The sequence below is a fragment of the Dryobates pubescens genome, chromosome Z, assembly GCF_014839835.1.
Source record: "Dryobates pubescens isolate bDryPub1 chromosome Z, bDryPub1.pri, whole genome shotgun sequence".
NCBI lineage: Eukaryota > Metazoa > Chordata > Aves > Piciformes > Picidae > Dryobates > Dryobates pubescens.
In genome coordinates, this window is record NC_071657.1 from 108,102,512 (window position 1) to 109,225,510 (window position 1,122,999).

Below are 1,122,999 nucleotides of genomic sequence, written 5' to 3' on the forward strand. Positions count from 1 at the left end.
TGGCAAAGGCTCAAGTGCAACTGGATGATAACAATTGATGCAAGTGTTTTTGGAGTGCAGGCTCAGTCCTGGTAGCCAGCCAGGTCAGTACAGCTTTAGGCACTGTGCAGTCCCAGCTGCCTCCCTACTCAACTGAGATTTGCCTGTGGCATTTAGGAGCTCCTAAGTATAAAGTTGTTGCCTGCAGCATAACCCTGGCACATTGCAGTCAGAGCAAGAGATGGCTGGACTGAAGAGAGACTAGAAATTAAAATCACCTTGAAAAGGGGGGGTTGATAGAGGAACAAGGAGTTGAGGATAATGCTGGCTTCATGTAATTGAGCAAATGATGCAAGCATACACAATTGCATGTAACTGCCACTTGAGAGAGATTTCTCAGTGCTTGACAGAGAAGCAGCATCTCAGCAATGCAAGCAAGTTTCAATTACTGCAGCCCTTCACCAAAGAAGGGCCTTTCCCATGACCTCTAAATGCTCTTTAACTCCAAGGTCAAACAGCTTCCACAGAGCATTGTGTTGTGTGGGCTCAAAAGCAGCGCTAAATGCAAATAATGCTTCAACTAGGCTAGTGTAGCTGGGGCAGGCCAGTGCAGTACACTAACTAGCCTTGTGGAACCCTCGGCATACTTTAAGCCTATTAAGATTGTTAGAAAGTCTGTAAAGTGGTTAGTAATGGTAGCAACCATCAGCAGCAAGGCTCTGTCTGATGTGACTCTCTCTGACCATTTCAGTGCATGCACTTAAAACATATTGAGTGTGGGGCCATCAACTAGAGCTAGCAAATACTGTTTTCTCTGCTGCATTACCATGGTATTCCTAATCATCCTGAAGATTGGTACCAAATGCTGAGCTTCATCACCTCTAAGACTGTTCATGGCAAAAGCTTAGTATTCACAATCTTGTTTGTGTGCTCAAGTCTCACACTGAACTTCTGGGGTAGTCTTTCCATGAAGAGACTTACCTGAAAACATCATCTGCTTTGATGTATTAAGTTGTCATTGCTGTAACAGCTGATTTCTTTAACCAGTTGACCCTTGCTCCTGAAAACCCAGTCTGTCTGCATGAAGCCAAGGCAAGAAACTGGGTTTGCATTTTGACTTATCCTGTAGACAGGTGAGTAACTTATGCATGTAAACAGCCGTAGTGAGCAGCCATTCATCTGCAGGATAAGCATGCATGTAAATGTTTGCACTTCTGGGGCCCTTGTAGGGAGGGTGGTTAGCTGTGTCTTCACTAGCTGAAACCCATGGAGCTCAGTTGCACTGCTGAAGTGTAAGTTCTTTCACATCTACCATTCTCGCTTTGATCCACAGTTACAGCCCATAATGTAAAAGATCACAGGCACATCAGAAAATGGATCTTTGGGGCAGGTAGAGCTGAGATCCCATGGAGAGCTTGACTGTCAAGGCAAATGAAGAATTGAACTTGGTTCAAAGAGGATTCCATTGTTCAAACATGGAGCATCAAAGACTGTACTGAGCTTTCTGCTTACTGACTCTTCACCATAACTCTGGTGTGTGGTTTCATCCTAGCATATATTCCACCTGCTATGTCTCAGGCTTAATGTCAGAAGGACAAAAAAACCCCAGGCCCATGCATCTGAGTATTTTTAAATATTTTGCTACATTTGTTCATGTTGTTATTAGCTCTCTTGTTGATTTCACTTTTTGGAGGTGTGTAAGAATTCATTGTTCAGGTGAGCCTGGAGAAGCTGGCAGGAAGAAGACATAAATCTTACAAGGAAACACGCAAGCTTTCTGATGTCTGTTGGATGTAGTTGCTCTCCTTTTACTTGCTTCACCTCTAAAATAGTTTCTTCTTTCACTGCATATACTTTATGGTGAACACTTGACTTTGTGCTATCACTTACACCTTTTACCAGCATCATCCAGTACTCTTCTCTTTAGGATTTCATTCCTACATGCACTGGATACAATTCTTTAATTTGTCTGTAAGTGAAGGAAGGATGGGTCTGGTATGGTCCAATTCCATGTGTCTGGACATAGTTGAACCCAGCAGTGAAAGACTGGTCATTTTCTGAAAAAGCAGTAACAGTTTCTGATTTGTTTGATTATACACAATTAAATTGAAGTAGCCACCACTGTTAACTCCAGAAAGGAACCCAAGGTTATATGTCCTGTTGATGTGAGAAGCCCATGCCATCAGATTTTGCAAAAGCACTGGTACTTTGGTTTCTTTGAGTTAATTGAAAGTGACTCATAACTCAGGTCATGAGACGTGAGGATTAATCTGTGAGCATTTCAAAACTGAAGGAAGTTGCTTGGATAGACAACCTAAATCATGTTCACAAAATACCATGGTCTCTGCTTAGTGCGTGGTAAGGAGCAAGTATGGCAGTCAGGAAGAACAAGGAGCAGTGGCTGAGGAGGAGAGAGATGGGAAGAGCTGAATTGTAGTTAAGTACAAAGAGGGAACAGTCTGCCTCCGGCTAAAAAAAGGCTGCAGTGAACTTGTTAAGCAGGTTTCCAGACCCTCAGAAGGGCAGAAGAGGTGTGGTTGGGTAACAGGAATGTAGCACAAGGAAGACATTTCTTTAAATACATTGTTAGGGGTTTGGTTCTTACAAAACATGCAGTTGTGTACCAGCCTTCTTGCTTTTGCCTGATCAGGCCCTGGGGGAGATTACTCCCCACAGTGGGAGAAAAATGGGTGGTGGGACCTAATACTGACACATTGACCCTTGAAATGACCTCAGGCTGAGAGGTGGAGGAGGTGGAAAAATGAAGAATGACAAGTTTAGAAAGAATCTGTTGTTATGTGTAGATTTTAAGACCTCAAAGTGACACCTGAGCAGTATCACTGTGTGATACCATTGCTGAATAATAAATGCATATTTATGTAAACCTCTGTTGATAGAAAGGAAGCAATGAAAGTAATTATTTTGATAGTGTAAATCAGCCTTTATTGTGCTTTAGGACTAGTAGGACACCTAACAGTTCCAAAAAGTCTTCCTGAGCACTCTTTCCCATTCTGTGTCCTCAGCAAAGCAATGCAAGTGAAATGAAGCTGGAAAAAAACTCTCAAGTGGACTCTTTTTTTTTTAATCTACCCTTCTGGGAAATACACTTTCAGACTTTCCAAAAGTATTTCTACAGATAAATTAGCTTTTACAGTTTGGAAATTGTGTGGTGGTCAAAATTGTCTTGAATTTACCTCGCTCTCCTCTCTGCCTTTCACATTTTCCACTTAGAAAAACTCAACTCAAGCAGCTATTCCACAAGAGGGAAGGTGGTCTTGGCCTCACTGAGTCGTAAGACAGAGTGGGTTTATTCTGATAATTGAAAGAAAGGAAAGAAAGAAATAAATCAGGCCTCTTCATGACCTGGCTGGCACCTGCCAGCCTTCTGTGGTGGTGAAGTCAGCATGGCTACACAAGCCAAAAAGGTCTCTCTTCTACCTCTTCCAGATCAATCTAGAACATCCAGCTCAACCCTGCTCCCAGTGTGGCAGCTCTTCTCTGGGGCCTGGCTGCAGCCCCAAGATCATATGGAAAGTATTTTGGAAGGGACCACCATTTGTCACTAGACTGAATACTCTGTGTTTTGGCAGTTCAGGGCTCCTCTTCTTACTTCCTCATAACTCATGAAATGCATAGGTGCTCTGACAGACCACATCACAAGCTTGTCTAAATTAATAATTAAACCAACAGAAGAAATCTCTGTTTTGCTAGAGACTGAAGTATGTGTGACAGTAAGAGTCAGAGAGAGGACACCTGGGTATATAACTTCTTGTACATTCTCTGCACTCTTCAGTTGCACAGTTCAGAAGGATGGCTGGAGTAAATTTTTAGCTCAGTATTAAGTAGATGTATCAAGGAAACACTTTTCAGTGTCTCATCTTTCAGTACTTAAGATGCATTTTATTTGTGAAGGATTTTTCCACCTGTTTCTCTCTCTCCCTTCCTTCTCCAACCCCACTATCTCCAAGCATCAAAAGCAACCAGCACAAGGAACTTCACTTGGTGCAGCCTCTGGGCCGTGGAGAGACAAGAAATCCTCTCCCCAGGTTTAGTGGAATGTGGGGCTCTCCATCAGCATTCCTGCCTCTAAATCAGGGCAAGACCATGCAAGTAACAATGTACAGGACAGCTGTGATTTTACCTGAGCAAGCTGGCAGCAGCCAGGTTCTCCCTCATATCCAAGACAGTGGTTGAAGGTTGAAAGCGATGTGTTAGATTGATATAAACGTTACCCATTCCATCCTGAATGGATCTCAAGGTCCCTAAGTGCCATTCAGTACACACATTTAAACATTATTTAGCATAAATATATTCTAATGAGAAGGAAGTACAATACCTTCTGCTTAAACCTAGCCTGCAGCCTCTGTGAGATGTGTTGGATTTAATGTGGGTGGAGATAGTTTCTCAGCATATCAAAACTGTGGTAGCTCACTCTGTGGCCTTCAGATTACAGTTGTGACATTTGCCTTATTGTAGTCATCTGCCTCCGTGCTACTGAGGGAGCTGTCCTTTGCTGTTTGTTCAGCTGGCTCACTTTGAGTTGTCCATACAATCTGAAAATTAATAATCTGAATTAATTATCTGAAGGAAGTACTTTGGTAAAGTAACTTTAACTTTTCTAAAATCTGTGGTGGAGAACAATAGACATTCTAGAAATTCCCTTCAGAAGAGAAATACAGGAGCTATGGCATTCTGCATGTTAAACAAGTGCTAGAAAGAAGTTAAAAAGACTGAAGAGTTATGACAATAATATCTGGATCCTTGAAAAAGAAACATAAACCAAGAAACAATAGTTGCAGGTAAAATCCCTTTTGTGTTTTGTATGGACCTTACAACATGTTGGCAACTGAGCGGTGTAACTAAAAACGTCGCTGTCCCCAGTTGCCTACTCTGTCCCTCTTCCAAATTTCTAACCCACTACTACCCCCTGAGCAGTCAGAAAAATAGACCTGCTTTGCTATAAGAAAAGGCTTTTGGGCATAAACCTGCCTTTGCCAGCTGCTTAATCAAAGATGCTGGGCTGCACATTTGTGTTGCTGAGGCACGGGGATACTGCTCCTTGTGAAGGACAATGGCGGGTGGAAGTTCTAACCCCGCCCTGCAGCAAGGCTTGTCATGCTGTCAGCAGGTCCCAGTTATGAAACAAGTGAGTCCCCACTGTCTCAGTGGGCTCAGTTGTTTGGGTGGTAATTACAGAAGAATTTGGAAGCTGATGGTTGTTCTGAAAAATTGTAAAATGAGGGTTTTCTGGGCTTCTCTAAAATCAGTCACACTTCTGCGTGATGAAACCCTCTTTGTAAGTACATTCTGTGCACAGAAGAATGCTTTCACCTCCATTTCCAAGGTGAATAAATTTCATTTTAATGACTTGTAGGAAAAATTAATAGCATTAAAATGACATTTGGCTACTTTTGCTTACAGAAACCATCATAAATATGTCTAAGTGTTATTGACTGTTCTTAATTTATTCTTGGCACAGCGAGTTCCATGCTTGAATTAGGAGCTCAACAGATGCCAAACCAAGGAAGTAAGCACAGGGACAGCAAACTGTTGAAACTATAAAGAGATTAAACAATGTTTCTGAAAATTGTATCTCTGTGTGGAGACCTGAGCAAGGTTCTGGAGCATCACTTTGGTAGACAGCTAAGAACATAATGCCAAAACTGTAACTCCATCTGTTGGACTTACACACAGCTTTTCATTTTATAGAAGATGTCTATCATGTGATAAATTTTAGGTGAGCATATGCTCCATATGCACTCACTTCTTTAGCTTCTTTAGGTACTGAAACAAGATAGGTATTTAAAGAAACATTTTGATTAAACACAATTACATCAGCATTTCATCATTATTCTAATTAAAATGATAACACATTTGTAATAAACAGGCCCAACTCTGCTAAGCTTGTTCATGTATGTTGGGTTCTGGACTGATATGTTCCTGGCATTTTTACTGCTGTGCTTTGGTCTCTTTTGGGTTTTCATGGTTTAGCAAATCTTCATAGCTTTCCCTAAGTGCATACGGACGTTCAGAGAAAAGCACATTGATAACATTTCTATAATCAATGTAAAGTCTTCTATTAAAACAGCTAAGCTCCTCTGCTCTCTGCATGTATGGAGTCTGTACCATGCTGCAGTCATTCCACCAAGAAGTGATCCCCACAAAGGCTCCCTGAGTTCATAAAGCTCTGTGGAGTCACTGTGGGGGACTGGACTTGTGGCAGAGGACGCAACTATATTTCTCCATAATAGTTTGGGATCAGTGTTTCTGATGGTATTTCTTGAGATTGCATAATTTTCTTATATATATATTGTACTGTTTCCAATTAGCATCAGAACAGGTCTGTGATTCTAACCTGGTTTTTATGCAAGGTATATTGCTTGTATTTACTCCCTTTTATTCAAAGATATCTTTTATTCTGAAGTTTCTCATTTTGTTTGTCTCTCACTCAAAAGCATCTGTCTGTGGCCTGTGCACCAACATCCAGAGGTGTAACGACAGTAAAAAGCAGTAGAAAGGAAGACATAGTGAAATCTGGGTTCAATATTGTGTAATGCATGCTTGATCTAGCTATAGTGTAGCACTTCCATCCATTTGTGTGATTAGTGACAGAACATGCAAAAGAGACAACACCCTGTCCTTGAGCATGTCCACCAAGCTAGATACCACATGGCAGCAGGACTGTGGGATCTCAAACATGGAGCTGGCTTCTGGATTTCCAGAGCCCTATAATTTTCCTTGCTGACAAATGGTTAGGAGATGGCAGAAAGCCTCCAAATGTTAGTCAAATGGTTTTTCAACAAGCAACAATTGCACTTAACAGGTGCTCTGTCACCTTGATTCAATTGAGTTTTCTGAAGAAGTCACTAATAAAAACTTGGTTTAATGCTTGCAAGGGTGATATGCTACTTTCAAAAGCAAAGGAAACAATAGCCTGACTGAAGTTTAGTAGCGTGCTGTCAGCTGTCAGTTTGATGACCATTATTAGTTTACCTGTCAGTTTTTACATCCAGTTTGGAGCTATAACTCCCCCTCTCACCAGCTTTATTTTCATAGAATCACAAAATTGTTTGGGTTGGAAAAGATCTCTAAGATCATTGAGTCCAGCCACCAACCTAACACCCCTGTCATCATTAAACATTGTCCCAAAGTGCCACATCTACATATTTTTTAATACCTCCAGGGATGGTGATTCCACCACCTCTCTGGGCAGCCTATTCCAGTGCCTGACCACCATTTCACTAAAGAAATTTCTCCTAAGATCCAGACTAAACCTCCCTTGGTGCAATATGAGGCCATATTCTCTCATACTATCACTTGATTCTGGGGAGAAGAGACTGACCTGCACCTCCCTCCAACCTCCTTTCAGGTTAGTATGTTGCCATTAATGTTACATTACGATTCAATGCCTTTTTTCAGACATCCAGCACGTCCAATAAGAAGTTCAGAAATATGAAGATTTAATTACATTAATGCAAGTGTGCATTTAAAGACATTCAGCTGTTTAAATATGAAGCTATCTAGCTTAATTAGCCTATTAATCTTGCTAAGCCTGACATGTGGAGAGTAATGACACTGCACTCCTAAGTGACTCTAGCATTCCACAGAAGTTGTGGTCAAGTTTCTTGGCCCAAAAGCATGCCCTGTATTTACTCTAGTTGCAGATCAAAGCTTTCAGGAAACACTGTTGTTTTTCAAAGTGGGAGTGTGAGAATAGAATTATGCCGTATCTGAAGCTTATTGAATAAGCTTAATATACTGTTGTTTTGGTATCAATACCAACACAGAAGATTAAATGGGTTGTAAAGCCTGCAACGTTCAGAGAGTGCAACAAGGTGCCTCAAAGTTTTCATTCTAGAGATGTTAAAATGTTTTTTTTTCCTCACCTACAAGTAACACATTTCTGAGGGATTTGAAAGCAACCTTAGTACTCACAGGCCTATTCTAGTTATACTACCCTATGTCCATGTGGGTGAATTCACACCTGGATTTCCATTCGGGATTGAATGCTAACAAATTTGACTACTCCTTAAACGGGTGCTGTGAAATGTTCTTTCCCCTGCTTTGACATAGATGCCATTTTCCCCATCATGCTCAGAAATACAGTTTGAGGATGATCTATGGAAAAATCCCTTAAGCTGAGCTGGCTGAATACAGAAAATTCTTCACTGTTGTTGGGGTGAACATTGAACCGAATCCCACCTGGTTTACAATCTGCAAAAACAAAACAAAAGAGGAGATATATAGAGTGCTAGGGTTGAGCTTATTCTGAGACTGACCAGTTGTGGCTCAGATGAAAATAGTTTGTGAAGCAAAGAAATCTTACTTCAAAACCCTGTTTGTCTGCTAATGCATTATCTGTGAAACTTCACCAAGCAATTGGATTGGGCAGGAGTCTACCATATAACATTTAATGTGGTAGCCTCTCTGCTCCTTCTACTGTGATGAGACTTGCAGATATGACTCAGGAGAGCAGGAGATGGGCAATGCAGACTCCAGGGAACAAGGGCTCACCTTGTCTTTATTTCTGTGACTGTTTCCTGCTTACACTAGGCCTTGGCAGAATTTCAGTCTGTACCTGAACTAGTACCCACGGCAGCCGTGGATGCCAAAGGCATGGGTGGGGGTGCTCCTATTTGTTACAAGAAGTTCCAATAAGCTTTGGAGGAAGCAGCGGTGCGACGTCTGTACCCAAGCGCAGCGGTCTGGTGGCGGTGATCTTGCTGATGAGACTGACATCCGACTATTCCGGTGGGACAGCATTTCACACCGCAGCAAATCTTTCACAGCGTTTGCCCACGGGCCCACGAGAGCTCCCAGGCCATAAGCTGACTGTCTCTGATGATGTGAGAATGTGGAAAATTCGGGTGCAGACAGAAACGTCGCTGCGACCTCAGCGAACTGAGCGAACTCTCGCAGCTCCAGGACACAAGGCTTATCCTCAGAGCTGCGGCCGCCTCTGCTTAAGAGTGGCAGCATCACCTCATGGGCCACTGCCAGTGTAAGCTCCTAGGAAAGGCGCTACTCCAAACTCTCCTTGTTTCTAAACAAAAGCCTTTCTCAGCAAACAGCACACGAGGCTTCAAGGATCCCCTCAACCGTCCTGTTAGCGCGTAAGCTCCAAACCTGAAGAATTAAAGGAAACCAGCTCCCAGCTCGCTAGCGCCTCCAGCACCCGCCGTGACGAGCCTGACCATCCGGAACACGGAGAAGCTGCCCCACTGGCTGCGTTCCCTCAGGCCCGGACCTCCTCTTCTGGCTGCCACAGGCCGGCTCCACCCGCCATCGCTCGGGGCGGTTGCCGGCCCCGCGTTCCCCGCCACACCCGCTGGAGCCGTGGGCCGGGTTTGGCCCTGCGTCTCTTCAGTCCTAAAACAGCTGCGCCCGCCCTAACAGCGAAGCCCCGTCCCCTCGCCCCCAGTCTCCGACTGCGCACTCAGCCGAGCCCGCCGTCCCCAATCCCTTGAGAACCCGCCCCCTTCTCGTCCTGCGATTGGTCGATCTCGCTGTCTCTCCGGCGCCTCCTCTGGCCATTGGGCGAGGCTGGGGGCCCCCCTCCCCGCCCGGTTCTGTCGGTCGAGGCGAGCCGAGAGTAAATAGAAGCAGGAGCCCAAAATGGCGGAATCGTCGAGTGCTGTTTGTGGCGCGGCGTCGCCTGAGCAGGAATCGTTTGGCGTTAGGCCGGCCCCGGATACGAAGGTTTCCCGTGGGTCTCAGCCAGCCGCCAAGAAGATGAAGGCAGCCGATGAGAAGAGCCTGAAGGGTACTAAGCGTGTCAACGGTGAAGGGGGCAGTGCTGGTGGCAGCGGTGGGAGCGGCAAGCAGTCTCTGTCTCTGCCAGCGGTCGTGCCGAGCTACAGCAATCCCGCGGCGTGGGGCTTCTCCGCGCTCCCTTCTGGCCCCTCCGGGAGCACGGGGGGCTTTGCTTTCCCTTCTCAACTGCCCCGGAAGCTGCTATCGCCCGCCGTTTTGCTGCCTTCGTCCGCCTCCCCTTCCTCTTCCTTCCAGCAGCACCAGCATCGCCACCACCGGCACCGCCTGGCTCTGTCCGTTGAGGCGGGAGGCTGCGGTAGTGGTGGGGTGGCCGGCTCTGGCGGAGGGAGCGCCAAGCCGAAGAGGCCCAAGGAAAAGCGGGACAAGGAGAGGAGGAAGCACGGGGCCCTAGCATTGGTCGCGGCGTTGGGAGATGGCGACGGGGGCCTGAGTGCAGCAGGACGGGAGGAGAACGGAGAGGTGAAGCTGGTGTTGCCGAAAGGTGAGGGACAGGCGCCGTGGCTGTGCGCCGCCCGCAGCCTGACGGCAGCTGAGACGCGGGAAGACTTGCGGGGCGGGGGGAGGTTGGGAGAGATTTAGAAGGGGCAGCAAGCCCGGGCTGGGTGCAGTGGGTATGGTGGCGTACGTGAAGGTGCCCGGAGCAGCAGTAGCTACCCGGCGGAGCAGGAAATGGTTGCGATGCTCGGGTCGAGCCGTTAGAATGGCTGCCTGCCCCCGCCCCGCCTCAGTGCGCTGGCCTCGGGACAGTGCCGTTTCATGGGGCCTTACCTGTCTGTTCCCTCTGCCCTGCCCTCTACTGTGCCGAGGATAGCTAGGCTTGACTGCTTGCTAGACTCAGGGAGGAGAGCGCTGGCGTTGTGTAAGTTTGTGGAGAAGGCGATGGCAGCTTAGTCTGCCGTCAATCCTGTCAAAAAAGGGGGTGTGGAATTAGTGATGGCGTCAGCTAGAAGCTGCCAGAGGCCCTAGGTTTTCTTACCTATTAGGGAAATAAGAGTGCCTAGTAATTTACTGGAGATCTGGAACAAAACTAAACTTGTCATTGTTGGGGGGAGGAAACGGGGAAGACCACACGCTGGGAAAAACCCCACAACATTAAAATTAAATGTAAACGATCTCATGTGTTAGGGAATTAATTTTTAGAGGCAAAGTCATTGAATACTAAAAAGCATGCAGTTACAATTTAGGTACTTAGACTTCTGAAATCTCATTTAGTTGCTGTTTTAGGTTTGCTTTTTGTTGTGTGAAAATCACTGGGCTAGTGTCTTCCAAGAAATGCTCCGGACCTTCAGGCCTGTCTTGCCATACCTGGTAAGACAAGATATTAGGATAGATTCTTGTTGATGTGATCAACAGTAGACATTTAAGAAGTAAAAGGCAATACAGAATAGACAGGAATGTATGTTTTTACTTCCAGTGTATGGGTTCTCACTCTCCAGTGACCTCTAAACCAGATGTTGATGCTTTTGCATTTATGTTGAAATACGAAGACCTTGAAACACGTACTCCCTTACCTAGTTAAACCAAGATTCCCTTCTTTCAAAGGAGAGAGAAATTATAGCTGTTACATAGGCCTAGGGCACTTTGATTGTGTTCTATACATGTACTTACTGGATGAGCCAAGGTTGTAGAGAAGAGTTATTGATATCAGTATGTTTCTTTATCTGTTGATTATGTTTCTGGCTACCTTACTGCCTTTCCCACTAATTTCCACTAATACCTTTGTTTTACTCCCCTCTTTATTTATTTATTTATTTATTATTACTACTTGCTTTTTGGTCAGTGTTTTGCATGTATCATTTTGTTCTTGGGATCACAATTGCTGGTGGACAAGTGGTCCTTTAAGTACAGCATTTCAATGCTTTCAGGTATTTTACTTTATTTTTTCTTCTGTCCAAAAGATGACTTGGGAGAAGTCTTCAGAAATGATACTTGATCCCTTCAGAGATGATGTTGGTGAAGCCTTCCAGTCCTCAAGGACAGTTGCTAAAAAACCTCACCTGATGGCTTTCTAGCGAAGCTATGGAAACAATAGCTATAGTCACTCTGAGAACAGTGTTACAGTAACAGGATTACGGGGCGGGGGGGGGGTTGCACATTGGTAGAAGAAACGATGACAGGGTGTCAGTTGAGTAATTGTTAATGGAGCCATTCTGGAAGCAGTGATTCATCTTTAAAGAGGAGATTTTGTACCTTGTATATGGAAAGAATGTTTCTTCAGAAGTTACATACTGACAGGCACAAGAAGGTGATTTTTTTAGTTGTTGTTTGCTCAGAATAGATCTTTCCACCTTTCATTTATTGCCTGAAAACCTAAGTACAGGCAAAAAGTAACTTTTTCCAAGACAAATAATGCGACTTGGGCATCTGACTCTTAAGAATTTAGAGGAAGGGGTTTTCATAGCTAAAGCTTTTTTGCACAGTTTCCTATATAAATGAAAAGCTTTGTATTCAGTAAACCGCATGTTTTTTGCAGAGAAGGCTGTAAGGAAATGAGGGATGCACTGAGTGTTCTGATGACAGCTGCCGGCCTTTTTGAAGTGGTTTGATATTTGACTGTAGATTAAAGAACAGGTTCATGCTGTTATCCTGTGAATAATTTACTTTTCAGAGAAAGGCAGTTATGATACATGGAGATAAGCATGATGGGGGTGTGTGCAGAAGCCTAACTACAGAGAGAAAATAAGAGTGGTACATGAGGATGGGAAGGTGGAATAGATAGAATTTGTGCACTGGGATTGCTGGGACTATGGTGTAGACTAGGAGAAGGTATCACAGGGCCTCTGGTTGCAACAGTAAATATGCCAGATGGAGATACTGATGTGAAATAGGGGGAACTAGCATGCAAAAGCTGTGCAAGAAGCAGCTGATTCTGATCTTGTTTTGGGCAAAAGGCATATACATAGGTGCTGTGGAAAAGACAAGGATAGAGGAAAGGTGGGATACAAGAAGACTGAAAAATGTAGGCAGCCCACATGTGTGACATCAAGGTGAATTGAGAAGGTATTGTATAATAAAAACCCCAAAACACCTGAGAGGCTTGCACACACAGAATATGTGCAGGGAAAGTATGAGAAAAATATGTCCCTTTTGGTGTAACAAGGTGAGTTTGTAGATGCTGTGATACGTGCATCTGGCAAGTCCTGGAGTTTGTAGTTAGACAACCTTCTTGCTTTTGGTGCTGTGGAAAATTACACTGCTGACATGGTATTGATTGTTTTTTCCCTCATAGCATTCAGAATGGATATATATGTCAGTGTTGCAACTGCCAGAAAGAAGATTCTGCAGAGGAAGCTAAGGTGCAGAAGTATGGAAAGATAAACAGGTGGAAGGGGTGAGAGTTCCTCATGAGTCAGCATTGTGCCCTTATGGCCAAGAATGCCAGCAGTGTTCTGGGCTGTGTTAGGAAGAGTGTGACCAGCAGGTTGAGGGAGGTTCTTCTGCCCTGGTGAGGCTGCACCTGGAGTACTGTACCCAGTTCTGGGCTCCCCAGCTCAAGACAGGAAACTACTGAAGAGAGTCCAATGGAGGGCAACAAAGGTGATTAGGTAGCGGACTGAAGCATCTTTCTTGTGAAGAGAGGCTGAGAGATTTGGAGCTCTTTAGCCTGGAAGAGGGAAGACTGCAAGAGGATCTTACAAATTCATATCTGAAGGATGCAGGTCATGGGGATGGGGCTGGGCTCATCTCAGTGATGGCCAGTGCCAGGACAAAGGGCAATGGGTACAAACTCAAAGCATGGGTTGGAGTATTGACAAGGCTGCCAGTGTCTGTCAATTAGGAGGAGTCACAGTTCTGGTCAGTGAGCTGTGTGCATATGCTAGGAGAAAAAGCCTTTTGCTGATGAGAGACAGAGGGTGTGTACAGACCTTAATATTGGAGAAAATGAGAGAGGGAAGAATGGCAAAATCTGTCTCGTGGGATTGCAGAGACTGTGGTGCAGGCAAGATGATGCAGGGAACAAGGATGTGAGTGGTGTGGAGTGAGTGAATGTGAGATCTGGACTTGGAAAACTGCTATCATAGGACTTTGAGTAGTACCAATTGCATTTCCCTAATTCCAGTTTAGTCTGTCATGATTGTAGGGGATGTTGACACTGAGAAACTGAGAAGTTTTTTTCACCTACCATTCAAAACAAGCTGATTATAAGAGCTGGTATTTGTCTTTTGCTTGCAATAGGGATTGCTAGGTAAGACAGCCGAGATTGAGGCACCTTTCACTTGTAAGTGATAGGAAGATGTTAAGTTTGGTTATAGCAAAGATGGGTGACATGCTTGCAGCTCTTGAAAATTTTTGCATTTTCTTTCTTGAACAAATCCTCATTTACAGATTTATCCATCTTATGATTAATTAGAAAGACCTTTAAGATACAGAGTCGTAACCAGGACGTACAGCTTGTGTTTAAATGAAATAATTGAGCGAACCCTTCTGAGATGATAATCTAGCATGCATTTTTTTTCCTCCCTCCCTTCTGCTGTCTTTAAAGAATAGATTAGTTTAGGTTTTAAATGGGTGTTTACCTCTGATTCTTACTGATGACTTCATTGATTTGGGTTTCATTACATTTCTGGGATTTAAGCTTTCAAGAAATTAGACTTTTCTGGCTTGTTAAGTTTAGTTTGCATCCAGTGGAATGCTCATTACTCATAATCTGATTTAGCAAAGTAGGTCGGGTAAAGTTTTGGGTCATCTTTTCCTCTTCTTTAGAGCTGGGACCATGTGTCTTGACAGCAAGGTTGTCTTTTTGAAATTTCTGCTAAACATTTCCATCTGTTTACTTTTATTTCCTGTTGCCTTTTTAATTTTTTTTAAAGAATTAAAAAAAAAAACAAAAAAAAAAAACACCCAAAACAAAACAAAAAACTTTGTGGCTTGACTCTCTTCCCTCTCCCCCTGCCAGCTCCTTTAGCTCAGGGGGCATTGTCATGCTTTTTGAGGCCTCTTGATCACTCTCCTGAATTCTTTAATATATTTCTATTTACATATTGCAGTGCAGTGTAATGGTTTAGTGCAAGGGCTAAGCTGCCTGCTCCCCTAATACAAAACTCAGGGTTGAGATAGAAACATGAGGTGTCATAAGCACAAGTTACCTTAGCTAATAATCTATAATACATATCTAATAATCTAATTATACAATGCATATTACCTTAGCTTAGCCTGTTTGCAGAGAAGCAGAGTGAAATAGAGGAAAAGCCCAGCATAAAACAGAAAGCAAAAACTAGTAGATACCAGACTCCTACATGCCTTGCCGCCATCCCTGCAGAAAAAGAGACCACACCCAAGAACCCGAACTCGGAAGCAGCAGTGGAAGGGAAGCCTCCCATGTTGCAATGTGAACTTCAAGCCCCATAATACTTTGCTCCATTTAGCTCTTTCACGTTTTGAAGCTGGCATGACTGCAGTGTGATATGAGTAACAGCAGCAGGTTCAATGCAGTCCATGACACATTGTAATCTGCAGTTTCTAGAAAGTGTTTAGGGTTTTAGGCATACAATACAAGAGGAAGGGGGACTTCTGATATTTCTTTGGGTGTTTGAAATTTATATGCAGTTTAGTTTTGATAGCAAATAGTGACATTAAGTATCCAATGTCCAGATGAATTTGGAGTAGTGTATCTCTTTCCTAAGCGATGCCATTCCCTTTTAATTTCTGTGAAATAACCATGAAGCTTTGCAAGACAGAACAAAATCTTAAGTTTTCTAAGCGGGAGAACAAAGCAAGCCCCTTCTGTACGTGAATCCTTCTCTTCATGGGATTTATGCAGCAGAAACTTACTTATTTTTCCACAACCAGAAGAATTTTTCTTGGCTGAGAGAAGATTGATAGACTGAAACATCAGATTTGAAACCTTTCATAGAGGCCTTCTTTGCAGCTGTCGTGTTCTTCACTACTAATTTCTGATGCAGCTTCCCAGTGCTTGAGCTTAAACTTGGTTCATTCAGTTCTGCTTGTAGAGAATTTCTCTTGGAAGTGTGACGATTAGGGAAATGGTGAAGATTAGATTTAAATTTCATGGAAGTATTTTGATTCTGAAGGGGGTCTGTCTTCCCAGTTGTTGTAGGGCTTGGGGAAATGTTCTTGCATGGTAAGGGGATTTCTTTAGTCATATCTTGAATTTTAATCTTTAATTACTGGAAAGGATGTCAGCCAAATATTTCTTGTTGTCATGGTGGTTGTTTTTTTGGTGGTGGTTTGTTTTGTTTTTTTCCCCCTTGGCCTCAGAAGGACTGTATGGTTTTTTCATGCTCATTAAGTCAGGAAGTCTGCTCACCGGTGTGCCTTGTGCGACTTAATAAGAGTGCAGGTGTTGAAATAGTTAACATAGCGGTGTTAAACTTGCTTAGTGTATTTGCATAACCAGGTAAACATGGCTTCTTAAGTTTGATTTTTATGGGTATTTGAAGGGAGGAGAGTGCCAGTGGAAGGAATGGCAACTGATGTTCTACTCCCCACTTCCTCCCCCTTCTCTCCAGTTTATTGACAATACTGTTGGTGTAACTGTATTGATGTGTCCATTAGCTGTAGTTTGTAAATGTTGTGCCTGATGTGCAGTGACAGCCCTTAAAGGGAGGAGAGAAGCAGAATACTTTGAATGTGATCTATGACTACTAATGTGGGTTACCATCTGGAAAACTGATGCAAAGCAGCTGCAGCCTTTGGGATCCAAGTAGGTTGTAAGGCTTGCCTCTTTCAGTGCTGAAATGGACTTACTCAAGTTCCTGAATTTGCTTTAGGGTGTGAATTTCATGGTGTGACAGCACCTTGTGCTTAATCCATAACAGAGCATTTCCCACTTGGCTTATTCTTTATGCACTCAATTTATTTTTTTGTCTGTAGAAAGCTTGCAGTGGAGGCAAAGATCTGGTTAAATTTCTGAAATCTGAATGGTGTGGTGCATGAGTTTTTATTCCTTTATTTACTACTTGGGAAATCCATGGACTCGTTATGAGAATGTATCTACTGAGATAGGGAACAGAAAACTTTCACTATAGCCTTTAGTTGTAAATGGCTGTTTAACTTAGAAATGGAGCACATATTTAAGATCCAGTTTGGAGTTTGGAAGCGTGCATGTCACTGAATTCAATTCTTCATGTGGATTCACTGTGAAGTGAAAACATTCTTCAGCTGCCATTTAGAATGCTGAGGTGGAACACTTTACAATGGAATTCTTCCTGTCTGTATATAGCACTTATTTTCATATACTGCTGTTGCTGCATTTCACTCATGGTTGTACTGTTTCTGTGATATTAGAACCAAAGCCTTTGTGGTGACACTCACAGTGTGAACTTGAATGAGACGTGTAGTCATCTCTTCATTCCATGGGTGGTGTATTTCCTCCAAACAGGGATACTTTTTCCTGCAGATCTCTGCATTTTAAAAGTATAATCATGACATTACTTAATTTTGTAGAGATATATTGGATTTGTGTAGCTGATAAAAGAAGTGAAAATACAGATTAGCATAAAATCGTAGAATTCTTTCAGTTGGAAAAGACCTCTAAGATTGAGTTCAACCATTTACCTAACGCCATTAAACCATGTTCCAAAGTGCCATGTCTATATTTCTGAACACCTCCAGGGATGGTGACTCCACCATTGGGCAGCCTCTTCTAATGCCTAACCACTCTCGCAAGAAAGACATTTTTCCCAATCTAAACATTCCCTGGCACATTTTCATGCTGTTCTGTTCTATCACTTGATACTAAGGAGAGGAGACCAGCCACCACCTCACTCCAAACTCCTTTTAGGGAGCTGTGGAGAGAAGTGAGGTCTCCCTTCAGTTTCCTCTTCTCCAGACTAAACAATCAGAGTTCCTGCAGCTGGTCCTCATAAGACTTGTGCTCTGGAACCTTTAGCAGCCTTGGTGCCCTTCTATGGGCACACTCCAGCACCTCAATGTTCTCCTTGTAGTGAGGGGCCCGAAACTGAACCAGTATTAGAGGTGTGGCCTCACCACACCAGTGCATGGGCATGGTTGCTTCCCTGCTCCTGCTGGCCACACTATTCCTGATACAGGCTAAGATGCTGGTGGCCTTCTTGGCCACCTGAGCACACTGCTGGCTCATGTTCAGCCAGCTGTCAACCAGCACCCCCAGGTCCTTTTCTGCTGGGAAGATTTTCAGCCACTCTGCACCAAACTTGTAACATATCATGGGGTTGTTGTGACCCAAGTACAGGACGTGACACTTGGCCTTGTTAAACCTCCTACAACTGACTTTGACCCATGAATTCAGCCTGGATACTGAACAAATATGGTCCCAAAACTGAGCCCTGGGGAACACCACTTGGAACTGGCTGCCAACCGGATTTAACTCTGTTCCCCACCACTCTTTGGGCCCAACCATCCAGCCAGTTTTTTCAAGCCAGCAAAGCTTCCAGCCATCCAAGCCATGAGCAGCCAGTTTCTTCAGGAGGATGCTGTGGGACATAGTGTCAAAGGTTTTACTAAAGTCCAGATAAACAATATCTGCAACCTTTCCCTCATCTGCTGAGTCTTCTTGTTATAGGAGATCAGGTTTGTCAAGCAGGTTTGTCAAGCAAGTTCATGAACACGTGCTGTCTGGCCTTGACATGTCTCCTAACATGACTGACATGGAGAGACCTGCATTTGCTCCTTGGAGCTACACTCATTTTTCGGTTATTCCACAACAGAACAACTTTGCTAAAAGGGAAAGAGCATAAATAAAAGTGAAGGTGGTATTGCTGGAAGGTCTTTTTAATATCTACTAAAATGGAAAAGTAGTTATTCAACTTTGAGCAAGCTTAGATGGCTTCACATATAATGATGGATTTTGAAAAGTTTATAATAATGTTTTTGTGATTTCCTGTGGAACATATATTGTGCCTATTAATTTTGTGGGTTCTTTTTATTAAATTTTTCATTTGGGCTACAACTTTTTTTAATGCCCTCCTGCCCCACCTCCATCCCCCTCTCCCAAAATCCAGCAATAACAAAAACCACGAAGCCCCAAACCCACCAACCAAAACCCCCAAAACATCAAAGAAATGCCCCCCACCTCCCAAACAAAGCAACAAACAAAAAACCCCCCAAAACCCCTCAACCCACCAAACCAGAAAAAAAATCCCAACACTCCCTCCCCCACACTTCCTTTCAACCCAAGAACAAAAAACAAACCCAAAACCGAACCAAACAGCCAGTGTGGAACGTGTTGCAGCAACGCAGCACAAGTATTGGGTTGCTCCTGTGGCTAACTTGTGCCTTTGTTTACCTGAATTAATGGAACTGTGCTATGAGCATTTATGGACTAGGGGTGTTTAGCTTCTAGGCACTGCTACATCTGTGTAAGTTGGCTTTGTGGAATGAATGTCCTCGGAGTGAAAAAACTGTCCCTTCATTGACTTGGAGCTGACATTATCTTCGTGTTAGTGTATGAAACGTAAATTTTCGTTGTTTTCTGAAGCTGCAGTTTTTAAGCATTGTGAAAGTTGAAACTATTCCAATGACAATTGCAGTGCTGTGACACATGGAGGCAATAGCTGTTGGTACTCGATGTTCTCTTGGCCTGGTTGCTGACCATTTGTGTTACATTATTTCTCTGCGGAGTCATTCCAGCCTGCTCCCTCAGCAGCTGAAGCCTTTTTATTTATTTATTAATTTAAAAATATGTTGGGAGCTGTACTAATTGCAGACCATTCTGTGAACATGGAAAGATGAGTATAAACATGTGTCTGCCTTTTACTGCTTTGAGATGCTGTTGCTTTACAAACAAAATGGAGACGTAGTGTTTTGAATCTGTAGTAGCTGCTAATGATGAACCTCAAAAAAGCTCTCCAAGAAAGTTCCAAGTTTTCTCAACCTCAATTACTGGTTGTTTTAGTGTATGACATGTAGATTGTTAATTGCTTAATGTTGGAGGCATTTCTTTTAAAGCAGGATTTCCATGAAGACTTTTCGTGTTTCTTGGTTGAGAAAGTGAGATTTGGACTGAAATTACTTGTGTCTGGGGGTGGGGATTGGTACCTTATATTAGAGATAAAGTTCTGTTGCATTTATGAAGTCCCAAAGAGGTCTATCCTGTAGTGAACTGTTATCACACTTATGGATTATAATGACTATTGGATGCTTCTAGATTACTGACTTTGTGGAGCCAGCACAGATAAATTGCAGTAGATTTTGTGATAAGCTCAGTTTTAAAATAATTTATTAGATTTTTTTTTTTTTAACCTTTATTTTTTTAAAAAATCTTTGCATTCCATTGAATCCTTTTGAAAGTTATGAAATGGAATATCTCAGTAAGGAAAATCTGTAGAGTTTTCTTTGAGAATTGCTTTAAATTCTGCCAGCCAAGCTAGAAAAAGCTTTTTACTCTGAAGACAGTTAAGCTAAGAGTTAAGTATTAATCCCTGAAATTACTATAATTTTGACATAGATTTAAAATAAAAACCAACTACATTGAGCTTTGACTTTATTTCAATATGATTCATGTGCCTTTTGGGGCGGTAGCTCTACTACTTACTGCTTATCTAGTCTGTGGGCTTTGAAGGAGGAATCCGGAGAGTTTGTATATTTAAATTGGGATTCTCAACTGTTCTTTACTTGCCTTAGGCTGTACACTGGTTTAGTTACAGTACTGTGTTTTCTAAGAGGGAAATACTTTATTTTAGATGTTTCTCATTTGCACTTACATTGTAATTGCAATCTCTTCAGGTGAGATTTGCTCGTGGCTGTTGCTGAGGAGGTCATAGGACACTTCCATTGTTTCCTTTGGAACGTTTCACCAATGACTCTGCAAATTGCTTTAGAGATGTGAAAATAAACTAGAGGGTCTTTAAAAGGTTTTAGCTTGTTCTCCGTCCTTACTTCTTGTTTCTGACAAAGCTGGAATATTCATTGGCTCTGATGCTATTGATGAGCCTTGCAATAAAAACTTCTTTCAGTCTCTCCATTGTCCCCTTTTCAGCAACCCTCAGCAATTTGTATAGGCTCCTCAATCTTTCTTTGATTCCAGATAGCAGAAATGTGTCTCTTAACAGTATGCAGATGATGAGATAAAATCTTGGTCTTTCCATGGTAATTATAATCCTGACTTAAATGTTCAGTGCAGGTTACAAATCAAGCCTGGTGTGAGCTGCCTACTTGCAGAGTGAACATCTGCTTTCAGTATTACTGAAACTTGTGTTGCACTCATACTTGAAATGTGAATTTGGGGGTTTCTCTTTGGGGAGAAGCAGGCTAAAGAGGGAGATTCACATCTGTTTAAGATATTCTGAGAAAGTACAGTTTTGTGTTGCTTTGAAAAAAAATAGTTTGTATTTCATGCTGTAGAGATGAATCTGCTTTGTCATCCCTTCTCATTGAACCATTTGAAAGCTGTTCTTGGATGTGATTATTAGAGTTGCTTAGAACTGCAGCTTCCAGACAGTTTTAAGCAGAGCTACCTTACTCATTATTTTTATGCTGCCAGTTTCTCTTCTCTCTGCATTGCTTATCTTGATCTGTGGATAGACAGCAGATACATCTCAATTGTTAGCTCTTGTAGTTTTTATTTTCTTTCTTAGCCTCTTCCCAAAACATATTCTTCATCCTAACAGGTGCTAGGGTTCAAGTTCTGTTGCCTTACTAGAAGACTCCTAAAAGGAAGGATATGAATGCTGTGGAGTCACAGTTATATCGTTTATTTATGTGAATTACCGTTAATGCTTTGCACCTTTTGTTTAACTGCTGACATGCTTTGTAAGTAGTTTGGTTAGGGATACTCTGCCTCTGCAACTAAAGGGCCTGTTTTGTTTCTGAGGGCTATTTCTGATTTGTTAGTAGTTAAGATACCGATTTTGTCCATTGTGTGAATGCTTAAGGAAAAGTAATTGGATTTCCTTGGCTTCCAAGTAGCGTTTATAATGCAAGTATCATAAATAAAATATGAGGATTGCCTCACAGCTCTATCACTGAGAAAACATTCTGAAGCATAACATTATGTAGAAGCTTTCCATGGGGAGATTAAAAAGCTCAGCAAACTCTTGGAGCAGGTACTTGGCTTCAGGCCAAAAACTAGGCAGGAAGTGCTGGCTGCAGTGCATCTAAGCCTAGTAAAATGTGCCTTCTCTAAATGCTTGACCTCAGAATTAAACCTAGCCTCTGCTTGAAAGACTGCTCCTGGAAATTATTAATTCCATTTCAGTCTAGTATTTTCCATATAGAAAGTGTGCCTCAAAGCTCTGCTTTTGTATGACAGTGGTTTAAAAACCTGGAATTAAACATCAAGAAATTAACAATGAGACTGCTCAGGTGGGCTGCTGCTGATTGTAAGCAAGCAAGGGAAGCACCATTGAGTTACATCTGTGCAAATACAGCACACTTCTTATGGTTTTGTTACATTTTACTGCTATTAATGCATTAGTGTAGCATGTGGACTTAATGTAAAAGATTTTACAGCTGACACGTCTTCATTCCAAGCTATTTGCAAAAACCTCTTAAGTTTTGACTACAGGAAATAGTTGGATGAGGTTTCCAGTGTACATGTGCTCCTAGGAAAATACAAACTGTAGTCTCTTTCCCCATTTTCTACCTAATGAGTCTTAATTTGAATGCCAAGAAATAAGAGCTGACTACAGATGCAAAGAGAGAGGTTAGTAGGAGTAATCAAAAAATGTAAGCATGCTGAGTTGTTGTGTGCAGTTCTAACATAATAAACAAAACTTCTCTGACTTAAATAAGCTTATGTTGGATTATGCAACAGATAAATATTAACTTTTCATATTTTAAGTGCTGGGATTTCCTTGTAGCTTCTCCTTTTATCCTCTTAATAGAGCTTACATAAGAGTAATATGAAACATGCATGTGACAATTAGTTTTCCATTCCTTCTTAATTGTAAAATCTTTACATTTCAGCTCAAGTCAAAGATAAAATTAAAGAAAGGGAAAAGAAGCAAAAAGAGAAGAAGAAGCACAAAATAATGAATGAAATGAAGAAAGAAAACGGAGAGGTCAAATTATTGCAGAAAGGTAAGTTCAAAGTATGTAGTGCTATTTCATTCTAGTCCTCTAAAGTCTTTGTAATTGGATTGGATGATGAATTTTAATATGTTTTTCATTTAACTTGCATATGGTTTTGCTTAATTAGTTGGTGTGTGAATTGCAAGTTAAAACCTCATTCTAATAGTTATTTTTGTTTGTCAGTTGTGTTAGGTACTGGAGATTAAAAATGTAACTATCACCAAAAATTTGGAATCAAATTCCTGAACACCAGTGTAGTATTAAAGAGCAGGCATTCTGTATTAATGAGGATCATCCTGCCTAGTGTGTGCGCCGTTTGGTGAGGGGTTACTTAATTTATACACATTGTGGTTCCATATTCATTATATTTCTTAGGAAAAAGGTGTCTTGTTCTAATTAGTTCCCAGAAATAATTTATATAGTTTCCCTCTTCCTTGCAGAGTAGTTTAGATTGGGACAGATCTAGTTCGATGCAAAGTAGGGGCAACCAGAGCAGATTGCTCAGGACAACCAAAACCCTGTATCTTCAAGATGGAGGTTCCACAATCTCTCTGGACACCTGGTATTGATATTTGACCACTCTTGCAGTAAAAAAGTGTTGTCTTGTCATTAAAAGCAATTCTTTTGGTGAAAGGAGTGGAGTATCTAGGAGGGCCTGTTGTGACAAGACAATAGTTAATAGTTTTAAACTGAAAAAGAGGGTGTGTTGAGACTAGATGTAAGGAAGATATTTCTTACAATGAGGGTGGTGAAACATTGACGCAGGTTGCCCAGAGAGGTGGTAGATGCTGTATTCCTGGAAAAATTCAAAGTCAAGTTGGATGGGGTTCTGAACCACCTCATTTAGTTAAAGATGTCCCTGCTTATGATCTTAAAAGGTTACTTCCAAACCAAACTGTACTGTGATTCTGTTCTATAATCTCTCCTGTGAGGAAAGACTGAGATGGGTAGTTCTTGAGACAGGAGAGCTCAAAGAGGGATCTCATGAAAGTGTATAAACATCTGATTGAAGGGAATGAAGAAGATGGAGCCACACTCTTTTCACCAGTGATCAACAAGATGGGAGGCACTGCACACCAATTTAAACAAGTGAAATTCTGTGTGAATGTAAGCAAACCCCAAAACATTCCTAATGTGAAAGTGGTTGAGTACTAGCACAGTTTACCTACAGAGGTTGTATAACTTGTCTGGACAATCTCCTCTATGTGACTGCTTGAGCAAAGAGATCAGACTAAATGATATCAAGGAGTCCCTTCCAACCTGAGTGCTTTAGAGCCTGGCTACATTTTTACACCACCTCATCAGGTATTTGTACACACTGATAAAATTATTCCTCCCCTTACACTTCCTTTTTTTCCATGATGATCAATCCAATGTTTTCAGCCTCTCTTGTGAGAGTAAGCTCTTCTGCTCCCTTAATCATTTTTTGGGGCCCTGTGCTGAACATGCATCACTGTGCACATGTTGACCATGGACTGACAAGCCCAGAACTAGACCCAATAGAATTGAATTAACCAGGTTGGAAAAGACCTTTGAGATCATTGAGTCCAATACCTATCATCCAATACCATCTAATCAACTAAACTATGGCACCAAGCGCCCCATCCAGTCTCTTCCTAAACACCTCCAGTGATGGTGCCTCCACCACCTCCCTGGGCAGCCCATTCCAATGGGCAGTCACTCTTTCTGTGAAGAACTTCTTCCTAACATCCAGCCTAAACTTCCCCTGTCGCAGCTTGAGACTGTGTCCTCTTGTTCTGGTGCTGGTTGCCTGGGAGAAGAGACCAACCCCCACCTGTCTACAACCTCCCTTCAGGTAGTTGTAGACAGCAATAAGGTCTCCCCTGAGCCTCCTCTACTCCAGGCTAAGCAACCCCAGCTCCCTCAACCTCTCCTCATAGGCCTTGTGCTCCAAACCCCTCCCCAGCTTTGTTGCCCTTCTCTGGACACATTCCAGCAAGTCAACATCTTTCCTAAACTGAGGGGCCCAGAACTGGACACAGTACTCAAGGTGTGACCTAACCAGTGCAGAGTACAGGAGTAGAATGAGCTCCCTGCTCCTGATGGCCACTGTTCCTGATACAGGCCAGGATACCATTGACCTTCTTGGCCACCTGGGCACACTGCTGCCTCCTGTTCAGCCTGCTGCCGACCAGTACCCCCAGGTCCCTCTCTGCCTGGCTGCTCTCCAGCCACTCTGACTCCAGCCTGTAGCACTGCATGGGGTTGTTGTGGCCAGTGTGTAGAATCCAGTACTTAGATGTGTTAAATCTCATGCCACTGGACTGTGCCCATCTGTCCAGCCTGTCAAAATCCCTCTGCAGAGCTCTTCTACCCCCTAACACATCAACTCCTGCCCCCAGCTTCGTGTCATCTGCAAACTTACTAATGGTGGACTCAATCCCCTCATCCAGATCATCAGTGAAGATATTAAAGAGGATGGGGCCCAGCACTGATCCCTGGGGGATGCCACTAGTGACTGGCTGCCAGCTGGATGTGGCACCATTCACTACCACTCTCTGGGCTTGGCCCTCCAGCCAATTCCTAACCCAGCACAGACTAGGATGGATCCCATCCGGTCCTATGGACTTCCGGGGGTCCAAGTGGCTGAGCAGGTCTCTTAACTACTTCCTTCTGGATCACAGTGGAACTGTTCTGCTCCCTGAGTCCATCTGCCAGCTCAGGAGGCCAGTTGTCTGGAAGACAACCTATCCTGCTATTAAAAATAGAGGCAAAGAAGGCGTTAAGTACCTCTGCCTTTTCCTCTTCTTTTGTTACTATGTTCCCCTCTGTGTCCACCAAGGAGTGGAGGTTGTCCTTGCCCCTCCTCTTGCCATTAATATATCTGTAGAAGGATTTCTTGTTGTCCTTCACATCAGTGGCCAGTCTAAGCTCGAAATGGGCTTTTGCCTCTAATTTTTTTTCCTGCATGACCCGGCAACATCCTTAAACATTCCATGGCTTACCTCCCCTTCCTTCCAAAGATGATACCCTTAATGATGTTTCCCTTCATTCACCCAGAAGCTCATTGCCCATCCAGGCTGGCCGTCTGCCCCGGCGGCTCATCTTCCGGCACATTGGCACAGCCTGTTCCTGCACCTTCAAGAATTCTTTCTTCAAGTAGGTGCAGCCCTCCTGGACCCCTTTGTTTTTAAGGGCTGTTTCCTAAGGTACCTTCTGAGTTAGTTCCTTGGGTAACCTGAAGTCTGCCCTCCAGAAGTCCAGAGGGGAGGTTTTGTTGCTGCCCCTCTCAGCTTGTCTGCATATTCAAACCTCAAATTCTTTCATGGTCGCTGGACCCCAGACAGCCTCCAACTACCACATCTCCCACCAGCCCTTCTCTATTGGTAAAAAGAAGGTTAGGCAAAGCCTTACCCCTGGTAGGCTCACTCAGCAACTGGGATAAGAAGCTATCCTCCATACACTCTAAGAACCTCCTAGACTGCTTCCTCTCTGCTGTGTTAAGTTCCCAGTAGATAGCAGGCAGGTTAAAATAGCCCATAAGAACAAGGTCTGGTAATCTTGAGACAGCCTCTAGCTGCCTGTAGAATAATTCATCAACTTCTTCATCCTGGATGGGTGGTCTGTAACAGACTCCAACCAGGATGTCTGCCTTGTTGGTCTTCCCTCTAATTCTCACCCACAGGCACTCAGCCTGATCATTCTTGATCTCTAGTTCCATGGTGTCTAGGGCCTCCCTAATGTACAGGGCCCCCCTTCCACCCCTTCTCCCTTGCCTGTCTCTCCTAAAGAGCCTGTGGCCATCAATTACAGTGCTCCAGTCATGTGAGTTGTCCCACCACGTTTCTGTGATGGCAACTACATCATAACTTTCCTGCTGTAACAAGACTTCCAGCTCCTCTTGTTTGTTACCCATGCTTCGTGCATTAGTGTACATGCACTTCAGCTGGGCTGCTGATTTTACCCCTGATTCCAGCTTACCACCCCCAGACTCCTATCTGGGGGGACTTGTTCAGCCCTTCCCTCTTCAAATCTATTTTAAAGCCCTGTCAATTAGACCTCCAACTCCCTTCCTAGAACCTTTTTCCCTTTGGGGGGTAGGCCATTTCTTTTTCCCCCTCTGGGACAGATGTACTCCATCTGTTGCTAGCTGACCTAGTGCCACTTAAAATTCCCCAAGATTGAAAACCCCAAAATTCTGTACTGCAGATGTATCTTGCCAGTGATGAGCAGAGGGAAAGGATCATTTCCTGCAATCTGTTGCAATGCTTTTCCTGATCCTGCCCACGAGACTGCTGGCCTGCTTTGTGGCAAAGGCACACTGATGGCTTATGGTCACTCTGTCATCCACCAGGACCCCAAAGTCCTTCTCTGCTAGGCTCAGACAGTTGTGTCCCAGTCTGTACTGGAGCATAGGATTATTCCTCTTAGGTGCGGGACTTAGTATATCCCTCTGTTAACTTTGACTGCTGAGTTGGTCTATTTCTACAGTCTCTCAAGGTCTGTCTCTGGCAGTGCAACCCTGTGGTGTCAACCACTACTTCAAATTTTGTATCACCTGCGAATTTCTGGTGGGTGAGGTGCTCTGTCCCATGATGCTGGCCTTCAGTGAAAATGCTTAATATTGGCACAAAGTATCAAGACCTGCATTACTCCAGCAGCAACTGTCCTCCAGCTGGACTATGCAGATGATCCTTTGAGCACAGCAGTTAAGCCAGTTTTAATCCACATCACTGTTCACTTATGTGGGTCATGATGCATCGGTTTTTCTGTGAGGATGTTGCTTATTTAGGCAGACCATTTTTTTTTCATCAGTTATTTTAAGACTCTGCTTTTGAAGTTAGGAACAAATTCCTTACCTTTTTTTTTTCGGTTGTTGTTATCTTGGGCTTTATTTGCAAATAAAACCTTGAAATCTTCAAAACAAGTTATTATCTTTGGAATGCCAATATGAGGTCAGAGGCCTATGTTGATCAGATCTTGAGATACCAGCTTAGCCATTGAGTAATGTGTAAGCTGGTGACTTCCTGTGAAAAGAACAGACTTGGCTTGTCTTTACTGAGCTAAGAGGGAGCTGCTTGTTGAGTGCAGCACTGTCTTAACAGTGAGGTTCTTCAGGTTTTTTGTTTGCATACCAGCCTTTTGTTACCAGCAGATAAAATGAAAGCTGCAAAGACAGAAAGTCTTACTATACAGATCTAATGTTTGGTCTTAATTAAAAAAACATTTACACAGAGGTTGTGTTAGAAGACCTCTGCTGTTCTGAACAAGATAAGTAACAGGATAGGTTATTCTTACAACAAGCCATTGAAGCTTTCATAAATGTAGTTGTTGGAAAAGGGTATGGGAGGAAGCATGTGTGGCTCTGATGGGTAGTAGACAGTTATCTTAAAGATAGGAGTTAAGGTATCCTTGTAGTAACTTTAATCACATCCTGTTCCTCCAAGTCTGGAATAGCTGTTCTCAAGGTGGTTATGGTTATTCAACTTCAGGAGGAGCTTAGACAACATAAAATAGGATTATTTGATGTATCTTGAGCCTGGCTCTTCTAATGTTTAGCACTCAATCTGTAAAACCTATAAATAGAAAAAGATAGCTGTCAGTGCTCAGTTGTACTCCTACTGTCTGGTTTGTTTCCTGGGCTGTGTATTGAGACACCTTGAAGATATGTTTGTTTTCAGCACATGGTCTATTAACTTTCCAACCTGTCAGTGATTGATCCTGCTCATCCTCTATCTGCAGCATGACTGCACATTCGTGCCTGCTCAGAATTGTGTGTGCATGTTTGAACTCCATTAGGATGTCAGTTTTTCTAATCCTTAGGAATTATTTTGTAATATTTTTTCATTAATTAATCATTATAAAAAAAAAGATTGAAAAATATATGAAACCAAGTGCAGAATAGATAATGATATATTAAAAGATAAAATTCTGTTAGTTAACTGTCTGGCTGGTACAGTCAAGGGGTTTTAGGGTCTAAAAGGCTTGTCATGATTTACTTATGCTGGGTGGCTTTTCTTGTGTTCGTACTCTATGGCTGTGACTTTTATTTATCACAGGTTGGTGAATGGCATCCAGGCTGCCCCTGTTCTAAGCTATTTTTTTTTTCCAGTTTCTTGTGGTTATGAACTTCAAACTCATTGGAAGATCCAGAGGGACACTTTTGTGGTTTGAACTGGTATTTCTGTGTTGACTATTTAAAGACAGCCTGAAGAGCTGCAGCAGAGATGAGTCATCATAAATTTCTAACGTGTCAGTACCTTTAGTCTGGATTGCAGTGAGAATGTTAAAAAATGCTTGAGTCATGTCTGGTCATAAGGGGCTATGTGACGAAAATGAAAATCATTAACCAGAGGTTGCTTCTTACATATCTCCCTCCTGTAGCCTGCTAGGCAGAACATCTCATAGTACTGCAGTGGGAGGTAGTTAGTACAAGCTAAAGACTTCATGTTTTTAGCTAATGATAAGAATAGCCCCTGCTGTGACTCTACACCATGGAACAAGGAGTAAGATGCTGTTTTCCAGTCCTTTAGATGAAAAATCTAGGAAATGTGGTACCTGTTTAGATTCCTCTACACTGTTCTTTCCTCAGTGTTCCTACCCCCCACCAAGTACTTCTCAGCGCTTAAATTTTGGTGACTGAGTTCTAAAGAGAGGAAGTGAAAACTGATTTTAATCACTGGCTGCAGTTAATGCTTGTCCCTTCCTGCTACTAGCTGTCAGCTAGAAAACTGTGGAAAAAGAACAATTTAGTATTACTAATGTTGTTTGTTTTCTGAACTTCTAAGGTTTCTTCCCTAATGATTTTGGGGATTCTGACCTCAAAGCTGAGAAATGCTGCTCTGGTTGAACCAGCTTTTGTATGTGTGTATCGCATGTATGCACCTTTATTGTGATTACTGGTAAGGACTCCTTCAAACACCTTTCTTGAAGATTTTGGGATGTGAGTGCTTGCCTCAATAGTAACTACTTGAGAGGTGAAACGTTAGATTGTATCAGGCACTGCACTGCTGAAGCCAAATTTCACTTAAAACAAAGCTCCTTTGGATATCTCAGCCTTACAGTGTTTGGATCTTTATTTAGCTTTTTGGAATGCTTGCTTACATTTTCACCAAATTCTGTATGCCTGCTGTTGGGTGACTTGGGCTTTTGGTACCCCTTAGCCAAGTGACAAGTAGCATTACTGATTTTGGAAGCAGCATCACATTTGGCTTTAAAATGTTTTGATGTATGCAGCATATTTTAGCTTTGCTGAGAAATACGACTTCCAGAAATCTGCTTTCCATTTTATGTTTGTATTCCTCAAGAAATTTGTATTCCTTTGTGTGCTAAAACAATTGAACACAAATATTCTAAAGTTGAACATATGTTGACATCAAAGTGCTCTGAGGAACAAAATACTGTACAGTACCATCCACACACTCCAATAAAGGATGGGGAAGAAACTGTAGTCTGATCCGTACTGTAGTTAAATGTACTAGAATGTTACTTTCAGGAGGGCAAATTGTATAAATTCAGTGTTAAATTTAAAAGTTCCAAATTTTGGTGTAGGAAAACTGGTCCTACCTCTTATATGTGTTAAGGTAGTGTTGTGATTATTTTTTTAGCCTTAAAAAAACTAGCCTTGCTCAGTGTGTGGAGTGGACTGATGAGGGTGTAGTGGGCAGTGTAGCTAAGCAGCTACTGCGGAGGAATGGGTTCTGCTATTTGTCTTTGCCTGCTCTTGGTGGTCTCTGTGGCCTAGTTCCTGTCTGACAATGCTGTAAGCTGATCCTGTTCAATGATCTAGCAGTGAAGTGAGTTGTTTTCTGCTGAGCTGTGAAGTCAATTTACTGCGCAATCAGATGAGCATCAGTCAGTACCAGGAACAGTGTAGGACTGTGTGCCAGGGGCAGTGAGTTCCTAGATTGCTGAGCTGTATCATGTGTCCACATTTGAAAGCTGAACAAATAATTACGAATTTAACCTTTTCCCAGTCTTTCAGTATTCAATTTAATATTATACTCCAGCTGTAATTTTCTCTACAAAATACAGTGTCTGAAGTATCCAAAAATAAATTTTTCTTAAGTGCACTTACTGCCAATGTGAAAATGAAGGAGAGTTCTTGACAGAATTTATCTTGTGTATACAGTGGCATAAGGTGGCACGAATTTGAAAAAGGCTGAAAACAACTAATCCCATTTTGAAGGCATCTTACCTTCCAGTTTCTGCTTGAAGTCCTTTTAGAGAACTAAGTTTTACCCTTGTTGGTAAGTCTTTAATTCCAGTAGTGTTCAAAAACAACAACAACAAAAGATACCACCACAAAAAACCACCAAACAACTCCCAAACATTTGGAATACTATTTGTCTTCTGACTTCCATGTTTTAAGGTGTTTTTTTCCTCTCTGGTGGCATTACTAGCTCAGACCTTTGAAGAAGGGATTCTCATTTTGTCTCCCAAGAACAGACATTCCCCATTTTGAGTTTTCTGTTTTTCTTTGCAGTTGCAAATAGCAGTTCAGGGCCGTCTGCTACTTCGCATCATAGTTCTTCTGGTGGCATTTTTGCTGTACAGCCTTTTGTTCCTTCAGGGTTTGTTGCTGTCTTGGTCTCCAAGTGTTTCAGAATTAAAAATTACCTCAGATCTATTCTTTTTGGTGTGTAGAATCATATAATGACTTGGCTTGGAAGGGACCCTAAAGATCATCTAGTTCCAATGTTGTTGCTGTGGGCAGAGCCACCTTCTACTAGACCAGGTTGCACAAGGCCCCATCCAGCCTGTCTTTGAACTCTCCCAGAACTGGAGCCTCCACAACTTCTCTGGGCAACCCTTTCCAATGCTGTACCACTCTCACAGTGAAGAATTTCTTCCTAATGTATAATCCAAATTTAGCTTCTTCCAGTTGGAAGCCATTGCCCCTTGTCCTATCACTGCATGCCTTTGTAAAAGGTCCCTCTCCAGCTGTCCTGTAGCCCCCTTAAAATACTGCCTGGAGCTTTCTGTTCTCTAGGCCATATAACCCAAATTCTCTTAGCTTGTCTTCATAGGAGAGGTGTTCTAGCCCTTTCATTATCATTTTTTGCTCACCTCTAACATTTCTGTATCCTTTTTTGTTGGGGGTTCTCCAGAGCTGAACATAGTACTCTGGGTAGGGTCCTATGAAAGTGGAGTAGAGAGGGCAAATCACCTCTCTTGACCTGCTGGCCACACTTCTTCTGATGCAGATCAGGACACAGCTGACTTTCTGGGCTGCAAGTGCACACTACTGGCTCACGTTGAGCTTCTTATCAACGAGCACCCCCAAGTTCTTCTTCCGAGGACTGTGTTCTCTATTCATTCTTTGCCCAGCTTGTGTTTTTGTGCTTGAGATTTCACTGATGCATGTGCAGGACCTTGCTTTGTTGAACTTAATGATGTTGGCGCTGGCCCACCTCTCCAGCCTGACAGTGTTACTGTGGATGGCAGCATGCCTTTCCTCTGGTGTGTTGGCCACACCATACACCTTGGTGTCATCAGCAGACTTGCTGGGAGTGCCTCAATCCACCTGTCTGTGTTGCAAGCAAAGATGTGAAACAGCACTCATCCCAATACCGACCCCGGCGGAACACCAGTCATTGCTTGTCTCCAGTGACATCAAGCCATTGACCAGGACTCTGAGTCAGATCATCGAGCCAATGATATAGAGTTGTGTTTACAGATGAGAAGCTGCTAGCAAGTATTTATCTGATTCCAAATGTGCGTATCATTTTAGCAGCTTCTCATGACTTGGGAAAGTGTGTGCTGATGAAGTGGAATACTTGAGATATATATAAAAATTACAAAGCTTTTGTAGTCTGTGATCAAAGGCTAAAACAGTTTATATTAGTAAAATAGTTGTATATAGTGAGCAGAAAATGTCTTTTCAAGTTGGAGAGTGATTACCAGAAAATAATTATTTTTATCCTGTTGTTAAGAGGTTTTTTCCCTCCATGCGAAGGTTTCATGGAGGTGGTGAGAAAATAAACACAAATGTTCTTGACTTCAAAAATGTTGTAGTGTGATTACCTTTAAAGTTTTTAATACTTATGTAGGCATATACCAAGTTAACTAAACCATATTTTTGAGTACAAACCTTTTGCAGATTTTGGCATTGACTTACATTAAGTTGTCTGATTTTAACTGTGTATGTTACCTACGTTTTTTGTTGTTGTTTCTGTCTTAAAAGCAGCACTACAAAGTGCAAATGCAGGGCGGGCAGAGTGAAAGGGGAAGTCAGATTATCTTCCTCCTTCTACTGTAGAAATGGAAGCTGCCAATTTTTGAGGTAGTTTTGCACATTTGCAGATTCATGGCCATTTTTATTTATGTATTTCAACTAGTAATAATGGAGTGCAGTGTAGTATCTGAATCATAGAGTGGTCTGGGTTGGATGGGGCCTCCAAAGGTCACGTAGTCCAAACCCCTCTGCTGTAAGCAGGGGCATCATCAACTAGATGGGGTTGCCCATTGCTGAATGTTCAAAAACGATGTAGAGATGCATGCTGATCTTAATTCTTCTTCAGGCTTTTTTTGGTGATTACAGACATGCTAAAGTATGAGAGAGCGGTTTGGCTCTTGCTGTGGTAAATAGCTTCTTGCTTTAACCATAGAAATTGTTTGTTGCCAGTTAATTTACTGCTGATTGTACCCCAGTGAATTTAAATTTCCACCCTTTCCTTGTTATGTGTAAAGTCCCAGATCTGAGTGGCCACTTCCTAAGAAAATCTGAGCTCCACTTGGGAACAAGTGAATTGGGTTTACAGGTAACCCATGTTTCCTCTTGCCTCACCTTACTGCAGCATTCAATGCATATTTTCTATGTTCTAACTAATATTACATGTATGAGTGTTTTGACTTCTTTATGATATCCATTGGTCTAGCACTGAATGTTCATGTTTAGAGTAAAACAATTTTTAATATGGTAAATCAGAGCATATGTAAGAGTATGAAATACTTGTAGGCTCTTGGATGCTCTTCAGTTGCATATTCCTGTCATGAGGAAGAAGGGGAAAATGGTCTGTTCTGTGGTCCATATTTTGAAGTTTGGATTGAGATTTCTAAACCTGTGCTACAGAATTTCCCACTGTTATGGACAATTTCTTGGTTTTCGTTTCTCCCTGGGTGGAGCTGGTGATACCATTGCAGTATCCCAGAATGTGAACAACAGCCAGATTTTTGTCAGGTGATGGCACTTCACTCAAGTACCCTGGCACCATCAATGAAGTATTTTCAGGACTCCTCTAAGGTTTGAAGTAGTTGGTTGTATGTGTGTTGCTGCTCTCTTTGGTCTTTCCATGCCCACTAGACTTAAAGATTCCAGTGGCAGAGGATGTTAACAAAGAAGTGGTGAATATTGGATTTACCAAATTAAGCAGTCCTGTTGCAGATGCCTAGGCTGGCTTTGCTAAGGAAAGGAGGAATTTTTGTGAGGATACTGTGCCCTTTGGCAGTTGAACTCCATTAGCTAAAAGTGAAACTGTGCTGTGTTAAATCTGATTTGCAGTGAAGGAAGTATTTGTAGCTCTTAACTGTGTGGATTAGGTTAAGAAATCCTAGAGCCTGCTTCCTTGTTTAGGCTAAGAAAGAAATGAGTGACCTCAGGCCATTCCTTCCCTCCCCCTACAAGAAGAGAAAATAGAAGCTAGAGAGATAACTGGCTCTCCTGCCTCCACTTAAGAAATCCCAGAGGTATGCAGCTGCTATCACAAAGCTCAAGAGGCTCAGAAGCAAGTGTCCTAATTGCTTGTTCTTTCCACTATCTGCACCTTCCATATCCAGACCTCTTAATTACCAGCTGGGAAGTGTGATTCTGTACACCAACACCTGTTGTGGTGTTTGTTGTTTTTTTTTCATAAGGACTCTTATGAATTACTTGGGTTGAGCATCTGAGAATTACCTGCGTACAGCGTAGTGTCTAACCACTCTTGTGAGTTTGAGATTACTTAAAAATGATGTATTTCATTGTAAGACTAAACTTCTTAACTTCTGTGTCTGAAGTTTGAATTACTTGTTATGAATAATGCGTTGTAATATGCAAAGTAATTTGATTTATCAAATTGTGAAGTGATTTCAAATGCTAGACTTCAGGGCAGTGTAGTGACAACTTGAAGCTGGTTTCTGTTTGGTGAGGATTTGGTATTAGGTGGGTAGTTGGTTTGTTGGATTTTTTGGGTTTTTTTTAGTCTTTAAATTACTGTTTTTTAAAGTAATGTAGGATAATTTTTTAGGTGTTCTCATACATGTTTCAACAAAGTTTATTTAGTTCTGGAGGAATAACTATGTAATAATACCTATGTATAATAGAATAGCTATGTTAAGCCACCTGACAAGGTAGGTTCTGGCAGTGGCATCTTCTGAACAGCTTGGTGATGATGGCTGATACTCACTGACCATTTTTAAAGCCCTTGTTTGACACTGTTTGACAGCTGTCATAAAATGTCTGTGAACTTTCTGGTATAGTAATTGTTGATAACCAGTTAAAGGATGTGACTAAGAATTGTGACTCATCGTGAAAGCAGCCTTGGGAAATGATATTTCTTTTTGTGTGTGTGATTTCTTCCTCCCAGCTTATTTGTCAGTCATAATGTGAACACAGCAGGTGTCTTTTACTACTTGGCTTCAGTGAGATATGCATTGTTGAGCCTTGGTGTAATGGTCTCTGGTTGTGTGTGCAAGGACGAGGCCTTTGGTAACTTCAAATCCTCATCTTTAATCTGAATTAAGTATAAGAAGATACTTAACAATTTCTTTTTTCCCCTCTCAACAGGTGGGAAGGAGAAACCAAAAACCAATGCAGAAGAGCTACAGATTAAAAAAGTTAAGAAGAAAAAGAAAAAGAAACATAAAGAGAATGAGAAGAGGAAGCGTCCAAAAATGTACAGCAAGTCCATTCAGACTATCTGCTCAGGATTGGTTTCTGATACTGATGATCAGGAAGCCAAAGGTGTCATAGATGATCATCTTAAGGATTTCAATGGGAAAAATATGGATCCCAAGAAGGACTATGAGTCCAAGATACCAGAGAACAGTGAGTTTCCATTTGTCTCGTTAAAGGAGCCACGGGTTCAAAATAAACTCAAAAGGTTGGACACATTGGAGTTCAAACAGCTGATTCATATTGAGCACCAGCCTAACGGAGGTGCATCAGTTATCCATGCCTACAGTAATGAACTCTCCCACTTATCTCCTGTGGAGATGGAGAGATTTGCAGAAGAGTTTGTGGGTCTGGTTTTTAGTGAAAATGAAAACTGTGCAGCTTACTATGTAATGGGTATTGTTCATGGGGCAGCTACTTATTTACCTGACTTTTTAGACTACTTTTCATTTAATTTTCCCAATTCACCAGTGAAAATGGAGATTTTGGGAAAGAAAGATATAGAGACAACGACTATGTCAAATTTTCATGCTCAGGTAAGAGGTTATACATTTTACTTTCTAAAGTCATATAATGGTTTCAAACAACTGTGAATGGGGTTTTTAGAATACAATGAGTACTACCTGTGCTGTGCGCATGATGCAGAAGACTAGAAACAAGGGAATTATTTAAGAAATAAGTTCTGCGGTATTAAAGATAAGGAACCTAACTGAGACACAGAGTTGGATTTTTATGGAGGAGAGGACGTGTTTGCATGCATGTGTGTGTCTGTAGTTTTCTTTGGATTTGTTTCTGTAGCTGAATCTTAGCTGAGTTTTGGAGGGTTAAAATGATTTAGCTGCAGCTGTCTGGGTTCTGTAGTTTATCAGTATGAAGGTCTTGATAAAACTGACATGCTTTGATACACTGAAAGAATGTTACACGTGAAACTTGTGTAGGGCACAGTTAATTAGTTGTTTTTGTAGTTAGTCTTCTACATCCATCCTTAAAAGTGAACACTCTGGTGCTTTAAGGTAGCTACCACCTCAATCCTTATCCTTTTGCATTTCCACCAGTTAGTTATATTCCTTTGAAGGTTGTTTAATTTTGTGGCAAAATGGCAGGAAGCTTTTGAGTCTCTTCTTTTAGTTTCTTGAAAGAAATGACTATGTACTCTTTGAAAAACAGCTATTGATTAACCAACACCTCTGCTATTTGTTACCTTGCTGTAGTAGGAATGTTGCTATTGCATATGAATTATTTATGTTGTAGGCCTTTTCAGGAAAAAACAATTCAAGCCTTCTTAAATTGCTGCCTTGGTAATGAATATTATGTAAAGCCTGCATAGATACTGTGAAAGACTTTATGAAGAAACTTAATCCTGTTTTTCGTTATAGCATCTTCAGCTCACAATTGCCTGTTTAATTCCCTATTTGTGAATTTAGGTCTTGTATTTTTCACATTTTAGGCAGTTAGAGAGTTCAAGTGTAAGTTATGCTGTAATTTTACTCATCAAAAACATAGTTCTTATTTTTCTTTGGCTACATATAAATATTTGCACAGTATACTGTTGCATTTATGGACAGATTTCAAGTGTGTGTTACCCACAAGGATATGCAGAACTGAAGTGTTGCTGCCATGGATTATTCTGTAAAATATATTTGTGCTTATTTACTGATTTCCCCCTCCCCCCAGTATTTAAACAGAATCTTTACTTCAGTAGTAAAAATCACAGCACATGCTGTGGGCAGCTACCCAGAACTGCTGTCCTAGGTAATTTTGTATTTTAAAAAAGCAAGCTGTATTAGTCCTTGTTAAGTATGTTCTTTAAGTTCAGTCTCATGTCTTTGTCAGTATTCATGTAAGCATGGCCATGTGCTAGTATCTGCCCTGGAGAAACAGTTAAGAAAAGCCCTTTTTTTTGTTGTTGTTGTTTAATGGAATTATTATAGTGAAAGCATAGATTAATTTACTCTTCCAATGGGATCACTAGTATCTATAGTTAAATAAGTCCTGTGGTCATATGTGTTGACATCATGGTTTCCCATTTTTCTGTAAGTGGAGGAGGAACACAGAGAATGTAGCAGATAAAAGAAGCCAAATTCTGTTGTTAGTGCATTCAGCTGGTCAACTTCATAGTCTGTCTTCTAACCTGTATTTTACTCACCTGCAGATTTAGTTCTGATGTCTTCTCATCCTCTGTTTTCTTTTTTTTTTATTAATTTTGTCACTTGTCAGAGTTTGGTTGCTTGACAGAAAACACTGTGGAAGGTGTAGTGTGTATAAATTATAAATATCGTGTGCAGGCGTGTATCAGGCTTACTCATATAGTCTTCTGCACAGCATTGCTGTTTCCTGGAAGACTTAAGTTGGTGTCTTGGTTGCCTAGCTATTGATTCTATTTTTTCCTTACCATGTAATTTATTTTTTTTGCCTTGCTGTGGCAGCTTGCTTTGTCATGCTCAGGTGATCTGCTACAGTTGAAAGGTTTTGTTAGCTTACTGTGGACTGTTCTGACTGAGGCCAATGTCAAAGATGTCTAGGAAGGAGTATGGAAGTCTACTAATCAGGGATGCAGTATTAGAGGGCTTATCCCCTATGAGGATGGCAGGATGTTTTTTGAATTGGAGAGCTGTGAATTTTTGTGATTTTTAATCTTCAAATAGTTTTGTGTGTGTTTTTAAATTTCTGATTCGTTAGTATCAGTTACTACTTTTTCAGCTTTATCCCTCTCCCTTCCTTTATAAAAGGTACTAAATGATTGCATAACATGGTACATTTTGTGCAGATGGATAATGTTCTCCTGTCTCGCTGAGTTCTTTGTGAATCTTTTAAAGGTATTCTAATGTGCCGTTGCAGTATACTTACGTGAAATTTAAAATTTAGTTCTCTGTTCCTACATTGCAAAAGCTCTGTGCTGCTGTGTTCCCTGTTGTCTGAGCTGCCTCAGCAATGTCTAGCACTTGTATAGTCCTGAGTGAGAGGTGAGTCATTTTCTGACGTCTTAAGTAGGAAAGAGGTTTTATCAAGGCTACTTTGTGTGTCTGTCTCAACTTTCTTTAGCCTTAAGAAACTTGGGTATTGCTTTGCTAATTTTAACTCAAACACTGAAATGAAGCTCACTTGAGTACATGAAACTCTTTGGTTGTTTTCATGACTCGTTGTAGCAAATCATCAGTCTGATAAATGTAAGTATTTAAAAAGATCTGAAAAGTGTATTGAAACAAAACAAAAGGTCTGAACTAAGCCTGAAATGGAAAGTATTACAGTGTTTTGTCAGTGTTGTTTATATATTTCTGAAGTTGATTCTTTCATTACTACTCAATAATTTCCACCCTCTGCTCTATGAAAGATGAGGGGGTTTGGTTTTAAATTATGCATATTTTCACTGAATTCTGTGCTAAGAGTCAGATTCCACAGTAGATTCTGTCGTTCAGATCAAAACTGTTGTGAGTCCTCCTAGATCTGCATCTGCAAAAGTCTGCATCTCCCAAGTAATTAATACAGTATTCACAATTGTAACATGGCAAATGCTTAGTGACGTATCTGTGTCAGACAGGTAACGCAGTTTGATTTGTTAGAAGTGGGCTTGTGAGAGTAGTTATAGCAGGCACAGGAAGGAGGCTCTTCTGTTGAAACTGTTTGTGTCTCCACAGACCTAGCTTTTAAATCTTGAGGGGAGAGGAATTAAGTTTTTTTTTTTTTTTGTCACTTAGCATGGACCTGTGCTTAATTCTTAAATTTTTGTTTGGTTAGTGGAGCAGCTTTGTTTCTGTGATTTGGCCTGCTGGAATTCATATGGGTATCCTTGTAGTCTTTCAGGTGGTGGAAAACTGTTCTCTGTAGGTACATCCCTGGGCTCCATCATCTCTGTGAATGGCAACAGCTGCATCAGCTACCTAATAGCTGTGAATCTTGACTTGTCAGGAAGATTTTGAGGAATGTAAATAATCTGCTTTTGCCATCTACTTGCAGTTTACATCATTTCAGTTAAGCTATTTAGTGCCATTGAGGCAAATGCCTCTTGTATTTTGAACCCATTACTGTGTCGTTGTGCTGGACAAGTGTGAAGTTTTCATGCCTTGCTGAAACCACAAAGTGCACACTTCATGTTTAGCCACAACAGCACTTAGTGGACTGATTTTACTGTGCTTCAGTGTTGTCCCAGAGGTGACTTCTTAGTATATGCTGAGTAATACCCAGCAATTCCTTGTGCTTCAAGACAAGATTGACTTACTTTTATTGCCATATCTGACAAATTATTGACTGATGTGTTTGCTGGATCTAGTTGATTCCACACTTCTTAAAGGAACCTGCTGAAAAATGTTTTTTGGAGTGTGCTTGGTTGGTTTTTGGTGTGGTCTTAGGTTTGTTTTCCCCCTTTTATCCTAATCCTTCTGCCATTCCTTTTATTCTGATATTGAGTGGATGAGGCAAGTAGTTTATACTTTTCTTAGTGTTCTCTATATCTGAAGACTGCATAACAGCTCAGCTTTTTCCCTCCCTAGATTAAGTAATGTGGATTTTTTTCAGTCTACCATTCTGTGTTTTATCCTTCTTGGTCTTACTTCTTTCCCCTTATGCTCTCTTCAGTCATCCTTGTTTTAAAGACAAATACAGAACTGAGGGTCGAGTGTGTGTGTTGCTGTCAAGGAGTACCAGAGATTGCTTCAAGTGTGTTGCAAATTATTGGTCTTTGTTACCTATTCTTGCTTTTGTCAGAGCAGGTTTTTTGTATGTTGTTGCAGCAGCTCCTGCTCAGGAATCACTTCCTTTTTTGTCTTTATGCAGTTCATTATGTATAGCTGAGTGCAGTGATTTGCTTTTGTTCAAGTTGAGTTGTATCCTGTGTATTTAGATCCCTTCTCCAGTTTATCAAGGACCTTTCTGATCATTCCTGTAGTACCTTTGTGTTGTGTGTAGGATTCATAAGCATACCTTGTGTTCAAAGGAAAGATCCCCATGGCATGTGACAGAATTGGCCGTTTCATGCTGGGAGTTGTATGAACACAGACAAGTGCATAATGCTCACTGTCTGCTGTTACTAGGTGACTTCTGGGTAGCAGTTTCGAGAACATTATGCAAGTGTTGAAGTGTGTATTGGTGCTCTGAAAAAAGCTTGTGCTGGTATAGAATGAAAGTTTGGTTTGACGTGTTCACATTTATTAGCTTTTGCCATATTAGAGTAGTGGTTAAGACCAGAGTGTTTGTCTTAAAAACAGCTTAAAAATAACTTTTTTTTCCTAGAAATTGAAACTAGCTTGAAGTGAGCCTGTTCAGTTCCGGGAAAGTCACTTGTGTTTTACGCTGCTCAGCAGGCAGCTGAACAATTTGTCAGAGCCAAGCTAGCATCTGTAGCAGCTGATAGAGAATGTACTTGCTGCTTTCTAAACAAGCTGCATGTTCTTTTAACAAGCTATGATGATTCTCAAACTGGTGAGCTAGATTGTTTTGTAAATCCAACAGCACACTTAACTTATTACTGAGTAATTAGCTCTGTTACTGAGTTAGCAAATTAGGTTCTAGGAAGGGAGTTGGCAGGACTCATTGACAGGGCTTTAAACTAGATTTGAAGGGGGAATGGGCTGAAACCAGTCCTCTCAGACAGGAGTCTGAGGGTGGTAAGCTGGAGTCAGGGGTGAAATCAGCAGCCCAGCTGAAGTGCATGTACACTAATGCATGCAGTATGGGTAACAAACAAGCAGAGCTGGAAGCCTTTTTACAGCAGGAAAGTTATGATGTAGTTGCCATCACAGAAACGTGGTGGGATGACTCGCATGACTGAAGCACTGTAATTGATGGCTACAAGCTCTTCAGGAGAGACAAGTGAGGGAGAATGTGGTCCCCATCCACAAGAAGGGTCAGATGGAGAAACCCGGAAACTACCGGCCAGTCAGCCTGACCTCAGTGCCAGGGAAAGTGATGGAACAGATTATCCTGGCCGCAATAACTGCGCACCTGAAGGACAGCCAAGGGCTCAGGTCCAGCCAACACGGATTTAGGAAGGGCAGGTCCTGCCTCTCCAACCTCATCTCCTTCTATGATCAGGTGACCTGCCTGGTGGATGTGGGGAGGCCTGTGGATGTGGTCTACCTGGACTTCAGCAATGCCTTTGACACCGTCCCCCGCAGCAAACTGCTGGCTAAGCTGTCAGCTTGTGGCTTGGACCACAACACTCTGTGCTGGGTTAGGAACTGGCTGGAGGGCCGAGCCCAGAGAGTGGTGGTGAATGGTGCCACATCCGGCTGGCGGCCAGTCACCAGTGGCGTCCCCCAGGGATCAGTGCTGGGCCCCATCCTCTTTAATATCTTCATTGATGATCTGGATGAGGGGATTGAGACAGTCATCAGCAAATTTTAAGATGACACCAGGTTGGGAGCAGATGTTGGTAGGTTAGAGGGTAGAAGGGCTCTGCAGAGGGACCTTGACCTCCTGGACAGATGGGCGGAGTCCCATGGAATGGCATTTAACAAGTCCAAGTGCCAGGTGCTGCACTTTGGCCATGGCAACCCCATGCAGAGTGTAATGGGTTGGGGCAGATCCCCTCCCCACCACAGGCAGAAATAACGACTCAAGCAAACGGATTGCAAAAGTGATGAAAGTTTAAATGGAAAGCAGTGAATGTTACAGAAAACCCAAAGCGCAGTGACAAAGAAAGATCCCATCCCCACCTGAGGGTGCATGCAAAACCCCCAGGGCTCCTTCTTCCCCCTCCCTCTGCTGGGCTAGTCTCAGCTGGCCAGGCCTGAGACTGCCCATCCCCCTGTGGCCTTGGGCCTAATCAGGCCCATGGCCGGGAGATCTCTCCCCCAGTTACTAAGTCTCGGAGAGGGAAGGAAAGAGGAAGTGCCAGACTCCGCACTGGATCTTATAGTGGTGCAAAGGATTATGGTAGGAAATACACAATTTCCTGTGTCCATCCCTCTGGGCTGGACTTCTGGACACAGGAAGTGAATGCACCAGGGGGGCACCCAGCTCAAACTACAACACAGAGCTACAGGCTGGGGTCGGAGTGGCTGGAGAGCTGCCAAACAGAGAGGGACCTGGGGGTGCTGGTTGGCAGCCACCTAAACATGAGCCAGCAGTGTGCCCAGGTGGCCAAGAGGGCCAATGGCATCCTGGCCTGCATTAGGAATAGTGTGGCCAGCAGGAGCAGGGAAGTCATTGTGCCCCTGTACTCTGCACTGGTTAGGCCACACCTTGAGTCCTGTGTCCAGTTCTTGGCCCCTCAATTTAGGAAGGACATCAAGACACTTCAATGCGTCCAGAGAAGGACAACAAAGCTGGGGAGAAGCCTTGAGCACAAGCCCTATGAGGAGAGGCTGAGGGAGCCGGGATTGTTTAGCCTGGAGAAGAGGAGGCTCAGGGGTGACCTCATTGCTCTCTACAACTACCTGAAAGGTGGTTGTAGCCAGGAAGGAGTTGGTCTCTTCTCTCTAGCAATGAGCACCAGAACAAGGGGACACAGTCTCAAGCTGCGCCAGGGGAAGTTTAGGCTCAAGGTGAGGAGAAAGGTCTTCACTGAGAGAGTTGTTAGTCATTGGAATGGGCTGCCTGGGGAAGTGGTGGAGTCACTGTCCCTGGAGGTGTTCAAGAGGGGATTGGACATGGTACTTGGTGCCATGGTGTAGTCATGAGGTCTGTGGTGACAGGTTGGACTCGGTGATCCTTGGGGTCTCTTCCAACCTTGGTGATACTGTATACTGTACTGTAAAGTGTAACTGAGAAGGGGTGGCCCTGTACATCAGGGAGGCTCTAGACACCATGGAACTAGAGATCAAGGATGATCAAGTTGAGAGCCTGTGCGTGAGAATTAGAGGGAAGGCCAACAATGCAAACTTCCTGGTTGGAGTCTGTTCTAGACCACCCAACCAGGATGAAGAGGTTGATGATCTGGATGAGGGTATTGAGTCCATCATCAGTAGATTTGCACATGACACCAAGCTGGCGGCAGATGTTGATTTTTTGGAGGGTAGGAGAGCTCTGCAGAGAGACCTTGACAGGTTGGACAGATGGGCAGAGCCCAATATGATGGCATTTAACAAGTCCAAGTGTTTACTCCTTTTCTAATTTGTAAAGTCCTGCTTGAAAATATTCTTCTAGTTTTTGAGGGGAATTGCTGGATACATGCTTGCTTGTTGTTTTTTTTTTCTTTTGTTCCCCCTTCACCCCCAAAAGTCTGAAATAATTGGTTAGTGTTTCATTTTCTTGAAATGAAGGATTTGGCACTACATGGGTTTCCACATATTGTGTGATTTTACTATTTTTATTTTTACCATGTCTTGAAAAGAATTCTTTATATTGCAACTGTTGTGTCTCTTCACTTGCCTTTCAGTAGCTTTCAGTAGAATTTTGCTTACAATAGAATTCTCTTCTTGCTTTTAAGCTTTTTGGGTGTTTGGTTGCTTATTAAAAGTTCTGATGGGTTTTAGCAACTGTTTCCCATTACACAGGTTCCCCCAAGTACAGCCTCCCCTCTCTCTTTTTTCTTATGGATGATGATGTAATTTTATCTCTGTTAAAGCATATGCATTGCTCCCTTTTTTTTTTTCCCTTCTTCTTTTATTTTTTCCAATCAAGACTATGTGGGACTTTTCTGACAGATGATGCCTTCCACGCTGAAAGAAGTTTACACTTATTGAATACCATTGACCAAAGAACCACTTCACATGGAATGACATTAGAAATCTTCAACATGGGCTCTTATTTTTCTCTGCTTAGAAAGCAGTTACCTCTTGTGTTTGCTTGGCCATTGCAACCAGTAAATATGAAATAGCAGTAATGTGTTGCTCTTTTTGGTCACATATTCTGTATTAACAAAACCCTAGAGGTTTATACTGGTGGCTGGGAAAGGATCTGTGATTGAGCCATGTCATAGATCTTCCTGAGTTGGAAGAGAGTAACAGCTACATTTGCTTTCATAAGGTAATTTTCCACAAAGCTATCTAATTAATGCTATTCTTAAATTACTGTTTTTAAAAAGAGTCTTTATTGATTGACTGCTTCACTGTTTCTCTGCCACTGCAGTTCAGAATAATAGGTCATTTTGTTTTGAAAAATGTTTTTGTCCATCATATTATTCAAGGGTCTCAGCTGCAAGGTGAAAAGTGAAATGATAATCTAACTACAGTGCTGATAGGTCATTGAGGGAACTGTACCACAGTAGAGTCTTGGGAATATATTTCCAGAAGCTTCCAATTGGGAAATGGTGTCTTTGTTCAAGTTAAAGCTTTAGTAATACTGGGTCACCTTTGAGTAATTTTGGAATTGTTGAAGCATCTTATTCTGATACCAACAATCTTGACTTGAGAAAAAAATACTATGAAGTAATATCCATCTTAAAATAGAAAGTAGCCAAGTAGATTTACAAGAATTTTTAAACTTGGAACACTTCTGATTAATAATTTTTCAGTGAGATTCTGATGCTTCAGGATTGGTTCCCATTTGGAACTGAAAATCTACATAAGCATTTAAGGATTGAAAAAAGTGGGCAAGGAACAGAAAAGCTTTTGTGCACCAAATAATGCTACATTGCCTCTTCATGACTAGAATTTTAGAGGAGTAACAGTGAGCATGAAGCTGGATACTTTCAGTTCTAAGATGCACACATGTGAGTGAATTGCTTGTGCTCTTGTGTTATGAAATGGAAACCCACTGATCACCAAGCATATTTTTGTGGTGATTTAATGTTTTTGTTGGTCTTTGGTGGGGTTTTCCTTGTGGGTTTCTTGAAATTATATTCAGTGGCTTTGAAGTTTCTGTTTCTTTGTTCTGTGAGGACTGCTTTTTCCATACTACCTGGTTTTAAAAATGAAAGAAATGTAAACCTTTAAAATTCTTGCAGGAAAATGTTGGGATTTCAACTGGGAAAACAAGCAAACAAAACCAAGCAACCAAAAACCCGAGAAACAAAACAACTCATACAAAAAACCCCAGCAAAACAAAACCAACCCCAAACCAATGAACAAAGCCCCACCAGCACCAAAAAAACCCCACCCTACCCCAAAAACTATCCAAAACCATGCCAAAACCCCACTATGCATTATTTTAAATAGATCTCTTGAAATGCTTGTTTTTTCTGGACTGTTCCTTCCAGTTCATGCCTTTCAAACAGGAAATGGAAACACCTTTAACATAAGTGACTAAAATGTTCCCTATTTGTCAGATGATAATGGTCAAATATGTTTTTGTTAGTATTTTGTATATATACATATTCAGACTTGTGTGTATATGTATTCAGGCTTGGTCTTTAGATTCTTTTGGACAACAAAATGTTTATGCCAAAGTATTGTTTTAGCTTTTTAGAATGCCTTAGTTAAAACTGAGCAAGTTAAGTTACACAAAAATGTCATTTCATGCCATACTAGTCACAGAAGCAGACAATTCTCAAGTTTTACTTGTTTTGAATTCAGTGGTTGGTTTACTGTCATAATTTTCCATTACCTTGGTGCGAGAGAATGACAGTCTCCTTTTGTGTGTTTAGGTAACATACTTGAAATGTAAACCACTTGAGAAGAAAGAGGTTAGGCTATGTTGCATTGATTCAGTTAATGTTTTATCTGTGTTGCTTGTCTGTTGTATTAGACTGCATATAGTTGTTGGTTTTGGGGTGTATGTGACTTGATTCTGATCCCATTGACCATGTTAGAAAAACTGTTTATCACTGATGCCTTCTTTGATTCTGGATTTAGATTGTTAGCTCTTTATTTGTGCACATTTGTAACATTGGAACAGCATAGCCACACAGCTGTAAATTACATTTGGGAAGATTACCTGATGAAGGGTGTGTAATACTTGATTTGTGGTCAGTGTGTGGTTTCCTGTATAGAATTTGATGAAGTACTGGTTTTGGTACATCAGCATTGTGTTGAAGCTCTCTTGCTTCATATGGGTAAACAAAGTAAAGGATCCTGACAGTAAAAAGAAAATATTGCTGTTACCTAATGTGTAATAGATTTTTGTTGTTGTTGTTGTCTTTAGAAGGGTTCGTTCTGGTTTTGGCCAAGCATCCGTGGAAGATTTTTTGGTGTCTTCACACTATTACATAGTAGTTGTCCAGTTTTGGAGTGAGGGAAAACTAAATTTGTTTGCTACCTAGGTTTTACTTCTATGTATGACCTTACCTTTTAATGCAATTGTTTACTACTTCTTTAGCCTAATCTAAGATAGTAATTTAAATAGCAACCCCTGACTTTGTTCTGGAGTTTAGGATGCTGCAACCCAATCCATAGAAGAAATGAGATGAGAGTTGTTTTCCAGTGGCAACAGCTGCTTCCTCCTCCTTGAGATTCTCTCGTGTTCTTTTTGGCCTGGGCTTGGTCTTTATGGCTTATGTCTTTACTTCATTCTTATTTGCATAATTTTCTGAAATAAATTATCCAGATAATTTGTGAATGAAAATGAGATCAGTTCTCTAAGCTGGCTCCTTGTCTACCATTAGAAGACCTAATGCTAGCATAGAAAGAAGGAAAAGAATGCAGATCTTTCATCACCAGCGTGGATTAATTTTGTTTATACTGGTTCTGGATGAGTTAGAGTAAATTTTCTTCATAGCAGCCTATTATGGGACTGTGTTTTGCATTTGTGACTAAAACTGTTGATAACACACCAGTGTGTTGGCTGTTGCTGAGAGCACTTGCATAGTGTAAGTGCTTTCTCAATTTTCCCAATTTTGGACCCTCTGGTGAGCAGAGTGGGGTGGGTAAGACGTTGAAAGGGGAGATGGCTGGAATAGCTGACCCAAATTGACTGTAGGGGTAACTTTGTGCTCAGCAATAAAAAAAGCCACAAAAGAGTCTGATCTGTGTGGTTGTTGGTCTGAAAGGTAGCTATTGCTTGGAGACTGGCTGGACAGCCATTCCTTGGTGGAGGTAGTGAGTGATGAAAAACACCATTTGGTGTGTTTTCCTTTTCACTCATTAAACTATCTTTGCCTGCACCTAGGCATTTCCTTGCTTTTCCTCTTCTCTCCCATGGCTCTTACTGTTAGCAATGAGTGAGCAAGGTACCGTAAGATGCTGAGAGTTCAACTGTTAGACATTTCATTCTTTGTATTTGCAATTATATGACCTGATCATGGTCCCAGAAGAAATTGCTCATCATGGGTAACTCTGATGTTATCTTAGCATTTTTTGTTGCTGTTATTTCACCTCTTCCAAGTTATATTTTGAAAAGGAATTTATTCTGCCTGGTAAATGAGGGGAACATAATTGGTCAGGAAGAGGAGTGAATTGAGATAGACAAATAATGTTTAAAGAAGTTGAGTTGATCTTTCAGTGTTAGCTTTCTGTGACATCATCTTTTTGGAAACACAGGAGACATTTCTTAATTGATCCACCTTAAGGATTTTGTTGCAACTAAATACTCAAAAATCTCACCCTCCCCTGGCACAAATCAAGGTCATTTCTTATTCTGTCACTTGTTACTTGGGAAAATGGTATTGGTAGCAGAAGGAAACGGGGGGTGTGGATGAAAGAAGCAGTTTAAATTAACATCCTGGCCTGGAATGATGGAATACTGAGTTTCTTGTGCCTGTGGAAGAAGCATACTTTTGCATGTTAGGTTTATCAGTAATCTGTGAGAAACAGATTTATCGGTATCTGTGCCTTCCGACAGTAGTATTAGGATACTTTGGAATCCAGTAAGCCAGTAATGACAAGTGAGCTTCCTGTCCTTGTCATCTTTCATCTATTAATACCATAGTGTCTTTCAGCCTGAGATTGGAAGTTCAAGGGGAAAGTGATCCTCATCAATCTCATGCCTAAGGATTTTGTTGCTGTACATGACAAGTCAGATTATTGAAATAAGAATCTTACTTTGAACTTGAACAGAAAAACATTGTTATGTGATTTTATGAATGTTACAGTCCTTAAAGTTTTAAGGGAGCACAAGATGTGTTAGCACAGCAGAAATGGAGTAACTCATGCTCTCTCTGTACTAAGAGCTTTCTCTTTGCTGTGATCGTTAGTTCCAGTCAGTGTGCTCACACAAAGGCCATACTGCAGAGGATGATTAACAGAGGAAATGTTTGAGAGTTTAATTAGTTGTAACTTAGTGTTCTGCCTGATTGTTACAGGAAAAGGTATAAACTAAACTAGACTTGAGTCATCCAGGTAAGAAACCTTATTTACTAGTTACGGAGCAGAACACAAATGGTTTTTCACAGTTACTACTTTTGAAATGGTATTTTCATGAAAGGCAATGAATAGCTACTCAGACTTTTTTTCAGACTTTAACATAAATGAAACACAAGTTGGCAAGTGTCTCTTAACAAGAACTTCTGTCTTTGGTGATGAGTTCATAGTAATTGACTTTGTAGTAATCTTAAGTATACCGAAACCTTAGGACTAATAGTAATCAGAAAATAAGCACAGAGATTAAAGGTATGTAATTGGCATAACTTTTGCTGTCATATTCTACTTGTAGGTAAAAAGAACATACTCTCATGGTACGTATAGAGCTGGCCCAATGAGACAGATCAGCCTGGTTGGAGCAGTTGATGAGGAAGTAGGGGATTACTTCCCTGAATTCCTTGATATGTTGGAAGAATCACCCTTCTTAAAAGTAAGGACAGAAGGGAATGGGTGTGGAAAGGGGGGAATGATGTGCTGTTTAATACTATTACAGTGAAGTGAAAATACGTGATACTTGTGTAGATAATTGGGTGGCATAATACATGTTTTCATTGTGACAGAGAGAGGCTGCTTTTAAAAAGCTTTTAAAGTAACTTGCTTAAAACTTGTGCCTTCTATTTCCCATAGTGTACACTGCCATGGGGGACACTTTCTAGTTTAAAATTAGAGAGTCGTAAAGACAGTGATGATGGCCCCATTATGTGGGTACGGCCAGGAGAACAGATGATCCCTGTGGCTGACATGCCAAAGTCACCTTTCAAAAGGAAGAGGTATGTTGAAGTTTTTGCTGGATAAATATCTGGTTATTTTCTTTCCCTTCAAACTGATTTTATCTCAAACCTGTTACTATATCTTAGTATAAAAATTTCTGTACATCTTAATCTCAAAATATACCTTGAAGTTGCCTTGTTTTGTAAGGATATGTATTTATCTAGTTAGTTATTTAAAATGATGTACCAGGTAGCCACCCAAGTCCTTTTTGGAGCTCTAGTAGGAATCTAAGATGAAAACTGCAGGGAAATGTGAACAGACATACAACTGCTGATGTGTTTTTGCCAGGAGACTGGAATTAATACCTCTATTCTTAAATGTAAGTGAATGTTTAAAGACCCCAAGACACAAGGGCTTCTCTTTTAGATAAAAGCCAGCACTTCTAACCAGCTTAAGAGTAGTGATGTTCTCTGCAGAACTGGAATGTTGTAATGAGAAAATAAGTCTAAATTCTCGTTAAAAATTCAAACATAAAAAGGGAGTGTACAAGAAGTGGAATCAAGCTCAGGTGCCTCAGAAAGAGTATGGAGACGCTGTCCAACCATGAAGGGGATGCAGCTGAAGTCAAAGGCCATCTGGATTTGAATTTTCCAAGGGTTGTGAAGATCAACAAGGACTTCTACAAGTGTATGGGCAGCAGCAAAAGGAAGATAAGGGAAAATGTAAGGCATCTGCTGAAGGGGTGAACAGCATGGACACAGAGAAGGCCAACATACTCAATGTTTCCTTTGCCCTCTACTGTTGAGATTTAGCTTCAGGAATGCCAGGTCCTGGAGAAAGTAGGAATGTCTGGAGCAATGACTACTTGACTTCAGCAGAGAAGAATCAAGTTAAGGAACACATTACACGTAACAGATTAGATGGACATAAACCCATGGGTCCTGATGTGATAGAATTATAAAGCTGTTTTGGTTGGAAGAGACTTTTAGGATCATGAAGTTAACCTAGCACTGCCATGGCTGCCCTAAACCATGTCACTAAACATCACACCTCCAGGGATGGTGACTCAACCACTTCCCTGGGCAGCTATTCCAACACTTGATGATCTTTTTGGTGAAGGAATTTTTCCTAATCTGAGCTTCCCCTGGCACAGCTTAAGGCTGTTTTCTTCTGTTATGTCACTTGTTACGTGGGCTTGCTGTCTGGGTTTGTTGGTGGAGACAGCAGGTATGGCTGCTCTATCAGTGCACTCAGGGCCCTGATGCTGTGTTTCTTTGGTTGGTTGGGTTACCTTTTTTTGGTTTTAATTGTATAGATGTTCTGACTTTTGGCTGAGTACACTTTTTATTTGTCCTAAGTGTTGCTTCATTTCTCATTTGGCTGCATGTTCACAATGAAGGGAGAAAAGAAATCGTGTTGGCTGTGATGGTGGAAGTCGGGTAATAAAAAATGAATCACTAATACCATTTTTCTTCCACAGAACAACCAATGAAATAAAAAACTTGCAGTACCTACCTCGAACCAGTGAGCCCCGTGAAATGCTATTTGAAGACCGGACACGAGCGCATGCAGATCACATAGGACAAGGCTTTGAAAGACAGACTACAGCTGCTGTGGGAGTATTGAAGGCTGTGCACTGTGGAGAGTGGTATGTGTTGATTGACTTACTCATCTAGGTGTCTGAAAAAGATTTGCCTGGAATTCAATGTATAATTGTTTGAAGGAGCATAGACTAGCTTAATGTAGCATTAGAGCTTTAATGAAGACTTAGTAGATACTGGCCTAGGTTTTTTTTGCTCTGCCTCTGGGCACTAGATGTGTTTGTCTGTGTTTTGCTTTTTTGTTGAAGGTAGAAAGGTGTCTTGCACTGACAATTTAATAGTTATAATTGAGCTACTGTAACTGAATCAATGCTAGATGTAGAAATACTTCATATTTTGTTTTAAGTAGTGCATATGGGCTGGCCTGAGTTTCTCAAGAGGTGCACATGAAGACTTCATTGAAATTCTTTGCGTTGCCTGGAGATGAGCAGAAGTTTTCCACTTTTGTTTCAGAGTTGTGGCTGTTCTAGCCCTGATTTATTTATGGTGGATCACTTAGGAAGAATCCTGCTGTGTGATAGTCTTTGATGTCTGTCTTTGGAATTCCCATATGAGGTGTAGGGAATGCATGTGTCTCATTTGAAGTTGGTCACTTTTTGCCAAATAAAAAGCTCATAGTCATATGAACTTCCTAGCCCAGATTCAAGAAGCATTTATCAAGATATTCTGATCTTGACTTGGTAGAATGATCTTAATTTTGTAGACTAAACACTAGAACCACATTTTGCTCTTTATGTATGTCTAGAAACAAGAAGAGTGAATTCCCCATGGATGAACAGATGCAAATTTATGTTACAGTGGATGAGTTCATTGAGATAGGAAACAGACTAAGTGCTGATGGGGAAGAACTGGAACCTTTGGAAGTATATGTGTTTGTGTTTTGAGCTTTGAGGTTTTGCAGTTTATTTCTTCTTGAGGTTCATCATAGCTGAAGCCTTAAACTTTCTGCTTGTAAGAAGACTGGGGTGAATTAAGACTGAGCAGTGGTAGCATGGCTAGAGCTGATCTACTTATCTGATTATTTTAAATTTAAATTTGCACATATGAGAGAGACTTAGCTTTATAAATGAAAATAAAACAACAGCCAAATACAACTCCACCTCCCAGACTTTATGCCTTAGGTCAGAAATATTTATGGTGAAACCTGTAGTCTTGAATCTGCTTTGAAAAGTTATAGCCAAGAGTCCAACCTTTTGAAGAATGAGGTAAAGAAAGAAAAATATTGCAAAAAATAGTTCTAGCAGTGTTTTAGTAGGAACTGAAATGGATTTTCTGAAGTAATTTTATAATATGGTTGTCTTTAATGTCTTTTGAGGCATCTAAATTGAACTATTCAGCTACTGTTTTGCCTGGGACATACACACACAACACACTCTCAACTGAATTTTACAAAATACAATCTTGGGAGTTGTGTGATGTTTCAAATCTGCCAATGCAAAGTTAAAAATTACCTGGCAATCTTCATGCACACAAAAGGAACATCATGTTTTGTGACAGGAGTGCAGCATAGAGCTGGGAATGAGATGTTGCACGTATACAGTGTGTGAAAAGGAATGATCAAAATATATCATTACCTCTACTTTTTCCTGTATGATAATATCCAAGTAGATGCTGTGAAAACATTTGCTTTGAAGTTTTTAGTATGCAAATATTCTTTGTTTATTTTGATTCTTAACTTCATTTACAAACATTAACTCCAGATGCAGGCACATCTTCTAAAAAAAAAAAATAAAAAAACCCATTCCTGCATTACAGGCAGTGGATTAATGTAGCTAATATACATGCCTCTTTTAGTGCCACTGATTGGAGATGTTTCTCTAAGCTTTTTGCTTTCAATGCTTAAATCCTCTTCAGGAGTATTTAGACCAACATATAGAGAGACATTTTAATCTTCATAAAAATAAAAGTAAAATATGTAGTCTGAAAATTCTCCCTAGCATACTTGCAGTAGTTGATCTGGTGGTTTTTAGGTTTTTTTTGATGTTTTTGTGGGTTTGCTTTTCCCTCTGAAAGAGCCTCAGACTTTTTTTGCTTTATTAAGGTCATGACCTAATTAAAATGTTTTGAGTGTTCAAAAAGACAAACTCGATATCATTGCCTGCTTCTTAGAACATTAGTAACACCACATACACACACATATATATAAATAATTGATTATAATCTTGCTTTTAATAGAGGGCTTGGACATCCATCAAATAAATTCAGAAACATGTCAAACAGTTTAGCTGTATCAGCTCCTCCCTGGACTGCAGTAAATCCTAACTTGTGGCCCTGGTTGACAGAGGAGGGTCTGATAAATTTTCCTTGCAAAGCCATCCCAGTGTGGAGTGTATCCCATAGGAAAAAAAATCTTCATATTGCCTCATTATAAAAGTCTTTGAAAACCCAAATATCCCTCAAAACCAAACACATGGAGCTTAGTTCTATGTTTGCATTGGAGAGCTGAGCTTGAATGCTTTGTGGAGGATGCCAGTATTTGCTGCTTGCTAGCATTGTGACAGACTAATGTGGATTCAGCTTTACTCCTAACTCTCAACAGGGTGTTGTAGGCAAAGATACAAAGTGATGTTTGCCATGAGTCAGAATGCTGCATGCCTGAAGACAGCTGATGGTCATACTGTGTTAAGAGTGTTGACAGTAAGCCCAGCATATCTGGGGCCAGCATCAAAGCAGACATAGGTCAATTGAAAACAGTGAGCTATATTGGCCTGCCTTTGTTGTTGTTTTTTCTTTTACTGCCACTTGTAGAGAAATTAATCAGTTTAATGAGGTTGTATTTGAGAATTAATCATTTTATTCAAGCTTTTTTCTTCAAAATGTAGCTTCTGTGAGAATTGCTTTGTTTTGTTGTTTTTTTGTCTTATCACTTGCTCAGCCCTTGACACTGCAACTCTTATGGTTCTGTAGGTCTGAGCAGCCTCGTATAACCAAAGATGTAATTTGTTTTCATGCTGAAGACTTCTTAGAGGTGGTTCAGCGAATGCAATTAGATTTGCATGAGCCTCCGCTCTCTCAGGTAAGCATACTATGAAGTGTTGTTCAGGTGTCCTCTGAATCCAAAATCAGTTTTCACCTCTGTGGGTTTTTTAATTCATTTCTTTCTTTCCCCCCTGCAGTGTGTCCAGTGGGTTGACGATGCAAAACTCAACCAGCTGCGAAGGGAAGGCATTCGTTATGCCAGAATTCAGTTATTCGATAATGACATTTATTTTATCCCAAGGAATGTTGTGCACCAGTTCAAAACAGTCTCAGCTGTGTGCAGTTTGGCTTGGCACATCCGACTCAAGCTCTATCATGCAGAGGAAGAACTTTCTCAAAATACAAGTACTGTTGAAACAGAGACCTTTGCAGACCCCAAGTCTTCGGTTATTGGACTTCAGGCTGACAGCAAAATTTGTACGATGAACAAAAATACCTCCGAAGACACCAAATTTTCAGATGCTCTGCAGACAAAGCATCTGCAGCAGGAGCTTATGCTGATAAAACATGAACCCTTTGCATCTCACCGAGTGCAAGAAGAACCCATGAATGTTGATCTTGCTGAAAAACCAGTGGCACCTGATGATGATGGGAGCCAGAATGTTCAGACTAGGTTGGATCCTGTTGAGTTGACGGCATTTAAGTTGGAAATTAATTCTAAATTTGAACCTGGCAACAAGGACTTGCAAGGCAAGTTATGCCCTGGAGGTCACATACACCCAGATGATACAAGACAACATAGCTCATCATATCCAAAACTGCATGGACAAAGAGAGGATGATTTTTTGTGCTAAATTTGTATATGTGGTTTTAAATTCCTTTTTAAACTTAATGATGTAATAATGTAAAGATTCATGAATTCTGTGAGGCAGGTTTGTGACTTGCCTCCGCATCTGTTACAGAAAATAGTTATGTAGCTTTGTAACATTCCTCAGTGCCTGTCCATAACTGTGAAGTATCAAAGCACTTAGGGCCAGATGCACTGTAAACACTGCAGGTTTAACATAAAGAAGTCTTTAAAGAATTTTGAGTTGTAGGTTTTAGAGTAGAGCTGACATTTAACATATATATTTTTTGTAAGATGAGCCAGAATTCTTTTTGACAATTCCAGGCTTTTCCATAGAGCTTATTTATACCAATTTTTTCATTTAAAATGTGTCAGCACTGTAGTGTAAATATCTTTTTAAAAAAAAAAAATCTTTTTAGTGTGATTTATACTGAAGTGTGAGCCACTTAATAAAGGTTCATAATAACAGATTGGTTTTATTTTTGGGTCTGCAAATAGTAGTTCAGTTTAATTGCCTCTTTAAATGGTTATGTTCATACCTGCACTAACGCATAGGATGCCCTTACGCCATAGTGGGGTGAGGAGCTGTAGCAAACTGAGGTAGAGCTGAGGCATTCTTAGAAAACTGAGATCAGTCAGAATGCAAAATCAGTCCTTCCTTCACAGGATTCCGTACAGTTGCTCATTAAAGGCAATCCCCAAACTACTCCTCTCAGATGTTAATGGGGAACAGAGACAAACCTTCCGCTGTTGTGGAAGACAGTTGGACACCTACTGGGCTCCAGGAACACTGCCAGTGATTGAATGCATCTCTTTAAATGAGCCGGTGCAAAGAAGCAAACTCTTTCTGTGTTTGCCTCTTGCCCTTGCTCAAGCCACAGTTAAGACAATTCTGTTTCACATTCAAAAAACACCAACAAGCAAACAACAAATACTCCCCCAAATAAACAACCACTTGCCTCAACTTAAATCAGTTATCCGACTGACACTAAAGAATATTTAAATGGTTACTTATCAAGCTAGAAAGGCCTCGACTTAAGTAGTGACCTGCAATTCAAGGGGCACATTTGGATTTGAATTGGTCCCTGTGCTGGCAGTGCCAAGCAATAAAGATTCTTGCCAATGTGTCTAGTAGGAATATTCCTGAGTCCCAGTCTGGAAACCAGAGTTGTTTCATTAGTAGAACAGCAGCGGTGTCCAAGCTTACTGTTATCCTCTGTCTCCACTTGTGGAACGCTTGACTTCTCTTAAGCAGTGTTCTGAGGGAAGAAGATTCCAAGGCTAGCTAGCATCTTGTGTGGTAATGGCAAAAGCTCTGTCATTTAACTTATTTAATTCCTTGTGTAACATATTGCTGTATAGTTCAAACACATCTGAATGATAGTTGTTTTTTTTCCAGGTAGCTACAATAGCAGTAAACTGTCCTACAGCCTGTTCTTCAACTAAGTGTGTAAAACTTAAGACCCTAGGTTTGTGTTTATTTCCAAAGCCCTCTGTGGCTCTGATTTGTTGGTGGGTGGGGTTTTAATTTTAATTTTTTTTTTCCCAAAATTATTTTTCCCAATAGCTTTCTGAAAGTTATGCATCTTCATGTACCCAGTTTACGACACTGGTGCACTTAGTGATCACTTTGGCTTCCCTTGTAGCAATAGAACAATGTGATTTCCAGGTGATGTCTAATTCAACTACCTAAGACCCTTTTGTTTCAAATGTATTTTGTTTATAGGCTGTTAAAATTCAAAATGTTGTTATATACTTACGCGTGGCACTAAAATCAGTCATTTGACAAATGACTGCCCCGATGTGATTAAATCTAAAATAGGTCTGTCAAGTAATTATTAGTTAAATCAGTATTTCAGTTGCTAAATGTTACCTCTGCATAGCCATAACTACGTATTAGAGAAGCAATAGAAACATGAATCTCTTGGATCTGGCTAATATGTCCTTAAATGTCACTGCTATTTTCTTTATTGCTGGCTAAGAGATTACTACCAGTTCTGCAGCCTCAGGGATCTTGCTTTCCCCTTATGCCATGAGCAAATAATTCATGTGACATGGTAAGTTATCACTCTAGCAGATGCTGATTCGAAAAAATAACTGGTTCATTTAAGAGTTTGAGCCTTCTTGATAGTAGAAATGTGGTCTGAGCTGCACCAGGCACACAGCTTTCAAATTGGGTTAGCAGAAGGCTTTAGCTGTATAAAACCCAGCCTTAGGAGGTACTGCTTTTTAGTTATCAAAATACCAAGTTTAAAAAAACCCAAGCAAACCCTTGGGTGTTGGTGATCCCAGTGCTTACCATTCACTTCAGTTCGAGTATTTATATTTTCTTTTTTGAACTGTGTCAGTTTTCAGTATAGTGTGGACATTCCCTTTGACAGTAAATAGCTTTCTGCATCACAGGCTCTTTCTGGGCTGAAAAAAATCTTTGAAAATGAAACTCTGAATTTCCACTTAAGAGCAGAACTGTTTCCTTTTGAAGACCTGCTAAGTGGTTGTGGCTGATATGGCCTCAAACTTTTGCTCAGGTATGTCTTGGTTCTGAAATTTTACTTCTAAACTGCCTACAGCTTCAATCCTTTTATTCTCCCCCCACTTGTTTAAATGAATTAGAGAGATTTTTAAAAAGAGGCAGGTTTTTTGCAATGTTTTTGCATCCTATATTTTTTACTTTTGTGACAGATTAGCTTCTCAGTTGTAGACAGAACTTGCAGGCAAAACATGACTGATTCCACGATTACCAACGGCTGTGGGAAGTCCCTTGGTGTGCAAAGGTGTGAGCAGTCTGGGCTGACTGGCAGTAGTAGCATATGCTACTTATTTTGCTTAAAAAGAAAAACAAAACCACAACAACAACAAAAAAAGGGAAAAAAATTTGTCCCTTTCCTGTGGTGTATTCCTTCTTATGTGATTGCTCTCTAAGAGGGGAGTATCTTTTCTGAGTATTTCAGCTCCCAAATTGTCCATCAGTCTGACAAAGGTCTCGCTTTGGTTTCCAGTGCTCCTATGTTATGACCTTTCTTTCTACCATATACAACTTCATATCCGGACTTCTGCTTCAGCAATAAATCTGTCATGCCTTCTGAGGTACTCAGACTAGTCTTTGCTTATTGCTTCCCCCTCTCCCCAGATTTCAGTTGGGTATAAATGTTTCTGTTACTTCAGGCTGAAATCTCCAGTGTTGTAGGTGTCTCCCTTGGCCCTTGTTCCTCTGCAGATTGGACAAATCTGTTTAAGGCCTGTTGCCTGTACTGCAATGGTATCGACATCTGTGCGTTTGCAGTGGTGTGCTGGTTAATGACATGATGTGCAGAAATTTAGCCTTGTTTTCCTAGATATTGGTACCATAGTTGTGGGTAGCAAAGAATCGCATTGTTACTGTCACTACCAAGAGCTTTCAGGGTGATAGTTACTCTTTTTATTTTGTTTGTTTGTTTTTTAAATTACTGGATCTTTGCATTTCACTGGCAACTGACTTCATGTGTTACATACAAGTGTTACTCAGTGTTGTGTCATACCCCAGCCCTCCAAATGCCTGCAAACTGACTCTGAAACGGCATTTTCATTACAGGTACTGCTGGCATGCAGATTTCCCCTTCCTTGTTACTATAGTGAATATCTCAGTACTTCTTTAACTGAAATATTAGTTCTATCTAGTATTAGAAATAAAGTATTATTTTGGAGGGTGATGATTTAAGTATTCATCTGTGAAATAATTCCTTGGTAATAAATAAAATTGATTTTTAAGCAGATATACATGTGCATACTAAATAAATTGGCATTACAAATGATGTAGGAAATGGAAATAATTAAATAATAGAGACATGTGAAACAGATCTGAAAGTTACAGGTCTGGAGAATTTGAATGAGTCTTCCAAGAAACACAGGACTGGTATTCACTGATCAAAATGATTTTGTTCTAATAGCTGCATGTGAATAAGGATGCTGAATTGATTGAAATAAATCCATGTTTTCTCCATGCTCATTGGCAAAATAAACTTGTGAGACAGACTACCGCCTGACCTTGCAGGGTGAAAAGTGTGCTAATTCTGATCAAGAGCGAACTCTACAGGCTGCTCAGAGGTAACTTGATTCATTTTTCTCATGGTCAGATATGTAGAGAACCTTGCCTTTGGACAGAGCAGTGCCTGTGACCTTGCTGTGGGTGTAAATGGCAAGGAGGAGTTTTCCCTGCTCTGTGCTGTGAATGATGCTGCTGAGAGTGTTTGCTTTGGTTGTGAGTCCCTGTGTTCAGCTGGTGCTTTAGTAGTTTTTCAACTGGATGAGATGCACTGTGAAAGGGGTATAATGAGCAATACTGAGATTTTGTGCAGATCCCACTGACTTTGCAGCATACATGGGAAAATTTGGGAAACTTTGATTCCCTTCAGTCATTTATTTCATTTTTCTTGGAAATGCGAATTGTTTTGTGTTCTGTTCAGAAGCAGTCATTTAACTTCACAATATCTAGGTTGCTGCTTCTGTTAGATCATCAGGGATACAGACTTAGGCTATTTAGTGTATTGTACTCTTTTTCTCTGTGTGATGATGCTAGTATTTCCACTGCTGTGGAGCTGTGCTGTACTTGAGTGCCAGCTAAACACTGATCTTCTCTTATTCTGGTTATGCTGAATAATGAACCCTACTGGTGACAGCATTAGTCCTAAATAATCCTTTAATATTTGATATACAATTATGATAATCTGATACAAACTAATTAAAACAGCAGTTCAAGCATCTATTTTTAGCAGGTTTGACTTTTCAATATCTATTTTGATACTATGTTTACTAATTAATTTCCAATCCACTTAAAGCTCTACCAACATTGCTCTTTGATTCAAGAACTGTGTTTTTATGGCAGTTTGTTTTTATCTGGTTTTATTGAGATAAAATAGGGCAGTTATTAGAGAAAGCTAGTATAGGAGGCTGAGAAAGGAAGCCATGAGAATTAGAGCTGTGTGTAAGACTGAAGTAACATAAAGCAAAACTGCTAAAGCTACATCCAGAGCATGCAGTAACACTCAGGTATTTGTCTAAGCAAGGCAGTTGAGAGCTTTTGATAATCTCAGAAATGACATTTTTAGACTAACATCTTTTAGCAATGACTTTATAAACTGGAACATTGAGATAAAACCTAACACAGGCAAACCACGCTTGGGTTCTCCATTCTTCTGTGTTTTCTGATCTTAACACTATTGTCGTGTACTGTATGAAGACTCCCCCTTCATTTGTGTGGGGTGTGGGGTTTTTTTTTGTTAGAAAAGGCAGACTGAAGGGCACAGTGTTACTGAGCTGCAGACTTTTCTGTTCTTCATCCAACTTCAGTACAAGGACAAAACATTGAGTTAATATTGAATAGATACTCCAGTGATCCAAGACATGTTGCCTTTAGTCCACAGAGCCTGGTGCTTTCCAGCACCAAGTTGATACCCAGGCCTGTGCAGATCTAAAAGGCTCATATGCAAGTGTAACTACACCAAACCCATTACGGCAGTGAAGGTACAATTAGAAGGTACAAACACTCCTTTTCCAGCCCATATAGCTATTTTTACCTCAATCTTAATTTATATATATGTTTAAAACAAAACAAAAAACCAAACAAACCACAAAAACCAACAAACAACAAACCCCAACAAAAAAAACCCCAAAACACAAGAAGTGTGCTGTTCCATGATACTGTTATGCATGTTTCGGAGGATGCTGTTACTCAGGAGTTTAATTACTGAAGGACAGTGTTATTTGTTCCCAAAACAGTGGTGGTAAAGTAGGTAACACCTCATGTTGTCCTAAGTCTAAGTGTCTGGGAGTCTCATGAATTTCATACCAATACCTTTATGTCACCTGATTTTTAAACTGGGTAAATGTAAAAATGTCCATGAGGTTACTTGAAGGTTTTGTTTCTGTGCTATTCTGCATGTATGTCAGAAAACAGTACAGCTTTCCTCTCAGATCAGTTTGTAATTTAGTCCTGTGCTGGCTAATTGTTAGATCTTGTCCCCCCATGCCTAGCAGTGCATTTGGGGTACATGTACTCATGTTCTTGAAGCATTTGGGTTCAAGTTTGTTGAAATGGGATATGGATATAACACAGAACTGTGTTTGTCAAGTATAAAAAAAACAACAAAACCAACAAAAAAACCCCCAACCAACCAAACACACCCCCCCAAAACCAACCAACCAACAAAAACAGCCCAGAAAACTGTCTGCAAATTTTAACTGGTGATAACTCAAGAAGAGCAGGATGAATAGGTGATGTCAAAGTCTAGTTTCATGACTTTCATATGAGCATTGAGTATTTGTTTTTTAATCAGGCAAGATGTCTACAGTGCATGCTGGAGAATGATTTGAAATGAATGCTGTAGAACACGTATGTCCATATATAAAGTGTATCAACAGATATATTATTTACTTACTGTAAGTATCATCATTACACCTGCTGCCACAGGTGACTCTGATGATACGTGTTCAATGTGCTGGGGACTTGGGTCCTCATTTCCTTCTGCCTACTTCTTGCAAATCAGTATGAGCCATCAGCTACCCCTTGTCCCTGCCAACATCAAGTCTGCTTTTCACTCATTTTGCTTTATTTGATGGAGATCAGTTCACAATTTTGAGAAGTTTGAGGAGAATTCACTCAAAGTTGTGAGCGGTGCTTTTGAGAGCAGGGTAGAGATAATTCCAGAAAGGGCTGCTGGTAAGGTCACAGTGGGCCACAGTGTACTTTGTATCATAAACCGTTTTGTGAGGCAAAAAAAAGTGAGGCTGTGCCTACAAAGATGTCAGCATGGTTCAGGTCAGTTCCGTTTGACACAAAGTGCTGAGTCAGAAGGGATACTCCTTTTACCAAAGTGTATCTAGGAACTTGCAGAGTTCGCAGCAAAGTTGGCACATAGCAGTGTCCTAAAAGAGCAAATCAATTTGTAACTTCTGTAGGACACCAGAAAGAAAGGTCTGCTTCAGCTTTCAAAATAACTGATTTATTTAAAGGCTTTTAAATGTTTTTTAAAAAAGGGAGATTGGGTGGGTGGGTGGAGGGAAGTGGGGAGAGGGGAGGAGGTCAGGGAAGCCAAAGCCATGACCAAAAGAGTGAAAGTGTTGATCTTTGTCTAGTGATTTAGAGGCAGCAATTCAAAGGAGAACAACTGTGTTTGATTCTAGTTAATTAGAGATGCCAAACTTTCAGATAATTGTTACATCTGTGGAATAGAAGGGGCTTATTAAGGGGGCAGTCACGATTTGTGGCCCATCTTGCTAATTATATACCAAGTTCTAAAGATGCTAGTTCCTATTCTTTCATTACTTGTTAAGTTAGAGCACTTAACTTCAGCAGCTTGCTCTCCTGAGCACTATGGCATGGTTTGGCATTGTGTGGACAAGGCCCTTCTGATTTGTATTCTGTGAGATCAGATGGGAGAAGACTCTGGGTACTCAGTTTTGCACTTGATGCCAGGGATGAGTGAATGTATAACTACTTATATTTGTTTTGTCTGAAGTGCTTAAATGCTTCTTACATATTTGCATTAATATTTCAGTGGTTCATAAAAGCTTGCCTTAATTAGAGGTAGGCCTTTGAGGGTGGTGGAGCACTGGAACAGGCTGCCCAAAGAGGTGGTGGAATCTCCATCTCTGGACTCATTTAAAATCTGCCTCGACTCTGTCCTGTGCAACTTGTTCAAGGTGAACCAGCTCTGCTGAAGGGGTTGTACTAGATGATCTCCAGAGATCCCTTCTGACTCCTGTGAATTTGTGAATACTCCTCCTGCATCAAGTTTTAAAGCATCCAATAAAAATTTGATGTGAGGCCAAGCTTGCCTGCCATGAGACATACCTGGAGTATTGATTGCATTCTAGAAAGCTCAGGGACTGTAATTTCCATTCAGCAGAACTGAGGGACTGCTTAAGAGACCTAAATGGGCTGGAGGCATATACTCCACACCTTGTTTGTGGGTTTTGTGTTGTTTTTGTTGTGTTGGGGCTTTTTTTTTTCTGTGGTTTTGTTTGGGTTTTTTTGTGGGGTTTTTTTTGGTGTCTTTTGGCCATTTCTTGATGTCTTTAGCAAAGACAGCTGCACTGAAGCGAATATGACATAGTATTCCCAAAGATCATTTGTTACCTCATTCTGTGAATTGGGATCACCTTGGACTGGAACAGTTTTTTTTCTTAGCTAAAGCTATGCCAGCAGTCTCTGTCAGGATGGTGTCCAGGTATTTGTACCTATTTATGTGTGACTGAAGCTTTAGGGTTTGCTGTGCAGGAAGATTCTTTTTTTATAAATGTACAATTGAATGGATATAATGAAAATTTGGTGAGACACCTTGACCTTGTCACCTCAGGCTGTTTTTCCTGATGCTGCAGGCAACTTTTACAGTTTAATTGGGTGTTGCTGTAGTTCCTGCAGGAGCACTGAGTTCACATGCTGTGCTTATGGTTCCAGCTCTTCCCAGACATCCATTCACTGCATCTGGGTATAAGTTACTGCTGGGGCACTTCCTATTGGATTCCACAACAAAATGTTTTCCCTGTGAGAACAGTGAGACATTGAAATCATCTCCCCGGGGAAGCAGTGGATTGCCCTAGATTAGACAACTTCAAGACAGCTTGACAGGGTGCTGGGCCAGCTCATTTCAACTGTACTATCATCTAGCAAATTGGGACCAGATGAGCCTTGAGGTCCCCCTTTCCTGACATTCTATGATTGGTTCCTTGATTTCAAGTTCATTTACTCACAGCTGAGGTTGTCACTACTCCATAAAGCCAAGGATTCACCAAGAGATTTAACACACAAGGGCATTACAAAAATTCCTTCCTTGTTACAGTACCACTCACTGCAGGTACCAGTGCATTGCAGAGTTGCAGAGCTCACCCTGAGACTTCATGCTTGTACAACACTGCTTTCTTTCTTGGAGGAGGAATCACCATTGTCTCCCTCTGCTCTGGATCTTGCACTGCTGGCACACTTGAGCTGCTAACTTTTTTCCCTAAGTCCTGGTTATTACCTGTTTCAGCTGCTTTAAAAAAGTACTTGAGGCTGAAAGTGGATTCTCACTGTCAAAAAGAAAATGCTGTCACTTCCATTCCTTTATCAGTTTCTGGCTATGAGCTGTTACTGATTCTTGAAGCTTATTTAGCATTTTATAGCAATTACAGTCAAGTGGTTATTTCCTGAGTGACAGCATAAGTAGTCCTATTTCCAAGGATTACCTGAAGTGCCAAACATTCTGGGACAGAAGATTGGTGGTTCCTTTCAGCAAGCCTTCCACCTGCATATGAAAAAGCCTTTATCTTATGCCATGTAAGTACCAATAACTGTCTTACACCAGCTTCTGTTAAACAAATACTTTTATTTACAAGATCATATGTGGTAGTTTTAAAATAAAATGGAAAAAGTCTACTTTTGGTCTTCAGCCTGGTTTAGGTAGTCTCCAGCTTGACTAGATTCTTCTGCATTCTAACTTGAAGATGAAGTTTGTGGCAAAACTCTAATAATCCAGTATTTTGGTACCAAGCTAGTGCTGAAAACCACGCCACACACCTTAGTCTCTCCGTACATAGAAGATGTTATATCCAAGTTCAACCATCCCTCCAATGAGCAAGGCCCACAAAGGGATAAAGACATAGGCTAGTTTCATTGCAGTGAATTGCTGGAGCTTAGCACAGAGGGCAAGGCAGAAGGCTAACTTGAGTAGCATTGCAATGAGATACCAAGCTTTCTTCTTGAGGTTCTGGGAGCCATTGCGAGGGTCAAAGCCAGACTTGCAGCGTCCAGCCATTTTCACAATTAACATAACTAGAAGAATAGTATCAAATATCCAGACTGGAATAAAAATGAGGAACCAGTTCCATGGTGCTTTCTCATCCAACTTCAACACCAGCATAATCAGGAAGAGTAAGGTAAAAAGCCATGTCAGTAGCACTCTTTGTGCCAAGGACATTCTCATTTAAACAGCTTTGAGAGGAAGTCTTTCACTGTAAGCAGCAACCTGACAAAAGAGAGGAAGGTATCACTATACATCCATTACCCATATTCTTTAAAAAGGAAAGCACTTCCTTGATCTTTCTTTCACACCACTTCTCACCCACATACCACATCCCAGCATTTCTTACCTACCATTCTCAGTGGAGCACTCATCCACCATTCAAGTGCCTTAAGTCAGCTGTGTAAGCTGCCTGTATCTAAAACTTATTTGTTTCACAGAACGTCTAAATCCTAAACTAGCAGTCAAACACACTTATGGATTTTTGTATGCTAGGAATTAATTGAGATCCATTTTCCTCCATGCTTGAGGCACTCATAGTAAACACTGGAAAAGAAATGTAACAACACTGTAACAAAATAATCATCGTAAAAATGTAAACCAAGCACCAACCATAGGTAACAAACCCCAACAGAAAGCTCCCCTAGACTGCAGGGCTGCAGCTGGAGGCAGTAAGCACTACTGTAAGCTTTCTGTTAAGTCTGTAGCTGAAATAAAGAGGGTACCCATCTGAATCAACAATTTTATCTGAAACATTTCAACATTCCTTTCATGGCAGTGTTCTTGAAAACTAGTTCTAGAAATCAATGCTGCAGATACTACAGGAAGGACCATCTCTTATTAGCAAACTGAAGAAAGCAGAAACCAAAGAAACAGACTGGAAACTGGGGCCTGAAAGGAAAAAAGAAATTTAACACTGCTACAAGGATCAGGTTATCACATACTCAAGGAAGGTGCTATCAACTGACTGGAGGAAACACAAAGGTACTGAAAATGTATTAGAGGGGGTACTCAATTTGAAGGTTTTTCACTTGATGAGAAGACTTTCAGTTTTCAGGTGTTCAGAACCACTTTGTAATTATTTTTAACAGCACAGACAAAAAAAACCACCCTCAGCACGGGACATGTTGTCTCTGACTTAAACGCGAGACTGGGCAGGACCAGAATAGTCTAGTCTATTCTAAAGGCTTTTTTGGTTTGTTTGAAAAAAAAATCAAAATAATCCAAGTGTACTTTCTGAGATCTTGTAGACCTATAGTTCAAGTAAAGAAAGCTACCACATTTTAAATACTGACAGCTGGGGATACAGCAGATGTAACGATGAAGGGTTTGATTACATGCAGCATTTGACCATCTCAGGAATGGAGATTATCACCAGATTTTCAGCTACAGGCCAGCTATCACAACAAGATATCTAGAAAAAGAAGGTGGATATGCTACAGGTCTGAACTTGCTCTTCTGTGAAAACACTGACAAAAATCACAGTATCACTCAGGTTGGAAGAGACCTCAAAGATATAATAATAAAACAACAACACCAACCAACCAAACCTTTTATCTCCTTACAGACCTCATGCAATTAGTAAGAAGTGAAAATTTCCAGTAATGAGAAACACTAAGTAGCATCACTGACCTTGGAGGGGGGGGGTGTGTGTGATCTACATAAACTAAAATATTATTCTAACTAATTATATCCCATCTAGAAGGAGGGAAAAAAAACAACAGGGAAATTTAGACACAGCTTTCAGCTCAATGTTAATGTTAAAACAGACCTATAAATTTAATTTTAAGCCTCGAGCATTGCCTAAAAAAGTTCAGAAAATATTATACCAAACCCAAATTAAATAGAAGTCTGCTTGATTAAATGGCACTAAAACCTTTTCAGCAGCTATGAGTAATTTAACACCCAGAAAGAAATACTCTAGTAACCATGTTTTAAAGCCATATTTAAGGAAGTCTCATACAATCGCAGGCTAGGTGTGCACAAGTTATCTGCAGTTAGTACATTCTCAGTTCTGGTAGCCTGTGTAGATTTAAAAGTATAAGTATAGTCAAACTACAGCGTCCCAGTACCCAGAATGCTTATTTTACTCCCCCCCCCCCCAGCGAAACAGACTCCCAAGTGATGAGTTTAGCTGAAAAAACAAAACAACCCCAAAACAAAACAGTAACTATTCAGAGGTACAGAACGAGGTAACTGGCAAATCAGCCGTGAGTGTCGGCCTAAGCAAAGCTTGCGACAGCAAACTAACAGATTCTGGCGGTGCTCTGAAGACTGCGTTCAGCACAGGCCCGAGCCAGCCGTGGCGAGCACCGTGCCAATCCTCGACCGCCTCCGCCCGACGCACTCCGAGGGTGCCGGCGCTCGCCTGCGGCATACTGTCAGGGCCAGTGGATCCCAGCATACGGGAAGACCCCCGCGAGGCTGTGGCTCGAGCAGCTGCCAGACGTGCAGGGCTGGGCCAAGCTGGAGCCCCACAGCGGTGAAGGCCACCTGTATCTTCTGACCTTCCTCAATCCCCCAACCCCGGGCTGAGCCCCCGCGCCGCCCGACCTCCTCTGCATCCCCAGACAAGCTTTCTTCGCCGGCACGCAGCCTTCCACGGTTCTTCTCTCGCCAGATCCGACCTTCTCCCGAGGGTCCTCCGGAGAGGCCTCGCTTCCCCGGTCATGGAAGAGGCCCTGACCGCCTCAGGAAGCACAGGAGCGGCTCGGGTACCTGAGGTAGAAGCCCGCCCACCCTTCCTTTTCCCCGCCACCTACCGCACGGGCGCGGGTCGCCCTGCGCCGCAGCCGTCCTCGCAAGGACCCACCGCCTCCCTGCGCCGGGTCTTGGTGCATTCCCCTCCCGCCCAGCTACGCGGGGCCAGCAGGCAGGTGAGGGGGCGGCTGCGCTCGCTCCGTCACAGGAAACCTACCGCCTTCCTCACCCGGCGCCCCGAACCCGGCTATTCGGCCGCAGCGACGTACGGCCTAGCGCGCCCTACTGCCACTGGGTAGCACCGACGTCGCTCAAATTAATCCCCGCCTCAGATGGCGACGCCCACCAAGGTCAGCCCGCCCCCCCATTGTCTCTGCTCCCAATTCGTGCAGAGCCCTGTCTGTCACTGTGGCCACGCCCCTACCGTGGGGAGCCGTCAGTCAAACACAGCCCCACAGGATCTTCTCTTCTCATTGGAGAAGGCCGCCGCCAGTCACGTTCCAGCCCCACAGTGCAGGCGGAGGGAGGAGCTCTGTTGGAGGCCGGCGTGCGCCCGACCCCACCCCCGGCCCGGCGGCGCGCGCTCTCTCGGGTTGCGCGCTGTTGCAGCTGCTGCTGCCGCTCGGGCGCGCGTTCTCCTCATCCTCCTCCCTCCCCCCATCCCCCCCAAGCTGTTGCCTCGCGCGTGCCCGCCGCCTCTTCCTCGCTGTCTCGCGCTCCCCTCGCTGCTGTTGTCTGCGGCGCGCGCTGGCCAGCTCCGCCGCCTCGCCGCGGCACCGGGCGGCCGGTAAGGTCGGAACCCAGCTCGGTCAGCGGAGGAGGTCGAGTGTAGGGGGGGTACGGAGTGGAGGCATCCCTGGGGCGGCGGGAGGGGGAGAAGTGGGAGCCAAGTTTCCTGCGCGGCTGGGGAAGGGGCCGACCGGCTCGGCGGGGGCGGAGGGAGGCGGCCAGGGCTCAGCGGGGATGTTCGCCCTTGTCGGGTGGCAGGGCGAGGGGTTGCCCCACTGCGGGGCAGGGGGTGGGGGGATCGGTACGCCCTTCTCCGGCGGGGTGCGGCGAAGTCGTCTGCTGCGGCTCTTCTTGTCTCTGGCCGGGCGGCGAGAGTGGGTCCCCTGCTGGCCCGCCGCTGCGCCGGGGGCCTCCCGCCTCAGCCCCCTGTAGGGAAGCCTGACTCCGGCGTAAGGGCGAGAGGCCCGCGGCCTCCGCGATGCCGAGGTCCCACTCCGGTGGCAGCTAGCGCGAGTGTCCGCACCACGGCGTTCCCCCAAGCTGGTGCCGCCGGGGCGCTGGAGGTCCGAGGGCGGCTGCTGCCGGAGACCCTTCCCGCCACGCTGTGTAACCGCATCAGGTGTGGGCGGGTCCAGCCATTGGAGGGGGCCGCGCCGTCTTGATGAACCTCCGGTAACCGGGCTTGTTGGTCTCCGATGGCTAAGTTTATTGCGGGTGGTAGGCGTTCAGTTACGCGTTCAGGGCTTGAACTGCTAGACATTTCCGTATGGGTTATTGCTAGCTGCCAATTCTGACTTCTGCTGTAATACACCTTTGCTTTGGTGAGTTGCCTTAATGCATATTGAGCTGCTTTAATGTCAGTATCTGGAGATGGGACTTTTTTTCTCCTTTCCTTTAAAGCTACACAATTTCTGCATCTTCACCTTCATCTCTGATTTTGTCTCCTGTATTGTTGTGGTTTACACACCTTCCTTTTCTTCGGTGCTTTCTTCCTTATTCTACTATTTCCCCTTTCCACCCTAATCCACTGACAACCTATCTACAGCTTACCTGTTGTCCTTGGTTTTCAGTTTGGGGATCTAAATGCTAAGCTGCTTCCCATGTGTTAAAATTTCTTCTGTCCTTTCTATTTCGTTGGTGTTTTGTTTGCTATCTTTTCTACGGGAAACAAAGGAGAGAGCAGTAGGGGAAAATGATTATGCAGTAGTAGAACTATGCAGATGTTTGCTGCTTTGCTTTTGTTTTTGATACCTACTCCCTGAGTGCATGTGATTCAGGTGTGTCACATTCAGGGACACTTTTTAGTATGTATTCTCAAGATCTACACTTGGTATATTCCCTTACACTGCTTTTACACATCGCTGGTCATTTGAAAAGTAGTGCTGCTGAATCTTGCATCTTGCTCCAATTTTGCCAGTATCTTATCCATCTGTCATATAATTAGCTGGAAAAAGTAATTAATTGGAAAACCTGACTTGTTGGAAGTACTTTAATTAATGTTCTGAAATTCTTTGTGTTGAAACATTACTACAGAAAGTACAGCTGGTTTTACAGTTTTGGCACACAAGTTCTCTAATAGGGGTGAGACTAAACACAGTGTGTCATCAGCAATTTGCCTGCTTCTGTCTTCCTGTTGATGCTGTCGAACAGATGGGGATATATGTTTTATCAGGCAGGAGTGCACCCCTTGAAATAACCTGTTAATCCTACTATGTGACTCCTAATAACTTTAGCTGCACTAAGAGCGCTCACTAAGTGGCAGGAGGATATATTTTTGCTATATACATTAGTGCTTGGCATGATTTTATTCTTTTAAAAAATTCTTATTTCTTTCCCCTGGGGTTAGAGGCTAAAAGTGCTCTGTGAATAAGTCTCTGGGTTATAAATAGCTGTATTTGGCTATTTCTGTACTTCTGAAGGTTTTGGTGATCTTCTTTGACTTGTTTTTTTATTTGTAACTCCCTGGAAAGGATAATCCTTTTCTCAGAAGCCTTATTTTTGTTCTAGTAAGGTGTTTGTGAACGGATGTATGTACATGCATTATATCCCTGTCAGTTTGGAGTTTGTTTTTCCCCTAGAGCTCCACTTTAAAATATTTGCAAACAATTTCCATTTCTGCAAGTGAGAGCTGAGAGTGATACTTGGAACTGGTGGTGTGTATTAACATCCTGATGCATGACTGAGGTGGAACGTTTGTGCAGTTTATTTTCTGTTGCTATGTTTTGCTGCCACTTCATGCTTGTATTCTGGATGTAAATATTATAAAGGATAAAACAGGAGTCTGAGTCATCTGAAAAAGAATTTGGAAACCTACTTAGTTTAATTCAATGCCTGTAGTAGATTATTTTTTCCCCCTCTTGTATTGTGTGGAATGTGATACACAGATAAATTATCAGTAATTGTTGGGAACTTTGGTATTGTGCGGAATGTGATATACAAATAAATTGACAGTAATTGTCTGGAACTCTTGTATTGTGTGAAATGTGATCCACAAATAAATTGTCAGTAATTGTTGAGAACTCCACAGAGCATTTCAAGTGTTGTGGTAGTACTGGCTTTCTCCCAAAACAGTTAGCTCAGGTTCTCAGTCCCAGTGTGTCCATAGCTGCTGAATATTGGTGTGAGTTCTGGGAGAATTAAAAGTCCTGTAGGCTTTGAAATAGGAAATAGAGTATTGATGATGTATAAAGAAGGGAGACATAGGTGCACTAGGAAGACTTCCCAGTCAACTTTGTCTGAGGTGGTTAACAAGCCAGGGAAGGGTGAAGTGGCTGTTGGAGTTGAAGAATGCTGTTCCTGTCACAGCTGGCAGGGGTCACTGCAAAGCAGTGGACATTACTTCTTTCCCAGTTCTCCAAAGGTACACAGACTGTCTTCCCAGACTTTTGCTAAATATCATATCCTCTGTTTGTTTATAGTAGAAAATGGTGCTGAAGAAATAAACCCAACTTTCCCCCCACTTTTCTCAGGACCCCTTTGAATGAGAGTCATGACAGACACAGGGTTTGGATTTTCCTTTTTTGTCCATGAGGAAGTTCTTTTCTTAATAATCAGTGTGCTCTATGGTTTCATCATCAAACAGTTTATGAGAATTTTTAGCTAGACTTACTGAGGGCACAGAGCTTGTACAATTACTTTCTTTGTTTTCTCCTGTTTGAGTGACTTCTTTACTCCATCAGGTGATGAAACCAAATTTAATGGCAACTGAAATACATTAAGTACCTACACAGTGGCAAATTTTTATGAAACTTTTGACAGGTAGTGAACCAAATTAATATTTCCACCCAAATACAAGTGAACAGTAGTATTTCTGTCTTCAGAAAGAGAGCAACTGCTGGGCAGTCTATATGCAGGAGGCTCTGAGCCATCGTGTGTACTGCTACTGGCCCAGCTAAATCCTTGTTGCAGCTGGTAATACAGCTGAGTGACTGGAAAATAATGTTGGGTGAGGTGGAGGAGGACAATAGGGAGCCACGGGACACTGGTAAAAGCATACAGACGTAATTGCTTCTTCCCACAGAACAAGATAGGCCTGTTTTTTTTCTTTTTTTTTTTTCCCCCTCTTCCCTGTAATGTTTTGCTTGTTTATTTTATTTTCATAAAATAAAACAGACACAGAAATAAATAATAGTAATAAATAACACAGAATAAACAGACACAACGCCCTCTTCTTGGATGGCTCTCTCATAGGTGCTGCTCCTTCTGACAGTTCAAGGGTAGTTAACCACCACTTACTGTAAGTTACATGGTGGCCACAGGAATAAAAGACTTTAACAGCTTTAAAATGCCTTCCTTTCTTCCCCAACTTTGCTGTTATTCCTAAAGGTCATTCTTGTTGGGTACAGAGGAAACAGTTAACTGCTTGAAGAAATTATACTGGAACTTGTAATGCAAATACATAGAGCTTAAAACATTGCTTATAGGGGAATGGAAGAGTTAAAAGTAATTAGGGCTATAATGTGTTGCTGTGTAATGTCTGGGTATGCTCTACATACAGTCACAGAATAATTTAGGTTGAAAAGGTCGCTGGAAGTTATCTTTCTGGTCCAATCTTATCTCAAAGAAGGGCTAGCTTCAAAGTTAGAGCAAACGTGTACAGGTATATAGAGTTATGTTGTCAGGACATTGGGAAATACAGCTTTTTTGTTGGTTTATTTTGTTTGTTTTTTAATTGAGGGGAGGATATCAGAGAGTTCAAAAAACTTCTCTTTTTTCATGATTTAAAGTGGATTTATTCCAAATTCTTTTCTGCTGGGGATATTCTTTAAGAGAGACATGTAGTGTTCAGTATTTAATTCTTTGTTCACTTGAGGTGGTCTTGGTAGATGTACTCCCGAGAGACTAGATGAGTCCAAGCAGTGGCCTGAAATCCTGTTCACAAATACATTTGTGGTTCTTAAAAAATAAAAGACAAGTCTCAAGTGAGAGAAGAAATTAAAGTAATACAACCTCAAATATGAAGTCATGCAACCCTTGCCTTTTGGAACTTGGCCAGCACCAGATGCTTTTGGGGGTTAGGTGGTTGGTAGATGTCAGCCTGGCAGCTAAACACTCTTCAGTGGTCTTAAAGGACAGTTTGTTTTATGCTTGCCATGTTGTTCAGATGCTTTCCTTGGTATTAACTGCTGCCCATTGTGGGGTCAGGTTAGGTAGAGAGTTTGCGTGGCCAAATGCAGGCTGGTGAGGTCTTAGGATGTTTCCTTGCCTCCTGGGTCACAAAGCTTGAGACTCCCTTAGATATATGTTTATTTTTTCCTCTTTCTTGTTATTGTGTGTTTAAATAGCTGCTTTCTTTTTGAATCAGAGTAAAATCTTGGCTTTAGTGATTTCCTGTGATACTGAATTTAACAGTCTAATTATCTGTTGTAGTAAGTTTTTCTTTGCTATCCTCTAAGCTCAGTTAATGAAAGAAGTTGATGGAGTTCCCTGTATTGTTGAATGTATTATTTTCTTGATGGTGCTTTCTGTATAGTTCTCCAAGCCCTATTTATAATTTTTTATTTTTCAGTTCATATATGCCTCTCTCAACAGGAGAGTCTTTCAAGTGGTTGATCATACATAGCCCTTCTCAGAACACTGCTCCCTCCTACAGTATTTTAATGTTATTTTTTTCAAATAAAATGCACACATTTAGGGTCAGATTGCACAACAGATAAACAGAGATGTACCACAATGTTTCCCATGTCATTCCTTTTTGGTTCAGGTGTCTGTGCTCACCTGACTGTGGTATGTTGAATGGAAGAGCTCACTGAGCTGCCAAATCTCCCTTCTGGATTGGGGATACCTGACTTTAAAATGTTGTGTGGTGTATATTTTTCACTCCTCCTTCCCTTGTCCTTCCCCAGATATAATGTGCATTATTGACACTAAATTCTGTTTCTGTTGCCTATTAATTTTTAAAATGGATCCAATTAATTGTTAAAGTTGATCTATATTCTTAAGCTTTGCTAATGTAAGATTCATTGTCATCTGCAAATGTTACTGCAGGTTTTCTTCTGTCATGTATAAAAGATAAACATAGTGAGCATGGCTGGACCTATTTAAAGAAGCTTGCAATTTGGAATAATAGGACAGGGCTCAGTTTACACCATTTAAGGTTTTAATTCAGTCAGTACTTCATAAAAACTCTAGGCTACTGGTCTAAGTAGGGGCAGGAGGAGAGGAGAAACAGTTTTAGTTAGTCCAGATTAACTCTGTTAATGGTACTTCAGGGGGCTTGCAGGTAGAGATCCAGAGTGTTTAACTTGGCTTTCATCAGAGCTGCCTCACTACTCACACTGGATTTAGCACTCACTTTCTTCTGCTCCCCATACATCTGTGGGACTACTTCAGGTGAAAACAGCCCATTTACTTAGCAACGTCAGTTCCTTCAAGCTCTTTTCTGTGAGGGGCTCCAATGCTGGTAAAAAGAGGGATGGAATCTGGTGACCGAGAAGGAGGGTAGACCATGGTAATAATGGTTCAGAGTAGTCAAAACAGTTGTGAGGCCTTTGTAGATCACCCTGATCTTGTCTTTCATCTCTGTGTGTATCTTACATGTCTTTAGTGAGTAATTTCTTCTGCCCAAAGTTCTATCTTAGGAGATCTGGAAACTAGCAGGGATTTGGGGTGTCTATATATTTGTAAGCTAGCATTACATGTCAGCATTTGATGAAACAGAAGCTTGATGTCCGTGTTTGATTTTCTCATAAAAGTCTAACAGTTATAAAACAGGAAATTGTGATTTCTGGGTGCTGTCATCCTGAGTGGCCTTAACATCAAGCCTCCGGAAAGAGCTAGCCACCCAGCATGTATGTGCTGAATGACACCTCAAATGTCTACTTCTAAACAGTGTTCAGATCTGTGAAAGCTAATGGAACACAAAGCAAGCAGATGTAGTCTGGGTTTAGCTTTGGGATTAGGTTGCTTCTGTGTGAAGGAGAATGGGCATTTGTGTGTACTTTGCTGGACTGCTACTGAAGAGAAGAGCTAGCAGGGCAGTGGTGTGCCATCCAATGGAGCTTTAGGCACCCCAGCAGGCAATAAATAGGCTGTATGATTCAGACCAGTCTTGGTTACCCACTTAGCATTGAGGAATGTTGACCTCAACATTTTGTGCAATTTTTTGGCTGGTTTTTGATCCATGGCAATGTTTGCTTTTCAGAAACAGCAGCCTATTGAGAAGTCTTTGACCTCTTTCCAAAGGCTCTTTAAAAGCCCACATATGTTTTGTCACTTGCTCTTGTTTATCAGTTTGTTTGACATGTTCAGAAATACTGATAGACTAGGACATGATCTTTCTTTGCAGAAACTGCTGATTAGACCCTATCAGATAGTCTTTCAGGTACAATGGTGTTCTATTTTTAATGACTATTGAGGAGCTTGCCAGGCTTGTTGCTCTGCAGTTCCTTGCTTGGGTCACTCCAGAAAATTAAAAAAAATATAGGCTCAGCATTTGTCACTGTGTTCCTGTAGGAGAGTGGCTGTTACAAGAGACAGCAGCTTTTTCTGGCAGCTCAGCTTCATGCCTCAGCTGCTTCCAAAAACTTGCTGGATAACTATTTGTAGAACATGATGCATTAGGAGTGGTTTTCAACTTCCTGACTGTACCCATCGAGAACCACAACTCTGCTCTGCATTGCCTGGTGACAGAAAAACACATCTTCCTAAACACCCAGTCAGTACTTCCAATAAACAAGATTTATTGCAGGAAATTACTGGTAAGTTTAGAATAAAAAAGGAGGAGAAAAGGAGCTAGTGGTTTATTTCAAGGTGGCCACTTATATTTTTGGTTTGGGGTGTTCTTTTAAGTGTTTGTTAAGGAGAGCTGTTAGAGTGAGTCTAGAGGAGGGCCACAGAGGTGATCGAAGGGCTGTGAGGACAGGCTGAGGGAGGTGGGGTTGTTAAGACTGGACAAGAGGAGACTCCAGGAGAACCTTAGAGCTCCTTCAAATACCTGAAGGGATTCCACAGGAAGGATGGAGGGGTGCTTTTCTTAAGGATGTCTAACAGTAGAGGGAATGGTTTGAAGCTGAGGGAGAGTAGGTTTAGACTGGATCTTAGGAAGAAGCTCTTCAGTATGAGGGTGGTGAGACACTGGAATGGGTTGCCCAGGCAGGTTGTGGATGCCTCCTCCCTGGGAGTGTTCAAGGCCAGGTTGGATGAAGCCTTGAGCAGCTGAGTCTAGTTGAGAGGTGTCCCTGCCCTTGGCAGGGAGGTTGGAATAGATGATCTCTGAGGTGCCTTCCAACCTAAGCCATTTACTGATTCTATGATAAATGACAAAAAATGTTTCTAGATGTTCTATTCCCTAAAAAAATTGGTGCATTTCTAAAAGCAGATGTATACAGGCAATACTCCAGGGATTTCTCTTTCTAAAATTAGAAATATATTTAATGGGATATGCATGTGCGTAATATTTGGTACAAGCCCTCCCTCCTGCCGTCCCCTCAACCCTGGAATTAAAAAGAGCTGAGCTTGAGATCAGCCATATACTGTGTTTTATTTATTTGTTAAAAAAAGATGCAGTGTTTTTGTGCTGGCAGCAGTTCCTGCATTTGGATTAGTGGGAATTCTGTCAGTAACATCCCTCATAGGAAATAAGAGGCAAAATTAACTTGATTATAGTACCCTTTAAAGGCTTGATTATTTTCTGCTTCATTAAACAGTAGAATGTGTTTCAATATTAGGAGCTTTTTGCTAATTAATAAACACTCCATCAGGCTGAGGAGTAAATTATGAGAAGTGTATAATACTGAACTTCTCAGGAGAGTCACTCCCCCCCTTTCTTTTGACAAGTAGGGTAGCTATGAAATTGTGTCATGTCACTTCTAATGTAACCAGTTATGTAACAAAATTAGGAAATTTGCACAGGCCTTTAGGCTGAGAGCACAGATTCCAAAAATGGCTACAGCCGTTGCAACAACTGCACAGAGTGTTCTTTACCCAGACCCTGAAATAAGGTTCAGAAGTCCTGGTGCCCAACATTTTGCTGCTATTTTGGACAGTGTGTAAACAACTGTATTCCTTGGGAGATGGTTATTTTCAGTTTATCCCTCAGATACTGGGGTTTTCACTGTGGAAGTGAAGGTGGTTAAATCAAGCTTACTTCCCATCAGAACTTGAAAACTGATTCCTACTGCGTGCTCTCTGCTGCAGCCGTGAGGGCTTCCTGCTTTGGATGGTGATAGAGGGCATGAGCTTATAAGGAAGAATAAAAATGCAGTGGCAGAAGTGGTATAAGATAGTGCAGTTTGCAGGGAAAAATAGAGAGGCCTGAGAAAGTATCTGTTTTGCAGTAACTGATACCTTACTGGAGGTGTTGGCAGGTATGGACATGCTGCCAAATGTCTGTCATGATATATCACGTTGGGTACATCTGCGTTCATGAAGATGAGAGCGTGATGCACTACAGCCAGCATGGGGTCTGATTCATATTTTGGTTTTGGCCTGATAAACTCCTCAAACAAACAACAAAACTCCCCAGACTGGTGCCAGGGCTGGCATCTTTTGGACAGTTGTTTGGGGGTGTTTTGGTTTGGGTTTTTTTTGGTGGGGGGATTGTTTGTTGGTTTGGTTTTGAGATAGTGAAGAACAAGGTTTGATGATTCATTCTCTCATGAGCAGCATCTTAGGACTGCTCGTGTCTGAGGTTAACAGTTGTTCTTTGGGGAAAACAAATATTTTTATTCCCTTTAATTTGCAAGTTATCATGCTGTTCCTTTGGGAAAGCAACTATGTTAATTCCTTGTTGTTTGCAAGCAATCATGACCTTGGATAGGTAGGCAGCTTGAGGGAGCCTTGGATTGTGTGTCAGCAAGAGGATTTTTCATGCTGGCTGCTGTATGGTCCTTACGTTAACATTGTCTGATATTAATTTTCTTTTTTCCTTCCCTTTTGTTGCCAGCTTAAAGGAATGTGGTAAAACTTCCACTGAAAGGTGTGAACCTGGGAGTGACAAGTTTCTCATTTGCTTGTGTACAATTTGCAATTCTGAAGTGCTGTTTTGAGAACAGGGATGCATAGATAAAGTACTTAAAGAGAACACTGAGTGCATTATGTAGTATTTGATGTTGCTTTTAAAAAAGGAAATGTATGTTTAAGGGTTTCTTTGTAATGCACATGGAAAGACTGAATCTTTTGAAACGTTGCTTCAAGGGTTTAATCTTGTACTTGGTGGCAGCAGCAGAACACCCTTAGATATGAATATAGGGAGGATGGTGTGGTGGGTTTGAAATTCCCCCTAACGTTAAATTTTGCCAGACCAGCTCAGGTTGGAAGCAAATGAAAGCTGTATTTACAAGCAAAACTATGATCTACAATGAAATGCAATGAATATGTACAAAACATACAGTATTTACAATTTATTAACAGCACAAGAACCTCCCTGGCCAACCACCAGGGGAGCTGCAACACCTTCTCCCTTCCTTGCCTCCTTTCCTACGCCCCTGTACACAAAAGGGACAAGAGAAAAGAGTAGAGAAGTTGTTGATACCAGTCGCAACAAAGCAGTGCAGCCAAGGTCAAGCAGAAGCCAGTTAGTGAAGAAGCAAAAAGAGAGAAATTGTTTTCCAAACTTAATCTTATGGTAGATACCTCTCCAATGGGATTGTTTAGAACTATCATTATTTTCCTTTTTACACTCAGTAGTGATTTATTTCCATTTTACTACTTTCTGTTCAAGATCTGTGGAAAAAAACATTAAAGGCATAGCCTAAAAGTACTATAGATGGCTCTTGGTAAGTTTTATTGGTGTATCTGCGTTACGTTGATACCTGTGTTGGTATCAATGGCAGAAGCAGCTTTTCAGTCAACAGCAGATGCCTAATATGACTAAGCTGTTTATTTGGCTCATTTTAAATGAACTTACAATACCAAACAGAAATATTGGCAATTTGATGTTAGCTTCTCTTTTGATGTTGAACCCAGAAAGTAGCGGATTTTTTCCTCATTAAAGTTATTTTCTAGCTGTGCATCAGCAGGAATAATGTATTAAATGAGCTCATATGATGCAAATATTGCTACAAAATTAGTAATTTAGGCCATAGGCTTTACTATTCTGATTCATTGTCTCTTACTCTTCACAGCAGGAAATCTTATTGAAATTATGCCTGTGATGATGAAACTGATGGAGGATCTAGCATAGTGGTAATACAGTTCTGTTTGGAAAGGAGTTTAAATCAAGTTCTACCATTCTCATGCCTTTATACAGTAACTTTTCAGCCCGCCTTTAATTTGCTGGAAAGAAAAGTTCTTTCTAAGGTAATAAAAACTGATGGCATTTAAAAAAATAAACATTTGAGACAGATGCCACAGCTCTGCAATTTTACTCTTAATGATGTCTAGTGAACATGCCAACTTAACCACTCCGTGATCACAATGAGTGGAGAAGAACATTCACATCTTGACCCAACAGCTGGATGATATCCTGACTGTTCACATTAGGATTGTTGTAAAGGAAACAGATGCCTTGAATACTTAGTGATTCACAGTGTTTACAGGCAAGGAGAGCAACTATTAGCCTGTGGTTCCTTGCTTGTGTTTTAAATTCTGTTCTCTTGCTAGCTGACACTGCTCAGACTTGTATATTCTTCCCAAAATTGTCATTTTTTGCCATTGTCACTACGAGGAGCACAGTTTTATTCTGAACTGTCAGAGTCCAGAGTAACTTTTTCTGTAGATGGTCATTTGGAAATGTATGCATTGATGTCTGATTTGGGGCAGCAAACCCTGTGGGTACAAATAAAATTTTAAACTATATTTACTTTGATTTTATTTAAATCCCTGGTGTAGTATCTAATTCTGTCTTGCCCAATAAGCACTGAACTGCTTGAAGGAACAGTTAACTCTCTGAAGACATCTAAATACAAATTTCTGTGGCTTTTGTAAAAAATGCTTCTTTGATTGCCAGATGTAGAGTGTACTTACTGAAAATGAAATATAATGATACTCTGAAATGGAAAAAAAATAGCTGAGAACCCCCACTTCTGTGTAGGGTCACCTGATACAGGTAGTAATCATAGAATCAATAAGGTTGGAAAAGACCTCAGGGATCATCAAGTCCAACCTATCACCCAACACCTCATGACTAACTAAACCATGGCTTCAAGTGGCACATCCCATTCTTTTTCTAACACCTCTAGGGATGGTGACTCCACCACCTCCCTGGGCAGCCCATTCCAATGGCTAACAACTCTTTCTGTGAAGAACTTACTCCTCACCTCGAGCCAAAACTTGCCCTGGTGCAGCTTGAGACTGTGTATTTTTAGTCTTAAAGAAGTAATGAAGTTTTGATCAAACAATGTTGTTTGTGATTCGTAGTAGTAACTGTGAGTTTGATGGAATTACACTAAGCGTCTCTGCTAAATGTCTTTGAGATATTGTGACCAAGCTTTTATATTTGGCTGTTCTGTTGAATTGCTGAAGTTTGGAAGAATTTTTGTGTTACTTTTAAGGCTCCAACTAGTTTCAAAACCTTGCTGTACAGGACATTGTACAAGTGAGTGCAAAAGCTGCTCCCTTCCCCAAAAGCAAGTATTTGATGCAGAACATGAAACATGGCTAGATGCAGAGAGGATGGGAGGAGAACAAGGCAGAAGATTAGGCAGTGCTCTGGTGTGCTTTAGGATGTCAGCTGTTTTGGTTTGCTCACTTCACCCATTTGATGTTACTGATGTGCCTTAGAGCCTGGCTTGTACAGCCTGACCCCAGAATCTGTACCAGTACAAACTGCCAGCTGAAGAACAACTTATAGTTAATATACAGAGCTCTGAAATTGTTGCAGTGCTTAATCTCCTGTCTAGGGGCTCAGTGGGCAGATAGCAGAAATCAGATCCAGAGCTGCAGCTTAACTGCTGTGAATTGTTCCCACCCATTTCTTATGCAGATAAGTCAGGTTTAGGCCAAGTGTATTAAATGCATTATGCTATCTCAGAAAATCCCAGAGAATGACAACAACAAAAAATCCACAGACAAATCCCAGCCCCTTCAAGCAGAAACACTGTCCAGAAATAGTCAAAAAAAACCCTTTTTACCTTTAGTTTCAGTGCTGTCTCAGAAATAGTTGTGTATCTCTTGAGGAAGGCATGTGATATTACCCTGTAGAGGCATTTTTACTTAGCACACCCAACCCTGCTAATGTCTTTTGTGACATCCATCTCATGATTTTGTCATATTTACTTTTGTAAGCATGATCTTTGCATATGCATATGGAAATATGTTCTAAACCCCACCAAAACAGACTCTATGGAGGTTAGAATGTAGAGTTTCTTAGAAAAAGCAAAACCCACGGGGAATCTAAATAACAAGTTTGTTGATAGCAATCAAATAAATGAATAATATAACTACTCGATTGTAATGGGTTTATAGTTTTGTGACATAACTATTCCCTGAGGCAAAGAGGTTTTGAGTGAATTGGACAACTGCTGTGAAATAAGATTGTTGCCTTTAAAATGGCTCATCCAGCTGTAGTCGTATCTGACACAGCTGGAAGTCTTGGATTCTTAAGGTAGCACTGGTTTCCTGGAAAACCACTGACTTTGGAGAGAGAGATCAGGTTCATGCAGGTGGTAAGGGAAAGGTTTCTGTGCAGGTTCAACATCAGTTCTTTACTGCCCATAATGAGTTTCTCCAACCTTTTCCTCAACCTGTAATGATGATGGTAGGAAGCAAGGTGTATTATGTGTGAGAGAGGAGGCTGGTTTAAGAGAAATGAGGAGGAGTTCAAGGGTCCTCCAACATGCATTCACAAAGGAGAAAAAGATGATAGGTACAAGTATGGTCAAAATCTTTATGGCACCCTTCCCACATCGGCACCTCTGTGAGCAGTGGAAATGCTTAATGCTTTTGCGGTGACTGTGCTATGCAGGTCATGCTACGTGTGAGGGCTATGTATGGCTAAAGGGTTTATGTGGCTTTGAGTCCATAGTCCAGTGTAACAAAAGATTTTAAGTTTACTTAAACTGGTTTTCAAATAAGAGGGCAAATCCTGCTTTAGGCTGTGTGTGGGTGAGAAAGAATGATAACCTGTCTATGTAGTGTGGCAAGTTATATCAAAGGCTCTGCTGGGCTCTGTGATTTGTGTGGTAGAAATATTTTTACATCTGTTGTGCCAGTGAGCTCTTAGTAACTGATAGTTGCTCTTGGGAAAAGTGCTACTATGATCAGAAACAAATAGTCAGAAACAATTGCAGATTTTGAAACAGTCATGGCTGCCAGCTTCAATGGACTTGATGTGGCATACATGATTGTATTATAAACAGTGGGAAAATTGCAGTGTTCATTTGTTCAGTTGCCGCAGACCTCAGTGTCCTGTTATTTCTGAAATCTGTTAATGAGTGTCTGAGCTCTCCGAGACATTTCTGTTGTGTTGTAATTTCATCTGGACTTGTCTGAAGGATTTTGGAGCTACACGGTTAGAAATCTTAAAAATAGTTCCTTTGAGGTATTTGATTTCTTTTTGAAAGAGCTTTCTGAAGCATGAACATTTGTAGCATTATGTTTCTTAGTATTCCTCAGGAGCTGTTATAAAGTCAATCTATTTTCTTTAGGTTTGTATTACAGTGTATATGATACACATCCAAACTTAATAAATACAGTATCTTTAGAGTGGTGCAGTGTGCTAAATAAGAGTACATCCATACTGAGTCAGGGAAGACTGAATAAACAGATGCCAGTGCAGAACCAAGGCACTTGGTCATCTTTTCTTTCAGAGAAATGTCTTGGAAGGTTAGGGCTTTTGGAAAGGGACTATTTGAGATTTTTCATACAAACAGCTGTTATGATCAGGTAATCTCTGTTTTTTTTTTTTTTGTTTTTTTTTAACTTTGACAATTTGGGTGCCACCTGATGTAAAGTGTCATGAGTTACTCTAATGCTCAGGCATTTCATAAAGACACTTTTGTTTTACTCACTTGCGCAGTTTCAGTTTCCATCTCATCTGCTGAACATTTTTTCCTTTGCCTTCCTTATCTATGCAAATGCTGTGAAAAAATGTGTTATCTATTTCTTTGGTCTAAAGATAAAGATTGCCTTTGATCTTTCACTATAAAAACTGCCTACAAAATAATAATTCCTGTTCCCCTTTAATGAAGAAATATAAAATGCAGTATTGCTGATCACATTTTTTTGCTGGGGAAGATTGATCTTGGAGGAATACTTGGTGCAAAGTTTAGCGGCTAAACTGCCACTCGTCACAACTGCTGAGGACCCATGGAAATTGCTGAGACCATTTCTTGGCTTCTCAGTACAAGAGAGAGATGGACATACTAGAAAGAATCCAACAGAAGGCTTCAGAGATGGTGAAGGACTGGAGCATCTCAGCTATGAGGAAAGGCTGAGAGACATGGGACTGTTCAGCCCAGAGGAGAGAAGGCTCAGTGGGCTTTCATCAATGTATATAAACACCTGAAGGGAGGGTGCAAAAAGGGCAGTTGTGGAGCCTCCATGCTTGGAAGTATTCAAAAGCCATCTAGACATGAGCCTGGGCAACCTCCAGATCTCCCTGCCAACCTCAAGCCTTCTGTGATTCTGTGAAACTGTGTGTGTGAAGTTCTTTTAAGAGCTTTGGTGTTGATTTTTACCAGTTATGCTTGATTCTAGAATTGTTCAAGTAGTACATTTGGAGAACTTGTTTAACACTTTGAAGATACTTATATTGTTTTCAAATGCTTTTGCATAATTTATTAGGAATTTATAGCTGTATAGATGTGAACAGGAATTTTCCTTGCATGTTAAATGCACAGTGAAGTTATTTAAAAATAACTTTGTAAATGTAGGAATGATGCTGACTGTTAGGTAGTGCTGCAAATGTGGGCTTTTACCGTCTGATATGAAAACATCACATCTAGTGTGGCATGCCCCACTGTTTGGTTTGGTTTGTAACCGAACTTGAGTATGGCTGCTTTGTTCATATACATATGATATATGGAAAGGATTCTGTGATTCTGTAAGAATTCTACAGAATGTCCACTATGAGAGAATATTTGAAATTTTGGTAGAAAGCCAATAATTACAAATCTAATACTTTAATTTTTTTTCCTGAAGTAACTGTATTTGATTATATGAAAAAAAAACACAAAACAACCAAAACCCTTTAGAATTACCTTTCAAGGTAGGAATGTTTTATGTAGCCTGAACAGTTGGGCTTCTTTTTCTTGCATGTGGTGGGGGTTTTCTTCACACTGAAACTAATGACAGTGACATCAAAGATTAATACTACTGCTGTTTGCTGCCATTGAAACCAACATGCCACTCTTGTTTTCCTCCTTTTGAGTTTCAGTCTACTGTTTTAATGACTGTATTCATTTTAGAATTGGTGGAGTTCATGCCACTCTTGTTTTTTCCCCCTTTTGACTTGAGTTTTAGTCTACTGGTTTTGTGACTATTAATTCTATAATTAGTGGAGATATAGCACTGATATTTAAAAAAAAATAAATATTTTATTTCCTCTACCAGTCTGAATGAAATTTTCTTACATTTTATAACACATTTATTCCTGACCTTTAGAATGCTGTGCTGTGGTAATAACTAGATTTGTATTACTGCAGATTTGCAGTTTTTTTCTTTGCTTAGAGGACACCCCCCAGACTTTTACTAGAACTTTAAAGAGGCAAGATATAAAATAAATGGAGCTGGTTTGGGCTTTGCAGGGAGTGTTTTTACATTATCTGTGTTGGCCTTTGTAGGGAAGGTGGAAGTAAAGTTCTGTCTTTTTCTGTTAACAGCCTAAAATGCCTGTGTGAATTCAGTGGAATAAATGGCGTCCAAAGTAACTGATGCTATAGTTTGGTACCAGAAGAAGGTAAGCTTTCACTTTGTTTTTATGGTGGCATTACAAAAAGTTGACTGTGGTTTATATGTGAAGTATAATAAATATAAAACACTAATGCATCATTGGTTAGTAGTGCATGAGAGTGAGGAGCTTGAAACTTTCCTTTGCTCGGTAAATAGTTACCGTCTCTAATGAAATACAGTAGTGTTGAGAACTACTCACTCCTTTGGCTGTTTGTGCTATCAAAGGAAGAACATTTTTGTTCTCAGAATATTAGTTCACATATAGAAGAATATTGTTTCTGTAGCACAAAACTGAAACCTTGTATTTAACTGGAAATGAAGAATTGAAATGCGTTTTCTGTCAGTAAAAAGGAAGTGTTTTAATTCATACCTAAAAGTGACAGACTAGGGCTTTTTAGAAGTTCATTAGAAAAAAAACCAAACAAACCTCAAAGCAAACAAAAAGCAGCTTGGGGGAGGAGGAAAAAAGGTCTCACTTGGAGGTACATAGTTCCAGTATCACCTGTATTTTTTGGTTCCTGTTTGTATGTAGAAATGTTTATATTTCTTCCTAATTTATCTTTTTGACAATTTCAAATCATCCTCTTCATGTTTGTATGCCAGTTGGCTTATTCAGGTAAATTGCTTTTAAAAAGCTGAAAAGTATGTTGCTTTACAAAGAAATAAGATCTGATGATTCCACACACCCCCCACACACCCCCCTGCTTCACACGCCATGATTTAGGAAGTTTCTATGAGTTATTGTTAACCTCGGTCCTGTGGCTGTCTTTTTGAGAGGATGTGTCTTGTCCTTAGGAGAAATATGCCAACAGTCCTCAAAACAGAAATTCTGATTAACTTCTAGCTAAGCAACAGTTGATTTCTAGAAACAAGACAATACTGGTGTGCTTTGCTGAGTTCTCTACAATTGAATTAAAGGTACAGTTGCAAAGCAGAAAAGTGAACTCTGCTGACTTAATTTATATCAAGCATGCAATTATGCACTAAAAACCTGAATAAGTCTTCAGAATTTAGTGAAGTTTTGGTTTTTGGGTTTTTTTTTTTGTACTGTGTACTCACTTGTATCTCAAACTTCATTAAAAGTTGGGGTTTAAAAAAAAATTATCAGTGGAATTGCCTTGTGATTTTTGAACCATTTCTTGACTACAGGTCAAGTCACAATTTTTAAGGATTTGGAGGACGACTTGTAGAAGATTTAGTGTATCAAAATTCAGTGCAGGATCTTTCAGAAGGGAAAAGAGATGTTACTTTTACCCACTTCCACTCAGCCTCTTATAAATGTCATTCACTTACACTGTCATACTGGGAATAGAAGCACACTCTGTGTGCTTCTTTTTTTTTTTTTTTTTTTTTGGTCTGGCCAGGACCTCGTGTTTCTGAGTCCTTTGATGCAAGAAAGGGTCTGCGGTGTCCATAAATCTTTAGGGAAGTTCATCCTTGTTACCTGCTTTTCTTAAGTATGTCTGTTTCCCTGTTGGTCATATAGGGAAAACAATGCCAGATGCGATAGGCTCCAGTCAACACTCTCCTGATGTTAAGAAGGCAGGATTCTCTGCTGATGGGTCCCTGTGCTCATCTTCCAGAGGGCAGGCCTTCTGGTCTTGATATAAACAACCCATTCCTCAGTTGTACTTTTCCCAGGGCACTGTTCCTAACAGGATTAGTTATTATCAGCACAGGTCATTCTTTTAACCCTTGTTCTTGCTGGGTTTTTTTGTGTTTTTAAATATCCCCCCCCCGAACTTTCATGCATGCTTCCAACAACAATATTTTTTCTGCAAGTCTCTAGCCTTTTAAAAGAGAGGGCTGCTCATGATGCCTTTATGGCAGGGAGTTTCAATGATGTGACATTGTTACTTCATCAAAGACTGGACTATCTTCAGGAGGGATAAGATCCTGTGTAAAGCAGATATCAATCTTTTCCCTGGTGTGAACAACATTTAATTGCAATGTGGAGTGGGGTTGGCCAAATGAGCAGGCTTTGCTTCTTTTGGTATGAGGAAGTGGAGTTTTTATTTTGGGACAAATGGCTGCACTGCAGAAATGTGGCATCTCATACAAATGTTCATGCTAATTGGATTGTTATTTCTTGGGTCCCATTTATTGAAGTTTCTCCTGGACAATGCAGATAGGAATGAACATTGTAGTGTGGTGCATCATCCTTTTGTAGGACCACCAGGGCTTTTGAATGCTGCTGTTTTTTATTTATTTAAATATTACATGGTACAGTATTTTTTTTCCCCCATGGATTTTTTGCTGGCACTGCAAACTGGGGAACAGAGAGAGCTATGCTAGTGGTTAGTGGCTACCGGACTATTTTTGGTCATTTTTGATAGACTTCCATTCTGTGATTGCTTATGTTGGCAAAATGCTGAACTGGTGGTTGCTTTCAGTTTCAGATTGTCAGTGTTCAGAGTTGTCAGTTTTTGTCCCAGTTACCTTGCTTTTTAGATCTGCTGGTTTCACACAACTGTAACTGAAACTCCAAGTGGAGAGCAATCAAAGCTTGGCACATTCTAGCAGTAAAACATTGTTTCTGGAGCAAGAAAGAACCAGGATTTCAGTCAGTATGAAGTATTAATGTGGGGGAGTACTTTCACATTAATGAATTGGTATATGAATGCCCTAAAAAAGGAACATGATGAACTTCCTGATGTTTCTAGTCATATTATAAAGAAGTAAAATATATTTGAATAGGTGGAGGCTGCGTAAGAAATATTGACCAGGTAACTTACTGTCTGTGTTTCTTTGTTTTCACTTTTAATGTATTTTTGTATGTATTTGTTATATGTATCTCTACTGAGTTTCAGAGGTCTGTTGTTTTCTCTAAAACAAGGCATTTTTGTATTTCTTGAAAATGGAATTCAAGTTAAGCAGTTGATCTTTTCCAACCCTACTTTAGGCAAGTTTTCCAGACACCTAGTTTATTCATATGAGTCATACCATTGTCTGAAATTGAGCTCCACACACCAGGACGATTTAGTAATGTACTTAATTGCTTGAAAGGTCAGACCTTGTATTATGTAAACTTGTTTGTTGTTGAAATAGATGTACTCTGCTTTTAGTGCTTCAGAGCTCTTGATTACTGTCCTGCAAAAGTACTCTCATAAATTCTTAGTTATTTTAAGTCTGACTGTAGGATTTCAGGTACTTGTTTGAGGTGTAAGATTGCATGGACACAGCTTTCCTGCTTCCACTGGTAGCTTATGGTTCCCAGCTGGTATGAATATTTTGCAAGGTATGAAATCCAACAGATAAATCCTGCTCTGTAGGAAGCAACATAAAGTAAAGCTTGGCTGTGTTGCTGGGTGCTGAGATATTTGTGTCAGACAGGGTTTGACTAGCTTGTTTTCAACATGTTCTGCTGCACAGGTTCTTGCAATAAGAGGGTGTGTCAGAGGTTGACTGCATGGCACTCTGGAATAGGCTGAGGGAGCTGGGGCTGTTCAGCCTAGAGGACTCCCAAGAGACATAATAGCAGCCTTCCAGTACCTGAAGGGGGCCTACAAGAAAGCTGCAGAAGGACTGTTTCCAAAAGCCTGCAGTGGTAGGATGAGTGGCAATGGTTTGAAATTAGAGAAGAGGAGATTTATATTGTTAGGAACAAATCCTGCACCATGAGGGTGGTGGAACTGCAATGGGTTACCCAGGGAGGTAGTTGAAGCCCCTTTCCTGGAGGTATTCAAAATCAGGCTCAACAAGGCTCTGAGCAACCAGCTCTAGTGGAGGGTGCCCCTGCTGACTGCAGGGGAGATGGACCTTTGGAGGTCTCTTCCAACCCAAACCTGTGGGTCCTAGACAGCTTTGGGTCTTTACTTTGGTCCTTGACAGCTACCAAGCTACTGTTCACATGTGTACACTTTGCTAGCTAATACCTTTAGGATTATGTGTATTTACCAGAATGCTGAACTTGCTTTGGATCGGAAATTGATTAGTTTTGCAGAGAAAAATGTCAGAATGTTTCCTCTGAAAAAATCTGACACCCCCACAGTTATTTTAAGCAATTTCAGTATCTTGGTGGTGTACCTTTCTGATACCAAGTTTATACATACTTGAAGTATTGCCTCAGTAACTGATGCTATAAATAATGAAATCGGGAATCATCTGATATACTGCTTGTATAGCTTGTAACTTAAGCTTTTTGCATTAATCTCTTCTAATTTTTGCAGATTTTACAGATAATAGTAGATTTACAATTTTTGGTCTGCTTTCCAGTTTGGAGACTATATATAAATTTACCTTAAAAACTTTCTGTTTTCTAGTCCTCACAGAAGCCTTGCTATTAAAATGGGGAACACATAAATTTGGTAATGATACTGCAGGAGTGAATTATTTTGTCCCTTCTCTTGGGGATCATTGTGGGGGAAGGCAGAATGGGGCTTAATGAATTGAACCCAAATCCTGCACCTGACTGCCTATTAGTTACCTTTGCTAACGCAGCTTTACACCGTTCTGGGTGTCCCTTGGGTATGGCTGTTAAAGGGCACAATAAAACAAATGAGATGTTATCTCTCTCGTAGTTTTAAAGGGCAAAATTAGAGTTCTAATTGCTTTGCTTGAGATCTATAATAGTCAGTGTTTTACAGCTCATTAGTCCAAGATTTTGCTTGCCAAGTTAATAAAGAAGCAAATAATAATAAACAATAATCCCTGAAAGCACCTGGTTTCCTTTTTGGCACTGAATTTATGTGGTGTGTTGGTGATCCTGACACCAGAGCCTGTTTTTGCCAAGTAGTTGGGCTGTATGACCTAAAACTTGACTGCTGAAACTGTATCACTTCAAAAAGGTCCCGTCAAGTATCAAAATTTGACAAGTGTTGGAGCTGCCTAATTTTTGAAGCACTGAGGAAAAAAACCCACAAATACTTAGAAGAGCTTTCTTCCACATAGTGCTGGGTTTGGGTACTTAAGTTGTCATCTGACCAAATGGTAGTGATCACCTTCAGCACCTTGTTTTGGTAAGACAAAACTCAGATTTCTGAATCTTGTGCAAAAGAGGCTCAAAAACTATCTCTGTGGCCATTGAATTGTTTCATTATGCCTCGTGAAACTACAACCTCTTCTCAAGGGATCTGATGGATATTTCAGCCACCCAGATGAATGCGCTGGCCTAAGGAAAGTGCCACTCAAGTTGTAATGCTGGAAAAAATGCTGAATTTTTAGTTGTCTTCAGGGAATTGTACTGAATAATGAGGCTGCCAGAGTGGATTTCTTTTCCCAGTTAGATCTTGAAGCAGCTTTGTCCTGTGCAAGTAAATAATAATTTTAAAAACAGTGTTGCAGAGGTTTTAAATCCTTAGCACTTGAGGAGTAACTGGGCTATGTAGTCAGTGGGTCAAGGGAAGGGATTATTACCCTCTGTTCAATTCATGGAAGTCATCGTCTAGGGCACTGATTCCAGGGCTCTGTGGTACAAGACAGACATTGGCATTCCTTGACAAACCCAGTGGAGGGCCACCAGGATTTTCATGAAGCTGAAGCAGTCTGAGAGATCTGGTTTGCTCAGTCTTGAGAAAAGAAGGCTAAGGAGAGATCTTATCACAACTAACTGAAAGGAGGTTGACATGCGGTCTTTTCTCCCTAGTAACAAGTGATAGGACAAGAGAAAATGGCCTCAAGTTGCACCAGGGGAAGTTTAAATTGGTTATTAGAAGAAACTTCCTGGTCAAAATGGTTGTCAAACACTGGAATTGACTCCCCAGGGAGGTGGTTCAGTTACCATCTGTGGATGAATTTGAAAGAGGTGTAGATATGCTAAGAGACCTAAGCATAAAATTGTTTAACATAAAGTTTGCCAGGCATGGAGATGCAACCCCAGAAAGGCTATGAAATGACTGATCTTTGGAGGTGTTTGTATCCCTACTGGATAAGTCCTTGATCAGCCTGCTGTAAGGGCCTGCTTTGCACAGGAGGTTGGGTTAGATGACCCAGAATCTGTGTTGCTCTGTGATGCCTTTAGTTTGAAATTTGAAGAGATGTAAACATTATCATAAGTGATTGCAATTAATGGCAGAGAGGAAATCTTACTCAGTTTGTGCTGCTTTTTAGACTTTGCTCTGTAGTCTTCTTAAGCTGAAGAAATGGTACCTGAAGTACCCCTACCGTCCAGTTCATGCAACGAGATGGTGACATGAAGTAGGTGTTGGTTATTCCTGTACTCTCATTTGGTTTAGCCTGCAAACTGTTTCCAACTCTTTTTATGTCTATGATTGTTCTTTATGTTTAATTGTGCAATGAAAAATGTGTTGTATATTTTTAGTAGATGTGCTGAAATCTGCAAACCCTTACTCAGGCCAATAACTAAGGCAGTAAAGAGTGATACAGAAAAACTATTAAGACATAGTTGGTAAGTATTTAATTATGTATTACTGTACTCTGAAAGGAACAGTACATTTAAGTAAGCTTTGGCAAAATTATTGTTCAGTGAAGTGGCTGAAAGGCCACAGTTATTGCCAGAACGAGTTGCGATTCAGACTGTGAGAATAAGGAAGTCTTAAAAGCGCTCATTTGCTTCCTTTGACTCCACATAGTTTGTTATAGCTCTCCCTCTGGAGCTGATAAGGGAGAGGAATCCCAGACTCTTTCAGTAATCAGAGGTAACAATTCAGCAGTCATAAATGGAAAGCCCTGCACTTTAGAATATACAGCTTCAACCTCTTCTGTGCCCTTCCTTTTTTGGCTAAAAGTTACTGAATTTCACTATCAGCAGGCATTGCACAACTATTATATAGTGATTTAGGATATACAACTTTAACCCCTTCTGTGCCCTCCCTTAATGGGCTAGTTACTAAATTAGTAAATAATAAAAGGGACTAAATTACTAAATAGCACACAATTATTTTATAGTGATTTCTGCCTGTGGCTGATTAGCTAAGTATGTCTTAGCTTAGCTTGTCTGATCCACAACTTCACCATAAATAAAACTGCACACCCTTCCCTTCCCTCCCAAAAAAATATTCAAGAGATCTAGGAAAAAAAACAATCATCCTAACAGCAGACATCTGTACCGACAGAGAAAACTGTACTGCTGAGCTACTAGATCATTGCCTTTGCTGCAGTGGGGATCAGTTTATGTAAAGAATAAAATGGAGCTTAAAGTAACTTTTAATGATCCTGTTCTAAGTTTGGAGAAAATGTGGAATTCTATGCCTAATATCTGAGACTGTATACTTAAACATAAACACAAAACAAGAGGCATTTAAAAAGATCTATCAATTTATATAGACATAATATTATTATTTTTTAACTATTAATATATAAAATGATGTGTGTGTTTGAAGAATATTTGACTGTAGCAGTTAGTAAAGCACTATTAGGCAATATTTTAACGAGGTGTCTTTTGTGGCCAGTCCAAGGAAGCAGCTTTGTTTTTTATTTACCGAGCTCTGTATCTTTGATCTTTTGGCTTTGTAACACTATTGTGATGTTGCTTGTAAAAGTGTTTAGAGGTTTTAAAGAGCAAAGCTGAGTATGCAGGTTTCATTATTGCTAGACATTAAAGTTTTAATATCCAGCAGGAAATACTGTGTATTCTTAGGATTATAGTCTTTGCTAGTCGTCTTGGGCATAAATTATAAATGGCTCCTGAAATATTGATTGATTCCATTAGAATCAGAAGGCCTTGTGAGTATTGGGCTACAGGTTGATAGCATCACTACATTAGCTTAAAGTGACTATCAGTGTCATTCACAAAGCTCAAATTCAATCTTGATGCACATATGGCTTGTTATGAGCAACACGCCGGGAAGAAGGACCTAGGCAGTACAGAAACCCTTCACACTGGGCTTTACTGGGAACAAAAGTTAGCTGTATTTTCAGTAGTTTGAACTTTTTTCTTTGTCTAATCCAGGTTACAAACGCAGACTGTGTAGGTGCCAAACAAATTTTAGAAAAAGAAAAGTGATGAAGTGCTTTCTGAGATGTTAGATTGGGAAGGAGTAAGTGCAGTTATTTTAGGTAGTATCAAGAGGTGCACATTTCCCTTAAAACCAGAAAGTGTTGAGGAGTCTGCACTTAAAAAGGCTCTCCAATTTATTTACTGTTTCAGTAAAGAGCTATCTTTCTCAGGGGAGTTTAGGCAGATGTGCCGTGCCATGCCAAGTCACACATGAGGTTAGATTTCTTTTGACAATTGTTTGTGGGGAAACTTCTTTCCTAGGAAACCTATTTGGAAGTTCATTATGCTTGGTTAATTTAGGATGCTAAGACCTCACTTCTCCATTGTGAGAGTTTTCCTTCTTTGCATGTAATGCTTTGTATGCTGAAAATATTAATAGCTTCTTGGAGAATTGTTGTTATTTCTTCTCATACGTATAAAGGAATAGAACTTCTTTCATCATCTTTACTCAGTGTTTACTGAGGCATGATGCCTTGAGAACTGAACATGTCAGAGGTAACAGTTCTGGATAGCCTGGAGAGAATCTTGGCACTGGGGAGGCCTGGCATGCATGATTTAAACTAGATGTGCATAGAATAATCTATGATAGTTTATCTAGTTCTGCTGCAAGTATACCACAGTTGTTATATCCGTAACTTATTCTAAATTTCCTACAACAGTGTTGTGTTACTGTTGATGTTTGGTGATGAAAGTTAGGTTTAAGTTATAAGATGGGCTTTGTTATCTAACTTGAATTAGCAAATAATTGTAAAAAGATGTTTGTGTTACTTTATTTTCTGCCAAAATCTTAATAGAAATTAAATTAGAGCAAATTTCTGTGATAAAGCAGATAAAAATTAGGATATTGTATGGAATAGCTTGGAAAAACATTATATTAAAAAAACCAAACCTGTAGCTAGTCATAGACTGGACTGAATGAATTAAAAATATCAGTGACAAACTGCTCAGTCCTGCACTGAGCCTTGGACAGATTTAAAAAGCATTGCTTATTGTTGTACTCTTCAAAATGGGATGATTTCTGGACCCTTGCAATTTCTACTGTAAACTTGCTTTTGACGGGTACTCCAGAACTTGCAGCTGTAATGGATGAGACACCAGGTGAGGTGGTGGGTTCAGCAGAGGATAGTTACTTGAACTGACTGGGGCCTTCATGTTGACTAGATGGTTCCAGGCACAAGACACCTGAATACCTGCAGAGGAGGCCTGAAGACAGTTGCTTGTTGAGAGAGAGCTTGCTTTGATCAAGTTTGTGTGTATTTAAATTAATTCATGTTTCTAACCCAAAGATCTTATCTCTAGAAGGTTATTCCTTCATTTTATTTGCCTTCAGAGCTTGATTTATGCAGCATTTCTGGGTGCTAGGTTTCTTTTCAGTGCCCTGCAGCAGCAAATTTAAAGAACAAATGCTAGAGCCTGTATGCGAACATGTGGCAACTTCAGCTTAAACATGAAACATACTTTAGATGCAAATGCTTGTAAATAAAAACTCTTTGAAGATGGAATTGACAGATGTTCTCAATAATTTAAAACTGGGAAGGTCTGCTAGTATTAACTTACGTTCATGAGTTCATTGGGAAATTGCATTCTTGAATTTATCATGGAGGAGTCCAGCATCTCAGGTAATCACGATGTGTTGGAATTTAGCTTGACGACGAAGAACACTTTTGTGTGAATTTTGAAAAAAACATTTCACAAACTGTGTTTGCCTGACATAATAGAAAAGAAAAAGCCTATGGTTTTTGCTTGCTTAGTTTTAGTAACTCAAGTTCTACCAGTTTTTGTTGAATGTGGAAAATGAAGTATTGCCAGCTACTAATGATGCCTTTGCTTTCACGTGTTTCCTTCTCATACACTTGCGAGGAAAGCATAGAGGGGCATCGATGCACATGGAGAGAGGTGCAATTTTGTATCAGATCTGAATTTGATGTGCTGAGCACCTTAGCTTGCTCCCTAAAGTACTTCTAGGGGTTAATTAAAAGAAGTGAAGTAAGGTAGATTTGAAGGGGGGAAAAAAAAAATCAACACCTCCCACCCCAAAATCCCCAAAACTCAAACATCTAAAACACAACAAAGAACCTAACCAGACCAAAATGCCCCCACAAACCAAACAAAACTTCCCCAAATAAACAACCCCAAACCCAAACCAAACAAAACCCCAGAGACTGTAATACTAGTTGCTATCTGTAATTATCCCCTTAGCTCTCTTCACTTTGCAGCAGCATGTCTTCACTTAATAGTCCAGTGCTCAGATTTTAATAATTAAAGCTGATCAGAAGTGATTGCCCAGATCCACTAGTCTAATAAAACAGTTGTAAGAGACCATCCACCTTAAAGTTGTTTCGTCTCCCTCATTTTACTTCCTTCTGGAAGAATTGCATTGTTGGGCAATGTTAACAGAAAATCGTGAAAGGCAAAATCCCTACTTCTTGTCTTTTTCTGGAGAAGGAAGCTGCTGCCTAGCCTTGAGGGCGAAGAAACATTTGTAGGAAAATATAACTAAGTCAGATTGTAAGTCTGTCAACTGCCTTGTCACAGATGTCTTCTGGGTTGTGTTTCCCAGAATTCCTGTAACAAATGGTCTGTTATATGTCTGAAAGAAGAGCACTCTTTTAGAGACTCAACTCTACACCAGTTTCAGCTATGCATGGAATTAGGAATAATCAAGTTTGCTGTGCCGCTTTGTTGGCTTCCTTCCGCATTGGTCTCTTGCATAATCGAGTCTTGCATGCCCTTTTCTGTCTCTGTGGAAAGAAATGGTTGTTGGAAGTAGGAAGGTAGGACGTGTTATTGTAGAGCACAGAAGCCTCACCTGGGACTACTGCAGTAAATGTCATGAAAAACAGGAAGGTCCAAAGTTTGATTTAAAATGTATTTAGAGAAAGAAGCCAGCACAATCAGGTATCAATGTCTGGGTGGAGTGCTTATTCAAGAGACTTTTTAATTGCTGGCTGTTATCCTGGTGGAGTTAGCTCTTAAACTTCCTTTGCGTAATGAATTTAATTGCAGCAAGTGCTTAATTCTGCCCAGTGCGGTACCTGACTCTCTAATTACTTTCCACAGCTTATTTTTTTTTTCCAAAATGAGAGATGCAACATATTTATTATTATTATTATTATTATTATTATTATTATTATTATTATTATTATTATTATTATTATTATTATTATTATTATTGTTATCAAAAAGCCAGTAGGTTTTTAAAATGTTTCTTTACCCTGGAGTTTTTAAGGTAGCAAACTACAAAAATTGTTTTGGTGTCTAGTTCTTCCGAATGGGAAACGACTTGAATTTGAGAAGGGGCAATTAAATAATTCAATTCACTCTTCTCACTTGAAATGGAATGGGTTGTCCAGGGTGGTAGTTGAGGCCCTGTCCCTGGAGGTGTTTAAGACCAGGCTGGATGAGGCTCTGGCCAGCCTGATCTAGTGTGGGTTGTCCCTGCCCATGGCAGGGGGGTTGGAACTAGATGATCCTTGTGGTCCCTTCCAACCCTGACTGATACTATGAAATTTTAAATATGCTTTGGATTGTACTGGTCTAAATGAGAAATTTTCCTGTTTTTTTTTTTTAATTTATAATTTTTACTTTTATTTCCCCCCCACTGATGGGTAAGTGAAAAGGTATATGTTTAAATCAAGAATGACCTTGTTGGGTTTTTTTAATTTCTTTTTTTCCCATTTTTTTTTTTTTTTTTAATTTATCCATTTTCTGTCATTTTTTTTTTTAATTGTGTTTTGTCATGTAGTACTTAAGACTGAACCAGTAAGAGACAAATCAAAACAATGTTTTCTGGTTTAAGGTGTATGCGCTTGCACTCTCGGGCCCGTTATGTCTGCTGCAGTCTGCAAACCAGGATGAGAAGTCATCTTCCTGCAATAAGGTTGAATTGAAGCAGGTCTCTCAAATGACAAGGGCTCCTTCTACCTCTGTTAGGTGTCTGGACTAAGCTGCTTGTATCACTTCTCTGCACAGTCAACAAAGGGACTTTGAATCTCAGAAGTGCACCTGTCTCTCCCTTAGGACCTTGAAAAGTGATACTGTATTTAACTGCTCAGAGTTTGTGGTATGAATCAAATCCCAGATACCTGTATGTGCGTATGTGGGCAGTGTGTATATGACTGGGGAGAACTTCTGGGATGTAAGGGTTTTGAAATTGACACAGTAAAAGAGATCTCTGCAGACTGTTCTCTGCACTATTTGTGAAGGGTCCAAAGCAATCTTATAATCATGGAATCAATGAATGGCTTAGGTTGGAAGGAACCTCAGAGATCACCGACTCCAACCTCCCTGCCATGTGCAGAGATGCCTCTCAACCAGACTCAGCTGCTCAAGGTCTCATCCAGCCTAGCCTTGAATACCTCCCAGGGAGGAGGCATCCACCATCTCTCTAGGCAACCTATTCCAGAGTCCCACCACGCTTGTACTGACAAACTTCTTCCTAAGATCCAGTCTAACCCTACTCTACTTCAGCTTCAAACCATTACCCATTGTCCTGTTCTAGACACCCTTCTGAAAAGTCCCTTTTCAGCCTTCCTGTAGTATGCCTTCAGGTATTGGATAGCAGCTCTAAAGTGCCCTGGGAGTCTTCTTTTCTCTAGGTTGAACAACCACAGTTCCCTCAGCCTATCCTCACAGCAAAGGTGCTAGAGTCCTTCGATCATCTTCAATAAGTTCTCAAAAAGTTTGCCTATATTGTGTCATGTATCGACTTGTTCTTACTACTTCATCTTATGTCTGAATTTCCTGAAGTTTGAAGTAAAAATATCTGACAGTCTTAAAGTGGATTTCTTGTATAAACCAGTACACAGTGATTTCTTAAACTAACCACCTGTCTTGATGTTATTTTAAGTGGCAGAACTCACCAAAATTGGTCTTGGTGCTAGTATTTTAAGAAGTGCTTTAGTGATCAGCTTTTACTCTATCTGTAGTTCTGCTCTTAGAAATACACAAATACTGCAGTGCTGTGGTAAGGCAAGAGCCTAAGAGAAAAGAATTGCTTTTCATTCACATTTTTAATGAAACTTATTTACATTTAGACAAAACTAGATCCTGTGAAGAGTTTAATGAAAAAAATAGCCTAGCAGCTTAATGAGTGAAAAAATCTGGGAGTAGGTCTACTAGGAATATTATTTCATCAGTACTTCAGCATAAAAAGTGTCTTTTTCTCATGTTCTTTGGGGTTTTCTTGGGTTTTAATCTAGTTAATTACCAGCCTCACCATATATTTTGTTACTGTGCAATCTTATGAGATAACGTTAAAGACAATCTAGCTGTAAAAGTGGGCAGAATGAAATGGAAAGGAAAATACATGGAGAGATTATTTTGAATAATAAATTCATAGAAGGTAGGGGTTCAACTGGATTTGTGTGGTATTTTGTGTGAAGTTAACAGTGTCAGTGTTGCTGCTGTAGGTCTGCTCTCTGTCAGTATGCTCACTGGAATCCCAGCCAGTGCGGGGGGGAGTGAGATCTTCCAGTCCTCTGGCCTGCACAAGTCATGGCATAAGGCTGAGGCTATCTCCTTGCTCACCTCTCCCCTCTAGCACAACTCAATTACAGATCAGCCAGATCCAGTCCAGCCACGATGAAATGGAGAAGATAAAAGATAAAGATTTCTTTGTGAATAAGTCTCCCCAAGGAAAATAGCCTGTTGTCTACATGCTTGTCTTACTGAAGACTGACCAACTGATTTTGTTTGAGCAATGTCTTTTAAAACCTAATGTAGATATTTTTTTGTGTGTGTGTTTTCTTTTTAGATTGGGGCATATGATCAACAAATATGGGAAAAATCAGTAGAGCAAAGAGAAATCAAGGTAACAACACTTCAACCTTTTCGGGGCCCGTTACTGTGCACGCTATCTGTGGTTGTGTGTGCTGACACAGTTTACAGTCTGTGTGGTGGTATTTAATACTGGTAAAGTAAAACAAGACTTGTGGAGTGTAACCAAACATAGCCAGCATACCATGTTCTATTTATTTTACATAATCAGTAACTCTGCAGCACTTAGCCTGCTGCATCTTTCTGTATCTCAGTACCTATTTTTTTTCTTTCAGTTATCTTATGATGGGGCTTAGTTGTTTTAGTACCTCTGTCTTCCACTTTTCTTTGTGTTCTAATTCTGATGTCAGTTATCTGAGCTCTCTTTACTTTCAGTTAGTTACCTTATACCTGCAGTTTACTTTTCCTCCTTTATGATGCTGTCATTGTTTTGCACAGTTTATTAGACTGGTAAGTACTCCAGGCTTTGTTTCCCTGAACAAGCAGTTTAACAGTGTTCTTTGCATTTTGGTTTAACTAACAGTGCCATCAATGTCTGCTACATTGCTAAAGTGGTTTGGAGAGAAAAAAACAACACAAACAAACAATCCTATATTTAATAGATTTGTGGACTGTATATTATGTCATACTCCATGATGTCAAAGTTAATTTTATTTAACATTGTCTTGCAATTAACATTTTTTTTTTCTTCAAATACTGCACACAGGAGGTATGCTGTTTCTGCTTGAGTTTCAAGGCGTTGCTTAACACTGGCCAAATGTCCATTGCTTCAGTTTCCCCGTGGGTGGTTTTTTCCCGTGCCCAGACGTTAAATGTGTAAGAAGGGTGTGCCGGAGGCACTTGTTAGCCCTGCCGGGGAACCACTCCTGACGTGGCAGGCTTCAGTCTACAAATTAACTTCTAAGTCGGAGCAGACGGGATTTTTAAAGCGCATCTATACCTAAGGCGCAGTGCCCCCCAGCCCGCAGCCGCGCCCCCCCTGTGGCGGGATCTGCCTCCCGCCTCTGCCGTTCCACCCCTGTCCGTTCCTCCGTCTCTGTCCCGCCGCCGGCCCGGCCCCGCCGCCGGCTGCTCTGAAGGGGCCGGGGGCGCGGCAGGGGCAGTGCCCGGCAGGGGCAGTGCCAGGCAGGGCGGGCTGCTCGGAAGTGCCCTGTGGATCTCCAAGCAGCAGCTGCAGCCGGCACGAGTGCTGTTAGCAAGGCAGGAGTTGTTGCAGGAAATTTGTGTCCTGTGGTGTCATTTGTCTGGAATGTGCAGGAGAAGCTTTTGGAAACGTTTACCATCAGGGCAACTCATCTCCAACTAAGCGCCAAGCCTGGTACTTGCTGTCAGTGTCCTTCCCATGACAATGAGAACTGCTCACCATTATGACAGAAGTTGTTATAATGACTGTACAATAGGACATTATTCCAATAACTGATCGCAAGTGATGCCTTGTGCTCATTTATAATGCATCCCCTTTGGCTCTGGAGCCAAATAACTCAGAAATTAACGATGTTGGCTGTATGAACTCCTGTGGACTGAGCTTAGTGTAACAATGGCAACACTGCAACAGGCTACTGAGTTCAAAGATTACACAATGGTGCTTTAATCTCAAAGCTACTACAGTCCTGTTCATAAATGAAATTAAAAATCATCTGATTCTGATGCTATATAAATGTACCCCTTAGTTAGAACTATAGTAGATCCTATTAAGATTAATTTAAAAATTTGTGCAAAAGAATTTTTATAGTAATAACACCTGTTTTTAAGTGTTTTCTTGTAAACTTTACTGTTAGAATCCTAGAATCCTAGAATGGCTTAGATTGGAAGGGAACTCAGAGATCATCTACTCCAGCCCTCCCGCCATGGGCAGGGACACCTCTCAACCAGAGCCTGCGGCACAAGGCCTCATCCATCCTGGCCTTGAACACTCCCAGGGAGGAGTCTTCCACAACCTCCCTGGCCAACTATTCCAGAGTCTCAAGTCTCACCACCCTTGTACTGAGTTTGGTGCAGAATAGAAACATTATGAACTAACCAGATGGGCCTGAACAATATGAAACTGAGTGTTTCCTTTGTGATGGAAGTGGGTTTGAAGCACTGCTGGATCCCACATGTATTGCAGATATTTGTGATGTATTAAAAGAGTGGAGAAATTGCATCCTAATGAATGGAATTCTTTCACTGCATGTGGCAAAATGTAGAACAAATTCAGTGTAGTCTGTAGAGTCTGACAGCATTTGAGATTTGACCAAAGGCATTTTTAAACAGTATGACACCATTTTAAAACTTTTTTCCCCCCATGGAAAGATGCATCATATGGTTAGCCTTTTTGCACATTCTGCCATATCCATGTTTCACTGCTGTGCATTAATTGTGATTTGTTTCAAGCAAACTAATTTCTCTAATAGATGCATCAGGTGATGACTCTGTATTTAACTCATTGTGAAGAGTTTGATTATTTTTATTTATTTTTATTAATGCAGCATGAAAAATCCAGTTGACTCTCGATGTGAGAAATATTTTGAGCTGCACTCTGTGTATTTGAACAATTTGCTTGTTCTTGCAGAATTAACATTCACAGATCTTTCATTATTAATTTCATCTGATTTAAACAATACATGTTTTTACATGTGGATCAAATATGAAAGTGGGGGAAATCTAGAGATCTCCAGTGAATTTAATTGCCCTTTTTTAAAATTAAAACAATTACAGAACTTACATAATAATACCTGAATAATAATAATATCTTGAATATTTTTGGAAGTATTCTGTTTACTCTGAATGAATTGTGCTCTGTGGAATCATTGTGTGGCGTGACCAAGAGCCTAATCTAAAGGGATCAGAATAAACACAACTGTCTTTGAGGCTTGAGTGCAGCATCACATTTTATCATTAGAAACAAACTTGAAAGTTTTGCAAGATAACATGGCTCTTCAGTGAAGGAAGGTGCTGTTTCTAAAAGACAAGCCTAATTTTATCCCTGCTGCTTTCTTGTTGTGTGGACTTTGGGGTTTTCCTCTTTTAAATAGGTGAATCCGTATTCACTACTAAGAAAAATGAATAGTTTTCTAGAATTTGGATTTCTGATATTGCTGATTAGTGGTGCCTGCATTACAACATGATTTGCTGTCTAGGTTTTGAATGAAGGAGCTGCACTGTAAGCGTTTCGTGCAGTTTATTTAGGCATCTAAGGAGAAAAGATATTCAGGAATTTGTTGCAAAAGCTCTGGAGACCTAATAAAAATGTATTACTAATTCTTGCAAGTGTGTGCATATATTTTCTGCATAATCCCAAGCCATGGTAGATGAATGCTCAGTGCTTAACCATGTTTAGAAGATTACCTAATGGGTCAGTAATTGGTTGGGGTTTGTTTAGATTGCAAAATGCATAAAAAAGGAATTTGCTATGTCTTGTTTCATAGAATGTTTATTTTATACTGCTTGAAATCTATGAAGTTGACATCTTTGTCTGAGTTTTCAGTAGCAGAAGAGGTTAAATACAATTACTGACCACATCAATACTTTTTTCTGTTGTCTTGTCACTTGCAAGAATGTATTTTAATAGCATTTATCTATTGCAGGGTTTGAGAAACAAACCAAAAAAAACAGGACATGTGAAACCAGACCTCATAGATGTTGATCTTGTAAGAGGTATGTCCTGAGCTAGGAAAAGCTGAATTTCTCAGTGTAAAAATAACCACCATCCTGTGTATGGTAACAAAAGTGTAAGTACTAAAAAACTCCAACCAACCATCCCTATGTAACTTCTCTATACAAAGATGAATAGGACACTTTGTTAAAAGATGACCTCTGATCAAACTGAAGACTTAAAGACTTCATTTAAATTTTGTTAGATAGATTTAGATTTTGAAAAAAGAAGCATGTAGATTGCAATGCATCAATTTTTGTAGTTCAGAAATCAGGCATTCAGACTTCTTCCAGATCTTCTGACATCTAGGAGAAAGGTTATGTGGAAGTTTCTGGAGAGCAACAGTTCTATAAGCCTTGACTATGTCTTGCCCATTCTAAATAACAAAACAACAACCAAAGGTCAGATCATATGAGACTTTTCAAAAAGTCTTTATTTAGTCTGAATTTATTTTTATTTAATTTCCCTCATGCCTTGTGAAAATATTATTAAGCTTTTTTTCCTGTAAGTTCAGCAGCCAGCACAGTCTCCTGAATCCATTCCAGGCAGTACACTTTGAATTCAGTCTTGTATTAACCAAAGCACCCCACTGTGCTCTGGCCCTTGGAGATAGAATAGGATAGAATAGAATTAACCAGGTTGGGAGAGACCTTTGAGATCGAGTCCAACCTATCATCCAACACTATCTAATCAACTAAACCATGGCACCAAGCACCCCGTCAAGTCTCTTTCTAAACACCTCCAGTGATGGTGATTCCACCACCTCCCTGGGCAGCCCATTCCAATGGCCAATCACTCTTTCTGTGAAGAATGTCTTCCTAACATCCAGCCTAAATCTCCCCTGGTGGAGCTTGAGACTGTGTCCTCTTGTTCTGGTGCTGGTTGCCTGGGAGAAGAGACCAACCCCCACCTGGCTACAACCTCCCTTCAGGTAGTTATAGACAGCAATGAGGTCTCCCCTGAGCCTCCTCTTCTCCCGGCTAAGCAACCCCAGCTCCCTCAGCCTCTCCTCATAGGGCTTGTGCTCCAAACCCCTCCCCAGCTTTGTTGCCCTTCTCTGGACATATTCCAGCAACTCAACATCGTTCTTAAACTGAGGGGCCCCGAACTGGACACAGTCCTCAAGTTGTGGCCTAACCAGTGCTGAATACAGGGTCAGAATGAGTTTCCTGCTCCTGCTGGCCCCACTGTTCCTGATACAGGCCAGGATGCCATTGGCCACCTTGGCCACCTGGGCACACTGCTGGCTCATGTTCAGCCTACTGTCGACTAGTACCTCCAGGTCCCTCTCTGCCTGGCTGCTCTCCAGCCACTCTGACCCCAGCTTGTAGCACTGCATGGGGTTCTTGTGGCCAATGTGTAGAACCTGGCACTTGGATGTGTTAAATCTCATGTTGTTGGATTCTGCCCATCTGTCCAACCTGTCAAGGTCCCTCTGCAGAGCTCTTCTACCCTCTAACAGATCAACACCTGCCCCCAACTTGGTGTCATCTGCAAACTTGCTGATGATGGACTCAATACTCTCCTCCAGATCATCAATAAAGATACTAAAGATACATAAGCACCCTCCCACCCAGAACTCTGTGTGGAGACCTGCTCACCCCTGTGTTCCCAGGCCACTTCATGGCTTCACCAGTTGGGCTGGCTTGATCCCTGCTAGCACTTGCAGGTCACTGGCACTATCAACACCTGCCCCCCGCACCCTCGCCCCACTCATGCTGTGGTACCTGACTCCAGGTTCTAGCACTCACCCTGCTAGGCATGCATGCTCTCAAAACAGACCAGCCCCTGCCCAGGAGGGAGTTAAAGGAATCGAATTAGAAGGAATTACAGACTGACCTGGGCAGGTGCATGACCAGCAACATACTCTTAAGAAGCACCTAGTTATGCTTGTTAGGCATTTTTTCTCTCTCTACTCCTCAATTCCTCCATACTTGTTCCTCCTCAAGTTGCCTAGACCTCTCCCTTGGTTTCTTCCCTAAACATCCCATAGTGAGTCCTGTGCAACAAGAGATCCTTTTCCTTTGCATTCCATAATGAGTCCCACACCCCTGGGCAGTAGCCCCCTTTCCTCTGAAAGGTGATCTGGAGGGCTGCTACCAATGGCTTGTGGTGATGATTTCATACCTGGAGAACTGATGTCTCTCCTGGGACAGCCCTGATTGTTTCTGTGCCTCTGTAATGGTTTGTGGAGATGGACCTTTAATGGGCTTCAGCAATAGGTCTAAAAGAACCCCAGCAGGGTATTATTTGGGCTCCCCCTCCTGACATTGTCTCTTTGAGCAGATGAGCTTTTATCACATCACCTAACAACAGAACTTTTTAAAAAATGAGCACAGGAGAGGAAGAAACAAAATAAATATTATTTGAAATTAAAGGAAACAGAACTGAAAACTACATGTTGGTAGGAATTGGGGAACAGCAGCAAACCACTTCAATATAGTGATACAGAAGAATAACATTTAAATGGCCACTCTGCACAGATGTCCAAGTGGGCATTTAAGGTAATTCCAATACTGACAGTGTACTCCATGCCAGCGCAGAGCTCAGTGATGCCAGTTCTGCTTGTGAACAAGGTGGAGATGGCATAGCGGCACATAGTAGTTGCCCTTTCAGAGCAGTAACCTTGGCAAAATTTTCACAGCCCCAGTGAGTAAATGCTGCAGTTTTCTAGCTGGCAGAGGAGTGGGAATTTGCAGGAAGAAAAAGAAATGGAGAAGGACATTTTGAATGAGTGAGATAAAAAATGATGAAAAAAACAGACAAAGATAGATTACTGAGTGGCTTTCCTGCTCCTGGGCTAGCCCTCCTTTGGACAGGTACCTCCTCTATAGTTCTCAGCCCTATTCTGTTTACCTGAATGACACAGCTGGAGCAATTTACAGATGTTGATGTTTTAGATCCCATTCCTTTGTTGGGAAAGGACTCTTCAGTACCTGCACAGGCATGTGGAGTTTTCATACAACCTCCTGCTGCTTCATACCATTTTCTGATTCTTCAGTGCAGCAGAATAATTTTTATTATTTTAAAATAATTTTGACATTGTAAAAAATGGCAATGTTTCGTTATTCACACTTGCTGAAATCTTGGTATTTGTAGAAATTCCAGATACTGGCAGTCAGGAGGGCACCATCATTTTGCACAAATTTTGGACTGACATGGTGTAATGACGGAAGTATAAGATTTGTCAAATAGTTATGTTTAATAATTATCTTAATTACTCTGCTACTGAACAACTCAAGTTATTTTTAGCCATAACAATAAAATACATCAGAACTTATTTTCTCTCTCTTTTTTTTTTTTTTGTTTGTTTTTTTTTTCTTCAAGGATCTGCTTTTGCTAAAGCAAAACCTGAAAGTCCTTGGACGTCTCTGACCCGCAAAGGAATCGTGAGAGTTGTTTTCTTTCCGTTCTTCTACAGGTGGTGGCTACAAGTAACATCGAGGGTCATCTTTTTCTGGCTGCTTGTTCTTTACCTTCTGCAAGGTAGAGTTGGATCACAGGCCCAGCTTCAAGTGACTGCTGATTTTAACCATGTGGAAGCTGTTCTGTCTTACTTGGTCCACTTTCTGCAGTTAAGATTCATTCCAATGTTTTCTGAAACTACTGGAATGACGCAGTGCCAAGTGTGTGTCTTTGGGTTAACATTTCTTTTATATGCATATAAAGGGAACAGTCTGAAGATTTAAGGATTTCTTCAAAAGGTTTCTTCAGCATTTAGCACTCTTTTTAGTTTGTTGCCACTCTCTATAATTTAGGCTGCCAGGACTATGTAATTTAGTTTGGGAGTGAGCAATACCAAAGAAAGCTTTGGCTTAGGCAGTGTGTTTTCTTGATCTCTCTGGTATGTGTGCAGATCAAGAGCTGATAAAGAAGCAAGCTAGGCCAAACCTGCCAAGGTGCCTGCAGCATGTGCAGCCTGGTCTTTTTCCATGTGTTACCTATGTCACACAGAGACAGTGAACTTGTAGCTTGTAATACTATTACTTAAGCACACCTTGGCTGTGCTTCTGAGTGACAGGTGGGGGCCTTGTTATCCTCTGTGCTTCTGTAATTGTTTCTGTTGAAATGGGGAAACCTCAAATATTGTGTTCACTTCTGGGCCCCTTACTGTAAGAAGGGCATAGAAGTTCTGGAGCATGTCCAGAGAAAGGCAAAGAGGCTGGTGAAAGGCCTGGAGCACATGGCCTATGAGGAGCGTCTGAGGGAGCAGGAGTTGTTCAGTCTGGAGAACAACTACCTGAAGGGAGGCTGGAGTGAGGAGGGGGCAGCCTGTTCTTGACAAGTTACAGGACTAGAGGAAATGGCTCCAATCTGCACCAGGGGAGGTTCAGACTGGATATTAAGAAATATTTCTTCATTGATAGGGTTCTCAAACATTGGAATGGTGCCCAAAGCAGTGGTGGAGTCACCATCCCTGGGGGTGTTTAAGCAGCATGTGGACGTGGTGCTTAGGAACATGGTTTAGTGTTGGCCTTGCAGTGCTGAAGGTTGGGCTGGATGATCTTGGAGATCTCTTCCAGCCAGATATATTCTGTGATGCTGTGTGGGGACACTATGCATCTTGATGTTTTATTTTTTAGATTTTGGAAGGCCTTTTGGGCAACTGTTAACAAACAGAAGGCAATTCACAGTTTTCTGAATGCACAGTCTTGAGTTATAAAAACCTGACTTTCTGCTTAATTATTTGTAACATATAAGAAGAAAACTGGAAAAGAAGTAGTGATGCAGTGAGTCAGTATGTATCAGAAGCATGTACAACAAATAGAACAGAAGGTTAATGAAAGTTGGGAGCAGTTTAAGTATCCTGAGAAGCAAATTAACTAATAAGTTTTCCACTGAAATCCAACTAAAATGCAACATTACTTTTTTAGTTTTGCCATCTGTCCTTGCAGTTGTGAATCACTGCATCATTTGGAAAGTGTATTTCAAACAGGAAATGGAGTTAAAAAAAGACAGCAGTGCCTCTTGCATGATGATGTCATCAGTTAGTAATTGAGTTTCACAGTGCCAGGGCTGCAAGACTTGAAATATTGGTAAATATACACCTGGTCTCCTATAAAACCCTTCTCCTTATCCCCATTTCCAGGCTAGGTGCTTAAGAAGTGTCATCACATACATCAGCAGTTACTGTTCATTCATTACTCAGTTCATAGTTGGCTGATGCTGAGAAAGACCCTAATCGTAGTTTGTTATTTCCCCATTCTTAAATTCAGTTTAAAAAATCCTGCATTTAATTTGTGGAGCATTCAGGAGAACTTTAAAAGCAGCCAAATAGTAAAAGTGCAGATTTTCAGTGCAAGTAAGTTTTTAGGACATTAGTTAAAGAACTATCTTGTAATTAACTACTTTTTTTTTTTTCCCCCTCTCAGGTTTCTTGGGATTTTGAGTTGTTAAATTTATCATCACAATGCATCATTTCCCCAATCTGTAGAGTCTGCATTTCCCTAATCTGTAGAGTCTGTAATGTGACAAAAGATTTCTGGTATTTCTGAGGTGGTGAATTAAAAAATGATGGAAATTAGTGAATAGTATTTAATATTACAGTATAAGCAAACTATTTAAAACACTTGTTAGGTAAATTGTGAATTAACTGACAAGTTTTCCATGATTTGGTTTTTTTTAAATAAATTGGAATACTGAAAATGTAAATTAACGAAGTAACTAAGGTAATTACCCTGTTTCATTGAAATTATAGTTCCTTCCTCTCAGAATTACATGGATTGGTTTAAAATGCAGTCAAAGTTAACAAAAGCCACGTAATGAGTAGTCTGTTACAGATATTTCAAATACTGAACTCAACTTCATCTCCCTTCTTTTGCAGTTGCTGCTGTGGTGTTGTTCTATACAGCCCAAAGCCCACATAGTATACCTCTGACTGAAGTAATTGGGCCAGTATGGCTGATGTTACTTCTTGGAACTGTTCATTGTCAGATTGTTTCAACACGAACTCCTAAGCCACCTCCCAGCACAGGGGGTAAAAGAAGAAGGTAAAGTACTTATCATTTAGCATTGTTAGGCTGAAGAACATGCACAAAAGAATGGTTGGGGTTTATTTTCTCTGCTTTGCAAAAGATGAGAAATTGGTGCCCCGGTTTTATCTGAAACTTTAAATTGGGTGTTTAATTTGTGCTCTTTTACACATTGACTGATTTCTGTGTTGTTTTATTGGATTGTTTTGTTTGAATTTTAATGCATTGAAAATGACATTTTGCCTCAGAACAGTTTGTATCTAAGTAGTGTTGGAGTGACAGTGGTTATACTACAAAAAATTTAGTATTAAAACTCAGCAGTACTGACTAAGGATTTCTGTAGGAAACTTACATTAAAGGAGAACTTGGGTCTTCCAGCACTTCACTGAGTATGCTTCACTACAGTGGTTGGTTCCATTGCAATGGGAAAGCCTGCAGTAGTGAATTTTTCAAGTTTAAGCCTCTGATGATGAGAAGAAATGTATTTTGAGTTTAAATGTTGTGATAATAAGTGTTATGCTTCCTTTTATTAAATGAAATTTATTAAACAGACATGATAAAGCTTTAGCAAAATGTTGAAATCTTGCTTGGTTTTGCATGCTTAAACTGCTGAACACATTACAGATCTAATAGATTGCACTTCTAAAGCTACCTTCCAATTTTAATCTCTTCTGATGAAGGAAATTAAGGAAAGCAGCACATTTGGAAGTACATAGGGAAGGAGATGGCTCTAGTACCACAGATAACACACAGGAGGGAACAGTGCAGAGCTACGGTACAAGCACCTCTTGCAGTATTGGCGCTGTCTTCAGAGATATCTGGCATGCTGCTTTCTTTTTATCAGGGTTTGTATTTATTCAAGGTTATGTATGTGTGAGAGACGCACTATCCCTTTTCTAAATAAGTAAACATTGATGGTAATGATTAAGCCTTTGTTGATACAGGTTTTGTCTGTAGCAGTAAACTCATCTCAGTATTTGAACTTGTGCTAATCTGTTGTTTCTTGACATTTGCCAAAACTGATGCAGTAATTTTGAAAAGCTGTTGAATTAACTTTTATTTAAATGATATTTGGATGTAAAAGTACTGTGTGGGCCATCAGGAACCAACCAACTCAGTGTCTCAATTTTAATCTGGAGAGAAAATTCAGCTCTTGAATTTTACCTTATTGCATTGCTCATTACTCTGAGAGAATGCTTATTGAATTCTGTCACTGCCATCAAGCCACACACTTGTGCAGAAGGGAAAGCCTTCAAGACTCAAAGAGGCACAGAATTTACTTTGGAAATAAACATGAAAGATACATTTTCTAACGACTGGAAGAAACATCTAACCCTGTTGCATTCCAGAGCTGTTTTGCAAATGATCTATCTCCTAATGCAGTGCTCTGGGCAGTGAAAAAGTGTTTTTAAGAAACATTCTGTTGCAGTCTGTGTTCAGGTCATGTTGCACACACAACACTCTGAGTGCTAGATAACAGTGATTATTAGCAAGACAAAATATGCTCATAAAATAGTTTGAAATTGAGAAAAGGGATACTGCAAGTTATTACATTGATGTTTTGTTGTGCATGCTGCATCTTAAACATGGCAACACTAACATGTCTGTCACTTGTGGTATGTGCTCTTAACCACTGGTAAAGCTTATCATGTTATGTTCCATTCTGAGAATATCTAGTTAACACTGGAGAAATTTCAGAAATAGTTAAAAATATTGCAGGAAGAGTTCATTTCACTTTCTCTGTGTAGATTAAGCTGGCTTTGACAAGCTGCTGTTCTTTGGGTCTGTGTGCATTAATTTCTGGTATGTCTGGAGTATAGTCTTGTACACTTAGGAATGTTTTCCATTCATTGAAGATGACGATCTGCAATAAGAGGAGAGTTGCAAGGTTCATATCTTTCCTTACCTTGTATTGTGCTCAAAGTGTTTTCAGTTGAGAAGGGCTGTATGAGATGTGTTCTTATGACTTGTTTAAACCATGGCATGAGACTTAGTTTGTATATATACAGATGTTAAGCCTCAGTGTTGACTGCTTAGAATATACAGCATCTTGAAAGGAGTAAAAGAAGAGAGTGACTGAGAAGGCTGTAAGTAGCTATGAATCAGTTGTTACCTCTTCAGTTGTAAAGTAAGGTTGTTGGTGTGTCTGGAGCCATACAAACCATGTCAGGAACTTGCCCAGCTGAAAATAACCTTTTTTTTCCCTTTAGGAGATCATGCAAATCAGTTTCTTCATGCAGTTTTTGTTATGGTAATGCAAACAGTTTTGTTAGTGAGGCTAGGAATGCAAAAACAGAAGCAGTGTGGGGTACACTGACTACTTGACCTGCTGATATAGCTGAAGAAAGTCTTACAACACAGCTGCAGAGTGACATCTGTCCTGTTTCTTAAGACATATTTTAAAGCTCTTTAGATAAGCACATTACAGGACGGCTGCAGAGGGACTTTTCATAAGGGTGTCTAAAGACAGGACAAAGGGGAATGGTTTGAAGCTGGGGGAGAGTAGGGTTAGACTGGATCTTAGGAAGAAGTTCTTCAGTAAGAGGGTGGTGTGGTGGGTTGAAAATTCCCCTATGGAATAGGTTGCCCATAAAGGCTGTGAATGCCTCCTGCCTGGGGGTGTTCAAGGCCAGGTTGGATGAGGCCTTGAGCAGCTGAGTCTGGTTAAGAGGTGTCCCTTCCCATGGCAGGGAGATTGGAGTAGGTGACCTCTGAGGTCCCTTTCCAACCTAAGCCATTCTAGCATTCTCTTTCTTCAGTTGTCTGATCTTTATTAAGCTAATTAAATAGTGATATTATGAAATGACACAGAGATAAAGTCCTAATGTGTTTACTGTTGATAGTTTGACCTTTTTGCCCAAAGCCTCAATAATGTTTGAGATGACCTAGAAAATTAAAACATTATAAAAGCTAGCACATTGGTAACCTGCAAGCAGAAGGCTCACTAACAGCTTCTCCACCACAAAACACAGGCTAAAACATCTTCTTGTCTCTTTTCTATTACAAGTTTACAAATGTAAATCATCTATGCAAATATATAGTAACTACAGAAAGTTTTTACGTTGGGCTTGTACTCATTTAGAAATAAAGCTGACAAAGAATTTTGGCAATAGGTCAGGGAGTAGTAGGTGAGTCCTATAGCTTGTTATAAGAGTTTCCCACAAAAGTGGAGCAGCAGCTGTTTTGGCTTGTTCAAACAAAAATTTAAAAAATTAACTATTTAGTTTTTTACCAGGAAAGGGTAAGGAAAGGTTGAATGAGATTCAAGATGGGAAAGAAGGACGAAATATTTTAGTAACATTGTCTCTTCTTTTCATTATTTTATCTGCTTTCCAGCAGAGGAATTGTTCTTTTTTTGATTTTTCCATTTTATCCTTCTCTTCCTAGCTGATTTGGATTTTTTGTGTGTTTAGGTTGCCCCTGTATTTGTGGAGGACATTACCTTGGGAGGAATGTGATGTGACTATCCCAGCTCTCCCAGTTTGTTTGATGCACATATTAGAAGGGAATTTAATCTGCTGTGTAATCCAAGCTCTCACAGAACACTTGGCTCCTTAAAGAGAAAGGCAATGCAGATTCTCTCACAAGAGCACAAGAACAATTAAACAAATTTTTGACAGTTTTGTGGCCTATGTCCAGTGTTCTGCTTTTCAGTAAAAACTTGATTTGTAACACTTCACCCCCCAAAACTATTCTGAGAATCTAAAACCCAGAATCTTAATAAATACAAGATCTACATTGCTTTTTGCATTTCTTTGCCATGATATTTATTTGGAGAATACAGAAATTTATGCAAAGACTTAAAGTAGTCTTTATTGTTAAGGCAGCAAGCTCCTATTCCTTTTTCTTCTTTCATTGCCTGCACTTTCTAATTTGGAAGTGTAATCATCCAAATATTTGCTTTGAGAAAGCACTTTTCTAGCATTACATATTCTTGCTGGTACATCTATTGTCTAGGTAAGGGCCTTGATGTCTACAGAATGTTATGGAAGACTATTCATCAGTAGGACTGACTATTCATCAGTTTCAGAACTATACTGAAGCATAGTTCATAAGCTTCTTTTATGATTTGAAAACGGGCTTAATAAATGATTTGTATTGAAATATATTTCTGGTGTGTTACTGGATAATGCAGAAAAGGGTAAATCACCTTAACAGGTCTGGTAAGGAGCAACTGAGGAACTGGGATTGGTTAATGTGGAGAAGAGGAGGCTAAGAGGAGACCACATTGCTTTCTACAGCTCCCTGAAAGGAGGTTGTAGTGAGGTGGGGTTGGTCTCTTCTCCCGAGCAACAAGTGATAGGATGACCTCAACTTACAACAGGGGAGGTTTAGGTTAGACATTAGAAGAAACTTCTTAATTGAAAAGGCTCTCAAACACTGGAACAGGCTGCCCAGGGAGGTGGTTGAATCCCATTCCAGGAGGTGTTTACAAAGACATAGATGTGGTACTGAGTGGCATGGTTTAGCACCAGGCTTGGTAGAGTTAGTGACCCTTTCGATTTGAAAGGTCTTTTCCAACCTAAACCATTCTGTAATTCTGTTGCAGAGTTGTCAATAGGCAGAGTGTATTTAAAACAACAATAGAAAATACCTGTGTGCTGAATACTGAATAGCATGCTGGTTTGCTGCTTCAGTAACTGGCATGCTTGTTCTGAAGTAAATAAACTAAAATAAACTTACAGCACACATCTGGTTTTGTTAAGATGGAGAAACTTCTCAGTTGCGTTTGAGGATTGTGGTTCTTCTGATGTCAAAGCGATTGTGAAATTTTAGCTTTAAAATATTGGTTTCCTTTTCTTTCAGTAATTAATGAGAAAATTTTCTTTCAGACCCTTGACAGTTTATTTTGTAACAATTTTAGAAAAGGATACTGGATATTATTTAGAAGATGAAACAGTTGCATGTATTGCATCACATGTTGATGTTAATGGTTTGTGTTCATTTTAATAGTACAACTAAAATGGATTGAGTTTTAGCTGAGTTTAGATTGGGGGGGAAAAAAAAGGAATCATTCATTTGATACATATATTTGTTTCAAATATAGATCTAAGAAAGCAAAAAACTCAATAGATAAATCCACAGAGACTGATAATGGCTACGTGTCCCTTGATGGGAAAAAGACCGGCAAAAGCAGTGAAGAATGTGTGCAGAGCCAGGAGCGGCGGTGTGAAGTGATTAAGCCGGAGGAGTCAGGGTGGAGCACGACAGCAGTGAGAGATGTCTTCAGCAATCACAGTCATCACAAAGTAAGTCTACTTCATGGCTCTCGGAGCAGGAGTTGTTGAATGATGTGTGAGCTGTATTTATATGGTGGTTTTGATTAATTCTTCCATACTTTATCCTTAAAAATGTTTTTAAAATGAAATTAGCCTTACAGTCTTGGGGGCAAAAATTATATTAAGTCTTATTTCATGTTAATATTCCTTGCCTTCCCCTTTTCTTGTAGGAGGATCTTTACTGACATCTAAACATTCTTTACCATTCCAATAGCTGAAGGGACCTACAGGAAGGCTGCAGAGGGACTTTTCATAAGGGTGTCTATAGACAGGACAAGGGGGAATGGTTTGAAGGTGAGGGACAGTAGGGTTAGACTGGATCTTAGGAAGAAGTTCTTCAGTACAAGGGTGGTGAGACTCTGGAACAGGTGGCACAGGGAGGTTGTGGATGCCACCTTCCTGGGGGTTTTCAGGGTCAGATTGGATGAGGCCTTGAGCAGCTGATTCTGGTTGAGAAGTGTCCCTGCTCATGGCGTGGAGGTTGGAGTACATTCTCTGAGGTCCCTTCCAACCTGATGTTATGATTCAGTGTTTCAGTGCACAGGTTTGTGTGCTTTTATCTGTGTTTTTTTCCACACCAGCTACACACACTACTTTTTCCTGTCTCTTTGATACTCTGGGCACAGGCCTATCTCTGTGATACAACAGTACAGATTTTGGATTGCTGACAGTTTGTAATTCTGAGGTCATTCTGAGTATTTGCTTGTGAATCATCTTTATTTTTTAAACTCTGTGAAGAAGATGAGGAAAGCCTAATTTCCCTCTTGGTGAAGTAGACAGGACTCTATATAACAAGACTCTCTCTCATTAGTATTTACCATTGGTGATCATAGCAAGGATTTTTCCATAATAAGAGCAAAGGGGTGGGTTACTGTACTGCAAATCTGGAAGTATGCATTTTTATAAAGGAGAAGTATTCTATCTGGATTTCTTAGCAATAATCTTTTATGGAGCCATATAGTTAAGCCAGAATGAAGGTGATGAAAGTTCATCTGAGGGCAAAACCTTCACTCTTCTGCTCTGCATTGATTTCTCATCAGTAATAGCAACTAAGGTTCAGTTATCTTCATCAATTCCACGTATTTTGCATTCTTGGTGGAATTCAACAAATCAAGGATTTTAAAAGAAAAAGTTATTTGAAGAGTTTTAAGTTTATTTGATGGAATGGATGAGCTGATGTCTGTGTTTAACTTGCTTGGTGAGTACACATCTACATTAAAGAAAAGATGGCAGTGGCTAAAATAGACTCCTCTCTTCTCTTCTCTCCTTCTTGTCTCTTCCTCAAAGACGATACATTTTGGTGTTACTGCAGAAGACAGTAGATAAGACAGCCCAAACTGTTCAGCCTGTCCTTCTTTATCTCTGCAACTTGGCTGATAAAAAGGGTGAAATGACCTGACCTTGAAGCATTTCAGAAAACAGTTCAGCATGGAAGAGAGAATGATGTCTTAATTGCAGGGGATGGGGGAAGGATTTGTTTTCAGAAAGAATAGCTCCACTATTTTTCTAATTTTAGCATTTCATTGACAGGAAGACACCAAAGGAAACTTTTTTTATCTGGTGATCTGCTAATAAATGAGAATATACAAAATAGTTTGTGACAGCTGAATGATCCTTTGCTGCCCTTTTCTTCTTACTTTAAGGGCTACTTTAGTTGGAAATTAGGGAAACAGAGAGTGGAATAAATTAATGACCTCACTATTCTCCATACAATCTGTAGCATGTTATTGTCAGAGGAAGAGTAGAAGTTAACTTTGTACTGTATGTGTCGATAATTCAATGTTGTAGTATTCGCTATCACTGTTTGTGTGTGTGTCTGTGTTTGTTTTGGGGGGTGATTTTTAATCTTCTGAATATATTGCCTCTAAGACTTCCTCAGAAAAAAATTGCATTTGAAGTTAGAATATAGAATGGTCGAACAGTTGTCTATAGGGAGATGTGAGGTTATGGTTGGACCTTTCCAGCCAGGCAGTTCTCTGATTCTGTGACATGTTCTTTAGGATAATATGAAGTAGCTTCTCATCATCTGAGAAATGCTTACTTTGATAGTACAATTTGTGTTTTAGAATCGCTGTTGTACAACTTCGGTTGGACAACTGGAAATGCACCAATATCTGATTTAACTGAGCACAGATAATAATGCTGCAGATTTGATGTCAGTTGTTAAAGACCAAGACCTAGTATATATAAGTGTATGTCTTACACTGTATTTCTGGCACTAGGATATTCACAGGACTGCAACAAATTTATCAGATGAAGTTTCTAGTGAGGATGGGCCTGAAATTGGATATTCCGTACGGCGCAGTGTAGAACGCACATCTAGTGACTGCACCCTTCGAAACAGGAAATCTCACCATTATAAGAAACACTATCCTCTGGAGGTATGGTCTTTGCCATCACTGCTTCTCTGTTAAATCCTCTTAGTTTCCTTTAAATAGATGCGGTTTCCTAGGCATTTTTGATCCTATCTTAGATTTTAGCAGTCTGCTGTTTAGAAGCTAGACAGTAGGGGACAGGGATTTTTAATTTATTTTTTTTTAAATGACAGCACTTTGAAATTGAGAAGTTTTCATTTAGTTTGTTTGAGTTTCATTTTAGATTTCAATTTGTTTTAAGGAGCCTACAATATATCTTGGAGATCTCCCATCAGGTTACGGTGAACTCTATTGCTGTCTTTCGACACCAGTTACCTCTGGAAAACTGATTTGTTACAGAAGCAGTAGTAAGTGACAACATGCAAATTGTCATCATGCTATTGCTGCTGCTTCACTCCGTTTAGTGTTTGGGATTCACCAGCCTTCTTGGGTAGAAATCTGACTGACTCTGCCTCTGAATTCTCATTTTCTCATGTTTATAGAAACATAATTTCTAATGTTGTCATGAAATCTCAACAAAATTGTTACTACATAAAAGTAAGGATATTTTAAGAAACTTAATGATGTCATACCTTAGAAAAGGAGGAATTAATAGATTCCATACTAGTAGAGTCCTTAATCTTAAGGACTCCTACATAAGAAGAGAAAGGGATTACACTGAAAGAGAAAGAGACATATTTTTGAGAGTTTTACATATTTAGAAGAAATTAGGCTCTTTTTTTGCTAACAGTGTAGAACTTAATAGATATATGGAAGATTGTTTTTAAAGGCTGTATTGCCTTTTTTCCCCACTAAAACTATGAGAAAAAGAGTGCAAGGGTCATTTCAGCTCTGACAGAAGTCTTTTGCAACAATGGGTCTAACAGGCAGAGCCTCAGGAACAAGATTTCTACTTGGTATAAGAAACATCCCCTTAGAAGGTTCAGGTATTGCTTTCTCTGATGACAATTGCAAAGTCTCAAGTTGATGCTTTGCATAAGAACATTAGCTGATAGTCTGTTATTTCATTTATGTCTCTCAGACTTTGGTTAAGAATCTCCAGGAAGCTGAGTTGAGTGTTTAATGCCTTACACATTTGGTCTGGGACAACTGAACAGGTCAATAGTCAGAACTGTTAATTTCATATCACAGAAGATGTCTCTTGACTGTGTACTTGTGCAGCTGGTAGTGCTTGACAACAGGAAGTAGAAAGATATGATTGCAGTAAAGTTTTTTTAGCTTAAATACATTTTCTCCTCCATAGTGTTCTTCAGAGTTAAGGAAGGCTGTGCAGATATCTTCAGAAACTGAAGAGACTAAATTTGCTCTGTGTAGCTTGTCAGTTGTATTTTACACTTATTCCCTATTTACTTATCTGACTGATACCACTTCTTGTTGTTACCAACACACCTACCCAACACCATTACAAAGGAAATTAAACAATCGTTTTCAATCTTGTGAAAGCTATCTTTGTGTTAAAAAAAAATAAATTAGTGAAGTCAGTAGATATACTCAAATTCTGCCCCACATTTTCTTTTACTTTCATTTGCTTGCTAGCTTTAATTGTTGTTCAATGAAGCTCTTTTAATGTTCTTACTTTACTAGCTTCAGGACTCAATGATATGTATTAGCGATTGCCTTCTATAAATTTCGATTCTATTTTTTATTGACTAAAAAAAAGAGTTCACTTTTTCTGCACTGATGTTATCCCTTTAAAAGAGAGGGAAATAGCTCAGACCATTTTTTTTTCTAGCAGTTTCTTTGAAAAATTGTTTATACAGAAACACGAAGCATGATTTTCAAGAACAAAACGTTTTTCAGACAGTAATGCACTACAAATCATATTACATTAGGAAGTCTGCTGAAATAATACTGGAATATTTTTCTCAGTGTAAAATATTGTGTATATTCTCAAGAGAAACTAGCAGAAAGAAATAAGTTATTAAGAGGAATTACCAGGGGATGGTGGTAAGTAGGATGCTTTTAAGACTATCTACCTGTCTTGCAGAAAAGGGATTCTGCTTACCGTAGAAAGTAGTTTAAAGATGTGCTTTCTTGTTCTGAAGAGATTTCAGTGACACAAATTTAGTATTTTTCTTTAGCCTAGAGGGGCAAAGACTCCAGGGGGACCTCAGAGCTGCCTTCCAATACCTGAAAGGATCCTACAGGAAGGCTGCAGAGGAATTTTTCTTAAGGATGTCTGGAGACAAGACAAGGGAGAATGGTTTGAAGCTGAGGAAGAGTAGGGTTAGACTGGATCTTAGGAAGTTCTTCAGTACAGGGATGGTGAGAATCTGAAACAAGTGGCACAGGGAGGTTGTGGATGCCTCCTTCCTGGGAGTGTTCAAGGCTAGGCTGGATGAGGCCTTGAGCAGCCAAGTCTGGTTGAGAGGCATCACTGCCCATGGAGAGATGGCCTCTAAGGTCCTTTCCAACCTGAGCCATTCCTTGGTATAGGTAAAATTCAAACTTTTAAAATGCTTTCTGAAGTACAGTTTGTTTAGAATCATTAGAATTCTGTGTATGACTATGCAGACTACACATACACCTAGTATTAGATATGTAGTGCCCTGCTTGTTTTCCCACTCTACCCCAGATGCACAACTGTGTTCAAAAAAACTCAGTCTGTCCTAGAAAAGGTCTGTTAGTAGTAACAGGGGAGGGATGTGATGTGTAGGAGACTGTGAGTTTATTCCTCTTTTATTACAGGCTTGTAGCTTGAGAAACTTACTTCTCAAACATCAAGCATTCTTCTAGAACTACTTATATTGTCTCCACTAGAAATACCTGTCCCTTCTTGCTCCAGGGCCTTGTTCTTTCTAGAGAAAGAATTCCTTACATTATGGAGAAGTTAATGAGAAGCTGAAATCCTTGAGGACAAGCATTGAGAAAATCAAAATGTCAAATTAATTGGAAATAGTTTGTGAATGATGCTTTTCTCACACTGAGTCACGTCTGTATTGCAGTCTGCTCCACTTGTGTCCTTCACACCTTCACATTTTCACTGAAAGAATGAAGCTGTAAAATATTTTAAAAGAGGCTTAATTTATAGCTTATAAAATAAGTAGTTTGAGATATAGTTGGAGTCTGTGGCTTGCTAATTGCTGTTAAAGACTAAATTAATGTGTTCTTAAAATCTATAAAATAGTTATTTCCTTTTAACAATAAAGAATCAAATCCTGTTAACTATGTGACCCCCCTCCCAAAAAAAGCAGGGGTCTTGGACTGTTACTTTTTTGTAGAGTGTCTAGAAAGATGCAAGCTCTTTGACACTCCTTCAATAAACATGTCATTCCCTCTGATGATAACTGATGGCAACAAAAACTGACTTTGCACTTCAGAAATGTTGGGTCAGGAAATGATGCAGAACGGAAAAGCTGCAGTAATTCCAACACATGTTTTGGTTTCAGGATACACCTAAATCAGGTACTAGCTGCAGTTCTCGGTGTTCAAGCTCCAGACAAGATTCTGAGAGTGCAAGACCTGAATCAGAAACTGAAGATGTGCTGTGGGAGTACCTCTTACACTGCGCAGAGTACCACTCTTCCTGTAGCAGTGAGACAGATGTAGAAAGCCCTCAAGTGAATCCATGTGTGAAGAAAGAATTGAGAGATGACCCATTTCACCAGGTTTGTTATCTGCTAAGTTTGATTTTGTTACAGTACACACGTTCATTATCAGCTTTATCATACGTCAGAAGGCCTGGGAGAAAGCTCCATGTCAAATAAAAGTAACAAAGTGTTTTGATAGATTTTAAAAAAGGAAAATTTGATTTCTGCTACTCAGTTATTTGTCAAATAAAGAGGTTATGACAACAAAATAGTTGAGTATTTTAATCTTCTAGTTCAGGCCAAGTAGCAATTGATTTTAGTTTCCTCTGTGGTAGATATTTCAGGGTTTTGGATTTTGTTCGTTTGGTGTTGTTGGGTTTTTTGGTTGGTTGTTGGTTTTTTTTTTCCATTTGTTTTTCAGTCTAGTGGATTACTCTTTTGTGAGCACAATATTAGACAGGCTGGAAAAAAGGAGGCTGAGGGCAGACTTCATTATTCTCTACATCTCCCTGAAAGGAGGTTGTTGTAGTGAGGTGGGGATTAATCTCTTATTCCAAGTAACAAGTGATAGGACAAGAAGAAATGGCTTCAAGCAGTGCCAGGACAGGTTTGTGTTGGGTATTAAAATTTCTTCACTGAAGGGGATATAAAGCATTGGAAACGGGCTGTCCAGGGAAGTGGTGGAGTTCATAGAATCAATAAGGTTGGAAGAGACCTCAAACATCATCAAGTTCATCCTGTCACCCAAGACCTCATGACTACTAAACCATGGTGCCAAGTGCCATGTCCAATCCCCTCTTGAACCCCTCCAGGGACAGTGACTCCACCACCTTCCTGGGCAGTCTATTCCAATGGCTAACAACTCTCTCTGTGAAGAACTTTCTCCTCACCTCAAGCCTAAACATGCCCTGGTGCAGCTTGAGACTGTGTCCTCTTGTTCTGGTGCTGGTTGCCTGGGAGAAGAGATCAACCCACTCCTGGCTACAACCACCTTGCAGGTAGTTGTAGAGAGCAATAAGGTTTCCCTTGAGCCTCCTCTTCTCCAGGCTAAACAACCCCAGCTCCCTCAGCCTCTCATAGGGCTTGTGCTCGAGGCCTCTCATCAGCCTTGTTGCCCTTCTCTGGACACATTCGAGAGTCTCAATGTCCTTCTTAAATTGAGGGGCCCCGAAGTGGACACAAGGTGTGTCATAACCAGTGCTGAGTACAGGGGCACAATGACTTCCCTGCTCCAGTTACCATCCCTGAAGGGATTTAAAAGATGTGTTGAATCATAGAAGCATTGAATTGTTAGGGTTGGAAGGGACCTCAAGGATCATCTAGTTCCAACCCCCCTGCCATGGGCAGGGACACCTCACACTGGATCAGGTTGCTCAGAACCACATCCAGCCTGGCCTTAAAGACCTCCAGGGATGGGGCTTCCAACACCTGCTCCTGGACACTGAGTAGGTGGTGTTTAGGGACATGGTTTAGTGATTACTTAGTAGTGCTGGACTCAGAGTTGGACTTGATCTGAAAGCTCTCTTCCAACCTAAATGATTCTACGATTTAATTATATTTATATATATATAATATTTCCTATATATGTCTAAATTCTATTTAGATACATTTTTACCTTAAAGTAAATATATTATAGTATTTCCTTTCTATAATACCATTTTGTACCAGTGTACAGGCAGCCATTTCTGCAAATGTTAGTGCTGGTTGTGCAACACAGCAGTTGCAATCTGCCTTGGGTTAATGTTGGACAGAATCCATTGTTGATAATTAACAATCAAGTGTTAGTCTAAACTTTATGAAGTTCATTCACATGTCACACTGCCAGTTATATTTGTAGTACAAGTCTTCTCTTTCAATTGCACATGAATTTTTATTGCCAATTTGAACTATAAAAACAAGGAGATGGAGAGAATGCGAAACACTTTTAGGTAGACGTGTCATATATTGGTAGGGCATCACCAGTGCAAAGGAATGTCATGCAAGAGATGGTGTTAATGATAGCAAAGGAAAAGAATTTCAAAGGGCAGGTTTTTCACTCATAACCATAATTTAAAATTATCTATTTGTGATTTTAAACCACTACCCACCCCACAAGCCACCAAAAAAACCCAAACCAACAGCAAAAAGCTAGAGACAGCATTTTAGATTAATGAAATCTTTGCTTTTTTTGGGATATATTTTTAGATTGTTTTGCTTAACATTCCACCTAAACACTAAACTGGAAGCCTTAAAGCAGGCAGTGGAATTGCAGTGTATGCATTGACTTTGGTTTTCTGCAGTCACTGTTTTTCTGTTGGACTGCAGATTGTAATCGTCTGAGTTTCAGGTCCTGGTGTTGATACTCCCTCTAGAGGGAGACCCTGGAAGCATGTGCTTAAAAAGTCTTGCTACTAATACTTGTGCTGCTTTCATACTATTAATCAACATTTTCCATGCAACAGAAAACAGTAGGTAACTGAGAACTTAGCAGAATACAGAGACTTCAGATAAATACTGCTAAAGCAAGCAATAAAATGAAATGCTGTACTTTTAATCAATGATAATCTTTTTAAAAAAAGAGTATCACTCCCCTATCCCTGCTGCTCCCAGCACTGCCACTTCCACTGTTTGGATGCACATAGTGCTGGGTGACCATGCAGAGTTGAAAGCATTTTTAATCACCTGACTGAGAGAGGAGTGAGACAGAGCTGAGGGAAGTCAAAAAGTGGCTGCAGCAGAACTAGTTTCCAGATCTTTAGTTCTTGCTTGGTTCTGTTTAGAGTAAAAGTGCCTCAGCCAGAGGTGCATTCAGTATATTAGGCTGGGCTTGCTTGGCTTCTGGAGCAGCATGTGGTCATTGAACTCCTACCCACTCCTTCTGAGTCTTGCCAGATGCAGTTAGCTTAGGGGGGCCTTTATCCATAACAAGGATTGTGAAGTACACAAATATCATTAAAAGCAAATAGAAAAAATTATTTGCCTGCAATTCAACTTGAGAAGAGCACTTTTCAGAATGTAAGGGGTCAGAATAATCATCAGAACACTGAAATGTTTCATTCAACATGTGACAAAGTGAAAGGTGGCTTATAAGACCTTTGTTTTCATACCTCTCTCTGATACATTGAAGAGAAAAAAAAGCCAGTTTATCCTCCACCACAGTAACACAACACTGTTAGAAAATGTAGCGTGTATATAGCAGATGCTATATAACAATATTTGTGTCAGTCTAAAGCATTTTTTGGTCAGCATGTTGCTAACAAAGGTACAGACATGATAGTAGATTTTTCTCTGATGGAATATATTCCTTGTCTTTCCCAGAGTCACTTGCCTTGGATCCACAGCTTGAACCCAGGACTAGAAAAAATCAGTGCAATTGTGTGGGAGGGTAATGACTGCAAGAAAGCAGACATGTCTGTGCTTGAAATCAGTGGTATGATCATGAACAGAGTGAGTATTCTTTTCACTTTATGCAAATAATTTATTTAGGAGTCTGAAAACTACCAAGAATAAGCTTGGTTTATGTTGATTTTTTTTTTTGGGGGGTGTGTGGGGGTGTGTGTGTGTCCTTTTTTTCTTTTAAGTATCTGTTACTGATGTTATTGTTCCACAACACTCTGATTTACTTGTTACTAACAGATAAGTGATCTACCAAAGCTTAAGCATTGGGACAACAAAAAGTGTTTGCATTGTTAGGTGCTTACCAACATAGACAACCTCTATTTTATTGTTCCAAAGTGACACATGCTGTGGATATTCTAATTTATCTCCTTGATTCTGATGAACAACTAATATGTTGGGTTAGGAATATGTAGGTCTGAGTATTTGGATGCTAAAGTTAAGATTGGAAAAGGAAGTTCTCCTCTTCAGGAAACAAACTTTGAAGAGGATGAGTGGGATGTCTCACTAATCTTCCCTTCTTTTTCCTAGTACTCCTCTTTAGGAAACAGAAAAGCATTGAATTGGCCTCGTACTTCTTTTTGTATATAGTCAGTTAGGCATGTTGTAGAGTTGAATAGAAAATCCTAACATAACTTAAGGAAATGGTTGCTAATTCTGACAAGTGGATACTTACCATCTCAAACTTATTTAAAAGCAAAGGTATTCACAAACTTAGCTCACAGCTCTGTACCTGTCTCAGAAATGAGATGGTGTGGGGGATAATACACAGCAGAAGTAAACTTAATGAAGCCACAGCCAGCACAGTAGAGCTCCAGTCTTGTCTACACTGTGCATCCTTGGATTCCTTTAAAGTACATACAGCCAAAAAGTGAAACATGGATAGGGAGCAATGTGCAGGCTGTAAGCAGCACAGTCTGATTGGCACACTTTTTTAATTCAGGGCTAAATGAATTTTTAATGTACGAATATGCACTGGAGTCTTTTAACTGCAGTGTTATGTTGTTGGCTTTTTAATTGAGTTGTCATATTTGGTTCCTGTGCATTTAGTGCTCTTTGAGGACTTCCTTTATCTTAATAATAAAGTTATCAGATTATAAATTGCTCTTTGTGATTGTAAGACACTAACATTAATAATTCACATATTGACTTAATGCCAAAATTAAAACTATCCCTTGTTTTGTTTTGGTTTTAGGTGAACAGCTACATACCAGGAATCGGTTATCAGATTTTTGGAAATGTCATCTCCTTAATCCTGGGTTTAATGCCATTTGTCTTTCGACTTTCCCAAGCTAAAGATTTGGAACAACTGGCTGCACATTCTGCCACTGAACTCTGCATGACTGCATTTGGGTCAAATGGAGACATTCTGGTTCTCTCCATGGTTGTTATCAGTTTTGTGGTCCGTGTGTCTCTGGTGTGGATTTTCTTTTTTCTGCTCTGTGTAGCAGAGAGGACTTATAAACAGGTAGGAACAGCAAACTTCATTCTCCTGGGTTACTGTTTGTGGTTTGTTTACTTTGTGGATATTCTAGACTTGCTTTATTCAGCATGCCACAATTCATAGGTCACTGCTGACAAATACTCCAGTGGGCTTACAGTTTAGGAGATGACTCAGCTGCAATGGACTGAAGTCTCTGTACAGTCCCTGTAGCTAACTTTTTTCTTGGAGAGCATTTGTGAGGGAAAACTTCATAACCTTTTATTTCAGATTGCTGGCTGAATGCATTAACCTAGCTCTTAGTCATGCCCCCGTTTGTCTTGGTTTTTCCTCAGGAGAAGCAATTTCTTTGAAAGAAGTCTATAAATGTCAAGATTGTTCTATCACTGTTTCGTTCAAAACCTTTAATTTAATTCAAAACAGTTCAGGCCAGACCCTATCCAGGAGCCCTGCCTGCCTTGCTGGTGGAACAGTCCCACAGCTGGAGATTGAGAACTGCTATCTGAACACACATGTTAATTTAGTACTTGTTATTCCAATTTGCACTTAAGGACTTTCAAGATTCCTCACTAGCTGCAGAGTAGGGGTACTTACTGGCATGCAAAAGAAAATAATTCTATTTAATTTTCTCAAATTATAGACAAAATATGTGATTTAATACAGTAGAATAGAAGTAACCTGCTTCTAAGAATCATTTCTGTTGGAAGGAAATTCTGTGATGCAGGCACTCTCCAATGCAAATGATCAACAGGTTCAATTTTCTCCCAGATTGTAAGAGCATAGCAGATCCATTGACTGAAATCTGATGAAAGGAACTGAAAGCATAGCTAAATTTTGTCATTAAAATATGAAGACTTTTAGAGCTCTAGTGTGCCTCCTCTTTTTAGTAACGTGTTACTCTTATTTCTGCACTACATTAATTTGCACTGGTACATTGTACATTACTTTGACATATTAAACCTTTTTTCCGTTTTCTTTTTAGTGCTCTTGAACACAAATTAACAGTTAACGTAAATGTTTTTCCTCTTCTCTGCAGAGGCTACTTTTTGCCAAACTTTTTGGGCATCTAACATCTGCCAGAAGGGCAAGAAAATCAGAGGTTCCTCATTTCCGTTTGAAGAAAGTACAGAATATCAAAATGTGGCTTTCTCTCAGGTCTTATCTAAAGGTAAAGTAATGTGTATTTTTGCTACTACTTTCATACAATATATCTCATGTGTTGTTCCTACTTTTATAAAATGTATCTGTTGTTCATGGAAGGTTAGTATGCTGATTTTTTCCTACTGTGTACTTTCCTCTCTCGGTGCACATGTTCCCTGTTTGCTTCATTTTGGTGTCTGTGGGAAGCAGTGTCTGCAGGCAGCCAGACAGTGAGAAAGTAAAGGTGTAGTTTTCACCTCAGAAGTGTGTTCAGAGCTGGAGTCTTGTTTTACTAATGCTAGCAGAAAAGTCTCTCAGGTGAGAGAGACTAGCCATTTGTAATTTTTTTTGTATTATAAGAGGATGTGGTGGGTTGAAAATTCCCCCCAACATTAAATTTGCCAGGCCAGCTCAGTTGGAAGCAAATGAAAGCTGTATTTACAAGCAAAACTACAATCTACAATGGAATACAATGAATGTGTACAAATGTACAATATTTACAGTTAATAAACGGCACAAGGTCGCCCCTGGCCAAAGACCAGGGGAAGCTAATAGCTTCTCCCTCCCTGCCCCCACTTACCCCTCCTGTACACAAAAGAGGGAAGAGAAAGTAGCAGAGAGGTTAGACTTAGCCAAAACAATGCAAGGTCCAGCAGAAGCGAGTTAATATCTCTTCCAGAGTGAAGAAGTGGGAAGAGAGAAATTGTTCCCATTACTAGCTCAAGTCTGTTATCATTCCCGTGGGATTGTTTAGAACTATTAGAACTATTATTTTCCATTTTACTCCCAGTATTGATGTATTTACATTTTACTACTTTCTGTTCAAGATCTGTGAAAAATTTCTAAAGGCATAGCCTAAAACTACCGCAGGGGCCCATCAATTAGTGTCAGTAACACAGAAGGAATTTATGACGCAAGATAGCTTTATGTGCATGTTTATGCTGTGGGTCCATACGTGCCAAATGAAGCTGGAAACTACACTCAAGTATTACCTGAAAGACATTCTGATCCCTCTATTATATTCATCTCATATCTGAGTAATCTTATATCTCTCTTATGACCTTTCCAAGTCAGAGAACTTTGATAATTCTTTACAAAAGGAACCATATTATCTAACTAGGATTGGTTTTCTTTGGTTTGGTTTGGGAGGGGAGTGGGAGGAGGTGTTTGGGTTTGGTTTTCTGTTTGTTTTTTCATGTTTCTCTCTGCATTGGGTAATTCAGCTCAGGTGAAGCTAGGTTTTTCCCCATGTGGTTTCTTGTGGAATGCATTTTTTGGTGAGACTTTCTCAACAACTGACAATCACAGAATACTAGAATGGGTTGAGTTGGAAGGGACCTCCAAAGGTCCAAACTCCCTGCAGTCATCAGGGACGTCCTCCGCTAGATCAAGTTGCTCAGAGCCTTGTCTAGTCTGATCTTGATATTTCCAGGGATGGGACCTCAACTACCTCCCTGGGCAACCTGTTTCAGAGTTCCCTAACCCTCATGGTTCCGAACTTGTTCCTAAATTCCAATCTAAATGTGCAAACCGTTGCCCCTTGTCCTATTACTGCAGGCCTGTGGAAACATTCCCTCTGCAGCCTTTCACGTACTGGAAGGCCACTATTAGGTCTCCTTGGAGCCTTCTCTTGTCAAGGCTGAACAAGCCTGTCCTTGTAGCAGAGGTCCTCCAGCCCCCTGATGATTTTTGTGGCCCTCATCTGGATCAGTTCCATCTATTTTTAGTGGTGGTAATTCCCTTATCTGCACCTTTGCTTCTTTTCCAACAGCAATTAAGAAAAGCTAGATGAAGCCTGCTGTCAAGAGTTTTTAGAAGTGGGTAAAGAATCATAATAACATAAAGAAAATATGGTGTGGAGACTGGGGAATGTGAAGGTATAAAGTATAAGCAGGCAGTATTTTTAATGTACAACGCAATACTGAATCTGAAGGATCACAGGATGTCAGGGGTTGGAAGGGACCCAAAGAAAGCATCAAGTCCAACCCACCAGCCAGAGCAGGACCATACAATCCAGGTCAGGTCACAGACGAATGCATCCAGACGGTCCTTGAAAATCTCCAGAGAAGGAGACTCCACATCCATTCTGGGCAGCCCATTCCAGTGGTCTGTGAGCCTTACAGTAAAGAAGTTCCCCCTTGTGCTGAGGTGGAACCTCCTGTGCTGCAGCTTACATCCATTGCTCCTTGTCCTATCATAGGGAGCACATGACATGAGCCTGTCCCCTGAGGTGATTCATTTCTACCTCTTTTGTTATGGAAGTACATGTTGGGAAGATTGTAGAGAAGAGCTGTCCTTTAAACTCTGCATTTGTGACATTTGTATCTTTTGCCTTGTAGTCTGTGTTGCTGGGTGTGAGGGAAGGAGGCTAGCATGACTTGCTCAAGAGGCTCTAGTTTTGATTCTTTAAAGACTGTATATGAAAGCAATGCTGTGGAGAGAGTGTCTTGCTTTAGAATGGTCTGGGCTGGAAGGGGCCTTAACGATCATTTAGTTCCATCCCTTTTGCCCTGGGTAGACACCTTCCACTGGACAGGTTGCTCAAAGCCCCATCCAACCTCACTTTGAACACTTCCAGGAAGAAGGCCTGCTTTTCTCACAGCCTCATCTCTATATTCCATCCTTTTTTTTGTGCCACTAGAAACATCTGTATAATTATGTGGCTAAGAAAAAAGGCAATCAAACCTTGATCAGAGGCAGGTGCATAGGGAACTGAATCATAACCAGTCAAGAACAGTAATTTTCAACTCCATTTGTCACAAATGAAGGAGCTGACTGAAAGTGGTAAATATTTTCTTTTCTTATAGTTATCTCTAAGTGCTTATGACTGAATTAATCTCACATGCCTTTAGGGTTATTCAAATGTGATAGGATCTCATATGGTGTTTGGAACAGATTGCAAGCCATGATAATAGGTTCCAGGTGTGAATCTATCTGGATATGCTAAATATCAACACTGCTGGGGTAGTTTTTCACTCATATGCATATCTTTTATTTTCAGCGTCGAGGCCCTCAGCGCTCGGTTGATGTAATAGTTTCATCTGCCTTCCTACTGACTATCTCAGTTGTGTTCATCTGTTGCGCACAGGTGAGGAAATCTGGCTTGTATAGAAACAGCCATGACTTCAAATAGCTTAAAAGATAACTTTGAGTGCCTTTTGCATGGTGTTTCCTATTTAAGACCACAGCAAAAAGTCAGTAACAGCTGTTACAGTTTTTCAGGTGATTATGCTCCATATTTTGTTCTTGGTTTTATCTACTTCACAGCATTATTCTGCAAAAGCTAAGGAAACTACTGATAGCGTAAGTCATAACATAAAATCATAGAATGGTTTGGGTTGGAAGGGAAATCTGAAGGTCATCTAGTCCAAACCTCTGCAGTCAGCAGGGACATCCTCCACTAGATCAGGTTGCTCAGAGCCTTGTCCAGCATGACCTTGAATATCTCCAGGGATGGAGATACTCTGCTACCTTCCTGGGCAACCTGTTATGGTCAAGAATTTGTTCCTAACATCCAGTCTAAATCTCCTCTAATTTCCAACTATTGCCCCTCATCCTATCACTGCAGGCCTTTGTAAACAGTCCCTCTGCAGCCTTCTTGTCGGTCCGCTTCAGGTACTGGAAGGCTGCTATTACATGTCCTTGGAGCCTTCTCTTCTCCAGGCTGACCACCACCAGCTCCCTCAGTCTGTCCTTGTAGTAGAGGTGCGCCAGCCCTCTGATCATTTTTGTGACCCTCCTGGATCTGCTCCATCAGGTCCATGTCCTTCCTGTGTTGAGGGCTCCAGAGCTGGACACAGTACTGCCGGTGAAGTCTCGCCACGAAGTGACGAATCACCTCTCCATCTGCAGGCCGCACTTCTTTTGGTCTTATTATGATTAACATGACATTGTTAGGTTTTAAATCTGGATCTTCTTTAATTTTCCATCACAAATTTTGGAACACAGGGTTTTTTTTTCCTTGACATTTTGCATTCAAACACATTTTTGCAGACAATTAAGTGTCCTTGGTTGATGATTTGTCAGAAAAAAGATTGTTTGCTGTATTGGCCTGCCCTCTAGTGGGATGTCTTTTGCTAAGCAAATCTATGTTTAAAGATTTTTATTTTTTTAAGTGCTGAAGGCTTTTCCTTGAGCTTCTGTTTCAGAATACAGGGAAGGTTCTGGAGGGCTTCTGGTTTAGTTTGTTTCTACCTTGTTCCTTGGTTAATGCTCTTGATTTTTTCTTGGTAGCTAGCTGTAAATGTTTTAGTAAGAATAAAGTTTAGCATTAAGTCTGCTTAGATTCAAATTTGGTGGTGTATTTAGGTTTTTTGCCCATATAGTGTGTCTTCCAGGTTAAGCACAAGTTTGGAATTGTCTTAGAGTGTATATATATTTTTTTCCTATCAGAGCATGTCAGACCTTGTGTCTCTGGCACAGTGATCATTTTAAGATATGATTACAAAAATTATTTATGTGTAAATCCAATCCATATACTTATTGCTGTGACATTTTTGAGTTAGGATGGTATGAACTTATAACTTTGATTTATGTATTTTCTCTTTTCAGCTGCTTCACATGCATGAGATCTTCCTTGATTGTCACTACAATTGGGAACTCATAATTTGGTGCATTTCGCTAACTCTTTTTCTCTTAAGATTTGTTACTCTTGGATCTGAAACCAGTAAAAAGTACAGCAATACCTCAATATTACTTACTGAGCAGGTGAGGATTTGTATAGACATACATCTTCTATCTAAACATATCTATAACTGTATTCCAGGCATGTATTTTAGGTGTATTAAAATAGTCTGGATGAGGGAGTCAATTATAGTGTATTGAGACAGTACTCTACAACCTGAGAAGTGGTTCAGTTTCTGTGAGTAATGTATGACATTGTTTTAAAGCTGTATGGAACACTGAGATGGCCTTTTCCCAAGTTCTCTTTAGATGAGCAGACATACAACATTTAACATAATCAAAGATCTTACAGAACACAAACATAAATAGCAGCTTTTGCACAGGAAGAAGAAACCTGAACTCTCAAAACTGAATGGGAAAGTAAAAGATTTGAAAGCAAACTTACCCTCTACAAAGTGGATCACTGTTTTCAGTCCAATAATTTTGCCTGCTAGGTTGCCTGGATTACATGCAGTCTGCTCGAGACTCCTTGAAAACTTTTTCTTTTAGTCATCTGTCAAGCTTGGCTTGGGTTCTATGTACTTTTCTTAGGAATGTTCTAGTCAGTGTTTGTACTGCAGCCTTCTCTCTCTGCTCCTACTGGCACTGCTGATAGTTTTCTGAGCTAGTCATGTTCATGTAGTGTTAGGTGAGAAGCAGCTTCTTTCTGCTCAGAGGTTTCACACCTATGCAAACACAGCACTCAGGACAAGGTAAGTAGATAGTTCAAAAAATCTTCACTTGTTTCCTACAGGAAATATGTTCAGGTTGGAGAATAAAATCTTCCAAACTGAATCTCCCAAAGTCAGGATATGGAGCTTATGACTAATGGTGTAAATGACTGCTTGTATCTTCTGCTTAATGAGAATTCTTTGTCCTTACTAAAGACAAGAAAATAAAGACTGAATGCTGTGTTTGCCCCACTGTGAAACATGTCGGAGTTCCTGAGCCCAGAGAGCTTTGTATTGTTCCCTGTGATGTTTATGTCTTCTGTTTCTGGAATTAAAAGGGAGGGAAATGTTTCGGATAAGGATTGGAAAAAAAAGCAGAGAGCAAGGTGTAAGAAAGAAGGGGGCACAGAGAATGTTGTGCCTTTGTTTTTCTTTCACATACTTCTATGCTACTGTCTTTGTGACCATCAGTGTTTGAACGTTTTAAACATCACGGACATTGGGAACATGGAGGGCTTCTTTCAGAACTTTAAAAACACCCGCAGAATTCGGGAAGAGCTATGGCATCAGACACTTAGCTTTATGTTGAACCCACCTTATCCTGTTAAAAATAATTTCCTTCATAAATACCTGAGAGCTTTATGAAATGAAAACCAAAACAGAGTTCACAATTGTTCCTCAGAAAATAAAAAGGATACACGTTACCCTAGGTAGAACTCATTTCAGTTTCACATACTGCCTGGATACCACAGCATGTTTACAGTGTTCTTGATACAAACTTGGAAAGTCTGACATTTTGGCTTTCCCTGAGAGGTCAAGGCCAAGCAATTTACTGATGCTCACTTGATCTAAAACAGCACATCTGAAGTGGTCTTTAAAATCACAAACCAGTACATGTTAAGAGATTTGAATATCCCTAGGGTTTATTACTTCCCATTTTTTTCAGAGCTGCTAAACAGAGTCTTTAGTTTTAGTTTATTCTTGTTTTTACACTTGAATCAGTAGTTTTCTATCTAAAGACTGGTATTTCTTTGCCTCTAAAAGCATCATTTACTTCAAAACTAAAATTACTGCTCATGAGCTTAAAATGTCTTGGAATATATTAGGCTTAGTTTTTGACTTTTAAGTTGTGTAAAAAATTTCGAGTGACTTTATTTTTAGGGAGGTCTGATAATAGTTCCTTCTAGATGTCTGTGGCCCTTTTGTCAATAACCAACCTTTAACAAGGTGATTAAATACATCACACCATCATATAGGATCATTTCCTTTCTGCAAGACTCTTTGTGATTGAAGGGCTACTTCAGCATATTGCTATATTGTTCATTTTTTTTTACTTGCTATTCTTCATCTTCATGTTTTTTCAAGTTGTTTTTCCTTTGATTTGTTTTTGTTTTGCAATTAAATGGAAGAGCTATCCTTTGATATCTAGGATATCAAAGGTAGGTCACTTGAGAATGAGAATTGATGTCTCAAAATTGCTAGAAGGACAAAAAGCTCTTTTGTACTCTTAAGTAAACTTCCTCAGAAAAAATGACCTAAACCAGCCTGGATTTCAGAAGTGCTAAAATGATCAATGGACTGTTCTACAGCAATGAAGAGCTGGAAATTCGTTCAAATATCTCAAACCAGTGGAAAGATTGATTTTTCTGCACTCAAGGTGCTCCCAAAGTACTCAACTATACCAAACTCTTTTATAAGAAATTATACTTCAGCAGAATTATGTTTTAGCATTTCAATCTATTCAGTAGCTTTTAGGGATCTTATCCTTTGTAAGGTTTACAAACTAGTACAAAAACCTTCTGGAAATTAATTAACAGATCTCGGGGAGTAACTGAAGGAGGCAAAAGAAATTATGCAAATCCTACATGTATGGGGTTCTTTTCTTGCCTATTTTGGAGATTATGCTAAACTGTCAAGTTGTTGCTATAATAGTGTCAAATGTATTTTTTTATACCATAAAGCTTTGCATTTCTCTGTGTTACTCAGCCACTATTTGTTCTCTAATATTAAAAAGGAAGCAAAAAATATGCTTGGTGGCAGAAATGTCATTTTATCATGTGGCTGCTGAGTAATCACTTCATTTTATTCTTTAATATTTCCAAAGTAATTCCTTTAAATTCTGAATAAGTGATGATATTTGTGCTATTTTTTAAAAAAATAGATAAACTTGTACTTGAAAATGGAGAAAAAGCCTAATAAGAAGGAGGAACTGACACTAGTGAACAATGTTTTAAAACTTGCTACTAAGTTATTGAAGGTAAGGAATAAAATAACATTACTACATTATGTATAACTAAGAAGCACAATTGATTGCCAGATGTCATCTTTGCTTACTGTCACAGAAGAATCCTTTTGCAAGACAAACTGCTTCACAGGTCTATTTATGAGTGACCAAAGATAAGGATTTAATTTAATGTAGTTCCAATATTTATGTCCCCTTGACCTATTTAGGTTGGTTGGTTGGTTGTTGTCATCTCATGAAATTTTACTGATTAGTAGAAAAGTTTCTTGCTTGGACAGTGTTATGAAATATTTGCTAGCTGTTGGTGGGTAGAGTAGGTTTCTTCACTGTGGGAGAACACTTATTTTACTTCACAGTTCTAGAATTTTGCAGAAGAAAAGTCATCTTAACTTTCACTCATCTGGACCTTGAGCATGGACATGCTTAGGGCTTCTAAAAACTTTTCATGATCAACACCACAGTGGTGGAGATTCTCAGGAAGACACATTTGATCCAAATTGCCTCTGCTGAGTCTACTTTCAAACTCTCAGATCTGTCGTATTTTGGGAAGCAAGCTGTTTTCTTCTTTCATTTATCTGGGAGCTTAATTCTTGTTCCATAGATGTCTTATTGTCCTTCAGACTAAACAGTTCCCTAATCTAAAACTAGCTTAAGCATTATCTGAATGCCCAATAAGGAGATAAAAGTAACACTTGAAAAACTTCTTTTATTTTAGATTTGGATTTTACGAACAAATAAAATCAACTAGATCTAGTATTCCTTCTGTGTTTTTATACTGAAATTTACAGCATATAATTTATAATGGAGTAAAGGTGGCTTTCAAAGAGGAGGCCAGTCCTGACACTGCAAAAAACCCACCCAAATCCATTGCTTGCCTTGGTGTTTCAGTGTTTAATCCCTGCTGCTATTGCATGAACTATTTTTAAATGTGTCTAGCTTCAACTTTTAGTATTGGGATCTCATTACACAATCTGCTGTAACAATAAAGTTTTTTTAAGAGATGCTGCTGATTTCTTCTTTTGGGTGTTCAGAAGTAAGGTAACAACAGTACTTTGCTTTCTCCTTCAAGGAGTCACCTTTATTTAGTCCAAGATAGAGTAGTCATGTAGAACAGTTTCCCAGGAATGACTGACAAATGCCTCTGTACCTTTCCTCTTCATTCAGGAAGATTCAAGCCTGTTAAGAGACACAGTCTGGAGGTTTGCATATAGTAGTGCTTTAAGACGGTGCTGCCTCGTTCCACCACACATTGAATTCTGCTCACTTGTCTCATTAATTCCAGTGTTCCAAGGAGCAGTTCTTAAAATGAAGCTTAAACTCTTTAAAATCAATTCATCTAGTAACTGAGGTGATGGAGTATTTCTCCTAGACAACAGGATTCTCCCCAGCAGCACACATTTAATAGTGTGTGCAGTCCCCTTATCTTAAAAGAGGTGTGCAGCACTTTACATGAAGAGGATGGGGCCAGCAAGGATTTCAAGCTGACAAAGCAACAGCTTGAGAGTTATGGTAGAGTGATCTGGAGAGCCTGGCAAAGTCAGTTACTGACTGCATCTCTTGGCATAAGAACAGGGGACAGCAAAGCCTTTAGGACTTGGTTTGGGAATAAAAGAAAGGAAATTTCCCACTGTTGCACCAGGTATCAGAATTGTGCAATTATTGGTCACAGGACACTGTAGATGCAAAAGGGTTATCTGGATTCTACTGTACAAAGTACAAGAGATTCAGGGTATCTCCTGAGTTGTTTGTGTGCTGTGAGAAGGTTGATAGGGTGAGAAGTTGCTGCTATTGGGGGCAGGATGCTTATCAACCCTTGATCTGATTCACTTCAGACTTTTTTGTGCTTTTCTCTGTGTTTTAAAAAAAATAACCAAAGAAAATCAACCAAACAAACACAACAGCAAAACAACTACAAAACCAAACAGCCCCCCTCCTCCCCAAACCACACAAACAAGAAAACCAAACCAACAAAAAATCTCTTTCCAGAAATGTATCAACTGTAACCAACACAGGGCTCTGGTTTTGCGGCGCAAATCCCATACCCAGGGCGTCACTTCCTTACTCTGAGAACGTGCTCCAAAGGGAGATGGGCTTTCCAAGAGAAGGAAACCTGAAATGAATAGCAAGAACTTGAAAGGAATTTGGAGTTGTTAGTGATCAATGGTATCATGGCCAGGAGCTAAATAGAGTTGTTTGTTTAGCTTTTAAAATTTGGCTTTGGATAGTTTTGCTCCTTAAACTTTTGCTGAAGACTACATTATGTTCTTACTTCCAAAATCAGTAAGATTGATTTAAAATGTAAAAACTTCTTCCTCAAAGAATTTCTCTGCTGTTCTTCTCAGAATCATGTCTTCTGTACCTTTTGTGTTTCCAGCACACTTTTATACCGCATTATATCGAACTGCAAAGATTGTTGATTCTTATTTCCCTGCTTCTGAGCTGTGAAATTCTTCTTTATTAAAAAGAGCTTAAAAGACCTTGTTCAAGGCTCAGAATGTAATGCAGGAGGGGAATGAAGATGTATTTAAGGCTAAAAAGTATAAATGACCCAAGCAGTGAAATTTGTTATGCTTTATATAATCCACTCTTATATTTTAAAACTCTTTTTTTTTCTTCTTCCTTTATTTGACATATTTCTAGGCCAGAAAAAATTGAGTAACTTTATTCACACACTAATAATAGAAAATTGGCAAAAAGCCCCTTTGTTCAAGTTTTGTTGCAGATTAATTTTGGCTATTTTACTGATCCCTCCAATTTCAAAAAGGATTGACAATTAACTGGTTATTAGTTGTTGGGGTTTTTTATTAATTTTGTCTTACTTTTCTGGGTATATTCTTCAGTAATTATCCCCAAAATTAATGGCAAAGGCGGAGATTTGCATTAGGAAAGACATTTTTGTTAAGTTTTCATGGTAGCGAGGTAGCCTTCTGCCACTGTGGAAAGTCTTTCCTGTTTTCTGTGGTTCCCTGTCAGCTCTTTTAACACTGAAGGTGATTTCTGGAAAGTTATAATGAATTCTAAAATTAGAGCACCTTGCTACCAGGAAAGCTCTATTTACCATGGGCAAATTATTAGATGCTCTAGATGGATAGCCTCCAATTTTTTTGAGGCATTATTCAGTCAAAAGTCAGTTAACATGGTGGATATTTTCTTGCATGTTGTCTTTTATACACAGAAGGGGAATGTTTTACTTCACTGCCATATGAAGCCTTCCTAAGCTATGTAATATTGTGACCAAAACCCCCAGTGTGTATGTTTGGCTTTTTAACAGTGTCATTGTTTTGTATTATTAGGAACTGGACAGTCCCTTTAGGTTATATGGGCTTACAATGAATCCACTGCTTTATAACATCACACAGGTTGTCATCCTGTCAGCTGTTTCTGGTGTCATCAGTGACTTGCTTGGATTTAATCTAAAGGTATCTACTTGATAAACAAGTTTTTCACCATGGTGTTCAGAACGTTATGATGGCTCATATGTTGTAGTCTTATGAAGTCTTCACTGTGTTAACAAGATTTGTTGTCTGAAAATGGTTATGACATGTAAGCTGGATCAGAATAGTGATGTATTTCATAGAATGGCTTAGGTCGGAAGGGACCTTTAGAGACCATCTACTCCAACCTTAATGCCATGGACAGGGATACCTCTCATCTAGACTTGGCTGCTCAAGGCCTCATTCAACCTGGCCCTGAACACTCACAGGGAGGAGGCATCCACAACCTGCCTGGGTTTTGTCAGAGCAGGCCTTTAGACATATTTTTGAGGCTTTCTAGCCTCATTTAGGACACATAATTCCCAAGAATTTTTAGACATAAATACAGAGACATTTGTACACACAAATACAAGACCTTAACTTTCCTCACTGCTGACCGTGTATCAATTTTGAGGCCTGCAGAAAGATGCAGGCAGTCCTTGTCTTGCACTACAGTAAAGTATTGCAGTCAGTACAGTATTACTGTGTCCAGTCTCACACAGTGACATTTCATTGTGACTGAAGGCTGATCTTTTAATGTTCTACCCTTTGACCTACAAACCCTTCGAACTATTTCAGGATTCAGGTAGTTCACACCAGCTTGTATCACAAAGCCCTTAACTGGCCGTTGAGTTTGGGTTTTTCCTGTTAGAAGTAAACAAATGTAAAATTTATTTTGCATCCTTTAGAATATTCAGCAAATGCAATCAGAAGCAAAATGGGCTATTGCTGTTGTAGTAAACAGAAAACTGAGATGAGAAATAATGTTGATTTACTGCTCTAACTTTTCCAGCTCTGGAAGATCAAATCTTGACAATGCATAAAGAAGATGAGATAACACAGTGTTACAGAAAAGCTCATTGATTGACAAAACTGCCTCAAAGCAGCCACTGAATCTGTACTTCAGATGCTACAACCTCTTCAAGGATGTTGTTTGGAAAATTGAAGTGTTTACATCTGTCTTGTGCAATCTTTTATTTATTTCATCTTCTCACAGTTTTATGTTCATTTGAGTTGACATTCAGATTTTATTTTCAAATGTATTTGTTTTTTCTTAGAAAAGGTCATATTAGGAAAAGGTCAAAAACTCTGACTGAGAACTTGGAATCCTGGAAATGGATCACACTACCTGACTGTTGTTAAAGCTGAAGCCAGTGCTGAACGTTTTTAGTTAGTGTAAGGCTGTATGGAAGCATAGTAAAATGGGTTACAATATTGCATTTTTGAGGACAACACACCATCAGCAGATGTTTGGTTGCAGTAGAAAATTGAGGTATAGACAACAAAGTCCTGACAATAGAATATGACAGGTAAGCAGAAATAGTTTGTGTTACTTTTATAGGCAAGTGGGAATTCTGAATCTGAGTAATTGCCAGGATCTAAACTGACAGAGGCTGCAGTTTACATCCTCTGGGATATTAAAAGGTATTATATAACAAGTCAACAAGTGCTCTTTGCTAACACTTTCCTTAGAGCAATAACTGTACATGGTTACCATGCTGTATGATATTTTGATAAATGAGATAATGTATTTATTTGAAATGCTGGGCTGTCGAGCGTGGCTCTGACTCTGCATGCTCGATATCTGCACTTTTTGTTACTTTTAAGGAGAAACTTTATATATATACATATAAATGTATATTAATTGGAATATATTATGGTGAACTGTGGAGCAGTATATATTATATGTTGAAGTTGAATATTTAAACAAGCAAAAGATTTACTGTTGAAAGGAATGCTATGAATGACTGAGCATAAGGTAGATAGATGCTCTCCTCTCGTACACTATAGTATATGCCATTCATACCACATTGAAGTTTAAGAACAGTTAACCACAGAAAACAAGTTCCTCTGGTGAGCAGCAGAGCTCATGAAGCTTGGTGCTGGGGAGATTTGTATCTTCAGATAACCTCCTTTCTTCCCATTCCCCAGTGCTTTTCCACTGGGTTTTCCCAGCCATGGGTTTCCCACCTCTCAAAAAAAGTTCCAGCCTTGTAGAATTAAGTTATTTGGAAAAAACTTTGTATCTACAAATTATTTTGGGAGGATTAATATCACCAGGCACGAGTATTCTTACATTTTATGTTTCTAAAATAGTGGCTTCCTATTGAAGGATGAAAATTATTAGGTGACAAAAGTCTGGACGTTGCACTATGTTTGCTAATCTTCAGAATCTTGAAAGATTTGAAACAGTGTATCTTAAACTTATGTGGTATAAAAATATTTTTATATATAAAGCAACACAAACAAGCATTTTGTATTTTATTTGCCTCTGTACTAATGTTTAATAATGACCAAAGTGCATTCTGGTTTTTGAAAGAATGTATTACTGGAGCTTTAAGAACACACTCTCTTTAGTTTCTCACGTGAAAACTTCAGCTGCATCGGATCGGTTTCTTCTTTCTCTGTTGTTTGATGTTGGGGTTGTTTTTAAAAATTAAGAACATTTTATACACAGTTTTTTGTTGGTTTTTTTTTTTTTTTCAAATTATGGTACAGACCTGCACAGAACTTTAATTTTGCACAAAATATATTTTAAGAGAAAACAAAAAAAAGTCCATCACGAGTTGTATGGGTGATAAAAGATAAGGCTATTGTGTTTTTTGCAGCCTATTACAAAACCAGTCTTGACTCTAGAATGGAGTTGTTTTTAGAAATGGTCAATGTAGGGCTTTCATTACCTTAAAAAGGAAGAGGGGGAGGGAAAACAATGTGGTTTGGGTGGAAGGTGAAATTAGTTTAACCATGTATACCTCAGCAGCTAGCACTGTGCTGGATTGTTGCACTAATAAACTGCGGCTTGGGGAGAGTAAAAGATTTGTGAAATGAAATGAAAAAGAATAAAAATGTTTCTTTGCTATCATTAGGTATATTCATTACGGTAAAAATGGAAGAGGTTCATTTTCCATCCCTCAATATGGAAAAATCCAGAATGAGAATAGAGGCAAGTAGAAATATCGCAGATCTTGAATGTTAACTGTTATTTTTTTGCCACATGTTTTGTAACTGAAAGTGTGATCAGGCTTGGAATAAAGCTTTCTATGGTTGATGGTAAAAGAGAAAAGAAATCAATGCAGTAAGCTATATCTTTTAATAACCCAGCGTATTTCTGACTCTGCCTGTTTCAATATTCTGTATACACTAAACCACACTTGTGAGAGAAATTCTGCACGTGGAATGCAAGTGATGGTTACAAAAACTGAACTTCATTGCAAGAATAGAAACTTTCAGACACTTCTAGGTAAACAATTTAGTTTAATTAAGACAACTGACAGTGCAGCTTCCAAATAACTGTTTCAGTCTAAAAAATATTGAAACAAAATTCAGTCCTATCCTACCAGGATTTAAGGGGTTCATTTCAATCACCATTTTGACTGTTGTTTTATACCATGTAAAAATCAAAATGCAAGCAAATGAAAACACTTAACTGAAATCCAAGAGAAATGTTTCACTAGTAGCTAATGGAGTATTTGGACAGATATTTTAGCTGTTTACTGATTAGTTAAATGTTTTCTAACAGAAAACTTTCCTATTAACAGCTCTCAAACACGTTTTTTATTAGCTTGATTTTTTGCTTTTCCTAAGCTTAGTGTTTGGACTTTTAACATGTTCTGCTAGCAGTATCATAAAATCACAGAATGGCTTAGGTTGGAAGGGACCTCAGAGACAGTCTGCTCCAAACTCCTCACCATGGGCAGGGATGCCTCTCATCTAGACTTGGCTGCTTGAGGCCTCATCCAACCTGACCTGCAACACCCCCAGGCAGGAGGCATCCACAACCTCCCTGGGCAACCTATTCCAGAGTGTCACTACCCCTGTACTGAAGAACTTAAGATCCAGGCTAAACCTACTCTCCCTCAGCTTCCAACCCTTCCCCCTTGTCCTGTCTCTAGACACTCTTATGAAATGTCCCTCTGCAGCCTTTCTGTAGGATCCCTTTGGGTATTGGAAGGCAGCTCTGAGGTCCCCCCTGGAGTCTTCTCTTCCCCAGCTCTGTTGTAGTTTGAGTTGGGTGCCCCCCTGGTGCAGCCACTTCCTGTGTCCAGAAGTCCAGCCCAGAGGGATGGACACAGGAAATTGTGTATTTCCTACCATAATTCTTTGCACCACTATAAGATCCAGTGCAGATCCCCTCCCCATTACAAGCTCCCTCAGCCTATCATCATAGCAGAGGTGTACCCCAGTTCTTGGATCATCTTTGTGGCTCTCTGGACTTGACCCCACAGCTGTGTGCCGTTCTGATGATGGGGACACCAGAATCCCCATGACCACTTATTACTGGGCAACAGGTTACACTCTACACTTGTGTTCATTTGCTCACATCCTAAACTTACTCCAAGTGTAGCCCATTTACAATTAAAATTTGCCTTTGATGGTCCTGAATTATACAAGCTACACTGGGAAATCAATACCACCTGAGAGCTATTCTTTTCAATATCCAGGTCTAGGTGACAACCCTGTGTGCCACAGTTTTCAGACGTTGCCAGAAAATGTTATGCATAGTGGCTGTTTCCTTAGTCCAGACCCCATCTATGTGTAAGTACCTTACAAAATATCTATGTGTAAGTACCATACGAAATAGTTATGGAGCTGGAAATGTTAGAATTGCTGAATATCTCCTCTGTCTTATAATGGCTGTTAGGAGGTACTGGGATTTCTCAGTCATAAAGAGAGAGATGAATTTACACAGCTCCTAGCATGGAGCTAAATTTACACAGATCCTTCTGAGTTTGGATGTTAGGAGGTACAAGACCTTTTGGATAACCAGAGAAGACTTTTAAGTTGCTTCTGTGCTGTTTGCTTAATACAGGATTGCAAATTTACACCAGAATAGACCAACATGTTAAAGTACAGGCAAAGTGCAGAATAGATGCTGTAATAGTTTGATTAATCCAGCAGTATAGAGCAGAGAGACTTGTTTTCTTTTTCTGCAGATGGTGGTAGTGGGCTGCTGCTGCTGTCTTTACTGTATGCTTCAAGCCAAAGGCATTCAACTTGTCTGTTGCATGGAAAAGGAGGAAAAAAGCTGTTGATGCTGCAGATGTGCCCACTGCTGCCTCCTTAGGTAGGATTTGTTACCAGTTTCCCAGTATTTCATTTGCTGCAATGCAAGAGAGGATTTTTGGTGCAGAAGGAATGCATGATTATTTTTTTCTTAGTCTGTAGAACCAATCTCATTTTTGTGGCAAGACCACACAAAATATGTCAGTACTGGTACAGGAGATTGGAAAGCAAATGTTTTAATCATAAATAGCACGTGACAGACTGTGGAGAAAGAAGCTGTGTTTTCTTCCAGTCTTCTTTCTGCTTACAAGGTAGCACTGGAAATCACCTCGAGAAGATTCCCACTTGGTTTGTTTTGTTTAAAAAACCCTGAAGTACAGCAGTCTTGATTTGTGCTGTGCTGTCCTCTTCCATGCTGTCTTTTTAACTTCTCAGTCTTTGGAGAGCTAAGCAATCCTTGATGGGAAGGATCCTGCTTTGCTGATACTTTCCTGAAAATCCCCTTCATCTTGACATCTGTGATGGATGGAGCCTGGAGATATCTTTTGATGTTCCTGTATGAAGTGTGTTCAGCTAGGGGGTAATTTTAGTAATTCTGCTGAGCCCTGGGGAGTGTCTGGCCTGGGAGTCAAAAAAGTGCTGATGTTGATCATGAGTTGACTGATAGAGGTATTTGTGGTAATAGCTGCCATGTCTGCTCTTTTTATCTGCTTTGCCAACTATTTCTTTGCTAACTGAGCAGCACTGGTGACAGCACCCAAACAGTTCTCCTGGGAAGGAGGAAAGGCAACTAAGTTGCACTGGGGGCAAATAGTTGATTTGCTTAGACATATCAAAGAGTCCTTTAATATTATATTAAACCTTCTCTACAATAGTGCTGACTGTGATCAAAGACAGCTAGGGGTAAGGCTTTCACTATGGCGAAAAGTCACTCACTGAAGCTCTACATGCCCCTCTCACAATACCTATGGCCATGGTCATACATTTTGTGTGTGGTTCATTGACCTGAGCTTCAGGTGCCCCAGTGTTATATGCAGAATTGCCCCAAGGCTTCTTTTGCAGTCAGCAGAAACTCGCATCTACCTTCAGAGAGGGATTTGTTCAGCTGATTTCGCCACTGATTTTAGTGATCCTCTAGCATATTTCTCTTGAGTGTCAAAGGAAAATAGTGTGGATCATTCAGAATCAGATGTGAAACTATTAGCCATGTTTAGGGCACAGTAATTCTGCTTCCCTGTTCTGCCACAGTGAAGCCTCCAGGTTTGCAGCTGTGTAATTAGTTCAGCTGCCAGTGTGGAGGAAGGCATTTTAATTTTGTTTTGTTGGTTTGCTCTTAGGAAAAAGAAAAAAAGATTTCCAAATGCCAATTCCATAACCTTGTCCCAGTGCTCAGAGAGTCTCAACCAGAGCTGTGATACCCCAGGTGCTGAAGTGCCTAACTCTATAGCTTTCAGCTGCACTGCCTGGGGACAGCACAGAGCAGGCATAGCAACACCACTGAAAATGGTGTAGCTGAAGGTTGGATAAGATTAGCTGCAAACTTGGTCCACTAGTGGGCAAACACTCCTGCTATTCCCAAGGAATTGCAGGGATTATGCTGCATTTATTCTTCACCTGTTGTATTGAACAGCCCTTATGGCAATGCTGCTGCCACATGTAAAGGTGTGATGACATCAAGCTCTAAAACCCATCCAGAAACACGGAGCCCTCCCTCCTTGACCAAGACCATTTGTGCAGAACAGATGCTGCAATATGGATCCTCCTGGTGGCTGGAATTAAAGGTACCTTCTGCTCCAGAGAAGCAGTGCTGACAGAGGCAAGGCTTTCCATGTATCTCCAGCACTATCTTCAGGCTGCTGTTTTGAAGGTGAGTCAAAGATAGTCCTAGCAGGCCTTCACTGGCTGACCAAATGATGTTTACAAAGCAGATAAAACCAGTTTCATGAATCCCTAGCTTGCAGAGGGTGAACTACTGACCTTTTACCCATCTTCCAGCAAGCTGTTCCGATTCCAGTCTTTTGTAAACCCTTGTTATGAAATGCGACTGCTTCTAAGTGCATTTGTATTCATCTGGCCTGTGTGGATGGCAGAACTAACTCTAGAATGACAACCAAGGACTGATGCTGGAGCTGTGTTTCTGTCCAGCCTGTGGCCTCCAGCACTTGGGTTGTTACTGTGCAGGCGAACACAGTAGGAAGAGAGAAGTATAGTATTTAACCTTCATTTCTCACCTCTCCTTTGTTCATCACCATTTAAAGTAATAGGTCCTGATAGTGGGTAACCAGTGCTGAATATAATGAGGTGAATCTATCCCTAGTCTTATGAATGTTGCTGTGGGACAAGGTCTCTGCTAGGTCTTTTGACTTTTGTGCTGCCAAGGGGTCTGCTTGCAGCTCTTGCTAGTTTGTGCTGCAACTTGTTCTCATTGCTTGTCAAGCTGGCTGAAGCAATTCCTTCCTCTTCTGAGCCCAGCTGCATGTTTTTGCTGGTATGCTATTTGCTACTCTGACCCAGTTGTGATTTTCCTTTATCACAGTTTATTTCAGTAGTGTTTATACTATGAGTGTTGTTACTGATACAGCTGCACAAGCAGTGCACTGTGGTAAGGGGTTGGAAAATGAACCTGGCTCTTTGGCTACAGAAAGCATATTGTGTAGCTCCACACAATAGCCCTTGCTAGCATCAACCTTGGAATGAATAGGAGCTGTTGAAACTATTGAAATGGGATTAATTCCCATTGTGTATACAATGGAATTAATACACTGAATGCAAATAATGTTGGCCAACAATTTTGCCCTTGAAGTGACACATCATTGCAGTGAGAGATCACCTTTATTTCCTATTCTTCTTTCTCATGCACATGGGCACATTGTGCATTTCAATTGTACCACAGATCCTGGCTTTCTAGATAAAAATAAAAAATCAGAAATTCAACATATACAAAAGAATAATTGTGAAATAATTATTATAACTTGGAGGAAGCAACAGATGCTTCACTTGTTGCTGGAACTCTCTGAAGGAGAACTAATTTTCCAAGCATATGAAGTACCTGCAAATCAGACCCATTTTCCTCTGCAGCAGCATAATGGCATTCCTGCACATGTGCTTTATGCTGGCCTAAGAATGCACAGTCAACAAATGCACTCCTAGGACTAGCCTAGCAGGTTTTGCCATTACCCTTTGCACTTGGTTTCTTTCAAATTCTCTGAACTGGGCCAGTAACCTTTCTTGAAATCAAAAGCAAAGCTGATTGGTAACGTTGGAAAACATCTTTAAAAAATCATAACAGCTGGTTGTAAAGAAGAAGAAAAAAGAAATTAGACTGCAGGACCACCTGTTCCCTGTGATGCTCCTTGTCAAACACAAATATTACTGGAGAAAACATTTCCAGACACTCTTGGATGTAACTGTGAGTGTAAGGTCAGTGTGCTCCTCTGGCTGGGGCTGCCTCTGGCCGTGCGCAGGGTGTTCTGAAATTATACAGACTACATGGAATTGTCACCTGGGAGTACCATTTCTGATTCTTGAGGGTTGTCCACTGCTGTACTAAAGAAATTTTGCTTGAGACCAGCAGCAGGATTAAGGGGTTAACATGTCTGTGATGCTGCTGTTTTCAGTTGATGTGGCAGAGGAGAAAAATCTCAGCATTGCAGTCAGGCTAGAGTGTTTATAGAACAATTGTGCTTGACTGTATGTTGAAATCCTGCCTTTTTGGCTTAAGATGTCAGTGAAGTTTAAGCAGTAGAAAGCTACTGAGTATTTCACTACAGGCAAACACTTTCCGTGTCCTAAAACTTGAGTGGCTATGGGGCACTTTGTGAATACTTATAACCAGCATCAATATAACCAGACTCAGAAGACTGGAGGTGCCCTCTGAGTGAGTGTCCACAGCCTGATTTAACTGATTTAACACACTAAAGTTTGACAACTGCCAAGTGAATGGAGTGTCAGAGAAACATAACAAAGGTAAGTAGATGAGATTGTACAGGCTGTTTAGATGCTCTACTCAAGGTGAATTTCAATGAAGTTAGGAATGTTGAGATTTCCTTGTGTCCTGTTGCTGGTCACCAGAGAGAGGAGATCAGCATCTCCCCCTCTGCTGCTCACCTTGGGGAAGTTGTAGACTGCAATGAGGTCACCTCTCAGCCTTTTGTTTTCCAAGCTAACAAACCAAGTGACCTCAGCTGCTCTTAAGACCTCAAGGTCTTTCACCATCTTTGTCACCTTCCTCAGGACACACTCTAATAATTTGTTGTCCTCCTTACATTGAGGCACCCAAAATTGCACATAGTACTCAAGGTGGGGCCACACCAGTGCATTGTAGAGAGATCACCTCCCTCAAGGTGACTGATGCACCCCAGGACACAAGACTGGCTGTCAGGGCATAGGACTGCTCTTCAACTTGCCAGTAACCCTAACCCCCAAGATCTCTTTCTGTGCTCCTAGGGCTCTGTGAATCAGGGAGAACTCTCATAGCTATGAGCATGGAGAAAGAGATGATACCATGTGAGATCTGCTATTTCTTTTAGAAACTGCTCCACCCTCTTGTTAGAAAGGTTCAGGCAGCATTACCTGGTTTTTCCTGCCTGAAATGTTAGCAGTAGTGCTGCTCTGGGTGTTCAGGCCATGCACTAGAGTACATGGCAAATTGCTTGCTCATATGGGATGGAAAAGGGATGTGTGTTCAGCAGAGTAAATTTCAGAACTAGCAGAGGATGAGTTGGAGAACACAGCAGTCATCTTGCATTGTCTAGACTTTCCACTCTCTGTCATTTTACATATTTTTTAACTATTACAGTAATTTCTTCTGGCTTCATTTCTGCCAAGATCCATCTGAAGGTTTGAATGGGTTAAGACACCTTTTCACATTCATGGTATTAGTCACTGTGAGCATATTTGAAGCAAGCACTTCTGATGCTCCTATCCATTTCCATTATAGTAAATTAGTCCTATTCTGGGAGGGTGATGGCAACTGTTCTGGCTGGGGTTTTTTGTTTGTTTGGTTGGTTGGTTTTGTTTTGTTTTATATTATTATTTATGCAGATATTGTAAATTAAATGAAAAAAATGTCATGAAGCCAATGTTTTAAAATAATTCATCTCCTTTTTGTGTCTTAGAAGTTGTATTATCAGACAGATCTGATAGAGAAAACTTGTTACTTTGGCTGTGAAAATGTATTAATTAAGGGTCTGTGTCACAAGGAGGAATGAAGACAAACTTAGAGAGTAATTTTCTTTAGAAACTAGTGAAAATGCAGTTTTTGACTAGCTGGGATTAGGGGTTAATATTCCTCTTTTCACTTTGCTGATGTTGATGTGCTTTAACTTTTGAGAAGCTTGAAAAATGTTGCCCATATTAGCAAGCTGTCCATCAGCAGGTGCAGGAGAGTATGTAGATAACAATGAGACCTCCTAACACAAGGAAGGGCTGGAAGGTGGACTGTAATCAAAATCTTCTGATTCCTTCTGCTTCCTCAGTTTGAGAGAATGTTCTTTCACCTGAAAGTACTGATTGAGTTGTATTTTCCCTGTGCCTTGGGCTGAAGCTAAACACCTTGCTCTCAGTCACTGCTTTCCAAGGTAGGGAGCAAAGAAAATTTGCCTCTAAGATTTTACTGCCTTAGAGTCTGGGCACCAGTTTGTCAAGTAGGCAAAATATTTGGTATAAGCAGGAGCTTAGTAGTTATTTTTGTTCAAGGGAGCAGCAAACTGCCCTAGAGGCACTATGGAGCTTGTAGCTCAACTGCATGAACCCCTCTCCCCAGATTCTTTCCTTAAGCTGGAAATCAGTTTGGTTCTGCTCATGCAATTGGTATGTATGTTGCTGTCTGAATGGGTACTTTGCTTTCTTCTTTTACCTGTTATGAAATTCCAGTCTGGCTGTGGCTTGGGGGATGCTTTGGGTCGCTGGAACCAGCCTGAGCGCTCAGTGCAGTCCTCAGTTTCTGCAGAGCTTTGTGCTGCTCTTCTCTGCATCCCTGCTGCTGCCCCAAAGTTTTGTGCTGTGCCTCTGACACCCCTGCTTTGCCCCAGCCAGGTGTACAACTGTGGAGGGGTCTGTGTACAGCTTTTTCCACCTTCATTTAAAAATGATTACTTGGTGCCATTTTACCAACATAGGTTTGTATGCATATTGCAAACCTGTGCTCATCCTCCAGCCTGACTCTGGCAGAACTGCAGAGTAATTGCCCATTTACAACCGTGTGAGATCAGACCAGACCCTTAAAGTGCTGACTGCTGAGTGATTAAGCAATGACTGGTAGACAAGATTTTATCTACAGTTCACTACCTTGATTTGCACAACAGGGTTGTTCTTCATCCTCCAATGCAGTGTCGGGGCTCAGCCTAGTGACCCCCAATCCCTGGCCTGGCTCAGTGAAACCCTGCCCAGCCCAGCTGGGGTGCTGAGCTGCCCTGCTCCATCCTGCCTGCAGATGGGGACTGAAAACTGCATTTTGGAGGCACATATACCCTGAGTGCTGCAGCTTGTTTCCAGAGGCAGTTACTCATCCACTGCAAGCCAGGCTGTCTCCTCCTGAGACCTGCATTTCTTGAAGAGGGGCATGCCGTGTCTAAAGAGCAGCAGTCCTTCCCCTTGAACTGACTTCTCAGGTCTTCTGCTGAAAAAAACAGAAGGAACCTGAAGGAGCAGCAGGAGATAAAATTTATCAGTGCAAACTGATGTAATAAATTGTTTCAAGAACATGTACAAATACACCCCACCCCCCTTTAGTGTGCTCTGGTTTATATATCAAATAGAAAAAGACAGTCAAAGCCATGGCCAAAGTGTCTTCCACATTACATAGGCTGGGATGTGAAGCAGCAGGGAAAAGTGACTTGGCAAGTCTGCTTTTGCTTCTCTGTGAGTGGGTTCTTTAGACTGCAGGTTATCCAACTTGCATTTGTTACACAGATGATCAGAGATGGCTGCTGCGCTTCTTAGCTGAGGTATAGTGCCAAGTGACTGTGGTTATGCATAACTCCAGACCAGCGCTGGAGACAATGTGGCAATGCAGAACCAAGCCACAGTGCTGGCTCTCCTGGAGGTCTCTGGGTTTGACTGTGGCAGACCAGAGCAGTGCCACCCCAGTCAGCACCCCTGCAGTGAGTGTTTCACTTTGGTTGTAGTAAATCTCGGTATTTCCATTCCAGAAGACACTGAAATCTTCCATGTTATGTAGGAATTAGTCATCATTCTGGAAAGAGCAGGAGCAGGGGACTCAGCACCAGATCTCTGGCTTCTATCTTCCTCATAAAAGGCTTGAAGTGTTCAAGCAGTCCAGTATTCTGCTGGGCGTGCTTCCCCCTGCACTGTAATAAACCAGGCATAACAGCTGATTTCTCCTCCAGGCGTTATATGAAATTCTGTCCACTCTGAAATCAGAGGTTTATGTTTGAATTCAGTGCATTCAAGCTTTCTTTTTCATTCCATAGGGAGCTTGCTCTGATCTATGTTATTAAGAGCATTATAAAACTTACTACTCATGTAAAGGATACCTTTTTTACCCCTTCTCAAGGGGTAAAGAAGCTTCCTAAGTGTGCAGGGACATGCATATCCACAAATTATGTCTTTAGATGAGGATGTTTTCATAGCTGTAAGCAGTAACACTAATAAACAGGGACAAAACCATGACAGCCTTGTGCTGCCATGTACTCCCTTAGGAAAAGCTTATAAGGCAACTGCAGGAATAAGAACATGAGAAAAACAAGAACACCTTGAATTTAGCAGCCCAGTGTAGCTTCCATGTGAGGAGGGAGGTGTGTGAAGCAGGTTAAAGACACTACAAATTTTCTTCCTTGTCTTGAACTGGCCTTTATATCTTCTTCCTCTCAGATTTTCAGATGGAAGGTTTACAGCCACTGCTTGTTTGTACTTGCAGACCTTCAGTGTACAGGACAATGCATTAGATATTGGTGCTCAGCTGCTCTCAGGTTCCTTAGTAGGACAGAAATCCCATGTTTATCATTAGTGCTCCAACAATTGTTCAGAGATGGGCAATAAGGCTCCTGAAGGGCCTGGAGGACAATTCCTGTGAGTATGAAGAGAGTATGAAGGAGCTGGGGTTGTTCAGTCTGGAGAAGAGGAGGCTGAGGGGAGACCTCATCACTCTCTACAACTACCTGAAGGGAGGTTGGAGTGAGGAGAGGGCCAGCCCTTTCTCTTTAGTGTCAGGTGACAGGACCAGAGGAAATGGTTTCAATCTGCACCAGGGAAGGTTCGTGCTGGATATTAGGAAATATTTCTTCACTGAAAGGATTCTTAAACATTGGAGTGGTCTGCCCAGAGCAGTGGTGGAGTCACCATCCCTGGGGGTGTTTAAGTGGTATCTGGACCTGGCGCTTAGCGACATGGTTTACTGTTGACCTTGTAGTGTTGGGCCACAGGTTGGACTGGATGATCTTGGAGGTCTCTTCCAACCAGATATATTCCGCGATTGTGTTTGTGTGTCTTGGCTTCACTCCACTCCACACGTGCTTGTGTTGCAGGATGCAGGTCTCTGAACTCTGCTAGTGTCAACGTTTCCAAGAAGATGGTGTTCAAGAACAGCTTTGCTGGCACACAGGTTGACACAATTCATTCCACACGGTTGTGCCCCTGAATGCCCATCTTGTGACTCATCCCAAAGTCTCTTCCTTCTTTTCCTGTCTCCTTAGTGTCTCTGGGTTCCCACGTGCATCAGCAATGCTGGACTTCACAAGCTTTGCAGTGTCTTTGGTTAAATACTGAAACCATTTCCATTATTTTGTTTGGCTTCACAGATTTCTGAGAGACTGAATTTCCCAAGCATTTTTTGTTAGCAGCCCAAACTTTTAAGTCCTGGCTGTCTCTCCAACTTGTAGTCTCACTCTGCCAGCAGTTACAGCCTTTGATCATCAACATTTCTATTATACTACTTGATTAAAGTTATTCAGAACTCAAGATGAGAGCAGACAGATTTACATTTGAAGTGATTTATTAACCTGCCATAATTTAAGGTCATGCTACTTTCAGGATATTTTTGGTCCTTACCTTCTGTCTCTCTTTGTGCTATCTAGTATTAGACAACTAATGTTAGTTTAATTCAAAGAGTTTTTACCTCCTTGGGGAAAATATTAGAAGGAAACAACAGTTCTCGAGTTGGTAAAAGGAATAAGGAAAGGAAAAAAGTCCTTTAAAATTCCCATTCTAAAAATCCCTGGGCTACAAACATAACTGATTAAGATAGCACCTAGGCAAGAAGTAAGTTATTAGCTGCAGTGTGTCCCAGCTCATACAGTATCCTTTATGTCACCTACTGTTAGCAACAAAGCGTCAAACTGAGCTGGGAATGGTGCAAATTGTGACTACAGTCATTGCTTGATAGTGCTATAACCTTCTTTTTCTTGTGATAAGAAAAATTCTGAATGGGTTAATTATGGAATAAATAAACATAGTTCAGCTACAGTACTCAGCATGTTGTTACCATAATATTCAACTCTTCTACCAAGGACACTTAATGGTGCATAGGGGATAACAATTTTAATAACTTTATCTGTTAACTGTCCTCACTGTCCTTCAGAAAACCGAGGAAGCTTTCTTGGGATTCAGGCATGGTACAGATAGTGCTCACCAAAATAATTGCAGCACAAGAGACCTTCAGGTATGAACATATCTGCAAGGACCTTATTGGAAAAGTCTGACTGAGCAGGGCTGTGTGTGAGACTGGTGTGTGTGTGTGTGTGTGTGTGCATGTGTGGGTCCTCTTTGCCGTGCCCTGTTCAGGCAGGAAAGTTCTGCTTCATTTTCTGTTCCTCACTTGTACAACAAAGTGGAAAAATTAATCAAATCACTCAAGAAGTCTGCAAAAAGGAAAAGCAAATAAATCTAAGGCGGAGTTGGGATACTGGGCTATATGTCAGGATCAGGCTGACAGGTTCAAGGCAGAAGCACTCAAAAGAAATGACTGCTCAGCCATTGCACTGAGGGAAAGTGTGTGTGTGGTCTGTTAGAAACACCACATCCTTCTCTAGCAGCTGTACAGCAAAGCCTGAACTGCTGTCTCCAGACAAGTGAATGCAGTAAAAAGCAGTGGCCTCTTGTTGGGAAGAGGACGTGGGGTTTGCAATGCAAATGTGAACTTCGGAAAGAGAGACTTTCAGTCACCAACATGTCACCCCTGCAGACACATTACCCATTGCTTGCTAGTTACATGCACTGTGAAGTATTCATTCTTCTAAACCTGTAACATCTGCAGTTCCTCATTCTTGGGTTACTTTCTGAGCATTGCACGTGTGATTTGGGACAGCAGCCAGCAGTGGCAGTGCAGGGAAGGTGGTAACAGAGCAGTTTTCATTTCAGCAGGACTCCCTGGGTAGGAAGATCCTGATGCTTAGAAATCCTGATCTCCTTTCTGCCTTGTTAGTGCTGACAGCAATCCTTGAGGTTGCCCCACATCAGCAGAGCTACAGCTCAGCTACCTCCTAACTGCCCACAGGGCTGAGTCCCTACATCAGTCATGGGTACCTGAGTAGTGGAGTTGAACAGAAATAATAGAACTAATAGCTCAGGCTGAACCCTCAGAGTCTCCCTGCTTAGCTCCTTTATGCAGCCTGATCCTATAGGGAAATATTCTCAGGACATGTCTAAAATTGAAGGATAAAGTGACTGGAACAGAAGAAGGGAGAAAAGAGATAAAGAGGGAGAGGGGAAAATGGAGAGAGAGCAAACAGGAAAGGAATTATATTACCACCCCACCACAAGATGCATTTCTGTCTGTGCTGGAGATCTGAGGAAGGGTGCTACCGCTTTGGCTTGGAGGAGAGGAGGGAGAGAGAAAGTTGTCCTTGTCGGCTTGTCCTCAGCTGGAGGAGGGAAGGGAGAGGTCCCAGAGTCCAAGTCCTTTTCAGTTTGTGTTGTCCACTGCTGTTTCCAGTGTGTGATGTCTTCAGTGGAGTTCTTGTCTCTTCTCCAGGAGTTCTTTTCTTCTTGCAGCAGGCAAGACTTGGGGCAAGGCATGGTCCTTCTGAGGAAGGGTGCTGGTGGAGAGAGGGTTCCTGGGCTGCTGCTTTCAGGCTAGATTTCATGGTGATATCTTTTTCTCTCTCAAAGCAGGCATTGTTCAGGTCTTTTTATACAGTTCTTTGAAATAACGACTTCCCTCTGGCCCCTCACCCTAGTCCATTGTCTCCCATGTGTTGCCTCCAAGGAATCTTGTGTATTCCTGTGTGTTGGGAGAGTGGGCCTGGCACTGGGGGAGTGGGCCTCTCCCATTACGCATTTCTGTGCTGAGCAGGATAGGTGGTGTTCTGTTGAGAGATGATCTTATCTTTTGTTGCACATTCCAGGGAGCCACCAGAGTGGCCTCTGCCCTGTTCACACATCATTGCACATCCCTGGCCTAATCAGGCCACAATGTGTTTTATCTCTGTTGCATATGTCAGGTTTTCTCTTCACCACACCCCCTGGGCAGCTGTTGTCTTGGCAAGGAGCAAAAGTGATTTTATCTTTGTTGATTTACATGTACAAGAGAGACAAGATTTAGCCTCTCACATCAGTCATAGTATGAGAGAACCTTTTACAGATGGCTGCTGAGTGGCAGTGGCAGAATGTGGCAGTCCAACAGCAGAGCTCTTTCTGTACTGGTGGTGATGGATGAACTGCTGCAGATGTGTAGCAATGGTGATTATATGTAGAGTCCTTAACCAAGGGAAATAGTGATGGAACAATTCCTTTCTTCTTCCTTCAGTTGTGAAAGGTCCATGAGTGTCTTTTGTACTCCCTTGCTGCCTTGTTTGTGTTGTTACCCTGTGCAGTCTATTTCACAGGTTTTTGGAGGTTGTGGGTTTTTTTCCCCCCACTTTTTTCTTTCTCTGTGCCCCCAAAATGGGTTCCTCTCAGCTTTTGAGGTCAATTTCCTTTTGAGCCCACTAGTTGGTAATTTGTGCTTGTGACCTTGAGACCTCAGTGTCATCCAGCTCCTGTAATGCTGCTTTTGAGGAATTCCTCTGCTGCCATCCTACGTTTGTGCTTTCAGAGCTCTTTGCTCTACAGCATAGGTGTATCCACTGATTACCAGTTCCCAATATTTATTAAGCCTATATGTCCTTTGAGTTCTTAAGTGACCCACTACACAACAGTTGTCATGCTGGAAGAAATGGGAAAACTCAAAAAAGTCTGCTTCCAAGTAGAAAATTAATGAAAAAGGCATTGTGTGAATAACATGCAGAGAGGAAACTACAGACCTGCTTGGCTGAAAAGCCTGAGTGCCATCAAGCAGCGTGTACAAGACAACCAGGGGATCAGGCCCAGCCAACATGGGGTTAGGAAAGGAAGGTCCTACCTAACCAATCTGATCTCATTCCATGACTGGGTAACCCGCCCGGTAGATGAGGGGAGGGCTGTGGATGTGGTCTACCCAGACCTTAGCAAAGCCTTTGACACAGTCTCCCACAGCATCCTCCTGGAAAAGCTGAGAGCCCATGGCTTGGACAGGTGCACCCTTCACTGGGTTAAAAACTGGCTGGATGACCAGGCACAGAGAGTGGCTGTGAATGGTGCCACATCCAGTTGGTGGAGTGTGACCAGTGGCATCCCCTAGGGATCAGTACTGGGCCCAGTTCTATTCAGCATCTTTATTGATGATTTGGATGAGGGATTGAGTCTACCATTAGTAAATTCACAGATGACACCAAGTTGGGGGCCAGTGTCAATCTACTGGAAGGTAGGAAGACACTTCAGAGAGACCTGGACAGGCTGGGTCGAGGAGCTGAGGCTAACAGCATGAGGTGTAGCAAGGCCAAGTGCAGGGTCCTACACTTTGGCCACAACAACCCCATGCAACACTACAGACTGGGGGATGAGTGGCTGGAGAGCTGCCTGGCAGAGAGGGACCTGGGAGTGCTGGTTGACAACAGCTGAACATGAGCCAGCAGTGTGCCTAGGTGGCTTATGTCAGGAATAGTGTGGCCAGCAGGACTAGGGATGGAATTCCGCCCCTGTACTCAGCACTGGAGAGGCCTCACCTCAAGTACTGTGTGCAGGTCTGGGCCCCCCACTTCAAGAAAGATACTGAGGTGCTGGAGCAGGTCCAGAGGAGAGTGACGAGACTGGTGAGGGGGCTGGAGGGAAAGTCTTATGAGGAGAGACTGAGGGAGCTGGGGTTGCTAAGCCTGGAGAAGAGGAGACTCAGGGGGAACCTTATCACATTCTACAGCTTCCTGAAGGGAGGTTGTACTAAGGTTGGGGTCAGGCTCTTCTCCCAGGCAACTTGTGACAAGATGAGAAGGCATGGCCTGAAGCCGCGCCAGGGCTGGTTTAGGTTGGATGTTAGGAAGCACTTCCTCACAGAAAGGGTAATTAGACACTGGGATGGACTGCCCGGGGAGGAGTTGGAGTCGCTGTCCCTGAAGGTGTGTAAAGAAGGATTTGGTCTGGCACTTAGTGACATGGTCTAGTGGATGTGGTGGGGTTGAGTCCTTTTAAAATGCTACAACATTAACTCTTGATAAGACTTATATGACTATGTAGATTATTTATGACTTAAATACAAAATTGTTTCCTCTTCAAGTATGATAGTTTTTATTATACTGGGGAATCACATTGCTGCTGAAAGGCTGTAGTAGAAAATATGATGTTAGCATTTTAAACAACACTGCTAAAGCTCAGAAGATCAAGACTGCCTTACTGAGTCTATTCTCTCTTGCCTATAAATATTTCCATATACGGAGCAGAAGAGCTTTTAGCAATGCCATACCAGCATGGTGGGAATACCCTGTGTGCCAGTGGCGTGGTTCCAAGCAGCCTGGCAGCAAGCCTGCTCTGGGCTGGGGTGGCCACAAAGACCACTTCTGAGTTGTCCTCAGTGGTGAGGCTGTGAGAAATAGTCAGCAGCAGTGCCAGAGCTGCCTGCTTCTCTGTGTGAACCTGTGCTTGTGCGTGTGGTGTTCAGGGGCACAGAGCAATAGCAGCAGCAGCCCACTTCAGCTAATTTTCCTCACCTTCCCCAAAGAGCAGCTTGCACTGCTCCTTTCTCCTATACTGGCTGGTCACAGGTGGCCGTTTGACAGACAAAGCTGACTGCAAGAAAAGGGAGTAGGAAGTGTAACTTAAATGGGTGGGTTAATTCATGCTTCATATCTCATATGCTACAACTGTCTTTTTACTTTTGTATCTATTACTTCAACACAGTCTCTTATAAAAAAGATGTAGCAGTTCCTCACTGCCCCTCAGGCTATGATGACCAAGGTTTCTCTGCTTGATGTGAGAGTAATTGCTGCTGTTGTACAGCTACAGCTTGTACCACCCTGCTTTGACTCATGGGACCCATTCATTCCATCTGAACCTGCAATGTTTACATGGCTCAGAGGTCTCTGACCACTTTGCTGTGTTGGCTGGGTCACCAAGAGGCAGTCCAGACCTGGATGGTGAAAATCAGCATCTGATTCTCCAGGGTAGTTTGCTTCAGGCAAGCTTGCTCGTGGCAGAGTTCTGTGCTGTTGTACAAGGTGTTTACTGTGTCCTCCTGCTGTGAGGAAAATACCTGCAATGAATGGGGAAATCGGGGCAGGGTGTGTGTGTTCTCATTATCTTGGTCCATTATTTATGCCTTTCAAACTTCAGCAGTTACATAAGCAACAGGGACTGGTGAGTCCTGCAGAGCAGAGCAGAGCATGGACACTAAAGTGTAAAGGCCTAACAAAGCACAGAGAGCTCTGCTGGCACCCAGGCCTAAGCACTTGGCACCTTGTCTCCTCCAGTCCCACTCCTGTGGTGCTTGTTGGCATTTTGCCTTAGCTAATAAAGCTGAGGGATGCCAGTGCTTATAAGTGGGGCTGAAATATGACTAATTTGTAAGTCATTTGAAAAGCACTTTAACAGTCAGTCTTAAAACCTCTTGTTATCAATTCCTTCTGAATTTATTTCAATGCTATTTACTCTGGGAAAGAGCTTGCTAATCAAATAACATCATGGACCTATAAGACTGTGAGGGAGAGACCTACTTGTTAATCTCAGGGGACTGAAGGTGTGCGGGGGATCAATTCAGGCTACATCTGCATTTGTATGCCAGCATGAAAAATGTTCAATACAAAGAACAGGATACACACATGCAGGGAACTGTGGAGGGCCTGCTCAAGGGATCTTCCCACAGGGAGTGAGGCTGCTGATCCTCCAGAGATGCTTTATGAGCAGAGCCTGGGGCCAGGCTCTCTCAGTTTTGTTAAATGTGAAGGTTGTCTGTTACTGGATGTGATGTCAGAGCAGAAGCATTGCTGAAGCTGCCCTGTCTCAGGAAGATGGCCTTGCTATAAATCAACATGGCAAATGAATGAGCAGCCATATTAAAAGGTCTCTATGCCCCAAAATGAAGTCTCAGGATAAATTCTTGTGGTCAGGGAAAGAGTTTTTGCTACCTGACACAAGACTGGTTTGGGGGCTTGTGCTGGCACATGCTAGCTGTTGGGAGGTGCCATAAGGTAGGACTTTGTGCTATGTGCCTGGGGATGCAGAGCTGTTTGCACAGCCCAGTGGCTCAGGGTTCTGACACCCATCTCAGCTGAACACACGGATGGCTCTCTGTGCTCTGGGTGCAGAGGGTATGCTGCAGTCCTGTTGCGCAAGTCTGTTGGGAAGCTGCCTCCAAAACACTTTGGGACCTGCTGTAGCCTTCATGGCATGGTGGCATTTGGAGCATGCCTCTACCAGGAACCACCCTGAAAAGCTGTGCAGAACATGGATATGAGACAGGAGTCATTCTGGAGGAGGCAAGTGCTTGCATTTCCTGGGGTAGTATAAAAGACTAATCCATGGGTATTGTTTGTGATGTTTGGGGGTTGAGAGGTATTTGGAAATATTCTGTACTGACTCATTACAGTGCTCCTTACTGCATGCTGGGCTTGTTTTAAAACCCCTTCTGGAGTGAGCAAAGTGCTAATTGGACTAGGAGCGCTGGCCATGGGGAGCTTTGTGGGCTATGCAGGGCAAGGTCTGATTTTCTTCCTGAATTAAATAGGTACCTAAATGTAGCTCTTTGTACATGCTGGTTGAGAGGGTGAACAATTTTCTGGTTTAGGAACTACAGTTCTTTAAATACTTTAGTTAAAGCTTTTTGGCTTAGTTTTTAATCGCTTTGGGAAAGCACAAACACCAAAACTCATTAATTTCATGCATATGTATGAATAGAAACTTCAGAGCCATGGGCAGCCCTGCTGCCTGGTAGCAGGAGACAGGGTTTTAGACTGGTTTGGCTGCCTGTAGTTTTTGACTACTTTTTGAGCAAAGGGCAATCTAGGAAGCAAAATCTGATGGTTTTTTTCCTGGAGTGTTAGAAAAGCAGTATGAAAATTCAAGTGGCTTCAGCGACAGAAGTGGCCCAAATTTACTGGAAGGCAAGGGACAGAAGGATGCCTGTGCCCTTGTCTCAGCCCTGTTGGGGCTTGTACTATAGCTGTGGCACTGCACTTGTTCAAACCTTTCTTCCAGTTTCTTGATGCACTCATCATAGGTCTGGATTTGGCTTTGATGTTTTAGTTACTCCTCCCACTGCTTCCACATCTATGGCACCTTCGGGTGGGCACCAGGGCTGTACATTGATGGTATGCAGCGGTTCTGGGGCACACAGGTAAAGAAAAGCATCAGAGGGATTGGATTCCTGACCTTCCACATTGCAGTGAAACAATTGCTGCTGCCAACCTGTCACTACAGTGCCAGCACACTGCTAAGGCCACTCAGCATGGCCTCTGAAGAAACTGAGGGATTCGTCTGTCCCAAGAGCCCATCAGCACCCCAGAGCTGCCCCCAGAGGGGGCATTTCCTCTCTTCTGGCATCGTCCCTCTCCTTACATTTAGTTAGGCCTTTTTCAATAGATTTGCAGTGCTTTTTTGCAGCATTTGTCATGTTCAATAGGTCATCTTTGGTGGCTTGTTTCTTTTTCTCTTTCTCATTTTTAAACTTGAAGAAGTTGAAAATAGAGCAGGGCAGCAGGGGCCACATCACAGAAAGCTCTGTCACACTTCCTTTCTCCTTGTACCCTTTCGTGCTCGATTTTTTCCAGTTTAAACATCTATCTTTAAAACACAGCAGTTAATCTATGGCAGAACAATAGCTTTCTGGATCAGTCTGCATCTTTATGTTTGGTTGGAGTTGTTTTTTTCCCCACAGTAGTCAGCTACCCTTCTCAGGGATATTTGGGAAGCTTTTGGGTGGGAGTGGAAGGGGTACTCCAGGCCCCTGTGAACACCAGTGTTCCCCCAGCTATTAAAAGAGATGTATTTGTACTTTGTAAGCAAAGCTCTCCTCACTGGTTGACTGAACTGGCAGACTGATTTACTGTCAGAGGCACTAAAGGCAGGAAATGACAGAACATCATTTGACATTGGCCCAGAATTCTGCGCTTCTGTTTATGTTCCTGTGTCTTGACATTGGATGTTTAAAAAATTGCTTTAAGCTGAGGGACCAGCTCTGGAGACAAACATAAGATCATGTTATTGCTGTTAGAAATACTGAGAAACACATTCTAGGCCCCTGAAAGCTGGACTGAGCCTGTGCTGGCTCCAGTGGGATGATGTCTGCACTGAGCACTCATTTGGGTAGTGGGGAGAGGCTGTTGCTCCAAGGGAGAGGCCAGCTCTGGGTTCTGGGCTGGAGACCTGCAGGCTTTCCACTGAAGCACTTGAAGTAGAGGTGACATCCGAGTCTGGGCTTCTCCCAAGACACAATTCTTCTGTCCAGATGGTGCACTGGATTTTGCGCTGGAAGTCATGGCTAATTAAAAAGGCTCACTATTGTGATGACAGCTGCGAAGGCAAAGGTGATGTTAGGCTCTGATGTGATAGATGGAGAAACAGCCTTGGGAGTCCTTGAGCCTAACAGACATGGTGATGGGAGCCTGGTGTGATGCAGCCATGAAAATTCTCTCCAAGTCCTTCACTAGCTATGAGAGTAGGCAGCCTGCCTTGCCTCTGTGGCCTTTTAAGCTGCAGTTACAGAAAAAAATCCCAGATGACAAGGGCACAAATGAAAGATCTCTTTTGGAAACTTATAAACTGTGAAGTAAATCCCTAATGAGATCAGTCATCACTAGCCAAGTCCAAATCCTTCTCTAACTTTGAGATCTATGGCAGTGAACTGAGAAACTTTCCCCCTTCATACCAAAGCTTCTTTCCAAACAAGGAGAAACATGAAGGGCAGGAGCCTCACTAAAAGAGGTGTGCTCTGCTGCTTACACCTCTGCAGTTCTGACCCTGTGTTTCTGCTGCAGCAATAGGATACCAAAGGGCTGTGCCAATATTTGCCTACAAGGAGTTACCAAACACCCCCCCCCGACGTGCACTGCTGATCACATGCAGGGTTACGCTGATGCACTGGAGTTGGGCACAGAGAATCTGCATCAAACCAAACATCCAGTTTCCTGTCTCATTTTATAGCTGTGAACAAATGGATAGAAAGGGATCAAAAGAATGGCAAAGCAATGTTGCAGTACTATGTTTAAAAGCTGAAGGATGTATTGTTACCAGAAAAAATTCAGAGTTTGTGAGGGTATACAGCTTCAGCAGGCCTTCCTGGGATTCCTCTGGGCCTGAATCAGGCCCGTGCTTAGCATTCCAACCATGACAATAGTGACTACTTAAAGAACAGCAAATATTTTTTGAATATTAAAGATATTCCACATTTGTTACATGTTTGTTGTAATGAAAAATGGTGTTATTAGTTCAGCTGGTTGGAATGTTTTATGTGGAACATTAATCTTCTGAAAAATGAGGCTCGGCAGAACCTGACTCATCGAGCGTATGAAAGCAAATAATTATTTTTCTCAAGAAAAGTAGATTTTCAGGGAAACCAAAATATTTACTTTAAAAAAATTCATACTAATGTGAAAAATATCAATGGGTTTGCAGCATTTCAGCACATCTCCGTGCCTTCAGTCTTTAACCTGATGATTTATTTTGTCTAACCAAAGGTAGGGAGCATTTTGCTGTTGTTTGGCAGGGGATGGATTAGGCCCAGAAGAGGCTGGCTGGGTACCACTATTTTTACAACCTTTTGATGTTTTCTGAGATGATGTTTCTATAAACTGGCAACCTCTGCTCAAGAAAGACAGGGGAATGTCCAGCACAGAGCCACAAAGATGCTGAAGTGAGTAGACCATCTGCCTTGTGAGGAAAGGCTGAGGGAGCTGAGTGTCTCTAGCTTGCAAGAGACTGAGGGGTGACCTCATGCATGCTTATGAAGATGTGAAGGTCAGTGTCAGGAGGATGGAGCCAGGCTCTGCTCAGTGACAAGGGGCAATGTGTGCAAGCTGGAGTACGGGAGGTTCCACAGGAACCTTTTTCACTGTGAGGATGACAGAGCCCTGGAGTAGGCTGCCCAGAAGGTTATGGAGTCTCTGTCTCTGGAGACTTTCAAAACTGCCTGGATGTGCTCCTGTGTGACCTGCTCTATGTGATCCTACTCTGGCAGGGAGGTTGGACTCGATCATCTTTGAAAGTCCTTTCCAACCCCTAACATTCTGTGATTCTGTGAAAGCAAATTATATCCCCTTCATCTAGCTTGTAAACAAACCGATCTAGGGCTGGTTAGAGCTGCCAGACGCCTTTTGCATGTGTGGCGTATGCTCAGAAATTGGCTCTCAGTGCTGGGGGTCTGGCCACCCCTGTCCTGTGTCTCCTGGGACTGGAAGAAGAATAAGAGGGATTGCTCTGCATCTGTGGAGCTTCATACACTTTAACTTGCCAATAAGGAATTCATTTGGTCATCCATAGGTGTATTTATAAATTATATCCCTCTGTGGCGTGAGAAATCAAACTGGAGCAGCCCCTTTTGTATCATGCAGTAGTTAATTCTACGCATGTGCACGTAAAGGATTGTTCCTTGGCTGTAAAATGGAAGATTGTCACTCAAAATTGACACAGGCTGTGTACAATTGAGGAGGAAAAAAAAAAAAAAAAGCTTTTTGGATATATATTTTATTTGACAGTGGTTTAGAATATCATACAGTAAACAAGATTTCTGTAAAAGTTAATTTATCCATAGTGGTGCGTTTCATAAAAATAGTTGCTCACTTACAGCCTTTCTGTGACTATTAATACATGGAATTATATTTATAGAGATAGAGCTGTACAGGGTAAATTCACAGCTAACACTACACAGAATTATTATTTGGAATGGGGTTTAGATGATGTGCTGTCTTCACAGGTTATCGATTACAGCCGCATAAAGCAATTACTGCACAAGGAGTAGCTGTGAACTGTGCAAATTAGAGTTTATGCAAGCATAATCTCAACTGGTTTTTTTTTTCAGATTTCATTGTTTGCTTTCTTTATACATAAAAATAAGATACTGGGTCGTGCATCTACACTACAGAAGCGTTGTCCAAACTCAGATTCAATAAATTAATGGCAAATTATAGTGGATTCTAGTTCAGGGGATAAAGATACTTTAATTTTACTTAATTGTTTTGTCATTAAATAAGAGTTTTATAAGCAGCTACATGGGCTTGTGCTTTTTGAGAAATTATAAATGGATTTTTATCTCTAAAAAAAATAAAATAATTTAAATTGTTTGAAAGCTGCAAAATCCTTGACTTGAGGCTTTTCAAATAATTGGACAGGAAGAAACATGCCTATAAATTTCTCAATCCAGTGCAATGTTCGAGACATACAGTAATGTGCTAATTTCTTGGAACAAAGCCAATCTCAATCTAATTTGTCAGCAGAGCATGTGAGGAACTAAGATTGCTAGAGAACATTAATTTTGAAATATGAATTTTTGACAGTACTTAGCTTCATGTTTGGGTGGGGTTTTTTGTTGTTTTTTGTTTTTAATCACCAATGCATTATTGCCCAGGATTTTGGTTTGAATTCTGTCAGACAGATAAGCATATGCACACTTACACAGACACACAGACACACATCTTTGTAAAACAAGATAATGACTGAACTCGGAGTTATTTCCTGTGAAGGCAGACTGGAATGTTTACCTGGCACTTAAGGCTTGAAATTGAAAACAGACACGCAAAAAAGACCAAAAAAAAGAAAAGGGGGAGGGGGATGGGGGGTGTAGGGAAGAAATGATAAAATGGAGACCATTATAATGGAAATAAATCAAATTTACTGAATGAGGACACCAACAACTGTATTTCAGAAACCAGTCTAATTATTGTTAACGTGTGCCGAAGAGGCACCTGCTCTGCCAGACTGAGGGATGGAAGGTGAGTGTCCTAAATAAATGCAGATGAGTATGAAACATAGCACTGTTGCTAAGTGAAGCTCTCGATTTCTGCAGGAGGAAAAGGCCTTTCCTTAAGGAAACTGCAGCTTTTTTCTCTGTAGCACTCTTCCTTTCATTGCAAGGGCCTTGCAGACCTCTGGGTTTCGAGCCTGCCCAATTGGATTGTGTGCTACCTTGCAGGATTTGGGGAACCTGTAACAAATCGCTTTTGAGGATACTTTGCGAATACAACTCCACCCTAACTCCTTTCCAAGGTACAGAAATGTGGTTTGCTCACAAAAATGGCAGTAAAATGGTATCACAGAAACTCATCCACTGGATTCCCCACTCCTCCCGTAGCGCCCAATGAACTGTGCTACAGGGTATCACATGGACTATCCCAAAGTGTTAACAGTGGAGATGTGTCATGGGTGTACAGTTCCAAATGATGCTTCAAAGAAACCCTTTAACCCCTGTCTAGATACGTTGAGAACAATTTATTTACAACATTTTAGCTCCACGAAAAGATCTTCTCTCGGTTTCAGCTTGCTCCGTGCAGTTTTATTTAAGGCGATGTTCCAGTTTGTGATTGCTCTAACTTGTTCCAGTTTCTTGAGATAAAGTTTGAATGAAATCCAAGTCCTTCATGCAGTGGGGGAAAAAATGCTAAAGCTACACTGCACTCTCCTTCTCATTATTTTGGTTTCTTCCATAGCTGCCAAAGTCCCTACAATGGAACCAGGACTTTAGGGTCGGTTTTAAATCTCCGTGTTGACTGAATGCTTTTGAACTTGTCAGATACTGTGCACGCTGTCATGGGATTGCACACCAATGTTTTCATTCCTCAATGCTTTGTGTGTATGTGTGATAGTTAAAATAAATTAAAACCAATGTGAGACAAAAACTAAGAAGAATGTTCTGTGTCAGTTTGAGACAGAGGGCAACAGTCCTTTGTTTATCTGCTCATGGCAGAAGTACCAGACTTCAGGACGCTCGGTAGCTTATCTGAGCCGGGGATTTTCCATGGCCCTGGTGAGACTGTTGCCTTCCGAACTGTGGTGTTGGTGCTGCGAGTGCTAATGGAGTGGAGATGGCCCTTTCTGGGGAACTCGTTGGGTTTCCCATCAGGGTCCCTCTGGCTGTGGTCCATATCAATTGTAGGCGAGCTGCAGCGGTTGCTACTGTACATCTTGGTAGCACCTGTATCAAGCTTGCCATGGTCGGACGCTGCAGCTGACTTCTTCTCACTGGTAGTGGTAGATTTGTGATCTTCTCTTTTGCTAAGAGATCCTCCTCTCTTGCTTTCTGGCTTCCTCATCCTCTCAAACTGTTCATCACTGTTTTCAGCACACATGTGTTCTCTTGTGCCAGCCTCGATCATAATGCTGTGTCCCACCACTTGACTTTCTGAGGTGGGCCTGCCACCATCGATGGTCTTACTTTTGCCTTCTGAATATCCTTTCCAAGAAGCCTCTTCATGCTTTGACCTGTCTACCTTCTTAGGGCTTGCTGACCTTTCTCTTTGTTCTCCTAACCTTTTCTTTTTGTGACCATTCACCGAAAGCTCCTTTGGTTTCCTTACGTCATGTTCCCTCTTGATATCCCATGTTGGCTCTGGGCTTATCTGGTGAGAAGGGTCAGAGGGTGGGGCTATGTGTGATGAAGATAATGGTGAGATTATGTCGTCGAGGGAAAGAGCTACTTCCGGCAGACCTGGGGAGGTGGCAGAGGGAGCGCTCCAGGAGCTTGGTTCGTCTGTTGTAACAACAAAGAGAAGGGAGTTAGTGGGGTGTGCACAACATAGGCATCTGTGATCTGCATTCTGAGCAACTCCCAAATCACAAACCAGACTCAAATTCCTCTGCCTTAGGGGAGGCAAAACTCCCAGAGAAGTCAAGGGGGAAGGAAACAAAAATAATTTCCACCCTCCCCTTCAAGGAGAAGCAAAACCAAAGGGCTGGTAACTGCCAATGTTGGAAACCACAGTCTGTTTTCACACAGATTCTGCTTTCCTCCATCTATGCTAAATTATTATTAAAATGGTAAAGGCATGTGCTCAAGAAATCAGATTGCCTCTTTTGAGGCCATAAAATGGATTTCTTAGCTGGGCAGTATCAGCACTGTCTCAGAGGACAAATGAGAAGGACTTTCTCTCTGTTAAACATGTCCCTACCAGCATACAATAATTGACACGGATTAGGTCATCAGTGAATTCTGTCTCACATTTTTTCTAAGCAGATATAATATTGCAGTGTTTAGGGCCCAGCAGTTCTTACAGGATACTTACAAAGCTCTGCCTTCCTATCACAGGGTCAGCTGCTGAGCCTCCTGGCTGTGCATTCTGACTTTCTCCTGGTTACTTTGCCTCAACACAATATGGTTCGATTGTGCAGATGCTGTTTAGTTTAGCTAAACAGCCATCTCCTTTGCTGAAACCTGATGATTTTTCTAATCCATTGGTACAAGCCAGAGTATTCCAAAATGCCTTTCTCCTGCATACAGGAGCCTCATTTCTTCTGATTAACATTCTGTCAGCCAACGAGTCCATCATGACTAATGAAGGCTCCTGTTCTTACCCATCACCACAGAGGTTAGAGAAATCACTGAACTTGGCTAATGTCATTCCCTATTTAGCACCAGTGCCTGGCTCTGAACAGTAGGAGCAATCATCTGTCAGAGATGAAGGACTGTCTTGGGAATCCATGGAAACGAGGTGGAGCTCATGGCAAGAGCTGCATATTTGATGGTGGAGAAAATGTAACCTTCTGGCTGAAAAACAAGCTTGTACTTCTGGGGTTGGGAACAGGATTGCTCAGCAGTATCAACTGTCATTTCAAAGATCCATTTATTGTCCTCACTGTGAGGGCTGCTATCAAATTATCATGGAGATGCAGAAAAACAGAATGGGTTTTACTGCCCAGCCTGAGATCTGCAGCTTGTCTGCCTGAGACAGCACTTTGAAGTTAATAGCTTGATTGAGTGATTGCTGTCTTGCAGATAAAAATAGGAGAGACAATAGTGAGGTGGGTGATGTAAAGGGAGTGTGCAGTGCAGTTAGCTGAGGAGCTATTTATTTTCCCAGATGGTATTTGTCATATGCTTTTGCATAATGAGCATATGTGTGGAGAGGATTAGCATTTGAGAGGGATAGAAAGTACAAGTTCTCTGTAAGACAAATAAACTTTGAGCAGGGAATCTAAATGGGATGAGGGTCTCAATTGAATTTGCTTTAAAAAACCCAAAATAATCACACTTTCTTACCCTCCAGTTAAGGCTGAGTAATGTACCATCTGCTCCCTGCTTGGAACCTGAGCAAGAAAAAAGGCAAGGAAGGCTGCTGCATGCAGAATTATCATCTCTTGGAAGCTTGAGTACAAAAAGCATTGACTTTGCTGGGCTTGTTCTGCTCTTCAGTGCTGCCCCTCCTGGCACAGACCTACAGGCTGTGCCTGATGGGGAGGAGCAGGCGCCGCCCTGGCTCTTAAAGCCATGAAGCTGCCTGCACACACTGGCAAGGTCTGTGAGCTAGCACTGAACAAGCCACTTTGGGCCTTAGAAAATTAAATTTGTGCTTTTTATGGCATATTGTGCCTCTGGAGGATAGAGGTGGTACCGAGCACTGGCCTCACCAATGCAATTTACTTAACTACAGCCTTGGTTCCCAGTTGTCCAGGAGATAGCTTTTCACTGAGTGGCAGTGATAAGTATCGAGCCATTACCAGATCTTGTGTAAAGCTCTGAGAGCATCGGAAGTTACAGCAATAGCTTGATACTTTGGGAAATAGCAGCTGCACACTGGGGACATCAAATGGCCTGGAGCAGCAACATGCTTTTGGGTAGCAAGATTGCCTCTGTGTAAAACATGTCACTATGCTCAAATCAGCTATTTCTCAGCCGAGAGGGTAAGCCAGGAGGCCACCATTCAAAACCAGTGGCAAACACTTTCTGCAGTTCCTCTGAAGCACGAAGGACAATATTGCAGTTGTTTGTGGGACGCTCAGGGGAGGAAACCTGGGGGTGAGTGGCCTGCTGTTTTATTCCTTAGAGACAAGAGGACTGCTTTATTAATGGCCTGCCTCTCTACCCTGCTTTCTTTTGTCTATTTTCTTGGAGAGGGACTTTTCATAAGGGTGTCTAATGACAGGAGAAAGGGGAGTGGTTTGAAGCTGTGGGAGTGTAGGTTTAGATTGGATTTTAGGAAGAAAGTCTTCAGTACGAGGGTGGTGAGACTCTGCAATAGGTTGTCCAGGAGGTTGTGGATGCCTCTTCCCTGGGTGTGTTGAAGGCCAGGTTGGCCGTGGCCTTGAGCAGCTGAATCTAGTTGAGCGGTATCCCTGCTCATGGTGGGGAGGTTGGAGCAGATGATCTCTGAGGTGCCTTCCAAACTAAGCTATTCTGGGATTCTTTTGTGGAGGGGAGGGAAAAAACCACCAAATGGTGAAGTGAGAAATCATAGCATGTTAGAACCTACTTCAAGAAAAGTGAATCAATGTATCTCCCATATATGCAACTATAGGTAGCTATAAATTAGGGCATGCAGTATCTTATGTGTTACTGGATTTGTGCCTCTCCATCAGAAAACTCTAAGAAAAACAACAACTTGGCCAGCTAAGCAAGAAGACTTGTAGCCACAGCTTAAAGGGAAGTTTGGCTGTGGGAGATCTTCAGGTAGGCACTGGCTGCAGTTTGTTTAAAATACTGTGCTTGGTCTTGCTGGGGAGGCACCTACATGGGCTGCATTTGCAGTGGCTGCAGGGAAAAGCTACCCTGCAATAAAGCTGTCATTGTTACTCTGTGGCAATCGTGTTTGCAGGTAAGAGCCTGACAAAATGTCTCTCTATAAGGTTTAAGCACAAATCCCAATCTGTTTTTTTTCTTTCAAATGAAATGAAATGATGTAGAAAGTATTCCTCAGCCTTGGTAGATGTTAATGGCAATAAGCCATTGTTACAATATGTCACTGGCTAGTGAGGAAAACACTGATGTGAGGGTATTGTGACCAACTTTCCTCTGATGTTTGACCATTATGGGGAAACATGGAAATTACTAAAGTGCAGTAATTTAAATAATTTGTTGCTCAAAAGAAAAACCTTTTAAAGAATGAGCTGTGTTCAAGCCACAAAGGATCATTTAGACTTGTTCAACCAGCACTAAGATGATTGCTTTTCCATGCCACGTAAACAGAGGGAAAAATCACAAAGTTGTACTCTGCAGAGCAACCAAATGAATGATTTCTCTTTAGGCTTCTTCTGAGGTTATAGCTGCATTTTGGAGAGACATTAAGAGTTTGGAATGTAGTTTTTAAGCTTTATATAAAAGCTTTTTGTTAATTGGGAGCATAACCTACTTTTACTATCTGTTACTCCAAAGCATCTCAAAACAAATTTACTAAAGCAGAGACAAAACAGGGTAAATTTTACTTTCTTCCTCTTTTCACCTGTGGAGGGACTGAAGGCAATATTTGTTTAATAGGACCATTAGTGCCCAAGGAACCCCTGAGCAGCAGTGGAGGAGATCACATTCAGTTAAAACTGCTGGAGGGATTTAGGGAAGATGTAGTTTTAAATTTGTTTCTGACTTAGGGAAGTCATTTTTACAGTGGGAAAAATTGTTTCTCAAAGGTGCCTACATTTCACTGAAGATTAACAGATGCCTTCCTCCCTTCTTTGAAGGGAGAAAATCTCAACCTCCTGATCTAGACAAGATAAATGAGCTGGGAGCAGCACTACGTTGTGTCTCTGTGGTGGCACTTGATTCAGTGTAATTTGACAGGTGTTTTCTGGGTGGCTTTTAGTTTCCACAAGGTACTGGCATGCAGGTTGGTGGCACTTCTCCATGAGATGTGTAAGAATGACTCACCTACGACCTGTATGACATAACTCCCAGGCAAGGAGTAAACTGAGTAGAGACACCACAGACAAGATCTTGAGTGTGTAGGAGCTGAATGCAACCATTTTGGAGGAAGAGTGACAAGAAGCAAACATCAGAAGCAGAACTTTTCTGTCTAAAGGCATTTTTTGTTTGCAGCAGAGCTGCCATACACATGAATTGTTTGCTTTGCTCCGTCAGCTTACACACATGCAATGGAACGGTAAAGAGGGAGCTACTTTCCTGTCTCTACTTGCTCCTCTAGTAACTAAATTCTAGTCTTCTACCTGTGAAGACTACCAGTCTAGTAGAAGACTACTAGTGCTTACTGCTGGCTTCCAACTGAACTACTAGCAAAAGAAACTTGGCTTTGTTGCTAAAGAAGAGAGGTCTGCCTGTCTTACTTTCTGAGCATTGCCTAGGTACTGAGAGCAAAGAGCTCACCCTCCTGATAATTGTATTTAATTTCCCGCACTATTTATGTTTACAGACTGCCCTCCTAAGATTCTGCCAGGTCTAGTCTTGCTGTGCTTATGTGCTTTCTCAAGATCTCAAGTCAAGAGAGGCTGGACCTTGGATTTTTGTCTGGGTTCTCCTTTTACCTCGCAATGTTTTAAACAATTGCTTAGTAGTCTAGAACGTGGGATTTTTCATCAGATAGTATTGACCATAAAGCACACATTTTAATTTATTTAATAGTAATGTTAAGAGTAAAAAAAAAGGACACAACTTATTGCTTAAGTACAATAAATTCTCAATGCTTTTTTAATTTCAAAATTATGTGAATAATGAGCAATATATTCAAGTTTTGAATGCTTTCAGAAGCCTGAATGAAATGTTTCCTGAAATGTCTAAGCTGCTGTTTTCATGTCTTCCCAGAATTATTTTCCTAGGGAATCAAAGAGTTTTTGATTAAAGAGAAAACATCAAGCTTTTTGTCTGAAATGATATATTGCCAGAAGGTGGCAAACAGCTCTTACAGATGCTGCTAACAGCAGGGGACACACTGTCCCCTAGTGAGTATCCACTAATGTTAGAAGTGTTACACTAGGAATGCATTTGGCTCTTTCTCATTGTAGCTTGACATATCTGTGATGTTCTTGATTGCATTGGTCTCCTGCAGCTTGTCTTTAACACTCTCTAAGGAGGGATATTTCAGAATATTTAAAGAATCTTTAGTCTGTCATTCTGGAACTTCTGTAACCCAGACACACAGCTCCTCTTTATCTCCTCAAATAAATAACTCTCTAAAGTTTCAGCAGTTGGAAAAGCTCTTGGTACCATCGGGCCAGCTGTCAGCCTCATGCAGATGTGACAGGATAAGACACCCTTTCCACCAGCCTCTCCACCTTACAGGCTCCCTGTACTTCTGGCTGTGAATTTGCACTTGCTATTTATTCAGTACTGCTATGCAAATGTTTCCTTACAAAATACATTTTGCTTGGCACCCTTTCCACTGCACTTATCCATGTTCAGATCTCTGAACACCAAAAACTCTGGAAATAAAAGCCAACAACTTTAGGTGCTTTCTGCTCTGATACTGTCCTGTTTGCTCAGCCACCATCTAGATGGGACAGACTTTTCACCATTAGCTCTGCCCTGACAATTTTTTTAAGCTATGATGGCAGTGTGTGCTGGGTGCAAAATGTTTTTATTTCCTTGCCTACATACGCAACTAGTGATCACTTTGGTACTGTGATGTTTTGCAATGAAAACCTAATCTAACATCTTGCTATCTTAGTGTAACCACATTCATTATGCTGCTTGCCTGCTTGTACTCAGCAATGTCATAGTGACTCTGAACGTTCGTAATTGCTTGTAAAGATAATTTTACTTAATAGTGGAAATTTTTTTAGTTGCTTGTATGTTTTTGCAGAGGCTGAAGCTGTCTGGTCAGGGCAATCGCAGTGAGTTAACAAAGTCATGAAGGATTACAGGAAAACAAACATGAATCTGAGTCCCTGCATTTTTTACTTCTGGATTTTGTGCTTGGTGTTTTCAGGAAGTAGAATGATTTGTTAAAAAAGACTGATGCTTGGAGTCTGAAACAAGGCCAGGCCTAGTGTCCCTGTCACCAAAGTCTTTGTGCACTTTTATTTTTGTCACTGGTCTAATATTGGAAAAGGGAGGCACTACTACTGCGGTGGCATGTCATGGCTTCTGTAGATGTCACCAAGAACAGTGCCATTGGTGCTCTGATGCCCTGCTTCTTTTCATGTCACCAAGCATTACTGATGAGCAACAATTTAGTTCCTTTATCTTCATTATATCCACCTTCCACTATAGACTTTATCTAGCTATTAAATGGAAGGTGTGTTCACAGAGTCCTTGCAAAGGCCATCAGATGAGACTTTGAACAATCTCATTTCAGGTGAAATTCACTTTCATTGCCATTGCTGTACTCTGCATAAAGGTTTGTTAGAAAAATTGCTTTCATGTTCAGAGAGTGCTAATGTGAGAAGTATTGAAATACACTTCAGAAAGAGCAAATTGTTTGCTATGCTTGGAGGACCAAATCTGCAGCACCTCAGGAGATGATATTACTTGGTTTTGGAGCTAAGGGAACAGAGAGAAAAGGAAAATTTAAACTTGAGGCAGAGAGGGCAAAAATGCACATTGCAAGGAAAAAAAAAAAGACCCTTTAAAAGAATGCTGAATGTTTTCTTGAAACAAGAAAGTCACACACACTGATCTGTGCTGGCTTTACTCTGCAGAGAGCGCGATGGATGAAAGGACTTTTTGATTTCTTTATGTAATGTATTCTTTAAATATGATTAACCAAGAAACATGGGAAGTGATTGATCTGACTTGGAGAGCTCCCATTCTTATTCTGCAGTGTTTCTGATCCTACACGATACTCAGTGCACCCTCATTAAATTTCTTTCCCTGAGTTAGCTGTTTAATTATGGCACTGCTTTACCAGTATTTGATTGTCCTAATCACTTGAGATAATAATTTAATTGCCTTACAGAGTCAGAGAGATGTGTCTCAGAAGACCTGTGCAAATAGTTGATTGCTCTTCTGTTGAATGCTGGGGAGCTCCTTCTGGGAACCCCTTGTGGAGGCTGTGGATTAAAGCTGAATGGATGGACAGAGTGTTGACATCTCTTGCCCCACATCAGCCCAGGTCACTGCAAGTAAGTGGCCTGAGACCTTTCAGGCCAATACAGGAGATAACTAATGAATTTAGAAGCACTTAGTTTCTGCCCTGGAGAGCTGGTGTAGTGGGTTGTCTCCAAGATTTGGATGATCTTGGGGTGCTGCTTTAGCCCTCTCCTGGTTACCCTGCTATTGTTCACTCATTAAATGTAAATCACAACCATAAGCAACTCATTGTGATTTTGTAGTAATGCCTAAGCTCTGCACCATTTGGTGCTCTCAAACAACATCAGTCACACCTTACAAATACAAGGTAATTTTAACACTCCCCTTACAACAAGAAGAACAATAAAGGGCAATTTTTCTATGCAGAAAAAAGTACCCTAAAGTGCAGAATGAGAAAGGTAAAAAATAATCAAGATCTACGCTTATATTCCAGACCTGCAACAATTTACTATTTTACTCTAATAGTCTTCTAACTGTGAGTCTTATGGCCAGATGACTACAAGTGCACTTTATCATTCATTCCAAGACCCATTTTAGCTTTTTCAATACATATGGATCCAAGTAAACAGTCCTATTTATTAGATATTTAAACCAGTGACTGATTAGTAATCTGGGAGAACTTGGTAAATTTGATTTTTCCTTGAATCAAGTTAATGTGCTGCATAACTGTTGCAGGATTACTCACTAATACTGTGAATGGGTGACATGAAATTTGCAGCCAGTGCAGTGTTTTTATCCTCTGCAGTGGCACTGTTAAGTCTACGGACAGTCCAAGTGCTAGCCTTGAGTGATGCTGTCCTAACCATTCGTTATCATTTACTAGGTCCTTCAGGTGGCTTGGTACCCTTTAGGAAGTCCTGAGCATCTCACATATCTAATCAGGTCAGAGTTACTCATCCCCTCAGTAAAGAAGGCTTTGTTTTTTCCCTTGTGGCCAGGCAGTAGAACAGAAACTTCAGAAACCTCGACAGTTCTCTTCCAGAGCCATGCTGGAGCGGGAAAATCTACACCGTGAGTTACTGTATAATTAAAGAACATAACGACTTTAAAATTAGTTTTTATTAATAGAATTAAGCCACATAAAGTCATAAAAGGTGTTCATAAATATGTTAATAGAATGTGTGGTATTAATGAAAAACATTCTGCAGAGACTGAATAATTTAAGAGTTGGATATCACACACTTAATTAAACTTAAATATTAAAATCATTAACTATCACAGCTAAAAAGGGCATTAAGGGAAGGCATCATATCCTGTCTCATCAATAAATAGCTGCCATTATTAAAGGGATGTAGATAGTATATAGAAGTGAGGAATTCAGAGCATTTTGACTGTATGTGAAATGCTTCTAGAAATTTGTTTCTGGCAGGTGCTGAGTGTTGCTGGTTCTTACTTAACATCTCAGCAGGAAACTTGTTTTGAACATATCCTTATTTACAAAGGTCACTAATAAGTATTCACATCCTGCCTAGGGTAGAAGCTGCAGAATTACAGAATCACAGAATCACCAAGGTTGGAAGAGACCTCAAAGATCAATTAGTTTTGTCTCTTTCCAGACTGGAGGCTGCTGGGCACTGAAGGGGCAAAGCTGACCCTGGGACCATGCTTGCTGTTGGGGCTGCTGTGGTAGTCGGTATCTTTTGGATGCTGAGACAATTCTCTGAAAACTGTGTAATGAGTTGGAAGTGCACAAGGAAATGAATTGCACATTGTGATATTCCTCAAGAGGAAACAACCTACATCTTGTTAGAAACCCCAGATGTTTAAAATTCTTGGATGCTGTATTACACCAAAAGACAGCATGCTCTGTGATCACGTTCATTTAGTGTTCATTTAGTTTTGGGGGTTTCGTCCAAGTAAGGAGTATAAGGCTATAAGAAATCTGACAGAGGCTACAGAGCATCAGCTGGGAATTGTACCATGGGATAGCAGAGCGAGAGAGGGGCAGAGGCAGGACCCTCTGCATGATCCTTTATGGATAAAGCTTGCCTCCTCCTCTCCAGTAGTTGGAATGAGAGGATTTTATGTCATGTGACAATTTAGACTCATCACATTTCAGATGCCAACAATGAATGTCATAAGCGGGACCATTAGATTAATTTATTCTTATCATAGCATCAGGCTGCTGGCAAGGCCCTTCTGATACAGCTTCACTGCCTCTTGTAATTTTGTATCAGGTTTTACTTTCTTTTGTCTCTAAAAGGGCTGATAGCTTTTTATAGATTCTTTCAAGCAAGTTAAAAAGTCAGTTTTTCTACCTGGATAACCACAGATCAATTAAAAGAGCATGTAAATGAGTTCAAAGCCAAGTTCAACTGATGGAGTCTGTCAGAAGATATAAAGATAAAATGTTCTTGGTCATGTGAATCTGGAGGATGACATAGAGTAATTTCTGATTGCATCTAAAGAGTATGAAGTTTGACCTCTCCAGACCACCGCTTGCTTAAATATGTAGATGCCAGGCTCTGCCACCCTCTGGGGAAATGCAGAAAACGGTGCTGGACACTGTTACCTGTTGCAAAAGGCTGCCTAGGGAAGTGGTTGAGTCATTATCCCTGGAGGTGCTTACAATATGGTTTAGTGGTGGACTTGGTAGTGTTAGCTTAATGATTGGACTTGATCTTAAGGCACTTTTCCACTGTAATGATTCTATGTGGAACCAGTTTTAGATACCTTGGAGCTGAGCCATTGAAGTGCTGCTGGTTACTGCACCACCTCAGTGTGAGGATTATTGGGCTAGGTCGCAGGGGTGCTTCTCTTCTAATAACATCAACTTGACTGAAACACAGGAAGCCACCAAAAAAGAGTGAGAAAAAGATTTGTGGGTGGGACTTTTTTTTTGCTGGTAAGTCTGCTTGCCATCTCATGTGAACAAACACAGGGATATTTGTTCATCTGCTTTAGTCACTGTACTTTAGCTGCAATTATCTACACTTTACACTGTATTAGTAAACCTACTCCAGAATGTTATAGCATAATAATTAAGCCTTAGCAACAAGAGAACTTGCTCAACAGCCTTATTATTAAATCTTTGTTCAGATGTGGGAGAGACAGCCAATTTTGGTGTAGATTACAAAAAGTGCATGGATTACTGAGGGTCTGCTTTAAGAATAATACTGAGGAGTCAACTAGGAATTTTAATCTCTCAAGTGCTTTTCAAGCATTAAATAATTAATCCCATAGCATTTCCATTAGAGAGGTAAGTAAATATCACTATCCTCATTCTACGGATGGAGGAAGAGGGAGAGAATTCTGCTGGACTGTCCAAAGCCACTGGAAGTATAATTGCCAAAGCAACGTTTAAGACTATGGAAAGTACTCAAGTAAGAAAAAGGTATTGTTTCTTTAGAAGATCAAAACATTGCTAAGCACCTGAAAATGTCTTCCCATATGTTCCTCTTCCTTTCGATACTGGTTTGTATTTCAAGGGATACCTATGTGAAAGGTCTACGTATCTTGTAAAACAGAAGTTTGCTGTAAGACAGAAATAACTGTACACACCCTCATATCCATGCACAGCCACTGTTATTTAACAGGAGGATGGTCCACTTTCTTGCCAGCTGCTACATACTTGTTAAATACTAAAGACATGTTTTTAAAGCTAAATGTAATATTCAGTTTTGTCCTTGACTTAGTTGTACCCACAGAGCAATAAAACATCTAGAACCTTTGGGAGCCCACATTCAAACTGCATGATGGTTTTAGGACCATTTCATTAACAAACACATTGATTCATTTAGTTAGGGTTTTGGTTTGGTTTGTTTGTTTTTTACACACCACAGGTTCCTGAAATTAAGTTGGTATTGCCAGAAAAAAAAAAGGTGGTATTGGAAATGCAGAAGGAATATGAATGAATGTCTGCAGTTCCACCAAGGTGGTCACAGAAGGAAAGGACACTTTTCCAAGATGACTATTGATTTTTGCACTCACATCAGATGAATGATATATGGGCACTTGAGTTTCAAATAACACTCAACCTTAGCTCTAGAGATTTACAAAATGAGCATTAAAAATAGGATGAACTAGACTACTTAATCAGTACTCTGAACAGGTAGGAGGGGTCAAGATGCTTTAGCCATTTTTTTAGACAAACATAAAAGCTTCAGACACTTTAAGAGAGTTAAAGAAGTAGAGAAATGCAGTTTTCAGCTGACTGGACATTTCTGAAGAATTTGACTGTATTCAAACAATTAAAACACAGTATTAGCTCCCAATCAGTCATCTGTTTTTGCAAATATAAAAGCAGTGGTTGTTAGTAAGGACTGTCAAACCCACGGTGCAAGGAAGCACAGGCAGGTTTCCCTTGAGCTGGAGGTACTCTCTAAACAGCCTTCTAGAATCTGCTTCTCTCCTGTGCTCTACCTAACTTCAAGTGAGATACAGCTGCTGATCATCTTCCTTAAGTGACTATTAATACAAAATGGAACGATTCCTGGGGGAGAGATGCAGCCTACACTCTGATACTATGGTAGGGGCCTCTCCTAAGGCATGCTAAAGTGGTCAATACATCTCTTGTGCATCAGAAAATGACTGACATCCTTGGGCAGTGTTCTAATGAACAGTAACACAGCCAAAATGGTGTTTGGGAAAAGCCCCATTGCAAAACTGAGGCATTTTCTGGGATTTTCTTTAGGAAAACCTTTTCCCTCTCAACTCCTCCATTGAAAACACCTGAAATAGAAACATTTTATAACACATTTTCATTTGACCTGATATTGGGTTTTTTTATCAAGCAAGTCTTTTGGTATTGCTACTGACCCAAACTAAATTGCTTTTGCTTTTCTTGGACAGATTTTACACAGATAAAATTCTGTCTTAATATGTCCTGCCAAATCAGAACCATTCACAGGTAAGTGACTGTGCAAAACTGACTGTACCTGTACTTATAAAGGATTTACATTTTTACTTATTTCAGGAAAAAACAAAACAAAGCAAAGCAAAATGAAAACTTATTCCCTGTGTCTGTTCTACTATAGGAGGAAACCCCAAAGATAGTGCACAGAAAGTTGTGGTTATAAATATCTAACACTTGTGGTGGAACTGCAGTTTGCTGAGCTTCCTATACTGTACGACTAGGATTTGAAAAATGCCCCCAGTATCAGCTTGGACCTTTAACCTCATGAACTGCTTTTACTGATGAGCTAGCAGAAGTAAGGTGAAAATGACTGCAAGGATTGGTGCAGTTTGGATTTTGACACCATGCAGGGATTTCTTTGCTGTTACAAGGTCTCCAATGGTGATGTACACCCTTGAACTGCATAGGTACGATTTTCAGGGGCCCTCTGTGTGTGCCCAGCTCTGCACTAGGAAATATAGGGACATGATTGTGTCAAAAAAGGCATAAAAAAGCTGCAATGGGAAATGCATGCAAAGGCTTAGAACTTGAGCAAAGCTTAGTGCCTGGGTGTTGAGGGCAGGGATTTTGTAGGCGTCCCAGTGGGGGACCTGCTTGAAGCTCAAAGGCTAGGAGGATACCTTTGGGTATAACTCCCTTTGTATTCCCAAGCTGTCTCCTTCAACAGTGTGAGGCAGGCTTTGTGTTTTTAGCAAAATCAACAGACTGAACACATCTGAACACTCTTGATTTCTTTCATGACAGCAATCAAGAAATAAAATACAGGAAAGTTTTCCTTTGCTTTCCAGGTATCCTTTCTTGGCCATGACTCTGTTTTACACATTTTATGTGTCTGGATAATTTGTGCAGTGGGATCTGATTTGTGAAGACAGCAGCTTGAATCAAGTGCAGTGTGCTATGTGTAAATTCAGTGTAGCCTCTGGGTTTAAAAAATGAGTATTGCCTTGCAGCAAGACCAGAAATCTTCAATTCTGCATTAGTTGTTTCTTCAAGAGGCTACCTATAAATATTGTGTGAGATCAGCATCTAACTTTCACCTTCACATTGCTAACATTTTTGCAAGGCAAGTACCATAAGGAAGGGGAAAATTATGGCTTTGGTTCTCAAAAGTTTATGATTTTCTACCTGAAAAGTCATATTCAGAACGTAAATTTTTGTCACATTTATATCAGACCTATGTCGGTGTTTCCAGCACTAGCAGCAGTGTAACAGAAAAAGCCAGTTACCCAGGATATTAAAAGACATTTGTAAAGTGCATAGCTTCTTTGACATCTCAGTCAGTTATGAAATAAAAGTTGAATACTGTAGAAATTATTAAGTGAGCTAGCACGTAAGAAAGTTCTGGAAAAGATTCCATGACCAGTTGTGAGAAACAAAAGCATATTAGAGAAAGATAATATACATGCAGAGTTTACAAACCGTGTCTTTAGGGTGGCCCAATAAGTAGAAATATGGGGACCCATGCTTGTCACTTTTCATGCACATGGAGAGACTGGAAGGTACCATTCCTAAAGGAAGGGGAGGAACAGCCTAGGACCAATCATTAGAATTAACAGAACCAGTGACATACAGATATTTTATTATTGTTAAAGCAGAGAATTCTTAGTAAGTTTAGAACAGCTGAGTAAAAAGTTTATATGTAACAGGAAAGAAGTATTTCTGCAAAGCTAAGAAAATAAGCATGCTGTGAGTCTAAATATTAGTGGATGACTGAAACTACTGTGCACATATATTCAGGCCATAGATTCACCTGGACTATGGATAGACAAAACATCTTGAGGTGCTCTCTGAAGGAGTCATAACAAATCAAAAGCAAATAGTTTAATGCATTGCAGAACAGTGTCTGTTTATTTGTATGACTAATCCCTGTATTGGTATCAACTCTGACATTTTTTGGGTTTGTTGGTGGAGTGATGCTGAAACATGAGCTGAGAGTTTCTTCAAGGCCCAGAAGTGACTTACTGTTAAACAACGTGTAGAATCATTGCTGTGAACCAGCAATGATTTTATGTACACTGAAACTTTACTTTTTGCACACAGGAGGAAGAGTTCTCCCTCCCTTACGTAGCCAAAACTGAATCTAAACTCTAGTTCTGTAAAATCACCTGAATGTCAGGAACCCGCGGGATGAGTTTTGTGTATAATTTAGCTTCCTATCGAGCAACAGAGATTCAAAAAATGTGCAACACACATAGCTTTTCATGAAGTCAAACAGGCATTGGTGGGAGAGGGAAAGAATCACTGCTGTGAACATCCACAACACAGCAAGCAGCCCCATGGCACAGATTCATTATTCACCAAACATCCCTGACTCTGGTTCTTGAGACTCTGTGTAACTATCACGTCGTGACCTAACATACTCACAGGCAGATCCAGAGAAAGGGGACTGGAAATGCTTTCCAAAATCTCAGTATGAATGGGCTAGAGTCTCAAACACAACTTTCTGCAGGAGCTCTTCATCAACTTAAAACTATGTGAAAACACTACCAAACTTGAAGTCCTTCTGTAAAAGCAGGAACTCAAGTGAATTAGCTTTCTTTTAGGTGTTCTTCATAAGTGAAATTCAGTGTTTCTGCTTCCTCTGCAGTGCCAGACAGAAATCATCTGGGGCAGGAAGTTGTGCCTTGCGGGAGGGATGGTGTCTGCATGCAAGAGTTGACGGTGTCACAGCCTCCTCCACATTTATACCTTGTTTGCAACTATTTGGTTACAAAATTCATAGCTTTCAGATACTCATAGGAACTGATATATTTTATTGTAGTTTAGAGTGACGAAAGCTCCAGTCACGAAGGGCTAGGCACAGTAAGCCAGATGAAGCAAGCTGCCAGGACTGCTGGGACTGAGAACAAAACACCTCAGGCTTTCCTAGGGACCTTCTTCCATAACTGTTTAGAGAAAACAGTGGTTGTTCTCAAAGGAAAATGTAGCTTCCTGGGGCTCTTGTAGAACTCATTGCTGGAGGGAGAGGCTGTGATTTCTAAGTTTTATTTGATCTTTACTGTTACTGTCTTGAGGTTGTGTGCAGAGTTTTCCCACACCTTGCCTTTATAGATTCTGTATCTGGATGTTTAGCTGCGCTATGTCCTTCTCATGGTGTTCACACAGCTGTGGCTATGGCCTGAAATACATGGGGGTCTGTAATTAAGCTCCCACAGTGTGAGCAGACAGACTTTTAGAAGAGCTGCACACCCAGCAGCTCCTGATGAGGTCAATAACCTCTTAGGTGGAGATTACACTCACACTCTGTCCAACCAGACTCCCTGGGAGCTAGTTCCAGGATCAGGATTCCCAGCAGTACTTCCAGCCTTTCTTCCACAGTAATATGATTTCCTACCGTGACTTGGTTCTTTGGAGAACGAGGCTGGCAGACTATTTCCTATGAAAGATGTTGCTGCTGTTATTTGGGTTTGGATGAGCTGTGATAATTCACTTCCAGTAGAAGCAAAGTTCCTCTGGCTAGCCTTACCCTCAGCAAACATGTTCTGAGGTGATGAGCGATCAAGCATCTGTTTTCTAAGCCGCTTTTGTTGCACCCTCCTGTGTCATCAGCTATTGTTTTGGAGCATTAATCACATCTATGCTCTTTCTTACATATTCTGATGCTACTGGGCACACTACTGGGGTTTCTTCCTCTAAAGTGCTCTCAGATCTCTGGAATTTGTTTCCAAGCAAAATCAGCAGCTGGAGGTGAGGTAAATGATGCATTTGCAACACACTTTATTTCTTCCCTTAGGTTTGAATACTGCTTCAGCTCAGCCAGAATTTTCAGAGATGTACTTGTAGGGACAGATTTCCAGGCAGCATAAACTGACATAACTCATTTAGGAGATTTACATCCTTCTAGGAGCTTCACTGAGTGCTTGCATTTTTACAGTATACATGCTTTTCTTTCATAGATCAATTTCTTAGCATTGATCATTTTTCTTCAATACTGCTTTTACTGACATCAGTCATATCATCATTCAAACACTGATTTTCCTTCCACTTAAATACATGCTGCCATATTTGGTAGTAGCAGAAACATAGCTCTGGAATTTACATCATCACAGAATCAACCAGGTTGGAAAAGACATCAGAGATCGCAAAGTCCAACCTATCACCTAATAACTAACACCTCATGACAACTAAACCATGGCTCCAAGTGCCACATACAATCCTTTTTTTGAACACCTCCAGGTACAGTGAGTCCGCTACTGCCCTGGGCAGCACATTCCAGTGGCAAATTACTCTCTCTGAAGAATTTTCTCCTCAACTCGAGCCTAAACTTTCCCTGGAGCAGCTTGAGACTGTGTCCTCTTGTTCTGTTGCTGGTTGCCTGGAAGAAGAGACCAACCCTCCCCACCTGGCTACAACCTCCTTTCAGGTAGTTGCAGACAGCAGTAAGGTCTCCCTTGAGCCTCCTCTTCTCCAAGCTAAACAACTCCAGCTCCCTCAGCCTCTCCTTGTAGGGCTTGTGCTCGAGGCCTCTCACCAGCCTCATTGCCCTTCTCTGGACACATTCAAGTATCTCAATGTCCTTCTTAAACTGAGGAGCCCAGAACTGGACACAGTACTACTCAAGGTGTGGTCTAACCAGTGTTGAGTATAGGGGAAAAATGACTTCCCTGCTCTGGCTGGCCACACTATCTGTGAAGCTCAGTCCTCCAGCTTTGCATTTTCATACTCAGCTAAGTGTTATTTCCCACTGATGGTCTCCAGAGTTGGACCTTAATAGGAAAAATTTCTGAAATGTACTAACTAGACAAAAAAAAAGAAAAAAAATACTAGAGAAAGAAAATAAGACTGATTATGTCAATAAAAAGAGCTCCAATCAATTCTGTCACATCCCAACTGTGCAACTCTGGTGGGAAGAAGAGGGAACTACTAAATACTGACTAGTTTATTTGCTGTTGTCAGAAATACTTTGTCCTTGAGCTTACTGTGACAATCTGATCTAAATGATCTGATCTAAAGCAGCTCTTTGTAGCAATTCTTATTTTGCAGTAATCTGCATTTCTACACAACTAATGCTAAGCATTCCAAATGTCTCTCCAAATGGTGACCCTGGCTTTGAACAGTCCTGTAAAGTCTCATTGCTTTCAGTTAGGGCTATAAACTGTGCCTGGATTTGTAATGATTTATCTGTATTTTCTGCTCCTGTTCTTCTGAGGAGGGGAAGGCTTGTGTACATTTCCACCTCTGCAGGAGATTTCTTTTCTCCAAACAATGCTATTTCCACTGAACTTATAGTATATCTATTTCCATTTTCTTATGACTCTGGAATAAGGCACAGATCTGAAAGATTATATAAACATAGAAATGTGTTTTGGATCTCCTGTAAATCGAGGTTTAAATGCTTTGGCATGGATCTGAACTGCAATTGATTCTTTGCTCATAGCAGCCTCCTGTGACCCCCCTTACATTCAGTTGCTTTCTAAGGATCCAGAGAACACGTGGAATGTGGTTCTACCTTTAGAGAATGATTTCTACCACTATATTAGTCTTGGATGTTTGTTCCTTCATTAAAATTTCTCTCTGAAAGGATAATACACTGGTTAAAATTCATATTAGATGTCTTAGTACCAATTTATTGCAATCCCTGCAAGCCATATTGACTGTATTCCTACTTATCGAAAGTACAGCTCAATAACTTTATCACTGGATGAACAGGCTATGGCCCATCCTTGCTGTCCATATTCAGAAGCTCTTGAAATCTGGAGAAAATGCAACAAATACTATCTCAGGTGTTGCTTCAGCCATAGAACTAGCTCTGCTTTAGACAAGGAGGTGCAATTACCATGTCTACTGACAGCCAGTAAAGCGCTGACTTTCAGCGGAGGTGACTTTAATATCTCAGCAGAGGTAATGAATTTATGTTGCTAACAAAGACTGACCTGAGCCTGCATTGAAACCTAAGCATTACTTTGAATTCTCACATGCTACTGACATTACTGAATCTAATAGAAGATGATGCTGAAACTTCAAAAGTAATATCAGAAAATTTTAATGGAGTTTTGGACCTCCTAGCATAAAGAAGTCAAGGAATATTCATTAACACCCCCTTTTTCCAGTGAGATTTCAGGCCTAGCTGTGCACATCATAGAACTTCTGTAAATATATGACATTGTCACACCATACTTTAGAGTAAGCCTTGAATTCAACTTGAAAAAATGCTTTTTGTCTTTGAAATTACCTTTGGATAATTTATTTTTACTTCTTGTCATTTCAGTAGTGAAATAGGTTTCTATAGCATCTAAATGACTCACACATTTTGAAATACTCAAAAAAGTCCCAGAAGTCCTTCTGAAATAAAACATGAAAAGGATGGATCCTGCTTTCCTATTACAATGAGCAAAGTCTCTTTTTTCATTCAGAGCTTGCTTCTACTTGACTATCTGTGTATGATGTCAGAGAATAGGTGAGGATGTCAAAGAAGTACATTCTTATTAGTGCTTTGAGTTTAAACCTGAGCCACTGAATTGCATGGCAATAAGATCATCTGTTGTGATTAAAAATGTGCAGAGAAGTACCAATAGAGGAAGAAAAGGACAGTTTATGGTCAGATCAGCAACTCCCAGCACACTCAGAGATGTCCCCTAAAGGGCTCAAGGTGCTTCCTACATCTTAAACCATTGCCTGCATCAGGAAGGCAGCAGACAACAGTGATGGACATGCATATACGGTCTTGAGCTAAGAAGACACTCAGACATGTGAGTAATTCCACCTCTACCCATTTAAGCACTTAAGCAGACACATTATGTGCCCCTGGACATTACAGTATATAGATATCTGCAACTGCTAATTAACTCAAAATCAAAGTAATTAATTTATATAGCTTTTTGCATGCAATAAAATGTAAAGATGAAAACCCACCATATTCTGGGACCTGGCCTGTTCCACGTTTCAACAACAGCCGCACTCTTCTGCCACCAGACTTGATTAGCTCTATTGCCCTGGCATGTGTCATGTCCCTTGTGCTTTCTCCATTGATTTCAATTATTTGATCTCCTACCTGTCAGGGAAGAAGAATATTGAGTCAAACAGAACTGCAGTAAAATGAGCATTTCAGAAAGAGATACAGTGAACAGATCACAGGTTACTGAATGACAGACAGGCACATCAAGGCAGATTTGCTCCTGTCTGTCTGAAGGATATTACTGGCAGATTAAATAACCTCCAAAGTGGCTTATGAATGTGGTACATCAACTGCTGCACATCTTCTGCTGAAATCAGCCTGATACATTTGTAACATGCCTCAAAACTCTGAGGTGTAGGAGTTTTTTAAATTTCCCCATATGCTGGAATCACTGGGAATGTTATCTGTGCTACACCTTAATTTGCAGTGGTGTGTGGCCTTGAGAAGACCTTTTCTGCATTTAACATGCTGCTTTCATAGAGAAAAGAGAGACCTGAAGCACAAAGATCCATCATCTGAATATCCCAATCTTGGTGGGAAAGTCTCTCACCAAACGAAACATTGTTATGAAGCAATCCACAAAACAAAGAAAGGTTAGTGCTACTGCACAGGGGACACAAGTTTGCTTTGAGCTATTGATGCACAGGAGGTTTTTGCTCACAGTAAGCACATCCATTGGATGAGCCATCCAGTTAAAGCTGCCAGCTCCAGGGCTCTGGTTACAGATTTCTACCGCTCTCCTCCTGGCTAGCTTTTCAGTCAGAGTTAGCTTTGTTATTAATTGTCCACCTCTGTTTCTGCAGCTGTAAAATTGGGCACTGATGTCTGCATCTCCCATCCACCACAGTCTCTCTCCCAGTTTTGCTTCCCACTGGGATGTTTTGTTTTGCTGTACCCTCTGTGAGTAGAGCTGGCTTTTGACGCTGGAAACTTTCTCCATGCCCAGGGGAGGGGCTGCTCTCTGCTGTGTCTGGTCAGCACAGCAGACAGCGTGGCAGACAGCACATGTAGAAAGCAGTAGCTGTACAGCTTGTTTGGTGTTGCAGGACCACAGCCACCTACTTATTTTGTGAGAGAGTGGAAAGAGCAACATGTTGAGGCCATGTACGAACCTCCTCTTAGAAGCACACCAGCATTTGGAGTTGAGATTATGCAGCTGTGTTGCAGAAACCTCCAAGCCTTATTGGAGGGGTGACCCTGGTGAAGCTGGGAAGAAGGACTGGTACTGGTAGAAGTGTGGGTCCAGGTGATGAGCAGCCAAGGGAAGTGCGTGAGACTCCCAGGTAAGTGAGGTCAGCAGACTCATCAGTGCCAGAGGAGCACACAGCCTTAGTGGGATCGCACTGGCCTCAGTCTGCATCTGTGGCTTCCTCCAACATAACAACCTTGCATTCATCCTGGAGAGGGCTTTAAGGATTCTACAGAGATTTCAAGATGACAGGCACTTCTTTTCCTCTCACTAGCCTGTCCTGACACAACTAGCTCTTTGCTGGCCTTGGACATTGAAATGTTTTCTCTTTTGTATGCTGCCTTTGCTACTATTGTATTTCTGTCAACTAAAAGTGTAATCCTTCAGAGGCTTTCCTTCTTTCCTGAGTTTGAAGTATAGTATTTACCAAATAAATGTGCATAATATAAAATGTCAAACATCAAAGAAACTTGGAAAGGATGTCAAGAACTTATCTAGTCCCTATTTTAGTTCAGAAAGAATGCTACTAGAAGCACTATGGCAGTGTTTCTCAATTGGAATTCATACTTTGTCTATCAGAGTTGCAGCTCGTCTTATGAACTCTCCCAGGATCCTGCAGGCAATCAATGCCAGCAGTTAACTAAAAAACCATTGATCCAAATAAAACCTTTCAGCCATTCTATCACACTTTGTAAATGCTGCAGACTGAGCGTTGGGGGAAAAAAAAATCAGGATTATTTGTGCAAAAAAGCCTTAGCTGTGCAGTGCAAATTTCTTCCTTGGTGGATTTTCTCAGAATGCCATTGGTTGTACCATGCACTATGTGGTTTCTGGTATTTCTGATGACCTCCAAGCCACAGTGACACACAGCACACGTGCTTTCTGGACTGTGAGAGATCTCCCCCAGGTTTGGCCATACAGGGCTGTTTGCATCACCATGACTTTTGAAATGGTTGGCTGGATGTAATTTCTGCACACACTCAGAGCAAAAATGGAAAATGTCTTTTACCACTTCTCTAACACAGACAGAAGATGGATTTGTACCACCCCCACGAGGATACTGGTCAGGGCAGACACAGACAAAATTCAGCCAGTTTGGGAAAACCTGTTTCTAAATGTCATGAAACAATTAAGCCCTGGTAGAAATCCTATAAAAGTAAACTCAGATTTTCCGGTGGCTTAAAGACAGCTCTTTTTGGTGTCACATTGTCTGGACAGACCATGTTCTGCAGAAGGCATTTCAAATTAACTCGTTAGTGTGTTTTGAGAGAAGTGCCAGATTAGATCAAATGAAGGAGGTCTTTTTAACAGTCCTTGATAAATAGCCTTTAAAATGAGCACTGATGAAAGCCATGCAGAGCACGTATGGTCCTTCAAGTAAAATGCTCTGCACTCTGGAGCAGACAGAAAGAGATTTTAATACAATTTAATATGTAAAAAGGTTAAGTTAATGTCACCTTTTCCCCTTGCTGTTTGCCTTTCTTCTCTTCTCATTGGTTAATATGCAGGCACTACCTTATATTAATGTAACCTTTTCTGTATTTCAGTGGATTAAAATATTTTCTTCCCGTGTAGGCAGCACATAGCTGTTTTGATAGTTCTTTTATTATCTTATGTGCAAATAACTAACCTGGGAAAGGTTAAGAGATGCCAGCCAGCATCATGCTTACGTGACTGAAGAAGGGGAGAGAAACAAGCTGACAAAAATTAGGTGCTCTGAATTTTACATCCGAAAGTGAGAGGTGAAGTGAATAGATGTAGGAGCAATGGGTTAATTGTGTTCCATTCATTTGTGTTTTGTGGCTGAGTGATGTCTCTGAATTACACTGCCTCTGCAGCACAGGCCCAGCTCTGATCAGATAAGAAACCAAGGAGGAGAAGCGTTGCCAATGCTCTTACCCTGAGAAAAGCTTCAATTAGACTTTGTATTCATATCTGAGGAATTCATACAAAAGAGAAAACCTTGACTGAGGAGTGGTTCCCTATGTGTCTGATACATTCCTGTTCCTATTTTGTCTATATTTAAACATTTCTAACACCTTCCTTCCCCTTGTCAATGTAGATTCTCTTATGTCTGATATGGGAGGAAGCCATGCTGTGTATGCTTTCTTTCTGGCCAGGCATCCAGATGTGCTTGCTCCCTTGTATTTTCTATTGTGGAGCTGATTTTTAGATGCTTTTGGGCTGTTTCTGTCTTTCTTAAATCCAGTGGGTTTTTTTGAAGAGGAATTTAGACATAGCTATATATTGAAGATGCACCAAGGTGAGGCCAGAGTAAATGGTAAGCATAAAAAGTGGTTTGAAAAGAACCCAGTGCTTGTTACATGGGATCCTCATTACTCTCTCTTCAGGATAAAAGTTGATTCCTGCAGTTTTATATCGCACATGACATTTCTCTGTCCTTTGCTTCTGGATCCTTCCAAGCCTGTCCCTGGTCTCCAAAGTGGAGATACTACTTCAGTGAGTGTAGGCAGAAGAGATCAAAATGATAACGTCCTTCCCTCGTGGGAGAAACACTTTATTAATACTGTTCTCAGAATGAGACCATTGCCTTTTTGTAACACATCAGATTTGCAGCTCAGAGTTAGCTTGGATTCTGATACTATCCTCAGCAGTATTGCCTAAATACATACCCCACATTTTCTATTGTGCATCAGTGAACCTTATCTGATTGACTGCTTTAGGATAAAATTTTAATTTGACATCTATGTCTATTCCTCAAAGTCCTTTTAAACCCTCTGTGAATGGTGACATCTTGGCATCAGCAAATGTTATTTAATTATTTATCAATAGGTCTCCAATCATTAATAAAAATATTGAATTGAGCTGATTTCATTCCAGACCCTTCAGAACCACAGCTGTAATTTCACACTTGTAATTACTATTCAGGAGCAGACCATTCAGAGCAGCCTTCGAGAAGGATTATTTTCAGCAACCACATTACAGTGATTCCACCTGGAGTTTATTTCTCCATTTCTTTCTCTCTTCTTTTTTTTTTAATTTCATAGAAAGTGGTGTTGAAAGGTGAAAAGAGGATAACTAACTTGTACATTCCCCTTCCCCTTTTCCCACAAAGAAATAAAAATGAAAATCAGAAATGAACAAATGACTTGGATGATTGGATTTGCTTCCTACCGTTTTAACGTCGATGGACTTCTTCAACTTTCTGATAACTTGTCACAAATTAGTTCTGAGAATGAAAGCTCAAGGAACTTTTCTCTATTATTGGACTTTAAAAATAGAGACTCTGTTTTCCTTTCTCTAGTCTGATACTAACGTTCTTGTCCTCCATGAATTCTTATACATATTATATGTATATAATCTAATAGTCTAGGAATTGCTTTCTCTTAGATATTAATTACTAATAGTCTAGAAATTACCTTCTTAGTCATTGAGCACACAGGGACATCAACATTCTCAGCTGACTTGAATCCAAGTATGCTTTTGGCAGTTTTCTCCTTATTCTGATCTATACTAATTTCTTTGTGTTGACTTTGATGTATGTTTATGGTCCTTCTCAATATCTCAGTGAAGACTCACAGAAAGCAAGCACTGAATATTTCAGCCTTCTCTACATTCTCAGCAAGCAATGGACCTCCTTTTTTTCCCTGTTCTTCATATTTCTTTTAGTATATTTATGTTACCTGTTCTAGTTACCATTTATATTTCCTTGGAGACTGCTTGGATATCATTCTATCATATCTAATCTTCCTTCTGCATCTGGTGGGACACTAGCCACCTAACAGGTGTTGAGCACCCAATCTTTTATTGGATATGACCCTGTGGCACTAGCTGCTTTCACAGTAAGTGACACATTTTAATAGCAGACCACTGTTTTTAAGAGACATTTCAGCAAGCTGCCTTCTTTGCAGATATAAAGCTTTTCAGATGAGACATCAGAATATTTCCAAAGATTAAGTTCAAGTTGGCAACATTATTGTTCTGCATGGCATTTAGGTCCTCTCTCTTTCTAGACTTTATGGACTTCATTTTTGTCAAGAAATTATCAGAAAAAAACAGTTCTCCAAATCTGGAGAGTTATGCATCTCTAAAATAATATCTTTCTCTCCCGTGGTATTCAGGTACACTTCTTCCATGACAGCCTGAGAGAACATATACATCCTAATCACCAAGTTTCAGATCCACAAATAGCAGGGAAAATGCTTGAGAGTACAGCCCTTGAATTCCAATATTTTCATCTCACAAAGCCACTGCCAAAGACTGCCTTTAGCTCTTTGGAATAAACCTTAATTTGAAGGGGTGTTTGTGTGGGATCCATGTGTGGAGCTCCAGCGGATGGCTCCTTTTGCAAGGCTGGCAGCTGTTGGTGGCCAGTCGTGTGAAAGGAATGGATGGACCCCTTCCTGCTCTCAACAGCCAGGCCACCCCCATCACGAAACACCCCCCAAAACTGGCACCAGCTCTGATTTGTAACCTTCCTGGCAGTCTTCAGCAAAGACTACAAAGCTGGAGTGATCAATCTTCACCCCCTCCAGACGCTCCCACCAGCTTACAGTTGAAACATGTTGGCAAGCCAGCCTGGGAAGCTTGCAGGGCTGGTGCCTGAGCTGTATTGAATCTGAAGAAACATGCTCTCTGCAGCGATCAGTCTGGCATCTTTACACATGTTGGTTCTTCATTGTGCATCTTTCTTCCCACAGAATGTGGCCCTGGCTGAATTTCCATGCTGTCTGGGATAAATGCCTGCCCAAACCTACTGATTCTCCTCCTGACCCGATGACATGTGACAAAGAGAACGCTCCTCTATTATATTCTTACAATGTGCAAGCACAAAGTAAACACCAAATGCTTCCCTCCTGTACCTTAAAGTGTTATTTTGAATATTAATGATTTAAATGTAATTATGGAAGAAGTTTGTTTGTATGGGAAATGTCTCTTCAAAAAATCTGTTTCAGGTCAAGTTAATTCAGATGCTCCATCCATGCATAAGAACAACTGAGCGATAAAATTGGGCAGCCTGTTCTCTGGCAATAATGAGAAGATAATATTCCTAAGGAATGTTTCAGTGACATTATTATTGAGAGGTTAATTAGAAAGAAAATTGTAAAGCTTCTCCCAATCATTAGAATAAAGGACCTCTAGAACATGTGAGTTTATTTGCAGACTCTTTGTTCTGTTCATATTTTATAGCAATTACTACCTGTCTTGTTAAAAAAAGCCAACCTTACATACAAGCAGGACTTCAGAAGCAGGCTAAACCAGAAGGAAATACCCAGAGCTTTAAAGCAGTCAGGAGGATTTTTCTTACTCAAATGTATTTTGAAACTGTTGATTGAAACAGGTTCTGGTGTCTCCAGCATAAGAAGGAAATGGAGCTGTTTGAGTGACTTCAATGGAGGGCCACAAAGATGATCCAAGGGCTGAAGCACTTTTGCTATGAGGATAGCCTGGGGGAGCTGGGGTTGTTCAGCCTGGAGAAGAAGAGACTCCAGGGGGACATTAGAGCTGCCTTCCAATACCTGAAAGAATCCTATAGGAAGACTGGAGAGGGACTTTACATAAGGATGTCTAGCAATAGGAACAGGGGGAATGGTTTGAAGCTGAGGGAGGGTAGGTTTAGGCTGGAAGAAGTTCTTCAATATGAGGACAGTGAGACTCTGGAATAGGTTGCCCAGGGAAGCTGTGGATGCCTCCTGCCTGGGGTGTTCAAGTCCAGGTTGGATGAGCAGCAGCAGCTAAGACTAGTTGAGAGGCGTCCCTGCACATGTTAGGGAGGTTGGAGTAGATGATCTCTGAGGTCCATTCCAACCCAAGCCATTCTGTCATTCTGTGGTGACAGCTTTGTGTACATTTGCCTCCATCAATGTGTAAGGACTGGTCTGTAAACAGGTGTGCAGATACCAGCTGCACAAAATGAAATTAATTGTGTATGCACATTTTCATTCTCTGTTAAATGAGGAAAGCTAATGATAAAAGCAGCCTCAAATGATTTGTGCAGAGGGCATGGCTATCTTTCATTTTATTAATGCATTTTATAATTAAACCTCAGGAAAGAGACTAATTACAGTTAATTCCTTTTATATGGGCATTCTATTTTTATAACTGAAACTTTTTTTTGCACATTATTTGTTGCTGTTATTATTGTCAATGAGTCCAAAAGGCTGAGAGATTGTCTGTACTGAGAGAGTAACAGCAACTCCAGAATACATGTTTTGGTGAATTTCCAAGTACTGCCGAACTGTAGTATCATTGCCTGGTGTTAGGCATAGGCTGGATATCTGCTAAGCTAATTTCTTCACAGCAGAGAATCTGTACTACCTGGAAATCCCAGCTGTGCTGTGTTGCCTGAGCAAAGCTATGGGTTATTTCTGGCCTTGGACTCCCCTCCAGTGCCTTGGAGGGTATCTCAGGAAGAGATGTGGCATTTATCTCTTGAGGAGTTATATTAACATGTCCAGTGCCACTTTTGAAGCGTGACCCATGGAGTTTTAGAGTCACAATTGTTTGTTTGTTTGTTTTTCTTTTTTCAGATAACCAGCTGTTTAAGCAGCTGTAGCTTCTTCCCCCAGGAAATGCCAGCCCTGTGTTCCTGCAGAGAGCTGCTCTTGTAACTTGCCCAAAAGCAGAGGGCATGCTGTGAGGAAGAGAGGGCGCAGGGGACATGGACTGAATTGGAACAGAGTAAGAAATGGCTTTCATACCACTTCTTGGCAAGTACTCTAGCTTTTTTTGATTTTCACTTTTCCACCTTTTTCTGAGAGAGGGAGAAACAGTAGTAGTGATACTATAGAAAGAGAGCTTGGAAAGTGGAAAATGTACATGATCAAGTGTCTGCAGAGAATGAGGAATGCAGGAGAGAGAAAGGGAGTTTGCGATGGTGGGTGGCTAACAAGACAGCAGAATGCACGTCTGGTACTACAGGAGACCTCACAGAATCACAGAATCAACCACGTTGGAAGAGACCTCCAAGATCATCAAGTCCAAGCAAACACCCAACCCTAGCTAATCAACTAGGCCATGGCACTAATTGCCTCATCCAGTCTTTTAAACACCTCCAGGGATGTTGACCCCACCAGCTCCCTGGACAGCCCATTCCAACGGGCAATCACTCTTTCTGTGAAGAACTTCTTTCTAAGATCAAGCCTAAACTTCCTCCTGATGCAGCTTGAGATTGTGTCCTCTTGTTCTGGTGCTGGTTGCCTGGGAGAAGAGACCAACCCCCACCTGGCTACAACCTCCCTTCAGGTAGTTGTAGAGAGCAATAAGGTCTCCCCTGAGCCTCCTCTTCTCCAGGCTAAGCAACCCCAGCTCCATCAGCCTCTCCTCATAGGGCTTGTGCTCCAGACCCCTCACCAGCTTTGTTGCCCTTCTTTGGACACGTTCCAGCAAGTCAACATCTTCCCTAAACTGAGGGGCCCAGAACTGGACACAGTACTCAAGGTGTGGCATAACCAATGCTGAGTACAGAATGACTTCTCTGCTCCTGCTGGCCACACTCGATGCCTTCTGCATCGTTGCTGCAAGCTAGGATGACACCGTGTAGCATAATGGAATATTAATACCATGCATTTCACCACTAGAGTCATGGATGGAAACCAGCAGAGACTGTTAAAAATTAAGAAGAACATTTTCTTGTTTCTTCTAGATGGTGTCAAGCAGTTGCTATCAGGCAAAAGCAAGGTAAATTCAAGATTTGACAAGCTGATTTCATAGATCTTACATGGAAGCTTGTGCATGGAGACTCCTGCTTCCAAAACTTCATCCAAAAAGCAAACCAGAGAAGAACATAAAGTTTGAGAAGTTAAAGGTAAAACTACAAAAATAATTTGAAAAGGGAAGATGCTAAATATAAGAGCTAAGAGAATACCTTCAGACATACCACAGGTATGGAGCCTGTTATACAACCCAGACTGCAAAAGCTAGTTTATGTGGGAAACAGATGAATTCTTTGCATCAATGTTCACTAAAGAGCAGGGAGCAAAACTGCAGAGGGTCTGCTCACCACAGGGGTGAGTCTAAGGAACTGACTCCAACAGCAGGGTCAGTGACAAAGGTTTTATAACACACTGATGAAGTGGGTAGTAAGAAAACACCAGAACTACACAACTTCCATCCTCAACTCTAAAGGAATTTGAGTATGAAGCTGCTGAACCAGTAGTTAAAGGATGTAATCTGCTGCCTAGATCAGTAGATTGCTGGATAGCAGAGGAATGAGAAGTGGCAAGTATGAGACCACTTCCAGGACAATGGTCCTGGAAGGTAACCAAGCGAATCTCCTGTGCAATTGAGCAGGTGGAAGGAAGCAATAAGAATGGTGAGGGCTAGCTGGATAATGACAATACAGTGGGGAAGGGTCAGGGTGGCTACTGCACAGGGAGGCCATTCCTCACAGATCTATCACAGCTCACTGGAGCTCTCAACAACTGTATAGACAAATGTGCTCTGGTTAAGACTGACATTTTCATAAAGCTTTTCAGAGTAATGCCTTCAGTAAAGGCCCTGCTGAGTGATGAGGAAGAATAGAGTCTGCTAGGCGTGACACTAAATTCCAGGAAAAAGTGCTTTAAATAAGTGGTGAATTTTCACAATCAGAAGACCTTACCATGATGATTATGATGATTATTCTGTTCAGTATATTTGTATATGTCATGGTGAAGAGGTTGAAGATGGGGGTGATAGTATTTGCAAGTAACACGAAGGACTGTCAAATATAAACTGAAAGTGAAAAGCTGTAAAAAGCACCAGACTGTGTGTTAAAACAGCAGGTTCAATTCAGTGATGTTAAGTGTAAAGTACCTGTGGCAAATTACATACACAATGCCTCTAATTAATCATTCCCTCTGAAGAGAAAGATCTCATAGTCCTAGTGGTTAGCTTGCTAGAAATGTGTGGTAGTTTTAGGCTGTGCCTAACAAACCCACCACAAAATGGCAGCCCAGTCAATAAAGCAAACAGAGTATTAACCATTAGAGAAGGAATAGGCAATAAAGGAGAAGCCATCATCGTGTCATTCAGGAACACCAGCATCATGAAGACTGCAGATTGTTCTGGTGCTTAAACCTCCAAACAAAGGTGAGAAAAGGTTCTGAGGAGGCCAGTGAGGATGGTCAGGGGTAAAGAGCAGCTCCCGTATGAGGCAAGATGAAACACGCTAGTAAACTTCAGTGGGGAAAAGGTGAATATGATGTAGGACAGTAGAATAATGGAGAGAATGAGGAAAGAATCATAAGATTATTATGTTACAGCTACAAATAAATGAAAAAAAAAAATAAAAGAAAAAAAGGATGCATCTGTGGTTAAGAAGCAGGCCCAGATACTAAACCTGAGAGGCCTTGAGCACAAGCCCTATGAGGAGAGGCTGAGAGAGCTGGGATTGTTTAGCCTGGAGAAGAGGAGGCTCAGGGGAGACCTCATTGTTCTCTACAACTACCTGAAAGGTGGTTGTAGCCAGGAAGGGGTCGGGCTCTTCTCTCTAGCAACCAGAGCCAGAAGAAGGGGACACAGTCTCAAGCTTCATCAGGGGAAGTTTAGGCTTGAGGTGAGGAGAAAGTTCTTCACGGAGGGAGTCATTCATCATTGGAATGTGCTGCCCAGGGAGGTGGTGGAGTCACCGTCCCTGGAGGTGTTCAAGAGGAGATTGGACGTGGCGCTTGGTGCCATGGTCTAGTCGTGAGGTCTGTGGTGACAGGTTGGACTCGATGATCTTTGAGGTCTTTTCCAACCTTGGTGATACTGTGATACTAAAAAAATCTGTAAACTGCTGATTATGAGGAATTTGGATTAGGATCATTTCATACTTGTCCTACATTCCTTTCCTAAACATCTACTTGTTCTTGTTGGAGTGAGGATACTGGGCTGAGTGTGCCATAGGAATGAGTCTGATCTCTGTAGCCTTTCACCTTCATAGGTGTGCTATCCAGGTTATACGTGTCATGGTTTGGGAAACACAAGAGACACTGCCTTGCTCATTCCTGTTGCTAAACAAAGTGTTTCGGTTATCAGAGCAGCACCATTTGGTGCATTCACTTTTTTCTAACACTCTTGATTTTTTTACTTTTTTTTTTTTTTTAAGTTTGGGCTAATTAATTTTAGACCTGAAATCCTTTATAAGTCTTCCATAAAATACAGATTTTTAAATGCAGTGCCTGCCCGCCAACTAAGTATTTTCATCTTCAAATTTCATACTAACCCATTTTTAGTAGGATTATTAACTCATTCTTTTTCACAGTTGGCTTGAAGGATTTTGCTATTAGGCACAGACCTACAAGGATGCTTTGAATGTGTCAAATTGAGTATATCTTTACAAGAATGATGTTAATTACATGTGTGAGAGAAATATTCTTTCTCCTCACCTTTCTACAAACAAATGCTGAAAACCACACACAGGTTTTTGGAGGAATGCTGAATAATAGTGCACTGAAAATTAATTCCCTCTTGATTTATTAAGCATTTATACTGTCAAAATATTTCAGGATCCCCGAGGATCTCAGTTTGCACTTCTTTGTTGCACAGAGAAAGAATGTTGCTCAGCCTTATGTCTGCATGTCAATATATTCTTCCTTGAGTTCTGCAAATCATACTAACCCAGCATTAAGCTCTCCTTGCTACAGGCTGGCATACAGCTCTCATACTTGAAAATTTCAGCTGAATTCCCAGAGTTCAGTTCAATCACACCTAATCTCACCACAAGTCAGGTTGGACAGTGATGTATACAGGAGGGAACTGGCATGAATGAGATTACTCCAAAGGCATGTGGTATTTGGTGGGAAAGCATAGCTAACATCTTCTTGTACTGCTCAGATGGATCACAAATCACAGAATAAATGGATGGGACTAAGAATATCTTTGCTGTTGTGCTCTATTGTACTGACACTGCTGACGTTCACTGAATGCTTACTCTTGAGGGTGAGATCTATATACTACCACATAAAGTAAACCAGATATGCTGGAGGTTTGAAAAGCAAGTGCTACTTAAGCAGATAAGATTGTCTGCTTAACTGACATGAATCATTCTGCAGGCATTTGTCTTTCAGATGTGTGCATGAGACCTTAGTCAGAGGATGGTGGAGCACCATGTGCTCCTGGAGTGTCAGTCTGTCACATATATGTACACATAAAGTCAACACTAAGATGTAAAATACTAAATTCTCTCTTTTAGCTCTCTTTTAGAAAAAGTTTCCTGAAGAACCACAAATAAGGTTGCTGTGAATACTTTTATCATAGGAAAGGACAAGATACAAGATACAGAAACTGAGATAGCATGCAGAATGCAGTGCACCCACTCACAGTGTAGATTGATTACTGCTGTGAGTCTCACTGTGCTGCTCGCTTGACAAGCTGAGAACAGACCAAGCAAGGCCTCTTTTGCAACAACAATACAGAAGTTCATAATTGACAGTGTAAGAGATTCCTGTCCCTTGTGCCTATTTTTGTCACTAACTGTGTACAACTCAAACAAAGAGAGGGCCACAGACCACAGGAGAAGCAACAGACAGCAAAAAGAATTGAAGAATCAAAGGAGGACTGCAAAATATGAAAGCCAGAAAATTGTTCAGTGCCTGAATGTTCTGCAAATATGTAAGAAAAATCTACAAGAGAATGAGAAAAATAATGTCATATTAGGAGATATGAGGAAGGTAGAGATAGGGCGCAGTGGTGTATGTGGACTGAGAAAAATGAATTGACAAGACAACAAAACTAGAACTGTCAGAGATGGGGAAGTATGACTGCTGTGGAAGATGTGAGAAAAAGGATGTAATTCACACAGTGGCAAACTGGCAGAGATGTGCTCTGTGTATGAAAAAGCACATTTCACCCCATTCTTCATGAATTTTGCATTCACTAAACCCATTTGTGCAAGCTGCTCTGTATCTTTGCAGCCCTCAGCCATAGGCTCTTTGCTGCTGGTTTCAATAAAAATTTTGGCTGCAGGAGGTATTACTCAAGGCAGTAAGAGGTCTGATGGCCGTATCTCACATATCCAGCGAACACTATGAACATCCTTTAGCAATTCTCCCAAGAGCAGTCAGTAGTTCCTCATCTCTAAGACAGGAAGGAATAGGGATTTGCAGGCAAAGCTCTGCTGATTATTGTCCTTAATGTGAGACATTAGGAAAATATGAGTTACTGTGAGCCTTATCTAAATAGACCTGTAAAACTGTTGTCAGTGGTGGCTGAAGCTTCAAAGGCTATGGGGACTGCACTCCACATTGTTTGTGTTACGTCCCTCATCTCTGGCAACTGATTCACCTCAATGCTACTATCACTGACAGTGTTTGGGGTTTTTTTGCCATGGGATTTCTTAAGTGAACGCTTTAAGATTTAGTATTTGGATGTAGTGTTTTGATTTTTACCAATACAGAAGTCAAGTGCACTAAAACCTATGCAGATAAATAGTAAAAACTGATCCCTACAGGCATGATTGAATAATGTCAGTAAATAAACTTAGCAAACATTCTGAAGGCAACTTGATTAAATCAGTAAAAGAACACAGACTACAGCTTAGGTTTCATAGTTACCCAATAAATGTCATATCGCTATCACTTTGCTTTTGTGATTAGAGACATAAATGTTAACTGTGTCAATATTATTATCAAAGAAACATTACACTTCTTGTCAGAGATTTTAAAGTTGCTTAGATGTGAGTGAAAGAATAGGAAGAAAAATGTACAACACAGCAAAAGCTATCATCAACAAGAAGTAATACATTTATTCCACAAAGAAACTACATAGACCTAAGATATGTTTCAACTAATTTCTTGAACTTCTGCAAAGGAAGTTTATAATATAAGAGGTATTTGGGACTTGCTCTTCAAAATCTGATCAGAGATGAAAACTCTGATTTCCCTTTGATATCATCATCAAACTTAACTGTAAATGTTGAAAAAAAGAGAAAACTTACTTACCCTCATCCTTCCATTTCTTATTGCTGGTCCATCTTCTGCTAACCTCAACACATACAAATCCATTTTGTACTCCCTTCCTCCTCGAATACTAAACCCAAAACCTTTGGCTCCTTTCTCCAAATCAACAGTGAAATAATCAAAGTCCTGTATTAACAAATGCAAAATGAAAGACAATTAACCATATGAATGTCATGGTACAGTTACAAGAAAAGTTTAAAATACAGCTTTTCAAAAGGGACCTTCAAATGATACTTCTGCACTGACAGATGTTGGTCATTTCTGAAAGAGACTGTAATAAAATGCAAATGCTTCAGTCTGAACCATACTCAAAGGGCATCTTTCCAGCAGTTGCCTGGTACCAGGAGCTCTCTAGATGGTTTCTATATTCATCCTCAGTACTTTCATGGCACCTGAGTATAGGTGTTTATACTCAGTGAAGTGCAATTTGGCATAAGCATAAGCAATTATCACAACTGAAAATCAGTAAGAGAGACATCTCCTAAAATCCCATCAGAACTCAAGATCAGCAGGCTGGACTGCATGGAGTCACAAAGTCCTTTGGCGGACTTTAACTACCAGACCCATAGAGGGGTCTGGGTGAGAACTTCCTCTGTTGCTTCTGATCTGATGGCAGGCAAGAGTGCAAGACCCATGGGAGCAGGATTAAATAAAGAGTAAGCTTGGGGTGTGTAGACCAGTGGTTAGAGAATTAAACTGGAGATGGTGAGAAATAGGCTGTCTAAATATCTCTCTAGAAGCTAGCAAGCACCTTATAAGGCTGTTTGCATGGGGTTAGGGATTTGACTTAGATACTGAAAGGCTTAACATTTTCAGTGTTCTTTGGATACACTTTAAGGATTTGGACATTTTCACTGATTAGTTTTATGTGTCTGGCTTTGAAAATATGGACATAGAAAGCATCTCTATATGGTTCCAGCACAGTGTCCCTTATTTAATATTTTTCTGTCCTCTATTTTTTGTAATGTTTTAATGGAAGAAGCAAGAAGGATTTTCTTTAAAAACAGTCTGATCTCAGGCTAAATCTGAAACATTCACAGATGACATTACAATAAATATTTGTTATCAGCAGTCTTGTGCAAGGTAACATAACTCCTCATCTAAAGCTTATTTCTTTGAATTTGTAAGACCATGCCTGATATCAAAGAAAAGCATTGCACAATCTAGGCTGTCACCACCAAAAGTGTAATTTAATCACTCAGGATTCACATTAATTTTTTTATTCATTCAGATTAGATAAAAACTTCATTTACCACAATGCTGTAGCAACACAATCTGACCTAAGTACATCCACTGTTTGATGGCTCTATTATGATCTAAGGAATAATAATGACAAGAAAAATTCCTCTGCTCACGCTTATTTTAGAACTTTCATTTTAACTCCCCAGTACCTTAAAAATAGCATTTGTTTAACATTATAGTCACAGGGTTCTCAATGTGGGGTTATTTGACAGATCACGCAGTCCTTCATGATTCTGAAGTAATTTCCTGTACAGCAAAATAGTAACCCAGAATCAAACCAATAAAAGTAACTTTTTCTTTTACACTATCATCTTTTTTTTTTTACCAGCGCAGATGATCTGTCCCTGCAGACACCTGTGCTTTCTGTTTAGGAGTGCTCTAAGTGTTTCAGTTTGTACCTGGGGCTGCCTGTACTCTGACAGAGGGTACTGCCTGGTGTCGGGTGAATGCTGCCTGTAATCTATCAAGGGTGGCTGCCTGTAGTCCAGAGGTGGTGGCTGCTGGTAATCCATCACAGGAGGATGCCTGTAGTCCAGTGGAGGCTGTCGGTAGTCTGTTGAGGACTGCCTGTAGTCTGTAAATGGAGGTTGCCGGATATCAGGTTTCACATCCTGTCTGGCTTTTACTTCAGATCTATAACTGGGAAAGGGAAAATGACTTTGAAAGTGGCATAACATTAAGAAATGCATTACATGCAATACAGAGGAGTGAAAGCTAAGTGCCTGACTCCAAAACTGCATAAAACAAAGTTGCAGAGAGTAGCACAACTTCGGATGGTAGTCAAAACATCCCAAAGCAGCTCTTCTTCAAAAGACATCAGTAATTTACCCTCAGGTTATACTCTGCAATTTTCTGCCTCATGTCAGTGAAATCAGGATTAGGGTCTAAGGGACAGAAAGAGGAAAAGCATCGTGATTCCTGCATGTGGAAACACCCACAATACTCACTGGAATATAATGCACTGAGTTTATAAAGTGCTTTTTTACAGAGTTCAAATTCCTATACAAAGTGAATGGAATGTCAGTGCAGACACTGATGGTCCCAGCTTCATTGACATAAATTATTATTATTGTGAGCTTCTTAAAGTTAAAAAAAGGAGACACTCTTTGTAAAGACTCTTATCCTTTTAATGTAAGATAGTCTTTGATATGACATTTGTTAAAATAATATGTATTAGTATTATCACTACACACTCCCTATAATACTGTCTGGCTATAAGCCCGTAGCAGGTCATGCCAGTAGTTATGCACTGGAGTAACACAGTGGGAAAGGAAAACAAATTAAGAAGGAAGGAATTAACAAGAAGGAAATTAATAAGGAGGAATTAATAAGAAGCAAAACACAGCTTTAGTTGGTAGCTGGTAAGAGGAAGATGAATCCTAACATTTCAAAGAAAAGTGACTTTCTGTAGTACAGTGACTAGTTAACTGACTCAGATGGGAATGAATGTCTGCCTTGTGAGACCATAATGGCATTTCACATTTCAGGGTGAAGGAAGAAGCATTTCTTACTGCAAAGCTCTGCACCTCAGCCATGTAACAGGCTGAATGGGCACAGAGGAAGTCCTGAATCATTTTAGCAAGGTGATTCTGCAATAGTGGTTTGATTTAGAAGTAACAAAAAAAATTTGTGTAGTAGATACTTGCACACTCTCCTCTAGGTGCCAGAAGAAATACATTTTCCTATACAAGAAACATAAATTTCAAACTCTGCTTTCACACTGGCTTGGAAGCGTTCATGCAGCCAAGTGACCGCATTTGTACATGCACATATGAAGACATGCAGGCACATATGGACTGCCCCTTTGCTGTGGTAAGACCTGGAGTACTGTGTCCATCTCTGGAGTCCTCAACACAGGAAGGACATGGATCTGACGGAGGGCCACGAAAATGATCAGACAGCTGGAGCACCTCTGTTACAAGGACAGGCTGAGGGAGCTGGGCTTGTTCAGCCTGGAGAAGAGAAGGCTTGAGAGCAACCCAATAGTGGCCTTCCAGTACCTGAAGGGACTACAAGAAGGCTACAGAGGGACTGTTTCCAAAGGCCTGCAGTGATACGGTGAGGGGCAAGGGTTTGAAATTGGTAAAGAGGAGATCTAGAGTGGATGTTAGGGAGAAGTTCTTGACCATGAGGGTGCTGAAACACTGGAACAGGTTGCCCTGGGAGGTAGTTGAAGCCCCATCCTTGAAAGTATTCAACGTGAGGCTTGACAAGGTTCTGATCAATCTGATCTAGTGGAGGATGTCCCTGCTGACTGTGGGGGAGTTGGACTAGATGACCTCTGGAGGTCCCTTCCAACTCAAACCATTCTATGACTGTGGAAAGGAATTTGAAATGTATTTAGTAATTAAAAAAAAAAAAAAACCTGAAGAAATGAGAGCATTTTTTTTTTAATCACTGTAACTTGGGTATGGAAAAATAATCTCCATAATCTAAACATTTCAAAATGTTTCAGATATGTTTCAAAACTTTAGTCCTTTATAAGTAAAGGTTCAGTAAGATTATAGGAAATCTTCCTACACACTAACTTTAATTAGCTGAATGTCTAACCAGACACCAGAATTGTTTCCCTTTGACTCTTCTAAGAGGATGAAAATAGCCTGCTGCAGTGCTCCTTTAAAGCATGTACATGGCATCTATAATAAAACCTGTTTGTATATATGCAATCCTCTTACTTTCTTTAGTCATTATCATGATCTTGTAAAAAGAAGATGGAGAGCAAACAGGCTTACTGTGATACTGAGCTTTATTAATGTTAGACTAGAAGTAAAAATACTAGTCAGTATTGCTAAGAATTTTAAATGCCTTTCTGATACAGAAACAATCTTATGTGTCTACATAAACAAGTTGTAATCCAACACAAAATCTAGTGAAAAATGATACTACATAAGTAGCAATAATGAACCTTTTTCTGGAAGAAAGAGTCATCCTTAGGCCGGTTCCCAATATATGGCCAGTGTTGTATCCCAGAAGATGACGGTGTTATTTACCACTGGAGGCACTGTGATTTCTAATGAATATGTAAACGGTGACATAACCAATTAGAGCTGACACTTTTCAGTAAAACTATGACAGAATTTCTTTTTGGAACTCTAATTAATATAGTTTACTGGTTCCCTCTGAAAGTTCCCAGGTCAACAGACACCCAACACTAATTCATAGCTGTGCAGAGAGACTTCGGTGGAAGCTGTGCTTTGATCTTGTCAGAAACGTGTCTCCTGGGAGGTGATCACTTTTGGAAGGAGTAGTCAATGACATATAAGTCAAAGAAATTTACCAAGAGTGACTAATTTAGAAAAAAAATAATTTCAGGTAGGTGAAAAGTGCTACATCTGTTAAGCAAGGAGGATTAGAGGACATAGGATCTAAATCGTAATGGAACTCAAGTGTCTTCAGAAGCAAAAAGTTACAATCCTGAAACCAAAATCTACTATTCAGGAGCAGCATCCTGCTGAGGTGTGTTGCTTAGTGAAGATTAGCCTGAAGACAGTTGGTGTAATCAGCACCATTTAAAACATGCCAAAAATGAATCCAAAGACTAAATAGAGTTGATTGGAAATTAAAGAAAGTTGTGTCATCCCACAGCCTGAGTAGGCTGTGCAGCTTTCAATACAGCTGGTCACAAAATTCCTATTCCTCTACCATTTCATTTCCATGACAGGTAAGTTTTTCAATGCATGTGCATAAATTGCAGATGAGAAACTGGTTCAAAAATGAGAAATCATAGATAGAACCTGTTACAAAAGTATCTTCCCAATTCCAGAAATCTAATAGACAAAAAAGATATGCAAGATAATGAAACAAAACTCCACCTCCTAATCAGGTACTGACAGATCCACATTTTGTAAGTTGTAGTGATATGTGACATTCATATGCCAGCCATGAAATTATTAGTCAGGACTACCTCAGAACTGAGTTCCCTGGCAAACATATAATTCTGATGGACATTTGTGGAAGGATGGCTAGACTCTTGTTCATAATAACACGTTACATACCTGAACAAGGCTTACAGATGACCTTGGCATGGATCTGCAAACATAATCATGGGGCCATGGCTTGTCAGAGTCCCACAAGTGACAGCTCACAGTTGCTGGAAACACCACAAAGACCCAGCACAAGGGCGTCCCATGCTCCTCACAAGACACAGAGGCTGGAGGAGCTGCTCTTACCTGTTTTCATGTCCCTGCAGTTGGAGGGGCTGTGGAGGTGGTGGCTGGGTGACAGGGCTGTGCTGGGTGACGGGGCTCTGCTGTGCCAGGGGACTCTGCTGGGCCATGGGGCTGTGCTGCTGGGCCATGGGGCTCTGCTTCTCGGAGCTGGGGGCTGAGGCTGGGCTGTTCAGCTCTGCATAATGGGAAGGTGGAGATTAAAGACATGTCACAGTGCAGCATTCAATAAAGGGCAAAGGTAGACAATAATATTTTTGGCTACACACTACCTCTGAAAATTTATGCTTTGCCACTTTTACTCTCTTAGCTTGTAATTAGATCTTAAGACATCTGAACCTAATGGGCTCCTTTTGATAGTCTGTGTGATCTAAACTCTCGGTTGCTTCTGTGACTCCGGTTGACACTTCTGTTGTTTAAAACCCAACGGAACAAGTCAAATTGCTTCTCTGTTTCATGCTTTCTTTTAAAGCCTAAAAATACTCATTGAATCATAGAATAGTTTGGGTTAGAAGGGACCTTTAAAGGTTATCTAGTCCAAACCCTCTGTAATGACCAGGGACACTGTCAACTAGATCAGGCTTCTTAGAGACCCATACAAGCTGACTTTGATGTTTCCAGGCATGGGGCATCTACCATCACCCTGGGCAACGAGTGCCAGTGTTTCACCACCCTCACTGTAAGAAACATCTGCCTTATATCCAGTCTAAAACTACCCTCTTTTAGTTTGAAACAATTACCCCTACAATACACCCTGCTAAAAAGCCTGCCCTCATCTTACAAGCCCCCTTGTAAGAAAGGTCACCATGAAGTTTTACCAGAGCCTTTTCTTCTTCAGGCTGAACAACCCCGGCTGTCCTAGCCTTTACTTAATAATAATGGTGTTTAAGTCCTCTAATAATTTTTGTGGCCTTCCTCTGGACCCTCTCCATTGATGGATGCAATATGCCAGGTGACATCTCACTGGAGCACAGCTGGGGGGAGTATCACCTCCCTCAACCTGCTGGCCATGCTGCTTTTGATGCAGTCCAGGTTTGGCTTCTGGGCCACAAGAGCACAATGGTGGCTCATGTTCAGATTTTCATCCACCAGCACCCCCCTAAGTCCTTCTCTTCAGATCAGCTCTCAATAACCTCATCCCCCAGCCTGCATTGATACCAAGGGTTGCAGCTGCAGGAGTTTGCTGCAGGCCTTGCTGAATCTCATGAGGTTCACATGGGCCCACTTCTCAAGCTTGTCCAGGTGCCCATTCCTTGGTCTGCAAACTTGCTATAGGTACACACAACCCCACTGTCTGTATCACTAATGAAGACATAAAACAGCACTGGTCCCAGTACAAACCCCTGAGGGACACCATTTGCCACTGATATCCATCTGGACATAAGCCATTGGCCATTACACTCTCATGGGATCATCCAACCAATTTCTCATCCAGCAAATAATCCATTTTATAGTGAAGGAGTTTGTGGGGGGACCATGTCAAGCTTTTCACTTGTTTGCTGGTATAGTGACTCCATCAAAGAAGGCTACTAGGTTGGTCAGGTGGAAGTTGCACTAAGTGAAGCCATGCTGGCTCACTCAAATTACCTCCCTGTTTTCCATGTGCCTTAGCATAACTTCTAGATTCTTGAAATATTTTTTGAAAAAGAGAATGAATGATTTGGTTGCTTTCACCACTGACTCTTGTCACAAAAGCCAAAACAGTGCTGTGCTTGTTCCTGCTGCATTTGAACTCAGCAGATGTTTACCATTGTTTTTTAAGTCTCCGGGAACTGTTAAACAGTAAACCAAATCTCAGTAAATTCTGATTGAGCAGCTAAACCAATGTTTTATTTCTCTGTATGGTGCCAAATGACCAGGGTTTCACACAGGAACATGGCAGAAAACCAGAATCCTTATTTCCAAACAACACAAAACTCAAAGAGAGAGAGAGAGAGGTTGGGGTAGGAAATATGTCCTCATTGGCTTACTGCAAATAAAGGATGCCAGTCTTCCTTCAAGCTGCCAAAATAGACTTGGTGGAAGACAAATCTGGCACTGAGCTCAGGTCTGACACAGTGGCACAATGATGTTGCTCATCATTTAGCTATTAACTAGTGTAAATAAGACAGACTGCATTCACAAGAGGACAGAGTGCTGCAGAGCAATTGTTCTTGCACACGTGTGATTGTATTCCTGCTTACAACACAATGAGTGAGGCCAGCGTGTGGCCTGGTGCAAAGCATCTAGAATGGACAGGTGTCTGCCTGAGCATCCCGAGCACCAATAGCTCTGCACAATTCAGATTCTGCCTAGTTTTATATTTGAATCTACTTTGAATTTGGAGTGATTTTTTTTTCCTTTATGCATGTGAGTTTGTCCCCCGTGAGTGAACATTTCTAGTCCTTCCCTACTTATTTAATCTATGCTTATAGTTATTAAAAAAATTCTGTCTATCAAAAATATTTTCAATTTGTGCTTAATTGTCATAAAAGCTTGCATATCTGCACTTAAAACATTCCTTATGCAGGCATAAGCAGTAGTTGTCTGTATAATTACTATGCTCAAAGCTTGAATTGCCCATTTTGCATCTGTGAGTCTCTTTTGGATTGCAGTTTCAGAGCTGAAGATTGGGAATGTTGTCCCTCATTTCTACATTGCTCTCATAACTATGGATGAAGCAGACAAATCATAAGCTGCTTCTAAAACTGCTTTGCATTTTTATGGTATTTTTCACCTGAAAGTACATTACAGATTTTTTTTCCCCCTATTATTATTAGCTGGGAAGCTAATATCAGAAGGCAAATGAGGTGTCCAGTGTCACAGGGAAGCCATGCCTTGGGCAGAAATAGTTTCTGACCACTGGCAGCCGAGAACATCTGTAGCACTGCATCTCAGATACACCTTTACTTTTTTCCTAATTTAAGGTATCCATCTCTAACACAGAACTGTTAGCAATTTGCTAATATGAACTAATCTGTGTGATCCATAATTATGTAAATAAGCTGCCTGGTCTGCATACAGAGTCCTACTTATTTGTAGATGCTTGCAAATCTGACCTCCAGTGATTATATAGCAGCTCATTGGTGTGAATTCTGAACTTGTGTATCTTTGTGTTTTTCCCACCAGTGATTTCATTTAAGAAAGTTGGTAAGTTCTGCCAGTTGTCCATGTCCCATGATAGACTGTTTCCTTGCCCTGTTGCTGAATGCAGCAGCGGAAGGTGAAGGTCATCTCACTGGAGCATGGATCATTAAGTAATTACTTTCTTTGCTGTGTGACATGCGTAGCTCTAATGGCATTTGTTGCTGAGATATAAAGCCAGTGTCATTAACACGGTGCAATTCACACCCCAGTACAGCACATTGTAAAAGTAAACAAAAAAAGCCCTGAAATCAACCCTAAAACCCACAAATCCAACACAAAAAGATCTTCACTTATTAGCTGTGGTATAATGACCAGAATAATGAGTCTCACCCTACAAATGAGATAATTTAGGGTTCCATTCTTTCCTATCTTGTGCATTTATAGTGATATATGTGGAGGAAACTACCAAATCTGAACTTTCCTTCACATCACTTTTTGTCACAGGCAGTTAGCTGGTAGCTGAACATGTCTGGTTACAGCCATTACAGTCTCCTGTGGGTTACTTTGACAAATGATCTGGTTTTTAGCAGGATACAGAGGAACAAACTCAAAACCTGGCTCTCTTGTAGGGTGTTTTTCAGTGTAGAAGATAGTGCTTGTGAAAGTCATTAACTCTCTTGATACTCAGCTTTCTCCCAGGTTTCTCCAGATTTGCTTTAAAGACCCTTTTCAGAACTAGAAACCTTTTCAAGAGTCCAGATATTATCTGTGGTGTTTCTAAGGCTGTAATTTTGGCATGCTGTACATTACAGACGAGAAAGCCAAACAAAAGACATTCCTTCAAGCAGTGACATCACTGAAGCTAATTGAAAGCTACTTAAAATTTTCTTCCTGTTTTTAAGGGCCATTTACTTACCCTCCTGAGGAATGATGCGAAGAGTTACACTGAGACCAGCATCTTTAATTAGCTTCACAATATCTGCATGAGGCATGTTGATAATAGACTGGCCATTCACAGCTAAGATCCGGTCTCCAACTTTCAGTTTTGCACAGCGATCTGCAGGACTTCCATCAATTATCCGCCCTATTTTATGGGGTACAGCTAGACAAGGAACAATAGTTACACTTAAAATAGGCTGAAACAAGTGGTGATGGTCACAAGCAAAAGAAAATGAGTTCATTTAGAAGCAAGTGCTATGGAAATTAAACCCCAACTTGTGTATATCAGAATATCAATTCTTATATAATGCTATTTGGAATCATAGAATGGTTTGGGTTGTAAGGTACCACCGAAGGTCATCTAGTCCAACCCCCCCTGCAGTCAGCAGGGACGTCCTTCACTAGAACAGGTTGGTCAGAGCCTTGTTGAGCTTGACCTTGAATATGTCTAGGGATGGGGACTCAACTACCTCCCTGGGCAAACTGATCCAATCCTGGGCAACCAGCATTCACACTGTACAGATTTCCCTAAGAATTCCGAGTCCAGATGTGCACATACACATGGCATATGCATATGGAGCCTAAAATCAGGTAATGGTTCAACTACTTTCCAAATCTGGCATATAAGTGTTAGAAGGGGTGTGGTGAGTAGGTCAAGAGAAGTTCTCCTTCCCCTCTACTCTGCCCTAGTGATGATGCATCTGGAATATTGTGTCCAGTTCTGGAACTCTCAGTTCAAGAAGGACTTCAGGGAACTGTTTGAAGGAGTCCAGCACAGAGCCACAAAGATGCTGAAGGGAGTAGAACATCTCTCTTGTGAGGAAAGGCTGAGGGAGCTGGGTGCCTTTAGCTTGAAGAAGAGGAGCCTGAGGGGTGACCTCATTCATGTTTATAAAGATGTGAAGGGTTGTGTCAGGAGGATGGAGCCAGGCTCTGCTCAGTGATGCCCAATGATGGGACGAGGGGCAACACATGCAAGCTGAAGCACAGGAGGTTCCACAAGAACATAAGGAAAAACTTTTTTACTGTGATGGTGACAGAGCCCTGGAGCAGGTTGCCCAGAGAGATTGTGGAGTCTCCTTCTCTGGAGACATTCAAAACCTGCCTGGATGCATTCCTGTGTGACCTGCTCTAGGTGATGCTGCTCTGACAGAGGGGAGTTGGACTACATGATCTTTTGAGATCCCCTTCAACCCCTAACATGCTGTGATTCTGTGATCAGGAGAACAATTAGGAATTAGAACAGTGAAGGGGATACATTTTCACAATAAGTAGTAGTCATAAATTGCCTCCCACCTCCTAGTTTACAGCATTTCCTTTTTTTAATCCCATGCTGCAATAAAGGCACTACAAAGAAGATTTATTTTATATACAAATTGATGTTATTATTGAAAATGCCCAGGGTTCTCTAAATAGTTCTCCTCCTCCACTGATAAAAAGAAATTACACTGCAGGTTTATTGAGTTGTGCAGCTTTCTAATTAGGTATATGGCAGTGTGAATTTATAGTTAATTATCAGTGCATAAATATATTAAACACATGCCTCCCAGTTCTCAAAATATTATAGATCATCTTTGCCTCTCCTTTTGCTTTTCTCTGTGATTCCTCTCCTTTCTGTGTCCTCCATCCATTCTCTTATCCTGTTCTTTCCTTCGTTTTCCACTGATTTGCTGAAATATTACTCCTGAACTTTCCCCCTGGTATTTTCGGTTTCATTCTCTGATTGTTTTAAACTACATTTATACACTATACTGGACTCTCCTTTTCTCTCTCTCTAGGCTCCCTGAAAGTCCTCCTGTTTTTCTTTCACAATTAATTAATTCACAATTAATTTTGACTATACATTCTATTAATATCCTCACCAATGCAACACTTCAGTCTTGGCACAAAGCTTCTCAGCCTCACAGTCCACCTGCAACTGGTGTTTAAAAATAGTTGTGTTTCTCTTTTAAAGAAACTAAAATTTTAATGTCTAAAGAGCACTTGAAAAAAGGTGAGAGAAAAGATAAATTAAGCTTTTTTCCCCCCCTAAATATATGTATCTCTAGGCTATCAATGTTCATATAAAACAAAGCCCCAACAGAAGATGGGATCAGAACACTCCATCAGCTAAGAACAAATTTCTCAACCTTCTGATAACTATTCCCTGAAGGTGATAGTGAGGAAAACAGATGGCACATCTCATGCAAAGTCACAATACACATACCTCTAAGTAACTTTTATTTCTAGTATGGACAGAAGTGTTGTTTACAGTGTTAAAAAATAATTTTCTGAGAGCTAAAAATATAAATGAGCATTCTGAAGTGCAAGCCATAATCAAACCGCATGCTTCTGTACCACTATAGTTAAGACAAGAATATAAATTAAGTTTGGCTCCAGTAATACTGACATAACAAATGTATCATAGAAGGGCTTAGGCTGGAAGGGACCTTATTGATCATCTACTCCAACCTCCACACCATGGGCAGGGACACCTCTCAATTAGACTCAGCTGCTCAAGGCCTGATACATCCTGGCCTTGAACACCCCCAGGGAAGGGGCGTCCACAATCTCCTTGGGCAGCCTATTCCAGAGTCTCACTATCCTTGTACTGAAGAACTTCTTCCTAAAATCCAGTCTAAACCTACTCTCCTTCAGCTTCAAATCATTCCCCCTTGTCCTATTGCTAGACACTCTTATGAAAAAGTCCCTCTGCAGCCTTCTTGTAGGATTCCTTCAGGTATTGGAAGGCAGCTCTAAGGTGCCTCCGGAGTCTTCTCTAGGCTGAACCACCGCAACTCCCTCAGCCTATCCTAATAGCAGAGGTGCTCCAGCCCTTGGATCATCTTTGTGGCCTTCCTCTGGACTAGCCAACAGCTCTGTATCCTTCATAAATGTCTTGCTGCTTAGGAAATGAGTACCTAGTTCACGTCACAATGTCTAAATCTTTCTGTTTTCAAGTATTGGACTAAATTTATATAATTTGACTAAACACACCTTGTACTCAAGTCTTGTTCATTTTGCCCTTGGTGAAGATGTGTAACTGTCACCTAAACATATCAGGAAGCAAACAAAGAGTAAGCTGACACTGAAACAATTTCCATTCACACAGAGCCTTTCACATCAGTTCTTAAATCACCAACAAGATTCATGTAACCTAAGTCTTTCCAGTCTATGTAAGAAAATGTTTCTGAAATTACCATGTCTGTCCTGAGTATCAGAGCAAAAAATTTACTAGGAAGAAAGAAGGGGAAGCAGTATGACCAGGTTGCCATAAACTTCCTAAGCTTGTCATTTCTAACTCTCAAGCTTTTGCTAGCCCAAATAATTAAGTAGAGACATCATGTCATCAGTGAGGGGGGTAGCTGGGGAATCCTATTAATTTTCCAGAATTTTTTTTCTTGGACTTCTTGCACCTGACAAGCGAACACAGCAGATGTCTGCATGCTTGAGATGTCTGCTAAAATCAAAGCTGGAGGTGGGAGAGCAATGAGAGTCTGATTCTGCTCAAAAACCTGAAAAAGGAAAAGAAGGAAGAAAGAGAAGGAACTTTGTATTCATTTTTTCTTCCTTTTCAACCTAATGGCCTTTACCTTCCCAATAAAGTTATCTACTCTAAATGTTTTGGCATCACTGCACTCTGTTCTGTCATGATATGAAAGCATCCACAGTAGGTGACCTTCAGAACAAACCTTGTGTCTGTCAAAGTACCTGTTCACTTCAGTTTGGTTTTTGAGGATTTAATGCTCCTTTGCTAAGGCTGTACCGGTGCAATGCCTTGTCATATGATCTTGCTGCAGAGGGGGGGTGTTGAAAGCTTTTGCAGAAGGAACTTGAGTGCCTATCAGATTCTGCAAAGGACACCACTGGTGTGCTGCTATACCAAGGATTTCTGGGCAAATTCAATGAATTTTTAATGCAGTTCACACCATTCCATGCAAGCTGATTTCTGTACATTTCCAGATAATAAAGAGCAGAAATTTGTCCCCTGGGTCCTTGTCTCTCTGTAATATCCTGAGTTTCTGGCCTCTGCTTGCTCTCCCCAGTGAAGCTCTGCCTGAGTTTCCACTTAAGCCACAACATCATGGCCACTGTGGTCCTGGCTGCTGCCTTGGGGGAGAAGGATTTAAGTAAGGATTTCTTTACAAGCATGGATTCTCCTAAGGGATACAGTTTATCTGATGTGCAGGTTGTTCATGAAAACAAAGAGTCTGTGATGCTGAAATATTTACTGGGAAGGGGTAAGAAGGAGAGACCCTCATAGGAGATCAATTGGGTAAAAGCCAGTGAACAAAGGTAGCTATGAACTATGAATTTCTGTAATGGAGAAATGTTATCATTCAGAAAGGTCATCTAAAACAAGAATAGATGAACTGTAGACAGTACTGAATGGGTTGAGTGAAATGGCAGAGCAGATCTCAGGAAAAGAAATGCAAGATGATGCATGTGGAGAAGAAATAACCCTGTCTAAGCTTAAGCATAGATGAGCCCTATATTGATTACTACCACTCAAGAAATCTTGAAGTGTGCTTACTTCTCTAAAAACAAACTCAGTAGAACAGAAAACAGAATTGTAAGAGCCAGAAACAAGAATAGCAAATAAAACAAATATTGATAGTTACTACTGTGCACTGGAATTCTGAGTATTACTGATAGTTTCAGTATCATAGAATGGCTTAAGACGGAAGGGACTTTAGAGATCATCTGCTTCAACCTCCCCACCATGTGCAGAAACACCTTCAACTACACTGAGCTGCTCAAGGCATCAGAATCAACTGCTTAAAGCCTCAGCTTGGCTGTTCAAGGCCTTATCTCATCCCAAAAACCATAGCACTGGACTAGTAAAGATTCAGAGCAAGACAACACAGCAGTCAGAAGCAGAAAACAGGCTCTGCCCAAAGGAGTAGTGTATGAACTTGCTATCTGCAGCTTGGAGAAGAGAAGGTGGGGCAACCTCCTGGAGTGCCAGAAGAATGAAAGGATTGAAAAGGGGAGTAGGCAAATTCACATAGGTGGATCCAATGCTGATTAAAGCAGAAAGTCATGGCTGTGAAAGCCTTATGGAAGTATCTGAATTTTCTGCTGCATGTTTTATTCAAAAGTCATGCCTTCAGGAAGATTTGAATCCTGGCAGCACCAAAACTTCTAAGAGATTTGAAGCCATCAACCTCTCCTACTGAATCTCCTTAACATACTCCCAATATCTGTGTCAGTTAACTGTGTTCTAAGCACATTATCCAAAGAAAACTTAAATTAAAAAATTAAGAGACAAAAATAATTTTCAAAAACCCCTTTGCATTTCGAAAGTGAAGAAGGTTTGCGGTTATGAATATCCTGGTGATTTGTGCTAAAGGTAGAGAATTCAGAGCGCACTGGGACTGGGGGTCAGGAGCTTGCAGGAGCCTCCTTTGAGGACAAAGGGGGAGCTGCATATTTTACAGACTTAAACAGAGACAGTGTGTTTGGCTAATTGGAGACACCAAGGCTGAGGAGAAGTGAGAATTTGTTTTCTTTAGATAAGAAGCCTGGACGACTGAGCATGCGTGCAAGTAGATACTTTGATCCTTACCACACAGAGTGCATGGGAGCAGGGATCTGCCCACCTATTCTAAGACTCTTCATATTCCTGCCTTCTATTTAGCATAAGTTAGTTTATGTAGAGGATGTAACTATATAAGATGAAGAAAGCTATTGTAAGGCTGCTGTGGAGGTGGAGTTTTGTCCCCTCGCAAGCCCAGCGCACTGCTTTGCTTGCCTTTTATTGCCTTTTATTACCTTTTCAAGATCTTTTAGTGCCAATAAAACTGTTGCCAAAAACTTTTATCTGGAGTCATCTATAACATTTGCTTTCAGAAACTTACTGATAACTGCAAATTCATACTGATGTTCTATTTAACAAAATCCCCCACTTTTGCTCTCCATGACGCCAATTAACACCATTCCCACATCTTCATAATAGAAAAAGAAGAGTAAATACCCAAGGGCACATAATATTGGGTCAGCTGTATACAAAGCCTGGGCACTTGCTGGAGACAGGTGCTGCTTCTAACTTTGTTTATCTATCAGTCCCTTGCTTTTTGGAAATAAAAATGCTTTCTCCTCAGCTGGGAGACCCATATGCTAGAAATAGCTGACTCTAGAAAGATGTTACCAACACATAATATTTGTGTGGTTTACATCAAGAATTTTGTTCGTATCTGTTTAGTACTTTTAGATATAGCTGTTGAGATGGGGATTTGTAGAATGCAACTTCCCTGTTTTTTCCCCTTTATATTAGCTAAATGTCAAAAATGATCAGTTATGGCGAAAAAAAAATCCCTCTGTCTATTAAACCCTTTGGCAGCTAAATTCGTGCAGACTTCTGTAATGTTCACAGATACAGATAGTAAACCAAGTAAATGAACCTTCCTGAGCCAGCTGTCCTTTTCAATGTTATGCAGCTGATCACATGAATATTTATTATATGCTCAATTCTCAGAAGGTGCAACCAACAGGCTCCAGAAGATCAGATTTTAATTGGGAGAATATATTAAATGTAAACATCCGTAATTTCGTTGCTACTGATTAATCTAAAATTTGGGTGGAGTTTCTATCACCAGTACTGCTATTTGACTCAAGAGAAAATATTTTCCTGAAATCCACCAGCTCTTTTAAGTGGGACTCATTCTGAGCATTTGGCGTGCTGCACAGTTGCAGAAGAAAATAATCCCTTTTATTTATAAGGTTGATGAACCTTTAGACTGAAATATCCTCTTGTGTGCTTCTATGGAGCATACTCACTTGCACAGCACAGGTGTAAGAAGCTAAGTGGGAAGGACTGCACAGACCTTAGAAATCTGAAGATCTAAGAAAAAAATAATGCAACTTAGGTTTCTCATGAAAGCAAAAAGGGTCCTGTGGAATCCCTAGAAAACCCTTGATTCCCTTTCCAGGGTTGTGCTACAAAAACTTGCAGTTTGCTCTTTGAAAACACAAGAGCAACACCACTAGGCCGAAATGACCTCTTCAGGAACATGCTGGAGAACAGAAGTCATCTAAAGAGAGGAGTCATGTGGTTAAGGTTTTCTGTGCTTTATTCTTCAAAAAATATCAACTACTCAAGTACTACTGAAGTATTTCATGCCTGCAAACTGCAGCAATGTATTTGCGGTGGTATTCAAAATGTCTTTAACTTCTTAAGGTTACCTCACTGCTACTAATTGCCTATATTAGTTCGAAAAACTAAACCATGGAAAGATTTCTTTTAGCTTGAAATGATACTATCAGTTAAACAAATTTAGAAAGTGTATTTTTGTAGCTGAAGATGCAGAAGAACAGCTCAAACCCGAGTAACAGAGCTAGGCAGTAATTAAGAAACCAGATTCTTTGCCCTTAAGTTGCAAGTACCTTCCACAGGTGGGTGCTGTAGGTGGGTTTTCACTTCTCTGTTCCAAAGATCTCCAAGGCAGTGCAGGCAGACATCCTAATATCCAAAGCCCTCTTTTCTTCAGAACTTGAAGATTGGTCACAGAAAATGGTGTCCCCGAGCACTATCTTACTCAGGAAGAAGCGTGGATGAAATTGCAGCACAAATAATTTTCTCAGATCAGAAGAGTTATCATTGATCAATAAACTGTTCTTTATCTCTAAACTGCACAGAGTTAAAAGAGACTCTGGAATTGAACGGGACTTATTTCAGAATGCTGTTTCCTGCAGTCAGCAGAGGTTTATCTTGGGATTATGGTTTTAAGTTAAGAACACACATTTTGAGAACTGAGAGAAACTTCTTTCATTAGCCTCTGTTTTATCATGGTTTGAAAATCCAGAAGTCACTGGCATATGCATGGGCTACACATGAGAAGGATCGTAACAAGTATGCACAGTCACTTGCCTTTAATTCTGCCACTGAACAAGGGCATCTAAAAGATGTTGCTAATTTGGTGGGCAAAGGTGAGCAAGGAAAGATCTCCATAAAGCAGTCCAGATTCACCCCAAGCTGAAAGTGAAAAACAAGAGCTGGTTTCCAAGCCTTCAGCTGGGAAACTGACACTGAATCCTCTAAAGAAATCCCACTGGAGGTGACAAAGTTTTGATGAACTATGTGTAAGAAAAGAAAGCTCAGAATAAGGTCAAATTTAGATGGCCTGTCTGAAGCAGGGATGAAAGCCAAAGCACCCTTTAATATTGGGATTGGGTCTGGGGGAAAGCATATTTAAGGGGCAGTGGAAGTTAATAGCTTTAATAGAAACAGGTCAGGAGCCTGGCCCAGTGTATTTTCTTTCTCTAATCTTTTAGCACTCTAAGATTCAATGTGCTCTGCACTAGCCAAAATGTCTTGCTTCTGCATGTGCCACTCAAACACAGTTCTTTATTTATCCACTTCATCTCTTACTGATATAATTCTGAAGCATGGCTGACCTTGTCTATGCCCTGGCTTTGCCCTGTGAAATCTCTTCATTCAATCCTTGTCATTCGTTTTCCACTCCTGATATGCCCCACATCAGAACTGCAGTTTTGTGCAAGGTAATCCTCTGTGCTGGATTAGAAAACATCTCAAGAAATGCTTTGACAAAAGAGAGACAAATTTCTGCCATTATAGAACACAGGAAAAGAAATGTGCCATAAGAATCAAGGGACAATTACAAAATGACATCCAGATCCAGGCTGTCTCCCAGCTACTTAACACTCATTTATTAAAATGATAGCTACTGCTGTGCTGCCTACCACAAAATGTGAAAAAATGTTCTATGCTCTAATTATGGCTGTAGTTTGCCCTCACTCTGTCCCTGCAGCAAGGGTGAAAAATAAAAGCATGTAGTGTTTTGAAAATTTCTGCACAGCAAGGGCAGGCAGGTAAATCAACAGCAACAACAAACACCCTGCACAGAATCAGTCTTGAGAGAAAAGCTGAACAAGACCTCTTGTAACAAGAATGAATTCTTTCATTGTGGGCGCTCCTGAGTCCTTTGTGGCTCCTTTACATTTGTTTTTTTTTTCAGGTCAGAGAAAGCATGAAGAACTCCTAACAGGCTACCTGTGCACACTCCATCAGGGGATGTGAGGCCCAGCTGGAGCACTGCTACTCTGACTCTTTTGGGGTGGTCCTACACCTTCACAGCTAGAGCCAGAGCCCAGACTAGCCATAGCTAGTTTTAACTTGCCTGGCAAACAGACGGTGTGCTTTTTGGTAACCCCTTGAGCTTTAGGCCAACTGCAAAGCAGCAAACTGATCAACCTGTGTCTCTGAGGCTAGCAGCAACTCTATTGGAATGACCACCTCAATTGTAACAGTGCTTGAAACACAAGCACCCAATGGTCTAAGGTTCATGTTCCTGTACTCAGAAAGAGCCATTTGAATTTGTTGGATTGTAAAACAGTTCTAAGTGTGATGTCAGGGACAAGGAAAACCTTTGCAGTGCACGATTAATTGTCTTCTTGAGTAAAAATGATGATGATACTTAAACTTCCAAGCCCTCAAGTCTTTTGCTTTTACAAGGAAGTAAAGAAGGGGAATAGAGTTATCAAAACAAACATTCTAAATCAAAGGAACTCTTCTTCACTTTGCCCTATGGAGGCTCCCAATGTGACAGCTACTTAAACTATGCTGTTCCTAGTAGTGTCTGGCACTACAAGATAGTCCCTTTTTTGACCTATTTTGCCCGTTTTGGTTCTTTCAGAGTTGCTTTGCAGTCCCACTAACTGTGTATGTTTAGAGTGTGTCTGCAGAGCACTATTCTGTGCCTCAAGGGGATATATGAGCTGGCAAAAAGAGGACAGGCTCTGAAATCAGAAACACTGGAACTGTAGTAAAACATTTCACCAAATTAACATACCACTGCTATGAGGAGTGAGTGCTTGACATGGTGCCATGAAGATCCGTATTTTGATACTGATGAAAGCTACACTTTGACATTATGCCTCCTGCATCCAGTTGATACTCTCCTACTGTTAACATGCTTTATATCCTAATTGTGCATTTTAATCAAATGGTTTCAGGTTATTTTAAGTTGGAAGGGAGCTCAGGAGGTCTCAGTGGCTGCTGTTGAAGTTGCTCTGTTCCGTCTTCTACCAAAGGAACTCAAACTTGGATGCTGTGTTCTGCTCAGGTCCTAATGAGTGGGTAATAATTTCCTCACCATCTATTGGCTATGCTGCTGTTAATACAAATCAAAGTACTTCACCCAAATAAATACTAAGTAAAGAAAATGAATATCCCTTAAACTACAAATAGGAAATGATTTTTATACTTCTGATTTCTGATGACAGATTATGTCATATTCAGCTTATTTTTTCTACTGGTTTTGGAACAGAATTCACATAGAAAGGGTATTTTTTCCTCTCTTCTGTCACTGTCTACAGCAAATGTCATTTTTTGGATCACTGCTGTTATTCTAAACTTAGGATTTGGGTACTCTTTGGGATCACTGAAATTCAATGCAGTTATTACTTGAATAAATTCACTTGTCACTTGCACAGCAGACTGTCATTTTCTTTTACAATTGGAGATACTCAACTGTGGTTTAGCAGTGGCTACCTTTGTAGTTTGGGGAGAAAGAAAGGTATCATAAGAACATGTTGGAGGGTAGGAGGCAAAGCAGGATCTTGAACGTGGGTCTGTTGTCTTCAGCAGAATATTCACAGAACTACTGTCTGCTTGGGCATTTTCTCTTTCTCTCCCAAAACACAAACCCTATCTGTGAAATTATTCTCTTGAAAAATTCATGACTGACTTAAGTGATTAATATGTATCTGTGTGCTCCATGGATTCCCCCCCCCCCCCCCATCTGATCTGCTGCAAAAACCTTCCAGTTCACTATTCTGTTCAATAAAGTGAAAACTCAAGAGTCCCAAGAGGCTAATTATCCATGGTTTTGTTACAATATTAATCTGGCAACCATGTAATTTTAAAATTCAGCCTAGGCAACACGAAAAGCAACTCTTTTAATAACTGCATGATCATGAAATACTGCAAAGAAGTTTTCTGGGGTAACTTGCTATTGTGGAATATGGCTTTTTCAGTACTCATAGTTGCTTCTCTGTTATGCATGTAGAAGACTGAAGCTGGTCCCAAAAGTAGAAATTGTGAATTTATTGCCTCAGCAATCAGTTTTTGGGGAAAAAAAAAAAAGTTTCTTTAAAACATGTTTTGCATGCAGGGAAAGGACTGTATTAAGCTTCAATTTGGTGTTTCAGCAGTGGTTAGCATCCACAATTTCAAATGGATTTGGTGGGAGATGTGGATGTTGTGGTGAAGGCACCATATTCTCAGAATTATGCCCTAGATACTGAAACTTGTCCCGGCCTGTGTAGACACATCCCCCTCCTTTCCTGAGGGGAACAAAGGCCAAGCGGTCAGCCAACTTGTAATCAAGTTGCCCTCTTTCTCTTTGTCCTCTTCCTCTTTGCTCAACCCACCAAGCTCCCTGCCTATGTGCCACAGCCTTTGCTATTAATCCATTGCTAGTAAGTCTTCTCACTCCCACATGCAAGCATGCTAGTGGCCTCTGCAAGTCAAGGAGAAGCCAGCATCTGGGCAGGCCTGTCAAGCCTCAGCCCAAGAGTCTCCAGAGGAGGGACCCTCGCTGAAAGCCTGAGAAGCCACAGCGTTGTACTGCCAGCCCTACCGGTCAGAAGAGCCCACAGTGTCTTCAAGAGGACTGGACCCCCGAGGGTAAGACTGCCCAGCTGATGGGGAAGGGACTAGCCGAGTCCGGCAGTCCACACATCCGCTACAGCCTTAAGTAGCAGACTAAAGAGCTGCACAACCCTGTGTGCTATCTTGGAAAGCAGGACCAGCACCTACCCGCATGCCTGCATGACCCCACTGTTGCGGGAGAGAAGAGGAGCCGCCACTTCACAGCTCCGTGCCCTGTGAACGCCCCCAGAGAAACCCAGAGCACCGTCCGTGCCTGTGCTCCAAAGGCGGGACCACTCCGAGAGGGTCCCGCCCGCTCCTTCGAGCCAAGCAAAGGGGAAGCCGCCGCTCCGCACAGCCCTGCCTCTTCCCCGGGGCTGTCCTCACTGGCCTCGAAGCTCGTTATTGCAGGGCTGACCCCGTCCAGGGACCAGCCCTACCGGCCCTGCCAGGCTGACCCCGCAAGAATGCTCCCTGCCATGCAGAGGGAGCCGCCTGAGTCCCTCAAAGAGAGCCTGCTTACCGGCTAGCCTACGTTCTGCCCCGTCTCCGCTGCCGCGGGAGGGAGAAGGTTGCCCCCACTGTCACTTGTCTGGACCAGCCCAGGAGCCAGCCCCGGCGACAGCAGCCTGCTGCAGCCTAGCACCTAACCTTGCTACAAACAAAGGACAGAGTGTACCTTCCACATGCTTTCCACTCACTAACATTCAGTTCAAAGCACCCGCGCCTAGCAGCGTAACATTTCCAGTTCAAACCTCTGACACATTGTAATACTCTGTATATAGTTGAGCAGCCGCCAGTGTCCTGTTGAGTTGCTGCCTGGTGGACGAGCTGTTGAATGGCACCCTTTGTTCCATTAATAGAAATTAATTCTATCAATATTCTAATAGGGTCTACATTGTAAATACATGTATTTCACAATCATGCACTAGAATCTGTATATTAAATAATGATTCATCAGTTCTTGAGAATTTTAATAATTAAAAAATTAATATGAATCTAATTGCCATTTCATATTCAAAAATTAATAACCTCTTCATCACAGATGTCTCTCAACATAAAGCCTTTTATGCTTCCTCCTTCCAAGTGGAACATCAGAGGCCAGAATAACCTTTGGTTTTGCCCAAGATGCAACAAATGCATGGTACCCTGGAAGCAACCTTGAGAGTCTCTTCAGTTTTAGAATCATTGAATCATTTCAGTTGGGAAAGACCTTTAAAATCATCAAGTCCAACCATTATCTAACTCTGCCAAGTTTGGTGTTAAACCATGTCCCTTTGCACATCTCTGTGCCCTTTGAACACCTCCAGGGATGGTTATTCAACCACCTCCCTAGGGAGCCTATTACAGGCTTCTTTCAATGAAGAATTTTCTATTAATATCCAACCTAAACCTCCCCTGGTGCAATTTGAGGCTATTTCCTCTTGTCCTCTCACCTCATTACAACCTTCTTTCAGGTAGTTGTAGAGAGCAATTAGGTCTCCCCTCAGCCTCCTTTTCTCCAGACAAAACAACACAGTTCCCGCAACTGTTCCTCATAAGGTGCCCAGACCCTTCACCAGCTTTGCTGCCCTTCTCTGGACATGCTCCAGCACCTTGATTTCCTTTCTGTAGTGAGGGTCCCAAAACTGAATCCTGTATTTGAGGTGTGGCCTCACCTATGCTGAGTACAGGGGCACAATCACTTCCCTGTTTCTGTTGGCCACACTATTCCTGATGCAGGCCAGGATGCTGGTGGCCTTTTTGGCCACCTGAGCACACTGCTGGCTCATGTTCGGCCAGCTGTTAACCAGCACATCCATGTTCTTTTCTGCTGGGCAGCTTTCCAGCCACTCTGCCCCAAACCTGTAACATTGCATGGGGTTGTTGTGTCCCAAGTGCAGGACCCAGCACTTGGCCTTGTTAAACCTCCTACAACTGTCCTTGGCCCAGGGATCAGGCCTGGCCAGATCCCTCTGCAGAGCCTTCCTACCACTGAGCAGATCAACACTCCTGCCCAGTTTGGTGCCATCTGCAAACTTACTGAGGCTGCACCTAGACCCCTCATTCAGATCTTTGATAAAGACATTAAACAGAACTGCTCCCAAGGAACATCACTCTTTGGGCCAGGCCAGCCAGCCAGTTTTTAACCCAGGAAAGCTTCCACCGAGCAGCCAGTTTCTCCAGGAGGATGCTGTGGGAGAGTGTCAAATGCTTTACTAAAACCTAGGTAAACAGCATCCACAGCCACAACTCTGCAGTAATTAATTAGCAGATGTCAGGTGGGGTTTTGTTTTGTTTTGTTTTTAGTTTGGGGCAAATCTGAAAGACACAAATTAAGAAAGGTGATTTACTTACTTATTGTGGACCCAGATTCGGGCCTGTTCAGAGAACTGATGATAACAAAGCCAAAGCCCTCATTCTCCTTGCGGTGGATCACCACATCACTGGTTTGGAGGCTGTGGGAAGTGAAGCCCTCGGGGGGTGTAGCATTGCTACTAGAGACGGCATGATTACTGTTAGCATAAGTAGTGTAGTCACTTCTTGGAGAGCTGTGGTGCGTAGACACCGAGCCTGGACTTCTGCCATTCTCTGGGCACTGCTCTCCTACAACATAAAGCACAACAGTGTTACAGTCTGATTTGCTCAGTGGCTCTGTAACTTAGAGCACATTTGCTAACGCAACGTGAATACAACTGACTGTCTATAGCCCAGACTACCCTAAGTATTAACCTAGGAGCTGTAATAGATGCAAAGAGGCAGGAATCTACACAGTTATGCAAAACATTCAAGATTCAAAACAATCAGACAAAGCAAGTCTGAACACTGACTGCTAAGCTATCTACAAGAGTGGAGAGAGAGGTAGGAAACAGAGGCTATAAGGATTGCACAAACAATCACTGCTCCCTTGTTGGCTATCTGTCATCAAGAAGAAACTATGACCCTCTAATCCAATATGAAATTATTTGTGTTTGGATTAAAGGAATTCAAGCAGGCATCTAACAGAGCATAATTAGGATTAGCCACATAATATTCTTCCTACAAGTTGATCAGCATGCTCGAAAGATGTCATAGAACAGAGCAATTACACAATGAAAAATAATCACAAATCGTTTCTCTATGAGGGTTGTGATGGAAACAGTGGTCACTTAAAGGTTTTGAAGACTCTCTTGTGTGGTGATTTCAAAAGGGCAGAGGTGAAAATGGAGTCCATCCACACCTTGGTATTGCATTACAGTAACAAGAAGAGGGAGCAAGTGAAATCTTGTGAGATTACACACTCTCTTAGTACAAGCATTTTGGCAATTGAAAACAGTAAAGTTACACTTCCAGATGGGAAAAAAAAGGATTTATATTCCTCGCAATTCTGAGCTGTTTATACAAATCAGCATCTATTAGGAGCTTTAATACAGAACTTTCAAATGAATGTAAGTAAGTAATCTGTTTTCTCTTTGGAGCAATGAGAGTGAAGAATCCTTCTGCTCAATGTGTGAAGAGCTTACACAGACGCACATACATCCTAGGAAGAGAGCTTGCAAATTAGACCTTCAATACCTATATAATAATAAAATAAACATCATCCAAGGACAAGCTGTTGTTTTCTCAGTCAGGTGTGTCCCTTAGCAGTTCTTCTGCAACTATGAAACAAAGTGATTAGAGAGAATAGAGAGGAAGAAAAACAAACAATTATTGTACTCCTGCATTAGAACTGAAAATCTCCAAGAGTTACTCAACCAAATCTGCAACTAAATGCCATAGACAGTGACAAGAGAGATCTCATTTTCTGGCTGTCATGTTTTAGAAAGCTGAATATTGTTTATGCCAGTCTGGATGCAACAGAAAGGAAATTATCTTACTTTGCAGAATGACCAAGAGCTGGCTTGGCCATAGAAGAACGCAAATGAATGCCATTAAGTACAGGAAAAGGAAAATAAAGGAGGAAAAGTGTAAATGGCTATTAGATTGTCAGACAGTCATCATAAATAGACATACATAAATAGACATTCATTGTAAAAATTCAAATTTGCTTCTGTCTGTGAAAAAATATCATTAACAAAAATCTGTTTTGTTCCAAATACCACATTTTCCTAAGTAAAATGTATTCCAGAACTTGAGAATGGTGATTTTCTGTTTCAGATCTGGGTGAGTATCTGTGCAAACTGGTGATTTCAGGGGAAGGCGAAGATCCGCACGTCAGCTACGTGGCAGGGAAGGGGAGTCCCAGTTCCCCCTGTGGCACACATTCACACTAGTAACAAATCCACACCAAATCAATTGATGTCTTAGCACAGCATTTTCCTAGTGACAAATCCACACCATGTCTTAGCACAGAGTTTTTCAGTCATGCCTAACATCAGTCAGTTTACACTTTTTTTCCTCAAAACTTAGGTTGTCCCACACTAAATGAAAATCCTGCTTGTCTCCTGAAATGCTGAAATATTAATGAGTTACACACTGTACCCCCCAGTAGGGCACTCTCAAGGCCCAATAATAACTTCAGGTGTTTTACCACCTCGCTTCCCTTCTTGTGCCAGGAGACCAGCATGTCTCACAGACCCTTTATTTAACATTTTAGAAGCAGCAGTGAAGGCTGGCACGCGCTATGCGCTAAGCCTCTTGCTGCTCTTGCCTGCAAAGGGGAAAGGTGCTGATTACCTTGGTTATTGGCCATTTTCCTAGAGCTGGGGGAGCTGCGAGGGGGCGTCGCGCCGGGCGCAGGGGGACCTTTCTGGCTGGAGGACTCTGGAGTCAGCAACAGAAGAAAGTCAGTCCCGCGAGAGCGCCGCTGGCATGGAGCTGCGGTGCCGCAGTGGGAGGGGGACTGCGAAGACGAAGGTGAGTGGGAGGGCAGCTTTTTGGCAGGGGAGCAAAGGGAAATGGCAACAACAGCGGATCTAGGGCATGGGGAGGCAGAAGACAGGACAGGCTGAGAAGGTTTGCTCATTTCTGGTGCCTCAGTGAAGTGTACTCACCACAAATGTTTTAAAGGTTCTTGCATAAACTTCTTTCCTCGGGTAAGCAAAGATTGCAATGGAATGGCAGCAAAGTCTCCTTTAAAGCTTTATGAGAGGCTGCCACACATTTTCCCAGGTTCCAGAGCTTTTCCATAATTGAGACTGAGATAGTCTAAAGGTTTAATTTCCTTCAAATTCTTCATATTGCTTCAGGTTTATTTTCTGAGTATATCTGCTTGAAGGGAAGATCTGCCCCTGTACTTAGAAGCCACTTGGGCCACAGAGAAGGTTTCAGCCAGCTTGCACTGCAGTCAGTGGGGTAAAATCCCAGATGACATCAGTGAGACCAGAAATGGGCTTTTAACACATACAAGAGTGAGATGAGTTCCTGCTCTAAACAGTTAACAGTCTTTGAGCCTTTTTCTGATTGCTTATTGACACAGTTGACAGCTTTAACTTAGGTGAATGTTTTGTCCCAAAATTGGACAAGAGGAGACAGCACAGACCAAGACAGCATGGAACAAATCCAAGGCATTCATGATCACTGCACCAGGGTTGCCAATATTGTTTCCCCTTCTGACAGAAACAACACACAGCTGTAGTGTTTTTGTCACAGAAACAAGGGACACATATTTACAATTATTCTTTCATCACCAGACACAAACATTCACTTTAATTTTCTCTGGTTTTCAATCAGCACCTGTTTGTGCTGCCAGCATTGAGATCTGCTTTTCCTTTAGCCTTTCAAGCCTTCACTCACCTGTGGGTAGCACCTTTCTCCTCACAGTAAGATTCACTTGCCCGTTTCGGGCAGCGTTATGCATAAGATCAATCACGTATCGGTGGGTTTTCCCGGCCACTGGAATACCATCTACATACACCAGCTCATCACCAGGATGGAGACGACCATCTCGGTCTGCTGAGCCCATGGCAATTACTGCTCCAATGAGAATCTAGAGGGCAAAGAAAAAAAAATCCCATATGTGCTAAGCCTACATGTCAGTGCCGTGAATAGCGCAGTGGTTTCCTTTCAAAGTCAATCTGGAAATTCAGTGCACATGAAGAGATCTCTGTGTGTCTGACAGCTGTGCTCCTCCTCTCTGGGTATGATTGAAGATGCTTCCTTACCTTTGGTAAGACATTCCTACTTGTATAGAATCACAGAATCACTAAGGTAGAAAAGACCTTTAAGATCCTGAAGCACCACATCTACAGCCTCCTGAACAGCTTCAGGGATGGCAACTCCACCACCTCCCTGGCAGCCTATTCCAATGCCTTACCACTCCCTCAGAAAAGAAGTTTTTCCTCACGTCCAATCTAACTCCCACTGTGGCACAACTTAAACTCATTTCCTCTCATCCTATTGCTGGTTACTCTGGGAGAGGAGACCAACACCAGCCTCACTGTGACCTCCTTTCAGGCAGTTCTAGAGAGCAGGAAGATCTCCCCATAGCTTTCTTTTCTCTAGACTAAACTATTCCAGCTCCCTTAGCCACTCCTCAAATGACACCCTCCAAACTCCTCACCAGCAGTTGCTCTTCTATGGACACACTTCAAGACCTCAATGTCTTTCTTAGGTATAGGATTGAAACACCTGAGAATCCTGATCTAAGGATGATCTACAAAAGAGTAGGTTAATGCTTTCAAATCAAGACCATCTGTCTATAAGGGGACCTGAGTTTATACAGACTACATTATGCATATCTAAGCAGATTAGTTCCAGCTAAGAGTCTTTAAGACTGAAACTTCGTTGAATGATGCACCTGGAGTAACACACTGTAGGTCAGTAATGGCAGTGACTGCACTACATGGAGTTTGCTTTGTGAGTCCTCAGTGCTATATCAAATGCTCAGGTAGTGGTTGATTAACAAAGTGGAGAAAGAGGAAGAATGTCAGCATACTCTGGGCAGACATTGTTTTCCTAAACAACATTTAAAACTAATTTGTATGGGACACAGAAACTAGTAAAAATCTGTTCAAAACCTTTCAATGACTTTCTCCACTTTCTATGCACATAAATTCACACAATTTATTAGAAGACATTTATTTTTTCCCTGTGGAATAACTGGTAGAACAGCTGAGACTGATTCAAAAAACCCCTGCTTTCTTTGAGAAAATATGAAAGCATTGACAGAGCATGTTCCAAATTTTCCTTTCTCTTGTTCAGTATGAGAGTGAGCACAGAAGGATAGCTATGACATGCCGTGTGATGATCCACTAGAAATAATGAAAGATAAAAGCTATCAAGTGCTGCTTTTCATGATGAACTGCAAAGGCTAGACATGGTAGTCACACAGGTGGTCTTGTGGGTTTTTGTGGTCTTAGCTTCAGAATTGCAGCTATCCCAGCAGAGTGTTTAAATGAAACCCTTTGTGAAGCCTGGAGAATTTTCTCTGGGTTCTAGTCTTCCTTTGACTCACTTTTACTTTCAAAATTTAGCTAAGAGGGAACACCATGTGGTGCTTTCCTGCTCCCTGGTGTTCCTGGGAACCTGTTAAGCAGTGCCAGGATGAGCTGCCAGAGCTCTTTCAGGTTCTCCATTCTGTTCTTCAAATAGTGAAAGATTATATCTCAAAGCTGTGGGAAATACTTTGTGCAAGATCAAACCATGAAATCTGTTCTTATGACAGGAAAAAAAAACCTGCCCAAAGCTACATTTAGTTAGATACCCACAAAGTGTTCTCAAAACCTTTACATTCAACCATCTCCTGTGAGTAACAATCTTTTTCCTGGTTATTATGGAAGGAGACAGGTGATAACCCTCTACAGCTTGGAGGACTGTAGGGACCATCTTCCTCCTTTGGTTTTATAATTGGCTGCAAAAGTGTCAAACAGCTTGGTGTTTTCATCCTTTGGAGAAGCAAAAATGCAGCCCACAGCATGGTAGGTCATCAGTATCTAGAGAAAGCAATGAAAGCTCTTTCTAATATTGACTAATAAAGTAATTACTGATATTGCTCCTATTTTAACAATTCAGGTAGGTGTGTTTGTCAAGATGATGACCACTGTATCTATTACTTGGTATTCTTAATAGCAAGAATGACTCAATTTTTCCTTTTTCTGCGTTTGAACTTGTTTGCCATCCAGTATCTGTTTGCATTTAATGGCTCAGTAGTTTCCATAATAGTTATAAATCCTACACGCAAAAGACAAATTGGAAAAACATTTATCAAGTTTGTATTACCCCTGTAATGCAGATTCACACTGGCATGAGACTGCTTTGAGTGTGTGAAGTGGATATGTCAGCAGTAAAGAGAAAAAGAAAAGCTTCACCTATTGCTTGAGATTAAGTATGAGAACTGCTGGGATTAGCATGATTGTGACAGAGCATAATCCAAAAATGCGGCCTGGGTCTATTAATACCTACATGTTAATCAGTTTTGATACTGAGCTTCTTTGTGATTCTTGGCAATTGTGACTTTGTGCTGCACATAACACAGTAGGCTCACAGGCACACAGTAAAATTCAAGTAATACAAATTAAAGGTGTGATTCATCTCACCTAATTTTAACTGTCTGTGATGTCTCAATCCAAGTTAATTACCTGAACTCCATCAAATCATTGCTAAAAATAGGAGTTCCTAAGATGTGGTCTGCATTATCCTAATGTTTTGATTTATGGACATCTGTTATGTCTTAGAAATGTCTGATTCTTGGCAGTGACTGGGAAAGGAACACAGTAGACACATCTTGCAGGCGTTTTTTGAGAAGAATCCCAGTCAATCTGTGTTGAAAAGGTGAAACTCTTAGTGTAATTACGTAGATGTTCCTGTGATTTTGAGCTGGAGCTGCACAAATGTATCCAAAGTACTCTTCCACTTCGGGACAGTAATTTGCAACCTCAGTAAATTCTGATTTACACATATTTGCAACCTTTCACTGATATTATAATTCACTCCTCAAGTTACTGGGAGATTGTGAAAAGTATCTGTGGTCATATGAGCTCATGAGATTTGAGAGGTGACTGGAACTGGCACAACCCACAGTCTTGGTATTTGGAAATTCTCACAGATTTCCGTTGGAAACCATTTTTATACTTACAAATATGCAAAGTGGAATAGTCTAGCAGCACTTTCTCCTTCTAAAGTGGCAGATACCTGATATAACTAGAAAGAAACTATGATACAGTCCCTCTATAGTGTCGGTATTATCCTTATAAAATTTTTTTCTGTGGATCCTGCTTATTTGAAAAACTTACTGCTTTACACTGAAGAATCTATCTTCTTTTTAGAAATCAAACCACGAAGACAAAAGGCGACGAAAGCTTCCTTTTGTTCCATGCTACCTGACTGCACAGTTGGAGGGCTGAAACAAAGACTTCAAAGCATCTCAGTTCTTGATTCATAGGAAATGCAGGGGTTTGGAGGACAGGAAGAAACTGCCTCTCCTTTTCTGGAGGTGAAAGGAATGGCAGGCTATATGTGGGCCATATGTGGGGGATCAGAGAAGCAGTGGAATAGAGAAAACAAAGAAGTCTTGTGTTTTGAATACAAAATAGATGGAAACTAAACAAAAGAGGGAGCAGATCTGTGATCTTTACTAGTGATGAGTTTGATAAGTGGAAACAAGTAGATGGGCAACAAAGGGAGAGTGAAAACTGAGAAGTTCAATACTGCAATGCCTAGCTCTAAGAAGATGCTACTTTGCCTTGTAGGATCCTCAGCCTCCAGCTAGGATTATTCATGCCTGATGACTCTGAGACATGGTTTGTGGGGAAACATAGATTGCCGTATCTGAGGGAGAGCAATTGTTCAGTAGGACAGTGAAGTCTCTTAGAAGGTCGCTCACAGAAGAGAGCATTTTGGTCCTGTTCTCCAAAAAAGCAAGGTGCTTATGTCTGACTTTGGACAAGGGATATGGTTTAGTCAAGGACTTGCCAGTGTTAGATTAATGATTGAACTTCAGGATCTTAAAGGTCCTTTCCTATCAAGGCAATTCCGTGTGATCTGGTGATTCATTATAGAATCATTGAATGGTTTGTGTTGGAAGGGACCTCCAGAGGTCATCTAGTCTAGCCCTCCTGCAGTGAGCAGGGACATCCTCCACTAGAGCAGGTTGATCAGAGCCTTGTCAAGACTCACCTTGAATATCCCTAGGGATGGGGCCTCAACTACCTTCCTGGGCAACCTGTTCCAGTGTTCCAGCACCCTTGTGGTAAAACACTTGATCCTAACATCCAAACTGAATCTCCTCTTCTCTAATTTCAAACCCTTGCCCCTCATCCTATCACTGCAGACCTCTGGAAACAGTCCCTCTGCAGCCTTCTTGTAGCCCCCTTTGTGTACTGGAAGGCTCCTACTAGGTTTCTTTGGAGCTTTCTCTTCTCCAGCTCCCTCAGCCTGTTCTCACAGCAGAGGTGCTCTAGCCCCATGATCATTTTCATACATCATCAAAATTATTCCAAAGGAGCAATAATTCTACTTGCTCTCTCAAAACTGTGGTATTTATATACATCACTAATGTAACAATGTATACACACATTTCACTTGTAAATTGTGTATATATTTTGTTTTATATTTCATTTCATCTGCAATGAATCTGTTAGTTTCCTGACTTGTTATTTGGTCATGATGGTTGCCTCACTCCCAAGGGAATAAAGTATCATGCCTGGTGCATAATGTGGTATTGTCATCTAACCTGGAACATGAGCTACTGTTGTTCCCTGGTGGGGCCTTCTGTCTTTCTGGACATGAATGGCACTGTTTTAACCTATGCATATGGAGAGTCCACCTACATTGAACACAGCTGCACACAGTCTTACATTATCTGGTTTTTAAGATATGCTTAAACTGTGCTTTGGAAAGTCAAGATTAAAAGATGCAAGGTTACACTGAAGTGAAGGGCTGAGTGATTCACTGTTTCTGACTTAATTCCTTCTGATTCTAACTTAATTTACTGTGATATCTTTTAGCTAAGGATAATCTGAGAGTCTTTTTCTATGGATGAATAAAAAAGCCATTTTACTTACAGCCTTAACATGGTGTTCATTTGGGTTCAGCTATATAGTAATATTTTCCTGACCTTTACATAGCTTTTTGAATTATAAAAAGGAAAGTCAGGAAGAAGTAACTCACAGGCTGTCCAGGCTCATCTCCTCCCAGGATCCTGAAGCCAAAGCCAGACTCCATTCTTCGAAGGTGAACATCCAGCTCCTTGTAATCGGGACCTGGTTTAAAGGGAAATCCCACTGAGCAAAGTATTTTGGCTTTGTCTTGAGAATTTTCATCATCTCCCCTCCCACCTTGTGCTCATGGCACATGACTAATGTCATCCTGGTTAGAGTTGGTGGAAACAAATGGGACACAATGTGTTGTACACAGACAAGCAGGAGACTTGAAAATGTAGGTATCTCTTGGAGGATGATTATGTTCAGTAATTACACTAAACCAAGTTCGGACACATTCACAGGAGAGCAGTACTGAAAGAGTCTGTCCAAAATAGAGGCTATAAAGGCGACTTCTTCCTACAACTGACTGCATAATATACTTCTGGTCATCCACCTCTTGTACTTAATTTGTGTTTTCCTTGCAGTTCATTAAAACCTAAAGAGAATAAACTGAAATGGAAGCTAGAGATACATAGAAAAATTATCAGTCCAGCTTACAAAAGGTGATTAATCATTACAGGCCATTTTTGGTTCCACAGATCTAAAGTACCATGTCTTTGTATATAGTGTAGCTTTTAAGCACTCCATTTTCTGGTAATACTCTCAATAAAGAGTTTTGACAAAAGGTGTCATTAGAAGCCTCTGACTCTTAAGGTTTAAATTGCAAGCTAACATCCTTAACTTGAACTCCTTAATGCTACTCAATTAAAGTCTCAACAGCTTGATGAATCATTCAGATTGTGCTTCCATATGCCTATGTAACTTGCCTGTATACACATATTCTGCTCTGGAACATATCAGTTCAGAAAGGTATTGTTTTGTTTTGTTAAAAGTTAGTTTCTTACAAAAAACTGTCTTTGTCTTCATTCAAAAGAGCCCATTGTTTTGGCTTTGATGCACTTAAAATACAAAAGAGAAACTTTGAATAATATTTTGAACAGTATAAAATGAAACAGCAAGCAGTTACAGAGCTAAGGAGTTGTCTCTTTCCACAGTGGCTTTGTCTGCATGCTTTAGTCATCACCTAAAGCAGGACAGTGAATAACAGGAATGATCTTTTGAATAGACTGCTATCTGGTCATCAAATTGTGACAGGTTGTGGCCAGTGTCAGCTTGTTTCCAACCCCAGCAGACAAAAAGGGATGAGTAGGTTTATTTCAGCAAACTATTCATAGTGTTTGTAGTTGTGCCTTGTTTCCTTAAGAGAGGACAGACTACAGATGACGGAAACATAGTAGTTCAGCAGCTCTCATTTATTTCCCTCCCCCACCAAGCCATCGGGGCCACCTCACAAACTGTGGAGTTAAGCAGATCCCAGCTTTAGGATTGGAGCCAATTTGGTTTCAATCAGGTCTTGCAAAAACAGAAGCAGAGAACTACATGCAGTGTCTCTATCATATGTTCAGTAAGAATCCTTCCTAGACAGCAGCATAGTGCACTGTTTTAGCACTGTATACTGGTACGAGTAAGAATGAATCACAAATATTTCAACCGGTAAAGTAAAAGTATTGCTTTTTCAAACCAACTCATTTCTTCCATTTAGAAGATAAACCCAGACAGATCCTAACCACTTACTATCCTGACATTCTTTCAATTTATTTGGTGTCTCAGCAGTGAACAGAAGAACAAAATAAGTTTGTGCATGTACAGTATGTTAACTTAAAGCAAAGAGTGTTTCAAGGTTGCAAGAGGAAAAGGAGGTTTAAGATGAAAGCAACACCTCATATTTATCTGATTTGCTGTGCCTAAGTGTAACAAGGATGGAGCCTAGTAGTAAGGTGAGGGCTTTGTAGGTAGAGAATCACCATTTACAGCCCTGTTCTAACACTTAAAGCACATCTTCCAGCAGTCTGTCACATTCCAAACACTACCTTCATCTGCACACACATGAGTGAAAAATGAACAGCTGGAAATACATTAAATATAAGAATGTCTGGTTGTAAAGAATACGTGCTTTGGCACACCAAATTGACAATGTCCCTCAAACACATACACTGACAAAGCTGATCCAAACCACTGCTGGCAGCAGACTTCAAAATTAGAGGTACTTTCAAAATATTTTTAATTCTTTCAAGAGAGGCTGTTTTTCTATCCATTTAGAATGGAATAGGTGAGCCAGGCTGACTATGAAAAGGTTTAAGCTAAAACCACTGTATATGGGCATTCCTTCCTAGGAGTTTGAACAGTTTGGAAGCCTTTGGAGTAACTATCACATCATGCTTCCTCAGAAGTCTCTTCCCAAGTAGCTCTAAGTCTATGGAGACCATTTTCTGCCCACACTTACCAGGCCACTGTAAACTACGTTTAAATAACAATCTTGGTTTCTGTCCTACCAAGCAAACAAGGGACTGGAAAAGATCCCTGGCTCATCTAGTCCAAACCTCTGCAGGCAAACAGCACAGAGGCTTTACCAGTAAAGACACAGGTAAAGAAGACACCGGTACCTGAGCTTCTTTGTGGCCTTTGTCCCTAGGTCACCAGCCTCATTCAGAATTTTCACTGATGGACTCCACCCTGTGTTTTTACTTACTTTTTCCCATTATAGTAATAATATCTCCAGCAACTTGACTGGTGCACCTAAGAGCATTTCCTCCACTGCTGTTGCTGATTTTTTCAGCTTTCATGCTTGGTATGATACAATTCCACTGGCTCCACTGGGTGGTTCTCCATTGTTCTGGAGGCAACTGATACCCAAAGATACACGTATGAATGTGGACCTGATTTTCAACCTTAGGTTTTGTACTTAGGTCATTTATGAAAGTAACACAGCAGACTTACTGCAAGGCTCTCCACTAATATCACTCTTTTAACCCAGAAACTGCTCTTTCAGTAGAATTGTTTATCTGCTTTCTAGCCATTCCTCTCTACATTTTGTCCTAAAGCTAACATGGAAGTGCTTCAGTTCTAACTAGCACTTTGTAAAACATCTAGCTGAAGCCTGGACTGATCAAGCATGCGTCTTTGTTTGGTGTAAAAAATCAGTTACCAGGTTAGTGTGACATAACCAACTTTTCATAAACTCCTTTTGCATCAAGTCTCAGTTTGTCTTCATACTGGCAGCTAGTCTTAAGTAAAAAATGTTCGAAAGTCTTGCTGCTGCTGAGTTCCCTTTTATCCCTGGTTCTGGAAGATACATAAGTTGTTCACTGCTATGTGTTCTTACTACAGGGGCAGATGGTTGGTAGATTTACTAAGAGCTCCTAGCATTTTGTGGCAGCAGTTTCAATAATCCTGAATGTCTGTTGATCAAGTATCCAGCTGCACACACATGCAAGTGATTACATGTCATCTGTCTTCAGTGCAATTTTCTGTAGGATTCGTATATGTTTTACTTATATGTTTATTATATTATATATTATATTATTATATATAATATCATATATGTAAACATTATATTATATATAGACATATATATATTACATTATTATATTAAATACTTATATTTTTAACTAGCAAAGTCTTGTTAGTTAAACCAAATTTCACCTTTTCTTGCTGGAGCAGATACTCAGTTGCTTATACAGAGAAAATTACCTATATTTACAGAAAAATGTCACTTCTGTGCCTTCCAACATTCTGCAAACTGTTGGTTAATACAACAGTCATGGGTCTGCTGGTCTCCAATGTGAGTAGATGTTTAAAAAACATGTATTTCCTTTTGATAGTTATAGAGCGCTAAAGACGGTAAGTAAAGACTTGAGGATAAACATCAACAAAGCAAAAAACCCCAACAACAAAAGAACTGGTGTTATCCGACATATAAACCTTGCTGCAACATGCAGACTAGCACAGTATTATACTTAATTTAGGATCTCTGTCCACCCTGTGTAGGACTAGAAAAGACTTTAATGGGATGGTCTTTTTCTGTATGCAATGCCAGTTTTAACTGTTCACTTAACATGAGCACACTGTAAAATCAAGTATTGCTGGTATGGAAACAAGTCCATTGTCATTTGACAAGACTAATGTTGATTCCAGCACCTGGAAGAGATTCTCTTTTTAAAAGTTTTTGCTTTTAAGTATTTGCAGAACAAGATTTATGTATGGGAGCAAGGAATGGGTGGGTTTGCATAACACATTAGTTCTATTCTTTTGCAAATAAAGGTAGGATTAACTTCATTTTTACACAAAATACAGCTTAAGCTTAGATTTGAGCATGAGCTATAGGGATACTTCTTTATCATAAAGAGTGAAGAGTAACATATGAAAGTACACATAAAACATCGTGAAGCAGACACAGAGAGTGGCTGAGGAAAAAGAAATACTTTTCCTTGCACAAAATGCAAATCTATTGTAAAAAGATTTAGAGTTAGGATTCTACAACCCCACAAAGCTCACACAAATAGACCGTGCAGTCATGACTGGTCATTGTCTAGAGAAATGACTAAAAAAAGAAGAACTAAAACACAAAATGAAGGACAATTAGTTTACAGAACAATGAAGACTGAGGAATACTTGCCAGAGGAATCCACTCGAAAACCAGTCCTGGGCAGCACTTGTTCTGAATAGGAAAATGGGGAATTACAGATGAAATACATTTCTCAAGTTACTTAAAGATGCAGCATCATTTTCTCTGCTGTGTTTTGAATTATTGAAGTTCAATTTCTACTTTGTTTCTCTCCTCCCCTCCTTCCTGACTTCCTAGGTGGTACATACATGCATTCCTGCTAGACATAGACCTCCCTGTCTCGTTCTCTGCAAAGTGAAACAGACGGGAGGATGGTAACATTCCTTTAATATAACGTAGCCTCCAATGAAGATCAAATTGGTATTGTTTTAAAAATTGTGACAGTTAGTGACAATGTTTGTGCTTTTTTAAGTTCAGGAACAAAAGGGAAAGTCTAATGGTTGTGTTTAGATGACTTGACCACCATTTCTATTCAACTCAAATGCAAAATACCTTTTTTTATCAGAAGCAAGATTTTGCCAGAAGGAGGATGAATGCTGCTAATAACAACCAGTTGAAGATGAAGGCAAATGCAGGTAAACTCACTTAACCTACATTTGAAGCAGGTAGTTTCAAAGTATTCGTAATTCACTAGATGAAATGCAGCAGATAACTGTTTTGTTTTCATATGCAACCGCTTTGTTGGCATCAAAGGAATCAGGAACAAGTTCACAGCTGTCACACTTTCTTTGCTGATTTGGAAATGTTCTGACTAGGAATTTCTCTGGGGTGTGGTTTTTTTGTTTGTTTGTTTGTTTTTTTTTTTTAAACTCTCTGCAGAATCCAGAGTGAATTGCAAAACATCCTAAACCAGAGGTGATTTCCATTGGCCTACCAACAACAACAAGGGACATAAAGCACTAATGCATTCATACAACTTTTTTGGTAAGAGTATTTACATATCAGCCATGACCTGCTCAAATTCAGATGACTGCTACCTTGCTGACCTAAAATACAGTTTAGAGATTCACCTGGATGGGAACATTCCTTTGGATTTCATGATTTAGGAGTGATGTCATGTGTGCTATGGTGTTCTAGTTTAGAAATGCCTGTGTGTCTTTGGTGATTACAGAAGGTAGTTTCAGATTTTTAACGTGACTTGGGCTCCTTCAAGACAAGAGTTGCTATCTAAATGTAAATTATTCCACCAGTCCAACTCCTGAATACCAAGACCTTTGAAACTGCTGCTGCAACACTGAGAACCTGGAGGGTTTTTTATTTTTTTTCAACTCACATCCTTTCAAGATTTTAATGGGATTTTTAAAAGAGACAGAATGATCGTAGTATACAGAAAGCAATTTCATCTTGGTGGTCTCAATAAGCTTGTAGGTTTGAAGGGACCTTGGTCACCCAGATAGAATGAATCTTTGGAGCTGTTGTGAGAATGTTCCATTCTGTGCTTCCATTTCTGCTTGCAGTCACCCTAGTTCCGCCCCCCCCCCCTCCCCGAACTGGCCTCAAGCAGCAAAGTGAAAGAAATACAACCATATTCAGACTGTGGTAAGTTACAGAACTCTATTATAAGATGGCTGCATGTAAATAAGTTAGTAGTATCTTTTTTGTAAATTATCGTTTGTGGTCAAGCTAAGGTGCCTATCAGTGAGGTAGTTTCCTTCAGATCCAATCTCATTAAGTCTGATCTGGCTTTTGCTGTCAATAGATGTGATTTCTTTGCCTTGTGGAATTTTTATAGAGCATAATGAGCTGTCGGCAGTTTGGGTCTGTGCACAGCACAGGGTATTTGTGATTGTGTTGCAGGTACTTTGAAAACCAGAATATAACCTCCAAATATCTGCGGTCATCTAATACACAAACTGTTAGCAACTAGTAGAAAACTTTACAACTGGAAAGAACTGTGAAGAATACTTAACACAACTGAATAGAGCATCCAGTTCTGGTGTCCCCAGCTGAAGAAGGATGCGGAGCTGTTGAAGTTAGGACAGGGGAGTGCCACAAAGATGATCCAAGGGCTGGAACACTACTGCTGTGAGGATATGCTGAGGGAGCTGGGGTTGTTCAGCCTGGAGAAGAGAAGACTCCAAGGGGGACATAAGAGCTGCCTTCCAATACGTGAAGAGATACTACAGGAAGGCTGCAGAGGGACTTTTTATCAGCATGTCTAGTGACAGGACAAGGGGAAATGTTTTGAAGCTGAGGGAGTGTAGATTTAGACTGGATCTTAGGAAGTTCTTCAGTATGAGGGTGGTGAGACTCTGGAAGAAGCTGTCCAGAGAGATTATTAATGCTCCCTCCCAGGGGATGTTCAAGATCAGGTTGGATGAGGCCTTGAGCAGCTGAGTCTAGTTGAGAGGCATCCCTGCCCATGGTGTTGGAAGTCCCTCTCTCTCTGAGGTCCCTTCTGAGCCAAGCTATTCTTTGATTTTATGACAGGTCTTTGTTAGCAATGTCTCCTCATATCACATGCAGAGATACAGGTAGTTATTTTCAGAACTCACATAGTTCTGGGCTCAAAGACTCTACAAAACAGCAAGCTCCAAGAGGAAGAATTGCTGGGACTGGTCCTCAACCAAGCAGATTGAACATAATCTATGTGTATTCTGGTGCCTTTTATCTGCTAAGAACAAAGTTCCTGAACTGGTAATTTTACCAAAACACCAATAACATTTACAATATGTGGCCCTGAGCCACCTGATCTGGTTGGAGATGTCCCTGCTCACTGCAGGGCAGCTGGACAAAATGACCTTCAAGGGTCCCTCCTAATGTGATGCATTCCATGCATCTGAGAAGCGAGGAATTCTTTCAAGCCTTGTTTTATAAACTCTGTCCACTAGTTTTCATAGGAAACTAACCTCTATGCAAGGCAAACAGAAACTTCTCATTTACTTATTATTAAATTAATTTTGGCCTTTTCTATACTTTTACTGTGTTAAACCTCCTGTCTCCACCTCTTACATAATGAGACAGCAGAAGGTACATTTGGAGAAGCCAGGACTAAGTGATTGACTATCCAACACCGCCCTCAAAGTGCAGAAGGTTTCAAAATGTTGACCTAAGATTTTTGTATTCTCCACATGAAGCCTTTTTGGTTTAACTTCTGCAGCTTTATTGCCATGAGTAGTTTTACTCATTTATGTGAAATAAGAATGAAATAATTATAATTCAAAGCTTGAATTAATAATAAAACACTCAGCAAATGCACTGCATTTATTCTTTTGAGTCAGCTAACCTGTCCTAAAAAGAACAAACAGGGAAGTAAAACTAAGAAGCCTTCTTCTGAACTGCTACTTGTGTATAACTGTACCTGAAATAAATCTTACCATGAAGACTGGTCTACGTACTCTGGAGAACGAGGCTGCAGCTGTGCAGTTCAGAGAAGGGGCTGCTACCTACCAAGATTCCTTCCATGCCAGATAGGGCTGATAATATTAATTGTCCATACTGCATTATTTTCCTGTATCACATGTGTTGAATACTGAATATATGAAACCAAAGTAGCACTGTGAAATATTTCTATTTCAGCATCTCAACCCTAGCCATGCTTTGAGTAAACAAAAGTTTTACAAATGAGCAGAATGAACGTGATTGTCCTCTCTAATGCTGGGCAAGCAGCAGTTTGAAACAGCACATAGGCAATGCAGTCCCCATTGGTCTCATGCATGTGTGACCAATTCCTCAATGCTTAAAAGTCACTTTTCTTAAATTACTACTTTGGCTTATTAAGTTCACCCTGCTTTGCTCATGAAAATATATTGGTATACCTTTTAGTAAAGTGTAAATTTTCAAGAGAAAGGAATATTGCACCTCTAATACTGCTATCAGTTATAAAACTGACACTACATATTAGCATAGGTTGTTTGGGACCTATTTTGCAATCCAGCAATCAAAATCACTTCCCATTCACAGCACTGTGAGGATGATATTCCCATAATTCCATTTGAAAATGCTTTTGGGTTTATTGCCAGTTCTTAAAACCAACAAATCCATTCTGTCCTGATAAGTAACTCTTTCTGCAGTGATGAACAATACAAAATTATTTGATGTTGGTCTGCTACATTTCCTGTTCTCCTGTTATGTATCATCTCTTACTAAAAAAAAAGAGTAACATTCATTTGATATTAGAAGATCTTACACTTTCTCTATGCTGTTGCTTGAAGTAGCAATAGATGCACAGAAAAAAATAACCTACTATTTGGAAATTACTTACAGAAGTTACTTTCCTATACATCAGTTGCTCATACTAAAGGTGGAGAAGTAGTTTGATGATAATATGTAATAATTAGTAATTTCACAATAGTCTTTTACTTTCTAAGTGAAGGCAAGCATGCTTCAGTGATATACAGGGCAGTAACTGGTGAATACAAAATTTGAAAGACATGGCAAACCAAGCTCAGTGGAGATTTGAAATTTGAACAGAATTTTGAATTGAACTTAGAATCTAGATAAGAAATTAGAACCTAATGTTGTGAATTTATAGTCCCAATACTTTACCCATACAACCCCTTCCCCTTTAAATTTATCTACTATTTTAGAATGCCATCTATTTAGCACTGTCATACTTCTATGTATCTACACATACGCACATACATGGATCTATCTTTTAAAAGCATCATAATCAAAATGTGAATTGTTTTATAGCAGACATGAGGCAACATTTTTATAGGGAAAATATTGTCTGAAAAAAGTTCTTTCAACTTTTAAGGCTGTACCTGTGTAAGTCTTCAGCCATCAAGCCCAATGACAAGAAAATTTTACTTAGCTATAGACTTAGCCTTAGTCCTCCTTAGGTGATAATGCTTCCAGTTCCATACATCTAACATTTGTTTTATGTTCCATGATTACCAAATTTAGGAAACTGATGGCCTCAGTATTTTCCTGAATGAATGGTGGTTTTAAAGTTACACATTGTTAGTCAGTGTAATGCTGTTTGATGAATCTTCCCTTTTGCTGATACTTCAGTGCATATCTGTGTGAAAATCTGCAGTGATCCTGCAGAGCAAAGGCAGCCTGTAAATATGTATGGAAATGCTTGTCTGTGACCCTTATTCGTAAGTCTGCATAAGAAAACACCTTTATTTTCTGAAGGCTAATAATGCATTATGCTAATACATTTCCTATTTGCATGTTTCACAGCTCTTGGTAGACTGATTCTTTTCCAATTTGTCTAACCCTGGCAGCACAAAAAAACCCTGAAGTGCATAAGACAGCTGATGGATTTGAAAGGAACCTGAGAAATCATGATACCATGGTCAGAGGAGAAAATAACCTGGGAGATTTTGAAGGACAGAACCTTTGCCCTTCCAGTAAAAGGTGAAACAGTAATTGTTCAGATTTCACTTTTAATGAGAACTTATCACTGGCTTATCTCACTCTTCCTACTGGCATTTCTGTGTCACATCACCAATCTTGGACTACCACACTACCACTGTAACCCCCAAAATGTTTCATTTTGCTGCTTTCGTTAGAGGAATATAACCCCAAATTTCTGTTATATGTCTTATAACTAGAGAAATACTGTAGCATTGTGGTTCTCAGCAGCTTTATGTCTCTTCTTTGACTAATGTCTGCCTACTCAGGCCTCTGAACAAAGTTGTTTTAAACTCTGTATTTAGAATAAACATAGTGATCAAAATAACATTGTAAGAGCGGATAAGGAAAATTTATAAAGGCAAAAATGTTAAATTCATGACAATAAGTTCTGCCAGTGACAACTGCAGAGCTTCAGTTGCAGCTGTAACCACCGGTGCATATCAAATCTTACAATTCTTTCATTAATAGGAAATTCCTGATCTGACAGTCCACTTTCTGCCTTCTACACTAACTTCCACAGTTATCAGCAAAATCATTCTGTCACTTACACTCTAAGAGTTTTCATAAGAAGAAAGGTGTTAAAGGATTTGCTAAAAATTAATAGTTGAATGGAAAAAAGAAAAATGTGTCCAGTTATTTAAGCAGGTCTTCTCCATTAATGAGTTTTGCAAAATAATGGAACAGCAGAAAGCTAGGTAGCTTGTCTTCACTTGGGAGAAGAAATATGGAGGGGGATAGGTGAAAGACAGAAAAAAAACAAACAGAGAGATGGAGAGGCATAGTTGCAGAAAGAAAAGGCAAAGAAAGAATAGAATGGAATGGAATGGAATGGAATGGAAGAGACCTTCAAGATCATCGTGTCCAACCCATCATCCAAGACCACCTAATCAACTAAACCACGCAACCAAGCACCCTATCAAGTCTCCTCCTAAACACCTCCAATGATGGTGAATCCACCACCTCCCCGGGCAGCACATTCCAATGGGTAATCACTCTCTCTGTGAAGAATTTCTTCCTAACATCCAGTCTGAACCTCCCCTGGTGCAGTTTGAGACTGTGTCCTCTTGTTCTGGTGCTGGTTGCCAGGGAGGAGACCAGCCCCCGCCTGTCTACAACCTCCCTTCAGGTAGTTGCAGAGAGCAAAAGGAAGAAGAAGAAAATAATTTCCCTTGTTTTGTTTTTCGGCCACTGTTTTGGATGATGTGGTAATTTTCAGCAGTCTTTGGAAACCCTTCATGCTCCTTTTTGGCTACTTGGAGCTATTGAGCTATTGTGCTGTTGAGCACAGTTGATGGATGACAGCAGAGGAAGCTAACAGGAAGAGATGACAGGTAACAGCTAAGGTGACAAACAATTTTTCAAGGGGCTATGACTTACAAAATAGAGTTGCATGCTGATTCTGTACTAATGCATCATTTGATTTGTCTCCAAGCTGCATTGCTAGAGCTGCCTCTACAAAATTGTTTCCAGAGCAGAAGTGTTAGTCCTTTGTAATTCGTATATGATCATTGAACATTGAAGTCTCTGACAACAGAGGGTCATGCTCCTCCTTCTTCCTGAGGTGGAAAAACATTCCCGCAGAACGAAAATCACCCATTTTCATGGAGACTTCCTGCTTGAAACCCTTTTCTTGCTATTACAGGTAGGGATGAGTGCACGTAGCAGCTAGAGCAGAAGCTTGTTCACTAGGCTCCTTGGGTCTGGTTTTGGCTCTGCTTTGAATCATGTCACTTGTGCTCCTCACAGAACTATGCTGTGATGCAGAACTTGGGTCATGGGTTTAGCCAATTGAAACTACTCATGAGTATCCAACGCCATGCTGTCATCATATCAGCTTCAAAATGAAAGCGCTGGCTGAAACAAACTAGCATGGGGCTTGAAGTTTAGATTGGAACTTCAGAGACTTCCTGTTCCAGTTGCTGCTTCTTATAGCTGGCTTCTGCTCCTGCTTTTGCTTTTGCTGTGCTTTTCTGTGAAACAGGCTGAGGTAATTGTGTGTTGGATCAGTTCATTAAACTTCTTATCTCAGACCAGGGCTATTTGATTTATTTTCCCTCCATCTGTGTGTGTGTGTGGCTTGCTTGTTAGACCAGACTCTATTAAATCAAGACAATTAGATAAGAATGAGCACACCTAGCAGCTAGAGCAGAAGCTTGTTCATCAGGCTCTTTGGGTCTAGTGTGTGCTCTGCTTCGAGTCACGTCACTTGTGCTCCTCACAAACCTATGCTTTGATGCAGAACTTGCTCAATGCCCTAGCAGGGAAGCAAGGTCCAGGTGAGTGCTGACTGGGGTGAGATTCTCTGCTAAAGGATCTGTAGAATTTCAGAATAGGAGTACAAAAATGAACTGTTTAGTAGCAGCCTTGCTGTGAGAGAAACAAAACTCTAACACTATTTCTTTCTTTTGAGTTTTCCAGGTCATGATTGTAGCTACTTTGCACTATTTTTAGAAAATGAACCTCCCTCTTTTCTGGTGTTGCCAGGAGATAAGGCAGGCTTGCTTTGAGGTAAGAAGTACTTAAAAAGCCCAAGTTGCTGAACTTTTTCTGTGCACTTTAATGGTACATCTTGTCTGAACATAACCAACCTGACAAGGCCATATGGTAGGAAACTAAGTGTGTATTAACTTGAAACTCTGCTTCCTATATACTCAATTTAGATGACAATTTCTTGACTCAGTAATGGATTTCCTGCTTGTTGCTTCTCTTTTCAAGAAACACCAGCACTATGTAGAGAATAAAAGCATTCAAAGGCTTGACAAATTGAATTTGTTAAAATGAGTGCTTATGGCACTCATAAAACAAAATATGTCAGGGAGAATAGAGGTGTCTGGAGGCAGTGGTTTATGACTAAGGGGCATGACTGAATGCAGAAGAGATGCAGCTGGGAACTGTGGAATCAAGGCTGCTGGAAATTTGGAAGGAGTGGTTACTGTAGTCTTGCTCTTCCTCCTTCACTTTCTTGTTTTGGGCCTAGGAATGTCATAATTTTGTCTAGGTAGCTGGATGAGAAAGGCTTGTATACAATTTCCAGTTGTGATTGGATTGAGACTATTTCCTTTCACAAATCTTGTAAATGTAGAACTCTTCGTGTTGGGGAACAAGATGGAAGAAGATGGCTATAAATATGTATCTCAGGTATGCATATGGCATGTATAATTTTACTTAATTGTCTAACAAAGATATTTATTTCAATGCAGAAAGTCTGTAATCTGTGCTTTACTACTCTTGGCTTGATGGCTTTGACCATAGAAGATGGTTCTGACTCTGCTTACTGGAAATTGTGGATTTTTGCTAAAATACTGCACCTCTAGAAGCTACATGGAAGCAACTATTTGCAAAGTGATCTCCTTCCCTTTAAGCAGTACATCAAATCAAGAGTGACTTCAGTAGAGGTGTTGAACTAGACAAATTTCTTACTATCTATGGAATAATTTATTTTCCCTTAAATTTCTCTTATTTGTAACTCCACCCTTAATGCACAAGGAAAAGAAGAAGAAAGAGAAACAGCAAGAGAAGGAGCGAGAGCAAGAGGAAAAGCTAAAGAGGCGTGATCTAGGAAGATATGTAAGTGTAGAATTCTTGCATACTTTATATGGTCTCTATTAGCTGGATTTAGAGTTGCTTTCTTTAAAGTACAAAAGATGACGCAAAATTATGTCAGCAATGACACATTCATAGGCAAAAGCTTAAAACTAAATGGTCAGCAGGGTGAGCAAGACTTTCACTTACGCCTACTTTCATAAATAGCTCTTGACTTTTCATACAGCTCATATGGGTCAGGTTTTCGTGGATCAAAGGCCTCTGCTGAATCGGGAAATGAACTCCTGTGAAGAGTGGGTGGATAGGGAATATTCTGTGGCATAGCTGGAGCAGACAGGCTTGTTTGAGGGCTGCCTTGATTCTCCCATCGTTCCATCATCTGGAATAAAAAACAAGTAGAGAATAAAGATGAACTTTTGGCTCCCAGAATGAGACCAAAGGCAGTGATTTCATCTGTGTTATGTAAAATTAGCAAATGTGCTTGCTGCTTTTTCAGATGCAATGTGTGTTGTGCTGTTTAGCAAATGACTTGGTTAAACATGCTTAATTTGTTGCTCATGGGAGGATGTGATCTTTCTCAAATAATATGAAGCTGTGTTGAGTGCCTCACACAGAATATGCTGAACTTCTGGAAGTTATTCTGCTAGAGGTGGAATTTGTGGGTCTGTCAGCTTCATCAAAATATATAACCAAGAGCAGAGATTTTAAAAAAAAGTAGCCAGACTGGATAGCAAATGAATGATCTTAATGCTGTACATTTTGAGAATGCATGAAAACAGCTAGCTGCCCAGGGAGAAGTAGATTACTGTAACTGTGAGTAGAATTTACAACTTCAATTGAAGGAAAAAAAGAAAACAAAGGAAAAATTTTTACTGCAGGCATCTGAGCACAGTTGAATGTTCAATAATAAAAAACAGAACAAGGTGAGAGAAAATTGGGCATTAGTCTGATAGTCTTTTTAATTTCTTACTTTTTCATTTCTTACTGTCTCTTTGTTATATAAAAATTTACATTTGATTCACTCAACCAAACTCCCAAGCACAGGATAAGCTTTTCAACTCTCTCAGACCATTTACAGAAAAGTACACAGCAGTGTAGAGTCTAAGCATGAAAGACACCTTGATCCATGTTTTCACCAAGACTGCCCTTAGCAGTCTCACAAGCACCTAATTCCAGAAAGGAGATACAAAGAATCACAGAATTATTTTGGTTGGAAAAGACCCTTAAAATGATCCAATCCAACCATTAGCTAACTACCAAGTCTTGCTAAACCGTGTCCCTTAGCACCACATCTCTCTGCTTCTTTTAAACACCTCCATTGATGGGAATTCAATCAGATCCCTGGGGAGCCTGTTCCAGTGGTTAATAAGCTGTTCAGTAAAGAAGTTTCTTCTAAAATGCAATCTAAACCTCCCCTGATGCATCTTGAGGCCATATGACAGACTGTGTCAAAAAAGGCTTAGGGCTCTGCATTTTTCTTTCTGAAGGAGCTGCCATTAGCAAATGGACTTGAAGAGGCTGGAGTTAAACAAAGCAGAAACGTTTATCCCAGGAAATGCCTGTTTGGCTTTTCCTGTGACCTCTCTTGGAGCAAAGGGTCCTAAAGCTCCCAGAGTTCTCGCATATAACCCAATAATCATTTAATTACACAAAAATGACTCTTGGAAACAAACTGAACTATAATTTAATACCATCAACTTCTTGCATTGCCTGATCAGTGCCTATCAGAGATGATTGCAGGCTTACGGCAAGCTTGCTCTACAAATTCTGTGATTATAATTTGCCTTTAGTTCCTTGGCTTCAGAAGGTGTTTGGCTCAGCAGGTAGGCTTTGTCATCAGGCTTTTTCCACACCAAGTATGTGTGGCCTACAGAAGTTTTACAGTCCTCCTGGTGAACATGCTGAGTAACTATCACACTGCACATCCCAGGTGATCATACTTCAAAATAAACAGAATGTGGACAGTGGGCATTTTAAATTGTTGAGGACCTCATTACAGAATGTAATGTACACATACAGAGTAATGTTATAAATCAAGCTGTGCTTCTGTCAGAGTTTCAGCAGTAAGTCGGGCTGTTTCATTAGAAACGACAAAGAAGAGAAAGTTCCAGCTATATCAATCACAGGATGACTCTCATTCACTAGTATGCATTAAAACTGAGGAAGGAAAGTATGAGTTTTGTCAAGTGCTAATGTGGAAGATACAGAAAACTGGATCCAAAATTTACTGGTGTTTAAGACAGACATATTTATTTTGGGTTAGATGCAAGAGATAGCAGCTAGAATGTGATATAAGATGGCACTACAGGTATGTAGATCCCGTGCAAGGATGTGAAATACGAAGATACTTGAGCTGTCACTGAAATAACTTAGGTACAAGGAAGTACTTAGTGTACCTTCAGGTATCAGGATGAATTTATCCTCTGTGTATGGTAAATTAGCCTACGTGGCAAGACACAGGAGTGCCCCTATAATAGCTCTGATAGCTGTTCTGGCTCTAAAGGAATGACCTTGGGCATCTATGAACATACTTACAGTATAGCATTGTATTATGGAAGTGTAAATTCAAAGATATCCAAAACCAAATCTGGTTATGACCCCTATGTCTAAACATGAAAAGAAAACTGCTCAGTGTAAGCTCCCTATGCTCAAGGAAAATATTGAAGAATTATATTTAGGTTTTTCCTTTAGTGAAGAATCTCAAAACAAATACAAAGTAGAGAAACCAAACTATCCATGTTATCACTATGAAACAGAAGTGAAAGTTTCTTGGAAAGTGCCAGAGATACAGAACACTTGCCTCTTTCAAAATGTGAAAATGAGTAATACTAAACTATTTAAAGAAGGCTTTAAAAAGAGAAAGGGAAATATCATTATCTTTGATAAGCAAATATTTCTTGGAGGAAGGACAAAATCTGGAGATCAACTGGCAAAACACTACTGGGTCCCATATGTCTAATTCTTGCATTGTGGTTAGCTATAAATCTTGAAGTGTGACGTTAAAAAACAAACAAAACATTCTTACTTGTGGACAATGCTACAAACATAAATAACTAGACAAACACAAGGGGAATTATGTCTCCCAAACTGATCTCAGTTAGTCACAGTGTTTTGCAATGTAATTTATCATAAGTCTAGCTCACATGTGAAGGCACTCTTGGAAATGAGTAAGCATGGTATTGAGTTCAGGGCATCAAATCTCAGTTGGGGTAATGGTTTGGTGACCTTTCTCTGTCTGAGGAATGCACATTAAACTAGAATCACAGAATGGCTTAGGTTGGAAAGGACCTTAGAAATCATCTACTCCAACCTCCCCACCATGGGCAGGGATGCCTCTCAACTAGACTTGGCTGCACAGGGCCTCAAGTTGACTGCTCAAGGCCTCAAGTCAGTTGCTCAAGGCCTCAAATTATTAAAGCCTAGTTAATAGCTTGTAAACTGTCTGCTAAGACTACCCCAAAAGAGACTAGCTGTGGATGGTGAGACTGCATGCAGCTCTGGTATCTGCACACCACGGTGAGGCAAGTTTTCTTCAGATGGCTGCATGAAAAACTGTGTTGCTCACGTTGTTTCTCTAGATTCTGATTGCTGACAAGTAATACTTAAGTATGAACTGTTTATATACCAAAACTGTGCAGACAACCATTAAAAATATGATGATATTTATATATCTGATGTGCACAAAGAAGATGAGTATTGACAGTGGAAAGTCTTTGAATGTACATCTTTTATAGGTAAATTCCAAGTTCTCTATTTCATTGCTTTTTACCTGAGATTAGAAGTTGAATGTCAGTCAGACAGGAAGCTTAAATGATGGGAACAATCTAGCTCTTTGTAGTCAGATTTATTTTCACAAATGTCCTGCCACTCAGATGAATAAACAAAGTTATGCAATGTTTATTCCAATGTACTGCATCCATCCTCTAGCCTTTTACATCAAAACTACAAGAAGCTGAGACAGCCTGATGAAGTCATACCAGCTGATTAATTCATTGCTATTTGTATTTGACAGGCTACAAAAATTATTGGGTTATGCATTAAAAATGCTATGATTCAATATGAGAGGATGTGAAGTTGTTCAGATTCAAAATGTCTCTCCTGCCCGCTCTGAGTAAGAAAGCTATAAATCCTTTAAAAAATACTGCTGCTGTTATTCCTACTACTCTTAGGCAAAAGTAGGCTTGTTCCCTTTTTGCACATCCCATAGGAGATAAGCAACAACCCAACAGACAACCCAAATAGTAGCCTATGAATTCTTTTTACACTGTGAACATTCTCACAATTTCAAAAAACAACATAATGTGATGTCAACATGTTAAATACATACATTGCTTACAACCTTACAGTAAAAAGGGTCTTGTAATTTCATGTCAACATCATAGAAATACAGAATTGTTAGTCTGAATGCACCTCAGTAAACTACATAGTCCAATGTCTCACTTAAGTGTGACTATATATATTTCTAGCTCTAGATCTACTAACACATGAAAGAACAGCAATCACTTTAAGAATGTTAAGATCAAGTCACTTGTAAACCAAAAAATGTGCATAATCCATTTCAAAGAGATAGTCAACAAAGCCAACTAGACTGGCCTTGTTGCTGGGGCCGTCTGCTTCCTCCTTATCCAGACTTCTTTTTGAGTCACTGCATTTATGTTTCTTGATACCCATGTTAAAACGGAAATACTGTTTTCTCCTGGCTGCTGCTGTCAGACTCCAAGTCAAGAGATATGCAGAACTTATTAGTAAGGATACCCCTTATGCAGTCTCACCTAGAGTTGGGGCACTGCTGAGAGGTGTTACATGAGCTGGGAACATGAGGTAAACCTAAGTCTACAGAAAACCAAAGTCTACAGAAACTTGCTTGGAATGATTGTTATCTTATGAACTAAATGTGCATAATTTTGAAAGGGAACTTACAGGCTTTGGAGTTTTCCATGGAGAAAAGAAACCTGAAATAAACAAAAAATAATGTTAGCAGCTTTTTCTGATGCATAAAGAGTGGATGCTAAGTGGTGTCTACGCTCCCATTCCAATTCAGGTCTGCAGGTAATAATATATATGAAAATTGGCTACACACAAGGGGTGAAAACACAAACCACAAGGGAAAATCTCTAAGAAAAAAAAGTGCAAATATATATATATATATACATAAATATGTATATATATATATGCAAGTGGAGCTATTGAGATCATTGCCATACTTTACAAACAGCATGGGATTAAGTTGAAATTAAAAGAATTAAACAAAAGGATTTCCAAATGTCCTGGTGGACATTGGATAAGACACCAAATGACCTGGTATTGATGTGTCAAATGCAGTCGCACCTTTAAGAAGAAGCAATTCAGAACATCCCATCAACAAAACCTAATAATACAAGAGATCTTTTTAGAAGAAAAACCTGGAGAACAATAACTGTTTTGTAAGTCTAGAACAAATAGCCAAGTCTTGGGAGGCTTCCTTGTTTGGATACCATCCTGGTTTTTTGTTTCGTTTAGTTTTGCTTGTTTGTTGGTTTGGTATTTTTTGTTATCACTAGCAAATGCTCATACATGAATAATTCTATGCAACTAGTTATCCCTTTTTCCTTGGTTATCGATGATTCTTTAATGACTTTAATAAGCAACTGTTGTATCTTACAAATATGTAAAACTACAGATATCTCCTTTTAGTAAAAGGAGATAATCTGAAACACTTGTTCCAATTGTTCTTGGTTTGTTTTTTTTTTGCAGCACAATGTTAAAAACTTGCAAAATATCCAACAAAAAGAAGCATTTCAAAGGATATGGGGTCATACTTAAAAAAATATCGTTCAGCACAGCTTTAATTAAAAACCTCATTCTTAGTTTAGCAGCAGGTAAAAAAAACATCTGTGGCCCTTCTTAAGCAAGATTAAAAGCTAATAACAAAAAGTTAAATTTGTTTTGTTAGAAACAGAAATGGGGCTTAAATGACACAGCTAATAGGAAGGCTGCTCTTTCACTAAAAGAATCAATTAAGCTGTAAGAGTACTACTGACTTCATTATTTTATTTTTCTAGGGTGAGTTTAGAAGAAAAGCAGCTAATGAAAACACTAGAGGAAAGTATCTTTCTAGAGACAAATCACAACAGGAATTGCATTTGTACACAGTATTTAAGGTTCCAAGATTTCTGTGATAATGAGTTAATTTTTTCTGCCATGATATGTTGTTACTCCTATCACTCCTATCACTCTTAGAAGCCTTGAGGCAGACATTGGATTAATTTTTTTCCCCTTTACACAACTCTGATGAGAGATAAGTACTACTTTAAGATCTTTACAATATAAATTAAAAAGAACAAAAAAACCAAAACCCCAAACAAAGCCACACACAAAAAACCCCAAACCCAAAAGCAAACAAACAAATCCCCCTCTCCCCAACACCCAAAAAACCCAAAACCCAAATGTTCCATTTAGACTGAAAAAGTCTTGGAATGCAAAAACAGTCGAGCTGGTTGCAGAGAAACACTGGCTGCTTTTTAGTGCTGATAAATAAGCCAACAGGGCTCTTACACAAAAATTAGTCCTGGAAAGGTTTATGTTTACTTAGTCTACAGTGTCTGTATAAAAAATGCTATAATAACAAATAGACAGATTTCTTTCCATCTGGAAATTCAGGCTGACATAAAAGCATCCTGTATTGATCTGCCTTGTACATCACCTGCAGTATTAAACATTCTGTAGTAGAAACTTATTTAATAACCTGGATTGCAGATGGCTGCCTTTTTATTACTTGCTACTGTTCTGTATGGCTAGTAAGTGTGAAAGGACTTTTCCCTTTGGATCTAAAGATGAAACTTGCAACAAAGTTTGCTGGAAGGTATCTCAAATCACCTTACTGCCCTGAGTCGGTGTTTGGAAAATATTGGTATAGATAACACTCCCTCCCCATTGGTTCTTGCACACCTACCATCACTTATTGTCAGCAAAAATTGCTCCAGGTCAAATGGAAAGGTAATTTTTCCTATTTATTTACTCTCGCCAACTACAACCAGGTTTTGTTGGAGTCATCAGAAAATACTGCTATCCATAAAAAATATAATAATTAATTATAAATCAAATAATGATATAAATATCAAGTGAAGATTAAAAAGAACCCAACTCAATAAAAAACTCCCCCACAATTCTTTGCCCAAACAAGGAGAATACGGATTTGTATTTAACTTGGAGGCTATGGGCACAGACTGCAACACATAAATGACAACATTTACACTCAAAACAAATAAATGTGATATTAATTAACACAGTGTGAAATTATGTTAAGAAAATCAATGGATAAAGGATGCCACTGAAGCAAAAGATCCAAAGCAACGTTTAAAAAACAAAATAATTATTGGGATATCCATATATGTAAAAAAAGCATGATAGAAGGGAAAATCTCTAGAGGCAACAAACCTTGGAACCAATATTAAAATCCATTCTTCAGATTTAAACTCAACTCTCAGACCAAGATCTCATGTAAGACGAGATGGTCCCTCACCTATGTCAAAGACTAGGTGCTGGATTAAATACACAAAGGTCTAGTTTCATAAAGCAAACTCTGTGTTATATCTTTCATGCATTTAATGGCAATTTTAATGTTGTCCCGTGTAACATCTGTATACGAAACATGCTTTCCCCATTCTAAATAAACCAATCTTCAGATAATGCACGGCATTTTAAGTTATTTAACATGAGACTAATCATAGATAATTGCTGTGAGCCAGGTATGTCCAGAATTATCACTGCTATTTAAATACACAAAACTACTGCTGCAAATTCAACAGTTCAAGAGGAGAATGCCTATGGAATAAATTGTAACAGAAATGTCACACAAAAAAGCATAGAAGTAAAATGCACTTTCCTTTTTTTGTTGATGCATGCTCCCTTTTAACATTCACCTTTAAGTAGTGTTCTGCCTTAGTGTGGGACCAAATTCTCTACACATAGAAAATTGAGGATCACCTGAAAAATATATCTTAATAATGTGTATTTAGTGCATACTCAACAGTGTTTGCCTTCTGCAGTCACATCTACAGCTGGCAACAAGAAGCAATGGACTTCAGTTGGACATCACAACACCACATTTTCCCTTAGCTTTCCTGTGCTGTTTCATTGTAGGCTACAAGTGTCCTTACAGTGGGGTCCCACCTGCATGACAGCCACTGCGCAGTACTGATTTAGAGGCAAGACTGAAATTTGTTCTCCAAATAGTGCAGCTTTCATCTTCTGTTGACTATGGATACAGTACTAACACTACTCAACCTTCTAATCAACTCACATCCAACTAGGCTAATACTGGATAAGCTCTTATAACCTCCTTATTCCACTTCCAGATTTCCATTTGTCCCTCCCCAAACTCCCAATATCCTAACATTCAACTACTCATGTCTTTTATAAAAATATTATATACACAGAAAAATCCCTGACCCCCACATTGACATATACTTTTATAATTTAAAATAAAGAAAGCCACCTTACATCCACTTAAAAACACTTCATGCAGCCTGTTCTTCCCATGAGTGGCTTTCTGCTCACCCAAGTGCCGCCCAATCATCCCTTCTCATAAGCCCTTCACCACATGAGCTGTAGCTCTCTTTCTGAAGATGCCTATCTCCTTCTACTAGTTTTGATAGAATCACAGAATGGCTTAGATTGGAAGGGACCTCAGAGATCACCTACTCCAACCTCCCCTGCCCATCAAGGCAGGGATGCCCCTTAACTAGACTCAGCTGTTGAAGGCCTCATCCAGCCTGGCCTTGAGCACTCCCAGACAGGAGGTATTAACAGCCTCCCTGAACAACCTGTTCCAGAGTCCCACTACTCTTGTACTGAAGAACTTCTTCCTAAGATCCAGTCTAAACCTACTCTTGTTCAGCTTCAAACCACTCCCCTTTGTTCTGTCTCTAGACAGGAAAAGTCTCTCTCCAGCCTTCCTGTAGGATCCCTTCAGGTATTGAAAGGCAGCCCTAAGGTTCCCCCTGGAGTCTTCTCTTTTCCTGGCTGAACAAACACAGCTCCCTAACCCTATCCTCAGAGCAGAGGTGTTCCAGCCCTTGGATCATGTCTGTAGCCCTTCTCTGGACTCACTCCAACAGCTCTGCGTCCTTCTTATGCTGGGGACACCAGAACTGGACACAGTATTTGAGGTGGGGTCTCACCAGAGAAAAGGGGAGGAATCCCTTCTCTTGCCCTGCTGGCCACACTCCTGATGCAGCCCAGCATACAAGCTGCCTTCTGGGCTGCATGAGTGCACTTCCAGCTCATAATGAGCTTCTCATCAATCAATGTACTCAAGCCTTTTCTTCAGAGACACTCTCAACCCATTCTGCACCCAGCCTGTATAACTCCTTGTAAAGGAGGCAGTACAGATCTGGAAATGTGACCAAGTTTACTGGCATGTGTCAAAAAAGCACCCAGCCACATGCTAGCAGGAAAATACTGCAGTCAACACCTAGAGCATTGTCATGTAACATGTAAGCATGTGAGAATAAAATACATAAATAACCCCACTTACATCTCCAGAGTTAGTTTTGAGAATGTAATGATTCATTTTTAGATGTTGGCCATTTAAACTGTAATAAGGTAAGGCAGCTGGTGGCCAACACTTCCATTGAAATTCCAATTCATTTGAAATAAAAAAGCAGAGGTACAGTAACAAACATATGCTTTTGAAAAAAACTTTTTCTCATAAAGCAGTGTTATTAAAAATACTTTTGATACTGCTTTTTAAATTATAGTTACCACCTTTCAAAACAAGTTTCTCGGAAATAGATGTAATGGTTTCTACAGTGTAACTTTACTGAAAACCACCAGTAATAGAAAACTGAATTTGGATTCAAAAGTATTTTGGGGAAAAATCCAGCTTCCTTTTACTGTACTTCTCCTTTTCAATGAAGATATCCTATAACAAAAGACAAATCACATCACACTTACTGTATCTATTCCTTCTTATAGAAAAAGTTAAGTATGCTTTTGTCATAAAATATGCCTACAGATTTCACATGCCTTACACTTCAGCCAGGATTTACTGTTTTCTAAAAGCAGCTTACCAGAGAAGACTTCAAGCATCTGAAAGACAGAGTCCTGATTTATCTCTTTTCCCCCCTTTCCAGTAAAAATCCTTAATTTGGCATATTTCATAATGTCAATAATAATAATAAAAAATCCCAAACTCAACAGTCTGGTTTTCAGTCTGCTGCCATGTGGATGCTTTTTTGCTACATCTCCATCTCAATTATTCTCAGTGTTTTGCATTGGCTCTTGGAAAAGTTGTCAAAACCTTGTAAAAATCAAAAGTAACTAATGCAGGTATGGCTAAACCACACCTTTAATGCTGTTCACCTGTGAGGCAGATGTGTATGGATAACAAAGATAAAAGCTGGGCACAGTTTAATTTCTGCAGTGACAGCCTGCAGTAGTGCTGCAGGCAGCAACTCAACAGCATCAAAGATAAAACATTTGAATGCAAAGCAATGCTCAGGTGAAGTCACCTTCCCTCTGTGTTCCTTGTCACACTGATGCTATTACAAGTGTTTTGCCCATTAACTTTCACCGGGCTTCTTCTCATGTGCGTGCTATAAAAGCCTTGCATGCAGCTTCCTGAGCAGAGCTGTCCCAAGCACTGCACAGGCCTTTCTCACAGAGATGCTTGGAAGTCAATGAACAGATGGGCTGATTTGCACTCCCAGAACACAAAGTGACTCTGTGGGCATATTATCAATGTCCATGTGACAACACAAGTTCAGCAAAGTTTTTCTTTCTAGAAAAGTGACTGTATAAATTTACTGTAACAGTTTGGGTTTTTTCTTTTCCCTTGTGCTTTATCTTTCTCTTACTGGGATCCCTGCGATGTCTATCAGTTGCCTGCAGTGGTTCCTCAGTTCTAGAGGTGTCAAATAACCATTCATATTGGTGTGCCAAAGGAGAATGTCTCTGAGAGTTCAGATTCATGCTGTACACAGTTAGCAGGATGCAGGAAACAGGATACAGGAAACATTGATGTTACATCTGGCTTCTGCTTTTCTTTGTTTACCTTTTGCTGAGTTGCACTCAGTGTGGTTGGATTAGGTGCACAGAGCTCACACTACATCACAGAAGCACTGAGTTAGCTCATTTGGTTGCAAAATATCCTCCAGCTAAAATTCTTACAATACTGGTGGAAGGGATAATTTTTTTTTGTCTACATAGAACAAATATATAGCATTCATTCCATTACTCTTCAAATATTTTACCCTTCTCAGGAACCAAACCTGATCAATGAGAACAAGTAAATTCAATTAATTTATATACTGCATTAAACAAAATCTAAAAGGAAACAATGAATTAAAATAGATGGAAATGATACTTATGAAAACAAGCAAGTGACAAAAAGATGAACTCATCACGTCATATTTATAATATCAGATGATGTGTAGGGAATGGCAATCAGTGGTTCAGTTTCTAATCAAATCAATCATTACCATGGAGTACTTTTCAACGGTCGATCTTTTCCAAACAGCTTTAAGTATTAATCTCTAACTAGCAACAACAAAAAACTTATTTACCTTGAAATAAACAGTAGGTGTAAGGAGACTGGGAGCTCTAGCTCTTCAGGCATAGTTAGCTAGTCCAGTTGTCAGCTGTCCTTCAGAGGGATGGTGCCATGATGTGGAGGATCCATTTGGTCTTTGGCTGGGATGGCACATGATGCAATGGGTCAAAAATGAACACATCCCACATCAGAGTGAGATGAACGACCCATCATGTTTGATCAGGCCCACAACATTATATAGGGTTAGACCCACTGTCTTTTCCCTCACAGGAGGCTACACACTAGCAGCATGGCAAGCATCTGATGTATCACTGTGCTGCATTGAGATGAAGGCTGGTTACAGTCATCAGTTGTTCTATCAAATACAGGATCAGATTAATAAACCCACAAAACAGCACTCTCTTCTTTAAGGCTATATACATAGGCCCAGATGTTATGAAACAGTCTGTCTGAAAGAGATTCACAGCAGCACAAACTGAGCCTCAGCAGCTGCTTGTGGTGGCATTTTACTTTATGCTCCACTGTTCCACTGATCCTGATCTCAACCCCAGTGAGACTATAATAGAAGTAATGCTTCAGTCCAAATTATCACTAGTTTTCACTGTTTTTCAGCCTACTACACCTGTGAAAAGTGACTCCAAAGATCTTATACATTCCTCCCTGCAGATAATCGCAGAATCACAGACTGGGGAGGGTCAGAAGGGACCTCCAGAGATCATCCAGTCCACAGGTGGCGAAGGAATGAATCCAGGCAGGTTTTGCAAGTCTTCAGAGGACTCCACAACCTCTCTGGGCAGCCCATTCTAGTGCTCTGATACCCTCAAAGTAAAGAAGTTTTTCCTTACATTTAAGTAAAACCTCCTGTGTATTTAGTTTGTGCCTGTTGCCAACTACTCTATGAAGGTGCAAGGCAAAAAGCAGGCAGAGTTCACAGAAAGGTCAGCTGCATCTTTAGACTTCATTGGGGTAGCACCTTTGGTGGTTCATCTCTTCTCCAGGTGACTTGGGGCATAACAACTCCAAGTCTGTATTTCTTTCCTTCAGACTTTCACAATTCTTGATGACTAGCATGAAGTACAAGATGAAGAGGTGTATCAGAAATGATGTGGAGGTAGGGGAGTGCCGTGGGAAATTAATCCTGATTTCATCTCACTGAAGTCTATAGAGCTGATACAAAAACTTACCTGACTGTGAGACCAGATACTAAATCAATGCTCAGCTTTTTATACATAGGAGCACTTCTTGTGCAGTTTGTGAAGTTTTACTGACCTAGCCCTTCTTAAGCAAAATGTTTTTAGTAATATTCAGACCTTCACAAATAATCAGAAAAATAAGAGCTGTTCAGAATCATGAATGACAGAAATACTTGCTGTTTTAAGCGGGGACCATTGCCTTCCTTTAGAACACACCAGAGAATTGCAAACTACCATTACGTTTTCACTTTCACGAGCAGCAAGGAGTCTTTGTTAGCAAGAATACAGCCATCAGGAAAGGTAAGAAGCTGCCACAGTAATGAGTTAATTTATATTCAAATGGACACAGAGCTGTTTATTTTGCTTGGCTGCTACAGCTCTGTGAATTGCTTATCACTCAGAGATTTAAAATAATTTATGAAACTAGAAAAAACCAACAAACTAAATACCATCTCCTGATTAATCCGGATGTGATGCAGAGAGTTTCTGGACCATAGCTACAATATTGCAGAGGCAATCAAAACATTGTTAAGTGAGATTTTTTGATGCTTAAATATACTAGAGTTGGAGGAAATAATAAAAATCTCTACAACAGTTTCTGGAAATGAGAAATACATTTTTGGAACAAGTAGTGTTGTATGTGGTCAGCAAGAGTAGATTATTTTCCACAGCCTGATACTAAACACCTATAGAATATCTCATGAGGTGACATTTTGATACAAACATTCTTCTCTTTTTTGGCACCTACTACCAGAATGGTGTTACACACTTACAGATTTATTTCCTTGTTGATAGCAAACTGTATTATCTGAAGGACAGTCATGGCACAGAACAGAGAAAATGATGCTACAGTACAATTCAGAATAGATTCTACTGCGACAGATTGACCTGGAACTGAAAAAAACCACCCTTCTGGAATGGAGAAGGACTCTTATCTCCCGCCTTTTATTATAGAATCCCCTACTGAAAGTTCAAATCCCTAGGTCTGTAAGGCCTAAGCAGCTGGAACTCAGCTGTTTTATGATTTGCAGCTGCAAGCAGAATGGGATGAACTGTTATTTTGCCCACCGATATCTACAATACATGTGTTTTATGGAAGTACTAACCCAATTAGCAAAAGCCTCCAAGTGCAGGTACTAACACACGATGAGTGCAGAAAGATCTCAGAAGTTTCCTCACAGGTTGTAAACTCTACTTACACCTTGAAAAGATCAAGGTTATTTTTCTCCACATACAAGAAAAAGAACCTTTTGTTTTGCAGAAAGAAATTTTCCTAGAAGAATCCCCAGTTTTTGCTCATGTGTGTTGCCCAATGACTGCTGCTAAAAATCAGTGCTGCTAGTTCAAGTGTCCAAGCTAGGCATTATGCTCTTTACTGCTCAAATACTCTGAGACCTTATTAACATGAGTAATGCAGCATCTTGGGCAAACATATTGTGGCACACAACTCCCCTGAGCAGAGTAGACACAGCAATAGTACATCACACACACTGAATCAGTAATGCAATTTAGAATATGAATTGAGTCTTCAGAGTCCTGGCAGCTCATAACTGTTGCTTCCAGAAAGGCCTCTGAGTGTTACCATACCCATAAAGACTCCATGTGCTTGCTAAGAACATGTCTGACAACTCAGCCTGCCTTTAGTGAAAGCTAATTTAAGCTTCAAACCTAACTTTTCAGGGATACTGCATTGTATTTTCAGACTTCTCTGACAGCCTCTCTATGCCAGTGTCTCTGCTCTTTCATCTGTTTAGAATCTGCTCCCATTTAAGCTTTTACACTTTCTAAGCACATTAGAAAAATCTCAGTTTACATTCTGGCAGGTCAGGTTGATGAATCTCAAGCCAAGCTCCAAGTATTTTGACCTAAAATGTAGATGGAGCACAAAATGTTTGTACATAGTGTCTGTAAGTCCTTCCCATGAAAATACATTCACAAAAAGTCTTCAGTGAGTAAATATTCAATGGGGAAAATATTCAATAATAAATCCATTACTTATATTTCAGCTTTGCATTAAGGCGTAGGTGAAAAGGAGTCACCAGATACTAAGTCTGATGTCCATGCAGCCAATTCCTCCTCTTCTGTGGAGGCAAATGGATACTCCATTGCATCCATGTTTTCTCTCAGCTACCCCCTTCTTCAGATGTCTGTTCCCAAACTCTCACATACTTCTCCTCCTTGTTCCCAGGATTTCCCTCTCTGTGTCCTGATCCTGATTTGAAAGCCAGCTATTCCTATCCCTGAAACAGTAATTAGAAAAATCCATAAGAAAAGAATAAAACTAGGGAAATGTAGGGAAATGCCCTTGGCATCTGTGATTGCTTTTGTATGGGAGAGGTTGCAGTGCAATGCATTGCTGATGGCAGTAGAGGTGAGCCATGCAACTGAAGTACAACAGTCTAGATAGATTTCAGCTAAGCAAACAGACATAGCAGCCTTACAGTGACATGAAAAACTATCTGGACTTGTGCTTGTACTGAATAGTTTTCCAGAGATCAGCTCAGCTGCATCACTCTAGTGGCTTCTGGGCTGGAATTTTTACGGTGTTTGCTAGCTGTGACAAAGGACCTACAGGTGAGATGGAATACCCTGGGATATCTCAGTTAGCATAAGCTGCCTACATTTATGCAGCTTACTGAAGCCCACATCAGTTCTAATGGACACATAGGTACTTGTACCAAATTTAGACAGCGATATTCAGGCAACTAAATTTTGATGTCACAGCCTGTGAATTAGGAACTTGACACAAGTCAAGGCTGACATACCTAATGTTGCCTGAAAATCTGAACTGGATTTACAGAAATCTGTGGGAAACTTTAGAGCTTCAGTTGTAATCCTCCACAGTTTTGAGTCTCCCACTAATTCTGCCATTCCAGTGAAGATTCCTTGATATTTCAGTGCATCTCAGATGGTCCTGGATGTCTGTTAGTGAGCTCAGAGCTGAGAAGAGCTTGCTCACTCTTCTGATTTCTCTGAGGTTTGAGAGCCCTGAACATCATAAAGTAACAACTAATTAAATTACAGAAAGTGAGAGAGCCTCTTGGTTTCACCATTATGAAATTCCGTTGTAGTAACTTCAGAATTTTGTGTTTAATATTCAATAATCTGTCAGCATGGTTCTGAATTTTATAGATTTGCTTAGAAATCTCTTATGTGACAACAGGAAGTGTTAACTTTAGGTTTTAACTATAGCTGGCTCATTTTCATACCACCTGGTGGAACGATAAATACTTGATAGCAATGTAATGAAAAGGTAATCATGCTTCTTGGCCACAGTGGTGGAACGTGGAACAAGCAATAGGATGCATATCTGATTCTTTGCATCCAGATGTTATTCAAAGTAATAATTTCTTTCTGTTTTTCTGTCCCTTCACACTAGCTTGGCAGACCAGACCAGGACTGAAGCAGAAAAAGACTGACAATCAGTGGGACACTGTGAAAGAAAAGACTAACTGCTGAAACAAAGCTTATCACAAGTTTCAATTCTTACATGGTTGGGTCTTAGCTGTGAAATGACATCATTTAGTTTAGGAAAGTGGAATATTTGTCAAGAGATGCCAGTAGAAGGCTGATGTCCAATGAGTAACAAAACTGTGAAGAGAACAGTCAATTTCTATACTCCCGGTTCCCTAGCTGAGCTTCCAGGGACTTCAGTTTGCTTTCAGCTCCAGAAGAGTTGATGCTGCTCGCACTGACACATATTTAATACAGATAAACTCTTTGCTTTCATGGACATCCAGTCCATGCAATTCTCAGCATTCAACTTGTTTAGCAAGAAGAACAAAACTGAATTATTGAAAACTTTACAGCAGTCTAAATTATAATGGTTAAAATTACATGAATTTCAGAAGATTTAGCATAAGACCATAGGAGCCTGAAAGGGAAAAAAAAAAAGAGAGAAATCATGATTGATGGGCATGACACTACTCCAGTACAGAATACTAAAGAGTACGAAGCATGATAAATCAATGAAGATGACTTGGCTTGCAAAAAAAAGGTTGAGAAATGTCACATTTTTCTAAATTCCTGAAGGTCTGGAGATGAGTAATTAACATAAAGAAGAGATGTGTCCTCAAGTCTAACGAGAGAGGAACAGTACTGATGTGAATTTTATAGAGTTTAGATTGTGTGATGGTCACACATAGTCCTGTGCAGTACTTAGAAAAGTTAATGAACAGAAGACAAAAAAATGATGCTGATAAAAGATCCTGACAAGAAGGTTGGGAAATGGTAAGTATTAAATAAATGTATTACAAGGACAAGCAAGGAAAAACTGTGACTAGGTAATATTTTATCCTGTGACAGTGCTTTGTCTCTGAGAGGAACATAAATTGATTTGAGACTGTTGAGATTTAGAGGACATGTCTAACATAATGGAAATAACACCTCAATACTGAGAAAACAGGAACAGTACATCAACATGATAAGCTAAACAAAGAAGATTATGGTGTTGACAAACGTGAAGGACCTTGTGGACCTCATAGCTGACCTAAGCCCAAAAATTAGCATTTTTAGAAAGACTTGTTAGAGTACCCAGCCTAGCATTTACATCTCTCCTTTTTAAAAATCAGCACTTAATGCACAAGGAAGCAAACCTTTGGATCTCTAAAACATCTTCCTCAGTGTGCCCCATATATCTCAGTATGCCCATATAATCACAAACACTCCCCCCTATGAATTTATGCTTAGAGACCATAGCTGGCTGAATGCAAGAGTACAATTATTTAGTGATGGTCATCAAACTGGATGTGAAGTTTGCTTTTTCTTTGGGGTTCCCACAGAACAGGTAAAGAGTAAGACACTAAAGGTAGATCTGTATGTTCTTTACCAAGCTACCATATACTTTTGAGGGTGTATCATCCCAAACAACTAGAAGAGGAAATACTTTATAGTTTTGGTTTTAAGTCTTATGACCCAAATTTAAAAGTGTAATTCATGCCACAGGGATCAACAGAAAATGTCTTGTTTCAAGGAAAGAGGAAGGAAAAGGTTGATTGAAATCAGATCTTCTAACAAAGGTCGGTTTCACTGATCAATGGTGATTCACTACAGCCATATTTGTGAAAAGCAGCTGCATTTCCAGAAGGTATTGAACATTTAATTGGAGAAAAAGGAAATAACTCATATCTCAGATGAAATTTCTATTTAAGTTCTAGTCAAAAAGACAAAAAACAACAACCAAAATAACCAAACCAAACAAAACCAAAACCAAGCCAACAAACAACTAACAACCATCTAGTATTTAGCAGGACTAATACTTAGGAACTGCTAGATATTAGAATTTTCTGGTAGTGTGGACTGTGAAGTAATTTATGGTATTATAAGCTGGCCTTATAATGAGGTTTCTCATACTGTAAGGAAGTGTTTTAAACGTAATAATTAATAGATTCATAGAATGGTTTAGGTTGGAAAGGATTTTCAAGATCATCTAGTTCCAGACTAAACCAATTACAGTCTCATTCTAGTTTCAACAAAACTATATGTCCAGTTACTCAGAATTTAATCATTCAGAAATTATCACTGAAATTTGAAAAGATCAACAAATGCACAAGAGAAAGAAAAAAGAAATAATATATCTTTAGATCTTCTGCTGAACAGTTTTTCCATGAAGAATATTCTGAAAGCTGTGTTTTACTGCACAAAGACCGACCTTAAATGGGAGACATGACAGACATCTATAATTCTCCTTAATGTGGTAAAGATTATTTACTGTTAATGAGAAATTAATTTTTCTTCATCCTTTTCCTAGTATGAACAAGCTAGAAATGCAGCTGAGGTAGTTTCCTCTTGTCCTACTAGTTACTTGGAAGAAGAGACCAAACCCCAACTACAGTCTCCTTTCAGGTAGTTGTAGAGACAGATAATCTCCTCCCAGCCTCCTTTTCTCCAAGCTAAACAAGCCTAGTTCCCTCAGCCACTCATCATAAGACTTGTGCTCTAGACACTTCACCTGCTTTCATGTTCTCTGGACATGCTCCAGTAACTCAATGTCCTTCTTGTATTGAGGTGCCCAAAACTGAACACAGTATTTGAGGCGTGGCCTCATCAGTGCCAAGTACAGGGGCATGATCACTGCCTGACGCCTGCTGGCCACATTATTTCTGATGAAAGCCAGAATGCTGGTGGCCTTCTTGGTCACCTGAGCACACTGCTGGCTCATGTTCAGCCAGCTGCCAAACAGCACCCTCAGGTCCTTTTCTTCTGGGCAGCCACTCTGTGCCAAGCCTGTAACATTTATGGGGCTGTTGTGACCCAAGGGCAGAACTCAGCACTTGGCCTTGTGGAACTTCATACTGTTGCCCTTGGCACACCAGTACAGCCTGTCCAAATCCATTTGTAGAACCTCCCTACCCTCAAGCAGATGAACACTGCTGCCTAACTTCTTATGGTCCTCAAACTTCCTGAGGGTGTACTTGATCCCCTTGTCCAGATCACTGATCATTAAACAGAACTGATCCCGATACTGAGCTCTGGGGAACACTACTTGTGACCAACTTGCTCAAATCCCATAGCCATTGGAAATTTTTATCCTTGAGAAAGACCTCAGGGAGGAGCCATCTGTCTTCACTGGAGGAGGGCTTGCCTGACCTAGGTACTCCTCAGAGGAAGGAGGGTAGCATGCACCCTTGGAAGAAATCAAATAGAGGGCCTCCACCAAACTGCTGTTACCTACTTTGACACAAGAGGGTAGTTGCAGCTGTTTTAAGTAAACAGTTTCTCATGTTAATCATAAATATCTTAAGAACAGTTTTCAGCTAGCAGACTGATACCCAGATTGTAGGTCAGGAACTGTGCTTTTGTTCTGCTGAAAAAAAGGATCGTCTCACTAGTGACTCCTTAGAGAAGTGTTTACATAACTCAAAACATATTTCCTGAATCCCTAATTATTCACTCTCTGGTTTCTATCCTTTCAGCTCTGTTTTAGACCACTTTTCCCAACCCAGGTCCTTTTCATCCATTTCTACAAGCTTTTAATGAACAACTGCTTGCAAGATTCCTCACAGGAAACATGTTTTGAAATTATATGCTTAATTGTCAGCACAGGAAATCAGACAGACTACAAGAGCTGGGTATTAAGGAAGCATCTTTCCATCTACCTTGCACATGGACAATTGAATCACCTTTGCTAATGATGATCTATATGGAAAAGCCTAGACAAGTCCCACGTTTCAGATCATTACTATCAATAACAGAGACTTTAAAGAGAAGACTCTGGCAAGAAGCTTGCTCTTTGCATAGCATATGGAAGTGTTACATAATGGCTTTGAGGTAAACGTGGAGAACGAAAAATAAAAGGTGGCAAAACAAATCTGCAACAGGATCTCATTGATTTTGCTAATATTCACAGTAAATGCAATAAAATTGTTAACCAATGGCATCTTACTGGGAAAAAAAATGAGCGACAATGCCATTAAGTTTTGTGATGAGAAATTGTGCTGAATTTGCCTTCTTCATCGTGATGTCATGCTTAGCTGATTATACATAATGATTCAAAAGCACTTTGGCAAGTTCAGGCTGCATTCTTTGCTCTGTGTTTCAGGAATTAATTTACACTGACCGAACAGAAATGTTTCCTGCTTGCTGATGCTTACTTTATTAAGTATTCTGCATCGCTGTTTATCAGTATAAAATCTCCCTCCAATGACATGGACCAATGCTGCTGCCATGTGCAAACTATTGGTATCGATTTTATGTTTTCTACAGGATCTTCATGAAATGTGTAGTGTAGCCAAAAGCCAAGAACTTATCCTAGAGCAAGCTCATTAAAAATAAATTTCCTCACTAATTTTCTACATATAATTATATTACAAGATCAATCACCTGCCAATTTTTTACATTCAGTATAAGCCATACTAATTTCACGTGCTTCCATTTCTAAGCAAGGAGTGAGGTTGTTGCCTTACAAAAGTCCATCATATGAAGCAATTAGCTTTTATAATCAAGCTTGTAATATTAATAAGATATTAATATATATTTAATCTGAAATAATCTATTTTCTGCAAGTCCACATTTATAACTTCCCTTTCCTGAAGAAATCCAGATTTCTGTCTGTTGCAGCATAAATGGGATTCCAGATGCAGCAATAATGCACAAGATGTTGTTCCATGCTTCCCTCTAGTGCATGGGCAGGACTCATCTCACACATCCCTGTCCGGCTGTCTGGTCAGCTAAGTTAAGGTCTTCAGACAGACTTCTCTGTAATCAGTGCAGCAGGATGGGCAAGCTCAGGGAAGAAGCTGATAAAGCAATGACTCAATGAAATGATGTCATCTTTTTTTGGGAGTCTATTTTCTACCACTGGTTGCAGGGGTTACTTTTTGAGTAGTTTAGACTAGAAATCTAACTTCTTAACATTAAATTTGCAATTCAAATACAAACTTTTGACAGATGAATTTTTAAAAACTTTAACAATCAACAGGGAAGAAAAGGGCTCTTTCAGAATGCTACTCGTTTCAGCTGCATTAGGTGTTTGAAGTCTCTGCATGGCACCACAGAGCTGCCTGCCTGCTGTCCAGTTCAGAGGAAGCCTGCCCTGTAACTGTCTCACAGGATTTCTCATAACAACTGCTGAGCTGAATGCGGCTGCAGGTATTGAGAGGCAAGGCTGTGGAGACAGACTAAAGTATGTACCATGTAAAATAGTTTTAATTTCTTTGCCTCTAAGGAGGTGTAAAAATGCATACTCACAGTTACCTGCCATGCCTTCCAAGGGGTCATTTTGGACCGAAACCGCTGGTTCTCCTTTTAACACAATCCATCCTAACTGCTTCTATTAGGATAAAAAGCTGGATAAAGTTGGAAATCTGGTCTAGAGTGAGCAAGTTACAAGATTAATCTCTTGATTAATTAAGATTAAACTTAGTAGAAATAATTGCTGTAGTTGATGTCCATGTAGTGAATACTGGCTGGATAATATCATCTAGCGGTTCCGCCCTTGGAGTCCGTCCCACAAGCCACTGAGATGTCTCAAGAGTGCTATGTAAATAACTTCTCTTTCTCTCTGAGAAGTACTGTGGAAGAAGTTTAAAATGATCCAGATAGTGATTTACTACATTCAGTCAGAGACCCTTTCTTTTAGCCCCTTGGGCCTCCAAACATGAAAGAGGTGGAGAACCACAGAATAATATAAGTGTTTAGATGGAAGGGGACTGTTGGGAGTCCAACCTCCTGCTCAAAGTAAGGCTAAGTTCAAAGACTGGGATGACATTCAAGAATGACAGATTATCTGCATTGCTCAAACGAAGGAAGAAGGAGCCAGAATGACAAGCAATAAAGATACAAATTGAGGAAGGACCTGACTATGACACAGATAAAGGTACTGAAGCAGAATAAAAATTGGATGGAGACAACTGCCTTTGGCTGTGTCACATTTGTTGTCTCTCACTGGCCACAGATCAACGCCCTGTGAATTTTTCTTCTTACAGACTGCTGTCTGGACTGCTCTAGGACTTCCTACTGATGTAATGATAGCATCCTTTGTTTTGGTTACAAGCTGAGAACATTACATTCTTGAGAACATCGCACGTTAACTAGTACGAGGCTTAAAAGCAGGATCTTCTGCTACACTATCTCACTATTTACAAAATGAAAAGGAGCAAGTTCCTCCACTGATCTCCTGTCTCCTGTGCTACTTCAGAGAGACGAGTACTCATTTATACTGCACTAGAGGCACCGCGTGACCCCAAATGCCTAAGATCACATTTACTGAGAACAAGTAGTTTACGATACAGAAGCTATTTTACACAGATAGTAAAGAAAAAGATGTTCACTTTGTATTGACAAAAGTAGTTGAGCTACTGAAATATATGCAGAAATTTCCCATAATCAGCAAACCCTTTGTATGATATTAACTAATCCCACAAATATTAAAGACTTTTTTTTAGTCTTTAAGAAAGAAAAAATGTTTTATTATTACTGCTATATCAGCATCACTTTCCTTTTAAAATATTAGCCGATTTTTTGGTAGGGAGAAAAACAACTCATTGCTGAAATGGAGATTCATGTCTAAATTGAATTTCATTAAGATCATTAAAATATTTTCTTATTCAAAGGTTCTGCTTTTATTTGTCTTTTTCTAATTATCACAGGATCTTTGGAAGTCCTCTCTCTTGAACACATGAAGTGCAATAAGAAATGCTTACATTAGAGAAAATGTTTTCTGAAAAAAGTCTGTTCAATATAATTGGCACCTAACTGAAGTATACTCAGAAAATAAGGTGACCCTAGGAACATGTGCACAGAAAGTTTGCCTTCTTTTAGCTAATGGCAACAAAAGGTACAAAAACAAAGTCAGGAAGTTTCTTGTATACACTGAAATACTGTTCCAATTATGACAAATCTGGCTTTGGAAAGCAATTTAGGAATCTGGTTTAGGAGTCCGCTTTCAGAGTTTGTGCCTGACAGCTTTGGCTTCCATGTCCTTTTTGATACTGTAATCTGAAGGTGACACAGCAAAGGTGCGTGTATTCTGGTGTTGGTTTTGATTGCGTTTTAATTCTGAGTCACCCAACAGCTTCCCCAGAAGGGATATGTTGTCTTTAATAAATGCATGCTCTTGGTGTATTAAAAAATTAGTAAGTCGAGCACTGTTCCTAGAGGACAAATGTAGTCATTGTTAAAGCCTTCCTTCCCTTCTGAAGAATGTAAAGAAAAATGGCTTAAAGAATTGTTTAGGGAGAAATACCTCATCTAGGAGACTAATTTAGTTGCTGAGTTTTTACTGGATAGGCAAACTGTAGGAGCCAAGAGAGTTTTATGTCTCTTTTAAGTGGTTTAGGAAGTGCTTGACGATCACAGAATTGGAGAATGACAGAATGTTAGGGGTTGGAAGGGACCTTGAAAGATCATCGAGTCCAACCCTCCTGCCAGAGCAGCATCACCTAGAACAGGTCACACAGGAATGCATCCAGGCAGGTTTTCAATGTCTCCAGAGACTCCACAACCTCTCTAGGCAACCTGCTCCAGGGCTCTGTCACCATCACAGTAAAAAAGTTTTACCCTGTGTTCATGTGGAACCTTCTCTGCTCCACCTTGCACCTGTTGCCCCTTGTCCTATCATTGGACATCATGCAGCAGAGCCTGGCTCTGTCTTCCTGACACTGACCTTCACATCTTTATAAAAATGAATGAGGTCACCCCTCAGGCTCCTCTTCTCCAAGCTAAAGGCACCCAGCTCCCTCAGCCTTTCCTCACAAGAGAGATGTTCCACTCCTTTCAGCATCTTTGTGGCTCTGTGATGGACTCTTTCAAGCAGTTCCCTGAGGTCCTTCTTGCACTGAGGGGCCCAGAACAGGACACAGTATTTCAATACGACAATCTCCCCAGAGCTGTGTCTTGTGTCTGTAGCACAATAGATCATGTACTCACTTGTTTCATAGTGTATTAGCTTACTTTATTACTATTAAATATTGCACTATTAGTACAGATCACCATGCCACAAAGTCTACACAATGTACTTTGACAACAGGTTTGGCAACCCAACAAATTTTTCTTTAACAGGACATAACATTATACTGAACCAACAGCAACATTGTTCAACACATTTAGACTAAACTTCAGACATGCTTTAGTACACAAGCACAGGTTATATGTTACTTTTGGGAAGTCTAGGTCTGTGGTTCTCTCTCCTTATGAGGGATCTCACCCAGATCTCCTCTGAGGAAGGACAGATTCACTCAGAGCCTTGACTATGGACAATTAGGAAATAAACCTAGTTCACTGAGATACACAAGACAACCCCATTAGTTTTCTGATAAAACTGCTTGCAGTAACAGGGGAGACACTTCTCTGGTCTGGCCAGATTCCAGTGTGGGCAAGCCAAAATGTCTGGTTTCTCAAACAAACTGTTCCTCAACTAATTCATCCATTAATAGCAGAAAGACTGAAATCAGTCCGCAGTGCTGCCAGTAGATCTCTGAGATTCTAAAGTGACGTGATCTTAGCTAGTGGACATGAATGTGTCCTGCACTCCTTAACAGCGAAGAAGCTGCCTGTCCTGAAGGCAGAATTCCTGCAGCTCTGCACACAGCCTAGGTGCAGGGCAAGCCTCTGTGTAGACCTAATAATAATGTCTGACTGCCTACTGTATGTAACCTCATGCTTGGCATAAGAACTGAACAGCAAAATAGCCTCTGGAACAACAGAGATTACCACTTTAGGACACGCAATGATAAGAATCTGAGTCTACTCACTTGTCTATCCTTTGGCTGAAAGGGTTTCTAAAGGGATGTGTTTCTCCAGAGTGCAAACCGAGTCCTCTTAATGCAAACACACCCCTAGGAGAAGTGTCCCCATAAATGTTAATATAAGCACTGTTTAACTTTAATACATATTATATAAGCCTACATTAGAACACAGTGTCACCAATAATATAAGTGAAACAAAATGCTTGCTAATAGCCATTTAAAACCTTCTATGCAATATAAGTAAAAAAGACTTATCTAATGCTTTGCAGAACTGTCCACAAATGTACCACCCAGTGCACAAACATTACTAAGAAAGAAGCAGCAAACCTGTAAAACTACCACTTTGAAACACAATGAAATTAGGACTACTTCCATTAATACAGTGTAACAGCTACTAACTATTGTTGATGTCTATTTTATCAAGAATCCATATTCATTAAGGAAGTCTATGGTTTCTTTTACTTTTATTCAGAAATATGGAAGCAATTGCACTGTTCCACTGCTAATTAGCTATCTGAAGTCCTCAGCACAGAAGGACATATGGAGTGGATCCAGAGGAGGGCCATGAAAATGACCAGGGGGCTGGAACACTTTAGCTATGAGGACAGGCTGAGGGAGCTGGGGTTGTTCAGCCTGGAGAAGAGAAGGCTCCACGGAGTCCTAGTATCAGCCTTCCAGTACTTGAAAGGGGCCTACAAGAAGGTTGCACAGGGACTGTTTCCAAAGGCTGGCAGTGATAGGACAAGGGGCGATGGATTGAAATTAGAGAAGAAACTATTTAGATTTCATGTTAGGAGCAAGTTCTGCACCATGAGGGTAGTGGAACACTGGATCAGGTTACCCAGGGAGGTAGTTGAGGCCCCATCCCTGGAGATATTCAACGTCAGGCTCTACAAGGCTCTGAGCAACCTGATCTAGTGGAACATGTCCCTGCTGACTTCATGGGTTTATACTAGATGCCCTTTGGAGGTCCCTTCTAACCCAAACCATTCTATGATTCTGTATGAGAAAAGATGAGAAAGTCTCATTCATGTGAATTTTAGGACAACTCCTGCCATGATAGATTTGTCAATCCATATGCTACTGATAGATGACCATTTCTCTTTCTAGTCAGATTTACATTGAATCCCTTCATAAACAAGGCTATACTTGTAACTTATTTTTTTAGTTTACCTGCTATAACATGTAAAATATTTATTAAAATAGATGTTATACTAAATGATTACAACAAGATGCTTAAAGAATATTTCCAATTACTCCAAATTATAAAACAGTCTCGATGTGTAGGACAAAAAAAAAGATGCAAATAATTTGAAGGTAACTAGGACATTACATAGCTCACAGCTAAAAAAGTACTCTGTAAGGTGAGACATGGCTTGAATCTGGAAGGCAGTGCTTCCAGGGGTTTTGTTAATATAACAGGAGTTTCTTGCAAGCTAACAGTATTTTCTAAATTTTTCCAGATATTTTATTTCTGGAAATGACATAGGCAAGACAGCTGCCCTTATGAAAGACTGTTATGAAAACATCTTGCACTTAGGGAAGAGAGGAAGGGACAAGGGGCTAAGGTTAGGAGTAGGGAACGGATAACATGGCATCTAACAGCAAAATCAGTGAAGTGGATAATGCAGCATGAATCACAATGTTTTTGATCCTTAAATATTTCTGGCATAACTCCAGAACAGCAACAAAAACAAGGGGGAAAAAAAAGAAACAACTCAAAAGCCATCACAAGAAGGAGATGATTACAGAGAATTCAGGCTATAGAAAGTTTAACTTAAGATGTCATATAAAAGCTCATAATTTTGAGATGGAAAGAAAAAAGGTCAGCTATAAACCTTTGTTTTCCTCTGGTTTTAAAGTAGACAGACGAAGGAACAACAGAGCACTTCATATGGAGATGGCAAAGCAAAATGATTTGGTGAATTGGAAAGAGAAAGTGAAAGAGGATGTTTTAGCAACATATTGCACAGAAGTTTACTTCACTGATTTCTAGGTGTCGGTGGTTCATTTGGTTCACATCAAATGGGCCCTAGGTTCATAAACACATTCCCTTTGTGGGATGAAATGTCCCTCTCAAACAATAGATACATGTGACACTCCAAAACACAGCAGGGCTAAAAATGTATCTGTTGGATAGACCTAAGTTCCTGCCAACATTAGAATACTCTCAAGAAGTAGAAGAAAAGGAATCAGCAGCAGAAAGCAGGAGAGATATCAGATCTTTATCTCCCAGTACCCTGTGTCAGAGACACCAGAAAGAAGCATACCTTCATGAACAAAGTAAGCTCATACAGAGTACCCATAAGAAACAGTTAAACCAGGACTGGGCTCCTTTAGGAAGTGACTGGAAGGAAAAATATACCAATGACTCAGGAATGTGAAAGACTAGCAACAGTAGGATTAGAGAAAACCTCCATTAGTACCAAATCAAAACCCCACACCATCCCCCTAACAATTTCCTCAAACTCTCAGCACTGTTCACTAGAAAGTCCCGAGCTGCAGATGAACAAGCCATGAGATCTCCACTTTGCACCACATACTCTTTTAATATTTTGAATGAAGAACTGCAGAAGCAGGGTCAAACTCTAGAGTTTTTCTTGGTAGGCTCTGAGGTCATGGAACCAGGAGATCAAAACTGCCTGGGCCAGACTAGTGTTAACAGGACGATAGTGCTGCCTGGAGCCTTACCTTGTGCAACTTTCCCAAGACAGAGGACAATTTGGAGGAAAAAAGTATGAGCTTTCCTGACTGGAGGAAGTGGAAGACATCTTATAGGAAGCCTGGAAAAAAAAATATTTCATCTCTGTGGTGGAGAGGTAAATCTGAGAGTAGTCCATGAAAAGGTAACCTTTAATTGTACTCTGCTCAATTTGAGAAGCTAGGATTATTCATTAATTTCTGGCTGTTTTGGAAATTGCTGATGCTTCATGTGATGTACAGTTGTCTGCATGATTAAATTCTGCCCCCTCATCTTGACTGCTTGTGCACTGCATGTGGCCCATGCTGTCTCCCGTATCCTGTCAGGGTGGAACTGGATGCTGGCTTATTCCAGTCCCATGCTAGGAGTGAGCTAACAATTAAACAGTGTGGCAGTTCTCTGGCTCTGTTTCATTCTGACAGCCTCAGTCTCTCAGAGCTTGCTTGGATTCCACCACTATGAAATAGCTGTCTAAAGTAGGAACTTTGGATTCCACCACTATAAAACAGCTGTCTAATTTAAGAACTTTGTCAGGCTCCCACGTTTTGCATTTCACTCACAGCACATTTAGGAGTTGCCATAGCTTCATGAACCAGTCCTAGCCTGTCTTCAGATTTCCTTACAACTGTATTTAATACATAGTCTTGATGGATCTGCATTGGAATGTGTCAGTTCTTGTCCAGATAGGAACATTTCTAGGGCTGTGCTGCTGTCTGCAGGTTCATACACCAAAAAAAGAGATACCTTCCAAAAGAGATGGCATATGTCAGACACTTGGATAACTCAGTATAATATTCCAAAACCAATTTCTGATGTCCTAATGAGTGAATATTTTGCTTTACACAAAGTTGCTACACACTGCTTCAATCACTTAGTGCTTGTTTTCAGAGCAGTTCTGGATTAATGCAGAATTTTTGCTCTACCAGCATTCAGAAAGTTTGATTTTTGATAGCTCTTCCACACTATTTCAGCAGCCTATACTCAATGCAGCCTGCTGCAGAAGCTGAGGATGAAGTGTGAAAGCTGAAGCAAAGCTGAAAAGGGCTAAATCTGTTTGTGTATCTTGTTCTTCCCTTCTTTTTTTCCCCCATGTATTTTCCTTTTAATTTTTTAAACTTTATCTTTTCCACCATCTTTCACTTCATTATTTAATTTTTCAGTATAAATAATTTTTTCAGCTTATAGTAATTAATGGAAACTGCTGGTCAGTAAAGAAGGATGCAAAGAACACCTGACTAGGCAGTTCATCTGTGTTTAGCAAAGAACCTGATTAATAAATCAAAAGATTGTAAGATCTCTAGACTTACAATATCCTAGCTGTCACCTAACCAAGTCCTGCTCAGTATTTTCTTAGATTTACAATTATATTTTCTCCATGATTTTTTCTTTTAACAGGCAAAGAAATTAGTACTTCTGCTTCAAAAATTTTAAAATGAGTGAAGTACAAGTTCAGGAGGACTTCCTCCAGTTGGGTTGTACCCCATGGCAAGTCTCAGTTTGGTCCTAGTGCAGACAGGCCTCTCTAAATCTGAGTAGTGCTATTGCCTCTATCTTTTTGAAACATGCAGATGTACTCCCACAGCATACTCTGGCCATTTACCCCTTAAGCTTGAGGGACAATGGCTTTCTGAACACTGTAGCATGAACACCATGTGCATATGAGAGAAGCTTTTTTTCCTGTCTACGATTCTTTTCTTCTATAGTGAAAATACATCTCATCTAATGTCAGTCTGTTTCTTGGTTACAATATACATATGACTGCTGGAAGAGAGAAAGTAAGTCACTTACAAACACAGATTTGCCACAGTCAACTATGCAGACAGGCCATATTCATATTGGAGACCGAATATATTACAAGGCAACACACAACCTTATGCAAAACACATTCTTCCTCTTCCACAGGCAGGAATCTTAATCTTAACTCTTTGATCTTAATCTTAAAAATGAGATGCTAAAGACAGCATGCATCGGGTAATGATGGAGAAGGATGGCATCCTTCAAGTGTCATTACACAACATAAAATAAAAACTGGATCCATGAGTAATGAGAATGTATGCCTTGCTTTACTGGTGCCACAGGCTAAATATTTTAGAATCATAGCAGGTTTCTTTAAGTGCCAGAATTTTGTTTTGTATTCAAACTATCTCACATGTCCAAACCTATGATCCGTTTCTTATTCACAATGTTTGGGACAGCCATGTACATCTGAACCAGCCACTCTCAATTGCTTTCATAGTAGTCAAGCAGAATAAACACTTTAAGGATAGATCTGACTTATCTGAAACACCTACATTGGAATGACATGAACTACACCCTAGAAAGGCCGATGTCTGCATACGGACTACAGAAGGAGACGTGACACCAAGTGACACCATTACAGATGCATATTTGCTCACAGGGATTCCCTTTTCCTATGAATTTATTAACCCCCCCCCTAGGCTGTCACCTTAAACCAGTTCTCAGTTAAGCTCTGATTTAGCCATCTCTCAGGCGCAGTATACTGTATTTTCTCACTCCTTCGGAATCACTCAAACAAACAAGCCTTTCCTTCTTTTCAAACAACCTGGCAGTAAGGTACATTCCTTATTTCTAATGTACAGAAATTCCCAATAGTAAAGTTCCATTTGTTCTGTATCATCCCATTAAGTTTAATCACAAATAGTTGCTGTAGTCTTAGTCATTGTTTTATCACAAACAAAACATGCTCTCTTTTTCTTCTCTGTATTCTCTAAAGCAAGCAACCATTCCCCATTCTAGCAAGAGGGTTAAGACTCAAGAACTGTATTTGGGTCTAGTATTTTATGTCAGCTGAGCCACGGTACCTATCAGTACCTCAGTTTTTCATCTGACAAAAGATGGTCTAAGTTTTTCCTGCTTTTACTGAGGGTTGAGCTCAGTGCATATCTCCTATCTGCCAGAGTGATGTGTGAAAAAGAATCACAGCTTAGTTAATGCACCAGAACTTGTTAAACTATTGTGCTGAGCAACTTGTTTTGATCATGAATCGATGCTCTAAGAAGAAATTCTCTTGAGAGAGAGGAATCATCCTCATGAGCTTGAGTACATTGCTGCTTCAGGGATTTTGTACTATTGTCCTGCACTGATTACTGAAATAGATATTTTGCTGTCTATTATTACCCAGGCTTGTTCAGCATACTGGATTTCACACTTCACTTCTCTCTGAAGCTTGGTGTCCTGAATTCTTTTCCTCTAGAGGGGGATTAGCTTGTGATTTTCAAAATACTATCCTATCTTTTGGGGTTACATTAACCCTTTTGTCAGTATCTTCAGAAGAATTGGTTACTCCAGTGTTCCAGATTCTTAACAGATGTTAAATAAAAACAGATTTAATAGTAGGACCTTTGCAACAATTAACTTAATCTAGCATTTTAGTGACACCAATTAGCCTTTACTTCTCACACTTAATTTAGTTTCACTTCAGAGAAATGTCAGTCTCTTATAAATTGTTCTTTTAAATATAGATATGTAACTTATTTGATTGACTATGTTAATCTACAGTTATAAATATCTTTATTATTTCTGCAACTTGATAAAATGCTACCGTGTTCCTTGTTCTAAGGATCTATAGTGTTTCTAACAACAAACATTTGGCATATACAGATACCAAAATTTCACATCCCAACCTCTTCCCTTCAGAAGAAAAGAAATCAGTATTTTTGTATAGAATCGTATTTTTTTTCTTTTGAAGCATACAGTAATGTACATCCAGTGATGTATGAATACCTTTAGAGGAACAAATATCTTTAATTAAAGAAATTCAATCATCGTGCACTTGAGGTAACAATAAATTGTGATGGATGCTCCTCTCAGACCACCCAGATTCTTTGGCTCAAATATTAAAAGCTATGAATTACTTTTCACTGTCAAGATATTAATGCTTCTGTTGTAACTGCTTCCTTATAGACAAGTCCTGACCCTCCTCTTTCAGTGGTGTACATTCATCCCATGTCAAGCTGGTCAGAGAACCTAAGTTACTAAAAGCTTTTTAAGCTCTTTTTTTTTTTTTTTTTTTTTTTCCAAGCTGGGAAAAATCTACTATGGCTCTTGGTTGTTAAGAAAGAAACAAAACCACTGCTGTACACCACTTTGACGATGAAGAAAAAGGAGGCACAATGGCTATCAAACCCAGTAACCTCATAATGGGCGAATAGGTTCCTCTGATTTGGATATACCTTAATGAATCAGTATGTACAATTGAATCTAAATCTTGCAGCAGTTCTTTGAGACTGTAGGAGTTTGCTGCAGACACCATATTGTGAGGTGAAGGTCTGGTAGTCCTCTAGTTTTGCCCTTATATAGAGGTGGAACCATTGACACTCAAAACACAAAAAGGAATGTACAACAAACTGTTAGATTTTGCCTAGAATAATTAAATGCAGACATACTTTTCCAGAACCAGTATTGTTACCTCCCGCAACATGGAAATTGCTTTCCAGTTTAGCACACAAGATGCAGCGAGCAGATGTATGTCTTACGGTTTAGAACCTTTTACACACATTGTTGTAATTGTACAGACTTTCCAAACTTACCTCCTCTATGGATAATCAAAGAAGTTTCACTTCCAACAGGACATTCTTTAAGTATATCCACTACTTCTGCATGGCTCAGGTTCTGTACATTCTGCTGGTTGATCTCAACAATGAGGTCACCTTCACACAAACCAGGACATCCCTGAATGTCTAGAATTTGCTTCACCCTCTGTCCTGTAGGACTGTCTGCTATAGTGAAGCCAAAGCCCTGGGCCCCTTTCACAATGGTTAAGGTCATGAGTTCAGCTTGGGTGGCCCCAGAAGAAGCCATTGATACATTATCATCATGGGCAGGTGGTGGGAATGTGCTATCAAGCTGACTATCTGCTGGAATGGAGTGCAAGGAGTGTGGTGGTCGATCTGTTACGTCTGGAACAGACTGAGAAGTCCTAGAAATGTATTCCAAATAAGTTTCATAGTTATGTCTTCCATTTACCACTACCGGAGGCCTCTCCATTACTGCAAGGGGTGGCACCATGCTGTTGGCAGGATCTTCAGGATCAAAGGGCAAAGGGTATCCACGACATAGCACCAAGTTGACACTCTGACCAATAGGAACAGACTGGAAGAGTTTGACTACATCTGCGTGAGTATGTCCAAGGACACAAACTTCATTAATATAGACAATGACATCACCTAGAAAGAGGAGAGAAAACAAAAAGTGACATGAGACAACTTCAGTTACTGTACAGGCAGGGCTATTCAATATATTTTTTAAATGACATGGAACTGTACTAAAAATTGAAATAAATTAGATCAGCATACTGCTGAAATAGTGGGGACATAAAAGAGTCAAATTTCTCTGTAAGCTAAGGCAATACAAATGGACAATGACAGCATTATTTCTTTTTTCTCTAGCAGCTCACAGCTTGAAACTTGAGCTGGATCCAGACATACACCTTTTCTTAACATTTCTTCCCCGTTTTTCACTCCTTTCAGTGGAGTCCACAGATTAGTTCTTTGTAAGACATAATGGCAGTTAATTTTGAGGGTTGTCAAGAAACACCATTGTTTGATGACGAGTAAAAGCAACAGACAATAAACACGCATGGATGTAACAATCAGTGACTAGGGCTGCAAGAGTGTTCATGCGTCAGTGTAAGGAAGTATTTTTCTCACTGGTCATGATATTGACTGTTTCTATTAAATGTCATTACTTGCCATCAGACATCCAGGACCACTGCAGTCATTTCCCGCTGTAGGCATGAACTAAAATGCATCTTGCACATTGTAGAGATGCCTAGTAGCATTTTGTTGTAGCCACGATAGTTGAAGGACAATGACAGAACCAATTTAATGGGTAGGTATAATAACTCAATGTCTGAATATCAATTTAACATTTCCAGCTAAAGCAGTTGGTCATATAAAACCAAAAGCACCAGGTTTACCATCATCTGCAACTCTCGTGCTCCAATCGGAGCATATACGAAAGTAGAATAGTTTAAGGCAACAGGCTGTTTATGGGTCTCTGTATTGTTCATCTACCAGCTTCTGTTGCTGAAAAGTTCAAGTTCCTCCTTGTTGGTAGAACGGATCTATATTTTTATAATCATAAATATTTTAATGGTAATGTTAAGGTGCACATTAAAATAAAAATGAGCTATCAATACAAAAGATATTCAGAACAATTTGCTGATCCACAGTCAGTTTCCACTTTAACAAGACATTCTGAATCTTTATAGCAAAGAAGGATGTTTAGCTAGAGAATTCCACAAGTTATTTTACTAAGTGAAGATCATCTCATTATCCTACCATTAATTAGGAATAAGAAATCCTTTACACAGACGATGCCGTGAGGCATCTCTGAGGTGCACAGTTCAATAATTGACCTCTCATAACACAACATTTTGTAATGGTATTTGAAAATTCAGCAACAAAATGAGAGCGATTTAGGGAAGACAAGACAGCTTGTGGGGAATTGCTTCAAGCGCATTTAGGAAATTACGTCTTTCAAGTACTTCAATCAAAGGATCTAATCAAACACACCAAGGGGAAAAGAGATCATCAAAATGCCAGTGCAAGGGCTGTTCTGTGTGACAACAAAAGGCAAAGGCTGCTTCAATGTGAAAATGAAACGGTCAATGCCCACCGATCAGTCTGCCTGACAACCTGGCACTAATTAACTGCACATGCACAAATTGTGACTCAAAGAAAGAGTTCTTCAGACTGTGTCTAGGGGAAAAATGCTGAGAGCTTGTTTAAATGTTTTTGACTGCTACTCACAGAAACCTTAGGAACAGCAAATATTGTCTTCAAAGTGCATCACAAATAGATTACAAACTCTAAGCAAAAGCAGACAGGTCACTTGATAGGCCATGCTGTAAAAAAACTCCCGCGCTTCGGTCTCAGGCAGTTGAGTAAAACAGTTTTCCTAAGTAAAAATTTAAAAGGCAGAGAGAATGTTCTGCGCTAAACTACCATGGCAATGGCTATAATTCGTGGGGATCTGCTCATGCCTTGGTATAGTAAGATCTTACCTGCATTCTCATCCCTGGCTTCATGTTAGCAGTGAGGCTGTCTTGCTCACAATGGGACTAATACTGCTGAACTGAAACCTCTTCACTGCATGCTTCTGTTTCAGTAGCTTATGCTTTAACGGTATCCCTGCAAATTTCCAACCTATGCAGTCCTTGTTTCCCTGAGTGCTGTCAATGCAGATATGTGGTGGGAGGATACCAAACTGTTTGTTCAATCCTCTCTTGCAATATTTAAGCAGGGTGCAAAATGAATATGCATTTATTGTGTGGGGCAAGTAAAAGGCTGTTTTTTTTCACCTCTTCACTTCAGATATTTGTAAAGAATTACAGAATATTAGGGGTTTGGAAGGGACCTTGAAAAATCATTGAATCCAACCCCCATGCCAGAGAAGGATCACCTAGACTAGGTCACACAGGAATGCATCCAGGTGGGCTCTGAATGCCTCCAGAGATCATCCATGATATAAAACTTAATATGCCTTTAAAAAAATAAATAAAAAAAAAGATAAACCGTTTGAGCACATAGGTCTCCAGTGACAAGAAATTAGGTTGTGTACAAGGAGTGCAGTCAGGAGATAAACAGGACAAGCAGCAGCTTTCCCCAGTCACTAAACAGGCAAAATGGAGCATTAGAAGGTGTTGGGTAAGAACTCCCTCTTCATATAATGACCCTTTATTATCCCTCATAACACAGTAGAAAATTCTGCGGCATTGCCTGAATCAACATTTTTTAAGGTCTTTGTGGTTTCTGAGGTATAAGATGAATACTGTGTCCAGGCACACACTGAAGCTGTAATTCACTCACAGCTAAACTGCTGTTTGGGACCCATAATGCTGTACTGTCATATGGAGAACTTACAGCTGAAGGTCAAAAGGGATGGGAAAAAAGGCAAGAGTTTCTGAATTCAACTCAGAGAAACAGCTACAGTGCTGTTAAACTGGGAAGAAAGTTTCAGATGATGAGACATGAAGGAGGAATGAAATGGGTTAACTTCAAAAATCCTTCAAATTAATCTCTGGACTGTAGGAGTTCCTCCAAATCTAACTCATTTTCCAGGCTGAGAGTTCCTCATTGCTGACACAGAGAGAAGGAACCACCATTTAGTAGGAAGAGAGATATGTTAAGAGCATTACAGAGCCAGTGCCGTGCTAATGCAAAGTTCAAAACCTCTCTACTTTAGGAAAACTCCCTGAAAGGTTCCTTTAGCATCTTTTCTGCCTGTTCTCTCCTCCTGTTTCTAATAATAATGGGTGCATATGGACAAGCATAATATCAATCCTCTTTATAATTCCTGACTGATTTTCTGAGCAAGCCATAGTCTGCCTCCAGAAATCACAGTTTTGCAGTGAGTGGGTATAGTTGAAGTTATTCAGAACATTTATATTAAGCATGAAACTTTTGTTGGCTTTTAGAATTAAACCTACTAAAATGACTGGAACTTGCTTACAGAATCACAGAATGGCTGAGATTGGAACAGACCTCTGGAGGTCATGTTGTCTAATCCCCCTCCTCAAGCAGATTCACCTAGAAGCAGTTCCCCAGGATCATGTCCAGGTGGCTTTTGACTATCTCCAAAGATGGAGAATCTGCAATCTCTCTGGTCAATCTGTTCCAGCACTTGTTCACATTCTGAGTAAGAAAGGTGATGTTCAGATGGCACTTTCTATGTTTTAGTTTGTGCCCATCACCTCTGGTCCTGTCACTGGGCATTACCCAAAGAGTCTGGCTCCATCTTCTTGGCATCTCCCCTCCAGCTATTTACATATCTTGGTTCATGAAGCCCCAGATTATTTCACTTCTTCAATTAGCTTTTTTGCTGACCATTCCTTGTTTTGCCTAAATCATAAAAACACAGAATCATTGCAGTTGTTTCAGTTGTTCAGATGTTTAAGAGCGCTGAGTCCAACCATTATCTAAATCTAACAAGTCTGGTGCTAAGCCACATCCCTTAGCAAAATATCTCTGCCTCTTCTAAACACCTCCAGGGACAGGGATTCAACTACCTATCAGGGGAGCCTGTTTCAGTGCTTGATAACTCCTTCAGTGAAGAACTTTCTTCTAATGTCCAACCTAAACCTGTCCTGGTACAACTTGAGGCCTATGAGTTGTTACTAGGGAGAAGATACCAACCCCCACCTCACTACAACCTCCTTTCAGGTAGCTATACAGAGAAATTAGGTCTTCCCTCAACCTCCTTTTCTCCAGGCTAAACAACTATTTCATTTTATTTGCTGATCTCAAAGCAAAACAAAACCAAAACCTAAACAAACAAACAAAACACACAAAAAACCACCCCAAACCCAAAAAAACCACCAAAAAACCAAACAAAACCCACAAACCACTAAACTATTGCTATCTTTAGTTAATTTAGTGACTGGTGAGGAAGTCTGTGAGCCTCAATGTGCTGTAATGACAGATTCTTACTTACATGCCTCTCTACAATAACATTGCAGAGCTAAGTCTGACATCCTGGGGATTTGGGGCAAGCACTAATTCTGCAAAACCAGTTTTTTCATGCTTTAAGTGCTTGATCAAAACAGAAGCTATTTTATTGACATGATTAATTTCCCCACTTACCACCTTAATGTTTCATGTAATGCTTTCAGCTCTGTTGTCCTCCTTTCTGAAGAACTTACATTATGCAGTGACTCCAGTTACTTCTGCAACGCTTTTATTACCCCTAGAATGTCTGTATACACATCCTGCACAAGCAGGTAAAGATCCTTCATTTTCTTAGCCCTGTTTCCACCTTTGTATATAAACACTGCTTATTTCTCACTCTTGCTGTTCCTTGTGCTTCAGTCCTGGATGGAATGGTTTTGGAACCTCAGTGACCTGAATTGCTCACTTGACTGCCTTTCTTATTATTATTTACAATTCTTTAAACTTGGAAGTCTGAATGCATAGAGGGAAATGCAAATTAGATATTTGTTGTTAATTTACAATTACATTCAAAGTTTAGTAGAAATCTTTCCATTGTTTTGATGGCTTTCGGATCTATCTCTTAACATCTGTGCTCACGTGCTTAAAATTCACCAGAAGGATGTGATCTGGCAGGGGGTCAGAGGCAGCTCTGCCACCTTCCTGCAGCCAGCACAAGCCAACAGCAATAGAGCTAAGAACAGCCCATGGTTTGGTAAGACAGTACAGGAAGCAAAAGCTCTGCAAGGCTCAGGTTGCACTTGTTTTTGGCTGCATCTATAGTCCAGGTAAACTCTACTAACTTCTCCAGTATTACTTATTCCCTCTTGCATTTCTCAGCTATATATTCTAAGTTCTGCCTGCACACACTTCGCATGAGCTTCAGATCTAGCAATACATGATTACCTCATTGTCAAAGCTTTCTCTTCACCTGCCCACCCACACTATCTACTGTCATTACCAGCTATTTCTGTCACTTCTCAGCAGCGACCTTGTCTTCCCTTTCTGCAAAGTGCTGCAAGATTACTGGCACTGTAGGCTATTAATAATAAACTCGGAGATGTTAGCATGTTTTCTGCAGTGAGATATGAAACATGGAGATAATTTTAATAACAATAGTGGAAGGAGGTGAAAATTTGTTAGAAACAAGTTTTTATATGTGCACATAGAGGTACCAGTAGCAATATGAGACTATTTGAGAAGCGTTCCTGCCTGTGGTGTGCAGGTTGGAGTAGATAATCTCTGAGGTCTCTCCCAACCTAAATCATTCTGTGATTCTATGAACTAGAGCATGAGGGAATGTAGGAGAAGGGTGTTTTCGGATAGCTTTGGAAGGCTATGAGGAAGATTTGCCTTTGTTCGAATTAGAGAAGGCTATGTTTAGTCTGTGACTCGGAATAGAATGTAAATGCTTTGTAACTGAAGAAGAAAATCTAGGCAGAGTTCGGTTGGATGTGTTAGAATATTGTTTTGTTATTTTAACCTGCTGTATGCTTTAATTACATGCATACCAGTAGAAAATAACCAATTAAGATGTGACACCTGTGCCTTCTGATAGACTACATAACTTTGCTGTATAGCGTAATAAATGTCTTCGCCTCCTTACATCTTGTCCTGGAAGCTATGATCGGGATGATCTGAACATTTATACAACAACAAGGGAACATTGAGTTAAATGGTAGCAGCCAAATCATATTCTGAAACTTTGAATCTTAGCTTCCTTCCATTTGTCATAAACGTTAAGCCAGTGTGTGAATAAACAATTTTTCTTATGAATGGGTAGAAGCATTTCTTTGGATGTAAGAGATTTCAAAAGGTTTTGCATAAACAGGAATTCTCCGGGGTTTTTTTTGTGTGCTCTGACCAATTTATTTCTAGGTGCTAACATCTACATGGCATAAGTTTTAGAGGAGCTGGGGTTGTTCAGCTAGGAGACGAGAAGGCTCCAGAGAGACCTAATAGCAGCCTTCCTGTACCTGTTTCCAAAGGCCTGCAGTGACAGGACAAGGGGCAATGGTTTGAAATTAAAGGAGATTTAGACTGGATGTTAGGAACAAATTAATTACCATGAGGGTGCTGGAACACTGGCACAGGTTACCCTGGGAGGTGCTTGAGGCCCCATCCTGGAGATACTCAAAGTTGGGCTCGACAAGGCTCTGAGCAACTTGCTCTAGTGGAGGATGTCCCTGATGACTGCAGGGGGGTTGGACTAGATGCCCTTTGGATGTCCATTCCAACCCAAACCATTCTGTGATCCTATGACCCTACAGTTCATGGTAGCCTGATATATCTATTGGTCATTGAAAACACTGTCCCTATTTTACACTCATTAGGTAATTATCCATATTTAAAAAAAATAAAAATTGACTGAATAATTTTTACAGGGGATTGCTATGTAAGATGGCTACTCCATATTAATAGTAAAATACTTAAAACACCTGCCAGGAAAATTTTAATGTATTTATTTATAAAACCATAATTAAATAACTGCTAAAATATATAAAAAATGCAACCTGGGGAGAAGCACATGCATATAATAACCACAGCTACAGATTGGAGAGCTAGATTTAAAACCCACCTTTTTATTAAGAGGTTTATAACAACTTTATCTGATCGATAGCACTGTGGCATCCACAGGGGAATGAAAAGAGCTGCTATGAGACATAATGCTCACCTGCCTCTGCATTCAGACACAGTTTCAGGACCAATTGTTTCTGTGTGACAACACTGAACAGGCCACAAAAATATCTCTGTTCACACTGCCATGAACAACTGTTTCCCAGTCTTCATCTTGTACAGAAAGTTTTACAAAAAATATTATTTACTGAATCTAAGAAAAGGTGAAATCAAAATGTGTTTTGAGGCATTCAGGCACTTGAACTTGGAATCAGAATTGTAGGTTCATGTTGGTTAGAAGAGACTTTTAAGATCATCAAGTCCAACTGTCACCACTAAACCATGTCCCTCAGCACCACATCTACATGGTGACTCCACTACTTCCGCGGGCAGCCTGTTCCAGGGCTTGTGTTTTTCCTAACTAATATCCAACCTAAACCTCCACATGCACATCTTGCAGCCACCTCCTCTTGTTACTTGGGAGAACAGACTTGTGTTAGGCTTACAATTACCTTTTAATAAAACCTGAGCAACAGACGTAAACCAGATGTTTGTCACATTGGAAAGTCATTCCATACAGCATCATGGTTGAAGTGGTCAACTGGGGCAAAAAATTGCCCCAGTCATTGGAGGGGCTGAGCATACTGACTCCAAACTTGGCTTCCTCTACATGGACCAAGAGAATGATGTGACACAGACAAGTGCCTGCAACTTTACTCAAGAACCAGATCTGCTGAGTAAGCAGGTGCCATTTTTGTACAATCAATTTCTTAGAACCCACTTTAATTCCACTGTGACCCAATGCACATGTCTAATTAAAAAGATGCCTATTCAGAATTTTTGTGCTTAACCAGCATGTATTATGTAATTGCAACCAGGCAGATGTGGATTAGTAGAAGAAACTGTTTACATATTGTCTGTATTTTGCATATAGTGATAAAAGCTATTCAAATAGAGGCATTTAACTTTTGGGGGGAGAGGAATAAAATACATTCCCAAAAAATCTGAAGACTTTGATGATCTACTGAACCAGTAAACATGAAACATGGGAGATTAAAAATAAAAGTAAAGCAATAGCAAAATAATACTTGAATGAATGATGCTCCTAAAATGCTGAAAAGCAGGCAAATTCTCCTCCTAGCTAGACAGTTTTCACTTCTTCAAGCACCTGAAAGCATAGCATGGATCTAAAACTGCCACTTGACAAAAATGTAGTCATTTAAAAGATGGTATGTAATCTGGAGGCAAGACCAGATAAAAAACAAAATGATCCATTTTTTAAGGCAGCCTTTTAATTACAAATTATGTAAGCCTGTTCTGACTAGATTTTGCTTGCAGGAACTACTTCTGCCTCCTGAAATGCTTGGTGTAGATGAACTGCATGACAAAATATCAGTGCCTCTGAAGAGCAAGCTAAAAAATGTAGACCATGTTTGCAGAGCTGTGGGGCATCACTCTGAAAGGTGTCACTGTGTGCTGAGGCACAAGTAGAAATGAAACCCTCTTTTTCTGTAGAAAAAGGAGTCAAAATTGACAACACATTTGCTTTTCTACACACTACATTTTATTTCTGTATGCAGAACATCACATTTATCTAGGTAATGGCTCCCTGGAGGAGAAACAGAGCCAGCCAGCCTCCCAGCAGCCTGAAGGCATAAGAGTATGGCAAAGCATGATGTAAATACCAAACAGTCCCTGTTCCTGCCTGAGAAACCTGGCAAAGTGCCACCTGTCCCTGTAGAAGATGTTTTCAGCATCATTGTCAACTGCACACCATTGCAACTGCTAATGCTTGACACAAACTGCCAGGAAGGAAAGAGGGAGATGAATGAGGTGAAGAACTGGATGGGACACTTACAAATAGGCTGCAGCACAAAGAGAAACATCCTTCTATGTTGAAATAGAGATGGAATTGGGAATTTTTAGTAATAGGCAATCACCTATTACTTGTGAACAGAAAGGGTTAACAGAGATTTTTTCTTTCTTTGAATAATGCTCACATCATAAGGATGAACAAGAACCAGTAAAATACTAAATTAATACTTAGTGAAAGTAACAGCAGTCAGCTGAACACTTATAAACGTGCAAAGACAGACGAGAAGGGTTAGTCTCCATTTTGAATCCAAAGCGGTAAAACTTGGAAGATCATTTGGATTTTAGGGATACTGTGGTTTCTGTAACCAGTGGGCATTACTGCCAGAACTGGCCAGTGTTAGAACTCCTTAATCTATTCATTAAGATCATGATTTCATCATTGATCATTATGCTTTGCTATACTCCCAGAGTGCTTATGCAGGTGCCTAACTTCAGCAGCTGACTCTTTGAGACTGCTGCAAATGTGATTTCACTGTTAGTGAGATCATGAACTTAATTTAAAGCAAAAATACTTGATCTCTGGGTTTTCTTTTTTGTGTGTGTATTCATTGCTCATGAATGTTCTGTGTTCTGCTGACAGAGCTCAATGGGTGCTGCTAGCACTCAGCATTATCCACCATGGATGTGAAACCAAATGCCAGGCACCTTTGATGTGTGGAAACAAAATCTGAAAAGTTCTACCAGCCTATTTTAACTGAGAATGAAACTATCTGGTCTTTTCAGTATCACTCAAAAAAATCTGTATATTATTATCCCACATGAGAAACCCATTGTAATGGCACTGCTAGAGTTCTCATGGCAAGGAGTACTCTGATAAACCAGGGACTGTGGAGGAGGTTTATGCAATGACAAAGCCTGATCTCATGCTGTTAATGTCACTATAGTATGGTTACTAACACTATTTCTAACCATTATTTAATATGCTAGGGATAATTAAAGTGGCAGCTTCACAATGCCCTTACGTGATACATCATAAAGACTATAAAAAGAGAGGACACTAACTTTGGTCTTTGCAATGTCCATATCCATTTTGTTTCTCAGACTTTTCTGTCCTCCAGGATTTATTGCAAGGACCTGTGGATTAAATGCTGAATGCCATAAAGTGCTCCTAGTAGAACTCATCTAAAAGATCTTCCTGGAAAACAGAGGTATGTGTATTGTCACACTTCAAAAGATAACAGATTGAGAAGGACAATCATTAGACTGTCTAGTCCTAAAACTGAAGAGTGTTTAGATTCTAAGACAATCATGAATTTATGTAACAGTGAGCAGAGTGTTTATCTGATGCACTATTGGCTATAATCATAGGTGGAACATTTTCTTCAGGCTTAAAGGGACAGGACTATCTTTACTCTGAGAGAGCTGAGATCATCTGCCTCTAGGTCCAGCTTTAGGCTGCTGCTATTAGGGAGCATCCTGTATCACCAGGGGATCCCTTGAAGCCAGCCTAGCACAGTGGAACTGCTAATGTAATGAAATGGAGGAAAAAATCAAATACTAGCAGCAATGGAAGGAGAAATGCAAGGAAGTGGAGAAAATGTAGGATAAGTCCCTCTGGTATGATTGCCTACTCTCCCACATACTGCCCAAGGAAGCAGAAAGGAAATTTTGTGTGCACAGTTTTTGCCCGTCAGTAATCTAACGAAGAGCATGTTCCTCAAACTTGTTAATGACTCTCTTCTGCCATTCATAACTGATACTACAGTTAAAATGAGTAATATCAAGGTGAGGTTCAGTTTTGATTGCAAGTCTTCTGTGTGCAGAGGGAAGAACTGTTTGCATACAACAGAGAGAATAATAGAACTGTTTGGGTTGGAAAAGACCTTTAAGATCAACCAGTATGAGTCCAACCAGTATGTAGCTACCAAGCCTGGTGCTCAACCATGCAACCATGCACCTTAGCACCACATCTATGTGTTATAGATGTGTTTTTCCTCCCCTGGAGTCTAGACTGGTTCTACTTTAGATTATAATTATTTTGCCAACTTTGTTCTCACCTGCTATCCACTTCTAACAAAGTATCCTCCCATTCCCCCCAACTATGAAAAGAAGCAGAACAAGAGCTGTACAGTTATTTTCATGTAGTTAAAGAGAAAGTGCAAAAGCAAGACTGCTTAAGATGACTGATGATATATTCTTCTTTTTCACTAGCACAAATAGAATCCATTTGGGAAGGATGCTATTGAGGCACAGCAAAGACTTCAAATGCCTAAGTAAGACCCAGATGTGCTCAGATACCAATGAGACGTGAAAGAGATTAAAAGGCGTCATCATTAAAAGAGAATTTAGTTCTGTGAGCATTCTGCAATTTCCTCTAATCCCTCACAAAAATACCAGATGTGACTTCATCTAACAGCAAACTAATACTGGTGGATCGAACTGACTGAAAGGAAAAGGAATAAAAATTATAGGAGGTCAATGTGATTTTTCTACCTAAATCAGGATTTAAAAGAGCATCTAATTCCATCACTGATAGCAGTATAACAGCAAGGCTACAGCGCACAAGAAATTTAAATTACTCTGAAGGACAAGGTTCAGTATACAGCCTGTCCCCACAGAGCTCACAAAGAAGTCTACCACGGTAGCCCGTGCCATGTCTGAGATTTGGGATAAGAACTTGCTGCTGCTGTAAGAGTAAAAATCTTGCTGAGGTCTGTTGAGGCAGATGCAGTTATACTGTACAGGGTATTATGCACCACTCTGCTTGTCAGCTGCAGAGCTGTTGCTCTTTCATAGTCACAGGAAGGCTACTGGACACTGACTAAACACTCTGACTTTCCCCTTACAGTCTTGACTCAAAGGGAGATTGTATCAAGTCTCTTTTATGCTCTTTTATATTATGTGTCCAGAAAGAAAAATGTCTTCCTAAGATTCAGTCTAAACCTACTCTTCTTCAGGTTCAAATCATTCCCTGTTGTCTTATTGCTAGACACCTTTATGAAAAGTCCCTCTGCAACCTTCCTGTAGGAGCCCTTCAGGTACTGGAAGGCAGTTCCAAGGTTACCCTGGAGTCTTCTCCAGGCTGAACAACCCCAGCTCCCTCAGCCTATTCTCATAGCAGAGGTGTTCTGGCTTTTGGATCACCTTTTTGTGGCCCTCCTCTGGACTCGCTCCAGCAGCTCTGTGTATGATGGGGACACCTGCCCACAATTTTTTTAGAATAGATGCTCCCTCACAGACTGGGATTGGAAAACTTATTGTATGTTTGCAAGTGTGACAGAGAACTGAATGAGTCAGGTGAAACATTATGATTTTGTTTCTGCAATGAATTTTCTTTAGCTCATATTATTTTCAATTTGAACTTAAAAAAATAAATTATTATTTGCTAAGATTAAAAGAAATAAATTACTTCCAGTTGACTTGAAATTACATATATTATGCTCTAGTCCTCTAGCAAAGCAGAATTCTTTATTCTTGTAGCAAATGAAATGTTTAAAATATCACAAACATCCTGGCACCTTGGATGGAGCAGAATTTTTGACATGAGCAATTGTTCAAGTGCAGTTCTTAGGATTATTCCTATTTCCCAAAGCAATTCAGATCTATTTTTTAAATAAGTAGAAACTGCACTAGAAACACTTCAATATCTTATATAATAGTCAGCTGCATTTCCTTTTGATGCAATCACGTCTGCCCTAAAAACTATACTCTGTCTGATATACAACAAATAATTGAAATAAGGCAGACTAAACAGATTGCTGCAAACAATCTACCAGAAAAGCAGAAAGCTTTTTTGAACTCTGAGTAACGATGCTGCCACTCAAACCTGCCTGGAAAGGGAAGAGATAAAACAACAGTATTTTTAACTTGTCTATCTGAGAACAACATCCCCTAAATTATAGCAGCCTTCTCAACTGCTATAAAAATTACAAACTCATAAATGTGGTAAATGCTGTGGTACCATATGCAGCACTGCAGCGTTGCATGAATTTCATGCAGAATCTTACAGAGGAATTTACCCCAAATTCACATTTTAATTCAACAAGGCTCAACACATGAGCGATTTCTGGTGCCAGTGATGAGATCTGTCAAGAGACTCCTCTCCACTTCCCTGAAGACAACCTGCCTGAACCCACCAGGCTGCCTTGTGGCGGATGGACTTTTCTACATGTTTCAGTGGAAAAAAAGTCAAGCAGGCTCCACTGAAGAAGAAGCATACTGAGAGCACTGGCTGAAGCTCTGGACAATATCAGGGAAATAATCCTACTAATATGCTAGTGACAGTGGTATGAATAATGCTGCCCTGCACATCTATCATGTCATTCATTCCTTCACAATCAAAAAGATGTTTCTGTTAAACTGTAACATGCATCTCTCCCTTACAAGACATGAAAACACTGTCAGGTTCCCATTACTATCTCAATTTTCTTTTTTCCAGCTCTTCACCTCTTTATGCTGCATGCTTCTTGGAACTGACACAGTGTGAAACCAACATTTTTTTCCTGCACTCTTTCAGCTCTTCCCTCTGTTACAGACACCCCCAGCTCAGCCCTGCCAGCTCCTGCAGAGCTGATAGGTTTGCAGGATTCAAAGGTGTGATATCAGGCTGAATTGTTGATTATTGAATCATCAACTGTTGGTAGCCTTCACTTATTGAGACTTGATATTTTGTGTACATACAGGTGGAACAGAAAAGGTAATGAACTACAGAGCAGCAGCATAACCCAGCATCCTTCGTGACTCAGTATTAGACTATGAACAAATTCTCAAGAAACAGACCTATCAAGAAAAGAAGATGTATCACACATTATCTCCTGACTTTTCCTCAGCAGTACTACCGATGATGCTCAGTATAGCAAAGAAAGCCTCAGCAAATACTGCATATAATGTTGCTGATTTTAATGCAGAGAAAATTAGTCAAATACAACGAATTTTAATTTACTTTCACTAAGACCTGAAGAAGAAAACAACACATCAAAAGGAGTGAAAGTGCCAGCATTTAAAAGATCCATACTCACATCACTGCTCTCAGACCTTTCTCGCAAAGCTCCTCTTTTCTTTAGTACCTTGCCCTCCTCTCTCTCGCCTCCTTCCACATGCACACACATGCATATAAACACCCACTCGCCAGCCATCTCTGAGCATAAAATTACTGCCTCTTTTTCCTGCAGAACAAAAACAAATTGTCACATCTTCAGCTCCAGCAAATCCTATTCCAGTCAGTTTTCTCACAGTCCTGCACTCCGCCTCTTAGAGATGAAATCCTCTTCTCCCACCACCTGAGTAACCCCCTCAGACCAACAATTGAGACCTGGCCAAACTCTTGGGCTCCAGTCACCAAGAGTTTGTCTAGCTTATGTGCACAGCCCTTGCTTATCTGGGCATGATGGAGAGTGGCATTTAGGGGAGTCTGGCACTGCTCCCATGTGGTATTGACTGGAAGAGAAGATGAACAGCAGTGATTGCTTCCTGGGCAGCCCCCTGTTGCTACATGCACAGAGCTTATGGCAGCAGCATTGCATCTCAGGCTTCACTTCCATTAACTAACTCAGAATCAATATTCCACTTATATGACTGCTAGAGGGGACAAGACTTCTGTGGGGCAAAGAGAGGAAAGGCTGAAAGAAATCTTCCAGGGGCTTCTCATTAGGATTAACTTCATGTCCATCTACTGGTTTGAAAAGTGCTCCTTCTGTTACGGAGACATTAGAGGGTTTGAAACAAACAAACCATTTTTCAAAATGTCAGAATTGCTGGTTACAAAGAGGCAGTTGCCTAAGAGCAGGAAGGAACTCTGCTCTTCTTGCAAAGGCTACATGAGCAGCTAACCAGGGTCAGATGAGAAGTGCATGCACACTAATATCCTGATTCCAGCAACAGACAGTGAAAGATGCTTTACAAGTAAACTCAAACAAAATTGCCTGAAATGTCTCTGTAACCCCCATTAGTTAAAGGTTCAAAAAGCTCCTGGAATATGATTTATATGCTTGGAAATGCTTCTACCTCTCTAATGTAACTGGGGATATTTTTACTTTATGCCATGCATCAAATGAGGAACTCAGAGCACTGACAAGAATTGATTTGCAAGCAATCGAGCACACATTTCTATGGGACTTTACAAATTCTAAATGAGCTTTTTCTCCTTTTGGATGGGGAAATACAGTTACAGGGATGGTAACTTATTTGTTCAGGTGAAATATTTGCTCTCAAGAAAGCTATTTCCTATTCTAAATATACAGCAGAAATTGTATCTTAAAAGTCATTAAGTTACTCTTTAATATTCAAAAGATTTACTTTTCATTTTGGTAATTGATAACATGCCTATTATATGCCAAAATAACTAAATTAAAAGAAAATCAGAGGTGGCATGGCTGATGATACTGGAAAGTACAGCTTTATTATTATTATTATTATTATTATTATTATTATTATTATACGTTCTCAATTTCCCTATCATGTCTTTAGATAGAAAGAAGATATTTTCCCTGCTCCCAGATCATTTTTTCTTAAGAAATAAGATGCAATTATTTACTGAATGAAATAGTACAGAAGATGATTACTATTATTTTCAATGTATATTTTTGCCTGTTCATACCAATAGCCAAATCATGCAAAACAGATGTTAATTACATTTGATGGGAGAAAAGTTATTTATGCAACTGCAGCATTTTTGGCAGCCACTGATTTCACTGCACACTGCTTACTCAACTGGCAACTTGCAAAACTGAATAGCAGTATCCTAAGAAATGTGAGGACTAGGACAGTCTATTTATCATCTCTTGGCCTATGTTAAATACCCCTAATATCATCATCTGCAGATTTTGTATCATGTTGTTCAGACTGAAGAATTAATTTACAGACTCCTGCCCTCTGCTCTGCTCTGGGGAGACCCCACCTGGAATACCGTGTTCAGTTCTGGTGTTCCCAGCTTAGAAGGGACATGGAGCTGTTGGAGAAGGTCCAGAGGAGGGCCACGAAGATGATCCAAGGGCTAGAGAACCTCCCCTATGGGGACAGACTGAGAGAGCTGTGGCTGTTCAGCCTGGATTGTAGAAGGCTCTGAACAGACCTTTTAGCAGCCTTTCAGTACCTGAAGGTGACCTACAAAAAAGCTGGGGAGGGACTTTGCACAAGTACTTACAGCAACAGGATAAGGGACAATGGCTTTAAGCCTGAGGAGGGTAAATTTATACTGGATATTAGGAAGAAATTCTTTACAGTAAGGGTGGTGAGACCCTGGAACAGGTTGCCCAGGAAGGTCATGCATGCCCCTTCCCTGGAGGTGTTCACGGCCAGGTTGGATGAGGCCTTGAGCAACCTGGTCTAGTGGGAGGTGTCCCTGCCCATGGAATAGGGGATCACAGAATCACAGAAATGATATCCTTCAGGGTGGCCTGCCAAGGGACTTTGTCAATCAGTCTCCTGAAGAGGCCAAAGTTTGCCCTCTGGAAGTTCAAGGTGGCAGTTTTACTAACCCCTCTCCTAGTTTCTCCAAGGACAGAAAACTCAACCATCTCATGATCACCAAGGGCTGGAACTGGATATTTAAGGTCCCTTCCAACTCAAATAATTCTATGAACAGTACAATAGGGTGAAAGTGTATTAGTATGCAAAAGCAGACAAAAAATATTTGGTGTTTCTTTTGCCTTTGTATTTTGCATATGTGCAGTATGTGTGAGAGAATTTTTGGTATCCTTGTCTATGCTTCTGTCTTTATGGCCATGTTTTACATGGAGTCAGACCTTGAATTAATAGGATAGTGAGGCTGCATGCACTTGAATAGTTCATGGCCAAAACATTCGCTCTGGTTTTTTTCACCTTTACCCTTTCAAATTTTACTCTGCCATGTTTCTTGATTTCTGTATGATCTCATTCTCTGGTAAAGATATGGCACCTTTGAGCACCAGAAGATCTCCATTTCTTCTTGTTACAGAGACCTAGACTGGCTTTGATGTGTATGTCTTGTGTATATGGTTTGTGTTGCATTTGTATCTTAGCATAGAATGTATCTGCATTATGCCCTCTTTTCACATCAGATGGCTTCACCTTTGGTTTCTGGGTTACGTAAAAACATAACTGCAGCAAAAATCTGGTCAAAGGTGAAATGGGATAAAATGATAGTAAGTGCTGTACAAGTGCAATCTGGCACTTACTCAGAACTTTGTCCATTTACATGTCCAATATTGTACTGTTTCAAGAAGTAAGCAGATACTAGAATTTTTAGGACTGATAAACATAAATCAAAATATAGTGTCAGCAAATGTGAACTGCTTTCAAAATTAAGTAAGTGCTCCAAACTATGCATGCCATGAAATGCCTCCTGTGTATAGATATGGATTTTATCAAGCAAAAATTGCTGCTCTTTTCAGATCCCTGCTGCATTTCTGTATATCATCTGGACATGATATACAGGGAGTTTTTGAAGAAGAGTCACCACAGGAAAGAGAACAAGTTACATGTATTATGCAGTCTTAATGTAAGTGTATACTTCATGTACTCCAATAATATCTAAACCAAATTATTACAAGTGCTGAAAAAGGTTTTATAATCATCAGTATATGGCTGAACTCAGCCATCAGACTTCATATAATGTTATTGTTTGAATGGTTAAATGACAGAAAATTAAGCCTGCTAAGTTTAAAAGGGTTTTTAGTGCTTCTTTTAAGTGTTCATAAAACCAAGAGTGAAGTTTGAATTAGGCTAGGGGAGACAAATACCCTTAACATTGTCAGAAAATGGTTATTATTATTACAGTAATGAATCAGTCACTGCCTGCTGTAATAGATGATAAGGAAAAACAAAGAAGCGTATTAAAGCACTTCTCTTAAGGAGGAATGTGGGTGTTTCAGCAGTGTCTAATGTCATGTACAACCACCTCAGGCATTTGAGATATTCAGATGGGACTTCCATGTATGATACAGGACTAACAAGAGACTGCTTTCTGGAAGAGAAGGCAGTGCGATCTCTGGCACTTTAAATGGCACTAGACACGTTTATGCAACTGAGCTGCAACCCCAATGTTGGTAGTCTCAGCTGTCCCCTGAAGGCAAAGTTTTCCCCCCATTGACACCATACTTGGGGATCTACATTTCTTAATGAGATGCTTTGAACACTTTGAATTAAGGTACTAAGCCTAAAATGTGAAATAGATGGTTCCCCAAATCTCTGAACCACAGCAAACCTTAGGGCTAAATCTCAAGATGTTGAATCAGAAACCACTTGTACTAGCCATGTGAAACCAGAACCAGGCTCCAGGCAACCTGATCTAGTTGAGGATGCCCCTACTTACTGCAGAGGGGGTTGGACCAGATGACCTTTGGAGGTCCATTCCAGCCCAGACCATCCTACGATTCTACAGCCTTGTGAACCGAGACAGCATGTGAGGTAAAGACAAGGAGTTCCTAAAAATCTGTTTCTAATCATTGCTCTGACTTAAAAAACATTTTCAGAACCATTTTGAAATCCAAGTTAGTGCTCTGTGATTGCTCTTCCAGTTTGTATAAATATTTTTAATTCAAGACTTTGAGGGAATAGCCAAATGACAGAGCTGAAAAGAATCAATAGCTCTCTTCATACCTCGAGGAATATTTATGCAAAGTGGAATGGCTTTAATAGGACAGATTTGTGTGCTGTGCTTAATGAATGCTCAGTAGCTTGATAAACAGGGAAGATGCATTCAAGTTCCAGCTCCATATCAGGCTTTTGTTCTTGAGGTCCAGCCAAAGGTCCCTGTTCAGCCAGGATGGTCATACGTCAGAGCTTTCCTCTACAACTAGGGGAACAGAAACTTTTGTTTTATAAAATTTAAGCCAAGATTTATTTTTTTTTTTTTTTTAATGTGTGTGTGTGACTAAAAGAGTTATATTTTAAAGAATTCTAGTTATGTAGAGATTCAGGATAAATTTATGAGGAGTAGCAAAACTGCATCGGTCTATCTTGGGAAGATTCTCAAAAGTCAGAGATAATTTTATGCACACACCTCTCGAAACAGTTTTAGCATTAGTTCTGTGATATATGCAAGCTTTTATGGTGAGAAATATAAAGGATTGATGAAGTGATGTGCTGTGTACTGCACAAAGAAAGTACAGCCCCTTAGATATTCTTAGAATATCAGAATATTAGAATTAACCATGTAGGAAAAGACCTTTGAGATCATTGAGTCCAACCTATCATCCAACACCATCTAATCAACTAAACCATGGCACCAAGCGCCCCATCCAGTCTCTTCTTAAACACCTCCAGTGCTGGTGACTCCACCACCTCCCCGGGCAGCCCATTCCAATGGCCAATCACTCTCTCTGTGTAGAACTTCTTCCTAACATCCAGCCTAAACCTCCCCTGGCACAGCTTGAGACTGTGTCCTCTTGTTTTGGTGCTGGTTGCCTAGGAGAAGAGAACAACCCCCTCCTGGCTACAACCACCCTTCAGATATCTGTAGAGAGCAATAAGGTCTCCCCTGAGCCTCCTCTTCTCTAGGCTAAACAATCCCAGCTCCCTCAGCCTCTCCTCATAGGGCTTGTGCTCCAAACCCCTCACCAGCGTTGTTGCCCTTCTCTGGACACGTTCCAGCAACTCAACATCTTTCCTAAACTGAGGGGGCCAGAACTGGAGAATGATGTCCATTTGTTTCAGCTATGAACCAGCAGGGCATCTATTAGCTCCCTCCTCCTGTGGGGTGAGAAGACCCCAGCATTTGCATTGCAGTTCCAGTCTCAATGACCTCTCAATCCCCTCTCCTTGAAAAGTCAAATTAAAGATGAAATGAAAGAAGACTGGTTTTAGAAAACTACACAGAGGTTTTACCAAATTATTACTCCTGGTTTACACTTGATGAAGCCCTAGTATATATTAAAAAGCTTTTTAGCCTGGAGATGAACCTCTTGAGATTACAATTGTGGTACACAGTTGGCTACCAGTGGGAGGGAGTACTATAAACCAGAATATTGTGAGATCTTGACTGATAGCACATAAGAGAGACTTGACTGGTTTGAAAAAGAAGATACATATGGTAGTGTGAGGTCATGATACACTGAGTCCTTCCTTTAGTGATGTTCTGGCAGTTAAATATATTTACTTCTTTGGAATGAAGGTATTCCTTCTGCCCATACAGTCCACCTCTTCTGACTGAATAGCTTGCATCTCACCTGATTTGACATTAGGGGAGAGAATGCTTTGTTCATCTGAACTGAAAATGGACAGAGAACAGAACTAAGAGTTCAGGTCTGTATTGTTTCTAGATGATGTAGCATCTTGGCACTGGCCAGGTGTATGCTTCGCTGATGAAAAGAAAGAGCATGCCTCTTATTTTTTGCTTCACAATGAGCTATGACAATTAATCACAGATATGTGCTTCCAGAAAGCTCAGTCTGTGATGACCATAGCTATCCATCAGTCAGAAGGGCCATCAACAGACTCAACTAGCCACTTCTGCACCATGTCTTTGAGCTGTTTCCTGGAAAATTTCACCAAAGGAACTAGAACTTGCTGAAATGCTGAGCTTGATTAAGTAGGAGTGTTTCAGTTTCTCTAGTCCATTGAATAACCTTGAGAATTGTAGGAAAGTTTGTGCCTTTGCAGCTTCAGATTTTATCTGATGCAGCAGCAGGCCTAAATCTTTGTTTGCCTTAGAACAGCATTCACAATCACTCACTGTACTCACTGTAGACGCAGCCTTTTACCAGTGACATTCGGTCAGTGTTTTAATGGCATATAGGGGCCTCTTAAATGCAAACATTTTTCTATCAGCAGCGTGAGGCTTCGTACAAGACAAGCAATGTAACATCTCAGGAAAGAATGTGGAATCAGCTCCTAGGCTGTCCTGAGGTAGAGAGATGCTGTGGAATGTAATGTTCATATCCAGCAGCTTGACTTAGCTCCAAATGCTAAAACATGTCCTAGAAAAGCATTTGCTGTATTATTAGCAGTGATTAGTTCACAGATGCTAGATTTACATGAGGACATAATAACCCTGAGGAATTCTGAAACATCTGGTGAATGGGATCAGAAATGTAACTTTGGCTGGTTTTGACATATCCACTGAGATGTGGTTCCTCTGAGCCTGCTTGGGAAGTTTGTTGTGTGTCTGGGACAACTGCCTAGCACTGGGCGCTGAGTGGTGGTGTTCAATCACTAGGACCTCAGATATCTCTTGTTGCATACCAGTGCAACTTAAATTGTTTCATAGCATCGCAGCAATGCCAATAACCATCAGGCAGCTTCTCCAATGTCCTAAGGGATGAAACTCAAAATGGTTTGATTTTGAAATCCTCAGGTGAAACCACCACTGTGTTGTGATCATGGTAAAAGGTGAAAACGACATCTTACATAGATTCACTCTTCTATTTTAATATTTGTAACTGACCCCTAAATTAGATTTTGGGTGGAGAAGTAACCTGAAGTTACAACATCAGTTTTCCATGAGATGGTTTCTTTAACAGTTAGGAGAAATTACAGCATTGGTGTCTTCAGCCTGAGGCAAAGATCAAGTAAGGTAAAGGAGATGGTGCCTTTCCTTCCTTTCCCCACCATGTCTGATGCAGGTCTGAAACTAGAATTTCATTTACCTGTGTGACTGTGTATTTGTGTCTGCCTCCTATATTTGCAATGCACTGTAAAGATCCTGCTTTGCTGCTATGGTTTATCCACGGTAAACTCTCACAGGCTAGAAAACTCTCTTTATCTTCACAGTGACTCTGGCCACCATGAACTTGGTTTTCTGCAGAGACAACATAATCTCAAACTAGCATTTCTTCTGATAAAGCCTTGGTGAGAAATGGAAGGGAAAATTATGCATGTGGCTCAGTATCAATTTGCAGCCTGACTGCTATCTGAAGGGCAAGTAGTGCTGGAGAGAGACAGGACACAGTGACAGACCTGCATGAACAAAGGACTCTAGTCACTGGTAATGAGGTGAATCAGTGAAAATCCCAACTGGATCTAAAGTACAACAATCTTAGCCACGCAAATGCTTAAGTATATGGACACAAGCCCACAGGGGCTGTGGGATCTCTGTCCTGTAAGAGTTTCTAAATACACATAGCTGAAGGCCTGAGCAACCTGATCCAATCACAAAGTCAGCCCTACTTTGAGCAGGAGGTTTGCGACTGGAGGTCCCTGCCAACTGAAATCATTCTATTGTTCTCTGTGTTCTCATGTGAGAGACGATGGCTGGCTTAGAAACTTAGTTAAATTTTCCTCCAAAACTGTTTCATATATACATGGATATGATGTGACCCTGCAAACCTGTAAGACAGTGGTTTACAATCCTTATCAATCTGTGGACATGAAACTATTTTCAGTGGTGGTCCAGATCCTATGAGCAGCTTTAAATCTCTTCAGAGGAAGATTCTTTTATTTAGTTAGCTTTCACGTATTCTCTATTAGTAGCCCACAGATGCCTACGTGTCCATATGCCACAGTGAAAACTCTTGTTTTGATGTTTCTAATGAGGACAATGTTGGATCAGACTCCACTTTGATTATTTTGCAAAACCATCCTCTCTAAAGAAATAAATTTGCACTTAGTAGTCTGTGCTGTCTCTGGCTGTCTCCTTTACTTTCCATGCACAGACTCGCCTTGAATAAATAGCCTATAAAGCAAAGAACACTGTATCCCATTTTGATGTAGGAGAATGCAGAGATTTTTTCTCTCTTAAAATATTGTGAAATGGAAAAATAAGCTACTTGGCATTATTAGAAAGAAAACCTACAGGTAAGTTTTCTCTGAGAAGCTTGTCTTTTCTTATAGAATAGCTGTTTTACACATGAATACAGACAGTGATATGGGAAAAGCATACATTCATGGAGAGAGGAAGACTCAGAAATCTACATCTCATTCCACTTCTCATATAAAAGAACAGAGTAACCATCTTACTTACCTGTTTCCATTTTCCCATCTTGTGCTGCAGGCCCATCAGGGATTACACTCTTCACCTGGAGAAACTCATCCGGCTCATCCCCACCAATGATGGTAAATCCAAAACCCATGTTGCTTTTCTTAAGAGTTGTGCTGAGGAAAGTCCCCTTCAGCTGTGACGCATCACGAGTGAAGAGTGGTTTTTCTACATCAGTCAACAAAACCAAGAAAGACAAAAGTTCTTATCTAGTCACAAGACAGCAGGGAGAGAAGATAACAATATTAACTGACAGCAGGTGACAGTGGATGAAAACCAAGGAAACGAAGAGTGCAGGCATTCCAGGAAAAAAAAAAATTAGTGAGTTTTTCTATTAATACAAAGCTTAAAATGTATTTATGTATGGCAGATCAGCCATACGTGGGGAGTTATAAATATTCTTTCACATTAGAAGCACATTTAGAAGTGGAGATTGTGCAGCTAAAATAATTACAACAATAAAAATGATCTGTGAGGTACTTTTAAAACCTCTTTCCTAACCTATAAATTCATCTTTCCTACAAAGTAAAACATTCTCCACAATTTCCTTCCAGTCACAGTAAGGAAAATATCCCTTGAAAATCTCATTCCATTTGTTTACAAACAGTGCTCAAAATAAGGTGAGTTTTTCTCTCAAAACAAGTGAGGTTTTGGCATCCATCAAGTGACACACACAACCGCTGTGCAACCCTCACGTGCCCTCTCCACATGCCCTGGTGTGCAATGTGGGTGGCAGAGCCTTCCCGTGCCTCTCTCCCATGCCGCACTCAGTGAGGAAGAGTGGGAGGAAGGTGCAAAGGTTGTGACTCCACCTGCTCTCGCTATGCCTGTGGCGGTGCAGCTGAGATGGCAGGCAGCAGACGACATACCGTGCAGCCTGCATGTCCCAGCACGGTCACGCTGGCACTGGGACAGGTCATTCATGCTGCGGGACCTCTTGGGGGCGAGGCGCAGGTGGGCAAATTTGGGTCTAGGTAAGGTTGACGAGAAGCTTTCTACTGTTACAAAAGAGAACAAGCTTCATTCTCTGGCTACAACCTTCAGTCAAAATGCATTTTTCTCTGCCAGGGGTACCTTAGAGCTGCCTTCCAATACCTGAAGGGATCCTACAGGAAGGCTGCAGAGGGACTTTTCATAAGGGTGTCATAGTGACAGGACAAGGGGCATTGGTTTGAAGCTGGGGGAGAATAGGGTTATACTGGATCCTAAGAAGAAATTCTTCAGTATGAGGGCGGTGAGACTCTGGAAAGAGTTGACCAAGGAGGTTGTGGATGCCTCCTCCCTGCGGGTGTTCAAGGCCAGGTTGAGAGGTGTCCCTGCCCACGGAGGGTAGGCCGGAGTAGATGATCTCTGAGGTCCCTTCCAAGCTGAGCCACTTTAGGATTCTATGTTTGCTCTTGCACAGCTCTTTTTAAGTACATTAATTTTTATATTACCAAAAGGCTGTATTCTTGCAAACTCCTATAACATAGTGCTTGAGTCTTTTAACTTAATTGATACTTGCTGGACGAGCTAGTTTAGAAACATACCAAACATCAATTAATGGTAATTTGGAGAATGTACAATTAGTTATTTCAGTGTTGCCAACCTCGGGTACTCAAGACAGAATTGTGCATTCCCAAGAACAGAATTTATGATTTTATTTTAAAATTTAATTTTGGGCTTTTATTTCGCTTTCTGTTTCTCATCCTCAAATTTTCTCTTTTCTTTCTCTGTACTTCTGAAGGCTAGAGTATTTCAGGTGGCTCATCAATCCAAACACGCTGGGAGCTTGGTTATTTAGGGTGAAAAAATGCTAGATGATATCATTGTGAGAATTGGCAACACTACTCTTCTAAGCAGACTATGGCAACATCATTGTCACATAAAGAAGAGAGCAGGACCTTTAATCTTAACTAAGACAGCTGACACAATACCATACCTCGGAAACCTTGGGCCTGCATAGGCTTTGTTCCAAGTTCTGCGTTGGGCATGTTATGCTGCTGTAGCTTCCTTTTTGCTTCTAAGACAGGGTTTTCAAATTGTGTTCTTCTATTTATGTGGCTGGAAAAAAAATGGCTTTGATTAAAAAGCTGGTTTGGTTGGGGAAAATGGTAATTTTCACAGTAGGATGCTGTATGTAACTTAGGTGTATGAGGTTAAAGAGTGAAGTTGTTATGAATCCCCACTGGGCCTAAGCACGTCCCTTACAATCCACACAACGTTGGGGATGAGCAATGCAGAGTCTACTGCACTGCATAATGAACAGCACTGAGAAGTGTTCTGTAACTTCAGCTTGCTGAAGGCTGCTGCAGACAGATGGCTTTGATCTATGAGCCTACATATGAAATGACAGTGTTGCTGAAACATGCTGCAACGCCAGTTTTCTGTGTCTTTAGCACAAGCATTGTTCTGTGCATGACTCAAAGGATCTGAACCATTTCCGTGCATTGTTATTGATTAGCTGTAAAGTGAAACTACTTAATCACAGAAAAGGGAAAGCCTGGGACACCGAATGCTTTTATGATCACAGCTTAGAAATCAATCTAGCACAGGAAATATACCAAAGATGATTTCTTTTTAATTCCATGTTATATATCTGCTCAGCTGTGCAGAAAAATTGGATCTTGCAGAAACCACGTTAGATGGTAGATTAGAACTACAGGAACAAATATATGAAATACAAGGAAAGGTAATACACACATTTTTTTCTGGATGTTTTATGTTCCTGCAATGGGGCATTAAGTACATCGCTGCCATTATAATACCAGTGTTCTATTTTGTTTAGAACTACTATCTTAACTGCATGCTCTCATCCTATCCTTGATTTTAATTGTTTAATGTAAAGCATACCTTTTAGCAATCAATGAGGAAACTCTACAATTCTGTCCTGTCATACGTTTCACACATTTTCTGAAGATGGCAACTCAATTTAGTAGACTGAATTGAACAACTCTGCCAGATAGGATCATGGTAGGATCACAACTGAAGCTTGTGCTGCAAACATTGTTGTGGCAAAAGAAATACATATATATACAGAAGGGCAGGTTTTCAAACTTGTCACTTCTTATTTGTTCACACTGAGCTACTAGGCATTTGAGTTCTTCTGAAAATCCAATCCTAATCATGGGCTTTAAGCACTTAGAGAGATGACCTGGGACCTTTTGAAACTCTGAGAACCTAAAAATGGTTGAATACCTTCAAATTTATATTGAAATTACCTTCTATGCCACATTAAGCACTTTTCAGGTCCCTTGGGATTCAGATCCTACTACTGCTTCAAAGACAATAAGTGGAATTGCCATTAAGAAGTGAGGTAGATGAAAAGCAGCCAGTCCTATGGGAGTGCAGTACTCCTGGAAAATCAGGATTTAATGGCCAAAGCTAATGCAATGAAAATATTTCCAGTCACGTACGAGAATATTTAATTTAATAAGAGGAAGTAGATGTGATAAATCCTGGAATCCATTCAAGTGGCTGCTACCTCAATTTTGTACTAAAAAAATTGATTTATAGTTTTCTTACACATTTTAATCTGTGTTGTGGACAGAGAAAGTCCCTGTTGATTCTTTCCTTCTTCTTAGAAGCTGTTTAAAATTGTAGGTTTTCCTGTCCTAGTCTTTTATTTTCTAGTTAGACCATGCTGTAATTGTCAGGGTCTTCAGCACCTGAATCTATTGCAAACCTAGAAACATATGATGGAAGTCAGCAGACTTCACCAGTTCAAAATGGAGAGAAAGAGAAGACTCACACACATTAAAGGGGGTAATTATGAACTAGCATGGAAAGGGTAATCTCCATGCTATCACTATCATGTGTTGTATCTCAATATCGTACAGGAAATGCTACTTTTGCCATTTGACAAGGCAGTGATGAAACTACTACATAAAGTTCTGATCACCCGTGACCAAGTAAAATCAATCCACAGAAAAGATTTGACTGTAAGAGCAGTGAGAGATGATAGAAGACCACAGGAGTTTTAGCTTTTTAGTCAAGTGGAATTAATTGTGATATATAAGTAAATTCTATGAATACATTTGGAAGTAAACACTAGAATGTATTAAAGAAGTCAGGATTTCATACTTGAAATCTGTAGGCTGCTTACAAGCTGAAGTGTGAATTATGAAACAGCTTTCAATAGCAGGTATGGGGTAAGATATTTAGCTTGGTTTATGTTAGCATTTGATAAGGTTAAAACCAGAGCTACAACACAATGGATGAAGTGCTTTAGCATAGAGATCATGTGATTTTTTAGAAGCTCCAAAGTACCCTGCCCTGGTGTTCAGCTGCCCTTCCAGAAGACCATGAGTTTCCACAGATTTTGTGCTGTATTACACAGATCTAATGGATATCCAAGATCACACTACAGATCTGCATTTAGGACCTTGACCTATGGTTAGTGTCATACTGTAATTGCAGGGCACATCTCAGTGCCACAAGAAGCCTTTTGCAGACCAAAGTTTCAACTTATATGTAGCTCTATGATACAAGAAAAGATGAGGCTTCAGCTAATAGAGGATGGCTCAAGGGGTATCAGTTGTGGTACTGACATCACAGCTAGAATCTGTTACCCACTTCTTTACAGTTTCTAGATAGAGTTAAAGATGTGGTTTAGTCCATTTACACAACAATGACACCAGTAATGGCTATCTTGAAATGACCTTTTGTGCTAGTAGACCAGACAGAAAGATTAGCAGAGGTGGTTTGAACAGTAATTCTTAGTTCCAATTTATTCCCATGTTCTGACTGTTTTATGGTAGTGTGCAGTCTCAAAAGCAAAATGTGAGAATTATAACAAATCCAAAGAAGTGCATGAAATATGGTGTCCAAGAGGAGTCAAAGAAAAGAAAATTATGGAGTTTATAAATCAGCAACACTGTGCTTCTAGGATGATGAGACATGAAACACCTTCCTTCCATTGAATTTTAAGTGCTACACAGCTTCATGGCTAAATAATAAAAAAAATGTTGCTACTGAAAAGTTTACCTAAGAAAGAAGTTACCAAGCTAAGTAGTTCCCTTGAAAGGACATTCTGGCCTTTCATTTAGCTACTTCAGCTGCATGCAAAATAGATAATACTAAGCTAGGCCTTAATAAGACAAGACAGTCATGAGTTGTAGAGATGGTTGCAAATGAGTGCTTTTTGTGGTTAAAATAGATTTTGGATATGATCCAAAAACATATTGATCATAGCTCATGATATGTAATTCAGTAAGCATTTTATTCTTCACATTTCTTCCTTTATTTTATACAATACATACAAAATTTGAAAGCTTGATCCAAAGTCAAGAATCCAACTAATTTCTTCTAGTGCAGTTGTGGTTGTACAAAAGAATCTAGCTGCTTTTTCTTTGCTTTCTAGTCCTAGGAACTCTGGATTTGCCTCTGCAGAGAAGAAGGGGTAGTTGGTGCTGCTGTCCTGTGTTAGCTCTCTGTATGCTGAGGACAATCCCCCAGTTAGGATTTGGTTTTGGGCTGCATTTAGGTGTGAAGCTGAAATACCACCTTTTGTGTTACAAGCATGTGTTGTCACCACCAGCGAGTTTGAGACATAGGGACCACTTTGCCATCCCATCAGTGAGCGTGGGCAGGCTAAGTTGTTTTGGTGAGGGAGTTTCACATTAGATGTGCTTAAGACAACTGAGACACATTCTTATGAGATTCCTGGGCAGTAATGTCTGTGTTGGGGCCTGGGTTGTCTTGAAGCATTTGCATAAGCAGCTAATTTAGAATGTGTACTATGATAGCTTTGTTCAGAATATATATTGTGATAGCCTTGTAAAAGAACATGAACTGGTGTCCTGATAAACAGCCTTTGGGAAAGTTAGCAATAAGAAGACATTGTAACACAACAGGGGATGTGAATCTGGGATTGTGATTCAATTTGCACCAATGTCAACAACCAACCAGATTGATCAAAAGGGTGTGTGGACAGCTCGTGAGGATGCAGAACAGCCTATCTTATTGCAGAATAGTGTGAGTATACAATATAGAAGTAGAGCTGATAGTTAATAAAGTTGAACGATTTATGCATCATATTGGTGTTCTGTCGTTCCTGCTCCCCCATGGATTTAAAAGACCCCTGCACGTCTAGTGTGCAGATTTTAGCTGATGACCAAGATACTGAGCCCTAACAAAATGTGCCTCAGCAGAAGGAGTTTACCTTATCTCCTTTTCTTGGCTACTTAATGTATGGGGCTTTTCTGGTAGTTTGTGACTCTAATTTTTGAAATTATTGCTTACAACCCACCAAAGCACTTCTGAGGGCCAGGATGCCTAAAAGATGGACATTCTCATGCATAAATTGTTAGTGCCCAAATCCCCTTTACGTCACATTTTTCAGTTACTAATGCTTTATAGTGACAAAAAATCTGCAGTAAGTTTTTCCATTTGAGCAGTAACAGAGTGCTGTCAGAAATTGTAAGTCAAGGAGGTATATTTTTCCAGAGTAAATACCTATATGGCTAATTTAGCTTTTCTATTAAGGAGACTATGTCTGGAAATTGAGTTCTGTGTTGTAGTTAATCATCCTTAAAGGGGTAAATAATCTTTTGGCAATTAGAAAGCTGAAAGACCCAGCACATCTAATAATCACATTCTCTCCACAGTTCTGCACAGCTAAATGCTGCTAGATATTAGTTTATAAATTAAGAGAAAATTGCATGAAGGTTAACCCATGTACAGCAAACCCTTCTCAGTTCTGTCCAGCATCTACACTTTACAAATGAACCTGGACCTGCATCACAAGGCAAATGAAAATTTTAATAACGTCTCAACTACATTCATGCATGATTAAGAGAAACTTCTACTGGAGACCTTATTGTCAAACAGAATTTGCAAATCTGTTATGATTGGTCTGTGTTAGCTTTACTAGCAAGACTTTTGAGATTTTCCTTTGTTTCGTTATCAGTATTTCCTCTGTTCTCAGAACACTGGAGCTGAGCATGACTGTGGTCCTTACAAGGTGAACCTGAGTCTGTCTGCCTTATTGATCATCCTTACAAACTTCCCATGGGTGGTTACTGTAATCAGATTTTATCTAGATAAAGCCAAACTCATCTGTTGAGTACTTGTAATAAAAAGGGTATGACTGCCATTTTTTAGCATGAAAAGTCAGATGTAATACTTGTTTCAAACTAATAGAACTCAGACAGCAAATTAAAGTAAAGCCACATTTTACTGTCTATAAAACTCCTTATGAGCTTAATGAGGCTTCAGTTTTAATTCCATCTTCTGATCATCCATTCCTCTTCTACAAACCTCTGAACATGCAGTAGGTTTGACATATCATTCCACAAATCTTATCTGTGGTAGGATTAATAAATTTGGTACTAACAGTCTTAAAGTATGTAATTATACAATACATGTATAATTGCATAATAGCATCCAGGTCTGGTGCCTTGCATCTGTTTACCTGTGGGTGGACAAGATACATAGACAAATGCTTGTTCCTTTTCTGACTGCAGTGAAGTGTGAGGCTCACTGGTGCCAGAATGCCTTGGGCCATGCTAACAACCCAGCAGGGTCTCAGTAAGTGGTTAAAATACAGAAACTGCACACTTGTTACTCATCAGAACACACTTAAAACCACCAGGGCAGAAGACTTACTCACACCTAGCAGCTGCATGATTGTACATTCCAGAAATCTTCAGGGGAATGAAGTAGAAAGAGATACAAGAACTCCAGCCCCTAGGTACTTGGGCTTGTCATAAAAGAACTCAGGCATAAAGACAGAGGGGAAATTTAAGGGCGTTTTTGCAGGGGCTTAAAAAACTTATCTTTTTTGGCTTGAATCTGGACTGACTAAGCTGATTTCGGCTGCGCAGCAAAGCAGATGCGTCTGCTGGCTCTTTCACTTGAGAGTAGGGAACAAGCCACGGACAAAGAGGCAGAGCAGGTGCTCCTGTATTTGGAGAACGGGACAGAAGGTGTCAGCAGGGCAAGGGCCAAACACATTTCATTTGCTTGGTTTTTATGAGGGCAAGGGAAGGTCCATGGGCATCCACAAACTGTTACAGCAGTAAAGGAAATCTTAATCTTCTAACGCTCTAGAAATTGGACTTTTTTTCTGAGCTCTCTATCCAGGGAGTTCAGGAAATGTACATGTTAATAGTAGCACATCTGGAGGTCTGGAAAAGCTGCAGCCCCAGTATTGGTCCAGAGTGATCCTACAGTTAAAGCTTTGGTATGGATCTGAGACACAAAGGGAACGATGTGATGTACAAACTAAAATTTTCCATTTTGTATGAAACAACTAGAATAAATCTACTGCTTGAGTGCAAAGATTTGAAATTGCGATTTTAGGCCAGGGGTCACCTTCTCTAAAGATCTCTCTTCTTTAACAATAGGAACTAATGGGTAGATCTTTCTCAAAGCACTATCTGCACACTGACGGGGAGCAGCTTTCTCCTTCCCTCTGCTGTATAATTTGTGCAGAGAGCAGAGTGAGAACTGACCACTCTGAACAGGTCCCACAACTTGGAATCTAGATTTGTTTTGCATAAAACTAATTCACCCTGTTAAGCTAAACCCCAGATTTTTTTAGGTTTTTTGGGTTTTTTTGGTAGCAACTGACCAGAACAGGTTTTACCTGGTACTTCAAACAAAAACTTTGTTATCCTCTGCACGGAGTAAGAATTTTTGTTGTTGTTACTCATTACTAAAGTAATAATTTATATTCCCTTATTTTCAGCTGCACTTTTAATTACCTAATGAAACACAACATCTCTAAAATTTTATATGCAGTGTATAAATAACCTGCCTTCTGGTATAAAAGGTGTAAACACCTCATCTGCAGCAAGGAAGGACTACCCAGAAAAGGAACTTGGCTGAGCTAAAATGATTATGCTCTACTCTATTCACTGATTAACAAGATCTTTACCTCACTGTATATCCAAACCTTACATAGAAAACTGAAGATTTCTTTAATGAATATGATCTTTGTACAAGTGTCACCTGAAATGATACTATGAAATCGGACCCTGAAGAAAGAGAATGACTGAATGCCTGAGTTGCTGATTTGAGACACAGAATAGGTGTGGACACATCTGCTGTACTGATGACTGAGAACTCTTGGTATACCTTCAATTTAACATGACAAGTAATCGTACCCATGCCTTGCCAGGCCAAGCACTGCAGAGGATACTGGTATTAGGTTATGACATATTCACAGCAACTTAATATTGAACTTGGGAACTTACTCAACATAATAAGTGCCATAAATGGGATCATCAATTTTCTCCCAGCCATATGGAAGCTCTGAAAAACAAAGAGTTATCTCTCTCAGTAAATGCAGTACAAAATGCTAAGATTCCTAGTAACAAGGATCTCTCCTGGGCGTTGAAAGAAGTAATTTGATAGTGACCAAACCAAATGCCAAATCTTCAACACATACCATGGCAGCGACAAGTACCAGTAACTTGAAAATTGGCATGCAAACACTGATCTCAGTCTTTAAAAAACACATTTTAGTTGAACTACTTCATTTTTCCCACAGCTGTGCCAGCCATCATCTGCAGCACATATTGTATGACATCACCGCCAGAGGAAGTGAGTGCATTCTGTTTTCCCAAATAGGTGCACACAAAAGAAGTATTTTGCTTTTTTGAGCTTCTTCCCTTTCCTAGGAATCCTGTAAAACTCGGCCTTGGAGCCACAAAGAGAGTTTGCCTTCTGCTGTGTAAGAACAGTAAGCATACCTAAAAGCTTCCAAGAAATGTGTACTGTCTTACTGTGATGGCAATTCCACAGCCTCCAAAGCATCCGGTTCCAAAATTTAGTTCTGTATCAGGGACATCTGAGTGTGGAGTAGTGTAAGGAAGCACAAACCAAACTAAAGTATTATAGCACCTTCTGAACTTAAATGTAATTACAACTTGAAGAAAAAGAGATGAAATTGTTAATAACTAAAATATTCAGGTAAAAGTAAAATATGTTAATTCAGTGACCTTGAAAATAAATCTGTGTTCACGTGCAAGAAACTGTCACCTAGACATCTATGTGCTTTCAGGAATACACATTTTATTATCGATTACACTGCACACTTAAAAAATGATAATGCTGCCAACACTTCATCTTGTTTTTAAAAGTCACCAGAAGATCACAGAATCACACAGAATCACAGAATCAACCAGGATGGAAACGACCTCAGAGATCATCAAGTCCTACCTATCACCTAACACCACCTGACAACTGAACCATAGCTTCAAGTGCTACATCTGATCTTTTTTTTAATACCTCCAGAGACGGTGACTCCACCACCTCCCTGGGCAGCACATTCCAATGGTGATTGACTCTCTCTGTGAAGAACTTTCTCCTCACCTCAAGCCTAAACTTCCCCTGGTGCAGCCTGAGACTGTGTCCTCTTGTTCTAGTGCTTGTTGCCTGGGAGAAGAGACCAAGCCCCACCTGTCTACAAGCTCCTTTCAGGTAGTTGTAGACAGCAATAAGGTCTCCCCTGAGCCTCCTCTTCTGCAGGCTAAACACTCCCAGCTCCCTCAGCCTCACCTCATAGGGCTTGTGCTTGAGAACTCTCCCCAGCCTCATTGCCCTTCTCTGGACCCGTCCAAGTATCTCAATGTCCTTCTTAAACTAAGAAGCCCAGAACTGGACACAGTACTCAAGGTGTGGTCTAACCACTGTTGAATATAGAGGCAGATTGACTTTCCTCCTCCTGCTAGCCACACTATTTCTGATGGAGGCCAGGAAGCCATTGGCCTTCTTGTCTACCTGGGCACACTGCTGGCTCATGTTCAGCCAGCTGTCAATCAGTACCCCCAGGTCCCTTTTCTGCCTGGCTGCTCTCCAGCCACTCTGATCCCAGCCTGTAGCGCTGCATGGGGTTGTTGTGGCCAAAGTGCAACATCCAGCACCTGGACTTGTTAAATGCCATTATATTGGACTTTGCCCATTTGTCCAGCCTCTCAAGGTCCCTCTGCAGAGCCCTCCCCCTCCTACCTTCTAACACATCAACACCTGCCCTCAGCTTGGTGTCATCTGCAAGCTAACTAATGGTGGACTCTATTTCATCATCTATTTTTCACTATTGAAATAAAAGATTACAGGACAGAAACACTTTTGTGCTTCATAAAATAGGAAGCTAAGCATCTGTTAAAACAGTGGTGAGAGCAGTACAGTTTCTCTTTTTCTATTTCACTATGAGAGTGAGCAGTAAACAGAAAAAAAGGATTGTTACAAAACACTGATGAAGGAGATTACTGCTGGCCACCATGATTTGAATTGGGAAAGGAAGCTTCAAAATGATAGCAATCTCTGATATTAACTCAATAGCACCAGCATGCTAGTTCATGTATAATTTCTGCAACCAAGTGTTTTACGGTTACTGTGCTATGTATCAAGCCTTCATTTTCCTTAGCTCAGCACTTCTATCATCCATGCCTTCCAATTCTAAAGACTCAAGGAAGCTTTCTCTGTATAGAAGGAAAACAACAAGAATATTATATCCTCTGTTTTTGGTTTTCAATATCTAACACTGCATTCTCACAGATCTCCTCCTATCATCTAGTGAAGGGCTTATTCAGGAACATTTGCAAGATCACCATTTAAAATTCAGTAATTGTGCAGGATTTGACAATGCTGATACCATGAGTAGATGGAGAAGTGCTGGATAATCTGTACAGTATGCTTGTATGCTTCAGTTTCCACATTTCCTGCTCGATCGATAAGGTAGAGTTGATACTGAGGTACTTGGCTTAGTATGTATCTCAGTAAGCTTCAAAATGCAGATGGAGCTGCATTTCCAAAAGTTGAATGCCCAATGCTAATAAAAGCTACAATGTTTTCAAAGAAAGAAAAAAGGAACTAAAGAATGGAAAGGCTAATACAAATTCAAGCAGGTCACTTTAATAATCGATGCTGTTGTCTTCTCATCACAGGCTGCTTTTGCTAATGGTCCAGATGCTCCTATTCTGCCTTCCGAAAGCTGTTGCGTTTTGATACTACCACTTAACCTTCTCTGGGGATGGAGGAAGGAGTACATTTTGGATCTCAGTGTGCCAAGATGAAAAAGCATGTTACCAAACCCAAAGACATTTTTGTCCTGAAGTTTATGGAGTACTTACTATGTTAAAGAGAGTCACAAAACCCTCTTGAGGTTTCAGAACAACAGCCAGCACTGTGTCACTGCCCTTCTGACAGGATGGAAAAAAGGATGATAGCACATTTCTGGAATAGGCTACAACCAAAATATTTGTATAGTAAAAATGAATACAGTATGAGAAACAGGAAGAAAATATAGTATCTGCTGTTATTGAAAATACCATCAATAAGGATGTAGAAGCCATGGAAGAGAGCATGACTTTGGTTCACCTGCCTCATAAAGACCCATCACAGGTTAGGTTTTCTAGTCTGTAGATGAGACTGTTCAGAAAACTGCTTTACCTTTCCACTCAATAGCCTGTGTTTGGTTTATATTTTGGTTTTGCTCTTCTATTTCTCCCTCTTTCAAATTCAGTTTCTCAAGTTGGTTACCTACAACAGAGGGTACCCAAAGAGCTGGGTTAAAAGTTACAAAACACCACCTGTCTTTAAGAGATAGAGTCTCTACAAACCTAAATCAGTGCTCTTCACTGAACAGCTTAGGCAAAAAGTGTTGTCTGCAATACTCTAAGGCACAGCACTGGGATTACCAGGGAGTAGATGCTGCTCCTACCATGCTGTGCTGCTCCCACCAGAGTAGAGGACTGGAGATCTCCGGTTTGAATACTTTCCTTAATGCATGTCCATGCTGCCCAGCTGATACAAGAACCAAATACAGTAGCTGCACTGCTGCTCCTAAACCCTTCTGTTACAGGTTATCATGAGGAAAGAGAGGATAACATAATGCACTGAAAATAAGCATTTACCCCACTGCCCACACACCTGTTTGAATTCTGCTAGGTCACCTATCTGCATACCATCTGTGAACTCCAAGAAAGAACAACAAAATCAATAGGTATATGTGATGGTCTGTCTCAACAGGTTCCTCCACTTAGCTATGTTTCCAATGTCACTGCCTCATCTGGAAAATACAGTTAATAACATGGACTTCTTTATGCTAGTGTCTAAATCAAAAGCTGTGAGAGAAAATAAATAGGATATAAAAAAATTGAAGTGTAATTATTCACTGCCTCAGTGAAAATATCAACAAAGTTGGGACCTACAACCCCACTTCCACAACAGACCCAAATTCATCCTTCCTACCATGGGAGATCTTGAAAACTTAGGAAATGCAACAGCTCCAAGACAAGCCATGTAAAGCTCAATTTCAGTCAAAATTGTGTTCTCCAACTGCCATTCTCATACCAGATGATTTCATAAAGTCCCAAGTATTTATGTTCTGTCTGCAATCACAAACCATTCAAGTGCAATTTATTCTCATGATGACACTATGCATAATGTCTAAGAAACAGACACAGCTGATAAATACATCTTCCTCCTTCTGTGCAGCTTAATGTGACATGCAACTACCTTACTTGTGCACAACACAGACTGCTCAGTGTTACTATCAGTTCAAGATACTCTTCCAGCATTGTTACCAAGTGAAATATTGCCAAAAGCAGGGGTATTTCGAACACTGAGTGTACTTGGTTCCTTTGACACACAGAACTATGTAACATCTAATGAATCAGGGAATGGTTTGGGTTGGAAGGGACCTACAAAGCTCATCAATTCCAACCCCCCTGCAGTCAGCAGGGACATCCTCCACTACAGTCAGTTGCTTGTCAAGCCTCACTTTGAATACCTTCAGGGATGGGGTGTTGACTACCTCCCTGAGCAACCTGTTGCAGTGTCTCACCACCCTATGTATGTTCATAACATACAATCTAAATCTCCTCTTCTCTAATTTCAAAACATTGCCGCTAATCCTATCACTGCAGTCCTTGGAAGCAGCCCCCCTGTAGCCTTCTTGTAGGCCCCCTTCAGGTACTGCCTTATTGAACCTCATGATATTCTCCTCAGCCCACCTTCCCAGCCAGTCCAGGTCAATCTGGATGGCACCCACCCTGTCCTTCAGACTTATCAAGCTATCAACAATCAATGAAGATTTGCATTACTATAGAGTAAAAGCACTAAGTGAATTACTGAGTTTCAACCTTCATAAAGGGCGTGTTAGCCATTCATTCAAATACAAAAAGGCAATTAAAAAAATTAGGGGGAGATACCTCATATGTCGAGAATGTAAATAGGTTATTCTAGGCAGTGCCTGAGGTGGTTTCCTTGATAAAGCCTTAACAACAAACTCAGCTCTCAACAGCCTAGTAGGCAACAGCTGAAGGCAATCAGAGTTCACTCCATTTACCTTTTTAAGAGAAAGCTCAGACTTCCATTAGAAGATTCCAAATAAGCAACAAAGTCGTGTTTCCATTGCTTTTGCAATAACAGATGCAAGGAAAGCAGAAATACTACCTGGAAAACATTAATTATCAAAACTCCATTTCCCCACCCCCCCATTAAATCATGTTATCCTTTTGTCTTGTTCTCTGTCCTCATGACTGTGTTAGTCCTTGGTACTTGGGTTTGCATCACAGAACATTTGGGCAGAGAGAAGTTTAAACCAGGTCCTTGATGACTTTTCAGTTCCCACTAAAGCGACCAGTGTTTTGCTAGGGAAGTAGAGACTTCTTGGAAACACTGAAAAAAATCAAATTTTTTAGCTACAAGTTCATGGCCAGGAGATTGAATATGAATGTTTCCAGGCTTCCATGGAATAATTAAATGGCCACAGCCTTAGCTTCCAAGAATAGTTTAAGGTAATTTTTAAATTTTGTGTTAATGACATATTATCTCATTTTTAATATAACAAAAGGTATATCTAAACAGAGATGTTGCCACTTTTATTCTCACAGCTCCTAGCTTTAAATTAGGTAAGGCTAGTAAGGCTGGTAGCAGTGAAGTCACACCAGAACGAATCTCAGTGCCTCAGGATTTTACTCACACACACACAGAGGAGCTGACATGGCACTGCTGGCTGGTTCAAAGGTCAGAGGTGTACACAAAAGGGACTACCACCAGCACACTTGTTTTACCAGCAGAAAAGCAGCCCCAAGTACATTCTCTGTGTGCTGCATTATCAATTTGCATTTCTGAAGTTCAGCAAATTTCCTATATGCTGCATATAGCTCCAACGCAGAAGATTCTGCCTTTGAAACTGATTTGATTAACACAGCTCTATTTTTCCCCCCATGCTCTATTCTTTAAGCTTTGAAGAAAACAGACTGAAAAGAAACATTCTTTTTGATCTTTTGGATGTTCAAATCTTTCAGTGCTTGTACCTCATTACTGACTGTATCACTTCAGCCTTGTTACAAACCAGTGTTTTCTACCCAATAACTGCCTGATCTCCTGAAGTTAGGCTTTTCTTCTATTTGCTTTTCAGTCTCTTCATTTATTTATATTATTTCCTTTGCTCCTAAATGCTTAACAACATACCCCATGAATTTATGGAGTTAATGAATTTACTGTTATATAAACGAAACCCTTCAGTTTGGCTACTGACCTAAAAAGACCTATAAAAGCATGTAGCTGCTAACAGAGCAGGCTAGACCTCATGGGAGGTAGCTAGGTATTCCATTACTAGTATCTCAACAGAATGTATGAGCTCCAACATTAGCCAGCTGTTCACCTCAAGTAATGGTTTAACAAATTAAATCCCCCTATTATTCTGTAACAAATCCAAATGATACATTTGAATGCTTTACTAAAGGGGAAACAGGATTATCCCTTATGTTTAGACACAGGACAATGTTCCTGCTCATGCCTATCTTGGTGGCCCTGTGCTGAACTAGGTCCTATGTATCAACCCAGTTTATTGTGCATTGGGGGTCCCAAAACTTGGTGCAGCATTAGAGATCTGGTCTAATGAGTTGGTTCCCAACCTGTACTGTTGAAAGGTTTTCTTCCTGTCCAGGTGCAGAACTTTGCATCTGCCCTTGTTGAATTTTGCAAGGTTTCTGCTGGCCTGTTCCTCTGGCTTGGCTAGGTCCCTCAGCGGCATCCTTGCCCTTGAAGGAAGTCCCCCCAGGGTCTCACCTGAAAATCTGACTTTGTTGCCTCTGTCACACTGTCCATAAAGTTCATAGTATCATAGTATCAGTCAGGGTTGGAAGGGACTATAAGGATCATCTAGTTCCAACTCGCCAGCCATGGGCAGGGACACCCCACACTAGATCAGGCTGGCCAGAGCCTCGTCCAGCCTGGTCTTAAACATCTCCAGGGGTGGCGCCCCAAAGTTATCAAACAGGACAGACTCCACTGTAAATCCCTGCAGTACTGCTCTTGTATAAACACTCAGGCATACTACAGCTCATTAACCACTACTCTCTGGATTCTCACCACCCAGCCAGTTATTTACCTCTACAGTTTGCATCCATCCAGATTTTTAATGCCCTAAATATGACACATAAAATATTGTGGGAGACAGTGCAAACAATCTTGTGAAAGTAAAGGTGATTGACATTCATAGCTTTTGCTTCATTCACAAACCCAATCATTTTAGCAGATGTCAGGGAGGTTCAAATCCCCAATGAACACCAGAATCTGTGATCAGAGACTTCCTTGAGTTGTTTAAAGAAGGCTTCCTCACCCTGTCTATAACAACAACCCAACAAAGTCTCCCTCACCAGCCTCTCCTTTGATCCTGATCCACAGACTATCCAACAGCCAGCCATCTATCAACACCACAGGAAAACTTAGAACATCCAAGCTGTTCCTCTGTACAGAGGACAACTTCTCATCTGCCCTACCCTGTCTTTCCTGGTCAAAAGGTTATTTTACCTTGCTTCTAACTGATTTTAAAAATATTAATACTAAACTTTAATTAGAATTTCAATCAACACTAGAAAACATCTGTTTCATAACTTCATTTGTGTCAGTGGGTCTTGGAAATGTGTTTCAGAATACGGTCTTGGAAATGTGTTTCAGAATACGGAAGTATTTACTTCCTGGATTTCTGTTTTCCTTTGTTCTTACACCACATGCCAATTACTTGATTTTATGTGACAGGCCAGTGAGGGAAATGGATAGACATGTTACAAAAAGAGAAGGGAAACTGTATCATGTATAGTAATAATGAAAACCCCTACCAGCCAATAACTACTTTGTATGCTTACAGTGAACTGTTGTCTGTGGGTGATCCACAAATAAAAAGCTGTCCTGCCCAGACTGTAAAATTTCATGGGTACATTACTGATTTGTGATGAGCAGCAACTGCCTTGGAAGCATCAGATATTGGCCTTGGACAGAAATCTAAGAGCAGATGAAATAAATTAGTGCTCTGATCAACTACATCTTACATTTCTCTATTTTACTTCAAAGTGGCCAAGGAAATTGTATGCAATGAGACAGAAGAATCCTCCTGAAGGTACTTCCTACATGATCTGTTTCCATGACTACCATGCCTTTGAATATTATGTTTTCACAGTTCTGAATAGTAGCTGGATATATGTAATGTAGATAGATTAGTTGTTTGAACAGTATTTGATGAAGCAGGTAAATCAGTACAATCGATGAGGGAGATTATTTTGCACAGTGGACAATCCAGGTAAACACAGTAGTTGCTGAGGCAGCAGTTCTTGATTTATACTAGTGAAATGATATTAGAATCTGATTTTGCCTCCTCACTGTCTTCATTGCCTTGTTGAGGGTGAGAACTTTCAAGGTCCTATCTTTTATTGCTTTTTGCTTTGCTGCACAATAGATAAAAAGCTGCTCTAGTGGCATGTAACTGCTTTCTGAAACTTCTTGTAATAACTTACTCATCATTATGCATTAGTTATATTTATAAGGACACTCAAGTTGAGTCACTCTGTATTTTAAACATTATGTTAAAAAATCCCTTGGCATTTGAGTGACAAGGAACTATGTATGAATTCTGAAGCTTATTTTTCTTTATTTGAATTGTGATGCCATCTGCCAAAGCTCTCCTTCAGTATGATTCTGTGACAGCATCAGAAAGGAACTTTGCATGAGAAACAGGTAAGCAGTCCTTTGTTAACCCGCCAGACACGTTTTGTTTGCATTCATAAGGGTGCTCTGCAAATGTAGTGCCCAATTAATACCCTGACGTGTGACAATGACAAAACAGTCAGGCTTCTAAGTCACTATCCCTTCAAGAGTTTTCGCTGTGTGGGGTATTATGAGGCAATTAAGATCTACCCATGTTTTCTTTATGTGTTAACATTTGATAATGTTGGCATGTACTGACATGTTAGAGGAAGAAAGGAAAAAGGAAGACAGGGTAGTACTTGATCACAAGGTAGTACCTGATCATAGTCACTATTTCTTATCTTATTTTAATGCATTGAAAATGTCATCTAAAGTGACAGCACACATATTTTCCACTTCCTTTTTCCCTTTTCTCTTCCTCCATAGTGTAAATCCTACACGAGGGAGAAAAGAGTAGAAACCCAAAGTCTAGAGAAGGTACTAAGAGGGTACTGTGTTAGAGGCATAGGATGGGGATGGAGGCAGGACAGAAAGATGGAAAGAAAAGTACAAAGCAGGCTGTGGTTCTTGTTTATTATTAAGCATCTCCAAACCCCTCCATGATCTGTTCCCAAAGAAAAGAACTCCTTACTTTCCACAAGAAAACAAGAAACTGTACTGGACAGCAGGCAGCAGTATGCTCTGTGTCCTCTGTGTGCGTGTGAGTAAACTACTGAGGCACTGAGATTCATTCACTTGTCATTAGACAAGTATCTAGCTCTCCCCAAACCTAGTGGTGTTTTACCAAATTTTTTGGTTCCTCCCCCAGCCTCCTTCTTGAGACTCCTTCCTTAGAGCCCCACCGGTAATGCAGCCTACCTGAATTCTGCTGAGTAAGATCACCTTTGCCGCCATATATAAGTGTGAGCCTCTTTCATTCCCAGAACTTCTGAGAACAAAAGATTGCTGTGGTTACCTCAGGAAAAGCTTATCTACAACAGCTACTGGAGAAAGAGTGTCTGCCCAGTGTTTTTATCATTCATGTGAGCAACACCCTATTTGCATATGTCAGAGGACTTCAGGTTACCGAGTCCTATGGCTGCCTTTATTATAACCATCAATCCAGAGAAAGGAGGCATCTGACTTTGCACAATACTGCTACATATCATTTTGGAATCAGCAACTAAGCTACTCGAGTTATCCCAGCAGAAGGTAACCTTTTGCTCAATGCAAGCCCTTGCACAGGTAATACAGTAATTGATTACTTGTGTGTTTGATTGAAGGTAGATCTCCAAACTGAAACTGTACCAACTAAGTGCCATAACAAATACTCACTTTCAAGCCCTCTTTTTCTGTTAGTCTTTTTCTGCTATTTAGCCTTCTGCAGTCTCTTCAGCTCCTTGTAGGTCACTACAAGTTCTAAAAAAAAGGAGACCCTCTGAACTACTTCCCCTAAAACCTGTCCCAAAAGACAGATGGTCTGCCACAAAGTTAGTATAGAACAGACCCTACAGGGACCTCACTGGAACACCAAACACAAGGACTGAACAGATCTCTCACTGCAGTTTTCTCATTTCAGCCCAGCTTTGCTGAGACCATTTTATACCTTTCTAATTCTGCTGCAAGCCATCTTAAAAGCAATCGATAGAGGCATACAAAGGCTTACTTTCTACAGACTGACCTAGTGATACTTGGTTGAAATTTTTTGAGGAGATCTCTTTCTGGATCATTAGAAAATTCAGACTGAATGCTTAGGCTGGGGCACCTCAATGTCAGCACACTGTTCAGAAGGTCAGTAAGAAGGGCAGCAGCACAACCTTACTGGCTACCACCTCAATTACATAAAAAAAAAAACAGGTATGTGAGCCTACAAATAATGTAAAAACTACTGTCCAACCAAAACTGTCCCTAAATCAGTAGAAAGGAGTGTGAGGATATCAGACAACTAAAATGCAGAAATTGCAAGCAGGAGAAATGAAGTTGGGTCAACATATTTTTTAAGACTGATTTTACTGTTGCTGTCTGTAACTATGCACAGATGTAATACAACTAGAGAAGAACAAATAAGCACAGAACACAAAAAGTTTTAGTGGCTGTTTATGTTTCCTTCCATTCATTTATAATATTCAGAAAACTTCACAAAGTCTACTGGCCATCCACAGGCAGCACTCAGAATGTTATGGGACAAGTGTAGGGTCTGTAAGTGTCATCTTAAAATCAAGCAGAGCTAAGGAGGGATTTGATGTCTCTCAGTAGACATTCCTGGCACTGTAACTGTAATGTTTGCTATATACTGCTGCAAAATGTAATAGTGAGTGTATCATCCATAACTTTCAGATGCAGTAAAATGGGCTGTCTGTAATTTGCTTTGTGCACCAATTAATAGTTATGGTTTTTTCTGATGAACTTGCATACTTTTGAGGAAAATGTTCTATGCCTACAGAATAGGTATGCTCAATGCCTAAGTTTGCCTTTTGTGCTGAGCTGCAGACAGGATCTGTGGATTTAAACTAGTGTCTATTCTCTTATTTCACTTGTAATTAGGTGCTTGCATTTCACAGGCTTAGTTCACTGGTCTATTCTCTCAGAGAAAGATTATTTCTGTATCATGGGAAAAAATAAGCCCCCAATCTTTTATAAAAAGTTTCACACATGAAGAATTGAATGCTACATGATTTGTAGGTGCATATTTATCTCTGCTCCACTGACAAAATCAGTTGTGCAGCTTCCACGTTTGTGAAACAGTTGGCTCTGAGCACTTGCAACACCTGTGGCAGAGGCAGCCTCTGCCAGCCTTTTGATACACAGTTAAGTGATAAAAATGTATTAGTTTTCCACTTTGCAGTTGCAGTCCTAATTACACAATGCAGCTGGTGCTGCAGGAAAAGCTGCGCTGCTTAACAGCAAAGGAATTTCAGTGGAAGGAGGGAAGATGGTGTTGCTCTGCAGCTGTCTCTTTTTAATTATTTTTTTTCCCTGCTGCCATTTTAAAATGAGTATGTGATGTGAAAGGGCAAAGGGACAAGGTGAGTGGAAAAGAGTGAGAGGAGAAAGATACAGTGCTGTGACTGGTACAAGTCCTGCTTGGACTGGCCTTGGATTTGTTCCTTTTCCTCCATATCTTACTTCTCTTATCCTTTATTTGTCAATTACTTATCTTTTGCCAGTTCTCTTTCCTTTTTTATTTTTCTTTTCTTTTTTTTTTTTTTTTTTTATTTTTAAATATTTTTAGCTTCTTTTCACATTCTAATTTGGCAATCATATGAGTCAGTAACAAACAGCAAATCTTTTGTTTTCCCAAAGTGCTGGAAGACAACAGCATCTCCTGCAAGTTCAAACAAGAACAAATGCTCATGCAATTTTTACCTAAGACCAAATTTCTATCCAGCCTCAAGAAGGGTGAATGCTCATGTTTGCAACTTCAGAGTTTGCAGAAGCTGAGTCTGAACACCTGTACCAAATCTGAAAGAGAATGGGGACTGTATAATTCGATTTAAAGTTCATGAACTGGCTGGTCCTTTAAAACACAAGAAAACCCCTGCCCTGTGAACATGTAACTCACTACTGAGTGCTTAGCACGACAAGGATTCTATAAAGTTATCACTCATTTAGATGTCAGCCTGAAGTTCTCCTGAGAACATTTACAATTTCTTGTCTTCCTTCAATGAAGGTAATAAATGCCACTCAGTTGGGCTAGGACCACAGCTGTAAACAGGATAAATATGGGCTGTATCAGGTCTGCCAATTTTCCATTGTCTTAAAGATTCTGAAGTTCATCACACCTAATCATTATTTGCTCAGATTTCCAGTATCCTGCTCTTTCATGGTAGGTAGGATAATATCTGCTTACTACAGAAAAAAATGGAACTTCATGAGCAGCTGCAATCCTACAAGCATCAAGGTTATTCTCACGTTCATTCAGAACTGGGTTCTAAAAAGCAATTGGTGTTAGACAGGATCTCTGAGCTGAACTCTACTCACTGTTCAACTTACAGGTCAGACTTTGCTGTTCAGATGTTATCAAGGTTCTGAAACAATTTAATAAAGCAAACCAAGACAACAGCTATTTAGAGCAATCAGTCACCAACATCCTCAACCACATGAGTGGAAAACCATACTGAAATGGCCAATGAAAGTAATGAGGGATACTGGATTAGTATCAATGCCCCAGCAATCATCAACTTTCAATTCTGTCTGTTCACACCACAAAATCTGGAGGCTGGAGGCTGTTTTAACCTAAAAATGACAGGCAACAGCATCTTTTAAATTTTTTTGGCTGTAGCAAAAGTAATTCACTGCAACTAGGCATAAATTAACATGATTTCACAGCTCCAACTATCCTCAAGTGATAGGAGCTTACATTCAGACCTGCTCATGTTTCTGCTCTATTCTCTTATTATTATGATGATGCTATCTGCCTTCAAGATCTTTCTTTTACCAGTTAATATCAAGAGGTTTATTTATTTTTACTCTAATGGGAAACATTACAAAATCCTTAAAGGATTGGAAGTTTTGCTGTGGCCATGTTGATGACTTGCCCCTCATGAGGAGAAGCTCTTAATAAAGGGCTTAAATTGTGATGCAGAGCATCACTTTAGTACAGATATTGTAAGGTTTTCTTCAAGACAAGGTTGTACTCCTAAGCTAATGTTTTCCTTTCATGACATGGTGCAAACCTGAGACAGTCACCACAGTAGAAACATTTCTGCTCATGGAGACAGGAATTTGCATCTACCATTTGCAATTGTTTTCTGGCCCTGAGTGGTCTTTGCAGCTGCCTGCTGTGCAGCCCTGGGGGGATTTAGGTCAGCACAGGGCAGGCTCTGCAGCACTGATTGCCTCTTTCTCAAAGAACCAACATCAGTTTTGCTGCTTCAGAAGCCACAGAGTTTAACCCATGGGAACTGTCCATTATCCACTGCTTTAACTTAGAAACTCTAACTCTCAACAGGGGATTTTCTGTTTTATTTTAGCTAATCCAATGTTAGGAGACAAAATCCTTAAAAGAAACTATTGATACAAACAGGCTTTCCCACTTGTCTTTTAAAAATCTTCATACATTGATAAACATTTCAGTTATTAAGGACAACTAAAGGTTGGGATAATGAAAGGGAAAAAAATTTAAATAAACCTCCCAAATCTGCACTTGGTCTTGTGAGAATAAAATATTGAATTAAAGGGAAAATCCATTCAATTACTGCAACAGGAATGGTCTTGAGATGCCAAATATGAATATGAAATTCAATTTTTAATCTATCTAAAAGTGTATGCCTGCACTCTTTGATTTAGATTCATGTCTAATGCAAATCTTGTTAAGTAGAGGAAAAATTTTGGAAGAAAGGAAAGAGAGATGCAGAAAACGTGTAACCTTTTCCCTTCTCCCCCCCAAACGCCCTTGATCTATTAAGGATAGCACACAAAGGCCCTCAATATTTTTCCTAGATTAGCTTTCACATCTCTATAATTTTTGTCTCTCCTCTTTAATTATTAATGGATGTTTATGACAAGATTTGAGGCACCTAGAGGCCAGAAAATGGGAATCTCTGCTGAAGGTTCCACTTCCAGCATTTAATTTCCAAAGAGATACAACCCACTAAGTGAACAATAGATATGAAATAAATGTGCATGAACAGACCTTGAAAACAACAGAAGTGTAATTTTCAGTTTACATAGTCTCTTTCCCACCGTGCATTCCAAACCACACCATAGACTGACAACATCTACAGACTGTTTTTCACATTTGCCAAAGAAACTACCTGGTGACTCCATTTGTATGCAGTTGATGCAGGATGAAAATGATCACAATAACCAAACTAGACAGTATTACCATATGTTCCAGAACAGTAGTATATTTCTGTACATGAACACCCCAGCAGTATCATATGAAAATGTGGAAAAGATAAATATTTCCCAAAAGCCCTCTAAATAATTTAAAGATAAGTAAATTAAAGAAAATTAAATAGAAAATGTTATTTTCTCCTTCCCCCTCCCCTTCTTTTTTCACTCTTTCTTCCCACTATTATTGTTAGAGATTGTCTCATTAGTTCCTTTTGCTATTATTAGAGATCTTGATGTCATCTTTGACCAGTAGGTCCACGTTTATTTTTCTTCCAACTATATCTTCCAGAAGCTATAGCTTGAACATGTAAGCTTATATCTGATACATCACAAAGTCCCAGCCCACACATCCTTAGTGGTTCTCAGAGCCTCAGACTGCAGTATTATATATCCTTTTTTTTTAAAATTTTATTTTATTTTTTAAATTTTTTTTTCACTAGCCAAAGTGTGATATCCCTAATTTAGTGTTTTAATAAAAGCCTAGATTTTCTCATTTCAACCTTATTTCTTTTTTCCCATCAGAGTCTATTTCCACTTGAAAGAAATCTGGGATTAAGGTAGGCTGTGCTTTGCCTTCCTATAGTTCTTGATATGTATGGCTATTATTCTAGAATTACAATCTTTTGCTAGGTTAACCTTCAGAGGAATACCAAACAATTCATGCCTACATGGTAAACATGAGGTAGAAATATGAAAAGGATGAAAAATCCCTGTATTCCAGGTTAGGCTTCCAAAGTATATAGATCTACAGGCTATTTCAGCTTCCCTTATACCTTCAGAAGAAGGAATAATTACCTCTACAGGGCTAATTTAATTACAAAGTCCTACAGACTTTCAATTGCAGTCTCCAGCAGAAATGAAAAAGGAAGCCTTTGAGCAACCTCATCTAGTGAAGGTTGTCCTTGCCCATGGAAGAAGGGTTGAACTAGGTGATCTATAACTGCTCCTTCCAATCTAAACAATTCTATGATTCCATCATTGATCCTAAGGATAATTAGTGACATGAATAGCTATGGAATGTGGGACAACTTTTCTCCAGGAAGTCTCTACAGTTTTTCTACAGGTGAATTACTTATCATTTTCTTTTATTGCTTCCCCAAACCTTCTCTTTTCCCTCTGCAGGTTCCAAACAGTCACTGTTAAGAGATATTTCTTACAGATCTCCAGTTCCATCTTCCCACAAATGTGCTTACTTTTTTTAAAATAAAAATTCCTTACATGCTTTCTCTAATAATTTGGGTTGATTCACCACAAATTAGCATTGGAAATTAATCAGAAACATTACAAGTGGTGTGATTTCAAAAATGATTTGTCAAAATGAGGCTTTTCTCAAGACCACTGGTTTTTGATCATGATGTAGGTGGGCTTCTCAGCCCAGCAACCTGTAACTGTCACCACTTTTCTGAAGCAGACAGAAGACAAACACTTCTGGCATTCTTCCACTAAAATAATGCTGCTAGAGACCCTGGAGGTCTCTGAACTGATTCAGTGTGCAGCACTTCAGAACTGACTGTACTGACAACCTGTCAGGGAGGAAGGAATGGCTCTTTAGAGGCTCCTTAGGAGGGACAGGGTGGGAAGAAAAGGAAGTAGAGTTGCCCTCTATGTGAGAGAGAAGTTGGAATGCACACAGATCTGCCAACTGAGACCTTTTGGGTGAGGACTGAAGAAAAGCAGGTAAAGGGGATCTTGCACTTGGTGTCTGCTACTGGGTGCCTGATCAGGAAGAACAAGTAGATGAGACCCTTCTATAGAATGACAGAAGCAGCCTCACATTTGCACGCCCTAGTCCTCATGGACTGCATCAACCTCTCTGGTATCTTCTGGAGGGACAACACAGCTTCATGCCAGTGATAAGGGAGGCAAAGAAGATAAGTGGTCCGCTGGATGCCATATCAACAAGGAAACAGAGGTCACAGGAAGCCTTGGCTGCAGTGACCATGAGATGGTGGAAAGGTCCCTTCCAATCTCAACTTTTCTGTGATTCTGTTAGGGCAGAACACGCTGGCAGCATGCTGGCAGCATTTACAAATTCTTCAGTATCCTAGATACTTGGATTATGATCTGCCAAAAGTATATTAAAAAATATGCTTGAAGAACTACACAGAAACAGACACAGGAAAGACAATGGAAGTGTATGAAAAAATAATGAAAGACTTCAATATAGTAGGCTGAAACAAATGTAGCTTTTATATTTACTCCTCATTTTGCCTATTTCAGCTTTTTCAGCCTTTGAGTCTGGTTCCAAGAAGTGTTTCCATGCACAGCCTAGTCAAGAGGCATGCACCTTCTGAAAACACTTACATGGTGTTGCTTGCCTGCATTTACTGCCCAGATCTTTCAAATGTAAATATTTGTCATTGAAAGTTGTTGCACATCAAAGATAAATTTGCTTTTCTGTTTCACAAAAATATTCCTTTAGTTCTTGACTGTATATGCCAGATCATTCAGTTCTAGGCTATAGGATTCTTCATCAGACTCACATACCAGTAGGTTCTCTCTAATCATGCAGATAACATTTTATTGACCTATTTCAGTTCCACCTCATTAAACACATCTGTTCTGATGTTTAAAAGATCGGAGTGTAAAAAAACAAACCAAAACAATTTCAGTATAAAAATTAAACAAACAAAATGGTCAAGTTAAATGCTCTCATCCAAACATTCTTTTCAATTCCACCCAAGCTCTCTCTTTTTTCTTAACATGAACTGAAGTGTATGTGCAGAACTTTCACTGACCAAAAGGATCTAAATATTGCCTGCAGTCAGCAGTGGGTAAGCCCCCGGAGCTGCAAATATATTCACACTATTGATGTGAACAAGATAAGTTAGGTCCCGGAAATGCTCTAGCCATAAACTTGGTAGTATAAAGCTGCATGCAAACTAGATTTATCCTGCTACTCCTGATGCAGAAAAAGACCTTTCAGAGCTAGTCAGGCATTCCCTCAACATGTTTTGAAAGCTGATTTCATTCTATTCACTGCATTGGAGTTGTCAAAAGACTTAGATTGTACGTTCTGGGCAGAGATCAGCTAATACTCATTTATTTGGTGGCTACAACAACAAAACCAAAGCAAACCAAACAAAAAAAGTCTTTTATGCTCTGTGACAGTGTAATTTAATAATCATAAAGCTACAGAAGCAACAGGTCAGCTAGTGGCAAAGCATCATGTTTGCTAAAATGCCACAGCAATCAAAAGTTATTTACTCCAGAAAACTTCTCAGTAAACACAATAAAGAAACTCATGAAGGAAGTTGTAAAAGTTATCTGAAGTATAGAATGAAAAGAGTTTTAGATACTATAAACACCAAAGCAAAAAACAATTCTGAATTCTTATCAGCAGGTTGCGACTGAAGCAGACAGAGAAAATGATATAAAATGGGATGCACAGCATTTTAGCTTCTGAGACATATAATTGAACAATTCTGCTTTTCTGAGATTTTCAGGACATGCAGATACATTTCTATTCAGTTAAGGCTGAACTTGCCTCTAGTTACAACTCAGCAATTACTGAATTACAAGGATCCTTATACTCAAGAGTTTATGTGCTGACTTCAGGTAACTCCTCATCCTCTACATCATTCTCACTGTTGAGATATTTTATGTTTGTTCTTTCAATTATTTGCTGAAAGCAACACTTGTTTTTCAAATCTGTTGAATAACTGATTTCTTTTTCCATATGAAGTGGAAATATTTCCCATTTAGAATAGAATAGAATAGAATAGAATAGAAGAGACCAGGTTGGAAGAGACCTTCAAGATCATTGCATCCAACCTATCAAATATAAAGCACTAGATCTATTTCCTGTGCTCAGCTTTCCTTTTCCACATGGCTATTGATGTATGCTTATAGATTACTCCAAAATGTCTAGAACCAAAAATATCTGGAATATCTAAAATATATAGAACCACCTATCTAGAACCAAAGTATCTCGAACCACAATAACATGATGTTAAGAAGCATTTAAATTTTGTAGCCTAAACTATGCTTTTGATTCATGATATTAAACACAACAGATTAAATCTGGAAAGATAACTGTACCTGGTTTTGAATGTGGAGCTGTTATTACTAGTGGCATTATTAAAGTGGCTTTGAGACTGGTAGCTACAGCTTGTACTGAATCCCTTGGATCTGGGCCAGCTCACAAGTTGATGGAAAGGGGATTTGTTTGCACTGAAATTAATCAGAAATGAACTCATGACATTCAGAGCTGGCAAAATTGTAGGTATTAGCTACTCAATTTTCTAAAAGCATAGATTCTTTACCTCGAGAAGTGATGATTATCATAAGAACTGCTGGAATCCAAAAATAGGGACACGTTCAAAGGCACAAATGGCAGTCATGTCCTTTGCTCCTATTAATATTCTCTTCAAATATTCCCTTTAATAATATGCTTTGCTTTTAGAGTGGAGGAGCCATGATCAACTGAAAAAAATGGAAGATTTTCCCATTTCAATTCATGGTAAATGCCACAGCTTTATAATGTATTTTCTAAAGAATACAACAATATTTTAAAATCTTCAAAAAATGAAGCAAATACCAAGTGCTTGTCTTTGCAGATGAGGATACTGAAGATGGAATTTCTTATAGTCATGAATTAAATCACTGGCAATGCCTGGAACAAAGTCCTCTCCTGACCTTCTGTGAACCACTGCACTATGCTATCTCTTGGCCTGATTTACAAAGCTACTCTCAATCTCAGAAGACAGCTTTGTAAAATACAAATTTGCAAAAGATTCACGGCAGGATGTCAAATGCAATAGCTGTAAGTCCAATTTTTTCCATTCATCCTGTTTCCCGGGTTTTTGATTTAGCAGTATGCTTTGGGATTAGCTCTTGAGAACCTTGAATTTCAGCCAAACATGGATTAGGGATCAGATAACGCTTATTACAATTAATAACACAGCCATTAATATTGTAAATCAAGAATTTACCAGGGGATTAATATTGTCACTGAAAGCTGGGAAAATGCTGTAAGAACACAAAGTCCCTAACTAGGAAACAAAATATGAAAAATAAAGTATTTAAGCTAAATAATATGTGTTCTGAACAGAGATGGATGAAATCTGCCTGAAGATCACAAATTGGTCACTCCATAACTATACAGAAATAGAGAATAAGATTTGGGGATAGATTTGGCTGCTGGTTGTTTTTGTTTTTGTTTTTTTTCCTGGCTGAGGTTCCTAATTTAAATGCAGAGTGTAAGTACTCCCCATCAAGATGTGGCCTTCACGTTCAGAGGAGATTTGAAGTGAATTTTCCACTTTCCAGAAATAGTCTTAGCAGTAAGCTCAGTGAAAAAGCAAAGATTTTAATTTGCCTTTGCTCTTTCACTTCTTATGAATATTTATTAAACAAGGTAGAATCTGGAGTTTACTTGCTTTCCTATAAGTGAAGCATACGTATCATTAGACTATAAAATTACACATATGATCTATTTTTTTTCTTGGCTGTCTACAAAATCATAGAATCGTAGAATCATAGAATGGTTTGGGTTAGAAGGGACCTTCAAAGGTCATCTAGACCAACCCCCTTGCAGTCAGCAGGGACATCCTCCACTGGATCAGGTTGCTCAGAGCTCTGTCCAGCCTGACCTTGATGACAAGGGGCCTCAACTACCTCCCTGGACAACCCATTCCAGTGTTCCACCAGCCTTATGAACTTGTTCATAACATCCAACATAAATCTACTCTTCTCATGTCCAGTTTTTCATCTACCAGCATATGCCAGTCCTTTTCTGGAGGGCTTCTCTCAGTCTCATCATCCCACAGCCTGTGTTTACATCTAGGTTTGCCCCAACCAAGGTAAACAACCTTGCTCTGTACCTTAAAAAAGTGAATACCAGAACGTAGATTAAAACTCTTTAAAGATTCCATCTGATAATTAAACGCAGCAGCTAAATAAGAATGGTTTACTGATTCTGTTACCTAGAGCCCACACAAAGTGATCTGACCTCTGAACAGAAATACTGCTAATCTCATTCAGCAAGATGCTCAGCAGGTAAGTAGCACCAAGCAACCAACAATATAAATATAGTCAGCACATTTATTATATAAGTAGTTCTAGATAATGCTTAGTACCATTAACAGAAGAAATATGTATAGGCTGAAATAGTGATTGCACAGTACACTTAGCTAGTAAAATTGTCTTCTTGATACTAGATTTTTATTTCTCAGCTGAATAGGAGCAAAGGTCCAGAGTTATAAGAAAGGTCTAGAGTTATTAGAGCAGGTTCACTAGCACCAAGGAGACAGTTTCCCTCGAGCTGCTGCAATAACATCAGTGGTTAGTCTGGTCTTAGAATCTTATAGCAATAGTTTTAGTTTATGCCTACAAAGTTTGGGAAAAGTCTTTACAAAGAAAATCTGACACCAAATGCTTTGGACAACAAAATGCTTTTTCTCATCCATCCTTCTGAGCACATGGAAACAAACTACTGCACAGTGCAACAGAACTTGTGGTCAGTGGAATATTTACTTGCTTTGGAAGTTGGTCAGAATTTCAGTGAAAACAGTTCAGTTTCTGTAACAAAATCTCCTAGGATCTTGGTCTTACGCAAAATGAAATATTCCCAAATCTATGCCACTTGTATTTACAATGTTGTGTAAGAGCACATGTGGGGCAAGGCTGGAGATCAAAATCACTGGTAATCCACCTCTTCTGCTCTAAATGACTTCTCTCAGGCAGCTCAGGTGTTACTGTTCTGAGTCAGGCTTTGGAAGCATCTTGTGCTTTTGAGTACTTTTTGTTGTCACGCTTAGGAATGAGTCTTAAGGACAGGTTCAGAAAGTCTGCAACTGCTTCAGTAGCCTCCAAGGAAGCCATCAGCCTGTGAAGCCATACTTACCCATGTGGCTAGGCTACACTGCATAACATCTGTGTCCTGCTATCACCTATCACAGCAACGCATGTACAAAGTCTTCCTCCTTTCCTGCCATCACTCTTGACTTTCCTCTGCACATATGTGAAACTGGGAATCCAGCACCATGCTATCCACTATTACATTTCACCTGGGAATAAGCTCTCTGGGGAATCATTGCCAGTCAGCTGCTGCACAGTACATCAAACTACTGCAGCTGTCAAGCTAGTGCAGATAACACAAGTGCAGTTATCCTGGAAGAAGGATCATGCCTGCAGATGCCCACTTCCAATCCTTCTCCCACCAACATTGCTGCTTCCTCTCTCCTCCTATGAGCTTTGGAAATATTTCTAGAAATATCCTGAGAAGCTGGGAGCCAGTCTTGGACTCACACCCCAGAATGGCATACAGAGGAGAGAAAAAGCTTCTTCTGACTTCAGTGTCCTGAAGGAGATTAAATGGGCAAGTACTTCTGCCTGCACAATGCAATGGGTGTAGAAACAGCTTGGGAGATTGTCTGTGGTCCCTGGCACTCATGTCAGATGTAAACAAGGACACTGATCCTCAGCATCACACTGGGGAATGCAATTAGTATTAAATAAAAAAGGTAGAGGCAAATTAATTCTATACAAAGGGACAGTAAAATATCAGAACTGTTTTGAATAGGAGTTGTTTTACAAGTGGATATACAGAAAATAAATTGAATATGGTTATCTTCCTTTTGGCAACTTAAATAGTAAATTTAAATAGAGTAAACTGAAAAGTGACAGAAATAAATGATTTATATAAGACCTGGGGGGGGGGGAGGCGGGGAGGACCTCACCACCACAGATTATCACTGAGACTTAACAACAAAGCCAAGAAGTTTAGCAAATTAAAAGTATAATAATAATAACTAAAGAAAAAACATCCTTCAGACTGAGCTAATATCACAACCTAATGAAGGTTAAGAGGAAACTTCCTCTAATTTAAATTCATCTTTAATTGCCACTCTTGGGTTTCCTGCCCTTTTCTCTGAAGCATTGCTTCTGTGATCAGCAAGGAGTGCCTAAGCTCACAGCATCCTATTCTGCAAAGCAAGAGCACCACCTTAAAAACCCCACCAGATTTCTGCAGTAATATTGTAAAGTATATCAGAAGAAATAGCCACTAGGAAAATTAATCGTAGAATCACTAAGGCTGGAAAAGACCTCCAAGATCATAGAGTCCAACCACAACCCAGCTACCATGACCACATCTACAGCTTCTTGAACACTTCCAGGGACTCCACCACCTCCCTGGGCAGCCTGTTCCAACCACTCACCACTCTCTCAGTAAAAAACATTCTTTCTAATGTCCAGTCTAAACCTCTCTTGGCACAACTCAAACCAATTTCCTCTCATCCTATCACTGGTTACTTGGGAGAAGGGACCAACACCAGCCTCATCCCAGCCTCCTTTCAGGGAGAAGTAGATAACAAGATCTCCCTTCAGCCTTCTCTCCTCCAGACTAAGATTTGTGAGTGTGTGCTGGTAACTGCAACTTGGCAGCATGTTGTGGATTGTCCTGTATCATCTTTCCTCAGGCTGCAAAAGGAGTATTTACAAGTATCACTCTACTGGTGAGGGTAAAATGTGAAAGATAGAAAAGGTAGCATGCAGGGATGCAGGATGCAGAGAATAAAAGCAGACAGAGTCATAGTCCTGACTTTCCTTGGAATGCTTTTATCCAGCTGTCCCAATTGATTGTTTTCAACAGCAGCAGTTGAAGCTTAGAGAGTGCAGTTTAAAGAATTCTGTATCTGAGTATTTGAAGAGTTCTGTATTTGTTGTGTATTCAATGTTTAATGTTGAAGTTGCTCCCTGATGGTTGTCCTTTGTGACTTACAGAAAAATTATTCCAGAATCTTTTTGTTCAAGCAAAATTTATATGTACTTGTTGTAGTTTGAGCTGGGTGCCCCCCTGGTGCATTCACTTCCTGTGTCCAGAAGTCCAGCCCAGAGGGATGGACACAGGAAATTGTGTATTTCCTACCATAATCCCTTGCACCACTATAAATTTTGCGGTGGGGTCTGGCACTTCCTCTTTCCTTCCCTCTCCGAGACTTGGTAACTGGGGGAGAGATCTCCCGGCCATGGGCCTGATTAGGCCCAAGGCCACAGGGGGATGGGCAGTCTCAGGCCTGGCCAGCTGAGACTAGCCCAGCAGAGGGAGGGGGAAGAAGGAGCCCTGGGGGTTTTGCATGCACCCTCAGGTGGGGTTGGGATCTTTCTTTGTCACTGTGCTTTGGGTTTTCTGTAACATTCACTGCTTTCTATTTAAACTTTCATCACTTTTGCAATCCGTTTGTCTGAGTCGTTATTTCTGCCTGTGGTGGGGAGGGGATCTGCCCCAACCCATTACATTTTTTTTGGCGCCCAACGTGGGGCTTGGTGACAAATTAGTTTGATTTATTGCTTGCTTAAGTCGAACGAGCAAACATGAAGGTGTTTTGGCTTTTTGAGCGTCTGTTCTTCTCGGTCTTTGGTGTATTGATCTACAAGTATTGCCTGGGTATGATTATCGATAAGATAGGTAAATATATAATGCAAAAATTATATTTGTGGTTTAAGTACAAGATTCGGCTTCTGTATGATCAGTACCTGGAATTCTTTTATGTTAAAAAGTGCAGGAATGTTACATCTAGCACACTCCCTATTGAGATAAAAGAGTTTAAGATTCCGCTCGGTGAAAGGGTAATTTTAAGTGATGGCTGGGATCCAAAGCTGATTTTCTCGATGTGTGTAGTCCTGCTATCGGTGATGATTAATGTGTATTTGTTGGTAACACTGTACCGGGAGAGAAAAGTGTCTAAGGCATGTTTTGTTATTAAACGGAGGGCAAAGAGACGAAAACACCACCCTGGCTCTGTTTCAGGAACATCCAGTGAGGATGATAATGGAGAATCTGTGTCAGTTAAAGATAAAGCTAAAAAGTCAATCGGCAAGGCAGCTCTGAATAGCACTGCTAATGATTCTGGCAAGCAGCCAGGGGCTGCAGTTGCCCCAAACATGGCGGCTCCCGTGTCCCAGGCAGCCACCATTAACGAGGCAAAGTCATTTCCTCCTTCTTCCATGGCAGGAGCGGAAGCGTCCTCCAAAGCAGCTAATCTGTCTCAAAGCTTATCAGCTTCTGATAATAAGGCAGCTGGAAACCCAAACACAGCTCCAGTAAAGCAAGTAGCAGTTTTAACAACAAGGAAGGGTAAGACTAAAGCTGATTCAGGAGCTGACGGGGATGCACAGCAAGGTTCTTCTGCTGGGGAGGAAGAGAAAATCTGTCTTAAAAATATAGCTGAGTTATTGAGATCATCAGAGGATCGAGATGCATCTCTTGGTAGGACAGCAGCTAGTGGTGGTGCCTCTCAGCTTAAAGGGATCCTTGAGAGAGTGACAGAAAGGTTGTTTGGACAACAAGTTGAGGAACAGGAGGCAGAGGAGCAAGAACAAGATGACATAACCGACTGCTCTTCACCCCGGGAGGAGCTTAGAAATGTAAGAAAAGACTATCTCAGAGCAGATAAGGAGCCAGTTCTCGCTTGGCTTGGTAGATGCTATGATACAGGTGCTCCAGCTCTAATGGTTGGAGACAAGTCAGCAGCCCAGCTAGGAACTCTCTCAAAGGATAATGGAATAGATAGACATCTAGGCAAGGCTCTCGGTAAGGTTAATCTGTGGATACGCCTTCTAATGGCGGTTCTCATGAGATACCCTTCCCGAGATGATCTTCCATGGAATCCTAAGCCCTGGACTACCATAGATGAGGGAATTAAGCGTCTGAGAGAGTTTGCCATTAGAGAGATACTCTATGGTGACCATGATACTCTGAATCCTGATGACATTCCTGTGGCAGCTGGTCTTGCTAAAAAGCTTATCAAGCTTGCTCCTTCCAATTATGCAAACATTCTGGCAAGTAGAATTGTGGCAAGAAATTATGGTGGAGATCCTCCTACGGTTGGCCAATTCACTGATCAACTAAGACAATTGGATGATAGCATGACACGTGTTTCTTTGGTTTCAGCCATTAAAGCTCTGTCTAGTGAGATAAAGGATTGCATGAGAGAGCTGAAGGATGAAATCAAAGATTCCATATGCCAATTGGCACAAAGAGATGATTCCAATTCTTCCTCCAGGTGGGTGCAGGTTTCAGCTGTGAGGAATAGACATCCTCCAAGGAGGTCATTCCAAAACAGATCAAACCAAAACAGACCACCAAGGCAGTCACGTAGGACTATTTGGATTACCCTGCGTGATCAGTTTGGTGAGAACATGAACAGGTGGGATGGTCAACCAACTTCTAATCTTTTCAGGAGACTGAGAGAACTGCAAAGTGGCAGAACCCGAGGTAGCAATACCAGAAGGGTAGCTGTTACTTCTACAGTTCCCCAGGACAACTCTAGTAGCTCCAACAGTGGCTCCAGTTCTAACACTGCACAGTGTGCTCGTTGCACCTGTGGACATGTTCCCCATAACTAGGGGTGCCCTGCCTCCCGCCAGGGGGAGGAGAGGGGTAATACAGATAACAGAATCTATTGGGATGTGTACATCCAGTGGCCTGGCACTTCACACTTTCAGAAGTACAGGGCCTTGGTTGACACAGGAGCTCAGTGCACCATATTGCCATCAAATTATCAGGGATCGGAGTCCATAACTATTCTGGGAGTCACTGGTGGATCTCAAGAGTTAAGTAAAGTGGAGGTTAATATAAGTCTAACTGGTAAGCAGTGGAAGAAGCATACAGTTGTGACCGGACCTGATGCACCTTGTATTTTGGGAATTGATTTTCTGAGAGAAGGGCGTTTCAAGGACCCTAAAGGTTACAAATGGGCTTTTGGAGTAGCTTCTGTAGAAATTGATGGACAAATGCTGAAGCTGTCTGCTAGACCTGAACTCTCTGATGAATCTGCAGTTGTGGGACAACACAAGATTCAGGACATTAAGTTGCCGGTTGCTTCTCGGACTGTGCATCACAGACAATACAGAACCAACCGTGACTCTTTGTTGCCCATTCAGAATCTGATTCGTCAGTTGGAGAGTCAGAAAGTCATCAGCAAAACTCATTCACCTTTCAACAGTCCAGTGTGGCCTGTGCGAAAGCCGAATGGAGACTGGCGTCTGACAGTGGACTACCGAGCCCTGAATGAAGTAACTCCGCCTATGAGTGCAGCAGTACCAGACATGATGGAACTCCAGTATGAGCTGGAATCCAAAGAGGCCAAATGGTATGCTACCATAGACATTGCTAATGCCTTCTTCTCTATTCCCATAGCAGAGGAATGCAGGCCTCAGTTTGCTTTCACCTGGAGAGGAATCCAGTACACTTTCAACAGATTGCCAATGGGCTGGATCCACAGCTCCAGCATCTGTCATGCAGTAATCCATGATGCTCTGGAGGAAGGTGGTGCTCCAGAACACATCCAGTTCATCGATGATATCATCGTCTGGGGTAAAACTGCTGAGGAAGTCTTCGAGAAAGGTAACAAAATCATGGACATTCTCCTGAATGCAGGTTTTGCCATCAAGAGAGACAAAGTGAAAGGTCCTACCACAGAGATCCAGTTTCTGGGAGTGCAGTGGCAGGATGGACGCCGACACATTCCAGTGGATGTGGTAAATAGAGTCTCTACCATGGCAAATCCCACGAACAAGCAAGAAACTCTACGTTTCTTGGGGATAGTGGGATTTTGGAGACTACACATTCCTGGATACAGTCAGATTGTGAAACCTCTGTATGATGTGACTCGAAAGAGGAACAGTTTCCACTGGGGACCTGAACAACAAGCGGCCTTTGACCAGATAAAGCAAGAAGTAGTCCAAGCAGTGGGCCTGGGACCTGTCCGAGATGGTCCAGACATTAAGAACATTTTGTACACGGCTGCAGGTGACAATGGTCCAACCTGGTGCTTATGGCAAAAAGCTCCAGGTGAGACACGTGGACGACCTCTTGGTTTCTGGAGTCGAGGTTACAGAGGTTCAGAGGCTAATTACACTCCAACAGAGAAAGAGATTCTAGCTGCCTATGAAGGAGTGAAAGCAGCTTCTGAAGTAATTGGAACTGAGTCACAACTTCTCTTAGCTCCCAGATTGCCAGTTTTGAATTGGATGTTCAAAGGCAAAGGTTCCACACCACATCATGCCACAGATTCCACCTGGTCTAAGTGGATGGCCCTGATAACACAGAGAGCTCGAATGGGAAATCTTGAAAGACCTGGTCTGGTGGAGGTGATCTCAAGTTGGCCTGAAGATACCAACTGTGCTAAACCTCCAGAGGAGAGAGTAACTCGTGCTGAGGAAGCTCCTCCTTACAATGACCTTTCTGATGATGAAAAGAAATATGCTTTGTTCACAGACGGTTCCTGTCGTCTCGTCGGGAACAAGCGAAGGTGGAAGTCTGCCGTGTGGAGTCCAACACGCCGAGTTGCAGAGGCGAAGGATGGAGAAGGAGAATCCAGTCAGTTTGCAGAGGTAAAAGCTGTCCAGCTAGCTCTCGACGTGGCTGAACGTGAGAGATGGCCAAAGCTTTATCTCTACACCGACTCATGGATGGTAGCCAATGCTCTATGGGGTTGGCTAAAGAACTGGAAAAAGAATGGCTGGCAGAGGAAAGGAAAACCCATCTGGGCAGCTGAACTGTGGCAAGACATTGCTGATCGAATCGAGAGAATTCCAGTGAAAGTGAGACACATTGATGCTCACATTCCCAAGAGCAAAGCTACTGAGGAACAGCAGCACAACCATCAGGCAGATCTAGCTGCAAGAGTTTCTCAAGTAGACAAGGACTCTGAACTTGATCTCGACTGGAAACACCGAGGTGAGATATTCTTAGCTCGGTGGGCTCACGATTCGTCAGGACATCAAGGCAGAGATGCAACATACCAGTGGGCTCGTGACAGATCCATAGACATTTCCATGGATGCTATCACACAAGTCATCCATGACTGTGACATTTGTGCTGCTATTAAGCAGGCAAAGAGAATTAAGCCCTTGTGGTATGGTGACAGATGGTCCAAATACAGGTATGGTGAAGCTTGGCAGATTGACTACATCACTCTACCACGTTCTCGTTCTGGTAAGCAGTACGTGCTTACTATGGTAGAGGCGAACACTGGATGGCTGGAAACTTACGCAGTCCCACATGCAACTGCACGCAACACCATTCTCGGTCTGGAGAGACAGATCCTGTGGAGACATGGAACTCCAGAGAGGATTGAGTCAGACAACGGAACTCACTTCAAGAACAACCTTGTAAAGAGCTGGGCAAAAGAGCACGGTATTGAGTGGATTTTCCATATTCCTTACTATGCACCAGCTGCAGGGAAGATTGAACGCTACAACGGTTTGTTGAAGACCACTCTCAAAGCCATGGGAGGTGGATCTTTGAAAAACTGGGAGAAACATTTAGCACAAGCAACCTGGCTGGTGAATAGTAGAGGTTCAGTGAACCGAGCTGGACCAGCACATTCTGATCTGCTACAGAAAGTAGAAGGTGATAGAGTTCCTGTTGTTAGGGAAAAGAATCTGTTAGGTAAAACTGTTTGGGTATTTTCGCCCTCAGGAGAGGCTAAACCTGTCCGAGGGGTGGTTTCAGCAGAAGGTCCGGGTCACACTTATTGGGTAATGCAGGAGAATGGTCAAATTCAGTGTATTCCACAAAGAAATTTAACTTTAGCTGAAAGAGCTTAATTTCAGACTGTTGTACAGCTACAACGCGCCCAAAGGAAGAATCCCTGAGGAATCTACCGTGCACGAACCCTGAGAGCCCTGAGTCAACTGAGAGTCCCTGTGTTCCTGTTTGCCTTTTCTTCACTTCGTCTGTGGAGAGACAAGCTGGTTTCCATTTTCTTATTTCCTGACTTGTTTGGACTTCTGAATCATCTACATCTGAGTATAGCCGGAACGGACTATGAACTTTACTCACAAACTGTAAATATTGTTTCCGATTGGATGGACAGTGCGAACGACCAATGAAATTGTTTAGAAGGGGTGGATTGTGGCCGTTTGACGCTGTGCCTTTAAGGAAGGGGCACACTGGCTAAATGTTTGTAAAATATTTTGGTTTTCTAAACGAATTTCATTGGTAGGATTGTGGGAGGAGAGATTGGACCCAGGGGAGTTGGGAACTTTCTCTCAGTCTTCCTTCCTTCGCTGTCCCTCTCGGCTGGATCTGCTTCTGGGATTCTGGCCAACTAAGATAAGATACTAACTCCTGTGCAAGGCCTTTCTTCCTTTCCTGCCCTGTTAACTGTCCTCGTCTCTTCTTCTACCTCTTTTGGGGGAGAAGGGAGGTAGGGGGTTGAAGGGGGCACAGGGGGAAGCCCCCTCTGTGGGGGGTCTGGTTTCTGGTTGAGTTCATTTGCTGTATATTCCTGTATATATTGTAAAATACCTGTGTTTGTTGTGTTGCATCTAATCTGTTTCCTTGTAAAATATAATCTCATTTCTCCGACTGGGTTTAGCCGTGGTCTCTTTCTCAGTGGGGGAGGGAAAGCAGAGCCTTTCCTTTCAAACCACCACAGTACTATATCAACCAATGGAGCTTGGCTTCTTGTATTCTTATGACAATATAAATGCAGCTTATCTAGTGAAATTCCTACCTTGCTAAAAGGATGATGAACTCTCACCCCCTGCTTCTCCTGCCATGTCAGTAGGTTAGCAATATTTTTATTACTTTCTGCTCTAAAATGCTTCCTTATTAAAATTATATTTCACTGAACTCTTCTTATGTACCACTGGGGGAACTTTCAATATTATCCTAGACTGAAAGTCTATTCTGGTTTGTTAATCACGAGGAGAATACATAAACTCTTCAAATTCCCAGACAAACAGTGGAACAAAACTACAAAAACCCCACAACCAGCACCAATCAAATGCTGCCAAAGCCACTTTATAGTTACCACAACTAACAAATTCACAAACCACTGACATTAAGAACTTTGTTTGTGCCCATTAACTTTGTCTTTCACAGTGCTTGGCCAAAGCCAGGATTTTAAAGACTACAATAATTCCTCCTAAGGGCAAATTAGGAATTGAAGAACACTTCATCAGAAGCTTACATTAATGGTTCCAGAATCTCACAGCAATTGGTTTTTCAAATTTACTTACTGACAGTTTTACTTCCTGATAAATACATAAATTATATTACTTAAGAAAGTGTATTTCAACTTCCTGAAAACCACTTACCACATACTGACTCTAATTTGAAAGCTGAAAAAGATGACACCAAACTGTGTGGTGCTAGGGAGTCACTTGAAAGAAGGGATGACATCCAGAAGGACCTTCACAGGCTTGAGAAGTGGGCCAGTACCCACTGCATTGGTTCAGCAAGTCAAAGTGCAAAGTCATGCATCTGGGTTGGGCCAGTTTCAGGCACAAATCCAGGCTGGGTGCAGAGTGCATTGAGAGTAGGTGCTGGTTGATGAGAAGGTCATCATGAGCCAGCAGTGCCCTCATGCAGCCCTGAAGGCAGCTGTCTGCTGGGCTGCATAAAGAGGAGTGTGGCCAGCAGGGCAAGAGAGGGAATACTGCCCCTTTGCTCTCCTATTGTGAGACCCCACATTGAATACTGCATCCAGTTCTGGTGTCCCCAGCACAAGATGAACACAGAACTATTGGAGTGAGTCTAGAGAAGGGCTACAAAGATGATCCAAGGGCTGGGACACCTCTGCTATAGCGACAGACTGAGGAAGCTTGGGTTTTTCAGCCTAGAGAAGACAAGACTCAAGGGGTGACCTTAGAGCTGCCTTCCAAAACCTGAAGGATCCTACAGGAAGACTTTTCATAAGGGTGTCTAGAGACAGGATAAGGGGGAATGGTTTGAAGCTGCAGGAGAGTAGGGTTAGACTGGATCTTAGGAAGTTCTTCAGTATGAGGGTGGTGAGACTCTGCAATAGGTTGCCCAGGGAGGTTGTGGATGCCTCCCTGTGGGTGTTCAGGTCAGGCTGGATAAGACCTTGAGCAACCAAGTCTAGTTGAGAGGCATCCTTGACCATGGCAGGGAGGTTGTAGTAGATGATCTCTAAGGTCCCTTCCAACTTGAGCCATTCTAAGATTCATGCCAGAGCAGGCCTCATGCATCTTAGGAAACATTTTGACCAAATGTTTTACGAGCAAGCCCTCTGAGTTTGGTATCTTACATACAGAACTGCTTTGTAGGGTTTGACTGGAAACTCCAGAGAGAGCCACGAATCACAGAATGTCAGGGGCTGGAAGGGACCTTGAGAGATCATCTAGTCCAATGCCCCTGCCAGAGCAGGATCACCTATACCAGGTCACACAGGAACTCATCCAGGTGGATCTTTAATATCTACAGAGCGGGAGACTCCACAACCCCCCTTGGGCAGCCTGTTCCAGTGAAATAATTCTTCCTCCTGTTTCCATGGAACTTCCTATGCCTCAACTTCCACCCATTGCTCCTTGTCCTGTCATTGGGCATCACTGAGAAGAGCCTGACTCCATCCTCTTGGCACTCACCTTTTATTTACATATCTATAAACATTAATGAGGTCACCCCTCAGTCTCCTCCAAGTTGAAGACCCCCAGCTCCCTCAGCCTCTCCTCATAAGAAAGATCTTCCATTCACTTAATCATTTTTGTGGCTCTGCACTGGACTCTCTCAAGCAGTTCATCTCTTAGTGTAAACATAAATCTTCTCCCACAAACTTTTAGACACTTAGACCAGGCTATACATTTAAATATAAGTGCTCATTATCTTAGCTACACGAATCTTTGGTTAATTTTCATACACCATTATGGAATATGGGTCAACCTCATTATTTCCTGTCTGCTGAGGATAATTCCTCCTTCCTGTTCATAAAAGCTGAATGTCATAACCTATGAATTAAAACACTTGCCTTGTATTCTAGCTATTATTATGATGATGCAAGGTCCTTTACAAACAGGACTTTTTGTTCTGTGCCTACAAGTTCAAAGTCCAAGGTGAAACTTCACACTAGAAATAACATGTGATTAAACTGGATCCTGGCAGAGACTCAAACCCAACATGAGGAGTTCAACTCATTAAAAAAATATCAGGCAAGCAGGTGCTCGTCAGTTTTGTAGTGGCTGAGTCCCACAGCAGATGGGGGTGAATACTAAGGGGCAGATCTTAGCTGGCATTTATTGACTGAGTTCTGATGGCTTCAACAAAGCTGTCACAGTTTACATCAGCAGAGATATGCCCTTGAATACTGAATACAAAAAACCCAGCTAGCCAGCCATGGATGTAGAAGGAACAGTCAGAGGTACAATACCATAACGTAAGACACAAAATTCCACTTTAAAATCTCAACACTTCACAAGGAAGACTACTAGCTCACATTCCCAATTTCTTTTTAATTTCTGCATTTTTTCTTTTTATTTGGTGTGTAGATTTTAATTAATAGCTCATTTTTATAGTCTGAATGAAAGAAGTAAAGACTTTAGGATGTAAACTCATTGAAAACAGTATAAATCTTCCAATATTGATGGAGATTTATCATGAATAAGAAGAAAACTGTGATGTTTTCTAACAAGGCTGAGCAACAAGAATGCACCAAGCTTTGTTATTTTGCACTGGGCTGTACGGTTGTGTGCAGGCATGTACAAAATGAGCCTTTTAAATTCTTTGTAAAAGTAAAACTCAAATTTTAAAGATCTTTATTTCCAAGGACTTTCCTCCATTTTCATAATGTCTGGCAGCTATACCAGTGCTGTGTACCTTTTGACGGGCCTGTTTATTTTAAGCTTTTGTCATCCTTGAAAGGGTGTGCATGCTTCATCTTCCCAAAGTATAAACAATTGGGGTGAATTGCCTAGGCTCTGGACATTAGATAGCAGGGCACATGGGTACATGGAAGCAATTGTAGCAATTGCAGCTGGTCGACAAGGTATTGTGCAGGAGAACTCAGTGCAGCATAGGGCTGTGTATGACTGTGAACCTCCAGGTGCTCCACATCCTTTCTCTGTGCTGGAACCTTGTGTATCCCACATCCAGCAGATGGATGGTTTTCCCACATGGATGTGGTGGGACTGTGATGAGAACGTCTGAGAGAGAAGCTGTGGGGCAATGGGAGGTAAGAGCTAGAAAATGTGCTAGCTAGCAAACTGCTTCACAGAGCCGAAGTTCATGCCCCAGCCCTGCCTGTGCTGCATTAATTGGGATAGGAGGGCATTTTGACAGCTACAGTCTCCTGCATCTAATGGGACTTATGGCTGAAATGTAGTGATTCAGCTGTAAAATTTCATCACTGTGTGCAATCTTACACCACAGCAGTCCAAATGACAAATTCTGGAAGGTGAGTGTAAGTCTTGGAACATGTCAGCTTTTCTTCTCACCAGTGTAAGTTTGCACTGCTCCTGGCCACAGTAAGCCAGAGCACCCTACTCAGTATTACCTCAAAGCAGATACAGCTCACGATCACAAAATGAGCCTGTGGCTGCTGTCAGATTGAAGTAGCCTTCAGCAACTTTTATTTGCACAATGATCCTGTCCTACAAATTCTTAATACTACAGGGGTGAACACAAACTAGGACTAATTGTGAGAACAGAGCTATGCAGGATTGGGCCCACTGTTTATGCTAACAGAATCTCCTCACACTGACTGACTGTGCTTCTTAATTAACATGACCTTGTAGGTCATCATTTTTATTTAAGGGAAATGCTTAATGAGCACTCTACTCACTTGTTCAAAACTAATTTGAGCCACTTAAAAGCACAAGAGTCTTTAAAGAAGTACCTGCTCTGCTGTGCCCCCACAGGCCTGAGACACTAATGCCGTTTCTGCAGGAACAAGTTTGTTGGTTTGTTGGGGGGTTTTTCCCCCTCTGACAAGAAAAATGAAGATAATTTGAAGCTTCAGACATTATCTGAAGGGCCTGATTCCTCCCACTCCCCCCTTCAATGTTGCTAAGAAAACATTCGGGGCTGCGGGCCCCCCGGCGGCTCGCTCGCCCCCCGCTCGCGGTGCCTGCCCTCCCCTTCCTGCCGGCGGGAAGCCTCCCTCTGCCAGCTCGCCGATTGGGATGCACCGCTGGTCCGGCAGGGCTGCTTCAGCTGCGCTGCCACCGGGCGTTCTGACCCTGAGCAGAGCGCTGCGGCACCTCTCCCGTGGAGGCAGACTGAGAGGGTTGGGGTTGTGCAGTCTGGAGAAGAGAAAGCTCCCGGGAGACCTTGTGGCCTTCCAGGATCTGAAGGGGGCCTGCAAGAAAGCTGGGGAGGGAGTCTTTAGGATGTGAGGTAGTGATGGGACTGGGGGGGATGGAGCAAAAGTGGAAGTGGGTAGATTCAGGCTGGATGTTTAAACAGGCAGGAGTTGAGGCTAAGCAGAGTATGTGGGGTTTGATGCACTGGGCCATAGGGAGCCAGCACCAGAACAAGAGGACACAGTCTCAAGCTGCACCAGGGGAGGTTTAGACTCGAGGTGAGGAGAAAATTCTTCACCGAGAGAGTCGTTCGTCATCGGAATGTGCTGCCCAGGGAGGTGGTGGAGTCACCATCTCTGGAGGTGTTCAAGAGGGGATTGGATGTGGCACTTGGTGCCATGGTCTAGTCATGAGGTTTGTGGTGACAGGTTGGACTTGATGATCTTTGAGGTCTCTTCCAACCTTGGTGCTACTGTGATACTGTAATCAGAGGCTGAGATCTGAAGTATCTGTTGCCCACTGCCCCCACCTTTCTAGTTACTCTTCTAGAGGCAGTCTGGTTTATTTTGTTGAAAAGAGCAGAGCCATGACATCACTAAGTCTGAGTCAAAATAGCCTTTAACATTCTGGCTGCCACATGGAGTGAGTTTTATTTCACCTCCCAAACCTCAGAAAAGCCACACCAGCTGTCTGGGTGCAGTGTTTGCAGGGGAGTTGGCCTGACACTGCTGCTGACATCCTACAGTTTCTGGAACTTCAATGGCAATGTCCCTCCTCATGGTCACTTTGATTTTCCTATCCTTACTTATAGGTCACTTCAGCAATTCTCAATCTATATAACTTCAGCTCCATATAGCCTCAAACTACTGCACCTGCCTGTTCTCCTTCCTGGCAACTGTTGGTAGCCTTGATGATAAAAGGCCCAGGCAATTATTAGGAGGGATGCTGCTATGTCTTTCCAATTAATTTAGCCATTGGTATGAGGTATCCTGAGGCCAGAACATGGTCTATTCCAAGTGATTTCCTTCTTGAGAGGTCCTCAGATCAGAGAGCAGTTCACAGACATATGCAGCCACAAGCAATGTAAACTGAGTACACAGCAAATTCAGGTGTGGGGTACATCCAATAGGAAAGACTGGTCAGTGTGATCTTACTCTGTGCAGTTTCAGCAGCGGTGAGATTAATCTCATCCTATCACTCAGAGCTCTGCTATTTTTGTCCATAACACATCCTCTCATAGAGAATTTTGTGTCTTGTTGCTCATGTTTAATCTCAGCAGGTTCCTGTGCACATACAAGCACAAACACCCTGTTGCGTCCCTGAGTCACAGCAGAGTGCAGAGGAGGAGTCAGGAGGGCCTGGCTGTGAATGAGGTGGTAGTGCTGTAACAAGCCATTCCTTCACATCTTCCCTTTTTCTCTGCCCAAGCAGGAAAATTCTGACATCAAACACACTATATTCTTTATGTCTTACACCATATCCACCCACAGCTCCTCCCATCTCTGATCCCAGCTTTGCTTCCCCTGCTACCTCTAAAATTCTCACTGAGGAGGAGAGAGAATGCAACATGGTCACTATCTTGGCTTCCTCTGAGAACAGGGCCTTTCCTCAAACTGTGCATCTCATGAGCAAAGGGAAGAAAAGAATCATACTTGACTAACATGCCATCAAGAATTTTGCCCATCCCACATCAATGGCCAGGCATTCGCACTTTCCCTGGAAACCTGCTGGCATCCACCTCCCTCATGTGCCTGTGTTGATCACTATTCATCATCTCAGCCACAAGATTCAGTGTGTTAAGATCCCTCTTGATTCCAACATCCCACCATGGCTGAGAGATCAAAATGTTACTTTCCATATGTAATGCATTTCTTCCTCATATCCCCATGAATCAGATGCTATGCTCTCTGTTGCAACTGCAAGGTTGAAACTAGACTGCCGGTAGGAGTGAAGGCTGCAGATCAAGTAAATTACTCTCAAATGATTCCAGAATGGCTCCACCGGGTCAGTTATTGAAGCTATCATGATATCTGTCTCCTATGTTCATCTAGACCAAGTGCAATGCCTCATTTAAACCATAGATTTGAATGGAGCAGTAGTTAGAGCCTCCACAGAGAATGAATGACATACCACAATGTCCATGGATGTGACTTGTTTTACTTTCATGTATGAAGAGAAAAAAGGTATCACCTAAAAAGGAAGATACTTGGTTCCCATAGGAAACAGAAAATCTGCTTATGGATCACAGAATCACAGAACATTAGGGATTGGAGGGGACCTCAAAAGATCATTGAGTCCAACCTTTCTGCCAGAGCAGGATCACCTAGGGAAGGTCACACAGGAACACATCCACACCAGTTTGGAATGTCTCCAAAGAAGGAGACTCCTTTCCTCAGAAGGGAGATACTCCACTGTGTTTTAACAGGTTGAAAAACAGACCACACACACAATTCAAGGCTTAAAGTTCACTCGAATCCTTAATGAAAGTGTGCTCCACCTAATCTGACAAAATGAAACAAAGCCGATAATTACTTTCTGATAGTCCATTAAAGTCTAGTGAACGATAAAGAGAAGATTGTAAAGGAGCTGTCTGGTACAGCATAAACAACATCTCTGACCAATCAAAGATGTATATTGCCTAGACTTTCATGTTATGGAATACCTTTAGTAGTTTTCTATCAAAGGCTGTTTCAAGAGAGATCTGACAAGAGACAGAGATCTGATGAAGCTAGACAGACAGCATGAGCATCCAGTGCCAGCACCAGGAAACATTAATTGATGTCCATAATGAAGCTTCAGTATTTCTGCACATTTATATAGGTTAAACTTCAATACTATCCATGCCAAATTGCATTTCTCACATCACCTTCTTCACTTGCACTCTTTTGATGACATCTCTAACTTTCAAGCCCACTGATTCTTCCATCCAATGACAGATTTCTCTTAAAAAGTATTATGAACTCAAATAATAATAAAAAGTATATGGCAAAAGAACTACTTGTGATCTTGCCTTCATCTTGACCTTGAGTTTGGGGCAAGGCACCCAGTCTCTCCTGCATCACTCCACAAAGCACCCTGCTCTTGCTGGTGATATTGCTTTCCTCTGCAATCTTGGCAAATAGTCAGACATGATTCTGCTTTCCTCCCTCACTCAGACATGCTCTCAGAAGTGACACGAGCCTCCTGCAGGGTACTGGGTTTCTAGATGGCAGATAATTATTGATATTTCAGTGAGGTCTGGGTGAGGAAGGTTACTAATGCATGAGAGGAGTGATGGGAGGCTGTCTGAAAGACAAAGAGATGAGATTGAACTTGTTGCTATAAAGGATCACAGATTTTGGGAAGAATTTTTCCTTTGAGGGGCAATCAGTACCATATATTCACTAACACAACTTTCAAAGAAAACCAGTCCTCTGTTTTTGTTATAAACTAAGGCAACTCTGCAATTTTCAGATCAGTAATGTAACTTTCCCTTAAAATCTAACAGCTCCATGCAAAGGACCATGGACCACAGCTAATCAATAGACATTTTAAATCTGGAATAAAATATATGTCACAGAGAGACAGCTTCTGGTTACGCTGGATTCACTGACATGGGGGCAAATATCTCTAACACAGAAGAATCTGACTGATAGAATCACAGAATCATAACGGTTGGAAAATACCTCAAAAATCATCAAGTCCAACCTGTCGCCACAGACCTCATGACTAAACTATGGCACCAAGTACCATGCCCAATCCCCTCTTGAACACCTCCAGGGATGGTGACTCCACCACCTCCCTGGGCAGTACATTCCAATGGCCAACAACTCTTTCTGTGAAGAACTTTCCCCTCACCTCGGGCCTAAACTTTCCCTGGTGCAGCTTGAGACTGTGTCCTCTTGTTTTGGTGCTGGTTGCCTGTAAAGAGACCACCCCCCACCTGGCTACAAACTCCTTTCAGGTAGCTGTAGACAACAATACGGTCTCCCCTGAGCCTCCTCTCCTCCCAGCTAAACAATACCAGTTCTCTCAGCCTCTCCTTGTAGGCCTCGTGTTAGAGGCCTCTCCCCAGCCTTGTTGCCCTTCTCTGGACCCGTCCAAGAGTCTCAATGTCCTTCTTAAACTGAGAAGCCCAGAACTGGACACAGTATTCAAGGTGTGGCCTAAGCAGTGCTGAGTGCTCCTGCTGGCCACACTATTTCTGATCCAGGCCAGAATGCCATTGGCCTTCTTGGCTACCTGGGCACACTGCTGGCTCATGTTTAGCCAGCTGTCAATCAGTACCCCTAGGTCCCTTTCTGCCTGGCTGCTCTCCAGCCACTCCGACCCCAGCCTGTAGTGCTGCATGGGGTTGTTGTGACCAAAGTGCAGCACTCAGCACTTGGAAAATGAGGGACACAGGGGTTACTCAGGGAATTGGGATAGTGAGATAGGATGTGATAGGGATGCCTAGGGGAATCTGGTGTTTCGAAATATTTTTTAACTCTTTCTGGATTTGCATAGAACCAAAAAAAACCCCAAACCCCCAAGCAATGAACAAAGTTTCTCTGTAAGTTTGGAAGCTGTCTGTATTTTGGGGGGCTATCTAACCTCAATAGATAAAGGGTTGCATAACTTGTTCTCTTTCTCTGTTTCAGTATCTGGTGTGCTTTACATTAGTGTTTCTGATGTGGCTTTGATAACGCCATAAATATGGAAACAGAGACACTCTTTCTCAAGCTGTATTTATGAAATCTCAATTGACACTTTCTCAAAGGACCAACTGCAACTCTATAGCTGTGGAGACTTGACCCTGTCAGAGTTGGAAGTCAGCAAATGGATTCACTGTGGGGGCTTGGGGAAGTCTCAGATGTACCCAATTAAAATCCATCCACCTCTCCAAAGGGAAAGCTGCCATAAAGTTATCTCTGCAGGGAATAATTCTCTCTTGGGATTCTGTGTCCTCAATTCTAGAAAAGTAATTCTGAAGAAATAAATGTTGTCTTTCCAGTATACCAGAGACCCACTAAGCAGTTTGCAAGTGTTACTGGTTTTGTCTCATTAAAATCAGTACTTCAGAGTGTCAAGCAAGTTGTCCAGCTAACATCATTCAGACTAGCAATGAGTAATGACAGCCTGGAGGAGTAAAACCTAAACACTGAGGACCCAACACTGCCTCATGTTTTTTTTTACTTCTTTTGCAGCTCTGAAACTGACATTGACTAAAACCCAAAACTATATTCATTTTGTAATTATGTATTTTCATATTAAGTCTTTATTTTCCTCACTTGCAGAATGTATTCTCACCTAGGATATTTCATGTCCTTCATTACATTACCATTTCTTTCTATGCAAGACTGAAAATGGAAGCAGTTGTTATATAAAGAGAAATGCTAATAGAAGTACCTCAGTCCTATGAAAAACTGCAACCAAGTAGTTTGAAAAACATTGTGCCTCCCAGTGGCACCAGAAAGAGATGGGACACAGTACCTGAGAGACTTCATCTCAGTTGCTAGAACACCATTTCAGTGAGCGCTTTGATTCTCTGACAGGCTGCCTAGGAGTTTAAAGAATTTAATATTATCTTTCAACACAATTGTAGCTGTGAAAGTTTTGTTAAATGACAAAGAAAAAAACCCAAAACTTTCTTTTGCCCATAACTTTGCAGTCACATAACTCAAAGGCTGTGATCTTCCTTTCAAAAGACCTTGAAATATTCAACCATTGCTCTTCATGATGAGCATATTTCCATGAAATTAGAATGTGTGAAACTTGCCAGCACTTAAGAAAAAACACTGCAATGTTAGAAAGTGCCTTTTCTTTCAAAAAACTTGGACATCTTTCAATACATTTATATTGGACACAACTGTACGTTTAAGAGCTGTCTACATTTGGAAAGAGATTTTCTGCTTCAATTCCACAAGGGCCTGGAACTAACCTTGGAATTGGTGGTGTGCAGAAAGACAACAAGGGGCCTAGGGTACAGCCTGGAGAACAAAACCAGGCTTAGGGTTGGTTTTGAATTTTGCCACTGGGTAGAGTCCACTACATGTAAAGAAAACAGATTTCTGAAAAGTGGCTTCCCACCACAGCAGAGCTTCCCAAGGAGTGTGTGGTCTTATAACATGCAGCCAGTTGCATGGCATGCCTGTGGGTTCAGGACCCACCTGGAACATCCCAGCTCCTTAGCTCCAACACTGCAACTCCTGGGACTACTCTTGCTCCTCAGGAAGGTGCTCCTTCAATCTGTAAATTAAACTGAAACATTTTTTTCTAGAACTATAATTTTTGAAAAGCTATTATTTTTAAGTGTTTTTTACAGATCTCTAATTTTCTTTAAACTCACCATGAACACTGGAAACCCCCATATTTGTAGATTATAGGATAACACAGCGCTGCAAAAAGCCCCGAAACACCTTAAAATTGTAAGGCATTAAAAAAAGTGCACAGTGATGAAACGAGTGGAAAGTAAAGTACTGAATATCCAAACAGCCTCTTCCTTCTAAACCCTTGACATATGCCACAGCAGACTATTTTATGGGCCTCAGGGAGTATAGAAGAAGGTTCTAAACACATTAAGAATGATTTATGGGTATATTAAGTTAATTGCACAAAGCACAAACTTTACATTGCCCTCTAATATCTACAGCTTGTTTGCCTCCTGATTTTCAGTCTTACCAAAAAAAAACCCCAAACCAAAAAACCCCGAAACCAACAAAACCCACCATCACTGTTCAGACATAGAACATTGTATAAAAACTGAGTTCTTGCATTAAATTGCAGCTTGTACCACAGGTGAGCTGATGCTGAAACTGTCTCAATTGCTTCTGAAAAGGAAAGAAAAAAAGTTCTTTTTCAAGAGCAGGGTGCTACAGAACGCCTGGCAACTTGTGCCGACCTCCTGCACCTGAGATTCTGTCATTTGGAGGATGGAAATGGATTTTCTCTCTTTTTTTTTTTTCTTTTCAATGCATGAAGTACTAGAGTGCTGTTTGTTCTATAGCTTGTAGATTTACTAGAGCAAAAGAAATGAGAACTTTAGTAAAATGTGAAGGCAAGCCTCCCTCATGAGATTACAAAATCAATCAGCCCTTGTTTACTGAACATTGACAGAACCTCCTGCTGTGGCTAAGCTGCAGAGACTGTTAAAACACTGAACAACATTACCAAAAACCTTATCTAGCTGGCTGAGAGAATTCAATTGTCCCCTGACACACAAGTAGCTTTATTTTTGGTGTATAGTTAGGCCAACAATATTTCAAACTAAGTTAAGAAAGGAATGTAGGAGAGAGAATGAAAGAGATGTAGAAAGACAAATGTGGATCCTTACAGCAGAACACTGCTTTCTTCAAGTGTTTCAAATTCACTCCAAAGGAATGAGGAGATGTTACAAGAGACGGAGCTCCTTCAAACTTATCACCTCAGCCTGTATCTGGAACAGATGGCATCTGAGTACACTGGTATGACTTTACCCTGGACATAAATGGGACTCAAAGTCAATCTCATGTATCTTTGACATACTCAGCAGAAAGCATCCCTATTATTAACCTGGGTGGTTGGGTCAGGAGTGGCCGAAAAACATGTTCCCTCTAACAAATCCTTAGCACTGCTTTCTGCACCAAGATTACAAATCCCCCACTGACCTTATTTACACAATAGTGGAGGCCCCACCCTGGCAAGTAACAGATTCCTAAGGCTGCACAGCCCAACAACTTCACAACACCTTGATTCAAGCTGCATGTACTTAATATCTTTCTTAGCTCCATTTCCAAATCAGTTTTTATCAGAAATTCTACAGAGTGTTTTTCTTGGACTAGTAAATCAGTAACATTTCCTCAAATGGGAGAGGCAGGTGATGGTTCTATGGGCATGAATACCCACCTAGATTTAATATTTTTGTGAAAAAGGGGGGGTTTATTGCTGTATTTAGTCACTAAATTAACTAATAATGTTGAATCTTTGGCACATATCACTTAATGTAAATTGTAATTTTTATTGTTTTCTTATCTGTGGTTTAGATAATTTCACACAACACATTACCATTATCTTTTGTGAGTGTATAAATAAAGTCCACAGGACATGATACAGCAAGTTCACCAAAGCAGCAAAGCAAGCTGCCTGTGATGAACTTAATTAAATGTGTTTTTTCTCTGTTACTGACAGCACGACAAACCACCTTTTGTTGACAGTCTTTGTTGACATAGGACTTGGTTTCCACCTCCAGTTATGTATTTCTCAAGGAAGAGAATCATAGAATCATAGAATGGTTTGGGTTGGAAGGGACCTCCAAAGGGCATCTAGTCCAGCCTTCCTGCAGTCAGCAGGGACATCCTTCACGTGTGCAGGCTGCTCAGAGCCTTGTCCAGCCTGACCTTGAATATCTCCAGGGATGGGGCCTCAACTATCTCCCTGGGCAACCTGTTCCAGTGTTCCACTACCCTCATGGTGGAGAACTTGTTCCTAACATCCAATATAAATCTGTTCTTCGATTTCAAACCACTGCCCTTTGTCCTGTCACTTCAGGACTTTGGAAGCAGTCCCTATCAAGACTTCTTGTAGGCCCCCTTCAGGTACTGGAAGACCAGTATTAGGTCTCCCTGGAGCCTTCTCTTCTCCAGGCTGAACAACCCCACCTCCCTCACCCTGTCTTCCTAAGATAAGTGCTCCAGCTCTCTGATCATCTTTCTGGCCCTGCCTAGATGCTCTCCAACAGCCTGAATCATTACATTCTTGAACTGATCTACAGAAATATTATAAAATTGAAGTAATTTCTTCTACTTTGCAGACTCTTGTGCGGATTTCAAATTTCAAAATCTCCAATGATCACTAGAAGAACCACAGTGGAGAGTCTGCTTGACTTTTTTCTTTTTTTTGTTTTTAACCTGGAGTAAGTCCTTCAATGTTTTTTGCTCTATATTTTTGTTTAGAAAGGAGTAACAGTTAGTACAAAGCAGACAAGAGGGCTTTTAAACTAATAAACAGTCCTTTACACAATTCCTGTTCATCATTGTCCTCAGCAATACAGGAACCTGGCCCTTCCCCTAGGACTCTAGTTACTTGATTAGATTTGGGGTTCTGAGACTGCAGAGGAGAAGGACATATATCACCTCCAGACAGCCTTTGCAACATTAACAAACTGAATGTGGAAGTGCTCTCCATAGTTTATGTTTAACAGCAGCTACACAGAGGAGTGGATGAATACTTTAGATGGAGGGAAATGCAGCAAACCAGAGAAAATGAATTTTAAGACTAATAATACTTTCATTATTTTTAAAAGTATTGACAGTGCCAACATTTTAAAACACTTTTTGTAATTCTTCACTATTGACTTTTATTACAGATTGCACTTGGTGTTACCTAAGTGAAAGAATATAGAGGAAACTAAACTGAGCAGTGTAGTGGTTTGAAAGGAAAGGCTCTGCTTTCCCTCCCCCACTGAGAAAGAGACCACGGCTAAACCCAGTCGGAGAAAATGAGATTATATTTTACAAGGAAACAGATTCTATGTAACACAACAAATACAGGTATTTTACAATATATACAGGAATATACAGCAAATGAACTTAACCAGAAACCAGACCCCCCACAGAGGGGGCTTCCCCCTGTGCCCCCTTCAACCCCCCTACCTCCCTTCTCCCCCAAAAGAGGTAGAAGAAGAGACGAGGACAGTTAACAGGGCAGGAAAAGAATAAAGGCCTTGCACAGGGAGTTAGTATCTTATCTTAGTTGGCCAGAATCCCAGAAGCAGATCCAGCCGAAAGGGACAGCGAAGGAAGGAAGACTGAGAGAGAGTTCCCAACTCCCCTGGATCCAATCTCTCTCCTCCCACAATCCTACCAATGAAATTCGTTTAGAATACCAAAATATTTTACAAACATTTAGCCAGTGTGCCCCTTCCTTAAAGGCACAGCGTCAAACGGCCACAAGCAGCTACACTGAGGAAGTGTGGTCTGGATGATCGGGTAGTGAGCTGCATTGTGAACTGATTGGAAGAAAGAAGTCAGAGAGTTGTGGTCAATGGGATGGAGTCTAGCTGGAGACCTGTATCGAGTAGAGTCCCTCATGGGTCAGTACAAGGACGGCCATTTGGCAAGAGAGCTGCTCGGGACCGGGAGCGGTGTGCTCGAGATGAGAGGGGCTCCATTTTGTTTTTTCTTTTGGGGCCTTTTGGGGCGGGAGGACCTCGGCAGACAGCGAGGACCAGCAGGGTCATCTTCTCGCGTGCCTGCTCGAGAGGCTGAGGTCAGCCACAGGAAATCAGGAGAGCAAAGCCGCACGACGCCATTTGGCAAGAGAGCCTTCTGGCTGGATTGCAGCTAGCGGCACGTGCCGGGGCAGCCGACAGAGTGCAGAAGCCTCTGTGGTAGCTTGGGCAAAATACAGTAGTCAGGTGGAATATATATATTTAACAACAAACAATAAAAACCTCACACTCAATTTCACCTGCCTGAAGAGATCCAGCCACGGTAATGACTCGGCCAAAGGCTACTAGAGAAATGGTAGGCACCCAGACAGAGCCGGTGCACGAGCACACAGGTGTCCAGGCTGCTAGCTGCAGAGAGTGCTGGAGCCTGGCACTTGGAATGGAGGGGGAAGAAGACAACACCTGTGTGAGGTGTGACCAAGTGAAATATCTTCTCAATTTGGTTGCTGAGCTAAAGGATGAAGTATCAAGACTCAGGACTATAAGGGAATGCGAAAGGGAGTTAGATATGTGGGAGCAGGCTTTACAGACCTCCCCTGTTGAGGGAGGTGACCTCGGAAACAGAGGGGGATGGGTACAGGTCCCTGTTAGGAGAAGCATGGGGAATCCATCCTGGCCCTCTTCGCCTCCCCCATTGCCCTTGCACGATAAGTGTGAGGCCCTGCAGGTTGAGGGCAATGTGGATGACAAGACAGAAGAGGAACCATCTAAGGGGATGCCTAAAGCAAATCAGTCCCCACCAACCATCAAGACTAGTGCCATAAAGAAAAAGAGGAAGGTATTTGTTGGTGACTCACTCCTGGGGGGAACAGAGGGTCCTATATATCATCCTGACCCATCTCACAGGGAAGTCTGCTGCAGGACCCATGCCATCAATAAATGGCTCAAGGGATGGTGCCAACAGCAGAATTTTGGATTCTTTGATCAAGGGGCAACTTTGACCACACCTGACCTGCTGGACCTAGATGGGCTGAATCTGTCTAGAAAGGGCAAGAGGACTCTAGCACTAGAGCTGGCAGGGCTGATAGGGAGGGCTTTAAACTTTCAGTGGGGTGGGTGCTGAAACCAGTCTCTCCACAGAGGAGAGAGAGGGACATACAACTACAGTTAGTAGAAAAATCAGCAGCCCAGCTGAAGTGCATGCACAACTATGCACACAGTACAGGTAACAAACAAGAGGAACTGGAAGGCTTGGCTCACCAGGAAAACTGAGATGCAGTTGCCATTACAGAAATGTGGTGGGACCATTCACACAACTGGGGTACTGCACTGGATGGTTACAAGCTCTTTAGGAGAGACAGGCAAGGGAGAAGAGGAGGAGGGGTGGCCCTGTATATTAGGGAATCTCTTGATGCCACAGAACTTGAGGTAGAGAATGAAAGGATTGAGTGGCTATGGGTTAAAATCAGAGGGAGGCCTAACAAATCTGACATCCTGGTCGGAGTCTGTTATAGACCACCCAACCAGGATGAAGAGGTTGATGAAATATTCTATAAGCAACTGGAGGCTGTCTCAAGATCATTAGACCTTGTCCTTGTGGGTGACTTTAACCTGCCAGACATCTGCTGGGAAATTAACTCAGCAGAGAGAGGCAGGCCAGAAGGTTCTTAGCGTGTATGGAAGACAGCTTCTTGATGCAGCTGTTAAGTCAGCCTACCAGGGGTCAGGCCCTCCCTGACCTGCTGTTCTCAAATAGAGAAGGGCTGGTGGGAGATGTGGTGGTTAGGAGGCTGTCTAGGGTGCAGCAACCATGAGATAGTGGAGTTTTCAATATGCAGGGAAATAAGGAGGAGCAATAACAGAACCCTTACTTTGGACTTCCACAGGGCAGACTTCAGCTTATTTAAGCAACTAATTTGGAGAGTACCCTGGGTAGCAGCCCTTAAGAACAAAGGGTCCAGGATGGTTGGACCTACTTCAAACAGGAGCTCTTGAAGGCACAGGAACAGGCTGTGCCCATGTGCCGAAAGATGAGCCGGCAGGGAAGGCGACCAGCCTGGATGGGCAAGCAGCTCCTGAAGGAATTAAGGGGAAAAAAAAGGTGCATTGCCTTTGGAAAGGGGGGGAGGCAACTCGAGATACATTTAAGGATGTTGTTAGATCATGTAGAAGAAAAATCAGAGAGGCAAAAGCCCAGTTAGAACTCAAGCTGGCCACCTCTGTGAAAGACAATCAAAAGCATTTTTATAAATACATTAATGCTAAAAAGAGAGGCAAGGAGAACCTCCACTCTTTATCGGACCTGGAGGGGAACATTGTAACTAAAGACGAGGAAAAGGCTGAGGTACTAAATACCTTCTTTGCCTCCATTTTCAACAGTAAGGCAGGATGCCTTCAGGATAACTGGCTTCCTGAACTGGTAAACGGGGTCAGGGAGCAGTATAGTTCCCCTGAAATCCATGAGGAAGTAATTAGGGATTTACTGAGCCACTTGGATACTCACAAGTCCATGGGACCTGATGGGATCCATCACAGAGTGCTGAGAGAGCTGGCAGATGAGCTGGCCAAGCTGCTCCCCATCATTTACCGCCAGACCTGGCTCACTGGAAAGGTCCCAGATGACTGGAAGCTGGTCAATGTGATGCCCATCCACAAGAAGGGCTGGATGGAGGAACCTGGAAACTACAGGCCTGTCAGCCTTACCACAGGGCCAGGCAAGATTATGGAGCAGATCATCTTGGGGGCAATCACAGCACACCTGCAGGATGGCCAAGGGATCAGGCCCAGCCAACATGGATTTAGGAAGGGCAGGTCCTGCCTGACCAACCTGATCTCCTGCTATGAGCAGGTGATCCACCTGGTGGATGTGGGGAGGGCTGTGGATGTAGTCTACCTGGACTTCAGCAAGGCCTTTGACACCGTCCCCCACAGCAAACTCCTGGCCAAGCTGTCAGCCTGTTGCTTGGACAGCAGCACTCTGTGCTGGGTTAGGAACTGGCTGGAGGGCCAAGCCCAGAGAGTGGTGGTGAATGGTGCCACATCCAGCTGGAGGCCAGTCACAAGTGCTGTCGCCCAGGGATCAGTGTTGGGCCCAATCCTATTCAATATCTTCACTGATGATCTAGATGAGGGGACTGAGTCCACCATTAGTAAGTTTGCAGACAACACCAAGTTGAGAGGAGGTGTTGATCTGCTAGAGAGTAGAAGGGCTCTGCAGAGGGACCGTGACAGGCTGGACAGACGGGCAGAGTCCAACATGATGGCATTTAACAAGTCCAAGTGCTGGGTTCTGCACTTTGGTCACAACAACCCCATGCAGTGCTACAGGCTGGGGTCAGAGTGGCTGGAGAGCTCCCAAACGAAAAGGGATCTGCGGGTGCTGATTGACAGCTGGCTAAACATGAGCCAGCAGTGTGCCCAGGTGGCCAAGAAGGCCAATGGCATCCTGGCCTGCATCAGAAATAGTGTGGCCAGCAGGAGCAGGGAAGTCATTGTGCCCCTGTACTCTGCACTGGTTAGGCCACACCTTGAGTACTGTGTCCAGTTCTGGGCCCATCAATTTAAGAAGGATATTGAGACTCTTGAATGTGTCCAGAGAAGGGCAATGAGGCAATGAGTGGAAGCTGAGGCATAGGAAGGTCCATGTAAACATGAGGAAAAATTTTTTCACTGTGAGGGTGACAGAACACTGGAAGAGGTTGCCCAAGAGGGTTGTTCAAAATCCACTTGGATGCATTCCTGTGTGATCTGGTATAGGTGATCCTACTCTGGCAGGGGCGTTGAACTAGATGATCTCTCGAGGTCCCTTCCAACCCCTAACATTCTGTAAATTATGAAAGGATACTTTATCAAGGCTTCTGTGATGAAGATGAAATCTAAAGGAGGAATATATGAAGTTATGTTAAACATTAGAAACCTTTAACTAAGCTTAGGGATTGCTTACAAGTTCTAGGAAATCATCTTGAAAGAACATGAATACATTGTGCATGAGTATAATTTTGTCCTAAATCTAGTAATGAAAAACTGTGTTTACCATGTGTAAGCATTATGGTGATTGTCTGGATCACTATTATTTATAATTTAGGTATGAATTAGTGGCTATGTAGTGGGGATGAACAATGTTGTAGTATAGAAAATACTCTAATGTCCATTTTCCTGTCTCAAGGTTGTTGGTTTTGGTTGTTTTTTTCCAATGAAGTTCGTGTTTCATACAGTGGCAAAAGCTAATGAAAGCAATTTAGAACCCTTCTAAATGTTCAGTGACTATGCAGTATAAAGCATTAACTGTTCAAGATGTCATTTAGAACAAGTTGACATATATTGACATGATCTTGCTGGATCCGGTGTCTTAGATTTAACTCTCAAGGATCAGAGGAAAAGACACACATGCAGAAGACAGAGATTAACTCTCTGTAGGGTGCTGGCAGCAGGGTTAGGGGCAAATAGGTGTAGCAAATTTTAAAGTTATGATTTTTTTGTGGAGTAGAGTGCATAACCATATCAGACACCTTCATGCCATATTTCTCACAAAGTGAGCATTTAGGTGTACCGGGGCATGGCTTAAAGAGGAGGGAATTAAAAGTATATGGCCACAATTCCTTTTCCCAGGTGATTGGAGATTTAGGGTGAGAGGTACTTCATCTGAGTTACAATCTTATTTTTTGTTATTGAATTTCCTAGCATTCATCTGCCACTAAACACCCAGCATTTTAGAAGTCATCATTGCAAGAAACTTTACTGGAAAGCTTCACACCTCCTTGTCTATAAGTGTTGCTATTGCCCAGACCAAGCTCCCCCCATGTTGTGCTCTGCTTATTTGGATTCCCTTCCTTCCTTTGTACAGGCTCCTTTATCTCTGTTTACCTATCCCTCCATCCCATTTTCCTTCACCTGATTCTCCTTAGCACTGGGGTGAAATTGTGTTGTGTATGAGGAACTAGACCTTAATTTAGATTTATTTATTATATTTTTTTTTCAACTGCATTACTATCATTACCTAGAATTTTTTACATCTCTAATGAGATAAGAAACAGGAAGAGAAACTCACCATGTATTTGATCTTACAACTTTCTTTGCAACCCATATATAAGAAGGAAGTAGGATCCATTTAGAGTGCCTAAAAGCTCTATGGAAACTCTCTGCCATGCATAAGGAACACACAAAGCAGAGTGATGGTCTCATACACATCCAGTTGGGCTGGGGTGAGGAGTGAGACTCCTGGTTGCTCACTCAGTTGAAAACTTAAAATTGCTTTACTAGGGGTGTTCCGAGTGCCATATAATGGTCAGAGTGAATGCTGAATGTTTCAGACCACTGGAAGCACACTGAAAACCATGGCTGAGCATCTATGTGTCTACAAAAAGACTGATGAGACACATACTCTCTCTGGAAATATTAAACGCAGTGGTAATACACCTGCTAAATTAATTCTGCCTTTGCCCTCCAAAAGGAATAACAAAAATCTAGGAAATACATAGGTGTGGATCTTAGAGCATTAAGAAAAGACAGAATTTAAAGAGAAATGGATTCTAAATGTAACTGCAGTGAGGCTCATTTTGTAGGAAAAAGAATGCATACAAGGTAAAGGAATAGGGAGTACTTGTGGAAAGCAGAAATCTCTCTCTGAATGCACTGCAGCTGAATTACAGGGAACTTCTGCTGAGAAAAGCAACTTGTTCTCCGGAAGGCTGCCAGGCCCTAGAAAATATTTGGTGTCTCAGAAAACCCAACAAGGTCAAGGGTGACAGTTTTGGGAGCACAGTTACAGAATCAGAAGTAAGTGGGAACAGTCCCCATCTGCGTCGGTGAAAGGAGTAATCACATTTCAACAGAAACTTCCTTGCTAGGCTTTGTTCAGAGAATAAAAGCTGTCAGCGTTATGGCATCCCAGTAACAAAAAAAAAACCTGTCAGGAAAATCACAAAGCTGACAGAAATGCTATGTCTACAGCTCCTGCAGACAGCACTTCCCTGTATTTTAAATAAGGAAATTGAAAAGTTTTTGGTTGTTGGTTTGGGTTTGGTTTTTTTTGTTTGTTATTTTAAATGAAATGGAAAGTCAAAATAATGTAAGGGGTGAGGAGAAAATGCTAGTAATGAACTAAACATCTTTTGCCCTAGCATAAGCTTCAGTCTATCTGCTCTTGAATGAGCCTGGAAATGAAACTACTGAATTGGGCTTTTAATCATCCTCCAGGGAATTCCCCCCTAGATCTAGCCATCCCTCATGTAGGTGTCTGCAGAATTAAACTCCACTCATTTCTGCCCTTCATCATTGGCTGCAGCTTGTGGGCTCTATCCAGTCTCAGCTAACAGTAGGAGTCCAGCATTTAGGTTCATAATGTGTCCCTAAATTGCTCGTATCTGACCTTTACAGAAGTCTGCGTTTATGGGGGTTTGGGAAAGGCAAGTCACAAGACTATGGAGAGCTGTGATACAAAATTGTGAATGCATTTATGTATTGCATTCTGAAATAGCTGGTTTCATCTTGCATGTCACTCACTTTTTACTATCTAGATCTCTGGACTGCCACTGATTAGTTTCAGTTCACTTTTTATAAATTGGAGTAGGTAGAATAAGGCAGCACAGCTTCTGTTCTCCTGCATTTGAAAGGCAGAAGTCCTGCCTAGCTTAAACTAAATGAAGCAATAGGCTGTGGCACACATGTTGATGATTTTGGATTGCTTGTGATTGGCACAGTGTATGTCTGCATTATGCCAATACTAATTACCACTGAGACATAAAAACTCCATTGCTTTTCTTCATTCTAACCCCAAAGGCAAACTGCTCATAAATAATATTTGGCATTAATACAACTATGTGAATATCTAGACAAATATTTAATTAACTACCAATTCAAACACCTTGAAATGATAATTTAACTACCACTACCTAGGCACTACTCAAGACTTTCCCTTGGAAGTCTTTGTTTCATTAGACTTTAATACAGAGTCATAATCAATGGATAGTTGTCACAGCTGCTCTCTCTGGTGATTCACTAAGAGATGTCAGAAAAATAAACTGTATGGCAAAAATGCCAGATTCAAGTGGCAAACTGGGGAAGCAACATGTTAAATTATTCTATGAAAAATTATTGACTATACGTTGTGTACTAAGTTACTGAATTGGCATTCACTGTGGCAAAGAAGAAGCTGGTACAAAAGATCTGGTCTTCAAACTCTCTGTATTTCCCTGTTACAAGTTTTAAGGACAGCAGATCCAACAAAACATCCACTGTCCATCCAGTTAATAAGATCCTTTGCTTATGCCAGCATGCAGTTTCCAATTATTTGATGATATCCTTTCTCTGAGGAAGGTGAAACTGTCCGACTCGGAGAGTCTGAGCTGTAATTGTATAGCAGTAGGCCCTCATGGTGAGCTGAGCGGAAACTTAAGGTACAGTCTGATGTTTGCTCATGCACCAGTTTCAGACATGATTCTTCCAATGGTTGGTTTCCCCACATAGGTTCAAAATTTACCAAGTTTACTATCATCATCTTTAGGAGGCAATAGGACTGACTGCACCATCAGGAACACATGAACAACAAATTAGGAAACTGCTTATCACTACCTTTCATCCACTTCAGTAAAATAATGTGGTAGAAACATGCAAAATATCTGTGCAAGTGCTTAGAGGCAAATTTCAATGACATAATACAAAGCTAATCTGGTTTTGTCTTTTTTCAAGACTTGCAGTTAGTGTTCTCCTCTCAGCTGAGAGGAGGTTACTAAAAGCTGATCATTTAATGAGTAACTGAAGCCTAAGTGACAATTACAAAATTGAAATTGCTCAACACTGGTATTTGTAGTACCATGAAGATTTTGTTGCTGCTTGCTACTGCTGAGAAACCCCAAAGAGTACATCTTGACAATAGCTACCAGGTATATTTGGCAGCTGCAAGCACAGGAAAATGTATGGGCTCAGACTGCAAGGATGTGCATGTAAGATACTTCAAAGCACTGATACAGATGAGTTGGAGGTAGGACTAGATGGACCATCTAGAGGTTAGGACTTAGCAGTAAGTAAACCTTACAGCTTCACAGATTCATAGAATGGTTTAGGTTGGAAGGGTCCTAAAAGATCATGCGGTTCCAATCCCCCTGCCATGGGCAGGGTCACCTTCTAGCAGACCAGGTTGCTCAAGGACCTGTCCAGCATGGCCTTGAACACCTCCAGGGAGGGACCATCCACGACCTCCCTGAGAAACCTGTTCCAGTGCCTCACCACTCTCACTGTAAATAATTTTTTCCTAATCTCCAATCTGAATCTGTCCTCCTCAAGCTTCAGTCCATTCTCTCTCATCCTGTCACTACAAGACCTTCTAAAAAGTGCCTTCTTGGCTTTTTTGTAGGCCCCCTTCAGGTACCAGAACTCTACTCTAAGATGTCACTGGAACCTTCTCTTCTCCAGGCCAAATAGCCCCAGCTCTCTCAGCCTGCCCCATAGGCAAGGTTCATGGCTTTGTGGCCCTCCTCTGGACCTGCTCCAGCAGGTCCATGTAACCTACCCAGAAAAAGATGACAGTGCTCACAAAATTAAGTTTATGCAAAACACAAACTTAAAAACTAACATATAATAACACAGGCATAACTTCCCCCCACCCCCCTTGGATCACACAGCAAACTATCACAAAGATTACTGTATCAGCATTATAACAGAATATGTCTAAATCAACACCTTAAAAGCTTTGGACATGTCATGACATGGGAGTCAAACAGGGCTTTTGCCAGTTGCCAATCTCTGCATGTAGATTTATATGATTTTCCAAGCTACAAGTTTAAATTTGTGTTATTAGTTTTATACCTTCTCTGCAGGACACTGCCTGAACAGTAGATTCTAAAATGATAGTGGATTTCTGAATTAATATTTAAAACTTAAAAGCTGATATGGTGCTATTTTTATAGTGGTGATTTTGAACAGGCATTTTAAACAAAGAGCTGGCAAGGATTATCTTCATGTGCTGCTGTATTTACCTTACTCATGATAGAAAAAGAGCAAAAATAGACTGTAGGTCTTTTCTCGGAGAGAGATACTACTAAAATTGGAGCAGCTATCTTGAAAAACAATGGTAATGTTTTTGTTAGTTTTAGACAGCCTAAACCCAAACAAATTTCTTGAAACAATGGAATTGGAAGCCAGCAGAAGTTAAACTATCCTTCAGGTTTTCCCTCAGTACATTGAGTAGAAGTCAGCTCTACATGCCCAACACTGTGAGTATGCAGACTCCTGTGCAGAAGGGCTTTATAGCTGTCTGTCTGGTGAAGATATCCTGTGGTTGAGGGACTTGGTATGAAAAACAACAGGATCTGGGGAAAAAAGGAATCATAAAAAGAACAGAATAATTTACATATAGACAAATGTACAAATGGCAGACTAATAACAGGCTGCATTTATAGTGGGTTTATTTGGGGTACAAATACTAAATAAGCAAGCTTGTCTGTGGTTAATAGCCTAAATGACAGCAAATGTGGAGCCTCTGACACAATGACAGGATGCAGATTAGCACATATCTGCTACCTGGTAATCCATCACCAGCGGTTGATCTGCAAATATTGCAGCAGCTACCACTGAAGAAGACAAAGAACATGTTGTATAGATTTTCCTTCTATAAATAGGAGCCTGGGTAAAGTCCAGGACAGATAATCTGAGCTAGGACTGACATTGCTTATTCCTGAATTAACAACATCTTTAAACTCTGATAAAGACAGAATCTCTACCTGCAGAGCAATTGGTCTGATGCCATCAGCATGTGCTAAGATCACTTTAAGGGTGGGAGGGGGAAGGGAGGTAGAAAAGGAAACAGGATGATTAGAAATGAGGTAAAGGAAGGTTATGAGGCTGATAAACAGTTTCATAGTTGAAGTAGCACTTTAGTCAAGTGAAAGGCAGGTTGGACTTTTTATAAATGTTAAATTAGCTCAAAAAAGGTTTAAACACCATTTCTGAAGATATATCTAGTAAGACTTAATGAGAAAAAATATTCTAATAAATCCATGACTGAGTATCTGTAGGCAAATAAAACTGGTAAAACTGCAAAATCCTCTTAAGATGTCCCAAACTCAGCTGCACGATGTAGTGCCCTCATTGTTTCTGTAACCTTATGACTGCAGTGACATTGCCAGAATGTAAGCAAGGGAAGCTGTAAACTTCACATTGAAGAAGTTTTCTGTTCTCAGTTACTATGGGGATTTCCTACCCTGGAATCTGCAGGATTACAGGTGACCCAGTTTAAAAGCACAGGGTGGTGGAGCCTGCTGAGCTTTGCATGGCTATGTTGGCAGCACAGAAACCTGGCTGATTAGAACTGGGCACAGCCTCTCCCTCCTGCACTGCAGCAAGTGCCTAAAAAATGATGGATTGCTCTAGGGAAACATGGTTCCCTCAAACTAGGCAGCCCATATCTACGATGCAAGGAGGAGCTCTGCTCCTCCATCTCCTCAGTACAGGTGTAGAGAAGGTTCCAGAAGCTGAAGCATAGAGTAGATCGTCGTGAAAAGACCAACTGAAGGACAATTGACAAGTAAGAGAAAATAAAGACGTCTGGGTTTAATCAGGAGATACTTCTAGAAAGACAGCCAGGACAAAATGGGAGCTTCTCCCCATAAAGTTAAAGTGAAAATGGGGATTTACTTTTAAGTATAAAAATAGCTGAGCCTTCTCCTTTAGGCTTAGAGAACATCACCCAGACCCCAACATGGGGCATCCATTCCTTTTTCCTATTTTAACTACACCTCCTCTTCATCAGCCAGTACTTCTATCTTGGAAGAGCACCAGTGTTTCTGTGATAACTTTCAGTCTGGTATATATGAAGATAGGCATCTCCAGGAGATTGATTTCATAATGAAACTGAGTGCAGCACTAACTGTACTGAAACTCCAGAATGGCTGCACGATTGATAATAAATAACTCAATCTTCATCCCAGTGGTGATTTAAGTATATCACACTAACAATTTCAGAACTCGGCAGAGACTAAACTTCACCTTCATTTTGCCTTGCCAGTGAGGGAGTGGAAATCAGAGACTAATTCTCATCCTTGGAGTTCAGTTATAGGGCAAAATGGGTGGTACCAGCAGATACTTCTGGGACCCAGAAGGAAAACAAAACAAGCAAAGGGGGTTGGTCTCTTCTCCCAGGCAACCAGCACCAGAACAAGAGAGCACAGTCTCACGATGTGCCAGGGGAGATTTACACTGGCTGTTAGGAAGAAGTTCTTCATAGAAAGAGTGATTGGCCATTGGAATGGGCTGCCCAGGGAGGTGGTGGAGTCACCATCACTGGAGGTGTTTAAGAAGAGACTGGATGGGGCACTTTGTGCAATGGTTTAGTTGACTACATAGTGTTGGATGATAGGTTGGACTCAATGATCTCAAAGGTCTTTTCCAACCTGTTCTGTTCTATTCTATTCTATTCTATTCTATTCTATTCTATTCTATTCTATTCTATTCTATTCCTTAAACAGCAACCACTGCAGAAGTTCTCTGTTTTCTTATCACAGCTTTAGACATTCCACTATAGTAACTGAAAAAGATGACATTCTATGAGATCACAATACACTAGGCCTCACTACAAATATCTATGTGCCTGTAATAGTCCAATAGCTGTAGGTCACATTGAATTTTGTAGAAGAGACTGTTTTTATCCTTTTCATTTTGTCTTCGTTAACCTTCACAACATACAAGGCAAAAGGACAGAAAATAATAAAACACTTCATTCAGCCTGTAAATACTGTGAATTAGCCTTTTATGAGTTGCAGTTTTTTATTTTGCCTTCTCCATTAGCTTATAAAAAAAGCTAACTCATTGATTATTCACAGCTCTGCACATGCAGATGAAATGTACTGGTCTACATTGAACGACAGGAAATTTACTAAGATTAATTCCTTACCTAGCTAAATTGTGTAGGTGATAAGAACACTCCAATGCAAGTTTGATGTTTATATTACAGTCTTAGCAGAGGGACTTAAAAAGGTTGGAAGGAACCCGAGACCACCTACTCCAACCTCCCTGCCATAGGCAGCAATGCCTCTCAACTAGACTTGACTGCTCAAAGCCTCAAACAACCAGGCCTTGAACACCCCCAGGGAGGAGGCATCCACAACCTCCCTGGGCAGTCTGTTCCAGAGTCTCCCTACCCTCATACTGAAGAACGTCTTCCTAAGATCCATTTTAAATCTATTCTCCCTCAGCTTCAAACCATTCCCTCTTGTCCTATTGCTAGATATCCTTCTGAAAAGTCCCTCTCCAGCCTTCCTGCAGTATCCCTTCAGGTACTGGAAGGCAGCTTTAAGATCCCCTCCCAAGTCTTCTCCAGGATGAACAATCCTAGCTTCCTCAGCCTATCCTCAGAGCAGAGGTGTTTCCACCCTGGATCATCTTTGTGGCCTTTTTATGCTCTGTGTCCTTCTTGTGATGGGGAGACCAGATGTGGATACAGTGTCAGAAGACATCAGGATGCAGTAGGTCTTTGAATGTGGATAAATAAAGATTCTACTTTGTAATTCCTAATGTCTGTCAAAGGGCACTACCAGTTTGAAAAGCATTATTTTTATAAAATATCTTTGCCTGAAAAGAAGCAAAGATGTTGGATAGATATTTTGTTTTGGGTTGGTGGGGGTTTTTTTTGGTGATTATTCTTCTTCTTATTAAAGAATGTGATTGCTTTATGTTAGTGTATGATATTACAGAATAGTTATGCAGTCCTCCACATTGAAATTCTCCTGTAATAGAATAATGCTGCAGTATTCATATTTCATAGACTTTAGTAGAATACTTTAGCTTTACAGAAATATACCTAAATATGTCAAAGAAATATGCCTGTTGCTCTGAGCTGCTATTGATTTTTTTTGTTTTTTCCTTTTAAATCACATTTGAATTACCATACTTCAAATATGCTATGAAAGCAAAAGCTTTCTATGTTATTTCCTTCGAACACCAAGTTCAGGTCAGTATCTCAAGATATTGCATGCTTTAGGGAATTCCCCACTCCAGTGCAGAGTTTTGCTAAGATCAGACATGCTGTGCCCTTGGCCATTTGGGAATCCCCAACTGGCACTAGCTTACAAGTCATTCTATTCATGCCTCTAATCAATAGCCTCTTTTTTCCCAGGCTAATGACAACTTTATGAAGCAGCATTTTGCTCATGTTTGTAGAGAAAAAGCAATTAGCCATAGCTACAAAAGGCACTGACACAAATCTATCATCTTGCTTTTGTGGGCTTAAACCGTGGATCCAAAAGAAGTCATGAATTACTTCATTGTTAAACCATTTGGATATCAGATTCACTAGGAGATAGGGTAGTAAAACCACGTGTAATATTTAGAGCAGGACGTAATCCTGAGAAATGCATACCAGTTGTAGCCTCCATTGACTCCACTGAAAATTCTGCAGGTCTGTCCTCCCAGTTCTGCAAGTCAGGGCTCTCTATTCCTAGTCAGCATCATGCAGAGGGGACACAACTAGCACCTCATAAAAGCATCAACCCAATACCTAACAGAGCTGTGCATTTTCCCTCTGCAAATGTATTCTGTCAGCCTCAGCCGGAACTTGCTTTTGACACATTTACATTTGCTGAGACTATATAAAACCATTGGGGAAACTGAACACAAAAGCTTCTCTTGGCCAAAAAAATAGCTCCTTTTAGATTCTGAGCAAATAAATAGTCTGTTTATAGTGTTTCATAAAGCTGATACAGGAAAATAAGTACCCCTAGCACTCCTCCTTTCTGTTTGTATGTCCATAATGTGTGCATGTAGACATGCATTTCTCTTACAATGCTAGCAAACTTTGGAAATAATGAACTTTCACAGATTTCACACTAATCAAATAACTTCATGCTAATAGGTACCCATGCAGGCTGCTCATTAGGTTTTCCAATTTTGCTCATTATGTTCTTTAATTTTTCCAGAGAGACAACTGAAGAAAATATTTGATTCACAACGTCTGTACCCAGCTGGCTTTCACTTGAGCAGCTCCTTTGATAGAGCATCACATGATGACACACATTACTTCAGATGATTTATTCAGAAACTCCCAGATGCAGTGTCCTGCGGTTTACTAAGCTATAGCAAAGGTTTGCAAAAGTAGGATGCTTTTATGTCACAAACATTTCTGATTTTCTATTGTACCCTCCTAATAAGCCAAAGGAAACCATGTTCTGGGTCATCAAGTTACAATTAAACATTATTTAAGCTCCTTTAATACAAAGTTTTCTTTTCTTCCTTTCCTTGGCGCTAAGTTTTCTCAAGAGATCATAGAATCACAGGACCATAGAATCATTAAGGCTGGAAAAGACCTTTAAGATCATTGAGTCCAACCATAACCCAGCTACCATGACCATTAAATTATATCCTGAAGTGTCACATCTACATCCTTCTAATGCAGGTGTAATGCACTAGCAAAAGTTTGTAGATCTACAAGTTTTATTCTGTGTAATTCTTAACATTTTTCATCCTGAAGAACAATTCAACATTTTCAATATTATTACAGTAGTCACACTTCACATTTCAAAATATATCAGTGGATTAAATTAGTTTAAATTTAGCCTCGAATGTTAATGTTTTCATTAAAAGTTCTTTAAAGTTCTCAGATGAATAGACAGTACCTTGGAAAAATATTTTAATAGTTAAAACTTCTCTGTATTACAAAATATTCCCTGTACCTTCAGTGCTTCAACCCATCAAACACTGTACTTGATTCAGAGCACTCTCCCAGCATAACCCTAACAAACAAAAGAACAAAGCACTCAATAGTTTGCAGAAAACATTCTCAAAGCAAAGTGAAGCCAGAAACTGTCTCCCTAACAAATATGCCTACTGTCCACATTCAACAGAGATCTTCATCAGCACAGCATCAACAGGAGTTTGGAGAGCAGTGGAGATAAAGGACAAATGTAAAAGTCTGCTTATGTCTTGTGAAAGAAAAGAAAGGTAATGCCTGTTCCTGCATCAGGCCAATTTTGCAGGAGACCCCAGACTAAAACAATTTCTCTGGCAGTTTCTGCCCTGGTTAGACACCTCAGGACCTATACATGGGAAGGCTTTCTCTGGAGCTTGCCACGACTGAAGTGGGGAATATTTCACCTACTTTGAAGACCCCTTTGTCATTCTCACTCAGGGCCAATTCTCACTGACTCCTTTTACAGCTGCCTGGGAGGACAGGGTTGGAAAATCCATCTAATTTATCAGAGAAGCTAAGGGTGAGAAGAAACACCTTTTGCAGGTGTCTACAGCTACAGAGTTCACAATATGCAACTCTGGATTTCTGCATCCCACTTTTCTATTGCTAAGTTGGGCCAGCTGGTTTCATTTCTGTGAAGTAATTAAATTCAGCTAATTAGGCTGAGATACTGTTATCATGCATTCCTAAAGCTTCCATTTCAGAAACAAGATGACTATTAACTCTCTTTCTGGCTTTTTAGCATGGTTTTAGTTCATTTCACTGCTGGATAAAAGTATGCAAATAGTCATCTTAAAGCATCAAGCAAAACAAAGGTAAATAAAAATTGCCACACATTCCTTCTCAAGCTTTTCTGATTCTAAAGTCACCTCCCTGATTCTGAGATATTGACTAAAGACTCTGAAAGCTTATTTTGGATAATCAAATTAAAGCTGTCTGTGAGATTCTGAAGAGCAATCTCATAATACTGAGTGTTAAAATGGCAGATGAATTTTAATGCAAATAAATGCACAAAGGGAAAAATAACCCTAACTGTGCGTACCCATACATACATAATGATGGGCTCTAAAGCATTTATTACCACTCAGGGAAAAGATCTTCAAGACACCAGCTTAAGCTCTGTGGCATTCAAAAAGCAAACTGAATGTTAGCAATCTCAGGAAAAGAACCAGAAAACACCATTATGCCATCAGCAGTGCAATCACATCCTGAATATCACATGTAATTCTGGTCATTCAACTCAAAACCATGTAGCAGAACTAGCAAAGGTGCAGAGTGGGACAGCCACTGCCATCACGGGCTTGGAAGAGCTCCTTTGCAAACAAAAGATTTAGTGGACCAGGATTCTCCTGCTGGACAGACAGAACATAAAGAGATAGGATAGTCACAGAATCACAGAATATATCTGGTTGGAAGAGACCTCCAAGATGATCCAGCCCAACCTTCATCTCAGTACTGAAGGGTCAACACTAAACCATGTCCCTAAGCACCAGCTCCACACCCAACAACCGATGTCAGCACCAAACCAAACACCTCATAATAACAAGACGGATTAGATGCAACCACCAACCCCCCCCCCCCCCCCCCCCCCCAACAAAACATACTCCCCAAAACAACATAAAATAAATCCTAATTAATTCCCACTTGGCCTTTATACAAGATCTATGATTCAAAAAGGCAATGCTGTTATTCAACCATAGGAATCCTCATCAAACATGCAACCCCCAAAATATTAACCTCAAACAAGATATGCAGTATAATCACACCACAGCACACCACCACATACCCCTATCTCTCCCCACCCAAATAATTCCCCACACAACCCATCACCCTTATGTCTTAAACACCCCCAGGGATGGTGTCTCTATCACTGCCCTGGACTGATCATTCCAAGGTTTGAGAACCCTTTCAGTGAAGAAATACTTTCTAAAATCCAGCCTAAACCTTCCCTGGTATATGAAATGAGTAAAGACATGGATAAAGTGCAAAGAAAACGATTGGTTAGCACTTTTCATAATACTTAGTGAAGATATGAGCAAGCAGATTCCAACAAAGAAAAGTTCCATCAGGAGGATGGGAAAGAGGAAAGTTCAAATGGCCCCTAAGAAGGAATTAGCTGCATTTATAAAGGACAGTTAAGCACAATCATCTTTAGGTAGCCTCCAGCTCAGAGATTCTTTAGGATACTGAGAAACAGGAAGTAGGAAGGTGTGAGCAGGATAAGATAATGTCTCCTTTGTTTCTTCGATGTCTTTTCCCAATCAGCTGCCCAGAGTGGTATTTAGAGACAGGACATAGGCTAGGTAGAGAGCTATTCTGATCCAGGAAAGCAGACATTCTGTTCTTACTATGTTTTCCTCACTACATATAAGCAGGAATTAATCTTTCTACCTAAGCACTTTACAAAGAAAAATACTACTCAAAACTATGCTAAAGCCCATCACACAAGCAACATTCTGTGAAATCCCAGCTGAGGTAGGCATTCTATATTCATATCAGTTGAGTGTTAGACACATGATTTTTTTTGAAAGCAGCAAGGAACTTCACATCTCTTGTCAGGAGCTCTCATCACAGTATGACAAAAAATGCACATTGTATGAGGTATGCATCCCAGGAACACCTGATCACAGTTATCCTTTTATTTCTACTCCTTTGATGAGCAATTCCCAAAGGACATGTTTTAAATTTGTGGAGAAAATACATCTCTGGTATTGAACTCAAAGATTCACAGTCACAGGAATACTTTGCATGGAAGGAGAAACTCCAAGAAGAAATCACTAATTCTTTCAACCAGTTTAAAGCTTATCTTGCTTCTCTTGGTGCTGCAAAATTCTGTGTGCATAATTATATGCAAAGCTGAACTAGCACTTGGCCATATACAATGTTTTAAAAATGTGAGCTGGGTCTCAGTTCTCAGAAGGATAGACCATGGTAGCACTATTTCAACCTCAAGTTCAGCACAAGTTTACAAAATCTCAGCTGATGTGCAGCACATCATATGAAAAGCAATGTACAACAGCAGAAACTGAAGGGCAATATTCCCAGTTCAAACGTCTCCTCTCAGTTGCACATGATAGTGATGAATTTGGATATTCTGCTTTTCTTATATAGCTCCCTACAGCAGCATCACTGGGAGATCTGCATAGGTAAGAAGAGCAGAGCAGCAAACCAGAGAACCAGTGGCTCAGACATGGTGAGTAGAACAGTAGAAATAGCTAGATTAGGTCAACAGGACACATGAGATGAGCATTCCCACAGTGTTTCCAGAAGTGCAAGCATTAAGTTGACTACAATAATAATGGTGGAAGTACTCTGTAATACATGCAGGTTCATTAGCTCTGAATAACACTGCACATACAACGGGACCATGAAGCACCATTAACTTTTTAATGTCAATCTTCTTCCTGGGAGTACAGGTATCTGTTCTGCAAAGCAGGACATCATAGAAATATCAGTTCTACCTTTGTTCTACCTATTCAAACACTGAAAAAGTTTTCTTATTGATTCATCAAAGTCTTCTGTATTTCTACTAACAAGGCCTAACTTGATTACTATGGCAGGGCACATCTGCTATCCCAGGGAAGAGGAATCTGCCATTATGTCTTCCTCAGATGAAGATGTAAGCAACAAAAACATATCCTGAAAACACTGATGATTCTACCTAGGCTTTCCATCAGTCTGGTCAGGACAAAAATTATCCCAAGAGGATAAAAAGTTATGACATTTTTGTGATTATCATGAAGGAAAGAAGGAAACATGAATGCTACAATGGCTTAAGTTGGAAAGGACCTTAGAGATCATCTCCTGTAACCTCCCTGCCATGGGCAGGGACGCCTCTCAACTAGACTCAGCTGCTCAAGGTCTCATCCAACCTGGCCTTGAACACCCCAAGGCAGGATGCATCCACAACCTCCTTGGGCAACCTATTGCAGATGCATGCTACCCTTGTACTGAAGAACATCTTCCTAAGATCCAGTTTAAATCTGCTGCCAAAATAGCTGAAGTTGACTTCATCCTCCATTTGTGATGGTGAAAATTTCTCAAAAACTGCAATAAATAGAGGATAAACTGGCATTCAAGCAAAAGGCATAGCATGAAACGCTGCATCTCCTGAGAGCAGTGGCAGACACTTTCAGATTCAGTAAATCCAACCCTTGCAGCCTGAGGAGCTACCAGAGCCTGGCCTGCATGGCTGCAGAAATAAGCACACAGAGAACCAAGTCAAACTCATGTGTGTTTGCTTACAGAAAGCAACTACATTTATCTGGTATCCCTCCCCATTTCTGTGGCCTTGTCATTTTTACAGTTGCATAGACAACAAAGATCCAACACTTCACTGGAATCTGTAATCAGAAATTATTATTTTGATGACACATTAAACTATATTCTGTAGAATTTAATTATGTGTAAGATTTGATGTTTGAAAGAAACAAATTCTAACATTTCCCATCCAGATTACAGAATCCTGCCCATTTGCCTCAAAGTCCTTTGTTCCTATCTTTACTAGATGCAGGGATTTCTCATAAACAGAGATATTTTTTCCTCTTTATCTTTCTGTGCTGAAACACTGATGTTCTAAAGCATCACAAATCCAATCTTCTTTCATATATCTTACAACATATTCTCCACAGCCCTGCTTCTTATACTTTCCACCTCCTATAGTCACTTACTCTATCCAAAGCTTTCTACTATGTATTCTGAAAATGCAGATCTCCCTTCCCAACTATAACCACCATCTACTCAACTAAATGCCTATTCATTCCTCTCACTTGGGCAGATACACTTTATAGAATCCTAGAATCCTAGATTGGCTCAGGTTGGAAGGGACCTCAGAGATAATCATCTACTCCAACCTAGCACCATGAGCAAGGATGCCTCTCAACTAGACTTGGCTGCTCAAGGCCTTGTCCAGTCTGGCATTGAACACCCCCAGGGAGGAGACAACCTCCCTGGGCAACCTATCCCAGGTGCATGCCACCATTTGTACTGAAGAAATTCTTCCTAACATCCAGTCTAAACCTACTCTCCATCAGCTTCAAACCATTCCCCCTTGTCCTATTGCTAGACACTCCTATGAAAAGTCCCTCTGCAGCCTTCCTGTAGGATCCCTTCAGGTACTGGAAGGCAGCAAACTTCTCAGAAAGCCTGAAATGTCACCACAATTATTTTTTTTCCTCCTCCCACAAACAGTGATTATCTGCCACTGGATCCATGAGCATATTAATGAAAGACAGAGGGTTTTTTAAGTGCTGCATTATCTGTCAAATCATAAACGCAGGTCATCTGTGCTCACACAGAATTTTCCAGCTCCATTTAATATGGACTCCTACACTCTCTTTGAGGAGTTTAGGCTAGAATCAAAGTCCAAGTCTCATAAAATGCAAACTACAGAGACCTTTAGTAAAGTATGTTACAAAAACAAAGAAATAAAACTTTTAAATGGAAGCCAGGAAGCTGTAAGTATAAGGAACTCAGTTAAATACTAAGAAGAAATCCTGAGGCGACTGTATTTGTGAAGCTCAGCTGCTAAACCTACAGAAATACCTGGATTCACCTTCACTTGTCTGTAAGTGTGGTGCATTGTAAGCAAACAACAGTCCAAGAACATTGAAAGAATCATTAATAATCTGCCTTTAAAAGTATCCAAACCATAATGAGCATGAATATAGATTTCAGAAAGTCATTATATTTCTTATCTACTAGGAATGTGCTTTGAAATGATTGCCAGGAAATACCCAACAGCTCTGCACAAGAAGGCAAACTTTCCATCAAAGAGCACCAAATTATTTTCAACTTCTAATTTGATGATGTTGCTGACCTTCTGGATTAAATTTAAAGTGAGGTGATTATGAAGATTAATTTTTAAAAAGGAGAAGATTGCCATTCCTTTTTCATTAATCATCTCTCTTAAGCCCAAGAAGTTTCACAAAAAAAGCCAGAGGGAGGAGAAATAATAACAATTAAGGTATCTTAAGACATATTATAATGCATATAATCCCACAAGCCCCTCGTTGTTAAATCCTTCATGGTACATGGCCATTTAGAAGTCAAGGATTGAAAGATTAAAGTTACAGAGGGAACAGGATTAAAAAATCATGTACTCCGATTTCTACTTTTGATTAAATAGTATTTCACAAGGAATTTTCACCTTTTGTTCTTTACAGTCATCTAAGCCTGTTGTATGATTTTTGCTCAATATGATGTTGTATATTGTTTTCTATGTGAATATGTTTTCCTTCACATTTCCCCACATTGGAGCACTCCTTTCAATGGTCCTTGAAGGAATATTTCAGGCCACCTCTGTTCTCATACCACACAATGTTTACATTTTAGTTGCAAGAATCAACCTTGTGCGGTCAGTGAGAATTTTGCTACTTGCTTCAGTGGTGAGTGGAATCCAATTTAGAGCTCATTAAGCACATGAATGGTTGAAACTCTGGCCTTCTTTCTCCTGATCAGTTTAAAAAATCTCCCTTGCTTTGGAAATTTTATTACACATTTCAGCTGAAAACTACCTAAGCCTAACCAGTTAACTTGGCAGCAAAATGAAAAAAGGATGCTATCAGAAATTGGACATGAAGAGCTCCAGCAGCATCAGCAGAAAACCCAAGCTACCATAACCATTTTGTCTTGGGCATGTAGCTCTGGACCATCTTTCAGCTGCAGCGTATTTTAAACTGTACTATCATGTTAGCTCCAGTACGCTGACTCTGGTATTGGGTCCATCACTGGTGTATGTGTTTCTTTAATTTGGAAATTAAATTCCAATTTGAACAGGTTTTACAAAATAACAGTCAATTTTTTTTTGCCATTTACAAATGTATTATTCATGATATCTTGCCTCACTGCTAAAAATGCTACATTCCTTACTGAGGGCATTTATTATTCACTGATCATAAAGACTTAAGCTGTAAAGGAGCATATATAAAAAACAGTAATTCATCTGAAGTCCTCAACACAGGGAGGACATGGACCTGATAGAACATGTCCAGAGAAGGCCATAGAGACAATCAGGCGGCTGGAACACCTCTCTTAGGAGGACAGGCTGAGGGACCTGGGGTTGTTCAGCCTGGAGAAGAGAAGGCTCTGGGCAGACCTAATAGCAGCCTTCCAGTACCTGAAAGGGGCCTACAAGAAGGCTGCAGAGGGACTATTTCCAAAGGCCTGCAGTGACAGGGGCAATGGTTTGAATTAAAGAAGAGGAGATTTAGACTGGATGTCAGGAACAAGTTCTGCACCATGAGGGTGCTGGAACACTAGAACAGGTTGCCCAGAGAGGTAGTTGAGGCCCCATCACTGGAGATATTCAAGGACAGGCTTAACAAAGCTCTGAGCAACCTGAACATATGGAGGATGTCCTTATTGGCTGCAGGAGGGTTGGACCAGATGACCTTTGGAGGTTCCCTCCAACCCAAACCGTTCTATGATTCTATATCACAACTAAATTTTTTCAGCTTAGAGTCTCAGAGCAATATACAAGCTAGAAAGTTTCAGAGTCACATGCAAAGCATGTAAGGAATTGTAGCTTCTGGAGTTATCTCCAGTGTCAAGAAGAATAAACAATGTTATCACTGTAGTGCCAGCATACCAGACTAAATACATTCTCAGATAACCTCCCTTTCATAAAGCAGCAAAGCTTCAAGTGATTTTGTTTTTTCTTTTTTCCCCATAATATGAACTAATTAGAATGAAAGCCTCAACAATTTTTCCTCAACAAGGACCATGGGACAAATTAATAGCTTACTCATCCTGCATTTAGCAGCCTTTCAAATTCTGAGGTCACAGGAAGATACTATCAGGCTGACAGCACCTGTACAGGCAGGACTCTTGCAGCCTGCCCACTGTCAGCAGGCAGCCACAGGATGCCTCTGGGTCTCAGGCAGCTTCTCACTTAAATTCACAAGCTGGGTGAGGAGTGAGAGCAATGAGTGCAAGACAGGCAAGTGCCAGCTGAACAATCAAGGAAAACAATTTTTTCCCCTCTACTTTTATTCATTCTTGTCCTTGCAATTACCAATGCTATTTAAGATTAAGTTTAGTACACTATAGGGATTTGTATGTCTGAGATTGTGAGAAACTCTAATAGTTCTGAAAGCAGAGTAATACTTAATAGCCCATTTCAGCTGAAAGGACTTGTCTATCATACTGAGAAGTGTGCTCCAGCAGATACAGGCAGGTTGTTCAGGGCTGGCCCCAAGGCATAGACAGCCAAGGTACATGCATGTGGACAGCTATTTTGGCCTAAATCTTAACGAAGGATGAAGAAAAATCACTCTCATAAGCTGTGTCACTGCAAAAAGGCTGTGCAGAGAAGTGTGTTCTGACTCACAGGATGAAATAATAATGAGGTGCCCCCCTTCTTATTTTTATTATCATTACTGTGGCTTTGGCATGGAAAGGCTTTTTTTGTCAATTAATGTCCAGCTGGTGTTGCCAGGACAAAATGCCCTTCCAAAGGTCAGGGCAGTTAAAGAGATTTTATTACAGTTTAATTAACCCAAAACTGAAAATGCAAGCTGGAAAAAAAGTATGTTCAATATGTACTTAAATGACAGAAAATTTCATGGTGTTCAATATTATTACAAGTAATGTCAGCTGCATTACAAAACTGGTGGCATGAAATGCTACTTTAAAATTGGGTAAATAATCTGCCAAAGAGAGTTCTAAGTAAAAACTCTGTGGTTTAAAGATGCAGTACTCTTATCATCTGCAAACACCTGGATTTAAGTCAAAACTGCAAGTGAATTTGGTAGTCTGTCAATCCATTTCCTAATTCCTAGTCATTTGTTCATATCACAAAGCCACCAGGCAGGAGTGCATGATGGGCAGTCCCTACTCAGAAGTGACTGAGGCCCAGAACAGGAAAAGTTTTGATGTCTGAATTGAAAAGCATTTTCATAGCAGTATCAAAAGTTTGCAGTAAAATTACTGCTGTGTGCCTGGTACTCTCAGCTGAACCCTGCAAACACTGCTTGCTTGCCCTTGGGGGAAAAACCCCACAACAGTCTTTGGCACAGCAATGCAAACCATCCCAGAAGAGATGGTTTAAAATATCTAAGGACAATGTCATGTTCTATGCTGCTCATATGTTTTCTCCCTGGACTGATTAATCTGACATATTCTGCACCCCAACTGGCAGAGGAGCTTACTCAATGTATTTTTCTCACTTGCATGTTAGTATCTTTTCCATATTGTAAGAGAGAAAGGTTTTGTGGTTTAAAAGAAAACAAATAGGTTCCCCCACACTTTTTTGAGAAATACATATAAGCTCTGTCCTGAGGAGAGGATGCCAAGGAGGCCTCTTACAGAGGCCACAGGGCTCTTAGACGGAAGTAACACTTCTGAGCCTTGAACGTTTTGCTGAGCTGTGGAGAGGATCAAGATTCAAGATGCAACCTTGTGATTAACCTTTCCTCTTTTCTGTCTTCACAAATAGACTCCTGTGCTGGGTTACACCCATCCTAGGGGAGGGCTGTGAGAGCCCTGCTTCCCCAGGGGACAGAAGAAACCTGATCCAGGTGAACAGACAGGGACTTGGCTTCCCCCTCCTAGGAGGAAGGGTCCCCCAGGTCGAAGTTGGTCTATTCCACTCCCCCTTTTTGTCCAGCAAGCCTATAAAAAGGAAGACGCTGTGGCCATTTGCTTCTTTTTTTGCTCCTGCCTCGCCTATTTGAAAGGACCAACAGCTGTTGCTGGCCTCCTGGTTCTGCCATGTGGTGGGGCCTGATCTTCTCCCTGCCACATCCATGCTTCTCTAAAGGGCTGAAATCCACATACATCGAGGAACATACAAGGCCATCCAAATTCGGTTTTGTATGTTTTCCTATTCATCCTTATTCCTTACCCTTGTAAATCCTCCCTGATACTGCTATATATATAGTTAAAAAAATCTACCTCTACTTCCAAATTGACTCCAGATTGTTTTTTGGTAGATTTACCTCCTTCTCTTTTCCCCCATCCTCCTTTTTTCCCCCTTTCTCTCCTTTTTCCTTATAAGGGGGATGCAGGGGGGAGGAATTCTTGTTGTTTTGCTACCATCTGAGCTGCTAAACTCCAGTTAAGGCTCAAACCACTACAACTCCCAACATGAGGATCTAGATTCCCTTTCAGGCACCAGGTCAGTATGTACCAGATGGTGCAGCAAGTACCTAGGAGGTGACTGCACCAGCTATGGTGGGGAATTTGTTGCTTCTGCCTTCCCAGAGAGATCATCTCCTCGGCCATTTCCTACCCCTGATGACTGTGCACAGTGATTCCTCTCTTGTTTGAAATCATTTAACACATCCATATTGAGACATAATGGTTCTATATTTTTCATGGAAAATATTAACTTGTATTCAGAAGGAAGGAGGTGCCTACAGGCAGATAATTCTAAAGTTGGATCATGACAGAAATGCTCCAAAATTCTGTGCAAATAAGTGTGGCTAAAAGTACTGAAAAAACCTGCTTGTGTCATAAAGCAGTCTGAGTCACGTGTAATGAGAAAATAAACCCCAAAATATAGTGACAAGGTATTCAGTATGAATTAAAGAAACTACGTGCTCCAGCATGGAGAACATTTCTTACTCATTTTATATGTCATGTTGCAAAATCCTTACAAGTGAAATAAAAAATAATTGATAAATAAAACAAACCAGGTTTAAACACAAACCAGATTTTTAGATACTCATCATGAAACAGGAATTGTGGGGATTAATGTTAATGCCAATTATTTATTCATTTTTTCACTCATTATTTTTATTCCCTATAAATAATCTTCTTAAAGGAAGAAAAGTATCAGAGAGCAAATACAGAAAAAAAAAAAGGAATTAAAAATATTAAAACCACCCAGTAGAATAGGTTAAATTTTATGCATTATAATAATGATGTTTGATAATTATATTGTTCTTATTCACAAGGGAAAACGTGTGTATCATTGACACGAAGAAAAGCACTGTAGCTATACATGATACCAAAAGGTATCACCTGTTACTACAGGAATGAGGCAAATGACCCAACATAACAGGATAGGAGGATGGGGTTCAGTTCAAGAAGAAGACACCTAAAGGTAGAATTTTGCCTACATACAGGTGGTTAGAATCCTAGAATGGCTTAGGTTGGAAGAGACCTCAGAGATCATCTACTCCAACCTCCCTGCCATGAGCAGGGATGCCTCTCAACTAGACTCAGCTGCTCAAGGCCTCAAATAACTTGGCCTTGAACACCCTCAGGGAGGAGGCATCCACAACCTCCCTGGGTAGCCTGTTCCAGAGTCTCACCACCCTTGTACTTAAGAACTTCTTCCTAAGAGCCAGTCTAACCCTACTCTCCCTCAGCTTCAAACCAGTCCCCCTTGTCCTACTGCTAGACACCCTTATGAAAAGTCTCTCTCCATGTGAATCAGACACCTGTCACCTCTAATTGTCAAAACAGAGCTGATGTTCACAGTCAATGAAGTTTAAAGGCAACTTGGCTCACCCTAAATAAACATCTATATTTTGCAGTCAAGTTGGTGGGTGTAGAGGAGATGGAAAGAAAGATGACAGATAAATGCTAGGTGAAATCAAAGCTCTATTTATAGCCTTAAGCCTACTTGTAATTTGAAAACTAAGAGATAGAGAAAGAAGGTTGATATAAAAAGAAAGGGACTAATACTGAAGTATGTTAAAATTATAGGAATGAAGTTAATGAAATTTGACATATATGACCCCAGAAAATTTCCATAGCTGTTTAATTCATAAACTTGGTAATGAAAATTTTCCTAAAACTAAGAATTTCAAAATTTTAATTACTATATTTTTTTTAACTAAAAAATAAACTTTCTGAAGCCTGAGATGTTATTAAGGCTGAACTAGTTTTCAATATTAAACTACACTTTTTATTGTCTTATGGGACTTGTCATTCTTTTCCATAGGCTGTCTTAGTAGACCACTAACATAATATACCTGTAACTGTGCAAACCCTGAGTCTGCTATGTAATATAATTTTACAGAAAATGCAGTAACCAGGGAATCTGGCTCACAGAATCATAACTTCTGCAGTACTTTAGAAAAAAACTGGTTAACCAAATTTGAGGTAAAAAAAAAAACAGCCCAGCAATAATTTAAAAGAAATATTCCATATCAGAGCCCCCAAATATTTAATTCAATTTATCAGGAGAGAAAACAAAATTATTTTTAATAAAGTCAAGATATTCTAGAAGAAAACAGATATGTGAAAAAAATCTAGTTCTTATTGAAGAATTGCCAGTTATTTCTGCTTACTGCTATTGTGAAAGCGAGACAGGAACCACAGAAACAGAGTATGAGGCAATTCTTGCTGCAAAGATCTGCCATCTGAGTAGATCTCACAGAGCAAAAGTTAAAGTGATTTTTTCTGAACCTCTCACAGAAGATCCATGACAGAGACAAAGAAAGATCAGCCCTTAAAAATCTTCGGACCTATAAAGGGGTTTAGAGCAGTGGGGGACATTAAAGGCAAAGAGTCCACTGCACAGAGGTAAAGAGAGCTTGACTTGGTAGGCTTGTCAATCACTTGGCAAAGGCATGTGAATTTTTCTCCAAGAGGAGGGATGTGCTGGAAGATTGGTTCAGATTTTGCAAAGAGAAATGAGCAAACACTGGGATTTGCAGATACAGAAAACAGAGAAAATGAAGACAATTTATTTGACAAAGGAATTTTGAAGAGCTGAAAAAGGAAGAGAGAAGATGCCTGGAGTGGAGGCAGGCTCAATATCAATAGCCCAGAACAATGGGACTCAAATACTGTGCTTCAATGTTGTCTGGTGTGGAAACTGCATGCTGGTGGCAGAATGAAGAAGGAGGATTTGGCAGGATTTGCACTGATATGAGAACATGAAAGTTGGGTTGTTCAGAATGAAAACCTGATAGCAGAATCTGTCAGGTGATAAGGACATCATAACGTATTTCAGGGAATCAGTGCGAGTTTCAGACGTGACAAAATGAATGTCAATGAAACACGAGTTATGCAGATAGCAACAAAGAAGCAAGGTAAGTATAATTTCCTATCTAAGCACTGATGTCTCTCTAAAATTTTAAATCTCTGACTAAAATGTGCCAAAATAAATCATGAAGTGTAACAGAAAATATATTTGGCATAAAAACCATCTCCCGAGCTGTAGCTGAAATGCGTGTGAAATTAATCCTTGGTCTGACATTATATTCAAACAAAAATTCCAGAGCCCCGACTACTGTAACAAATTCCCTAGTGTTGGACCTCAATGGCAAGGTACAGTCATTCTAAGGCATGAGTGATTTTTAAGAACCTTTTCTTATGCAGATATTTGATTAAAACAAACAAACAATCAAAAAAACCCCAAACCCAAAAAAACCCAACAGACCACTAAGTCCACATTTTTGAGCAACCAAAGAACCTTAGGAAAAAAGAGGATGGTGGAAGAGCAATCTCTGTAAAAACAGAAAATCTCTCCCTAAAGTCATTTATGCTTCACTTCAAGAACTTTGCATTAATGAGCTGAGCAACCCTTAAAAGAACAACATGACCCAGCACACTGGAATAATTCCATAATTCTGTAGTCAATAAGTACAAACCAACACTGTTTCTATAATGTACTGATCATCATTTAAAATTTTTTCAGATACTTTGATATTTTTATATTTTAGTATTTCAGTGCTTGTTGTGAACTCAGCATACACAAGCCAACAGAAAAAGAGAAAGGAAAACACATTTCCTGCAAGGAACTCTCTGATATGCTACTCCATAGATACTGGTGGATTTTTCTTGTTTTTTCCACTATCATTCCCTGTGGAGCAGGCAAAGATATAGTTTCTTATAAGTCATTTTAAGGATTTAGGATGCAAAACTCCTGTGCCCTTGTCTTGTTTCAGTAACACATTGCTCTGGTCTTCACTGTAGATTTACTCTGGAGCTAGTGCTGTCAGTGCCAGAATAAGCATCACAAAATCGCTCAGACATGTAATTTTTGATGTCAGAAGAGAACGTCAGAATTACTGCTGAAATAAGGAAGGGATTTTTGCAATGTTTCAAAATGAAACCATTTACCAAAAAACCCCCAGGAACAGTCTCTACCAAACCACTGATCCTGCATTTAATGAAGCCAGCAACTCTTCAGTGACCTCTTTATCAGCTCCAAACGGAACTGAGATTTCTTTCTGTTTATAGCATTTACATTAACCAAATTAATGTAATAAGGAAAATTTGATGAGACACAGTACATGAAATCCTATTCATACATTTCAAATATTTTAAAGTGCTTAGAACTGATGCACATAGCATGCATGCATTTGATCCTCTGTATCTCACAATAAGTAGACGTCTTTAGAAATCATCACTTTTTCACTAGCTAATTAAACTGACAATGAACTATAAAATCAGGAGGAAAAAAATCCTCATAAAAAAGCTTTGTTAAAATAGATTTTTACTTTGACTTGATGAAATCATTTTGATAACTGAAACTTTATCAAAGTAGAAATTATACTGAATGCATATAAGACAGTTCAAGATCATCTGTATTATTTCATATCTCTGAATGTCAGCAGAGTCATCTCTCCTACACAACAGCTACAGCTCTTTTAAGCACCCTCCATAGTATTTATGCTTTAATTTGTAACCCATTAACAATGCAGTACCCCCCATATCCAGCCCTTGAACTCTGGCAGACACTGATCTCTTTTATCCCTCCTACACTCCTTTTATCAGACACTATTTTCTTTAAATTGGCTACCAAATAGCATAGCACTGTACCTTTAAATACAAATCAAACAATATTCATATTCCCACGGTGCTGCTAGTTTCCCTTATGCATGGAATCGCCTGTAGATTAAAAACTCAGAATCTGAAAAGGGATTCTGTTCTGCAGACCAAACTTCTCTGTAGGAGATGAGGGAGAGGGTCAGTCCCGGAGTCACACACACAACAGGCAGAAAACACACTTGTGATCCTCAGCTTTGGACAGCATCAGAAAGGAGAATAAAAAGCAGAAACACATGGCACACTGAGAACTGGTATCACTTATGGCTTCTAACCAAAGCAGCAATTAAACACCTTTCATCATTCCCCTAATGCCTGATTTTTGTAAGAACTGAGACACACACACACACAGACAAAGGCAAATCCCCTCTGAGCAGCAAGGAAAACTTAACAACCTACCATTTTCTTTGCACTCTTCTGGAGGTTTAGCCTTTTTCGCAAGTCGTGGATCCAGCCATGATGTTGTCTTTGTGTTATGGCTGAAAAGAAAAGAGATCACTCTGAGCAGACACATACTGAAAGGAATCAGGTTTATTCCTTAAGAAAAAAGGGTTAGTCCAACAAAATTGCAATCGATACACTTAATTTGCTTACTGGTTCTAAGTAGCCCTGAAGGAGGTGTAAGAGTAATTGTGCAAGGCAGCTGTAAATTTGGCAACCTCAGCTCCCTGTCCTCAAAGCAGCTATTTTTATTAAAATCAACTAGAATGTTGCCAAGTTAACCTCATTGAAAATGCAGAACTCATCCAGAGCAAAAGGAATTTATTACAGATACAGGGTTCTGCTGTTGAACGAGTGCAGACAACAGGATCCTGTAGCATTCTCACTGTTTTCAGATAGAGTGATTTTCATCTTAAACCGGTGCTTTTCATAAGCACAGGTTTATTATTTCTTACCAGCAGCACTGGCATGGCACAGCAAAAGCGATGCAAATTACAGCACGCTCCTTCAAAGTCTACGTTTCCGGACAGGGTGATTAATGATACTTTGTTTAACAAACCTTTATTCCTCCATATATAATCCTTCTATCGAGGTAAAATAGATATGCACAAGCTGAATGAATCATGTGGCTCCTCTCTGCACTCAGAATAGATCTTTGAGGAATCAGCCATCAAATGGCGTTGAAGTGGCACAAAGTGTTTGCTGTGAGAATATTTTGCAAAACGAACTGATACTTAGCACAGCTAACAGGACTTAAACCCAAACCTTTTCAACGTACACCTTTTCCATGAGCACTAGAATTTACAGCCAAATAACCTAAATCTGTTAAGAAAGGAAGACTCATACAGGAAACAATGTGATCGTGACTCCTTTATTTCTTAAGATGCCTTTCCTACAATACCATCACTCAGAGTCACTCCTAACACATTTTATTTATCTGATACTTTGAACCATGCAATTTATACATGACTGAAGAATTTAGTTTACTATTAATTCCCTGTGTCATTTTAATGTGTACTTAAGTACTCCTCTTACAAACATCATTATAAGGTGTACAAAAAGAGAGGATCTGGTGAAAAAAATTATTAATATGCAGTTGGTAGTCAGTGAATTACTTATTAACTGCTACAGTCCATATGGTTCAAGACCACTGGCATCCCTAAGGAAATGTAAGTGCACAGCACCAGTTCCTTCTCCCAGCTTCACTACATGTTTAGTTCATGGTAGGTAACTTTTCCTCTGCCTTGATTTCTCTCTTTCTCTCAAAACAGAAGAGTACTACCTACCTCTCAGCATTACTGTCACAATCTTAAGCTTCCTCCACACTTTAAACCAGATAAATAGTTGAGTGCTGTATCGGGATACAGTGGCAAGCAATTTGAGAATGGAGGCATTTAAATTCCTATTTTTAGCATGAAAGCCATTCCTGACAGGTGAACAGGATAAATTAAACCTTCCCTTGCTTTGAGAGGAGGGCTGTATTGCATGGTATGAAGAATGATAAGCCAAGGTAAATTTGAAATGATGCTGGCATCCCATGCTTGATTGCAAATGTAACTAAGATGTTTTCTCCAGAGGTCTGGCTGCCTATGGTCTCCTGTAGAGTGTATTTTTATACTGCAGTCACTGTCTGACTGCAGCTTGCACAGACATACTTGAGCTAGCTTTAAATTAACTAGGGGAGATATGGCAACAACGTCACTGCAGCAGCGTGGAGCTCAGTGTGGGCCCATCACCCCAGCTGCTGCTGAACTACTTGGGTGCAGCCAGCAGCACATGCTGAGTTCCACACTACTGTGGGTATCCTGTTAGTAGTTCCAGGGCTCAGAGTGAGCTTGGGCATACCTGTGGAAGCTGCATTAACATCTCTAGAGCTTCAGAGTGTCTGCACAACAGCCACTCTCTCACAGCTATGAATTCGGAATGATTTTAGGGACCCCCACTGGCTGCAGAGCCTGTGTTGGATTTACAGATTCACAGACAGTTCCCCATGGTTTTAAAAGGGCAATATAGATGACTACTATTAGTAATGGGGGATAAAGCAGATCTCAAAGCATTTTACAAAGGAAATAAAATCAGCACCCTTGTTTTAAGGGTGGGAAAACAGTCACAGAGCCATCAAGTGACTCTCCACAGCCACCAAACAAGACAGTGGCACAGTACTAAAAGCCAATTCTGTTGCAAGTCAACCCGCCAGTTTATTCCTAACTGTGTTAGTTTTAGGCTGTACCTTTAAAATATCTTGAACAGGAAGTAGTAAAATGTAAATAAATCACCATTGGGTGTAAAAAGGAAAATAATTGTAGTTCTAAACAATCTCATTGGAAAGAGATTTACCATAAGAAATAGTTTGGTGCAGTTACAGGGACTGTAAACTCCAAAAATTCAGGTGGAAAAGTTACTATATTTCACATGACTGACAAGCCCAAGGCCATGTATCGGAACACATCAATTCATCAGCTCTGAAAACACCCCTACATCCTTTCTAGAATGGACCTAAGAAAAGAGTTTCCAGGCATTTGTAAAGACAGGTGCCAAGCTGAAAACATGTCCAATTCAGCATTACTGCTTAAAAATGTGAATTTCTGGATTACAGCCTCCAAGGTTTTTGTTGAAACTGAGAACAACAAATGAACAGTTACGCTTTCCTTCAGCATAAATGTGGCTTCCATAAACTCAGAACTGGTGTCTTCCAGTTTTGTGCACTGTGGCTGTTCCAAACAAAATCATAAACCAATTAAGAAGTCAAGAGCTTTTCCAACAGAAGAGCGAGCCTTCAGCCTACAGCAAAATGTATGAAGATGGTATCTCATCTAGATCAGCTCTCAGAGCACTCATTCTCCTCTTCTAGTTAGTCTCTCAAACCCAGTGAGAGAACTTCCATCCACAACCAATGATAGAGGGTGCAAAGTACCTTTTGAACATCACCCCTCTCCACCTTACCCATCTCTATGACTACTCTCATGCACTGCCACTCTTCTTTATTGTCTGTACTAAACATGCATGCTGTGTCTTGCAATGGGACTTAAAATGTTTCTAGACAGGTGCTCCAGCAGTTAAAAATCTTTTCCTGCACTGAAGACAGACCCTATCTGAAAGAAGGCAGAAGCAGCCACACCTGTTTTTTAACATCTCTACAGTACCATCAATGTTCTCCTCAGTGCTGCACAGTTGCTAAGATGCTCAAAACAAATTGATGCTCAAAAGAATCAACACAAACATTCCTACCATGAGAACAGACATGACTGGTGGTGTGCTGCTCTCAGCAGAAGAGGGAAATAAGTAGCCCTGAATTACAGCGTATTGGGGTTTTTTTCATACATGTCTGCTTCTGTCCTACACAAGAGACTTATTTGGCAGTGTCCCATCTCCCTTGTGTCAATTTTCAAGTTGTGGATTTCAGAGTCATGGTGCAATTGCCATAGCAGAGACAAGACAAACCATTAACCTACCACTCCCAAGTCACCACTACATCATGTCCCTCAGCACCACATCTGTATGTCTTTTAAGTATGTCCAGGGACGGTGAGCCCACCACTTCCCTGGGCAGCCTGTTTCCTAATGGTTTAAAAGTCTTTTGGTGAAGATTTTTTTTTCCTAATATCCAACCTAAACCTCCCCTGGGAGTAAGCTGAAGTCCTCCATGAGAACAGGTGGTAGTGATTCTGACAACGGCTTATAGAGTACTTTGCCTGCCTCTTGATCCTGGTTTGACTGTCTATAACATACTCTCACCATGATAGCTGCCTTGTTGACTTTACCCATAAACATTCAACACTATCATCACTATAAGTAAGCTTAAGACAATCAAGATACTCTGCAACAATCAGGGCCACTACACCAGCTCTGATTCCTGGCCTATCCTTTCCAAAGAGTTTACAGCCTTCCAATGCAGCACTCCAGCTGTGTGGATCATCCCACCATGCTTCTGTGATGGCCACCAATAGCTTTCCTGGCTTCCACCTCCTCCTGCTTTTGTCTGCATTGATGTAGATACCTTTCAGTTGGGCCATCTTCTTACTCGGCCAAATTTTTTTCTGAGGAAAAGGTCTAATTCCTATCTGACTGTTCCCAGACTTTTCCATGATTTCTAACCAATCAATACCGCCTATGTCTTTGCTATTGCTTGGCGCTCTGTCCCCTGTCCCCAGCAGGATGGCAGAACCAAAGACCTTGCTAGCACACCTAGCAAACAGTGATGCATTGTGCCCCGGCTTATCTCTAGTGAGCCTAGTTTTATTCCTTCCCCATTTCTAATCTACTTTAACACTAATGGCAGAAGCAGCACTAATACATATCTGCCACCTGACCTGTGCACATTAATGCTTTGTAAGCACTAAAAACCTTGTTGTGTGTACCCTGCCCACTTTACCACTAGGTCTAGTTATGTGTGCCCATTTAGGAAGTCTCATAGATGGACCAGAAGGAAAAGGGGCTGAGGATTTAAAGATTAGTTTTGAAGGAATTGCCGATAAGTAGCAGTGGCAGTTGTGGAATAAATGCACAAACAGGCAGTTGAAGCCAGTTGTCACTGTCTGAATGGGAGTGAAGTGATGCAATAGAAGAATCTTGTGAGGAATACAGCTGTGTTTCCACCAGCATTTTCCACTGGCCACTGCTTCATTACTCAGCAATAGCCATACCTCATCATTAAAGTGCAGGTTTAGAAAGTTCATTTTTGCACAGTGTCAGTGATCTTAATTACTAGCTAGGACTATTGAGTTAGAAGTGCTGGTAGATCAACTGTGTCCATCCTAGAATCTGCCTTAAAATCAAGAACAAATCCCTATTTTTGTAAAGTTTGAAAGCAGTCACTGAAGGATCCCTTTGGTTTTACTTCAAGCAGGTGGACATAAAACATTTTAATTCCTCCTCATTTGTTAGTTGCTATACAAAATACAAACTGCTTACAGGCCTGATTGATATTGTAAATTTGAAAAAGAGTTAAAATAAACACCCCAAAAAGTCACTCATTAAAGCAGTGGAGCTTAATCTTGCAGCCAGAAGTCAATAAAATAATTATTGCTGAGTTATTTTAAATTCTCCCTTTCTGTCAAGTATTTGCATGGAAAATGAACAGTTCATTATAATCAGTGTCCTCCCATGTCAGTTATAGACAATTTTAAACATATATGGAAAAATATCATTCAGCTGCTTTAAATAGAGTGAAAGAAAGCTCCTAATGCTTCCCAGGGACCCTGACTCAGCCTCCTGTTCTCCAGATTTTCTTTGCAGCTCTGTAGTCACAGAGACTGTTTATGCCTCAGTTCCCCATTATCACCATTGCAGCTAGACACCATGACAAGAGACTCTCTGGGAATCTCACTGGATAGCCCTCCATACCTTTATGAAGTAAATCCCAGTAGGAGTGTGGCTTTCCCTCTTTAACAACGCATCTTTTTAGTACAATTATTTGCTATTTTGAATATAATTTGTGTTAGCAACCTGTCAGTTTGAAGCACTGACAGATAAAGTTTCTGGTACTAACCAAGCCCTCCAACAATCTCTTGAAACATTTATGTAGGGAATACAGAAAGTAGTTGCTGACAGTAATTGCCTTTGTGTCTTTTGAAAACACTGCAAACCTACTCCAAATTGTGACCTCGCAAGGGCTGTAATTTGCATGATATTGTGAAAGGCATTTCAGAATGGGTATTTACCAGTGCTCTGCCTCTGTGCTTTTGGGGACAGCTCATACTGTGATATTTAAGATTCAAGGTGATGCTCAATAAAGCAGCGTGAGCAAAGGGGAGTATACGAGACAGAGAAAAACAAAGTGCACTACAGGCCACGTGACCTCTAGAATGCTTACTGCTCCCTGCTTTTTGTATACAAAAACTTTTCAGGTAATACAACTACTGTCTTCAGGTAATTTGTGTGCAGGGGGTCAGTGGCAGGAAAAGAGAGCATTAAGATCACAATTTTGTAATTCATCCTTTGTGGGGTGCTGCTTGAACTTCTTACACACATGTAGGACAGACATAAAAAGGAGTTGTCTTCTGGTTATCACAGTATCACCAAGGTTGGAAGAAACCTCAAAGATCATCAAGTCCAACCTGTCACCCAAGACCTCATGACTAGACCATGGCACCAAGTGCCACATCCAGTCCCCTTCTGAACCCCTCCAGGGACGGTGACTCCACCACCTCCCTGGGCAGCCCATTCCAATGGCCAATCATTCTTTCTGTGAAGAACTTCTTCCTAACATCCAGCCTAAACTTCCCCTGGTGCAGCTTGAGACTGTGTCCTCTTGTTCTGGTGCTGGTTGCCTGGGAGAAGAGACCAACCCCCACCTGGCTACAACCTCCCTTCAGGCAGCTGTAGACAGCAATGAGGTCTCCCCTGAGCCTCCTCTTCTCCAGGCTAAATAATCCCAGCTCCCTCAGCCTCTCCTCGTAGGGCTTGTGCTCAAGGCCTCTCACCAGCCTTGCTGCCCTCCTCTGGACACGTTCAAGTGTCTCAATGTCCTTCTTAAACTGAGGGGCCCAGAACTGGACACAGTACTCAAGTTATGATATGAATGGCAGGAACTATGATTGCTAGCTTGTGTTGCATTTCATGCTGGAACTATGTTAGATGTCCTCAGCGTATGAGGTTCTTATGAGACACAGGTTTGGGGCTGTTCATGCTGCGAATCCCAGATGGCCCAGATAAGCCCTTACATACTCAGCCCAAACACAGTGATGGCAACTGTAGGCATTCTCAGGAGCAGGAGATGCTTAGATTTTTTTTCTTTTTAATACATAAATGCCAAAAGATTCAGACTGTAAATTCTGCTGCTTAAGTTACTGACTCAGGCAGCTAACTTCTGTCAGTGCATCAAATGTTTCACTCTGTCTACAGTCAACTGATATTGCTAATTCAGATATAGACATGGTTTAGATTAGAAGAAATTCAGGCTGATTTGAACTCAAATGTGGTCTTGCAAATTCAGTTCTGGGGTTCAAATGTTGGAGACAATTAAGTGAATTCCCAGACATTAACTCTCTTTTTAGTTTCTCCTGAAACTAATTCAGTTCATACATTCTTGAGTCTCCTTCTCTGGAGAGAGTCTCCTCTGGAGTTTTCCAAAACCTGCCTGGATGCATTCCAGGGCAGCCTGCCCTAGGTGATCCTGCTTTGGCAGGGGTGTTGAACTAGATGATCTCCAGAGGTTCTTTCCAACCCCTAGCAGTCCGTGATACTACGAAACGTAAATCAAATCACACTGCATGAAGGCAACCAGAAGATTTGCTTCAAAAGTATACTCCTGACATGGGATCATTTTGGTTGGAAGAGCCCTTAAAATCAAGTTCAACTGCCAGGCCAACACAAATTACATACTACTGCAGGCATACCCTTGGATATCTGAGGGCATCTTTACTGGTAGAAGTACCTATATTTATCACGGTACATATTTAGACAAATATGTACTTATCTTTGGACAGGATGAATCAGTCTCCAAGAGGTAATTCTCTTTCTGCACTGACCACAGAAGGAGTCTTGGCAACCTGTTTATATCAGATAACTAACGCTATATGGCAAGCCAGGTAAGCTTAATTTTCCAGTTCAGTAAATACAAAGGAGAAAAATTATAATCCACTGCAAACATCAGAGAAAAGGTGTTTGAAGAGGAATTCTGCAGAGAGAGAAATAGAGACCTTTGGGGGAAAGACAAGAACCAAGAAAGTGAAGAAAAACAACAGGAATTGAGCACAAGCTCTCCGGGCAGCCTGTTTCAGGGCTCTGTCACCATTACAGGGAAAATGTTTTTCAGTATGTTCACACGGAACTCTCTCTGCTCCAGCTTGCCCCTTGTCCTATCACTGGACATCACTGAACAGAGCCTGGCTCCACACTGCCCTTCACATCTTTATAAACATGAATGAAGTCACCCCTCAGGCTCCTCTTCCCCATGCTAAAGAGACTGACTGCCCTCAGCCTCTCCTCAGCAGGGAGATGTTCCACTCCCTTCAGCACATTTGTGGCTCTGTGCTGGACTCTTTCAAGTAGTTCCCTGAGGTCCTTCTTGCACTGAGGCTTAGTTCATCAAGGCTTAGCTGTAGCTCAGCTTAATGAACTGCAGCTCTTGCTGGTTTAATACCTTACTCTCCCTGCACCCCTTCCAGAGAGTTCTGCTGGCTATAGGTGGAGAGAAGGCAGGGGAGAGAAGCAAAATCAATTCTGCTTTTTATAAAGAAATATCACCATGTATAACAAACTCTACGAGAGCTGGATGAGGAATGTATTTCAGGCTGACTGCACATGATAGCAGAAGCACCAAAAATCTTAGTCCTTTTGTATTTCCTTCAACAATGCACTGAATGACATAGGAAATGTCAAACATCGATTGCCTGGCATCCAACACAGCTATGTGAGGACACCACAAAGCTTGCATTTCTAGTTTGTGGTTTGAGAGTAGTTGGTAAAGTCAAGTCTAAAAGCTATGGGGAACTGCAACCTTTCCTTACCCCGGGAGAGGAAAAAAGTAAAATTTAGTGATGTCTACAATTTATTTAAACATGCTGAAATAGGTCACATTCATCATCCATATTTAAAGAAGGAGGAACAGAACTGGAGGTGTCTTTGGTGGTATTCCAATTTATATACAGTGTTTTAATTATTGCATGTCCTCATTAGCATATGTTCTCAATGAAAGCAAAAGTAGGAGATGGCCTTCTGTTTGTGTGATGTGTGCCTGTATTTGAAACTTTGGATTCATATGTAAGGGAGGCTGGAAACAGCCCAAGAAATGCACTTAAGTAGCTCTTCCTGAAAAACAGCAATATGCAGGAAGAAGGGATGTTCTTCCTGTTTGGTTGGTGAATGCTAATATAGGTAAACCTAAGGTCATGAACCTATGTCATAAAGGGAAAGGAAAGGAACAGATCAAGCCATGCTCTAAAATACAACCATCCTCTGAGTCATCCAGTGAATTTAGTACAGTATTTATTTATTCTTTTTCAGTCCTTCAGGCAAAAGAGACTCCTTCCAGTGTGCTTTACAAAATGCTAACTGGGCCATTAATGATTAACAAATAAATACTACTATCTAAAGACAGTAGTCTTGTTAATTTACTCCTCTCACTGTAAATACAACCACATTACTTCTCACGGCAGTTTTGATAAAGGAGCTCACATACAAATTATAGAGGTTAGTTTGCTGTCATGATATTTAAGACACTTGAGCATACCTGTGACAACCTGGAATCCCAGATTGCTTACTGCTTGAAGTCCTTAGGGTTTAAAGACACAATTTGCACTAGCCTCAAACAAAGCAATAAAAGATGCTGCCTAGTATGACTTTTTTCCCGCCCATTGTGATGTACACTTTATATATGTTTGTTTTTCATCTATTATTTAATAATCTAGCACAATCTTTACTGCCGTTGGGGAGATGTTGTTAGACAAATAGGGTTTTGTTGTCTTTTTATCTCACCCTTTTTTTTTTTGCCAAAGCAAATGGAGTCTCTTCATGCCATTAGGCAAAGTGACTTGTAAACAAAGAGGCAATTTAACAGCATCCCCACAGCATTCCTTTCCTCCTTAACCCTGTGAAGACTGTGTCATGTGAAAACTCAAACGATCAAAGAGTTGTTCCTTTGCTAGAATTCTAGTAAATAAGCTGGCATTTTTACAGATATGTAATTGCACTTTTTTTTCCCCAATTACATTGTTCAGGAATATAATTCTGAAGGCAAGGAGCCCTTACAGCAGCCTTTCTATCTGTCTGCACCTCTGATTGATTTCTCTGCTTTACATAACATTCATTTAGTGGAAGTGAATGATGAGCATTGTCAGAACTGCAGCATAAAACAGTTTTTCCAGGAAAGGAAGTAAGCTGTAACACCAAATGAATTTGTGGAGCAGCAGGGGTATTTGCATTCACTGTATTTGCCACAAAATATACATTTATTTTTTACTAAATTCCTGCTGTAGTATTCACCATTGACAGAGTCTGGTGTGTTAGTGACCAACACGTCATCCCATCCCACACCGCCAAATATTATCTGTTACATGAAGCTAAATGAAAGTGCAACATAATTCACACTGCTCTCTGTCAGAGCATTCCATATTTTGAGAAAAATTAAATTTGGGAGTGAAGTAAGAAAGCAACAAAGGTTTGGGCTAGCCCTGAGGTCATCCTAGCTCTTCTCTGCTTGTATGGGCAAAGTTACTATAATTATTCTGTTCTTGAATAAGCATAGTTTTGCTCTTTTTAGCAAAGACACTCATGGCTTAAAATTTCCAACTAAATTTCTGCCTTGTACATGCCAGAAGCTACAATCTGCTGTGCCAGAGTTCATGACAAATCACGTGCCTATGCTTTATTCTTATAACTTGTTTACAGCTCATGTGAGAGTCAGAAAAGTGTATATTAAATAAGGGATATAAAGCAGAATTGACACAAAATGTTATTTTTACCTACTAATAATCAGAATACTGGCTAACACTCTAAATGCTTTGAGGCAGTTCCTTGAAGTAAACAGAAATGTTACTGCTACCTCTGTAGCAGTGTTCTGCTGCTGCTACTGTTAGTTTTTCCTTTGTTTTGTTGGGGTTTTTGTGTGTGTGTGTGTGTGTAATGTGATGTTATTTGCACTCACTCATTTACTGAGTTCTTCTTTTAGTAATGTGTATTAATGACAGCACTTAGAGAAGAAAGGACTTTCATATTCATTTGTTCCACAAGCTGGCTACTTAGCAACCGTAGCAACAGGTAGGTATAGCCTACCAACAGGAAGAAGTTTCTACACACAATTAATTCTCTGTACCGTTGTCATGGCAGGGCCAAACGGCCCCAGCACAAACCCAGACAGACCCTAAGGTGTTTAGACATGGTCCCTCTCTCCCACCTCCTTCCTGCAGAAAGTCGGGGTAACGTGGGAAAAGGAATAAAGGGGACAGCACCATGCGTGTCTGGTAAACAGCCCTGTACCTGGGGTAAGGGCATGTGTTCTGGCCACAGCCTGGCAGAACCTCTTCTCATTGGGTAACTATGCGGTGGCTTCAGTTTCCCTATTGGCCCAATTGAATCTCGGGCAACATTTATATACAGGCTGATTTCCAGTTGCCTTGCCTCGCTTAAGCCTTGCCTGCTTGAACCTGCTTGGACCTTGTCTGGCTTGAAGTTGCCTTGAGTTGCATTGCCTTGAGTGCCCGGTCTAGAGCCTGGGATATAACCACAAGCCTACACACTGCAAGCTACGAGAGAAGCACCAAGCTTACGAGCTGGAGCCAGCCAAGCCTGCTTCCCCTTGCAACTAGGATTTTGCTGTGCCTCAGTTTCCCCGGGACAAAGCAAGTGACTGTTGCAAGAAGCGTCGTTAACAGTCCGCCATCTGCTGAAGCCGGACCAGCCATCAAAGCCTGCGTGGCATTCCTGCCAGCAACCTGCCGTGCCTGGCGCACAAGAGCACCCCAAAGCCTCCAATACACAGCAGCAGCACTCCCCATCTGGCTGGAACCAGCTGTGAAAAATTATTCCATTGCTGCTTTGGTGTAACAGTTCTTGTTTCTGTTGTATTCCCCCTGCTTTGCATAAAATTGTTCTAGTTGCCCAAATACTGTACATCCCAAAGTAAATATATATTCTAACTGTACATTGAACCTATTTAATACATTTTGGCAAGTCTTCATATTAATAAAAGGTTATTGATATTTTTATTACTATCTGCCATATTGTTTATAAATTAAGGAACAATACATTCCATAACAACTGTTCACTCATTTATTTTCTTATTTCTAAATATAGCATGGCCTCCCTCTGCTGTTGACTATCTGCTTTTTAGCCCACCTATCCTTTTTTTTTTTTTTTTTTAAATTATTAGTATTAATTTAAATTGGCAAAAACCTCAACCCTCTCCACCTCTGTCCATGGACCAAATGAAGAACCCAATGAATGGGCTACTCCCCCATAAGCATCAAAAACCTTGCTTTCAAGAGATGAAACAGCAGATTTAATTGGTGCCACCAAAGTGCTAAGCAGTCTGATTACCTATCTTAAAAAACAGCAGCCATCAGTGTAATCAAGTAATGTAGAGACTACCACCCCACCAGCTCTCAGGAGCCTTGACAACCAGAAGCTGTCGAGAAGGAGTGTGATGCTCCACTCTACCATATAAGCCAATTCCCCACTCAGTTAAATACAACACAGCTATTAAGAAAGAGAAGAAATAAGACTCACTCAATAAAGTAGACTTCCCCCTTTTCTGTATAAGCCATTTCCCAGTTATCAGGTAGTGGGCCCAAGTCGTCATTCTCTTCAGGTTTAGTCTGCTTTGTTACATCCATATCCTCCTTTGCTTCTTCAGTCTGAGTATATCCTGGTGCAGGACAAGGCTGGGTGGAAGTTCCCTCACCTGAAACACCTGTACTCTTCTCTTCATGTTCACTTGATTCTACAAGAGAAGAAAAAATACAGGTTTTGGATATCTAAGTTAATGTGGAGAACTTATCAGGTGCAAGTCTCCAAGGTATACTCTATGAACTGCATGTCTTGAAATAAAGAGAAAAATTCTGTTGGGTTTACACAAGGGTCCCTCTGATGATGCATTTAATCTGGAACACAATAAAAGAAAATAAAGCAATAAAACCTAACAGAAACATGAAACTAATAAAGAGCTAAGAAACAAGCCAAAGACTTCTGTCTCGTTCTTTCCCAGGAGTCCTTCCAGACCAGCAGGCAGCACTGAGCAGAAGGCAGCTTCATATCCAGTAGTGCTATTGACTTGTGTCTTAAATTTTCAATCTACACACACATAAAGCAATTACCCTGCTGTTTTATTACAGACAAGAGATCCTTTTGAATTCAAGAAGTATAGATAATAATTGCTTTACCTATATGAACATCAAAAAATTTAATGTGGCATCCATCAACACACAGCAATATATTCACTGTATAGAAGGTGGCTGTGATTTCATCTTCACTATCATCTGTAGGCTTAGTTTCCCACAGTCAATAGCAAATGCTTCCTGTACCAAACATGACTGTGTCACACTGTGACCAAGAACATATTCAGAAAGGAGTCTTCCTTTCCTATGTCTTTTTCAGTACTTGATCTGTCACTTTATATTGATTTTACTTTCCATGAAGTCAGAAAAGTAAGATAGTGTCCAACACTACCTCTACCACTATTAACTCCTGCAGCCCAGTCCACATACTTTTAGCTAAGCAAGTGCAGTAAAACTAAATGCTACTTGTTAAAACATCCACTGAACACAAATATAAGAAAAAAAGCACAAAGATGACTCAAAAATCATCTAAATAGGAACTAAAGAGTCTACATGTTCATGTGCACAAATGAGTATTGCACAGCAGGGCTTCCATGCACTCAACTAATGACAGTGGAGAAAACACAATCTTGTCTTTACTACTAGTTCGAATAGTACTGAGAGAATCTCCACTGACTGATGGGATCCTAGACAGATGGCTGAAGTGACCCTACATGTTAAGTGACGCAAACAAAAATCAGTCCTGCTTAGGCTAGTTGCTCAGTTTCTAGACAGTTAAAATGAAGGGGAGATGAATCTGAGACCTAGTGAGCATAGCTTTACATAAGGTTATGTGAAAGCTAATGATGTAAGCTCACCAACAGATGTGACACAATGAATATGAGAGAACGCAGACAAAACTGTGAACTTGTACAACCAGTATTTAACCAAAGTAAAGTACATTTGGTATTATATAGAGTAGACTGAGACTACTATAGCTTGTTCATAAATATATATATATATATAAGGAATGAAGGAAGTGTGGATTTGTATCATCAAAGATGTAAATACAATTGCCCAGAATAGTATTATACAGAATATACTGAAGTCTGTGGACAACTATAAAAAGAGGAAAAAAAGGAGAAAACTTTTTAGAAGAAGTCAACAATGTAGTCTCCAATAGAGTTCAAGAAGATGACAATTTCTTAAAATGAACTAAAAGAGCACAGAACTATGCAGATACTGTGTGAAGCATGTAGGAGGTGGAAGACAACTTGGTTGAAATGATCTAATTTGTGATGTTTAGATGTTAGCAGGAAAGAAGAGCAACGAAAAACCTAATAACACTAGTTTTAAAAGAAAAGATTTTAATAAAATCACTGAATTAATTAATGGCAAGCAATGGCAAGGGGAAAAGAGTTCAGGAGAAATGGTAAAGATTAGATAAATAACACTAGGAATGCAAGCACAAATTGTTATGACAGAAAGAAAACCAGTAAGTATAGTAAGAGACAATTATCACAGAATTGTCAGGGTTGGAAGGGACCTCAAAGATCATCCAGTTCCAACTCTTCTGTCACAGGCAGTGACATCTCACACTAGATCAGGTTGCCCACAGCCACATCCAGCCTGCCCTTAAAAACCTCCTGCGATGGGGTCTCCACCACCTCCCTGGGCATCCTGTTCTAGTGTCTCACTATCTTCATGCTAGAAGAACTTTTTCCTAACATCCAGCCTGAATCTACCCACTTCCAGTTTTGCTCCATTCCCCCTAGTGCTATCACTACCCGACATCCTAAAAGGTCCCTCACCAGCTTTTTTTGTAGGCCCTCTTAAGATAATGGAAGGCCACCATAAGGTCTCCCTGGAGCCTTCTCCAGACTGAATAACCCCAAGTCTCTCAGTCTGTCCTCATAGGAGAGGAGCTCCAGCACTCTGATAATCTTCTTGGCCCTTCTCTGGACATGTTCCAGCACATCCAGATTCTTCTTGTAATTGGGGCTCCAGAACTGGATGCAGTACTCCAGGTGGGGTCTCACCAGAGCAGAGTAGAGGGGAGAGTCACCTCCCTCAACCTGTTGGCCATGATTCTCTTGATGCAGCCCAGGATGTGATTGGCTTTCTGGGCCGCAAGTGCACACTGGTGGCTCATGTTGAGCTTCTCGCCCACCAGCACCTCCAAGTCCTTTTCTTAAGGGTTGCTCTCAAGCCAGCCACTGCCCAGCCTATATTGGTGCCTGGGATTGCCTCAACGCGGATGCAGGACCTTGCATTTGGTGTTATTGAACCTCATGAGGTTGTCATGGGCCCACCTTTCTAGACTGTCAAGGTCCTTCTGGATGGCCTCCCTTCCCTCCAGCATGTCTGCTGCACCACACAGCTTGGTGTTGTCAGCAAACCTGCTGAGGGTGCACTCAATGCCACTGTCCATGTCACCAACAAAGATGTCAAACAAGACTGGTCCCGGGACTGATCTCTGAGGGACTCCACTTGGACACGGACCCATTGGGTGTGGCTATCAAGCCAGGTCTTTATCCGCCAAGTGGTCCATCTGTTGAACCCATGTTTTACAAGTTTGGAGACCAGGATCTCATGATGAACAGTGTCAAAGGCTTTGCTCAGGTCCAGGTTAATGATGTCCGTTGCTCATTCCTTGTCTATTAATGTTGTGACCTTTTCACAGAAGGCCACCAGGTTTGTCAGGTATGATTTGCCATTGGTGAAGTTCTGTTGATTATTCCAAATCACCTCTTCATTATTCTTCTGTTCTTTGGTCTTGAACAGCATGCTCATGAAGCTCAGAAGGCAAATGGTATCCTAGGCTACATCAAGAAGAGCGTGGCCAGCAGGTCAAGAGAGGGGATTCTGCCCCTTTACTCTGCTCTGGTGAGACCCCACCTCAAATACTGCATCCAGTTCTGGTGTCCTCAGCATGAGAAGGACACAGAGCTGTTGGAGCAAGTCCAGATGAGGGTCACAAAGGCTGGAACACCTCTGCTGTGAGGGTAGGCTGAGGAATTTGGGGTTGCTCTGCCTAGAGAAGACTTATGGGAGTGACCTCCTAGCTGCATTCCAATACCTAAATGCATTCTACAGGAAGGCTGCAGTGGGACTTTTCATAAGGGTGTTTAGAGACAGGACAAGGGGGAATGGTTTGAAAGGTAGTGTTAGACTGGATCTTTGTCAAAAATTCTTCAGTATGAGGGTGGTGAGACTCTGAAATAGGCTGCCCAGGGAGACTGTGGGTGCCTCCTCCCTGGGATTGTTCAAGGCCAAGTTGGATGAGTCTCTGAGCAACCAGGTGTAGCTGAGAGGCATCCCTGCCCATAGACCTAAGCCATTCTATGATTCTACAGTATACAGCTCTTCAGCCATATGCAGCTCATGCTGCTAAATCTGAACTCAGATTTGAACTATGTGGTATTCTGATCATTCTGTGATTGTCAGGGTGAATTTGTCTGTGAGAAGGAATGAATTAGCAAGAAATACAAAACTGAGTTTTACTTAGTTGCATCCCACAGCAGGACAGTTGGATTATAGGGGATACTCCTCTCTGACTGTATCTTGAATTTCCAAAATACATGGCATTTGTCTGGTGTGAAATGTCACAACCATCTGTAAAATGGATGATGGGGAGTAAATGCCTAGGCAGAATTCCTACTGAAGATACAACAGTGTATGTGGATGTCTGATGTCTAACCATTACCCTCACTCAATAATAATTCCATTGAAAATGAAAAACAGGCATCACAATAGGCAACAGCAGTAATCATATGTGACACAGGTCCTTCCACTTTCAGACACAATGAGTTTTTTTCAGGAATACTGTACACAGTTTTGAGAAGTTCATTTCAAGGAAGATGGGAAATGGTCCAGAAGACAGAAACAAACAAACAAACAAACAAAAAGTTAAAAGAAAAATAAATTGGAAGCATGGGAAAATTGCAACACAAGTGGTTTTAGTTTTCAGGAGACAATAATGATGGGTAAGAGAAGCATTTTCAAATACTTAAAACTTTAATGCAAAACAGAGATGATTTATTGTCTACACTTCCTCTCAGAATAAGAAAATGTAATTGCTGATTTTTTTTTATTCTGTTATCTCTACAAAGCAAAACGTTCTTATCTGTCCTTAGCATCATTGACAGATCTGAGGGTTCTACTCCTGAGGCTGCCTGTAGACTTGACCACATTTTTACTAGAGGAAGTATGTTGTACAAATGGAAATGAAGATAAGACATAAGGCTACATGGAACATATGACCTCAGCAGAACAAATGTGGAGCATGGCTCCATCATACAATGGCTAATGATCAGCCAGCGGGGTTAACAGAGCACTGACATTGCAAGTTTACCATGACATTGGCAATATGTGCTCTTCCTCAAGAGCATATTTTCAATAGGTCTGAAGAAGGGAGATTATTGATTTTCAGTAACTATATTAAAAAATCCTAGCCATCATGGTGCCAGAAGAAAATATGTGAAAATTAAGCCTTGAGGATCAGAAGAAATATTCAGAACTTGAGGACAAGGGGCAATGGGTGGAAGTTGAGGCATAGGAAGTTCCATGGAAACATGAGGAAGAATTAGTTCATTGTGAGGGTAACAGAACACTGGAGCAGGCTGCACAGGAGGGTTGTGGAGTCTCCCTCTCTGGAGATATTCAAGACCCTTCTGGATGAGTTCCTGTCTGATCTGATACAGGTGGTCCTGCTCTGGCAGGGGGATTGTACTAGATGATCTTTCAAGGTCCCTTCCAGCCCCTGACATTCTGTAATTACTATCAAAACATAACTGGGAAAAAGGAACAAGATACTTATTTAACAACTTAAAAATATAATTATTTTAAAGTCAATCTCATGAATTATTAATTACCAGATCATTATCTTTTAATACCTTACTTTGGTAATGGAGAAGGCATCATGACGACTAAAACCTGAACAATTAAGGAAGAATTGCCTAATGCCATTTAATAATATTAAGCAAACATCCTACTCACACTTATCTTGAATACAGTCCTGTGGTGCCATCATATCTTCTATCATATGAATCTATCATTCATGTACTCTAGGTAAGATAGAAATTCACCTTACTGCTAACTTTCTTACTGCTAATTTTCTTTCTGCTAATCATCCTATTTGATCTGATAAAAACCAGTTCTGTTTAAAAACTTGCAGTGTCTTCAATGTATAAATAAATAAAGTTTGAAATACTACAAGAACACTAAGTACAAATACTTTCTCTTCAGACAATAGGGGATATATAAATACATAGTACAATGTTAGGACTTTTTATAATATGAGACCAGAAGTAGTTTTCTCGCTCAAACCCCTTTCAACTGAGCCACAAAGACACTGAAGGTAGTAAAACGTCTCCCTGCCGAGGAAAGGCTGAGGGAGCTTGGTCTCTTTAGCTTAGGGAAGAGGAAAAGAGGAGACTGAGGGGTAGCCTCATACATGTTTATCAAGATGTGAAGGGCAGTATGGGAGGATGGAGCCAGGCTCTGCTCAGTGACATCCAATGATAGGACAAAGGGAAACGTGCAAGCTGGAGCAGAGGGGGTTCCACAGCGACGTAAGGAGAAAGTTTTTCACTGTGAGGGTCACAGAACCCTGGAACAGGCTGCCCAGAGAGGTTGTAGAGTCTCCTTCTCTGGAGACATTCCAAACCTGCCTGGATGTGTCCCTGTGTGACCTGCCTTAGTTGATCCTGCTCTGCCACAGGGGTTGGACTCAATGACTTTTGAGGTCCCTTCCAACCCCTAATGTACTGCCCTTCAGTGAAAAATAACTACTTATCATTAAGAGCTGTAAGTTTGTCTCTGTAGTACTCCAGCAGTTAAAATCCTACTGGTCAATATGACACACCCTTTCTGTATCTTCTTAGACAACATGGTGCCCATTTAAAAACACTAAGACTCAGAATTTGAGTCTTCATCAACACTGTTGCTTGCACTTTAAATTGTTTCTATTGTTTACAGGCTAACTCTTGACATTCATCATCTAAACATGTAAGAGGACCCTGTCACTTCACTCCTTTATTTCAATGCTGCAGATTATTCATGCAGTAAATTTTAAACCCTTTTTAATTTATTTTATTTTTTTTCCCAGAAGAACCAACTCAGATGACCTAAGCAATACCAGCAGAGAACCAGTTACAGGAAATATTAAATAGCAATTTGTGGAGTAATTTATCAGCTTTTAAGAAAAATATTGCAATTTTTAATGCTCTTACTGTTTTTACATACCTAATTTGTTAAAATCTGCACAGGAAGCAGTCCATCTATTTTAAATAAAAGTTGGATGCAAGAGTAGTTTAAGTCATGTTTGCCCAGCATTTCTTTTGAAAATTGCACTCTGCAGCCCTGGAGCTGCTCCCTTTCTCACAGAGCCACAGCCACGTTTTGGTGCTTTGCATGGAGGCACTGCTCCCACTGACTATTAACACAGTAAGAAGTAGGAGCTGACTCGAAGGAAGGAAAACAGGAGCCTGGGTAAACACAGGGTATTCTGTTAGGTTGTGACCTAACTCTGATAATACGAGTTTAGAGAAAATACCTACAACAAAAATATCAACAGATATCAACTTTTGTACATTTAAAAAAATCTCATGGCTCTTGGATGCTGTCTGTGTTACCTTCATGCCTCTGGCTGCTTTTACAATAAAAGAATAAGCTCAACCTGTTGCCTGGATCTGCTGCACCTTGCATAGTGATTGACAGCATTTGGACTCTAGCCTTTAGCCTCATTATCAACCCAAGGCATGGGATGATAATTTTGAAACTTTCTGTCATATCTTATTCCTCAATTAACTCGAGTCTGTCAGAACTTTCCATTCTCTGGGTGCAGCTTATCATTGCTTCAGTACTGTCAAAATAACGCACATACATAAGCATTCTTTCACTATTAAAGTGGTTCGTCTAGAGTTTGGATGATAAACAATCAGAAGTGTGAAGCAAATGCGACACGACCAAACACAGTGTCAAACCATGATGCTGGTTGTGAAGGAGACTGACTTAATTCTCTGCAGACACAAATGGTGACAGCAGTGAAAACTGAATGGCTGACAAGGAGGTTGCAATGTCACCAAGGCTCTTTTGATCTCTTTTGTTAAATCATCAGTTTTGCAGAAATCAATCATTTCCATGCAGTATACACCAGGAAAACTTCTCAGACACAAGATGTCTCACCCAAACCAGTGAAAGGCAGAGACCCAACCCACAGCAGCCACAAGTCCACTGACGTACGCAGCTGCACTAGCTGTAACAAACTCAATGCTTTCTCTAGACCTGGCCATCTAAAGCTTAATGTATAGTTTGTCTATTACATGCTGCTGGGCAAACAGTAAGATTCTCCACCTAACTTAGCTATGTAGGCTGATGGGTACCTGTAGGCTGAATGAAGCATTCTAGATTGTAGAGGTGATCCAGTAAAATGGGTATCTAAAACTCCCTTACTCTTTGGAACTGCCTCTTTTTCCTTACTTTATATAAAAACAGAAAGTCATGCATTTAGGCATATAATTTACTAAAGGTGGATGAGAGAAATCCCATCTCCCAACTGATACTATTATATCCTAAGAGAACTGGATCCAGGATGAAAGATTGAGATTCCAAAAAGAATCCAAAAAGAGATTCCAAAAAGAAATTCCAAAAGAATTTTGGGTTTTTTGATCTTGGGGTCAGCTAGCAACAGATAAGAGTACATCTGTCCCAGAGGGGGAGAAAGATTGTAGTGAATGAGGATGGCCTATCCCCCAAAGGGAAAAAGGTTCTAGGAAGGGAGTTGGAGGTCTCATTGATAGGGCTCTACACTAGATTCAAAGGGGGAAAGGGCTGAAACCAGTCCCCACAGACAGGAGTCTGGGGGTGGTAAGCTGGAGTCAGGGGTGAAATCAGCAGCCCAGCTGAAGTGCATGTACACTAATGCACAAAGCATGGGTAACAAACAAGAGGAGCTGGAAGCCTTGCTGCAGCAGGAAAGTTATGATGTAGTTGCCATCAGAGACGTGGTGGGACAACTCACATGACTAGAGCATTGTAATTGATAGCTAGAGGCTCTTTAGGAGAGACAGGCGAGGGAGAAGGGGAGGAGGGGTGGCCCTGTACATCAGGGAGGTACTAGAGGCCATGGAACTAGAGATCAAGGATGATCAGGTTGAGTGCCTGTGGGTGAGAATTAGAGGGAAGACCAACAAGGCAGACATCCTGGTTGGAGTCTGTTATAGATCACCCAACCAGGATGAAGAAGTTGATGAATTATTCTACAGGCAGCTAGAGGCTGTCTCAAGATTGCCAGACCTTGTTCTCATAGGAGACTTTAACCTGCCTGATATCTGCTGGGAACTTAACACAGCAGAGAGGAGGCAGTCTAGGAGGTTCTTAGAGTGTATGGAGGACAGCTTCTTATCCCAGTTGCTGAGTGAGCCTACCAGGGGTAAAGGCTTTGCCTGACCTTCTTTTTACCAATAGAGAAGGGCTGGTGGGAGATGTGGTAGTTGGAGGCTGTCTGGGGTCCAGTGACCATGAAAGAATTTGAGGTTTGAATATGCAGACAAGCTAAGAGGGGCAGCAACAAAACCTCCCCTCTGGACTTCTGGAGGGCAGACTTCAGGTTACTCAAATAACTAACTCAGAAGGTACCTTAGGAAACAGCCCTTAAAAACAAAGGGGTCCAGGAGGGCTGCACCTACTTGAAGAAAGAATTCTTGAAGGTGCAGGAACAGGCTGTGCCAATGTGCCGGAAGATGAGCCGCCGGGGCAGACGGCCAGCCTGGATGGGCAATGAGCTTCTGGGTGAATGAAGGGAAACATCATTAAGGGTATCATCTTTGGAAGGAAGGGGAGGTAAGCCATGGAATGTTTAAGGATGTTGCCGGGTCATGCAGGAAAAAAAATTAGAGGCAAAAGCCCATTTCGAGCTTAGACTGGCCACTGATGTGAAGGACAACAAGAAATCCTTCTACAGATATATTAATGGCAAGAGGAGGGGCAAGGACAACCTCCACTCCTTGGTGGACAGAGGGGAACATAGTAACAAAAGAAGAGGAAAAGGCAGAGGTACTTAACACCTTCTTTGCTTCAAGTTTTAATAGCAGGATAGGTTGTCTTCCTGACAGCTGGCCTCCTGAGCCATGTATGGAGTCAGGGACCAGTGTAGTTCCCCTGTGATCCAGGAGGAAGTAGTTACAGAGCTCATTAGCCCCTTGGATCCCCACAAGTCCATGGGACTGGATGGGATCCATCCTAGGGTGCTGAGGGAGCTGGCAGATGACCTGACCAAGCCACTCTCCATCATTTTTCAGCAGTACTGGCTCATTGGAGAGGTCCTAGATGACTGGAAGCTGGCCAACATGATGCCCATCCACAAGAAGGGCCAGATGGAGGAACCTGGAAACTACAGGCCTGTCAGTCTGACCTCAGTGCAAGGCAAAATTATGGAGCAGATCATCTTGGGGGCAATCACTGCGCACCTGAAGGATGGCCAAGGGATCAGGTCCAGCCAAGATGGATTTAGGAAGGGCAGGTCCTGCCGCACCATGCTGACCTCCTTTTATGACCAGGTTCTGGGCTCCTAAATGTAAGAAGGACGTTGAGACTCTTGAACGTGTCCAGAGAAGGGCAACGAGGATGGTGAAAGACCTTGAACACAAGTCCTACGAGGAGAGGCTGAGGGAGCTGTATGACCTGCCTTAGGTGAACCTGCTCTGTCAGGGGGGTTGGACTTGATCTCTGGAGGTCCCTTCCAGCCCCTACCACTCTGTGATTAGAAAGCACAAACTAACAACAAGACAGTTATGGATCGTGGTTGAGTATCTCCAGTTTGTCCATATACAACTAAGGGAAATCTGATGGCCTCTGAAGAAAGCAAGGTCTGTGGAAGTGAATTAATAATAGACTGATTCTTACTAATAAAGCTCAAGAGATACACAGATTATCTCAACAGACACTGAAAAGTGATCTGAAAAATCAAGTGAAAGCACAAATATCTCTGCAACTATAAATGTCACTTACTGGTCTGCTAAAGAGGGGTTTGTTTTCTTCAGATCTACTTTAGATCAGTTACTATTTCAACCTACCAGTCCTAGCTGTTAAAACAGCCACTTTGAGTTGCCAGACCAATACCTTTGGCAGTTAGCAAGCCATAAAGTAAGCCATCTATAAAAAACATATCAAAGTTTGGGATGTTCCAAGATTCCCATTAGAAGTGAAGCATTTAAAATAAAGTATGCTTGCTAAAAGCACTGGAAATAACAAATACTCTGCCTCCATTGCTTCTGTATAAGAACTAGATTGCTCCCTCCATAGAGAGTTTAAAAAAACCCATAAATTTAACATACTCTGGTTTTCCCCCTGATTGTTCTAAGACACAAAGGATGAATGCACACACATTTCAGAGGTAGCTAAGGTTCTGTCAGATCACAGATAAAACAACTGCAGTCGAGGGTCCGTGGGAGCTTCAGTGCCTAACAAAAGCAACACAGCATGTATGTACAGAGCTGCTTTGCTACAATCCCTGAAGTCCTCAATCAGTGTAACTGAACAACAAAACCCTGCTTATGAAACCATGAGAGCCAACACAGGCACTGCTTGTTCTGCAGGCCCCACCTACAGGAATTACTTTGTGGGGGGTGAGGAGGGGGAGGGGGGCCTATCTTCCACTGATGCTCATGGATTTCATTGTGTAACACAGCACATGCCAGTGCCGGTTTCTTGGGTGCTACCTAGTTATGATTCACATAGAATGTGCCTGGGAAAAGCAAATTCTAGGTGTACAATCCAAGGAGAAAAACAGGTAAACACTGCCTCTTGATCCAGTTTGAGCTGAAATACATTGGCCTGGAAATTGTTCCTCTGTTATGTGGCACATTCTGAATAATTACAAAGAATGATCTTTCTAGTGATTTCTACAATATACATCACAGACCAAACCCTGCCTTCGCCTCTTTTGCTGTAGAAGTATCCTGGCAACAGAGCCAGTGCTGATGTTTTATGTAAGGATTTCTGGGCTTCATCCTTTTCTGCTTAGCTGTGTAGGAAAGGCAATAAGCATCAGGGCACTGCTGACAGATGCAATGCTGTGTGGAAGGCAAGGGCAAGGCTCATACAGCATGTGAAAGCAATGGCCAGGGAGTAATGCTGCAGCCCTTTGGTAAGGCAGGAGGGGAGAACGAGATCCGCTCTCATTCCATCACTCCCTGCCACCTCCCTTGCACATGGGGATGGATTCTACACATGGATTTGCCCTTACACAAAATGTAATGTCAAGTAATTATCATTACAGATATCTAAGTCCATAATTTATGTCTGATTTTCTGCATTTACCAAAAAGGATGCACAGAGTTATTTCTCAGAAAGATAGAATAATCTGAGCTTGAGTAACTTGAACAATGAAAATATAATTTCTTAAATGGCATTTCAAAAGAAAAATGATTGAGGACTGCAAAGTGATGAGTTGCTGAAATGTTGAAGGGGAAGCTGTTTACCTGCTTGGGAAAAGAACAGAATAGAATAGAATAAACCAGGTTGGAAGAGACCTTCAAGATCATCGTGTCCAACCTATCATCCAACACCACCTGATCAACTAAACCATGGAACCAAGCATCCTGTCAAGCCTCACCCTGAACACCCCCAGCGACAGCGACCCCACCACCTCCTCGGGCAGCCCATTCCAATGGGCAATCACTCTCTCTGTGTAAACTTCCTCCTAACCTCCAGCCTGAACCTCCCCTGGCACAGCCTGAGACTGTGTCCTCTTGTTCTGGTACTGGTTGCCTGGGAGAAGAGACCAACTTCTGCCTGACTACAACCCCCCTTCAGGTAGTTGTAGAGAGCAGTAAGGTCACCCCTGAGTCTCCTCCTCTCCAGGCTAAAAAGGCTGCAGTCCTCTCACTCAGGATACCAGCCAGGATCTTGAACCCCTTTTTCTCTGAAGAATTATGATCCAAGGCTTAAACCAGCTTCTGTTCTGATGACTAGACATCTGAAATCTCTATCAGCTTTATGCAGGCCCTGCAACATTGCTAAAAAAGGTCCTTCCTAATAGCATTGCCAGTAAACCTCATGGGCACTGCCACAGGTTCATTAATATAACTTTACTCTTCCTTAACATTGCTAAGATTTCTTAACAGTTTACAACAGTTGACTTCAGAAAGTAATGAACCCTCTTGTAAGTTTCACCACTTGAGAACGAGAGCTGAAACAGAAAGACCAAATTCATTTGACCAAATTACTCTTCTCTAGAGTCTTTCCATAGTTGGTGGAGAGAATAGTCATTTGTGATTGATTTCCTAACCTGGCAATCTAAGCCAGGTCACATGAACTGTATTCATAAAGTGGGTATTTTTCTCTTTTGTCTGTACAGAGGGTTCAAAGTGATTAGTTCAGAAACAGCTGTCTTCATGGTAGCTCAGGTAAGTGAGATGACTCCCAAAATCGAGGTACTTTGGTTTAGACTTCAGAGAAATACTGTTACTGGGGATTCCTGGCTTTCAGTCTAGCAAGGACATCCTTACTTGAACATACATATTGTCACTGCAGAAGCAGGTACAGAAGGACTCTGTGAATACCAGAATAGCATTGCAAAGCAAAAAAGGAAGAACAGACCTGGTGTTACTGTCACATCATTTCCATTGACCACAGGTCTTTCTTCCTCTTCTTCCTCTGGTGGTTCAATACCAGTCTTCTCCATATTGCTCACAGACTTATTCCTCTTACGCTTGCCTTCAGCCCCGGGAGTGGCTCCTGGAAGGATCTGATCTGTTACATTTAACAGCAGTGGAGCCGGTTCTGCTGGAGGCTTTGGAGTGCCGTAATAGTTGTCTGCAAAGAAGAGAAAAGGAGTAACACATAAATGTCTAGAAATACACATACTGCTGCTGCTGCTTCTGTCTTAGATTAACGGGATTATGTGAGGCAGGATCTGGTTCACCAGCTAGTATCAAGATTAGTTCAAAATGCTTTCTGTGAAGTTAAATATTCACCTTTCATTAAATGGTAATTAATTTTCTCGGTGGTATCACCAGTGATAAAAACATGCTCACAATAACACTTTCATGCAGGCCAGAAGGCATCCTATCCTAGGCTGCATAAATAGGTGTGTGGCCAGCAGGGCAAGAGAAGGGATTCTGCCCCTTTACTCTGCTCTGGTGAGACCCCACCTTGAATACTGCATGCGGTTCTGGTGTCACTATCATAAGAAGGACACTGAGCTGTCGAAGTGAGTCTAGACAAGGGCCACAAAGATGGTCCAAGGATATTAGGATAGGTGGAGGGAGATGCAGTTGTTCAGCTTGTAGAAGACAAGACTATGGGGGGGACCTTCTAGCTGCCTTCCAATACCTGAAGGGATCCTACAGGAAGGCTGGAGAGGGACTAGCAATAGGACAAGGGGGAATGGTTTGCAGTTGAGGGAGAGTAGGGTTAGACTGGATGTCAGGAAGAAGTTCTTTGGTATGAGGGTGGTGGGACTCTCGAACAGTGTCCTCATGGAGGCTGTAGATGCCTCCTTCCTGGTAGTGGTCAAGGCCAGGTTGGATGAGGCCTTGAGCAGCCAAGTCTAGTTGAGAGGCGTTCCTACCCATGGTGGGGAGGTTATAGTAGATATCCCTTCCAACCCGAGCCATTCTCTGGTTCTAGGATTCCTGAAACTAACAGGGTAAGTTAACATTGTTGTTCAAATACCTGGCAAATAGGCAGTATACCAGAGCTGAACTTATTTCAAGTTCTGTCACATTCATGCCACAATGTCAATTTCTGAAAGATCAAAAGGGCTATTAAAGTATCAGTTACTCACTAAGGTATGTGATTTTCACACCTTCAAATTCTCTCACCAATTAGAAAGTAAATAATCATTCAGTGATTCAGAGATTTGCAGGTTTCAGTAATGCCTGCGCTACGTCATACTTCCTATTTGTCAAATTTGTGCTATTCATGAGCTCCAGATTTGTAGTAGTTGATGTTAATATATCTTCAAAGAAAGTTGGATTCTTACTCTTTAGGACATTAACTCAAAGAACTAAGAAATTCTGAGAAGACTTAAAGTGGCTGACAGACTGCCTTCTATTTGCCTCTTATGAAATTTCTGGCAACTTCCTCTGAATCATCTCCTTTCTGTCAGAAGAATTAATAGATTAGATGGACCATGGTCTGCCCTTACCTAACATTATCTGTATGACTGCATTTCTAGCACATCTGGTGCCAAAACTTGTTTCATACTGGCACCACTGAGTTAAAAGTGAGGTTTTTGTTATTAGTTGCTATCCAGCTATCATCGGTCTATCAGTCCTTAAAATACATCCATAAGCACAGCAAATAAGAAACTGGTCTACAGGTATTGACATAATCAGTGTATTTCTCTCATAAAGCCTCACCCATTGGCATGTCCAGGCATAATGCAAAGCCTAAATGTTTAAACACCGTAACTTTTGTTGCAATGATGGTTGGAAAATATCTGGGAACAAGAGCTCTTTTTCATCTTGCCTCAACAAAGGACAGTGCTGGTTCAAGGTGTTGTTGTGGAAACACTAATTATAAGCTACTGAAGTTCAGCTTCTTGTAAGTACAAAAAGCACACCTAGGAAATAATTTGAATTGTGTTTCATACAAAAAAGGAATTAAACAAAAAAAAACCAAACAACCAATCGAACAACAACAACCACCCCCCTCCCCAAACCACCCCCTCCCAAAAAAAGCAAGCTTACTACCAGAAAACATAAATCCCATGTTCATTGGCAGCCAAAACCTCCAGCAGTTAGGAGCTTTACATAAAACAATAGAGCACAAACCAGAAAACACCTTTACAGCATTACACAGAACTGCACAGTACCTTCCCTTTTGTATACTGCCTGCTGTTCTGGTACTTGCCGCTCAAAAATTGCATGGGGGATCTAAAGAAGGGCAATTAAAGCTTGGAACGGCTTAAATTGATTTTGAGTTTTCAGCTTGGAAAGGGACAACTGAAGGAGGATATGGCAGACATATATAAAATCAGGGGAACCCTGGGAAAGTGCCTAGAAAATAAATGAATGGATGCTTGGCTTCTCACTACATGAGAACAGGATGCCCAATGAAATTAGCAAGCTCAAAACAAGCAAGAGAAGTGTGTTTTTTTCACACAGAATAGGAGAATAGTGGCATTCATTGTCAGATGCTGCCAGTGTCATAAATACAGTCAAAAAGCAATGACACAAAGTAACAGAAGAAAAAAAAAGCCCCATGAAAACCTATTAAAGATACAGCAAAGGTTGGTGAATGTATTTCTGTACACCTTCCCTGTTGTATGTTGTCTTAACATCTACCAAGGGGCAGTAGCAGACACAGGGTACAGGGCTAGAATTGATCATGAATCACAGAGTGGCTTAGGTTGGAAGGGAACTCAGAGATCATTTATATCAACCTCCCTGTCATGGGCAGGGATGCCTCTCAACTACACCTGGTGGCTTAAGGCCTCATCCAACTTGGCCTTGAACAACCCCAGGGAAGAGGCATCCACAGCCTCCCTGGGCAGCCTATTTCAGAGTCTCACCACCCTCGTACTGAAGAATTTTTGACAAAGATCCAGTCTAACCCTACCTTTCAAACCATTCCCCCTTCTCCTGTCTCTAGAAACCCTTATGAAAAGTCCCTCTGCAGCCTTCCTGTAGGATGCCTTCACGTACTGGAACACAGCTAGGAGGTCCCTCCCATAAGTGTTATCTTCTTCAGGCTGAGCAACCCCAGCTCCCTCAGCCTATCCTCACAGCAGAGGTATTCCAGCCCTCCTTTGTAGCCCTCCTCTGGACTTGCTCCAACAACTCTGTGTCCTTCTCATGCTGAGGACACCAGAACTGGATGCAGTATTTGAGGTGGGGTCTCACCAGAGCAGAGTAAAGGGGCAGAATCCCCTCTCTTGACCTGCTTGACTCTTACTCAGGTGCCTCCTCACTGAACTTAAAAAATATGTGCATGCTCTGATGCCACACCAGGACAAGTTCAAGAGATCACTTGAAGCCAGCATGTTAAGCTCTTTCCACTGGACCCAAGCAAATCCTTTCATGCAGCCAGGCAGTGGAAAATGTCTATTTAACTGCTGAAAAACTACCACTGCTTAATGCATCTTGCTGCTGTGCCAAATTGCCTCAGTGTTCCCAGTCTGTTTCTGAGGGATGCTGAACACTGAAGATGGTCTAACCCAACCCAACCTTTGACTGATGTCAGAATGTCTTGGAAGCCATAACAGAGTTACAATTGCCAAGTAGTTCTCACCACCTCTAAACTACCTGATTCTGCAAGGAGTTGGATGAAATTACTTGGGAGGTGAGTCTTGATGATAGAGACCAGATGAGCAAGTCATAAAGTTAGAATCAGCTCAAAAAGAGAAAATGAGGATGACAAAACAGTTACTTCTCTTCTTGAGATCACCTGTGTCAGGAGGCAAGTCTTACTACTTTAAGATTTTTATTTTAGTGATGATCATGCAATAGCTCCTAACTCACTTCCTGAGCAGACATAAAGCCTTATGGAACAAAAACCAAACCAAACCAAACCACTCCCAAAGCATTTGAGCAGTAATAAAGAAACCAAAGAACTGTCATGCTGAAACGCTATCAAGACTCAACTCTCCTCAGAGTCACTACTCTGATTTGCCTGACATGCAGTGATCCAGTTAGTGGACACAGTTGTAAATGTGTCTCTCACTACACTGCAGGGACTGACCTACCTGCAGTTTCCTCTGCCTAGCGTCACACACCTCCACCAGCAGCTCCCCCAGCCCCTCTCTCTTTCTGTGAGGAAAGAACCCAAAATGTATCTGAGTGGACACCACAGGGAAGGGAGAGGAGGGCTTTTTCGACAGTGCTACATTCCCGGCTGTGGAGGAGGATGTACTTTAGCTCTTGACAATGGCCAGCCTGAGCCATCAGACCATGGACGAAGGGGCTTATTGCTGGGATAGCCCTCGGCTCCTGAAGCTCCACTGATCTCATCTAAGAAATGAAAAACTCTTTGTTTGAAAATGTAAGTATTATGAAAATTAAAAGTGGTGATGAGGAATTAGGAAGTTTTAGTAAGAATGAACAATCAGACAGAAAATGAGAGGTGTGCCAGAGCCAAAAGCTTTTCATATGACTACTTCCAAGTATGGTGTGACTCAAATTCTGAGCCCAGAATGAGACAGACATTCCTTCTCACACTTATTTTTAGAGTGGGATGAAACAATACCTAGATACAAATACACCCCTGCTTCTGCTTATTCAGCACCCTCATTTAGATTGATCTGACTGCACTGTTTATGTAACTGAATTGCTGAAGTATCAGTCAAAATTGTGTGAATCAGCCACAACTTAGGAAATGAAAGACAAACCTTATTTTTCAGTTATTAGAACAGTAACTCCAAATGTTAGAATGAATGTTAAGTTATTTTTCTATGACTGGAGGCCTCCTGCATGTATCAAGAAGCATCTGTTTATAATCTATGCCTTTTTATAATTGATGTCCAGGTGGAGATCAGGTACAAGTGGTGTCCCTCTACTGGGACCAGTACTGTTTACTATTTTTATCGATGCCAAGGTAGGATCAAGTGCAGCCTCAGCAACTTTACAGACAACACCAAGCTGAGAGGTATGGTTGACACACCTGAGGGATGGGTTATCATCCAGAATGACCTGGACAAGCTTGAGAAATGGGCCCATGTGAACCTCAGGAGGTTCAGTGAGTCCAAATGAAAGCTCTTGCACATGGGTTGGGGTAACCCACAGCACAAATATAGACTGGGGGTTGAAGGGATTGAGAACAGCCCTGCAGAGAAGGACTGGTGGATGAAAATCTGGACATGACCAGTAATATGAGCTTGCAGCCCACAAGGGCAATCACATCCTGGACGGCATCAAAAGAAGTGTGACCAACAGTTTGAGGGAGGTAATTCTCCCCCTCTTATCCACCCTGCTAAGATCCACCTGGAGTATTGCATCCACCTCTGGAGTCCTCAGCACAAGAAAGACGTGGTGCTGGAGCACGTCCAGATGAAGGCCACAAAAATGATCAGAAGGATGGAACACTTCTGTGAAGAAAGGCTGAGGATTGATGTTGTTCAGCCTGGAGAAAGGAAGGCTTTGTAAGACCTTACTGCAGCCTTTTAATATTCAAAGGGGCTTTTCAGAAAGACAGGGACAAACTTTCCAGCAGGTCCTGTTGCAACAGGACAAGAGGTAACGGTTTTAAACTGAAAGAGGGTAGATTCAGTCTAGATGTAAAGAGGGCATTTTTAAGAATGAGGGTGGTGAAACACTAGCACATGGTGTCCAAAGATAGGTAGATGGCCCATCTCTGGAAACATTCAAGGTCAGCTTGGGTGGGGCTCTGTGTACTGTGATGCGGTTAAAGATGTCCCCACTCATTGCAAGGAAGGTTGGACTAAATAGCCTTTAAAGGTACCTTCCAACCCAAACTATTGTGATATTCTATTCTAAACAAATGTGTCTGAACATCATCTAAACTATAGTAGGACACAAACAAAACCCTGTATTTTGGAAAAAACAACAAAAAGATCTAAAACCACCTACAGCAGCCCACAGTCTGCACACCCTGGGATGCCATGTCCATGTCTACTGCAGTCCGGAGTCCATGCATTGAGTGTTCTTTGGATGAAAATTTAAGTGTAGGTTTCTAGCAACCTCCTGAAGGACAAAACAATGCCAGTGGTTTTGGAGGACACTGGGGTGCTGGAGCGTGTCCAGAGAAGGGCAATGTAGTACATGGCCTACCAGGAGCATTAGAGGGAGCTAGGGCTGTTCAGTCTGGAGAAGAGGAGGCTGAGGGGAGACCTCATTGCTCACTCCTGAGGGGTGGTTGAAGCAAGGAGAGAGCATCATTGTCTTCTTGGTGGCAAGAGACAGGACTTAGAGGAAATGGTTACAAGCAGCACCAGGGGAGGTTCAGGCTGGATACTAGGAAATATTTCTTCACTGAAAGGGTTCTCAAACATTGGAATGGTCTGCCCAGGGCAGTAGTGGAGACACCATCCCTGAAGGTGTTTGAGTGCTGTGTGGACCTGATGCTTAGGGACATGGTTTAGTGGTGACCCTGCAGTGCTGGATGATCCTGGAGGCCTCTTCCAACTGGATGTATTCTGTGATTCCTAAATGTAGGCTCCTTTGTGTAGACCTCCAGTTACAAACCATATGGCATCCCCGTGTTCTCGCTTCACTGTGCTGTCAGATCCACACATTACTTTGCTGTGGAAGCACATTCAATCAGTTGGCATCTTCTAAAATTATTTAATTCTAGCATTTCTGGTCATCTGTCCATGTTGTTCAGAGAATTCTTTTGCATGTTTAGAAGTGTTCTGTAGTACAAATGTTTAAACAAGTATAGGATATCCTAAAACTGAAAAAATCCCTTTCTCAAAAAAACAAAACCCAAATCCCACCAAAACTACACCACCAAAAACCTTATAAAATTCCCAAAGAGAAAAACATTACATAGATGTTGTTAAAATATAATTAGTAATGTATTTTAAAAACATTAATGACAATTACCACCTCCTTAAGAAAGCCTTGCAAGCTTCTTTTCACCCACTCGCCCTGAGTAATTTATTTTGATGGTGACTATCCTAAAATTAGGAGTTTCAAAATCTTTGCTGTAAGGTTGGTTAAGTAGATTTTGTTCTTGGCTTCATAGATTTTCATGACATTTTTGCAGTGCTGCTTGATGGATCCAAGTTGCAGGACTCTTAGTGTGGTGCCAGAGTAAGTGGAGTTAAAAATGAAGCCTTCTAAATCCTTTAGATCTTAGATTTACAATAGGATTATTTTAACTCATGATCTTGTGTCATTAAGATGGTAAAGAAGCCAGGAAAGGTTGTAGTTCAGATCTCTCAGGATTTAGGGAAAATAAGCTTATTAAATACAGATTTGTGATTATGTTTTTAACAAAAGCTTTGAAGGTCTATTGTGTTCTCTGAAATATTTACAATCAAAGTTATACTTTTACTAACATCTTTGCCGGTACTTTTAATTTCTCTACTTTCAGCCAAAGACTGAAGATCCCAGAGAAGTCTTTGCCCTCCTTTTTCTAAGCCTTTGAATCTAGATTGCTCACTTCTCTGAGCCTTGCTGTTCCATTAATGTCTGAATTAAAAACACAAATTAAAATTTATTTACTTTGGGAGTGCTGTTAGAATGAGTTACACAGGATATACAGAACTCATTCCATGCTTGTGGGCTGTAGAGATCCCCAGGGCTACTTGTTATAAAGTCTGCTTTTTACCCTTGATAGTTTCTGGTTGTACTGGGCCTCAGCTAAGGCTAAAGCTGCTCAGAAGGAATATTTTCCAGAGATCTTGGAGTTCTGCTAGAACAGAGTGGTCAGAGTTATTGCCCATCATACCTAACAAACACTTAAGCATTTTCTGGCAGGGGCTGCCCAGCTGTTAGCCAGCCGCAGGTCAATTTCTGATGACTTGTATCACCACTACACTTCTTCAGGCAGAATTCTCATTTGGGTTGGTCTCTGCCAGCTTCTGCTAACAGACAGATATGCTAACTTCTGTGTCAGCTAATGACATTTTAATAACTAGCTTCAGGATTGTCTATTCATCTGCATTAAAATTAAATCACTAATTATAGCTGTGGATTGTTGCCCAAGTGTGTTCTGGCCCCCAAGAAATGCAGTACCCGAGGAAGCTTGGAAATTCAAATACAGGAATGGAAATGATTGGGCTGTCAAACCTGTTAGGGCTTGGAAGGGACCTCCAAACACCATGAAGCCCAACCCCCTACCAGAGCAGGATCATCTAGGGCAGGACACACAGGAACATATCCAGGTGGGTTTTGAAAGTCTCCAGAGAAGGAGATTACACAACCTCCCTGGGCAGCCTCCTTCAGGGCTCTGTCACTCTCACCACAAAGAAGTGTCTCTCTTCTGTGATTTTCTTTACCTGTAATTACTAGGAGTCTCTGAGAAATATTTTTATTTATTCTGAGAACTCCTTAAGTGAGGAACTAATAGCAAATATCTGATGGTTTTGTGGTGGGGTTTTTGTTTTGTTTTGTTTTTCCACATTGTGCAAGAGAAATATCCAGGACAGCCTGCAGAGGTCTTTTTAGGCACGCAAGGCAAGGATTCCCTATGTACATCTACAGCTGGCAAGGTAATTTTCTCTGCCAGTAGCTTGAAAAAAATGCATATAAAACCTGATTGACTACAGGGATCTCTTTTCTTCTTCCATAAACAATTTTGAAGAAAATGTCAGATGAAATGACCAGTCCAGAGTGCCTTCTTGAGGTTATCAAGGAAGTTGAAGATGAATGGTTCCAACTACAAACCAGAGAACATACCACTGTGGAATTGTAGAAGGCTTTTAAATGCAGCTTTTAAAATAAATCTAAACTCCTATTAAAAAAAAAAAAAAAAAAAAAAAAAAAGAGAGAGAGAGAAAAAAGAAACAGTACCAATCAAACCAGGAGAGAGAGGCCACTGACCCAGTATCTTTTCTCAGACTAACAACAGATCAGGAAAATCTCAGGACTACACAGACCTCTACAATACACATTTTTGAGTAAAATTCACCTGATTCCTCTTCCCCTACACACACATTTTCACATGGATCTGTGGCCCTTCCACTTCTTACTTTGACTTTTATGTGAACTTTGTGTTTATTTACTTTATTCACATCCCTTCTTTTTTGCCACCTTATTACATAGCTTAATTTGATCTGTACAACTGAAAGACCTTTGATTTATTATAGGAACTTTATAATTTTCTTTGCTTTTCTCAGAATGTCTTTTTTTTCCCCTGTATTATTTTTTTCCTTATAAATGTCTGTACCAATACTATATGCAATAAAGTTCTTAAATATATTATTGAACATTTGCATTACACATTAATCTGTTCCTTCCATAAACTGCCTTCCAGTTAAATAAACACTGGCCTTCTACTGCCTCTTTGTTTCAGCCATGAGGCTACCAAGAAAATGGCCATGAGGTAACAAGAAAGTGTCATCTCCACAGTGGGAGCCTGGGCATTTTGTCATGCATACAATTTGTATTACTCCTTCTCTGAGCATGGATAGGACTGCAGTAAAGCATGTGGGATGTAGGTGCTTCCCACTCATTTCTCAACCATGACAGAATTCAGGCACAAATATGACATTTGGGTCCCAAGGCCATGATGGTCACTGCATACTCAGAAATGGAGAAATGCAGCAGTGCTGACTGAAGTGTTATAGGAGCCCATGGTTCAAATTTTGCCCTTAATTTACACTAGAAAGACAAACACTAATGGAATTTACACCAGGAAGAGTAGTAGATCTGGATGACCAACAACAGAAACAGTAGCTGTAAGGACAAAGAGAGCTTTTACTTTGTTTCTCTAAGATGACATCTAACAATTGTCTGGAGACAGCTAGACAAGTAATTAAACCAGAAGCAGTGCAAATTAATTGCTATTCAACAGGTTGACTCCTTAAATAGCTTCAACTGGAAAATAAACCAAAACAAAACAAAACACAAAAAGCCCCAAAAAACCAAACCAATGCCAAAAAAACACAAATGAAAAAGAACAGCTGACAGATACAGACTTTCTTGTTCTCTGTCAAGGACAGCCAAATATTTTTGATGTGTGGTCTCACAGCTATTGCTGATAGAAGCCAACATGCCAAGTGTCCAAGTGTTTCTTATCTCTCACTTATTCATTGACATGCTGTGTTGCCCCAGGCTACTTTTTTTGTTGGCTGTCCTTGTTTTGCCCACCTGCTTCATTTCTGATCCTAAAATCCTGTAATGGGTAAAACACTTCCCTGCTTTGTCATGGATGCCTCTTGACTGCCTTGTGAGCCAGTGAAAGCAACAAAGAGAATTAAACACACAAACATCTGGGTCTTTGTGACTTCATTTTTGAACACTGCATCTGATAAAAATTCTCTGGTCAGGTCCTAAGGGAATGATAGAGGGTTAGAATCAGAGAATGGCTTAGGTTGGAAAGGACCTCAGAGATCCCCCCAGAGTCTTTTCTTCTCTAGGCTGAACAACCCCACCTTCCTCACCAGTCAACACTGCTCTGAAATAAAAAATTAAAAAACTAAAGAAATCAGTTTGCTAGATGGAAGTTCTTTAGGTAAAAGACGTTTCTGTGAATGAAGGAATCATTCAAAGTGTGTAGTAACACTGTGCTTTAAAGATTGGTACAATTATACATGTTCTTGCTGTGAAAAAAAGAAGCCAATCGCAGATTCCAATTGTATCAAATGGCTCAATGGTTTAACCATAACAAAATCTTTAGACAAGACCTCCATATTCCATGACCTTCATCCAACTACCCTCTCACAGTCACCAATATCAAAGCTGATTCTCTATTTGCATGAGCACAAATCATACACTTCCAGTGAAGTTAATGGATTTACTGTGTTACAAAGGAAAGGCAAAGTTCAAGTGCTTCAAAAGACAAAGCAAAGGTTTTTGTGATCCTTGAGTGATTACTTCTGACACAATTCCCTGTGTTTACTCTTGTAAATAGCAAATAATTTATCTTTAATTTTCATTCTGGAAAGGTAATTGTTGGGAAGAGTCACAAACTATTAACAACCTTGAACGCTTATGCAACACTTCACATCTCAAACTGCTTCAATAATATAAACCCATTAAGCTGTCGTTATGATTTATGCTAAGGGAGACAAGAAATCTATAAACAAAGTCAAACAGAGATGCAGGGCTCCAAACTGCACTTATGTTAATTACAAATCACAGAAACGTCTTAGGGACATAGAACACAGGGGACTAAGCTAATCCCAGGTATTGGAAGATAAAACCACGGAGCAGAGAGAGTAACAGCTAATATATTATTAGCTGGTTAGTGAGGGATGGTGACTGCTTGGTGACACTCAAGCACAGCACTTGGCTAAATAAGCATTATCAGCCATGTCATTCATCACTGCAAACAGATATCGTTCATTAGTTCATTAATGACTTTCATGAGATATCTGATATACAATGCAATAGCCCCTGGCAGATCTGTCTAAATTGATAACCAAAGGGCAATTAAAATCAGTACTCACACCAGACTACTAGATGGTTTAAGGAGGAAAATCAGTGCTGCTGGCTCCTTTAAAAAGCACATTGTTAACATTAGAAGCATAAATGTTAATTAGAGTAATGACTTCATTCAGCATTTTCTTTTCTACCAGGCCATTTGGATCAGAATCCAGCTCCTCTGTTTGAAAGGGCAAGTTCTTTTTAATTAGGACAGCTACTCCATTGACACAAGTAATAAATGAGAGAAGAGATAAAGGTCTTATCCACCAGGATTTGTCCATTTTTCTTATTTATTTCTGTGTACCATTCAGTATTTCAGGAAAAACCCTGACAGTTTTAATCAGAAAAACAAAAGGCTATCATTCTTTGAAGGTTAATGTACACCTTTTACAAACATTTATTTGCAGCTCTGATATTCTCATATGGTCATTTTTGAGGTAAATTCTTCTCCTTGCATGCCTGAGTGGGCAGAGCGGTAGCTGTAGGTCATTGCTATTCTACTGGATCATCCCCCTAAGGCAGGGGTTTGTGCCAGAGTGAGACTAGTTAAGAAAAAGCTTCAAAGACTATTTAATTTCAAGCCTTTTTGCTTTTGTGCATCTCACACCCTTCAATCATGCTCTGACCCTGTCAGCTCACAAGCATGCAACCAAGAGAGGACAGGCTGCTCTTAGCAACGGAAAGGCCCCAATGCAGTGACTGGTGATGACCTGAGATTCAAAGAAAAGGGTTCTGGTTTGAACCTGGAGAAATCAGAAGAGTGGACAGAAGTGGGGGGAAAAGTGTGAGGTGGGGAGAAAAAGCAAGGAACACATGACTGCACTTGGAAAGGCAGGAAAGCTTCTCCCTCATCATTCTTGCCTTGACTGGAAAAGCTTTCAAAAGGCCACTGCCACTTTCCCTCTTAAAAGTCGGGATGCATTACTACAGAGGAGGTTGGATTCTTACCAGTTCGGTTCCTAGCGCTATTTCTTAACTCTGTCCTTTTCACTGCTGGGCATCCGTATGCACCAGGCATACACAGAAACAGCAAATAGGCCCAGAGATCATCTTGAGTCATCTGGCACCTAAGGTAAAGGTGTCAGACAAGCAGTGATGGGACAAGAAAGGATGTACCCACCAAGGCATGAGAGGAGCTGTCTATAAAGGTACTGCTTTTAATTTGTACCTATGATTCTGAGATAAAAGGGAAAGAAGAGCCTACAATGCACAACAGAGGGCAGTGATGAGGTTGCAATTACACTGTTACTTCACATGTCTGAGCAGCAGGGTGCAAAGGCTCATCTTGATACTCTTGGAGGCTCTTAAGTACCATGGTGCTGAAGTTCTGAGACCCACAGGTCACACTCCTGCCCAAGAGAGCAAAGGATAAGAAGGGCATGACATGACTTGGATTAGACATGGGAGTCAGTCTTCAGGTAGTTGATAGGTACAAATTCCTTCTGGACTCTAATGATAGTCTGTGAGCTTGCAGGGAAATGATGTGTGCAAAAGCATAGTGTAGAGTCCTCAGCAGAAAGTAATAACTTGCAGAGGAGATAAGAATAATCTGTGGAGCAACAGGCATCTTCTCTTGGCATCAGAAAGGATGGAAACTTATGCAATCAGATGCATGAACACATATAAACATAGGTGTGTACACACACAGTAGTAATGTCATGCTCATTGTAAACTTCTCATGCACTAACAGGAGAAAGAGTTTTGGAAGGGGTTCTTAACAAGGGCCTAACTTGGTCACCATGATCTGCTGGTGGGAATACACAGAAGCCCACAAAGAACAATTTAATTGGGCAATACCAAAATCCCTTCCCAAGACAAAGCACAGCAAGGAGCTCTCCTACTCCAACACCGATCCAGAGAGCATTATTGAAAAAAAAAGCCTTTAATCCTATCAATGACAACAAAGATGAACCTCCTCTTTCTAAACCCAGTATATTTCTTGCTCATACTAATGGACAATGAACACTTGGTCTAACTGTACTAAGCAATTATGGCAAGTTAAAATTGCAAAATTTATCATTTATTATGAAGTGTGCCAAATTCTGCTCATTTCTAAAGAGCTTTGATGGTATTTTGACCAGCTCAAGTTGAGCCAGAAACCAGTTGAACCATGTATAAACAGCAAGGTTTACAGAATGACAGATTTGCCAGGCTGAGGCCACCACAAACATCAATGTAACAACAAGGTGATACAGACATTGCCCCTTCCAGGGCACTACTTCTATTCTAATCAAAATTTATAGCAAATCAAAGGAACACATAGTTACTACTATAAAATAAGTCAGCAGTGTAAGCCCTGCTATTAATAGTTCCCAGTGCCTGAAGATCAAAGGTGACACAGACACGGAGAATGCACAGGAATGAGATCCACAGAGAGATGGCAAGATCAATGATTACTGAGCAGGCTGCAAGGAAAAACTTACCGAGCTACTGTCAGCTCTGATTTTTAAGCTGGATGTTCCCCATTAAAAGTGTCATTCAGAATGATCCTAAGAGCTGCTGCTGTGTGCCGTTAAGACTGCTGTGTTAGCACACACTATATCAGTGTCTTCCTACTACAAAGTTTTTATGTTTTCTTTGGAAATGCTGAATTTCTATGCAAATTTTCTGTTCAGAAGTACTAAATTTACTGCTTTTACAGGTGTCTTTGCCACTACATTCACCAACCTTGCTGAGTAAGACCTATTTTTGTGCAAAGTTCCCAAAATAACTTTTGGATGGCAGCAGCACTGCATATTTGGAACCAAATACAAGGCTGTACCTGACCCCAATCCCTCACTGTCACCCTGTTTGTTACTGAACTCCAGGGGATCTTAGGGGGCCTTCCAATACCTGAAGGGATCCTACAAAAGGCTGTAGAGGGACATTTCATAAGGGTGTCTAGAAATAAGACAAGAGAGATTGGTTTGAAGTTGAGAGAAAGTTGAGACCGTACCTTAGGAAGAAGTTCTTCAGTACAAGGGTGGTGAGAAGCTACAAAAGGCTGCCTAGGGAGGCTGTGGATGCCTCCTCCCTGGGGATGTTCAGAGACAGGTTGGAAGGGGCCTCAAGCAGCCAAGTCTAGTTGAGAGGCATCCCTGCCCATGGCAGGGAGGTTGAAGTAGATGATCTCTGAGGTCCCTTCCAATCTGAGCCATTCTATGATTCCTCATTGATAGTTCACATGAGTACTTCTAGGTGATTGTCTGAAGCAAACCAGAGGGCTGTCAAGTACAAGCTGCTCAGCTAGCAGATAAAAGGGAATTACAGAAAAGTGAGGGGTGGGAGAAAGTGACAGTGAACTGCCAAGGTGGCTGTTCTCCATGAGGGCAGCTGGTGCTGAGAAAGATGTCTGTCAATGCCCCAAAAGAGGAATGAAATCTAGCTGTTATACTCACGTAATTAATTCAACTCAAATACTGCACAACGAAGGATGCAAGTGTCTTTTAACCCATTTAGGTCTTTTTTGTCTCTAATATTACCTTAACATCCAATTCATTTGCACTCTATCTCTAAATCTCCTTTAGTTTCCTGTGAGCCTGGATAAAACAAGACATTTCAGGGTAACAGTCAGAAAAAGCTTTCTAAATATAGAACTAAGTGTCCTTCAGATCACTTTAAAACATCTTGTGGCACACTGGGTGCATTGCAGAGACAAAGAACTGCAAATCCAGAAACCTGAATGGTAGAAAGTGGATGTAGGAGCTGCATTGGGTAAATGTGTGAGGGTGGGGGGGTGTGAGGGAGTGGGAAATAATCAGGGCTACTTGATTTTGCTACTACTTCCTGTGACTTGGAAGGAGGATTGGGACAGGTAACTTGACTGTTCATACACCAGTTTGTCTGACTATTTATGGGACAGAAAGCTTTAAACCAGAATTAACAGTGGTTAAATACCCTTGAACAAAATTGATTCACAGATTATACGTGAAGAAAGTGAAGTATAGATTGTCGTGACTATGTCTGCCTTTGTCACCAGGGTGACATGGTTTATAAACTGCCATGCTGATCAATCTCTGGACTGCATTTTTCATGAAAAGTGATCATATCCAATTCCTTCAAAAAATGTTTCCTTGCATTTACAATTTTGCATAAGAACTTTCTTCATTGAAGCTTTTTAGTAAAAACTAACTTAACTGCTATGAATCAAGATTACCAGTCAGCAGCTGCTAAACAGAGTCTTGCATATTATTTGATTTCTTCTACATCTCCAGACATAATGTTTCTTTAGATGAAGCAGAAAAGTTAACATGCAGAGCTGTTTTCACAGAATCTCAGAATGCTGGGGGTTGGAAGGAGTCTACACAAGCTCTTTGGCCAGCCTGTTCCAAGAAAAGGTCTTTTCCTTATGTTCACGCGGAACCTCCTCTGCTCCAGCTTCCACCTGTTGCCCCTTGTCCCATCATTGGGCATTACTAAGCAGAGCCTCGTTCCATCCTCCTGACACTGCCATTCACATATTTATAAGCATGAATGAGGTCACCCCCCAGGCTCCTCTTCTCCAAGCTAGAGACGTAGCTCCCTCAGCCTTTCCTCAGCTTGGAGATGTTCCACTCCCTTTGGAATTTTTGTGGCTCTGTGCTGGACTCCCTCAAGCAGTTTCCCAAGGGCTCAGAACTGCAGCCTCAGCAGGGCAGAGTAGAGGGGAAGGAGAACCTCTCTTGACCTACTTGCCAGATCCTTTCTAATCGACTCCAGGATGCCATTGGCCTTCTTGGCCATGAGGCCAAGCTGGCTCATGGTCATCCTATTGTCTACCAAGACTCCCATGTCCTTTTCCCCAGAGCTGCTCTCTAACAATATACTCATTGTTTTGAGGAACACTAGCAAGTATTTGTCATTCACCTGCTTATATTTTAAGTCAGAATTTTTGAACTGAGAATATTTTTTAAAAGGAACAGAAAAACTGAAGCGAATTGTTTTAGCAAATCTATCCCTAAGATTTCACATACTTGCATCCTGACATTTTTTTTTCTGACTTGGTTTAGAATAGACTAGACTAGAATAGAATTAACCAGGTTGGAAAAGACCTTTGAGATCATCGAGTCCAACCTATCATCCAACACTACCTAATCAACTAAACCATGGCATAGAGCCTATTAGTTACCATATCAAAAAAGAGAACATTTCAAATGAAGAACCGTATTTTCAGAGAACTGTTTTGCTCCTGCATGCTTTGCAACTTACAGTTGTTTTCTATAAGCTCTGAAAATCTCTCTTTAAAACCACTGCTACTTGTTTAAACTGAGTGAAAATGAAGCAATTTCCTGGCTGATGATGCTCTCTGCAGAGTGGAATGGGACAGGAAGGACAGCAGGAAAACTAGAGGGATGTTTCCACTGGATGAAGAAGTGAATGCATTTACACAGCTACAGTCTATTAGAAACCTCTGGCACTGCTACTGTGTTGGGAAGGTGCTGCACTGATGGTGCCAAATACCTCTGACATTATAAAAGCAGAGAGTGCTCCAATATTCCTCAGGATGTACTGTGGAGATTTTAAATGGGTATTGTACAAGTACAGACTACACAGACGGCATGCCCTTCTGGGAGAGCCCCATTATGCAGTTGCTAAGCAGCCAAAATCTCACAAGCTCATATCCTACGTGCTGTGCGATCTCCAATCTGAGCATCTGCATCAGACCTGGGTGTAAAGGCACAGGCTCCTGGCATACAGCAGTGCCCCAAAAAGTCAGTTGCGGCAGAGTGGGACATGCTGACACCTCACACATTACCTTCTGGCAATGCCCACTAACCGCACTGGCCCCTGATCATACACAGGGTAGCTCTTCACACAAAACTGCCCACCCCACTATGTCACACTGCCAGGAGTACAGTAGGAATGCCAAAACTACTAGAAGCCCCCATCTGCTGTGAATGCTGGGGATCCAAGAACAGATTCACTCATGACGCCATGCACCAGCATTGCACCACAGAATATATCTGGGTGGAAGTAACCTCAAAGATCATCCAGTCCAACTTTCAACCCAGCACTGAAGGCTCAACACTAAACCAAATCTGAGCGCCAGTTCCACACAATGCTTGGACACCCCAGGGATAGTGACTCCACCACTGTCCTGGGCAGACCATTACAACATTTGAGAACCCTTTCAGTGAAGAAATATTTCCTAATATCCACTCTACATCTAGCCAAGCAAGTCAAAACTTCTGAGTAGCGCTTGGAGAGCTGTCTGCCATAGGATGACTCCAGTTCTGACATTGTCCAGGCTCTTGGCACTTGTTACTGTTGGGGATGTGTAAAGACCATGCAATATTCCTTGTGGCAGGGTTCTGCAGGAGCTAGTGCAATCCAAAACAAGTCACCTCTCTTCTTCCCTACAGGAAACTTAATTGGTAAGAGGAGACCATATCCAGCTGCTCAGACTGCAGAATAGCATGGCAGCTGTGTGGACATACCCGTCTCTGAACTTCCCTAAATTAGGTACCTTTTGGATTGCTGTTTGCTTTTTAGGAAAATATAAAAACCAAAACCAACTAATCTTACATTTAAATATACAATACATGGTAAGTCTGGATATCTCATTAATTGCTTTTGTTGCTGAAAATGTGCTTGATAACTAATCTGAAGACATACGGGATACAGGCAGGGGATTGTATTATACTTTGGCTGCAAGACTGAAGGACTCTCTATTACCTGGTACCTGTTTTGACAAACATAGGAGAAGTCCTTGCAAAGTGTGACAAAGTCACCCCTTCGGCTTTATTTTTCCAAGGTAGACAGAATCAGGTCTGAGCATCTCACATAAATCATTTTCCAGCCCTTTTAATATTTTCTCCAACTTGTCATCTTCCTGCTTGAACTGCATATACCACAACTTAACAGTGACAGGCAGGAGAGCTTCAAGCAGCTTCATACACAAAGGTGATACAACCCCACACGTTCTACTGGCCTAGTCCTTCACCCTGCAGTCGTATTTTCTCTTTGCCCTAACACCAGAGCTCAGTTAATGTGGTCTGCTATGTTCTTAAATCTTTTATCTGTCACTAATTATGATTTAAAACATTACCTGTATAAAAGAGCCCCAGAATGATTGTTTCATTGCAAAAACATTTATTTTTACAACCTATTATCATTTGCTTGGACCCTCTAATGCAGGTGTCTTTAAATAGGTCATCTATCTTTTTGTACTTACCTCTCCACTCAAAACATCTGTTTATGGTTGTTTTGATTTTGGTTTCTAAGACTCTGTAGCATATAATTTTCAAGTGCTCAAGCAAGAAGTATCAAGACTTCTATCAACATTCCATATTACACAAACTCCCCAGATATTCTGGCTCCCAGTTACACTAACAAAATAATTAGCTGTTTATCATCTATGATTTCTTTAAATATTTTCAGAAAAAACATTGAAATATTTATACAATATTTATGTATTGATAAATTATATAACAAACTATACCAAACTAGATTTTACTCCTCTAGTTACACCCATTCAGGCTGTCATACACTTGAATATTTGGTTAGAACTGCAGACTATGTGCTGTAGTGGAAAAAAGATTAGTAGGAGATTTTTAATCATGGAATCATATAATGGTTTGGGTTAGAAGGGACCTCCAAAGATCATCTAGTCCAACCCCCTGCAGTCAGCAGGGACATCCTCCACTACAGCAGGTTGTTCAGAGCCTTTTCCAGCCTGACCTTAAGTATCTCCAGGGACGGGGCCTGAGCTATGTCCCTGGGCAACCTGTTCCAGTGTTCCACCACCCTCATGGTGAAAAGCTTGTCCTATCACTGCAGGCCTTTGAAAACAGTCGCTCTGTAGCCTTCTTGGAGGCCCCCTGTTGTAATGTGCCCCTCAGGAATGAGCAGCAAAGATATTTATGTACAAACTATGCAATGGGTTATTTACAGTCACTTTTTACAGGTACCAGTATTCAGTTGGTGGAACTACCTCTACAGAATGTCTCTGTGTGGGCACTTCAAACAAATCAAATGATTTATAGAATTCAGAATCGAAACTGATTCAAAAAGCGTCAGGGGAGGGGTTTGTCGGTGACCGGCAAACCCGCAACCCGGAACAGCTTGGCACTACCTTAACCAACATTCTATAGAGAAAATGCTTGGCTTACTCACAAACTGAGAACTTTGTGGAATCTTTCCTTGATAATGTGTTTATGGTCCATAAAACATGGCACAGATATGCCGTAACAAGGAAATAGAAAATGGCGCCAACCGCATGGTGCTGTGCCGTGTGGTTGCTGCTTGTCCCAGAGTACAAGGGTCCAGGAGGCTCCCAGGGGAAACTTCAGAGGCTTCTGCAACTTGGTCCCCAAAGCACATTGGCTGGGAAGGGTGGGGACACGGTCCATGGGATCAACACACAGCACGGCACTGACCACAGCCGGGCAACGGTGGCAATGTGCAGCAAGGCCTTCTGGAGTGCTGGTTTGAGTCCCAGGCAAGGCAGGCACTGTAGCGGCACAGGCACGCACACAGGCACAGGCATGAGCGTGAGCATGGGGCACTTGTTTACCGAACAGCCCCTATTTAACATTTGGCCCAACAAATACTGGTCCAATGAACACCCTTTGTAAACAGCATAATTGACAAATGAAATGATGTTTTGCCAAATACAGCATAAGCATGTGCCCTGAATGGGGCAAACACGAGCTTGTCGCATGGCCTTTGTTTACCACAGAGGTGGAAACAAGCCCAGGCAGATTGTTTACCTGGACTCAGTAGTGCCAAGATTCCCCTCTGCCCCCCCACTGACTCCAGAAGGGAGGGGGGAAAAGGGGGTTTGAATCAGACACACAGAAGAATGTTCTGGCAATATTTGGGGCACAATCCTGGCCACAAGCACCATTCAGGGCACCCCCTTCAGGTATCAGAAGGCTGCTATTAGGCCTCTCTGGAGCCTTCTCTTCTGCAGACTGAACAAGCCCAGCTCAAACAGGCTGTCCTTGTAGCACCCATCACAGTATCACAGTATAACTAAGGTTGGAAGAGACCCCAAGGATCATCAAGTCCAACCTGTCCCAACAGACCTCACGACTAGACCATGGCACCAAGTGCCACGTCCAATCTCCCCTTTAAACACCTCCAGGGACGGTGACTCCACCATCTCCCTGGGCAGCCCATTCCAATGACAAATGACTCGCTCAGTGAAGAACTTTTTCCTCACCTCGAGTCTAAACCTCCCCTGGCACAGCTTGAGACTGTGTCCTCTTGTTCTGGTGCTGGTTGCCTGGGAGAAGAGACCAACCCCTTCCTGTCTACAACCACCTTTCAGGTAGTTGTAGAGGGCAATGAGGTCACCCCTGAGCCTTCTCTTCTCCAGGCTAAACAATCCCAGCTCCCTCAGCCTCTCCTCATAGGGCTTGTGCTCAAGGCCTCTCACCATCCTGTTCTTCAGACTTATCAACCACACCACTGAGTGTGGTATCATCTACAGACTTTTTGAGGGTGCCTCAATCTCTCTGTTGATACCATTAATAAAGATGTTGAACGGCACTGGTCCCAGTATAGACCTCTGAGTGACACCACTTGTCACCTGTATTCATCTGGACGTCAAGTCATTGACCACTAGCCTTTGGATGCAATCATCCAACCATTCCTTATCCACTAGACAGTTCACCCATCAATTGCTTTGGTGTTTGTTTCTAAACTCATTGTCATTGTTCTTCACAAAATACATAGCAAAAATATGTTTTGGAAAAGGCTGAAAGGACAGAATGGTTGAACACTGAATACATTAAGCCAAGAAACCCTTCCAGGCATGCAAGGATACAAGTGAAGTTGTACAGACAGCTGTGAGCAGAGGAGGACAGTTTTGCAGAGAGTGACAGATTCCTTGACATTCCAGTCTGATATCCTCCATTCTGCTTAAATGGTGATGCACCATGCACAGAAAAAGGCATGGAATATTATCCGTGACATGTCTAGAGAGACCCTTGTGTCTCTCATATCTATCTTTAACATTTCCCTTCAAATTTCTAGTCAGATTTTAAAAAAGAAAATACATCCACTACATTCAGGTTGCTTTGGAAGCATCTTCTAGAACTCTTTCTCTAGTTAGAATGGAAGTTTAGGATTTCATTAATTCTATTTTTATCCATGAAGCTGTCTTTCTTTAAGTCAGACTCAAAGTGACACTAGCGTCCCATGTACTGAAATAAAAAGTGGTTTCCCTAGCAACAGTATCAACCCAAAAGCTTTCATGGTTTTCTCTCTCACTCCTGCGTCTTCTTAATGGCTTAAATAATCCAAATAACAGAGAAAAGTAACATGCATCTGATCTTAGTGAACTGTAATGGCTAGAGACAGCGTGAAAGCCAATAAAGACACCTGTGCTATTTATAACCAGTAGATCTGATGACTCAGATTCACCAGCATTTGGAATTATTCAGATTATTTTCAGTGAGTCATTTAAGGAGATACTTTATTGTGTCAGGCTGTGTGCAAAGTATCCTTACACTTCATTTTTACCAGCAGTTTGATCTGACAGCTGCAATATGTAGAGGAGAAAAGATAAGCACATGTTACACCTTCAATATGATCATTGAGATGAGAAAAAAAACCTGTAGTTAATTAATGAGCTGTAGAATCAAGTGGCCATTTGGATCCAATGCTCTGAAGAAGGCTCAGATCACTTGGGACTGGTTGGGCCTTAGCAGAATTCTCCCCAGACCTGTCACTCAGACATCAGTTTTGACTATTTTTTTGTGTCTCTTCACACTTCACCTCATCCTATGACAGTCTTTCTGTCTGCAGATGGATTTTTCACATGGCTATGAATGTTGTGGAAATTATCAAGGAAAAAAATGAGAAAACCAAATTGTAATTGTTTGGGTGGAGTTGTGATCAGTCTGATTTTGTCATTGGGCATTCCCACCACCTTTTCAGCATTTACAGTTACAGATTAGTGTCAAATTTGACAAGATGGCTCATCCTGCACCTTTGATGTAGGTATAGGTGATGAGGACTGTTTCTTCCTTCTCTTCCTGTGGGAACACATAGCATATTGGGGATGCTAATGGTGAATGATGTCTTCACAGCTACTTGTACACTGACCTGTTTTTTCATCATTGTTTCCAGGAACATCTATCTGAAGTACAAAACAACGATCCAATTTGTGTAAAAGAAACCCTCTCAAACTCCATCCATGACCAACTACCAAAGTTCACTCCAGAGTCTGCCCACTTGATGCTAGATAAAACAAAGACCACAAGGTTACCAACCATAAAAACTGAAAACATTGGTCCACACTAAAGCAGAAAACAAGAGCAATCCCAAATCTTCAGTAGCTGAATTCTACAACTGTGAGCTAGAGGCATTTGACACACAGCCAAACACTTGTGTGAGATTTTATGTGATAAGCAATGTGTAATTAACAAAACTCTTTGCTAGTTCTTCTGGGACTGAGAGAATATCTATCTATCATTAGCATTCACAGAATGCCAAGACCAAATGTATAAATATTACATTACTCAAACATGAATATAAATGAAAAATGAAGCATGTGAAACTAGAGCACAAAGTGAACCTAGAAACAATTGGAAATGTCAGAAATGGGGAAAAAAATTCACTTGCTCCAACAGAAAGTTCAATAGCAGAGGCTGACACTGAATTTGGCAACTTCAATCCATTTCAATGGGTGGGATAACATCTGAACGTGGGTGTCTACCTTTAAGATATAAACTGCCAGGAGAAAGAGTGGAGATCACGATTACAATCCAGCTGACTAAATGCAAATGTCCTCTGCAGCTTTGGACTCAGTAAGATACTTGGGATATTCCTACAGGACTGGAAGATGTGAAACAAGACCTACAGGAGTCATGCCCTTCTGGAACACCAGAAGAAAGTTCAGTGAGATATACAAGGTCTTCACATACATCAGCATTTGAGCTTGGATCAGAAGCACACATACGATGCAAGCACTTATTCCTCCTATGTACCACACATCATCATGCATATGAAGTCATCTCAGAGTTATAACTGTACTCCTTCCTGATGAAAATAACAGAGAGTATGTCCCTTGGCCACAAAAGTGCACTAAAATCAGTAGGACTAGAAGAGTGTACAACCTGCAGGCACAGTGGCCACAGCACATGTACTTCCCTTTACAGGTCTGCTCCTCTGTTACTGTGCCACTGACTAGTGCAAGGACAATCCAGATTTTTCCAAATGACACTGAGTATCTTTGTTTAAGCAACTGAAATTCTCTGGCCTAACACTATGAAGATGAGGGAATGACTTGGTTCAGCCTGAAGTTGACATCTAGTGGCTGATCAGCTTAATCCCTCTCAAGGCTCTTGGCTAGGTAACTGGATTTCATGTAGCAGATGCTTAGATGATGCTTATAGATGCTTAGTTGATGCTTATAGATGCCTCTATACCCTCCTCAGAACAGGCAGAGGATTTCATAATTTTTCCCTTAATTTTGAAATGACTGAGGACTAATCAGAATTTTTCTCACAGCAAATCGATTGGGAGTGTGAAAAAAAACATCCCTCACAACCCCCTCAACTAACACCACTGCATTGGCAAGAGCTGCAGCCTGGACGTATTTATACTAGCAGACAAGGCCTTTTGTTGGGGTAGTTTATCTTATTCGAGGAACCAGTGGGAGTTCTGGCCTTAAAAAACCTCTCTTGCCAACATAAGCTACATCTTCTCAAGAAAGTTTTGCTGATCTGAGTATATCAGCAAATATGTTTTAGTGTAGGAAGTCTTTAATTCCATAATCAACTGATAAAATTCAAACTTTAATGTCTTTACTGTAGAAATTAAAATTAATTTATAGCATAATGGTGATTAATGACAGCAAAATACTACCACATATTGAACCCAAGTTTTCATCTGACTCCTGACATTATCAAAACTATTGTACATATCTCCAAATTAAGTCTTTTGTGTCCTTCAGATACACTATTTTTGATCACTTTTATCAGAAAGATTTTCTAGTGTTGAAAGTCCTTCCTAGACCTTTTTGGAACCTTCCAGATAATGTCTATACATCCTATCTTCTGTCTCTTTCTTTACTCCCTTGTTTGCTTTTCATTCTGCTTTTATCATTTTAGCTACTAAAAAATTATGCTGTTTGGAGGGAAAAACAAACACACAAACCAAACAAACCATATTCTCCTTCCAGGGCAAGTTTGATTTGCCTGGAACCTGAATTAACTGCCTTGGATAGCAGGAGACAAAGTGCTCAGATATCAGATATAGTTCCCTTTTCACACACAATTTTGACATCTTATTTTAGTGCTGTGCTTCAGAAACAATCTTGTCTGGGCCTCACTGATGTCTATTTTACAGAACTTCTTGCTAATTTCAGTACATTTGCAGTCCTTGTGGGACTGTTCATGTGGGGTTATTCTGGAAAGTATCTGTTGTGTAAAAATATAGTTTAAACACCATATTCAAAAAAGCTCATAATTCTAGAGGAAAAGATGCAATTGCAAAATACTAGAACACGCAGAATAATAAATAATAAAAGCAAGAGAAAACATGTCTTGTTAAAAAGTATGAAACCATCAATGAACTGGGGAAAACTGGAATGTTTGGTAAAGATGACAATGGGCTGTGGATTGCATTCATTAAGAAATGGCTTCAATGAAAGCAAACCCATTAGCTTTTGAGAAAAGATCTTGGAGATTTAAGTCATTATGGTTCCTTTCTGCCAAGCCAACATTGAAACCCTTATGGTCAAAGATATCTGGGGGAAGCTTAAAAATTGCAAAGGGGTACTTTGCAACAGCAAGCAGCAACTAATAAAACAAATGTGTGAGAAAGTTACTACAGGAATAATTTGTACTGGCTGCAATGGAGCTGCCACAATTCAGTGATGGTGTGCAGGAAAAAGACAGCATCAGCAAAGGACAAAATATGCCATTCTAGGCAAGACTGAGAAAGGATATTTGTTGTACTTGATTTCATTTGCAAATGCAATATATCAGGGGAAAATTGCTGGCATAAAGCGAATTATTGATAAGTAATGATAGTTGGTATCCAAGCCCCCTTGGAGGTAGCAGGAGGGCCTAATGGGGAGTGTGAAGCTTCCATCCTGCCTCTGTGGGCAGGGGAGTCCTTTCCCCAGCCTTTCTGGAGGAGAGGACAGGCAGTCCTGCTGCACAGCCCCATTCCTCTGAGCAGCAGGCCTTGCTGAAACTGAGCACCCCTAACTCTTCATTTCTTCTGTGCAACAGAACACCAGACTTTTCTAAACCAGCTCTAACGTGAACTGAAGCACAGATGGGACAGCTTTCTGTACATTTGCTTTCTAAAAAACCACAATTACAACAAATTAAAAATTACTTGCTGCTGTAATTACAGTCCAGACTCGTTTTTTCCTTCTTCCGTACTTCATTTCCAATCAGCCTACATACATTTGCAGCACCTCAAAGTTTTAATTTCTTCCAGACTAAACATCACTCCTTAAGGATGTTTAATTTTAATACCACCTTACTAATTAAGGTGGCAATTTACTAATTTAAACTGTAAATACTAATTTTCCAGTTTTTGCATTTACTTTTTCAGCTTCTTTCCTCTTCTCCCTTCCTGTGATGAAGTTCCAGATTACATACAGAAAACATGTCCACATTCTAGTGAGGAGAGAGTTAAAGCAGTGCAGCTAGTGGTAAAAAGAGAGTTAGCACTCACTCACTGACTGCAAGAAAGCTGGATTGGAGTGGCACGTTTATAGTTTACACCTTGGGTCCAGAATTCAAACCGTCTCAGTGCCAAGAAGAAAAACAAACCAAAACAACAACCAAACCAAACCAACAGCAAACCAAAAAAGCTTATCATGAAAGAATTACATCAGAATACAGAACCTGATTCTAGGAATACTTAGAAAGCATTTAGGAATAATCGAGTAACAGACTGAACAAATTAAAAATCACAATGCAGGCTGTGATAAATCAGGGGAATATGACCATTACCTATTTCTGGAGGTAATGATCAAACCCAGAGTAGGAAGAATAATGATTTAAAATGGCCTCAGTATATAGAAATAGGAACAATGGATTGATGCTGCACAAAGGGAAATCTCCAGCCAAGTAGCAGGAAGCATTTTCTCACTGTTAGGTTTTTAGATTACAGAGCTGTCACCCAAGGGAGTTGGTTAAAGGAGCTCTGCTGTATGAGTCATTTAAAATTAGACTGAAACAAAGCACCTGCATACACCATGGGCAACTCAGCTTTGTTGGCAGGCAGACAACCTCAATGACCTGACCAGTGTTAACCAGCTCTCCATCCTATCATTCCATTTAATTTTAGCCTGTTCATATTAAGTAAAATGAGAAAAAAATATCATTTTGTGAAGCACTCATGTATTCATCTCCTCAAATGACTAACTGCAAATGAAAATGACATAAATTATCACAAATATTCAGACATGAGATAACTGAAACTAATGACTAACTGAACTATCCTCTCATTCGGCTTATTTAGCAAGTTGGTTTAAAGAGTTCCCCCTCTACCCCTACCCAAATATTGAATTTTCCTTGCCAGAAGGTGAGCCAGCTAATCAAATGCATAAACAAGATTTAGTTATACTTGGAATGATTATGGTTACAATATTCATTTTTGGACTCCTACCACTTGAAATATCTATGATTACAATCTCCTTGAGCAATGCTGTGCTGGGTTGAGGCAGCCCCCTCTCTCCCCACCACAGGCACAGGAATAAAACACTCAGACAAACGGATTGCAAAAGTGATGAAAGTTTAAATAGAAAGCAGTGAAATGTTACAGAGAACCCAAAGCACAGTGACAAAGAGAGATCCCAAAGCAAACCCAGAGGCATCCCATTCCCACCTGAGGGTACACCCGAGACCCTCAGGGCTCCTTCTTCCCCCTCCCTCTGCTGGGCTAGTCTCAGCTGGCCAGGCCTGAGACTGCCCATCCCCCCGTGGCCTTGGGCCTAGCCAGGCCCAAAGCCAGGAGACATCTCCCCCAGTTACCGGCTGGCGGAGGAGGAAGAAAAGAGAGCGTGCTAGACTCCGCACTGGATCTTATAGTGGTGCAAAGAATTATGGTAGGAAATACACAATTTCCTGTGTCCATCCCTCTGGGCTGGACTTCTGGACACAGGAAGTGAACACACCAGGGGGGCACCCAGCTCAAACTGCAACAAATGCCAAAGCAAAAATGGTACCAGCAGAAAGGAACATAGTGCTGGTAGAAACCATTCATATCTGAGCAGTAGGACATCCTAAATTTGCTCCCCTATGCATGTACATCAGAAGTGGAACACCTTATTACGTATTCCTTTAATTGCAGCCATCGTGCACTCAGCAGAGAAAGGAGAAGGCTTAAGTATGAAGTGTTGGGGAAGTTTACAGGAAAAGAACACAAGCAACAAGTTGAGAAGTTCTTATCCACTTCTGCTGTTGACATTCCCTCTCCTCTGTATTTTCTGTTATTGAAAAGGAGTTAACATATCTGTAGTTTTATGTTCCAGAATATGAAGGCAAAAAAGGAAAATGGCAGAGTTCAGTGTTCTCAAAATAAGGATAAAAGGTAACCTACACTGTAGAAAACCCATATGTGGTCTCTTGGACTAGTAGTGAAGACATTTAATACATTTATCAGTTTATATTTTTTTAAGGTCTGCAAATAAAATACTAATATTTAGGAAAGAGGGAAAAATACACAACACCACACTGGTTCATTATTCTGATCTCAAAACTGTGCAGGCCTTTAAAACATACTGGAGAAACTTGCAACCTGATCCGTCTTCAGTCTCAGAGTTCTGCTGGAAATCTTGAATCATAGAAAGGTTTGGGACAGAGGGGACCTCCAAAGGTCATTGAGTCCAATTCCCTGCATTCAGCAGAGACATCCTCCACTAAACCAGATTTGCTCAGAGCCTTGTTGAGCCTGACCTTGAACATCTCAAGGGATGGGGCCTCAACTACCTCTCTGGGCAGTATGTTCCAGTGCTCCACCACTGTCATGGTCAAGAACTTGTTCCTAATATCCCATCTAAATAAAAAATAACATGGTTCATTCAGATTGTCAGAACAAAGATGAGGCAGAAGACAAAGATGCCACCTTTTAAAGAGAAGATGTAAGAGTGAAATGAAAAACTTGACTTTGTATCGCTGATCACAACCCCGTGGACTTGACCAGACCATTTTCTATCCACTGTACTGTTAACACACCTAATCCATATTTTGTCAGCTTGCCTACAAAGGTGCTGTCAGAAACAACATCAAAATTCTTACTAAAGCCCAGGTAGAGAACATTTTCTACTCCCTCCTCATTCACAAAGCTAATCACTAGATGATCTGAAGAGGCTTCTTCCAATCTAAATACTTCTGTGCATCTATAATCTTGACAAGTGTTTAAAAGTCTGTGCTAGACAGGAAGAGTAGGCAAATTGTGGCAATCTATCTGTCAGAGAGCAGACAGCTACTGTAATATCAAAGTGGCTGGCACCAAGTAATATCAGGTTTACTGATACGAGTAAACCTGGAACCTGACCCCTACATGCCAGGCTTCTTTTGCAATCCTAGGGAAATTTAGAGCTGACTTCCTCTAAATTTATGTTCATCAGAGCTATTGGTGAAAATGGTACCTTGTCTCTGTAGCTGTACCCAGAATCAAACTCTGATCATCGGCTTTGTAGTGCAGTCCTTGTTCTGCTTAGGGTTTCTTCTGGGATCTTAAACAGGCATTTAGCTGAATAGTTCACCTCATCTACTTAACTCCTTCAGAATCTGCCCTGTAATTTATTGCACCCAACGTTACACACTGAAATTCTCAACACTGGGAAAAGAGAACTGAATGCCTCAAGGGGTGGTTAAGAGCATTAAGCTAAACATTCAATGTTATATAGTGTGAAAAACCTCTCAGTCAAATGCTGCTTTTCCTGGTGAATACCTGATTAATTTCTACAATGAAAACGTACAGAAAGAAAAAGTTCAGTGAGAAAGATGAGGATTCACTATTTATTTTTATCTGAGTGATGTTTCTTCTAACACTTATAATGCAAACTTTTGCAATTGATGAAGTGGAGGTGCAGTGAAGATTGTGTTGTGGTGGTGTGTTGTTGTTTTGTTTGTTTTCCCAAATCTAAAATTACAAATAAAGGACTGAAAAACCAGTTTGGTTTATCTCCTTTTGCCCTCATGACTTCTGTGAAATGGCACTTCTGAAAGCAAATGCTATCTCACAAACCTATGTATTATTGAGCACCCTCAGAATGAGAAACGGGAAGTATGAGATAAAGCAGCAAAAGAAAGTAATTAATCTGCAAATTGCAGTTCAGCTGCATGAACACCACTATTAAAAAAATAATATCATTGCCCTTTTCCCTTCTTTACTAATAAAGATTATGCTGACAAGCTGGAAAGAGATGGCAGCGCTGAAAACTGGGAACTGCAACCTGATTTGATTCTGGAACACCTAGCCAGTGGTTCGTGGTCTATTCTGGGGCTCTCTGATACCATGTAAATACAAATAATGGCAAGAAACAAGATTAATTTGATTCTTTCATTTAAGGTTCTTATAACCTCTATACTTTTTAGAGGACAGCATTCACATGCATGGAACGCAAAGGAAGAGGAGCAGTATCCTTCCCCAATGACTGACCACAATGTCTGTGGAAGACCCTGCAAGTGGTCTATCCATGGACAGAAAGGGTATTTGATTCCCTATCACCAAATTGAAAGCTCATTTTTCTTATCAGGCACATTGCTATACAATGCAGAAAGATTATTATTTTTTGTTTTAATTGGGAGATTTTTCTTCTGGAGTCCTGAATTCAGTGACCGGGTGTGTAACATAATTTTGGGGCGAACTAAGATCAAAGCAAGACTATTGTCTTTGCATTCCTCTGATCTTAGCAGCCTTGAGGATGCTCTAAACTAGGTCAGATGTTAACATGCTGTGGTCATGGCTAAGTCACAATCTATATCTCCCTGGTGATGGCTGAGAAAGCTTAGTCTTATCCTAAAATGAGTCTGGAAAGAGAAATCTAGATCCTGAAAAGCCACTCAGTTTGCAGATGCCATGATACCTCTCTTCCACCTATATGAGTGTAGATGCACTGAACATCTTACACTACCCTTTTGCTGCAATAGATTTCTTCTGCATTAGTAGGATCTTTTAAAAGCTTATTCTATATTCAGGTCTATTTTTTTTTACGTATGCACAATATAAAATAACTGTAGATGTAGGTCATGAATCGGACTATCATATTTAATTATCTACTAGCATATTTCACCTTGATTTCTGATAGTATCTCCATTACTTTCACTGGAAATACAAGGGAAGGCTTCTACTGGTCAAAAGACTCCCTGTAGTACTATTTATTTTTGTTTGTGCAAGGTGAAACAATTATATTTGAAAACTGTGTAAACCCACTACACAGATTTTCTTACACTTGAAGGGTTTTGTTTATTTTTAATATCTTTAGGGCTTTTGGTTTTGTTTTCAATAAGAAACTGCCTTGCTTTGAATCATGAACACGTCTTTTAGTACTTGGGTTTTGTTGGTCTTTTATCTTGTTTTAATTAGCTCACTTGGGAAGTAATGTAACTATCGCAGAAAAAGCTCTATCAGTAACTGAACCCGTCTTTTCAATTAACCATACAAAACCAGACCCTCTTCCCACACTTACACTGCATCATTCCATACTTGGCACAACCTGCTTCTCTCAATATCCTTCATTACTTTAAGGTCATTTTGCAGCCCATTTGTTTGTTTTGTGCTAGCAGGCATCAAGATGCACACTTTTGTTTACCCGCCTGGAGTCTACCACAGCAGCCATGACCAGGCCTTAAACAACATACTGCAAAGTCCTAGAATATCACTATTGAAACAAAGTAATCAAAATGAGATTTCAAAAAAACACAACTCCTCCTTAGGCCATAAAAAAAGGATTTTTTTGTATCTTCCTGTAAAGCAATTTCTGCTGAAAGAACAGGAACACAGAAACTACAATCCAATATTTGCTAGTCGAGCAAAGCCTTATTCTGATGTTATGGAACACTGTGCAAACAAGGGAAGACTCTAAGGTCTGGGTTTTGCTCCCAGAGAACTCCTCAATATAGGTGTGTTAATAGGTAGAAGCATGGACAGGCAACCAAGGCAAAATAGATAAAGGTTTCCTAGGTACACATGGCAGAATTAGCAGGACCAACAGACAGCTAGAGTTGAAATGGCTGAGGGACATCAAAGACAACAGGAAAAGTTTCTACAGCCACAGCAGCAACAAAAGAAAGACAGGGGAGAGCATGATAGAGAACATGGAAAAGGATAACTTGGTGGAGGACTCAATGCCTTCACTCCCACAGCCTTTACTGTCCATGTCTGCTGCTCGCTCCCAGACCTTTTAGGTCTTTGCTAAGTAGTGAACACTATCAGAGACAGATACTACCCATGGTACAGAAAGACCAATTTAGGTGATAATTAGGTCAGCTGGAGAAATGCAAATCCATGGGAATGAATCGGATGCATCTGAAGGTGCTGGGAAACTTTTGGGAGCATTTTCTGTCATGTTTGAAAAGCAGTGTTGATTAAGGGATCAGAGACTAGAGAGGGCAGTTGTTAAAACTACCTTCCAAAAAGATGAGAAGAACTTAGGAAACATATTCAAGAAAAAACAATAATCCTTTGACTCCTAGGAAGATGCAAGTAAGAAGGAATTATGGGCACTTCAGTATAACTTCTTGAAAAATCTGGGGCTGACCAAGCAGAAAGGCTTGTAGCGATGGGAATTTTCTCCACACATTTTAGGAAAACCCTCCCAAACACTTTTTGGACTGCAGTTTACGGTATTTAGCAGAATGCTACATGCTACAGGAAGGTGAGCCTTTCTCCAGTGAGGCCAAATAATAAGGAATACAAATACGAACAGGAAGATAAAAAATTCAGAGGAACTTCATAAAGACATGACATGATAATCACGTGTAAACTGGCTATGACATAACAAACATTGTCTTTCCAAAAATATATGAAAATTTTGAGATTCCTAACTGAGCAAGGTAGCCAAACATTCCTCCAGAGCAATGACACATCATTACAGTTTGTGATTTGAAATATTGTAATAACTACAGATAAATGTGCCTTATCAATCTGATAGCCTTAGAGCTGAGGCTGGATACATTTTGACAGCGTTGTTCTAATTCAGTTTGCATTTAAACTAAAACAGCACAATAAATATTGCAGTTAAGCTCAGTTAGAAATGTACCTGAAATGCTCACATGAACTGGTTGTGATCTACTTTACAAAAACAACCCCCCGTGATCAAACCCTAACGTGTCGCACAGACAACATTAAATATTATACTGTGGTAAGCAATGCACAGTAATTAATGCCTCTACCTCCGTTTTGCTTTGCTTGGGAAGAGATAACATGCTTCTGGCTGGCCTTGGGATAAGTCGAACCCACTGATTTCTCTCAACTCCTTTCTCTCTCAGGACAAGAGGGTTTAGGGGGGCAGTGGAACAGCTTCCCAGGTCTTTTCGTGTTGTTAATTGCAAATATCTGTATAATATTATAAATACTGCGTATTTTGTACACATCCATTGCTTTCCATTGTAGAGTGGAATTTTTGCTTGTAAATACAGCTTCATCTGCTTCTAACCGAGTTGGCCTGGCTAAAAGTTAACGCTGGGGGGAAAATTCAACCCACCACATTAAAGAAATAATTTGCACCTATTCAGCATGGGGCAATTGCTTGATTGATTCCTGCTCAGATTAAGGAGGCAGAATGAAGTTGTTTTAGGTTGTGTGGCAAATGATATATTCTGCTCTGACAGTGATTTTGTATATGTGGTGTGTGGCAATGATGCTTGATTAACTGGGAAGATATTTGGCATGTAAACTGTTCCTTTGGTTTAAATACAAGATGAAAATGTTGTATGACCACTGCTTAGGATTTCTGTGTCTTAAAAAATATGATAATATAACTGTAAATCTGCCTGCAGAGATATATGAATTCAGCATTCCTGTGGCAGAAAGTTATGTGAGAAGTTTGGATCCAAAAATGATTTATTTGCTATGCATGTTTCTCTTATCGGCAATAATTAATGTGTTCTTGTTAATGGCTCTGCTCTAGGAGAGATGTGCAGCAAATAGGTGTTCTATTTTTAGATGTAGCAGGAGTAGGCACAGAAGAGGTAGCTCCAACTCAAATGCAGAAATTACTAGTGAGGATGAGGAAGATACATAAACAGGAGAAACAGGCCAAATGGCTGGGAATAGGCAGGCAGGGGTTAATAGTAAGGCAGACCTCAATGAGCCAGCAGCTGGGGGGAGGGGGGGACGGGGGCAGATGCAGCCCACAACTGCAGTGCCAGCAGCTAAGATGGCAGCCGCAGCTTCACTAGCAGCAATTAGTGAGGCAAAAAGATTTCCCCCCACAGCAGCAGAACCGGGGATGAGCTCTGCAGCAGCCGCTGGGTCTCAAAGCCCACCTGCCGATAGTGTTTCCTTGCAAACCCCATCTGCTTCTGCAAAGCCTGCTGTAAATTCAAACACAGCTTCAGTTAAACAAATCACAGCTTTGGATAAAAGGGACAGGCACAAGCTAAATGGAGAGGTGGCAACAGGTCTTGCCAAAAAGCTCATCAAGCTTGCTCCTCCTAATTATGCTACTATTCTGGCAAGCAGAATTGTGGCAAGACATTATGGTGGAGCTCCTCCTACGGTTGGCCATTTCACTGACCAAATGAGACAACTGGAGGATAGTCTCACATGTGTTTCTTTGGTTTCAGCCATTGAAACTCTGGAAAAGTTGAGAATTGCATGAAAGAGGAATTTAAAACCTCCATATCCAAATTGGCACAGGGAAATAATTTCAATTCTTCATCTTCCAGATGGACACAAGTTTCAGCTGTTAGAAACAGACATCCTCCAAGGAGGTCATTCCAAAACAGGTCAAACCAAAACAGACAACAGAGGCAATCACATGGGAGTATTTGGGTAACTCTATGTGATCAGTTTGGTAAGAACATGAACAGATGGGATGGTCAACCAACTTCTGATCTTTTCAGGAGATTAAGAGAACTGCAGAGTGGCAGAGCCCAAGGGAGCAATACCAGATGGGTGGCTGTTACTTCCTCAATTTCCCAGAACAACTCTGATAGCTCCAACAGTGATTCCAACTCTGACACTAGACACTGTGCTAACTGCACATGTGGATGTAATCCCCATATTTAGGGGTGCACTGCCTTGCACCAGTGGGAGGAGAGGGATAATGGAGATGACAGAATCTATTTGGATTCATACATTCAGTGGCCTGGCACTTCAAAATTTCAGAAGTACAGGGCCTTGGCTGACACAGGAGCTCGGTGCATAATACTACCATCAAATTATCAGGGATCAGAGCCTGTAACTATTCTGGGAGTCACTGGTGGATCTCAAGAGTTGACTAAGATACAGGTTGACATAAGTTTAACTGGTAAACAGTGGAAGAAACATACTGTTGTGACAGGACCTGATGCACCTTGTATTTTGGGAATTGATTTTCTGAGAGAAGGTTGTTTCAAAGACCCTAAGGGTTACAAATAGGCTTTCAGAGTAGCAGCTGTAGAAATTGATGGAGGAAAGTTGAAGTTGTCCATTACACCTGAGCTCTCAGATGAACCTGCAGTTGTGGGACAACATGAGATAGAGGATATAAAGTTGCCCATTGCTTCTCAGACAATACAGAACCAACTGTGACTCTTCGGTGGAATTCACTGTAATTTTATTATGAGTTCAGAACTCAGTGACAATCTCACTGAAGTGAATGTGACTTGGACTGTTACCCTGAGTGAGAGTAAACCTTATATTCTTTGTCCTCTTGTTCAGCACTGAACACAATCACCCAGACTGCCATAGAATTTTAGTACAGATAAGCTGCAAAATATGCAGCAACTTTGATGTACCAATATATATGCTGAAAAATTAAGTTCTATAAAGATTGTTTGGTCTTTCCAGCCTTTACTCAAAAAAGCACAAGTAGAAAAGGCCAAAATAGTATTGCATTTGGTCCTACTATAAATATTTGGGTTTATATTTGCAAAACTGGTAAAACAAGAGTTTTTATCACATACATACTGCTTCTTTTCTACAGCACTTTGGAATGCTAGGGCCATTCACAGATGTCACAGAAGTGGTAGACAAAGAAAGGTGTATTCAAAACCTCAGTAGCGAGGAGGTCAAAGAGCATTCTGATTTAAGTCTGAAGCTTTTATAACTTAAAAGTCTATTTTAAAACTCACAAAAACAAGGTACTTCAAGAAAAGATTTATAGAACTGTACTCTTCTAAGTTAATATATTGCTCTCACTTTTCAATTATATCCTGCTCAGGTTGGAATCAGAACTATTACTTGCTTGCATGAAAACAACATGGTTTTGGTTGTTTTCACTGGTTTTCTCATTGCTATTAGAAAACCACCTCCCCAACAATGCTGTAACAAACAATACAAATGTTCAGTGTCAGGTAAGGCTCCACTTGGCCTGTCTCCTCTGGGTTACGTGGATGTTTCTGATTCTCTTTGGAACTCATAAAAGGTAAATTGAGTGAATCAACCTTTCCAGTCAAGAAGAGGTGATAAGGAGCACACATACGCAGAGCCTGTCTTTTCTTCTTAGCTAAATCAGGAATGTTTTCTTTAAAACATTTTTATGGCAGAGACAGACCAGTACATAGTGGCCATGGTTAGAAATCAGCATAGACTGACTCAGCTTAGCTAAACTTAACTAAACAGAGGATGATGGTATTTTTTTCTCCCAGACAAAAAGGAAATAATAAAGAAATCTGAAAAGCAATCTATTAACACTAAGAATAGAACAGAATAGACCAGATCAGGTTGGAAAAGACCTTCAAGATCATCACGTCATTAAAACAAAATGCTGATTTGATTCAGAGGCCTGATAACAAGTGCTCACATAAGAGAAAACTCATGTCCCACAACATAGACACTCACAGAAGTTGCTTGATCCACAGAAGGATTAAAAATCGTCTTCTCTGTGTGAAGGGAACTGAAAATTTCTTTGCTCTGCTTGGTCTAATTGTCCTCGCTAAATTTAACCACTGCAGACTTAATGTGCTTGGGAAAATTGGTGGTGGAATGGTTAGTAAAATTTTTCCCTGAGGATGGTACTGCAGTCACAAGGAATTAATCAAAATATGGGGGATATAACTTCGTAAGGCCATGTCCAAAGGTCTTCTTATGGGAACAGGAGAAACAGCATCCGGAAACCTGGCATATTTTCTGCTGTGTTACCCATTGCCATAACACACAGATGATATACTATCTATTATATGTCAGAATACATAGCTGGTGATTGGGAAATCTGGGAATCAAGGACAGGATTTATGCAGAAATCGGGTCTGTGGAGTTGATTTTGTTCTGCATTTAGTGTCTGCCTTCTTGGCTTCACTGAACTTGTCATCTGTGATCAGCGAATGACGTGACACGCATTGCACAGCCATGACTCTGGAACTGTCCTCAGCTAGTTTCAAGAGTTATCCAGGCTTCCCCAAACAATATTTCACCTTGCTGTCCACTCAGCTCTGGTAGTTGGTTTCAAAAGACACCTCTCAGTACCCCTCGAGGGACAGAAGAGCACTGTGAATTAATTTAACCTAGCAGCTCAATCTCTACAAACTTGCTACAAACTAATGAAATTACACGGTCAAGCAATGACAGACTTTTGCTACGCTTAAGCTCCTTTAATGTTAGCTTCAAACACCTAAGGAAACAAAAAGCTCTGTCAAGAAAGGCTGGTTATTTAATGGAATGTAAAATTGTGGTGTTGCACTTGTGTTACTGTTTAGGTAACTTTTACCATTAGGTGTCAGACAGTAGGGGAAAAAGTAGAACAGGAAAAGACAATACATTTTCCTTTATTTGACCTTCTTGAATGGAAATCTTTATTAAAAACTTTGTATTGATATAAATCCAAATGAAAATGTATTTACTTTGCAACGGGTACTTTGTGCTGATTAGGTGAGAAAGGATTACCTCCTTTCCTGATATTTATAACACAGCTAATGATTTTCTTTAGGGTGAACAGCTCCTTATTTATCTCCAGATGCTTTCCTTGACAGGGACAAAGTCAGAACAAAAGGTCTACATTGCTTCTTTTGCTACAAGCTAATAATTTGAGGCTGCTTCCTGTAACTGTTTCTGCTCACCCGGATATTCTCATGTAACAATCCCAAGGTAGGCTACAAACCTGGGGATGTGTGGGTGGAAAGCCACAACCTGGAGAGGAACCTGGGGGTATTGGTTGATAGTCAACTGAGTATGAGTCAGTAGAGTGCCCAGGCGGCCAAGAAAGCCAGTGGCATCCTAGCTTGTATTAGAAACATGGTGGCCAGCAGGGACAGAGAGGTGATCATCCCCCTGTACTCATTACTGGTGAGGCCACACTTCAAGTACTGTGTTCAGTTCTGGGCTCCTCACTACAGGAAGGACATTGAGGGGCTGGAGTGTGTCCAGAGAAGAGCAATAAGGCTGGTGAAGGGCCTTGAGCACGTGGCCTATGAGAAGCAGCTGAGGGAGCTGGGATTGTTCGTTCTGGAGAAGAAGAGGCTGAGAGGTGACCTCATCACTCTCTACAACTGCCTGAAGAGAGGCTGGAGTGAGGAGGGGGGCCAGCCTCTTCTCTTGGATGACAAGCAACAGAAACAGAGGAAATGGTTTCAAGCTGCACCTGGGGAACTTCAGGCTGGATATTAGCAAATATTTCTTCACTGAAAGGGTTCTCAAATACTTGAATGGTCTGACCAGGGCAGTGGTGGACTCACCATCCCTGGAGGTGTTCAAGCATTGTGCAGACTTAGTGCTCAGGGTTATGGCTTAGTGTTGACTCTTCAGTGCCGGGTCAACGGTTGAACTGGATGATCTTAAAGGTCTCTTCCAACCAGATACATTCTGTGATTCTGTAATATTGCTCACATTTTTCCTATGCAGGGTGTTCTCTGTCATTTTGAAGATTGTGGTAAAAAGACCTATTCATGACTCAGTTACCTTAAACCTGGTTTCCTTAAAATGTGCTACTCTGCAACTGCCTTTCCATTATAGTAAGTTCACTTTCAGAGTAACTGTGTTTTGGAAAAGGTTTAAAATGTGATGATTCCTCAGCTCTCTGGGGAAGCACTGTTCTGCAAGAAGCTGCTGGCTCCTTGCCCCTGACACAGGCATTTTGTAATACAGTCATTAGGACAGCTCCTATCACTCTACCATATTAGAAATTAATGAGTTCTTTTCAGTAACTTTACAAAGCCCATAAGACAAGACACAGTAAATCCTTCTTGTTTTACTTACACAGTGAGGTTTCAAGCTCCGATATAGATTGGTATTTGCAGGATCACACACGCAACAGAAAACTGTCAGTGTTACAGCCAGTTTCTGTTGTAAACTTTATCAGCTCTTTGTCGAAATTTTGTGGAAATCCCCTCAAATACTAGGCACCAAGAATTGGAATTGCCTTCCTCTAAGTGCAATGTCTTGTCCTGTTTCTCCTAAGCAGTATAATACGCTAAAACTACAATGAACCCATATACATTTAGCTTTTATATATGAAAACATTTTCATAATTGCCATATGACACTTTGCACATTTCTGACAGTAGTAGCAATGACACATTTGCAATGGGAAGTCCCAGTGCAACTCCATCGAATGAGAAAAAAAGAAGACAGATTTAGTGGCAGGAGCCCGCTTACCTTCATATGTTCCACTTTCTAAGAGAGCACCACTTTTCTCCAGTTCCATAAAATCTTCAACAGTGATGAAAATATAGTCCACACCAGGGACTTCCCCCTCCTTATGTGGCCTTGTGGTGCCTATTAATAAGACAAAAGAGAGACTGTCAGACACATGACCTAAATGTAGAATGATCCTTTTCAAAGTTTTGGAAAATTTACAAATTGTTTACACAACACACTACATAGTAGGTCCTCCTTATGCTTTCAAACCCATATAGCTAAAGAGCAAGAGAAGCAATTCTGCCACTTTACTCTGTTCTGGTGAGAACTCAACTACAGTACTGCATCCAGCTCTACAGACCTCAACACAAGAAGGGCATGGACCTGATGGAGCCAGTCCAGAGGAGGGCCACAAACATGATCGGAGGTTGGAACAACTCTGATATGAAGACATGCTGAGGGAGCTGGAGTTGTTCAGCCTGGAGAAGAGAAGGCTCCAGGGAGGTCTAATAGCAACCCTCCAGTACCTGAAGGGGGCCTAGAAGAAGTCTGCAGAGGGACTGTTTCTGATGGCCTGCAGTGACAGGACAAGGGACAATGATTTCAGATTAGAGGAGATTTTGATTGGACATTCAAGCTCTTTACCATGAGCATGGTGGAACACTGCAACAGGTTGCCCAGAGCAGCAGCTGAGGCACCATCCCTTGAGATATTCAAGGTCAGGTTTGACAAAGCTGTGAGCAACCTGACCTAATGAAGAATGCCACTGCTGACTGCAGGGTGGTTGGAGTAGATGAGATTTGAAGGTCAGAGGTCCCTTCCAATCCAACCTTTCTATGACTTATTGAAGCTGACTAAGGTATATGAGATACATATGCATATGTGCAAGATGTTCTTTGGGTTCACATTACTTATTCTAACTACTAAAAATGTATCATACTGCTGTTCTTATGTTATTAGAAAGACCCTCAGTAACACAAGTCATTGATATGCACTTCTATGACTTCAACAAAGCCTTGTCTACAATTAAACTGCTTCAGGATATTTTAAGCATTTATTTAGTACACAACATACTAATCTGTAAACACATCTGTAAGGATTATATTCACACTGTTTCAGTGCCTAAGTGGCCTTGATAAATGGCTAGGCTTAAGGGACCAAGTGATTCAGATGGCCTGCTAACCATGCTGTCAAACTGCAAAGCCTCCTGTATTTAGTTACTGCCTCTATTGCAATGTCTGGATTGCAGTACTCTGTAAACAACAGACAATATTTCACACATGCTGAGAAGTGACATGGCTTAGCTAGCAGAAGTTGAGAGGGTAGCAGAGAAGCATCTGAATTTGGCCTAATTTCCTCACAGTCCAATTTATTGTGGTTAGGTTATCACTACTTTGACTGAAAGCACCAAATAAATCAAAATGAACTATTTGAAAATAGGACAGTTTTAGCTCCTCTGCATTCTCAGAGTGTTTGACACCTCTTAGTCTCTAAATTCTTTATCAATAATGTAGTGATTACATCACATTCTTTGGGTTTAGTTTCAAGAATGCTGAACACCAGGAAGTAGCAAGAAACTGTATCTTCCGTTTCCTGGACTAAAGTTTAACACTATGATATTTTGCAGAAGACATTGTCTCTTCTCAGTTAATTCACCACCTAAACCATTGTGCTGTGACTCTCATATTATGCAGTAGTGATTCAGACATCTCTTTAGGTCAGCTAACATCAATATCATCTACATTTTTACATCTGTTATTCAGACATCTGCATTCAAACCTCTTGAAAAAATCTGTGTGAAGCTAAGAAAGCCAAGTGAAATTGCCTGCCATTCTGCCATGTGTATAAACTATTACAGTCAGAGATCTCATCAATGGCAGAAACATGAGAGATACTCAGCAGCATACCTGCTAAGAGCTCAGTTCAGCAGGCCATACATAGGTCTCTGTGGGATGCCTCAGATAGCCATTTAAAGATAGCACATGTATAAAGAACAAAATATCCTTTGCACTGCCCCAATATGTAAAATTACCCTTTCCACTGCTGCAAATGCAGCTGTGAATCTCATACTGAATCCCAGTCCAACAGAAATTTTTGTACAACAAAGAGCACACTAGAAGTGCAAGGGTCTCTCAGTGACAACGACAGGACTCTCATGCTCTCAGTGAGTCATGCTGGCCAGTGATCAGCTTTGCCAAAGTACTGGATGGCCTTCACAATTGTCCAAATTCCTTGCAGTCAGTGGAGACAGAGACTTAATGATGCCTTCGGTTATCTGGATGGCTTGTCATAGACAACTTTCCTCACAGGCAGCCTGAATGAGGCAAAGACTGCACAAGCCTGAGAAATTAATATTTCTGTAGCTAGCATCAGGAATATGTTATGATAGAGCTATAAGACAACTGGCTTTATTTGTCTGATTCTAATTCCCTTTTCACTTCAATATTTAAAACTAAAATTCACCTATTGCTGGGACTTTCATATTTGCAGAAACTGGTTTGTTAGGATTATTACTGTTGCGTATCAGGGATGGGATAGTTAAAGCACTGAGACACTTGGATTTTCCATAGTTCACCCTTATTGAAATTCCTATGGAACATTTTACCCCAGGGATGCAGCAGCACCCTCAAAGATCTCCAGATGAGAACTGTGCAGAAGCACAGGCATTCTGGCAAATCTGCACTGCTAACAGCGCAGGCATCAGATGTTTGATCTGAATGCTCTCTCCTGATGATTTTTTCACTCCCAAAGTCTGTTGACAGGAACTGTATCTTCATAAAACATTTTTGCAAATTAAGGCCATGTTATTCCTAGACATGGCCCAGAGAAGAAGGTGACATAGTAGATGAGTACCCCTAGGTTACTATTTCTTCAATGTATTAAATGTATCCAGACTGGGATTACCAGAAGTTTATCAATCAGACAAAAACCCAAGTTACATGAAATGTGGAAGTGAGCCCTGCTTTGATTTGGAAAGTTGGATCAAATGGCCTACCGAGTTCCCTCTCAAACTAAACGATTCTGTGGTATTAAGTAACAATACAATATGGTTTGCTTTAATCACATAGATATTCAGCAGTCCTATTCATCAGATGCCTGCAAAATCTCACAGGAGGTCCAACAACACACTCATCTATCTCTGTGCCTCTCTCCTTTGGTCAACTGGCATAGAAAAGTGTAATGGATTAAATTTTATATTCTGAACTCCTCTCTTAAATTGGAAGCTAAAGACCTGACCTTCCTACCCCTATGTGCTACAGTCATTCTTTTAGATGTAGTACATGTATGATCATGTTTGCATACGTCCTGGACTATGAACTGAGAATTTGTCTAATCTTCCCCTATATCAAATTAAATGCATGGTTGAATTCCAGACTAATTCTGTATCCCTAACAGCCTAACTCCAGCCTGTCATCCAGTGGAATTGCTCATCACCTATCCCCAAGGTAGCCATTAGATATCCTGTATTTAAAGCTGCATATATAACTGTTATCATCTTCTATAATGGTCCAAGCTTTCAAATAGTTTCTGTTCTTCTTTAATCTTCAACTAGTGGAGTTTTGTGCAAAACAAGAAGACCTAGAAGTCCATTTTAGAATTGCCAGTGTGCTATAGTACACAGCAGCTTCTTAATTCAGTATCCCTGAATCTCGCTTTCCCATTGATTTTAATAGGTGGCTAAATAGCTACCAGCAATTCTACACCACGTTTTCCTTTCTCCATTTCTCTTGCACCCTGTCGTTGCATCAGATATTCCAGCACAGAGATGAAGAAGCCTTTCTCCTAAAGGTGAAATTCCTTCCAAAAATGGGGAAAAGAGCAAACTACAATCACAACTTGCAAGTCCTCAGGGTGACTCTTACCACAGCTACAGAAGTTTCCATCCCCACCAGAACTTCAGTTTTCTCAATAAAAATCTTGCTGAGTTCTTTTCCCTTCTGTGTCTGTTCTAATTCCCTCAACCTGAAGGACCTGAGGTCTTGCAAATGGTTAAAGCAATTTCCTGGCTAATGGAGTAATCAATAGTTATTGTCTCTTTTACTCCTTTGCTCCTTCACTCTGAAGGAATGGAGTGGTTGTTATTAATACTGCTACTGTCTATTATACCTTTTTGTGAGCACCACAGGGTTTGCAACATGCAGGTTTATAGACTTGGAGACAGTTATTGGAGAATCTTAAAACACTCATCAAGGTCTGAATATTGAGGGATATCTATATATTAATCTTATAGGCCATTTTAGGGTTTCTTTGCTTTTAAACTAACGTAGAGTTTCTGATTGTAATAAATGTAGTCTTTGAACTACATTCATAAGGAACAGATGAGCAGACCTAAAAGCTATGGTGATTCAAGATTTAAAATTTCAACCCTCATTATTACAGAAACACAACATCACTTCTTAGACACCATCAAAGCTTAACAGGACACACTCACCACTGCTTATAATAGTTAGCCTTTTACTAATGTAAAATGAAAATAGGAACCCAGTTACCATGGTAATGTAGGAAAAAAGAATCTTTGAATTCCATAATGAAAGAACATGATACTTTAAGATCTTGCAGGATCAAAACTGGCAAGGGATGTTTGCACTGTGCATATTTATGACAAATTCAATCTATTGTTGCTGCTGGATAGAAGACACAAAATGAGTAGCTTGCAAATAATCATGAACACTCCATAGAAGCGAGTGCTTACACACAATGTGTAGGTACCATAGAAATGACAGGAGCTTGGTCATAAAAATCTGGACTGATACTGACCTTTGATTTCATGAGCACTTTTTGAATCATTCATCAATTTGCTCTCATATACAACATTAAGGTAATTTACTGAGCAATTGCCTTGGATTTACAATTTCAAGATGGATAGTTGGTACAGTTTACAAATATTCAAACTACTTGAGGAGGAATTATGTGCTGTTTACACTAACAGCCCTTTTTGCATACTGATCTACTCCTAGATTAATTTTCCAAATATATGGAAGTGAATAGGGCCTTAATGTGCTTATTTTTTTCAGCTGGGCAAAGACAAACCTAAAAAAGTTCATCAAAGATAAGTTTGGAATCCTGCACTTGGGAACACCACCATCAATCAGAAAAGGTTAGGGACTAACCTGCTAGAGAGTAGCTCCACAAAGAGGGACCCTGGAGTCCTGTTGATAAGAAGTCATCCATGGGACAGCAATGTGCCCTGGTCACCAAGACTAATAGCATACTTGGGTGCATTAAGAAAAGTGTGTACAGCTGGTTAAGGGAAGGTCTCCCCCTCTAATCAGCCCTAATTACACCACATCTGGCACACTGTGTACAATCTGGGCTCCCCAGTTCACGAGGGAGCGAGAACTACAGGAGAGAGTTCAACAGAGAGCTATGAAGATGATGAAGGGACTGGAGCATCTCTCTTATGAGGATAGACTGAGAGACCTGTGGCTGTTTAGTCTGGAGAAGGCTGAGAGGGGTCCTCATAACATCTACAAATGTCTGAAAGGTGTCTGTCAATCTGTCAGGAGGATAGAGCCAGGCTCTTTTCAGTGATACCCAGTGACAGGATGAGGGACAATGAACATAAACTCAATAACAGGAAATTCCATCTCAGCATGATAAAAAACGTTTTCACTGCGAGAGTGACAAAGCCCTTGAACAGGCTGCCAGATAGGTGGTGGAGTCTCCTCTGGAGAACTTCAAAACCTGCCTGAACACATTCCTGCCCTTAGTGGCCCTGCTTTGCAGGTGGGTTGGACCTGATGATCTCTGGAGGTCCCTTCCAACTCCTAACGTTCTAGACTTCTATGAAAATATCACAGAATTGCAGAATGGTTTTGGTTAGAAAAAGCCCTCTGAGGTTATCAAGTCCAACCATCAACCTAACGTCACCATGGCCATTAAACCATGCCCTGAAGTATAACTGCTGCATGTTTCTTGAATACCTTCAGAAAAAAACCCCACCAACAAAAAAACTTAAAAATGCAAAAAGAAAATAAAATCCATCTAAAGGCCTTTTATTACACATTCTATTGAAGATTAGCTCTCTAATGGTGCTCTGTACAACAGCTTGATGTGGAAAGCAATGCACCAGGCCATCATGCAGGATGGTAGCTGGAGGGATCTCTCCTGCAGAAACAGGCTGCTAATCTTTAATATATTTCAGCTAAGCCCTTGCTACGACCTTGTATACACTTTGCCTTAGAAAAACTCAACAATGTTTAATTAGCTCTTTTGTTTGTTTGCCAAATTACTCTGGGACACTATTACTGTGAGGAACTGAACTGTATGGGAAATTATACCTATCTTCTCAAATTGCTAACTGCATTAAGCAGAGAAACACCACATTTGTCTCCATCTACTGAATTCCCAGATGAAGAGAATAATGAACATAATTTTCAAGTAAAGAGATTTTAGATGTACTACAAAGCAGGAAACTCCATGCATTTATGACCCTTCTTACAACAAAACCATAAAACACAACAGTACCAGCCCCTTCTTGCTATGGGTCATGAAGAGGAAAAGTTTTGCCCTTTAAGGGCACAATACCTGCAGTTTGACTGAGGCATCCCTATACAGATAAATGTAGAAGCAGACAAATGAGTTCCAGATTACTGAATTTCAGGTGTAATAGTTTTGAACTGCATTAACAAGGAGGGTGTTGGCAAGTATGAGCCTGACAAAGATCTCCAGGTGTCATGGTTTAGGCCAAGCCCACAGCTGAGTCCCATACAGCTGATTACAAAACTGCCTCTCCCTTCCCTCACCACACTGGGATGGAAAGGAAAATCAGGAGAAAAAGGCAAAGCCTGATGGGTTGAGATGAAGTGTTTAGAAAGACATCAGAAAGAGAGAAAAACCATCAGGAAGAACAATACCAAAGTAATAACATATAAAGTGCACAGCATAAAATGTAGCACTGACCTTGATGACCTGGCCTACCCTCTCCTCTCTTGTCCACATGATCCTGCCACACAGCACCACATCCACGTGCTCAACACCCACACATACCTGACCAGCCTTTCCTTATATAGCAGGCACGACATCAGTATGGTATCAAACACACATTGGCTGGTTCAGCTGCCTGTCTTGGCTGTGGGTCCACTCAGCTTCTTCTGAGGGGGAAAAACATCCAAACCCAATCCCAAACCAGAACCATATCACAGCTGGTTCATCAATTCAGACATCACTAGCAACAGCAAAAACTGTTCCACAGTGAGGCAAAGCCAGGCTTTCTCAGCTGCTGAACTGTGAGATTGCAGCATTATTTGCTTGTACATATTACTGTGGAGAAGTGAAGAACCTGCTTAAATCATATACAGGCCACAGTGCACCTTGAAAGTTCTTTCAGTCCATGTAATAATAATTTCTAAACTGAAAAAATACCAATGTCCTCTTTCGCTCTATGTGTTTTACTCAAACTCAGGAAGCCAGCTGGCCTGTGCAACGTCTGTTTAAGAGTATATGTTAGAAGGATTTGTGAAGTTGTGAGCTGTCGCTACTAAATCTCTGAAAATATTTATAAATGGATTTTCTAAATCTACAGCCTTTCTTAGAGAGGCTTTAAAGGATGTGGAATAGGCTACCATAGAAACCATCCACAGATGTATTCCTAAGCAAACTTATTTTAGCTGTTTTGGAGTTTATGTCAGTAATGGAGGAGGGTTAATGAATTAATCAATACTATGAAACAATAAAAGGATTTTAAGGGCTATTTATTGATTGGGGCAGATGGCATACAGAAAAATAAGGGCAGTTTATGCTTAAAATAGAGAATCTAAATAATATGTATGGATGAAATATAATAATCTGTAATTAAAATGAGGCAGTCTTCAGACACAAGTCTGTTCTCTCGGCAGTTTTCTACTGTACCTCTGCATAGTATCTATACAAAAGGGTCTGGGAGCAAGAGTCAATTCAGAGCAAGTAGTTTCTCCTGCATCAAAAAGTACTTTGGAAAACTACAACAGTAACAAAGGTTACAAAAGTTACTCAGTTTGCATTCTCTTCCAGTGTATAGTTTGATGGCTTTCACAACAAAAGGTGACATACACAGCCAAGTCTCCACACCACTCAACAGGTAGCTAGACTTGAGCTTGGTGTGGTGAGATACAGTGGCACTCATATTTAATGAACAGGATTCAAGCAAATGAGTAACTGACTGTGCAATATAATCATTGCACTGTGTGCCACACCTCTAGAAGATTCACTGCTGAAATCCCTGATGGTCAATTGGTATCCAGACAGCAGAGCAAATGCTGAAATGAGACACAGGGAATTGCATTCCCTCAGCAGGGATCCTCTTAGTAGCAGACAGGACTTTTTATTGTGGAATGCCAACACATGCTGCAGGAAGGCTTTGAGCAGAAGTCATGCTGTGGAATTGCTTCCCACAGCAGCTCCGCTCCGTCTGTGCAGGTATAGGTTACGGGCTATTGAAAGCTGTACTTCTTGGTCACGTTGGTATGGCAGGGACATGTTTTTTGTCTGCTTCTTGAGTAACCTGCTTCTAGAGTAACAGAAAGTATCTAGTTACCTTTCTCCTTCCACCTCTTGTTTTCCTTTACAAACAGCACAGGTAGGTTATAAATGATAATGATGTCAACTCCTTATATAAAACTTTTCTGTTCCTCATCTTCATCCACTGTTTCTCACAGGGAACAAATTGTTGACTGAAATCTGAGCTTATGAAGTAAATTCCAAGGAAAAGCAATGTTTGAGTCCACTTTAAAACAGTGGGAGAAAAAATGTATTCTCCTTTCAGGTAAACAAATGCATCACAGAACACTTCTACTGTGTTATTCAGAAAAGAAATGTGTTATTATGAGATCATCTTAGTTTTTATATGAAATTATTTTCCCTAAAACATGACTCTTCACCAAAAAAATAGCTGTTTGAAAGAGATTTCTTCCCATCTGTATTTAGAAGGAAAGAACAAACCCTATTTTCAGCTTAACTTGCATTAAACAAAAAAAAAACCTTTCCTCAGTAACAAACGAAATAAATTATTTATACAAGAGTCATTATTTTACAGCATACTCACAAACTTAAAAGCACATGCTGCAGATTTGGATACTGTGACTATCTTCAAGTTTTAAAAAGAAATTTTAAAAGCCTTCTTCATTCCTCTTTTGAAGACAGAAAAAAAATCAGAAAAAAAAAAAGCTTATATTTAACTTCAAAGAAGTCAAAGTGAAGGTGAGGGAATAAATGCCACATAATTCTGAATACAAGAAGGCCCACTGCTATTCTTATCTCCTTCAGGAATGATTTCTGAGGTGTAACTACAGCACTGGTGAAGGTCATTTCATGAAGACTACATGCTCTAACTAATGGACAATTTCCCTGTTTCAGAGGAATATCAGTGTTATGTGGAAAGTTATGTCTGAATAAGAAGGGCTTGGAACAGCCTGAAAGATTTCAGTTCCAAGTGTGACCTTGATATTCTTCTATTCAGCAGTGCTGAAAGAAAAGTTGTTGGTGAGTGGCAGGTATTTCTCTGGTTGGCTAATTAAAGTTGCTGCTTTTTATGTACAGTGAGACTTTTCTGATATGATGACTTGTAATGACCAATCTTGAAACATTTAATTCAGTAGTCACTAGGGATGAATTAATTCCCCTTATTTTAACTCCAAATAAGTAGCAAGAGCTGGCATCTGTTACTACTGATGTTAACAGAGCAAATTAAAAGTACCTATGTAAAACTGAAACATCTAATATAATTATATAATATAATTATATTAAAAGTAATTACATTATTTTTATTTTTATGGATGTAATGAATTACTTTTTAAGAATTTGTAGCTGTATATGTACAGTATTGCTGTTGCTATTTCACAGTAGTCAGCTCTCTGACCCAAGTTCTAATGCAATGCTTTTATTTGGGGGCACCACATTAATACAGTGATCTCTCTATATACAAGTGCCACTGCATTCAATAGTGGTAAAAGCTGAGATATAACGTGAAAATGGTCTGCATGACACACATCCATTACCCAATAAAGGGCTCATGCTGTTGAATAACCTCATGTGCTTGTCAAGAAGCATGCTTCACGTTCAGCCACTATAGTGGTGCAAGGTCCTGTTATTTTTTGTCCAGCAAAGGAGAGAGAAAATGAAATAAGAGGGAAACAAAAAAAAAAAGAAAAAGTTCCATTTTTGTATATTTTTAAATGCTTTTCTTTACTAACACAATACTATTCTGCTGCTCCATCCTAACTTTAAGCCCCTCAAAGGAATGTCCAGGATCCACTGATGGTTTCACAAGTATGAGCCTGCAGTGTGCCCAGGCAGCTAAGAGGGCCAATGGCATCCTGGCCTGCATCAGGAACAGTGTGGCCAGCAGGAGCAGGGAGGTCATTCTGCCCCTGTACACTGCACTGGTTAGGCCGCACCTCGAGTCCTGTGTCCAGTTCTGGGCCCCTCAGTTTAGGAAGGATGTTGACTTGCTGGAACGAGTCCAGAGAAGAGCAACAAAGTTGGTGAGGGGTTTGGAACATAAGCCCTACGAGGAGAGGCTGAGGGAGCTGGGGTTGCTTAGCCTGGAGAAGAGGAGACTCAGGGGTGACCTTATTACTCTCTACAACTACCTGAAGGGAAGTTGCAGACAGACGGATGTTGGTCTCTTCTCCCAGGCGGCCACTACCAGAACAAGAGGACACAGTCTCAGGCTGCGCCAGGGGAGGTTCAGGCTGGATGTTAGGAAAAAGTTCTATACAGAGAGAGTGATTGCCCATTGGAATGGGCTGCCCGGGGAGGTGGTGGAGTCGCCATCACTGGAGGTTTTCAGGACAAGACTTGACGGGGTGCTTGGTGCCGTGGGTTAGTTGTTTGGGTGGTGTTGGATTGGTTGATGGGTTGGACGCGATGATCTTGAAGGTCTCTTCCAACCTGGTTTATTCTATGTATTCTAAGTATGCTGATACAATTCAGTGCAGGACTCTGCTGTACAACTGAACCTCCAAGTCCTGCTGTATGTTCAGTGGAGAGTGATTTCAGTTAGCCTGATACTTCTACCTCCTGCAATGACTTCAGAAGACATTTCAGATTAGTGGCCTTCTGCTGCTTAGCCTCCAGTGTGTGTTTAAAGTCAGGTGAGGTGAACCCGAGTAAAGCATTTTTGCACTAGGCCCCAGCTAAGGGGCTTTCACTACAGAAATCCAGCCAAGGCACCTTGAGATCCATGGTGTTTTCTCCCAACAGGTAATTAATATGCCCACTAAGAACCTTCTAAATTATCCAAATATCACTTTGCTGGAAAACACTTTTCTGCAATATATCCCCAGCTACCAGGAGAGAGCAGCTCACACTTAGAAGGAATTCATCTGCTGATAAGCTGGATTTGCGTACATCATTGCGGCAACTAGTTCACTTAGGAATGATGACCTCAGTCAGCTGTGATTGTTTCAAATGATCTCGAAGTTCCAAAAAGTGATAAAGCCTCCTGGCTCTCATTTGAAAACCATTTTACTGACAAATCTGGCAATTCTTCAGCCAGTGTCAATTCCAACAGGTAGGTCTTGTTATTGATACCCTCAAAGTCTAATAGTTAACTAGAAGCTTTCTCTATGAACAAAATGTGATTCTGAATCAAAGCATATAAAGACAGGTAACCAACAACAAACTAATTTACAAGAATGTAAATTAGTTTCTAAAATCTGGAATAAAATTCTAACCAGGAAAAGAATTGACATACTAAACTGAAATGTCTTCAGCAGACACCTCTTTTTGAGCTTACCCACAAGAAGGGATGCACAATGCATGTTTACTTCAGAGAAGTCAGAGACATTGGCTATATCTCAGACAACTTGTAAGCCCCCAAATTAATTACGTCTGGATATACAGCACAAATGAAGTAGAAATATTTGCAGACAAAAAATAATTATGAAAGTCCAGAAGAACAAAAAAGAAATAGGATGTTTCTATCTTGAAGAATGTGTCGGGGAGAGTTGTTTCTCAGGACAACTTTTCTGCATCACGATCCTTCGATCTTTTCTAGGATAGATGGTGTCCCTACACTTACACTACAGAGGTGACCTGCTAACAGTGATGTTGCTGTGATGGAGAAGAGGAAGACAGGCAGTTTATTTTGGCTGAAGCGCCTTCCTTGTGTATTTGTGACAAACGACATTTGTCACTAAGCTGCTCAAACACGAATACTGCTGTGCTCACTCAGTATTAGTAAGGACATACTGCTGTATACAGACTTGCCAAATCTCAGCTAATACCGCTGTTACAATTACTTCTCCAAGGGAGAACAACGAGTTCTGGAAGGACCAAGGCATTGCTTCAGTCTTTACTGGAACAGGAACACATGAACACTACAAATATCCATGCTCAGCAGAAGGAAAGAGTCACCTTCTCTCCTCAGTTACCAAGAAGCCTTTACCACATAGTAGGACTACATTTATACAGCTGTGGAACCAGCTCACCTGGAGTAACATCTAAATCATGTGCTTTGTCTGCTAGGTTGCCAGATTTAATTTCAACTTTATTTCCCACTTTGTAGTACTGATTTATCACCAACAGGCAAGGAACTCAAGAAATCCTTCAGCAAACCTTATCAACTCATGGGCAACATATATGTACCACAGGTGGATCATTTTTATCAATCATTTGACAAAAATAGCTTATCTTCAATGACTGGGTAACTAGATCTCACACCAAGCTGTGACTTTCACACCTAATCTGCATAATGAATTAATTAACTCTATTTCTTGCTTTAAAGACGTTTGCTTGGTTTTGGTTGCTCGGTTTTGTTTGCCTGTTTGTTTCAAAAAACCTACTTCAAATAATTTAATTTGAATTCCAGTATAAAATACTGGAGTCCCTGAAGAAAGAAATATTAAATCTACTAGCACTGTTTTAGATTTTGAAAACCTAATCAAGAACACCAGTTGCTGAATCAGTCAGCCTTGAGGAAGGGAAAGCAAGAGCTTTTTTGTTTTAGCTATAGGAAGTGGTTTCCTGAAAGGAGAATAAAACAATGGTGGCAACAACAAAGCTTTCTGCTGGCTGAACTCCACAAGAATGCAATGAAAGCTTTAGGTTGGAAACGACCTCAGAGATCATATACTGCAACCTCCCCGGCACTGGCAGGGATACATCTCAGCTAGGCTTGGCTGCTCAAGGCCTCACCCAACATGGCCTTGAACACCCTCAGGAAGGAGGCATCCACAACTTCCCTGGGCAGCCTATTGCAGAGTTTCACCAAGAAGAAAGCACAAAGACGCAGAGCTTTCAATATATTGGCTTTGCTTATGACATGAAGCTGCCAAGGGCAGCAAGCATATTTTTACTGAAGTTGAAGATGCAGGTGTGTCTAAATTACACTTGTTGGCTGAATTACATCTCATAAAGATAATACTAATAAATGAAGTGATGCCAAAATTACTGCATCAACCCTCCTCTTATATAGCCAATGAACCTATTTTTTGCAGTAAGTATTCCTTTAGCATCATTCTGCATAGGGGACACCGAATTTTAGTGGCACTGTAGGAAGATTTACGCATGTGTGAATTACAAGTGCAAATTGGTCTATTTATTATGTAACTTACAGTTGTTCTGTGAATTTATTTTCATTTGAATAGAGAAAATTAATTTACCACAAATATATTCTGTGATTCACAGAATCTTCAGAGAAAATGGAACAAATGTTGGTGACATATGTCAAGAAATCTTGTCTTTAAGTACATCTAATGAAACATTTCAACTTGTTGAGTTATTATCCAAAATATGTATGCAATAAAGTATCTTGCATACCACGCACCACCATGAATGTAAAAGATTACTTCCAAGTTTTACTAGGCCGTAATATTTTGAATAAGTCATCTTATAATTTTATGAAGAATTTGGAGATTCTCTCTTTATGGTTAGAGGGGCCATATTATATACCTACCTAAAATGATGCATTAACATTCTGTATTCTGCATCTGTTTACCATTTTTTCCATGTGATTTAGAATTTTTTAAAATAAGTATATACCCATCTCTTATTTCTTCAAAGGAGCCCCAGACTGTCACACATAATAAAGGAAAGGCACAATATAGCCTATTGGATTTTTGATCAGTTACAGGGAAAAAAAGGAGTAAATTCAATGTGCTCAGCAGATGCAAATCTCCCACGGGAATCAGTTCTACATCTGCTGACGTTCTGACATTCTGCTGGCTGTGGGGCTTTTCTTCTGAGATGTCCGAAGGAAAGCATAAAGTTATAAAAACCCTAAAAAATACACCATATATACAACCAGCATAAATTAAACCAATTTTATTGGTGCATGCTGCCATAAATATTCTACAAAATAAATAATGCTCCCTATCACAGAATCAGAATCACTGAATGTCAGAGGTTGGAAGGGACCTCCACAGATCATTGAGTCCAACTACCCTGCCAGAGAAGGATCAAATAGAGCAGATCACACAGGAATGCATCCAGGCTGGTTTTGAAAGTCTCCAGAGAAAGAGACACCAAATTTTCTCTGGGCAGCCTGTTCCAGTGCACTGTCACCCTCACCATAAAGAAGCATCTCCTCATGGTGAGGTGAAACCTTCTGTGTTCTAGCTTGTGTCTGTTGTTCATTGTCTCCTTGTCTTATCACTGAGCACAAGAGCCTGGTACCTTCATCTTGACACCCGCTCCCAAGGTATTTGTAGACGTTGATAAGACCCCCCTCAGCCTTGTCTTCTCCAGACTAAACAGACCCAGGTCTCTCAGTCTTTCCTCATAGGAGAGATGTTCATGTCCTGCAAGCATCCTCATAGCTCTACCTACTGCTACTTTATCTATTTGATAATCCAATTAGTATCTTGCAATTAGTATTGTAAAAAGAATTGGTTTTGTCTGTTAGCTATCTCAACAAGAAATACATTTCTTCCAAGACAGAAAAAGCTACAATAAAATTTCCTAAGGTAAAAAATAATGTATCCTAAATTCTTTCCAAAGTATCTTCAGTAGGAAGAAACAAGAGTAGAGAACGGAAGCACAAGACAAAACCAAATCATCTGCCAATCACTACCCTAGAAAGCATTGTTTCACAGCAAAGTGGCTATATCTTCATTCTGTTATTCTCTGACCTTGGATGTGTTAATTTTTGATCACAGCCTTACCTGAGTTTAGACTGTCAGAAATTTTAATAGCAATTATAACTGTCCTTCTAACAAAGAAAAACTGAACAGTGCCATAAATGTTCTCAACCTGGAAAGTAATTTTCCCTGTAATGTGATGTAATGATTCTGTTTTGTTCATCAGGCAATATAGAACTAAGAGGTTTATTAGAATAATATTCATTTTTTGTGTAAAATTATTTAACATTGTCCAAGAAAACTAATGCCTGGATTTTCATTGCCCTCACATGGCCCTAAAACACACCAGCATGAAAGGGCCCTAGAAGGGATATGGAATTTCTCCATGTTTTAAGCTGCATGCTGTAAAGTCGTGACAGGAGAGATGTGAAGGAAGCTCACATTTTCCCACTGGCAACAGTTTTGTTTACATTTCTTTAATTAACAAGTTTGAAATTAACTTTTCATTCTCCATGGATTTCTTGACTCTGCAGCTTATTTAACAAGATACTTTGATAATGAACCTAGGAAGGTTTGTAAAAGATCATTACTAACAATTCTCCATTTCTGCTAAAATAGGTTTGTAATCTACCCACTATTATGTTGGTTCTAAAAAGCATCACTTTCTATGTAAAAATATATCTAACATGTGAAGAGGTACTTTTCAAGGGGTGTAACTTACTTTGCTTTCTTATTAAATGCTTATACAGAGCTATTTTAATTCTTGAAATAATATTTTTACTGACATTTGTATTGAGGTAAAATGAAGGTATTGTGCCTGATCCTGAAAAACTCACTATCATGTCATGTTTATTTATTGAATGATATCCACATATTGACTGCTAGCAAGAGAACTATTTCTTTCCTGCCTGGAAATTAAACTGTCCTTGGAAAAAGGACCATCACCTTATAATGTAAGCATTCTTTCCATTTGCCTTCCTACAGTTTTCAACTGCATTCCCCAAGGTGCTCTAGAATGATTTTCCTTCACATAATTTCATCACACAAACATAAATAGCAGGAAAAAAAGTTTCACCAAAGTCTAGATTAAAGTTCTTAATTATTTCATACAGGCCTTATTTGTAATATCTGCTGTCGGATAACAAGAGCAATCAAAGCAGCAATGAAAAACACACAGCATAAAGATATAATATACTGTAAAAATAACAGCAGAAAATGGTAAGAAGTTAACATCAGAAGTCTCAGTGCAGATGATGGTTCATCTAAAATATGGACAACAAATGTGACTCTGTTCTCAGCAATTTAGTGTAAGGAGGGTCACAAAGATGATCCAAGGGCTGGAGCACCTCTGCCATGAGGATAGGCTGAGGGAGATGGGGTTGTTCAGTCTGGAGAAGAGAAGGCTCCAGGGGGACCTTAGAGATGCCTTCCAATACATTAAAGTTACCTTTACAGGAAGGGTATCTAGTATCCAGAACAAGGGGGAATGGTTTGAAGCTGAGGGAGAATAGGTTTAGTAGGTTTAGACTAGATCTTAGGAAGAAGTTCTTCAGTACAAGGGTGGTGGGATTCTAGAATAGATTGCCTAGGGCAGTTGTGGGTGTGTCCTCCATGGGGTTGTTCAAGGCCAACTTGGATGAGGTCTTGAGCAGCCAAGTCTAGTTGAGAGGTGTCCCTGTCCAAGGCAGTGATATTGGAGTAGATGATCTCTGAGGTCCCTTCCAACCTAAGCCTATTCTATTGAATTACTATTTTAAATTTGATACCTACAACATTTAATCTCTAGAGCTCAGAGGAAGTTAGTTAAAGAAGCTTTTTCCAGCCTTGAAAGGTAAATAAGAAAGTATCACCTTCTGCCTGAAGCACAAACATGTCCTCTGCTATGTTTAGAGTTATAACCGATTATGCAGTGTCCTTGCTTTATACACTGAGCTTTTTCCTATCCAGAGTATTTTTTTCCCCATAGCATCCATTCCTTCAGAAACATAACTACTATTCATTGTATAAATTTGCTACAACTAAAATATGATCTTCTAGATTTGGCTCACACCAATTCTTAACATAAGAAGAGTGTTCCATCTCTCCTCATTAACTTCTCATTCTTTCTCTCCAAATATGATATTCTGTGTCCATCTGAAAAATACTGGAATGAGCTTACCCATGTATACCCAATGTGTCTTTTTCACCCATTAGCCTAAGCTGCTGACCTGCCACTGACACTCTCAAGCCATATGCATCAATAAACCAGAATGTGCCACCTGCAAACATCACTGTAGATTGAAACTTTTTTTTTTTTTAAAGTTTGGCTTTGAAAATTAATTCTTACATGCTACTAGTCCATTCCAGTCTCTGATTCAGATGTAAATATAGCACAAATACAGCAAAACTTCACATTTTCTTGGGATCTTGCCCCATGCTCTCAAAGTACAAACCTCAGAGTTACGCTTTCAGCTAGTTTTAGACTGTCACAACCCTCACATCTGAAAAAAAATCATTCTACTCCATTCCATTCCATTCCATTCCATTCCATTCCATTCCATTCCATTCCATTCCATTCCATTCCTTTCCATCATTCATTGATGTTCATCATTTTACTATGTTGGTTACAGTGCCAAAATTAACTCAGTACTTAATTCAACAGAATGAAAGCACTAATATGGATGGAAAAGTATTCAAGCTAAAAATTAGTAATAGGAAAGCGCAGTCCATTCTTGCTATCTTCAGGTTATCCTGCAGTGTAAGAGAAATAATGGGTGAGAGGTAGTGGATACAGGAGCTGGTGTTTCACTGTGAAGATGACTGAAAACACCATTTCAACCCTAGACACTTTTCAAATGATTACATACACTGTAATGTCCAGCCTGCACCCAGAATTTACAGAATGTTCCTTTTTCAAGTGCCTGTTGTGACTGCTCATGTTACACGTGAGAGATGAAGCAAGTACCACTTACTTAACTGTGCAAATAAGATGGGTCTGACGTGCCTTTGTTCAGATTATTTTTGCCAGGAATATCTGTTAGGAGAGAAAATGAGCTCAGAACCTAATTAACCATGAGGTTTGAGAGCAAAGAAAAATTTGTCCATTGAGGACAAATGCAACGTCCACAAGACAAACAATTTGCTAAAGTATGAAGAGGTGGAAAGGGTACAACTATTCTTGCTTGGGCAGATTCTTGCAGAACAACCAGGAGAAAGCTCCTCAACGCTTGGACTATACATCTGATACTAAAGACACCTCAGCATTGTCTGCTCACTCAGCATTAGTATGTTAATTCACTATGTATAAATTGAAAGTCTGGAAGAACACTGCCACTTTCCTCATCGTTTGCAAAGGTGTACACATATTTTCTTATTCATTGCCATCACACTGAACATCACAAGGTCTGGTGAAAGCTATTTTTTGCATATTACACGTTACAGCTGCAGACAGAATTGTCTGCAGTATAGATAGATGTGTGTGCACACAGAGGAATATTTGATAAGTATGGATGTTACAAAAATGCTTCTGTAACACATAAAACCTTTTCCTTATTCTTGATTTGGTTTCAGCCACACATCCTGCTGTCCTTCCTTGAACCTTTTCCACTGTGTACTTGATTGTCTGCTTTCATCAGGTTGGATTTTAAGTACGGAATGTGGTGGAACATACGTGAATCTCCTGAAGGCAATTCCATTTACAGACTCTGCACTGCCCATGTAGAAATATTTCTCCTGAGACTTTAAGAGACTTTGACTGCTCTGAAAATAATTTCTGAAAATAATTCCGCCTACTCAGGGAGAGAAAGAGGACTAATTTCAGATTCCGTGTTTACGACCAACTAGAGGAGCTATAAATACACCTTTTGGTGTGGTCCAACTTTTAGACATGAATAACTCACACTCCTGAGGATGGAGGTCTTGAACACAGTGTAAGGCGGGAAATGTTCTCTCTCCCATAGAGAAATCCTGCAGACATTTACTATCACTGCTCTCATTTTTAAGGCAGTTCTGCTCTACCCTCTGCTCATGACCCCCTTCTTCTGTAGTCCATAGAAATGAGAAATTTAAAACACTGACATTCTCTTCTCCTGCTGAAAATGTGCTGAGTCCAAAATCAGAAGCATTTCAAGGTATAGATGGTAGAAGAGCACAGGATAATAAAATTAACAATAGCAAGACTGACTGCATGTATTTACAGGGTTCTTATTTTGCATTACCATTCACAACATTGACTAATCTCTAGCTAACAAACTTCTCCAAAGGTTCAACTTCTGACTGATAGCAGTTTTGTCTTGTTCGTTTGCATAAAAATAATATTAAGAGTTTGAGAAATCTGCAGGTATCCAGAGACTATTACTATTGCCTTGCTTCTAAATATTTGTTACTTAGTACAGTTAGGCAAATATCACTAGAGAAATGGCAAATTACTAAATTCCTCTCTAAATAGTGATGGACAGTTAAGGAAAGGGACTTTTCATAGAGGTGTTTAGAAACAGGAAAAGGAAAAATGGTTTGAAGCTGAGGGAGAGTAGATTTAGACTGGATCTTAGGAAGAATTTCTTCAATATGAGGGTGGTGGGATGTGGGAAGAGGGTTGTTTTTGGATAGCTTTAGAAGACTATAGGGAAGATTTGCCTTTGCTCGAGTTAGAGAAAGCTATGTTTTGTCTTTGACTCAGAGTAATGTAAACACCTTGTAACTGAAGGAGAGAAGCTTGGCAGAATTTGGTTGGATGTCTTAAAATATTGTTTTGTTATTTTGACCTATTGTATGCCTTAATTACATGTATGCCAACAGAATTGAGATGTGACATCTGTGCCTTCTGATAGACTTTATAACTTTGCTCTGTAACGTAATAAAGGTTTTCACCTGCTTACATCTGGTCCTGAAAGCATCACTTGGGGCGAACCCAACATCTATAAAACATCTATGAAACATCTATACTTTTACAGTTAGACTCTGAAATAGGCCGCCCAGGAAAGTTGTGGATGCCTCCTCCCTGGCATTGTTCAAGGCCAGGTGGATGAGGCCTTGGGCAAACAAGTCTAGCTGACAGGTGTTCCTGCCCATGGCAGGGAGGTTGGAGTAGGTGATCTCTAAGGTCCCTTCAAAGCAACCCGTGCCATTCTTTGTTTCTGTGATAGGTTACACCTATTACTGCATTTCATTTCAGGGGTCAATTTATGGGGATTTTATATGTAGCTTATAGAGTAAGTACCTCTCCATCTTATGAGTTATGTAAATACTGTTTTAGGATAGCATTTTCTAAGCTATTTGCTTCACTTGTATGTATTTTTAAAATTCTGCACCAGACAGCACAGTCAGAGCTATGTCTATAGCTCATCAACACCAAAACTGAACTCTCTTCCCCAAATGAGCAAGAAGGAATAAACAGATATTTTGCACAATCATAAAAGCAAAGCCTTAACTTTTGTTTGGATTTCGAAGTCCTCAACATAATGGATGTCCTAAGGGAGCAGACAGGACTTGATTATCCATGCAGGTCTGCTGATTTCAAACAAAAGAGTGCACAAAGACAACTCTAATTACCTCATCTGACCAGACAAGATGTCATACCACAGCTCAGACCAGCCTATTCACAGATTCAGAGGACTATTTGAACACTATTTATTTATTTGTTCATTTGTTAATTACTGTTGCATGATTTAAACAGAGGGTCATCCCTTACTACTGACATAACAAGAGACTAAATCCATACACTGTATTTTGAGGCTGCAACTGGAGAACTACCATCATTTCTCTCTCCAAAGGTTAAGCATTTTTTTCTACCCAAAACCTGCTTACCACTAATAGAGATGAAATATATATATATATGTGTACTCTTGCACTTCTATGTTTTATGCTTTACTGTTCATTTGTGGAGAAAACTGCACAAGAAAACTGAATAAGATAAATATGACAGGTTTGTAAAAAGTCTTTACAGATACGCAGGGAGCACCTGGTGTTAATAATAACAACAGAGACAATCATACAATCTATTGGCTGATTTTGGTATCCCTTAAGATCTTGCACTTGGTATGAGCATTTTCTCAGTACCAGATCAGAGAATGGTAGAATGATTTGCACTGGAATGGACCTCCAAATATCATCTATTCCTACCCCCATACAGTCAGCAGTGATATCCTCCACCAGAACAGGTTTCTCAGAGCCTCGCTGAGCCTCACCTTGAGTATCTCCAGGCATGTCAGCTCAACTACCTCTCTGAGAAATCTATTTTGTTTTTCCACCACCCTCATGGTGAAGAACTTGTTCCTAACATCCAATCTAAATCTCCTCTTATTTAATGTGAAACCATTACCCCGCATTCTATCACTGCAGGCCTTTGGAAACAGTCCCTCTGCAGCCTTCTTGTGGGCCCTCCTCAGGTACTGGGAGGCCATTCCTAGTCTCCCCAGATCTGTCTCTTCTCCAGGCTGAACAGATTTAAATTAATTTCACCCTATTTTACCTGTTTATGTTTAAATCCCATTTAGACTTGATCACTGCTCACAGTAAGGTTCAAATAGACCTCACAATTGTTTTTATAAGTGGATAGAAAAGAGAAACAAATTCAGACCATGCACTTTCAGATTCAAATTCCCCAGCCATAATGCACCCTGATATAGTCGGTGTGATGTACATGCAGGAAGACCGATACAATAGGGGCAAATATATAATGATATTGCAATGTATTCAGTATCCATAATATTCATTACATCTTCTGCTTATACTGCAGACCTCATTCATACTGCATACTTCTGAGATAGCCTAAGAACTATTCACAGAACTGCTATATAAAGACACAGACAGATGAAATGAGCTGCCCAGTGTTATTCATTATACAGGTAGCTAGAAATAGTCTGAAGCCTGTGGCAGAACTAAAAAGAGAATTTGTGCTTCCTGATGAGAAGGTTTTGCACCAGACCTGGAAGGACAGATTTCACAGAGATTTCTCAAATAGGATGAGAAGGAGGGGAAAGGCAGGAGGTAATAGGTACTTTGCTGATGGGTAAAGTCTCCAGTCTAATTAGCAAATGCTGCCATTTGTTGCAGTAGAATACTTCTGAAAGATTGCTGCGGACTGGCTGATTCTTTTACAGGAAATGTTTCCTACAGCAGCAGGACAAGGCAGACTCTGATGCATTAGTGAACTCAGTGTGACATGTAAGCCAATTAAAATCACATTACATATTTGACTTACTGAAACACTAAGCACACAGAGTAATAAATCTAATTACAATGTGATGATGTAATAGGCAAAAGCTATTGTGTATACAGAAGGCCAGAGACCCTCTTTTGTCTTTTTCAACAAATATGTTCTCAGTTGCATTTAGGGAACTGTCATTTTCATAGCTTTGTTAACAAACCAGAAGCTGCTTATTTCACACCCTGGTCTCTTCTCACACAGTATATTTCTTTTGTGGAAACAAAAATATAATATTTTAATTTGTAAGCTAATTCATGAATCTGTCTAATATGCTCTTCTATAAATGGGCCAGCCTTTGAAAAGGCAAATGATGGTTCTTCAAATGAAACTTCTAATGATGTACATCAGATTTAGGCTGGAGGTTGGGAAGAAGTTCTATACAGAGAGAGTGATTGCCCATTGGAATGGGCTGCCTGGGGACATGGTAGAGTCACCATCGTTGGAGGTGTTCAGGAGGAGACTTGATAGGGTGCTTGGTTGCATGGTTTAGTTGATTAAGTGGTGTTGGATGATAGGTTGGATGTGATGATCTTGAAGGTCTCTTCCAACCTGGTCCTATTCTATTCTATTCTATTCTATTCTATTCTATTCTATTCTATTCTATTCTATTCTATTCTATTCTATTTCCCACAAAGGACAAAACCAGCACAGGGACACACCACAGGCTGTTAATATTGCACAAAATAGTATTTTAATGTCCTTTGTCACTTTTATTCAAGAATTATTTTATTTAAGAATACCAATTATTTTATTCAAGAATATAAAAAAGTGAAAAATTTTAGTATTGTCTCCTGAGGTTTCCTTTTGGGAACAAGGAGACCACTTCCACTCAGTCCTAGAAAAGAGTTCAAAGGTTTTATGAGAGAAGAGGGAGGTCTCAGCAACACCCTCTCTCCAGAGAGATCTCGACATGAATGATTGAGGTAGCAGCTTTATGCCAGGATTCTGGGTTTCTCTGTAAAATTGTTGTAAGTAAACAAGGTAAAGTTTTCTTATGGTCTACATATCTTTAGTATAAAACTTATAGTTTCTTTTTACTTGCTGACAGATGCTGGATTTGTGCTTTATTCTCCTTGGGGTCTACTGAACATAGAATCATAGAATGGTTTGGGTCGGAAGGGACCTCTGAAGGTAACAAGAGTAACAAGATTTGGTTTCTTCAGTTTAAACTGTGGTAACAAGTTTTATCTGTTTTCAATATTTCTATTTCTCTGCTATCAAAAGAAGTATTATTAGGTAAGGAACATAAGTTTTTACAGTTACAGCAACCAGCATGTGAATGGTAATTTGGCATATAGAGAGATGACTGAATAACATATCAAAAGCATGCAGTTTCCTTTTAAAAAACCACAAACATAAACCAAACTGTCACCAGTGTCACCCTTCTCACATGCTCCCATAACATGCATGGGAGGATACTGATAATGTAAGAACAGTTTGTTGGGTTGTGGTTTTGTGTTTTGGGTTATTTTTGACTAAGAGATATTAAGAAGTTCGATTTAACAGAGAGAAATCTTTCTGAAAGAACTGATTTCTTTTTTACCTTTTTTCTTTTCCTTTTTTCTTTGAAAGTGCTCTTTACAACACTTTGAAAGAATAAGCAGTTCTCTAGAGTAACTATAAAACTAATAGAATCTTAATTATTACAGTGGAAGATTCTTCATGTGGAAAGACAGCTTCATTAAAATCAAAGTGTATTGTCAGAACATGCAAATTTGAAAAGTTGCAACAAATGTGTAGAAATAAGGTATTAGGATTTTACTGTTTCGTCTTTATTATTCACTTCAACTTATGCATTATAATATTATTTTATGTATGTAATACTCTATATTTACTACTGAAATATTTGCAAATGCCATCCACAAAGGCCTATCTTTGTTCGTAACAGCTGGAATGACTGAAAACATCAGCATCCTTAGGTACACATATGGAAATCTCTGTAACTTGCTGTAAGAGACAGCAGTAACAAATAATTAGCTTTTGATTTTAATAAATAACTTTTCATCTCCAACTTATACATGAATATGTAAAATCCTGATCCACTGATTTGTGTAATTGTTTAGAACAGAATAGAACAGAATAGAATAGAATAGAATAGACCAGACCAGGTTGGAAGAGACCTTTGAGATCATCAAGTCCAACCTATCATCCAACACTATCTAATTAACTAAACCATGGCACCAAGCACACCATCAAGTCTCTTCCTAAACACCTCCAGTGATGGTGACTCCAAATCACATGCAGATTGCTGCCATCAGATGGAATGCTCTTTTGTCTATGTTTTTGGTTTACACCAATTTTGTTTCAGGGCATTGCCTGCAGTCCAGCTGGACTTTGAGGCCTGCCTAGGCTTTCTGGACCATTTTCAGTGTGTTATCAAACAACCACTGAGAAAAGAGCAATAAAGTATATGGAAGCAAAGTAGAAACACCATGTCCTAGAAGGAAGTTTTCTGTTGTCCAAATCTATTAACTACTGTCTCTTTCTTCAAAAATTAGTAACATGCTCTGGGAGCACTCCTGGCTTAGCTTAGGCAGGATTTATGAAATAAATCACACTATATATATAAAAAGGCCACAAAAATTATCAGGGGTGCTGGAACACCTCTGCTTTGAGGACAGGATGAGGGAGCTGGGGTTGTTCAGTCTGCAGAAGAGAAGGCTCTGGGGAAACCTAATAGCAGTACCTGAAGGGGGCCTACAAGAAAGTTGCAGAGGGACAGTTTCCAAAGGCCTGCAGTGATAGGATGAGGGACAATGGTCTGACATTAGAGAAGAGCAGATTCAGACTGAATGTTAGGAACAAGTTCTTCACCATGAGGGTGGTGGAACATTGTAATAGGTTGCTCAGGGAGATAGTTGAGGCCCCATCCCTGGAGATCTTCAAGGTCAGGCTTGACAAAGGTCTGAGCAACCTGCTCTAGTGGAGGATGTCCCTGCTGACTGCAGGGGGGTTGGACTAGATGACCTTTGGTGGTCCCTTCCCACCCAAACTCATACCAAGTGCAAGATCTTATGGACACTGAAATCAGCAGATAGATTGTATGAGTGTCTTTGTTGCATATGATCATCTGTTATTACTATAAAGACCAGATGCTCCCCGCATATCAAGGGTGAAAAGACAAGAAACTAGAGCAGAAAGGGCAAGTTTTATGTTGGAGGTTTTCCTCCATATGAAGCTTTTAAGATAAAAACATGGTGCAATACTTGCAAAAGCTGTAAAGTTCAAAGAAGAACCTTTTGTGAAAGCCTGCAGTTTGTGTAATGCAGTCTGTTACAACAGATGATTAAAATGATCAATTCTAGTTAGGAAATCAGTGAAGGGTGAACATTTGTAGCAAATGGATTTGTTCATTTGAAATGATCCAACAGAGGGTCCAACAAGTACAGTGACAAGCCATGCCACTGCTTGTCTGAAGTAGCAAATATGTCAAATATTTCTGACTACTAAACAAACCCCAAGAGAAAGAAACCACCACCAGCCCTATTTTGATATTCTTTCAAATTTTCTTTTTCCTTTTCCATGGCATTGTTAAGAACTTCAGTTATACCTGTCCATGTTGGGGAAAAAGCAGGGTACGGCTCCACTAGAAGTTTCAGCAACTATTTGAGCTACTTAATTTTAAAACCAAGTTGATGTTACACACTCACCTCTGCTACTTATTTCCAAAATACAATCGTTTCTCCTTGAATAACAAAGTTGCTAACAAATAGTCATGTGAAACTGATCAGCCATACCATGCTTTCATGATACCAAGCAATGGTGTTAGCTGATTTTCAGAAATTAACAGCTTTCAGCTGAAAACTGTCAGGGCTTGGATGACATGAAATGGCTGCACAAGTGTTGTTGTAATGGAGAGAAAGTGCATTAGCTTCAGCCATCACGGTTCTCAGGACTGATTAGCAACATCTATTTCTTCCTTACAGATGAGAATAGAAGTTTCAGTCATAGTCTTGAATCATGACTAAATTCTAATATTAATGCATTTCATTCCCAATATGTTATAAACTAACTTTAAGATCCTAGTTTTCTTAATCATCAAAGCAATGTACAATTTCCTATCCAGCTAGGACTGAGAATAATTTTCTGCTTAAAGGTCAACCATTCTAAGTAGCCTAAAATCTGCACACTTACTAGGCTTCACTATAGTATGGAGAGGGGAGAAAGGGGCAGAATTACTGATCAATATGTGGTATCATTTTGGAAAGTCAAACGGAATGAGTACACTCTAAGAATCATCATTCTTATGCCCATCTTCAGTCTCACCTTAGTAAAAAGAGCTTATAAAGGGAAGAAATACCAAAAGTTTTATTAAAAGACGAGACAGTTTTTCTCAGCTGCTCCAGGAAGTCCACTCCCCACCCCCCCCAATATGTGTATGTGTTTCCAGAAAAGATAATTTCATTTAACCTTTGGGAAATCAGAACCTTAAACCTCTGCTACATCCAATCACACATTAAGTTTGAACACCAATTCTGTCTGGTGTCAGAGAAAGCTCTGGGCATATGCTTCCTGTTCACAGGGAAAACAGAAGATAATTATGCTGGGAGGTGTGGAAGAACCTTAATTCAGTCACTTCAGATGTCAGAATAGCCATATAAGATTGGAAAACTGGACACATAACAGTGAAATTATATATTTTATATATACACATACACACACACACACACATATATATGTACATACGTGTGTGTGTGTGTGTATAAAAGATTAATATTTCCAAATCTGGACTTTGTTTAGAAGTATCCTTCCATATAACCAGTGATTAAAGAGCACTTTGTCATTAAGCAAGCAAGTAGAAAGTATGAAACCTAATACAATATTCAGATGAATGCCTTCTCTCTCAAGAGCTATTACAAACTATCTGAACAATTATTCCAATTATCCCAGCTTCATTTTTGTAAAGACAGGAAATAACAGTTTTCTCTATGTGTGCTGTAAATGGATTCTGAAGGTAAAGTTGTCAATAGATTCTGAAGGTAAAGAATCCGATTAAGAAAGAAATTTAAAACCCCATTGTAAGGCTTATCTGTGGTGAACTGCTCACCAGTGGCTCTCAGGGAACTTTGACTGCAAAGAAATGCCACATGATCTAAAATATTCACTTATGTCCTTGACGGCAAATACGAATTCGTACTCCCAAGCAGTCCACACTGCAAGCCTCACAAAGGTCGCAAGGAAAAATTTCCCACTCGATGTATAAGCATTCCAAACACACTTGTGCATTCTGCAGAGTGACTAACTCGCATGACTTACTCTCAGGCACAGTTCTCTCTTCCAGGAGAATCAATACCCAAATGAGTCTATAAGGCAAGGTGTTTGTATAAAGGAGAAAAGAACTTCACGTATCTGGAGACCCCATGCTGGAAGACTCTACCCTGACTTTCCTCACACTCCACCAATCAACTAACAAGAGCTCACAAACTATGAAAGTGAGTTAGAAAAATAAGATTTAAAGTAAACCTATAGTCCTTCTACCTGCCTTTTGGCTTAGACATTTCAAAATCTTAATTTTTGCTCTTTAGCCTTTACTTAATAATATTTATTAATAGTAATGACCAATAGGATTCATTCACATTTTCCCTGACTCACAGGACCCAGGATTCTGAGGAGAAAAAGTGCTATTTGGTCTATTGTTTGAGTTTAAATTTGGAGGAAATAGATATATAAGCATGGGTTTAGTCTGGAAAGATTGATGTGAAAGAACAGAGTAAAATCCATTATTCAGTGCAGTTTGAAATGAATGCTGCAGCAGTTTCAGAATTATCAACTTGCAGAAATTAGTGGTTTTGTCCAGCCCATCCTTTTAGAAGAACCAGATTCGATATTGCTTTCAATTGTTTTGCTGCCAGTTATACATTATTGCCCATTTTGTAATTGGCCCTTTCTATGTTTAGAACATGGAAAAATTTCAAAAATCACTTGTGGCTTAACAGAAGCATCCAAGTTGTGAAACTCAAAACAGGGCAAAATGTTGTTACTACTTCATGTTCTTTTTTTTTTTCTAGATAACAACCTTTTGTTGAAATAAGAGTAGTTTTCTAACCCCCTTAACAAGAAGAATGCCAACTTTGGAGAGCAGCTGAATAGAAACATTGCCTCAGGAGATGCTACCCTGGCATGGGCCAGCTTCCAAATTAATATCCTCTGGTGGAAATTTTAAGTAGCCCCACTGACTTACTTCTGCTAACTCCACTGGAGTTCCTGCTGGAGTGAAACCAGGGTGAGGTCAAGATCTGGCAGCTTGATATTGAATGCTGTCCATGTCACATGCTGATTGCTTTCTAAAAGTAATCCTACTGTAAGGTTAGATGTGTTTAGTCCAAAACATGCACTGTCTATGGTAAGCTCTGTGAGAAGATGAGGTCTGTAACTTCAAACTTAAACTGTGAAGGGAGGCTTAAAGGTGCTTTTGAATCTTTGCCATCCTGAATTATAATCCCAAATCTGCACTGCAAGCTTCTTTTCACTTTCCAGTCACAAAAGCATTACGAACCATGTTGCCAAGCCTTTTTTCCCTTTACACCACATGTGATGTCATATTATTGTTTACTGTGAACCAGCTCTCCGCTTTGACTTGCCTGTTTTACTAGAAAAAGTTCATATTTCAGCAACAGGGCAAGCTGATTCCAAAATACCTATTTGCTATCGTGATTTAGAGACAAACCTAAGACCAAACTAGCCTTAATGTAAAGCAATATAGTTTAAAGAATTACTTAAAATCAATTAATCTGAAAGGACTACAGGGATTGTTCTGCCGTTTAGGGACTGCCAGCTGCTCTGTTTTGCCTTGTGCCAAACCCTCACAGGAGTCTTCTTTAAAATTAGTAACCAAGGGAAAAAGGTAGCAGAAGGGAAGGAAGTATAAAAAGATTCACACCTGACATTTCTATCCTATGTGATAGAATTCTGGTTTGCTGCAAAAGTGCTACTTAGAACAATTTCCAGGCCAGGGCTCACCAATCTGCCTAGCAAAGAAAGTTGGAGCAAGCATTACCACATTGCAAGAACTTGGGCCATTGCTAAATGCTCAGTTTCTCAGCAATAGAAATAACTGTGTATGAGCACTAAACACTCTCTGCACTGTTAGAAGTCACTACCTTTTCTCGACAAAACCCAAACCCCACAACAGTAACAATGCCTGCTTACTCCCCTGGAGCCATCCACAGAATGAAACCATGCACAATACCCAGGGTGTGAATAACACTTTAGAGTGTTTATTGACTATTTAATCTGACTGTCTGCCTTCAAGAGTAGTGGTGCACATCCCCTTTTATTGTTTCACTCGATACAAGGGGTTAAATTCACCTGGCTGTGCCTACTGTTACATATCACAAACTCTTAGAATGTCTTAGGTTGAAAGGGACCTCAGAGATCATCTAGTTCTACCTCCCTGCCATGGGCAGAAACACCTCTCAACTAGACTTGTTTGCCCAAGGCTTCATCCACCTGGCCTTGAACAATGCCAGGGAGGAGGCATCCACAACCTCCCTGGGCAGCCTATTCCAGAGTCTCACCACCCTCGCACTGAAGAATTTCTTCCTAAGATCCAGTCTAAACCTACTCTCCCTCAGCTTAAACCATTTTCCCTTTTCCTGTTGTTAGACACCCTTATGAAAAGTCCCTCTTCAGCCTGCCTCTAGGATCCCTTTCAGGTATTGGAAAGCAACTCAGGTTCTGCTGGAATCTTCTCCAGGCTGAGTAACCCCAGCTACCTTAGTGTATCCTCATAGCAGAGATGTTCCAGCCCTTGGATCATCTTTGTAACTCTCCTATGGAAACTGAGTCAAAGGCAATACTTGTTACTACAGCAGACATCTTAATCCACTTACTGTGTTCTCTTGCTAGGCTTTATCAGTCTCCACTGTTTCTCCTCCAAGCATGTTTTCCACAAAACCAAAGAGAAATACAACCCCACATGAAGCCTGACTGAACTGTTGAAGAGGGACTTGAAAGAAGGCTGTAGGGAACAAGTCTGAAATCTGACATATTAGACACAACCAGTCTTTGGGGAACATTTTCCAATACTGAAACATTTTGACAGGTATCCTAAGATACTATTTCAGAAAGACCTGCAACAGTGATAAAAGGATCTTCAAGGCTGCCAGTTTTTTCAATACCACAATATTAACTGCACAAGGACAACAGATGGATCTCTCAAGCCAGTATGATGGCCCTTTCTGCACTTCACTGCCCAGATTCTGCCCAGATCAAATTCAAATCCTTCTGGCACTGCTCCTACTTTCAATGCTCAATAAAGACTGAAAAAGGGAGAATAGCAGATAGTGACTAAACAAGTCTTCTATTGACCTGTCATTACCCCTAAGCTCGTCTCATATGCTGTAGGTGGACTGTTCAGTGAATAGACTTCCACCTGCTTATATGGGCATAAGTACAAAGCCTCTGAAAAGCTGCAGGCATGTTAAACGTGAAATTTTGATGCCATATATCAAAGAAAGTTTGACATTTTCCACTGAATCTTTGCACAAAAGGTAACAATTCCATACATATTCATTAATCTGAAACCATCCAAAGCATATCTTTTTAGAATTTGTGATTGTAATATAAATACTTTAACAGATTGTATTTTATGTATATGTCTTTTTACGACATAAGGAACTACATTCAAATGTGGAAAAACTCTGCTCTGGGTAATTTGCATCCTTATGTCCTATTATAGATTATCCTATTTGGATTTCCATCTGGTCTTCAATATCCTTCTGAGTTTATTGCTTTAATGAGACCATCTAGGGTTTGCATACCTATAGTTTTATTACTATTTGGAATTAGCATTACCTGCTTACCTATTCATACACTCTTCATTCCTACCTTCTCAGCATAACAATGAACAATATCTGGGTAATGCTGCTACAGAATGAACATAAAGACTGTGAAATAAACTTGTTCTGAAGAACTCCTGAAAATTTTTAAAAATCTTAGTTTAGGGTTTACAAACAAAGATTGTGATCCATGTCTGACAGACCTCTAATTTAATCTTTGCCACTGGCTTGTAATATTACCTTGAGCCAGCTGATGTGTTTGTGTCTTTGGAAAACTAAGAACAATATATGCCTACCTGTAGGGATGCCAGAATGCTAGATGTGCTAAGAGAATACTTAGAACACTTGAGCATTATATAATTACTGTGCAAAAACACAGAACCACAGAATGGCCTAGGTTGGAAGGGACCTTGCAGATCATCTACTCCAACCTCCCCCACCATGGGCAGGGTAGGAATAAGGCAAACTTCTGCTTTGTGAACTTCAGAGAATTTGGGATAAAACCCCAGGCAAGGCATACAATCAAGACACCATTAAATGTTTATCTGCATTTATGGTTGCATATGTAATGAAAGAGCTGACTGAAAGAGCTACCAAATCCAGTCCACTCTTCCTGTAGCGATAAGGTCCTGTTTTGATGTCAGAAAGACTATCAACTTCACCTAAAACAAAGCTTTTACCTGTACGTTTTCCTCTGAAATCCAGTCCAGTACCTTTGAGTTTCCAGACAACATCTGTTAATGGCCAATTTATTCTCATTTACTCTTGTGCCTAGACTGCTCTCTCAGTAAAGTACCTCTTTTACCACCTTTTTGTTTGCACCTTGGAACAAAGTGATCATTTATCAGCACACCATTTTCTTCATATCAAGCTCTTTATCTTTCCTGTCATAGAACAGTCTCTTAACACAACTGGTAGAATGACATCCTTCCTTGTTCCTAACACAGTTCCAATTTGTCTTCTTAAATATTCATTACTATCATTGTGCATAAAACTCCAGACATGGTCACACCAGTTTAATCAGTCATTGCTATTTTATCTCCATCACAATTTCATGTTGATGAGTCCCTAAATTATAGCATAAATATTTTATCAGATAATCTGAAATGTCATGTTATTTGTACTCTTTTATGATATTCTATTTGTCCTTTGTCCTGAAAATTCATCTGTCTTCTGTATTTTACACCAACACCATAAAGAAATCATTACATACCATTTATCCTACTAATGATCTGTGTTAGTTCTGTTACTAGAATCCCTTTCAGATCCACAGTGCTCTTTTAGCAAAGCCTGCTCTTGTTAGCTAGATTCCTTTATGTTCCACTACCCCATAGCTCTGTTATTAATAGTAATTTTTCTGTGGTTTACCTAATAATTTCCTATGTCATGCAATATTTACTGCTTTTAAAGAAAACCTGACAGATTAAATTTAGCTTTGCCTGTAGAAATCACTTTGTTTCCATTTCTGGTAGAAAATCAGTTATCTTATAAAGAGAGGGACAACATGAACATGATCACCCTTAGTAAACCTGTGATGCATTTATTTACCACTATATTCCTAATCATTCTTCATTTTAAAATCTATTCCTAGGTTTCATATGCACACTAGGTCAGCCTCCTTCACATTCCACATCTTGTCTATATTCAAATCCTCTAGCTTTTCATTCCATTTGACTTCACTAATTAGTTTTCTTAATCTCTCAGTCTTGGCTTTTCAAAATTAAAAGCTTTAACCGCAGATCTATTTCTGTTTATTCTTCCATTTAACTTAAACAGAAAAAAAACACCTTCTTGAGCATCCAGTCTGCTTTTCTATAGCAACATCTACAACGTTTTGCTGAAAAGAAGACCAAAACACATTCACTTCTTGGTCTGTTGGGGATCTGGTGACCACCGCTTTTAGCAAGGAGAGGCTACAGCTGGATATTTACAACATTCCATTGTGACTAAATTTTCTCATACCCCTCATTATATGTTAGAGCTTCTGCTTTTACCGAATCACAGAACGTTAGAGGTTGGAAGGGACCTCCACAGATCAGCAAGTCCAACCCTCCTGCCAGAGCAGGATCATCTAGGGCAGGTCACCCAGGAACACAACCCAAGGGGTTTTGAAACTCTCCATAGGAGACTCCAAAACCTCTCTGGCCAGTCTGTTCCATTGCTTCAGCACCCTGAGCACAAAGAAGTGTCTCCTCATTTTGAGGTGTAACCTCCTGTGATCTAGCTTGTACCTTTTGTTCCTTGTCTTACCACTGGGCACCACCAAAAAGAACCTGGCACCTTCATCTTGACACCTACCCCTCAGATATTTATAGACGTTTATAAGGTCCCCTCTCAGCTTTCTCTTCTCCAGACTAAACAGTCCCAGGTCTCTCAGTCTTTCTTCACAGCAGAGAGGTTCAAGTCCAACAATCATCCTTGTAGCATTCCATCAGACTCCCTCCAGCAGATCCCTGTCTCTCTTGGAGAGCCCCAAACTGGATACAGTATTCCAGGTGTGGTCTCACCAGGACAGAGTAGAGTGGGGGAAGAACCTCCCTAGAACTGCTGGACACACTTTTCTTATATCCTAGTCTGATCAGAAAAGCCTACAGAAGGCTGATAATACATGCAAACAGGATCTCTTACCATCCTTTCAGCACTAGCATACTCAAATTCCCTGTCCTGGTTTTCATAATTTCTCTGACAATTATATAACCCTTGTCCTTTTATGTCTAGTGATCTCAGTAATTTCCTTCCATACCCATTGCCTCATCATCTGGCATTAGTTTATCCATTAATGCCATTTGTTACATATGACATTAAAATCAGGCTTAAAAATCCATGATTTTTGTAGTTGTTGTTGTTGTTCAAACTTATTTCCTGCTGTGAAGCAAGAAATTCTGAGACTTCCATTTATTTTCATGTGCTCACAATGCTTTCAACTCTCTTCCCCAGGAACTAGAGAGATGTTAAAAACTGAAAAAAAAAGAAAAAAAGAAGTTTCCCATTGCTATTTTTCCAGGCCCAGCATGGTAAACTGTGATTTTCTTGTAGCACAATGGCATTGTTACATCATTTATATAGAGGCTAATGAAGCACTGAAGGAAATAGCATGGTAAAACTAAAGCTGACATTTGTTAGACTCATAAATTCATTTATTCTTTAACAGTCACAGTTTTATCATCAGTTTTGTAACCTTTTGTGTCAAAGTATTAGTTTCTTGCAAAATTACAGATGAGATGTTCTCTAAAATAAGGTAGTATTAGGAGCAGGCACTGAAAAAAATCTAACTCAAAACTTATTCCCAAGGCAGAAAGAAGAATCTTAGCAAGCAGGAATTACAGCTTATGTGCAGAAGAGATTTCTTCTATCAGTAATAAAGATAAACACATGGCACAATATCTGGTGTTTGTGTCATATATTGTTTCTTGTAGTGACAGGACGAGGGGCAGTGGTTTGAAATTAGAGGAGATTTAGGTTGGATGTTAGAAACAAGCTCTTTAGCATGAAGGTGGTGGAACACTGGAACAGGATGCTCAGGGAGGTAGTTGAAAGCCCATCCCTGGAGATAATCAAGGTCAGGCTCAACAAGGTTCTGAGCAACCTGATCTAGTGGAGGATGTCCCTGCTGGCAGCTGGGGGGTTGGACTAGATGGCTTTAGAATCTATGAATGTATTGGGGGGGGAGGGAGGTGGGAGTAGCCACTCCACATAACGTGTTTTTCTAATGCTCAAAAATCCTGTTCCCTAAATTTTCAGCAGTCACAGTGACCCATGATGCACACCAGAGTGTATGAGCCTGAAATGGAGTTATCCACCCAACATAATTCAAAGATGTCCTTTTTTGTCAACAAAACCCTATCCTGACTCTCTGCAGATGTCTGAATGGATTTCACAAGTTGTTTCTTAACCAAGCCAGACTTTCTTGAGTTGGATAGGACTACTTATAGAGAATAGTGAAAATCAAACATGAGGCTGGGTTTGCAGTGCTGTTGAACCTTACAACTATACAGAATCTCAAAACTGTATTGAATATATGGCAGGTAAATGAGCTGAGAAAGGAATGCATGGAGGAGAGAAGATGCCTGTGTCTATACTTCCCTCCCAGCTGGGTTGCTTACAGAATCTATCAGTAGCCCCTAATCTCCCCAGAAAAATCATGAAATACTGTGTTTAATCTCTGCTCTCTTGAAGGGCCCTTAACATTATCCCTGTGATTATGGCCAGGCATTGGGGTGTGATGCTTCTCCCACGCTGTAGTGGAAGCAGAAGGTCAAGGTCATTGCCAGCTGTGTCCTCTAGTTCTACCTGTAGAGGCTCAAGAAACACCTCTTGAAGAAAGGCAATGATGAACTGCAGCACCTTGGTGCCAAGAATCACAATGTCTTTTGGAAAAATACTTCCCAAACATCCACCCAAGAAGAAGTTCAGTTCCAGACTTTCTCCTGGGGCAGTCTAATAGATGGGCCAGAGCCCTCAGCGCTGTAACCCACATGGACCTGTCTGTCCTCCTGCCCACCACCCCAGAGCCTTGAAAAGTAATCTGTTCCATAACCTGCTCCTGGAAATCCACAAGCTAGGCAAAGGAAAGGGAAGGACCTTGGAAAATAATGTGCCTGACAAGGTTTAGTCTATGACTTCTAAATTGTCTAGGAACAAGTAACACTCCCATACTAGCTTTTTACTCCAGTACTCAACCTGATTAGCAAGGTCATCAGAGTCAGTGCTTTCTGATCTCATTTTTCCCACTTTCAGACTGCATCACTGCCTTTTACTATACTTCAGCCTTTCCAAAGAGGCTTGGGTACAGTTTCCTTGGTCACCATGCAGTGGTTTAATTCCTAAACCTAAGTAAGTGAAGTACCAAATCTAAATTGTAAGGATGATGAGGACGTCTGAGCAATAGCAGGTTTTCAGGAACATTATTTTTGTGAGGCAGCTAAGATTTATTTTGAGGGGTTGCCATAGAACAAATATATTCATAATGTCTTGCATTGTTTCAGACTACGCAAATACAGGGGATAAAAATGAATCTACGGGTTCACATCATTCAGCGCTGCAACGTGAACTGCAAAATGTGTGTTATTTGTTTCCAGGCACAGGACCAATTAGCTGGGTGGACCTGGCAAGGATTCAAACTTATAAAATAAGCATAATATCTACTTTAAACAGACATCAGAAAGCATTATTGGATAACATTTAAGAAATAAATCTCAAAATAGCTGAAAAGGACTGCATTAGGATCATTGATTCAAGTGTATCACAAGGCTGATAACAAATTCTTAGTATGATTTAACAAACAACTTTTAAAAAGTATATTGCTAATATTCAAAAGAATTAAAATGCAATAGAATAGAATAGAATAGAATAGAATAGAATAGAATAGAATAGAATAGAATAGACCAGACCAGGTTGGAAGATATCTTCAAGATCATCGCATCCAACCTATCATCCAACACCACCTAATCAACTAAACCATGCAACCAAGCACCCTATCAAGTCTTCTCCTGAACACCTCCAATGATGGTGACTCTACCACCTCCCTGGGCAGCCCATTCCAATGGGCAATCACTCTCTCTGTGAAATAAATCTCTTTTCATGTAGATAAATAACATGGATGTGACCAAATGTTTCTCAAAAGATGCCTACTTCTGAATACCACTTGTCTTGGAGCAATCATTTGGAATATCAATAAAAAACTGAATGCTAAAATAAGGGGAGAACAATACCCAAAACAGTTACAGAAGAAAGAGCAGTGGCTAGAAGTAGTGTGCAAAATGTGTGAGGAAGGCTCCAAGGTCTGAGATACTCTTTACACCAAGGAAAACTAACAATAGCTCTTACGTCACATACGTTCATTGTTATTTGTACTGAATGTTACTTTGCCTTCAGTGCACCCCCCTGTACATTGTAAATGTCACCAAGGACAATGAATTAATCTCAAGAGGAAAGTTTGTACCAGTAAGTAATTGATTAGTAATACAACAATTTCATAATTGCTAGGCTCTTATTCAGGCAATCAAAACAGATCAGTAAGCAATATTCCTGGAGCCTGTCCAGAGAAGAGCAGTGAGGCTGGGGGTGGGGTTCAGGCAGCACCATACCAGGAGTGGCTGACAGAGCTGGGGTTGTTCAGTCTGGAGAATGCTCAGGGGAGATCTTATTGCTTTCTACAACTACCTGAAAAGAGGTTGGAGTGAGGCTGGTGTTGGTGTATTCTCCAAAGTCACCAGTGATAGGACAAGAGGAAATGGCTTTAAATTGTGCCAGGGGAGGTTTAGATTGGAGAATAGTGAGGGGTTGGAACAGGTTGCCCATGGAGATGGTGGAGTTGCCATCCCTGGAGGTGTTCAAGAAGTTGTTGATGTAGTTTAGTGGTCGTGGTAGTTGGGATATGATTGAACTCAGTCTTAAAGTTCTTTTCCAACCATAAAGATTCTAAAATTCTATTCTCTTCTTCCCCAAATACCTTTGCATTATTTTTGAGTGAATAAAGTTTTAATTCCATTGTTACAGCCACTTTGGTTAATTTATTTTTTGATGGCTTGGTTTTTGGTCTTGGATGGTTTGGGGTTATTTGGGGTTGTTGTGTTTTGGTGTTTTTTGGGTGGTGGTGGTTTTTTGGGGAGCTTCTTAGAGGGACTATTTGGTTGCTGTTTTTTTTATTTTTTGGGGGGGAGGGCATGTTTTTTTGGTTGGTTGGTTTGGTTTTATTGTTTTGTTTTTCCAGTAAAATCTGACTTGAAAAAAAAATAGTGTAGAAGAAATAATTAATTTTAGTCCTTTCTTTTGTGATTCATATTTCTCAGTGGAAAGAATATAGGTAAGGAATACAGTAGTTCTGCATTTGAAACCTGTTGCTAATATTACTTACTGATACCAGGAAAAGTTATAAAAAATCCCCAGATATACCCCCCTGGTTATTATATTCTAAACAGAATCATAGAATCATTACAGAATGGCTCAGGTTGGAAGGGACCTTAGAGATAGATCATCTACTCCAACCTCTTTGCCTCTCAACTAGACTCAACTGCTGAAGGCCTCATCCAACTTGGCCTTGAAGATCCCCAGGGAGGAGGCATCCATGACAATCCCCCACCCATCTACCCCTTTGTGCTCAAAATCCAGAACACCCAATCCACAAACATCAAAAATCCCCTAATTCAGCATCTTGGTTGACTAAAGCACACAGCATCATTCTCTGCTAGACATCAATGTGGGCATAAGAGCCTTGGGGCAGATTTTGATCTTAGTAACACCAGTGTAAAGAAAGTGTCTTGACTTCAGCAGAGAGAAAGTTAGCTTAGGTTAGAATAATCACTAAAACGCTTCTGGTTTGGGCTGGCAGAACCTGTCAGATGCGGCAGTTCTCCATGCAGACAATGTTTGAGCACTGGCACAGGTTGCCTAGAGAGGTGGGGAATCTCTCTCCTTGGATATTCAACATTGTCTGGATATGGTCCTGGGCAACTTGTGTTGCCCTGCATGATTAGAAGGATTGGACCAGATGGCCTCCAGAGGTTCCTTCCACTCTCAACCATTCTATGGGAATGCTACAAAGGGAAAGCCCATATTGGTTTCCCATCACTGGGAAAGGAAAGAGACCTCCACCATAACCATCCCTGTCATGCCTTTTTCGAGTCAGCATTCTATCTGGTGATGTTGACCCAAAACAAGTGCTTTACACTTCCAGAGGCAGCAGACCCCTTCAGGAAACATTCTGTTTGTGTGTCTTTCTGCTATGGGGCTGCCACCTGCAAATGCAAGGTGTTTAGCCCAGTTTACTGAGAATGTGAGAATTGTGCCATGTGCCTGCTAGCCGCCCCCACACCCCGCCTCCCCCACATATAGCTGGTAAAACCAGTATCAGATGGGAGGTGATCAGATGTCAAAAATAATGGCAGCTGGGCAGCCAGACCAAACAGGTAGGGCTAAAGTGTGAGCACTTTATTTGCAGTCCCTTTGTTCTGCCTGATTTTCTGTAAGCTCCATTTACTGACTGGTGCACAGCTGCCCTCAAACAGTCCCAGCACCTGGCATTTTTCATCCACAGATCTGAGCATACTGGGAGTCATCTCCCAGGGGTTGAATGGTTTTGAAAGAGTAAATGTGGAATAAGAGAGACAAGGGTGTCTACGATGGGGTAGACAGAGGGGGAAGGACAAACACTGAGAGCAAATCAGACTTTTTATGCTCTAATGCTCAATGGAACAATTTGTTTCTGTCTCCCAGACAGCACAGATAGGTACTGACCCATGCTAATTCCCCATAAGGAGATAATATTTTCTGAATGCTGTGGCTCAAAATGAAGGATAGATCTAAACAGCAGTTCCTATTAGCCACTGCTGTAGTAAAGACTGCTGTATGGAACCAATTGAACACTTGATTCCCCTTACTTACATCCTGCTATTTAGCTTAAAAGCTCTTCGCTGCAGTCTAGGTACCTTTAAGCATTATGAACTGAGACATCCAGAATAATGGGAAAAGGCTGAGCAAATCCAGTTGTCTTCTTTCAATGCACAGCTCAAAGGCAGCCTTGATCACTCTTGTTAGCAGGCCTTGCTAATACAGACTAAAATACCCAGCTTATTTTGGTGAAGAATGGCAGAAAACATGGATCTAAACCCTAAGTTTAGGTGATTATAGTGTGTTCAGAAGTGGGTAAACCAAGACCATACTGATAGATGTTAATCTAAATTCCAGAGAAATGTACAGATGCCAGAAAGCTTTTTAAAACACTGCCTCCCCTATGGACAGCATGGTAAAGGGAGCAATATCTAAATATTGAAGTTCCCAACATGTGTCTCACCCTGCCCATTCCTCCTTCCCTCAGTCCAAATCCAATAGCTGTGTAGATGAGAAAAGAAGAAAAACAAAAGGGAGAGAATTAATCAAAGAAACTCAGTAAAGTGAGAACATTCCCATCAGCTTCTGCTTTTATCCCTGGAGACACCCTTTCAGTCATTCACCAATCCAACATTAAAAGAACTTGTTTTAGTATTTTATTATCACAGCTTTTCCATCATAATTTGTTTTTCTTGTTTGTTTTCTCAGGGAGAAGACACAGCAAGGTTTACGCTTAGTTTACAATTGATCTACCCTCTTTGAACATGCCCAGACAACAGGAAACTGGTTTCTCTGGAAACAGGAGCTACTCAAAATCTTTTAGCATTTGTTTTCATTTCAAGCTGTTCACACATATGCAACAATAAGGCATCAGACCTTCAGCACCTGATTCAACTTTACCAGGCAAGGTAATGAAGAGGAATACTGCCAGAGATACATCAAGCTGGGAAAATGCATTTGTACAATTTGAATAAGAGCAGATGAAATACCCCAGCATCTAAAACACTTAATCTATGTAAAAAAATCTCTTAGTGATCATAGCAATAAAGGAAGTATCAGAAACAATCTTGGAGACATTTATACTGTGTGTAATGGAGCTGTAATGTGATCTTTCTGATGATATAAAGGCAGCATGGCCACATATACTGAAAGCCTTTTCAAGAGAACAAATATTCAGCATTTTTATTGATGACTTGGATGAGGGGATTGAGTCTACCATTAGTAAATTCACAGATGACACCAAGTTGTGGGCCAGTGTCGATCTGCTGGAAGGTAGGAAGACACTTCAGAGAGACCTGGACAGGCTGGGTCGAGGAGCTGAGGCTAACAGCATGAGGTATAGCAAGGCCAAGTGCAGGGTCCTACACTTTGGCCACAATAACCCCATGCAACACTACAGACTGGGGGATGAGTGGCTGGAGAGCTGCCTGGCAGAGAGGGACCTGGGAGTGCTGGTTGACAACAGCTGAACATGAGCCAGCAGTGTGCCTAGGTGGCTTATGTCAGGAATAGTGTGGCCAGCAGGACTAGGGATGGAATTCCGCCCCTGTACTCGGCACTGGAGAGGCCTCACCTCAAGTACTGTGTGCAGGTCTGGGCCCCTCACTTCAAGAAAGGTATTGAGGTGCTGGAGCAGGTCCAGAGGAGAGTGATGAGACTGGTGAGGGGGCTGGAGAGAAAGTCTTATGAGGAGAGACTGAGGGAGCTGGGGTTGCTAAGCCTGGAGAAGAGGAGACTCAGGGGGAACCTTATCACATTCTACAACTACCTGAAGGAAAGTTATACTAAGGTGGGGGTGAGGTTCTTCTCTCAGGCAACTTGTGATGAGACGAGAGGGCATGGCCTGAAGCTGCACCAGGAGGAGGTTTATGTTGGATGTTAGGAAGCACTTCCTCACAGAAAGGGTAATTAGACACTGGGATGGACTCCCCAGGGAGGTGGTAGAGTTGCCATCCCCGGAGGTGTTTGAGAAAAGATTGGATGTGGCACTTAGTGACATGGTCTAGTTGATGTGGTGGGGTTAGGTCACAGGCCAGACTTGATGATCACAGATTCCAGCCTTCCTTAATTCTGTACCTTTGTATCACATTGCTCCTCGTCAAAATTAAGATTGAATTACTACTCAGTACTATGCCTGATGTTTCCAGTCCTATTTATTCTCAGCTTACTGAGTCTGTGAGATTTTAATAAAACACAGAAGAGCTGTTTGTGCTGGACATCCCAAGACTTCCACATGCAACTATGAAACATGACTCTCTTGGTATTTTTTTTTTTTTAATGGAAAACCAGAGCAAGATTTGTTATATCCTAGTTTTCATGATGAAATTCTGGTAAGAACGGTGATTCTGGTGAGAAAGGCAGCTGTGCTTTGGAACAGCAGTTTGCTACTGAATGCCTGGAGTGAACATGACAGATAAGCATTGTGGCTACCCTAGAAATAAGACTTAATGGTTTAATGGCCACAGATAATATTTATGGCTTCATATGCCATGAAGTTCATGTTGTAAGATGAAAAGTGATCAATGAAGTCAACCATCATTGCTGTGCTCATATTCAAGTCCTGCCAAAACACGGGCAATATTTATGATACATCTCATCCTCTGGCATCTCCCAGGCTTGCTGTGCACTTGTATGGTCCTTCTCCTGTTAGAAGATCCCACCACCCTGCTGTATGTGAGGCAGACAAAGAGGATTGCACTGGTGGTGCAGGCTATCCTGCAGCATGACCTGTTCTCCAAAACAAGCACTGCACAGTATGCTCTGAATTTTCTCTTTCATGGTGCAACTCAGTTTACAACAGCTTCTCAAATGGTCAGGGCAAGAAAAAGCTAGAGACTGGATAAGTGTCAAAGGTTCTCACATATTCATTGCTTTCTCCCATGCCTGATCCTGACACAAATGCTTAACTCTGCAGCCCTTGCATAGCCCCAGTCCTTTAACGGTGTATGCAGTGAAGATCATGGATGGACCCTTGTGCAGATTTTTGTGCTATGGGTATTTCAGCTGAAACATGGGATATGCTAATTGCCAGCTTTGCAGTTCTCCTCTGGTGACCATACAAAAACCATGTTGCATATTCAAACTCACAATGCAGCAAAGGCAACAAAAAAAAAAAAATAATTAAAAAATCCTACCACAAACAATCCCAGCAAAGAATCTAAATTCCAGGGCTGTGCAGAGAAGATTTTCCAACAGCTGAATGTATTTCAGTCTATGCAACAGAAAAAAAACCCAACTATGTGTTAAGTCTCTGCCAAACATTAAAACATAGTTGTCCTTTCTTTCTTTTCTTCTTCCCCTTATTTGCCAGTATATATTAGAACTCCCTGGAAAGCTTAAAAGCAAACAACATGGCTCTCTTAATCAAGAAAAATGCTACAGAGCATCCATTCACAGACAGAAATGTAAGTAGAAATTAATCAGATTAAAAAAAAAAAAAAAAGCAAAGCTTTAATAACCACAATCATCCACAAAAGTAAAATCAGCCACTTAAGTTTCAGAATCAATTAACACGTACTGTAAATATGGCATAACAGAGAACAAAGTCAAATTCTTTCTGTTAGTAATTATTTCCTTTTCTATTTAGCCACCTCATCTGGTTTTTGCTCAGAAGCCTGCGATAGCACCTCCTTGGCAGTTCTAGCAGATTCATGAACCCTCCAGCCAAGGTCTGAGAGGGCACTGGAAGTCATTTAGCTCAAGATTGAGGCAGGTGCAGGAAAACCACACAAAGTTCAGAGGGTATCTGTAGGCCAGGACACTAAACACACACATTGCCAGGCTGATTTCCAGAACAGAACAGAGCTGGTATTATGGTTTCTTAATTCTCCTCCTAACCTTGCAGCATTGACACCACTGCACAGCACTACCTCCCTGAAGTGAATGAGCACCATTCCTGGTAATTATGCAGCACTTCAATCCACTTACTCTTAACTTTCCTTTCCACTGTGCTATATTTGACACAAAATGTTTAATCAGGTTCATTTATCATGACTGGAACAGCCTGACTCATTCCCCATTTATAATTAGAAAGGATTTCATCTAATAAATGCTGAGTGCTCTCAGCTACCAAAGTCAGTGAATGAAGAGTCTGCTCAGCACCACACAAGGATGGGGGTACACAATATTACTTACACAAAATTAGAAGAATCCCAGATTTACTCAGAAAATTTTAAACATTTAAAGCAGTTAAATGTTACTTAGGTTTTGATTATGAGGCCCCAGCCTACAAATATAGAGGCGGCAGGAAAATCATTCACCTTTCTGCTTTGGTCACCCTGTATGTAAAATGGTGGCAGTGAGGGATTTCTTCCTTTGTTAAGTACTTCCAGGGATCATTTTCTAACTGTAGAACTGTAGAATACTAAATAACTGTAGAATATGAAATAACAATTAAATACAAAAACTTGACCTACAAAGAAGAAGTTACCCCCTTCCCCAAACTACGCTTAACCTACAAAGTACAAGTTAACCACCACCCCCGCTCCCAAACTATGTTCCAAAGGTCAAAATAAAACAATGAGAGATGTTTAAATGCTTGAAGATACCAGAGTGGAGACATAGAATGGTGTGGAAGAACAGAAAGCACTCTGCTATGTTTTCCTGTAAGGAAAACATAAGTTTATGTAATACGAATACTTATGAAGACAATAAAAATGAAGCATATTTGCTTGGAGAGTATATTCTTCCTGCTCAGGTTTATTTCTTGGATACTTTATGGAGTTTTGGAACTTTCTGGAAGATGACTGCTTTACTGGATTACAATTAATTACTAACTTTGGTGTTTGATCTAACTTAATCCATCAGTTATATGCTTAAAGCTGTGTAGGTTTAATAGAGGCCTAGTATTTAATTTGTAGACTCCAATGTAGGTTACATTAATAAAATAAATATTGTTATGAGGAGACTGTTGCTTTTCATAGAACCATGGAATGGAACCCTTGTCCCATCATAACAGGCCCTGCTAAAAAGTTTGTTCTCACCTTTCTTATAAGGCTGCTTTAAGTACTGAAAGGCTGCGATAAGATCTCCCTAGAGCGTTCTTTCCTCCAGGCTAAACAGCCTCAAACTCTCTCAGCCTTTCTTCACAGGAGAGATGTTCCATCTCTCTGATCATTGTTGACTCATGTTCAGCTTTTCATCCACCAGTACCCCCAAAACCTTTTCAACAAGGCTGTTCTCAATCACATCATCCCTCAGAAAGTATTAATACTGGGGAGTGCCCTGACCCATGTGCAGGACCTTGCACTTGGCCTTGTTGAACCTCATGAGGTTCACACAGGCTTCCTTCTCAAGATTGTTCAGGTCCCTCTGGATGATATCCTGTCCCTTAGGTGTGCCAACCACACCACTCAGCTTGGTGTTGTCTGTAAACTCACTGAAGCTGCACTCAAACCTACTGTCTATGTCATTGATGAATATATTAAATGGCAGTGGTCCTATTACAGAATCCCAAGGGACATCACTTGTCACGTATTTCCATCTGGACATTGAGTCATTGACTGCTACCTTCTGGGTGCAACCATCCAACCAATTCCTCATCCACTGAACAGTTCACCCACCAAATCCATAGCTCTCCAATTCCGAAAGGTGAATGTTGTGGGGAACTGTGTCACAGGCCTTACAGCAATCTAGATAGATGACATCTGTAGGTCTTCCCTTGTCCACTGCTGTTTCGGTTTTAAGGTGTTCTTTGTTAAATTTGCTATTCAGCCTGTTTGTTTTATAAATTGAAGTCAGTGTTCTATAGTTATTTTCAGTGACTAATATTCTGACAGGGCATTTATACCTTGCTCTTGAGTCATTAGTTATGTCCGCTTCTTTAAGTGACTCTCTGACCATAATAAATACCTCCCCACCTATGGCTTCTTACAGATCCCTGGTCTTCACTTCAAAAGATCAGTGCTTTGTTATAGCTGCCACTGAGGACAATTATCCACCCATTTCTTCACTTCTCCCACTTCATCTTCCTTTTGATTTTTCCTACTATTATGCATTGAACACATTTCCTGCCCTTCCTCACGGCTGGCCCCTTGCCTCACTAAAGCCAGACAAATCCCTCTTTCCTAATTCTCAATACAGATTTTTCATGTCTGTTGCACTGACTTCAGGAGGCAAAGAACAGTATTAAAACCCAGCAGCCAGACAGGTTAAGGTGTCTGCCAACCATTGTGCTACTCCCCAGCTCAGTGCTGCCCTGTGTTTGAACAGCAATTTCTGCAAGTGACACCACCCTGAAGGGCTAGCTTCAGCTAACTCACTCCATCAGAGATAATGCAGTCTTGTTCACCCTTTGCAGGGCTGTCCTGCCTAACCAACTGTCCTGGGGAGCCAGTAAACTGGCACCAGTAAGGCTTCTTTCCATAATTCAAAATCATTCACCCACAGTAAAACACAATGAAACATTTCTCCTCTGCAGCAAATGATTTTAAAAGAATATAGAATGGTTATTTAGATTTTTCATTTTAGTAAAAAAGCCCCAATTAATAATCTAACAAATATGAATGATGTACTGTATGTCATTCCATCTGACAATGAGAAGGTTAAATAATTTAAGACAACTAATCTATGTATAGCCATTAGAGCACATAAATTAGTCCTTCATTTGAATGCTCAACCATATGAAGCTGTAGAAAATATTTGTAAAGAAATGGAAATAAAAACCTTGCAGATTTTGCCTTGCAACGAGCACCAAACAAGCAGAGGCTCAGATTATAAGTGAGAGCAGTGATACATGCTAATGGGTTTGTCATCAGGAGATAACGCAATGCCATTAACTCATCTCATTTCAGATTCCAGCAGCTGCATGTCATAGTAGGTAATACAAGCTGCCTCAAGATCCCAGAAAAAGAATCCGGAAGGAGAACAAGAATTTGCAAGATTATTGCTCCTGGCTATATCTTGCTTATGGTCAGCAATGTCTATTTTAACTTGGTTGTATTTCATATTTAATGAGTATCATATTCAAGAATGAGCAATTTTACTCACCAAGTCCTCTTTATTGAGAGTGAATGCAGTTAGTTGAATTCCATTATTTTTGCTAATAAATATACATGGGGAGGAAAAAAGGATGATTTCTAAGGGCTGAAACTCAGTATCATCAGAATCACAGCAAAAATTGAGATTAAAAAATTGCTTTTCACACTGCCTACACAAGCTTTCCTTCAGGTTGCATCAAAAACCCATTTCTGACAAACATTTCAGGAAAAGAATAATTGAATTCATACAAGATCAGGCTCAACAGGGCTCTGGGCAACCTGATCTAGTGGAGGATGCCACTGCTCACTGCAGGAGCGTTGGACCAGATGACCTTGGGAGGTCCCTTCCAACCCAAAACATTACAGGATTCTATGATTTCATATTCTCAATAAAATTAATAGTATTAAGCACAGGTAAAGAGCTACTCTTCACACTGTAAAACTAAAGATATTTTCCTCTTTAATATTTGCCTTAATAGCATTATTGTTTATTTAATGTAAAGAGTAGAACAGTGTAGACCATAAATACATGCACAATATTGATTAAAACTTAAGCTGCTATAAATGTATCCCAAAGGAATCTGTAACAATTTACAGCAGCTAAAGATCTTCCTCACTGATACCTCTACTATATGTTTATCTCTATCTCTTAAGTACCTAATTATCTACTTATCCAATGGACTGGAATGACTTGCAACAATTCCAGTCTATTGGATAAACAGGTGTTTGCTTTAATGTAAGATAAATACAGCTTCTATAATTTTCTTTACTTACTGGGTAAATGTTTTCCTTCAGCTATCAGAAAATAAAAATTGATGGCATTAGAATAATAATAATACTAAAAAATAAGGATAAGGAAAAAAAGACACTAGTGCCTTTGGCTTTTCAAAAGAAAACTCCCACATGGATAGTTCTGCTAACTACCAAATGAGACTCAATGATAAAGTAAATGAAGCTTTAGGGTTCCCAGTACCAGGTCAAAAAAGCTATAACCGCAAACACAAAGTGCTGATCCTGTATTAACACGTCTTGTCCTTTCAAATGTTTCCAAATGGATTTGATGGCTTAAATTCTAGTGGAAAGCTTCCCCCCCCCCCCCCCCACCCCCCGCCCCTTTTCTTTTTTTTTGGCTGCCCAGGCATCTTTCTGCAAGTCTACCCTGTCTTAAACCAGCACAAACTTGGCAGTGGTTGCTTTTGCTGCTTTTGCTAGACCATCAGAGATGCAGTTGTGTACCTGCTCTGGCATCATTTGACAAGCAGTCGTGTACCTACTCTGGATCAATCATCAGCTGCTGGATGACCTAGGAATGCACAAATCTGACATGAGGGAGCAAACAAATCCCTCCTTGAAATCTCTCTTGGACAGTCTCAAGCTGTGCACTTGAATCATCCCATTTGCCTCCACGGAGCTACTGACATGAAGTCTCAGCAGGCTCAGGTCTCCCTGTATCTACAATGGCCAGCCTTAAAAGAATATCATACAAAAAAAAAAGCATTTGCCAACAATAACCTTAAGCCAACACTTTCAAAACTTGTTACTAGTTTTGCATGACTGGCAAAACATGGGAGCTGAAAGCTTTATCAGTTTATAACAGATCTGTTGTAATTTAAACATAAATCCACATTTCCAGATACGTCGGCCTATAAGTAGGAATATTATATTGGACTCTGATTTCAGGTGTCTTTATCATGGCTCAAACTCAGTTCCAACATCTCAAAATTCTGGGACTTGTGGTTTCAAAGCAATAAAATGAAGTATATTAGAATATAGAAGTCTCAGAGTTCCCATTACCAGATTTTACTCATTTGATACCAATACATTAAGGAGAATATTGCCCAAAGTCTACATGAATAATCACATTCATTTTTAATTAATTAATACTTGGTTAAACATGGGTATCTGAGAGCACAAATATAGATCTCTACGTTTGCTGCTAATTACTGAAATCATTCACCAGTGAAAGCAGATGTGAGAAAACTTTTTTAGCATATTTTTCTATGGCAGTTTTCCTACTTTTACTTGCAAATGTCTTTTCTAGGTTCATTATGAAGAATAGCAACTTAATACCAAGGTCCAGCTCCAATAAGAGCCTGACAAGGTTTTTCTAATTCAATTCAATTCCAAGAACTTATTTGGGCTACAAAAACTGTAGATCTGTTCATCTTTGAAGCAGTCCATCAGGGCTGACATACACAACAATGTATTACACACCAGAACTACTTAAAGCCAAGGTACATCTCAAATGCAGATATCATTCTTCTTAACTGTGTTCGTCAACAGAGATGCAGAAAGCTTTGGAGGAATTTAGATGGCTGGAATCTGTGTAACACCAGCTCTACAGGCACCAAGACTTGGCAGCCTACTACTTGGTAACCAGAGCTACTCCAAGTGCCAAAACTTCATCTTGCCTAAACAACCTTCTAATTGTTTCCTGATGAAGACTCAAGGTTTGCAATGGATTTAAAGGCAGGGAAGGCTACCTTGCCTCCCTCAGAACACTGATGCCCTCTGTCCCAGCAATGTCAAGTATTCACTCTTATCATTTATGTCTTAGAATACACCATGTGAAAAAGGTGGCTGGGAAATTGGTGTTCCAAATCCAAGGATAAATGGAGAGGGAGACACTTCTACAGGTCATGATTAGAGCTGCTGAAGAGGAAGCAGCTGTGGGCTAAAGTGAGTTGAACATCCTTTTTAGTCAAAAAAGGCAGCTAACAAGCCAGAAAACCCTGACGTCTTACTTTACAGACAGATGAGAAGAGGGACAGTGGAGCTTGGAGCATGCAGTGGGGATGTGAGAAACAGTTTCTGCTGGAAAGTTGAAGGGCAGTTGGTCAAAGACCACAAAAAAAACTTTACCTTACTGGTTGGCTTGAAGCAGCCTGCCTTCTGCACAAACTTACATGAATCTTCCCTGAATTCCAACCCATTTAACTGACACAAAAAGTAGCAGTGTCCTCCAAACCCTATCTGCCTATCATTTAAACAGATATTTTCAGATGGAAATAATATTGGTGGGAAGTGGAAGCCCTTTCACACCATTTTCTTGAGGTTTTTTAACTCACTGTATGTGTCAGAATATGCTGTTCCAAGTGAAGTTGGAAAAGGATAAAGCTGTGGGGTTTTTTAATAGTTGAGGCAGGGATACCTCTCAACTAGACCTGGCTGCTCAAGGCCTCATCCAGCCTGGCCTTGAACACCTCCAGGCAGGAAGCATCCACAACTTCCCTGGGCAACCTACTCAAGAGTCTCACCACCCTCATACTGAAGAACTTGTCCTAAGGTCCAGGCTAAATCATTCCCCCTTGTCTTATTGCTATTCACCCTTATGAAAAGTCCTCCAGCCTTCCTGTAGGATCCCTTCGGGTATTGGAAGGCAGCTCCAAGGTTCCTCCAGAGTCTTTTCATCTCCAGACTGAACAAACCCATCTTCCTCTTTCTGTCTTCATAGCAGAGGCAGAGGTGCTCCTGCCCTTGGACCATCTTTGTGGCCCTCCTCTGGACTCACTCCAACAGCTCTGTGTCCTTCTTATGAAGGGGTCACCAGAACTGGATGCAGCATTCGCGATGGGGTCATACCAGACCAGAGTAAAGATGCAGAATCCCTTCTCTTACCTTGCTGATCACACTCCTCTTGATGCCTTCTATCCTGGAATACTTTATTTATTTATGTATATGATATATTGCATAGAAATAAGCACCAAAATAATTTGGGATTGATTAGACCTTAATATTGCACAGAGACTGTTCACTTGTCTCATGTAAGACAACTGAACATCTGTGTGGCATTATTAAATGTGTGATTGCATATTCTAACTCTGTAACTACTTTTCATCATTAGCTTCTGCTGCCCTGCTTGTGAAACGTTGACCTAAATGATAAATTATTTCTCAGTTTGTCTTCACAGAAGCTACCAGGTTCCTTCATTAACTAGCATTTTCACATCAATAATGCTGTGTTGCAACAGATTGCCCTTCAAGAACCACAGTTGTTGAAAAATGAACTGGAAATTACAACACATCTATGAGGATGTTTGGTGCTTCACAATGTATTTTATTAATTGCACATTTTCTCCAAGGATCTTGATAATAATTATTCTAACTAGAACATAGGGCACTGTAGGAATATAATATGCAAAAATTGCATAGAAGGTGTCAAACAATTCACACTTGCTAATGAAAGCACCATTGAAGACCCTCAGAGGTCACAGTTAACTATGAATTAGTTCAATAATGAAAGACAATTTAAGTAATTACAAAGAAAATGAAAGAAAATCTACTTTTAAAGTACATATCACCTACAGTAGAGCAAAACAAAAACACTGATGATAGTTGAATGGAACCAATGAATTTTTAACACAGCTTTGTCTTTTGCAGCTGAATTGAATGTCTCAACAAATCTTTCAAGAATCCATGCAAATATTTTTGTTGCAAAGAGGAATGATCCATTGTGAATCTACTAAGCTTATCCTTCAGAAGGAGAAGGAACAAAAGCTGTATTTATGACTGCTATGGTGAACATTTTTCTTCAGACATTAGACTGTTAGAAAGTTGGTTGTGTTTCTGTGCTTTCCAAACAATGTCTCTGCTCCATTTTCTATCTGCATCTGTGATTCTTGCCTCACCTAGTATGTTATTTGGGACATTTTTATCTCTGAGAACATAGGTTTAATTCCAGAGGAGTGTCCTCCCCTCCTGTAGCTTGTCTGTAGTTCATTTGCCATTTGATAACATTCTATTTCTGAATGTAATACTAAATCTGGTTCTGCATAATATGATGGTGAAATTATTGCTATGAAATCAGGTGAGGAGAAAGATTTATTCTCAAAAACATTATTTTTTGGACAGAAAAAGAGATATTGAGAAAGGAGAATAATACCAGTGGGTTTCCCACTGTCCAAAAGATAACAAATGTAGTCTGTCTGTTTTTACATAGTTTTGGTCCTGCAGCTGGAGACCTGGCCCACAAAGAAGCATTAACTATTATGATCAGGCACCTAATACATGTGGATACACTCTACCTTTTTGGCCACTTTTTTCCCCCAAAGCACTATCTATTCTGCTGCTAGCAGCCTTCTCTGCCGACCAGACAGCATGAGTTTTTTGACGTGAGTTCTTTTAATCCAGCTCAGTCATCCCTACCTACTACATGGCCTTAGGCACAAGAAACAGCAATTCCACCTTTAAAAGACTGCAGTGTAATGGAGCACCATTCCCTCTTCACCCTGTCCTATCAACAGTGGGTGGAGTCAGAAAGAAAGATGTAAGAAGCTATCACAGTGGAAGGAGGCAATTTTTTAACAAGGCACTTTCCAAGTTTTCCACATGGTGTCAGTGGCTCCTCTCACTTTTTTTCCAAACAAGAAGTTAGATTAATGCATCTGCAAATTCATCAGTGCTGTGGAGTTTCAGTTGTACATTGAGCCTGTAAATGCTGCTACAGGTAATGCTTTCATCACTGACACCTTGCACCTTCAAGAACTGTTGTTTGCGCTTTAAATAAAGGATTTATTAGTCATCATCTGTAAAAAAGTATTTGCCTATACACGTCTCTTTAGTGCCTAGCCTCTCCCTCTTAACCACATCTCCTTATTTCTTAAAATAGGCAAACATGCAAAATAAAGAATATCCTTCTTTAATATACCAAGCTACCTTACATCCAAAATATAATACAATGCCAAAAGTGCTCCCTTTTTTACATTCAAGAAGTCCAGAATATATATTTTACTTTAATTGCCCTAAATCAATAGACTGTCCTGCAGAAGATTCTTACTGATTTATGACTCATGACGTACACTACAGCCATGGCTATTTTCAGTGTCTCACTGAAAAGGAAGTACAACTGTCTTCAGAACTCAGGCACTACAATAATCCATGCATCTCAAAGATGATGCATGAATTTTAGATCATTTTCTTACTAAACAAACCCAAAACAACCAACCAACCAAAAACTATCAAATCCCAGGATGATTCTTTATGTTAAAACAAAACAAAACAAAACCAACCAATTGCACTACTTGGGCATTCAACTCGCACTTGGCAGCACATTAGGCCACCTACCTAAACGGTGCCCTGATGCCACACTTTCCTGCTGGCAATGCCCAAGCACATTTTTCTTTAAGGATAGGCTGCACCTGCATCCTGGAGTGCACTAAGAAAAGTGTGTCCAGCAGATCTAGGGAGGTTCTTCTCCTCCTCTACTCTGCCCCAGTAACCCGTGTGGAATGCACAGCCCAGTCATTTGTCACCACCAAAGAAGATGAAATACATCTTAAGGTTTCTTTTTTTTGAACTTTACAGAGCACAGAAAATCAGGCCAATATATGGCAAGATGCAGTAGTCAAGGTGGCACCCTGCCAATTGTTTCTCCTAAATCTTAAGACTGTGCTTCCAGGATTAGCCCCACTGGCCATGAGCAACAGGCAGTTGTTCTTCCATGCAGTCCTCATGTCACACTGCTGCAGATGCCTTCAGGCAACCAAATGCTTCCCGGCCTGACTGCCACATACGTGAAAATCTTGCATACGTACTTCTGTCTTCCAGCATGCCCAGTGATAGCACCTACTTCAAACAGACATGGTCAGCTCCAGCCACACCAAAATACTAAGAAACTACAGGTTGACACTGCACCATTGCAGAAGTTTTCAGAAGAATCATATATTTCAGAACTCTGTAGTACCACTGATTTTCAAGAGGCTAATGCATGGCGATTTGAGTCTTCTTGTGTGCATATTATGTTTAAAATCAGATACCTTTGCAGTTTGTATAGCTAGAAATTATAACAGGGGAATCATTAGCACTACTTGTAGTGTGTGGAAAATGCTAATATGAAGTACAAATATAATCTACAGCTTTGATTCTGTATGTAGTAAATGACTTTTAATGTTAATAGTATGGGGTTTATTTAATAGACTATCAGTCACTTTGCAAGAACTGGGAGACACAGATTTATGAACTGATAACAGATCAGAGACTATTTCTTTGTCTAGGTTAGTGTTGCCAAATCACTTCTATTCATAGCCTGCATAAAAGAAATTGGTGACCTTGATAAATTGCTGAAAAATCCATCCGGTGCTGAAAAGCCACTATTGCACCTATTATTACAATCAGTCTTCCTATTCCAATGCACTGTCAGACTGCACGCGAAGACAAATGTTTCACTGCATGCAGATACATTTTAAAGAGAGGAAATCTGCAGTAATCCAGAACCAGAAGGTGAGCTCAACCCCAGTACTGTATCCCACAGCGGTGTTACCTACTTTGTGTACTAATCTGAGGATTAATTTTGCTCAATTTCTCTTGGATATAGCTTGACTTAGATTTTCTAACAGAAAATAATTACAAAGGAAACCCCCAAAGTTACAGGTGTTCCAAAGATTCTTCATGAAAGAAGTAACTGTGAAAACTGAGTTAACATTGCAGTGTTGTAATCTTTAAATCCATAAAATATAACAACCAGCCAAAGGGTAGATACCAACATTGTTAGGACTGCTTTCCAGTGAGACTGATACATGCAACGGCACAAAATTACTGTCAGAGAGTGAATTGCAAGAACACCGCAATGAATGTGTAAGGATAAACCCACTCAATAAAGTCACAAGTTAGTCTCTTCTGAGTTTTCTGTACAGTTATCTTTATTTTTAATCATGTATGCAGTAATGATAGCATAATCAGATGCATGGATAAGGACACATGGATGAGATCCATGGATGAGGAGAATCTTCTAAGGTTCAATAAGGCAACGTGAAAGGTCTTGCACCTAGGTCAAGGCAATCCTAGATATCAATCGAGTCTAGGGGATGATGAAATGGAAAGCAGCCCAACAGAAAAGGACTTGGGGGTGCTGTGCATGAGAAGCTGGACATGAGCAAACTGCGCACCTGCAGCCCAGAAGGCTAGTGGCATCCTGGGCTGCAGCAAAAGCACTGTGGCCCCAGATGGAGAGAGGTGATTCTGCCTCTTTACTCTGGTGAGACCTCACCTGCTATGCTGCATCCTCAACACAGGAAGGACATGGGCCTGATGAAGTGGGTACAGAGGAGGGCCACAAAGATGATCACAGGGCTGGAATACCTCTGCTATGAGGACAGGCTGAGGGAGATGGGGTTGTTCAGTCTGCAGAAGAGAAGGCTCTGGGGAGACCTAATAGCAGCCTTCCAGTACCAGAAGGGGGCCTACAAGAAGGCTGCAGAGGGACTGTTTTCAAAGGCCTGCAGTGATAGGATGAGGGACAATGGTCTGATATTAGAGAAGATTTAGATTGGATGTTAGGAACAAGTTCTTCACCATGAGGGTGGTGGAACATTGGAATAGGTTGCCCAGGGAGGTAGTTGAGGCCCCTTCCCTGGAGATCTTCAAGGTAAGGCTGGACAAGGCTCTGAGCAACCTGCTCTAGTGGAGGATGTCCCCGCTGACTGCAGGGGGCTTAGCCTAGATGAGTTTTAGAGGTAACTTCCAACCTAAACCATCCTGTGATTCTATGATAAGACAAAGAAGTCACTGCCTTGGAGAGTTATCAATTATGAATTGTAAGCAAGTACAAAGTGAGGATAAGGGCAGCTTGTAGACACAAACCCACAGGCGTTCTACATGCAAGTTGGAAATTGCAGGCATGGGTGTCAACTCTTGTTTCCAGTTTACTCCATGCAGTGAGAATGGAACAAGCTGAAAAATTCCTGATTTCAGGAATTATGATTGTGTAATGACAGTGTACAATATGTAGATCACCCCCTTTCACCAGAAACCTCCATGTAAACAAAATCTAAACCTTTTTATAGGCCATTGGAGTATTTGTATATATTTTTTTAATCTTTTCTGAGGGTAAATGTATGAAAATGCATTCTAAATACATAAAGTAACACATAATAGCTTTTTCAGCTCATTTCACAGTCACAACTTCAAGTACACTAGCATGATGAAGAAGAAAACTAAGTGATTCTAATATCTTTTTGTGTGTGCGTGTGCAGCTTTGTACACTCACTACGTCAGCAGCAAAAGCATTCTTCTGGAATGCATCCCAAGCATTCTTCTGGAATGCATCCCAAGCCACCATCAACGATGTATCAATGAGATGTATGATTTTAGTTTCCTCACATATTTGCAACAGAAGCAAAAGAAACTTACTAAGGGATACAATGTGATTACTGAAACCAGATCCCTATTTTAAGGAGCTCACAACCCACAGAGTTACCGGCAACAAAGGCTATAACCTATCTGAGGACCTTGGGAAGGAAAGAAAACTAAGGCCTCTGGAAACAGTTTCATATCTTTAGAACGCATTTTCCAATTTTAACAGGCAGAGCTCATATTCAGTGCAGGAAACATAACAGGGCAGCCAGAGCTTTCACACACAGTGACAACATGAGCAAAACAGAAAAACTACTGTCCTAGATTACTGACTTATTCTGCCCTGTATGAAAAAAAATAATTTCTCTGAAGCTGTGGGGAAAAAATACACAAGAAAAAGTATGTTTTAGTTATTTGTGCTTCAAACAGACTACTCAAGAGCTGATAATAACAATGTGCCACTGCAGATCTTACAGTTAGATTATGAGTTCCCTTCTGCATGGCTGAGCTGTTTCTCTCACAAGTAGTTCTCCACCAACAAAGATGGATGACTTGGAAAGACACTGGGCTTTGTGTTTATCTCAGATGAGTGTACCTGAGGAAAAACTCCAGCAAAGTCAATGGGATTACTGTCTTATAAAAGCAGGATGCAGATTCCTGCATGCAGCATACAAAGTGGCATTTAAAAGCCACACCAATTTATTTTGCTTATATGGAATAATTTAATGATTTGTTTTCCTGCCCTCCCCCCCACGTGACTGCACATCACCTTTCCCCCCCATACTTTAATGCCCCAAAGTCTAATCTAGCATCACTGAAGCTTGGTTAGCTCATCATCTGCCACTAAGCAAACCTTTGCATGCAAGGTTCCCCCAGCCTAGCCCCAGGGCCTGCACACTCCTGCTGCACTCCAGATGTGGCTGAATGCAGCATCAGCAGTGCAGAAAAATGTTTCTGTGTTCATCCCCTGCACAGCAGCAAGGCCAGAGAGTGGCAGAGCACCCTGTCACTACCACAACATATTTCTCCTGTTGTGGCTGGTTTACAGATGCTGAGGGAAGCTCTAGAGAAGGAATGATGGAGAGATTTCAGTGAAGTGCACAGTGGTAAGAGGGCAATGATACAATGGGCATCTTAAGCACAGTGAGCAAATTTCTTTTCAATGAAATTTTAGAGGCAAGAGTAACAAAGAGGACATAATTCTGCCTGTGTTTCAGCTTCCAGAAGAGGCTCCTCTATGTAAAGATGTGGATGTGATGCATAAGAGAAGGCACCATCATCTTTTCTGCTAATTATCCTGCCATGTGCACTGTGCTGCTGCCTGCTCGCCTGAAGCGGTGCGATGGGCTGGCACCAGGGAAGCAAGCCTCATCTTTAAATCGCCTTTAAATTGAGATGCAAAGTCTTTCAGAAAGATATGTGCAGATTCTACCTTAGGTTCTTAGGCCTAATACTGTTTGCTAAGAACAAAATAATTCCCTCTGCTTTAGGGATTATCAGATGAAATTCTGTGCTTAGATATATGCACAAAGTTTGACTGCTTGATGAGAACGGTCCTTCTTAGTTTTAAATATCTATGCAACTATCTCTTATCATCTATCTAGAGTGCATAGACCAAATAATGCTTTTTCCTAATTCAAGATTAATTGATAAAACTTTTCAAACAAATTATTTAATAATTGAAAAATAATACAAATATTAGAAAGCATCTGGGTTTGAGATCAGCAAGACAATGGATATTGAAGAATGTTTGCTTGAAGTTCTCAAAGCAGAGGTTTAAAACTACACTGGATCTATATAGAAAAATATCTAGAATACATTAATTTAGCTGGCATAAGTTATTTATTTACATATTAACATACTTCAAGTATTCTTATGTTTTCTTATAATATGGGACTTCATGTGTTTTGTAGGGATTGAAAGAGACTTCAGGGGAGTGCCATGCCTACCATCACACACTGCCTTCATCTCCTCCCCCTCTGCAACCAGAAGGGCTCTGTGCTGGGACAACTGAATGACCCCTTCCATCCAAATCCCATTTTGACAGTCATGGCACAGTCTTCCCAAGGGATTGATACCATAACTTTAAAGTAATTTTACCTACCACAGCTCTAAAGACTGCAATGCTTGCTGATATTGAGCAGTGCATTTGAAAGAGACAGCCTTGCAGTTGGGATGGGATGGGATGGGATGGGATGGGATGGGATGGGATGGGATGGGATGGGGTGGGGTGGGGTGTGGTGGGGTTGGGTGGGGTGGGGTGGGGTGGGGTGGGGTGGGGTGGGGTGGGGTAGGGTAGGGTAGGGTAGGGTAGGGTAGGGTAGGGTAGGGTAGGATAGGATAGGATAGGATAGGATAGGAATGAAATGAAATTGATAAGAGAGACTTCAGATTTGTACCTCTTTCTATAACATGGTTGCAGAGCACTTGTAGGAGATTCACCAGTATCATCATTGCAACTTTAAAATTAAAAGGCTTAGGACTGGAGCTTGTTACTGGTCAGGCAGAAAATCAGGGCAACAGAATCATACAATCATAGAATGGTAAGGATTGGAAGGGACCTCTGAAGATCATTTGGTCCAGCTCCACACCTGACAAAGCAGGATCACCTAGGGCAGGTCATACATGAATTCACCCATGTAGGTTTTGAATGTCTCCAGAGAATGAGACTCCACAATCTCTCAGCAGCCTGTTCCAGTGCTCTGTCACCCTCACCATAAACTTCCTGTGTTCAACTTTGTACTGAAGACTGAGCCTAGCTCTCCAAGTTCTGCACTTGCAGTAGAAGTCCATCGTAGTGGAACAATACTCTGTGCTAAATGTAATTGTTAATTTTTCATGACCCTCAGAAATCACAGTGCTTCTGCTGAGGTCTTGTGGCAGCATGATAATATGGGCTTTCTTGAAAGGTGTAGGTATTGAGGGGCTTTGTGGATTCTTTCTGGCCTCATGGGAAAGTACATGTGTCTCTTTGCAAATGAATGAACAATGAAATCTCAGCTGTACAAAGCAGTGGGGAGGAACAACACTGGATTTCTCCCTAGGGAAGGACTATGTGCCTTTTATTTATTTATTTATTTATGTATCTAATTTCTGCAAGTTTGGAAATGCCTGTAAACCCCAGGAGTTCCTACCACTGCCTTTCTTAGGAACTGGCTTACCACTGAAGGAATTTGTGGCAGAAAGTGTTAGCTGAGATGTAATGAATCCCCAAAGGCATAAATGACACATGTCACCATTTTTAGCATGTTTTTCTTTACACTAGGGAGAAAACAGTTGTCAAAAGCACTTCTGAGAAGTAATTCTCCATCTGAGATCCCTGGGTTACAGGTAGCTAGTCAGAATACTTTCTGGGTGAAAAAAAAAGGAATTACAATAAATCTTTGCATGAGACACAATCTCTGCCTGCTCCATGAGACCCTTCCAACAGTTGACTGAACTGCCTGCACACAAAATATTAACAAAACTATCATGGCATTTCTCTTATTAGCTGATGCTGAGCATATGTGGTCCCTAAAACTCAGTGCACAGCAGAATCAAAGCCATTTGTTGGATTTTTCCAGACTACAGGTCAGTTTGCTCTCCACCTTTACCATCACCAGAACTTTGTACGTGAACTGCACCCTGGGGCCTCATGATGTATGGACACATACAGCGGTTGTTGCCTTTAATGATCACACCTTCCTGCTTCTCCTTTTCTATGCCATCGGAAACAGCCCATATGGCACCTTGCCCAGGGAACTGTGTGGAGGCTGCCATGCCTGCCAAGCCTCAAAACACATTTGAAAGGAGAGCGGCAGAGCTGGCCAGCATGCTGGGGTCTGTGGGCAGAGGTGGGTACTGCCAAAGGAGAAATGACTACGGATGGGAAACTGGGCTGTGTTCCTGGGAGGCGGCACGTGATAGCAGAAGAGCTGTGTTATAAAAAAAGCTTTCTGTTTGTGTTAAGATGAGGACAACATATGGCTTGGTAACAGCCTTCAAATCAACTCTTGACTTGGCAGGGTTTAGCTAAACCAAATCAGTCTTTTGGAGGTTAGGCCAAGAGCTGCTTAAATTTCACAGGCCATGCTGCATTTCATATGATACCTATTTATAAAATCCTAGCTATGTTTGTGAAGTTAGCATAGAAACAAAACTTGTGGAGAACAACCAACTTTACAAAAGCCATCTGTGTTACTCCCCCCATTTAAACTACAACTCGGTAAATTTCTTAGTTCACTCTGGAACTTCAAAGGCTTCCAAGCTTTTGTTGGTGCTGCCTCACACCCAGACTCACATTTGTAGCATTTTGTCTAATGAGAGAAGCCAAATCTGAAAATTTTCCCAACGAGATGTAGGGTTTCATGTTAGCCTACTGGCCTGCAGAGTTTGCTCTGTACTTATGCGATTCAAACATGTTCTTGTGTTCCTGGTATAAAAGAAACATCTATACTCATTCTCAAATGCAGGCTAGAAGTTCACAGAATCACAGAAGTGACCTCCAGAGATCATACAGTCTAACCCCCTTGCCAAAGCAGGATCACCTAGGGCAGGTCACACAGGAACACATCCAGGTGGGTTTTGAAAGTCTCCAGAGAAGGAGGCTCCAAAACCTCCCTGGGCAGCCTGTTCCAGTGCTCCAACACCCTGACCACAAAGAAGTGTCTCCTTGTGTTGTGGTAGAACCTCCTGTGTTCTAGTTTGTACCTGATGTTCCTTGTCCTGTCACTGAGCATCACCAAAAAGAGCCTGGCACCTTCATCTTGACACCCACCCCTCAGATATTTATAGACATTGTTAAGGTCCTCTCTCAGCCCAGGTCTCACAATCTTTCTTCGCAGCACAGATGTCCAAGTCCCACAGTCATACTTGTAGCCTCCCTGGGACTTTCTCCAGTAGATCCCTGTCTCTCTTGAATTGGGGAACCCAAAACAGGCCCCAGGGTGTGGTCTCACCAGGGCATAGTAGAGGGGGAGAAGAATGCCCCTAGATCTGCAGGCCACACTTTTCTTAATGCACCCATGGATGCCATTGGCCCCTGTGGCCACTAAGGCACTTTGCTGTCCCTTGGAGAACAGTCTGCTAGGACTCCAGGGTCTTTCTTCATGTAGGTGTTTTCCAGTGGGATGACCCCTAGTCTTTACTGGTTCTGTGCAAAGTTGACTGCTGTTACCAGAGCTAAGTCATTGCTCTAAAAGGATGTGACCAAGCAGTTATGTTTTAGACTGGGGTTTGTGTACACACTGTGCTTTCCCCAGCCATATTTGTCTGTTCTGTTTTCTTATTAACAGTGCTGTGGTGAAATATATCAGCATCCTGCCTTTGTGAGTACTTCACAGAACAAGACAGCAGGATTTCTGCATATTGCACTTTGCTCTCTGCCTGCAGTAACAAAAATACAGAGCATCGAGAGACGAAAACTACTTGTGTGCATGCACTTACTGTCATTAAAAATGTCAAGCAGTGGTTTCCTGCAGTAGCTGGAACTTTAGAAAAACAAATAAAACATAAATCCATTTAAAAATCAGCCCTGCAAGCTCCTGCTCTTTCTGCAAACAGCTTGTTAGATCTCTGATGAACCTACTGAACTGCTTTTGGGTTTTATCTATTGTGGCCTCTTTTCTAGGAAAAGGCAATTGAGGTGACTCTTTATAGCTCGTCAGATAGCTGCATGTTTTTCTGTTAAACAGACCCAATTCCCACTTCAACTTGAGGATGTCACCTCTGTGATGCCACCAGCATCTGCATTTGATCATTTCAAAGTCTGTAACCTTTATCACTGAAATTCTCTGCTAAAATGATCAGCTCTCTCAAGAACAATAGAGTACAGGGGGGGATACATTGCCTTCCCAATCTGCCATCAAAACTGATGGGAAATGATTAGCTTCCCACAGCTCTGAGCAGTTCAATAACTGCTGATTTGTAATTATTGCTGCTATTCCTCCAAACAAAAAAGGTTGCCTCTACAACCTTTACCTTTTTTTTTTTTTTTTTTCTGTAGGTGAGTAAAGTAAGCAAATGAGGAAAACGAGTCTTAAGTATGAATGCCTGATCTTCAGTGTCAATAGCCCTGGTAGCATGTATTTTTCTACTGCACCGTGCTGGCATTTATCCATCAGAGAGCATTAAGGCAGAGTGCCATGAGCCTGGGGAACACCAGCTCCGCATGCAGCCCAGCCTGCTTAGCCAGGAGATGGGCAATGACAACTGCAGAGCTGCCACAGGTAAGCAGAGCTTCTCTAACTGAGCTTTCTATGCCCAGTGTCCTGCTTCACACCTGCCTACAGACATTTAGAATCTCTTTGCCATCCCCAGCAGGTGGTGAAACAGGGATGCAATGACCTTTCTTACTGTGACCTTTTTGGGTTCTGGAAATGTTCAAGGACAGGTTAGATGAAGCCTTGAGCAAGCTGGTCTAGTGGAGGGCATCCCTGCCCATGGCAGGGGGCTTGGAAATGGATGACCTTCAGGGTCCTTTCCAGCCAAAACCATTATATAAATTCTACCTCCAATTCCCATTCATTGTGTCTGAACCCCATAGCCAAGCTGTCCATGCTGTCTCCAAAGCACATCTAATGCAAGGAGTGCCTCTCCAGCAGGGAGGGAATAGATGTGTGCACAACGGAAAGAATGCCAACCAATTGCTGAGGCTTTTCAGTCTCAGGAATATGTCCCTCACTAAACAAAATCATATTCTCAGTTGTGTAGAGCTTACACAAACCTTCAACCACACTGGCAAATTTCCTCTAGCTCTTCCTGCCCGATAGATCTCAATGCCTATGAATAGCTAATGTATTCCACAAGAGCAGCCATGGGAAAATAAATTAATTTAAACACTAGCAAGGACTCCAAAGAAAGAAATAGAGCCAAGAAGGCAGCAATTCATACCTCAGCCTTTTGTTCTCTAGCACTGCATGCTCATTCCTGGTTTTATCCTACCATCCCACAGGCATCACATCAGGCAGGAAGGGACAGGACTCCTATCATCTCTCCTTTTGTTCTGTCTTAGTAGGAATTATTTTTTTTCCCTCTTGCTGTAACACTGCTCTAGCATAATTCTGCCATATACAAATCTGTATGTTGCTATGTGAAGTTTGCATTTAGGGAAGAGTGTGTGGAAATATTCACTATTGCTCCACAATCACAATTTTAACTCAGTATTTCATTGCAGGTTAGGAGAACAGAGTGCCATTAAAAATCGTTTTGCATTTCCCAATCTTGCTGACTTGCTGAGTTTTTCAGTTTTCAGAATCAATACTGTATTATTAATACTAGCACATACAAAAAGATAGTTAGAGTGCTACATGTTATTTGAATACTTTGAAACTTTCATATCAGTTTCAATCATCTGCCAGCTCATGAGCAGGAGGTGGTGACTTATGGGGAAATGAGAAAAACCAGCAAATTTCTCAGAATAGCTTGGAGCAATTCATGGGAAAGAAACAGCGGGAATTGCAGGGCTCACACATGATGATCAATAGACAGTCTTGAGAGTGAGGGCCTTTGAGCAGCCATGAGATACCTGCATTAGCTGTGTGAGCGCTCTGTGCATAAGGCCATGATGCAGAGCGTGAAGATTGGATCGTGGGCTGAAAATGATGCTAGGCCCTTTGGATGGATCCTGTGGACAGACTGCACCAGTAAGCAGCACGGATGAGCTCTCTAGAGCTTGGTGTGTTCAGAAACTTGCTGCAGTTGCTAGACAGACAAGTTAAATTTGAAGCATACAAGGAGAGTGTGCTGATGGCCCTGTGTGCTTTTGCAGCTTCAGCTGGGCAGCCTGCAGAAGCTGACCTCCCAAGGATTTTCAAAAATACCACAGAAAGATTTTGCAGGGGGGACAGAGCTATTTCCATTTGTCCCCTGTGAATGTTTGAGCACCTGTCAAAATGACATCATTTACTGCTGGTTGAGTCTCCCTGCAGCCTGGTGTTGGAGGTAGTGTTTACTTTGGGTATCAGCATCTCTGACTTGCACACATGAAACAGCACAAGCCGTTTGTGGGTTTAATTTCCTCTCTTGTTTCCACATGCCTGCAGATGAGTGAGACGGTGGCCTCCTTTCCGCATTGTTGGAAAGAAGACAGTAATGCCTCTTCCCCTGGCTGAATGTAAACTGACACTGCATGAAAAGCCTCCCCTCCAGCATGAAGCATCCCTCAGTGAATTACATTAAGAAACTGTCCCTAAACAGGCAGTGTTGACCTTTCTATGCTCGCATACTGCTTTTAAGAAACATGCCTCTTCCCTTTTCTCTACCTTTTTTTTTTTGCTTCCCTCATCTTTGTAGTTTTTTCCTCTCTAAGCAGGTGGATTGAGGTGGTGAGTGCTTCTGTCTACAACAGATCCACCTTCTCTGAATCAGAGCTTCAGGTTCTTCAGACAAAGGTTCAGTTTCCTATAAAGAACATATATTATAGGAGAGGTGCTACAGCAGGAATTACAGGTTTCATTTTTATTTTTCTTTTCTCTCTCTCTCTCTCTTCTTTTTTTTTTTAATTTAGCTTTCAAGAAAAAAAAGGGTCAGTAAGTTTTGGGGTTGGCTCTGGAGCCTGAGTCATCCTAATTCTACACCACAGATCCTCCAATATATTGTCAGGCTTAAATATTAATTTCAGATACCAAAAAACTGAGGAAGGGCCTGAGCATGGGACTGTCTGACTTAGCAAACTTTACAGGGAGGAAAGTAATATCCCACTTACTGAGACTAGATCAGTGCTGCAGATTGGAGATGCCTTACAGAGACAGCTGTCTGCAAGATGGAACAGAGCTGGGCCCAAAATTGTTGGTTGTTCATGAAAGCTGAATGGATTTTCCATACCAGAAGGCAGGAATAAACAATTACAAACCCCAAAGTCAGCCTGGGAGCTCTGGGGAGCATGAAGGAGGGAAGGCTGAGCACCTGCTTGTCCTTGTGGTGGCCCCATGTAGTGCAGCATGGTGATCAGTAAGAGGTGATGTCGCCTCAGCAGCATTGCTTGGCCAATAAGCTAGCAAGAGCAGGCTCAAACAAGGGATTTTTTGTGCCCATGAAGCAATGCACTGACTTATCGCTGCAGTATGGATGCATTCTAAAATACTGCCTAGCAGCATCCCCAGAAATGAAGGGATGCTGAGGCTCAGGAACATGCTTCTAGTGATCCAGTGCTTGTTGCAATTTTAATAAGCTTCGTCTTTGAAATGCTGGCTACCACTATAATAATTTTATAATGGGGAAAATTCATACTGTTGGCCTGTTTGTTTTTAAGAAAGTTCAGATTTCTTGTCTGTTAGCCTTGCAAGAGTCAAGACATCATTATCTACACAAGGTTTTTTGCACAGGATGGGTAGAAGACAAACACTTGGCAGGGTTCCTCCAGAACTGCTGCTTTAATAGTCTGTAATTGTTATTTTAATAGGTGTCCCACCAAAGCATTCTCTACTCATACAGACCTTTTCCTTCTCTTTACAAACAGGCTCCTGTCAAACACTAATCCATGCACTTTTGAGAACTGAGATGATGGCTGGGATTAACCACTAGACACTTTTGACTGCATCCTAGTACTTTGCTCCTCATAAGATCTTTTCCCACGCTGTAAACTGTGATGCCAGCTTGCATTTCTAAAGCTAGAAGAATAACAGTAATAGACAGTAATAGACAGTAAATGGGTATGAGTCGTCACATACACCAACATACAGAGCTAGTGTTATGTCTTAATTAGCAGCAGGATGGAAAATCAGTGGGAACAGACAGAATTTTTCCTGGTTTCTGTGGCTGTTCTTGGAGTTGTACAGAAACCAAAGAAAAGAGTTTATGTTTACCGTTGAGGACAGAAACCTGAGAGTGTAATACAGCTGGGAGAAATTGTTGTATTTGGCTTTTGCAAGGGGAAGGTGGATGCTGGTGCATGCTGGCATTGCTGGGGACCGCGGCGTTCGCTCCTTCAGCTGACTGGCTGGTTGTAGTCTGTGTTGTGTAGGATGTGTATTGGGAGAGAAATGCAGGGAGGGTGAGGTGTCGAGATGTCTGAGACTTGCTGGGCCAATTGTGCAAACCCTTCTGCCAGCCCTGACCGCAGCCAACGACAGGTGGGACTGGGAATGGGGGTGGAGGGGTGGGTGGGAGCATGCAAATTCAGCAAATATTGTAAGATAAAGGCAAGGGAAGGAGCTCCTGGCTGCCTGTAACTCTTGTGCATGAAGATCCAGACAAAACCAGGACTGTAAGTATTGTCCAGTTGGGTGGGAATCGAGGTGAAGAACATGTGTGCGTGAGACGTAGACTGGACGGTCCAGATTCACGAAGCGAGTGTGGAGTCCTTCTAACTGCATTTCCCATATCCCACAAGGGACTTGGCCAGTGAAGGGACAAAGCAGTTGGTGACGGAAAGAGTGGACCTTGGGAAATGGGGCAGGGGTTGGGTAGACAGACCAGCCCTGGGAAAAATGGGAGCAAGAGGGTACCCAGGGATATGCCCTGGAGATAAAATTAGACCAGACAATTTATTAGGACAGCAGGAATGAGGATTTGGGAAAGGGAAAATCGGCAGGGACCTCCAGGTGACCAAAATGAATGAATATCACACCCTGATTAAGCAGCACCCAGGGGGCAAAATACAAATAAGGCATTTGACATGCATAGAGATCAGGAAAAAGCAAAAGGAAAGGCCAGAATTAAAACCCCTAGGCCTCACCAGGACCAAGGGAATGCTCAAGCTGGAATTACCGAATGTTACCATTGTGGGAAAGTTGGGCATTTCAAACAAGATTGGCCACGGAGGAATAGAGATCTTAAGGGTTTTGAGGAAGACATAATATTTAGCTTGTATAAGGAAGGAGCAGAGAAGTGATTCTGGAAGCTGAGATGAGTTCTGCACTGCCTGTGCATGGGCTTGCAGGCATTACCTTTCAAATGCAACAGCCTGGGGTTTTTTTAGGGTGGGTTTTTTTGTTTCTCCCTCCCTTTCCCTGGAAGCTTTGCATGCATTCTTGTGCCAAGCAAGCATAGGAGGGAGAGAGAGAGAAGCCACTTTATGAAAGTAGGACCCCATGAAGAAATTTTGACATTTTTAGTAGACACAGGAGCTGAATGTATTTGTGTTACCAAGGTTCCTAAAGGGTGTGTGCAGGGTATAAAAGTTTTAGGGGCAAAGGGGGAAGGGTTTAAAGTCCCAGTAGTTAAGGTTGTTAAATTAGAGACTCAAGCTAGAATTGGGGTAGGAGGTATCTTAGTTGTACCAAATGCAGGATGTAATTTAGTAGCAAGAGAATTACAAGTTCAATTGGACACAGGGGTAGTTCCAGAAGAGGGGCAGATGAGGGTCAGAATATTAGTTAAACACTGAAGATGATGCAGAGATTAACCCAGAAGTCTGGGCAAGTGAAGAAAATAGAGGAAGTTTAAATGTAGATGATCTATTAATCTCAGGAGAAGGGGCAATTGAAGTTAGGAGGACTACCATAAACCTCTTGAATTTCCTAGGAAATTTGGGATTAATTACAATTTGTGGAACGGGTTATTAGGATATTGTAGATTATGGATAGAGGAATATAGTCAGTTAGTTAAGTTTTCATATGAAAAATTAGTAGGAGATGAGAGCCAGCAGTGTGCCCAGGTGGCCAAGAAGGTCAACGGCATCCTGGCCAGTGTCAGGAACAGTGTGGCCAGCAGGAGCAGGGAGGTCATTCTGCCCCTGTACTCAGCACTGGTTAGGCCACACCTTGAGGACTGTGTCCAGTTCTGGGCCCCTCAGTTTAGGAAAGATGTTGACTTGCTGGAAGGTGTCCAGAGAAGGGCAACAAAACTGGAGGGGTTTGGAGCACAAGCTTTATGAGGAGAGGCTGAGGGAGCTGGGGTTGCTTAGCCTGGAGGAGGCTCAGGGGAGACCTTATTGCTGTCTACAACTACCTTAAGGGAGGTTGTAGCCAGGTGGGGGTTGGTCTCTTCTCCCAGGTCACCAGCACCAGAACAAGAGGACACAGTCTCAAGCTGCACCAGGGGAAGTTTAGGCTGGATGTTAGGAAGAAGTTCTTCACAGAAAGAATGATTGGCCATTGGAATGGGCTGCCCAGGGAGGTGGTGGAGTCACCATCACTGGATGGGGTGCTTGGTGCCATGGTTTAGTTGATTAGATGGTGTTGGGTGATAGGTTGGACTCGATGATCTCAAAGTTCTTTTCCAACCTGGTCAATTCAATTCAATTGGACAGGGGAAGACAAGGAGGAATTTGAAACAATTAAAAAGGCTTTGACTAGTGCTCCAGTTTTGAGCCTTCCTTCCCTGAGGACGTGGTGGCTTATGGAGTGCTGACTCAAGAATAGGGAGGGTCACATAAGCCAGTAACATCTGAGGCTGGCTGGTGTGCATTCAAGCAGTGGCAGTCACAGTCACAGCACTAATGGTGGATGTCTTCACCTTCAGGGTCTCTTTTACCTGGGGCAAAACTACCAACAGGAGCCCTTGATAATTCTGGCTTGTGAAGAGGTCCTGCTGTGCTGGCTCCAGATGTCTCAGTGCTGCAGCTTGCTGCAGCCCCCTGTACGCTACCTCACTTGCACTGCCTCCGCATGTGTCCAATGCTTTTCTCAGGACTGGGGACTTGTTCCTGAAACTGTAGCTCTGGGTTTCAGCAAAGAGCCAGCAGCTCAGTGAGCAGATTAGCACAGAGGCCCAAGAAGCTGAGCACTCTGCCTCAGCCCATGCTGCGCTGTCTTGGAGCAGCAGAGCAAGGTGCAGTCAGATGTAGAATTTCTTTCTTTGTAGCTGGCTGAGCTGTTTGGTGTGCCAGGTGTGTGCGGATGCTTCGCTGCCGCTTGCAGAGCCACAGGTGCCTGCCCATGGTTTTAGTGGGGACTAATCACTGCAGAGGGCTTGGGGGGTTTTGTTCAAGGCAGGGTGTCCTCTCCACATGTGCAGAGCAGGCCTTTCTTTTTCTGGAACCTGCTGCACCATGAAAGGCTTGCAGTGAAGACAGCAAGGCTCTGGTGGTAAATAAATCTGTTCAAATTCCAGTTGCACAACCAAAGGTCAGCAAATGGGAAACACTTATTGGGGCATGCAGTAATTGATGGGCTAAGAATGGAAAAAAATTGGGAAGGTGTCCAATGGACAGTTTGGGCATACATTGGGACCTCAATGGGAAGGTCTCTTTCAGGTCTTGCTTCCTTTCAACTGTAGTTTCTATCCAGTAATGTAGGTTTGTATTTGGGAGTGACAGCAAGCAGATAGTTGCTTCTTAATAATGGAGCCCTCACTTTGCTTCTTTGCTGAGGTGATGTGGATCCAAACTCAACAGATCAAGTTTCACTACTGCATCTTTTTAGCTTGCTGTTTAACTCCCTTTTGTAGTTTTACCTACAAGAGTTTAAGATAACTCTCTCCAAGTTTTTTTCTCCCCTTCATCTATGTTCTTTGTGTTACTTTAAAGCACCAAAAACTGTTTGTTAGACCACAGAGACTGCAGTACGGACAGCCGAGAAAGGATGGACACAAGCAACCAGAGTTAAAGGACCCGTGGATCCACACATCGAATGGACTGTGGTACCCCAAATGGAAGACCTAAAGATGGTCATGAGACAAGTTCTGGTATCAAAATAGGGGTGGTAATGGTCCTTGCCTGAATACATAACAAACTAGAAACAAGTCAGGAAGGGAAATTGGTAAAACCTCCTTGGGCAAGGGAAGGGAAAGGGGATTGAAGGAGGCAAGACCGGGTAAACCTCCGTAATTGCCACAAAGAAGATCTAAAACCATGACTGTGGGCAGCTGTGTGAGTGGAATTGCAAGTCAAACTGAACTCCTAATTCCCGGGATTAAATACTTGGAGGGACAACCATACCCACTCACTGTGTATAGTACCTTTTAAAGTAAGAGAGGAAACATTCTCAGGCAAGGCACTTCAGTTGTTATCCCACTCCTTTTACCAGGAAGTTGAAATTAGAGTATTTTTGCTTGTTATAGAATTGTTGCCAGGTTATGTAACTGTTTCCCCACCACCACTGAAACAGGTGAAATGGTGGAACTTGGGGGTGGGGGTGGTGGGGACAAGCTAAAAGGGATCCTCTTGGGAGGATTTTTTAGGTTATTACAGCTCAAGCCAAATGTAGTAGAAAGAAGGGGAGGAATTGTGAGAAATTGTTATATTTGGCTTTCACAAGGGGAAGGTGGGTGCTGGTGGGTGCCAGCGTTGCTGGGGACTGTGGGGTTCTATTCTTAAGATGATTGGCTGGTTGTAGTCTGTGTTGTGTAGGATGTGTATTGGGAGAGAAATGGAGGGAGGATGAGGTGTCGAGATGTCTGAGACTGACTGGGTCAAGAGTGCAAAACTTTGTCTCTGCCCTGACCGCAGCCAACAACAGGAGGGACTGGGAATTGAAGAGGGGGGTGGGTGTGGGTGTGTGTGTGTGTAGGGGTGTGTGGGAGGATGCTTGGGAAATGTAAATTTGTGGAGATATTCATGAATATGTATGTTTGACATCTATATCAGGTCAACTCATGCTGTTATGGCGCGCCTCTGGCGAACCTGCTATCTGCCCAGCGCTGTTTTGCCTTTATTTTATAATACACTGTTTGTAGTTAAAATTTAGCAGTGAGCTTGTTTCTCACACAGCTTTGCTCCTGACCTGCCTGCTTGGTGTTTCTGGATGATTCTACTCCTCAGTTTATCCTCATGAACACCACTGAACCTGAACACTTAGGTACCTCACTGAGGCTAAGCCATACCTGGTTCCTGATGGGTAAAGCCAATGCAATTCTCTGAACAACCGATGTTAGGTACACGCAGAGCACAATTGCTTCTGGGTATTGCTAAAATTAATTCATGGTCCAGCTTCTGCTGGTCCTGTTATGCACTGGGAGGGGTACATAAGACCCAACAGTACAGAAATCAGATGGACTTTTAGCCCTGATTTCCAGGAAGACAGAACTCCACTTTCTCAGTTGTGATCTGTTTTCCAAAGTACACAACAATCCCATTCACCTGCTGACTATGACAGCACAATGCATAGTTACAGGGAAAGTGAAATTAAGTCAGCAGTTCCTCAGTTCATCCTCATATAGCATACTGTCAGAGATCTTCAGAAGAAGGGGATGCCCTAACTGATAAACTCATAGAATTGTTTTGGTTGGAAGAGACCTTTAAGACACCAAGTCCAAGTATCAACCTAAGACCACCACCACCACCAGCCATGTATGCATGTGCCAAAATTTACATACAGACATGGAATCCTTTGATTTAAAGGAACAAACCCTCAGTTCTAATTTATCTACTTTAAACATTTCATGAAATTATCTCTTTTCTCTCTTTTTTTACTGCTGTATCTTAAAATGCCCAGTAGAGCATGGTGTGGTTTAGAGAGGAGGGTAGGGTCAGGCAGCCTGGCATTTCCACCTGCACTTTGCACACTCAGTGGGAATACATAGAATAAACCAGGTTGGAAGAGACCTTCAAGATCATCGCGTCCAACCCATCAACCAGTCCAACACCACCTAAACAACTAACCCATGGCACCAAGCACCCCATCAAGTCTTCTCCTGAAAACCTCCAATGATGGCGACTCCACCACCTCCTCCAGCAATATTCGTATCATTCATATTCATATCATACTCATATTCATATCATTGCCAAGAAGCCATGATCAAGCCTCAGATTAAGATATATAACATAAGAAGTCCTGAAATTAGGATCCAAGCTCAAGATAAGACACATAAGATAAATCATGGGATGCAGTTCCTTTAAAGTAGCTGAAATCTATTTTCATACAGTTTACACAGGTAAACTGCACCATATAAAGATGGCATAACCTGCTCTATAACCAAATCATATAATATAATTTTAATATTGGTACAAATCCTGAAGGCAGTAAAGTCATCAGGTACTAAGAAAATATGTACCTCATTTAAGAGCAATATTTAAACATGCCTCTCTTGCATCAAGGCTCATGGATATTTTTTAAACATTTCAATATTTATTTACTTTCAATCACAGCTGCAATTCTTCAACAACTTCTATCAGCCACAGAGCACTTTCACTGACTAAATTCAAGGTATATCAGATAGGGAATTAACAGTCATTCTGTGTAATGCATTTCACAACTTCTACACGTCCCTTTTATTCTCTGAAGTGTTGAGTAAGCCACAGACTAGAACACATTTCCTCTGAGAAATGCATGCATGTCACTAGGAAAGCTGATAAAAGGGCCTTTAACAGCTGAAAAGTTCACTTACATTATTCAAGAAGAAAAGCTGAAGTTAATAGTGGTGCAAATAAAGACAATCCTCCAAAATCTATTTAATTAGGTCCCATTTAGGTCTGTTTATGTTTATTTGATCCTCATCTGACATACCGAGCATGTATTCATCAGAACATACTAACAGCTAAACAGGGAGTTGGTATGCATTCTCTGTATACATGTATTCTCTTTTATACGCTTTTAAATGCACTCTAACTCAAAGGTAAGCAGAGCAAGCATGAGTGCACACCTTCCACATCTGGCATCTTAGCAATATGGCCTGAAAATGAAGAGAAGCAGTTATACTAATAGAAATAATGTTCACACATTAGTGATCTGTGGTTAAATGGAAGAGCTATTCCACAGTCTAACAGTCTGGGTTTGTCCTTATTTAACCCAATTCTAACAAAGCACACTAGAAATAACTGTGCAAATTATTCTGAAGCTTATCTACTTTACAGCTTTGTATAAAAACTTGCAGAAACTCTGAGTTAAAAAATGGCATATTCTCGATGCTAAACTGAGAGCTGAACAGATCTCACACACAAAAACATTCTTTTAGCAGAGGGTAGATTTATCCACAACTCAAAATGTCAAAGCAAAGGCACTCGGAGCCTTTGCTATATCCTCTGTACACTGCCTTTGAGCTGCCTCTATTTACAAGCCCACTGTAAATATACAGCATACTGCTAGCACCAGCCGAGGTTGAGGAGTGACATGACATTTGTGTCTGGTGGATATATATGCTACAGGAGGCTGGGAAGGAGCTACAAAACTATCTGCAGTGGCTTTTCACAACTGCTTTCATTTACCAGCTCACAGACATGACTGCACCAGAATCTCCCAGGGCTGTACTGAGATGGGAACCAGGCATCACTGTATGTGTCTCTTTCAGTGCATAGCTGTAATAGGCCCTATAGGATCCTGCCCAGGTACTACACCCAATCACAGGGATCACACCACAGGAATCACCAAACTCCTGGTCATGCTGAGATGATGCAGAGGCACTGCACTGGGAAAGGTCAAGACCTGCCTAGCTACTATCCCTTTACTGTGTTCTGGTGAGACCCCACCTCAAATACTGTGTCCAGTTCTGGTGTCTCCATCATAAGAAAGACACAGAGCTGTTGGAGCAAGTCCAGAGGAGGGCCAGAAAGATGATCCAAGGGCTGGAGCACCTCTGCTATGAAGACAGAAAGAGGGAGATGGGTTTGTTCAGTCTGGAGAAGAAAAGACTCTGGAGGAACCTTGGAGCTGCCTTCCAATACCTAAAAGGATCCTACAGGAAGTCTGGAGAGGGACTTTTCATCAGGGTGTCTAGCAACAGGACAAGGGGGAATGGTTTGAAGCTGAGGGAGAGTATGTTTAGACTGGATCTTATGAAGAAGTTCTTCAGTACAAGGCTGGTTGCCCAAGGAAGTTGTGGATGCCTCCTCCCTGGGGGTGTTCGAGACCAGGTTGGATGAGGCCTTGAACAGCTGAGTCTAGCCCATGGCAGGGAGGTTGGAGTAGATGATCTCTGCAGTCCCTTCCAACCTAAGCCATTCTATGATTCACACTGGACTGTAGCAAAGGTCAATCTTGCTAGCTACGATTTGGCTCTATATTGACCTACCTCGGTGTCTCTTCTGCTGGTGCACAGTTAACTCACTGGGGAGATAATTTAGCCCTGCCTGAAACTTAACCATATTAACAAAATAAAAAGCTGGCAGGGAATGTTGTTTTTTAACTATGTTGGCACATGACATATAATTGATCTTTGCTGAACTTTTTCAACAGGTATCAATATAATTTCGATGTCAATCTGGTTGGTAAATATACAGTCCAGTAAAATGTCCAGCTGGGACAAATACATACGTCCACTTACCATCCTAAAGATCTAAGCTTTATTGCTGTTTGGAAAAAACTAAATTACATTTTAGAGGCAAATAAAATGGTTACATTTTCCCCAATTTTCTTTGTAACTATCTCTCATTGTATTACCGCCTCTTTTTACAACCTATTCGTGTCAGCCTGCACAGCATGAAGAAAGTAAATGAGTAAAGCAATAAAATACACCAGCTTATCTGGTGTAGTCCTAAATCTTCCTCAGCTTTGTGAGAATTTCATCTTCCAGCTCATAAAGAAAAAGAAAAATAACTTTTTTCATATGAGAGGTGCAAAGTATGTTCTTTCCTTACAGTGAGAAATTGTACCCTCACTACTGTCTCACTGGTTTCTGTTGGTGTCTACTCTTAGGCCACTGGAATTTGAAATTATACCTTTGCCCCTGATATGGTAGGATACCTTAACAGTACCCCAATAATCACAGAGAAAGCAGAGCATTTGTATGCAATATGAAAAGTAACACTAGGTTATAAATGTTGGCTTTAAGAAGATTGGGAGTGTAGTAACAGTGATACTTCACATTTCTACCTATAAGCATAAATGCATTTTTTAAAACCAACCCTAAATGAGCTTCATTATCCACAGTATTAGTGACAGACAGACAAAAACATCCAATGGTTTTCCCCAAGGTGACAAAGCAGGGTAATTGGAGTCAAGGAAAGAGTGCGACAGAATTCTGATCCGCTAATCTTCAGCAGACAGTTTGAACTCTTTAGGCAGTTTGAAATAAATCAGTACATTTGGTTATTTTGATTTAATTTTTTGAGGGCAGTATCTTAAAAGAGGAAAGATGGTGCAAGGAAATGAACACCTTGGTACAATGCTTTACAGACATATGTTAGGTAATTCCTCGCTTTGAATATGAATTCAGATACATCAATTAGATTTAAGTTCTCTTCTGGGTATTTTCAACACATCAAGTTTAGGCATAATTGGATTTTTTTACCCCTGAAACATTTAATCAAGGCTAAATCAAAGAAAAAAATCTCTTTCAGAAAAAGCCTACAAAATACAAAGTGAACACTTCTCTGTTTGTAAAAGATCTGCCAGCTTTATTAAGTTTCCTTCATTTAGAGACTTGCTTGTTTTTTCTTTTATCCAATTAATACATTAAATCACTTTGATGTGTTGCTTTTCAAATACAGGAGTATCTGCAGTTATATAAAGTACAGAGATAACACTATGCTCATCTCAACAAGAGAGATGATCTGAAGGTGAGCTGATTATTCTCCCGGTGTTTAAACAAACCGTTCATCAGTTTGGAGTTACACTGATGCTTGTTTTTTTTCTTTCCTACAGAGTGATGATTTCTGTCATCAAATTAGCATTAGTCAGAGACCATGAGCAAAAATGAATGGAGAACAAGTCTTGTAAGATGAGCATACTCAGGAAGTATAACCCCTTCCTTCTGTTTTACACATCTTTTCCTTGCAGAAAAAACAAACATAGGTGAAATCTAACTGCAGTCTTGTTACAAGTAAGCAATTTTCTCCCCACCTTTGCACATCCAAAGGTGGATATTTATGGAACTTACAATGGTTTGGACTAAGTTGGAAGAAACTTTAAAGATCGTCTAGTTCCTACTCCCACGCCATGGGCAGGGACACCTTCTGCTAGACTGGGCTGCTCAAGGTCTCATCCAACCCATCCTTGAACACCTCCAGGGAGAGACCATATACAGCCTCCCCGGGCAACCTGTTCCAGTGTCTCACTGCCCTCACTATAAAGAATTTCTCCTTAATATCCAGTCTAACTCTACTATTTTCCAGTTCAAAGCCATTCCCCCTCATCCTATCACTACAAGCTCTTGTAAACACTCCCTCTCCAGCTTTCTTGTAGGCCCCCTTCAGGTACTGGAAGGCTGCTATTAGATTCCACTCTTCTCCAGGCTGAACAGCCCTATGTCCCAAAGTGTCATGTCTACACACTTTTATAACACCTCCAGGGACATGATACTGCAGTGTGACAGGTTAGGCTGTGCCTTTAAGAAAGGGACAGCTACAGAATTCTCTAGCTGAATGTTTTGGTGTAAAAAGGGAAAACAAAGGGAAGATAAGTCTACACAAATTTCATTGGTCAGATGTGAGACTACCATAGCAATATATTCCTCACATTGTTTTCTCCAGTGTCATTTTGTCTTTTCCTTTTCTTGGCCAGAGTGCATGCCACTGACCCTGGGCTGGAAAAGATAAGATAAGAGGCTAACTTTTCTAACAACCGCTTTGAACTAGCTAATTCCCTTAATATCCTTTTCTTTCTTTTCTCCCTTTTTTGTCTAATTAGCTTGCACAATAAAGTATGTGTGTGGGGGGAGAGGCTAGAGTGGGGTTTTGGGGGGAACCCAAGGTGAACCCCCCTCGGGAGGGTCTTTCTGTGTTACGTTCTGTCCTATATATACTGTAAATGCTGTGTATTTTGTATATATTCATTGCATTTCATTCTGCTTGTAAAATACAGCTTTCCACTCACTTCTCCAACTGAGTTAGCTGTGCTTTGTGTGGTGGGAGGATTAAACCTTCACTCTACCACATGCAGCCTGGGTTATAAACCAGAAGACAAGCGTGACAACTTAGCACAAAATACAGACCTCAGCATCCCAGAAGCATGGGGACATCTTTGAGTGACCATGACATGGGATACCTGCCATGCACCTGACAGAAGTGACAGCATTGTCAAGAAAACTGTAAACCAAAGTAAGATGAGACTCGAATATTCAGCAACAAGCCCTTAAAAATGAGCTAATCACTGTTCACATAAGATAGATGATAAATCTTACCTATGAGAAGCTATAATTCTATTCTATTGCTAATACAAATCTAATCGCTTCAGGAAAAAAGTATATGTATACATGTAAATTTCTAGCATGGTACATTGAAGGTCTGTCATCATTATTGATGTCTGTGTTTCAAAGGCATTAGAGACTTGTGTATGATTATAGATTACAAAAAATAACCCCAAACAGACACAGAACTCATCTGAGTCCTAGGCCAATCTCCCATACCATCTTTGCCTCTAAAAAGCCTAGTCACAGCTTGCTCAGGCCAACAGAGCACAGCCAAGTCACATCTCTGAGAGAGACAATACAGAATCACAGAAAATTAGGGGTTGGAAGGGACCTCCAGAGATCATACAGTCCAACTTCCCTGCTAAAGCAGAATCACCCAGGGCAGGTCACACAGGAACACAACCAGGTGGGTTTTGAAAGTCTTCAGAGAAGGAGACTCCAAAACCTCTCTGGCAGCCTGATCCAGGACTCTGTCACCCTCATCATAAAGAAATGTCTCTTCATGTTGAGCTCAAACCCGCTGTGGTCTAGCTTGCACCTGTTGTTGCTTGACCTGTCACTGGGCACCACTGAAAAGAGCCTGGCACCTTCATCTTGACACCCACCCCTCAGACATTTATAGGCATTGTTAAGGTCCTCTCTCAGCCTTCTCTTCTCCAGACTGAACAGCCCCAGATCTCTCAGTCTTTCTTCACAGGAGGGATGTTCAAGTCCCGTAATCATCCTTGTAGCTCTCAGACTCTCTCCAGCAGATTCCTCTCTCTCTTGAATTGGGAAGCCCAAAACTGGACATAGTATTCCAGGTGTGGTCTGACAGAGGGGGAGGAGAATGTCCCTAGATCTGCTGGCCACACTTTTCTTGACACAACAGACATCTCTTGAAAACCCAGCTTTGTCACAAACATGAATCCCTGTGTTGGTGCATTTGAGATCAGTACAGTCCCCAGATGTAGGTGGATTCACTTAGGACAGTGTAATCTATTTGTATGGCAAATGGTGAGTTCTAAGGCTATACAGAGCTTGTCAATGCTAACTCACTTTTTTACTGATGCAGCTAAGCAGGATGAACACAGACTCCATAACATATCCCTAACAAATGTGGTTATAAAACCCCAGCAACCAGATGTACTACTCCACCTGTGTGTATTGGGAGCTCTTGTTCCACTGAGGTGGCACAGCTCGGTGGAACTGTTGTGTGGCATTGCCATGGCAATGTGGGATGCAGCATTCCAGATGATGCAATCTGATAGCCCAACTGCTTGCTGAACTCCTGCCTGGAACTAAAAGCCAAGCTGAGAAGGATTAATACTTCCGTTTCTTCAACTGCATGGTTGAAGAAATGAAATGGGAAAAGCTGGGACAGACTTAATACTTCAAGAGAGGCTTTAGCCTTAAGTAAAACCTCTATCCCAGGTTATATGGAAGGCTTGAAGCAGGAATATTGGACATTTCCCAACAAATCTGCAAAAGATGTATCTCCAGAACTATACCATTTCTGTCACAGGCCATGAGTAAGTCTCGAAGGAAAAAAATAATATTTCTATGAAAGCCAGCATCTTTTTTAGGCCAGTAAAATGTAGTTTGAAATATTTTTCTGTCTGCATGAGATATGCTTCTCTCTTTTGTAAGCTCTTCTGTGCATTGTGTACATGATGTATTTGAAAAATAAACTTGCTTTATGAGTGGCTTTCAGCTTGTGTCAGCACTTTTGCAGTGTAAACACAGAAAGCTTTACATTAATGTAGATTACGGTTGAAGCAGAAGTGTCTCTCTTAAACTCCCAAGTATGATTCTTTCATTAACTATATGAACCTTAAAGAGAGCAGATCACTATGTAAAACAAAAACAAGAAGTTGCTGAGCCATTCCAGTGACTCCCTCATCCTCTTTGTTGATTGAGGCTTGTTTCAGTTGACATGGTCTTATAATTGAGCAACTCATTCTGTCCCATTAAAGGGTTGGCAATTACACAAAGTTATCACAGTGGAAAGCAGCAGCCACTGTGTCCCTCTCTTGTAGTTTCTACTCTTTCCTCCATTCCCTTATTAACCTTTACAGATTTTGTTTCTATGATAACATTTTCTTTCCAGTATTTGGTTTCTGTACTAACATCATCAGGTTAAATAAGAAAACAAAACAATAATATCCTTCCAATTACACAGCTCCCTACAATATCAGTCCCTTTGTTATCTTCTAAACCAATGCAGAACATTTCTCTTTATTATTTCTCCATTTACCACAAGCTGTGTCACAGGTCCTAACACTTTTCTTGGACCAACTTGGTGCCTCTTTAATTTCTGTTAATTTTTTAATCAGCTTTGGATGCCTGCCTTCTGGTTTCTTGTCATTTCATCACAAAATTGGTAACTACTTCATTCCTAGGATGTCAATGTTGTGAACGTTAACACACACACACAACCCCCTTAATGTCTCTGCATGTATAAGATATTTCAGCTGAACTCAAGGAGTGCAGCATCCTGTAAGTCTCCTTGAGATATCAAAATCCTGGTCTGCTGGACAATACCAGACAGGTACATGGAGTGCAAAGCATGATGCACGCTCCTCCTTCCTCCATCATGTTACATGTGTGAAGAGTATTTCAACTTCTTTTTAAATTTATATGTCTAATGTTAGAAACCTCCCAGGAACTTCTTGTGTTTATCAAAATGGGAGCTTTTCCAGAGCTTATGAAGAGACACTGTTTCTGACATGAAAATGGATTTCTCCTTAAGAATTCACTAGTTGTAGAATGGCTTAGGTTGGAAGGGACCTCAGAGACCACCTACTCCAACCTCCCAGCAGGGACACCTCTGAACTAGACTAAGCTGCTCAAGGCTTAATACAACCTGACCCTGAAGGAGGCAACCACAACCTCCCTGGGCAGCCTATTCCAGAGTCTCACCACCCTCACACTGAAGAACTTCTTCCTATGATCCAGTCTAAACCTACTCTCCCTCAGCTTCAAACCATTTCCCCTTGCCCTATTGCTAGACACTCTTATGAAAAGTCCCTCTCCAGTCTTCCTGTAGAATCCCTTCACGATCCTGTAGTACTCTAGTAGTCACTGTAGTATTTCTTCTATCCCTCAGTCATCTCTTTGTAGGCTATACAACATTTTGCACAGGAAAAAAACAAACCAAACCAACAAAAAAAATTGTTTCAGGAAGCTAAATATCTTGTCCAATGAAATGTGAAATACACGGGTTTTTACTTCGTTTCAGTACTGCGCCATAAAAGCCTGGCAACAGCTTTTCTATATAAACTCTAAATTACTCACCTCTTTCATCAAAGGCTAAAGGATGCAGTCTTCCATATGTGGCTGTTTCTTGTTTCTCTTGTACCTGATTTTAGCCCACTCTCCATTCTGTCACACCCCCCTTGTCACTTTGAAAGCAGCATCTCAAAGCATTTGGGAATGTGGCTTTTTCTCAAGTGGTATCTCAAGGTTCAGAGACTTGTAAATACAAGTTGTAAGTTGCCACTTCACTATTGAGTTCAATCTCTAATTTCTCTGCAGGCAATGCTATCTGTAAACCAACAAGTGGCTGGAAGTCTCCTTGACAGAAGGATCTAGAGATGTAACAGTCCAGAGTCACAGCAGCTCTCAACAGCAGAAGGAACACTAAAGAACCAAATGAAACTAATATTCCAGAAACAAAATCTACCTCACCTAGATGGCCCAGTTTGCTTATGTCACACAATTTATGGCACAAACTGCCATTTTAAGAACAGGAACTATATTTTCCTGCCATAGGATTGTGCTAGTGCAGTACCTAAACTGTTGTTAGACAATCAGCTTTTGTTCTCTGCCTGTCTGGATCTTTAACTGGGAAAGTACCATGCTGATGTAAAACATGCTGTTGCAATTATTTTATTTTTTTTCATGTAATATAATTTATTTCAAGAAAAAAACTTGAAAATTACCAATTGCTTCCTATCTTGTCAACTCCAGGAAGAAATCTCAGTATGACTGTTAATAGAAAGAGTTGGGTGCTCTATAAACACAAATTCTCTCTTAGTTGCTGCTTTTCAATACTCAAGAGACTGCTCTAATAATCTCATGAAACATTCATTTTGGTTCTCACAACAAACTTTTTGTGATCTCTACAACAAAATGGTGTAGAGGAATGGCCTGTATTCATTTTATAAGAAAATCCTTTAATGAAAGTCTGCATCAACCAAGGTCACAGCAAGATTAATTTAAGACAATGTTAAAATATGGAAGCACCACTAGTGAAAAACTGTGATGTGATCAAAGGGTTGTGACATAACTTATTTTAAGCTAAAGTCACGTGAGACTTAATGAAGAACAAAGCAAACATCACAGCTAAAGGGGCTACACCTAATGAAGTGTCATACAGCCAGAAGGGAGCACACGGTAAACACAGCAATCATTTCTAAACATAAGGGTTGTTTTACTGATCCATCAGCACCACAGAGACAACCGAGAGTTCAGAAGAGTACTTCTCACCAGCAGGCATTTTGAACTGTTTAACAACCTACTCTTCTCTGTGGAACATGCCTTGATTCAAGCACCAAGGACACTACTTGTTTGTATTATCAAATTAGATCCCTTCAACACAAACTGGGTGCCTGCTTGGGCAATCAAAGTTGTGACTGTGTTGTGAGCACAATTGCTAAATTAAATTTACTTTTTAAACATAAATTAGAAATTTTACTCCCTTGTATTGACTGACCCATCTAAATATTTCTTTGTCCATTTCTTGATATGACTATGGCTTCAAAACAACAACTAAAAAGGAAAATAATTCAGCAGAGAGAAAACATATGATCAGAATGTGGCTAGACAGGTGTAAGAGTATGAAGCAGCAAACCTGGCAGCTGGATGAGAGATTATTCTGCAGTGTGTCTGTATTCAGGTCATTGAAGGTGATATGCCCAGTTAATTGGTGAATAAAGCACAGCACTGAAATCTATGGAAAACATTGATAACAGATAAGAACATAGTTGGTGCTCTGTGTGTAGCAGAACTGAATGTTTATGCAAGGGAATATATGACACAGCTGCCCTTGACTGTAGGGGGACTGACTGTAGGGGGACTGATTTCAATGGGCCAGAAGTCTCTTCCAGTTCTCACTTCTGGAAGAAAGGCACAGGTATTGTAATTAAAAAGACAAGATGCAATCTGTGATACCATGTAAGGAATTACATTTCAATGGGAGGGCACTATTTTGCTTCTCATTAAGAGGAAATTGTAAAATAATTTAATTTTTTCTCTCCAGTACACAGGAAGTCTTCAGGCTTGGTCCTTACTATGCAAAACACAAGCCAACATTATACACTTTTATACACAGCAAAAGTGTTGCCAGCAGGTCAAGAGAGGTGATTCTGCCCCTTTACTCTGCTCTGGTAAGACCTCACCTGGAGTGCTGTGTCAGGCTCTGGAGCACTCGATACAGAAAGGATGCAGACCTGATGGAACAGCTCCAGAGGAGGGCCACAAAAATGATTGTGGCTGGAGCACCTCTACTGTGAGGTCAGGCTCAGATAACAGCCTGAAGAGAAGGCTCCAGGGAGGCCTAATAGCAGCCTTCCAGTACCTGAATGGGGCTACAAGAAGGCTGCAGAGGGACTGTTTCCAAAGGCTTGCAGTGATAAGACACGGGGCAACAGCTTGAAATTAGAGAAGAGCAGATTTAGTTTGGATGTTAGGAACAGGTTCTTTAGCATGAGGGTAGTGGAACACTGGAACATGCTGCTTAGGGAAGTAGTTGAGGCTCTTTGCCTGGAACTAACCTGCTCTAGTGGAGGATGTCCCTGCTGACTGCAGGGGGTTGGACTAGATGAGCTTTGGAGGTCCCTTCCAACCTAAACCATTCCACAATTGTATGAAAAAAATATGCAGAAAATTATAATCTTGTCTATGAACCTCTCTTTCCATTATGGATAGATGTGTTATTTTGAATTATTCAGTAATGCATACTTTATACTTCTAAAAATTAGCCGTTGAGCAATCTGCTTTTATGTTAAGATTCCTGAATTTCTGGAACAGTGGAAACCATTTGGAAGGCTACAGAGCATACTGAACATAGACCAGCATGTGCACAACCTCATTAAGGCAGACACTGAATTTCTCTTTATAAAAGTGCACAAACTATATTGTCCAAGATGTGTAGGACATGTTGCATTATAGATAATAAATAAGTTAATAGTCATCTTAATGAGAGGAGAAAGAAATTATCTGGGCAGGACTAGTAAAGAGGGAATAACTTTCATTATAAATAGCTCACACTATTACTTACAAAAATACAGATGAAGAGAGGATTAGGACTAATGGTCCTAGAAAGGAAATTTTGTGATTATTTCCTGGAATATCCTCTCAGTTTGACACCACCACCTGGGATGCAGAAGAATAATGTCTAAGCATATAAAATTATTCACCTCTCCTGTACATACTAATTCTTTGCCTCATTCAAAGCTACCCGCATATATGAGCTGTGGTCAGGTTAGCAGCTCTGCAAGGTGCTGCTGGCTGTAACAGTTTCTAAGAGCTGACACATAGGCTCCTTCTCACTCTTCTTGCCCTAAAGTCTAATCTATTCTTACCCTAAACATTCACTTGAATATAAATTCCAATACTGACTCCTCATTAACCACCACTTACACCTCTCCTCTGATAAACTCAGAAATGTAGTCATTGTTCTGAAGTGACAAAAAGCTTAGCAGAATCCTGAGAATTATTGCATCTGTAACTGTGAAAAGAGAAAAATTAGTGGCACCATTGCAGAGACAACTACCACTGCATGTTTTTGAAGTGCATTTCCATGTTTTGCAAGGCACTCTTGAGCCTAAAATTTTGAAGTAAAAGAATAGGGTGAGTTTTACCTAAAGTACATTTTCCACAGTATAACAGAAGGTTGAAAACATAATGATTTAACTTAATCTAGTATAATTGCAAAAAGAAGGGGATGCTTAATTCTAATCATCCACTTGAAAATGAGCGCCAGCACTGTGTCAGGAGAACTTTCCAGTGCCAACAACGTAGAAGGAATTCATCCCTTTTCTTTAGAGGAAGGGGTGAACCTGCTCTCTTCTACCGCTTGGATAATATCACCGATTTTGAGTGAGCAATAGCAGATTTACACTGCTGTGCTTGAGATCAGAATATGGCTCATAATAAAGCTTCAACATGTTTCAGGAGTGAAGACACTTCTTCTGTAGGGACTTTAAGATAAATCAGATATTTGAGACCTTTATTCAGGCAGGTTTCCTTCAGGCTGAGTTTCACAGAACCTGAATGACAAAGTGGTAGAAGGTGACTTTCTATCAAAAAGCACACTGTTATCTCTTACTCTCATATAATAATATGCCACAGAGCAGCAGGGTTTATGGACCACATCACTGACTCTCTTTCCCTTCTGCTTTGTCTCCTGAGTAAGGATGTCAGGTAAAGGCCACAAAAATTGGCTCTCTACATCTCCACACTCCCACATTCGACAGCCTGTGGTTCACCCAGATGCTGAACACCTGCAGAAGAATTTTTGCCACAAGAGCCCTGTTATCAGCTGCTCCCAAAACAGCCCTGATGGAAAGGAATCTAACACAACTCAGAAGCCTGAGGGTCTGTTGTAGAGAGGGGAAATCATGGTTGTGGGACATGGATGTTTGAGAATGAGAGGGCAATGGCACAAGCACTATGAACAAGCAGCAGTGCCTGGGGTGTAAGGAAAGGTGAGGGCATAGGCACAGAGGAGCTGATTAATGTCTGAGAGGTGCCAAGCTGACCACAGGTTCATAGACTCATAGAATGGTAGAAGTTGTAAGGGACCTCCAGAGATTATTGAGTCCAAACACTCTGCCAAAGCAGGATCACCTAAGGCAGGTTACATGGGAACATAGAATTACTATGGCTGGAAGTCCTTTCAGATCAGGTCCAACCATTGTCCAGCTCTGCCAGGGCCACTACAAAACTATACCCTTGATGACTGTATCTAGCTGGCTTTTAAATACATTTAGGGATGGGGATTCAACCACTTCCCAGGGCAGCCTGTTCCCATCTTTGAGAACTGTTTTGGTATAGAAGTTTTTCCTAGTGTCAAAATTAAACCTCCCCTGGCTCAACTTTATGACATTTCCCCTGTCAGCTGTGATGATGACCAAGATCCACCTCTCTACAACCTCTCTTTCTGGTAGCTGTAGAAAGACATAGTAATTCTAAGGAAAAACAGAAGCTGTTTCTTACAGTCAACTCTACTGCACTCAGAGACAGAAAAGCATTTGTTTATCACTCTGGTCTATCCATTTCAATCCAATCTCCCCTCACATCCTTGAAGAGGAGTGGGAGAAGCCTAACAAAGATGAGCAAATGGGAAAACCAAAATCATATGCACATTGATAAGGTGAGATGCCATTTGAAAGGCATGCCTGCAGAAATGAGGGATAAGTGTTCCTGTATCAGAGAAAAGGGGATCTGCAGGAGCACTGCTGTGACCTCAGCAGAGAAGGAGCATTCTATGTCAAGCACTGTAAAAGATTTTTTTGATAATAACTTCCCCAAAAAAGATTTCTTCTGATGCTGTGGTTTGTTTTGTGGGGTTTTGTTTGTTTGTTTTTACAGTACTTTGCTGGGCATGATTCATATGCACAACAATGTGTTTAGCACAAAGGGAACACATTTTCAGATTTATATGCTGAGGTAGACAAAACTCAACGCTTTTGACTTTTAAAGTTTTGAAGTATTTCTAATGATGACAGGAAGGTCTGATGTGCTTGAAGATAAGAGGTTCACCACCACAGCAGCAGTGAGCTCAGGTGAAGGCAAGACAAAACCAATTTTCCTCAATGACTCTCCGTGACTGGGTCACCCTGTACTAAGGTGCAGAGGTCTGGTTACATACACACCAGTGAGCATCTATCTATAGAGCCAGCACTGGAAATGGCATTTGTTCTGTGTTGTATGGACACATAAATATCAATACATTAAAAGAAGAACATCATATCACTTGGAAAACATCACACTATCTTTGAAACTTATATTAGAAACTGCAAGTATAAAAGGAAAGTATTACCCTATACTGCCCTGGTGCTTCTACCTTTCCCATGCTATCCACTAGTGGCCAGCATGAAAACTAGGAGGCTGGACCAAAGACCCCTCTGAGTAAGCAAATTTCATATCAAATATTTACAATATTTTGGCAATAATTCTTGCATTTGCTGTTCAGGTGGAAGCTGGGCCATCTGACCACATATTCTTATCACAGTGGATAATTAAACTATATTAAGCTTTAAAAACAGACATCAAACATACTGTACAATCAAAAGGAATATGTGATAGGAAGGTATGAAATGCGTTCTCTACCTTGAAGAGCTACCACACCTGAGCTGTTAGGTGTGGTGCACCACCATTTCTAGCAATAATCCCTCTCATTTCTAGCAATTCACAACCTCACTCACATGATGTGAGCAGAGACAAACTGAGAACCTCAGGACTTCTTATTGCCATGGTCAGTCCTGTGAGAAAGCCTGGAGGCACATGGGATTTGCTTTTTCATGGAGGCACAGGAGATTATCTTTTTCATATGAAAGTGGGAAGAAGAAATTAACAGGATGAAGAAAAATGTTCAAGAGCTGGTCACTGCACACTGTGATCCTTCCAAGGACAATCTGCACATTATCTCTTGGAGGTACATAGCAATTAAAATGTTCTCTTTGCCTTTAGGGCAGCTACAGGCAACACAGCATCTTATGGACTGCTGTGGCCAAGAGTATTAACAGAAGCACACTAGTATCAAGTACTGCAATGTTCAACTAGTAGGTCATACCAAAGCTGCTCAAATTTCTTGTGCTGTCTCTCCTTTCTTTCTTTCCTGGTTGTTATCACAATTCTGTCACAGAGAGTTTTCTTGGGAACATTCTTCTAAACACAATAGACAGCATCCATTCTTTATCCTAATGGAATAGTGTCCAAGGTACCCACCATATCTCACTTCCTCTGAGTAACTTCAGGAGAGAACAGAGCAAGATAAAACCAGACTGCATTTTTTCAGTCCGAAAGTGGTGAAACCTCACAGAAGGCAATGTTCATGTAGATGAGCTCACAAAAGTAGGAGGAACAGGAGCTAGAGCGTCCACATTTTGTTTTCTCCTGTGCTAATGAGTCATTGTGGGAACCGGGCCCAGGTCCTTAAAGAGCAATCCGTGTACAAATTCAAGAGCAATGGCCAATTAAGGCAACTTGTTAGGGAGGGCTGTGAAATCCTGACTTGTGAAATTACCTCTGTATAAAAATGTTCCTATATTTTCTGTCTTAGACTCCCAGGTTATTTTTCACACTGAGGAACAAATGAGTCCCTCTGATGTTTTAGTAAAAGGAACTACACAAATGTCAAATATTTTGTGCAAGCTAACAATCAGCACTGGGAATTTCCCTTCTTTGCATTTCAACACCAAGGTATTTTTATACAGGTTCCATCATACAAGGGGTAGAGAGAATTTACCACTGCAAATTAACACTACCATTATTTTGTTGGTATGGAAGCAGCAGCAAATATGCTTCCCCAGTTTAGTTTTGAATCCCAAGCAGAGTGCATATTTCACACAGTAATAGGCTGTAACTTCCACAGACAGGGAACATAATTACAATGTCCTACCTCCCAATGGCTGAAGGTTGTAAAGGATAATATATAGCACCAACTGAATCTGCAGAAGAGAAAAAAAAACCCAACCAAACAAAAAACCCCAACCAAAACCAAAACAACACCATAAAGAGCTCCCTATCAGCACACTCTCTTTTTTCTTCAGGTCTTTCCAGTGGGCATATAAGCAGGTGTTTTGGGATGGTTGAATCACCACATTTGCTTTGACAGCAGTATTTGATGGCTGCAGTGGCAGAATGGGAGGTGATTGGAACAGACAGTCCCCTCAGTTATTCCAAGTTTTAAAATCCAGCAGTGCAAAAACTAGGAAAGTTTTGAGCTATCCTTTCCTTTTGTGCAGCATAGTCCTCTTACTGCTAAGGGAGTCCTCTTATCTAAGGGATAGATACCATCCATCCCATGAAGATTTGTGGCGCAGGACTATAAAAGCAAATAGTGCAAAGATACCCACACTTCCACAAACTCCTCCCTTCTGTTTCCCAGAACCACTTTCTGTTGCATTTTCTGAACAAGAAACACCAAGGCAAGAGTCTCTTCTGTCATTCAGGAGCTGCAGAGCTCTGAAGGCAGAGGCACGTGTGCTTCCAGCTGCCCTAGTCACAGACAGCGACCAATTATGGACTGATCAAGTTCCTTTATTTAGTCCTCCACAAATCTTCTCAGCTGTTCTAGATTGGCAGAGTACTCCAGAAAGCGGGTGTCATATTTAAGCTTTGCTTTTAAATGTGTAGCCATGGCACTTGGGGACACGGTTTAATGGCAAGTCGACAGTTGGACTCGGCAATCTTAGAGGGCTTTTCCAACCAAACAATTCTATAGTAAGCTACAAATTTTTTTTGTCTCCTCTCTAGAGTGAAACTTGGCAGAGATGAGTCCTATACCTCACCCTCCTTCAGAACTGTTAATGTGATCATACAGGTATTCAGTATACAGACTCAGATGATCAAAGCATCCTTAGAAAGCTACCAGTTCTCACTGCTTGCTTTCTTCAGCAGTTTTAACCATAAGAATATAGGCTAAATATTTTAGGTTACATTGATTAAAGTTGGGAAGAAAACTAATTTCCTTTTTGTAGCAGACTGATGAGGTTGACAGTATTTCATTCTGTAGCCATCTGAATATGCACCTGTGTACAACCTAATTCCTCAGCATCAAATTCAGGTTTCACCTGGGCCAGAGAATGGCCAGGTGTCAGAAAGTATTTCTCACTGTCCCAGAACAGAGAGCTAGGGCATGAGAGGAAAGTCATAGGTGGTTGGCAAGGTCAAATCAAAGAACATTTATGTAAATAAAGAAGGTTGTGGAGGATCAAGAAAAAAGTATGAGAGTTAAAAAACAAAGAAATCAGAAGGATGACAGGAACAAGATGGTAAGGTCAGGTTATAAGTATCTTGCTGCTTTCCAGGTGAGAGTCTTTCTTCAGCTGAAAAAGTCAGTCTAGCCTTCTATGCTCAGAGAAAGAGCAAGAGATATGATTAGTTTTCAGATAACTCTATCATTGATGCTTCATTTTCTACAAAATAATGGACAGTCACTAAGGTATGGGTATGCTCTGTATATAAGAATCACCTTACTCTTTATCCTACACTATAATACAGTCACAAGAGTGACAAGAGATAAATCTGGCTCTTAAAAATTTTATCTGGTGCTAGAAATGAAGATGCGTTGGTCTGGAGTCTCTAAGGTCCCTTCCAACCAATCATTCTATGATTCCATGATACACATGTGGAATAGCTGAGAAGTTCTTCTATTAATATAAAATTAAAAAATAGTAAATTCTCCTGACCCTCCTCTTTCCTTGACTCTATGGGCTACAATCAGCTCTGTTAGAGTGATATCATTTGTAAGAAACTTGATTTAAACTGCTTGCGTTAGGGCAACTGGGAATACTATATGGCCTTCAACATTTTTAAGCTTATTTTGCAGTGAGAGGATGATGTTTCTGTATAGTCATTTGCTGCTGAGATGGGAAATAGGTGGGCTGTTTGCTGAGTCTGTCAGCTGGAACACTGACAATCGCAACTTGGACCGCTTAAATGTAAATACCATTTCCTCAGACTTCAATACTCTGAATCGGAGTCTTTTAAAATGTTAGCATATATTAATCTAATTCTTGTTACTTTTTATTTATATCACAAGAAGAGGAGGATTGTAACCATTAAGATTAACCACAGGATGCATTTACACAGCATGTAGAAAGTGATGGTGAGAAATTTTCAAAGCACCACCATTTCATTCCTATCTTTTCCCCCTACCTCTTTACAGAGGTCAAATGTGGCAATGTTGTGCCCTAAGAAGATGTGTATTTGCAAGCAAAGTCCCTGGATAGTTTTCATTTTATAATGGAAACAAATGTCAAGAAGTCTAGCTTCATTTCTTATATCAGATTTTCACTGTTAAATCCCACTTCAAACACTGTTGTACTCAGTAGTCACACAGGCAATGCTACCGGCTGGATGTATGTGTATCATCTGGGTTAAGTTGGCTCATTTTTTATGTTCTAGAAACTTTGGTACCCATGGTGAATCTTTGATCCAGTTTCTCATAATGTGTCCTGTTACGCTGTGAAATCTAATTTGTCTCTGTTCAGTATTAGACTCCCATTCTTTCTGATTATGTACATCCACATCTGGGAAGCAGCCTGATTTGGTTTAGCTTCTAAAACTGCAGCTGCATTCCCTTGTTTTAGAACTATGATCAACATGAACTAAGTATCTGGAATATTTCTGTCACTCAAAGCGTTTTAATTCTATTTATTTTTAATTTCTCACAATGACATTTCTGTTTGTCTGATGGTTTGCAAGATGTTTGTTTTCTTTTTCACATTCCCAAACTACAGTTGTGTCACCTTCCCCCAAGCAAATTATTCACTACTGTCAAATTATCTACCTGTACAAAGCCAGTAATGGGATCTGCATGTGGTGTTAAAGATCTGTTTTCACTCCTCTTCAGTGGTAGTGGAATTTTATTCCATTACTCCAAGCATTTAGGTCTATGAAAATTAATCTCAGAAGACTGTAACAAGTCTAGCAAGTAACATTTGGGGGTTTTATAAGTACCCCACACAACATGCCTTCTAAGCACCATCTAAAACATAATGCCTTTTGCAATGGGTAAATGGCAGAATATTTGCACCATTTGTTTGAGGGTAGCTTTTAAAGTTATCCTTTTCCTCCCAAAAATCCTATATGTAATATAGAGCAACTATTACCCAAAATTGGAGAGAACATATAGCAGTCCAGTAAATACAAAGATTTTTCTAAAGCCTCCATAAGTACTATTAAGCAGTCACAAAAATAACACCAGACACATTTTCTGGAGAGGATCTATACTACTCACAACTTCTCCCAGCCATCCTTCTGCCTCCCACTTGCCCTACTTTTGTGCTAGGGAGCCACCTTATCTCAGGAAACATTTAATGAAGCAGTTTCCAACAGAAGAAACTTCCCTGCCATCCCACGAATCACCCAGCACAGGTCACTTCAGAGAATCACAGGCCCCTTCCTCGCTCCTTTGTGCTCACTCCACACATGGAGTGACAGAGGCTTATTCCACCCCTGAGCTGCAAGTTCTGCTGAGGAGCGCTGAAGCAGAGCTGTGGTGTCAGACTGAATGGCCACTCTATACGAGGAGGCTCTCTCCAACAAGCACATTTGTAGTACAATTAAAGGAGTGCCTTCCTCACTCCTCCTCCCCCTGCTTGGTCTGGTAGTGTCTGAACCTGAACTTCTGCCTCAGATAAATGAACACTTGTACCAATTGGTCAACTTCTGGCCAATTAATTCTTCCGCCTATTTTTTAGGATGTTCAGTTTTACCTGTCAATTGCGCTGACTACTGGCTTGCATTTCTTCTTTGCCTGTGTGGTGGGTGGCACATTATCTAAGACACATGTTTTTCAACCCACTTACCTAATTCCAGCACTACAGGCAGAAGCTGCTGTATTAGCAGGATTTATACAACTCATTTACAACAAACGTGGTGGTGGTGGTTGGTTTTTTGGGTTTTTTTTTGTAAGCAGTAGCATTGGCCTGAGGTTCAGATTTCAGGTGAAACACCACCTGTCCACTACAGCCCCTTGGCTAGTCAAACAGGCAAAGCAGGCAAAGCAAAACAAGCCAGTCAGACATTACCAGAGAGAGTAGTGATTAGAACAAACAACAATACAGGGGGAAAATGCATGGCTATTCAGAAACCGTCTTTTGGGGACTGAAGAAGAGATGTGGAGCCATTTTTCACTAGGTTCACAAGAAAATGTCAGCACACAGATGCTACTGTACTGTCAGATTGCATCTTAATTTGGCCAAAGGGGACGCAGGCAGTCACCCCTCACAGACAAATTTTAAAGGCCCATTACAAATCTGATTTATTGGTTGCTAAGAATCTTCCTGCTATGGTCTGCAGATTTTGCATGACATGGAGCTGAAATCCAGCTACAGATAAATGTATGCTGCTCTAGATGATTTACATCCATCTGAATTCAATATTTCTTGGACATCGGTCAAGCCTCCCCCCGTCTTTGCCCACCCCCTTTCCTGCTAATACCTCGAGGCAGTTTACTTCAGAATGAAACAGAGCATTAACCTGTACAAAATTGCTAATTTGTATTAACTCTCTGTCATTGGGGAAAAAAAAAAGCGAGAGAAAAGGGAAAAAAAAAAAAAAAGGCAAATGTCTTTTGTTCTAAAACAGCAGGGAAAATTTTCAGGAACAAAAGAAATGCATCTGCCCAGCAAGAGAAATGAGAAATTGCTGCAATTTGGGTGAGATGTTTAGGCATGCTGCTGTTAACAACCACCATTCAAATAAATGAAAATGTTAATGCTTTTGTCCTTCAATCTTTCTAAAAATTCTGTTGTTTTTTTCCTCATTTAAAAAAACCCAACCAAATCACATCCCTTGCCTTCATTGAAGAGCCAAAGATCAGAAGGGTGAAATGTATTTGGAATTGCTGGAGAGACACCATTCAAACTTGCTCTACTTGAACTGCCCATTGTTATGATGCAGACAATGTTCAACAACAATCACAGCTAACTTCTAACCATGCCCACATCACAGCTCTTTTTATTTCCATAATCATCATAATCAAAGCCTTCATTTGCAGTTTCCCTGGCAAAATCCTAACAGCCTCGGAACAGTCATCCGACAATCTGTGAAGGAAGCATGCAGCTCATCTTAAGACACAGTGCTTCGTACAGGAACTATTCTAAACAAAGACAACATCAAAAGCAACACAAGATCGTGAAAAGCAAGTCTGACTCAGCCTAAGTTTGGATTCAACATCTGGCTGAACACAGTAGTGCCTCCAATTCTGGTTTTGTTTTGAGGGATTTAAACCCATCTAATCTCTTTAACTGACCCCATCTCAGGTCCCAGTTACACCGCTTCACAAATCGAGAGAAAAAAATGGGGGGGGGGGGGGGGGGGGGGGGGAAGAGGGGGGAGGAAGGGAAAAAAGGCAAGAAGGAGAGGCAGAGCCTTATCCCACCTTTCCATGGCTCTCAGCCCGTCTGTCTTCGCATGATCTGCAAACCACCTGTACTGATCCAGCCCATTCTGGGGGCAGAAAATATCTTCCTGGTAGATGTAGTCTCAGCTGTGCTTTGATATTTCGGCAAAAATGTCTAGAATCTTCTGCTTAAGCCAGACACAGCAACACAAAACTGCAGCTGAGCTCTTTTGTTTTCCCTCCTCCCCGGGGCTGGAGCAGCGGCATTCCCGGCGCTGCCGCCCCTGTCCCCACCCCCGGGGCCGCCGGAGCGCTGGGCTCCGCCGCCGTCCCCCGGCAGCCACCACCTACCCCGGCCCTGCCCAGTGCCTGCCGAGATTTTTCAGTAAAACGGACAGCTTGAGGTGGCGGTCAGGTGATCTTCTTGTTCAAAACAGAAAGGATGCTCGGGGATGGAGCGCATGGATCCGAGGTGGTTTTCAAACTAGCCATTTACATTACAAAGCAGGGAGAAAAATATAGCTCGGAAGAGATCATTAAGCATTCTTCGGCTTTCTAGTTCTCCTCTAGCAATCTACAAAGGCGGGCACAGTGGAAAGATACGTAATTAAACTTTTCAGTGGGAATAATCACACAGAGTTTGCATACCATGACAAGGGGCGGCAGGGGGGGAGGGGCCATGTTCGTTATTCCTAAATAAACATAATGAATTTTCCCATTTTCTTAGATGCTGTGCTGGTTCTACTAGTCCCTTTACAGCTTCTTCCCAACGGCATTTTTTTTTTTTTTTTAATATACAATATGATCTTTAAATACTTATGATGAAGCCATATTTAATATCGCAACAGCAAATGGACCATAGCCAACTGAAAATAATTATTAGTTCTTTATACATAATTATTGTGCTGTAATTCAAAATACCTTTGACACAGGGGTCATTATTTGTACAGCTGACTTTGAAAATCGTAGCTTATGCGACGGCTTCATTGCCTGGGATTACTCTGATTAAAGCTACAGGACTGTGCAGGCCTTAGGCTCAAAACACCTGAAAGAATGAAACCACCGCTCTGGTTTCTGCGAGTCCTAATCATCGCCAGGTATTCAGAAACACTGTTGCAAAAGCAAGATTTACTCGCAAACAGCGTGTGGCAAGGAAATCTTGTAAGAATCAAAGGCTGTAAAGTCTGGGTAAAGTACTGCATTTTTAACCCTAGCTGTCATTTAACATTTTCTATAAGGTTTAGCAGGACCAGCATTTCACTCAACTTATCTTCTTGCATTTGCATTGCTGGCAAACAGGAAACATTTGCAAACCTAGGCACTAAGGACAAGGTCAGTATTCAGACTTATTCAGTCTTTCGGATAAACTTACTCCAGAACTAAGATTAATCTCCCATGACCATATTCTTAAAGACTCAAGTTAAGGCCAAAAACCCTACTCATCCACCCATCCATCCCAGGCACTTCCAGCACTTCTCAATGTTTCCAGCTATATCATAAATAACTCATAAACGGCCCATCTCACGTTAACTGCAGATCTGTCCACAGTCAGCACTTCAGCTCCTGTGGCACTTCACACAGAATGCAGGTTTGCACTTTTTGCTTTCTATGCTGTCACTCATGATGTAAGGCAATTCTCTTGATAAGCAACTTGAATTTGTTTTTAGATACCAAGGAGGAGCCGTATGAGAGAACATGGATTATCTGCACCATGTTACTGGTAGATCTCTACAAGACCCGTACTACCAGACAACTTCATCATGCTCTGACTTTCAGAGACTTAAGATTTTTGACTCTGACACATTCTTCTTAGTGATGCTGTAGCAGAAGCGCTTCACATCATTCCTATCACAGACTAGGTTTCTGCTATAGTCTATGAGCTTTCAGCAGAAGCCAGTACTGCCAAGTGCTGGTGAAATTCCCATAACCGTAATATATGAAGTTCTTTCAAACCAATCTTCCTATATATAAAAAAATTAAACCTAACTCATGCTAGATTTCATTTAATTATGTTGAAAAACTTTCAGAAGTGGTACTCCTATCATGCCAAAGGAAGAAAAATATTTAGTGCCTTGCACACTTAACATTTGAACACCTTTATGATGATCCCAACAATGAAGGCCGTAGTAGGCAACAGAACCTAGAACCAGACATCTAGTTTCTGGTTATAAATGGAATTCCACATTTTTTTGTGGGACTGTATATCCACCTGTGGTTGCTCTCGGTATTTTTTTCCCTTCATCCTCCTGAAGAAACAAAAGTGAAGGAGAAGTAATGACATATATTGGCTACAACAAGTCAAATTGAAGAGAAGCAGCTGAGGAAACAATCTGAAGAGGCTAGCAGGAATAGACAAGATGTATTTCTTACTCGTAATTACTTCAGAGCTCATAACACAGAAGTGCAGGTGTATTGGTGTTTTCTAGCTTGGGTATCAGCAAGAGTCTTTTGTTGTAATACAGTCAACATAAAACCTGGTTTCAGCAAAGAAATAGGCCTAAACTATCAATGCTGAAAGGACAAATAGACACCATTATCCTGCCAGCCACCTATATTAGCTACAACACTGTGTAAATCATGGGGCTGTTCAACAAAATTTTCAACCTAAGGTCAACTACTAGCATGCAGTTGTGTCACTCTGTGCACAGGACTCTCACTGAATGTGATGAGTTCCTCTGTGAGCAAGAGGATCACATCTTATGCATATTTATTACAGCCACCAGAAACATTCAGTTTAGCAAAACAAAGTACACTGCAGATTTTCAGCAATGAAAGGCTGTGGTCACCCCCCAAGTACTGGTTTATGACTCTCAAAAGATAGTCATTTAATTTCTAGGAAATAAAGTAATGGTTTTAATCTTCCCATAAAGTTCATAAAGTGCTTGGGCTGTGTCTCGGTCCGGAGAGGGAAGGAGACTAGTTCTTTTGAATATTCCCGTGCTGTGAAATTAATCGGCACAAACGAGGCCAAAATATCAACAGCTAGACTATTTATTACATAGAGAAAATGGAAATAAGAAGGGGAGAGCGAGAAGATAGAGAGGGAAAGAGAGAAGAGAGAGAGAGAAGAGGAAAGGAGTTATATTACCACACCCCTCACCCACCCCAAGACAGTTTGAGTCTGTGGAGGAGAGGTGCTGCATGAGGTGCTGGGTTTGTGCTGAGGCTTTGGCTGGAGATGCGATGTGATCCCTCTGGGCAGCCTGGGTCTGTAGAGAAAGGGTGCTGAGGCTTTGGCTGGAGAACAGATGAGGTCCCTCTGGGCAGCATGGGTCAGCTCCATGAGTAGAGGACATGGAGAGAGGGTTCAGTCTGCTTCCTTCCTTCTCAGCGGCATGGTCCTCCTTCAGCGTTTTTCTCTCTGCGTTTTTCTTCCCTCCATTGCGGTTTTCTTCCTCTGCGGTTTTCTTCCCCATGAGCCAGTAGTGGTCAAGTCTTTTATACAGTTTTTAGTCCTTAGGTATGTGTCCAAGCATTGTCCCTCAGGAATTCAGGAGCCAGGAAATCATAAGTATCCAGATATCGTTCCTCAGGAAGTCTTTCTGTGTATTCATGTGAGTTTGGACAGTGGTCTGGATGGAGTGTGGGGGGGCCTCCGCCTCCTTCCTCTCCATCTCCCTGCCTACCCACTTATCACACATCAGGAAACAGGTGGAGAGTCCATTGACTCATCACCCTCCCTTCCTGGGGGTATCTGATAGCTGTCTTGAAGGCGTGATGGCTGGGTCCTTGGGTCATTGTTATAGGCCAGCTGCAGTCCAGTGTTATCACGATGCAATCACAAGGTGATTTGCATCCAGGATTGGTACTGTCTGGGCAAGCAGCAAGTGATTTTATCTTTGTTGAGTCACACCAGGAGTAGACTCTTACAGGCTGCCATGCAAAATGACAGTTACGTATTGATGCAGCACTAAGTACAGGGCACTGGAAGAAACTACGATCATAGATCACATAGATCACAGAATGGATTTAGTTGGAAGGGGCCTCCAAAGGGCATGTAGTCCAGCCCACCTGCAGTCAGCAGAGACATCCTCCCCTAGAGCAGGCTGCTCAGAACCTTGTCAAGTACTATCTTGAATAGCTCCAGGGATGGGGCCTCAACTACCTCTCTGGGCAACCTGTTCCATTGTTCCACCACCTTCATGGTACAGAACTTGTCCCTAACATCCAATCTAAATTTCCTCTTCTCTCATTTCAAACATTGCCCCATGTACTATCGCTGCAGGCCTTTGGAAACAGTCCATTCGCAGCCTTCTTGCAGGCCCTCTTTCAGGTACTGGAAGGCTGCTATTAGGTCTGCCTGGAGCCTTCTCTTCTCCAGGCTGAACAACCCTGTCTCCCTCAGCCTGTTCTCATAGCACAGGTGTTCCAAACCCCTGATCATTTTTTGTGGCAATGTAGGTAAAGATATAAAGTCATATATACATAGACATCCAAACATAATTAACCAAACCTATGTAATAAATTATGCCTATAACAATTATGGTTTGGAAACTGTGTGCAGTAATACTCATGAACATAAAAATCAGTGCAAACTGATGCTTTATGCAAGAAGTAAATAGAGTACTTTTTAAACACGCTGTATCACCTGTAATCCTTTGAGAAGAATTTGAAATTTTCCAGACAAAATCATTATTTTTAAACTGTACTCTTCTAAAAATTAGACTGTAATTTGATCAAAAACACATACACAATCAAATTATTGAGGCATGACAAAAGCAGTGGTCTACTTTGTTAAAGAAATAGTCTCAATATTTGCAGTGCTAGTTTCAAAACATAACCCCCCCATGTTATTTATAATACATATCAGCCTTAAGGCTAGATTTATTCCTAAAAGAAGTCCTAGAACAAGTTTGCATGTTTTTTACAGTGTATTTCTATGCAAGTCAGAAAGGTATCTATGTTAAAAATGGAACTGTGTCCAAACATTAGGAAAATGGGTGTATCAGGTAAGGGTATTAATGAAATCTCTTTGAATTTGTGTGGAAACAAAACAATGTGCCTTTGTGGCCTCCCAAAAGGCCAGTAGCATCCTTGGGTGTATTAGAAGGCATGTGATGAGTAGGTCAAAAGAGGTTCTCTCACTCTAGTCTGCCCTGCTGAGGCTGCATCTGGGATATTGTATCCAGTTCTGGGCCCCTCAGTTCAAGGAGGACCTCAGGGAACTGCTTGAAAGAGTCCATCACAGAGCCACAAACAATCTGAAGGAGTGGAACTCTCCCTTATGAGGAAAGGCTGAGGAAGCTGAGTCTCTGTAGCCTGGAGAAGAGGAGACTGTGAGGTGCCCTCATTCATGTTAATAAAGACGTGAAGGGCAGTGTCAGGAGGACAAAGCCAGGCTCTGCTCAGTGATGTCCAATGATAGGACAAGGGGAAAAGGGTACAAGGTGGAGCAGAGGAGGTTACACATGAACATAAGGGAAATTTTTTTCACTGCGAGGGTGACAAAGCCCTGGAACAGGGTGGTCAGAGAGGTTGTGGAGTCTTCTTCACTGGAGACATTCAAAACCCACCTGGAGGTGTTCCTGTGACCTCCTCTAGGTGATCCTGCTCTGGCAGGGGGTTGGACTGGAGGATCTTTCAAGGTCCCTGTCAAACACTAACATTCTGTGATTCTGTGATTTCTATTACTCTTCAGATATGGAATTTGCAAGTCTGTGTTACAAAAGTAATGCTATAGGAGACTAAGCACTGTTAACTTCAGATCCTTTATAGCAGTATTACTGGTGAATGAAAATGTGCAAATGCCCACAGGTTTCACACGTTTCATACACTGGAGAAAACTGCTACAGAATTGGCACTGACAGTGCTTGAACTATCATGCACCTTCAGAAATGCTCTGAGTTATAAGCACTGTGTTTAACAATTTGGGGATAGATTTGGGTTGGATTTTGGATGTACCTACACTTTGTGCTCACAGGAGAAAGACTGCCAAGAGCAAAAGCAAAGAAGGAAGGCTGAGGTGGAGACATGGTCCTATTCCAGTGACATTATAAATAAGCCATTTGACATGTGTAGGCTGTGACCTGTGCTAGAGATAGGCCTCTCTGTGGAACAAATCAGTCATTTTCTTTGACTTTAAAACAGACTGAAAGAAGTGAGAAATGATGACTGAAGTTAATACAAACATCTTTTGGAGCTCCTGGAATTTTCTTGTCAAATTAGGGGAAGCCACAGGAAGAGATTGTGGAAACATTCCCTTTGACAACTCAATGAAAGACAAAACCAGAAACAAAATTCTTCTGAGAGCGAGCCTGATAGAGTATTTGTGGGTTTTCTTCCTTATGGGAGAGCTACAGGAGTGACATCAGCTCTTGGACACTACTTGAAGAAACTGCTTGAGTGAAGTGGAAACTGAATAGATAAATACAATTCAACACTGATGTCAGCAGTAGACCTTTATTTGCTGCCTCAGTAGACTGTACTACAGGAAACCTCTTCCCAATATAAAATTGAGGGTTTGGGCTGTGTTTATCCTCTGCAGTATCTCATAGCTCTTCTTGTGAAGCAGGAATTCAATACCAACACCCTGGCTAGAATCTAGAGCCAGGATAAATGATATGCTGACCCAGACCGAAGAGAGAAAGTTTTATTTTCCTTCATCACATATACAGATGTGTACATGTGTGTATATGCAGAGCATTGCTCTGGGTAATTGTTATCAGTCTCAAAACAAGGAAAATATGTTGTGCTCCTCAGAGTAATACAATGTAGCTTAAAAAAGAACATAAATGTCATAGAATCACAGAATGGCAGAGGTTGGAAGGGACCTTAGAGATCATCTATTCCTACCTCCTCACCATGGGAACGTACATCTCTCAATTAGACTCAGCTGCTCAAGGCCTCATCCAACCTGGCCAAAACCCCCTAGGGAGAAGGCAACCACAACTTTCCTGGGCAGTCTGTTCCAGTGTCTCACCAACCTTAGGAACTTCTTCCTAAGATCCAGTCTAAACCTACTCTCCCTCAGCTTCAAACCATTCCCCATTGTCCTGTTGCTAGAGACCCTTATGAGAAACCCCTCTGCAGCCTTTCTATAGGATCCCTTCATATATTGGATGTCAGCTGTAAGGTACCTTCTGGAGTCTTCTCTTCTTCAGGGTGAACAACTGAGCTCCCTCAGCTTGTACTCACAACAGAGGTGGTCCAGCCTTTGGATCATCTTTGTAGCTATTCCCTGGACTTGCTCCAATAGCTCTGTGTCCTTCTTATAAAGGGGACACCAGAACTGGACACAGTATTTGGGGTGGTGTCTCACAAGAGCAGAGCAAAGGTGCAAAATCACCTCTCTTGACCTCCTGGCCACACTCCTCTTGATGTGCATAGGATGCGATTTGCCTTCTGGGCTGCTGTCTTCATTTATCTGCTAAAAGTAGTCTTAATAACATTGGCAGAATGAGGTGGGCAGTGATGGGAAATAAAAACAAACACACACCCTATAAAAATATCTGACTACTTTTTGTAAGATTCTCAATTAACTTTGTTGGGATAGTTCAACTGTGTCTCCCTGAGATTGTAGTAATACCTGTACAGACCCATGATGAGAAGGAGATGATAATTACAGTCCTCTCCAGATAGAGTGTTCATTAAGCATGCTATTATGGAAAAGTAAGTTTTTAATTGGTTTCCAGTTTCTATAAGTAGGATGGCCTGTGGTAGTATGGCAGTGAGGACCTGTGCCTCTACTATCTTCCCCTGCTGGAATTCAATAAAGTTTAATTGGACTACAATGCGAGTAGCCACAAGACATCAATTACTGGTATAATCACAGTGTTCACAGTGTGGACCTCTTCGTCCAATGGCCCTTGACTGACTCACTCTGCACACTTCTCTTATTACAGGACCTCTTCCCTGTCTTCCCAGAGAATAAGTATTGTACAAGGATGCCATACTCTTTATTAAACAGCAGCATAATCACACAACTCCTGTGGTACTGCCTGCAAAAATGAAAGCTATATCTGGTTTGAGTTTACAGCTTGTGACCTACTTTATTTATAGCTAGTTCTGGAATGTCCTTTGGCATCTATAACTTTGCCCATGTGTTGGTAGTCTCCCTCCCTAGAACTGGGAAAATACACCATTTTATGAATTATGCAAGGGAAAATATAATACAGAATAGAGAACTAACCATGTTGGAAAAGACCTTTGAGATCATCGAGTTCAACCTATCACTCAACACTATCTAATCAACTAAACCATGGCACTAAGTGCCTCATCCAGTCTCTTCTGAAACAACTCCAGTGATGGTGACTCCACCACCTCCCTGGGCAGCCCATTCCAATGGCCAATCACTCTTTCTGTGAAGAACTTCCTCCTAACATTCAGCCTAAACCTCCCCTGGCACAGCTTAAGACTGTGTCCTCTTGTTCTGTCACAGGTTGCCTGGAGAAGAGACCAACCCTCACCTGGCTACAATCTCCCTTCAGCTAGTTGTAGACAGCAATGAGGTCTCCCCTGAGCCTCCTCTTCTCCAGGCTAAATAACCCCAGCTCCCTCAGCCTCTCCTCATAGGGCTTGTGCTTTTCTTTGTTTTGTTTGGTCTGTGCGCAACACTATTCCTATCACGTTCGCAGTATTGCTGCACTGTGTTTCCAAGTTATTGTAAGTTTTGCTCATCTGCATACTTACTCAGCATTCACTAATTTCTATATGACACAATCCCCATTTAAAACAGTTCTCAAAATTTTAATTACAGATTTAGGATTAATATGATGCTGCTAGCAAAATGCAAAAAAAGTCAAATTGTTCAGCACAAAATCCATTAATTTACTGTATTACTATTATTCATTACTTTAAAACTTGGTATTTTATTTGTACATACTTTTTTAATGTACCTTGTTTAAAATTAATTGTGTTTATAGGAGGATGCTACAGTACATCTGTTCAACAAAATGGAAGTCAAATACCATTTGCTCTCAAGGCTAGGAATTTAGACAGGAAGTCTGAATTTTAGACTGAAATTCTAAACTTTTCATTTGTTTGAGGCAGTAGCTCCTACTTTAAAAAAAAAAATCCATAATGAACTTACTCTAAGCATTAAAAAAATGGTATATATTTGTAAGTATGGGGTATGACAGTCTCTTGATGGATCAGATACTATTTTAATTAATGGATCAGTTTTAATTAATGGATCAGATACTATTTTATTTAATGGATTAGATACTATTTTAATTACTTTTCAGCATTTTATCTACATGTGGTAACATTTTCCAGTTAATAAAAATGCACTATTACTATTATTAATACTATCTATCTTCATATTCACATTCTATTCTAAAAGTAATCTTTTTGCGTCTTCTGTGTATTTTTAAGCAGTCTGACGAATTAGCTTATTTCCTATATCATAGTATCACAGTATCAGTCAGGGTTGGAAGGGACCACAAGGATCATCTAGTTCCAACCCTCCTGCCATGGGCAGCGACACCCCACACTAGATCAGGCTGGCCGGAGCCTCATCCAGCCTGGTCTTAAACACCTCCAGGGATGGGGCCTCAACCACCTCCCTGGACAACCCATACCAGGGTATGGGTTCCTCTTCACTCTCATGGTGAAGAACTTCCTCCTCACGTCCAGCCTGAATGTCCCCACCTCCAGCTTCATTCCATTCCCCCTAGCCCTGTCACTACCTGACAATGCATGCAAAAAGCTGGTAGTTCTCATTATGTATTTAAACCAGTTACTGGATACTTGTGTAAGAAACTGTCAGATTTTTCTGGTACCATTTTTACCAGTTTGGTTGTTTCAAGAGTTTGTTTTAAAAACAGCCTCATATTAATAGTGTACATAATAATATTCCATCTAGTCATTAATAGTCACACACACACACTGGCACATCTGACATAAGTGGCTGAGTTGGGAATTGAAACCATAATAATTAACAAAAGATTTCCTGATCTCATCATGACAAGTAAATGAAACACTCTGTGGTGTGCTTGCCCACTGGAAGAGAGAATTAACTCAGTACAAACAACCAAAAAAAGAATGGAAGCGTATCGCTGATTAAATCTAATGCCCAAGGAATGCAACAATGGGATACTTGTGTCAGCAGCACACATCAAACACTTCTCTAAATATTGTGCATGAGCATGCAAAACCACACTGATACATATTCCCTATAAGAACCACAGTGAAATAGCACAGGACATACAAAACACACTCCCAACCCAAATCACTCGATCAATCAATCAGTAATATTGAATTTCTTACTTCCTATAAACAAATTATTCCAATATTTACATTTTTTCTCAGTCACATTGCTCTCATTCACTCCAGGTTTCCTATGCAAAGGACCCTGTCCCTCTGTTGAAGCTACGCGAGCCCTCTCCGATCAGGACCTCGGAGAGCGACAGCCTCGCTCGGCTGCGGACGGCCGCAGGCCTGCAGGAGCCAACATCGCCTTGTGCTTTCATTGTACACAGCTTGGCATCCTCTCTGCTTCTCTCTGTTTCTTATGCCTGCTCCATCTTTCCTTTCCCTGTCCTCAGATGGTCATCTTCTTTTATAGTGACATTTACTGTTGCAGCAATTTCCCCCCTCTGTTTGAAACAAAATGTTCTCCCTTTCATTCTCCAAACTCACTTTATTTTATTTTACTGTATTTTTGTTTGGTTTTGGTAAGGCTCCCTTATATTTAATGCTGACAATACAAGCATGGGAAATACAATGGAAGTAATGTATCAAGCATTTCAATTTTGTTGCTTTAATATATGATTGGTCACATACACTGCATTTTTCTTCACCCGATATTGTTATACAAAACTTACTTTATTAAAACCCTGAATCAGAAACCATTGTGATTGTTGTCATAAAAATTAATTCACTATAGCCATAAAAATGCAGATGTAGTTACTATTATTCTTTCATATACTAAATATTTGAATGATTCAGATTCTATTCAAAGCTTGAAAGGTTGCTTAAATTTTGAAATAAGAACTAAAAACATGATTCTGAAAAAAACCACCACCACCAACAACAAACTTACAAGGATGAATAATCTCCTGTCAGTTCTCTGGAATTGCCCACCTCTACAAAGCCACAGGACATGTCCTTGCAGGGTCTGTACCTAAATGATCTCATCAAGGCTCAGAGTTTAATTAACTCTCAGACAGAGATAAATCAAGAATGATTCCCAACAGTCAGTACGGATTCATTTCTGTAACTCAGTGATTTTTTTTTTTCTATGTTGTATTCTTAATGAAAATTAGGTTTCTGTGATGGTATTATGAGAAGGAAACAAGAAGGGAAGAGAGGAGTATGTGGTTATGATATCTACACATACGTGCATTTGACTGTGTCCCCTTCAGCCTCCTCTGCTATGCCTGAGCACAATGGTCAATTTTGACTTTTATAGTGCAATTGACATCTACACGCTATCAATCTTTTACAAGTTTTGTGGATATACACAGGTGTAGGGGAAATAAGGGAAGGCTGAGTAAAGACCTTACAAGTTCAACCACAAGATTCGTAAGAGAACAGTTTCATGGGTTTGGCAGCATGAAAGCATTCTTTCCTTTTAAAAGCTGAGAGAGCTCCAAGTATACATTTTACTTAGCTTTTTTAATACTGTGGCTTTTGTAAACTTACTCTTCTACATGGAATTCAGAGTGCATCCTTGGAGATGGCCACTCCATCAGAATAAGAATCAGAAGTAGCCTCTTTCTTTACAACAAACAAAACACCCATGGAATGTGCTTTAGATGATTCAAATGCACACAAAAAAATCCCCACGTGAAAACAGGGGAAATGTGAAGAACTGCTTGTATTAGCTTCAACACACCTTCTACCAGAAATCCATTTCCAGTCATGGCACTTCTCAGTACACAGTAGAAAAATCAAGCTTTTTGTTTTTGTTTTTGTTTTTTTTTTACATGTATTCTTTAGACAAGAAGAAGAAAGTCAAACATATATGAATGCTGCCAAGGTCAAACACCATCAACAAATTATGCACAGAATCAAAGGTCCTGCTTCCATATGCAGTGAAAGAGAAAGGCAAGCCACCACCATTACAAGGGCTGTAGCTTCACATGCAAAACCTGACTAAATAATGCTGCTTTATAGGCACTGAGAGTGAATGTTACAATGGAACCTAAATCTGATGCAGCATGCTACCAATAAATAATAACTAATGTCTCATGGCTCTTCTTTTTTTCCTAATAGAAATATTTTCTCTATTGGCATTTATGGTGACTTGACTATGATGGAGATCATAACTTATGCAAAACCCACCAGAAGCTCTATTTTCTGTAAAGGTTCTAGAACTAAGCAGCCCCCAGAGCTGAGAGAAGAAACTTGACAAGTAAAGATTTTCAAATGAAATCTGTGAATTCAAGTGTGATGAAGTTTAGCTGCCACACAAGATATAAAGACCTTCTGCAAGTAACACCAAATTTCTTTTTTTTTTCTTTTAAAAATATTTACCTGTTTTGCTGCTAATCTGACTTAAAAGGTATATCTGATAATGGGTAATGAATGGTATCAACAAGACCTAGTGTATAACTACAGAGAATTAACATTTACTAGGTCTTAGATGCCATGCAATTGGAACATTAGACACAAAATAGGGATGAACAGTTGCAGTGGCTATATGTAAAACTCAGAAACAATATGAAAAAGTGAATATTGAATGACAGGTTAAGTAGAAAATGATTTACAATTATGAGCTGAACATCCCAAGCACATAGTTTACCATCTCTTCAGAAGGTAGCTGCAGCTGCTGACTTTCTATAGTGTCAGCCATTTATCCAGTTGTCAGACTCCACATCAGGAGCTTAACCTTGCTTTTTCTTCTCCTGTACTTTCCTTTATTCTGCACATGAAGAGACATCCATTTTTGACATAGATGTCAAGATTTCTAATATCACAGCTTACCTCACTGGACCTATTTTCCACTGACAAGAAAAATTCTTGTGAACAAAGGCTACCTACACCAAATTCAACATATACTCATCCAACCCTTCCATTATTGAATGTCATCTTACTTTCTAATACGAAATTTGATATAATCAGTTTTGAGCACTAACTTTTGAGTACTGTTGCTGCATACACTTATTGGCTCAGCAAACAAAAAATACAAACATAATATTGTATTTCAAATCCTTCTAGCTTGCTACTCTATTAAATTAGTACACAGAAGGACTTTTCATTGTAACAAAAGAGTAGAACAAGAGTAATTTATGGATACTCCTACATGTGAGTTGAAACCTTGGCTAGATTACAGATCTTGACTGCTGGTCTAATGGTCCCTAAAGGTTTCAAAAAGGAAGATGCAGACTTGCAAATTGATTCCAGTCATGGTGCAGCATCTATCACAGAATCATAGAATGGCTTGGATTGGAAAGGATCTTAGAGATCATCTACTCCAACCTCTATGCCATGGGTAGAGAAACCTCTCATGCTAGACGCAGCTGCGCAAATCCTCATCCAATCTGACCTTAAACACCTCCAGAGATGGTCATCCACAACCCCCTGAACAAGCTACTCCTGAAGAACTTCCTACATCTTCCAACACTTTACAACCAAACCTGAGCAGATACCAGCTCAGCAAAGCACAGCAGAACCTACTGGGGACATCTGGCAGAGCACTTTGGTTTGGAGGGACAGAAAACCAGATGAGTCAGCCTGAGCCCATCTCCTTCTAAATCATAGAATCATTCAGCATGTAAAAGACCCTTGAGATCATCAGGCCTGATCATTAACCCTACTAAAGTTTACCACTAAACCATATCACTAAGCACCACATCTAAACAAGCTTTAAACACATCCAGGAATATTAAGTGTATTTTTAACTATAAATATTTAAAGCAAAATAGTTACTCATCAGTACTGGGATGTACTGCAGATGCTTCATTGATTTTTTTGGTGTTCTTTTTCTGCTAGTCAACATTTTCATGTCATAGCAAAACATTCTATTCAGCAGATAGCTTAGATAAGGAAGAGTTGCTTGATTTGTACAATGACCCTATTGTCAGTTGAGTAGCCTGTTGAATACTACTGGCATTTCATCACAACAGGAAAACCAGGTGATTGAAATGTGGAGAACTCAATTCTTTCAAACCAGACAACAGATAAAGTGTACTCTGAATGGAAAAGTAGATAATGAATGGATTGCTTCTGTCCTCTTTTTCAGAAGGTCAAGCAGCATGTACCGGGAGGAACTTCTTTCCTACTTGGGGCATGCTTAAAACTGTCATCTCTGTGGCTCATTTAATGGGATAGGTATCACATATGGAACACAGAGAATTTTCAGAGATGAGTGATGAGCTGGACCATGGGTTCAAGGAGCAGTGACTCAAATTAGCACAGTGACTCCTCTCTGAAAACTATGGATCTATGTACAGAAGACATGCACGTTTCTGATGATTGTTAGGCTACCATTTTCAATATCCCACTGAAATGCAATGGAAAATCCATACAGCAAATCATCATACAAAAGCTCTTCGCCTCTCTCCAAAGAGCATAAAATCATTTGATATTATTTTTTTCTTTTACATCCTGGATATTTCTTTTTACTTCCTTTCTTCAGAACGCTGTTTTCATTCAAATCTGCCCATCTGTTCTTAAATGTATTGATATTAAGAATTTAACCATAGCTGAGCTCAATAAAGTCATTTGCCTTTGGGGGCAGAGGTTATTTTACTAGATTTTATAATTAAAAAGTGAAAGAAGCGTGCCACGACTCAGTAAAAAGCCCTTGCTACTTTAGGACCTGCATATTGCAATCAATAACATGGTGAAATCATGATTTCCTGAGAAAAATAAGACCAGAAATGGCCACAGTCATTCCTTAGGCTCTGTCACAACCTCCAGATATAGTTCACTTGTCATGGTTACTCTTTCTTGTTTTCGTTCCCTGATGCTGAAGGCAAACACGCTTTCCAGAGTGTTAGCAAAGGAAAGCCAGACAAGCTAACACTGGCAACAGTAGATTTTGGTCTTTAATTGGAACACTGAATTGTGCAGTTAGTTAAACTAATTTGAGAGGTGATGAGATAATCCAGTGATCTGCTGCCTAGTATAGTGCCTCGTTGACACTCTGCAAAGCTAAGGGAAACGAAAATATATTTCTGAAAGAAATACAGGAAATTCTTGTCTCAGGAAAGAGCTACAAATTTGTGCATGCCAAGCAAAAAAAAAAAAAACTCAAGGAAGATGAGTGTATCCACATCTAAAAGCACAGCACCTAAGCCTCAACAAGTACTGATAGCACAAAAAAGAGGAATGTTCCCCCCATTCCCCCAAATAAATTCAGATGCTAGGATTAAAATAATAATTCCAAAATTAAACAGATATGAGCTATAATAAATATTTGGACCTTGGTTAAAAATTGCACTTCAGAAGAGACAACAGAATGAACCATGCCTGGAAATAACAGTTGACATAATTACAGGAGGAAAAAAAAAAAGAAATAAAAATGTTCATGCCCCATGAAACTTGTGCTTCAGCAAATATGAGATCGATGGATTATAGGGCTTCTGAAGGCTTTCATTTACAGTTAAATCCAAGCTGAAACACCAGAGCATTAAAGCTGGAAAACTCTGAAGGCTAGCATTTTTTTCAATGAACAAAGTATTAAAAGTACTCCCTAAGTGAGCACTTCTTTTGTTACATAAATCCCTGTTCACTGAACCGATTTCCTGTTAGTGGACTGAACCATGGATTAGGTACATTTGATTTGAAGAATGTCACTAATGAAACAAATCATCAGGAAAGGAAAGAGAATGTTAAAGTGTGCCTTGTTCACTGCAGGGTCATAGTGACAAGATTTTGTGGAGTGCAGTAGATACTCAATGGAAAAAAAAATATGGGCAAATGTGAGCGTATAAAAGTCCCTCTGAAAGAGGGACTTGAAATCAAGGCAGCTGATGAAAGATAAATGTCAACAATCATTACAGCATAACACAAGTGAAACACTTGTAATACAAAGTTACAAAGAAGCGTGGCTGTAGCTGACGTCAGTTTGGGTTAACGGAGGCTGCATGCCCACAGAATTATCTAGAAAGAAAAGGACTTCTAAGATCATCGAGTCCAACCACTAACACTGACAAGTCCTTGACTAAACCTTACCCCTAAGCACTATGTCTACAGGACTCTTAAATACCTCCAGGGATGGGCACTCCACCACTGCTCTGGGCAAGCAATTCTTCCTAATATCCAACCTAAAACTTCCCTTGGTGCAACCTGGGGCTAGTTCCTCTTGTTCTGTCACCTGTTTCTTGTTTGAAGAGATCACTCCCACCTCTCTACAACCTTCTTTCAGGTAGTTGTGGAGAGCAGCAAGACTTCCCCTGAGCCTCCTTTTCTCTACACTAAACAACCACAGCTCTTACCATTTGGATCAAAGGACTGTCAGTCATAGCCCCAGCTTCCACTGCTAATGTTGTAATTAAATTGATGTGATTTTAAACAAGTCATGACTGCAATGCCTCAGTTTACCCCATGTGAAACTCTAATGCCATTTAGCTGTGCTGCAGGGCTTAATTATGCTCATAAAGTACCATAGGAACACTGTAGGAAATATTATATGCCTGTGAATTTTTATGAGCATAGCATCTGTATCAACAGCTCTTTGAACAATAAAAGACATGAAAACTGCAGGCTTGCAGGTGTAAAGAAGAAGCCCCCCCCCCCCCCGCCCCCCATCATTGTATAGTAAATTAGGCATAATTAGAAAAAAGCAAAACCGAGATAAAATAGGACAACCTTGTGCTGAGAATCCAACACTCATCATGCCAAATGTAATAATCTGTAGCCTTAGGACATTTTTCTGATATTTGTCTGGAAGATAGTCAAGGTTATGCACTGAAGTCTAAAAGTCCATTGTTCATACTGATCCAAATTACATTGCTTATCACTGTGTGCCACAGACACCAACCACGACTGGCTCCTTGTTTCTGTGCCAAGTGAGAGCTTTAATTATGACTTCTGAATTATCATCAAGAAAAAACAGTTCAGCAATTTATATCACCATTTAACAAGAAATCTTTTATGTGTTTCAAAACACGGTTATACAAATTCTCCTCTGGAGATAGTCATGCTGAAGAGGTAGGTGCATCCTCAGCACTATTCTGAAGTGTATTTCTTGCCTTAGTCACATAGTGAGGTATTTGTATGCATGATGCCTTCAAATCACTAATAGCCCAAATTCAGTTTTAGTTCCTTTTGCTTTGGTTTAATTTCATTTATGCATGTATTTATTTATTTATTTATGTATTTAAATTTGGTGCTGGTTTGTTGGACTTCTCTTAGTTCTTCTGCTATTGTTGGTGGAGGATTGTGTGTTCTAATTAGGTTTTCAATCTTACCAAAAATTTCCCTGTACAGCAGAAATCAGATATAAATCAATATCCTTCTACATTAAAAAAAATCACATTTTCTGGTAAGAAAAGGTTTGTTAATGTATATCTAAGACTTGCAAGTGTCACTTACAGAGCATCATTTCAGAAAAAGTTAAACCTTCTGAAAAGCATAAAGTAAAGAATTACAGCACATGACAGCTCAGTCTAACTCATTCCAATTCTACCTCTGCAAAAGACACTGGGAATATCTGTGACAGCCCATCTCCAAAAGCAGTGGAGTGCAGAGTGGGAAAAAGATATAGTGAGTAAAGGGGAGAAAAAAAAAATCAAATAAATAGCGTTCCTGGGTAGTAAGTGAGGCGCTTCTTCCATGATTCTTTTATATTAGCTGCAAAAATAGAATGCAAAATGTATATGGCAGGACACTGATAAGCTAGGGCAGCACTAAGGTTAATTTTATATTTCCTCATTTCTTATAGCTTGAATGTGACAGGTCAAGCCACCAGTGGTTAGCCTGTGAAACAGGCTACAGACAGAAAGTTAGAGATCCGTAGGTAACTTATATATACTTCAGTTCATTTGTTGGACTGCTTTCCATAAATTGCAGTTTCATTTTTTTGACCTTTTGTGAGTGCTGCATGTAAGAGCAAACCCATCTTTATGCAAGAATTAAAGCTGATTTAGGTGGCTATAGCTATTGCCAAAGGTGAAAGCTGAGATGCTGCTGTTTTTTTTCTCACTCCTGGCCACATTACTGCAGTGGAAGGGTAATAATAATTCCCATCATTATCATCACTGGATGCTGTAGTTACTAAGATACTAAGAGAGATAGAATAATAGTTTCTCTCAAGTCTAAATAGCATCAGTCTCTGTAGGTTACACTACTGCTAAGTAACACCAAAAAAAAGGAAAAAAAAGGGCAGATACTTTACAAATCTCTACTTTTGCAATAATATGTACAGGGCTAAGGTTTTCTGACAGCAGGCTCCTTGCAGGGGTTTCTTAATGATCAGCAGAGAGCTTGGCTGGTGGAGAATTGTGCTGAGTTGCTGGTGCTTGGTGAAAGGATGTGCTCAGTCCCTGAGTATGGAAGAGTGAAATGCTTAGTAGTAAAGTTGTCATCTGACTGTGATGTTACTGAGCAATGTAATATATAAATGCTACTCGATTGGGATTTTTTTCCTCCCCTTGTGTATATGACTGAAATGCTTTTCTTCTTTTTCCCCATGGTTTTACATGGCCACCCTTAAATCACTGCAGGTACTTTTTTATTAAAAATAAATAAATGCTTCTGGCCATAATTCAGCCAGAGTGTTCCAGCACTGTCCCTTTCTTAAAGGCACAGCCTCAAACGGTCACATACAGAGAAGCTTGGGTGACAAGAAAGTTCTGGTCAAAATGAAACATAGATCAGCAAAATGGATAGCATTTGTGTAGCAGACAATTCCTAAATTTTACAAATCCTTCATCCTATAATTTATTTCCTAAAGACAGATAGTACAGATGTATTGTGGTCTAAAAAGGAGAGATAAACACAACAGAAAAATGTGCTGAGGGGAAAAGAGCCCAAGATTCATTGTCACTGTTATGGCTTTCTGCTGCTGGATGAAAGAATATGCAGATGACTGAGGAGGAGATAGGTTTTCTAAGAAAAAAGGCAGAAAACTGTGAAAATTGGTTTGGTCATAAGAGCAACTTGCCAAGCCTTGCTTTAGAAAGTCATCTCTGAGTTCATTTTTCCTGATTTCTGCTGCATTTTGGGGAAAGATTTAGAATAAATAATATCTTACAAACCTGGGCTTCAAACCACATTCACCCTAAGGAAAACTGCAAATCATTGTGGACTTCCTGAATTTTACACAGATTTAAATAAATCTATACATACTCCAGAGATATGCCTTCTGTTAGACAAAGTACCTAGTCCACAGGACTTTTAGAAGAAATTGAAGTATTTGAGTTTATCTAAAGAGGTCTTCAAGCACGGTATTTAGGTTACTATATACAGCAAATTGCAGTTGATTTGAAATGGAAATAGATACCCTTAAAGAAATGTGCAGATGGTCTTGGATGACTGAGAAACAAAACGACTACTAGCACAGAATGAGCACAAACTGTTCATTTTACGAGTTGTCATGGAGAGACTTATGAATGGAAAAGATTTGATTCTTACGTTCTAATGAAGGCAGGAGAGCCCTGAAAGCTGCATTAATGATACTGTAACTGAATTATACCCACATGGACAATTTGCTGTACAGTATTTCCTTATTTCAAGTGCTGACAAACTATCTTGCAACATTTGATGCAAACACATCAGTTTTCTGACAAGTAAAATAAAGATCTGAAGGAAGAAAATAGCTATTTAAAAATTTTGCCCATTCACAGAAAATTACATCAGCCAAAGTGAACATGCCAAACTTGAGCAAAGGCCAGAAAGGACAGGAATGTTGCCTTTTATTTTCATTCCAAGGCAGGAGACTAAAGCAGAAGCAAAAATTGCTGTGTGTCTTTCTGCAAGCCCAGAGCTGGACAGATGATGCAAAGTATTTTAACAAATAAAGTACTGGTCAGGATGACCAACTGATCATAGCTTGGGAGGTATCACATTTCCACATATATCTTTAGAGGACTTGCAATACTCATGAAGAGGGAAAAGCCAGCTAGGAAGAGGATTTTCAAAAGTACCTCCATAACTGGGTAGGAAAATGTCACAGGAAGCCAAACGGAGATGCTCGGTTACCCACCCACAGCAAATTACCTATGGAAGTACTTCAGTACAGGAGACGTCATTTTAACTCAGGTATCTTCAGCAGCCATTACAATCAGTAGGAAAAGGAAGAAGTTCTTCAGTAAGAAGGGTGGTGAGACTCTGGAATGGATTGCTCAGGGAGGTTGTGGATGCATCCACCCTGGGGTGTTGATAGTCGGGTTGGATGAGGCCCGGAGCAACCTAGTCCAGTTGAGAGGTGTCCCTGTCCATAGAGGGGAGGTTGGAGTAGATGATTTCTAAGGTTTCTTCCAACCTAAGCCATTCTGTGATTTTGGAATGAGGATAAATTCTCACTTTTCTTACTCTCCAAGCATCTCTAGAGGCAGTTTATTTTTCTAGCTAACCTCTATGAAAGTTGCATATACAATAAAATTAACATTCATTTCCAATTTTTGCCTCTTTGTGCAGCATTTTCTTCAGCTATTTTATTCAGTCTGAAGATTCAGTATTTGTTCTCTTCCTCATAATGTATAAAAGGTTTGCTATTTTCAGTGTCTGCATCAAAAGAGAGGTGAGATATTAGATGCATGCATGCGGTACACAGACAATACAGCACGAATTTAGTCTCAATACCTGTGAAACCTTTCTTGCTCACAAAAGAAAACTTTTATTTTCTCTTTTGGCATTCCCTAGTTTTCCTGGCAAGTAGCCAGTCAGCAAGAAGCAGAGGGTGTTGCTAGACAGACCCATAAGAACTGGCTACCTCATTTATGTTTCTATTTGCACGAAGTTCCTGATCTGCATTCTGAATATCTGTAACATCTTTTTGTAGTTAATGTAAGAGATTTTAAATAATTATAGAATCAAACAATGCAGAAATGTAAATATCATTGAGCTATTGACTTTTCCAGGTCTCCTTTATTATATTTCACACTATAAAATTGTTTTTCTTCTATGCAAGGGTTTGGGGTTTTTTTGGCACTTCCTCTGGAGGAAGTTACATAAAATTTCCACTATTTTGTTTTAAAGTGCTCCAAACTCTGTATATTTAATTCCTATTTGGTATATGACATAGAATCATCATAGAATGGCTTAGATTGGAAGGGATCTTAGAGACCATCTACCCCAACCTCACCTTGGATTTGTGGTTTGTTGGGGGTAGGAGGCAGGTGTTCTGGTTTTAGGTTTGGGTTTTTTTGGTGGTGGTTTGTTTTGTTTTGTTGTTTTGTTTTTTGTTTTTAAATCAGGAGATCTACTAATAAGGCTTTCCCACCCATCATTTGATCAAGGTTCTTTAGCTGAGCTGCGATTCTTTCCACTGACCTCCTCTTCTCCAGACTAAACAACCCTGGGTCCCTCAGCCATTCCTCTTAAGATTTGTTCTCCAGATCCTTCACCATCTTTTTTGTCCTTCTACAGATATGCTCCAGCACCTCAATATCCTTCTTGGAGCGAGGGGTCCAAAACTGAACCCAGTATTTTAGGTGTGGCCTCAACAATGCCAAGTACATGGGTAAGATAACTTCCCTACTTCTGGCCGCACTATTTGTGATCCAGGCCAGCAGGCCTGAAGTCCCCTCCAAAAAACCCCACCAAAAGCCCATAAAATTATTCAGTGCATTTATCCACTCAAAAATATCACTTTTCTCCACAAGTTTCTAAAGGCCATGGTTGAGAATAAAAGTGCTGTAAGTTTCCAGTATTTCAACGGATGCTTTTCCCGTTGCTCTCCATAATTCATCTATGAGGTCAAAGCAAAGTTCTCATGAAGTTTGACACTTAAACCACATGTTTCAGTAAACACAAAGAAGTCACAAATAGCTAACACAATTGCTACCACTGCCTTAACACTGCAGGTACACATTTAAGTGGGAAAAAAATTAAATTGTGATATCACAATTTTGTTTCTGTACTAAGATTTGTTGGGGTTTTTTTTGAGAAATATTTTAAAAATACATATTTAAAGAATGGAAATTTCTAAATTATGATATTTGAAAACCTATAAGCAAAAGTAATACCTAACTGCTCTGAACTGCTCTCCTCCATCAAAGATTTGTTTCATTTTGTTCACAAAATCCATTGTCTCTGAGAAGTGCCCTAATTAACAGCTTAGCTATAGTTATAAAATCATTTCCATGTGACTTACTTATCTCTGGTACAAGGCAGATAAGGAAATAAATAGATTTGCTCTCCCAGAACTGCAGTTAACCCTTATAATTCAGCTGATTTATTCCAAAGCAATGCGCTTTAACACTTTATCCAACTAAAGGGTAACAAACCAACTTCACTTAAACATTAGTAATGGTTTTCCTTCTAGCTACCATTCTAATTAATCACACAATTAACAATGAAGTATTTCTAACCTCGCTTATAACACAGTATAGATCCAGTTACTTCAAAGAGAATATTTCTCATCTCAGTAAAATTTACAAGAGATAAGCATAAAGTTAACCTGATGGGAACATTTCAAAGCAGTCCTGTTTCCATGCGAGAAATCTGACTGCCTAAACTGCTATTCCTTTCAACATTTTTGTATGGTGTCAAGTGATTTATACAGTGAAAGGCAATCATGCTATAAATAAATGAAAGGTAATTGAGGATATATTTGCAGCAGGAAAAAAAATCTTACATTTTGCAGCTGTATAGTTGTGCCTGCATACTGAACTTTCTCCCGGAATCTTGTTCTTTGATTTCTACCTACAGTCTCACCTTGAGAGAGATACAGCAACTTATGTCAGTGCAGAGCAAATTGGCCATGGCTTTGTCCTCTCTCCCCTCCTTCACTAATTATGCTAGTTAAGAATGCTGATCTGGCCCAAAGCTGACCAGGGTACTCTTACAGGAATAATTATGAGCCAGATCTGCTTCCCAAACTTGCTCAGGAGTCACACAGTCCCCATGCCACATGCACAAAGGAGTAAGCTCTCCTTAAGATGTGACAGCCCTAAACTTAAATGTAGCTGCTTAACTTGCCAAAAAACTAAGTCTGTTCTGTACTGCAGCAGTATATCCATACAAGCGTGGTACAAAATTCACAGCATCCTGCTAAGCAAGATGGTTTTGTTGCCTCATTATTACCCTGCACATTATAGATTTAACTCAAAGGCAGGACATTGAACAGTTTATCATAACCCTTTGAGCCAGAAGTTCAATCAGTTTTCAATTCATCTCCCAGCCCATATTTCATCAGTTAGGCTGTGAGGGTATTACGGCAAACAGTGTTACAAGCCTTGCTAAAGTCAAGATAAACATGATCTGCTCTCCTCTCATCCACCAAGTTAGTTATTTCAATGCACAAAGGCAGCTCCCTCAGCACTCGTGGATGCATTACATCAAGTCCCAGAGTTCTGTATGACCTATCTTGTCCTAGCTATTTAATTGTTCCCTTGCCTGATCTTCCTTTAGGAACCTAGAATTTCTGCAGGCCAGCAAAGACCAAGGCAAATAAGTCCTCAAGTACCTCATCCTTTTCCACACCCTTTATCACCAGGAACTCTGCATCATTCAGCAGCAGGAATGCAATTTTCCCTAGCTCTGTTTTTGCTGCTGATACAGCTGTAGAAACCTTCTGGTTGCCCTTCATGTCCCTCATCAGATCCAACTCAGGTGGGCTTTGACATTTCTGTTTCTGCATGTTTGAACATCGTCTCTGTATTCCACCCAGCTCACATGTCCCTGTTTCACCAGTCAGTATTAATGTTCTTTACAGAGTTGCAGTTATGTTTTCTGTGAATGTATAGTTTAATTCTGTTTAGTAATTTGGAGTTTAGTACAAGCTTTTTCTGGTGTTGCAAACACTGTTGTTTTGAAATCCACTCTCTTGGACAGTTATTTATTTCTAAAAAAGAGTAATTGCAAAATTCATAACTCAGTCTAATTACCAAGTTAATTCTAACTACAAAGCAAAATGCCTCATTGCCAAACCATGGTTTTCCTTCATCTAATATAATCATTTGATTAGACATTCTGCTCCATATTTCCCTAATGATTTTAATTATTTCCTCTGGAGATTGAATTTTTAGTCTTGTTTTTCAGATAAATGCAATAGTTCTTAAAGAATCAACTTCTAGCTTGTTCACAGACACTGACAATAAAATGGGGGAAACATCAAGGGTGATTTATTATATGACATCAAGCAGTGAATAAAAAACCCCAAACAAATAACCTTGTCAGCTGTGTTCACATATTTTTATTTAAATGAATGTGATAATGTCCTCCTTCTCCATCTTTTCCAAAGTAATGTTTATTTGCAGCTGATTTCTTCACAATATTGCAGCACACAAAGGAATGAAATGGCATTTCTGAAGGCAGAATTGGTACACATTAGTATTTGCAACTTTTTAAACTGGTCTTAAAACACTTGCATGCTGTATTTCTAGACACCACTGACAGTCTTCTTTAAGAATCTTTTAAAACATGATGGACACTATTAGGAGGTTAACTAGTGGACACTGACAGGCAGTGACAGTATTTGTCAGCAGGAGTAATGCATCACAGAACATCTCCCTCTGTCCAGTGCAGTGCTTTGGGCACCAACCTCCACTGCAGTTCTCTGTGGGTTTCAGAGCAAACAGAATCACAGAAACGTCCAGGTTGGAAAAGACCTTCAGGATCATCAAGTCAACTGATAACCCTGCTCTACAAAGTTCATCCCTAAACCATATCCCCAAGCATCACATCTAAACAACCTCTAAACACGTCCAGAGTAGATAACCACCCCCCTGGGCAGCCTGTTCCAATGTCTAACCACTCTTTCTATGAAATAATTTTTTTCTAATATGCAGTCTAAACCTACCCAGTCATGGCTTGAGGCCATTCCCTCTGGTTCTATCACTAATTGCCTGGGAGACCAGCACCAGCCTCTCCATGAAGTCCTTTCAGGTAGTTGTAGAGAGCGATGAGGTCTCCCCTCAGCCACCTCTTTTTCAAACTAAACAGCCCCAGCTCCTTCAGTCGCTCTCCATAAGATTTATTCTCCAGGTCCTTCACCTCCTTCATTGTCCTCCTCTGCACTCACACCAGCACCTCGACATCTCTCTTGTACAGAGGTACCCCAAACTGTATACAATAATCAAGGTGTGGCCTCACCAGAGCTGAGTACAAGGGGACAATCACCTCCCTACTCTTGCTGGATACAGCACTTCTAATACAAGCCAGGATGCCATTGGCTTTCTTGGCTGCCTGGGCACACTGCTTGCTCATATTCAGCTGCTTGTCAATCAGAACCCCCAGGTCCCTTTCTGCCAGATAGCTTTCCAGCCACACTTTCCCAACCCTGTAGCCTTGCTGGGGTTATTGTGACCAAAGTGCAGGATCTGGCACTTGGCCTTGTTGAAGCTCATACTGTTAATGCTGGGCCATTGATCCGATCTATCCAAGACCCTCTGTAGAGCTTCCCTACCCTCATGCTCAGCATCTCCACTGACCCCAGTGGGCAGTGACCACACCTATCCTTTTTCCCATGTGTGAGCAATGCTTTGCTGGAATGATTAAAGCTTCACTGTCTCATGTGGCTGCACAAAAAAGGAATAGGATCCAGCTCCCTTTCTTACATCTACATCATCTTTGTAGCTTGGAATAGTTTTTATACCAGCAAAACTGGCCACCAAATATGAACATTGTTTTCCTTAGTAAATTCAGCCAAATATGAATTAACACTAGTTATGAAAACACTTCTATAAGAGTTACTGTTCCAGAGCAGAATGCTTTTATTTGTGGTCTTACACGTTATAGTAAACAAGCAAACAAAACCAATAGCAGCAACAACAAAAACCTTGGGTAAAAAGAAGAAATTGTTTTTCCTCTCCAGAGATTTTCAGTGACATATGGGACCCATTTCTAATTTTGATGGTTTTCAAGATATTACAACACCCTCTAAGACCAAAAAACCCCAAAAAACCAACACTGCTTATTTGGCAGAAACCTTGTCTTTCAGACAAATGTCTTTCAGAATTTGCCTTTCCCATCCTATCATCCAGAAATAACAGTTTTGGAATGAAACTGGTTGTGTTTGCTCTTAGAAATTCTGATACTGAGCAAAAGATAAATGATACAGAGGACAAAAGGGGACACCTGAGAGGCTTATATCGCTGTCCCTTGAACTGTGGCCAGTGTGGCACTGCCAGATCTGCTTCCACAGGGCATGGTGGTGGCTATGAATGCTGCTCACATTTCTAGATGACTTGAGCTGCATCTCTTCTTTCTAATGCTTCTAATGTTCTTGTGGAGAATGCATAGAAAGGAGGAGATGAGACTGTAGCCTTTGCCAAGCTTGGAAGCTGTCTTTGCCTGAATTGTCTTTGGCGTAATAGGACATCAAGAGCCTACAATGCATATGACAGACTATTGTCTGGTTTTAGAGATGGAGTGGCAGAAACTGCCAAGAGCCTATCCCTTGTGTGCTTGTAAGGTTCTCTAAAAGAGAGACTGGAAGAAAAGCTTTATTTAGAAGCACTGTGTATGCTGCTTGCATGTTTAATACTACTGGGATCTTTTGTACTGCAAGATTTTAAAAGGAAAATTAATACCTTTTCTCAAAAAAAGAAAAAAAAAAAACAACAAAAAACCAGAAAAAGATAAATTTCTTCCACTACTGTAAGAAGGGAGACAATGAAATGCACACTTCCCAGGAGAGGGCACGTTGCTTTGTTGTGCATTAGGGACACGACATGAACTCCCCAGAAACAATGTAACTGATTAATTAATACAAGACTGAATTGTTCTTTGCAGAATTTCATAATAAATTTACAGAAGACAAAGATAAATTCCAATCTTCAGCATTCTTTAAGTAGTGTATTGCAAAAATTTTCAACTTTCAACTTTCACACAGAACTGACACTTTATCTATCAACAACAAAGATACTTCAGAAAGTCGGACGAGATGAATGTGATACTAGACTGGTCACGGCAAATAGTTCTCACAGTATCACCAAGGTTGGAAGAGACCTCAAAGATCATCAAGTCCAACCTGTCACCACAGACCTCATGACTAGACCATGGCACCAAGTGCCACATCCAATCCTCTCTTGAAATACTATGTATAATATAATAATGTAACTTTCACTGCAAACAAAGGGAAATGACTTGCAAGATCAAGATCAGTCTCTGGTCTCTGAATCAAATTAAGGAAGACTTGAAGTTGCTTTAGGCTCTGAAAAGATAAGGATTCAGAATCTATACTAAACCACTCATTTTATGAAGTTTTTAATTATTTTTTTTTTTAAGTTTTAAATATCAGCAGAAAATTGTATTGATGAATTTCACCTGAAAAGGAACAGATAATTTTAAAGGAATATTAAAGGATTGACCTTGCCTGTTTTATCACAGAGAAACCAATAGAAACTGCTCTGTCAATATGCAGAAGAGATGAGCAATTAGTTTTGTCTAATTTTAGCAACAGAAATGGTAGATGTAAAATTTAAGCTAATCACTTAGACTGCCTTACAACAAAAGACAGGAACATCCATGGGGCAATGTATCCCACCTACTTCTAGTACTTAACTTACGGTAGATGAATTGGACTGTAAGGGGGTAGATGTTGGTCTCTTCTCCCAGGTAACCAGCACCAGAACAAGAGGACACAGTCTCAAGCTGCACCAGGGGAGGTTTAGGCTGGATGTTAGGAAGAAGTTCTTCATAGAGAGAGTAATTGCCCATTGGAATGTGCTGCCCAGCGAGGTGGTGGGGTCGCCACCACTGGAGGTGTTTAGGAGAAGACTTAATGGGGTGCTTGGTGCCATGGTTTAGTTGACTAGATGGTGGTGGATGATGGGTTGGGCACGATGATCTCTAAGGTCTCTTCCAACCTGGTTTATTCTATTCTATTCTTAGGCAACTATCTCAGATTTATAGATTTAGCTGGGAAGTATTTTTAAAGCATCCCAGGAAAGAAAGATGCCTCCAGACAACTGAGAAATATGAAGCTTTCTTCACTTGTTTATTTGTACCTATGCTTAGTTGTAGGGAATGAAAGAGGAATGTTCTCTTATGCTACTTCAAAATTCTACATATGCTTGCAAAGTTACACAGAGACACACAGACTTTGGAAAATGTTTAGCCACTTAACACCCAAGGGTTTGCAGACATGAAACCCTATTAGGTATTTCAATTTTCCTGGGTCCTCAAATACTATCAGAATTGCATTTAAAGATTTTCAATCTGGGCTGTTCAAAAGTCACAGATTGCACAGCTATCTAAAACTGTTGTCTGTGTTTATATATCCTCTAGCACCACAGCAACTGAATGATTCATGAAAGTCAACAGTAAGCTCTGACATCACTGGAACTAATAACACATGTTTTCTTACAGAAGTGTCCTGTGAGTGATTGACCTTGATGTCCAATTGAAACATTTATACAACTATGGAAATCTAATTATTTAATTAACTTGAGTCCTCTCCTTCTGTCACATTCAGTTAGAACACAAAAAGTTCAAAAGTTGTTAGAGGGAACACAAAGAAACACACATGCACAGGCAGGGGAGATCTGGGATCCTTGACTCCCATGCAAATGATGACACAAAGAAAAGGTTCTGCTATATTAGCAGAAACTTTGAGTCATTCAACCTAGAGCTTCAATTGGTCATCACAATTAAAAGAAGAAGTATGCATTAAACACATCCAAAACATGTCTTTTCACCTTCCTTTGTACTCTACAGGTAAAATTTGTAACAGAAAAGAATAAAGCTCCAGGCAAATGTCAAGGGATAGAAATGGAAATGCAAGCGCTAAAATAAGACTACAGCAGCAGAAATGGTCTGCTGTGGGAGAGGGGCATTATTTACCCCTGTCTGTAGCAGTTGTGTCAACTTAAACTATAGTAAAAGAAGAAATTCACCAGAAGGCAAAGAAATGTAAACATGTGGGTCAAAATAATAATATATATGTATATTGGGGAAAAATATTTTTTGGTCTTTTTACAGAGTCAAAAAATACTCCAAAGTATAACAACAGTTTAAATGATAATTTTCTTACTTGCCCTCTTACATTTGCAGAATTACTGTGCTTCTCCATATAAATGAAGAAAGGTGATGTCAGGTTCAAATGAACTTAGAAGTGGCTATACAAGTGGTGTGTAAATCCTCTGTGAGGACCACTCTTGTGGGAGTATCTCTAAAGAGGGCTTCATAGCAGTGTAGGGGTAACTGAGTACAAGGAGGGGTCCTCACTCGGTAGGGTATCATTCTGTATGCTTTTCAAATAGACATAGCAGGTAGTATTTGGCCAGAAAAAAACCCAGGGTAGTATTGCATGAGAGTAACTGATGTGAAAGTGATGGACGGTCACCAACCTTACCAGTACCCACTGTATCTGTAACTCATTGTTGCAACTGGTGCCTCAGCCATAGCAAGTTCAGAAGGTGGTAAGATGGAACTCTCAAAGGGCATGAGAAGGGAACAAACCTCTGCGTGATTAAAGACTTAAAGGACAGACTATGAAATCCAAGGACCAGTAATTCTGAATAAACAACATCAGAAATCTGGGCACTGAAAGAAGGATATTAGAAAGGAAGCTTAAAGATGAACGAAGTAATTTCTGTTCTCTTTCTCAGTGAGCTCTGATCACAGGAACATCTAGACAAGCACAGCCACAAAGATTTCTAATTTGTACCAGGACACCCAGAAAACCTTATCCAAAATGCATTAGATTTTGTTCCATTTTCCTTTCTACCCTCCTGACTACTTTCTTATTTCTCCTCTCCTTACATATCTATCTCTCAATTTCACCCTGAGCCTCACAACACTTCACAGCTCTGGCAAACCAGGCTGTCGCAGCTCCTGCAGGGAGGGAAAGCAACTTGCCTGATGGTGTCTCAAACCGTGAAATAATCAAAAATACAGCGGTGACCGGGGAGGACAGACTGCAGTGATTCTTGACTGCAGCTGTGGGTACCACATGAGAGAGCCGGTTTGTGGCTGTCACAGCAAGAACATGTTCTGAAAATAGGGTTTGCTTTGACAAAACTGGCAAAATAGCCATAATTCACACTTGTCCACTCCAACCTCAACCTAAACCATTCTACAATTGTGTTATCTGGTTGAAGCGATGTTACAGATATGGTCATTTTAGTCTAAATTAAATGAACTATCATGATGTTGTCTTGCTTTTCCATTCAAATAAATTCAACCATCAGTTAGAAAATTGGTCAGTATTGTACATATAAAAAACACATCCCCTCAACTTTCAGGAGTTACTTGGTGCAATGCTGTTTAAAAATAAAATCCTAGAAAGGCTTAGGATGGACAGAACCTCAGAGACCATCTACTCTGAGCTCCCCACCGTGGGCAGGGACACCTCTCAACTAGACTTGGCTGCTCAAGGCTCATCCAGCCTGGCCTTGAACATGACTATTGACCATTCAAATCTCCAGCTGATAAGTCTGTGCAACTATTTGGAAATAAAGACGATCTAAATACAAGTTTGCTGCCATTTCTTCTGTTATCCTGAAACAGCAAGCATGCTTTTGAAATAAAAATATTTGAGTTCCAGATAATACCTATTCAGCAAAATGACCACTGCAAGAAACTCAAGTTTAAACAGAGATTGAAACCAGCTGTTTTCCCCAGTTTATAAAAAGCACAAGTGAAGATTAACTTTGGTAAGTGCTTACAGCAAAATTTGTTTGGGCTTGTAAAGTAAATTAGATTTAAAATATTGTTCAGTTTTTAATTTAAAACCCCAGAGTGCTAACTAAACTAACAACCACTTTTTAGAGATATTTAATAGTACTCCAAATGGTCAAATAATTAAGGACTTGATGTCACAATACAGTTTATTCTCAGCTTAAACCATGAACCTATTATCTGTTCACTCATAAAGAGAAAACAGAAGAGACAAAAGCATTCCACCATCTCTGCTATACATTAGAAACTGTAGTGCTTACATTAGTTCTGTGTCTTAATTACCTAAGATATCATTAGCTTTGCAGACTTTTTTTTAACTGCTGCTGTAATTAGGTTTCTCAGGCCCTGACTTTAATTGCAGGATAAACTGCCCATTTGAAGTTTTGTCTTTAGCCACTTGTTTCATTGAGTCTCTTATCTTTCTCCTCTGTATAAAATTAAAAGAGTTCACATGAATGCACGACAAGACTTTGTGGAGGTCAGTCACAGCTGCAGCTCAAGAGAAAATGGGGCAGAAGCAGTCTTCAAGCGGTGAGTTTTAGCAAGACTGAGATGTGGCCCTCAGGACAATTTGTAGGATAATAACTGGATACTAACTACAGAGCTCATAAAGAAACATTAAGTAAAGTGCTCCTTTCTGTCTCTATCTGGGAGAAAACCATGGTGTGGCAACTCTACTGGTATGCTAACTGCCTCCTGGAAAGGAAATTGGAAAAAGACTAAGAAAGGACTATGGAAACTCTGCAAAAGATGCCAGTTTACCTTTACAACATCTCCATAGATAGCCCTTGAAGTAGAGTCCCTGGAGAGGGACCCTTTCAAGTCAGTTTTTCTTTTCCTGTAGCCAGATGATGCATGTGGGCAAACCTTCTTAATGTGATTTCCTGTGTCAAGGACATTTTCTTTAAAATCAGAAGACAAATCCACATCACCTGTATATTCATCACGTGGAAAGAAGGCTGTCTACAATGCATAAATCCCATCTATCTAAAAAAGGTTCTTTCTTTCAGGATGAGATTTATTAATCTAATTTCTTTAAGCCACGGATAAGATTAGCTCTTGAGCTTACAGCTCCACAATGGTGTCTCAGCCTTGATTGTGTGATAATGATGGTTTTAGCATTCAGTATCTTCATGTTTTATATAAGCAGAGAAAACTGCAGGCAGTTTACCAACTTCTCTTCCTGGCTTTAATCTCCTTAAATAAATACAGAAATCTAAATTACTATAGGTGAATACTCAAAAAAAGGAAAAGAGTTATGAATCAAACAAATCCTCTGTTAACACAATGGATATAGTCAAAGTCCAGACCCTAAAAAAATAATTGTACAGGTAGGATACATGTAATATTTCAAAGTTTACACAGACTGAGGAAAATAAATTTAAGAAAATACTGACTATTTCCTCTACTCCAGTCTCTCTTTTTCAGACTGCATAACTGGTACAGCTGCAGTGATGTCCCCTTTGACTCCCTAATCTCCCAGCCTGAGTTTCAGTCATGAATCAACTCATCCATTTACCACTTGCTCAGCCTTGTCATCAGTCTGTTGTGTTTCATTTCCTTTGTCTTACTGTATGCATTTAGTCTCCTTCAGAACCATTTATCTTCTGCATGTCTTTCTGCTCAGTACCTTGTAAGGCCATGAGTCGTCAGTGTCCACTACTTCTTTACTAATTCCATCCTCTTTTTTCACCCAGATTTTCCTTCTAGCAGCTCAGGTTTCTTTGTCCACCTCTCACAAAGCAACCTCTACTCCTCCTTACATTATCCTCTACTATAATCCTTCTTCCACATTTAGATTAGCTCTTATATTTTTTCAAGTTTAGATCACTGTTGCAAAGCTTGAAATCTTACAAGGCAAGACTAGAGACCATTTTAGACTATTTTTGTTGTAGGCAGTTGAAAAGTTGAAAGCCATACATGCACATATGCTGAGGTAAAAACTTGGATTATGGAGAGATACATTAGAAGCAGGTGTAGTCTCCAGCCTCATTATCCAGTCTTTACAGTTGTTGTCTAACTGAGGTATTAAATAATTGAGAAAGATTTGTTTCCCTTTTTTTAGAGAATGTCTAATAAAGCACAAACACAAAAAACTCCATGGCCTGAAGGTTGTATTACTGGTAAGCCTGCACTTGTCCAGGATTACTTATTGCTGTCTGCCACATGAAACTCGCTATGCTGGTGTTTCTAGTGTGAAGCATATTTGTGCAATATGAACCAGTCAACTTTAATATCAGTATTTGTAATCAAAGATAATTAAAAACACAGAATCTGGAATTTATCATTATTGCTTCTTTTCCTAAAAAAATATGTTAAGTTGAAAAAAATGGGATATTGATCACAAATGCTTTTCCTTTCCATTAGCATTTGCAAGATTAAATACAGTTCATTTGTTTATGGTAAATCTAAGTCTTACCACACTAAGACTTTATTATCTCATTGCATTCTGGAGCAACATCCTGTTACAGAGAATCATAGAATTGTTAGGGTTGGAAGGGACCTCAAGGATCATCTAGTTCTAACCCCCCTGCCATGGCCAGGGACTTCTCACACTAGATCAGGTTGCCCAGAGCCACATCCAGCCTGGCCTTAAAAACCTCCAAGGATGGGGCCTCCACCACCTTCCTGAGCAATCTGTTCCAGTGCCTCACCACCCTCATGGTGAAGAACTTCTTCCTAATGTCCAATCTGTATGTACCCATTTCTATTTTTTTTTTTTCATTCCCCCTAGTCCACCCCAAAACAATTTCTATCTTTGACATACAGATAGGAATTTAAACTTGCATGCCTCACTCAAAATACATGTGCATAGACCTACATATAAAATAGGTATGTAATTCAGTGTACATGAAATGCAATCCTCAGTTCCCCAGTGGGTCTTGTGTGATGTTTGAACTATCTCTGCACTAGGACATGTAGAGGAGTCTGTGGAACTACTATAGAGGCTCATCTGGTTGCTGTATGGGTCAGGCTGTGATATTAACCTGTGGACACAGAATGTTCTCTTAAGCAGTGTACCATTGCATTGCAGTTTTCTATTCTGTCAATATGTGCCAGGCACAGCTGGTCACCCAGGCTAGATCACCAACCAGCTGCTTCTCACACCTGGGATCACAAAATGAGAAAAGGGCTACAGCGCTGAACTATAAATGCATGAGAAAGGACTTCATTATGGAACTGTGGAAATCAATTGTTCACTCAGTGCTTGACATTTCAATATGTCACTTTCAACTGCATGAGCTGAGCAGGCTCCCATACCATTGGAATTCCTGCTCAGAGCTTCCACAAAAAAATCCAGGCACTATGAGGAAGAATATGGGCAAGTCAGTGGGAGAACTTGTTTCTATCACTAGGCTCCTGATGTCAGATAGCACTAAAAATAAAGGCACTGGCAAATGAGTGCATTAAGCAATCTGATGAGAAGTCTGAATATCATCATGATTCCTGGCTGAAGCACTATCCTTTCCTCTCCAAAATACTGGTGTGTAGGGAGCTACTGGTACATTCTCTATACATCAGTACATGTGTTTCTCCTTGAAATTGGCTGTATTTTGGCTACGGGAAAATAACTGCAGAGAAGCTACATCATGCACCAGGTGAAGCAGAATGCTACCATCTTCTTGCTTCAAGAACTCATTACCATTTATGTTTTATAGGTTCACTGTCTAGCTCAAAATATAACATAGCAAGCAAGTAATTAAAGTGCTAGGATAATAAAAAATAGAGAACATAAAATAAAAAATGGAATGCTCAATACATCAAACTTACCCCATCACTCATGCATACCATGATCACCCTCAGACTTGGGCTCTCCATCCAGTACAAGAGAATTAATCTGATTTCACTGGTCACCCAGTAAGAACTGTTAGTGGTCATCTGACCAAAGAAGAGCTGATTCAGCTGAACCTGTCTGACAGCCTAGAAGACTTGATTGGCTTAGATGAAGTTAAAAGATGCCCCAGGTGCTCTCATGGCCCCAGGAAGCATAGGGTTGTAAGTGCCATCATACAACTATCTACAGAAATGAACACAAGAAATTTATGACTTGCTTAAGGTCTCACTCCATGTCTGGCATTAGAGATTAGGAGCTAAGAGCTGCTCTAAATGCTGCTGCTGTAAATCCAGGGTGGTCAAGACTGTTTGACCTCATATTTCTACAATCTTACTCCTCCTCCTCCTTTCTGATTGACAAGCAGTCTATCAAGAAAATGTTGGGATTGTATTTTTCTCTATAGCAGGCTTTTACTAACTGAATTATATGGGATCTTTAGAAGTGGTATATAGTGGGTAATCAACTCCTATCAAAAGCTAGTCCTAGACGAATGAAGAACTCATTGTTGCTGGAGCCAAACCATATCAGTCATTACAGTAAATATGAGATCCATTGTTCTGGGAATAATCAATCTTGGCACTTCCCTTTTTTTAACCATATATACTTTTTCCTCCCAGAAACATGGTCTCTTTTTTTGTCTCTAAGCTTCCCTTCATTGTCTCTAAGCTTCCCTTCATCTTGTGATCAGCATTTTTCCTTCCAGTGATCACATCTGTCCATAACAGTGCACAGATACAAAAAAGCAACAAAACATGGATGAAAAACAGAATGTTCTCTCTACTTGTTAAGCAGTAAAGATTGCACAGAAGAGAATTTTATTGTTGTATCTGTTAAATATAACCTAGGGCTGTTAATACATACTCTCCTTGAAAGCAAGCCAAGAAGGAAGGCAAGGACTGTTCTTTCTTTCAAGCACTCTCCAGACAGGACTGCTCCTACTATATCACTAATGAACTCATGACCTCCTTAGACAGATGTGGTAAACATGTAGGTATTGAAAGGTAACTCCATCTGTTTTTATCCTCTTTCTCAATGTAATAGACATTAAAAAAAGCTTAAAATGTCTATAACCAGTCTACAACTCACTACTAGCTGGCTGTTTCCACAAGTTTATGTACACACAGCAAAATATGGCATCACACACAGGTATTTAACTGGTCAGATACAAACTGGCTCCTATACCAGAATGAACATCACCATACCTACTGCTGCATTGTGCCTGGGTGAACAGGGCTTGAAGCATAAAAGAATATTAGTGCAGGAAAAAGACCATTCTTGTACAGATTTAGACCTTTCCCAGCACTAAAATTAGCACAGCTACTTCTACAATGAACTGCAGTTTGGCACAATCTCCAGAAATCCTTACTTCAGGACTACTTAGGTGTAGCAGAAATGCTTGCAAGAATTACCCATCCCCAAAAAATCCACCACACTAGGCAGCTGCTTTCATCTTCAGCTAAATCTATGAGCTGGATTTTCTTCCCCTTTACTTTGATTTTATACAGAATTATTTGAGCTGTCATAGTGAATCAAACCAATTATCCATCTAATCCACTACCACATCTTTGACAGAGGCCACCACCCCATGCTTCAAATGAAGGTGAAAGGAACTCTTCAGTTGACAATTATGAAACAATCAAGCCATAGGCAAAAAAATGCCATTGGTTAATGGTTTGCTCTAACCTCAGATGTCTATGGGTTTGTATCCCTTCTAAAAAGGACATGAATTATCTGACATGACTATGGACACTTTTCATAGTCATATGTATCTCTTAGTGTTTATGGCCTTTTCCATTTCCAAATCCTTTCAAGCTCTGGGTCTCAATTTATTCACAGACAGATTCAACATTATGCAAAGGAAAGGACAAGAGAAAATAGACAAGCACATTGTAATTCAATATTAGTGATTATTGTCAGGTTTTCTGACTATTCTTTTTGGCTGGTACAAAGATAAAAGATACCACAGTACTTCTAATGTGTTACTTCTTACTATTACATCTTACTTGCCTTATATACAAGTTAGATTCAGACTTCTCAATCTTTCTTCACATCCTTCAAAGTCTCTTCCACCTCTATTTACTTTTCTCTCCAAATTCTTTCCATTTTTCTTAAGTGAGGTGATGAAAAATTAGCACAAAAGCTTTAATTATGTTGCTGAATACTCTGTTATTTTCTATGCAGTCTTTGGTCTCTGACATAATTGTCTATTTGAAAGCTTGGAGGATGTCCCTGCTCACTGCAGGGGGAGTTGGACTACATGACCTTTAGAGATCCCTCCCAGCCCCAAACCATTCTATGAGTTTATGATTCAAAAAGCTGTCAGAAATGGTATCTTGGTTTTCAGTAGAAACAATTCTAATATCTTTAGGTCTAGTGAGGTATATGGGCAATTTGAGTACATCTTTTAATATTCTTTATTTTGCATCTGCTGTCTTCAAATTACTTCTACTATCATGTTAAATATGTAATTAAGTCTCTCAGAAGGTAATCATGCCTAACTTTTAACTATTGTGATTCAATTTGCAAACCCCTCTACTCTGCTGCTCTTCACCTCTCCTAGAGAGTTTTTAAAAAATTCAGCTCCAAGAGTATGACAGACATTGTCAAATCAAACAAAATCACTGTCTCTGTAACCCCCTGATGAAGAAGATATGTGGGCTTAAAACAGGTCTATAAGATCAGGCTCAGCACTCGTAACACAGCTCCTTGCCACCTGGACAACAGCTGACTAATAATCAGAATCATGGACAGAGTGAACAGATGATTGATTTCTGGGTACTCATAAAAGGATCACCAAATCAGTCTGATTTTAATGAAATTATTTCTGATTTACAGCATACCAATGTATGAGGGTAACTGCCCAGTGGGATTTAAGCATCTGATTGTAGAGCTTGTGTTTTTTAATTTGTGTATACATATATAAATGCAATCAGATTTCTGTCACAAAATATCAGTGAACTTCTTTCAGCTTGAAAGTCCTCTTACAAAGGAGAAACTCAAGGGTCATGAAAATTGCAAGTTAAATGGAAGCACTAACACACTTCTGGACATATGTTGTGGTGTCAGGAGCACGAGGCTGACCCAAAATTCACAGATGCTGTGACACTTTGACTCTCTTGACAACTGTGAGCTTGACACCAACTTCCAGGCTGCATCAAGAGGAGTGTGGCCAACAGGGCCTTTACTCTGTTCCTGTGAGACCCCAGCTTGAATACTGGTGTCCTCATCATAAGAAGGACACGGAGTGGTTGGAGCGAGCCCAGAGGAGGGCCACAAAGATGATCCAAGGGGTAGGACATCTCTGCCATGAGCATTGGCAGAGGGAGCTGGGGCTGTTGAGATTAGAGAAGAGAACATTCCAGTGGGACCTTAGAGCTGCCTTCCAACACCTGAACAGAGCCTACTGGAAGGCTGGAGAGCAACTTTTCTACTGACAGAACAAGGGGGAATGGTTTAATGCAGAAGGAGAGTAGGTTGAGACTGGACCTTAGGAAGAAGTTCTTCTGTAGGAAGATGGTGAGTCTCTGAAACAGGTTGCCCAAGGAGGCTGTGCATGTTTTCTCCATGGGGTTGTTCAAGGACTGGTTGGATGAGACCTTGAGCCTAGTTGAGAGGTGCCCCTGCCCACAGTGAGGAGGTTGGAGTAGATGATCTCTGAAGTCCCTTCCAACATAAGCCATTTTATGATCTTTCTTGATATGTTATATTTCTCTTGCCACATTTTGACAACACTAACCATTTACTCACTTGCTATTTAAAGACATTTACATTTCTATTTGCTCAGCAGAGTTTAAGGCTTCTGATACATTCTATGACCCTTTAAGACTGGTGCCTTAACTTCAGTAATAACCTTTCAATAACAGAAATTCAATTCAAGACTACTTTAAAGTTAGAACTGCAAAAAAAAGGAGAAAAAGATCAGGGGAAAATATCACCTCTAAGATGCCAGCTCCAGTATGACTTGGTTTGCAAAACAACCTCTGATGTAGGTCCTAAGCAATAAGGTATCTGGAAATCTAAAGGCAAAGAACTTCTAGGAGAGAAGCAGACCTTGGTTGTTGTTTGTGGTTTTTTTTTCTTGAAAAGACAGCTGGCACAGAACTTCAGAGTACAATTAGGAAATACTTAACAAACATTACTTTCTCCTAATGACCAAAATACATTTTCATTTCCACTCCACTTTGTATGTTTTATACAGTATGATTTTAAATCTACTGTTCATGAGTTCTAATCATGTCAGATGTGTGGGTGTCCTGTAATTCTTCATCAGTAATAAGGAATGCAAATAGTGCTATCTTCACTCACAGTTGACTGCACTCTCTTGGCTCCTCATCAGCACCTAATTTATCAGCTACTGCTTTCCAGAGAGATAATATTTAATGCTAGACAAATATCTTTGTGCACATAACATGATATTGCTGGGGAAGAATGTTAGAAGCACCTGACCAATTACATGTGACTGCATTTGGTGGAGTTTTCTAAAGTTCACTCCCCTTATTTCTTAAAATTATTTTTTGTTATTGTCAATTTGAACTAATAATGATTATTAAAATTTCAGAAAATCACAGAATCATAGAATGGTTTGGTTGGAAGGGACTGCCAAAGGGCATCTAGTCCAACCTGCGGTCAGCAGGGACAGTCTCCACTAGAGCAGTTTGCTCAAAGCCTTGTCCAGCCTCACCTTGGATATCTCCAGGGATGGGGCCTCAATGACCTCCTTGGGCAACCTGTTCCAGTGTCCCTCGTGCTAAAGAACTTGTTCCCAACATCCAATCTACATCTCCTCTTCTCTAATTTCACACCATTATCCCTTGTCCTATCACTGCAAGCCTTTGGAAACAGTACCTCTCCAGTCTTCTTGTAGACCCCCTGTGTAGACACACCCCACCCCCCTCACTGTGATAGCAGGCTGCTATTAGGTTTGGCTTGGAGACTTCTCTTTTTCAGGAGGAACAGCCCCAGCTTCCTCAGCCTGCTTATTTAAACATTATCTGTGGAGATGAAGAAACTCTTGTGTAAAAGTGAAAATTTTCTGAAACTGAGAGTAGCTGGTTTTCTTCCCATACCATTTTTGAGCTTTAGTTTGTTTGGGTTTTGTTTGTTTCTTTTTCAATAGAACAGCAGTTTTTAGAGGGCTTGAACTTACTGGAAAGAAACAGGAACTAGAAATAATTATAAATATAGACAGCATACTATTTGAAGATTCATTCTCACCTTCTTATGAACAGATAGACAGAAAAATAAATTAAGCAGTAATCAGGGGAAACATCAAATAGTATTGGTGATGTGTTCTGTCTTTCCCATTATTGGAAAAAATACTGTACGTGCTTTGCACCCCAGCAAAAATTGTTGGTTACTAGTTTGCTTTGATGGAAGAATCCTTTATCAAACAAGCTTGTTCATCATATCATCTTTTCTGTTGTGGTCAAAGAGAGAATGATATCAGTACTCAGACAGGTACTTGTCTGAACTCTGCCTGGATGCTGCCAACCCATGGAATATTATTTTGTTTTTTTAAATCACCTCCTATATGAAGCTCATCCTTCATGCAATTTACATGTGTAGAATTTATACAATGCCCACGGTACTTTTTTTCTTCTAAGCTTTTCCTGAGTAAAGCATGACATTTCTGTCAAGTCTGTAATGGTTCTGTTACATGAACCAAGTCATTGACAAAATCTGATGTAAAATTTTATTCACTGGGGACTGTTTGTAGCCAAAAGGTCAGACTGACTTTCTAGCAATTTTGTCAGGACCGAGTGTGTGGCCTCCCTTCAATATTTATGCAAAGTTTACTATCACTTCTTCATGCTATTGCAATTCCATAATATTTACTGTTAAGTTTCCTTTCCAAATATATGAGCAGCATTGGCATTTTAATTTTATTCTTTGTACTGCAAACATAAACAGATACTTTAATATGGGATCGCTAAAAATGAATTTATGTTGTTCCACATTTCAGTTGCTTTCAAATGATACGTCTGCAAGTATTTTTAATTCTGTGTGTAGTCACCATAGAAAGCCATAAAACAGGGGTGATTTTTTCTGACTAGCTTCAAGTTCACAGTACTGAAGTGATATTGCATCAGTTTTCATAGTTTCTTATTGATTTGCAACAGCCTTTTATGCCAAGAAATATACCACAGAATAACTAAATTACAAGAGAGACTGAAAAAGAGAGGTTTTGTGGGGTACTTTCTGTCTGCATACCTTGTCCGTGGAACACATTAATTAAACAGGGGCCCAGAGTGTTATTAATCAACAATAAAAACAATCAAAAAACCCCAACCCACTAAGAAAAACAGATGTAATAGAATGTAAATAGTAAAACCCCTGCTGTTACAATTTAATGATGCATCCAGATATTTTTAAAACATCACTGTCTTGGCTTTTTAGCTCCACTTTATTTACCTGTTTTTTGCTTCAATGAAAATGCTAATAGATTATTCAAGTATTAGAGGCAAAAATTCACCACTTCAGGGATGAATATAAAGTGTAAATGTCAATGGATACACCCGTTCTTTTTTTGAAGTGCTATTGTCTAGCTATTTTTAAATATGTAATCAAGCTTCAGTAAAAGTCTTTTTTTTCTAATAACTCTGGGGAAAAATATTTGATTGTCTAAAATAGATTCTGGACTATTGTAAGTTCTGTTTGTTTCTTCTCCCATATATTTTTTAAGTGCCATTTTTATCTGGAAGCTACTTTTAAAAGTTGTGCCTCCTCCTATACCAATTGTTGTAAGCCCCACATACTGGGTATTGAACCAGATTTTTTAAGGGACTGGCAGATGTATCTGGTCATTGCATTTCTATTAACCATGAATAGATGATTTAGTTAAAAAAGGTGCAGATGAATGGTGCTCAACCAGTAGAATTTTCACCTAAGCAAAAACTACTTGGATGAGGCTACAAGCATACAGAGTGGATAATTATGACAACAAGTTATATATTTAGCTCTGATCTCCAAGTTATATATAAGCCATCCCAAATTACCATCTTTATAATTTCCTTAAAAGGGACATCCTAGTCTCATTTCTTAGACTCCTAGAAGGTAGGAAGTTTGGTTATATAGAAAGATAAATTAATCACAATTCAGACAGAAGGGGAATAGTTAGGAGTTCTGTAGCAGATCTACTTCAGAAAGACCTGGACAAGCTGGAGAGGTGGGCTCAGGCGAACAGCATGAGATTCAAATGCAGGGTCCTGCATCTGGGTTGGAACAATCCTCATTATCAACACACAATGGGGGATGAGGTGACAGAAACCAGCCCTGCAGAAAAGGACTTGGGGGTGCTGGTGGATGAGAAGCTCAGTATGAGCCAACAATGAGCACTTGTAGGCCAGAAGACCAATGACTGCATCAAAAGAAGTGTGGCCAGCAGGTCAAGAGAGGTGATTCTGCCACTTTGCTCTGGTGAGACCTCACCTGGAGTACTGCGTCCAGCTCTGGAATGTGCAGTGGGATGGTCAACCAACTTCTAATCTTTTCAGGAGACTGAGAGAACTGCAAAGTGGCAGAACCCGAGGTAGCAATACCAGAAGGGTAGCTGTTACTTCTGCAGTTCCCCAGGACAACTCTAGTAGCTCCAACAGTGGCTCCAGTTCTAACACTGCACAGTGTGCTCGTTGCACCTGTGGACATGTTCCCCATAACTAGGGGTGCCCTGCCTCCCGCCAGGGGGAGGAGAGGGGTAATACAGATAACAGAATCTATTGGGATGTGTACATCCAGTGGCCTGGCACTTCACACTTTCAGAAGTACAGGGCCTTGGTTGACACAGGAGCTCAGTGCACCATATTGCCATCAAATTATCAGGGATCAGAGTCCATAACTATTCTGGGAGTCACTGGTGGATCTCAAGAGTTAAGTAAAGTGGAGGTTAATATAAGCTTAACTGGTAAACAATGGAAAAAGCATACAGTTGTGACCGGACCTGATGCACCTTGTATTTTGGGAATTGATTTTCTGAGAGAAGGGCGTTTCAAAGACCCTAAAGGTTACAAATGGGCTTTTGGAGTAGCTTCTGTAGAAATTGATGGACAAAAACTGAAGCTGTCTGCTAGACCTGAGCTTTCTGATGAATCTGCAGTTGTGGGACAACACAAGATTCAGGACATTAAGTTGCCGGTTGCTTCTCGGACTGTGCATCACAGACAATACAGAACCAACCGTGACTCTTTGTTGCCCATTCAGAATCTGATTCGTCAGTTGGAGAGTCAGAAAGTCATCAGCAAAACTCATTCACCTTTCAACAGTCCAGTGTGGCCTGTGCGAAAGCCGAATGGAGACTGGCGTCTGACAGTGGACTACCGAGCCCTGAATGAAGTAACTCCGCCTATGAGTGCAGCAGTACCAGACATGATGGAACTCCAGTATGAGCTGGAATCCCAAGAGGCCAAATGGTATGCTACCATAGACATTGCTAATGCCTTCTTCTCTATTCCCATAGCAGAGGAATGCAGGCCTCAGTTTGCTTTCACCTGGAGAGGAATCCAGTACACTTTCAACAGACTGCCAATGGGCTGGATCCACAGCTCCAGCATCTGTCATGCAGTAATCCATGATGCTCTGGAGGAAGGTGGTGCTCCAGAAAACAACCAGTTCATCGATGATATCATCGTCTGGGGTAAAACTGCTGAGGAAGTCTTCGAGAAAGGTAACAAAATCATGGACATTCTCCTGAATGCAGGTTTTGCCATCAAGAGAGACAAAGTGAAAGGTCCTACCACAGAGATCCAGTTTCTGGGAGTGCAGTGGCAGGATGGACGCCGACACATTCCAGTGGATGTGGTAAATAGAGTCTCTACCATGGCAAATCCCACGAACAAGCAAGAAACTCTACGTTTCTTGGGGATAGTGGGATTTTGGAGACTACACATTCCTGGATACAGTCAGATTGTGAAACCTCTGTATGATGTGACTCGAAAGAGGAACAGTTTCCACTGGGGACCTGAACAACAAGCAGCCTTTGACCAGATAAAGCAAGAAGTAGTCCAAGCAGTGGGTCTGGGACCTGTGCGAGATGGTCCAGACATTAAGAACATTTTGTACACGGCTGCAGGTGACAATGGTCCAACCTGGTGCTTGTGGCAAAAAGCTCCAGGTGAGACACGTGGACGACCTCTTGGTTTCTGGAGTCGAGGTTACAGAGGTTCAGAGGCTAATTACACTCCAACAGAGAAAGAGATTCTAGCTGCCTATGAAGGAGTGAAAGCAGCTTCTGAAGTAATTGGAACTGAGTCACAACTTCTCTTAGCTCCCAGATTGCCAGTTTTGAATTGGATGTTCAAAGGCAAAGGTTCCACACCACATCATGCCACAGATTCCACCTGGTCTAAGTGGATGGCCCTGATAACACAGAGAGCTCGAATGGGAAATCTTGAAAGACCTGGTCTGGTGGAGGTGATCTCAAGTTGGCCTGAAGATACCAACTGTGCTAAACCTCCAGAGGAGAGAGTAACTCGTGCTGAGGAAGCTCCTCCTTACAATGACCTTTCTGATGATGAAAAGAAGTATGCTTTGTTCACAGATGGTTCCTGTCGTCTCGTCGGGAACAAGCGAAGGTGGAAGTCTGCCGTGTGGAGTCCAACACGCCGAGTTGCAGAGGCGAAGGATGGAGAAGGAGAATCCAGTCAGTTTGCAGAGGTAAAAGCTGTCCAGCTAGCTCTCGACGTGGCTGAACGTGAGAGATGGCCAAAGCTTTATCTCTACACCGACTCATGGATGGTAGCCAATGCTCTATGGGGTTGGCTAAAGAACTGGAAAAAGAATGGCTGGCAGAGGAAAGGAAAACCCATCTGGGCAGCTGAACTGTGGCAAGACATTGCTGATCGAATCGAGAGAATTCCAGTGAAAGTGAGACACATTGATGCTCACATTCCCAAGAGCAAAGCTACTGAGGAACAGCAGCACAACCATCAGGCAGATCTAGCTGCAAGAGTTTCTCAAGTAGACAAGGACTCTGAACTTGATCTCGACTGGAAACACCGAGGTGAGATATTCTTAGCTCGGTGGGCTCACGATTCGTCAGGACATCAAGGCAGAGATGCAACATACCAATGGGCTCGTGACAGATCCATAGACATTTCCATGGATGCCATCACACAAGTCATCCATGACTGTGACATTTGTGCTGCTATTAAGCAGGCAAAGAGAATTAAGCCCTTGTGGTATGGTGACAGATGGTCCAAATACAGGTATGGTGAAGCTTGGCAGATTGACTACATCACTCTACCACGTTCTCGTTCTGGTAAGCAGTACGTGCTTACTATGGTAGAGGCAAACACTGGATGGCTGGAAACTTACGCAGTCCCACATGCAACTGCACGCAACACCATTCTCGGTCTGGAGAGACAGATCCTGTGGAGACACGGAACTCCAGAGAGGATTGAGTCAGACAACGGAACTCACTTCAAGAACAACCTTGTAAAGAGCTGGGCAAAAGAGCACGGTATTGAGTGGATTTTCCATATTCCTTACTATGCACCAGCTGCAGGGAAGATTGAACGCTACAACGGTTTGTTGAAGACCACTCTCAAAGCCATGGGAGGTGGATCTTTGAAAAACTGGGAGAAACATTTAGCACAAGCAACCTGGCTGGTGAACAGTAGAGGTTCAGTGAACCGAGCTGGACCTGCACATTCTGATCTGCTACAGAAAGTAGAAGGTGATAGAGTTCCTGTTGTTAGGGAAAAGAATCTGTTAGGTAAAACTGTTTGGGTATTTTCGCCCTCAGGAGAGGCTAAACCTGTCCGAGGGGTGGTTTCAGCAGAAGGTCCGGGTCACACTTATTGGGTAATGCAAGAGAATGGTGAAATTCAGTGTATTCCACAAAGAGATTTAACTTTAGCTGAGAGAGTTTAATTTCAGAATGTTGTACAGCTACAGCGCGTCCAAAGGAAAGAGTCCCTGAGGAATCTACGGTGCACGAACCCTGAGAACCCTGAGAGCCCTGAGTCAACTGAGAGTCCCTGAGTCCCTGTTTCCCTTTTTCTTCGCTTCGTCTGCGGAGAGACAAACTGTTTTCCATTTTCTTGATTTTGGATTTTCTTGGACTTCTGAATCATCTACATCTGAGTATAGCCGGAATGGACGATGAACTTAACTTACGAACTGTAAATATTGTTCTGGATTGGATGGACAGTACGAACAGCCAATGAAATTGTTTAGAAAGGGGTGGACTGTGGTCGTTTGAGGCTGTGCCTTTAAGAACAAACACTGCTGGAACACACTGGCTAATGTTTTTGGTACTAGAACCAAAACATTCTGATATTCTAAACGAATTTCATTGGTTGATAAACAAAAATTCAGCTTTAGATTGTGAAGCGGTTGGAAAATTTTTTCCTCAGTTCAGTTGGGTTTGGGAGTTGGGGGAGTTGGGTGTTTCAGCCTGTTCTCCCTGCCTGCTTCTTCTGCGAACTGCTGGACTTGGCCTTCAGATAAGCAAACACTAATCCTGCATGGGCTTTTGAAGCTTGCTAACAACTCTTTTCCTTAGTAACTTGCCTTTCTCTCTCTCTAACCCCCTTTTTGGGGAAAAAGGGAGGTAAGGGGGGGAGAGAGGGGGTTCCAAAGAGGGGATCCCTCCCTGAGGGAGGGATTTTTGTTGTGTTATTTGTCTTTGCTGTGTATTTCTGTGTATATATTGTAAATACCTGTATATATTGTGTTATATATAACCTGCGTTCCATATATGCTTGTAAATATATAGCTTTTGCTCTTCGACTGAGTTAGCTGTGGTTTCTTACTCTGTGGAGGAGGGAGAGCTAAGCCCTCTCTCAACCTACCACAAGCCCTCAGCCCAGGCCCAGAGCAGGGCCATAAAAATGATCAGGGGACTGGAACACCTCTGCTATGAGGACAGGCTGAGGCACCTGGGGGTGTTCAGCCTGGAGAAGAGAAGACCCCAAGCAGACCTAATAGCAGCCTTCCAGCACCTTAAGGCAGCTTACAAGAAGGCTGCAGAGGGCCTGTTTCCAAAGGCCTTCAGTGATAGGATGAGGGATAGTGGTTTGAAATGAGAGGAGATTTAGATTGAATGTTAGGAACAAGTTCTTTACCATGAGGGTGGTGTAACACTGCAACAGGTTACCCAGGGAGGTAGCTGAGGTCCCATGCCTGGAGATATTCAAGGTGAGGCTCAACAAAGTTCTGAGCAATCTGCCCTAGTGGGGAACACCCCTGCTGACTGCAGGAGGCCTGGACTAGATGCCCTTTGGAGGTCCCTTCCAACCTAAACCATTCTATGATTTTGAGTGAGCAAGTAAGATAGGCCTTCATTTTGCTCTCATTTACAGGGGCATGACTCTACAGAGCAAACCATTACAGAAAGATTCCCTTGGACCCTAATACAGGTGGAGATGCTGGTGTTCGGCCAGTGGTTTCTCCTCTAGTTTATTACTCAGTATGCCATAGATCAGGGTCAGAATTTGTACTGATTTCAGAGGCATTTCCAATAAACATTCAGTTCTGATGTTACACTAATAAGTGGAAGAGTAATTTCACCCAGATGGCTTTTTAGGGAGACCACATGCATATTTCTGCACATGGAGATACAAATATACATAAGTATATGCATAAACAGCCTGAAGGAGTCCAGACTTTACAGGCAAATGTTAATTTCACAGTTCTTCTTGCCTATAATACAGTTTTACAAGACTTAGAGGACTAGAAGTTATATTTCACATTGGACTGTTCTAGTCTTTTTTGAATGAAAGATCAAGTTATGAATATGCAAGTCTAATGGAATACACTCATCCATTTTAAAGTGGTTTAAAAATTTGATTCTAAAATGTTGGAATACCTAATGAAAAACTTATGGGAAATAGATGGTTCCATCCTGTTAGGGTCCGTATTACAGTCCACACTTTGTCACAACCTAATGAATTAGTAATGATAACGAGAAATTACATTTCTTATTGCCTCCCAATTCATTTACTAGATTTTCTTCAGCAGTAATTTTCTGCTTGAAAATGTTCCTGCTTTCAGTGTAACCTGGCTAGCAAAAGACCTTGAATTTTAGCAAAGAACAGAGTTCATGCGCTTTCTTTAACACTGAGAAATATGGAAACATATAACTTGATACCATGTAAGTGGGAAATAAATCTATTTTCATTTCTATTCATATTGTGATTTTATTCTGGAAGATAAAAATGCAAGATTTCATACTCTCCTACACTTGGAAATGTGTATGTTGGAAGACAGAAAACACATTCAGGTTAGGTACTTGCATATGCTAACAACAGAGAGGAATTTGATGAGGAGTAACATAACTCTCTATGGCTGACTGAAAAACTGCTGAAATCCAGGGGACAGGCTTCTGATGACTTCAAAAGCTTTTTGAACAGGCCCCCTAGTGTCTCATCCACTCTAATTTTCAACACCCTGAGCAATAAAACTCCCTCTAGTCTTATTTAATTAGCTCACACAGTAATTTTGTGAATTATTTTAAATACAGAATCTATTTTACATCCTCATTGATTTTGCAGTCACTCATCTAGAGCTCTCCTGTTAGTGCATTCTCAGAGATGTTTTTTTTTAATCAATTCCAACTGCTTTTTTCTTCCAGATGTAATCTGTTTCCACAATCACAAGGTGAGGTCTCCTATAACTTAGGAAACCCTTTGATGCCTGTTTGTATGACTGTTTTATACCAGTAGGTATCTAGAACATGACATTGTACTTCAAAGCTTCTTGGAAATACTTTTTCCCCCCTCTTTTTTTCCCAGCAGTTCTAAAGGTTTGCAGTACATGTTTCTATTGCTTCCATTCAAATCAACCAATCAAAAAACCCTGACAAGGCAAAATCGACCTCATTTGTCAGTTTGCTGGAGCTGTATTTGTAATAATCACAGCTGTGATATACTGATGACATATTTCTACTTCCTTCTTATAGAATGGTTTGGGTGGCACTTTGAATAAAAAAAAAATTCTCACACATGTGAGAATATTTCCAGTATTTCCAGAATGCCCAGATCTGTGCTGCACAGTTCAAAAGAGACAGGGAACTACTGGAGAAAGTCCAGTGGAGGACTACAATGATGATTTGGGGACTGGAGCATCTCTCTTATGAGGAAAGTCTGAGAGATAGCCTGGAGAAGACTGAGAGGATCTTACAAATATCTAAAGAGTGGATGCCAAGAGGATGGTGACAGAGTATTTTTAGTGGTGCCCAGTGACAGGAAAAGGCACAATAGGCACAAAGTAGAGCATAGGAAGTTCTGAGTAAACTTAAGGAAAAAACTTCTTTGCTGTGAGGGGGATGGAGCAGTGGAACATGCTGCCCAGACAGATTGCGGTGTCTCCTTCTCTGGAGGTTCTTTGAAAAACCTCCTGGATGCCTTCCTGTGCAACCTGCTTTGTCAGGCTGATTGGACTAGATCATTCTCACAGTGGCCCACAGAGGCACATCTTATTATGTTTGGTGTATTTAGTCCTTCACTTATTTCATGGTCTGTGTTAAGATTTTAGACACGTGACACCATTACACGTAGTATCATGGCAAGACTTTGTAAGGGTTCTGTGGCGTAGCTGTTGGTCTCCAGGAGTCGCAATTTTCTTACTCTAATATTTGACTTTCAGAGCCACATTTGATTTGCTTAAAAAGTATTAGCACAAATGAAAATCTTCAACGTTGTCTATGCAAAACCAAAAATCTAACTTCAGTATGCAAAATAAGTTAGAAACAACAGGACATTTTTGCTAGGTGTCCTCAAGAAAAAAAATAATGTTTTGAAAATGCAAGGGAAATATTATTACCCTTCTTGTATTTGTTTTAAGGAATTATTGATTTATTAAGACCATAACAAAAAAAAAAAAAACAACAAAGGTTATTAGGCTCTCTCAAATTATTATTTGATTTGAACTGATATAAATGGGTAAAGCTTTCATGGCCTTATTAGGATCTTCTACTCAAACAGACTAATATGTTTCTGAAAAGGAATCCTCAACCCTCTTCTCTTTCCAGCATGACTAAGATATGACTAGGACAGTTTCTCCATCTTCCAGCAGCTCAGATAATATTTACACATCTAAATTATGCAATATGTATAAGAATACTTTACCCTGTTTGGAGACTTCTGTATTGACATTCCTTTCCTCCCTCACTTAAATTCTAAGATTATTCAAACTCACAATGAGTCTGAAGGAAGCTAGTGGTGACTCAAACAAGAGACTTTCACTTCATGTCTCTTCATTAACATACTTTTAAAATACCTGATATAAACTCATTGCCTAGAACGAAAGGTATTGTCACTGAATATAGAAGCTGTTAGATATGTTATATATAATTGATGGTAGTTTACAGAGAAAGATCCACTTTTTAGCCATCAAAGCTTCTCAAGAAACTTCCTGATTGCCACCTTTTTGACACCATTGACTTTTCTCCAGATGACTGACATACAGAGTCCAAAGGGAGGCTGAGAAGATACACTCTTAATCAGTGTTCTTAATGACTGCAGAGAAGTGAGGTTGCTCATCTGTTCTTTATTAATGGATCTTTTATGTGAGACACTCCATTTACATATCTATTTTAAATACAGATCAGGTTCAATTTCTGAAGAAAATACCATCTGAAATAATTACCAGAAGTTAAAAACATAAGTTTAAATCAGCTGTAATGCCAGGCATTCTACACAAACTATGACTGCTTCTAGAGTAAAATGGTCACAACATTGTTGTATTACTCTCTGAGTAACTGAGAATTTTTATGAATAGTTTGTTTGCATTCTTGGCTTTTGTTTTGTTTGGTTTGGGTGGGGAGTGGATTGAAGGTCACCTCAAACAGAAATCGGGAATCTGGCTTGGGCAAATTCACAGTCAGATACCAACCACCTCTTGAAAACAGCCTCTTGATCTTTGATACTCATTTTGATATTATCATAAAATGATTTAGGTTGGAAGGGACCTCAGAGATAATCTACTCCAACCTCCCTGCCATGGGCAGCGATGCCTCTCAACCAGGCTCAGCTGCTCAAGGCCTCATCCAACCAGGCCCTGCATACTCCCAGGGAGAACTCATCCCCAACCTCCTGGGGCAGCCTGTTTCAGAGTCTCACCATCTTTGTACTGAAGAACTTCTCCCTAAGATCCAGTCTAAACCTACTCTCCCTCAACTTCAAACCATTCCCCCTTGTCCTGTCTCTTGACACCCTTATGAAAAGTCCTTCTGTAGCCTTCCTGTAGGATCCCTTCAGGCAGCTTTAAGGTTGCCCTGGAGTCTTCTCTTCTCTAGGCTGAACAACCCCAGCTCCCTCAGCCTATCCTTATAGCAGAGATATTCCAGCCTTTGGATCATCTTTGTGGCCCTTCTCTGGACTCACTCCAACAGCTTTGTATCATTCTTATCATTCTTTGTGGCCCTGTTGGCCACATTCCTCTTGATGCAGCCTAGGATACGATTTGAACTAGGTTGCACCAACTCACACACACTGGAACTTCCTGACCCCACACCAACCATTCCTGATTCCTTAATTTCCTCTGGAAATTCCAGTGTATACGGCACAGCATTTTTACTGTCAGTCTAGTCCTCAACAAACCTCATTAAATCTGCTGCTCTCCTTTCATCAGGTCTGGGACAAGAGTCCAGCAAGTCGTAGGGTACTTGAATATTGTGAACACTTGCCCCCGAAGAAAGCTCTTCTTATGGCTTAACCTACTTAGTTTTAATAACTAAGAGACTTGAGTCTAGAGATTTATAATAGACATGACTTGCTTACTTTTACATTTGAAAAGCTGTGGTCTGTAGAAAGCAATACTTGTTAGGATATAGCTAAACATTACGTGACTGCTAATCCACTGTGTGGTCTTTTACTGAAAGCCATGTAGCTAATGAGTTACCACTACTGACACTTGGCTTGCAAACCACAATCTCAAAACTACAGCACAGTCACTTGCACTCAGTCAAATTGTTATGATGCTACTTCATGTCCTTGACAGCTTTAACATCAGGATGATACACTGCAGTAGCTCTACTAAGAGTGGCTCCTATTTCTAAAGCCCTTGTGGTAAATAGTGAAATAAAATCCTGAAGAAAAGAATAAACCCCCAAATAATCTACTTAATAGGAATCTGTATTTCTCAAAATAGTACAAAATGAGATTGGTATCTTAAAACAAATTGATGACACACATGACAGAAGCACATATCCAATTTCTGCAGAGAATTACTGGCAGTTATCAATATGTGAAGCACAACTGCAGTCTAGTACAAGGCCAATTGCCACCCAGGAAGAGGAAACCCCAAATATTTACTTAAAATAACACAGCTGAGGACAACAAGCATTTCTCAACAGCAAGCCCCAAACACTCAAAATAAAATAGATCACTGTGTATATTTTACGGAAATATCATACTTTGATCCCTGTTCAAAAATTCTCCTTCATAACACTGGAAAAATGTCCAGAAAATAAGTACAACATACAATCATAAAATGGTTTGGTTGGAAGGGACGTCCAAAGGGCATCCAGTCCAAGCTGCAGTCAGCAGGGACAGTCTCCACTAGAGCAGGCTGCTCAGAGCCTTGTCCAGCCCGACCTTGAGTATCTCCAGGAATAGGGCCTCAACTACCTCCCTGGGCCACCTGTTCCAGTGTTCTACCACCCTCATGCCAAGTAACTGGTTCCTAACATCTAATCTAAATCCCTTCTTCTTTAGTTTCTAACCATTGCCCCTCATCCTATCACTCCACATCTTTGAAAACAGTCCTCTCTAGTGTGGTGCTGTGAGAAGCACATAACTTGGATGCAGATCCAAAAACTCAGTAGAGCTTTTTGGGAACTGCTGCTAACACAATCACAACTTGTCATCAGGTGAAAACAAAGAATAAGCAGTCTGTAGTCACCTATCCAAACAGGTTGCAATCCTAAGTGCTGTTCTGCATTTCTATTTTTTGTTATATTTTTACACAATTTCCAGAAACATCTAAAGACTTTTTTGTTTGTTAAAAAATTCATACCAGAAGATATTTTTAACTTTACTATGCTCTTTAGTGGAGCATATAAAATATGGAAATATAAAGGCTCCACAAAATATTTTTCTCCTTTAGAAGTAATACATCATATTAAGGCTCTTCACAAACTTCTGCTAGTTAGTTTTTGAAAGAGACCAGTGAAAGCTGTAGATAACAGTGAGGAAACAAAGGCAGAACAAAGCAAATGATTCTTGAATTGCTCCATGTCTGAATTAACAACAGGCAACAACTCATGGGTTTTATGTTTTGTGGGGGTTTTTTGTTCATTTGTTTTTAAAAAGGAAAACACTACTTGTTGGCAGAACAGTGGTGCACCCTTTGACCCTCCTTCATGTAACAAAGGATGCAACTGATTTGCCATAATTCAGAGGTCTAAAAGTTAAACATATTAATCTGAGCCAGTCACTCTAGGTTCTCTTCATTGTTGTCAAAGAGAAACAAGCACCTCCAACAGATAATATGTTTCATCCTAAAATAGCTTCTAAAGTAGGCCAGATTATTTATCTTTCAGCTATGCCTATTTATTCCATTTACTGGAAAAGAAGCCTATGTGACTAGCATGAAATTAGACAACTCACTGCAAGAGGGTTGAAGTTACATAAAATGAAACCTGTTCAAATGATCTGCCTTGCATTTTAGGTTAGGACTGGCATGGGGATATATGCATTTAATACTGTATTTATTGTTATATCTGTAAGGGTTTTTAGGCAGTAGTCAAACATTAATATTGCATTAATATTGCACTCTCTACAGTGCTGCACAGATTCCTTACCTGGGCTACATAGATGATCAAGTTAATGTTGAGCCTGAACACAAGGTCTATTAATAGAACTTTCAATTGGATCAAGGTCCATTGCTTTCTGTTCATGCACCATCATACTGGTTATTCACCCAGCTTAAGTTTTTCCTTATCCCAGCAAGGAAAATTATGCAGTCTCTCCACCAAAAGCTTAAAGAGTGCTCCACAACCTTTATTTCTTGAGAGCCCATCAGAAGAGAGTTCAAACTCCACCTAAGAAAAATCTATAGCACACTAATTCAGTCTGAGCTACCAGGTGAATGTTGTCTTCACACCATGGCTCTTCAAAACTCATCATAACCCCCTAGTATGTTGCAGATTCCAGCTATTGTATCTTTCTGTACAATGTCAAACAATTTACTAGATTTTCTTCTTAAGCTAATGTTTCTGTATTGATTTTCTGCAATACCCAATCTTCATTATTTTTCTCCATCTATCTTTTCCTTCTTTCTGTAATTTCTCTACACCTTTTTTTCCCTTGCTTTTCTTCTTTTCTCTTGCTTTTTATCACATTTTTTCGCCCTTGAACCTCCTCCAGACTTTTTGCTTCTTCTCTTCACCCAGTCTTTTCTAAGAGTCATTCTCATGGCACAGTATATAACCTCTTCATTACCCTAACCAACAGTATCAGGCAAAAACTAGATGTATGTTAATGGGTTTTCAGGTCTTAGAAGTCACCATCAATGCCCTCCCCACCTTTTCCTCTCTCCTCTTTTTTTTTTAATTAAGCCTATATCTTATATTAATAGTATCCTTTGACTGGGATTTTTCCACATTTAGTGACTATTTCAGCTGTATTACAGCAGCCTATTCAGGTGCCCATCATCTTCAGTATAAACCAATGGTAGGCTGTAATTTCCAAAGGTTTCTTCTGATGTGTTGTAGTTTGAGCTGGGTGCCCCCCTGGTGCATTCACTTCCTGTGTCCAGAAGTCCAGCCCAGAGGGATGGACACAGGAAATTGTGTATTTCCTACCATAATTCTTTGCACCACTATAAGATCCAGTGCGGAGTCTGGCACTTCCTCTTTCCTTCCCTCTCCGAGACTTGGTAACTGGGGGAGAGATCTCCCGGCCATGGGCCTGACTGGGCCCAAGGCCACAGGGGGATGGGCAGTCTCAGGCCTGGCCAGCTGAGACTAGCCCAGCAGAGGGAGGGGGAAGAAGGAGCCCTGGGGGTTTTGCATGCACCCTCAGGTGGGGATGGGATCTCTCTTTGTCACTGCGCTTTGGGTTTTCTGTAACATTCACCGCTTTCTATTTAAACTTTCATCACCTTTGCAATCCATTTGCCTGAGTCGTTATTTCTGCCTGTGGTGGGGAGGGGATCTGCCCCAACCCATTACATGATGATATTTTCTTCAGCAGCTAGCAGTGTTGCAGGAGCAAAGAAACAAGCCTAGGAAGCATTTATAAGGCTTGACAGTTTCCAAAGGACAATTGAATACACATCTAAAGGAGCTTCCAATCCTCTGAGCCTGGTCAGTTATACAGGATTTTTAATCTCTCTTGATTTTGACCCACAATTAAGTTTTCTACGGGCAGAATAATTTCTACACTGAATGGATGTATTTAACTTATTTTCATCTGTTGTTCCTGTCTCCATGCCGGTAGGGTCTCTTGCCTCTCATGTAAAAAAATGTAAAGCCACTCACACTGGAAAAAAAAGGGCACAGGCAGCTGGACTTCAACCGTTCCAGCTGCATGATGCACTCTGGATATTTGTGGAGGCAAAATACTTTCTGTTGTTTAAAATTATTTTCATTTATGGTCAAATAAAGAAAACTGCCTTAGGCAAGAAGTGATTTCATTCAACCTGGCTTTGGAAAGGGCAAACCCCCTTAGTTTTCTAAGTTGTTCTGCAGGAGAAAACAAACTGCTTTTTTAAGGTGTTGTTACACAACATTTCAAGGGGAGATATTTCTCTTATTAGTATTAATCATTCAAGACTAACTGCACCTTTAAAATGCTAGATGGCACAATGCTAGATTGACATAGAAAGGAAAACACAGAGCACTGGTCTTGCAGCAAGACTATTCCTCCGGTGAATGGGTTAAACTGTCGCTGTCACTTTGGATACAATTAGTACAATTGATATGCAAAGAATTGCTCTGTCAGGAAATGTCACTGTCATTGAGCACTGTTGCTGCCTTCAACTTTCTGTCTGGCTCAGAAAATTTTAATAACAGGCCAGAACTCAAATGTTAAAATTTAACCAAAGTGCATAACTCCTTCCCACCTTTTCATTCCATTTTATCATTTTCTGCTTTACTTCCCATAATCTTTTGGTTGCCAGAAAACTATATTCTTAAATGTCCTTTTTTGGGTTTCCTTAACTATTCCTCTCTTGTTCTTGTTAACTGAAATTAGCAGTTTTTGTTGACGTTACTTATACAACTTGGTCTTTTGATTATTCATTTTTTAGTTTAATAACCAACTAAAGAGCCCCACAGATAACAGAAGACAAGTACAGAGGCAGAAGTAATTAGTGTTTGTAGAACACTACTGAATATCTATTCACTGTAACACCCACGGACACCCTGTCTTTTCCTACCCTTTTTTTAATTGCTCTACCCCCAAGGTTGCTTTTGGTGTTTTTTGGTGTTAATTTCCATCCCCCCCTCCCCCCCCCCCATATTTTCTGGCTCAGTGCATGATGCATTCTAGGATCATTTACCTTTGTGCTAACTCTAACATGTACCTCTGTGCTAACTCCTTCATATCCTCCTTTCTATTCCACAGGAAACTTTCACCCTCAATGTCTTCTTGATATTTTCCCAACATATCACAGGCTCCTGCTGGCCCTGTGCATGGTGCTCTGTGCAAAACCTGTGAGTGGGTTTGCACAAGTGCAAATGCTTTAGATTAGCTCTGCAAGGCTGGTGGTTGAGGAATAATGCTCTGGGAAGCAAAAGAGCCCTCAGGCAGCCTGAGTGGGGAAGGGGGCAAAGAGTCAGGATCTTTTATGACCCAATGAAGAAGGCAGGGTGAAACACTGTTATGTTGGTAGGTAAACAACTACTGAGATAAAGAAATGGCCTCTCAGTTTGACCTCTTTGGGAACTGCCTACGGGAGTGCAACTGAATGACTTGTGGGTGGCAGTGCCAGAGGACAAGCCATACACTTCTCAGAGTTTCTTTCTCCATTAGTCTACTCTTGCCAAAAAGCATCCTTTTCTATGTGGGGTACTGCTTCTCATCACCCAAATATACTAGGAGGCTCAGACAGGGCCCAACTTACAGCTTCTTAAGTGCTTGCCACCCAGCTCCCCTTTCAGATGGGAAGAGCAAAGGCTGCCTTACCTGTCAGCCCCATGGTGGGTCTGTTGATCCGCCTGGACTGAGATCGCAGCCGGGCTGTCTGTCAGCCAGGGTGCTGACCTCCAGCAGCTTTATCTCTCCTGCCATGATGCTGCCTTACAGAACCATTGAGAAACCTGAACTTGTCACTTCCCATATCTGCTCTCTTTCTACCACTGCAAGCAAAGACATTTCCTTTTCTGTGACTGAAGCACACAAGGGTACCAGAGTCTTTAAATCCATGTTATTGTCAGTTTGTTACTAAATAACCCTTCAGCCAGAATCCTTCTCCAGGCACGGACTTGCCTCCTTCTCTTTGTCCTTGTGTGATAACTAACCACACTTTAACTTGTCTCCTGTTACACTGAGGTAAATTTGTGTGTGAGCATTTTCAGCTGAAGATAAATTACCTTTCTTACTTTCAACTTAACTCATTCATGTAACAGCCCACTTAATTTGTTTAACGCTGACTTCTGCCAAACCTGTGATGGCAATTAACTTTATTTCAGCACATACCCCTCCATACACCAGTCCTGAGGACAATCCCTTTTCTGTCTCCACTCAGAAGAGACAAAATTCTACTCTCATCATTCCCATCTACTTAAATCTCTTCTGTCTTTCTTTACTCAGGAAGTTTAAAATTCACATAATGTTCAACATATCCATTACCTTTTCTTGTTTAAGAGCCCCTTATGTCCAGTAAACCACACAGTGAGCTCAGGGAGAGGTTATTGTAGTGTAATCAACATCTAATTACAAAATATGCTGCAAAGCACAGTCTGAAATTTCAACTTTAATTCCCTAACATCTAGTATCTTCAGAAGCCTCCTGTGTCCTGGGCTGTATCAAAAAGCAGTGTGACCAGTAGGACAGGGAAGCTGATTCTCTCCTCCTGTTCTGCTCTCATGAGACCCCAACTGGAATACCACATCCAGTTCTGGTGCCCCTTGCACAGGAAGGACATCAAACTGCTAGAGCAGGTCCAGAGGTGGTCATGAAGACGATGAGAGGGCTGGAGAAGTTCCTTTATGGGGACAGGCTGAGAGAGTTGGGGCTGTTCAGCCTGGAGAAGAGAAGGCTCCAGGGAGACCTTAGAGCAGCCTTCCAGCACCTGAAGGGAGTACATGAGAGCTCAAGAGACTTTTGGCACGGGCTTGTAGTGACAGGATATGGGGCAATGGCTTTGAGCTGGAAGAAGGGAGACTGAGACTGGAGATTAGAAAGAAATTCTTTCCAGTGATGGTGGTGAGACACTGGAACAGGTTGCCCATGGACACCCCCTCCCTGGAGGTGTTCAAGGCCAGGCTGGATGAGCCCTTGAGCAAGCTGGTCTAGGGGAATGTATCCCTGTCCATGGCAAGGGGTTAGAACTAGATGACCTTTAAGCTCCCTTACAACCCCAATCATTCTATGAATCTACAACAGTAAATACATGAATATGTCTTCCTAAATGTACCAGCTTTGAGGAAAAAGATGACTCAGAGGCAAGCAAGCAGTCCTAGAAATTTCAGTGAAAACTTAGCCCAAAATGGATACTTTTATTTTCCTTGTTGCTAACTATAGCCTTTATATCATTTCAGTGGAATGATACAACTGTACTCATAAGTGGAGGCAATGGCAGATAATGGGGCATGACAAGGGAAAACTAGTTGCCATCAAAATCCTCAGAAGCTGGGGAATGAGATAATCTTTCTCCCCAAAATGAAGCAAATAGTTTCCCCTTTCCCAAGGCAGGATAGAAAATCCATCCTCTCCTCAAAATTAAATGCCTCAGTAACCTCTAGATGTGTGAAATACACACCATTCATGCCAAAAGACCCAGATGTCTGCTCATCATATGCCAACATCCCTTTTCAAAACACACTGCCACACTCATATGGAAAGCAAAAAAAAAAAAAGGAGGATATTACAATATATACATCAGAAAATTATGCAGTGTAGCTTCATTTTAATCAAACAGCTGATTGCTTGCCATTCTCTTTCTCTTCTTTGTATTACCTTTTTTCCCACATTTCACCAGATCAGTGAAATTGGAGCTAAGTCGGATAACTAACTATGCTAAACACTAAACACACAGAGACCACTCATTCCTATGTAGTTAACCCAAATGTTTGTATTCATGAACCAGTTTGAAATCTGACTACAGGAAGAGGGTGGTGGAATTTTCAAATTCAGGTTTCTGGTTCAAATTCAGGTTTCTGGACTCCAAAGTAGTTTTCAACAGAGAAAAAAGCACCACAAGCATTTAAAAAGCATGTATCTTTCCCCTGTGTTGAGTGCAGTGTTTCATAATGAAACCTTCTACCTCTCTGTTGATCATTCGGTCAGTGGCACGTAAGTAAATTAAGAGCAAAGTCATATCTGTAAACTGATTTTCCCAATAAAATTATGAGCCTTGATGCTTTTTTCTGCACAAGCCCTTGGATGAAGCAACTAAGCAAAAAGTACTAATGTTATTGCACAAAAAGTATGTGAGTTTATGGATGTCATATCTCCCGATTTCAAATAACTTCGCTAATTAACATCATTAATTCTGCAGGTTCTCAATGTTGCTTTATTTTCATATAAACCACTTTTACAGATGAAGGTGCCCAGAGGCTTTTGCTAGTGGATTGCAACAAATCAGACCACCTTATTAACACTGTTCTTTCTTAATTTCAGGACAATTACCTAAGATCATAAGCAATTTTTTTCCTTTCTTTTTAAGGAAGACTATAATTACTCCACAGATGAGTTCCCAATCTGTCTGACAGACTTAGATTTTGTATGCTAATTTTCTTGTAGATTATTCAACACCTACAGACTGATTTGTTTAAGTGCAACAACCACCATAGTCTAGGACAAAGAAAATACGATTGCTTTAAATCTCATACATGCAGCTTCCTATGGGAGTTGAATACAGATGGGCTGCAAATGAAACACTGTCATCACCACACGGCCCAAAGCAATTTTCCAGGATGCCCCCTCCCCTCAGGACATATTTTATTCCACCTTTACTATGTTTATAACATGATTTACATGTTAATGAGAAGTGACATGGACTAAGTAATTAGGAAAGAAGAGTGTAGCTTGTCGTGCATTTTAAATACGGTACACTGCAATACTGGAATAAACATTCGGCCTCGGTTTTTAATTTCCTTCTTAATCAGTAAACAGCCAATTTAGTCTTTACAACTGCAATATACCCTTCATACATAACTAATAGAAAAGATATGCATTGTCACAATAGGCATGGTAGATCAGCCCTGGTTCTCTTCTAATAGGTCATTATTGTTATTTTTTTTATATATATATATATATATATCTCAATCATAATCTATAGTTTCTCAAGGTGTACCTGACCACTCTTGCAGAAAACAAGTTTTTCCTAATACCCAACCTAAACCTCCCTGGTGCAATTTCTGACCAGTTCCTCTCATTCTATCACAATACTAGGGAGAAGACACAAATCTCATCTTGCTACAGCCTCTTTTCAGATCTCCCCTCAGCCTTCTCCAGATTAAACAATTTCAGTTTCCTATGGTTTGCACTGGAAGGATTTGCTGAACATGTGCAATTGTGTGTCTTGGGTAATTTTGTGGGTAAGAGCTTTGGGTTATGGCTATCGTGACCATCTTTATCATGGGGCTACCAAGGCTCTACAATAAAGTCTATAGTCATCTGTGCTAGGACAGAATGGCATTCTGATGACATTTAGGGAGAAAAGTGAAGGTTGTTCAGCTTGGAGAAGAGAAGGCTCCAGGGAAACCTATGAGTGGCCTTCCAGTACCTGAAGGGGGCTACAAGAAGGCTGTAGAAGGAATGTCTGCAAAGGCCTGTAGTGATAGGATGAGGGGCAATGAGAGAAGAGGAGATTTAGATTGGATGTTAGGAGCAAGTTCTTTAGTATGAGGGTGGTGAAACACTGCAACGGATTGCCCAGGGACACCGTTGAAGCCCCATCCCTGGAGATACTCAAGATCAGGCTGGACAAGGCTATGAGTAACCTGATCCAGTGGAGGACATCCCTGATGACTGCAGAGGGGTTGGACTCGGTGACCCGTGGTGGTCCCTTCCAACCCAAACCATTCTATGATTTTATGAATGCCAACAAGCCCTGTGTACAGAATGCAGGGAATAGGACCTACCTAAGAGTACAGTAAGTGGTGCCAAGCAATTACAACCATTTTCACTTCCTCCATCTTCTTCTACAGCCCTCCTCTGTGAGTTTGTTCCTCCCAAGTTTTTCTCACATGGTTTTCTTTGTAAGATCAGGACCTTAGTAAATAATGCTTAACATTTCAATACTAATTTCCTGTGGTGCTGAGTGAATCAAGTTTCAGACCACACTTCTGAAGTGTGAACATATTACCATTCTAATTATCCAGGTCAGGAAAAATCTCAGCAAAAAGAAGCTTGCTTCAAAGAATTCTAATTGAAACCAAAATATTCATTCTCTGTGCAGAATGTCACAGGACTTTGTGCCAAATATATAACAAAGTTTAAAGACCTCTGGAGCTGTAGCCATTTGGTTTACAATATCATTGTATCCATTTTACTTCCCAATATTAAATGTTTGCACCATGTCAGAGCTATGTGGTACTTTTTTAGGAAGAGATGCAAAAGTAAACAAGATGAATATTTACTGAGCCTTATTTAAATCCTGCAAACAATTGTAATGGGTGCACAAATAAGAGGGACATCTTAGTTAAGAAATGACCAAAATCAAGCCAGTAACTGTCAGTTATATCACAACAGGTATAGCACTCCTTCTCTGAAGTCAGGCCCTTTTACAGTCCCTGAATGCCAGGTAAACTCTGTTCATCCCCAAGGACTTTTAGATGATGGAGTGGGTCCAGAGTTACAAGGACAAGCTGAGGGAGCTGGGATTGTTCAGCCTGGAGAAGGCTCCAGGCAGACCTAATAGTTGCTGTCCAGTACTTGAAGAGGCTACAAGAAGGCTTAGAGGAACTATTTCCAAAGGCCTGCAGTGATAGGACAAGGGACAAAGGTTTGAAATGAGAGGAGATTTAGATTGGATGTTAGGAACAAGATCTTCACCATGAGGGTGCTTGAACAATGGAACAGGATGCCCAGGCAGGTAGTTGAGGCCCCCTTCCCTGGAGATATTCAAGGTCAGGCTGGACAAGGAAGACATCCCTGCTGCCCTTTGGAAGTCCCAATCCAAACCATTCTATCATTCTAAGATTTTCAGATGGTTACATAGTACCAAGAAATCTAAGCATTGTCTAGAGGCACATTATGCTATGATCGCTATACATGTGAGGTCTTTCCAACCATTACCATGAAAAGGATCTTCTTGATACAGAATTTGAGAACTAAACATGCATACACTATAAAGATTGAAGTGTAAGTAGATTTTACGCCAGTTAAAGTGCTTAGAGACTAAAAGGATATATGCAAAATCAAAAACTAGTGTGAAACATTTACTTACATGTATCTTTCCAGAGAAGCATGCCCACATCTTTTCTCTCAGTAAGACAATTCATACTCTAGTTATCATCATACATTTGAATTTCCAATCATACAAGTATTTGAAGATGAACATTAATCATAGAATGGTTTGGGTTGGAAGGGACCTCCAAAGGTCATCAGGTCCAATCCCCCTGCAGTCAGCTGGGACATCATCCACTGGAACTAAAGACTCACAACCTGACCGTGAAAGTCAAAGGACTAGTACAGAATTTTCTTGCAATTACCTCTGAACTCAGGTACAGAGAAGCACAAATTGCAGTCTGTCTAGTCATTCAATAAAGGAAGATAAAAGATTAATTATTCCTTTGAATTCCTCTTTGACAGGTGAAGGGCTGGCAGTACTGTGAGATAAAATTTCCACAGCTTAAAAAAAAAAAAAAAAGGTCAGTCAACTTGACCATTGTTTTTTTTTCATATTGTATTGCCCCTACTCTATTTGGAGAAGCATAAATGCAAGAGAAAAATGCCTCTCGTAAACTAGTTTTTGCTGAATGAAGAAAGAAGTTTGAAATGCAGAGCTTGTAATAGGGCAAAATAAGATAGTTCTAGAAGCTGAAGTACACTCAACAAAGAAGGGGGGATTTACTCAGCACCAGTGAAGGAACAGTTCTATAAATTAACCCAAGGCCTACATCTCATAATTCTCTTGACAGTTTATCAGCCCTGAAAATGAATTCAGGCAATTTAGATGAGGGATGAAGACAGCAGCATCAAAGCACTACAAGGTAGCTCGGAAATATTCCTTGAGCTTACGCTTTTTGTGTTCTAAAGGTTAATGGTCCCCAATCATGCCTTCCACTGGATTTTGTTAGTGTAAAAACCAGCCTGCAAGATACTCTGTGTGCAGCATGAGAGAAGTAGATAGCATGAAAGATAGTTATTTCCAAACCAGTTCATCTTGGTATGTTTGGCTAAGGGACAATGAGTTTATGAGTCTTCAAAGCCATCCTGAGGATCAACCAGGACTATGGGAAACATCACGCATTGTAGTATCTCCACAAGATTATATTTGGAACAAGGCTTTTGAAGCATGCAGTAGATATGACCATGCCTTTTAAGCATTCCTTAATACTAACAAAATCTGGCACATGGTCACTTAAAATTAGTTAAAAGTATTCTCAAATGATATGTCTGCTCTCTGCAGACATTTTTCGATTTGGAGTCAGAGACCACAAAACATATCTTTTGTAAATTGAGGAGCTACATGCAAAAAGAACTCTTGCTGGCAACGTAATTTCTTCACAGACACCAGAAAACTCAGAGAGGATTTTTTTTTTGTTGTTCACATCTTCCCAGAGCTGAAGGGACAGATATCACTTCTGTGAGATAAAATTCTGTCAGTAAAAGACAGGTTTACTAACTGTCAGCACAGCTGACAGAAGATCTCTGCTATCCTTTGGTCTTTACCTCCCACTAGGTCACAAGAAAGACTGTCTCAAACAGGAAACACAGACTGAATAGCCCAATAAAGATGGAATGACAGAAACCAACATGACTTTGGTTGATACATATCTGGTTAATAAATATTAATTATAACAACTTGTATTTTCCTGTTGTCAAGTGGTCTTTTTTGCTATGTGTCTGCTCAGAATTCCATGTGGTTAGGATAGTCTTTATTCCTGCACCAAATGGCTTTATAGTGTTGCTATGTCCTATTAAACTCCCTCATGTCACACTGAGAGTGCATGAAATGATTCCTGGATGTGCTATGGGTCAGAAGATGTAGTATTGCAATCATATTGCATTGTGAGTGTCACCGCATGGTTCTGCCGCACAAGTAATAAAAATTACGGCATGCAATCTGTTTGGACATTCTTCCTGACCCAGGAGCTCCATCTGGCTTTGGGGAAAAGTTCCTGTCTGCATTTCTGTGCAGAAAATAGTACTGGAAGGAGCTGTTGCAAGCATCATCCATAATCACCTGATGTATTGGTCTTCCAGCTCCAGCAAGTTTATTGGGAAGAAACAGTCAGGGCCCCTTAAAGGGAAGATTTACCTGTCTTGGCCTTGCAAGAACCTGCATTTAAAGACTGATGGAACAAAAGTAAACCTCAAGAAATCTGAACAAATGAGAATTACACCAATACTCTCTCTTCTTTTTCTTAAATTGCAATAAAGTGTTTTACAAGGTCCTAGATATCTTTTGCCTTTCTTCAGAAGGGTAGTAGTAGTACTGCCAAGATCATGATATGCTCCTTGTTTTCAGCTCAGCTTCATTTAAAAAACACAAAGAATGCCAAGGGAATAGAAGGCCTTCCACATATTTTAGATATGTGAAAAAGTTTTTGTACCTTCATAGAATCAGAGAATCACAGAATGTTAGGTGTTGGAAAGGACCTGCGAATATCATTGAGACCAACATCCCTGTCAAAGCTGGATCACCTAGGGTACATCACACCAGAACACATCCAGAGGGGTTTTGAAAGTCTTAACCTTTCTTAAAAAAGTACCCAGTAATGGAGGAAGTGTTGAATTATTTGATATCTATTTTAAGGGTATCTATTTTAAGCATACACAGAAGCTTCCTGGTAATAAAATGGACCAACAAACCAACTCTGTGAAGTAGCATTTAAAATATAAATCTCCATCTGCGTTCTTGTAAAGTTAAAGGCCTGTCCTAGGTACTTAAGCATGAACATCTAATTGGAGAGAAGGGCTGAATGCTTCTTCAGCTAAGTAATAGGCCTAGCGCTTCTAAATTTTTAATTCAGTTAAACTTTCATCATCCTCTGATAATCTCCATAATGTCTTGTAATGAGAATTCTGACTGTATTTTTCAGACTTCATAGCCAAACTAAATACTATTAATTTCACAGCAGACAACAAAGGTTATTGCTTGAGGATGTTTTTATTGCTGCAATAAAAACATGTTATGTAAATCATTTAGAGAGAATTACAATGGTTCTATTTTCTTTATAAATGAGAAGGAACATATTGAAGTAACACAAAACTGATGAAATGATTCACTTGCTCTCCTAAAACAGGATAAACAAAATTCAAAGAGATTGATACATACAATTTGTCACCATCGAAAAGAGAAGCTGCAATTCTCTAACTGTATCAGAAATTTAAAGAAAACCCTGTGCAGTAATTTTCTAGTACTAAAATAGTCCTTATCTTTTTACTTCTACAAGGAAAGAGCTACTAGTTATTTAGTCATAGATTCTGTGTATGGGCCAAGGGAACCACTGTGATCAGCTAGTCTGACCTCCTCTATAATTTTTTTAACACATTTTCCACTCCAGAAAATGTGTGCATGGAATTGCACAGAACAGAATATAATTATTTTTACCTTAAAGTTTCTTTCACACCTAAGGTATTTTAAAGCACTTTATGTAGTAATAAATCAAAAGCTTGTAATACAAGCAGTTTGCAGAAAAAAAATCCACCACTGCTCCAACAGATGACCAGCTTGTAATGTTAAATTGGAAGTGACTACAAATCTCAGAGACAGAGATGATTCAGAACTTGAAAAAGGAGAGTTGGACTTCTTAACCAACTGCAAAATTTAGCTTTCATTTACCCTCTGATATATTTTCAAGCCTTGTAGCAAACACATGTAATACCTATTTTCCCATAATTTGACTTTTTAGAATAATCCATAGCTTGCACTGAATGCTCTAAGTTTTATTTTAATGACTGAAAGGGGAGAAATTTTGATCTTTTAATACAGCAAAGAATGTCAGTGCACACTGGGATAATCAGGAATAAAAGAGCAACACTTCTGAGATTTACTTCAGATCAGCTATTTTATGCAGAAGGTTCACTCAAATTCTTCACATCTTAATTCAGAAACACAGAAGCTAGTATCTAACAGGGTGCTGTCCTAGGGGACAACAGGCTGACCATGAGCCAGCAACGTGCCCTCATGGCCAACGGCATCCTGGGACAGAAATGTGTGACCAGCAGGTTGAGGAAGGTTTTCCTCCCCCTTCACTCAGCCCTGGTGAGGCCTCACCTGAAATACTGCATCCAGTTCTGGGCTCACCAGTTCAAGAAGAAGAATAAACTACTTGAAAGAGTTCAGAGGAGAGCCACTAGAATGAATAAGGGGACTGGATCACATATATTATGAGAAAAGGCTGAGAGAGCTGCGGATGTTTAGCCTGGAGGAGACCGAGAAGGGATCTCATGAATGCTTATAGATATCTAAAAGGAGAGTGTCAGGAGGATGGAATCAGGCTCTTCTCAATAGTGTCCAATGACAGAAGAAGGGTCAGTGAACACAAACTGGAACACAGAAAGTTCCACATAAATGTAAGGAAAAAATACTTCATTTTGAGAGTGGCAAAGCACTGGAGCAGGCTGTGGAGTTTTTGTCTCTGGAGGCATTCAAAACTTGCCTGGAATTATAATCAGTCTATTAATTTCTGAATACTTTCCAAATATACAAGTTTTTCTAAACAGAATGTATATTCTACATTTGTCATGAAACTTCTTTTCTATTAGACTAGTGAAAACTTAAAATTATGTTTTCCAAGTAACTCCATCTGACAGTTATCATATACTTTAAACAACAGATTGGCATAAAGAAGTCTTATATTTTGTTTCAGCAGCTTACAAACTTCAATGAGCTGTGTTTCCTCTCCATGATAGAGACAGACCGAAAAGCAAAGGCATACCTATATGTCTAACTTTATGCATATAGTTCATTTCAACAATTTCACAAGGGTCAACCATGTCCTAAACTCAGCAGGTATACAACCTAGGGTAAGGACAGAGTTTTGAGCCAATATGGTAAAATCCAATCAAAACTTCACTGCATTCTCATATTTAGTATTTCATTGCTTGCAGATATGTTTAGGAGTGTTAAGTCTATCCTAAATCCTTCTGGTATGGGAAATTTAGCCTAAATAATTTCAGTTGCCCCCTTCTGTAAAAGACAAAGAATTTAAAATTGTCCCCCAAATCACCAGTCATTTAGAAACAGGATGAACTGTTGCTCAGATTGAGAGAACTAGGTCGAATAGGTAACTGCTCTGGTGAGTTTCTCACCACTGCTGAATTGTCATGAAGAAACAAGACAGGATAAAAAGGATGCAAGAATGGAAGGCAGATTAAAAAGAATGAAAGAACAAAAGAATGAACAAAAAAAAGAAAGGCAGGAAGCTAGAAGGCAGGAAGGATAACAAAGAGCTTTTCACTGATAGAGCTTAAGCTGTAAATTTTAGAAAGTTTATGCTGTAATGCATAGCACTGCATTTGTGTTCTTGCAATTTTCAGTCCCAGACTTTGCACCTGAAAGCTAAAAGGCATGAAGTTATAAACAAATTGTAACCACATATTTCATAGAATCATTACAGAATGACTTAGGTTGGAAGAGACCTCAGAGATCATCTACTCCAACCTCACTGCCGTGGGCAGGGATGCCTCTCAACTAGACTCAGCAGCTCAAGGCCTCATCCAACCTGGTCTTGAACACCCACAGGGAAGAGGCATCTACAACCTCCCTGGGCAACCTATTACAGATGAAATAAATACTTGTGATGTTTCTGCTTAGAATATGGTGAAGTGTTCTGCCATTATCACTCAGTAAGTGAAGTCATCAAAAGTAACTGTGCAGCAGTGGTTCAGAAGAGTATACGCTAGGTATCTTCTCCTTGGCCTAGTTAGAACATATCTGTTTAATAAACCCATGCTTCTCAATCATTTAATTACACAGGAACACAGACTTTACTTGGTGACACTCTTGTGATACAAAGTAGGGCACCCAAAACAGAGCTAAACAATTTATAAAATATTAGCTCCTACCTAGTGGAACCAAAGATATTATCTAGGAGTGTGCCAGTAAGGAGGTACTATGCAGATGCTATAAACAAATCCCTTCTAAAACCATTAAAGTCAAGAACTAGAAAGCTCCCTATGCAAAGAAAAACTGAACATTCACATGAATCTCTGATGGGTCTCAAGAAATGAAGAATGCTGCTGTGGACATTTTCATCCTCCTCATCTGTCAAATTCACCAAGTATGTCTAATCAGATGTCTCTGCTTCCTGATGGTAGAGTGGCTCTATAATATTTGACTAAAAAGATGTCATTGAGATGTCCTAACTAGTCTTTTCATCTAAGTTGAACTGAATCGTTTTGCTCATGGGACCTCTATCATCTGGTCACATAAATTATTGCTATCACATTACGCTATCAGATCAGTGGGTACAGGTAGTTTGACAGCTCTAATGAGTTACATAGCCACAGTCCTGAAAATTCAGGAGAATTTATATTCTAATTGAGCCAAAGAAAAGGTCAGTTTACATACTCTGTCACACTGCTCTATAAGAAGTGTATAGCATGGAACAGCTAAAGGCCAGCTCCTTCACTCATTAAACATACAGCACTGAGGGTGCTGCAAATTCCACAGTTGAAAATACATATTTATGCAAATTTTTCTTTGGTATTTATTTTCTAAGCACCACCTTGTCAATAGCAGCATTGAACAATTTCTTACAATTTTCCTCTAAGCCCTTGCTATTTAAAATTAATAGGCCTAGCTTTGGTAGAAACAGATTCTGTGTTTACTAGCACACCAGCACAATTCCTGGGGAGTTGAAGGCTGCCATCCAACACCTGAAGGGATCCTACAGGAAGGTTGCAGAGGGACTTTTCAAAGAGGCATCTAGAGACCTGACAAGAAGGAATGGTTTGAAGCTGAGGGAGAGTATGTTTAGACTGGGTCTTAGGAAGTTCTTCCATGCAAGGGTGGTGAGACATTGGAATAGGTTGCCTAGGCAGGCTGTGGATGTCTTCTCCCTGGGGGGTTCAAGGCCAGGCTGGATGAGGCCTTGAGCAACTGAGTATAGTTGGGAGGCATCCCTGCACATGGTGGGGAGGGTGATCTCTAAGATCCCTTCCAACCTGAGCCATTCTATGATTCATTCATAAAGGGACCTTTATTTCTCAGAAAGTAAATTACTTTATGGCACCACTGACAGAATCTCCGACTGTACTAGAAAGTATCGATGCATGTTACCGGACAATTTCTACTTAATTTGGTGCACTTCAAACCATCACAGAACAGAGTGGCAGATGAAAATGACCCAGTGGTAAAATGGGGGGAAAGAAATGTTTGCACATACAGCCCCAGCAGGGCTGACTAAAATGAATACTGCACAGTGACATAGGGAGGCTTTTGCAGGAGCTATTTCAGTGGATTTGGATCTAAGGCACAGAACGCTAGGAGCTGGAATGGATCTCAAAAGATCATCCAGTCCAACCCCCCCTGCCTCAGCAGGATCACCTAGGGCAGATCACATAGGAACACATACAGGTGTTTTTTCTAAATCTGCAGAGAAGGATATTCCACAACCTTTCTGGGCAACCTGTTCCAGTGCTCTGTCACCATCACCAAAAAAATATAAAGACCCTAGCCCAGTCCTCTAGATCTTCTATTCTTAAAACACACACATACCCACGCACAAGGCTGTGAAGTATTTTTGTAGTTAACACCACAGAAAGACGACATTCAGACCTGAGTGATATTAAAAGAACTTTCTAGTAAATGGCTAGAGCAGCAGTTTGAAAATCAGACTTCTGAAAAACAAGTGTTCCAAAATCCTGTGAGAATCGCTGTGTTTTGAAATCCAGAAAGGCTTATCATGGAAACCTGTATTCAGTGTCCTCTCCACAGGTTTTTGAAAAGGGAAAATGTCACTACAAACTGACCTTTTCCTGAAGCATTTGCTGAAACTTTACAAATGTCAAAACAGCAGTTCACAACGAAGACAGCATCATCAGGAAGAAAAACTCCAAGGGTAGTTGTGCATGTAATTTAACAAAGCAACTGACGGTATAAACGCTCTGTTTTCCCCCCCACTTTTAATATCCCTTCAAACTCATAGTTTTCCAATTGCTCATGAATGTAAAATGTAGCCAATATACTTTCCTCACATGCAGAGTGGCTGCAGGAACTTTCCTGGCACAATCTGCAGTTCAAAAAATAATGAAAAAAGCAAACTTAGAAGATTTAATTGCCACTGAATAATGTGCAGCACCAAGTAACGCGATCAAATCTCAGGGCAATCAGACAATAGCACACATTTATACAGGGTTTCTTTTTCTCCTTTTTTGATCTTTTATTGTAAAACCTTTTGCCTTTTGTATCACAGTCAGTATTAATACATTTATCTGTCACCACAGTAAATGAATCTTCGTTTTTGAATGGGCATTCACTGTGCATCAGGAAGACGTGTCAGTTGAAGTGGAAGGCTGAGAGAAACAAAAATGTGTAGAAGTGCGACATAATTTTTTATCCAATCTTGTTTTCTCAAAATTGCCTGACCCTAGGATGATGACTAAGATTACAGGTTTCTTCTATTTACCTATCAAAATGTCAGAGAGCTAGAATGGAGAGCAATATAACTGTATTTGAACCTAACAAAAATGTCATTGCCTTTGGGATTACCAGGGAACTTGGAAAAAGAACTGTCAGGAGAGATTCTTAGAAATGCCTCTGATTGAATGAATGAAACAACAACAAAAAAACCAAACACAAAAACAAACAAACAAACACACACATCTCAGTGTTAATCTGAACGTCATTCTTCTGGATACTTGTCCATCTCCCGCCTCCCATATTTGCTGTCACATGCAAGAGCCTCACCAGACATTGCAATCATGTGTTGTTCTGAGTTATTACAAAAAATAACCCCCTGCCACCTCATTCCTGAAAGCCACTAAAATCACTGTACTTAATCAATTCACTTAAGATGCAGGAAGAAACAATATGAATGAAAGCCAAACAACCAGAAAATCACAGTGACTGAAGCTTGCAGAGCAAAAGACAGCACAGCAGCCTCAGAATCACTAAGTAAGTTGAGGCACATACATGCAAATCTTTTTTGCACAAGGAGGTTGAGGAAGGTACTATTTAAGAACATTTATCCCAATATTGTCCAAAATATCAATTTCCTACAGAGATGAAACTAGTACAGTAAAATGTTAAATACCTACAATTATGATGATCCTTCTACATTCCTTTCAACTTGAACAATTCTATAATCTCTTTACCATGAGGGTGGTGGAACACTGGAACAGGTTGTCCAGGGAGGTAGTTGAGGCCCCGTCCCTGACGATACTCAAGGTCAGTCTGGACAAGTCTCTGAACAACCTGCTCTAGCAGAGGATGTCCCTGCTGGAAGGGATAGATTGGATGACTTTTGGGGGTCACTTCCAACCAGAAACATTTCATGATATTTCACTTAATCAGTACTGAGTTTTTAGGTCTACTGGAGGTAAAAATAGGTGTCAATGAAGAGTGTATAACTGCTGGACACATAAGCTTGACTGCCCTTCCACCCCCGCCAATGATTCTAATAAAGCAAATGCTTTCTACTACATGTTTATACATCCCATAAATTTCATGGTGAAGCCTTTTACTTGGGTTTATCACTTTAGACCAAATTACTGACCTGCAGTCAAAGCTCCTCAAGTTGCTGAGTTGAAAGAATGTTGGATAAAGCCAAATATGACCTCAAAGTTAATGGAGATCATGCAATGAAATTGTTTCTTGTTATGGAAGTTTAGTGGGTAGGCTGATCAAATCCAGACTGATGGGGACTGATAAATCATTACAGTTTAACATAAAGACATCCAAGCTGGTAGATGAATGCATTCTATTAGAAATATGTTTTATACAAAAGTGTGAGGCAGTGGAAATCTGTAGAGAATCAGACTGAGTTGGATAATCAAGAAACACACTGGATGTTATATCTTGCTTGAAGAATTATGCCTGCTGCACAGCTTTATGGCTGTCTAGAAACCATTAAAGTGCATTTAGCTGGAAGTGAGACAGTATTTTCCAGTGTTCAAATGTGGCAGTTTTGAGTGTGAGACAGAAGACAATTTAGGAACCTCTAAAACACTTGGCATGATAGCAGCAATCCATCCTCCCTAAAGTAGCAGCCAGTGTTTTACTTTTCTCCTCTGTTTAACGAGGAAAGTGCTCAGATGAGGGTGTGTTGAACCCTGGTTCTGCAACAGCTGTATTTGCAGGTCTTGGCTCCTATATTTTTTTTGAAGCTCACCTGTTCTGTGCAATGCTTTGTCCCCTTAATTTATGCATTATATGGCACTTCCTCTGCCTTGTAAACAAGACTTTGTTTCCATAGAAACAAGAAAAAACCTGGAGCTATTCCTGTTTCCACTACTGTGAGGCCCTGGCTGCTTTCTCAGGAAAAATATAAAGATCCCAAATCATGCCCTCTGTGGAGGGTCTGCAAGACCTGTACTAACCTAGATCATGTCTAATTCTTTTAACTTTTACTGAATCACAAACTGATCTTGCTCTTCTTCTGTTTATTGGGATGTATGCCACAAATTCTGTATTTCATAATTACAGTTATTACCACATCACCATAATACAGCTTTTGGCTGCAGCTAACATTTTAATATCATTGCATTTTATGCAGAACTGCAACCGTTCACATTATTTCTTTGGCAAAGTACTAAAATTATTCAGTAACATCAACATTCACTGCCACAGCCCTCCCCCCCCCCCGAGAAAAAACAAAACAAACCAAACCAAAAAACAACCAACCAAAACAAAAAAACCCACCACACACACAGAGCGCCCAAAATAAAACAAAACAACCCAAAAAACCCACACATGATGAAAAGAAGTCTCATATAGAAATGACTCAGAGAAGTTGACCTAAAAAGAAGGAACAATCATTTTTGTATCTTGGTTTGCTTTTCATTTCCCTTTCTCTACCCATACTACACATATGAAATACTAACTGCTGTTTGCTGCAGCTTCACTAGTACTGCAGGACAGCAAACTTGGGGTACCTTAACTCCTTTTAATCCTCAACACTCAGCACTTCTTCACAGTGGTTTCCTAAGACTACAGGACTGACTCAAATTCTTAATTCAAGTGCACAATAACTATGATGTTTAGTGACTAGTAAAACTCTTGGGTTGTTTTTTTTTTCATTTTTTAAATGACCTTCTACTTGCACTACCAACTCCTTATTTCAGAGCTTCTGCCTATGACCAAAGCTCTTGTTTCTGCCCTCTCCTTCCCAATACGCACTCAACATGCAGGCACCTTGTTTTATTACACACACAAAATCATTTGCACAACTGAGCAATACTCTGACAGTTATCTTCATAGAATCATTCAGGTTGGAAAAGACTCTTGAGATCATCAGGTCTAACCATTAACCCTACTTCACCACTAAACCATACTGCTAAGTGCCACATCTAAATGACCTTTAAACACCTCCAGGCATGGTGACTCCACAACCTCCCTGGGCAGCCTGTTCCAATGCCTGATCACTAATTACCTGTGAGAAGAGACCAGCACCTACCTCTCTCTATTGTCCTTTCAGGTAGTTGTAGAGAGTGGTAAGGTCTCCCCTCAGCCTCCTCTGCCTCAAACTGAACTGTACCAGTTCCCTCAGCTGCTCTTCATCAGACTTACTCTCTAGGCACTCCACCAGCTTAGTAGCTCTTCTTTGCACCCCCTCCAGCAACTCAACGTCCCTCTTGTACTGAGGTGCCCAAAACTGTGCACGGCACTCGAGGTGTGGAAACACAGAACTGAGTATCATTACACAAGTACTCTGTGTCTTCCTCAGCAAGTGACATGTGCAAAAGTAGACAAAAAAAGAAAAAAAGGGACATCTGTAAGGTTTTGAATATGGCACATTACAATATAGCTTGCAAATTCCATGTTTTTCTGTGTTTTTCATTCACTAGCTGTTGTGATAATGAGCATTAAGCTTGCCCTCCAAAGGTGCTAATGGGGCATCATTCCTGATCACACACTTTTCCATGTTAACTCTTCTGGGGATTTTTGATATCATTCTCCCTTTATTTTTTCAAAATGTATTTTCCTTGCAATCAATACTCATTCATTTCTACTCACTGGTACAATAACTTATCTGAATTCATTACTGTTGAATTCATGTTCTGTTGAGATCTGTTTTTCTCAGAGTTTACATTATTACTCAGCTGAGTGGTTTCATTGGCTTCAGAGGGCAAAAAGAGTACTGGTGATTAATCAATACTCAACACAAACCCCAGGTGCAGAAAACCACTCTGCTTATCCTTATTTTCTGCTTTGTCCCCTTTGACAAAGGGGAAAAAATCTTGAACTTTTATGAGCTGTCTTTGTTATGCTCTTTACGGAGGGAAAAAAAAAAAAAAGAGGAAAAAAAGGAGAGTCTGAAATAAAAAAGCAGGTCACATCTCAGCAACTCTAAGCCTCAGAACTTGAACTGAGACTCAGGGATAGACATGGGATGCAGAGAAAGAATTGGGCTCTTCTTAGGGCTCAAATGAATGAAGAGGATACTCAAATCAAAATCTCATTGTTGCTTCACGATGTTTTTTGAGTCCTTGCACAAGACTATGTTGTAAATCTTCGCAAACAAGAGGCTTATCAGAGATATTTCTGGTCACACTGTTCATCACCTTAGCTGACTTAAGGGCCTTCATGAAATACAACAAAATCTCCTGTCTCAAGACTTCACATCAGCTATAGAACCACACACACACACAAAACAAGCAAATAAACAAAAAAAGGTGGCATCACCTTCAGAAGATTGCCTAGGTAGACAGAAGCACGAAAGATATAAAATCCACCTGCCTACCAGAGTTACACAGCTTTTACTTTCAAACACCACAGCAAAAAAGAAAACTAAAAGTTCTACTCCAGAAAGCATAAAGTGCTCTGTGTGCTATGATTTGACTCTGACTGGATAATTTTGGATAATCCTGTCAAAAGCATACAAAGCTTCACTTCTTGCAAAAGTACTGCAGGAATTTAGGACCTGCTGTCAATTACTTCATCTCAGTGCTTCAATTACAAATAAAGAATTGAGCTTGTGACATCTGAGAAATTTATAATAAGGACAATGCAGTTTGTAAGTGTATCATGATGGTTCTAACATCCATATTCAAATGCTTCCTAACAGCAACTACTGTTCTCAGAAATAAGCAATGTGATCAAATCACAAACAGCAGCAGCACCAATAAAATACTGAAAAAAAACCCACAAGATGACTTTCCAGTGCAGTTTTTTCTGTATATAGGAAATGTCAGACAGTGTTGCATTTTTTGGTTGTTGGTTGTCGGTTTTTTCTCCAAATATCTGGCTTCTCAGCTGTCTCCATCTGATCTGTCTTCAATTAACTCTTCATGGTTACAAAAGCTTACGTTGTCAATGAAAGCATGCCAATGGTTCCGTTTTGAGATAATCCTTTATTGATAGTCACTGGAATAAATATCTTTTAATAAGCTGAGTGACTGGTGCTTGTATCAGTTGCTGCACCATAGGTGTTGGAGTTTTGTTGGCGTGAATTTCACTCTATAATTTATGGCTGTACTGTGACAAGTATTAAGATCAGGAGACAACAATGTAATTGAGGGCACAGACCTAGGAATGGGGAGAAGATACACCTTCAGCTTCTCATTTTGTTCTTTTACTGTCTTGGTCAGTTAGCTAATTGCTTTGAGTGAAGTTTGGCTTTATTAATTATCTTCCCTGTAGATATCTCAGCTAGTTATCCAGAATCCTTTGTGTAGTTGATAGGATGAGATGACTCATGCTCTCAACACCTATTTCTCTCCAAGGGTTACAACAGGAGTCTAGCAACTAGTTGAAATGTAAAATTTGCATTAGAAATGTATAGAGGTGGGTGAGAAGAATCTTGTTCTGTGTCACAGGTCTGGCTAGACTAGACATAGTGGATATAAAAGAGTTTCTATTATATTTGAATATGAAAGCAAAACTTACAAGACACTTGAAAACATACCAGGAAACTGAAAAAAAAAACCCTGAAACATTCTGTTCCTCTGCTCTGGTGAGACCCCACCTGCAGCACTGCATGCAGCTCTGGTGCTGCCAGCGTCAGTGGGACATGGAGCTGCTGAAGTGGGTCCAGAAGAGGGCCACAATGATGATCAGAGGGCTGAAGCACCTCTGCTGTCGGGACAGTCTGAGAGAGTTGTGGATGTTCAGTCTGGAAAAAAGAAGGCACTGGGGAGATGAGATGACATGATAATGGGATCGTGTAAGTACTTGGGAGAGACACTGTAAACAGCACTACCTGTATATGATCTTGTAAAGGTGCTGACTGGCCTCAAAATGGAAAGAAAGAAATCCCCAGTACTACATCATTATGACAAGGCTGAACATAACAAAAATTTCAGGTTAGAAACAAAAATTTAAAATAATTTATATTAATACTTTTGCTTTCTTCCAAGGCATGAGTGTCCTCCATGAAGTTTGCATACGCACGTCTAGAAAATTCACTTCGTATTTATTGTCTTTCAGAAATCAAACATTTGGGAACAGACAGACTGGCAAACAGCTAAATTGAATGCAGTAATAGCTATTTTTTAAAGCATCCTTTTGACCTTCACGATTCATTGATCAAATGCTGATTTTTTTTTTCTTCCTGTTTCATACATAGGAAATCTGTACAGTTTGTTGGACCAGTTAGCAGAGGTTACAGATTACTGACTTCTCTTTTATTTTCATCTGTTATCCAACAATGTAATCCCATTTCACAAGGGAAAAAGGAGAAAAGGCAGCACTAATGGCTGAAGACATACTCAACATCAGCTAGAGCTTCTGAAACATCATGAAATACATTCTTCATCAGTGGTACTTGCAAGAGTCCTAGACCCATTGATCCATGGAGCTATGGAGGCTTTATGGATTTTACGTGTAAGAGGGTTTGAAGGCAGCAGCCACGCACTCTGGATTTTCTACTTGAGCAGGTACATTGCTCAAGGCATCATAAAGCACTACAAAATTATCTTCTTGTTTCAGTGCATCTTGCTGGCTCAAACTGTGTAGGGGAGTATTCACAGAAGGAAATGAAGATTAAGCATTGCTGGGAATGGGTGCCAAACGGCAAGAGCTGCCTCTGAGCAACTGGTTGGAACCACCAGTTAAAACCTTAGTGAGGTGAGCAAACCACAGGCCAACCTATGACTTAATCAGGAAATTATCTCAGTCATATTTCTACAGTACAGTCACAGAGGTTTATGTGCCATGCCAGACAGGCACTTGATTTCTGTCTCATTCTGCACTTCAGAAAGACAGGAACTGTGGATCTCATTTGTTCTGCCTTTCAGCTATCTTCTGATGCAGAACATCCAATGAATATTGCATTACAAATATAAATGTAGAAAACAAAACCACTCCAAGTTAGTTATCATATATTTAAGATAAAACTATGATTTGATTAATATATTGGAATTAGTTTCCTCTTCAGTTATAAATGAAATCACTTTCGAAGAGTAGCATCTGTAAAAAGACCTATTGTATATTTTTCAGTAGATCAGATTCAGCCATCCCACTGTCTGAATCACTGGGATCAATTTCATATTAGGTATAGTGTAATCTATTAATTTATGACATTGCAAATAACTCAAGCTAGTAGTAATTTTAAAAACACCTCAATGTTTTCTTCAGAGGAAGCATATTGATGTACTGACAAAACTCCATTAAGGAAACCATTAGTTCCAATGCTAGCACAGTATATCACGGAAGTAATAACCAGAAAAAAACAAATCTATTGTTTAGTGTCTGCCCTTTTATGTCCCTACTGTCACACGTTTGCACTGGAAATATAAACACCAACTCTGATTTCCACATGAAGAATACAAAATGCTCCATGTACAGGAGAGACTTTGTAAGCTGGCTGAACTGTAAGCAACCACGTGAAATCTTTAATACAAATCCATAAATCAATGTACAAAGCTGCACCTGGTTGCTTATCATTAGCTCCTACTTAAATGGGAATATGCTTTAAATAATGTAACAGAGATCAAATTACCTTCCTGTCTTGTACATGTGGCCCTCTACACACTTCCTTTAATATTGTATGAAGTGCCTTGCATTTACTTTAGAAAAGTAGGTATTTTATCACTTAGAGTAACACGGTAACGACCCAAACCAATTTGTAACATGCTAAATGACTAATATTTTAGATGCCATCAGTAGCAGGACAACTAGAACACGAACTGGCAGTCTGTTTGCACAGACTCACCTTGCACTGTGTACCCAGAAAAGTGTTTACCACAGAAAATGTGAAACCTTCCTATGCAATTGGTGGAAATGCTACCAAAAGGGAGAGATTCTCCAAAAATTGCAAGGGCTGTGCAAGCAATCTTGCATCACAGCATTGCTCCCATGAAGAACAATCCACTTATGAACACTTCATGAAAGTAAGACCTTCTCTGGTCTGGTGTCTTCCTGCTCACTATATACTGCTTTCTTTCCTCTGCCAATACCAGTTAGAATTGACATCTTGGAGAAGGCACTGAATTCAATACTAGATGAAGTCCTTTTCTTGCAGAACAAACTTGCTTATTTGAACAACAATATGCTATGGGAATGTTTGCCACTTTTTAATTGCCTCTAGACATAGATCAGAAAACAAAGAGGAGAAAAGTAAATCAGCAAAAATTATCCTGAAACAAACAACAAAAATAAATATACACAACCTGGTGTGTCAAGGCTTGACAACTACTACCATTTAGCATTGGCACTTGAGCAGCTAGAGATATGTCAAGACTGGTGCTTTAAAATTTTGGTGGGTAAATACGCATTTCCAGTTTTCCTTTTGAAACTGCTTTTCTAAACAAAGCAAGCTAACCTTCTTTGTCATCCTGATTGGTCAGAGAATATAAAACACAACCTGAATGGAAGATAACAAGCTTGCTGAAAAAGGGTCATCTTCTGATGTCCCCTGTATAGCTAATTTAGACATGTAAATGTAATACCTGGTGTAAGTGTAAATGTTCAAGGAGCCTGACTGATGTTCTGGAGCCTGACACCACTGCAGAACTCCAATGTAACTGAGGAATCTGTGTCTCTGCACTGACTGTAGATACATTTAAATGAGGATTTAATGCATTTAACACATTAATGAATGACATACTGCAAACAACTTTGGAGCCCTCAACACATGAAGGATAGAGACCTGTTGGAATGGGTCCAGAGGAAGCCACAAAAATGATGAGGGGACTGGAACACCTCTGCTATGAGAACAGGCTGAGGGAGCTGCAGTTGTTCAGTCTGAAGAAGAGAAGGCTCCGAGGAGTCCTGGTAGAGGCCTTCCAGTACCTGAAGGGAGCCTACAAGAAGGCTGCAGAGGAACTGTTTCCAAAGGCCCGCAGTGATAGGATAAGGGACAATGTCTTGAAATTAGAGAAGAGATGTAGATTGGATGTTAGGAATATGTCTTTAGTATGAGGGTGGTGGAATATTTTAACAGGCTACCCAGTGAGGCAGCTGAGGTCCCATGCCTGGAGATATTCAAGGTGAGGCTCAAGAAAGTTCTGAGAAAATCTGCCCTAGCAGAGAATGCCTCTGCTGACTGCAGGGGGATTGGACTAGATGCCCTTTGGATGTCCCTACCAACCTAAGCCGTTCTATGAATTATGCAAAAGGAAGATTAACCAGTTAATAGGCCAATTCTAATTCTAGGAATGCACATAAGCAGTGGCAACTGTGCCGTGCTGCAGTAGGCATGGCTGAAGCATCTCCCAAGTCCACAGCAGATGCAGAGTTACACTTCTGTTCTCTTTCACAGCTGTCTGTGGAGTCAGAAATGCTGCCACTGGAAATACTAATGCATGAGGTATGCAGAAATGCATGTCCTTTCCCTGACAATAAATAGTACTTAAAACCATATTATTCACTCCATTTTCATGTGAGGTCTGCACACTGCAGATATTATGAAAATGCTCTAGAATTCTTCAGTGATGTCAGCAGATTTTGCATTTTTAACATGTTTCTTTACCTTTTACAGAAGCCCACACAATACCTCAACTTGTAGAAATAACAAAATCATTCCAAGTAGTGTAGGAGCATAACTGAAGCTATCAAATGAAGGCAGACCTGGGAAGGATCTTAAGTTCAAGTTTCAACAGAGAAATGTTATATCTATTTCATGCACCTGCTGTCTTCTAACAGTTCACAGGAAACAAAGAATGATTTCTCTAAGAAAGCTATTTAGTGATCAACCTACATGGTGACATTTTATCCCAAAGTACAACCAAAGAGAGGAAAACTGTCAGTGACAGAATGATGACTGAATGAATGAAGGCATCAAATTTTAAACCAAATGAAGCAGTGATACAGTAAATGAAAGTATGGTCAGGAGACTAAAGGTAAAAAAAAAAAAAAAAGAAAAAGGAAGAAGTCAGTTCCTTTTCAAGACCTTCCAAAGAAAGGCGAGGCGAGTTTCACACTTGTTTTTGGCACCTACTCCAAAGGACATGTGCCAATCACTGTAAGAGTCAATACCATCTACCATTATGTCACATGCTTTTCACAAATGACAAAATTAAGGAAAAAAAAAAAGACTCAATTTTTGTTTTTAAATGCTGGCCAAATTTCAACTATATGTCCAATTGAGTATGATCTGTAATACTTCTGAACTATTAGAACTGTTACATTGGCATTGGCAATCCACCCCTTAACTCACAAACTGTTACCAGAGGAGACAAAGAAAAGGAAAGGATATAAGGCATCAGGTATAAATCGACTAAATAATAAATGAGTGATATGAAGTAAAGGCTTTGCTTTACACATGACGTGAGACATTAATTAATTGTACACTTTCATGGCTTGTGTCTGTGATGCTACCCTATTCTGCAGTCCCAGGTCTCCTGCCATGCACTGTATTAGAGTTCCCTCTAACGGCTGAGTTACTGAAGGTGCTCCTTAAGGATTTGTGAAGTAAACTTGGACTTAATCACTCTCTTTACTGACTTGAAGTTCTTACACTGAAAAAAGGAAAGCTTTCTCCTGGTGACATTGAAACAGAAGACCAACCCACAGGTACACTGCAACAGATTTCTCTGGCCAGTCGTCTCAGAAGGAATATATTGTTGAGCACACTAATAATGTAGTGTTCAATACAAGAAATACTGACCAGGGAATGCATTGATTCCACAGCAGACACTTCAGAAGATTGCATAATCTGAAGGCCTCAGGAAAACGTGAGGATTTGAAATAGAGATGGCATTTTAATGCCCGTGATCTATGCATCTGCAATCTCTATATAATTGCTTAATCAACAGGTTAGAAGTTGTATTGGTTTTAGGCATTATATGAGAATTCATTGAGGATTCAAAACCTGACTTCCTTAAAGAACTTTGCAAGTTTAATTAGGATTAATCAAGACCTTTACTGCACTCTAATAAGAAGAGTAATTTCTTGGCCACAGTACTTTGCAGCTGCTGTTCAAAGTTTCTGATCTTCTGCTACCACTCATCTGTTTCATTTTTAGGAGCAATCCACTTTCAGAACATATTTTGACAATTGTTTCTCTGGAACTCAGAATAAAGAGTGAGCCAGATGCCACTCACAAGCTTTGCAGAATTCATCACTTTCTGAATCGCAGCTGATTATGCCTAAAGATGGTGGATGAGTGACTAAAATTCTTGCAATCTCACCTGGTACCTGAATGTTCACAGCACAGGAAAAAGAACGTGCTTATCATTTTTAAAGGCACATGAGGAACACTGCCACACCAGCAGGAAAGATTAATTTTCTATACTGTGACAAAACATCCTGTTTTGAACAGTAACTAATGGAAAGATTTAAAATGTCAAGCAGTTATGAAGTCCTATCTTATTTAATTCTGATGCTAACATAATACAGCACTGAAATCCACAACAAAGTCTAAACTAGACTCATCTTCTGTATACTAGATGGAATCTACTGCCTGGATGCTTGGATTATCATTGTTTAATTTTAGGCTTTTATATACTTTCCGGTCCAAATCCTCCATAAGAGGGCATTCACACAGTTTGAGTGTCAAGTATCTGTGTGGAGGAGTGGAGGTGAGAAGGGAACTGCATACAAATTATAGATCATCTAGGAGAAGAAGGACCCAGGAAGACCTTAGAGCAGACTTCCAGTGCCTGAAAGGGGGCCTACAGGAAAGCATGGAAGGGACTTTTTACAACAGTTTGTAGTGATAGGATGAGAGGGAATGAATTGAAGCTTAAGAAGGACAGATTTAGACTGGAGATTAGGAAGAAATTCTTTACAGTGAGAGTGGTGAGACACTGCAACAGGTTGTGTAGGGAGGTCATGGATGCGCCCTCCCTGAAGGTGTTCAAGGCCAGCTGCAGGAGGCCTTGAACAACCTGGTATAGTGGAAGGTGTCCCTGCCCACAGCAGGGAGGTTGGAATCAAGTCCCTTTCAACCTCAACCATTCTATAAATCTATGGAACAGTTGCCAGTATCAATGTAGCTGGGTATTTCCCACAGTCTTAATGAAGAAAGGATAGGTCTCTAGAGCTATCACATACTCAGATTTTGCTCCAAAATGATTTTTTTTAATTTATTTTTAAAAGAAACTTCTCATTTTTAAAGTTTTAGGAAAGAGAAAATATTAATTGGATTTTACAGGGCTAAACTACTTACTGCCACAGATTTCCAAATGCATCTGAGTTCTATGTTCAGGCAGCACCAATGCAACACTATACTGGCACGTGCAACTGGGTTATTCTCTCCTGACTAGTTATATCACAGGTGAGAGTCTGCACATTAAGAATACTTAATGAAGGTATGATGTAGGACTTTGCATTTTTAAGATCTTAAATTCAGTCCTTGTTGATCGCATGGCAGCTGTTTACCTCACACAAGGCCAGGGACTTTTTACAACATAACCCTCCTAAGACTTTATCCTTCAAAATTATTGAAGCAAACTCCCCACATACCTGTATGTGGTTTCACTGACATCAGTAGGACGACTCACAGATTTAAGCTAGATCTCCATTCGACTGCTTCTGCCACACCAGAGAATTAACTGTTTATTATAAGGATTGATGTATTTTGGTTGTGCCAATTCAGTAAAGCTGCACAAGATTAAATGATACTTTGAAGTAACCAGGCAGTTTCATTTATTGTCTGTTTCTGAATAGGTGCAAAGACAGACTATTCAGCATCACCACATGCATTAAATTAAGGCTGATGGGACTGTGTTATGAGGACGTAGTCCTTCAGGAGCTGAGGTGACAGAAAACAGAGACAGATGGAGTTTTTAAAGACATTATGGAAGAGAGGTAAGAAAGGATCAAGAAAAAAAACCCATGAAGTTGGAAAGGTAGGAGACAGGCCAGGACCTAGTTCAGCAAGAGCATCTATAAAGCACTCACTGTGCATACAAGTCATCTGCTATTGAGATGATGACACCTAATGAGCCACTTAATCTGAAAAAAAATAAAATAATAGCCCAGAGAGAATTCCTGCACAAGAGAATTCTGCACCCTTGGATTCAAGCTCCTTGTCAACTGTAAATACAAAAAAAAAATAAAAAAGCAAGGTTCTAGTTAAACAAGCAGAAAAAGTTAAAGGACTGGCAGTTGGATGACAGCATCCAACTGCCTTTGCTATGAAAATGCTGACCTGGACCTCCAATAACATGTCAGTGGTATAAACTAAGCAACATTAAACATGTTGTAGTATTAAGGGTAATAATGGGAAGTTCATACATCAGAGCATGAAGAATGTGGTGTAGAAAAGGCTTTATAGTAGTACTGACAAAATATGAGAAGTCTGGGTTTGGTTGACCTTAACATTAGGATAGCATGATACGAATTACACAAAACAATGTTCATTTTACCTGCTGAATTCATTCTGCTCAGATACCCTTGTCCTTTGGGGCAGATTTAAACTCACACAGTCTTCTAAGGAGAAAGTAGCTTTAACATTAAAAATTTCTTATGTTTAATTCATAGAATCACTGAATGGTTTGGATTGGAAGAGATCTCCAAAGGTCATCTAGTCCAACCTCACTACAGTCAGCAGGGACATCCTCCACCAGAGCAGGTTGCTCAGAGACTTATTAAGCCTCATCTTTAACATCTCCAGGGATAGGGCCTCAACTACCTCCTTCGGCAACCTGTTCCAGTGTCTTACCATCCTCACAGTAAAGAACTTTTTTTCTAACATCCCATCTAAATCTCCTCTTCTCTCATTTCAAACCATTGAGCCTCATCCTATCATCACAGGCCTTTGGAAACAGTCCCGCTGCAGCCTTCTTGTCGCCCCCTTCAGGTACTGGAAGGCTGCTTTTAGGTCTCCCCAGAGTCTAGTCTTCTCCAGGGTCAACAACCCCAGCTCCCTCAGCCTGTCCTTGTAGGACAGGCAAATCTAGGTTGAACATAACCACTATGAGTAAAAATGATTAACTGGAATTTTTGAGATCCATAAAAAGGAGGCAAAGGTATATGGCCTCCTGCAGTATCAGCATGACTTCCACACTTACTAAATTAAACATAATACTTCACAGCCCTCAAAAAGCTGTTCTTCAGCATGCATGCATTTCTAGAGATTCACTACCATCCTCAGTATACTGGTTTTCAATTAGACAGAGATATGCTAATAAAGTACTGTATTATAATTTCATTGAACAACCAGGTTTTGCTAATTTGTTTCACACTAAACTTCCCAGCTTTAATTAGTAAGAGGAAAATATCCATTCAATCTGATTAAAGTTCCCCAAGTACACTCATGTCCATTTGAGGAGGTTCTTCTGAAGATTATGAATGTGAGCACCTTAGCCAAAAAGCTGGTTTTATTCCACTACCTGGAATGAAGAACTTCAACTAATTCCTCTCAGGAAACAAACAAACAAACAAACAGGTAAAATATTAAATTATATTCAAATTCTGTTCAGATAATCAAATTTATCTCTAATTTTCTCTCTACTGATGTTTGTCTGGAAAATTCTTTTCCATGACATATACTCATACCCTGTATATGGTAGAACTTCTGTCTTGCTTAAGACTGATGATGGTTTCCCTAGAAGTACCATCCTTGGTAGTCTGGGCTTTGGTGGTTTGTTTTCTTTTCTTTTGTTTGTTTTGGCTTGGTTTTCTTTCACAGGCTGTATCTCTTGGATAGCTGCTGGCATTTTTAACCTAAATCTAAAAAGGAAAGAAATTACAACTGTACCTTTAACTGCTTAGGAAACATGAATACATTTCTCAGATGTTAACTTCAGTGGCACTGAGCTCTCATGACAAGTCAGATGTTTGATTTGAGGTTTCATACAACTGAGAAGTACAGTCATAAAAAGACACTTTCAGATGACCTATTTTTTTTTCTCAAGGACTTCTAATCCCTCTTTACTAAGAACAAGAAGATGAAAGCACTCTTGCAGAAGCAAGGATATACCAGAGGGAGGCTTGCCATCCAACAAACCCCATGGAGGAGAGGAAGCCTGGGCAGCACACATCTTGCCTACACATGGGCTGAAAGGCAGATGCACAAGATAGTCAGATCTGGTGTCTTGCCCACCCAGACTGAAGATGACCAGTTCCCTTCTAGGTCATACTCTTGGGCTTCCTTCCCATACCAGAAAAACTAGCTGGAGAAGAGATGTGTGCTTGTGTGGCCTTTAATCTATTGCAGTGTATTTACAGGACTAGACTCCTACCTAGATTCAGGAATGCCAAAACTGACATGGGTCCATTCTTCCAGACAAAATCTGAGTACCACTTATATTTCTATTATTGTCTAAAAGGCAGTAATCTCCATCTTGTTGGCAGCAGTGGCCAGGATGCTGGAATGAATGTGAGCATAGGTGAGTGTGTGTGTCTCTGTTTGTGTGCAATGAGAGAGAGCAAACAGTGCAATCCAAAGTGCCCTTCTTACAGAATTATTGAATGGTTTGGGTTGGAAGGGACATCCAAAGGGCATCTAGTCCAAAGTCCCTGCAGTCATCAGGGACATCCTCCACTAGATCAGGTTGCTCAGAGCCTTGTCCAGCCTCATCTTGAAGATCTCCTGGGATGGGGCCTCAACTAGCTCCTTAGGCAAGCTGTTCCAGTGTCTCACCACCCTCACGCTAAAGATTTTCTTCTTAATATGAAATCTAAATCTCGTCTTCTCTCACTTCAAACCATTGCCTCTCAACCTATCACTGCAGGCCTTCGGAAACAGGCCCTCTGCAGCCTTCTTGAAGGTCCCCTTCAGGTACTGGAAAGAGACTATTAGGTCTCCCTAAAGCCTTTTCTTTTCCAGGCTGAACAACCGCAGGTCCTTCAGCCTGTCGTTATAGCAGAAGTGTTCATTCAGGCAGGAAGCTCTTGCACACCTTGTTTGTGTTAACCTTGCAACTGGTTACATGATTTCCTATTACCATAGAAAATAGATCAAGATTCATCCTTAAGGAAAATATCTAACAAGTGTTCTCTGTAAAAATAAGATCTGTGGACAGCATTGCCCTATTAAATTCTGATGATTTTTGTGTATCATGCCCAGCAGTGGGGAAAGACTTGGATGGGAAGAAGTTCTCTCCTTAAACTACTCGCTTCCAGATGCTTCAGTCTTTAAAAGTCCAAAATACACCTAAAGCATTTAAGGAGCCATTAGAGACATATACTCTCCATTGCAGTGTTCAGGCACTATATGCATCAGCATATTTTTAAGCAATCTCATATCCACAGAACACAAATCTCCTAGGAACAGATCCACCTTCTCTTTGTATTGGTTCTGCATTTACTTTAGCCTGAAAGGGCAAGCTAGTGTTTCAATATTGTCAGGTCATGATCAATGTCACCTAACTTTGCATCAGGATAAAAAATGTTCATTACTGCCGTTCCTCCAAAAGCAAATACATCCCTTAGGGAGATCTTCTTGTGTCTGGTTTTCTGGAGAGCATAGAGGCTGCTGAAAAGGCTGCTCTGTCCACAGAGGCACTTTCTGAGCAGCAACAGCAAAACTCTCATTCACGGTTCTGAGTTGATCGACCACAAGGGCGTGCCCATGGTAACTTTGCTACGGGGTTCAGGAGGGCAGTGAGCCTCAATACCAAAATCCTTCCTTGTAAGGGCATTTTTAATGAGTTGTTACCAGAGGCTTTTTATTTTCCTTAGGTGGAATTCTGGTGCATCAGCTTAGATGAAGCTGACATCTGTGGTTATTCAGATTCATTTGCAGTGAACTCATGCCTGTGTTTGCCAAAATCCACAGCTGTTTTACCCAAAGTAAAACTTCTTGTGGAAGACTGGCATTTGCAGGTCCAGTTATGCAGTCAAGTGCAGATAGGCCTTTGCAAAGTATTTCAGGCAGATGCCTATAAACATGGAAAATCAAAAAGCTATACTGTTGCTGACACAGTGAAAGCTAACTCACGCACCTCAAATGTATTTGTAGAATCATTTTTTTCTACCACCACAAAATCTTGTGCTGACTGCTTTCATTCTGAAGTGTGTCTTCCCACTGTGTGTTGATCTCCCTTATCATAAGTTATCCTTTCCAAATGTGGTGGGTTAAAAATTCTCCCCCAACATTAAATTTGCCAGACCAACTCAGTTGGCAGCAAATGAAAGCTGTATTTACAAGCAAAACTACAATCTACAATGGGATGCAATGAATATGTACAAATATAAAATATTTACAGATATTTATGATTAATAAACAGCACAAGGACCCCCTGGCCAAAGACCAGGGGAAGCTAGTAGCTTCTCCCTCCCTGCCCCGCCTTGTAGATAAAAAGGACAGGAGAAAGCAGAGCGATGTTAGACTTCGCCAAAACAATTTGAGGTCAAGCAGAAGCAAGTTAATCTCTCTCCCAAAGCAAAGAAGCGAGAAGAGAGAAATTGTTCCCATTACTAGCTTAAGTCTGTTATCTTTCCAGTGGGAGTGTTTAGAACCATCATTATTTTCCTTTTTACACCCAATAGTGATTTATTTACATTTTACTACTTCCTGTTCAAGATCTGTGAAAAAACTTAAAGGCATAGCCTAAAATTACCACACCAAATAAAAATACTCCATTGAAGTTCTGGAGACTCAGTAAAAACTATTTCTTTGAAAGGAAGTATAGTGGTGAAGTGGGGGAAAAGTTCTCAGTTCAAAGGCATTATAACCAAAGAACTAGGCAAGAAACTCTGAAGTGAACTTCACTGCTTGCTTGTACCGGACTGTTGCAAAACAGCATTTCACTTGGAAGAAAGAACTGGTGCCTGCCACAGCAATAATGCCTTTGCAATCAAGCTGTGAGGAATGACATTGTAACTTCCTGGCTTCCAGGAAGGGCTCCTCCCTAGCAGAATGAGTGATCTGTAGTTACCTAATTTTAAGGAACTTTTTTTCCTAAATACCTCATCTTCATTGAGCTAAAATGGTTATTCCCCAGTGAGACAATGGTGGTAGTTTTGGCAAGTCACTTCCCAAGTCACTCACTGGACGGAACTAGGAATCTGTTGAGATACAGGTACCTGTCATGTAAGATGGAATGGGAACAGCATTATAGCCATTGAATAAAGACAATAGGAAAAAAAACCACCAATGACAATGCCTCAGATAATTACCCCAAAGCTTCTCATAATTTCCTTGCACCTGTGGTTTTGTAGTTCTGTATTAGGGATTTTTACTGTACAGACTATCCATATGTAGAGAAAAAAATTCAAAGAATAAAACAACAGCTCAGCTTAGACTGTTGTTCTGTGCTATCCTTACCTTGACTGAAATATAATTTAGCAAAGGGCTTTTGATTTGTTTTGGGATTGTCTTTTTGTTGTTGTTGCTAGATTTGGGACTCTTCACCTTTTTACAGGAATTCTGAACTCTTCCTCAGTGATTTTTCTACAAAAAGGCCATTATGTAAGGTTGTTCCAGATGCAAGAGAAAAACTGAAGAACAGAAAGCTTTAGCTACCTCAGATAGACCATTAGTGGTTATTAGATTGCATGTTAAGCAAGTTCATGTCCTCCATAAACTTCATGGGTCAGATAGCAAATTGGCTTTGAGTGCATCTTGGGGTTTGCAGGTCACTTTGAACTAAAATGTCTGTGATTCAATAGTCTCGACTGGCCTCTCAAAGGGGCAGTGTATCATCTTGCCTAGGAAAAGGAAAATATGTAGACATCACTGTCATTTTTTTCAGGAGATTTCGTGCAATATACACAGAGTAAAAAGCAAAGGAGAGAAGTGATGAATGCAGTAAATACCCTGAAGACATAGTATCACACACAGTTATTTTTTCACGAAATAGTTTTTCTTCCTGATACTAAAAATGACATTGTTCTTCATTCTTTTGCATTAATAAAGATCAAATGAGACACAATCTCTGGGAATGAATTACCAGGAGGTATTGCAGTAGTCATGAACCACTGTGTTCTGCAGGCAATGAGTAGTTCTAAGGATGTCCAGATACAGCAGACCAGTTGGGTATGCAAAACACTTAATTAAAATTAGCAATAACTCCTTCGGCCATTTCCTCTTAAGTAAATATCCTGCATCTTTCAAATTCCTACATGATCTGCTCTGACAGTTTTGGAAGGGTTACTGTTTTAAACAGATTGCAGTATAAACCCAAAATAAACATTTAATACAAAAACATTTTTAATGGAACAGTTAATTTAATCTTCTAGTGGAGCCTATTAAAACACATTCACTTTAAAGAAACAAATAAAAGTGACATTAATTAAAGCTTCAGTTTAGAAATTAAGATTTCTCATTAATTTCCCTTTCAAAAAGGTCCATAGTTATTCCACCCCCTCAATCCTGCTGTCAGCCCAGCCAAGTCTGACCAAGGTAATGAAGGGAGCCCTTTTGCAGTTGAAACACTTTAAAGGACATCTTAAAAGGCAAAATATAACCAGGGTTGGAGTCTACAGTTCCATATCCCTGAAATTTCTAGAACACAGTGGCATTAAGCAAAATTTTGTAAAACTAATGTTGAAACAAATGCTCCTGGCATGTGCTGCCTTTTGGTTTTGTTATGTGAGCTAGTGAAGAATTGCTGAGAAGAGACAGTTGCCACACAAGTAATTGCATCTCTGCATAGAGCTTGCGCAGAGAAAGCCAAAAGCAGAATTCTAGCTGTTAAAAGCTCTCTAGGAACATCACAGGCACACACAAAAAAGACAAAATGTGAAGCATTCTCTGAAGGGTACCATATCTTTCTGTGAGGAAAAAGCATCTAAAATTGTGGGAGTAGATCTGGAGAGAACAGACACTGCAACCTCCCTTTATGGTAGCACTGAAGACAAAGCAAAGAGTGAATCCACATATTTTTGGAAAAAATAGTACCCATATTCACTGCTCCTGATCATTTTCTCCCCTGATAATACCACTGCTTCTGTGGCCCCATTTCCTTTAAGCAAAACTTCACATTATTGTTGCTGGAGGACAAGACTCGCCATACTAATTAGTATACATCTTGGCAATACTTGTAAGTAGAAGAGGAGGAAAAGAACCAGAAAGCACAGAAAACATGATGAAACGACATGCCCTGCTATTGGAAACATGGGCAATTACACTAAACCAGAACGATTTCACCATACATTTTTGTTCAAGTAGTCTGGAACTTTGTAGAAATACAAGAACCAAAAATGATGTCAACACATCAGACAAGAAGACATTTCCAGATCTTAAAATTGCCAAACACTTTTCCAACATTTTTCTAAGGGCATCAGCTGAAGATGAGAAGTGACTGAGTATAACTACTCTCAGAGATCATTTAAGTTCTCTCGACTTTAGAGAAAGCAAATAGTGCCTCCCACCCAAACCAGTGTCTTCCTTTCTGCAAGGGTCTGTTTCTGTTCTTGCCTTCCTGATTGTTTAGGAGCTTACTCACTTGTGACATTTCTATTACTATGACTAATTCAATGCCAAATTGAGTTTTCTTTTTTTCTAGCATAATTTTTAATTTCCTTCACATTCCTATTTTTAAATTTGAGGTGACAGACAGGAAGTTTTCCTTGTGATTCACCACCAAGAGACTTAATTATTTTATGGATATTATTCCTCAAACTCAATTATTGTTTTTGAATGGGGCAAAGGCTGCACTTTTGTTAGGACTAAGTCAATACTAGTTTTTCTTTTGTTCTCTAGAAATCAGGTGGTTTAAGTCACTTAAGCCATGATAATTGCATTTTTTACCTTGGGACTGCTTTCTGAAACCAAGAGCTGAAACTGCTCATAATTCAACTCAGTAACTTATTTACTATACTGCAACATGGCTCTCTTGATGTCTTTCCTCTTATTAGCATTCATCTGGGATAGTAAGGAGCGAGTAGACCTCTGCTCTGGGATTTTTGTGCACATAGGCATCTGCACTGAGAATTTTTATTTCTGTACAACAAAAAAAGCCTCTTATCTTAGCACTGCTCTTTTGCAAAATAATCTGTTCCTGCTGCTCACTTTGCAGTCACAGCTTATGTCACACAGGTAGGTTTGCTCACTTACAGCCTTCTACAGGAATGCTCATTCCATCATCATCTTCCAGTGTATCTATTGCAGACCACCTCATTTTTTCAAGCCTAGGTGACACAGTCAGAGAAAGCCTGGGAAAATCCTTTGACATTCAGTTATCTCAGATAATGCCCTAAACTCACCTCTGTGCTGCTTTCTCCTCAAGTAGATTAACTTAATTTTGCATCTTTACTTTTTCTTTTTTTCCCCCCTGCACATACTCCTGGACAACTGGTTCTTGACGGCCCTGCTTGAGCAGGGGCATTGGACCAGGTAACTTCCACAAGTCCCTTCCAACCTCAGCCATTTTGTGATTTTGTGATTATTCATTGCAAGTAAAGATTAATTCCTCGTTCTCTCCGCTTAGCTGTTCTAAGAGCCAATTTTCAGTAGCAAATTCCCCTCATTAGAATTTCATTTCCAATTTGAATATTTATTTCGAACAGTTGGATCTTGAACTACTTTTTTCCACAGACACAGACATGGTTTAGTTGGGTTTCTTCCCATGAAAAGAGAAAACTAATTAGCATTATTACTGATTCTGAAATGCTTGTATAATAAATCTGTCCCCTAACTGTGTGCACTGGCACTCAGATGCCAGCCCCCACACTGAACAGATGAATGACCAATCACGTTTTTTTTCCTCCCTTGGAAATGGCGAAAATTACCCAGGACAGTAAATGTTAATTTCCCACCCGCTCCCCTCCCCCCCAATAAAAAGGTATTATTTTGAAATTGCTCCTAAATTGAAATCATAAGCAGAAGTAATTTGAAATTGCTTGAGTTGTGCTATAAAAGAGTCCATACAGGGGTAATTTTACATTTTTCAGGTTCAGAGATCTAAAGAACAGGCCTCCCGGTGTGGTGACATTTTCTGCACACTCTATGAGGACTGGGGGGTGACAACAGAGTGATTCCTTGCTCAGTGTTATTACACTGCAACTTGTCAAGCAATTATCCCCAACAGATGCACAAAGCAGAAAGATCACACCGTTCCCTACTCCTGAGGTTATGACAAAACCCAAAGCCTAAAATACACAAAGACAAGATAGAGACAATAGAGCACCAGGTTGTAATTCACGCCTGAACAGTTTTTAGCTGGCTCTAACTAACACTTTTTAAAGACCCACTGAAACACTGTTGAATTAAAAGCATTTTGAATAGATTCCTTTGCCATGACAACAGCTTGGAGGAGGTTTCAGAACAATTTTATGATACAATTTTTGTCCTCTGCATATTATTTTAATACAATTGTGGAGCATGCTGCATTTGGCAAGAGAGCTGCTTGGGACCGGCACGCTCAAACTGAGAGGTGCTCTATTTTGGTTTTCTTTTGGGGCGGGAGGACCTCGGCAGACAGCGAGGACCAGCAGGGTCATCTTCTCGCGTGCCTGCTCGAGAGGCTGAGGTCAGCCACAGGGAATCAGGAGAGCAAAGCCGCACGACGCCATTTGGCAAGAGAGCCTTCTGGCTGGATTGCAGCTAGCGGCACGTGCCGGGGCAGCCGACAGAGTGCAGAAGCCTCTGTGGTAGCTTGGGCAAAATACAGTAGTCAGGTGGAATATATATATTTAACAACAAACAATAAAAACCTCACACTCAATTTCACCTGCCTGAAGAGATCCAGCCACGGTAATGACTCGGCCAAAGGCTACTAGAGAAAGGGTAGGCACCCAGACAGAGCCGGTGCACGAGCACACAGGTGTCCAGGCTGCTAGCTGCAGAGAGTGCTGGAGCCTGGCACTTGGAATGGAGGGGGAAGAAGACAACACCTGTGTGAGGTGTGACCAAGTGAAATATCTTCTCAATTTGGTTGCTGAGCTAAAGGATGAAGTATCAAGACTCAGGACTATAAAGGAATGTGAAAGGGAGTTAAGATATGTGGGAGCAGGCTTTACAGACCTGCCCTGTTGAGGGAGGTGACCTCAGAAACAGGGGGGGATGGGTACAGGTCCCTGTTAGGAGAAGCATGGGGAATCCATCCTGGCCCTCTTCGCCTCCCCCACTGCCCTTGCATGATAAGTGTGAGGCCCTGCAGGTTGAGGGCAATGTGGATGACAAGACAGAAGAGGAACCATCTAAGGGGATGCCTAAAGCAAATCAGTCCCCACCAACCATCAGGTCTAGTTCCATAAAGAAAAAGAGGAAGGTATTTGTTGGTGACTCACTCCTGGGGGGAACAGAGGGTTCTATATGTCATCCTGACCCATCTCACAGGAAGTCTGCCTACCTGGGGTCCAAGTAATGGACATCACCAGGAGACTACCAAAGCTAATCCAACCCCCTGACTACTACCATTTGCTGGCAATCCAAGCTGGAAGCGATGAGATTGATAAGAAGAGCACCAGGACAATCAAAAAGGAATTCAAGGCCCTTGATAGGGCGGGAGCTCAAGTGTTGTTCTGCTCAGTTCCCTCAGTGGCAGGGGTGTACACTGAAAGGAACAGGAGAACCCACGCCATCAATAAATGGCTCAAAGGATGGTGCCAGCAGCAGAATTTTGGATTCTTTGATCAAGGGGCCACTTTTACCACACCTGACCTGCTGGACCTAGATGGGCTGAATCCATCTAGAAAGGGCAAGAGAACTCTAGCACTAGAGTTGTCAGGGCTTTAAACTAGGTTAAAATCAGAAGGAGGACTAACAAAACTGACATCCTGGTTGGAGTCTGTTATAGACCACCCAGCCAGGATGAGGAGGCAGATGAATTATTCTATAAGCAACTGGAGGCTGTCTCAAGATCATCAGACCTTGTCCTTGTGGGTGACTTTAACCTGCCAGACATCCGATGGGAACTTAGCAAAGAGGACGCAGTCCAGAAGGTTCTTAGACTGCATAGGACAGCTTCTTGATGCAGCTGTTAAGGGGTCAGGCTGTGCTTGACGTGCTATTCTCAAACAGAGAAGGGCTGGTGGGAGATGTGGTGGTAGGAGGCTGTCTAGGGTGCAGCAACCATGAGATAGTGGAGTTTTCAATATGCAGGCAAATAGGGAGCAGCAGAAACAGCACCCTCACTTTGGACTTCCACAGGGCAGTCTTCAGCTTATTTAAACAACTAATTTGGAAAATACCCTGGATAGCAGCCCTTAAGAGCAAAGGGGTCCAGGATGGTTGGACCTACTTCAGACAGAAGCTCTTGAAGGCACAGGAACAGGCTGTGCCCATGTGCCAAAAGATGAGCTGGCAGGGAAGGCGACCAGCCTGGATGGGCAAGCAGCTCCTGAAGGAATTAAGGGAAAAAAAGAGGCTGTATCACCTTTGGAAAGAGGGGGAAGCAACTCGAGATACATTTAAGGATGTTGTTAGGTCATGTAGAAGAAAAATTAGAGGCACAAAAGTTAGAACTCAAGCTGACCACTTCTGTGAAAGACAATCAAAAGCATTTTTATAAATACATTAATGCTAAAAAGAGAGGCAAGGAGAACCTCCACTCTTTATCGGACCTGGAGGGGAACATTGTAACTAAAGACGAGGAAAAGGCTGAGGTACTAAATACCTTCTTTGCCTCCATTTTCAACAGTAAGGCAGGATGCCTTCAGGATAACTGGCCTTCTAAACTGGTAGATGGGGTCAGGGAGCAGTATAGTTCCCCTGAAATCCATGAGGAATGAGTTAGGGACTTGCTGAGCCACTTGGATACTCACAAGTCCGTGGGACTTGATGGGATCCATCCTAGGGTACTGAGACAGCTGGCAGATGAGTTGGCCAAGCTGCTCCCCATCATTTACCACTGGTCCTGGCTCACTGGAAAGGTCCCAGATGACTGGAAGCTGGTCAATGTGATGCCCATCCACAAGAAGGGCTGGATGGAGGAACCTGGAAACTACAGGCCTGTCAGCCTGACCTCAGTGCCAGGCAAGATTATGGAGCAGATCATCTTGGGGACAATCACAGCACACCTGCAGGATGGCCAAGAGATCAGGCCTAGCCAACATGCATTTGCCATTGGAATGTGCTGCCCAGGGAGGTAGTGGAGTCACCGTCCCTGGAGGTGTTCTAAGAGGATTGGATGTAGCACTTGAAGCCATGGCTTAGTTAGTCATGAGGTGTTGGGTGATAGGTTGGACTTGATGATCTCAGTCTGTTCCAACCTTATTGATTCTATGATTCTAAGAAAAGTAGGAAAATACCTGAATATTTATGGTATAGTGTGTAGCAACAACAATCACCTGGTTTTGTGTTAGTTACTTTGACTCTGCTTTATATTCTTTGGTTGCCCAGGGAGGTAGCTGGGGACCCATCCTTGGAGATCTTCAAGTTGAAGCTTGACAAGGCTCTGAGCAACCTGCTCTGGTGGAGGATGTTCCTGCTGACTGTAGTGGGGTTGGAATAGATGAGCTTTGAAGGTCCCTTCCAACCCAAATCATCCTATGTTTCTATGAAGCTCTTGAAGAAATCGCATAAACTTGCAGTAAACTCTGCCTGCATCCTGCCTCAGACTCATGCAAGAGGAAGTGGTGTACTGCATGCATCAGGAAATGATCTATAAATTGGTGACTTGGGCATTTTTTGTGTTCATTAATAACATGACCCAGTTCATACCAGGATGTAATTTTTAACTGTTTACAATATTCTGCAAAATAAGCAGAGTTGTTTAAACCAACAAGCCCCCAGACATAAAGCTGTATTTTCTTTGTGCTGTGAAGACTTCTTCTGCACCTATACTCTTGATAAATGGAGAGATGTCAGGTAAATTATTCCTCAGCCCAAGAGAAGTTCTGCACTACTCAAACTTTTTTTACTACTGACTCTACCCACTGCTATGGATGAACAGGATATTACCATGCTTGACAGTCAGGGAAAAATGATGTTCTAAGGTTTTTTTATTATGAGCATATTTCATCAATATTTTATTTGGGGCTCACAGCAAACTAATTCTGAGTTACAGTTTGTGCTCTTTTAAAATTATCAGAAATACTGTGAAGCTGTCAGGCTTCAGCTGCTTGATTTGAGGGAGGTGGTAAGTCATTATTTTAACTGCACTGTCAGTATAGAGCTCTTATTGTAGGGAGAGAAAAAAGAAAATCTTAATCAGACTGCAAGAGTCCATAAAAGCAAGATAATACTTTAAAAATGCATGTTTAGAAATACCAGCAGCCACTGTGCCATAGACATTTTTTAAGACTTCATAAGAAAATCGTGTGAACTCCAGGTACTTTTATGAAATCAAAATGAAGCACAGATTTCAAATCCAAACAGATACAAATCCATGTAGAAACCAACTCTGGTCCTCTTCAAAATTACAGTCAAATATTTAAAGTCCAAAGCCTCTCTTGTCCACCAAAGCTCAGTTTCCAAAACTGCTCAGAGCACTCATGGTCTGAGCCATTCCCTGCTCAGCACTTTCCCCCAGGTAATACAGGAAAGCCAGAAGCCATCTGCTGGGGGCTTTGCACAGACCACCTTTGGCAAAATAGCCTGGGTAAGCAGGGTTGTTAAGAACACTTGAGCAGATGTTTTTCAAAACTTATGTTGAAGAGGAAGATGATCATTAACTGGATTAAACAGTAAAGGACAGCTATAAGAAACCTCTCAAAACAAAGAAGGAACCAGCTTTATGAAATGTAAAAGAAATATGGAAATCTGTAACACTGGGAAGAGGCATGGGTGTAGGGATAGCAGCAGCCAAAACTGGGTTTGTCACTGCCAGCTGTTGCTCCTCAGCATCATGGGCTGCCTCCCCAAGTGACACAGTGGAGAACCTGCAACCAACTAGGGAGGTAAGAGTGTGAGGCGCAGTGCCTGGAGACCCACACCAGGGTGTGCCTGGGAGCTCATGGGGCTGGTCACTGGTTGATTCTGTACAGTTTTCCAAATGCCAGAAAATTGCTTGCTATTAAATAAATTGCTTTGATCCTGACTTGAACTACATGAACTGATCAGGTTCTCCCTGTGACAGGCAGGTATGGGATCCCATCTGCCCATCTTAGCCATCTCGACTTTGCTTAAATTTTAAGCGCTTTGTGAATCAGTTTTCACACAGTCACAGATTGCATCAGGTTGGCAGGGACCACCAAAGGTCACCTCGTCCAACTTCCCTGTAGTCAGCAGGGATGCCTCCAGTACTTTACTACTCGCATAGTGAAGAGTTTCCTCTCGATGTCCAACCTAAATCTACTCTGCTCCGGTTTCAAGCCTAATGTTGACAATTTAAGCATCTAAAATAACTTTAATCCTACAATTTTATCCATCTGGATGTTGCCCAATGTCTTCAACAGCTACTGATTTCAGTGCAATAGAGGGTTTCAATTTTAAATGAAGGCTTTATTTTTGAGGCATTTGCTTCCTGTGAGGAACTGGGAAAACATCAAAAAGGCATTAGAAAATTTTTAAAAGCCTGTATGTACAGTTTGTTGACAAGGACCTTCACAGCCAAAGACAAATGTGTCACAGCTGATGCAGTACCTGCTCCCTCACTTCTTACATTTCAGTCTGTAGATCAGAATTTTACAAGGATGTTGTTAAGTCTCAAGACACTGGAGATCTTTTTCAGAAACCCTGACAGGCTCTTAATTATACATGTCCTGGAGGACACTGCTACAATACTAATTCTGTTTCCTTGGTTACTAGGTCATGTTATCACAATGTATATATTCTACCACAGCATTATTATGACATGCCAAAGAAAGCATGTCATCATTCAGACTGGCAAACACTCAATAAAAAACAGCTGTAGATAACTTTAGATTATTTCGATTATATCAATCACTCTCCTTTTGTGTGACTTAAAAAGGCAGCAATAAGCCAGAGAATGCACACGAACTAAATTAAGATTATATTCATTATAATGTTTGCTAGTGTTACCTTCACAATCAGCTGTATACAGAGGTATTTCAAGTACTCCATGAACACAAAAAGGATTCAGATGGCCAGAGGCAGACTGATTGAGCATAGAATCATCATTGAAAGGCTCAGGTTGGAAGAAGCCTTAGAGATCATCTACTCAGACCTCCCTGCCATGGGCAGGGATGCCTGTCAATCAGACTCAGCTGCTCAAGGCCTCATCCAACCTAGCCTTGAACACCCACAGGCAAGAGGCACCCACAGCCTCCCTGGGAAGCCTACTGAAGAGCCTCACCACCCTTGTACTGAAGAACTTCTTTCTAAGAGCCAGTCTAAACCTAGTCTCCCTCAGCTTCAAACCATTCCCCCTTGTCCTATGGCTAGACACCCTTATGAAAAGTTCCTCTGCAGCCTTCCTGTAGTATCCTTTCAGGCATTGCAAAGCAGCTCTCTGATCCCCCCAGAATCTTCTTGTCTCTAGGCTGAACAACCCCAGCTCTCTCAGCCTGCCCTCATGGCAGATCCTTGACCTCCTCACTAGGAAAGAATATCTCAGCGTCATACCAAGAATATTTGTCATCTCAAGCTTTCTTCACCCTACAATAAACCCCCTTACCTCAGCTTTTTTCCCCTGTTCATTTGTACCTCATGGTAACAGGATGATAACTGGTTTTGCAAACGTATGACAAATAGATTTTGTCAGTGTCTGTTCAGCTATAGGCTGTTTTTGGAGATTCCAAATGGAAGCCTGCAAGGGGCATTCTTCAGAAAAGCCAGACTTAAAGGGAAGGTTTACTTTGTAGCTTTGTCACATTTTGTAAGAGCTATGAAGGTCAGTAAATAAGAGGACAAGTATAATCCATGAGCTTGGATAGATGTGTGTCAGGGTAGACAAACTCCATGCTGCCTAAAAGCGAGGCCCAGGCAACATCAGTATTCCCAGAACTATTTCATGGGATGTGACCAAAGAAATATTCTGGTACTGAAGTAAGCAGTGTTCACTGATAGATCTGGAATCCCAGAATGATGGTTTGGGGATAAATAATTTGGCAGAAGTAAGAAAAATGTAAGGACAACAAAATCTGAAAAGTTTTTTACAGTTAAAACAAATTACACTAAGGAGATAGGCTCTGAAAATGGCATTCATGCCAGGTTCATAGCTAGTTAAAAATAAATTCCACACACAGTAGCATTTAGACAAATGACAGATTCTTGTAAGGAAATCTGCTCATTGGATGTTTGCATCATGTTAGTTGTGTGATCTGGAACAAAAGCTTTACTACTAAAAAACCAAATTCCCCAGGTGAGGTGTAACAATCAGTTCAATGTGGGATGCTTGGAAGAGGCAGGGATACAACAGATTTTAGCTCTGTTTATATCAAGATGATTAAACTACAGCTTAGACTGGATGTTCCTTAAAGTGATATAGCTATGACATTGGGCTCCTGTAGGAATGAGGGAAGGTTTGTGAGGGAGAGGGAGAAGAGTGTAAGAGAAGTAAGAAGATAATAGTATGTAGGTTCCAGCTTGGAAAGCAAGAAGGGAAATTACACTTCTCCTTCTGTGCATAAATGCAGATCATTAATGACAGCAGCTGTCACTGCCATTGATGGGTGGTAATGGAGCCAACTACTCTGGAAATTCCTGCCTAACTCATTGAGTAGCTTTCTGAATCTAGACTAAGGACACATACAGTTTAAAGCCCATTAAAAGGCTCTCTGGATAGCTTTAAGGTTTTTAAAGTATTTTTGAATGCTTCTCTTTGAAAGACTTTCATAAATCAAGACATTATTTTTATTATTGAGAATGTCAGTAATCATGGAGCAATTCTCAAGTCAGACAAACACAAAAAGTCAGTCAATAATAAAGTTAAAATGAGGATAAAAGCATAAACAGATTTAGCATTGCTGATTCTCTAGACTGATTTACTTTCTAAAAATCTATAAGCAATAATACTTAACAAACTCACTATTCAAAGATACAGAAATTTGGCAGAATGGTTTCATGCCCTCAATTGAAATTCACAAGGAATGCTGTCACTCTCTCATAATAGAGAATGTGAAGTCTCCCGTGAATAGATTCTGCAATCAAGCCCCTTTCTTGATGGGTCTGCTTCTTTGCACTAAGAACGGAGGTTAGCAACCACTTTCTGGTAATGTCTTCCCAGAAGGACTAATGACTAATTAGTGGTTTTGATGGAAGAAGCTTATAGAAATATGTTCATAACTGTAACAAATATAGACATGAGTTTGTAATAAATGTAATAAACAAGGCTTTTAGTTTTCAATAATCACAGAAAGAGTTATAGAGATGGAAATGAACAAGTTTTTCTAGTGACCATTTCCTAGAGTCAAGAAAAATTATTATGTTGGATTATATACACTTGATGGATGATTGCTGCTCAGAGACAAGCAGCTTTAGAATACTATTTTAGCCTATCAGTAACTCCTAAAATCAGTGCTTAAATTCTGTGTTGGGTTTGTACATCTACAACTCTAGCAATAAATATCTAACTCAGCATTGCCAAGGAAAGAGTCTTTAATTTTCCTGCATTCTGGGTTAAAATGTTCGTGTTCATAACAAGAAGAGTTTGCTGCTATTGACTACCAAAGCACTTCAGTTCCTTCGCTATCATTACGTTGCTGCAATTTGTTCTTTTTTTTTTGGCAATGGCAGTCTTTGTGCAAACAATCTTTTGGAGGTCTGAGCCTAGTCATGCAATTTGGTGAATGCAGCTACATGTCTTTTACCACACATGATCTGTTTTAACACACTGCGTGTTTGCAGCTGGGGTTGTTCAGCCTGGAGAAGAGAAGACTCTGGGGAGACCTTAGAGCTGCTTTCCAATACCTGAAGGGATACTACAGGAAGGCTGCAGAGGGACTTTTCCTAAGGGTCTAGCAATAGGACAAAGGGGAATCATTTGAAGTTGAGGGAGAGTAGGTCCACACTGGATCTTAGGAAGTTCTTCGGTACAAAGGTGGTGAGACTCTGGAATCGGTTGTCCAGGGAGGTTGTGGATGCCTCTCACCTAGACATGTTCAACACCAGGTTGGATGAGGCCTGAACAGCTGACTCTTGTTCAGAGGTATCCCTGCCCATGCCCTCTAAGACCCCTTCCAACCTGAGCCATTCTATGACTCTCTTTAATAAATTTAAAATGAGTGTCTTTCTGCTCCATTAAACCCCCAAAACATCCAATTTTCAAAAGTGCTATTAATTTCCAGCCTTAGTGCATTTTCAGTTTTTACCATTTCTTTAATCTATTTTATCCTAAATTCTTTTTCGCCTTGGCATTCATTCCTGAATCTATCTATAGATAGTGAATAAAGCTCTTCTTATGTATCAATCTCTACTTTGATAAGGTAATTAAGCTATTTCAGTAAGAACGGTACTTTGCTCTGCTGAGCAGCTTCATTTATCTTCTGAGTGCTTCTTCAAATTTACATCTTTCCTGAACACAATCATTCAAAACAGTACAAAGAATATCAGATAAAGTCTCCCCAGTCTCCTATAGAGCTGTTTTATTTCTTCCCACTTCTCCAAATCAAACATGACAACGAATTACAGATTCATTGTGCAGTGCACTTCCTCAGTGATCAAATAAATAACCCTATCATCCAAGAACTATCAGAGCCATCTGACATATTTAACCCTTTACAGAAATCATAGAATCACAGGATGGTCTGGGTTGGAAGGGACCTCCAAAGGTCATGTAGTCCAAACCCCCTGCAGTCATCAGGGACATCCTCTTCTAGATCAGGTTGCTCAGAGCCTTGTCTTTTACCACATTTTCCATTTCTCTCTATTACTTTGCTGTGTTGACTCTTCACAATTATTTTTTTTCTTTCTATTGAGTTGTACAAATCAACACATGGATTTTGTTTGTTTGTTGTTTTTTTTTCCTTCCTAAAGTGAGCTACATTTGCTATTTGTAATATTATTTGTGATATAAACAACCTGGATGTCAAACTTGCAATTTCACACTTAAATTCTTCAGGTATTCTGACAGCAAGGTAATCTGCTCCCCTACATGTCCTGCCAAATTCTTAATTTTGCCTCTAGCTCAGACACAAGCAATTGTCTTTTTGTTATAAAACAAAAAAAACCCAAAACAAAACAAACAAAAAACCCCAAACTACAGCAACAAACCAACAAACAAAACCACCACAATAGCCAAGGGACAAACAAAACCCAAACAAAAAACCACAACCAAAAAGCACCCCACCAATACAACCACACAACCCCCCCAACACTATAAATATACATACTTCATCAGTTATTCATCCTCCATGTTTAGGTTCTGAACGATATTTACCGAACAATTTTTTAGTCTGAGCAATGGCTACACCTTTCATCCCACTCTTAAGGAAGACTTCATCTTTGCCTGTTTCATTTCTGGTTATGTGGTCAAAGAATTTATGCTTTTGTTTAATTTTCTTGAAGGTCTAATTCATCTTTCCCCCCCCCAGCCTTACATTTCAACCTCTAGAACAGAGCTGACTTTCCTGGCTGATAAATGTGTTCTCTGTCCCTTGTAGATGCTTCACTTACTACTAACATTTTTTCAGACTAGATGAAGATTAACTCTTTCTCTGATTATCTTTTGCTTTTGCCTGGAAGAAAACTCTGTATGGTTGTATGTATTCATCTTATAGAAGCTTCAGCCTATCAAACGTCCCAAATTAACTGATTGAGTATAGCCTCTTAATTTTCCAGAAAAAACACCTTTGAATAAAATCTGTAAATAATAAAAGTATTCATTTTAGGATGTGAATATACACACATTTGTTTTCACCCTTATTTGTCAAAGCATCCTTCAACCTGTTTTTGCTTTCTTCATGTTCAACTGAGTCACATACTCTCAGCTTTTGTTATCAAAGGAGAAAATCAACTGGAAAAAAATGAAAGGCAAACTTACTTTGTGGAACTGACATTTTCCTTACCCCGTACATCAAAACATTGAATGTTTACGTAGTGTTTACTGAGTGGAAAGCTATTGAGACATGATGGGACAATGGATATTTGAGCTAATTCACATATAGGAGGTACACTACTGAAATTATACTTTGTATTTATCTTAGTTGTTACTTTCTCCTATAAAAGTACCTGTGGCATAAACATGTAATTGAAGGCCTTGACACATGAATTACCAGCTGCTCCTGCTTGCAAAATTGGTCTTCTATGACAAAGTGACCCACTTAGTTGATGAGGAAAAGGCTGTGGGTGTTGTCTATGTGGACTCCAGTAAAGCCTTTCACACTGTCTCCCACAGCATCCTCCTGAAGAAACTGGCTGCTAATGGCTGGGATGGCTGGATGTTTCTCCGGTGTTAAAAACTGTCTGGAGGGCAGGGCTCAAAGAGTGGTGGTGAATGGAGTTAAATCCAGTTGGCAGCCAGTCACAAGTGGTGTTCCCTGGGGCTCAGTTTTGGGGCCAGCTCTCTTTAATGCCTTCATCAATGATCTGAATAAGGAGCTTGAGTGCACCCTCAGTAAATGTCCAGATACTAAGCTGGAAGGGAGTGCTAATCTCTTTCAGGGTACAGAGAAAACTCTACAGAGGGAGCTGGACAGACTGGATCTATGAGCCAAGGGCAATTGTATGACATTCTCCTGAAAGGAGACCATAGTGAGATGGGATTCTACCTCTTGTCCCCAATATTAATTGATAGAATGAGAGGAAATGGTCTCAAGCTTTATCAGGGGAGGTTTAGAATGGATATTGGGGAAAATTTCTTACTGGAAGCGTGGTCAGGCATTGGAACAAGCTGTCCAGGCAGATGCTGGACTCACCATCCCTAGAGGTGTTAAAACAACATGTAGAAAATAATATGTAGACATGGCACTTTGGGACATGGTTTAATGGCCTTGGTGGTGTTATGTCAACTGTTAGACTTGACAAACTTTTCCAACCAAAACAATTCTATGATAAAAATTCTCAATAATTAACCAAAAAATCATTTACTTGTCCAATCTTTTATATTGTTCAAATGCTAATATATTGAGGAAGGGAAAATGGAGACAAAACCCAAACCAAACCAACCAAAACTTACCTCAAAGGGGAATGCTGAGTAATTAATTAGATTCAGCACTGATTTTATTGTAAATGTTCAGGTAATTTATAAAGCTTTAATTCTCTAAAGAAAATAAATACAGAATAAATAGATTTTTTTTCCCCTCCATTTTTATCTGTGTGTAAATTCCTCTTTTACTACAAAAAAAATTGGTCAAAATCATCTCATTCGTCCTAAAGAACAATTCTCAACTCCATTCCCTTCTGCAGACTTTGCAGTCATTCCTGATTCCCCACAAGAGGTGTATCTGAGCATGTCTGACTGTAAGCCAGTCCATGGCCACTTCTTGGTAAGGAATACTCTGTGGCACTGCTGTGAGGACAGAACTTGAAAGCTCAGTGCACACTATCATCTAGAGCAAAACATTTCTCTTTTTAAGCAGCGTATCATTGCAATTCCCTGATTCCAAAGGATTTCTGAGCTACCCCAGCATCCACAAAGCATTTCAAGTGCTTCTGATTTTACCAGAAGTCCCAGGGATACATTTGAGATTAAAAGAGCATAATCTGCACTAACTGACAGCAGAAAATATTCATTATTGTTCTTTTCCTTTAATATAGCTCCACTCTAAAGAATGTTACTGGCTTCCCCAGCTGGTATATAAATGCTTGCTTGGCACTGAAACCACGAGATATTTCTCTCACATTTTATTATTTATTTCATGGCTCACATAAGCTTTCCCCAGCCACTGTAAATAAACCACACAATCTCAGTTTTATGAGCACTGGGCTAGACATGCTTGAAGCAAACTTCTACTTCTTCAGAATATTTCCTTCTTTGTTTTCTGTATCACTCCAGACTGTTAACTGCAACTGTCAACATGTATCTTATTATTGTTTTTTGGGTTTTTTTTTTTTTTCCTTTTTCCAACAGGGTCAGAATAATTGCATAAAACTAATAATAGACTGGGGGATGGGGGGGAAGTGTAAATCTATCCCTAACAAGGCCACCTACGATTTTTGTTTTAATATTTAAAGTGATACTGGGTTTTCTGTTAAGACATTGTTACAGTGTTCACATTGACTGAGAGCTCTAGTTAATTGACATTAAAATGAACTTGAAAACCTTTTTTACCACACTAATTTACCATAGTATCAGTCAGGGTTGGAAGGGACCACAAGCATCATCTAGTTCCAACCCCCCTGCCATGGGCAGGGACACCCCACACTACATCAGGCTGACCAGAGCCTTGTCCAGCCTGGTCTTAAACACCTCCAGGGACGGCACCCCAACCACCTCCCTGGACAGCCCATTCCAGGGCTTCACCACTCTCATGGTGAAGAACCTCCTCCTCACATCCAGCCTGAATCTCCCCACCTCCAGCTTCATTCCATTCAGCCTAGTCCTATCACTACCTGATATCCTGAGACCAGCCTTCTTGTAGGCCCCCTTCAGACAATTAGGTCACCTTGGAGCCTTCTTTTCTCCAGACTGAACAGCCCCAACTCCTTCAGTCTGTCCTCACAGGAGAGGTGCTCCAGCCCTCTGACCATCCTTGTGGCCCTTCTCTGGACGCATTCCAGCACGTAATAGGGGCTCCAGAACTGGACGCAGTACTTTTGGCATTGCCTGCACTATAATCAGGAACAAAGCAAGATAGAAACCTAAACTATTATTTTTCCCCTCTAAAAACGTTGTTGATTCCTCCCAGAAAAAAACAACAAACCTGTTGTGTGACTATTTGTACTCTATGACAGAAGAACATTATTATGCTTGGAAAATACAACACTCAAAAAAAAAATTAAAAAAAATCAGAAAATGCCCTGGTTTAGCACTTGGTTTAATTTACCTCCTTCTGAATTTCTGTTATACTGCATTTTTTAATAATCCAGTCACACAACATTTCCCCACAGCTTTGCCTCTTCAATCAGTCTGGTGAAAATTATACCTTCTTTTTCTTCATTTACCTTAAAGAACCTCATGCTCACCTCCTCCATCTACCCTCCTGCTGTCTCTGAGCCCATGATCACAACAGCCCTGCAGTACCACATCAGTCTCTTCTGATTCTTAGTTCTCATGCAGAAAATCAACATTAAGGAGTGCAAGTGTACACAAGCTCAACCTGCTAGCAGTTCAGGCAGGGAGATGGATCTCAATGTTACTGTGGCACCATACCTCATACATCAGCTGAGAGTGCTGTACTACCTCTGGCTGGTAACTTACGTTAGTGCTGCAACCATCCCCAAAAGTCCTGGCAGAGGAAGCTCCTGTCTTACCAAAATACCTGCACATGAGGGGCACTGCTTGGGCAGCTGCCCTTGTTTAACTGGACTTAATTTTCCTACAATCTCTCCCCTGAATTGGTCCAGGCTGGGGTTGTCTGCTGCCTTCCCCACTCTGTTTGGAAGTCTTTGTCCTTTGTTTGCACTACTGCTCCTGATGTTTCAATGTCATCTTTCCTCCACTCCTTTTGCTCACTTCTGTCATCTACAGCCAAGCCTTAGACCAACTTCATTAGCCACCTTTCTGGATTGCTCCTCTCACTTTACTGTGCCTTCTCGCCCCGTTACTTTCATCCCACTGCCTGAAGAAGCCACCCAACACAATTTCTACCCCTTCTGCCTTTTTTTCACCTGAAAGGTATAATTCAACCTTTCTCCTGACCAAAAGACTATGTTTACAGCTTCTGACTTTAGAGAAGAAGAGATCTCAATGGCTGAATCTTCCATCCAACACATCATCATCTATCACTACCAACTCTTTTCATCTTTTCCATTCTTTTTGCCTACCTCTGTCACTAGCTAGATCCTCTTCACCAAACCGCTGTCCTGTCTCACTGTCACATCTATTTTGTCCTTGGTTGAGCTGTAGTGAAAAAATCCCTGGAAAAGCATTAATCCCTTCTCTACAAAAGTCACTTCTAGCTCAAAGAACTTCACTGAAGTAATTGAATCCTATGACTCACATTTCTCTTCCAAACCTTTTGTTTATCACTAATTTCTTCAGAAGAATGATAACACGTGGTCCTTCTCCTTTTGTCATTAAAAAAATGTTTCACTCCATAAACCTGTCTCACTCCAACATCTACTATTCTTTCTGTCTTACCACTCTGCTTCTGCTCAGAGGCACATGTGGGCTAAAATAGCTCCAAGAAAAATCACATTTATGATGAGACCACACGGAGTTGCAGCTTTGCACCCTGCCTGCATTCGAGATTGGTGCACATGGGTTTAGCAGTGAAGCCTGCACTAACTTTGTGAAAGGAAGAATAGGTAGATCCTCAATTGCAGGTGCATAGGGACTGGCTATTGCTTATAACAAACAGCATATAAGAAACAACATGACATTTATTTTCAGAGGTAAAGATTAAAGAAAAAAACTGAGGGGAAGTGACAGAAATAACCTTGGCAAAGTTATCCCTTCCCAGGCAGCACTTAGGACAATTGGGCACTTGACTGTTCTGAAAAAACAGCTTGCAAAAGTGAATTCTTTCAAAAGCATAAAAATAAATGCAAAGGTTTTTTAATTTGAAGTTGAGGGTGAGTTTTTTGATTTGCTTTGGTTATAAGTGTGGAACTGATAGTAACAAAATAGTATTTAAAGAAAACACCAAAGCTCCTGCTTTTCATATTTGCAACCTTTCAGTTGCATGACTACACTTTTTATCTAATTTCTTTTCTAATTCTGGAGACCAAAGCCATTTACAAGTCTCTATAGAAAAATGCAGCAAAACTACTGTTGTTTTTTTTTATATTAATTATTTTGATATTTCAGGAACATATTTAGCTCCACAATGACTGGAGCTTTTTGTGCCAATCTGTATCATTGAAATCAAGAAAACTGTTAGCATTCGATAATCATTTGGAAATGAAACTTGACGTTTCCAGGCTATAATAGCAAGGTTAAAGCCTGAGACTGGTCATCTCCCAAACTCCCCAACAGTAATGAAGTTATGCTGATTGACATTGGTGGAGAATTGGATCCTGGTATATCCAGAAAAACGGAAACTCTTAAGAGCATTAACTTCAATTTCACTGTACAGAAAGAGTTCCAAAAGAGGATGGGAAGAGTTCTACCTGCAGACCTAATTCAGCCATTAAATCTGTAAGGTACAACTTTTGACATGCTCTAAATCCCCTGTTCCACCAAAGTCCTTGTGAATACTCCACTTCAGACCTTGATGACATAAGATGCTGTGTATAGCTCACCAAGGAAGTATGCATCCCTTCACATCTGTAATCCATGGAGGCGTTGTGGTCCCTGCATGTATGACTACAACAGCAACACCATAAATCATAAATAATATAACAGCTACTTAGTTTCAAACACCAGTGGATATTCAGAAAATTCAGCCTTTTTAAGGAGAAACAGAGTTGTGATGCATGCTTCAGCTCAATTTTCATTTGAGTAATACAATAAAGAAAGAAAAAACAACACCAAAAAAAACCAAAAAGCAAACAAAACTGGAAAGAAAATTAAGAATCTAAGCAATGCTTTATTTAGTTGCCAGCTCCTTTACTTTCTATTGCTGTAAAATGGGCTGTTTCCTCAAATCACCAAATAACTTGAATAATACTTATTTTTACTTATATGGCTGATCTGAAACATCTTGCAGAATCCTGACCCATCATTCAAGTGTTGTGTATGAACAACACACAATAGCAGCATTGCAGCCAATCAGCAGCATTATTGCAGTGCTGCTGTATTTGCCTTTAGAGTGGAATACACAGAAGCAAATCCCTGCCACTGTGGATGACAAAGTAGCCCAAACTCTTACCAGTTGTGTCAGGGCTTGTGCCTCTAAGGACTGAACAGACAAGTCATGCTGATGTATTTCTGGCCTTGATGAGTGAATCCATGTAGTTAAGACTCTCATTATCTGTACTCATCTCTTCCCAATGCTGTTACAGAAGCACAGAATGACAGGGTTTGGAAGACAATTCCAAAGATCACTGAGTCCAACCCCCCTGACAGAGCAGGATCACCTAAGGCAGGTCACACAGGAATGCAACTCATCATGTTTTCAAAGTCTACAGAGGCAGAGACTCCACAACCTCTCTGGGCAGCCTGTTACAGCGCTCACAGAACTGACCTGTGGAGCTGGAGAGTGATGGGAAGATGAGGCTGAACTGTCTTTACTACTAGTCTGTGCCATGCTACAGGACAGTGGCCATTTTACTCTACACAAGCTTTTTAATGACACAGAAAGAGGAGTAGTTTATGGCCCAGATTTAACAAAGCAGTTGTCCAGAATCATTAATCTAACCAAGGACAATGAGACTATAAACCAAACTCCAATTCCCAATCTTTTAAATAATCCTACATATAAAAAGAAAAAAAGGGGGAAGAAACCCAACCAACCAAACAAAAAACCCCCAAAAACCCATAAAGCCCTTCAATGTGTGCTAAGAAGTATCTGAGAAGTTCTGTAGTTGCTTTGACAGAGTAGCTGTAGAATAGTATTCTTCATCTCACAGAAGTGAAAATTGGGCTATATCATTCAGAATCAATTTTATCATCTCAACCTTTGCAGCATGTGTCATTGGAAAACAAGCCTGGAAGTATACTTCTGTGGAAGATTCATTGAGCAGTGGAGACACAGCTAATGGAACATTTAGCTATGTCATATGTTTTTCCAAGTGGAGTTGAAGGGAAAGAAATCTCTTCCCATCAGTCTGTAATTACTATTTTCTGCTTACCTCTATGTGATTTTACTAGCACAGACACAGCCACCACCTTGAAAAGGGTAGAACTGTGTGTTGCTGCTGTGGGCCATCCCATATTGGTCAAGGAAACTGATCTTTAAGTTTTCCCACATCTGTGGTCTCTCTTTGGAGTATGAAATGAGAACTGGGGTATGAACAGCACTAAATCAGGAGCAGTTTCTATAAGCACATATTTAACACCTATACTGGAGGACTTAACAGGGAAAAAAAGTGTTTTCAACCTTGTGCCATAATGCTGCACCAGAACAGAAACGGACTGGAAGGACACAGTGCCACAGCTCTGCAGAGCCTCCTGTGTATAACTTCCAGAAGGATGAAGTTGAGAGTCTAGTTTCCACAATTACTGTCAGTGTTCTTATTTCTACATAACTCCTCTGCATTTATTAAGCTCTCTGGCCAGCATTGTAAGTGCTTTGTTTTAATGGAGCTGACAACATCGATGTGTTTAAGCTTTAACTTTGAAGGACTGTTAGTGCTGCACAGATTATATATTTATAGGTGCTGCACAGAATCACATAATGAAAGAAAAATCACACTGCTATAAACATCACTGCATTGTCCAGGGAAGCCGTGCATTATTTTACAAGATGCAGGAAGTTATGGCCTGTAGTAATTTAACAAAATTCTACCAGGGACATAGAGAACTAAATTAATTCTCACTTTAGCTCAATAAAAGTTCATGATGATATTTCACTCGAGCAGTAAAAACTGTGCTCCAAGTTATGACTGTGCTTCTACACATTTCCTAGTTAACTTTGCTTGTGTTCCTACCCAACAGGTTAAAATCAGCCCTCAAGTACCTGAGGTGTTTAGTTTTTTTCAATGCCTTAGCCAGGCTGAGAAATAGTGTTCTTCCTCCTTTTAAGATCAGTATATGCAGAAATGGGGAAATAGAGAGTAATCACTTCAGAAAAGGCTTCAAGAAATTAAACACAAAGAGGCTGGGGTTTGGTTGGTTGGTTTTGTTTTTTAAACTGTGTGTATTTTTTTAGCTGCTTGGATTTAAAATCATATATAGAATGATATAATGACATACAGAATAGATTTTAAATGATCACTGGTCCAAAACAATGTTCTGGTTTCAGATTGAGTATATAAAAAAAGCAAACCAGGAAATTGTAGAAAATGTTGAATGTATCACACAATCCTTTATAAATTTATCTTCAGAAGTTACGTGTGTAGTCCCACTGCCACCCAAACAGATTCAGACAACTGCCTGCATCATGTACCCTTAGACCTGGGAGGCCACGAGATACATTTTTTGCTAAAAGCTTAGTATCTCACCAAACCCCTAATTATCCTCTTAGAATTTAGCTTTTGTCTAGTCTTTGGTAATTGTTTATGAGCAATGACATTTCCAAAGCAGGGTAAAAGACCACAGACTGCAGTCTATGCCATAACACGTCCTTAACAACAGCAATGCTGTGAGCTTCAGGAAGCTCTTGCCCAAGTCAGGAAGACTTCTGCCTTTCTATGAGAGCATGATCAGGGCTCTGGCCATAAGGCAATTAAATAAACACCCTCAGCAATCCCTCTATGTTTCCAAACTCAGGATACAGTGACTAATGAGCTGTACAAGATTTATAAGGGAGTTGTGTTTCTTAAGAATGAAAGTGATATACACGGGACATAAATGTTTAACATCTTTTTACTGAGCTTTACCCATGACCTTGAAAGGCAACTCTAGGGGTTGTTCCTTCAGCACAAACCATTACAACCTTATTTCTAGAATTCTAGTTAGAGTCTTTAAATCTTGAAGTCATTATTAGGTGCACTTGACCTGGTGTTATCAAAGGAATTTCTATTATTGCCCCAGGGTTATGGAAATGTTGGTATATGGGCACACTGCTCACTGCATGAGACCCTTGTTGGAAAACAACAACATAATTTCCAAGGTTTATACTGAGCTAAAGGACAAAGTTCAGCTTCAGTTTCCCTTATGATGTGCCTGCATTTCAGGCCACTACACTGTCTGATGGACAAAGAGATACCATACACAAGAAGCAGGTATTTGTTTTTACAACAAGCCATTCTGCTTTATCTTTTCCATTTTCCTTTCTGCTCATCTTCTTTTAAGGTTCCTTAAAAAGACAGAACTTAAAGATATAACCTTTTCCAAAAAAATTAAACCTTTTATCTTCATTCAGAATTCTCTTTTATGATGCTAATGGAAGACTATACAAGAACTAAAATTTTATGTTTATTGTTGTTGCTCAAGCCTTCCACACTTAATAAAAGAAGGACAAAGAGAGACAGGATAATTGCATCTTACAGGAGCCTTCTCTTTTTGACTTTCCTGCATTTTTTCTAACTTTTAAAATAATTGCAATAAATAGGAACTACTTAACAGAAATTAATTCTTTAAAGCGTAAAGCTTGGAAATCTATCTCAACTTAGTAGGCAAAAAGAGCTCCTAGAGAGACAGTGCCTCATGGACTTCAAACACTTACTGGAAAAGATAGAAGCCAGTGGAAGCATTGTCACCACTGAATCCCTCAGATATCCTGGCCTTTCTTCTACTTCTGTTCTCCAGTTCAAAATGAATGACTCTCATCCAAGCCAGAAATAATCTTGCATCTTACTCAGAAGAGTCTGAAAAGTAAAAATCTCTACAAACGCCCACCAGACGTATCAGAGTTGAGAGATGCAAATTGAGGATAATGACAGGAAAGAACAGGAGTAATTAAATGCTCTCTTTTTGTGAAGATGATGAAAGGAAGGATTTTCTCCAAAACTCATCACTCTCTTCCAGAACATGGCATTATAAAGTACAAAATCAGAATGACAACTATTCTCTGGCAGCTTTAAAATCCAGATTACTAAATTGTTTCTGGCCATGCTTCTGAGTCAGTACAATTTGAACTGTGTATTTAAATAGCAGTCAGTTGGTGCACAAATTTTGACACAAGCACGGATGCATTTGCACTGCAGATAAAAGTGACTAATGATCTCCCGGCAAATTTTGAAGCACTATAGGTAATTGCCATTATTTTTGAAGCACAGAAAGATAAACTAAAGAGGAGATAATAAATATTCCAGCCATAATCATGCCACATGATGCACAGGGGGAAAACTCCCTGCCCCATTGCCTTTGGTGATGAATGAGGAACTCCACATTATTTCACGGCTTCACTGAATGAAACCCTGAAGAGAGGTGATTCTGCCCCTTAACTCTGCTCTTGTGAGATGCCACCTTGCATACCTCATCCAGTTCTGGGGTCCCCAGCATATAGAAGGACACAGAGCTGTTGGAACAAGTCCAAAGGAGGGCCACAAAGATGATCCAAAGGCTGGGACATCTCTGCTACGATAGGCTGAGGGAGCTGGGATTGTTCAGGATAGAGATCTGTTGTATGATACGTGACACACCTGTGATCAAACTCTTGAGATAGAGCACCACAACTTCTTTTGCAGAGAAAAGGCAGGGTGGTTTAAAGCTTGAATAAATCATTTAAAAAAAAAAAAAAAACAACTGTGATTTTTCCAAGATTAACAAATGCCAGATGACAGGTCCAGCATCCAGTCAAGTCAGTAGCAACATGAATTGAAGAACTCATATCAGTATCATTAGGATTCGAAAACAAAAGGTTAGCAGTCAGTCAAAAACAAAAATGAGAATTAGAAAATAAAGACAATTTGAAATGAGCAGTGGCCCTACATATAAAATGATCTATTATTTGTGTGAAAAATGTGAAACTATCTTAGTAACACTTCACATGTATTGCTGATTAATATTACTGATTATTTTCAGCAGACATAAATATATTGATAAAATAATGGCAGGTGTAATTTATTACAATTAAATTTAATACTAAAAATATCACACAACTTAATGGAAAAGTGTATTGTTTTCTAGACCCTTTCATAGAAATGTCCATGCCTGTCTTTCAAAATTCAAAGACAAGAATTGTAAAGCTGAAATTTCAACACTGGTCTTCATTTAAACCCAGATTGTTGCTTTCATTTGAAACACCATCTGGAACCTCTGCATTATAATTATTATTTTTTTTTAAACCAAAATATATTTCTGCCATCTCCGCAGTAAGAATCCTTCCTTAATTCAGAATCACTGAAATCAATTTGACAGAACTATTTGTATAACCCATGCTAGATTGATAGCTAATCAAGCAGCTGATGTGCTAATAACAGTAATGCATTGGTAAAGGAAAAGTACATCGGGTAGAATCAAAACCTAGAGCTACAGGAGAAACACAAAGTTGTGACAAACTGTCATGGGACAAAAAGAGGACAGTGGTGCCCTCAGGATAAAGGGAAATAAACGGAAAGGACTTGCAGAGAAGAGTTTCTCTCATAGCAGTTTTCCACCAGGAAGTCATAAATTAATCTCACCCCTATTGGAGAAATCAAAGCGTTATTCCTCTTCAGATGTTAAAAAGCAACTCTTTAATCTTCATCCTTAAATTTATTTTTCCACAAAAAGATTTATTGTAGCCAGGCAACTTTTGAATCAAAACCATGGTGCGTCTAAAAGGCACTCGTCCATTCACCTTGGCTAGCCACACAGAGGTGGTCTGAAATTTGACATTTGTGTCTTGAATGAGAGAGAAAATATGAAGGGTACCTTTTTCTCTAAATGTGAGGACATAACAAAAGATCTCAAAGCTTGAATAAAAGCTTTCAATTAGTCTCAGTTGTATAACCTCATTAATGCAACATGCTATGACCTTGTTAAATGAAGGGATCAGTGGCACAGCACATGGTGTCCAAACAAACTAGCAAGGACTTGAGCTTCAGTTGGTGTAATGAAGCTACTGAACTACAGGTGCAGCACAGTGATATGGATGTGAGCAAGCTGGCTATTTGGTGAACCTGTACTTGGCCAAGAAAGACAGCAAATCCAAAGATCATCCAAAAACACGAAAAGTTACAAAATAAAGCAGCTTTGAGTCTAACCAGTTCTAATGTCCCCAGGTGAACTGCATTGCCCATGCTTTACCACAAAACTTGAACAATCTGGCCTATACTTCTGCCCTTTTGTAATCTTCCCTCAAGAAAAATCAGGCTTTTGACCTATTTGACTGTAGATGGAGGCTAAATTTATCTAGAGGATACTTGTGTTCAATAATGCTGCCACTTGTTGTGGTACCTGTTATATCAGGGAAAAGGTCAATAGCACATATGAGACCTTCAAGCTGGAAAAGTCTACTGTCACAGGGAGATATAGTCTCTACCCAAAATTCAAGCTGCTTTAGGTGAGTCAAAAGCTATAAAAACTTGTAAAAGTAAGTAAATTGTGTCTTCTTCTATTATTTGCTGTTCTTGTTCTGCAAAGACAAGGTACTTTATCAGATTTATGCTACTGCCCCTCTAGTTCTCAAGCAATCAATAAGATTAGTGCTATCATCAAAACTCATTTAAAACTGCCACTATCCTTTATCCTTCTGGTATCATGTGAATTAGAGAACTCATTCTGCAACACCAGGAAGCCTCCTCAAAGTTTCAAGAGCAATTGATCAATCTTGGGGGCAATCAGCACAAATACTGTAACTAACCTTCTCATCTGGCATTATGCAGGTATTATAACACAGATAAATAATTGCAGACAGATATGATTAGCAACTCAAGCTATTTGCCAGAGATATTAGTGTTTAAATCACATGCCAGTTAACATCGGTTAAAGAAGATATGTGATATTCTTTTGTAGGAGAACCACTTAAAAAAGGTCATATTTGCAATTTCAGAACTTTTTCCTGCCCTTTTTTTTTCCTACCACAAAAACTTGTAGTGAACTCCCCAGTTGGCAATGTATCTAATTGCCTTTTATATAAATCATTTATAGTTGCAGAGCAGTATAGAAAAAGTAGTATTATTTTGGATGATTTGATTTTGAAAAAGGGAGAGAAAAACATAGTGTTTTACGAAGCAGAGAGAATGAGGGAGTGGGGAGAATAATCAGTCTCAGTTTCTTACAGATGTGTTTTGGGTACAAGGATCTCAGAAGTACAAACTGTTGTAACTGTACAGCCAGTGAAACTACCCTAATGTCTTCACATGACCTTTTATGAGACATTCAAGGTGTAATATCATAAGTGGTACAGAGCTACTGCTCTTTGTTGAATCTATTCTCACTTCATACTCCAGTTGCACTACATCAGACACATTCCATCTTCCCTTTGCCTTGAACAGTATTGAATTAATTTGGATAATTATTTTTAGGTGAGTGTGTAAAACAGATGTATTACTCACTGAATAACTGAGAATTAATGGCCTCAATATGTTGAGTTGAGAAATTTCTGAGAAAAGCTGACAGAAATTACATGTTTTCCCTCTCATGGCTACCAACCAGTACAGTATTTTCTACCAACACTGATGTTTGTAGACATTGTTTGAGCATCTGTTTATCCTAGATCTTAATAAAGATAAAATTGTAAATAATTTTCTATTCATCCACTGCTTCCTACTGATGTCAACAGAGCGCTTGCTGCCCAAACACACTAAACCTGAGCAATACTTTGTGCCCACTGATTGAGAGGCAGCAGAGTGCTGACTGTAACCTTTTCCATCCTGCTCCGAAACAGAAAAAGCCAAAATCACATGGAAGTCAATACCAAGATGCATCAGCCAATCTCTTTATAACCAGACATTCCCAGCCTCCTCACAGAAGCAGAACACTGGACACAGGAGGTAATTAGGAATATTATATATAGCAGTGGGAAAGAAAGCCAGGTCCACGAGCACCAACTTAACCACCTCTACACCTCATGCAAGTCAGCTCAGGCACCGTCTGTGCTATGGCTTTATTTGCCAACTCTTCTTTGTCTCTTCTATTTAGGCTGTCAGTTATTTGAAGGAGTGACCTCCTCATTTTCACAGAGTGGTTTAGGTTGGAAGACACCTTAGAGATCAACTGCTCGAACTTCCCCACCATGGGCAGGGACTCCTCTCAACTAGACTCACCTACTCAATACCTCATCCAGCCTGGCCTTGAACACCCCCAGGCAGGGGCATCTACAGCCTCCCTGGGCAACCTGTTTCTGAGTCTCACCACCCTCGTACTGAAGAACTCCTTTCTAAGATCCAGTCTAACCTTACTCTCCCTCAGCCTCAAACCATTCCCCTTTGTCCTGTTGCTAGACACCCTTACAAAAAAATTCCTCTGCAGCGTTCCTGTAGGATCTCTTTGGTTACTGGAAAGCAGCTCTATGGAACCCCCTGGAGCCTTCTCTTCTCTGGGCTGAACAACCCCAGCTCCCTCAGCCTATCCTCATGCTCTGGTCCATGCGTCTGCCTGTGCTGCACATAGCGCAGTGGGGCTCACATCTCATGCAATGACCTCATCTGGTTTAATTTTGCTTGAGATACAAAAAAGGCTAAATACTCTTGCCAACGATTCTGCTTTCAGTACACCTTGGAGGTGAGCTCCCGTGCTTCATTAGCTACCTAAACCCAAGAACATTTCCCTAGAGCTCTGCATTGTTCTAGTCTGAGCCATCAAAGTCAAATATAAGCAATAACTAACACTTGTCTGCAACAATAAAGTAGTCATTAGAATCAGGTGCTGTTATTTTCATTGATGTGGACAGTTCTTGGCAGCACAATGTTCTAAGCACAGGTTATTTTATCCTAAGAATAGTTCCATGTGACGTCAAACTGGCAGATCTAACTGACTGGACTTTCTAATTTATTTATTTTAAGAACAAAGCTGCACACTGAATTTCCACTCTTGAAAGATACTTTTGACACTGAAGAAAAGGATAAGGAAAATACACAAAACCACTGGCAAGCCTTTTTCACACATTCCCCATCAAATGCTCTGGGCTACACACTTTTTAGAAGAGGAAAAAAGTATTTCACAAGTGAAATCTGAAAGGCCAAATATAGATTAGTCAAATATATCTCATCCTTATTCAGAGCAGCAGAACTACCCATACTGAGCTTCTGTGTGGGATGTACCCTGATCCAATGCATATTTAATGCTCCCTTGACTTTTGTCACTCTTTCCTCACCTTTCAGTTAACAAACATCAGATTAAATCCTGAGTATGTAATCGGAATTGCCTTCAATATTTATTCAACATTGTTACTCCCTTCTTATAGTGATTGATACAAAAGGATTAATGCAAACCACTGTTCTGTAGTAACACCTATCAGCTCCAAGCCTAGAGAGAAAGGGCAGGAGAGGCAAGCCTCACCATAAGAGTAGATACACATCCAGAGATTGTTTCTTCTGATTGGTACTCATCAAGAAGATAATGAATGACTGTGGTCTCCTAATGTAATACACCTCTCTGCCAAAAATTTTTGAAGCTGGAGATTTTTCCCAGGGCTGAAAATGTGGCATTAACTCCTTCAAGGCTGAGTATCCTCACCACCCTGAAGCAATTTCTGCTTCAAGTAGAAACACATCTTATTGAATTCATAGAGTCATAGAATGGCTACGGTTGGAAGGTACCTTAGAGATCATCTACTCCAACCTCCCCACCATGGACAGGGACACCTTCAGTGTCTGGCAAAACACCACCAGAAACCAAATCAAACCAACAGCAACAACAACAAAAAAACCAACAACCCTGCCCCCTGGGCCCCCAGCAAAACAAAAAATAACCCCAAACCAACCAATCAAAAAAGAAGAAGCTAATGGCACTGACCTTTGCAATACCTGACAAACAAAGGCAAGTCTAGGAGAAAAAAACACCAAAATTTAAATAAATAAATCACTACAAACACCTTTTCTTCTGGGAAGAGGCCTAGACAATAAACAGCAGCACTATAGAGTATCTAAGATTGTGGTAGTAAGCAGTACACAGAGAATACTGCAGAATGTAAGTTATTTATACACAGACTGAAATATATGAAACCAGAATAAAATCATGTTTGAAAAGGAGACTTTTAAAGTTACTCAAAATAACCCAAGAATCTAATTATTTAAAGAAGAGACAGAAAGACAAGAAATCACAGCAGAAAGGAAAGATACTAAGCGTTCATAGGTTTCATGTCTACAATTCATTGCATTGCATATATTCACCTAACACAGAGCAATCTTAATGCCAACGAGCAAACTAAGCAAAAGGAGGAATTATTATGATTTTATGATTATCACTATTTCATACGTGGGGAACTACAGCACACAATAATTGCATTTCTTGCCTGTGGTCACTCACATCTAGCATACAGCACAGTCACAAACTGACCCTTTTACCTATGTTGTTGACAAATGTCTTAATTAAAACAACCTCCCTCCAAGACTTTTATTCATTGTAGCAATGCATTGTTCAATGTGATGAGCCTGAGCCATACCCCCAGCCCTTTCCATTCTGTCAGGATTTTTCTGAATGTAAACATTAGGAATGAAATTTCCTTACACCTATCTTCTCCCCCTAATTATTTCACATTATCTGTTCTGCCACATGGCCACTGGAGGATGCAGGTCTGGGCTGCATTCTCCACTGGTGTAAATTAGGGCAGTGGAATGAAGTAATTTACCTGAGCTACTATCAGTCTGAGGTTATATCCCAGGAAATGCCAACAGACTGTCTTTAAATTAATAGGTGATTTTTTACTTCAGTGAATCAGCTTGTCATTGCTTGACTTTTTAACAGTGATTTTTAATCACAATGTCTTCCACTACAATTTCATATCCCCTGTCTGGGAAGGAAGCATTTTCAACAAAAGCTCCACCGTTTTGCCAGCTCTTAAAGAAAAGGAATCTGCAATTGCTTGGAAAGATGTATCAGAGACAGATCTGACCACGACTGTCACCACCAAAACTGCTTACTTGTCACGTACTCTCCCTAAAGCTTTACTCCTGTGAAGACAAAAGTTAGAGGTCTCTCTTCTTGCATTAGTGAAGACTGGAAAGCTTCTTACCCTCACAGCAACCATAGTCTGCCGACAACACTAACAAGCACAAAGTGCAGAATGATTCATTTGTTTGCTGCCTGTAGGCCACAAAACACATCTGGTACTGTGGGTGCTTTCTCCAGATCCCTGGACTTGGTCTGAGCATTAGATACTGCTTACTTGTGTTCAACAACTACCACTCCTTATTCTTCTGCACTGTAGGACAGCCTCCATGGTTAGTGCTCCTAAATAACTTCAGGAATAAATTTAGGGTACAAAAACTATGCCAGCAACACATACAACAGAAAAATGAGAAGAAAATTAGTGAGACAAACTGCAGTCAGGTCTTCTGAAGTTGGAGGCCTGTGAACATCTTTTCCTCCCCAGGAGCAGTGTATTCCTCTGAGAAGCTCAGCATATTTCTTATCTGTATTACTTTTGGACTCCCAACAGCTTGAAGCTGCGTCCTCGTGCTTGCACTGAATCAAGACCTGTGCCCGGACAAAAGATCACTGCCCAGTCTTCCTTCTCAAGAGTCCATATTTTCTTTGACACTATTTGCAACACTGCATCTTTTTTCAAAGTTTCAGTTTTGTGACCTTGTGTGTTGGCAGCTTTATTGCTTTTCTATCTCAGCTTCAAATTAACAGAACTTTCTCATGTTCTTGTTTATGTATCAGTTTCATTACTGCTGTCACACAGCTCTGGGGACAGAGCTAGCTGAAGGCTGCATCTCTACTGCTGCAAATACAATCGCACGTTCTGCCTTGGGATACATGCATGTAATTCCTGTTGACAATGCAGTGAAAATCAATTTAACATGGCACTGAGAACTGGAACCACTTAGAGAAAGCATCATTTGACTTTTAGGGTTGCTCAGTCATTTCTAATTTGGTAGAAAGTGGCACTGAATTAATAGAAATAGAGAAATCCGAGGGTCACAAACTCAACCAGTTCATCCCATCCATAGGGCCACAGTCTCTGAAGGCAGAACTGAGCTGTTACCTTCATGATGTGCATTTCTGGCCTTTCCATCCTTTGGTGTACATAAGAATGCACACTTGTATAATGTACAATTCCAATTTTTATCCAGTAAATACTGGCTTACCTGTTCAAACAACATTTGGCTTGTCCTGATTTAAAAGAGGTGTCAATTTAGTTTTCTGCTTTCTAGTTTTACAGAGAATAGTCACTCATTTAACCTAAGTGAAAGATATCTTAGTTTGACTTGGAGGGCTGAGAAAGCAGTGGTCATGTCCACTGCACTGCTAGGGCAGTGCTGCCAGTCTGAACAAAAAGAAAAGAACAGAAAAAATCCTCAATGTCAAGGACTTTTATAAAAGTCCTCCTGGTTTCACTGGCAGTTATACCTCTATAACTGAGGAAAGATTGCTGGTGTATTTTTAAAGGGGAAAAGGTTGCCACCTGTTTTTCAGCATTTTTTTTTCTCTCTTTATGTTGCAACCTTGTCACTGGGAGCAATGGCTGTGGTGCCTGCAGCTATCTTTCTCTTCTTTCTGTACAAGAATTTGACTAAATGGAGTGCTGCTTTTGCAGTGTAAGCATCCACTGTAAGATTTGTAATAAGTACATAGTTAGTCTGTACTTGTCAAGTGAACCTGTGTTAGTGCTATAGTCAGTTAAATATTACTGCTGCATACTAAAGAACTCTCCCTCACAGTTGTAAAGTACAGTGTCTGGATGGAAAACAACCACTCTTAGTCTACATACAAAGCCTCAAAACACTTCAAGACCGCCCAAATCAGAACACTCTGGATACCAGCACCCTTGAAAAGTAAGTTCATGTTTTAAAAATTAGTTAAGTTTTATGAAAAAAAGGCAGTTGAGAATGTTTCCCCTCCTCAACTCTGGTGAGACCCCACTTGCAGCACTGTATTTCACTTGGAAAATTAAAACGTTTTATTATTTCCTTAATTATACCCAAAACAAATCCCCAAGGTGCTCATCATGTCCATACTGTCAAGAGACAGCATCTGTTACATGTGTCCTGTCACTGCAATATTGTTTTCCTTCTTTTTAATCTGGATCTCCATCGTTATCAAGTATGTCCTATAGGAGTATACCAATGATTCTTCCAGACAGGGTGTGCATTTGCACTTCAGCCATCATGTTTCTCAGCACCTTCAGAGAAACTTAGCACAAATCTCACATAAATGGAACAGCTTTGATTTACAGGTAATAATTTCAAAATGTTTCTTTTCCATATTCCTTTCTAACCAGGGATGAAGGAATTCCCAAAATTAAGAAGTTATTTTTCTTCATCTTCCAAAAGGAAAGAGAAATGCTTGAGCATTCCTTGGCAGAGCTTTTGAAAGCTCCATTCTTTAGTGTAATGAAAGAAAAAACCTACAGAAGCATTCTGAACAACCGCATCTTTCAAAGAGCATCCACTCATTAGCATATAAATAGCAGTCACTAACTCAGCATACCTTCCTCTGCCCATCATCCCAACGTCAAGTCTGCAAATTCAAAGGTTCGCCCCTTTTTTTTCACCCAAACCAGAAAGCCTGTTTTTTGTCTACTACACAATTATTTTATGAGAAGAACATCAGTCCATTTTAAATGACACACTGTCTGTCAGCCAATCAGTTCTTCCATTCTGAAAGGCATGGCCCAGACAGGCAAGGTAAGGCTTGCGCTGCTCTGATTAACTTCATGTCTGCTGCACAAACAGGTGAAAAATGTCAACAGCTACAGAAATTGTAGCAGCTTCAGAATATTTCAGATACAGATACCACTGAATGATGTGATGGCAGAAGAACACACATGAAAGAAAATGCAAACTTTCATTGCCATGCCTGCTGCACCTAAACAACAAAATTTCCTATTTCATGTTTCCTCTGTTGCCCTATTGCATTCTAAAGCCCCTGTTATTATGGTGTAATATACAATATGTATACAACGATGCTATATACAATATGCCTCAATATGCGGCAGATCAAACTCTGTTGAACATCCACTTAACAACCTTAACAACCTGCTTTTTTCTGTATATTTTTGCTTTCTAAAACTGCAGAAGAAAAAAAATACTATTGTAGAACCACTGTTTAGGAGTACTACAACACTAAAAACACCATGCATATTCAGAAATTAATTCACCACTACACAGTTCAGTATCTCAGCAATAACAGAAGACATGAACCAAGCCACAAATCTGTATACAGGAAGCCTGCTACATCTACAGTCTACCACTTCATGCCTTGCAAATGGCCTCAATAGCATTAATTCAGACAGCATTTGCCATTAAGAAAAGAGATTGGTTCATCTCAGCATTACTCACATGGCACAGTGCGGAGGTAGAGATTGTCTCTTATGATCTGCTGGAGCTCATGGTCCACTGAACCTTTCTGGAACCGTAAATTGAGGTAGTGACGAAGGTCCTTATCAACAATGCCTCCTGTCGAGGAAAAGACAAATGAAAATATTGTTTAAAAATATACTGATTTGACAGAAGCAATGAATCACTCCTAATGTCTCAGTAACTCATTTTCCTTCATGTCCCTGCCACAATGGATGACAGAAGCACAAAGAGTTATCTGGTTAAGGCATGCAGTTGCTATAATAGTATTCGGATTAATAGCTGCAAAAGTAAAAACCGGCTCATAACAACTAAACGGCTGCATCTGCACAGTTCAGAGAATACACACAGGATTATAGACAGAAAATGGCAATTTTCTTCTGCACCAAACTGGACCATATTGTTATTACATAATTACTCACATAGCTATCTAAATAATGCATTATTAGGTAATATCACAGAATGTTAGAGGTTGGAAGGGACCTCAAAAGATCATCTAGTCCAACCTCACTGCCAGAGCAGGATCACCTCTACCAGATCACACAAGAACTCATCCAGGTGGGTTTTGAATATCTCCAGAGAGAGAGACTCCACAAACTCCCTGGGCAGCCTGTTTCAGTGTTCTGTCACCCTCACAGTGAAAAAATTCTTCCTCACTTTTCCATGGAACTTCCTATGCCTCAGCTTCCATCCATTGCCCCTTGTTGTGTCATTAGGCATCATAGAGAAGAGCCTGACTCCATCTTCTTGGCACTCACCCTTTACATATTTATAAACATTAATGAGGTCACCCCTTAGTCTCCTTCTCTCCAAACTAAAGAGCCCCAGCTCCCTCAATCTCTCCTCATAAGGAAGATGTTCTACTCTCTTAATCACCTTTGTGACTCTGCACTGGACTCTTTCAAGCAGTTCCCAGAGGTCCTTCTTAAACTGAGGGGCCCAGAACAGAACACAATATTCCCGATGTGGCCTCACCAAGGCAGAGTAGAGGGGTGAGGAGAACCTCTCTTGACCTGCTAACCACACCCCTTCTAATGCACCCCAGAATGGCATTGGCCTTCTTGACCACAAGAGCACATTGCTGGCTCATGGTCATCCTTCTATCCACTCAGACCCCCAGGCCTTTTCCCCTTCACTACTCTCTAACAGGTCAGTTCCCACACTATATTGATACATGGGGTTGCTAATATGGTACCCATGACCTCATACCAATTCCCCATCTGCTTATTAAATAAAAAAATCTTGGTCTCTGTAATGTTTGGTATTTTCAATCCAAGTACAACCAGAATAAAATGCAGCTGTACTTAATGATCATACATATGATATAATCTTGTGCTACTTATTTCTAACGACACTTCCATCTGAAAAAGATCCTCTAGCAAATGAGGGTACATATTTTAATTTCCATCAGTGAAAAAAGTCATAGCTGATACATCTCAGCACAACACTTTGAATGTCAGAAAAATATTCCTGAGTTTAAACCCCTGCATTTGCCACTTTTACTAACGATAGGAAAAAAACAACTAGTGCATCAAGTTCCACTATTAAAAGTATACTTATAATTCCTATGCAACATGATTAATAAACATTGTTCAGTATAGTTTCTTTCATTTCTTTTAACTTAGAGTATGGATCACATTTGTAATGATGGAAGAAAGTCTATAACTAACTACATTTCTTCTTTCTCTCAAATTCTGACATAAGAAAAAACAGAGAAAAAGATTACTGCACTGAGGTCTGGCGTATATTACTCAGATGAAAAACTGCAAGGAGATAGATGCCTAAATTGTTGCTTCATACAAACTTAAAACATGGTATTTGCTACTGAACCCTCTGCCAAAAGTCTTATTGACCTGCACTGCATAAAGATTTTACTGTAAAAAGGAACATTCCTACCTAATTATTTGAAAGTCACCACACAGCACACATAGATATAAATTGAAATATATTTCTCCTTACAGCTATTGCTATTCATCTGCCAATTTCAACTTCATAATCTTATTACTGCTGCTCTTTGTCAATAACTAGGTTTACAAAAAGCTTATGAATAATTTCACCTATAGCTAAAGCAAAAAAAGCACAGCAGAATTTCATAATCAAAAGCAGGGGGAACCAAACCAAACCAAACCCCAAGCCAACAAAAAACCCCCAACAACCTAACACCCAACCAACCAACAATAAGAACAAAAAAACCCCAACAAAAACTAACATAAAAAATACCTGTATGCCCACTTCCCAGAGTCTGAGAACTTCCAGACAGATCTTTGTTTTTTCAGGATCCCTGACTAGTCAACTGTTTTGATACTGCTAATGCTGTTTTTAGCAATGTGCTCTGCTTGCAGACCAGCCCATCCTTACTCCAGCTAGTTCTTAGGAGACTTCAGAGCAAGAGAGACACTCAGCTCCTGACCAGAATCAGCTGTCCTCTGTGATCAGCTGCAGAAAGTAAAGGTCCTGCAGGTCTTGTCTTTCTCACTCTAAAATACAGAACATGCCCAGTGATGAAGATGCTTTCTGTCAGCCTGAGAAAATGCCAGCTCAAGAACAACAGCTGCAGCCTGCCCACTGACATAAACCTGAATCATTCAACTTATGACATAAGTTGAGTTTAGGAACCTAGACAAATTCCTGACCCTCAAACTGCAGTTTTTATTTACAGTCTTTTGCTTCAAGCACAGCCATTTACTTCACCATGTGTTAACAAATGCACTAAAACCTTCTAAACACCAGACAAAAGGAGTCACCTGATATTTTTAGCAAATTGCCTTTTCAATAGAGGAACATAAACATGTATATTTAAATGAGGAGATACCTACAGCCTTGTATTTTTTTACATACAGATTAAAAAGCAAGTATTTGTAACAGAAATAAAAGCTGTACATGGTGCAGAAGAAAAAAAAACACATTTGTTTCCAAGCATAGGGGAAAAGTAAAAATTTTTTCTTAATATCTAACCATATATTGTAGCAGTAGTAGCAAATCCTATTTTAAAGAGCAATGAGATGAACCACAGACAACACATGTAAAATACACATCTTCTTCCAAAGTAATTCTGTTTCTGACCTGACAGTTTTCAATCTTTTGGACACATTACCTTGTGTTTGAATCTGCTGTAAAAAAAAAATTTTTTTAAATGCTCAAGCGTCCTGAAAAGTGTGTGTAATAGTTTTTAGTTCATCCTTCTGATTATCATTCTTCTGCTATTCTCCCCTAAAACATTTTGCTGTTCTACCTGATACTTTTCAAAAGCACACCTTGATGCTAGAAGTACTTTCCAGGCAGAATCATAGAAATGTTTAGGTTGGAAGGGATCTCAGAGATCATCTGCTCCAACTTCCCTCCTGTAGGCAGGGATGCCTCTCAACTAGACTCAGCTGCTCAAGGCCTCATCCAACATGGCCTTGAACACCCACAGGCAGGAGGCACCCACAGCCTCCCTGGGAAGCCTACTGCAGAGTCCAACCACCCTTGTATTGAAGAACATCTTCCTAAGATCCAGTCTGAACTTAGTCTCCCTCAGCTTCAAACCATTCCCCCTTGTTCTGTCTCTAGAAAACTTCATGAAAAGTGTCTCTCCAGCCTTCCTATAGGGTCCCTTTCAGGTATTGGAAGGCAGCTCTAAGGTCCCCTCAGAGTCTTCTTCAGGCTGAACAACCCCAGCTCCCACAGCCTATCCTCACAGCAGAGGTGATTCAGCCCTTGGATCATCTTTGTGGCCCTTCTCTGGACTTTCTCTAACAGCTCTGTATCCTTCTTATGATGGGGACACAAGTACCTGCCCTTTTGAGCAGGCTTTTGAGCCTGATGCATTTAAAGTACAAGCGGAACAAAATCTTGAGAGTGTTTGTTGCAGTTTGAGCTGGGTGCCCCCTGGTGTGTTCGTTTCCTGTGTCCAGAAGTCCAGCCCAGAGGGACGGACACAGGAAATTGTGTATTTCCTACCATGATTCTTTGCACCACTGTAAGATCCAGTGCGGGGTCTAGCACTGTCTCTTTTCTTCCTCCTCCTTCAGCCGGTAACTGGGGGAGATGTCTCCTGGCTTTGGGCCTGGCTAGGCCCAAGGCCATAGGGGGATGGGCAGTCTCAGGCCTGGCCAGCTGAGACTAGCCCAGCAGAGGGAGGGGGAAGAAGGAGCCCTGAGGGTCTCGGGTGTACCCTCAGGTGGGGATGGGATGCCTCTGGGTTTGCTTTGGGATCTTTCTTTGTCACTGCGCTTTGGGTTTTCTGTAACATTTCACTGCTTTCTATTTAAACTTTCATCACTTTCGCAATCCGTTTGTCTGAGTGTTTTATTCCTGCCCGTGGTGGGGAGAGGGGGGGCTGCCTCAACCCAGCACAGTGTTAGTATGGGGCCATAAGATTTTTGGCAAGAAACTGTAATCACAAGTCAGTAAACCAGCCTTGATTTCACAGCAGTGAATTAGATCCTGTGTTACAGACTATATAAAGCATGATTTATATGAGTAATAATAATAGGGCTATGTCCTCCCAGAGACTGAAGTAAGAGACAGAATAGTATAATTTGGTTTACTTTGGGTGAAAAAAGCAACTTTGTGACATTGTCAGAAAGTTAACAGAAGAGAAAGCAATCAGAGAGAACCTGGTTTTATAAGCAGTAGTAATACTCCGCCATTTTGTGGTCTCCTTCAACCCAGCTAGACAAGTGACTCACTTGATTTCTACAAGATTCAGCTTCCCTTTATTTTCTCATTTGACAGAATATTGAAAACCACTGAGATGTTGAAAATTTCCTGACATGAACCTAACCCCTAAATTTTAAATTATTCCCAGGTAGCCTACAGTGGAGGACCTCAGCATGATGCCAGGGGCTCCCAGTGCCTGTCACACAATAGCACCAACCCTACTGCAGCTGCACAGTGACTCAGAAGCTCAGAGAGAAGGAGCTGGGGAAACCACGTCCTGCTCACTGTGCACAACAACAAATGGAAGAGCTGCTGTGTAACAAAGGTATTACAGAGCACAGGGTTTAGAAACCTACCCTCAGGACCACAATTGAAATTGGTCTTTGACCAAGGCCACAGGAGGAGACTGTCAAGTGCACAATGAAGCATGCACTGGCTTGCAGCCATGCAGAGGGCTCTTCCCCCTTGTTCTGGCCTGTGGCCTGCACTCTCAGTTTCACTTCACTCCAATGAATCCCAACACTTTGCTAACTGGGAAAAACAGAACATTAATTAAATACTTCCAGTAATGATGTGGTTTAGGTACAACTACCAATCATGATGACAAACTCATAACCATGACTGAATTTGGTTTCAGAAATTATAAAATTAGATACCCTTGGATGAACTAAAAAATGCTCTGTTTAGAAGCTATACTTAGGAGTTTAATGAGTAAAGTATACCTTTTTACAGTGTTTTAATGTATTTCTGTGAAGTGTCCTGCCATTTATAAAATCTAGTAGCAAAGTCCAATCAGAAAAGAAATACAATAAAGAATACAGATACAAAAGGGTATTGAAAAGTTTGTAGCTCATTAAAAGACTGAAAACTGAAGAAGATAATTGCCATTTCTGAGAAAATGAAGATTCTCACCCCAAATAGTTCCCCAGGTGCTACCTGGAGCTTTATAATTAACACTATGGTATGCCTCTATGGATATCTGACAGTATGCCATCTTTCTTCTGCAGCTCTCCAGTAAAAGAGATGCAATTTGGTGCATGTTAGACCAACTTATCTTTCATCATTCACAGATGATCTAACTGGCCTTTCAAACTATGGACTACACAGTGCCCAGAATTCTTTAAACCAGGTATCACGAATATCTGATTTTTAGTTATTTTCTGTGATGATGAGATAAAAAAGCATTTTGCCCATAAAAGCAGCTGGGATACATCAAGAAAATTGTAACCATCATAAATAAAAAGTTGCACTCATATTTTAATTGTTCATTTCTGAAGGATTTTTTTACTGGTTCAGAAAGAATTCAGAATACTTGAAATTATAACATACAACTCCTATCCGTTCAGGGACACCATGCCCATTTACCTATGAAAATGTCTACGATATTCTCATTTTGGCTTATACAATGTATAATCCCCCTCCTTCACGCCTGTTCTCCAGACCCACAGAGTGCTACGCTGCTTATATGCACAAAAGTCAGTAATTCAAGCTTGAGGAGCAGTGAGGAATTGGCACTACCTAGCTGTGAGAAAGCCTGTGGCAGCCAAAGCTCCAAAACATTCCTGCCAATGCACACTACTCACTGTGAGCTCTTTATAGTAATTGAAAACATTTTAAACATAAAGCCAACATGTTTTTTCCTCAAAGTTTCTTTCCCTAGATGGTTGTCTTATGAGATCAGACTAATTTTTTCCCACAAGTCCAGTGATATTTTATTGTAATAAACATAAAAAAACCCAAACACCAAAACACCAAAAACCAAACAACCCTCCTTCAGAAAACGTCTATTAAAGAGGAATTTATTACTATTACTCATAGGAATTGATAGCCTTTGTTGTGCAAACAATGCTTTATAAGCAAATTAAGTAGGTCTTAGTGCTTGATTAATTAAGAGGCAATGCATTTTACATTTCTGAGCCAGCTTATTTAAGCAGCTAACCTGGAGAGTATGTTGGGAAGCAGCCTTTAAGAACACGGCTGCATTCTGGGCTGTCAGTGACCACTGCTAGCTCAGTGTGGCATTTGGGCTGGGTGCCCCCTGCTGTGGCCACATAAGATACACCTCTGGTGTCCTGAGGGTCCAGCCCAGTGGATGGACACACAAAGCTACGTATTTCATTCCCATAATATCCTGCTCCCTGTGAAAAACACCAACAAGGTCACACACTTCCTCTTTCTTCCCTCGCTGCCCTGTGGGAGATGCTCCCTATCTGGTAATGGAGGGGTTTAGTTATCTCGTGACCTCTTGGGCCTGCCTAGGCCTAATGCTGGGAGGAGAAGTGGGAAGGGCAATCTCAGATCTGGCCAGCTGAGATTAGCCTAACAGTGGAGGGGGGGAAGAAAGAGCCCTGGAGGTTTTGGGGGTACCCTCAGGTGGGGAGAGGGGAGTGCAGGGATGCTTCTGGGTATGCTTTGGGATCTCCTTTGTCACTGCGCTTGTGTGAGTAAAACACTCGCTGCTTTTCCATTTAAACTTCCCATCACTTCTGCAATCCATTTGTGTGAGTCTTGGTTTTTTGCCCTGGTGGGAGGCAAGGGAGGATCTGCCTTCCAACCCACCACACTCATGGTGAGTCATCAGGTGACACACACCCAAGTTGTTCTCTTTGACACCGCTCTTGAGCCACTCCTCACCCAGCCTGGATTTGTACTTGGGATTGCCCTTACCCAGGTGCAGGACCTGGCATTTCCTGAATGTTCCATTTCATTAATCATTGTGTATTGAACCCTGGAGGTTTGTTCAGGTCTCCATGTAAAACACGTAATCCCTTTAACAGTCTGAAAACAGTACAACAAAGCTGTAGTACATTACAAGCATCTTGTATTACATTCCTGTCCCCTGCTGAAGATGACACATTTTATTTTAAAATGCCGTTCTATCCCTAGATTAAAATCTGTGTAGGTCTTTGAACTTCTGCCTGCCTTCCACTACTACCTTCAGTTAAGTCTCCCATTAGACTTACCTGTAAAGTCTCAAATCATTAGGCTTGAGCGATCATCACCATGGAACAGGTGGTGAGATAAAGTATGACAGAGAACCAAGAGGGAATTATACAAGCAAATATAGACTCATCAGGAAGAAAATTAATTTTTTTCATAGTTGTGTCTACTCAGAAAAAAAAATCTATTTCATAATGTAGTATTTCATGATGTACTGGAGATCTAAACACATTTAAATAGTAAAGGCTATGGAAGAACGTAAAACTTGGGAGTTTTTATGTGTGCCATATATGATGAAAAACATTTTAAGATTGAATTTATTGATGGGGAAATGGCCTTCTCTTTTATAGCCTGTTTTGTAATCTTCCCTTTTCTCTTTCTGTATGTATTGTATTAATAACTTTTGCTTACTGATCTTTTATATTAAATATTCTATACATATATATTGTATTTATCACACACTTCCATCCTTTGGTATATCTTTTGATTTCTCAGCCTAGAATTATAAATTCAAAGTTTTAAAATACAGGAGAGTACAGCTTGCAGGATAAATTGCATAGGGATGGTACTACATGGAGACTGCAGTCTGTATTAAAATAGAACACATCAAAATCTGGCCAAATAATTACTACTTCTCTCCACGCTAATCATTCAGACTTGCATGTATGCCTCTGTACAAATATGTAATTGCCCAGTCACAGTGGGCAATGTATTTCACCTGCTTCCTTAGACCAGCAGACAGGCTGAGGCCTGCACACTCTGATCTTCACAATGGAAGGAGTTTATACTTTTTCTGTTACTGGGAATGGAGGAATTCTCAGCACCCAAGAACAACCTGGGCTCAATTCACCACAGGGTTACACCTGCCCTTGTGGTACCTTCTACTGGCACAGTCTGAGTAAGGACTAGATCAGCAGGACACCCTACAACAGCAACAAGATGAGATCAAAAAGATTGTGGGTAGACTGAGTCTTGGAATACTGTGAAAGCATATCATGCCCTGGATTTATGTTCTTAGTTTTGTGGCTAACTTTAAGACTCTGTTTGAAACACAAGACCCAAGTGTTTACTGTGCAAGATGGAAAAATGTGGTTTGTAATGATATCAGGAGACTGTCAGCAGGAGCCAGAAAAGGTAAACCCATTTGCATTTCATACCTTATCTCAGATTACTGAACTTCAACTGTTATTACAATAGTAGATCTCCAGTAGCTGTGGCTGCAGAAAAAACTCTCTGTTGTGAAGCCAGTTGTAGCAGCATGCTACATTGACTTTGAGATAAGCACTCCCAAGTTAACCTTAAGAAACTGCCATTTAGCCAGTAAAAACATTTTGTAGCTTTGCTGTTTAGAAGAACTTTGTTTAACTTCACTTTAATGTCAGTTAATTGACCACACAACACAATGCTTGAGTAGAGGTTTTGGGAAATACCCCTATTTAACTGGCTAGTAAAAAAAAGTCAAGTTGTACCTCACATAAAAGAGAGGACAGTTTAGGGCACTGAGAAGACTGAGAGAGGATCTGATCAGTGTCTATGATTACCTGAGGGGTGGGTGTCAAGTGGATGGGGCCAAGCTCTTTTTGGTGGTGCACAGTAATAAGACAAGGAACAACGGGTATGAGCTTGAGCATAGAAGATTTCACCTCAACATGAGAAGAAACTTCTTTACAGTGAGAGTGGTGGAGCACTGGAACAGGCTGCCCAGGGAGGTTGTGGAGTCTCCTTCTCTGGACACATTCCGAACACATCTGGAGGCATCCCTGCGCAGACTGTGCAGGTGATCCTGCTTTGGCAGAAAGAGTGAACCTGATCATCTCTGGAGGTCCCTTCCAACCTCTAATGCACTGTGATACTGTGATTTCAGAGCAGGGATGTTTTATTTGGTGTTGTAGTTAATATAGGTGCATAAACAAAGTAATAATGATGTTCAAACACTGCTGCTGCTGCTTCTCTGCAGAGCCTGTCTGGAAAGGAAATGCCTTTTACTCTTGTTTTGAAAGTCACTAATGTTAATTATGAAACAGCTGCCCAGAGGTGCCTCCTGTATAAAGTTGATTTGACTGATAACTTACACACAAACCTTAATGATGGCTATTGAGATACTTAAAAGACTGTGTGTCTTCCCACATGACTTACTACAAGGGAAATTAGCTTTACAGATATTGTTCACAAACATTATATTGTAAAGGATTATAGATTTACTTAGAAAGTAAGAATGTCAAAAATGACACACAGCTTGAGCTGAGTCTCAGTACAGTGCTAAGCAATATCTGCAAAGGATAGTCTTGAAATTTGAACATACTTACTGAAGTCTTACTTCAAATACTACCTAGCATTCAGATGCTCCCACTCAAATAAATATCTTTTTATTTGGACAAAGGGTACCACAACAGATTTTGAAATTTTTTAAGGCCAATGTGACCTAACTCCCAGGTACAGCTCCCAAAGCAAATAATAGAAAAGTCCCAGCAGACTTCAACAAGAACAGCTGGAAAAGGAAAATAATTACAGAATCATGGAAAGTTAAGGGTTGGAAGAGACCTCAAAAGATCAACTGCCCTGCCAGAGCAGGATCACCTAGAGCAAGTTACACAGGAAGACATCCAGATGGGTTTTAAATGTCTCCAGAGAAGGAATCTCCACCACCTCTCTGGGCAGCCTGTTCCAGAGTTCTGTCACCCTCACAGTGAAGAAGTTCTTCCTTTTAATAATACATCTCTTCTAAACACTAAACCTTTTTGAAAATTGATGGCATAGAAAGATGAAAACTCATAGGGTAAGTTTAACCAGAGATTTACTGTAGCATACTAAAACCTGTGAACAGAGGCCAGTTTTAGCTCAAGAAACAACATTTTAAGTGTTATTTGGACTGAGTATATTGCCAGGAAGATGTTTTGAATGCTAGGAAAATCCACATCAGCTACAAATGTCCAACAGAGCATGGGGGAAAAGAAAGTAATAAAGGTGTAAGAATGTTATGTTTTTGATCACACCATAGCAGATTTTTTTCTTTTTTAAGCATATACTTGGAAAGAAACCACTATGCTCCTTGCGTGCCAATTACTGATATGCTCACTAGAAAAGAAAAAAACCACAAACCTACTACTTGATAATTGACTTCCTTAGAGAAGCTCAGATACAGCATTAATTTCTGGTACATAATCACAGTGATAATGTGGGGCTCATTCATTTTGTCTGGGTACAAATTATGCCTCATTGCATCAGTTTAACTCTCTGAGGTAAGGGTGAGTCACCTAATCCTGAAACCCTACAAGCTTTCTTGGGGTCATCTGGTGTAGCAGGAACTTTATAAGTCCAGAACACCAGCAAAAAGGGCATGTTCAGACAGTATTCCTCAGGAATGAACCACTTATATCACTTGTATCCAAAGCTACCTCTTCCCTCCACATCTCTCCACTCTTCCCTGTGGTCCTTTTGGAGCTTCTTGCTACTGAAAGCTTGAGCACTTCATAGACGGATTATCAGTCTCTCTCAACCTACCACAAAGAAGAACTGGTTATAAGATCATACCCCAGTACTCAGCACTGGTGACTACTGTGTTCAGTTCTGGGCCCCTCACTACAAGACAGGCATTGTGGTGCTGGAGCATGTCCAGAGAAGGGCAACAAGGCTGGTGAAGGGCCTAGAGCACATGGCCTATGACGAGAAGCTGAGGGAGGTAGGGCTCAGCCTGAGAAGAGGAGGCTGAGGGAAGACCTCATCGCTCTTTACAACTACCTGAAGAAAGGCTGGAGTGAGAAAGGGAACAGTCTCTTCTTGGTGGCAAAACACAGGCCTAGAGGAAATGGTTACCAGATGCACCAGGGGAGGTTCAGGCCAGATATTAGGAAATATTCTTTCACTGAAAGGGTTCTCAGACATTGGAATGGTCTGCCCAGGGCAGTGGTGGAGTCACCATCTCTGGAGGTGTTTAAGCAGTGTGAGGACCTGGCAGTTAGGGACATGGTTTAGAGTTGACTCTTCACTGCTGGGTCAAGGGCTGGAGTGCATGATCTTTGAGGTCTCTTCCAACTGGGTGTATCCTGTGATTCTGTGAAAATAATCTTACTTTGGACAGAGATTTTCCTGTCTTTCCTGGGTAAAACCAACTCCCCTTAAAAGTAGACAGCAATTCTTGGCATCAATGGGAAAGGTTATTGGTCTGCTTAATATTCTTTTCTATTAATGCAGCATTACAACTGTCCATCTGCTAGGGATACAAATGTTCTTCTCTAATGCTCTTGTAGCTTTATCTTCTTTGTGGAAGACAATGGTGATGGAATTTTGAGGTCTGACATGTATTTGAATAAAATATTAAAGACTGGATCAGAACAGTAGCACAGTTTTACCAGACTTGAATTATTTGAAAGGTATTTTACTTAAATCATAGCTGCACAATTTTAATTGCTAGAGATAGAGAGTAATTTTCCTTACTTCTGGAAAGAATATTGCCATATTAATAGGCTGTGAACTGTGTGCTGTCATTTTGTAAGAAGAGAAATATTAATCTGAGTAAAAAAACAAACAAACAAACAAACCAACCAGCAACACAATTTATGAGCAAGGCAAGCTCACAAAGGCTACCATTGGATGAGTTCTAATAATAGTTACAAAAATATGATTTAGGATGGTACCTAAATCATGGGAGCTCAGGTTTTTTTAATTCTTTGCAGCATCTCAGTCAACCCACACTGTAGCATGAAAAATCAGTTCTATAATACATTATTATTTCCTGGCTTTCTAATACTTCGTTGCATAAAGCAGGACACTGTTTTGTAGACTTCATATTCATGAAACTTACCAAGTGAGAACTTGACTTGCAATAGATAACTGAACTTTGAAAGCAGAGTTCACAGCATTATTGCCAAACTCTGAGACTGAGTTGCATTTGTGGTATCAAAGGCACATCTTTCACACAAAAACTGTTTTCCTGAATCAAGTGTCATGACATTTACATCAAGTCAAAGAATGTGTAAAACGCTCTACAGTTGTTTCTCAGTAATAGGAAAATAAAACAACACAAAACATGCAAATAAGCATGAGGTCAAGAAGGTGTCCTCCAGCTTCATACACAACACAATACTCAGCGCAGTTAAGTGACATAGAATGGCTTAAGGTGGAAGGGATCCTACAGGAAGGCTGCAGAGGGACTTTTCGTAAGGGTGTCTAGCAACAGGGTAAGAAGGAATGGTTTGAAATTGAGGGAGAGTAGGTTTAGACTGGATATTAAAAAGAAGCTCTTCAGTACGAGGGTGGTGAGACTCTGGAATAGGCTGCCCCAAGAGGTAATAGATGTCTTCTCCCTGGGAGTGTTCAAAGCCAGTGTGGATAAGGTCTTGAGCAGCTGAGCCTAGTTGAGAGGCACCCCTGCCCATTGCGGGGAGGTTGGAGTAGATGATCTCTAAGGTCCATTCCAACCTAAGCTATTCTAGGATTCTGTGATTCTACATTGCTAAGCCCAGCCAATAAAGCAATGTCTTTAATCAAAGGTACCGTTTGTATAATATGCTACTTTAGCATGAAAGACAGCAGTTGGTCTTGGAGCACTGAACCAGCTGCTCAGTGCATGAAGAAGCTGTTCTGCTCAGGGACAGTCTCATTTGGTTAGCTGAGTCCCCTTATACTGATTTAATTAGCACTGTTGGAAAATGTAAATGACCGAAAAAGGCACTGTGCATTTTGCAAAATGATGTTGTGCAAAATATGTCTGCTTACATAACATAAAGAAATCAAATGATGCAGTTCCCAGGAGCTGCAGGCTGGCAGATGGTAGGTACTTCAGCAAGATCATGCACTTTGCCTGTAGAGAAGTGATGCCCTCAACCTCTGGGGAAGACTGCTGCTGCACTACTGTAATACCCCAGTTTGCTCAGCCACAGAGCAAACCACAGGATTACAGCTGCTGGACTTAAACTGCTCACTCTGCATCCCCAGAAGCAGGAAGGTGTCACAACAGAGGACAAAAATGAGATGACAGAGTTCTAGGTTCACTTTTTTACCCTTCAGGCACATTGTCCCCCTGGCTGTGATACACCAGACTTACATCAATACAGTCTAGAGTTGAGAAGTATGGTTAGTTGTTTCTTACAGAATTTATTACAGCTTCACTGTAATTAAAATACAAAACTAATGGGCTAAAATCATGGGGCAATAAACAATCTGGCAAGCTACTGAGGTGTGGATTAACAGATACACATTTCCAGATTTATCTGTGCACCTCTGTTAAGGTCAGTGTCAGTGTGCATATGGCACAAAGCCATTAAAGCTCTCTCAGATACAAATACTGTTGATGAAGACATGCCTGGAATTTCACCTGCCTTTCCCTGGTGAGACTTTGATGCACATCTTCCAAAATGCCTGATCTGTACTTTCTCCTTCTTCTGTGTGACAATGCAATATACTCTAAGTAAGCTTCACGGTATGTAAGGAATGCCAACAAAGTCAATTTGCCTTTTTTTTTCTTTTCCCAACAGCTTAACTGTATTAAGCTAGCATGCAGAGATAATTGACAGATTTATGTTTTTCAATCAAGAAGCTTGTAAAAAAAATCCTTTTCTGTAATACTGTAATAAAGAGAGAAATTAAACCAATAAAGGGCCATATTCTTGGTGAAGAAAACTGCTGTTCATCTCATGGATTCTCTTCATGAATGAAAGAACATAGAAGAACTTGTGCAGTTGGAGTTAATTACTTTAACTATATCCTTTTTGAAACTCTACTGTTTTCCTTCTGGGACATACTGGTGGACTTAGGCCTCATATTCAGAACAATGTTAGTGTGTAAGTCATATTGTTTACTCATCCTGTACTAACAAACTCAAACAATGCTTATGCCAGTGACTCAGCATTCAGATTTTGCATACAAGATCTCAGAGCAGAACAAACAGAGATGCACCCAGAGGGACTCTGCAAGTCTCTGTTGCTTTAGGAGGACAGACAAAGAAGGATGGTAACACAGGAAGTAACAATGACTTTCCTATGCATATTTCATACAGTAAATAAACCATATCATACATTGAGCTTTAGGAAGAAGCATGCCTATTTCAGGAGTCATTCCAGACTAATACATACTAAGTATTTGATTTGAATGTTGAACTTGTTTTCCAAAGGCTCCTTTAGTTGCCAAGTGACGGCCCAAAATCATAACTCAGTGTACATGACAGAAGGACTGAAAGGCTGTGTCAGACTTATCTATTTGAAGTTCTTGTAAACTCACAGATATCTGCAAAGATGATGTGGCCTGGGGATCAATATTAATAGACAGCAAGTCCCTCCTGTTGATTTTTCATACATTAGCAGTTCTCATGAGGAGCTAGTTATGTTTTGGCATGAAATATGTTTGACATATTAATACATGAAGAATCCTGCACAAAGTTTGCACTAACACAAGTAGTAATTAGCTCAGCGAGGTAGCTTGAGTAATTTACATCTACACAACTTCAGCTCACAATAGTTCACTTCCCTCCTCAAGAATTCCAATTCACAAAATGCATAAAGCAACCCTGGCTGAAATGGCTTTTTCTTCCTATTCTTCTTTTTCTTCCTTTTGCTCTTTAACCTTTCCCTACTTCTCAGTGTCTTTACTTTTACCTTGAATTCCAGATTCATTCTAGCCTTTCCTCTTGCACTCTCATCATGACTGCCACATCTCTAATCTCTTTTTTGGATGCTTTCAATCCCTGCTCATTTTCTAGCATAACTGGTCTGTTACAGTGGTGACTGCTGGAGAGAGCAACTGGCATGTCAGTCACACTAAGCCTGTCCCACAGGAAGAGGTATCTGGGCATCAAAGCTCGTGATGTCCCAAAGAAGCACATATGTACATATGTACACATGTATGTGTCTACATTAATCTAATGCATCTAAGTCTCTATACCTATTCCATGCAATAGTTGTCAGAGCTATGAATAAAGCCCATAAATCAGGGCTATTTGTATATCTGTATATATCTACATGAGTATAGCACAGCCAGACCAGCCTGAAGTATAATACTAAAGGGAAAAGAATGATTTTGCTTATAATTAAAGAACAAAATACCTTTTAGAGACCCTGTTAATAATCAAATATTTTTGCATAAATATTTAAAGCAATTTGCAGTAGTGTTGGCATGTCAGAGTAACTTCAAACCAAGATTCCATACTGGCTTTCTACATCAAAATAGTAGAGTCCTGAGAAGGAATATTTAGAGAATTCTCTTGTAACTGAAACGGGAGGGAAGTGCAAATCCAGTTTGCCCCAGAAAAAAAATCCAGAACATTTCAAGAAGTTTCTAAATATGTAATATTGGTTGAAGCTTGGAGCAAATCATCAGAAAGATTGGCTGGCTGTTTCAAGACAGACTTCAGTTGAAGCTATGATCTTATTCATGAGGTGAATTCCAAGATATTCCACAAAGGCCCCTGCATTTGGTGTTTTAATTAAGCAAATGGAGGAGAGACATTTCAAAGAAAACTGAGTATTCTCTCCTGTGCTGCAGTCTACAGGCATCTTTCTAAGCAGCAAAAGACTAAAGACACCAGGGGGAAAAAAAGGATCTCTTTTTTTGTTCTTAAGGAATACATAAAAGACACGGTAATTCAGCAGTTGCCAAGGAAGAGCTGGCAGATCCCCTTGCTCAGAAAGGGAATAGTCAATTTATGGAGTTAACAGCTTTTTTTTTTTTTAATATTGGAGACATTTCAACCACAAAGGGAATGCTGCACATCAAGGAAAACCAAGAGGAAGGCTAACATCAGAGAATACTGCCAGTACTGTAGTATCTCCTAGAAATGATCAAGTAATACTGCATGCTTTTGTGAATGGCTAAAGAGGGATCTATCCAAATTAGCAAACAGCATGGTTCAGTGGCTGCAGACTGGCAGAGCTGAGGACCTAACATTCAGATTGCACATACTTTATGGCTATTACTTGTTCTAGTCTAATGCCATAGGCTCAGTGCCTAAGCATAGATGGTTTTTCCTGGTTTATCCTCAACCAGTCCACATGCTGTGAGGCTGAGCTGCAGGATAAGCTATAATGTGATAAAGTAGGGACCAACAGGGAATTCAAAACATTCCTGATTTGAACTGTGTCTTGGTTTGAGCTGGAACAGCTCTGGACTGAGGACAGAATGAATTTACCCCAGAGGAGTAAATAAACACACTCGCACAGAATTGGAGGTTAAATAGAAATACTATTTACAAAAGTAAACAAAATACAAAAGGTACCAAGGTAAAAGGATTTATATACATTCAGCACAGACCCTGGCCTAGACACCCCAGCTAAGCCCCAAACTAGGTCTCTGCTAGGTCTCAATTAAGCCCCAAGACAGACCTCAATAAAGCAGGAAAAATATCCTCTAGCCAGCCAAACATCCCCCATGCTGCAAGCCACATGTCCAGAGAAAGCTGACTGGTAAGTCTGCTCCTTATATAGGAATGCAGAGGAAAATAGAATAGAATAACAAATTACAATATCCTGTGCCTTCCCCTTAGGACTTTCTAGTCCCCTGGAGAACTTTTATCTCTATGGTTTTACAGTTAATCCTTAACCTACAAGAAACTGAAATGCTAAAGCATATACACCCACCAGTACACTGAACTTTGCAATGACCAGAGATTCCATCCCAACACAAGGGGACACTTTACTGTGAGGGTGCTGGAGCCCTCAAGCAGGCTGCCCAGAGAGGTTGTAGAGTCTCCTTCTTCAGATGCTTTCAAAAATCCACCTGGACATGTGCCTGTGTGACCTGCCCCAGGTGATCCTGCTCTGGAAGTGGGGTTGAACTCAATGATCTTTCAAGGTGCCTTCCAACCCCTAACACTCTGTGATTCTGTGATGTCATCTCCTCATCCAGCAGCTCTGGAGATGTAAGGTGTAATGTGCCCATACATATTTCACTGAGTGTTTTTCTGAAAGCAGTGACTAAAGGAGGTTTTCATGATATTTATTACTTTTTCAGTAGCAGTTCAGAGGAATTTGGATAATGATCACCACAAACATTTGATTAATCTGTGCTGGAAATAAATCAGTATCCATTAATAAATTAGAATTGCTCAGGTAACAATATAAAATTAATTCTCACTGCAACAAAGTTTCTCCTGTTATTATAAATCCTTTCTTTTCAAGCTATACTTACTATGCTATGCCTCTTGATTTTGATTCTGTTTTACAGGCAACACATAAAGGTATTCTGCTGCCCTAAAAAGTACCTGAAGAGATACTTGGCACTCTTGCTACTTTTGGGTTCATTATTAATTCTATTATTATACTATTATTCCTCTATGTATTAAATTGTGTCAAAAGAGAATACCACAAGGGGGAAATTGATGTATTTGGGGGTAGCAGCCAGCTACTATACCACAAACAAGAAGGATATGACTGAAAAATACTGCATATTATAAATTATTCAGAGCTGCAGACTCTGAGTAGCCAGGAAGCCAAAGGCTACTGAAACAATGACCCGGTTAGAAAAATGTCACTGAGCAATTTATATCTGTAAACATGGAACTGAGCATGAGACAGTATTACACTTCTTTTTTTTTTGTAAATTTCATATTTTAAGGCAAATTTCAGAGTTTCTGCATCACAAATGTGGGGAATTTAAAAGCACTGCACAGAAAGATGAATAATTAAGTGTATTTCAGTTCCAGAAAAAGAAAGCTTTCAATTGTAATTCTCTTCCAACTGCCACTCACAGGACTCAGAAAAAGAGAAGGTACAAAACAACTATTTAGGGAAAAGAAAATCTAATTTAATAGAGCAACAATCAGAATGTTCAATGGCACAGGTGACCCATAGGAAATATACTGTAAGGAGCATGTGAAAAACCAAAGGTATTTACTGTTATTTCAAAGTCAAGCACTAAAACAGGATGTAGATCTTTATTTATTTATGGTTATCTGAGCCTATAAAACTTCAGCACTGCAATACAAAAATGATACAGAAAAGTTGAAGACAACCAGAAAAATGTTTGCAAGAAGTAAGGAACACACGTGTACTGATTGATGAGAAGCTCAGTATGAGCCGGCTCATGCAGCCCAGAAAGGAAATCATGTCCTGGGCTGCCTCAAGAGGAGTGTGGTTAGCAGGTCCAGAGAGGTGATTCTGTCCCTTTGCTCTTCTGAGACCCCACCTCAAATACTGCATTCAGTTCTGGTGTCCTTATCATAAGAAAGACACAGAGCTGTTAGTGAGTCCATAGTAGGGCCACAAAAAGATACAAGGGCTGGAGCACCTCTGCTGTGAGGGAGCTGGGGTTGTTCAGTCCAGAGAAGGTAAGACTCTGGAGGGACCAACTGCCTTCCAGTACCTGAAGGGATCCTACAGGAAGGCTGCAGAGGGACTGTTCATAAGGGTGTCTAGTGACAGGACAATGGGGAATGGCTTGAAGCTGAGGAAGAGTAGATTCAGACTGGATCTTAGGAAGAAGTTTTTCATTACGAGGGTATTTAGAGTCTGGAAGAGGCTGCCCAGGGAGGGCTGCCTGCAGGTATTCAATGCCAGGTTGGGTGAGGCCTTGAGCAGTTAAGTCTAGTTGAAAGGTGTCCCTGCCCATGGTAGGGAGGTTGGAGTCGGTGATCTCTAAGGTCCCTTCCAACCTAAGCCATTTTGTGATTCTGTGAAATTCTAAATCTACACACAGCTATAGAGAACAGTTAAGATCAAATGCCACAGATAATCTGCTCTGCTTCCTAAATTGTGATTTGCACATGAATGTCTTTGCAGCAAAGTATCTCAGTGGTGTTTTCACATCAGTAGGTTTCAGTTGCAGCATGCCACATTTTAATAAAAAAGAAAATTGTTGCACTGTAACAAAAAGACTTTTTAAAATTGTTTGATGAGTCTCACAAAAGTCTTAGGGATCTCATAGATTGAACTGCATAAAGTAGTATTAGGCTGTTAGCACGTACTGTCATCAACTGGTTTTCATTCTCCCTATGCTCTTTTCTCCCAATGTAAGACAGCATGGTAGCTCTTACCATAATCCTGAATGAAAATGACGTATTTATAAAATGGGAATGAGAATTACAGAGGAAAGGCATTTTTCTGCTAAATTAAATTCTTTTTATTCTACTTGTTACCCATTTGTTTCTTCCCCACTTCCTGTAGTTCTTACCTTTCCTATAGTCCTATAATTCTTATAGTCCTTATCTTTCCCTTCTGTATCAATAGTAAAAAACTCTCTGTGACCCTGTTATCTTGTGGTGTTCCAAAAATGTGTATACATGGCACCCTGGGACATGGTTTAATGGCCATGATGGTATCATCTTGACTCGAGGATCTTAAGGGTTTTTTTCCAATCAAAATGATTCTGTGATTTGCAAGGGTTTAATCTCACACTTGCCTCAAAACCCTTTCAGGACAGTTACAAAACTGAAGGCTCATATTTTTTGATGCAGAAGAAAATACCTGTTTCTAATCATCTGAAGTTACAAACTCCAAACAGTCTGTGGAGGCAGGGAGATGGCTGATGCCTGGCTGCTCTCCAGGGCTGTGAAGCACCACTCAAGCTACTCACAGTTACAGAGGTCCTTATCCCTCTGCCTTTTTTTTTCACTGCCATTCTCTTTCAGCTTTCAGTTTATTAGGGGCCTCCCTGATGTTACTTTGAATTGTCAGAGAATTAATGCTACAGATTCTGGAAAAGGAAAATTAAAACTGGAAACAACCCAAACTGCTGAAGCTGAGGATCAGTTAAATTGTAGCATAGAACTAGTATGAATCATCTTTAGCTAAGAGTCAGACATGGAACTTGGAACAAGTCATTTGGTCTCCCTCTGCAGTTAATACAGTGAGATGGGGACCATCATCCAACACTGAAAGAGATGTCTTTGATGGAAGAATGGCCGTTATGGACAGACTTTTTATGTCAAATACCAACAGAGGGGCTGAAATCTATTGTCCTAGCATCGTCATGCTTAAACTGAGAGGCGATGTCCTGCCCAACCCCTCTGCTGCACACAATGGAGCACAAGGAGCCCGAAGCTCCTAAAGCTGGCTGTAGAACTGCCTTTAGACAGAACGAAATAGGAATGAGATTTGAAAGTCCAGTAGGAGAAAAAGAACCAAACATTTTGACATCATTTTAAATTAGATCTCATGATGGGACAATTAGTTTCTTAGCCAAACCATGAACTAAAAAAATTGCCAAATTATGCATCAATCTTCATTTTAGACGTCTTTTCAGAGTTCCATATGGGAAGTGAACAAGCTGTTCAATTTTTCTTCTGTTGGAGTGAGTATATCACTTTGGTTCTTTTTATGACTTAGGACACAACAGTGATGAAGTGGCACAGAAACTGGCATCTTCTAATTGTTTTCAGACATCTACTGAAATGTTGAATTTGCTTACATCACCTTTTATAGCAGTGTGATGAAAATCAGTATTAGATCCTAAACCTGTATGGATTAGTCTTCTAAAATGTTCCACTGAAGAAACTGAAAGCAGAACATATTGCTGTCAACAGAAGCGCTGTTTTTCAGAGAGCATTAGGAGCATGCAGCAAAGCAGACATATGGATGCACTTTATCCTATCAAAAAATAATGTTAAAAAAAATGTCTCCAGAGTGAAAACTCAAGGGTCACTTGAGAATCCATTAGAAGCTATTTTGGAGGAGTGGAATGCGAGGTATTAAAAGAAATAAAATATGTATGAATTCTAATAATTCATCTTTCCAGTTCCTTAACTTATAACCTCTTCTGCAAACCTTCAACTCTGTGGTTTCTCTACAGAAGCTGCTGGCAGAAAGAATGCCTTTCAAACTGAGGTGTTCTGCACTGCTCCCATTAGCTGGCACCACTTTGAACATGTCTCTGTAGTGACCCATGGATGATTCAACCATCATTCTTTACCTTTTACTGCAAGACTATTTTTGTAGTGTGTTTCTGCCAGTAGTGTGGTGATTAAGATGACACAGTACAATATTATAAACTTCATCTCACAGTCTGTTGCACCAGGAAGCTGTATTATAATTACTGGATATACCAGCATGGAAAAAAATAAATTCTTAAGGTCTTACTAATATCCTTGGCTGATTGGCTGCTCACTACTTTCTGAATAGTCAAATGCTGAGGACAGCCATATCCTTGGATTTGAACCATTCATGGCCTCACAGCCGGACTTGCCCAATGCTTTAACTACATTAGAATCATAGAAGGGTTTGGGTTGGAAGTAACTTCCAAAGGTGGGGTGCCTTTCTGTTTGTGTGGAGCTGGAAAGGACTCATTTAAATTTTAGCATAAAGAGCCATGGACTCACACAATGAGCTGTTTGCATGTAGGACAGGTGCTTGGGTTACTCATCATCAAAAATAATTCCATTGAAGCCAAGAGAACTGCAGTGATGCCAGACACATAGGTGGTAGAATTGGTAATGCCTGAGGCTTGTAACTTTCAAATTAGAATGTGTAGATAGGCTTCTTCTCAAACTGGTAACATAACTGGGGAATACAGCATGAAGCCCTCATGAGGAGGACTCTTCCTCAGACATGTTTACAAGAAACCAAGTCAGGATTGACCCCACTAATTTTTGTTTAAGTTGTAAGAAAACTTCTGTGAATTTTATTGTAGTAATAAGCTGTGCAACAGATACCTTTCAAGACGAGAATTTAATCATCATTTTAATCACCAGATGAGCTGCCATCTAAAGGTAGGAATAACAATAATGCTGAAACTTGTATGAAAGGTTGATCCAGGCATTTTAAATGTATTTTGTATCTAATATGAAAACAAAATTACTTATTTGCAAAAATGTTAAAATACGAAGATTCATTCCTCTTGTGCAGGAATAAAAATGCACCTAGAAGGAGCACACAGAATTAAAAAAAAAAAAGGTTGTACTAAAATGCAATTAAGAAATTATAATTATGTATTAAACAGAGACACAAAGATGAGAAATAGATTAGCATCTCAGCTGTGGAATAGCCATTGAGAGTAAATGAACTGAATTTATACTCCCCCTTGCAACATATTGGAGCTACAGTCTTTTGTAGAGGTTTGTAATTACTGAAGATATAAGCAGCTGCTCACAAATCCTAAAAAGCTGAGCTGGGCTAAGCAGTTTATTCAGCGCTCTGGACTGCAGCCCTTTCGCTTTGCTCAAGAGATGGTTCCAGTTTTATCTCTATATCTGAGTAAAAAGACATCTGAGTTTATTAAAGTAAATAACCTGGAATCAGTTTGGCTGCTGCAAAGACCAACTAGTTTTCTGTTTCTTCACCAGCTACAATCAAGGCCCAGGCAGCTCACTGTAGGGCAGTGACTGGCCTATACACTCTGTATGGGCACAAAGCCTGAGAGGCCAACGGCAAATTTATACAAGAAGTGGTCTGATCCACAAGAATAGCTGTTTGCTGTCTTCCTAGAGGCAAACTGGATTTATGTTGGGAGCTATACTGGGAGCAACCACATTTAAAATGTGAAGTAACAGTTATTGCACACACCTCCAATTACAGCTGTTCCAGGAGGGCAAAATGTTCAATTTCTATCTGTTCGTTGTTGTTTCAGGTATGTTGGGTTTGGTTTGGTTTGAACTTAATGGCATGATTTCAGGAACTGTAAGAACAGCAGAATCTTGAATGAACATATCTGAGATATTTTAAGTCTCTAAGAGACATTTTAGAGAGGAGAAATAATATTACTCGTTTTGAAATGTTCAAACATCAGTACAGATGTATTTCTGCTAGCAATGGGTCCACCCAAACTGAGAGATGTGTGTGCATTTATGTACATGGATAAATTCTCACGATTCCTCAGAAAAATATTTATGCTTTCTATAGTTAATATTTACGCATCTACATCTTAAGCTACCCTTGCCAAGGAATCTGGTAATGTTTTCTGTACTCATAGATTCACCCAGTAAGCAGTGGTGTCTCTTACCAAGACAGAAGTTCAGGTAGGACCAAAACACTAATGGAGGAACTAATACTATAATAAAAATAGAATGGCAGATTATCGTTAGTTTTTTCTGTTTTAAAAATAATTTTTGGCCTAATTCTTTAAGGTCTAATGTGAAATAATTATTTCTACTTTAACAAGTGTGCTAACACAAATGATAAATCTGATCTGACAACTGGATATTTTTGTGGCACGTTGTTGACTCATGTGTCCTCTAATCTAAGTCACAGGCCGACGTTTTGTCATTGTTCTTTACACAGAAAACATAAATATCTACACTCAAGAAACGTTCAGGTCATAAGTATAGCTACAGCATTTAGAGGTAAGTTTAATTAGCTTCATATTTCCTCAGTTTCCAATGGAATAAAATATTTTTAGTGTGAAAAAAATTGTTCCTTGATGAAGAAGAGAGGCTTTTAGAAAGTACTTTTCCATAAGGCAATAAAGCTGAACAAGGCTCACATCCACTAGACATTCAGTGCTGTCTTTCAGTATTGCTCAGTAAGTTAGAAGGTCTGTGTATTGAATACTGAAATGTTTGTCCTAATAGGTCCCAAAGCAGTAAGAAAAAATTGCCTTTTTTCTGTATAGTTTCATGGTGCTTGCTAGCAAAATCCAATGGTTCCATGACACTGAGCTATAAACTATGGTTCAAATACCTGGGCAGCCTGAAACTAGTGCCAGCTTACAAAGACTTACTTTTCCATGCTCTCTTATGCAAAGGGAAATGTTTGAGCTGCAGGAGGATACAGCCATTCATGTGCTAGCTGCTGAGGTTGTGTCAAGGTTAGGAAGCCTTACTCTGAAGGCAGAAAAGCCCTTGCAGACCCACCAGTAGTGGGCATGCAGCTTTCCTGCATGGGCAACTGAGCTGCACCGTTCTCATCTGTTGAGAGCAGAAGCTGAGCTCCCTGTTGCTCCTTGAAAAAGTAACCTGCACATATGTATACTCTATTTCCATTTATTTTTATAACCTTCAGACTTTCAGCTGAGATTGAACTGCTTCCCTGAACTGACAGAAGGTATGTCCTCTGTGCTTCAAGAGGTCTGATTGCATAGGAAGAGTGCTGGAAAAGTTCATCAGTACAAGAATGAAGTAACACATGAAATTTTCCATGTTCCTCCTTAGTGAGGCTGACAGTGAGGACAATGCTGAGCAGAGCTGGGCGACATAAAAGCAATAGAAGGTTTGTAACAGATACGGTACATATGAAATTACACAAGGCAAGGAATAGGAAACACCAACCTGTACTCTGCAACATACAGGAACCTCACCCAAGCACAGATGCACCTTCACAGTTCTGTGCATGGGCCCTGGCTTCCAGAAGCTGTGGAGAAATGAATACTCTCCTTCAAAACACGGCTGAAGGAAACCATGGCTGTTGTCCCAGTGCTACTTCATTGCCTTTCAGCTTTCAAGAAAAATGCTCAGAATGTGTTAAGAGACCTATGTTTAAATCTCCTGCAGAAGGCACCTCTGGACATCTTCAAGTCCAAAATCCCTGCCAGAGCAGGACCATAGAATTTAACATAGGCTGTGCAGGAATGCATCCAGATGGGTCTTGAAAGTCTTCAGAGAAGGAGAGTCCACAACCTCTCTGGGGAGCCTGTTCCAGTGCTCTGTGACCGTTACAGTAAAGAAGTTTCTCCTCATGTTGAGATGTAACTTCCTGGGCTGTATTTTACACCCATTACCCCTTGTCCTATCATAGGGCACAAGTGAGAAGAGTCTGTCCCTTCCTTCCTGACACCCATCCCCCCTGTAATTATATACATTTATTAGATCCCCTCTCAGTCTTCTCCTCTCCAGACTAAAAAGCCCCATGTCTCTCAGCCTTTCATCATAAGGCAGCCAAGCCCCCCCAGTCTGGTATCATCAGCAAACTTGACGAGCAGACACTGTCCCCTCATAAATGTTATTGATGAAGATGTTGAACAGGACTGGACCCAGCACTGATCACTGTCCCCGAGAGCTCTACAGCTGGACCATTGATTACCACTTTTTGTACTCTATTGTGTAACCAGCTCCTAATCCATCTCACTGTCTGTTCTTCTATCCCACACTTCCTGAGTTTGCTCACAAGGATGTTATGGGAGACAGTGTCAAAAGCCTTGCTAAGGTCAAGGAGGACTACATCCACTGGTATCCCTGCATCTACCCATTCACTTACGGTGTCATAGAAGGCTATCAGATTAGTAAAGCATGATTTCCCCTTGGTAAATTCATGCTGACCACCCTGATAACTTCTCTTCCAAGTGCCTAGAGATGACCTCCAGAACAAGCCATTTTTCCATGTGAGTCAAACACATCCAGGTTTAGTCCAACTAACGTGGTATGCCAGGCACAAGCCTGTAGGGTATTCCAGGGGGGTGCTGCTGGCAGCTTTAAATCATTCTCCTTTCCATTTTGCACAAATATTTGCTGGGGAAAAGACAGATTCAGAACAAGGCTTAGTTTCAGGGCATTCATCTGTGATGGTAGTTCTGGCTTCCAGTCCTTGTTGTACCTTTTCATCCAGCATTTCCTAAAACCAGAACTTGTGTCTTCCTCAGTGGTATGGCTAATTAACTGTGACAACCACATTCTTCTATTTTATGTTAACATTCATTAATGTTCCCTCTTTTTAGCTAGTGGATCTTAATTGTTTAGGCCAAGTGGAGCAGCTCTTATGAAAGGAATTTAGAATAAATCCCTCATCATGGCATTGCTGATGGCCTAATTACTCTCCTACACAGAGAACAGAGACACTTATATATGAGGTAGTTAGAAGGACTTTCCTTACAGTAAATGGGGAGAAATTAGCATTTCTAGACATGATTCATCTCACCCTACAGCAGCTGCTTAGTATATGCCACACAAGCCACACTCTACAAATGCCTGCAGACAGTTAAAATCACATTATTACTGTAAACTGCCTTTGCAGTCAACAAAAGAAAGAGGCAATTCCATCAGGCAAAACAGTAAGACCGGAATTTCCATCTGGAATTGTCCCCCTCTGTTTCCAGACATGGTGTGGAAGTAATGTACTTCAGAAACAACTGTCAGCAACTGTGATCCAACAAGCTATAAGCCTCCAAGGGCAGGAAGCCTCAAAAGTCACTTTTCTAAGCCTGTCATGTAGATAACAGGCAAACCTTAAGTATTTTCTTCCTTTGCCAGTGTAGTCCCCAGCAAGTGAGTAAGGGTAAAAGGGCAACTTCAAAAGTCAACATGTTATGTTTAATTTGTCTTTTCTAGACAATGACATGACTTCTTACTATACTACAAAGAACATGAGGCATTTTACAGTGCAAGTTAAAAGCAGAATAAGCACTGATTCTACTGCTGAGGAACTTACTATCAAGAGTAATAAAGTCTTCAAAATACTCATAGCCATTGCTACACTTTGAGTGCATTGCATTGAGCTACTAATCTAAAATTCCAGCTCATCTTTAATAGAATCCTATGGAAATTTAAGGCTCCAGGATAGCAAGATTGATTCCTTGGAGATTTACTTTCATGAACAGAAGATACAAGACTGTAGATACTGAATACTGCTCACAGATTGATAGTTTTGGTTTGGAGACAGCCGTGAACCACTGATTGATCTGAGCTTATTGAAACCAGATGGAAATTCAAGGCTATTTCTATACAAATTTCTAGTTGGGTCTAGTTGGCTCTTGTTCCTACCAGTAACAGATGCTTCAGAAAAAGGTGCAAGAATCCTGTGCCACACATATGTGCAGTAAGTTACTGTCTGCATTTTATCAATATCCATTTCTAACAGTAGAGATTAGTATAAGCCTTGAGTTGCACATGGAATCATAGAATGGTTTGAGTTGGAAGCGACCTCTGAAGGGCATCTAGTCCAGGCTCCCTGCAGTCAGCAGGGACATCCTCCACGAGAGCAGATTCCTCAGAGCTGTGTCAAGCCTCACCTTGAAGATCTCTAACGATGGGGTCTCAACTACCTCCCTGGATAACCTCTTCCAGTGTTCTACCACCCTCATGCTAAAGAACTTGTTCCTAACATCCAATATAAACTTCTTGTCATTTCAAACCGTTGCCCCTTGTACTATCACTGCAGGCCTTTAGAAAACAGGTCCTCTGCAGCCTTCTTGTAGGCCCTCTTCAGGTACTAGAAGGCTGCTATTAGGTCTCCCCAGAGAACAACCCCAGCTCCCTCAGCCTGTCCTCATAGCGAGGCATTCCAGCCCCCTGATCATTTTTGTGGCCCTCCTCTGGACCTGCTCCATGAGATCCTCATCTGTCTGTGAAAGATGCCATTTTGGGGTAGATTTGGGGTAGCTGATTTAAAACTATGCAAAGCATATTAAATGCCTAAGTATTTCAAAAGTGCACCTAGTATAAGCTACTGTAAGTTATTTGCTTAAGAATACAAGAAAGAAAATAAGAAAATTATATTTAGTTTCTATTTTTCTGCTGCTTTTCTAAGTACACCTTTCAATGTATTTATTTTCATCAACACTTGCTGCCTTTCCAAAAAGTCACAATAATTGTTTTATTATGAAATGATGTATATCTGATGCAGTGATTGTGATAATAAAACTGTCCATTTGTTTAGTAGTTACTTTGCTTCTAACAAAACAGGTGGGGTTTTTATAATAAAGTATTTCTGAGGGGAAAAGAAAGTGGATTGCTTTGCTGACACTTAAGCATTTTTGCTTTTGAAAAAAAATTATTATCCTTACTGGTACAGAAAAATAAGTGAAGTATTTTCTTGCTGCATTTCTTAGTTAGCAAGGACATGAAACATTACTTATAACTACACTGTGCTGCCTTGCTCAATAAATTTCTTAATCAATCATGTTCAGTATAAATTATCTGAGCACAGCCATAAAAACTTTCAATAATATAGTTTGGAGGATTTGAACTATTTTATTACCTGAACTGCTGTGACCACAGGAATAAAGATAAATTCATAATGTGGCTTTTTAACACAGGACTTTGGCTATTCCTGAGTGCCCAAAGTTCATCATTTTATTCTGATATTTTATGTTGTCCTTACATGTCTAAATTGGAGTTTACTGCTTGAAAGAGTCCAGTGGAGCACCACAGAGATGCTGAAGGGAGTAGAAGATCTCCCTTCTGAAGAAAAGCTGAGGGAGCTGTGTCTCTTTAGCCTGGAGGAGACTGAGGGGTGACCTTACTCATCTTTATAAAGATGTGAAGAGCAGTGTTGGGAGAATGGAGCCAGGCTCTATTCAGTGATGTCCAGTGTTAGGACAAGGGGCAACTGGTGAAAGCTGGACAGAAGAGTTTCCATGTGAATATAAGGGAAAACTGTTTCACTCTGAGGGTGACAGAGGCCTAGAATAGGCTGCCCAGAGAGGTTGCGGAGTCTCTTTCTCTGGAGATACTCAAGACGCTCCTGGATGTGTTCCTGTGTGACCTGCTCTGGCATGGGCGTTGGACTCGATGATCTTTTGCAGTCCCTTCCAACCCCTAACGTGCTGTGATTCTGTGAACAAGTAGCAGCTATGTTTTAAAGGACAAACAATATTACACAGGGGAAAGATTTTGAAAGCCATATTACTGGAAGTGTTTTCTTTGTGGTATGGATGTCCAGCACACTACACAAAACACTGCTGGCACTTGTCTAGGTGTGAAGGGAGAAGACACCATGTCCTGCGAGTACACTGCCAAGGCCTGTTAGCCACACTCCACGAGAACTCAAAGTGACACCAGGGTAAGCGCATCCTCAGATGACATTGCCAGAAAAAAATCTATTTCTGAGGCTCAGCAGGGATGACTGTGAAATTCTGGCATGCTGAACTCAACTGAGATTTTAACATCAGCTCAAGAGAACTGAGGTTTTTTTCCTTCTACTTCTTTGCTATTTTAAATTATATATAAATACAAATATGATTTATGATATATGTGTACAGCTCTGGAGCCTTCATCACGGCAAGGATGTGGGACCTGATGGATAGGGTCCAGAGGAGGGCCACAAAAATGATTATGGGGCTGGAACAGCTCTGCTATGACAGGCTGAGGGAGCTAGGGTTGTTCAGCCCAAAGAAGAGAAGGTTCCAGGGAGATCTAATAGCGGCCTTCCAGTACTTCCTGTTCTTTCTCCCCAGGAGCAGGATTCTATGCTTGTCCTTATTAAACTTCTTGAGGTTCACCTCCATCCAGTTCTCCAGGCTGTCTCTGAAAATCTTTTAGATTGGATGCCATCTCCTAAACTATAGAGGCTTGAAGGATGTTTCATATGCAGTTTGAATGTGATTTTTCACAAATGCAATAAAGTTTAGAATTTGACCTAAAATCTCAATGCAATGCTTATTTAGGCATTCATAGTATGAACAGCTCATTCCTGGACTGACACCTTGCCCAATGGTTACCTAAGGAAATAAATGAAATGGGGGAGAGGATGGGGGGCGGGGGAACAATTCTAAGTCACCTCCAAAAAGTGTCTAACATTTAAATGACTTTGAAAAAAATACAGCTACTTCATTATAGATTAATACAGATAAACACAAGCCAAGCAATATTTTATTCAGACTTCAGTATTCAATCGACTAAGTGAAAACATCCTGCTGTTGTTCAATGCTGAAGCCACAACTTGCTTATCAGAGTTTTTCCTAATGGAGTCTTTTCACAGTCTCTACAGCTGAAGATCACAGAAGCATTGTCCATGCTTGCGTATAGAGCACTGCCAAACAGCATAGCTAACTGATCTATTACAGATCTATTCAAACAGCTTGCTGTCCAAAATACACTGATGGCTACGAAAGTATGACATTTAAGAAACACTTACTCCCCCCTGTTAGACACCATTTACTTGAGGATGATTTTTTGAAGTACTGCAGCAATTCTTATTTGGTTTTGGACTCTTGCTGGATGAACTGAACATTTACGTCAGACATCACCACTTTCTGAAATAATAATTCAGAGATGTTCAGGTTTTGCTTGTGTCCGCTGTCTGAGAAGAGCTCAAAGTTCAGCTGTGTATAAACCAGAATCCCCTTGTCATTTTTTATAGATTTTACTGACAACAAGAAAGTTCAAATGGCTAAGAGCAAGGCAAGAAACAGATTCCATAAGACAGTTTTAAATGTTAGTCAAGTACACAAGATTGCTTATGTACTTTTAGAACTGATTGCTGCCCCTTCTATGAACACAGTTTTTCACCAAATCACATCAAAAGCAGAGAAATAAGAATGTTAGGTGTATGGCTATAAAAATTCATCAATGGTGACTTAAAGCCTTTTTTAGAGGAATGTGCAGGTTTTGAAATCAGTTGTGTTGGATGCTCAGAGACACAACAGACCCTGTTAGATTGGTTTCAGGTTTTATACAGCTGTATTATGTGCATTTAAGAAAACTTTGCATTTATTAAAAACACTGATTCTGCCACTTTGGTCTAGTAAGACCTCACCTGGAGCACTGCATCCAGCTCTGGACTCCTCTACACAGGAAGGACTGATGGAGCAGGTCTAGAAGAGGGCCACGAAAATGATCAGGGGGTTGGAACACCTCTGCTATGAGGTATGGTGGATTGAAGTTTCCCCCCCAGCATTAACTTTGTCAGACCACCTCAGTTAGAAGCAAAGTGAAAGCTGTATTTACAAGCAAAAACTAGACTGTACAATGAGCTGCAATGAATATGTACAAAATATACAGTATTCACAATATTATACAGATATTTACAATTAGCAAACAACATGAAAACCTCCCTGGTCAGAGACCAGGGAAGCTGTTCCACTGCCCTCTCTCTACCCCACTGTCTGAAGAGAGAAGAGGAGCAGAGAGAAAAGCAATGGGTTAGACTTAACTAAACAACACAGCCAAACCAAGGTCAGCCAGAAGCAGATTAGTCTCTCCCTAGCAAAGCAAAGTAGAGAGGTCAGAAAAGAAGACATAATGGTTTAGGTACAGCCTGGTTTATAGCAGATATTTATCCAATGGATTTGTTTAGAAGAATCTTTTGTTTTCCTCTTTACACCCAATAGTGATTTTTTTGTATTTTTCTACTTTTTGGCTCAAAATCTGTAAATGAATTTTGAAGGCACAGCCTAAAACCACCACATGAGGACAGGCTGAGGGAGCTGGGGTTTTTCTGCCTGGAGAAAAGGCGACACTGGGGAGACCTAATAGCAGCCTTCCAGTACCTGAAGGGGGCCTACAAGAAGGGTGTAGAGGGACTGTTTTCCAAAGGCCTGCAGTGATAGGACAAGGCACAATGGTTTCAAATGAGAGAAGAGGAGATTTAGATTGGATGTTAGAAACAAGTTCTTTAGCATGAGGGTGGTAGAACACTGGAAGAGGTTACACAGGGAGGTAGTTGAGGTCCCATCCTTAGAGATCTTCAAGGTGAGGCTTGACACAGCTCTGAGGAATCTGCTGTAGTGGAGAATGTCCCTGCTGACTGCAGGGTGTTGGACTAGATGCCCTTTGGATGTCCATTCCAACCCAAACCATTCTATGATTCTATGATTGTGATTATGCTGTACTAGGCACATGAAAATCTGGAATACTGCCCTTCTTCTTGGTACCATGAACTGAGATGCATTACAGTAATGACAAACAGCTCTTGCTCTTGTACAATAAAAGTAACAACTATTAGTGATGGAAATTATTCAGACTTGATTTTGGTGATCCTCCTGACTCATCTGAATAACAGCACTGACAAGAACAGAAAAAAGCTAATGCAGTTTCTCCAGGGTTCTGCTGTTCTTGTTATTTGAAACAATTCACAGGTTTGTTTCCTTTCTGTGATAACCAGCAGTAGCAGTAAGCGGTGAAAATACTGGCTTTGCCCAAGGGATCCATTAAGAAATGTTATAACACTTCACCAAGTGACTGCAGATGCTCACTGATATCCTTTATTTTCAAGAAACCTTTCCTTTTTTGTTCCCAGAGTTATTGACTGCTGCTTTCACATTGTTATGCTATAGAAAGATGAGACTTATAGCAAACACCTTTGAAAACCAATGCAGTAGATGTAATATTTACTGATTTCTAGGCTGCATCAATAGGAGTGTGACCAGCAGGGCGAGAGAGAGGATTCCACCCCTTTACTCTGCTCTGGAGAGACTCCACTTTGAATACGACATCAAGTTCTAGTGTACCCAGCATAAGGACACAGAGCTGTTGAAGCAAATCCAGAGGAGGGTCACAAATATGATTGAAGGGCTAGCGCACCTCTTCTGTGAGGATAGGCTGAGGGAGCTGGGGTTGTTCAGCCTGGAGAAGAAAAGACTCCAGTGGGACCTTGGAACTGCCTTCCAATACCTAAAGGGATAGTACAGAGGTGTCTAGCAACAGGACAAGGGGGAATGGCTTGGAACTGAAGGAGGGTAGATTTAAACAGGATCTTAGGAAGAAGTTCTTAGCACAAGGGTGGTAAGACTCTGGAATAGGCTGCCCAGGGAGGTTGTGAACGCCTCCTCCCTGGGGGTGTTCAAGGCCTGGTTGAATGAGGCCTTGAGCAGCTGAGTCCAGCTGAGAGGTGTCCTTGCCCATGGCAGGGAGGTTGAAGTAGATGACCTCTAGGGTCTTTTCCAACCTAAGCCATTCTATGATTCTATGATAATTTGTCTTGACTCTTTATCTCCTTGTAAATCTCATTAAATATAATAAAAGACAGAGGTCTTCCATGGAAGATGAGTGTTTAAGACATGGAAAGAGAAGTAGAAACATAAAGATTCAAATATCAAAGATGGTGCAAACCACTCCAATCACTCTGTGATTGAGGATGTAGCTAAATGACTGAGCAAGGTCAAATCACAGTGGTGAATAAAGCCACCTCAAAGAAGCCAAGAAAGTATCACCAGTTGTGAGGACTCACCTGCATTTCCAGTAAAGGATGATGAAGCAAATGAATATAACCTCATGAATGAAGAGCCTAAAATTATGTTAACTTTTCTGCAGCTGCTCAGCATTAATTTGTTATTCAACAGCAACTCATTTGCTTTCAAACATCAATCCTCATCTTTTAGTCACCAGAAAGCTTTTCCTGTTTTATCTATATAGAATACAAGGTCTTCTGGGAAGAACTATCCCGTACCATGCACATTTGCAATGCTTGAGAATATGTGGCAAAATAACCCCCACAAAATAACCCAACAAACAAAACCCACAAAACCTCAAAAAACCAAACACACACACACACAAAAACCCACAAACCAAACCAACCAACCAACCAACACCCACCAAAACCCAGCCTAGAATACTGCTTCATATTTACTAATATTTTTCCTGGCTGTATTTTTTACATGTATTCTGTGGTGTTTTCATGGAGTGGCAGAACATTTCTCTGTCAAAACCAGCTTTCCTGTCGGCAAATATTACTCTTGGATTACCATTTTCTAGTTAGTTCATAAAAGCAAACATCTGTTTTGTACAGGACTTATCCCTATCTATCATTGTGTAGGTGCAAGTGACAGCATCCAGACACAAAAAATTAATGCCTTTGTATTACCCACAGCTCTGCTGAGTTCTGCATTCATTGCACATCTCTGCTACAGTTCACTGCTTAGTAAAACACTTTGAGCTATAGCACATGAAAAGCACTAAATAATCCATAAAAGAATACAAACTGAACAACCTTATATTTAAAGATTAATGTTTCTTCAAGCTGAATAACTGTCTTATGGAACTTCATTCCTGTGCAGCATCTGTGCTTAGATTGTGTGAATTGAAAATAGGGAGAAAAGATTCATATGGGCAATACTTTGATTTGTAGCTGTTTACCTGCACTTTACACATGCTCAGTGGGGAAACGATGCATGAATTTGAAGTCCTTAAGTTCACTGATCTTCTGCTAGAACCAGTGTTAATTACAGTGCAGTTATTTCTCCAACTGCTTAACAATTCATTAGCTTATTACAATAGTTTTGTACCAGATTTTTCCCAATTTATTATCTCCAGAGGGGATTTGTAGGTTTGCCTACACAGTGAAAGAAGCAGCAGGGTTAAAAGCAAGCCTGGAAAAGGACAACCTATAAGGGACAGAAGCAAAGAGCATATTCTCTTCTGCCATCCCTAGGAGAAGCTCCTGAAAATTCCTAACTCTGTAAATGACAACTGCTGAAAGACAGACTGACCCAAACCTCCCACTGAAATTGCATGAATCATCAAATGTAGGAAGGAAGCAATTCTACCACTTTTGCCACCAAAGCATAAACAGAAATGAGGCCACCTCTTTTGCTGCTTTACTCTTCAATACCAAAGAAATATGAAATCCAAACTAACAATTACCTTGAACATTGTCACACCCCACTATCTGCAGCCCTTGTGCATTGATATCCAAGACCGATGACAGAAAAGGCTAGCAACCTCTGGGTTTTTGAATGAGGAAGTCCTAAACTCTCTCCATCCAGCACAAACATGGAATAAGTAATAAAAGTGTCAATATTCTTAGGACACCCACCCCCGCCCTCCCCCTGCTCTCCCTACATTCATTGCTGACAGCAAGAGAAACACATCATGAGGTTAAACCAAGGAGATGCACAATGACACTGTGCTAGTTTACACCATCCTGGGGTTGGGTTGCAAGAGCCTTGCTTCCCCCAGGGTACAAAAGAAACCTGATCCAGGTGGACCTGGTTTCTCCCTCCTGGGAGGAGGGGTGCCCAGGGCCTAAACTGGTCTGTTGCGCTCCCCCTTCCTGTCCAGCAAGACTATAAACGGGAGGGTGTGGCAGCCATGTTCTCTTCTTGCTCCTGCCTTGCCTGTTTGAAAGGACCAACAGCTGCTGGCTGGCCTCCTGGTTCTGCCACATGGTGGGGCCCCTTGAGTACTGTGTCCAGTTCTGGGCCCCTCATTGAGACTCAAATGTGTCCAGAGAAGGGCAATGAGGCTGGGGAGAGGCCTCGAGTACAAGCCCTACAAGGAGAGGCTGAGGGAGCTGGAATTGTTTAGCCTGGAGAAGAGGAGGCTCAGGGGAGACCTTATTGCTGTCTACAACTACCTGAAGGGTGGTTGTAGCCAGGAGGGGGTTGGTCTCTTCTCTGAGGCAATCAGCACCAGAACAAGAGGACACAGTCTCAAGCTGCACCAGGTGAAGTTTAGGCTCAAGGTGAGGAGAAATTCTTCACAGAGCGAGTTGTTACACAGGGGAATGTGCTGCCCAGGGAGATGGTAGAGTCACCATCCCTGGAAGTGTTCAAGAGAGGACTGGACGTGGCACTTGGTGCCATGGTTTTGTGGTCATGAGGTCTGTGGTGACAGATTTGACTTGATGATCTTTGAGGTCTTTTCCATCCTTATTGATTCTATGATTCTATGATGATTCTATGATTCTCCCTGCCGCATCCACACTTATCTAAAGGACTGAAATCCACATACATCAAGGGAGATACAAGGCCATCCAAATTTGGTTTTGTATATCCTCATAGTCATCCTTATTCCTTACCCTTGTAAATCCTCCCTGTTTTTGAGATATATATATATATATACACATATACACATATATTTAAAAAATTTACTTCTCCTACTTCCAAGCTGACTCCAGATTATTTTTTGGTAGCTTAAACTTCAGTTAAGGGTCAAACCACCACAGAGACACATTCTACAAACCAGGTCCTGACCAAGGGCCACATCTTTTCCCTTCAAACCTTTTCTATTATGTAAACGTGCGAAAGGACTGCTGTTATAACCAAACACACGCATCTGGTACCCAGGAATACTAAGAATTTAGTAAACATTACTCAGCATCCTGAAACTATCACTAGAATCACAGAGGCAAAATGTAAGTCAACATATACCACACAGTTCCCAATATCAGCAATGATTTCAGGTTAACTCAAACAAAAAATGAATATTGTCTTTCCAATTTCCAAATAACAAAATGTGATTTCTCCATTCAGTTCCAAATGCACTGACTAGGCAGAGACCATCTGCATTCTTCTTTACTACTAGCAGCAACTGTGGTGAGTGAGAAGAGCACAGCATTATGCTATGCAGTGCAGGATTCCTGCATCAGTAAGTGGCTCTGCTTTGAAAATATTAAAACCTTTGCAAAACTGCAAGGACAGGAAATGGTGCAATGAGCAACATAGGACCTTGGGATTTAAAGAAGCATCTGTCCGAAGATGTGATCACGGGACAGTAGCACTTCTGACATTTACAAGCAGTGCACTATCATCTCGGTCTTCTTTTCTTACACCACTCAGTAGCATTGTTCACTATTGAATTTCCAGTAGCAGCTGTTTTCACTTTCAGTCATAAGGAATTTCCATTGACAGTGAGCTATAGGGATGCAGAAAATTCATTCCCATTCAGACCTACCTAATTCGGTACCTACCTGCCTTTCTAAGAACCTATGAATGATTTTAATTTATTTCTGTAGAATTTAAAGCAAGGCATTTAACAGGCTCTGCCTTTGTCCTATACTTTTTACACTACAAGTGGAAATGATCGATGGTAGCATTCAGACTCAGAATCCCCTGGCTAACATTTTTATGTTACTAAGAACTTTGCCTTTAGCTGTCCAAGCTTAAAAATCAATTTGCTACTTTAAGCATTATGCTGCTGATGACATTTTTTTATTGTTGAACTCAACAAACTGAATATTTCAGAGAACAAGATCATAAAAAATTGCTTCCCGTTTACCACCACGTAAAGCAAAATGTGACCAGAGTTCAGAAGTCTTCTGTTTAGCTTTGCACTGGTACAGTCTCATTTCTTGCAAGGATCTTGTCACAGCAGTATCTCAACTTTGTGATGAGCAGAACCACACTGCAGTATCTCCTCACATGCTGTGTTGATACCCTTTTCCACTTTAACAAACTCCTAATCTCTCTATTTTCAGTTTTATGATTGACTTTTATAGATTTATTTTTTTTCACTCTCAGCTATGCTCACTATTAAAGTTGGTGGTTTATAGGCATATAATCAAGATCATATTTTACTTCAATGCCTATGAAGCCATTTTCCTGAACAAAGATAGTTTTACTTTTACATCTGTGGTTCCTGAATATTTTTGTTAACATTTTAGTACTAGATCTGATTTTCTTAATATCTTACTCTCATTTATATCTCAGAACCAAAATACAGATTGCATATACCAGCCTGTAATGTTAAATATACAATAAAATACCATTCATGTCCACCTGCAATCCACTGCCTCCTTTTTCTCATTCCCTCAACAGAGGGAATGCCTTAGCTGTATCACCCAATGATTTAAAAAAGCAAGAAAATGAAGTTTTCCCCTCCTCTTCCAGATGCCAGGGCCTGAGCCTGTCAGACATCACTTCTCCATATACCCTCAGACAAGGCATGGCCACAGCTCTGCTCATAATCCCCTTCAGGTCATACAGAGGGTGTTCTTTTTTGCATAGACTTTTCCAATCAGTGGGACTTCCAGTCAACCAAAGATCACTCTTTTAGTGTGAGAGGACCGAGAACATTTTTTCCTGACTGACAATATTTTTACCACGTGCTGTCAATCACCGGACTAGATCTAGCCTGAAGTCCTCAATGCTGAAAAGACCTGGATAATACTTTTCACTTATGTTGCTCAACTGAAATGACTGCACATTATAATTAGACATCTTGTGAGAAGCCCCCCATTATTCCATTTTTATTGAAGTTTCCATCTATAGGCAGGCTAGCTAGTTGTATTTATGGAATAGATGATTTTGTGTTGATCTAAATGTTTCCTGTCATTCTAAATTGATTGCCTTGATGACTGTGCCATTTGTTGACTCAAATTAAAGCTCTGAAAATGTCAGTGTATAAGCTATGATATCTTTACTTATATCAGAGATTCTCTTCAGATTCTTGTGTTCTTAAATGTGTTTCAGTGGAACTGTAAAAGAAGCCTCCTGCAAGAACTGGTAGGTCATGGAAAGGTCACTGCATCAGTGGGAATAATCACAGAGTATCACAGAACCTGTCCGATGGACAGTGCTAATTCTTGCTGTTTGGCTGGTAATGACAGAGCATGAGGAAATGCCTCTTAACCCAGAGGCAGAAATGGAAAGGGCAAGAGGTGCAATCATTGGTAACCTGAACAAGTTGGCAGTGAGATCAGTGTTCCCAAAGTCATTGCTTGCCAGGAGTTATTGAAGCATATCTGGCAGTGGAAAGATCAAATAAGTGGTAGCTGCATGCCTGCAGATACTGCAGCCCTATTTGTTGAGTTGCGACTTCTCTTTCTCCCACTCCAGGAGGCACAAAACCCTCTTCTCCTCTGTGCAGGCTCTTCAGCAGGAATGTTTCTGTAATATTGATCTTGAAAAATTCATTTGAGAACTCCCAACTGTGGGCTTGCACAAAGAACAGGAATAACTGACTGACAAATTCTTCTGTTTCTGCCACAGCTCCTATGCTGGGAAAGAAAGGAAGATGCAACTAGCCTGCAGATGTGGAATTGCTTCGCCCATTTGATGACAAGTTATTTCCAGATGTTTTCAGATCCTCTCAAATGAATTCCCTTCCACTTTTAAGCATGAAGGCTTAGAAAGAAGAGTGTAAGTTCTGTCTGTCCAATTGTTTCAACTTACGATAGCAGGAGACCTGCCTGTGGGAATGGGACCAGCAATCCCAGTGCCCGGGTTGACTGGACATCTTAGGGGCAAGTTAAAGGCAAGAGCCAGTTTGGATCCTGTTTGGGACGACAGCCAACTCAAGAGGTCAGGTCTAGTCTCAGTGTAAAGCCCTTATGTGTATTGGGGGGAAAAAGGTTGTTTTTCTTATATTTCTAAGTAATAGCTCCTCCCTCTCAGCATCAACATCATCAGGAATTTTATTCATGTCTTGAAGACCTTTACGGACATTATTATTTGATAAGGTGCATTTAAAGCACAGCTGATTGTAACCTACAGAAAAATGAGAAGCTTCTAGAAATGTGTCATGTAATTGCAGTTGTATACTATTAATTGTCTCAATCACAGTGCTGCTGCTTTTGTGGTAGTGCTGGAACATTAATTTAAACTACTATGGCAGAAAATGTTTCTTGTTTTGCTACCAGCTGTTATGGCAACTTCTGAACTGTGCTTAAAATAAAACTGGAAATTAAATATTCGTTTTCCCTTCTGACATATTGCTGAAATAGTCAGTAAAATTAAAGTGGTAGTTGATACAGTGATTAAAAGCTGGAGAAATCAGCAAGAAGGATGGGAAAGAAGGAATGTCACTAGTGGCCTTCCAGTACCTAAAGGAGGCCTACAAGAAGGCTGCACAGGGACTGTTTCCAAAGGCTTACAGTGATAGGACAATGGGCAATGGTTTGAAATGAGGTAAGAGGAGATTTAGATTGGATGTTAGGAACAAGTTCTGTGCCATAAGGGTGCTGGAACACTGGAAGAGGTTGCCAAGGGAGGTAGCTGAAGCCCCATTCCTGAAGATATTCAAGGCCAGGCTCTACAATTTTCTGAGCCACCTGATCTAGTGGAGGATGCCCCTTCTGACTGCAGGGGGTTTGGACTATGTGACCTTTGGAGGGCCCTTCCAACCCGAACCATCTATGAAGAATTTTCAGGCTAAAATTCTCAGTGCTTATTAGAGTTTTCACTTTGTTTTTTTTTTTAAATACTCCCCTTTTGAGATTTCCACAGTAAGATTTTCAGATAAATTCAGCAATACGGATGCTTAATCTTCAACCTCCCAGTAACAGCTGGCCTAACAAAGGCATAAGAAGGTTTAGATCTCTAAGCCCTTGACCAACTTAGGCAATGATGGCAGACTTACCATATGGCTGAGATTAACAAGAAATATTGAGTAGTTATACTGATTCGGTGATCACCGCTTATCCCATGCTCTGACTGAGACAAGAATTTTGTGGAAAAAAATTGCAGTTTGGGGAACACTGAGGAAGAAAGGCACCAGCAAGCTGTAACCAATTTTCTGTATTAAAAAAAAAAAGTCAACATTGAAAAATTGTTATGGTTCTACTCCAGACTAAGACAGTTTGCTTGCTTAGTGGCTGGCAGTAAGAGGACATTCTTTATCTGTGGATTTGCCCCCTGCAGAGGAACATAGGGAGAGGCTAAATAAATAGCTGTTCAGACTGTCCTAGTAAGAGGTGTCCATACTGCCAGCTCTCCTCAGTGGGATGGTCCTGAGGCAATGGTCTTACTGCAATTACTGCTACCAGCAGCAACTTGAGTACATGGGAGAGGATGACAGAAACAAATGTGTATGTTTCCATTCCTGCCCCACACCATAACAGTCAGAGAGAGCTTTATTTTTTTCTTTTCCTAAGGGCAAAAATACTTAGTGTTGTCTAAATTGCTAAGCAGCTTTGAGCTGGTTCTGATGATGAACCTTTTTCATTACAAAGTAGTGCTGAGAAATAACAGATCCAGGCTTTGGGGCTGGCAGCAAGCCTGACCTGTATCAGCAGTGCAGAGTTTTGCTGTATCATCCCTAGTTTTAACATGACCCCTGCATTTCTTACCCTGGGTCTCTGAGAGTCTTCCAACCTTATTCCAATTTTACTTCCTCAGCACTTCCTCTGCTTTGGCTCCTGCTTTGCTTTTCCACCTCTGCTGAACCTTTCCTGTCATCCTATGTTGCAGAAATTCTTCCAGTTTCCATTGGGTCTTCTGCCATATTTCCTTCTGCCTTTGGTGCTGTCTGCCAAATACCAGGCACTGTTCTCCCACAGACCCAGAGCTCCCAAATAATTCAGGTCTGAAAACATTATGAAAGTTCAGCAACTAAAAATACTTTTGTAATAGGCAATACTAGGCTAAACCTGACTTGTGCACCTGAACCCAAAGCACGGCAGATTAATATTTTGCTGCTTCTTACTTAATTTCTAATGAAATTGAGAAAATATCTTCTAAACTTCAATAGCCTGTAGCCTTTTCCTCCTATTTCAAATAATCCCTTTACCCCACCCCCGGAGGCTATTGAACAAGCATCTCTCAAACTTATTTGAACCTCTAGACATTAATCTTCTGAACTTCCACCAATAACGGCATGATCCTGTACGGAATGATGTATCAATGACTTACCATTTCTTGAGAATGCTCTCTTTAAACACACTGTGGAAAGGAAACTATCACTGGGTTTCCATTTTATTGCAAAAATAGGCACACTCATGGCTGTGCTTTACATTTTATTGTTAATTTTAATTCATTATGCCTGTTTGTTTTTAATAAGCCATATGTTTTATTCTGCCTGTTTTGTTCTAATAAGCTCTATGTCAAAAACTGCAGCTCAACTCATGAATGTGACAGATACCATGTTCTTCTCTCTGTTCCAAAACTGACTCTCAAAGGTATCCTGTGAACAAACCTGAGGTGGATTTTTCTGCAGTCAGCTTTTATTGCACACATGCAAAAAGAGAAGTTGCTCAAACTAACAGCTACATTTCCTCCTTACTGCTAACTCATAAATTCTGTTAATGCAAATGAGATGCATGCATTTATTACAGATGGAATATATCTACCTCTATAAACAGAGTTACATAATGAGACTATGCTTTGGCTTCAAGTACTTTGTTGGAATGTAGCCAAAGTCATATTCCCCATCACCTTCCAGGAAGGTGGTAGCAGCCCCATCCCTGGAGGTTTTAAAGGCCAGGCTGGATGTGGCTCCAAGCAACCTGATCTAGTGTGAGGTGTCCCTGCCTATGATCCTTGAGGTCCAACCCTAACTATTGTAGGATTCTATGATTCTCTAGCACAATATGAGATTCAGCTTGTCACTGTAACCTTGTATGCCTCGCTGACCACTACAACTCCATGCATATCTGTTCTTAGTGTTGCCTTCTTACGCCATTGAAGATGTAGCTGAAAACCAGAGCATGCCCAACAATAGTTCCTACTCCAAGTTTATTTGGTTTAACTATTTAGAGGTGTCATACAGTAGAAAGCACTCAGAGATGACTAGAGTATTCATAAAAAAATCTCAGATGCAGCTCATGGTGACATTTAGAAAAACATGCACGGCTCTGATCTTTAAATAGCAGGCGAACGTCTTGGGAACACAGAGGATTACAAAGTAAACCAGAATGGAAATTTCACTGAAAAATCTCTCAGGGAATTGTATAAACTGCTCCTAAAGCTGCCTGCAAATACTTCAGAAGATGTAGAGACTGGCTTGAAAATCTTCTGAAGCCCCCCAAAAAGAATGTAATTTATAAAAAATACTTCTGAAGTGATGAGATTTTTCAGTGAATAAAATGGAAGAGATAGGATAATCAAGTTTCCAGCAGCATGGCTACTGCCACTGTCTCTGACTGGAAAAGAATATAGCAATAGGGACATGAACCTGACCATGGCATTTGCTCCAGAAGCCAGAGAACAGACTTAACTTCATGTTATTAACTAGAATAGAAATAGTCTTTGAGCTTCACTCTCTGAATGTCACACAGGACTTCTTCAACTTGTAATCAATTCATCAACCAAAATTATTTCTATTCTCATGAGAAGAACAAGGATTAATGCTACTAGGAAATTTGCTTTACAAAAGAACTTGATTAACAGCAGAGAAGGCATCTACTGTCCTAGTCCTGTATTTTATTATTGCAGATACCATCCCAGTAAGACCCACAGACTCAGTAATTTACTCCTAAAGTTAGGGAGGCTTGACTCCCTCACTCCATTCTAATAGATGTCCCATGTGTTCTATTTAATACTAGCTTTTTCCTTTAATCAAGTATCAAGACACTTTTTTAGAAAGCAGCCCAAGTATTAAAAAGATGTAACCTCAGTACAATCTAATCACCTGATGGTCCTAATTTATTTATTTTCAGTCTCAAATTGGCAGTATGCTCTACTCACACCAGGCTGAGTTGCCTTTTCAACAAGATTTAGCACTGTACAAAATATAGAACCACAGAATGGCTTGGGTTGGGAGGGATCTCAGTGATCATCTACTCCAATCACCCCTGCTGGCAGAAGTTTTTGAATTTACTACATTAATTCAGTCATGCCTGGGTTATTTCCTAACTCAAATCACCCCACTTAACTCTGTTTGAAAAAGTCCAGAAGAAGGAGCCTACACTGCTGAGGGCTCTGAAAGTGCTTGTCTGCGTGTGTGCATGTGGTCCAAACATGATCTCATGTGGACAGGGAGGTGGAAGACCAAGAGATACCATATAGGACATCCAAGTTTTAAAGCAAGCCCTATGCATGTTTCACACATTTGATTGACCCAAGGAGAACTAAGATACTGAAATAATAATTCAGCAAACCTTAAGACATGCAGGCAATCTTTAACGAAGTTTCCCTTTTCCTCTGATGCAGGTCCGTGGGTCACAAAACACTAATTAGCATTTTTTTATTTCACCTGCAAGTTGGCAGTCAGCTACAGCAAATACCTGCAGCTATCTAGATCTGTGTTTCAACCTACAGAGCTCCCTGGGATGTGCTATAATGTAGGGCACTACAATATACTTTGTTATTATAAAAAGCTACTGCTCTCCGGACATTCATTAAATACTGTCTTTTCCTTACAGATCTTTAAACAAACTGCTGTAATCCCCACTCCAGGGAAACACTGAATGCCAAGAGGATGCATGCACCAAACAACACCCACTTTCTTTCTCTAACTGAAATTAAAATTATTAATACAGCACCTCTATCATTTAAAAGCTGCACTAAAACCTGCATTTGTTTCCAGAATAACTTTTAGTCTGCTCTGAGCTGCTCTTTGAAAAAAATCTCTATCATTGTGGTTCTATTACAATGCACAAGTGGCATCAGTTACACTTCACTGCATTCTTTTTTTTTTCTGCCTCTTCTTTTTAAAGATAATGGAACTGTCTCAAATTAATAGGCTGCTTTCAATAGCTTATGAATTCTGTCTACCCTTTAAATACAGAAGTACATTATTTGCAGTTTAAATTTGTTTGCTCCCAATATACATGTGCTTCCAAAACCTCATACACAAATAGAAATAGTACACTTCTGTTCCAAACAACACTTGAAGTTAATGGTCTTTTGCTACTGCACCCACTGACAATGTCTAACACAACACTCCCAATCCCATTAACAAACTGAGCTTCCAGCACTTCACTTAGGTGTTCATATAACTAATAATTAATAATAATAATGACAGGAATTGGTGACATATGCTAATTTCTCACTGCTAGTAACTTCCACACTAAACACATCTATGCTTACAAGATGGAAATATGACATCAGGTGACAGTATGACCTGCTTATCCAAAACAACCATTGGCTACAATAAATGAAAGAAAAGATTCATGAATGCCTCAAGTCAGAAAATTATTTGCTGTAGCAATTGCACTGCCAAAGGTTATCATGTGCTACAAACCTCCACATCACAGGTATTCCACTTCCTCAGAGAAACACAAATTACAGGTTACACTAGAAATGTATAACCTGCATGTAAGGACTCTACACAGCCTGTATCATTGTAATCACAGCATCACAGAATGGTTTGGGTTGGAAGGGACCTCTAAAAGTCATCTAGTTCAACCCACCTGCAGTCATAAGGGACATCATCCACTAGATCAGGTTGCTCAGAGCCTTGTAGAGCCTGACCTTGAATGGGGGAGGGGGCGAGGAATGGGGCCTCAACTACCTCTCTGGGCAACCTGCTGCAGTGTTCCAGCACTCTCAGGGCGCAGAACGTGTTCTTAACATCAAATCTAAATCTCTGCTTTTCTCATTTCAAACCATTGCCCCTCATTCTATCACTGCAGGCCTTTGGAATCAGCCCCAGCTCCCTCAGCCTGTCCTCATGGCAGAGGTGCTCCAGCCCTCTGAACATTTTTGTGGTCCTCCTCTGCACCCACTCCATCAGGTCCATGTCCTTCCCATGTTGAGGGCTTCAGAGCCCACACAGTACTCCAGGTGAGGTCATATGCATCAGCATTTTTTGAGATAAACACTCTCTTGACTAAAAATGCATTTATGGGTTCAATAGCTATAAGCCATTTGCTTAGTAACAACTTAGAAAAGATATTCAAATTTGTAATGAATAATATTTGAAATAATCTGACCTCAAGCAAAACACTGGAGGATATGCAACTAATGATGTGCTTTGCAGCTCAATCAGCTGTAGGTGTTACAGGACATACATAATTCTACAGGCACATGCTTATTAAGACAGTCTGAGGGAGCAGGTTTATTATTAGCCTCAAGAACAGAAGACTTCAAGGGTAACTACAACAGCCTGCCAATATCTAAAAAAGGGGTTACCAAAGATCCAGGCTCTCTACTGAAGTGCAGAAGCAAGATGATGGGCATAACTTGACACAGAGGAATCCCATCGAGTACAGGGGGAAAAAAATGACTGAGAATAATTAAGCACTCAAACAGGTTTGCCAGAGGCTTTGGGATCTCCATCCTCTGAGGTTTCCAAAAGCAATTTGGACAAAGGCCTTAGCAACCTGCTCTGAATTCAGTTTTGTTTCTGCTTTGAGCAGATGGTCTCCTGAGATCCTTCCCATCTGGATGGATATATGTTGTTATCATTACCTGATGAAGTTAAAGTTTCCAGTTAAGAACTGCAGCCCATTCAAGAACTGAACAAAAGCATACACTTAGATCAAAAAAAGTGCAGATATGTTTTTTTTCTTTTGTGCCTTTAACAGAAGCAAAATAAAATAGCATATATTTTATTATATGCATTAAAAAGTCATGTGGCATAAAGACTTCTTCCCCCAGAGACATTCAAAATTCTTTAAAGAAACAAGACAAGGACTTAGACAAATGGATGAAAAAAAAAGAGAGATGCAGGAAGCTGCAGTTCAGAATAAAGATGGGCATTCAGTTCCTGTAGTTTTGGTTCATCAGGATCACATAAAAGAAAGATTGCTCTGATGAATGATGGAGCTCCTGTTGTAACATAACACATTACAGATCTATAAAGAAGATCCAGTGAAAAAAACTGTTTGCCAATGTTATTTAAAATAAATGTATTTCAATGAATAGTTAAAGCTAAAACTATGGTACTAAAGCTAAAGCTAAAACTATGGCAAGAAATGTTTGCTTCTAGACAGCCCCATTTAGACAATGCAGTACTGAAGGCAGGTTTGGTTGAATTGAGCTTTTTTGCTTTGCTTTCTAGTGACAGGATGGAAGTTTTCATACTGGAGTCAGGTCTGCTTCCATTTAAGTCACTGACAAAAGGTTTATTGACTCAAGGGGAACAGACTGGGCTTTCATGATTGAGCCACTATTCATAAAACTTAAAAGAAGTGGAAAAGAGATACATCTGTTAGTCTAAATGTATGATTCGGGAGCTGTAGCTCTAGAGATCTCAAAGCATCTCAGGCAATGCAGAAGTCATGAAGAAGCAGCTCTGCTCAGCACATGAGTTTGCTGACTCATGTTTAGGTCTTGGATTCAGGGACACTTACTTTTGATAGGAGCTGCTGAAGGTCTGTCATCACAATGTAGTTGGCTAGATGTGACATAATATCAGTCTTCCAGGTGCTGCCAGTGCACACCTACAGTTTTAAACGCCTAGAAATCCAGTGATCACCTAAGTCCTTTTTTTGTGTAAAATAGTGCCAATGACTGAAACAGTCTGGGTTAGAGAAGTGTGCTCACTGCCCAGTTCACCCACCTAGGTGCTGATGTGTTTGCCCACTCAGCCCTGAAGAACTGGTTCAAATATGAGGATATGATTTTCAGATGATTACTTTGGGAAATCAATTTCATATGTTTTGAGTATATTTTACAATTTTAACACAATTATGGATTGTTTTGTGCCAGACAACTATTCTTGCATCTCTAACAGAGAGGACAAGGAAATTAATCATTTCAGAAAGTTAAGGTAAAGTACATTGCTTCATGTAGTCAATTTTTGGCATCATTCCCCATGTTTTTTTTTTCCTGGAAGTCCAGAATCGTGCAGCAGAAATAATCATTTGCCCACCATGGTCCTAATTAGAACATCAACACAAGAGCCTCCATTCACTTCAGTCCCATTCTGATTGCATTTGATATGAATTCCCTGGGAAAAGGAGCTGCAGCTCCAGGAGTTGCTGCAGGACTTTTGTTTGCTTAAGATAGAGTCTGAAAGTCCTCAGTCCTGTTCTTTCCACAGTTGCTTCCCTTCCAAACCTCCTGTAGAGAGAGAAGATATTTTCCAGGTGGAGGGAGATGCCTTAGGAGGCCAGATCTTACAAAGAAGTCACATTCTACCTTCCAAGCCCAACAAAATTTGGAACTCACACTGAGTTAGGAAAATCATGCAAAACTACTCCTGCTGCAAACCCCATTGGTTTTCCTTCTCAGTGCTTCTTCTGAGAAACAAGCAGCCCAATTCAGATCCAAACCAGCTCAGATTTTCAGTGTTGTTACACCCATCACTTTAATTTTTCACAGACTGTGGTAACAATGTTCAGTTGAGTGCTGCGGATCAGGATTTGTTCCAAAATACAAAGGTTATGGACTGACAATATTGGTTCACATCTCCCTGCAAATACTTTTAATGAAAATATTATAATTTGTGCCTCAAAATTTAAATATTCCTATTGCCATGATGTTCTCCATAGGGTAATAACATAATGCCCAAGATGGCTTCTGTGGCTCCAGCTGCACTTCAGCACTTAATCAAGTATAAAAGCCATTTATTGCTTCACAAAGTCAGTCTCCAGGAAGATTATCACTTAACTATATGGTTGCCCAAAGCAACAAAATGAAAGCTGTCTGTGTAGTACATGTACACCCCATTCATCTTTTTGTGTAGTTCCAGTATCCAAGACTAAATGATGTCTATTTTATATCACTAGTAATGTACCTTTACAAAATCAGTGAAAGGAAATGCACAAACTATGCTCACACTTCAACTATTTTTAGGGAAAACCACCAGATGGTAACTTCAGCAATCAAATTATGAAGAAAAGTACAAAACAAACCAACAAGAACAACTAAAAAAAAAATAAACATGAGAAAAAGAAAGCATCCTGGATGTTTTATAAGGCATAAACCCCAGAATGACACTATCCCAGTCATCACTGCTGAGCTAAAAGTAGGGAATGTTTTTCTCTCATTTGCATCGTTTTGCATGTTTCAATACTGAACATCCTGTCCTCTGCCATTGGATTTCTCAGTTATTCAGTGTAGCTCTTCAAGTTGCCCTTTGTCTTTGCTATACAGATCAACTGACTACCATCAGCAAGTTTTACCATAATTTTCCAGATGATTCATGATCAAGTTGAAAAAAAAACACAAATTCAAAAATTCTACCAATGAATACCCTCCAATGTGAAAAATCATCATTCCTGTCCTGTTTCCTGACTGGTTTTAATCAATGCAAGCATCTACTCTTTTATCTTATTCTTCTGGAACCTTGCCTATTGCCATCTCAACTTGAGGCAGATTCTCTGCTTCAGTAAACAACAGTTCCAGCATAGCAACCTGTTTAGGCTCCCTTCAAGTGAAAGTGGCTACAAAACCCCAGTAACTCAGTAATTTACTCAAATATAAACCTTGAATACTCCATTAACTCCTACAGAATAAGGCCTCTAGGATACAAACAGATACTCTATCCTGTACCCCTTCCCCTTTCACATCTTCTCTGAGGACCTTGGAAGTTTGTTTCTCTGGCATGTTCCAAACACTGTACACCCCTGCATGAAACAAGCACACCTTTTGCTTCTCTTCCCTGTGTAATTTCCTTCCTCAAGCATACTGTAAGTCATAAGCATTCTTACACTAATGAAAGAACCTGACTTTCACTAAACAACTTACTTGATCCTTTTGGGACCTCTAAGTCTTAACATAAAATTTAATTTCTCTTGAATGTTTAAAAAAAGGAAAAGTCTCTCTCTGAAGAAATCAAAAGGAAGCCCTGTAGCACTGCAGCTCAGTTTTGCCTTACCCAAATCTGTTACCATTCCCATTGGTAACATTTCCGTTAAGTGTTGGGTAAACCTTTCACTGCTCATCCACTGAACCTAAGTAATCCAAAATAAAAGCTCTTCACCTTTTGACAAAGAGTGAAGGAGGTCTAAATTATCCATTTATGGTGTCATATCTTGCTTGGTCTTTTCTATACAAAATTCTCCTTTTGTTTCTGAAGTTGATTAAATGCAAGGCAGTCTTGAAAAATCATGCATAGTCTTATAAAGCAAATTACTTCATTATTCATTATTCATTATTCCAGAAATACTAGGATTTATAAGAATATTTTTCAGAATAGTCATCCCTGGGACCAAAACAGTCAAGAACAAATGGAACCTCAACATATTTCACTTCTTGTTACATGCAGTAAAAGTATGGTTGGTTGATCAGTTGCTTGGTTTGGGTAATTTTGGTTGTGGGTTTGTTCCCTTTCTTAACAGTATTTGTACAGCATTTCAGGCCTGTTCCTTCCACAACTGCACTAAAAATGATATATAAATTGAAGGGAATCAGCGAATCAGTGCCTGCTGCTCAAATTCACTGTCATTAAAGGCAACAGATGTTGAATGACACAAATAAGTGGTTGAGGACAGTAACCCCCCAACCCCCCCCCCCCCCCCCCCCCCCCCCCCCCAAAAAAGGGCAATCAAACTTCCTTTTCTTCTTAGGAAGAAGTTCATCAGTACAAGGATGGTGAGAATATGGAATAGGATGTTCAGGGAGGTTGTGGATGCCTTCTCCCCAGGGGTGTTCAAGGCCAGGTTGGATGAGACCTTGAGCAGCCAAATCCTGTTGAGAGGCATCCCTGCCCATAGTAGGGAGGTTGGAGTAGATGATCTCTGAGGTCCCTTCCAAACTAAGCCATTCTGTGACTATATGATTCTACATCTATGAACTAATGGAGGGCAAGGGGCAATGATCTCTTCAGTACCAGGCAAAGTCACATTTCCACAGCATGGACGCAGGCTAAGAGATTCTTGTGCCCTTGCTGTGGCCACTCCACATAAACCTGTAACTACAGTGTAAACAGCCTGAAAATATCACTGGCAATACTAGGAACAATATTTTGTGTCAGGTACAAAAGTATATAACCAAAAAAACCCAACCCTACCTATAGTGACAAGATTTTCTGGCTATTTAATGGATTAAGCTCTATGTTCTTTTAGCATCCTCACAAACGTTCACAATCTGCAGCCACTTAACGAAGGCAACAGTAAAAATGGAGCTGAAGTAACTCCTACTACAAAGAAAACAGGATTTTTTTCATCAATTTTATGGGCTCAGATTTGAAATAGGGCTAATGCAGATTTCTTGCAGCAAACATTACAGTTAATCCTTCTTTAGGTTTCTGCAATGACATAGCATGCTAGTTTGATCACTGAGCAGGAAGTCACATTGATACTAAAAGATAGTCACTAGTTGTTCAAGATTTCCTGATACTCCACTGAAGTGAGGTAGAAACAGTTGCAGTAGAGAAAAATCAATCTGAAGGGAAAAATACCTGACATATATATATAGGGCTGGGCAACTGAAAGATGTATGCATTATCAAAGCAATGGGGAGACTGGAGCATGGGAAAGGTTAGGGCATATTCTGGGTCTAGGATAAGGAGATTTAAGAGAAAATAGATAAGGGGATGTGGAGAGATAAAACATGTGCATGAAAGCCTGAGAGATTATGAAGAGCACAAATCTGACCATGCACACAGGTAAAATTGCAGAGCTGGAATGTGAAAATCAGGACTGTGAAATGTTTCAGGGGATTACAGAGCTGAAGGAGGTGTAAAATAATGGTAAAAATAACAACAGTGAAAGAGAAAGGAAGGGAGAAACCAAGACATTGGGCACTTATTTTGTACATGTAATTAATTTGGAATTAATTTCATGGTAAGCAGACAATAACTTTGCTGTTTTCTGCAGCTCTTGTCCACAGCCAGGAGCACTGATATTTATGAGGAACAGCAAAGACTGGTTTTAATTTTACAAAACATATCAGATGAATCACTTGACATTTAGATATTAGATTAATCATGTCAACAGCAAATCAGCTCCACTAGCATAGAATCATAGAATGGTTTGGGTTGGAAGGGACTTCCAGAGGCCATCTAGATCAATAACTGCAGTCAGGGATGAGGCTGCCCAGAGCCTTGTCCAGCCTCACCTTGAATATCTTCAGGGATGGGGCCTCAACTACCTCTCTGGACAACCTCTTCCAGTGCTCCAGTACCCTCATGGTGCAGAACTTGTTCCTAACATTCAATCTAAATCTCCTCTCATTCCAAACCATTGCCCCTTGTCCAGTCACTGCAGATATTTGGAAACAGTCCCTCTGCAGCCTTCTTGTAGGTCCCCTTCAGGTCCTGGAAGGCTGCTCTTAGGGCTACTCAGAGCCACCTCTTCTCCAGGCTGAACAACCCCAGCTCTTTCAGTCTGTCCTCACAGCAGAGGCATTCCAGCCCCTGATCATTTTTGTGGCCTTCCTCTGGATCCGCTCTATGAGGTCCATGTCCTTCCTAGATTAAATAACAGGATGAGTAATGGAAGTCCAGGGTAGGTCATCATCACTGAGAATTAGTCATTTTAAACACCAGAACTTAAGTGAAGGCACAAATCCATGTTTCATACTAGACCAATTGGTCTAGACCATATACTACACCATTATCACCACAGATGAGCATGGCTGAGAACACATTCCATGCTTCCATTCCATGCCTCATAGAGCACAAGCCCTGTGAGGAGAGGTTGAGGGAGCTGGGGTTGCTTAGCCTGGAGAAGAGGAGGCTCAGGGCAGACCTTATTGCTCTCTACAACTACCCGATGGGAGGTTGTAGCCAGGTGGGGGCTGGTCTCTCCTCCCAGGCAACCACCAACAGAACGAGAGGACACAGTCTCAAGCTTGGAAGGTTTAGGCTGGATGTTAGGAAGAAATTCTTCATAGAAGGAGTGATTGGCCATTGGAATGGGCTGGCCAGGAAGGTGGTAGAGTCACCATCATTGAAGGTGTTTAGGAAGAGACTTGATGGGGTGCTTGGTGTCATGGTTTAGTTGATCAGATAGTGTTGGATGATAGGTTGGACTCGATGATCTCAAAGGTCTCTTCCAACCTAGTTAATTCCATTCTATTCTATTCTTTCATTTGAACAAATTTCTGTGAATATTTTCTTTGCATTTTCCCCAGTGATTTTATGAATAGAAGGAAACTTGTAGATAGCTGTAGATAAAAACCTGTGTAGAGATGCCAACTAATACAACTGCAGTAATAAACTAAATGCTTCATACCACTTTCTCATCTGACTAGAAACCACGTGATGGCAGACCTTTAAAAAGGGACTTGAGTATTGAAGTAAGTCTTAGTTGGAGAAGAATGATAAAATTGTCAGCACTAGGGCACACAGATTTTGATTTTTATTTTTTGCACAAAACTGTTCTTTATGTCTCAGGAAAAAAAAAAAAAGCTTTTCAAAATCTATGGCAATCCTCTACAACTGCTGGGATGAAAGACTGTCACAATGTCTTTATAGAAAATACAACTGAATCACAGCAACAAAGTCCAGAATTTATGGCTTAATTTACTCTCACTCACAGATAAGAAAATATTTACTTGTATAATTCCCAGTTCTCAACACTTGAGCAGCATCAGGTTGTTCCCAAAAATAACATTAATCAGCTTACATACAAGACAAAAAGGGAAGGAAATTTAAGAGCTAATAAAAACAGACTTTAGGATTAAATTATTAGTTTTATTGGAGAACATATTTTGATTTCCTTTACATTTCTCTGAGCTCACTGTGACACCTTAGAGTTTTAGACTTCAGGCAAAACCACATGCTGGCATTTCTATTGGTAGCATTGAAATTTGTAATGAAGATTTTAGTGGTATTTCAAGACTGGGAAGACTCTGGGAGATCTTGGGTGGATAGAGACTTCAGGGTTGCACTTCAGGCTCTCCCACAGGCTTTGTCAGATACCTGTACAGAACAGACAGCCCTATTTATCTCTCTGACCACCATCTAGTTACTGAGATTAATCAAGTTCCCATCTGTCAGCTCAAGCCACTGCACACGTGTTTGCAGCCAGCTGTGAACGGGAGGTTTTGCTAAGGTTTCAACTGACATACTGTATCTCCTTTTAGCCAGGAAAGCAGATAAGCTAATGTGTCTTGCTTATTTCCAGATGACAAGAGTACACACAGTTCTCAGATGAGAGACAAACTACTTGATCATTTGTCATTTCTGAAACCTACCCTTATTCTTTGTATAAAGAGCCTCGAATAACAGAGTTTTCTCACCCATTCCTCTGAGCAATAATATTTTAGCCTTTCAGGCATTCACTTCCTTTATAAAATGAGAACCACTTTCTCTTAAGGGGATTAGAGCTGACACTCACTGAAAGAGCTGCAATGATGAGTTGGACAGCTCTGCCTAGGAATAATGAAAAACAAGATGTACATGACATTTTCAACCTTCTTTAAACTTCTTGCAATTAAGCATGTTAACATTTTCAATTCTAATAACAGCTGCATAGGGATCTCCTTGGTGCCATGAGAATATCCTGGCACTCTGCAAGGACTGATTGCCAATATTTGCTATGTTTCCATCCAGAATCCCCAAAACTTTCCAAATAGGTTCAAAAGATACAGTTTCAATAATTCTGCATATCTTTGTCCTCTGGCTTTGCAACCTTTGTCCATCCATTCATAATGGCTCTACCACTCCGCTGTTACACACTACTTGCAGGCACCTGACCAGTCAGAAGCATTTCTATGACTTTCTTTCTAGTGTAAAAGGCAGAAAATCGACACCATGCAGCACAGTTTCATGACCCACACTCCTCACTTAGATCATGAGAACAGGTTCTGGATTTTATTTTCATTGGTTACAAGACAAAAATATTTCAAAACTGTTTCACCATGAGGGTGACAGAGCACTGGGACAGGCAGCCCAGAGGGGTTGTGTAGTCTCCTTCTCTGGAGACACTCAAAACCCACCTGGATGCATTCCCATGTGACCTGCTCTATGTGACCCTGCTCTGGCAGGGGGGTTGGACTCAATGATCTTTGGAGGTCCCTTCCAAACCCTAACATTCTGTGGTTCTGTGTGAAATGTATGTACTTAAATCTGGTTGAGAATAAGATTTCATCTGACACAGACTTGAATGAAATACAGCATTGCTCCTTGAGGGTCTCTTCCAACCTGGTCTATTCTATTCTATTCTATTCTATTCTATTCTATTCTATTCTATTCTATTCCTTCAACACTAAATACGGCTTATGCCACTATAATCCTCTGAACTCAATGAATTTGAGAGGAGTCTGGCTCCCCTGATGTCTCTGCATCCACAGCTGCTGCAGTATACTGCTATGCTTCATGTGCTGAACTTGCCTGTGATACTGTAGTCATGAGGTCTGTGGTGACAGGTTGGACTCGATGATCCTCGAGGTCTCTTCCAACCTTAGTTATACTGTGATACTGTGAGTGGTACATCACCTTTGCAAGAAGGGCATGGGCACCAGATTAGAGATTAGTCCATAATTAGGCTCCTAAAGCTTCTTATAGTCTCTCTCTACATAGAAATATGCATAAAACCAGCCTCATTCCATATGTTCTGGAAGTATTCCCTTCCATATGTCTTCCAGAGGGTTGGTACTTCTGCATGGGAAAAAACCCAAACAAAATGCCACCAAACAAACAAGCCTCCCCCCACCCCAAAAAAGGGGCAGTAAGATGCAGGGAGCAGGAGATTAAATAACCACAGCAAAGCATTTAAGATCCGCTTCTCTACGGCCCATCTCATGCTAATTTAGAATACAGGGGAAGTTTCTAATTGTCTATTAAAATGATGACATCTGGAGATATTTTTGATGGTTTTTGGGCAGCTGGCCACCAAATTACCCATCTAGAAGGACAGAGCTCCTCTGCCATGTCAATGCACCCTTTACAAATGTCTCACACACCCCAGGACATCTAAAGCATCATTAGGTGTCCATATTCATGCAGTAGAGTCTTGCTCCAGACATCAAGTCATGGCTATTTACTGTTCTCTCAGTCTGCAGAACTATTCAGGTTATTTTAACTCCCCAAATTCTAAGGTCTCAAAATAAGCTCCTCCTGTGTACCATGGTTTCCTTCTAATAAATGGAATAAACTCTTTCTATAACTGCAGCAATCTGTCTCAATTCTTCAGCAGAAGAAAATAACCAGCATCTCAGTGCACACCTACTTTTGAAAGGAAGCAAGAGTGAGTCAGGCTGCTTTATAAAACACAAGCATCGTAATAGAGGGTAGGAAAAGACAACATATTGTGTGCAAGACGATACAATAAGATATACTTTGTGTAGGTTATTTCTTCAAACTGAGTTTATTCCAATTCCCTTTTCTCAGTATTCCCATATGTGTAACCCCCTGAAAATCTAAAATGACAAAATGTGGAATCCATAAAGGAAAAATATTCTAAGATTTTATTTGGTGTAGTGCTGATTTGAATACAATGAGACACTTCTCCAAATAAAGAGATTGAAGAAAATTCTCATATTTAAGAAAAATATTAAATAGAGGGAAGACACCAATGAGAGCAATACTTCTGATACAGCAGATTTCCTAGCTGGTCAAAAGAACACTAAAACAATAAAATTATAGAATGGCTTAGGTTGGAAGGGACATTAGAGATTACCTACTCCAACCTCCCTGCCACGGGCAGGGACACCTCTCCACTACACTTGGCTGCTCAAGGTCTCATCCAACGTGGCCTTTAACACCCCCAGGAAGGAGGCATCCACAACCTATTCCAGACTCTCACCTCCCTCATACTGAAGAACTTCTTCCTAAGATCCAGTCTCAACCTCCTCTCCCTCAGCTTCAAACCATTCCCCCTTGTCCTATTGCTAGACACTCTTGTGAAAAGTCCCTCTGCAGCCTTCTCGTAGGATCCTCATAGGTACTTGAAGCCTGTGGTTAATTTGAGAAATGTATAGCTGAGTTCCTTCTCCATAGAGATATACTCAAGTATTAAATTCCATTGCAGCTCTAGATTAAATTTCTGCTTCTTGAGAACAAGAAAGACATAATAAACTCAGACAATACTTCATGTGAATTGCAACTTGCTCCAAGTGAAGTCCCTTGGTATGCTCAAACAAGCAATGGACAGGTTATCACTGCTGCCTGACAGCACTTTCCCAGGCTGGTCCAATAATTAAAAAGAAATCCAACTGTGCCATGGCAGTGTTTTTACAGGATTATCCAGTGGGAAAGCTTTGGTCACCATATTCTTTCCTTTTAACACTGCATTTATAATGCATCCTTGTGAATTCTGGTGTCCCATCCTAAGAAGGACACAACTGTTGGACTGAGTCCAGAGGAGGGCCGCAAAGATGATCCAAGGGCAGGAACATGTCTGCTATGAGGATAAGCTGAGGGAGCTGGGGTTGTTCAGCCTGGAGAAAAGAAAACTCCGGTTAGACCTTATAGCTGCCTTCCAATACCTGAAGGGATCCTTCCAACTTAAGCCCTTCTAGGATTCCATGTATCCTATCAAGAAATTATAAAACAAAACCAAACAACCAAAACACAATTGAGACTTTGCAAGAAACATCTAACTGGAGAATCATCCAGAACACACTGCTGGCAAACCAGTGGTGCTGCAGGTATATTTGATGGCCAGGAAAACAGAGCTGGCACCAAATGTGTAGATACTAAACTTAGACAAGGATTAGCTTTTTCTTGTTGTGTCCTCAGGGCACATTCTCTCCTCTGAACTCTCCTACAACATTCATTTTCTCTTTCTACCAATTCCTGAGATTCATCACCTACAAAGTAGGACTCCTCAAGCCTAGAGGGACATCTAATGGTACTTTATGCAGCATTAAATAAGGTGGTTAAAAAACAAAACAACAAACCAGATAAGCCTGATCTGAGATTGAAACAATACTCATTTGATTATTGTCTGTTCCTCTGTGGTTCCTTCGCTGTTTTTTTGGGCATACTTTTTCCCTCCTGCTCATTGCAAGGGTCAAAGCAATTTTTAAGAGAGAGACTAGAGATCAGATGAAAAATAGCATTCTTCAGAACACAGAAGTTATCTTTCTCTAAGGCCTCCAGGGTTCTCTCTTCTGGGACCCTTTATCTTAGATTCATTTTTCTTGCGTGGTATGAATAAGCAGACAGGAAGATTTGGGCTGGTTTTCCTAATAGTGTTTTCCTCTGTAATTATTCCCTTTAGACATATTTCAGGTGTTCCAATTCATTAAAATTGAGCTACTTTCAAACTTAACACTAAAACAAACATAAGGAACAGTGAACAGCTAAAATTAAAACATCACCCACCACAAACCAAACCACTGATATCAGCAAACAAAGCCCACTCATTTCTTGATTCCTTTTCTGTCCTCAAATTAACAACACAACCATTCATAGTTTCAATTCTGCTCCCACATTGGTGTTTAAAGAAAGTCACCTTTTAAGTTCTATTATCCTTCACTTAACTTCTCTTTCTCTTCTGTTTTATTATTTCACTCTTCTTGAGTAGGTTGCCCAAGAAGGTTGTGGATGCTTCCTCCTTGGGGGTGTTCAAGGCCAGGTTGGATGTCTAGTTGAGAGCCAAGTCTAGTTGAGAGGTTGAAGCAGATGACATCTAAGGTCCCCTCCAGCCTAAGCCATTCTATGATTCTATCTCAGGACTGGAACTAATGAGATCAGGTCAACATGGTTGCCCAGAGAGAAGGCAAACTTGCCCCCTTTCTTCCATCCTTCCTCTATAGAAACCAGACACATCACTGCAGGTGCATCAGAGGGTCACTCTCACAGGCAGCTCTCTCCTGCCTTCCTTCTCCTAGACAGCAACAACAACCTAGGCACTACTCTGTTCAGTTTTGAGCCCCTCACTGCAAGGACATTGAGCTGCTGGAGCATGTCCAAAGAAGAGCAACTAAGGTGGGCCTTGAACACAAGTATTTTGAGGAACAGCTGAGGGAACTTGGGCTGGTTTGCTTTCAGAAGAGGAAGCTGAGGGGAGACATCATCACCTTCTACAACTACCTCAAAGAAGGTTGCAGTGAGGTGGGGGTTGGTCTCTTCTCACATGCACAAGTGACAGAACAAGAAGGAATGGCCTCCATTTGTGCCAGGAGATGTTCAGGTTGGATATCAGGAGACGTTTCTTTACAGAAAGGGTTCTCAGGCACTGGAACAGGCTGCCCAGGGAGGTGGTGGAGTCCCCATCCCTGGAGGTATTTAAAAGACATGTGGATGTGGTGCTGAGGGACATGGCTTAGTGATAGTATTTTAGCAGTAGTGGTGGGATTATGAGCTCAAGGTGAGCGGTTGTACATCATGATCTCAACGGTTTCTTCCAACCTCCACTTCTATGATTCTGTGATTCAATACAGATCAGACACATGCAAAAGCTTTGATATCATATGATGGTGGATCTACTCAACTTCTTGCAAATTAGAAATTTCCACTCCCAGTAACAGATTTTAACATCAGAGGCTCACAGTGGCACTGACCAGGTATGTAAGACAGAAATATGGATGGAGAAGAAATGACAGCTCCACAGACAGCAGATGGTTTCCATTACTATATACTTTCCATAGATAGAAAATTATGGATGGGTATATATTCTTCAGTCAACATTAGTCCTTTTTCTTACCTAATACTAGTAATTGTCAGAATCAGCAAGGACTTGGGTAACAGAACGGAAAGCAAAAAGGACATCATGCTGAGAGGCACCACTGGTACCCTGAGGAGGATAATTACATCTTGACAAACTGGAAATACACTGTAAAAAGAAAATATTCTGAAGTTGATCACAGGGGATGGGGGCAGAGGACTCCAAGCAGAAAAATGAACTGTAATGAGGAACAGAATTCTTTATATATTTTCTTAAGGATGAGAAACAAGTGGCTTGATAGTACCCATGGACTTCAGTGGTTCCATCATCCACCAGCCACATATACCAACTGTCTCAGGCTGTTGAAGAAAAAGCAAATATCCTTCTAAGAGGAATGCATTAGACAGATCTCCTTGCAGTCCAGTCAGCTCAGGTGGTACTGCTTTTGCATGGCAAGGTTTTGATAGCAGGTGGCCAATAGGAGTGGCTTCAGTGAGAAGATGCTGGAATCTTCCCCTGTGTCCAACAGAGCCAGTACCAGCTCCAAGACAGACCTGCCACTGGCCAAGGCTGAGCCTTTGTGGTAGTGCCCCAGGGAAAAATCTAATTAAGAAGGGGTGGGAGGTGGGGGGGTTAAATATCAACTTCAGCCAAAGGCAAGAGTAAAAATATGTGTGACAACTCTGCGGACACAAAGGTCAGTCATAAAGAAGGGGTGAAAGTGCGGCAGGTGCTGGGGCAGAAATTCCCCTACAGCCTGTGGTGAAGATGATGATGAAGCAGGCTGTCCCCTTGCAGCCCATGAAGGTTAGTGGTAGAGCAGATCATGCTGCACCCATGGAAGGGTGAAGAAGGCTGTGACCCCTTGGGAAGCCCATGCTGGAGCAGGCTCCTGGCATGACCTGTGGACCCATGGAGAGTGGAGCCCACACTGGAGCAAGCTTGCTGGCAGGACTTGTGACCCCATAGGGGACATGTGCTGGAGCAGTTCATGAAGAACTAGCCTACAGGAAGTACTCATGTTGTAGAAGTTCATGGAGGACTATCTTCAGGGAAAAGGTGTGAGGATTCCTCTCCTCAAGGAGGGAGAAGCAGCAGAGATGATATGTGATGAACTGACCACAACCCACATTCCCTGTCCCCTTGCACCACTGGTGGGGGAGGAGGTAGAGAAATTGGTGGTGAAGTTAAACCTGGGAAGAAGGGAGGGGTAGGGGGAAGATGTTCTTAAGATTTTATTTCTCATCTTTCTATTCTGATTTTATTGTTAATAAATTAAACTAATTTTCTCAAGTCTGTTTTACCCACAACAAGAACTGGTGAGTGATCTCTCCCTGCCCATAGCTCACAAGTCTTTTGCTGCATTTTCTCCCCCATTGTCCAGCTGAGGAGGGGAGTGCTAGAGCAGCTTTGGTGGACACTTGGCATTCAACTGGGATCAACCCACCACACAGGCAAATGTTCACAATGGGACTGCTGTGATCAATATTAGTCACCAACTGATCCAGTGTGTTAACACCTTAGGGACTTAGGAGATTTTCCTCCCTACTAAATGAGCACCTCAAGGGCTGAGTTCCTCAGATTTCCAGCTTGAAGACTTAAAAAGCTTCAAAGTTAAGGTGGCTCAGACATGGAACAGCCCTTAAGAAAGCTCTGTGTTGACAAATTTGCATCCATTTTCAAACCACAACTGTAAACTGTTGTAGCAATCTGTCTGCTGGCTGGGAGAAGTATGACTACTGCATGCCCACAGATCGAGAGAGATGCTAAGCACTGGACAGTGTCCACATGGCAGCAATAACAATGAACAGCAGGATGTGGGGGGAGGGAAATCCCAAACCAACAGCAATCAGGATAGTTTAGTCTAAAAATAAAATGGCTAATGAAAAGACATGAAAACTGCCTTCAATTAGTCAAAAGGCTGCTGCCAAGAGTAAGGAAGTAATGTCAGCTAGGGATTATTGGCAAATGATAGAACCAACATCTAAGAATGATCAATGACATTGGATTACTAAAGAGCTCGCTTGAAAATTTTCTCAGACACAAGCCAAACAGCATGGAGTAGCTGCTTCTGAATTGGTTTTGCTCCTCTTTGCCAGAGACTCTTTGAACATTCAACATAGCTTAAGGGTTTTCAGGGAGTTTGGTGTTTGTTGCTGTTCTTTTCTTTGTGGTTGTTTGGTATTTTAATTGTCATTTTTGGTATTGTTTCCTAACTGGGAAAGCTCTCACACAACAGCACTGAGTCTGTAAGAGCAATATAAGAATTTCATGGAATGGTTTGGGTTAGAAGGGACCTCTAAAGGTCTCTTCTAGACCACACCCCTGCAGTCAGCAGATACCCTTTACCAGATGAGAATTTCCAGGGATGGGGCCTCAACCACCTCCCTGGGCAACCTGTTGCAGTGTTCCAGCACCCTCAGCGTGCAGAATTTGTTCTTAACAACCAATCTAAATCTCCTCTCATTTCAAACCATTGCTCCTCATCCTATCACTGCAGGCCTTTGGAAACAGTCCCTCTGCAGCCTTCTTGTAGGCCCCCTTCAGGCTCCCTGGAGTCTTCTCTTCTCCAGGCTAAACAACCCCAACTCACTCAGCCTGTCCTCACAGCTAAGGGGTTCCAGCCCCCTGATCATTTTCATGGCCCTACTCTGGACCTGCTCCACCAGTTCCACATCCTTCCTGTGTTGAGTGCTCCAGAAATGGGACACAGCACTCCAGGTGAGGTCTCACCAGGGCAGAGTAAAGCAGCATAATCACCTCTCTCAATCTGCTGGCCACGCTTCTTTTGATGCAGCCCAGGATGGCATTGATGTGTTGACTTTCAGGAATGTCAAGCTAAGACTATCAAAAATTCAGGCATTACGCTGCCACAGCTCAGCAAAAGCTGCATTTTATTCTAGTCAAAATGTCACAACATTTATAAAATAGAAGAAGGAAAAGCATGCCCATTTTCTTTTCGTCTCTGACAGACTTCTGCCACAATTCACATTTCATTTGTGCTCAGGACTTTTAAATGACATTTGAAGACCAGCAACTCTATGATGGAAGGAAGATTATCAAATTAAATATTTAAAGGAAATTTCTACAGTATTACACACATTGGAAAATGAAAGTCTTTATACAAGCCAGGCAGGAGGGAGAGATCATCTTTTAAACAGACAATGCACTGCATGTTTATGAAATACTGTGTTCATTTGGTGAGACTGTTAATCAAATTAATTTTTAAAAAAGTTGATTTGATTTTTTTAAATTTACATAAACATTTCATGCAGCTTTGATGGGATTTGCAGAACTGTTAATTGTTTTCAGCAGATTATAAGAAGATGAACTGGGTGGGGAATCACAGAATGGTTAAGGTTGGCAGAGACCATTCAGATATCCTCCCATCCAACTGCCCTGCTCAAAGCAGGATCACCTAAAGCAGTTTGCTCTAGGTTATGTCCAGCTTTTGAGTGTCTCCAAGAATGGTGATTCTTGGAGAATGGTCATGATTAGAGGACACAGTCTCAGGCTGTGCCAGGGGAGGTTTAGACTGGAGGTTAGGAAGAAGTTCTACACAGAGAGAGTGATTGCCCATTGGAATGGGCTGCCTGAGGAGGTGGTGGAGTCACCATCACTGGAGGTGTTCAGGAGAAGACTTGATAGGGTGCATGGTTTAGTTGATTAGGTGGTGTTGGATGATAGGTTGGACATGATGATCTTGAAGGTCTCTTCCAACCTGGTCTATTCTATTCCATTCTACAAGCATTTAGAGCTGTGTCAGGTATTCATCCACTCCAAAGTTTAAAGAACAATAAAAAAGTTATTTCTTATGTATGAATGGATTTTCCTAAATTTTTATTTGTGCCTGTTGTCTCTTGCCCTGACTCTGCCTCTTTTACCGTCCCATCAGATATTTCTACAAATAGATAATATTCTGCTGATCCCCCTCTCTCAGTTACTTTCCAGAGAAGAGGTTATAAATCACTGCTTTCAAGAGGGATGTTATGGAAATCACTTCTAGTCAATGCACAATGTCAGGGCCAGCACTTAGGCTGTTCCATCTATACTAAAGAATTGTAGTACATAAGTGGCACACTAGAGTAAAAATAAAGCCCTTTTTAGATCCCAGAATATGAGAAAAATACAACTGGTATAAGCCTGCAGTTCCTTCAGGTTGGTAGGGATAGCTACACATCACACAATCTACAAGCCGGTAATCGGAAGTGGCCGAGAACATGACACATTGCAGGGCTGCTGTAGATGAGCACACAGGAAATTCAGTAAGGACCCTTCTGCTCATCTCAAATGCAAGTCTCAGTGAAACTAGCAACAAATTTCCCACTAACATCACTTGGGACAAAAACCTGGACTTAAGCCACACAGCTGGGAATAATAAATAGAATGAGAGAAAGTTCAGATGTTTTAGGTCTGGAATTCAGTCACGTGCTACTGTTCTTACGTCTCTGCTCCAAAGGAATCAGTTCTGCTGAATTCACTGGAAAGTAGATTAGTAGTTGGGATGTTTATGGATTTTACCTCTAAACATTCCATAGCCCACATTCCTTCCTTCACTTTGCAGCTCTGCCAGCGGCATATTTGCCTCCTGCAATACCTGTCATGAGGGAGCTGGATTTCCTTTTGAAAAGAAATGTAGTCATTGAATTTTTTTTTAATGTTGGCTAAGTCTATGTGGGGTACATATCCAGACTGCTCTTTCAGGACAATGGATTTGACAATGAATAGGTTTCCCGAGCTTTAATAAAACCCCTATTTTGAACATCCTCAATTACATGGAATTACTGAGACTGACAAACTGAGTTTGTGTTGCAATTAGGAGGCCGTGTCTCAATTTGCTAAAACCATTGCCTGTGGTCAAGTTGTAAATCTAACTATCCTGTCTCATAACTTACAGCTACCCCAAAAAACCTTGTGATTACACTTGGAGTTAGAAAACTAAGGAACACTCCAAAATACTTTCATGTGGTTACTTTAAAGCTGTTACGGCAGCCAAACCAGATCATTGCGGGCTGCCTGTTCAGAGGTTTCCAACTGAAGCTCTTTGCTGCCCCCTCGAGATAAAAGCAAAACCTGAACGTTCAGGACCCTGACAAATTAATTGCATTTCCTTGTTAACTTTTACATTCTGAATTATTCACTGAAGGACATGCAACATTACATTGCTTTCAGTACACTAAATTATCTGAAACGCTATATTTCACTCTCTTCTCCCCAAAAGGCAGATTTACACAAGTCTGGTTGTTTAACACTGATTTCAGATAGAAATCTCTTTGTGAGGAGCTGTAGAAGGTGAGAATAGAATAGAATGGAATAGAATAGAATAGAATAGACCAGACCAGGTTGGAAGAGACCTTCAAGATCATTGTGTCCAACCTATCATCCAACACCACCTAATCAACCAAACCATGCAACCAAGCACCCTATCAAGTTTCCTCCTAAATACTCCACCACCTCCCAGGGCAGAGAAGTCCATGAACAAACCCAAACTTGAGATCTTCTCTCTTAATGTTAACTCTGGTGCTCTCAGCATTTCAGTATGGAGTTACACATCTCTTACCACGGAGGTGTTAGAATTGGTAAGCAGCTCACTGAGCAATGGGGATGATCTGGGAAAGGGTGACATTTATTGACACCTGGATTCTTCTTTGGTTTCTGAGGGACACAATTTCTACATTCTCAACCTGATGTAAGTGTAGTGCTATGATTCATCCTCTTAGAACTTAATTCAGTATCCAAGACTGAATCCTGCAGACTTTCCTCAGACTGCTTTACTTTGAACCACATTTCTCCTGACAGTCATGCAGGAAGATACAATGAGCTTTCTGCCCTCTCACCAGTGGGCTAATTTGTCACTGCACATATCAAAGGGCTTGGTCCTCTTTCCAAACCTATCTCAAGTTGAGTAGTTACACAATCCCTCTATTATAAATATTTAAAGAAGATAAATTCATACATCAAGTGCATTAAAGGGACCTTATAAAAGACATTTTTCTTAAGAAATACTCCCGCTACCACTGAGGCAGGGTAGCTGTGGTGCTAATTAACACAATTCACTGCTGTCTACAAGATTAAAACATCAAACACTCCTGTCAAAGACTTAACAGAGACTCCATGCACAATAACTTTTCTCAATTTCTGGAATACCACTGAACAAGAACAGAACTTTCAAGGGAAACTACAATTAGAGATTTCTAAAGTTGTATCTAACACCATCATATTGTTCTCTGACGGCTCACACTTAACTGCCTTTCCACACAAAATACTCTAAGAAATGGCCAGAGCCTTTTAAAACAGAGTTCTCCCCATCTGTAAAATGACCTGGACCAGCTTATCAGAGGCTTTTTGGTACCAGGTATGAACTTGTTTTGAAACCAACACAGCAGTATTTTTATCAGCATTATGAAACTGTATGCTCACAGAGACACACTGAGAAATCTAATTTGTAAGATTCTTAGGGGAGTCAGATAAATTAGCCTGAGTTGAAAATACAATCTTTCAGACTTCCATTCTCTGTTGATTTCCATCTTTTCAAGGCTGATAACTCAAACAGGAAAAGGAAATGGAAGAGTGGCTTTTCTTGTTTTAATGGTATAATGCTTCCAGGGGAACACACACCCCACCCCACCCCAGTTTCTCCTGCAATTTCTTAAAAATGCTTTTTAAAAGACAAGAATACTATTTCTAATAATAAAAAGCCCCCTCTGAAAACAAACAACTCAGAGAGTGTTTAGATCCTTAGCATATGCCTGGCACTGCCATGGAAGATTAAACAGAACTCTTTGGAATTCCTTATCACAAAGATATATATGGTTAGCTACATCCACAGTGACATAATGAAACAAGTAAAGATTCCTTGCCATTAATGCAAGGTTTAATAGACCTCTTGAAATACTTGGAAATTTCAATCATCAGATACAGAGTCAGAACTGCTCAGATTTTTTTCCTGATGTTCATGATAGTCTCTTTCATCTCTTTCAGTGTTGTTCTTTGCCTTGTTCACGCTGTCTCTACACTTCCTGCCTGATTGTGTTTGCAGCACGCATGTTTTGTTTGTCTGACCCTTGGTCCTACCTCACCTCACCTTCAGCAAATCTGATCTCTGCTACCTCATTATCCTGGGCAGGTGTCCAAAACCTGAACCTTAGGTTTGACTGAACATTGTGCTGGCTTTGGCTGGGATAGAGTTAATTTTCTTCATAGGAGCTAGTATGGGCTACATTTTGGATCTGTGCCCGCAAACAGTGCTGGTAACTCAGGGATGTTTTAGTGATTGCTGAGCAGCAGCACTGAGAGTCAAGGTCATTTCTGCCTCTCACCTCATCAGCACGTAGACTGCAGCTGTACAAGAAGCTGGGAGACGACACAGCTGACCAAAGGGATATTCCATAACATATGACAACATGCTTAGCGTATGAAGCTGGGGGAAGAATGAAAGGGCTGGACGTTCAAATTTATTGGGTCTATCTTCCATGGGCAGTGGTGAATTCATTCATTAGGGTTTCACTGGCTACGAGTACTCAGCTGGAAAAACCTTCAGTATCCAACAAGAACAGTAATAATCACAGGCTATAAAGAAATTTTGATGCAGTTAAATCTGGCTTGCTGCAATGGGATATTTTTGACTTAGTAAGCACTAGCAAGGTTATGATTGCTGGAGAACCAAGACCTATGAAACATTTCTCTAGAAACAGACTTCATTTAAGAAGTGCTGCGTTTAAAGGAGTTGACCTTCGAAATGTTCCTCCCCAACAAAACTTTCAGCGGGGAACAGCCAGAACAGCAGTTTCCTCTCTCTTTTTCAAAAAGATGGCCCTGCTTGTTTTAGGACTATATGATAATGGGGCAGGTTTAGATCTGAAGGAATCCAAATGTTTTAGAACCTTCCTGGTCTTTTTCTGGCAGCTATAAGACAGAATAAGAAAAATCTCCTTTTTGTGCATGTATGCATTCACCCAGAGGGATATGCCATTCCCCAAGTGTTTCCAAAGCCTTATTATTTGTTCTCTCAGTGCTATTTCCTGTGTTTCCCTAGATAGAATTAAAGAAGAAAATCCCAAGCTATTTTAGACCTGATTCTCGGAAATTGTGGGCCTACTGTAACTACTGAAGCCTGTTGCTTAGATCCAGGTTCACATGAAGAGTCATGGCCTTACAGACCACCCCTACAACCTGTGTGCACACTGCCATGACATAAAAACTATTTCTTAGACGTTTATTTCCCTGAACTGTCTTCTTAGGCCAGTGAAGTCATTAAGATCTGAAATTCCAGTGCAGTACCCTAAACAGCAAAACCACACAGACACTCTTCAAAATTATTTGTTAAAGCAAATATTCCTTTAAAAAGATAATTGCAAACCAAGGCCTCATCTAAAAAGGGCACACTCAGCATCACTTTACCAACTGCATGCAGTCCATAGGGCTGTGTTAATTGTTACAGAGTTATCCACAGGCACTCTGATCAAGCAAATTTGGAAAATGAATCATAGAATGGTTTGGATTGGAAGGGACCTTCAAAGTTCATCTAGTCCAAGCCCACTGCAGTCAGCAGGGACATCCTCAACTAGATGAGGTTGCTCGGAGCCTTGTCCAGCCTGACCTTGAATATATCCAGGGATGGGGCCTCAACTATCTCCATGAGCAACCTGTTGCAGTGCTCCACCATCCTCATCCCAAAGAACTTGCTCCTAACATCCAGTCTAAGGCTCCTCTTCTCTCATGTCAAACCATTGCCCTCATCCTATCACTGCAGGCCTTTGGAAACAGTCCCCCTGCAGCCTTCTTCAGGTACCAGAAAGCTGCTCTGAGGTCTCTCCCTTTTCTTCTCCAGGCTGAACAATCTCAGCTCCCTTAGCCTGTCCTCATAGCAGAGCTGTTCCAGCTCCCTGATCATTTTCATGGCTTCCTCTCGACGTGTTCCACCAGGTCCAGGTCCCTCCATTATAGCTTCCACTTCTCAAAGACAAAAAGGCACGAGCCTTTATAAAAATCACCTGCATTTGTCAGTGCAGGTGACTTTAGGCTACGAACAGTTCCAAGACACTGATATCACAAATGCAAATCAAATTCTGAAATTTGTACACAAGTGCATAAAAACAATATAAGAAAAAAATTAATCAGAGCAAATGGTCAGGAAATACCATTATGGCATGGAGTTCTGTGAGGGAATCAATAGAATATTTTGCACATTTAAATATCTTCTCCAATTTAAACTTTATGTTATGGCTTCAAAATCAATTAGGCTATGTCACAGTCTGATGATTCAGCAAATTATCTTTCTAAAACAAAAGTAGTTTTTGACAAACAGAGGCAAAGGAAAATTGCAACTACTGCATATATTTTTATAGTGTAGTATATCTCAGGCTGCAGTTTAGTAAAACTATTTAAGCACATTTGTAAATTCATAGGCATGAGCAGCCTCTATCACATAACTATTTCTACATAATGGCTTTTCCATTGACTTACCTGAGACAGGAAAAGTAACTTAATAGGTGTACCCTTGTGTGACAAGTACCACATAAGCTCAAGTGTGTGTCATCCTGCTACACAACTTCCTAAATGCAAAACCGTATGTTGATAATTCCCAGGTGAAGACAAGAGCAGTGCCAGAACATCAGCACGTAGTGGAAATAAGCCAATAGAGGTCAGCAGTACATAATACAAATGTAGTTTTAACAGCACCCCTGTCAACTACACTTCAGTAAAAAATTCTTAATTGATTTTTTGCTGGAATTTTTTTTCTGCCAAAAATGGAGCTTTCTTTCACACCAAAAGGTATTTGCATAGTTTGAAAGCTATCTGCATTTCATCACTCCCAATACATAGAGCACAGCTTCACAGTTTTGCTAGCTCAGCTCTGCTAAGCTCTCGTTCCTTGGATGCTAGCCCTCCAAGGGTTAAATTTCTAGTCATGCATCTGAGAGTTTCACTAAAACAGGGATCAGACTGTAATAAATAGTAACTCAGACAGCTCAGACTTTCATCTCCTTTATTTTAAGCAAGCAGTGCTTTTTGACCAGAGAAATGTGGGGGTTTTTTGCTTCTTAGGTAAATTTATGTATTTATCTATAGTTATAATTCTAACATCATCATAAATTAGGTGGGGTTTTTTAACTAAAATTCAACACTTTTTGATTCTTCATCTCGTTAGGTGTGACTGCTTCTTGCAAATAAGGTCTTGAATACACAAGACCTTTAGAGATTTATTTTTCTTTTTAATTTGTAAATATGCTTGAGGAAAAAGGTAATTCTAAAGTAAGGGGAGATTGTTGTGAGCAACAAGTATTAGCCTTTAATTCAACTCTAATGTCTATCTTCTATAAAGAACAAAATTTGGATAGACAAATCTCCTGTAATGGATAGCTACTTCAGAAATATGACATTCTAGTTGTCTAAACAAGCGTCTACCTGCAGTCTGGCAATCACAGATTACAGCTGCCTAAAGAAGTATTATGTTGGGAAAGTAACAAAGGCAGCAGGGAAAGTAACAGCTTAAAACCTACCAAAAATGCACACAACTAATTACTTTTTTTCAGCAGGCAAGATTGTTAAAAGCTAATTTGCCACCTGCTGTCATAGAACAAGCCTTGATCATTGTAGTAATGAAGTAGTCAGACATTTGACTGTACAAGTTTTTGACTTGATGAAGGGTGAGACTATGCAGTGAAGCAACCACAGAAGGCAAGCTTACTGCTTAATTTATTAAATACATGTTCCTTGTGGCTAGTTATCATTGAATCACAGAATGGTTTGGGTTGGAAGGGCCCTCCAAAGGTCCAACCTCCCTGCAGTCGGCAGGGACATCTTCCACTCAGAGCCCTGTCAAGCCTCAACTTGAAGCTCTCCAGGGATGGGCCTCAACTGTCTCCCCAGGAAACCTGTTCCAGTGTTCCACCACTGTCATGCTAAAGAGCTTGTTCCTAACATCCAATCTAAATCTCCTGTAATTTCAAACCATTGTCCCTCATCCTATCACTACAGGCCTTTGGAAACAGTCCCTCTGCAGCCTTCCTTGAGGACCAGCCGAGGCTGGTGAGAAGCCTCGAGAGTAATCCCTATGAGAAGGCTGATGGAGCTGGGGTTATTTAGCCTGGAGGAGGCTCAGGGGAGACCTTATTGCTGTCTACAACTACCTGAAAGGTGTTGGTCTCTTCTACCAGGCAATCAGCACCAGAACAAGAGGACAGAGTCTCAAGCTGTGCCAGGGGAAGTTTAGGCTCGAGGTGAGGAGAAAGTTCTTCATAGAGAGAGTTGTTAGCCATTGGAATGGGCTGCCCATGGAGGTGGTGGAGTCACCGTCCTTGGAGATGTTCAAGAAAGGACTGGATGTGGCACTTAGTGCCATGTTCTAGTAGTCATGAGGTCTTGGGTGACAGGTTGGCCTTGATGATCTTTGAGCTTTTTTCCAACCTTGTTGATTCTATGATTCTATAATCTCTTCAGGTACTGGAAGGCCACTATTAGGTCTCCCTGGAGCTTTCTCTAGGCTGAACAACCCCAGCTAATATTCTCATCACTCTGTACAACTACCTGAAAGGACACTGTGGAAATGTTGATACTGGTCTCTTCTCACAGGTAATTAGCAATAGATCAAGAGGGAACAGCCTCAAGCAGCAGCTGGGTAGGTTTAGACTGGGCATTTTGAAAAAAGTTTTCACACAGAGTGGTCAAGCATAGGAATAGGCTGCCCTATAGGGAGGTGGTTAAGTCACCAGCCCTGGATATATGTAAAGTTTGTTTAGATGTGGTGCTTGGCAATATGGTTTAGGGGTGAACTTTGTAGAGCAGGGTTATCAGTTGGACTTGATGACGCTGAGGGTCTTTTCCAACCGGAATGTTTATGTGATTCTGTGAAATCAACCAAGATATGTTGATTTTTAAAAAGCAGCACCCAAGAAGTACTGTAACACTATTGTTATATTGAATTTTGTTAGTCTTTACTCTGCATATCAGCTTATACATCACTCTAGTACACTGAAATACCAGAGGTTTCAGTGGATGCCATTACATGCAGTGCACCCACTGGTCTAGATGAACACCATCTTCCACAGAAACAACGGCTGATGTTCCCAAAGTGACCTAGGGAATTAGTAGAATTTCTCCCATTAATTTTTGGTCCATGTAATTTAAGAGGCTGTGAAATTCAAGCGTTACTCCCTTTAACTTTCAGACTGCAAAGACACAGTAGCCAGTTGCCTGGCAAAAGGAAGACTGTCTAGTGGAACAACTGATCTGAACTGGTGGAATAGACTGGTGCTGGAAAGGTAGCAGTGTCTGGACAACAGTGTGCTCCCCACAGCTTGGCTTTCCCATCATCTCATTCCCAAAGGAAAATGAGCTCTTCCAAGAGACCACATTCATCTCTGTCTTACGAATAACCCAAAAAACAATAGAGAACAGATAACCTACTATTTGGATACTTTCATCTCATCTGCTGCTTATTTTCACTGCCTCACATTACACCCTTTTATCTCAGACACTTAAAGGTGTATTAAATTTGCTGGTCCTGCTCAAGGATTTTTGTGGTCAGAACCTAAGCTGGAAAGACCACAGAATCAAAAGTCTGAAACAACACCAAAGACACCCTTAAAATGACTTTTCTTAAGCTATCTAACAAAAATCTGTACTCATCGACTTCAAAGATCTGGGAGTTTTAGGATTAATTTCAAACATACATACACACAACAAAGGCAATCAGAAGATGTAGGTAAAAACAACTGTGTGAGGTCAGCCTCTTCTGTCTAACAATGGCAACTGAGAACAATGTGAGCACGAAGCAAAACTGCCACGGTGTACCTTCCAGAACCTGGAAACCCCCAGGTTAGGGACTCTTTTAAACCAGAAACTGCATATGACAGATGGCAATAGGGCTCTTTTTTGCTTCTTTAATGAACCTGTCCAGCTACTCTGCAGCTCACATTGTACTGCTCTCATGAACTATGTCCCATGGCAGTAAGTTCTACAACTTAATTCTACAGAACTTAATCTGGAAGTTCAACCTGAAGTATAGCTTGTTTTCTTTTACTAAATGCCTGACAATTTTAAACTGTGACTCTGAATGGGTTATTATGAGGGAGCCATTCTCCTTTCTATCCATTAATTCTTTTGTAAGCCTATACTATGCTTTACATTAATCATCTCTTTGTTAAAGTGAAGGCAAACAAACCTCCTTCACAAGTCAGGAGATACAACAGCAATAAAGCTATCAAAGATCTTCGTGTTCTGAGAATCTCTTTTTTTGCTTAGGGAGCTGTTACAGCATACTTCAAGAAATGCCTCTGTCATCACTGTCTGATTCAGTTTAGACCATTACAGATTATTCAGGACGAATTCTCCAAAGAAATATCAGAGGCTGATACAAGGGACTCTGTACCACTGCTCTTTTAGTTGCATTAGCTATGACAGATTTCCCTTTTGCAAGCTTCCATTCCAGAGGGGTTCCCAGTGCCTTGGTTTGCTACAATAACATGCTCTTTGAGAACTTCATGGTATCTTCCTGCAAGTGCAGACGTCCTTTAACAGCACAGAAATCCAGTTGTCAGTACAGTGACAAGTAGAGAAGATGGAACAAACATGAAAAACAGTAAAGGTGGAAAGATGAAATTAGGAAGATTTTGAGGAAGAACATTTATGAAGACCAAGAGCCAGGAGGTCTTTGTACACATAAATATGCAGATACAGTGAAATGCATCAAACTGGTGCAGTAAATTTAACAACTTCACACTATATTGACTACAAAAGCCAAGTTTTCAGAGAAAGGTAATATCTATTAATAGCCGCACCTGGAAAAGTTGTATGCCCGAAAGCACACATATGACATTTAACCATATTAAGTTGGTCTTAATTCACAAAGTACTCCCAGATGAACACAAAATCCCTAGGCTGGAAAGTGTCTCCTACAGGTTCACAGCCATGGGGACATAGTGGCACCAATTTGTATCCCCTTCTTACACCCCAGGCTCTTTCCAGCCATGGCTCTTCACACTTACAGCTCTTCTAGCCCGATGCCACATGTCCACAAACTCATCTGTAGCAAAGCCTTGCAACTTGAATCCAGGTCATGCTGGGCCACTGTGCATTACTGGACCACAGAATCCACTCTCACCTTACAGAGCAGAGTGCTGGATTTGAATTTTTAAGAACATGCTTTTATATGGTTTAGGTCTCTGCAAAACAGGCACCCACAGAGCATAGTAAACACAAAGCCTGATAAATAATATTTACACTATCTTTCTCCTTCTCTACAAATAAATGACACTAATAAAAGTTGGTAATATTTTGCTTAGATTCCTTCCTCTGCCCCTGCACTGTCACAGCACTGTTTTTTAGATATCTGTGGGAGGATTTTAGGGAACCCCATAACGTCAAAGTTGAATGAATCCTAATGAAGTAGAAAGACCTACATAATTCTTGCTTGCAGAGCAGCATAATTTCTAGTGTAGAAAATTTCAATTGTAATTTTCTTCTTGACAGGTTATAGTCTAACTTCAGATTTCTTGAATACAGAGGGCTGTTTTGTTTTTACCATAACTACTTGCTTTAACTTCGGCTATTTGTGGGTTTTTTTCCTTAACATTTACTTTAGTATGTCATGCTCTGTTTGAGAGGAGTAATTTATTCATTCCTTTAGGGGAAAAGCAAAACACACAAATACAATATTTGCACATAATGTGCTCACCTTTAAAGCAAAAAATAAATAATATTTACGTCCTCTAAATATTAAACCCACAAAATCTTTGCCCTGGTGAATACACTGTTAATTGTTTTAGGTTTATGGCATTATTCTAACAGTGTTTAATGGTGTTTCTTACTGAGCAAGGGAAAAAGCTCAGCTACACTAAGTAAATAACATTAACTACTGCAAGGAAAGAAAAAGCTGTTCTGGTTAAGACAGTGGACTAAGATTAATAAGGTCTTAAATTCCAGATTCTGTCACAGTCTTCCTGTGTGACATTGGAAAAATTTCTTCATGCCCTGACTCTAACTCCCTTCTATTATAGATTAAGAACCATAAAACTATTTGGCAGAACAACTTCCTGGTTTTGTGCTGAATCACTGCACAGTATAATGGGGCTGTAATTTTGGTAAGGTCTTACCTACCATCCTATAATTAATAAATGATAGTAATCTATGCCTTCATGATTCAAAATATCTGGATGGAGATCAAAGGGTTCCAACAGCATTACTTCAGAAATGGAGTCATGCTAATATCAAGAAAGACAAGAAGCATGAGACTCAGGACAAGGGAGGGCAGTGCCAAGAACTACCTACCACCCTGAAAATTTCACTCAGGTCACTCATACACCCATATCTCTTTCCACTGCCATTGCTGGCTGAGAGGCAGCGGTTGCCAGACCTTGATGGAGGACCTGCACTGCTGAGGTTTGTCACATGGACGCTCTCAGTCAGCTGTCACACTGCGCCCCCACCAGCACTGCTGGGGTATGCAGTACCAATTCAGCTTGGTACTTCTGCATGGGCTGGCGGTCAGCTTTGAACTGCTATCCAGCTACCACATTGTGTCTCCTCTGTTTCCTGCACCATTTCTAAGTGGTTTCTACTAAACCTGACAGCCTCATTCCTCAGAAGAGTAGGAAATGTTATTTGCAAATGCACCCAACACTTGTAGGTGTAGTCTACAGGCACTGTGTAGAATCAGTGTGTGATGTGGTTAGTCTAGGTTTTAACATAAAGAGGGAAAACATAGTCAGACAACATTAGTCTTGAACAAAGTCCTAGGCATGTTTTGCACTTGGTTTACTCTCCAGATAAATCACTGTACATGCTATCAATGTTAGTTTTCATTTACGGACTTAAATTTCTAGGTAAAATTGTACCCAGCCATTGTCACGTGCAAGAATCCCCATCTGCTGCAGAGGAAAAAGATTGACAGTTTCTTTTATTTCATATGTGATTTACTAGTCTCACATGATCTAGGAGAACAAAAGACTCTAATGGATTTGAGTGCTGCAGATAATATTTCTTAATTTTTCAAAAGTGCTTAAATACTCAGAAGAGTTCATAAAAGCTTCAGAAAAGATAGCAACACTGCAAAGTACTAAAAGAAGCAAAAGAGCTCACAGTGGAACATCTACAGAGCAATTCATTGCACTGGTTTGTTGCGGTTTTTTTGCTGTTCCTTCTAGCAGAATCTCTAACAGTAGCCAGGATGAGTAGAGTAATTAATCATTCTTATCATCTGAGATTAGCATGATTACTGGGCATGTGTTTTAAGTGGAAATGTAGTCTGATATTCTGCTCTTAATTATTCACAGTCATAAGTACATTTTATGATAAAACCAGGAGGGAGAAAAACAGAACAGAACAAAACAAAACAACTCTTATCACGACTCTTTGGGGCCTGTATTCAAGGCACCACAGTAGAAAAAAAGGCTCATCAGATGTTGCTTGTAGCCATGTGGAAGGTAGCAAACACCTGAGAGACTAAAATGAAACCATTTGGGAAAGCAGTAAATGAATTTTTTTGATCACTCACTGCAAAACACAGTCAAGCTCTAATTTGCTATCTGGCTCATTATATCATTTATTTTGACAATAAACAATGGTATGGAGTTCAATGAAATTTCAAACTACTTCCAATTATAGCAAATAACTTGTGAAAAGTCATTCACTACTCATCAACTGCTGAATACCTCCCACTGTCCTAAGTTTTCTTTTAGGAATACAAACATTATTTTATGCTGAATAAGAAGTAAGAAAGCCATGGTTATGCAAAACAACTGAAATATAATCAGCCTAAGATGACCCTAAGAGGTGTTACCTTCCAATTTATTTGTCACAGTATGCAGCCTGTAATTTAAAGCAATAACAGTGAAACAAAATTCTGCAGCCTTCCTGTAGCCCCCCTTCGGGTATTGGAAAGCTGCTTTCAGGTCTTCCTGGAGTCTTCTCTTCCCCAGGCTGAACAAGCCCAGTTTCCTCACAGCAGAGGTGTTCCAGATCCCTGATCATTTTTGTGGCCCTCCTCTGGGCCTGCTCCATCAGTTCCATGTCCTTCATCTGACCCCAAAAGTGCAAAATGTTCAATGATTAACCAGTAAGTTACCCGTTAAGCCAAACACTGTTTTAAAATAGTTCTTTTACTTCAGCAGGAACAATCTTCCTATTGGTCCTTTTTAAAAAGTGAACTACTTTAGTAATATCTGGGCTAGGAGTATTCAGCTGCTCCTTGAGAATGGGAACCAGGTGTATGAACAGTTCTGATCCCAATAAAATGGTTCATTTAGTTTTGGTAACCGTTAGGGTCCATTTGGTGAGCAAGCTGCAACCAGCAGAGCTTCCCACAACATTTCTTTGAAAAGGGCATTTGTGGCTATTTCCTTAATAGAGAAAACAGTGCCTGCAGGGCATGAGCACTAGTGTATTACCAGGGAGAGTCATCTTAAATGGCAAAATATTTAGGAGTTATATTGCCACAGGTGTGTTTAATGAGCTGTAATGAGTGGAAAACAAGTTAGTGTCATGCCAGAAAATGTCAAGTGGATGTGTTCCTGAATGGCCTGCCCCAGGTGACCCTGCTTTGGCAGGCAGGTTGGACTCCATGATCTCTAGAGGTCCATTCCAACCCCTAATATTCTGGGATTCTGTAGGTTTAAAGGATCAAATGTAAGGTGTTTACTGTAATTTCTACTAAAAATATCAGATGCTAGCCAACAAATGTACAGACACCAATCTATAAACTTGCAGTTCACTGTTACAGAAACACTTGATGTTCCTTGTATTGAAACTACTGCTATCACAGATGAGCAGAAAGGGCCACAGCATTTACAGTGTGAAAGCTCCTAAAACAAAACCTTGCAAAGATATATTGTAAAAGCTGGTATCACTGCAGACTCACCAAAGGGTGGAGGAAACAAACATTGCTTACTGATCCACTCTTATCCTTGTTGCCATTTCCCCATTCCCCTCTACCTATGCCGGTAATTTTGCAGCATCTGCCTCTTCTGTGCTTCCTCATGATATTAATAACCTCCCCTGCTATCTGCCTTTGCAGTATCTCCTCTTGTCTTTCCTGTGACTTGTTTCAGCTGTTAAGTTCTCTTTGATGGGCAGGTGGAATAACCTGTCAGTGATTGGAGAAGGTAAAGCTCTACAGCTGTGAAGGTTTAACCGCAGCTTTGAGTCAAATTTGCATAAATGTTTAGGAAGCTGAGAGAGATTAGGGTGGACAATAGGATACCCAAGAACCAGCAATGGGTCCTTGTGGCCAAGAAGGTGAATTGCATCCTGAGGAGAATTAGGAGTGTGGTTAGTAGATTGAGAAAGGTTCTCCCTGTGGCTCTACTCTACCCTGATGAGGCCACATCTGCAATACTGTGTCCCATTCTAGGTCCCTCAGTTCAAGAAAGACCTCAGGGAACTGCTCAAAAGAGTCTAGTGCAAAGCCACAAAGATGCTGAAGGGAGTGAAACATCTCCCATCTGAGGAAAGACTGAGGTAGCTGGGTCTCTTTAGCTTGGAGAAGAGGAACCTGAGAGGGTGACCTCATTCATGTTTATAAAGAAGTGAAGGGCAGTGTGGGGAGGACAGAGACAGGCTCTGCTCCATGATGTCAGGTGGCAGGACATGGGGCAACAAGAGCAAGCTGGAGCAGAGGAGGTTCCAAGTGAGCATCACAAAAAACCTTTTCATTGTGAGGGTGCTGAAGGCCTGGAACAGACTGCCCAGAGAAGCTGTAGAGTCTTCTTCTCTGGAGACTTTCAAAACCTGCCTGGATGCATTCCTGTGTGACCTGCCCTAAGTGATCCTGCTCTGATGAGGAGGTTGGATTGGATGATCTTTCCATGTCCCTTCTAACCCCTAACAGTCTGTGATTCTGTGAATCCACCTTGTAGATTCTCTGGGGAGTTTTCTCCATCTGCCCTTTCCTTGTTTCAGTTATTCTCTGGTCTTCATGGCTCCTCCCTTAGCATTCTTTTTTTAAATGCAGTATTTGCATTTGGCTATGCAATGCAAAGTAATATCATAGCTCAAACAATGTTATCCAAACACCCTTCTCCTGGTGGCTGTCCTTTCTTGTAGCTTTTCTTCAGACAGCACACACATTTTGTTCAGTTTTGTTTAAATGCCACAAGAATGGGAGTAGGAATAGCTTTGTCATTTTAAGATTCCAGAAAGCAAATTCAAAGGGAATAAAAAGTTTCAGTAGGAAATGAGATGTTTTTTTACCTGTCACCTAACAGAAAGTAAATATGGTTAAAAAATTAATAAAGTGTCTAAAAATAGGCTTACATTTTAAGAAATGTTAATCTTTTTGCTTCTAGCAGGTAAGAACAGTAGACATTTTCACTCACCCATTCCATCTTTCCACCATGTGTGTTTTCTGTTTTTCTGTAGACTTGAGATGTATTGGTAGAAACAGCCATGCTTCTTCAAACAGTAGTTTCTCTCCCTAAGCATTTTAGTCATTAATCTCTCACAAAAAGAGAATTCAGACGTATCACACATTTTCCTCCCTTAGCTGCTCACCAGTCTCTTAACCCCTCAGATCTTTTGTTGTCTCTCAGTCATTGCAGGTACCTGAGAATTTAATAGATGACCAGTAACAAAACAAAGTCCACCTTTTTTTGAGATTTGGGCAGGGGGATGGGGTGTGTGTTGTTTGTTTGTTTGTTTTAATGGGATCAACACATTTCTAGCTCCTTTTGAGCATTAAACATGCTTGCAACTGTGAGAGCTTAGAACATCAACAGAATACAAAATAATCTAATCTCTCTCTCTGGCATACACAGCAATTCTTCCTATTTAAATAGCTTTAGCTGTACCTGCACAGAGAGATGCTGAGGGAAACTTAGGTGCTGCACCCTTCACTCATGTTACATTCGAATACTGAGCACTACTTCAGCCTCTGTTTGATTCCCCTGCTCAGGATACAGAGAAGAGGCTGTTGGCTCCTCCTTCTTTCAAACCCTTAACCAAGATTACACAACAGCTTATTATCTCTGATCAGATGGAACAGCATCAACTTGACATTTTAAATGCATATGGGGATAGCCAGAATAATAGCATCCTAAGAAGGGAAGAGATATAATAAAAGCAAAGCCAAGGGAAGGACAAAGTCTGAATAGCTGTTCTTCAAAGGAAAATAGAGGAAAACAAGAGTCCCACATTACCACACATTTCCACATGCAATTTCATTCTCATTTCTGTGCCATTCTCTGATTAGTAACACAGACAGGAATAGGGTTTCAAACACACTCAGGTACATTTACTTAGCTGCTGTGCTTTAGAGGGCTCTTGATTTAAATAAGAAACTAGCCTCAGGCAAGTGCCTCACAAGAAACACTTTCTAATAGATGCTCAGTCCTGTATCTGAGCTTGTAGAATTAAGTAGCTGTCAAAAGAGATTAACCAACTGTCATGCAGAGAAGAAATACATACATAGTGACACTGCAAAGACCAATTACTAAAATTTGATGCCTAGATAAGTCTCCTTTTTTAATTCAATTATTTATTCAGTTCAGTGCCTTTATTTAAACAGAAAATACCAGGTTCTACTTTCTTACCACTAGCTGCAAATATGAAATGGAAAACATTTTGCATAAACCTAATTTTCTCCAGCAAAGCCAGAGGTAGAAGATAAAGAAAGTTGCAAAGAAAAGCACACTGAGTATTTATTTACAGCGCCTGGAATAAAAGCAGACAGCCACTATTACAAGTTACTTAAAAGCATCTTTGTGCAAGATGCAAGCACATATAACAGACCTGAGTTTTTACCGTTGTTTCTGCACAGCAGCAGCAATTACAGCATGGCAGAGACTGCAAAATGTTTTCCTGCTCTAACCACAGGAGTTAGTGGTCCTGAGGTGTAACACAAATGCTGATATGCCTATGTCTGTGAGAAAGGAATTTTTCATTCACTACTTTTTGTACAGAATCAGATAATTGTTTTTGCTGGAAAACGCCTCTGAGATCACCAATTCCAACCATCAACTCAGTAAGGCTATGGCCACCAAACTGCATCCCAGAGCACCAGCCATGTCCACACCCCTCCTGAACACTTCCAGGGGTGGTGACTCCACCACCTCCCTGGGCAGCCTGTTCCAATGCCTGGCCGCTACTTCAGTAAAAACATTTTTCTCAATATCCTGCCCATACCCTGACCAAGCACAACTCTGGGCCATTTCCTCTCACCCCACTAACTGATGCCAGGTAGAAGAGACTGACCCTCACCCCACACCAACTTCCTTTCAGGGAGCAGCAGAGAGCAAGGAGGTCTCTCTTCAGCCTCCTCCCCTCCAGACTAAACAATCCCAGTTCCCTCAGCCACTCCGTATAAGACTTTAGTCCTTCATTTAAAGTGCACGATGGAGAATTTATTCCTCACTGAACAGCCCAGCTCAAACGTCACTGTTTGCCCTCACCACAACTCCTTATTCCAGAGCTACCTGGATCCCTAGAAAAGGGCAGATACATTATTGCCTCATAATCACATCCTGCACCATTCTTGCTGGATTTGCAGGCTCCAAGTGAATTAGATCTGTTTTCATAGGTATAGTGGAAGAAAAGATGTTGCTCAGGTTCAGTGCAGCTAGAGACTTAGTATATAATATTTTTGCAGACATAATTACATCAAAGCCAGGTAAAAGTAAGGACTGAAGCCTTTAAATTAAGCTTCTAAGGCTCTAAAAAGTCCTCTTAACAGTTTGCTTAGCTTTCTAATACAAGCTTTTTTAAAAATACAGAGAAAAAAGTTCAGAAAAATGTGAAGATGGGACATGTTCCACAAAGGAATAGAATTCTTTCAAATTATGACTTTCAAAACCAGACAGAGATAGAATAGAATAGAATACAATAGAATAGACCAGACCAGACCAGGTTGGAAGAGACCTATGTCACAAGGCAGCATGCTTCTGGGATCATATCCCTCAATCCTCATGAAATTTTTATTCTTTCTCCAAATTTATGCCCCAAATAAAGCACTTCTGTCTTTGATGCAAGAAACAGTTACTGATATATCTTTTGTCCAACAGGTCTCATAATCTTTTCTTCTAAATTTCCTGTAAATCCCAAGTGGCCATAGGATGCTGGAGCTGAAAGCATCATTGATTCTGTCCTGAGAAATGCACTCAGAGTGAAAGAGAACCTGGTGGAGACAGTAATGCTTCCTGCACGGGCTCAACCGGCCTTATCTGGTATGAAGGAAGTACATGCTGCAGAATTTGCCTTAATAGCTTTAACATGATTACCATGAGTACTGTGATGGATTCTGAAGGTCAATGGCAATGCCAGAACAATAAGATTTGTTGTGTTTGTCTTCTGCAAAACTGAGTCTAATGAAACCGAAATCAGTACTGAAATGCAATGGAATTACTCTGGCTACCAATATACTACTGGATGGTTCAGAGTTTATTTGCTCATAGATTTGAGCTGTTTCTGCATTTAATGAATAGAGACAGAACTGGTAAAGGTATATTTTTTCTTTTGTGTTCTGCTGAACTACTGAAATCAGCCAAGGTTAATGCAATTAGATGATGGATAAAGTTCTTGATGGATGGGACTTCAGTGACACTGAAAAATGTGGTGCTCATTCCACTAAGATATATTTCTGCATCCAGTGCAATTAACAGATGTGAAAATGGTAGTAGCTGCATACATTTGTCAGTGCAGTCTGCAGGTACCAGCGTATTCTGTGAAATCAATCTACTTGCAGGCTGGAACGAGATTTTTTTATGCACTTTTAAAGACAGTATGAAGGTTCAAAGTGTCTTTTTGCTTGGAACATATTGTATGAGCTATAAGTTAAATAAGCATTTTTAAATAGGTTTGGTTGGTTGTTTCTCCCCCACCCAAAAACCCAAAACAAACCAAAACCAACCAACACACACCCCCAAACAACAACCACAACAAGATAAAACCAACCCCAAACCACCTAGAAACAACAGGTGTAATGTTTGCAAACATTACTACTTTGTTAGAAACAAAGTTATATTCCAAAAGAAGCTACACAGACCATTGTGCTGCTTGCAGCCCTCTTGTTGGCTCCCTGTGAATTTTCCTAGAATTAGCCAGGTTTGTTAGCTTTGCTCTAAAGGACATGAAAGTGGCCACCATTTCATGCAGGTGCCTGTTTTGAGTTACTATGAATTAAGAGCTGAATTTGGTAACTTCCACCTCCCTTATGAAGAAAGACTTATGTTGTAAATCCTGCTCTCCTGCTAATCCCTACTGTGAGCCAGAGCCTTCTCAAAAGCTGCTGCTTCCTTCCTGGATTTCATCTGGCTGTGAAGAGCTTTGTGAAGATCTACAGCAGCAACCCTGCCAGTCTGCAAGACTCTGTTTAGCATCTGCTCAGATGAGTTTTGACACCTGAAGAGATCACAAACTGGTTTATAGCTGGTACCATGTACTGCTACTTAGTCCAATGAAGATGTTGATTTTTTTTCAGCTGCAACAGGCTATTATGCATCTTCTGCCTTTTTCATGAGAAGGCGGCAAACTGGCAATCATGGCAAGAACAATGACAGGTTAATTAAACAGGTTAATCCCTTAAAAATGGGTGACGTTAAGGATCCTGACTTCTGCCAGTAGGGTAATGTGATGTAGTATGAAGACAATTAACATGAACACCAGTTCAATGAGGGATACTTACAAGTAACATTAGTATTCCCAGATGCCTTCCTTAAGACCTGCAGTTTCATTTCTGACACAGACATGTCTTTAATGACTGTCTTCAGCTAGCACCCTTCTGAGAACAGCTTCAGCTAAAACAAGGTGCATATTCCATATTCCATCCAGGCTTCCTAGTATAGCACTTACTACACCAGGACTGTTTTTATTGAAACTCATGATACTGCATGAAAGAGCATATATTTTCCTGTCTGGAGGGAATGATGACCAGCAGAACAAATTTGCACCTTCTCTTTTCTTAAACACTGATTTGGGGATTTCTATAACCTGAAGAGACTTTTGCCTATTTATAAATATTTTCTTCAGATCCAATTACAATTATTTATATTGGGCAAAGAAAAGCTAATGCCCTAAATTGGTAAAATCACCTGTATACTGCAGGAGAGTGGACTATGAGTGGGGCTTTAACAACAGCACCTCCTTTGGAGGTATTTATAGATGGAATTCCTGTTTTCTCTTCATAGCTTTATTCAAGAACACTCAAGGATCCTACATTGTTACAACTGAACATCCATGTTGCATGGCTTCTAGTCCATTGACATCTTTGTAGCAAGATTCTCCTAGGGTTCCACAAGTTTCTCCCTCCGGGAAATGCTTATTTCCCTCCTTTTGTCTGAAGCCATGGTCAGCTGGGTGTCCCCAGACTGCAAGCTCCTGGTTAATTGCAAAGACCAACTCCAGTAAAAGTGGGTTAGGAGCTACACAGATTGCTGCAAGGTCTGGAGGTATTCCAGAAACTACTTGGAAAGTAATACTCCTCTTTGGTTTGTTTTGGGGACTGCTTCAGACTTGTCACCCAACACATATTGCCTTCTGTGGATTCTGACAGAAAGGGTAAAAAAAGAAGGCTCACAAACAACTGTGATTTGATTCTGGTTAGTCTCAAGCTTTCTGCAAATTTTCCTGCTCTGGTACTGAGAACTTGGATTTGCACAGCATCTAATTTCAGTGTCTATATATCACTCTCAAAGATAGACCTCTGCAGTAGAAGAGAGGATGTGGAACACTATGCACAACATGCTGACACAGCTCTATCTCACTCCTACTGAAGTGGTTTGCTTTTTTTATTCAATAAAGCAGAAACCATAAACTGAGCACCAGTGTTAGATCACACTGTGCAAGCAAGGACACAACATTACATGGCACTTCAGGCTTGTACCTTCGTTGGTGTTAAGCTGATGACAAAAGGTCAGTTGTGAGGTGCTTTTTTAATGGAGGCCAAAGTTACATCTTTAATTTGTAGTTTTTGAGGAATCAATGTGAAAAAGAACAAATACCTCCGAGTTAAAAACAAAGCAACCCTTTTCAGACAGTTGCGTTTATCAAGAGTAGAGCTCCTAGGACAGATAAATGTTGTAGCCTCACACAATATAGGCTGAACTGAGTGTGCCCAGAAGATGGAACAGTCCAAAAGGTAGCCTAGTAAATATGTTGTAAGCATGAAGCCACTTCTTTTTCTGTATCAAGTCTTCTCCCCTCAGTCATGGGCAGGGAGAAGCAGGAATAAAAAAAACCATAATTTGCAGAGCAACAGATGGTAACAGATATGAGGGCACAGACACCCAGAGTGGTGCTGGGACTTTGTGGAAACAGCCAGATACTATTTCAGTTTTTCATGAGTGGCAAGAAAGTCTTTCTCCTTCAGTTTCAGCTTCCCAAGCAATGTGAGAAACAGACGTGGCTATTGCTTTTCTTAGGGCAGCTCAAGTCTTTCAGAGGCGTTTAGTCCTCTTACATGTACATCCACAGTACCTGACATTCTGCCTGATGGAATTACTCATTTGTAGTCTCACACTCATCTCCCAGTTCAGACAGGAAGGTGAGGGGCAATAAAACCTCACCATCAAACCCGAAAACCAGCTTTGGGTACATACTCCCTGGGAAATCATTGTAGGTTGCACTTTTGTTCTTTCTTCCTTAGTCTCCATCACTCACTGGGAAGAAAAAAGGGGAACTGAAGGCCAAAAGATTATCCCTCCCTACTAAGACAAAATGGTGCCAAGAGACTATCTTTGAGATCACACATCCCCTTTAAATACTTTGGGCAATCTGTCCTGTGATTCTCTTGTGAAAAGATTAGCAAAACTGAACTCTGACATTTCCAGATGATATGTACAGCTTTCACTTCACTTTCCAAGCACTTACTATGCTAGGAGTTCAAGTGTGTCCAGTTCAAGTGTGTACAGCTTTCCAAACAAGAATTCATTTTCCTCTGAACAACCTCTGATGCACCTGGAAGTCAGGAAATCAAAACCAAGACCCAAACCCTCTGATCAGCATTGCCTCTGCAGGACTTAAGATACCAAAACATTTCGATCAGCATTGCCTCTGAAAGACTTAAGGTATCTAATAAGAAGCCTGGCACAGAGAAGAAAGGCAGCCCTAAACTGTGACTGCTTGCTCAAGCTTGAGTATAGGAAGTCGAGCTTTCCAACCAGGTGAGTAAATACCAAGCCAACTTTCAGGACGCAGATGCCTCTTCACTGCTCCACCAGCAGTAAGCTGTTTATGTAAAGGAAGTAGGAACCTTTCACACTGTCTGGTGTGCTTCCTCACCTGGCCAAAGCAACTGTATGGTATGAAAAGCTGCTCAGCTAAATAAGAAGCTTTTGAGGTATTTAAAAGCACAGAGAGGATGTTCATTAAGGCTTCCCCAACAGTGGTGACCAATGGTTCTGATCCATCTTTCTCTTTGCTCTTACAGCTCACACTGCTTCCCTCCAGCCATCGGTTATGTCAAATTGTTCTATTTTAACTAGACTGCAGATCTTTGTGTACCAAAGAACACCATGTGCTACTTAAAATTACAGGGTTTATACAAATATTAAGCAAAATATACACTACATGCATCAAGCTGTGCTGAAAGGAATTGGTGCAGTTCAATTACAGTAATTACCTCTCCAATGGCTCCAAGGCCAAAAGGTCCCCTGCTTTGGTATTATTTGAACATTCTCTAAGCTTCCACAAAAGCTACATTGTTCACCTCTAATGAATTCAAGTCACAGAATAACAGAATGGCTTAGGTTGGAATGGACCTTAGAAATCATCTACTCCAATCTCCCCACCATGGGCAGGGATGCCTCTCAACTAGACTTGGCTGCTCACGGCTTCATCCAACCAGGCCGTGAACACCCCCATGTAGGAGGGCATCCACAACCTCCCTGACTAGCCTATTCCAAAGTCTCACCACCCTCACACTGAAGAACTTCTTCCTAAGATCCAGTCTAAACCTACTCTTCCTCAGCTTCAAACCATTCCCCCTTGTCCTATCGCTAGACACCCTTATGAAAAGTCCCTCTGCAGCCTTCCACTAGGATCCCTTCAGGTACTGGAATGTATGTCTGAGATCCCCTTGGAGTCTTCTTTTCTCCAGGCTGAAGAACTCCAGCTCCCTCAGCCTGCCCTCATAGCAGAGGTGCTCCAGCTCTTGGATCATCTTTGTAGCCCTCCTCCAGAACTGGATGCAGTACTCCAGGTGGGGTTTCACCAGAGTGGAGCAGAGGGGAAGAATCACCTCCCTTGACCTGCTGGCTGTGCTTCGCTTGATACAGCCCAGGATCTGATTGGCTTTTTGGGCTGCCAGTGCACACTGGTGGCTCATGGTGAGCTCATCCACCAGCAGCCACAAGTCCTTTTCTTCAGGGCTGCTCACAAGCCAGTTGCTGCCCAGCCTATATTGGTGCCTGGGATTGCCCCAAGTCAGATGCAGGACCTTGCACTTGGTCTTGTTGAACCTCATGAAGTAGTCATGGGCCCACCTCTCCAGTCTCTCAAGGTCCCTCTGGATGCCATCCCTTCCCTCCAGTCAGCTGCACCACACAGCTTGGTGTCATCAGCAAACCTGCCCTCAATGCCACTGTCCATGTCACCAACAAAGATATTGAACAAGACTGGTCCCAGTACTGATCCCTGAGGGACTCCACTTGTCACTGGCCTCCACTTGGCCATGGACCTTTGGGTGTGGCCATCAAGCCAGTTCTTTATTCACCAAGTGGTCCATTCACCAAACCCATACTGCACCAGTTTGGAGACCAGGATGTCACATGGGACAGTGTTAAAAGGCTTTGCTCAGGTCTGAGTAAATTATGTCAGTTGCCTGACCTTCATCTATTAATGCTGTGACCTTGTGGGGGGACACTGGGGACTTCCCCAGATTGCCATGACTTTTGGAAGATAATAGAGGGCAGTTTAGCAACCTCATCCACCAGTTCCCTCAGCACCCGTGGGTGTATCCTTTCAGTTCCCATAGACTTGAACACTTTCAGGTTCTTCAGCTGGTAATAAACCTGATCTTCACTCACAATGGGCAGTTCCTTCTTCCAGTCCCTGCCATTATCTTCCATTATTCTGGGAGTGTGGCTGGAGCCCTTGCCAGTGAAGACTGAAGTAAACAAGTCATTGAGAACCTCAGCCTGCTCCATGTCACTTGTCACCAGTTCATCTGTTTCCTTTCTGAGGGGGACAACACCTTCCCTAGTTGTCTTTTTACCATTAATATACCTATAGAAATGTGTACTGTTCCCCACTGATCTCCCTGGCTAGAGTTATTTCTAACACAATTAAACAGAGCTAACAAAGCTTTAGCTTTTATAACCAGGTCTCTTGCTGCTCAGGCAGCTTCCTTATATGCCCTCCATTCTAGCTGTCCCTTCTTCCACTCCTCCTTCCACAGTTTCTTTTTGTGTGACTGAGTGTTCAGGAGCTCCTTGCTTATCCAGGCAGATCTCCTACCAATCTTTCCTGCTTTCCTCTTTGTGGTTATACTTTGCTCCTGGGCATGGAGAAGGTGATCCTTGAACACTGACCAGCTGTCCTGGGCCTCTCTTTCCTCTAGGGCTTTGTGCCACAATACTTTGGCCAACAGATCCCTGAGGCAATGCCTAAAATCCAGGGTTGTAACCTTGGGTTATTTCCACCTAGTTGCCCTGAGGATGTTAAATTCTATTGTTTCATGGTCACTGCAGCCAAGGTTATCCCTGAACCTCACACTGGTCACCAGCCCTTCCCTATTGGTGAGAACAAGGTCCAGCACCATTTCTCCTTATTTCCTCTACCATTTGGAGGAGAAAGTTGTCATCAGTGCATTCCAGGGACATCCTGGAATGCTGGTACCTAGATGTGTTGTCCCTCCAGCAGAAATCAGGGTGGTTAAAATCCCCCACTAGGACAAGGGCTTGTGAACATGAAGCCAGTCCTATTTGCCTGTGGAGGGTCTCATCTGCTTGGTTCTGCTCATCAGGTGGCCTCTAGTAGACCCCTACAGTAACTTCTCCTTCCCCTGTCTTCCCTTTAATCTTCACCCATATGCTCTCAACCAGCTCATCATCCTCTCCCAGGTGGAGCTCCACTGATTCCGGCTGGTGTCTGATACAGAAAGCAACACCCCCTCCCCTCCTACCCTGCCTGTCCTTCCTAATGAGCTTGTACCCATCTATCCCTACATTCCAATTGTGGGAATCATCCCACCAAGTTTCAGTAATAGCCACTGTGTCATAGCATTCCAGCAGCACAGTGGTCCTTAATTCATCCTGTTTATTGCCCAAGCTGTGTGCATTTGCATAGAGGCACTTCAGCTGGGCTGGCCATGTCACCCTCTTATGTGAATCCCCCTTGATTCCCTTGGGGTGTCCCAAGTGCTTTGTCCTTGGCTTGCCTCAGGGCAACAAGGTGAGAGCTCTTGCTAGCACTGCATCTCTCTGCCTCTGGTGAGCTGCCCCAATGTTTGTCACAGGCAACCATGAGATTAACAACCCCTTCCCCCTTTGAATCTAGGTTCCATGGTTTAGTTGATTGGGTAGTGTTGGATGATAAGTTGGACACGATGATCTCAAAGGTCTCTTCCAACCTGGTTTATTCTATTCTATTCTATTCTAGTTTAAAGCCCTATCAATGAGCGCTGCCAACTTCTGCCCTAGAATCCTTTTCCCCCTCTGGGACAGGTGAATCCCATTGGTTGCTTGCAGCTCTGGTGCCCTGTAAACTGAGCTGTGATCATAAAATCCAAACCCCTGTCGATGACACCAGTCCCAGAGCCATGAATCGACCTGTTGGCTCTTCCTAAATGTTCCCTCATCCATCGACGATATCAGAAGAAAAGATTAATGTGCTTAATTTCAGTCTTTGCATTTAAAGTAGTATTTTTCAAATGAGGTGCCTAAAAGCTACCTCTTTTATCTTCTTCCTTAGTTTACATTTTCCATTCTAAAATTGCAGCATTAAGCTCCTGGAGTTAAAAAAAAAAAAAAAAAGAAAGAAAGAAAGAAAGAAAGAAAGACACAAACAACAACAAACCACTAATCTGAGCACAATCACAGTGAGGGAAGGACCCCAAGAGGAGTTCTCAAACACTGCTCAGGAAATATCCCTGCACTGGCAAGACTATTGATGTCTCATGGCCAGGACTCTGCTGACTGGACATGGCTAAAACCACCCAGCAGCAGGTTGGTCTTCTGAGGAAAAGAACCATTTAAAAAAACAGCAGTTCCACTGAGCACGTTTGCTCTTGGGATACATTTCAGATTTTAGCTCAAGTTCTCAGAAATGAAGTGTAACAGACTCCTCAGCTTTCTCTATCCACACTCCCAGACTTTTCTGTGGTGAAAATCAATGTTCATGAAAGCTGCAAGTTGAGAACTTCAGAGACTAAAGGCCTCTAATTATCTAGAAAAACACCAAAATCTATCCTCCTCCATTCAATACGAGGAATACCTCAACCTCTCTTTGCAAGGAAAGGAAAAAAGAAATCAGTTCAAGGAAACAGTTTCACCTTGAGTTTTCTGCTAAGTCTCTCCCAGTGCTGCTAATTATTGTCAACCCTGACATCTTCTTGAAGCAGCATCACTCTGCTGCTAAAAATTATACCAATAGCCAAGTCACTGGAAAGTGGATATGCAGCAAACAGCTCATTCACCAGGGGTCCAAGTACAATATAGTCTGAAATCACAAATATTTTAAAGCTTAGATTGATGTTCTTCTTTCTCACCCCATCATTATAAATCATTCCTATTGACTGAGAAACAAAAATTGCTTAACCAAAAGCAAGGAAACTTCCTACTACAATAGACTCTACAAACCAGAAGTCCAGAAATGTTATCAGGTTTTATCCTCTTGTGGGATCTGAAATTGAAATGCAGAGCCTTAAAAACACGTACTGAATATACTAAAGTGAAACACCAAACCTTGGCACTTTGATTGTCAACTACTTCATTCAAGTTAGACTAGGATAGGCATCATCTGAGAAAGCTACTCTGACAAACTGCATGTATTGACTTCAGCTAACTCAATTCTGAAGTTTTCAATATACATACCCGCCATAATAGCTTGAAAATGAGTTTCTAGGAATGTCTCAAACTTGCGCCTATAATTTCAGCACATAGCCAGAGGGTCACCAGGACTCCCAAAAAACTCTCTCATGACAGGAGAAGGGAAGAGGTAAATTTACAGTATTGATATTTAGAGATCCACAGTCTAGAATAGATTTCTAACAGTGTTAGAATAATATAAAAAAGCCATCATTTAGATGTGAAAACTGATGCAAACTCACCTATCGCTGTGCCGTACTTGCTCAGTGTACCTGTTGGCAGAATACCTTCAAAATAGTTAAGATAGAGGGGAAAATTTACTTCAGTTTTCCAATTCTACCCCTCTGGTTTAGATGTCATTATGAAAAAGAAGTACAGAAATTTGTATGGAAGCATGCCAAAAAGAAAGTCTGATAATATGGCCTGTAGGAAGCTTTTCAATACCAAGGAGTGGTTAAAACCCAAACTATTAAACAATTCACAATGATTTTTATATAAGGGTTAGCAGTTGATGAGTTTCACCTCTACTGCTCATTTTATAATACTTCACTGAGGACTTTAACCTGGATTCATGCCAAAGTTTTAACCTTCCCAGAGATTTCTCCTCTCTCTGATCCATCCAGATTTAGAGATGCCATCAAATCATATCTTAGAAATCACTTCTCACTTTAGTCAGGGCTGGGAGCCATCTACTTTGAAGGGAATATTAAAGCACAAATCACTAGTATTCAGAGTCTGTGTAATACCCTGAAATTCCTTTCATCTTCCCAGGGACAAACAGGTACTTCTGCAGCAGACAACAGATTTAGGATTAGTCAAGCAACATCCCCCTGGCCCCTACCAGAAAAGGTGAAAAAAATAAGCCACATTGGAAGCCCTCCAGTAACCATAGACACAGGTAAGTGCTGTGCCTTTACACCACCACAGCTTTACAATGGTGCTGCTGCATTAACCTAATACTAACAAAAGTTAAAGCCATACGTAATGCCAACAACATTCAAATCAAAACCAACATGAAAAAAAAAATTGGACCTTTGAATTTATATTCAATTTGGCTGCTGACAAAGTGGTCACCTCATTGACCTTGAATTTCAAATCAAATGTTAGTCACATTAGCAAAGCCATCTAAAAGGTTACTAAAGTAGGGAAGGGAATGACAGCTTACGCTCCAGAGCACAGTTGTGCCCAGAAGATGGACCTGGAAGTGAGTTTTGTATTTCAGGGTTACTTGTGAATGAAATGCTGCCTTGGCTGAAGTAATTGCGAGCTTTGACATCAACTTCACTGAAACCAGGGAGCAACCTTAGAAGGAAAAAAGCTTGCTGAGCCCAGAATAACATGAGAGATAAAATCTCCAGTGAGAGAGCCCTCAAAGTTCTCTGCATTTACACAGAAACATTTTGTGCTTTCCTCTATCACTGCTTCAAATTCACTTGAACACAAGCAGTTGCACATCTTAAGTTCCTAACAACTTATGTTAAGAGCATTTGGTTTTTATTGGGTTTTTTGTTGTAAAAAAAAAAAAAAAATCAACTCTTTCCATTGCAGTCACCTTTATGATCTCTGCGTTATTCCTGCTGACACTGTTCAATATACCCCAGTATTTATCTGCTCGTTTCATAGTTTGCATTTTTCCAATGCTTGTTTCCATCCCCCAGCTTGCCTCTGTCATCGCTATTTTCCCAACAGCAGATGGCACCAGGAATTGCTGTATTCATTAAAACACCAGTGGGGTTAGAAGCTGCTTTTAACATCCACAGTTCTGTTTTCCTGACTGTATGAGTTTCTTTAATAATTCACCACTACAAAATTCTGCTTATGAAAGTCAATTTATCAGCATGTACTTCACTTAACTCTCTAATTATTCAAGTGTGTTGGCTACTACCTCCTAAAACTATGGAATATTGGAATGGTTTGGGTTGGTGCAGGCCTTTGGAAACAATCCCTCTGCAACCTTCTTGTTAGGCCACCTTCAGGTACTGGAATGCCTCTGTTGGGTCTCCCCTATAGCTTGAAACAATTCTAAACCAAAGCTTATTTGCTTATACTTTACTTCACTGAAATTTCATTAATTCATTACCTGCAATTTGAATTTCTGCTAGCAATACTCTTGTTTATAAATAAGTTAATCCTGCTACCTAATTTAAATTGTTTCACAATCACCATAGCTCAGGTGCAGAAACCATTTGGCAAAGGCGGCAGCTCTGTGAGTATTGAGGCCAATGCTTTATTTTACCCTTATGTTTATCTAGGGGTTCATACTTGTTTGTGCTTTTTGAGTCTAAGTTTAATTGCACAAGTGCAGTTCCATCAGATTTTTTTTAATATAAAACAGAATACATACATACATACATTTACACACAGATACTTCTCCACAAGAAAACAATTGCATGAACAATTCAGCTCTGATTTCCAGATGTAACATGCATTCTTTTTGTTTCTCAAACTCAATCCCCACCTTGCAAAAAAGTTCCCCCAAACAAACCACCTTTTAGATCTCTGTTGTGGATACACACCTTGATTTAGCTGATTGCTGTAATTTCCTTTCATATTCTGGAATTGGGATGTGCAAATGCTTTTTGGATGTATTTTAGCTAACTGCATTTGATCAGATGAATTGCATCTTTCATTTCAGAGTATTAAAAAGAAACTTATTAACTTACCAAATGTACAACTAAGTTTGAAAATGCTTTCATTTTACTGTAAACAAAATTGTAATTTGGGTTACTACAAACATACATGTTGTGAGTCCAGAGTAGTGTCACAAAGATGATCCAAGGGCTAGAGCACCTCTCCTGTAAGGTGTCTGAGGGACAAGACGCCAGAGGGACCTTAAAGCTGCCTTCCAATACCTGAAGGGATCCTACAGGAAGGCTGGAGAAGGATCCTTCATAAGGGTGTCCAGCAATAGGACAAGGGGGAATGGTTTGAAGCTGAAGGAGAGCAGGTTGAGACTGGACCTTAGGAAAAAGTTCTTCAGTACAAGGGTGGTCAGGATCTGGAATAGGTTGCCTAGGGAGGCTGTGGATGTCTCCTCCCAGGGGGTATTCATGTTGGATGAGGCCTTGAGCAGCTGAGTGGAGAGGCATCCTTGCACATGTCAGGGTGGGTGGAGTAGATGACATCTAAGGTTCCTTCCAACCCAAGTAATTCTATTATTCTATGTATTCACAGATTGCATCAGGTTGGAAGGGACCCTTAAAGGACAACTTGAGCCCAAGATAATGACCATAAACATAAAAGGTTGAAAGGATAGGATTCTTTGGGATCACCAGTATAAAACATTCCAGTGCATTGGATAAAACATCACTATTCTAAAAAGAAAGGCTGTTGCTCATGACCTACCCTCCACACGGATTGCTGACCTATTGAGTTTAGAGATCAGTTGGCTTCCTGTGTCTCAAAAACACCTACATCAGGCACTTACAGTGCTCAGATCAATGGGATTTATTTCTCTACGATCCACAACATCCGGCACTTGTACAAAGTTAATGTTCATCTGCACTCCCACCCTACACTAATAATCTCAAAGTTCCTGTTGGTGCAACAATGACCCAAGTCCAGGTCTTCACGAGAAGACCTGGGCACTCCCACAAAGAAGAGAAAAATACATTTGTGAACAGTTATGGTCACTGAGATATCATAAAAACGACAGAGGAAAAGATAAAAGGATGCTGAATGCCACAGCTGTGAAGCCCATGAAGTTTTCCAAGACTACAAGTTACAGTAGGTGTTTTCTGTTTGCTATTGGCCAATGCCTTCTGTGGAAGGGAAGCAATAAAAAAATACCAAAACAACCAAACAGCCAACCAAAACAAACAACAAACCAAAGCCACAACCACCATGTTTTATTTAAAACATTAAGTATGAGGAGGGCACAGGAACTATGTCTAACAAGTTATTGGGTCTTCCTGATGAGTATCTCTCAACTTGTATTTAATTTTCCTCCAACATGATGACTTTGAAGTCAGGAATATGAATTGAAGTTGCTGGTGGCTGCACTGCTCTTAGAACTACATTAAAAGAAATCCATCTTATATCCAGAAAAAGGCTGCTTCAAACACTGAGTGATTTGTTGTGAATATAAAAGAATAATCACTTGATTATTTTTTTTATACCAAGTTGACATCCAATTGGTGTTTCAGGTGTTGACAGGGTAAGAGGGGTAGTTTTGGTTGCCAGCCACCTGCTACAGCCAGGCTCCAGGAACAGGCTGAGCACATCCTTCACTGCCCACTGGAGGGTGGCATGGGCAGCCCCCTTCCCTCTCTTCCTCTCTTTTCTGTTAAGATTGCGGCTACTTCCAACCCTGCATTTGACAGCTCAGCAATGTGGTGGCATTTTCACATTTCCCATTAGAAACAGGCTAAGGGGCTGGTCTTTTGTTGTTTCAGTTTGCTTTTGATTTTAATATAAATAAATGTCCAAGCTAATCAAGTCTCCATCGTTAAAACCTCTCCTGGGATACACTGCAAAACTACAGTTAGGGATCTTTCTGCTTCCATCTTATATCCTCATTTCAATAATATAAATTTCTAGGATTTTTCTGCTTTTATTCCCAGATGAAAACACAAAGAAAACAAAACCAACCAAGAAGACAAGCACAAGTGTAAATGGGATGCATTCAATGTAATTCAGTATACTGCAAGCAGCAATTTCCTATGAATTTAAGAAAGGGGAACATGAAGTTTTCTGGCTTTTAGAATTGCAACATTACAAAGAGAAATTAAATCAAGAATAGTAAAGCTGGAAAGGTGTAATACTTGCAATTCATTACAAATGAATCATAAGTGTGCTGCAATCTTTTGAATGAATTCCTTTCAAACTCTTAAAAAACAGGATCCCATATCTACTATATCCTGTGTTGTTTCTACAACAAAACTGCTTTAATTAATACAAATTTGAACATTACAGTCTCTAATTTATTTCAGTATTATCTTACAAACTTGGAACAAAAGAGGCTATTTCCTTGAAAGCAGGGCAGAAATGCCATGCTATTAAAATGGTACAACCAAAGCCTTTAGCATGAGGGTGGTGGAACACTGCAACAGGTTGCTCAGGGACGCAGTTGAGGCTTCACCCCTGAAGATATTCAAGGTGAGGCTCCACAAGGCTCTGAGAAACCTGCTCTAGTGGAGGGGGGTTGTCCCTGCTGACTGCAGGGGGGTTGGACTGGATGACCTTTGGAGGTCCCTTCTAACCCAAACCATTCTGTGATTCTGTGGTTGAAAGTTCTTAATATACTACATGTTTTCTCTTTTATTTGGCCACAACAATCATTGGTGACATCACAGTTATCTGCTAGAATAAGCAGATACAGTTAAGAGCTATAATTAAAGTACTCCAAATCAATCTACTGGAAGTGCAGACATAGCCCCTCCACTACAGTGCCCAGACTTCAGTATAATTCTGAGTTAAATATTAAGTGAAGAATGAACAGAGGACTTGGATGTTTCATGGCAACTCTTTAAACAAATACATGAAAATTGCTGCTATGAATAAAAGAATCTCTTCTCCTCTTCTACAAAATGACCTTGAACCTCACATAGATTCAGGATAGAGACACGGACAAAACCACAAAGCGAACTTCAAAACACTTCTGATGTAAGAGAGGCACAGAACGGATGACCTGGCTTATGGAATTTCCATTCCTGAAAATCTTAAAGAAAGAGCCAGATAAACATCTGTCAGGAAGTGCATGAGAGTATAGTTGATTCTCCCACCAGATAAGAGAGAAGCATAAAGGAGGTGCTATTTTTATAGGGTTTATTATATATTGTACTAACAATAATGTAACTCTATTTCTGATTTCTAAATTATACCAGCAGCAACCTTCGTAATGCTCTCACCAAAGAACACAAAAGTCACCATCTTTAGTTTTCAAAAAAAAAGAAAAAACCCTCAAACCCTCAACAAACTCTTATCATTACTTTCATTCAATCTTTTTTCCCCAGTTTTCAATCATGAGTACTATTTTTGAAAGATAATTACTATGCTACAAGCCAAAAATTAAGTAGATTATGAGATAAAATAGAATTTATTTGATCCTTGATGCCAACTGCAATAGTCTTTAATGGCAAAATGCTAGAGAGAGGTCTGGTTTCTCACTAGTGCTCTTTAGCTTATCACCAATTGGAGTGAGGATGGAGCATCTAGTTTTTAACATTACAGTGTATTAGTAAGTTTAAGCATGTGAAAAGTCCTGTTAAGTAAACACTACTTGTGTTTATGGGAGTTAAACACACACAGAGAGTCCTGGTGGACCACAACCTCTATGCAGTGTGTCTGGGAGTGTATCAGTGTCTTCCTATCTTTGATCTTCAGCAAAAACACAAAGTTAAGGAGTGAAATCCTTCAAATATTTACACATTTAAAGCATTTCTTCTTGGTCACCTGGCACTATCCCAGACCTTTATCACTCTCTCTCTGCAGGAGTGAACAATATCCTTTTATTTACATATTTACTTTTCATCACACAGCTGTCATCTCGATTTATGTGGAAAAATTGCCGTTTCTACTCCCAATACATCATTTAGAGCATTGTCTACAACATCACCCAAGAACAAAAAACATTTGCTGAAGTGGAATGTCTGTGGAATTCCTGGATTTGGACTCCTCCCAACACTCTTCCTTCTCATCTCCTCCCACCCCCTCCCCCCCCCCACTTCATTTCACTGATGATAAGTTGGTTTGGTTTGGTTTTCAAAGCAAATATTCACACTCTATTTCCCAAACCATACATTCTTGATAACATTATAATCTTTAGTGTCTTTTCCCTTCTCCAAAAAGGGGAAAGGCAAACCATAGATATACCAATTTTCAGAGGAATTTGGATACTTCTTAAAACTTAAATACAGATAAATTTGTTTAAATTTGTCTAAGCCAGGTGTAGATTTGAGCTAAACACCAGAACTGCTTAGATGAAATCAGACTTCCATTCCAGACTTAAAATCTCATTTTTAATTAGGAGAGAGAGAAGTCTCATTCCCAGTTTATCTATTAATTCTCCTTTTAGCTCAGGGGACGTGGTTACTTGTTAGACTTCAATAGTTTGTGAAGTGCACTCTTACAGAATGAATCTGTCTTAAGAGATTGGCAGCAGCAAGTTGCCCTGCAGCTACAGAGGTCACTTCTGCTTCCAGCTTCCTCCTCTCCAAGACCTGAGACCTTCCAAAGATCACCCTTACAGTGAAGGTTTTACTGGGTCTACCTGACCTCAGATAACTCTCCCCTGCTGTCAGCCACAACTAATTCAGGCTTTTCCTGCCTTACACAAATAACCTTGAGAAACCATTTACAGCTATGAGTGCAACAATAACAGCAGTGGTTCTTTTCATCCTACTGGAACACATATTAAATGTAGCATTAGTTCTGAAACTAAATTAATTCTTCAGGGAAATTACTAAATCTTAAAGCACATCAAAATCAAAACAACATCCATTATACATCCCATCAATTACCAGAGCTCCAAAATTGAGATTCTCAAATTGCATTATTTACTACAACATCTTTGCTCACAAGATAACAAGAGTGTATCTTAGATAAAGCTACTCTTGATTGAAGAATCCATCTCAAGCTTTTGCTGTGTACTACATTTAAAAGAAGTTTCCTTGAGTGATCATCTAAATGACAAGCTTGTGCTCCTATTTGAGAAAGTAGTTAAGAGATTTACAGAAGAATTTGAAGCGGGCTCTAGTGTGAAATGCCCTAAATATATTGTCCTGTTTTTGTAAAAGTTCTGGGAAATTACCCACTGAGAAGCTGTCTCTGTGTCTGCCATCAGTGAATACACTCAACTGATTGTCACCAGCAATTCCCATTGAATTTAACAGCCTTTGGTTCATTTATTGTATTGCTGCAGGCTTCACATTCAAGGGTATTACACATTTTAACTAACCTGTGTCTGCAACCTCAGCCAGCCAAAGCTCCCACAGCATAACAGGTTCAGAGCACACTGCTGTTTGTGCACAGTTAAGAGTAGCATTCACAAGAGTCTACCACTGTGTCTGCCCACAAGCCACACAAAACACCTGGTATGTAAGATTTACTTCCCTGGCTCCAGCTTGGCTTCCTTAGGATGAAGCAACTCAAAAGCAAATGATAAAGCAAAATAAAGGATGTCTATGTAAAGGATTTGGGAAATGTGGACAAAAACCTGAAAAAAGGTCAAACTGAGTATTCATAGAGCTTTGCCCCACCCACAGAGAGATTGACAACATGATTTTTTTTTCCCCCTTAAGTAGTTCATAGATTCATAGAATGGGTTAGGTTGGAAGGAACCTCCAAGATCATCCAGTGTCAACCCCCCTGCCATGGGCAGGGACACTGTCCACTAGACCATGTTGCTGAAGGCCTCATCCAACCTGGCCTCACCACCTTCACTGTAAAGAATTCCTTCCTAACATCCAGTCTAAATCTGCCCTCATCAAGCTTCAATCCACTCCTCATCCCATCATTACAAGTCCTTGTAAAAAGTCCTTTCTCAGCTTTTTTGTAGCCCTCTTCAGGTACTGGAAGGCTGCTCTAAAGCCTTCTCCAGGCTGAACAGTCCTAACTCTCTCAGCCTGTCCCCATAGGAGAGGTACTCCAGCTCTCTGATCATCTTTGTGGCCCTCCTCTGGACCCATTCCAGCAGTTCCATGTCTCTTCTGATATGAAATCAGATAATGTTATTTTTTGCTTCCCTGAAGCACAACAGATTCAGTTGGATTAGTCCTACAACTCTTAATCAGGAATGATTTCCCACCAAGTCAGTAGGAGCCAGGTCTGATTTGGATTCCAGGATTTTAACCTAATAATACATTTGTATTCAGTGTGCAATGGGAATCTGGAAGCAATTAAATCGGTAAAACAAAAATGGATCAACACCAAGGGAAATCCAGCAGCTCAGTCATGCCTGGCAGTCTCTTTCTCCTGAAGCACGGGACCTAATTACAATCCCAATAAATCAAAGTAAGAATATTTTATTGTGAAACACTTTAAAAAACAAACAAACAATCGAAAAGCCCCAAAGCATACAAATTCTTGCTGAAAGCAGTTGTGCCCCTGTAGCCTGTCTTGGTTTATATTTAAAATCTCCCAACCCAGCTTCCTTGAGAAAGGGCAGGACCAGAATTGTTGAGAGCATGGTAATCCTGTCAGACTGACATCTTTGTTTCATTACACAGCTCAAGGTGTAGATTTGGAAAACTGTTTGGGTCTTTCAATGCTCATTATTGACAAACATTCATTATTGACAACTGACATTTTGAAGAAGGTAAATGAGGAAGAGGAGAGGCTAAGGGAGCTAGGGTTGTTTAGCCTGGAGAAGAGGAGGCTCAGAGGACACCTTACTGCTGTCTACAACTACCTGAGGGAGGTTATAGACAGGTGGGGGTTGGTCTCTTCTCCCAGGCAACCAGCACCAGAACAAGAGGACACAGTCCCAAGCTGTGCCAGGGGAAGTTTAGGCTCGAGGTGAGGAGAAAGTTCTTCACAGAAAGAGTGACTTGCCATTGGAATGGGCTGCCCAGGGAGGTGGTGGAGTCACCGTCCTGGAGGTGTTAAAAAAGGGATTGGACATGAAGCCATGGTTTAGTTAGTCATGAGGTGTTGAGTGATAGGTTGGATTTGATGATCTCTGAGGTCTTTTCCAACCTTATTTGTTCTATGAAAATAATTTTGTGAATTACTGGGTAGTCAAATAATGAACTATGTTACTTACTTTGAAAAGCATTAGCATAAAGTAGCAGAAACCACATAAATGTGATTATTTTTGGTTTCTTCAGTGAGTGAAATACAAACTGCTAACTAACATGATGACTGTTTACAGTTATCCTCACAGAACTGCTTCATTCTTCAGCATTTCTAGTTAGACATGGCAAGTATAAAGCAATTCCTCACTCAGAACAGAGTGTTTTCAAATTTTCCATCAAGAAATATTTGTAGGAAAGATTTATTCTACATTTCTAGGCCGAATTCTTCAAAACAACTTTTGGCTGTATATTGGTAGACAATGAGTAGCTCTGCAGTACTGCTGCAGCTTTTTGGTTAATCAGAAAAACCACCAAGGGGAGGAAGAAGCCTGCTGAATGTTAATGCCTCAGCCCCAGAGATCTACGCAGCCCCTCTCCAAAACAGCTTTTCTACATGGGGCCAGGCTTACTGCCTTGGCAGACTGAAACAACAAAGGTATTCAGCCCTTTTCCTGTGCCCACACCACCTCGTACGTGAGTTCCACTGGCAAAATCTGAGCACACACCCCCAAGACTAGGGCCACTGCTACCAATCAACATGCAAACAAGCGTTGGAAGCAAAAGGAATGACATCTTTCTTGGCCTGACTAGGACACCTGGAAATGTCAGATGGAGACCACTGTTAACATGTTGTACTCCTGGGCTCTCACCAGTCAAGAAAAAGGATGAGACAAGGGCAAAACAGTACAATACAGACAGACCTGACAAAACAGACCAGCAGGTGTCCTGATAAATCTCGATGTGCTGAAACAACATGGATCAGGGGAAACCACCCTCAAAGCCAACACAAATGCCAAAGAATGATCCACAGTTGTACTCACAACCACAAAGTGCATTTTGAAAAAGCCAACCTCACCTGGAGTACTGTGTCCAGCTCTGGAGCCCTCAGCACAGGGACATGAACCTGATGGACTGGGTCCAGAAGGGGGCCACAGAAGTGATTAGGGGGATGGAATAGCTATGCTATGAGGACAGGCTGAAAGAGCTGGGCTTGTTCAGCCTGGAGAAGAGAAGGGTCCAGGGAGACCTAATAGCAGCCTTCCAGTACCTGAAGAGGGCCTACAAGAAGGCTGCAGATGGACTGTTTCCAAAGGCCTGCAGTGATAGATGAGGGTCAATGGTTGGAAATTAAAAAGCAGAGTAAAGTGGCAGAATCACCTCTCTCAATCTGAATCTTACAAAGTGCAACAGTAGATTTTCAGGGGAAAGTATCAACCTGCCTGTTGACAATTAGAAGAACAGGCTGCCCATTGAGGTTGTGGAATCTCCTCCTCTCCTTTCAAAACCCATCCAGACGCATTCCTGTGTGGACTACCCTAAGTGATCCTGCTTTGGCAGGAGGGTTGGACCTGATGATCTCTTGAGGTCCCTTCCAACCTCTAATATACTGTGGTTCTGTGATCAGTAAAATCCCTCCATGCTTCCTATACAGGCAGTTAATAGCCAACACCATGGAACATAAGGGTTTGAATTTGTGTAAAAAAAAATTAATTAAATTTAAAAAGCCAACCAAAAATATTTCAAACTCATTTTCATAACTGCCTTTTTTTTTTTTTTACTTGTACCTCAACTGTTTAAAACTACCTCATTCACATTGTAATATTCAGATGGACACGGACAGCTACATCATTATCATTTTGTGCAATGGAATGAAACTGATAAATAGCTGGGAGGGAGAGGGAAATCCTATCAACCTTGCACGTAATTCAGCTTATTTTCCCTGGCAGATTTACATAGGCATCACCCACAGCGTTACAATAAAAATCTGATTCCCAGCAGAGTTTCATAAAAATGTCAGTGGTGCACTACTGAAATTGAATTTTGATGGCAGGTTTCAAGATTTCACTGATTGTAGAAGAATGAGAGAACGTGAGTTTTGCCCTTACTGGGTCATGTAAACACAGTGAAGGGCTGTTAAAGAGTACTAGCTGTAAATACCACATTTAAACCACAAATTCCTGACCAGCAGATCTTTCTTCCATAAACATGTGAAAGACTTCACCATGCAAGGCTCTGAATTCCTGTTTGTTTTATAAAGTGTATTTGAACATTAGCTATTCCAGCAGGGCAGAATAAAATTCACTCTTTAGCTGAAGATCATTTTAGTGGCTGTCACACAGACTGAAAAATCTGCAAGTAAGAAAAATTTAAGCCCAAAACACAAGAAAAAAACCCAAACAACTGAACAAAACCCAACACCTCCAAAAAATCTGTAAAACCATCTGAATTCCTGCAGAGACTGGCCCATCATCCTTCAAACACAACACATTTCCTAGAGTTTGGCAGGAAAACAAAATAAACACAAGTCTGGCAGAAGTAGCACACTTGGGAGAATAAGGAATAAAATGTGATTGCTCATTCTGGTCGAGGTGGGAAGCAGAAAGGTAATAGCATGTGAATTTTGGAACTGACCCATGGGGTTGGGTCAAAATTAAAACATTTGGAGACATGAAGTGTAACGCATTCAAATAAAGAAGAGAAGCCAAACTGGATTGATTAAGCTATGTATCACTATAGCCCCTTTCCTTGATTTAATCTTTTTGTAAAGAAATGTAAGAAATCATCTCTCCAGCACTGTACATAGCAAAAAAAAATCTCTGCATATTATTAAACTGGAGAAAGGTCAAAACCCCTAAACCTAAACATTTTAAAACATCTGAATTTGTTAAAGATCAGTATTCTTAGATGCTTTGGAAACTATGCTGGATATTCCATAAAAACTGCCCCCATCATGTTGTAGATGGGGAGGGGACAAAAATACATCAACAAGGTGTTTGAACACATCTCTAAAAGTGTCTTGATGGAAGGATAGGCAGAAAATACAATTAATATAACCTAGATACATCCAACACTCTCAGATTTCCCCCTGTGCTTTCCTCCTAGCCTCATCAGTGTTAAGTTCCCCCCACTATCAGTACCTGAATAAATGACCATGTGGAGTATACAATACAAAACTGCCACTCATGAACTTTCTACACTACCAATCTATTTGTAAAATTATTAATGGCTCACATTCTGGAAAGACTGAAGGGTGTGCTGAGATTCAATGGTATTTATGAAGATGCTGCTGACCGGTCTCATATATAGGAACCAAAGGTAAAAAAGCAAAACCCACACATTTAATACTATTCTAATAATGGGAAGAAATTACTGCAATGTTTACAAAATGTAATACACAGTGTCTTTAGAGCCATGGGCTGTACTAGATTCTACAGCACATAGAATCATAGAATGGTTTGGGTTGGAAGGGACCTCCAAAGGTCCAGCTCTAGATCTGAAAGATAAGTCACTCAGGTGAGAGCTAGACCCTGCATGCACCTGATAGTGGGGAGCATGGGAATAATTATCTGGCGCTCAGAACCATTCCCCATTTATTCTAATAGGTCAGGAGGAAAGCTGGGTTGGCAGAGCGTACCAAGGTCTTTCTTTCCTGAGAGGATGATGGATGGGCAAAACAAAAAGCTAACCCCCACCACCAAATAATTTACAGGCAACAAATTTGCTGTGGTATTAGATGTCCTGCAAGGCAAATAAAGTCCAGAGCTTTGATGGGGCCAGCAGCATAAATGAGTTCTGCATTAATATCACTGCTTTGTCTCCAGCTTTTGGAGCTATTGTCCAAGTGCTGCATTTCTCTGTAGCATTTTAGATGGGAGAAGCAAGAGAGCACCACATTTCTCCCATGACTACAAAAAGAAGTTTTTCGTCACTTCCTCCAGACAATGATTGATATCAACGTTTCTTAACTACTTTCTTGGAACCTTTTGCAGCATTTCAGCTCCAACTGCAAGTGAAATAGCTTTTACCTTTCTAGCTCTTCATCCACACACACACAAAAAAAAAGAGGGCAATAAAATTTTCTCCCTCCCTTCCACTGCTTGTAATAGTAATCTACCCAGAAATTGCTGCTGCTGAAACTTCAATCACTGGCTCATTTGCAGCAAGGTAGTCATTTTCAAACATAAAATGCATTAGAATGCAACCTCTTGAGACAGCACCAGAGTAAAGTTACTAATAAAGGCACCAACTTTTTTTTTCCATTAAAAGTATCAGACAGACAATTTCTCCCACATGCATCAGTTCCCACATGGAGACAGAATCACAGAATGGTAGGGAATGGAAGGGACCTCTGAGGATCCAAGTCCAACCCCCCTGCAAAGGCAGGTCACACAGGAACATGTCCAGGTGGGTTCTGAATGTCTTCAGAGATGGAGATTCCACCACCTCTCTAAGCATCCTGCTCTAGTGCTCCATCACCCTTAATTTAAGGAACTTTCTCCTCATGTTTAGGTGGAACTTATGTTCAAGTTTGTGCCTGTTACTACTTGTCCCATCACTGGATACCACTGAAAAATGCCTGGTCCCTTTCTCCTGATACCCACTCTTGAAGACCAGCATTGATGAGATTCCACATTGGCCTTCTCTTCTCCAGACTAAAATGCTCCAATTCTCTCATTCTTTCCTGATAAGAGAGATATTGCAGCCTCCTCAACATCTTGATGGTTTTGCACAAAGCAAAATAAAAGGGAAGGTGGTCTAGCCAAAAAAATGAGGAGAAAATTATCATAACAATCTGGGCTTGAAGGGGTAGCCAACATAACTGAATGATAGAGAACCTCTGCTTCAGCATGTGCAAGCATTGTTGGGGAACATTGGATGCACCTACATAAACAATTTAATGCACTGAAGGCATAAGTTTTTAGAACAAAAGATTTGCCTTGCACCTACACTGTGTCACAGTTTCTACTCAAGCACACTTCTACCACACTTGAAGTACTTTACCTCCTGGTAGAACTTATGTGGAAGTCCTGTAGGAAATGGTATTCACAATCCCCATTCTGTCCCTGTCCTTTATCATATCAAGGGCATCCTGTTCAGTCTTTCTACAGTCTCATGTTTCATGTTTTTCTCCAGCTGCAGTCCAGCTTTTCACTGGATCTCACTTCCTTCAAGGCCACCAATTCATTCTCTGTCCTTTGCTCAGCCAGGTCTCTTTTATATTATTCTCATCTAATCTCAGTCCAGTTCACAGTGCTGGTTAGCCATGCAGACAAATCCAGCTTACCACTTACATAGCAACCACTCTCACCCACTTGCCCAGTTCCTATCTCTTTTGAGGTTTAATCCTCTATGCTGAATTCATATTGATGTGCTAAATGACCTTAACAGGATGCTCAATAGAAATCATGACAGGTAAATGTCTTGATCTCAGTTCCTCTGGTTGCACTGGTTTGACCTGTCCAAATAAGAGTAGCAATTTCAAGGCAAAGTCCTGTCTTCAGGGAAGCAAACACCTGATGCATACATAATCTTTTGGAAATGTAGCTGCTTTTTAAAATAATAAGTTAAAAAAATCTATTAAGATTTGACTAAGAACCTGTGAAATGCAGTCTTGCAGATGTTTATAACTTTGCTAAATGTGAGTGGTTCTTTACAAGCAGAGTATAAAAACCCATATCCATGCTGTAAACTTCAAATCCCTCTACTACACAGAGAAAACCTTGAAGTTCAAAAAGAAAATGTACCCAGAACTTTTATGTCAGCAAATCAAACTAATATTGCAAAGATGTTCACCGAAAGTTTGCCAGTTCCATCCAAACAGTAAACTGACAGCCTAAGAGTTTCAAGTAAAATAAGCCCCAGCTCTACCGAATAAGCAGATTTTACAATCCCTAGCTGTAAAAAATCTCTGTTCAAGGTACTGCAAAAAGCATTCCTATTTTTATTTTCACCCATGAAGCAAAATTACAACATGTCTTAATGCCAAACATAAACCTCAGCAGCTCCATCACACTGTCTGATAATCTGAAAATTACACAGCTGGATTTAGGAAAGGCCTGGGATTTTATCTTCTTTTTCATCTGTCTACCCTGAATTCCTGCCATGGTTTCCTTTGCAGGGATTTGTATCTAATGTTTCCAGAACAGAGAACTGATCATAGAATCATAGAATGGTTTGGGTTGGAAGGGACCTCCAAAAGACATCTAGCCCAACCCCCCTCCACTAGAGCAGGTTGCTCAGAGCCTTGTCCAGCCTCACCTTGAATATCTCCAGGGATGGGGCTTCAAACACTTCCCTTAGCAACCTGTGCCAGTCTTCCACCACCCTCATGCTAAAGAGCTTGTTCCTAACGCCCAATCTAAATCCACTCTTCTCTCATTTCAAACCATTGCCCCTTGTCCTATCACTTCAGGCCTTTGTAAACAGCCCCTCTGCAGCCTTCTTGTAGACCCCTTCAGGTCTCTGCAGAGCCTTCTCTTTTCCAGGCTAGACAACCCCATCTCCCTCAGCCTGTCCTCACAGCAGAGGGGTTCCAGCCCTCTAATCATTTTTGTGGCCCTCCTCTGGACCCACTCCATCAGTTCCATGTGCTTCCTGTGCTGAGGGTGCCAGAGCTGGACATAGTACTCCAGGTGAGGTCTCAGCAGAGTAAAGCAGCAGAATCACCTCTCCAACATCATGGGAACTACCATCTTACCACTCTTACATTACACCTGAAATTTCCCCAATAAACATTTCCTTACAACAAATATTTGCAAGAACTGAAACAAAACAGAAAGGTGGCTGTTTTCATTCTTTCTTTTTTTATGAAAATATTCTGGACAAGCTCAGGTCTCTGCAGAGCAGCATTAAGTTAGAGATATGACAAACGTAAAAGAGAGCCCAGTGAGAATAACTGTTAGTAAAACACTGAAAAGGTTCAACTGAGGTTTGATGGCAAAAGATTTATTATAGTGAAAACTGGAAGCATTTATGCCAAGGTTTATAACCATAACAGCAGTAGCTAGCTAGGGAGCAATTAGTTAAGTAGGGGTAAACTCAGGACAAATGCTCTCTCTAGTACTGTGTTTTGCACAGCATTGTAGAATAACAATTTTAATGCACAAATCCAGCTTCTCTCTTTTTGAGTTACAAATCTGTCTTTGCCAGTCTTTCATTCCACCTGCTGCTGATCTTAGATTCACAGCTACTGAGAGCAGCCTGTATTGTAGGATGTTTGGATGCCTTCCTAGTACATTATACCAGTAAATATTAACTCCTCTACTCTTCTAACTTCCAGAAAATCACTGTGCTAATTGTTTGTTAGCATGTTTATGACTAGCATTTACAAGAATTAAGGCTTTATTCTATAAAGTCCTGATATTAGACTAGAAAAATTAAGATGAGGCAGCATTCTGTCAGGCTGGGGGTTGGAATTAGATGATCTTTAAGGTCCCTTCCAACCTAAACCATTCTATGAATCTGTGATTCAGAATTAAGTTTTCAATCACCCACTGAAAAAGTGCATTTTTTTTCCTTATAGAGACAACAATGCATTAAAATAAAAATTATAGAGAGACAAGTATCATTACTATTATTAACATATATCTACAGCGAATAGCTGGACCATTTTCCATGGGATATGATAGCTCCAGACATGAATGCAAGTCCAACCAAGAAAATTAAAGTGTAAGAATAAAAAGAGTGCATGGCAAGTATAAATCTCATTATCTAGGTTAGTTTGAGTAAAGATACAGCACTGAGATTCATTTGATAAGAAAATCTGTGCATGCTTTCTATGCTGTATATTAGAGTCAATCATTGATCAATTTGAGAGATCTCCTTTGAGTGTGCATTACTGGTCTGATGAGTTTAACTGGTTTCTTCAAGAGGGTTAATCTGTCAATTACACAGATAATGAAGATATTTCAGATAGGATTTTTATGGACCTAATTACTAATAAAAGTCTTGCAGCTACAAATGCACATGTTCCTTTATCAACATTGTAAGATGTACTCCAGTCTAATGGTACTGAAAAAGATAAATACATTAAGGAGAGTTTTTAAGAGTTAAATTACTCATTAGATACATAGCAATGTTTGCACAAAAGATTCAGACTGCATTTTCTACTGTTACATCACTGATTCAGTACTAAGATGTGCAAAGACTGCAAAGTCTCCAGCAGCCATTTTCTGTTGCATCCATGTCACAGAACAGCTTAGGCTGGAAGAAATCTTAGAGACTATCTACTCCAACCTCCCAACCATGGGCAGGGATGTCTCTCAATTAGACTCAGCTGCTCATCCAACCAGGCCTTGAACTCTCCAAGGGAGGAGGCATCCACAGCCTCCCTGACTAGCCTCTTCCAAAGTCTCATGACCCTCGTACTGAAGAACTTCTTCCTAAGATCCAGCCTAAACCTACTCTTCCTCAGCTTCAAACCATTTCCCCTTATCCTATTGCTAGACACCCTTATGAAAAGTCCCTCTGCAGCCTTCCTGTAGGATCCCTTCAGGCACTGGAAGGCAGCCCTAAGGTCCCCCTAGAGTCCTCTCTTCTGTAGGCTGAGGAACCCCAGCTCCCTCAGCCTACCCTCACAGCAGAGGTGCTCCAGCCCTTGGACCATCTTTGTGGCCCTCCTCTGAACTCACACCAACAACTCTGTGTCCTTATTATGTTTGGGACACCAGAACCGGATGAGGTATTTGAGGTGGGGTCTCAGCAGAGCAGAGTAAAGGGGCAGTGTTACCTCTCTTGCCCTGCTGGCCACACTCCTCTTGATACAGCCTACAAGTATTATACAGCAGTAATTTATAAGCTGTATCCAAGACCAGGCTCCACTCTTTATGAGGTGTCACACAACAGGTAATTCACTGAATAGGTCTTGCAGGAATACAATTAAGAACATTAATATTTTTTAATTTCTTGCATAGTAACATTCTTACCCCTTGGGCACATCATGAGACTTTCAGTGTAAGACTTTCTAACAAGGTAAGAACGCTTTCTAGGTCTGAGTAACTAAGTCTAACTGAATGCAGATGGATAAGAACATTTAAGGACAGAGAAGTACGGAAAAATGTCTCTGCTCCTTAAGCAGACCAAATTTGTCAGCACACTTTATACAATCACCATGGAAAGAAGACAGATTTCTCTAAGTCTGTTATGTACCACAGCAACAGAACTGTCCTTCTCATCTGTAAGCAAAAACTGCATTAAATTAAGAATATAATGCCTTGGGAGAAAAAAAAAACAAAAAGAGAGAGATAAAAAGGAAAAGATAAATAAAATCAGGAAAATCCAAGACAATAATATCAGATCTCAACAATTACTACAACAAAGGGAATTTCTACATTGTGGGGGCCTGATCACCCTGGCATTGACTTCAGCGAGACAAACTTCCTTACATTCAGAGCTCCAGGAGGGAGAGATGGGTGGATGCATGTGAACGAGTCTGTAAAGAGTAAATCAATTTGTCAAGCAGTATCAAAGTACATATTTAAGAATTCATGGGCTTTTCATGATCAGAGTTATATAACACAGACTGCATTTCAACTCATAAGTGGTTTGAATGTGACTTGAGTTTTAACTAGCTCTAGAGTTTTCCAGCCCATCCTTCAACACACAAAAGCAATGATTTAAATTCTTCTCACCAATCAAATCTTTACACCACATTAAATAGTGTAATAAAAAAAGGAGAAACAGCAAGCAGAAAAAAAGAAAAGGGGGGGGGGGGGGAAGAAGATATTATGCCTGTTTCTTTGAAATCCTTATTTATATTCTAGTTCTTCAAGTACAGCCTGAACACAGGAGAGAAAAAAATCTGAAACTAACAACAACTACCTAATCCTTTCCTTGGAAACTGAGTTATTCACAGGGTTTGAGTATTACAGATCCATACTCACATTTGTCTCCAATGTGACGGCAGCACTTCCAAGTTAGATACTAAAAGGTACTTACACCTCTTTATTCACCACCACAGACCAGATCATACACCAAAGGCCTCTTTGAATGTTATTTTGCCAACAAGAGCTCCTCCAAGATGCACAGACTCGATACAATTATGAATCAAAACGTAGTTACTGGAAGAGAGGAAGAGACCTGCCTGCTTCTCTTTCATGTCCTGTGATGACAGCTACTGCAACTCAACAGAAAGGCATTTCAGGGTCTCTGTGGCATCAAGAGAATCATTAGGTGGATCAGGACAGCTCCTGCAGAGTTACCTGGTGAAGGACAGTCCATACAGGTACAAGTCAACATGATGTGTATTATGATTCCAGGTAAACAATTGAAAAGGAGCTTGTACGAAGCAGGGATAAAAGAAATGGAAGTAGAAAACTCTGTAGAAGAGAGTTTCTTGAATGAGATCTAATTAAATCCATGTAAACTGTAAAATCAAAGTTGCATTCTTTCAACTACAATTAGACCTCTACTTACTTCTGTGACTAATCTCTATAAACATAGCTTCCAGAATGAGACACTGAGTGGAGAGTTGGACATACTGCCTCGCTACACAGAGCTCAACTTCAGGTGAGGCCATACTAATCATATGCACATCTACAGATGAAACTTTCCATCACTTTTACTATTAGAGGACACATTTTCTGCCTCCATTTAAAATTTAAAAAAAAAAAAAAAAAAAAGTAATAACCATAGCACTTGTGCCTCAGTATTTCATCACAGAATGGCTTTGTTTGGAAGGGACCTCAAAGATCATCTACTCCAACCTCCCTGCCACGGGCAGGGATGCCTCTCAACTAGACTTGGTTGCTCAACACCTCATCCAACCTAGCCTTGAAAATTTTATTTTGTAGACTTTGTGAAAACAGGAATAAAATTTACTTGTAAACATATCCTTAAAATAATTAAGCTGGGATGTGGTAATAATCCAAGTAGGAATACTGATGTATGAGCTATTCAAGGATTTAAGCTCCTTGGTGTAGATTGCTTATCTCCTCAACAATAAGACTCGTGACTACCATGGAAAAAAACATAAAAACTTCTCTTCAAGAATGACAGCAACATAGAAGAGAACCTTCCTTTTTTGACTGAGCTTCAAGATTTTTCTGATTTATTTTTTCTTTCGTTATTTATACTACCTTTAACTCAGCAGCAAAGACAACTTTTATTACCTTCCTCATTCCAATTAATACTTCCCTAAACAGAACAATGCTCAGACACACTTGGCAAACTTTTACATGCATTCAGTCAACTATATATGATTAACTACTTGAGCATTTGATTCTGCCCCAGCAGCAACATGAACATAATTGCACTGTATTGTGTGCCAGCACTCTCATCTGCCAGTAGACTGCCACAAAAACTAAGATTTTTCAATTTGCATGAAATTACAAACCTTTCCAATACATTGTGCCTCCTGGCACAGGATTTGCATCTCATCTCTCTCTCCCTGCAAAAATATAAGTTAATCGATTCCAAACCCTCCAGCCCTAAGCTCTTCATAGAGCTTCAGCACTCACAAATTAACTCCACCACTACCAACTCCAGAAGAATCACTCTGCAGCATCTCCACTTGGCAAGTTTCAAGAGTACTTTACCTCCTCCAGCTTCAACACAGGACAGGAGAGACAGAGGGTCAGAAGGACTAGAAAAAGCTGACAAAGGAATTAGCTGTTTAGCCAACCCCATTAACATAGGGTTGAGTAATTAATTAACTGCCTACATCTTTGTGCATAGTGCCTGAAAGGAAACCACCTCTGAATAGCAAGCAGCTAGCATCCTGATCAGCCTCTCACACAGAAGATATGATAATGGAAAGGCCAATCATCACCCACAGTGTTTGTAGTACACGCTAATTAGGGTGTTCATGAAGGTAGATAGGCTGCAAACCTGCTGGCTGGCATACCTGTATTTGCAAATTGGTGCAGCATTTTATGCTGCCAGGTGTTCCCTGAATAGCCACTCCTGGGCTGCCCTCAGCATGCTGTGATGCAAGGCAGCTACCCCAAGCAGCCTAAGGTCAGTGACACACCTCTACAGGGAAGCACATGGAAAGCAGCCTGGCACGTAGGATGAGTATAAAAGGGGGAGTCTAAGCTTTGCTTCGTGGACCAGCTGGAGGATTTTATACAGCAACGTAATGTAAAAGGCACAAAAGTTCCAAGGAGCAATGGCTACTCATTCAAGAAGTTTTCCTAAATGTCCAGTCTAAACCTCCCTTGGCACAACTCAAACCCATTTCCTCTGGTCCTATCACTGGTTACTTGGAAGAAGATACCAACACCAGCCTCACTCAAACCTCCTTCCACACAGTTGTAGAGAGCAGTGAGATCTCCCTTCTCAGCCTTCTCTTCTCCAGACTAAACAACCCCAGCTTCCTCAGTCATTCTTTGTAGGATGCCCTCCAAACCCTCACCAGCCTCGTTGCTGTTCTCTGGACACACTTCAGGACCTCAGTGTCTTTCCTAAACTGTAGAACCAAGAACTGAACCCAGTATTGAAGCTGTGGCCTCACCAGGGTCAAGTACAGGGTTCCTTAGAAGTCCATAGATCCCAATGGTTTGGGCTGGGCAGAATGCTGTTCAATGCAATTCTCTAACATTTGCTACTTCTTTCCTCTGTTTCAGTGAAGGTGGCTGTCAATTAATCTGATTGAGAAAGTCTTTCAAGGTGCTGAAAACCTCTTACAGTCAAAGGAGAGTAATGCGTATTGAAATGAGGGAGGGAGGCTGGATGCTGTAGATGTTCAAATGTGCCTCTATAGAATGCATCAGGCAAAACCCGAAACTACGACAGGAGAATGAATTGCTCACTGTGGACGTGGACCTGATGGAGTGGGTCCAGAGGAAGGCCATGAAAAGCATCAGGGGCTGGATCACCACTGCTACAAGTAGAGACTGAGGGACCTGGGGTTGTTCAGCCTGGAGAAGCTTCCAGGACACCTAATAGTGGCCTTCTAGTACCTGAAGAGGGCCTACATGAATACTGCAGAGGGACTGTTTCCAAAGGCCTCCAGTGAGGGGATGAGGGGTAATGGTTTGAAATTAGAAGAGATTTAGACTAGATCTTAGAAACAAGTTCTGCACCATGAGGGTGGTAAAACACTGGAACAGGTTACCCAGGAAGGTAGTTGAGGTCCCAACTCTGGAAATATGCAAGGTGAGGCTGGACAAGACTGAGCAACCTGCTGTAGTGGAGGATGTTCCTGCTGACTGCAGAGAGTTTGGAGTAGATGACCTTTGGAGGTCACTTCCAATCCAAAACATTCTATGATTCTATTATTCAGCGTTTACACTCCTTGTGAAGCAGCTGGTTATTTAAGATAAATTGAGTTCTGAACTGCATTAGGGAATTGACAGGTTCATCAATGACTCATTTTAAAAAGAACAAAACTTCAACATGAAGATGAAGTACAATTTTTTAAAATTATCTTTTAAGGTAAGCATGTAGAAAAATGTAAAAAAAATTCTGAATACAAAGTGGTTTATAGTAATAAAAAAAATAGTGTTTACATCAGATCTGTCAGACTCATTTGTCAAGTGAGATATCCAAGATGAAATCATTATACAGGAAAATCAAATCATTGTATCTGTTAACTGATGAAAATCATTCAAACATTGCATAAATTAATCACTACTTTAGTGCTGAAGGCAGCCTTTTTTTTTCATGCATCACAGGAACAGTTTTACTGATTAACTGTCAGAGGAGACAGAAAACATTTCCTGCCTGAGATGATCTGAAAAAAAGCAAGAAAGTCACGACCTTTGTATTAAGAAAACAGGAAAAGATATGCATGTGACAAACAATATTATACTTCTGGCCTAGGGACATAAAAAATGTCTAAATGACAAGTCAGATGCTCTGATGTCTGTGGTTAAAAAGAAATAAACCCTCTAAGACTTGTACAACTTGTATGCTGAGGGAGAGTGGCTGTTGTAAGATGTTGAATGAGGTCGAGCTGAAAGGCTGAGCTGATGCTCTGTGGCACTAGTTGAGGACCTTGGAGTTGTGAATGAGTGTCAGGCAGTTTCAGCCGCTTTTCTGCCTTGACGATGCTAAACAGGAGTGAGACCTGGATCACTGGGGAGGACAAAGAAGAGATATTCTGATAGCAGAAAATCATTTTACTAATGATAAAGAAATCAGCTCTTCTTATCAGCTACCCAGATTCTGCCCAGCTGCTGGGACAGTCTGCCATTACTGATGGCCTCATTTATGTTAGGCATCCTAGAACAGACCCTACTGAGAAGGGAGCAGGGAAGGACAGGGCAGTGGTGCCACAGGTCTGCAAGGGAGGGTATGGACAAGCTTGAGAAGTGGGCCTACACCAAACTCATGAAGTTCAACAAGGCCAAGTGCAAGGTCCCACACTTGGGTCAGAGTAGAAGAGTGGTCAGGCATCAGAACAGGCTGCCCAGGGAGGTGGTGAAGTAACCATCCTTGGGGGTTTCAAGAAATGTGTGGACATGGCACTTCAGGACATGGTTTAATGCTGATGTTAGTGTTAGGTCAGTGGTTGGACTTGATTACAGATGATTAGCATAGAGTAAAGTAGAGTAGAGTAGAATAGAATAGAATAGAATAGAATAGACCAGGTTGGAAGAGACCTTCAAGATCATCACATCCAACCTATCAACCAATCCAACCCACCTAAACAACTAAACCATGGCACCAAGCACCCCACCAAGTCTCCTCCTGAACACCTCCAATGATGGTGACTCCACCACCTCCCCAGGCAGCCCATTCCAATGGGCAATCACTCTCTCTGTATAGAACTTCTTCCTAACATCCAACCTAAACCTCCCCTGGTGCAGCCTGAGACTGTGTCCTCTTGTTCTGGTGCTGGCTGCCTGGGAGAAGAGACCAACATCCACCTGTCTACAACCTCCCTTCAGGTAGTTGTAGAGAGCAATAAGGTCACCCCTGAGTCTCCTCTTCTCCAGACTAAGCAACCCCAGCTCCCTCAGCCTCTCCTCATAGGGCTTGTGTTCCAAGCCCCTCACCAACTTTGTTGCTCTTCTCTGGACACGTTCCAGCAAGTCAACATCCTTCCTAAACTGAGTGGCCCAGAACTGGACACAGTACTCGAGGTGCGGCCTAACCAGTGCAGTGTACAGGGGCAGAATGACCTCCCTGCTCCTGCGGGCCACACTGTTCCTGATGCAGGCCAGGATGCCATTGGCCCTCTTGGCTGCCTGGGCACATTGCAGGCTCATGTTCAGCCTACCATGATCTTAGAGGTCTTTTCCAACCAAAACAATTTTGTGATTCTATGATTATTTTTTTAATACATATGCTAACTGCCTTTGACAAATGTTTTGCTTTGTAGTTTCACTGTGGAAAACCACAAGGGGTCTTTAGTTTGTTTCCAATCTGCAGTACCACCTGTATTATTTCCAAGTGCATCACCTCATAACTGGACAAGGGATTGTTTTTTCCATAAGACCATAAGCACTATAATGATGTGATACTGCATGAGCAAGTATGGAAAAGTTTGATGGCTCTTCCTATCTGAAAGTCAAGAAACTGCACAAAGTTCCCAAAGAAAAGAGCCATTCATCATTGTCAGCCAACTTTAAGCCTTGATTCCTATATTTACACAGGTCATTACTTTTTCAAAAGAAGCAAAATGTTCTTGTTCCATAGCTGAATCAGTTGTTGAAAACTTACCAGCACAAGTATTAATCACTGCATTCTCTTCAGCTTTTAACAGAGAGTATCTGCTACAAAGGAAGACAACAACTTGTACTCTCCAAGAAAAGAGCAACAGAGCTCAGCTTCATGACATTAACTATGACAGTCAAGAAAACAGAAGTTACTAGGTCCAAAACCCAAGAAATAGCTTATATTTAAATAAATTCATTTTCACAATTATTGTCATTAATGTCTCCTCATATAGGCTTATATTTTAAAGATAAAGGAATTCCTTGCTACCATTTCCTATGCTATTTTAGCTTCATGCTTTCTCAGAACAGCTGTGCCCAACTTCATATTTATGCAGATGATTTTTTCACACTATTTTCCAGCTAATTTTCTGTTAGTTAATAGAAATGTAGGTTGTGAGCCACAAAATGTGCATGTTTTAAAAGCACCAGTGAAAGTCAGGATTTCGGTGCCACTGAATTTCAGCCACAGATGTGATTTCACCTTCTCAAGTCCCTTCAAAAACACTTATTTTACTGAACAAGAGCAAACCTGTTATTCTCTACAATGACACTTAATCTGCAAGTTATTAATTTAAACTTCTGAGGAATTTAATATAATTACCAGAACTTCCTTAGCGCAAAACTTGTTGCATACCACAATGTGATTTTCAATTAGTGCAATGGAATCTTATGTCAGAGTCTAGAACTTAGACCTTCTACACAGGTTTTATTTCTGTGGATTCCACTGCTTTGTTGTACCATTTCCTTATATTCCCTGTGGCTCAATTTACTCAGATGGGACTTGGACAGACATGAGAGGTGGGCCCAAGCCAACCTCATGAAGTTCAACAAGGGCCAAATGCAAGGTTCTACACCGTGATTGGGGCACTCCCAAGCACAAATCCAGGCTAGGCTTGAGTGTCTTGAGAGCACTCTCCAGGAGAAGGGCTTGGGGGTGTCAGTTGATGAAAAAAATCAACAGGAGCCAGCAATGGTCGCTGACAGCCCAGAAGGCAGCCATGTGCTGGGCTGCATCCAAAGCAGTGAGAGCAGCCACAGTGAGGGGATTCTGCCCCTCTGTTCTGCTAAGGCTGGGAGTACTGCATCCAGTTCTGGTGCCTCCCCACACAAGAGGGATATTGAGTTGCTGGAGCAGGTCCAAAGGAGGGCCACAGTGATGGTCACAGGGCTAGAGAACCTCCCCTATGACTGAGAGTTTGGGCTGTTCAGGCTGGAAAAGAGAAGGCTCCAGGCAGACCTTAAAGCAGCCTTCTAGTACCTACACAAAAGCCAGGAAAGGACTTTTTACAAGGGCTTGCTAGGACAAGAGAGAATGGATTGAAGCTTGAAGAGGGCAGATTTAGATTGGAGATTAAGAAGAAATTATTTACAGTGAGGGTGACAAGACATTGGAACAAGTTGCCAAGGAGGTTGTGGATGCCCTCTCCCTGGAGGCGTTCAAGGCCTTGAGCAACATGGTCTAGTGAAAGGAGTCCATACTCATGGCAGGGGGACCAGAACTAGATGATCTTTAAGCTCCCTCCCAACCTACACAATTTTATGAATCTATTAAACTGTAAAACAAGTATATAAAATGTAATTGTAAAAAATACTTTTTGCCATGTTTTTGGATGTATTTGCACAAGAGTTTGAGCACCTGGACAGAATAATGTAGGCTATCATTCTACAGATGTTTAATGTGAACTAACATTAGACAGCCTTCCAAGAACACCTCTCTTTTTCAAAATGAACTCTTGGTATTTTTCTCACTTTGGAAAGTATTTTGTTTGTTAATATTTTATGGTCCTTCAGAACCACTTGGCCTAGGAAAAAACACAAGGATGTTTCTCTGCACAAAATCTATGCATCGGACCATGACAAAGATGTTTCTTCTAGCAGTACAAGCAAATACGAAAAAGCTATAAAATTCAACTTTCAGATTATTAAACTGTCAGTGGTTGGAAAAATTCTGAGCTCCTACAAAACATATACTAAGAAAACTGTCCAATGTGACAGAAAGGAACAATCAGAGCATGGATGAGGTTGGCATGCACTTCTGGAGACCATCTTGTCACAGTATCACAATATCACTAAGGTTGGAAGAGACCTCCTGTGTCATGGTAGGGCCAAACAGCCCCAGCACCAACTCAGACATACACTAAGGTGTCTAGATGTGGTCCCGCTCTCCCCCTTCCTTCCTGCAGAAAGCCAAGGTAACACAGGAAAATGAACAAAGGGGACAGGACCATGTGTGTCTGGTAAACAACCCTGTCCACTAAGCATGGATAGGTGACACCTTGAGTACTGTGTCCAGTTCTGGGCCCCTCAATTTAAGAAGGACATTGAGACTCTTGAACATGTCCAGAGAAGGTCAATGAGGCTGGTGAGAGACATTGAGCACAAGCCCTACGAGGAGAGGCTGAGGGAGCTGGGGTTGTTTAGCCTGGAGAAGAGGAGGCTCAGGGGAAACCTTATGGCTGTCCACAACTACCTCAAGGGTTGTGGCCAGGAGGGGTTTGGTCTCTTCTCCCAGGCAACCAGCACCAGAACAAGAGGACACAATCTCAAGCTGCATCAGGGGAAGTTTAGGCTCAAGGTGAGGAGAAAGTTCTTCACTGAGAGAGTTGTTAGGCATTGGAATGGGCTGCCCAGGGAGGTGGTGGAGTTACCGTCCCTGGAGATGTTCAAGGATGGATTGGACATGGCACTTGGTGCCATGGTCTAGTAGGCATGAGGTGTTGGGTGATAGTTGGACTTGATGATCTTTGAGGTCTTTTCCAACCTTGTTAATTCTATGATTCCATTCTATTCTATTCTATCTATGGTAAGGCCATGTGTTCTGGCCACAGCCTGGTAGAACCCCTTCCCATTGGGTAACAATGTGCTGGATTCATGCCCTATTGATCCAATCAATCTCGGGCAAGATTTATATACAGGCTGATTTCTAGTTGCCTGTGCCTTGCTTAGCCTTGCTTTTGCCTTGCTCAAGCCTTGCTTAGCCTTGCATGCTTGAACCTGCTTGGACCTTGTCTGGCTTGAAACTGCCTTGAGTTGCATAGCTTTGAGTTGCTGTCCCAAAGGGACAAAAAGCCTCAGAAATGCTCTGAACCAGACAATGGGGCAGGAGCTGGCAGGAAAATGCCCATGTTGCCCAGGCTTGTCTGAACATGTCCTGGAGCCCAAGTGGGCCAGGTGTGTGTGCCTTTGGCCACGTTTGGAGAAAACCCTTTCTATAGGTTACAGTGTCAGGGTTTTATCTCTCAATCTTTGTTGTCACTGGCCATTATTGTCTCGGGAAATCTGTAAGTACCAGCCCAAAGAGCCAGAGCCTTGCCTTGCAATTATCCACACTCTGGGAAAAATCATAAGCCTTGCCTGGAAGCCGAGCTGTGTTTCAGTTCACCCAGACAGGACTGCAAAGACCCCTTGCTGTCTTAGCATTGTAAAGCCCAGGAGCAGACAGACACATCTTGCCGGGACGAGAGGCAAACCCCTGGAGGAGCTGAGTTCCTGGGACAGTTTCGTTTTATTGGAAGAAGGATCAAGCACCACTGTGAAGAATTGCAGCAGAAGAACCTCTTTTCTACAAGGCTTTCAGTTACAAAACCTTCGGGGATAAATCCTGAATGTGTCTTAGCAACAAGCCGCAGACAGCAACAGAAAGTGAAACTGTGCTCCTGCAGCTTCCACGTGGTCAACGTCATTTTGGTTTTGTTTAAATCCCCACACGTGCCATGGGATATCATGATCAGTGAGTAATTACAAGATCTGATTTTTATAAGCATCTGTTAAAGGTCTGTTGCCTTAGGGAATTCTGGAGTTACCACCACCACCTTGTGGGCAATCTCTGGCTTCATTGTGGATGTTCCCTTTTTTTTCCTTACAGTTTAAAGTGCTGTTTGTTGTTTCTGGATTTTTGCTTACATTGTTTAAATTGTTACTTGTTCCTGCTGGTGAGCTATCTGTTCCACAAGCGAGTATTTCGAACCAGTAAATAGGTTTTATTAATATTTTTCACAGGATTGTTATGATAAATAAAGTTATTAATATGTTTATTAATTGTTCTGCCTATTGAACATTATTAGCCTCCTTATGATCATAACAGTTGCCCAGTCCAGCACCTGGGATAAAGCCACGAGCATACACACCGCAAGCTACCAGAGAAGCCATGAGCTTAGGAGTCAGAACCAAGCCTGCTTCCCCTCACAACCAGGATTTTGCTGTGCCTTAATTCACAAATCAAGCACCCATCACGAGAAGTGTAGTTAACAGCCTGCCGTCTGATGAAGTCAGACCAGCCATAGAAGGCCGCTTGGCATTACTGCCAGAAACCTGCCATGCCCGGTATGACAGATCCCCAAAGCCTCTAATACACAGCAGCATCACTCCCAACCTGCGTACAACCAGCTGTGAGTAATTAATGGTTCTTGTTGAGTCTCCCCCCACTGTGGTCAAGTGCCATTTCGCTCCCAGGGTATTCTCTTTCTGTTAGCTCCTCCTGGTTTGCATAAAATTGTTTAAATTGTTATAGTTGCCCAAATACTGTACACTCCCACTGTAAATATATTCTAACCGTACATCGAATCTTTTGATGTGTTTGGCAATTGTCATATTAATAAAGGTTATCAATATTTTTATCAATATTGCCATAGCATTTATAATAAATGAAATATATATCCTTTTTTGACACCCTGTTCAGAGAAGTATTAGCCAGAGCTTATTGCTCAGGGCTGTGTCCAGATGGGTTTTGCCTGTCTCTGGGAATGGATACTTTACAACCACCCTACACAATCTGCCCTGGTGTTTGTCCCCTAACAATAAAAGTGTGTTTTCTGATGTTTTAAAGGAATTTCCTGTCCTTCTGCCTGTGCCCATTGTTCTTCTCCTGTCACTGAGCAACATTTGGAAGAGTCTGTCTGTTTTCTTTACACTGTCCCTTCATGCATAGCTAAGATTCACCTTACCCTTCTTTTCTCCAGGCTTGAATAGTCCCAGCTCTCTCATCCTCTCCTCACGTAAGAGATTCCCCAAGTCCTTTTGGGTTTCAGTGGCTCTCCTCTGGACCTGCTGCAGTCAGTGTTCTTCTTGTACCAGGCAGTCCAGCTCTGCCAATATAATGTACTTGTTCCCAAAACCCAGATCTTCTTAAGTGGTTTGAAATAGTATGGTTATAACTTCATCTATCCTGCTCAAATGAATTTTCATTGAAACCTTTAATTTTTACTACCCTTTCACAGATGAAATACCTTGTAAAAATCAATGAGTGTTTAAGGTCTGGATCAATAGTATAATATGACATTTAGTCTTTATGCGATAACAAACTGCTCTAACCTGCTCATTTAGTCTTAGGATCCTTGGTTAATGCAGACTCTCTGTCCTTCATATTTGTAGATCATATTCCTTGACTTTTTGAACAGGTTTTAGTCTGCTTCACTCATTGCTTCTAATTCAATCACAATTTCAAAGCAATAATGAAAAATAATATTGTGGATTTACTATTTACCACCTTAGCAACACATGAAGGACATGGACCTGATGGAGCAGGTCCAGAGGAGGGCCACAAAGATGATCAGGGGACCAGAACACCTCTGCTATGAAGACAGGCTGAGTGAGCTGGGATTGCTTAGCCTGGAAAAGGGAAGCCTCGGTGGAAGCCTAATATCAGCCTTCCAGTACCTGAAGGCAGCTTACAAGAAGGCTGCAGAGGGACTGTTTACAAAGGCGTGCAGTGATAGGATGAAGGGCAATGGTTTGAAATGAGGAAAGAGGAGATTTAGATTGGATGATATGAACAAGTTCTTTACCATGAGGGTGGTGTAAGATTGGAATAGATTGCCCAAGGAGGCACTTGAGGCCCCATCCCTGGAGATACTCGAGGTGAGATGGGACAAGGCTCTGAGCAGCATGCTCTAGTGGAGGACATGCCTGATGACTACAGGCAGGATGGACTAGATGACAACCCAACCCATTCTATTATTCCATGATAATTATTTCCTATCTTATAGTTGATCTGACTGTAAAATAATAGTTTTTAATCTCTTTTCCTATATGAGTCCACAGTACTTAATTTGTGTAGATGCATCCACAATCGATGTAAATAACTTTTTACAAACTTTCAGCTTGCTGCAGGACAAGTGCATCTGTTCAATCCCAGAGCAGCTGATTTCATTCAGGAAATACTTACCTGTCCATCCCCTCAGGCTATGCAGGCTATTTTCAGTAAGAGAACAGCCTCTGTGCGAGTAAACTTGGGATTGTGAGCAGGGACATCCTACACTAGATCAGGTTACTCAGAGCCTAGTCCACCTAACCTTGATTAGCTTCAGAGATGGGGCCTCAACTACCTCCCTGGGCAACCTCTTACCAGTGTTCCACCACCCTCATGCTAAAGAACTTGTTCCAAACATCCTGTCTAAATCTCCTCTAGTATCAAACCATTGCCCCTCATCCTATCACTGTAGGCCTTTTGAAACAGTCCTCTGCAGCCTACTTGTAGGCTCCCTTCAGGTACTGGAAGGCTGCTATAAGGTGTCCCTGGAGCCTTCTCTTCTCCAGGCTGGAAACCATGAACACTTGTGAAAGGAGTACAGCAGGACATGTTTCATAAGCAGCTAACAGATGCTAGTAGCAGCTTAATTCTGAGAGTGCATGGTATTATGCTGGGAAATCCTGAGGAAGGACAAGGCAGCAGCAAGGCAGACGTTTGTTAATGAAATGGTATTTTCAGTAGAGGTTACTCAGCTTATTTTTTTCCTTCCCTCAGGCAGTGCACCTTTGGAAATAAAGCAAAGAGAATTGTTATAAGTCTGTGATTGAACTACTGACATTTTCCTTAACTAAGAGTAGGTGCAGCATGTTACCTTCTGTGAGGTGTGCCAAACACTGGACATATGTTTAATAAATAAGCAACAGGCATACAGCAAATATATTTGTAACCTGCTCTTATGTACAGGTATTGAGGATACCATGAGATTTCATGATAAAAGTGTTATGACAGGGCAGAAAAATAAAAGGATTAAAATTTTACAATTGAAGATAAATAGTAATCAGATATGACATAACAGAAAATGTGAGATGGTTTGGGAATTCATAATTTCTGTAAAAAGCCTTCTCCAAATCTCAGGATACCAAATGACCTAGATGTAAACAACAGCAAGTTTGTTTGAATTTGGTTTTCAAATGCTGCTAGACACTCAGGACCACCATCAAGACAGAAAATTCCAAATAACTGCGAGCACCCTAGAGTCTGGTTGTTTAAATTTGTTCTATTCTAAAGTGCTCTGTTATTATCAATATCTATTTATAGAAAGACAGCCACAGTAGGCTAGGAAATAGCTGGATGGATTCTTCCTCAGCTCATCATTCTACACCAAACATATTTTTTGAAAGCATTTGTAAGCAACATTGAAAAGATTTACCTCAGTTCTCCAGAAAACAGAAGTGTGCAAAGGTGAACTATGAAAAATCATTTCCTTTCTATTACTGAAAAACAATCTGGATGGAGATTACAGTAAAAAGAGATACCAAGTCACAATATTTGGAAGTCTACTTTTTAAACTAGGATTCATAAAGAAAAAGCTGGGAGAAATACAATTGGCTTGTGATATACAGCAGGTCAGATGACATGAGCAAATGGTCTAAAGTCCATGAAGAGCTCTAAAGCTCTTAATGATTGCTAATACAAATTTTATTCCTGACTTGGCTCAAGCATTTTTCCTAAATGTAAAGCATTCATTTGGGCAAGGTGTCTTCTCTTAAACCTGCTGCTCAAGTTGTCTGTGCCTTCTTATCCAAAATCTAATCCTGTCCATACTCTTCCTCAGGAAATGAGATGACACATTGGTAGTCAGAGAACGAAAAGCCAGCAAGAAACTGCTTATAGCAAGAAGTATGCATACACATCCAAGCACCAAAGAAGAGGAGGGTGGAGAGAGTGAACAGTAAAGTCAGCACTCTGCACTTCAATGCGACATGGTCATAATAAGTGTTCCAGGTATTGAATGGTCCTGGACCAAGAATGGAAAATAAGCGAGCAGGATTGGCAGGAAACCAGACAGTGCAATTGGATAGGCTCAAAGTATCACAAACAAGTAAGATAAGGTGAATAAATCAGCAAGCCTGCCCCAGGACAGGCAGAAGTGTGTGTAAGAACAGCATACAGATCAATGGGTATCCACTCATAGAATCCTAGAATGGCTTAGGTTGGAAGGGACCTTAAACATCATTTATTCCAAACTCCTCACCACGGGGAGGGATGCCTCCTAACCAGACTCATCTGCTCAAGGCCTCGTCCAGCGCGGCCTTGAACTCAAACAAATGAAACACACACTGAGCAGAAGCAAAAAGCAGCACATAGAAGTGGGAGAAACCACAAAGGACTGTAAGGCCACCAACTTTCATGCTAGATGATGACCACATTCCCAGTGAAGGCTATTTACTATGGCCACACCAAAACAGCTTATTATCACAAATGGCATAATAACTGAAATGATTACTAAAAGGGAAAAAGTAGTAACTTCTGTGAAAGCTGACAGAGCAACCTCAGGCTAAAAAACCAGAAGATCTCTGAAAGGGCACTATGGAGTCCCAGGCTGTCACTGAATGAAATCAGTGTTAGTGGAAACTGCAGCCTCTCTTTAAGCAGCATCACTGAACCAAACACAGTTTGCCCCTGCAGAGACAGAAAGTGTTCATGTTGTCATCTGGTACACTCACAAGGAATATCTTACACAGCTAAACTACGACTTTCTCAGGTTTTAAAATAACAGGCAAACAAAAGACCACCAATAGCAAGTATTTCTCCACAAAATAAATGGTGTATAGGAAGGCAAACACAACGGTAACACTGATGTTGAGGAAAACTCTGTAATTCCTGGTTATACAATTATTTGTGAGTTTAGATTGAAACAACACAATTAAAATGATTAAAAGCTCAACTCAGGGCTGCATTGCTGCATAAATGAACACCACAACGATAGTCACTGGAGAGTTGCCAATGTTTAAAAGCGTCAGAAGTCTGATGGCCTTTCTTATCCTGGAGAGAGAGCCAGTTTACTACACTGTACACAACTAAAATCCAAAGCACATTCTTAAAAACTCTTACACCAGACCTCAATATTTAAATTATCACTTGCAGTGCTGAGCAATCCAAACTGCCATGTATTTGTATTTCAGCAGCCTGCGAGTCAAAAGATCACTGTCACATGGCACACTGTCTGCCAAAAGGAATGCAAATCTTTATTCATGTTGGATATGTCTCCACTAGATGTAAATGGAGGAGGATTTCCTTACCTGTATTTTTTCTGTGCTCCTTGAGACTTTTGAGTATTTTTCAGGTACTCTCTTATTATCCAATAACCAACATCAAGTTACAGAATCATAGAATGGTTAGGGTTGGAAGGCACCTCCAAATGTCATCTAGCCCAACTCCCCTGCAGTGAACAGGGACATCCTCTGCTAAATCAGCTGCTCAGAGCACTGCAAAGCAAAAGGTATCTCATGTCATTTTCCTGCTTACTCATCCTACCTCCAGCTTTTCATCCAAAAAGGTCTTGGGTTTTATCTGCAAACCCCGAGAAACTCTTCTGGTTACCCCAGAACACCTCTAACAACATTAGGCCCTTATGGTTAGGCATATGAATTACTGACTGCATTTCTAACACTGTGGTAGCCTGTGTGCACCACTGATCCTGAACGGCTACAGCTCCCAGAGCAGGGAACCCTTCCCAGCCAACCTGCTTTGTGGACCAAGTTGCCTCTGAAGTTTCCCCTGGGAGGCTCCTGGACCCTTGTACTCTGGGACAAGCAGCAACTACACAGCACAGTGCCACGTGGTTGGCGCCATTTTCTATTTCCTTATTACGGCATATCTGTGCCATGTTTTCTGGACCATAAACACATTATCAAGGAAAGATTCCACAAAGTTCTCAGTTTGTGAGTAAGCCAAGCATTTTCTCCATAGAATTTTGGTTAAGGCAGTGCCAAGCTGTTCTGGGTTGCGGGTTTGCTGGTCACCGACAAACCCCTCCCCTGATGCTTTTTGAATCAGTTTCGATTCTAAATTCTATAAATCATTTGATTTGTTTGAAGTGCCCACACAGAGACATTCTGTAGAGGTAGTTCCACCAACTGAATACTGGTACCTGTAAATAGTGACTGTAAATAACCCATTGCGTAATTTGTACATCAATAAACTACTAAGACATATTCATTAATATCTTTGCCACTCATTCCTGAGAGGCACATTACAACAATAAACATCTGGTACAGTCAGAACAACTAACAAATGAACCAAAAGAAAAAATATAAGAAGGGAATAGGGAGGGTCATTAAGGGCACAGCTGGCCTGAGGAGAGAAGGGAAAGAAAGGAATCATAGAATGGCTTAGGTTGGAAGGGACAGTAGACATCATCTACTCCAACCTCCCTGCCATGAGCAGGGTTGCCTCTCTAGAACTAGACTCAGCTGCTTAAGGCCTCATCCAACCTGGCCTTGCACATTCTCAGAGAGGAGGTATCCACAATCTTCCTGGGCAGCCAATTCCAAAGTCTCACCACCCTTGTACTGAAGAACTTCTTCCTAAGATCCAGCCTCAAACAATTCCCCCTTGTCCTATTGCACACCCTTATGAAAAATCCCTCTCCAGCCTTCCTGTGTGATCCCTTCAAGTATCAGAAGGCAGCTCTAAGGTACCCCTGGAGTCTTCTCTTCTCTAGGGTGAACAACCCCAGCTTCCTCAGTCTATCCTCATAGCGAGTTCCAGCCCTCCTCTGGACTTGCTCCAACAGCTCTGTGTTGTTCTTATGATGGTGATGCCAGAAGTGGTTGCAGCATTCTAGGTAGGGTCTCACCAAAACAGTAAAGAGGCAGAATTACCTCTCTTGACCTGCTGGCCACACTTGATGGAGCCCAGGACACGATTTGCCTCCTGGGCTGCATGAGGGTACTGCCAACTCCCCCAGGTTTCTTTCTTCAGAGCAACTCTCAACTCTGCACCCAGCCTGGATTTATGCCTGGAGCCTGGATTTGTGCCAGAATGAGTGAAAATAGAAGCAGGAGAAGCAAGTAAGCATTTTAATAAATTGCAAAGTCTATTAGAACTTTTTTTGCCCTTCAGATCTTTTCCCCCAGTAAAGGTTTCATTTCCCCAGCATAAAGGTTTCATTTTCTTCAGATTTTTCAACAAAAGATATTGACTTTATGTCACAGAAAACAGAGCTTTCCCTTGAACAGCATTTCCCTACGGTTGTCCTTCTGAAAAACTGTCACCAGCCTCATGAGCCATTCTACTGTCTTCCTCACAGATATGTAACCATACAAACTTGAAGTCAGCTTAAGTACCAGTACCAGCTGTGGGACTGTATGAAATACAGTGTTGTGGTGGCTCCATGCATTGCCAGGTTCACGATTTACTTGTGTAGGACAGGTCAGGCTACACACTGTGACCACATTTTGGTTTGCAGTTTGGCTTCAGTGATTTGTTTCAGACTTCTAAGAGTCTGAAAAGCTGCACCATTCAGTCTGCATCCTGCTGGCTGACCTAAACTTCTTAACAGACTTTGTCAGGAAGACTTGAGGACCAGCAGAACAACTGAGTAAACAGAAGTAGTGCAATAAGAAAAGTTTGATCTATGTGACTTTGAAGATACGAAGAAAGCCAAAGATAAGAATGGATAAGAGTCCATCAGTCCAAAGTCAAAGACTTCAAGGACTTGTGGCTGGGACAGTGGCATTAGAGCCACAAAGCCACAGAGCAAGGATGGAGGGAATAGAAGGCTTTGTTCAGATCTTGCAAATATTGCCTTTAAAGAAGCTGTTCCTAGGAAATTCTTCACAAAATGATTTAAAAAAAAAAAATCAGATCAACCAGGGATTTATCAAAAATATTTATCTCATTTTAATCAAAACATAAACCAATCAGTACAGTGGCATGGTTTTCTGCCAAGTTCTTATACTGCAAAAGCTAATGAATAACCTACTGTGTTGAAAATCTCTCATCCTTCACAATGTTTCACATCAGGAATCACTGCTAATAAAGTGGGAAGAAATAACATCTATTTTCAGAGAAGCTATTATCAGAGTAGAATTACTCAGTATAATTTAAATGTTAATTAAAAAATAAAATAAAACCTAAACCAGAAAAGGACTTTACAATAAATGAATCTCAGCCAAATGTCTCCAACCTGAGACAACAATTACTCTCAAGAGAATACATACTGTCAGTCTTTTGAATTCTTCCTCAAGTCTGCTTTTACTCTGCACTGAGAGGCAGCAAAAGAAGGAAATTGAAACTTCTATCTTCTGGGATTCATAGATTTGGACAAAATACATTGCCTACTAAAGATTTAACTAACTTCCAACATTCAATAAGCACATCAGTGAAATAACGTAAATTAAAGAGATTAAGGAGTCCAGCCAATTGCTCAGCAAAAAGAGGACTAAGTCTTCATGCTTGGCTCTGGCAGTGTTTAGTCAACATGGTGATATAAAGCTCCCATAATTATTTTCCATGATGATTCTATTTTGGGATAGCAACTGAGATCAAGGCCTCTTTGTGCAGGGCACAGAGTAATAAACTAACAAAAAAGCCACCTGCTCTCTTGTTGTTTGTAAGGATTTTTCAACCTAGGATACCTGTAGGTAGGGTTTAGGGTGAAGCCTTCATTGTCTCCATGTGGAGACTAAGCAATGATACTTCAGCACTGAGAAACCTTGTCATTATAGCTAATTTGAAAGTCATTCATTTCAGTGCCTTGCTAGTATAGCATCAAGAACATGGAGAACTGAAGATTAAGCCCAGAACTGAGGCTCAAACCTAGAACGGAGCCCCAAACCCTGAAGTACTACTATTGCAGCTTTTCTGCATCCAAAGAAATTCCCACAATAAGCCTGTGTAATATGGACTACACCTCTAGCAAATACATCCAGAGAGTATTTTTAGGTATTAGCAGTACTACCTGAGGTCATTCATATGATCTAGAGGACTTCCTTGGAATTGGAAATCTAGCAGGCAGGGTTGTTTAGCAATTCAAACAACGTGAAATAGCCAGAAGGCATGATTTCTTTAGACTAATAAAGAATAACCCCAAGGACCCAAAGTCAAAGCACAACCAAAGAACCACTCAAAGCTTCAGCACTTCATCTCATCAAACTTCTGACAATATGTCCTGCGAGAGACTATTTTTCTTCAAAGTGACACTCTTAACTTTTGTTCACTGAACCAGGAATCTGGTAGGAAGCCAGCTGCAGTTATGTCACCAATACTGAAATTCATTTTCTGTACTGACAGGTTTGTACTGATCCTCAGAGGGCACAATATCTTTCAGGGTGCTTATTTTATGTTTTCCATCAGAGAAGACATTTCTGACTAATTAAACCCCTGTGTGCCAAAGAACTCTGTCATTCCCCTGACTTAAATAAGCTCTTACTAGCATAAGAGACCAGAAATTATGATATATGGCACTCAACATTGTTGAGAGAATCGTTTGGGATATGGGGAGCTTGGCACTTTGCCCCCTGTGGTCAGTCGTAGGGCTTTGGGGCCTGGGAGGCTCCCTGGTAGGACTTTAGAACCCTGGGGGCTCCCTGGCAGCAGAAGCAACAGACACAGTCTTGAGCCCCGGTGATCGCATCAGGCACGTACTCTACTGCCGAATCGGGGCGGGTGGCTATTTTTACCAACAGTGTGAAACTAGAAAAGGTGTCACAGCATGACGGGCTAAAACAACTGCTTGGAAGGAGCGCTGGGAGAGAGCTGCTTGGAGATCTGCTGGTGTGTGTGTCACTGCCTGCCCTGAGGAGCTGCTGCTAGGGGCAAGCCATTTTGCTGAGAAGTTGGCGGCTAAAGAGAACCGCTGCGCTGCCTGCCGTGTTGCCCTGTCGCGCTGCCCTCCTCAGCTGGTACATAGTGGAATCATAGAATCACAAAATGGCTTAGGTTGGCAACCTAGAGATCACTCCAATCACCCTGCCATGGGCAGGGACACCACTCAAATAGACTTGGGTAGTCAAGGCCTCATCCAACATGACTCTGAACAACCCCAGGGAGGAGGCATCCACAAACTCCCTGGGCAACCTACTCCAGAATCTCACCACCCTTGTGCTGAAGAACATCTTCCTACGATCCAGTCTAAACCTACTCTCCCTCAACTTCAAACCATTCCCCCTTGTCCTATTGCTAGGCACCCTCTGCAGCCTTACTGTAGGATTCCTTCAGGTATTGGATGGCAGCTCTAAGGTCCCCGTAGAGTCTTCTCTAGGTTGAACAGCCCCAGCTCCCTCAGTTTATCCTCGCAGAGGAGGTGCTCCAGCCTTTGGATCATTTTTGTGGCTCTTCTCTGGACTCACTCCAACAGTCCTTCTTATGCTGGACACCAGGAACTAGATGCAGTACTCGTGGTGGGGTCTCACAAGAGCAAAGGGGAATCATTGGAAAGCAAGGCAGGTTCCACTTCTGATAGAGAGGCATTTATCCTATGCTTGTCAGTAAATAAAGCACAAATTAACAATGGGTAGCGACTGATGCCACAATAAGTAATTTACAGATTTTAATTGAACGTGGTAGTGTTCCTAAGGACTCGTTTATTTTTTAGTTCATTCACTTAACAAATTAAAGCTTCAAAATCTAAAAGTTTAAGCTAAAATCAGTAAGAGTATACACACAAAACTGTGCATATGCAAAAGTAACTTGAACTACAGTCTTTGCAAGGGAGAAATAAGAGCCTTTGCTAAAAGTCTCACATAGCCTACACTTCACAAAAGGAGATCTGTATTCAAAACTCAACATTCAGCAGCATCATTCACTACTTACAAAATGCAAGCCCTAAATATTTCTACAGAAATTACGCATTTATCACTCAAGTAGGCTATATGATTATTCAAAAATATACTGATTCTCTTGTTTACTTAAATTCTGGACAGTGAATAAAGTGCTGACTCCCATCACTCATTACATTTGTTTGTCTGAGAATGAATGTCCTTCTTTAGCTTTTTTCTCAAATGAGATATTCAAGTACAAACCAGAGACATCAGAGTAAGATTAATAATTGCAAGAATCATATCTTCATTTCTTTCTTTCCCTTTATCATTTCAGCTGCCTTTAATAATTTGTCTATTAATATTTTTCACTACTTAATCTTTTCACATCACAATAATCATCACCATAAATAACCCATCTTACTTTAAATCAGGAGATTCATCCAAGAGGTATATCCTCTGTCCTTTGCAGTTCAGAGTCACCTGGATTTCTTCCCCTGGGGAAGTCAGTATGACCTTTTTTAGACTCTGCCCTTCATCCACAGGCAATGAAAAAAGCCATTCCAGGACCTCCCCTGGCTATTGCCTTGGTGCTGAGGTGGAGCAAGTAGGAGGAAGTAAGCATCTGCATGCTGGGGATGTGGCTCTTGGCTTGAGTTCTGTCACTTAAGCTTATCCTACATTGTAAGTTTTTACTGTAAAACAAGGCCTTTCATTTTTTTAAGTCATATTCTTGCCTTTTGTTTGGACAGGCTGCCCTTCGAGCCCAGAAAACTCAGTCTCTGTTTCTAATCATCAAAAAAGAGAACAAGGGATGAGGAATAAAGCAGTACATCACACTAGACTACCCTAAAAACACTCTACAGATTGTCTCCTTTAATGAATAATGAATCACAAGCACAAGTCTATTTGGAGATTCTCCAGCAGGTCATTCCTGTACCCTCAATGACAATACTACTGGGATAAGAAGTTACAGCGAACAATGTCACAGAGCTCAAAACAGCCTTAAGTAATGTTGACTTTTCAGCTCAGACAGCAGACCTGTTTCAGGAAACTCTTTTGTGGTCAAACAACTTTGACAATAAAAAAACCCCAACCATCCAAAACAAACAAACAAACAAAAACCCCAACAACAACAAAAAAGCAAAAAAAACCCCAAAACCCACCACTTTAGCCAAATTTTGCATGAAATACATCAAAACTATGAGACCACAACAAAAACAGTAAGCCTGTAAGAACAGTCCTTCTTATCACAGAATCATGGAATAGTTTGGGTTAGAACAGACCTCCAAAGGTCATCTAGTCCAAGCCTCCTGCAGTCAGCAGGGACAGCCTCCACTAAAGCAGTTTTCTCAGAGCCTTGTCAAGCCCTACCTTTAAATATCTCCAGGGATGGGGCCTCAACTACCTCCCTGGGCAACCTGTTCCAGTGTTGCACCACCCTCATGCTAAAGAAGTTCCTAACATCCTATCTAAATCTGTAATTTAAAACCTTTGCCTCTCATCCTATCACTGCAAGCCTCTGGAAATAGTACCTCTGCAGCTTTCTTGCTGGCCCCCCTCACATACTGGAAGGCCACTACTGGGTTTGCCCAGAGCTCTCTCCTCTCCAGGCTGAACAATGCCAGCTCCCACTGCCCTGTACTTCATTGTCAAGTGTCACTGAGTTGACCCACCAGTACACATTTTTGTGAACCAACTGAAGCAGTTGAGACTATCAGTAACCCACTTTGGTAAGGAAAAATTGGCAGCTCTTTGAGAACCAGGATTTCCTGTCTGTCAAACACAAGGTGCTTTGTACAGTGTCCCTTCAGACACTCTCCATCACATTGCTCAGTGGATGTTGGGAGGTCTGAACTTTTAAGGACAGCAGGATGAATGCTGAGGTTGCTGGCCTGGGAATGGATAAAGATTGAATCCCTGATCCTTTGCTGTCACTGTGATGTGCTCTGAACAGTTACTCAGACTGGCAGCGTCTTTTTTTTGTTTTTAAGTGGTTTTGTTCAGGATACAAAACCTCATCTTTTTCAATCTAGAAAACCTAGCAGTTCACTGTGGTCTAAGGAAGGCAGGAATTCACAACAAGTAGGCTGGAAATATTCCTGGCAAAATAATAACAGACAGTAGGAATTTAAAGTTGTTCCCTTTATAAATCATCTCAACATTCCATGTCCAATGGAAGCTTTCTCAGTTTTAAATTAATGGTTTTAAATATCTTCCTTTCATGTAAAAAAAAACTTTAAGGCCTGTGGGATTTTTCTCCCTTCACTTTCAGTGGTTAGATAAGTAAAGATCTAAAAAAGACCATCTCTTTTAGCCAGATAATGACTTCTATAGCTTGTGTGGTGTAAAGAACACTAGCAATGGAGCTGCATTCTCCTCAAACATCGATTGACAACACATAGAATACATTTGGAAATAATGAATCCTATCTTATGAGTCTACAGAGTAGCTCTGTTTTCACATCCTTTCTATCCAGACAATGTAATTCCATATCATCAAAATAAATCAATTTACTCATACAGATGAATTATGTATTAACCTTCTTAGACTGATTTTCACATAAAGAACGACAATGATGGTTGAAGCCAACAGTATGAATTGCCTTTCTTAAGGTTTTATGCTAAGCTCTAGAGAACCACATGAATTGTGGCTCTTTTGGTCATATTTGTTGATTTTAAAATAGAAAAAACAACAACTTTATTTTAAAGACTTTTGCCTTTTAGTAATTCAAGCAGAGATATAAAATGGTAAACTTCCTTTTCTTACTCCACATTTTGTGTATGCTAGCTATCTTTGTCTTGTGCTGCAGCGAGATAAGGAAATATTTATTTGTTTTGATTATTCACTGTTAAAAAAAAAAAGGTTCGCATTCGAGGCTGGAAATTTACTAGTGTGCTTATCAATGATCTGCATATTTGACCATTTGTACAGCTGATGCAAGCATGCTTAGATGGGAGAATGAATTAATTTTCATCTGTATTTTAAGGATTCTCCATGTAGAGTGTCACTGCACAGAAAAAATGCAGCTGTCCTTGAGGTTCTGTGCTCTGTTCCCACACTACCTAGACAGACCACACCAAGATCACAGAAAAGTGCAAGAAGATGGAAACATGGTCTTCAAGATAACTATTTTCTTGTCCAAAAACTCCCACAAATCTCATAAAAGTTTGCAAGCAATTCTATGTGCAAATCTCTTTACAGTCTTGGAGTCACAGATCCTGTATTTTAAAAGGCACAAGTACAGAAATGGGCTGAACCTCAAAGCTCACCATGTGGCATGAGCAGCTGATACAGGGAAAGCACCTCTGGATCTGGAATACATTTCCATCTGCAGAGGTAAGAGCAATCCAGTCTCTTGGGAACAACTCAAAGAAAACTTTCCGAAAAGAACCACTCCTTCCTCTTCCTTGCTCCATCACCATTTCCACTCTGGCTCATCTTTCTTGTTTCTCCACTGATACTTAATCACACCTAGCCAACAGAAGCCACACGTCCTAAGGCTTCATGACTTATTTAATTCTCAGCAGTCTGGTTTCTGGTGCTATCAGGTAACATTGCATTGCCCCAGTTAATTCATCTTTTATCTCTCATTTTTGTCAGTTTATTGCCGGTACACTATTGCTATGCAGTCACACAAGGTGGTGGACACTTCAAGATGATCAAACCAAAATTGAAGCCCATGCTCTGCTTTCAGAATCCAGTCAATCCTAAAAGGTCTTGGGTTGGATTTGTGTAAAATCTAATGGTACACATTTTCTCCTAATCTTTCTCTGGTAAGATCTCACCTGGAGTACTTCATGGAGTACCTCTGGAGCCCTCAACACAGAAAGGACATGGACCTGATGGAGCAGGAGAGTCACAAAAACGATCAGGGGCCTAGAACACTTCTGCTATGAGGACAGGTTGAGGGAGCTGGGGTTGTTCAGCCTGGAGAAGGCTCCAGGCAGACCTAATAGGGACCTTCCAGTACCTGAAGGGGACCTACAAATATAACCCATGCTTTAGAAAAACACATTTACTCATTTAATTTAACACTAAGTTTAGGCCTGAGGTGAGGAGAAAGTTCTTTGCAGAAAGAGTTGTTTGCTATTGGAATGGGCTGCCCAGGGAGGTGGTGGAGTTACCGTCCCTGGAGGTGTTCAAAAAGGGATTGGACATGGCACTTGAAGCCATGGTTTAGTAGTCATGAGGTGTTGGGTGACAGGTTGGACTTGGTGATCTTTGAGGTCTTTTCCAGCATTCTTGATTCTATGATTCTACAAGAAGGCTAGAGAGGGACTGTTTCCAAAGGCTTGCAGTGATAGGATGACGGGTTTGAAATTAGAGGAGATTTAGATTGGATGTTAGGAATAAGTTCTTTAGCAAGAGGGTGGTGGAATACTGGAACAGGTTGCCCAGGGAGGCAGTTGAGGTCCCATCCTTGGAGATACTCAAAGTTAGGCTGGACAAGGCTCTAAGCAGCCTGCTGTAGTGGAGGATCTCCCTGCTGACTGCAGGGGGGAGGCTGAACTAGATTACTTTTGGAGGTCTCTTCCCACCCAAACCATTCTATGATTGTGTAAAGTCTTGAATTACAGTTCTTTTGAGTTTTGATTAAAAAATGAAAGTTTCATCACAATGCACTCCTAAAACAATATTCTGCCTTCCATTATCATTATTAAGATGCAGTTCTTGGGAACAATTTATGATTGACCGTTTTTTGTATGCTGGCCTAGGTATTTGGCAGCTTCTCCATCCCCTTATGCAGACTCTGTTGCAAAGCTGTAATTCAGCCATCTGAACATTAAATTCTTCCCATCTATGTGGTATATAATTTTTACAAAGACTAGATAGTTGCAAGTCATGAACCTTTGAGGTTTTCTGGAGTCCCTATGGATTCACAAATGTAATCAAGAAAGTCTACTAGATCCCAGATATTAAAATACAATCTAAAGAATATAATAGTTTATTCCATGAAGCTTCTACCCTTCAAGGCTGAATGTTAGGCATAAGCTTTTCAAAACACGGACACACTAATAAACTACACAGGTTTATCACTGCTGGTCTTTCTGCCCTTTTTGTTTGGTTTGGGTTTTTTGTTATTTTAATACTAAAATAAAAAGAATGTGAAAATTCTATACTTTTGGTAGAGGTCACTGAGCAGAAAAGGTTGAGACAGAGTCCAAGATGATACAGACACAATCTCACTGGCCAGATTCCATTGCTATGTTCTGATGATGCTGTATGTTTTTCATGCAGATTTAAATGATATATAACATTTCTAATGGCAACAATTTCATAAGGTGTTCAGTCCACAATGCTATCAAGTCAGTGAATGTCTTATAGATTACAAATTCAAATATCTATTACCAAACTAGAAAGCAATGCACCTATTGAAGCAGCCTTTAAAATCCTTTTTGGTACCACAAAGTGTGTTCTTTCTGGATTTTCACCAAATAAATGACAGAAAACATACCTTAAAGGTTCTTAATCATAAACAATTTCTTTTACACAAGTCAGCCATGTTACTTTGCTTTCAAATTTCATTTTCCAAATAAAGTATCTATTATCAGTTGTTCAAGATGCAAAATGCAACTGGCTTTAGTTTTGTATGTCATATAATGTATGCAACTAGATACCATGTCAGGTCAGGTTAAATCAAATAATGTAAGGTAAGCACTAAATAAGAAAAATGACAAACATGGGTGTTTGCAATTCTGTTCTGTACCAGGTGATCTATTTTCTAAGTGTTTGACATAGTCTTTGCAGACAAAATTTATTGGTAAATTTAAATTTCTCTGCACAAATCCCCTGAAATTGAGGCAGGAGTTTACCACTTCATTTCTTAAGTACATCAAGAATGACTAGCAAAGTATGAACAGTGAAGACTCCCCAAATTCAGAACACTCTCATGTTTTTTCTCTCTTACTCTAGGAAGTTACGTAACTGCAGTCACGACTTTTCATGGGGCTTTGAATCTGAGAGATTGAAGGGTCAAAAATAACTGTTACAAGTATTTTATATAGCTTAAGTAGAGAGGACCAATTTTCCCTTAATGTAAATGAATACCACAAGTTTAGCAACTGAGAATCCCATAGAACTCAGAATCAAGAACAGTGAATTCTAGACTGCTGAAGAAAACACTGTAAAGACAAATTAAACAAGAAGTAAATGAGAGGATAAATGCTGTTGACAGTGGGGGCAAATCTAGAAGAGCCCAGATTGCAAATCATATCCTGGGCTGCATCAAGAGCAGTGTGGCCAGCAGGGCAAGAGAGGTGACACTGCCCCTTTACTCTGGGATGCCACCTTGAGTCCTGCATCCAGTTCTGGTGTCCCTAGCATAAGAAGGACACAGAACTGTTGGAGTGAGTCCAGAGCAGGGCCACAAAGATGATCCAAGGGCAGGAGCACCTCCACTATGAGGACAGACTGAGGGAGATGGGGTTGTTCAGCCTAGAGAACAGAAAACTCCAGGAGGACCGAAGAGCTGCCTTCTGATACCTGAAGAGATCCTACAGGAAGGATGCACAGGGACTTTTCATAAGGGTGTCTAGCAATAGGACAAGGGGAAAAGCTGAGAGAGAGTAGGTTTAGACTGAATGTTAGGAAGAAGTTCTTCAGTATGAGCGTGGTGAGACTTTGGAATAGGCTGGTCAAGAAGGCTGTGGATGTCTCCTCCCTGGGAGTGTTCAAGGCCAGGTTGGATGAGGCCTTGAGCAGCTGAGTCTAATTGAGAGGCATCCCTGCCCATGGCAGGGGGTTTGGAGTAGATGATCTCTGAGGTCCCTCCCAAACTAAGCCATTCTGTGATTCTGTGATTTTTGTTATTTGATTTTTTAACCTGGGAACAAATTGAAAGCATGATATTAAACGGCAAAAGGACTACAAAGCACAATTCCTATCCGTAAGTTTTTCAGATTGTAAGAAATTCTTGTGTTGTGCATTGCCAGTGCTATGCACTTGCTGTAACACAGTGATTAATTCTTCTTTACCCTAGCGAGGACTCTGCTTGTAAAGCTTTGTGGCTTGCTAAGTGCTTTCAGCTGAAATGCTTTATAATAATGCAATCACCATTCTTCTACTGATGGACATTCTCAGAGTGCTTTCTTTTATCTCACTGATAAGAGCATGACAGCCAAATTGAGTTCAGAAAAGAAATAAACTTTTTTTTTCTCTTGTTTTTTCATTTGTTACACATCAGCTAATGCTAATGTGCAATACTGAACTAAATAGGGCTTTGGAAAATTCTCCCTCTTCATTTTGCACTACAGTCTCCATACACCTCAAATCATTCCTTCAACATTTCCCTTGGGAACACTATCTAAGCTTCTAGATTTAGGAGATGTATAGGATAGAAGGTTGCAGGCTTTCAACATATTGTATGCATTAGTAAGATCATAGAATCATGTAATTTTTTGCATTGGAAGAGACCTCCAAAGATCATCTAGTCCAAACCCTCTGCAGTCAGCAGGGACATTCTCCACTACAGCAGGTTGCTCAGTCTTGTCCAGCCTCACCTTGAGTATCTTCAGGGATGGGGCCTCAACTACCTCCCTGGGCAACCTGTTGCAGTGTTCCACCACCCTCATGCTAAAGACATTGTTCCTAACATCCAAACTGAATCTCCCCTTCTCTAATTACAAACTATTGCCCCTTGTTGAATCACTGCAGGCCTTTGGAAACAGTCCCTCAGCAGCCTCCTTGCAGACCCCCTTCAGGTACTGGAAGGCTGCTATTAGGTCTCCCGGCTGAACAACGCCAGCTCCCTCAGCCTGTCCGCATAGCAGAGGTGTCCAAGCCCCCCGATCATCTGCTCTTTCTCGCTCTGATGTTTTTGAAAAAACAGTAAAGATACACGCAAGCTCACTTTCCTCTCCATAAAGTCTCAAAGGCAGGAGAACCATGGACCCATGGACCTAAGCCTTTCACTATTATCAAGGTGCATGGAGTGGTTGGGTAAAATTGTAGACCTAGTTTGTCCTCATCCAGCTACATCAGCTTCTATTTCCTGATGCACTTTTGTTTAAGGAGCAGGGATAACCAAGGAGCTTTTTACTGCTCAAATTTTTCATTAAAAATTGAAAATGCAGATTTTCCAAATTTAGAGCAGATTCTGCTGAGCAGCACAGGAATGAATTCTTTACTCTGTCATACACCTGACTGATGAAATGAAGCCTGAGCAACCATATTGCCTGTCCAGCTATCTATTAGGCTTTTTCAAACACCTTTCAGCCTACCAGCTAATCCTAAGCAAATCCAAAAGAAGAAGGTGTTTGAGATGCTTGGTCACACAGGATACAAATCACAATCCATGTAAATGCCAAGTTTGAAAGGCTATTCAACTGCCTCCTCTGACAACAAAAATACATGGGATAAAGCCTTGTGAATTTTCCATATGAATTTCCAAGAGGAAAGAAGACATTACAAAACCTTGCCTTTCTTGGTACTATTTTCTACTATATCTGCATCTCTCTGCTGAAGCCAGGAGAAAGGCTGATGAATGAAGAATTGGAGCTGAAACTAGACATGTAACACAACAGCTGAGCTCTGCAAATGCTGATGGGAAACAGGATAAGACACTGTTCAGGCACTGCACGTGCTGCTTTGGAGATAAGCCATCAGTGACAGATGACTGCAATGGGAAGATCCACAGCATCTTTGTTTCTCTGTTTGTTCAGCACAGCCACTGCAATGACACCAGGACCACTGCAGCAACTGCTGTGACAAGAGTGGATGACAAAATGGCTATCCCTGGTCAGGAGAAAAGTAATTCATTTTTTTGGAATTTTTGGAATTTTTGTAGCTACTGGGTTTGTTTTGTAAAACACATTATGAACTGACAGTGGCACAGTGGAGAGAGCAAAGTTCTGTCTGTTAGACAAAGCTGCAGAAGCCAGATTAATGGTCATCATACAGACTAGACAATAAAGAAAGAGTAAGTAAGGAGTCCCTGCTAGTCTGAGGAGCTCTAGGGAAAGGTTTAAGAAGAAACCCCAATCTGAAGGGTCTTGATGGCATGACAGACTTGGATTTTCATATACCCCTGAGAGAATTTTTATTAAGATAGAGTCTTCAAAGCAGCAGCTTGAACTGCAGTCTGCTATCACAAGGACTCTGCTTCCAATCCTGATAACAGAGCAAACTGAAGTTTCCCATAGTCTTAGAGAAACTGATTGCTTAGTTGAGGGTTCTTGCTTTTTGTTTTTGGTTTTGCCTGGGTTTTTTCATTTCCTTCACCAATGCAGAATTCTCACAGGCTTACAAACTCCCAGGAGATTCAGCTGCAGGATTAAGTTAATTTTTAATACCTAGTGAAGGCATGTCTGGTACAGACAAGAAGAAATGTCAAAAACTTCTGCTGCATGTGATGCAAAGACCTAAGTCCATGTTACCAATTTTTTATAGCTAGTATGACTTCTGCCAAAGGCTCTCTAACAACAAACCCAGAAAGTAAGTTAGGGAACACTGCTTCTGCTCTCTTTTCTAGTGTGTGAAAAGGCATTAGATTCAGTATTAGTTTCAGAAATTGCATTCTTCAGCTTGTAAAATGCAGTTTCCTTTCTAGTCCTGCCAACATTAGAAGCAACAGGTGCAATGCATCTCCTCTTGACATATTTTACAATGAATACATTCAAATGAGTTATGGAAGTGACCAAAATCAGCTAGCTTTCCTCTTCACTCACAGAAATACTTGTATCATGGGGGAATGTAAATGCATAAAACATCCTATACACTCTTCTTTTTCTTTAAAATACACTCCTTTTCTATAGAGGTTAATTCCTTTTCTATAGAGGTTACATTCCAGGTTCTCCCTTTTTTAATTAATTTGTAGAACTTGTAGGTATCAACTCAAAATCTTGCTTCACTGAGCTTCTGATTTGTCAAATGGTATCATTTAAGCATGTGGCATTTTGGACACGATGTCTCCAGGGCAATCACCATTTCGTCATGATTTTTCTTTTAATAAGAATTTATAATCTCTTTGCCCATAAAAAACACAGCTCAACAAAAACATGTCAGACCTTATTTCATAATGTGGCTCAGGAGAGCTTATGAGGAGACAAACTGCTTTGCCTGTTGCAGATATGATAGTATGGTTTTTTTCAACAACTGCAGCTCACATAACTTCTGACTTTAAAAAGTGCATTGCCCCCCCTCTTCCTATGCAAGATGATCAGGATATATTTCCAACACACTTTTCAAACTACCGTAATTAGTATCCATAAAAAAGGACTAAAGTAGCAATTAACTAAATAATGCATGTTACTCATCAAAAAAATATAAGTTTTCTAAAAGCTACTCAAATTAAAGCCTTTTTCACCACTTACCATCCTGCATCCATCAAGCAAGAAATCATCAGGTACTACCCTTGATACATAGTTTTCATGTTCAGAGTTAGAGCAATATGGAATAATAGAATGGTTTGGGTGGGAAGGGATCTCTGAAGCTCAGCTAGCCCAATCCCCTGCAGTCAGCAGGGACATCCTCCACTAAAGCAGGCAGCTCAAGACCTTGTCAAGCTTCATTTTGAGTATCTTCAGGGATGGAGCCTCAGTTACCTCCATGGGCAACCTGCTGTGGTGTTTCGCCACCCTCATGCTAAAGAACTTGTTCCTATCATCCAATCTAAATCTCCTCTAATTTCAAACCACTGCCCCTCAAGCTATCACTGCAGACCTTTGGAAACAGTCCCTCTGCAGCCTTCTTGTAGGTGCCCTTCAGGTACCGGAAGGCTGGTACTAGGTCTGCCTAGAGCCTTCTCTTCTCCAGGCTAAGCAACCCCAGCTCCCTCAGCCTGTCCTTGTAGCAGAAGTGTTCCAGCCCTCTGATCACCTTTGTGGCCTCCTTTGGACCTGCTCCATCAGGTCCATGCTTCCTGTACTGAGGGCTCCACAGATATCTGACCACTTAAAAACCTCTCAGTGTTACTCTGTAAAATGCCTTATGGGTTGTCTTGATTAATTTGTACCAGGTCAATCTAGCTAATTCAGTACTGTCATTAAAATTCCTAGCAGCTAAATGTGTTCAGCACCTTCAGAACATTGCTGAGCTGGATCATACCTTTTTCATTTTCTACTAAAGTAACAATAACAGTCTGGATCTCTGATGGTTTTGTTAAGATTCTACACATGTGCCACTGGACTCAAAGCTGGAGTCACTGAGTTTTATTAAGAACATTTGGAAGCAGACTAATGAAAGCAAGCTCTTCTCCATCTCTTGTAGGAGACATGTATCTGAAAACACTTCTTATGTCAAATAGAAATTTAAAGTCTTTATGTTGCTAACATACAGGTGTGAAATTTTGAATTCATTTGGGCACTACAGATGAAGCACAACATCTCGTACTTAGTTGCTGAGGCACCATAGCCACCTTCCAACACTTCATGAACTGGTTCAATGCTTATAGCATGCCAACAATTGAACACCCATACTGCAAAAGATGAAGTATTAGGAAAACACAAAATTCATCTCAATTACCTGAGGATTATGGCATGTTGTGCACAGGAATTAATCATCAATACAATACTAGCAACAGCCAGAAGGAAAAGATGCTTGGCACAGAGCTCTTTTTGAAGCTTTATCACATGATGACTCTTATGGGCAAAGAATGTGATGTTTCATGGGTTGAAAGCTACAGGGAATACAGTATTGAGTCCATAGATTTATTCCTGGCCTGGTTTTGCACAGATTCTAAGGGATACTGCTTAATAATTGGAGAAAGAAAAATATGGCTCTGCTCCACATTGCCTCCTCTCCCATGAAGAGAACTGAAATCCAAATGATCAATGCTCAAGCACAAATGTTATTCCTGGCTCTGGTAACACTGTCTGTCCTCCTTTCACATCTGGTGAAACATCTGCCATAAACAGCAGCATGGAGAGTGAGGGATTCCCTTCATAGCTAATATCACTTAGAATAGAATAGAATAAACCAGGTTGGAAGAGACCTTCAAGATCATCACGTCCAACCTACTACCCAACCTTGGCCATCCTGTAAGTGCTGTGTGATTGCACTCAAGATGACCTGTTCCATAATCTTGCCTGGCACTGAGGTCAGGCTGACAGGTCTGTAATTCCCTGGTTCCTCCTTCTGGACCTTCTTGTGGATGGGCACCACGTTGGCCAGATTCCAGTCTTCTGGGACCTCTCCAGTGAACCAGGACTGCTGAAAAATGATGGAGAGCGGCCCAGCCAGCTCATCTGCCAGCTCTCAAGAGCTGTATTTAGGGAGAAGAAATGCTGATTTGTCATGGCATCAGCCTTGATAGGGCATCAGCCTTGATAGGACGTTTCACAGAAGCTAAGTGTTTTGAGTGCTGTTCAGAGAGCACAAGCATTCAACGTAAACCAGTCATTTAAATTCTTGGGCTGGGGCTCCTTGAGGGACCCAGCTGAAGTGTAAATGATTCTTTCCTTAAATCCAAATACAAATACAGCCTAGTCAAGAGATAGAATCATAGAATCAGTCAGGGTTGGAAGGCACCACAAGGATCATCTAGTTCCAACCCCCTTGCCATGGGCAGGGACACCTCACACTAGATCAGGCTGGCCAGAGCCTCATCCAGCCTGGTCTTGAACACCTCCAGGGATGAGGCCTCAACCACCTCCCTGGACAACCTATTCCAGGGCTTCAACACTCTCATGGTGAAGAACTTCTTCCTCACGTCCAGCCTGAACCTGCCCACCTCCAGCTTCATCCCATTCCTGCTAGGTAAGTGCTTATCTCCTCATAACAGCAATCCAGGAAGCTTTCTGGCCAGAAGAGGAGATATTTACTAGGTTGTGCAGTCCTAGAAAGTAAATTAGTCCTATTAATGGCTGGGTTGGGTTTTTAGCCTCTAAGGGTTTTAGTGCACTAGATTTTCCTTTGGATCCCAGCATCTGAACTCCAGCCAGTTCTTTAAGATTGAGGAAATCAAATCCTCTGACAGAAGGAAGGGGTGACTGCAATCAAATTGAGATTCAGTAAACCTGAGGTGAGTTTTTCCATTTAACCATGCAGTTCAGACAACTCCATTTATGTCTATTAATTCTAATTTAATTTCTAGATCAGAAAAGACCTAGCTAATCACATCCAGAAGAAACACAAATAAAGTATTTCTCACAGTATTATTCTGTTTCATACTCTGAAATTCTTATGCTGCACCATCCACAGTTCTATATTATTATTCTAAGGACAGAAATAAGCCTCTCAGCAAATCTTTCCAATTTCATACAACAATGTGTTTTCCTGTTACAAAATAATTATATTTACTTCTCTCACTGAACAAGAAAAGTTCCAGCATTACAAAAACATCAAGCTACGTTGCTCAGATGACACAAAAAAAAATCTCTGTACAGGGAGTTTTACACAACTATGAAACTATGAGTTAAAGAACTGTGCCCTTCATATAATGAATTTAATCCAGCTCTTTTATCAAAAAGAATGAACAAACACATAGCAGATGGTAAGAAACTTAATAAAGGAAAACACATTAAACGTGACTTTACTCTGCTCTGATGAGACCTCAGCTGGAGTACTGTGTCCAGCTCTTGAGCCCTCAACACAGGAAGGACAATGTCCTGATGGAGCAGGTCCAAAGGATGCCACAATGATCAGAGGGCTGGCACACTTCTGCCATGAGGACAGGCTGAGGAAGCTGGGGTTGTTCAGCCTGGAGAAGAGAAGGCTCCAAGCAGAACTAATAGAGGCCTTCCAGCACCTGAAGGGGATCTGCAAGAAGGCTGCAGAGGGACTGTTTCCAAAGGCCTGCAGTGATAGGGCAAGGGGCAATGGTTTGAAATTATAGAAGAGGAGATTTAGATTAGATGTTAGGAAAAAGTTCTTTAGCACGAGGGCGGTACACTGCAGCGGGTTGCTCAAGGAGGTGGTTGAGGCCCCATCCCTGAAGATATTCAAAGTGAGGCTTAACAAGGCTCTGAGTAACCTGCTGTAGCAAAGAATGTCCCTGCTGACTGGTGGGGGATTGGACTAGATGACATTTAGGTCCCTTCCACCACAAACCATTCTATGATCATGTGCACAAGGCAGTGCTTCCATATGGAAAGGCATTAAGGCCTCCTGACAGGCTGTCTTTTCCATTTCATTCCAAAAGGCCATGAAATACATGCACTAATGCAAGGAACATCTTGTTCAAGGCACATGAATGCATTGAATATAGATGTCTACACTTAACCAGTAAAAACAGGATGATGCTAGTTACAGAATACTCAGCAAAGAAAATACCAAAGGGTAAAAATATGCCATTTATCCATTTCAGTGTTCAAGTGCCCTCTGCCTTGAGAATAGTCTCAGTAGTTACCCAGTATCTGTTTAAAGGCACATAATTATTAATAGGAATTGCCATGCTCACTAATCAGCCTTTCAAAGAGGAAAATACAGTCGGACAGAAACTGGGAGCTGATTAGTGTGGAGAACTATCCCAATGTCGTGACCAACTCCTCTAAGTCCTTATTTTGGGTATCAGTACTGCAGGCTGCAGAGCCCATGCCCAGGTGAGGAGAGGCTGATGCAATATGGGCAGGCTGAGACCTGCACAGCGCACATGAGGGTCTGTGGAAACAGGAAATAGGGACACTGAAGGGAGCCAGGGGATCACAACCCTGGAGTGACAAGAGATGACTAGCACCAGTGACTTGGCTGTAAGCGAGAAAATGCTGAGCACAGAAGGAACACAAAGTCATAATTATTAGTGTGATATCTCAAATGGAAACCCCAGAGAAGCTGTAAAGCTTTTTTCTATTGTGTAAGCAATTAAAAAACTTCTTCATCCTCTATTTTAAGTATTTCTAGGACATCTGCATCGTCAGTCTTTTGACAACAAAATAAGTATGCATAGAGTGACAGCATGAGTGTGCAAATACTGAAGGCCTAAATGCCTGATCTTGAAAGGTGCAAGTATTTTACCACAGAGAACAAAGGAACTTGAAGATACTGAACACCTGATAGCATGGGTCACTGAGTCTCTGAGTGCACCCTAGGTAAGATCTCTGACAGATCCCTAACACTGGACAACTTTTCCTTTTATAGCACAAATGAAGGACCTTATATAGTGCACTTTCTGGATGTGTATTAAAAGTAAATATAACACAGTATCTGAGAAAGCTTCCATTTCATGTTGTGCCTTGAGGCTGCCTCAGGTGGGTTTAGTTGAGGCATCTATAAGGGATCTTTCTCACTTATAAGCATTCTGCCTTATAAGATAAACTTCTTACAAACTAGAAGTAAAAGCTTCTTGCTCCCTTAATCCTCGTGGTTGCAGTTAAAATTTCCAGACACAAAATATTTACCCAGCAAATTATCAGAATTGTTGCAGTAAATGATCTGAAACAAATTTAGGTACTTTCTAAAGGGTATTTACAAATCCAGTATAGTCAGGCTGTGGTGATACCGCATGCAATGAAATTGCAGGAATTTTAAGCTACAAGTTACATTTTTGTTTGCATGTACCAGTGCCCAGGATTGGGTTTTGTCCGGTTTTCCCCATTCTGAGCTGTAAATTAGCTGAGAAATTAGCTGCAAAGAACAGTCATTAGCTCTGTAAATTATCACCACCTCTATATTCTGACTCAGGAATTTTTGCAATTTTCATAGTAAGTATCTTGTACAACTGTAGCCAGAACTTTTGTTCCTCTTCTGAAAAAACTATTAGTCTGACACTACAGCCACACCACACAATGATCTCACAGCTATCCCCTTAGCAATGTTTTCTCTAAGTATATTTTTATAAAAATTAGGTATTTTTACACTTTAACATTTAAGAAGACATTAAGAATGCATAAACATTCACTGTTATTAACAGTCTATCCTGAAAACTCTCTTTGTCAAGCACAGGAATTCTACTAATCATTCTCTACAGACAGGCAATGCAATAAATCCAAGTGAACAAGCCACAGAAACTCCACTGCACAGCTTCCTGACATCACAGGCATCTTTTTTTACAGCAGGAAACCAAAACAGCCTCTAGACGTGTCTAGATTGGACACATGAAAGTCACCACAACATTGTCTCAGCAGAACCAGCTAGTGCTTATACTATGCTCAGATGTTTTTATCCACATAAATGTGTCACTTGTTAGCGTGCTCTGAGGTTGCCTACCATGCCACAAAGGTACCATATTCAGGTTAGCTAAAAACGTGAAGAAGCCACTTTCTTTCAAAGGAAGAAAAGACCTAGCCACTACCCATCTTTAATATATAGGCAAGTGTACTGGTTTTGTTGGGACACAGTCACAGGCCAGCCATAGGCTGCAGGCCATTAGCAATTCTGAGTCAGCCAGGACAGATGACTGGAGTTGGCTTATAGGTGTGTATCCCAGACCATCACACTCAGTATCAAGGAGGAAGTTTCCTGAGGAGAGGGGAGTCTTCTGCTTAAACCACGATCCTCTCACTATCCCAGCTGAAGCTCTTTAGGCTGCATTTATTCCTGTTCACCTCATCTTTAGTCTCAAAAGTTAAAGACTCGTGACTGTCACTGCACTTTAAAAAACATGACACAGAAAAGGTAATGCAACCACCACCTTTAATAAACCTGGATTATTAATGAGTCCAATCAAACACAAGGGATGAACTGCCTGGACTTGGATGGTACTGGTAGGTAGAACCTCCCAAGGACCTTAGAGGGGGGTGCAGTTACAATTGCTCACTTTTTGTCATGCTGCTGACCCTGTATTCTGTGTCTCAATACTACAGCGAAGAGGGGAGACTTCCAAAATCCACAGATATTCCATGAGGCTCTCTTAGCTTCTGCCTGGTTCACAGGCAACCACACTATCCACTAAAAAGGGCTCCATTTGCTGCTTCCCTCCTGCCTTCACACTGTTGCATTACTATGACAGATGAATACTTCCAAGGTTCAGTAAAAGCAGGAGTAAGCTGAAGTCTCCAAGGAGGACCAGGAAAATGGAAAAATGCAATCATCAGCGTTGCAGTGACAGACTCTGGGTTTATTTTAAGGGCTTCTAAACTCTTACATCGTCAGCAGATCTGTCAGGTTTGCAAGGCCATTGCTGTGCTGATTGTAATTCCCCACTGAAGAGGTGCAAGGCCAAGAGAAGCATTAATGAGCAAGGGTCCAAGTGTTATATATTTTCTCCCTCAGTGTTACTGGAGAAAATACATGATGATTGTGATGATATGGGCTACAAATCTGTCATGCACTCAGCCTTCAGAAGTCTCCATGGTTGTGTACAACCTCCACAGGCAAAACCATGTACTTCTCACACAGGGTCAGAGCTCCAGCATGTACTTCCTGGGATATGCTATTCCTTGCTCCTGCTACAGAACAGAAACTCCAACTGTGTGAGAGTAGAAGTATTGACCTTTGTCAATGCCACAGGAGCCTGGGTGATGCTTTCCAGTGACCACAGTGCCCAGGAATTTCATATGGTTATCAGCTTCCGTGTTATGGCATTCCCTATGAGATGGTCTTAGTGTATGTATGTACAAAGACAATAGAGAGCCCTTAAAAATCCTACTGGGGCTACCTGAGGATGAGGTACTTGAGTCTTTGCCCAGCAACAAGCCTCGACACAGCCCTAATATGGCAGCACCTGCAAACAAGGGTGCAAACAAGGCCTTCTGTCCGCTGCCAACGTCCCCCCTGTGCTAACATGGAGCATCACCTTTATCTTGCATCTTGAGGCTCACCTGTTTATCCAGTCCTTTCAAAATTCTGTTCTGGTCTTTTACATAGCTCTCCACCTGTTTTGTTTTGTGGGTTTTATTCACATTTGTGTTCCTGATACAGCCAGATAGAGACTACCACTGTCTGGAGAAGACTCAGAGCCAACAGACTGTTCCTCTTAAACGCCATGAAAATGGACAGCAGCTTGTTAAGAGTTAACCAATGTCAAAGCTCCCGATGTCTGCTCATCTAAAGCATTCTTTAATGTATGACATTTCTTGTTTGAAGTCTGTAGATACAACTTACGGAAGCTTCACTCATCCCAAGGGCTGCGAGGAACTACAGAATTGCTCAGCACTCAGTATAAGCAGCAGCAAATGTCGCAGATGCCTGCCAAGCCCACAGGATTGCCCCCAAAAATACCAGTCACACATTTGCTAAGATTTGCCTCTTTCCTCAGTACAGCAGCTCCCTAGTCCATGCCAAATTCCCCATTTGCCTCTGTAAGAATGAACAGTTCACCCCAATGCTGGAACAAGTGACCTTTAAACTCCAGGGGATGGCTGAGACATCTAAGAACCTTCCCAAAGCTCACCAAAACCAGAGAACAGTCACACACTGTACATTGAAAAAAAGCTCCTTTATTTGCCATCACATTTGTTTTCTGGTTTGACAAGTGCAGGGCAACTGTTTTCACCTTATATAGAAAAGTCACTGGCAAGGAGTAGACCTGAAAGACAACCAACATTTAACTCCATGGATAACCTACTACAACAGGACACTGAGAAGCTAAAAGACATTTCAAAATGGGACAGCTGTTCTTGTTGCAGCCAGCACATTCCAAGTCTTCAAGTAGAATCACTCCATACATAAATTTTCATGCAAGACACCCTTGTTCAGTAGGACCAGATGAGATCAAGCAGAGTCCTGCCACACAAGACTAGGAAACTGGCCATCCATCCTTAGGGAACGTGCTTTAAACTGAGACAAATGATGTGCACCAAGAGGCCATCTTTGGGCTTTATGCCTCTGGCTGATGACAGAATGAGAACAAAAATATTCCATGTTCTGAAGAGCAACTTGATATAAAACACAGACCTATAGCACCAGCACATGTCTATTGAAACACAAAAATATGAGTGGTTCTGGTCTTCTCTACCCTATAGTGAGTCTGTTCACTTCTTCATTAGATTAGACTGTCTCCAATTTTAATTAGAATTACCAGCCTGGGACAGGACACCTTCTCCAAATGCCAAAAGCAACAAAACAAAAACCAAAACCAACCAACCAAACAAAACCCAAACAAGCAAACAAAAAAACCCCACACCAACATTTTAAAAAGAGAGAATATGGTGACCTTCAGGCCCACCAAAGGCTATGAACATTCCACTACCGGTATCAGTGAGTTCATAAGTGCCCCTCCAATGCTGCACCACACAGCAACCTAACCATCTGGGTGGACTTCCTGGAACTGAGAATACAAAAGCTCCTAAGTGAGTCAGCAGATCAGGTACCATAAACACTTTCTCTGATTGGAATTAGTGCGGGGTGCTTGGCTGTCTGCACATGATATGTGGAGTTTTCCAGAAAACTGAAGTGATAGACAAACTCTCACATCTGGAGTGAGAAGTGCCAGGGACTCCTCATGCCCTACCAGCTTCCTCTACCTTAGAGGTTTCCAGCTGCACCAAATCATTCTGTACAGTCCTGCTCCACCTAAACTTCCTGCTCATCCACCCTCTTGATAAGCTGTATCATGGCCTGGTGCCAATCAAGAGGTCTACTGGATCTGAGATGTTACACAGTTGGTGTGCTCTCTGAAGCCTGAACTTCTGCTGGAGAAGTAGTGTGACACAGAAAAATCCATCACACCAAATCACTTTGTCTGGTGACTCTCTGAAGAAAGCAAGGGACAAGGCTGTCACTCCTAACTCCTCTGACCAGAGATGGGTCAGAATCTCACATGGGTGATAGCTGAGTAAACACTTTTTCTTCTAGGCAGTCTGAACAAGTTGCTTTTCCTTTGAGCAAAAAGGCTTGTAAGGTGCTAGGTCAAGATGGTGCAAAAGATCCAGTTCTCTGAGCCCAGTTTGTCCTTCTCCCTGCCTTTTTTCTGACTCCAGTCTTAGAGCTATTCTCTTAAAAACTACCTAAAGGTACCTCGTATTATCCTTCTCCCCAACAAATGAGACCCAAAATCAGACTTGCCAATGCTTGCTTGCTGTCCAGTAGAAGGAAGGATCTGGGCTGCATGCCTGGAACAAGCCCTCCTCCATATCTGCTGGCAGATGTATACGATTCAGTCAGAGGGCTTGTAGCCAAGCATCCATTGATGGTGACATAAAGAGGAATAGTTGAGTCCTGTCTGTGAGCTGAGGCCTGCTGGCAGAAGGAGGAAGAGGAGGACTGGCTGTCCTAATGCAATGACTGCAGGCTAGAGTGTTTCAGCCGTAAGTAGTGCCTGTTTCAGGATGAAGATCACACCAAAAGAGATCTGACCATTTCTGGAAAGACACTGGTCCCTCACACTGGTGACATGATCTTGACTCATGCCTCAGTGAATTGCAAGTTTACCAAGGTGAGAGAAGCCCTGAACCTATACGGACACACCAGACATTTCAGTTCTGTCCTCTCCAGGTACCTGAGTTTTCCTTCACCTCACAGAAAGCCTAACATAAATGCATGAAGAGAATGGCAAAAGCAGTGAGTTCTATAAAACCTTTACACTCAATGCAGATGCAGGAGGCACCAATGAGCAAGGGCGGCTGCATTTAACCATGCTGTAACCTCCTTCAGTGATCGTGCCCTCATGGAGCACTGGTGGCCAACTGGCTGGAGTACTCCCAGGCAATGAGTTCATTACACAAGCGAGGCTTTGGGAATGTTGTGGTGCCAGGTATATTCTTTCCCTGTGAAGGACAGACACAGGTGTTTGCTGGGACCAGTTGACACTGGGTCACCTGGGATAAGCAATGTCTTGAAGAAGACCAATGAGAGAATGTAAAGACAAAGGAGGGAGGTGATGGCATCAGCCTTTCCATTTGGACATTCAAACTGCTTACTTGAGCCTGAGAGGTCACTCATGGTGCTCCGCCTGGGACTTCTGATGGATCAGACAGTTTGGATAATCAGAGGGTTTGGGTCTTAAAGACAACTCCACAGCTTTCCAGCAGAACCAGGTAGCCAGAGCCATTGCTATTCAGCAGGAACTCACACCAGAGGCATGTCCCATCCCTGCAGTACTTGTGCAACTCCTGAATTCTGTATACAAGTGCCAGAACCCAACACTGTTGTCATGAACTTCTGCTGACACTTCTACATTTTTTATATGGCAAATCACAGCTGTCTTTGTTTCTGAATGAATATTTACTTCCCCGTTGCAACCTTTAGAAATATATTTATCATGCAAATGCTGACAGAATATTAGGTACAGTTGCAATAATGGGTAGTACTGTAACAGCTTTCCCTAAGCGGTATTGTACCAGAGTTGGACACAGCACTCCAATACACAATGATTGTTCTCCAGATCAGTAGCACACCCAATACGCATTGCACAGCTCTCAGTAAAGGGACACTTCTGTTTTGTACAGCTGGTCTCTTTCCTGTCTAGATCTGACTGATCACATGCTGCATTAGCTTAGTGCATTTTGGGGGGATTTTTTTTTTGTTTGTATCATTTAGTTTGTGATATTTTTCCATTATTTATATCTACCTAAAACACCTATCACACCAAATTATACCAGCTCCCTGAATCACCTGGGATCCTGCTTTCAGCAGTGACCAAGGGGGATTTTTAGAGGAACACAATTAAAAACTGTACAACTGTATGTCTAGGTGCTACTGCAATGCAGGTGCAGAGAGAGCAGTGGGAATTCTCTTCAGACACCATCCAAGTAGTCAGCTTACACAGCAATTAATTTGATGCTCTTTCGTTCCTTTGAGTTGCTAAGTAGTTTCTTCATATTTTACAGAATATAAGACCCTGTCTCTTGAAGCACAAACACAGTGTCTCACTGGATGACTTCATGCTGCTATAGAATCACAGAATGGTTTGGGTTGGAAGGGAACTCCGAAAGTCTCTAGTTCAACCCCTTTGCAGTCAGCAGGAACATTCTCAACTAGGTCAGGTTGCTCAGAGCCTTGTTGAGCCTTACATAAGTATCTCCAGGGATGGGTCCTCAACTACCTCCCTGGGCAACCTCTTCCAGTGTTCCACCACCCTCATGCTAAAAAACTTGTTCCTAACATCCAATCTAAATCTCCCCTTCTCTCATTTCAAACCTCTGACTCCTGTCCTAACGTTGCAGGCCTTTGGAAAACAGTCCCACAGCAGCCTTCTTGTAGGCTCCCTTCAGGTACTGAGGAGGAAGGATGTCCCTGCTAACTGCAGGGGGGTTGGACTAATCTAGGGACTTTGGAGGTCCCTTCCAACCCAACCCATTCAATGATTCCTTGGGGGTGTTCAAGGCCAGGTTGGATGAGGCCTTAAGCAGCCAAGTGTGGCTGAGAGGTGACCCTGCCCATGGTGGGGAGGTTGGAGTAGGTGATCTCTAAGGTCCCTTTCAACCTAAGCCATTCTATGATTCTGTTCCAGTTGAAGAGAAAATAAATGGGGCACTCCACACACACAGAGGGCAGTTTCAGAGCTCATTTCTGAACACTTCTCAGTTCTATATATAGAAGATCTCCAGCAAAAAGTATTTTATGGTGTCGTGGAAGTAAGGAGCTTTCCTAAGTAGTGCTGCTATTCAGGTATCATTACACACTGTACCACACTACTTGCATAAACCCTCCCTGAGATCAAGGCCCCCATGATGCTAGCTGCTGTGTGAAGAAAAACCCTGTATCTTAAGGAGCTTATCATCTAAGCAGACAGACTATAATCACTGTGGTGTGAAATAAGTCTGCACAGCATTTAAGCCACTGCATTTAAAAAACCAAAGCTGCATTACCCCCCCCCCCCCCATAAAAAGAAGCAAAAGGATGTGGGTGTGAAATTGGATCTGAATCTCAGCACCCAGGCAATTACTCACGTGCCATCTTTCAGTTTACAGTACGTAGTATAAAACATTACTTTGTCCTGTAAGCCTCAATTTTCCTGAAATCCAAAGTTCCCTCTGTGCTGCTTATTTCCTGCAGTGAATGACATTGTATTCCAAAATCTGTTCTACAGGGCAGACTTACGAAACAAACCTCACAGTTGCTGGAAATGAAGAAAATTCCGAACTGCTCGTATTTATAATTCTTGGTGCCACATGGGAATCATTTGGTGCTTAAACAGTAATTACAACTTTGGAGTAAAAACTTAATTACTTGCTATAATTTTCTTATTTGCATAAGCATGATATACCTGGTAAACTATGCAACTGCTTGTTGAGAGTGATTTCTTCACCCCAAAAGCTCACTAGGGCTGTCCCACTGTGGAGAGTGGCTTTTGTGCCATTTCTAGAGCTTTCATTACATAATAAAACAACTATGGCCAATGTGCAGCATGTTCAACAGGCTTACTGCAACCCTTAATCCAGGTACAGAATGCTAATAGGAGTCATGTGCTGGCCTCAGGCTGATTATCTACCAAATTCAGGAGACATCAGCCACAGATCAAGGCAATCTAAACCACTCCAGGCACTTCCCCAGTGTTCTGGCCACATCAAAAGTCATATAATCATGGAATGGTTTGGGTTGGAAGGGGCCTCCAAAAGCCATCTAGTCCAACCTCCCTGCAGTCAGCAGGGACATTCTCCACTAGAGCAGGTTGTTCAGAGCCTTGTTGAGCGTCACCTTGACTATCTTCAGGGGTGAGGCCTCAACTACCTTCTTGTGCAATCTGTTCTAGTGCTTCATCACCCTTATTGTAAAGAATTGCTTCCTAATCTCCAGTCTAAATCTGACTCCTCAAGCCTAAATGCATTCTGTCTTGCCCTATCACTACAAGGTCTTGTAAAAAGTCACTTCCCAGCTTTCTTGTAGGCCCCCTTCAGGTACTGGAAAACCACAATAAAGTCTGCCTGGAGCCTTCTCTTCTCCAGGCTGAACAACCACAACTCTTAGCCTGTCCGTACAGGGGAGGTTCCCAGCCCTCTGATCATCTTCACTGCCTCCTCTGGACCCTCTCCAGCAGTTCCATGTCCCTCATATGCTAGGGGCACCAGAACTGGATGCAGTGCTGCAGGTGGGGCCTCAGCAGAGCAGAGGGGCAGAAGCCTCTCCCTGTTCTTCTACTCCCACTGCTTTGGATGCAGCCCAGTACATGGCTGCCTTCTGGGCTGCCAGTGACCGCTGCCAGCTTGTGTTCGAGTTTTTCATCAACTGACACCCCCAAATCCCTCTCCTTGATATTGCTCTCAAGCTACTCCTTGCCCAGCCTGGATCTGTGCTTGGGATTGCCCCAAGGTGTAGGACCCTACACTTGCCCTTGTTGAACTTCATGAGGTTGGCTTGGGCCCACCTCTCAAGCTTGTCTAAGTCTCTCTGGATGCCACCCCTTCCCTCCTGTGTGTCAGCTGCACCACACAGCTTGGTGTCATCTGCAAAGTTGCTGAGAGTGCCTCAGTGCCACTGTCCACGTTGTTGACAAAGATGCTCAACAGCACTGGACCCTCAGGGGTCAGTACCTAAAAGGCAGAGCACATCACGCATATCTCAAGCAGCTATGCAAAGAGCTGGCTTCTGCCTCTTGATTGTCTGCTTACATCCATGAGAGGTGCAGATTTCAGCAGGAGGAGGATATGCTGAGGATAGCAGAGGTATCTTCCACTCTGCACTACACAGGATATTGTGGATTGTCCTCTGAAGTTCCTAAGTCTCTCTTCACAATGCAGATGGTAAATTCAGGGCTGTAAACTTTGTTCTCAAAGACTGGTAGACGCAAGACAATAAAGCAGAGTACTGCCAAACTCATTTCAGAAGAAGAAAGAAGGGAAACCAAGAACAATGATCCACTTAACAGCAGGGTTCTGCTGAGGTAATTTTCAATCATATCTGAGAAGTCAGAGGAAAGAACCCCTTGCTGTCTGAAGATGTAAACTATTTATAGTTCACATTTACTCCTTGCTTAACAGAATGAATGTGCAGAGTACTACCCTGACAAGACAAAACCAATCCTGGTTACACTGACGTGCTCTAGTCAAAACTTTGTACAGAAATAATGTAGCTAAATTTCTCTTATTTATGTTTCTGAGTAGCTCTTTTCCTATCTGCCACATCATTCTCCATGCCCTAAGCACATTCTTGATAGCCTGCTTCTTAAGCTGCTGTTTATAGATGAAATTACTTTTCCCAGCATATCACATCTGGGTGGTTTCTAAGCTGAATGAATGAAGCCAAAGGGGAGCAGTGTGCAGATCAGCTGAAAGAGCAGGTCATTAGCAACTCCCGTTTAGCAGCACTGAGCTTCACACTTCTATCTCCTGCCACTATACACAGTATTTTACCAACCCCCTTCCCACCTCTCCCTCTGGGATGCCCCCATCCACATATCCTCCTTTCCCTCTGTAAATCCCCATCATTCTTCACATCTCTCTCCCCACTGCCACTTGTCTCCCCCCAATATTCTTCCAAGTACTACTCTCATTTGACCATGCTTTCTCTTCTTCATCTCTCCTGTCCTACCTTAATGCCTCTCACCTGCCCATTCTTACTGCCTACAAGTAGCATACCCACCCATTTGTTCCCTGAACTACTATCCTCCATCATGTCCCCTTCTATATTATTTGATCTTGATATACTCGACCATGGCAAGGTAATATACACCTACTCTCTGCATGGATGACCACCATGGTGGTGGCAGACAGAAGGTCTAGCTACACAAGGTGTCTGATCAGACCACACACTATTTCCCAGGATAGTTAAAAAACCTGTCCTATGCTTCTAAGTTGTGCAAAGCTGTCCTAGATGATTGGACACAAACTGCTGATTTATCTTAGGGAAATGGGCAACTCAAAGCATCCTACATTATCCAGCAAAGACCTAGGTTGATCTGTTGACATCACCAGATTAATCCAAGAATTCTAACACGGATGTCCTTTGCTTGGACAAGTGGCTATGGTCAGAAAATGTCCTTTTGGGAAGAAGATACACTTTTCATTTTATTGACTGTCTTCCAGTTGTGGAATTTCAGTGGAATATGGCAAACCAAACAAGTGCTTCTCCACCCTCTCAAAATGGTGACAGGGAAACTATCACTAGGAGCTCTATCGCAGCTTGTCGAGTGTGCCCGTTTGAGGTGGTATTCCCTTGAGCTGTGGTATTCCCTTACTTCTTCTTAGTGGGGGAGGGAAAGCTGGGCCTTTCCTCTCAACCCACCACACTGAGCCATTATTTAATTCCAGAATAATTTTTGTCTTCCCTTCCTGCCAAATTTCATAAAATTGCCAACAACTAGGAGTGGTTTAAGTCACCACTAATGACTGGGTTACTAATAAAGAGTATGACTTAGCAATGACATAATTCTGTTTTCTAAGTTTTTGGATTGTCTGTTAATATAGGGTAATTTTTTTCACTGCAAAGAAATGTCATATATTTGACCTTTGTTTTTTTCTTTGCCACTGCAACTGTCAGAATGGTTACTTTGACACATGACTGTGCAAGTAATCATACATGATATACACATTTTGGAGTATGCAACTAAGGAGACAAGGTCTAGTTTCATAATTCACAGCTTACGCAGATAGAATAGAATTAACAGGTTGGAAAAGACCTTTGAGATCATCGAGTCCAACCAATCATCAAACACTGAACCATGGCACCAAGCACTCCATCCAGTCTCTTCCTAAACACCTGCAGTGATGGTGACTCCACCACCTCCCTGGGCAGCACATTCCAATGGCAAATCACTCCTTCTGTGAAGAGCTTATTCCTAACATCCAGCCTAACACTCCCCTGGTGCAGCTTGAGACCGTGTCCTCTTGTTCTGGTGCTGGTTGCCTGGGAGAAGAGACCAACCCCCCAGCTGGCTACAGTCTCCTTTCAGGTAGTTTTATCACCTAGTTGGGCACAGATCTATCCTTCTCTGTTTTGGAATATAATGATGATCACTACACACAAGGAAAATGAATATTCAAATGGCACTCAGAATCATTACCAGCATAGCATTCTGGCTTTGCAAGGTCATTAGTGGAATATTGGGCTCAACTTTAGTGTCCATATTTTAAGCAGATATCAATAAATTAAGAATAACAGATATTACTAAATAAAGTTCATGAAGTTTGCACATAGAAGGTTAAGAAGCAATTTAGTCTTCTTCTCCAGATACAAGTATGAAGATATTGTTGATACTAGAGATTTCTTTAATTTTCATTCAAACGCCTAACAAAGTTCAACAACTGGAAGTTGAAGCTAGAAACATAAAGAAGGTTTTTTAAAAGTTTGAATAATGAATGTGGAACACTTCAACTATCATGAATCACTCTTCCCTTAAGAAACTTAATCAATATGATGCATATTTCTAAATGATAAGCTCGAGGTAAAAAAACCCAAACTACAAGACGGTACTCCAAGAAAGGCCAGACTCAGCTGAACTTCCAGACTCCATGCCTCTGAGACTCCAGGCATGATACTGCCAAGAACCTATAACAAAAATAACCTTCATTCAGAAAATGAGCATTGTTATAGTACAACCTACACAGTTCTGGAAAGCAAAGGCAAGAATTGGCCACTCCAGTCACTTCTTTGCTTCTTTTACTGTGCTCTGGTGAGATCTCACCTGGAGTACTGCATCCAATTCTGGAGCCCTCAAACACAGGAAGGACATGGACCTGGTGGAGTGGGTCCAGTGGAGGGTCACAAACATGATCAGGGGGCAGGAGCACCTCTGCTAAAAGGACCATCTGAGGGACTGAGGAGACCTAATAGCAGCCTTCCAGTACCTGAAGAGGACCTACAAGAAGGCTGCAGAACTGCTTCCAAAGGCCTGCAATGATAGGACAAGGGCCAGTGGTTTGAAATTAAAGAAGGGGAGATTTAGATTGGGTGTTAGGAACAAGCTCTTTACCGTGAGGGTGGTGGAACACTGGAAGAAGTTGCCCAGGGAGGTAGTTGAGGCCCCATCCTTGGAGATACTTAAGGTAGGGCTTGACAAGGCTCTGAGCAACCTGATCTAGTGGAGGATGTCCCTGCTGACTGCAGTGGTTTGAGCTAAATGACCTTTGGAGGTCCCTTCAACCCAAATCATTCTATGATTCCTCCACTATTCAAGCATCCAAGCCAAGCCAATCAAGATTAGTTGTCTGAACAATCAGGTTTTGCAGCCCTAACATCATGGGAAGTCACTTGCAATATCTATCTCTACCTATTAGTGTTACTTTGCAGCCTTATGCTCCCACCAAACTAGTCACTGTAGCTGAGATACCCAGGCAACTCCGACTGTGAGAATATTTTTCTCAGTCTACTGCCTGACATAGTGCCATACCCCATTCTGTAGAGTGTGCAGAAGGCTGTGATTATTCTCCCTTCCCTTGGATAGGCATTCCCAAAAAGCACAGCAAAGGCTCATGCTTCAAAAAGTGCTCAGGATGACTGACTGTATCTGCAGGCTGTATTTGTGTGTGAGGGAGAGGGTTTGTCCAAGAGCTGAAGCCTCACAGAAGCTGGAAATGGATCACAAACACAAAGACAGTCACTGACTTTACCACATGCTGAACCAAAGGCAAAGCCAAGTCCTCTGTTTTAGCTTTCCCACAACAACTTCTTAGCATGCCTCTGATAAAAAAAACGCGAAACAGCAGGTTTCGAAAGGAGAGCAAGTGGCTGAGTACTGCCACTCTTTCCCATATTTAGGGGGGAGATATACAGACAATACCTCAAAACCTTCTCCTCCAAGTACAAAATACTCTCTTTTGAGCCAGCCTGTTCTAAGATAAGCTTACAGCCACATATGTATAGCTAAAAAACTAAATAAACAAACAAAACAAACCCACCACAATACCAAACAAACACCACAACCAAGAACAAAAGTCTTACAAAAACAGCACAGCAGACACTCTCCCTGGGGAGAGGATGGAAGAAACATGTGACAGATGTTTGTCATGTCATTTTATATAGCATTCAAATGCACTCAGAAACAACAATGATGAGAATGGTACAAAAACCTAAACAGACCAGACTGAAACAAAGTGTTACAAAAATAACACTTGAATAAGAACAAAAGGTATTAAATATAAATAGACTGAGAAATTGTTTTTAGGAAGCTTTGTTTATTTTTTATGTCAAAAAAAAAAGAAAGAAAGAAAAAAAAGAAACTCTCTTTTAAGGATTCTCTCAAGTCCCAGATTTGACTCCATTATCTGCTGACTCAGAGACTTCACAAGACACTCTGGCTGGGAAACTGCAGGGGTTGCTTCTGACATAATACAGTATTAATGTACCACTGAAGGATGTAATAACACCATGAAACAGAGCATCCTCTCAGCCTGCAGTGTTTCCAGTTATTCTCTCATGCTCTGTATTTCCTCCCTGCAGCCAAAATCTCGTTCTCCCTTATGTAAAACTCCTTTCAATACTAGTTTTACAAACAAGCAGATAAAAAGAAGAAATTATCCTCTGGGGAAGTGGCTGAGCAATGAAATGTCAGAGTGTAATGGATACCTGATCACATGGGCATAAATTTCAACTATCAAGTGTAAAAGGAAGTAAGACACTCTAATAATTCATTCACTTACATAAATATGTATGAAGGCAGCTTAGGAAATTTTTCACCCAGTTTGGGCAGTATGTATTTTAGTATGTGAACTACTGCAGAGTGGTTGCACATGCTCCTATGGGGAAGATGGCACAGGTGCGTTGATTTTTCTGCCTGCTGCTATTCTCTAAAAGACAGTGAAAGCACCATTCTTCAGTTTGAACTGGTTATTGGTATTCCATTCTAGACCTTAGATGCTAAAATCATTCTTCAGACATAAGCAGTCTAAACAACTAAAAATTCTGTATAGCTTTTTTTCGTTTGGGTCAAGGTATTTGGATTCTGCAATAATTAGATTAGGAGGTTTCTCCAAATACTTCCAGGTACTTCTACCACAGATGATAAGAAAACAAAATTTAAATGTAGTTTACCTGCAATTTGTAGGGGGGGGAAAAAAGGATATACATTTATGCTGCCATAAACCTTTAATCTTCACAGAGGCTCAAAATCCATTAAACTTCATTCTCTTCAATAGCCTGTGATTTTGGTATCATCGTAAGAACTATTTTGCACAACCTGCTCCCAAATTTAAGACTTTACTTCCACCAGCTTCTCCTGACAAAAGTTTTACAATATAAGTAAAAGACTCATATACAGCATTAAAGAGATGTCCCTTCCTAAGGTGCTGAGATGCAGCATGGGAAAGAATACGACAGAAAAACATGCAGCTAGCAAAAGATTCATGGCCTAACCACTACATGCGGAGGCAGAGAAATTAGCAAGTCCAAAACCACCTCCTGTGCACCCATTCTGCTCGTCAAAGTGGTTGGGAGTGAGTGGGACACCATGGAGGGAGAGAACCTTTCTGGGGCTGGTGAACTCCTGACACCACAGCTACTACAAACTCTACTACTACACTTCTGCAGAACAGAAAATAGGCATTCTACCTTTAGCATGAGATTCCCAGATAGGAAGATAAAAATCTAACTCAAAAAATCCTCACCAGTTATCATTTGGGGGTGTGCTATTCCACCCAGCTCATCAAAAAGCTGGAAACAACTTTCTCCTCTCTCCTACATCCACACATCCTCAGTGAACAATTGAGGAAAGGAGAGGACACCCCAGCTTTTCAAAGAGGAGCTCCACTCCACTTTTCTGTAATCAGTTTAGGAATTAGAGTTGGTTGCTCCACATTCTTACGTTTAATCATGAACATATTTAGGTTAGAATAAAATAAAGGCTTCCCATTCGTAATCCCATATTAACACACGATGGGGAATCACAAGTGTATAAAGGTGCAGCTGGCAAGTGAAGTGCCTAAACCACCTTAAAATTCCACTAGCTGCTTTTACCTTTCAGCACCAATCAGTAAAAATAGGGCTGATGATCTTTGGTCAAGTAATCAAGGCTTGCAAGATCATACCCTGATTTTGGAGCACTTCCTTAAGCTCCAAGGGGATTATCTGTTCCAGTTACTACTCAAAATGATTAAGTCCCATGATTCTGAGCACATCACAAACAAGAGGCCAAATCTTCTATTCTTCTGTACAAAACATTCTCACAACATGTGAATCAATACAGCATGTAAATGCGGTACATTTTAGTTATGCTCAGTGGTCAGACAGCAGTATACAGAAAAGGAGATCAATTTATTCTTTTACCATCCAGTAAAAAACTACCCAAACCAAGACACAAATTCAGTCTTTGCTTCTGTGTTCTCACTATTGAAACTCACTTGAAATATACTTTCTAAAAAGTGCCCAAAAGACTGCTCAAAGGAGTAACTGATATATTTTTTTCTTTCCAAAAACACCTTCGTTTGGAAGTGTTTCAAATTTGATTGTGAAGTTGGGCCTTCCTTACATTTTTCTTGCCTTACCTTGTAGGCACCTAGTGCTCCTGAACTTTACTGAAACACTGCACCCAGCCTGTAGAATTTGGGCAATTAAAATCCAGCAAACAAAAATCAAGAGTTAAATCAAGTTAACATTAGTATGGACTCTGACACCAGGATTTATGTAACTCTCTTCACTTTCAGTGCTACCGCTAAAACAAATGGAATAATGCTCACGAATATGAATTTGGATGGAAATGAAGAGTAAAGGATCAAAAAAGCAAAGAAATATAATGGAGAAAATAGATTCCTTATATAAAGAAAGAAAAATAGACAAATCACAGAAGGATAAAAAAGTAGAAGAATAACAAAGCAACACAGAAATGTATTTTTGGCCAGATATCTTCCAAAGTGTTCACATACCCTCATGTGAGAAATGAGCTCACTGCTAAATTTTCACTACAAACAGTTTATTATAAAATAAAGGCAAAACAGAGCTGGGCACATAGCAGATTCGCTAGAGACATGCCATAACAACATGAGTAGAGCTGATATAGATGTCAAGCATACTTATTCATTAGGATCTCCACAAAGCCCTTTACATTTCCCAAGCACGCTCCCATCCTCCCCAGTCCCAGTCCCACCTTTTGTTGGCTGTGGTCAGGGCTGGAACAAAGTTTTGCACTCTTGACATGACTAGTCTTCAGAGATCAACATCTCACCCTCCCTCCATTTCTTTCCCAATGCACATGGTACACAACACAGACCACAACCAGCCTATCAGCTTAAGGATCGAACCCTGCAGTCCTCCGCAATGCCAGCACCCACCTTCCCCTTGCAAAAGCCACAAATATAACAATTTCTCACACTCAGGAGACAAACCTAGTGGAAAGATAACAATCACAAACAACTTTAACTTCTACTACCACAGTTCAGTTGGAAAGTAAGGAACTAAATTGTGTGGAACTGCCCCAGAGTCCAAAATTTGGCCATAGATATTAAATAAATGCTTAAACAAAAGCTTCAGCACCTGGTGAAAGAAGGGCAAGGCACTTGGTGAGCATATAATAGAATAATTTAGGTTGCAAAAGACCCCTGAGATCATCAGGTCCAACCATTAACCCTACTCTACCAAGTTCACTACTAAGCCATATTGCTAAGCATGGCATCTAACCTTTAAACACCTCCAGGTATGGTGACTCCACCACCTCCCTGGACAGGTTCCAAAGACTGATGACCCTTTCAGGGAAAAAATGTTTCCTAATGTCCAGCCTAAACCTCCCCTTGTGCAGCTTGAGGCCATTCCCTGGTGTTCTATTACTAATTAACTGTAAGAAGAGACCAGCACCTACCTCTCTTTGTTGTCCTTTCAGGTAGTTGCAGAGGGCAATAACGTCTCCCTTCAGCCTCCTCTTCCTCAAACCAAACTGTCCGAGTTCCCTCAGCTGCTCCTCATCAGACTCATTCTCTAGGCCCTTCACCAGCTTAGTTGCTCTTTGCACCCACTCCAGTCCTCAACATTCCTCTTGTACTGAGGTGTCCAAAACTGAGCACAGCACTCGAGGTGTGGCCTCACCAATGCTGAATAAAGAGTGACAATCACTTCCCTACTCCTGCTGATCACACTATTGTTGAGCCAAGCCAGAATGCCATTGGCTTTCTCTGCCACCCGGGCACACTGCTGGCTCAAGTTCAACTGCTTGTTGATTAGAATTCCCAGGTCACTTTCTGCTGGACAACTTTCCAGCCACACTTACCCAAACCAGTAGCACTGCAAGGGGTTGTTATGGACCAAGTGTCACATTTTCAAGTGCCTCTGGAAAGGCTATAATAGCAGAAAATACACTTCTCAGGTCAGGGAAAAACCCTTATTTGCCATGCAGATTAAAAAAAAAATACAGTAAATAAAGACCGTGGCCTTGATTAGAGCATTATCTCGAAACTTAAACTGGAAACACCTTGAGCCAGTGCATTACGTGTAAAGAAAATGAACAAAGACAAATACGCTCCTGAACCAAAAAAAACCACAACATTATAATTTATCTTATTTACACAAGCTCTGATTCAGATTTCAGAGTTTAATTTTCAGTGATCAGGTCACTACTGAATAATTTGCAATTGTATGTCTCTAAGTCATATTAACATGCTACCCTTACTACTATTGCAGGCAAATGCATCACAATGACTTGCTGGAGTGTGTCCAGAGAAGGACTACGAAGCTGGTGAGGGGCTTGGAACAGAAGCCCTGTGAGGGGAGGCTGAGGGAGCTGGGGCTGCTTAGCCTGGAGAAGAGACTCAGGGGTGACCTTATTGTTCTCTACAACTACCTGAAGGGAGGTTGTAGACAGGCGGATGTTGGTCTCTTCTCCCAGGCAGCCAGCATCAGAACAAGAGGACACAGTCTCAGGCTGCACCAGGGGAGGTTTAGGCTGGGTGTTAGGAAGAAGTTCTATACAGAGAGAGTGATTGCCCATTGGAATGGGCTGCCCGGGGAGGTGGTGGAGTCACCATCATTGGAGGTGTTCAGAAGGAGACTTGATGGGGTGCTTGGTGCCATGGTTTAGTTGTTTAGGTGGGTTGGATTGGTTGATAGGTTGGACGCAATGATCTTGAAGGTCTCTTCCAACCTGGTTTATTCTGTTCTATTCTATTCTAATTATTGAGTTACCCTCAGAACATCTTTCAGAGGAACAGCCTTATTATTAGTGTAATACTCCACATAATTTTATTATAAATGGGAAACTGAATTTTTTTTAAGCTTTCTAGAAAAACAAACAAGAGCCCAGAGCTCCTGACTGCTTGTCCATTGCCCAACTGACTTAAGTATCTTAAAATCTACATCACCACACATTTCAAACACAACATGAAACACACTGAAAGTCCCTCTAGATTTGTCACTTTAAAAGAGGTAACAAGCACAACACCAACGTTATGATGAACACAGGAAAGGCATGGACCTGATGGACCATGTCCAGAGGAGGTCCACAAAAATGATCAGCGGGCTGGAACAGCTCTGATACAAGGACAGGTTGAGGGAGCTGGGGTTGTTCAGCCTCAAGAAGAGAAGACGCCAGGAAGACCTAATAGTGGCCTTCCAGTGTTCCTAACATCCATTCCAAATCTCTTCTAATTTCAAACCATTGCCCCTCATCCTATCGCTGCAGGCCTTTGGAAACAGTCCCTCTGCAGCCTTCCACTAGGCCCCCTTCAGGTACTATTAGGTGTCCCCAGAGCTTTTTATTCTTCAGGCTGAACAACTCCAGCTCCTTCAGCCTGTCCTTGTAGCATAGGTGTTCAAGTCCCCTGATCATTTTCACAGCCCTCCTCTAGACCTGCTCCATCAGGTCCATGTCGTTCCTGAACTGAGGGCTCCAGAGGTGGATGCAGTACTCCAGGTGAGGTCTCACCAGAGTATAGTGGCAGAATCGCCTCTATCTGCTGGCTGTGCTTCTTTCGATCTCTCATCAAAACATACAAATACACAGTACTTTGGCTTTGTACACTTTCCATTTCCCATGCATTTCCAAAATGCATTTTATCTGAGGAGACAACACTACAGCACGCTCTCTCCTCTGTCTAGAACTTTGCATGCTTGTGCTTCTTTTTTAATCACAAAGTTTCTGCTTTACACAGGGTTTGTCATAGAACTTAAAACAAGTATTTACAAAAATATTTTATTTGACCAATCAATAGCAATCCTCACTGAACAGGAGAGAGTTTGCAGTTTGTTTGCCTTTACTTGGACACAGTACTGCTTGCAGAAATTTTGGAATTACATTGCAGGGCTCTTCACCTGCTACTAACTGACCTGAGGTTTTTAGCAAGTCATTTCACCATCATGCAGTTCTCTTCCTACCTCTTTGCAATGTCTACCTGGCCTTTATAAACTCTTTGGGGTGGCACCTGTTTCTCACTGCCAGCTTGTAGTACCTGTCTCCATGGGATCTGATCTGGTTACAGTTGTCATAATAGACTCATAATAACATTCAAGTTTGAAGAGATTAAGAATAAAATAAAAAAATCTAAGCAATTGCAATGGAGAAATACTGCATCAGTTTGGTAAACTAATAGATCCTTTCTTTCTAAAAAGCTAGACAGGCTACAAATAACAATAAACACAGAAAGACAGTACATGCAATAAAAATACAATCACTACAATTGTGAAACACAGCAATTTCCCAGGAAGTTTTGAAAACATTATCTCATAGCCTAAATCAGGAGATCAAAGATGTGAGAAGTTTGACGCAGTCCAGATTTCCCTCCCCACACTGAAATTCATGAAAATTGGTAAGGACACCAGGCATAACTCCCTGTTGAGGGGAGTCTGAAAATCTCTTTGGATAAAGGAATTGTCGAATTTCGAAACTATGCAGATAGTTTAGTAATGAGAGCAATATTAGTGTCTAGAGGGATCCATGTAGGACTTCTGTTTTAATGCCTCAGCTGCAAATCTCTTTCCTAGCAGCATCCCCCTCACTAGCTGGCCAACAACATGCAGATACAGAGGGAGGAATTCTGAAGCTCACCGCAACCAGTCCCTACAGCAATTGGTGAGAAAGTTTCTTACTGCTTAATAGAAATCTGCTTAGTATTGACTTGAAGGAACACTACTGGATCCCAACTGTATCTACTAAATTTCCTTAAAAAATCTGATAGTCCTGTGGTCACATGTGACAGGAGTTTTCTCAAGTAAGAAAAAAACCCAATCATTAGTTTCTTCAACTTTTACAAGCAGAAGCAATATATTTTATTACCCTTAAAACACACACATGGACATAAATCCCTATCAAGGCAAAGCAGCCGTTATCCTTCTGCAAGTCAGATTAAGTGTTCACAAACCCCTACAGTATTTCACATGCACTTAAAGGAGACATTTTGAAATTTTATGGGTTCATCAGTTCTAAAGAGTATTTCAGTATGTAAGTACCATAAAAACCCAACATAAATATGAATTTGGAAGACCTTTCAATTAATTGCCTTTTAATTTTAATTAAGAAAATCCAACATCATCTCTATCTTCCCAATGAAACCTCCAGTGCTGCGATGCATTCTTTTCCCAAAATCTTGTATGCTATTTTCACTGGAAAATGACCAAATACAGTGAGTGTTGAAAAAGCTCTTTTTACTGCCTTATCAGAAATGCCAGTAATTCTTCCAGAAATTTACAGGAGGGGAAATGTTCTTCCACAAATAAATGGAGCAGATAAAAGCTAAATTCCTTGGGAAATTTATATATAGTATAGCTAAGTTTTTTTGGATCAGGCTTCCCTAGCAGTAGTTGTAATAGGAAGATGAAGAGACAACAGACTAGTGCTACCAATAATGGAAGCTACACATTACTTATAACCAGGTATTTTCTCTTAAATCTCACTGCTCAACTTTTATCCACTTCACCGCTTCTGAAATATTGTCATTTTGAGTGACAATATATATTTATAATATATTTATGTTAAAATAAACAGAATATTTCCAATAACTAAGAAAGTCCTAATGGCTAACTCTGAATTTAATGTGAATACTTCCTTGCATTGCCATAGAAACTCCCAGCTTGAAATTGTCATGCTAGTTGCTGTAACAAAAAGGCAGCTCCTCTCACCAAAAAAGGTTTCAGACTTTATTCAGGTGACATCATCAGGCAGGTAAAACAAACCCACATGGAAAGAGAAACCAGGAAGAGGAGTCACAGCACATCACATAATATTGTTAAGTGCAGAGTGGAGAGCAGAACTGAGCTTCTAAGAGAGCTGTGCAAAAGAATAGTGTGGTGCCTGTGCAGGAAATCTGGGGGCAATTATGCTGTACATAAACCAAGCACAGCAGAGTTTCAACTGAAAGAGTTTTCACCTACTCCCTCAATCTGCTGTGAGAGTTTAGCAGCTGCTGCCTTTCCTTTCCTACTCCATTAAGAACTGCACTTCAGTGATAGGACCAAAGTGTTCCTTTATTATTAAGTTTGCACCACATCTCTGCAACACTGTGACATATAAAATGCTGTTCTTATAAAAATACAAATACAAGAACAGAGAATTAAAATATAATGGGATTCATCCTTGTTTATAGTAAAGTAGCAACTGGAAGTGTAAGAGAGGCTTATGTGATGTTTATTAACATAGACTTAGCACACAGAAGGACTTAGTAAGAAAATAACAGAAACCAACACAACCATTTCATCTCATACTAGTTAAAGAACCAGCCACGTGCATGCAACACATCAGAAAATATTCAATTTAACACATGCAGGGTGCAGACAGGAGCATTCCTCAATTTTCAGTCTGAGTTTAAGATCAAGCAAAGAATCCATGTGTTACAAGAACTTCAAGTGAAACATGTCCAACAATGAGACTGATGCCTTCATTTTGTTTCCTTTCATCTTCTGTCACGAGTTAGGTGTGACTTTATGAAGTGGATGTATTTTATCAGGAATATGCAGATTAATTCACAACTGCCATGAAAAAACAAACAAACAAACAAACAAAACCCCAAACCACAAAGCTGGAAGAATTTTTTAATTATTAAAAAAAAAAAAAATCCCTCCACATTTTCCTTCCACAAATGCAAGGGCAACATGAGGTATGAAGATACTAAGGTAGGTTAAAAAATGCTGACTTGTACCTGTTTCCAGGAAGGATTTCTGTTCTGAAATATGACTGCTACATTAACACAGCTACACAATTTACTTGCTAGTATACCATGCAGAAAATTTTTCTCCTCATGTTTCTACTATTGTTCTGCTATCCACAGAGACTCTATCCACACTACTCTTAACTATAAAATCTATTTCTATTTTTTCTTTTTTTTCTGCATACTGAGGATAGAAAATTCTTCTGAGTTTTTAAAAGCAAGCAGACAAGCTTGCTCTGACTCTGCAGATAGCAAGTGATTACAATTTTGTCCTCAGTGTCTGCCTTAACAGACTTCCAAAGGAAAAACCATGGCTTTCAGTGGGGACTGCCATGCCTGTCTGTAGAGCCTCCCATATTGTGAAGGCTACACCACATCTCTCACAGGCTAGGGACAACAGAAGATTGTTAACCCAAGCTTGCTCCCACCAGAACACGAATGATCTAGAATCATGGAATGACAAAAGTGTGGTTCAAAACAAATATTTGGCGCTAATGCCAGACCTGAAAGACACACTACCTGCAAAGGTCAATATTAATTCCAGGGACAGAGGAACCCCTGAACAAAACTGTCTCAGTAGCAGGAAAGCAGGGGCGTCTCCATATACAAAAAGGTATATAGGGGAGCTCCTTGAAGTACACTGATCTGAACCAAAGATGATTCAAGAGAGTCAGAAAAAATGTGATACACAAATGTAAGGAGGCATTACTTCCCCTGTGGATTTTTTTCCCAATAGTGCATATAGCCACTCTGCTTTGTCTGCAGACCATAGAACACAAGCATGTTGGGCTTTTTTCTTCCATTTATACGTGGTCTTGAGAACTGAACTGTAACCCTTGCTTCCCAAGGTCAGAGGTCTGACAAGAAAGACACAGAAGCTACTTGTTCTTTGTGAGCCAGCGCAACTTCTGAAGGTCAATGACACATTTTACTTTCTCCATTTTGTTCCTTGTCTTACTTTTGTCTTGAGTTCATGAGTTGTGGAAATAATCAAAGACATCCAGGAGAAACACCTGAGGTTGGTAAACAGCATTATTCATACATTTGCTAATCATAACCTATACATGAATGAGAAGACACCTGGAAGTGTTGTTTACAAGAACATACTTTCTGAGAGAGCTGTTTGAATCCTAGCAATATGTGTATGTTGACTGAGAGTTCAGAAATAATGCATTTGTGTTTCACTTACACACTGTAAAAAGGAAAAATACATGGCAAATAGACACAAACCAAAGTCTTTTGTCAGCTATCTTTAACAGCATCTACTGAGGAGTCCAATTTATGTATAGGAGCTTTTACTAAATGAGACTTTGAAAAGAACATTCAACCCTAAGTATTGTTCTAGAAATTACCATTGAGGGTTTCTTTCCAGTTTAGGAATATTAAAGTCTGGTTTTGACAAAACCCTTCACTCCCTTTTTTCTTTTGCCTCTGTCTGCCATTCTATTTCCCATTGTGACAGCATGAGTCTAGAGCAAGAAAGCTGCACAAGTGGCCAGCAAAACTATTACACCTTCTCACTATCAGATTTCCAGAAGCTTGAAAGAAAGCTGATTTGTAAGAAGCTAGGTGCTGAAGAAGTTGGGATGATAGCCCCTGTGGTTTTAGAAAATTTAGTTAAGGCCAGCATTGCAATGACACTGAGAAACAAAACTCAAAGTTTGGCACTTTGCTGATGAAATCAGTACCTTCAAACTCTCTGCTACAGACTTCTCTTGCTTGAGTAGGCATCAATTTTATTCTAAAGCTGATGATCAATTTATTTCATACTACCAAATATTTTGCCATACTGCACACTGCTTGGCCACCAAAGAGATGGGTACATCGTAACTATCAAACCTTGTAAGAATAATATTCTAGATTAGTACTGTAGACTGTAAATGTCATTATCTATTATACTATTGTGCACCAATACTACACAGTCTTACACACTCAGCCTACAAATAAAAAGTCCTACCTGCAGCTGTCCTTATGTATTTATTACCACCTACTGTTTGTATGTAAGAAAACAAACAATGAAGGGAGTGGAACATCTTCCTTCTGAGGAATGGCTTCAGCTGGGTCTCTTTAGCTTGGAGAAGAGGCTGAGGGGTGGCCTCATTCCTGTTTATAAAGATGCAAAGGGCAGTGTTGGGAGGACAAAGCCAGGCTCTGTTCAGTGATTTCCAATGACAGGACAAGGAGCAACCTGTGCAAGCTGCATCAGCAGAAGTTCCATGTGAACATAAGGGAAACCTTTTCACTCTGAGGGTAATGGAGCCCTGAAACAGGCTGCCCAGAGAGGTTATGGAGTCTCCTGTGCAGACATTCGAACCCCACCTGTATGCATTCCTGCATTCCTGGCAGGGGGGTTGGACTGGATGGTCTTTTGAGGTCCCTTTCAACCCCTAACATTCTATGATTCTGTGCAGAACTGCTTTCACAATGTTACACAGTGCAATGGCATTATGTTCTTCAACACTTGCCTTGATATTCTCCAGCAAAAAGACATTTCCCTCTTTTTTTGTCATCCCAGTATAAAGAAGACATGAACACAAAGTATCAGCTTCTCCCCACTCTTCTCAATGTATACACCACATCCCATACACAAACCAGATAATTTATCAGCTCTTACACATCTTGAAAGGGGCTTCTTACCTATAAATGGCAAGGAGATCACAAACACCAAACGATCAGAATGCATCTTTCAGGTAATGCTGAGTTAATGCAGGTGAGGTTACAGGATGCATAAAATGAGAGACACAATTTTACCCCTTCATACTGGTACTTTCCTTTGATGTCAACAGCATTAATGGACAGACAAGTGTTAGTGTGAGATGAAGTTTACCATATGTGACTCAGAACTAAACAGAGCACTCTCAATGATTTAATTTCTTCAAGGAAATGATCACTAACAAAGTCATGGCCCCATCCTTTAATGGCACATTTGTAACTCTCAGAGAAGTAAGACAGATGAATATAATTCTACTGCCAGTGAACACCGATTTCCTGACATGAAAGATCATAACCTCTCTGGAGGAGCTGAAGAATAAATCTCTGGCTACATGAGACAGAAGTCAGCTCCAATGGTCTTTAAATTAAGACAGACAAGTATAAGAATGACATAAAGTAATGGTAAGAAGAGAACTCTCAATTTAATTTCTAGAATTAGCAAAATCCTAAGGAGCACAAGTTAGGAAACAGGAGTAGGTCTGAAATAGAGTTTATTTTCAGAGACTATCTTTGTATCAGAAGTGCCAGCATACAGGTTTTCCTAGTTCTCTGGGTTTATTTTTTTACAGGACTCTTGCAAGGGTTTTGTTCAGGAAAATTATACAGGTTTCTATTGTAAAATATTTGCATTTATCTTAGTGAAAAATAAATGGTATCCAACATTCACATCATGGAATATATTATATACTGACATCCAGGAAGACAAAACACAAAGTTACAACCTCTGCACATGCAGTCTTGTAAGGAATGCAGAAGAAATTATTGAGAATTTTTGCAAAACAAAACATTTCTGTACTTCTCTGTCACAGACTTTAATAAAAAAGCTCACTCCAAGCTAGGTTTTAATTGCAAAACTCACAGATGAACTCATTAGGAAATTAAAAAAAAAAAAAAAAGAAAAGGCAAAAACCCAAACACTACAAGCCTATTAAATCCCTGAGCCACAAATCACTGGGTGCTAGGGCAGCGCTGTTCTGAACTTCTAGTCTTCACCAGGAAAGCACTGCTGCCACTAGAAGTATGAGGACGTGGAGGATGCAGACCTGCAGTCTGCCGAAACACATCCACTCCTGTACACATCCTAATGACAATCCAAATACTCTCCTGACTGGTAAGGCACTTCCAAATACACCCAAGTCCATCTACAGTCAGCAAAACATTTGTGCATATACTTACTTAAGTAAATGATTAGACAGAGGGTTTAAATCCCTGCTTACATTATGTGTATTAAATGCCTTTTTGCATAGGGAGCTAAAGCATTATGAGCTGAAACTTAAAGTCTGAAAAGCTTTAAGTGTCAGAATAAAGTACCAGTGTTATTAATATCGCACATGGTCATACAACTGAAAACTTCTAAAGTAAACTAAACTGCTTAGTTAAGATCACCTGGTTACTTAGCATGTTCAAACCATTTTCCAGCAGGATGACATGTGTCAGGCAGCACCTCCAGGACAAAATCTGCTTTAACGCTCCTGAATTCTAAAATCCATGATTTCAGACCATTCCTCAAGATTCTGCTGAGCACATCTGTGAAACTTATAACCCTATGCAAAGAATAAAGGTTCTGGTTTATGCAGTACAACTGAGTGGGCTGTTCTTTCAACCTTTCAAACTAAAACCAAAGCTGCATTGGAGACTGCGAAGATCATGGACTAACTTGCCGAATGATGGGAATTACTGGGTCTGAGACAGCAGTGACAAGCAGAGAGTGAAGCTGGAGAAAACATTGTTCCTCATTTGATTTTTACCTGTGTGATTGCTTATCCAGATTAGGATGCCTTTCCTTAACACATTTTACAACTGCACATCTTTGCATCTGTGGGGAAACACAGCATTTAGTCCAAACTTCTGCATGTAAAAACAATCATTTTTGCAATTCAGAAGTATTTCTTGCAGACACAATAAGGCCCTTCTCTTCACCAGGCAGATCAGAAGGTCAGAATGCATAACATTTGCAAATGTGCCCGACAAATGTGACTGCTGTACAAAATTCTCCATAAAAGGTTATATATTCAAAAAAGCATAGGACTTTACAGGGCAATCCCTGCTTTCTTTACTTGGTTTCAAGAACAGTTTTGCCATGGATTTCATCTGGGCCAAGATTTCACTTCATGTGTTTTAGGAGAATCACCCTGATTCTGCCAACAGCAGAACAAGAAGAGGCTAAAAAACCAAACCAAACCAAACCAAACCAAACCAAACCAAACCCCAAACTGAACCAACCAAACAAAACACAAACAAAAATCCAAAACCCAAAAAATACAGCCAAGCAAACAGTCTTCAGAGGAGTACTTCTCTGAGAATAGACTTGAGATTAAACAATACTAGTATCAACAGCCACAAAGATGGGCAGAGTCCATTGGGATGGCATTTAACAAGTCCAAGTGCCGGGTGCTGCACTTTGGCCACTGCAACCCCATGAGAAGCTACAGGCTGGGGTCAGAGTGGCTGGAGAGCTCCCAAACAGAGAGGGACCTGGGGGTGCTTATTGACAGCTGCCTAAGCACGAGCCAGCAGTGTGCCCAGGTGGCGAAGAAGGCCTATGGCATCCTGGCCTGCATTAGGAGTAGTGTGGCCAGCAAGAGCAGGGAAGTCATTGTGCCCCTGTACTCTGCACTGGTTAGGCCACACCTTGAGTACTGTGTCCAGTTCTGGGCCCCTCAGTTTAAGAAGGACATCGAGACACTTGAACGTGTCCAGAGAAGGGCAACAAGGCTGGGGAGAGGCCTTGAGCACAAGCCCTATGAGGAGAGGCTGAGGGAGCTGGGATTGTTTAGCCTGGAGAAGAGGAGGCTCAGGGGTGACCTCATTGCCCTCTACAACTACCTGAAAGGTGGTTGTAGCCAGGAAGGGGTTGGTCGCTTCTCCCAGGCAACCAGCACCAGAACAAGAGGACACAGTGTCAAGCTGTGCCAGGGGAAGTTTAGGCTCGAGGTGAGGAGAAAGTTCTTTGCTGAGAGAGTTGTTAGCCATTGGAATGGGCTGCCCAGGAAGGTGGTGGAGTCACCATCCCTGGAGGTGTTCAAGAGGAGATTGGATGTGGCACTTGGTGCCATGGTCTAGTCACGAGGTCTGTGATGACAGGTTGGACTCGATGATCCTCAAGGTCTCTTCCAACCTTAGTGATACTGTGATACTGTAACAGTAATAATGATTGTTACAATCTTTTCTCCCTATGCAAAACGTGGCAATAATTTCCTGCAATAAAATCTTTTTTAATTGATGTCATACCTAGGAGAGTTCTATGTCAGATCATATCATGAAACTGCTAATTAGCTTCTCATGATGTTTACTCCTCCTGGTAATACACAGCAACTCCTACACTATCTGATTGTTTTTTCTGAGTTAATATTTTTAGCTCAAGATGTTCAGCTCATACAAAATAGCAATATTTCATTGGACTTTTCAAAAAGAATTTTTTTACTTTGTAATGTGATACAAAATGAAGTAATTCATTCCTTTGAAGAGGGGTGTGTTTAATCAAATGCAACATAATGAGAAATCATGAATGCACCTTTATTTTCTATACTTCAAAACAGCTAATTCCTGTAAACTGAATTAGCCATTCCCCAATTTCATCTCCAAGTGATTTTTTGCAGATGAATTACCAAAACTTTCAAATAAAAGAAATACTCTCAGTTTCTTAATCATCACAATATAAATAGTCTTGTCTACCTTCACATTTCTCTGTCTGCCTTCATTCCTAAGTAGCACTGAAGAAGCAGCTACAGCCACATGGTGCATTCAAGGTCATGCTATTCTGATTTACAGAGATTTCATTGATAAATTATGCAGAAACAATGATAATGGAGTCATTAACAGACTTCCAGCACACTAGAAGTGTTTTATAATTAAAAGGAGAACAAAACTTAGAAAAATATGTAAAGATTTTATTGCCCATATTTTTCTCTCCTACACACTGCTGCAAAGTACAATTAGGGAATAGTAATTTGTTCCTGTAAGGTAGGTGTCTGCTGTTTGTGCTTTGTAACCAAGGTGTGCAGAGAAGAGACTGAATTACACTGATGGAGGAGTCAGGTGGTAAAACACACAAACCACTGACTTTTTTTTTTTTTTTAAATAGTAAGCTGGATCCAAAAGGCCTCTCCCTTTGGCAAACTTAAGGATGCTGGAACACAAGAAAGATCACTGCAGCCAGGAAGTCTCTCTCAGTTCAAGAATCTATGCAGAACTGTCACTTCCAAACACACAGTCATTTGGCCAGTGTTTTGAGGACTTGCATGGAAAGTGTAGTGCATTAACATACTGAAGTAAAACTCTTCAGAGAGACAGAAAGCAATAAACGAGGCAGAATTTAGAATTCATCCTCTGTGCTTCATTCAAGAAACTTGCAGTAATCCACGGGCTAAGCCTGACTAATGTCCCTAATTCAAGTATGACAGAAATCTCTACTAAGGGTGCACACATTAATGAATCACTGGTGATTGCTTTGACTTCGAAATATTAGGAAAACAGTGAAGAGGTGAGACAGAGACTGTTTCATGTAGTAAATGAACATAACCCTAAATTGGCAGTACTGTGTCTATAGGATTTCTGCAAAAAGACAAGAAGTAATAATTCAAGTAATTTAAGAGACAATGTACCCTTATGCTCTTGACACTTCCACTGCTGCTTCTTTTTGAATCCCATCACAGAAAGCACATTCACATTACTAATTAAAATTCAAACTGTACCACAGAACAGGTTTCCTGGAGTTCAGGTGCCCAAAAATGTCACTATATTTGCAAGATAGAATCCATTATACTCCTTTCCAATCTTCGCTTATCACATCAATTACCGTGTTTCCCTGCATTACCTATCAGGATATGACCTACAGCACAACTGCACAACTTAAGCAAGAGAACTACCACAAAAATCTCAGATTATATTTAGAGGTTTGACCTTATGTAGATAAGTGAATACATGAAATACATTCCGAAGGCCTGAGTGGAAGTCCAATTCTTCCTACTGATTCTGTCATGTTTTGATAAACTAATAATTGGCGTGTCCTTCAAGCACTCAGTAGCATCATAAATGACACTTTAAATAATAAACTGCCAATTGCAACGAGGAAGTTAAATTAATAAATTATACCAAATGTCAGAGGAACTCTGTGTCCTCTGAGCAAAGGCTGCTGGCTATAATTAGAGAGCAGAGACATCACTGGTGCATAGCATCTGAAGCCCTCCCAGAGCAGAAATGCCCAAGTTTTCAACGGCTGAGCTCACCGCCCGACTGAAATGAGTACTTTGGCAATACACGTACAGACGCTGCACCAGCCACGGCCAAGGAGCCCCAACAGTCAGTAGGTGCAGCGCAGCTGACAGAGCTCCTGTGCTTCAGACATGCTGCTGGGGTAGCAGAAACCTCCGCTCAGCTGCAGAGCCCAACTCAGCATAGTTTAAAGAGGACAGAAACATACATGTAAACAGCGCCTGTGACTCCTCTTCTCCATTGACTTTCCTGGAAATGCACTAATCTACTGCAGTACTTCGGAAATAAATAAGAGGAACAGCGGACAGGCAGAAGTAGACCGTTCTCTCACAGAAGTTTCTTTCAGCCTCTCCCTCCCACTTTTCCTGAGCTCCCCGTTCCCTAGGATTAGACTATAGTTTTCACTAGGGATCAAATGAATGACTTTCCCGCTAATGACACTTAAGAGATGCTAAAGCCGCCCTTAATGCCAGCAGAGACCTGCCGCGCAGCGACAAGCCCCTGATCCCGAGCCAAGGAGCCAGCAGCGAAGCAAAGCCAAGGGCAAGCCCCTCTCCGCACCCGTACCCAGCCGCTCCTCCGGCCCCACTGGCCGCGTCAGCAGCATCTGCGAAGGGGCGGCCAGTGGCCGGTGCCCGCGGCGCGGCTGGGGTCGGCGGCGTGGTGCTGGCCGGCTGGTAGGTGATGCCGTGAGGGTGCTGTCCGGCGGCGCTGCCGCCCCCCCGTCCCCTCCCGCGGCATGGCGAAGCGCTATCACTGACGCACATTTAATTCGCCCGGCTGCGGGCACCGCGCAGCGCCACTCGCATCCTCCCCTCGCCGGCGGGGAGGGGGCGGCTCCGGCGGGGAGGGGGAAAGTCAAACTGCAGCAACAAAGTTGCTCCCCCCCGATACCCCCAGACCTGCCCTGGCCCCTGTGGAAAGGGGGCGGATGGGGGGCAGTCCCCGCCTTACCTTGCTTGACGCACTTGAGCCTGATGGGGTCCTTGCAGTGCTTGATCACGGCCAGCACATCTCTGATGGTGAGCCCGGCCACGGGGGTCTCGTTCACCTCCAGCAGGAGCTCCTCGGGCACTAACTTGCTGCCGCCCTCATACGCCACCTTGCCGGGCTTCACCTCCCCCAGGTAGGGGAACTGCCCGTTCTCGGCGCCCCCCTTCAGCTCGAAGCCCAGCTGCCCCTCCGGGTTCCTCACGATCACGATCTCGTGGACTCGGCTAGTCCAGTGGCTTTTCTTCTTCAAGCCCTTGGACATTGCCGTGGGGATGCTCTGCCCGACTCCTTTCCTGTATTCCGTGCTTCTTCACCACCCCTCCCTCTCTTCCCCCCTCCCTGGGGCAGCCGGGCTCCTCCGGGGCAGGCTCGGGGCGGGCGGGGAGCGGCCGCCGCTGCTGCCGGCCGGCGGCAGGGAGGGCGCGGCGGCCCCGCGGGGCTCGGGAGCTGGGTCGGGGAGCGCCTCTCTGCCCTCTCCGTCCTCCTTTAGCTGATATCCATGGCAGCCACTGCGGCCGGGACCCTGCCTGTGCGTGGATGTACTAGTTGTAGAAAAACTGGCAGCGGGGTGGGAGGGAGGGAGGAGGGAGGGGACGGCCGTGGCGGAGGGAGGAGGAGGGCTGTCGATGCTGGAGCGAGGCGGGAGCTGCCTCGCCGCTCCCGCCTTGCCTGACCCGGTAGTGAAGGCCGAGAGAGAGGCTGCCTGGCATGGCCGGCAGAAGGCGGAGAGTGGCCCAGGCAGGGCGAGTAAAGAGACCGGGAGGGAAGAACAGCGTTCTTCGGGCCTGGCCCCCACCCCTTCCGTCCGCACTGCCCCGACCAAGAGGGGGCGCCCGTGGGCAAGATGCGCGAGGAGGCGGCCTCGAGTGGCTTCCCGCCCGCCTCCGCCCGAACAGGCTGAACGCGCCCTAGGGGCAGGCTGAGCGCTCCCCGGGGGCGGCCTGAGCTCCTCGCCGGGGCAGACTAAGCCTTCCTTCAGGTCTGGCTGAGCCACCCGCAGCCTTCTGAACGTGCAAAGGGCGGCACCCTCATCGGTGGTCTGCTGGAGTTTGGGAAGCCGGCCTGAAATGAGATGTAAGGAAGTGGGATCCTGTGGTTCAGTAGTTCTGCCTTTGTCAGGGACAGACCCAGCAAAAGACGGGCTTGGAGTTGTGGCCACGAAAACAAATAACAGCCATTTACTTGGAAGATTTTGATGTCACGAACATTTTCAGACCGGTTGCCCTCTGTTTGTAGGTCTCATGCTGCAGTTTATTTGCTGTACATGAGTGTAATCTTTAATGCTGGTTACTGTGTCCAGACAAGAGCTGGCAGGTCAGATGGGTGTTACACCTGGAGAGGGTGTATCCAAGAGGAGGGTGACACTTTTTTCCTACAAAATCGACTTCCCATCACTCACCAGACGTTTACTACCCTCACTCAAGTTGCTGTCTGCTCCTTGGCCTTGAACACCCAACGACCTTGCCTTAGAGACCAAAGACCAGATATCTCTGTCCAAGTGCTCAAATGGGGGTTTTGTTCCACAGGCGATTCTGTAAGTCCATTCCTCCTTTGGGCTCTCCCTTACTTCTGTCATATACATATCACATATGCAAGCAGGGGAGTGTAGTGGTTGGCATGTCTTTCTGAGATGCTTCCTTAGCCTAAAAAATTAGTTTTCATCTGAAAGGGTGATTGTCAAAATACAGGCAGAACATCCTCCTGACTTTAGGAGTTGTAGTTTTTGTGCCTTCAGGATATAGGAGAGTGGGTTGTATGAACACATGGGTCTGCAGACAGGGCACTGAAGGGGGGAATGTGGCAGAACTGTAGTGTGTGTTACAGCACTTGATTTTAAGCTGGTCAAATGTTTTTAAAATTTCAATTAAAGTGACTTGCAATGAAATTTTTCACAAACTGTGTTCCTGTTTTCCCTCTAGGTTCCTATGGAAACAGGCCTTTATGTGATCATGCTTGGCTGTGCTTCCTTTACTTCTCCAATGACTTTTGAAACTGCTGGGCAGCTTTACCCAAATCTATCTCAAATATAATTATTTTGTGAAAATAGACATCTGGGTAGGGCTGAGACCCTGTAAATGTCCCAAAGGCTGTAACATAAACTTGCCTCTTATTAAACAGTGATTCACATGGTTGAGAGACCATACAAGTATCTTATAATGAGAAAAGACTCAATTACAGCTTGTTATCAGCCTCAATATAAGTCTGAGGGAAACCAAGTTTCTTCTGTTCCTGTTATCCCAGAACCACCTGATTAACATCCTCATGCACTCAGAGATGGACTAGGCACATGCAGAGGGGAAGAAAGCACGTTTCACCTGCTCACTCTGTGGGCCCGGCTAGTGGTGTAAAGCTCTGACTGTGAGGGGCTTTACAAAAATGGGATTAAAGAGCAAAACAAAACAAAAACAAACAAACAAAAAAAAGGAGATGACTCCATAAAACTGGAAAGAAGAGATCCATAAGCACAGACAATGGAAGCTGGGAGAGGAACTGCAAAGGTACTACTAAGAGATTTTCATGGATGTGACAAGGATTACAGTAATGGTCTCCATTTCTAAAAACCGTCAGAAGTGTCTGCTGCCATTAGGAACAAGGCATCTGGTCTGAACAGGGACAGGGCTATGACACTTGGAAAGAGTGCAAGAGAGTGAGTAGCTTTGTTAGTAGTGCTTTTGTCTTGCTTTTTAGTTCAAAAATGGTGTAGAAAGTGAATGGCTGAAAAGAGGAGTTGCAAGACAAGACATCTTGCTATCCTCCAATTTCACAAATGTTTCCACAGATAGTTCTTTGCTGAGTCCTCTGCTCTACTAAACCCACTCTACTAAAATGGTCACCATTTCTAAATTTAGAGTTTATAGTCATTCTACCAATATAGGATTGCAATTGTTGATTTGTATCAAAAGTAAACTTCTAATAAGTCCATGCTCACCCTAATATGTGTACAAGTAGGATATTTGCCAAAACCACAGCTTTTAAGAAATGTCAGGAAATACTTGAAATATTCCTAGGAGAAGGAGGAAAGGAATCCTGTGGGTGTTGTTTTCTTATTTCTTAGAAGTCTCTGATAGTTTATTGATCAGAATTTTTTAAGTGCTCATTACCATTTTAAGTCAGATGACAACAGTAGATAATAGGTAGATGCTTTGCTAAATAAGCAGCAACACAAACTCTGGTTTTGAAAGACCTACAATTTGGAGCATTTCCAGTTTAACATGTGTTGTGGGCAAGTCAGACTGAATGGATTTTTTATTTCTGACAAAAATAATACCATGTAGAGCTGGTGGGAGTCCAGCTGTGTTAACTTTGCCTTTTGAAGGTGGATAGTAATGTAAGCAAGACCCAAGCAAGACCCTAACACAGGCATCCACAGTTTGGCAGAGAGACTGGGGGTGGGGGAGATAGTTGGAAGGAGCTTTATCACAGAATCACCAACATTGGAAGAGACCTCAAAGATCATCAAGTCCAACCTGTCACCACAGACCTCATGACTAAACCATGGCACTAAGTGCACATCCAATCCCCTCTTGAACACCTTCAGGGATGGTGACTCCACCACCTCCATGGGCAGCCCATTCCAATGGCTAACGACTCTCTCAGCGAAGAACTTTCTCCTCACCTCAAGCCTAAACTTCCCCTGGCACAGCTTGACACTGTGTCCTCTTGTTCTGGTGCTGGTTGCCTGGGAGAAGAGACCAACCCCCTCCTGGTTACAACCACCCTTAAGTTTTCCTCAATTAAAGTTGTATGTTAGTTGATCTTCATACCAAGAAGGGATCACAGTTTTTGGGTTCCTAAATGAGCAAAAGTTGGCAAGTAGAATGGCAGGTCATATGGTTAAGATTAGGGTAGAGGGAAGGGTACTTGAACATCTCTACTATGAAGAAAGACTGAGAGCCCTGGGGCTTTTAGTCTGTGGAAGAAAAGACTGAGAAGGGGTCTTACCAATGACTGTAAACACTTGATGGGTGGGTGTCAAGATGACGGTGACAAGCTTTTCTCAGTGGTTCCCACTGGTGATAGGACAAGGAGCAATGGGTATCAGAGAGAAACCAGGAGGTTCCACCTCACCACAAGGAGACTCTTCTTTATGGTGAGGGTAATGGAGCACTTGAACAAGCTGCCGAGAGAGGTTGTGGACCTCTCTAGACTTTCAAAACCCACCTGGTGGTGTTCCTGTGTGACCTGCCCTAAGTAATCCTACTTTGGCAGGGGAGTTGGACTGGAGTGATCTCTATAGGTCCCTTCCAACTCCTAAGATTCTGTGATTCTGTGATACTGTAATGAAGGGATTCCTGAGGAATATAGTATTTCTCCACAACGCGGCATACATTTTCAGGGTTTTGTATATGGATAAATTCTTGCCATCATATTACTAGGTTATGTTCTTGGGGTCTAAGGCAGTAGTAACTGGAATGCATAGTTTGCTCTGGTCTTGTAGTTCTGCAAGTTACACTTCATATCAAGGTCTTTTGCAGCAGCTACACTCTTTCAATATCTTTCATTATTGCAGTGATAGAGGGGTAGCTGTGTAACAAGATTATCCTGTCAGCAAGTGTCCCAAAGCGTGGCTGAGGGGGTGAGTTTGCAGTTTTCTGTCTGGCCCCTGAAAAGACTGAAAAGGTTTTTGTGACTTGCCAAGATCTTTCTGTTAGTTCCTTCTGTTGGGTTTCATCCCAGGAATGTATGAACTAGTTCTGAGTGTGATTGTCAGGGTATCTAACACAAGGGATTTCCTGTGGGTAGAAGTAACAACAACATGTAATTAGACACATTCACCAAACACAACACAAATGCCTTTTATTATTCCTTTAAATCTGAGCCTGTAAACACGGGAACCAGTAAGCCACTGTACTTTGGGGAGTAAAGTTGAGCATATGAGTAAGCAGAAGCGTGAGACTTAAGTAAATAAATGTATTTTGTAGGTGGAAAGTAATCCTTCCTACTGTGACTCTGCAGATTCAGTAAAACTGTATCTGAATTCTGTCTGCATCTTAGTATGCAACATTTTTGGAGAAGTGAATTCCTCAAATAAAAAATGTTGTATTGCATCACCACCAAAGAGAGAGGGGAAAGAAAATATATTCATTACCTACTGCTATTTATGCAGGACTAGAGTTCTCTATTTTGTAATTGTGTCTGAAGCATTGGGCTTGAACTCAGAAGCCATTAAGATGGCTCGTAAGTTCCTTTTTTGACACGTGCTTCATGTAACTGGATGCTAACTACATGATATTGCCACCCCTTGTTTTTTCCAGTATAATGTGGTGGTAATTCCTCTTTTCTCACACAGTATTCTATTTTGCAGGTCAACTGCACTGCAACCTTATACTTAGGTAGGCTTTTCAACACTACAGCTTAGCTCCATCACACCACCAGGTTCACCCAGGACTTGGTCATAATTCAGATATTTAATTTCACATTCACAAAAATTTTGCCTACGCCCATAATTGCCTGTAAAGGTTGTAACAAGTAATATTCTCACCACTTGAGCTTCAGAGTGTCTTAGCTCATTTCAGCATCTTCTGCTTGGAGTGCTGTTTGGATTCTGAGAATGTTCTAAGTCCGTGCTTTCTTTGGATAAAAAGTGCAATTTCCTAGCCTGTGCAGATGCAAATTTCACCAAAAAGTTAATAAAAGTTTGTTAAGATATTTACTACTAGCACTCATGAGCCTACTTTTAGTAGTATGGGCCTGGTATTATTACTAACATAATCTTTTTCTGGCTTCAAATGTTGAGAACTTTTGCTTCAGAAAAGCTAAAACCTCAGGCTAATTTTCTAAAACCTCATTTCCCAAGACCTCCAAACTCTGAAATCTTTAATAAAAATACATGTTTTATTGCACTGCAAAGCCAAAGAGCAATTATTGTTTGGGTTTGGTTTTAAGTCTTGTACCAATACCTTCCATAGTTTTGGCCATCAGTGCTTCAAAATGATCTGTTATTTAATTGTAGACTTTAAAACTTTGTAAAACATGTATTTGGTTAGAGTAGAAAGTAATGGAAACTGCTCAGCCTTCTCAACCCATTAGAGGGTTTATGTTGTGGCAATAGCTCTTGGAGAGGGCAAATCTGATTGCTTCTGAAGATGAAGGAAGGTTGTGGCTAGGAGGGGCTTGGTCTCTTCTCCCAGGCAATCAGCACCAGAACAAGAGGACACAGTCTCAAACTGTGCCAGGGGAAGTTTAGGCTGGAGGTGAGGAGAAAGTTCTTCACAGAGAGAGTTGGCAGCCGTTGGAATGGGCTGCCCAGGGAGGTGGTGGATTCACCATCCTGGAGGTGTTCAAGAGGGGATTGGACATGGCACTTAGTGCCATGGTTTAGTAGTCATGAGGTCTGTGGTGACAGGTTGGACTTGATGATCTTTGCGGTCTTTTCCAACCATATTGATTCTATGATTCTATGAAATAGTCTCAGTTCTTGTACTGAGAAACAAATGCAGCCTAAATGAAGGAAAAATTAAAGACTTCATCTAAATAGTATAGTCTATAATAGGTTTGTAAGATTGACGTAGACATTTTGTTCTCTCCCGATCATCTCTGTGTTGATGTTTGTTTTAAATGTAATCTTTTCCAGTTTCCTTTCTCTCTTTTCTGTGCTGCTCTTGCTAGCTGCTCATGAGCTGATTAAGGTGAGACAGAAAACTTGTTAGAGGTCAAAAACTTCCCCAGGGACAAAGTTCTGGGAGACAGGCTGTCAAAATAAATTTGGTAAGAGCCATTAAAATAAACAAATGGTGGCCTCTTTCCATGCAAATGGAAGCTTAAATTGCATCCCAGTAAAAACCCACTCTAGGAGATAGAATAAGACAGAAGCAAACCCATACAGAATACCCTGTCTGAAAAGAATACCTTAAATTTAGCCTGACACTGGGAAGATAGCAAATCTGCAAATATCTGTTACTGGGAATGGAAGGAGAAGTGTGAGGCTTATCCAGTGAATTACTGCTGCTGAGATCCTCGCAGCACACAGGGCCATGGTGGCTGCAGTTTTGAATAATACCAGATAAAGTGGCTGGGTAGCTGCCTGGGTTTGGAGTGACAGCTTCTTCACTGCTGTGGTACCGATGAGTGCACTTGCTAGCTTGAATTACACTCACTGGCAAGCCTCATTGGATAGCATTAGGGTATTACTGTGCTGAATTATGTGGATTAGCCTGTCTTTCACTGAATTTGAATTTCTAGTATCTTCATTTCCCATTATTTAATATTCAGTGGTTTATCTTACCATTAAAGTATCTATACAAATTTAGTCATTGCTTTTATATGATGATATCTTAGATTAACAAACTACAAAGGAACTATTCTCTGAATTCTTTTTTTCTTTGTTACATTCTCATTTCCTTTGGATTAGACCAAAATGAGATTTTCCTCTTTCATGTCTCTAATCAGTTTCATTTTACATTTCATATGAACTAATGATGCTGCTGAGATTGATCTCACAGTATAGCTTGGAAAGTGATGAATGTTTTATGAACTTAGATAAAATGAAGGCATATTATTTTAGGGATGTCTTGTTTGTGTTCCACGTAAAATTGTGACAGCATGTCCATTCAGAACCTTATTTGCACATCACTCTCATGTCTTTGAGAGGGATCACCTTTCCATGTCAAAATTCTTGTGCTTAATGTGATAGCAAAGACTTTTTGTCATGAAAATTAACAAATACTTCTGAAGTTAGCAGTATTGTAATTCACACAGACATCACCATGGAAATTTATAAAAGGTTACATACTTTGTAGATAAATTTCCATAAATACTAAATCATGATAGATTGGGGAGTTGAGAGAAAATAGCTTTAAAATAATACCAGCACAAACTTGCCCAATGCTTGTCACTGCTCAGAAGCTGAGCATCAAGTGTCAGAAAGACTTACATCTCAGTTAGCTTAGCACTTCAATGCAAAGTAATGCCCAAACACTGAACTGGCCAGATTCTTCTTTTTTTTTAACCTTAGTAAGCCTGAAGCTATAGAGAATTTAGCTGAGTGAAGATGATGTCTGATTTCCATTGCTCTACCAAGATTTTCAATTCAATAGAGTTGCTGACTTGTGCTGCCCCATGACAGCTGGAGGAACAGGGCATTCCCTGCCCAGTCAGAGGGTGCTGAGGACTAGGATCCAGCTAGTGTCGACTCTGTAGATGCTTTTCAAAACTGCAATAATACTCAGATTGCTTCTTAAACCTGACTGCATTGAAAGATTGCATGCAAGATTAGGTAAAAGTATCATCCCTGAGATAAGTGGCAGAAATACTTAGGAATTCTCAGGGCTATTACCACCTATATATCCAGAATGATATGTAAATACTCAAAAAACTTAGAGTGAACTTTGAGGCTGATAACCTTTTCTTTCTGCCCAATATGTGTGTGTGCTCTGGATGATAAAGAAATTGGTGCCACCATGCCTAGGCATAAGATTCTCAAAATACCTTATCATCACAGGTTTGTGCAATGTTGTTTCTATAGTTCTGAAATTAGTGCTCAGATGCTGAAAGCACGTCTTGAGGTTTGCCTTGGAAGTGAGGTGATAAACAAAAGTGCATTCAAGGAGGCTGAATTGTATTATTGTGCGGTTCAGGCTTTATTCTTAGAATATGGCTTCAGAAGGTGAGTCTGCCACTTTGCTCTGATAAGACAGGATGACATAGTTCCATGATCACTTTCTAAGTATAAAATAGTAGTTGAAGGTGTTTGAACAAGTTGTGCAGAGAGGCTGTGGAGTCTTTGTCTTTGCAGGCACTTAAAACCCAACTAGACTCAGTCCTGAGCAACCTGCTCTCCTTGACCCTGCTCTGAGGGTCAGTATCAGACTAGGAGGTCTCCAGAGCTCCTGTCCAAACTCAACAGTTCAGTGATTCTATGTGATTGTGTTAGGAGCAGAATCAATGGGACCTAAGTTTCTCAAGTTTTCTGACATAACCATTCACATAACGTTTGTCATGAAGCTTGCCAATATTGTTATGGATAGAGACCAGTTCTGCAATTACTAGATTTAGTAGCACTTCTTCATACCAATTGTATCATTGACTTATATATTAAATTGACTTTTGAGCACTTCTTGACCTGAAGGTTAAGATGTTAACATGCAATTCAATTTCTTGCAAACCCAGATTAATATTCCACTTAATTTTTAGACCTAGGAGCTCTAGATGAATTAGTGATATATTAACTGTGTTAATATATTGTCAATCCTTGAGTAGTAAATGGATGCAACCAGTATTAATTCCACTGGTCTCAGATTGGAAATGATCTCCTCCAGTGATGAAAGAAAAATGCCAAATTGTACATTTGACAGGATTTTGTCTCTTGGGGGACACTCTTAAGAGAGGACTGCTGGACATAGACTAAAATGTTGAGTCATCCTATGCAGATAAAATAATAACTAATTAATTTTTACTTCTTTAAAGGAAGTCTCAGTTGGCTAAACCAAATTTTCAGTGGGCCCCACATACTGTTGCATTTAATGTCTGACTTAAATGTTGTGCATGCATTTTTACATGTCAATGAAAAAAACACCTGTCCTCACTCCTTAACAAAAAAAGAGCACTACGCTGGCAACTGTTCCCTCGCACTACTGGCATAAGAAAAAGTGTGACCTGATCAACTAACAATATGATTTTCTCAAGTACTTCAGTGTTGTTTCCTTCAGTTTTGATATTAGTAACTTCATATGGTCATTTTTCAAAAAATACACAGGTTTCCAACTTCAGGTTTCATGTAAGAACACATCTTCCTAAAGCAGATCTGAATACTCTTGTGACTTGGCTCCTGCTAAAGTCCATTAGTCTCAGTGTTGTCTTCAAAATAAATAAAGTTAGTCAGACTTTTGTTTGTATGTGAAAAAATCCTGAAAGTTACTGATTTTGGATTGTGCAGTTGCAAACTCTAAAAGACAGTAATTTTTAAACTAATATCTTCTGAAGTTATCTGTTTTTTTTTAAAAGCATTAAATCCTCAGCAAACAAAAAGATTAGATTTTTCACAGTGATTTTGTTACAGAAGATTTTCTGAAGAACAGCTTTTCAATAGTGCAAAAGAGTAAGAAGTGAGAGTAATTTCTGCTCCTTCTTCATGTTGTAAATATGAAAGTCTTTAACTCCTTTGAACTGATTTGTGCCGTATGTTATATTAAATAATAACCATTAGCAGACTCATCTTAATATAAAATATTCAAATTAAACTTGAATTTCTACTCTCATTGATTTAACTCCAGTTTTCTACTCTATGTGTGTAAATTTCTCAGTTTACCTTTAGTTAGACATTTCTGTATTCTCTTTGAGCAATTATAACATTACTCTGTCATTTGGAAAGTGGAAGATTTTCTAGGATAATTGTTGGAGATTTAAGGCAACCATTTTATCACTTTCATCTGACAAAGAATGTAATTTAACTGTTTTGGGGTTTTTTTAAGATTCTAAAAATCATGATTCAAGCAGTGATTTTAACTGTTCTGAGTGCTTACTCTTTAGGAGCTTACTCCTTTTTTGCAAAACGATGGCACTTGACAGTATTTGTTACTACTAACACTTGGCTTTCTGCAGCAATCAGAGGACAGTAGTAGGCAGGTGTTACGCTGTGACTGCTACTCACCAGGGAAAACTTGCTCCTTATCCTAGCCCTTACTTTTCCATCTGCTTACTTCACTCACTGTTGTTTCTGGCAGTAATCCAGATTTGTAAACTCATTTGAGGACTTAGATTTATTTATTTATTTTTTTATATATTCCACGCTTCTAAACACAGAAGCACAGTAACTATCTGTGCTTGCAAGAAGAAAGGGAAGTATTGAGGCCTTGACCAGCCAAGTCTGGTTGAGAGGTGTCCCTGCCCATGGTGGGGAGGTTGGAGCAGATGACCTCTAAGGTCTCTTCCAACCTAAAGTCATTCCAGGACTTGCTCCTGATCATCAAAACTTAACAAACTGTACGATACTGTGATACTGTGATCACATTGTGGCTCCATCCCTGACCATGCAGCCCACTTTTCTTGTAATAGGAATGAACCCCGACAAGTGTCCTCATTTGGGTTATTAACAACTAAAAAGTTTTTTAAAGAGATTGGTGTATCTAATACACCAGAATAAATTAGTAAAGTAATATAACCATTTATCATCATAGTATCTTGGTGTCGGTGAATTTAGTTTAATTGGCCTTTTTTAGTTAAAATAAGAGTATTGCAATTATTAACTGTTAACTTCAACTTCTGAATTAATCAATGAGCTAATATTCAGGTAAAATCAAAATATACTTAATACCTTTAAAAAAATAAACAAACAAACTGCATTTTTTCAGTTTAGGGTTTGGGGTTTGGGTTTTTTCCAGGAAGTATTAATAATTACAGTAGCCTGTTGTAAAACTCTGATTTATGGCACATGTTTGTAGATAGGTACTGAACTTTAAATAAATAAACATCTTCATCTCTTTTGGAGGATAACTCATTAGAGAAGTACAAAATTTGTGCAAGTGTTTCCCAGATCAGTGCCCTAAATACGTACACTGACATAGAAAATGGCATTGATGTGGCCTTTAGGAAGCAAAAGGGGTAAAAAGTTTGAAAATTAATTAAAAGATACTTTAACTACAGAATTCACAAACATATTCTCAAGCTTTCCCTCATTTCCCTCATAGAGCTCTGATGAGATGAGCTGTAAAATAATTCAGTGCTTATATTTTCCAGTGTTATAGAATCATGGAATCATAGAATGCTTTGGGTTGGAAAGGACCTCCAAAGGTCATCTGGGCCACCCGCCTTGCAGTTAGCAGGGACATCCTCCACTAAATCAGGTGCTGTATGTTGGATAAGACTCTAAATGCTGTACTTCTGTAAAGCAGCTACCAAAATCATCTCCTCTTAATTTAAAATATTGTTTAGAAACTAGGTTCTCATGGAAAAAGGAAAAGTTTATTGGGAAAAAGTATTTAAATCCATAAACATAAAATCTTGTGAATCCAGGTCCTGCAGTGGTGAAACTTTTCAAACAGGACTAAACGGATGGGGTCCAAAGCCCCCAGCTAGGATTAGAAATAATCCCCTTGTTTTTTAACAACTGAAGAGCATAATTAACTGATTGATACTAGACCCTTGTAATCAACTTTCAAAGATGGAATACGCTTCTTTAAGATGTAGAACTCCAGAACTCGAGACTTTGGTCCTGCAGCATTACAGTGTTGCAGGAGACAGCTTTGAATAGCCAGAAGAAGCTGGGAGTTACATGCCTGGAACGTATGAATTATATGCTGATAATTAGATATATGTGGTGTATAGGAAGAATTCGATCCCAAGGAAAGATCCACTAATGTCTTCAACACGAGCATGAGAACTGTTAGGACATTCTTATGTCCCATGCCCTGTTATAATTGGGAAAAGTGATTCTGCTCTGGTAAGATCTCACCTCGAGTACTGATTTCAGCTCTGGAGCCCTAAACACAGGAAGGACATGGACCTGATGGAGTGGGTCCAGAGTAAGGCCACAAAGAGCATCAGGGGGCTGGAGCACCTCTGCCACAAGGACAGGCTGAGGGAGCTGGGGTTGTTCAGCCTGGAAAATAGAAGGCTCTGGGGAGACCTAAGAGCAGCATTCCAGTACCTGAAAGGGGCCTACAAGAAGGCTGCAGAGGGACTGTTTCCAAAGGCCTGAAGTGATAGGATGAGGGGCAATGGTTTGAAATTAGAGAAGAGTAGATTTGGATTGGATGTTAGGAACAAATTCTTTAGCATGAGGGTGGTGGAACGCTGCAACAGGTTGCCCAGGGAGGTAGTTGAGGCCCCACCCCTGGAGACACTCAAGGTTAGACTGGACAAGACTCTGAGTGGAAGATATCCCTGCTGACTGAAGGGGGTTTGGACTAGAGGAGCTTTAGAGGTCCCTTCCAACCCAAACCATTCTATGTTTCTATGATTGTAAGAAAGGACATTTATCTGCAGAAGCCACGTTTTTCATCTAATTTTACCAACACCTAATGGTTAGTCATCATCAGTAAGTGAAAAAGCTAAGATCAACTCCCTTTTACAGCCAGATGATGTGGTACCTGCACTTCTCAATTTCTCATGTTGCAGCTGTTTTATTCCACAAAGAGTAAATAGCTGTTTGTATTCGAGGGAGAGGAGGCATGACATTTTGTCCCCTGGTTAGAGTGCTGGCTTTGGGTAGAGAACACACATTAAGTATTGTACTGCCTGTATTAAGTAGTACTTGGAGCAAGAGCTGAAATTTATGCAACTTCACAGCAGGAATTTGTCACCTTTAAGTTTGTAATGTGTATATTGTATCACTCATAATTCCTGTCTTTTGTTTTCTGAAGTTGCTATTCCTATATGTCATGCATAGTTGAACAGTTTTGAGGACTGAGAAGTTCCAATAGCCTTGTGTTTTAAAGCATTAACATGGAAAACATGGCAGATTCAAAGATCTGTGCACAGTAGAAAAGACTTTTTTCTTGTTCAACACACAAAAATTATGCTAGCCTCTAGGTAAGAGGGAGGTGTTTATATCAGCTCTTAATTCTGGTGACAAAAAGATGGGAATGCTTTGCTGTTAGAGCTGTGTATAGGAAAAAGGTGATGGAAAACCTAGTATATGGCTTTCACCAATGGCTAGACATGAAAAGAGAACAAGAAGAAGGAATGAGTATACCCAACCTAAACTTGTTCATAGACTCGCAGCTGATACCTAGTCCAGTAGTTGCTGCAAATCCTTTCAAACTAGTTCCGTGTGACACCTGCGCAGATCAGGGCAGTACTCAAAGAGCTAGAGGAGGGCTGAAGGCATGGGAATGAAAAAAGAAATCCTCGCTGAGCAAAACACATGTGGGTGAGTGTGAGAGGGGAGGGGAAATTATGGTCATTTTTCAGCCTGGTTTTGAAACCAGAAAATTCTTATTTTATTTTATTTTTTAGAACAGTTTATTTTTCACTCGTCATAGGTGGACATGTATCAAATCATTTTAATGAGCAATTGCTTAGAGGGAACAGAATCAGGAAGATTAGTGTTTGCTGTACTTTTTCAGCTTTTTATGTTCTCTACATGTGTGAGAATTTTCAAGAATGAATAATTTAGTTTCAAAAATGCTTGGGGCTTTTAAAGGAATTCTAATTTTAACATTGACGTAGCCATATATTTTTTCTTTTCATGGTTCAGAAATAGGATTTGCTTCCCCATTTTGTATCTGTGAAGGTCAGAAAAAATCATAAGGTATTTTATGACATAGTAACAAACTTAGTGCTCTACAAAACACAGTGCTCAATATGTGGGTGCAAAATATTCAGCTGTTTCATGACTTTCTAGAGCTCTCTGCATAGAACATGTCCATGTAGTATTTTGAGGACTTTAGCTCAATCTCTATTTACCTCGATACAGAAATAGTTAAGCAACAGTTGTTAAAACGACTGAGCTGATGCCTCCAAGTTGAATGCTTTAGGCCTTTGTTATACTGACTATAACAAGAAAGTTATGACCAGTAACTGAAAGGAAAATACAGGAAAATGCACTAACCTAGAACAGCCTAATCAGAAGAGACGTGCCATGGAAGAGCAGGTTTTTATTCTTTAAAATAATGAAGTTAATATTTGGAACACACCGGAATATATCCCATGTTTTCGTTATTGCCATCATTAGTTTTAGCCTAAGTCCAATCAGCCATTCCTAATAAGGAGCAAAACTACTCTGGACCTGATGGAGTGGGTCCAGAGTATGGCCACAAAGGGTGGTGGAACATTGAAATAGGTTGCCCAGGGAGGCAGTTGAGGCCACATGCCTGGAGGTATTCAAGATGAGGCTTGAAAAGAGTCTGAGCAACCTGCTCTAGTGGAGGATGTTCCTGCTGACTGCAGTGGGGTTGGACTAGATGACCTTTCCAACCAAAACTGTTCTATGATAGCAAATTCCTGAGCATGACTACAAACATCTGCTACTCAGTTGTGAATGAGTAGCTTGACACAGAGGCCAAATAAATAGGGAGTAAGGGTCTGAAACCTGCTATTATAAACAAAGATAATTAAAAGACCATAAGAACCCACAGTAAACAAGAAGATAGACTGGAAATTAACAATAAAGCCTAGAAAATAATTACTTTTTTTTTCCTTTTCAATTTTCCCTTGTAGTTGTCAGTTATTTTACCTGTTTTTCTGCTTTTATCCTCTTTTCAGTTTATTGCAAAAAAATTCTTTAAGAATTACTGCTATAAGCTGAGAAGTCAAAGTTCATGTGAGAAATAAGGACATGTGGAGGAGCATTGGCTTTTCACTGCTTCAAAGGGTTTTCAGAAAATGTTGCCCATGTGTGTGCCTGTTTGCACCGTGCAGACGGTGAGGCATTTCTCAGAGGAATGCAGCAAGCAGCGTTTCTGAAAGCAATTGGAAAATTCTTGCTGATGTGGGAGTTGTCAAGACTCTCCCAAGCTAATGAAAAACCGAGACCGGGATTAAATGCAAAAGAAGAGTGTCTGCTAATTGATTTTTGTTCTGTATGGAATAGGAAGGGTTAGAGATAGAGCTGTGGCTCCCTCCTGAAAGGCCAGTCAGTGCTGTTGCATTATCGTCTCCCTGCTACAGGGAAACATCTTCAGCCTTGCTTGCAGTAATTTCTGTTCTGCTGTTTTCTGTGCTCACAATTTCCTGTTTATTCATCTCACTCACTCTTTGATTTTCTTTTAAGTTTCTGTTTGGCAGTTTGCTGTAGCTCTGCAGACCGAGTCACGGTTACTCTGACGTTTAAAACCCACCGGAGGAAAGCAATGGCTGTGCTCACTAGTGCTGCTGCTGTTGGCGTGCCGAATGCTGCAGTGCATGGAGTAAGGACTTGCTGCACTGCAGACGTAACTGAGAGCAATTTATGCTTCCAGAGGGGGTGGCGTTGCCCACATCCTACAGACAGTTTTGCCTGGGAATATTTCTAGTAGCTTAGTTATGAGCCCTGACCTCTGGTTCTCTGGGAAGGAGGTACATTTACTGCCCAGCAGTAAGAGCTGTGATGATGCTGGGTATTCTGGAGTGCCATCTGCTGGCACTGTATCCTCTTGCTGTTTCTGTGAGGAATAATGCCCCTGTGAGAAGAGATGTACGTCGAGGTAAGTACCAGAAGTGTGAACTATCAGGGCACTGTGAACCGCTCCACCCAAGGACAAGGACTGAGCTATCACAACAGATCCACAATCGCATTTCCTATCCTACTTCCCACTATAGCAAGAGCAAACAAGGCAGACTGGAAGCACTGGGACCTGCGTTTTGCCCACCTTTATCATAAACATTAGTTCCATAGCAAGCATTGCAAGCCTGTACTTTTAGCAGACGTTTCGGTTTGACATGACACATGTACAAACGGTTTGGTTTCTCCTGCTTCATTCGGAGCACAGATTTGAAGGGACTGAGTCTATGTTTCCATTCCATTTCTATGGAAACAGCTAATGCTCTTCTAATATAGCTGTTTTGTATCTGCTGGGCCTGATTCTCTTCTCATGTAGGTTGTTTTTAAGACAGTATTGCACTGTCAATACCACCTGAGTTATTGAAGCTGACAATCATAGCTGAGAGCATACAGATCTGTTGCTCTCTCAGAATGTTGCAATGAAAGGGATTTACAGGCAAAACATAAGCAGATTTGAAGCAGATATTGTAAAACATCTTTTACCATCCATCATTTTATTTTGATAGCCCTGGTTGTAACTCCATAGCTAGAACATTCATGTTACCCAACCTGCCAGGTGTGAAGAATCAGCTTTTTGCTATTCATTAGGAATATGGAGTTAGATTTTGTTTTCCTCCAAAAGCTTCAGAATACAGGATAAGTATTACATTTCAGTTTGAGAGGATTTCCCATTTGGGTTAAAATTGATGTTACTTGTTTCAAATTAGAAGATGTTCATGGTCATTCATCCTCTTATGCACTGGTCAGAGGACACAGTCTCATGCTGTGCCAGGGGAAGTTTAGGCTCAAGGTGAGGAGAAAGTTCTTCACTGAGCGAGTCGTTCGTCATTGGAATGGGCTGCCCAGGGAGATGGTGGAGTCACCGTCCCTGGAGGTGTTCAAGAGGAGATTGGACGTGGCACTTGGTGCCATGGTCTAGTTGTGAGGTCTGTGGAGGCGGGTTGGACTCAATGATCCTTGGGGTCTCTTCCAACCTTGGTGATTCTGTGATTCTGTGGCCTGGTCCAGAAGCAAGAGAAGTCATTGGTTTGTATACCTGACAGTGGGGGAATCTTTTCTCTGGTTTGATACTATGTGTTCTTCTCAGAAAAACACAGCAGTTTGATGCTGAGAAGAGACTGATGTCAAATGGGTTTGATCCTCATGTCAGGCAGTTGTTTCTCCTAGAGAAATCATGAATGATGCACAGAGAGCTGGCTAGTAGCATTACGATAACACCTTTCATATTTCTAATGAGCGAAACCACATGAAAAGTTATGCAAAAGTTGACATGTCTCTATAATTTATTTTCCATATTGAGTGATCCCACACAGTCGTGTAACAATCAGAGCAGGAATGACCACTACCTCCATAGGCTTCTTGCAGCTCACGCTCATCATCTCCTGTACTCCCTGGTTCAGAGGACTTCTGCTCACTTCTCCTGAGCTGACAACTGCAACCAGCAAGCCAACATGCACTCAGCTCTTGGGGAATATTCCCCTTAATTTGCTGTGGCTGTGAAAAGAGCTGCAATGTGTACAGGTGAGGCAGGCTTTGTATGCCGCTGTCGCTGGCATGGGGCAAATTACTTCTGAGTCATACTTGCACTGTTTCCTGATGGGTTAAGTAGACACTCTTCTTGTTGCTTCTTGCTTTCCTGAATTGAATCAACCTATAGGCCAATTCTTTTCCATTTCTTTTAATTTTATGGTAGTAAAAAGATTTGCTAATTTACTAATCACAGTAGCTTAAAACCAGAGCAGTATTATGGAAAATTTATTCTTGACCTCTAGCTTAACAGATTTTGTCTGAAGAGATAAAATATCTGTAACAGTAAAAAGAGACTGTGTATGTGTGAAATAAACTAAAGGCGAAAATAAGAACAAAATTAAACATCTACTGAGGCATATGAAATACACATTGTTTAAAATTTTCAGCTAAATGACACTGTGGTGACAGTGAAAAATCTATTGGTAGAAGACAGAAGTTGGAGTTGTGGTAATATGGCCAAGGAAGAAAAATTGGTAGGTGGCAATGTATACCTAGTGCAGCTTGTGGAAGGGTGTGTGTATTTGATTTTATTGTTGTTTTGGAAGTCATTTTGTCTATTTATTTCATTACTTATTTTAAAATTATGTATTTATTTATTATATTGTCCCTAGACTACTGTCATATCCACTTCCTCTTTGTGGATTGGGCCACAAAGATGGTCAGTGAGCTGGAGCATGTACTGTGTGAGGATATGCTGGGAATGTTGGAGTCACTCGCCCCAGAGAAGAGAAGACTCCAGGGAGGCCTTACAATACTTAAAGGGGGCCAACAGAAAAGATGAGGAGGGGCTCTTTATAAGGGAGTGCAGCACAAGACAAGGAGTAATGTTTTTAAGCTGGAAAAGGGTAGATTTATATTAGATATAAGGATGACATTCCTCACTGTGCGAGTGCTGAGACACTGGAACAGGTTGCTCAGAGGAGCTGTGTATGCTTCATCCCTGAAACTGTTCAAGACCGTGCTGGATGAAGCTTTAAGCTGCCTGATCCAGAGGAAGTGGTCCCTGCTCAGAGCAATGGGGTTGGAACTAAATGATCTTTAAAGTCTTTCCAACCTAAATCATTCTGTAGTTTTAAGATTTTAGGATTCAGTGATGTATTTGCAGAGCAGTCTGACAAGGGTGATATTTGCACTGGGGGGCTTTGAAACTCTCATAAAACTATTTATTAATGAAACAAGTGTGCCTGGTGTAATGCTCACTGTGGTTATTCACATGGAGATTTTGGGTCTTAATGAGCTCATCTTCCTAGCTGGGGGTACTCTCTAGGCAGGCACTTGCCTGGGCAAATATGCTGAGGAACATTTCAGGCATCCACTTTTCTGATTAAACTGACAAGATTCATGCCATGGGCCAGGTATCAGAGTCACAGTTTACATACTGCAATGTATATGGCTCCTCTGAGGCCACAGGAATGAAAAGAGAGTTTCTGTGTATGGACTTTAGTAGAAAATAACTTTAAGCAAGACTTCTTTGAGTGCAGGGCCCTGGTCAGAGTGTCTCAGTCTCAGCTAGCAGAAAGGGATTCAGACTGTCTTGCTGTACCTCTCTACGCTTATTCATAGAGCATAAATGTCAGATGCTGCCTTGGTGGGCAGCTCATTCTGCTAGTGTCAGGCATGCATCATGGTAATGTCCTTTGAGGGACAGTACAGACAATATCAATTGAAAATTAGGTTATTTTTTTTTATGTTAATCTCATCTCTATTTCAACATTATTTGGGCATAGACTACTACCACTGCAGTTATAGGCTCTGAAATGTGAGCAACCTTTTCCTTAGTGGGGGAAAAAAATAATCCAGGCACTTGTGGGACACTGAGTTTGTCCTGCAAGGTCTGGGTCAAACACACGTGTTGGTCTTGAATCCATGACTGTATATATTCCAAGTGCAGCTGTGTTTGTGCTACGATCATAAAATACAAAAGTGACACAAGACAGCTTCCAATAAAAGATTATCACTGCAGTTCAGAAAAACGGTGGTTAGAGAGTTAGAAATTATTTCTAAGATCTGTAAGTCTTTCTTCCTTGACCCTGTCTTTCCCATTTTCTCTCTTAATTGTAGTTCAGGTTTAGTGATAAGAACTTAACATGGAGTGACCCATGAAATCTTTCACAGTGATGACCATTTGTTGTTTTTAAGTCTGTATCATTTAAATGCCTACCCTTTGTTTCTACTTTGCAGAAATGAGGAAGAACTCTTTCCCTTTAAGGTAGATTTCATAAATGTAGGTCATATCAGCTTCAGTACTAGCAGTTTTCCAGCCATTGCAAAGGCCCACCCCACAAACAAGAATCTCAGTTTCTCCTATCATTGACATGATCATTTTTTAAAGGTTTTTGGTTACTGAAAGTGAAAGGTCTCAAGTCAAACACAATGGGATGTTTAGTGCATAGTGGTACAGTCTAGAGAGGGCGTCCTTGTACACCCTGCTGCCCTTAGTGACAATGATGTGTTTGCCTGACATTATGCAGAACTGGGCTCAGTGACCCATATTGTCCCTTTCAGTGTTAGTTAAGCTGCTATATCATTTCAGGAACAGAAGTGTAATTTGGTACAGTGATTCTCAGGCTATGATGTGTGAACATCTTGCACCTGTAAGGCAAAGAAAGTGCTCAGTGAATTGAATAGCTGTGACTCTGAATGTGGTCCTCTGCTTCCAGTGGCCTGGGAGTCCATGGCTGATTGACAGGGAACCTCTGGTAACCACAAAACCTGAGTGTGATTCTTCAGGCTAGATCCTGAAATCTTCTAAATTGCCAACATCCTCAGGATGTGACTCTTTGTCATCTGTACAATGTGTAAATATCTGACAGATAGTTGGTCTAAATATGCCTACAGCTTAACCTAATAGTTGCCTGCTGTTTGTGCATCATCATACAACTTCAGAAATCAAATAGTGAGCAGTCAGGAGTCAGAGGTAAGCCTGAAAGCAACAAATGCACGTTTTCCTCCTCTAGAGCCTTTCTGTGTAGCACTACAAATAATTTCTTGCTATCAATTAATATCTAATTTAATGCAAACTGGAACATTTCAGACACGCTGGCATCGAACAATCAGTGTGCCTCTGTGGTTTCACTGGATTGTAGGAGCAAAAGCATCACTTCAGCTTGTTTAAATAACAAAAGGTGATGCAGCTCAGCTGTAACGGTCAAACACCGTAGCTCAGGAGAGGCTGCACCCTCTAAGCACCAGAGCCTTGATCTGCAGTAAGGCATTGGTTTGATGCATGACATTTCAAGGACATCTAGAGCTCATCTGAAAATACATGACTTTGAGAGACCTCTCTCCAAATGATTTCCTCCTTTTCTCCCAAATATGTCAAGCATTGGTGAATTCCCAGACAAGGGTCTTTACTGTGTCACTGTGTATCCATGCTAGGAATCTGTTTCTTATGTCTCCTTTCTTCCTTTCATACATTGCCAATTATTTATTTTTATCTCTTTATAATTTGAACAAGAAAGTCAGACCATTATGCAAAAGCTTGCTTGGAAAAATAAAATGCCTTGAACTAGTACAGCTGCATTGTTATAAGTAAAGTTAAATATACTTGGACTTTAATTTATCTGTTTCAGTGGTCTAGATTTGGAATAACCTCACTACATACAGCTCCAGTGCATAACATCCCTGAAGAACTTATGTTTTATGTGTATTTCAGTTCTTCTGAGCAGAAAACCTGTTTGGAATGCAGGAGCAGTTTGTTATTGACTGTTATTTATAAATTGTAACTTCAGGCACACACAAGGTAGGCACTCTGCTGTATATAAGCAGTGCAAACACTGAGCAAAACAGAGATAGAGGTGCAGCAATGTGAGAATATCCCATAGATCTGAGAGATTGTGATCTGCTTAGATCTACAGTCTTGAAGGACTATGTGTTCTGAAACTAAAACTAATTTTCACTTTTTAGTCACTCTTCAATAATAAATGTTTCTGATACATTGTTCAGAATGTGGGAAATAATTTTGCATAAATAATAATCAGGCATAATTGAGGTGCCTGATATTTTGAAATGGATTCTGATTCCTGCCAAAGCAGGAAATCAGGAGGAAAAACAATTCAGAAATGCCATTCCTCACTTTCTAGCACAATTAAAGGAAAACAATGAATGACAAACAATCAGCTTTTAAATGTGTTTGTCCGTGTGGCAGAATGTAGCATCAAGATCATATCTGTCCTGTCTGCAGTGTTTGAACTGAATGAAGAACATCAACTTTCCTTCAGAAAAATAAGTACAGATTGCACAATAATAAAATGTTTCTTGTTTACTGATTTTAAGAGTGATGATAAGAGGTAATGAAAGCTTGCTTGAGACTTTCACTTAAGATGGGGCACTCTGAGACTGACTCCCAGCTTGAAGCTTGTCCAGCACTTGCAGCTGACCCACTCCTGTCTGATGCATGCAGTGAAATTCAAGAGTTACAACACTGGGGGACTGAGAGACTTGGAGGGGTAAGAGAAGATTGAGCTCTAGAGCAGAGCTATTGAGCTTTATTGCACATGCAATCAGAATATGCTGGGGGTGTTCAGGGCGAGGCTTGACAGGATGCTTGGTTGCATGGTTTAGTTGATTAGGTGGTGTTGGATGATAGGTTGGACACGATGATCTTGAAGGTCTCTTCCAACCTGGTTTATTCTATTCTATTCTATTCTATTCTATTCTATTCTATTCTATTCTATTCTATTCTATTCTAATATTCCTCAAAATTCAAGACAGCAGATGCTGCCCATGGGATTATGACCTTTACCCTCATGTTCAGGTTTTCTCTGTTTACACCAGGGATAAGCTAAAATAAATATATTTACTTCAGTTTGCCTGGGGCCCAAATGGTCTAAAAATATTGAGGCTTACTGTAGCATCTCAGCAGTGAGCTTGTTTGAAGAGAGTCAGCATAATTTTTATAGAACACAAAAGTATTTTCTGTAATTATGAGTAAAGGTGTTTGTTATTAAAAAGCCATCCTCAGATCTCCTCTGAACTATGCAGCCTCATGCGTGGAGAAACAATTAGCATCAATTAAGAACCTGAAACAGTTTATTCCCAAGTTTGAAAACATGCTTTGAAAAGCCCTGATTAATGACAAAAATTTGAAAATAACCCTAGCCAAGTATGAATCAAAAAATTTGAGTATCAGTGACATACAGCATAAATAGTTCCTGAGATCTCATAATCAGCTATCTGGTACAGCAGAGTCATCACCATTCAATACTACATAATACTCAGGTATTGGCCTCCTAGACCTGACCAAGTCCTTAAGAAAGTGCATGACTGAAGGTTGTCAACACCTTTGCCACTTGGACTCCAGGCATAGGGCATCAATTCCTGCCAAAGAGAGTCTGTCATTAGAAGGAGACAGACAGGGTGCTGCTTTCTTCTCCAGCTTGATTATTCATTCTCTGGAATATGCCAAATTTTCTTGTGATTTTTTTCTTTCATTGTTTATTCCTCCTTCAGCCTAAAGAACCACAGAGATGCTGAAGGGAGTGGAACATCTCTCTTCCAAGGAAAGGCCAAGAGAGATGGGTCTCTTTAGCTTGGAGGAAGCTGAGGGGAGACCTCATTCATGTCAGGGTGGAGCCAGGCTCTGCTCAGTGATGTCCAATGATAGGACAAGGGGCAACACATGCAAGCTGCAGCAGAGAGCCTTCCACATGAGTGAAAGGAAAAACCTTTTCATTGTGAAGGTGACAAAACACTGGAACAAAACACTGCCCAGACAGGTTGTGGAGTCTCCTTCACCGGAGATACTTGAAACCTGTCTGGATGTATTCCTGTGTAACCTGCCCTAGGTGATGCTTCTCTGGCAGGGGGCTGGACTGGATGATCTTCTGAGGTCCCTTCCAACCCCTGACATTCTGTGATTCAGAGTGCACTCCTTTTTTGTATGCCTGATTAGAACTGGCATCTGCCTTCCCTACCTGCTAGTGAAAGCCTGGTACAACTTTTCAAAGCATAGTGTGTTTCAGCAGCATGTTTTATCTTGTTTTTATCACTCATTTCAGACTGGTAGAGATGGGTGAAGAAAAAGTCCTGTAAAAGAGAGAAAACTATTGTGTTGAAGCAGAGGGAGTTGTGCTATAAGGACAGTCAGTGTAGGAGTGTCCTCAGGCAAATTCCTTATGCTGTGAATGACCTTCAAGTCATACTTATGTGGCAATCTGTGACTTGAGAAGTCTTTGACATAGTTTCCAAGGAGACCAAATTCTGATTTCTTTAGGTGAAAGCAATGAAGATTCAGACACATAGCATTTTTTCAATGAAGTAATGGGTAAATGAAATAGATTTCCCAAAAATTATTACAGTCAGACTATAGGAACAATTTTGACTTTACCTCCCTATACCTGAGTTTTCCAATCAGAAAGGGAGAGTTAATCATCTTACTCTATCCTGCAAAAGTGGTCTAAGGCTGAATGTGCTTGTTTGTGTGAAATGAGGCTTAGATGCAGAAAAATGTATACCTATGGACAGGAAATGCATTTCGAAGCAGCTGCAAGATGTAGACAACAGTATTATTTCCCTGTGTCATAGAACCATGGAATGGCTCAGGCTGGAAGACATCATCTACTCCAACCTCCCTGCCATGGGCAGGGATGCGTCTCAACTAGACTTGGCTGCTCAAGGCCTCATCTAACCTGGCCTTGAATACCGACAGGCAGGAGGCATCTGCAACCTTCCTGGGAAACCTATTCCAAAGTCTCACCACCCTCACACTGAAGAACTTCTTTCTAAGGTCCTAAACCTACACTCCCTATTGCTAGATACCCTCATGAAAAGTCCCTCTGCAGCCTTCCTGTAGGGTCTTTCCAGGTATTGGAAGGTGGCTCTAAGGTCTCTCCAGAGTCTTCTCTACTCTAGACTGAACAACCCCAGCTCCCTCAGCCTATCCTCAGAGCAGAGATGTTCCAGCCCTTGGATCATCTCTGTGACACTCCTCTGGACTCACTCCAACATCTCCGTGTTCTTCTTATGCTAGGGACACCAGAAGTAGATGCAGTATTCAAGGTGTGGTCTCACCAGAGCAAGGGGGAAGACTCCTCTTTCTTGCCCTGCTGGGCACACTCCTCCTGATGCAGCCCAGCACACAGATGGTTCATGATGAGCTTCTCATCAGTCAACACCCCCAAGTCTTTCTTCAGAGCAACTCTCTACCCACTCTGCACCCAGCCTGGATTTATCCCTGGGATTGGCCCAAGCTAGATGCAACCTGTCATTATATTTATAAATACGAAAAGAGGGTTGTGCTCTATGTGTGTGCTGCTGTTACACATTTTGTTCATGCTGCATTTCAAGCAATGTTGAATATAAACATTTTTTACATATTTTTGTCTGCAATTTTTACTTGTGGTAAATTCTTAGACTCTGACATATTGTGAGCTTGCCTTCAGCAGTCTGCGCACGTGTTTCTTATTAGGATCTCCCTTGTTACATCATTTATTATGCCAACTGTTTGAATTAGGAAAGGCATGTCATTTTGGTGGGATTCAAGGATTCTTGCAGGGAAGACAAGGTACAGATGACACTGTGCTGAGTTCATAAGCACAGAAACTTCTGATTAGGGTTTTCAGCAGTTTATAATCCGAAATGGGATTTCATAGAAGCTAGCTGTAAAGGAAGATTGGAGAAACTTCTTAGAGAGATTTGAGTCCTTAGTTTGTATTCCCAGCTGAAGTTTCACTATATCTGTGTTAGGACCAGTGCTGTTCAATACCTTCATCAACGATCCCAACAGCAAGACTGAGGCACCCTAAACGAGTCTGCAGATGATACCAAGCTGAGTGGTGCAGTTGCTAAGTCTGAAGGATGGGACAGGTATCATCCAGAGGGACCTGGCCAGGCTGGAGAGGTTCAGTAAGGCAAAGTGTAAGGTCCTGCACTTAGGCTGGGGAGATCCTAGATATCAGTCCAGTGTGGGGAATGATGAGATGGAGAGCAGCCCTGCAGAAAAAGACTTGGGGGTGCTGGTGGATGAGAAGCTGGACATGAGCTAGCAATAGACACTTGCAGCCCAGAAAGCAAATGGCAGCCTGGGTAGCATCAAAAGAAGACTGGCCAGCAGATGGAGAGAGGTGATTCTCTGGTGAGATCTCATCTGGAATGCTGCATCCAGTCCTGGAGCCCTCAACACAGGAATGACATAGACCTGATGAAGCAGGTTCAGAGGAGAACCACAAAAATGATCAGGAGGCTGTAGCACCTACAAGAACAGGCTGAGGGAACTGGGTTTGCTCACAGGATCACAGGATGTTAGGGCTTAGAAGGGGCCTCCAAAGAATACCACATCCAACCCCCCCTGCAAGAGCAGGACTGTAGATTCTAGCACAGGTCACACAGGTATGCATCCAGATGGGTCTTGAAAGTTTCCAGGGAAGGAGACTCCGCAACATTTCTGGGGAGCCTTTACCAGTGCTCTGGGACCCTCACAGTGAAGGCATTCCTCCTCATGATGAGGTGGAACCTCCTGTGCTGTAGTTTATATCCATTGCCCCTTGTCCTGTCACAGGGTACAACTGAGCAGAGCCTGTCCCCACCCTCTTGACACCCAGCCCTCAGATATTTATAAACATTTATTAAATCTCTTCTCAGTCTTCTCTTTTACAGACTAAAAAGCCTCAGGGCTCTCAGCCTCTCCTCATAGGGCACATGCTCCAGTCCCTCAATCATCCTGGTAGCTCTCCATTAGACTGTCTCAAGTAAATCTCTGTCCCTCTTGAACTGGGGAGCCCAAAACTGAATGCAATATTCCAGGTGTGGTCTCACCAGGGCAGAGTAGAGGGGGAGGAGAACCTCTCTTGATCTGCTGGGCACACTGCTCTTAATGCACCCCAGGATACCGTTGGCCCTCTTGGCCACAAGGGCACATTGCTGACCCAGCCTGGAGAAGAGAAGGCTTCAGGGAGACCTAAAAGCAGCTTTCCAGTAACTGAAGATGGCCTGTAAGAAGGCTGCAGAGAGACTGTTTCCAAAGGCCTGCTGTGATAGGATGAGGGGCAATGGTTTGAAATTAGAGAAGTGTAGATTTAGATTGGGTGTTAGGAACAAGTATTTTGGCATGAGGCTGCTGGGACACTGAAACAGGTTGCCCAGACAGGTAGTTGAGCCCCCATCCCTGGAGATTTTCAAGGTGAGACTGGACATGGCTCAGTGCAACCTGCTCTAGTGGAGGATATCTCTACAGACTGCAGAAGGGTTGGACTAGATGAGCTTTGATGGCCTCTTCTGACCCAAACATTGAGTGGTCATGTCTAATTGAGAGGTGTCCCTGCCCATGGCAGGGCTGTTGGAGTAGATGACCTCTAAAGTCCCTTCCAAACTAAGTCATTCTGTGATTCTATGATTTTATGATGTATTTCCTGATAACTAGTATTAAGTAATTTCCTAGATAAAATTGTAAGTCAGGCAGTTAGGTGGATCCTAGAATTCTATAGCTTTTAATTTCTTTACAAAGATAAGCATGAAATGTTTTGTTGCATGTTGCAAAACTTTCTATAATAGAAAGATATTAATGCAACAATCTACTTTCATTTCCCATATTCCAAAAATAAAGTCCTTCAGAGCTGGACCTGGCTCACATATCTCAATAAGAATCTTCACAGAAGCAGCCTAATCCTTTTACAATCCAGTCTCATGGGAAAAGCTCAGCTGAAGTCAATGGGAAAGACTCAGCCTGTTGGCATCAATTGGAGGTATGTGGAACCATCTCTGGGATACAAGATGAATTCTAATTCTTATCAGGCACATAAGATTATCAACCTAAGTTATTGGCTAAAATTAATGGGAGTGTTTCAATTTTACTACTAAAAGCTGAGAATGAATAAATATAATTTGTATTTTATATCTGAAAGTTGGCTTCATTACTTGGCCATTTTAGTGCTGAAGTGGATGCTAGAGGCCATTGCAGTCTGGATAAAGAAGGGAATAAAATCCTTAGACGACTTCTGAAAATATTTTATACTTTCAAGTGGCTTTGATACTCTTTCCAAAAAAACATTACTTGTGAAAGTCATTCCTTGAAAATGACAGCACGGTTGAGCATTTCTTTGCTGAAATGTTAATCTTCTTTAGCTACTAGGCAACTGGCATGTCTTGGATCTCTCCAAGTAGGAATTTGTTTACATTTATAGCAAGTCATGCCATTATCAACACGCTTGGATGTTCAATCAGCAGGAACTTATATCTCCTGCTACCTTATTAATGCACATTATTATTCACAGCCTTCTGCAGATCTAAAATACTACCAGATTCTGAAAACTTAAAAGCTATGGGGGAAATGTTATGCACAAACTGAGAATTTTTCATTGAGGTCAGAGAAACTAAGACCCTGCATTGTCCTGTGTTTTGCATCAGTGTCATCAGTGTGTGTACAGCACTAATCTTGAGATTCAGCAACATTTCACAAGTGTCCTGAGTTTAATTTCTAGAAACCTTGCAAAAATCCAACTGCAAATGGGCATCAGACCCTTGAAACTTCTTTTACAGAACCAAAGGACAAGTTATATTCAGTGAGAAAATACTGTTCATTAGGATTGTATGGGTGCAATTAAGATCATCAAGATAGAATTATTTTAGCAGCTACTTTAAAATAATAGATGCTTAACAATAGATGGTTTGAAATTTGTTGAGAAAAAAAAATCTGTATCTGCACAGATCACTGGCAAAAAATATGGTTTGCCATTCAAGGCTTCTGTCAGCTAGGAGAAGATTAACTTTGATTTGCTGCTTTCATAAGTGCCATGGTTTGTCTCTTAGACAAATAAATGGGAATTAGGAGAAATGTAAAAAGATATTTGTAGACGATGGAGAACAGAATCAATACGGACGACCAATATGGTCTAGTATTGTTCCTTTATTGTACGAGTGTTGTGCTAGTATTGTGCGTGCCGAATGATGACGGGAGAGAGAGAGAGAGTATTTATTAAGGGAACCTTTACAGCTTATATAGACTCAGAGAGCATCGTTGGCATAGCTTCATTGGCTCCTCACGAGTGACCACACATTGTACTACTATTGATTATTGGTTAAACTAGTAATAACATGCAAGATTGTTGATGCACGTGTGTGTCCTGTTGTTCCAAGATAACTCTCTGTGTTTATGGCTACCAGTGTCCTGCTTTAGTTACATGGTGCAGGCATAGCACTGTTTTGCTACGCTGCTAGCTACTTCTGCACTTATGCTGAGCACGGCCGACTGCCATGTCAGGCTCTAAGCCTATACTTCCAGATTGCTCACACTGCTTATTACCACCATTACCACAGATATTGGCAGCTTTGCTGCTTTATGCTTTTTCTTTTGAAGATGACAACCTGCTGTGCTCTGAGAAGATTGCTGTGTTCAGGTTTCCCAGGGCTGCTATCTCTCAATCATAGTGTGACACACTGGAAGTCAGGTGCTTAGGTGCCGGGTAGATGGGTGGTAGTTCAAGGTAGGCCCAAAGTAAACCAGCATCTGGAGAAAGGTAGGGTAGCAAAATGAGGCCAGTCTGAAGTGTAGGTGTTTCCTGAGCTACATTCAGCTTTCAAATTTATGTGGTTTTGCGTTCAATACCTACATCTTGCCTTTGCCATGCTGAGGTGGCCAAGCCCTTCACTGGGTTTCTGTTCTCTCCTCATAGCACATTCACCTGATTTTTACGTGTCATGTCCTAGTTGGGTGCAAACCTGTTGTGCACAGTAACCCACTCAACCTGATTGAGAGTCATCTAGTCAGCTTCAGAAACTTAAAAATTATCTCTTTGTTCTAAACTGTCTGTAGAAAGTAGTAGAAGCCTTGAAGGGTTAATATTCACTCCTCTCAGGCAAATTGTCATGGTTTAGGCTCAACCAGCTGGCAACAAAGCACCTGCACAGCTGCTTGCTCACTCCTATCCTACTACCTTCCTAGTGGGACGAGGAGGAGAAAATGCAACAAAAGGCTTTAAATGTCAAGACAAAGGACAAGGAGGGCACACTCACCAATTATGGTCACAGGCAAAGTTTGCTAAAATATTTCTTCCAGTTCTACACTGCAGCTATAGGCATTGATGAGAAGCATTCAGGAGTTACTGTGGTCTTCAAAGTATCACAGGACCTCTGGCATGGATGATGTCCTGAAGATACCTGCGTACTATACTCTGCTATGTTTTGCCATCATCTTTCTAGAATGAAAGGTTTCAAGTTTCTCCAGATTAGTCTCTTGTTCTTTTAAGTCTGTCTGCTGAACCCCTGACATTCTGTGATTCCATGACTTGGAAGGTGAAGGAATCTTCAGAGGGTCCTCTCTGAAGAGTTTGCCTCATAGCTAGAATACAGTCGTGGGAAAGAAACTAGAAGAGACTTAAATAAAATCCATCTACCATCTGTGACCTCAACTTTTTTAGACCCTAATTTCTCGGGACTGGCCTTTGCCTATCCATGTCCTCTTCTACCGACTGAAAGTACTGTTTAAGGGTCTCTAATTAGTAGAAGGCTACAGTTCTAGTGTCATTTTAGTTCCACATGTCAGAATATCACAAAACACATTCTTCTATCAAATCTCTATGTTAGTGTTTGTAAGGAGAAAAGTATCCATGGCAATAAAGAGAAAAGTGCCTAGGAAGTTGGACTTCATTGACAACATAATTTCCATAGTGATGATGCCCTGACAAGATCTACAGACATAAATATCAAAGACTCCATTTCTCTGTTTGCTGTATTTTTTGTTAAATGAAGTCCAGAAAGAATGAAGGCAAGGAATACAGACTTGAAAACTGAAATGCAAATTATCCATTATTATCAGTGTATATTCTGATTGACAGGTCTGCAAAACTCTTTCAAATGTTAATCTGCAAGCTAATTCCATCACTGCAATTATGGAATGCTGCTGTGGCAGGTTTTCTTTTTGTCTTTGTCCACCATGAATCAGGTATTAAAGATTTTCATGCTGGAGGGAAGGGATACATCTAGAGGGACCTTGACAGGCTGGAGAGGTGGGCCCATGCCAACTTCATGAAGTTCAACAAGGCAAAGTGGAAGGTCCTTCATCTGGGTTAGAGCAATCCCAAGCACAAATACAGACTGGGTGATGAGTGGATTGAGAGCAGCCCTGCAGAGAAGAACTTGGGGACTGCTGGTGCATGAAGTGCTTGATATGAGCCCCCAATGTGTTCTGCAAGCCCCAAAAGCCAGCTGTGTCCTGGGCTGCATCAAAAAATGTGTGGCCAGCAGGTCAAGGGCAGTGATTCTGCCCCTCTGCTCTGCGCTCGTGAGACCCCACCTGCAGTACTGCATCCAGCTCTAGAGTCCCCAGCACAAGAATGATGTGGAACAGCAGAAGAAGGTCCAGAAGAAGGCTGCAAAAAAGATCAAGGGGCTGGAACGCCTTTCCTACAAAGACAGGCTAAGGGAGTTGAGTCTGTTCAGCCTGGAGAAGAGAAGGTTCTGAGGAGACCTTATAGAAGCTTTCCAGTACCTGAAGGGGGCTTACAGGAAAACTGTAAGGTTTTAAGGTCCTTTCCAACTCAGGCCATTCTGTCATTGACTCTATGATTCTATTAATCATTGTTAATTCATGAACAAAAACAGTTACAATAATCTGCTTCATCTCAGGTCACATCAGGATTGCTTCTTGTACCATGTTATTTTGTAGTTTTCCCATTGTGCTCATACCTGTCCCTGGAGATGGAGTTTCTTTGATTCCTTTTTAAAGTCTACTCCACAGTCCAACAGACCTTATGATCAGTAAGACATTTTATCTCATATTGAACCTGAACTGTGTGTCTGCTGGGTTATTACCTTGTTGCACATCTCCCTCCTTGCTATTTATGCACCTCAGCTCAGAGAGTCATCATGTCTTCTCTCCTTGCTTTTCATTTAATGATCATAGAAATGTGATATATTTAAAGTGCAAAATGTGTATCATAAAAGAACAGATTTTGTACTGAAGAGGAATCGTCTTCACTCAGCTAGAGCTCAGAGACCTTTGGTACTTGTAGTGGGAGATAATTTAGCTAATTTAGTAATTAATGTGATGTTATTGGTACTCTTAGCCAATGCAGCTACATAAACAATATTTAATCTTATTATTTTTCCTGCATGGCACTTTCTCCTGAAAGGAACAGCTCTGCTCAAAGGATTTATGCACTTAGAAACATTTCAGACTTTAATATTCAGCACGTGTTTGCTCTAACTGCTCTTTATGAAAAGTCTTCCAGAATTTAGAATCATGGAATCATGGAATGGTCTGGGTTTGAAGGGACCTCCAAAGGTCATCTAGTCCAGCCCCCCTGCAGTGAGCAGGGACATCCTCTACTAGAGCAGGTTGCTCAGAGCCTTGTGGGGTCTCACTGTGAATATCTCCAGGGATGGGGCCTGAACTACCTCCTTGGGCAATCTGTTCTGGTGTCCTACCACCCTATGACAATTATAAGCATCAGCAGAGCACAATACCTAATAGCAGCAAAATGTTACTGATTCAGAGCAGGGTAAGCAGTTCCCACTGTGAGAAATCTCCACAGATATGTTACAATTTCTAAATAATATTCTGACCCCAGCTTACTATGTGCAGTGGAGAGCTAATCAGCTTGCTAATATTAACAATAATTGTTATTACTGAAGAGTAGTGTTAAGCAAGAATCTGTTTGCTTTGTTGCCAGGAAGGTTATACCCCCCACATTTCTAATGCAAAGCCTTTTCACCTTACTATTTGCCTTTCATTTCCTGTCTCTAATGTGCTAAGAGCACTCTGAGATATTCAGAATCCTTTGGTCCCATGTTTTGCTCCTCAGTCTAACTACCCCACCTTGACTATTGTGTCCAGTTCTGGTGGAACAAGTCCAGAGGATGACCACAAAGATGATCCAAGGGCTGGAACACCTCTGCTGTGAGGATAGGCTGAAGGAGCTGGGATTGTTCAGCCTGGAGAAGAGGAGACTCCAGGGGACTGTAGAGCTGCCTTCCAACATCTGGAAGGGATCCTACAGGAAGGCCGGAGAGGGACTTTTCGTAAGGGTGTCTAGGAATAGGACAAGAGGGCATGGTTTGAAGCTGAGGGAGAGTAGGTTTAGACTGGATCTTAGGAAGAAGTTCTTCAGTACGAGGGTGGTGAGTCTCTGGAATAGGTTGACCAGGGAGGTTGTGGATGCCTCCTCCCTGGGGGTGTTCAAGGTCAGATTAAATGAGACCATGAGCAGCTGAGTCTATTTGAGAGGTGCCCCTGCCCATGGTGGGAAGGTTGGAGTAGATGATCTCTAAGGTCCCTTCCAACTTAAGCCATTCTAGGATTCTGTGATATTACCCCATGAGATATTGCCAAGAATGTGTTACCACTCACTTTTAATATAAAGCACAATGTTAAATCATGTTCTATATAATTCTGTTAGCAACAGACTTAGGTTTAAGTAGTTTGTGTGTTATGTTCATGCCAGATGGGATACAAAAACCTGTTGGGTAACAGCATTTTATTAAGTAAGAGAGAAAAGATACTGTGTATGTAAACGAGGTTGGTGTCTGAAGGCATCTGAGGCTTCACAGAATGTATGTAGGTGGGATTTTTGATCAGAGATACAATAATGTCATGTGAAAGAAAATGAGAAAGAATCTTCCCTAATGAAAAAGAACAAATAAATTTAGCTAAGTACAGTCAGAGACTACAGGAAAAGGAAGGAGGAAAGACTGTCCAGAAAACTCAAAACTTGTGTACTGAAGAGGAAGAGAGTTCCACCTGCAGTCATTGCTGTGACTTGTGATGGACTTTCACTGTTTGACCACATGGGTTAGACATCAGTTCCAGGAGTTTGGTCTCCCTTTAATCCGATTGCAATAGCATCACTTTCTGGTATGAATTCACATCCTACATTCTCCACCTCAGCTCAGCTGGACAATGGAAGAGTGGATGGTTGTGGAGACTATGGAGCAAGTGTTTTTCTTTTCTTTCAGGCTTCAGAACTGCATGAGCAGTGCTCTGCAGGGCCAGCATTTCCTCTCTTTGTTCTGTTCACTCGTTTAGGTACTAGCATCATTTGTATGTATAGGTTGGTTGTCTACCATACATGCAGACACTCCTTGCCAATTCTCATGTATCTGGAAGAGATGAGAGGTATTGCATAGCACATGGCTTCTTTAAGATATTCCTCAGCTCACAGAGAGTTCAAATTATAAATTTTAGTATATCCGTTTGGGTTGGTTTGTAGGTTAAATGGGAAAGAACCCCATCTACTGGAGCATAATCCTTAGTCTGTAAAAAGCCCTTAGAAAACAGATCTTAAAATGTTGTGACAATACTGATAGGAAAATTGAAGTAAAAAGCTTCTGAATGAAAACAAAATAAAGGATCGTATCTGCTTTCCTGGGTCTAGTCACTGCTCTGGTTTTATAGTGTTACGCAATGGGCTTGCTTGTCTTCTAATCCACGAGTTGGAGGTAATGGGAAAACAGCATGCAGAAAAATGTGCCAAAAGGCACCATGCAGACTGGAGTCAGTAAAGGGGGTGAGAATGTATCACTGAGGCAGTTGCTTGGGAGCCTTGCTTGGGAACCTTTTTGAGACATACAGTTGTTGGAGCATCTTTCTTCAGCCAGAGTAGGATGGGCAGCACTGGGGAGGACTCAGCTCGTCCAGTGAGTGGCAACTGACTTGTGGCAACTGTTCTTTCTCTGCTGATTTTACAGGAATTGAGGAGAAATATTTGGTCAATCATATCTTGGGCTGCATCAAAAGCAGTGTAAGCAACTGGTTGAGAGTGGTGATTCTCTCCTGATCTCATGATAACCTCTGTAGGGTACTATGTTCATCTCTGGGGCCCTCAACAAAAGGAGGATATGCGCTTGTTGGAACAAGTTCAGAGGAGGGCCATGAAGATGATAAGAGCTGGAAAACCTCTTCTTTTGAAGAGAGGCTGAGAGAGATGGGGTGGTTCATCATGGAGAAGAAAAGGACCTGGCAACAACTTAATGCAGCCTTCCAGTGCCTAAAAGATGCCTACAAGAAAGATGGAGAAGAACTTTTTACAAGGGCATGTAGTGATAGGACAAGAGGCAATGGCTTTACATTGAAAAAGGGTAGACTTCAGTTAGATATAAAGAAGACATTCTTCACTATGAGCATGGTGAAGCATTGAAACAGGTTTCCCAGACAAGTTCTGAATGTGCCCTCCCTGGAAGTGTTCAAGGCCAAGTTGGATGGGACTTTGAGCAACCTGGTTAGAGGAACAGTCACTGTCTGCTAAAGTAATAATGCTTGAAATTCCTTTTAAAAGTATTCCTAACCATAGCTGCCCAAAGGGTTGAAAAGATTCCTTTTACAGTTATAAATTTCTAATTCTTACTTCCTTGGAGTGTCATAGGAATAATGGAGAACATAACACAGCAATTAGGTTTTGCAGCTAAATTCTTCAGCAGAGTTGTGTATTGTAGCAGGCAAAAGTAAGTGTGTTTTTCTGTAGTTGTAAAAAGCAGTATAGAAAACTAGTGACAATATCTTGTACAGACTGTGGATGATCCCTGTGTTGTTTTATATAAGAAATAATAGGTGAATCATAGAATGGCTGAGGTTGGAAGGGACCTTAGAGATCATCTACTACAACCTCCCCACCATGGGCAGGGATGCCTCTCAACTAGACTTGACTGCTCAAGGCCTCGTCCAACATCCCCAGGGAGGAAACATCCATTACTTCCCTTGGCAGCCTATTCCAGAGTCTCACCACCCTTGTACTGAATTGCATCTAAAGCCAACCAGAATCACCAGCCAATTTCTGCTTACCTGAAGCATCCTTCAGTGTTTTACCTCAGCTCAGTGGATCTTGGCCTGTGTTAGTGTGGAGAGCCACTGCTTCAGGGTAATCTGTTTCTAGAGCTTTTTAAAAATTGTCATCAGTTGTTTTTCATGTTATGCAGGTGGCAAGAAGAATTACATTTAATTATGTAAATCAGATGTTGCAATTTGGTTGATAAGGGAAGTATCTGATGCAGCAACTGCTTTGAGAGCCTTGCCTAATTGTTGTGTCAATCTGAGTTGTTTGTTGAGGCAGCCAACTTCATCCCACTAAGACGTTCGGTATCTGTTTTCAGTTGCCAATTTCTTAGCTGTATCTCATGGGGGAAAAAACCCTTTTTAAAGCACAAACCACATTCTGTATGTGAGTTGATTAATTCAGATGAATGGCATTATGGAAAGATCAAAAAATGAGCTCTGACTGACAAATCTTAATAAGATTACTACTTCAACATTCTAGTATTCTTCATTGCTTTATGATTTTTATTTCCTTTTGGATGAAGACTAGAAGAAAAAAAAATCAAAGGCAACTAAACCCAGATTTGTCACAATGGATTATTTTTGCTTTTATTTGGGGCTTTAAAAATTAGAGCTTTAATAACATGAATTTCTGGCTTTCCTTTCACCTCACCATTTCATTCCAAGGTTACAGTGTAGTGTTTTCTGAATACCATGAAATATTAGGCAAGATTCTGTGAGGCAGTTAACCTGAAGTGAGAAGGGCATAGAGACAATGAAGCCTTCATTTTGAAATAGCTGGCTTGTGAATATACTTGACAGGAATTAGTTAAGATATAATAAAAATCTCTCCAGCTGTCTGGGCTTCTAGGTAAAGTTGAAAACATAACAAAGCAGAGATTTGATCCTTCTTGCATTCATTAAATCCCATACCTTTTATTACAGGCATTCCTTCCCCAATAGAGTTTGTTCTTAGTGTGGTGGTTTTAGGCTGTGCTTTTAAAATTTAGTTACAGATTTTGAGCAGAAAAGTAGAAAAATATAAATAAAGCACTACTGGGTGTAAAAAGGAAAATAAATATTATTCTAAACAAATTCATTGGGTAAATATCTAAAATAAGATGAACTGTACCATAACAATTCTCTTTTCTCTTCTCTTCTGATCTCTGGCTGGTTTGCTTCACTCAGGAGAGATAATATGCTCTGGCTGGCCTTGGCTGAGTTTAACTTCTCTCCTCCTTTCTCTTGTCCCTTTTGTACAGGGGGCAAGGGGGGTGGGGGGTGCAGGGAGGGAGAAGCTAGTAGCTTCCCTTGGTCCTTGGCCAGGGGGGTTTTCATGTTGTTTGAAAATTGTAAATATCTGTATAATATTGTAAATCCTGTATATTTTGCACATATCCATTGCATTCCACTGTAGAGTGTAGATTTTGCTTGTAAATACGGCTTCATTTGCTTCTAACTGAGTTGGTGTGGCAATGTTGGGGGGAAACTTCAACTCACCACACTTAGAAATGAGCTGCTGTTATATTCTGTGTTGGCAGGCTCCTGTAAAGCAGAACGGTCATAAAATATGTGCTGTGCTGCTACAGGAATACAGCATCACCCTGACATGGTAGTAAGAGGACTTGTAACTTTGCCTATTATTGATCTCCGTAAAAAGCTTTGATTCCATGAAACTCTCCAGTAGTATTTCTTTATCACTACACTTCACCTTTAATTCATGGAAAGAATAAAGGTGGCAAAATACTCATTTAAGTCATTCTCCTCTTTGGGGAATCTCAAAAAAGCATTGTTTCTATAAAATAGGACATGATAGGATTATACCTTTATGTTTGCCATGTATTAAAAATGCTGTAAAAATCCATTTCTTTTTAGAGCAATCTACTGTATTTTTTCTACCTAAATGAAGTTGTGTCTTAAGCCAGTTTTCAGATGTGAGGCACTGATTTGCCTTGCTTTTTGACCAAATTAACTTGTACACTTGTTATCTTAGAATGGGTCTTTTGTAATAGTGAACCCTAATAGTCTTGAGGCTACCAGCTAAATTGATGAGGTGTGACCAGGAAAGGGTGTTGCAAAGGAAAAAGAAAAAAAGAAAAGAAAAGATGACAACATCTAGACATTGCATATCTCCGTTTAATAGTTCACTGTTATATTTTAATATATGCTTGACTAGTCAGGCATTTATTTTCTCATGAAGGGCTCGCATAAGGATAGAAATGGATGAAAGATCAGAGCTGATCTTCAATTAAACTGGCACAATATTAACATAAGAATGGAAATCTAATCCATATTTTCCATCACTGAAGAAAACAACTTAATGTGAAGTGCTTCAGTGATAATGGGCTCCAGAAAATACACTGAGGAAGAAACTGGAAATGGCCAGCAAATGTTGAGGATTTAAAGATATCTGAAAAACACGAAGTGGTATTTTAATTCCCACAAGCATGAAATGTGTATATTCAAATTTCCATCTATTCCTAGGAGTCACACTTGGGACAAGTCCAAACTAAAATCCTGATTCTTATGATTCTAGTTTAGACATAGCAAGAACATCATGAGACCAAAATTCTACTGATTTGGGATGACAGAGATCTTACAAATTAAACCTGCAGAATTTGGTCATCATAAACCCCAAACCTATATAACTAGAGTTTCTGAAGCCACATTTATGGTTCAGAGAAACATCTGAACAGCCCCCTTTCCCTCAGCCTCAGGGGTTTGGGCTAGAAGACCTTAGAAGGTCCTTTACAAGCCAAACTAGTCTATGTTTCTATGACTTGTGGCAATTTAGAAAGTAAAAGTTTATAACTTCCTTTTAAGTATTTTCAGGGGAAAAAATATTGTAAAAATACTATGAATCATTGTATTTCGATTGGCAAATTTTTATTTTATCCAAGACCAGTTGAGGACTTCTTTGCTGGCAAAAGAATGTTTCATAAGCTATTTTTCTTCAGAGAAATAGTGAAATAGCAATTTGTCTGCTACTCAGCTCTTCATTACATAACGAATAAATTAGCAATTGGGCAATGACTGAAAAACATCAGATTTTGTGTTGCTTGCTGTTTGGGTTTTTTTCAGGTATACTTGCTTAACTGAGAGCAAAACTAGGGTCTAAATTTTAACTCTGTTCTGTGAAAAAGAAATTGGTTAGCAAATCTTCCAGTGTGACTGAAAGTAAGGACTATATTTTCTGAGTTGCAAATAAGAGATGATGATACAGAAGTCACTGAAGATACTCTGGTTTAAAAACAGAAAAAAAAAAAAAAAGATAAAAACCCAGGGCACCATGTTTATATCTACATTTCCAAACTGAAGTCTTACTGACATAGGAGGCAGAATTAAGGGCTGAAAACGCAGTGTGTTCCTGGGCAGTTTTTCCCTGGCTGAACTGAGTCAAGCTGTGCAGGAGGGACACCCCTGTGTCACAGCGAAATGTTCAGTGAGGACGGGCTGCTCCCGCTGGGAAGAAGGTGACATCTCCCATAGCAGACTAGTTAATCCTTGCACTGAGTTATTCATCTTTTCACAAAGAGCAAGTGGTAATACACTTTCAAACATCCTTTTCAACATTTAAACAAAATGTTGCATTTGTTAGCATAACCAGGCTGAAATGTTTATCCCTGAACCTATAGGAGAAAGAAGCTGATGGGAGGATTTTAGATAGCATTTAAGGATTTATCCTGCCCATAGGCATAAAAGCTGGCCTTATGCAGGCTAACCCCATGCAAGCTGATGATGCAAAAAAAGCCTTTTGGAGGGCAAGGTCACCACTCTGCTTATCTGCAGGGATTCCAGTGGCTTTATGTGCAGTAAAACTGGAGTAGCAGTGGAGAATGAAGCTCTCTGAAGAGGACCTGCAGTATTACAATGGAGATTATATTTGCTTAGAAAGGAATTGCAGTTTAAGCAATGATAAATATCAAAAGAAAGGAAGTAGCCTGAAAACATAATTGAAAGAAGTGAGGGGCATTCAGCTCAGGTACTTGACTGCCCCTGAAAGGCAGTGCCTGTGCAAAGCTGCAGCAGCTTCTGCTGGGGCTAAGGGTCAGCTTGGAGGAAACCCAGGACAAGGCTGAAGCCTAGGACAAAATGCAAATGCACATACATCTTTTTAAGCATATGAAAAGGTCTATTAAAGAAATAAGTCAAACCCTTTTATGGCTTGATTCAATGACAGTACTCCATTCTTGAAGCTACTCATGTGCTTAAATGACTTCCTTGTGTTGAAGCCTGAAGCTGACAGGTCATAGAATCATAAAATGTTTTGGATTGGAAAGGAACTTAGTTCATCTTGTTCCACACCCTCTGCCATGAATAGGGACACATTCCACTTACTAAGCTGCTCAAAGCCCCATTCATCCCAGCCTTAAACGCTTCCAGGGAGGGGGCATCCACAAATTCTCTGGGCAACTTGTTCTAGTGTCTCATCACCTTCATAGTAAAGAATTTCTTTCTAATACCTAGTATAAATCTACCTCTTTCAGTTCATGAGGAAGTGAAATATGTTACTGTCTCTTGACAGTTTTGTGATCTGTCAGAACAAGTCCTAATAGGCTCAGAGGAGTCTACAGTGGCCACATGGCCTTCTCAGAAAATTACCAACATGTTTAGGCATGTTCACAGAATCACAGAATGGTTGAGCTTGGAAGGGACCTTTGGAGGTCACCTGGTCCAAATGTCCTGTTCAAGCAGGACTACCTTTTGGAAAGCCACACCACACTATCCAAAACCTGAGCAGAAAGGGTTTTGGGGGTAGTTCCCTTAGGTGACAGAAGAAAGAAATTTATGGTGCTGTGCACAAAAAAGCTGCTTTATGGCTGTTTTCATTTTTCTTGGTGTAGAAATGGTTAGCTCATTTAGCATTAGCCCAAACACTACATTCAATTACAAGAATAAACCCAGCAACAAATAATTAAAACCCAGTATTAGTTCCCTACATTTGTGTTCTGTAATAAAAAGATTAATCCTTTTAGTTTTCTCAATAATTTCCTCTAAATATTTTGTAAAGCCCACTCAGAAAAATCTGTCCTCAGGTTCTTTCCTTTCTGCATGTTAGTGAAGGCTTATTTTCCATTATACAATTGTTCAAAATGGTCAATTTTCAATAAAATCTTCATAGCTTCAACTGGAATTCAGTCATAGAATCATGTGCTCCCTGGGCAGCACATTCCAATGGCTAACAACTCTCTCTGTGAAGAACTTTCTCCTCACCTCAAGCCTAAACTTCCCCTGGCACAGCTTGAGACTGTGTCCTCTTGTTCTGGTGCTGATTGCCCCCTCGTGGCTACAGCCTCCCTTCAGGTAGTTGTAGACAGCAATAAGGTCTCGCCTGAGCCTCCTCTTCTCCAGGCTCTCTCAGCCTCTTCTCGTAGGCTTGTGCTTGATAGCAGTACATTCCTAAGTCCAAAAGAGAAGCAATCAATTTTCACTGCACTATCTCTCTGTCCAGTCACTGGTCTTAGAATTTTGTATTTCAGACCACATACATACACACACATCCGCCCCAAACATAAAAAGCTCTGAGTAAAAGACCTTTGCCTGCTGCTCATCTTCTGAATTATCTGAGATATTTAACTGCAAAATTGCTTTTGTCCTCTTTCCCGAGAACAATATTGTTTGAGATGCAGCCACCTGAATAGCTGATAGATCCATATTTTCTGTTTGACATTTTTCTCTCTGAATACTGAATAGGATTTTCTTGTTATAACAGTTTGAACTTTAGAGGAACAGTGATAGATAAACAAATCTTCTGATCATTCTTCACCATTTCCAAAAGCATGAAAATGAAATGTAAATGAGTGGCTCTCCCTGCTGAAGGAAGAGAACATTTACCACTGTACTTCGTAGAACAGACCTGTGGGACTACCCTGTAGGAATTGAAAAAGACAGTTCACATGTATTAAAGCATAACAAATGGGGGAGACAAGAAAGACAAGGTTCTGGGAGATAAGAAAAACAATCCTGCTAAAAGTTGGTGGTTTGCATTTAAATATCAGAAGCTAGAGTGAGAAAATAGGAAAAAAAATCCTCACCTTTTTTTGCCCATGGTTAGCATCAGTGTAAAATAAATTATGAGATGGATTCTTCAGATGTACACAGAAGAAATTGAGGCAGTACAAACAGGTATTTGAAAATTCCTTTAACTTCTATTGCATCATGCATTTTATAGGTTGCAAACTCTGCTCAGGTTAAGAACTGTTTTTCTGAATTTGTTCTACAGAATCCTGGAAAAGCCCCTTGAGATCATCAGGTTCAACCATTAATCCTACTGCACCACTAAAACAAATTGCTAAGTGCCACATCTAAATGATCTTTAAGCACATCCAGGGATGGTGGCTCCACCACCTCCATGGGCATCCTGTTCCAATGCCTGACCACTCTTCCAAGGAAAAAATATTTTCTAATATCCAGCCTAAACCTCTCCTGGTGTTGCTTGAAGCCATTCCCTCTTACTCTATCACTAATTACCTGTGAGAAGAGACCAGCACCTGCCTCTGTCTGTTGTCCTTCCAGGTAGTTGCAGAGGGCGATAACATCTCCCTTCAGCCTCCTCTTCCTCAAACAAAACTGTCCCAGTTCCCTCAGCTGCTTCTCATCAGACTCATTCTCTAGGCCTTTCACCAGCTTAGTTGCTCTTCTTTGCACCCACTCCAGAACCTCAACATCCTTCTTGTATTGAGGTGCCCAAAACAGCCCTTGAGGTGTGGCCTCACCAGTGCAGAATTCAGGAGACAATAATTCCCCTGCTCCTGCTGATCCACTATTGCTGATCCAAGCCAGGATGCCATTGGCTTTCTCTGCCACCTCGGCACATTGATGGCTAATATTCAGCTGCTTGTTGATCAGAATACCCAGGTCCCTTTCAGCTGGACAACTTTCCATCACACTTAACCAAGCCTGTAGCATTGCATATGATTGTATGGAAATTGTATGGATGAAGAATGGATTAATGGATAAACACACACAAAGCCCCCACCCAAACACCTAGTTAATGCAAGATTTAATCCTACCATGTATTATGTGAAGATACATGTGTAAAAAATTAGAAGAACTTGTGTCATGTCTTATTGGGCCTCTATAAAAGCTTATAAAATCACAGGCAAGGTGTGTACACACAGCTTTTTGGATATAAATTTCCCATTGTTGCAATGGAGTTTCCCACCCTGGCTTTCTAACTTGCACTATCTATCTTTCCATCCCTACATTATTCACCCTTGCATCTGTATCAAAATCAGAGCTTCCAGTCTATGCAGTAGGGTCAGGATTTTCCATAAGTTTTTTGCTCCTCAAGTACAAGTTGTGTATGTGATCATTTTCTCACACTGTTAGAGCCTGATGCTTAACATGGTACAATGAGTTCATCTGCGGAAGTATCTATTTACCAGGTTTAATCACTCAAATAAAGATACGTTAATGCCTTGGCTTCTCACAGTGGAATTGTGTTGATCACTTTGATCTCATAACAGTAACCAAGCAAGCAGCTGCTTTAGTGCTGTTTTGATGGAAAATGAAATTTTGTTTTGCCTTCTAATTCTGACCTCAGATATTTCTGATGGCAGAAGAGACACCATCTGAGGTGTTACCTAAGGCAAAACAGCCTGCTCCCCGAATCAGGACTTGTTCCCTCAAAAAAAAAAGGAGGGTAATTGTTATTGGTGATTCCCTCCTGAGGGGACCAGAGGGCCCCATATGTTGGCTGTATCCTTCCCACAGGGAAGTCTGCTGCCTCCTTGGGGCCCAGGTCAAAGATGTTACCAGAAGGTTGCCTGGTCTGATACAGTCCTCTCATTACTATCCCTTAATAGTTATGCAGTTAGGGAACAATGATGTTGCAAGCAGAGGTCCCAAGGCAATTAAAAAGGACTTCAAGGGTCTGGGAGAACTGGTTGAAGGGTCAGGGACACAGGTAATTTTTTCATCAATACCCTTAATTGCAGGATGGAATGCTGAAAGAAACAGGACAGCAGCTGTAATTAACAAGTGGCTCAGAGGCTGGTGCCACCTAAAGAATTTTGGGGTTTTCAATCTTGGGGAACTTTCTGTGGCACCAGGTCAGCTAGCAACAGATGGAGTACATCAATCCCAGAGGGGGAAAAGATCTTAGTGCATGAGAATGGCCTATCCGCCAGAAGGAAAAAGGTTCTAGGAAGGGAGTTGGCAGGTCTCATTGACAGGGCTTTAAACCAGATTTGAAGGGGGAAGGCGCTGGAACCATTCCCCCCAGACAAGAGTCTGGGGGTGGTAAGCTGGAGTCAGGAATGAAATGGCATCCTGGCCTGTATCAGGAACAGTGTGGCCAGCAGGAGCAGGGAGGTCATTGTGCCCCTGTAATGCAGCACTGGTTAGGCCACACCTTAAGTCCTGTGTCCAGTTCTGGGCCCCTCAGTTTAGGAAAGATGTTGACTTGCTGGAACGTGTCCAGAGAAGGGCAACAAAGCTGGTGAGGGGTTTGGAGCACAAGCCCTATGAGGAGAGGCTGAGGGAGCTGGGGTTGCTTAGCCTGGAGAAGAGGAGGCTCAGGGGAGATCTTATTGCTGTCTACAACTACCTGAAGGGAGGTGGTAGCCAGGTGGGGGTTGGTCTCTTCTCCCAGGCGGCCAGCACCAGAACAAGAGGACACAGTCTCAAGCTGTACCAGGGGAGGTTTAGGCTGGATGTTAGGAAGAAGTTCTTCATAGAAAGAGTGATTGGCCATTGGAATGGGCTGCCCAGGGAGGTGGTGGAGTCACCATCACTGCAGGTGTTTAGGAGGAGACTGGATGTGGTTCTTGATGCCATGGTCTCATTAAGTGCATCATTTTTATGGTGATGAACATCAGGATTTATTGTTGCTCTAGGAGACTATTGACCTTGTCTTCTCCTCAGTTAATATTTAACTCTTGGGTCAATAGATCTGGATATTCTCTTATTCAGAAATCACTATCAACTTAATTATTATTGGCAAGAAATACCATAAAAACCTTTTGAGTATTTGTTACTAAGTACTATGAAGAATGATCATAGTAGAGACCTGTTGCAGTGATGACCAAAATTATCTCATGGTCATAAAATATTTGTGTATGGAGCCACTACTTTGAGAAGAGAATAAAAGGAAAAGAGGCATCAATCATCAGTGCATATTTGGGGTTCAGTTCTTTTCTTCTTTTTTGTTCATATCAATAATACCAGAATTTATTTCAGTGAATTAGGAAAAAAAAACCAAGTTCCTCATTCCCATTTAAAAATGGTAATTTAATGAGCACATAACCAATATTTCAAGGAGAGACAAGTATTTCTTTTGTCTGTAGGCCTGGAAATAAAAATAGAAAAGGAAGAACATTTCTGGGGCTAGAGTCACTGTTGTATGATGGCCAGATACCTGATATGTTACCATGACTGAGAACTCCCACACAGTAGAAAAACATCAGTCTTGTATGGCTTTGGCACCAGCTTCAGGAATTAGCAGCACTCAGGATGAAGATACAAACAGTTAAACAGGTGGCAACAGGCTGATTCAAGAGCAAAGAAAGATCTCATTATATATAGATAAGCTAATATATATTAAGACACATAAACATAGATTTTGTAAATAGAAATCAATTAATCTTCTGGCATGGGTAGTTTAATTAGTAAGTATGATGGAGATACGATGAAGCATGCGTGCAAATAATTTACTTTTGCAATTCTAAGACGTTTCTAAATTCAGAACTGTTGATGCCAAATATTTAACAACATTGGCCAGGTCAAGCTCTGACAGCACTGTGACCCCAGTGACATGATTAATGCAGAAGTGATGTAAATGTGATATCTAACAAATAAACCAGAGTATTTCAAGGACCATGGCAAAATACATCGGTAAGTAGAGTTCACAAGTGTGAATGTCCCTAATGTGGCTGTGGAGATAAAGAAGCAGTTCTTGTTTTCAGAGATAAAGTCTGTGATATCTGTTGTTCTTATCCAGACAATGTCTGCTTGTAATCAGAGTATGCTATTCTGTTTAGCTTAAATGTTCCCTGGATGCTTAGGTGTAGTCATTAATTTGCATGGAGTCATAGGAGAGAGATGAGCTCCTATAGCCTTCCTGTGCTTTGTATCCATATGGGCACCCACGTCTGACAAAATTCCCAGAGAATCCCAGTGTTAAAATGGGCAGCACTGCAACTGGCAATGATGCTCCACCTCCTCTTACTTTTTGGTTTTTTTAAACAGTGTAAGAATTAAGAGTTGTCCACCAAGAACTTGGGTTCTGTGCCCACTCTTCAAGAAGCCTTGAAATTACATTACAGAATAATTTAGGATTCTTTTCTGTTGTGCAAAGATACAGTACTCTTAAAATAATTCTGTCAGCTTTCTGTGACTGTTTGCTGGCTAAACTTAATTAATGAATGGGTATTTACCTGGCTTATTGTTAATAGTCAATGGGAGTAAAAGGCTTATGCATCATGATAAAGGAAAAGAAAGGTGGCTGCTTTGTACAACAGACTGGACAAAATTGTTCCACCAACCCCTAAATAGTTCATCAAGCTTAGCATGTGAAGAGCCAGCAGACATTTTAACACAAGGTAAAACAAGAAAGTGATGGCTGAAATGGTATCACAATGGTTAATAAAAAAGAGAACAGCACTGAAAGTGTTACAGCTACCAGATGTGGCAGCACCTAATGAAATTGTCCTTGCACATATAAAGTCATATTTTCAGTTCCTCATGCGCAACATCTGAGGTCAATGCTCCTGCCCCCACACAGAATCATAGTATGGTTTATGTTGGAAGGGACCTCCAAAGGTCATCTAGTCCAACCTCCCTTCAGTCCTCAGGGACCTCCTCCACTAGATCAGGTTGCTCAGAGCCTTTTCAACCTTTAGGATCTCCAGGGATGGGGCCTTAACTATCTCCCTGGACAACCTGTTCCAGTCTTCCACCGATCTCATGGTCAAGAACTTGTTCTTAACATCCAATCTAAATCTTCTCTCTCTAATTTCCCATTACCCCTCATCCTGTCACTTTGGAAACAGGCCATTGGAAACAGTCCCTCTGCAGACTTCTTGTAGCCCCCTTCAGGTTCTGCAAGGCTGCTTTTAGGTCTCCCTGGAAGCCTTCTTTTCTCCAGGCTGAACAACCTCAGTTCCTTCAGCCTGTCCTCATAGCAGAGGTGCTCCAGCCCTCAGAGAAAAGTGGCAGAATCACCTCTCTTGACATGCTGGCCATGCTGCTGCCATTGGCCTTCTGGGTTGCAAGTGCCCATTGCTGGCTCATGTCCAGTTTGTCATTTACCAGCACCCTGAAGTCCTTTTCTGCAGGGTTGCTCTCAATCTCATCATTCCTCAGCCTGTATTGATAATAGTGGTGAGCAGAAACATTCCCCTACCTGGCTGGCACAGTATTCTTTCAGGTGGGTGTGATTTCTTCTCATTTTGGGCAGAGTCCTAACAAGGCTAGGACCTATGTTTGTTTAAAACTAACATTCTCATTTTATGAGACAAAAGAGTTCTTCAACTGGCAGCTCAGTGTGCCCAGGACATTTCTTCAGAAGCCTGACATGGGACTGGCATCTTCTGATGACACTCAGGTTGGAGCAAGTCTGTTTGCAGTAGTGGGGAAACTCTCAGTTCCTTTGGAGCTGAGCAACTCTCACTGCTTTGGATCTGCCACTGAACTGTCATTTATGATCCAAGACTTCCATTATACTTACAGGGCTGAATTCAGAGTTTGTCTGTGACAAACAAATTCACAACAGAATCCCTGTTTTCAGCAAATCTGTTCAAATAGGAAGAGCAGGTACACAGCCTGGTCTCCTTCTAGACATTTAGGTCTTGCTTTCTTGACTGGTAGTGGTTTGGCTTTAACAGGAGGTAGACAGAGCAAGCTAATACAAGAAACTACCTATAATCCTGGGATAATATTCAGTGATTTTCACTTCTTGGGTCACTGTTATGAGGGGTAATAAGGTGAGAAATTAATAATAATATATTAATTATTTATTAATTTGACTCTGCCTCCCACATATCTGATACAAAGATTGTAAAGGTTAAAAACATTTGGTATTTGGTTGAGAATTTTTCACAATAGGAATGGTTACAGATAGTTTGAGAATAGTATTTGGAAAAGGATAAATCCACAAGGAGCACAACCAAACCTTACTAAACTGCAGCCCCTTTTAACTTTGGAGGCAAGAGGTGACTGCCCACCACTCCACGGGGCCAAGACTAGTTTTGTGGTGGAATGTCAGTGGGGTGAAGTGTGGCAGTACATCCAAACCCCCTCCCCTCCCACCCCCCCACTCTCACTCCACTCCTGAAGATGAGATTAGGGGAAACAGGGAAACTGGGATGGAGGGCGCCAGGGGAGATATCTCCCCCTCCCAGGGCCTGTGGATTGGTGAATTCACATGGACCTTTCCCCCAAGCCACCTGTGGGCACAGACCCTGTGCTGGGGCAATTTGGGTCATGTTTTAGGCAGAGAACTTATGGTTATCAGTTTCTGGCCTTTTGTTTTGTCTTTGCACATGCATTATGGTAACGTGTGACAAAAATTAGCCTGGCTTGATAAAACAGGTAGGCTTCAAAGCATCTGCTCTTCTCTCTTGGGTCTTTGCCCCACACATGGATTATAAGCAGCAACAGCAGTTCAGGAGGATTTTCCAATTAAAAGAGACAAAAGAGAAATTCCCACAATCAGCAAACAGCATTGTGAGTAATTGATATATTCCTAAAGTCTCCAGGAACTTGCTTCCTTTTGTTGGTAGGGTAGTATTTCCCGCTTTTGGATTTATCTTTTCCAAATACTATTCTCAAACTATTTGTAGCCATTCCTATTGTGAAGATCATCTCAACTGGATACTGCACCTTTATAACCTTTAGAACCTTTGTATCAAGTTACATGGGAGGTGGAATAAAAATAATAAATAATTAATATATTATTATTAATTTCTCACCTTTTTCCCCCTTTATTCGTCACAGTCACTGCTTCAATTACAGGGCTAAAGTGCAAAAGATACAGAGCAGCAGTGCTGGTCCATTAGTTTCTCATCCTTAGCAGAGGACTGAGTAGTCTGGATGACAAGTGGATGAATGGCTGAAATTTCTTGCCAATTGCTTGTGCTCTTCATGGACACTTCACTTTAGGCCGGGTGACATTCTCTCTGCAGCGCTAGTAAGAGCACAAAAATCTGAGGCAGGTATTTTAGGCATCATGGGCTGCCCCCAGAGTTAAGTGTTTACCATTTTGGTGAGAAAATAGTTACGTTAGGAACTAATGTGGGTGAGCAGGATTGTGCTTGGAAGGGATTTGACCAGCAGGCTCATACATATGTGTGCCTTCCAGGAAGCAAATTCTTTACCAGATTTTAAGCAGAACATCTCCTTACAGGACCCCAATGATGAGACAGTCATGCAGTCACCAAATTGGATCTCTGCATTTCTTTCCTGACTGCACAGAAAGTAGGTAAGACTCAGGAAATTCTATTTCCCGATCCTCAATTCACCTCCTCTGCTAAAGCTTGCTGGTAGCACTCATGCAGGAGTGGCTGGATACTGCTGGGATGTTCCTGATTAAGACAACAGTGTCAATATTCTCCTCTACTACTGTACTACTAAAGCTTATTGAAAGTGCTGGATGCAGCACTTAGTGTCTATCCTTATGTGCAGTTAATTTCTTTCCCCAAGAACAACATTTACAGATTATTTAATAAATAATATGCACACTGTACAATCTGTGCTTGGAAACAATGGCAAATGTGTGTTTACAAAAAAACCCACAAAACAAAACAAAACCAGAGTGGGGTTTCTAATAATGGTATTGAAGGGTTGTGCTGTGATCTGAGCTGAACTCAGAGTCTTACTAAGTGGTGAGCGTGCACCGAGTAGCTCCAGCCTGTGTTCCCAGTAGCAGTGCTACATGATGCAGTTCCTTCCAAAGCTTGGGATGCCCTAGGTCTAGGGAGCACTTTGAATTGAAGGCTAATTTTGCTGTATTGAGTGCATTAGGAATAGATTCAACAGCAGCAAAAGACTTCGAAGCAGTTGCTAAAGAAGTTCCTTTCTGTTTTTAGGTATGGGGAATGCTCAAATTCTGGAAACAGCCTTTCACAGGGTGGTCTCTTGGGAATAATACTACCTGGTGAAAGCTGAACTTCCCACTGAGCAAAGTGTTGAACTGGCAGGGTTAACAACAAAGGAAGTGTTGAAATAACAGCGTTTCAACACCTTTTCTGTCACCACCCAGTGTACCTGGCATGTGAATGTAACAATGATTTATGAGACATTCATGAAGAACTTTGGTTGTAGTCTTCCCTTATGGAGGAGTGAAGAGAGTGACAGTGTGACAGGTTTTAAATCTGTAGTGAAATCTGTTCTTGTGAAAAGCACCTGAGCAGCAGAAGAGGAGATGCACATCTCTTTGAAGAAGATAGTAGGGGTTTGTTGCTGAGGCAACAGTGCTACATGGGCAATGCAGATTCAGCTTTTGACTCCAGTGCTGATTTTCTGTGTATCTTTAGGATCAGTTAGACATTGACTCAGTAAACAGCTTGATTTTCTGGTGGTATGACTGATGTGTTTAAAGATGTGGTCAAACAAGACCTTTTTGTTGTTGTTGTTGTCCCTGTATTTTGTCTGTGTTATTTGCAAGCCAGGTAAGCTCCCTGGGACCAGAACTGTCTCCCACTGTGTGCTTGTGCAAAGCCCTAAAATAAAACAGGTCTTTGGCCAGGTTCTGGGGTGCTGCACAAATTTCAACACATAAAGCTCACTGAAGTTATTATAAAAAAAATGCTTTGTCCTTTTAGGTGTTAGTTTTATGTTTCAAAAATTCAAATTCTGTGGGAAAGCTCCACTGAATAAAAGTTTGAGCAGCAGACCCATTAGATCAGGCCCTCCTGCTACCAGGGCTTCACATGTCATGGCTTGGAGCAGTCATGTGCTTGAGGGGGTTGGAAGTTGTGTTTCCATGGTTATGTAGCTCTCGACTTTCTTTTAATAACCCAGACAAGAGATTTGTTAATGTTCATTACTGATAATGGGAATTTAGAGGAAAAAAACAACTCCCATGGGCTTTCAACTTCGTTCTGCACTGTGCAAATAAGAAACATCAGGTGAAAAATTAGCAGTAATTCATCCAAACTAGCTAGGAGCTACCCAAAACCTGCAAAATGTGGCTCTTCTACTATTGCCCGTGAACGACTCAAAAGTCAAAGCACAATGCGTCTACCTATGCTTGTCTGGAGTATTTACTGGTGGTGGCAAATTTGTGACAATCATCATGGCATAGGAAGCGTTACTCTTGCACCCAATGATCCATTCTTTGTGATTGTATCACATTTCAGGAATCCTAATAAAAATAGACACTGTACCTATGATTAATCATAGAATCATGGAATACCAGCTTGGAAGGGGCCTTAAGGATCATCTGATCCAACCTTCTAGGTAATAGTAGAGTTTAAGTTGGCTGGCCCAGCACCCTGTCAAGCTGAGTCTTAAAACTTTCCAATGCAGAGGAATCCACTACTTGCCCTGGGAGACTGTTCCAATGTCTAACTGTCCTCATGGTGAAAAATTTTCTACTGGAGTCCAGTTGGAATCTCCTCAGCAGTAACTTGTCCTAATCACCCCTTGACTCCTCATAAAAAGGGAGTCTCCATCTTCTCTCAGTATGTTGAGAGAGGCTTTAATTCATCTTCTGCATGAAGGTGCGTCAGGATCCCTAGTTTCAGTGGTTCATTGAATAGCAATTGGTGTTAATGATCAGAACATGAAGTTAGCAGTATGGATCAGGGCTTTTAAAAGTAGTGCTGCAGGACAGGTGACTCAGTGTTGGCACCATTCTAAAAGGTCATTTGCTAAGGAAATAAGTTAGCTTTGTGCATACACTGAAGTTTGCAATTTGTTGAGAAAAGACACATTCTCAAGATCAGAAAATCTGTTTTTTTAAATAAGGGACAAAAGCAAATCCATACAAACAAGTTAAGGACTTTTAGGATTCTAGATCAGAAACATTCTTGGAAGAGGAGCTTTAAAGAGCATGGAATTTCTGAAAAACTAACATAGAAGAAATGGGTGCAGTACCTGTCAAAGTGAATGACAACTGATAGCAAAAATGGAATTGGGAAGATCTGGTTTATACTATCAATGCCCTTGCATTCCCTGTGATGATCTTCAGGATGTCACTTAGGTGAAAATGTTCATACTTTTAACCTTCATTTTTCAGAGGAATTAAAAAAGGGAAATTTACGCTAGAGTTGTTCAGCGCCCTTAAGAATTAAACCTCACCTTTAACTCCAGCTGGAAATAATTTGAAAATTATGCTTCTTGTATCTTATTTTATAACAGATGCATTTGATCTTATTACCTGCATGATTGAAGTTTCTCCAGTAATAGTGAGTAATGCTGAGTAATGCTGAGTCATGTTTTAAGTATAACATTTCTTCTTTTCCTACAGTGCACTGGAGTATTTGTAGACTGTGAGTTACCGAAGTGCAAACCAGTGTTTGATGTAATAATAATTATAAATTACTTTATCAGACTATTAAAGGAATTCAGGAAATGCAGATCCAGCCACTCTTTTAGGGTTTGATTAGACACATGAGGTAGAGGGTCATTTATGGCCTATAAGAGGAATCATTAAAATTAGTGGGTTTAAGGATAGCCTTAAGTAGTAGTGACCATACATCACAGTTACAGGAATGATGCAACCTGGAGTTGCATTAGCTGTTTACCTGGAAGCTTATGGGCATTTTAGCTGAATTTCACTATCCTGTATGTGTTGTGCAGATATAAGTACACAGCTAGGTCTCCTTTTCACTTCTTCTCTTCTCTTTTTTTCAAGACGTGACATATTATGGCTGTCGTGAGGCCTGTTAGCAGCAGATCAAAATATAGCAGCTAGATGAGGGAATTACAAATCTTCTCTAAAAATAGCATGGCAGTTCAGAAATGCTAAAAAGAACATTTGGATGAACTTTGCCTTAAATAGGGCTTCTCCATGGCACAAATCAAAGATGGATGCATATGAAACTTGGTGCCATGGTTTAGTCATGAGGTCTGTGGTGACAGGTTGGACTTGATGATCTTTGAAGTCTCTTCCAACCTTGGTGATTCTGTGATTCTGTGTGATTCTGTGAAATGTGGGCATTAAAAAATGCTCTGGGCTGTATGCTAAAAATAAATTGTCTTTGAAAGACATAACTGTATATGAATGCTATTGTGAAGCAAGAGCTATTGGAATAATATTCAAAAGTCACGTTGCCATGTAGAGAATCAAGTGTTTTTTAAATGGATGTAGAGGTCTAATCAAAGGACTAATGTATGAGGAAGACACATCTCCAAGAAAGGTGATTCTGAGTCAGCATCTCACTGAGTCTTAAACACAAAGAAAAAAATAGTCCTGCTCCCCCTCAGTGATGACTGCTGAGTGTAATGTACACTGTATGAGAGAGGTTGAATTTCAGAAAGAAGGATGCCATTAAGACTCTTTATTATTTCCTTAGAAGGCTGGAAATGTGAAGTACAGCTGTTAGCAAAAGTAATGTGAGCTTTTGGCTTGCATCAAAACTGTTCTGTAATAAAAGCATTTCAGTCTCACTCATTAACGAACTTGAGGAGAACATCTCAGGCACAATGCATTGAAAAAAATCTACTGTCTTAACAAGCCTAGCAATGAATGGTCCAAGTACCACTATTGTCCAATTCTGTCCATTATCCTCCAGTAAGAAATAGCTACATGAAATGCAGTTTTTGGTGATGGAGCTGTCTTTGAAAGTTCCCCTTTCCCTCTGTCAAAGCGAGATTTGAATATCATGCCACCCTGGCACAATCAACTGTTTTCAGTTCTGCCAGTCTAACTATTTGTGGTGGTGTACTCTAGTCAGGTTCACGGAAATTTGGCTTACAAAAGCCCCGACAAACCTTTTATTGTTGGAATACTGTCTTTGACCAGATCCCTTTCATGAGCTTGAGCCATGGGCAGTTGCCCTGGCACAGTTGTGCTACACTGCTCTGAAAAAGAAGAAACCAGTGGCAGGATTTCAATCATATTTGGCAAAGGCTTCCTCCTTTCCTTTTAACTATATGATAAATAATATATTTTGCGTCAGCTGGGGCTTGTGTATGTTTATTTTACCAGCAAGTTTGGTGGGATGAAAGAATCTTTAATATAATCAAAAGCATGAATGAAATCAAGACAGTGGCAAAATACTTGTGGATTAAATAAACTTGGGCTTCCACTCAGAATAGATCATGGGTCTGTATTATTGTCATAATACCATCATCTGTTCTGAACCCTTGAATAATACAGGCCATAAGGCTTTCCTCAATAAATTTTCTTGAATTAAATATTCCTTATAAAAAATATATTTTTAAAAGCAAATAAAACCTTTTAAAAGCAAATAAAACTTAGTAGTGTACCTAATAATAATCTTGTTATGTTATCTCAGTGGTTAATTATCCTTTTTCTTAAAATCCTCACTTTCTTTTATTTCTGAATCTGAACTTTTCTTCCTTCAATTTGCACGCACTGGGTCTTCTTTTATCTTTATCTCCAAGGCTGATGAACCAGATACAATCAGATTGTTACCCAAATTAGAATTTGCAGCACATAATCAAACCACTTGTTTTTGGGGTTTTTTTGGTTCAACTAAATGGAGTCAGACCTTTGAAGATTTCATTGCAGGCAATATTTTCCAGTCCTTTAATCATTCATAACTATCTCTATTCTTCAGTTCTTCGGTCCTGTATAGCAGAAATTGCATATTATTGTGGTAACAGCATTATTGCTGCTAAACCACCAATATCGTCTGTCCACACAGATCCGGTATTTTATCCTTGTATACCAGACAATCACGTAAGTCCTTTCACCCAAGGCACCCTTGAAGGTGATCAGATAGTTGGTTAACAGTGATATCTCCTGTCCAGCTTACTGTTACTTGTAGGGCCAGGAGAATCATAGAACCATGGAACTGTTTTGGTTGTTCTTGTCCAACCCTCTCCCATGGGCAGGGACATCCTCCACTAGAGCAGGTTATTTAGAGCTTTGTCCAGCCTCACCTTGCAGATCTCTGGAGACAGGGCCTCAATTACCTCCCCGGGCAATCTGTTTCAGTCTCCCACCACCTTCATGGCAAAAAATTTGTTCGTAACATCCAATTTATATCTCCTCTCATTTCTAACCATTGCCCCTCATCCTATCACTTCAGGCCTTTGGAAACAGTCCCTCTGCAGCCTTCTTCTAGGCCCCCTTTAGGTACTCGAAGGCTGCTCTTAGGTCTTCCCAGACCCTCCTCGTCTCCAGGCTGAACAACCCCAGCTCCATCAGCCTGTCCTTGCAGTAGACCTGATCATTTTCATGGGCCTCCTCTGCAACTGCTCCATCAGGCCCATGTCCTTCCTGTGTTGAGGTTCTTGAGAACTTAAAACCTGAGGCATTATGAAGTTTCATCAGTTGCAGAGTTAGGCAGCGTTTAAGTGCCAAGTTCTGAAAATTGTGGATTTGAACCTATGCTATTAAATCCTGTGTAAATCCATGCTGAGCACTTCTATCCACTGTGGAGCAAATACCTTGGCTGTTAAAGCTTCACAGGAAATTATTTGGTCTTTGGTTATAAATCAAATGGGATTGTGATTCCCAGCCCTAAAAGCACAGATTATTTTTGAAACCAGGATCTGTTGTCTTCTGAGACTGCTGCTTTGAAATCAAACAACAAAATAATTGTTATACCTGGACATATAAAGCAGTAGTATTTCAACTTTTCAATAAATTCCTGTCAAAATTATGCAAGCAGATTAGAAATCTGTCTGTCTTTGACAACTGTGAAAAATAAATGCTAGCAATGCTGTAGAATTACGTGCAAAAATTACTGCTCATCCACTGTATTACAATTAGGCATTAGAATTAGGCCAATCCATGATCTAGTGTGCATGGAGAGGGAGTAGTAGTAAATCAGGCACATCAGCCTGGGAAACTTTCAACTTGCTTTATTCAGTAGTATAAAATTTGTGCATGATTCACCAAGAAGCTGAGAATTATAGAAACAGTTAATTCTAGGACTGCAGGGCTGAAGCAGCAAAGGACAGTCAGTACTGCCTAATCAGCATGATTTTCCTTGAAGAAAACTTCTAAGATGCTAACAGAGGTTTTAGGATGAAGAATAGTCTCAGTATTGTATATGAAATGTGTTTTGGCAGGAAATTTTCAATAAATTACCTTTTAAATGAGGGAAGTAAAATATTGTGGAAGTGTTAAAAGAGATGAGTGCATTACTGTGAATTATAAATGAAGATGATGCAGAAAGAAGAAAGAGCAAAGATGAGTGGATAAAAAAAACAGTTACCCATGAGTGCTGATCAGGTTAGCACCACTTAGAACAGGTCCTAACTGGGTACCTATTGGGATGAAGACTAACCCAGGAAGGAGGATGGGTACCAGTGAAACCCAGAATCATGGAACAGATGAAGAAAAAATAGAAGTGAAGAATTTTCACAAATGAAGGAGAGATTGGGATCAGATAGAGCTGAATGAGTAAGGAAAGGGAGTAGCTCTACAAGAAAACAAAGCAGGAAAGCAGAGAAAAGCAATGAAAGCACTGTTCCAGAGTGTTCTTGAGTTCTTATGTAGTTGCCAAGCCACTCTCCGTGGTATTTGAAAAATCATGGGACTGAGGTGAAGTCCCTGGTGACTGGAAAAAGGGAATCACTGTGCACACTTTTTAAAAGAGTATGAAGGAGGACCCTGGAAACTATTGACCTGTCACCTCACCTCTGTGCCTGGGAAGATCCTCCTAGAAGCTATGCTGTTAAGGCACATGATTTGATTGGTAACAGCCAGTGTGTCTTCCCCAAGGACAAGTCCTGCCTGGCTAACCTAGTGGCCTTCTGTGATGGAGTGACTGCATCAGTGGGCAAGGGAGGAGCTATTGATGTAATCTATCTGGACTTCTGTAAAGCCTTTGACATAGTCCACCACAACATCCTTCTCTCTAAATTTGAGAGATATGGATTTGATTGACAGACCCCTTGGTGAATAAGGAACTCGGTGGATGGTCACAGGGAAGTGGTCAATGGCTTGATGTCTCGATGGAGATTGGTTGTAACCACTGTCACTCAGGGGTCTGTACTGGTATCAGTGCTGTTTAATATCTTCTTCAGTGTGAGTGGGATTGAATACACCCTGAGCAAGCCTGAAGACAACATCAAGCTGAGTTGTATGGTTGACACATGAGAAATGAGATGCCATCCAGAGAGACCTGGAAAGCTTGAGAACTGGGCCTATGTGAACATCATGAGGTTCAACAAAGCCAAGTACAAGGTCCTGCATTGTGTATGGACATCCTGAAGTATCAACACAGGCTAGGGGATTAAGGGATTGGCAGCAGCCTTGTGGAGAATGACTTTGGATACTGGCGGATAAAAAGCTGGAAATGAACTGGCCATGTGTCCTCACAGTCCAGAAAAACAACTATATTCTGAGCTGCATCAGAAGAAATGTCGCCAGCAGGTTGAGGGAAGTGATTCTACTGATCTACTCTACTCTGGCGAAACAACATATGGAGTACTGTGTCAAGCTCTGGAGTCCTCAGTACAGGAAAGACATGGACCTTTTACAGCAGGTCCAGGGTGGGGGCACAAAAATTGTTAGAGGGATAGAACACCTCTCTTAGGCTGAGAAAATTGAGGTTGTTCAGCCTGGAAAGGAGAAAGCTTTGGGGATATCTTATTGCAGCCTTTCAGTACTTAAAAAGGGGCTTGTAAAATAGATGATGGCAAGCTTTCTATCAGGACCTGTTGTGACAGGACAAGGGATAATGGTTTTAAAAGACATTAGATTCAGACTAAGTATAAGGAAACCATTTTTCACAATGAGAATGAGGAAACACTGGCACAGGTTGCCCAGAGAGGCAGTAGATGTCCCATCCCTAGAAATACTCAAGGCTGTGTTGGCCTGAGCTCTGTGCAACCTGATCTAGTTGAAGGTGTCAGCCTGTCTAGTCGAACCCCCTCCTTCACTGCAAGGGGTGGATTGGGGGGTGGACTAGGTGACCTTTAAAGGCCCCTTCAAACCCAAGATATTCTCTGTGATGAGTGCTGTGAGGAATATAAACTGAGAATCTGTTTATCTAGCCCCAGATTGGACATGTGCAGAAAAAAAAGCACCAACACACACTAATGCAGTGCAATAAACAAAAACTTTACAGGTGAATGAAGTGAAAGGGGCTATTACAGGAGGGTCAGAGATATGGCAGAAAAGAATTTTGACTATGATGAAGGGTAAGAACTATTAGGGAAAAGTATACATATGACACATAGTTTGGAATATTAGTCATGCAACAAACCAAGTGTGCCACAGTAAAAACAGAATTTCTCAGATTCAGATTGCCTTGGAGATGGCAATACTGAGTCTACAATAGGCCTCCAGGATATGATCCATTAAGATAATACTTCTGAAGAAAAGAGAGAAAGACCAGGTATAGCTTTGGATCTAAGTTACTATCAATTTAGTAACTTAAGGCAACCTATGAGACAGAAAAGGGTCATTTCTGACACAGAGACCAGATATGGGAAGCTAGACTGAATGAGATACTAATGAGAGGCCTGATTAGTCAAAGCAATCAGAGGGTTAACAATTTGAGCTCACTGATAGTTGTGAGTGGAGCTAGGAGACAAAGGGTTCAGCTGATCATCCTGGATTGCTGCATGCCAGGGGATGTTCAGCCTTCAAGAAGCTTTTGACATGGTTCTTGACAAACTGCCTGAATAAAAGGAAACCTGATTACTGCCCAGTGTGGGCCAAGCTCATGTCTGGAGAAGTTAGAGAATGGGTAGTAAGAGAAATTTGGCCTCAAAGGGTAGGTTGGCACCAGCATCTGTCATCCTCCCTGTAGATTATAGGAAATGTGATTAATGTGTCTGTCCATGTCAGGTGGACACAAAGTTCCCATGTTCAGTCTGGAGAGAAATAATAATGTGCATTGCATAATACTGGAAAGAACTAGTACACAAAGTTCCATAGTTGGCAGCAAGAAATTTTACTGAGCTTGTCAAAGTGGAGATGGTACAGCAGCAAGAACAGCATTACAGTAACAATATCTGAGAGAAGAGAAAATGTAATCTTGAAAGCCACTGATCTGCCAGTTTGACCTAAGTATAATGAAAAGCTTTTGAACAAGTTTGGAAGAGTAATTAAGACGTGGAGATAAATGGAAACTGGGATTAAATGTAATACTGTTTTATGAAATCAAATAATTCAAATTTGCCATATTTCATCTAAAAAGTGCCTAATATTCTAGAACGATAAAATATAATGAATCTCATTTGCTGGTGTTTCAGAGAAGGATTGAAATCTTTAGGTCAGTGTTATGATTTAGTGCAAGAGTACAAAAACAACTCCCCCGCTTTCCCCTCCTGCCCCCTCCTGCCCCCTCCCTCCCCTCTTACCAAGAGATAAGACAGGGAGGAAAAATCACAGAACATTAGATGTTGGAAGAGACCTCCAAAGATCATTGGGTCCAAAGCAGGAGCAACTAGAGTAGTCTGCACAGGAAGGCATCCAGGTGGGTTTTGAATGTGTACAGAGCAGGAGACCACAACCTCACTGAGGGTACTCCATCACCCTCACTGCAAAGAAATTTCTCCTCATTTTGAGATGAAACCTTCTATGTTAAAACTTGTACCTGTTATTTCTTATTAGTGCACACCACCAAAAAAAGATTGGCCCCCTCCACTCAACACCCACCCCTCAGACATCTATAGACATTGATGAGATCCCCTCTCAGTCTTCTCCAGTCTAAACAGCCACAGGTTTCTCAGGCTCTTTGTAGAGAAGGTGCTCAAGTTCCCTAATCATCCTCATAGCTCTCCACTGGATTCTCTCCAGCAGGTCCCAGTCTCTCTTGAACTGGACACAGTATTCCAGGTGTGGTCTCACCAGGACAGAGTCGAGGGGGAGAAGAACTTTCCTAGACCTGCTGGAACCACTTTTCTTGATGCACTCCAGGATACCATTGGCTCTCTTGGCTACAAGGTCACATTGTTGTCCTATGGAGAACTTGCTGTCCACTAGGACTCCAACGTCTTTCTCCATGGAGCTGCTTTCCAGCAGGGCAGCCCCTAAACTGTACTGGTGCCTGTTGTTATTTGTCTCCAGATGCAGGACTCTGCACTTGTCCTTATTGAACTTCATGAGGTTTGCATGCACCCAGCTCTCCATCCTGTCCAGATCAGGCAGAGTTTTCTTAGTTGATTTACACAGAATATTTTAGTCCCCTGCTATGAAAGTATCAGATTGCATCAGTATATATATGAAACAAAAAGAAAATGAAAGGGAAAATACTTGAAGATCTCCAGGGATGGGGCCTCAAGTACCTCCCTAGGCAACCTGTTCCAGTGTCCCACCACCCTCATGGTAAAGAATTGGGATTTAAATCTCTCCTCTAGTTTCACACCATTGCTCCTCATCCGATCACTGCAGGCCTTTGGAAACAGTCCCTGTGCAGCCTTCTTGTAGGCTTCCTTCAGGTACTGGAAGGCTGCTGTTGTGTGTCCCTGAAGTCTTCTCTTTTCAAGGCTGAACACCCCCAGCTCTCTCAGCCTGTCCTCATAGCAGAGGTCTTCCAGCCCCCTGACTATTTTCATGGCCCTCCTCTGGACCCTCTCTAAAAGGTCCATGTCCTTCCTATATTGAGGGCTCCAGACCTGTACACAGTACTCCAGATGAGGTCTCACCAGAGCAAAGTGAAGTGGCAGAATCACCTTTCTAGATCTGTTGGCAACACGTCTTTTGATGAAGCCCAGGATGTGATTTGCCTTCTGGGCTGCAAGCGCACACTACCTGCTCATGTCCAGAGCACTTCTTTGTCTTGTGTCTGTTGCTTTTTCAGTGGCACATCTTATTTGGATTTGCTTGACAGGTAGTGCAGCATTTTGGATTGCCACATTAGTCTCTCTAGCTTCTCTGATGCAGCGTGAACTGGCTGCTTACTCTATACAAATTTGAATTTCACTGTTGTAGCCAGCTCCCCAAGAACTGATTACTGAGGCTAGGTTAAATTAGATCATAACAGGTTTTCTAAGGAATCAGTGACAACTCCCATTTTTTTCTGGGGTTTAGAATGAGCTTTCCTGCTTTGTCTGCTTTCAAGCCCATTATTTCTGTGCATAATGCCTTTTAGAAATTAGCCTTAACTTTCTCCCATATGTTAAAATTCAGTGTCACAGATCTTGATTTATCTTAGGTAGTAAGCATGGAGTGTGTGGAGGCACTGCACAATCATGTAAGTGTTAAATTCATGCAGCTGAGTGTTGTAGTTCATCAGTTCATGATTTCTACCATTTTACATCCCATAGCTGTACTGTGAAATTTGTTCCAGAATGCAGATGTGCTCACTCCTGTGTGTCTCTCCTATCTACATACCTTAGCCATGTCTACAACTAGTGTGAAAATGCTCTTTGTGCTCAGATTTCTTAACAAAGTTTAAGCAGACAAGTTCACATTAATTTAGAACAGCCATCTCTAAAATATAGATCACAGAATAATATCAGACTTGCAAATGCAAATCTTCAACAGCTAACAATGGAGTAGGTTTATATTTCAGCCTTTTCCAAATAAGATGTCATTTTTCTCCATATAAAAATGGAGTGCGTATGCAGTACAGGCACCAATATGGGTGATTTAAATTGTAGTGATTTGAAGTATCATTTATATCAACAAGCATTCATTTAAATAGTGTTTAGCCTTTTCCCTAAGATATTCTGCAAAATAAAGTCTGTTTTAATTAGCTGATATAATTTGATGAATTTAATGAAGCTATTTGCTCAGTGAAAGATGGATGTCTGGTACATATTTGACTAAGCTGTTATTGTGCTTCTTAGTATTTACAGTTTTATTATTATGGAAAACAGTTAATAGTGAATTTCTTATTTACTGGGTATTTTATTGTATTTAAATATTACTTGTGTGAGGTTTCATTTGAATGGAAATTCAGTTTAATTGACGTTTACTTGAAAATGACACAAAACAGTAGTTGCATATTGTTTATTGGGGAAATAAAACTACAGAAATTGCAAAAAGAGCTTCCTTTAATGCAAAGTTTTTAAGTGTATTTGATGAAGAAAGTGTTCATCATCCCTAGTCAACCAATTATTTTTGCTTACCATGTTCTTCAAGTTTATAACATTTCATCGTTTTGCACCTCATCATTACTTACAAACTGAAGCTGGAAAATGAGCCTTGCTCATTTTCAGCAAGCTCTGGACCTCACGGCTTTACTTCACATCAACATTAAATTAGCCAAGCTGAAATCTTGTACATCTTCATGAAACACAACTGTTACCAAAAGTTAACTTAGCAACTTCAAAAGACTATGGGTTTAGTTTTCTACCCTAAACCCTTTCTGAGCCCAGAGCTAGTATTTTCGTATAACTATCATACCCTAAGTTCTCACTCCCAAGAAATAAAAGCCAGCTCAGAATAAACCACTTTATCTGAAGCTGCAACTGATTTTCCACATGACTATCACTTTACTTGTCTACACTAAATTTCATCTGACATTTTATTGCCTAATTAGTTTTGTCAGTTCTTCTGCAACACTTCACAGCTGGCTCTCATTTTACTACCTTTAATATTGATTACTCTATTTTCTAGGTAATTTATGGATATATTAATCAGTACAGATCCATATAGACTCCAGAGATGACATCTCTTATCTGTAAGAACTATTTATTTACTCATTTCTCAGTTTTCTATATTTTATCAAATATTTTATACATGCTAGGTCCTTTTCTCTTAACACACTGCTTCTCAGTTTCCTTCAAAAATTATTTGGAAAATCAGGATATACTAAATCAGTCAAATAATTGTTATTCACATAAGTGTTGACCCCTTTAGAAGCCTCTAAGACAAAGCAAGACTTTTCCTTTAAAGAATCAATGCTGACTTTGTAATCAGCCAGTATTTATCCACAGGTCCACCAATACATCATTTATGTGTAGTTATACCACAGGCTGTTTGATTTCAAGCAGATTCTCTGTGGACATCCTTTTCCCTTTTCTCCTTTTTGTTTGTGTTTTTTTCCCTTAGGGTTCATCTTGCCTGCTCAGACTGCCTTGATTCACAATGATATTGGAGCCATTTCCTTTTCTTTTCATTTTCACCAAGCACGCACTTTCCCTTTGTCTTGTCCTGTCGGGGCTGTGGGTGATTCAGGTTCCTTATGATATCAATGACATTTGTGGTAAGCAAAAAGGAAGTCACTACATAATCGTCTTTGAGGTAGCAAACGTTTTTTCTTCCTGATGTTTACACCTCCTAGTTCTACTAATCGTTCCCCTCCTTCCAGTTTAGGTTCCTGTTTTCAGAAAAGCATCCTTGGTGCTGTATTCTGCATCAATATTATCTGAGGGAGAAAACCTCTCACTAGGATCTTTTCTCAACTGTTTAAGCTTCTATGGTAGTTCCACATCTCTCCTTAATGAGCAGCTCCACCTCGCAGTTTGCTTTTAAGATAGGACTTGCACCTGTTTGAAGATTAGATCATTTCAGTGTGTCCCTGAAAGTGCTATTGATTAATTTTTCTGTCTCCATCAGTTCCTCTAATTTAGTCTTCCAGGTTTCATGGGCTTGAATTGAAGAGGAGGCTGAGCGGAGAGCCCATTGCTCTCTACAAGTGCCTGAAGGGACATGGGATCAAGGAGGGGCCCAGCCTCTTTTCCTTCATGACAAGCAAAAGGACTAGAGGAAATGGTTACTAACTGTGCCCAGGGAGGTTCAGGCTGCATATTAGGAAATATTTCTTCACTGAAAGGATTCTCAAACATTGGAATGGTCTGCCCAGGGCAGTTGTGAAGTCATCATCCCTGGGGGTGTTCAAGTGGCATGTGGACCTGGTGCTTAGGGATTAGTGTTGACCCTTCAGTTCTGGCTTGAAGGTTGGTCTGGACGATCTTGGAGGTCTCTTCCAGCCAGACATATTCTGTGATTCTGTAATTCTATGAATTCTCTCTCTGAAGTGCTCATGTTGCACATACTGTTACTAAGTGCCACTTTCCCACAGGGAAGATACTTATCATCTGACATGTCATAGAGTAAACTGAAAACTATTTCCCTTTTGGCGGAGCTTCCCCTTCATTTCTTCTCCACATGAATGACAAGGTGACTTCCAAAGCTGTTCTGTACATCCACATGATCTAACTCACTTCCTGTCATATTTCCTTAATACAAAAACTACAAAGCAGAGCAAGTATTGTAAGAGTGACTGCTGTAGTAAATATACAAGATTTATGTTTATAAAGTGGCAGCTAGGCAAATAATTGCTTTGGATTCCTATGCTTTTCTTTAATGATCAGAATGACAGTTAAGCCCTTTTGGGGCTGGGGAAAAAAATCAGTCTTACATCATCTGAATTTTAAAAGATGTCCTTAATGTAAATTTCTGGAAAACCAAAATGTCTTAAAAGGGCAACTTCTCATCTCATATAAATTCTTAAAATTCTAAGAAAATTTAGTGTCACATAAGAATTTTCCATGTATATTTCCCCCCAAAAGAAAGGTTTAAATATATACTAGGCAATCTGTATACATAAAATAAAATGAGGCTGGTTTGTACATCTGTCTTTGGGACTGTCATGGAACACAAATGCCTTCAGTGTTTCTTTCAGCTTGTAACAACAAAATATCAAAGGAAGATAAGACTGCCTTGAAAATTCTTCATGGATTCATAGATTGGCCATCCAGCCAATTCCTTATCCAGTGAGTGGTCCACCCCTCAAGTCCATACTTTTTCAGTTTGGTGACCAGGATGTCATGCAGGACAGTGTCAAACACTTCACATGAGTCTGGGTAGATGACATCAGTTGCTCTTCCCTTATCTGCTGATGATGTAACTCCATCATATAAAGCCAAAAAGTTCATCAGGCAGGATTTGCCTTTGGTGAAGCCATGTTGGTTTTCACCAATCACCTCTTCTTCATTTTCTGTATGCCTTAGCAAAGCCTTTGGGAGGATCTGTTCCATGATCTTGCAAGGCACAGAGGTGAGACTGACTGGCCTATAGTTTTGGGGTCTGCATCTGCAGGCTGTCTTTCCTCAGACAATGTGTGGAATATTTAATAAATACTACCAAGGGTACAATATTGAACCTACAGCACCTTTGGAAGGTACAAAACACAGCTAGTGTATGGTGGTATAAATGGTCCAGCTGCGAGATTCTAGGACCACAGGCTAAGGATGTAAGATGAGGATTAAACTACAAACTGTTGTTTTGTCTTTGGATACTCCATATTTCATGTGAGCCAATGAATCATGAGTGAGATTCAATGCTTCTATTTGCAAAACAATTAAAATTTTAAAGACATAATTGTACATCAAGATGCTTTGTTTGGCATTCAGAGCTCAGTTTTCATTTGGCAGATCTTGATTTTGAGGACTAAGCCAATCTGAAATATGGGCAAATATCCCAAACATGGTGAGGCATATATTTTCAAATGTTTCATGTACAGAGAGTCAATTTAGCTTAGATCTATAGTGTTTGTGAAAGAAAAGAAAAGAAAAGAAAAAAGAAAGACCTTATTGGAGTTTTTTTTCTGTAGCTTTAGCACCTTGAAAATTGCACCCTGCTGTGTGCTGGCATTTTAGGAATTGTGTTATTGCACATTACTTTTTCTCTAGACTGGTTAATTTGCAAACAGCTGTATGATTTCCTACAGATGTTCATGAGCAGACTGAAGAATGACTCCAACATCTGATATGTAAGAATCATCTTAAAATCAATACAAATGAAAGCTGCCATTTTGCTGTAACATGGATCTGTTGTATTTCTAACAGTACAGCAGAAATTGGCACCTTGCTGTGAAGTAGCTGCTGAAGGGAGGCAATAGTAAGGGACAGAATAGTCCAATTACTTCATGTGGCAGAGATGAAATTACAGCTCTGGTTTTACCTGGATACCTGAATAAGAATCTCTAATAGCAGCAGCAAGGGTAGCCTTCCTCACTGCATATTTAAAGATTGCTTCACAAATTGCTTTTGCAGGCACAGGTACAAATGCATCAGCTCCATTTCAGCTGCATTGTAAGAGTTTTGACACAATCACAGAATAGCTGAGGTTGGAAGGGGCCTCTTGTCCAAACTCCTGCTCGAGCAGGGACATTCAAGCCAGCTGCCCAGGACCTTGTCCAGGCAACTTTTGATTGTCTCCAAGGAGGTAACACTCCACAACCTCTCTAGGTGACTTGTTCTGTCTGATGTTTCTACCTGGAGTGTTCTGCCTCAAGTTATTTGTTGGTCATCTGCAATATAAATTTATTTTCTTTTTGTTTGTGAGCAAAGCATACTCCTTGAGATGTTTGCATGTTGCTGGTATGACTGGATTGAAAACAAAAGAGAGAAGGGGTCCTAGTCAGTGCCCTTCAAACACCTACACTGATCAGACAGCTTGCAGACCACAAATACCTTGTACTAAATAGGCTTGAAGAAAGTATGCAACTCTGGACATCTGCACTGCTGTGCTTTTAGCTTATCATCTCTGGTTTGATATCTGCAGTGGCAACTGCAAGAAAAGAGCACAAGGTGAATGAGGACACTGCTTTAGTTGCATGAGTGTTTGGCAACATGGGACAACACATCCCACAGAGCATGCAGGCTTTCTGGAATAGCCTGACGCCTGTAGCAAGGACTAATTTGCCCGATTTCCAAACAATATTCAGGAAAAATGTTTGTCTTTCCATCTCTTCATTAAAATGCTTTACTACAGACCAAGCCACAGAGGACTAACATTTAATCAGGAGGCAGCTACATGACTTCAGACTGCTGTCCTTTGGTGAGAGGCAAAGTGCTTGGCCATGTGAGATATAGACCAACACTGGCACGGGCTGCCTGGCATGTGTGTTGGCAAGGAAGATTTGTATACAGAAAGACCTATTTTCTAGTGTGTGTGTTAGTTGCCAAAAGCTCTGCTAAAAGAATGCTTCACTGAACACATTTGGATTAAAATGCATGTGTAATTTGTCAAAATTAAAAAGTGCGGGGGAGACACTCAGCTGACTCTGTGGAGCTGTCTATTGTAGCAGGATATACTTGATCTAGTTGCTCCTGGCTCCCTTTGCAGCCAATAAAGAGAAATAGGCACTTTTAGCTCATGACTCATCTGCACTTGCAGTGGATGTCATTTATGCTCTAATACAGAAATGCCTGTAATTGGCTATGAGAAGAGTTGAGTTTGACTGCCTTAGCTGTAAACATGTAAAGTCAGGTGAGATGATTCCCACCCTGCGGCACTGTTGTTCCAGCATGGCTGTTCCACAGTACAGTCACAAATGGGAGATGTGTAATTCAATAGAGAAATTGTGTGATTGATACTTCCTCTGTTAGTGCTAGAGATGTTAGGAAGCCTGTGTCATTTGTTAAAGGAGGTCAGCTAATGAGTAACCAGCAAGAAACAAATAGCCAAGGGAAGATCTGTAAGAGTATAGTGAATGTATAATTTGATGGGTAATGTGCACTATTGCTACATGACAGTTCCCCCAGCACAGCAATACTCATGCGGCTGCATTTCCCTCACTTCGAGCTACATCCTGCCCTTCCGGCACACGTGTGACTGCAAGGCTTTCAGCGAAGTGACTCTTGGTTTGCGCATTGTACCTGACAGGGGCATCGGTCTTCTGCTGCAGTTTGTTTCTGTTCAATCTATTAGTTCTTAGAAAAAAAGATTTCCTGTCAGGTCTTGCACTGCAATCTTGTGCTGTGTTTCGCACAGTGCTTCCAGCATTAGTATTTCCAGTGAGACCACAAATTCTTTGCTTGATTACCGAAAATTTTGCTTTTGCTCTCCTAAATATCTTCTCAAATTTAAAAATCTTTTACAATTGAATCTTTATCTTCATCTCCTTTCCTTCTCTGCCATTCTCCAGGCTGTGCTTTGCAGATTGACATAACAGACTCAGATGCTTTGATGCTATGGCGACACTGATTTTATGGTAATGAGCATGATAGGTCCATTACAACCCAAGGAGGACTTCAGGGTCATTTCACATAATTGCTTAACATGAGCTGCCTGCGATGCTGTGGCTAAAAAGGATAATGTGAACTTCAGAACTACATTAAAGGGAAAATATATCAAGCAGAGGTAGGAGAATCATCTGAGGCTTGTGTGTGTGCATCTGAACCTGAAGCACTGCTTATGGGGCACAGCTGGAGGCACAACTCCAGCTTAGCTCTGTCAGTACTTTGGTCAGTTGCAGGAAATCTATGTCCGTACAAGTGCTGTGAGTGTAATGCAATCACACATTCATTATCAAGGTGATTAGTGGAGAATTTTGAAGAATATTTTCCCTTGGATTAGGCAAATTAATTTTTAATGTCTTTGTATTTTTTTCATGTGGCTTTTGTAGTGTGAAGTCAGAGATACTCGGTTGTGTTTTCTCTGCTCTAAACAACTCTCAGTCTCTGATGGTATATCACTCCTTTCCTCTCACCTTGTTCTCATTCTCAAAACTGAGGACCAGGGATCTTACAATCCTTATGAGATGTCTTGATAAAGCTAAGATACAGGTGATAATAGACAGTCTAGATGGCTTCCAGTTCTGGTGTCCCCAGGACACAGAGCTGTTGGAGTGAGTCCACAGGAGGGCCACAAATATGATCCAAGGGCTGGAACACTTCTGCTAGGAGGACAGGCTGAGGGAGCTCAATTTGTTCAGCCTAGAGAAGAGAACATTCTGGGGTGACTTAGAGCTGCCTTCCAGTATTTGAAGGGATCTTACAGGAAGATTGCAGAGGGGCTTTTCATAAAGGTGGTTTGAAGCTGAGGGACAGCAGTTTATCACACAGATCTTAGGAAGAAGTTCTTCAGTAGAAGGTTGGTGGGACTCTGCAATAGGTTGCCAAGGAAGGTTGTGGATGCCTCCTCCCTGGAGGCATTCAAGCCAGGTTGAATGAGGCCTTGAGCAGCTGAGTCTAGTTGAGAGGCATCCTTGCCCATGGTGGGGAGGTTGCAGTAGATGATCTCTGAGGTCCCTTCCAACCTAAGCCATTCTATGAGTCTATGAGGAGTCTATGAGTCTGATTCTTTTCTTCCAGAGGGACAACACAGCAAGGCACCAGCAATCCATAATGTTCCTGGAATGCATGGATGACAACTTCCTCCTCCAAATGGTGGAGGAACCAACAAGAAAAGGTGCTATGCTGGACCTTGTTCTCACTAACTGGGAAGGGCTGATGACCAATATGAGGTTCAGGGACAGCCAAGAGGCTGCAGTGACCACAATGCACTAGAATTTAAGATCCTCAGAGCATCTAAAAGGATGTATTCCAAGCTTACAACCCTGGACTTTAGGTGTGCAGACTTTGATCAGGGATATGCTGGCCAAAATATCATGGGACAAAGACCTAGAGGGAAGAGACCAACTTTGTTGCTCTTCTCTGGACTCGTTCAGCAAGTCAACATCGCTTCCTAAACTGAGGGTGCCCAGAACTGGGACACAGTACTCGAGGGTGCGGCCTAACCAGTGCAGTGTACAGGGGCAGAATGACCTCCCTGCTCCTGCTGCCACACTGTTCCTGATGCAGGCCAGGATGCCATTGGCCCTCTAGCTTGCCTGGGCACACTGCAGGCTTCATGTTCAGTCTACCGTCGACCAGCCACCCCCAGGTCCCTCTCAGCCTGACTGCTCTCCAGCCACTCTGACCCAGCCTGTAGCTCTGCATGGGTTTTGCTGTGGCCAATGTGCGAGAACCCGGCACCTTGGATGTGTTAAATCTCATGCCGTTGGACTCTGCCCATCTGTCCCAGCCTGTCGAGGTCCCTCTGCAGAGCCTCTCTACCCTCCAGCAGATCAACTCCTGCGCCCAGCTTGGTGTCGTCAGCAAATTTACTGATGATGGACTCGATGCCCTCGTCCAGATCATCAATAAAGATGTTAAAGAGCAAGGGGCCCAGTACTGATCCCTGGGGCACACCACTGGTGACTGGCTGCCAGCTGGATGTGGCACCATTCACCACCACTCTCTGGGCTCGGCCCTCCAGCCAGTTCCTAACCCATCTCAGTGTGCTCCCATCCAAGCCATGGGGCTGACAGCTTGGCCAGGAGTTTGCTATGGGGAACGGTGTCAAAGGCCTTGCTGAGGTCCAGGTAGACTACATCCACAGGCCTCCCCACATCCACCAGGCGGGTCACCTGATCATAGAAGGAGATCAGGTTGGTCAGGCAGGACCTGCCCTTCCTAAACCCATGCTGGCTGGGCCTGATCCCTTGGCCATCCTCTAAGTGTTGCTGTGATTGCACTCAGGATGACCTGCTCCATAATCTTTCCTGGCACTGAGGTCAGGCTGACAGGCCTGTAATTCCCTGGCTCATCCAACCGGCCCTTCTTGTGGATGGGTACCACGTTGGCCAGCTTCCAGTCATCTGGGATCTCTCCAGTGAGCCAGGACTGATGAAAAATAATGGAGAGTGGCTTGGCCAGCTCATCTGCCAGCCTCTCTCAGCACCCTAGGATGGATCCCATCTGGTCCCATGGACTTGTGGGGGTCCAAGCTGCTGAGGAGAGCTCCTATCACTTGCTCATGGAACACAGGAAACCATGCAGCTCCCTGGCTCCCTCTGCCAGTTCTGCAGGCCAGCTGTCTGGTAGACGTTTCTTTCCAGCTAGTAAAAACTGAGGTAAAGAAGGTGTTAAGTACCTCTGCCTTTTCCTCATCCTGTGTTACAACATTTCCTTCCATGTCACCAAGGAGTGGAGGTTGTCCCTGCCCTTCCTCTTGCTATTAATATATTTATAGAAGGACTTTTTGTTGTCCTTCACATCAGAGCCAGTTTAAGTTCCAAATATGCTTTTGCCTCCCTAATTTTCCTCCTACATGCCCTAGCAACCTCTTTAAACATTCCATGGGTTGCCTCACCTTTCTTCCACAGATTATACACCCTCTTTTTTCCCTTAGTTCAATTAAAAGTTCATTACACAGCCAGGCTGGCCGTCCTGCCCCGGCGGCTCCTCTTCCGGCACATTGGCACAGCCTGCTCCTGAGCCTTCATCAGCTCTTTCTTGAAGCAGGTCCAGCCCTCCTGGACCCCTTTATTTTTAAGGGCTTTCTCCCAAGGAACCCTCTGAATTATTTCCTTGAGCAACCTGAAGTCCGCCCTCCGGAAGTCCAGAGTGGAGGTCTTCTTGCTGGCCCTCTTAGCTTGACTGAATACTGAAAATTCTATTATTTCATGGTCACTGGCCCTAAACAGCCTCCGACCACCACATCACCCACCAGCCCTTCCCTGTTGGTGAAGAGGAGGTCAAGCATAGCCTTGCCCCTGGTAGGCTCACGCAGCACCTGGGATAAGAAGCTGTCCTCCATGCAGTCTAAGAACCTCCTAGACTGCCTCCTCTCTGCTGTGTTGAGATCCCAGCAGATGTCAGGCAGGTTGAAGTCGCCCATGAGGAACAAGGTCAGGAGATCTTGAGACAGCCTTAAGCTGTCTATAGAATGCTTCGTCGACATCATCCTCCTGGTTGGGTGGTCTATAACAGACTCCAACCAGGATGTCTGCCCTACCGGTCTTCCCTCTAATTCTTGGCCCACAAGCATTCAACCTGATTGTCCCTAATCTCTAGCTCATGGCATCTAGTGCCTCCCTGATGTACATGGCCACCCCTCCACCCCTTCTTCCTTGTCTATCTTCTCCTGAAAAGCCTGTAGCCATCAATTTGCAGCACTCGCAGTCATGTGAGCTATCCCCACCACGTCTCCGTGATGGCAAACACGTCATAACTTCCTGCTGCAACAAGGCTTCCAGCTCCTCTTGTTTGTTTCCCATGCTCGTGCATTAGTGTACATGCACCTCAGACTGGTCTGCTGTTTTGGCCTCTGACCCTAGCTTACTGCCCCCAGACTCTTGCCTGAGGTGGACTAGTTTCAGCCCCTCCCCCCTTCGAAACTAGTTTAAAAGCCCTGTCGATGAGAGCTGCCAGTTCCCTCCCCAGAATCTTTTACCTTGGGGGACAGGCCATTCTCATATACTGTGACCTTTCCCCTTCTTTGGGACAGATGTACTCCATCTGTTGCCAGGTGGCCTGGTGCAGTAGAAATTTTACCAAGATCAAAAAACCCAAAATTCTTTGTCTGCACCAGCCTCTAAGCCACTTGTTGATTATGGCTGCTGTCCTGTTCCTTGTGGTATTCCCTCCTGCAACTAAGGGTATTGAGGAAAAAATTATTTGAGCACCTGTCCCCTCAACCAGATCTCCCAGGGCCCTGAAATCATTTTGATAGCCCTGGGAGTTCTGACTACAACATCATCATTCCCTACCTGCATAAGTAGCAAGGGATAATAGTCAGAAGGCTGTACAGCCTGGGTAGCCTTCTGGTAACATCATTAATTGTGGGCTCCAGGGAGACAACAGAGTTCCTGTGAGATGGGTCCTGGCCGACAAATGGGGCCCTCCATTCCCCTACAGAAGTGAATCACCAATAACAATTACCCTCCTCTTTTTCTTGAGGGAGCAGGTCCTGATGCCAGGGGAGGGTTGTTTAAACCTTAGGCTGTTTTGCCTTAGGCCATTTAACCTTAGGGTTGTTTACCCTTAGGCTCTTTAGCCTCAGGGAGAACCCCAGATGGGTGGTCCTCTGGGTAACAGGACCACCTCACCCTCGATCTCCCAGTGCCCCATACCTGTTTTTCAAGAGCACGGGGAAGGTGTGGGAAGGCAAGGAGGTTTAACCTTGTGTCTTTTGAGAGGAACCTGTGTCCCTTCCCCTCATGCTTTTTGGGTAACCAGCCTCTGCTGTGGGAGCCTGCAGAGCCTGCTTACTCATGTTCATATCTTTCCCCCTCTGGTTTATCTCTTTCCTCTTCATGTTCTTCTCTTCCCTACATTCCCTTACACTTTTAAGACTAGCAACCTCATCCTTTTGTCTGGCCACCAGATTAAGTAGGTAGTCAATCTGCTCACACCTTATGCAAGAGTTTACCCCTACTACTCTGCATCTCAAGAGCCAGGCTCCAGCACTCTCTACAGCCAGATACCTGGACAGCTACCTGCTTGTGTTCTTCCTCAGTCTGGGTCGACACTGACTTTTTAGGTAGTTTTTGCTACGAGTTACTACCATGATTGTCCCTTACCACAGCACCCACTAGGAAAGAGAAAAAAAGAAGAAAAAAAAAAAAAAAAAAAAAAAAAAAAAAAAAAAAAAAAAAAGTAGCGCAAACGTGACAATACGGGCTTCCCGACGAAAAGACCCTCGCGTGCGGCAGTAAAGCGCGTTTAAATCAGCCGGGGTGACGTAGCAGTCACAGGCCCCAGCGGCGCGAAGAGCCGATTCCCGCCGACCTCGCTGGCGTGTTCAAGGGACGTTCTCAGCTCCGGCGGCCCCAACAGGAGAGAGTCGGACGGTCCCCGTTGGCTGCAGGTCCCGGTGCGGTCCCGGCACGGCTTCCCGACGAAAAGACCCTCGCGTGCGGCAGTAAAGCGCGTTTAAAAATCAGCCGGGGGTGACGTAGCAGTCACAGGCCCCAGCGGCGCGAAGAGCCGATTCCCGCCGACCTCGCGGCGTGTTCAAGGGACGTTCTCAGCTCCGGCGGCCCCAACAGGAGAGAGTCGGACGGTCCCCGGTGGCTGCAGGTCCCGGTGCGGTACCCGGCACGGCTTCCCGACGAAAAGACCCTCTGCGTGCGGCAGTAAAGCGCGTTTAAATCAGCGCGGGGTGACGTAAGCAGTCCACGGCCCCAGCGGCGAAGAGCCGATTCCCGCCGACCTCGCGGCGTGTTTCAAGGGACGTTCTCAGCTCCGGCGGCCCAACAGGAGAGAGTCGGACGGTCCCCGGTGGCTGCATGTCCCGGTTCGGTCCCGGCACGGCTTCCCGACGAAAGAACCCTCGCGTGCGGCAGTAAAGCGCGTTTAAATCAGCCGGGGGTGACGTAGCAGTCACAGGCCCCAGCGGCGCGAAGAGCCGATTCCCGCCGACCTCGCGGCGTGTTCAAGGGACGTTCTCAGCTCCGGCGGCCCCAACAGGAGAGAGTCGGACGGTCCCCGGTGGCTGCAGGTCCCGGTGCGGTCCCGGCACGGCTTCCCGACGAAAAGACCCTCGCGTGCGGCAGTAAAGCGCGTTTAAATCAGCCGGGGGTGACGTAGCAGTCACAGGCCCCAGCGGCGCGAAGAGCCGATTCCCGCCGACCTCGCGGCGTGTTCAAGGGACGTTCTCAGCTCCGGCGGCCCCAACAGGAGAGAGTCGGACGGTCCCCGGTGGCTGCAGGTCCCGGTGCGGTCCCGGCACGGCTTCCCGACGAAAGACCCTCGCGTGCGGCAGTAAAGCGCGTTTAAATCAGCCGGGGGTGACGTAGCAGTCACAGGCCCCAGCGGCGCGAAGAGCCGATTCCCGCCGACCTCGCGGCGTGTTCAAGGGACGTTCTCAGCTCGGACTTAGGACAGCTGGTCCATATTCAAGGATCTCTTTCTCTGTGCCCAGGAGCAAAATATGTCAACAAATAGAAGGGCAGGAAAGACTGTTAGAAGACCTGCCTGGATGAGCAAGGAGCTACTAGACATACTGTCACACAAAAAGAAACTGTACAAGGAGTGGAAGAAGAGACAGCTAGAATGGGGGGCATGTAAGGAAGCTGTCTGAGCAGCAAGAGGCCTAGTTAGAAAAGCTAAAGCTCTGTTAGAAATAAATCTAGCTATCTAGCTAAATCTAGGGGAATAGCAAAAGTTTCTACAGGTGCATTAATGGCAAAAGGAAGACTAAGGAAGGTATGGGCCCTCTCAGAAAGGAAGCAGGTGAACTGGTGACAAGCAATGTGGAGAAGGCTGAGGTTCTCAATGACTTCTTTACCTCAGTCTTCACTGGCAAGGGCTCCAGCCACACTCCCAGAAGAATGGAAGACGACGGCAGGGACTGGAAGAAGGAACTGCCCATTGTGAGTGAAGATCAGGTTCATGACCAGATGAAGAACTTAAGAGTGTACAAGTCCATGAGAACTGATGGGATACACCCACAGGTACTGAGGGAACTGGTAGACAAGGTCACTAAACCTCTCTCTATTGTACTCCAAAAGTCATGGCAGTCTGGGGAAGTCCCTGCTGAGTAGAACAGTGAAACATAAGCCCCATTTTCAAAAAGGGAAAGAGGGATGAACCAGGGAATTACAGGCCAGTCAGTCTCACCTCTGTGCCCAGTAAGATAATGGAGTAGATCGTCCTGGAGGCACTGCTGAGGCAGAAGAATAAGAAAGAGGTGATTTGGTACAATCAGCAGGGCTTCACCAAGGGCAAATCCTGCCTGAAAACTTGGCGGCCTTCTATGACAAGGTCACAACATCAATACACAAGGGGAGAGCAACTGATGCATTTATCTGGACCTGAGCAAATCCTTTGACACTGTCCTGCATGACCTCCTGGTCTCCAAGATGGTGAAATATGGGTTTGATGAATGAACCACTTGGTGGATAAAGAACTGGCTTGATTGCCGCACCCAAAGAGTGGCTGTCAGTGGGTCCATGGCCAAGTGGAGGCCAGTGACAAGCGGACTCCCTCAGGGATCAGTACTGGGACCAGTCTTGTTTGACATATTTGTTGGCGACATGGACAGTGGCATTGAGTGCACCCTCAGCAAGTTTGCTGGTGACACCGAGCTGTGTGGTGCAGCAGACACGCTGGAGGGAAGGGATGGCATCCAGAGGGACCTTGACTGGCTGGAGAGGTGGGCCCATGACAACCTCATGAGGTTCAACAAGACCAAGTGCAAGGTCCTGCATCTGGGTTGGGGCAATGCCCGGCAGTGATATAGGGTGGGCAGTGACTGGCCTGTGAGCAGCCCTGAAGGAAAAGCCTTGGGGGTGTTGGTGGATGAGAAGCTCACCATGAGCCACCAGTGTGCACTTGCAGCCCAGAAAGCCAATCACATCCTGGGCTGCATCAAGAGAAGCACAGACAACAGGTCAAGCGAGGTGACTCTCCCCCTCTACACTGCTCTCATGAGACCTCACCTGGAGTACCATGTAGAGTTCTGGAAACCCTATTACAAGAAAGATATGGACATGTTGCAACATGTCCAGAGAAGGGCCACGAGGATGATCGGAGGGCTGGAGCACCTCTCCTGTGAAGACAGGCTAGGAGAGCTGGAGTTGGTTAGTTTGGAGAAGAGAAGGCTCCAAGGAGACCCTACTGTGGCATTCCAGTATCTGAAAGGGGTCTACCAGAAAGCTGGTGAGGGACTTTTTAGGGTGTCTGGTAGTGATAAGACTAGGGGGAATGGATGCAAGCTAGAGGAGGGGAGATTTAGATTAGATGTTAGGAAGAAGTTCTACACCATGAGGGTGGTGAGACACTGGAACAGATTGCCCAGGTGTGGAAGCCCCATCCCTGGAAGTTTTTAAGGCCAGGCTGGATGTGGCTCTGGGCAATGTGATAAAATGGAAAGTGTCCCTGCCCATGGCAGGGGCGTTGGAACTAGATGATTCTTGAGGTCTCTTCCCACCCTGACAGTTCTGTGATTCTACATGGATGTGTCCATGCTGGAGGCAGGTGTGCTCTGCATCATAGCCTTAGTCCTCACATGGTGGTTATCATCATGCACATTTTTCTCACTTTTCTTTGGAAGAAAACTTGGTAGGCAGAAAGGCATCCTGGACATTTTGATAGATTGTCTATATAAGCAGCCTTCAAGGGAAGAATGGCTGTGCATCAGGGACTCTGCTAGTTTCTAGGGAAGATTTATCTTTGGCTTGATGCCTATACTCTGTAGCTACTTGACTAACTCCTAGGAGAGGATCTGAAAGAACCTGACCTTCTGTTTGTGTAAGAATGTGACAAGTGAAATGATGTCCCTAGATAATCTGACATAAAATCCTTTATTTTCTGTCCCTAACATATGTGTTCCCCAAAAGGCTGAGTTATCATGCCTGTCATTCTCAATACAGGCAGCACCAGAAGCCTAGGACTTCAGGAATCTGTATCTCAATTTATGCTGCTGTGTTGCATGAGTTGTATTTGCTCAAATATACTCTAGCTAAATTCTTATCTTGAAAAGACTTTTGCACTCCTGTTGTCTTTAATCAAATGTTCAGTGTCTGCTCCGTTAGTACAGAGAGGATGAATATGGTATTGGCATTTCAGAGCTCTGATTTAATAAGACCCATGAAATCACAGAATGGCTCAGGTTGGAAGGGATCTCAGAGATCATCTACTGCAAAAAAAACTTTCCCTGGATTTCCCAACATTGACAAACGGGGGACAGAGAGAAGCAGAATGGGCATTCCTAGTCCCCACTGTAAAAGCTTTTGAAAATTGCATGGTATTTCTTTGAACTTCTGTCTGAACTTCCTTAAAAATAGTATTTATATTGCTTGCAAATATGGGCTAGAGAGGGAATCTGCCTAGTAGGTGACCTCAAAGATTAATGCCAGAGCATTGTCATGGTATCACAGGGTAGGAAAAATCATCTAAATGTTTTAAATGGCAAGTCATGTCAGACTAACACTTAAGGACTTTAACAAATGCAAGTTTCTTGTTAACAAACTGACATTATTGTGTTTAAAGGTCAGCTGACAAAAGGGTATGACTCTCAGGCAATCTCTCACAGGCTGTGAGCAGTACTTCCCTGGGGAGACACTGACCTTTTCCAGGGGAGGAGCTATCAAGTCTGATAAAAGTCAGTCATTTCCAAAAGTAATGCAGCAATAATTATGCACTGAACTAGGACTGGATTTCTAATAGCTGCCTGGTTATTCCAGGGCAGAAGAGACACTGTGCAGTCCACTGGTTCCCTTTTTCTTCATGTTTTCCACTGTGGCTACTTGCTGATGGGTGCACTGATAGTATGGAAGCAGCTTTCTGGAGCTCAGGTGAGAAATGCTCTTGCCAGAGAAGCTGGGCAGTAAGTCCTTTCCAGGCACTGTTACCATTTCAAGAGGTTTTGAAGATGGCTTTATCTCCACATGGTTTCAACACATTTTCTTGTAGGGGCAAGTGTTGATCTGTTAGAGGGTAGGAGAGCTCTGCAGAGTGACCTTGACAGGATGGACAGATGAGCAGCATCCAGCGGCATGAGATTTAACACATCCAAGCACCGGGCTCTACACACTGGCCACAACAACCCCATGCAGTGCTACAGGCTGGGGTCAGAGTGGCTGGAGAGCAGCCAGGCAGAAAGGGACCTGGGGGTGCTGGTTGACATGAACACGAGCCAGCAGTGTGCCCAGGTAGCCAAGAAGGCCAATGGCATCCTGGCCTGTATCAGGAACAGTGTGGCCAGCAGGAGCTGGGAAGTCATTCTGCCCCTATACTCAGCACTGCTTAGGCCACACCTTGAGTCCTGTTCTGGGCCCCTCAGTTTAGGAAAGATGTTGACTTGCTGGAATGTTGTGACAGGTTAAGCTGTGCCTTTAAAAAAAGGACAGCTACAGAATTCTCTAGCTGAATGTTTAAGTGTAAAAAGGAAAACAAAGATTAATCCTAAATAAATTTCATTGGTCAGATGTGAGATGTACCATAGCAAATATGTCTAACATTCTTGCTCTCACTCACTTCAGCTTCAGCTTCAGTTTCAGTCTGTTCTGAGTTGAAGGTCTCTTCCAACCTGGTCTGGTCTGTTCTATTCTATTCCTTCAGTAAATTAAATTTTGCATCAGCCTTGAAATAACATGAAGATTAAATTCTCCTTTGCAGCCTCCATTTGGGCAGATTCTGTTAATAAGAGTGTTAACTGAATGACTGCAAGGTCCATAGGGAAAATAAATAGTTTCTTGGATGCCACACTAACCATGACACAGCTAAAGGCAGGTATTCTGCCTGAGATCCATCTCAAGTGTTCAGACATTCCTGTACCTAGAAAGAATCTCAGAATCTCACAGAATCAAGGTTGGAAAAGACCTTTGAGATCATCAAGTCCAACCTATCACCCAACACTATCTAATCAACTAAACCATGGCACTAAGTGCCTCATCCAGATCTTACCCTACTCATATTTGGATCTGCTGCCCATGTACTAGGATCAGAGAACTGCTCTTGGTAGACAAGTGCAGCTTTCCTTCTGGAAGAACTATCTCTTCTCTTTACTGTTCTTTGTAACTCATGCACATGTGCCTGTAGAACAAAGGGTTTCCATCTCATACTCATATTGTCTCCATACTCACACAGGAAAGACCACAGGGTTCATTGTGCCATGGACTGTTCCTGTTTAGCTGTAGGAGAGTTCAACTCTGCCAGCTAAATTCATTGGCTTGTCTTCAGCCCAGCAGTGTCCTGGCTTCACACAGCCTGCTCCCAGAAGCAAGCCCCCTCCCACACACACAGATGGGTGGGAAAACAACCTCAGAAACCCCCTCTTGGCTGAGATAAAGAGTCTGCTGCGATGTTAATGCTATACATTTACCTTAGCAGAAGGTGTGTGGGGTTTTTTTGTTTATTGAACTTAATGCTGGCCTATCAAAATCATGTCTGGGTTTGCCATTAAATTATTTAATATCCAAGAAGAAGGGAACATCCTGAAAGTAGCCATATTAAGCATCTAGCAATCACTTAAAGTCAATAATTCCTATTTGAATATTATTTTAATACCCATTCTTTCTCAACAGCAATGGTTTCACAGTCTGCCCCTTTTCTACCCCTTTTCCCCCTCAAATCCCAGAGCATCTGGGCTCTATTGGAGTCTCCTCCCACCCCAGGTGTGGCCACTTTGCCTTCCCCACCCCCTTCCCCTTTTTAATTCCCCCTAGGAAAGGCAGAAGCCCCAAGCTGAGCCCATCTGGGCTGGAGGATCCTCCTCTCATCACAGGTGAGTGCCCATGGTGCACACTGGGTGATGGTGGTGGTGACAACAAAGGCCGGGGGGCCTGGTGGCCCCCCGGTTAGGTAGGGCAATGATTGATGACTACTCCAATATCATCCACAGGTGCTGACTGGGCCTCCTTACTGGGGCTGAGCTCCTCTGTGTGGTATCTTGGCTAGTTGAGGGTCTTGCCCCTGTTTCTGGAATGGGTGCAAAAATGGTAGTGGTGGAGCAGGAGCTGTTTAGGTAGGGTGGAGGATGGTATTAGAGGGAGCAGGAGCTGCTTTGGGAAGATAGGGGAGGCAGGGGGGCTAAACTAGATGACCTTCAGAGGCCATTAAATTGATAGAAGGAAGAAGGGGATTGCTGCTTTACTCTGTAAGATCTCAAGGAGGAATTGGGTGCTTAAGACTTTGGATAGACTCTGAAGGAAACTGCCTTCAGCTGAAAGGATTGATTTGTGTTCTTAGGCTATTCCAGGAGTGAGGAACAGGGCTCTCTCTGCCTGAGCTCCAGAGAGATACGAATACTTACTTAATTTCTCTAAATACAGAATTCCTCATCATCTATATTTAAAAAAAAAACCAAACTCATATCCAGAAATAGTGGGAGGGAACCAAAAGCTGAGGCTAATGCACACCATCCTGTTAATCATTTACTAGTGTTTAGTTGGCATCTATAATATGTGCGTGGAGATGGCTCTGAGCTCTAAGCTTCTGGTTCCTATCTGGAACGTCTTGCTGTATTCAGACTTTGCCTTCAACTGGCCTCACTAGGAAATACATCAGTAGAGGTATTGACCTGTGCAAATGGATTTTGTGTCACTTTCTCTTCTGGGACTGTGTTCATACGAGAAAGCACCAAGTTCAGAATGCCCCTATGGGCCCCTGCAAGAGCTTTCTGCCATGAGGATATCTCCTCCCTGCCAGTGAAAATCTCTGTGAAGGAATGAGACTTCAAGTACCAGTATCTGTTGGTACATTGACCAGTCAGGACTGAGAGGGTTGAAGGCCTACGAAGTAAACTCATTTATCTTGTTAATGCCAAACAATGTTTTTCTTGGAGAACATCATGAGAATGTCTTGTAAGAGCCAACCCAAAGCAGTCCTTGGGCAACACTCACTTGAATGTCAAAGGGACTTGACAGAAGTCATCCAGTCCCTAGACTACTAAGTGGCTGTGTGGTTTCTTTGCACTCCTTGGTTCTCATGGGAAGTCTGGCATTGAAACCCTCCTCTTGACATCCAGGATTTCCCTGATACCACTGGTCCCTTGGGAGCTCTGCTGTCCCACTGGCCTTGGCATGATGTTGGTTTTAGGGTGGGAGCTTGAAGGAGGGAATTATGAATGGTACTGTTTTGGAAGCTGCAGGTTAAGATTCTGAGATTATTTTAGTTCATGAAGTCAGCTTCTAAAGGCATAGGGAGTGACAGCCTCTCTCTGGGGAAAAGCTGGGGTGGTTAGCTGATCTGGGTATGGCAGTCATCCAGGTACAGCTCTATGCACTCATAGGCCACCTCCTCTCAAAGACCCTTTTTCCATCATAAGGATTTGCCCACTCAAGCCATAAGGCAAAACCCAGAAGTATATGAAACTCAGCATCCAAAAAAGTAGAATATAATTAACCAGGTTGGAAAAGACCTTTGAGGTCATTGAGTCCAACCTATCACCCAATGCCATCTAATCAACTAAACCACAGCAATAAATGCCCCATCCAGTCTCTTCTTAAACACTTCCAGTGATGGTGACTCCACCACCTCCCTGGGCAGCCCATTCCAATGGCAAATCACTCTTTCTGGGAAGAATTTCTTCCTAGCATCCAGCCTAAACCTCCTGTGGCACAGCTTGAGACTGTGTCCTCTTGTTCTGTTGGCATTCCTAGTCTGGCTTGAATCTCTTGCTATCTGTTTTTGCCATGGTTTCTTCCATTCAGTTACTTGACATTTCGGATATGTTCTGGCCATTCTCGAGAAGAATACCCCAGTTTCTGCTGCAAGAGAACATGGACACCAAGAGCTCACCCTGTTTCTCTGCAGTGTTCTTATCCTCCCTGAGCATTGCTTTTAGACCCTGGGCTTCCCCTGTTCTCACAGGCATCTGCTGAACTCTTTGATCCTAATGTGTTGAAGCAGCGTTGTTTCCTTTCATTTAGTTGCTCCTTAAAGTACTGTATGGACTAAGTGTACTTTTATATTTAACCCACTGAAGTACCTTTGAAATTTGGATAAAGCTTCTTGAATGAAGTACTGAGTAAATATGTCTAACAAAGAGTAATGCATAGTAGAGCTACAGAAGAGATCGGGTCACTCACACTGTTCATTACAAATATACCCTCACATCAGAAGTGAATCTGGGATGTGCCAGCTATGTCGGGGGTGATACTTGCACAAATTGTCACTGAATATCCCATATGGCAGAGCTCAGTGAATACTGTAACAATGTGTTTGCTTTTGAAAACTAAATTCAGTCTCGTTTCAAAATAAGATATGGAAGAATGCTGAGAAATGTTTTAAACCAAAGTTTTTGCAAGTGTGAGATTATTTTTTCTTCCATAATTTTCTAGGAAGAGAGCTGCTGTATAGCACTGCAGAGCAGACTGGGCTACACTGCATCGTTATGGAGAAGTTCCCGTCATTCTCATGGCATGTTCTCCAGTTCAGCTGTAAATCATTAGATTTGACACTGCAATCACTTGTAGGATATTCTGTAAATTGAACTATGCATGAAGGCATAAATGATCATAATAATCTTTTTCTTGGCCTTCAAATTTATGAGTCTGTGTTCATTGGAAACTGCTTTTCCCTGCCAGGGATACATCTTTTCCTTTGAGTCTGTAATTCTGCAGAGGAGAGTAGTACTGCAGTGAGATTTTATCCATCTTTCTGTATATTGAAATCCAATTCTTCCTGCAGTTAAATGAAAACAGAGTTGAAATCCAGTGAACTACCTATGAAACAAAATAATCCCAGTGGTGATAAAATAAGGTTTTCTGTGATCTAAGAGCCTGCGATTTGATCATTTAAGTTATCAAATTAGGATGTACACTGAGACACAAAAGCTCAAAATTCTTCATGGACAGCTACAAAAACTTGTCAGCTATACACATTATGCTGCAGAGACTAATGAGAGACCTTCAGTTTCTTACATGAGCAACTGGTGAGGTTCTGATCTGTCTGATAGATGATATTACCTGTGGATAGGCACTCTGCTTGAAGCTGGTTTGATATTTAGACTCATGGAACAGATTCAGTAACAAATGAATGGCTGGAGGTTCTTGTTTTGGTCTGGAGTCACTGAGCAGCATTAGCAGTCACTGAAATGGCAGCAGTGCTCTGATGTCCTTACCTGAGCCAGATGTATTTCTATGATGGGTGAGGTAGCTGACAACAGGAGAAGAAATCTTCTAGCAGTCAGTTGAAGCCTGTTGCCTCCCTGAGGCTGCTGATCATTCTATTAATAACACCATGGCATTGTCCATGAGTGCCGTTTCCTGATATCTCCTATACGGAAACCTTTATCTTGGTTCATCCATCACAGCACTCATCTAGTCAAGATTCACCTTGTGGACCTAGATAAATTTAAACCACTTCTTGTGGCTTTCATGCTAAGCTAGAAATTGAGGCTATGTCATCCACCTCTAGTCATTGCCAGTGACTTAACTCACAATTTAGGAAACTGTTGCTAATTATTCACAGACCTTGTAGCTTCCCATAAAGCAAATAATGTGAAACTCCTATCAAATTCAAAGAGAATGAAAGTGCCCAACAGCTCTTGATTTTTAAGGGCAAGCTTAATTCCTAGTTCTAGTTTTCCACTGTTTTCACCCTTTTCCTTATCAATAGCAATATTTCTGTCCAATCCCACTTGTCTAATACTTGAGTGGGACCTTTCCTCTGTGTCATGCCAACCACATGAGATGACCTTGGTCTTTAATTTCTTTATGTTTATGGTAAATGTTCTTCAGAATAACTTTTCTATTTGAATTTGTAACTTCTTTGTGCACACTCTAGAACATTTTGGAGATCCTGTTTGTGTCAATGACAATATTCATGTGACAATTACTATGTAAGAAAAGAATCATTAAAACTGTCACGAGACACTTGCATGTTGTACAGGCTAGAGGCATACATTGTTGTACTTCCACAGCTCATTCCTGTGCTATGTTGTGTTAAGTGGTCTGCCATCGCCTCTGATGCTAAAGAACAGAGTGCTGCTTGTGAGTGAGACTGCTTTTGTTGTAATCATTGTTAAGCACACAGGGGTTTATATAAAAGTATGTGCAAAATTATAATACAGCACGCTTGCTGCATGGCATGGGTGACATGACCATTCACAGAATCAGAGAATCACAGGATGTTAGGGATTGGAAGGGACCTTGAAAGACAGAGTCCAGCCCCCCTGCCAGAGCCTAAACAGCTCCATGTTTCTCAGCCTTCCCTCATCAGACAGATGTCCTAGTCCCTTATTCATTTCCCTGTCCTTCATGAACTGGGAGCCCAGAGCTGGACACAGCACTCCAGATGTGGTCTTACCAGAGCAGAGGGACAGAAGAACCTCCATTGACCCACTGACAACACTCTTCTTAATGTACCACATTGTCCTTCTTGGCTGCATTACGGTCCTATGGATAACTCATTGTCCACAGTTCTGCTCCCTGGAGCTGCTTTCCAGGCAGGAACAGGTTTCACAGAGAGGTTGTGGAGTTCCCTTCTCTGGAGACTTTCAAAACCCACCTGGATGTGTTCCTTTGTGACCTGCCCCAGGTGATTCTGCTTTGGTGGAGGGGTTGGACTTGATGATCTCTAGTGGTCCCTTCCAACCCCTGACATTCTGTGATCTTATCCACATGTTCTTTTCAGCAATCAGGAAGTCTGTATGAAATTAGAGTGTTTAAAAATTCACAACTTCTCAAGTTGTTGCTATCCTTTTGTTCCTGCATCTTAGTAAAAACCACAGAAGAATAAGATTTGAACTTTACATTAAAGATTCTTTTCTTGCTGTGATGACTATTCTACAAAATTCCAACAGCCAGTTATGCCTACATATTACAGCAGTTTATAGCAACCTCAGCCAGTTTTACTTAAGGGTCTAAAAACACTTCTCTTTGCGTTGAGAGCAAATTAGGTCACAACTTCAGGAAATGGGATTTTTCAACATATAATTGTGAGCACTTAAAAATGTGGATGATTCACCAAACAAAAGACCTTTCATAGTTAGCTACGATCATTGCTATTACTTCCTTTAGTAATGTACATTCATTTTTTTCTAGCTGTTGAAAACATAAAGCTATATGTGTTAAAATAATTCCCCCTGCCTGGGAGAAGAGATATTTTCAGTTGAGTTGTTAATTGGCTTCATTTGTGCAGCCTGAATATTTTGACAAGGGCATGTGTTCTTTCTCTTCTGTTTTACTGTGTTCTATTCTTGCCCTACTCAACTATCCCCATCATCATGCATGAATACTTTAATCTGGACATGATTAAATTCTAAACTAATAAAACAAAAGAATACTTCTCCCCTGCTCCCCCCCCCCCCCCCCCCCTTGTTTCCTCTGTTACACTGAGCTTGGTTTTGTTTTGAACAGATAGCTCCAGAATAACTGGAAATTATTTAGTGGCCACAATTCAGGCATTTCAGTCAAGCATTGGAATAGGCTGCCCAGGGAGGTGGTTGAGTCACCATCCCTGGATGTGTTTAAAGGTCATTTACATGTGGTGCTTAGCAATATGGTTTAGTGGTGAAGTTGGTAGTGTAGGGTTGAACCTGATGATCTCAAGGGTATTTTCCAACCTGAACCATTCTATGAAAATGTAGATGTTATTCCAGCTCATACAGGCATTTGGGGTTCTTCTGTGATGGAAAGGATTCATTAATAAATTTTGCTGAGATTATTAAGATTTTATTTATTTAGTGTCAAATTGGACTGTTAGGGTCAAGTGAATCAGTTTGGTGAAGAATGGATCCATTTGAATGCCCTGATACAACTTCTTTCCTTGTCAGCTTCCTTGAAACATCAAGGAGTGTATCAGTAACACCTTTTCCTCTCTGTAAATCATCACTGTTCTATAGAGAGAGCTCTTGTCATGCTCAGCAAAAATATAGTAACTCTTCCTGAGTCTGAGAGACAATTTGTCTATAATATGTATACTCTCCTAGATGTGATTGAGTTGGCACACAGCTCTTTTTTTGAATACATAAGTCTTTAATTACTTCAGCTTCTGGGCTGCAGTTGAATAACCCTGCTTATTATAACACTGGGTGTCTTTGCAAGGTTGTATTCATTTTGCAATTTAGCAGGGGCAGGTGCAGGATTGCTTTAGATTACTTGAGGTTAGGAAGATACTGACTTGCATAGCTTCAGGGCTATTGTAATCCTTTGAGAAGTGAAAGCTGTTTTCCTTTATTTACTCTCACTTCTACAGTTTATGCTGCTGCTTATTCTCACTGGGTCAGCCTTTCCTAATGTGTATAGCAGAACTTGGCACCAGAACTGCACGGAGATGTCACCTGCACTCTTGAAAGGATAGCATTAGTTTTGCAAACTCAAAACTTTGCCTCTTCTATCAGGAAGTAGAAAAAAAAAATGTTTATTTTCTCTCAGTATCTTCTGTCTATTCCTCTCCCCTTTTGCCTCACTATTCATTCCATTTCCCACCCTTATCCCATACAACATAAACAATCTGACCTTCATTAGTTTTCCCCTATTGCTACCACTTTTGCTGCATCTGTACCCATATTTAGTTACTCAGGTAACAAGAGGACAACCTTACAAAATATTATGTTTCTTTGGCAGTGGTGGTCTACCAAGTCTCTGCTTTCTGAAGCTCCCCTTTTTCTTCATCAATTATCTGTGAAGTTTGTCTGTTTCTTACATACCTTCTCCTTATCCCTTTAAGATCTAGCTGTGCCTCACATTGCTGTTGCTTTTTGTCAGCTTGTTGTTGTTAAATCCAATATTTTTCTCATGTCTTGTCCAGCATTTTCTCTGTCCTATTCAGTTATGTTAACCTCAGGTCATCACCTAATCAGCATTCAGTCATTTATTTGCATGTGACTCTAACACTCTCTTCCTCACAGGTCATGCCCCAAGGAGATGCTGCCCTCCATCTCCATGCTACTGAGCCTAAGCAGACCTCCTCTGGCACCCCCAAAATGGCCTACACACATGAGGGCAGATACTTGACCTCTGCAGAGTGTGCTGCGCTGCACCGTGACTTCTTACCATTGTCAGCATCAACACTTCAGAAGCAATACAACGTGTGTTGTGGGACACTTTCATTCCACAACACCCCAGAGTACCAGGCTGTCCTAGGCCTGTCTGCTTCTCTGGCTTCACTTCATGAATCCTCTGCTCTGGTCCCAGGGACTTAACACCCAATCTCTGGGTATTTCTCTTTTATTTGAAAATGGCAGAGAAGAGAAACCTCCATCCAGATTGGTATTTCCCCCTTGAGCATGCCCAGGTGTCACTTTCCATAAGTCATTTCTTTTTCCCATCAGACTTTATTTACTAATTCCTACACAGTCAGGTTTCACCAGCTGTTTTGCATAAAGCACCATATTTGAAGAGCAGGAGAAAATAAATCTACTATATTTAAATTTTCCTATAAAAATAGTTTCTTGCTGAGATATCAGGACAATCTCTTTTGGGTAACAGATTGTTTTATCCTTGTTTTAATCTGCATGTTTTCAAGGATTTTTTTTTTTTCTTCCAAAAAAATGTTTTAAAGTTTTGCATAATATTAAGGTCAGAAAAATAATTATTGTGTAGTTATTGATAGGACATTTCCTGCAGCATATGGTTTCTATTTTCATGGTTCATAAAGATGCATTTCTGGCATGCATGTTTTCTCAGAGGTGTTTTATACTTTGTCATTAATTTTGCCTAGATTTTTTTATTCATTACTGTGCAGTGAAGTTTGTGCCTGGTCTTCTGAAGTGCTAAATCTTTCCACTTCCACCTCAGATGAAGAATTTGCCATCCTGATCTTTGATAATTATTTTTTTTCAGTGCCTTTTTCAACAGTTATTTGCCATATCCATTCTAGTTGAATCTTATAAGAATGAGAAAGATTTTTAAAATATTACAACTTTTTTTCCCCTCTGTGTCTTTCTATTTATACAGATAAAACCCATTCTATTTTGTTTTTCTTTTTTATTAGTTCTTACTTCCCCTAATCATTTGCAAGCTATCTTTGAGCATTCCCTTAGTCAAGTCTCACTGTATTGCAGTATCACTTTATTTCTGACACCTGACATTCTGGAAGGGACCTCAAGAGGTCATTTAGTTAATCTCCATGTCCCAAACAAATGCCACTGCATCATGGTTCTCTAACCTGTTCCTAAAGACCTCCAGCTGCAGAGATTATCCTACTTTCTCAAGTCTGGTTTCTATCAAAACATGTTCTGCTGTTGAATTTCAATGTTTATTTTTCTGTTTTGATTGCTGCTTGCATTTTTCACATGAGTGATACATTATTTAATCAATAACAATGGGTAGTAGATTGTTTCCTTCCTATTTGTAGCAACCTTTTTCAATTTTGAGTAATTATTGAGGAACCCTCAACTCTCTTCCTCTGTCTAAACACCAGTCTCATTTTTTTCCCAGGGTGAATTTGTATGTGTGGCTACAGATTTGTTTTCCTTATTCTATTGGTTCTATCCAGGTATTTCTTGCCATGCTTGAGCACAGGAATACCCCTCAGCACAGACTTCTGGGATATTGCTTCAAGTCCTTTGGAAACTGTATTCCTGCTTGTAGATACTATCATCAGGAGGATGCTTGCCTCCATGCTGGAGATCAACCTGATATGGGATAAAGAAAACAATGGACAGCTGCATATCAAAGGAGAAAACTCAATTTGCAGCAGTCGTGTAAGAATGTCAGGGAATGGCTTACCCTGTTTGATTTTTTCCTATATAAACTGTTTGTTCTGTACCAATAAATGATTCCTGCTTCACTAATAAGGGAGTCTGTGCATGCATTCCGACATAATGTACCCCAAGAATTTTCTTCTCCAGGCTGAACAGCCCCAGCTCCCTCGGCCTGTCCTCTTAGCAGAGGTGCTCCAGCCCTCCTCTGGATTCATTCCAGCAACTCTTGTGTTCTCCTTATGCTGGGGGTGCCAGAACTGGACACAGTACTGAAAGCGAGATCTCAGCAGAGTAAAGGGGCAGAATCCCCTCTTTTGCCCTGCTGGCCACACTCCTCTTGATGCAGTCCAGCACTTGATTTGCCTCCTGGGCTGCATGAGGGCACTGCCAGCTCACGGTGAGCTTCTCACCAATCACCACCCCCAAGTCTCTTTCTTCAGAGCTACTCTCAACTCAGCCTAGGTTTGTGCCTGGGAATGGGCCAACCCAGACACAGGACCTTGAGGTTTGACTTGTTGAACCTCATGCAGTTGGCACTGGCCTTCTTCTCAGGCCTGTCAACATGCCATCTCTCCCCTCTGTCATTTTTGCAATCAATCACTTCATCTTGATCGATTCAGGTTCAACTTGTAATCACCTCTAAGTCATATACCCTGGCAGAACTACTCCCTAATCCATTGTCCCCTTTATTTCTGCAGCTGATTACTTTGGCCCTATGTTCAGTATCTTGTTCCTGTTTTGGATAACAGCCATATGCTTTCCTTATGCCATTGTCTTCAGATATTCTCCTAAATTATCAAGATTGAATTCCAGGTGAATATACTGGAATGGTGGCATTAGGAAATGTAAGAAATCCCCTTAATTCTATCATTCAAGTAATTCTTGAAAGTATCAATTAGTTTCAATCCACAATAGGCTTTCTCAAAACTCCATGCAATAAACCCTTTCATTTTCACAGTGAACCTTTGATAACTACTCTGTCAATCACTTGTTTCAATAAAACACTTTCTATTTTTGTAGGCTCTATTAGATTTGGATCCTTTCCTAAGGCATTATTCTATTGGATAGTCTTAGCACTCTTGACTTTGAGCAGGTCCATGATAAAAGATCTGAATTCTTTATTTCTAACTGGGTTTGTTTTGGTGTGGCTTTCATTTATTTATCTTTGTTATCAAAATATTTTCTCATGGAACTGTAGTTTTCCTTTGTCTGCTATGGTCGTAAGGAGGTGATTAATATTCAGTAGGCAGAATGGTTAATAAAGTATTAATAGCTTTATTAATAAAAAAAAAAAACCCATGGAAAATATTAATAAAACCTATTTGGTGGTTCAAAATATTTAGTTGTGGAACAGAGATCTCAGCAGCAGGAAAAAGTAACAATTTAAACAATATGAGCAAAAATCCAGAAACAACAAACAGCAATTTAAATGGTAAAGAAAATAGGGAACATCAGCAACAGAGCTGGAGATTGCCCACAAGGAGGGGGGAACTCCAGAATTCTCTAGGGCAACAGACCTTTAAGAGATGCTTATAAAAATCAGATTTTGTAATTACGCACTGACTGTGGTACCCTGTGGCACACGTGGGGATTTAAACAAAACCAAAATGGTGTTGACCACGTGGAAGCTGCAGGAGCACAGTTTCACTTTCTGTTGCTGTCTGCAGCTTGTCACTGAGGCACATCCAGTATTTATCTCTGAAGGCTTTGTAGCTGAAAGCCTTGTAGAAAAGAGGTTGCTGCTGAAGCATGCACAGCTTGTTGGCTTTGTGGCTTTGTCTATTTGGAGAGGTTCTTCTGCTGCAATTCTTCTCAGTGGTGCTTGTTCCTTTTTCCAATAAAATGAAACTGTCCCAGGGACTCAGCTCCTCCTGGGTTTTGTCTCTCGACTTGTCGAGATACAATGCTATATGGGGAGGGGTCTTTGCAGTCCTGTCTGGGTAAACTGAAACACAGCTCAGGTTCCAGGCAAGGCTTGTGATTTCTCCCAGGGTGTGGAAGGCTCTGGCTCTTTGGGCTGGTGTTTATAGATTTCCCAAGACAAAAATGGCCAGTGACAACAAAGATTGAGAGATAACAACATGACACCATAACCTATAGAATGAGTTTTCTCCAAACATGGCCAAAGGCACACACCCCTGGCCCACTTGGACTCCAAAACATGTTCAGACAAGCCTGGGCAACGTGGCCATTAGCCTGAAAAACCAGACCTGCTGGCTCCTGCCCCATTGTCTGGTTCACAGCATTTTTGAGGCTTTTGTTCCTTCAGGGCATTGTCCCACTTCTGTGTTAAACTTATAGTCTGTATTCCACTACAGAATTAGCCAAGTCTTTTTTCACAGCATCCCAGAGTCCATTAAGACAAATAAACCCGAGAAGACAGAATTGGTAGAACTTGAGAAAAAAGGTCACCGCCAGCTTAACGATGAGAGAACACAGCAGTGGAAGGAGAGCATGTAGGCCATTCATTTCCTTAGACACCTGTAAAAGTAAGTTGCTTATTTTCAGGTGTGCAAATCAATATCTGCAAAAATTGCTTCTTGTCATCTGCATGGTGTGAAGATTATTTCTTGTATTTTATTTTCTGTTAACATTGATAACTTCTATAAAATGTGTATAAATTATTTTACTATCAATTTTATTTAAAGGTTTATGTCTCCTGTGCATTATTTCTAGTCCCTTCCTATTGCTTTGCATAATGTGTTTGAAGTGATTGCCTTTCAGCTACAGGCTCATTTGTGTACCAGTGTTCATTATTGTGCCTTTAAAGCGCAACATGATGGTAGAATCATTCAAGATCTTAAGTGGCCTACCAATGCCACACTGACCTTTACACCCTTTGTGAGGGTCTGCATTCTGGGGTCTATCCAGTCTTTTTTAGGAGTATTTGTTCCTAAAGCACCAGACTGAATCAAGTCCTTTCATATATTACAGGGACTTTCTGTTTGCAGGCGTCCAACCAAATGTAATGATCTTTATAGCTATGCTGCAGTAAACACCTGTGCTCCGTAGAAGATTACTTTCATTCTCAAGTCCAATGTACTCTTTTTTCCACTTTATTCCTTTACAGTGCTTCAAATTTTCAGTTAGTTCATATGATGTAAAGTTTTGGTATTGACTGGGTCTCTTCTGTATCATTCCAGCTGGCTTTGGACAGTTCAGTCAAGATTAGCTGTATGACCCGCTCTCAATTAATTTGTTGTAACTCTTTATTGTAATTGCACATTATATCTACTGAAATTTATAATAGATGATACAACATCTCTCTTATGATCCAAAGTTATGAATTTTAGATTTAATGGTTCCTCTCTGCTCCATCAGAATTTGCCATCCTGCTCTTTCTTTGCTTTTGAATGACTTTTTCAACATTTATTTGCTGTATCTGTTTTTAGCTTTTATTCCCCTTAATCATTTGCAAGATATGACTTCAACAAGCCACCAGTGCTGCAAGTCATCTGTAAAACAAAATATTTTCAGATGGTGAGACCAGCAATGGAGATCATAGAATTATTAGAGTTGGAAGGGACCTCACGGATCTTCTAGTTCCAACCCCCCTGCCATTGGCGTGGACACCTCACACTAGATCAGGTTGATCAGAGCCACATCCAGCCTGGCCTTAAAAACCTCCAGGGGTGGGGCTTCCACCATCTCCCTGAGCAACCTGTTCCAGTGTCTCACTGCCATCATGGTGAAGAATTTCTTCCTATCATCCAATCTGAATCTACCCATTTCTATTTTTGCTTCATTCCCCCTAGTCCTATTACTACCCAACACCCTAAAAAGTCCCTCACCAGCTTTCTTGTAGGCCCCCTCAAGATACTGGAAGGCCACAATAAGGTCTCCTTGGAGCCTTCTTTTCTGCAGACTGAACAACTCCAGCTCTCTTAGAGAGAGGAGCTCCAGCCCTCTGATCATCCTCCTGGCCCTTCTCTGGACATGTTCCAGCATATCCAGATCCTTCTTTTAATAGGGGCTCCAGAACTGGATACAGGTGGGGTTTCATCAGAGTGGAGTAGAGGGGGAGAATCACCTGCCTTGACCTGCTGGTTGTGCTTCTCTTGTTGCAGCCCAGGATGTGATTTGCTTTCTGGGCTGCAAGTGCACACTGGTGGCTCATGCTGAGCTTCTCATCCACCAAGTTCTTTTCTTCAGGTGATGCCAAGAGACTTCTTACAAATCCATCACACTGACTGCCAATCTTTCTGCAATTGTAGTAAGAACAGACACGAGAAAAAGTTCATATTTTACTGTAGCAAATTGCAAGACACCAATGCTTGATCCTCATTAGAAAAGAGCAGTATTTAAGGGCCCAGAGAGGAATGATCTCCCTGTTCATAAGTCACAGAATCACCAAGTGAGCAATAAAATCTATTTGCCAGTCTTCCTTTCACCTTGCTTATTTGTGCTCTCTTTTGATAGTTAAACATTTTTACTCTGGTCATCTGGAAACATTCTACTTTTATTATTTAGACATCAAGCCTTATCTTCCAAGCATTATTAAAGGGAATATGAGACATAAATAATAGTCTCACTATTACTAATGATAGCATTTGATAAGGAGACTCATTATTATCCAGAGAAATAATTAAAGTAATATTAGAACAATCAAAACAAACTCATAAAGGGATTCATTTTATTTGGTCTGAGATAGAGAGATATAAAGGGGAAACTATAATAATGGCTTTGTGATTTGTCAAAGATTATAAAAGAGGAGAATAAAGTGGGGGTTTCTACATGTCTAAAGTAGGAAAAAGAATTAACTTTTGGCAGGAAAGAATTTAAGTTAAATATTAGGAAATAGTTTGCAATCATTGTAAAAGTGATCTATTCAAGGTCAGAGAAGAAAGATGCAAAATCTCTTTACAGACTCTTAGAAACATAGCGAACAAGTTCTCAGCAGTTCTGCATCAGATCATCTCTAGTGGCTCCTGTTACATTTCCTGTCTAAACCTTCATTTCACAATTATTCCTTTGAAAAGTCTTCATCCTGAGCACAGCATTTGTATTTGGTGAATACACCATGCACAGGTGAATTCTTCAAGAAATAGACTCTATTTCTATGTTGGCTGTTGAAAATTGCATGCATCCAGTATGCTTCAAGTTGTCAGGCATGAAGGGGTTGGCTGTATTCTGTCTGCTGTACTTTCCATTTCAGCAACTTGAAGGACAAAAGCCTTCAGACTTTTGCTGACAGCAACTTTCTAATTAGGATCAAGCACTACAGTGTCTTGCAAAGAACAGTGTTTAAGGGCACAGAGAGGAATGACCTCCCTGTTCACAAGTGAGCAGTAAAATCTATTTCCCAGCCTTCCTTTCACCTTGCCTATTTGTGCTCTTCTTTGCTGCACATAAGAATGATGGACAGTGTTTACATCCGTAAATGATTAATGATTTTTTCTGCCCTCCTTTCTCTCCCATCCCTACATTTAAAAATATGAATTCCACATCCACATTTTTCTTCTGAAGTTTTGAGCTTAGAAATCCAGGAATACTTTGATACTATTTTCTTTTCCTCTTCATGAAAATATATTTGTGTAGTTCAAAGTTTGTGAGCAAGATTCCCAGCTAAAGGAAAAATAAAATATCATCTGTCTCAGTCATTCTAGTATAGTCAGGAGTTAATTAATATTAATGGGGGGGGAAATGTCCCAAATAGATGTGGTTTTTTAATTACTGTATGTTAATAAGCCGTGATGAAAGCATGAAAGTCTCAAGAATTCTTCAGAAATCGGTCTGATAGGAAGCATTTAGCAGGAGAGGTTTTACAAAAAGATCCAAGTTATCTGCAGTGTAACCTCATGAAAATCACCCATACTTGGTCATGCCACAGCTGGACAACTTGTCCAGAAAGATGCAGGGATGGACAGCCTTAATAAACCCCAGAAAAACTACATCCACCAACTTCCTACCATCCACAGGGCTCCTCCCAGGACAACCTAATGCCAGTTAGAGATTTGAGGATTATCTCAAAAGATCCAGTACAGTAGATCTGAAAGCAATTCTTACATCCACCTCTGTGGAAGCTTCCCATCATCTCTCCCAAATAACTTTGTAACTTAGTTTTTCATTCATTACATGTTCTGAATGATTCGGTGAATGTTGTCCTTGTTTCAGTGAATGTTGTCCTTCCTGTTTCCATTTTACTGATTAAGTATTTTCAGCTGTTGCTTATTTAGGTTATTAGAAGTGTCCTGTTGGATATTCACAACTGTCAGCTGCCAGATCAACACTTGTGCTGCGGTACCAGTTCTTTTTCCCTTTCCCGATCACTTTCCTTCTCATAAGATGGCCTATGCATTTTATATCTATGTCAATGGGAAAAGGGGATTCTGAATACTGAACTAATTAGCAGGACTTCTGCAATTAAAATTAGATATTAGTGAAGCTGGTTTGCAAATATGTTCAGTAAATTTCAACTGAGCGTAGAGCTCTAGCAGTTATCTTGAGTAATTTATACTTAGATGTATATTCTCAGATTATGATCTCTGTACTTGTTGATGTATACATCAAGGTCATCTAAACCCCTTTTACAGTTGCTCTAGACACAGGTCTGCCTGGAGCTAGAGAATTTTTAGAGCAAAGATTAACCTATGCCATTTGTACATGTCCAGTCATTTGTTATGGAGTGCGCTACTGTAACCCCTTTGGGTGCATGGAGCAGATGGCATCTAAAAGGTTTTATTTTCATTCTCCCACTTGGAAAGTGACAGTGTTGCACAATATTCACTTGTGGGAGCTTTCTGCAAGTCTAGTTATGTTAACTCTACTGATCTGTCAACTTTGGAGTTTGATTAATTTTACCAATTTAAAATTCCTGGTGCAGCTCCACCTATTTCATTTCCTCTAATAAAATATTGGTTAGCATTGATTCATCGTGTTAAAAAAAAAGGTCCTATTTCAGTCCAAAGTAATTTCTTTAAGGGGAAAGTGAATCTTTTAGTGAGTCTGACTGGTGAAGTACCTTGAAGTAATTTTGAAGCTTAAGTATCAGGAGGTCAGAACCAGATCCAAAAGTTGAGATATAAGAGAAGCATTTGGACTAGATAGAGTTACAGCTGCCAGGAAGGTACTGTGGCCAGCTCTCAGACATGGTACCTGTGCATGCATCCCATTCAAAGCAGCACAAATCTCCACTGATAGCTTGTTGAACCTGAGCAGTAGTTGGACTTTGTTGGTTATTTACATGGATATATTTTCCTGTAGAGACAAACTATTCTGGTAGTGTATCTGGTTTAGCTGAGCTGGAGTTAATTCTCCTCAGAGCATCTTTCTAGTGCTGTGTTTTGCAGTGCTGTAGCTGGGTGTTGATAACACACCACTGTTCTGGCTACTTCTGAACAGAGCACCCAGGCTGTGCTTTTCCAACATTTCCCCACCCCAAAAGTATGCTGAGGGGTGGGCAAGGTCTTTGGAGGGGACACAGCTGACCCAAACTGGCCAAAGGGGTATTCCATGCCATGTGACATCAGTTCTGATATAAGAACTAAGTGAAAGAAGGAAGTGGGGGGATATTCATCCATGGCTTCTGTCCTCCAGAGAAACCACTACACATGTTAGAGCCCTGCTTCACAGGGAGTGACCAACCACTGTGTGCTGATGGGAAGCAGAGAATGACATCTTGCTTTGCTTTTGCTTCCATGAGCAGCCTTTGCTCTTTGCCTGGTCTTAACATTATTAAATTGCTTCTACTGGCTTTTGTTATATTTTTCCCTCTTCCCTGTCCATCTAAGAAGGGGAGTAATAGTGGCTTTGGTGGCCATTTGGCCCTCAGCCGGGGCCAAACCACCGCAGTCCTTTTTAGTACATTGGCCAGGAAACTATAACATAACTGCAGCTTTGCTTTAAGTCTGCTTTAGTTAAGATATACGCATCTTCACTGGTCACACAGCTTGCTAGCAGCATTGCTTTGTTTTGGAATATTTCCTTTGTTTGAGAATATTTCCCTTTTTTGGGAACTTGCCTAGACAGATAATGGCTTTGTGTTTTTTCCTGGTGTTGGTAGCCCTGCTGTTCTGTGGGAACTGTGCTGGGGGGGGTTATCATCTCTTTGTCCCCACCTGCGATGCATATAGAGAGTTTTATTATGCAGGCCCCCGGTGTTCTGGTTCATCCCTATGTGAGCTCTTTAATACTGCTGATCAGTATCACTGGCATGTTAGGGGTTTCATGGAACCTGGTGTCATTGTGGCATAAAAGGAGATAGCCTTTGGGTGAGGAAATACTGAAATGTGCCCTGAGGTGGCCAGTCCCTGGGTGGCAGGGTGTGTGGAAGGATTTGGGCAGATTCCTAGGATGGTAATCACCTTATGTAGCCTAGGACTTTACCCCAGAAGAGGTGAGTAATCCTGGTAAACTGACAGTGCCTCGCCTACCCCAAAGAAAAACAGGGACTTCTTGCACTCTACTGGGGCCTGGCCCGTGCTTGCCAAGCCACAGTTCAGTACTCTAAGAGGACTGTGCCTGAGGCAGGCACCCAAAAGTCACCTGAGGATACTATGGTTGAGACAGGAACCCAAACAGCAACCAGAGCGATTGCCACAGTTGCTGTTTTTCTCCCAATTCAGGGACCATTGCGTGACAAATGAAGGCACCAACCCTGTTGCTGTATAGCAACAAGATTCCAGAAATGCAGAGAGCAGAGAATCTCAGAAGTCTCCTCTGAAGTCCTTTATTACTGCGTTGTAGAATCCCCAGCATTACAGAGTCTCACTTACAGCAGAAGTCCCAGAAGAACTTAACAAAGCAGCTAACAGAAGTCCTGAGCATACCCCTAGCATCATCCCTAAAATGAGGCCCTAGCCAGAAGAAATAGCTAGCTAGCAGAAGCAGAAGTCCCTAACTGAAGTAACTACTGCTCAGAGTGGCTGTTTATATACTCTTTGTTATCAATCAATTAACCAGTAAAATCCAACCACATATATAAGCTAAAATCTTTTCCCAATAAGAGGTGCCAGCATGTCAAGGAGGTGGCTTCTGCAGCATGTTCCAATCAAAGGGTGCCAATGTGAGGATGTTGTTCTTGGCACACATGGATGTTCTTGTTTTGCTCTACATGGTGTGCTAAGGAGTTGGTCATGAGTGTAAGCAAGAAGAGGTTTAAGTATGAGAATCAAATGAGATGGTAAAATGTATTGAACAGTGTGGAACCTGAACAGGATGCAAATGATATGGAATAAGGGGTGGAAACAGCACTTTCTATGGCTTTGTCACCTAGATATACCAAAGGTCTCAAGATCCATTCTGCCCCAAGTCCTCTGCTTCCTCCAGGCCTTCCTCATAGCCCCGATTTCCTGCTCACTTAATTACGTTTGGCTTTCTCAAAAAGCTGTTGACATAAGGCAATGGCATCATTATTTGCATCTGCAGTACTACAATAGGAAAATAGCTCTGTGTGTGTCTTCAAACTTAGGAAGGAGATCTGGCTTCCAGGCTAATAGTAGGAGTTGTAAAGTGCAAACAATTAAATTTAAAATTAAAATTAGCATAACTAAATGATTTCATTTGCAGAACAGGATTTTGGCTGTAATTTGGCATTTCACAGTGAAGATGACAAGTTGCAGACTTGAGAATAACAACCACCACCTTTGGAATTAATTTTGTTTCACATCTTGTTGCAACACATTAGACACATACATTATTTATCATTGCATGAATCTCATCTTAGCAAACTCCAAAGCCTAGACTCAGTCACAATCTCTACTCTGATTATTCTGCAGCAGGAGAGAATTACTCTAGGAGCATCTCTCTGGTAGAGCTTCACAGCTGTTGCAATCTGCTAAAACAACTGAGTTACTGTAAACATTGGCAATAAATAAAACCAAGGCATCTCCAGATTTTACCATTTCTTGCCAGCAGATACTACAGAGAACTGAGCAAAGGCAAGCACTGAGACCACAGCCTACCTCTTTCTCCATTACTTCTTTGATATCTGCCCACAAATACAACCAAGTTGACTCTAGTGTGGAATGAGCGATAATGAGATCTCGGAAATCTCCACAACCTGCCTGCCAGGAACAAAATTACATTCTGCTTAATCTAGTGGGAACAAAACTATTGCAGGTGCTGGCATAAAGTGGTCAGAATGGCCAAAAGAGGATTCTACTGCCACATTTGTCAAAAATAGCTCTGGACTGTCTCTACTAATGCTGAGAGAGGGTCATAATTCTGGGACTCCTTCTTAGCCAAGCATGGCAGTTGAAAAGTAGAGATGTGTTCTTGAAATGTAATAGTTCGGTATTCAATTTCAACTTAACTTCAGTTAAGCAGGAGAAAGAATAAAAATGCAGGTATATTATAAACCCTAATTCTCATTTCCAGAAATAATTCATTTCTTACAGGAAAACAGAAGAAATGTGTACACTTTCATTAAAAGAGACAAGATGAGGATGATGAGAAGGGGTTTTTCTCTTCACTCTGTTACATTAACAGGCTGCCCCTCTAGTTCTCTCCATTGCCATCACTGTTCATGCATGAGGAACAGAAGCCTGTTGCCATCTTGCTCTCTCTTTGGCAGGACTTAGCCCTGCTCATTTTAAAGCCAGGGACATAAGGCCTACATCTTATTTGGTCTGAAAGACGTTTTATATGGTTCTGAACATATAGAGGACACAAATGCCTCTGACATTTAGGTAAATATCTTTTGTGGCTGCCAGCTCTGTGTATTGTCCCAGTAAATTTATGAGTTCTTTGTAAAGCAGCGTATGGGTGGACAATATTTTGACACATATCTTAATTAAATGTAAGTAATTTCTTATTGAGGGGAAAAAAATATTGTGCTAATAATGTCCAACTAACACCAATTTCATAGAATCATAGAATGCTTTGGGTTGGAAGAGACCTTAAAGATCATCTAGTTCCAACCTCTGCCCTGGGGAGGGACACCTCCTCCTAGACCAGGCTGTTCTAGGCCCCATCCAGCCTGGCTGCACTGTGCTTAAACACAAAATGTTTGTGAGAAGAGAAGCTACCTTTGACAGCCTGTGTGTAAAAAAGCTTCTTTGTGAGAATGTCATAAAATTGTCCCAAATAGGAGATTACAACACAGTGGCTTGCAAAAAGCCTCATTAATTGCCCTTAAAAAAATCCCTTTTAAGAGTTTAAATTTGGCTATTATGGACTTTTTTTGATGCTTAGTTCTATAAAATAGCCCAAAGGAACTGTTCTTTTTACTGTTTCAAGTATGAGAAAAACTTCATGTTGGAGACTGCTAGTCATCATAAAATTTGTTATCAGTTCTGAAGGTTTGGTCTCTTGGATGTGATCCAAAATTTTAATGTCAATAAGCATTTTTCCCACTGATTTCACCAGCTTATGGATCTGTCCATTTGTAGACTCCAAGTATGATTTGTGCTGTTGCTAATCATGAAAATAGTTTTATATATCCTTTCTTCTTTTTTTTTTTTTTTAAACAAAACCCCCCGTTCAGTGCTGAATTTTTAAGGAGAAATAGATGATGAAGTAAATGCAGACCCAGAAAATACAGTCTCAAAAAATGTGATGTTCTGCAGAATAGCATCATACACAGTCCAAGGTCCAAAATGACACTAGCTTAACCTAAGCTGTAGAGTTAGATCTCTGTGCGATCAACTGTTCCAGTCCAATACCAGGTTTATTTCTTTTTTAGTATAAATTGATTCAGAATATTTCAACTAGATTCAACTAATGTTGACACTAAAAGACCACACTGGTCTGGTTAAACAGATCAGATTTCTTTACTATATTAGTTAAGCAAAAGTAATAGGAAGGCAGTAGAAAATCTGTTAGGGGTGCAAGACAGTTTGGTATCAGGCCCCAGGTGGTCTCAGCAATGCCTTCACCTGAGGAAATCTTGAGATGTTTGGTAGAATGTTTTGCATTCAAGAAAATTGCCCTGACCTATGTGAGGTACTTTTGGACATTTCCCTTACTCTAAGCGTACAACAAAGCCAGCAACAGGTGTTTTTTGAAGTTGCTTTCTGTTGTAAAAATATAATTAACATGAATATTTGATGGGTTTGTGCATCTGGTTTTCCATGTGCACATGTATGCTCATTCTCAAACTTGACTGCGGGCTTCAGAGTGAAGTCAAAGTGGAGCATCCAGTCAGTCGTGTCAAAGGTGTTTCTGAATGCTTCTGTTTTCCAGTGTGCAGACTGTCTTTATTAAAAAGCATACATACAAAATAGAGACAGTAAAATTGATAGAATTATGAATTGTTTTTCTGAACTGTTTGAACAAGGACTGAGTTAAATTTAATTTTAGGAACTTTTTCCTATACAATTTTCAAGCAAGTATCATGACCAAGACTTTTCAGTGGTTTTCATGGAGAAAATAGAAGTAATATGTGAAAGAGAATTATGGTCATTGTAATTTCTTTCACTCATTGTCATTTCATCTCAGGTATCCAGTCTCCAGAGGGTATAAAGTTTTACTATGTATAAGAGTTTCCTGATAGATTCTTTGGGCCATTAACTTTCCTGCTCTTCACAATCTCACATTCATAAATTCTGAGTATATTCTAAATCTGATGATACAGCCTTGTTGTGTCATTCTAGGGTGGCTGAAAGTAGAACATAGACAAGCATCAGCCCTGAATTCTCAGGAATTCCAAATATTGTTCAGTCTTTCATTCCAAGAATAAGATACTGGTACAAAGTAAGAGACAAAAGGAGAAGGGCTTTTATTTGTGTTGGTTTTGTTGTGTTTGGTTTTGTTTTTCAAATAATGACAACAGTATCAGGCACTAGCTCTGGCTTAGCAAATATACCTGGAAGAAGAAATGAAGATATGGTAATAACTAATATGTACAAGATGAGAACAAACCATACTGTAGACATTAATAAAATGTCCTTCATGCATAGTTAAAAACACTAAAAGCACCAAAGAAATTCCGTTTTTATGCTTGTGTCAATGGGATATTGCTATAGTAAATTGAGTTGCTAATTTGAATCCCAGCCGGAGACTTCCACTTAACTCCTGGAGAAGTATATGGTTTATTGAAATGACCAAGAGACATACCAGTGACAGCCAATGACTCCCAGGACTTTATTATTCCCCCATCTCATTGAAGCTTAGGAATTGATCTCACTGTCATCATCACTTTTCAACAGAGAAATAACAACAAAAAAAACCCAACTAGGTGTTTTCCTGAAACCCTAGTCAGCTTGAAAATGAAGTAATATATTGATTGTCACAAGGGCTCTCCAGGTGGGAATTGCAGGCAGTCCAGGATATTCCACCCAGCAGCTCCTGCTGGGTCAAGTCTAATTTATTTGCTTAAAGCTATTGATTAATCTACTGTGGGTGGGGTGACAAAGATTCTTGCTGCAGGATTGATAAAATTCTACATGGACAAAACATGTAAATAGTCAATATAAAATGCTCCTACAGATGCAGTAATGGTCACATAGAACATCTCTTTGGTAAGGTATTTTGGAGGTCTTTTGTATTTAGTGGAAACAATCAATAGCAATTTATTACATCTCTGTTGAAGTGGTTGCATACAGGTCAGCTACATTATATGAAATGAGCAGAACAGCATAGCAGGGAGTCCTCCCTCTATCCAGCTGAAGATGTTGCTGTGAGAATGCTTGCAATGGAGACTCCTGCCACCAGACAGATGCAGTCCCCCCTTACCCTTTGCATGATCCTATGCCACAATCCACATAAATTAATTCCTAACACACCAAATTCTATTTCTGAATGTTTGTATAACACCAGCGCTCAGGAAGTGTAACTTGATGAGTAGAAGGAATACATAGTAAATGAGAACTAAATACAAGCAGCACTCTGGGTACTCTTCAAGATCACAGGGTGACAGGATCACAGGATGTTAAGGGTTCAAAGGGACCTCTAGAGATCTTTGACTCCAACCCCGCTGCCAGAGCAGGACCATAGAATCTAGCGTAGGTTGCACAGGAATATATCCAGGTGGGTTTTGAAAGTCTCCAGAGAAGGAGAGTTCACAACCTCTCTGGGGAGCCTGTTCTAGTGCTCTGTGACCCTTATAGTAAAGATGTTTTTCCTCATGTTGAGGTGGAACTTTCTATGCTGTAGTTTACATCCATTGCCCCTTGTCCTGTCACAGAGCACAAGTGAGAAGAGTCTGTCCCTTCCTTCTTGACTCTCAGCCCCCATATATTTATATAAATTTATTAGATCCCTTTTCAGTCTTCTCCACACTAAAAAGCTCCAGGTCTCTCAGCCTTTCCTCATAAGGCATGTGCTCCAGTCCTTTAATCATCCTTGCAGCCCCCTATTGGACTCTCTCAAGTAGATCCCTGTCTCTCTTGAACTGGGGAGCCCAGAACTGGGCCTCACTAGGGCAGAGTAGAGGGGGAGGAGAACCTCCCTTGATCTGCTGGACACACTCCTCTTAATGCACTCCAGGATGCCACTGGCCCTCTTGGCCACAAGGGCACATTGCTGACCCATGGATAACTTCTTGTCTACCAGGACTCCAGGTCCTTCTCCACGGAGCTGCTGTCTAACAGATCACCTCCTAACCTATACTGGTGCAGTTTATTATTCCTTCCCAAGTACAGGACTCTACACTTATCCTTTTTGAACCTCATTAGGTTCCTCTTTGGCCAGCTCTCCAGTCTGTCCAAGTCTCACTGAATGGCCTCACAGCCTTCAGGTGTATCAGCCAAGCCTCCAAGTTTCATATCATCAGCCAGCTTGCTGGGCAGACACTCTGCCCCTTATCAATGTCAGGATGTCAAGACTGATTCACAGAAACAGGCCAGCACTAGGTCAGGCTTCCCAGAGAGGTTGTAGTTTTCTTCCATGAAGGTTTTTAAGATGCAAGTAGATAAAACCCTCAGCAGCCTGACCTGACTACAGACCTGACCCTTCTTTGAGCAGGAGATTGGACTAGAGATCTCCTGATGTTCTCTCATCTCCACACAGAAGTAAAATGAAGACTTCTCAGAATAAAGATGCTCTAAACACTCTTGCTTAGTGACACTATGCAGAAGGGCAAGAGCAGCAGACAGTGACTGACCTATAGAACTATAGACAGTGTGGTGGACTGAAATTACCTTCCCAGCTAATTTGGGGAACTGCCTCACCCCCAAATAAACTGCCAAACTAGCTCTGTTTGGGATGGAAGTTAATGAAGCTATATTTACAAGCAAACTAAACTCTAGAAATATGAAATGCAATGAATATGTACAAAATATGCTATATATGTACTATATATATATATAGTTACAATTTATAAACAACACAAACTCCTCAAACCCCCCATGGTGGCTCCGGGGGACCCATTCACCTCCTCTCCTACTCTCTCCCTCCTTCCCATTACCTCACACAGTCGTCAAAACAGATACCCCTGGGATGGCCACGGAAGAGGGAGAGAAGTTGAAAGCAGAAGTGACAGAAGAAGAAAAGAGAGAAAAAAACCTGATACCTGATATATATTCTCATTAGCACTCCAACAAATTGTATAGACTTTATCATTATTTTCCTTTTACATCCAGTGGTAATTTCAGTCTTTGCAGACAGGGACCAGGCTAGAGTTCCCATTTCAAACATTTCAAAAGAGTGAAACAGTTCAAAAATGCAAGAAGATAGGAAGCAGTTATGAGAACACTTGATCTGAGCTTAATTGTTAAGGACCCATGGGCAGATGTCTTTGGAAGCAGTTTCTGACTGTGGAAGGAAACACAGTGGATGTAAATGAAAAAGGAGTATTTAGAAACAAAAAAAAAGATAAAAAGAAGTAAGGTTTCAGAGAGATTAGAATGTGGGAGAGGCTCAGATCACTTGGAAGGGAAGATTCTGTGTAGGAGAGAAGTAAGAGAAGCATAAAGGCATGAAATGTTGGGAGGAAGGAAGGAAAATGGGAAACATTTTACTATACCCCTTACCAGAATGTCCATGCATCCAGTCAAGGTTATTTCACAGCAATAAGAGTCTAGCATCTTTCCAGAACATCATAAAAGCCCTTTGACTTCCCATTCACATTAAGAAAGCTGATTACATTTGGGTATTGACTTGAAATACAAAAGAGTTCCCACCAGTTCCTGGGATAATTTTCAAGTCTGTTTTATTGCTGTAGGTGAACTAAAGCCAAAAAAGGATATTAGAAAAGAGCTAATTATAATTATTACTCTGAGAGACAATGATAATATCAAAGGCATTTCAATGTTCATCCATTTCACAGGACCTCATAAAGTTCAGGGACAAGTCTGACTCAGTTCATGACGGGAAACCTTTTCAAAAGTGCAAAAGTGGTTTTGCAGCCTTTGTGACTTAGGTCCCATGTATGCTTAGAGGAAGAACTGGCTGAAAGGACGCAAGTCACAGAGCATGGATGGGTGCATTAGGCACTTGAGAATAAACATTCGTTCTTAATTATTTGCCTTCATTTAAAGAGCAGACAGAAATAATTCTACTGCCAAAGGAAGTAAAATAAAGATGCTCTAATTGAATTGGAGAGAAAAACAGTAATTGTAGTCAAAAATATACAGGAAAATATAGAATACATGAATCCTTAACACCTAATACATGTACAGGATACATGAAAACCCCCCCAAAAAACCTTCCCCCCAACCAGACTAAACCACAAGCCCCAGTGCTTGTTTTGTCCCCCCACCGTAGTCTTCCTTCCATTAGGCCTAAAGAGGCCAAGATTGCACAGGAAAAATTCATAAGGCCTCTGAAGGCCACGAACAGGCCTGCATCCCTATTGTTACCAGATAAAGACTCCCTCCACTGAGCCATACAGAGGGAGAAAAGAGACCAAGTTGGCTTTGCTGCCAGTACATAAAGAGATAGCAGAATTACTGATTGAATAGCAAAATTCCAATTTCCTACTGGACTGTCTAGCCCCTGGAGGACTGCAGCTTTGTAGGTTTTTTAAAGGCAACCAGCCTCAAACTGCCACATTATTTTACAGATTATTAATAGTTGTTCTACCCCTCACTTGCTTTGCTTATTGTGAGCAGTAATTTAGATAGACACAGGACTGATTTGTATTGGAGCACAGTAGTTTCTTCTTGGATTGGATACCATGAAATCCTCAACAAAACAGAGGGTGTGACACAATTTATTGGACTTCAAGTAAGAAGGACATCAGATCTGTGGTTTAGGAGGTCTAGCTTTTAGATTTAATCCCTGAAATGGGCTACAAGAAAGATGGGAAGGGGGCTTTTACAAGGGCTTGTAGTGACAGGATGAGGAGCAATGGCTTTGAGCTGGAAGAAGTGAGATTTAGATCGGGGATTAGGAAGACATTCTTTGCAGTGAGGCTGGTGAGACACTGGAACAGGTTGGATGCCCCCTCCCTGGAGGTGTTGAAGGCCAGGTTGGATGAGGTCTTAAGCAACTTGGTCTAGTGGAAGGTATCCCTGCTTATGGCCGGGGGGTGCAACTAGATGATCTTTAAGGTCCCTTCCAACCTAAACCATTCTATGAATCCACGAATCTATGAATAAAGCATTTTGAACTGTTTTCCACAAGCTGTTTTCTACTGTGAAAGGTCCTAGTCAAAATAATGGAATGGACACCAAAAAACCTGTGACTATTTCCATTACCTGTGTAGAAATTCTAGAGGTTTTTTAAACACTGAGGGCTGACAAATATCCCTCTATAAGTAGCATTTACCATGCAGGAAAATTCTTCTCTAATGCTTCCCAAAACAATGAAAGATACATTTCTTTAACAGCCACATAGTAACTAGCAAGATAGTATGTGGGATATGGAATAGCTTCAGAACATACTACAGCAAGTCTGACATAAGACAGACTTAGGCTCATGGTTCTGTCAGTCTAATTTTGGACATCTTTTAATTAAGATGATGATTATGACTATCTTTCCAGAGACATTACCAGACAAGTAAAGATACTGAAATTGTATATTAAATTATCATGAGAAATCTTGAATGATTTTACTGGCAGTGTATTTCTGTAATCCAAGCCTGTCAGAATACCAACTGAAACAGTCATTCTCTTGCTTTTCATTTCAATTTTCCAAGTGGGTTCCATTCAAAGTAGACATGGGATTTTAGAAGGTTCATATGCAAAATGTTATTCAAAAGCACCTTCAGGGATTAGCTGACATGCATGTGTGTACACGTGGCTGTGTGTGCATGCCATTACTGTCTGCTGGGTAGCATCAAACTGCACAAATTTAAGTCAAAAATCAAGCAAATAATCACTTTATCGTGAAAAGAAAGAGGCTGAAATTATAAATTCTTCTAGTATGAAGTGTCTCTCCAACCTGTACAAGTGGCTTCTGTGCCAGCAGGTTTCAATGCTCTGGAACATATCTGAGTCAGAAAGTTCTCTGATGTGTTGAAATTTGGTTAGATCAGTTAAACAAGATCTTATTTATGAATTTGAGTAGATGAACCAAATCCAGTTAATGTGTGCAAATTTTGTTGAAAACTAAACTCTGCAAGCCTAGCTCAATCTTGCATGAAATGGTTTCCTTTCGTAGTCCTAAAATAAACTGTTCCCTTCCACAAATACAACATCATTACTTGCTTGATGGACAAGATGCTCTGCTTCTCTGAAGCTGCACGTCTCTGTGGAGTTTAACAAGATGAAACCATGTATAAAAGCTGAGAATCTGGTGTGTGAACTGCAGTCTGCCAGAAATCTGCATTTGTATCTTCTTATCTTCCTAGCACAGCCTGAAGCAGGGAAAATTAACAAACTTCTGAAACGAGTCTTACACTTCACGGTGACCAGATTGGTTGTGAATGCTGTGTGAGTTTTATAGGGTTTTGTAGTTACATAGAACATTTAAGACATACCAGTTCAGCTGGATGGAGCTGTCACTCAAGCCACCAGAATAAAGAACAAATTACTTCCCAAGCTCTGTATCTTCCTTTCAATTACTTTTATTTCTAATTAAATAAAAAAAGGCCCTAAGTCTTAGCTTTCACTGTCTGAAGAGGTAATGCCTTACTCTCTGCAATGTCAAGATTGAATCAAAAGTATTTCTTTGTTTCCCTCTGTTGATCTATTCCTTGTTAAAATCATATTTTTTTATTTACTATTTGAGTTGAAGAATATTATTCTTTTCATGTATATCTGTTCAGTTCCATGAAAAATGGAACTTAAGATTTTATTGTTTACCAGTTAGTGACCTGACGTTTGCTTATTTTTAAGTCCTTTAAGCTTCATGACCATTGTTTTTTATTTGGACATTTCCCCTTGTCTCTTTGTTTCACCTGCTCTTAGTAGACTGCTACCATTATCTTTAAATGGCTGTCAGATGTGCTCCTCTCAACAAGAGAAGTACTTTTAATCTTCAGTGCACATTGCAGCCTCTAGCTCTTTTTTATCCATCCTTCAAAGACAACAATACAGCCTTGCTACAAGGCTTGTGTCTCTTTTAAGGGCATCAATGGTCTCTGTACCCTGTTAGGAAGTTTTTTTAAGCTTGTTTCAGCCCTTCCAGCTGAAAAACTGACAAACTGACAAGATAAGAAGTTGTAAGAATTGGTGTTTTATCAGGTCTTAGTTGCTTATATTCTGTAATCCTCGTGTAGTTTCAGAAATGGTTTGGGCAATGCAGAAGCACACCTAGCCAGAAACTGAACAAACAGTGCACTAAGTGCAACTGTGCATCTTTTCATCCATATAACATACAAATATTTCAACTGAAAGCTGACTGACATTCTCTTGATCTAGAGAGCTCCACAAATATCACAAAATTTGAAGGCTTCTGACCTTTCACTTCACTTTCCTAGCACTTACTAAGCTAGGAGTTCAAGTGTGTCCAGAAATCCGGTGTCAAATGTTGTGACCCATAGGAAACATTGTGCTGCCTTTAAATGTTACAACACTTTGTACAACCAGACCAAGCAAAGGGATTAAATACTGGACTATGGAAGAATAAATATTGTTGTGCGAGAAGGCATCTTAGCTGCAACAACCACTTGCTTGCTTCCCCCACAATGGGATGGGGAAAAGAATCAAAGGGCTAAAGTTAGAAAACTCATGGGCTGCAATGGGCAGTTTAATACGTAAAGCAAAAACTTCACGTGCAAGCAAGGCAAAACAAGGAATTCATTCACCACTTCCCAGGAACAGGCAGTTGTTCAGCCATCTCCAGGAAAGCAGGGCTCCATCCTGTGTAATGGTTGAGAAGAAAAGCACCATCATTCCAAATGTCCTCCTGCTCGCCCTTTCTTTCTTCAGCTTTGGTTGCTGAACAGAACATTGGGATATCCCTCTAGTATGGGATATCCCTCTAGTCAGCTGGGGTCAGCTGTCCCAGCTATTGTACACCCAGCCTACTTTCTCGTGGGGCAGTGTGAGATTCAGAAAAGTCCTTGATGCTGGGTAAGCACTGCTCAGCAGAAGCTGGAACATTAGTGTGTTATTGACAGCACAGATCAAAACCATGACACCATACAAGTTATGAAGCAAATTAACTGTATGCTAGCAAAATCCAGTGCATCCCTGAGTGATTCAGGCATCCTCTGATACTGAGTGCATTCAGACCAAGGACTTCCAACAAGGACTTCTGGGCAGGTGCAGATCTACACTGACTGGCCAGGAGTGCCAAATGGGTCATGTAGTTATGCATGTGTGGGGATGGCTGACTCTGGTGTCTTGCTGCTGGAGAGCAGAGACAACTGATGCATAGCAGCTGCTGTGTGCCAGGCCACCTCTCTAATTCTGCCTTCAGAAGTGAGAAAGTAAAGTGGACTCTGCCTATGGAAGAGCCTGTGTCTGTAGTCTCCATTAATCTTCAATTCCTCCTACCAGTCACATTTAAATCTAAGTGCAGATTAGTGAATAAGAAGGCTAAATGCTCTGCTGTTTGGGGGAGATTTTTAAGATACACAGCTGCACCTTCATCCTTCCTGCCTGCTTTGGTATCAATTACCTTGTCAGTGGGAAGATTGGGCCAGAAAACACACACACAGAATCACTGTACTTTAGAACAGCAATTTCCTCAACCCAGTGATGTAGTGCAAGATAACTCTTCACACATGGCTGCCAAGTTGCAGAATGTGGCAAATGGCAAACTAGGCAGTAGTGCTCTTTTTCTGTTGGAGGTGATAGAGGAAGCACTGCAGATTTGCAGCAGAGCACCTTTAATCAAGCACAGCAGGACTGGAGCACTTCCATTGTCTCTGCATTTACCTTACTCTCATCCTAGCAGGAGGCATGACTGGTTTATGCCATCTCATTATCACCTTTGTTTCTTCCCCCAATGTGAGATGTATTTCGTGTTGGAAATATGTTCTTCGTTCTCTTTGCTGTGCTCTGAAACTGGTTCTATCTAACTCTCCAGGAAAGAACTTTTTTTTAAGGATACACAGGCCAATTGCCTGTCATTTGTGTTTGTATCCTGAGTGTGCCTGGTATCACCCTGTGCCAGTGTCTCAAGGATGTCTGTGGTCCTCTTGCACTTGGCACTGTCAAGGGTTCTTCCCATGATCTGATAGACTACAGAAGCACTGAGCATGGCGTGAGAATGTATGGCTGTAGTATGCACAACAGTGGACCTCTTTACACAGGTGTAGGACCTCATGCTAGATCATCCAGGATACCTAATGTGGCAACATATGGGGTGATAGCCATGAGATTTCCACTGCAGCATAGGTGCCATGACAAATTCTGGTGCCTACCAAGATTTCTTCAAAACCATAGCACAATTAGATGAGCAAGGAATTTGTCCTGAAAATCGTAGCACAAGTTGCTCTTCAGCACAGTATTAAGAAGCAGAAAGACATTGATTTGAACAGGCTGCCCAGGGAAGTGGCAGAGATATCATCCCTGGAGGTACTTAAAAAATGTGAAGTTGTGGTGCTTAGAGACAAGATTTAGTGGTGGACTTGGTAGTGTCAGGTTAGTGGTTTCACTTGATGATCTTACAGGTCTTTTCCAACTGCAATGATTCTATAACTCTCTGACTCTATGATTCTAAGCCCATAGCTGTACTACTATAGGATATATTCACTGGAGAGTGTCAAATAATAAAATTCTGATTTTACTTCATGCAGCTGAAGTCACACCTAGCCCAATGTTCCCCATCAAGACTATGCTGAAGAAATCAAACTGCAGAAAAGAGGAAGTTCTCCTGCATTCTTTCCCCTAAATTCACAATATTTCCATCACTCCCTGTGATTTCTACATTTCCCCAGTGCTCCAAAACTCTGACCTTTTCTTTCCAGAAATGCATTTGTAAAATTCAGTCCCTGGTTTTACAATCATAGTGAATGAACTTTTCGGCTTGTTTTGGCTATACAAGTACAATCTGCATCATCAAGAGATGACTTAGTAGTTTTAACCCAAGCTCTCAGAGGCATAAATTAATGTGGGAAAATCTCAATTCTAAAGAACTCTTTCAGTGTGGAAATCTGTTCAGCCTGGGGTTTTTTTCATCCCCCCCCCCCCCCCAGTTTTACTTGGCTGTTGCGTTGGTATGTTATTGGTTCTACAAATAATGTCTAATTGAGGTGGAAAATGGAAGCTCAGGGATTCACTGGGAGGCAGTAGCTTCCTGGAGAACAGTTGCATGATGAACCTAGGAGGAGAAGCCTGTCTTCTGAAGGAGGTTTGGCTGTTCAGAAAGGAGTAAATTAGATTTGTCATTGCTGGAGATTTAAAAGAGCAAAGTACTGCTGAGATCTGCACTTCCATTTTCACCTCTCTCTGTCTGTGGCTTAGCTTGCAAGAATACACCATGCTTACAAACAGTATTCTTCTCTCCACAAGTATTTTGAGTATCTTTTTCAGATGTTATGTTTCTGTGTCACTAATAATAAATGTGAGGTTTCTTTTGGACCTGTTAATGAGCTTCAGTATCAGATGTTTTCTGTACTGTTAGTAAGCAGTGAGACACTACTCAAGTCTTAATGCTCTGTTGGATGTCCTCCAACATGGCACCACTATTATTTTGTTTATTTTCTGGTAGGTGCTGGAGAACATGTCATTATCCTCTTATAGTAGTGCCTTGCTGCATCTGCTCCTGTGGTTCCCACTGTTCCTGTAACAAGCTTAATTTCACCATAGTGAAAAAAAAGAAGGAAGGACAAAAGCAGAAAAAAATGCAAGAAGCTAAAAGAAGTTCAGCACCTGTTCATGTGAGACCATTTGAGACCAACCTGAGACCAATTTACCTTGAATTTAGCTTGGAGGCAGAAATGACTGGAAAAGTGTAAAGGGAAGAAATGTAACTTTAGGATCTGTGGCGATGCCAGCGATGAGCAGTGTGAGCAATCTGGCAGTGCAGGGCTAGAGCCTGACATGGTGGTAGCCTAAGTGCAGAGCCAGCTACCAGTGTACCAAATAGTGCTGTCTCGCAGCACTGTAACCAAAACAAGATGCTGGTAGCTATAAACATAGCAAGTTATCTTGGGGCAACAGGACATACACCTGCATCAACAAACCTCACATGTCATCAGTAGTAGGACCAATAATCTATAATAGTGTGATGTGTGATCACTCATAGGGAACCAATGAGTCCATGCCAACAAGGCACTCTGAGTTTATATAAGTTGTAACGATTCCCTTGCTAGGCACTTCTGCCTGTCCTATCTCTTCTCCTTCCATGCTTTACTTTGCTGTGCTATACTCTCACCTTAGGCCTGCGCCATAGGCCTGCAATGCTGGAACAATAAAGGATCAATACCTGATCATATTGGTCAGCCGTATTGATTCCAATAATCTCTGCCGCCAAAAAGGATCCACTTTATTTTCAAAGAAAATGTTGGTATTAACACTAATGATTTAGGATTGACTGAAAAGTACACGTTTTTAAAAACTTTCTTTTACTTTTTTTTTTCAGCAGAAATGGTAAATAACAAAAAAAATATAAATATCTAAGCTATATAAGCAGTGTTTAAGAATATAAATTTTGTCTAAACCAAATGAAATATTATACTCTTAGCACTTCTCTGAAGATATATGCTATCAGATTTACAGTGCAATGTAAATGTTCATAAAGAAGAGTATTCATCCAATTTTGAAACCTAGAAATTTAATTAACCTAAGATTGACATTAATTGCAGTATTTTTTCTACCTCAATTTACTCTGATAAACCTATGGTTCTTAAGACAAGACTGCTGTCTGGCAGAGGAAAGTTGCCTTTTGTGTGCTACTTGTAAGTTGTATGAAAGGCATGATCCTGGAGGGCAAAATGGAAGGTTCTTCAGAGCTAAGACGTGCAGGAGAGTGAGTCCAGAGGAAAGCCACAAAGATGATCCAAGGATGGGAGCTCCTCTGCTGTGAGGACAGGTTGAGCTGGGGTTGTTCAGCCTAGAGAAGAGAATATTCGGGGGGGGGACCTTATAGGTGCCTTCTTATACCTGAAGGGATCCTACAGGAAGGCTGGAGAGGGAGTTTTCATAAGGGTGTCTAGCAATTGGACAAGGTGGAATGAATGCTTTGAAGCTTTACATGGCAAGAAGAACTGAAGTCACATCTGTGGTGGTAGCTGAGATTTCTCCTTTGAGATGCAGCTTACAGTTCACAGTTTCACAAGCAAATTCGATGTGTAAGGTCCTGTTGTATTGAGCCTTTTTTTTTTTAATATCTTTGATCTCTGCTGTATGTCTCACAAATCACTACAAAATCTGGGGTAATGCAACATCAGACCCAGGGATTTGATTTTTTCACTACACCAATTTAGTGGCAATTAACTGGATGAATAAAAACAGAGCTTTCTCAAAGACAATGAAATGCTCAGTGTGGCTGCCTGACAAGGTCATGCACAGAGTAACAATTTGCATATAGTTGGAAGAATTACATGGGCACAGACAAGCATTGAGAATGCCAGAGATTATACAAGCAAAATAATTTTAACTTGAATCAAGCCAGCCTGCTTCTTCAGACATTCAACTAATTCATTAAACTGTACATTGCAGTCAGAGCTGCAACGAACTTTTTTGTTCCATTTTGCTGCGCTCTGCTGCTTGAGTGATGGGGAAATGCAGCAGTGTCCTTGATCTGGATATTTACAAATCACAGACCTGCAGTATTTGACTGTCTTATCAGCACACATGATGTGGATAAGTCATACACAGTCATGGTAGCACAGGGAGATACTGCCTCAATTATATTACTTGAGAAATTGCAGGGCTGCCTTTCAAAAGTTGTGTGGTGTTCCTTTTTTTATAACAAAGAGTGTCCATCTTTTAACATAAGTTGTTGATACTTTATATTAAAATTTAAAATGAAGTAATTCTTTCATCATAGAATCATGGAATGGTTTGGCTTGCAAGGGACCTCTAAAGGTCCAACACCGCTGCAGTCAGCAGGGAGCCTTATCAAGCCTAACCTTGAATATTTCCAGGGATGGGGCCTTAACCACCTCCCTGGGCAACCTATTCCAGTGTTCCACCACCCTCATGGTGCAGAATTTGTTCCTAACATCCAATCTAAATCTACTCTTCTTTCATTTCAAACCTTTGACCCTCATCCTATCACTTCAGGCCATCAGAAACAGTCCCTCTGCAGCCTTCTGGTAGGTCCCCTTCAGGTACTGGAAGGCTGCTATTAGGTTTCCCTGAAGCCTTCTCTTCTCTAGGCTGAACAACCCCAGCTCCCTCAGCCTGTCCTCATAGCAGAGGTGCTCCAGCCCTTTTATCATTTTCATGGCCCTCCTCTGGACCTGCTCCATCGGGTTCATGTCCTTCCTGTGCTGAGGGCTCCAGACCTGGATGCAGCACTCCAGGTGAGGTCTCACCAGAGGCAAGTGGCAGAATCGCCTCTCTCCATCTGCTGGCCATACCACTTTTCTTTTGATGCAGCCCAGGATGCTAATGGCCTTCTGGGCTGCAAGTGTCTATTCCTGGTTCTTGTCCAACTTCTCATCCACAGCACCCCCAAGTCCTTTCCTGCAGGGCTGCTCACAATTTCATCATTCCCCAGCCTTTATTGACATATAGTAATGCCCCACCTAGGTGCATCTAACCCTCTGTCATGGAGATAAAATTGGGGATTCTCTTAGGTTAGGCCTGGTGGATGGCTAGGTATTGAAACTATGTCCTGTCACCACAGGTTGATCAACTTTAGAGAGCTTTGTGTTTATATTAATTAATGTATTTTCTTTAAAAATGTAAAGTTTTCCATTAAAGGGAAAATGTTTGTGTTCACATTCAGGCAGGAGGGAGAAATACATGGAAGAGAAAACATGATTGCCTCTACTGTCCAGCAAAGAAAAAGGATGAAGCATTCACATTTTAAAAAGTGTTCTGTGGTATAAAGGAGATTAGCTTGAAATCTCTTATCAACAGACATATACATGGAGGAAAATAGCTTAATGTGTCCTCACTTGCTGGCCTATTGAATTAAAGAATTTTGTCAGTGACTGAGAGCAAGTTAATGCTTTTCATGGCCTGGTGAGGCTAGATTATTGATCAGTTAGACATGTTTTTCTGTAAAACAGTGGAGCAAATCCTTTTGCTGACACAGATGAATTTAATGTGAACATGCAGAAATCAAGTCAGAAATGTGACAGTCTGTCGACTTGATGGTGAGTTCTCTTCCGTTCAGGTTTTGATTGGCCAAGCAAGATATGTGGAGTAGCCAGAGGAAAAACAAATTGTGACCCCTTGCTTATGAAAGGTCATCAAGGGCAGTTTGCAGTTTGTTCTGCTAGGGAGCATAGAAAGATCTCTGAAACACAATGGTAGATCTTTGCTCCAGAGCAAGCTGGGGAACAGTGATCAAAATCCCTGTTATGAATAAAATCATTGTGTTTGATTCTTTGAGACTTAAAAATATTTAATTCACTGAAAATAAATATACATGTGGCCAATAGCTGGATCTGAAGATATCAAGAACTGGACCTAAAATTTTTATTTGAAAATTCACATCAGAAAAATGTTACAGCTAACTTGATAGTAATTTTAACCTCATTGTTTGTAGTATTGTTTTTCAAAAGGAGAGATTGGCATTAAGTAAAAATTACTTTTCACATTTGGCTTCCTTGTCTAAAGAGTGATTGATGAGCTTTCCAACCATTTACTTTAAATCTGCACAAAGAAATATTTCCCACTACACATTACAAGTGTACTGTATGTGCATAGAACTAAATTTTCTGGGCATTCATGTTTTTGCTAAAGCTCCTACCTTCAAACAAGCATCTGTGTGAGCAATTACCAAGCTTGAGCTGTGTGCTTAATAAACAATCTAACTACATATGGAAATAGCTCAGGGAAATTTTTGTCCTGTCTAAATGCATATATACATATATATATATATATTTTTTTTTTTTTTTTCAAGAATCCATTTATATACATATCTGTGTTCCTGAAAGTCATCATGAGTATGTAGGCTTGTGTGCATGCATCACTTTGGTAAGATGAACATATTGTAAGGAGAACATAACTCTTCAGGCAGGCACCCAGTAATTGTAAGAGAGGCTTTAATGGGTCAGTATAAGATTTGACATTTTGTGTGAGTCAGCTTCAGCTGCTCTTCTCCAAATAAAGGAGAGCTTGTAACTGCTCTGTCCTATTAGCAATTCAGGAGAATCTCTGTTACCCGTTTGGTCAACAAGTTATTGAATCCCCTGAAAGACTGTGATTTACTCTTCTTTTGGCCTTAGATGGTTACACGTGACTGCCTGTATCCCACTCATCCTCTCTGCACACTGTTGTGCAGAACCTGAGGGGCAGAAGCTTGCAGATGAGAGCAAAGCAGGTTGGGGGGCATCAGGTAGTTCCATTAGGGCATTAGACATCTCTCTAGGGACAGGGATGGGACACCAGCCATGGCAGGTCTGACACAGCATGTCCCATGTCTGGGCAGGGCAGTGCTGCAGCAGGGCTGGAGATATGTCCTACAGCCTCACTGGTGCTCCAGTCATAAAAGAAAGGTACGGTTAGCTCTTCCTGGAAATGGAATGTGTTTCCAGAAAGACTAGGTTACTAACTCAATGTCTTAGTGAAGGAACACACATGGGGTTTTGGAAATAAAAGAAAGGAAATTCCATATCATATCTGTGTCTATATCTATACCTATAGCTATGAGGTGGTGGAGTCACCATCACTGGAGGTGTTTAGGAAGAGACTGGATGGGGTGCTTGGTGCCATGGTTTAGTTGATTAGATAGTATTGGATGATAGGTTGGACTTGATGTTCTCAAAGGTCTCTTCCAACCTGTTCTGTTCTGTTCTGTTCTATTCTATTCTATGTATAACTATATATATATATATCTACTTCTGTTCCAATCTCTGTTCTTCCATTCCTTATGTTTTAGACTGATTTTTAGTATCTTAAGCTTTTAATTTTGTTTTGCTACCTATATTGTCCAACAACCACACAGGAATCATAGAATTGTAGAATCAAAGAATGGTTTGGGCTGGAAGGGACCACCGAAGGTCATTTGGTCCAACCCTGCTTCAGTCAGCAGGGACATCCTCCACTAGACCAGGTTGCTCAGAGCCTTATCAAGCCTAACCTTGAATATTTCCAGGGATGGGGCCTTAACCGCCTCCCTGGGCAACCTATTCCAGTGTTCCACCACCCTCATGGTGCAGAATTTGTTCCTAACATCCAATCTAAATCTACTCTTCTCTCATTTCAAACCTTTGACCCTCATCCTATCACTCCAGGCCATCAGAAACAGTCCCTCTGCAGCCTTCTGGTGGGTCCCCTTCAGGTACTGGAAGGCTGCTATTAGGTCTCCCTGAAGCCTTCACTTCTCCAGGCTGCACAACCCCAGCTCCCTCAGCCTGTCCTCATAGCAGAGGTGCTCCAGCCCTTTTATCATTTTCATGGCCCTCCTCTGGACCTGCTCCATCAGGTCCATGTCCTTCTTGTGTTGTGGGCTCCAGACCTGGATGCAGCACTCCAGGTGAGGTCTCAGCAGAGGAAAGTGGCGGAATCGCCTCTCTCCATCTGCTGGCCATACTACTTTTGCTTCATCCCAGGATGCAAAAGAAAGGAGGAAAGGGTAGTTGCTGAATCTGTGCTATTTAAAATGCTTCTGAGAACTTCTGTGCTCTGAACTCTTTTCTAGGTCTCTTTCTATTTTAAGGCTACAACTCAATTGTTACATGTTTGTATAGAAAACTTTCACTCTTTTTTGTCAGCATGATATATTTCTCTATAAGGCAAACCATATAACACTGCTCTTAGAAACTGTGAAATTCAGTATAGATAAATTTCATATAATTTTATTAGACCAAAACTGTACATGGAGGGGTGCATTGTTTCCTGCTGAAGTAGACAAGAAAGCTAAAACGAACTTGAAAGTTGTATGGGCTCTTGACTTCATGAAAGAAAATTAAATGATATGTTTAGATTGTTCCCTCCTGAATTGCTGGGTGTCATGCTTGGCTCGATAAAGTTCACAGTCTGAGTTTTTTACAGCAGTCATTAATTTATGATTGTCAGCATTGAGGAGGAGATTTTATGCGTGTTTAGTTTCAGATGCCTTGAGACATTTGCTGCTCTAGGCTCTGGAAGGAGGCAGTCCACCACTTGACTTACATTCTGTGATCTGATACTTTAATGAGTATTTCCAAGTCTTTCTCTTCAGGGCTGCTCTCAATCCATTCACCCACCCTGGTCCATATTGCTACTGGGGATTGCCCTGACCCATTTACAGGACCTTGCACTTGGTCTTGTTGAACTTCTTGGGGCTTGCACAGGACCATTCCTCAAGCCTGACAAAGTTTCTCTGGTTGGCAGTCCTTCTCTGAAATAAAGCAACTGCACCACTCAATTTGGTGTCATCTGCAAACTTCAGGGTGTACTAGATCCCACTATGTCATCAAGATATTAAATTGTTTTGGTTTCAGTACAGACCCTTGAGGGACACCACTCATTATTAATTTCCACTTAGACATTGAGCCATTGACTGTAACTCTTTGAATACAGCCATCCATCCAATTTATCCATCTAACAGTGCATCTGTGAAGCTCATACCACTTCAATTTAGTAGCAAGAAGGTTGTGGTGGACTGTATCAAAGGCCTTAGAGAAGTCTGGGTGGAAGACATCTATAGCTCTTGCCTTGCTCTGCTCATGCAGTCACTCCATTGAACAGGGTCATTAGAACTGCTGATATCTATTTGCCTCTGTTACAGGGTGCTCCAAATCCCCCTTCCCCACCTCCATCATCGGAGGTTTGATGGGAGAAGACAAAGGCATGAAATTGCCTTCGCCTCTTCCTAGGGGACAGGTAAAAAGGTGCTCATTCTTCCCACTGGGAGCTGAAGCCCCTCACATGGATTCACCCATGGGGGGAAGCCTGCACTGGGATTAGGAACTGTGATTGGCTGGGTTCTTTGCACTCAGTATATAGGCACTGGACACGTTGTCTAGGAAAATCTTAAATAGAGCAACCAGAAAGCAGCCTGTGCTCTCATTTTGGGTCTCATTTTTGCATCAGTTTCGGTGCTCATTCTGGACTCGCTCTGCTCTCGCTCTGGATTTGTGGCAAAATTGGAGAGATCAGCACTCAGACCTGGCTTCTCCCCGGACCTGCCTGCCCTGGGGTCCTGCTCCCTGCCTGCTGCTGGAGTGACCCTGCCTGCCGTCAAACTGTGACTTCCCTTGCACTGCTCAGACAGTGCTGCTGCAGGAGTTTTCCCTCGTGGCAGCTGTGTCTAAGGACACTTTGATTTTGGCAGCTCCCTTTTCCTTTGGATTTGTGTTGTGTTATCCACACATTGGATTATAAACTTGCAGTTCTGGAGCCTGCCACCAAAGAGAGACTGAGGGACTATCTCCAACTTCCTGCTCCGTCCTCGTGAGTACAACTGGCATTCTCATTCTTTCCCTAAGGTCCCGGCTTGTCTCTGATTTTGTAAGTGGAGGAAAGCTATTCTGTGGCTTAGCCTTTCCATTTTCTGAATTATCTAACTTGTACTAAAGCTTTCCATAAGCATCCTGGTAGAATTTGCGACCGAATAGAACCAGTAAATAAATTTAATCAGTTTTGCACATAATTTTGGGGTGGGGATTTTGGGAAAATAAAGATAACTATATTTTTATAATTCCCACCTCGTTAATTTAATCCAAATCAAAACAACCTCTTTAGGTGTTCTACCTGTAGCTAGCAATAAAGGAAAGGGAAGAAGAATATCGCTTTCAGGGATCTCTCTTTTAAAACACAGAGAAACAAGAGAGGTGCTGAGGTGGCAGAGGGTTAGACTATGAATTTCCTGGCCCATTTCCTCTCTATAGCCAATGGGAGTTGAGTGCCTTAGAATGTCTTTGAAAATACCTGTATTAGAGAAAAGCTATCACTGAAAGTTCCTTCTGTCTGATGGAAGTTCATTTATCTGTAAAACAGTTCCAGACGCCTTTCTAGAAATTCCTTTCTTTTGCTCATCAGAACATTTCCATGGGAAATCAGTGTGACAAGGAGCAGTGTGCTGTAGCTACACAGAAAGCACTACTGTTATGAGCACAGAGTAGAAGGTATGAGTTCTAAAACATCAGTATTTCAGTGGAAGAGTTACTGTAGACACTTACACCACCATGAGGTGTTATTTGGCAGTAGCATTTTATCAAACAAGATAAGGCTAGATTTTTGATTTGGCATAATTCTATCCTAGAGTTTTATAATTTAAAATATAAGAGTTAAAACCCCTTAAATATTGTTAAACAGACTTACAATGAAAGTGTAGGCAGAAATGTCTCTGAACACATCTTCTTAGGCCTGTGACTGATAGACAACATTGGGCAGTTAAAAAATTTATTGCTGGTCTTCTGAGTTGTCTGGATAAGGGCGGTCTCCATCCTTCAAGCCAAAGAGCTACTTTAGTGTGTCACCATCCTAAGGTACCTTCACCTTTGTCCTTTGCTAAATGCCTTCTACACCAGAGCTGATTTGCCTCTAGCAATGAAAAAAACTTTCCTTGTATGAGCCACATGCAACCATTCTGCCATCATTCATTAAAGTGTATTCACACCCAGGGCTGAAGTATCATCACCTCTTCTTCTCTGCTTTACAGACTGCTTTTGATCATAGTCACACAGGGAGTATACAGCAGAAGTATGTCTCAAGTCTATCCCTCCTCCTGGAGGTTCTCACAGTACAATAAAGAAGTAGCTGTGCTGCTTTATAAGGCTGTATGGAGGATGTGCATCTGTGCCATACCTGTCCTGACTATTAGCAGACCACTCAATGGTGCCAGACTCACGCGCTGCACAAGTTCAAGTAATATTAGAGAAATTTCAGTTAAAAACATTACAAGAATTCCATGTGGTTTACAAAACTGCTAATGACAGTCATTCCAGTTCTGGTGACAGAGCTCTTTGTATGTGACAATGAGAAATTCACTAAAGATGTGTGACAGCTGCTTGCGAACTCATTCAGGCTGACAAAACTCTTGAAGGAAGTGCCCACCTGCAAAGTGGTGAGGAGATTTACTGCAAAGCAGTCCCTTGGAATTGTAAAACTTTCAGTGGCTCATGATTTCAGTTTGCTCTGAGTCTCTAATCAAGGGCACATTGCAGTTTAGGCTGCAAAGGTAGCTCAGGACTGTCCCAGTTTTTCAGTGAAAGTATTTTCTGGCAAAATTCTTTCTCCAGCTGCAATATTCTTCTAAAATGTAAGTACAAATCTATAGACAATTTGTAAATTATTTTATCTTTCTGACCTATCCTTTAGACTAGGTCCATCTAGGTCTAAGCTTGGGCACTGGAATTTTTACATGTACCTGTGCTTTAACTACATCAGTGGATGAGGGAAGACAAATAGATGTCACCTGTCTGGACTTTTGTAAAGCCTTTGTCACAGTCCCCCACAACATCTGTCTAAGATGGAGAGATAAGGATTTGATGGGTGGACTGTCCAGTGGAAAAGGAATTGGTTGGGTGATCTCATCCATAGAGTAGTGGTCAACAACTTGATGTCCAAATGGAGATGGGTGAAAAGTGGTGTCCTTCAAGGGTCTGTATTGGGACCAGTGCTGTTCAGTATCTTCATCAATGATATTGACAGCAAGATTGAGGCACCTTCAGCAAGTTTGCAGATGATACCAAGCTGAATGGTGTGGTTCATAAGTCTGAACAATGGGATGGGTGCCATCCAGAGGGACATAGACATGCTGGAGATGTGGGCTGAGGAGAATTGCATGAGGTTCAATAAGGAAAAATGTAAGGTCCTGCACCTAGGTCAGGGCAACCCTAGATATCAGTCCAGGCTGGAGGATGATGAAATTGAGAGCAGCCCTGCAGAAGAGGACTTGGGGATGCTGGTGGATGAGAAGCTGGACATGAGCCAGCAACAGGCACTTTAGAGGTCCCTTCCAACCATTCTATGATTCTATGTCACATGTATGCATGTCACAGAATTTTTATGGAAGTTTAATGTCTAAAAATATTTCAACATAGTTTTCCTTTTGCACAACAAAATTTTTATTTACTGTCTCCAAGAGAGAGAGGTGATGTGGCCTCATATGGCATTCAGCAATGTCTGCACCCTCTACCCTACATACCAGGCAGAGTTTGCAGTTTGAATTCTGTCCCTGCGTAGCATGTGACTTACCTGAGTCAGCTGGAGTTCATCCACAGGGTCAGTAGAGATACCTGTTATTGTAGTACTGATAATCTTAACGTGTTTAGGACTTGTTTCAAAAACTTGTATGTGGGTTTAATTATTGCTAATAGACCGTGAAGTCTTCCTGGTGAAGTTCAGGAACTATGATTGCTTGGTTTCCTGAACAAAACCAAGAAATAACATTGCTTTGTGTTCTCATAATTCATATGAGCACAGAGTTGAATTGTCTCCAAATCAGGTGCAGAGTAATCTATACTCTGGTTATTAATCACAGAGAAAGTGCCACTAATTTAGGGAATACACAGATGTACACGTACAAACTTGCAGGGGAAGAAAGTCTTGGGAACAGTAGAGACTGACATGAGCCAATCAATACATAATTATTGATAAAAAAGAAGTCACTGAATGCAATGGTGAGATGTAACAGAATGGATCATGGATGTATGAGTGACTATTCTAGATGCTGGAGAAAGCCCATCTGAAATAAATACAGATTTTTCTCAGTATTTTCCAAGTTGAATCTAAATTTGGTTCAGAGACATAACAATACTGAGATGGTTGATGGCATGGAGAGCCTTTTCAGAAAAAGTTCCTAAAGCAGCTTTGCTTGTTTAGTCAGATGAAGTCTCAGAGAGGATATGACTGCTCTGTAAAGATCCTTGATGGATAAGCATCAGGAAGTGAAAAACTATTTATGGTAAAGGACAGTGCTTGCATAAGAATAAATGCATATAAACTAGCTATGGATGCAATTAGACTGGATATCAGGAAATTTTTAACCGTGAAAGACACAAAATTCTGCAACAGGCTCCCAATTAGCAGAGTGAGGGTATAATGAATTTGAAGATAGAGCCATATTGGTTTATGAAAAGAATAATACAAAATGTGTTACTAGCAACTAGATTTCAAGAGCCAGTCTTGTGATCCTTTATTGTTATGCATAGGTGTATGTGTGGTTTACAAGTAGAATAGAATAGAATAGAATTAACCAGGTTGGAAGAGACCTTCGAGATCATCATGTCCAACCTATCATCCGACACCACCTAATCAACTAAACCATACAAGTAGAACACTACTGTTTCTTTCTGCATTTTAAAGTCATTATCCACACATAATTTTAATCCATTACTACTCCCAAACCCTTGAAACTGAGTAGGTTTCATTTTGACACTGTGAAAGTGATTAGTCATCTGCATAGTTTCATGAAATAACTAACCAAATGGGATGCTGTGACTAGCACATTATCACCTTCCATTTGAAAGTTAAAGCTCACCTGTCATAACACAGAAAATTGTGAAACACAGAGATAAGAACATTTGAACTATAAAAACTATCATCTGATCAATGTTATGGGGAAAGACTAGATGCTCACATCCAATTAATATGTTACACCCTTACTCCTTCACTAAAACCAGTTTGGATGCTAAAAAATCTGAGCACAGCAAACCCTTGCCGAATTAGTAATTTTCTGAATACACATCAGAGCAAATAAATAAATATTTTTTCCTGAAATCTGTGATAATTAGGTGGATAGTTAAGGAAGCAGGAAGGTCGAGACTAGATTTGATAAACAACTTGATTGTTTTTTGTCAACAAGGCCATCAGCTATAATGTGCATCTTTGACTTTGTAGAAAGAGGTTTTCACGTTCCTGTTTTTAAAGTTTATATTGAAATGCAAAGCTAGTCCAAAATTATATCTTTAAAACTTTTAATTAAACTCTATTTTTTTCTGAAAGCTATAAACACACCTTCTGTGTTATCTGCATTGTACTTCCTTTGCTTCTCACCTCAACAATCCTACTTAATTATTGAATGCATACAAAAAAAGTCATTATTGGAACTTACCTGAATTCCACACTTAACTGTGTAATTCTGAAAGTCACAGAGATCTGCAGGTTTTAAAATAAAAATGACATTTAATATATCAATACAAAACCTCTATGGACTTTAATTTCATTCACCTCTAATTGCAGCTGTTTACACAGACTCAAAAAATACCTCAGTTTTGAGTAGTTTATGGGGTTGAAGCAAAGTGGCCAACAGTTTGTGTTACAGACTTCCTCCAACACTTTGTGCAGGTAAATCAAAAGCGGATGAAATTGTAAGCACTTCTAGCTGTCTTTGAGCATGTTTTCCTGTTTTTCAGCACTTTGTGGGATCAAGAATGTAGAGCTTCAAAGCTGACTCTGGTACTAAGGGTCACAAACGGCCATCATGTAAGATCTCATGGAGAGTTTTTGTGCCTCAAGCCCCTTCTGAAATCTGCAGATGTTTGACTCTTCTATAGCAGTATGAGATTGAATCATAGATTCATAGATAGATAAAATGGTTTGGGTTGGAAGGGATCTTAAAGATCATCTAGTTCTGATCTCCCCACCATGGGCAGGGACACCTCTCACTTGACTCTGCTGCTCAAGGCCTGATCCAACCTGGCCTTGAACTCCTCCAGGGAGGAGGCATCCATGACTTCCCTGGGCAACCTGTTCCAGTGTTTACCTCTGCCTTAGAGAAGAGTTAAACCTGACGTCTCTCTGACCCCTGTTATACCTTCATCAGTATTTGAGATCCACCAAAGGAAAAACCAAGGAGGAATCCAACTGGTTTCTAATTTTGCACATTTAATAGAATAAAAATTATTTAAGATTACATCTTCCAAAAGTCCCTGGTATAATTCTACACTTGATTTCCAATCCCATGTTGAGGCAATTAGCTCACTGTAGATGAAGTTTGCTGATAATTGCTGCTCACTATGTTCCAGCTGCAAAATCCTGATCAGATCTGTAACATTCCCTAGCCAGGGATAAGTGCACTGACTTCTGCTTTCAGAGGATGTTGTGGTCACACCTCAGCTACCAGCTTGTGCTGCTTGTTCACACAGACATGGGTGCTCCTGGCTGCAAGCCCAGGGGCCAGGCTGCTGCGGATGCTCTTGAATCATTACTTGTTTTTTTCTACCTGTCAGGGACTTCTGGTCTAGTTGGTATTAAGGTCTGTAGCTAGTCAACCAGCCATGCAAAATAGATAAAATACATCCCTATCCTACTGAAAAATACCATCAGGTGCAGAACTGATTTTCGTCTGCCACTGTTGTATTGATAAAGCACCATGTTTCCCAACAAGCCCTGCTATGCTCTACTTGGTGTATGAAACCAAAATGTTTGAATTAGAGTTCATTAAAGCCAGGCAGTTGTTTCTGACACTGACAGTTTATTTTTCACAGGGCTATTTACAATCCTGTCTCAAACTCAGCAGGGCAGTAATCACATGCATGTTGTAGTCTCCACATATTGAGCACCAGATTAATAGTAATGGCTTTATTCTAGCATCAGTTTGCCTCTGCTAATACTCAGAAGTCTCAATTCATTATGTGCCACAGCAGAGAGACTTCATTGCTGTTCTGGATAAGGATCATCTTCTTTGTAGACTTTAGAATGGCAGATCAAAGATAGCAGATGTTTCCCAGACCTTGCCTGGTGTGGTATATTTTTGGTTGTGTGTCTGTAAACTGACTGTAGACAATCCTTCCCTTAAATAGTAGTAGTTAAGTAGCAAGTTCTTGTTTTATGCATTGAATTTTAGTTGGTTTGGATTTTTTTAATCTTCTTTAAAATCTGCTTTGATTTGGCATCAAAACTGTTAACAAGTAATATGAAATCTTTAGGGAATAGTATTATATGACAAAGATGACAGTGCTTGTTGTGCCAGTCAAACCATATGAACAAAATTCAACTCTAAACCAAGATATTTATCATCTCTAAGGTCCCTTCTAACCTAAGCCATTCTATGATATTTAAATCTAAGCATATCTACACAGGTATCTGCATGATAGCTGTGGCATCCAAGATCCCTTTGGAACCATCAGAGCCCTATTCAGTTCTGAAAACAGAGCCCATACAGCAATTCACCTTACATGGACAGTGGTGCCTAAGGCTTACTTTGGTTGTCTAAACACAGGCAGAAGGGTGCTGCATTCCCCTATCATGCCTGCCACTGCTGGGTGTATATTTCACAGACTTCAGGCTATGTCATAGTTTGATAGTTAGATTAGGCAGCTGAATACCACTGGTGGTGGCTGGTTTGTTTGCAGTCACTAGTGCCATCATGAGCACAGGAAGAGGAATCTAGGTGAAAACTGTTCAGAGCTGGATTCTTCAGAAATCAGAGATATATCTATGAAAAGCCATTATCTAACTGTATCAAAACAGGCCACATTACAGAGCAGGAATGTGCTTTGACGAACAGAAGATACCCTTGTATCTTGTAGAGGCAGAGAAATAGATTCTTATGTAAGGATTAAGATGGGAGAAATGAGAGGAAGATGGGAGAGAGAGTGGAGGGCAGTGTACTGGATGACCTTGAAGGTGCCTTCCAACCCAAACTGTTCTATGGTTCTATGACTCCAGCTCTAACTTGGACTTATAGAAATAATACTGGGGCCATAAGAAAGTTTGCAGATTATTATACATATGGTGCTTGTCATGGACCATCAGGATAATTTTTTTCCAAGGACAACCAATCTACATTGGCATTTTCTGCAAATCTGACTACTCATTTTATTGCATACACAAAAGCTAAGCTCTGAAGAGAGAACTTGACCTTAAATGCAGTATCCTGATCTTGCTGCAATCAATTGTAAATCACCCCTGGATTTCATTTGGAACAGGATTTGGCCTTGAGAAAGTAGCTGTGTGTGATAAAAAGGTCCATCACTTCATGCAGTGGTCTGGAGCATTTTACTTGAAAAATGCTTGCTGTACTCATACCCCCAAAAGAAAAACAAACAGCTTTTCCATGGCATAGTGTTTCAAATGCATATCCATGTGGGGAAAAAAAAAATAGGAGCTGTGAAACACATTTTGGATCGAAACCTTTAAAAAGTGGGGGAAGGCTGAGTCTTCCTGGACCTGCGGCTGGCAGTTCTCGTGTATCTGTAAAGTGTAATCAGTTGTGGCACCAGCAGCATGAGAGCCGGATGTTGGTCCTGGCAAAGGAGTTATCGTTGTGCCTTATGACTGGCAAAGCTTATAAAGGGCAAATGGAATCCTTTTGCTTTAAATATCAAACATTTATTTTAAGCTCAGCTCAGAAGCTGTTCTGAGAAAGGTATTAAAAGTGGTGGAAGCCTGGTTTATGGTCTGTCACTGGGGAGCCATGTTACTTCCCTGTACCGTGGTAAGTTGAAGAAAAACAAGACTGCTTGTTATTGCAGCTTTTTGTGAAGCATATTTTTTAGGGCCATCAATGTCCTTGGTGATATTTCTTTGTGATGTCTGTAGCAAAAAGGATACCTTTGCATGAAACAGTGGATGGCCAAAGGAACCACAAAAAAGAAGTCACGGGGCTTGGGGCGGGGGGTGGGGGGTTGGGGGTGGGGAGAGGGGTTGTGTGAGAGGATTTGGAAGGGGAAGTCTGTGTATTTAACTTAAGAGGTGATAAGACATTAACCCCCGTTATAAATCTTTGATGAATGGACTTTCAAGGTCAAGATGGACAGCATTCAGCAGAACAGCTGAGAACAGATAAGAGTTGTGCAGAAAAGAAAAGGGGTGTGATAAAACATGAAAAAGGAATACTTCATTTGAGTGAAATATTGGTCTATTGAATAGTCTCTGATGGCTATTCTAGATGCTACTGGTTTGCACTCTTTATTAACATTATATTACAGCAATGAGCAGACTCTAAATGAGATGAAGGTCTTTTAAACTGGACCATAGCTGAGAGCAGAATATTTTGTGAGATAATCCCTGCTTTGGAAATCTAATGAGATGAGGTGGATGAAAATTAAGAAAAAAACTAAAGGCAGTAGAAACTTTCTGAAGGTTACAACTCCAGTCAGTGATGGATTTATTTATTTATCACTAATTTATCTAATGAGATAAAACCACAACACATTGACTTTAAAATTACAGAGGAGATGAATTGAACAATCCCTTCACCTGAAAAACTCTCATTTGCTGTAATTATCTCACATGAACAAGCAGAGTAAGGCAGTGGCATTTTGAGCACATTAAGTTATTAGCATTTACCTCATAACCAGAACTGTGTGAAACATTAAATCTGAACACTGTATTTTTACAGCTTAGAGGTGGTAAATACATTTCCCTCATAACTTCCTATTGCTGAAAAGTGCATGAAATTCTAGTTAAAAGTCCCTCTATTAAGGACTGAATCACTCCAGTCAAGGTACTCTAAAAGCCTACAGTTTTCTGTAGATTATCATACTTTTCATAAATGTACATGTTTGGGAAATGGTTCTGTACTCAAATGTATTTTATCACGTAGCAGCGAATGCTACAGACATTCCTAGTTTTGTTTTAATGAGAAAACGGACCACAGGCTTAGCAGCAGACAGCTTTTCATAGAATCATAGACTGGCTTATGTTGGAAGGAACCTTAGAGACTATCTAGGCCAACCTCCCTGCCATAGGCAGGAACACCTCTCAACTATACCTGGCTGCTCAAGGCCTTCAACACTTCCAGGGAGGAGGTATTCACAACCTTCCTGGGAAGTCTATTCCAGAGTCTCACCACCCTTGTATTGAAGAATTTCTTCCTAAAATCCAGTCTATATCTACTCTCCTTCAGCTTCAAACCATTCTTCCATGTCCTGTTGCTTGATATCCTTATGAAAAGTCCCTCTGCAGTCTTCCTGCAGGATCCCTTCAAGTATTGGAAGGCAGCTCTAACATCCCTCTGGAGTCTCCTCTAGGTTGAATAAACCCAGCTCCCTCAGCCTATTCTCTTAGCAGAGGTGCTCCAGCCCTTCCATCATCTTTGTGGCCCTTCTCTGGACTCAGTCCAACAGCTCTGTGTCCTTCCTATGCTGGGGACACCAGAATTGGATGCAGTATTCAAGGTGGGGTCTCAGCAGAGCAGAGTAAAGGAACAGAATCCCCTCTCTTGCCCTGCTGGCCACACTCCTCTTGATGGAGCCCAGTATACCATTTGCCTTCTGGGCTGTATGGGCACACTGCTGGCTCATGGTGATTTTTCCATCCTGGTAGTCAATGCATTAATCAATTTGCCTTGCATTATGGTGATTTCTTGCACTCATTAGTGTGTGCAGATAAAATAATATTGAAGAAAAGATTTGCACAGCACAGAAATAGTGTTAGCAGGTTTATGTAGCCCTCTGGCAGAAAAGGGCAAGAACAGGATACATTTTCATGAACAAAACTTTTGTTCAATTTGTGTTTTGAAATTACTCCTTTTCAGAAAGCATTACATATATGCTTGATTTTATATAGCTAAGTAGTTCTTGTGGGGCTTGGTCTTGTTTTCCTTGTCTTTACATTTTACCCTTTTCTCTTTCCTGTGTCTCATTTTCCATTTGTCTTTTCAAAGCATATTTGTTCCCTGTACTTCTGCATTTTATGGTTTGCTTATGTATAATTCTTCCCAGTAATCAGGAAAATAAATCTGCACCAGAGAGAAGCAATGAGTTTTAAATGAAACAGGGTGCTGTTGTAGCATTCATCACCATTAAATGCCTATGATACACTTCTACAATAATACAGTCCTAAAAATCTGTGCTCAGTAAAATCACCTTTCAGATTTGAAAATACCCAACTAACAAATTGTAAGAATTAAATCCTCAAATGCACATAAATTACCATTCAGTAGGATTGACTTCAGTGTCTTGGACATACAAAAAAATCCTGCTTTCCGCTTTCCTTTTCTCACTGCATTTCCCTTCTTTTGTTTGACTGCAGCTCCTGATTTCTGCCAGGCACTGTGCAGACACAGGGGCACAGATTCTGTTGCATTTTGTGCTGCCTAAACAGATGAGAGAAAGCAGCAACACTCCAAATAAACCCTTTGCAATATTTCCATCCTCCTCCCAAAGCATTTCCCCTGATTGTCCCTTTCCTCCAAGTGCAAAATGTCCCTGGACTGATCTTTAAGGGTATTGAAGGCTTTCCTTCACTTCAGATCACATCAGGCTGATTGCTGTTCAGTAGGATGCTGTGGAAAATGACAAACAGGCAGGTGGGAACTGGCACACTAATGGTAGGAACTTGCCCTTGTTTTCTATACCCCTTCTTGGTTTCCTTTGCCTGTGACCACATTCAGTATCTTTCTGACCTGAACTGAAGATTTAATTTATTTTTTTCTCTTATGTTCACTTTTTGTTTCCTTCTGTCTCAAGCTGCAGGCACTGTCATTCTGCTGAACCCTGCATCATCTCTTCTCAGAAGAGAGAAGGATTCAGCATGAGAAGACATGGATATCCCTGCAGATTGGTAGCTGACAGCAACCACAGCATGTGCTGTCTGCCTAAGTCGACTCCTGTTTTGATTTGGGGCTACATTTAGCAGCAATTAATTTTTGGTAATTGCAATTCAGGCTTTAAAAAATTGTGTGGCATTAGGACTCATAAATGCTTCTCTTTTCTTTCACTTCCAGTGCTTGTGGCTTTAGTTCTAACATTTTTCCAGCTCTTCTTGTGACAAACAAATATTCATATTATGAAAAACTTAAGTCACAGGAGAACAAGGACTTCCAGGAAAATCCCCAAGGGCTACAAAACTGCATAACAATACATGAGGAATTGGCAACAAAGAACAGGGTGCAGAAGAATACTGGCAGCCAATATTGCAGCTGCAGCTGCATGCACTTGAGGGCTGGAGTTCAGGGAGATTAATCCTTCATGAGCGAATACATTCCCTGTATACATCTCATGAGTGATTAGACCTAATAAGAGATACTGATGTCTCTGAAAAGACAGTAAATATACAGAAAGCAAATTAAAGAGCACTCATGCTTGTGAATAAGGGTTGCAGCTGATATGCCTGCAGTATCTTAAGTCCAGCTGGCTGAGATATCAATAGCAGGGCACTCACAGCAACACAGTCTTTGGCAAATGGTTATATCACTGCACTGAAGCCTCAGGCAACATTGCTCTTGGTACCTAAGACATCTTAGAGCTAATTATCTCTCTTTGTCCGCTGGTCAGACTCACTGGAATAAGTCATCCATCAGAAGATGCTCATTATGTCACATGAATCTTCAGTGGACTATTCAAAATGCCACCCACAGGGTTCATAGAATCATAGAATCAATAAGGTTGAAAAATACCTCAGAGATCATCCAGTCCAACCTATCACCCAACACCTCATGACTAACTAAACCATGACTTCAAGTGTTATGTCCAATCCTCTTTTGAACACCTCCAGGGATGGTGACTCCACCACCTCCCTGGGCAGCACATTCCAATAGCTAACAACTTTTTCTGTGAGAACTTTCTCCTCACCACGAGTCTAAACTTCCCCTGGGGCAGCTTGAGACTCTGTCCTCTTGTTCCAGTGCTTGGGAGAAGAGACCAACCCCCACCTGTCTACAACCTCCTTTCAGGTAGTTGTAGAGAGAAATAAGATCTCCTCTGAGCCTCCTCTTCCCCAGAAGAGGAGCATAAAGAGCAGTTCCTGCTTGATGAGCCTGGTCTCCTTCTATGACAAGGAAAAGCTGAGGATATTGTTCATCTCACTTTTAGTAAAGCCTTTGACACTTTCTCACACAGCATCCCTCTGGAGAAAGAGGCTGCTTATGGCTTGGATGGGTGGATGCTTCCCTAGGTAAAAAACTGGACAGCAAGACCCAAAGAGTGACTGAAGATAAATCCAATTGGTGTCTGGTCACAAGTGGTGTTCCCCAGGGCCAGTTCTGGGACCAGTTCTGTTTAATATCTATAAATGATCTGGATGAGATCATTGAGTGCACCCTCAATAAGTTTGCAGATGACACCAAACTGGGTAGGAGTGTTGATCTGGTTGAAGGTAGAAAAGCTCTGCAAAGGGATCTAGCCAGGCTGGATTCATGGTCCAAGGTCAGTTGTATGAGGTTTAACAAAGCCAAATGCCAGGTCCTGCACTTGGTTCACAACAATGCTATGCAATGCTACAGGCTTGGGGGGTGCGGCTGGAAAGATGCCTGGTAGAAAAGGACCTGGATGTTGTCGTGTAATTTTGGTGTTCGATCGCCCTAAAGTCACTACAAGCACAGCTTCCAGGCCAAGATGTTACTAGGCGAAGATGTTTATTACATTACACAGCAAGGTTATGTAGTCTATCAGAAGGCACAGGCATCACATCTTAACTGGTTATTTTCTACTGGCGTGCGTGTAATTAAGGCATACAATAGGTTAAAATAACAAAACAATAACACATCCATCCAAATTCTGTGGAGTTTCTCCCTTCAGTTACAAGGTGTTTACATTCTTTTCTAAGTCAGAGACCAAACATAACCTTCTCTACACCTACACCTGGATGTTCTGGTTGAAACCTGGCTGAGCATGAGCCAGCAGTGTGCTCATGTGGCCAAGAAGGCCAACAGCATCCTGGCCTGCATCAGGAATAGTGTGGCCAGCAGCAGTAGGGAAGTGCTTGTGCCCCTGTGCTCTGCACAAATTCTCAAGTTCTGTGTTCAGTTTTGGGCCTCTCACTACAAAAAGGACATTGAGGTGCTGGAGCATGTCCAGAGAAGGGAAACAAAAATGGTGAAGAGTTTAGAGAACAGGTCTTATGAGAAATGGCTGAGGGATCTAGGATTGTTTTGTGTGGAGAAGAGGAGGCTGAGCGGAGACCTCATTTGTCTCTACAACTCCTTGAGAGGAGGTTGCAGTGAAGTGGGGGTTGGTCTCTCCTCCTTATTATCAGGTGATAGAATGATAGAAAATGGCCTGAAATTGTGCCAGGGGAAGTTTAGGTTAGACATTAGGAAACATTTCTATACAGAAAGAGTGGTCAGGCATTGGAACAGGCTGCCCAGGGAACTAATGGAGTCACCATCCCTGGTGGTTTTCAAAAAACATGTGGACATAGCACTGCAGGACATAGTTTAATGACCATGATGGTGTTAGGTTGATGGTTGGACTCAATGATCTCAAAGGCTTTTCCAGTCAAAATTTTTCTATGATTCTAGCAAACATCTTCTCCTCTTCACTGATTTGAACTAGGTGTGCAGCCCTATCAGAGGGAACAATGTAGGAGGATGGTTGACAACCCCAGTGCAGCATCCTTTACACTGCAGCTGTGTACAACCACTCTGTTTTTCGTGTGATTCACCAAAATGCAGAAAACTTGTAAAATCCCCTGCTGTCTCAAGATTATTTATGTGCAAACTCCAAAGGAATGTGATGAGCTCCACTGAGAAAGAAAAAAAACCCATAAAAACAGGTAAACAGGCAGCACCACTGGAGATCAAATTGAACTTTGACAAGCGCAGTGTAATGCACACTGAAAGGAATGATTTAAGTTTTAAGTACACACAGATGGTCCCTGAATTGGCTGCAGCCTCATGTAATAAAGAATTGGATTTTGTGGCAAACATTTCCTGGTCTGCTCAGAGAATGGGAAAGAAAAAGCATTTAGGTACATTAAGGAAGACAGAAGACAGAAAATGATGCGTTCAAAGTCAGTGTTTGTACATACATGTGAATGATTTCCAAAGTGTTTAAATAACTTAGATCCATTAACAGACTATTCTTGCACATCACTTAAAGTGAGATTAGAAAGTCTGTAGGTACCAGCATGCTTGTTCACAGTTCTTGTTGGCTGAAAATCCATTGAAGAGCATCCCACCTTTCATGGGTAAGCATTGCCACCTCCGTCTCCATTACCCCATAAAATCATTCTAAGTGAATGGGCTGGTAGTGTAAAGCTAGATGCTAGATTAGAAACAGATAGATACAGCTGTACAGATAGAGATATAGCTAGATATAGCAGTACAGCTAGAGATACAGCTAGATATAGCAAGAACGCCTGCTGTACAGCTATATCTGTCTGTACAGCTATAGTGCCTGCTATACGGCTAGATGTAGCTGTACGGACGGATCTAGCTGTACAGCTAGAGCACCTTCTGTACTGCTAGATATAGCTCTACAAGATGTAGCTGTACAGATAGATGTATCTAGGTAGCTGTACAGATAGATCACTAGCTAGATAGCTAGACAGATAGATGTACAGATAGATTGCTAGCTATCTAGCTGCACAACTATCTAGCTAGATAGCTGTGCAGCTAGATAGCTAGATGATAGCTGTACAACTAAATAGCTTGATATTTGTACATTCAAATAGTTAAAGGATAGCTATAGAGCTAGATAGCTAGCTAGCTAGCTAGCTAGCTAGCTGTACAGCTAGATAGCTATAGAGCTAGATAGCTATACAGTTAGACTAGACTAGACTAGACTAGACTAGACTAGACTAGAATAGAATAGAATAGAATAGAATAGGACCAGGTTGGAAGAGACAGTCAAGATCATCATGTCCAACCTATCATCCAACACCACCTAATCAACTAAACCATTCAACCAAGCACCCTATCAAGTGTCCTCCTGAACACCTCCATTGATGGCGACTCCACCACCTCTGGCGCAGCCTGAGACTGTGTCCTCTTGTTCTGGTGCTGGTTGCCTGGGAGGAGAGACCAACCTCTGCCTGTCTACAACCTCCCTTCAGGTAGTTGTAGAGAGCAATAAGGTCACCCCTGAGTCTCCTCTTCTCCAGGCTAAGCAACCTCAGCTCTCTCAGTCTCTCCTCAAGACCGTGCTCCAAGACTGTCACCAACTTTGTTGCCCTTCTCTGGACACGCTCCAGCAAGTCAACCTCCTTCCTAAACTGAGGGGCCCAGAACTGGACACAGTACTCAAGGTGTGGCCTAACCAGTGCTGCGTACAGGGGCAGAATGACCTCCCTGCTCCTGCTGGCCACACTGTTCCTGATGCAGGCCAGGATGCCATTAGATAGCTGTACAGTAGATAACTAGATAGCTGTACAGCCAGATAGCTGACTATGCTTCAGACCACTACTTTCTTGGTCTCCCTTTTGTGCTGGTTTTAGGCATCTTCTTGCAAATTGTGTGGGAAGCTGAATTTCCTTGTTAGGAAATACCTACTTTATGTAGGCTAGAAAAGCAGGTGTCATCTTAAAGCTTTTGTGAATTTCCTTCTGAGAGGTATTTCCCATGATTGGATAAGGGTCTCGAATATTTAAGACAGATGCAATGAATTAATCTTTTAGAACAAAACTTGCTGTTTATACATATACAGACAGTAATCTGAACACTACAGATTTCGTGTGCTTCTGAATCAGCAAGAACTATGTGGCTCAGTACCACTCAAGATGTGACCTGGTGGGGAAAAAAAAAAAAGTATAAAAGAGTCATTAGCTTAAATTAAAATGTTTCTAAGCCTGGAATTGTCTGCAAGGGAACACAACTCACGGTATCAGAGCTAACGTGAAAGCAATAAAATGTGGCTAGGGAACAGCTACCGATGCTTAAGTCCTACATATAGCTGGAATATTAATGGAAGGCCATCATAACTCAAGAACTAATGACAAATATAACTCATTACAACTGAGAGAGCACTTTTAAGGAAAAATCCATTCAATAATTAGATTCTAAAATAATTAGAAATAAAACCACAGCAGAGAATGTATGAAAACAATTTTTGCCATGCAGTACATGCCTAACTAAAGGTGCGTGCTCCCCTTCTGAAATCAGAGTTTTATTTTGAGAAGTGCTAGTTGGAAAAAATAATAGCAAGTTACACCACAGGTCATTATTTGAAAAAACATTAACCCACTACCACATCTAAATTCTCTCACTAGTTCATTTACTACCTGGTAATCTGAGTCCATGTTCCAATAAAACATTCAGGTAGAGTGGGCCTGAAGAGCACACACAGCACAAAGCATTCTTTAAGTAGTCAGAAATTGTGTTGCATGCAATTCAGCTGTGCATATGGGTATGATATCTGGTATCAGAAACATGCATTTGTACAGCTAGAGTTTAGGAAAGCTAAAAAACCCTCAGTAACACCATTGGGCATGGCAGCTCCATGCTATTGTGCATGGAAATGAGCCTCACTGGCAAAATGATGTGGTGCCTTTCCAGTAATCTCACAGTTTGATGGCAGCACAATGTTATTTCTCAGGAGCCTCCGTGAACTGGCTTTGATATTTTAATGAGATTATATATGAGGATAGCTGTCTGCTTACCTATAAATAGCTATGGATGCTACAAAATCACTGTTGTGATGGGATATTTTGCAGCATACATAGTTATTTCTGGGTAAATCATCCCAAAAAAATCACAAAAAATATCCTATCACAATGCCTTCATTCCTTCACATTTACAGTAAAATTTCTTTCCTGTGTAATCTCAAGGAAGAGTGGTTTTATATTAACTTAAATGGGGCCTGCTAAATATATATGAAATCCATTCTAGCTACCCAGGACTCTCTGTTAATTGCAGCATGACTGCAAGCATATCTCAAGGGAAAAAAAAAATATTAAAATTTGCATGTTAAAAAAATGAATGGGGAGAAAAATGTTGCTTCCCTTAGCTCATGTGCTTCGTGCTGTGTATCAACTGGCAAAGCTTTCATAAACCAGATAGCTGAAACAGTATGAGCCTGGATATTTCATTTTATTAATTAACTCACCTGTGCATAAAAACCTGCACATGTCCAAAGTAAACATTCTAAACCAAAACCATCAGAAAAAGTGAATATCAAAATACAGCAAAGGTTCAGTTAAATGTACCTGCAAGTTCAGCAATTTGAGAATTCAAATACACTCCATATTCCAACATTTCCCGCCCTTCTAATTTCCTATATTTCCCTCCTACATTCAAAAAGTTCTCAGGACATAAAATGAGGTTTGGAGCCCTGCAGGTTGTGAAGGGTGAGCCTAAGAGGAGAGGGAGGTGCTGGTTGGTGGGGCTCCTCTAGATAACATCTGAGCAGTCACTTCTCACCCATGCCAGGGAAATGAACAGGCCCAGTCACTGAGTACGTTCCAGATTAGACCTGGTGTGGCCCCGGGCAGTTTGATCTAGTTGCAGGTGTCCCTGCTGACTGCAGGGAGGTTGGACAGGATGGCCTCTGAGGGTCCCTTCCAACTCAGTGCAATCTGTTAATCTGAAATGATAAACAAAAAAGTTCACAAAAGGAGTCCTTAACTTGACAGAGTCCTTGAGAGTTGCAACTTGACTTTGGAAATAGGATTTCTGAGTAAATCAGTTTTGATGGGCTTTGAAAGGAAGTCAAAGTGAGCAGAAACATTTTTTTTGCAAGCTCTGTTCTTGGAGAGGTTTGCCTCTATCCCAGTTCAGCACATTCTGGCCATGCTGCAGTCACAGGGCTGCCATACCTCAGTGCATTTCTGCCAATAGAAAGCTAAGGAAGCAGCAGAGGAACAGAACCCATGCACATGACACTTACAGGATGGCCAAGGGATCAGGCCCAGCCAACATGGATTTAGGAAGGGCAGGTCCTGCCTCACCAACCTGATCTCCTTCTATGTTCCGGTGACTGCCTGGTGGATGTGGGGAGGCTGGATGTGGTCTGCTTGGATTTCAGCAAGGCCTTTGACACTGTCCCCCACAGCAAACTCCTGACCAAACTGTCAGCCCATGGCTTGGACAGCAGCACTCTGTGCTGGGTTAGGAATTGTCTGGAGTGCTGAGCCCAGAGAGTGGTGGTGAATGGTGCCACATCCAGCTGGCAGCCAGTCACTAGTGGTGTCCCCCAGGGATCAGTGCTGGGCCCCATCCTCTTTAATATATTTATTGATGATCTGGATGAGGGCATTGAGTCCATCATCAGTAAGTTTGCAGATGACACCAAGTTGGGGGCGGGTATTGATCTGTTAGAGGGTAGGAGAGCTCTGCAGAGGGACCTTGACAGGCTGGACAGATGGGCAGAGTCCAAGGGCATGAGATTTAACACATCTAAATGCTGGGTTCTACACATTTGCCACAACAACCTCATGCAGTGCTACAGGCTGGGGTCAGAGTGGCTGGATAAGTTTACTGTGAAGATGAGGTAGATGCAATTTTCTGTGAGTAGACAGTGAAATCATGGAATCATGGAATCATTTAAACTGGAAAACACTTTTAAGAATCAGACATGACACAAGTTATAATGACATTGGAGTCCTTGAAGAAAAGAGAAGTCTGATGAAGAAGGAAATCCTCAAGACTGAGGCTGTCTGGTCCCTGCATTGTGAAGGCATCATTAAACTCAGAGCTTTACTATTCAAAGGAAATCTGTATTTTAAAAAGGAAATATAAGCTAATAGGGAGCTCTCCTAAGAAAACAACAGTATAGGCATAACCACCAACTGTACAAGTGCAGAGGAGTACAAGCAGTATGAAACTGCTGTGGCTGCATCAGGAGCTGGCAACACAGGAAAGAACTCTAGAGACAGAACAATTAAACCAAGGTGCTAAGGGCAAATAAGCATCCATGGACAATATCAGAAAGCACACAAAAAAGTACAAAAGGAGGGACAGCTTGCAAAGGGCATTAAGATGGACAAGAAAAACCTTCTGTAAGTGCCTTCAGAAAGAAGGTAAGAACTCAGGGAAGAACTCATTGCCTGCTGGGTGGAAAAATGAGCATAATAATACATAGGGATGGCACAAGTGGGTTTTTTAATAGCAGTCTTCTCAAAACAAAGTCAGCTGTGGTCAGACAGCAGACACAATTAGGACAGAAAAAGATAAGCTCTAGCTGTATGAAAAAACAGATTCAAGATTATGTAGATTTAGTAAACACTTGAAATTGTTATGTATTTGAACTCTGAGACATTGCACAGGAAACATCACAAACAATCACTGAGGTTTCACATGCTATGTCTTAGTTATTCTCTTTCAAACACAGCAAAAGAAAACCCAAAGTATTACCTAACCATTATTTTAACTTCTGCACTTGGAAAATGACAGGATCATATTAAAAAGCTATATATTTTCTGTAGAACATGGCATGGCAAGCTGCAGCTGAGCATGATGATTTTATGAACAATCATGTCCAGCCATGGATGCTTTGTAGACTCCTGGACATTCCATCTCAGAGATGATTTAGTAGAACAAAGCTGATCAAAAGTACAAACATTTTCTACAGGTGATTAATAGAATAGAAGAATTAGATTGGAAAAGATATTATTTAGGCAGTTTGGATAGAAGTCTATAAATTGCTATGGAAAGTGAATAGAAAGTGATTATTCATTGTTTCTCATGATCCAAAATCATCAGGGAAACTAAGAAAATAGTCTGTAATACATTTAAATCAATCAAAGGAAAGCCTTTTTCAGAGGGTACATCAATGAACTGTAGAACATATTGACAAAAAGCACTGTGGAGACCAAATGGTATCACTTAAATCCATGGAGGGTTTACCTATCAGTGACTAGTAAACATAATGAATAGTAAGGAAAGTTCTAGAGAGTCTTGGGAGGAAAATCAAACATGATCAGGGATCTTGAAAAACTGACCTAAGACGAAAAATTGGAGAAATTGGTGTTATTCATGCTGCTTGTCTTGTGTACTACCAAAGAAATTCTTGGTGAGAGATCTGCTTTTCTCATATAACCCTCTTTAATATAGCATTTTGCAGAGTTTCTGTGTCCTTCTAGTATACTGATAAGCACAATATTGAACTCAACATAAAGTCAGAATGAACTTTGCCATAAAGTTTTTTGAATTTTTACCATTTATTTTATGTTTCTTATCTAGTTCTTCATGAAAAATTCTCTGCCTTTTATTCTAAAGACCTTTTTTCTGATTATTTAAATGCATTATCTTATTGACTCTTCCCAACACTGTAGTTGCTTGTTATTAATTTTCTTCTCATTAAAAACAAGGTATTATCTTTCTGCAGCATTCATATAGTTTATCAGCTTCTTTTAATGTATGAGTAAGAAGAAACCTTAACTGTCTAGAATACACTGCACATATTTAGCTCTTCATGTCTGGTAGCAAAAGTGTGAGAGGACTAGACTGAAATGTAAGTAGTCATAAATCCAGGACACATAGCCTGGAAGGAGATGGTGAATAAGGTAGAACTATTTAGCATAATGGAGATATAGCGGAGATGTAGTAAAAAGTTGAGAAATGTTGTTTACACTCTAAATATATGGAAAGCTGCTGCAAAGAAGAAGGCTGTTTTTCATGTCCCTGAAGAATAATAATAGTATAGAGGTTGGGTGCTGGGGGGAAGGGTTTGCATTGGTAATACAGCAAAAGAGCGGGGTCAGACTTTTCACCCATTGGAGATATATCTGGGAGCAGATTGAACTCACTGCTGCTGGCCATGGCAGAGAGCTGCTCCTGAGGATCAGTCTGGGATTTTATGTGCAAAAATCATTAAAGATTTCCAGTAACCTTCCTTCATTAAGCCTCAGGGGGAGATACTGTGAATTCTTTTACTCCTCTATTAGGAAAAAAGAAGTCTTACTGTTTTTTTGCTAGCCTTCTGGCTATTCTCTTTTTTAAGAGGAAAGAGGAAACACTGCTAAGTGATCACATGGGTCATGACCCTCTTTTTATAACAGTTAATAGGATTTTTGTTTCTTCAAAGAGAGTTGCATCAGAAGCTGAGGTAGCAATTTTTGAACTTAGAGGTCCAATGAGCAGTGAACTCTATCTAAAAGAAAAGCTGGAATGAATGTGAAGGTGAAGTGGACAGATTAAAATCAAATGGATTCCCCTTGATCTTTAGTTTCTGGTCCTACAATGTGTTCTTTTGTTGTGCTGCCTCAGCTTTCTTGTAAATAAAAGAGCAGAGTTCAGTGGTACCTTTGGCAGCAGGACAGGGACTTTTGAGCCAGACCAACCTGGGAGCCTAGGTAGCAGCCCCTGGATTAGGAGAGCAGTAGGTGCTGTACTTTGCATTAGGCATATGGAGTTTAAAGCTTTATTTATTGATTTTGGAATTGGCTCAAAAAAAGAACTCATTAATCATAAGCATTCTTCTCCCCCCTTTTTCTGATTCTAACTCATAAATTACTTTTAATAATCTGTAATGAACTAATCAGTGTCCATCATTGTTTATTACTAATAACCAAGAGGATTGATTATTTTTGTAACATCAGTCTCATTATCATGATATTTGACACAAATTTCCAGTGTAGTCTTGCCAGAAGGAGAAGGCCTTTTCCTAAGTCATGGTTCTGATTTAATTTCAATTTTAAATTTTAACATTTCAGTTAAAATGTTATCAGTTTAACAAGTACTATTCTTCTAATGAGATGTTAGAGTTTTGAAGCATCCCAAGATACTGAAAGAGACCATTGCAAATTTTTCAAGTGAGACCTGATTCTGTTGTTGCTGCCACAAATATTCACACAGTTGAGAGCTGAGATTTGTGAAGCTGCCACTGTAAAAGGTACATCACACTGTGTGGCACTTCCCAGTGACTTAGAGCATTTGCTAAGGAAGGAACAGCAGAATCACTTTGCAGCAGCACAAAGATATGCAAACCACTGGGTAAACTTCATGCATTAAAGACCAAATGCAGTGAATGCCAGCTGTACTCATAAGTCTGTGTTACAATGTAAACATTTCCAGCCTGCTTGTAGTATGTGCATACAGCCATGTAAGTGCTGTGACCTTCATTCTGCAAGATTTTACAGATTATAAAACACTGCAAAGTTTTTCTTCAGGACTAATTCACAGGCAGATTGCACAGTTTGGAATAATTGGTTAGCACGTGCTCGATAGCATGAAATCTGTGTCCAATCCTCGCATGTGCAGCTTACTTTGGGGAAAGAAACTGGGCAGAAATGACCAACAAAGTCAATAAATATGTGGACTAAAGACCTCAGTACAGTGATGAGGCACTTTGTGATGTGTAACTGTCCTACTTGTGCTGTTTGGTTCTTACTGCTGCAAGATCATAGAATCCTAGAATGGCTTAGGTTGGAAGGGACCTCAGAGATCATCTACTCCAACCTCCCTGCCATGGGCGGGGACACCTCTCAACTAGACTAGCCTGCTCAAGGCCTCATCCAACCTGGCCTTGAACACCCACAGGGAGGACACATACACAGCCTCCCTGGGCAACCTATTACAGAGTCTCATCTCATACTGAAGATTTTTTTCCTATGATCCAGTCTCAACCTACCTCAGCTTCAAACCAGTCCCCCTTGCCCTATTGCTAGACACCTTTATGAAAAGTCCCTATCCAGCCTTCCTGTATGATCCCTTCAGGTATTGGAAGGCCGCTCTAAGGTCCCTCTGGAGTAGTCTCTTCTGTAGGCTGAGCAAACCCAGCTCCATCTCATAGCAGAGGTGTTCCAGCCCTGGATCATCACTACCTCTCCTATGTCTCCTGTGCTCTTCAACTTTTATCTTGTATTTGCATGCAGTGTTGTGATTTCTGCACTCTTCAGATAAAACCAAATGCTTTCATGGCCACAATGAACCACAATCACACTAGAAGCCTTATGGGAACAGACTATTAAAATAAACCAGCATTATTATGAAAACATGGGGATGTTAGTAACAAGAAATACTGTTTATTTGCAGTATCTTTGTGAAGTATTGACCAGAAATCTTGGCAAATAAATTGCTCAAGCCATAAGCTGCATCATTTTTCACCATTTATGATATTTTTCACTATATTTGTATTTCAAATAACATTTATTAGTAAGCAGTCAAAATATTTTTCTCCTTGAAAAGTCAGGTGAAACATGCTTAATGGCTCTCCTACTGGCTCAGGGAGCTCAAACTCAAGGCCCTTGACAGCACCATAAGGTTTTCCCTTATCTTGGCTAGACACCAGAAGAGTTGGGCACAAATAAACACTTCTGCATCCTTTAAGTCAGCTTCAGACTATATGTACTAGCATTGGAGAGCTGCCTACCAAAATAATGGTTGCAACAACAGCAGAGACTGTTAATCAGCTCTGAAATCTTGTCTTGAAGCATAAACTGCTTTAAAAAGAAAGGTCTGAAAAGCAACTACTAGCAACAGTTTCTGAATCACTCTGCTTGTTTGTGTATGTGCGGTTTTAATATACTGTGTTACAACATTTGGTGAAATCCAGAAAATGGGGAAGGAAGGAATAAATCTCAGAAGGGAACAGATCTCAGCAACTGTTCCAAGGCAGCCATAAAGAAATAGCAAAGAGATGAAATAAAAAGTTTCCCTAAGTATTGGTCTCACTCTTCCAAGCTCTGCAGGTTTTCCAATCTATTAAATAAATGTGAAGTTGAGACAACACACTGCTGCCAGACCTCTGCTGTCTCTATCCTTTCTGGGGATGAGAGGGAGGAAAGCCTTCTAAAATGCTTCATGATGTCTGCTGTACACCAGTGTCAAAGTGCAACCCTGCTGCTAACAGATCTGGACTGCTTGGACAGCTTCCCTCCCTCATAACCTACTGAAGTAGATGTTTCAAACTCTGCACTATGTGCTTTTTGTTCATGTTTTCAGTGCTGATGGACCATTGCTTCCCAAAAGTGTGCTTACATAAGCTTTACATCTGATGTAACACAGAATACCTTTTAGTTACTAAGATACATTAGAAGTATGTCTGCAGTGAGGTCAGCAAGCACTAAGTTGCACTCTCGTGGTGATGTTAGTTGGAGCCCAGAGGGCAAAGTGGAGCTGTAAAGCCACTTGTGGTTGCTGTGAGTCTAATAGCAGGCACAGTCTGAACCTGAGGTCATGCAGCATGCAGTGACAACAGCATAGTTCTGCAGCTAATATTCACTGATAGGGCATCAGTTGAATTAAGCAGAGCTAAAGGCCAGTTTACATCAGCCATGGATTTAGCTAAGAGGTTGTTCCTGCATCACTCTTTATTTCAGCACCTGACAGCAGCCGTGGTTTTATTTCCTCTCTGTATCTGAACTAGTTCATCCCACACAGAAATAGAATCCCTTTGCTTTCACCTCTAGGTGAGGCTGAGGTATGACTGATGGAGGAGGGCACCTTTTATCATTGCTGCAACTGTCCAGGCTAGAAGCACCTTCTGATCATAACCCACTGTGAACCACTGTAATTCATCAACTCAGAGGGAGAGTTAAGATTGGCAAGCAGCCATCACCTAAGATTTAGAATATGGTTAAGAGTCTGGAGGTACAATTTTGTATTTTCACCAGGGAATACATTTTATTCTTCACCTCTTCCAGCTATTTAGTGAGAATTAAAAAAGATACCAAGTCTGTAATAATAATAAAAAAAAGAAAAGTTGAAGTATTACTGAACACATGCTTAGTGCTGTTAATATCATGACATTTACTTTAAAAAACAGGGGACTCATTTATAATTGGCTTAAATTAGTAGAACTGTAGGACTGAGCCAGCCCTCATTAAAATGAATGGGAGTCTTTCTATGAACTTCACTGGAGGTTGGAGCAGACTATTAGGTGCTATTCTTTTGAAAGCATCAGAAAAAAAATGTGTGGTTCAAATTCCTTTCACTGCATGTTCTTAAACAATTTACCTCTTATTTTAGTGCACTGGGTCGATGAGTCAAAGGAAAGCGTTTTTGTGAAAGCTTAAACAATTTGAATTTAAGGATTGCAATGTATGAAATTAATTAAATGGAAAATTACTACAGTAATTGTAGTGGTCTGAATTCAAACCTGCTAAGACTAATATAGACTCCTTATTCAATGTTAGTAAAGCTCCTCCTCACCTCCTTTACATTAGGTGGGATTACTGACAGTGGTAGCTAATAATTTGCTTCATAAGTATAAAGTTTAAATATTTGTCAGGGAATATTTAATCCTATTACAAAAACACTGTGCTTTGCCATGCTGATTTATTCAATCAGTCCTTAGCGCACAGGTTTCTGGACCAAGGTCAGAAGTATCAGTGGTCCACAAGGTTATCTTTCTACCTTTCTGCTACTTGCATTGCTCACCCATTGCCAGGCTTCTGGTGGTGCTCAGAATTACTCTAAACGATTGTCTTGTACCTCTTCTTTATGTGTGTTGACAGGCTACTCCATCTTGGGACTGGAACTAGGAGTCCTATGTCAGTGTCATATGTCATTAGGAGTCAAAATGTCATATAAGACCCCTTATCTCAAGAGATTTACAGTTGAGAAAGCTTAAGAAAAAAATAAATGTCTCTAGGGTATGATTCATCCCTTCCGAAAATAGTTGTGCAAGATAAACATTCAAAGAGTCTATTTCTTTTCATTGACTAGGGAGGTGGGGCTGCCTAGTTCATACTGAAATACTTTAAAAGCCTAGAGTTAACTGAGATGATGCTACACCATTCTGCATCTGTCTCTTTTCACTGAATCTATATGCTAGATGAATGTTAAGTTTCCTCCAAATTAAAAACTGATTGTTCAAGTAAGGGGGAGGCCTCATTATCACTAAGTGAACTGAAAAAGGCATTTGCCTTCAGTACTATGTGTTTATGCCTCAACAGTTGTTCCATGTGCTTTGTACATAGCAACCAATGTCTCATCTGGACTTATTTAGGACTGAATTGTGCTCATTGTAGACCTGTAGTTTGGGTTCTAAAGGCTGAGTTGTTCAGATTCCCACTGTGGAGACAAGGGTTTGAACCACAAAGCTATTGTAGAGTAAAACTCTTTTTCACTGTGTCTCATAAAGATTTCCACAGTGAAGTCTAACTCTTCTCTGTGAAAGCTGTGCAGAAGTGAAGATGTTGCTTTGCAAAGCTTTTTTTTTTTAAATCAGGACCAGCTGAATACTAAAAGCACAGTCCACAAGTGACATTCATGGGCTGGCAATTCTGTTATAAGGAGTATGGAATCCAAAGAATATGTTTTCCCCATTCCATCATATTGTGCTCAGGAGGTGGTGGAGTCACCATCCCTGGAGGAGTTTAGGAAGAGACTTGTTGGGGTGCTTGGTGCCATGGTTTAGTTGATTTAGTTGATTAGATAGTGTTGGTGATAGGTTGGTCTCAGTGATCTCAAAGGTCTCTTCCAATCTGGTTAATTCTAGTCTAGTCTAGTCTAGTCTAATGGAGAGCAAAACTTAGTACAGCTCTTACTAAGTTTCATGTTAATAGGTTAGTTCATAATAGGTCAGGTAGGTGAAGGACCTTCCTAACAGTTAAAGTTATAGCAACCCTGAATCACACATAGAACATCAAATCAGTCACAGTGCATGGGAAACCTGTTTAAATCAGAAACTAAACTGGAAGAGTGATAAAATGTGTTATTAAAAACTGTAGCAGAGCATAGATATTCTGCCAGATGAAAGGGAAATAATGAATATGTCTTAAATAATTGATACCTTCATAATCTTCAGGGAGCAACAAATAGTTCTTTATCATATACATATATTGCACATCACTATCAAATGTAGAAGTCTCTTTAGGGCTGACCTCTTAAAGCATCCAATTTTATGAAATAATTGCGGTTTTGGAGACTTCAGTGGAGTTGATCAGCTTTCAAATGCTTTCTAGGCATAACAGTGCACATTTATGCTCCTATAACTTTATGCAATTTTGTCTTATGTAATTCTGCCACTTTGCTCTGGTGAGACCTCACCTGGAGTACTACATCCAGCACTGGAGCCTTCAACACAGGAAGGACATGGACCTTTTGGAGCAGGTCCAGAGGAGGGCCACGTAAATGATCAGAGAGCTGGAGCACCTCTGTTATGAGGACAGGCTGAAGGAGCTGGAGTTGTTCAGCCTGGAGAAGAGAAGACTCCAGGGAGGCCTAATACCGTCCTTCCAGTACTTGAAGGGAGCCTACAAGAGGGCTGCAGAGAGACTGTTTCCAAACATCTGCAGTGATAGGACAAGGGGCAATTATTTGAAATTAGAGAAGATTTAGATTGGATGTTAGGAACAAGTTATTTAGCATGAGGGTGGTGGAACACTGGAACAGGTTGCCCAGGGAGGTAGTTGAGGCCCCATCCCTGGAGATATTGAAGGTCAGGCTGGACAAGGCTCTGAGCAACTTGATCTAGTGGAGGATGTGGAGGTCCCTTCCAGCCCAAACCATTCTATGATAACTTACTGTTCATAAATTTCAATACTACACTACTGAATATCAAGTGGACTTGTGATGCCATTGCCTTCAACAACTGTGGAGGTTAAATTATCAGCATAGTGGGTTGTGGGTGGGGTTTTTATGACATTATTATATGAAAGGTAAAGCTATTATTTACAAAACTCAGGAACAAACAGCAACTATAAGCTGTAAGTAAAGCCTGAAATCTACTTTCAGTTGAGTAATTCTGAAGAACAATCTTATGGCATATATGATAGGGAAGTAAAATGTTAGTTTCATAAGCAAACTTCTACATGCTTAATTATATAAAGGTAACATTATCATTCCCCTCAGTCTCATATATTAGGATATATTGTGGTTCAAAGATGATAGAACTTGTTGCTGATTTTTGAAATAAAAGCAACCTGGAAGGTCTCACTGGCCATGGCAAGGAGGTTGGAACTAGATGATTGTCAAGGCTCCTTGCAACCTAAACCATTTTATGAATCTATGAAACAAACTCTTCAGCCTGGATGGAATGGGAGGTCCTTTGCTGCAAATATTAACTTTTTAAATCATCTTTCCTCCCTGACAGGTCTATTTCGTGTATTTCTTCTTACAGAGTGTATCAGTGCTGCAGATAAATAATTTATATGTCATTTTAATAATTCAATACAGAAAATTCAGCATAAACATTTGGAATTAATGGTGCTATTTTTCAGTGCAACACACACTTGTGTATTGCAGGATATTAGGGAAATTTAATATACTGGTGTTTTCTTGATGAAGGACATTTATATTTTACTATGGTGTTTTAACTGTCTGCTAATGCTGACAAAGTAACATGAACAAGTAGAGGACAGTGCAACAACCTAATCCTAATGTTATCATGTTATCCTGTTCTATCACAGAAGTTTCAGAAGCACTTTGTTTATTGCAATTAGCAAATGGAAGATGCACTTACATCAGAGGAGGTGTTTGTGAGCCATGGTTATGGACAGAATAATGACAGTGGGTTTTCTGCTGCAAGTTTGGTTAGACTCGGCTGAAGAAGTGAGAATGAAGATGTGCTCCAGGTGATTCACCGGGATACTTTGCACCTTTGGGGTAGGATTTTGTGTTGCAGCTACTGTGATGTGGATGCCAGGAAGGGTCTATATTTAGTTTGTATTAGCTTGGGATCTTGGCCATTGGTAAGAAGCCAGAAAAGCTGTTGCACTCCTCTTTGATTCATTTCATCTAAATTATGGAGTACATGAACCCAGCATGTGCTCATCAGCAGCCATGGAGCTGGGAAGTAATTGTGACAAGGCTGATGGTGCCCAAACAGTTTTTCTGCCTTTGCCACTGAAAGTGAACTTTGAGGGACATGCTGCATGACTTGGAATGCCAGTAAGTTCAGTAACGTTGTGCCATTGTCTGCAGCAAGTGCACAGGAAGATGAGACAGAGGTGAAGGCTGGTGAGCAAGAGCCAGGCTTTCAGCACTGTGTCTTGGGACACAGCCTGCTAGAACAACCTCTTAGGAAAGTGCAAAGGACTCTGATTCTGCACAGATCAGATTTTTGCTCCAAAGAACCCAAAACTGGACCAATGTAAATCAATCTTCCTGAATGTGTGTGGTGGGTTTGAATTTCCCCCCCAATATTAACTTTGCCAGACCAACTCAGTTAGAAGCAAATGAAAGCTGTATTTACAGGCAAAACTGCAATCTACAATGGAATGCAATGAAGGTGTACAAAATACACAGTATTTATAATATTGACAGATATTTACAATTAACAAGCAACACGAGAATCCCCCTGGTCAAGAAGACAAGGGAAGTTGTCTCTCTGCTGCCCCACCCCGTCCAAAAGGGAGAAAGGAACAGAGAAAAAGGATCTATTAGACTTAACCAAAACGATGCAGCCAAGGTCAAGCAGAAGCAGATTAGTATCCATTCTAGAGCAATGAAGTGAGAAGAGAAGCCCCCCAGAATATTTTGGTACACACAGTTTTATGGTAGATATTTTTCCAATTAAATTGTCTCTATTTTCTTTTTCATACCCAGGAGTGATTTATTTACATTTTTCTACTTTTTTGCTCGAAATCTGCAACAAAATTTTAAAGACATAGCCTAAAACTACCACAATGTGACAGACAGTGTTTCTCATCACCCATGCATTGGACACAAGAATTAGACCTGAGGGTAAGAATGTGGTTAGGAGAGTGAAGTGTGTGACTATGAATAGAGAAGTCTGAAAATCAGTTGAACTTCTGTGTTGATGTCAGTCTTTGCCCGCAACAGCAAAGTCAAAACTTTTAGTCTGTCTAGAACACTTAATATGCAGTTGGAAAGCATAAGGAATATGAGCAATTGCAACAGTACTAAAAAGCTTCACTTCATCCATTACCAAAATTTGGATTAATGAAATCTGAGTGTTAATAGGCCAAGTGATACTCCAAATCTGTAATGACCACAGCAATTGAATGAGACTTAATTATCCACTTTAATTGTATTGCTTCTCAGGCATTAAGTCTACAGATACTAGGAACAGCAAATTGAACTATGAAAATCATAGACATTTTGCTCTGAAATTTGTTCCATCTCTAGCCTGCCTCAAAATTCAACATCCAACACTTTGTGTAGCTATATAAAGCACAACTTTTTTCATTGCATTTGAAGACTACAGCACAATTTATTTAGGTGGAATCTTTCAGCACTTCCTAGTCGTTATGTGTTTGTGCTGTCTCCAGACAGCTCATGACACTGCAATTAGGAGAATAGTCTTAGCAGAGAAGAGAGGATAGGCTGAGGGAGCTGGGGTTGTTCAGTCTAGAGAAGAGAAGATTCTGGGACGACCTTAGAGTTGCCTTGCAATACCTGAAGAGATCCTGCAGGAAGGCTGGACTGGGTGTCTAGAAATAGGTCAAGGGGGAATGGGTTTAAGTAGGTTTAGACTGGATTTTGGAAGAAGTTCTTCAGTACGAGGTTGCCCAGGAATGTTGGTTGTGTAAGCCTCCTTCTTGGGGGTGTTCAAGGGTGAGGCCTTAAGCATTCAAGCCAGGTTGAATGAGGCCTTGAGCAGCTGAGTCTAGTTGAGAGGTATCCCTGCCCATGGCAGGTAGGTTGGAGTAGATGATCTCTGAGCTCCCTTCCAACCTAAGCCATTCTAGGATTCTATGATTACCTTTCACTTGGCATTGATGATCAACCATTACATAGTATATGGTGGTAGTGGAGGAATCACAATTAATAGATTTCTCACAAATTGTAAATCTTAATTTTATGATTACTAAGGTGACAAATCTCTTTCATGACTTGTAAAACTCTGTTCAAGTTCAACTTCTGTATTTGTGGTTCAGCCTAGGTCCATCTGCAAGGTTTCTCTCTTTTTTGTCTTCATTTATTTCAAATAGTAACATGGGATCTTCTTGCTTGTTTCTTTTATTTCTTTTTCAGTATATTTTCAACTGCCTACATCTGAGTTATTTCCTATCTATTCTCTGAATCCTTCTTGTCTTTCAATGTCAAGCGTCATCAGAATTTTGCATTTTAATAGAGATGATAAGCAAAATCCTGAGAGGTTTTAGGGGAAGACCTAAGGCAGGAAGCAGGTTCTTCATGAGTCTGAGCTTTGCAGAATATATGTGATTTTGGCTATCTTGTTGGCTGAGGAATGTGGTTAAAGGTTTTGTTTGTGTAACAAACAAAGGCGTATCAGAGGAAAAGCTCATCAATTGTCTCTCTCAAATAGGAGCAACTGCCAAAAGAAATGACAGAAAACTCTGATGATTCTGGACTGATAGAAAGAGCCTTAATAAGAGCTGAAAAGATATATTTTATGTATGATGAGGCTTAGTTCGTATGAGAAGCTTGTTTAAAGGAGATTATGAACACCATATATACTCAAAGGATCAGGAAAAGTAGAAAAAAATCAATGTATAACCTGAACTCTTCAGGAAATTATCACAGAATCACAAAATTGTTTGTGTTGGAAGAGACCTCTGAGATCGTCAAGCCAGCATCACCAGGGCCATTAAAACATGTTCCAGAGTGCCGTGACCACATGAAACAATCAATCACTTCAGATTCATGTCATATTTCCAGGACCAGATGAGCCTGTGGCTTTAAGCAGCTATGAAACCACTTTGGACATCCTCTGTCAGCTCCCTATGACATCTTGGAGTCCAGGAGATCTGAACCTCTCTCATCAGTGGTTCTTCATTCTCCCTATAAGCCACACCAGTTCTATTTTGCTGTGAGAACGTCACTCTTAAGATTGTTCTGAAAGTTAAAAAATGCTTAAATTCTCATTGAAATTTATTTTAATTATATGGACAGAATATAAAATCTAATGAATGGAGAAATTAGATGTGTTGACACTGAAGCAATTAGAAATAGTCATATTTTTGTACAAGTAGTCAGATATGAAAGAAGCTGAAAAAGAGAATTTTTTAAGTATGTGCAGGGAAAAAAGTGGACACTTAGTAGAATATAGGAAAAGGGTACCCAAGAGTGATTGGAACTGGAGATTTAGGATTAAGTTTAGAAGGTGGATAATGAGCAGCTGTGGAGATGAATCCACTCCAGTCAAGAGTGTACAATCTGCATATTAATTGCTATATGTAAGTTTTTAAGTGTTGCAATTTCCTATAATTTCTTCTTTAACCTGCTGTATTATTTTTTTCTATCTGTTGGAAACACACCAGAAAATCGATAAAAAATAGGTGAAAAACAAGCTCCATAATATACACTCTTGGTTTATGTCTTTTAAAATGACAAAGCACTCCAGTATTGTGCCTTCAGCTTTGACAAATATTTTTATTGCAACAAAGCTTACATGAAAATTCCACTAGATGTTATGGGAACTTCACTTTCATTGCACCATATCAAACATCTTTGCAAAAATCAGTGAAGGAGAAAATGATTTCTCTACAGAAATATTTTGAAAATCCTTGTGGATGGACGAAATTATGCACTTCTGTGATATATGAAACCACTTCTTTAAAGGACCATTTTTTTAATCTTTTTTGTCCTTCAGTTTTCCTTTCAGGCCCAAAGATATGTGAATCTGGAGTAGAGTTACTTGATAGTCATGACCTCACCATGTGTTCAGGGTAAATCATGGGAACACTGCTTGGAATGTAAATGTTATCCAGCTGGCCAGGCTTTTTACCCACCCTCCCTTTATGGTTTAATTCTTTGCTAAGCTTTGCTTTCATGTTCATGTCTTACACTACATTCTGTGCTAGCTGTCACTTCTTTCCTGGACAGAAAACCAAAATTCTCACTTCTGAGCACTTTTACACTTTTAATTGGTATTTAGTGATACCAGTAATTAATTTACATGTAATGAAAGTGTGCAGGGTACTGCACAAATATTTTATATGTTAGTAATATTTTATCTGCAAGAAAAGATTGTAAAATTCCCAGCTGCCTGGAACTTTAGACTTTTGGATGCATTCTTTACCCAAGGGGAAACCCCAAACTGATGCTAGGACAATATTTTTTCCCTCCTTCTAGATCTGCAAAGATCTTCTACATCTTGCATAAGGGTTCAGCAAAGGCTCCTTCTTTCTCTGTGCAGTGCGCCTGGAAGTTTATTTATCCTTTTCATAGACTATGCACAATTTTACAGCAGGATTCTGAGCTCTGTTCCTCCCCCATGTCACTGTGATGATGCCAATTGCTATTCCCTACTAGAAAAGAGAAAAATAATCCCTCTACTGCCAGACCTGAGAGTGAAGTGTTTTCTAATATTCCATCTCAACCTGCCAAATAGTTGGGTGTATATAAGATATTAGTACTGCTGTACATATTGCTGTACTTTCATCATGCAGATTTTCAGTCAGTAAGGGATTTCTTCAGCTCACAGATTTGGCATCAAGATTAGAAGAAGGTATTACTTGAAGGAAAGGGTAAAAAAGTTTATGAACCTGTATAGCTGTGTAGATCCTTTTCCTTGTGTCTGGTGTCATGTGGAGTACAGAAGTTTCAACAGGGATACTGCAAGGAGATCCAAAGTTTAGACTGGGTAGTTTCTTTGAGTACCTTCTTGCTTATGGAAAACAGCAACAGAGAGTGATCTCAAAAGCTGGTCCTTTCATCATCCAACTTGTTAGCTTTATGCCCATATATTTGTTAATATTTATTCTTAACTCCATTAGGTCATCTCTGTATAAGAATTGGATATTTTTACCCTTTCCTGATAACTCTGCAAGAACAATCACGTTCCCCAATTCCAGCTCATCTCCATAAAAGCCATGCAGGTCTGTTAATGCATTGGAAGAAAACTTTCAGCAACACCTCCCTGTGTGGTTGCATTGTTAGGCCATAATAAAATAAAATGTAAAAAAAATTATCTTTCCTTCTGTCCAGGAGGTTCTGTTAGCTAAGCTAAAACAGATGCAGACATTTATATTGCTGATCTGCATTGAGAAAATGCTAAGCCATAAGGGAATCTGAGTTCTCTTTTGACTGAATTCAACAAGCACTTTTTATTACAGCCCTCCTGTGCAATACCTGAAGGGATCCTACATGAAGGCTGGAGAGGGGCTTTTTGTAAGGGTGTCTAGCAACAGGACAAGGGGGAATGGTTTGAAGCTGAGGGAGAGTAGGTTTAGACTGGATCTTAGGAAGATGTTCTTCAATTTTAGGGTGGTGAGACTCTGGAATAGGCTGCCCAGGGAGGTTGTGGATGCCTCCTTGCTCCATTTTGGCTGACTGTGTTCCCCACTCAATAAATAATCAAGCCGACCTTGCCATCAAACATTGTGAAATCCTTATCACATTTACCACTGAACTTTGCAGGCTCATGGTTTTGTGTCAATGAAGTTTGTTGTTACTTCTCTCTTAGGACTGAAGTGCATGACTCCATCTGTGACAATGATGCATGATTACTCTGCTTTGTTTTTCCCAGGCACTGATCTCATTATGAAGAAGACAAGCTACTGCTTCATGATCATATTATTAAATGAGAACAGAATGGCAGGAGTAGTTAGTCATGTCACACTGCAAAGACAGAACTAGAGAAAAAGTTGTGCTTAGCAGTGACAATGAGTGATTAAATATTTACCATATTGTTAGCAAGAACACAGTATTTCTGGTGCTGGGATTTAAAGTAAAAGAAATGGTTTTGGTCCAGCACAAATATCATCCTGCCAAAGCACTTGTATTGCTCTACTCATTAAATGAATATTACTTTTTTAATTATCTCATGGATAATTTAAATGGAGCATAAGAATAAAATAATCTTGCCTCAATCACAAGAAAAATTACAATATCAGGGGGAAAAAATGTCTTTTTTTTCCAGCACTTTATTTATTCATGCACGCACTTATAGAATCATTCAGGTTAGAAAAGACCCCTGAAATCATCATGTCCAACCATCCCTCCTCTACCAAGTTCACTACAGTATGATACATTAAAGTATCACTGGAGCCAGAGCTTCCTCTATTCTGATATCATGGAATCATAGAATCCCAGAATGGCTTAGGTTGCAAGGGACCTCAGAGATCATCTCCTCCAACCTGCATCCAGGCAGGGTTGCCTCTCAACAAGGCTTGGCTGCTCGAGGCCTCATCCAGCCTGGCCTTGAACACTCCCAGCAAGGAGGCATCCACAAACTATGGGCAACTATGGGCAAACTATTCCAGAGTCTCACCACCCTCACACTAAAGAACTTCTTCCTAAGATCCAGTCTAACCCTAATCTCAGTCAGCTTCAAATCATTCTCCCTTGTCCTATTGCTAGACACCCTTATGAGAACTCCCTCCTTAATCTTTCCTATAGGATCCCTTCAGGTATTGGAAGGCAGCAATAAGGGCCCCCCGCTCCATCGCCTTCTCTTCTCCATGCTGAACAACCCCAGCTCCCTCAGCCTATCCTCAGCAGAAGTGTTCCAGCCTTTGGATCATGTTTGTGACCCTCCTCTGGACTCCAACAGTTCTGTGTGCTTGTTATGATGGGGACTCCAGAACTGGTTGCAGTATTTGAGGTAGGGTCTGACAAGAGCAGAGTAAGGGGATGGAATCTCCTCTCTTACCCTGCTGTCCACACTCCTCTTGATGCAATCCAACCCACGATTTGCCTTCTGAGCTGCATGATCTCTCTGCCAGCTCACAGTGAGCTTCTCACCAATCAACACCCCGAGGTTTCTTTCTTCAGAGCTACACTCAAACCACTCTGCATGCAGCCTGAATTTGTGCCTGGGATTGGCCTGACCCAGTGGCAGAACCTTGCACCTTGACTTGTTGAACCTCATGAAGCTGGCACTGGCCCACTTCTCAAGCCTATCAAGACCCTTCTGGGTGGATCCCTTCCCTCAAGTGAGTCCAGTGCGCCACACAGCTTGGTGTTGTCAGCAAACTTGCTGAGGGTGCACTCAGTGCCACCGTCCTTGTTGCTGACAAAAGTGTTAAACAGTACTTGTCTCAGAAGACTTAACTATAGCCTTCCTTTTCCTGATGTTGTTTGTGCCATATTAAGATCAGGCATGCTATTTCAGAAATTAATTCTGTAAAGAGTTTGAAGTTACCAAGCCAGTGGCAGAAATCCAGGTCATCTGTCACGCAGTGCACACGTATGAACAACCAAATAAAAATGTAAGTGACAGTTGTTGTAGGATGTCAAAACAATGATCTAACCCTTTCCTGCAGTAAAAATACCTCTAGACAGACATGTATACTTCTGATTCCAAAACTGAAAAACTGTAGTAGTGGATACTTTAACTTTACTCAATAGAGCTGTAGAGGTGGGATTAGCCAACAGAGCACAGAATTCTCTTGGCATAACCAAACCACCAGAAAATAAGAAGGTTTATTCTTAAAGAGGGTAAAACATTTTTTTCAACTCCTCCATGTTAAGGTGGAAATGAAACCAGACATACTAGGTCTTGGTACATTATGTGTCAAAATTCTTCAACAGGTGAACAGGATTGGGAAAAAAGGAAAAATGTGAATCAATTAACAAAGGAGAGACTAGCATGGGGGCATTTTTCAATTTCCATTTCCTTTCAAAAGGTATCTTGACACTATGGTGACAATAGCTGAACACTGGCTCCACTACAGTTAGTCAAGAGACATGATTCTTCACCCTTCCTCTGCTCTTGTGAGACCCCACCTTGAATACTGCAACCAGTTCTGGTGTCCCCAGCATAACAAGGACACAGAGCTGTTTGAGTGAGCCTTGAGGAGGGCCACAAAGATAATCCAAGGGCTGGAACACCTCTGCTGTGAGGATAGGCTGAGGGAGCTGGGATTGTTCAGCATGGAGAAGAGAAGGCGCCGGTGGGGGGGCCTTATTGCTGCCTTCCAATATCTGAAGGGATCCTATAGGAAGGCTGCAGAGGGACTTTTCATAAGGGTGTTTAGCAATAGGACAAGGGAGAATGATTTGAAGTTGAGGGAGAGTAGGGTTAGACTGGATCTTAGGAATAAGTCCTTCAGTGGTGGTCAGACTGGAACAGTTGCCCAAGGGGGATGGTTGTGGATGCCTTCTTCCTGGAGGTGTTCAAGACTAGGTTGGATGAGGCCTTGAGCAGCCAAGTCTGATTGAAAAGTGCCTTTGCCCATGGCAGGAATGTTGGAGTAGATGATCTCTGAGGACCCTTGCAACCTAAGCCACTCTGTGTTTCTGAGATACTTGCCAAAGGACTAATGAATTCCTGGTTGTGTAAATCAGAGATTATCAAAAAGAAAATTACAAGTAGTGATCCAATCACCTTTTTAAGTATCTACACGTGCATCACAAATCTGATAGCAAAAAAGGTACCTCTGTTCCACAAAGAAGACACAAATGTTTGAAATGAAGCCTAAAGAAGCCCAGCCAATAAGTAGATCAGAGACTATTAGCAGCCAAGTCCATTAATCACTAGTGCAGTTCAGCAAGAGCGATGGTAGGTAGCTTCTCCATCACTGGAAATTTAGAAATCTCCTCTAGCTTCTACTGCAAGCAGAAGTTAATCAGGAAAATTAAATTCTTCTAGTGGCCTTATCTTATAGAAATATATAAAACAACTTTATAACTGTAAAACAGTCTGTCATGCTCTAGGACTTCATTTTAACACCAAGATTTGAGACCTCTGTACTCTGCTGGAGAACCATTTAGTATTCAGCTCAGTCAGCTGAACACTACAGAACAGATTTTGCCTTGGTTTTATGTTCTGTTGATGTCATACAAACATAACTGGGACTAAAGTTCTCAATGGGAAAACATATTTTCCTCTTGAAATACTGGAGGGTTCAGTAATGGCCTTTGCTCTTAAATTTATTTATGGATGTACAAGCATGACACAAAATGTTCATACCAAGCCTTTGGATGCATGCACAATGATATTTTAGTCAGGGCTGTGATCAAGTATAGTTTTCTGAAGGTTTTTGACATAAAAGAGGAGCAGCTGGTAAAAAATTCAGGGTATTTACTTTCCTTTGCAAACATCTGGGAACTTTCTTATTAATAAATATTAATTATTAAAATTAAACTAGTGTGTCTGTCCAGAATATGACCCTGTTGTCAGCTAGCGAGTTATCTATGGCAGTAATCTATAGTAAGTGATACTGAAGCTGCATTTCATCTCCAGCTCTGATGAGTGTTGGGATAAAATAATTAGAAGAATTGCACTGTCAGCAGCACCACCCATTCATAAACACACCTTTTTGCAAGTTTCAAAAAATCATCTTTGTTCTCTGAGAAGGTTTTCTTGTAGGGTAAACTATTCCTTAACTTGTGCTGCTGAATATTGCTGTTACAGCTATGGAATATTTTTATTCTGTTAATGGGATCAATATGTCTCTCCCAAATAAGACAACTTACTGATGTGATGCCATGAGAAGAGAACACATGTGATTAAACTTTCAGAAAAGGAATGAATGAACCATTCCTTGAGAATTTGTTTTCATGCTCCCTAATGCAAACAATCTTGATAGAAAACTCCTTTCAAGGGACAAACACCTCACATCATTCAGTAATTGCCTTATGCTAGGTCTATCTCAAGCCTCAAAGAAAGCAAAAGAGGTGGTAAAAATTATGTTGTGCCTTGAATGCATTACAGATAGCGCTACTATCATCATAGAATGGTTTGGGTAGGAAGGGACCTGCAGTCAGGTCAACAGGGACTTCCTTTGCTAAAGCAGGTTGCTCAGAGCCTTGTCCAACCTCTCCTTGAATATCTCCAGGGGTGGGGCTTCATCGACCTCACTGGACAACCTGTTCCAGTGTTGCACCACCCTCATGGTAAAGAACTTTTTTCCTAACATCCAGTCTAAATCTCTTCTCTAATTTCAAACCATTGCCCCTCATGAGGCTCTCAGATACAGTCCTAGAACCATTTTCAATATTTGCCCTGGCAAAGAGGAGTAGAAAGAGGGTGAGTAGCAACAGGGAAATGGGATGGAGAAGGAAACAGAATGTAGATCAAGAAGTGGAACTTGGTGTAAGGAGGAAAATGTAAATCTTGGTTAATGAGATCAGCATCAGTCTTGTAATGGAAGGTAGAAGAAGTTATTTTAAGTGTGTCTCACTCATCAAACTGGTTTTAAGCTACAGCTATAAACTATGTATCAGCTGCACTACAGAAGAGATCCCTTTGAGGTAGGGAGAAGCAAGACACTTCCTAGACAAGTTGCAGATAGAGGACAAAGGTCACTGAGAGATGACAAAAATAATAGAAGATGCACTTTTAGGCAGATATTTGGGGTTTAGCCTGGTTAAGGCCTTGGGTGAATGTAGCCATGTCAGTTGTTTGCCTAAGCTTTCTCACCTTTACAAAAGGAAAGTAATAATATTTAATTACAAAATACAAACTCAAAGGCAGGAACTCCTCACCAAAAAGTGCCTTTTCAGGTACACTTCATCATGTACTATTCCATGGTCACTCAGGCTGCCAGCACAAAGATGGAAAGTGTCTGATCAGACATATCTCAGTTTTTTCACTGTGCCTGAAATGAAAACTGCCTTGAAATCTGGTCTTGCATTTCTTGGTATGCCCTGAGTGTGTTTCATGTTGTGAGACATTGAAGAAAATCATGAGGAAGAAAATTAGTTTCTACTTTAAGTGATGCCTACTCACTTAAATCTGCTTGCTGCTGTAGAACATCATGTGACAAACTCACACTGAGCTGACATTTTATTATTGCATATTCCCTATTTAATCAGATGAAGAAATGCCTTACTACCTCTTGAAAATATTGTACCGTGAAGACTGGCTAATTATCATATATTTACATATATTCAGGCAGCTTCTGGCAGGCTGCACAAGTGTTTATCTGTTAGCCTGCTATCTGTCATTTTCTTTCATAATTAAAAGGTCTTATAAAATTTCAGTTTAGTGAAAAACAACTCCTAGAAGTAATGTCCTGATAGACTCTCTGCTGTCTAAGATAGGCTGCTTGTTTCAAATGATAACAAAGGTAACTTGATAAAATCAGGTAGTTTAGACCCCATCCCTGGGGATATTCAGGTGAGACTCAATAGGGGTCTGAGCAACCTGATCTAGTGGAGGATGTCTCTGCTGACTGCAGGGGGTTTGGACTAGATGGACTAGTTTGGAGGTCCCTTCCGACCCAAAACGTTCTATGATTCTGTGAAGACTTTTCAGTCTTCTCGACCAGTAGATAAAGCTCCCAGAGTTGCCTTCTAGGAATTACCAGGCCTTCTTTATGCCAACCTACCCCTATCACTATGTCTTCAGCTCCTTTGGAGTCTCTTCTTGTCATTAAGATTCTCGCCAGATAGTTCCTAAAGTGAGATATAGTTGCCTGATACTGGAAAGACATTTTTCACATCAGCAGTTCTCACAGTGATGGCCTTCAACATGTCATTTCTGTCTTCTGGAGTCAGGATGTTGATAAAAATAAAGCACATTTTACATATTACACTCAGACTGGGAGTTAAAGAGTTACAGTGAAGTGCAGTGTGCTGGCTACACCATTAAGCTGAGCTCTGTGTCTATGTGCAATGCAGTAGTGTAGTTTAATGAGAAACTCCCTGAAAGTTATTACTGAGAAGGAAAGTATTGCTATGCAGTTTTATTGCCAGATCATTGAATTTATCTTCTCTCCCTTTGCCTGAACTAAGCACACAAAGTAGAAGAAGCCAAGAAACCTTTTCTCATTCCAGCAGTGTCTTTGAAATGGTTTTCTTATCTTGAAGGTTTGCTGCTTTAACCCTTTTGATCTATTTCTACACTTGTCTGATTTAGGAGGTCCACATGAATGGATCGGTATCATTTGTAGAGAATTTCGGCCTTGCATACCTCCCCCATCACAGCTCACCCTGGCCAGCTGCCAGCTCTATTAGCTGACTTGGTCACTGCAGTATGTGATTTGCATTGGCAGCTCCCCGGTATGAAGAAAATTTAAGAGCAGAACAGCAGCACTCAGATGACTTCTGGGGCAGTCATGGCTGCAGATGCAGCTGATGAAGAGGCCAAAATAAAGAAATGAAAATTTGGCAAAATTGATAGGGAAGAAAGGAGGCAGATGCTGCTGTTTTGGTTAATGAAGTAAAAGCTGTTAGAGATGCGCTAGTTAAAGACTGCCAAACAGTCCCCAACATATCAGACACTCAGCACCTAGTGGGTCTAGCATGAGTGTCACAGGAACAACTTCTGTTATGAAGGCCTGCAGTAAAGAATTTGCAGGGTAGAAGGCCAATAAGCAGTCACTGTTGCTCTGCTCAGGTAACTGATCACTGATGTCCCTCTCTACCTCATTTCTTCACCTTGGTTTAGGACTTGGGGGGAAGGGGGATTCTTTAGGTCTTTAGCAGTGCTGGAGCTGTGTCCTCCTAAGGACACAGAAATTAATCTTAGTCCTAAGGACTAAGAAATGGGATCTTAGTGTTTTGGTCTCCCCCACATCATCATCATCACCATGGTTTATTGAACTGTGTGCATCATTCACAGAGGCGCTGTGACCAATTCATATTTGAACAAAATTCTGGCAATATCCAGTGTTACCAAAATATTAAACATTTATTTGACCTTATGACAGAAATAAGAAAGACAAACAACATAAAGAATTCTCTGTAGCAACAATCTCCTTCATGAGCTAAGTCTCCCTTTTCATAAGCACAGCATCTGTGGCCAGATAATCAACTACTGTAATTAAGTGCATGGCGGTTTATAACAGTAAAGAATCTGGCCCAAATCTGTTTATTTTGAGGATAATTTGCTAAGAAAAAGAAAAAAAAAAAGGAAAGGATTGCTTGTACAACATAGAGTTTGCTCCAATATCCTTGCTTCCCCAACATGTCCTCTAAAGTACCCTCAGCTTCTGTCCATAATCTCTGTTTACCAGCTGTCAGACTTGAAGTCACAGATGTGTTGACTGATGAGCTGACAAAGATGTCTTGATAATACTACCAAATAATCCAGATTTTCCACTCTAGGGCTGCTGATCTGGATTTTTCTCCTCTGCAGAGCTTCAATGAAATTCATGGGAATGTAATATTTTGGGGCCAACTGCCCCACAGTCAGATTTGGTGGAAATTGACCAACTGGTCAAAAAGTCTCCGGAACTGACAGACTTGTTGACAAGCCACAGAAGGAGCATCAGTCCTTGCTGTATTTCCAGGTATACCATGGAAAAAGAATAAGAATTCTCATGTTTCTGAAAGCTGTTTTTTATCAAAAGTGCTGCTAAAGTTTCATTTATGCAGTTTGTAATGAAAAAAAAGAGGCTGACTAAACCCACGTAGGCATCAAAATCTGAGTCATGGAATGTTTTCGGTTGGAAGCAGCCTTTAAAGATCATCTAGTCCAAACCCCTTTGCCTCTTCAAAGAGATCAGGTTGCTCAGAGCCCCATCCAACCTGACCTTGAGTGTTTCCAGGAGTGGGACTTCTGCCACCTCCCTGGGCATCCTGCTCCAGTGTTTCACCACCCTTATTGTGAAAAAAAGTCTTCCTTATAGTTAGTCTAAATTACTCCTGGTCCTGTCACAACAGGTCCTGCTAAAACACATTCTCCCCATCTTTTGTATAGGTCTTTAAATACTGAAAGGCTGCAATAAGTTCTTCCTGGAGCCTTCCCAAGGCTGAACAAACCCAGTGCCCTCAGTCTGTCCTTGTAGCAGAGGTGTTCCAGGCCCCTGGTCATTTTTGTGGCCTTCTCTAACCCGTTCTAACAGGTTCATGCCTTTCTTATGCTAAGGGCTCCAGAGCTGGATGCAGTACTCAAGGTGGGGATGCTTCTTACACATCCAGTAGTGCACTGATTAATCCCAGAGCATTGCTGCAAAACATGAAAGTTCACTTAACACACACAATGGGGGAAAATTGTTTTAATAAGCTTTATAGTTTTCTTTATTCGTCACATAACATCAAAGAAGAGTCACCTTTACATTCCTATCCATGAATTAGAAAAATGCTGTGATACAGCCAAACATCCTTAGGGAATTCATGCATGGCTGAAGAACATTTTCCTTCACAAAAATCAGTCCTTGGAATGATAAATATTTTTGTTAATTAAATATAAGAAAGGAAAAAAAAAAAAACCAAATTATTTTTTCTCTATCTGTAAAATTAAGCTGGCTTAGCTGCCTGGGTTAGTTCCATATGGGAGCTAGCAAAAGACTGCAGAAAGGGGGTAAATGTTCCAAACCATGAACTAAAGCAGCTTACACTTCCAAAACAAGATGCACTAAGAGGTTGATCTTGTGATGTACTGAACATTTCAAAGTGCTAGCATGCCAATGATTCTGGATGAAATACAGTTGATTTCTATGGTTAGTTATGAAAAATGACATTACTGTGGATTCACAGGATCACAGGATGTTAGGGGTTGGAAGGGACCTCAGGAGATCATTGACTCCAACCCCCTTGCAAGAGCAGGACCGTAGAATCTATCACAGGTTGCACAGGAATGCATCCAGAGGGGTCTTGAAAGTCTTCAGGGTAGGGTACACCACAACCTCTCTTGGGAGCCTTTTCCAGTGTTCTGTGACCCTCACAGTGAAGAAGTTCCTCCTCATGTTGAGGTGGAACCTCCTGTCCTATAGTTTATATTCATTACCCCTTGTCCTATCACAGGGTGCAATGAAGAAGAGCCTGTCCCCTCCCTCTTGACACCCAGCCCTCAGATATTTATAAACATTTATTAAATCCTATCTCAGTCTTCTCTTTTACAGACTAAAAAGCCTCAGGGCTCTCAGCCTCTCCTCACAGGGCACAGGCTCCAGTCCCTCGATCATCCTGATATCTCTCCATTGGGCTCTCTCAAGGAGATCCCTGACACTCTTGAACTGGGGAGCCCAAAACTGGACACAATATTCCAGGTGTGGTCTCACCAGGGCAGAGTAGAGGGGGAGCAGAAGCTCCCTCGATCTGCTGGACACACTGCTCTTGATGCACCCCAGGATCTCATTGGCCCTCTTGTCCACAAGGGCACATTGCTGTCCCATGCAGAACTTCTTGTCCACCAGGACTCTCAGGTCCTTCTCCACAGGGCTGCTCTCTAGCACATCACCTCCTAACCTGTACTGGTGCAGTTTCTTATTCCTTCCCAGGTGCAGGACTCTGCACTTATCCTTGTTGAACCTCATTAGGTTCCTCTTTGGCCAGCACTCCAGTCTGTCCAAGTCTCACTGAATGGCTGCACAGCATTCAGGTGTATCAGCCAAGCCTCCCAGTTTGGTATCATCAGCAAACATGCTGAGCAGACACTCTATTCCCTCATCAATGTCATTGATGAAGATGTTGAACAGGACTGGACCCATCACTGATCCCTGGGGATCTCCACTAGTTACAGCTCTCCAGCTGGACTTGGCTTGCTAATCAAACTGGACAAAAATGCCTCTTCCAAGTATAGAAATACAGGCTTAATCAGCTGCTCTCTACTGGAGGAAAGGGCCCTCACAACTTCTGTTGAGCTAATAATGGTAACTGACTGAAAGAGGTTTTGAAGCAAGCTCTGTTTAGCAACTAATAGCCAGTCGTCTTCGATTTGTATGATTCGGGCCTGTGTTTACAACAGATCATTCTGTTTTCACTGCTACAAGTTGTCTACATACAACTTAGCAAGCTTGCTGAAATGCATCCATTCAGAAGATTTTAGATTGCAAGTCCTGTTGTTCTTTCCATAAATTAATGCCACTGATGCTTGATCCCACTGTGTCCAGGAAGGACAAACCTGGGGCAACACAAATGTGAGCAGCTCTGTGTTACTTGACCAAGGACCACTTCTAGGTGAAAATACCTTTAGCAGCAGACAAAGAATTATGTTCCCTATCTGGAGTACAACTTCACTGCCATTAGGTTAAATCCTGATTATGGGTTTGAAAATAGATTAAAGGATCATTCAGGGTATGAAGAGTTTTGTGAAGCTTGAGGACATTTATTACCAACAGTGTCAGTGCAGCAAAATATTCATAGTGTCATAGAATCATAGAATCAACAACGTTGGAAAAGACCTCAGAGATCACCAAGTCCAACCTATTACTTAATACCTAATACCTCATGACTAACTAAACCATGGCTTCAAGTGCCACGTCCAATCCTTTTTTGAACACCTCCAGGGATGGTGACTCCACCACCTCCCTGGGCAGCACATTCCAATGGCCAGCGACTCTTTCTGTGAAGGACTTTCTCCTCACCTCAAGCCTAAGCTTCCCCTGGCACAGCTTGAGACTGTGTCCTCTTGTTCTGGTGCTGGTTGTCTGGGAGAAAACACCAACCCCCACCTGTCTACAACCTCCTTCCAGGTAGTTGTAGACAGCAATAAGGTCTCCCCTGAGCCTCCTCTTCTCCAGGCTAAACAATCCCAACTCCCTCAGCTTCTCCTTGTAGGGCTTGTACTTGAGACCTCTCCCCAGCCTCATTTCCCTTCTTTGGACACATTCAAATATCTCAATGTCCTTCTTGCCCAGAACTGGACACAGTATTCAAGGTGTGGCCTAACCAGTGCTGAGTACAGGACAGAATGACTTCCCTGCTCCTGCTGGCCACAGAGGGGGTTCTTTTAACATGAACATGTATAAAGCTTGTTTGAAGCCAAGAAGAATGAACTCCTCACCACACTGTTGCCATGTGATGTCAGTGATGGCAGAAGGAAGCTCAGAGCCTTTCATTGTCTGTGGTGAGAGGCTGGAGCCTGTGCTGGAGACATGAGTAGTGCCCTGATGCACCTATTTCTCTGCTCTGTTAAGCCAATATTCACTCAGGCAGAAAGCTTCATCTTGTAGCCATAGTATTCTTCTGGCCCTGAAATTGGCATGCTTGTTTGAAACTTGTACTGTAGCCAAAGGAAATTTTAGTACATGGAAAAGCTGCTGAATATGGGCCAAAGGCTACATACACGTTTATTATCCATTCAAGGTTTATAATTGAAGTGGACATTCTGGCAATATGATAATGCTCTGATTACAGTTTTTATCACTGATTCTCAGGGTATCCAAAAGGACCAGAAATGTAAAATCTATCTTCTCCCTCTGCATTCCACTGCAATGCCTGCCAAGATGTGTAAGCCCCTCTGTGCCTTTTCTGAGGTCTTGTGGTGGGAAGGTTCTTTGTTATCTCTGCCTTATACCTGGGCCAAGAGCTCTCCTGGCTATAAGCCTAAACCAGAATCAGAAAATGGCAGATTTATCTAAGCTTGCCAGGCACCCATTTAATGTTTGATGCAGCCTTGTAACCTGGCAAGCCTTGCCTGACACATCTGCTGCAGGTAAGGGTTGTGTTTGTGAAAATCAAAGGACAACTTTTGAACCATATGTTGGAGGTTGTCAATGATGCTCTAGGTGACAAGACCAAGAGTAAAAGGAAATTAAATACAGAAAACATGTAAAAATAGGTTTTGTTACTGCAGAAGATCTGTGAATGTGTTTTCTACATTCCTATTATTATCTGATAGCTTGCATTGATTAATTTGTCATTTTACTTGACACTAAAATTCAGGTCTTGAGAGAAAGTGTAAATTGGATTCCTCAAAGTCTTCTTTTATTTCTTTTCAAGTTTATCTATCTGAAGTACCTGCAAAGAGCAATATTTTACTGCACTTCTATGAGAGTTCTCATTTAATAAAATAAGTGGGGTTTTTTCCCCAAAAAGTAGAAACACAGGCAAAAAACTTCTAAAATTATCATGGGTCATACTCAGGAATCTTAAGATTTTTCACCTGATACTTTTAATCACAAGCTTAGCATTTTAGAAATTTAAAATCATATTTTTCTTGCTTAGCTGATGAAGGAAACTCAAATATATGAAAACCAAACCCCAAACCAAGCAAACAAAGAAAGAAACCCCAACAACAACAACAAAGAAAGACAAAAAAGCACAGTTATCTGTATTATATTTTAGTACAAGGTTGTAGCACTCTGTGGGACAGGGATGCAGTGGTTCCAGCCTGGGCTTCCTCACTAGCTCTGCTGATGGCTCACTGCAAAGAACAGAGACTTCCTCAGTACTATTCCTCAGCTTTGCCTTAGCTAAACCTGCCAATGGACAATTCCAGATCCAAGGTGGCATATTTGTAGCTATTGGAACAAAAATGGAACAAACATAGAAATGGGTAGATTCAGATTGGATGTTAGGAAGAAATTCTTCCCCTTGAGGGTGGTGAGACACTGGCACAGGCTGCCCAGGGAGGTGGTGGAAGCCCCATCCTTGGAGGTTTCAAAAGCCAGGCTGGATGTGGTTCTGAGCAACCTGATCTAGTGTGAGTTGCTCCACTACATGAAATAGATTAGATAGATTTGCTCTGCAAGTGTGAGTCAAGGCACAAACATCTGTAAAATCAGGAGTTGCAAAGGGAGGCTGCAGCAGACCTGTGCTCACTTCATTCACACACCTTCAAGTTCTTTACCTATTTGTGAGCTGAAACTTTCTGTTCCTGACATCACTCTTTATAAACACATTGTTATGAAAAGTCTCAGGAAAACAAATTTTACATTAAAAAATTGAGGTTTTGGAAATGAGATTGCCCTTTGGAAAGGTGCAGTAGCACTGTGCCTCAGCAATGTGTAGGCTGGGGCATCCAGTTGATAATCCTGTGTCTTTTTGATTGGTAGAAATGAGGCTCCAGATTTAGACACCAAATTCAGGTGTAACCGAGCTGATGTCTAGGTGTGTGATAGGTTTATACAATTACAGACAATAGAAATCTAATAAACATAGTGAATCCAGAGAGCTTTTCAGCTTCCCAATATAGGTGTCTGTTCTCAGAGAAGAAAAATAACTCTTTAGTGGTAATATTCAGCTGTCAAAACATCAGTGTCTGCTGTTAGACAGATGTGGTGGGCTAAAATGTGCACTTTCTGCTGCTGCTGGAGCAAGGCATTGCTCTTCTTCTGGGATGGTGTCATGTAACCTAGACCTGCGTAGTTATGTGACATCCTCTGGGGCATCTCAGATGGCATTAGCTATCCATATTGAGTCAGTTGTCTCATTGATTGTATTGACTAGATCTTCATTAGCTGTACTGAGGGCTGATAAATCTGACTGGTCTGTAAATACCTCTACTGCAGACACTCACATAATCTTAAGTGGAGCTGGTTCCCACTCTGGTTTCATATGCATTTCTCATGGGGGTATCAGCTGTAGTCAAAACAGCACAGCAATCTTACCGGGTCTCACAGCTGCCCAGCAACAGTGAGTGATGCTGGCTGGGAGTTTGTACACTATGACTGAATCATTCTTCTTAATCTTCACTAAGTTGAAGAGAGGCCACAGGACATGTAGGATATTTCAGCAGATTTCTCCAAGAGCAGTGAGCTGGATTTGTTTGTTTGATTGTTTGTTTGTTTCATGACTTGTTGTTTTCCTGTGGGTTTCAGACAGCTCAGCTGAGGACTGTGTCACTTCTCGGCAAGACCTATTAGTCCATGTGGAACACTGGCCTGAGACAGACATGATGCTCCCATCTCTGAATGAAAACTCAGGCATGCCTTGCTGGGTAGACAGCCCTACATGTCAGTGCATTCAAAGACTGTATTAGCCACTACATCACACTGAGAACATGTGCCTTACTGAGGCTTTTGATTCACTGTTTCTAAAATCCAATCCTTCCTCTTGCGGGCGGGATTGAGATGTGAAATTGGAGGTGAACGTGTCTTATTCATGAACTTATTTTGCTCCACAGAACTGCCAGTTTCCTATACAGCATCATTAAGGGTATTGCTGGACTGAGATCTAAAATGCTAACATCACTTTCAGAAGCAGAGTGGTTTTCATAGGACATTCCTTTGTTCAGCAGGCATAACTCTGCTCAATTTACAACAGCTGGCAGCAGCTCTGAGTTGGAAGATTGCTTCACATTCCTTTATTCTTTAATTAACCTATCCCTCTGCTGCACTGAGTTAATATTAATGTGTTCTTCTTGAGCTCCATGAGTTACCCAGCACACTATCACAGAGTCAGAGAATAACAGAACACCATGTTAGAAGGGATCCCAAGAATAATCCAGTCCAACCCTTCTTAGCAAAAGCACAGTCTAGAAAAGATGATCCAGCAGCCTGCAGATGAATTTTGAAAGTGTGCAATGTTGGAGAGTGCACCACTTCCCTGGGGAGATTATACCAATGCCTGATTATTCCCTTTGGTAAAAATTTTCCCTTTGAAATCTCCCCAGTAATAACTTATACCCATTTCCCCTTACCTTTTCTATGTCACTGCTTGTAAAAATGGAGTCTCCATCTTCTTTGGAGACACCTTTTAATTACTGGAACATGGTGATGAGGTCTCTGCTAAGCTTTCTTTTCTCAAGGCTGAAGAAAACCAATTCTTTCAGCCTTTCCTCATGTGGCAGCACACTGTTCACTCATACTGATTTTTTTGTCTACCAGGACCCCCAGCTCCTGTGCCTGGTTTTCTCATACTGAATTTTTTGTCTACCAGGACCCCCAGCTCCCTTGCCTGGTTTTCCCAGGTGCAAAACCTTACATGTGTTCTTTTTCAGCTTCATAATGTTCTTGTTATCTCACTCTTACAGCCTATCCAGATCTTCCTGCAGAGTAGGAAGCCAAGGTGTCCACTTCCCCATTCACTTTGGTATCATCAACAAAATTCATCAGGGTATGCTTATAGAGATACTTATGAAGATGCTAAACAGTCTAGGGACCAATACTGATCACTAATTTGTGACAAATTGCTAGTCTGAAAAGAAGCTATTTAACACCACCTTCTGGTACAGCTTGTCAGCCAGTTCCCCTCCCACCACACAGATCTCTTGTCTAGACCATAATGAATCAATTTCTCTAGGAGGAGGCTGTGGGAAACTGTATAGAAAGCCATGGAGCAACCCAGGTATACACCGCTCACCCCACATGAAATGGGCAGGTTTACTTTGTGGTAGCAGGCAATCAGGTTTGTAAGGTGCCATTTGCCCTTGGTGCATGATTGGCTTTTCCTGATCTTGTGCTTCATTTGACTTGTTATATCCCCTGGGAGGTTGCCTTCTTCCCAGGGGAAGTAGTTGATGACCTGTCCTTAGAGATATTCAAGATGAGGCTTGACAAGGTTATGAGCAGCCTCTTCTAGTGGAGGGTGGCCCTGATGACTGCAGTGGGGATTGGACAAGATGACCTTTGGAGATCCTTTCCAACCCAAACCATTCTATGATTCTATTCTACATCAGCACTGAACAGGTTGTACCTGCAAAGAGAGTAAATGCTTGTTGTACAGATCACTTTGTACAGCTTACCATTGTCATGACTGATTCATAGAGGTTGCTGTAGGAAGCAATTAAATGGTGCAGTAATATGAAGGGTGTGATTCTGGATGGACTTTGAGTTGGAAATGCCCTAAATCTCACTGAAATTCTAGGGTTGGCTGTGCCTTCTTGAGCTACTCTTTCAGAGTGACAGACTCACCCCTAGATGTCTGTTGAGATGGAGTTCTGTCACCTATCTCACATTCAAATGGCCAAATCATGGCACTTTTTTGTACTGTCACCACAGGCACCAGCTGACTTGGCTCCTTGGTGTTCAAGTGATAGGATAAAGAGTAACCCTTGGATTCAAGGTATAGCTCATGTATTTATATCACAGGGGGGGGAAGATGGAATAAAATCACTGCACAGCCAAATTTCATACTTCTGGAAATCTTGGAAATCTCTTGTTTGACCCATTCTTTCCTCTGGGACCTAGGGCAAAGCATAGGAGACATTCTTCAAGCTCTCAGTCTAATTCTCAGATGTTGGTCATGCACCACCTGGTGTAATCTGTGTCACACAACCTTTCTCAGGCTGGATGAAGGGTATTGAGGCTACTGCAAAACCACGTGCTTCTTTCTAGATGAATCTGGAATATGTAATAATAGGAAATTTGGTAGGATGAGGCCTTGAGCAGCCAAGTCCAGTTGAGAGGTGTCCCTGTCCATGGCAGGCAGGTTGGAGTAGATGATTTGTAAGGTCCCTTCCAACATAATGCATTCTGTGATTCTATGAAATAGTTTGGTGCAAGCTTAAAATTCATTACCTGACACTGTTTAAAAGGGGACTTAATTGTTCCGAGGCAATTGACATATTGACACAAACAACCAGAGACCTTAGCATTTACCAGAGCTGTCTAATTACAACAGCAAAAGCCATCCAAAGACAAACAAAAGGCAGAGACTTACAGAACTGGGAGCAAATTTATTCGCATTCTTAAACAGAGCAGCAGACTACACCAGATGTTGCCATCAATCCAATCCAGCTGACCATTCAATTTTAATAGGTAAACTACTATAGTAGATGCCTTTGCCCAAAGCATGCATACTCCGAAGAATAGGATAGGATAGGATAGGATAGGATAGGATAGGATAGGATAGGATAGGATAGAATGACCAGGTTGGAAGAGACCTTCGAGATCATCGCGTCCAACCTATCATCCAACACCACCTAATCAACTAAACCATGCAACCAAGCACCCTATCAAGTCTCCTCCTGAACACCTCCAATGGTGGTGACTCCACCACCTCCCCGGGCAGCCCATTCCAATGGGCAATCACTCTCTCTGTGTAGAATTTCTCCCTAACCTCCAGCCTAAACCTCCCCTGATGCAGTTTGAGACTGTGTCCTCTTGTTCTGGTGCTGGTTGCCTGGGAATATTATGTTCTTTACCAGTGTATTGTGAAAGTCACTGAAGGGCTATTTTAAATTTAATCTTCTCTAATCAGTAACATTGTTATAAATGTTGGCATTGTGAAAGCTGTCTTCTCTTTACAATTTAATAAGAAAAAAGACAGCAAAGTGATTACGAACTCATATAACTTTAAAATATTTTGATACAAGATATCTTCCACTACTTCCCACTATTTCTGCCCATTTTAATGAGATGTAAGCTTTTTTCCTGTCCTGTCTAGAGGCTTCGGGAAGACTTTTGCAAGTCATAACAAATGACACTTCAAACAAGTCACCATTATCAAAAGATTTGTTTGTTTGAGAGGAAGCCAGCATAGAGAAGATAAAGGATAAAAAAATAATTTTTCAGAAAGTCCTGTATCTTCAAGTATTTCACAACTACCATTAAAGGTATTTGCTGTCTCTGTGAAGTCTACCAACATACATTTTTAGTGTCACCTTGAACCTAGTGAAATCTGTTCATCTTCTTTCTTATGATTTGTTTCTAGGACTGCTGAAAATGTCTGCAATGGCTGTGCAATTGTATTGTTCCAATCTGTTGAAAATTGGCTTAAGAAATATCATCTGACTCTTCAAAAAACATTGCTAAATCACAGAGTCCAGATCCTAAACCGGCATTTCCTGGTTTGGACATCGCTTCATAGAGTCAGAGATTGATAGAATGGTTTAGGTTGGAAGGGACCTTAAAGATCATCTAGCTCCAACCCTCCTCCTAGACCAGGTCATTCAAGGCCTCATCCAACCTGACTTTGAATGCCCCAGGGAAGTGGCATTCACAACCTCCCTGGGCAACCTATTCCAGTGTCTCACCACTCTCATGCTAAATAACTTGTTCCTAACATCCAGTCTAAATCTCCTCTCCTCTAATTTCAAACCGTTGCCTCTTGTCCTATCACTGCAGGCCTTTGGAAACAGTCCCTCTGCAGCTTTCTTGTAAGCCCCCTTCAGGTACAGGAAGGCTGCTATTATGCCCCCCCAGAGCCTTCTCTTCTCCAGGCTGAACAGCCCCATCTCTCTCAGCCTGTCCCCATAGGAGAGGTTCTGCAGCCCCCTGCTTATCCTCTTGGCCCTTCTCTGGACCCTCTCCAGGAGCTCTATGTCCCTCTTATGATGGGGGCACCAGAACTGGATGCGGTACTCCAGGTGAGGTCTCACAAGAGCAAAGGGGGAAAATCACATCCCTCATCTTTCCCTCAGGTGACCATACATGTACTGAATGCAGACTGAAGCTATAATCACTGTACCACAGAATAAGGTTATTTTTTTCCCTGTAAAGTCTCAAGATGGCTGATAAATGTTCTCCTGTGTTTATTTGTATCCACAAGTCAGCATTTGCCCAGAACTGAGTAGATAGCACAGAGATCTATCTACCAGCTACCTACTAATGACTTTGAATATGACATCATGTGCATTGCTCGCACTAAACAGTGTTCTTTGAAACTTGAGCACTATCTTGGTCCAGAGAGGGAAAGAGACTCAGTTCTTTTGAACATTCCCATGTTATGAAATTAGAGGCACAAACAAGGCCAAAATATCAACAGCGAGGCTATTTATTAACAGAATAACAAAAGGAGGAACAGAGAGAGAGGGAAGAAATAGAAACAGGGAGAAGAGGGAGAAAGCAGGAAAGGGATTATACTAGCAATGGTCAGAGGTGGAGAGAGGGTTTTCGGAGTCCAAGATCTGTTGTGTTGCCCTGTGATGTTTCCAGCATGTGGTGGCATCTTCTTTCTTCTGTCTTGCCAGTATCGCTTAAGTCTTTTTATACAGTTTTTGAGTCCATAGGTATGTGTCCAGGTTATTGTTCCCCAGGAACAAATATCTATGTTCTGTCTTGTAGCAGATAAGTGATTCTTTGTTCTAAAGATGAAATGTTGCACCTTTAAAGGCAAAATGTTGCACCAGAGCCATATTGACTTGGTTATTTTAGATGTGATCTGGTAAAGCTCAGGAACATAATCTCTTTTAGCTTTTTTTGAGGAGACATTTTGTGAGCAGACTTAACAAGTAAAACATGCAAGAGGAAGTTGCAGTGATTTGTATCTGTGCTGAACTTCTGTTTCTGAAGGCAGAATAAAGTTAGAATATTTACAATAAAGGGCAGATACAAACCAAAATGTGCTGCTTTTGCTTTGCATCATTTGAGTGCAAGTTATGAAAACAAGTGAGAATATTAGGACATAAGAGCTACACTGAGACACTCTGTTCTGAATCACAGCATATTCAGTGGCTCAAAAGTTTTAAGAAAATTCTCAAGAGGAGATATGGAGGTAAAAGTGAGGTTGTTGAGGTTATCTGTGATCACATGAAAAAGAAATTTCTGAATGACAGCACTCTGAGACTTGCAAATTGTTGCAAACTAGTCAAATTAGACTCAAATCAGTTGTCCATCACTGTGTGTGACAGTGAGAGATTTCAGAGCAAGACACAAATTTCATTTTGAAATAACATATATAACTGGAAAACATCTTCAAATCCTCCAGTTTTGTCTATTACTTTCTCCATAATGTTTACAGTTCAGTGAAAGGAGCAATGAACTGACTGTCATGTTTCTTCCTAGACCGTAACACACACACACACACACGTTGCACACATGTCTTCTGTGTGAAAGTGAGCCAGATGTGCTCTAGACCTGTTGAACTCACAGTGCAAAAGCCGATCAGTTGTAAATTTTGTACAAATGGCTCAATTCCTGTTCTGTTATTTAAAGAAAATTTGCAGAGGAGAGAGGCTGTTGTGCCTGCTAGTCCTATCTAGGAGTCAGGACTTCACTCAACCATCACTTCCCTCCTGATCTGCTCTGACAAGATAATTGTTCTGTATCTGTTCTGATCAGACTGGCAGCTGGCCCTCTAACTGTGATCAAGCAGAGTGTGGACTAAAGAGTTCCCTTCTTGTTTCTTTCTTAGACATGCTGGCAATATGGCAGGCATGATGAATGAGGCAGAAGTATCTGCTCAAAGTTCAGCAGCTTACACATTTGGACTGCTTTGTGAAAGTGGTTAATAGGACTTCAACAAGTAGATTGCATTTTAATACTAGAACATTCACATTGCTCCCACGTTACTTTCTGAAGTGAGTTTCACCAGGGATTTTTAATTTATTTATTTTTTCAGTGGCTAAATAACTTAAAATCCTTTGACAGTCTTTGTCAATGCAGAGGAGTCCATGAAATTGTTTGAAGAGATTTTAATAAGAAACTAAATGGAAACTATAGGATATAACTTGTATCGGGATATAATTTGTATTGTTCTCAAATAATAATAGCAATTATCCATTACACACAAAGCAACCAGAAAATGGTAAGTAGCCACTCCAAAAGACATGAAAATAAGTTTGGGGATACCACCGTAAAAAGAAGTGACACTATTTGAACTCAGTTCAATTTGTGTGATGTTTTTGTTAGAAACCAATAAACCCTAATGACAGTTTTCTTATAAATCGTTGTTTGATTAGTAAGTTGGCTCTTTGGAGAAATGTAGATCAAATCCAGGACCAATGTGTGAAAATAAAAAAATCAGAGTTTAAGCAAGTAGGTAAATGTATTGGTCATGTAAAACCTATATTGATGGAATGAATGATTTATAATGGACCACAGAAATCGCTGTTTGGAATATTAACTAAAGGAAGATGGCTTTACTTTAGATATTATTCCAAACCCACTTTAAGATGGAATTTGCCAGCGATCTGTCAGAGGTCATAACCACATTATTCAGCATTTCTAAGGGGATCTGACGCAGAAATCAAAATAGACCTTGGACATTACTATCCTTTATTGATTTGGGTTATTTTGGGGAGATAAAGCTAAGGAATACTGCCCATAACCAAGAGCGAGAACTCCAAATACCTTTCATGAAACTCTTTGACAGCTGCAAGATTATGCAGAGCTATTGACTCAGCTTGGATTTAGGAATTGGATTTGGGTAAACTAATTAGTCTTTTAGGGCATAAGTTTTTTTAAAAAAATGACTCTGAGGGCTATTTAACTTCTAGCTTTGCATGATTTCACCTGAGGTAGGTGTCTGAGCTGATGTCAACTTCCCCTTCTAGGTGATATCACTCTACGTAAAAAACTTTATGGCACCTTTTTGTCTGTAGATATAAGTAAGATGCCATATTTTCTTTTAGCTATTCTGTCTGATTTTTGCTTGTCAGAATTTCATTACATTCTGGATCCATTGTCTTGGCTATCACGATGCATGGATATAGCAAACACATTTGTTGGCAGCCTATCTTTGTAATAACCAAGCACTTTCACGATAAAGAACATAGCACTGGAGATGTTCAAGAGAGATCAAAAGGATTTGAGACAAGTAGATATTTTGTACAAAATTTTCAAACTTAAGTTCTTCTTAAGTTCTTCCCTGTATAAGAATTGCAATTTAAATGCCTTTGTTTTCAAATGATTTGTTACAACTACCTTGGAATCTTCTTTGAGGATTCTGGCCATGCTTATGTCTTAGATTTAGCTGTGAGACCTTTGACAGCTCTAATGAAAGCTTTATTTGTCAGACTGTCTTTGACCATAGACATCAGATCTAACAAGGTTTGTATAAAAGCAGCAGAAGCCACGTTTGCCTTCCTCTTCTCAAAATGACAATAATAAAAAGCACATCCTCACTTCTCCCACACCTCAATATGAACTGTGAATGTGGGACTCCGCTTCTCACTCAAAATGAAGGAGAGAAACTTTGTGAACAATTCACCTGCCTTGGTACTTCCTGAACGCACAGCATGCACCTGGAAATCAAAATGACTGATGTAGCATATCCATGGCTACCCAGTGATTATAGTTCAGCTAGGATGGCTCTATTTCTCCTTAGCACCCAAAGGAATTGCTGTGACATAAATTGTTACATAGCACAAAGAGGAACTTCTCCATACTCCAATTTAAGTGCAATTTATGTGCAAGAACCATGAAATGACACTAAGTTATTCTGGCACCTAATAAGTGAATTAGATGACGCTTTGTTAGAAAGCCACAACTCTTTAATTATAGAGCACTGGGCAAAAACCATCTTCATTTAATGCATTTTTAGGTTGACTATAATGGGTTTTCTTGTTCTTATCTGGATTAAATTTTCATCTTGCTTTTTCATTTTGAGAACCTTGCAACAACTTTAACAACTGATCTGCGAGCACAAACACCACTCTTAGTTTCCACTCCAAAACCAGGGAAGAAAATAACCTAACATCCTTCTGATCAGAGAGGAAGGATAATGGTGTGAACCAAAAGGGACAGTAAATTATTTATTTGTTATATCATCTCAGTTTTTACATCTTGGATGCTAGCTGACATTTGCTTTGCTGACATGCACTGGTGCAGCTTTTCTTCTCCAAAATGATGTTGAGGTGCAGAGAATAGTCTGGGTCTTCAGCAACATGTCCTACAATTTTCAGGTAGTTTATTGTTCTTGCAATTACCTTGGTATTTCCAGAAGTCCTTGCATAAATCAGTTAGTGAAAAGACCACAAAAATATTTTTTTTTCTGTTATCCATCAGAATACCATTCAATAAATTTCCTTGCTTACTGTATCTGTAGAATGTCTCTTCCCCCAAAATGTCAGTATCACTCCAGACATTTCAGTGTGGTGTCAGTCCACTACCAATACATAGAATACATAGAATACATAGAATAAACCAGGTTGGAAGAGACCTTCAAGATCATCACATCCAACCCATCAACCAATCCAGCACCACCCAAACAACTAACCCATGGCACCAAGCACCCCATCAAGTCTCCTCCTGAAAACCTCCAGTGATGGCGACTCCACCACCTCCCCAGGCAGCCCATTCCAATGTGCAATCACTCTTTCTGTATAGAACTTTTTCCTAACATCTAGCCTGAACCTCCCCTGGCGCAGCCTGAGACTGTGTCCTCTTGTTCTGGTACTGCTTGCCTGGGAGAAGAGACCAACATCTGTCTGTCTACAACCTCCCTTCAGGTAGTTGTAGAGAGTAATAAGGTCACCCCTGAGTCTCCTCTTCTCCAGGCTGAGCAACCCCAGCTCCCTCAGCCTCTCCTCGTAGGGCTTGTGTTCCAAACCCCTCACCAACTTTGTTGCTCTTCTCTGGACTCGTTCCAGCAAGTCAAATGTTCAATGAGGAATGCAATCAGAACAACTGGAAAGTGTGACAATGATATCACTCTTCAAGAAGATACAGTTTGGAGGGCATAACTGGGATGTTATGTTTTAGTAGTCAGGATAGGGACAGGTTTGCTTACAAGAACATTGCTTACTACCCAGAAAAAAATGCTCTTTATTGCAGGTCAGATTATACTGAAGTGTGAAATGGTGCAAATTAAAGACAGACCAGTTCTCTTTAATATCCTAATTTAAAAACAGAAGTTTAGTATAGTTCTAACATAATTTTCCCTTTCTTCTTTTTGTTTATTTGTCTGTCTGTTTGGTTTCCACTTAAGTGTGCTTTTATAGATTCTTATTCCTGGAAAGTACCTAGCCTCTCAGGAGCAATATTGACTCATTCTTTATTCCCTTAGCTAGCATTTTATCTAGAAACACTCTAGAAAGGAAGTACATATTCCATTGAAATTTTGGATTGGTTTACTTACACAATTAAAAATAAATGGAAACAGTCAGAGTTCAGTTTGAAATCTGCTCTCAATAAAACATGCTGGCAACTTCTATTAATACTAATGACAGCTATGAGGTATATCTTCCCTGGGCGCTGATGGGACATTTACAAATGCTCATTTACAAAGTAGCTGGAATTTAATGGTTCTCATGTGACATAGCTTCTGGAAATGTGAATAAAGTATGGCTATGAACACTATGAAGGAAAATGGTTCTAGAGGATGCAGTGGCAATGTGGTAGAATTCAGAAAATCAATGGATGTGGCAACATACTAGATCCAAAAATTACCTTGGCTGGTAATCATTTGCAGCAGGTGCTGTCTTTGATAAATGGCTCTTGTAAGTCAGGGGGAATGCTGTATCATCCCCTCTGAGATAAAAGTTTAAGTGCTCCTGATGAACTTTTTAATGCTAACTTGCAGATGTGCTTGGGGGCTATTAAAATGTGTACACTTTGTTATAGAATATAGAAAACCAACTGAGAGGCCTTCTGATGACCAGAGAGGAGTACTGGCCTCCAGTGCCTGCCACAGGAAGACACTTGTCTGACATAGAACAATAGAATTAGAACAAGCTGAAACAAATTGTATGGAAATGGGCAGAGCAAATTTGTCATTTCATGTATTATGATTTTGGTGCAGCTACTCATCAAGAGATACTTCCCATTTTCTTAAAGGCTTTCAGGCACTTCATAGTAATTTATTCACACACAGGTTTACTGATTTTACCAAAACAGAAGTTCATATGAGCTATGTTGTGTTCTCCTGTGACCTGGTTTCCCAGATGATCAGGTTGTTTTATGTCTGTTCTGCCTACCTCAATATTTCTTTGGAAAAGAACAGCATTGCTTCTTCAGAGATTCAGACTCACAGAATGTTAGGAGTTGGAAGGGATATCAAAAGATCATTCAGTCCAACTCCCTTGCCAGAATAGGACCACCTAGAGTAGATCACACAGGAAGATAGCCAGACGGGTTTTGAATGTCTCCAGAAAAGGAGACTCCACAATCTCTATAGAGAGCCTGTTCTAGGACTCTGTCACCCTCACAGTGAAAGTTTTTCCTTATGTTCACATGGAACCCTCTGCTCCAGCATGCGTGCATTGGCCCTTGTCCTATCACTGCACATCACTGAGTAGAGCCTGGCTCCATCCTCCTGACACTGCCCTTCACATCTTCATAGACATGAATGAAGCCATCGCTCAGGCTCCTCCAGGCTAAACAGACCCAGCATCCTCAGCCTTTGCTCGCAAGGGAGATGTTCCACTCCCTTCAGCATCTTTGTGGCTTTGCTCTGAACTCCCTCAAGCAGTTCCCTGAGGGCCAGAACTGGACACAATATTCCAGGTGCAGCCTCACTAGGGCAGAGTAGAGGGGCAGGAGAACCTCTCTTGACCTGCTAACCACACACTTTTTAATACACCCCAGTATGCCATTGGCCTTTTTTGCCACAAGGGAACATCGCTGGCTCATGGTCATCCTGTTGTCCACCAGGACTCTAAGGTCCTTTTCCCCAGAGCTGCCCATCAACAGGTCAGCCCCCAACCTGTTTTCAGAATTTGATAAATCAGAATGCGATGAAAAAAGATCTTTCTTCTTTTCTTACATATTTGGCTATGGCCAGAATTTCACTGCTATGAAATATCTATACATTTATATTAATTGCAACCCCAGTGTCCTTATACTGCTCTGTGATTAGATGGTTGCTATTTTTTTTGGATCTAAGAGCACCAAATCTTTAGTTAATCATAGACACTAAGCCCCAGATGGTAAAATCTTGTTGGGCACAGAGGAGTTCATGCAATTTTTTCTCAGATTTTCTGCTTAGATGTTTATCTTGTGAAATTTTACTTTGAAATTCAAGCTCTAGCAATCCCTTCATCTCAACCTGAATCTGATTAGTTTCACATGGGTTTATGTCAATGTAAATTTGGCCTGAATTTGTTGTAAGGATTAATATTACCAAATTAGCAAATAAATATTATATGTCTAAAGATCTTTAGATGAAAGAAATTCCCAGTGCCAGAAAGGATGTTACAATGTCATATATGGCACCTTTGAGCTCATGATGGCAGGGGCTTCTTGCCCAGAGGTACTTTTGGGTGTAGTGGATGGGGCATTTCATCCTGACAGTCAGTTATAGGGCTGCCTGAGAGCACCTGGGCATAAAGTCTTACAAAATGGTGGCCCAGAGCAGGAAGACATGGCAATGCATAACTGGCAGAGAGGTGAAAGTTCTGGGGACTGGGAGTAGATGCAGGACTTCTCCTGAAGGTCAGGGCATGGCAGCAGTGCTGCTACTCTAGTGACCTGTCCTGTGGCAGCTGCCACATAGGATGAGGCAGGTCAGCATCCAGAGAGTGATAAGACCTCAGGAGAGAGAAAAGGGTATCAGGAACTGCTGCTCTGATGTGGTCATCTGGGTTCAGGCAGCCCAAGCCTATGGTTTTGCTAAGTCTTCCTCACCTACCTGCCTCTGTGGCTTCACAGCATCCTGGTGCCTCCTCAGTCCATGTACTGATCAAGATGACTGTGTTCTGCCTGGAAGCTCATGCCCCTCCAGCCATGGTAAGCAGTGGTACCAGCTCTTTGCAGCACAGCTTCAGCCTGCCTCCTGCAGAGTGGCAGCAGTGCCTCCCAAGGCTTCTGGGCAACCAGGCTTACACTGCACAGCTGAGAGAAGGCAGCCATCCTCCTGGCAGCATGCAGTACCTGAGTCTCCATGCCTAAATAAAACTGCCTTTTCAATTCCTTTTTGCTCAAGATGGAAAGTATCAGAGGCCAAACTATTTCCAAGAAGATTCAAATTTTCTTCTTTAGCAGTTCCTGTTGAAAATAATTTCTTATTGGGCTTAAGCACAGACCTTGCTCTTTTCTGAAAAACAACTCAAACCCCATAATCTGGATAGGACAATTCTTTTTTCTTGCCAAGTGTAGTGTCTGCCTTTATTATTCCAAGTCTGTCCTTACACTGAGAGGAAAACACCCCACTCCCATAACTGCAAGGACACAGCTTCCTTTTTTTCCACCAGAGTACAGTGTATGCTGCTAGATGATACTGGCTCACCCAAGCACATTCAATCCTGGAGACTTACATCTGTGCATCTGGTTCCATGTCCTGTGGGTCCCTCCATTCACTCCCCTGTTGCCATCCTTTTTCTTCCCATGCCACAGTTCCTAGAATCTTTTCAAGTCTTCCCAGCTTCTTGCTTTGGTTCTGCTGCACAAATGGCTTTGTGCCAGGCAAAGATGAGAGAAGTGACTTCACACAGCCCTGTAAGCATGAGATGAATATTTTGACAATGAAAGTGAACAAATCTAATTTCTCACACTCAAAACCATCAGCTGGAAATTCTCTAAATGCAGACTCTTGAAATTGCCAGACCACACAAGATAATTATTTCTAAAAAGACAAAGACATTTATTGACTAGAAACCAACTTTAGAGTTTCTTGCCTGTCCTGGTTCTTGAGGATGATATTAGGAAATCATTTAAGTGCTCTTACTAACCAAGTTATTATTGATAAACCGGAGATATGGCTTTCCCTTGATCATTAGGATTTGCAGCTTCAGAGTTCTGAATTCTTTTACTAGGGAGATAATTGCCCTTATTATTTTAAAATACCCTAGAATTAAAGTTCATAATCAACTGGGATTTCAAGGTGCTACAATAAATACAAAGAAGAATAGCAGCACATCGTAATTGGGGACCAACTTGTATACAAGAAAAACATTTAGCACAATCCCTCTGCTGTAGCAGTTTGCATCTCTCTGTGCTCTGAAAGCAGAGAAAACTATGAGTCATTGTCTGAGGTGAGCAAAGGCACCTATGTTTGCATTGTTCAAAAAGAAAAATAAACTTCACACAGATGGGGACAAATAATTAGTCAGCAGAACTTAATTTCTGGACAAACCAGAAAGGTGGGAATGTTTTTCTTGCAATGGCACTCGGAAGAAGTGTAGATGTGCAGTGTAGTAATGTGTTCCAGATGAAGTTAAAGGTGGCCTGTAAGAGAGAATCACCATAATGGGAAAACAGTAGTAACTGGGAAGGAAGAATATGTCCTGTCTTTACCAAGACAATATGCATTAGCTGACAGAAGTTCACATCCTAGTGTAGACACAACAATTTGTGGTGTCTACATACAGCTACTCGTGATCTTAACATTAGGACAGGGCCCAAGGTTTACCCTATCCTCTCATCAGTTGACTAGAGGCATAACCAACAACTTCCTCAAGGCAGATGTGGCTTAATAATGCAATAATATGAGGTGGTTCACCATCCCTGAGAGACACTGGAACACAGAATTTCTGTAGCTTGGAAGGCATGGCTCTGTTTGCCTTTTAAAGCTTCTGTGGCTTGGACTAGGGTTAGATAATGAAGTTATCAAGCTATCCAGGCTGAGGAACTCCTCAGCACTGTTGTTGTTTGTTTGTTTAGAACAGGAAGAGTGAGAGCTGCTGGGGATCAGATGTGAATGTGCTATTGATTTCTCGCCTACTGTTATAATGAATGAGAAATACCTTGTAAAGCATTCTCATTTAGCTGGAAATCAGAGCTTTTCCAGCAAAGTGTGAGAGCACCAGCCCAATGCTTCCAGAATGAGGGAGGGTGCATTCTGCCAGGGACTGGGTTTGGTCAACCACATCAATGAACAAATACAGGGCTTACCTAGACTAAATCACTGGATTTGTAGTCAGTAACATTAGTCATGCTGTGAGAATGCCACCATAGCTGTGGAGCCAAGCCACAGATGAGTAGCATCTGCCTGCACTGGCACGTGGCAGTCATTCATGCCAGGCTTCTCACTTGGCAGCATCAGGCAGCATCATACTGGCTGCGTTTGCTCGGGAATTCCCACAAGGCAGCAAAACAGATGGGGGAATAGTTAAGCCCTGCAGCACTTTAAGTTTGAGCTGCACCTGTTATCAAGCTCTTGGAGTATTTCCAACCTGAAGTATTCTTGTGGGAGATTTGGGGGAGAATAGGGTTGTGTTTTCCCTGAATCATCAAAGATCTAATGGGATATAGATCTTTTTTGTGACCTGTGTTACGTTTTCATCCTCTTACTAAACAAAGGTTTAGGTGTCCAAACTTCTGGACACTGCTCCAAGTGATTTAACTATTTCATGGGAATAAGTTGAAATAGGAAGTAAAATTAGTTTTGCAATATTCCAGTGCATTTCAACATATGTAACATATTCTTTGCTTGCAAGACAGAGTTCTACATGAAATTTGTATGACTGCTCAACTACATTTATTGAGCTTTAGCAAAATCTTTCCTCCTGCTTTTGGCAGTGTAATTGTACCGGACTGCATAAAACGTCATTCATCTTGCCCTATTACCTGTGCTAGATCAAAGAAGTGCAATAGCTAACCAGCTGTGCTGTATGTATTTTTGTCTGTTTAGATTATTTTAAAGAAACACTCAGTAAAATAGTGCCATTGTGGAAACAGGGAATGAGACAGTTTTGTATTTGTATTGTTAAGAGATTTAAACAAATAACTGTGTGTAAATTTTCTTTGAAAATCTTAAGTCTGTGCCTAAGTAATGAATTGTTTCTTATTCTCATCCTCTTCAGAAAAAGAACATTAAAATATGTCTTCTAGACTGTTGATACTTCTATAGTCAGCTGTAGGTTAGTGTTCAATAGTATGCATAGTGCTGAAAGTATTTCCAATTCCCATTTGAATGTGTTAAGGAAATCTAAAGGTTACAGTAATGTGCCAATGGCCTCATTCTGCATAAAAGGTGAAAGTGAATGGGTTTAAAATTTTACTAAGGAAATTATTGAGTAATCCCTATTTTGTCATATTTCTTAAATTACAGGATACAGTGTATTATGGTTCAAGTGTGGTGGTTGCAGGAAAGTCTGTACTTTTACACACATGAATAGAATCACAGAATGAAAGAATGGTTTGGGTTGGAAGGGACCTCCATAGCTCATCTAGTCTAACCCCATGCAGTCAGCAGGGACATCCTCCACTAGATCAGGTCACTCAGAGCCTTGTCCAGCCTGACCTTCAGTATCTCCAGGGATGGGGCCTCAACTACCACCCCTGGCAACCTGTTCCAGTGTTCCAGCACCCTCATAGTAAAGAACTTGTTCCTAACATCCAATCTAAATCTCATCTTCTCTGATTTCAAACCAGTGCCCCTTGTCCTGTGACTGCAGTCTTCTTGTAGATCCCCTTCTATACTCCTGTCTATGTTGGAATTCATGTGTCCAAACCTGTTGCAAAGAGCAAGCTCTGCTAGTGAGTGCAGAAGTACTCCCCAATTTGAAATATATCTCACAAATTACAATGCCAGAATAGTGTTAAATGCACATGTTGTACCACATCCTAAGTGTTGTGAGTCACTTTCTAGTGATTGGCTGCAGAAATGTGTAATTCTCAGTGGGTGGAAATACCACTGCCATGGGACAGAAATGAAAAATATTTCATCATTTCAGATTCCTACAACTGGATCTTAGGAAGAAGTTCTTCAGTATGATGGTGATGAGACTCTGCAATAGGCCAGGTTGGATGAGGCCTTGAGCAGCCAAGGCTAGATGAGAGGTGTCCCTGCCCATGGCAGGCAGGTTGGAGTAGATGATCTCTGGGGTCCCCTCCAACCTAAGCCATTCTAGGATTCTATGAATGTAGAGAAGAATTTTGATTTCCTTTAATTTTCTGAGTCTTCCTTGTTACAAATGGAGGATGGAAGAAACCATGTAATGACGAATATTCATGTGACTGAGCCACCCTATATTCCTCTTCAATAGTTCTTACAGAATTTAGCACATTCTCATATAGGTCTGTACTACATTTTCCTTAATTACTAAAATTAAAAGGGAAAAATATATTAGGCAACAAAAAGTCTAAGAGACAAATTATGCATTGTCCACACACACTTAAATGCCTATACCTGCTTAGTCTCTATGTCAGCAGACTAACTGGTGTGTGTTATCTTAGCTGTTAATGTGTTAAATTATTCATAGGTTTAAGTATTTTCAGGGTTGGGCTGTGATCCATGAAAATCATGAGCCTCTGGATACTTGGTCTATTTTGTTCTTTGGATTTGATATGTAATGTCCTTAGATACAGCTCCCATGTTTCTTTAGCATATTCTGGCACAGTGTTTTGCCAGAATGTCTCTTTACATTTTTTATCTTGTAATTCATACAAAATTGCACTGAATAATGCAAATATATAGACTTCTTTTGCCAGCTGACTAAAAGTCTATCAAAATCTGAACTGTCTGATGTAATAAAAATTTCCTTGCTAAATCTGATTCCTTTCCAAAGCTATTTATACTTTTACTAATGCCTCACTTTTTGTTACACTGGATGAGTCACTTTGCATTATGGCTATGTAGTGTAATGTCATAAATGGCATAAGCAGGTGTAACACAGTGGAAAGGAGTGACTGGAACAGGATATTCTAAAATGTTATCCTAAAATACTATGCAAAAAAATCTCTAATGTTTGTTGTTGGGTTTTGTTTCTTTGTTTTTCCAGTACACACACACATATATATATATACACACACAAATATATATACACACATACACGTAAGGTACAGTACTTGTGGAATCTATTAAAAATTAATGATGAAGTCCTCCTTTTGATTTGCTGATATGAAGATACGACCAGTGTTTCAGGCTTGGTTTCCAAGGTGAAAACCATAAAACTGTATCAGTTCATGTATGATCATAGAATCCTTCAGGCTGGAAAAGGCCCTTGAGATAATCGGGTCAAACCATTAACCCTCATCTACCAAGACCACCACTGAACCCTATCAGTAAGTGCTACATATAAATGACCTTTAAACACATGCAGGGATGGTGACTCCACCACCTCTCTTGGCAGGTTCCAATGCCTGTACCACTCTTTCAGGGAAAAAATGTTTCCTACTGTCCAGCCTAAACCTCCCCTGGTGCAGCTTGAGGCTGTTCCGTCTTGTTCTATCACAAATTACCTGTAAGGTACAGGCACCTTCCTCTCTCTATTGTTTTCAGGCTCATCCTCTTCTTCCTCACACTAGCCAGTCCCAGTTTCTTCAGCTCTTCATCAGACTCATTCTCTGGGCCCTTCACCAGCTTAGTTGCACTTCTTTGCACCTGCTCCAGCACCTCAACATCCTTCTTGTAATGAGGTGCCCAAAACTGAGCACAGCACTCAAGGTATGGCCTCACCAGTGCAGAGTTCAGGGTGATGGCCAATTCCCTGCTCCCTCTAGTCACACTATCGCTGATCCAAGCCAGGATGCTATTGGCTTTCTCTGCCACCCAGGCACATTGCTGGCTCATGTTCAGCTGCTTGTCAATTAGCATACCCAAGTCCCTTTCTGCCAGACAAATTTCCAGCCACTACCTCATAGTCCGTGTATGATATTTTTACCACTATAAGCCTGCTAGTAAATGTGTATTGGATCTGATTAACTTATTTTGCATCACAAAATGGAAGACCTGTATTAATCTTTGTATGCTGATCTCCTTACATGTAAAGCAACAAAATTTCCTGCTACAGACAAGTTTTACTTGAATACAGTTTTTTATGTACATGGCAATGAAGCCCTCTTAGATTTCTTTGAATAAGCATTTGCATTGTCTCAGAGTTACAGAATCATAAACTGGTTTGGGTTAGAAGGAACCTCTAAAGCTCGTCTAGTCCAACCCCCCTGCACTCAGCAGGGACACCCACATCTAGATTCAGTTGCTCAGAGCCTTGTGGAGCCTCACCTTGGGTATCTCCAGGGATGGGGCCTCAACTACCTCCCCGGGTAACCTGTTGCAGTTTCCAGCACCCTCATGGCAAAGGACATGTTCCTAACATTCAATCTCAATCTCCTCTTCTCTAATTTCAAACCATTGCCCCTCATCCTATCTCTGCAGACCTTTGGATACAGTCCCTCTGCAGCCTTCTTGTAGGTCCCCTTCAGCTACTGGAAGGCTTTTATTAGAGTTGTCAATTTCCACTTATTCCTATTGCAATTAATTCAATTTAAATAAATTTCTGAAGAAAAATGTTCTGCAGCTTGTGTTATGGCCTGAAGCAGTGTAATTCCCCTCAATACTGATACTGGGGCTCCTCAAACCCAGCAGGAAGATGCTTGCGTGGAATACCCATCTCTGTGATCTCTGTGGTGCTTGACTCCCTTGAATCCTCCTTCATAGCTTGCTGGGAGTAAAATGCCAGTGCTGTGACTGTGTTATTTAAGAACAGGGCAGGCTTCATTAGGGAAACAGACAGAGGTTATTAGGTAAGGAACACCCTGGTGTTACTAATAATTACTTCCAGGCAGTAATAACTTAGAAAACAATCAAAATCAAGACCTCAAATTTTTAGAGGCTATTTCTAAGTGAAAGGGTTTTCATAGCTGTAGAAATGCTATGTTATGGTTTAAAGGTATGCTCCTACTGAATGAGACAATAGAAGACATTTTAAAAGGAAGTTGTGCACTGTTTTCTGAAATGCAGTTGGTTTTCCTATCTTAAAGATTTGTCTATGTTAGAATGCAAGAGCAATTACAGTATTTCAGGTGGAAGATATTAATTACAAATCACAGACAGGGCCAGATATAGTAAATTCCTTTTGACATAGCTGGTGCTATATCATTCTATCAATAAAATGAACCTAAAATGATGACAAATTGTAAATTATACACATGACTACCACTGTCTTATTACACTGACTATTGCAACCAGTTCAGAGCATGAGTAACAAATTTCTGTTGTTAGATGTGAGAGCTTTTACATTATTTTTTAAAAGACCTTCATGTTGCAATTTTTTCTTTCACAAATGTTAGAGCAGCAGGAAATTCTAATGAGACACAGGATCAAGAGTTGCTTAAAATAAGGTGATGTCATGTGACAGTTAAGTACATCTTGTTGCACCACGTTTTACCTCAATATATGCCCTCTTGAGTGAAAGAAAGGAAGAGAAAGGGACAGAGACAGAAAAAATAAGTTGCTGCCTGAAAGCTATTGTTAATACAGATGTCATTAAACAGGCTACATGAAATACGCAGCCCTCTTCTGCAAGTAAAATAGCTGCTATATTTATCAGCATTCTCCAGTGTTTTGAGATTTCTTAGTGAAGTCATTGCTTATAAAAGGTGCAAGACTGACAGCACAGGAATATGATGTCCTTTGTCTGTCTCCTGGAAAAGTACTGAGTAGGCAGCAAAGTCCTTTCCTTTAAAATTATTTGTCATTTGTGTCACTGTTGAACTTACTGCATGGTTTGCCTTTGACTGACAACAATAATTCAAGGAGTATATTCCTCTCTGTGTTGTAGTACCATTATATATCAAATGAGCATGGAAGGCAACATTAGAAAATAAAAAGAGCCTGATTTCTGAAGCTTTTCTGTGTCTTCTGGCACTGGGCCAACGAAAAAAATTATCTTCTGGGGAATGAACTGAGCAAGCACAAATCAGTTCCCCAGCCCATGAGGATGCTGGCACCTGAGTAGCAGGGCTCTGTGGTTGGGATCTCCATACAAGGAACACAGCAAGCAGGATCCTGGATGTCTGGAGTTCCAGCAGAAAGCTTACCATAATGGTGAGCTGCTGGCAGTACAATAGGTAGATGTGTCATTCAATCTTTGGATTCCATTCAATTGCTTCCTCTGTGTGCTACTGCACCCGCAGGTTTGTCAGATGAATGTTTCTGGCCAAGGAAATGGTCTGATACTGCAAAGGGATCCCAAAGAGCAGGAGAAAGATTTTAACAGGCCCTGCTGCCTATGCCAAAAGCTTAATAGGTGTTTTAAATGTTTCTACAATAGATGCTGATGTGCCAGCTGGGCTGGGTGTGACAGTTAAATTCCAACATATATATTTCCTACCCACTTTGTGATATTTTGTCTCAATTGCCAACATTTCTGGAGCAGAAGGTTCATCTGCTAGTGGCCTTGCTCCTCTGTGTGGTGTGAAAAGAAGACTCCTAATTCCATGCTCCAGAAGCAGAGTCTTGTCACTAGCAGCGTCCAAAAGGTTAGAAGCAATTGTAAGGAAGTTTTGCTTCAAACGTGTTCAGTGCCATGTTTAGGGAAAGGGGAGTCAAAGGCATGAGGCTGTGGATTATCCAATGCCAGAAGTGATGGTATGCAGTTGTCAACCAAACCCTATGGATAGTTAGAGTGAAACAGATGGCAAATTTCAATGCATTCTGCATTATGAGGAATGTTCTTTTTAAAATGAGTTCCTAAAATCTGCAGTGAAAAATTGCAATAAGCAAATAAATCAACTGCTTGGATTGTCTGTCACCAGGGCAGTGGGAATGATTTGGCTGCAGGGAAGCAGTGCTGTAGTTGTTGCTAACCTGTTGATGAGAATAGACCATATGTCTTCAAAGTTCAGCTAAGTTTGACTGAAATCCCAAGATGTAAACTAGACTTAGACAGAATTTTCTTGCCTACAGGACTCTTCATCTTCAACATGCTGACTGCTCCTGCAGCCTCTGACACTGTTCCATCTGCTCCATCTGTTATCATCCAGTTAACACTGGATGAGGTTAAAGCTATGCTCCAGTCTACTAGAAGTGTTTTTCTAACCTGATTACAAGACCACACATTGAGCTACATGCAGCAGAATGGTCCTTCTGTATTTTGATAGAAGAAAAACAGTTCTTCCTTTTTTCTCTTTTCTTTTAAAGCTCCCTGATCTTCTCTGCCTGTTAGGTGAAGATCATGATGTGGTCTGAAAATGTGAAGCTTTCTCTTACTGCTGGGAGTAATATCAGCTGAAGTGGTGACCACTCTTTCAGTTCAGAGCTTAAACTCTCTGATTCTTCAACATAACCAGTATAACTCTCTAGTACTCTGTGTTTATTTCTTGGGAGGAAAGGTTTTGCACTTGTTTCTCCTTATAATGTTACATTCAAATCTGGACTCAAGATAGGTGATTTGGATTCAGGGCTGAATATGCCTGAAGGCAGAGTTAGAGAAGTATCACTGTGACCCTCTCTCTGTGGTCTGGGGTGTGTTCTCCTATTTCATTGCTGATAATCCACTTCTGCAGGACTTAATCTTTCTAGGGCACTGTTTTAGCCTGGGAGAAGACTGTCAAAAACCATTGCAAAATAGTGAAAAAAAATTAGTCTCTGGACTTGCTGTTCTTGAAAACTGGGTGGGCTGTGTCCTGAAGCTGTTTAACCTGACACAATGTCAGCTTTTAATATATTTCTTCTCATTTTTATCATAATCCCTAAAGGCTTTGGATCCCTAGCTCTGTACCAAAATGTCTGATGATTTTCAATGCAATCATTATACAGCCACATTCATGCAATCCATCAAGCCAATGCCAGATCTCCCTGTTGCGGAAACACAGGCAGAGATGAAATTCCTAATGATGTACTGTAAGCATCTGAGAACCCTTCAATATTATGATGTGCTTAATTGATCTTTTCACAGTTGATCCTACTATTCCAACAACACTCTGCACTTGTGTAAACTCTCTGGCATTTTCAGGTATACATTCAGCATGCTTTTCCAAACTCACAGACAATTCTGTGACTTACCTCAGTTCCTTCTTTCACTTATCCAGCAATGTCCTTCCCACCTGATAGCTTTCTTTTCAGCTGCCAAAGGGAAAAACAAACAAACAAAATACAAACAAACAAACCAACCCCCACACTTTGATTGTGTCTCCTATACACATTCCAATATGTTTTTAAATGCTTTAAAGGATGTGAAGGGATGAGTGAGCAGGGCAGAAGATTTAATTGAAGGATGCGGTTTTAAAGCCAAATTTTGTTCTTACACCAAAGCCACTGGTTTGGCTGTCCCTTATCACAAAATCAGGGAATGTCAGGGATGAGAAAGGGCCTCCAGACATCATTGAGTCCAACATCCCTGCCAAAGCAGGATCACCCAGGGCAGGTCACACAGGAACACATCCAGGTGGGTTTTGAAAGTCTCCAGAGAAGGAGATTCCATAACCTTTCTGGGCAGCCTGGTCCACTGCTCTGTCACCCTCACCATAAAGAAGTGTCTCCTAACGTTGAGGTGGAACCTCCTGTATCTAGCTTGTACCTATTGTTCCTTGTTCTATCCCTGGGCACCACCAAAAAGAGCCTGGCACCTTCATCTTGACACTCACCCCTCAGATACTTAAGAGATGTTGATAAAATCCCCTCCCAGCCTTCCCTTCTCCAGACTAAACAGTCCCAGGTCTCTCAGTCTCTCTTCATAGGAGAGATGTTCAAGTCCCTTTGTCTTCCTCATAGCCTCTGTTGGACTCTTTCCAGCACATCCCTGTCTGGGATCTGGGAAGCTCCAAACTAGACACTATTCCAGGTATGGTCTCACTTGAGAGAGACCACACTTGAAAGCATACTTGAGTCTCTTATTAATGCTGTTGCAAAAATTGTGCTCCAGAACAGCTTTTAGTTACTCCAGACTGACATGGCTATGTTTACAGTGAATTGGAAAATCACTGAGAAAGAAAATGTTTATTTTTTCAAAATCAAAATGAATGAGTTACTGAAAGGTCATGCAGAGACTTCTATGTGAGTCTGCACTCAGAAGCAGATAGCTGAGAGAGAGTAATCACGTGTATGAATATATATCCGGACAAACTTTATTTTCTGATGCCAAAATTTTAAGTGAAATAAGAATCAGTCCTTGAACTTCAAAGCAGAGACCAGCATTTTGCTGAGGATTTTTAGATCCAGCTATGCAGACCTTAATAAAAATCCACATATATTAACTTACCCTTCAGGACAAAACATAGATAGGTGATAAAACCAGAGCTACAGTATTGCAGACTGCATTCCCTCAATCTGGAGGAGTTCGCTTCACAAGGAAAAGTCTCAGCATTCCAAGTAAATGAGATCCTGCAACTCCGTAGGTGTCAGAGAATGGCTTTAATTGAAAAGTTACATTCCTTCCTCCTATGTAAATAAGTCATGGTACTTGGATTTGGTTGTGTCTTTTTGGCTTAAGGCCAACACCAGTCCAAAGTAGTGCTATGAAGGTTAGAAATAACACAGAGGAGGCAACCTTCACATTAATATAGTCTGTAACACTGTAGGTAAGACAGGAGTATCTCAAGCTGGGATAGGGATTTTATCTCATCATAGAATCATAGAATCACAGAATGTCTTGGGTTGGAAGGGACCTTAAATTAGCATCTACTCCAACCTCCCCGCCATGGGCAGGGACACCTCTCAACTTGACTCAGCTACTTAATGCCCCATGCCTAGCTGATCTGGATTGAAATACACGCGTGCTATGAATGCTTGAAACATGAGCTAATGCCCTACATCAAATGAAGCCATTTAAAAAGTTGATGGAATCCACAGCAAATAGGTATGATATACCCAAATGTTTTAAGAGCAGGTAAGGTGGCCCAAAAGAGCTGAACCACATTATCTTAAGAACATATTAATAGAGTATAAAATAATACTGTAGTAATGCTGTATTGGAGAGTAAATTTTGAGAGTATATAACACAGAAGACAAATCAACCTTCTTAACTAAACTAACAAATGTGTTAGGGCAGTGCTTATTCTTTCAGTTATTTCCTTATTTTAAAATGCAGTCACAAAAAACATCACCTGCCCCTGGTGATATTTCTCTTGTCCTCAGTATTTTTTCACTCCATTAATGCACCCAGCCTGCAACTCTCCAGTTGCTTAAGAAAACAAAGATTAATGTCTTAAAATTATAATTCTACCAGGGGAAAAAAAAATATTATTTACTGCTTTCATTATATTGGGTTCTACTTGTGTTGGGTGCTGTGCAAAGGCAGCAAAATGCATTCCTAATGTTGACTTGCTGGAGCGTGTCCAGAAAAGGGCAACAAGGTTGGTGAGGGGCTTGGAGCACAAGCCCTATGAGGAGAGATTGAGGGAGCTGGGGTTGCTTAGTCTGGAGAAGAGGAGACTCAGGGGTGACCTTATTGCTCTCTACAACTACCTGAAGGGGGGTTGTAGTGAGGCGGAGGTTGGTCTCTTCTCCCAGGCAACCAGTACCAGAACAAGAGGACACAGTCTCAGGCTGCGTCAGGGGAGGTTTAGGCTGGAGGTTAGGAGGAAGTTTTACACAGAGAGAGTGATTGCCCACTGGAATGGGCTGCCTGAGGAGGTGGTGAGGTCGCCGTCGCTGGGGGTGTTCAGGGCGAGGCTTGACAGGATGCTTGGTTGTATGGTTTAGTTGATTGGGTAGTGTTGGATGATAGGTTGGACATGATGATCTCGAAGGTCTCTTCCAACCTGGTTAATCCTATTCTATTCTATTCTATTCTATTCTAAAAAGAAAAATACTTGCCATTTAAATTAAGCAGCAAAGTAGGGAGTAGAATTTTTAATCATTCTCTGAAAACATGGGGGAAGATATCTAAACTCCCACAGAAACTCTCCGTGTAGATGTGTCCTTGGTGACACCATGGGCAAGGAGATGATTTTGCCATATCTCCAACCCCAAAATATCCTAAATACATTAGTGGAAAGTATTAATAAAGTTACACTTTGAAGCTTCTCTATTGAATTTATAAAAGGGAATTGGTTAATTTACTGTGTCAGACTAGTTTATTCATTGGAAAGTGCCGTACGTTTCATAGACAGAGCTACATTTTTTTCTTTACATCTTTATGGATTGAGTGTTTTACTTGAAATACTTAGAGAATTTTCTGTTACTTTTCCCAAGAACATGAACTAATCTTTCAAATCATGATTAATTTCATTGAGCTTCACAAAATTTAGACATGCAGCCTGAATCAGTGGAATCATAGAAAGCAGAGAATCATAGAATACTTCAGGTTGGAAGGGACCTTTAGAGGTCATTTAGTCCAACTCCTCTGCAGTCAGCAGAGACATTTCCAACTTGATCAGGTTTCTCAGAGCCTCATCCAAGCTGACCTGGAATGGTTCCAGGCATCAAGCATCTAGCACTTCTCTGAGAAACCTGGGCCAGTGTTTCACCACCCTCAGTGCTCTGATCTTCCTTTACAGCCAACAAATAGAGGCTGATATGCACAGGTTTCTCCACAAGTAATATTTCGAATGAACTGGTTACATTGCCACCAGGCTCTCACATATCTAGATATAAATGAGTATCATCCCCAGTTACTAGCTATGTTTGCTTGAGGAGTAGGAAGCCTTTTGCTATTACAGCAGCCACAGGGAACTTGTTCAAATAGCAAACATTCACCTTGAACATAAGAAATAACAATTGTCTGAGTCTCCAGAATCAGAAACTATTTCCTTCCAGAACTCTTCATAAGCAACATTTCCCCATTCATAATCACTGAATTGTTGTGTGAGAGAAATGGATGTTAGGAAAAAGTTCTTTGCCATGAGGGTACTGGAACACTGCAACAAGTTGCCCAGGGAAGTAGCTGAGGAGATACTCAAGGTGAGGTTTGACAAGGCTCTGAGCAATCTGCTCTAGTGGAGGATGTCCCTGCTGACTGCAGGGAGGCTGGAGTAGATGCCCTTTGGAAGACCTTCCAACCCAAACCATTCTATGATTTCTTTTATAGTAAACCAACAGAAGCCACTGACACTGCACTTGTCTGCAGCCTGTATCACATCATACCTACAAGGCTGCATCATTACGCTGAGTGGGCTTTGGTGATAAAAGGTCGTACATACTCCAGTACTTGCAATGCTTCTTCCAGACTATAAAAATTCAGTTAAGTGGCCTTAAGACAACTCAATTCATATTTGAGCTGATTTTCACTTAAAACAAGCTCACAGAAAAAAACCCTAAATAATTGTCTGAAGGCAAGAAGGTTACTATCTAGAGAAAGCTCTCTCTACTTAAAAGGGGCTAGCCTTGAGCAAAAATATTTTCCATCCTTCAGCAGGTTGCTTAGGGCTATGGTTAACTCCTTAAATTGGGTGTGTTTAGCTGTAGGCATGCAACCTGAGCTTACTAAACCCTGCACATAGTTTGTGGGTAGTGCATACCCAGCATCCTCATGCGTGGGCAGGCGGTTCTTTATATTGTGTTGTTCAGTGGTATTACTTCTGTTGTTTGACCTCACAAAAATGGTGCAGAATTCAACAAGTGATGCTGCTCATTTTCCATCAAGGGCTCACCCTGATGGCCAGAATCCTCTACAGATGTAAATCAGTAGCATAGAAGACTTGAGGTGAAGACAATAAGGAGGTACTGCTTCTGAAAAGCAAAAATAATTCTCTTTTTCTGTGATGCCGCCTAATCACTTGTGAATTATCACTGCTTATCATAATTCCTGAATTGTCTTGGAGAAGATCTGGGAGAAACCCCCTCGAAATTTAATTTGGCATTCAACAAGTGCCGGGTGCTGCACTTTGGCCACAGCAACCCCATGCAGAGCTACAGGCTGGGGTCAGAGTGGCTGGAGAGCTGCCAAACAGAGAGGGACCTGGGGGTGCTGATCGACAGCTGCCTAAACATGAGCCAGCAGTGTGCCCAGGTGGCCAAGAGGGCCAATGGCATCCTGGCCTGCATTAGGAATAGTGTGGCCAGAAGGAGCAGGGAGGTCATTGTGCCCCTGTACTCTGCATTGGTTAGGCCACACCTTGAGTACTGTGTCCAGTTCTGGGCCCCTCAGTTTAAGAAGGACATTGAGACTCTTGAATGTGTCCAGAGAAGGGCAACAAGGCTGGGGAGAGGCCTTGAGCACAAGCCCTATGAGGAGAGGCTGAGGGAGCTGGGATTGTTTAGCCTGGAGAAGAGAAGGCTCAGGGGTGACCTCATTGCCCTCTACAACTACCTGAAAGGTGGTTGCAGCCAGGAAGGGGTTGGTCTCTTCTCCCAGGCAACCAGCACCAGAACAAGGGGACACAGTCTCAAGCTGCACCAGGGGAGGTTTAGACTCAAAGTGAGGAGAAAGTTCTTCCCTGAGCAAGTCATTTGTCATTGGAATGGGCTGCCCAGGGAGGTGGTGGAGTCACCGTCCCTGGAGGTGTTCAAGAGCAGACTGGACGTGGCACTTGGTGCCATGGTCTAGTCGTGAGGTCTGTGGTGACAGGTTGGACTCGATGATCCTTGGGGTCTCTTCCAACCTTAGTTATACTGTGATACTGTGAAATAAGCTCCTTTTGGAAGATACTCAAAGTCTCTCACCCGTGGGATGTGGCAGATAGCAACTGTTATCTGGAGTTCTAACTAAGAGTATCTAATGGTGAGGAAAACCTCTGCTGGATGAGGTGTTTCTTTACTGAAAAATAGGATATTTTGGGTGAAACCATTTCAATGACATTTGCAAGACTCTTTTAAATAGTAGTTAGTATTTTGGGGTTTGTTTCAGTTCTGTTCTAAGTTTGCTTTCTTTTCCACAGTATTTTTAATGTCACTGAAACTTCAGATTTTTCCAACTTTTAAAGGACCGATTTTAAGCTGTCCTTGCATGTTACATTTACAGTGATCCCTTGAACCATCTTGACACTAACAAGATAAAGCATACTGATGAACTGTAGTGTTTCCTAAAAAGAAAGGTTTTCAAGTTATTCTTCCTCATAAATTTAGAAATGGATGTACTCCATTGGGCTTCAGGAGAAATTTGAAAGTGTCCAACTCTTTCACTGGAAGAAAATGAGTTAACAATGATCTTAATAGTCAGAGAAAGGAGTTCAGTGTCTGTCCATGCACTGGTGGGAGTCCATTACCTTGCAGAGGGCACTGCATGCCAGCCTTGGGGGGAGAGTTGAGTTGCCTTGCTGAAATCAAGGTTGTCTAATGCAGCAGTGTCCCAGTGCACATTCTTGTCACTCAACATATGTCTGTAACCAGAGGAGGTTTAACGTAGTATAGCTAAAGGATACAGCAGCTTCTGTGGCAACTATCCAGACAGGAAAGGCTGAAGGGATGTGAGGTTCATGTGCAAGAAATGAGTAAGAAACTCTCCCTTCATCTATAGGAATCGGAAGCATTTTAGAAACATAATCAAAACAGTTAAATGCTAGAGAGCTGTTGCAGGATGTTCAGCTCTGTGGTGAGGTTTTTACAAGCCATATAGGCAGAACACAAAGAAGGGTAGCCACAGAGAAATACTTTTGGGATGGGAGTTGCAGATGCAAGGAGATGGAGGTTATATATGAGGTTTCTTGCAGCAATAGGAACTGTCACAACTCATCTCAGAAGAAACTGAGGGAAATAGACAGCCTTCTGGCCCCAAGCACCATGGCACCAGAGAGACCCTGGCTTCCACAAGTAAGTACACATCTGAGCAAGAGCAATGTCCTTGACCTTACAGACAGTGTAGCTGCAGGTCATTGTCTGTTGTGTAGACTGATGAGGCATCAGGAATGCTGCACTACAGCTTCTCTTAACCAGTTTTAGGCAGAGAAGGTGTTTCTCAGTGTCTGTAATCATGCACTGTATGTTGCTGCTATACAGAGGAAAATGCTTGTTCAGCTCCAGCCCAGAGGAGGAGGCATCTCAGGGAAGTGGTCCCTATGGCATACTAGGACTGGTGCCTTGTAAGGTGCTCTGGAATCCTTTCAGGGGAGAAAGCGGGTATTTAAATGGAAAAGGGTTATTGTTTTTCCCATCTTTCCTGTTCTAGCTCAAGCAAGACTTCTGGAAAAAACATAAATTATAAAACTTGATTAAAATAATGTGTAAGCTTCTAACATGTTTCTCCCAACAGCTGGAAAAAAAAAATTATATTCCCTCAAAAGAAAGTGTAGTATCCACAATTCTTATTGTCCCAGCTTGAAAGAGTCCTACTAATCTTAAAATAATGCACACTGAGGATACATAAAAATTCAAGGTATGCGCTGTAATGCAGAAATAGAGTTCTTAAGCACTGGGTTTTTCAAAAGCAATATTAGTAAGTACAAGATCATTCTATCCATGCACACCACTCCTAATTCTCTCTAACAATAACAGCAAAATTCAGAGGAAGAATCCACAAATCTGGGCAAAGGACATACACCATCCTAGGACTGAACTCCGTCATGAGATCAGCAGCACAGAAATATTGCTCTTCCTTTTCCTTCTGTTCCTGCAGCTCAGTGCTCCAATTTATGTCCTATATTTTAAGACTACCACCAGCAGAACAAAATTTTCTTTTTGGTTTTCATGAACATTCCTAACAAAATACAGCAAAACCTGTGTAATGAAAGCCGTGGTTATAGGGCAAAAGTGTGCAGACTATAAAGAAGACTTCGTTTTTATTCAAAAAAGCTGGCAAATTGAAAACATCTCATTGCAAGGCTGGTCCACAGAAATATTCTGTAACTGAGCAGGGAGGCTTCTCCTGTCCTTTGAGGTTTACAGTAGATACTATTAAGCATGAAGCCACTTCTACTGCATTCATTTTTAAATGAAACCCTGAGAGTGATTTCTGCCTCATTTGATGTACTGCTGTAGAATTTGCTCAAGAGGTTCAGGAAGAGGCTGGTCCTTGCTTGACTTCAGTGCTAAGATTTTATTTTCTTCTGCTTTGGACCTTTGAAATGTGCCATGTTGTGGCATGGTGTGGTAGTTTTAGGCTGCATCTTTAAAATTTTCTACAGATCCTGAACAGAAAGGCTAAATTCTAACACCTCTCTGCTATTTTCTCTTGTCCCTTTGTGTCCAGAGGGTAAGGAGGGGGGGCAGGGAGTGGGAAGCTATTAGCAGCTTCCCTGGTTTTTGGCCAGGGGGGTTCTTGTGGTGTTTATTAATTGTAAATACCTGTAAATATGTGTAAACATTGTATATTTTGCACATATCTATTACATTTCATTGTAGATTGTCATTTTTGCTTGTAAATACAGCTTCACTGGCTTCCAGCTGGGCTGGCAAATTTAATGTTGGGAGGAATTTTCAACCCACCACGTTACAATTAATTGTCTCCCAATGTGGGGCATTGCTCAATTGATTAATTACTTGATTGAAATTAAAAACTTAATTTCAACCCACTACACCTGGCATGAGGAAGGTACAGCCCAGTGTCATTCTGATTCTCTTTATGAACTGGTGCAGGCAGGAACTAATGATGAGAAAATTTTGCTTTCACAGAGAAGCTTCAGAGAAACAAAGGAAAAACAGATCTCTAGCTGGAGCTGTCAAGCCACACTTCTGAATTCTACAGCAAGAACACTCTGGCAGATGTAGGACTACTACTAGCCATCATTAGGTGGTGAAGGGTCTGGAGAAGTCTTTTGGTGACTGGCAGAGGGAATTTGAATTGTTTAGCCTGAAGAAGAGGAGGCTCAGGGTTTACAGTAGAATCTTAGTGTTCTCTACAACTCCCTGAAAGGAGGGTGTAGTGAGGTGGAGGGATGTCTCTTCTTTCTGGTATGACAGAATGAGAGGAAATGGCCTCAGACTGTGCCAGGGAAGGGTTAGTTTGAATATTAGGAAAAATTTCTTTACTGAAAGAGTGGTCAGGCATTGGAATAGGCTGCCCAGGGAGATGGGGAGTCACCATCCCTGGAGGTGTTCAAAAAATGAAATAGACATGGCACTTTGGGACATGGTTTAATGGCTGTGGTGGCATTAGGTTGACAGTTGGACTTGATGACCTTAGAGGTCTTGTGCAACCAAAACAATTCTATGATTCTATCAAAGCACACAGACTCTTCTGAACCAGCATAAGACACCTAACTCTACATCCCCTCCCACCAGCAGAGACAGGGTTTGCCTTCATACCATGGCAGCATGTGAAATCCCTAAACTGCAGAACATTAAGCAGTAATTAGCAAAGTCTGTTTACTACTTAAAGGTGTAATGCTTTTTCTGTTAATTTGCAGGACTCTTACTGAAGCCAATACTGAATTTTGAATTGTGAACGAAATAACCATTAGAGAAAAAAGAAGTAGTTATTTCTTCCTGGCAGTGTAATCAGCTCAGTCATAATTACAGTATATTTGTCTTTACTAGATTGTTTGCTCATGCACACGTGCATGCACATGTAAACTCAACTGCTGCTGGCATTTCTCTGAGGTTTTGCCAGAAGGGCAATACATGTAGGCTGAGGCATGAGGCATGCTCCTCTCCCAGCTACATTTTTGTTTTAACTTCCTGCATTATTATCAAGGACTGAGAACACAGTAGGTCAAAAACAGAGGTCATTCAGCCTTATGGCTGCTCATACAGCCTTATGGCTACTCTGCTCTTGTGAGACCCCACCTCAAACACTTCATCCAGTTCTGGTGTCCCCAGCATAAGAAGGACACAGAGCTGTTGGAATGAGTCCAGAGGAGGCCAAAAGGATGTTCCAGGGGCTGGAATACCTCTGATATGAGGATAGGCTGAAGTTGTTCAGGGAAGGGAAGGGAAGGGAAGGGAAGGGAAGGGAAGGGAAGGGAAGGGAAGGGAAGGGAAGGGAAGGGAAGGGAAGGGAAGGGAAGGGAAGGGAAGGGAAGGGAAGGGAAGGGAAGGGAAGGGAAGGGAAGGGAAGGGAAGGGAAGGGAAGGGAAGGGAAGGGAAGGGAAGGGAAGGGAAGGGAAGGGAAGGCTCTAGGGGGACATAAGAGCTGCCTTACAGTATCTGAAGAGATCCTACAGGAAGGATGGAGAGGGACTTTTCATAAGGGTGTCTAGTGACAGGACAATGGGGAATGGTTTGAAGTTGTTGGAGGGGAGGTTCAGACTGATCCTAGGAAGAAATTCTTCATTACAAGGGTGTTGCAACTCTGGAATAGGTTGCCCAATGAGGCTGTGGATGCCTCCTCCCTGAGTGTGTTCAAGGCCAAGTTGGATGAGGCCTTGAGCAGTTGAGTCTAGTTGAGAGGCATCCCTGCCCATCATGGAGATGTGTGGGTAGATGATCTCTGAGGTCCCTTCCGACCTTGGCCATTCTGTGATTCTATGATTTAGAATGTTTGTTTGGGTTTTTTTTTAAATGCTTCTTTGCTGAAACAAAAGGAAATTCATGCAGTAGTGATGAACTGGGCACTGTGTATGCTTTTGTCCATTCAAAATGCTGATTTAATTCAAGCTCTTATATATGGAGTGCTATCTGATAAATTCTATTCCTGAACCTACTGCTCTGTATTTAATTTGCAGCGAGTAGGAAGATTCTCTTTTATTATTTACTCCAAGTCATAGATTTTTATTAGTAGATGCCAAAGAAACGCTGGTTTGTTTTCTGCTTTACATAAATACTGAAACAAATCAACACAGAAATTCAATTAAAACACAATTTCACCATGAAAGTCCTTCTGATGTTACATCGAGCTTGTATCTTTCAATGACATTGGATTATATTTCTCAGTGATATTAGATTTAGATTGGATGTTAGGAATATGTTATTTACCATGAGGATGCTGGAACACTGGAACGGGTTGCCCAGGGAGGTAGTTGAGGTCCCATCCCTAGAGATCTTCAAGGTCAGGCTTGACAAGGCTCTGAGGAATCTGCTCTAGTGGAGTATGTCCACTACTGACTGCTGGGGGTTTGGACTAGATGCCTTCTGGAGGTCACTTCCAACCAAAAACATTCTATGACTGTATTGCATACTACAAATAGACAACCAGCTACACAGCAATAATAGTATTTGTGGGAACCCTTAGATATTCTGCACCTAATTCTGAATGTCTGTGAGATATTACATTGCATTGTATGTTAGACTTCCTAAAGCAAATAACACTGAATTTGAGAGGAAAAAAAAAATGAAACAAAACATTAAGTGCCATAGATTTGTTGTAAGTGTTCTCATTTCTGAGTGAAATTTCTCACTTCCACTCACGAGCCTACAGATGCCAGTTTAGGTTCAATAGAATACTTAAGGAGTGAGTATTAAATTGCATGGCTCTCGTCAGTCTGCTGTGCTTACTTTCCCACTGAAACTTTACTCCAAATTCTGCATATGCTCATAACTTAAAATAGACCTGGAATGGTAAAATGGTACAAGTCTAGTGATTCATATATCCCCAAGTGTGTTCAGATCATCTGAATATTTCTGTTTATGAAGCGGTGTGGTCGTTTGAGGCTGTGCCTTTAAGAACAAACACTGCTGGAACACACTGGCTAATGTTTTTGGTACTAGAACCAAAACATTCTGATATTCTAAACGAATTTCATTGGTTGATAAACAAAAATTCAGCTTTAGATTGTGAAGCGGTTGGAAAATTTTTTCCTCAGTTCAGTTCGGTTTGGGAGTTGGGGGAGTTTGGTGTTTCAGCCTGTTCTCCCTGCCTGCTTCTTCTGCGAACTGCTGGACTTGGCCTTCAGATAAGCAAACACTAATCCTGCATGGGCTTTTGAAGCTTGCTAACAACTCTTTTCCTTAGTAACTTGCCTTTCTCTCTCTCTAACCCCTTTTTGGGGAAAAAGGGAGGTAAGGGGGGGAGAGAGGGGGTTCCAAAGAGGGGATCCCTCCCTGAGGGAGGGATTTTTGTTGTGTTATTTGTCTTTGCTGTGTATTTCTGTGTATATATTGTAAATACCTGTATATATTGTGTTATATATAACCTGCTTTCCATATATGCTTGTAAATATATAGCTTTTGCTCTTCGACTGAGTTAGCTGTGGTTTCTTACTCTGTGGAGGAGGGAGAGCTAAGCCCTCTCTCAACCTACCACATTTATTGGCGCCCAACGTGGGGCTTGGTGACAAATTAGTTTGATTTATTGCTTGCTTGAGTCGAATGAGCAAACATGAAGGTGTTTTGGCTTTTTGAGCGTCTGCTCTTCTCGGTCTTCAGTGTATTGATCTACAAGTATTGCTTGGGTATGATTATCGATAAGATAGGTAAATATATAATGCAAAAATTATATTTGTGGTTTAAGTACAAGATTCGGCTTCTGTATGATCAGTGCCTGGAATTCTTTTATGTTAAAAAGTACAGGAATGTTACATCTAGCACACTCCCTATTGAGATAAAAGAGTTTAAGATTCCGCTCGGTGAAAGGGTAATTTTAAGTGATGGCTGGGATCCAAAGCTGATTTTCTTGATGTGTGTAGTCCTGCTGATGATGATAATTAATGTGTATTTGTTGGTAGCACTGTACCGGGAGAAAAAAGTGTCCAAGGCATGTTTTGTTATAAAACGGAGGGTTAAGAGACGAAAACGCCACCCTAGCTCTGTTTCAGGAACATCCAGTGAGGATGATAATGGAGAATCTGTGTCAGTTAAAGATAAAGCTAAAAAGTCAATCGGCAAGGCAGCTCTGAATAGCAATGGTGATGATTCTGGCAAGCAGCCAGGGGCTACAGTAGCCCCAAACATGGCGGCTCCTGTGTCCCAGGCAGCCACCATTAACGAGGCAAAGTCATTTCCTCCTTCTTCCATGGCAGGAGCGGAAGCGTCCTCCAAAGCAACTAATCTGTCTCAAAGCTTATCAGCTTCTGATAATAAGGCAGCTGGAAACCCAAACACAGCTCCAGTAAAGCAAGTAGCAGTTTTAACAACAAGGAAGGGTAAGACTAAAGCTGATTCAGGAGCTGACGGGGATGCACAGCAAGGTTCTTCTGCTGGGGAGGAAGAGAAAATCTGTCTTAAAAATATAGCTGAGTTATTGAGATCATCAGAGGATCGAGATGCATCTCTTGGTAGGACAGCAGCTAGTGGTGGTGCTTCTCAGCTTAAAGGGATCTTTGAGAGGTTGTTGGGACCACAAGTTGAGGAACAGGAGGCAGAGGAGCAAGAACAAGATGACATAACCGACTGCTCTTCACCACGTGAGGAGCTTAGAAATGTAAGAAAAGACTATCTCAGAGCAGATAAGGAGCCAGTTCTCGCTTGGCTTGGTAGATGTTATGATACAGGTGCTCCAGCTCTAATGGTTGGAGACAAGTCAGCAGCCCAGCTAGGAACTCTCTCGAAGGATAATGGAATAGATAGACATCTAGGCAAGGCTCTCGGTAAGGTTAATCTGTGGATACGCCTGCTAATGGCGGTTCTCATGAGATACCCTTCCCGAGATGATCTTCCATGGAATCCTAAGCCCTGGACTACCATAGATGAGGGAATCAAGCGTCTGAGAGAATTTGCTGTTAGAGAGGTACTCTATGGTGAACATGAATCTCTGAATCCTGATGATGTTCCTGTAGGAAATGGTCTTACTAAAAAGCTCATCAAGCTTGCTCCTTCCAATTATGCAAACATTCTGGCAAGCAGAATTGTAGCAAGAAATTATGGTGGAGCTCCTCTTACGGTTGGCCAATTCACTGATCAATTGAGACAATTGGATGATAGCATGACACGTGTTTCTTTGGTTTCAGCCATTGAAACTCTGTCTGGAAAACTGGAGAATTGCATGAAAGAGCTGAAGGATGAATTTAAAAACACCATCTCCCAATTGGCACAAAGAGATGATTCCAATTCTTCCTCCAGGTGGGTACAGGTTTCATCTGTGAGGAATAGACATCCTCCAAGGAGGTCATTCCAAAACAGATCAAACCAAAACAGACCACCAAGGCAGTCACGTAGGACTATTTGGATTACCCTGCGTGATCAGTTTGGTGAGAACATGAACAGGTGGGATGGTCAACCAACTTCTAATCTTTTCAGGAGACTGAGAGAACTGCAAAGTGGCAGAACCCGAGGTAGCAATACCAGAAGGGTAGCTGTTACTTCTACAGTTCCCCAGGACAACTCTAGTAGCTCCAACAGTGGCTCCAGTTCTAACACTGCACAGTGTGCTCGTTGCACCTGTGGACATGTTCCCCATAACTAGGGGTGCCCTGCCTCCCGCCAGGGGGAGGAGAGGGGTAATACAGATAACAGAATCTATTGGGATGTGTACATCCAGTGGCCTGGCACTTCACACTTTCAGAAGTACAGGGCCTTGGTTGACACAGGAGCTCAGTGCACCATATTGCCATCAAATTATCAGGGATCAGAGTCCATAACTATTCTGGGAGTCACTGGTGGATCTCAAGAGTTAAGTAAAGTGGAGGTTAATATAAGCTTAACTGGTAAACAATGGAAAAAGCATACAGTTGTGACCGGACCTGATGCACCTTGTATTTTGGGAATTGATTTCCTGAGAGAAGGGCGTTTCAAAGACCCTAAAGGTTACAAATGGGCTTTTGGAGTAGCTTCTGTAGAAATTGATGGACAAAAACTGAAGCTGTCTGCTAGACCTGAGCTTTCTGATGAATCTGCAGTTGTGGGACAACACAAGATTCAGGACATTAAGTTGCCGGTTGCTTCTCGGACTGTGCATCACAGACAATACAGAACCAACCGTGACTCTTTGTTGCCCATTCAGAATCTGATTCGTCAGTTGGAGAGTCAGAAAGTCATCAGCAAAACTCATTCACCTTTCAACAGTCCAGTGTGGCCTGTGCGAAAGCCGAATGGAGACTGGCGTCTGACAGTGGACTACCGAGCCCTGAATGAAGTAACTCCGCCTATGAGTGCAGCAGTACCAGACATGATGGAACTCCAGTATGAGCTGGAATCCAAAGAGGCCAAATGGTATGCTACCATAGACATTGCTAATGCCTTCTTCTCTATTCCCATAGCAGAGGAATGCAGGCCTCAGTTTGCTTTCACCTGGAGAGGAATCCAGTACACTTTCAACAGACTGCCAATGGGCTGGATCCACAGCTCCAGCATCTGTCATGCAGTAATCCATGATGCTCTGGAGGAAGGTGGTGCTCCAGAACACATCCAGTTCATCGATGATATCATCGTCTGGGGTAAAACTGCTGAGGAAGTCTTCGAGAAAGGTAACAAAATCATGGACATTCTCCTGAATGCAGGTTTTGCCATCAAGAGAGACAAAGTGAAAGGTCCTACCACGGAGATCCAGTTTCTGGGAGTGCAGTGGCAGGATGGACGCCGACACATTCCAGTGGAGGTGGTAAATAGAGTCTCTACCATGGCAAATCCCACGAACAAGCAAGAAACTCTACGTTTCTTGGGGATAGTGGGATTTTGGAGACTACACATTCCTGGATACAGTCAGATTGTGAAACCTCTGTATGATGTGACTCGAAAGAGGAACAGTTTCCACTGGGGACCTGAACAACAAGCAGCCTTTGACCAGATAAAGCAAGAAGTAGTCCAAGCAGTGGGTCTGGGACCTGTGCGAGATGGTCCAGACATTAAGAACATTTTGTACACGGCTGCAGGTGACAATGGTCCAACCTGGTGCTTGTGGCAAAAAGCTCCAGGTGAGACACGTGGACGACCTCTTGGTTTCTGGAGTCGAGGTTACAGAGGTTCAGAGGCTAATTACACTCCAACAGAGAAAGAGATTCTAGCTGCCTATGAAGGAGTGAAAGCAGCTTCTGAAGTAATTGGAACTGAGTCACAACTTCTCTTAGCTCCCAGATTGCCAGTTTTGAATTGGATGTTCAAAGGCAAAGGTTCCACACCACATCATGCCACAGATTCCACCTGGTCTAAGTGGATGGCCCTGATAACACAGAGAGCTCGAATGGGAAATCTTGAAAGACCTGGTCTGGTGGAGGTGATCTCAAGTTGGCCTGAAGATACCAACCGTGCTAAACCTCCAGAGGAGAGAGTAACTCGTGCTGAGGAAGCTCCTCCTTACAATGACCTTTCTGATGATGAAAAGAAATATGCTTTGTTCACAGACGGTTCCTGTCGTCTCGTCGGGAACAAGCGAAGGTGGAAGTCTGCCGTGTGGAGTCCAACACGCCGAGTTGCAGAGGCGAAGGATGGAGAAGGAGAATCCAGTCAGTTTGCAGAGGTAAAAGCTGTCCAGCTAGCTCTCGACGTGGCTGAACGTGAGAGATGGCCAAAGCTTTATCTCTACACCGACTCATGGATGGTAGCCAATGCTCTATGGGGTTGGCTAAAGAACTGGAAAAAGAATGGCTGGCAGAGGAAAGGAAAACCCATCTGGGCAGCTGAACTGTGGCAAGACATTGCTGATCGAATCGAGAGAATTCCAGTGAAAGTGAGACACATTGATGCTCACATTCCCAAGAGCAAAGCTACTGAGGAACAGCAGCACAACCATCAGGCAGATCTAGCTGCAAGAGTTTCTCAAGTAGACAAGGACTCTGAACTTGATCTCGACTGGAAACACCGAGGTGAGATATTCTTAGCTCGGTGGGCTCACGATTCGTCAGGACATCAAGGCAGAGATGCAACATACCAATGGGCTCGTGACAGATCCATAGACATTTCCATGGATGCCATCACACAAGTCATCCATGACTGTGACATTTGTGCTGCTATTAAGCAGGCAAAGAGAATTAAGCCCTTGTGGTATGGTGACAGATGGTCCAAATACAGGTATGGTGAAGCTTGGCAGATTGACTACATCACTCTACCACGTTCTCGTTCTGGTAAGCAGTACGTGCTTACTATGGTAGAGGCAAACACTGGATGGCTGGAAACTTACGCAGTCCCACATGCAACTGCACGCAACACCATTCTCGGTCTGGAGAGACAGATCCTGTGGAGACACGGAACTCCAGAGAGGATTGAGTCAGACAACGGAACTCACTTCAAGAACAACCTTGTAAAGAGCTGGGCAAAAGAGCACGGTATTGAGTGGATTTTCCATATTCCTTACTATGCACCAGCTGCAGGGAAGATTGAACGCTACAACGGTTTGTTGAAGACCACTCTCAAAGCCATGGGAGGTGGATCTTTGAAAAACTGGGAGAAACATTTAGCACAAGCAACCTGGCTGGTGAACAGTAGAGGTTCAGTGAACCGAGCTGGACCTGCACATTCTGATCTGCTACAGAAAGTAGAAGGTGATAGAGTTCCTGTTGTTAGGGAAAAGAATCTGTTAGGTAAAACTGTTTGGGTATTTTCGCCCTCAGGAGAGGCTAAACCTGTCCGAGGGGTGGTTTCAGCAGAAGGTCCGGGTCACACTTATTGGGTAATGCAAGAGAATGGTGAAATTCAGTGTATTCCACAAAGAGATTTAACTTTAGCTGAGAGAGTTTAATTTCAGAATGTTGTACAGCTACAGCGCGTCCAAAGGAAAGAGTCCCTGAGGAATCTACGGTGCACGAACCCTGAGAACCCTGAGAGCCCTGAGTCAACTGAGAGTCCCTGAGTCCCTGTTTCCCTTTTTCTTCGCTTCGTCTGCGGAGAGACAAACTGTTTTCCATTTTCTTGATTTTGGATTTTCTTGGACTTCTGAATCATCTACATCTGAGTATAGCCGGAATGGACGATGAACTTAACTTACGAACTGTAAATATTGTTCTGGATTGGATGGACAGTACGAACAGCCAATGAAATTGTTTAGAAAGGGGTGGACTGTGGTCGTTTGAGGCTGTGCCTTTAAGAACAAACACTGCTGGAACACACTGGCTAATGTTTTTGGTACTAGAACCAAAACATTCTGATATTCTAAACGAATTTCATTGGTTGATAAACAAAAATTCAGCTTTAGATTGTGAAGCGGTTGGAAAATTTTTTCCTCAGTTCAGTTCGGTTTGGGAGTTGGGGGAGTTTGATGTTTCAGCCTGTTCTCCCTGCCTGCTTCTTCTGCGAACTGCTGGACTTGGCCTTCAGATAAGCAAACACTAATCCTGCATGGGCTTTTGAAGCTTGCTAACAACTCTTTTCCTTAGTAACTTGCCTTTCTCTCTCTCTAACCCCTTTTTGGGGAAAAAGGGAGGTAAGGGGGGGAGAGAGGGGGTTCCAAAGAGGGGATCCCTCCCTGAGGGAGGGATTTTTGTTGTGTTATTTGTCTTTGCTGTGTATTTCTGTGTATATATTGTAAATACCTGTATATATTGTGTTATATATAACCTGCTTTCCATATATGCTTGTAAATATATAGCTTTTGCTCTTCGACTGAGTTAGCTGTGGTTTCTTACTCTGTGGAGGAGGGAGAGCTAAGCCCTCTCTCAACCTACCACAAGCGGTCAGCATCATTGTTTAGCAAAGCAAAAAGACAAAAGCCTGTTGTGCACAATCACCATGGTCACAAGTTAGGAAAATAACACTTAGGGAAAATAAATGCTTGGCCTGTGCTTGGTGCTGATCCCTTTCCAAGGTGATAAAGAGTAAAGCTACTTAAGTGATTGATCTACCACATAGAAAATGAGCTCTTGAATGCACACCAGAAGTTCTGTTAGCAACGCTGCACATTCTAGTTAGAGGCAATGATTCAGAATTAAAGCTGCATAAATAATAGAGGATTCATTGTGAAATAAATCAGAATGTTTTGCTTGACTTCAGAATAAAAAATGAAATGCTTCTTTTATGGATTTTGTAACCTTTCTCAAAGGCCTTTTTTTCTGCAATTGTTGCCAATTTAAAGGTGAAAAATTATGTTTGAAAAAAAAATAGCTCTTTCATAAATGTAAAACTAAAACTTCTCACACGGAAATTAATTTTCACATTTTTTCCATCATCTGAATAGAACCCATCTACTGAAGCATTCAAAGTAGCATTTCCACTGAATGGGGAAGAGAATTATAGAATGGTTTTGGTTGGAAGGGGCCTCCAAGGGCCATCTACTCCAGCCCCCCTGCAGTCAGCAGGGACATCCTCCAATAGAGCAGGCTGCTCAGAGCCTTGTGAAGTCTCACTTTGAATATCTCCAGGGGTAAGGCCTCAACTACCTTCCTGGGCAACCTGCTCCAGTGTTCCAGCATCATCATGATAAAGAACTTTTTCCTAACATCCAATCTAAATCTCCTCTTCTCTAATTTCAAACCATTGCCCTTTGTCCTATCACTGCAGGCCTTTGGAAACAGTCCTTCTGCAGCCTTCCTGTAGGCCCCTTCAGGTACTCAAAGGATGCTATTAGGTCCTCCCACTAAGTTCCATATTAAGGTGCAGATGAAAAGACTTTGCACGCATTAGAGTCTGCATTAATAAGGCTACCACTGGTTTAGGTTAGATGGCATTATATTGTATCAAGATCTCTGCCAGCCTGTTGTAGGACTTCCAAATTTCTTAATAAAATGCAGACAGTAGAAAATTTCATACCTGAGCATAAGCAACAAGATGTGAGGGTAAAATGTGATACATTAAGTTGGATTATTCAAAGTTCACTGAGTACTAGCTGAATTCTCTAATACTAAAGGCCTAAATATTTGTTCATGTTCTGTGTTACAGAGGAGAAGAATCCACGTTTTATATCCAGAAGAATTCAATTCATGAGATGCTGTTAAAATTGCTTAATATTTCATAATATTAACTTTCATTTATGGAATATTTAAATAAACACACATATTTACAGTAATGATATTTAACAGTTACTAAGTACTGAACAATTATTTATACAGATGGTGAGTAGTGAGTCTGGTAGCCTGAGACTTCTCCTGTGAAGGAGCAAGCCATGGAGCTTAGGGCATTATTGCTCCCACAGCAGGGACACACTGTAAAAAGTACAGTTTATTGCTGCAAGAAATCTTGTTGACCAAATGTAGAATTCAGATTTTCATTAAAGCCAGAAATTAAACTCCTAACAGCAGGTCCTGAGTAGCATCCTCTGTGAGTTTGTATTGATCCTGGATACCCCATAACCATCTACATCACTGGATATGCTGTAATGCACTTGTTGTTTTCTGTTACTGGGATCTAAATTGGTACTGCGTGTTAATGAACTGGGAGCTAGTGGTCCGGTTTATGTATTTGTCGTCTCAAAGGACGACTGTCATTGCTAAAGACACTTCTGCATAAGGCACAAGGTTGGCTCAAGATGTTGCATCTATCCCTGTGGACAGGGAGAGCCATGTGGAAGTGGAGTGGGTGCAGTGTTTCAGAGGGGAAGACCCTGTCAGCCTGGAGGACAAGGGGTTTCTCTGCTTGAAGAGCCTTACCCTTTTCCCAGTGTATCTCTGGGATCTAAAGGGTGGCATCCATGGACAGCAGTTCTGCTTTTCTGCTTTTCATAGCTACTGTTTCTTTAAAAAATCTTTAGTAATTGTTTACAGATACTCTGGGGTTCAGAGACCACAGTTAGAAAAAAAACCAAAGAAATCAACAACAAAACTGAGACTGATGCAGCCAGCTCTTGAAAGCAAACTGGCCTTGAGTAGGTTAGAGATGCATCTGTAAACCTCAAAGCCCCGCACAGGAGATGGGCATGATCTCAGACACCGAGCTGCTGAAACTCCTTAGTAGGGTCCTCAGGTCCTGCTTAACCTCTACTCCTCCATCCTCCCCATTTCACGTTTGCAGAATGTACCAGGGGCAAGGGAGCTCCCACGAGTCTGCTTTCTAAAGGCCTGTCTGTCATCTAGGGTACACTGCTCTCAGCATCAGAAAAATCAAATTACAGACATGATAAATGGGAAAAGAGATTTGGCAGAGGAGGAAGACTGCATCTCTTCCCCTGCCAAAGCAGGGCGTGCATTCACAGAAGATGGAGTAAATCATAAGCTCTCAAGAACACCTTTTGTTATCTGCAATGTCTGGTACCTCAGAGTCCTGCTCAGTGACTGCAGCAGTTCAGTGCTAATAATAAAAAAAGAAACCAATGAAGAAGTGTGGACTAGCTTGGAAAAGCACAGGTCATTTTGGATGATGGGAATGTATTCAGTTCATGTCTACAAGCAGGTTTTCTGACAGACTAAGTGATGAAATGTTAATTAGCATATTTGTTCCTGTAATATTTGCAAGAGCATCTCACAGGTTTCTGCTTTATTGACTTGCCATTTCCAGCATCCAATACAAATCAAGACTAATGGTTGTGTTAAGAGACACTGAGCTCAGGAGAATACAATATGGTCATTGCATGTCTACATAATGATTAACTGATATTTGTTGATAATAGACCATATATATTTTAGCATCTTCAGCTGTTCTCCATTATTTGACTATATCTATTTCTTTAATATGAGATTATCTGAATGTGCCAGTTAGAAGTTTTTCTACTCCAGCTCCCTGTACTTCAACCTCCTTGCCATGGGCTGGGATGCCTCTCAACTAGACTTGGCTGCTCAAGGCCTCATCCAACCTGGCCTTGAACATCCATAGGGAGAAGGCATCCCCAAACTCCTGGGGCAGCCTATTCCAGAGTCTCACCACCCTTGTATTGAAGAACTTCTTCCTAAAACCCAGTTCAAACCTCCTCTCCGTCAGCTTCAAACCATTCCCCCTTGTCCTGTCGCTAGGCACCCTTATGAAAAGTCCCTCTGCAGCCTTCCCATGAGACCTTATCTTAACTGATACAGATTCTCCATTCTCCTCATCGCTAGAAGTCTCTGGGGTTGAATTAGAGCTATGCTTCTTTCTCCTTGGTCTACGCTTAATAACAAAAGAAGCCTTAGATACCTTCTTCTCCTGGTACAGAGCATATAACAAGTACATAATCACTATCACCAGCAGCAGATTCACACACATCGAATAAATGGGTTGGACGCGAGGATCCTGAAGGTCTCTTCCAACCTGGTTTATTCTATGTATTCTATGTATATTCTATGTATTCTAAATCACCTTTGGATCCCAGCCATCACTTAAAATTACTCTTTCACCTACTGGAATCTTAAACTCTCTTATCTCGATTGGCAGAGTGGTAGATGTTACATTTCTGTATCTATTAAGCCAAAAGAATCCCAGACACCGGTCATAGAGAATCTGAATCTTATACTTAAACCATAAATGTAATTTATACATTAAGTATCTGCCTAAGCAATCACAAATCAATCCTAACAAATACTTACAGATCAGGAAACTATGAATTGAAAAGAGTAATTGTTTAAAAATCCAAATCACTTTCATGTTTGCAACTCCGACTCGAGCAGACAATAAATCAAGCAAATTTTGCCCTGCTTCTGGACAGCAGTTATCCACAAGCCCCGAGCTGGGCCACCAATAAATTATGTGGTGGTGAGAGAAAGTTCAGTTCTCCCCCACACACAAAGAAACCATGGCTAACTCAGTTGGAGAAGCAAAGATATGAATAAGCTATATTTACAAGCAGGATGAGATGCAGTGAATATATACACAATATACAGTATTTACAATACATACAGAAATATACAGCAAAGAAAGTAATACAGAACAAAACTCCCTCCTCCAGCCAGGAGGGTCCCCCCCCTGTACCCCCTTTCTCTCCCTACCTCCTTTTTTTCCCCAAAAGGGTTAGAGAGAGAGAAAAGGTAATTATTAAGGAGGAAATTCTGTTAGCTCAAAGCATATGCAAGAATTAGTTTCTTATCTGTTAGTTCAAGGTCAACTCCATCCGGCACAGCTGTTGCTCAGAGAGAGACAGAAACAGACACACTGAAGAAGACAGACAGACAGACTGAACTGACTGAGATTCAAACTGAACTAAAACTTAAAGTTGCATTCTACCTATCTACCAATGAAATTCATTTAGAATATCTTGTTTTCATTATTTCACCAAAACATTCAGCCAGAGTGTTCCAGCAACTGTCCCTTTCTTAAAGGCGCAGCCTAAAACGGTCACACCCTATCAGCCAAAACTCTGTCTTTTCTCCCCAGGCTGAGCCACAGAAGTATAAAATCCCTTGTTTTCAGATGTCTAGTACTATAATGGGGCACAGGAAAAAGCAAAGAGAATATTTTTTTTAGTTCTCTCTGTGTGTGATGTCTTGATAGCCAGGTGCTGGCAAGGAAGAGAAGCATGTCTCTTCCATCCTCTCCGATCTCTTCCTGCCGGAGTGCTTGATAAAGCACCAAGATACATAATTGCCTTGGCATATCAGTGATAAAAAGGACAAAAAATTATGAGCCCAAGCATGGCTTCTATCTTCCTGTGAGCTGCTTTTGTGTTCTTCATTCTATGTGCCAGATCATCAGGAGCTGCATCTTGGAATTCACAGCAGCTCTCAGCTATGCACTGAACATTTATGGGATTTATTGCCATTTTTATAGATATTCTAATATAAACTGAGAAAGTGTCATAAAACATGAAACTCATCAGTATATGCTGATTAGGATGAATTATTGTATAAACATTATATATTTTTTCCATTTAAAAGGTAGCTTTGGTGATTAATTAGAATAGGCTTCATATGGGAAAGAGATGACACAGTAAATATCAAATGGAAAGGCAGAAAGAGCAGCACTGGAGGTAATAAATGACTGATACAGACCATGTAGATTGCTTCATCAGGATGGTCCTACCTCACCAGCCGTGAAGGCTGCACCTGCACTACGCTACAGGCTCCCCCTCAAGGGGTGGTAACAGTAATTTGTATTGTCCCTGTCCACTGTGAGGTCTAAAAGAAAGCACACGGTGGAAGGGATACCTGAGATCCCAAGATCTGCAGACATCGTCTACTTCAACTTCAGACAACTGCCAGGAGCTGAAGGGTAGAGCAAACCCTCATACAGTGGGCACAGATCATGGAGACATTCAGAGTGCAGAATGGCAGGTGCTTTTGAGAGTATCAGGCTTTGTGGCCAGGGACCAAGGAACATGTTTGAATTAATCCACCTAGTCCGTAGACGTGTTTTGCAGTTGCGTTTGTCCACGGTGGTTTTTTATTGTAAATACCAGTTTGAGGAAGAGGTGTTGCTGCTGGGACTGTTTCATTTTCAGTGCTGAACATCTGTTTCATGCCTTCACCTGCTAAACATGGGGACTGAAGAAGGCTGGCTGTGAATGAAAATGAGAAGCCGGGTTTGGGGACAGAACATCCATGCAAAAAAATTCTGTTCCCTGAGCTTTGGCCCAATGAGCTGAGCCACTGCAGAATGTGGGCTGCTTTTGCAGTGAACTGCAAAAGAGCTAATGACTGTGTCACCAGAAAGAGCCTCTCTTTCTGCAGCTGAAGTTGTAAGCTATGGCTGTTAGAGGCAGTGTGTTTGCTGCATTCGAAGCTACAGATTCAGCTACAAAAAGAAACCTAATTGCTGTTGGACAGAAGCCTCAAATACACAGTGAGTTAATTTCCTGCAGAACCGAATAATTGCCATGTGCAGTCTTACACTTTCAGGGCCAGATTTTGCCATGTAAAATTAAACAGTTCAAAAGTGATTGACTTTCTTCTAACACAGAGCAATTTGGCTGCAGCAGCAGATAGCAGAAGCAGTAACACTACTGCAGCACTGGCTCAGCTGTAGTATTTCTCACTTACTGGCCTATATAAATCTGTAGTTTAGAGCTTGATCCAAAGCCATGTTTCTGTCACAGGTTCCAATAGGCACTGACTCAGGACCTAAAAAGGAAATCCATGGTGAAAAAAGCAGAGAGCAGAGCATATGTCCTACACAATAGAGCTGACTATTTCTATGCTCAGCAGCTGAGAGTGTACGACTGCAATATTGATTTGTGCTACTGTATTTTATAGCTAGTATGTTATGAGATTAATTTTTTGCTACTCAGCATCTGCTTTCTCCTTGGGAAGTTTTGTAAAGAATTCTGCTGACTATGACAAATAGACTTTCTCTCTCTCTCTCTCTCTCTTTTTTTTTTTTTTTCAAAACAGCATCAGGAATCCTTTATATGCTGCCCTTCCAAAGTACAGCCTGACAGATACTGTTAAGATGATCATATGTATGTGCTTCTCTGCCCACAGCCTAACAGCTAAAGGCTTATTAGTACAGGTCAGCATCCTTCTCCTTTGACTTACATACAATCAACATTACTCTGGTAGCTTATTGCTGTGGTAGGCTTTGACTCCTGCAAAGAGCTGTTGGAGTGAGTCTAGAGGGCCACAGAGATGATCCAAGGGCTGGTACACTTCTGCTATGAGGATAGGCTGAGGGAGCTGGGGTTGTTGAGCCCTAGAGAAGAGAAGGCTCCAGGGAGACCTTAGAGCTGCCTTCCAAAGCCTAAAGAGATCCTTCAGGAAGGCTGCAGAAGGACTTTTCATAAGGGTTTCTAGCAACAGGACAAGGGGGAATGGTTTGAAGCTGAGGGAGAGTAGGTTTAGGCTGGATATTAGGAAGAAGTTCTTCAGTACGAGGGTAGTGAGATTCTGGAATAGGTTAGCCAGGGAGGTTGTGGATGCCTCCTCCCTGTGGATGGTCAAGGCCAGGTTGAATGAGGCCTTTAGCAGCTGTATCTAGTTGAGAGATTTCCCTGCCCAGTATGGGGAAGTTGTAGTAGATGATCTCTGAGGTCCATTCCAACCTAGGCCGTTCTAGAACTCTGTCCAAAAAATTGTATGAATCTATACCCTTTTACAGTGTGGTATAATTTTCTTCTTACATTTACTCATACTGTTAAATGGGAATTAACAAGGGCTGGCTATGGGTAAAATGGTGCAGATTCAGTTCAATATATAAATGTATTATTACAATAAAAATAACTAATCACATAAAAATTTACCTGAAGGAAATTTACTTATTTAGGTGTGATGTAATGGTTCTTTAGGCAGCTTAACAGCAGCCACTGCAACAGGCAAGTCTTTTTTTCAGAGAAGAAGGGGAGAAGTATGTTGCATTGTTTTAAGGCCTGTCATAAAAAATATTCCTCTGTTTCAGAGGGAAGGATCTGTGACCCTATTTGTTTCTGGAGAAAGCAGTTTTGTGCCTGCTTTGAGTAAGGCTGTGCTTCATTTTGCTGTGGCTCTCTACGCTTTTCTGTGTGTGCTATGCAGCAGGACATAAACCTGCAGTTTAGTTACTGAATTAAAAGCAATAGAGATGTGAATAGTATGTGCTCAGTCAAAATGGGAAAAGGAAATGAAAGCATGGATGCTTCTTAAAGTTTGACCCAGGCTGTGTCTCAGAGGCAGGGGCAATGACAGAAGTGTTTTAAAGAACCCTGAGTATATTTCTCATGAAGGTACTCACATAGGTACTTCCTCTACCTTGCTTCAGAGTTGTTCTCATTGATTTTTCTGGCAGGAAAAGACTTGTTTTTTTATTTAGGGAGTGCCACGTGGTGGTAAGGCTGAGAGAAAGGCAGAATTACAAAGGTAATTCCAAAGATTACAAAAACTAGATCAGATAATCTCTGATCATAAACTATCAGGCCTGAGGTTTCTGCAGTAGACATATGCTGATTTAAATCCAGTGAAGGTCTGCCCTTTGCTGCTAGGAAAGTGCCCAAGGGCTAGGACAGGATGAAAATTTTCATTAAAAAAGCCTGGAAGCATGTCAGGGTCCTCATCTCAAATGACCAAAATGTGCATGTAAGTGATCCTTTAACCCTTCACACTGTAAGTCAAAAAAGGTCAATAAGCCTTGGGAAAGGATCTGTGGCAAGGCACAGTGATCTAGGTAAAGGCTGCTGTGAATCCCTATGCCTGACATTTGCCTACAAGCAAAGATGTTTAAAATCACAAGGACAGGAATCACCTCAGGAAAAGAGACTGGAAACAACCAGTAGGCGGTGGTAAGTCTTGGGAGAGGCACACAACATGTTCGTTACCGCACCATAATAGAACATAGTCCTCAGAAGTAAATAGATGGAAATCTGATTCTACTCTCAACTAACAAGGCTCTTAGAGCTGAGCTAAATCCACTCCAGCTGAGGATTTCTGCCTCAGAGATAGTCTTTATCCATGTTGCCATCCTCAACAGCTCTACATCAGAGGGAAACCCAATTCTATTTTCCAAGATATTTTCAGTGTTATCTTCTTGTAGCCAACTGACTTTCCAAAGCATGAAAGTAAATAGATTCATGCTATCTAAGCTTTGATGTCAAAAAGTTAGTGTTGAGCCTGAATGACCCTCTCTGGGTTCCAGGATATGCCCTTCCATATGACAATTCACCTGAGAAATGTAGCTGAACTGACCCTTTTCTGTTGAACTCTTGGATCAGACTTTAGTCCCAATCAAGTCTTCTAAATTAAGGTGACTATAATGCAAGTGTTTACATGTGAACTATGTCAGGTCTAATGCTAGTCTTTAGGAGTGAAGTGATCCGTAGGAATGAAGTGAATGCATCCAGTGAAACCACAAGAGAGGTTCAGCTCACCCCAAAATAGACATCTTTTGATCAGATACCTGAGTAGTTTTCTAAGCCACATTGATTGCATTCACCAGCATACCAGTGACTGCAATGGGAACCTGGGCACTTAGCTCAACTGTGTACACCTGAAATGAAATTCAGGTGCTCAAAAATGGGCTCCTGGTGCATTCTCAGATGTCCTAGGCTGTCCAAAATTTCCTTGTGCAAATGACAGGACATGTGGTTTACAGAAGACATAATCTTCCGGAAGGGCAGTAAGAAACTTCATGGAATAGCCTCAGGCACCTCAGACAGCAGCAGATCCTGATGTTTAGGCAACGGAATTGTTCTCCTTTGTGTAGACACTTGTCTTTATAAAGACATGAACTGAATCCAATTGCTGACTTCTTGTGACAGTACAAATCAATTGCACCTGTTGTTTCATTAGTTTTGTTCTGTCTGTGATACCTAGAAGCCTTATATCTTGAAAAATCTAAGTCCCTTCTGTGGTATTGACCCTATTTCTGTATAATTTTCCTTTGTTAAATTCTTAAAGCCTTTCAGCTGGCACCAAAAGGGCCCTGCTGATTTTTGTCATGTGGGAGGCCAGGGCTAACTGCATTCTTCTTTGTCATTTATCATCAACAGAGTGATATGCATTTCTCTTAAATTCATTTTTTTAATGAACTTGTCTACAAGGCTTACAGTTACTGCAGGCTCTGTTAGAAATCATGCAAAATGAAATGATCTTCCCTAATCCACCCTGTGTGTCTCCTCTTTGCTGCATTTGTCATTCACTGCCTGTACAAACCTCCTGCAGACCTGTAAGGAGCAAATATGCAGAGTGTAAAAGAAGGTAAGTTCCAGTATGTAATTTCAAAATGTTATAGCAGCAGAGTCTTTGAATTAACAAGAAAGGAGACTCGCTGTAAGAAGAAATGAAAACTGAAACACAAAATGATGTGCGCCACACTTTTGATTGAGAGAGGTGATCCTGCCACTTTACTCTGCTCTGGCGAGACCTCACCTAGAGTACTGTGCCCAGCTCTGGAGCCCTCAGCACAGGAAGGACATGGACCTGATGAAGCAGGTGCAGAGGAGGGCCATGAAAATGATCAGGGGGCTGGAGCACCTATGCTACAAGGAGAGGCTGAGGGAGCTGGGGTTGTTCAGCCTGGAAAAGAGAATCCTCCAGGGATACCTAAGCAGCCTTCCAGTACCTGATGAGGGCCACAAGAAGGCTGCAGAGGGACTATTTCCAAAGGCCTTCAGTGGTAGGATGAGGGACAATGGTTGGAAATTAGAGGAGATTTAGACTGGATGTTAGAGTGCTGGAACACTGCAACAGGTTGCCCGGGGAGGTAGCCGAGGTCCCCTCCCTGGGCAAACTCACCTGCTCTAGTGGAGGATGTCCCTGCTGACTGCAGAGGGGTTGGACTAGATTCTCTTTGGAGGTCATTTCCAACCCAAACCATTCAGTGATTCTATGATTATATTGTTTGGGGGGTTTGCAAAATATATTTGTTTGATAGCTCCCAGATATGCTCTAGATCAGGACTCTTAGTAGGCTTGTCATTATAGAACCACTCTGAACAGGAGGGTACTGTTCAGCATCGTGTATTACATTCTTTTGCTCAAGTTAGCAGCAAATTTTAAAGGAATTGTATAGGAAATGAGGAAACCAAGAGCAGAAACCAGACCTACCAAGGTGCCAGTTGAATGACATCTGTAGGTTTCAGCACGTTTGGAGAAGACTTAATGACACTACCCTAATACGTTGAAAAGACTAGATACCAGCACTCAGCATAACTTGCAGTCTCAAAATAAAACTGGAGAACAGGCTACTAAGACCAGATCTCCCAGTGAATATCAATGGTGCTTTCCAGAAGATAAATTTTTATTACATTACTAATTACCTGTAATTATAAAGACTATAGCCATACAGTCAGATACTGAAGTGCATGTTCCATATTCTGCTGAATTCGGCTTTGAGAAAATCCTTTAGGCTTTTGTCCATGGACAAGAAGAACAAATATTCATGAAACCACTGCAGAATATCTTTTCATCTTACCTCTGGGTTTTTTTTTCTTTCATATCAGTGTTGGCAGTTAATAATGAGACAGGTATTAATTGCATTTTAAAATACGGGGTTTGATGTACAAAGGTGAGACAAACTGGTGCTAAATGTCAAGCACTGCTGGCAATTATACATAGTCTTATTTTAATCCTGATTCCAGCCATTATAAAAGGTAGCATCAATCTGGAGACAATAAATCACTTATAGATGGTAGAAAGGTTCATTTGTCTTTGCAAATTTGATGGATGCAAAGGAGCAAAATTTTAACTTTTTGCAATGATAAGTGGACTTTGGTGTACTTGTGAAAGTGCATCTGCACAAAATGTTTTCCTTCCAAGATACTACTTTTTACACACCTTCATTTGCTCAGTGGTTTTGAAGCAAATGTTGCTCTGCTTTAAAGACATGTGTGTGTGTGTGTATTTAATCAAGGAACATGATACTAGGTAAAAGTGTACAATAGATGTGAGCATAGTGGTGCAGACAGAACATTCCCCAAGAGGTGCAGTGATTACCCTGTGCACCAGATAATTTTTGAATGAAAGGGACAGTGAAAAGTAGCTCTAACAGCAAACAATGCTTAACTTAATGTCAAACTTAATTTTCCCTGTCTTTAATGGTGTGGCCAGTAATAGTTGTAGAAAAGTAAAAGACGGCTATTTTGGAAAACAGAGCTGTCTGGCACATTTGATAAACCCTGTGGACAAGCATGTATCTACTCTTCTTGCATCACTTACCTACATTTCTGCCTTTCTTACTCCCCCAGCCCTCCTGGCCCCATCTCCTTGTTGCTGGCCTCACCAAGCCCACCCCCAGCAATCCTACCTTCTGCCTCTCAGCCCCTGTGCCAGAGACAGCCACACATGTTCTTTACACCATGGCCCCTCATTTTATTTTCTCCTTGGGCATGTGAAGATCACTGAGGACATGTAGTATCCTCTGAAGCCTGCAGTCCCATGAGGCAGTTAAAAGTAAGGTAATTAGGCAGGGTGAAGCTCACGGCAAAGTAATCTTAAGTTCTTTCAATGTTGTTCAGTATTTTGGGATGAAGGATGCTTCCTTGGCACTTTACATCCCATAGTTGTTGGGTATCCTTTTTTTATTGTTTTCAGATTAGATTTTTTTTTCTCTCCAGTACTGATTTGCTTGGTAATCAACAGGGCAGATTTGCACGAGAGATTTGGCTAACTGGTTCATTATCAGTGCCTAACATACCATGTCTTGACTTGAGCTGCAGGCAAAAGGAATAATTAAAGAGTGTTTGAAGCTGTTCCAAATTGCATTTATGTCTGTGTCTATAGCTATGGGGAACACTTGACACCAGGATTCTTGTGAGTATTGCTCATTGCTCACCCAATTTGTTTTGCCTGGCTAACAGGTGAGCATGCAGGCAGATGGTGAATTTACTGTCTGGTTTGTGACACAGGGCAGAGTAGTGGCTAAAGCGTGTCTGACAAAGCTGAGCTTTGCCAGTAACAGCATTTTGCACATGGGAACTTCCCTGCTTTGAACCTGAGTCTGGCATGTGCTGAGTGAACAGGGTTAGCTGCTTCTGTGCAGGAGGTTTGTGGGCCCTGCTTGCACTTCTTTGGCTGATTTGTGTGTGTTAACATCTGTTGGCTCTTTGTTGTTCAGATTTGTTTAATTATAAGGATTTATGTTTCAGTCATACTGCAGTAAAAGGGAAGCTCTCTAGTGGAATGCAAAAGCTGTTTAACAGTATCAGCAGTACACAACCAGCAATGATGCAGGGAGAGGTTTATTCTATGTATTCTATGTAAGAACAATGCTCTGCCTAAAAACATGGGAAAACAGAAGATACATTACTACTTGAGGCTGTAGAAATCTCAACTTTCTGATTCCAACTTTGAAGAACTTCTTCCTAAGATCCAGTCTAAACCTAGTCTCCCTCAGCTTCAAATCTTTCCTCCTTGTCCCATTGCTAGACACCCTTATGAAAAGTCTGTTTGAGAGGTGTCCCTGCCCTTGGTGGGGAGGTTGGAGTAGATGATCTCTGAGGTCCCTTTAAACCTAAGTCATTCTGGGATTCTGTGATTTCACAGAGCTAAGAGGCAGTGCCTCTTGGAAACCTGTTCCAGAACTGAGCTTGTGCCCCAGCATGGTGTATGAGGTTCAGAGTCTCAGGTCACAAAAAATGAGAGTTACAATGATTTCTCTCATGAAAGCCCTCATCTGAGCATAGTAGGATCCTGCTTTGTTTGAAGAGAACTGTCAAGGTCAGAGTTTGCAATCCTTTGCTTTCATTTCCCCTCCACACAGTGTAATTGCTAAGATAACCGAGCTAGCTGCAATTATTTGTTGTGCAATTTCACGCATTCACAAAAATTTATTGAAGAACAAATCTTTGCATTTGCTCCAGTTTGTGCTAATAAAAGAGCTTGGCACATTTGCTTGTAAGTATTATGTAGAAGAAGACTCAGAGGGAATTCAGAAAGAATCACTGTAATGATTTCAAATTAGAATAATAACATTGACTTCATCATATTAAAATTAATAAAACTGCTGTTAGTGATTTGATTTTCCACTATCCTGCACCTAGTGTGGAATATGAAGATGGATCTTTTTTTTCCAAGAAGCTTCTGCCAATCCCCTGTTGGAATTTCTGATCAAAGAAATGCTATGGATTTATATCTATATATTTCTTACTAATAAATTTGACTCTGAAGGAATCATTAGAAACGAAGAGAGTGTAGGTTACAGAAACACAAAGGCTACCTAGCTGCAGAATGATAACAAAGTTTAATGAATATTTGGTTTGCAATTTAATTTATTATCTGATAAACGATACAGGGTTGTGACAGAGCACTGAAACAGGCTGCCCATAGAGGCTGTGGAGTTGTCTTCTTCTCTGGAGACTTTCCAAACACACCTGGATGTGTTCCTGTGTGACCTGCCTTAGGTGATCCTGCTTTGGCAGTGGGGGTGGACTCGATGATCCCTGGAGATCCCTTTCAACCCTTAACATTCTGTGATTCTCATATACCCTTTATACCTCTTACTTACCTGCTTGGTGGATTAAAAGCAGAATACCTCCTGGGGAAGGAGGATTAGGGAGCAGAGAAGAGGGGAGTGGCTGAGGTACATTATAGATAAATTTAGCACCTCATTGCACTTTATGACTTGCATATTCCCAATTAGTTGCAAATTATTTTGCTACCAAAGAAATAATATCTATGTCTGTTCCACACCGATATGTCTCCTGCTTCATATTCTTCAAGATGGTGATACTGCTTAAGATAATACATGCAATCTGATTGCAATATGAAGTTGAAAATAATTTCACTGTTTCATGGATTTAATTTGAAAACCTAAGGATTCTTTTCCTGGTAACTGCATCTCAACCGTCTCTTTCCACAAAAAGGAAAGACTGTCCTTATTTCATGTCAAACTTAGGAAAAGATTTATTATACTCTGTAGTATAACTCAATATTGGTCATGATGGCCATCTCAGAAGGATATACATCTTCTTGGTATGGTATACTCATGATAAAGAAGAAAGGGGGAGTAGGGAAGGAATTGCTCCCACACAATACTCTTGGGGTACTCTTGATACCACTTTGTCATAACATGAGTCTTGCCCTTCTGGCAGGAGACTGTGATGAGTTGACAGAAAGAGGTCGTCCCATTCTTCTGGACCTAGAGACACACTGTGAGGCTCATCCTCTACAGTTCAGCAGCACAAGGGGCCCAAACCAGCCTGTACTGGCACCTATCAGACAGAATAAATCACTTTCGGTTTTCATGGGTGTGTAAAGGCGAGCTGTAACAGGAAGTTGAGAGACTTTCTGAGCTCTAACTTTCCAGGAGGTCCAGCTGTAATGATGTTGTTGCTGTAACTGTCTTATCCCATTTAATGTTTTCAAGAAGACTGAGCAATGATCGCTTACAGGATCAACAAGCAAACGTGTTTATGAAAATCAAATCAATATGTGACTCAGAGACATCCAATTTCACATATTTTGTTTGCAAATTGTTCCCAGATGATTTTATTTAGGTTTTATATATATATATATATATATATATATACAAAATCCCTCACTTTTATAGAAAATCAATTCTCTGTTATCTCAATGTTGTCTTACAGCTCAGCATGCCCTCAATTTATTTTTGTAGTGTTCTCTATTAATAGGGATGTCTATTAGAAATAGCTTTAAGAATACATGCTGTGCTTTTATCTGGAGAGAATCTTAGAGGGGTTTGATGAAATTACATTTAAAGTAAGCATTCTGAATTTTAAATTGGTATAATTTGTGTGTCCAGGCTGACAGATTAGTCATAGGTGCATGTATAACGTAAAGCTCCACTTAAGATAAACAAAAATTAACTTGTCAGAGTTGTCATGTATGTAAGAAGTTAGTGTAAGCAATAAAAGAAGTCTTTAACCCAACTTTTTCTTATTTGCTACTTATTCAAGTTCATGTTGGACGGGGCTCTTAGTTCAGGGCTCTGAGCAATGAGATTTCGTTGCAAAGCTGGAAAGGGCCTGTTGATCTGTGGCAGTGGAATATGTAATTGAACAATTTTGGGTTTGGGGAAGTCATTGATACTGAACATTAATTATTGAAATGGATCTTTGTTGCTGAGTGTTGGAGTTTATCTGGAAGGTATAACCTTCAAATTATACTGGTTTCCTTCTCCATGTGCCCTGCTACTAAAATCAAAGCTATGCCTTTTCCTGCCTTTCTTTTTCTGCACCTCCTAATTATAATTTCAGTTTTAGCATCTCCAGCTCTTCAGAAGAGGGGAAGAGAGGTGTCAGGAGAGAGACGAAAGAGATGATGGCCAGGCTGGAATTGGGTAGAAATACTTTTAGGGGAATCAACAGAAAGAAGAGGGTAAAATAAATAAGCAAGAATGTATGGCCACTGAATGTGGAGATGGATCTTGGGAAAAAATCACATCTGACAACTTTTGCCAATTAAAACTAAATCTACATCAATATAGTCATAAAATACACCTCCTTATAAAAATAATAAGATAATGTAGGGAATTTACAATACTTACCTCCAGGAAGTGCTGAATTTAAAAGAATACTGCGTATGAAAGGAGAACAAGAAACTTCATGCTGATCTCATTTTTAACAATTTAACAATACAATTAATATCTGAAGCCAGGTCCTGCAGTGTGAAGCAGATCCTGATGTGTAAGTACCAACAGGACAAACTGACTCTCCGCCAAAACCATTTATCCATAAGCAAATTAAATTAAAACCACAAGTATTAGTCAAAACATAATGGCAGTGCTGTACTAAAACCTCACCTCCAAGCCTCTAGCTATGAAAGGGAAGACTTGCAAATGGAATTTTTCACATCACAAAATGTTAATTATGACATTTGAATGAAAATAGAAATGGAAATAAGCAAGGAGCTCTCTGTTATTAATAGTGTTAGGGAAAGTTTTCTTATGGTTTGCAGACCTTGGCCATCTGGAAAAGAGACCAGAAGTAGTTATGTAAAATCCTAGCAATGGTCCAAAAGTATTTTGAGTCCAGACAAATAATACTTAAAGACTGTACTGACTGTATCAGAGAAAAAGTACAAAAGAAGTGTATTGCTAACCTGTGCAGAATGGCTGCCTATTGATCACATCTTCAAATGTTAACCTGTGCTGTGATAGATTAATCACAGCCATGAAGTATCACAGAACGACAGAATGGCTTAGGTTGGAAGGGATCTCAGAGATCATCTACTCCAACCTCCCCACCATGGGCAGGGTCACCTCTTGACTAGACTCAGCTGCTCAAGGCCTCATCCAGCCTGGCCTTGTGGCTGCTGCACTTTTGTTGGGTCTGAATATAAATTTATATATATCTTGTATTGATCTGGGTACCTGTGATTCTTCTCTCCTTTTCCTGATTCCTTTTATCTGCTGGGGAGGGATCATTGAGGGACAGAGTAGCTGCTAGAGTTTAGGCTCAAATATGAGCTGAACAGGAAACAGAACTCATAAAGGGCCCAGAGAACAAGTCCTATGAGAAGCAGCAGAGGAAAGTGGAGTTGTTTAGTCTGGGGAATAGGAGACTGAGGGGGGACCTCATTGCTCTCTACAACTCCCTGAAACGAGGTTGTAGCAACGTGGGTGTTGGTCTGTTGTCCCAAGTAGCAAGTGACAGAATGAGAGGAAATGGCCTCAAGATACACCAGGGAAGGTTTAGGTTGAACTCTAGGAAAAATTTCTTTAGTGCAAGGGTAGCCAAGCATTGGAACAGGCTGCCCAGAAAAGTGTTTGAACCACTACTCCTGGAGTGGTGGCAGTGTGCCCAGGTGGCCTGCATCAGAAATAGTGTGGCCAGCAGGAGCAGGGAAGTCATTGTGCCCCTGTACTCAGCACTGGTCAGGCCACACCGTGAGTACGGTGGACATTGAGACTCTTGAATGTGTTCAGAGAAGGGCAACAAGGCTGGTGAGAGGCCCTGAGCACAAGCCCTATGAGGAGAGGTTGAGGGAGCTGGGATTGTTTAGCCTGGAGAAGAGGAGGCTCAGGGGAGAGCTTATTGCTGTCTACAACTACCTGAAAGGAGGTTGTAGATGGGAAGGGGTTGGTCTCTTCCCCCAGGCAATCAGCACCAGAACAAGAAGACACAGTCTCAAGCTGCACCAGGGGAAGTTTAGGCTTGAGGTGAGGAGAAAGTTCTTCACAGAGAGAGTTGTTAGCCACTGGAATGTGCTGCCCAGGGTGGGCAGCATCACAGGAGGTGTTCAAGAGGGATTGAACACGACACTTGGTGCCATGGTTTAGTAGTCATGAGGTCTTGGGTGACAGATTGGACTTCATGATCTTTGAGGTCTTTTCCAACCTTATTGATTCTATGATTCTATGATTTAAAAGATAGACAGAGTGCTCAGAGACATAGTTTAACAGAAGACTTGGTAGTGATATGTTAATGGTTGGGCTCAACCTTAATGTCTTTTCCAGCCTAAATGATTGTTTCTATGATTCCATTATTCTTGTGTGGCACATATCAGAAGATTAATCAGCTATGTTTTACAGGTGAAGTGTGTATTTCTCAGAAACCTGGGTTAACACAGCGGCAGAACAGCTGGAGTCTTGTAGGCTATAACATCATTTAACTGAGAATGAAAGCTTACTTTTTTCTCTTGTACCAAATATTGTGGGGATGGTATCCAAAGCAGATTTCACCAGAGGTTATACCTCTGATATCTTTTATCTCCTTACAGTGAAGAAAATAGTTCCTGCATAGTGCAAAATACCAACAACATTGTAAAGTCATTCCCTAATGATTTGTGTGACTGCTACAAGCTGTCTATTACATAAGGCATGAAAACCAAAAAATCAGTGCTAAGATGTCAGCATAACTGACAGTTAAAAAATACCTTGTATGAAGAGAAACATCTTGTACATCAGTGAAGAACAATGAGCTCACGAGTCATGGATGTCCTGCATGAAATGCCTTCACCACCCTCATGGTAAAGAATTTGTTCCTAATATCCAATCTAAATCTATTCTTCTCTAGTTTCAAACCATTGCCTCTCATCCTATCACTACAAGCCTTTGGAAACCATCCCTCTGCAGCCTTCTTGTAGCCTCCTTTAGGTACTGGCAGGCCGCTATTAGGTCTGCCTGGAGCCTTCTCTTTTCCAGGCGGAACAACCCCAGCTCCCTCAGCCTGCCCTTATAACAGAGGTGTTCCAGCCCCCTGATTATTTTTGTGTCCTTCCTCTGGATCCACTCCATCATGTCTATGTCCTTCTTGTGAGGGCTCCAGAGCTGGACAAAGTACTCCAGGTGAGGTCTCACCGGAGCAGAGGAAAGTGGCATCTAAGCATCTGAAAAAGGATCCCAATTTTTTTTTAGCTGCACCTGAAAATATTGACGTTCAAAGGATTACACAAATTAACAGGAATTAATTAGATAAATAAGGGAGGGAACTCTGGATCTCAAATTCAGGCTTAATGCAGCTGAGGCAAGCCCAAAGTAGACAGAGCAGCTCACAGAAAAACCGCTACCGGGAACATGTCCTCTCTCCTCCCCACCTCACCCCTAAACCCCTCACTTTCAAGGGCACTGGATTCTTTATGTTATTCACTCTAATTGCTTTATTCCGTAGCTATTGTAGCCAGGAAAGCATTTTTGAACCCAAATATCTGACGAGGTAGTCATGTGGATGAATAACATTTAAGAACCAGTAAAGAATCTGCCCCCTAAGGAAGGTTTGTTATTGCAGTTTGCACACAGCTGGAAAATCCCATCCCTCTGGCAACTAAAACAATTTAATTAGCCCTAACTTGAGCTGCTCTGTTATTGCACCGGTCCCTGACAAAAGCATTTCACAGTATTACCCCCTCAGTGCTTAGTTCAGTGTATTTAGGGTCATCTGCTTCTCCCTCCTCTGCAGTCTTTGAGGAATGCTGAGTAAGTTCTAATCTATTAAACTCATTTTATTGCCTCTGGGTTCCAGCAGTTGCTGCGTAAACTAACAGACCCCACTTAGGCAGCTCAGGCTCATATTTTACACACAGCCGTCAGATCTAATGAGGGAGCAAAACAAATCTGTCAAAATACAATTTTCATTTAAAAAAATCTGTCTACCATCAGCAGCTTGTCCTTGAGGAAATTTGGTTCAGTGAAGAGCTCTCAGGCTTTTCGCCTCCAGGTCACTGGTGCTGCCTGTACCAACATCCAGTTGCTCCCTGGAAATGTCAGTCCAACAATCCCTGCAACGGGTGGCTAGGCCAAAATCACTGGGAAACTGCTAATGATAGCCTAAGCACACAGCTTAAAGAATTAGCTTCTCCCCCAAAATGCACAGCCCACCAAGCCAGAGTGAGAAAAGACATGGATAAAATTGTTCTGTGGATATAGAGGCTGCTCTCCAAATATTGTAAATTGAACTCCTTTTGCTTAACACCTGGATATTTCCATATGTGCAAACTCAGAAATTATTTTTAGTGCCATTTTGCACTGCACTTTAGCAATATAGATAACCAAGCCCCAGGACTGCTTTGAACTCCCCCATCCTTCATAGCTACAATGTTGAATAAGAACTTTTCTTTTGGAAAAGAAAAAAAGACAGCATAATTTCTTAGAAGTGACCCCTCCAATGCTGTATTTGCTTTTGAGAGAAGGAACAGTATCAGATGGAATCCACTCAATTTATTATTTGTTAAAAGACACCTGAGCCTCTGAGGTCCACAAAATGTGTTTGCAAGTCGAGCCACTCCCAACTCAGACAGGGGGAAGCAGAACTGCTCTGTAGGTCCTTGATTTACTTTCATGAAATCTTTGTGAATTTGGAGTGCAGGCTTTATCAGCTGTTTGCCTTGGGTATTTGAAAGATGCATATAGCTCATTTTAGAGTACTAAACACAAGGTTTGAAGTACTGTACTTTGGATTGTTCCTTTTCAAAACATATTTAAATGGCAACCAATACCAAATAATCAGGAACAAAAATAGAGACAGAGGAAAAGGCAATGACCCCTTTCCTGCTGACCCTGGAGATGAAGGAACTATGATGCGCAGTGCTGTGTTGCTTCATCTCTGATTGCACCAATAATCATTGTGGACACCTCCCTGAAAACCTTTGCCTCGGCAAACCCTCCTTCTGGATCTATGCCTCAGACTCCTCTTTGCTCCATGGAGCATCACAGAAAGAGTAGAGGGGAGTCCCTTTCCTGACAGATCTGCTTCTTTATTCTCTCCTGTGCCTCCTGGTGGGGCAGGGTGTACATAGCCACCTTCACAGTCCAAATTTTCCCTTTCTTGAAGACACTCCACTACCTTTAATCCTTACCCAGTGATCACTGCCATGCAGTGCCAAGTGTTGTTCATGCCAGTTTTGTGTTGGTGGAGGGGGGACAGACAAAGGGTAGCCTACCAGGCACACAGTTGGAAAGCCAGTCAAGTAATGCTCAATACCCTAGGAAATTTTCAGGAGTATAATGAACCTGCAAAATGAGTTTATTATAGTTTAGTACTTGATACCATGTGGCTGGGATTCTTCTAATCTCATATAGAAAAATGGTCAGAGTTGGTCAAAATTCACTGCACGTAGTGGTATTCTTAACAGAGCCATAATGAGGCAGTGAATCACAGAATGTTAGGGGTTGGAAGGAATCTCGAAAATTCATCCAATCTTTGTTCAGCTTAGTTGTCTGCAAAGCACTTTGGTGGTTTTTAGAGGAAATGCAGTGCACTGGCCCTAAAATAGTAAGTGTGATTTAGTTTAGCAGAACTCATAAATCACTTCTGGCAGTATAAGCTCATACAACAAAAACATTATAGAACATGTTGTTTTGTTTGTTCTTAAAAGTAGAGCAATTAATAAAGCCTGAGTTTTAGTGTCAAGCACTCAACATATATTCACCCATGGTCATATATGGGGTAGCTGGTATTACCTAAATTCAGACCTTAGATACCAGCTTAACTGCATGCTTAGGTCTTCCATAGCACCCAGTTACTGGCATTTTCAACTGCATCTTTCTAATCCAAGAATGAGCACACTTCTGCCTCCTTTATATTTAATAAGAGGGTCATCAAAATATGCACAGCATGGGGCTTTCAATAGACCTTTTGCAAAGATAGGAGAAGAGAACTTAACCAGATCATCACTCTTTCTCCCTGTATCCTGGCCAGGGAGGTAATCAGGAGACAGATAATTCAAACATTACCACTCCCAAACAAAGAATGGAAGCTAGAATTAAGGCTGGAAAGAGCCCTGAGCCATAAATCTTTGAGTGCATTTCCAGATGTTTACATTCTTCAATCCACCTAGGCTCCATCTTTTTGTTAAACTGCTCAAGATGCTCATGGTTTTGATGAGTGCTAGTAGATGTCAATAGATACTAGTGCTAGTAGACACAACAATGCAACAGTGTTGATTTATGATAGAATCATAGAATGGTTTGAGTTGGAAGGGACCTCCAAAGATCATCTACTCCAGCACCCCTGCAGTCAGCAGGGACATCCTCCACTACAGCAGATTGCTGAGAGCCTTGTTGAGCTTGATCTTGAATATCTCCATTGATGGGACCTAAATGACCTCCCTGGGCAACCTGTTGCAGTGTTCCACCACCCTCTGTAATAAAATATATATTTAATGTCTTTTGTATTTAGTATTTCTGGCAGTGGTATCTTCAGACACTGCTGTAACTTATTTGCAGACTGTATCTGCAGGTTGAGTTTTTCGGTTGTGGGTAATACATCCCACGCGTGAAGACAGTTAAACAGTTCGAGCACAAATCTGGGAGTTTCCAACGCAGCAATTCAAGTTGGGAAGGAAGGTGCTGCGGTCTGCGCCTTGCCGTTTCCCACAAGGGATTCTATAGCAAATTAGCCAGGTACTCATGGCTTCCTCCTCTGTCTGGCATCTCCCCAGACACTGTAACTATAATTCAAGCGGCTCTTGGATCAGAGAGGCCTAAGGGGCCTCTCTCCTCTCATGCACTCCATCGCTGGGCTGTAGTAGTGCAGCTCTTCTGGGATTCGGTTCTCTCAGGGCCTTTCTCCTTTCTGACTCCAGCACAGGGCTCTTGGATTTTTGGTTGCCTTGGTCCAGTTGCAAAGCCCAGGTGTGGTTTTCCTGTTAAGATAAACTCTACAACTGCAATTCTGGCAGCATTTGGCTCTTGTTGCTGTCTGGGTGAGGACAAGGCAAATTGCCTACCATCTCAGCTGGTTTAAATACTGTCCAAAGATAATTACTGCCCTTTGGTAACAGACAAACCTGATAACTGAACCTATGGAATGGGGCATATCCAGACATGGCCAGGGGCACATGCAGTTCACAGGTGTGTTACAAGGTTAATTACACATGTTACACATTTACCTGGACCATCTGGACCACAGGAAGTGTCCAGGTTTTCACATTCACAGGTGCTTAACCCATTGTCTGGGTTAGGGCATGTTTTGGGGCTTGTTCCTCAGGACACCCTCATGGTAAAGAACTTGTTCCTAACATCCAGTCTAAATCTCCTCTAATTTCAAACCATTGCCCCTCATCCTATCACTGCAGGCCTTTGGAAACAATCTGTCTGCAGCCTTCCTTCACAGGCCCCCTTCAGGTACTGGAAGACCACTATTAGAGTCTTCTTGTCTCTAGGCTGAACAAATCCAACTCCTTCAGCGTGTCCTTGTAGCAGAAGTGCTCTGCTCCGAGCCCTCTGATCATTTTTGTGGCCCTCTTCCGCACCTGATCCATCAGGTCCATGTCCTTCCTCTGTTGAAGGCTTCCGAGCTGAACACACTACCCCAGGTGAGGTACTCTGCTCACCAGAGCAAAGTGGCAGAATTACCTCTTTCAACCAGCTGTCTGTGCTTCTTTTGATGCAGCCCAGGCTGCCATTGGCCTTCTGGACTGCACGTTCACACTGTTGGCTCATGTCCAGTTTCTCATCCACCAGAGCTCCCAAGTCTTTTTCTGCAGGGCTGCTCTCAATCTCACCATCCCCCAGCCTGCATTTATACCTGGGATTATCCTGACCTAGGTGCAGGACCTTGCTTTATTGAACATCATGAGATTCTCCTCAGCCCTCCTCTCCAGCCTGATTTATGAACACTTTATTCAATATCAAGTATATATGTTGCCAAACTGAGACAAGTGTTGTTTTTTCTGAAGAGTGGGAGAAAATGAGCCAGAGTTATTAAGACCATTTATTTCCAAAGGTCTGCAAGGGAAACTGAAACCACTCAGTGCCATGTTTCAGAAACCTTGCTAGAACATACTCTTCTAAAACTCCATGCTGAAACATAATTGTCCACAAACATTATTACTTTGCTGTGTTCTGTAAGATAGCCATTTATTCTGTTTTCCTCAGCGTGTCAGGCTTTCACTGGTTGGGAGCTACAGCCTGGTGGTTTGGGAATTAAAATTATGATGATGCTGCCTCTGTTATTAGGGCATATAGTCAATACTGAAGCTCAGAAAAGCTCTGGTGATAACCCATGTTTTGACAGCTTGTCAATAATTCTGGTGCTATGATCAAAAGGGTTGTAGTAGGACTTACAACCTGTGTCAGGCAGACAGAGAGATTGACCTCGTTGTGAGCAGAGTGGAAAAAAATAAATCAGATCACTTTTATTGCTAGGAAGTAAGCCCAGCACCACAGATTGCTTGGGAAAAACACACTAAAAAAGGGTAAAGTTCACAGATTTTCTGAAGTGCACAGTCAACAGGTTATTAATGGGAGAAGTAATTAATCATTGGATATTGTGTTTTTACCTCCTGGCCACTTTCAAAGCAAAGTAAAAATAAAATATTCAGAGACTTAAAAAATATTTCATCTTAACTATTTTGTCTGTCTTTCACCACCACTATCACCTCCCCCCGGTCGTTACACACAGCAAAGCTTTAGTGAAAAATGATCCACATGTTGTACTTGCAGATTAATGCAAGCCAATATTTAAGCCAGATCTGGGCTCTCCAGTTCAAGGAACTACTGGAGGGAGTACAGGAGGGCTATGAAGGTAATGAGGGTGCTGGAGCATCTCTCTAATGAGGAAAGGTTGAGAGACTCAGGTGAGTTTAGCCTGGAAAAGAGAAGACAAATTTCTAAAGTACAGGTGTCAAGGAAAATACAGCCAGATCCTTTTCAGGGCTGCCCAGCAACAGGATGAGGGGCAAAGGGCAGAAACAAATGCAGGAAGTTGCATCTGAACGTGAGTGAAATCTTCTTTACTGTGACCAAGCACTGCAACAGGCTGCCCAGGTCAGTCTGGAGTCTCCTTCTCTTGAGATGTTCAAAACACACCTGAAAACTGATCTGTGCAACCTGCTCTAGGTGAACCTGCTTGGCTGGGAAGGTGATCTCCGGAGGCCACTTCCAACCCCTTCCATTCTGTGATTCTGTAATTTCAGCCAGCACTGAAGATCCATCAGCCCAAGTGGACAAGACATCAGCAGTCAGAAATATCTCATGGAAACCAGAGGAAGGTATAAGAATAATTAAAACTCTTATATTTACATTATTTTATATCATATTTGCATCCACATGTTCCTCATGAGCCCTCATGTACCTCAAGTGGAAAACTCTTTATTGGCTTTCATGTTGGAGCTGTTTTGGACCCCTCAATGTTCTGCGCTGAGCACCAGGGAAGGGATTTGAATTTATGCTACTTGAGGCACCAGCGCATCTAACTCAGCCCTTCACAAGTGCTTATTTGTTTTAATTACCTTCTTATTTGTTTTAATTACCATAGCCTTTCAAATCATGCTCCTGTGGTCTTTTAAATCACTGCTTCAATAAGGTGTCTAAGTAACCTGGATAGACATTACAAACAACATATTATAGCCCACCATCATTCCTCAGAATATTACAGCAATTTAAATACAATTCACCCCACCCTTGTGAAATTTAGCTACAATTACTAAAGCTTTCTTTAATGAAAAATCTACATGGAGCCTTTTGTGTCTGGCTAAGCGAGTTTTTTTTGTGGTGAATAGTGTGTGATACTTAAGGTCTCATTCTGCTTCAGTATAGTACTTGAAAGACAATTAGTCAAACAGAAATCATGTAAAAGGAAATTAAGTAGAACACAGCTATCTTGTGGCAGCAACATTAAGGAACTGCTTCTCACATAATAAAGGCCATATAGAAGGAAAATGTGAACCCAGGATGAATCAGGCAAGGTGATTTCAGCGGAGATGAGGAAACATCAATGACAACATCCAAGACAATGAACATACCTTATTTGGAATATTGAGTAATGTTTAGATCAGGCAAAAATCATTACTGTTGAGAAAGTTGCAGAATAATGCTGTTAGGGAGATCAGAATCTGTTGTGCAAGAGAAGGTTTAATGGCAATTCCCTGTTAAGGAAAAAAAGTTGCTAATTATGAGTGCAGCGTGCTTTTGCTCTGTAAATATTCTAGAAGCAAACAGAAAAGGGGTAAAAGACAGAGGTAAGCTATAAAACAAAGAAAATCTTCTTGGAAGATCAGTGTAGATGGGGCCTGATACTCCACATAGTGTCCTCTAGCTGAAAAAATAGTAATCAGCCCAAATACTTCTCACAGCAGTGCTGCCTGAGTGTGCTGCATTCAGGAGGAAGCCAGGCAGGCAAATTGCCAGGGCCACTTCAGCGTTCTTGGGCAGAGAACCACCCTGCATGCAGACAGCACACCCAACAGATTTTGCTTTGCATCTATTTTCTTCCAGAAATTCCACTTTCTGTGACATGTTGTATGCTTTAATTTTTGTCAACACACTTATTAACTTAAAATACAACACATCAATTTGGTGGTTTATTGCTTCAGAAGACCATTGGAAGTTTTGTCAGTAATTTACTGTGGAAGAGGTAGAGAAGGAAATCCCTGATCAGTTGCAAAGTTCTTTTTGAAGATGATAGGCTGAAATCAGTAATCTCAGTTTCTACTGAAAGCTTACAGGGCTCTGACAAACTCAAAGCTTACTAAAATTAACAACTGCTGTTATGCACAGCTCCCTGCAATGAACATATTAGCTCTCACTGGCCTTGGGATACCCCACTGCATGCAGAAACCTCCTGCTTATGTAGAACTAAAATTATATCACAGAATCACAGAATGTTAGGGGTTGGAAGGGACCTTGAAAGATCATCCAGTCCAATCCCCTGCCAGAGCAGGATCACCTAGAGAAGGTCACAGAGGAACACATCCAGATGTGTTTTGAATGTATCCAGAAACGGAGTCTCCACAACCTCTCTGGGCGGACTGTTCCAGGGCTCTGTCACACTTACAGTGAGGGTGACACCCTCACATCCTCTGCTCCAGCTTGCACCCATTGGCCCTTGCCTATCATTGGATATTACTGAGCAGAGCTTGGCTCCATCTTTATAAGCATGAATGAGGTCACCTCTCAGTCTCCTCCAGGTTAAGAGACCCAGTTCCTTCAGCCGTTCCTCAGAAGGGTGATGTGCCACTCCCTTCATCATCGTTGTGGCTCTGCTCTGAATTCTTTCACGCAGTTCCCTGAGGTCCTTCTCAAACTCAGGGGCCTGGAACTGCACACAATATTCCAGAGAGGCCAAAATGTTTGCTTTCTGGGCTCATCACAGGCAAGCTGATGGGCACTCCTTTAGAGAGCTCACCAGCTCTTGTGCATACACAAGTTTCAGCTTGTATGAAATCCTCTCTGTTCTATGTGCCTCCTGACACCGGCATGATGAAGCTTTTCAGGCCAGTGAGTTTACTGGTGTTTTCTGTCCTTTGTGTTTGAGTGTCTTTGATTTGCATCCACAGACTGCATAATTTTTTCTGAAGATCTGCATCATGAACTTCACATCTTATAAACCAGCCTCGGAAATATATTCAGAAATACATTCATGAGCCTAGGAGAGTGAGTCTGGATATTCTGGGACAGAAATATGTTTGAAACAATGTTCCACGAAGCAAACCATATATGCAAGAGCACAATCTGTAACCCTGCTTATGCAGGAGCTTTCTGGAAAATGGAAATGCGGGAAACCTTGCAACTGAACAAACATTTGAGATTAGTGGCACATTTCAGATGAAGAGAAAATCAATAATTTAATCATTCTGTCATTCTTGCCTTACTTTCCTTTCTATCTGTTGTAGTTTGAGCTGGGTGCCCCCCTGGTGCATTCACTTCCTGTGTCCAGACGTCCAGCCCAGAGGGATGGACACAGGAAATTGTGTATTTCCTACCATAATTCTTTGCACCACTATAAGATCCAGTGCGGAGTCTGGCACTTCCTCTTTCCTTCCCTCTCCGAGACTTGGTAACTGGGGGAGAGATCTCCCGGCCATGGGCCTGATTGGGCCCAAGGCCACAGGGGGATGGGCAGTCTCAGGCCTGGCCAGCTGAGACTAGCCCAGCAGAGGGAGGGGGAAGAAGGAGCCCTGGGGGTTTTGGATGCACCCTCAGGTGGGGATGGGATCTTTCTTTGTCACTGCGCTTTGGGTTTTCTGTAACATTCATTGCTTTCTATTTAAACTTTCATCACTTTTGCAATCCGTTTGCCTGAGTCGTTATTTCTGCCTGTGGTGGGGAGGGGATCTGCCCCAACCCATTACATTTTTGGCGCCCCACGTGGGGCGCCAATAAAAAAAAGTGTGTGGTGGTTTGAAAGGAAAGGCTCTGCTTTCCCTCCCCCACTGAGAAAGAGACCACGGCTAAACCCAGTCGGAGAAATGAGATTATATTTTACAAGGAAACAGATTCTATGTAACACAACAAATACAGGTATTTTACAGTATATACAGGAATATACAGCAAATGAACTCAACCAGAAATCAGACCCCCCACAGAGGGGGCTTCCCCCTGTGCCCCCTTCAACCCCCTACCTCCCTTCTCCCCCAAAAGAGGTAGAAGAAGAGACGAGGACAGTTAACAGGGCAGGAAAAGAATAAAGGCCTTGCACAGGGAGTTAGTATCTTATCTTAGTTGGCCAGAATCCCAGAAGCAGATCCAGCCGAAAGGGACAGCGAAGGAAGGAAGACTGAGAGAAAGTTCCCAACTCCCCTGGGTCCAATCTCTCCTCCCACAATCCTACCAATGAAATTCGTTTAGAAAACCAAAATATTTTACAAACATTTAGCCAGTGTGCCCCTTCCTTAAAGGCACAGCGTCAAACGGCCACAATCCACCCCTTCTAAACAATTTCATTGGTCGTTCGCACTGTCCATCCAATCGGAAACAATATTTGCAGTTCGTGAGTAAAGTTCATAGTCCGTTCCGGCTATACTCAGATGTCGATGATTCAGAAGTCCAAAAAGTCAGGAAATAAGAAAATGGAAACCGGCTTGTCTCTCCACAGACGAAGTGAAGAAAAGGCAAACAGGAACACAGGGACTCTCAGTTGACTCAGGGCTCTCAGGGTTCGTGCACTGTAGATTCCTCAGGGATTCTTCCGTTGGGCGCGTTGTAGCTGTACAACAGTCTGAAATTAAACTCTTTCAGCTAAAGTTAAATTTCTTTGTGGAATACACTGAATTTCACCATTCTCTTGCATTACCCAATAAGTGTGACCCGGACCTTCTGCTGAAACCACCCCTCGGACAGGTTTAGCCTCTCCCGAGGGTGAAAATACCCAAACAGTTTTACCTAACAAATTCTTTTCTCTAACAACAGGAACTCTATCACCTTCTACTCTCCGTAGCAAATCTGAATGTGCCGGTCCAGCTCGGTTCACTGAACCTCTACTATTCACCAGCCAGGTTGCTTGTGCTAAATGTTTCTCCCAGTTTTTCAAAGATCCACCTCCCATGGCTTTGAGAGTGGTCTTCAACAAACTGTTGTAGCGTTCAATCTTCCCTGCAGCTGGTGCATAGTAAGGAATATGGAAAATCCACTCAATACCGTGCTCTTTTGCCCAGCTCTTTACAAGGTTGTTCTTGAAGTGAGTTCCGTTGTCTGACTCAATCCTCTCTGGAGTTCCGTGTCTCCACAGGATCTGTCTCTCCAGACCCAGAATGGTGTTGCGTGCAGTTGCATGTGGAACTGCATAAGTTTCCAGCCATCCAGTGTTTGCCTCTACCATAGTAAGCACGTATTGCTTACCAGATTGAGAACGTGGTAGAGTGATGTAGTCAATCTGCCAGGCTTCACCATACCTGTACTTGGACCATCTGTCACCATACCACAAGGGCTTAATTCGCTTTGCCTGCTTGATAGCAGCACAAATGTCACAGTCATGGATGACTTGTGTGATAGCATCCATGGAAATGTCTATGGATCTGTCACGAGCCCATTGGTATGTTGCATCTCTGCCTTGATGTCCTGACGAATCGTGAGCCCACCGAGCTAAGAATATCTCACCTCGGTGTTTCCAGTCGAGATCAAGTTCAGAGTCCTTGTCTACTTGAGAAACTCTTGCAGCTAGATCTGCCTGATGGTTGTGCTGCTGTTCCTCAGTAGCTTTGCTCTTAGGAATGTGAGCATCAATGTGTCTCACTTTCACTGGAATTCTCTCGATTCGATCAGCAATGTCTTGCCACAGGTCGGCTGCCCAGATGGGTTTTCCTTTCCTCTGCCAGCCATTCTTTTTCCAGTTCTTTAGCCAACCCCATAGAGCATTGGCTACCATCCAGGAGTCGGTGTAGAGATAAAGCTTTGGCCATCTCTCACGTTCAGCCACGTCGAGAGCTAGCTGGACAGCTTTTACCTCTGCAAACTGACTGGACTCTCCTTCTCCATCCTTTGCCTCTGCAACTCGGCGTATTGGACTCCACACTGCAGACTTCCACCTTCGCTTGTTCCCGACGAGACGACAGGAACCGTCTGTGAACAAAGCATACTTCTTCTCATCATCAGAAAGGTCATTGTAAGGAGGAGCTTCCTCAGCACGAGTTACTCTCTCCTCTGGAGGTTTAGTACAGTTGGTACCTTCAGGCCAACTCGAGATCACCTCCACCAGACCAGGTCTTTCAAGATTTCCCATTCGAGCTCTCTGTGTTATCAGAGCCATCCACTTAGACCAGGTGGAATCTGTAGCATGATGTGGTGTGGAACCCTTGCCTTTGAACATCCAATTCAAAACTGGCAATCTGGGAGCTAAGAGAAGCTGTGATTCAGTTCCAATCACTTCTGAAGCTGCTTTCACTCCTTCATAGGCAGCTAGAATCTCTTTCTCTGTTGGAGTGTAATTAGCCTCTGAACCTCTGTAACCTCGACTCCAGAAACCAAGAGGTCGTCCACGTGTCTCACCTGGAGCTTTTTGCCACAAGCACCAGGTTGGACCATTGTCACCTGCAGCCGTGTACAAAATGTTCTTAATGTCTGGACCATCTCGGACAGGTCCCAGACCCACTGCTTGTAGTGTAGTAACACTAATGCTGATTCACCACATGTGGCAAGAGACAGCAGAGGAGAATTTGTCAGGAGGGCTGTGCAGACAAGTCCCAGGAGTGATGCTTGTCTGAAGTTCGGTTCTTTAACCTGGCAATACCACACAGGGTCAGAACCAGGTCAGCCTTGCTCCCGAGACTTCAACATATGAATTTCCTACATTTGCTAATGCAATTTCATCATCTGTATCCAGTGCTGAATCTTTCAGTGTCATTACAGCTGCAGAAAGAAATCTTTCAAATGTGGATCTTTAAGTCTACAGGCAACATGAAAACAGAAACTGTAATAAATTCTTCCCCTAGGAATTGTTTGTAAACATAAAAATAGTTTTTAAATCAGCTTTGTAAAGACTGATAATTCTCACCTGCCCACTCTTCTCACATCTAGCAAAATTCCTCATGGAATTCCCCTATATAGTGCCCTGCCTGAAGAAACAAACATCACAGCCTACAATTTAAAATCCAATCCCACAAGTATTTAAAAACAAAATTAAAAAGAGTAACACAATTTATAATCCTGGTTTTCCATCTTTCTCCAGCGATGGGGCCTGAACTACCTCCCTGGGTAACCTGTTGCAGTGTTCCACTACCCTCATGGTATAGAACTCGTTCCTAACATCCAATCAAAGTCTGCTCTTCTCTAATTTCAAACCATCTCCCTTGTCCTACCACCCCAGGCCTTTGGAAACAGTCCCTCTGCAGCCTTCTTGTAGTACCTTCAGGTACTCTCTTGGTCTGCTGGCCACACTTCTTTTGATGCAGCCTGGAGAAAAAAAGAATCTCCAAGAAATAATTAAAATGTCTGTTAGTTATAAGTAAGATTATAATTAACTGTGTTGAAGACTCCAAAACTTATACCTGTGGCAGCTACATTTGCCCTCATGCTTGACTATTATTAAGTGTCAGAAGTAAGGCTTTATATCAGTTTTTTAATGGGAGAGTGGGGTAGTCCATTTGTGTGATACATGGTTAGAGAAGCTGGTGAAGTGTGAGAAATCTGTGAAAGCAGCAATCAAGTGTGATTTCTAAGCAGTTTATCTTTTCTCCTGCAGTAAGTTCTAGAATCACCAAAGGAGAGTCAAAGAAGTTCATCAGCCATCGCAGGAATCATTTAATTTACATGAAAATATTGCTGTTTACACAGCTATATTGGGAGAGGAGTGATTAATGCAAGCAAGCTAGGCAGGTAATTTAATTAGCTGTTAAGAATTTTGTCTTGCAATGTCTCATTAATTTGTTGTGAGGAGCTATCTCCAAAATGTATCTATTAACACTACAAAGGAGTATGTTCAAATGTGACATGCACACAGAATCCAGAAAGTTGCAGTTAGCAAAGTGCTTTCAGTAACTTCTTTGGAGCAGAAAAAGGCCTTTATTTAGTTTTTGACAGTCCAGTGTATTCAGTATCTTTTAGATGTCAGCAATTCAACAAAAAGTAAGAAACAAGCAGTTCCTGAGTGGTCACCACTGAGCAGTGGTGAAGGAAGGAGCCTTGTATGTGCTGCAGGAGTCACACAAAGGCCTCCTTCTGACTCTGAAATTGTTCTTGAGAAGAAATTAATCACCGTGATGCCAAAATGGCCCTACTGCAGAGGAGAAGCCTGTTGACAGGTAGAAAGAACAGGACGGATTTTTCCTTGCCTTTTGAGATTCCCAAAAGAGGCCAGCAAAGAGCCAGCAGACCCATTCTATCAGACTTGCTGCAAAAGGAAACTCCTCTGTGCCTTAGTGCATAACATAGACAGGTATTGAGATGACAGGATCACCCAGATGACGGCTCACTTTTATTCTGTTTTCTCCCTTCCTTCTAAGTTACTGCAATAGCTAGAAACTACTGTGCTGTTCTTCTTTTGAAGGAACAACACTGAGCACCAGCAAAAAGTGAGAAAAAAAGAGCTATAGGCTGCTTTAAGTGAGCTAAGCTTCTTCTGAAAGGAAAGTAAATGTATTTTGACTTGACAAAAACAGCTTTAATGGATGAAGAGATGTATAGAGTTAGTCTATGTCAAAATTGTTAGGGAGATAGCTGATGCAGCATAAAGCAGCACTTCCTCTACCCAGCAGGGTGATGTCTGCCTCTGACACATCTGGATACAGCTGTGTGCCAGCAGGCACATACAGTTAAGCTGTCATTTCCAGAAGTAACTCAAACAGTTTCAGAAGGGTGCTATGGGGTACTGCAGACCCTTGTGAGCAGCCACCTGGGTCCTGAGTCGGTCCCTGATCCCTCCCTGAGTAGTGCCAGGGACAGTGTAGCCCAGGCACAAGGCTGGGTGGCCATGATCTCTCCTGCACAACAGGAATTCACTTCTTATGAGCTAAACTTCATCTAATCCTGTGAAGTCTGCTCTGCTGTTCCAGGGCATATCTTCTGGGAGAAATTATAGCTGCTTGGCATTAAAAATATGATCTAATGGTGGGTGACCATTAATTATGGAACTAAATAAGCAGAAACAGAGCTAGGTTTGATCATCTTCTCAGCCTGAGGGGTTTCAATTATGTGATTTTTGCGGCTCCTGCAAATGTATCATTATATATGACCTATCTCCTCTGTAGCTGGTGGGTGCTCTCCCACTCAGTTACTCTTCAGACTCATTGTCCAGACAGAAAAAATTCTATTAGCTGATAAAACCTGCCTAAGGTGCCAGGCCCCACATGTCCAATGGGCACCAGTAGGACACTGGGTCTGGAAGCCAAGACACAATCCATTTTATATAGAATGAATTAGAAACACTTCTGGATGATTTAGGATATGCTTCACACCATCCTGAACAGGACCTTTGAGCAAAAAGCAATATCCCAGTAGAGCACTTCCTAGTCACAAACACTCCAGAGGATGCCCAAACCCTTTGGTTTCAGTCACTGCTAGCATTATATACAGCCAGGGAGAAACCCTGCTCTGCCCAGACTCACAGAAAGAGAAATATTGAACATAAAATTAAAATATTACTCTCTCCTGTGCAACCTCTGTTACAGCATAGGGTGTTGCAATAGGAAATGATGGTACTCATGGCAACAGTTGGGAAATCCGGTTCAGACCAGCCTTGCTCCCAAGTGGAAACAGCACAGATGACTGATGTCATGGCAAAGAGGAGGGATGAGATGCTAGCACTGATTGTAGAACAAGATAGGTGTGCTTCCTCCTGAGAGTGTGAAACAAGATGTTCAAAGTTGCATCAAGCACAGAGGAACAGGCCTCCAGCAATTAAATATTTTACAGCAGAACTCCCCTCTCAGCTGCCTGAGGCTGTTCTGTACACAGCTAAACAGGAGAACTTGGCTGTCTTGTCTTTATGGAGAAACATAAAGCTTAGTGCAGAGGCAGAGGTGCCAGATTACATAATAAGCATTTTATCTGACAAGTTAATACAGCCAAACCTGTCAGCTCCTCAAGCACACACACATACAGGAAGGGAGGGATCCTTCTGCTGTTAACCTTTACTAACAGAGGTACAGTGCCTGTGACTTCAACTCACTCCCAGCACTGAGACCAGACAAATTTTCTACATCTTCTACATCTCCTCAGGTTTTGAGAAAAGGTTATTTGTGCTATGAAAAATCCTTGAGTTAAAGGATGGATGTGGCTCTGAGCAACCTGATCTAGTGTGAGGCATCCCTGCCTGTGGTGGGGGAGTTGGAACTAGATGATCCTTGAGGTCCCTTCCAACCCTAACAATTCTATGATTCATGCTGACAATTTCTCACGATTGTTATGTCCTGTCTTAGTAAGCCAAAAGGCTCTGCAGTAGTTGTGCATTTGGGTTGGACCTTACAGCAGCTCCAAGGGGCTGTACTACCAGCTTTTCATTATACACATTGTGTTGTGGTTTGGGTTTTTTTTTCCCTACATTTGTAGTCTAATCCAAGTCTCTGGGACCCAAAACATGCACCACCACTTCCCCCCCCAAAAAATAGAGCAGGGAGAAGATAATACTTAATGAGCCAGTAAAGTGTCTATGACCTTCTGGAATCAAGTCAAATGCATGGGTTAAGCTCTCTGAATATGTCTAACCACCAGAAAAAAGTACTGAGGTCTGTAAAACCACCTGCTCTTTTCACTCCTTTCCATCACACCAACTTCATCATCTTTGGATGCCCAGCACAGCCCAGGCTTAGCTCTGCTCTTAAAACAGGAAGTGTGTTAAAATTCAAGCAGATAGGTACATGATAAATGGAATTGTCTGTGAAATGGGAACCTGGATCTGAGGCTGAAACAGTGCAGATATTCAAGGGAAGGAGAGACAAGACTCATGACTGGACTGAGATGACTCACTCATGAGGGAAGCTGCAGCCAGCAGGCCTTTCAAACAGAGATCCGTATTTCTGGGAACTGGGAGTGTTGGATTGAGGAAGAGGACTCTGAGGGGATACCTTATCACCCTCTACAACTACCTGAAAGGGCAATAGAGAGGGGTAAGTGGTGGTCTTTTCTCATAGGTAATTAGTGATAGAACAAGAGGGAACAGCTTCAAGGTGCATCAGGGGAGATTTAGGCTGGACATTAGGAAAACTTTCACAGAAAGAGTGGTCAGGCATTGGAATAGGCTGCCCAAGGAGGTGGTGGAGTCACCATTCCTGAATGTGTTTAAAGGTTGTTTAGATGTGGCACTTAACAATTTGTTTTAGTGGTGAACTTGGCAGAATAGGATTAATGGTTGGACCTGATAACCCCAAGGGTCTTTTCCAACCTGAAGGATTCTCTGATTCTGTGAAAGCCAGTTGTGCCTTGGCTGCAGGATTATGCTTCCCTAAAGAACATCACCTTGGCCTACCAAGACAAAACAAGAAAAAGCAAAACAAGACAAGACAAAACAAAACAAAACAAAACAAAACACCTCTTAAGGAACATGAAAAATCCCCAAATATTTATATTTACCTTTATATTCAAATATTTAAACTTATTCAAGTCTTTTAAACTCCTGATTCTATGACATGCTTCTTCAGTACTCTGCAACTAGTACTGCAAGCTTCAGATAACTGTGATAAATGCACCACTCATTGGGTGATGCCTCCCAACATCCTGCCTTTCCTTACTAATTTTCAGCTAAGGGTTTGCATTCTCCTGTGCTGCATTTTACATCTTGGCAAAGTGATGCACCGTGGTAAGACCAAGGAAGGGATGATGGTTTGGTGACACTTTTACAATCAATTTTTCAGTAAGCAATTTCCTGAAAGCAAACTGGCTTTAATTCCCGTTCATATATTGGACAATGTAAAAGGAAGACATTCACAGACAGAAGAGAGCTCAAGGACAGCTATCAGCTCTGCCTCTTCACATCCTACCTGCAAGTGCATCTGCACAGTTTCATGCTTCCCACCAGGTTTCCAGAACCACGTAATTATCAACATAGCAATTACCAAAACAGCACCTCAGAGAAAACAGGCAGGAGAAGCTGGTCTTAGCCATGATGGTTCTGTAGTGTATGCAATAAGTAAAAAGCACTGGAAAAAAAAATCCAGCTGGGATCTTCAAATAATCCTAAAGGTATTAGGGTCTTGGATATCATTTCACTTTAATAATGGGTTGGAGCTTCTTTGAAAATCCCAGTCTTAATCATTGAGGTATTGCTGTGAAAACTCTCAGTGCTATTGAGTAAAGGATGCATTTTACCACAGGCTTCTTTTCAGAGTAGAATGACAGTGGTTAATCATCATGAGCTAGCAATTAAACTTGTATTTACAGAAAACACAAGGATAAGAATGGTGACTAGGGAAATAGTGCTACAAACTGACCCTTCTCACTGCAAAGAATGTTAAGGGCGCAGCAGGCATTGCACTCACTGCAAGTTAAATATCCAATTACAGATTATTTTTTTTCTCATCCTAAAAGCTGTCATAATCAGACTGCACATCTAAGAGAGAGAAAGTGAAGCGGCCACTCTTCTTGAGGATTTGTATAGGAGACAGTTACATTTAATTAATAGAAAACCAAGGACATGTGTGACCGTTTGACACTGTGCCTTTAAGAACAAGCAGTGCTGAGACACTGGCTAAATGTTTTCGGTACTAGACCCAAAACATTCTGATATTCTAAATGAATTTCATTGGTGGAGAGACAAAAAATGCAGCTTTAGATTATGGAGCAGTTGGAATTTTTTTTTTTTTCCCTCAGTTCAGTTCGGTTTGGGAGTTGGGGGAGTTGGAGGTTTCAGCCTGTTCTCCCTGCCTGCTTCTCTGCGAACTGCTGGAGTTGGCCTTCAGATAAGCAAAAACTAATCCTGCATAGGCTTTTGAAGCTTACTAACAACTCTTTTCCTTAATAACTTGCCTTTCTTTCTCTCTAACCCCTTTTTGGGGAAAAAGGGAGGTAGGGGGGGAGAGAGGGGGTTACAGGGAGGGGATCCCTCCCTCGGGGAGGGATTCTTGTTGTGTTATTTCTCTTTGCTGTATATTTCTGTGTATATATTGTAAATACCTGTATATATTGTGTTATATATAACCTGCTTTCCATATATGCTTGTAAATATATAGCTTGCTCTTCGACTGAGTTAGCTGTGGTTTCTTACTCTGTGGAGGAGGGAGAGCTAAGCCCTCTCTCAACCTACCACAACATGGAGTCTGCTTTCCCTGTGAGTCTTTCAGGGCTCACTCTTTACTGGGGACAGAGAATCAATTTGTAAAAGACCCCAACAAGACACAGAGGCATTGTTCAGTTGGAGCAACTTCTAACATTGCTGCAAGATGGGGTAGATCCTTCTGTCACCCTGTAAAATCAAGGACATCCTTCTAATATTTCTAATCCTTATAATATGGGGCCCTAGCCCCCATAATCAGTCTGAGAGAGCAGCTTTGCACCTTTCTGCATAGGACAACACAGCTTTTGGTTGTAGATGCAAGGGTGTTAGGTGCCCTTGGTGGAAAGACTCTGTCTCACCTAACCAAACGAGGGAGTCACTGTAGTGTGCTACATGATAGAACAGGCTGGAACAGGGACAGGAGACACACACCTACTAAATTCTCTCAATTCTCCCATTTCAGAGGATAGCATGTAGGGATAATGCCAAAGCTTCCTTAGCAGTGCAACAAGCACACAGTGTACATCAGAGCCAGGGAAGCCTATGTGGTTATGCATTGCTACATTTAAGGTTTCTCACAGATCTCCCCACACCAATGCCTGGGGCAAGGTAAAGAATCTGCTTAAGAGAATGAAACAGGTGCCTGGTTGGCCACTGTGATGGTCAGTGGTCTGTCACAGGGCCCTGAAGAGGACACACAGCCTGGCTGCACATGAGGAAAGAATCAGAGCCAATACTGAAAGGTTTGTTCACTGACAGGGAAATTTTTCCAGAAAGGTATCCAAACTCTGCCATCAGGGGAATGCCATTTAGGAGGAGGTACAGCGCCACCATAAGCATTGCTAGTATCCCACTGCCAATTACAAATGATGGCCAAGGCACTATCCACCTCACAAAGCTGCATATGCTGCATGCCAAGTGCAGTGGCTGACATGATGCTCCTGTCCTTCAACAAGATGTATGTCTCTGTATTCCCCTGGAGTCAAGGGAGAGAAAGGCTGTTTGGCCTCTCTAAGGCCTTTTAGATCTGCCTGCACGTCTTGTCTACCACATGCCATTAGCAGCAGGAAGGTCAGCTGTGAGGGTGATTGGAAGGCTGTGCTAGTTTGAAGGGCAAGCAAGAACCAAACACATTGTTTTCCTTTACAGAACCCTCTGACCCATGTTGCATCCAAGCCACAGATGCAGATTTTCAGCATAATGGTGGTGCTGGCCAGAAACTGTCCTCTTCATCTTCTCCCTTACCATTTCAGGCATGGTCCAACATGTGGTTTTGTTCATGACTATTGTGAAAATATAGTGGGCCTGATTCAGCCAGTCCTACCATGATGAGCTGAGATACAAACTGACAGACCAGTTTGTGAGGAGGTGACCACTGCTGCAAGAGAGCCAAATGGCCTCAAACTGCAGAACCAGTAGCTATTTATTGAGAAGTTCATATAAGCTCTCTTTCACTTTCCCACAGCCTACCAACCCTTGAGCCCACTGTTTGGTTTTATTCTAACAGACATTTTTTTCCCAACTCCTTTTCTCATCTGCTTCAACGGTACAGCATTTCATTATCTCCACACTCTCATCCTTTCTCACGTGGTTCTGAGGTACAGCTTCACTTACCACCCTCCAGGCTCCCACATAGACATGAAGGCCAGCTAAACATCCCATTACTACTCTCTTGGGTTCCCATATCCACATAGCTGAAAAGGCACAGTTCCCCATCATTCTTCACAGCTATGTCAAGGAAGGAGCAAGTGACTCATGGCATATGTTAGATGGCATGTCCTGAAGAGTCATCATTACACAGACATGTGATAGATGTCTGTGTGGGACTGAGCGGCTGACAACAATCCCTTATTCAGACAGTGCCAGGCAGACACAGAGGAAGAGAGTTTTTTTGTATATGATGATGCAGGGTAAGTACCATAGAGATCTTTCCCGGTAGTAGACCCTCTGGAGCAGTGTCAGAGAAGAGAAGGAAGCAGAGCCATCTCTGGCTCTAAAGCAGCAGCTCACAGAAATAACAGATTTATGCAGACACAGAGGGACTTAATGATGGCCAGATGCGGGTGAACAGCCACTGAGAAGCATGAGGTATGGGACGAAATGGAGCGAAGCACCCCATAGCATGAGGCATTGCTGAGTTTCAAAGCTGCAGATGACCTCTGCTGAAGTCCACCCTCTCTGTCCAGCAAGAATATCATCCATGGAGTCTATCCTTGCTGCCTGGACTAAGCCAGGATGCTCAGGATGGAGACAAAAGCTGCAGAGGCTGTCTCATGGAAGGTTCAGACATTCTGCTAACCACAGTGAAGCAACAGTTGAAGTCTGACTAGAACTATCCGTGAGCAAGAAGGAGAGGCTGTGAAAACCTGGCAGAGGTCTCTGCAAAGGTAGGGGTCTGGCCACTACAAACAGTCATTGTTTCCTGGTATGTGTCCTTTGCTGTGGACCTCCCTAGCTGGCTTCTGGGTCTTGATGTATATGCTTTTTGCCATGGCAGCACACCAGGCAAACCATGCCTACGTAAGCAAATTTGCACAGGCCACTTCTGGGCACCACAAGCAAAATAGTGCTCAGCAGGAGGATACATACCTAGCTAGTGACAGTTATTAGTCCATCCCTGCCCTGAAAGGCTACCAGTTAATCCCACCTGCTCTGGCTGCTGTTGAGCGCTGGAGGCTGAGCCCACGTCAAAGAAGGATGCCCAGGAACTCACAGCTTCAATATTACACTTGCCTTGTCAAGAACAGCAGGGAATCTGTGGTTTCACCTTCCCATCATTCAGTCTTTCAGGTAGAGAATGCAGACAGGATGCATGGACATAGAGCTGGTGGCAGCCCTTAAACGCCACCTTTCCGGCCTTGTACCTTTCATGTTTGGGACATCAAAATACAAGTGCAGAGTGCAGGTGGTGCACAGACTCATTATGTGCTGAGATAAATTGATGCCACACATCAGGGTGTGTAAAGCAGCAGCAGGCATCCATCTGAGCCAGCCTGCTCCAGCTAGAGAGGAAGCAAACTACAGCTCATATAAGCTTTGTGAAACCTGAACCAGGCCCTGGGGGTGTTTTCTTATGGTAGTGTATTTAAAATAAATAAACCTAGATGTGGTGTATAGCTCAGGGATTTTGAAGGCAAATCCTGTGTTTGCCAGGAAAGATAAATGAAATAAACACTTTATAAAAAGAAATAAAAATAAGATATAAATTCAGACTTTGTATCTCACAGAACTAATGTATCAACATTTAGGCTGGAAGGACTCTGAGGCCTCCAACATTTCATTTCCCTCACCTTTGAGCAGCATGATTAATTTAAACAGACAAATAAAGAATCAAATGGTAAATCACAGATCCTTTGAGGTTTAGAGCTGAGTCTGCAGAATCAGTATTAAGCTGTTCCTGCATTTCAATTAACTCTTTGATAAACCACTGCTTCATGGAGGCCCTCTGTAATTACCGATGTGAATGAGCGGAATTCCAGAGGTGATGAAGACCTTTTAGTTAATTGATTTTGAGGCTCCAGCTAGACAGGCCGTGCAAAAAAGGAGAACATAGCCCTGGAAGTGTTGATAAGTAGCTTAATCTTCAAGGCTTTCTGGTTTTATTTTTTTAAAGGAAAGCAATGAATAAGAACGTTTGTTCCCAGAGTTCTTTTGAGAAGCAGCTTCTGTAGTTGAAACAAATGTGTTAGTAGCTAAAAATAAAATCAATGACCTCAGCAGCCTCCTCTAGATGTAATACTAATACAGCACTGACCTGTAAATCTTTTTATTTGCTGATTCTTAATTACAGGAGGACTGTCTCTTCCTTGTGCTGCCATCGGTGTAATGAAACAAAGCCATTTGCAGACTCTTTCTAGAGTGGGTTTGGTTTATTTAAAAAAAAAAAATATTTAAGAAACAAGAATCTGGGAGACAACTCATAGATGTGGATGATCTTGCCAGTGGAGTACCAGAACATATTTCACTGTGTGGCAGGAGCGCTCATCTCCTCTTGTGAAATCAAGCATGGACAAGAGCAAGGTTCACATCCTCCCCAGGGCAGCCGAGTTTTATTGTTTCTAAATATGCTGGCAGGCTCCTGAAGCATTTGCTAATATACTTTAGCACACACTTTTATAGTACCTTCTTTCTCTTATTTCCATGCCTTCCTAAATTAAAAGGTGAAAGACTTTCAGCAGAGTTTAAAGTACAAAGTTGCTTGGGATGCAGTAACTTGGATTTTCAAAACTTCATTACTAATACTAAAATCAAAACCAGCGTGGCTAGCAGATCTAGGCGCCGCCTTCCAGTACTTGAAGGGAGCCTACAAGAAAGCTGCAGAAGGAACATTTCCAAAGGCTTGCAGTGCTAGGATGAGGGGAAATGGTTTGAAATTAGGTAAGAGGAGATTTATATTGGGCGTTAGGAACAAGTTCTTTAGCACGAGGGTGGTAGAACACTGCAACAGGTTGCCCAGAGAGGTAGCTGAGGCCCCATCCCTGAAGATCTTCAAGGCGAGGCTTGACAAGGCTCTGAACAACCTGCTGTAGTGGAGGATGTCCCTGCTGACTGGACTAGATGATTTTCAGAGATCCTTTCCAACCTAAACCATTCTATGATTTGCTTTGGAAACAGTCCCTCTGCAGCCTTCTTTTAGGCCCCCTTCAGACACTGGAAGGTTGCTATTAGGTCTCCCCGGACTCTTCTCTTCTCCAGGCTAAAAAACTCCAGCTCCTTCAGCCTGTCCTTGCAGCAGAGGTGTTCCAGATCCCTAATAATTTTCATGGTCCTCCTCTGGACCCGCTCCATCACATCAAGTTCATTGTGATTGGCCTTACCATGGTTCTTCCTTCAGCTACCATAAAATATTCCCTTCTCAAGATACTGACAGCTGTTAACATGGATGGCTGTGAGGACCTGAACAGGCAGACCCATAGGGTATCTTGCCTGTGGGACACATATACCTTGAGTATACTCATACTCAAAGCTGTCCTCTGTGCTATTGGATGTGTATGTTTGGGCAAGTGAGAGGATGAATAGAGTGGCATTTTGTTTTCACAGTATCACAGTATCACCAAGGTTGTAAGAGACCTCAAAGATCATCGAGTCCAACCTGTCACCACAGACCTCATGACTAAACCATGGCACCAAGTGCCACATCCAATCCCCTCTTGAACACCTCCAGGGACAGCAACTCCACCCATCCCAGGGCAGCACATTCCAATGACGAACGACTCACTCAGTGACGAACTTTCTCCTCACCTCGAGTCTAAACCTCCCCTGGCACAGCTTGAGACTGTGTCCTCTTGTTCTGGTGCTGGTTGCTAGAGAGATGAGACCAACCCCTTCCTGGCTACAGCCACCCTTCAGGTAGTTGTAGAGAGCAATGAGGTCTCCCCTGAGCCTCCTCTTCTCCAGGCTAAACAATCCCAGCTCCCTCAGCCTCTCCTCACAGGGCTTGTGCTCAAGGCCTCTCACCAGCCTTATTGCCCTTCTCTGGACACGTTCAAGTGTCTGGATGTCCTCCTTGAACTGAGGGGCCCAGAACTGGATACAATTTTGGAGAGGAAAGCCTTTTATGTTGAAACTGAAATGTAAGAACTTAAAAATTCTGTTTTGACCAAGCAACTCTTTTATGAAAAAGTTTTATCAGACTCTTTCCAACAGGTTTAGTACAAAGCATTAAATACTGTTACGATTGCTTGCCTTGTCAGCCAGTCAATACTAACTTGCTTCTTAAAGATTTAAGCTGAAACTATTAATGAGGTGATGGAAAGATATAATTGTGGGATTTTTTGGAGAGAAAGATGAGGTTTCATTTATTTGTAGTTCATTAGAATGAACTGGTTATCTTAGTCCTCAAGGAATTAAAGTGACTACAATTTTTATCAGAACAGTTTATCAAGATCAGTGATAAATAATGTTATTAGACTTAATAGTCCAGCCTCATTTACTTTTCACATAGAAATTCATAGCAGTCAATAAGACATAGCTATTTAATAACCCTGTGCCAGAGCCATAAACACTGTATTTATAAAGTTGGCATGTAATAAAAAGAAGGACAAGCCCCCATCTTTTAACAAAAGAAGATTACAGCCAGACTCCATAAATGCTTAGTTTGTGCTCACAGAAAACTGTGAACATTTGGTAACCATACAAAAAAAACCCCAAAAAACACCAAAAAAACCCAACCAAGCAAGCAACCAAAAAAGAAAAGGCATTTACTGATTTGATGAGATGTGAAAATGAATAATAATTTTTGATTTATTCCCACATTTGTCCTTTCTCTCTCTTACAGTGGGGACGGTGAAGAGACTCCATAGAGGATAGACTAAGGTGAGAAAGAAAGAAAAACATGACTCACTTCCCAGCAAGGTAATCTTTCTAAACATTACTTTGAAGCTATTAAAAAAAAAAAATCATTATTTTAAGTCTGCAAATGAAAATTGTCTCCACCTTATTCTATGTGAGGGTGGGGGGTTTGGGGTTTTTGTTTGTTTGTTAGTTTGTTGGGGTTTTTGTTGTTGTTGTTTGGGTTTTTTTGTTTGTTGGTTTGGTTTGGTTTGGGTTTTTTGTGATGTGTAGTAGCTTCTGCCTGCTTGAGTATCAGAAAACTAGCAAGCCTTTAAGTACCTCATGCCATGGTCAGATTGCTCTTTTACTGAGCAATCTATTAAATATCTGGAGAAAGCTCAAATGATGCAAATTAATTTTATTATCATAGTACTACCAATTCAGATCCTTTACCAGGAAGAAAAGAGCATGAGGAAATATGAAGCGTAACTTCCAGTACCTTCAATCTTCCTGCCCCATTTCCCTGATGGGTTCATAGAGCACTGCCTGACATACCCATCTGTTTCTAACTAAGTGTTTCAGGATCTGTCTTTTATAGAAACCTTTTGCTTACAAGGCTGGAAACATCCTGAAACTCTGACTCAAACTAGACTTGAGCTGCTCTCCTAAGAAAATGCCAGTTCTGGGAAGGGAAATTTCCTTTGCATCTTTTAGAACTACAAACACCACTGACAACATTGTAGTGAGGCTGGTGTTGGCCTCCTCTCCCGTGTAACCAGCAACAGGATGAGAGGAAATGGGTTTAAGTTGTACCAAGGGAGGTTTAGGTCAGACATTAGGAAAAATTTCTTTACTGGGAGGGGTTGGAACAGGCTACCCAGGGAGGTAGTGGAATTGCCGTCCCTAGAGGTGGTCAAGAAGCTGTAGATGTGGTGCTTCAGGATATAGTTTAGTGGTCATGGTGCTTGGGTTATGGTTCGACTTGATGATCTTGGAGGTCTTTTCCAGCCTTAGTGATTCTATGATCCTATCATTCCATGTGTTAGCGAAGACTGGTCCACTGACTGTGATAACACCTTGAGACAAGGCATTGATCTGGCCAAGGAACCACAGTGATTTTGTCCAACACGTGAATGTGAGAACTGCAAAAGGCAGTTGGTAAAGTCAGGCAGGAGGGAAGCCCTGCTGCCACAGTTCTCACTGCATTTGAAGCAGGGCTGAGGCTTCAGACCTCAGTAGCTTCATCACAAGCAAGGCAATGGAGGCTTCTGGAAAAATTTGGTCAAGGAGGTGGATGAAAACGAGTTCCTATGATTGGTGTCAACATAATCAATCCTCAAACTGCTGTGGCTAAGATTAGCTGTGAAATTAAAAACTTCCAGATTTCCCTGGAAGTGCCTTTTCAGCAATATCAGGTATATGCCTACAGTTGTTGTTTTTTTACTAACTGTTTAACTGTATATAACTAGAATGCAGTTTCAGGCTCCATTTTTGGGGGGTGGACTGGGAGCTGCATGGCTCAGCGTGCATTGAATCTTCTCAGATGTCATCTTACTGTTTTCATACCCAAAAGGCACTCTGATGCCTGTTAGGCGTCTCTGTAAAGTAGTCCCATCAATATATTCAGATTGGAGTAAGAATGTACACATTGACCTTTTCCCCAGCACCTCTGAGCTGTTGTTATTATGTTAAAGATCTGTTGATTGATAAAAAAAATGCTTATTAAGGTAAGATTTTGTAAACCAAAGCAAAATAGACAGTACAATCAGTTCCCTTCTCCAGTTTCATAGCAGTATAAATATAATCTTTTTCCTTCTCTTCTTCCCTCTGTTTTTGAAGGGACTTCAGTGCTTTTCTATTTGGCCTCAATTAAGTGGCCAGTGTGAGCTGCAGCTCAATTAATTTCGGGTATACAAATAGAAAAAAGCTCAGTCCCACCCCACAGATCCTCTGCAGCTAGAAGCAACTGATTCTGCTGATACAAGAAAGTCTGAATTCTTGGAAATTATCATGAAATTATCATGTGATTTCTTACTTATTTTCTTCTTCTTTCTTAATCTATTGTGTCTTTGAAAATAGATGCAGACCTGTACTATTAAGCCATAGAACCACAGAAATTATTGGTTTCATCTAATTCCAGCCCTCTGCCACAGGCAGGGACATTTCCTGATAGGCCAAGTTGATCAAGGTCCTACCCAACCTGGCTTTGAACACTTCCAGGGTTGAAGCCTCCACAACTTCTCAGGGTGAACTGTTCCAGTGTTTCACCACCCTTGTGGTGAAGAATTTCTTCATATCTAATCTAATTCTATCTTCTTCCAGTTGTTTAAAGCCATTACCCTTGTCCTGTCATTACAAGCTTCTGTAAAAAGTCCCTCTCCAACTATCCTGTAGGCCACCTTCAAATACTGGCATGCTGCTATAAGGTCTTCCAGGAGCCTTCTCCAGGCCGAACAACCCCAACTCTTTGAGTATATCTTCATGAAGATAATCCAGCCTCTGACTGTCTTCATGGCCTCCTCTGTAGCCACTCTAACAGTCCCATGTTCTTCCCATGTTGGAGACTTCAGAGCTGGACACAATACTCAGGTGGGGTCACACAAGAACAGAGTAGAGGGTGAGAATCATCTCCCTCAATGTGTTAACCACACTTTTGATGCATCTGAGGGTTCAGCTGGCTTTCTGTGCTGCAAGTACCCATTGCAGGCTCATGTTGAGCTTCTCATCAACCAGCCCCCCAAAGAACTTCTCCTCAGAACTGCTCTTTCCCCATTCTCTGCCCAGCCTACATTTGTAATTGGTATTGCCGTGACCCAGGTGCAGGCCGTTTCACCTGGCTTTGTTGAACTTCCTCAGGCTGGCACTGGCCCACTTCTCAAGCTTGTCAAAGTCCCTCTGGATGGCATCCCTGCCCTCTGAGAAATCTAAATCCTTGAAAAACAAAGGCAATTGTCATTGACATAATTTCCACTCATTGTGTCCAGCGTAGGATGTAGTATTCTGAGATAAGAGAAATGACCCTGCTGGAGTCCATATTTATCTGCTCATTTATTTCAGCACTATTTAAGTAGATTATCTGACCTAGATAAACTATATAGGTTCGTTGCATAACACAGGTATGATGAAAGAACAGGTTTATGAGAATACTTTTGTTAATATGTCAAGAGATTAAAAGGGATGGAGCTAAGAAATAGAAGGTTCCAAAGATCTTAGGGGGGAAAAATATTAAAATGAGCTATTTGAGTAGATGGCAACAGGTCACGTATTAGAACTTCAAAAAGAGCTGGCCACAAGGGAAATTAAGAGAAGTACTTCAGAAAGCATATGATTAACATGTGGGTAGAAGCACTGCAGTCAGCAGTGGAAGCTGTGCTCCTACTTCTCATTTGACTTATAGCAGCCTTATTCCAACAGCACTAGGTCATGATCAGACAAAATCAAAATCTGACCACAGTGAACTCCTCTTCTTCTGAAATGGTGAGAAATTAAGGGGCCCTGGGCACAAAGCATAAATTCCCATTTGTCTTGCACAATGATTTAGCCAAATTCTCAACATTACTTTTAGAAATCTGGAATTCAACCGTTACTTGTGGTTTCCCTGTGTTTCCCTACCCAAGGAGGAAGGTTTCCAACCACAGTGGTAGCTTCAGGTTCTGCACCCAGGAACCTCCTTCATTGACAGATGAGGGATTGGAAAGGGGTGGAATCTAATATATATATAATAAATGACAGAAAAGAGCTGTAGAAAATCCCTAGATAAGAGTAAATGGCTTCTCCCAGAAGGATCCTCAGAAAACTTAAGGCAACAGAAGGAAAAGGGCACAGGTCTACCCTTTCAGGATGCCATTTGTCCCAGGAGCAACAAGACCAGTGGCAGCACTGGTTCTTGTGCACAGTCTGTATCTAACACTGAAAAGCTTTTCATTGTGTATTTGTGGATTCCTCTGTGTTTAAAGCAATAACTTTACATCAGACCCTGTCAATCCCCTTTACAACTACCTGAAAGGACAATAGAGGGAGGGAGGTGCTGGTCTCTTCTCACAGGTGATTAGTGATACAACAAGAGGGAGCAGCCTCAAGCTGCACACGGGGAGGTTTAGGCTGGGCATTATGGAAATTTTTTCCCTGAAAGAGTGGTCAGGTGTTGGAGCAGGCTGCCCAGGGAGGTGGTGGAGTCAACATCTCTGGAGGTGTTCAAGAAGTTGTAGATGTGGTGCTTCAGGATATAGTTCAGTGGTCATGGATGTGTTAAAAGGTTGTTTAGATGTGGAGCTTAGCCATTTGGCAAGAGAGTGACTCGGGACCGGCACTGGAACTGGTGTGCTCGAGCTGAGGGGTGCTTTATTTTGGTTTCTTTTTGGGGCTTACCAGGGCAGGAGGAGCCCAACAGACAGCAAGGACCAGCAAGGTCATATTCTTGCGTGCCTGCTCAGGAGGGCGACGTCAGCTGTGGGAAATTTAAACAGCAGGAGAACCAAGCCGTGTGACCGGCATTTGGCAAGAGAGCTGCTCTCTGACTGGATCCCAGCAAGTGGCACCTGCTGGATCAGGTGACAGAGTGCAGAAGCCTCTGTGGTAAAACATAGTCAGTAGTGAGGTGGAATATATATATTTAAAAAAAACAAACCAAGAAACAAAAAACCAACCCCAAACTCAGTTTCACCTGCCTGAAGGGATCCAGCCATGGTTACAACCCGGCCAAAGGCTACTAGAAAAACTGTAGGTACCCAGACAGAGCCGGTGCACGAGCACGCAGGTGTCCAGGCTGCTAGCTGCAGAGAGTGCTGGAGACTGGCACTTGAAATGGAGGGTGATGGAGACAACACCTGTGTGAAGTGTGACCAGGTACATTATCTGCTTAATCTAGTGGCCAAGCTAAAGGAAGAAGTGGTAAGACTGAGGACTCTAAGGGGATGTAAAAGGATTGAGTGCCTGTGGGTAAAAATCAGAGGGAAGGCTAACAAAACTGACATCCTGGTTGGAATCTGTTATAGACCACCCAACCAGGATGAAGAGGTAGAGGAAGTATTTTAGAAGCATCTGGAGGTTATCTCAAGATTGCCAGCCCTTGTTCTTGTGGATGACTTTAACCTGCCAGATATCTGCTGGGAACTTAACACAGCAGAGAGAAGGCAGTCCAGAAGGTTCTTGGAGTGTATGGAGGACAGCTTCTTGGCAGGTTCTATGCAAACCTACCAGGGGTCAGGCCCTGCTTGACCTGCTGTTCTCATACAGAAAAGGGCTGGTGGGAGATGTGATGGTAGGAGGCTGTCTAGGGTGCAGCGACCATGAGATAGTGGAGTTTTCAATATGCAGGGAAATAAGGAGGAGCAATACCTGAAGGATTCTCTGATTCTTTGAAAGCCAGTTGTGCCTTGGCTGCAGGGTTATGCTTCCCTAATGAACATAGGCCAAAACAAACAACAAAAAAAAAACCCTTAATGAATGTGAAAAATCCCCAAACATTTATATTTACCCTTATATTCAAATATTTAAACTTATTCAAGTCCTTTGAACTCTTGAGTACACCCCAAAGGGAGGCACATAATCAAAAACTCCATGTTTTTTCTATAAAGTAATAGAGAAGGCTAATTTTATTTGCTGGTTTGGGCTGTCTATGATTCTGCTGAAGTTTGAGCATCTGCTTATCTTATTTTCTTCTCCTTTACTCTCTTTTCTCCCTCTCTCTCCCTCCCTGCAGCCAAGTCACTGATGATAGTTTCTAAAGTCCTCCTGCCAGAAGGTTGCCCATCTGCTCAGCAATGTCTCCTTGTAACAATGTTGGCATTAATTTTTACTGTAGTTCTGGAGGTTTTTAATGGTGTTCATCAGAAATGTGCAATCTTTGAATCACAGCCCACTTCACATCAGAGTGATAGCTTGTTTGAGTAAAGCTCTGGGAGGCAGAGTCTCTTAATTTTGCATTAACAAGCACTTCAGTTTTATGTCAGCAGAGATGGGCAGTGGGAAAGCAGACCTGAGTCACCTCTTACCTGACTGCATTTTTAACTTCCATGTGCATTAAACAGGGAAAGGTTTACTTCAAAATACTTCTGAGGACAGAGAGTGAACTGCTGAAGTCAATTAAATCAGGCTATTCAACATGTTGTACAGGACTGACAGTGACTCATTTTTAAGCACAGTTCTCTTACATCTTTTGACTACCACAGTGCTGACTGCAGCAGTACTCTTTTCAAAGGAATGTAGCAATAAATATAGCAGGTGAGGACAGACAAACTTGCTCTCCTTTCAGCCTGTCATAGAGACAGTTTTTCCCCTTCTGCTTTCTTAAGGTGCTCAGGAATTTATGGAATACAGGACACATTTCCCTCCCTCTGTACCAATCTAAACCAGAAGAACTCTATTCTAACCAATCAATTTTCCACGAGGCTACATAAGTGGAATATCACAAGGTCTATATTTTTGCCATCCTTTCTGTTTTGCATACAAAAATTAACAACTATCAGCGAATATTACTTTCTATATTTAGAATATGCTATTCTACCTCTTTTCCCACAAATCCTGAAGTGAGATCTATAGGTTTGCTGGGTAAGAAATAAGTATTCTAAACTTAGAAGACTTGCACTGCTATCTAGTGGCAATAGCAGGAAGTCTTAACACTCAGCAGCCCATAGTTTAAAGACAGCTCTTGTGAGACCCCGATTTGAACACTGCAACCAGTTCTGGTTCCCCATCATAAGAAGAACACAGAGCTGTTAGAGTGAGTCCAGAGGAGGGCCACAAAGATGATCCAAGGGCAGGAGCACCTCTGGTATGAGGATAGGCTGAGGTATCCAGGGTTGTTCAGCCTGGGGAAGAGAAGACTCTGGGGGAATCTTGGAGCTGCCTTCCAATACCTGAGGGGATCCTATAGGAAAGATGGATAGGGACTTTTCATAATGATGTCTAGCGACAGGACAATGGGGAATGGTTTGAAGCAGAGGGAGAGTAGGTTCAGTTCTTCCGTACGAGGGTGGTGAGACTCTGGAATACGTTGGCCAGGGGATGCCTCCTCCCTGGGCATGTTCAAGGCCAGGACTTGTATGAGACCTTGAGCAGCTGAGTCTAGCTGAGAGGCATTCCTGCCTATGGCAGGGAGGTTGGAGTAGATGATCCCTGAGGTCTCTTCCAACCCAAGCCATTCTGTGATTCTGCAAAAGATATGTATGTAATCTAACACTGACTAAATCCACTGTGCACGTGTTGAAACCAGTCTGCAAAAGATCCCTGTTGTTGGTTGGTTGCCTCTATTGTAGACTCTGTTCTACATGCACTGCCATGCACCTCAGTGCAACAGCCAAAGCCCTCCCAGCAGCACTCCCAGCAATGGGGCTAATATATGCCAAGTATGACTGGACCTTCTCAGCCAGGAACCCCACTGTGAGAGACAGGCATCATACATGGACATAAATCAAACAGCACACTTGTGCAAAAATCTTGTGATAAGGAATCATCCAAAATTTCAGGTAAATGCCTCATAATCACCAAAAGTTGAGATAAAAAGGCAGATGATTGAAAGACTCAATAAATTCTGAACTGAATCCTTAAACCCAGAACTGATAAGTTTAAGATAAATAAATGCTTGTGGTCTTTAAGGTATGTATGATTCTGAAAAATGTGCTACACCAAGAGTTAGAGGTGCATTTAGGATTGGCTGCTGAAAACATTTCATACAATAAAGATGTATTTGAGTGCATTGTTACCTCAACTGTAATTAAAAGGATTTAGGATCAGTATTTTCTAAACACACAAACAAGCTGGTGGGTGGGATTTTGTCTGTTTTACACCATGCCAGTACAAGCCTGTGTTTCTGATCAGCTATGACATTCTACAGTTGATCCCAAGGCAGAACTTCATGAAAGCTGTTAACGTGTGCCCTATTGAGCAAATACTCTAAGATACTTAAAATCCCAAACTCTCATCTGTGCTTTCCAGTGTAGTTTATATGGGATAGTTATGTCAACATTGTTGTAATCCATGTGAATAGCAAGATGCAGAGTAAAGTAGCAGGATCATCTCTCTCCATCTGCTGGCCATGTATCTTTTGATGCATGCCAGGATAACATTGGCCTAATGGGTTGCAAGTGCCCATTGTTGGCTCATGTCCAGCTTCTCTTCCACCAGCACCCCCAAGCCCTTTTCTTCAGGGCTGCTTTCCATCACCTCATCACCCAGCCTGTATTGATAATGACCATTGTTCTGACTCAGGCACAGAACTCTTCACTTGGTCTTGTTGAACCTGAGTTTCACCTGGGCCCAGCTCTCCAGCTTGGCCAGGTCCTTCTGGATGATGTCCCATCCCTCTAGTGTATCAACAGCACCACAAAGCTTGGTGTCATCTGCAAACTTGCTGATGGTGCCCTCCATGCCACTGTCTATAGCATTGATAAGAATACTAAACAGTATTCTTATCAGTGGATTCCCACGAGAAGTATACTGACAGGAAAGGAGTATTTTGAGTGATCAAAGTCCTTCAGTCCCAAACATCCATGAAACTCTCATATGAGATGAGTGCTTTTACAAAACATGTCCATGAGTTTAGCATAAAGAGTTGTTATATACTCATTGTATCTATTAGCCATATATGTAAAGGCATTATAAGTAGTTAGGTTACAGTATTTGTACTCTGCAATCAAGGAGGAATTCAATTGAACTTTCAGAATTCCCCTTTTTGGTGTCTCCTCAAAACTAATTCAAAAGAACTTCCAATGCTGCATCTCTTTCCTGTAAACCAGAGGGTGAAAGTTGCTGTGTTTTTGTTTGTTGTTTGGGGGTTTCCCCAGAAAGTTAATTGAAAAGCAAATATGAACCAGAAAAAGAAAAAAATAAAACAAACCAACCAACCTCAAACACAAACAAACAAAACCCTAACCAAAAATAATAAAACAAACCAACCTGGCCTCCTGCGGTGATTTTTATTTCAGTTTCCACAACTCAATGCATCTCCAAAACATTCTTGGTCTTGTTTTGCTGTGGGATTTCCGAGCTGTGGGTATCAAATGAGTTGGGATTAGTTTATTGGAAGGAGGGTGGGTTTCAAAGCAAGTAATGGTGATTTTAAAAATATATAATGTATGCATAATGATTGTGGTTTTCTTCATCGTTTGTACGGCCTTATGTAAGTAAGAGAGCTCAGAGACATTGCAATGATCCCTGCCGTGGGGGCTCAGCAGGCTTCTCTCTCATGCAGGACACTGTGAGAGCTTAAAGAAATGTATCTACTGCTTAAAAGCAGGTAGCTGAGGACATTTTGCATTTAATTGTTCCTTCTGGGAGGTAGGATTTAGCATACACTAGCAAGAGTGCCAAGATTATAGCTGCAGCTTGAGATTTGTGCTTCCTCATTCAAAAAGTAGATGCTAGATCCTAAACATTTTCTGCTTTGCCTATTTATAGCAATCCTGCGCTGCCTCTTGTAATTGTAGAATGAATCAGGAGCTGCAGCTGTGGTGTTTGGAAAAGTGCGGTACAGAAAATGAACAAACAGGGTATATGATGTCTAACTGTCACAGCTTAAGAATTTTCATGCCTAAACAAAGTTTTGGTCTTCTGTCTGCTTTTCCTTATCCAGTATAATCCAGTCTTAGCATTCACTGCTGCTCAACATTTTAAGTTGGCTTTTCGTAAAGCTTGCATATTAAAATTCATAGCCAATTCTATTCAGGAAAAATTACTCCTTTTTAAACACAGAGGGCAAAAGCAACTTTTCCCAAGGTTGTTGGCTGTTAGAAAGATGGTCATTAAAAGAAAGCAATCCTGCTATAAACCTGCTTTTTAAACTAAAACAAATTCTTTAAAACTACTGTTCTTACCAGGATTACGAGCTTGATGACTAAGGCCTATTATAAGTGAAAAAGAGGGCTTAAGGAGGACTGAAGTCCATAGTAACAGCATATAGCAGAGGTAGAGGGTGATTCACGGAGGAAACTAATCACCAGGCCTAAGCATCTGTTTTACCTTCCTATTGTACTACAAATGAAAACATCCACATTAATTAGATCATCATGGCATGAAGCTGAGAGCTGAAACATGGAAAGTCTAAGGATGAGCTGTGTCTGAATGTGCAGCCCTGGGAGGCTAGGAATGGAGGAGTGGTGAGGGGTAGGTGGCTGAGCTCCAGGACCTGACACCTGAGTACAATGGATCTATGACGGAAGCTAGTTTATCACCAGCTGCTCAAGGATTTCCTCACCTAAAAGAAGGGAACACTATTATTGCTGGACTTTGAGGATACAGTAGTTCTTTAAAACTGAATTTTATTCACATTGCTAAAAATAGAATTACTACTGGGATCCTGCTACCAGAGGATGAGCTAAAAGTTACTTCTGATGCAAGCATGTTCCTTTCTGCCCTGCAGGGGAAGTAAACTTTTCCTTCTTGCTTATACAGGCTTCTCTAAGCCTTCTCACAACCAGGTACATTGTTTCCTTCACTGATCCTTTCTCCCTCTGCACACAAAAATGTCTCACCTCCTCCATCCGAAAAGGTTTGAAATAGGCCCAGTTTACTGCTTTTCTGGAGATCATGGAGCACAAATTATGTTTCATTTTAGACCACAGATGATCTGTGTGCAAGAAAAAGTGACCGACACTGAATTTTGCTCCCCCATAACTGCACTTGTTTTGTATGCTTGCAGAAGGAGCAAGCAAGATGTACATCTTTGATTACACTTAGAGTTTGGCATGCGTCACAATAATCATCAGAGAGATGAAACATATCTGCTGTGAAGCAAGGCTGAGAGAGTTGGGGTTGTTCAGCCTGGAGAAGAAAGTGCTCCAGGGAGACCTTATTATTCCAGCCTTTCAATACTTAAAAGGGGCTTAAAAGAGTGCTCCAGGGAGACCTTATTATTCCAGCCTTTCAATACTTAAAAGGGGCTTAAAAGAATGATGGGGGCTGAAGGTGTTTTGTGTGTGTGTGTATGTGGCTTTTTTGTGTTTGTTTTGTTTGTTGGTGGGTTTTTTTGTGTGTTTTTTTTTTTTTGGGGGGGGGTGGGGTGGGGGCAGAGCCTATAGTGATAGCACAAGGCATAATGGTTTAAAACTGAAAGAGGGTAGATTTAAGCCTGATATAAGGAAGAAAATTTTTACAATGAAAGTGGTGAAACACTTGCACACATTGCCCAGAGAGGTGGTAGATGTGCCCTACTGGAAACATTCAGGGTCAGGTTGGACAGGGCTGTGAGCAACCTGATATAATGAAAAGACATCTCTGGGGTTGGACTAATATGACCTTTAAAGATCTCTTCCAATTCAAACCATTTTATGATTCTGTGATTTACCAGGGCAAAATTTGGAACTTTATTTGCCTGTCATTGCTGGCTGGATCTCTCTGTAGTTTTGCACAAAGTGATAAGGTTGTAAATGCAAAAGAACCTCTTTTATATTCCCCCTACCTCATCTCTCTCCTATCCCACATATACCAATATAAAATTTATATTTTACAACAAAATGTCTATTTTGTTCTCTGCTAAGACACCCTTGTTGGTTTGCTAACTATTGCCATATGGTTTTCTAAACTTACAACCTACAGAGATAAATGTTCATTTCATAACTTGGAATTCATATCAAATATTCTCTGTAAATAGTGAACAAACAGAAAACCCAACACTGCCCTGCATATTGCAGAACACAACATAAAGGAAAATTGTAATAATAATGTAAACTAAGAAGTATGATGTTTCATTTGAGGCCGGCATTCTATAGCTGAGGTTTCATTCCATTTGTGCAAGCAGTCAATGTTTGTGAAGTTTTTGCTAGACTTGACAATGTGGCCGTTTCAACAGCAGATGTAATTAGAGAGATGAGTTAAAACACTGTGTACCAACACTGTTGTAAAAGATCCCACTCAATCACGTAGTTAATGGGAAGCCAAAACACTGCTAAATGGCACTGCAGAGGTGTTAGGAAATTATGGAATTAATTGATAACAAATTATTCCCACTGGAAACTGTAGTTTTAAAGAGAAAACATGAACTGTTAAGTCATGAGGAGTTGAAGGTTTCTTTGAGAACTACATTTAAGTTGCCTTTAAACAGCCTTAACCATGGCAGACATTTTTTCCTACATTCTGAAAGGAACAGACTTGTCAGAAAAAAAAAAAAGGTTGCTTCTTATGAAAAGGACAGTCTGTTTTCTCTACTTTGTGAAACCAAAAGCAAGAGACAGCATTCTGCCAGGTGATTCTGCCACTTTGCTCTGATGAGAACTCACCTGGAGTACTGCATCCAGCCCTGGAGACCTCAACACAGGAATGACATGGACCTGATGGAGCAGGTCCAGAGGAGGGCCACATAAATGGTCAGGGAGCTGAAGCACCTCTGTTATGAGGACAGGCTGAAGGGGCTGGGGTTATTCAGCCTGCAGAACTGAAGACTCCAGGGAGACCTAATATCAGTCTTCCAGTACCTGAAGGGGGCCTACAAAAAGGCTGCACAGGGACTGTTTACAAAGGCCTGGGGTGGTAGAATGAGGGGAAATGGTTTGAAATTAGAGAAGAACAGATTTAGATTGGATGTTAGGAACAACATCTGTACCATGAGGGGAATGGAACACTGCAACAGGTTATCCAGGGGAGTAGTTGAGGCCCCATCCCTGGAGCTATTCAAGGTGAGGCTGGACAAGGCTCTGAGCCTTGTCTAGTGCCTTGTCTGAGCCTGATCTAGTGGAAGATGTCCCTGCTGACTGCAGAGGGGTTGGACTAGATGTCCTTTAGAGGTCCCTTTCAACCCAAACCATTCAATGATTCCCCATAGAGGTATATAAACTTTTCCAGTCTGCAGTCTGCAAGGATAGCTGAAATACCATCCCCATCTGTAAGATTCATAAGAAAAAGGAATTTATCAAGAAATAGTAGTGACGCAAGATGAATGTGGTGGTCTAAGTTCAAAGGATTTCCATGATCATATCTACTCCCAAGTAATTGATTTTCCAAGGTTCAATTTTTGATCAAATTTGGAGGGAAATTAGCAATTATTTAAAGCCTTGAAATTGTAATAATTCTGTATTTAAGAGAATCTTAGACTCAAGTTATATTTCAAATATAAATATCCAATTTCAGCAATTAAATAGATTGCTAAAAGATAGTCAGGAGTGACTACATGGCTCCAGGCATGAGGGTAAAGGGTATGGGGGCCCAGCTGGTGTTTCTTTGGTGTCACATGAGAAGGGGAAATGCATGTGAAGGAACAGATAGTTCTACAAACCAATACCTGATTGTGCAACTGGTGTCATCAACAGAGGTTTGGCTTTTAAAAACACAAGGTCCTGTTTGAAGATTGCAGATGGGATCCGCCTGAAAAAGTAGGGCAAGAGAGTGCTTGCCAAGAGGACAGCCAACCTGATGAGGTGAGCTTTAAACTAGAAATAACAACCCATGGTTAAGGGAGGTAGCAGGGAACAAGGATGGAGAGCCTGTGTCTGGAACAAAGCAGAGGCCGGTAAGTGAGACATCGTGGTGGGTTGCCCTTACAGACTTCCTGATTATGGTGAAGAAGTAGACAGTGGCCTCTTTAAAAATCTCAGGGTCTTCACTGAGGACTTGAACCCTCCAACATCTGCTGCACAGGTAACAATGGGACAGAAGTCAGTGAGATTTCCAATGGTTCTCTCAGGGGAAACTTCTCAGTACTGGTACTGGAAGGGACAAGCAAGAATGACACACAGCTGGAGGCAGTCACAGGAAGAAGTGACTGGGTATTACACAGACGAATGTGGATAGTCAGTGGCAGTCTTGTTAGTAACAGGCTTATCTAGGAAACAATCAGCTGAGATCCCATTTGAGGCATCTCTGAAGGGTAAAGGAGATCAGGAAACTGCCAGGTCTTTAAGGACATCATCTGCCACCCTAATACTCAGAGAAAACAAGTAGGCGCATCAGGAGACTGGCTTGGGAGACCTAGGAACGTATGATGGTCAGCATGTGGAGGTTGAAGAAACAGACCAGGAATGCAGGGATGGTTTTGAGAAAGCCAAAGCTTAGCAGGAAGTAAAACTTAACAGGAACATTAAGGTGAATAAGGAAGAGGTCCTTCTGCTACATTAGTAGTTTGCTTCAAAGTGTGTTCAGGAGATTTATCAAAGTTTATGTGTCATAGAATCCTAAAGTGGCTTAGGTTGGAAGGGATCTCAGAGATCATCTATTCCAAGCTCTCCACCATGGGCAGGGACACCTCTCAACTAGACTGCTGCTCAAGGCCTCATACAACCTGGCCTTGAACACCCCCATGGAGGAGGCATCCACAACCTCCGTGGGCAACCTATTCCAGAGTCTCACCACCACTACTGAAAAACTTCTAAGATCCAGTCTAAACCTACTCTCCTTCAGCTTCAAACCATTCCCCCTTGTCCTATTGATAGACACCCCTATGAAAAGTCCATCTCCAGCTTTCCTGTGGAATCTCTTCAGGTATTGGAAGACAGCTGTAAGGTTTCCCCAGAGTCTTCTTTACTCCAGGCTGAACAACCCTAGTTCCTTCAGCCTGTCCTCACAGCAGAAGTTCTAGCCCTTGGATCATCTTTGTGGCTGTCCTCTGGACTCACTCCAACAGTTTTGTGTCCTTCCTATAGTGGGGATACCAGAACTGGATGCAGTATTCAAGGTGGGGTCTCACAAGTGTAAGTTGTGTCAATTTATACAGGATTCTGGACTCTGTCTTCTTGCCCTCTGAATTTCCTTAGCCCTTTGGAAAAACCTTTGCCACTATGGATTGATTTTTATGGGAGCTGATGATCAGTCATTTGCTTTCACTTGGAAACTGGTCGGTCTGTCTTTAAATGGATACGCACAGCGATGCCATACTGTGAATGAATAACCAGGCAAACAGAAATCAGAACTCAATGTTTGTCTGCAGTTCCAGCCTCATTCACCAGACCCAGGTTGCTCACCAGATGGCCATGACACACCTGAGTTTACCTTTGCTAAGTGTGCCCTTACCTCCTCCCTAACATTGCACAGGCTGAGACTATGACCGGTTTGGTCCTTTCACAACACTTTCTGACTTTTCCCCAGTTCACACAGTGGTGCCAGTGATGGAGAAAGCCTAGAAACAGGCCATTTTCTTGGGAAGAAGTGTACATAATTTTCTTAGCATCTTAGATCTTGAATCATAGAATCACAGAATGGTGTAGGTTGGAAGACCTCTCAGAGATCATCTGCTCCAAACTCCCCACCCCGGGCAGGAACACCTCTGAACTAGACTTGGCTGTTCAAGGCCTCATCCAGCCTGTCCTTGAACATCCCCACAGCCTCCCTGGGCAGCCTATTGCAGAGTCTCACCACTCTTGATAGCACCATACTGTTCTTGGGAAGGTATCATTTCACCAGAAATATCTGGCTAGCCCTCTAGCTAAGCAGACAAGACCTGTTATAGAAGGAGGAAAGGACACTGGAGTTTTGGCATATGTTTCAAAGATTTTAATGAAAAAACACTGGCAAACCACTCAGGAAATGTGTTTCTTCCATGCAATTCCACAGGCAGGAAAATGTCAACATAAAACTACATAGGCACCATTTTTTCCCTTCTTTTGTTCTCTGGCTGATGGACAAAACACAGCTGTTTCTGAGATACTAAATAAAAGACAGCTTTGTTGTAACTAAATATATCCCAGGTGGGAGTGTCTCAGTGTACAAAATGCCACATTTACTGCGTGATGTTGCAAGGGGTTCTGTCAGAGATGCTCTTATTTCAGAAGGGTTAATCTCTGGGTTGTGCAGCACCTCCCTACCTCCTTCAAAATCAGGTTCAATGCATTAATGCAACAGTGCACCTATGGCCTTGTTCCTGCAGCCCAAAGAGTCTCCAAAAGATGTGTTTGTTAGGGGTTTCTGCCTGGCTGTATCACAAAGAATGCTAGGCTGGATGGGATCTCAAATATAATTTGATCCAATATTTCTGCAGTACAAAGGTGGTGACACTATGAAATGAGTTGCCCAGGGAGGTTGTGGATGCTTCCTCTCTGGGAGTGTTTGAGGACATGTTGGATGAGTCCTTGAGCAGCTGAGTCTAGTTGAGAGATGTCCCTGCCCATGGAGGTTGGAGTAGATGATCTCTAAGGTCCCTTCCAACCTAAGCCATGCTATGAAGATGAGGAGGTCACTGCTTCAAATCTGCATGAAGTCCTCTATTTTCTCTGAAAATCGTAACAGAATAAAATTTTTCAAGCTGCTGCATAATTAAAACTTTCAGCAAGGCCAAGAGACTATTTAATTTGATCTTTTGCAAAATAATACCAATACTGAGCATTAAGAAATTTTAAAAACTGGCCAACAGGAGCACTGGCACAGGGGGCCCAGAGAGGTTGTGGAGTCTCCTTCTTTGGAGACTTTCCAAACCCAGCTGGACATGTTCCTGTGTGACCTGCTCTAGGTGATCTACGAGATCTGGATGATCTCTTGAGGTCCCTTCCAACCTCCAACATTCTGTGGTTCTGTGAATACTTTAAAGAAATTAATTGACAAGTACTGTGAATCCATCTTTGTTCAAAGCCTACCCTTCACTTTGGAGGGTTTTATAAGGGCCTGCAGTGATTGGACAAGGGGCAATGGTTTAAGACAGGCTGGAAGATTTTCACCCTGGAGAGAGAAGGCTCCAGGGAGACCTCACAGCTACATTTCAATCTCTGAAGGAGACCTACAGGAAGGCTGGGGAGGGACTGTTTAGAAGGTCAGGGAGCAATAAGACAAGGGGCAGTGGTTTGAAACTGGAGCTGGGGAGATTCAGGTTGGACATCAGGAGGAATTTCTTCACGGTGAGGGTGGTGAAATACCAGAACAGATTGCCCAGGAATGTGGTGGAAACCCTGTCCCTGGAGACATGCAAGATCAGACTTGATGTAGCCCCGGCCCTGGGCAGGCTGATCTAGTTGGAGGTGTCCCTGCTGACTGCAGGGGGGTTGGACAAGATGACCTTTGAGGGTCCCTTCCAACCCGAAGCAATCTGTGAGAGGCTCAGTTCACCCTGAATACATAGCTACTTTTCTAGAAAATTACTATGTACCTTCTAGGAAGAATTGTTGGCCTGATCAAAATACATCTCACAGCACGGGAAGAGAGGGAAGTTTCAGAAACACAATCACACAGAACATGGAGACTACCACTAGATGGCAAAGCGGTGTTTTCAAATCTAAGGACACCGGGAGTCAGGTTCACTAATGACATTTTCAGGAGCCTTGTTTGCCAGCACAGGGGTGGCTAGAAGTGGGAGATGTTTGCATATTCCTCTTAGAAACATTTTCCATGTGTGATGCATAAGTGGGTTTGCTGTTAGATCCACTAGATCAGGTTGCTCAGAGCCTTGTCCAGCCTCACCAGGGATGGGGCTTCAACTACCTCCCTGAGTAACCTGTTGCAGTGTTTATCTGAACAGTTGTGTCAAAGTTCAAAGGTCTCATAGAATCATAGAGTAATAGACTACTTTGGGTTGGAAGGGACCTCTGAAAGTTATCTAGTCTGAACCCCCTGCAGTCAGCAGGGACAACCTCCACCAGAGCAAGCTGCTCAGAGCCATGTCAAGCCTGAGGGATGGGGCCTCAACTACCTCCCTGGGTAACCTGTATAGAGTAATAGACTACTTTGGGTTGGAAGGGACCTCTGAAAGTTATCTAGTCCAAACCCCCTGCAGTCAGCAGGGACAACCTCCACCAGAGCAAGCTGCTCAGAGCCTTGCCAAGCCTGAGGGATGGGGCCTCAACTACCTCCCTGGGTAACCTGTTGCAGTGTTCCACCACCCTCACAGTAAAGAACTTTCTCCTAACATCCAATCTAAATCTGTTCTTCTCTAATTTCAGACCATTGTCCCTCATCCTGTCACTGCAGGCCTTTGGAAGCAGTCCCTGTGCAGCCTTCTTGTAGGCCCCCTTCAGGTACTGGAAGTCTGCTACTAGGTGTCACCGGAGCCTTCTCTTCTGCAGGCTGAACAACCCCATCTCCCAAGGGAATAACTGGGGCACTGACAGATGCAGAGCTAAATCTGTCGATATTATTGTACATTAAAAGTCTCATTTATAATCTGGTTGAAAACCCTCTTAATTAAGCCACGGGAATGGAAGTCTGTTCTCCTTTGAGTGGGCAAAATGAATAAAGGACTATTTTGTGTTTATAACTAAATGCATGTAGGTAATGTAGCATTGCACGTGAAAACTTGGTGTTGCATTAAACAGTTGAGTGCTTTCAAATTGAAATGTCAGAATATGTGATATTGCACCCTTTCAGAGTTATTTTGGAGTGAGCATTTGTCTTGCATTGACCCTGGCTGGATATCTGTTGCCCACCAAAGCTAGTCTATCACACTCTTCCTCAGCTAGACAGGTGAGAGAAAATAGAATAAAAGAGCTGAGATAAAGACAGAGAGAAACCACTCATCTGTGACTGTCGTGAGCAAAACCGACATGACTTGGGGAGATTAGTTTAATTTATTACCAATCAGATTAGAGTAGGATGGTGAAAAATAAACACTAAATCTGAACACACTTTCCCTCCAACCCTGCCTTCTTCCTGGGCTCAACTCTGCTTCTGAATTCTCCACCTGTTCCTGCCCTGTGGCACAGTACAATGTGGAATGTGAGTTGTGGTCAGTTCATCACACCTTGTATTTCCTCCTCAGGGGGAAGGACTCTTCACACTTTTGCCCTGATCCAGTGTGGAGACCCTCCCATGGGAAACAGTCCCCCAGTAACTTCTCTGATGTGAATATTTCCCATGGACTGCATTTCTTTATAGACTGCTTGAGTCTGGGTCCCTTCTGTGGGATGCAGTTCTTCAGAATGGACTGTTCCTGCATGGATCCCCTAAGGCATCACAAGTCCTGCCAGCAAACCTGCTCCAGCATGAGTTCTCTAAGAGGTTGCAGCTTCCTTTGGGCATCCATCTGCTCCAGCATGGGGTCCTCCAAGGGCTGTAGGTGGATACTTGTTCCACCATTAACCTCCATGGGCTGCAACGATACAGCCTGCCTCATCGTGGGTTGGATTGGTTGATAGGTTGGATGCGATGATCTTGAAGGTCTCTTCCAACCTGGTCTATTCTATTCTATTCTATTCTATTCTATTCTATTCTATTCTATTCTATTCTATTCTATTCTATTCTATCATGGACTTCACAACAAGCTTTAGAGGAATCTTTGTTCTGGTGTCTGGAGTACCTCCTTACCCTCTTGACCTTGGTGTCTGCAGAGTTGTTTCTCATAGTCTCACTACTCTCACCCAGCTACAGTTGTACAGGTTTTTCTTTTCTCCTTCACAGATATGTTATCACAGAGTCATTCATTACCACCATCTCTCATGGGCTCATCCTTGGCCTGTAGTGGGTCTTTCTTGGAGCTGGCTGGCATTGGCTATATCAAACATTGGAAAAGCTTCTAGCAGCTTCTCTTAGAAACTCTCTCTGTAGCCCACTCACTACCAAAAGCTTGTCATGCAAACTCAATAAAGCATTGCAACCGGACTTTTAAATTAGTCAAATTTATACTTAGAGGTATGACTGGCACAGAATTTGTTACAAAACCAAGAGAAAACACAAGCTCTGTCAGCTGCTGATTTGTCCTGAACAGCAAGATCACATGCAGAACTTTTTGCTGGTCATGTCAGCTTACTGTAAACCTAACACACCTCTCAGGCCACGTGGTTTTTGTGAAGGTGTTTGGGCTGCTGCACTGCAATGTTTGGATTCTTCATCCCTGTGACTGAAGGAGACCATTATCAAAAGAACAAATGCAAACTCAGATGCTTGGGGTGACAGCTATCAGAATTTTATCTTCTTTACTAATTAGAACTGGTTTGAACAAAGGAGTTTTTTTAACAGAGTTTGCCAAACATGATTCCTTTAACCAAACTATTTTGGGTTCATAGAGGAAGCCAGTGACCTATAAGGCACAAGAGAGGAAAGTTTAGCACTCTGGAATTTTCCATTCTACTCTTGGTAACGTTTCAGACTGGGCACCTCTCACACTTTTGGTACAAACAACCAAATCTGATACAAACTTCAAAACATCAGTCTGATACATAAGGCATCTTGAATTAATTTTATTTCTCGAGATTGCTCATGGAGTTCATACTTAACAGAATTGAAGAATCACAGAATGTTAGGGGTTGGACGGGACCTCTAGAGACTATCAAGTCCAGCCCCACCAACAAAGCAGGATCACATAGTGTAGGTCACACAGGAATGCATCCAGGTGGGTTTTGAAATTCTTCAGAGAAGGAGACTCCACAACCTCTCTGGGCAGCCTGTTCCAGGGCTCTGTCACTCTCACTATAAAGTGTCTCCTTGTGATGAGGTGGAACCTCCTGTGTTCTAGCTTGTGCTCATTGTTCCCCGTCCTCTCAGTGGACACCACCAAAAATAGCCTAGCACCTTCATCTTGACACCCATCCCTTTTGTTAAGGTCTCAGTCTTCTCTTCTCCAGACTAAATAGCCCCAGGTCCCTCAGTCTTTCTTCATAGGAGAGATATTCAAGTCCCAACATGGGTGCTGTTGGGCACTCTCCCTGTCTTTCTTGATTTGGGGATCTCCAAACTGGACACAGTATTCCTCAAAACACAGACCTATGCATTCACAAACCCCTAAAGCCTGATCCCTGGCCATGGTACAGCTGCAGTCTGCACATTGCCACAGTTCCTTTGCACAGCTAGAAAGCTCACACAGCCTCTTCTGGGCAGTCTCATAATTTGATCATACCTTCTGCTCCAAGTCCTGGCAGCTGTTGCTATTCCTAAAGATGAAAACAGGACTAAGTCAGCTACTCCAGCTGTATTAACAGTTTTCATGCTATTTCAGATGAGCAGTGAGGCTCAGCAAGCCCTCCATTAATTTCTTGAACAACTCCTTTTCCTTCCTATGGGCCACAAGCCTGGATAATGCAGCCACAGTGAAATAAAGATTATGTTCTTAATTTAAAACCACTATTTACATATGCTTCATATAAGCACTTAGTTTACAGAAGAAACAACATTTCTACACTCTAAAGCTGAAATGTTTCTTTGGGCATGCTGTCAAGATCATCTATTTGAACTAGTGTCAGCCACTGGTAGAAGCTACACAATATGCTAGTTGTTTCCATCCTGTGTTTACTGTGCACTATAAATAAGAATGCACAAAAGAAGAAAAGATGCAATTTTGTTTCATCTTGAATGGTTAAATGGAATGAATTCTTTTCTATTTTCTGATTTCTCTTTATACTTTTTATATTATGAAATTATTTTTCTCCAAACTTTCCATCAAAATGCAGAGCTTCAGAATCACAGCTGGCATCAGTCAGTATTGCTGTACTTATTTCAGTGTAATTCTGTGTATTTATATAGCTGATTTGCTCACAGAGTTATTGTGCCTAGACATTGGCATAACTCAAGAATATTAAAATACTTCATAACTTTAGCAGTGCATATAAATAAACTGATAAAATCATAGAATAATAGAATTTTTTCACTTGGAAAAGACCTCCAAGATCATCGAGTCCGACCATCAGCCCAACACAAACATGACCATTAAACCATGTCCAAAAGAGCCATGTCCACACTTTTCTTGAACACCTTCAGAGATGGTGACTCCACCACCTCCCTGGGCAGCCTGTTTCAATGCCTGACCACACCTATGATAAAGAAATCTCTCCCAATATCCAACCCAAACCTCACCTGGCACAATTGTAAGCTCTTTTCTCTCAGTCTACCACCTGATACTAGGGAAAGAGACCAACCCTCACTTCACTCCAACCTCCTCTCAGGGAGCTGCAGAGAGCAACAGAGTTCTCCCCTCAACCTCTTCCCCTCCCAGTTCCCTCAGCCACTCCCCACAAGACCTGTTCTCCAGACCCTTCACCAGCTTTGTTGCCCTTCCTTCCTGGCTTGCCCCAACCAGCACCTGTGCAAAACATCAAAGACATTGTCTCGCTTGATACTGCTCATAAGTCTCTATTTTTAATGATTTAAATGGCAAGCAAATGGGAATTCTTTTCTTTGTGTAACACAAGTTAAAAGATTTAGGAGGGAATAAGAATCTGGGAAAACCCTAGAGGGAATGCTGGGACATTAATTGTTTGGGTTTGTTTTGTTTGGGTTTTTTTGGTTGGTGGGTTGGTTTTTGGTTTTGTTTCTTTTTTTGTTTTATCCAGTGGAAAGACAAGGATTTCAACATGCAAGGTAATGTCTCCACTTCTGGAGTATAGGATGGCATTTTGTAACAAAGCTTCATTACACTATGAGCTTATGAATACTTTACTACACTGAGATGTAGATCTATTGTTTTACCACTTCTATTGTTCTACTGATTAGCTTCTATGCAGTCCTACATTTCAGCTTCCCTTACTGAAGTACTTTTTTCAACGAATTTCCCTGTCACTCAGGTTATGTGGGATTCCTGTCTCCAAGGTCTTATCAGCTGCAAAGTGATGTAATCAAGGCTAGTCATACAAGTTTCCTTTGTAATCAGCGTAGAGGTGCTGGTAAAGCGTGATTCATCTAATCCCCAAATGGCTGAATGCAATAGGAGACAAACTGTCTGTCATGAGTTTTTGTCTTTCCCATTGCTTGTGTGGAGGTAACACTGACTAGATAAATGGCTTAGATTATATACCTAGTTTCTAGATAGCTAAAATGAGAAGAAAAAAAAAAAAGTCTTAATTAGTGGTGGGAGCACAGTCACGGGGCTAATTTATCTACCTCTAACCACTGCAGCACCCACCCTATGCAGAGAAGGTTAGCCTGTGTCCAGCTCTGTGGAGCTCTCTCTGGACTCCCACTGTACCAAGAACAGGTCAAGTAACTCTGCACTAGCCCTGTGCAGCTGCAGCGTCTGGTGAGTCACCCAGGAGCAGAAGTCAGAGATGGAAAGAGTAGGCTGAGACAGAGAAGTGGTGGTCAGAGAATAGTGGTAGGACTACATGAAGGTTCACTGAGCTGTGCATGCCTAGCTTTTGTTTTCCTGGGAGAATTTCAGGATTTTTTAATACTTCTCTCTATATAGAGTTCCTCACTGCATGCTCACATCCACACATTATCATGCTGTAAAAGAAATGTTGAGTAATATATGCTTCTCTTAATCATTTTTTTGCATGAAAATGAAGATGTTACCAGTAAGAGTCCAGGCTTCTCTGTCATAATCGCTCTTATTTCTTTCTCCAATTATGACAGCAATTAAACTCAATAGATCATGAGTTTCTTTGGAAAGTAGTATTGGATCTAGTCATGTCAGTGTATTACTGCCCTCAGCAGTTGCTGTAGTTTCTTGCAGTAAGTTACTACATCTGCAACAGGAGGAGCAAAAGTCAATGTATGTTAGCTTCTCAGCTGCTACTGCTGACAGCCACATTTGGTTAGAAGCATATGAGGTGACATCAAGGATGAAAATGAACTAAACACAATCTTTCTATCCACCTCCTTACCCCTACCCAAAAGAGCCTTCTCCTTTCCTGGGACATAAGACACAACCAGTCACTGAATCAGACCCAGGTTGTGACTCTGAGGGTAGGTAGCACAAAACTTCACTTAATGATTTGAAACCATCTGACTGAAAAGAGAAAAGCCACTAAAGGAAAATAAGTATTTATCACCTAGCTCTGCCGTGAAAGATGAGAAGCCACACCATGTACTCAGAAAGACTACTAGAAAACAATTACTGCAGTCAGATTTTTCATTTTCTACCTTTAAAATCTTTCTGTTGATCAATAATAAATCATATACCACGGACAGAAGCTAAATCCAGAGCAGAGATACAGTAACACCAAAAAAAAGGATTATACTTTTGTTATATTTAATTCTAATTGACAGAAGAACAATGACAGGTGTTTCTTCAGTATTTCATAACTTGCTGAGAAGCAGAACAAATAAGGTTTTCTGGAATCAGTGGTGGCAATCAACAGCACTGGCCCCTTTTGGGCATGTTTATCAAACTAACCATGGCAACAGCATTAAGTGTTTCCATTAATGTAATGCTATGGCACTTGCCGTACTGTGCATTATTTAATGATCTTACTCAGACATATAATTGCTTTTTTAAATCAGCAGGTCAGTTGCAAGATTGTTTGATTGCATCCCTTGGAGCTGGCTTGTCATACTAGCCCAGCTTTTTGCTGGTTTTAAGCACACAGGAAGAAATGAACTGGCAAAAGATAGAAGGCTAAGTGTTCACACAATGCCTGGATTGGAAACCTAGAGGGATTTCAGAGTGGTGTGGCATTCAGAGAGTGCAGAAAAATAAATGTCCAGTTCACAACCACAAAACCATGTGTAGAATTCAGTTGAAAGTCCTATGATTTTCTGTTAGCTTCTCAATTTGAACAGCTGCATCAAGGGGAGTGTGGCCAGCAGGTGTAAATAGGTGGTCCTCCCAATTTACTATGCTCTGGTGAGATCCCACCTCAAATACTGCACCCAGTTCTGGTGTTCCCAATCATAAGAAGGACACAGATTTTGGAGCAAGTCCAGAGGACAGCCACAAAGATGATCCAAGGGCTGGAACACCACTGCTATGAGGATAGGCTGAGGGAACTGGAGTTGCTCAGCCTGGTGAAGATTCTTGGGGGGACCTTAGAGCTGCCTTTCAATACCTGTATGGATCCTACAGGAAAGCTGGACTTTTCATAAGGGTGTCTAGCAATAGGACAAGGGGGAATGGTTTGAAGCTGAGACTGGATCTTAGGAAGAAGTTCTTCAGTATGAGGGTGGTAAGACTCTGGAATAGGTTGCCCAGGGAGGTTGTGTATGCCTCCTCCCTTGGGTGTGTTCAAGGCCAGGTTGTATGAGGCCTTGAGCAGCCAAGTCTAGTGGAAAGGCGTCCCTGTCCATGTCAGGGAGGTTGTAGTAGGTCCCTTCTAATCTAAGCCATTATAGTATTCTGTGATGAATCTACAATCATTTCCTGATGTTGCTACCTGATTGATTCAATGGCTTTATCAGTTCTCAGTGACAGTTTCTAGATATTTTTTCAAAGCTTCGGTATAAAACCAGAAGCTTTTTGTCAGACTTGGTGGTCATCCCTCAGTCCTTCTTTTCAGCTCTGACTGTTTATTTGTTGAATTTATTCCACCTACCCTCCAGCTATTAGCTATATATTGTCTCCATAGCAATCCCTCTCTTCTCAGCACAGAAGCAAAAGCAGAGGCTTGATAATTGTGATTTTTAGATGCAAGGTGTCATTTGAATGCTTTCTGGAGAGCAACCATCAACGGATGCAGCATTTCTGGCTCTTTTGGATAGCATCACTCTGTGCATTATTATTTCCATATTCACATCTCCTCAATCATTTGCAAATTTTCATTTAACTTGACTTCTTTTAACAGTGGATTTTCTCATGCTGAGAATGTCATCCAAGGATAGGATGTTCTGTTTCTTCTTCATCTAGGTTTCTGCTTCCAAGTTCAAACAATCATAGAATCATTGAATGGCTTGGGTTGGAAGGGATCTTAGAGATCATCTACTCCAACCTCCCTGCCATTGGCAGGGACACCTCTCAACTAGACTTGGCTGCTCAAGGCCTCATCCTACCTGGCCTTGAACATGCCCACCGAGAAGACATCCACAACCTACTTGGCCAACCTATTACAGAGTCTTAGCACTATTGTACTGAAGAACTTCTTTCTAAGATCCAGTGTAAGCGTACTCTCCCTCAGCTTCAAAGCATTCCCCCTTGTCCTATTGCTAGACACCCTTAAGGAAAGTCCCTCTGCAGCCTTCCTGTAGAATCCCTTCAGGTATCGGAAGGCAGCTCTAAGATTGCCCTTGAGTCTTCTCTATGCTGAAAAACCCCAGCTCCCTCAGCCTGTCATTACACCAGAGGTGTCCCAGCCCTTGGAAACTTATCCTTGCTATCAATGGATTTCAGGCTACAGTGAAAAAATCCTAGTAGAGATAGCAAAGAAGCTTGTGCTATAGCTCCTCTCCAGAAGGTTTTTAGATACATGTATTTAGTGTACTTTATATTTACATGCATATATATGTATCTTGGCTTTGACAGTATAAATTCAGTACACTGAAGCACCACAGTTCTGTGTGGTTTAAAACCTTATTACCATTGAGAGGAGAGAGAACTCATACTGTTGCAATGTGGTGTTCACAGACACAAGGGTATTTTTTCAGATGTATTTATTTTGGAGAAAGGAAGAAAAGCAGAGGTGGCAGAACACTAATGGTGAACTAAATTACTGGGATTTGTGAATCAGTTCTGTAACTAAGACTATAGGTGTTTTACAGACCCATAGAATCATTTTAGAGTAATAATAAAATATTTCTAATTAAAAATACTTGTATGTCAACAGCATATGAGTAATAAACTGTTTGCAATATGTTGCTGATATTTATGTGAACAGTTGTGTCAAAGTTCAAAGGTCTCATAGAATCATAGAGTAATAGACTACTTTGGGTTGGAAGGAACTTCCAAAAGTTATCTAATCCAAACCCCCTGCAGTCAGCAGGGACAACCTCCACTAGAGCAAGCTGCTCAGAGCCTTGCCAAGCCTGAGGGATGGGGCCTCAACTACCTCCCTGGGTAACCTGTTGCAGTGTTCCACCACCCTCACAGTAAAGAACTTTCTCCTAACATCCAATCTAAATCTGTTCTTCTCTAATTTCAGACCATTGTCCCTCATCCTGTCACTGCAGGCCTTTGGAAACAGTCTCTGTGCAGCCTTCTTGTAGGCCCCCTTCAGGTACTGGAAGTCTGCTATAAGGTCTTCCTGGAGCTTTCTCCAGGCTGAACAACCCCAGCTCCTTTATCCTGTCCTCATAATAGAGGTGTTCCTGCCTCCTGATTATTTTTATGGCCCTCCTCTGGACCATGTCCTTCTTGTGTTGAGGGATCCAGGGCTGCATGCAGTTCTCCAAACAAGGTCTCGCCAGAGCACAGCAAAGTGGTAGTATCACCTCTCTTGACCTGCTAGTCGTGCTGGATTTGATGCAGCCCAGGATGCCATTGACCTTCTGGGCTGCAAGCTGTCGGCTCATGTCTAGCTTCTCATGTACCCACATCCCCAAGTCCTTTTCTGCAGGGCTGATCTCAATTTATCATGGCCCAGCCTGTATTAATATCTGGGATTGCCCTGATCTAGGTGCAGAACCTTTTGTTTGCCTTATTGTATCTCATGAAATTCTCCCCAGCCCACCTCTTCAGCCTGTCCAGCTCCCTTTGGATGGCACCCATCCCATCCTTAGATTTATCAGCCATACCACTCAGCTGTGTCTCATCTGCAAACTTGCTGAGTGTGCCCCAATATTGCTGTCCATATCATCAATGTAGATACTGAACAGCACCCCCTAGACTTATTTCAGCCTTTTCCAATCTTCCTATTACTATTTGGCTTTCAGACTACAAATAAATATTTCAACATTTGAATATTATTAATTAGAAAATTGATCAGCATGCCTGAAATGGAAGCTTTTTCCCCTTCCCCCCCTCCCCTTCTTGTGGTGTTTCTTTCCTTCCTTTTTTTTTTTTCCCCAGTTTGTTTCAACTTTGCTAAATGTGGTTCTCATTTTGCACAAAGACAAACATTTCTGTGTTGGCTGATCATGACCCATCTGCATTATGTAACTGTCAAAAGTCTGTCTTGGCCTTGGATCATGTTGAAAGCAACTATTGTACAGTGGGTCACTTGTCATTTTTATGTAATTGCCCAGAGAATGTCCTAGTTCAGATTTAAATGACTCTACAATACAGAATTTCTCCCAGCATTCAATTAGGCTTTTGTCTTGCTCTGAATAGATCCTATTAAAAAACAGATATCTGTGAACAGAGAGATACCCCACTGCTTCCACCCTGTAGAAGCTGAAACAAACTGATGAATATACAGTATATGTGTGTATATAAAGAAGTTAAAATTCCATGTTTTATGTGGAAAATAACATTTATATTTGGATAGTTAGGCTGGTATGGCCAAGTCAGTAGTGCAACACTCCTTCCTGAGAGAACTGCCACATTTCTGATTCCTGTTTTGTTCCTCGTCCCTGAAATCTGGGTTGTTTGTTCTCTTGTTTGGTCTTAAATAGGGCATGGAAAGCTATGAACATTCATTTCTGTTTTCTATTGCAGACACTGGTAGAGGGTGTCTGGATCACACAGACACTTTCAAACTGTGATGAGGAGCCAGAGGAGCTGAGGAGCCAATTCTGCAGTTTAGACATTGTATTGCATTATGCCTGGACTTATAATCCCTGCTTGAAGCATGGCAATGCAAAACTATTTTCTTGCATGGCCTTGTTAGCTCATAAATTGCCCTGCTCCTGACCACTGCATGATGTGGGCATTCCCTGTGTAAAATCAGCTCACTATCAGTGTCCTCTCTGGTGTCCGTTCTGGTGTCCTCTCTGTCTGTGATCTCTGCACTCAAGTCACATACTTACATCACATGTCCACCTATGATCCCATAGCTGAGAAGTATTACCTGTTAGCCCATGTCTCTTTAATATCTCCAAAATCTGAATCCTGGATAAAGCATACTGCTGCATTTTTAGTCTGCATGCCACAGAATAATTTGTCAAAAACTCTACACGTTTTCATGAAAAAAAAATTAAAACTGGGAAACAAAATACAGTGAAATGCTTGATGGTATTTATCTGGGGGAGACTGGAGCGTTTAACTAAACTCTCCCTACAGATAAACAGGAGACATCTGCTAAAGCAAGGAGAACATTCTGGTGTAAATGCCACCTCTGAGCAAATGTGAGTCCTCAGCAATATGGTTATACCTGGGGATTTTTCCCTTATGAATTCATGTAGCTTAAATAGGTTTAAGTTAACTAAAACTTCAACATCTGTCATTCCTGTCTCACGGTTACTTCAGAACTTAGGAAAACGTTACAAGGTTTTAGGTGTGTGGGGGGTGGTGGTGGTGGTGGTGGTGTTTGCTTGGGGTTTTGTTTGTTTGATTATTTTTTTTTTATGTATTTTGTGACTTCCAAACCGTTTCACTCACTACCTATCTGGTTTCAGCTTAAGATACAATTGCAGGGGAAAACTTCCTACTCCTGGCAGGTCTGTTTTGAAACTAGCGCCTCAGGCTCCAGCCCCGCCTCCCCATGGGAGCTGAGGAACTGCTCTGAGCCTCGGGAAGTAGAAACTTGTGATCTGCGGCAATTCTTTAACATAATAATGGTTATCCGTCAGCAAAGGAGCTGCTAAGAATTGTAAATGGTTGTTCAATTGACAGGCTACAGCGAGAGGTGAGCCCTGCAGGCCTCTGAGTTTTCCGGTGATAAGCAGCACTGTGAGCCTGTCAGCCCAACGAGAGCCTGTCCCGTACTCTACCTGCCTTGCCGCAGCCGTGGGAATTGCAGCTCTTTAGTCACACTACCATCACACAATCACAAAATGTTAGGGGTTGGAAGTGACCTCGAAAAATCAGCCAGTCCAACCCCCTATCACCTATAAAAGATCACACAGCAACGCATCCAGGTGGGTATCTCCCGAGAGGGAGACTCCACAACCCCCCTGGGCAGCCTGTTCCAGTGTTCTGTCACCCTCACAGTCAAAAACCAATCATTTGTCATGTCTCCATAGAACTCCCTATGCCTCAGCTTCCGCCCATTGTCCTTTGTTTTGTCATTGGGCATTGCTGAGAAGAGCCTGACTCCGTCCTATTGGCACTCACCCCTTACAATCTCACTTTGTGAGATTTAACACATCCAAGTGCCGGGTTCTGCACATTGGCCACAGCAACCCCATGCAGTGCTACAGGCTGGGGTCAGAGTGGTTGGAGAGCAGCCAGGCAGAGAGGGACCTAGGGGTACTGGTCGATGGTAGGCTGAACATGAGCTGGGGAGCTGGGGTTGCTTAGCCTGGAGAAGAGGAGGCTCAGGGGAGACCTTATTGCTCTCTGCAACTACCTGAAAGGAGGTTGTACACAGGCGGAGGTTGGTCTCTTCTCCCAGGCAACCAGCACTAGAACAAGAGGACACAGTCTCAAGCTGCACCAGGGGAGGTTTAAGCTGGAGGTTAGGAAGAAATTCTACACAGAAAGAGTGATGGCCTGTTGGAATGGGCTGCCCAGGGAGGTGGTGGAATCACCATCATTGGAGGTGTTCAGGAGGAGACTTGATAGGGTGCTTGGTTGCATGGTTTAGTTGATTAGGTGGGTTGGATAACAGGTTGGACGTGATGATCTTGAAGGTCTCTTCCAACCTGGTTTATTCTAAATTCTAAATATTAATGAGGTCACCCCTTAGTCTTCTCTCCAAGCTAAGGAGCCCCAGCTCCCTCCCTCTCTCCTCGTAAGGAAGATGTTCCACTCCCTTAATAATTTTTGTGGCTCTGTGCTGGACTCTTTCAAGCAGTTCCCTGCCCTTCTTGAACTGAGTGGCCCAGAACTGGATGGCATTTAAACCATTTCCACATCTTCCTTTTCCTTCCCCAGGCTTTCTGTCCTGCAGATAATGATTCACTCTGTGTGCCAGCACCACACCTGTTTGCACTTCCACTTGTGATCTGCTCCTGATTACTGTATCTGAGTTCTGTTACTCTGCTACAGATGGACCTCATTGCTAGTCTGGACTTCAAAGCTTGCCTGACTTCTCTGACCCTAGCTGTAACATTTTCTTTTCCTAGACTGCCCCAGATGCTTTTTGATCATTATCCTTGTTTGCAACTTGGTCCTATTAATGTAGGGGGTGGTTGGACATCTCACTCCCTTGTCTCTAATTCCAATTTCAGCTTTTTTTAAACTAGTGAAGTACCTTGTGGACCACTTTGCACTGCTGACCTGGATTGCCTGACCTTGGGATGAGTTGCTGTTGAAACTAATGAATAGGGCAATGGTCATCCTGCACATAGCATTAGCATTCTGAAGTAGCAAACAGTACTCAAGATTTTCCTGTTTAAATTCCTGATAACTCTTTCTCATCTGAGAACATTTCCTGCTTTTGTTTGCTTAGACAGTTTTGCCAATACAAACTTTTGTTAATATGGGTTACTTAAATTCTTGAGGCACATGCTCGTAACTCAGTTTTACAGCTCTGTTCCAGTAGGGAAATATCTGGATCTTCCAAATCCTTCTCATGAGAGAAGCTGGAAACAGCATCTAATTTATTTGGAATAAAGTTTAGGTATACTAGCCAAAACTCAATATGATGAAATAAACTGCATAGAATACTTTCCCAGATTATTCTATCAGATCATCTCATGACAGACAAAGAAGAATTAATTTTGCACACTGAGAAGGAGAAGAAAATTTGTTGTTGTTGTTGTTAAGGAAGGTTTTTATTTCTAGATTCCTTTACCACTTCTATTTCAACTTTGTGTAATCTAAAGTTACTACCAAGTCTTATGGATATCGATGACAGCAGTAGTCAGCATGGATTTACCAAGAGGAAATCATACTTGACTAATCTGATAGCCTTCTATGATGTTGTACATGAATGGGTAGATGCAGGGATACCAGTGGATGTGGACTACCTTGACCTTAGCAAGGCTTTTGACACTGTCTCCCATAACATCCTTGTGAGCAAGCTCAGGAAGTGTGGGATAGAAGAACAGACAGTGAGATGGATTAGGAACTGGGTGCACAACAGAATGCAAAGAGTGGTGATCAATGGTGTCAAGTCCAGCTGGAGAGCTGTAACTAGTGGAGTCCCCCAGGGATCAGCACTGGGTCCAGTCCTGTTCAACATCTTCATCAATGACATTGATGAGGGGACAGAGTGCCTGCTCAGCAAGTTTGCTGATGATACCAAACTGGGAGGCTTGGCTGATACACCTGAATGCTGTGCAGCCATTCAGTGAGACTTGGACAGACTGGAGTGCTGGGCAGAGAGGAACCTAATGAGGTTCAACAAGGATAAGTGCAGAGTCCTGTACCTGGGAAGGAATAATAAATTGCACCAGTGCAGCTTAGGAAGTGATGTGCTAGAGAGCAGCCCTGTGGAGAAGGACCTGAGAGTCCTGGTGGACAAGAAGTTCTGCATGGGACAGCAATGTGCCCTTGTGGTCAAGAAGGCCAATGGTATCCTCGGGTGCATTCTGTGGAATGTTATGGACTGGAAAGGATGTTGAAAGATCATCTAGTCAGCCCCCCCTGCCAGAGTAGGATCACCTATACCAGGGCAGAGAGGAACACATCCAGGCAGGTTTTCAGTACCTCCAGAGAGGAAGACTCCACAACCCACCTGGGCAGCCTGTTCCAGTGTTCCACCACTGTCACAGTGAATTTTTTTTTTCTCATGTACACATGGAACTTCCTATGCCTCAACTTCCACCCATTGCCCTTTGTTCTGTCAAGAAGAGTGTGTCCAGTAGATTGAGGGGGGTTCTCCTTCCCCTCTACTCTGCCCTAGTGAGGCCCCACATAGAATATTGCATCCATTTTTGGGCTCTGCAGTTCAAGAGGGATAGGGATTTACTTGAGACAGTCCAACGGAGGGCTGCAAAGATGGCAAGGGACTGGAGCACGTGTCTTGTGAGGAAAGGCTGAGAGACCTCCATCTGTTTAGTCTGGAGAGAAGACTGAGAGGGGATGTATATAAATATTTGAGGACTGAGTGTCAAGAAAGAAGGGACAGCTTCTATTCACTTGCTCTGTGTAACCTGGACTATACTGCATCGCTGGAGAGAATTCCGGATTTGTATTATTGTGATTATTTTCTATAAAACCTCTGTAAAGGGTTGTGTCTTTAATTGCTGCCGTTTTGGCAAGGTTCCTGTCGAGTCTCCCCCTGGTGGACAAACGACATAACAAGCCGCAGATTGTTTTTCCCAGCGTTATTTTCCCGGTTTGCTTAATACTGTTAAAATTGTTAATATTGCCTATATAGTTTACATACCCATGGTAAATATACTACAGCCATACACCTTCTCTGCTGGGCAGAGAAGGATCTAGGGGTGCTGGATGACAGCCAGCTGCGCACAAGCCAGCAGTGTGCTCAGGTGGCCAAGAAGGCCAACAGCATCCTGGCCTGCATCAGGAATAGCGTGGCCAGCAGCAGTAGGGAAATGCTTGTGCCCCTGTGCTCTGCACTGGTGAGGCCACAGCTCAAGTTCTGTGTTCTGTTTTGGGCCTCTCACTACAAGAAGGACATTGAGGTGCTGGAGCATGTCCAGAGAAGGGCAACATGGCTGTGAAGAGTCTGGACAATAGGTCTGATAATGAATGGCTGAGAGAATGGAGATTGTTTAGTTTTGAGGAGGCTGAGGTGAGATATTACTGTTCTCTGCAACTACCTTAAAGGAGGTTTTATTAAGGTGGATCTTGGTCTGTTCTCCCTAATATCAAGGGACAGAATGAGAGGAAACAGCCTCACATTGCACCAGAGGAGGCTGAGTTTGGATATTAGGAAAATTTCTTTACAAAAAGTGGTCAGGCATTGGAACAGGCTGCCCAGGGTGTTGCTGGAGTTACTGGTCCTGGAGGGCTTAAAAAAAATGTGTGGACACGGCACTTCAGGACATGGTTTAATGGCCGTGATGGTGTTAGGTTGACAGTTGGACTTGATGATCTGAATGGTCGTTTCCTACTTTGTCTATTCAGAGATGAAAGCAAATAAGGTGGCTGAATCAGAAAAACTAAAATCTGAAAAAAGAAAAGCAAAATAAAAGGGTGAAGGCTGATCATTATCCCCACAAAACATGCTATACTCCATATGAAACACAAGAAATTCTGTCTATTAAGGCCATGCAGTAGCAGCTTAAGATAATCTTAGAGAAAAATGAGCCCAAGAGCAGGTGATGGGGAGTCAAAAGGAGGTCATACTAAACAACAGCTATTTGTTATTAAAGCAAGCAAAACAACAAAATCTCTTGAAATAATCCTCTCTCAGAAATGAGGCCACAAAACACCCATGCAACTTCTTAGCAATCTCCCATCTTGTTAGATGAAGGGAAAAGCTGTACAATTCTAACTATAGGGGTGGAAGCTTTCTCTCATGTAACCATGCTGCTGTGAAGCAATTGTAGTTAATGCATTAGAGGAAAGGCATTCCTGAAATATTGGAATAAAACTGGTAGATGATGTACTGCCCAAATACAGACTATATTTAACTGTTTGACTACCTGAGGGTGTAGTGACAATGTTAAAAGTGTAACAGGGCAGAGAAAGAGCTGCAGCAGACACTGTTAGTCAGAAGGGTGAAAATATGTGCATTAGGCACATGATTAAATTAATCAATAGTTGTGCTTGTACTATCTCCATCCTTAAAATGCCTACTTCTCTCATTATCACATATTTCCATTTACCATAATCTCTGTTTACTACTTTCTTATGTCTTAATCTGCACACTTTCACTTCACAATATCCAAACCATGTTGTTTACCTCAGAAATCATTCTTTATCCTTCATTTCCAACACAGAAAACTATCCCTAAGGTCATTAATTTTCTTTTCTTCTCACCTCCTTCTTTCCTGAGCAGCAGTCTACATCATTACCTCTGCCACTTTGTCACAGAAGACATCAGGAAATCCAGAAGAAGCCTCCCATATGTGACAACTCCAAACAAGCTTCCCATAGATGACCTGAAGTGTCTAATGGCCTTATGAAGTCTTAAGAGTCAGTGTTGCCTGGGGTTTCTAGAAGTCTCAGTTTGAGTGATATTTACTTGATTTTACTTATGGGTTCTTGAGATCCTATAAGGACTAAAAAAATCCTTGCTGGGGAAGATGAACCTTTAGTTAACAGATTTGCCTTTCAGATTCACTGTCTTAACTTTTCATTGAAACTTTTCCTGAGATTCACAGAGTTTTATCTCATGTGGAGGCTGTTTTATCTAAAAATTCTGTGAAAACTACTCTGTTTCAAACTGACTGTGCTCACAAGTTGAGCGATGGGGAGTGGTGGATACGAAGTCACACAGAGGCTCATCTGATGCAGCTTTGAGCAGGTTGGGCTGAATGATCTCATGAGATCCAACTCTTATTTTTCTGTGATCCTATTATAAGGTGAAAGGATCTGTTTGGGGCTTTTGGTTGGTTGGGTTGGGTTTTGTTTGTTTGAGTTGTTTTTGCGCTTTTTTGTTTGTTGTTTGGTTTGGTTTTGATCGGTTGGTTGGTGTTCTTGCAGTCCAAACAGCTCAAGATGTGCAGGGTGGGGAGACATTGTATATAGTTTTCTTAGGGTGTTTATATTAAAGCATAAACCAAGCAACAAAATAACTTATTGATAGGATGTGGCTATTCAGACAGCGCTGCACTTCATCTCTGAGAAAGTCCACCAGCCACAACAAAAGGTTGTCTCTCTAGTTTTGATCCGAGGGGCGGGATCGTTTTCGTTTGTCTTCTTATAGTGGAAGAATGCTGCAGACCAGAGAGCCCCGCTGCTGTCTCAGGCCCCTCCCGGCCTCCGCCTCCTGCGGGGACGATCGCCCAGGAGCCCACCAGCACCCAGCGCCGGTGGAGGCTAGACCCCGAGGCCTTTTGACGGAGAAGCGGCGGGAAGCGAGCACAGGGCAGGCGAGGACGCCGGTAACCGACGGTGACTGAGGCGGTCCCCAGGTAGGGCCGTGGCTGCGGAGAGAGGTCTCCTCCCGTGGCTCTCACTCTCCGCCGCGCCTCAGGAGACCTCAGTCTCCGGAATCCCTCCTGCGGGCGTTGGTACAGTCCTGCCCAGCCCTCCCCCGCCCCATCGAGG

General features: G+C 41.1%; 4 protein-coding genes across 18 annotated transcripts; 2 read left to right on the top strand and 2 right to left on the bottom strand.

Moving 5' to 3' along the window:
- The first annotated feature begins 9,537 nt into the window (after positions 1-9,537).
- RSBN1L (round spermatid basic protein 1 like) lies at positions 9,538-56,248 on the top strand. Of its 2 annotated transcripts, XM_054177962.1 has the most exons (9): positions 9,539-10,234; positions 22,600-22,713; positions 35,432-35,692; positions 36,011-36,075; positions 48,944-49,081; positions 49,279-49,421; positions 50,843-51,010; positions 53,871-53,979; positions 54,080-56,248. In XM_054177962.1, the coding sequence occupies exons 1-9, from the start codon at positions 9,595-9,597 to the stop codon at positions 54,734-54,736; spliced, it is 2,295 nt and encodes a 764-aa protein (XP_054033937.1). In that variant the 5' UTR covers positions 9,539-9,594; the 3' UTR covers positions 54,737-56,248. The 2 variants fall into 2 exon arrangements, with proteins under 2 accessions (XP_009900578.2, XP_054033937.1); XM_009902276.2 differs by having other exon boundaries at positions 9,538-10,234; positions 35,432-36,075.
- Positions 56,249-64,056: 7,808 nt separating this feature from the next.
- TMEM60 (transmembrane protein 60) lies at positions 64,057-67,514 on the bottom strand. 2 transcript variants are annotated; one of them, XM_054178945.1, is made up of 2 exons: positions 67,402-67,514; positions 64,057-64,709 (listed from the first exon to the last, which is right to left on the bottom strand). In XM_054178945.1, exon 2 carries the CDS (start codon positions 64,665-64,667, stop codon positions 64,263-64,265), a length of 405 nt encoding a protein of 134 aa, XP_054034920.1. In that variant the 5' UTR covers positions 64,668-64,709; positions 67,402-67,514; the 3' UTR covers positions 64,057-64,262. The 2 variants fall into 2 exon arrangements, with proteins under 2 accessions (XP_054034920.1, XP_054034919.1); XM_054178944.1 differs by lacking the exon at positions 67,402-67,514 and adding an exon at positions 67,247-67,384.
- A 225-nt stretch (positions 67,515-67,739) lies between these two features.
- Positions 67,740-136,785, top strand: PHTF2 (putative homeodomain transcription factor 2). 5 transcript variants are annotated; one of them, XM_054178093.1, is made up of 18 exons: positions 67,741-67,971; positions 84,116-84,192; positions 97,838-97,894; positions 101,427-101,496; positions 104,822-104,980; positions 107,319-107,484; positions 108,147-108,311; positions 112,514-112,715; positions 114,968-115,126; positions 118,510-118,728; positions 121,948-122,076; positions 123,221-123,493; positions 124,503-124,634; positions 127,608-127,694; positions 129,158-129,313; positions 132,101-132,196; positions 135,541-135,600; positions 136,448-136,785. In XM_054178093.1, the coding sequence occupies exons 2-18, from the start codon at positions 84,148-84,150 to the stop codon at positions 136,466-136,468; spliced, it is 2,196 nt and encodes a 731-aa protein (XP_054034068.1). In that variant the 5' UTR covers positions 67,741-67,971; positions 84,116-84,147; the 3' UTR covers positions 136,469-136,785. The 5 variants fall into 5 exon arrangements, with proteins under 5 accessions (XP_054034069.1, XP_054034068.1, XP_054034067.1 ...); XM_054178092.1 differs by having other exon boundaries at positions 67,742-67,976; positions 135,475-135,600; XM_054178091.1 differs by having other exon boundaries at positions 67,742-67,971; positions 135,475-135,600.
- Positions 136,786-161,669: 24,884 nt separating this feature from the next.
- On the bottom strand, positions 161,670-837,100 carry MAGI2 (membrane associated guanylate kinase, WW and PDZ domain containing 2). Of its 9 annotated transcripts, none has more exons than XM_054178161.1 (23): positions 836,532-837,100; positions 660,353-660,469; positions 445,298-445,417; positions 406,279-406,494; positions 393,149-393,362; positions 380,943-381,022; positions 306,480-306,537; positions 299,222-299,343; positions 297,286-297,468; positions 274,080-274,715; positions 246,838-246,869; positions 242,107-242,296; positions 228,631-228,722; positions 223,318-223,510; positions 222,259-222,345; positions 219,961-220,209; positions 206,008-206,193; positions 202,029-202,203; positions 198,258-198,498; positions 196,600-196,743; positions 182,502-182,640; positions 177,069-177,157; positions 163,411-163,576 (listed from the first exon to the last, which is right to left on the bottom strand). In XM_054178161.1, exons 1-23 carry the CDS (start codon positions 836,830-836,832, stop codon positions 163,520-163,522), a joined length of 3,921 nt encoding a protein of 1,306 aa, XP_054034136.1. In that variant the 5' UTR covers positions 836,833-837,100; the 3' UTR covers positions 163,411-163,519. The 9 variants fall into 9 exon arrangements, with proteins under 9 accessions (XP_054034132.1, XP_054034131.1, XP_054034139.1 ...); XM_054178162.1 differs by having other exon boundaries at positions 163,462-163,576; positions 177,069-177,179; XM_054178157.1 differs by lacking the exon at positions 177,069-177,157 and having other exon boundaries at positions 161,670-163,576; positions 242,113-242,296.
- Positions 837,101-1,122,999: the final 285,899 nt, after the last annotated feature.

What these genes read in the sequence shown, in the direction of transcription:
- TMEM60 (XM_054178945.1), bottom strand. Translation starts at nt 64,667, where the DNA reads ATGAGAATGTCCTTGGCACAAAGAGTGCTACTGACATGGCTTTTTACC.
- PHTF2 (XM_054178092.1), top strand. Translation starts at nt 84,148, where the DNA reads ATGGCGTCCAAAGTAACTGATGCTATAGTTTGGTACCAGAAGAAG. An exon ending in TAGTTTGGTACCAGAAGAAG is followed by an intron (nt 84,193 to 97,837) that starts GTAAGCTTTCAC and finishes TTTTCTTTTTAG; the next exon opens with ATTGGGGCATATGATCAACA. An exon ending in TGTTCATCTGTTGCGCACAG is followed by an intron (nt 127,695 to 129,157) that starts GTGAGGAAATCT and finishes TTCTCTTTTCAG; the next exon opens with CTGCTTCACATGCATGAGAT.
- RSBN1L (XM_009902276.2), top strand. Translation starts at nt 9,595, where the DNA reads ATGGCGGAATCGTCGAGTGCTGTTTGTGGCGCGGCGTCGCCTGAGCAG. An exon ending in TCACCTTTCAAAAGGAAGAG is followed by an intron (nt 49,422 to 50,842) that starts GTATGTTGAAGT and finishes TTTCTTCCACAG; the next exon opens with AACAACCAATGAAATAAAAA. An exon ending in ATGAGCCTCCGCTCTCTCAG is followed by an intron (nt 53,980 to 54,079) that starts GTAAGCATACTA and finishes TCCCCCCTGCAG; the next exon opens with TGTGTCCAGTGGGTTGACGA.
- MAGI2 (XM_054178156.1), bottom strand. Translation starts at nt 836,832, where the DNA reads ATGTCCAAGGGCTTGAAGAAGAAAAGCCACTGGACTAGCCGAGTCCAC. An exon ending in AGAAAGTGGAACATATGAAG is followed by an intron (nt 406,495 to 445,297) that starts GTAAGCGGGCTC and finishes TCTTCTTTGCAG; the next exon opens with ACAACTATTACGGCACTCCA. An exon ending in CGAATCTGGGTCCACAATAA is followed by an intron (nt 206,194 to 219,960) that starts GTAAGTAAATCA and finishes TTCCTTGTCTAG; the next exon opens with CTGTACCCCATAAAATAGGG.